At 45.2% G+C, this 1,007,979-nt stretch overlaps 5 protein-coding genes and 1 long non-coding RNA gene across 9 annotated transcripts; 4 read left to right on the top strand and 2 right to left on the bottom strand.

Annotated features, from left to right (window-relative positions):
• Positions 1–4,827: 4,827 nt before the first annotated feature.
• Positions 4,828–49,516, top strand: CLIP4 (CAP-Gly domain containing linker protein family member 4). The gene is made up of 16 exons (XM_087823440.1): positions 4,828–4,890; positions 9,667–9,814; positions 13,902–14,041; positions 14,797–14,890; positions 15,826–15,987; positions 17,739–17,857; positions 21,521–21,757; positions 24,868–25,003; positions 30,709–30,849; positions 32,408–32,497; positions 33,267–33,410; positions 36,814–36,948; positions 39,934–40,057; positions 44,488–44,552; positions 45,581–45,653; positions 47,296–49,516. The coding sequence occupies exons 2-16, from the start codon at positions 9,682–9,684 to the stop codon at positions 47,624–47,626; spliced, it is 2,124 nt and encodes a 707-aa protein (XP_087679566.1). The 5' UTR covers positions 4,828–4,890; positions 9,667–9,681; the 3' UTR covers positions 47,627–49,516.
• Positions 49,517–57,135: 7,619 nt separating this feature from the next.
• Positions 57,136–568,223, bottom strand: ALK (ALK receptor tyrosine kinase). The gene is made up of 29 exons (XM_087823828.1): positions 566,683–568,223; positions 418,641–418,760; positions 404,834–404,998; positions 300,803–301,004; positions 187,161–187,288; positions 148,574–148,705; positions 141,662–141,793; positions 140,466–140,566; positions 128,793–128,962; positions 114,841–114,935; positions 114,545–114,673; positions 97,461–97,623; positions 88,330–88,480; positions 83,586–83,717; positions 82,700–82,844; positions 79,925–80,107; positions 78,583–78,681; positions 77,921–78,073; positions 77,534–77,638; positions 76,531–76,717; positions 75,726–75,816; positions 75,554–75,618; positions 74,087–74,216; positions 70,440–70,537; positions 67,003–67,095; positions 64,916–65,017; positions 61,481–61,615; positions 60,641–60,731; positions 57,136–57,822 (listed from the first exon to the last, which is right to left on the bottom strand). The coding sequence occupies exons 1-29, from the start codon at positions 567,347–567,349 to the stop codon at positions 57,136–57,138; spliced, it is 4,851 nt and encodes a 1,616-aa protein (XP_087679954.1). The 5' UTR covers positions 567,350–568,223.
• Positions 568,224–662,160: 93,937 nt separating this feature from the next.
• LOC107534983 (uncharacterized) lies at positions 662,161–662,920 on the bottom strand. Its single transcript, XR_015715547.1, has 2 exons — positions 662,786–662,920; positions 662,161–662,689 (listed from the first exon to the last, which is right to left on the bottom strand). It is a non-coding gene; the product is annotated as an uncharacterized LOC107534983 (long non-coding RNA).
• Positions 662,921–675,579: 12,659 nt separating this feature from the next.
• Positions 675,580–689,100, top strand: YPEL5 (yippee like 5). Of its 3 annotated transcripts, none has more exons than XM_016209919.2 (3): positions 675,580–675,683; positions 685,900–686,065; positions 687,571–689,100. In XM_016209919.2, exons 2-3 carry the CDS (start codon positions 685,925–685,927, stop codon positions 687,793–687,795), a joined length of 366 nt encoding a protein of 121 aa, XP_016065405.1. In that variant the 5' UTR covers positions 675,580–675,683; positions 685,900–685,924; the 3' UTR covers positions 687,796–689,100. The 3 variants fall into 3 exon arrangements, with proteins under 3 accessions (XP_016065405.1, XP_016065422.1, XP_016065415.1); XM_016209936.2 differs by lacking the exon at positions 675,580–675,683 and adding an exon at positions 676,770–676,791; XM_016209929.2 differs by lacking the exon at positions 675,580–675,683 and adding an exon at positions 676,812–677,072.
• Positions 689,101–734,704: 45,604 nt separating this feature from the next.
• On the top strand, positions 734,705–758,600 carry LBH (LBH regulator of Wnt signaling pathway). The gene is made up of 3 exons (XM_087823441.1): positions 734,705–734,851; positions 737,337–737,439; positions 756,023–758,600. The coding sequence occupies exons 1-3, from the start codon at positions 734,826–734,828 to the stop codon at positions 756,209–756,211; spliced, it is 318 nt and encodes a 105-aa protein (XP_087679567.1). The 5' UTR covers positions 734,705–734,825; the 3' UTR covers positions 756,212–758,600.
• A 119,592-nt stretch (positions 758,601–878,192) lies between these two features.
• On the top strand, positions 878,193–972,422 carry LCLAT1 (lysocardiolipin acyltransferase 1). 2 transcript variants are annotated; one of them, XM_087823442.1, is made up of 6 exons: positions 878,193–878,281; positions 902,853–903,021; positions 907,378–907,576; positions 922,585–922,731; positions 925,806–925,922; positions 971,535–972,422. In XM_087823442.1, exons 2-6 carry the CDS (start codon positions 902,857–902,859, stop codon positions 972,035–972,037), a joined length of 1,131 nt encoding a protein of 376 aa, XP_087679568.1. In that variant the 5' UTR covers positions 878,193–878,281; positions 902,853–902,856; the 3' UTR covers positions 972,038–972,422. The 2 variants fall into 2 exon arrangements, with proteins under 2 accessions (XP_087679568.1, XP_087679569.1); XM_087823443.1 differs by lacking the exon at positions 878,193–878,281 and adding an exon at positions 878,289–878,302.
• Positions 972,423–1,007,979: the final 35,557 nt, after the last annotated feature.

The raw sequence follows: 1,007,979 nt of genomic DNA on the forward strand, positions 1-1,007,979 counted from the left end.
CTGCCCAGTCTGTCAGCTTCCTGTGGACTTTTTCTATTGTATTCTTCACTGAAGAGGAACTTTAATTGTGATATAGTCAAATCTCCTGGGCTTTTGTTCTAAGGTTTGTGCTTTTGCAGTCTTGTCTCATGAAGTCAATCCCTACCCCATACTCATAAAGATATTCTCCTACATTTTTTTTTCTACCTTTCAAATGTGGGTCTTCAATCCATCCAGAGTTCATCTTTGTGTACGGTGGGTGTGGGAAATCCAACTTCATTTGTTTTTCATGCACTAAGCCAGTTTTGCCAACACCATCTTCAAATCATTTACGTTTTTCTCACTAATTTATGGCTCCACTTTTACAAATACTGAGGCCCCCTGGGTCTGCTTCTGAGTTCTCTCTTCCATTTCACTCTTCTATTATTGTACTCATACCATGCATTTTTATCACTACGTAGTAATGACATAATATCTGGCAGGGCAGGTTTCCTCTCTTGGCTCTGGCTTTTCAAAATCGACTTAACTATTTCAAAATTTATTTTTCCTTATATATTTTGTAACTCGATTGAAATTCCTTAAACTTTGAGTTCTTGCTGAAATTTTGGTGGTTATTAACAGAAAATTTGGAGATCAAATGGACATTTCTACAATGTAAAGTCATCCTATCCATGGTGTAGCTTCATTTATTCCAAACTTCTTGCATGTCCTTAAATAGAGTTTTAAAATTTCCTCCATAAAATTCATATAGGTAGTTAGGGTAACTCTTGGATATTATGCTTTAGAGTTTAATTGCTATTCTGAATGGTCTCTTATCTCCTATTACATTTCCTGGTTGCTTACTGCTGATGTAGAAGAAACTATTGATTTTTAGAAATTGATCTTGTACTTGGCAACCCCCTTGAACTCATTTATTACTTCTAATAGTTGATTTGGGTTTACTATGCTAATGATAATATCATCTGCAAGTAGAAATATTTTAGGGGCTCTACCTAGTGCTCTGATATTTTGCATTTTACTACCTCTGCTGGCTGGGCTCCAATCTGGTTCCCCAATTCTGACGGCTGGATGTCTCCTGTGGTCCTAATGCCCCGCACGCCCCGATTCTGGAGTCCTTTTGTCCCTCGTCTGTGGGTGACATCCTGCTCACTGCCTCTGTCCGTGTAAGAGCAGCACCACTGTCTTCCCTTGCCTATTCCCTCGAACCCTTTTCTCATGGTTTGGGGTCCTGTTAGCTGCCGACACACCTTCCTGATGCTGACTTTTTGATTGTCAGCTTGAATTTATGAATGATCCCTGCTGCTCAAGGCAGCATTTGTGTGTCCTGGATGCCCCCAAAGACACCCTCTGTAGGTAATGAAAACTAGTGGATCAAAATAGGCCTTTGTATCAGAAAGACTTAGGTTTGAGTCTTATTTCTGCCCCAGGGTGCATGGAGCAAGTTACCCAGCCCCCTGGAGTCTGTTTCTTCCTTTGTAAAGCGAAGGCACGTAAGGTCCCACAGATAAAGGGCCACACAGTGGTTCGTCAGTTTGCTCTTCTCCACACTGCTGCTGACCACCGGTGCCGATCACCTCCTGGGACTGTGGTTTGTTGCTGCACCCAGGAACCTTGGGATTATATCACCTTCAGATACAATTCAGTCTTAGCAGGTGCAGCCGGACCGTATCCCCATGTGCCTTCTCACCCTGGTGGAAGGTTCAAGGTCAAGTTCTAGCTTCATATCGTTGCCTAGTCCAACTCTTGTAAACTTGGCAATACCTGGTTCTAAGAATGATATGACCCAAGGAGCGCTCCAGGAAGCACAGCTCCGATGGGCATTTGCATTCCTGATGACGGTCTAGGGAGTTACTTCAGTTGTTTGAGTAAAAGCAACAAGGTGAGTGGGAGACTCTCCCTAAAGGTTTGGTATCCTGGGAATTTTGCCTGTGTGTACTATGTGGTGTTTGGGTGTAGTAGAAAAAGCCAGTGGCCTGGCTGGTTCTAACAGAGACTTTTCTCATCATTAAGAACAACTCAGCTAGCCACACCCTGCCATTTACTAAATGTGGTATCTGAGAGGACTCATTTAAATCAGCAATAAAAGTGAACTGTGTACCTGTGGAAACGGCACCAATAGCATCTCCTGTTACACACAGATGTTTATGAGTTTCTGTGGCTCACTAGCAATAGGGAGCATTCATAGTGGGCAGATTGCCATCCTTCTTTTAATCAGTTAAAGAGGTGGGCAGGGTCCGACAAGAACCTGGTAAGCAGAAAGCGGGGGGGGGGGGGGGGGGGGGTAGACCTCCGCCCCCAGGGAAGGAAGCATCTGCGTCAACACCATCATCTCCGAGTGCAGGAAGATGCTAAACCTGCAGGCACAGAGAAACTGGCAGCTGGCCAGGGACTGTGGGATGGTCATGGTATTTAAATATTGTGCAAGTGCTACGGGTTGTAGTCCACAGTATGCTCCACCCATTCAACAATGTGCCGTGCCCGCTGCAAACAACTATTTTGATAGTTGGAGCTATGCTAATGGAGGCATAGGACGTGGAAAGAGGTGGCTGTTTCTCTCCTCTCTGCACTCAGCAGGACGCCCAGTTTCCTTCCTGAGCTCTAGGCAAGCTGAGATGTGTCACCCAGAGTCCCTCAACATGCTGGTGAGTGGGGTCATAACCATGTCATAGAAGGAACAGCCTCAGGGACAGAGAATGCTTGTCCTGGGGACCCTGAACTGGAGTCAGACCTGATCTGTACGTTCCCCAGGGTAGAGACAGAAAGCAGTGAGGAGGAGGTGCAGGGAGCTGGACTTTAGTTCCCGGGTAGGAAGAACTTCTCAACAAGGCCGATCAAAGATAAAACGGCCGCTTCCAAGGGAAGTGAGTTCCTGGTTCCTGGAGGTGCCCAACTATGGCCATTTGGTGGAAGGATGTTGTAAGGGAGACTCAAGCAACTGGAGGGCGTGGGGGTGGGTATCTTTTTCTGGTCCCTAGAATCAATGATTCTAACAGGAAAAGTGCTGTAGTGTCCCCTGAACATTACCTCTGCTCTTGCGGAGACATGGCCAGACATTCATGCAGTGTCAGCTCTTGCCAGGCACCGTGCTCGGTGGACCTGGAAGCACAGCGTAGTAATGTGTGTTCAGAACAGAGAGGCCTGGGGAGAGCTGCTAAGGGGTAGCCCCACTGACTCAGTGTTAAAAACCTCAGGCTGGGAAACAATGGCCTCATTTTCTTCCTTGAGGGGACTCACTGTTGAAGAACACCTTCCCTCCCACGGGCTGACGGAGACCATGTTCCGGGTTCACCACCTTCTGTTTCTTAGAGGACAGAAAAGGGGACCAGGAGAGAAGGGGGCCAGCAGAGAAGGGGGCCAGGAGAGGGGGGGCCAGGAGAGAAGGGGGCCAGGAGAGAAAGGGGCCAGGAAAGAAAGGGGCCCGGGAGAGAAAGGGGCCCGGGAGAGAAAGGGGCCCGGCAGAGAAGGGGGCCAGCAGAGAAGGGGGCCAGCAGAGAAGGGGGCCGGGAGAGAAAGGGGCTGGGAGAGAAGGGGGCCGGGAGAGAGGGGGGCCGGGAGAGAGGGGGGCCGGGAGATAAGGGTGCCAGCAGAGAAGGGGTGCCAGCAGAGAAGGGGGCCAGCAGAGAAGGGGGCCAGGAGGGAAGGGGGCCAGCAGAGAAGGGGGCCAGCAGAGAAGGGGGCCAGGAGAGAAGGGGGCCAGCAGAGAAGGGGGCCAGGAGAGAAGGGGGCCAGCAGAGAAGGGGGCCAGCAGAGAAGGGGGCCAGGAGAGAAGGGGGCCAGGAGAGAAGGGGGCCAGGAGAGAAGGGGGCCAGGAGAGAAGGGGGCCAGGAGAGAAGGGGGCCAGGAGAGAGGGGGGCAGGAGAGAAGGGGGGCCAGCAGAGAAGGGGGGCCAGGAGAGAAGGGGGCCAGGAGAGAAGGGGGCCAGGAGAGAAGGGGGCCAGCAGAGAAGGGGGCCAGGAGAGAAGGGGGCCAGGAGAGAAGGGGGCCAGGAGAGAAGGGGGCCAGGAGAGAGGGGGGCAGGAGAGAAGGGGGGCCAGCAGAGAAGGGGGCCCGCAGAGAAGGGGGCCCGCAGAGAGGGGGGCCGGGAGAGAGGGGGGCCGGGAGAGAGGGGGGGCCGGGAGAGAGGGGGGCCGGGAGAGAAGGGGGCCAGGAGAGAAGGGGGCCAGAAAGGCGCAAAGCAGCAGGGGAAAGAAACTTCTGGGATGACTACTCATTTCTGCCTCCGCACTGACACCCTTGGGTGTAATTATTCAGCTTTGGGTTTAGCATTGACTAGGCTTTTTACCGGGCCAGACGCTGGGGAGCCCAAACGGATAAGGTCCCTGCCCCCAGAAGGCGGCAGCAGCGCTTGCAGCCCAGGAGGCAGGTCCGGCCCGCCGGCTAAGGCTCGGCTGGAGAGCGTCAGGCCCGCGGGCCCCCGCTGCTGCCCGGGCGCCCCGAGCCCGGGGGGCCCCTCGGAGAGCCGGCTCGGCTGCGGCGGGAAGTCTCAGCGGCGCCGCCTCCACGCAGGCCGCCCGTGAAGCACCCCGCAGGCTTCCAACCCCGAGGCCCATCCTCCAGTCTGTTAAAAAGCTCCGGGCTCAGGCTGGCAGCAAGTGAGCGCAGACGCGCCCCCGCCCCGGTCTCCCCACCCCGTGGCCCCCCCCGTGCGCGCCCGCAACTGGCGCGTGCGCCGGGCGCGGGGCCAGGCCTGCGCGCGGCCGGGCTCCTGCACTGCGCGCGCGCGGACCCCGCGTGGGGCCGACCCGGGTGCGCGCGGAGGCAGCGGGCGGGCGGAGCCCGGGGAGGTCCAGGGCGGCCGGAGGCTCCGCGGCTGCCCCCGGGACCGGCGCCGGGCGCAGGGGCGCGCCCCTCGGCCTCTCTCCCGCGGCCCCGCGTTCCCAGCCCGCCGCCCCAGAGGCCCCGAGGAGACAGGTGGGGCGGGAGCGCGCGGGGCTCCAGGCCGGGTGGGCGGGGCCGCGGGGGCCCCCGGGGCGGTTGGCGGTGTCGCGCTGGGGCACCGGGAGCCCGGCGGCCGCCTCCAGTGGGCGCTGGTGTCGCCGGCTCCCGGAGGCCTCTCTGGGGCGGCGGCGCCCACCGGGATGTGGGTTCTCGTTTCCGTTCCTTACGGTGGTTTAACTTCAGGGTGAGAGGCCGCGCGGTGCGTGGGCCGGGCCGGAGCCGGCGGCGGGGCTCGGGCTCCAGCCTGGACCGCCCGGCGCCCTGTGCGCGCCTCCCGCGCGCAGGGCTGAGCCGCGTGCTGTGCGCGGCCCCTTTCTTGAAACGGGCCTCTTCAGACCTCCCCGTGCTTAGGAAATTGTCTAAGAAACCTTTCGCCGGTGGGAATCAAAACTAAACCAAACGACTTTGCTTCCAGTCTTTTCCTGCTCCGAGATTCCTTAATTTTAAATCGTGGGAGTTGGGAAGTTTGGGGAAACACCTGCGCTGAGACCCGTCCTAGACCGAGACGCGCGTTCAGACCCCATCCCTGTGGGTTAGATGGATGGCTTTATAATATCAGCTTTCTTTTAAATTAGATGTCAGGTTGTTCGTTCATCCAGAGACTTGTTCAGGCAGTTTGGATTGAAACTGTTCGAGACAGTGTTTTGATATGTATCAGAGGGTGATATTCTCATGGGATAATAACTTGCTCTATGCTCCCAGCTACACTGTGGTTCATAGTGTGGCAATATCATAGTGTAAGTCGTGCCTCTGAAATGTTTCAACCCCCTTTGTAGAAGTATCCCCCGAGTCCTTTAATTGTACTCCACTTTCACAGGGACCTTATGCACAATTTAGGAACCTTGTGCACAACTGAAGTCATCTGAATGGCAGATCATGTGGCGCAGGACATGCAGCAGCTATGGAGGGAAAACAGAATGGAAAATGGCAGAAGTCTAGCTTTGTGCATTTTTATGCTGCAAAACCTTCCTGGTTCTATCTTACTTTGCTAACACAAATACACATTTTTAAATGCTTTCATTCAATGTGGACTACCTGGGCTGTATGATTGGGTCTTGAAATATAATGAATATGTTTATTTCTATTTTATAGATGATTTGGCACATAGTATTTTATTTGTGGGATTTATTTCAGATGCCTCGGATTACCAGGTACAGTTCCCACCAGCAAGGCCTTTTAAAAAAGTGATGTTTTATGGTGTCTTTTATTGTTTATAACAACTCCAATTTTTAAACATATGCTAATGATCTTTATGTTACAGAATCAACTCTTTCTCCCCATTTAAACCTACAAATATGTGATTACTTTTAGGCTTACTGTTACCATGTTAATTACATATAATTAACCATGCTTTTATGGGCTTGCTTAGTTTGTTAGCCTTTATTTGTTTCTTGTTGTTTTAGGCTCCTATATATTGTTTCTTATCTGGACTTTGAGCAGCATAGTTTTCCTTCAGTGATGTTCAACAGAACTTCCCACCACGAGGGACGTGTTGTTTATACATAGCCTTTGGCCACATGTGGCTTTTGAGCACTTGTATGGGACTAGAGAAACGGAGGAATGGAACTTTAATTTGATTGGAATAACCACATGTAGCTAGAAGCTGCCTGCGTGGGCACTGCGGTTTTGGATGACTTGGCCCTCTAGAACCCAGCACTTACTACAGTTATACAGTAATAACAGCTGTCTTGTAGGAACCCCACACTAGGTTGTAATCTACATGAGGGCAAGGGCTTATCTCTTTTCTTTACCTTTGCTGTGCCCAGCCTAGGGTTTAGTAAGAAACACTTGATAGGTATTTGTTAAAGGACTAAATAAGCGTCTGGAGGGCAGGTAACTTTGATGTTCTCTCTAGGGCCTCGAGTAATCTGAGTATCAAATACAGCAAACCTCTGCTTAGTGATTGAACAGATTTCATATAAATGGATTGTTGGAGATATATTTTAAATGCTTATTTTGGTTGGCGTACTTTTCTTGGACTCTTCTGAAGACTCATGAGAAAATACTGTATGAGGTTGAATGGAAAGGCCTCCTGATTCCCGCGTGTGTGGACACAGCTCGGGTGTCCTGTTAGCTGAGTAGCTTAAGGATGCTGCCCTTGAGCCATGTTATAAGAAAACCTGAGGGCCTCTCTTGGCCGCAGTGGGGTTCCTTCGTGAGGCCTTTGCCAGCCTTCAACTCCTCTGGGCTTCGAAGTTAGTGGGCCTCTCCCCTCACCACCACTTTGTGTCAGGGCGTGGACCAGGAATCCCTGAGAAGTCATGAGCTGTTATAACCATGGTACAAGATGACTTTGCTCAGAGCTGATTTGAGGCGACGGAGTAGGATGGGATTCATACATAAGTCAAAATTTGGGAAAGTTGAGTCTACTTATTGCATCTGCTATGTGCACAGTTAATTAGGGCCAACTTCCTCCCCCCCCCCCCCCCTAAAATCTTAACTCATTCTCACCAGTTAACCATAGTAGGATTTGAAATGAAAGTATGTACTCTGTTCAGGTCCATATATCTCTAAGTTTGAACGATATTCTCAGGTATCACGGATCTTGCATCTAGAAATTGCTTTTGGGGAAGGATTCTAAGACTATACAAAAGTTTGCAGAGGTGTATAGTTTTCTTTGGAGGGACAGAAGGTAGAATGTTGGGGTTTTCGTGAAGGAAAGGGCATGGGACTGGGGGAAAATGCAACAAAGACAAAATACGAAGAATGTTCACACCATTGGTCAGGTGAGATTATAGCTTCTCTGAGCTTGAAGTAGCTAACATGTAAAATGATGACGCTGACTGCACTGCGCTGAATGAGTCATGTTTCCACCTTGAGTCTAGGACCTGAATGTTTATGAAGTATGTGTGAGCCATCAATCCAGCTCCTGTGGCAAGTGATGGTTGTGTAAGATCCAGCTCTTTAAGAATCTCAACAGTCTACGAGAAAATGAATGGTGCTTTGGGGATCACTTTTAGAAAACATTTTTGAATGGAAAACCCACTCTTTGAAAAGAAGATTTGAAAGGTGGTTCCTCTTAACCAACTCAGAAAGATAACCACTTAATCACTTTGCTGAAGGATTAGGAGTAAAATAAAAAACAACACATGACTGAGTCTCAACGTGTGATCGCAGTCAGGTTAATCTTCCTAGAACACAGTTTGAACTGTGGGCTACTCTCCTTTGAAAGTATCAGTGGCTCCCCAGTGCTCATGGAATTAAATGGTTTGGTCTTTGATCAGGTATTTAGAGAACTCCCGAGTGTAGCCCTAAAAAACCATCATAGCCTTACCTCTTTCAGTTTTCCTGGACATAGTGCACATTCCCAGCCTACTGTTCCTCTAAAGTGCCCCCTTTTAAAATTTCTGCCCCGGTTTCTGCCCGCTCATCTTTCAAGACCCATGCTGGGCGAGGCCTCCTTCAGCGCAACGTTTCTGATTCTCAGGAGCTGCTGTAGGACGTGTTCCTGGTACTTATGTTGGAACAGACCCCTTTCTGTTTCATCGCCTGTAGTGATTCAGCTCTTTTATTCACCCTCGTAGACTGTAAGCATGGACTCTCTGTTACTCATTTCTGTAGCTTCCGAAACATCTAGAAGAGTGTAGTGCCTTGTACATAGTGGCTACATATTTATCAAATTTTATTTCTGTTCCTTGACTTTAAAGGTAGCTTCATACTCTGCATGGAATATTTTGCCCAAACTTAACTGCCAGATTCCTAGAGGCCAACAGGTAGAAATGCTCAGTCCCTTCCGCACTGAGAAGCCCCAGGGTTGAGGGAGGCCGTCTCTGTGGTGTGTGTTCCTTTTTGGAATTGATAGTATTTAAGGAAGATCACCGTGCTGTGGACACCAATTCCTTGTTATTTTCCTCTCTGCGTGGCAAGGTTAATGTCAGAACGATTCAGAGCATTGGGTGGCAATACTAGCATCCATGCAAACTCGAATACCTTGAACGTAGTAACACTGAATTAGGTTCTTTAATATGTAATAATATCTCTGTCCATCTAAACATGCCCCTTAGGAGAAAAAAAGAAGGCACCTTACTCCTGACCAGTTCCTGCTGGTGGTCAGGGAAGTGAATCGAGTTGGAAAGGAACCGGTCATCCCGGTGACGCGAGCTGTCCTTGGCGGAGAGAGGTGGTGGTAAAGATGGTTAAGTTAGTGCTGGTTAACCAAGTCCCTGGAGCCCGCCCTGAGCCATGCCCGGCGTGGCGTGACCCGCGAGAGAGCTGTCCGCTCGCTGCTTTTACTTACTGAATTCTTTCTGCTGAAATCAACTAAAAATCATTTTCATTTGGTTCCCTAATACGGTCTTCTGCTTACATTTAAAATCAGATGTAGAGACTCATAATACTTCGTACTTTAAAGATTCGGCGCAAAAGAAATGGGAAGGTTTTTGCTTCACAGGTCAGTTTTACCCTCATTTTCTCTGCTTTCCCGACGTGTGGCCGGGTGCAACCCCGGTCCGAGTTAGAGCGCGTTTATAGAAAGCTCAGCGTTTTAAGAATGTTTCCACCTCTTGCTGGGAAGTAGCATTACCCCGGAGCTTTGCGGGGAAAGCTTGTGCGTGCTGCGGACCCTGGGCGACACGGTGAAGCGGGGAGTGTGTTCGCAGCAGCGCCCAGAGGCAGCCCCCCGCTCCCGGAGGGTCCGAGGCTGAGGCTCAGCGTCAGCAAGTGAAGTTGGAGGAGGCCGGCTGGGCGGCTGGGCGTCCCTCCAAGTTGCACGCAGAGGTGACAGACACGCTCTCTCCCCTCTCTTTGAAGGTGGCTGTCTAGAAGATGACCATAGAGGACCTCCCAGATTTCCCGTTAGCAGGAACGTCCTTGGTTGGGAGGTTCCCGTTCCTGTTTCCAGGCTCCGATACGCCGGTGACCTTCTCCGTTTCTGCAGCCCCAATGCCTTCCGACTGCGGTACGTCACGTAGCTGCCTCTATGTCCTGTCAGCCGGTAACTTGCCTTCTGTCTTACGCCTCTTTCACACTCATAATTTTTCCTAAAACAATTTACTGTGGTTTTCATAAAATTGCTAAAGTTTCCCTTTTACAAAAATACAATTGCCTTTTCTGCCTCTTAAACGAAATGTTTTATTTCTGCTGTCAGCATTTTTATTATGTAAAATGTTCATTTTATGCACCATGATGGATTTAGAGGAACTTATTTTTAGGATGCGTTGGTGCTTAGGCATCTAACATCCTTCCGCTATTGATGTATTTTGGTTAAATGTACTGACTTGTTTAAAAATCCATGTACTAAAAAAAAAAAAAATGACATGAAAACACTTTCAACTAGCCATCTCTAGGGGCCCTGCCGTCTCTGAAATGCTGGAATTCTAAACTCACTCCCGAAATGATCCAGACTTGAGTGGCAGTGTAACAAGGTTTAGTGCGCCTCAGGCAAGCCTAATTTGGACCCTGTCTCAGTCATCATTGATCATTGTAACGACCAATGTATATACAAATAAAATATAGCAGAACTTAAAAAAAAAAAAGCAGAGAGGGTGAGACCTTTCCCTGGAATAATATTGGTTCCTATTTAAATTGGTTCATTTACATCTTATTGATGAAATATAAATTTAGAAGTATACCAGTTTTTATCTATTTAGGCCTATTTCCCCAGGACCATACTTTATCAGATAGTTGATAAAGGAGAAAACCAGGAGATAAGTTTGATAGATTTGTTACATTTCTGATTTAGAGTTTTTCAAGAAAAATATTGGGTCACCATTTCAAATCATCTTTGGCGGTAGAGATAATGCAGTTTTTAAATATTAGTAGGTATAAAATTATTGGATTGGGAATTAGTCTTTTTAGCCATATTCACTCTAATAACTATTTATTTTCAAGTGTGCTATTTTTATGTGTTCCAATTCTGTTGTGGCTTAGCTTGTAATCATCAAAAATATTACATAAAACCTGTGCCTAGATCCTGGGAGTTATTTGCAGCTTTTATACAAATTGACTGGGTTTATCGTCAGATATAACAAAATAGTTACATGGGGAAAAACCTTGAAATAAAGCGCTTTGTACATTGCTTATGACACTTATCTATCTTGAGTCATAATTGTCTTATTTTCTTTCCTAGACTATCGGTCTTTGGGATGGGGTAGGAATCATGTTTTGTTTTGTTTATCTCATTAGGGCTAATGTAGTCATTTCCTGATTAGTTGCTCAGTCTGTGTTTGTTGAATAAGTACATTGGGTGAAAGGTGATAATGGATATTGACCTCTTTGTATAACTGAGATTAAAGATTGCCCATATGCTTACAGTTTTAGATTCTTAGAATCCTAATGGAACTATAGCTCAACTTTCCCTGCTCACGTTCCAGCATAGAATAGAAGTTCTGTTTTCAGGATCTCTGGCAGATCACCATTCAGCACTTAGCTATCCTCAACAGCGGGAAGCTAATGAACGACCGTTTCATTGTTTAAAGTTTTAGTTGTGATAAAGTGTTTTTTGTGTATGGGCTCAACATATGTCTCCTTGAAGCTTTGGCCACCTGGTACTAGTTTGGCATATGGAACACACGCTTCTTTATATGATAGCTTTCAAATATTTGAAGATAATTTGAATGTTTTTACTCCGTCTGTACCTCCTTCAGCCACACATTTCTGGTTCCTTCAGCAGTTCCTCATTGTCAGGATTTCCAGACCCTTTTCATTTTAGCTGTTTTCTTCTCAGTGTGCTGTATAGTCAGCATTCCCTTAAAAAGTGGCATCCCGAATTGTATTTATGGAGGATCTGTTATGTGCTGGGCGAACTTTCCTAGATGGTGGAGATAGCAAAGTGACCAAGACAGATGTTCCAGTAGGGACAACGGGCAATAGGCAAACAAGTGAATAAACAAAATGTAAATATAAATATAAATTGTAGTGAATTCTGTGGATAATGGGGCAGGGTGGCTGTTTTGGATGGGGTGGCTATCAGAAGAATCAGAAGCTGGTTTTGAGAAGAGCCTGGAGAGAAGCGTTCCAGGCAGAACAATAGAAAATTAAAAAGGGCCAGAGTTGGGGGGAAAACTGGTGTATCCTAGGAATTAATGAGAGGGGCAGAGTGGCAGGAGACGAAGTTGGATAGGAAAGCAGAGGCCAGAAAATGCAGGATCATTTAGTCCTTGATGAGGAATTTGTATTTTATCCTAAGCGTAAGGGGAGCTATTGAATGGGAGACTGAGAATGAGAGTAAAACCAAGAAACAAAGAAAAAAAAAAACCAACCCACACAAACCAGAGCTTAGACAGCTGGTTGTTGATTCTCAAGGAGGTTACCCTGCAAGACTACATTCTGTCCTTAGGCAAAGATTTCCAGAACCTTTTGCTTTGAATGCCTTCAGAGCCAGTTTACGTGGAACATACTTACGTTATAAATCCCACAATACGTTGTTAGTTTTGCTTAAACAGCGAATCATCTCTTAAAGAGATTTAAGTAATAATAATGAAAAATCTCATTTGGCTATGTACTTACATGTCCTGTGCTTTGATTCCTCTGTGCAGGTCCAGATTTCTATCTCATACCATTTTCCTTCTGCCTGGAGGGCTTCCTTCAACATTTCTTGTAGTGCAGGTCTGTTGGTGAGGAAGCCTTTTAGCTGTCACATGTCTGAAACCACCATTATGTCACCTTCTCCTTTGAAAAATATATTTGCTGGGTATAGAATTCTAGGTTGGTGGATGTATCTCTCAGTACTTAAAGAAGTTGCTCCCGACTTGCATTGTTTTTGGACAGGACATCTGCTATCATTTTTGTTTCTCTATGTGTAATGTGTCTTTTTATTTTCTTGGCTGCTTTTAAGATTGTCTGTTATTAGTTTTGAGCAATTTTACTATGATTGCCTTGGCATAATTTTCTTTATATTCTTATGCTTGGGGTCTGTTGAGCTTCTTGGATCTGTGGGTTTCAGGTTTCATCAGTGTTTGAGACGCTCTGGCACAGATGAACAGAAGAATAATTTTGTCTGTCTCTTCCTACAAATAAATCCTGTTCAGATTTTGATTAGAATTGAAATTATTTTAAATAATGTTCTCAGGAAAATCGATAGGTTTTAATATTTTATCTTCCAATGCAGGAGCATAATGTGTCTCTTTCCATTTAAGTCTCCCCTACCCACTTCCAGTTTTCTTTGAATAAGCCTCACAAATTTATTGGCATGCTTGTTCTTTTTATTGTTATTATGTATCGGTTTTCCCCATTGAATTTCATTTTTAAAAAATAGGGAATCATTTGCAAATGCAAAAAATAGTGAGAGCAAAAATGCATATCATACAGATCCATCATCAGAATGAACAAATATTAGCATTTGTCATATTTTCTTTAGCTCTCATTTTTTTAATGAAAAGAAATAATACTTTAAAGATAATGTTGAAATTCCCTTCCATTTTCCTTTCTGATCCTGTCCCCCTTGCTCCCCAGAGGTAACTGCCTTTTCTATTCGGTGTAAATACTCCAAACCATGTTATTAAACTTTTACTACACATATGAGTGTCTGTAAATAATGTGCATTATTGTTTTGTGTATTTATAATTTTATGCAAATGATAGATATTGTGCATTGTTCTGCAGCTTAGTTTATTGATCGATGTGTTTTGAGACCTGTCTTTATAAACTCATGACTTAGGTGTCTAATTCACTTATTTAGTTGTGATTTATTTTTGTTTTAGAGGTGAAACTATCAATAAAACCTGACAGATTTTCTCTGCCTTAGAAATGATTTTTGGAAAGTTGGGGTTTGACCTCAGGGCTTGCGCACTGACATTTGTATTTCATCTGTCACAAAGCGTGGTATGGTAAATCGAAATCTCATTCTCACAACAATTCGGGAAGGCCTCAGAGTTTTTTGGTAATTTTGACTTTGCTTTTGAGAATTGCTTAAGGTAATCACCTACTTTTTCTGACATCTAAAAATATTTGTGTTATTTAGGCCCTGGTCTTATGTATTATTTTTAATATATTTATTTGCAACTTTTAATACATTTAATTTATACCTTTTTTTTTTTTAAATTTCAGAGTTTTCTTTCTTTGATCCTAATGATACATCATGTCAGGAAATTCTCTTTGATCCCAAAACGTCTGTATCAGAATTATTTGCCATTTTAAGACAGTGGGTTCCTCAGGTCCAGCAAAACATCGACATTATTGGGAATGAGGTAAGGAATGGTCACATTGTAAGTTTTGCGTTGTTAGGGTTGGTAATCACATAGATTCCCCCCCCCCCCCCCAATGGAAAGGTGGTGATACAGGGGAGACCTTTGAAAGAGTGATGGTGGTTCCTTGTATTTCCAGGTTTTCCATGGAGCAGAGAGTGAGTCAGTGCTACATATTCTCCCCTCACCCCCTCATGCTCCTAGCTTTCTTACATCTGGATTTCTGATATTATATAGGGTATCCCCCCAAATGTATAAACACACCTTGAATAGTTATAAAGGCAGTGTTTATTAAAATACATTTCAGATTCAAAATTGAGCTGTCAGCTGTTAAGTGTGTATACATTTTTTTGCGACACCCTGTAGACTCGACGTGGGAACGGGCATTTTTCGTATTTTCTTTCTTATACAAATTAATTTTGTAAACTTTAAAAAATCCTTTTGTGAGGGTATTTGATTACCGTCATATTTTATCTGTACTTCTGGGTGGTTTGTTAAACATCTAGGCTCAAAAAGAATTTTAACAAATACTTGGTTTCTTGAAGGTGGGATGAAGGAGTAACTGGTTTCCTCGACCAGCCTATTGTCAGTTTTCCTTATTGCTGGGCGCAGATTTCAAATCTGTCCTCAGGGAAGCCGGTTCTCTCTACGTTTTGCTGAGAACTGGTCCCCACGAGACAGGCTCCCGGTCGCCCGCACCGTTTGAGATGCCGGCCTCGGCCGTCACGCTGTAATCGCCTCTCCCTTGGCGTCCCCAGATCCTTAAGAGAGGCTGCAACGTGAATGACAGGGACGGCCTGACCGATATGACCCTTCTCCACTACACCTGCAAGTCCGGGGCGCACGGCGTCGGTAAGTGTGGGGGTGTTGGCGCGGAGTCTGTGCGGGCCTCGGCCCGGCCCGGGGGCCCTGGCTCTGATGGGGGTGCAGCCACCCCCTTCCCTTCCCTTCCTCAAGGGGGTCTCAGTGGCCTGCTGGGTCCCAGCTCAGGTTCCCAGGCAACCCAGTCCCTCCAGCCCCAGCCTTTGGCCTAAGGTCTGTTCCGCATACATCACATGTGTTCATATTGTCCCAAATGGGTCTCCTTTGCTTTGCCATTGTATAAACCTGCCTCTGTTTTTTAACTGTTGTGATCGTTGTCTCTGTGTTTCAACAGTGATACAGTGCCTCTTAAACTATGGATGGCGAAGGATTCTGGTTGTTTTGTTTGTCCAAATCTATCATGGACTGATAATTTTGTAAAATAAAATAAAAATAAAATTATAATAGAAAAATGAAAGAAAGACATAAAATACAAGCCCAAATATTTTTCAAAAGGCATAAAATGACATTTCAATTAATATATCCATAAGAAATGATTACATAGGAAAAAAAAGAAAAAGGGTTATAAAAGTACAAACAAATTATAGTTTGGGGCTCCAGTGGTCCAGGGAGCATACTCTGAGTAGCACTGTCCCAGTGCTTCATTTTTACTGGCTGCATAGTATTCCATTCTCTGGATGTGTCATAATTTATGTAACCGATTTCTCATTATTGTACTTTTAGGTTGTTTCAGAATTTTATTCACAATAAAAAGTGCTGTGATGAGCATCTTTACAGCTAATGCTTAACCGTATCCCCGAGTATGATTATTTTCTTAGACTAAATTCCTTGTAAGTGAAATTTTTGAGGTATAAGTACATGCAGTACATACTGTTTGCTTTGGCATTTTAAATGAGGTAGTGGATAGCCATCCTTTGGACCTTAAATTTGTACTGAAGAAAAATAATTTAGAAAACCTTCCTTAGGTGATGTTGATACAGCTGTAAAATTTGCAACTCAACTTATTGATCTGGGAGCAGACGTTAGTTTGCGGAGTCGCTGGACAAATATGAATGCTTTGCATTATGCTGCTTATTTTGATGTCCCTGAGCTTGTAAGAGTGATTTTGAAGACATCCAAACCAAAAGGCAAGTACATAAGATCGCCGTTAGATGTTACTAATTGAACATTTTATTAGTGGCATAAAAATGATAATTCAGAGATTTCCTTCTCATCTATCTTGTTCCATATGACCTCCTATCTAATTTTTTCAAAAATAGTTTTAAACTTTCTATAGTGAAGATTAATTACTATTCTTTCACAAAAAGGCTTAGTACAAAGAGATACAAAATAAAAAAGTGTTCTCTGGGTTTTCATATCTCTGCAGATTTTCCAGTATCACATAGATTTGATAAAGTGTAATTGGATCTTTGTGCTATATAATTCTTTTGTCCTGTCTGAGTAGCTAGAAATAGAGCAATAAAGCCTTCAGAGCTAAGCATTGAAATCACAGAGTATTTATTTTAGGTGGTGCTCAGTTCTGAAATTCTGTGAGTCTGTGAAAGGATAAATTTTTGTTTTTTTGTGTTTTTATTTTGTCTTTCTATCTTGATGTTGATATCCTAAACTTGAACATCAGAATGTCAGGATTACAGCCCTAGTGTTTTGACTTTTCCTCTGGTCCTCTCAGGGGGTCAGTTTTCTTTTGAGAAAATTAAGAGAGTAAGTGCAGTAATATCAACCTTAAGTTAAAGGCAGTATACAGTGTTTCCCCCATTTTTAGAAGACTTGTTTTAGAGATTCAATAGATAAATTCCCCAGAATGTTTGTTTTTAACCTCTGCTTTGTATAAATGTCCATTTTCTCTTTAACTTTTACCTTTTTGCTTTTTGAATAGTGTTTGGAGGAATGCCTCTCTTGATAGCACAGCGTCTTTAATAACTCAGGAGAGTTTGTCTTGAGCACGTCTTGGGGTTTTAGTTGTAGGTAAGGCATGTGGAGCAGTGTGATTAGATGAACACAAGATTAGCAGAATCAGAGATATATTAAATCCTTGTTATAGAAAACGTTCAAAATGGGATCCCCAAATCTGGAGGATTTCCTGTGCCTAAGTATAGGATCCTGATAATTTTATTGCAAATTATTTAAATGTCCTTAGAATTGCAAGATTTCTTTTCTTATTATGAAATCCAAATTCATTTGTTGAATAAAGTATTATGAATGAGTAGAATATGTAGATATTTATATTTTTAATTAGTCTTTAACTTCTTCCTGGTGTGAAAATTCTGCATTGTTTTGCGTACCATTTTTTTGTTTTTTGGTGAAGGGTCAGATACTAAATATTTTAGGCTGTTTACCAGTCTCTGTTGCAACTACCTGATTCTGCAGTTGTGGCATGAGCTTAGCCATAGAGAATATATGAATGAATGTGTATGGCGGGGTTCCAATAAAACTTTGTTTACAAAAACAGATGGTGAGTTCAGTTGGGCCCATGGGCCATTGTTTTCTGGGCCTGACCTAAACCCTGCTACACCTTTGTAGTCGTCATGGCAAATAGATGAGAAGTTTAATGAGAGATTGTGTTAAGATAGTTGTCTCTGCTACAAACGTGAATCATTGCCATTAATTTTTTAAAATATAGTTTAGTTTGTGATAGTTGGAAAACCAATGATAACATTAATCCATTTTATAATGAAATTTTATGATACTAAGAAAATAATTGGTTAGCCAGATTGTAATATGAACATTTTGTTTCATTGTGAAATGTTGCTTCCAGTGAGTTCTCAAAAATTGGCTAATAAAGCTCCTTCCTCCAGCCGTCCCCTCAAAACCCCTAGCCTATCCCCTTTTAATAGCTAAATTTAAATTTTAGTTAATATGCTGTGATGTTTGATTCCAGATGTGGACGCCACTTGCAGTGACTTTAATTTTGGAACAGCCCTGCACATTGCCGCTTATAACCTGTGTGCAGGCACCGTGAAGTGCTTATTGGAGCTTGGAGCAAATCCTGCATTTAGGGTAAGAGGTTAAATGAGAAGAATGAAAACATCTAACATTGTCGCCCAGTAAAGAGTTGAATCTAGATGTTGTTATTGAACTCTATGTTAGCAAGTAATTTATATTTATGTGCCCCATATAAAGTGTGATGATGAAAACTGTATCTCAGATACATGTAAGGCATAGTGGTGAATTTCAGTCCCTTTATGTTGATAAGCTCTACAAAACTGACTTTCATGCAGCAAATGAAAATACTCCCAAGTGTCATCGGCTTTGAGTTTAAGGATCTTTCATTTAGGCTTTTGATATATTTATAAAAGTTAAATGTCAAATACAAAGGCATATATTAAAGTTGTATTTCTGTATTCAATTATATTTTAAATTCTTTTGGAAAGAAATTTTTATTCCAGACAGTTTTTTTAAATGCACATCTAAGAGTGCAGTGAACATTAAAAATCCAGTTCAAGGAAAAAATGTGTTTTTTTCATGGTAATGTTATTGATTTACAAAGTTACCCCAGGGGATTGAATTTCATAATCTGCAGATCCTTTGGTATTCTGTTGTGTTCACCGAAGTGGCTCTCAGTGTCTTTTCCCTTGTGCTAGTGACAGTGACTTGCTCTGGCCGGGGTTCTTAACTGGGCCTGGGCCTGGGCCTGCGCCTGCCCTTGAAGGCGCAGGGGTGGGACATGTTTGAAGACGCCCCTTCTCTCCTTTCCTCTCCTCCCTGGTTTCCTTTCTGCCCCTCTCCCTGCTTCTTTGTCACCTTTCTTTCCGTTTAACCACATCAGTTAGTTAATCAGCCCCTGCCTTCTCTATGGCTATTGGGCCCTGGGAGAAAACAGCAGCAACTACGGTCAAAGCCTTTGTCTTCGAAGGGAATGCAGTGGGAGGGGAGCGCGGCGGGCAGTCAGTTTCGCTGTACGTGTTGAGTTGAGTGGTAGAGGGGCGGTGGGGTGCGCACAGAGGGCCCCCTAGGAGGGGCGTCTGTCCACGGCTTCCCGGCAGAGGTGGCGTTGGGTACTCAAACGTAGTTAAGAATTAATTCGGTACATATAGGAGGGAGGTAGGAGACGCAATTTAGGCAGACACAGTAGCTCGAGCCTAGGAGATACATTTGACGTGGGTCAGAACCTCATTGTCCTGGGGGCTTAGTGCTTAAGGGCTATTCTCCGGCCCCCTTGTTCGTTCCCCCTCTAAGGGGGTCTCACCCTAACCCGCATGACCAGCAACATGCCAGGGGGAGAAAGGTCAGGGGTGGGTCCGAACCCCAGACCAGCAATAGGCAAGGTCAGGGGGCCTAAACCATGTGACCAGAGATATGCTGGGGGAGGAAAGGTCACCCTGGGGGCCAGGATCTTGTTTTTCCAGTTTTGCCTCTTGCTAGGTACCCGGGGCTCTCTGCCCTGGTGACATTCTTCTATACATGGCCCATGGTCCTTGCTCTGCTCAGGTTTATCCAACTGCTTACCACACAGCGAGATATATCACTGAGGTAAATTACCAATCCAGGCCAGAAATAATAATAGATTACCGTATTTTGAAGTTTAGTACGTAAGAAAAAAAAATCAGGCAACTTGTGGGTCAGCAGCAGCCCTTGCGTCCTGCTCTGATAACCACGGTTTTAGGAAAAAATGGGATTCTGTAATCAATCCTGAACAAGCCTCCTTATGTTAGCCTGACATAATCATTGTTATTTGTTTTAATATTTTTCTTAACAGAAGTTTTAGTTGATAAATTTTATAGGAATTAAAATAAGCATGTGACTTACTCTAGAAAGGACTTAACAGAAATATGAAATAAAAATATTCATTGTAAGTATAGCTTATAACTTATCAGTACAGATATTTAGTTTTAAAATTTTCCATCTTTTTTCTTTTTATTAAATTTACTGGGGTCGCCTTGGTTAGTAAGAGTATATAGGTTTCAAGTGTACATTTCTATGATCCATGATCTTCACATTGCGTCATGTGCCCACCCCCCAAAGTCAAACCTCCTTTCCTCACCATGTCACTGGCCCCCGTTGCCCTTTGCTAAGCCTCCCAACACCCTTCCCTTAGAGGAAGCAAGCATACAGGGCGGGGGCCCTGGTCCTTGGCCTTCAGGCTTTTTCTCCCTGGCTGGTGGGAATCCTAGGGGAGGTCTCAGGGGAGGGACTTAACAGAATATTCATTAGCTTTCCATTTGTGTCCTTCAATTTGTTGATTCATCAAAATGTGCGTATTGAGGGGTCAGGGTTATTTTCTGGTTAGTTTCATTTTTAAAGAATGTTATGGAAGAGGGACCGGACCGAGGCCAGTCTGCCCGGGAGGGCCTGGGATGTGTAAACTTGACTCCTAAGTGGCCTTGGTCAGGGAAGATAAAATCTCGTGATCCATTAGCTGGCTGTAAATTGCTCAGATTGTTTGGCCTTGGTTAATTATTTTATCTCAGCCTCCCTTATCCCACTTGTCAAGGAATTTCCCTGGCTGCTTACTACCCTGCCTCATTTTCACTTAGGACCAAACTGACGCAAATTTTAAACAAAAAATTGCATTTGTAAACTTATCTTCACCATATGGATCATTTGAAGGGAATTAATCAGTGGAGAATAGAGAAAAAAGTTTCTCCGCCATCTCAGTTCCTCTTGTTTAAGGGAGATTACAACCTGGAATGTTTCTCATAAGTTGTAAGTCCTGGTTAGGGAGCTTAGAGGAAAGAACTCGTTCAGGGGAAACCTAGCGTGGAGTCTGGTGGGCTCGGCCTGGATTATAAGGTCCTCTCTCCAGTGACTTTGAGCAAGTCCTCAGTGTCTCCTGGCCTAACTTCCCTCATGCGCAAACTAGAAATGTCAGTAATGTTTTACTTGGTTAGTTGGTGATCGTCTCTCCTACGACAAGTTCTCCTACAATAAATTCTTAACAGGCAAAGATTTTTAGCTGTTTTAGTCACAAATGTTTTCTTGGTGTGGGAACCACGTGAGGTAATTTACACGACAGGATTTTTCATGAATAAACACCGTCCAGGTGCCAGTGGGCTAGTACCTGGCCCGTTTCCTCTCGTTGCAGGATGAGCCCTGGGACACAGTCTCTCCTTCGTAGTGAGAACAGGGCCGTGTTCTTGATTCAGAGCCCACATTTGAAAAGTGTGGGAACCATATGTAGCTCCTATTCCTGAAATCTGAGTCACCCCGGGAGTGGGCAGGAGGGGCTGAGGCCGCAGAACCCGGGTGGCAGCTGTGGGGTAGTGGAGGGGGTTGGGCATCCGGTCAGTGCTGCGACTGTCCCCAGCCTGCCTCGCTGACCGGTGCAGCAGGCGGGCTGTGACCCATGCCTGAGACCGCTCCTCCCCGAGCCCGGAGTGCTCCTGCTCTGCAGCCAGCCCGCGGCTGCCCGCGGTCCCCCTGGGCTCCTGCGTCACCGTTTCTCAGCAGCCACCTCTGTCCCGTGTCCCGTCCCCTTCCCTGCGCTGCCACTTTTGCCGTTCACGCGCCGTGTGTTTTCCCTGTTGGGCTGTTTTCAGTCTCCCCCACCGGAACGTGCTCTTGGAGGGCAGGGCTTGTTGTTTTCCCTACGTGGTGTCTTTAGCACTTAGAATGGTGCTCGGCATGGAGTGGATGTTAACGTTTTTTAAAAAAAACATATATTTTATACGACTGTGTAGAGCTCACGTAGGCGTGAAGGGAACATTTTCTCTCTGTTTGCAGAATGACAGAGGGGAGGTGCCTGCCGACGTGGTCCCCGACCCCGTGGAAATGCCGCTGGAGATGGCCGACGCCGCGGCCACGGCCAAGGAGATCAAGCAGATGCTGCTGGACGCACTGCCCCTGCCGTGCGACGTGCCCAGGCCCGGGCTCCCGAGCGACGACCGGGCCGCTAGCAAGGCCGTGCTGACGTCGGTCGGCCTGAAGCTGGGGGACCGCGTAGTCATTGCAGGACAGAAGGTACAGCAGCTGCGGCGTCTCGGGCGGCATCCGTGGTCACTGTGTCCGTGGTCAGTGTGTCCGTGGTCACTGTGTCCGTGGTCAGTGTGTCCGTGGTCACTGTGTCCGTGGTCAGTGTGTCCGTGGTCACTGTGTCCGTGGTCACTGTGTGCCAAGGGTGCATCCAGCGTGGTCGGCTTCGAGTCATTAAAAAGTTCACTATGTAGGTGGAAAGGCCCTTGATGGGAAACGTGAACCGGAGATGCACACTTACCATGAGGCGTGACACAGGAGTACGAGCTGTTGGCACTTAATAAAGCCGACGCCCTCACGTGCATGGAAATGAGTGACTGTGGGGGAGCTGCTGAGGGCCTGAGGGCCTGAGCGGGCCTGGGGCTTTCCTTGCGGCCCCTGCCCTCCCGCAGCTGCTTCACAGGCGTGGGGCACAGGGGACCTCGCCGTTCATGGGCGTCCGGCTTTCAGATCCCACAAGGAGCGGAATCTTAGATGCAGTTTTAACCTGATAATAAAAATGCATGTGGTAAGGAGGACACCACCCCTACCCACCCCGTTGATGACACTCCGGGGCCTCAGTTTCCTTGCGGCATTCACTTGTGGCCATTCTTTTTCTAATACCTCGTATGGGAGGGTTTTTATTTAGCATCTGGGGGTCATGGAGCATGTAACGGAATCCCTGCTCGGATGCTGAATTTTCTGATGTAGTTACATCTAAACATTTGGGTAGGCTTGTGGGGGCGGGAGATGCACGTCTCTCAGGAAACACTGAAATTTGGAAGCTTGGTTTACTGAGAAATTGCTTCAAAAAGGATGGTAAGCTGCAAGCAAACTGTTAGGCTGAGAGCGACGTTCACCGGCTTCCGATAGGAAACATTCCCGGACGTTGGTGGGGTTTTCATTGTCCTGTCTGTGAGCTAACGCCTCGGGCTTTCGGATGCAGAGCATTGGTTTCGCTTAGGATTGACTTTCAGCTTCTCTAGGGCTCCTGTCCTGTGCCTGAGAATGTACTTTGAGAAGAGCTGTCCTCTTGTTTTATTTTATTTTCTCTTTTGGATAATTGAAAGCGACACAAAAGTAGAAGCACATAATGAACACGCATATAACTTCTTTCCAATCTGTACGCCTTTTGTATTCCTCACCTGTTTCATTGTCTGGGGTGCATAGAAATGGTGGGAGCCAACATCCTTGCCCTATTCCCAGTCTTACGGGGAAAACACTCAGTCTTTCATTATTAAGTATGAAATTGTCAGCTGTAGATTTTGTATAGATGCCTTTTATTGAGGAAGTTGCCATCTGTTCCTAGTTTGCTGGGAGTTTAAAAAAAAAATTATTATTATCACCAAAGGATGTTGACATTTGCTACAGGCTTTTATGTTTCCACATGTCAAGAGGACAAGGTTCCTGTCACCCTTTAGTCTGTGGACATGATGAATTATATTAATTCTCACATGTGGAACCAGCCTTTCATTCTCACAATAAGCCTCATTTAGTCATGATGTGTTATCCTTTCTGTATGTTGCTGGCTTTAATTTGCTATTATTTTGTTGAGGAATCTTGTGTCTGTTCATGAGAGGTATCAGTCTGTAGTGTTCTTGTAATGTCCTTGGCTGGCTTTGGTGTCAAGGTAGTGCTGGCTTCATAAGATGAGTTGGGAATTGGTCCCTCTATTTTTGTATTCTGGAAGAATTTATATTGAACTGGTAGTGTTCCTTAAGTTCTTTGGTAGAATGCACCTGTGAGTGAGTCCTCTTGGGACTGAAATTTTTGCGTGTGAAGACTTTAGACTGCAAATTCGATACAGGTGTGAGTTTTGACAGTTTGTATCTTTGAAAGGGACTAGAACATTTCATTTCATTTGTTAAATTTATAGGCATAGAACTATTCATAGTATTTTCTTACTATTGTTTAAATGACCAAAGGAATGTAATAATGTCCCTCTTTCACTTGAGATGCTTGTAGTTTGTGTTGTCTTTTTATCCCCCCCCTTGTTCTCCAACTGAGAGTTTAATCTTAAATATTCTTCCAAAGAACCAGCTTTTGGTTTCATTGATTTTTCTCTATTGTTTTTCTGTTCTTAATTACTTAACTGTATTATTTCCCTCCTTTTGCTTGCTGTAGGTCTTCACTTTCTCGTTTCTTAAGGTGGAAGTTCATATCATTGATTTGAGACCTTTCCTAATGGAAGCATTTTAATACTATAAATTTCCCTCTTAGCACTGCTTTTGCTGCATCCCATATGTTTTTTGTTTTTAAAAAATATATCTTTATTGATTTCAGAGAGAGGAAGGGAGAGGGAAAGAGAGAAACATCAATGATGAGAGAGTCATCACTGATCGGCCGCCTTGTGCACACCCACAACTGGGGATCGAGCCCGCAACCGGGGCATGTGCCCCAACTGGGAATCAAACCATGATCTGGATCCTAGGTTGATGATCAACCACTGACCCACACCCAACCGGGCTGCATCCCATATGTCTTAATCTGTTGTGTTATCATTTTCATTCAATTTGAAATATTTTCTGATTTCCTTGTCACCAACAGTAATTTAGAAGGATATTGTTTAATTTTCAGATATTTGAAGATTTTTCATACATCTTTCTGTTAATGGTTTTTGGTTTAATTCCATATAGTCTAAGAACATATTTTATATGATTTCTATTCTTTTACATTTGTATCCTGCTTTTTTGGGTGTAGTGTTTTATACATGTCAGTTACATCAAGTTTGCTTAGGTTTTTTTTTTTTTTTATATTCTTACTGATTTCCTGCCTACTTGCCCTGTTGATTACCAGGAGGTATTTTGTAGTCTCCGACTATAATTGTGGGTTTGTCTGTTTCTCTTTTCAATTCTATCAGTTTTTACTTAGTATGTTTTGAAGCTCAGTTGTTAGGTGCATACAGATTTAGGACTTTATGTCTTCTTGGTGAATCGACTCATTTATCATTATTTAATATCTTTTTTAATCCCTGGTAATTTCCTTGTTCTGAATTCTACTTTGAGACAATGGTTTTTCCTTTTTTTTTTTTTTTTAACTTCTGTGATAAAGTTGCAAGAGTAAGACACTCAGAATTACTAGTAATACTCAAAAGTTATTCTAATTTATATTTTCTTTAGGTTGGAACATTAAGATTTTGTGGAACAACTGAATTTGCAAGTGGGCAGTGGGCTGGCATTGAGCTGGATGAACCAGAAGGAAAAAACAATGGAAGTGTTGGGAAAGTCCAGTACTTTAAATGTGCCCCCAAATATGGTAAGGAAGAGCCTGTCTAATTTAATGATAATTAAGTTAAAATTATCAAATTTTTACCCTTTTACTGTTTGAAAATAAAACTACCCCTCCCCCCCGCCCATCCTAGTTGCTTACCTAGTAAATGAAGGGGCTGCTTTTTCTTGCTGTGAGCAGTGCAGGAACTGGGAGACGGTGCCTCACCAGGAGTACACCCAGCTCTTTAGACTCCCTAAAATCCTGCTTGTGCTTGTGTCATGACTGAGTGGAGGACTTTATTATCAGGGAGATACGGAACTCCGGAGGTTGAAAACTTGAAAGTTGGGAAAGCAAGTGAGGCCAACTTTATTTCTGTACTCCTGAGCTGGGGTGGTTCTCCTTCTGACAAATGATTGTTTAATTAAATTCATATTCTCTTTCTCTCCGTCTGTCTCTCACACACGGACAAACACGCAATTCTTGACACACTAATTTCAGTTTGTCACTTACTATGTTGTGAATATTTTTCCTTGCCATAAAATACTCTTCTAGAGCATTCATTTCCCTGGTTGTAGAATATTTCATCTTACGGCCTCGTGGGGAGGCAATATGGTGTATTGCTGAAGAGTGTGGGCTTTGGAGCCCGAGTGCTTGGGTGTGAATCAGCTGCCCTACCTACCAGCTATGTGACCTTTTTTCTCTTCTTGTGCCTCAATTTATCTTCTATAAAATGGGGATAACAGTACCCCAAGAATTCACATGAGGATTAAATATGTTGATGAATATATAAATCACCTAGAATAGTGCTTGATTCCCTGTAAGCACTAAAAAAATGTTAGCTATTTGCTAGCTGTTACAAATTTATCAAAAGGACCAGTTTCCTTTTGTCATACACTTAAGATGGAGCCTCATTTGTTTGGGCTATTATTAATTTTTTTAATTTATAAAAATGTTTATTGTATAAGATTTAAAAAACATAAAAAAGGAGAAAGAAGAAGAAAATTATGTGTATATTTTTTCCGTTTAACTTTTTCACAAAATTTGGATTATATATAGTTATATATTCTGTACTTTTTCTTGACAGCCAATATGATTTCCCTAAATCTTTAAATATTGTGATTTTTACATCTCTATTTCCTTTGATTATTTTCTAATTTGATGGGTGAAAATTTCTGTGTTTGAATTCATATTTCTCTGATTGTTTTGAAATAAAACATTTAAATATTTTAGTATTTTTTGTGTTACCTTGGCAGTTGCCAAGAAATATTCATATTATTTGTCCATTAAAAATTTGAGATATTAGTGGTTTTTAAAACCATAAGTTTTTTAAAATACAAATACATATTTAGGATATTAGGCCCTTATATTTATTACGGATATTTTGTTCAGTTTGTCATTTGCCTTTGAACTTCACGCACAGTGTTTTTGAACATATAATTTTATGTAGTTAAGATTTTTTCCTTTATAATTTCTTACATTGCTTTCAAGCTTAGATAGGTCTTCCTAATCCAATCATTAGTTATGATTTATATATATTATTCTTTTGAATATTTTAATTTTTAAAAACTCTGTTACTTAACCCATTTGGAATTTATTTGGTTAGTTGTGAGAGATTAAGAATTTAATTTTAATTTTCCTCTATTAGCTAATTTTGGCAACTGTCAGGCAGACCAAAGGCAAGATCCAAACCATTAACAACACACATGGCAAATGTAAATCAGATGGCTGGGAAGTGCTTATATTGTAACAGGATGCATGTGGGCTCCCCAAATTTCATCACCCGTAGGAGAGGCAGCTTGATTAGGACAAAGCTGGATACCCCCACGACCCTTGCCCCTGTCTTCCTTTACAAACTTAAAGGCAAGTTGGGGGCAAGAATCATGTGTCGGGTTATGTGAAAGAACGGGGGTAGTCCTCCTGCTGAGCCAGCTTGGTATTCTGAGCCAGGCCAGTGCTAGACTATTTGAGGTGGGGGGCAGGAGAGGCAGGGGGCCGGAACGGTGGGAATCCCCTGGTCAGACAGAAGTCAAAGAATTGGTCTCTTTCCAGCAACATTTTTTTTCTCTCTTTCTAAATCTATCATTTTCTCTTTGACTTCAGTCTCCTTTATTATAAGTTCTTATAAAGGCTGTAGTCTGTTTCTGGATTGTTTCGTTCCACTGATCTGTTCATTCTAGCACATACTAGATTTTTTAAATTGTAGAAATTTTATAATTTTTAGACTTTTTTGTTTTGTTTTTTTGTTTGTAGAATAGTTTTAGGTTCAGAGCAAACTGAGAAGAAGGTACAGAGACTTCCTGTATACCCCTTGCTCTCCCGCACATGCGTAGCTTCCCCGTCACCGACACCCCTTCACCAGAGGGTACATTTTTTACAACTGGTGAACCTACATCGACACATCACACTCATTAAGTCTAGGTCTACCTGTATGTGCCACAGTTTATCCATTCACCTCCTGAAGGATATCTCAGTTGTTTCTAAGTTTTAGCAATCATGGAAATTTTATAATTTACATAATTTAAATTATAAAACTTTATAATTTTATAATTTTACATTCTAATATTGGTAACATTTTTTTAAATGTCTTTTAATAATCACCAAGGTGAATACATGTACCTAGTTTAATAAGTCAAATTGTTCTTGTAATGTTTATTAATAACAACAGCTAAACCCTCTCTTGGCTTGCCCTTCCCTGACCCTGAGGCCTGCTCTTTAGAGATGAGAACTTTTCAACTCCTTTAACTGTATCTTCTGATATTAATATTCACATTTGAAAATGATCTATGTGAAGCGTTCTTGATTTTTCCAATTTTAGATATCTTTTGACTTTATACTACGAAGAGAAAGATTTGGTGCTGGTACTATTCTAAGTCAGTCTCTTTTGTTTCCTTTTTTGTTTTGGTGGAGCACATTCTTCAGTATCTTTTTGACAAAGGGCTCATCAGAACTAAATATTTGAGAACTTTTATTCTAAAACTATGTTTGTTTCTACCCTCACACTTCACATGATAGTTTGGGAGGGTAAGGAATGTTCGGTTGGCATTCATACTCTCTCAGTATTTTGTAGGCAATACTCGATTATCTGATGTAGTTTGGCAAACTTTTTCCGTGAAGGGGCCAGATAGGAAATATTTTAGGCTTTATGGCCCATAGCCTCTTGTTGCAGCTACTCAGCTCTCCCGCTGTAGTGAATGCGTAGCCTAGACAATATGTGAACAAGTGGGAGTGGCCGTGCTCCAACTCAGCTTTACAAAAATAGGCCTCGGGCAGGGCAGGACGTGGCTCTCCTGCCTCTTTCGCCAGCTGCTAATCTTGAGCTTCCCGTGTTGCTGTTTAGAACTTTCAGAGCCTTTCTGTCTTCTGTGTTTGACCTTCCCCCCTCTCTTTGGGAACTTCTTTGGAAGCTTTTAGTATTTTTTCTTTTTGTCATTTTCTTTTTTCTTTAGAGTGTATACCACTTTTATTCCTTATTAATATTTTAGTGGAGTTTTGGGGGAAATTGGAGTTAAATATACACGTTAAGCACATCTATTTTAGTGGAGTTTGGGGAGGAACTGTAGTTAAACAAATGGGCCACGTTTCTCTGGAAATGTATTACCCTTCTATTTAAAAATAATTCTTCCTTATGTGTTTATTTTTACTTAACCTTACAATTCTATATCAAGATCTGAGAAAAATCCCCATAGTCTGATTAGTATGAGTACGGAATGGGAAGGTTAGCCCACATACCATGTACACGTTGGGTTTTGGTGGTATCCAGTCATTGCTTTAAATATAGTTTTGATTCTCCCACATGATTTGATTAATTAAAAAAACCACTACCAAGAAGATGAGATTTTATATGTTACAGAAACCTTGTAAAGCTATATAATCATATATTTAATTATTTTATTAAAACAAATAAACTTTATCACATGGAATTTTTCTTGTAAGACTTTGAAAGAAAAACCACATTTTTTTTTTTAAATTCATTGAACATTGTTATTGATACAAATTTGAAAAATAATAGTCTGCTCTCATAAGTATGTTTTAGTTTCCAGTTTTCTACAATCCTCTTTATATCCACATTATAATTTTTCACAGATGTAATCATAAGGTAATCAAACATGTAATTTATTTTCTTTTCATATTTCTACATAGTCTTTATTGTTTTACTTATGAATGGTGATACTGTACTTCATAGATATACTTCATTCATTCATCCCATTGCCCAAAATTGTTTTTCCTACTTATAAATAATATTGCAATGATGACATATGCAGGTATATAGTCTGTTCTTCCTATTTGGATTATTTTCTCATGATTAATTTTCATAATGGGTCATAGTAGGAAACTAGAAATTGTTTTGGCTCTTGAAATCTGTCTTCTCCTCATACTATACAAATGTAACCTTGTAACTTTTGGACATACCTCTAAGTATTTCCTTATAATAAATGCAATGAAGTGGATTGGGTCAGAATTGTTATCTTTCAGTAACATTGTACTAATTTATATTCCCAGAGTATAAAACAGTTATTTTTCCCAACTCTTGGCAACACCGAATGGAATCACCATCAGGGGCTTGTGTGTGTGTGTGTGTGTGTGTGTGTGTGTATTTGGCAAAGAAAACAATAGAAAGTCAGGGAAAATCGGATAGGTGGGAGACAGAAGAGAGAGCATTGTGGGTAAATCAAAGAGGTAGGACCATCGGGTAAGGTATTGTAGAATCCAGGGGAGGAAAGAGTTTGAAGATCAGCAGAAAAGTATCATAGTTGGCACTTGCTATACTTGTGAGCTATTAACAAAGCTCTTTTTGTAGAGCCTTTAACATTTCTACAATCCTATTTTAAAACTAAGTTGTTTGTAATATATTAGATTTTACTCATGTCTTCGTTAGGTTATAAACACTCAATGGAAGAGTATACTATACATATTAGGACTTTATTTTCTTTGTGAATATTAGGACTTTACTTTCTTTATAAAAATATCTTAGCCAGATAATCTTGGTATTTATAGTCTGTATCCACTATCTGTAATGTCCATACGTACTTACCGATACTGGGTATTTTTTTTTGCCTGGATAAACTCCTTTTCAAAGGGAATTCTGTGCTTCCAGCCGCTCACATCGCACCCCTTCCCGTGGCCCTGGGTGCCTCTTTCCCCAGCACACACTGTCTTGTTTCTGATCGGCAGGAGCCGAGGGCTAGGCATTTAGGGAAGATTATATTTTACACTGAAAGGATTTTTTTTATCTCCCTGTATGTGTAAGGCACTGTGGTTTGGTACAGTGGGCGAATGCAGAGATGAGTAATATTGAATGTTGTCTTCTAAAGCTGTACTGGCTTGAAGAGAGAGAAAACGTGGACCTAAAAACCTTTAATATGCGAAAAATTTAAGTCTGAAAGGAGGTAGGGATGAAGTGACACGAGTAGTTTTTATATAGTGCACTATGTGTCGGTAGCTTAATCAGAAATAATTATAATGGAAACGTGCTACCTTGACTCATTTCTCTTTCCCTTGTATGTATTTCACTGAACATCTGATCATGTGTCTTGTATGGGATTCTTAAATGATCGTGTCTGTTGTCAGTCTTGACAACTGGGTTGTAAACTCTTTGAGGGCACATGCTGTGTCTGTCTGTCTGTCACTGCAGGACACCTAGTAGGAGCTAAATAAGAACTCAAAATTTTATATTACCAAGTAGTTGTACCGGCCTCTTTATCTGAAATGCTTTTAACCGTTTAACACCAAAATCCGACCTTCTCCCGCAGGCATTTTTGCACCGCTTTCAAAGATAAGCAAAGCCAAAGATCGCAAGAAGGGCACGGCCCGCTCGCCTTCTGCCAAGGCCGCGCCGCTCACCAGGCCCCAGAAAGTCGAGGTGGCTCACGTAACGTCGAAAGTGAATACGGGTAGGCCAAACCGGAGCGTTACAGCTCTTCTTCAGCGTCCTAGCTTTATTTGTGGAATGCCTTATATTTAGGTAGCTTCGCACGTTTTTTGCCACTTAACTGTGGAACCCGAATCTAATAAAACCTGCCTCTTAACATGTTTTTTCCATCTCCGTCATAGTTTATGATTTCAGTTCCTGGCGAGGATTTCTGATCTGTTCCTTCCTTTCCTTCCTACTATCTCCATGCCTTTATCAACCCCTAATCTAACCTCAAAGCTAGATTTTATACCTCTAATAAATCTCTACACAACTAGCTTTATGTTGATCACCTATTCAAGAATTTTAGTGACTTGTTTTTTAACCAGAAAACTGCCCACTCTTGGAGCTGGCAGTCAGAGCCTGTGCTGCGTTTGATGGAGCCCGACTGCTGCTGCAGTTGAGTGTGGTTTGTCACATCGCACTCTCTTCCCTGGATACTCTGCCTCATGCTGGTTCCTGAGGGCAGTCATTTGACTTCTGCCTTTTGAGGTCCCAGCCATTCTTTACTTGCTCTCTCAGATCCTGTTTCTCCATGAAAACTCCCCCGATGACCCCAGATCACTTTTATCTCTTCATTCCCTAACCTCTCCACACCTTTATTCCCACCACCTGACTGTTCTTTGTTATCTTGGGTTTTTGTCCTCTGACTCCTTTACTTGGGCAGATCTTTTATTCTCTCAGCAAAATAGGGAATTTTAAATGGACTGTGAGAGTATTTGGTATTTTTGTGTGCACCGTAGCACATAGCACAAAACAGGAGCTCGCTGCACACTTGCCAACTCGTTACTACTTGACGCAGAAAAGGCTTTTCTGCTGGGGTTAAAGGATTCTGTCCAGGAATTTGGTTGGTTCTATAGAATTGAAACAGGAGCCTTAATAAGGTAGAATGTTACTTTTGAGCTTTTTTTTAAAGTGAGGTTTTTTTTGTGGGAGTTGGATGTATTGAGAGTGGGGTAGTCAGTTTTAAAATACTGGTGGCAAAGAGTAGAGTATTTTTTAAAAACTATCTCGTTTAAATGAGTAATTGTTACAATTATTTGTAAAAGTTTGTTACCCCAAATTCACGATCTAACTAGAGAATCATTCTGCTATAATGAGTTTGCACGCACACACCAGGGAAATGCTGTAAATCGTTTGCAGGTCCTGGCGTGTGCAGCAGTCCTGTCTCGGCCGCGTTAGGTCTGCTTTACCTGCCCGCACTGTGCGGACACACTGATGCTGATGCGTGCATTAAGTGTCACACAGTTCAGTAGCCGTGTTGCAAATGCTTTATAGGGTTTAGAATTCCTTAATGGAGTGCTAAACAGGATTAAAAGATTCTTTAGTGATTTTGGGGGAAAGTGGGCTAGGAATGCAGTCTTTTCTTTTCCCTTTAAATAATAAATTGTTGGCCTCTGCTGTCTGTGAATTTATTATCCAACATGTTTTCAGAAGTGGGTAGGATTTAGGTAACGAGAGGTGTCTGTCCTTGAAAGTACATTGTTGTGTTTAACAATAAAGTTCTTTCTTGCTGAACATATTTTGCTTCTGTGTTCTAGGGTTAATGCCGCCAAAAAGAGACAGTGCTTCGGAGTCAACGCTTTCGTTACCTGTTGGTGAGGAACTGAAAACTGTAACAGACAAAGATGGTAATATATCTTATAACTTCTGCTCTCAAAATTACATTTCATGATGGAACTTTAAGATAATATAATGCTGTAGCTTCTATGGGGACTGCATTTTAAAGTGTTTCAGGGAAAAGTCATTACAGTAAAAATTTATCCTTGAAAATCCCCTGAGCAGCTCATAATAAAGTATGTATATGTTTTTATATAAAATCCGGTACTGTGATTCTTATGTACACTTAAATAAGAGAACTACCGGGCTATATTAAGAGAGTAAAAGGAAATTACATAGTGTAGATGGCTTGATAAAATATTTAAAGTTGCCTTTAGCTATCAAAACATCGGGTGAATAGAGCATGAACAGAAAATTCGGAAATATTTCTGTTTGCCTCCAGGTTAACTCAAAACATTTTGATACTAAACTTCGTTACCTTAAGACATATTAACGGCGTTGTTTGTATAAATATAAGATGGGATTCTGCTGTCCCATCTAAAGTGAGAGGTGAGAAAGTGGTGGTTAGAATAGGTAGTTGGTTTAAGTCCATGGATGTGATGACATCGTCCTGTATAAGATTGTCATCATATAGTGTGAACCCTTAAAACACAGTTGCTTGGGTTATAAGATCTTTCGTGTATGAGCTGTATGCGCATGGGACCAGGCACTCAACACCAGGCAGTCCACAACGGGAGAAGCTAAGCGGGGAGTTTCCGAAGGATTTCCCTGGGGCAGTATCTCATTGGCTCCCGTCCTGTGTTCGGCCCTGTGATAGATTTCTTTCCTTTACTGTGTCAGTTAACCTGCCCGGATCCATCAGCAGCCTGTCCTCGGCGTCTTCTCTGGAGCACAAACAGAGCCACCCCAGGAAACTGAACGCACGTAGCAACGGCAAGAAAACCCTGAGCAAAAGCCCGTCTGCGCCATCGCGAGCCAGTGCTGGTATCTATGGCTTTTTCAACCTGGCTTTCTTGGTGTTTTTTATCTTGGTCTGTTTGTAAGTAGACTTGCTCTTTTTAAATGCGTAGAAGGAACCCTTTCCTTCCGTCAGATTGAACTACTCGCACCCTTCCCCGTGTCGCCCCCGGCCCCCACCTCCCTCCCCTCCTTGAGCAAACTCGAGCTCTCAGCCTTTCCCCTGGCGCTCTGCCCACGCCGGGTACCCGGCTTCCCCATGTGCCCGAGGCCTCCAGCCCTTTAGGGCTCATTAGAGAACTTTATGACACACCCTCAGATAATTGGAAATACGTGGTTTGTCATCTCTTTCTGAAACCAAATAATAATGAACGTGTATTGTGTGTATTATTTCAAGTACTATTCTAGGCGCTTTATGTACCTTATTGCACGTAATTCTCAAAATAAACCCGTGGAGCAGGTGCCATTGTTGGCGCCCTCATTTTATGCACGAAGAAGCTGAGGCCCAGGGGTAAGGCGTGGTGTGCTCCGGCAGGCAGTGCGTGAGGGGCCCACCCGGCCTTCACCTCAGCTCCGTCTGCGGTGCTCTCTGCTGCTGCTCAGTCCATCGCTGCCCAGGGGCCATCAGCCTCCCCGCCCCGGGGTCCCAGAGCCCTCCTGGCAGCCGGCGGCGAGCTGAGCTCTTGCCTCTCAGCGCAAGCACAGCCTAGGGCCGCCTGCGCAGCACCGGCGACCGCACTGTGCCCCTGGCTCAGGTGGGGCCGTGGGCTGTGATTCTGCCTTTTGCTGCTTCGTCTAGGACTTTACATTTATTTTCAGTTAATTTAATGTTAGAGGCTTCATGCCTCTGAATTTGTTTCTCACGTCGCACGTGTCAGCTTTTTCACATGCTCTTGTGTCACCTGCATGTTTATACAGCCTGCTTTCCTCTGTTTCCACCCAAGTTGTTATTTAAAACTCCGTGGGCGAGGGTCCGAGGCTCTCCCAGCAGGTCGACCACGGGAACCTGTTCTGACGCGGTCGGGCCTGGCGCTGAACCCGGCGCGGTCGTCTGCAGTCCGCTCACCTTCAGTTAGTGCGGGGATGTGCAGGACGCTTCCTCACACTTCGGGTTGAAGTCGTTGTACATGAAATTTATTGCAGTTCGCTTGTTTACCTACATGGAAAACTCATCCAGAAAGGAAAGGAAGCCATTTTGGCAGAAATTATTTTTAATGAATTTTATAATAATTACAAGATCCTTTTTCTAGTATTTTTAAAACTGATCCTGAATCAATATTTTATTATAGAAAATGCTCACGACAGGATTTTTCTTCTTTTTAAAACCCTTTATTGTATGGGGAAAAACAACAACCCCAACAAACAAGCCCTCAGCAGTAACATTGCTGATAAACCTAAGGGTCGGGACTCTGAAAACAGGGAACCGAGAGCATTGGCTGAACTTGTCCCCGCAGACTGTGTAGTTTCGGGGTGCGCCTCTCCCCCGCGGCCGGGCTGCCCAAGGCCAGGAGCAGACCCGCGGCCAGGCGGCGATTCCAGTCCAGCCGGCCCTCTTTCTGTGTCTGTTTTTAAGGCTCCTTCATTTGGAACTTGGGCTTTTGACAGTTACTTGATTTTAACATTTATTCGTGGGTGTGGAACTACCTTTTCCACCCTAGTGTGCCTAATATTTAACCTCTTTGTTGTTCTCATCAACTTGAGGAGCGTGCACACCTAAGCAGCAGTGAAGCTGAAGGAAGGTATCGTGCGGGTGGGACAGGGGGCCTTTCAGGGGAGCGGGGCAGAGACGGGGCGGGCATGAGAGACTCCGCGTTTGGAACCCCAGACGGCTCCTGGAGAAAGTTTTCTAGATGAGTCATATTCCATTTTCCCTGGAGATACGCGTTTGGGGGAGATGTGGACGGCAGGGGGTGCACCTTATTGGGAAGTTAGGCAGAGAATTGAAGAGGAGCAGCAGAGAGAACGGGTCGGGGCGGGGAGGGGGGTCTGTCCTCAGCCTAGAACTCGTCTTTGGTCCACTGTCTACGGACAGCCTGGGGCAGACCTGAGGGTTTCTGGTCGCGGGGTCTGGGTTTTCACCCAGGCGTGCCACCTGCTGCCTGTGAACACCGTGTCTTACTTAGTTAATTTCTGAGTTTGCATCTTACCTATAGTTATAATTCTTATGAAAAACACTTTGTAAACTGTGAAGTGCTATGGAAAGAGTAGTTATTATGAGGGCCCGGGACTTTTTAGTATTGCGCTTTATCCAGACCTCCCCCCTCCTCCTCCCGGGGCTTATTTGTTGCCATGGTTGTAGCTTCTCGCCCTTTCGCAGTGTGACTTGCCCTCTACCCCATGCCCTCCCCTGGGCTTCTCGAGGCCGCCCAGGTAACAGCTATTCAGCCTGGTTATGGGCTGATGGGCGAAGCCTCAGGGCCACCTCTTCCCTGTTACAGTTGAAAAACTTCCTAGACTATTTCTCCAGGACGTCTGATGTTTAATAAAGGGCTTTTCAGGGTTGAGGTTTGAATCAAGGCGAGGGGGAGAGTGGTTTCGTCCCTAATAAGGAAATTAGTTTGGGGTCATTGGAACCTTATAGCAGTTTCACCGTCAAATCACCTGCCTGTCCAGTGAACTGCTATAATTGTAGCATTTTACAATCGGCCAACGACAGCCCATGGGCCAAATCCAACCAACCCCGTTTTTTGTAAATAAAGTTTAATTGGAACACGCCGCGCCCATTCTGTCTGTGTCGGCTGTTGAGCTTCACCAGCTGAGCTGAGTGGTTGTGACGGAGACGGTGTGGCTTGCAAGGCCCAGAACACTGACCGTCCAGCCGACAGAAAAGGCGCGCTGACCTCGGCTCTCGGAGACGGGGCCGCCAGGCAGTCTAGGTAGAGGGGATCAGGAATCGTGTGTGACATTCCCGTGGCAGTAACCTTCCCAGGCAGCCCTTCCTTCACGTTTCCTCTGAACAGCTTGACCTCACGTGCGAGAAACAGAACTAGAGGTCAGCGATTTTCAACCAGGGTGCTGCAAGAATTTGTGAAACATGCAACACCTGGCTCTGTAGTCAGGGGCACTGACCTCTTTTCCCTCAGATTGTCGAATAAAAAAATGACGACAGCCAAAACAATAATAGCCGTCCAGTGTGAATGAATCATAGTTCTATCTGTTTTTTTTTTTTTTTGGTCAGATTGGCAAAAAATACATTTCTCGGTGTGCCGCAGAGTTTTCGTTAGTTTGTGTGCCGTGAGATGAAAAAGGTTGAAAATCGCTGCTGTAGACGATCTATGATGAAAGGCTTCATATATTGAAATCTCCAACCCACTAGACTGGTTAGAATACCTAGTGGTTTTTTGGCTAATGTGCTTTTTGAATTTTCCCCCCTTTGTTTTCTCTCCTCTTGGCCTGCCCTGTCCCCTCCCCCCACCAACCCATTAAACAGGTTTGAACTCCTCAGCAGCATCTGCAGCAAATGGTACCCGCTGTGAAGGGGAGCTGCAGCTCGGGGACAGAGTGCTGGTGGTGGGCCAGAGAATTGGCACCGTCAGGTTCTTTGGGACGACAAACTTTGCTCCAGGTAACTCATGTTCAGTTTGAATTCTTTGGAACACCAAAGGTGTAAAATGTTACATGTAAATGCCGTTTAATTATAGAGAATTTTTGATTCACAGTTGGTAACTGTGGCGCAGAAAATGCAAAACCATGATTAAACCGCAGACTGTTTGTGCCCATGTTGACTGTTACCCGTAAATTTTTCCTGCCAATTGTGTCTTCAGTTGCCTGGTGTTAAAAGTAGTTGTCACTCTCCAGTTTCACTCGCTGATTGCTGAGTGTGCTTAATGACAGAGAAAACACTTTAAGATTCGGCGTTTCTGAGGATAATCTTGAAAATGAGTAGGTGATGCGTTAACTGCACGTAGCTTCTGTGTACCCTGGGACCTTAAAAATACGTGTGTTTACATATTAATTACGTTGCATTTCCAGAAGTAAAGGCTGTTTTTCTCTTGCATCTTTAGTGACTGTGATTTCAGGTGGGAGCCAGTTGAATGAAGCCATGTTGGTATGTTTTGAACAGCAATGTGCTGTTTTGACACATGGTGGCATCGCAGCATGGAAAGACCAGGCTGCCGAGAGCATTGATTTTTAAAAAAAGTTTGTAGCAGTCTGTCAGGAACTGTGAAGGGTCTGAGATGTTACCCTATTTGCAAGCTAACAAGTTCGATTGCCACGCTTTCATCGATGCTGGCAGATGGTGGCTCCTGGGCCAGAAGCAGAGGACTTTAGTGCTCACAACAATAGCAATAGCCAGGGTGTCACCGTTTTTTTTTTTGGGGGGGGGGCAGTTGTTCCCTGAGCCCCAGTTCCCTGAAGGTGAGATAGAGAGGGCCAGGTGTATGCTATAGAAGAGGAGCTGTGAGCTTAAGCATCTGCACCTTTACGCCAGACAGGGAGCATGCCCGTGTTTTGCTCTGGGGAGACTCTGTCTCTCTCCTCCAAGCCTGTCCTCTGTACAGACATCCACCAGCAGCCCGTCAGCGCCTCCGTCCATAGAACGTGCAGAAACAGGAGTGCGCCCTGCAGAACTGTCGCCCCACACATTCCCGTTTCATTAAAGCCACTTATAATTGCAGTGCAATTAATTGATTTGAGAGGGGCCATATGTTTTATAATTCATGTTTCTCTTAGGCCTCCAGGTAGTAATTGAGGATGGCTGGGATGTTCCTAATGTAGCTCTCAAATAAAAACTTAGGAACCCCAAGGGCAGGTTGATTTTTCATGGTCACCGTGTGTCTTTTGAGTTTCTGTCCCATGATTCTATTAGACAAGGCTGGAGTGGTTTGATCCGCTGGATACAGGTCATCGTTTAGTTTGACTTTAAATGTTTTTAAATTTTTTATTTTTTGTTTAAATGACTTTTAATTTTTAAATTCCTAATGTGGAGCATTTAGAAATCTGGGAAGCAATAAGCCAATATAATAAAAGTTAGAAACTTTTCCGTTAAAGTCATTCTGCCTTTTAGAAAGCAGTCGCATGTATTTCTCATGGCATCAATGGCTCTATCATTCAGTTCTGTAGAACAGGGGTCATATGTAGGCTTTTTATAGATGATAAACTCTAGACTTGAGAGGGTCTTGTTTAGTCTCTCTAGCATTTTTATCGGTGCCACTTCTGAATGTTGTTTTTTAAATGGGAAGATGTCTGTACCTCACTACGACCTGACGATGTGTGGTCATTGTTGTTCACACTTGTCACAGTGTCTTTCATTGTGTGTTGCACATTTTCAAGAGTTATATGGTAAGCATGGAGCAGTCATGTGGTACATTAAAATGAGAAAATGCAAAAAAATTATATAGAAAAAGCATCAACGGCAGAAGGAAGTAAAACGTGGAAAATTATAACCCTGTCCTTCAGAGAAACAGCAGTGGCAGCCAGGCTGACCTGGTTAATGACATTCAGAAATGTGCTGAGCTGCATTCAGAACATGCATTGCTCTCTACTTGTGCGTAGTAGGACTGTTTAAATGTGAAAGACATGGTCATGCAATTAATCTTTCCAGCCCAAACCCCAGTATTTGGAAATGGGCTCAGGTGTCATCTTTTTGAACATAAGGGGGAAACTCTTAAGAACGTCTGATTGCCTTTTTAGACTTTACAGAACTGACCCTTTGAACCAGTAATCTGAAAGAAACAATATTTTTGTATTTTGGAATTTATAATTTGCAATGAGTTTCTCAATACCTGTATCCCTATTTTTTATTTGCTACTGATTGTAGGAGACCAAATACAATCACTGCTGTATTTTCCTTTTAAGTGAACAGGAAATTGTATGGATTTTTAGGTACTTTTAACTGGTCTTGAGGCGCCCTCGATTCAAGAACCTTTCCTCTAGGAGTATTTGTCCACTTACCTAATATTTACCACGCTAAAAGCAACCCCACTACGGTAATGTTAGGCTCTGGAAAAGGAAATCCCATGACTTTTCTCAGAGTGGACCCTTTTAAATACTTAAAAGCCTTTTCGAAAATCCCTCCCCTTAGCTAAGCTAAATCTTTTCATTTCATCCTGAGTGGGGATAAAAAAATAAGAAGAAGAAGAGTTGCCACGATGCCTGGGCATATCTCCCGTATTATTTGCGTGCTGCTTTGGTTATTTCGGAACTGACTGTGGTGCTCTGACACCGGGAGAGTGAGACGCAAAGGTCACGCGTGCGTCTGTCCGCCCAGCGCTGGGCCGCGCGTCCCGGCCCCGAGCACAGCTCCTGCGACGCGGCGCCAGGCCATCGCGGTCCCGGGCCACCGGCATCACAGCCGGCCCGCGGAGCTCGCGCCTGCCCGGTCCAGCTCTGTCTCTCTCCACAGCTCCGCAGTCAGGCTCGGAAGAGGTGGCTCCTGCTGGTTTTTCAGCCCTTCCAACTTCATCATTTGAAAGCTGAGTGGTCGTGACGATGGTGCCTCCTGTGGGTCATTTGTGAGACTGTGAAGCCATCGAGACTTGGGGCTCGCGGAAGACGTGACAGTTTGGCTGTGGCGCAGGCGCCCCTAAACCGGCCCTTCTCGTTGCAGGCTGCTGGTACGGCATAGAGCTCGAGAAGCCCCACGGCAAGAACGACGGCTCCGTGGGCGGCGTGCAGTATTTCAGCTGCTCCCCGCGGCACGGGATCTTCGCCCCGCCCTCCCGGGTGCAGAGGTGAGGGCCGGAATTCACATTTGTTCGCAAGAGCTGGCTGAGATTTGCCCGGGTTTGCGGTCGGAGCCCCGAGTTTCACATGGAAGACGTGCGCTGACTGTGTTCATCTTCTTTCGTGGGGTTCGCCAGCCACCTCCTTCGGAGAGGAGGTTTGCGGAAAGCTAAATTTGCTTTGCTGGAGATTTGCAATTTTAAAAGCCTCCTTTATTCCTCATTTGCAAACCCTATGAGTACGTGGAGGCTATTAGAAGTGGCTTTGCCGCTGACACAGAGCAGCGCGCCTCATCTGGCATGCAAACAGAAGGGAAAATGCTCTCTGATTGCTTCAGGGCCCCGGCCTTCTCCCGCAAACCTAACGGGACCAAAGTGGCTTTTCCTCTGATTTCTTTAGTTTTCAAAAATAGACAGGCAGTAGATCTTGGGGGGAAGCGAAGCCTCAAGGATTTATGTGTGATACCCTCCTCGGTGTCTCTTCTTAGCATAGTGCACTTTTGTATCAGCTCACACCGGTTATAAAAAATCATTTGAGCAGAAATTAAGTTGTCACGAATTCCAGAATGACTTATGTGCTGAATGACTTACGTGCTGAGAGAGGCTGGCTTGGTGTGCTTTCCAGTGGGTGGGCAGTGGGATGCTGATCTTTCAATAGGAAATAGCATCTGTGGCCTAACCACCTTCGTGAGAATAGTCTGCAGTCACACCCTAGGAGTCTTCCCCGGTTCACGTCCAGCCGGACTGTGTGACCACCTCCTGACATGTTTATATCCATTTGCTTTTTCATATTGAATAATTACTTATAGTTTTTGTATTAATTTTATTCTATGATGTACTTGATATAGTTTTATTTATTTATGATAATATAGCATTGAATGTATCATGCTTTGCAGTTTATAAGGTGTCTTTAATTAAATGTTTCTTTATTTGACCCTAATAAGCATTTGGTCAGGAGAGCTGGGAAACTGCATTTAGTAAGTGGCGGGCTCTGGGCAGTGCATTTCGGATGCATATCCCATGAATCCCCAAACCCAGTGGGGTGTTACGAGCACTCCCATTTTGCAGGTGAAGCAACTTTCATGAGATAAAGTAATTTAGCTAAAGTCTTATAGCTAGTGTAGGGGAGGAAAAACTTTTCCTCTCCCCTCAGGATCTGGGGTGGGTTCGGGGGTGTGTGTCTGTGAATTAAACTGACAACAGATAGATTAACAGGAGAAAATATATTACAAATTTATTAAATTTTATTTTTACATGCACGGGGTATCACAGAAAGAAGTGAACAACCAAAGTGGCTGGGTTAGAGTGTTTATAGACATCTTAATAGGGGAGGAGGGCGGTAGTCTATTTACAGGAGAGCGAATGATTGTTGGGAGAGATGTGGGCCCTCAGGAAAACCGACGGGAGGTATGATGGTTGGTGACAGTGTCTGTCTGGGTGTCATGTGTCGGCTCTGGTCTCCTCTCCTGGGATAAGAGTCAGCCTTCTCTGCTTGATGAAACTCCTGGGCAGGGGATTTGCAACTGAGTTCTGTTTTTGGAGGATCCGTTTTTCGCAGCTGGAGTTCAGAGAAAGCCTCTCCCTGCATTTGTTGATTCTCATAGTTCTTCGGCTCAGAACAATCTTCATGCCACAGTGGCATGTGTTGGGGGGCATGTTTTGATCTCCTGTGTTAGTGAGTGATGCAGCCAGACTCAGCCCAGGGTGGTTATTTTTGCTATTTTTTTTGTAAGCCCTTGTTTTTAGTCAGGTTGCTGTTTTTGTTGTTTTTTTCTTGGAGTCATTTTATAAATGAAAAGGAGGTCATAGCTAATGATTAGCATTTATGTTACTGGTTCAACGTCCGTGTGCCCAATGTTTCGAAAGGCCCAAACTCGGAACGTCAGAGTTTGGAGCATGAAAAGGTTTCGTGATGGAGAAGGCACCAACTGAGAAAATGGGAGCCCTAGTGAGTCCTCAAATCCATCTTAAGAAAGTGCAGAGTTCAGGCTTCTTTTATGTCCAGGGAAGGGGAAATGGGAGGGGCAAGAGGTGATTGACAAGGGTGGACACCTGGGCACCAGCATGGCCCGAGGAAGACCAGACATCTCTTCATTCCCAGCCCAATGACCCCAGTTGATTGGTGCCCTGTCGCGAGGCTCCTGCAAATCTTTGATAAACAACCATTATTGTGGTACATATTTCCCCCATCTCCTCGCGAGAGACACCTTCTGGCAAGGGGCTGTTTTCGTAAACACTCAGGCCACCCGCAGAACTCCTCTAATGATTAGCGTGTCTGTATGCAGGAACCCGGCAGGCTTGAACAGGATGGAGTTGCTCTGTGACACGTTCATGTGCCAGCACTGTCTTAGGCCCTTGTACATGTTGCAGCAGCAACCCTGCAGGTTACGCACGATCATTATCCCTGTTTCACAGATAAGGAAAGTAAGCACAGAGAGGTTAAGTGAGTTGTGCTATTGTGCACAGCTCCCAAGTGGGGATTGGAGCTCACATGGCCTAGGAATGGTTAAAAGAGGCTCAGTGGCTTTCTTCAAGGCCTGTGTCTTATAAATGATTGACTTGGGAGTAAAATCCATGCTGAGTGACAGTCTTCTACGTTCTCTATTACTTTGGAAGAAGCTTCATTAACACATTGCTCCAGTCTCGTACAAGTTTTATTTGTCTCCCAGTCATGGGGACAGGGGTTGTTCATTTCATGTTTGATTACCCAGAGAACATAGGGCGGCTTATTGCAGGCACAGTAAGTATTGATCAAATCGAGCGCAGTGTTTTTTATGCCGTAACAGCTTTCCTTCTCTTTTATGTTACGAAGCCACTTTCTTTTACGTAGTTTCATCTTTTCCTCGCTTTGTTAATGGAACACATGTTTTCTAATTTGTTTTTTTTTCTGGCCTTCTATTTGATCTTCTTTAAGGTGATTCATTTGAAAGCAGCTCCCTCTTAAAAGAAACAGGGCTCCCTCTCTAAATGAACCGCTCTCTCGATCCAGCTGTCTTCCCGTCATCTTCTGATTGTGTCATTCATCACCATCAAACACTATTAAGTGTCTTTTAGCACTTTGTGCTGTGCTAGGCGTTCTGTAAGCAAATAAAACAGACATGGTCCCTGATTTTAAGGAGTTTCTCGTTTAAACCAGCTTTGGAGCTCTTTAAAGATTCCACTGATCTTCCAGAAGGAAGATTTAAAAAAAAAAATCTTTTTAATTGAATTTATTGGGGTGAAGAAGGAAGAACTGTAAACTAGGGACTGTGTGGGGACAGTCTTAGTGGCCAGTCACAGTCTCACCTGGCATAGTGCTTCTCTCAGATTGTGGCTGGCCTTTTCCCTCCTTTCTATTTAAAAAATGTGCCTCCTGTCCCAGAACCTTTGCACATATTACTGCCTCTGCCTGGATGGTTTTCTACTAACAAACACCCAGCTTTCATATGTTAATGGAAGAAAAGGTATAAACTTTTCTTCCATTAACATATAAATCAACCAATATTTCTTTAGAGAGATTCTAAGAAAACTATCATCTGACTACCTACCTACCTACCTACCTATCTTTTTGCCCAAGTGGTCATCAGCATAGTATTGATTTTCTTATTCTTAGGTCTCACTAATACATCCTTATTACTAATGAACTGATCACTTTTAGAATTAAGTTCTCAACTATCCATCACCACTTAATTCAGGTATCTGCCTTTCTTTTCATCAAGTCATATTTTGTGTCCATCAGTCCGTCATTGACTGCTGTATATTGAATGTCATGTAAAAAAAGATGCATATGAATTGCAAGACAAAAATTGCAAATGTTGCAAGAGTTGCAGGATTTCTTGATGGTGCCAATATATGCCGGAGGAAGTGATTGACAGAGCAATCATTTGCAGGTTTAGGTCAGCAAACAATTGAAAGAAAATGAGACTGTTAGGATATTGGCCTTTAAAAAATGATGATTTGAATGTTAAAAAATCAAGACAGACCCAGGAAAGCGACCTTTATGATTGTGCTTAGACTCAAATATAAAATAAAAAAATGTTGAATTCTTTTAGCCATGTAATTTTATCAGAATAATCACGGACTCACCTGATACCTTTTTAAAATTTAAGAATGTGATATTTTTACAACTATAATCTAAATTTAATCTGAAATAAATTTATTTTCATATTTTTTGGTTTCCTCTTTGAAGATAGGCTTCCCTATTTTAAGTGAATTCACTTTAAGTTGACTTTTTCTGTACTAATATCTTAGATAACAAGGGCCTCTTTTGTTTGATTATTGCCTGTCTCTGATGCCAGATTGAAGTTTATTCCTGGCTCCTCATAGATGCTCAATGAATGTTTGTTGAATGAGTGAAATAAGAAATAACTCACTGGCGTGAAAGCCTCAGTTAAGAGCCAGTCTTAAATCCAAAGGCCAGTAACTTCTAACGAGGTTTGCATTACTCGTTTCATTCACAGAGTAACCGATTCCCTGGACACGCTTTCAGAAATTTCTTCGAATAAACAGAACCGTTCTTATCCTGGTAAGATTACACAGTTTTATATTCCTAATAATTATTCCTTTGCTTTTATTTATTGAAGCATTCTACTGTGAAGTGTATATGTATGCAAAAGATGTATAAGATGTATTTGTACAGTTTATGTAATCATAAAGCAGACTTCTAGGACCCGCCCCCAAGAGGAAGAAGATGATTACTGCACAATAGAATCTCCTGTGTATCGCTCTAGCTCGTTGTTGTTGTTTAAAATTATCACCGGAAGATATGATTAAAAAAAAAAAAGTTTTTATTGATTTTAGAGAGAGAGGAAGGGAGAGGGAGAGAGAAACACTGATCCGTTGCCTGCCATATGCACCCCCTGCTGGGGCTGAACCGGCAGCCCGGGCCCGGACCCCGACTGGGAATCGAACCCCGACCGCCTGGTTCCTGCGTCGATGCTCGATCACTGAGCCATGCCCCCGGGCTCAAAACATCTTTTTAGAAATTTACCTTTTGTGTAATCTTTGTTTATTTTTAGATAATACTCCGTCGTTTGGGGATGACGGAAATTTACCTTTTGTGTAATCTTTTTTTATTTTTAGATACTACTCTGTCATTTGGGGATGACAGCAACCCTAAGCTCTGATGTTTATTATTTACTGTTTTATAAACTGGATACGGGTAGCGATAGTGTTTTAAAACAGTTTTCTCCTTTTTTTATATGATTTATCAAGATGAATATTTGAGAGAAAAGATTCAGCTTTATCAATGTGTATATAATTCAGTTTTATTTGGCTTTCAAGAGCTTTTCTAACAGAACTTCCAAAAGCAGCGTCACGATGGTAACTTACTCGTGCCTGTGCGTCGTGTGTGAGGAAGGGAAGATAAGACTCTGTCATGAAACCTGAACGACTTCTGTATTCTGTATGCACGTGTTTTCTCTGCTTCCCGTTTCCAAAGAAATGCCCGAACTAGCAGAACATCTGCAGGAGAAACGGTGGAAGCTCCCTTCTAATAAGGACTGCAGATTTGTGACTTGTTTCTCCTCTTGTGACCTTAACTTTCACACTTAGGTTTCAGGAGAAGCTTCAGTACCACCTCGGCTTCTTCCCAAAGGGAGATCAGCAGGAGAAATGCGTTTGCCAAGTGAGTATTAAGAGGATCTAGAAAAAACACCCCTCAGCGGGGGAGCAGGGCAGGATTTTGTGGAGGAAGAAAAGGGGGATTTTGTGTCTTTTGCTTTGCTCGGTAGAATTTTGACACTTTAGGAAAAAAAGTGTGATGAGTGTATCAGGAGGAGCTCATTTAAAAATGTCACCAGTGACTAAAAGTGCTGGACTGCATGTATTTTCAAATTTGTTTAGTACTATTAATGAAAGTTGGAGGAATTTACATTTTGTGTTATCACTGAATGGGGTGGATTGATTTTTTTTACACTCCGTTTACTTCATTAGTCAGAGATTTGATTGAGTTTTTTCAGCAGTACCAGAAAGAAAGGTCAGGCCTGTCTGCATAAGGTCGTCTGACTGGTCTTTAAAAAAAGACTCCCACTCCGTCTTCGGGAGTCTACTGCTCAAAATGCGTTTTTGTTTGTTCGTTTCTTTCTTGTAGAGAGAACCTCTTTCTCTTTTTTGTTTATGTTTATTTATCCCACACCCTCTTTGACCTCTAGAGGAGCTTGAGGCTCTTCTAGACAGTTATTCTTTCCAGCGAATCTATGAACAGTGCCGGGGGAAGGGGTCCCCGGCCGGCAAGTGCCTCAAGCCGTGGGCTCCGCGGAGAAGCCGCTAGAAGATAGAGCCCAGGCAGGAGGCCTTGGCCGTCAGCTAAGCAGGGGCAGGCGTTCATGTAATAACCTCGCATGAAGTCGTTGGGGGGCTTTGCAGAGATCTGACGTTTCATGTGGGACCCCCACTCGCCCTAAGGGTCTGTTAGGTGCTGCTGGGTGCTGCTCAGTAGGGTTGGGTGCTGGGTGCTGCTCAGCAGGGTTGGGTGCTGGGTGCTGCTCAGCAGGGTTGGGTGGGTGGGTGTTTTTTCCCCTTAAAACCTTTGCTGGTTTTGAGAATTTTGAAATCTGTCTCCTCGCTCTAGTAGCTGAACGAGTTCAAGGGCAGTAACTAAGTGTGCGCTGCAGTTTATTGAAGATAGTCAGGAGTTCCCAGGCAGGATGGAAGGAGTCGCTAAGGAGACAGCGGGGTATTGCGATTCTGAAGGGGGTCAGGGTCGCGATGGCGCCGAGGGTGTGAGGGCAAGAGCGTGGCGCGGAGACGCAAGAGGAGGAAGCAGCCGGGGAGTGGGAATCGCTCGCAGGCATGCCGACCCGCGGACGTGCGGGACAGTGTCAGGCCCTCTGTTTTCTCTGAGAAGAAAGCGACTCCTACGATTGAGACTTAGTAGCTGTTGGAAAAAAGAAATATACTTTTGAGGCTATATACTCAATTTTAACTTATTTATTTTTATTTGTAGAACGTGTGACCTTTCAGAATGTGTGGGTGGGTGTTGTAAGGAGCAAAAGGAAGGGTTAGTGCCAGCTGGGTCAGGTCCCCTGTACACGCATGTAAATAAACCTCGGGTCCAGGTGAGTGTATTACTAAAGTAGTCAAACGGGAAAAACTTAAAAAATGGCAAACAGGAGTATATTCTACTATTGCTATTTAGAATAAAAAAAATCAAACTGGGAACCTAGAGTATTCCCTCTCGTGCTGAACTGCGAGCTGCGGTGGAAACGAAGGCGACGCGCGCCCCATGTGGCCGTCGCTCTGAAGCTTTCCTCCCCTCCCCGTGACAGAGCGAAGCCCGCCCTGCGCCGCAGCTGGAGCAGCGCGGCCCCCGCGGGCGCGGGCCTGGGCGCCGAGGGGGGCGCCAGGCTGCACGAGGGCTCCCAGGTCCTCCTCACCAGCTCCAACGAGATGGGCACCGTGCGCTACGTGGGCGCCACCGACTTCGCGGCCGGCATCTGGCTCGGGCTGGAGCTGCGCAGCCCGAAGGGGAAGAACGACGGCGCCGTGGGTGACACGCGCTACTTCACCTGCAAGCCGAACCACGGGGTCTTGGTGAGGCCCAGCCGAGTGACCTACCGGGGAATCAATGGGTCGAAGCTCGTGGATGAGAACTGTTGAGTTCAACTCCCGGCGTGTTCAAGTGAGCGAGCGTGTGCGTGTGAGAGCGTGTGTACATATATGTATACGTGTATATATAGGCTGTGAAATAAAGAGCCTGTGGCAGATGTCGACTTTATTCAGCCACCGTTTAGAGTTTGAAAGTGTGGCTGTTCTTCCTAAAAACTGTTACAGCAATTCAGAGCGACTCCTTTAACAAGCTAGCACGATGGAATGGTTCTCTTAAAACAGTTTTGAAATGAGCATTTTTCAAAGCTCTCGAGGCTCTAGACCCAAGAACAGTCTGGATGTAGGGCAGAGTGTGGCCTGGCTGCTGCTGCCTCCGTTTCATCTTTGCACACGGTGCTGGGTTTTGCTCAGGCCGTAGGTGTGCAGGTTTCACCAGCTTTGGTTAACATGTGACATCCACAGGACCTTTTTTCTGTCAACTGTTTTTTTGGGTTTTATTTCTTTTTGTACTAATAAGTACAGTAAGAGAATAGTAGCTCTGTGCCTAGTGTCTTTTTCATATTTGGGGGCAAAACTGTGCCCTTTCAGGAGCGCCTCATCTAAAGATATGTTAGAATTTTGGAGTCGGTTGGGGCCTTAGAGGCTCCTGAGCTCAATGTCTCGCCCATCGCCAAGCTCAGAAGTGGGGTCGGAAGCAGCCGCCTTGCCCGGGGTCACTCACTAGCCGGTTAACGCGGCTGAGAGTAGAGCGTGGGCCTCCTGACCTGTGGCGCATGCTCTTTCCTCTCTACAAAGTATATAATTTCAGGTTTTTCCTCTGTGTTGGTGACCTCCTCATCCGGGTGAATTATAAAAACTCTGATTAGGTTTATGAGTTCAAGTCATAATAGGAGTTTTTTGTACATACTTGTTTATCTTCCTCATTGGACATATCTCCAAAACACACACACAGCACTTTTAAAACGATGCACTTTCATCATTGCCATCACTTCCCTCTGGGATATGAAAAACAGTAAAAATGATATTTGAGAAGAGTGCAAGTTAAGATGTGTTGGGGAGAGTGTAGTAGTCACTCACTTAAATGTCAATGATTTCTTGGGGTTTTTTGTTTTATATATAAAGCTGGTGTTTGCTGTTTTTATACCTTCAGTTGTTGCACATCCATCCTGTTATAAAGCTACAGAACTGGATCATGTTTTTATTTTCCTTGCTGAGCATGTGTTAACAAGCTAAGCTTCCAGACAGTGATGTGATGATGCAAAAGGTGTGTAGTGGACACGTACTGAAGTTTATGGTCCTGTAGGTATAACGATTGATCTCAAACTGTAGCTATTTAGACCTTAACCTGCAACAGAAATATCAGAACAGTTTGCTTTATAAGCTTAAAACCATCCCTCAGAGGGGAGCTTACTTTGTGCTCAGAAATACTACGTTGAACTATTTTGCGATACGCTCTTTAAAACCTGAATTCTGTTGCTTTGCCGCCTTTTTAAAAAGACGGGTGGCATTTCGAATACTACTAGAGCTATTTTCCTGAAATACATTTGCAAAATAAGGCTGCTTTGTAACCAAGGAATATTTTTTTGATTGAAGATGATGACTCTACTGCTATTCAGAAGTGAACTTATTTTATTATATAGCTTATTTCTTAAAGACTCTATTTATACCTTGACATGAATCCCTGGTTATACTGAACTTGGGTGTCTGTAACTCTTCCTGTTGACTGTAAAACACTTCACGTTAGAAGCAGTGAAGCGAACACTGGATTTATTTTGCGATCAGAGAACCAGCTGTTCTCATTTTAGATTAGGGTTATTAAATCCATGTAATGTGTATGTTTACAGCTATACATGCAGATTCGGTGTTTTCATTTATGTTTTGCATATTCAATGTCAAAGTCACTTCTTGAGCATTAATAAAAGGGAAGCTGTTTGGGTTTTGGACGGCGTCTTGTCATTTACCCCAACCCCGACTCTGCTCTTCTCAGAAACCCAGGTGCAGACGCTTTGTGCTTAACTTTTTTTTCTTCTCTTTACAGTAGTGACTCGGATTTGCCCTGTCCCCATAACGAGTCTTAAAAAGTGTCATGTTTTCCACTCAACAAGTAAAGTTATGTTTCTAGCCTCCCTATTACATTGTTTTGATGGACAGAGAGCCATTGAAGAAAAGAATGTGTTTCTACAGTTTTCTAAAATTGCTTAATTGTCTTTTATACCGGTGGGGTTTCATTTTTGTGTGTGAGGTAGGATAGAACACGTTGAATTTAGATCTTAAAAATATATGAATAATTACCTACATTCTACTAAAAACTTTGTTTCTATATTTTAGGGTAACTTGGTGGGAATGTTTTAAAATGCTTAAAAGTGTTCAGATACAGGTGTTCGCCGAATCTGAGCCGAGACGCTGTGGTCTTGCTCTGAGTCCCCTCAGCAGCCTCCCCTGAACCCCTTGGCCCCGCTTCATGTTTAATTTTTCTCCTGAGCACTTAGTGCCGTTGCTCACGGTAAACGTTTGGTTTGTTTATTTCTCTCTTCCCTCACTGGATCGAGGGATGGATATCTGGCTGTTTCGCCCATCGCTTGGTTCCTAACACCTGGGATAATACCTGGCTCCCAGCAGGTGCCTGGTAATGTTCATGGACTCCAGAGGCAGCCGGGCCACCGAGTGCTTGCAGCAGATGCCATCTAGGTAGCGTCAGACGGGGCCTCGGGAGCTGGCCCCGGACCCGGGGAATCTTACTAGTAAGGAAGGAAGGAGGGCAAGGAAGCTTGACTCGTGCGGCCCAGCTTTACCCCGGGTCAGTGGCATGAAGGACATAGAAAATGTTGGGTGTCGGGTAGAAAAGGGGACAAGAAAGACACAACAGGGCCACCTAAGGCAGCTGCCCTTATGCTCTCCCTGGGGCCCGCCTGAATTTGTTTGCCGTGATGGTCATTTACGGGACACAGTGATGTGCCTGGTCTAGTACAGAGAGGAGGAACTGGGTCTTGGCTGAGCGTGCAGCATTGGTCCCCGGTGCCAAGCGTTTTATGTCAGCTCATGTGGACTATGTGATAACGTTATTTAAGCCACAGTGACCGGTGGCTGGAGACCTAATGTGTTAAGGATCATCCTTAATTAAGAAACGGATCGAGTCATTTTAACTCGGAGACACGTAGAAAGCACCACCACACTGCAAGCCAGTAGGAGAATTTACTTTTATTTTTTTTCATGCCCTTTGGTTCACTACACTTACTTACAATACAAATACATTAGTTAATACAAAACTCACATTATCACACATATTTTTAGTAGTAGTTTTGTAACACCCCTCGGTACATACTCAGGCCCCTATTTACAAACATCACATCGGCCGCTTGAATATACAACGGGCGTTGCTAGCGAAGCTCATAGGCGGCTGCGCGGGTTGGCCACGCCATCCGTTGCACGCAGGGTACGTCGGAGGCCTTTGCGTGGGCAAAATGAATGTTTTCTACCCAAATTTTTGCTAATGCTCCTTGTTACAGGAGGAAGAAGTATGTGCCGGCTTCTTTGTCCGGAGGGATGTGGCCTCAGGAGTGGGTACTTAGCGTTGTTTGACTTCGATAAATAAAACTAAATAGACAGTCTCAGAAATCTACTGGTGCTGAATTTGAACTTGAAGCATCTCTAAAGTGTAGGAAGTTTAAATAGTCAGATGCTGTGTTCCCGACATGCGTCAAACCTCACGGCGGTTACCTTTCAACTCCGGCTTTACTCAAAGTAGATGTACCTTCCTTAAGACTGAGCCGATTGTTTTCCACATAAATCAAAATAGACTGACGTGGGAACAAATCATGTTAAAATTATACGCTCGGCTTCAGGCTGTTCTTTTAATTCTTTCTTCACATGGCTTCTCGATTCAGCTTAGATCCCGGCTGCAGGGCTAGTGACATTGGCTGCCCTGCCAGGGCTCCTTATGAACGATAGGCACTACTCTCCAGTGTTTTTGGAAAAGGCATCCTAAAGTGGATTTTAAAATCAATAGTCATAACGAGTCCCATACTGTTAGCAGGGGACTGTGGAGGAGAGTAAGCTGAAAAACTTCAGTCCCCTTTATTGAACCTGCCAATAAAAATGGTCTCTAATAAGAATTCCAGTAAATTATACATACTGGTTAAAATGTAATTTTCCCGGATGATGTTTTTCTCGAAGGGAAGAGAGCTTAGGGAATTGAGGAGGAGCATGGAGTTTCTCGAGGCCTCACTGCGCATCCCCTGGCGTGTTACGAAGGAAAGCCCAGTGTCCATATTCTGTGTGTTCTGTGTTAGTTTCTTATCTCCTGTAAAACCTCACCAACTGCCTCCTGGAACATACATGAGGAAAATGAACTTCTGTCTTTAATATTACTTCATTTCTTCTGAGAACTGTGGAGTACTATATAAATATTACTTTGAAATAATGCAAAAATACTTAAATTGGTTTGTTCCCCCCATTGACTTTCAGATGCACTAAAGTATAGATAACTTGCCTGCAACCTTCACAGTCTTGCCTTTTGGTGGTTATTTGAACTGGTTGTCTTCTGGGGATTCTAGATCCACTATAAAGCTGTATAATTCAGGTTTCTAGAAATTGCCATCCAATGGCAGAGGGTGCCTGCAGATCTGAAAAGAGGGATTCTAGGCAATTCAGTGGTAACTGGGAGAGAGGACTCATGTTATTAATGAATTCCTCATCGCAGTGGCCCTGGGACGCTTACTTAGGCGCTGGGCCCCACAGACGCCTTCTGGTCTCAGTCATGTGCCTTATCCTGGCTTTGTTACTCTGCTCTGGGATGGGCCTGGGAGGTGCAGATTGACACCCAACAGAAAGTGCATCAGATCTTCATCAATTATTAGGTGCGGCCAAGGATAACCTTCAGAAGGTAAGTTTTATAATTTTACTTTGCTAATAAGGTTAAATGAGTGGTGTGACACTGTAGGTGTGAAGGGCATTAACGGGTGCGATTCTCACAGTCCTGTCAGCTCTGCTTCTCCCAGGAACCCACCCCGATTAGCCTCATTTTGCTATGGTAACGATTTCATGATTTGTTGAAGAAATCTTTGAGTAGAAAGAATAAGCCCCAATCTAATACTAAACTTCTTTCTGGCCCGCTTCTGTATAAAGATTAAATACAATTTGGCTCCATGGGATTGTGCACCGAATTAATTGGCTCTAAATGAATTAAGAGTCAAGGTCAAGAAAAGGAACACACGCCAGTCGTGTCCTGCAGATGGTTGGAATTTACCTTCCCGGGAGGAGTAGGCTTGCAGATCTCAGCCTTCAGCGCTGGAGCAGGAGGGGGCCCAAACCACTCATATTTTTAAATGAGAGAGTAGGAGTTTAAGTAACTGGCTGGAGCCACATACAGGGTGGAGCAAAAGTAGGTTTACAGTTGTGAGCATTCGAAACAGTTAATTCTTGTATAATTATTTATTAGTTGTATTATTTTCCATACTGTGAACAACTGTAAACTTACTTTTGCCCCACTGTGTAGATAGATCATTGCAGTCTGATACCTGGGTCTCTTAACTCCTGCCCTCGGCTTGCTGTTTCTCAAGTAATTAAACCATCCAAAGTATTATACTCATTGAAGTTTTATCAGTCTGCTAGTCATCTGTATTGGAAAATGACCTCTCTTAAAATGTAAATATTCTAGGGAGCCCTAATACATCAGTTGCTAGGGCTTAGTGACAGTTCATTTAATAAGATGGCCTTTTAACGACCCCCAGCTGGTAGGCACCTGCTGATTTTAGCGATGGCGGGTAATTGCTTTCCAGAGGCAGGAGGCCTGAGATCAATGGAGAGGGTGGATCGCTCAAGGGAGTGTCAGGCAGAGGGATGGAAGAAGTGGACACGGAAGGCGCTGCCCACAGACGTTGGTCCTTGCAGTTTCTTTGCGGTGAGCCTGGTAGCGCAGTCTTGACATGGGAGGGTAACACACTTGCTTTACACTTGCTCGACCCCAAAGAGAGGAAAGTCATGGCTTTGGTCTGTGGCTATGGTTCAGGGTCTTGTTCCTCCCTCCCCTCAGTTGTAGGTGACAGTCTGTTTTTACTCGGAGCTTCCCCAGTGTTCTAAAGTTGTTAAGCTGGAGCTAAACATAGCTCTGTACGAGAGTAGTGCATTGAAAATTAAATACACCTACTCAGGAAACCACATGGAAATAGAATTTTAACAGAGAAGCCTTACTATTTGTTCTCAGTAATTGTCTTATTTTAGGGCATTTTGGGGAGGGTGACAGGAATGCTGGTGTTTGTTTTGTCTGTTCACACAATGTGGGGAGCCATCTGCTGCAGTGAAATTGGCAACGTCAAATTGTATGTTCTTAGGGGACCCATTTAAAAAACCGCTCGCTAGAGACAGATTGACAACACAGCCCAGACAATGCTGCGAATCTTGTCCTGGGAGTCTGTTACTGAGTAGTCTGTGTTCAGAACCAGCTGTTTTTAGTTTACAAAGCTCGTATGAATTTTAATCCTGCTATTACTGGAGAAAAATCTATTAAAATAGCCCGGTCACTTAGAATTTCTTAGTGGAATAAAGTTAATCTGCAGTTACATAATATCTTAGAGCTATCGAGTTTACCAAGTATTGCCCGGAGATGCCAGACATTTTAAAAAAGAATTACTCAAATTGATGGAACACCTTCCTTTCTGAGATGTTTGCTTTTAACACTTAGTTCTAAGTGTGGTAGACAGTTTTACATTCACCCTTTGAGCTGAAAAGGACTTGGTTCTGGTAGGGTTCTTGCTACTGTCATTAAACAAGTGACAGATGAAGGGCCAGGGATGCCGGAGGGCAGAGGGCGTGGGAACAGGAAGCCCCGCTGAGCGGTGGGGTCAAGGGGCGCGGTGCATGGACACTGGGACTTGTGCAGTTCTCCCCACCCTCAGCCCCCAAACCACGTGGGAATTCAAGGGGTTTGGGGAGCGCTTGTGCTCTCCCACCATTTGTAATCTCCCTGGGGCCAGCGGGAAAGGGAGTTGCTGTCCTGGTTCTGTACATGGAGACACCGAGGTGCAGGCAGAGCCAGGCCTCACACCCAACCGGGGGAAGAGAACCCAGACTTTCGACTACTGAGTAGATCGTACTCTTTAAAAACATAAAGTCTATTCCTGCTATTTTGATTTGCTCTAACTTTGAGGTGCCGCATTTGACTAACTGGTCGTTCCTCACAAACCGCCAGTCCCCCAGTGGGACGGCTGTGAACTTTGATGAGCTGGGTTATAGACAGACATGGAGTAGAAGGAATTGTCCTGGCTTATGGTTTCATCCACATGGTCTCAGAGAACTCAAGTTGCGCCTGCCCGCGTCCTAGGCGGACCTTCCATAGTTAACGTGAGAGTCCACAGCCCCTGTGTGACTCCTTGTTGCCATACGGCTGGGCGCAGGCTGACGCCACGCGGATGCCCAGGGCTTACGGCAAGTTAAGCGCGACGGCCTGAGTCATCACGTCTCAGTGTGAGGAGTTTACTTAGCTGTGTGAACCGGCTTTTAAGACTTGACTGTCATTGGAGCTTGACATGAAAACTGTGGTAAGGCACAACCTGAAAATGTAACGATTTGTGGTTTTTAAGAAGAGAAAGGGATAAGGTCCCCCCCACCCATTAATAACAATAAAGAGTCGGCTATGGAAGCGTGTAGCATGCTCCCCGTTTAATTGGTTACTGGTGTTACAAATATGAAGTGAAATTGTTCTCAGTTTTTGACAGTCCCTCTGCCATCATCCGTTGGGACAATGTTTCCCAAAGCGTGAATCTTGGGCCCCTTCAGGTGATTTATGAGTTACATTAATGTCCATATAATTAGACCATTTGCTTTTGCGCCTGGCATGAGCCAGGACTTTCCTGATACGGTTATTTAGAGATGAGTTCATTGTGTCAGATGAAAACATGGTGTAGTTAAGAAGGTAAGGAAAAGTGGTCCAGAGCTTCTGCAGATGCGCGGAACTGCCAACTCGGGCAAGGCCTCTGCCGCGGGAGGAACGAACACCCTCTAGTATTGTCTAGAACAGATGGCTTTCCCACATCCTCAGTGATGCTGTTGCTGTGGGTGAAACTGAGGAGGTCGGGGAAAGGCAGGTGTATGTACAGTCCTTGCGCTTGGGAATGCTTAGAGTCCAGCAAGTCACAAATGCCTTCCTCCCAAAGCAGCGCTTTGGCACAGCTACTACCAGGAAAGACACCGGGCAAGAGAATGGAGGCAAAGCAGAAAGAGGAACACTTCTGATAACTAAAGCATTGCTGCGTAAGTGCATGTGCAGAGTCTAATCGATTCCCAACGCGTTCTTGTGGAAATAAATTTCATCTGTGAAAACCAAGTTCGGAACTCCTACTTTATAACGTGTCCCTGCCAACCTCAGCACTCCAAGTGTCCCTGAATTCCTTTATTCACCGCCCCCCCCCCCCCGAGGAAAAATTCTTGGTTTTCATCTGCATTCGGTAGCTGTACAAATGCTGCTGCATGTATTTCAGCAACTCTGCGTCCCCATGTGTGCGAGGGTCACATGCCTGGGCAGAGAAGACGCAGGTGAACACTGGGAGGGAGGGTGCACAGCTGCACCTCTCAGGGCCACTTGAGGCCTGTTACTTAATGACCTATCACTACAGATAGAAACTTCAATTTGGTAGCTTTCATGATGAAACTGTTAGGAAGTTTTGGCCTGAGATGGATCGACATTAGCCCGTGAAGAAGCGGCATGTTTCTATGCTTTGATGTGTCACTTGTTCCTTTGAGTTTTTATTTTTAAATGACCAGAGTTTATTTTAATTGGTGGAAAATTTTAAAGTAAGTAAGTGATTTAAATCTTCAGTCTTCAGCCCAGCGGGGAACCTCACACTCCGTTGCTCACTTTTAGAAGGAGGGTTTTCTTAAGGCATGAGGTATATTGACAGAATGCTTCTGATCTTCTGGATCTGCACTGGGGTCTTATCGCACGTTTGCATTTCACGTAGACGATACATGCACGTGTTCTCTGCACCGCTGTCACTCACTGTTCACCACGTGTTCACGGTCGCCAAAGAACCAGCACAACCGAAAGCGTCTAAATGCCACCTAACGCGCGATGTTTGTTCGTCGCCTGTGAATTTTCGTTTCCAAGTGGAGAATGTCCTTCCCCATGCCGACTGCATTGCTCACGGCTCCTTTCCCTCTGTGCTCTCTCCCCTCGAGTGGTCCAGGTGCCCACCAACCAGTAAGGGCGCACCCATGACTCCGGGTGTGCAACACGCGAGCGGGTGGCTCCGACACACCCACTGGGGCTGGGCGCGCGCAGCGTGAGGAAGCACGTGGACCTCGGCCACGCATCCCGTGCAGCCAAATCCGGGCCTTGTATTTCCCGCTCGCCTTTATGACGTTTTGCCCCTTTGAAATGTTAGGATGAACCCATGCTCGATACCTTTCGAAAGCATTTGGAAAATACAGCTTTGTAGGTGGTGCGTCGAAACAAGTTGGCACAAAATGAAAAGTGACGTTTGGTCTCTGGTTCGTGGAGGAGCTATTACCTGTCCCCGCGCCGTGGGCTCAGGGTTCCCAGGGGAAAGAAACGGGCGCCACCGGGCTCAGGGCCCCGGCTGGCTCTTCAGACCGGCGTCCTCGTGATGACCGGCCCCGGGGGCGGCGGGGGCCTCGGAGGGCAGACCCTGCTGCTGGTAGCCGTAGTTGACGTTGCCACACGGGAAGTGGCGCAGCCTGAACAGGGGCACGTCCTTCACGCTGGCGGTCAGCGAGGACGGCTCGAGGAGCAGCGAGGCCCCGGGCGCTCGGCCGGCTGCCAGGCTGGGCAGGATGGCGCAGCCGCCCTCCTGTCCCGGGGCGCCCCTCGGGCGCGGCTCCTTCTTCGCCGGAGGGTGGTCCTTTCGGGCGGGTTTCTCCGTAAACCACGAGCCGTACGTTGGGTTCCACAGGCTGGTGGGCTTGTTTCGGGACCGCCGGACTTTGTGCAGCTCCGCCGGCGGGTTGGACTGAGCGAATGCCATGTTAACATGTCCCCCGTCCACGGCCGGCCCCCTAGTGTCCCGGGCGGAGAACTCTGCCGCGGGCGGTGGTCTCAGGGCTTTGCCCGAGGAGGTGGAAGGAAGAGGGGCTGGGGGTGCTGCGTCCTGCCGGTCCCCCCCTTTGGCTGCAGGAGGGGAGACTCGCAGAGGAGGGATTCCCTCGGGGTCTTTGGGCCTCGTGGGCACTCTCTCCTCCTCGTCTACGAGTGGGCCGTATTCCACGGGCAGAGCGGTGTGGATCACGTCTGGATCCTACGGGGAGGAGAAACGGATGATTAAACGATCACAGACACACATGTCGGGCCTGGAGGCACCTGAGCCATGATCTCATCCAAACGTATTTTCCAGATGAGGAGACCGTTCCCTGTTTATCGGGCACGTGTGAACATACAGGTACCGGGGATGGGAAACCCGGGAAGTCACCTCGTCCCTGGAGAGCACAGAGTATGTGCTCTGTGATCGCGCGTGTGCAGGGTGCCGGGAAGCACCCACCTGCCCGGGTGGGACGGGGATGGGGGTGGGGAGAGGGTCAGAAAAGGCTTTGCAGAGACCACTGTTGGGCAAATCATGCAGATGAGTGGATTTTTTAATCCCCACCTGAGGATATTTTTTTTCATTGCTTTTCAGAGAGAGAGGGAGGGAGGGTGAGAGAGAGAGAAACGTCGATGTGAAGAGACACATCAATGGGTTGCTGCTCACACTCGCCCCAACCGGGGCCAGGGATCGAGCCTGTGACCGAGGTGTGTGCCCTTGACTGGAATAGAATCCAGGACCCTTCAGTCCGTGGGCTGACACTCTGACCACTGAGCCAAACTGGCTGGGCAGATTAGTGGATTTAAAAAAATACGTATGTTTGTTGATTTCAGAGAGAGAATGAGAGAGTGAAACATCAGCAATGAGCGAGCTGCTGATGGGCTGCGTCCTGCACGCCCCCCACTGGGCATCGAGCCCGCAACTGGGGCATGTGCCCTGACCGGGAATCAAACCTCGATCAACCTCTGAGCCACGCCTGGCCAGGCAGATTAGGGGATTTTTAAAAAAATTATAAACTAGTTTAAAAAATTTTCCAGTCTATTCCCAATAAAATATTTCCAACAAAAAAGAAAACTGTCTGTGTTTGACTCCAGGTTCAAGTGTGTGCGATGGGGCCGGGAGTGGGCCGGGAGGCGAGGGACACAATCCCGTGTTGGCTTTCAAGGCTGAGCCCTTGCTCTCTTCACGGCTGCCCCCCACTTCCCTCACATTTGGGTGTGTGATGCGTGTTGATAATTTTTCCTGTGTTATGTCATCGTGTTGTTAGTTAGATGTACAAGCAGTGGATCTTTAACTCGTCTGGATATGGTGAGCGCTCCTCGAAACCCAGGAGACACTGACGTGCCATGAGGAAAGCCACTTACACACCAGCTCTGTGCTGGATAGTTTTTATGGCCATAGACTGTAACAGAGAAAAGCCAAAGCAGTTGCCAGAGGCTTGCGGAAAATTTGTGGAAGGAAGTTTAAACTTGGAGAAATTTAATTCTTTAATATTTTATGGAAATTGGGAAGCGCATCAGTCCAGTGTTTATGAGTAAAGAGTTTAAGAATAAAAAATAACTGCCTTCTGATTCTCTTTTATATTTTAGCTCCTTCCCTGTTAATTATTTATGTGTATAGTGAGTCATTCCAAATGTGCTCGGATAGAACCACCTGTTTCTAAGAGGGATGGTATATACTTTGCAGAAAAAATACTCCAAAGTTTATCTACAAGGTGGGGCAAAAGTAGGTTTACAGTTGTTTGTATGGAAAATCATACTGTAACTAATAAATAATAATACAACAAATAAACTGTGTTTCACTTACAACTACAAGCCTACTTTTGCCCCACTCTGTATTTAAGTGGTATATTCCACTAACACTACAACATAACCTAAACTGCCATTGAACATCAAGTTTTCTGAAAACCCCCCAATAATGTGATAAATGAAGTCCATCCAGATAAATGCCATCCCACCTACTCAGAGGGCCTGAAACGGCGGAGTCCTGAGGCTAGGAAATGACGGTCGTTCGAGAATGTAGACGTCTTTCGTCACAACTCAGATGAGGGACTTTAGGGAGGGAGTGGTTATTGTCTGACTTCTAAAATATTCTCCACAGTTAGATATGCGGGCAGAATGAGAGCGGAGGGAGGGAAAGAAAGCAGGTACCCTGGAGAGGACAGAAATGAATGAAAGCCCGAGGGGCAGCGGGCGGTGCAGGTGGGGGGTCGCCGTCGGGGGCAGGAGGGACGCCACCTGCCCTGACACGGGGAAGGCGGTGAGAACAGGTGTAGGCGCAGACGGGGCGCAGTCTCACTTGATAGCCTCTCCAGCCTTGAGGACGTAGGAGGCGCAGTCGTCTGCTGGAAATGGGGGAGGAGAGGGAAACCTTAGGGTCATTTTGGAAGGACATGGGAGAGGGATCTGCACTGGGGCCAGCGGGAGTGCCAGGAGCCTCGACTCCTCATCTGGAAAATGGGGATATTTTATGTACGTCAAAGAAGGTGAAATGAAACACATGGAAATGACTTGTATATCACAGATGCTATACTGGTGCTATTTGATGATGTTAAAATCTCTCCAGGCCACTCTCCAGACCGAGTTTCCTCCCCTGAACCCCTCTAACACATGTCGTCGGACGTACAACTTAACAGTTACATACTGTTAATTACTTCACGGCAGTATTTCTCCAGCCAGGCCATAAACTACAAACTAATTATGGGAAACCGGGTGTTCCTCACGATTCTTTGAAGCTCCAGTTTTATTTAATAACACATCAGGTGCCCAGTAGGGATTTAGCTATACTTGTGAATTGAACTGATGCCCTAGTATTACTGAGTGTCCGCCGCTGTGTCACGTGTTGGCGAAGAAAGTGGCTGTTACTCATATTTATTATAAAACATGCCAGCTGAGGAACCAGTCCTTTTGCTTCGTAGATAATGAACATTCACTCTCGTGATCCTAACTCACGATTTCTGGCTGGTTTAACTTTTGCTTCAGTGTTTGCCACCTCTAGGACTTGCCCACGTAAATGCTGACGGGGGCGGTGCTCGTACCTGAGTGCAGTACTCAATCCTCTCCAAGATGATCGCGAAGTTGGGCCTGTCTTCAGGCTGATGTTGCCAGCACTGCGTCATTATCCTGTATCTAGGAGAAGAATAGACACATAATTGAAGCCAGGAGAAACAGCGAGGAAAAGTGCATTTTTCTCTCTCCGAGAGCTTTTCTGAATGGGGCCGGGGCTGGCCCGCCACGGAGGGCAACCCACTGAGGCCCCGCGTGGCTGGCGTGTGCTGCCCCCTGCTGCCGGGCCGCGGAGTGGTGCGGGTGTGAAAGAATAAATTACCAAAGCCCCTGAGCGCAGCCATCCTGGCGCGTCCATTTAATACGGCTCCGCTCTTTCTATTCCCGAGTTAAAGCCACCTCTGGGGAGGAGTATCCTAATTACATTGCCCGCCTGCCGTGCTTGTGGGTGGCAGGTGAGGGATGCGAGACAGGACAGCAGAAAGCGTGGCGAATGGAAATGGGGGTGGGGCAAAGGTAGGTTTACAGTTACCCGGGGGTTATTCCTGCAGAATGAACACCTGAAAACCTTCTCCCCCACCCTGTATTTAGGGGACTCAGGTACAATGGTGCTGGGCAGAAGGGGTGAGGCCAGGACACATATTCCTTGAGTGACAGCTTGGGGAGCCGGTGGCCTCCAGCCAGACATTACTGCTTTGGGGGCCGAAGACCAACCCATCTCACTGGACTCACAGACACATTCCTGTCTTGGGCATATTAAGTGAGGTCAGCCACCTGCCCTTTTGCCTTAACAAAGTACATGGGGCTGCAGATATTTTTGAAAAGGAAACAGTGCTTAGTAACGTGTAGAAATGTTCCTAAAAGAGTCGTACACAGGCCCCGGGCAGTTCTTAGGCGGGTCCATCCGGCCTCCATTGGTGACGAACTCCAGAACCTCCTGGTTGCTTTTGCTGGGGTACGGCATGTATCCAAGAGAAAATATCTCCCACAGCAGCACGCCAAAGGACCTGCGCACAGGACAGGAGACATGGGTGTGGATGCCCCACACACGTGTGCCCACACGAACACATGCGTAGACACATACACGGACTTACACATGCATGGACATGGATACACTCGTGGACACACTCAGACACAGACATAAATTTTAAAATTGTTTATTACACATTTTCCACAAGAGAGAATCCTTAATATGGAGAAAAAGAAATGAGAGCCACGTGCGATGCTCCGTGAAACGATAACCACTATTAGCATGTTTTTTTTTGTTTTTCTGTGCTGAGATATTTTTTATGTAATTGCAGTTATATTCAATATGCAATTCTGAACCTTGACTTTTTGCATATTCCATTATAGCATAAACATTTTGCGGGCTAATAGATTTTATAAATAGAATTTCAAATGGCGACACTATATTCCACCGAGTAGTTTTGCCATAATTTGCCTTGTCATCTCCATATTGTTTTCAATTTTTAAAGTATTGAAAATACTGTGATGAACATCTTTGTGCATTTTTTTAAAAGGACAATTTGCTTAGGATGCATTCCCTGAATTTAGGATGAGACTAAGCTAGTAAATTCTAGGGTAATTCTAATGAAATGACTAGACCAGAAGAGTACTGACACTGAAAAGTTCTGGACACGTGCTACCTGCTTGACTTCCAAACGCACCGCTCGACCGATGGGCAGCCAGCCTCGCCCGGGAAGGCGGCGGGCTCACCGGAGCTGCTGAGCTGCTGAGCTGCTGCCCCCCCCCCCCGCACCCCCCACTCTCTCCCCCTCACTCGCAGGCCTCGCTCTGTCCCGCCCCCTCCTCTCCCAGCTTCCTGCAGTCCTGTTAGCTACTCTCAGGACGGAGCCTGAACCTGACCCCTGCGACCCCTAGGCCTAGCCCCGCCCGTCTCATCTGGAAATCCGCAGCATTTTCCCAGTGGTTTCCTCTCCTCACCTGTCCTCCTCCGGTCTGTTTTTAATGGCAGCAAGTGATTTTTCTTTTTTTAAAAATGGTCCTGTCGCACTCTTGCTTTCAACCCTTCAGAGGCATCGCGTTGGGCTCATCATAAAACCCACACTCCGAACCTGGGCGCGAAGGCCCCCTGTTCTGCCCTTGCCTGGCCCTGCCATCCAACTGCCATGGGCCCTGTGCTCCAGAGCTCCAGCCGCGAAGACGGGCTTTCATCCCTCAAACTCGGCCTGAAAAGCCTTTCTCCCGGGTCTTCCCGTGGTGGCCTTGCTGTCATTCAGGCGCCGGTGGCCCCTCCTCCACAGAGCAGAGCCCTCCCCACCGTCCACAAGGAAACAGCTCCCCTCCTCTGGCCCCTTCAGGCCCCCACACTCCACCTGCTGCTCTGCCTCCACAGCTCTTATCTGAAGTTATGTGATTGATCTGTTTATAAAGCATTTTCTGAAACAGTCTAAATTTTAAAAAGAAAAAAATGATACCTATGTCCTAGATGTTAATAGTTGGCCTTATTCGTGACGGTTCTCCCTCTCTTTTTGAAGAAATAAAACAAATACAGACAGGCCCCACACACCATCCTTTCTTCCTCCCTCCCTTCCCCCCCACTTCCCATGTATGTTTTTCCCCCCAATGTGTGAAAACATAAACAGTAAAGTTTCTATATTATAAGCTTAATTTTTGCATTGTAAAATTATGCATAAATAATATCCTGTCCCCACTAAACATTATTTTTGAGATTTACTCTTGCTGATACATGTAGGTGGGGTGTGTTCTTTCATGCCACCGAATAGTTCCCCATGATACAAGGAAACCACAGTTTATTTTATATTTTATATTCCCTACCTGAGGGATAGTTAGGCTGTTCAGCTCATTCTCTATTGGGACAATGTTGCAAATGAACATCCTTGCCCAAGGCCACTGGTGTCTCCCTCTCTCTAAACACACTTAGAACCAGAATGGCTGGGAAATAGGACATGCTTGTGTTCAGAACAATGACTTAATTACCTGAATTGCTCTCTGTACCGGGATAGGGGAGGTTTCGGGCTGTAACTTTGGAATCACCTGGAGGGCTTGTTAAAACACGAGTGCTGGGCTCACCCGTGGAGTTTCTGTTTCCTTAGCCTGAGGTGGGGACTGAGAATTTGTCTCTAACAAGTTCCCAGGTGATGCTGCTGCTGCTGATCCAGGGACCTCACTTTGAGATCCACTGGGTTAGGATAAGCCAAAGTTAAAAATAGAACCACCTTATGACCCAGCAGTCCCCCTTCTAGGTATCTACCCAAAGAAAACAAAACAGCATTTCAAAGAGATGCTGCATTCCCAGGTTCACTGCAGCATCATTCACAACAGCCAAGATGTGGAAGCAACCTAAGTGTCCATCATTGGGTGAATGGGTAAACAAAAGGTGGTGTGCGTGAGTGTGTGTTTTGATTAAACAGTATAATTATTAATATTAATAACTAGCTGTCTAGATTAATATCTTAATACATATACACTAATACATAAATTAATACATATATCATTATTAATACATGTGTGTGTATATAACCACACATACAATCTTTTCTTTATTCATCCATATATATAAAATGGATATTTTCAGCCTTAAAGAGAAGGAAGTCCTGCCCTTTTCGACAACATGGATGAACCTGGAGGGCATTATGCTAAGTGAAATCAGCCAGATACCGAAAGAGAAATACTGCCTGGTCTCACTTATCTGTGGCATCACAGAAGCAGAGAGCAGAATGGTGGGGCCAGGGGCTGGGGAGGCATGTGGGGAAAGGTCGGTTGGGGAATACACAGCTTCAGGCACCAGGGTGACTGAGTCTGGAGAGCTGGTGTGCAGACAGTGACTCCCACGCTTATTTTTAGCTGTAGGAGGGGTCTCACCACCACTATCACCAGCAGCCCGCTAGTGCTTCCCCTCCCCCCCTTTTCGCCTTTGTTCTGTTAAATGTGGACAATTTCATTGCTCAGTTTTCTAATCCTGACTCCTCCTGGAACGATCCAACTTCATTGTTAGGTAAAACAAAAATTTTGTGTGGCCCTCAATGCGTGCGCCCCAGCCAGCAGTATCAGTGTCCCCTGGGAATCTGTAAGACGTGCAGATTCTCAGCCTGACCCCAGGTCTTCCGAGTCTTAAATTCTCAGGGTGGGGCCCAGGAATCTGTGTTAACAAGGCTTTCTGATGATTCTCATGTCTGCCAGCGTTCGAGAGCCACTGGTATACAGGTATTTTGATGCTTCTGGAAACTTCCTCCGACACAGGGCCTCCCTGCTGAGAGGGTGGGATCAGCACCTGAAGGCCCACAACGGGACAGGACATGGAGGAGAGCAGCAGAAAGACTCACCAAGTGTCTGTTTTGGACGTAAATATTCCTTCCATGAAGGCCTCTGGTGGCATCCACTTCACGGGCAGCATTGCACAGCCTCCCTTTCGGTAGTAACTCGCTCTGTGGGGGGAGGAGAGGAAAGCTGAACTTGGCTCTGAGTGGAAGCTCCAGGCAGCTTGAGAAAGTGGCAATGAGGTCTACCCATTAAAGGGCTGAAATTAATGAGGTTCCGTGGTTCAGGAGGAGAGCCGGGGAACACAGATCATTTGCTTAAGAACTGTGGTGTCATTTAATCAGAGAGAAAACTGCGCACCGGAGGTATAAAAGAAAAGATCTATACAATGACTAAACTACCCGCTGGAGGATGGCTGGATTTCCCTGTTGGGTTGTGTTTATTATAACTCACAATGAATAACATTACTCCAGCTTTATAAGTGCCGCCTGTTCTTGCTGATCCACAGTAATGCAAGACCCCAAATGGGAGCATGGAGAGCGGGGTGTGTCTCATTCACTTCGGCAGCTTCATAGCACTCAGACAGCGTTTAGTTCAACACAAGCACTTGACAAATACTCCAGGCATGGTTGGGAAGCCACCTCCTGCAGCACACACACGGCTAGGGGCGGAGCGGGCTTCAAAGGCATGAGTTAATTTATTAGTCTTTGTCAGTGATGTCATTAGAGCAACTCACTGATAAAACCTAATAAATTAACTCCTATGCCTTTGACACCAGTTCCAACCCTAGGCCTGGGAGGCAGTTTCCCGACCAGCTGCTTCGATTAATTAATTACTTCTCTCGATTAATTAATTACTTCCATAAACACACACTGAGTATTTACAACGTGTCAGGTACTCTGCCATGTGGTGAGGACATAAGTCTTCCAAGGATAGAGTTTAGTGGAAGAAACAGATGTAAGAACAACTACAGTACAGAACAACACATGTAATGATGTGAGGGTGCAGGGAGCCCCTGACACAGATGAAGAGCTGATTTGCTCTGCTTGAGGCGGGGTTTCGTGGAGGGGTGATGGAGCTGCGTGATGACCACGCTCTCCTGGGAGACCACTCCTGACAGCTGCAATTGCACAGTGCATGTGGGACAGTGAGGCTGCAGATGACTTGGGGTGCTGAAGCCTGGGCCTGGGGAGCTGTCAGAGCTGAGGATGGAGAGGAAGGACTTCTAAGTCCATTTGTATTGTCAACCACAGGCCCTCCCGGGGAATTCTGAGAAAGGAGGGACGGAATGCTGAGACTTTGGGTAGGAAAGGGAGGTAGAGTGCAGCAAGCCAGGGTAGTGTGGTGGAGCCCGGGGATCGATGACTGTGGTCAAGGACATCGTTAATTCATAACCTTCCACATGCTGCTACCCCGTGGTAATAGGATGGCATCTGCCTTGGGTCCCCCTTTTTCCCATCGCAGTGAGAGCTCTGCGTGACCACCCCTCCTCTATCTCTGGGTTAGGGAAGGTGTGATTAGTGACCATGACTGAGTGACTTGCTCAGCTCATGGAGCAGGTGACTGTTGTACATGATTAGACAAAGAAGTAACATGAGATAAAGTGTAATAGGAGTATTTTTTTTAAATTAAAAATTACTTTAATTTTTAAATGTAGCCTTGAGAATATTACAAGGATAAAGAAATGAAGCCGAACCAAGTACCTATGGGCTCTGAGCAATGCTCCCGTGTGTCCTGTGTGGGTGAAGACGACTGATGAGCTGGGCCCAGCAGCCGGCCAGGTCTGGCCTGCTCTTGCCTGGCAGGATGGGACCTAAGGCCATTCAGAATTCCTGAGTTAAAGTTCACTTAGAAACTCTTTCCACAGCGTGTACCCCAGTTATTCTGGGCCCCAGAATGTGTTAGGATTAGAGCACTGAGACCCGAGAGACGATCTAATTAAGAACTTGGTGTCAGTCATGGCAGGTGGTGTGATCCTGGGTTTAGGCCGTCGGGTGTGGCACTAATTGAGGTTTCCCGCATCCTGCAAAGGAACTTAATGAAATTTTAGGTGGCAAGTTGACAAGGTGCTAGGGATGATTTAGGGCACAAGCAGCCACGTGCCATTCTCCCTAGGGGCCGGGCTGAGAGGGTTCCGGCAGTCTTTGCTCACCTGTAGATGTCTCGGGCCATTCCGAAGTCTCCAATCTTGGCTACTCTTCCAGGGCCTGGACAGGTCAAGAGGCAGTTCCTGGCGGCAATGTCCCTGGGGAGAAAAAGTGAGACAATGCATTTCCTTATTTGATCCCTGGGAAAACGTATCTATCACTAGAATTTTCACCTCTCATCGGAAGTTCAAGTAGTTCCCTCTTCTGCTCTATATTTCCTTTACTGCATTATACTTCAGTATAAAAGAACAGCGAAGCCAATTCCAAGCCTCAGAACCAACAGGGAAGTGGGAAATGCTTAGGGAGATGATTGAAAATGCTTAATAGGACAATAATATGAAAATAACTATAATAGAAACTAAAATTTATTGGCCGTTTACCGTGTACTTAGTATTGTCCTAAATGCTTCATATCTAATTCTCACAACAGCCCTATGAGATACAGGGTGATACTGTTATCTTCATTTTATTAAACAAATTAAGCTGAAAGCAGATAATAGAGGGATGTAAGGAATGCCATTTGTCCCAGGGCTACTGTTTGCACAGATTGCTGGTTGGCTTCTGCCTGCTGTTTGAAGCCGTCTCCTGGAACAGCATGATTTCCATATAAAATTCAAGTGGGTTAAGGTATTTGCAAATATTTATAGCTTCCTTTTTAATAAGCTATTATGGTACTTGCATCCACGATTTTATCAAAAGCCTTTGCTGAGCTGTCTGCATCATAGCTATTGGCCGAGGAACCACTTCTTTCAGGTTATGAAGGCATCTTGTCTTCTCTGTGGTGCTCCACGTGGCCTACCTGCCTGCAGTACCCTATAGGGCAAGACCAGAGCTTCCCAAGACTCGTCAGCTTCTGCTCACTCACTGCCGGCTTACCCACTCCTGCCATGCACGTGGGAGAGGGCACAGCCAGAGGAAGCCTGGAATGGTTTAATATCAAAGTTCAGGGCAGAAAAAAAGTAGCAGTACTTGGAGCCACAGGCAGTGTTTTCATATTTTTGACTGGTTTCATGAAGGTCCTGATCTTTGGTTGAGAAGGACATAGAAAACAAACAACTGGATAGTATTACAAACAAACAAACAAACAAACAAACAAACAAACAAACAGGGTTTGGATTGGGGGTCATGGCTTAGGACACCAGGACGATGGAGCGGAGGGGGAGACGGATGTCATTAATGCCGCTGACCTGATCCAGAGGTTTTAGTTGAATTTTGAGGAGCAATGGTGCATAACTTGCCCTAATAGAGCTATAGAAGCATAACATAAGAAGAAAGATAGTGGGATATAGAGCCGTTACTTCTCAAGAGAAACACAGTGAAGTAGACCAGGGACAAAATTGATGGCTCCAGAAAGGTTTTCACGCTGATGTGCTTGGAATGATTGCTTAAAAAAGTGATCTTGAATTTAACGGCAAGAAAGTAAATATAGTATCACAGAACACACCAAGAATTGGTAGAATGACACATAGTTCTTGAAGTGGTAAACTAAGGAACCAGATCTAGTAAGAAAACGGGAGTGTGTGGGGGTGCTGCTCTCTGAACTCAGGTGCATTTGCAAGGGAGCCTGGGAATCGCGGGGCAGGTAAAGGGTGGAGGAGAGAGAACTGGAGGTGACACTTTTGTGGGAGCATGCCACAGACCTCCTAGCCAGGTAGAAGATGCAAAGGATGCTTTCTTAATACCAGTTACCCCCGAAAGAAAACTTGGATCGAGACGGTCAATTTCTGCCAGAAGCTGTGTTTGCTTATAAGGCAGATCATCTGATACATTCTTGATTCATCGCTGACAATTTCATTTCTCAGAAAAGATAAAAGGAGCAACAAACTGTTCCTCTGGAATCCAATTCTGACCTTCAGTAACTCTTCACAGATACGGAAGCGATGGAAATCTTGAGAGAGTGGGAGCCTGTTAACTCGTTCTCTGTAATAACAGAGCCCCGGACGTGGTCCAGTGATCACGGCTCTAGGAAGCGGGTTGCAAAACGTTCGGGGGAAAGATGGGCACGATCCCTCAGCCAGAGGATCTGTGTGCTCGGTGGCCGACGCGGCGAGGCGATGAAAAAGCAGAGGTGGTCTCGGGGAGGAGCAAAGGGAGACATCTGAAGTCACCAAGGTGACTGCACAGGCCACCCTCGGATGAGTCCAGATTCAGGGACACAGCCTCAGATGCAAAGACGGCTGTAACTGAGGATGGGCCCCACAGAGAGCACAACCGTGCCATGCCCGAGCAACAGTGAGGCCCGGGGCTGAGGTGCCTGGAAAGCTCTGGGCACAAAGGAAGGGCAAGAACAACCGTGGCGGGACTGACCCAAGTCTGAAGCAGAGGGTGTAGCGTTGGGTGACCATATAAAGGACTGGCCCGGCTCCTCCTTGGCCGGCTTCTGGTATTTCTATCAGGAAAAGTCACCCACAAGTCGGAAAGGTCTAGAATCAAGAGGGAGAACTGAAGACCAAGCGATGACGGGACAGTAAAAGATGAGCCGGTGTGAGAGTTTCCTGCTTTGCTCCGGGGATGACTTTGGGCACCCAGCTGAGTGTGCTCCTTGATCTTTAATTTCTCCACTTTTGTTAGGGGGAAACCATAGCTTCCTGCCGCCTACCAGCTCTCCCATTTCTAACCTCACGCGGCATCTCTCGTTCCCTACTTTGTACTTAATACTCTAATTATTAGGAATATGCGTTATCCTCTTTGAAGACATGCGTTAACACATAATTAATTTGCTAGGTTGTTATTTACTAAATTAGAAGGAGATCATTACCAAGAGCTTTGCAAAGAGCCTACTTTTCAGGTGTCAGAATTAAGCTGTCAGCGGAGAAAGTCCTCAGCAGCCACATGGAAAGAGATCTGTGAAACCTGTGACGTCTACAGCATGACATGCGGGCTTGAGTCACAGTCCAAACACCATTTAAACAGGACAATCAGATGGAGTAGAAGAAATGAAGTGTGCAAGTAAATCAAATAATCATTATGCTCATTTCAGGGCATTTTAGAAAAAATAAGTTATCCAACAAACGTGTCTTGCACCTCACTATATGCTGGGGATACGAAGATGAATGAAACAGGGTCCCTGCCTTCGGGTGCCCACAGTCAGACACGTGAAACTGTGAATTCCGTTGACTTCCCTTAAGGAGCTCAGTTTCTGAAGAGGGAGCGTTGAAGTGATGTAGGACCTGAAGGTTTCAGTGCAAGACGCAGGCAGGGGGCCCCCCAGGAAGCCAAGAACAGCTCATGGAGGTCTCCATTGCTGGGTGGATATTTTCCGATACCCATTTTACATACGGGGCAAGTGAAGCCCTGATAGATAAGTACTCACCTGAAGGACAAAGAAAGCTGAATCTCCCCTGGAGGGAGACCTGTCGTTGCACTGGGAAGGGGACAGCTGGGCCGGGAGACGTGTAAGGGAGATGCAGAAGGCAGGGCGCGGGGCAGGCCCGGGGACTCACCGGTGGATGAAGTGGTTTTCCTCCAGGTACTGGCAGCCGCAGGCGATGTCCCGGGCCACGTGCAGGAGGTCCAGCATGGCCAGGGAGGAGGGCTGGTTCTGTGGGAGACAGAAACGGGCCGCTGGTGAGAAGCCCCCCCAAGGGACCTGCCGTTACGGGTGGGGCTGGGCTGTGGAGGCCTCGGGGGTCTCGGGAAATGGCCGTGTGTTTGGCTTCTCCAGGGGCCTTGTTAGGCTGGAAGTCCCGGGTACCGTGAGAGAGAGAGCCCCCGTTTCCTGTGAAAAAGAAAAGTAACTAACTATATTCCTGAGGGAAATATCCATCCATCTTGCTATAGTATTAGAAATACATTGTGTCTCCTCAGGAAAATGCTTTCTGTTCCGCCCAAAGGAGGACCCACTCCTGGCTTCCCCCGAGTCCCTCTGTTCCCCCATCGCTTGGGACGGGAGGACCTCTGACGTCGCAGATGCTCCGGGAGCCTGGCGTGTGGCAGGGACTAAATCTTCCAGGCATTAGCCCACCAGGCGGGTTTATCTGGGCTCCCTGTCTGCGGCAGCTCCGAGCAAGTTAACTGCTCCGCTAAGCGCTCTGCACAGAAGCGGGCAGCCAGCGGCCTGTGGCGTGTGTGTGTGTGTGTGTGTGTGTGTGGTCAGGGGAGGCGTGCAGTGTGTGTGTGTGTGTGTGTGGTCAGGGGAGGCATGCAGTGTGTGTGTGTGTGTGTGGTCAGGGGAGGCGTGCAGTGTGTGTGTGTGTGTGTGTGTGGTCAGGGGAGGCGTGCAGTGTGTGCAGTGTGTGCAGTGTGTGTGTGTGTGTGTGTGTGTGTGTGGTCAGGGGAGGCGTGCAGTGTGTGCAGTGTGTGCAGTGTGTGTGTGTGTGTGTGTGTGTGTGGTCAGGGGAGGCGTGCAGTGTGTGTGTGTGTGTGTGTGTGTGTGTGGGGTCAGGGGAGGCGTGCAGTGTGTGCAGTGTGTGCAGTGTGTGTGTGTGTGTGTGTGTGTGTGGTCAGGGGTGGTGTGCACAGTGTGGCAAAACTGATGCTTACGGTAGCAATGCAGAGCATAGCCAACGTCCTCAATGCTGTTTGTATCCGTCCTGGGCAAAGAAGGATTTGGAATGAAGGTCCCCCCCAGTCTGCCAGTGAGTGTGGCACTTCCTTTGGCAGCCTTGGGCCGTAGTGGTCATGGGTGTGCTCTGCCCACTACTCGCAGAGAGGATCTGGTCCAGTGTTTCTCAAAGTGGGCTTGTGGATGGTAGTCGATCAAAGAGGCTGGGACTCCTGGGTTAAGCAGGTTCTCTACACAGGAGCTGCCAGGGCCTCTGCTCCACACCGCTTTACTGAGAGCCAGTGAGGGGAGGCACAGGGCTCTGCAATTTGGCCACAGAACCCTTTTGAGCACGGCTGTGAGTGTGGGCACCTCAGGCACTGGTGTTCCTTTCGGGGACAGTGTTCAGACCAACATCCTACTTTACAGGTGAGAAAACGGGTCCAGGGAAGCGGAATGATTTTTGGGGTCACAGCGGACAATATCCACTAATAGAAAACAGAGTGATACTGAATCTAGTCTTTCTTTAAGGGGCGTCTCCTGAGGTGTGTAGAAGGAAGAATCCCAGGATATGGGGAGGAACTGTTTCAGCAAGTGACAAGCAGAACAGTGATACATTTTCAAATCCATGCACAGGAGTGCAAGAGGGAAAGGTGAGAGGAAGAAGCAGGTGCAGATAGAACACAAAGTATAAAAAGGGGCACAGAGCCATTTGAAAGTGATGTTTCCTGGCTCCTTGTATGGCTGACTTTTCACTGGCACCAGAGGCCCCTTTGTGCATTTGGAGTCAGCGTTGTTATGGCAAAATCGGAGTCAAAGATCTAAACCTGAGAATTAGTGCAAATCAGTTTCCCTCCTGGACACTGTGACCTCTGGGATCCAAAGAGCCACCTGTGTGCGGAGCACACAGACAGGACCACATTCTGCACACCTACAGACACTGTCATGGGGAATGACTGCCACCTTGAACAACGAGATCACCCACTCGCTAACGGCTTTTATTATTGATCAAATCAACGGCTACTAAAAGACTGTAATTAGTCTAAATCTGGCATTTATTAAACCCTCAGTAAATATTTGTTGAGTAAAGAAAAAATATTTTGACATTTAGAGGAACTTTCTCTTCTGCGGAGTCCTGGGGCCAAGTGATGTTTTAATCAGTTACCCATGAATTTCATTTCCATGACTAACAAGGTTAGCCTGGGCATCCATTCTGTCCACTGCCTCTGTCCATCTGTCTGTCACTTCATGTCCACCCACATGCTGAGGTCCTTTGATCCTGAAAGCCTGCGGAACTGCTGAGTTCCAGGAAGGGTGGGAAGTGAGGACAGAGACTGAGTCCCCTTCTGAATGCCCAGACGAGGGCCTTCACACAGTAGGTCCTCATGTAGGCCCTGAGAGTCCCAGGGAAGTTCAAATAAATGAACCAGGTGGAGTTCAGGCCTTTGAATCCAGTGAATTCCACAGCCTGGAGGCACAAGTCTACCCCTGTCCCATATTTCTCGAGCCCTGCTATCCATTAGCTATCCCCCTCATTACCTGTAGGATTTGCTGATATTAGCCCCCTGTCGACTCTAAATCACATCCCTCTCTCATAGTAAACCAGGTCACCATCTTACTAAGCTGGATTCTGTGGCTCTCAGAATCCAGGCAGGATGCCCAGCTCATCTAAACCCTCCAGGGAAGCTGCTGCCACAAGCATCTCTGCATGGGGTCCCTCTGCAGGGCTTTAATGGGATATTTTAAGTCACCCCCATGGTAGGTATCTCAGGAAGGATGGGCTCATCTGGACAGGTGGGTGTATATAGGGGGTGAGAAGCAGGAGGACTGAGGTGCTGTGGGACTTGGGGGCATGGCTGGCAAAGGGAGCCACATGAAACAAGAGCAGGATCAAAGGTTCAGAGCAGATTTGGTGGGTGGAATCCTGACCCTTAGAAGGGGCTCTCCCAAGAGAACTGACTGCCCCATGGTTGTGGGCATCTCAGGGACAGTGCCTGCTGTTAGAGGTCAGAACTTGGCAGCAGGCTCCTGCTGGGAGCCTCTTATGGTGGCACTGGGGGGTGGGAGGCGGTGGGAGATACAAGGATTTACCTTTCCTTGCTGGTGCTCTGTATTTTGGGACAAGATGCAAGTCATCTTTCATCATCAAAAGAAAGAGAAGCCCCACCCCTCACTCGTACTCCACCCCTGCCACCAAGGTCCTTGGACTTGTCAAGTGATGGTTCCCAGATCCCCTGTGCAGATCCCAGAATTTTCCTTTGCATGTGCAATACTTTTCCTCCTCAAGCCTCAGGAACATCCAGTGGGAGAATCAGAGACATGCCTCTTCCCAGAGTGTACGCCATGTGTACCCCATGTGACCTCCGCTGGAAGCGCTGCTGAGAATCTCAGGGCACAGGGCTGAAGGCTCCGCCTTGATGGGTGGTGATGGAAAAGCCACTGAGGTTGGTGCTCAGAGCCTGGCGGAGATGCTTGTGTGGCACGTAGTGTTGGCTCTGAATGACCCAACCTCACCCTGGCAGCCCATGGCTTTCCAAAGAGCGGCACTCTCTTTCCCCCTGCTCTGTTCTTTGGCACAAGAACTAGGGAAAGATTGTTCTCACTCACAGGGCGAGGGCGAGTCTCCCGGAGGAAGGACTTGAGGTCTCCCCCAGCCATGAGCTCCAGCAGGATAAACCGGGGCAGGGCTTGCAGACTTACTCCAATACAGCGCACGATGTTCTGGTGATTGAATTTGCTGCAGAGCAGAGGGGAGCAAACAAATTAAACTGAGCTGAGTCTGGAAAATCCTAAGTGGGCAAAGCAAAGTTATATTTTCAGCAGCCACATTATGTAAATGCATTCTGTAAATGTTAGCAGGGGTCTCATGCTGAGCCTAAGCTGAGAACTGGCTCCTCACTGAGCAGGTGAAGAACCAGAGGGCGGGCCTAGCCGGAGCTCAGACTGCAGGAGAGCATTTGGTGGGAGGTGGGAGGTGGGAGGTGGGAGGTGGGAGGACCCTGCACAGACACTTGGGTGAGAAAGTGGGTGGGGAGACAGGAGAGCGCCCAGTGTCTTTGTCGGAGCCTGGTGCAGGCCTCAGGCAGAGGCTGCAGGAACTGCTTCCACAAGGGACTGGGTGGGAGCTGCTAGGTGATGTCGTGTGAAAGAGGCTGAGAAAGCGGGGCATACGGATCCCACTGTGGATTCCTCCCGGAGGCCCTGGGATTTGGGTTTTCTTGCTAATGTGATCCTGTTAGGACGCACATGGCAGTGGGGCCAGGGAACTCCACAGGGCCACACACACGCAGAGGTGAAAGACAGCGGTGGCTAGTTATCGCCAAGTAGTGAGACTGAGTGCCTTCTTCATGTAATCTTACACTTTCCAAATTTTATTCAATAATCATGTATTACATGTGTGATCAGAAAAGAGGTTATTTTTAAAGCAAGGTCCAGAGCCTGCTGTTTGTCCCCCTGGGGCTCCAGGAGCCACCGGCACATCAAACACACTGCTCTGGCCTCCTGGCCTCTGCCACTTCCACCAAGGAGCGACCCCCAGGCTGCCCCAACCTGTCAGGATGTTTGGGGCCAGATCTCAGGGTCAAACCCCTGTGTTCTCCTTAAGTGACCTGCTGTCAGAGCCCTGAACGCTGGGATTCCCAGTTAGGGTTCCCCGAGCCACGAGTTGCAGGGGGCAGGCCTGCTGCATGGGCCAAGGTGGGCAGCCCTCCATCACGCTAGGGGCCCAGGTGTGAGAGCCGGGATTGGTGAGAGCCTGGCAGGGGAGCTACCTGGAGGAGATGAGAGCTTCCGCTGTCAAAACCTAGCACCCTCTATTTCTTCAGAAACAGGGGAAAGAACAAATGGATGGCACAGGGATGCTAGTTGAAGGCAGAGTGGTATCAATTTTATTCTTAGGTCATAGAGATTATTTTCTGAGACCACCACATGGGGCTGTTCCACTCTGGTAAGACATGCTGAGAATTGGGGGAGTCTGTGTTGGAGAGGGAGGGACGCGCTGGAGGGCATTTCCCTTGGAGATGTTTGCTAGAAGCACGTCCCTGTGGGGCGGTGGGGGTGTCTCCGTGACGCTACCTGATGATCAGGGCTTCCATGAGGAAATCCAGCTCGTCCTGTTCGGAACACACCTCGGGCAGCGTCTGGGCACAGAGGGGAGAAGGCCTTTAGCAGCAGGCGTGAGTCTGGAGCAGAGAGCTCGGCTGCAGAGACCGCTGGCCAAGGTCAGGCCCGAGGGAACCCCTCTTACCTTTACAGCCACTTGCAGGGGGCTCGGGTCGTTGGGCATTCCAGATACCTGCCCTTCATACACCTCCCCAAATGCACCGTGGCCCAGGCCCCTGTGCGAAGGAGAAGGCAAGGTGAGGTGGAGGCGGGCGGCCGTGAGAGAGGTCGGTGCATTTGGTGGTTGCACACCAGGGGCAGGGAGGACACGCACACACTCAAGAGTCACACCCTCACCCTGGCTTTGCTACTCAATCCCAGGCCTCCATTGCTTTACCTGAAAACTGGCAGGAGATGTACCAACCTGGGACTCATGACAATGGTGGACATTCCTTCAATGAAGACTTAACTCTCTGGTATTTGCCAGGGACATAGAGGTGACTAAGACCTGGCCCTCACCCTGGAGGCCTGCACTTCCTGGGGAGGGAGGGACAGATCCCTGGCAGACACGTCTGTGGCGTGTACTCAGTGAGTGACAGACAGGCCCAGGGTGCTCTGGGAGCTGGGAGGAGGGGCACTTTGCTCCATCAGGAGTGGGGAGGGGCCAAGAAGGCTCAGGGAGGGGACACTTGTGTGGATTTTGAGGAGAGTCCTGGTTCCTCCCATCTAGTCTTCCTCTCATTGTACAAACTCCATGAATATACAGGGTGTTAACTGATTAAATATCCCCCAAATGGCCCTGAACGTTAAACCTTCCCCCCTGGAGGGCTGGGAGTGCCCTAGGGGTGGCCTTCCTGGCCTCTCATGGCTAGAGGAATCCTTGGTGCGCAGATGACCCCCAGCCCCCTAGCACACACCCCCTTTCCCTGAAGGATGGCAGGGGCCCTCACCGGATGAGGGTGATGTTTTTCCGTGGCACCTCCTTCAGGTCGCTGATGGAGGAGGTCTTGCCTGCAAAGCAGTAGTTGGGGTTGTAGTCGGTCATGATGGTCGAGGTGCGGAGCTTGCTCAGCTTGTATTCAGGGCTCTGCAGCTCCATCTGCATGGCTTGCAGCTCCTGGTGCTTCCGGCGGTACACTGCAGACAGATGGAGGTCAGCTCCAATGTGGCCTGGACCAGACAGCCTGGCCCTTGAAGCCCAGCGCAGGCCACCTCCTCCAGGAAGCCTCCCTGGACTTCTATCTCCTCCTCTGAGATAAACTTTTCCATCACACTTAGTAATACTAACAAAATGATTATAGATGTGAAAGTGTACTTTTAATGGAAAGGTTATTTAAAGTTAATGTAAAGCTTAATACCATATAAATGGGAAAGATTTTACTGTATCATACAGGGGCAGAGACACATTAGTCTGGGTCCCCTGAGAAGCAGACCTGAGACAGGATTAAACATGCAAGAATGTCATTAGGGCAAATGGCTCTGAGAGGAAATTGGGAGGGAGCATGGGTAGGCTGGGAGAACGGTCAGACTGCGCTGAAAGTCTGGCACTGCAGCAGGAGAGTTGAGTTGAGTAAAACCCCTTGATGGCCATGCAGCCTAAAGATGGTCCAGCAAGAAGCTTTGGGGACATTCTAGAGCCAAAGTTGGCCCTCAGAGGAGTCCCGCGTCTCCCAGGAAGAGGCCTGCAGTAGTGTCTCTGCTATGCCCAGGCTTTGGGTGGGCCAAACACGGCGATGGATTTGAGAGCAGCCCGGGCTCTCAGCACTTGTGCTTCCTGTAGCTGGAGAACTGCAAGTTACACTGGTGTCTAAACTAGTGCCTGAGGACCTGAGTTCTAATTTTACCCACACAGAGGGACACTCGGGGTCCATGGCAGAGCCTGAGACGCTGCTCTGTTCTGCCAGATCTCCCTCCCTGGCCCCTTTGGCAGCCCCAGGGCTGCAGCACACTCACCAATCATGATGCCAGAGAATGCCAGGACGAGGGCAGCCACGAGGGCAGAGGTCACGACGGAGAGGATCAGCGAGAGTGGCAGGTGGGGCTCTGGGGTGGGTGACACTGGAAGACAGGGCCCCACGAGACACCAGTGAGCACACTGACTCTCCTCGAGCTGGCCGGGACCCGATCAGAACCCCCCGCTCCTCTCTTCCCTGGAGGCTGGCCCACCTCCCTTTTCAGAGGGCCAGGGGCACAAAGCAGGTGTGCCCTGGTTGTACAGCACTCAGCGGTAGCGTTGGGTGGAGGAAACACGCAACAGGCCTAAATATGAAACTGTTGAAGTATATAGAACCATGGAGACCAGCTGTGGCACATCTCTGGGCCCCACCCCCGTGCCCTTACCGATGCAAGAGACACCATCCTCAGCCAGCACTGTCCCATGGTCACAGAAGCAGATGACCTCCTGGCTCTCGGGGTCCATGTGGCACTCATCTGCTGCACAGTGGCTGCAGTTTAGGTAATGCTTAATATTCACCTCCCCGTGGCCTTCTGTCACTGTTGGCAAGGAGGGCAGGTTAGCCTGGGGCTGAGCCCGGGACGGCCCTGCACCCCCTCCCAGCTGGTGCTTTGTCTCCAGTGGTCAGTGTGGGTCCTCTGGTCCCTGGTCCTAGGTCCCACTGCCACTGAAGTGCTGTCCCGTGTAGGAAAGCCCCGGTGCATCTGGTGAGTAGAGCTCAGACAGAGGCTGTTTGGGTGCATTACGTAGGTCGGTGGGAAAGTCCATGCGCCTGACCCGTAAGTTGGCTGGGACAGGGACAGGCCCTATGACTGTTGCATTTTCTTGGACTGGCCTGCCTGGTAGTCAGTCCCCTGCCTCTATGTCCCTATGAGACTACACTCCTGGCTTCCAGAAAACTTGGTGGGGTGAGGACCAGGCAGCCTTGCCTGCAAGCGATCCATCGTCCTGCCTTTGTATCCTGAACCCATGTCAGCAGCCCTGAGGTTTCAGCTGGGCTGGAGAAATGGCCTAAGGAAGTTGGTTCCGCACCTGGCAGAGGGCGTACCTTTTAAAGCCGGGGTGTACAGGATGCCCAAGGGACTGATGAAGGACACCCCATCCTCTCCGTCCATCTCGGGGTCATTGTCTGAGGCTGCGTTGCCGCCTGTGGCAAACCAGAGAAGAGTTTAACGCAGAGAGGTGGGTGCCCAAGTCTCGACACACGTGCACATAAGCAGGTCATGCAGTGGGGTCAGGGAGGGGCCTGAGAGGGGCCTGGGAGGGTGGGCCATGGGGAGGGAAGGGAGGCTCAGGGCACAGGGGCTGCGCTTGGGGCTCGGCTCAGTAGATGCTGGGTGTGTGGGCCCACTTTCCCCTCCAGGTCCAGGCCAGCTCCCACTGGGGAGTCCCCACCCTACCGGGGTCCTGCAGGAAGCAGTACATGTGAACAAGTGCGGGAAACATTCTAGTCTCCCCAGGCTGGGTAGCCCCATGGTGCCTCTTCTGGGACTGGCCAGGGCAGTAGCACTGAGGAGCTGCTCCAGTCCCTTTGGGTCAGGGTAGGGACATGGGGGGAAGGGCCCCTGTGCCTTTAGGCTCCTGTCCCTCCATTCAGCTGGGGCTGGGTTGTCTCTGGGCTCCCCCCTCGGGCTCTCCCACCCACCCAGGGCTTGGAAAAGAAGAGCATCTGGTTAACGCAAGCATCTTACGCAGCGTAAAGCAAAACACAGACAGAACATCACAGTGTGGGCATGCATTGCGTCCTAATCTGTGGGGACGGTGGAGACACCATTTCCCAGCCTCTCAGCTTCAGAAGGCTCTTCTGCTCTGCTCTAGCCCAGAGGAGAGCCGGGGCCAGTGGCCAGCTGCTTATTGAAGGGCCGGGCTGGGGCTGCCCGCAGTTGCCCTCAGGAGTAGCACCCGTCAGCGTGGAGAGTGGTGCCATTCTGGAGCTGGTGGGCTGGGGCAGGGAAGGGAGAGTGAGGAGTCCTTGAGGCCAGAAGCCACCAACCAGGCCCTTAGGGAGCTGGCTTGCAAGGATGTGGGCCAGGCCATCCAAAGGGAGGCAGGGGGTCAAGAAGTCTGGCCTCTGAGGTTCTCAAGCCAGGGCATCCTTAGGGGTGGCTCAGAGAGTAGTCTGGGAAGCCAAAGCCTCTTATAATTGGCTTTGGGGGTGATCAAGAATCGCACAGGATCTTGATGCTGTCGCCGTGGAAGCCTCTGGGCAGGACGCTGGCTCGAAAGCCAACACCCTGCCTCCGGCTGGTCCCCGGGCTGAGAGGGAGGCGTGCACAGTTACATCACAGTCCACACTTGGGATGGCCAGGGGAGGGCAGGCGAGGGCTGGGGAGAGGAGTGCCTAGGACTAAGGGGAGGGGAGTGACACCTTGAACACAAATCATCTTTACCTATATATCCTCCGCCTCCTCCACCTGAGGAGCACCCCCCTCCACCCCCTCCGAAACCCCCTCTTGTCTCCCACCCCCACTTCTTCATGGCCTGGGGGCAGGAATGTCCTCCGGTGGCACCCTCCAGCAAAGACTTTCCAGACCAGAGCAAGGAAGTGTTATCACTCCAGCCACCTCCACCACCTGCAGGAAGACAGAGAAAACCCCAGTGAGGCTGCTGGCTAGGTTGGGCCAGCCACTGGATCTGGCAAAGGAGGCAGGACTCAGTACATTTTGAAGGGGCCCAGGAGCCCCATCTTCAGTGAGGTCTGGGGCCTAGAGTCCAGGAGCGTGGCCTCTCTTAGAGAGACCTGCTTTGGCCACAGCTGGATGTCCTGATGGGTGCATGCTTGGTACCACCGCTTCCCGTCTGGCCTGTGGCTCAAAAGTCCTGAGAGTGCTTGGCTGGGAATGGGGCAAGTGGGGGACAGGCAGTGTGACAAGCCAGCTTGCTCCTCTGCCTCCTCTCCATGTGCAACAGCCCCCGAAGTGCTGGGCCTTCTCTTCATTGTCCGCTTCCCATCTCAGCAAGAACCAGGATCCACCATCCCTGGGCAGCCAGCTGTCAAAAGCCTGCCGAGGCCAGCGCAGAGAGGCTCCTTGCAGGAGCTCTGGACCAGGCCCCAGATAACCCGATGGGTTATTGTTGGCTGGGCAAGACCTTCCCTGTCCTGAGCCTGTAACTTGGGGATAGTAAGACTCGTTTCAGCAGGTTGATATTTGGATCAAAGGAGACAGCAAGTGTCAAATGCTTCATAAACCACCGTGTGCAGGGCTCACTGGGCATTCGAGAGGCGGAGCACACGTGGGCAGAGGGCCTCACACACCGAGCTCAGCCAGTGTCTTGCCTAATGGCTTCTGAGGAGCTACTCCAAGGTCAGGGACAGAGCAGATGGGAGAGGGGGGAGTGCTGCCCTGGTGGCAGTGGCAGCCACCGGAGCTGTGCTTCCCCAGTCTGGGCTCCTCTGAACTCTTGCAAAGGAAGTGCTCTTTGCAGAGCGGAGGTGGAGGGCACTTTATCTTAAGGCCACAGGCTGAGCTGACCACAGTAAATCTTCCTGCTGGCTCCTGAGATTCCAGGACCTCCTTGCCCAACATTGTTTCATGTGACAGTTCAACAGGCAGCCTACTTCAAAAGGCCCCCAAGCCCTTTCTGCTCCAGCAGATGATGGGTGGTGGGGACCTGAAGAAACAGTGGTGCTGGGTCTGCTGGAACCATAAGGGTTAAGTGGCCTGGGAGGTTCTTTTGAACACAGCAGGCAGCAGAGGGAGGCTTGGGGTGTGTGTGTGTGTGTGTGTGTGTGCGCGTGCGTGCGTGCGTGCGTGCGTGTGTGTGTGTGTGTGTGTGTGTGCGTGAGGGGGTGAGCTGTAGGTAGAGATGACTATTATGCTACAAAGACAAAGCAGAGCCAGGTCAGAAACAAGCTTGGGGCTAGAATGAGGACCTACAGAGACAATCAAGGCCCCCAGGCAAGTTGTGTGGATCCTTTGTCACCTTTGGACATTACAGGGGGACTTAGGTTTCAAGTGGCTGGCCTCCCTTCTCCAGCCAGAGGTGGGTGTGGGCCTTATGTGGCTGTCGATGTCAGGTGGCAGAGGGAATGCCCTGCTCCATGAGAGACCTGAGGTGAGTTCTGGCAGCCGGCCATGCAGAGCCAGGAACAAAGTAAATACATTAGGATGCACTGGGCCTGGCACCAGTCTGCCCGCCTTCCCCCGCCCCCTCCCGCCTACCCTGCGCCCTACGCAGTCCCCAGCTGAGGTGGTCTCTGACACCCACTCCATCTCGCAGCCTTCAAGCAAATATGTGGTAAAGAAAATAATGGACATAAAAATAAATCAACAACGTGTTTAAAAAATGGATTGAGTATGAAGCAGTTTGGCCACGCTGAGAAAAAAGTCCACTAACTTTCTAGGAGCTCACAGACTCTTGTAAAATGGGAATAGTAATATCTTTCTGGAAAACCCCACAGGATGGTTTTGAAAAGCACACGTATAATAGACGCGGAAGTGCTTTGTAATTTATTAAATCTGCACAGGAGTGGGGGGCGCTGTGAGTGCATCTGGGAGCAATTCTTCACTGTGGACCAATAACAGTTTCCACTTTCTTCTGTCCCTGGTCATCTCTTGATTAAAGGGAAAGTTTGAGTATTTTCTTTAATTAATCTCAAAATTTAAATGCCTTTAAAAATCCTCCCTCACTCTGATTGCGGAGAAAATACAAAAATGAACTGCATTTTCTCTTTAGAGATGGCCGATTTTGGAAGAATCACAGAGTCCACATCCCCTCAATGTCTGTCCCCTTATTTGTGTGGCTGGCTCTCACTAACTGACACAGAAAGCCGGGCCACGAAGCTTCCAGAAAGAGCTTTCCCAGTAAGGAGCTGTGTGAGCGGGAGCCCTGGGGCTGGAGGTACAACCCTGGGGGTCTGGACGGTTCCTTCCATCTGCTCACCTCCAACTGCATTTGGTGAAACCCAGGGAGGGCCGGGCTGGCAGTCTGAATGCTCGTGCCCGTCTCATTCTCTCAGTGACCTTCCCCATGTCAGCAAGGTGGTCTCTGGTGCCGAAAGATGCTCCCTGTCCTTCCTCCCTCGATGCTGGTGCCTATATCAGGGCTCCCAGCCTTTCGGGTACCAGTGACTAAGGTGCCCCCAGGTGTGTGATGCCCGGGCCGAGCCAGGGCTCTCAGTCCCGGGAGATGTTCTGGGAGGGGACGGGCTTGCACTGCTTTACCTGCGGCTCCGGAATAGCCGTTTAGCCCCAGGACCGAGGAGTTATTCTCCAGCCTCTCGGGGTGGAACGTGTCCGCCTTGGCCCCGTAGGCCCTGCCACCTCCGCCAGCCGCAATGATCAGGGGCACTGGCACGCCATCCTTCATCTGGCAGGAGAGACATTCAGGGATTGACAGACCGCACTGGGCTTCCGTGCTGGAGACCCAGAGCCCCCTTTAAATATTGAATGTGTCTGAGGGTTTGCTCAGCAGGGGGTGACATCTTGGTGGTCTGAGGGCCCTGAACTCATATTACAACAACCCATCAGCTTGTACCCCAATCCCCCCGCCCCCCATAACAGTCAGGGCTCAATCAGAGAAGCAGCGACACCAAGCATGGGGCAAAACCAGTCTCAGAGGTGGCTTAACAGCCCGTTTCCTGACGCTGCAGAGCAGCCTCAGAGGTTCAGTGATGGTGGCAGAGCAGGTCTCTGCTCTCTCCTTCCTCTTCACTCTCAGGGTCTCTGGCTTTGGCCCCATAAGCTCATGATTAAGCCATCAGCATCACTGATGTCCCTGTGGGAGGACCTAGCAGGAAGCCTTTGTCCTTTGTTTCTGGCCTGGCTGTGATAATGCCAGAAAAGTCCACCTGAGGAGAGAGGAGGGCACGGTGGACCCCTGGGGCTCTGAGGCAGGGATGGCAAAGGCCTGCGTGGTGAATTGGGCTGGTACATCAGCAAGAGAAGGGCCTGCCCTTCCTTGGACAGATAGGAAGCCCCACATCCCTCTGGGCCTCGGTTTCCTCATCTTTAAATGGCACTAAGTAGCATTTGGTTCCCAGGCCTCCGTGAGGCAACCCCATGACACACAGAAGTCACTGCCCTTGGGAGCTGGCCCAGCACACCTCACCTTAAATACGTAGGTGGCTCCGCCCCCTCCTCCGCCCCCTCCTGCCCACTCGCGCACGCTTCTGTTCACGCGGATTTCTTCTTCTATCACGTTGTTTTCTCCAACGCAGACTTTCTGGATCAGTCGGCTTGTCTGCAGAGACAGAAAGCACCTCAGGCTTGTGTCCAAGATGCTCTACTTCCCAGCAGGCAGATCCTTTATGCTTAAAGACAGGGTCTAGCTCTCAAATAGCTTACAGTTGAGTTGGAGAGACCAAAAACTATACCCAGACAACTGTCACTCTGGGCAGTATTAGAGAAGGACCACAGGTATAGCTTAGTTAGAAAATGCATGGGAAGTTGGGGGAGGGAGAGGGAGCTTTTGTTGCTGACTGGTAGTCACGGAGGACTGCCTGCAGGAAGTGGCATTTACTTGGGCCTTGAAGGACAGGGAGATTTTTTAAAAAATTAAAGAGCGTTATATTAGTTTCAGGTATGCAACATAGTGATTTTACATTTGTATATCTTAGGAAATGATCACCGCCATTTTAACTCTAGTAATCATCTTTCACCAAACAGTTATTATGATATTATTGACTGTATTCTCTATGTTGCATACCACATCTGATAGAGGGATTTTGAAACACAGAGAATGAGAGAAAGTTAGGGCATCCCTGTGGGAGAGCAGCATGAACCCAGAAGGTGAGTGGGGGTATTTGGGGAAAAGACAAGGAGTTTTTTGGCTCAGAAAAGTCCATCTTAGGACAGAGAGATGATTGAGGAGGACCTGTAAGAGTCCCCTGGACTCTGAAGAGGTGATGACATAGGTCCTAAGTGGTGAGACGCAGCTGGACAGAGCGTAAGTGGAGTAGTTAGAGGGAATTAAACTGGACAGTCAGATCACGCAAGGGCCTCGGACACAATCCGAGAAGGAGCAGAGTTCATTCTCTAGGCAGCGGAGAGGAACTTGCAGGCCTCACGCCTCATGGACCAGTGGGAGGCCAGACTCAGATTTATTCCCGGCTCATCTTTGGGAAAGTCCTTGCTCCATTCGAAGCACCTCATTCTTGCCAGCTAATGTCCCATTTCTTGCCTCCAGAAATCCCCTGGCATGGCCCTAACCAGAACTCTCTCTGTCTACCATTGAGAATGGCGTGAACCCCGGAATCAGTCAGACACCCATGAACAGCTGTGGAGGAGGCACAGTCCCTGACCCACACGTGCGGAATGGGGATAAAGATGCCACATGGATTCACTTCTGGGCACACATATGGTCCTGGTGTGAGCCCAGGCATTGGGGGTCCCTGGGGTGTGCGAGGACTCCCTGTGACACAGGTCCTGGGGGCCCTGAATGCAGAGGGCTGTACATCAAGAACAGCCTTCCTGCCTGTCGGCCACAGCAGCGAAGATGGCTCTCTAAACACCGACCTGACCTCGGCAGAAAACGACTTTTCTTTTACTTAATAGAAAAAAAGGCCAATAAAACATCAGATTTCCACCGAATGCTGCTGTGTAACCAGCCGGTGGATGCGGCGATTCATCTTTAGCCACTCCTTATGCTAAGCTCTCAGGGAGCCGGCAGTGAGTGCTAGAGAATTTTCCAGATAAAGAGCCGAGATGCAATTTGTTTTATGGCATTTTGGATTTAATGATGGAAATAATTTGATGTTTTTTAGAGTGGATTTAGTGTGGGCGGAAGGCTGTGAATTGTTATTGTAAGAAAGCTGAGATGCTCCTGTATAAATCAGTGCCATCCAGGGCTGGGGGGTTAGGAAGGGAACTACTGGAAGGAACCTCTGCTAACTGCTCCCTGGGGAGGGCAAGAGACGCAAGGGGCATGCCGGCCCGAGCCCCAGGTCAAGGGACAGAAGTGTAGGCTGTCAGCTGGGCAGAGAAGAGCACAGAATACAGGGCCCAGTCTGGCTACGTGACAGGCTCTGCCCGAGATTTGCTGAGATACACTAGCTCACAGGTCCTCCCTGGACCTGCCTCCTCCTCTCTAAATCAGGGGGCTGCCCGGTCTGGACCAGTGGTGCCAAGATGGTCCATCCCCTCAGACCCTGCTCCCTTTTTCCTCTCGTCTGCCTGGCAGTGGTGGGGCTTCCCTCTTCCCGTGGACAGATGGCCCGAGGTTGCAGGAGTGGGGGGGGGAGCAGTTGGGCTGGATGAAGGCCTTTGTGTAACTAGAGCTCGCCACCTGCTGCCCCCGCTAGGGTGTCTCCTTTGAGTTGGATGGGGGGGGGGGTTGCATCTTGCTATCCCAGTCCGCATCTTGAGGGACACTGCCCACAGCAGTGTTTGGTGGAGCCGATCGCGTCCTCATAACATGGTTTCTTCACCTGACCTGCAGGGCTCCACACCCCCTGGAATTTCTCCCTACCTTCCTGGCTCTCCCTCACCCTTCTTGCTGGCGCACCTGCTTTTTCCTGTCGGGGGTCCCCAGAGCTCAGCCCTTGGTCTTCTCAACCTGCACCGCTCCCTCGGCAGTCTCATCCTGTCTCAACTTTATGCTGCTTTCTCCCAAATTTGTACCTCCACGCCCAACCTCTCTCCTGAACACCAGTGGCCCGTCTCCTGTTGTCTGCAGGAAGCCCCCTTTTGGCTGTCTGCCAGACAGAGCTCTACAACTCAGCACGTCCCACACTGAGCTCCTGATCTTGCCCCCACCCTCAAAGAATGATCTGCTCCAAAATGTCCATAGTGTTGATGTCAAGACACCCTGAATCAGGCCCCCAGCTCGGTCCAGGAAGGAACCAGAGGAGCAGGGGCTGGGGATGTACATGTGGGTTTTCCAGCAGCGGGAGCCCACTCCAGGCTCGGTGTGGCCAAGCACACGGGAAGGGCACCTCTAGACCTATGCGCAGCAGAACCAGCAAAGCTGCCAACTCCTGCAGTTTAATCCTAAGAGTCCACTTCGTCGTCTAGAGGATCCTCTCTAGGAACCATTTTGGAGAATTTGAGATTGAGGTAGTGCCTGCAAACAGTCTTTCTCTCTCCTTCTCCCAGTGACTCCTGTGGAGCAACAGGGAAGACCAATTCCTTTCCCCAAGCCCATGCTATGCCCCGCCCGACCAGCAGAGGGGGCTGCCCTCTGTCCCTGGCTGAGAATTGACTTCGGAACAGTCCCTGTGCATCCAGGAAGTTTGAGAGCGAGTAGGTTGATTAATGAGATGATAAAGTGCAGCAACCCAGAGGAACAAGTAGATTGCAATTGAATTAAAAAAGGACATGGTCCTGTGAGAAGACATAACTGATTACAATCCAATCAAGCAAAAGTCCCTTGCAAAAGTCAATGCAATCTTTCTGCTTAGATGAAAGAATTACATTAGTACTCAATAAATTTCTGTGAAAATTACAGCAGCCTGCAATTTAATGACTTAATATATTATATCAGGTTGGGAAGTCCTGATTATAGTTGCTAAATAAAAGTTGGAGTCCAGGCATTCCCCATTCACAAGGTTGTGCCTGCCCAGCTTACTCCTGTTGCTTTGTTTTAACCCAGGATGGGGGGGGGGGGGGGGAGGAGGGGAGGCTATTCTTTGCTCCCAGCCCAGAGCATCACTCTTAGAAGCCCGAGTTTATGTTGTGGAACTGAATTGCTGAATTGCTTTCTCAGTAGCCCTTGTTCCGACATAGGTCCTCCAAGGCTATTCCTTGTCCCAGGTGGAAGCCGTGCTTCAGGTGAGGGTGGGGCCTGGCCCAAAGGGGACATGCCCTGCAGGGTGCTGAGTTGCTGCCAGGATGGCCGGCACTGCCAGGGGCCTGCCTCTCCTGGACACAGGCACGAGGCAAACAACTGGGTGCTGGGAGTTTGCATGGCTGCTGCTTTTCTGGACTTCACTCCCTCATTCCTGGTCATGTCAGACCTCTACCAGCTTTCTTAGCTCCTGCTGCTGGAGCTCTCCAGGTGTGACAGGGGGACACCCAGAGGGGTCTGAAATCAGAATGACAGGCTACATCTGGGGCTGCAGAGAATGGCAGCCCGGCTTCTCAAGTGATGGGCTCTAAGTGCAAAAGAAAAAAAGGTCATAAAAACCGAGGCCCAAGCAAGGGCGGGGCACAGCCAGAACAGGAGCCCGAGTCCCTATTCTGTGCCGTGTCGTGAGTGACTTTGAACAAGTCCCTTCACCTCTGTGGTCTCCATTTTCTCACTTATAAAATGGGATGAGCGTATTACATGTTCTTCCAGCTCTGATCTATGCTTTACATTTTTTAGAGTTTTCATTACACAAACAATAAATAATATATGAATGCATTCTTTTCGTAACCATACCGGACATTACCGATAAAGCCCCTCACCTCTGGGCCCCGCCCAAGAAGCAACCACTGTTGTGTGTATCTTTCAGAACTTATTCTGTGCAATTGCGGATATATGTGCCCGAGAGCCGGACAAGAAATGTTTAACCGGGTATTTTTCTGTTGGTAAGAGTATCGCTAAAGGTAGCGGTGCCCTAGCAGGGAAGTGCAGGGAGTGGTTCAACTCGCACTTCTGCTAAGAGAAACAGGAACATTTACCCATTCAAATGGGATTCAGTCCTTTAGCTTTAAGGGTCCTCGGGAGCCCCGTGCCTCAGCCCCACTGCCGGCTTTCCCTCGCACCCAGGTGGCCTGGAAGGGGGGGGCATTTGCAGGCAGGACAAGGGGAGAGTCCTGCCGCCTTTGAACAGGAGCTCCCAGAAGGGGAGCGTGGGCCGCCGGTGCCGTCGGAGGGGCCTGCCTGGGCCCTGGGTAAATGTGGAGGAGAAACCCCCGCTCGGGGCACTTACTCTGGGACAGGCGTCTTCCCCCTGCTGCCCGACCAGGATGTACAGCGTGTCGCCCTTCTCCAGGTTGAAGATGCCCAGCACAGACACGCCGTGGGACCGCATCATGGTGTTCCTCCCGCCTTTCCCGCCAGCGGCTCCGTAGCCCGAGATGCTGCAATGGGACAGAGCACAGGGGCCCCTGCCGTGGGACGCAGCCCGACTCCCTTTGCCCACCCGGGAGCCTCCGGTGGGCCAGGCGCACCCCCGCGTTGTCCTGATGGTCCTTCCCCTGCATCAGCCCAGCAAGGAGGCCAGCAAGGAGGAGAGGACAGTCAAGTCTAGAGAGGGATAGCGAATGGCCTCAGTGGGGGGCTGGGAAGGTAAAGAACTAGCGAGGGGGTGCAAGGAAGAATGAGGGGGGGAGGGGGCGGGAGGAGAGAGAGAGGGAGAGTCTGTATTAACGTGGGGTGTTGGGTGAGGGCATTCGGAATGCCTGGGACTTCCTCGTTATGGATTTATCTCCTGGTCCAAAGTCAAAGGACTCGTGTGACCTCAGACAAGTAACTTAACATCCTGGTCCACATCTGTAAGATGGGGACAATGGGAGAACCTATCTTCTAGCCCATGAGCGTTGTCGGGATTAAAGGAATTAAGACATCAGGCTTAGACTTGTGGCTGGCACATAACAAGCGCTGAAAAGTATTTATTATTATTATTATTGTTGTTGTTATTAATGGTGGAATTAGCAGGGGCTGACTGGGTAGAAAGTTTTAGTCTCCCCATGGGGGTCTAGACACGAGAAGGCCCCGCACCGAGTGACTGAGGAGAGGTTGTTGCGAGCACAGACTGTTTGCTCCGGTCCCTGCGGTAACTCCTGGAGCAATCTGTGTGCAGACAACAGACAACCAATCACGACGAAAATAAAAACAGTGGGGAAGTGGGATTATTTCCGTTGCCTCTTAGGTTGTTGAGATAAAGTCAAGCAAGGTTGGGGAGAAAGAACTTGATTGGTGAGCCAGGAGGGGCATGCCTTGAGGACAGCTAGCGTTCCAGTGACAAATACAGCCCCAGAGACAGGCTGTCAGGGAGAGGGACTCGGGAGGCTTTCAGGTCCCCATGAATTCAGACGGGGGCCTTAATGCAAAGCCTCCAGGAAGGGATGCAAGGCAGCTTTGCTCCCGCGCACACACAGTGGCTTCTCCTCCTGACTCCAGGAAATTCCCGTGTCCCAAGTGTGTGAGGCACCTCCTGGGGGCTCCCTAAGGTGGAGCTCAGGCCTGTTCTGCAGAGACGAGCCTAGAGGGCTGGCTGATTGCTGATGTGGCAGGTGAGGAACCAAGGTTTTCAAGGAATGCAAAGGAGAGTCTGGAGCCCATTGTGGGGAGGGAGCACAGTTATGAAAACGGAAACCTCACCGCCAGGGTGGCTGTACTGGGGAGGGGAGGTGCAGGGACCAATGGGCTGTGGGCCACTTCCTAGCCGTGTGCACTCCCAGAATCACAACCTCTTCCCTAGTCAGATAAGAACCATATCTCACTTCCGAAACTCGCGGAGTAGTGGGGTTCAACATCAAAAGGAGATAATGGGGTGAAAACTCAGAGGAAGTGGGAAATCTCTGCACAAAATCAAGGCCTAGGAGGGAGACGGAGGACTGTGACGGACATGGACACCCTGGCTGGTTGCAGGGCGTGTGCGGTGGAGGTTGGAAGTTGGCTTCACATTGGAGGTAATGGGTAGGTAGGGCTCTCAGACAAGCAGAAAGAGGTGGAGGGTCAGGGCCCCCCTGTGCGAATGGAAGTGAAGAGGCAGGAAAGCCTGGGGTATGTGTGCCTGCAGCAGGTGGCTGCTGTGGGAGGCAGGGCTGTAGGGCTGCACAGGGCAGAGGGGCCAATGCCTGAGCATCCTACAATGTACCAGGCTTGGATGCATATGGCACCCCCAGTAGCCATAAATAGTAGCTGTTAGTAGTCTCATTTGACAGGTGAGGAAACCGAGGCTTAGAGGGGTTAAGTAACTTATCTGAGGCCACACAGCTGGCAGACCCTGGTCCATATCCCTGCATTTCCCCTCATAGAGGCCATTTCCTTCCCAACGTGCAGCTGTGAGGCTCATCTGGACACACAACGAGGGTGGGCTGAGAAGCTACAGGCCCATCCTAACTCATTCAGACCCTCAGCCGAACCCTTGCTCCTGACCCACTAGAAATGGAGAAGGTGATATGGACAATTAAAAGCTAAGGGAAATGAAAGCTCATCAGTGAAAGGAAAGCAAGGAGAATTGTTGAGCACGGGGTGGTGCTGCTGGTGGTGGGGGTTTCAGAGACTATCCGTGTACAGTCCAGAGACAACAGTATGTCCTGGGGCTTCCTCAGGCTGCACAGGAGTCATTTCAACTGAAGGTGTGGTTTGCGTGGAAAACTGCAACCTGAGATGGAGTCCTTGTCCTGCCCACTCCTGCTTATGGCTGAGGGGTGAGCTGTACCCTTCTCATCATTTTATGCATCATTTGCATAGTCATTTGCATCAATCTGCATGCATTATGAATCGTTCTGAACTCTTTCACATGTTTAAATTTAGCCAAATTATTATATTTTATAAGTTGTTTGTTCCTGACACTTTCCCCTCTCCCTAAGCCATCTTTCTTATTTCTCCCACCTCCAACCAAGTCCAAGTGCCAGCTTCATCTAGGCCTTGACCTACTTCTTGGCAATGAGGTGGGAATGAAAGAGCCCTGAGCTCTGCTCTGCTGGCTGTGTGACTTTGGGCAACTTGGTTAACCTCTCTGAGCCTCAGCTTTCATCCCAAGGAGAAAAAGAGGACAAGGACCCCTGCCCTCATGGGGATAAGTAGTGCATTTGAAAAGACTGCCTGAGCCAATGCTTCCTTAAATTTTGTGTCCAAGGCACGTTGCTTACCCCTCCTGGACCCGGCCGTGCCAGTGTTACTCACTAGCTGTGTGGCCTTGGGAAGGTTATTTACCCTCTCTGAGCTCCAGTTTCCACATCTATATAATAATATCTACCTTAAAAGATTGCTGTGAGAATTAAATGAGATAATGCCTGTGAGAGACCTAATTCAGTGGCTGGTGGTAGCCAGGGAGGGACAAGTAGTAGCTTCTGTTCTGATGTAACCCTATGGCTGAGCCTGTCCACTCCTCTCCAGGGGTGACTCCTGGGAGGCAGAAGAGTGAATGAGCCCCTGATTTCTAGAGAGCAATAGGAAGAGCAGGGCATGGCCAAGGGCATTTGGGGTCAAGGCTGTTCAGTTTTGTAGACAGCAGGGGGACATAGGCCAGCCTTGGCACTTATGAAGGCCCCAAACCCTACAAATGGTGTCACACAAACTTGTGCCAGGGTAATAATCTCAGCCGGAATCTCTGAAGCTTTCTCCCTGCCCTTCGTAAACAATTTATTTTTGATGGTTGACAAATGACAAATTAATTTACCTGCCACTCAAATGGGGAATATGACTCGCAGTCACTCCAATTTACTGGAAATTACCAGACACTGTTCTCAACAAGCTGAGGCTGTGTTTTTTTGTCTCCTCATCTGAGTCCATGGCCCCTGGTCAAAATGGATGTTTATTAGGTTTGCGTTTTGTATTATTGACTGTGAGCTATTGTTACCTGCTGTAATTGAGTTGTGAATCTTTTTTAAATAAAGAATTAGCAGCAAATCAAAGTGGCTGCCTGCTGGATGCTGAAATGAGAGCACAGCTGGCGGGCAGCACAGTGGCTACGTGGACTCCACACCCCAAGGGGAGCTGGGGGAGGGGCAGGGGAAGGAGGGAGTGGGCCCCACTCTGGGCTCCCCTCTAATTCCCAGCCGGACCTTGGACAGCCCCTTTCCCTCCTCTGAGTCTCGGTTTTCTCCTCAGTGAAGTCAGGATCAGAAGACCTGCCCAGCCTTCCTAGCCTGCAGGGTGAGAGCACAGGAGACGTGTGAGTGTGTGTGGACCTGGGTCAGCAGGAAATTCCTGTTCAGGTGTGTAGTCGGATTATACAGACAGGTCACCTGAGCCATCAGGGGACACCCCTGGGGTCAGTGGTGAAGGGCAGTTGTCAAGGCGGCTGCTCCTTGCCGCCCCAGTTCCGTTCCAGACTGCGCCCCTGAGCAAGGTGCACCCCTTCCCTGCAACCCGCCTGGCCAGTGCAGTCCTTAGCCTGGGAATATCAGAGCTGGAGGAGATCACAACGACCTGTCTATACAGCCCTCCTCCTACAGATGGGGCCACTCTAGGGGAAAGCACATTTTCAAGGTCACACAGTGTACATGGCAGAAATTGGACCCAAACTGCAGCCCATCAATCTTTGCACAATCCCCCTCTCCCGACTTTCCCTGCTCTGGCTCTTCATGGCGATGGCTAGCTGCACAATTACTCTGACAATTAATCATGACCTGTCACTCTCTCCTATAATTGTCTAAAACTTTACTGGTATTGGGGCCTATTATTTAACTTCTCTGCCCTGTGATCTTTCCAAAGACTGCAACACTCCAGAGTCTCAGTCTTCTCTCTAAGTCCCGCAGCACCTACTCAGTGCCCTGCACGTAGTAGGAGCCCCATGGCTCAGTGCCCTGCACACAGGAGGAGCCCTATGGTTGTCTGTGGATTGGGTGGAACTCTGGTGTCACCTAGCTGCACACTGGTCCCTGGAGCCAGGTGAGGAAATGAGTGTCAGTGATGGACACCGTCGGGAACAGCTGTGGCCCAGGTCAGCTGGCAGGATGGCTGGCTCCAGCTGGGACCCGGGGCCTCTTGTACATTATGTCTGAGTAACAAGTGGACCATGAGAGAACTGCCATCAGGAGCTGTGGGCCGTGCTTGACAAATGTTTTTATAGGCGATGTGTCTGTGTGTGCGTGTGTGTGCGTGTGTGTGCGTGAAGTAGGGGGAGGACTGGGAGCTGGGAAGGATGCTGAGCCCTGCAGAGGAAGGAGGAAAGGAAGGAAGGAAGGAAGGAAGGAAGGAAGGAAGGAAGGAAGGAAGGAAGGAAGGAAGGAAGGAAGGAAGGAAGGAGGGAAGGAAGGAGGGAGGAAGGAGGGAGGAAGGAGGGAGGAAGGAGGGAATGGAGCTGGAGGAAGAGTGGGAGATGAAGAGGGAGGGATCTCAGGAAGGGTGAGAGGCAGCTGGCCGACATCCGCAGACGGGGACTCCTCTGCCTCGGGACAGACTCACACTGAATCCCTGGCCCTCCTCCAGCCGGGCTCTTTCGGCACCGTCTCCATGATACAGAGAGGCTGAGGATCTCGCCCATCCCCGTACACACCCCATCATCGATGCTTCTGCTGTGAGCCACTTCGGCCCCCACACCCCCATGGACACATTCTAGATGTCGTCACTCAGAACCATGACCCAGAAATGTTCCTTACCAGGTGATCTTCTCGCCGCTAACCTTATCCTTGCCTGTCTTCCTGGTCAAGCTCCTTGAGACACTATCGGTCTCTCATTGTCTTGGCTCCCCCCCCCCCCCCCCCCCGCAAGCAAGGCTGTCATCCTGGGCACTGCCTCCTCCCCAGTCCTCCAGCTGTGCAGATTCTACCTCCCAAACACTTCCTGGCCCTGCACCCTGTCTCCATACACCTTTCCCCGGCTCTGGTGCAGCCCTTTCTATCTCCTGCCTGGGTGACTCTCAGCCTTCCATCTCCCCGCCTCTGGGCTAGTTTCTCTCACTGCCACCCCATGCTGTCACCAGAGGGAGCTAAAGGCATTTGCCAGGTGAGGCTCCAGCCCAGGGCCCAGTGGCCTCTGCTGGTAGGTTGGCCTTGCCCCAGGCCCTCCTTCTAACAGGAGAAACTCCCCTCTTTGCAGACAATTCTTATCACTTTCAAGACAGCTCAGGCCTCTCTCCTGTGGAAGCCACTCCTGCTCTCAGCCTTCCCCTAGTCTCTGACGGCAGTGCTTTGTGCCAACCTCTGCTGTGGAACCTCCCACATCACACTGGAATGGTACAGCCCCCCTCCCCCCCCCATGGCTGGGGTCGTCTGGGGCGGGGGTGTATCTTCTCCGTTACACACTTAGTGTCAGGAACAATGTTCTAACATGTGCTTCATAGGGCCCGCTGAGGTTTGCAAAGCAGTGGAGGGAGCTGGCTGCATTACCTCTACTGTTCTGATGGAGGAAATGGCAAATCCAGGGGAAGGGGACGCCCGGGGCAGGAGAGGGGAGGCTGGGGAGGGATGGGGATTTGGGTGCTGCCCCCGATTCCCCACCAGGCCTCCCCCCCTCTCCTCCCCAGCCCCTTCTTCCTCTCCCTCTCTCTGGGCCTCTTCCTTTGTGGTGTGTGGTGGCCGGCCAAGCAGCAGAGGGTGGGAGCTGGGCCCAGGATAAATGGTTAGTTACGAGTGGGGGTACTTTCACCTGTATGCGTCCCCAGGACAGCCCCAGGCAGTGATGGCCTCACCTCTGCATGTAGCAGGAGCTTGATAAGTATTAGCTCCCCTTCCTTCACCTCTTTGACCAGTAGGTAGAGAAGTCAGCTGAAGCGGTAACCGTGCCAGGCCTTAGGCCGCAGCCAGACAGCACTAGCTGGGTGCCTACACTTCCAGGGGTACACGGATTCCACAAGGAATGCTGCCAACCTTTTTGTGTCCGAAAACTGTTTCCCCCACCCCTCTGATGTGTCCTATGTTTATTTTGCCAGATGAACTGCACTGACTAATTAAAATTAGTTGATATGAAGAGACTGTCTTCCAGAAGAAGGGCGCCTGACTTCTCCATGTGGATATTCTGACCTGCAGACACTCTGATGTGGTCTAAAACACAAATTGTTCGACTCCTGCTTCTTTGAATCCTAAGTAATGTGGCCAATAGCCATTAACATCCAAGCCCGAGCCTTCTCCAGGGCCAAGGATGAGGTGAAGGTCAGAAATAGCTGACCCCCTGTATCAGCGGGGTCCTGCAAACTCAACCAACCACGGGTCAAAAATATTTAAAAAAGCATTGCCTTGTTGCTGACATGCATTGCGCAGCTAGGCCTACGAATGGCAGTGTTTCTACTGAGCATGTACAGGCATTTTTTCTTGCCATTTTCCCCTAAAGAATACACTATAACAACGGTTTGCAAGCATTTTCATTATATTAGGTATTGTAAGTAATCTAGAGATGACTTAAATCAGACAGGAGAATGTGTGTAGTTTACATGAAAATACTATGACGTTTCATATACTATGACGTTTGATGAGGTGCTATCTCAGGCCAGCTCAGCAGAGTCTCGCAGATCAAAACGTCCCCTCTACCAACTGGGACACCTCAAACAGCAAAACAGCTCCTTGTGTGTGTTTCCAGTGAGTGCTCAGCAGGCAATGCTGGGGGCTGCGAGCTGGTCTCAGTATTCCGGAGAGAGAAATGGCAACTGTTCCCTGGTTTTGGCTGGGCTTATGTCAACGTGGTGGCAGCACTGTGGCAGTCCGTGCAGACCAGACGCCTGGCAAGACTTAGATATGGCTACAGTTAACAACCAGTGGGAGAATGAATTAATTTTTACTTAATAGTGCAAATATTACATAAAAATTAATTCTCTTTGTCTGGCAGGCAAAATCTTTCAAAACACAGGGTCCGTCTGAGGAAGTCAGGAAAAGTTCTTGGAAGCAGGAAGGTCAGAAACTACTGTCTGTGGCACTGCTGTCTCTGGTCATGTGGCCTTGGGCCTGTGGCAAAGCTTGTCCGACTCCGGGTTCCTCATATGGAAACAAGGGCATGTCAATAATAACACCGCCTCATTGCTAATAGGAGGAGAAATACCCAGCGGATCCTCAGCAAATATTCATCCCCTTTCCTTCTGCTCTGGGACGGTGGGTGCCCCGTAGAAATTCAGCAGGGCAGGAAGGGAAGGCCTGGCCAGCTCGGGGCGATGGGGTCAGCGGTCGCGCATGTCTTTGGCCATTTACTGGGAATATGCAGGACAAACAGCTAATCTGATTGCAGCCAAACCTCGTTATTGCATTCCTGCCCAGATGTCATTTAAAAAGCACTTAGGGCTCTCCCTGAAACGCTTTACACTAAGGTCCCAGGAGTGGGGCTGCCACGGAAAACAGGGCAATTGGAGAAGCCTCTTTTCTTCCCAGGGGGCTGAGGATATGCTGGGGATCGGGGGCTGCAGGAGGGAAGGAGCGCTCAGTTCCCACTGCTCAGCCTCTGGGGGACATTCTCACCAACAAGGACATAATTATGATGCTTCCTGTTTAAACAGCCTGGCTGTGCGGTGGAAGGAGCTACAGTGAGGCTGCGCCTCTGAAATCCTGGGGCTGGAGGCGAGGTCTGGGCTGTGGGAGGCTCCTGACTCTCATGCATGCATATCATCTCCACAAATAGTCTTCCTCATTTGTAAACTGAGGAAGGCAGCACTGTCCTTACCCACGTCACAGAGCTGTGTGATGACCACTGTTGAGTCTGACCTAACTCAGTGGTTCTTGGGCCTGTGTCAGCATCACCTGGGAACTTGTTAGAAATTCTTATTCTTGGACCCAACTCCAAGCCTACATAGTCAGATGCTCCAAGAGTGGGGTGCGGCCATGTGCGTTTTAACCAGCCCTCCGTCATTCCGATGCCCACTCCGTGATGAGAACCACGGGTCTCAGCTCTATCGTTAGCTTTGCTTAATGACTCCCAAGCAGCCCAGGGGAGTCAGGCCTCCCTCCAGCCTGGCCTTGCTCTAGGCCCGGGATACTGAGGGCTTGGGGCTGGACATGGGACAAGAGCTGGAGAACAGGTACTTCACTTGAGAGCAGTGGGGTCCCAGGAAAGGAGGCTGGGGGATAACATCATCTTTCATGTGTGTCACTTCTGTTTCCCAAGCGTGTTTACATGCACTGCCTCATTGGAACAGCGTCAAGTAACATTCAGAGAATAGCCCGTTATGAAATAATTATGAATAATAAGATAAAGGCTGTTCTAAAGCCAGCTCGTGCATGTATGTCATCCCCACAGGTAGTCCGCGGGCCCTTGGAGGCCAGAGGACACATCAGCCTTTGCTGCCCTGTTCCACCATCTCAAACCTCCCCATCTCCGGTCCTTACACCTGCGATGGGCCAGAGCCTGTGGCCTCTGAACTTTGCTGTGGCACCCGGGTACCCAGGGGACATGCACCCATAGGCAGGACCCCAGTCCCTTTTAGGAGGGCAAATCTGCCCCTCGGCTTCCCTCTCCCGTACGCACCTGTAGGTGTCGGTGGCTGGCACCTTCCAGGTCTGGATGCCCTTCAGTGGGCCCTCGCTCCCCACCACCACGCTCAGGTTGGTGTTCCGGTAGGCGTTGTTGCACTGGGCCTGCGTGGGGCCGTGGGGCCCGCTGGCCCCGCATGTGGTAAACAGCCAGTGAACTGTGGCACAAGAGGAAAGACAGTCACTCATGTGGCCCGACCCTCCCTCCTCCGTGGACCTCCCTGGGCTGCCTCCGAGCTGTCTGCCCCATGGGCCTCACATTCGGATGTGGCACCAAGATTGGGGCAAGAGGCGCCGCTCAGTCACTCAACCTGGAAACTGCTCTTGAGGATCAGCTACTTGCCAGGCCCTGGAGCAGATGAGAGCTGGTCAGGGGGAGATGCAGATGGAGCAGACTTGGACCCTGGCATTAAGAAACTCACAGCCTGCTGAGAGAGACGCAGTAAAAAATACCGTGAGAGTTCGAGGAAGGAGAGAAGATCCGTTTCGGTGAGACAGGCACAGGCACTGGCTGGGTCCTCCTGGTTTCTCATCAAGCCCAGCGCAGTGCTGGGCAAACAATAGGCATCTAACCTGTGCTATTGTGACGGCGTCCAACCTGTTCCCAAAGACCTGTCATCTTCATATAGGACCCTCTTAGCATGGAGAAGATCGAAACAGTAAACTAGACACAGGGTCAGCTCCAAGACCCTGCACTGGCCCAGGGACCCAGGACAATGTGGGATTAGAAAGATGTACTCCCGGCTGGCTGATGTCTTTGTCTGTCTGTCAGGCCTCAATAAGGCTCAGCTTCTTTATTCATAACCACAGGGTTAGGAAACACTGTACATCGAAAGCAGCTCTGGGGCTCTCGACAAAACTGTAAAAAATGGGGAAGCGGGTCACATTGTCTTTGGTGCCTACCCTCCTTTCCCAAGCCCCTCACCACTGCCTGGGGCTCTGTCCTCACCCGGAGCACCCCATGTCCTTAGATGACCTTTGAGGGGTGCCTCTGGAACACTTAGCACACTCCGCCCCTCCACTGCCACTGGGCCGTTTCCTTTCACACTTTCTACCTTTGAGCCAGGCTGTGTCTTGGGGAGTTGTCAGATTTCATGTTGGCCAGAATGCTAACATTTTAATAACCTATGAAAACTTTTAAAAATTGTGTTCTTGATAAATGGCTTTTACTTCAAATCTCATGATAAGATTAAAGAAATGACTTGCCTTTAAAGAGATGAAGGGAAATTCTACCTATTGGAGATTTATGGAAAGATTAATTTGAGCATATATAGCTTTGCTCACTAAAACGTTAAAGTGAAATTTTTGGGAAAACTTTCAAATAATTTTATGATGCAAAAATGGAAGGTTAATTTGGGCTACTAGCTATAAGCAATCAGATTGGGATTACACTGGGCAGTCTTGAGCATCTGAAAACTGGGCCAGTTGTGGTGGCTTTTGTGACACTGCCTTGGCTGAGGTCAGGGGACCGAAGTTCTAACTGGGGCTCCCTGCATATGGATACTTGAGTGCTCAACACTTTCTCCGCTTCATTTTTTTCAAATGAAGATGTTGGTTTCTATCTGGTTTGTGAAGGTTGTTTCACGGGCGAGGTGATGAATCCATTCATCTTTGATGTGAATGGCTGAATGTTAACTTTCTGATTTATTTGTATTATAAAGGGATAACCTGTTAATTCGAAGTTATAACTCTTTACTGAAGGCATTTTAGCAGAAGAGCTCTCTTGTCCAAATCCGGTGCTTGGGCTGTGCCTGGGGGTGGGGTGGGGGGAGGGCGGGGGAGGGGAATGAAATGTAAAGGACACAGGCTTTGAAATCAGCAAGGACACCTGGGTTTGGGGGTAGCCTCATCGCTCGGATTGGGTTCCTTCATCTGTGAAAGAGGCTGGGCTGGCATTAGGTTTAAAGGAAGCAAGGTGTACGAAAGGTCATTGGAAAGTCCAAAGCTCTAAGGGCGTGAGTTGTGTCTCTGACTCCTGCCTGCACCCGAGGCTGGTGCTGCTGCTGACAATGAGAAATGTGGCCGCGGGGGTGTCTGTGAATATGGACCGATCCCTTGCCAGCGGCTCCTAGGAATTTAAATTAGTGAGTTGGGGGTAAGGACAGGGGCAGGGAGAAAAGAAGAGCTCAGGAAAGGAGCTGAGGAATCCGGTCTTCCCCCGAAGTCTATTCTGCAGGCCTAGTCTGTGCCTCAGCAAGTAGCCTGGCTTTGGGGACAGTTTCAGCCTCATCAACCTGGGTAGAGGCATGGGAGTTCATTTAGTCAATTCAGTCCTGGAAATTAAAGAATTTATATACATATAAAATATATATTTAAAAATTATATATGAGAATATATATTTCATTTGATCAGACAAGTGTAATAGTATATATAATATAAATTTATAATATAATAATATAATATAATATAATATAATATAATATAATATAATATAATATAATATAACATAAAATTTTCCCTTAAGAGTGTGCTGAAGAAGAGCTAAAGGTATGAGCATTGCACCCTTCTTGAACCTCTCACTTTCAGCAGGACCCACTTCTGACTTCAGCCTAAGTTAATATGATTCTGAAGGTTCTAGATATTTCCAGAGACACCGGGCTTCTACTTCTGAGCCAGGTGCAGCATCTGGTGAAATAGGAAGAGTGCCATGGGCTTTGGACCCATGTGGGCCAAGTTTTCTCATCCTAGATTTTGCTCTGGATGAACTGCAAGCTGGGGGTAAATTATGTAGGTTCTATGAGACTCAGTTTCTTAATATGAACAAATGGAGATAATAACACTTACTACTTAGACTTCTTGTTGGTATTATACCATGACTTAAGCAAAGTGTTTGGAACAACATTTGGTATTAGAGAGGATTAAATGGCCCCTAAGGAGGAGCCTGGATTGTGGGCAGGGAAGGGAGGAAGGTTGGCTTTTCCCTCCTTTCTTACTTTAAAAACAAAGACAAAAAACTATTTTATGAAGTTTTATCTTGTTCTTACTTATACCACACACTGGAAGCCTAGTTTAATATTTGCTCACATCTAAATTGTATAAAGAACCCACAAACATCAAAATACTGATTGGTTATGGACATTCGAGTAAAGAAAAATCCATTAAGAACTGGGTTTCATTTTAAGTATACTGCAGAACCCTTCAAGAAGAAACAAATCAATTAGTAATACAGCACAGTGCTAAAAAACACACTGGCTAGACAGTAATTGTACTGGTTTTATTACTATTGCTAAGCCATCTCATCTACTCAACTGAATGCAAAGAAATAAAGCACAATGCAAAGGGAAATAAGGTCTCCACTATGAGCATTAATCACAATGATAAGGATCTGCCGCATGCTGCAGGCCTAGGTGGTTGGACCACAGAAGCGCACTCAATGGCTCATGAGGATCTTTTATACCATTCTGATTCTGATTCTTGGAACTGAAATTTACCCTTATCTGTTGACTGAGCTGAACTTCACGGGATCTGTGGCCTATCGAACCATTCTGATGGCCATCATGGATCCCATTAAATAAAATCAGGGCCAAAATCAAAGTAAATATAATCATTTATCATCCATAATGTATGTAACACCATTACTTATTGTAAATTGGAAAAGGTAACTCTTCTTTGAATATATAATGATGAAAATTAATAAGTTGTTCTCCTTATTAGGGTGAAATAAAAAAAATGAACTTATTGTAGCCATTGTGAGGTTAAAACATCTCTACTATCTGTCTCAACTCTTTAAACAATGGAGCAGTCCCCCTTCTAGATATGGACCAATGCCTGATTATTGCTTTCTTTTTTGATGTTAGCAGTTGTAGAAGCTTAATGCCTAGGCCCATTTATTGGGTGTTGCAAAATAACGATACTCAAATGATACCTTTCCTCCTTATCTATCATTTGGAATACACTTATAAAGAGATGCTTCCTCTTGTCTACTGCTTGGTTTTCCATGTAGGAAAGGCAGGATAAATGCTCAATTCTTCTTCCTTATTTATAATTTTTAAGATAATGAATTAGTTCTCTATCATCATCTAAAGTTGACCAATTAGTTGTCTATATATGATATAAATCCTTGAATTTAAACATATTTTTGAGTTCTCATGGACCCCTATTATCCTGTAGAAGCTCAGATTGTCACATTTTTGGTCTGTGGTAAGCCTCCTGAGCTCTTTTGCTTCTTTGCTATCTGGTATGACAAAATGTGCCTTCCCTAGGCCTGGTCTCAGCCATTTTCTCCAAAGCCTTTGTTTCTTTGGCAAAAGGTATTTTAATTACACATTCTGAGGGCTATCAAAACTTATTGCTACTGGATTGGTGATTGTGTCTAGGCTTCTTTAGTGACAGAGCTAAGAAATATACTATATATGTGTGTATATATGTGTATCAGTATAAACACACACATATCAGAAATACACAGATATGTATATGACAAAATACCTCATGAGCTCACATTGATACTTCCAGCTCAAATTCAGCACTAGTTTTAAATTTAGCCTCTTCTATATTAATCTTTATTTCTTTTTCCACACTGAGAATCATAGCTCACAAGAACATTCTAATAGAATTAGAATCTTTTATAATTATTCATTTACTTCATCCTTCATTATACACACAATAGTATCAGAGTAACAATACTACTACAGTACCATCACCAATACAAAAACTGAGATCTGTTAAAATAATTTTTAAATATATGTGCTCTCCATTCCCCTATATTTCCTTGAAGTTGTATTCTACCTACACTGTTTGGGCATATTGAAGTTACACATGGTACTCTTTCCTCTTGAGTCCTTAATCTTACTTCTCTAAGTACTATGTGTTTAATACTCGTATCAGTCATGCTGAGGTATCTCAGTCATTTTGGTTTTCTGTAGCTTGTTTTAAACAGATTCTTTAAGAAGGACTCATGGGAGCAATATTCTTTTTTTTTTTTTAATATATTTTTATTGATTTCAGAGAGAGGAAGGGAGAGGGAGAGAGAGAGATAGAAACATCAATGATGAGAAAGTCGTCATTGATCGGTTGTCTCCTGCACGCCCCCGACTGGGGATCAAGCCCACACCCCGGGCACATGCCCTGACTGGGAATTGAACCACTATCTCCTGGATCCTAGGTCGATGCTCAACAGTTGAGCCAAGCCCGGCCAAGCGGGAGCAATATTCTTTGAGTCCTTGGATGCTGATAGTATTTTTTACCCTTGAGTATATTACATGTGCTACTTTATTTTCTTCTGGCATAAACTATTATTGTAAAACATTCTGATGATGATCTAAATTTTAGTCTCTAATAAATCACTTGTTTTTTCTTAGGTGCCCAAAGTATTTTTTTCTTTGACGGTTTGGTGATTTTACGAGAATATTCTTTGGTATTGCTCATTCTGGGTCAATAATCTCAGATACAAAAAGTATTCTTTCAATAAGTAGCTTAAATAAGAACATTTTTCTTGAATTATAGCTTTCAGCATTTGTTTTTGTCTTCAGGCACTCCTGTTATCTCTGTGTTGGATCTTCTTTGCCAGTCTTTGACATGTCATGTTTTTGATTTTTAAAAAATTTTCTCTTTTCACCTTCTATTTTTGGTAAAGCATTAACTATTGTGTTTAATTGCTTTCACATTCCTTTTAATTTAGTTTTCACCTCTGAATTATTTTTTCCATTTATTTTACATTCTTTTCTGAGTTCTACCACCTAGTTTCTAGTTTTTTGTAATATTGACATGTTATTGTTCACGTCTTGTATCATTATTTTATGGTCATTTAGCTCATTTTGAGATAGAAGTTTATAATTTTGATCTCTACTGTGGGCATTTTTTTGGTATGCTTTCATTTTTCTGTCCAGATGTTAATCTGTCCTCTATGCTCTTTAAAAATTCTTATTGTAATTTTGTATGTGATCTGATCTTGATACTTCTCTGTTATACATTTTTATATGAAATTAGTTTTCCAGAACTTTTAAGGTTCAGGAGATTTTCTAACTTCACAGAGTTCCCTTTACTCTTCTTGTTCTTTTAAAAAATACATAGTGTTTAAAAATATAGCAGTTTGCGCCCTGATGCTTCTGGCTCTGTTTCTTTCCCTCACTTTTATCTGGAAACCCTCTTGTTTTTTCTCTCTATTATATCTATCTTACTCAATATTGATTTTACTCCTAGAAATTTCTTCTCAGTGTGGGCCCTTCCTGGAAAGGAGCCTGGACCAAATGACCAGAAAGCTTTTGCTCCTTCAGATCTTGCCATGAGCTCCTTGCACTCACGACACACTAAACTGGCCAAAGCCTCTCTGGTTTCAGAAGCTGTTCTCAGATTGGCTTTCTGTCATTTCTAGCAAACAGCTGTTAGCTATTTTGGATCTCTCCTGTTCTCAGATTTGTAAGACAGCCTGTTGCTTTCCTCACCTTTCTCTTGTTCAGGTGTTGACATTATGCAGGTCCTGTGGTTGTTCGTGCTTTGTTCTTGCCCACTTGCATTTTGGGGTTGGAGGGGAATACCTTATAAAAAATTTTGTTGCATATATCCTTGGGTTGATGAATTTTCCATGTTGTTCTAGTTAGTTTCTCAAACTGAATTTGTTTGCATGTACATGCACATGTACTTGTACACCTTCCTGCCCTCAACACACACACACCTCATTCACTCGTGCAAAGCTTTCTGGTCATTTGGTCTCTTCTTTTCTTTATGAGAAGTTAGGAAGTGGTAACATCAATACTTATAACACCAGCCCTGTCTTTTGTACTAGCTGTGTTCACACACTTGATCTCTTTTTCATTTTTGTCTCCTTTTCTTTCACACAGTTTCTCTAGACAAGATGCCTGAAAATGCTGAGGCCTCCCAGGAACAAAGCCCAGAGACCCATGCTCCTCTCTGCCAGGAGGCAGATGTCATCATCGTTTCACTGAGAGGAACCTCCCAGTGAGTCAGCTCCCCAACAGCAGGGCAGCAAGTCAGGGCTATTGAGATAAAAAGCTGCCATCAGAACTGAATTAGCCTAAACAGCTCTGACGCCCAACAATCTGAGGGAGTTTTTAATGGTGCCTGTGATGGCTGCTGTGCTGTGTTCTCAGCCACCCCCTGATCCCTGAGGGAAAGTCAGTAACACATGAGAGAAGAGAAAGGTCACAGGGAAAAACACTATCCCGAAAGCAGAACTGTAAAAATTAAGTTAAGGGACGCCTCAGGCTAATGTGGTTATCCCCAAGTTGGCTTCATGTCAGAGTTGTGTTACTAAAGTACTCGATATTGAGATGGGTGCTGTGGACTCACCCATCTGGCGGTTACACATAATGGATTTGGTTTTGAGAATTAAGTGGGAAGTGGTGGTGGTGCAAATCCAAGCTTTGCCCCACCAAGGCCCAAAGAGTCATTGATTTCTGCCCTTATCTACTCTTGGCCCCAGACTGGGAGAGAAAGCCTTGGTCCAAGCTTGGCCATATGGGTTGTATTAGGATTTGCTGCCTCTTGTTGTAAGGTCCACTGGCTCCTGAGAGAGAGGCAACGGTGTTCATTCTCAGTAGTTCCTGCTTATCGTTTGGTTCTAAATCACAAAGGGTGAAATCCTTACAAGGCCTTTGTGACTGTAACACCTCCAGCAGATGGGCGGATGGAGGTGCAGGCCGCCTAAGTGGCCCAGTGATTTGGAGGTAGGAAGAACACAAGTCCTGGCTCTGTCATCTCTGTCTCCTCAACTTGCTTTTTCCCCCTTCGCATCACTATTTGAGACTATGTCATCTGAACACTTGTTTGTGGTCTGTCTCCCCAATTAGTGTGTAAACTCTACAGAAGTGGGGCTTAGTTGATTTTGTTCACTGCTTTTTCTCCAGGACCTAAAACAGTGCTGGTCACATAGAAGGTGGCTAATAAACGTTGGTAGATGAAAACCTGAAACAAAACTGAACAAAATAGAAAGAAGGGAGTAGGCCAAATACCAGCCCCCAAACCCACTTGAGAGATCAGAAGTGGAAGCTCATGAATGCTGGGGTCCTGAGTGTGGTTCAGTGGAAATACCTTTGGCCCTTTGGAGTTCCTGTTTTAGAATGAGAGCAATACAGGGTGGAGCGAACCAGAGGAGTCTAGTAGTATAAATGGATGGTTGTTGAAAGGTATTTTATCTCTAATCCATGACTACCCAGCAAAGAGGAGGTAGGTGCTCAAGGAGCCAGCACATACTTTCACATTCTCATTCACACACACACTAGCACACACTCATATTTGCATGCTCGCACCCACATTACTGAAATCCAGGGAGCCTGCAGTCTGTAAGATAATACTGGAATCCTGCTCTAGTAGGGCCAAAGTCATAAAGCTGGTCGAGGGAGAAGAAATAGTCCTCTTTTCCAGGGAGCTATTTTGAGGCCTGGAAGTTTTTCTGATTCTTAGTTAGGTTGCTGGACAAGCTGGAGCTGCCTTACTTTCCTTATTGTTTACATTGATCCTGGAAGAGGGTCATTCAATCTGTCAGTTACCTTAATAAACAATAATTAAATGAATAAAATTTGCTCTCACATTATTATGAAGTAACTGTAAATATTCACTATAAAAAACAAATCAGCCCTCTCAAATCCAATTGCCTAGGACTTGTTTGAAAAATTTATCTTTCTCCCCATGACCCTCCTTCCCCCCTCCCCTGGCTTCTCCAGGTACTGCCACAACTATGTGAGCTTGGAGAGATGACTCCTTCCCCATTCAAGCTTTCAGATGAGACCTTAGTCCTGGCTAGCACCTTAATTGTAACCTTATGAGAAATTATGAAGTAGAGGACAAGCTGAGCTGTTCCTGGTTTCCGGACCCACAGAAATTAATAAAATAAATGTGTGTCATTTTAAGCCACTACATTATAGTCATTTGTTACCAAGCAATAGATAACTATCCAGTCACCCCAATGCCCCTTCCCAGCAACCAGCCCTTTCTTTGGTCTCCTCATCTTTTGTGTAAGCACCCAGAGTGGAGGGCACTGGCTGGGCTGAGCTCCTCCCAGTGTCCTCTCTCTCCTCCCCGACTCAGTGACAGCTAAGGTAATTCTATTTCTTGTTGCTCTTCCTTTTTACAGTGAAGGAGCAAGTGGGAGGAATCTCTTTTGTGACCTAGGGTTATTATTGCAGCCTTTCCTCTCTTAGTTCCGCTGTCCAGCTCCAGGACCAGATGAATTTAAACAAAATAGCATCTATCTGCCCAGGGCCACTGAGGTTCACTGTGACAAGCAGAGAGCTGAACAGGCTCCAAGGGGATGCAGGGTTGTTTTGCAGGCAGAACCAGCAGGTCTGGGAGAAGGATAATAATTACAAGTGGACTTCCCAAATAACAAGTGCTTAATGCACTTGCACGGATGGAGGGGCCTTTTGTGTTGCTGGTCCTGAAGCTAAATGATCTAATCAAGGAGTGCAGGGACCAGAGGTCCTGGATCATTTATTGTCTCCCACTTATGTAACCTTTCCTGAAGCAAATGGGGAAAAACACCACGTTTTCTCAGGCCAGCCAGGGGATAGAAAGATGATGGGTCCTCTCCATGGTTAAGTGGAGCCGTGGCAATAGTGCTAAGACATTTTGTCTTCATTTGCGTAACTCCAACCACCAGTCTATAGTGTTAGATTAGAGGCTCATGAGGCGTTTTGGAGTCTGTTGGAGGTGGATAATGCTGCACTATTTGTCCAGTGGGGCCCAGGGTTGGGCAGATCTAACATAACACTACTGATTCTTGGCTTTCTCAAAGGACACTGGATTTCTTTTAAAAACGGTCATCAGTTCAGTATAATTTGCAAAGCACCCATCTTGGATGAGGACCTAGTCACCCTCCAGGGCAGAGTAAAGTCCAAATCATGGAGTGGGGTTCCTGACCTAATTCCAGGTGTGTGTGAATGGAAATTGGAACGGGAACCGGAGTCTTTCTTGTGCTGGAATAACAGTGGCTTCATCTTGGGCTTATGCGACCCCAGCTCTGGGTGGTAGTTTCCAAGAGTGGCACTTTGGCTCATTCTCAGTTGCAGGCCCCACGGCACCAGCACAGGGCTTAGCAATGGAGCAGGCCCACAGCACATGCTGGTGAAAGCAAATTCAAATCTATATGAATTTTTTAATTTTAGAATTGGGATTCAGGGAATTGCAAAAACATGGACTAGAAAGCAATGATGTCTTCTGCATTGAACGCTGAGTCAACTCTCCTGAATGGACAGAGGAAACAGGTCCCTCTGGATGTAGCAAGAGCGTCTCCCATGCTGTGGTCAGCAACCAGGAGGCACTTGGGATTATTTTTAGGGGGGTGGGGTTATGCAGGAAGACTTTGGATTGAGCCTGGACCCTGACTTTGCAGTTTACTGGTGGAGCCAGTTGCATAACCTTTCTGATTCTGTTTCCGAAATTCTACAATGGGGAAAATAGCTGTGACTCATGTAAACTTGGACACTTATTCACTCACGTGATCCTTCCATCACACCTGTGAGATGTAAACACCATGTTCAAGGTGGGGAAACAAAGGCACAGAAAGGGCAAGGGAGTGGCTTAAAGTAAGTGGCATAGCTGGGCCTTGAACAAAGGTAGTCTGTGCTCTAAAAACTATGCCATGTTGCTTCCTGACTGTCCTGTCCATCCTCGGGGGGCCCAGGGGAACCTGGAAGGATCAATGAGGTACGGTGAACGTGCTTAGTAACCATGGACCATGTACGGCTGAAAGGAAGCAGCCTGCAAGCATGAGCATTCACCTGGGAAGCTCTGTTGCAGGTGCGTGCTCTGCCAGGGAGCCTCCAGTTCCAGCCTGTCACCACTACCAGGTCCCCGTGGAAGTGCTTTCTCTCCCTTTCAATCAAGCAGCCCCTGGGCCTCGGTGTTGGCTGCCCCATAGGGAGGTTGGCTGGATCTCCAGCAGGGAAAGCCACTTGCACTGGAAGAGACTCCTTAGCGTCAGTAATGGGGATCATGAATCCGAATTAGTTCCATGCCACCTCTCCTCCTGGAGCACAGATGAGTTTGGGGGAGGGGGGATGCACCCAAATGAAGAGCGACATCCTCTTCGGGAGGGCTCGGAACCTGCTGCAGTGACAGGGGGCCCACGAGCCTTGTTAAGGCCGGTGCTTCGTGCGTCATCACTAGTTTGCTTGCTATAAATAGACGAGAATCTAAAATTAGTAAAGCAAGAGAGAACACCAAGAACTTGGTTAAATCGCAGGCCAGCCGAGCAGGGGAACGACCAGTGCCCTCACAGCTCCCAAGGACTGTATCTGTGGCCCCACTGTCAACCCTGCCCTTCCAGTTGCTATCCCGAGTTGAATGGGTGCTGGCAAAGTGCGGTCCACGGGCACCAGTGAAGGCTGGGGCCACAGAGGGACACAATTAGCTGCAATTATCAGCTCTCTTACGCGTGTGCACGCGTGGTGCATCGTGTGCCTAGAGCGCTGTTGTGAATATTAGTGAGATGCAGACGTGCTCTGTTTGAGCAAACACTGGCATTAGAAACAGGGTCTCAGAGATTGGAGATTCCTCCGGGAGACCTTTCCAACAGTGGGATTCCGTTAATCTTTCTGTATCACAACCGTGCCCTTCCAAATGCTATCTGGCTTAGAAAACTTTATGTTTTTATGTCATTTAAAAAAGCCAATTCTTTATCCTTTTACATCAGTTGTATGACTTAGGGCAAAGTTACTTAACCTCTGTGGGCCTCAGTTACCTCATCTGTAAAAGGGGGATCATATCATGTACCAGTAAATGAGATACTGCCTAGGGGAGAGCCCCCCACAGTTGCCGGCGTGCAGGCTGCTCAGTGACTAGGGCCTGTTGTCGCCGTGTGAAGAGGAAGCCGCATTGTGCAAGGCCTTGGCTGCCTGAGAGCTGAACCTTACATGGATGCCGTGTGGCTCTGAGCCACCTCCTCACCTTCCCAAGGCCCAGGCTCCTCATGTATATGAGGAAGGTGGGCTGCCGTCTGGGGTTCCTAAAACTTTGTTCCAAATCAGGCTTTCCTTAAGAGCTCATGAAAAATGCAGAGTTTGACCTCTGGTTCTTAGACATTCAGATTGTACAAGCCTGCAGGTCCCGGGAATCTGTATTCTTAATGCGCTGCACTTGAGGGTCCCCTTTTCCCAGCCAGGTGACCAGAGCAATGATGTGAGGACACACCTGGAGAAACCATGGGCTGGATCTCTGTTGCTGCTGGCCAACTTGCTCACTGTTGCACCCACGAAGTCCCAGATCCTGTCACTGGCATTTCTGGGGAAAGCTGCTAACGATGCAATGAACCCAAGAGCCTAGTCTGAGTTCCCCCAGAGTGAGTGGGGCTTCAGGCCTTTCTACCGTTACTTGTTTCCTTTCCTCCCAATGCCTGGGCCTCCTGCCTCCAAAACTGGCTCACAGCGAGGAGCTATGACTACGGTAGCAATCCCAGCTTCCTGTCTGCCCTGGCCTGGCAGGGGGTTGCCTGCAGTGCCAACAAGTGTAAGGTGATAGGACTTTTGAAATTGGATCAGAATACATTTGTTTATTTAGGAACTGGGTAAATCTTTACTCTTGGGTGTGCTGCTGAAGTGAGCTTGGCTGGGCTGCAGGGCCTGAGTGGGAGAGGCTCTGCTGGAAAGGAAGACCCCTGTTGAGTGAGAGGACAGGCTCTGAGTGAGGGGGGCTGGCTGGCAAGGTCTGCCTTCCAGCAATGCCGTCATCCCCAGAAGGGCGTGCTTGGAACGTAATGGCTCCAGCTACAAATTCGATTAACTGTAATAGTTGTTCTGCGGTGAATGGATAATGCATTTAGCAGAAATAGACCCAATCAATTTATATGAAACACATAAAACTTTCTCATTGGAATTGGCATCTGCTCTTGAATCATAGGAGCGTATGTGGGAATGGACAGTCTGTCACCCTTCCTTCTGGGCACATCAGCAGTGCCCTGGGTTAATGAGAGAGCTGGGCCAAATAAAGCTCTGGCTCCCTTCCGCATATCCCTTTACCCTCAGAACCATGGGGCTGGGGCTGGGTCTGGGTCTGGGTTTGGGCCTGGGGCTGGGACTGGGGAGGGACTGGAGACTGTCTACCTCAAACCTTGACTCTAAAAAATACCAATTTTCCTGCCCTTGTCTGTTCACATCAGCCCCTCTTACATGAGCTCTGTTACCTGCGTGTGTGCCGACATGTCCAGGCACCCAGATGAGGGATGGGAGGTGTGCAGAGGTGAGCCCACCCAGGATCACACCTGGCTAGTGCAGGTCAGCCTGGGCCAGGCACAGGGATTCTGACTCCTGGCCCAGTCTTTTCATGATCCTATGTATTTTTAATTGCCCTCCACCTCCCGTTTGGAAAGAGATGTGTATTCAGAAAATGGTAAACCAGCTGTCACCCACCAACTCAGAGCCAAGACTGTGGTTTGATGCCAGGACTCCATGAGTTATGGTTACTTGTGGGTTGGACCCAAGGTTTAGGCTGGTTCTCAATTAAACTGAGCTGATTCCTTTCCACTCTCCTTACACAACCTGTGAGCTTGTAGGAGAGGGGGGTAAGGAAGCTGAGGCCGGGTTGCCCGGCCTTGGGGGTCCTGCCTGTCCTTACCTGGGCTTTTAGAGAGAGACAGGCTGGCGGAGCCTGCTCGCACCTCCTCACCCCTAATGTTTATTAGAGAAAGAGAGAGAGAGCGCCAGCGAGCTCTGCAGCTCTGTGATTGCATTATCCCAACCATTTGGTTAGTGTAATTGTATGTGCAAAGCTGACAAATGTAATTTTCTCAGACTTAATACTTGCCCCATTTTCTCTCTGTTTTTTTCTGATTAGCTAAAGTGACTCAGGCTTCCAAGAATGGTTTGTGAAGCACCTGGTTGGGCTTTTCCCTGCCTGGATGCTCAGCTCTGCCCATGGGCTGGGGGCTGAGGGAACCCCCAGACCCCGAGGACTAGGCCCTCCTCAGAGGAGAGGGCTGGCTTCGGCGGAGTGAGGAGCGTTTGGGGAAATCTGGAAGCTTTGTGAGAGACAGTCTTCTGAAACTGCCTTTGGGTTCCCAGGAGTTGCTCTGGCACCTGCCAGGAAGGGAGCTGAAATGCCACCAGCCGCCCGTGTTCCAGCCCAGCAGAGATGGACAGCACTGAACTTTGGGGAGAAAATCTTATTATCTTGTCTCCTCCAACAATTGATTTGTTTACTGGTCATGCAGGGGCTCTCATCTGGGATGCGCTAGCCCCTCTTTTTCATTTTTGTGTGTGAATCTATGATTGGAGGCTTGGATACTCAGAAGTAGCTTAGCAGGCTGAGAAAATGTAGACTTCAAGGCCATATCCTGGTCCCCTTCCTTACCAGCTGTAGGTCACTTACATTCTTCTAGATCATCTTTCTCCTCCCTACAGTGGTCACAGCAGCAGCTGTCCCTGGGCCATAGGAAGGATGGGAGGAGCTGACATGTGGAACTCCCTAGCCCAAGGTCAGGTGTGCTCACGGACCTCCCTTCCTCTCCACGGGGGGAGCCTCCCAGGTAGGAGCTCTGAGTTTGGGTTAAGCTTCAAGTTGCAGGCTGTGATCTGCCAGTTCCCAGGCCACTTGACTCCCTTGGGCCAGAAGCTCCAGAGCAGTGAGCATGGGCTCAGCTCGCCCCTTTTGTGCTGGGCCCGCGGGAGGTGGGTGCCAGGCCAATGTTTGCCCTGGTGGTTGTTCTTGACCACGGCCTCTCCATGAGCCTGCTAGACCTCCCCTCCTCCAGGACCCCCTCCTCCTCCAGGACGCCCCCCTCTGCCCCACACTTCTCTCACTGTAGGCATGTAACTCAGCCATAATCGTTGTCTACCTGTACTCCCCTTTTCTAATCTATGAGTTCCCTGAGCTCCTGACCTGGATCTTGCTCTGCGCAGCATCTCTGAGCACTGACCTGCTCTCAGAAGGCTGTGCAAGAACTGTGGGTGGGTCCAGATTACGGCCGGTGAGAGTGGGCCTCAACACGGCCCCAGGGGTGGCAGCCTGCTCTCCCTGACCGTGGGGCTGAGTCCTGGCCAGTGTTGATTCAGAGGGCCTGGTGCACCTTGTCCTGTGGGTGGTGGGGAAAGGAGACCCTGCTCCCTTCCCCCTTATAAACCCTCCTGATGAAGATAGAGGCACCCCCACCACACACTGCTGGGGTCTACAGTGAGGGGGGACTGGGAGAACTGTCAGGCTGGGGGAGAGATGCCTCCTGCTACTGAAACACGGCAGGGGAAGGAGTGTTGGGAGCCGCCTCAGCTTCTCCCTCACCTGAGCTGCTCCCCAACGTGGCAGTGGATCCTGGGAAAGCACTGGCTGTCTATTCGGTTCTCTAGAGCCTTCCCAAGGAGCCTCAGGCTCAGTGTTCTCTTCCCTTTGAGTTGGGGTGGTCTGGAGACAGAGTGCTGACCCAAAGCCATCTGCCGTCACTCCTGCTCTGAGGCTGGGGCCTCTCGCTAGAGGAGGCTGTGTTCCAGCCATTGTCACCTCCAGCCTCTCAAGCAGCCAGTCTCTTGTAATTTTATCTTAGGTGGTAGGGGAGTATCGCTGCGTGATTTCATTAATCTGAGTGGCCATTGGCCCGAACCTTATCGATCAGCCCTTTAGGGACAGTGCGAGTTATATGGCAATAAACCCAGGAGTCAGGCAGGGTGGATGGCTGGTTCCTGAATGCTGGCTGCAGGGGAGCCGGCAGCTGGCATCTGAGGACTGAGCTCAAGCATTAAGGGCCCACCAGTCAATCAATAAGTGTTTCTGGAACCCCTGCCACACAGTCGGTGCTGTGGTTAGGCGGGGTGACTGCTCGCCGCGATGTTTGCTGAGCATGTCCTGAATTTATCGCAGGAGCTGTGGATGACCAAGGCCGGGAAGTGAGGGAGGCAGCTCAGTGGGGTGGGGTGGCGGGCCGGCCGATGAATGATTAAAGCAGGCTCCTCCCTCATGAACCATGAGGCAGGGCTGGGAAACAGACTGCAGTTAAGAGGCCAAGTTCCCTTTGTGTGGGAAATGAAAGGGTATTTTGAGGTTCTAGTTCAAGGTGAAGAGAGGAAAGGGGAGAGGTGATGGGAAGAGCAGTGCACTCTTTCCCCTGGTGTGGAGCTGGGAGATCAGGCGAGAGTTAGGGCGGCATAGTTAGTCCTGGGCAGCTTTCCAGAGGAGAGAAAGGAAAGTATGTCTTCAAGAATGAAGTGAAGCTGATATTTACATAATATGTTGAAAGTCAATGAATTCAGTTTGAAGGTATAAGCCTCTCCTTTTTTTGGTATTTTGCAGTAAACAAGCATTTCACATTTATAAGTAGAAATGAGAGATTTATCTATTGATCGATCTATCTATTATTAGTAAGGAATTATCTTTTACAGGAAAGTGTGTGGTGAGCTGTGTGCTGTGCACCTGCTTCTTCAGGTGACTCATGTTGGAAGAAGCTTCACGTGTCCAGGCCCCACCGCTCAGCTGGGGGACCCCTGACCTGCGGGTGTGGGCCAGGATGCCTTCATGAGCTTCCCTGGGGCTGGGCTTCCAAAGCTAATGAGTGCTGAGCAACATCATATGGGGTTTGAGACTGACCCCAAGAGATTTCCTCCTGTATAAAGAGTAGCTGAGAAGTCACAGCCATGGTACAGGGACAGAGGCTCAAGAGGCCTGTGTTTGAAGCAGCAGAGGCTCCCACGAGAAGTCCTTTAGCTTGGGGGCTGCTGAATCAGGCAGCGTTGGAGGGGAGCTGAGCTTTGGGGAAATGTGTTGAACCTGATGCTTTTAGGGCTTTACCAATGATGGGCTAGCCTGCCTTTGTGTAACAGATAACCTTGGCCTTGAGCCCAACCCTTTCATGAGGAGGAAAAATCCGATGGAAGGTTTGTTTTGTTCAGTGAATGGGGAATGGTTTCAAGGCACTGCATTGAGGAGAGGACACCAGCTGGGTTCTCCTGCTTGTGCCAGGGCCTGGGTGTTCCTGGGCATGGAGGAGAGTGCTCCTTCCCACAACTCTCAGAAGCTCCGTTTGCCCAGGTAGTGAGAGAACCAAACAGCTTCCTCTTGGAGCCCATAGCCAGAGGCAGGTCAGGCTCCTTCTAAGGGTTGGCATTTTACTCTTTAAACTTAGCTCCCTACCCCAGCATAGCACATGTCTCTCTTCTGCCTTTTGCAACAAATAATTACTTTGCTCAAGTTTGTAAATTGAACCCTTACCTGTAGGGTCAAAGATGGGGGTCTCTCTTGGTGTATTTTCCCAGAGTTTCATCTCCTTGTTTGGGTTTCTCTCAAACAGGTTCCTTGATTTGGGTGCCGTATCCTGCAGCATCTTGTCCTCCCCACTGACTAGAATAGAGAAGGCCCATTGGCTAGGTTAAGTGAGGCTCAGCCTCAGGGAGAGAGTGAGTATGCCCCCGGGAAGCTGGGGGAAGGTGGGCTTAGGTGAGAGAGGGACAGGGGGGCCCGGGGTAGCCTGGGTTGGAGAACATGGGCCAAGGGCAGGGTGAACTCACTGGTGAGGTAGCAGTCCAGGCTGACGGAGATATTGTCAAAAGCCACGGTGGCTCTGGATCCTTGTTCCCACCATGCGACAATCAGCAGCCAGAACCTGTACGTTTGTTAAGAGGGGTGTGTGTGAGGAACAGCCTGGGTTGGCCATGTTTTAGGATTCGGCATCCAGCAAAAGGGTGCTGCGGTAGTGTTCATGATCAGAGTTTATCAGCCCTACCTAGTCTCAGAGCAGCTGCACGAGGAAGCAGTCAACATCTCCCCCTACTCCTCCCGCACAAAGCGCTGCCTGTTCTGAGGGACTGTTGCATGTAAATCCAATTTGGAGTTTGGGGCTTGGGTATAGGACTCCTGGAAACTCTGGGAGAGCTTTCATTTTCTGGTGTGTAGGGTGGGTGGACATGGGTAGGCTTGATGATCAGCTGGTACTCCCCGGTGGAGTTGAAATCATTATTAAAATATTAAAATGCTTCTGTACCAACTGATAAAGAGCCACTGTCCCTTGAGAGTCCCTTACCTGTTGCTTTAGGCTGCCTGGCTCCTTCCCTGGTGCCCCCAGAATTTCCCCATTATCCACAAACTGAAAGGTCAATCAGCAGGGTCAGTCAAAGGTCACACAGCAGAGGCCTCAAGGGTTTGGTGTCCAGCATCAGTTCCCACTGGGGTTGGTCTATGTAGTTCCCAACTGGTAGTTAAATATGAAATGATTTGACTATGAGCCCTGGGGGTGTTTGTAAACAACACAGAGTGGGCCATAAGTATTCACAGTAAACTCACTGAGGTACTGCTTTCCACCTCTCTCACGGCTTTGCAGGGTCAGGTCCCAGGACCGTGGCCAGGGAAGGCACAGAGTGGGATAAACAGAAAACACCTTTGGTTCATTTGTCTCCTGGGCACTCATCTTCCTGGAGGGCTGTTAGTCAACCAGCTCTTTCCTGCTGTGAAGAGAGAACTTTAAAAACCTTTCCCTCTTTCGGAAGGTCAACCTGGAATGACCTGCAGGAGGGTGTGCAGTCTCTGGTGTGGACGTTAGAACATCGAGAGAGGGAACCGGTGCCCCAGGGGGATGGCCATTCGATGGAGTACAGCTCCCCAATATAAAAGAATGGACCAGGATACAGGCCGCAAAGTAGATGGACCTCAAAAACATCACACTAGGTTAAAGAAGCCGGACAATAAGTTAAAGACCTCATGATTCCATTCATAGAAATGACTCCATTTACATGAAAAGTCTAGAACAGGCAAATCCACAGACAGGACGCAGATGAACGGTTGCCTGTGGCTGGGAGTGGGAACAGCGTTGACTATGAAGCAGCACAGCGTTTTTTGGGGGATGAAACTATTCTAACAATGGATGGTGGTGCTCTTTGTGCAACTCGGTACATTTGCTGAAAGTCATCGACATGTACACCTGTAGCTCAATAAAGCTATCGGAACAAAAGGAGAGAGAAAGGGAGCCCAGACAATAGAGTTGGCAGGCAGGGTTGGCGGGAATGGGAGGCTGACAGGGTAGAGGCGGCAGGGCAGAGAGGGCACAGGACACACAGGACACAGGCCCATGGGGCTGTAAGAGAACTCCCACAGGAACACTGCATGCAAGTTGCTTCCTGTCTAGCGGAGGACATGTACACACGAGTGTAGAATACAGCAGAAGGAGGGAGATGCCCCATGAGATGCAGATAAAATGCTCTGAGACCTCAGAGGAAGGAGAATTCCACCAACCTGGGGAGACAGGGAGCACGTCACAGGGGAGGTGGATGTGGGTGTGGATGCGGGCAGCGAGGAGAGGGCATCTCCAGCAGAGCAGCTGGAGCAAGGGATGGGTCAGAGCAGGACAGGGCCCCCTGGCTTGAGAGTGAGGGGCGTGGGAGAAGGTGCAGATTGTGAGAGGCACGTGTGTGGCACACACCTTCAGGGGGCTTCTCCAAGCCTTGGCCAGGTTACAGCTCCAGTTCCCAGATCTCCATGAGGCACATGGTCCATAGATAAGTTCCTGGCTTGAGCCTATGTGACCCTGGACACAGCCAGGCTTGGGGTTCCCAAGTGGCAAATGAGGGCCCTAATACTGCTGTCTTTTCTCTTTACAGCAATTGCCTTGGTTAGGGAGATGCTGCTCCCAGGCATCTTGGATGGTGCATGGAAAGAATTAGGTGGGTGGAAGCATCAGGAAGGCAAAGCTGTCCGATGCTCCTGCACAGCAGTGGGTAGGGGGCCCACAGCCCACCTTCCTGATTCTCCACTTTCTAATTAGGTCATCTCCTAATCTGACATCTGTAGGCCAAGGGGCCACACTGGGCACTGATTTCAACGCTGAGCTGCATCACGGGTGTGCCGTCCCTGTGGGCCTGGGGTAACTGAGCCAGTGAATTATATATATGTGCCTATCAAGCATGGGGGAAGGGGATCAAAAATCCGTTTTCCCCTAAAAGGACCCTTCCAGAGAACCAAACGTCTCCCCTCCTACCTGCTTTATTATCAAGAGACTAGAGCTGCAAAGTTCTCAACCAGCCACTGGGACTCTTAGCATGGATGACATGGTGCAGGCCGGGGCTGGGAGCGTTTCTAAACAGCAGAGTTTCTAAGTGCTCTGTAAGGCAATGGCAGTGGCAGCTGCTGCTTGAAAGAGTTTGATTGACACTGGGAATTGCACGTATTCTGAGTCAGGAACACTCCTGACAATCAGAGAAGACTCCATCAGATGTCGAATCAGATGAAAACATGCGACACTGCCTCCGTCTACCCAGGAAGCCAGCCCCTCCCCAGATGCCAGAGTCCAGAGGCTACAGGGAAGGGACAGGTGGGACAAAGGGTGTGGGAAGGGCAGGGGTGGAGCAGAGCGGTTTGGGAATAGGGTCTGGGGATGGTAGGCAGTGGGGCAGGAAGGGGACAGCAAAACCATCTAGGAGTTTCTTTCCTGTAGGGCCACTGGCCAGGAGGTGGCTATTGGGCCCACCTAGATTCAGGCTTCTCTGGTTTGGATGGTGCCTGGTTGTGCACCTTTACCTGAACCTTGGGGGAAGAAGAGGTTGCTCCTGGCTCTACTCACCATCTCCCTGATGGAGATGGGTGAGACTTCCTCAAGGCTCTCAGAGTCTTTCTGGCCCAACCACTCTTTTCTGTTGACCCCCTCCCCCTACTCCCCCAACATACACACAAAGTACAGATACCAAGTTACTCTCCAGAGTGAGCCATGCCTCAGGTCTCGAGTTCTAGCATGTGCCAGGGGGACCACTCTGGGACTAAGGGGACATTCTAGCACGTATTGGGTGGTGTGCTCTTGATCTGAAGGAAAGTTCTAGCATGTACCAGGTGAACTTCTCTGGTTCTGAGGGAAAGCCAGGTCCAATACTGCCAGGATCGCAGGGGCCAGGTGGTTCTGATGAACGTACAGGTTACTCCCCTGCCCCTGCCCCAAAGCCTTACCTCTGTGTGGGGAAAGGAAGCTGAGCCCCAGGGCTAGAAAAGCCGTGCCCTCCCTCTCTGTGGGTGGCGGGGCAGGGAGGAGAGGAGAGCCAGCTCCTCCGGCCTCCTCCAGCTCCCTCACTGATCTGTGCTTAAGGACATGGCAGCTGAGCTCCCCTCTTTCTAGCCCTTAGCATTGGAAACTTCACTCCCTGTCCCTCAATGGTTGACACCTGCTCAGCTCCTTGGTTTTCTCTAAAGAAGACACTTTTAATTAAGAGGGTTGTTGTTTTTCCTCTTTTCTTCCAGCTGGTGGAGTTTGCAGCTTGTTGCTAAAACAGATCTGGATAGAGATCTTGGTGGAGCCTGGCTTTTCATACAGAATGTACCCCTGACTCCCTGCTGCTCAGCTTTACAAAGAGGCCTGTTGAAAGTTGGCCCCAGGGGATTCTGGGAGGTGGCCATTTGGGCAGTGGGCCAGGCTAAGAGGGGTGGCCTTGGAATTGGGCGTCTCCCAGATACCCAGGGCAGATCTCTGCATAGAAAGTGCTGGTGCTGCTCACTCAGAGCTCGAAAAATGCTCAGCCTAGTTCAGGCAACAGGCCATTAATGGACAGTGAAAATAATGCCTTATTTCCACCCACTAGCCTTAGGGACTGACAAACCCAATTAAGTTCACTTAATGATTGTCAGTAGCTGACAAAAAGGTGTGTATCTGAACGTGGACTGAGGGAATGGGAATGATTTGGAGAGAGGGCAGGACGAAATGGCCAGACTGGGTAGAAGGCATTTGACAGATGGGCCCCATGTCTAAGATTCCTCTGTCAACCATCCAGTAGACTCAGAAGGAGGGAGTGCCCGCACCCCTTCCTGCAGCTGGGGCTCGTCTGGGCTCTGGCTGCCTAGGAGAGAGCTGGCAGATTCTGCTGAGGAAGCCACCTTCTCCGATTTCTCACTGCACAGTTGATTTGCTCGACAGGCTTCTGAAATGGACTGTCACGAAGCTTGGGTCGCGGTATGCATTTCTATTAGAATAATGTATGTGATGAAAAGCCTGGCTGATCCATCCTATTGTCTGTGTAATTGACTTCGGTTACCAGTCCAAGAGGAGGAGCCCACGGCCAGCTTTGGGTCCCGAGGCCAGCGCTGGCTGGATCGGCATGGCCAGGGATGGACGTGTGTGCCTGCCACTAGGAGTCTTTGGCTCCTGTGCAGTACAGTGGGGTGGCTGGACATTCAAGGCCAGACTCAGCAGTGGGAGCACGATCTCCCCCACTCTCAGAAGTAATTTACCATCACTTGACTTGATTTCCCCTTTGGTCTTAATAACACCAAGGGCAGTGAGAGAAAGTCAATAGAGAGGGACTCTAATACAAGGGCCCTAGAGATTTTTCACAATGAATCAGGAAGCCCTTGGGAGTGTAATGGGGAAAAAATGAACTTTTGGTCAGTGTGAGTAAACATGAAGAATCACGCGGACCCTTCAGCGTCCTGAACCCCAGGCTTCCAGGCCTTGGCTGGCTGTGCTCACTTTTGCAGGCTCAGACTGAGGGTTTACGGTTCCCATATTGGCCCTGGCCCAGCAGGAGAGGTGCCCGTGCACAAAAAAATACCTGTCCCAGAGGCTAGACTGTGTCAAGTGCCCTGAGGAAAGAGAAGTAATGTACTTGGTGGGGGAGGGATGCTCTGTGGGAGTCACTGAGCTAGATGGTGTCTGGAAGGCCAGCGAAGAAAAAAGAACAGGAACCTCTTGGGAGCACCGTCTGACTTGCCTGGTTCCACAGGGAGACAGTTGCAGAAGCAAGATGGGAGTCAGGCTTCTCACATCCCAGGCAACTTCTTTCACTATCCTTGCAGAGCCATGCCAATTCTTTAATCTCATTTAGTCTCTTACGAACTCCATATTGGAGAAATACAGTCAGTCCCTTAGAGCGACAGGGGACATGGAGGGCTATCTGGAGCTAAAAAGTGCCTGCATCCACTTTTCTCAGAGAGGCTGGGATGTCTGCTCCACCTGTCTCGGACACAGACATTTCCAACCCTGGCCTTGCCCACTGCCCTTGCTGCGGTGCTGGCCGGTGGCCTGGAGGGCCGAGATGGTGGCACTTCCCATGGTGAAAAGACACAGCAAAAGGGGTCTTTTCTCCCTTGACAGAAGTATCTTCATGTGGGTGAATGAGCAGCCTTCTCTGTTTGGTGGAGGCTGAGTTTCAAAGGAAGAGTGGGGTGAACACTGGGCTACATACTTGGTGGGACTCTGGGCAAGTCACTGAAACTTGTTCAGTGCTACCTTGGTTTTAAAAATCTGTCATATGGGTATTTCCCCGGTGGGTGCCCTTCTTTAACATGGGGGATCCAGTTCCTTGTTCCTGTTTTATATTACATTTTATTAGAAATCTGTATTTCTCCAGGGAGTGGTATAAGTTGCATGTCTCCCCCTCTGCAAAGATTGTTTGGGCACTTTCTGTGAACCAGCCACTGTGTCTAGAGCTGGGAGTAGACATACAGAACTCATAGATCTCGACCTTAAGGAATCTGCACAGATTTATAATTCACATTATACACTGACTAGGGGATTACTAAAGTTCCTTTTGGTTCTTCCCTCATAGAGCTACAATCTACAAAACCCAGGGAAAACACTGAATGTGGGCAGTGAGAGAGCAGAAGTCAAGAAAGACTTTGGAAGAACTGGATGCCCAGGAGAATGCAGAGCAATGGACAGAAGAATCGCTCAGGACCAGGTGTGGCTGTGGGGCTGTGTTCAAGGTGCGGGTAGGATGCCAATCAGGCTGCTGGACACCCAGGTTGGGACTCGGGTGGAAACAGAGACTATGAGCTATCTGCATGGAGGTGAGGGTGAAAGCCAGGAGCATCAGTGAGGTTCTTGGAGAATAGCAGACAGAGAATTGGATTCTGCTTCTCTTCAAATATCAGCAACCTGGTTATCCCTTAAATTCTAAACTTCCTGCCTGGGGAGAGAAGGGGCTGGGAACATAGGGCTACGTTTTCAGAGGCACTAGGAGTTACAGAAAACATATGCATCTGTTGACTTGTAAACTGAGCTGTGGATATTACCAGGCAAATCTTGAGCAGATCTGAATGTCCCATTATTCTAAAGGGGTTCATCCCCTTACTGCTGTTTTGAGTGACTACTTAAACCAGGCTCCTCGGGCAGATCTGTCTCACTGCTTTGCACTCTTGATCATGGAAATGCAGCAATCAAAAGCAACAACGTGTCCCAAACGTCATAGTAAATCAGTGTTAGAAATAGTATTTAAAGCTCAGAATTGCTAATCTACTCCTTGCTCCAGTGATCTGGGATATTTTCTGAGACAGAAACAAGGCCAGATCCTTCCAAAGTTATGAATGTTTGATTTGTCTATATCAAAGCCTTGTTGCATATCACTTTGCTGAGCCACCAGCCACAGCTCTCCCCCTCTTCTCAGGGCTGACCCAGGGCTTCCAGCTGATCTCTGTGCTCAGTGTCTCTCCACCCCCACAGCCCAGAGACCAATCTCCACATTCGCCCTCTCCCAAGGCGATTGCTCAGGATTCTCTGACACAATCTGGTTGAACCCACATAAAACATTCTTGCCTCCAAGCCTCTGCTCATCCCGATGGCCTTTGGAATGCCCCATCCCTTTCCCATTTCCCTAAGACCTAAATTTTCCTTGAGTTCCATCTTATCATAGTCCCATTTTCTTCATGGCGGCTCCCCTGACACACGGAGGTCACTGAGCCACTTGAACACTGGTCATGCTCTGTGGGACCCTGCACAATGGCTCCTGTGTTACTGTTTGCCTCTCAATGCATATGCTTTGTGTCCCCCTAATCATGCAGGCCCTGTGACCCCACAAGGGGCCGGGTCACACACCCCTTTCCATCTTCTGCACTTGTCAGAGACTTAATATATGTTTGCTGACAATGTGACAGCTAACAACACTTCTCCAGTCACTTAAATTCATCATACAAACACATAATGCCCGGATGATTTTTGAGTTTAAAACCATTTCATACCTGAGCATCTTCACTGGGTACTTTCTGGTGAAGTGAAAGGAGGTGGAAGCAGGACCCCTAAGGAGGAGCGTCTGTGTTTAATTACCTGTAGGTCCTTGACTTAACCCTCGGCATTCTCTCCTGAAAATGGGGATGACATCTGCCCTAACTACGCCGAGGTGGGGGCAGAATGGGCACCTCACGTTGTGAGGGAGAGAGACGTGGCTGCTGTGGGTGGGACAACATGGGCGCAGAGTGTGGCGAGGCTCAGGGGCTGTGCAACAGTCCGAGCAGCCTGCCCAGCAGGTGCGGCGGGGCCTGCTGTCGCAGAGGGTGACACCTGCTCCTCTACGGCATCTCCCCTCCCTGGGGAAGGACGGGGGGTGAAGGCAGAGCAGTACAAATGGAAACCTGGGGAAGGGGAGGCAGGCAGGTGGAGACCACATGCAGGGCCCACCACTCCGCTGGCTTCTCCTGGGGACAGTGTAGCCGCCACGGAATAACCTGAATTTTCTGTATAAAGAACTTTGTTCTCTACAAAGGGTGGCTCATTGAATGTATAACTAAATGTGTTTTATTTCTGTGCTTCTGTTTGACATGGCGCACTCATATATTTGCAAATAAAAAAGGTCTATCAGAACCCATGCTCTTGTTGTGGAGTGGAGACGGTCGGAGGCATGCTAGATGCTGACTTGAAAGGCATGTGGGGAGCGGGCCACGGTGCCCTGGAGGGAACAGGGGGAGACTAGCCTGAGACTCAAGGGAAAATCTCTTCACCTCTTTAGACCTCGGATTCCTCGTATGAAGAAGGGAATTAATTATAGTATCCATCCCAAGGGGGCAATTGTACAGATAAAATGAGATAATGCGCGCTGAGTACTTGTTACAGCGACTGGCAGGCATTAAGCACTCAACAAGCGCCAGCTCTAACCACCACTGTGTAGGACTCTTCCCAGGGCCCCATGGGAAAGCTGTGACTCAATTTACAAGAATGTGAATGAAATGCACCTTTTTCAGAGGCGTGTCTAGACCTGCAAACTGAGGTTCATTGGAAATACCTGGATTTCCATTCACTGGAATTTCCTATTATTTCTCTTTTCAGGTAAGAATATGTAGTCAAGGAAATGCCCCTCAATTGCCTTTCTCCTCTTGGAAAGATGCTGCACAAGGCAAGTACTGTTATTGAGAGCACTCAGGTAAAGCGGGGATCGGCGGGTGAGACACAAGATGGGAACAGGAGAAAAATCTTGGCTTGTGGAGTCTCTGGCCTAAGTGCAGGGAGACACAGCTCTGGGTTTCAGTGATCCTACCTGGCCTAAGTGCAGGAAGACACAGCTCTGGGTTTCAGTGATCCTACCTGGCCTAAGTGCAGGAAGACACAGCTCTGGGTTTCAGTGATCCTACCTGGCCTAAGTGCAGGAAGACACAGCTCTGGGTTTCAGTGATCCTACCTGGCCTAAGTGCAGGAAGACACAGCTCTGGGTTTCAGTGATCCTACCTGGCCTAAGTGCAGGAAGACACAGCTCTGGGTTTCAGTGATCCTACCTGGCCTAAGTGCAGGAAGACACAGCTCTGGGTTTCAGTGATCCCATTTGGAAGACGCATCTGTGAAACACACTACTTGTCGCTTAGGGCAAAAGATGCAAACGGAACAGGAAATCTAAACATCTCTGGAGGGGACATTTTTCTAGTTAGACTCTGTATGTGGTGCACGGCTAAAAGCCTTCGTAATGATAACGCAGGGAGCGCAGCCCGCACAGGCGATGAGTGATGCACTTTCTACCTGGCTGCACGGCCGCAGCGGTTTGCGGGACATGACTTGATCCACGGCGCTTCCAGCTCCACCTCGTAATGAGCTGAACTGAGCATCTGCTTCTGCTCTGCAGACATGTTAAAGTTCAGAACGGTGTGGGGACCCTGTGTTTCATTTAGTAAGATATATGATTATAAAGAGGAAAACTGGAGTATGTCCCTGCAAGAGACTGATATTTAGAGTAAGGGGACAGAACTTGCCGTCTTTTTCTTCCATTTCCAGAAAAGGAAGGAATTGCAGCAGAGAGAGTGGCAATCGAGAGGGAGGGAAGATGATGGGGGGAGGGAGGGGGACGAAGAAAACTAGTTACAGGAGGTAGTTGTAAAGCAATGTGTTAGCTTTTAACCACTCATTGAGCCAACTTTTAAATTGGCGCTGTCCTTCAAAATGACCTTGAGAGCACATTTCTGTATTCTAGGGATGTTGCCACTGCTCAAACATCTCGGGCACTGCTCTTGAAGATTTTTCTTGTCACTCTTTATGGTATGGTTGTACAGTTAATATCATTTTATAATACTGACAGACTATGACATTATTTCTATCACTCTGCCTGCTTGTAAATGGACAGAAGAAACATCATTCCATGGATCAATGTCTCCCTGTCATCAGCCTTCATCTGTCTATGGCATGTTCTCTGAGTCTTTGCAGAAGGACTACTGTGTTGTGGCAGCAATCTGAATGTGGCTCTTTGCTCTCCAGGGCTCAGCTCTGGATCGGCCTGCTCACAAGGACCAGGACACACAGTTAAGACCAACGTCTTTCATGTAAAGAGATTCTGACAGGACGGTGACCAGAGACAAAGAAATCAGAGATACCAGGCAAGTCTCTAAGGAGGATTCCTTGTCACAAGAGTAACAAATGTTGTTTGGCAGAGGGGGTTCATCTGATGGGACATAGGTGCTGCATCGATATACAGAATACTTTGTTTGCAGTGGTACTTATTATAATGTGATTTTGCGTTTTGTTAGACACAGGTTGAACAGGGGAGAAATGCTAGATGGATTCCAACAAGCAAAATTCTGTTAATTCAGCTAGAATTTTGAAATACGTGCAATTTCCCCCAATTCACCCTGTCAACACATACTTATTAGGCATACTATATGTTAGGAATGGTATTCATGTTGAGGAAACAGTGGTATATACAGCAGGTCTGATCCCCCCTTGTTAGTGTATGTTCACATATTGAAAAAAACCCCAACCAGATAGCAAAAGTGACAAGCTATTATAGGGCCATGAGAATATATTGTAAGTTTATTATAGAATCTAGAGGCCCAGGAAGACTTCTTTAAAAAGTGGAGAGAGCGTGGCAGTTAGGGAGATGAAAGGTACAAGAAGACTGTTTCAGGTGGAGAATGGCAGGTACAAAGGCCTGAGAATGAGAATTTCGCATGGTGGGCTGAGTTGAAAGAAGGTCAGTGAGGTTACCAGGGAGAGTAATAGAGAAGGTGCCATAAAAAGGGGCTGGTGAAGTTAGGGTTGGACAGATAACACATGAGCCTAAATAAAAAGATTTTATTACAGGAGTTTGAAAGCTACCCTAAAAACCACAGGGAGCCATTGAAGGATTTTTAAAACAGGAAACAATTAGATTTACATGTCATAAAGCGCATTCCAGCTGCCTTGTGTAGACTGGAATGGGTGGGGAACAAAGTGGAGGCAAGGAGGCAGTTGGGAGGTCACTGCCACATCGAAGCAAAAGGATAAAGGGTCAGGCTGGTTTCGTGACATGCCCAGGGGCTATGAGTGGTCTCTAGAGCCTGGGAGCTCTTCAGGGCTAACCTGTAAGCCCTGATCAAGTTGCTTTAACAAACTCTCTAGTGTGTGGCAGTTGGGCACCTGGAGCAGAGGCGATTTGGGACAGCACAGGGAATAAATTTCTCGCCTCTTCTAGGTCCAAGGCTGGGGAGCTGTCCAGGAATTGGGTGCTGATGAGCTGAAGCCAGGACCTGCCTAGGAAGCTTCATGGGATAGGAACAGGCGGAGCGAGGTGCCAACACCTGCCTCGGGGTCAGAAGAAAGGAGTTGTTGGTGTTCCTTTGTCTTTTACCTATTTTCTTTTTCTCATTCCCTTATTTATTTCCTTCCTCTACCTTCTCCCTCCTCCCATTTTCAGTTTCTGGCAATCCGGGAGGCTATAGCTCACTCTTCCTAGAAGAGGGAAGACTGTGCCTCCTGGTTCTCCTCCAGCAGAGACCTACCCTTATAGGGAGTCTACAGAGCACTGACGGCAACGCATTCATGAGAACCCTCATTGCATCTTAGGATTGGATCACTGGTTAGGAGTGCTAAATTGGCCATCCCAGCCTCTTCTGAGATATTAGGTGGGGAGATAATAATAATACTTATTGTTATTATTATTAGTAGTAGTAGTAGTAGCATTTGTTGCTGACTAAGCATTTGCTGTGGGCCAGGCAGTTCCCCAAGTACTTTCTTTCTCCAAGCCCCTAGGAGGTAGATGCTGTTGTTGCTCTTTTATAGAACATGGCTTGACTTGGAGTGGTTGTGATTTGAGGTTCTTATTCAATAAATTATCTGAGGCTACATAACTTAGGGATGAGAATGGAGGACATGGGAAATAAAATTCATTGGTATCTACTATATATAGGAGCTTTGGATAGTCATTTTATTTAGTCCCATAATAATCCTATGCTCTTATACTCATTTTATGGATGTAAGCACTGAGGCTCAGAGAGATCCAGTATTTGGCTGAGGTCACACAATTAGTAAGTGGCTGAGCCAGCTTTTAAACTTGGGATTTTCTGATTCTGAAGCCCATGCTCTCTCACCCACAGTGTGTCTTTTGTGCTATGGGCCAGTTACATCTACAGCCTAGCTGGATTTTAGCAAGGGAACCCCTGTGCTTCATCCTCCAGCAGTTCCACTTGCCTCGGGGTCTTGGTGCTTCTTGTACCACCTCCAGTTCTGGGCTGGGGGTGTGGGGGCAGCTTCCTACATCAGAGCATGTCAGTGGTGTGCAGGCTCCCTGAGAATGGGGGCACTCGTGAGTTCTTGCACACTTATTAGGTCATGAGGCATCCTCAAACCAATCTGGCCTTTGTCTGAATCCCCACTGGAGAGTTTGGGCTCATCAATATTGGAAATGTCAGCCTGGTAAACAGCCCTAAACAGAGAGGAGGGAGGCTGAGAACAAAGTTTCCTTCCAACAAAACTCCAGTGCATGGACGCGAGCAGAGTCAACATCTTACTTGCTCTAAATCCCTGGAGTGGCTGTGCAAGAGCAGAGGCTTGCTGGGTAGAGGAGAGAAAAAAGTCCCTTTGATTCATCTGAATTAATTTAGCATCTCCCAGTAGGGAAGGCTCCGCATCACCCTCCTGATCTCCATCCCCTGCACACAGCCCCCCGAATCCTGAAGGAGCGCCCACACTGCCCCTTCCTCCACTTTAATTAAATCCATTTGTCCTGGGGACGCTGAGCCTCGGGATGCCCACAGGCTTTGATCTGTAACCCACAGGCATGGAAGGAGTGGGAAGCTGGTGCGGGGTGAGGACAATGGCTTCCTCCTCTGACAGCTCAGCTCCAGTACCAGCTCTTAGAAACAGCAGACTCTGAAGTCTGGGTGGAGAATTTGAGACCCAAATTTATATTTACAAAGCTGTGTACCAACTGAAGCCACCCTCCGCCTTGCCTTGAGCCCTTTGTCTTCGTTTTTTGAAGGTTCTGCCAGGATGGAAATCCAAATGTATTGGAGGATTCTAACGCAGAGGCTGCTTGGGACTGCAGGATTGGATATTTAGCTTCCTAAAGACGGCTTTTATCTTTCCAGACCCATTCATCTGTCCTCTTTATAGAGATGACCCCAGGCCCTTTTTTGGTCTGGAACAGATCAGCACCAACCACCTAGGGTTCAATATGACACACCCGAGTGTCACATGAGCGGCTGTGCTAGACCATCTTACTCAAGCACGGCTTGCTCCGGGCCGACTGCAGGTGGCAGTCTGGTGCCATCCTGGGGAGATGAGTGGCAGCTGGACTCCGCAGTTACCTCTCCACTTCAGACCACATGGAATTAACGATCTCCTAGTCTAACGCTCCCAGTCTAAAGATGAGGAAACTGAGACCCAGAAAAGTTCAACGTCACAGAGGTCACCAGTGATAGAATCTGTTCACTGAAGAACGTGTCATATACCTCACCCTCCTGCCCAGGGACCTGACCCCACCGAGCACGCGACTCAGATCAACCCGAGTGCCAGCCCTCACTCTGACGCCAACTTGCTGGCGCTTCAACTCTTTGGTTCTGTTTCTTCCTTGTGAAAAGGGGAGGAGCGGGGAACATGGTAAGGCCTGTCCTGCCTGCGTGGCAGGGGTTGTTGTTGTTAATTAGGGAATAAATAGTCAGATGGGAAAGTAAGGAAAAATCCATTAAGAGAAAATGCCGTTTACGTATAGAACCTGATTATTGTTTGGGAGCGACACCCAAACTGTTCCATTTTACTTCTTCCCACAGAATTGGAGGCAGCCAATCGGGCCAGGCCAGAGATGTGGGGGGTGAGTGCTCATTAGCACTGACATCCCTCCGAGAAACTTGGAGCTCTCTGTAAGCCTGCAGAAAATGTGAGTGTGTGTGCGTGTGTGTGTGTACACATCTGTGCACATGTGAGCGTATGTGAAAATGTGAGTGTATGTGCACATCTGGATGCGAGAGGGTGGGGGAGGGAAGACATGACCCCCTTCTGCATTTTGGCTGATAGAGGGACAGGGCGCGACGGGGACGGGAAGAGGCCCACCTGTCAGTGACATCGAGGAGAGGAAGCACCGTCCACTGCCACAGGCCCAAGCCTTCGTCAGTGGCAACACGCCAGACCGTCCTGCTCTGTTCCTTCCCGGTTCTGTTCTCCACCAGCACCAAGGAGACGTTTCCCCGCAGGACTCCCCGGATGAGCCAGGACATTCGGAGCTGCAAGGGAGAGAAGAGCCGGAGGACGTGATGTTGAAAGGAGACTTTAGGTCCCCTTCCTGAAACTCCCAACCCTGAAAAACGTGGTGGAGACTCAGCGAGGTCTGCCCAGTGCCCGATCGTGCTCACCATCTCCCAAAGGGCTTTAATTAAGGTTCATGGAGCTGGGCAGGGGCAACCGACGGGCAATTTTGGAACTTCGTTCAGGTTGATACATCATCCTGAATTTCACAAGATTCTGTCTCCGAGGTGATATCAAGTTCAGTGGGGCATTAAATGAGCTTCCTAAAGAGGACCCACACATTCTTGCCTGTGGCCCCAATTCACTTTGTGACCTTGGGCAAGTAATCTTGTGACTCGGTTTCTTTTAGTGATGTGGCTATCATAGACTTTTATTTCTTCCCCAAACACGCTAATAATCTTATTTAAAGGGCATCATGTCATGTGTTAGCTGACTGAAGACCCTCTGGCTTGATACCTGTTGCCATTGGTAGGCAAAAGTGAGACAAAAATCTACATATTAAGATCTTTTACTATGGTTGTCTTTCAGAATGAGAACTTCCACTTTGCCAAAAGGAAGCCACAATCATATGTATTCAGTATGTATTTGCTAAAGGTTACTAAGGCTTTGTTCCCTAGACATATGAAAGGGAAACTTAGCTAATATTTCTAAGAAAGTTTAAGTACAGTCATGCCCAGAGGCAGTGTATACGATAAACAAGGTCTCTGCTCTTTGTGTTTAAAGCAATAGAGGTTGTATGCTTGATAGAAACAATCTACAAACAACACTTAAAAGTTCGGACAACTACAGCATAGCATTGCCCCAAATGTTTCTGTTCACATCCTGTAATAAAAATGGCTGTTGTAGAAAGCAAGGTAAAATATGTCCTATGAGAGCTGGGGTTCTCACTGGCTATGGTGCCCCTTTTCCTCCGACTACCCGTGTCTGGGCTCCGCCCCAGAGATTCTGATTTAATTGGCCTTGGGCAGGTACTGGGCAGCACTAGTTTTTCAAATCTCTCTAGGAAATTCTAAAGTGCAGCCTCAGTTGAGACCACTGGGGAGACGGGGTCACTTAGTGTCAGAAGGAGCCTGGCCTTCTCAGGGGGGGTCCATTTTTATCTTGGACTTTGAGTAAGAGGCAATTCTTAATAATTAAAAAAAAAAAAAATGGCTTAAAATGTGCCCACCATTGCCAAGGTTTAGGAGTATTTTTCCTGCAGGGGGAGGACACGGCCCTCATCAGAAGGCCTGCATGTGGCCGCCGTATCACCCCTGGGCAGAGAATGAGAACGAGATCCCGGCTTGGGGTGAGCAGGGATGACCTGAGAATGCAAACAAGACCAGGACTTTCCTCTTGGACCTGCAGGGTACAGGGCTCAGCAATTTTTTTCATTTAAAAAGAATTTTTAATATATCTTTATTGACTTCAAAAAGAGGAAGGGAGGGAGAGAGAGATAGAAACATCAATGATGAGTCATTGATCAGCTGCCTCCTGCATGCCCCCGACTGGGGATCGAGCCCACAACCCGGGCATGTGTCCCGACCAGGAATCGAACTGCGATCCCCTGGATCCTAGGTCGATGCTCAGCCGCTGAGCCACGCCCTGCCGGGCTCTCACCAATTTCTTAACTAGAGGAACTGAAGGACTAATGTCAGTTCTTACGGAATATCTTATTAATTACTTGTATCTAAAGGAAAAGAGCAACCGTCTTGGTCCCCAGAGCAGGTCACAGGCTCAAGGCCCTCTCAGAGGCTTCCATTTTCCTAGGTTAAAGACTCCCTTGGATATCATTTTGGGTAGATACCCCTGCCAGGTAGATCTGGCTCGATCTTCAGGGTCACCGTTCAGGTGCCCTGAGTGGGCAAAAACTCCCTTGGAATCGTATCTGAATAAGACCAACTTCTCTCTGGGTGGCCTCCAGGATAAAGTAACTGACTGTTTCTTGGATGCTAGAAAGCTGAGCGAGGCACTTGGACATATGCGGCCTCACTTGATACTCACAGTGAGTAGAGGTATTATCAGACCCACTTTTCAGACGGGAATCCGAAGCTCCCATAGGCTAAGGGAGCCACCCGTGGTCACTAAGTCCGTGTGCCGCAGACCTGACTCCACGCTCTGTTCTGTTCTTTTCACCGTATCTATTGTGCTGTTTATATGTAACACATTGTAGTCACATGCACCTACATCTTTTGGGTGTATTGTGAAGGTTTTCTAGATCTTTGTTGCGGAAAGTGTGGTCTGGGACCAGCAGTGCTGCCTGACCTGGGAGCGTATTAGAAACGCAGGCTCTCAGCCTCTACCGCTGAATCGGAATTTATACTTTAACAAGAATCTTCTCCCAGAAATACTTTCATATTAGGGGAGCCAGGAAGAGAGTGGATCTTAAACCATTAATAACCACTGTCTCTACCACACAGTGAATAGCCATATATGTGTATGTGTGTGTGTGTGTATGTGTGTATAAAACAAAAACATTCACACAAATATGGGGAATCTTATACAAATCCTAAATAATATTTGTGAGAAACAACACTCGTTAGGGCCTGTGACAATACAATTTTTGATGCTCTATGAGCCCTAATAGATATAGGTTATAAATGGCAGCTCTTGACTAATAAACTCTTTTATATGCAGACAGCAAATGAGACAAGTGGAAAGAGACAAGGCCGGGAGCACGACACCAGCAATTATATCTCGGGCTCCAGCCAGCCCTTTCGCAGGGCCTCCCTCCCTCCTGCTCGGGGCCTGATAGACTTCCCAATTATGTGTAGCAGTGTTTGTCGTTTTATTAATTACAGTCCTGTGTGTAAAGCAGAGGCTGCATTGTGGCTAGGCCTAATGCTGCTGTTCTCTCATGGCCCTTTCCTCCCCCAGAGGTAATTACGGCAATTTTATGTCTAGAGCATGCCCTGTGTTTGCTATGCATACCTCGTTGCAACTTCACAATAATCTCTTGAGCCCATAAAAAATATATCAGCATGGGATTTAGGCTGAAGTTGGACAAAAGAAAGCCAAAGTTATCAAATAACGTCCATTCTGTGCCCCCAAATTTAGGGAATGCTATGAGGGGGGACGGGCTGTCTTTCTTTGAATTTCTGAAGGGCTGCAGGAATTCCCACAGCAGACAAAACCAAGGGTGGCCACTCTAGTGTGTATTTCACTTCAACAAAAGGGAAGGTTTCTTAAAGACAGAGATGCTCAAAGATATGCTTGCTTGAGGGGGATGGTGAGTATTTCTTGGGTTCCCCACATCCAATCACTGCCAAGTGGCCAGGATTGGGGTTGTCGCCAGGGACATCCAAACTTTGAATGGAGATTAGAAATCCTTTCCAACCCAAGATGCCACAGGTCCGTCGTTCTGGGTGTGAACTTGTAATTTTAAAAGTTCCTTGATGTCAACATAGCCCCTTTCTAACTTAACTGAGAGTACTGACTCGCCTCAAAACCTCATGTTTCTGTGCGCCACCTCCTAATTCACCTGGAAAAAACAAACGCTAACTCTCTAGGTATAAATAGCCTAATGAAAATTCAACCCCATGCAGCAAGAAGCAGGCCAGATGCAGACTTTTTACAACAAGCAAAGCAAATATGCTGGCAAATACTTGCAATTATGGAAGGTTAAGAAATGCTGGATTCCTGGCCAGGTAGGAGACTTAAAAGACTCAGGTCTCTTCTGAAAACAGCATCCCATGCCTCCTTCTCTCTGAGGCATCACATCCAAGCCGGATAACACCCAGCCAAGGGCACCCACATGCCCCTTTTGTAAAAACACAGCCAGAAAACGTGAAGGCTTTGTATAAAATTAATAACCGTGGTATCCCTGGCTCAAGAGGTTATGGAGCTACAGGTATTTTCTTCCTTGTTGGTCTTTTTGAATTATTTTTAACAATGAACATCTATTGCTTTTGACAACTGGAACAAAAAACAATACAATAAATTTAGGGCACATAGCTATTTAAAGCATGTTGATGAAGACTAATGCTGATATGGAAAATGTAATATTAAGGAGTAAGACACAAAGTGCTTATGTGGTGTGATACTAAATGCATAAACCCTTTATCTGTCACTTGGCTCAGATCTGCCTCTGTCTGCCCGGAAGGAAATGTACCAGTGAGGTAACAGAGGTTATCTTCGGGGAGTAAGACTGTGGGCAATTTCAATTTTCTCCTTCATTCTTTCCTGTATTTGCCTAATGTTCTATAATAAACACAGAGCACTTCGTAATCAGAAAAAACAATAAACACTATATTAAAAAAAGCAGCGAGGGAGGACTGCACTATTGTTGGAGGGTCGGGAGGGAGAAGGCCAGGTTTTCTCCCCTGAACAGAGGGCTTTCGAGGAAGACCTAGGGGAGGTGGGAGCCTCTGGGGAATGAGGCGAGGACAGGGCAGGGCTGTCTTTATATATGAAGCAATATCCCCGGGCCTCAGCTTTCATCTGTAAAATGGGCCAATGGAACTCACCTTACAGAGTTACTGTGAGACTTTAACAAGATCACATGAGCCCAGTGCCCAGCTTAGCAAACGCTTTGGCTCAATGCGTGTTCCCTTCTCCTGTACTGGGAAGAATGGGCAGGGAAGCCCATGTTAGAGATAACCAGCTCACAAAAAAATAGGGAGGGTGAAGGACACTGTATTACATGTTTTAGGCCAGGGTTTTAGCTTCCAGGTTCGTCAGAAAATGACCTTTCCAGTCTTATGGGAAGAAAGAGATGATATTTTCCTTTGAGTTCCATTGTAATGGCATGATCGTAGACTAACAGCCCCCTCTGTGCCTCAGTTTGCCTGTGGGGAGGGGACGATGCTGTGAAGTAGCTCTGTAACCCTCTGGCTGGGGAACAGGATCCACTCCGTGCAGCGAAACTCCTACATATTCACAGCCAGCCACGGGAAAAGGAAGGGGCTCCGGGCACATGAGCGTCTGCAGGGACACACACCCAGGGAGAATTTATTCTTTGACAGCTGAGAGAGTCGTGCTTTCGACAGGGTCCCCCCCGTATCTGAGCCACCTGAATATGTCATCACAATCACCACTGGGAGCCACGAGGTCCACATTAACATGCGGATTTTGAAGGGATCCAAATCTCTGCCAAGTGCCCAGGAGGGTTTTACTCACACCCAGAGCCCTGGCAGTAATTCTTCATTTGTCTCCTCATGTAATGGCAGAGGTATTAATTTTGAATGGCTCAGAGGTTTTAAATTAATTATGTCCAACTGCAATTACAATAGCTGTTGATTACTTTAGCCCATTAGCATGTGTCCTGGCAGCGTCAACCGCATCACAATAACAGGGGACAGTAGGCTGGGTCCAGCAGCTTCCCCGTTCCAGGTACTGAGCTGAGGATTCTCTGGGCTCAGAAATCTCAGTGGGGCCACACTTGTTGGATCCTTGAGATTCAATGAGGAGTCTCCTTGGTTAGCTCTTATCCTGGACCAGGGTCATGCTCACAACTGGAGGACTGCCCAATTAATTGATTAATTATTGATTAAGTGGATCCATCGGGCACCTCCTTCTGGTGCTAATGCTGGGCTCTGTGCAAGTGATGCTCCCGACCTGCCTGCAGGGTACTGAAGGACCCGAGGAAAACTGAGAACACACACAATGTCTGAATATGTTCACAGCCACTCCTCTATGCCTGGGCAAAGTACGAAGAGGGATGGTAATAATCATCATCACCGCCATTCAAAAAGTATTGCAGCGATTACACTTTTCTCATTTTATTTGATCCTTGCAAGTAAAACAGGCATTTTCATCCCCAGTTAGAGGCAGTGACTTGCTTGAGGTCTTACGGCTTGTAAGTGGCAGAGCCGGGATTCACACTCAGGTGACTTAAGTCCAGTTCAGTGACCTTAGAGTGTGTGTAGACTTGACTTTGGAGTTGGAGAAACCCGATTTCAATCCTGGCTCTGCCTTTCACTAGCAAGGTGACCTTAGACAAGTCATTTAAGCTCTGGAAGCCACAGGTTCCACATCAGTAAGTGAGGGTAACAATCTCTCACAGTTCTGTTTGGTTAATGAAATAAAGCAAGTGAAATGCATGGCACAGTGCCAGCCACCTAATAAAGGATCAATAGTTTAAAAATGTTCCTTATGTTGGCTTTGTGGTTATGAAGGGCCCCTTCCTTCAACCCCCTGACTGAGAGAAGGTTTCTTACTCCTAGTGGTACAAGAGTTAGGGTGGTTGAAGGCTCTAGTTAAGAACTTGGGATTGCTTTTTAATGCAATGCAGCCAGTGATCCACAAGTAACCTGGAGACCAGGACCTATCCTATTGAAAAGAAGTATTCTTAACTTTTCTGTTGAATAAATACTCTAAAGAGACCCCAGATTCCTGTGGTCTGTCTCCGGTGTGGCTGGCCACATGGTGGGTTTGAAATGAGTACCTGCTGCTCACTGCCTGACTGAGGACCTCTCTGTGCCCTTCCCTCCCTCACCCTCCTGCCAGGCATCTGTGTGCCCATCCAAGCCAGTCACCTTCTGTGCTGCCTCTGTGGCCCAGTCCCTGCCTCCTGACTCCCCAGAGAAAGCCTCTGAGCAGCTACCTTTGAAGTGAGGGGCTAGGGTTTGAGTCCTGCTTTCTGCATGCTCGAGCTGGTGACCCTGGGGCGTCTCCTGGCCCCCCGGGGAAGATTTCAATCGCCCCACAGGGTGACTATGGGAGGTGGACAGTCTCTACAGTCTTTGCTGTGTGCACAGGGCATTTTTATAGCAGTGATGTTATTACAGGTGTATGAGGGGGTTGTCCTTAGCTTCTGAAAGTGGGGCCTCAAGTCTCCTACTCATCCAATAGGCCTTTGGAAAAGCCATTTAGAAAATGTCTCAAGAAACATTTCAAGCCTCTGCTCCCTTCCGCTATGATGCAAAGAGACACATTCTAGGCTTCAGCTCAAGGCTCTCTGGGATGACGGTCCCATCACTGGGTATGAGTGGCTGCCAGAGCTAAGGCCCTCTTGGAGCTTCTTACCTAGCACCAGGTCAGGGTGACTCGAGGGGTGGGGTTGGGGGGCAAACACACTATTGATGGGCTTAATGGTGACGGGGTGGGTGGGGTGATTGAGGTCACACAAGGTGGGGAGCCTTTGGGCTTCAGGGAAAGGCAGCTGGTGCCAGAGCTGCTCCTCTGGGCATCTGAAATGGGGGCGCATGATGTCAGCACTGGGTCATTTCCTAGACTCCCTCCCTGCCTTGGTGACTACAGTCTAGTCTTCCTCTCCTTTCTCTGTTGTCCCCTCATTTACTGTTTCTGTCCTGTTCACAGGAGGTGTCCTAGGAAAGGGGAGATGCTATTGTGTCTTGGGTACACTCAGCTGCACCTCTGGCCAGCTGTGCACAGTTGTAGGCACAGGAGGAGCCCAAAGGGGTCCACAGGGGCTCCTCTTCAGTGGGGCTTCGAGCAGGGCATAACAGATGGCAGAGGGCAAGGCCAGATGCCAGCCTCCTCTCACACATCTGCCTGGGCCACATCTGCTGGTTTTAATGACACTGAGTGGAAGCCTCCTTCCCTGCAGGCCAGACAGGCCAGGTCACCATGGAGGAGCCCGCTGGTCACCTTCTGCCCTGAGTGGCTAATCAAAGCTGACCCTTTTATCACCATAGGGCTGATGTCGGGCAGAAAGGAGGCCTGGCCATGTTTCAGATTCCTGTGTGTGTGTGAGTGTGTGTGTGTGTGTTTGCATGATATCTATATGTATCTACATGTGTGTAGGAAGATGACAGAGGTGGCTGCCGCTCTGGTAAGGTCAGATAACCAGCAGCTGGGGACTGCCTTGCCCTAGGGTCTCACCACAAATCCAGGGGTCTCCTCCCACAGTTCCTGGGTCCCTTTCATCCCTGCAGCTCAGAGAAGGAACCCGGCTTCCATGTTTGGGAGGGGGAAGGAGAATGAGGGAAGCCCAGTTTTCCCCCTCAGGCCTTGTTCTGTCCTGAGAACACGGCTTAAAACATTCCAGTCACAGGCAGGCTATTCAAATAAACTAGAATCTCAAACCACACGGGGCTTGTTGAGACATCCAGGCTTCTAGGAGTGTGAAAGGCAGGGGGCGGGCGCAGACGGCCTGTCACTCACCCGCCCCTGTATTACCGGCAGCTGCAATGCTAGACGCATCCCAGCCAGTCTCCCAGCCGAGGTGACACGAGCAGGCCTGACAGCAAGCGACACATAAGAGCCGCTGCAAGGCTCCCCTCCCCGGTGGCAACTTTAATTATTTGAACTAGAGTTCAGCAAAATAAAAATAAAAATAAAATAAAATTGGAATATATTGTAAGTGACTCCCCAGTTTCCCACAGAGAGTAGCTGTTGGGGAATAGGGCGGTGGGGGGGAACCCACAAAACTCTCTTGTTTGTGGCCGGCTAGGCAGAGGCTTTAAATATTCATGCCCCATATGCAACTGCAGAGCAATGGAGGAGGCAGGGCCCGCACCACAGCCAGCCCAGAGAGAGGCAGCTGGCTGCGGTGGCAGCAGGCGTCTGCAGGAGGAGGAGGCCAGAGGTGGATGCTTCTGGAAAGCCCAGGAAGCTGGCCGGCACAGAGGCACTCCCTAGCCATGTCTCCCTCATCTGTGGGCACCTGACCTGGCTCCCTGTAGGCTCTGATGAGTGCTCTCCCAGCCCCTTCTGTCTCCACCGCCTCTGTCCCCTACTTGGACACTTCTGATCCCTTCTCTGAGTCATTCTTCTAAAAGGCAAATTACATGGCACAATTTGGGGCCACAGGTACTGGAGGAACACTTTCAGCATGGGCTCAGAATAAATTTCAATCACAATCGGCAAGAACACCTTGGCCAATTACTCTCAAGTTTCAGTGCGCATCCAAATCACAGAGGCAGGGTTTGAAAATGCAAATTCTGGGCTCTGCTCAGTGATGGGGTGGGGTCCAGGTATCTGCATTTATTATATTTTACAAGTGACTGCAACTGGACAAACACGCATCTAGATTTTCACGGAAATGCATTGAGGTGACGCTGGTTCCCTTATGGAACCCATTGATGACTGCGGGGTTTCTTGAGAAAGCATTTTGTGCTTTCTGCAAGTGCTTCAACTCCCTGGAGGTTCCACAGACCAGGACTGGTCTGGGCTTGGAGAAGATGCTTGGTGGTGGGTGTCAGCCTGGAGCTCAGCTTGGCTAGCTGCCAGCCCCTTTGGACCTGACTCTCACTGGAGACCCTCCATGGCTCTCTCTAGTACCCACCTTCCTGCACTTGGGCCCCACAACCAACAGAGGCTCCTGTAGGGCTGCGGAGGGGAGGTTGTTGATGGCCCCAAGTTAACCTCACGCATCTCACACAGCAATGCAACATCTGTTTCCCTGCCACTGATGCTCCACCAACCCAGGGGAAGAAAATCAACTTCCTGCCTCTGCATTTAGGATTTGGATAAAATAAATGGCAAGGCTTACAACCCTGGACATGCATATTTCTATTTTGGTTATTTATTTTTCTGATGAAAACACTTCCCCCAACATTGGGAATTAAAGCCCCATCAGCGCAGGATGAATGGTCGGGAAGCCCAAATGTGAAACAACCAGGAGCTGCTTGTGGAGCAGGCTCGCCGCCTTCCCTTCATTACTCCTGCTGAGCCAAGTTCCGGCAAAGGGCAGGAAATAGCAGAAACAGCCCAGAGCAAATGTGGCAGCAGGGAAAATAAAACAGGCCAGTAAAACAAAACACCCATTTAAGCTATTGATCAACCCAAAGGTTATTAGAGAAATGATGAAGTGTTGGAAAAATATCATTTTTACCTTGACATTTCTTTTTCTAAAATCAGGCTCTATTAAATCCAGTGATGAGCAAATTTAAAGATCAAACGCTTTTAAGGATCCCCCTCACCTCTCAGGTGGGCCACCCATCTCTCCTCATTTGGATTTCCTCTTAAGGAACCTTCCTCTCCAGGCGCCTGCTCCAAGGCACCTGAGAAATATCAGGATGACTGTGTAATCCCACCATCTGCATCAGAGAGTGTGGCTTCTCAAATACAATTTAGTGTAATGAATCTATTTATTTGTGCCCTGACTTCTTCCAAAGGGAATTTAAGGTAGCTCACAGAGATACATAAAAAACCCTTGTCAGATAACATAAACTACAAGAGGGTGAGAAAGACGGGCAGGTGTTGAGTTATGAACTCGAACCAAGAGTGCGGCTGCTAGAAACAGCACGTCATGGACCCGTTTGCTTACTAAAAGGAGAGCCTCAGATTTAATTTGACCATTCTTCTGATTTAAAAAAATTCATTCATACATCTTTTCCATTCTCACTTGTTTTATGTCTGTGAGTTTTTATTTCACAAAGAGCCTGGAAGGCTTCAATGTGCCTGGCCCCTTGGCAGGGAAGCCGCTGGCCAGAGAGCAGCTCCCTGGGATTTCTGCAGCCAGCAGATGGAAGGGAATCCCGTCAGCTTCACAGTGTCCACAACCTGAAGGGAAACAAACTGCTCAAAGGGCAAACAGCTCTTCCTGAAACGAGCGGGCAAGGAATTGCTCCTGTAAGTTTCCAGAAAGTGAGGACCGGCCAAATCTACATTAGGCATCGGCCTTCCCTGGGAGCACGGCGTGGATGCAGTGCCAGGGGGGGAATGCAAGGAAGTGTAGGCATGGCCCGAGCTCCCAGAGCAGAGAGTCTGAGCCTTGGCTAAAGTCTTCTTTCTCCCTCCCCACTCTCCTGTCCTGAGTTTATGCAGGGTGCAGGGCACTGCTGGCTAACCCTGGGCCTGCTTGATTTGTGTCTTATGCTGTGATAAGCCCTTTACACACATTAACCTCTTCAGTTTTCACCACCTTGGGGTAGGCGCTTTTATTGTCTCCACCTTCCAGATGTGTAAATTGAGGCCCTGAGAGCTTATTAACTATCCAAACAAGTTGTACAGCCAATGGGGGAGGGGGGCACCTGGTTTGGACTCAGTTAGTTGATTCTAGAGTCCACGAGCTTAATTACTGGGCCATGTTGGGTCTCAGCACATTCCTTGGTCCCTAGAAAATACGACCTTATGCTTAGAAGCATGGCACCTCTCCTTCCTTCCTCACCCTAAGGAGGTAACAGCTACAGGAACGGCTTGGCAAGTGACTCTGGAGGTACCGCACTGAATGCCATCGATGTCTTAGTGAAATTTATGTAAATCAAATTTTTGATGCTCTATAAAATTTGAAATGCATACCAAGAGATTGCTATTTTTAAAAAGGATTCTGTAGAAAGTCTTTTGCACATCACGGTTACCCTCCCTATGACGCCTTAGAGTATTTTCTGGTTTGCTTAAATCAAGTCCTACTGCAAACAGCTCAGTGCTGCTGAGGATGGTGTTTAAGGTAAGGTTCTCTGCAGGTGGGACCTGACCACGCTAGTGGGTTCTCTCTGCCTGGAAGATGGCAGAAGTGGCCCTACCGTCCTCCCCACCGGAGAACAAGCAGCCTGACCATCCAGACGACTTTGCTCCTCTGTTTGGGTTCATCTGGAAGTGCGGAGGTGAGGGTGGGAGGAGAAGCCAGAGGACTAGAGGAAAATTGAGACTTGCCTCGCATGGAGAGTTCTTCATCGGTGCAGGGAATGTGGTGCTGGTCACTGTAGCACTTTCAGAAGTGGGGACCTCAGTGGTGTTGAGCATCAGGGCGTGGCCTGAGGCAGAGAGGAAGAGAGTCAAAGCTGCACCGTTGCCATGTACCGAGGGCCCAGGGGTGCAGTTAATAAGTGCACTTTAATGGGAGAATCTTCCCCAGCCTCACTGGGGTGCAGCTAGCTCTGAGGACCAAGGGCAGGGTTGTGCGGGCTCTGGGATAGTCACTGGTTGATCTGCATGTTGCCACTTTCACAGTTTTATTATAATAATAATAATAATAAATTCTTGAATGAATCCATAGGATGTGTGATCTCTTGGAAAGAGAGGGATTCTTGTATGAGGGTCTCTAGCTCCACAAAGAGCAAACCAAATGTAGGGGAGGGAAAAGGGAGAGAGGCCTGCCCTCCAGCCCCATCCTGCAGACAGGTGGGGCCCAGGGCCTGCCCAAGCCTCATCCCTGGGCGCAACACAAGGCTGCATGGTCTGGCCTCTCCAGCCCTACTCTCAGAGTTGTGCTGGTCTCACAGAGCCTCTCTGATCCCACCAGGGCCAGTGCCTCTGAGTGTGCAGTCAGCTCAGCAGGTGTGGGTGGCATCTCTTGGGTGTGTGGATGCCCTTGGCCCCTCTGGCAGTCAAGTATGGTTGCGAGAGGATGAGCTATGGTGTAGGGAGGGAGTTGCCAATTTAAGCTGGATGTGAAGGTGGGGGTATGGCTGAGGGGGCTGGGCTGCAGGGAATGGGCCAGATGTGGGGCAAGGTTCACGGGTATCACCCTTAGGACAATGACACAGGTCTTCCTGTGCCTCAGCCTCCCCCATCATAAAGAGGGCTACAGTATTCCTTAACTTTCAATAAGTAATGGGCCTGACACATAGTAGGTCTCAAGAAAATACTTATTAAATGAATGGGTTATTATTATTGTTGCTGTTAGTCTTACCTTTCAGCTAACCCTTCACCAAGGTTCTCATTGTAATGAATAAAAGGTGACATCTGCCTGGGCCTGATTTAGTCATTCTAAAGCCCAGGAAGGTCTGAAGAGGGAGCTGGGTGGGAGCACCCCAGACAAGCTCCTGCAGGGCAGGCCAAGGTCCAGCTGCCCTGAGCGGTGCCCTAAGTCTCTCATCTGGCAGGTGAGCACCAGGGAGTGGCAGTACCTTGGTGGTCCTGGAACCGGGCCTCCTTTAGGGTCTTGACCTGCCACCGGGGCGTGTAGGGTGAGAGTGTGCCTTGGGACCAGCCACAGGAGCCATCCTCAAAACTGCAGTAGAAACCAGTGGGAAGTTTACCTGCAGGGAGAGCACAGGGACAGCACAGGGACAGTCATTTCCAGGAAGTAAAATTAGCCAGGGGTGACCAAACTGTCCTCACTAATAAACAGCTCCCCAGCCAGACCCTTGAAGGCTAATGATACTGATCATGATGAAGAGAGGCCCCAGTCCCTGACTTGCGCATGCGCTCATTTAAGATTGTCTATACTTTGGGGGGAAAAATAATAACTCTATAGCACCGAGTATTGTTATCCCAGTTTTAGATATGAGAAAGCAGAGGCTCAGAGATGTTAAGGAACCTGACCAAGGCCACACAGCCACCAGGTAACCCAGCTGGGACTTGAACCTGGCTCTTCTATTTCTAAATTTTGTGCTCTTTACACGGCTCCACAATGAACGTGACCCCAGGAGAAGTCAACATGTAACTCATTGGACTACATTTCTAAAGGTCAACACAATGGCGAGAATGTAACAGCAGCAGGGGCAGTGTTGGCCAGGAGTTGGTTGGAGTCCCTCAAATCACCCCTGTCTGCAGAGACAAATGGCTCAGAACTTCCTTTTTGCTCCCCTTTATTTCCCAACCCCCTTGCAGCTGAGTGAAGCCACATGAGCAGTTCTGGCCGATGAAATGTGAGTGGAAGTGATGTGCGTCTCCTCTGGATTGAAGTTGTGGAAAGCCCTTGTGTAATTCTTCAGTTTCTCTCCTCCGCTGCTGAAGGGGCCAAGGAGAGTTCTCTTTCCGGGGATGCTGCTGTGTGATGGTAGAGCCCCTACCAGCCTGGGTCCCTGAGAGATCCTGTGGAGCAGAGGCCCCTCTGCCTCCAACCCTCAGTGAACAGGGCCTGTAAGTGTTATGTTAAGCCTCTGAACTTCGGGATGGTTTATTACTGCAGCATGACCTCGCCTATCCTGACCAAGCAATCCTAGTCGCTGGGGCCTCTTTATATCATCTGTTGGCTCAGCATAAAGGGCCCCATTATCCGTTTCTCTGCATCAGACTGACCTCAGGTCTCACTGAAGAGGCCACAGTCAGCTTTATGGACCATATATTTCCCTGCTGCCCACAGGGGGAGGAGAACAGGGAAGAGGGTTAGCAAGAGCTTCTGTTCTTCAGCTTCCTCGGAGACTGGTTTCAGGGGAAGTGCTCAGCTCTGAGTGACCGTTGCAGGCTATGGGGACAGCGCTCAGCAGCCCCGCCCGGCTATGGGAGGCGGCAGGGTTATGCTCCGCACAGGAGGGAAGGCGCTCTCTCCTGGGACCCACTGCTCTGTGTCCCTCCTCTCTCAGCCTTCCTGGCAGTGGCAGGTTAACAAAGAGGCCCTGACGCTTCCTGGTGGTGACAGTACCTTGGTGAATTATTACTCATTTCCCCCTGATTCTCTGTGCATTTCACAGGGAGGCAGAATTATAAATTAAAACGGGCTGTCACTGACTTGGAGCATCTCTTCCCATTTATACCCCCCTGAAGAAATCATTTCCCCCAAGCCCTGCATGTTCCTCTGATTAAAAATCCAAAAGCTAAGGAGATCTTTCTGTTTTATTTTTTATGCCCCCCTCAAGGGATCCCACATCCACTTCTTTTGCAAAAACTAACTGGTGACCTTCCTTGAAGTGTCCTCTACAAGCGTGTTTTAACTAGGAACTACAATGGAAGATTCTAGCAGGTGATGGGCTCCTGTTAGGAGGAGGCAGGGCTGAGCTGGGGCCTGCTTGGCATATCACTCTCTTACCCTTTCAGGAGGTGAGGCAGAGATCTTGACTCACGGGTGCTGATACCTCAACAGCCTTGGAATAGGACACCTGGGCTCTAGTCCCTGCCCTCCCCCCTTCCTACTGTGTGGCCTTAGGCAAGCACTTCCTTCCTCAGAGCCTCAGCTCCTTCATCTGTAAAATGGGGTAATATTAGTGTCCATTTCATAGGACTGTTTTGAGGACGAAATAAAAGAGAGAGTGTGGAAGCATCTGACAGACAGACAGGGTTGAGCACACAACGTTGGGTTTAATGTCAGCTCCTCTTCTGATGACCCCTTCTTTTCTCCTCTCATTCACCCCAGGCACCCGGGCAGTGCTTGGCACATTGTAGGATCTCAATACTTAGCTGCTGAATGAAACGGGAGTGAGTTCAGTTCTCTAACTCCTTGTCACTCGAAATGTGGTCCAGGGACCAGCCACATCCGCATTACCTGTGAAACTCTTAGAAGTGTGGAATCGCGGCCTCCCCACCTCCGCCCGCATCCCCAGGATTGGGAGCTGCATTTTTAACATTCTCTAGGTGTTTCTAACATCTCAGAAGCACTGCTCTCCCCCACCTTCTTCTTGGGCTGCAGCCAGAAATATTTCATTGGCTGGATGGCAAATCGGGCTGTGTCTGGGTCAATCAATCCCACCACATTTGGCAATTATGACACCTGATTCCGCTCTAAGAGAGACAAATTTGTGGAGTCACAGAGATGTGACCTCAGCAACAGCTGTAGGAACTGCCAAGTATAAACTCCAGGCCAAACGACACCACTTCTTTCCCTTCCTGTGTGACAACTCTGTTAACATTTTTGATAAATATGTGTTATACATTTCCTTGAAAATATAGAGTCATGGGGGAAAACGTTAGAAGAAATACATCAAAATATTATGGTTATCTCTGAATGTCTGAGAGGGAGGATTATGGGCGATAGTTATTTTCTCCCATGTACTTTTCTAGATTTTTCAAATATTTTACAACCAACATGTTTTATTTTATAATAAAGAAACATAAAAAAACCTGTTTTTGCCTGACAGGAAAAGTATCCCTGCCAAACAGATGAGATTATTGAGTACATGGCAAGGAAATGAGTTGCTTGCAAATACCTGGTGAGTCAATGACCCATTCAGGGGGTGAAGTGAGAACATCTCACCCTTTTCTGGGGAGCTACATGCCATGGAGGCCGCTGCTTGACACCCAGGGAACCTTGAAGATACCCTTTGATGGGTAATAGCATCCTGGATATCTCACTTGGATCAGCAACATTTAATTGGAAAGAGGGAAGGAAGATGACTTATGGGTTTGGAGGATGGTGTGAATGGACATGTTCATGGTTGGATGGACAAGGGCAAGGGCAATACCATCACCTCCATTTCAGGTCCCCCACTTATCTCAGACAGAAATATTGCTCAGGGTTGAGTCTGATAACCTGAGTGAAGCTCCAGTATGTGTGGGGAATTCCTTCCAGGGAAAGAGTGGAGTTGAGGCTGAGAGTTGATGGGATATGGCCTACCTTTCCCTTCAAATTCCAACCAGGCAAGGCTTGGTTGACTACCCTGGACCAAGATTGGCCACCCTCATGGGGGTTCCTTAGAAGACTGGATATCCCCAGTAGGTGAACACCTGCTCAGAGAAAACATTCTAATAGGTTCCAGACTGCCTGGGAAGGTCCAGGTGAGACCAAGAGCATTGTCCTAATTGCATTATGGACATCGACACATAACACATCAGTGGGCATCATGTTCCAATTCATATTACAGATGAGGAAATTGAAACCCAGGGGTGGGGATGAATGATCTTACCACCCCATTCCCCACCCCCAGGAAGGAAGTGGCAGAACTCTGCATCTTTCCTGACTCCTTTCTGGTCCCTTCTTCCTGGGTGGATAGGTAGCTAGTGTTGTGCTTGGCACAACCAACTTCTGGAAAGTCACAGAACAAAAGAGCATGGCTTGTAGTGATTCACAGTATGGGCTTTGGAGCCAGACTGAGCCTGAATTGTTGTTCAGCCACTGGCTAACAGTTTGATCATGGACTTCAGGTTCCTTGTCTCTAAGATGGGCTTAATAGCATCACATAGGATTGTTGTGAGAGTGAAATAACTTAGTACATGAAAAGTGTTTGGAGCAGCTCTTAGTACACAGTAAGTGCTCAATAAATGTTAGCCAGTATTATTAATGTCATTATTGTTCTCTTCATGGGGGTGGTTTCCAGAATCAATGTCAGTCAATGTGACAGGGAAGGCAGCAAATATCCCAGAGAGTATGGGGCACACATACAAGAAGAAGGATATTTCCTAAGATTAATGCCAAGATCAGAGTGGCAAAGAGATCGAAATAATCCTCCTTCTGAATTGAACTTATCTTCCTAGCAACCGATTTCTGTAGCAAAGAACTTGACGGGGGTATTCTCCAGTGTGGAGCTGTCATTCTGACAGCTGGTCAGAGCAGCTGCTCAAGTGTGGCTGAAAAGGCCACAGGGCCCCAGGCACCTGCCCTCCGGACTAGAGCCAGGCTGCCCTCAAGCTTGGAGTTGGTCCTGGAAACACGTTAATGGCAAGTCCCAGAACGGTGGGAAAATGCCCCTAGCTCACAGTAATGGGCTGGATCCCGCAGGCTCAATGCTCTAATCATGGCTCTGCTCCCGATGCGCTGTGTGACCTGAACAAATCAATTACCTTCTCTGTGGTTTCATTTTCCCAATTGTAAATCAGGGCCTGCCCTGCCTGACCTGTGTCCCTGCTGGGAAGTGGCTATCAAAAAACTTTAAAAAAGGCAAAAGCACAATCACACAGCTCAGAAGCACTGCTGGAAATACTGGAGAGACAAATAACCAGAGAGACGCACACAGGCCTCTGCCTGGGCCACATGGGCAGCTGGGTTCACATGGTCCACATGCGCAGTGAGAGCTGTGTGAGAAAGGCCAGGAATCAGTGCGGGACAAAGTGCTTACTTGCAACTCTTTATTGAGTTTATCTGAACAACCACAATTTCATAATTATTGGAAAACTTCACTGGAAAGTTTTGCATAAAAGGTAATTTTTCAAGTTGAAAAATGGATTTTTATATTGCTTCATTTAAAAGAGAATAAATAAAACCATTTTCCCCTCAATGGAAAAGCTCTCCTCCAGATGACCTGGGAAACACTGTTAACTTTTTAAAGCTGTTTTGCAGGCCAGTGTCTCGGGGCTGGTATCTAAGGCGTGTGGTGTTTGCTGCTGTGTCTGGGCCCCACAGCACTCAGGTGCACACTGGCTGCATCCTTCCCAAATGCTGTTCTGTTGTTTCCCTTCCTGCCCCATGCTGGAGTTTCAGCACTTTGAGGGCAGGTGCTGTGTTATTCCTCTCTGCTCCAGGATCTAGAATATTTCCTGGCTCACATTATATGTTTTCTGTGTTTGGGTTTCCCTGGAAAAAAAAGTAAAAACCTCTAGAGTGTTTACTTCTTGCCAAATAGCTACTGAGGACACTGTATTGAAGTGGAGTGAGCACTAGGTTGGGAGTCTAACTCTGCTGCTACTTATCAGTGAGACCTCAGCAATTCGTTTTCCTCTATGGAGCCCAAGTTTCCCAACTCACTTATTCATTTTAATCAACAGAGTCAGTTGTGCCAGGAATCACTTGAGATATTGGTACAGGGGACAGTACCACACCCAATCTACCCATAGAGAAGGAGAGAAACATGGAAACTACCCTCATGAAATGAAATGGATATACAATCACTAAGATGGCTAAAATAGAAAGGCAGATAGTAATAAATGTTGGCAAGGATGTGGAGGAATTAGAACCGTTATACATTACTGGTGGGAACGTAAGATAGTGCAGCCACTTTGGAAAAGAGCTTGGCAGTTCCTCAAACTGTTAAATATTGAGTTACTATATGACCCAGCAATTCTACTCCTAGGCATATACCCAAGAGCCATGAAAACATCTGTCCACACAAAAACTTGTACACAAATGTTCATAGCAACATTATTCATAATAGTCCCAAAACGGAAACAACTCAGATGCTCATCAACTGATGAAAGGATAAACAAAATGTGGTATATCTACACAATGAAATATTATGTGGCAATAAAAATACATAAAGGACTGATACAAGCTGAAACATGAGCAGCCCTTGAAAACATGCTAAGTGAAAGAAGCTAATCACAAAAGACCACATAGTGTACAATTCTACTCATATGAAATGTCCAGAATAGGCAATCTATAGAAACAGAAGGTAGATTAGTGGTTGCTTAGGGGTAATGGAGGGGGTGTAGTTGGAGTAAAGTAGGGAAAGACTTCTAAGGGTTTCTTTGTAGAGTGATAAAAATTTTCTAAAACTAGATTGTGGTGATGGCTGCACAACCCTGTGACTATGCTTAAAAAAACACTGAATTGTACACTTTAGTTGGGTGAATTGTATGGTATATGAACTATATCTCAAAAAAAGCAGTTAAAAATAATGGATGTTATGGTGGGTAGAAGAATACACCAAGTTGGGGAGGCCCAACTGTCCTTGGGTCAGGGGGGAGCATGGTCAGAGGAGGTTTCCCAGAAGAATCAAATATTAAGGTGAGTCTTGAACAAGCAGATGTGACTTGGGAAGGAACAGGGCATTCTGGGCAAGGAATACCACACAAGCAAAGCCACAGAAGTGTGAGGGAGCTGAGAAGTTGTTTGATGTGGCTGGAGCTCGGGTGCACGGGAGATTGAGAGGATGAGAGAGGGACAGGTGGTGATGAAAGATAAGGATTGAAAGGTGAGAGAAGTTGGATTTCTAATGTCATGTTGCAGAGCTGGGCTTTAGCCTGAATATTTTCTCTGTGCATGAGGATGTTGAGAGCATAACTTATAAGATCTTGTTGGGTTCTTAGCTTGTATGCTGTTCCTGGGACCACAGATCTTAGCTTTGTCTCTTAAAGACTGTGTAGCTATTGAAAGTTGCCACTGAGAAGAGACACAGATGGCACTGGATATAAGGAAGGTTGTCCAAGTTTGAGTGCATGGGGTGATGGGGGCAGAAGAGGGATATGAGCATGATTAGGGCAAGGTGGGTGGGGTAGCCCCATCTACTCACTGCACAGCTGGCCCTCGTCTTCTCCCTGGGCACAGTCCCGGTGGAAGTCGCAGGCCTGCCCGAGCTGGAGGACTGTCCCATTCCAGCAAGTGAAGGAACTTTGCAAGGCCATCTTGGAGCCCGGGGATGTTCCTGGGGAGCACACAGAGACACATACCCCTGGTCAGTTCCGGTGGCCCTGCTGTTCACATCTCAACGGCCTGACTGAGACACCAGCTTTCCAACCTGGTCACACCCAGGACCAACACCAGGAAGCTGAGAGGAAGTCAAAACCCTAACAACCTCTCGACCCCCTGGGGATCTCATTTTCTAGTGATGGGGAGGGGTAGAGTGGCCGAGGCTTGGTCCATGTCCCCTCAACAGTCTGGGGTCCTTAAACCCTTGGCTTTTGAGCACCAGGTAGACAGCTTTCAGGTGGAGCCTCATCTGCACACAGCTCTAACTTCAAGGTCACATTTGGAGTATCAAGGGGAATATCTGGTCCAGTGTATGTCCCTCATGTTCTTGACCCTAGATTCCACCACTGGAGTGATTCTAGAAACAGGCAGTACACTTGGTTGTAGAACATGAAGACCAGATGCTGACCTTGTCCCTTCTGTCTGGTTCCCAGTCTCTCCATTTACAGAAGGAGGGGTTTTGACTGTATTCCTAAGGTCTGTTCCAGGTCTGAAATTCTGGATAAATCATATTATCCAGTGGAGGAAGGGAGGGAGCAGTGTACAATGAACATGTTAGCAGTTATTTGTTTCTGCATCAAGAACAATGTGTTACGATAATTAATCAACCTGTGACCCAGGGAGCCAGGCTTCAGGGAAGAGAGGCAAACTTCATAACCACCAGGAGAGGGTGACTCTGTTATTTCCACTTCATTCGGGGAAGTTGCCAACTGAGGGTGAAGGGCAGTGGCAGGCAGGGGGCTACTGTGAGGGTGTGTCCCCCCCAGCTGGTGGGCCCTGCCTGCCCAGTGACACTGTCTGTCCTCTATGCCCCTCTTTCACGGTAAAGGTATTTAGGGTAATGAGAATAATTTTTTGCATTTGCTTGGTGATTTTAGTCTTCAAACTATTTTTTTTTATGTCTTATATTGGATCATTATATATACTTGGGACTTTCTTACCCTTGTTCCCAGCCCTAGTAAAGAAAATATAAGCAAAATAAAAATAACAACCCTGTAAAGTCTTCCTCCACTTATGGGACACATGCGAGCTGTGTTGTGTCTCATTCACACCTTATGATTAGGCCTGTCTCTCATTGTGTGTTTTCACAAACACATGCATGTTTCACACACCAATGGCTTGTCGTTCCCTCATCCTAAAAGCATACGCCTATTGTCTACAGTGTGAAACCAGGGTGGAAATAAACAAAAGCAGTGCCCAGAATCTCACCACCCAGAGGTCATCATTCCTAACATCTCCGAAGTGTTTTTGCCTGTTCTTTAAAAGAGTGTATCATTGTGCCCTGCGCCTGTATGCCTTCAAATAATTAAATAACACCACAAGCGTTTCCGAAGATTTCCGAATTCTCCAGAAGAATACCTTTCAATAGCTACGGCTCTGTGTGATACGTGCCGTCGTTTATTTAAACGGTATTCTACGTTTGGATTGTTAGACTGTTTATAAGAACCCTTTGAAGACTGTCTTTGACCATGAACCTTTGCTTGCATTTCAGATTATTTTCGTAGGATAGATTCCCAGAAGTAGAATTACTGAATCGAGGGGTGTGAACATTTCCAAGGCCCTTGGTACATGCCGCCAAATTGTTTTCTAGCAGTTAATCCAATTTACACTCTCACCAGCTGTGTTCACGCATGCGTGCCCCTCTTACACATCCTGGCCAGCCCTGAATAGTATCATGATTTTTATTTTTAACTAAAGGAATTTCCCTGCTGTCTTATTTTGTATTTCCCTGGTAGTCAGTGAGGCTGAGTATTTTTTTACGTGTTGCTAGCTTTATTTCACTTCTATGTTGCCCACTCCCATCTGCCAATTTCTCCATTAGGTTCTTCATGTTTCCATATAGGATTGTGTGAGATTATAATGAGGATCCGGAACTAGTTATGATACGCTCGGCAATTTCTCCCAGTATTTTAGATGTATCATCATTCTGTTTATAGTGTATTTTGATACACAGGAGTTTTAAGTTTGTGCCTAATCTAAACCTATCCATACTTTCCTGGTGATGTCTTTCTTTTTTTCTGCTTAGAGAGCTTGTTCCCGTGGGATTGGTTACGTGTGGGTCGCCCCTCACAGTCTTTGGGCTGCCCTCTCATTTGGGAACATCTCCACCAGCACCTCAAGGTTCAGTAATGGGGACTCAGGCCTCACCACCTCATCTGTGACATTTCTGTGGACTCTCATTGTCCCCTCCATGATCTGTCCTTTCGCTCGGGCTTCCGTCACTCCTTCTTCTCGCATTTAACCTGGTGGACGCTCTGCCTCGTGTAAGAACCAGCTGTTTGTACGCTGCCTTCCCCCCAAGCTCTGAGAGACTGGAAGGGAGGTGTTGGTCTTGCGCTGGAGAGTCTACAACTGTATGTTGCACAGAGAGCTCCCCACCCCAATATTGGGGAATTGGGGATCCTACGTGCTACATGTGCAAAGTTTTATTATACCTGCTTTAGAGTCGAGAAGACAAGGGCTCAGCATGGTTACGTGGTTCGCTGAGGGTGAAAACCCGCATTTCTGACATCTTGTCCTCTAGCTTTGGGCTGTGTCTGTCACAGGTGATGGGTGTCCTCAGGAGGGGATTGTGAGTACAAAGGGCACGAGGTTGGCATCCCTGCCCTTCACCCCAACCTTGACAGAGGAGGGGCCTAGTCCTGGGAGGGGAGTGCTGTTTTCACTCTCTGGATGTCCCAGAGCTTATCCCCCAAACCTCGCCTTTCTCAGCGGAGGCACAGCCCCAGCCCAGAGAAGCTTCTCCCTCAGCCCTACTTCTCCCAGCTCCTCCCCATCTCCTTCCCCTGGCTGGAGACGTCTAGGCTCCCTGGCATCGCTTCCTCCATACCACAGAGGATTTTATGCTTGCAAGAGATTCAATTAGATGTATGGCCGGTACTCTGATCTCCACTGCCAGCCCAGACTCAAAACTAATGAGGCGCAACAAAAAACAACCGCTCTGTCTTCTCGAGTTCTTTTTTTATGGGGCCCATAAATTCCAAGGAAGAAAGTACCCTTGGTGAACGGTTTTAATCAGGGACCTGAGTTTCTTAAAGAGCATCCTCTCTGTGGTTGTGAAATGACTGTTCTGGCTTATGGAGTATGGCAACCCGAGGCTCTGGCTGGTCATAGCCAGCCTCGGGAGCAGCAGATCTTCCTGCTGGCACTTTCTGATACTTTCTACCCACAGGTGCCAGGGATTCCTGGGAACCATTGTAACGTCAAATGCCCCAGTCACAGAAAGCTTAGGGAGATCTGAGATCGAGCCATGCTGGGGAGAGCTGGTGCTTGGGGATCTTTTGTCAGTAAGGGTCTTCTCTGTGGGACTTTATCTATTATCTGTGAAACAGCAGTTCTTTCCAGAATAATGATGTAAGTCACTGGGGGTTGTAAGTTGTCACCATTCCTTACCTTTGTGTAGCATTTTAATAGCTTACGATGTGCCTTTGTAATCCTTCCTTGTTTGAGCCTCATGAAAAACTGGCAGAACAGTAATATTATCCCCTTTCGATTAATCGAAAGATTAATCGAATGGGGATTCGAGAGACTAAATAGTGTACAGAGAAATGCTTTTTTAACAGCCCTTACTACGAGATGCAGCCAGCTACCTGCCAGGTGCTTTGCTTGTGGTCGTACAGCACGTAAACCTCAGGGGAAGGCCCAGAATCTGGCCAGATGACCCAGGTGGAGCTCCTCTCCCAGGCTCAGGTTAGATCCCCTTGGGGAGCAGCACCCTGACTGCCTAAGGGAGTCACTGGGAAGTTAGAAATCCCGATGACCTTCAGGTCCCACCTGGACTAATGAAATCAGTAGAAGGAGAGGTCCTTGGCATTGGTGGTTTGAAAAGCTACCTGAGTGAGTCCCATGGGCATCGGGTTGAGAGCCTCTTCCTTGGAAGGCTGCAAGATCTGCCCCTGAGCACCTATGAGTTTTGAGTGCCTCCTTTACCTCCATGGGTCTCCACTGCCCTCGGTCCAATGAGGGTGGGGCCTCAACTCCAACCTTTAAGACCACCATCCATCTGCAGCCTCTTGATTCTGGAGTCCTGGTCAATGGCCACTGGTGGCTATATGTTTACAAGGTTGATCGATATATTAGTGCCATCTTTATTAATGCTGGCCACTTAACGATCCTCCCATGAAGCCTGCTTCCCTTCCATGCATCTTTACTAAGCCACTCACCCTGCAAGCTTCCCTTGGTTGCCTCGTGTTAGCTTTTCCTGTCTTAGTTATCTGTCATTCGCACCCTGGAACATGTCACTTGAAACAGCATGCCACATTTGTTTCCCCATTTATCTACTCTCCAGTGTAGGAGAAATTAGTTCATATTTGCATCTGAGACACGCGTGGCCCAGGTCAGGTTGCAGGAATCACGGTTCCACACCATGAGTGACTCATTGGGTTCACTCTCAGATAATGATTCCTGTTCCCTGATTGTGTATTTAGAGCAGAAACCCAACATTCTCCCGCCCTTCCTTCCATCGTATCTTGGAGATTCGGGGCTACAAAATCTATACAACTCTCCTTACTCAAATTTCTTTTTAAAGTAAATGTCAAATTTTAGGTCACTTAATTAATTTTTAATTAAGGTGATTTATGTGGCATTAAAAAAAGGCACATTTGTATCAGCTTTTGGGTTGTCTCCGACCTGCTTGCTGTTGCCAATGCCACTCGCTGGAGGGGAAAATTGAGTGCGGCTTCAGTGAGAAGGGGTCTTAGTCTTAAATTAAACACAAGGGGATGTGACTGTGGGAGGAGTCTGCCTGCTAGAGAATGGGGCGGTCGGGCATGGGGCGGGGCCAGGTTCCCACCTAGAAACTTATTGTTTCCCAGAATGAGGGGAATCAGGTACTTGAGGGTAAACAAGGCCAGAGACATGAAAATGGATGGTGACGCGATGAGTAGTCTAATAGCGCGCACAGGCTAACAGCTGTTACTGCTGCTGACGTTAATGGAAGGCCTGCGAACTGTGTAAATTAAGCCTGGCAGAGACCAGTCCTGCTGAGGGCTCCGAGCCTCATAAATTGTGGTGAGGACAGTCTCATTAAGGAACTGGCATCTTGGGTTCCTACTCAAAATGTAAATCGGCGAGGAGAGGGCCTAGCTATGGATGGCTGATGGCAGACCGGGTAAGAGAGCACTGTGCTGAGAATTCAGAGAGCTGGGCCCCTGGGGCCATGAGCCAGTCACTTCTCCTGGGGCTCAGTTTCCGTGTTTGTGGAACTTCACACTCACCGTGGGCTTAGGCTACTGTGTTGGTGGTGTGTCCACAGACTCTCTGCAATGAAGTCACACAGGAACTTGTTAATCGTGCTGCTTCCTGGGCCCCCTGTAGACCTACAGAGTCAGATTATCTGGGGGTGGAACCCTGGAACCAGCATGTTCCATAAGCTCCCTGGGTGACAGTTGGGTACACCAAGGTCTGAGAACCCCTAGTATTAGAGAAATAAGTGGAAGAATTCCAAGCCTCCAGGCCCCGCACACCCTCTCACCAGGACAATTCCCCCGGGCCTGGGGTTATCAGAGTTCCCTTTACTCCTAGGTTCTGTTTCTGTTAGTCTTCCCATGGCCCATGCTACAGGAAGCTTTGTTCATTTTGTACTGATGAGCCCTCTCAGGTGTAGAGACATTAACACTCGGTTCTGGTCCCCTCTTCCACTAGCTAGTGTGTGAACTCGGACAGTTCACGGGATTTTTCTCTTCTGTAAATCAGGGGTGCTATCTCGTTCATAGGATTTTGCTGAGGATCTAATGAAATTGTATACAAAAAACAATATGTGGGGTGCTTATGAGATAATTTCATACAGTATCCCAACAGGTTTGGGAGACTTGACCACGGAGGGTTGGTGAAAGGGATCAGTTAGAGGGTTGGACAGGCCAGATTTTGGGGACAGACGGCGCCTTTGGGAATCCCTCACACCCCATAGTAGAGGTGAGCATCTACAGGGCTAGATCCTATCAACAAAACAATGATAGAAACAAACCCAATAATAATTTGCAACACAATAATAGCTATGAAATATAATAGTTGCAATGATGAGTTTTTAAGATTATTTGTCTCTGAAGTCACCGGGCCACCAGAGTTAGCTCTCTGAGCCCAGCTCCTTTTAGGTTCTAATCCTACCATAAACCTTTGCTGGTTTCCATGGCCTTCCATCCAAATTGGGGCTTTGTGCTCTGGCACAGCCTGTTTCTCCAGCTTAGCTGTGTTCTTTTGCATCTTTAGCTCAACACTATGACTTGCATTTCTTGAACATGGGGCCACTGCCACAGCCTTTGGGTAACCTGACTCCTCTGTCTAGAATCATCTCCATCTGAATAATTCCTCCTGACTCAAGTGTCACTTTCCCCAATGGCTTGTTCTCCCTCCTTTAAGACATGTGACTGGCTCCCTCCGGGTGCTCTGGTAATCACAGCCCACCTTTCACTGTGCGCGCATCTTACCCTGTTGTGTGATGTGTCTGCCTTGCTAGCTTCTGCCATGAGATCCTAAACTCCTTGAGGCAGGTGGTCCATCTTACTTAGTTCATCTCCCAGAGAGTGTCTGGCACAGTGAGCACTAATAAATGCATGGTGAAGGAGTGCAAAATAGATCACCAAGTCTGCGTAGGAGACTGGGGTGAGCTGGGATTTCCTTGCATTCTGGAAATTCCTAATTCCTCTAGCTTACACCGCAGACATTCCACCTGCCTTCCTCTCCCCTCCACCCCAATTAATCTCTGGATTATTGAACAGCCATGTTTAGAGCTTCTTGAAGAGCCTGGCACTGGGGTTAAGGTAGCGAACAGAGGGTAACATGGGTGACCTAGTTCGATTAAGTGGGCCACATGAGTCCTCTCTGGGGAGGTGATATTTGAGGGGATACTGCAGGATATGAGAGTCAGCTATGCGAAGAGGCTGTGGAGAAGCAGGAACTACAGCACTGGGGGAGGGAAACACGCCTATGGTCTAGAAACAGCAAAGGCCAGTGTGGCTCAAGAGGGGCACAGAGGGTCCTAAGGGCTGGGGTAGGTGACTGGGGGTGGGGTAGGGGGCAGAGGTCCAGTTGGGAAGGACCTTGCAGGTTGCAGTAAGGGGTGAGGATTTTGCTTAAGGAGTTTAGATAAGAGACTGAAAACAATTTGATTAGGTTTTTAAAAGGTCATTCTGAGCAATTCAGGGAGAAGGTCCTGGAGAGGGCAGTAGACATGGAAAACCCAGTTTGCAGGCCGCAGCCAAGCAAGCAAGGGAGGGAGGCAGCGGGGCCGGTGACAGTGGAGCTGGAGAGGAGTGAGTGAGGCGAGTTACCAGTTACGTGTGGGAGGTGACACGGGAGGTGACCGGCAGGGCAGATGGCCTGGAGGTGAGGAGGGGGGCGACGCCCAGGCCGGTGCTGGATGAAACCGTGGCTGCCAGGTGACGTGACAGAGCCAGCGAGCGTCGGTTTCAGATCCCGATTCCTGGACAGAGGCAGTTTCCGTATAAATTTACGAGGAAGCACTAAGGTTCCCTCAGGCCATTAGAAGGAAACAGAATGTGTTTCATTTTCGTGGCCGAGCTCTCTGAAGAGAGTGAAAATTTTCTTATTCCCTGGCACCCCCAACAGCCCCTTTATTTTGGCGCACGGCCCTTTTCCCAAGGTTTCCCTATTTGACATTTATCTTCATTGCTTTGCTGGAAAGACGTAGCAATCATTTTATTTTTAATATTATAAATAACCTCAGTGTACAATTTACCATCGGTCTCCCTGAAAAGCAGTGACATAACCATTCTGCACCACAGCTCCCCATAAAATACGCTCTTTCTCCTCTTGTTTTTCCAGTGAACAATGAACAATTCCAATCATACCTCAGAGATTTAATACTGATCACAAACAAATCATAGCTGCGATGGAGGCCGCAGGAGGGGCTATGCGGATCATGCAGGTGGAAGGCTGCTTGGAACGCACAGAGGGGATCAGGGGACATTCAGACCAGAGGAGCAGACAGGAGCACTAATCACACGAGTGGCCTCTCAGGCTCCTCCATTGAAAGGAGCTGGGTGGCTCAGCCCCTCGAAGACAGCTGGGCGGTCGTTTTACCTCCACTGGCTCCATGGTAGCCATGCTGGGAGGTTTGGCTGCTTGCTGAAGAGACAAGGTAGCATTGGGTGCTGATGCAGGAGTCAACCTGTGATGATAATGGCCACCCTCACCATTTATTGAGGGCTTATAATCTTTTAGATGCCATTTTAAAGGCTTTATATGCATTAGTTTATTTAGACCTTATAGCAACTCTATGAAATAGTTGTTACTATTTCTATTTCACTGAGAAGGAAACTAGGATCCAAGGGTTTGTAAAGACATTCCCAAGGTCCTAGAGGCAGAATTCTATGTCTACCTGACTCTGGGGCCCATGCTCTTAGTATGCTGGAGGAAAGTCCATTTTAGCAGCCCCAGGAATAAATGAGAGGGGGGATTGTGGACTGCAAGCCAGTGGAGCACCAGAGAGAAAATGTGTGCAACAGGCTGGAGACAGGGCCTGGGAAAGGAACCATGGAGGGGTGGAGACTGAGGCTGGCTGGGATTCCAGACTGGGCTCTTCTCTCTCAAAGCGCTGATAGAAATGTTTCAGGGGACTGCTATACCAGGTGGGTGCTAAGACAGGGTCCATGTTCAGGGGAACAAGACGGGAACTGAATATCAGGATTCATAGTTTGTTTCCTAGGCCAGGCAAAAATCCCATCTCTCTTGCAGGTTGTTGGGTCAAAGGAGAGAGTTATGGAAAAGTACTTTGCAAACCATTGAGTACCAGCAGATGACTAAGATTTTATTTTTATTATGAAGCACCTGACATTCATATAGACTTTCACGAAAGCCACAAAAAGCTCACTCCCTCACCTCCTTGTCTTTATTGAAATGTCGCCTTCTCAGGGCAGCTTTCCCTGGTGACCTTATCAAAAATCTCTCGCCTCCACCCCAAAATAGACACTTCCTATCTCTGTTCCCTGCTGTATTGTTTCTTCTTGCTACTTATTCTGGGCAAAATTCACTTTCCTTATTAGTTTTGTTGCTAGCCTTTCTGCCCCACTAGTGTGTTTGCATTGCCGAATCTCCAGTTCCTAGTACGGTGCCTGGCATATAATGGGATCTCAATAAAAGTTAGTTGAAAGGCTGGGTGAATGTATCTCTTTCGTAAGTTATTTGGGGCAATGGTTTCAGAAGCAGGATTTATGTTTTATCCACAATTTAGAATTGGTATTTCAGAGAAAAGGCATCTCACTGAAGAGGACTTCCAGGTAGTCCCAATCCCCATGGCTACATACATATGAAGCTGGGGTCTGTTCATATAAAAAGCAAGTCATGCAAGAGGCTCATCACGGCCAACCCCACTTGGGAGGACGACTGTACACTCATACGTACAACTGAACACTAACTGGGACCGGGGATAATGAAGCTGCAGCAGGCACGGGCTGTTGGGGGCCTACCCCCCACAGAGGAGAGAGGTGATGGTGGACTCACAGTAGATAATGAGAGGCTGGGAGACTGTCAGAACATATTGCACATTTTAGGCTCAAAACCAAAAGGGAGGCTGAGACCAGGCTCCAAGCTACTGATGCTCCTTGGACAGGCCACTTGCAGCCAGAGTCAGGAGGAAGCAGGTTTCCCTGGTGGAAATGTGAAGAGCTTCCAAGTTACTCAGTTTGATAGACAAAGAGATGTGGAAAGGGGATAAAGGCTCCTATGGAAAGATCAAGGCCAATTGCTTTGACTAGGAGCCAAGAATGTCTTTATATTTTTTTAATTTCCAGTTCTTTTCTAAGGCTCTCATGCCAGGGTCTGACCTTGTCAGAACCACAGAAATGGAAGAAACCTAGTGACAAGGAAAGCCGCATGACAGGCAGGGAGGAGGGGTGAAAAACAGCAGGAAGAAATAATATCCAATGCGTACCCACTGCGTACCAGACGTTTTCTCTTTGTGTGTGTGTATTATCTTTTACTTGATTCTTTGAATGGACGTAACTTAAATATGCAAGAAGATAAGTGAGTTAGAAAGGTTACTGTAAAAAATGGCTACAGCAAGTGTTGGCGGGATGTGGCGAACAAACTGGAATCCTCGTGCACTGTGGGCAGGGATGTAAAGTGATGCAGCCGCTATGAAAAGCATTGCTGGGGTTGCTCAGAAAATTCACAAGGGAATTACCATATGATCCAGCAATTCACTTCTGGGTGTCTATATATTCAAAAAATTGAAAGCAGGGTTTTGAAGAGATATTTGTACAGCCGTGTTCATGGCAGCATTGTTCACAAAAGCCAAAAGATGGAGGGAAGCCCTATGTCCATCAACAGACAAATGATAAACAGAATGTGGTATATTCACACAACAGAATACTATTCATCCTTAAAAAGGAAGGAAATTCTGACACAAGCTACAATATGGATGAGCCACGAGGATATTATGCTAGTGGAATAAACCAGTCAAAAAAGGACAAATACTGCCTGGTTGTCCTTGTATGAGGTACCTGGAGTAGTGACATTCACAGAGACAGATCGAGGAAGGCTGGCTGCAGTCAGGGACGGGGGGGGGGGGGGGGGAAGAACGGGAATTGTTTAATGGATATAGTTTCAATTTTGCAAGATGAAAAAGTTTTGGAAAGTGGTTTCACACCGTAAATATTTTTAACACAACTGAACTGTATTCTTAAAAATGGCTTAAGATGGTGAATTTTGTGTTATACGTATTTGACCACAATTAAACGCAAAGAGGATGGGCCTTGAAAACAAGCCCTAATTAAGAAGACAACAGTGGCCCTGCGAGGAGTTCAGGCTCTTCCCTTAGGTTTTCTTTTAACCCCCTCCTGCCGGGCTCCCAGTGGAACAGGCTGGCCTGTGAGGCAGCGGACACAGCCTGAACGCACTGGGTGGAGTGGGGAGGCCTCGGGCCTGCTCCGACACTGCCACGTACTAGCCGAGTGGCACTGGATTGGGCACGTGCCCTTTCTCGCCTGCAGCTTGTTTACCTGTGGAATGACAGGGCTGGACCAGGTGAGCTCTAAGGGGCCTTTATCCCCGCTCCGCTGTGAGTCAAGGTCTCGGTCGACAGCAGGGAACAGCGGGGAGGAGTTCCACGTGTCGGAGGAAGGCGCCAGGGCGGGAGGAGGGTCTGCTAATAGTGATATATGTGGATGACAAATTGGAAAGCCTGCGGGAGACTCCCAGCCCAGCTAGAGTCCTCTCAGTCCCCGCATTGCTGTTAAATGTGGGACACGTCATGCAGAGGACTGCTTCAGGCCCAGCGGGTCCCTCGGCACACTGGGCTCCATTTCCATTTTTATGAGCATTTCCCGAACTCTCTGGGGATTTCTGCCAGGTACTGTATGCTTGAGAACAGAGTTTACAATTTCTTTTAGAGAAAATAGGTGAGAAGATCTACAAGACTCGATGGGGACAGCACTATTCATGCTCACAGGTCTCAGGCAGACCGGCCAGCTCACAGGGGCAGCGACCCAGGCATCCTCTCAGCTCACGTGAACGGTCCAGAGCGGGGTGTGCTTCTGCCATAGGGCTTCTGGGACTTCGAGGATGGCAGGTTTTAAGTGGACCTGATGGGAAGTGTCTAGTTGTATGGCTGAACTGAATCTCCACTGGCCTTTGTAATTGCTGAGATACGCAGAGGCTAAGGAAAGAGGATTGGTTTTGGAGACAGATGGGCCAAAATTGAATTCTGACTCCAACAATTGGTCTTGTACAAAGTACTTGATTGCCTTGAACTTCAGAATCTATCTTGCAGGGTTGTTTTGAGGTTTAGAAAAACTACAGGTAAACCTCAGTGCCCGGTACACAGTGGTTGGAAGAGAGCATAATCTATATTCTTGAGGCCATTCTGTATGTTGGGGCAGACATGTGAGCTAATAATAATAATAATAATAATAATAATAATAATAAGTGCTAAATAGGTGTGTTGTGAGTTTTAAAACATTTGAAAAATGTTAATAATTCTCTTAAGAGAATTATTGGGGTGGGGGGGCGTGGAATCTGTCTCCTCCCCTTGAATTTAGGCAGGCCTGTGACTGTATGGACTAACAGCATGTGTTGGACGCTACCATGTGACTTTTGAGGCTAGGTCATAAAAAGTTGTTAGCAGCCCGGCCGGGCGTGGCTCCGCGGTTGAACATCGACCTAGGATCCAGGCGATCGGGGTTCGATTCCTGGTCAGGGCACATGCCCGGGTTGTGGGCTCAATCCCCAGTCGGGGGCGTGAAGGAGGCAGCCGATCAATGACGACTCCCCCATCATTGATGTTTCTATCTCTCTCTCTCTCTCTCTCTCCCTCTTCCTTCCTCTCTCTGAAATCAATAGAGATATATTAAAAAAAAAAAAAAATTAAAAAAAAAAAGCTGTTAGCTCCCACCTTTCTCATAGAGACATTTGGCCTTGGAGCCTGAAGCTTCCATGCAAGAAGCTTGGCTACCCCAAGGCTCCCATGCTGGGAGGCCAAGGGTTGGCACTCAGGGGACATCCCGGCCGAGCCAGCCTCCCTGGCATCTTCGTTAACGTAGCAGACGTGTAAACGAAGCGAACCTGGACCCTATACTCCATCGATCTGTCCGCTGAGTTACCACGGCAGGATCTCTGCCAATCCACATGATACAGAACAATTACCTAGCTGAGCTCTGACTGAACTCATCCCACAGAAATTAACAGTGTTTTAAGCAGCTATACTCTGGAGTATTTGTTATTTAGAAACCGATAACTGAAATGTATGAATGACAGGCACAGAGAGGAAGAGTGTCTAACTCTGGGACCAAGGAAGGGTCTAGAAAAGAGGTGACACTTGAGTTGTGCTTAAAGAATTGACAGGAGCTCATTGGACAAGGAGATAGGACGGCATCTGAGGAGCAGGACCGAATGGTCAGGGAACACAGGCTGCCTGGTGATCTGGGGAGGGGGGTAAGCTGGCAAAACAAGCGGGGAGCAGTTCATGACAGCCTCGAATGACACGCAGCGGAGTTCAGACTCCAGGCTCCATAGCATCATCTTAACTAGACCATGCAGCAATGCGTGCGGCAGTTATTGTCACCTCCATTGTGAGGGGGAGGTAACGGGAAGGCCTGCTGACCTGGTTAATCACCAAGACTCACGCTGGAGGCCGCTGTGTGTATCACTCTGAGTTTGTTTCAGAAAGGAAATGAAAGTGAGGACCACTAGTTAGAACTTCTTATAAAGCCTGTTTTACTGATGGCAAAGCTACCGTCTTCCATGAAAATAAACAAGCTCAAGTTTTCCAAGATAACAGATGAAAAAGTTAACTACTTCTGCATCATTCAAAACAGGACTTGAGGTGGCCTGCAATTACATATAATACAAGTATATGAGTAAATAAATCAGAGGGATGGAAGGGTAATATTTTAATACAAACGTGCCATGAGATTTCTACGTGATGACTGAACTTCGGCTAAAGTATGCTTCTGTGCTTCCTAGCAGCCAAAGCAAAAGGGAAATAAGATCAATGATAAGATTCAAAGTGTTCGTGGGAAAATGATGCTCTTTCTGACACTGAGCTCCAAGAGAAATGGTTTTGTGGGTCCTCCTAAGTGTTATAGCTGACAACAGCTTCACCTGCATCTGTGTCAACACAGTAGCACAGTCATTTTGCCATTTGTTATAAAAGTGCTGTCCCTGGAGCATGTAAGTCAACAGAGGGTTAGATCTTAAAACTGGGCTGCATCAACTTAGCAAAGGTCTTAAAATAACATTCAGTACCAGACAAGACGTAGTGAGTTAGGGGCTTCTACATAGTGCTGAGGAGAATGTGAACTGATGGAATTTTTCTGGAAAAGCTTGGCGATATGTTTGGAGAACCTTAAACATTTTGTTCAGCCTCTTAAACCTCCAAGTTTCACTTCTAGGAAATGTCCTTGAGGAGACAGAGTTATACAAGTACTTAGACCCCCAAGATATTCGTAGTCGATGAAAACAGCATAAACGTGAAAACAGAGAAGCCGGAAACCCAGTGATAGGGGATGATTATAAAAGCTGGCATGTCTGTCCCACACAAAGGGGTTTTTGAAGAACTTTTACTAACATGAGAAAATGTTCGTGATAAATTAACTAAAAAAATACCCCCCACCTATATCTAAGGCTGTTGGAACAGCATGAGGAAACCCATTTATATACACAAAGGAAAGCTGGAAGGAATATATCAGATTGCTAACAAAGCTGCCTCTGAGTGGGAGGATTATGAATGCTTTGAGTTTTTTTTTTTTCCTGCCATTCTGAATTTATGTGATCTGTAATGGGCATATATAACTTTTATAATCAGGAAAAAGGAAGCTGTTACTTTAAAAGAAGAATCCTCCCTCTCTGCCTAGACCCGGGCCTGCATTCTAAGGATACCTATTCACCCCACGTTTCTATTCATGACACTCTTTAAAGCACTTTCGCCTCCATTATCTCATTACCGCCTCACAATCACTCCAGGAGGCAGGCAGGGCAGGGATTCCATCCATTTTTAGTGGGAAAAATGATCCATAGGACGGAACCGCTTGAATGGAGTCTCGGCTTTATTTTTAGAAATCCACGCCGCACTTACACCCTGACCCTCGCCTGCCTGAGGACCTCCCGCTGATTCAAGTGAGGACAGAGGCGGGGATGGGGAGATGGACCTTGTAAGGCTGCACTACCAAGCTGTTGACACTTTTCCGGGCTGCCGCATCCCTGAGATGCCCACGGTGCCCTGGCAAGGCCTCTAAATCACGGTTTAGGTCGCACTTTTAACAGAGGCACAAATTGCCACTTTCCACTGCAGTGAATCTCAACATCTGATTTCCACTGACAGCTAAATTAACAAATCAACTAAACTCCGCTGTATTTTATGTCGCGTCTTATGCCAGATTTAATGTGTTCCAGATACAACACAGTGCTGAGGAGTTTGGATTTACTGGCTCAGGGGTAGCCGTAAACCATTCAGTGCGTCCATTTCACTCAGTGAACTAGGAAGTAATTCCTGCGTCCATCTGTCAGAGCCGCTGCCCTGGGAGGAGATGAATGAGCCAGAGGCAGCTGACCTGGCCAGGCAGTCCCCGCGAGCCGGCCATCCACTCTGCAGCACGCTTCCCGGGGCTCTGCGACAATCACTGGGATAGTTTCTCTCACAGTTTCTTGCCCCGATTGTCAGACTTGCTCTACACCCGCTCCCCTGGCCTCACTTGGCTCCCTTGAAGAGTGACTCAGGATAAAAGGCCTTCATTTGCTCAGCACTCTCCGTTTTTTGAAGCTCAGAAACAAATGATTTCATTTGATGCTGTGAACAACCCTGTGACATGTTACTGTCACCCGATTTTATAGCTGAGGAAGCTGGTTCAAGGTCAGATAGATAGATGGTAAGGGGTAGAGAGGAACTAGAATCGTAATCATCTTTCTGGGTGCCAGTCCAGCACACCTTCTAGAATATTCTAAGAGTGGGATCCTCTGACCCTGCTTGAGGAGAAGGACCCTGAGCCCTCCTCCGAAGCCCTGGTACCTCACCTCTGCTAAGTTCTGGCTCCCCGGGGGGGCTTCTGTGCTGATGGAGGACATGCTAGCCAGGCAGCACGATCGTGACATACATCGGTGACATCATCACCATAATAAAAATACAGAACGGCTCCATCGTCCCCAAAGAACTCCCTGCATATCTGGGTCCAGGCAGCTCCTGGCCTGCACTTCTCACTGGAGATCCGTCTGTATTACAGACAAACGAGATAACATGATTCCAACTCTTTCGTGTTGTGTCTCCTTCCCCATCCTTGAGCGTGAACTCAGAGTCCGGACCCTGGAGGGCAGGCCAGGAGTTGCAATGGAGAGGCATCTGTTTGAGGTTAGTGTCTTCACAGGGAGGGACCCATGACAAATTTCTGAGAGGCCACCCCTAGTAGCCATGGCCACCATCAGCTTCTGGGCACAACCTTAACTCCACAGATTGGTGTAGCAAGACTGTTGCATTTTTCACTCATTCTGCAAGCCCCTATGCAACTAACTTGGAACCTGTTTTCCTCAAATTTTAGGACTCTAACATTCCTATATCCTTACCTTAGAGTGCTGAATCCTAAGAGGAGCTGGGAGAAGGTGCTTCATATATGATAGCTCACCAACCATCACAGCAACCCTGGAAGGTAGGTTTTACTCTGTCCATATTCCAGATGAGAAACACTTCTGAGGACTTAGTAACTTACCAAAGACCACTCAATGGTTTATTTCTAGAGTTGTCTTTCAGGATCCCAATCCTGGGCTTCCCCTTGCCCCCTGCCTCCCGATGTGCAGAGACCCCTGATGATGGAGACAGTGAGATGGCCGTTGGTTATCACCCAGCCAGTGCTGACACTCCCTCGGTCCAGGCCAGTGCTAAGCTCCCCTGACCTGCATCATGAGTCAGATCCACATCCTTGCAGGCACTGCCAGCCACAAGGTCGCAGCCCAGCTCTGAACTCTGTGTTCTGTCAACTCAGAGTGCTGTAACACTCTGGTGAACCCAATCAAAATAACTACAGAGCATCCTCCACATGCCATATGGGACTGAGGAGATAAATGAGACATGGCACAGTCTTTCCCCCTGAGGCTCCCAAGTCAGATATGCCAGTATGCTGGGGGATGCCAGACTAACAGAAAGCGTGCCTGCTTGCTTCTGATCCCATCCCAGTTATTAATTAACCTGGAGCTACCTGTCCAGAGCAGACCTCTGCTTAGCAGTGAGAGGTGAGAGCAGTTCCATTAGCACTTGGGAGAACTACTGAACAGAACCACGAAAGATAATCAGCCAATCTGGATGGGATGGTCTGTGTGTGTGTGTGTGTGTGTGGGCAGGAGAGGAAGAGATGGGGCTGATGCTCTGAGCTGCTGGGTGTGCCTGCAGCTAAGACCTTGGTACCTTTCTTAGAGGGCAGAGAGGGGATTTAGGTCCAGATTCCGGGCCCCAAAGCAGAGAATTTGGGAAGCCTGTCTCCTCTTGCCTGTTATTAATTATAAAAGAACTGATCGATGATCCTCTTCACACCTACAATGCAGGGACTACTTGGAAAGTAAGGGAAACATAGGGGAGGAAACAGGGGGGACATCCATGTCCACTGCACACAAGCCATTCAGGCTCTAGTCCTGGGCATAACAACTGCTCAGGAAATGAGCTGCCATGAAGCTAACCTGCATTTGCAGAGTGCCTTCTTGAGCCACAGGTGCAACTGGGATTTACTCCAACGAAGTGGTTCTCAAACTTTAGCATGCATCCAAATTATGCTCCTTAAAACCCCCAGAATTTCCCATTCAGCAGCACTAGGATAGAGCCTGGTAACTTGCATTTCTAATTATGTAAATACTGATGGTACTGATCCGGGGACTGCGCCCTGGGTTTGGCAGCAAGGCTGTTGGGGTTTTCTGTTTCTCCTTGAAGACTTTCCCATGAACTTGATGTGATCTGACGAGCTGGTTGCTGCGAACAAGGGGGAGTTTGGGGGAGAAGGAGCCTATTTCTCTTCTCTCAGAGGCAATATGGTCTGTGCCAGGTTGGGTGGGCGTTGAAAGCATGAATTACAGGATTCTGCCCTCCCCCCAGTGAGCCAGAGTCTCCCCATCTCTCTGAGGCTGACTTGGCACCTCTCCCCAGCCAGATGGTCCCCCAGGGTGGTCCATCTGGGCCTGCTTATGAGAATGAATAGGCTGTGTCTGTAAAGTGCTGGCAGCTCGGGGAGGGCATCTGAGCACAGTCCCCGTCACAATAACTGCTGTCCATTCATATGGTGTGTGTGTGTCCTCGGAGCACCCGTGGGCCTCAGCTCATCGGGCCTTTGAGACAACCTGGACGATCAGGTCAGCAGAAAGTGAGGAGAGAAGGTGGCCAAGCATCAGCAGTGTCCTTCTATGGTTGAAAAGCTGAAGCTCGGAGGTACCAAGTCACAAAGCCAGTGGGGCCATTTCAGTTAGCTAGGCGGTAGCAGGACCAGGCTCTTCACACACTGTGTATTCATACGGCCCGACAGCAAGTACTAAGGGCTCCTACGGTCAACCTCGTGGTTTCTGAAACTTTGACACTGTTATGAGATTAGTCTTTGTCATAATTCTGTGAGGTAGGTATGAAGCCACTAAGAGGTTTGGCTCTTGTCCAGATCACATAGGAAGGACGAGGCAGATCTGAAGGCAGCCTGCTTTCCTCTGTGTGCAGCTCCCTCTGTCCGGAGAGACTCCAAACTCAACACTCTTCATGCTAACAGTGCTCACCCAGATGCTCCGTGAGAGGGGCCCAGATTCAATCAGGACTCCTCGGTGGGTCTGAACTGCGCCCTGTATCAGGCTGCCTGAGTCTGACCTGCCTCACATGCTCACTGTGTAAGCACGGGCCAGTAGCTTCTCCTCACTGAGACTCAGTTTCCCATGTGGAGAATGGGGGTAATAAGAGTCCTTGATCAGGTCTTTGTGACGAGCACAGGAGCCAGTGTTCATGAGGCTCTCAGTGAGGCCAACCGGGGCACCCTGATGGGTGTCGGCTGCATCACTCTCGCGGCCCCTGACGCAGTGGGCAGCAGGGCTGCCGTCTCCACTGGCTGGAGAAGACATAGGGTTGGTTTTCCTCTGTGGGGACTGCTGGGTCCTAATTACCAGGAAGCAGTGGTTCCCTTGGCCTGAGGCGTAGCCTGTCTTTCCGTTATTGACCCCATTCTGACTGATGTCTTGACAGCAGGCCTCAGCCTGGGTTTTGGCCTCTGTTTGCGGCCTCACCCGGGGAAAGTCATTTCACACTGCTTGCTGGTGATTGCTGCCTCGGAGGCTGAGAGTCACAGGCGACCGCGGCTTAACAGTCCATTAGGAATCACAGTGGGGAGATCATCGCGCATTATGCGGAGGCAATTGGCATGGCACCGACCAGGGTAGGGGGCAGCAGCTGAAGAGAGAGGTTCATTTAGACACAAAAACAGCTCCACAGCCAGGAGGCAGGGGTCCGCTGCACTGGGGCTGCCTTCAACCCTCTAACACAGAAACCAGTGGCAGCCTGTGCCTGGGCTGGTGGCCTCTCCTTTCGTTATGTACAGCTCTTAAGGAGCACTTTGCAGGTGGCATGAAGGATGTGCCTAGGTTGAGCAGGTGATGGAGAGGGACCATTCGGGGAGGGCGGGGGATGAGGGCATGGATTATACAGTCAACATCTGGGAATATATCATGCCCAGTGGACAGCAGCCTGGAGTATGTGGTGAGGCCTGGGGGGAGGCTTTAAGTGGGCTGCCCTCTCTCATTCCAGGTTATCTGACTATGTCCATGCCTGTCTCAAAGGTCATTGATGTGAACGGCAGCGAGAGTACCCCTGGCTGATCATTCATTTTGCAGATGAGGAATTTGAGCTCTAAGGGGAGAAAGGGACTAGTTCTGAGTTTCCTGGTGTTGGTGGCTGACTTGGCTCCTAGGCCGGTGACCTCTGGGTTCTGCTTCAGCCACCCCCATCCTCTGCGCCCCACACCCACCACCATGCCCTGGCCGTGAAGAGCTTCAGGAAGCAGTGGCCAAGAAGATGGTAAGGAGCTGGATGCACTGCTCAGCCCTGTCAATCAACCCCCAACTTTTCACTTTTTGAATATTTACCATTGTAATCGCCCCAATTTCAAGGGAAGAGAAAAGAGAAAAATGACAGAATTGAATATAAGACTCATCTCTGGAATTTTCCAACCTGAGAACACAGATTTTGTTGCATTGCTAAGTCTTGGTGTGCGAGCTCCCGTCCTTGAAAGCAGAGGGCGGGGGGTGGGGGGTTGCAAAGTGCTGAGTTAAAGCCCGTTCTGGTCTGCACACTGGGAAGCCGTGTCTGTCCATTACTCCCTTGTGCTGAGCTGTAGGTGACCTGAAGGCAGCGTGTCAAGGTTTTAATATTTTCTGGGGGGTAGGGGTAGAGATCATGGTAGAGTGAGGGGCTGAAGGGAATGTGTTTAGTGAAAACTTCTTATCAGGTTGAAATTGCTGACATTGGACCACTTTGGACCATGGACATGGCAATTTTATACGATTCAACCTAATACATATAAACACTGCTGAATTTTTCATAAACATTCCACAGAGAACACATTTTTACTTCTTTTTGCTTCTTTTTACTTCTAGTTAGTATAAGGAGACTCAAAGGGAGAGAACTGGGGAATGCTGAAACTTTCAACAGAGGACAGCCACTTGGGCCATTTATAGGAGACAACTCACTCCGAGACTGAGGCATCTCTCTCATTTCCAGCTCTAATACCCCAAACATCCTCCCACTAACATCTACGCCATTTTTATGACTTCTAGGGTGGTCCCGTGTGCCCGCCAGGGTTTTCAGGGTTTATTTCTGAGTGTGTGGGGCTATCAGAAGACTGGAAAGAGGTCCAAGGGAGGCAGGAAGCTCAGAGAGGCCAAGTGCGGGCCACCCCCTGCACTGGCTTTTAAAGAAGTCTGCCCCATCTCAAGTGACCCCTTTGTGGGCACAGCTGAAGAGCAGCCCTTCCACAGGCTGCCCAAGCACCCAGGAGTTGTGTGGCCTTGCTCAAAAGGCCCATCTGGGCTAGTTGGGCGTCTTTCTTCAGAATTTGAAGCTGAGGCAGTGCTGTGTCTAGAAGGGCTCGGTGGAAGGGTCCTGGCCTGGATTGGGGGCTGAGGCAGCTGTTTTTCTGAGCAGGGAGAGCGGGGTGGTGCTCCATCAGGGGCAGGGGCTGTGTGGGGCCACCAACATAACTCTTCATCTCATTCTTCGCCCTTTTTCTTCATTGTCCCAACTTGAGACTTAGAAAAAGCTGGCGCTCAGAGGCTGCAATGACCCTGAACACACAGGAACAGAGGTGGCACCTGCAGCTTTCTGGTTCCAGCCCCAGGCCGTGGAGACCCCTACGATGCTCCCACTTTTCTTGGTGGTGACACGAGAGGGTGTCTGATACCTGCCCTAGCCGCTGCGTTGTCTCAGAGGCCTTGGCTAAGCCCTGGGCGTTCTGCCACTTCTCTGAAGAGTGGGGCTTAATCCTTTCTTCCTGAACAGAGCTCTCACCCGTATTACTTCGCTTGATCCTACACTGTTCCTGTGAAAAAGGCGTGGTGGGCATCATGATTCTCATATTTTCAGAAGAAACAGTCACATGGTGCTTGGCCTAAAGCCCAGGCCCCTGCAACCCCAGTCCAGTGCTTTCCTAATGATCTTCCTGGTTCTCGGGTTCCCTTCTCTGAGGATAACTGCCGAGTTTGTAAGTCCAAGACCTCAGCCCATCCTGGCCTGTGCTCCCCCCGCTTGTGCTCCCCCCATCTCCACTGTCCTTGAAGGGCTCTGCCTCACGTGCCATTGCATCACGTCCCCTTTCCTCAGCGGAGGCGCGACGCCCAAGGGCCCGGCAGAAATGGAATGGCCGCACTCAAAGGGAAAGCCTTTAGCCACCAGAAACAGTTATGCTGCTTCAGTATCATCGAATTAAGAGTCGCTGAGCTGTCAGACACAGTTCCTTCTGGGTGAGACACAGAACCAAGACCATGAATTCTCCAAACTCTGCTCTTGCTCTGAACCTGTCTGTTCCCTGATGCTTGCCTGCCATTGGTAGCACAGGGCTCACCTCTAAAGTGCGGGTCACCCTGAGGTAGAATATACAAAGCCAGAGTTGGGGAGATCTCCCGGATTCTGGGCTCCAGGGCCAGTGGTGTGCCGCAGCCAGCCATGTGCCGGTGTCACTTCCTAAGTCTGTGCACAGTGACCACAGGGAGGCAGCTTAAAATTGGTCATTATTGGGAGTGTTTACAAAGCAGAGATGAGCAAACGCTGAAATCAGGGCTCCCCCTCCCCCTCTGGAGAGCCTGTTGTTAGACAGCTGCTGGCTCCCCACTGCCCAGGGCCCCCGGAGGCACCGCGAGAGCCTGCACGGCGAGTGTGGGTAGAGGCCAAAGGGGTAGACCTGCAGGCCCCTCGGTCATGATGCAGCCTGGGCAGCCACGCTCTTGCCTGTTCCACAGAATAACAGTATCTGACCTTTAGTGAGCATAAAGCATGTGCCAGTTTCCTTGCTGAGGCTTTACAAATATTGACTCACTTTATCTCCTTATGACCCTAAGAGGAGGTAGTATTATTAACTGCCTTTTTGCAGAGGAGGAAAATGAGGCTCAGAGAGGTCAAGTAACGCACCTCATATCACACAGCTAACAAGTTGGCACCAGGATTTGAATTCAGGCAGTCTGACCCTGAACCCACACTCTTACCCTCTGTGCTCTATTGCTTTTCCACATCAGCTTTGTTTTGGGGGAAAAAAATCCCAGGTAAAAAAATGTTAGAAAATCAATTAACATTTTCACTCAAATATTAATTGAGAGACCTGAGTATTCCCTTCTACCTTCCCATACTTGGCCACCTCTGTCCTGAAATTTAGCAGAAGCCACTTGCTCAGGGTTGGCTGAGTCACTAATAATACGTATCCTTCAGAAACCCCAAACTTGCTCCACCCCTCCTGTCTGATTTTGGGACAGGAGACTGAGCAGGCCCACTGTGGTGGTAGAATCACTCAACTATGCTGAAAATGACATCTAAATAAAGAAAGAAAATCAAGGGCGCTATCTGGGCCCCACACACAGCTTGGGCTCCCCAGTAGCTGCTGGGTGCTGTTCATTCCAGGCTGCCTTGGATGGAGAAAAGAGGAAAAGAGGCTTGAGGTCAGCCAGGGGTAAGGAGCACCTGGGTCTGAGCTGAAACCTTCGTGCTGAAGCCTTCCCCACCTTTTGCGACCCACCCTGGACAGCTCCAAGCCTATCTTCCCTCAAAAAGTCCCAATCCCACCCTCTGGACCTCCAGCCCCACCCACATCACTCGCAGTTTGCTAAGCAAGCTCCAGGCTTTTTCTCCATCAAATTGAATGAAAAGATTCAGCCAGGCCTGGGCCCTCAACTTTGTTTTTATGCATTAGTTCTAATTAAAGCCTCTGCTTCTTAAGTTCTCTCTGTCTAAAATTGGGGAAATGAGCTGCCGTGTGGGTTATGCTGAGGAGTGCGAGACGACCCATCTAGAGTGCTTAGCGCAGTCTGGTTCCTGGCCAGGACTGGATGTGGGTCAGTGCTGACTGACGGCACTGCTGCCATTAGTTACTGCTTTGCCCTTACCCCCTCACCACCGTCTTCACTGTCTCTGCATCGGGATCACCTTTTACCTCTCCCTGCCCAAGTTTCACCTGCAAGGCCCCACCCATACTGTGCTTCCTCCGAGGCTTCTGTGACTCTCCCAGGGAGAGTGGTCTCTCCCTCCACACAGTGCATCCGGACACTGCTTCTAGCTTCTAGGAAGGCCAGTTATATTATCCCTGGTGTCTCGGCATTCTTGGCAAGCTTTCATGGACGATGCCTGTGCTATTTAGGGTCACACCATGGCCAGATTCACTCCCATTCTGTCTCCCTGGTCATAGGTGAGTGCTGTGACAACCCCCTGACCTCCTCGACCTTTAGAATATTCAAGGTCTCTCATGTCAAGTGCTGAGCTCCCGCTGGGATGCGACCTGGTGTGTTCTTTCATGTTATCGACCCCCTCAGAACCTGCGGGCTAAGTTAGCAAGGTCTTCCTGTTGGGTGGGTGGAAAGAGTTTTCCTCTCGCATATGGTGGTCAAGGGTGTATCTCAGAAACTGCCCCCTCAGTTTCTGAAATGCTTAATGATATCTCAATGGCTTGGCCCTTCCTGGGCCCTTAAAAAGAGGAGTTACTAGTAATCAAATCTCCCTATGTACTAATCACTGTAATAAACACAAAATATACACTATCTTATTTACTCCACTCAGCATCTCTATGAGTTAGATGTTATTATTATCACTGTTTTACAGATGGATACACTGAGGCTGAGAGAAGCAAAGTTCACACTGCTGGTAAACCACAGAATGGAGACCTGAGCCCAGAACGTCAGACTCCGGAGCCAGGGTTCTTACCGATCTGATAGATACTGAGTTTGCTAGAGAACCTCTGAAGTTTTTGTTACCTCGTGAACTACTTACGCAAGGAAACCTACAAATGTTGCAAAAGGAAAGAAGATTGGTCCTCACATAGGCGCTGTTCTTTGAAATGAGCAATAATGTCTCATAAGATGTTTTATCTTATTTATTTGGAAATTTAAATCTCTGAATGATGACCAATAGGACTGATCAAATTCTGTAATTTTTAATAAATGCTCTGATCCTAGGTGAAAAATAGAGATAAAGAAAACACCTAACTCAGATAAGTATTTGAGCCTCGTGCAGAGCAGAATGTCAAGGACCCAGCCTGCTTCTGGTTGGGGTTCTGGGTCTTGTTTGTCTCCACATAGGAATAAAAGCCTCCTGGCATGTGGTCCTCAGGAAGCAATGGGGCTGAGGGCACATTCTTTAGGGGCTCGGGAGGAACAGTTTCAATCTTGAGTTTGCTCAAGCGCCGGGAAAGCTGATTGCTCACCAGTCCTACTCGAATGTGGATTTACTCCACCCGGGGGTACCCACCTTTCTGGGCAGCCTCTTATCTCCGTCTCCATAAAATGAGCCCCGTATGGTCTCAGTGAGAGGTGGCTCCGATGCCATCGCTCCCATTTGGAGTCACCTGCTCATTTACTTCCCTGTTCCTCCCCCATGGCGGTGCTTCACTCCATTGTAATTAGTTGTCACATATCTTCTTTTCTACCATACAAGCTCTGCGAGGACCAGCATTCCCCACTGCGCACGTTCATAGATGATTAACAAATGTTTGGGGGATTAATAAATAAGTGGTTCTGGCATAGGTCTTTTTCAACTAAGGGATCCACAATGAAGAATATTCTAGGTATATGGAAAAGGAAGACCCACTCGGAATTTAAAAGGAGCCCTTGCACTTGCACTGTGGTATCCGCACATGCATCAGCTGGGACTGGCGTCTTCCCTGGATCACAGGTCAGGGTTTATTCTGCAGCCAGCTCCCCCATCCCATGAAGAAGGGATTGTCTGGCTGGCCCAGTGCTCCTCTGTACCCCAGGCCCAGACTTCATCCCGTTCGAGTGTCACCAGAGCTGTGCCATTCAGTTTCCAGATTGTTTCCCACAAACAGCAGGGTTCCTGGCAGGTAAGTTCCTTCTCAGTAAGGAACGTAGTCAATTAGCCCAGAAATCCGGTTCCTTTTTCACTGGATGCTTTCTTGTGGTTAGTTAGGTCAAGTCATGGTATTTCATTAGGATAATAAAAGGGAGAAAGTCAAACTCTTAGAATGTGAAAGTCTCTCATGTAATAAAAGCTGACTGGTAATTTATGGCTGTTCCACCCGAGGGTGACTTCGGGATCAATACACGCTCTACTTGGACTTCCAGAGACTCAATTCTTTAGGCTCTCAGTGCATCATTAGTGAGCTGCACCAGCCAGCTTGCTTCCCAGAAGGCAGCCAGTGTACCCAGCTCATCCCAGGCTGAAAATCTCCAGAGTGGGAGGTCTGGCTGGGTGGTCTCACCGCCTTCTCACTTCCTTTTCCATCTTGGAGAAAACTTGACCCAACACAGAGTTTATGCCGTTTGGTGGAGCCTATGTCTTCGCAGACTTTGTCCAAATGCTTGCTCATCAGTGTGAGGGAGGAGGCGTGCATTTCGACTCCCTTCTTCTATCCAAGGCAGGAGGTGTTAACAGTCCGAAAGCCTGGCCAGATTTAAAGCTGTGAGCTGTGGCTTTTCCGGATCAGCTCACATGTCCTTGACCTTCTACAGTCCACTGACCCTCCCTTTTGAGAAAGAGTCTGCACAGCCATGAGTGAGTCTTCTGGGCCCCAGGCTCCATTGCAGCCCGAGTTGGCTGTGTTTCCTTTCTTTCTGAACAAGGAGCCACTGCAGAGTTTGCACACTGTCTTAAACTTGACCAGCCAGTCCTCTCCCAACAGAGGTCTAGCCTCTGTGTAGTCAACTGACCTTTGCAGAGCAGGAAGTACAAAGGGCAGGCATTTCCCAGAGCTTCTTACACAGGCTCACCTGCACAGAATGGATACCTTTTCTAAAGCCATGTATTAAACATGTCTTGTCAGTTACTTCATGCTAAGGTTTTGTTCATTGGGCATCTTCCCTGTATATGGTTCTGTGGTCAGTGTCAGGTGCTGCAGAAATACAGACATGATTCATTGATTCTGATCCTCAAAGACTAGCAATCTGAGGGCAGGTGTGACAGGAACACAAATAACCAGGAATCGTGGTAAAACTTAAGTACCATAATGGTGGTGAAAATAAAAGTCTGCAGACATTTAGAGGAGGAGAAGTTGTTTCTAGGTTGATGAGATGAATTAATTACACTTAATTTATGTGTTTTATAATTGAGATGCTTATACATAAGGTTTGGTTAAAGACGGGTGGCAGGGAGCCCACTTGTTCTGGGTTCTTCTAAGAAGACAGTGTTTCTCTAAATCCCTGCTCCCTGTGCACCCCTGTCATTGGGGACTGGAACCAAACAGGCTGCCAGGGGGACCATATTGGAGGCAGGGCTCTGGAGGCCATGCTGTCAGGAGCTGAGCAGGAAGGTCCCCCCGGATCCTCCTTGTTGGAGGGACTCTCTCTGGAGCCCCCAGGAAACTGATGAAGCTGCAGGCTGATCTTGGAGGCAGTCTCAAATCGAACCCCTGATTGGCAAAACAGGTCCTTGTACTGTTAGGAGTGGTGACAGCTTTCAGACGGGGCATAAATGGATTGTTAAAGACCCCTCAGCATTATTCACCAGGGGGGGAGAATCAGTTTTAGTATCCGGGAAAAACAGCCATTTGGATAATTACATTCTGTTTCCCTGTGTCTCCTCTAACGCGTTAGTGGGAGATAATATTCCACATCCTAGGTCCAGAACCATCCCACAGAGCTGCTATTAAACAGCTGTCACCTTCCTCCCCATAACTGGATGCATTTTTCAGCAGGAAGAATGGCTCCCTGTGTGTGTGTGTGTGTGTCTGCTGCATCAATCCTGGCACGCAGGAAATGTATCACCAGAGTGAGCGGGCCATGCATTGCAGTGAGAAAAACTGGACTAGTTTTCAGGAGCCCAAGGCTCTGGATTTGGCTCAGTTGTGACTTGCTGCGTGACCTTGGGTAAGTCACTTAATTTCTCTGGTGCCTGGGTTTCCTAAGCTGTAATGTGAGGAGGCTGGGAAAGGTGATTTCTCTGGGGTCTGCAGTTTGACGTCACTGTGTGGTATCTTGATGAGTAGAGCATGGGGTCTCTGTGACTCTTGCTTTGGACTAGATTGGCTCATGATCCTTGGACACTGTGGCCTGTCCTCAGCCAGCAGGCCCAAAGAGTAAGGCCGTGGAGGCATTGGGCCCTCTTCTTCTTTGTTCCTCATTGATCTAAAGCTACAAAGACAGGTTGCCTTTGAAAAAAATTATACTTGGCTCATCCTTTCCTCACTGCATTGTTTTTCATGATCTATATCAGACCTCTGACCCACGAAAGTAATGGGAAATTAGAGAAAAAAGTGATGGAGGAAAGGATGAGAAGGAAGAGGGAGGGATGGGGGGGAGAATTAGAAAAGAGTGGGGGGAGGGCTCCTGCAGAAGGAGTTATTGGAAGGAGGCCAAATACAGCAGAATGGCAGGAGGTTATGGAACTAAGTCCTAGAAGTTTAAGCCATTTAGTTCTCCTCTTCTGCCTTTCCCCTTCCTTCCTTCCTTCCTTCCTTCCTTCCTTCCTTCCTTCCTTCCTTCCTTCCTTCCTTCCTTCCTTCCTTCCTTCCTTCCTTCCTTCCTTCCTTCCTTCCTCCCTCCCTCCCTCCCCCTCTCCTTTCTCCAGGGCTCCCTGGTAGACGCGGGGTGGCCTCACTTTCTTCTTCATGCCAGCTTACTCCATTGAACTTCCTGACTCCCAGAGGAAAATGCTGGGCCATCTTGTCTACCTAGATCCTTGCCTTTGCCATGTGATGGACACCAGGAGGGCCTCGGCCTCAGGGAAGACCTGGCTCTCCAACTGAAGGGCTGGGCGTGCTCTTGCCCTGGACGCCCTTTTCAGGATCACTCGGTCCAAATGCCTCACAAAACCCCTCATTGTTCAAGTGTCCATGTGTGCTTGTGAGTGTGTGTGCTTGTGAGTGTGCGTGTGTGTGGGGGGGGGGTGGGAGAAGTCACCTACTGAGGGAACGACAGGTACATGGAGTCGGGAATGAAGAACACAGGGGAAGGGGAAAAGGAGGAGAGAGAATATCTATGCTCAGAGTAAGGAGAGGAGTCTATGAGTGCACACCCCAGACCTGGCCCCTGTGTAGCCAGCTGACATATCGGCCCTTGTCCCTGGTACAGAGCCTCAGGTCTGTGTCTGGACTGAGAGCAGAGCAGGCTTCACTGGCAACTGAGGTGTGGCCACAGCAATCGGATGACCACGACCCAGTTTTCTTTCTCTTATATAAAGAGAAGAAGAGAGTTGAGATGTGAGAATGAGTTAAGAGACAAGCAAAAAGATAAAGCTACCTAGAGTGTGGGAGAAGCAGAGGGAAGAGAGGCTGAAAGTGCGGCAATACAAGGAGAGGCTGTTCATGAGATGCCAAAAACAAACATTTGAGAAGGGAAATGATCAGTACGCCCTTTCTTATTTACTATCACAGAGTAAACAATGATATAACTCTGAGAATTGAGTAAATACTCTGGCATTACATATAGCCACAAGTTAGGGGTGGAGAGAGAAGTGGGCAAGGGGGCCATGCCAGGGGAGAAATGGCAGTGAATGGACAGGACAGACCTCTAACGTTAGAATACGTATATGCCAGGGATGCCAGGGAGAGGGTGTGTGAAAGCCAGCAAGTGAGTTTTTGCCTGTGCACTAACAAGAAAGAAAGATGGCAAGATAAGAAGGAAGACAGAGGTCATCTCTCAGAATTTTCTGCTTTCTCTTCTAATCCACATAATGTAATCCTAGGAACTTCTCCCCCCAGCTTTATATACTCATGAACCCAAATCCACAGGACAGAGGCTCTAGGCTCCTCATAGGCTCTCCTTGACCTCTGGGGAGTGGAGTGCAGGGAGCTTTCTCCAATCCCTGCCCTCCCAGACCAAAGTGACCCTCTCTAGAGGTCTCCTTTCTGCTGTTCCAGCTGTGACAGTTCGTTCATCTGCCTGCTGTGTGTTTTGAACCATAAACCCACAGAGGGCCTGCCTCCTGACCCAGACTACTCGTCCCTGTAGCATTGGGGAGCTGATCAGAGCTCCCTGATATATAATGTTTTCATTATATTTACATTTCACAGATGATTGAAAGGATCAGCTTAGAAAAGCAGAAGAGAGTTGAGGCATTCAACCTCTCTGGGCCCTTTAAGACAACAGAATTATTATGTCTATGTGAATTTCCAGGAAGAAGCCTCCAATTAAAGCTTATTGCCTCTCAGCTGCTATTGGCCAGAGACGTGGCTCGTCCTTCCTGTTCATTAGAGCAAAAAGGCATCCTAGTGAGGTTGTAGCCTCCCAGAGCCCATGCCCACCTTCCGGCCCACGCTCCCAGTGAGCTTGGGAGGATCCCAGTGCTGCCAAGAGGCCCCATCACCCCCTGCATGTGACTTGGGATCCAGACAGGATATTACACCCCTGTTCTTGAAGGAAATGATAAGACCCTGGTCTGCCAGTTGCATGAATGATTAATGAGGGATAATTAGTCAATGTTCGTTAAGCGTTTTATAGACACAAAATGCTGGCTAAGAGCTACATGAAAGAGCAGAAGCAGCAAAATCCAAAAGGCTGTACATCCACCCAAATGCTGCTCAGAGAATCCCAGAATGAGTGGAGGGAAGGAGGGATCACGGAGACCATGGCTCCGTGGGCTTCAAGCTGTGCATTGCGGAACCTTCTGGGCAGCTGCCCAGCAACTGCCTCCCAGCGTTTCCTCCCAAACAAATCACAGTTGGAAAGGCAAACTAAAGTTCTACAAAAACCATGTTTGCAGCAAAACTTGAAGACAGATAATGCCAAAAACTTCAAAATAACCGTTAGTAAAAAGAGGAAAAGCTTCGTATCCCAGCAGTACAAGCTCTTGTACTCCCAGTCTATGCCCACCAGCCAGCAAACTGCTCCCGCAGTCTTGCTCATGGCCCTCCGGTCTGGAGGGCTTCAGTGTCTGGTTCCCACAGCTCCAGGTGTGAGGAGTTCTGTCTAGGGGTCTGGGCAGAGAGGAACTAAAATGTCTCCCAGCTCTTCAGGTAAATGTTTGGTACCTCTCCCTGTGTCTCCCTTCAAGAAAAACAAAACATAGGAAAACCAAACCAAACCAACTCTGAGATCAAGTCCGTCTTCCAGAAAATTTAAGGAGCTTTAGGCCAATGCACAGGGGACTTTAAATTCTAATATTTGGTTAGTCTGGCCCTGACCTTGCACCTCAATTTTAGGCACTGAGCCCTTCTCTGCCCGATATGGTGGGTTAGGGCCCCACTGCTGGTCTCTGGTGTCACCTTGGGACTCTGCCTACCATCTGCCTCCTATGGCCAGCAATGAGATGATACCTGACTTTTGGCTCCAGCTTTTTAGCAGGCTATCCCAGGCCTGGTGGTGCCTCCTTCTTTTACCCATGTCCTTCTGTCTCCTTGGAGTGGTGCTTCACCAACATCCTCCTTGATGTGCCCCAAATGGCAGAGAAGGGTGAAATCACTCCCAGAATCTGGTGATCGCTATGAGCAGGACATGTCTTTAAACCCCATGATTTATCTTTTTTTTTCTTTTTCTTTTTAAAATATATCTTTATTGATTTCAGAGAGAGGAAAGGAGAGGGAGAGAGAGACAGAAACATCAATGATGAGAGAGTCATTGATCGGCTGCCTCCTGCATGCCCCTGACTGGGAATCGAACCCCGATCGCCTGGATCCTAGGTTGACGCTCAACCGTTGAGCCATGCCCGACAGGGCCATGATTTATCTTAAAATTTGTGTGCAGTTTGCACTGAAGCACGATATATAGCCATGCTAGTTTCCGTATAAAAATGGCCCTTCACGCCAATCTTCAATCAAAGCTCTGCTGATTCTGTGGGTTTGCATGTTCCCAGAACACCACTACATATGCCCAAGGTATGTGTCCAAGTGTGAGAATCACTGGCCCCACTTGATCCTAACCAACTGGTTGGATCCTGGCCCCTTCCAACTTGCCCAAGGCAAATGCCCTTAGCCGGCTCCTGTGTGGATGAGGCGCTGGAGGCAGCCTGGTCTCACACCTGTGGGGCAAAGCACTGGGAGCAAGCATCCGTGCTTCCTCCAGACAACATCCTTAAACTTCACCAAGCCCCTGAGTTGAGCAATTTACTGTTAATCCAGTATTTCTTGATGACTTGTATCAATTGTTTGTACCATGGCCAATTAAGGGTTGTTAAGGCCACTCACCCGGGGGATCCAACCGTATGCTCTTTGACTCAGGCAGGGGCAGATCTGACCCTGTCTGATTTCCCACTAGGCTGCAGGCACCGAGTCACACTATCATATTTAACCATCACGGACCCCAGGGTGGGTGCCACTGTCTTCATTTCATCCATGAATTATCTAGTACTGCGGGGTGCAATGGATGCATAGCACCCAAACAACTCAGGATCCAAACCGTGTTTTTCTAACCCAAATCCTGTTTTCTTTCCACCGTCCATGACGCAGTGTCCCTTGCTTTTCTTTCCGTTGCATCTTTTCACCCATTTCACTTCTTAAGGCTGCCATCAGAGAATGAGAGAGAGACCGGAGGTCAGGTTGGAATGTACCAATTCCACTGTGAGCTGTTTCAGGAAGGTGGGGAGGGCGTGGGGGAGGCAGTGGGCTGGAACCAGCGTCTGCGCTGACATTCCTCTTCTCATCTCTGGAATGAACTTATCTCGGTCCACCTTGTCCTTCCTACAGCACAGAGGCCCTTAGAGACCTGCGGAGGGAGCGCAGCCCTACCAAGCCCCTCATTCAACACCAGCTGGAGCCCCGGACTCATTAATAACCGGGGTTTAATCTCCACATTCAAAGAGACTCCCATTACCCAAAACAATAATTTTTAAAATTACCCTGCAGAGTGTCAATCGCATATTGAATACTAAGAGTTACTTAAAACTAATACATGCCTTTGGAAATTCTTTGAACATTTAATGAATTAAAAGTTATGAAATATTTATAAGCAGTAACAACACCATTTAGTACCATTAATAAAATAAATACATTAGAGAATGAAATTCATTACTATTTTACCACTAGACATTGATGTCAATGACTGAATATTGCTCCAAATTACTTGTAAAATAGACCAATTATTTTAGTGTGATTAATCTTTTCAATTATTTCTTTTATGTAGCTGTAATTGGAAAGTAATTTTCTCCTGGGAGTACAGTGACCTCAGCGCACTAGATCCTTATTTATTTATGTTTAAAAACCTTTGTGTCTACCCCCATTTCCGGGCGATTTCCAACAGTCGCTTATTTGGAATAGTTGCCCAAGCAATCGTTACTGCTCCTAAGCACTTTGAGGGGCATTTTAATTGGCTTTATTAGTAATTATGAATAAGCCATTCCAAAGTGAGAGACTCTCTGCCAACAGCAGTAACCTCAGTGGGGGAGGAGGAACTGGCAGAGTCCTTTCCTTGTTCTACCAGCTAAGGGCCCGGCTGCCTTAGATCCTGTGCTCAGTCTGCCTGAGGAAGGCTGTGTGACTAGCAGGTCAAAGGACTTCTAGGCTCTTCCCTGGCCTCCAACCATCTGCACAGGATTAAACAGTCCTACTTCTTTTCGTGGCACCATGAGTTTTGGGCACCCTGTCACAAAGGAAACATGACTTTAAGAGAGATAAAAGCATAGATTGTAGGGAGTGGGGAAGAGAAACAGTTGCCTTCAAAATCAGGACGTAGGTCTGGGCTGTCAGAGTTTCTGCTGGGAATGGGGTGACCTTTCCCTGTCCCACGGGTTCACACAAGGCCTATCCAGAAAGTGAAAATAGGCATGAACCTGCAAGCACACCTGGGGCGGCTGTGCAGAATCATCCAGCCCTGGTTCCAGAATGAGGGCATTCAGCTCAGCCAGACGACACAGGACGGAGAGGATGGTGGTGGTTATTGTGCTTGCCAGGGGCTCTACACACAACATCAGTTTTGATTTCCCAACAAACCTATAATTACGTATTATTAGCCCCATCTACTGATGAGACAATCGACTCATAGACTTTAAAAAACTCTTCTAAGCTCAAAAGGGTGGTAAGTGATGGAGCTGGGATTCCACACTCATTCTGCCTATTCCAAAGCCTGTAATCTCTCTTCTCCACTGTAACGAGAATATCTCCACTTGGTGCTTACCATGAGAAAAGCACTGTTAGTTTTTATTAGTTTGAATACAGAGATTAAAAAAGAAGGCACAGCCTTTGATTCCAGAAACTTAGCATCTATTGAGCAAGACACATAAATAACTCTGGAAAGAAGTAAATTGTCTTAAAATAGAAATATATGGAAATAACTCTGAGCTGAGATTGCTTGGAGAAGAGAGCATTTGAGCTGAGATACGAAAGGAGAGCAGGACTTCAGAAGACAGAATGAAAGTCAGAGAGGGAGAGCACTCCACGTGCTCCATCCCCGGAACAAAGGTTGGACATGGGAGGTGTTTGGGGAGGTGTGAGTAGATCTCATTAGCTAGATGAAATCATCATTTTAATTCTTATCTTCTAAACAGCACAGTCCACAGATAAATTATGGGCAGGAAGTTTTAGAAAGAGGGAGTTGAGAAGGAGAGTTTTTGAAAACGGGGTTCACCTTCTACCTGGGGGACACACTGAGAACTAAATGAGGACATGAGGCTGTGGCTTTTATTTCTCCTGGGCTTTCACTTCCACTCAATAGAACCCATACTGCAGAGCTAATTCAGTCCCTTGCAGTGACCAGCCCAGGTGGACCCACTGAGGTGTCAGTCTCAGGTTGGCAGTGCTGTGGCACTCATCGCCCCCTTGGCATTAACATCACAAAGCTTTTCAGGAGGAGTCAGAAGAGTCCATTAATTTTTGTGAATAGTGTTTTCTCTGGGAGAGACTAAGCAGCACGGAGGGGGCAGCTCTGTATTTTAAGGCTTCAGGCCAGGTGAGGCCTGGAAAGGTCAGTTAGCTCTAGGCATAATCCACAATGCACCTACGTAGCCATCTTCTCACTGACCCTCATGATTGAGGTCAATTCTGGGAAACCATTGACATATTGTTATTCCTATTTTAAATTAAAAAACAATCAATGTGCCATTCTGGGGGAGACCTTTAATGTCTCTTTGATTTGAAGAGTTGGCTGGTCTATGGCAAATAAGAGGTGGAAGGGGGACTGAAATCCCCTGATGGCTCATTCAGTGCTCACTCTGTGGTCTTTTGGAGAAAGGCACATTGACACTAGTTTGGAGGAAGAAATCTGTACAAATGCAGCAACTATTCAATCTCTCTGGTGCAAATTAAATGTAAGTGGGAATGCCCTTTGGGAAACAGTTTCTGCACAAAGTAGAATGGAGATCTTAAAGCCACCACACCACACTTAAAGCAACACATTTATATCAGTGTCAGCATGGGTTCAGCTTAGTGTTTGCTCAGTAAATGCCTGGTGAGTGAATGAGTGGATGGATGGATGGATGGATGGACGGATGGACGGATGGATGGATGGATGGATGGATGGATGGATAAGTCTGCTACATATAGACGCCTGCTGGCAGCCTCTAGACAGACAACCACAGTAACAGACTTTAACAAGTACAGACTGAGGATTCTGCTGGTGCCTTGCTTGCTGTTGGAACAGAAAATGCCCAGCTTGGGCCAGGCTGCCAAGAGCCTATGGGGTGCTCCCTGATTTTACCCAGCTGCATTTTGGAGCCCACTCCAGAGGCTGATTGGTTCCACATGGTTGGCCAAAGATTAGAAGCTGTTCAGTCAGCTTCATTTATTTCCTCTTGTCCCTTCTTGGCCTATGGAAGACATCCTCCACTGCCCATCATTGTCTTGGATGGAGCAGGAGAGAGAGGGGACAAGACTGAGAGATGCTACACATTTTTTACTGGAAACATTCATATTAGTTCCATACCTGGTGTCTCAAGGCCAAGACCCACAGGGACAAGAACCTGCATTGTAAAAATGGCCTATATTCAAAGTATGATAACTTTGTGCTTAGACCTTTAAAGGAGGTATGGTTAATACTATAATTGGCTTTCACATTTTATGTAAGCACAGAATTATAAGATCAAAAAGCTGGAGTTGATAGGAGCGTTGAAAATCAGACTGTCCAGGGGTTCTCAAAGTATACTTCATAAAACACCATGTGTGTAAGGGGCTGTCAGGGCTGTGCAGTAGGTGAGTTCTGAGCTCCCTGCCCTTACTTCAAGCCCCAGGGCAGCTCTGCTTGTGCAGTTTTATATAATGGACTTCTATATAAGACTTTGGATCATGGGTTCAGCCTCTAAAAAATATTTGAAGATCTAGTTCAAATGCCCTCATTTTAGGCTGAGAGAGGTTAAGATATCTGTGCATCTCCAACTCTTTTGAGGCGTGTGTTTTAAGGCGTTCATGGTGGTCGGACTGTATTTCACATCTTAGATTCCTCTTCCTTTCTAATCTAGAAAAGTTAGTGACATAACCCCTCATAGGAAATGTGAGGATTATGGCAGCCTCCCTGATGAATACATAGTATTATCACAAAGTTCATATGAGATAACACACATATCTTTGCCTTTGCACATGGTAAGTGCTCTGTTGATACCAGCTTTTGTTGCTTATTAACTGAGCACCTGTTAACTGTTATACACTGTGACAGGTGTCAGGATTCAGAGAGGAAAGAGGCATGGCCTCTGCTCTGATGACACCCACAGGAAGATATTGTCTCCTACATGGGGAGGGTAGTTTCAGCATCCCCTGTAAGAGCTTCTCTGGATTAACTAAAATGGTACCTCTCTTCACATGAGCCAAGGAAGAGCTGTAGAGTTCTGTATAGATGTGTTTCCCTCCATGCTCTGTCTGTACTTCATATGAGCAGACCAAGATACTATCAGAAAATAGACCAGACATCCTGTGGATCTATCTGCAATCCTGGTTAGCATTTCACCAGCCCTGTTCACCTTTCTCAAAGATAAAACTTCTCTCCTGCCCTTCGTGATCTAACCAAAGCAATGATCTCAGAAAACATGGACATTTGTCTACATCTAATAGGCCTTGAGTATGCCTCCAAAATAACTCCCTCTTTTTAAGCACATGAGTATAGTTTCAGGATACTTTTTAAGCTTTTTTTGTCCACATCAACTGATGAGTACTTGAATTTGTTCGGCTCTGGGAGGAAGAGTTAGAAATTCTCAGGAAACACTGGGATCATTTTGTTTGTTTCTGCTCTCTACCTTACACATCCACACTCATCTCTTCACACCCCTTGGTGGTCACAAGAGTCCAAGCCAGAGGAGTGCAGAGAACATCTGCTTCCCCATGAACCCCATCTGTTCTTGGACCAAGAGCCTCAGAAGAAAAGTAGCTAGACCATTAGAATCTTCCTAGGTCTCTTGGCCAATCCACCTCCCCTAGAGAATCAGGGGCAGACTTCTTTTCTTCCTCTACTAGGAAAATTTCCTGCGAGAGGAAACACTTTCTGGATCATTAGAGAAAGTCAGAGGGGTCAACTCTCTTGGTTTCATAAGAGTAGAGAAGCAGACAAGAAACAGGTCTTTTAAACTCTACAATAGACTCATTGAAAATGCAACGTAAGCTACAGAGGAAGAATTTTGTAGGTGAAAGGGAGTTGTAGGGGTAAGGAAGAAAAACATTTGGACAACTGGGTGAGATCCTTGATCAAAGGTACAAATACTTTTTGCAGGAGTAATTGTGCTGAGTCTGATATTTGGAGATTTGTAGGCTCTCATTCCCTTCTCCTGATGTTGCTCAAACGAGGTTAGGCCAATTCTGGGAACTGATACCCTCTCCCTGTCACATTCCTGTAAGCTGGCTCCATTTCAACACATGGCCTCTCTTGGACGGTACGTACATAGGCCTTGACATCTGCGAGGATTGATGATGTCCAGAGGCACTCACAAACCCCCCAAGTTCATGAGTGCGGAAACATTTGTACAAGCTCCTGGCTTACTCCCAAACCGCATGTTTCTTGTACATTGTCTCACATCACAGGTTAACCACCTTTTCAACTTGAACTGAGGTTCAATCTATCACATTATGCTGATTTTTCTTTCCCCCACACATAAACCAGTTTTGATTAAGAAAAAATAAACCCCACACACTTTGTAAAAGTTCTTGCAAAACAAGCAATGAGTGGAGAGACACAGCAGCACAAGGAGCTGGGTGGTGGGTGGAACTCCCTACCTAAGGGAGTCTCTTTCATACACAAGCTCCAAGAGGCATGAGATTTAAAACTGGGCCTCTACATGCAACAGATGGCTGTGTGTTATGGGCCTTCATGGTTCATGGACAGTCTAAATTGAGAGCTTAGGTCTGCAGGCGCCACGGGCTTCCTTCCTGTCCACACTTCATTCTTGGGCCTCAAAGGCCACACATTCCTTGGCACAGGTGAGAGCACCCTCCCAGTGAACCTCTGGGCAGAGCAGGCACAGCAGGATAGCAGTAATGAAATCAGCATCTTCCTGAATATTCTCCTATATCCATCTCCTATACCCTTTGCATGTGGGAAACAATAAAGCACGTTTATAACCATGACCCTAGGTCTTCTGAAGAGTTCAGGGAAGATCAGCCTCATATGTCTACTGATGATCCATTTCACCCTGTTTACCAATCAGAATTGATGCAATACCTAATAAAAAGATGCATATCCAATATGATTTTGAAAATCAGAATACAAAATCATTCTGTAGAGGGAGGGGAAATACACTTATCAAAAAACTACACAGGTATGATTTATTTCAGAGTTTCCTGGTAGCAAAGGCAAAAAGACACAAAACTCCCAATAAATTATGCTTCAGGAGAGAGATGCCTTCTAGAAGGAAATTCACTATGTAGGACTTAGGCAAAAGGAATGCAATGACACAGCAGACCATGCTCTAATGGCTTTTACAAAATAAGTGAAAACTTTGTCATAGATCCATTTCCCGTGCTGTTCCTTAATAACAGCTCAAACCAAATCATTAAAAAATACTTAGTTGTAAGTTTTGCCTCAGGAAAAACAAAATATAATAATCATGATCAAGTTGGGGCAGTGAGGAGTGGGAAGAGCTGGCAGGGCGTTGGTAATTCCTGAAACCGGGTTGAGGGTATGTGAGGGTTCATTGCATTATTCTATTTATCTGTATACATTTGAGATTAAAATAAAATAAATAAAAATTTAAGAAAAACAGTGAAATCATTCAGCAGCCAGAGACTTTAAGCTAATATGTTATCTAATGAAGACTATAATCTATGTGATGAAGTTTTACGTTAGGCAGGTATGATATTATACTCGATCCTTGAAAACAGATCATCTGGGCTACAAAGTGCTGACGATACTCAGTTCTAAGCACTGGAACTTTTCTGTACCAGGGCGCACATGCCCAGCGAATCGCGGCTGAGGGTACTGACGCGCTTGGACAACAGGCCATCGGGGGAGTGAGGGGAAACCAGATTAGGTACCTTCGCTGCAGTTCTTCAGGGCGAAGAAGTCCACTGCAGACAAGCTCCGGTTCCCACTTGAGATGTACTCCAGGGCCACGCGGAATGGCTTCTCTGGGCGCCCGATTCTTCCCTGCAGCACTGTCCAGCTGGTTGCATCGAAACAGAGGGGAGAGCACAGAGAAACAGTGATGAGAAGCAGGCCTAACCCGCAAGGAGGTCCTGCTCCCGCAGCCCTCAGGGCCCACTCTCTCCCAGGGCGCTTGCCAGCAGGGTGGAGCCCTAAGTGGCTCAGAGGAGAGAGGCCTGAGAGCAGCACGCAGACGCTGGTTTCCCTCTTTTTTTTTTTTTTTTTTAAATATATCTTTATTGATTTCAGAGAGAGGGAAGGAGAGGGAGAGAGAGAGATAGAACATCAATGATGAGAGAGTCATTGATCGAGCCCACAACCAGGGCATGCACCCCAACCGGGAACTGAACCGCTATCGCCTGGATCCTAGGTCAACACTCAACCTCTGAGCCACGCCCGGCCGGGCCTGGTTCCCCTCTTGCCCCGCGAACTCTGAGACCCCATTTCCAAAGCCACTGTGGCCATCGGTGGGTTTTGGGTTTCTTGCCATGTTCTCTTCAGGCAGTTACGGACCTGTGGGCTATTTCAGGGGCTAGTCTTGCAGGAAAAGGGTACGTATACTTAAGGAAACCTGGCAGCAGAGTGAAGGAATAGTCTTCAAAGCATTTCTCTGTCTATTCATAATTATCTCTGGAAAGAATGCTTGGTTTTCAGAATTTTATCTGATCCCAGCGCCTCTGAATCCTCGGGTTTGCTATGTAGTTATTTAAGGGAAACTTGCAAGGGCTAGTGATTTACCGCAGGAAAATTAAAGTGCACCGAAGCATGTATTTGGGGGTAAAAGGTACCTAAGATTGACATGTACTCTGCAAAAAGGTGTGGAGAGAAAAAGACAAAAGCAGGTCCAATGGCGAGCTTTGCACCCAGCTGTAATCAAGGACACTGACATGGGGGGCAGGGTAACAGAAAATAAGCTAAATGAACATTTTTACAGCCCACTCAGGCTATTAACCTCTTGGAATAGCCTCCAGTCACTGATTGAAACATCAAATTTGCTTTCCGACATTGATTCAGGTGTTTTAAGGAATATATATTTTGACAATTTTGTGTGGAGAATGGAAATTATTTGGACTATTCTATATTTTCTTTCCATTTAAGGAAAAAGACTTTTATTGCTGTAATTGACACAATAGATTGCATGTGCTAAAAGTGCACCATTTGATGACTTAAAGTGTATAAGTTGGTGAGTTTTGATATATGTATGCAGTAGTCCCCCCTTACCCATGGTTTTGCTTTCTGCAGTTTCAGTGACCAATATTAAATGGAAAATTCCAGAAACAAACAGTTCATAAGTTTTAAATTGTGCGTTGTTCTGAGTAGCTTGGTGAAATCTCTCACTCTTCTGCTCTGTCTGCCTAGGACACGATCATCCCTTTGCGAACTGTATCCTTTCTGTACACACTGCCCTCCCATTAGCCACTTGGCAGGCATCTAGGTTAGCAGACCGACTGTCATGGTATCACAGTGCTTGTGTTCAAGGAACTCTTCCTTTACTTAACGGCCCCAAAGCATTCACATAACTTTTATTACAGTATATTGTTATAATTGTTCTATTTTATTATGTTATTTTAGTTAATCTCTTACTGTGCCTAATTTAGATATTAAACTGTATGATAGGTAGGTATGTATAGAAAAAACAGAGTATATATAAGGTTCGATACTATCCACGATTTCAGACATCCACTTGGAACACACATGCTACAGATAACAGGGACTAATACACATGCACAAACTCATCACAATGTTTCATATTGTGTTACCAGTAGGTTGGGCTTAGGTCTGGTAGTGCAAGAGCTAAGGAATTTAGGGAAAAACTAGCTTTCTGTTTTAAATAAATTTTAAAGCACCCTCCCCCACAAGTATAAAGTGATGCTTATTATGAGAAATATTAGAAATCCAACAATTCACAAAAGTTGATAAAGAAAAGTCACCTAGAAGTCATCATTCAGAGATAACCACTGTCAACACCTCAGTGGACAGCCTTTCAGCTAGAATTTTACATAAATGAGACCACACTGCACAGTCTCTCCGTGCCCCACTCTGCCGCTCAATGGCGTGCCGCGGCATGTTTTATTGTTGTGAGACAGTAAATATAGATTACAGGATCCGTTCAATGATTGCATTTTTAATGATCTGTGCATCGCTCCTCACTTCTCCTCTTCGTGGTCGTGCTGAAGCTAGCCCTGTGTCCTTATGTAGACGCTGCCCTTGGACAGGTTCATAGAGCCCGAGTCAAAGTGCATGAACGTTGAAAACTTGGAGGCATGTTGTCAATCCTCCAACAGCAAGTCAGAGGGCCCCTTTCGCCATTTTCTGGTGACACCGGGGCCCATCAAGTCTTTCTGTCCTTCCTAACGTTCAGTGACAAAGGTGTTCCCTGAGGCAATCATGGCCTTTCCTCGGGCGTTCCAGGTGGCGGTTCTGAGTCTCTGGTCCCTGCCACGTGGCTGCGAGTGCCCTGGGAGTCTGTTGAGTGAAGAGGGCAGTTTGTTCCCGTTCTATACTATTCTGTAGTTAATTCAGATCACTGGAGCCAATGCCTCAGCCATTTAATAAAAGTGTATTAAGTTTCCCCACAATAGAGGCTGTAGAAGGGATTATTGCTGTTGTAAAGACTGTTCTCTGCTACTGTACCCAGCAGGTTTTCTATCCAAAATAAAACGAGTGTAATTGAATAAGGGCAAGGAGGCCTTCTGGTGTAAAGGTGGGGCTGCCAAAGAAAGAAATATCTGAAAAGGAAATATAAACGAATGGTTCTTAAGGAAACAAAAATAAACAAAGAAATTGGACTTTTTTCTTTGTCCTTCTGAAAAAATAAAGGACCTTATTTTTGAGGAGAGATGATGGTGAAAGCATGACTATTCATATTCTGCCGAAATCGTAGCTCCCTGCTCTGAGGAATGATGGATTTTAATTCCAGGTACACAGTGGCCCTTGACAATGATTTCCACTTCTATATTGGCACTAGCCCTCTGGACAAATGTGTCAAGAGTTTTAGGAATTAGTTTCTGAGTTACTGATGCAATAACTTTTGTCTGAAATTCTCTGGCCTCCCATAGTTTACTGCTGCAACTTTAATAACTTTCAGAGCAGTTGCCAAACATGTATTTTATAACCAGGGAAGTTGGGACCAGCAAAGGGCAAGCTTATACCTAGGGTCAGATTTGTTTAAGAGAGAGCAAAAAGCCCTATGAAAAACAAATCCAAGCTCTCTCTTCCGTCTGTTTCCGTTTTCTTAACGTATATCCCAGTGGTCCAGTGGTCATGAAACTCGCTCATTAGGGTCTTGTTTTTGTCTTTAGCTGGTGGCAGCTCTACTAGTGTTCATAGGAGGAAGGTTATGTTCTGACCTAGAAACAAATGTGCAGCCATATCCATGTGCTGGGGACTTGAGAACATCTTAGCAATGATGCTTCAATCAATCAATTTGACAGTGTGCGGAGTCCACCTGGACTTTGGGAAGCCAGAAAAACTGTATGGACAGCCTGTAACCATCCATTATCTTCCCGTGTGTTTGTGAAGCTTTCCACTTCCAGCTCTGGCTCTTTCTCTCATTTGTCTGATGCCTTTGAGCAAGGCACTTTACTCTGAATGCCTGACATTTTGGACTTTTTCTCATCAATTGTATTCTTAGCCAGAGAAAGTGTCTTCAACTTTGTGTGAATTTCCTGAGGAAAAAAACTGACCACACATTTTTGCTGAGTGGCTTCATCATAATGAATAAATTAGAGCCCATCAAAAAGGCAGGAGAGCTGGTTTGTGAATATCAAGGTCCATTTCTGACCTGGGGGCTGGGAGCAGTACGTACAGAGGTCTCTCCACTGGGACTGAGTCGCAGATTCCGGTCCTGGGTTTGCATGGGCTAAAGTAAGTCCCTGCACCTCCTGGGGATTGAGTTTCTTCATTAGCAAAACGTGGGCATTGAATTTAAAGTTCCCCAAGGCCCCGTGTTGATCTGATGCCTATAACTTCTCTCACAGACTGTAGGAGTCCTGGTGACAAAACACTCTATGAAAGCCCTGAAAGCTGCAATAGACAAATGATATTCTACAGAAGGTGGAAGAAGAGCTATTAGTCAAAGAATCACAGATTTATTTCTGCAAAGAGACTCACTTCCACCCCCTTGCAGAAATGGAGAGACTTGCCCGAGGTCACACATTTGGTTACCTGCCGAACTAAGATTAAAATCAAGTATATTATTGCTCCCAGAGGGCCAGAACAGGGGGAAATGCAAACTATGGGTCAGTCTATGTATCCAGTTGCTTTTCATATCCCTAGAATCAGAGAGATCGAACAGGGTATGCCTACTCAGCATTGCTAGAGGGATCACCAGTCTGAGTTTTGAGGATAGATAGGTCAGGTCAGCCAGACAGTGACATTCAGTATCAGAAAATGGCATACACAAAACAAAAAATCCTAAGAAGCTCTGGTATGGGAACAAAAAGCACCTCTAAGGCACCCACTGTTCCACAGCAGGGTGGTCTCTGCATGCTTTAAGGAAATTGCCTGGCATGTCTGATATGAAGCAAGCTGTCGATGAGATTGAAGGTTTGGCAGCCGTCTCAAGAGGACAAAGGCACCAAGTTATTTTAAGCCCAGAATGAAGGGGCACCTTTGACTGCATGTGAGGGCCAGAGATGGCAGTTGACAAGATAGAGGAAAGTATATTATTTTGTGCCTGTGTGACATTCCAATAGGCATAATGTTGCTGCAGGGCTGGCTCACAAAAGTGAGCCCTCAGACCCTGCATGCTATTTAACTGAATGCCTTTCTGAGATGGTTTAGCTGTTGTAATACCATGAGGCCTAGATCCAGTTTTTGGCTCCACCATTTACTAGCTTAGTGACCTTAGGCACATGATTTAACTTCTCTGATCTTCACTTTCCTTATTTTAAAGTGGAAGCCATAAGGCCCAGCTTGCTCTACTGTTGTGAGGATCTGTGAGAAGAATGCATGCAAAGGAACTTCTTTACTGGGGGTTCAATAAGGGGGAGCTATTTGTACAGAAGACCACAGCCTTCTTCACGGGATGGTATAGGTCCATGAAACTATCTACATCTCAGCTCATTTATGAAGTTCAAGGGGGAAAGGAATGTAGGTCAAAGAAAGTGGGAAGGACATTAGCAATTTTTGAATAGCAGCCACCTTATATTTTTAAACAACAACAAAAAAATTCTTAGTTAAATGAATCTTCATATGTTAAGCATGACCCCAAGAAATTATGTTGAAACACCCTTACAACAAGACATATAGGGATTGGGCTATAATAGCAGGTCAACCTTCTGACCAGAACCTCTAAAATGCCCCATCTCACTTATAGTAAGAGCCTCTTATTTACCTTTGCGTTTCCCTGTAGCATGTGCAAAGAGGCCTTGTGCCTAGATCTTGGTTAGATTTTGTTGAATTCCATTTCTCAGGTATTTATGGGTGCATTGTTATACACTAGGTAAAGTATTAAATGCTCTGAGGACCCTAAACGGTTAGGATTTAGCTTTGCATTCCAGGAACTTACAGACTAGTGAGAAAGAATAAAAGTATTTACCAAAATGTGTAGTTAATGGCAGTAGAGAAGAGCTAAGTAAGTGGCTTAGGTACCATATACTAGGTGGCGAAATGGTGTCTCAGACTGGGTGACGAGGAGAGGAGCCCCTGGGAGATGGGTTATGAAGAGTGGGCAGGAATGGGGGAAGGGCAATGCAGAAAGACGATGGCAGGAGCGCATGAGCAGAGGCCGTACGGGCTGTGTGCTCAGAGGGCAGGCAGTCCAGCCTGGCACGAGTCAGCGTTCTCCACTGGCCTCTGTACGAAGGAGGTTCCTGTGTCTTACCCACCCACCTCCAGTTTCCTTAAAGCCAGGACTGGCGGGTCATTCATCGTCGTATCTCCACCTAATACGTCATAGATGCTCAGCAAATATATGTTGGATAAGGGAACAAATGCATAAATAGATTCCCATTAAATCAGATGAGATTCTGACATTTCTGGCCAAAATGTATATTGATTGTAGTGAAGCTGAGTTAAACTGAAAGTCCATATGGATTCATTGTCATTGGCTGTCATTCATTCAAGTGACAATGATGACTTCCCTGTTAGGAGGAAGCTAAGGACTGGGCAAAGTTGGTGTTTGAGGGAAGCTTGGGAGTTGGTTTATCACATAGCTCTCGGCTCCGCATTCATCCACAAGCCCCCCTTTTTTTAAAGAAGCAGGGCCATGGCAAGAAGCCATCAAATTAGCACTTGTTTATCTACTTAGAACCCAACAAAGGAACTAGGGGGTCATGGTAATTGAGACATGGAGGCAACCTGAGTGCTCAACTAGGGGAGGTCCCATCTGACGCATGGTGGTTCTCTACAAGGCAAGTCAGCTTGAACCAAGTCAATGTGAATATTAGCAATAGCAACAATACCAACAATAACAGTACTAATGATAAGACCAAAAACAGCCAACATTTATTGAAGGCCTACTGTATGCTCTACTTATAGCTGAGTCTTAAACCCAGGCTAGGGTGGCTCCCTATCTTTATGAACATGATCCTAAACTGCTTCTCAAGCTTCTTGAGGTTAGAACTTCATCTCCTTGAGGCTTTGTTTCAACCCTGGGGAACATGGTTGGGGACCTGAAACTAAAGGATGATCTGTAGCAGTCACCACAGCTAAGTCATTTGGGTGGTGACTAACTCCCTTGCCAGGACAGCCCAACTCATGGGTTAGGCCGAGAATGATTGGAACCACATAAATTAGACAACTGGCCATCTCCCTTGCATGTAGAGCTCAGTCCCATGATTATCATTACTGCCGAGTGTAGTAACACTATTAAGGCTGAGGCCACACAACTGACATTCTCTCACATGTCTCTTTGCTAAGACTCTCTCTTGACAAGTGTCTGGACATGAATGTGAAGGTGTGAATATTTGTTAGAAACAAGGAACTGAGCCTGTGGGAGCTTGTCTAGATCAATATAGAAGAAGAAAAAAAGGCAATTGTACTTCCCTCCCTAATCTTATCTTAAAGAAAAAAACACATAACTTTCAAGTTTTTCTTAAAATATACCTTGTAGTAATTCTGCAGCAAATATAAACCATTCAGCACTATTTTTTATTGTTTCCATTAAATCAGCCTGCATTTAAAGCATTTTTATGGGAGAGAGCAGGGAAAAAAGAATCCAGATCAATGTAAATTTTAGTGGGGAGCTCTTTGTTGCTAGTTAATTTTCTGTAGTAATAATAACACTTGATATGTGGCATGGGGTCTTCTATCCGTGTGGCCTTGACTTTGTTATTCCCTTGCCCTTCACAGTTTCCCAGGAGCTGGATAAATATACCCCGGAGAGAATTGGATCAGGATGGAAACGAGATTATAGGTTGATTCTGGCTGTGGCTCCCAGTGGCTCATGATAAAAAAGAGCTGCCCTGAGGCTGAAGGTGGCTTATGGCTCTGCTGGAGGGGATCTGTGGCAGCAAAGGGGGTTTTGAGACAGGGATGGGTTGGCTGGGGCCACAGGTGGACTCGGGTGAGACCTTAGCACTGGCATCTGGAAAGCAGTTTTGTTTTTCATCAGAGATGTTGTATGGTTGACAGGGATCTGGAAAGTGGCCTGGACTTCTCAGGGTGGGGGCTCAGAAGGTGCTCCCAAAGTATGTTTTCCTTAATTCTTCTGATGTTTTTGAGCTAAGAAAAAAAAAAGGTCTTCTGTTTATTTCCTCCTTCCTTCCTTCCTTCCTTCCTTCCTTCCTTCCTTCCTTCCTTCCTTCCTTCCTTCCTTCCTTCCTTCCTTCCTTCCTTCCAGAGAAATATATTGATTAAGAGCTTAAACTTTGGAGCCAGACTTCCTGCTTTACAACCTTAATTCTGCCTCCCATTGGCTGTGCCCTCTGGCCAGCTACCTAACGCAACCTCTTTGTGCCTGAGCTCTGTCATTAAGAGGCAGGGATGATATAAAGCTTGGAGGGGTGTTGTGAAGATTACGTGGGTTAAGACATGTAGAGCACTTTGCTAACAATCAATAAACATCAGCTAATGTGGTTATTATGATGGTAGTGTTGCTTTTTCCTCCTACACCTAGTGTGACAGATGACCTTACAAAAACGACCTTACAAGGAGGTGAAATAAGAACATATGATGGTATTTCAGGGATTGGAAAGAACTCCCCACCCCAAGAGCACCAAGATTTGGGGGACTTCTTTCATTCCCCCATGTGGAGATAGAGACAAGTACAAATGCAGATATCCCAGGGAACACTGTGCCAGGCTTGTGAAGCACATTTCATTTGTTTGTGTCTGTGTTTATTTATGTTCCGCCTCATTCCAGAAAGGATTTAAGGCAGCTATTTTACTTGATCTCATTTAATTTTTACAATAAATGCATGAGACATATATTATCATCTCCATTTTATAAATGAGAAAATTGAGGTTTAGAGAGTTTATATAACTTGCCCATGTAGTAAATGGTAAGAGGTAGTATGAACCCGACTACTTATCTTCAAAACTCTTGCACTTTCTACTGTATTGCACATAGGTTTAAATTTGTTAAAAGTAAATGCTTTGCTTTTTAGAAGAGATTTTAGTGGGTCGGGGGCACTTGCAGAAGAGCTGTACTCTGAAAAGCATGCATCTAAGAAATGGTCTGGCTTCTTCCCAGAGGTGCCCCTGGGTATCCCTTCCTTCTCTACTCAGGTTCCACATCACCTCAGTTGGTTGGAACATGGGGACTTGTGGGAGGCAGGCATCAGCCCTGGTCCCTGGCTGAGATTTTTTCCCTTCATTTTATATATCAGGCCAGGAAGAGGAGACAGAGAGCCCACCTCTGCAGACCTGGCCCCTCAATCATTGGGGGTGGGAAGGAGGAGACTCAGCATAGCCACATTTGTAAGGAAAAATCATAGCAGAATTGTTCTTAAGAGGCCTCCATGTGACCAATTTGTTTGCTGGATTAGCACAGTCGCCACCTTTTACATTCCAGGAAACACTTGTGCCCTCTGAAGGCTCAAGGTTAACGGAATGTTCAAGGTTACTCCCTAGTTCTCCTACCCCTCCATTCCTCCCACTGAGTCATACACCTACCGAGCCAGTTAGGTTGCTCCTGAGCCTCTCCACACCAGCTGTGCTCATTCAATTGCAGCAACATGAGCAAGAAACATTTGAATTATTTTGTAAAGACATGAAGCGGTAAGTCACTAAAAATAATTATTGTTTAATTAGGCATGAATAGGGCAACAGGAAAGCTAGGAAAAAACCTTAAAACTCCAGAGAGCCTTCAGAGAAGTTCATAAGTGTTCTAAAATTATTTCCACTTTAAAGAAACTAAAACCGACAGTCGTGGATGTGGTGTGGTGGTGTCATGAGTGTGACTTATGCAGACAGAGAGTGCAGAGCTCCAATCAACAGACCCACGCTGCAAGCATAGGTCCTGCCCCCACATCAAGAGACTGATGGATTGGCATCCATTTCCAAGTTGCAAGTTAAAATAAAATGTTTAGGGATGTAAGTTGATTCCCAAGCAACTACTGCTTCTAAGCTTGTCTCAGAGGGCTTCCTGTTTGTTCTAGTTTGTATAAAGAAATACACGGAGGGCCCGGCCGAGCGTGGCTCAGCGGTTGAGCGTCGATCTAGGATCCAGGCGATCGGGGTTCGATTCCCGGTCAGGGCACATGCCCGGGTTGGGGGCTCGATCAATGACTCTCTCATCATTGATGTTTCTCTCTCTCTCTCCCTCTCCTTTCCTCTCTCTGAAATCAATAAAGATATATTTTTAAAAAAAAAAGAAGAAGAAAAAAGAAATACACGGAGGATTCACTAGTGTTTTCTTTTAAGGGGAAGAACACTGATTATCCTGGCCAAAGATCAACAAACAGAAGACTTCTCCAATGCAAGAGTAGAGATCCTGCCAATCCTAAAGTTTCTCTTTCGGTTTCTCTGAGTCCTGGGTTAGGTCCTGTGCAAGGCACCACCTCCTCCAGCAGCTGCTGAACATCCCTCATCAGGGGGCAGTGGGGGGACGCAGCAGGATTCGGGGCAGGGGAAGCGGGAGGAGAGAGAGCTTGGTTGGTGCTGGCATTCCAGAAATCATTTAAAATTACGGAAGTGGACACCAGAGTTCCCAGGAGTCCCCACTGCACAGATTTGTCAATGTCTCTGACAAGGTGGGGCGAGTTTTCTCAAGAGTCCCAGGTGACCTGTTTGCCCTTCTAACTCTTTCCGTGGGAGGTTTGGGCGCATCACCAGCAGCAGCCAGGGGGAGCCTGGAATTTGGTTTCCTAACTCTCTTCCTTCCAATAACTTTTTAGCACCATCTGTTCTCTTCAAACACAATCTTTTCTTTCAAGCCAACTCAATGCAGTCAGTTCTTTTGTTTGTTTAAAAAATACATACTCCCCAGGGAGAAGGGAAAAGACCACACTGAAACCGCTATGTGGTTGTTTCTGTTGGTTCCCTCTGCCTCAGCTAGAGCCCTGAATCCTGAGTGGGGCTGAATTCGAGGCTTCAATCCTGCACCCCCGCCTCAGAGCTCAAGAGTCCCCCCAGGCCTCAGAGTCCTCCCTGCTCATGCTCAAATGATATCCAGTCGCCCATCCTGCTCTCTAAGGGGCCAACCTAAATGCCATTTAATGCATTAACGTATTGATCGGTTCAATACGCAAGCCTCTGAACCAAGCAAAATGCTGACGTCCAGCTCAGAGGTTCCGCTTCAGTCATAACTCCCTGGCCAAGTCAAGCCACTGCGCTGACACTTTATACGGTAAGGTAGACCTGGCCATAAACTGCGAATGCAAATTCTGGGGCTGGGAGAGTGGGCAGCTGAGCTGGAAAAGGCTGAAGGGGGTCTGGTGAGGAGATAAGGGCAGTCCACAGACTTGCACCCATCGGAGATGACCCCTGCCCTTGCCCATGCCACACGCTGCTCCTGCCCTGCCTCTTTGCTGGGGTCGCCATCCAGGGATGGAGAGGAAACTGCCAGTGACATCAGTGGATCATGTCCTGAGCCCCTTGGTGCAGGGGGGCTCACTGAGCCTGCTGCAGCTCCTATCCTGTCCTGTGGCGAATACTGTATATGATGACATTACTGTGAGGCTGAAAATTGTATGCCCGGCATGAATCTTGAAAAACGGCATGTCTAGTCTTCCTACGCGACAGAGAAGAACTGAGGCCTGGAGATATACCCACCTCATATACCCACACAATATTGAATTGTGTGCTCCCCAAAAAACTATGTTGAGGTCCTAACCTCCAGTGCATCAGAGTGTGACCTTATTTGGATATCAGGTCTTGATAAAGGTGATCAAGTTAAAATTGAGGTCATTAGAGTGAGCCCTAATCCAATATGACTATGGCCGTATAAGGGGAGATTTGGACATAGAGACAGATTTACAAACAGGGAGAGTGCCATGTGAAGAGGCAGGCAGAGATTTGGGGTGATGAATCTACAAACCAAGGAATTCCAAAGACTGCCAACAAACCACCTGAAGCTAGGAGAGAGGCCTGGAACACATCCTTCCTCCCAGCCTCTGAAGGAACCAACCCTGCCCACACCTTGAGCTTGGGCTTCCAGCCTCCAGAACTGTGAGATAATGAAGTTCTGTTGTGTGAGCCACGCAATTTGTGGGACTTTGTTATCATAGCCTTAGCAAACTAATATAGGGGCTAGTTCCAAACCATCCCCACTAAGGGGAGAAACAAACTTGAAAGTATTTTTACTCACTAGTGTGTTACCCACAGGCTGCTGAGAGTGTAACTCATTTCTCACAAAGGAACCACATTTTCCCTGGGGCCAGACAGAGCACAAGGCATTTTCCTCCCCATTCATCTCTGCCTCCCAATGAATAATCTCACCATCTCCTTCAGGGAGGCCCAACTGCAGAACGATACTAGCAAGCACTTGCTGTAGCCCAGGAATTGTGGGACCCATTAGATTGGCCCAGGCAGTGCTTTAACCCATGCTTGAGGAAACGAATTAGTAATACATATAAGAAGCTATGGTAAACATTTTGCATTCTCCTGGGGTGATGGTGTTCTGTTTGGAGGTGCTCTGGCTTGTTCTGTGGCCATATTAGAGGAACAGAGAACACCTGAGTGATGAAGGCCCTTCTTGCTCTGGCGAGGTCCATTAATTGCCTTCTAACAGGCCCTGCCAGCCAGTGTATGCAGTCCCTCCTGGAGCCTTTGAGGGGCTGCTGACAGAGCCCAGGGCACCTCCTTGCCACAGTCAGGGAGCCTCGCTCCCTCTTGGCTGCCTTTAGCCAAGGACAGGACTTGGAGCATTAATGTTTGAGGCTGCTGGTCCTACTTTCTCTTCTTTTCTTTTTCTCCTAGCCTCTTCAGTGAATTCTCCCCTTTCCTACCCTGAACTTGGTCCCCCACCCAGCAGAAGCAGATTTGGGTCCACAGTTCAAGCTCCCTTCAGCAATTGGTGATTCTGGATACAGAGTCATGTATCTCTACCATACAAATTGCTGTCACCAGATACACAGCACTAAGTGACTTTTCCGAGGAGGCTCCTTTAGCCACTCCCTAGCCCCAGCATTGTGCCGGAGTCCCCTCACTACTCCCTGCTCCAGCTGGGTCTTTGGGAGCTTGCAGTCACTCTAGCTCTTCTCGCCTCTCATCACATAGCTGCCCTTTGCAAGCTGATGTCACCCTGGTGTCCTCACTCTGTCCTTGGTGGTGGTAGGGGGTCCCTTCCCAATGCTGCACAACACCTCAGACAGCTTTTACTTTCCCCAAAGCATCACTGGGTCTTCAAGGGCTCAGCTGAAGGAACTCTTCTTCTCTGTGCCTCCAGCCTGACTCTCAGCATATTCCTTGAAGCAATTTCCCATGGAAGGTCTCCCAATATGCATCCCAACATTTTCAGAACTGCGCAGCTTCCACGACAAGCATGGGCAAGTGAGTCCCTCGCAAAGCATCAATCTCCTGCCCCCTAGGGGGGAGTGGAAGGGTGAGGGTGGATGGGAGCACAAGCCCCAAGCGCACACTCCTTGCGAGGGAAGACTCCTTTCCTGTGAACCCCCAGGCTTCTTGGTGCGACTGCTTGTCCGACCTGGTGTCTTCAAACCAGATCTGTGGCTAAAGCCCCCCAAGCAGGACTCCAAAGGAGGTGACACAAGTTGGTCATTCAGATCGGCCAAATCCCAGGGGGCCACTGTGTGGAAATAATTGAAGTCTTTTAACAGAGGTGTCTAAGAGTGCGATTAAAAGGGAATTGCAATTATGGAGCCCAGAGGTAAAATTTCAAAACTGGCCCATAAATCCTGGTCTGACATCAAATTTAAAACTCCCAGTGGTCTGCAATGACATATTAAAAGGGTTTTAATACTAAGAAGTAGAAATAATGAATGACAATCAGGGTATTGTTTCTGGCCTTAGGGGCAGCTCTGAAGGACGGGCAGGTGGGAGCCGCAGGTTCTTGCTGGGTCATGCTTTACATCCCTCACTTCAAGAGAGGTGAGTAAGGAAGGGAAGGTGGGCTTGGCAGAGGGGTGTTGAGTGAAAGCCTGGCAGAGGCATTCTCCAGCAAACTCCAGCCCAAGCTCTGCTGAAAGTCCGAGGTGCAAACAGCCTTTGCCTGGTATGCAGCTGCTCTGGGCCAGACCATGCAGTGAGCAGTGGCCAGTGTGGGGTGCGGTGGGAGCTGCCATGGAGAAGCAGCAGGGTGCCAAGGAAGACACTGGACTCTCCATCCTGAGAGTCCAGTGTCTTCCTTGACCTGGCCTCTTCACTGGCTGGGGAGCTTTAGGCAAGTCATTCCACCTCTCTGTGCATGGTTCCTCTACTTTATTATCCCCCTCCCACAATTGTTGGAAGAACTAAATGGTAGAATGAATAGGAGAGTGCTTTGAAAATATATGTCATAATAGGTTTCTATTGTTTTGGTTCTTGGTGCTCACCTTGATGTGGTCATTCTTGTCTGGATTTATTTTAAGTTGGTTCCCTGAAAATTTGTTGACAAAAAAACAGCGAGGTGATTCCTGAAGCTCCTTTCAGCTCCTGTATACTAGGCTGATGGCGGTGCCTGTATACTAGGCTGATGGTTTGGCCAATGCAGAAAATGCTAGGTCAACCCTCCCTGGGATTGGGCTCTGCCTATTATCTTCTCAGACAGTTGCAACACACCATGACTTTATGTTAACTTGTGATCAACTGGAATCCTTCCCCCTCCCTACCCTTCTCTAGGTTACTCATAAGCCTTTTCCCACAAACTGTTTCCAACCCAAAATTCCCAGACCTTATAGGTTGTGGCTCAAAGCAGCTAATTATTTTGAGCCTGAATGTTGGACTGTGACATTTCCTGCAGCAAATTTTAACTCTCTTGGATTCTGTAATTTAGAATCTATCACCTGTAGTATTGACTCTCCTACCAAGTTTGGAGCCATCAGCAGACCAGGCCTCCTATGAAACGAGATCATGAATGTATAGCTTTTAGCACGGTGGCTGGAACATAGTAGATCTGAACAATGTTAGGTTCTCTCTGCCACCATCTCAGACAGGCATTAAACACATGGAAGAACCAAAGGTCAAGGCAGAGTCCTTCACTGTTTTTATTAGAGACCCCTTACGAAGGACAAAGCTCACTCACTGGGCCTCTTTGTTCACCAGTGTTCCATTTGCTGCAGACCCACCTCCCAGAACATCAAGGGAAACACTGGCAAATGTGTTTTTTAAATTGAGATGCTGTGTTTCTGTCCCATTCCTTTATCCTACTAACCTCACAACCTTACTGAGGAAGGTGTTCCAGTATTTGTTTTAGGTGGGAAGCCTGCGTTGACTCTTGAAATCACCACATTCTTTTCTGAAAGTTCCAAAATCACTTCTTCAACAACTTGTTTAGAATTTGACCCGGGTTAATATTTTTAAATTCAAACATTTTTGATTGACTCTTGAAGTAAAGAGGGTTCTAAAAATATAGCATTGAGATACTTGCATTTAAATAAAAAAATTAAATTGGCTATAAAAGAAAATTTACTCCGACTAGCTTGGTTTCATCTTATATAGAGAGCATATAACTATTTACTCCAACGGGACACTTCATAATTCATGCTGGGTTGGTATAAGGAAAAACAAACCTGACTTTAATCCACAATCAACATGGCCATCCAATATGTGGAGAACCTGTTATATAATCTATAGCAAGTGTTCTAGTGGGAGAACAAAGGAAGAGAAAGACGAGAATGGGACCCTTAAGGGATTTTGAGCTGTGAAGACTAAAGAGTCAGTGTGGGATACGAGACAAATAAGCCCCAGGCGCATGCCAGCAATTTCACTGAATTCAACAAACACTTATTGAGTATATGTACCAGGCATATGGCAGGTACTGGCTATGGATGATGAAACATAGTTCCTGCCCTGAAGGAATTTATGTTCAAAAATTCACGTGTGCTAAGAAAATTAAACTAAGGGATTTTGTCTGGCATGGGACAGGATTAATGAACTCCAGTCATAGTCACGAAAAGACAGGGATACCTTCCAAGAAATGCATCGTTAGGTGATTTTGTCTTTGTGGAAGCAGTGAGTGCACTTACACAAACCTAGATGGTACACAGCCTGCTCCGCACCTAGTTCATAGGGTGTAGCCTGCTGCTCCCGGGCCGCAAACCTGTAGACTTTATAAATACTGTCCCACAAGCCCTCCCCCTTCTTCCTCCAACAAGGCCGGAAACAGAACATCAAAGCTATCAATTCTGCCCCATGAACAGAAATGTGGGCTGGGCTGATTGGAAATATTGAGGAGAAACCGGCTGGGTAAGGCAGAGATCACATGACAGGGCCTGTCAGGAGGGTGTGAAAGGTGGCCTGAGGATCAGGAGGAAGGAGAAATCAGGATGGAGAGCTGAAGGGACAGAGGGGTTTGGCTGCTGTCCACTGAAGCAGTGGTCAGACTAAGGGATTCTGTGGTATTCACACAGACGCGCAAAGAGGGTGTTTCACATGGAGAGGGTGTAGAACTGAGGACTCAATATTTTGACTTTGGAAATTTGTTTTTGGTTCCATTGACTCTATCTGGCACAAAGGGCTCTCTCTGGCATTGAATTGATGGAAGAAATAAAATTTATCTATGCTTTACATCATCACAAACTGAAAGTATTTATAAAGTACAGGGACGGGCAGGTTCCACACTACCACAGAAATCTTTTACTAAAGTGGCAGTGGCACTAAATACTTGCTAAAATAACTCCTGTGGATCTGTGTCCTCGTACAGGATCTTAGGTCCTCAATAAATAATTTACAGCAATGTACTCTAAAGACCATCAAGCTAGATCTGGGAGGGCTGTGGCCCCCTCGGAATATATAGCGCGGTGGGGACAGGCTCCTCTGTGCTAACACAGGTCAGTGGCTGACTGGGGTTTAATCTGTGCACTCAAAATCGAGGCCCTGGGAGATGAAATCTACTGCTAAACCCCACAGATATTGCTCCCATCAGAGGGAAAAAAAAATCCTTCTGAACAGTGTATCCTTCCCTTTTTAACAGAAAATTCAGTTCATTATAATCTTATGGGACCACTGTTGTATTTGCGATCCATCACTGACTCTGATGTTATGTGATGTGTGACTGTAATTGATAAAAGGGAAATCTAAAGGGAGTAGAAGCAGGGGAAAGACATTCCAGGTAGACATCAGGACCTGAAGAAAAGCAACATGTAAGTCCTTTCATCCAGCTCCAGTGAGCAGAGATGAAGATTTTTTGGTGGGGGCACAAATTTGAGATTTCATCACCCCATTGCTCCAGACTTTTAAAGTTCAAATCCCCCAGACAGAGACAGTGGTGATTCACGTTGAACAAGAAATAGATAATATTACAGGTCAGAGAGTCCCTTTCAAAACAAGACTTTCTTTTTTGACAGTGTCCCTTTAAATGATGTGACTCTGGGGAGTTTCTCTCCCTCAGCATCTGCCACCCTACACAATAATTAGGCAGCGACACATTTTCTTTGTTGTTCATTAAAGATTAATGAGAGGCAGAGCTTAAGGCCTAGTGAGATGGAGGAACCCTGAAGGGTTCATTTAAACCTTTCATATCTGTTCTTTTCGGAAACTCTGATGAACAGGTTTTCAATACAACAGCAGCCGTCTGCCTTCTAACCTACAATATGTCTTCAGCGAAAACTCAGACGTTTCTGGCAGCCTGTCTCCCACCATCAGCTCAAAAGCACATGCACCAAGAGAGGCAGAGCAGATGTTGGGAGCTCTGCAGCGGGTTGTGCGCGCCTCATGCAGGGGTGATGGGCATTTTCAGCAACGTGTATCTCCCCACTTTGTTCCGAGTTCCTAGGACACCACTGAGTAGAAACTCCAGGTAGCGAGGCCCCGCTGTGCAAACGGCTGAGAGGTCCGCCAGCTTGGAGGCAAGTCCTCCTTTACTTGTTTATTTTGTTGTTAGATTTCTGCCAGTTCTCCCCCTTCTGACAGCCACACCGGGGAGAGGCTGATAGGTGATAAAGAGAAGTTTATTTAACAAAAGGAGTGAAAGGAAAATTAATAGAAGTTTAAGTACTTCTGCTTCAAAGGAGGCAGCTAGAATAATGAAGACAGGAATGACAAAGAAGACCCTGGAATAATTAATGCCTTTCGGGAATTTAGGAGGCCCTGGCCCTTTAAGATGAGCTCACAGGAGTGGATTCAGGCTGATTTAGATCTCGCTACTCAGAATGATGCCCTGCTTGGTCCGCTTGCTGCTCTTTTCTGCCTTTCATTTTCTGAATCTGTATTTGGCCCCATTTAGCATCTTGTACAATGCCTTGTATCTAGAGGAGCTCAACATCCATTAATAGATGATGTTGATGATACCAATAATCAGAGCTAGGAGCTGTGATTGTATTATAAGCGAAGCATTTGAATAATTACAAAGCCAATAAGGCCCAGAGTGACACTCCTCCATCCCTAGCACTGATGAGCATGACCTTGGGACAAGTCAACACCTACTGCTCCCTGGGATGCAATTCAGGGAAAGCCAGGGCACCTCCCTTAGAAAAGGCCAAAGGAACAAACACATCACTCCACCGTATTCACCCCCTGTGTCTTCCCCAGTCCTGCCTAGGAAACTCTGACCCCTGAAGCCCCACTCTCACACCTCTCCATCTCCATTTCTCCCGCCCAGACTCCTTTGCACAGAGGACTCCTTAGGATCTATGAGGCTATGAGCTGAATTACTCCCAGCGTCTTCTCATTTGCCCTCCCTAAGCATGAGTTCCTCTTAGGCCCAGAAGCCTCCGTCTGCGGGATGACCAACATCTTTGAAGTCAAGCCCACTGATCACTGATTGTAGTTGTACTCATTTGCAGAGACTTTGTAGAGCTGCCCAGTTCATGGACCTTCTGTATTAGGGAGTTAAAACAGAAGTCTCAGGGAGTGCCAGGGAGAACTGGCCTGAAAAATAATCGAGAGGCAGGACTTCCTGCTCTTCCACCCCCAGGCACACTCCGATTTTGTCCATGTGTCAACTGTCCCCATTAGCAGCACATCTTTTTGTGTGTGTGGAGTCTACATGCATCACCTATGCTCCATGCTCAATCCTGGGCAGGACTGTTCCACAACTTGCCAGCCAATACTTCTAATTGCCTAGAATTCATAATTTTCTCATCTGAGGCAGTTCTTTATCTTCTTAGAACATATTTCCCACCAGGCTCCACCATAAATAAACCTGTGAGTTTCCTTGAGTGAGATGTGCAACATCTCAGATGAGGGATTCAGGAGACCTGGGTTTCTAATCTCACCTTTGCTCCTAATCACAGCTAACATTTACTGAGTTCTCATTAGGCACCAGACATTGCGATAAGCACTTCACATCCATTATTTCATTCAACCTTCACCACAACTGTCTGAGGGAGGTCTATCATGATGAGGAAACAGAAATTGAGGGAAGTTGTGATCTTGCTCAAGATCACACAGGTAGTAACAGATGTGGAGTGTTAACTGAGGACCCAGGTCTGCCTGACTTCAAAACCACTGCTCTTAACCACTACTGGTCCTGCCTCCCTTTCTACTGGGCCCCTTCTCCCCCCATGTGCCATGTCATGATGGCCCAACCATCATGTCATCTGGTAAACTCCTCCATCTTTGTCTTCCTTACCTTCTGGATGAATGTGGATCTGAGAGAGGAAGTGAGCCAAATAAAGGCCAACTCCTAATGGGGTGGCCTTGGCAACCAAAAAGTCAGAGGCCCTTATGACTGGACACAGATTGAGATATATCAGCATGGTCAAAGGAGAAAGAGTGAGCAGGCTGGGAGACTCCTGGAGGCAAAGGTATTCAGGAAAGAACCTTTTTAGAGAACTTAGATGGAACTTAGGATGGAAGTGGGCCATGAAGGGCAACAGCTAACTGGAGCTCAGGATGTGTGCCAGTGGGACAGGAGTGTGTAGCACATCTCAGCCAGGTTCTTCAGGAGAAAAGCCCCTATCACCAGTCACCTCGAACTAGTCTTTGGACTCTCAACCTGGAGTCTGAGGTTCCCTGGAGGGAGAAGTATATATTATAGGGACTCATAAATATCCTTTTTTATTTTAAAAGGGGCTCATATAATGCTCTGATTTGAAAAATATGATATGTAATCCATTATATGTACTAATGACCTTGAGCAAGCCGTTTCACCTCTCCTGGTATGGTTCTTCCTTAAAAAAAAGAAGAAAAAATTGGGATGGGTGGGTAGATGAGATAATTTTTAGCTTCCATGAATTTTAGGCTGGGAAGAGAGGCAGGCACACCTTTCTGAGATTGCAGCCCTAGCCGACTGCCTCAAGGTCACCAGTTTTGAGCATGAGAATGCTCAGCTGGAAAACTGAATCAAGAAAAAAGCAGGACTTGCTGCTGTTTTCTTTGGAATGGAATTGCCCAGGAAGAAGAAAACAAGCATCCATATCGAGAGGCTGATTTATTTCTGTGGCTTCCACATCTCAACGCACACCCTCCGAGGGAAAGAAAACGTGAGACTTGGTTTGTTGTTTGCATTCTGAGGACAGAGGCAATGCCATCTCATCAGTGACCGAGGTGTAAGTGAAGGAGAGGCACAGACAGGTGAATCTGCTAACATGCAACCCCAGGAGGAAAGCCCGTATGTATTCCTGTGTCCTCTAAAACTCTGCCCATCCTTTAGGCCACCTGTCTTCAATATACACTTCACTATTAGTCTCTAGCAAGGTAGAATGATGGGTTGCTTTTTACTTTACTTGCCCAGCTAGCATGGGAGTGCTTGCTAAGATCATCTTTGACCTTCCTCTGCCTCTCTCTGCGGAGAGCTTGTCCACTCTCACAGGTTCAGGGCTGCTTTCTGTAGGGATGACTTTCAGACATTCAGCTTCAGCTCTGCTCTGATGACTCATCCGGACCATCAACACTATTTCCTGCTTCTCTGAGCCATTTCTACCTGGATGCCCTCCATCACATGGAGCTCCCTTCAGTGAGTCAGCCAGTCCTTCCACCCTTCATTCTACATTTCTCTACGGAGTAGGAAATAATTCACAAGTCTAGGGCTTCTTTGGTTTCCTTTCATTACAAGGACTTCCAGCCTTGTACTTACTACCATTAGCAGGGCCAATCAAGCCTCATTCTCTCTGATGCCCTGGGGCGTGGCCCAATATTTTCTCTGAGTTTTGCTTTTCTTTGCCAAGACTCTGATCTGGGTCCTCGGTTCCTAGGGCCTTCCAGCCTGCCTGTTTGCACCATTGATGAACCCAGACCCGTTTTGCTCCTTGAGCTCTGATCCTCCTGCCCGTTGCCCACTTCTCTACCCTGTTTCTGCCTGTTCTCCATGTGCCCTGTTAGCTGCTCACCTGTTCTCTGCTTGGACCTTGATCTGGGTCAGGTTCTTCCATTCCCACTCTCTTGCCTGAGCCTTTATCTCAGTCAGACATCCTTCAACATAGGTTCAGTCTTCATAATTTGTAGTTCAGGAACCCTCAGAGGACCATAGTATGGGAAGAACTCCTTAGTATCTTCACATGTAAATCAAGGAGTTGAATCAGATGATCTCTAGAATCTCTTATAGCTTTCAAGTGCTAGGATTTAAAAGCACTCAGAGACCATTTAGCTAAATAATTTCATTTGAGAGATGAGAAACTGAGACCCAGAAAGATAAAGTGATTTGACAGTCTGGGTACGAAGCTGGGATTAGAATTTAGGTCTTTTAAGTCGTGACTCTTGCCAAAACTCTCCGCTTTGCTGTTGTCTCCCTCTCTCCCTGCCCTAGTTCAATCCCCTGGCCATCTGTTAGACTGTTGTTTACTTGGATATAAGCAGGAAAATAAAGGGCCCTTGCTCCCAGGTCACTGCTTGCATTAGCAGCTTCCAGATGACAACGAGAATGTGCAACCCACTTACGAGAACAAACTGTTTTTAAGGACTTGAGCACATTGATTGTTTGTGTGCGAGTGGCACCACTAATTACAAATAAGCCCTGTCTATTTATTAAAGCAGGCCCCTTTCAGACATTCCCCACATACAAACGATCCTTCCCCACAATTAGGGTAAATTAGCAAGGTTTCACTGAATGAATGAGACAGTGTTTGTGAAGCTTGTCTTTATGTCTCCCAGGCGTTTTTGAGATGAGTCTGTAATTGGGACTCTCAAAGTGCCACATTCAAGGCAGGCATGGGAAGGGGGGTTAGCAAACCCCTGGTCGCTTCAGGTGATGCCACGTGGAGGTGCGGCTCCAGGCCCAGGGGCATGACCACGCAGGCATGTACACACAGGATGTGTACACACGGGATATGTGCACACGGGATATGTGCACACACATATGCAGACATACCTCACCACACATATACACAGAACATGAAACAAAATCATGTGCTTCTCTTCACAGCTAAGCTTCCCCTTCCCTTGCTGATCAGTGACTACCCAGAGTGCCCCGGTGCTGACGTGCTAGGTCTGAAATCTTGCCTGATTCATGAGGCACAAGGCAAACAATGTAAAAATAACATGTACCTTTTATTGTAAACTAGAGTTTTGCTCTGTTAGGAAATTACCCATCACAGCCTTCCAAAGGAAATGTTATTATCACTATTCAATTGAGGAAGACACTAATGCCTAGCAACCCAAGGCACAGGGTTCGTGTGCTGAGCTGACATTCAAACCCATTATCGTTCCACTGCGCCCCCAAGCATGCACTTTATCCCTAATTTAGTTTCTCTGCTGAAGCTCTATTTGGTCACCTAACCTGACGTGCTCTCCTTAAGGACGCTTTGTACCCTTTTAGCATAAGATGGGGTCTAAACTCAGGTCACTAGCTTCCCCAGCGCCCACCCGATGCCTTTGATCCTTCAGAGCTCCACCCTGCAGCCCTTCAGGAGACAGTGGGCAAGGGGTTCCCTTAGGATGGCGCAGCACTGCTTCAACCAACAGGTTTGGAATGCCAGTCTCCCCAGCTGGGACCACTGTGCCAAGGACACAGGCTCGAGGACTGCAGGTCAGAAGTGGGAGGATGGGACGGGTACAGAACCGGGTCTGCTGCCCACCTCACAATCTCTGCCAGGTGCCTGAATGTCTGTATGCCAATCCAACACAAACAGGGACTATGGGGACTGGAATTAGGGAATGAAACTAATTTTCCTGAGAGCCATCTTTTAGCTATTTCCTCAAGTACCTGATTTGTGACTTGAAATAGGACAATAGAATTACTCTTGTCTTTAGATGTTTGGTGCATGAGGATTGAATTTAAACATCCTGGCAGGTCGATCAATGTTCGCATTGTTTCTCTGCTTTGTTAATCAACTTTTGAAACATTTTCTCCTTCCTTGCCTCAAAATTCCTACACCTGTTCTTGGGATATATCAAGAGGCAAACTTGAACTGCAAAGGGATAGTCCTGTAGATGCTACATAGAACAAAGATTCATAGACAAGTAGAATTTCATCCACAGGAGAGAGCCCTGGGGTTGAAAGACGACCTCGAGACCCTCTATACTAATCCGTTAGTTCACCAGATAAGGAGATTGATGGAAAGGGAAGTGACTTGCCCAAGATCACAGAGCTAGTGATAGAGTATGTTCATTCCAAGGCAAGGCTATTTCTTCTGATTCGCCTCTAGCCTACATCCCGTGATCACCATCTAGACAATTTCCAACCCAGATAAAAACCCCAGATATGATACCAGGAAGAGAGACTTTTCCCCAAGGTTGTCCCATCCTTTGTACTTTAAGTACATAAGGATTAGAACTGTGTTCTGTTCTTGCAGCTGCTAAGCATGATGCCCTATGCATTGGAACACAGCCTAACACCTCTCCCTTCCTCCCTCTGAAATCAATAAAGATATATTAAAAAAAAAAAAAAAAAGAGCGTACTTACCCTAGTGCTGAGCTTGTAAATTGTATGCTTCAGGGCACCTTTTATGGTTTTTACAAGTATAGTTGTAATTCTGTCCATGGAAATCAACAGAAGAGACCTCTAAGCTTTACACCCTGGAACACAGCGCCCCTCTAAGTTCATGCTTCGCGCTCTCCTTCTCTTACCCTATACCCACAACCCCTAACAGTGGGTTGCTTTTCCTGGCTGGATTCAATTAGTCCTTAATTTGAGTAATCTGTTCTTACGCTAGATTTCCAAGTTTATGACCTTTGGGGATTGAATAAACTGTGCAATTAAAAAGTATTCACCCAGACCAGCAAGCAGTCCACCTCTGTGTGCTCTGGCTGGTCTAATTCCTGGTGTTTTTCAATCTCTACACCACAGCACTCCTTGGGGATTCCTAGGACCAGAAAACCCAGCTCTTACTTCCAAATTTTTATGTTCTACTCTCAAAGTATTTTTGTAACCAAGGATTTCAGAGAAAAGCATGATTAGTGACAGGTATTTTTATAACCTTGCTTTTCAAATCACATTACTAAAAGGTGAATTTCTTCTCTGGGTGGCATAGGAAAATAGAGACTATAGGGTAAGAGTATTAAGTAATTAAGTAATTAATTTGTTAATTACACATTCATTTATATATTCATCCATCATTTAAAAATAATTTATGAAGTGTATGTGACATGCAAAGCAGTGGGTACTATAGTTGAGGGGGCAGGATAGAAATACAAAAAAATACATGGTCCCTGCTCTCAATAACCCTACATTCTAGTGGGCAAGACAAGATATCTACTCACACATTATAATACAAGAAAATCAGTAACAGGAGGTATCAATAAAGATTTCGTGACCCTAGGGCATGAGTTGCAACGTGATGGATGGAGATGGGAGGTGAAGGCCTGCAGGTGGAGGAACATTCATAATGAAAGTTACAGAGTGGGAAGGTGTGGAGGTTGGCTAGAAGCGAGTGAGCTGGCTCGGCTGGCACAGAGAGTGTAGATTAATATGATACGAAGCAAAAGACCTGCTTTGTGACGGGGCTCGGTTTTTGTTTGAGAGTCAGTAGGGAGCTCATGAAGGTTTATGATCATCAGGGATGTTACATAAGTAAAGCGGCCCATGGGGAAAATGTCTTGGCGTTACCAATGATAAGGATATTTTGGGATAAGGGGCCTAGCAACAGTGGAGACAGATCCATGATGGGAAACTAAGGGTCAGGCTTTGGGGGGGCTAAGGCTTGGGCTAAGGAGGTGACGGTTTGACTAGGAAGGTGGGGCCTGCACTGGAAAGGCCTCCAGACGTTATACTGATACACCTGACACTGCATCTCTGAAAACAACGTTCAAGTTCAGATCTTCCCCAGCCTCTGTAATGTAGGGGCCGAAGCAGTCAGTAGACGTAAGTGATGGTATGTTAATAAAACAGGCTTTAACTGGTATTAGAAGCTGCTTAGAATTGGTTAGAGAAACACCTGAGGATGGCAAGGCATCCATTTCACCCAGATGCAGCTGCTCTTGGGTTCATTGCCACATTTATTCAATGATTTTTCTCATAGAGGGACATTCCCACCAAGAGCTAATTTTTCCTTCCGGCCTGTGAAGCCAGAGCTTCCTACATAGCTGGTTCAAAGAAGGGAAAAATCCTTCCTGGTTAACATTCCGCGAAAGGCAGAGGCAAATTCCCGAAGTCAATCATCATGAATGGAGCCTTTTAGCAGGGCGGCCCGTGACTCCTCCGTGTGGATGAATAACCCTGCGGAGTGACTCGCCCGCAGAGGAGACCGCGGGGACTCTTTCTGCTTTGTCGCCCTTTATGACCTGCCTTACAGTCTCGGCGCCCTTCACGGACATGTCTTGCTTTGCAGAAAGAAACAGATAACCACAGAGGGGAGAAATGCTGGTCCCGCAGCTTGTTATTAAAAAGGTCCGGGGAAATGGGATGCTGGCCAGGCCTTGCTTTCACACCCCAAACCTGCCCCCTCTGCCTGGCAGTTACATGCCCAGAACTGCTGCAGAAGTGATCTGGAGGCTGCAAGCCCTCCTCCATCACAGAACTTGTCAGGAGAGCCATGACCAAGGGGGCTGCTGGTGGCTCAGGACGCCTCTTGTCTCACTGTCAGGCCATGTCCAACCCAGGGTGGCTCTGGCAGAACAGCACTGTTGGTATCCTTCTTCTGGGGCCCAAAGGGGAAAGAGGCCCCAGTCCATTCCTGAAGTCCATGGCCATCCTCTGCGGGTGCCGCAAGGGGCAGCCCCTCAGTCCAGAGGTCAACAGAGCACCGAGAGGCAAAGCTGCCCAGACGGACTGCGGGCAGGAGGCCACCTTTGTGAGTCTCTGGCTTCAAGTGACTGTGCTTGAATGTGTTGATTAAGTAGTGCTGAGTGTGACTTGATGAGCCATGGGGTAGGAAAGAGCCTGTGTGCCAATTTCAGCTCTGCCACTGAGTCACCAGCACAATGTGTGCTCTCTCATTCACGAAACAGTTGTTGAGCACCTATCCTGCGTCAGGAAGCGTGCTGGTAGCTGAGAACATGAAGATGGATGGCACCCCTGAGGGCTGTACTGGGTGAGGAGGCATCTGGAAAGCCATTTGGTCTCTTGGCCTGTTTCCTTTAAAAGCAAGGGTGGTGCTCCTTATTTCTACGGTGCCTCCCCACTCTCTGAGTGGGTGATTGGGCTCTCTGACCCCATCAGAGATGGGCTGCGGATTAGAGATATGGGTCCTGACTCCTGGTTCACTGTCTGATGTTCAGCCTGGCTGCCCCCTCTGTCTCAGAAAGCCAGAGCGTATCAGTCAGGCAGGAGAATCCGAAGGGCTAGGCATCCTGAGTTACCTCTGCCCAGATCATGGCCACGGTCGGCGTAAAGAAGAACCCTTGTATTTGAACCTCTCTCCAAGCCCCATTCTGCAAATCCTAATCTCTATAAAATACCCCACTGTAAAGTCTTGAGGAAGGGCCTTTGTTTTCTAGAAATTCTAGAAAAGCAATTCATTTTATAGCCAACTTCTCTTTTTCTTAGCTGCTAAGATTGTTTAAGATTAGCTTTTAGGTGAACTAAATACTAGAATTCTCCCAGACAACTCCATTTTGATAAGACTCGACACTGAGGCTCTTCTGGCTCTGTCCATGAGGACAGGCCAAGGAATGGAGTTTGGGGATGACAACCAGGTTAGTCTATTGGGAACCTGGAGATGGGTGTGACTGTCTCTCTAGGCTAGGAGAAGAGAAGTAAGTAAAAGGCTGACTTTAATGATAGTCAAGTCCTTTTCAAAAGACCCTAAAAATACCCAGCAAAGTCAAGGGAGATCTAGGAAGGTTATTAGGGACCCTTGACTCTAGCACTGATAGAAAACACTGTCCCCCTTGGCACAGGGACAGCCTTAATGATGACTGACTGCAGGCCGCTAATTGGTGGGGCTCTACTCGGAGAAAACCTGGTTCATAATCCTATGGGAGGCCTCTCTAGTGCCAGGCTTCCTACTATACATGATGAACATCATTTAGGCATTAGTAGGCTTCGTTGTTTCCTGAGATGGTAGTTGGATGTGACACTTTCCCTTTTCTAGCTTCCTTAACACTCACTTTCTCAAGAAATGCTTGATGAAAGCAACAGGTCTCAAAAAGAGACTTGTTAGATATCCTTTACATTACATGGAAATAAGAAATGCCAATAAAAAAAAAATGCCAGTGATATCTCCTGCCAGCTACCGTTTCTTCACGAGTCCCCAGTCTAAAGGATGGAAGCATTTGGCATGGCCTGGCATTATTGTTCCTCAAGGAGACCAAGCCTTCTCCTCCTACAGATATTGGAAATCTTTCCTCTGAAAAGCTTTCTCAGGAACTGCTTCAGAAGTGGTGCTGGGTCTATAACAACTACAAGCCTCAATCAGAACAGCATTTGCAACTTTATTTTTTTCCTGCACCAGATCTCTGTTGGGTCTAAGGGATCTTACCTGTTACGTGTCACTAACAATGCCATAGGAGATGGGCACGGGTGAAGACTGTTCCCATATTTTAGAAGGAGAAATAGAGGGCACATTAATGCCAGAAGGTGAAAGAACTTCTTTTTCTGTCCTAGCACAGGGAAAGAAAACTGGCTGTCAATCACAGAGTATCTCTATGTGCCCCGGCATTAATGGAACTAGGTTCTTTCAGATGTTATTTCATTTAATTCTAGAAAGAAGAAGAGGAAGACAAGCAGAAAGAGGGCAGGGGGAGTGTGGGGAGGAAGGAGAAACAAACTAACTTGAGAGACTGAGACTTGCCGATGAGCATTCAGCTAGAGATGGAGCTAGGATTTGTATCAGGAGGGAAACCCCCAAGCTCCTGCTCTCTCCACCGCATTGCATGGACCTACCCTGCATCCTTTTGTGATTAACTACACGGGAGCAATGGGTGTCAATGGAGGAGATGGCCGAAACGCAAGCCCGGATTGTACATTGCCTCAGCCTGTCTTCCCCAGGCTGCCTCAGCCCATGTCTCCTAGCAAGAAGGCAGCTTGCTCCTGGTAACAGAATGTGCTTTTAGAAGTACCTCTTCAATTCTTTCTGCTTCTTCAAGATCAAGCTGGTGTTTACTGGCAAATAATCTAAGCAATAAAACTGCCATAAGCTGCAACAGACCAACCAAGCTAATAGAAAATGTACATTGAAGATGAAAAAGACAGGCAAGAAACATGACACCCCATTTCTCCTGCTCAACAGAGAGCGGTTAGGAAGGGGTGAGTGAGTCCTCAGGACAGTGGGAGCTCGCTGGGGGGTTTTGGCTGAATTTGCCTCATACGCATGCGGGGATATATACATATATTCACGTATTTGCACTAGAATCAGAGCGAGGAAAGGGAACAAAAGAGGGGGAGGATAATTTCCCCTTGTAAATTATTAAAACATTACAGAAAAGCCTGGTGCTCTCTTTGACCAGCAGGCTCCCTTGCTCTCCTTCCCATTTCCATCCCTAGAGGGGATGTTCAGTTTGGAATATCTTTTCAGTCCTTTCTTCATATCTCTCTCTCTCCCTCTGTCTCTCTCTCTCTCTCTCTCTCACACACACACACACACAGATTTTCACAAGGAGAATAAATTCATGTGGTTACTTGGGTAATGAAAATTTAATTCTAAAAACAAAAAAGGAGGAAAGAAAGAAAAGTAGAACTTAAAAATAAAGCTCATTTTTGGAATGAAGCTACAGATTCAACTTTTAGGGTGTCCAATAGATCAATGTAATTGTCAGAAAGAGACTCTAGTATAGTAATTCTGTGAACGGTATATCTGGCCTGAATTTCTTAACAATACAGCTTTAAAGATGACCGACCTACAAATAGTCAAACTGATGAATTATGCAAAAAGTCAAATAGTATAAAAAAATACTGCTGTGATCTGTCGCTGAAATAAACTTGAAGTGAAGACCTTTTGAAAATTCCAGAGAGCTTAATATTACACTTTCTGAACGCTGTGGCTATGTAATACCCATTGATCTACTTTAATGAATTTAGGATTAAAGTTGTTCTTATACATTACGATTGCCATTAAGGCAAAGGAACTAATTAGCAAAGCCAGAGAGGTTGCTGTGAAGGTACATCAGTCATCCTGAAAGCAAAATGTGAAAGGAGTTGAGAGTAGCTTTGTGACAATAGATATTCTTGGGCTTCTTGTATTTAAGAGTCCAATTATTCATTCATTCATTTAAAATTTTTTCATTCATTAACCCAGCACTTGTACTGCTCCCAAGCACTATGCCAGATGCCAGAGATATGATTGCAGCCTGGTGAAGACTTTAGAGAGAGACTTAGTTTAGGATCTTGGCTCCAATACTTATTAATGGTGAGATTTCTGGCAAGTTACTTAACCTCTTAAGCCTCAGTTTCCTCTCCTGTGGAGTGGTGATAATAACCAGCTTCTGTTGAGGGGATTAGAGATAGTATTCAGAGTAGCACAGTTTTGGACACAGAGCAAATGCAGATAGCAATGATTATTTGGACACCTCCCCCATTCTAAAGGAGCTCACTCTCTGGTAGGAGAGAGAAATAGAGGAACAATTACAGGGGGTTCCATTTTGGAATGGTGACTTGAGGAGCTCGAAAGACCTGCTTCACAGTGAAATAAGCATAAGTGGTAAAACTGATTTTTAAAAACCTAGTCATTTAAAGTCTCTGAAAATTATCCCAAGGGCATATAGCAAATGAAAAACGCACACCATATATTAAAAAAAAAAATCTGCTAAAACCAAGTAAGAACAGTGAGAATTTTTCTCTTTCCCCCCTGCTCAACATGATGGAAACTCCACCCCAGACAGGTTAAGACAGGGCTCCCTTTCCCCACAGCTCCCAAACTATGGTTTTGGTACCTTCCCAAGAAGCGCAGGCCACTAGCTTTTCTCATTTTTCCCAGCTACATATGGCAGAGACTAAATTCCAGATGAAAGTGGCCAAGAGGTCAGGGTTCCCTTACTCCATCCGGCCCCCGCTCACAGAGTGGAGGCACTATATCAGGTATGGCACACTGATAATACTGGGGTCCCGAATGGCCTCACCACAGCTCATTGTAGGTTAGAGGTTCCAATCTGGGAGAAGCAAGGTGAGAAGAAGAGAAGCTACTAATCCTGCCCAACACCCTGACCATAAAGTAGGGTGTCACTCCAAGAGAAATAGGCATTATTTTAGGCCCCCAGCTCCAGGGAAAGACAAGCATAAAAACAAAGATCTAAAAAGTTATCTGCAAAGGAACTGACCTTATTTGAAACAATGTGAAGAAATTCAAGCTTTAGGATGCTTTCAAAATTAATGCTGATTTTGGTGGTAAACAATTGAGAGGAGACTGGTAGATTCATGAGAACAAGAAACTAAACAGTAGGCCAGCTATTTTACCAGAGAGAATCAAAAAAAGAGACATCTAAGAAGCTCCCTTCTGAGTTCAAAAGAAACTTCAAAGACTGAAAAGGGACCAAATTAAATTGGTTCAGATTTGGAGCAATATATGCCTCAGAGCTTTGCCAGAAATAATAGAGCAATCAGCTAACAATTAGTGGAAGCCAATAGCTGGATGTAATGCCAACAAAGGCAAATAGCTTAACAGAGATCAGGGAATGCGACAAAGAGAGTCTTGTTAAAACCACTGTCATTGTAGGTTGTCATTCTAGCATGACCAAGACTATACCCTCTGAAAAGTGACACTGGATATTCACACAGCAAGGAAGACTTCACTAACGTCAAGTAAGTTCACATCACAAGTACTGAGGGTTAGGACCTCAACATACCTTTGTTGGAGGGACACAATTTAACCTATAACATCCACATATAGACTCATTACAGTAAAAATGCTGAAAGTAAAAGACAAAAGAAATTCTTAAAAGCAGCAAGAGAAAAATGACTCATTACTTACAAAAGTACTCCAGTAAGATTAATAGCTGTATTCTCACCAGAAACAATGAAGTCCAGAAGCAGTGGGAAGACATATTCAAAGTACCCAAAAAACCCCCATACCAGTTAACCAAGAACATTATATCCCACGAAACTATCTTTCAAAAATGAAGTTTAAGTAAAAACATTCCCAGATAAACAAAAATGAAGAGAATTTGTTGCTAGCAGACTTTCCTTACAAGAAATACTAAACAAAATTTTTCAGGCAACACCAGACAGTAATTCCACACAGGAAAAAACAAAGGATGCTAGTGAAGGTAAGTATGCAATTATAAAAGACAGTATAAATGCATATTTTTTCCTTCCTTCTCTTAAATGATTTAAAAAGCAGTTGTATAAAACAATATTATATAATTGTATTATTGGGCCTATAATATAGAGAGACGTATATTTTTTATAATAACAGTACAAAAGATGTGGGAGACGGTGCAGTACAGTTGTAATGGAGTAACAAAATGACACTAGATAGTAATTTTAGTCCACAGGAACAAATTAACAGAAATAGTAAATAAGAATGTTAATATAACTCACACTATGAATATATACTTGCTCTTTTTTCCTTCCCAGTTTTTTAAAATTATACAAAATTATATAAAGTAATAATCATAACAATGTATTTGTTAAGTTTGTAATATATATAGACATAATATGAATAACAATAACAGTATATAAAGGGAAAGGGGAATAGACCTATATAAGTAAATTTTCTGTATCTCACTGAAATTAGGTTACTATAAATCTGAAGAAGATTCTGATAAATTAAGATATATATGGTAAACCTTATAGCAATTACTAAGAAAGTAACTCAAGATAATATAAGAAAAAAATTATCAGATAAAATTAATGTTACTCTAGAAAATATTCACCTAATAATAATAAAAAAAGAAAATGGTATTAGATAAAAAGAGGAAAAAAGAAGTGAGACATATAGGGAAAACAAGGTAAACAGCAGATGTAAATCCATATATATCAATTATAACATTAAAGGTGAATGGATTAAACAGTCTAATGAAAAGGCAGAGATTATCAGACTGGGGGTAAAAAAAGTGTGTCTACAGGAGAAACACTTTAATTAAAAAAAATACAACATGTAAATAGCAACCACACAAAAGCTGGAGAGGCTATATTAATATCAGAAAAAATAGATATTAAAACAAAAAATGTTACTATATCTGAAGAAGACATTTTATAATGACAAAAGGCATAAGGATAAACACATGGATTAATGGAATAGAACTGAAATCAACCCTAACATTAATGGTTAATTGATTTTCAGAGGAAGAGGGTACTAAAACTATTGAATGGGGGAAAAGAATAGTCTTTTCAAAATTAATTATTTCAAAAAATGTTGTGGGGACAATGGATAGCCAGTGCAAAAGAATGATATTAGACCCTTACCTCACAAAGGTTAACTCAAAATGTTCAAAGATTTAAATGTAAGGACTAAAACTATTAAATTCCTGGAAATGGAAGGAATTCTTTATAACCTCAGATTTAGCAATGGATTAGTAGATATTACGCAAAAAGCACAAGCAACAAAATAAAAAAATAGAGAAATTGGAATTTATAAAAATGAAAAACTTTTGTGCTTTAGAGGATACTATCAGGAAAGTAAAAAGACAATCCACAGAATGGGAGAAAATATTTGCAAATCATGTATCTGATAAGAGACTTGTATCTAGAATATAGAAAGAACTCTTACAACTCGGTAATAAAAAGACATATAAACCAATTAAAAATGTGCAGAAGATGCTTTGAAACAATGATAAGGAGACTTTTCCTGTCCACGTTAGTAAATATTTTAAGTTTAAGGGTCACACAGTCTCTAATAACTACTCATCCTTGCCATTTGTAGCATGAAAACAGCCATAGAAAATATGGAACAGAAAAGCATGGCTGTGTTTCAATACAATTTTATTTATAAAAACAGGTGGCTGCCCTGTGGGTCATAGTTTACCAACCCTAGCACTAGAGCAACTTCTGAAAAGTTAAAGAGATAAAGCTAATATGTCAATTCTGAAGATAAAATGTATTCCATGGGCATACCCAGACTGTGATGGGTGCTCATTGCCTGACATAAATTAATTAGTGCTATTTAAGGAATGAACAAAAAAATGAATGGGCAGGGCATAGGCCACATATTGTGCATGGTTTTCCATGTACTCTGATGCAAGTTTCCACACAAATGTCCCGACGCCCTGTGTTTGGGGCCATTCGATTGAGAGCTTTGGGAGGAAAGGGCCCACCAGGGCAGTGCCAGTGCACTGCCCGCATCCCAGGGAGTGCTGCTGGGCTGACAGGCAGGGTGAACGCAAGGAGGCTGTACTGCAAAGGGAAGGCTTTTTGTTTTCTCTGACTGGGAGATAAAGTGAGTTCTTGGAAACATAATCACTTCTACAAAGGACAGATTTGGAGATGCTAAACACAAGAGAATCATTATAAGTTACGAACCAGAAAGGACAACAGTAAGCTAGGGAGAAGTGAAGGAAGATTGACTTAGGTGATTCAATCAAATGATTTTTGATATGGAACACAGAGGGACTTAGGAGGTTGGAAACTCAAACTAAATGATAAATTTGGGAAGATTACATGCTCTCAGGCTGTATCCCTGAAGAGTCTTTAATGGGTATTTAAGGCTATGTCTACAAGACAGAACACAACAGTGAAAAAGCAGAACCTCCAGGCTAATGGATTAAGTAGGACATGGGAGTCAGTCCTCTTGACACCTGTAACCAACTGACTTGGAATTTTAGAGAAAACTAAACCCCAAATAAAAACCACTGAAGTGATTTATTTGTTTTTATTCATTATGATTTATTTGAGGCACACGAGGACTGACAAATCAAACTTCTGGTCAAACCTTTCTTTTTGCTTAGGATTCTGTGCAAACTGTCTTCTTGTCCCTTGACTCGGCTGACTGACAAGTGTGTGTACTACTCCAACTACAAGCAAGAACGGCATCAGAGACTTTGGAGGTGTCCAGGCAGGTTTGTACCCATGGTGATGGTTGTCAGAAGAGTTGAGGCTCTCCAAAGTTCTTACAGCCATCCTTGTAATGGAAGCTGAGACAACACATGAATCATGAAATAGTCCCCCTAAATGTTCCACCAAGCAAATAGGGACTAAGGGCTTCTAGGTTCCAGATGCTTTGGGGAGTATAAATCGGATGTGCATTCCTTCCATAAGAGCTCCAGGCCAGTAGAGGGAGAATGTTCTGGTCCATTCATTAAGTGTAAGAGGCAGCATTTTAGCTGACCCTTGAAGGATGGGGCTTCGGGGAGGACCTTCTAGCACAAAAGGGACTTTAAGGAGATCCTCTCAATCCCTGGGGCCTAGACTACAGGTAGGCCTCCCTGTGACACATTTCCTGGAGCACAAATAACTGAAGCTTGTTTGATAAGTAGGTCATTTATTTCATGATTAAACTTGGTCGGTGTCCACCCTGTCCCTGACTCATGCCATGGCACTAGTTATGGTACAAATGGCCATGTTCCTATGAATCTGTTTTCTTTATTTGAGAATTTGTCTCTAAGCAATGGGTCACCCAGTGCTAAGGTAGATGGAGTTATTTTTTACAGACTGCTCTGATATATTGTGCAGCAAATAATTTGTAAGTGACTCATCCTGACCTGCCCTTCAGCCTCTGTCTTCATTCTCAGTGAGGGAGAGGTGAAGAAGCACTAGGAAATAACCAGAAAACTCAGCTCCAGCCTCTGCTCCCCTACTTACTAACTCTGAGGTTTCCTTATCTTTAGCAGAAAGAAATAGGCAGTTAGTAAGATCCTTCCCAACTGCACCACTGTCCGTGGTTTTACATAATCTACAACAAATGTCCTCTTTCAGGCCCTTAGAGAGAATCCCTAATTATTTCCCAAGTGACCAGGCAATATTTCATCACTGTCAGAGGCTGTTGTGACAATACTCGATGCATGGTAGGAACCTCAGGACGCCCCCTTGGGTACTCTTTAATTGACTGATGGTTTCTCAGACTCCTGTAGTCTACACAGTGCTTAAACTTTAATGTGCATGTGAGTGACAGAAGGGTTTTGTTAAAATACAGATTCTGATTCAGTAGGTCCAGAGTGGGCTGGAGATTTTGTGTTTCTAACAAGCTCCTGGTTAATACTCATGTTGACCACACTTTGAGTAGTAAGGTTCTAGAGGGTTTTTATTAAGAGACATGAGACTGGTATTAGGAGACTTAATACTGTGTCTGAGAGAATACCAAATTCTAACTAACTTGTGTTTTCCCTAAGTGCTTACCCAAAAGCCTGTTCAAAACAGGTGACAAGCGCTTGCTCACTGATTCATGAGTCTTACTCTTTTGTTAAAGGTTAGAGGAAAATGCATCTCTTTCCTTCTTCATTATCTAGGGTGGTGTAGCCCAAATGGCTTCCCCTACCTGCAATATCACACCCTATCCCGTTGGCAATTCCTATTAAGAATTTCTAGATTTCTTAGGCAAAGTTTAATGGAATATTTACAAGATATTTTAAAACTCAGAGCTTCTTTGACCCCAGCCTCTTAATAGCTGGAACCAGTCAATGTGCTTTTGTAAAGTGTGGAGAAGCAGTGGCCATGGGGATGCATGCTTTGGCCTGTAGTTTTACAAGGGACGTTTTCCATATCATTTCATCGAATGCACCTGTACAAAGATCCCTAATGTGTTAGCCTTGGTTAGAAAGGGAATGCATAATATTTTTAACTGAATATTTTAAAAACCTCTTAATCTCAATCTTATATATCTATATGACATACTTCCTTTAAAAAAAGATGGGGGAGGTATAATAGACTAAGAAAAATGGGATTGGGCTATGATGGAATATTAGGATAGTTATTCCTCTTCTGAAAGTTGAGAAAGCAGAATCCATCCCAAGACCCACTCCCACACCTGCTTTGTCTCCTAGGAATATCAAATTCATATTGATTGCTCTCTGATGAATGATTTGCATAGCTAAAATGGAAACATGGTCATCAATTTAAGCCTTGGCTAGCCATAATGTGTTTCTTCCTGAATATAATGTGCATTACTTGGAAGCAACACTAGTTGCATCATAAATATTTCAGCGGTCAACGTTTGGGACTTGTTTCTTTGACCTGGCTCTAAACCAGTCAATAAGTAATAACAATAGTTTGGTCTTTAGAGTCTGAGGAGTGCCGACAAACCACATGATTAAAATTTATAAGAGAGGCATTTATCAAAATAACACTTCACCCACAAAGGAAAGGCATTGATCAGTCCCCAACATGTATAATATCCACTTACAGTGGCGACTTGCCTTCCAATTCTATTGAATGTGCCTGGGCTTATGGTTGAGTGATGAGGCAATTGTATCTTTTCCTATTAGGTCATTGGGGAATCCATTTACAAGGGAATAGTCAATTTTGGGTCACAGATCATTAGAACTGGAAGGAATAACAGAAATCTTTCAGCCCAAAACTGTCATTTCATAGATAAGGAATCTAAGACCTAGAGAACTGAACTGATATGCCCAAGGTCACACAACTATTTAAAGCACCCAGATCTCTTAGTTGCTAGGCCAGTACAGTTCAAGAAAGCACTTGCCTTGTATCAAGCAATACCCTTGGAAGCTCCCAATTGAGTGGGCCATTACCATTTATACCAGTAGATTTTTGTGGCTTTGACCCAACACACAGTGGAAATGAACTAATCAATTAAAGGAAGCAGATAGTCTCTACCACTTGACATTCACTTATTATACAAAATATGTGTTGAGCCTACTATGTGCCAGATACTCGAATGATTAAATCCTGAGGAGTCATTAAACTCTCTTGCCCAGAACTTCAAAGTTCATTTCTCAACAGAAAGACTCATAGGAGTGCTCAGCACCACCAAAACCACTCTGCTGAATCTATCCAAGAGTAATGACTTTATGCATCTGTCAAAGTTGGCCCTGCCAAGTGCTCTAAACAAAAGGATCACCAAGAATAACATAACATCAGAAAGTTTTTGAACCTCCAGTGCAGTGCCAGGTGCTTTCATATCCATGATCTCACCTAGTTTTGGCAGTAACAGAGTGAATGTCCCCTCCCCATATTTAAAAACAAACAAACATAAGAATATGGAGGTTTGGAAAGGTTTTATGAAGTCAATCCAAGGTCACAGAGGTAATAAAAGCTGGAGCTAAGATGTGAATACAGGTAAAGTTGACTCCAGAGGCAATATAAGCTTTACCCTCTCTTTGCCTGTTTTCTTGAGGAACTTTGTCAAGAGCAGTCAGCTGGACAGGCCTTGGCAACTTTAACCCTTAAAGTAGTGCTTTTGTGTCCCCCTTCCCCCAATTCATACGTTGAAGCCTTAATTCCCATTGTAAAGATATTTGGAGGTGGGGCCACTGGGGGTAATTAGGACATGAGGGTGGAGCTCTCATGATAGGATTAGGGGCCTTGGGAGGGAATGAAGAGACCAGAGCTTCCTCTCTTCCACATTTGAGGATAGGGCAAGAAAGTGGACATCTGCAAACCAGGAAGTAGGTCATCTTCAGAGATTGAAATGCCAGTGCCTTGACCTTGGACTTGCCAGTCTCCAGAGCTGTGAGAAAGTGTTTGTTGTTTAAGCCATGTGGTCTGTGGTATTTCGTTATAGCAGCCTGAGCGTAGTAAAACAAGTACAAAGATGGGATCCATTTGACTTTTAAGATTCCTTCCTCCTACCCATTAACCATTTAATTTTCCACTGGTCTTAGATTATTTTTATTTTTATTTTTATTTTTCTGTATAAGACATGGCCTTAATAATGCAAATATTTGGCTTTGAGTATAATTTTGGTCCAAAAAAATTGATAGAAAGAGGCCAAAAAAGGCATAGCAAGTACAGTCAGAGACCTTTTCTAGTAACGCAAGAAAAATGCAGAATCCATACATTACAAAATCATCAGTAAGACCTGAACGCCTGATACATGTGATAGTCATTTAGAATTTTTTACTGGTAAATGTCAACCAATTTTGCCATATCTTCTTGTCTCAGTGAGACATGGTGAACTGATAGAAAGGAGGCAGGGAAGCTCTGCTTCCTTCTCACTTTCCAGCACTGACTTCCTATTCCTCAGGGGACCAGTTTCATAATGTCGTCATCATCTTTCAGACGATGTCTCCAAATCAAATGATCACCTCCAAACTCTTCTACATCATTTTCATTAGCTCCTTTAAATTATTCTGATTCAACTGAAGCTATTAACTGAGATATGGCAGGTATCAAGAGTTCATCTTCTACTGGGTATCATGAGGTCTTTGAGAAGAGCTTTCAACAGAGGCCAATTTTGTTGCTATCATATTGATGCTCACTCATCAGCTGCTAACTCTCTGTGAGCCCATCAAGATCAGCTTTTAATGGCCAAACCATATTTGTGACTGCAATTCAATTTCCACTCTGCACTTGTGGCTCCTTGATACCTTGGAATTCTTTAAACCTGCTTGATTAGCCACCTGAGGTAAATGGCTTAGTCATTTTAAGTCTTATGAAACATCTGTGCATTTTGATCATAGACCAGCCAGAGGAGAAAATGGCTCTGGGATCCTCCTCAAACCATTTAAGAAGCACAGACCCCAAGGTCTATGTGACATGGAATTCAGGGAGAACAGGAGAGGTAGTTAGGGCCAAATCTAGAGCCAATCCCAGGATTTGATGAAACTGGTGACCCTTTAAGGGGATTGAACGGCTTTGGTGTTTTCCAGGGTGACTTTTGGGGCCGATTATGAAGTGGAATCAGCTCAGTCTATTTGGGTTCTTCCTCTGATCCTGGAGCCTTGGTGTGTGTGCAAACACACCACAGCCTTACAACAACTTCTGCTCCTCTTTAAGTTTCTCACTCCTTCCTCCTTGTCTCCCCCCCCCCCCTTTCTTCCTTCTCTTCTACTCTGAATACATCTACTTTTGAAACCCCATGTGGGCCCATCGTTCCATAGAGAATATGATGGTTTGAACATGTATAATGTTAAAAAGAATTAAAAAGCAGCCCCTGAGATTCAGAAGCTGGCCTGGCACTCACAGCTCAGCCATGCTGTTCTCCTGTCAGGTATGAATACAGAATACTGAGCTTGGACAAGGTTACTCTGAGATTCCAATAAAATGAGATAAAGCAAGGCCATTTCTAAGCACAGACACACACACACAAATCACGGTGCTGCATACAACACAATTAATATTATAGCTTGACCCTCATTCTAGTTTTCCCTTCCAATAGAGATTTATTGAGATACCCAATCATATTGCCCCACTTTCTGACAGCACCCAATGTAGAGCAATCTCTGTTTTCCTAGACCCTCCCTCACATCATCCAACCAAAGCCCAAATCCTACAATAGTTTCTTTCTAACTCCCTCTTACTGAGACACCCCATGGTTCCCATGATGTTTGTTCTCCTGCACTACAACCAGTAATAAACCCAACTTGTTTAAGTACAGGTATGTCCCTGGTGGTCTTTGCTTGAAGGATATTGATAAGTGGCAAAAGTAACTCACAATTAAGCAGCAACTTACATTTTAAAAATCTTTCATACCCATTATCTTTTTCAATCGTCCTAACAATGTGGAAGACAGGCAGGTATTATTTATTATACCCATTTCCCAGATTAGAAAATTAAGGTTCCATATGGTTAGAAGGGTTATGTTAGTTCAAAGATCTATTAAGTATTGGAATTGGGGCTTTAGTTGAGTCTTCTTGCTCCATATGTTACAGGTCTAACTAAAGTCCACGTACCAGATGTTTCGGGAGTCCCAAACTCAAAACATCAGAGTTTGGAGTAAGAAAAGGTTTACTGATTGAGAAGGTGTCAACCAATAAGATGGGAGACCTAATCCTCAAATCTGTCTTAAGAAGGCACAGAGTTCAGGCTTCTTTTATGTCAAGAGTAGGGGAAATGAGAAGGGCTGTTTTTGTAAAAACTCAAGCCTCGGTCAGAATTCTACTAATGATCATCAGGTCTATATGCAAGACAAAGCAGGAGCTATTAGCCTGAAGGTCATTCGAACAACACGGACTTGAACAAGACAGAGTCAGAGAGATCTACCATCTTACTCTGTTGCAATTATTCAGTGTTTGTTCCTGTTGGCTGGTCATAGAAGAAAGAAGTCCCTTAACTATTTATTTAATGCTTCTCCAACTGGACATTGCAGGTGAGGAAAGAGTGAAGAAACAAAATGGAGTCACCATAGCCAAGCTAACAAAATTCCTTAAATCAGAATGTGTTGAAACATGAGGAATAGATTTTAATTTACTTTAGCCCAAAGACTTAACTTATGAACTTTTCAGTTGTGCTTCAATGCCTGGAGACTATATATATATCTTATAGATAACCCCTTGTAGAAGTTAGGAAAGAATGTTCACCTGAGGACTTAGGAAAAAGTGTTCATGTGTCCAGACCACCTGACATCCATTATCCAGATCACTAGACATCTGGACGACTGGAATTTCAGACCAACCCAGAGGCAAAGAATGCAGGACCAATTCTTCTTGAGAATGTTCTTTTTACTCTCAGCTCTTTTCTTTTCTTTGGGACACCCTGGGTGTTACATGGTAGTGTTTCTGCTTTGCAAATCTTAAGACCCTTGCATAAAACTGTCATTTCATGCTAGTGAAGCCTCCTGGTTCACTCACACTCTCTTGACACAGGTGCGAAGGGAATGAGGTCCAAACATCTTCCAGAGGCATCAATTTTAACCAAAGAGGTTTTGAGGAAACAAGTTAGTATAATATTTTTTAAAAGAATGAGGTTTAAACATTTTGGAGTTAAAACTAACTAACTAACTAAATAAATGAAAAGAGAGCACAAAAATTCATGATTTGCTATAAGTGGCTGAAGGCTATTCTCTCAGATCCAACCACTGCCCCCCCATCCCCAGGGGTTCTGTATTGAAGCATGCTTGGTTGGAACTGAGAAGTCCATCTAATACCCATCCATCTGTTTTCAGATCAAAGAGCATGAAGCAAACACCTTGAACTGACATTCAAGTTCTCTTGTTGGAGCACTGAAGGCCAACTTGTCCTCAGGGCCATGAGGGTCAACAGAGTAGGGTCCAGTGTTTCCTGGGGCTCCTATTGATTCTGGGGGAGGGGAACTGTGGACTTGTCCTGGACACAAGATCTTCTCTAGAGTTCCAGGGATCACCCAATTTTCAGGAGCTTGGCTTTCTCCAGAGCAGCCTCCTTCTGGGACTCAAGTCAGAATCTGCCCCCTCTCTGGTCCAGCTATTACCACTGAGAGGCACGGGGGAGGGGAGGAGACCCTAAAAGAACTGACCTTGGCTCCAGGCCATGTCAAAGCCCAATATTTATCTAGAGGGCATATGCTGCTCATATGTGGTACACAGGACTTCAGGGAATTTAAAATCTGATCATATAGCCAGGCAAGCTCCTTTTAATACACCTACTAGCATATACACATTTTGAAAAAAACCCCACTATGTCTCTTTTCACATCTAGAATTCATCTAGACCCCAGGGGCTCTAGTACTGAAAAACATACAGCTACCTTAAAAAGAACAAAGGAAAACTGTCAAGGACTACCTTAGCCGACAAACTATTGGTATGATAATGTTATTTTAAAATGTACAACGTAAAAGTGGGTATAAACTCCTGCTTATAGCTCTTGCATGGCTATTCAAACCAAACCAAACAACCCAATAATTATTTACAAGCTAAATACAAACAAATGTACAAAACCATGCAATTCAAATGAACAGGTCACTTCAATGTGATGGAAGGTGCTATTTGCTGAAACAGCATCACTGCTCACAGGACAACTAGGGTGCAGGCTGTTCCTACTTAGGTTCTGTGATGAGTTGAATGGTGTCCTCCAAAGAGATATGTTGAATCCTAACTCCTGTGACCTCTGACTGTGACCTTATACAGGGTTTCTGCACATGGAATTGAGTTATGATGAGTCATTAGGTGGACCCTAATCCAATATGACTGGTGTCCTTATAAGAAAAAGAAGGGAAAGACACACAGAGAGGAGGCCACGGGATGGCAGAGACAGATATTTGGAGTGATGTGGCTGCAGGCCAAGGATACCAAGGATCCTTGGTGGGATCTGGAGGGAACGTGACCCATCTGACCCCTTGATTTTGGGCTTCTCGCCTCCACTGTTGTGAGAGAATAAGCCATCCACTTTGTGGTGCTTTTTTACAGCAGCCCCAGAAAACAAATGCAGGTTGACACACCCATACTACATGGGTTGTGTGATGCATCAATTCTCCCAAGAGTTTTTGCTCTGCCAACTGCTGCAAACCCTCCTCTTATCAGGGTCCCCCGTGGTCCTTTGGCTGTTAAGGGCACGAATCTTCACTAAGTCTGCTTCACCTCTTCTTTCATGCATCATGACCATTAAAGTACCACCCATTGATACCAAAGTGATGGAAAACATAAACCCAAAGGTAGAGGAGAAAATACCTTTCTTTTAGATTATCAAAATGAAAACAAATCATTTAAGTTGCTATAGAGAACTCATAGACCCTTGTGTGTTCATGGACTCTGACTGAGGGGCAGAAACAACTAGATTTGTCCATTTCTCATTCTCTCTGGCCTCCCCTGGCTCTCTGATTCCTGCTTGGCTCTGGGTCCTGGTTACCACTCTTGGATCAAGAGCTATTGGCTTCAATGGTCACTTTGGACGTCTACTCCCCATTGCACTTGACCTCAGCTTGGCCTTGCCATCAGGGCCTGGGCAGGCAGCTTCTAGCATCATCCACCCAAACATGGTAAGAGGCAGAGCTTGGCATGCTCTGCTCCAGGGCTTGCCCATGTCAACCGCACAACTAACAAGAGTGCCCACACCTACATAGGCGGCTATGAAAAGCATTGACGTCCCTGTGTACCTCACTAAGGAGTTTGAATACACAGTGTGACATTAAAATCATTTAGCAACCAGTCACTTAGAGTCTCTCTGGGGAACCCACAAAATGGACATTTGCCTGTTGGGGCCATCAAGCTGTCAGGGATGCTCTCTCCCTCAGTAGGGGAGAGCTTGGGGGAGACGTGGGAATGGGGCAGGTACACAGAAGCCATGGGGGCTGGACTGGCAAACTGGAGAGTGCCCGGACAGGTCCTCATTGGTGCTCATCTGGGCTTCTTGAGTTTGGGGAACCTGGGAAAGTGATGGGGCACTTGCAGGGCCTAGAGAATTGGCTATTTCCCAAATGATCTGGAAGTGCATCGATGTTTTAATAACCAGCACAGTTGTGGTGATGTGCACCACCTGAGCATTGGCCCTGGCTTAACAACCACAGAAGAGCCGATTATGTGCTCCCATGAAGAGCTTTGGAAGGGGCTGAAAGTTTCTCAAGACCTTGATTTGGGAATTCTGATTGCACTGAGATTCAGGAGCAGCAATGTCTTGTTGAACACTGTCAGGAACGGGAATATCCATCGTCCCTCTGCAGCCCAGCAAGTCCCCTCGGATGCATCCATCTGGCCCATTGTGAGAAGAGTAAAAGGTTACGGTCATAGGAAAGAAAACAACTTTCAGCTACGCTGTCTTGCAGAGGCACAAATCATTCCCAAACAAGCTCAATTAGCACTAATTGAGAAGCAGATGTCCTACTCCTTATCTGGAACTCACTGGCTTCATTATTCAAAGTTTTGCAGGAAGCAGGCTCATGGGTACAACGAAGCATACCTAAGATCACTAATGACAAACACCAATCACGCCTCCCCTCCACTCTCCCTGGCAGGAGCCTTTCCCCCTCCGCTATAATCCTCCTGATAAGGCCACTTGACCGGCAAAGAGAGCATCTGTTGGGAGAGTGCACTGAATCAAAAGCCTTGTAGTACTAGGGGCTCTGGGGCGTTCATTACACAGATTGCCCATCAATTCCATTGTTACTCTCTTTCCTCTGATAAATAAAAAAACGTGGAGACTTCTAAGCATGAGCGCAGCTAAGCCAGAAGTTTTCCAATAAATGCGGATGGGAATCCTGGCTCCTCCACAGCAGCCACGTGAGGCTGGGCAGGGGCTTAAAGGCCTGTGGGGAGGGGGAAGTGCGCTGCCTGGTGTCAGGAGACGGGATTTTAAGCCAGCTTTGCTACGACAGCGTGGGTGATCTTGAATATCCTCCTTAGCCCTTTGAGTTTCAGCTTCTTCCTTGGTAAAAATGGGGGTATACTACTCGTTTTCCAGGCCTGGCTGCTGTAAGGCTGATTAAATAATGAAAGCGCTCCTAGACTCCTAAGCATGTGGAAATGTGTACGCGTGTGTGCGAGCATGAGGTTTCAGTCCTGACTTCCTTGCTGTGTGAACTTGGACAGGTTTCTTAAGCTTCTGGGCTTCAGTTTCTTCTGTAAAAAGACAGTGTTTGACAAATGACTTTCAGTGTCCTTTCCAAGTCCAAGACCTCTGATTCTAACTCAGAACATGAAAGCGACAAATCTACAGCTCTGCCATTGGCCAAGGTCGGGTGATGAAAGTGGGTTTGCAGTTGTTTAGACATGCAGGTTATGATTATGACAACAGCTTTATTAACTCAAAAGAATGGCATGGTGCAACTATAAACCTCCTTTTGCCCATCCCTGTGTGTATGTGTGTGTATATGTATGTATTTTTCCATATTTGATAGGATATATCTAGATATCTCTATATCAATAGAGCAAATATGGAAATCAGTAATTAGGCGAGGGGGATCAGTGATAGATCATAGGGAGAAAAATCTAAAATTAAATTCTACATAATGCAATGGAAAAGGTCCCACAGAGCAATGGAAAAGATGCTCAGAGGGAAAAGGAAATCATCTCCAGAGAATTAATGTTCTAGTAAACTGTAAGCTGCTTATATTTTCACCCCATTACCATAAGTTTCAAATAACTGTCTCAAACGATGAAAAGGCAATTACTTAGGGCCAGCTGCATCACAGGCTGGCCCTGAGCCATCGGGGGTCCCCTCATATAACTTCCCAATGGCAGTGTAGTGGCTGAAGAGGAGACACTGGATTAGCAGAAAATGGGGACATTTCACCCCTTCTCAAGAGAACTCTGGATGTCTCCTCAGAGCATCAAGACTCCAAGGACCAAGACCACTTTCTTGTGTGTCAGGAGCAAGTCACTCCACTTTGGCTAATCCCCTTACTAATTAAAAGTTTGTAACATTCTCAGCCCCACCAAGCACACATTGTAAGTCTTCAATGAAATAAGAATGTAAATGGGGTTTTGAATTACTGAGAGCTGTCCAGATGCTTGAGACTCACCCTGCCCAAGAGTGCCCTGTGTTCAAACTCATGTCTCTTTACCCCTGGATACACTAAGCTGGGGGTGGTCACAGCTTCCTAAAAGCTGGCTCTTGGCTCTTCCAGCCACTATCCCATCACCAAGATCCCCAAGCTGTGCAGCCATACAATGGCAGTAGATTGCACTAATTTATTTTATTTGACTTACTTGGAATTAAGGCTTTTTGAAAGCACTATGCAAATGTATGTAAATAACTATGTTTCATGCAAAATAACACGCAAATAGTGTTCCTGTGTTGGCTTAGAAAAATCTGGTGGCCAAAGGCTGTTTATACAGGTATAAGAACATTTTAAACTTTAGTGACCCTTCCAGATGTTTTACAAACTGGAGGACCTAGAGTTAGTGTGGTTATCACCCTTTGTCACCCTTCATCAGGAGACCTGACATCAGTTCAGCAAAGTCTTTGGCTCATTAAGCATGCAGCAACGGCGGTGTCGGGCACTCAATGACCAGGAGAAGTAAGGTGGAAGCCTTCCCTTAGGCACCTCCCTGGTAAGGTGGGTGCCAGAGTCAGCTGTTAAAACACAGCTGGGGCATCAGTTTCTTGGCAAACATTCATGGGTGGTGCCCGATTCCATTCTGAATAAAGTCTAAATACCTGATAGAGGTACTCAAGACTCTCCACAACCCAGCTCCAATTGACCTTTTTACTGGAATCCTCCCCCTTCCCCTCTTCGCACAATCTCTGCTATGTAATATTTAGTACCCTTCCAAACATGTTGACCTCATCCCCTGCTTTGTGCCTCGGATGCTGCTTATTTCCCAGATACCAAAGAGCATTATATCACTGCTCCGGGCCTGAGTCTCCTGTTAGTAGACAAGCAGGAATGTTTTGTTAACTGCTGCTTTTAAAGCTAAAGATAGAGCAGGTGGGTCTTTAGCAAAACATCACGTAACCCAACACCCTTGTTCTATAAATGGGAAAACTGAGGCCAAGAGATGGGAGGGAACTTGATTAAGGTAGTAGAGGTAGAACAAGACCCCAAGTGTTCTGACCCGGTTCCAGGATACTTTATAACCGAAGGGCCAAGGTTATGGCTCAGAGCCATAAGCACAGGAAAAAAGAGTTGACCCACCTCCTGGGGCCATCTTTACTAATCATGCCATGTTGATTGAATGTCTACCTCAGGTAGAGACCAGTAAGAGGACACTAAAGTTCTGGGACAAGGCTGTCCCCTTCAGGGGATTACAATCTAGATGCTCCCAGGATGTGCAGCCAGGCTTTGGGTTAATAATAATTATGGTAATGAGAGCAGTTTATGTGCACTGTCTATTGACTCTGGGCTTCTTCCACTCCTCCGGAGTCTAGATAAGAGGTTCTCAACCTTGGCTGCACACTAACATCACCCCGGGAAATCTGAAACGTATCAGGGCTCAGGCTCCACCCCTACAAATTGAACAGAATCTTGGGGGGTGAGGCCCAGGCATCAATACTTTTAATATCCCTGGAGGAGCCAGGCTGCAGAGAAGCGAGGTGAGGTGGCTCCCTCGCTGTGCACAGAGACCCACACTGTGTCCTTTGACTCTGCCATCAAGATGCCCCCTATTTGGTTCACTCCCCATGGTGACAGCACAGCTGAAACACTGATTCGCCATCCAGCCACCTCCTGCCTCCCACGCTGGGCTGCAGGAGCAAGTGGGACACAGGCCTTGCTTAACCCCCACCCTCGGGGGGAACCCCTATTGCTTGTCCAGAGCTCACTGGCTGTTGTTTATTAGTGCGGCCCACTATGATTTCCTCCGGAAACCTCTCTGGGAGGGGCACCCACACCTGGGCAGGGAGCATTTAGATGAAGCCACCAGAGCACCTGGGTAGGATGGGGACAGAGAGCGCACACAGAACAGGTCTGCTGACATGTGGTGCTTTTGTCAGCTTGGGGAATTATTCTTAGCAGCACAGCAAGCAGTGGCTTCAGGAGGGGGGGAAATCCAATGTGTTTATTATAATGCGGTCCAAGATGATTGCCCCGAATGAACAGAATATAATAGAACCGGTCCTGGTTTGCTGAGCACACATAAAAGAAAAAATGAAATCAGACCTGTCTTTTTCTCCACAGTCTGCTTCTGTTAGGAGATGACACAATGCAATGGCACCTTTGGTAAAAAGAGAGTGGCTGGGGGAGAAGTGGAGGGATTTCACCTTGAACACAGATGGCCCTTTGGAATCTCAGGCTCCATGGCAGAGTCCTCCAGGTAAGGCCCTGCTTTTGCCTGCTCACCGGAGACCCACCCATACACCTTGTCTTCGGGGTGGGGGGCCTCACTCACCACCCTCAACCTGTCCGAGCCTCTGCGGCTTAAATTTGTGTGACTTTTCAGGACAGCTGTGTTGCCTAACAGGGGCTGCGGAGAAATTGATGTTGCTTTTGATGTAATTTCACAACTGGTGAAGTAAAAGGTGAACAGAAAAATGAGAAAGAGTCGAAACTATTTTTTTTTATGACAAAGAAGAGTAACATTTTTGTTTCCTTGCAGTATTGTTTTCTTTATAAATTTAAGGCGAGAGGCAGCAAGTTACGCTTTATTATTCTTTCCCGTGGTGCTTGTTAAAATTTTCAAAGTTATGCCATACTGACTTTCTTCCCTTTGTATTTCGCTGCTAGCAGACACAGTTTGAATCAAATCTGTAACAAAGAGAGGAGGCTCCGAGCCCGCTTGTTTGCTGAAATGGCTGGAAACCGTTTTGATTTTCTAGGAAGCCATAGAGGGTGCAGGGGCTTCTGTAGTCCACAGATTTAATATACAAAGTAATTTAGGAGGGAGGCTGGTTCGGCTTTGCTGGTAATGTGAGTTCATTTGCAATTCTCTTCTCTTCTTACCAGGCTTGGATGTGGAATTCAGAAGAGGGTGTGTGCGCCTCGTGGGTGTGTTAGGCCAGAGGGTGTGTGCTCTCTGTCTACACTCTGGGGAACGGATGCTGGCCATGCATCATTTTTTACAGCTGTATTTGCACAGGTGGGAAATAACGGTGTCATCTTGGAAGAGCAGACACAATGATATACATGTTTGGGGGCATCTACAGAGTGCAGTGAATCATGCGACATGCAAGTCAGCCCCACTATAAGTCAACCCACACTGCCCACCTAAAGCTCCTTAGGTAAGAGGAGAGGCTGCCTTCAAATTACTTTGGAAGATGAAAAATATCCCCATATATAGTCAGGCCAATAAAGCAGCCATGCAGGTGAATGAAAACATATCCTGAAATCCGTCTCAAGGTTGGAAGAAACCTTAAAGGTGCCCAGACTAGCCACCCATCCAAACACCCTTGCTCGAATCCTCTTAAGGGCATCTCTCTTCTAGTTTCTGGTTTGAACCCCCTTCATACTGGTGATCTCACTGCCTCCCCCAAGAGAGTTAACCCATGTCAACTTGTCAATGTCCAGGCAGTTAAAAAACAAAACAGAACAAAACAAAACAAACTCAACCCTCTATTTAATGTTGTTAAAATCATAGCATCCACTGCTTGATCCTAGTACTACCCATTACCACACAAAGGGTAAAAACAATCCCTCTCTGCGTGATAATCTTCCAATAGTTGTAGACAGCTGTCAAGTCATTAATTTATTTGTACGTTCATTTGTGCATTCATCAACAGGTATTGAGCACCTACTATGTGCCAGAAGCCAAGCTCTAGAGATAAGATATGGGAAAGTGTGGGACCTGCTCTCACAATATAATAAGGAACTGGACACCTAGTCAACCAACTTGAATTTACAGTGGTAAGTGAAGGTCTAAAACAAGGTCGTCTGGAGGCCTCTGGGAACAATGCCCGCTGGAAGCATATTGACCTGCCTAGTGGGTGGGTGGATAACTGGAAGCAGAGAAGGCCTCCTAAGGTGGTGGCTTTGGTGTTGGACCCTAAGGGCTGCATATTTCCTCCCTTCTCTTCAAGCTGTTTTGCAAATGCCTCATTAAGAGATTTGCATGTCGGTGTTTGCCCAGCCACTGTGTTGGGGTCTCCATTAACATAGGCTCTGACAGTCATGATTTAGGTACTTTCTGTTCTTAATCCAGACCTAAATTGCTTCACCTGGGTATGCGACCTGAGGGCACTTCATCCTTAGCAGGAAAGCTCCTGGGAGAAGACAATGACCCCAAGTGTCTGGGTTCAGGACCTGAGGGCTCATGGATGTTAGTTCCCTCCCCAGTCACTTCCTTACGGGAACTGTGTGCAGATGAGGCTCTTGTGTCGAAACCCCCACATGGATTACTAAGGAAACCTTGAGGCTCCTTTTGCAAGCATTTTGTCTACAACATGACGTATTTGGGAGAAAGGGGCCGTGCGAAATTGTGAGAGGTCCCTACTTGTGTAGAATTGGGGGAAAAGTCAGTAATTATCTCCCTCTGGACTCTCCATGTACCTGTGAACTGGGAGCGCCTCTCCTGAGGACGGGCTAACGGGACAGCTGTGTGACAGTGCAGACTGCCCTGGGGCGCATGGCTCTGGAGATGAGGGAGAGAAAGCACCGAGTTGGAAGTGGATGACAGTAAGCAAAACCCAGAGAGCAAGGGGAAGATGCTGTCACCCTCCTGCTGTCTCCTCGGCCGGAGGGCTCCTCCGCCCCCAGGGAAAGAACATCAGAGTCACCAAACACCCACTTTCTCTGGGACCATGTAGTGAATGAAGAGCAAAACCTGTGGGATCCTGGGTTCAGGGTCCTAGGCTCAAAACCACTCACATATTTACTGAGTGCCCTTGAGAATGCCACTTAAGCCCTGAGATGAGGTCACCTCGTCTGTGAAATGGCCTTGGTAACAACTCCAGTTTGGCAGGGTCATTAGAACACTTGTGGTATCCGTTGGGCCAGACGTCCAAGGGCCACACAAGTGCTAACTGTGGTGATTGATCAGAGGGCACTTGCCAACCCTGCAGGGTTCATGGAAGTGACTCCAACAAGGTCCTTGTCCTCACAGGGTTTTTGGTTGGGTAGGACAGACAGGACAAACAAAACAAACGTTATCATAAGAGAAATGTGGGGGAAGGGTAGGCAGATCAAGCTCTGGAAAAAGGAAAATGCAGGGATTCTCCTTGAAGCCTATGTTAAGTGGGTAAAATAAAAAGAAATGATAAGTGGCAAATATGTTACATTTCTCTCAAATCTATTATTTCAGGAGGGTGGGAGAAAGAGGCATAATGGGAGAGAAACATATATTTTTTAAAATCTGCAAGACTACAGCCTATAATTAATGAGAGGGGCAATCAGTTAACTTCAGGACAGAAGGCTTAGGGAAATGGGACTGGGCAGTTTCTCAGGTGATTTTTAGGTTATTGATCCTTTTGTTAAAATCCAGGTCCCTAAGCCCCACCCCATCCTATTAAATCGGCACCACTGGGTGAAGCCCAGAGCTCTGCACTGCAACAAACTGTCCAGGCGATTTCATGAACACTAAGGCTTAAAAAACTCTGATTTGGGTGAATAAACATTCAGAAAGAGCACCTATTTATGAAATCTTGGAATCAAATCCTATGGGTCTCGTATGTTGATGTTAATTCAATAGTTTCAGTATTTATACTATGGTTAGATAAGATGTTTACTTGTTATCAAGAGAAAATAATATATTTTCAGATCTCAAAGTTTATTTCTGAACGTTGTATTTCAAGCAGCCTATCTTTCGTGCTTGAGAGTGCGTTTGGGTTTTAGAAAAATACATGCTGGAACAGGAGTGACCTCATGCCTGCTCTACTACAGATGAATTCCCAGCCCCCTCCCTGCTGTCTCTCTCCCACCCACAGTCCGCCTCGCACACCACAGCCCGACCAGTCTTTCCGAAGCACAGCTCTGATAAGGTTACTCCTCTGGTAAAAAAAACCATAAACAGTTTCTCATGTGACAAAGCTAAAACTCCATAGCCTGGCTCCGAGGCCTTTCTTCCTACATGGCCCACCTGCCTGCTAATCTTCCCCTCACATTCTCCAACCTGCCCCACCCCCCAAATTCCGGCCACCCTAGACTACACCTCCAACACCTCAGCTCACACCAAACCTTTCATCTGCAATGACTTCCACATCTCAAGCCATCAGAATCCTACCATCCTTCTAGATATGCAAGCTCAGCTTCTCCACGAAACCTTTGCTGACCTTCCAAGTAAGAGCTTCATCCAAATCCTACAGCAGTTTTTCTGTACCATGCCTCTGGTCTTAATACATGCTACCTGTGTTGTGTTTATTTGCATATTTGTCTACTATCCTTGAAGTTCCTGGAAAACAGGGGCCATAAGTCACTCGACTCTGTCTCCCCCAAAGAAACTGGTAATGAATGACCCCCAGACGGCATACAGAACAGCACTGTCCAATGGAACCTTCTGCACCATGGAAATGTTCTATATCTGTGATGCAGCAGAGCAGCCACTGGCTACGATGGTGACTGCTGAGCACTTAGAGATGTGGCTAATATGACCAAGGAGCTAAGTTTTTTATTTGATTTGATTTCAATTTAAATTTAAATAGAATTTAAATTTAAGTAGATATAGCTAGTGAATTCTCTATAGGACAGCACAGCTAGAGAACACAGTTAATGAAAGAAGTTGCATTGCACTTAGAAAACGTCCAAACTCTCTATCTGCCCTCAGGGTTCACCTGCTCCGGTCCTTCCTACCCTTCCCCTTAGTTCCTGTCACCTTGTGTCTTGTTCCCTTCTCTCCTGCCATGCCTGGTTTATTTCCTTTGTCAAACAGGCCTTTCTCCTTCCAGCTTTCAGCTCTTGTACTTGCTGTGTGCTCTGAGTGCTTTTCTCTCAGGTCTCATTCTGCTGAGCTTTTGTCATTCGGGTCTCAGCCCAAATGTCACCTCCTTAGAGAGGACTTTCCTGATGTGTCATCTAATGCGTACCTCTCTCTCTGTCATTCCATTTTATTATATTTTCTTTACAACTTGCACTGTATAAAAGCATCTTACTTATTTGATTACCTTTTATTGTCCAACCCCTCCTAGTAAGAGGAAAGCTTCTTGAGGAAACACTAAAAAAAGTATAATAAATCAGTGGGTGAAAGCATGATAAGAAAAAGGACATTTGCATAGTCTCAAGATATCGCTCCACAAAATATTAATTAATTATAAAACACACTATTACAGAGAAGAAAACTATCAGACACCACTCTCGCCTGGTGTTAACCTCTCCACGTAGAGCCCAGGGTTACCATCACCAGAGACAAGACATTCTGACGTCACGTACCTCCTTGATGGGATCACTGAGAAGGATACAGCACTTCATGGTATCTTCCCAGTAATGTAGAGCCTCAGTCTAATCATGAGAAAACATTCGATAAACCCAGATTGAGTGACGTTCTACAAAATACTTGACCAGGTCTATTCAAAAGTGTCAAGGTTGTGACAGACAAAGACTGAAAGATGGTCAGACTGGAGAAAAATAAGGAGACCTGATAACTAAACACGATACAGAAACCTAGATGGGGTCCTGGACCAGAGAAAGGAGTAGGAAAACTGGGAAAATCCCAGAAACATCTCTAGGAGAGCTAATAGAAATGTATCAATGGTAATTTCTTGGCTTCAGTATTTATACTATGGTTATATAAGATGCTGGCAGAAGGGGAAGTTAGATGAAGCGTATTTAGAAACTCTACTATTTTTGCAACTTTAATGTGTCTAAAATTATCTCAAAATAAAAGGGTTTTCTTAAGAAATATAAGCTTCTGGAGAGAGGGGCTTACCTCTCTTGTTCTAGAACAGTACCTACTGCTTTTGGCGTAACTGCTCGTGAATGGGAGAAAGGGTGAGAATGAAAAAGGAACAGAGGAGAGGGAAGGAGGAACTGGTGAAGGGAAGGAGTGGGATGGCGGAGGAAGAGGTGGGGAGTGTGTGGGAAGAGGGGTGTGCAGCTTTGGGAGGACTTGAGGCGTCCCTTGAAGAGGGAGGTGTGGGACGCAGCAGGCCTGTTAAAGTTCTCAGGGAAAAGGCTCACTCACAGCACCTGTCACATGCCATGGAAACAAAGGGCAGGGGCTGTCCCTCAGGCAGGGGCTGTGCTATTTACCTTTGTGTCCCCAGAACCCAGTGCCCATGCCACATTCTAGGTGTTCAATACACACTTATTGAATTCGATTTAATTAAAGTAGTTAATGACTTGGATTAAATGCAATGGTTGGATTAACACACGTGATGCCCTCCCAAGAGAATTCTTTAGCTTTCGCTGGGCAGGTTAATAACTTTGGCTGAATAGAAGTCTTAAGGCCTGAGTCCTGAGGGTTCGGGTAAGTGAGTCTCTATAGACTGCTGGAAATTGGAGCAAAATTAATTCAGTGCAACACAGCCCATCCTAGAATGACCTACAGCACTGAATTTATTTTCAACTGCAGGACATATAAAATTACATGCTGTGCTGCCCTCCAAATCTCAGGACATAAAGAGGGCTCAAAATTTGGAGCCTTTCCAGCAATAGAAACGAAATCTCATCATTGAATTTTATTTTAATTCTACATCAACCACTAATTGTGTGCCTAGCATCTACTTATATACTTCCATTGTTATTGAGTTAATATTTATGCTTCAGAGATAAGGAAATGGAGGCTCAGAGAGGTGAAATGACTGGTCTTAACTGGCACAGCACTAAAGTCATGAAGCCAGAAACTCAAGCCCAGCTCTTCTTTATCCAAAGCTCTTGAAAAGGGTCCTAGACGAGACCTAATCTAAACTCTATACTGCATTGACCCATCTTTCATGCTGCCAGTAATAAGCATTAGCAGGTGAGATAGTCTAGACTTCAAGAGAAAGGAACCCTTCGCCAGGGTCTCTTCCACAAAGTGCAAAGCATGAGGCCAGTCATCTCAGTGTGCAGGAAGCCCCGGGGGCTGTCATTAGATGGCGACCTGTCCTCCTCTCCTATAATTTTAGCTGTGGGGTCTCCATCATCACATTTGCTCTGTCTGAGACTTAGCCTCTGCCATCTGTCAGATGATGACGCTAGGGAAGCCCTCTTCTCCCCCAGGGGAGCGGCAGGGTGGGGCCCTAAGTCTGGTCCCCTGTGGAGTCTCTTGTCCTCCAGGCCAGGGATAGACAGGGAAATTGTTATACTGGCTGAAATGCGGCGCCATGCAAATGACATCAATCACACAATCCTCTCAGTCTCCCTCCCTGCTTCTGTTCAGCCGCTTTTCTCTCTGTGTCTCTCTTTCTTTCACTCTGAGTTTTCAAAGAAGAACTGTTTGTTAGCTCCACAATCAAGAAGATCTAATTGGCTACAGAAAGGAACATGCACAGCGTCGGAACCTTCATCTGGACACAGGAAAGAAAAGGTCAAAAACCACTTGACTGATCAAGAGAAGAAACAGAAACGGGAATTCAAAAGCCTCTATTTATAACAGTGGAAACTGAAGTTCGGAGCTGTGCTCTTAACCAGGCAATTACATCACAGAAACAGCCTGTGCACCCTTGGGTGGCTCTTGGAAATGAAAACAGACTCAACCAGGCTCTTCTCTTAAACGGGCCCTCTCCCCCATGGCTCTCCCGAGGGCCCTGTGTCCTGGCATCATGCTGACGCAAGAAATGCAGCAAAAAGTTTGAGGCCTAAGAGCTCTGGATTAGAATTGAGCCTCTTTTGCTTCCTAAAAGCCTGCTGTTGACTAAGTTACTCCTCATTTTTGAACCTCAGCTTTCACACCTATAAAATGGAAATGTCACTCCACATTCATTAGGGTGGCTGTTATCAAACAACCACCAGAAAATAACAAGAGTTGGCAAGACTGTGGAGAAACTGGAACCCCCATGCATTGTTGGTAGGAATGTCAAATGGTGCAGTTGCTGTAGAAAACAGTCTGGCAGTTCCTCAAAAAGTTAAACATGGAATTACCATATGATCCACTCCTAGGTACATACCCAAGAGAACTGAAAGCAGGGACTCAAGCAGGTACTTGTGCCCCAATGTTCATCATAACGTTATTCATAAAACCCAGAAGTTGGAAACAACCCAAATGCCCTGAAATAGATGAATGGATACACAAAATGTGGAATATACATATAATGAAATATTATTTAACTTTAAAAAGCTTACACATTACAACATGGATGAACCTTGAAGAAATTAAGCTAAGTAAAGTAAGCCAATCATGAAAGAAAAAATGCTGTATGATTCCACTTATATGGGGAACTAGCGAAGTCAAATTTGTAGAGACAGGAAATGGAATAGTGGTTGCCAGGGGCTGGGAGGAGGGGGAATGGGCAGTTAGTGTTTAATGGGTACAGAATTTCAGCCTGGGAAGAAGAAAGGAGTTCTGGAGATCAATGGTGGTGATGGCTTCACAAAAATGTGAATGACTCTGAACTTTAACTTAAAATGGTTAAAATGGTAAATTTTATGTTATGTATATTTTACCACAATAGGAAATGGGAATATTACCACCCAACTTGCCAGGTTGTTTTGAAGATCAAAGTAGATGTCATATGCAAAAGATCTAGAACAATGCCTGTCACATAGTAGTTGTTCAACACATGTTTTCCTTCTCCTTGCATTTTACGTGGAGCTTCTTTCTGGCTTCTTAGTCAGGAGAGTGTAACTGCAACGTGGCCACACAGATGGAGACGGTAGAGAGCAACGCCGCTACACAACTATGATCACACTCAGACAGGGAGGGCATTGACCATAGCTGTCTTGCGACCCTGCTTCCTTCTACCTTATGCTTTAAGAATAAGCTACTTCTTGAAGCAAACTGAATGCAGAAAGGCACACCAGAGGGACCACTGTAAATTTTCTTGCATTTAAAACAGAAAGGGAGAAATACTTTTCTAGGCCTCAAAAGTGAAGGAAAGTATCCTTACCTACCTAGATCACTGGGCCCAACAGACGTTTCAGCTCCAGCTTGATTTCAGGTATGGGAACCAGAATCTCACCCACCTGCTGAAAGGTATTTCTGGGTGGAGAGTCCCTGCATCTACCCACCTGCACTCAGGCGACCTTCAGAAACAGGGTGAGGAGGCAAACTGAAGGGCAGGCCCCTGGACTTACAAGAATTTATGCCAAAGAGTGCTTCTTTAAGGTTTCTTCCAAATCCAACTTTTGGTGCATCTGTGGCCTCTGTGTTGATGGCAGGTTGCAACCTGTGGGTCTCAGGGAGAGCTCTTCTAGCAAGAGCCCAGGCCAGGCCCGAGCCCTATAACACATCTTGCCAGCTTGGACTGGAATTCTGTCACTGATGTGGTGCCATCTTAACTATGTCCCTCTTTCTCAGACAGTGCCTTTGAACACTATGAATAAGGGAACTTGGGCTTAAGTCACTTCATATCTAATTATAGAGAGTAATACAAGTAAAAATAATAGTGGTTTATAAAGGGCCTACTATATGTTAGAGACCGTACTAGGTGCTTTCCATATGTTATTACATTCTACGCCCATAACTACCCTCTGATGCTGGTATTGTCATTTTCATCCCATGAATGAGGAACTAAAGTTGAGCGAGGTTAGGTACCTTGCCTAAGGTTAAAAGAAAAATTCTCCTTATTTCCATATAGCTCCCTCCCTGCCCAATCCTAACTTTTCAGCATCTGGAAGGTACTATCAACACTTTGGGAAGTTTAGGAAGGTCTCAGACGCTACATTTACCAATGCCTTTGCGCAAGCCTTACAGGTGTGCTTAGCTTATAGGAAAAAGGTACAAAGAACAACAAATAGAGACAGGAAATACACTCTTTAAACCAATAACCATGTTGTGCATGTGTCTCCCATAATATTTTTGTAATGTATGTGTGTGTGTATAGATACATTTAAATATATGTGTGTATATGTGTGCATACATATGTATATGTGTATATATATGCACACACGTACACATATAAATTGAAATATATATGTACGTATGTGCATGTAATACATATTTGCATTTGACAAATAATTTCAGCATCATTTATGTAACTTGGGACACACAGGCTGGAATGATCATCTCTAAGTGATTAATTTCTTCCAAAAGTCAACCAGGAAGCATCTGCTCCATCGTGCACAGATACTTCAGACATGCTATGTTAGGCTATGCAGAACCTTTCAGCATTCTGCCAAGGGTTTTATAGTCACTTATCATCTGCGCTTCCCAACACTCTGGGATAAGGAGATGACTCTGATCATTACAGCTTTAATTTGTTTTAGGATGTGTATAACAAAAGGACTATGCCCTTTATAGATACTACATCAGTCTTACTTTCAAAACAATCTTGAGACCTGAAATTTCTTATTGACCTATAGAGTGCATTGGAAACTTCCTATTGTTCCCTGTGGGTTGAATTAGGCGACTTCAATGGTGTCTACTGCTAGCAGATTTGAGTGATAGTGACTTCATTTCACAGATGGTGACTGTACAACTGAACCATAGCTGAGACATCCATTAAGATCTAGGTCCCCTGATGCTGGAAAATATTGTCAATAATATTAAAAGTTGCGAGCATTATCGAGCACTTACATTGTGTAAGGGCTGTGCTAAAAAGGAGGTACAGTTGCTGCTCAGCAGTCTGCTCCTTTGTTTGGTGTTTCCCTTTCCCATGTCTCCAGATACCCACTGTAGGTGCAGAGCTACACAAGAATACCTGGTTCTACCTCACTGGGTTGTTCCCAGTTATTCAGGGCCCTGTTTCTCCATTTTAGTGGGCATAAGAATCACTTAGGAAATGTTTTAAAATATAGCTTCCTGGGACCTACCTAAAAGTACACTTTCAGTATGTGTGAATTTACATTTTTAATTATCAATCTTTCTAATGCCTTATAATATAGGCACCGTAGGAACACACTTTGATAAGCACTGACTTAGGACTTTCAATATCAGTCTTATTCTATATTGAAATTTCTCCCATCATTCATTTCTCAAGCATTCATTAAGAGATTAAAATTATGAAAAATCTCATTTCTATGGTGCTTGTACAGAAAAAAAAAATCACTTTTACATACCTCCCTCCTTTGAAGCTCATACCAGCCAACTAAAGTCCATTAGGCAGGTTTGGGGGCAGATATGACAGACACCAGTGAACACTCCTCTTCTGTTCCTGTCCCCTGCCAACAGCACCCTGATGGGTTAAGGTGTTGGGCTAGAGATCCCACAAAACCTGAGAAAAATGGCTCCCTTATAATTCCGGGGGAAAATTTTTGATTGGTCTAAAATCCTTACATTTGGCAAATAATTGGTTAAAGATGGGCATTTCCTAGCTAATAAGATATAAAAAGAAGAATACTGGGGAGAATTTATTTTCCTAAATGAAAACAAACAAACAAATAACTTCCTTAAGTGGATGCTTTCTCCCACCCTTTCTTTCTGGAACCCACAAACAAGTAGCCATCTGGTGACCTTGAAGTAACAAGCATAAGGATAAAAGCCTAAATGCTAAATATGGTGTAACAGAAAGATAAAACCTCAGCAACTACATCTGAACTTGTTTTTAATTAAGAAAAATAAGTCTGTTTAGGTCACTATAAATTGGACTTTCTCTGTTACTTTCAGCTAAAAGCATTCTTAACTAATACAGAAGTATTATAATTATTGAGATCTCAGTTTTATAGAAAACAATGTCAGGTAAAATAACTTACTCAAAATCTCTCATCAAGTAAATAGTGGATCCTAGACTTGAACTAGGATTGACTTCTCTTGAACCATCAACTCTGAAGCCTCACTTTACAATGAAGTGACACTTGACAGTGACAACCTTGCAATAGAAGTAAAAGAAATCCAGCAGTGTGTGTGTGTGTGTGTGTGTGTGTGTGTGTGTGTGTGTGTCTGGGCTCCTTATCCCTCTTTAACCAGAAGAATTCTTGTTAATTGATTTTATAAATTGGACTTTCTTATAAGACATAATTAAAAGGAACAGCTTCTGACAATTTAAAAACTTGTTTAAAATAAAATAGCATTATACCATGCTTCTTTGCTCTTAGATGTAAGGCATTGTAGATGCAAAGAACTACAATACCTGATCACTGTTCTCAGCTCATTTGTTACCTACTTGAGGAGATAAGACATAAGCACACCATGTTGAGAAGCAATGCAAAAGCTGTATAAAGCAATGGCTACTTTTTGCTATAATACGTCCCTGTAAACAGTGTTACAGCGCAAATTATTGCAAAATGATTCCTATTTTCCTCATAGGAATTATGTCATAAAAAGAACCAATTAATTATAAATATAGCCAATAACAAGGCACAAAAGCAAGATGTAACATTATTTGAAATAATAAAATGATGACCCATGTTCTATAAAATTGGAATAAATATATTGAACATATTATAGTACATTTGGGCTTATTGTGTAATCAAAGTAGTCATCTAACATATAAACATAAAAACCTACACCATAAATCTGACCTAAAACTAACATGCTAACAATAATAAACAAAGAACATGTAGTGAGTGATAATTTTATTTGCTTCTTTGAGATTTCAGATGGAGTTTTACAGGAAATTTAGATGTTCTCTCCTCTTGTAAATGTGAAATATCTGAGAAAATTAGTATTTATGCACTCCCTGGTTTTAGAATGAACCCTGTAGCAAGCAGAAGTATTCCAAATATTCCCTTTACTTGAAATTCCATGGAAAATAATGACTGTTGTTCAGAGATTCACAATGGCAGGAGTATTTTGCATATGGGAAAAAACCCATTTTAAATGTAAGCATCTACTCTTGTTTTCATTTGTTTAAAACTTCTCATGGAGACTTCTACTCTGCCCACTAGGATTAAGTACTACAGGGATTGGCCTCCTGCCGTAACAGATTGGAAAATTGAAAATATATATAGAACAGTGGGTATCAGACATTTCACAACATATAGCACAAGACTGATCCATGAAAGAATGGAAATAAATGAGTTGAGCCTTATAATTTCCCCAGCAGCTTCCAGGTTGCAGTTCAGAGAGAGTAAACCCATACAGATCATGGTGACTTTGCTGAGTTGAGGGGGCAAAGATGGGAGTTTGGGGAGCCCAAAGTAGCTACAGTTTTCAAGGAAGAGATCAGAGAGGAAGCTGAGGGATGGGGTGGGGACAGGGGGAGAGAGAGCTTAGCACTGGAAAAGTGCAGAATATTCCCCTGGAATGTTTGTCTGAGTACTAAGTCATGTGTGCATGAGAGAAAAATCACAGAGGACAAAGAAAGAAGCACCAGAAAACAATAGGCTGAACAATTTCCAGAGCCAAGGCTATAAATAGTCTGTGTCCCAACCAGTCAGGGTGGAGAGATCTAGAAATACCATTCAGTAGAGTCCTCAGAAGAATTATTTTTCAGAAGTAGTAGAGTTAGAGAAGTTCCAGAATAAAGACTACTCTGAACCTGACACAGCAGAACTTAAAAGCAGTCCTTGAAAGGATCAAACTGATCTGCAAATTACTTAACTACACCTCAAAACAAAATCCAACACTGTAGGGGATACAGCAAATATCTGGCTTCCAATAACATAAAGTCACAATGTCTAGCATCCAACCGAAAATTACCAGGCATTCAAGTAGGAAGAAAGTATGACCCATCATCATGAGAAATATCAGTCAATGGAAGCAAACCCAGGGGTGATAGAGAGAATTAATAGACAATGATCTTACAACAGCTATTATAAATATGTTCAAAGATGTAAAACAGCATGAAACTATCCAGAATGAAGCTCAGAGAGAACAAGACAAAACAATTCACAGAGCGTCAGTGAGCTATGGGACAGTTATCAAACAGTCTAACCTAACGTGTAACTGAAGTCCCAGAAAGGGGACAGTTATTTAAGGAAACATGAGCAGAAAGATTTCCAAATCTGTTGAAAACTATAGACCCACAGATCCAAGATGTTCAAGGAAACCCAAACTGAAGAAACATAAAGAAAATCTCATCAAGATCCATCATAGCCAAATTGCTTAAAAACAGTAATAAAAAGAAATCATTAAAGCATTCAGATTAAAAGAGGCATTTGTACAGGGGAGCAAACAGAAGAACGGCAATCGGCTCATTGTCTGAAGTCATTCAGGCCAGAAGACAATAGAACAACATCTTTAAAATGCTGAAAGAAAAACAGTCTACTGAAAATTCTACATTTAGCAAAAATATATTTTCAAAATAAAGAGTTTTGCAGACAAACAAAAGCTGATAGAGACTTTTGATACAAGACATGTAAAAGGAAGTTCTTCAGGCAGAAGGAAAATAGATACCAGATGAAAATTTGGAACTACACAAAGGAATGAAGAATGCCAGAAATGGGTAAATATAGGAAATGTTTTATCTCATTTTAAAATCCATTTAAAAAAAATTGTTTAAAGCAAAAAACAAGAATAATATATTGTGAGGTTTCTAATATATGTAGGATTAAAACAACCATAGCCCAAAAGCTAGAGGGTGGGGATTGCACATATACTAACATAACAATCTTATACTACATGTGAATTAATGTTATTTAAAGGTAGGTTGTGATAACTTTAAGATGAATACTAAAAACCCTAGAATACCCACGAGTTATAAAAACAAAAAGGTATAGCTAATAAACGGTAAGAGGAGCTAAAGCGGAATAAAACAATTTTGAGTAACCTGAAGCTAGGCACCATGCTTCCCTCACTCTCCAGAAAGCCATGAAACATGGTACAGAGATCAGAAAAGAATCTCCAAACCCCATAACAGAGTTGATATCTTAGTTCTCGATATCTGTTGTCATTCTATGTCTAGAGAGTTATGAAAACCACACACACACACACACACACACACACACACGCCAAACTTCATATGGAGAATGAACGCTAACTAGGTCTCACAAATATATGTAGAACAATTTTCAAATACATGTAGATGCTCCCATCATGCCAGTTTCTTTTAAAGTGTTATTATATTTATAGGACTTGCTGTCATCGTGTGTTTTTTAAATCAATTAATGTTATGACTAACAATTAACTTCTACTAGATGGAAGTCATTAAAAGGGCTCCTCAATTTTGGAAAGGCTGGGAACCATGGAACACTGTGATGGACTAAAGTCGGTGGGAGTTTGACTCTTTCTTCTAGGTAACAAGTGATCACTGGTGGTTTCTAAATGGCATGACATATGACAGCAACGCTCTCACATATTTTACATTTGGTGAAAGTGAGGCAGAAAAAAGTCTATGGTTTGTTCTGAGGCTCAGTGACTAAAACTAAATTAAATAATCACAAATCAATCACTCAGTTGTTAACTGGCTGACAGACAGTTCTCTGTTTGGATTATTGAAATGACCAGACCACATATTATACATAATTTGAGTTTATACTTGATTACATAAGCCATTTGTTGATGGGTTATTATGATAGCTTTCGTGAACATCTGTAATTTTGTGTGATATATTCCTTACTTTGGAGAATTGCCACATTTTCACTTAATTTGATTCTGGTGGGATTGTTAATAATTTCACCCCTCCTCCCCTTCTAAGCTGGCAATACCCATTCCACTAACACACAGTAATTGATTCAGCCTGAGCATGTGGCTCAAGAAGAGACAATAACTTTCCTTTCAGGGTATGATATGGATGCTGTGTGATGAAAGGCATGGCTTTTTCTCTAGGATTATGAGCACTAAGATCCTTGCTGGACCAGAGCTGCCAGGGGCTATCTTGCCAAGGAATCTTATTGATAAGAGAAAGTGTAAAAGGCAAGCAGAGTTGAAGAATAGAAAGAGTCCTCATAACAGTAATTAATCTATTGTTTAATAAATTGGCAAATATATATTGAGTACTTACTATGTATTTAGCACTGTTCTTGGCCTTGGGGATTTGGCAGTGAACAAGCCCTCTAAATGCTTACATTCTAGGGAATTCTTGAGCCTCTTGATAGGGTGGAATCTGAAGCCCAGTCCTACAATTTTAGACTTTTCAGTTACGTGAGCCAATTAATCTTCCTTTTTTACTTGGCTTATTTGAGGTTGCTGTCACTTGAAAGAGTTCACATACACTATTAATCCTGATTTTTAAAAGCTAAGAGGATCTTTTACAAAGAAGAGCCTGGTTTAAGACCAAAACTGGAACCCTTTCACTCTTCCTGGTGTGAAACAAGAGCTTCTCAAAGTGAGACTCAGGGATCAGGGATTACTGATTATCAGGGGGTTAACAAAAACAAAAATTGTTTTTTTTTCATAATTATGAAATACATTTTTATAATAGTATTTAGATGTTATTTGCCTTCTCTATTCTCATTCTCTTATGAGTACATAATAGAGATTTCTAGGGGCAACATGACTTCTATTGAGCCAGACATTAAAGAGATTTGCAAAAATGTGCAACCCCACTCTTGCAACTAAATTTGTTTTAGCTTTTGGTAAATCAATTGCTTTTCATGAAAATGTGTTATTTATATTAACATATAATGCGTTTCTCATTATTTGCAAATGAATGAATATATAAATATTTTCCAAATTTCTCAATTGAATATCTAATATGATAAAATCAATAGCTTTAACCCAGATGAACAAACCTCTTTGGAGTCCTCAATAATTGCTAAAAGTGTCAAGTGATCCAGAGACAAAAATGTTTGAGAACTGCTGATCTAGATCAGTGCTGAGCAGTGGATGGGTAAAAAGATATACCTGCGGTGAAACTCGGGAATCACGGAGATGCAGACTAAAAGAATGCTAGCTTACTGGAGGTGTGAGTGCAGTATAAGTTCCTGAACATAATTTTTCTCCCTTCTGTCTGTCTAGATGTAAAGCTTCTGGTTCAAAATGAATTGGCATGAAACAAACTGCAGTAATTGCCTCAACACTAATGGCACAGACTGAAGTGTCCTCGAAGTAGCCAGTACTAATGAGGACTGAGAGGGTAAGGGCGGTGCTAAGAAGCTTTCCCAAGGAAGCTACTCTTAATGTCAATTTGAGTGAAGGCGCAGGCATCTCGTCAACAAGATAATGAAAAGATGAATGTTCGGTCAATTTGCATCTGTGGAGACTCTGGACTAATGTCAGGAATTATCCAAATCAGTGATCATCAGTCATTACCTTATGTCAGTTTGACGTCTCACTTCCCAGAGTTTTTGATTTGACAGGACTGAGAAGAGTCGGTGATGTTAACAGGAATATCGAATAAAAAAGTAGCAGGTGGTCTTAGGATATTGCAGCTTTTATTAGCCCAAGTATTTGATAAGGTCCTTCTCACTTTAATTTTTGACTTGTATTCTCCCAAAGCTAAAATCACTGGGTCTGTTCAGCCCCAATGCCCTCGTACAGGCATGCTCCATTTCATGGCAATCAAATGCCCTCTAACTCCTTTCCAATTCTGGCCCTCCTTGCAGCTCGCTTAATGGCACCAACCCACCAATCTCCTTATCGCTGAAGTTCCCAACTTAGCGTGCTTGACTTCTCTCTTACCAATCTTAACCACCCCCTTTCCTCCAGCCCATGGTTTTCAATAAATTGTTGATTTCTGCCACTTCTACCCCGTATTTCATTGAGACTCCACAACCCTGAATCATCTACTCCTTGATTGGATCAACGTGACATGCCTGCAAAAAGAAAATGAAACTTCTCTGAAGATCAACATCATCATCCGGAACTTCTGGAATTCAATAAAATATTACCAGTGCTGAAAGAAAACAGAGCCAAGTGATCGAAAGCCAAGATAAAAAACAAAACAAAACAAAACAACCACAGAAAAACATGCCTTGAAGTCTGGTGCTGAAGTTATCAAATACACACTTTAAAATAATGATCTGAAGAATATGTTCAAGAAAATCAATGAACTATAAAGGATTACATCAGAGAATATGAATCTCTGATATAAGAATCAAATGGAAATTCTAGAAGTGAAAACCATAATAAGTGAAGTAAATAATCCAATAGATGGGTTTAATAGTAGGCTGGGCACAACAGAAGAGAGAATCTGTAAACTAGAAGAGAGGTCAGTAGAAAATATCCAGACTGAATCACAGGGAGAAAAAAAGGGATGGAAAATATGGAAGAGCTGAAGAGACACATGAGACACAATGAAAAGGCCTAAAGTAGACGTAATTTGAAGTTCCCGAAAGAGAGGTGAGAGAGGAAATGGCAGAGGCAATAATCTCTGAAGAAATATTGGCTGAGATTTTTAAAAAATGAACAAAAACATCAAGCTTCTTCATAAACCCAAAACAGAATAAATATAAAGAAAAACACATTCAGTCACATCATAATAAAGCTGTTGAAAATAAAGACAAAAAGAAAATCCTTAAAATCGCCAGAGAGAAAAACACAGTACTGCCAAGGAAACATCAGTGAAGCTGAAAGCTGACTTTTCCACGGAGGCAAGGAGGCCAGAAAAGGACAGTCTGAGTATGTTAAATGCCAAAGAAAGTGACTGTCAGCTAAGAATTATTCACCCAGTGAAACAGTCTTCAAAAATGATGGTAAAATAGAGATCTTAGACCAAGCAGCTGAGAAGTGTTTTTCCTGCAGACCTCCCCTGAAAGAAATATTAAGGGGAGCTCTTGAGGTGAAAGGAAATGGTCCCAGATAGAAGCACAGTAACACAAAGGACTAAAGAGCATTGAAAAGGGGAAATAGGAGGAAATGTTTAAATGAATTTTGACTGTTTAACACAGCAATCTGCCTTGAGAGATTTAAAATATGTATAGCAATAAAATACATGACAATGAAAGGACAAAAGATAAAGATAACGGTATCATCCATGTGACCTAATTGAACCTTACAGGACACTCCCCCCAAAGCAGCAGGATGCATTAAAATTTTACACAGCCTAGCCCATACTGAGCTATGAAACAAGTCTCAAACATCAAAGCCATTTAAAATCATCCAGAGCATGGAATTTAGGTAATCGAAGGTCCTTGCCTTAGTTAGGAATGATAAGCTTACTGATTTAGGATTTATCCTAACGATCCCTAGGTAACAACAAAGAGTGTAGTGTGAGAATATGTAACGAACCAGTTAGGATACTTACTCACAAAGATTATTCAAGGCCAAGATGGCTTCACCGGGGAATTCTTCCAAATACTTAAAGACGGAATGACACCAATTTCACACACACTTCCAGCAGAAACAAGCCTTCTCTACTGTTCCTTGTCTAAATTCCTGCCCTCAGATTCTGTGAACATAATAAATGGCTATTTTTTGCCACTACGTTTTGGGGTGCAACCACAGGAACTGAAGCAGAAGGAAAGCTTCTCACTCTGATAAGTGACCTCTTCAGCTGACATCATACCCAATGACGAGACATTGAACGCTTTCCTCTGCATTAAGGAAAGAAACAATGACACTCATTTCACCGCTTCCAAAATGCATTTTACTAGTTTTCTTAGCCAACACAACAGGCAATAAATGAATAAAAAAAAGACATACTCTTTAGAAAACAAAGAAACCACCACCAACTTTGGCAGATAATAGGGTAGAAAATGCAAAATAATCTATAAACTTTTAGAATGAAGAAGTAAATCTAGCATGGCCTTTGGATACAGAGTCAACGTACAACAAAAATTGTATATTTAAATTCTAGTCACAAAAGAAAATTTTGAAGACGTCTTTTCTAAAGCACTTAAAATCACCAAGGAATAAATCTAAAGAAAATTGGCAAGAACACAAAGAAAACTATAAAATGTTCCTGAGAAAACGGAAGGGAGACCTAAGCAAATGGAAGTCTCTTATGCTAAGGGACTGGGAGGCTGAGTGTTGTGAAGAATTTCAGTCTTCCTCAAGCTGATCCAAAGGTTCGGTGCAATTCCAATAAAAACCTCGGCAGGGTTTTAACAATGTGAGGTGATTCTAAAATGTACGTGGAAGCCAAAGGGCTAAGCTCGGCAAAGACAAGAACAGGATGGGAGCACTTAGTGTACCGGATGGCAAGCCAGGTTTTAAAGCTACGTTAATTGAAACAGTGGGTTAATGCAAAGACAGGACCCTAGACCCCAACTGAACAGAGGCCAGACTTATAATCACCTGATTGCAAACCCACCCTTCTGAGCGCCTGATGAATAACAAAATTGCCGTTGTAATGCGGCGGGGAAGTACAACACTTTCATCAAACGGTGCTGGATGAATGGAATATTTACACAGAAAGCAAAGCAACACGGCTTCTCGACCGTGATGTGGGAGAATGCGCTATGATGCTGACAAAGGTAGAGGTTTCTTAACCAGGACACAAGATGCACTAATCATAAAACATGGTAAGTGGGACTTCCTAAAAATTAAAAACTTTTCATTAGAGATGCTATTAAGTAAATGCAAAGGCAAGCCACAGGCTGGGGGAAATATTTGCAATATTTGCAGTGCATAACCTAATGAACGACTTCTGTTCAGAATATATAAAACACACCTAAAATCAGTAGGAAAAATATAGATAATACAATAACAACAACAAAAGAGCAAAAGATTTGCACGGGTCCAATAAGCATATGAAAAAATGGCAACCATCGTTATTCATCAGAGAAATGCAAATTAAAGCCACAATGAAATACTGCTTCACATCCACAAAATAGCTGAAGATAAACACAACAGAAAAATGCCCCCCCCCAAACCGACCGCTGACTCTACCAAGTTGTTGAGACTACACAGCAGCTGGACGTCTCATCTGTTGCCAGAAGGAGTGTAAATGGGTACAACCACTTTGGCAAACTGTTTAGCAATATCAACTAAAGCTAAATGCACACACATTTTTGACCCTCCTAAGTAAATATGTGAAAGAAATGCGTACACATAGGAATGTGCAGCAAAAGCCATGGGCAAAAACAACCAAATTCACTGGATCAAGGCGGTATGTTTATACAGTGGAAAATCATACAGCAGTGAAAACTGAACTACCACTACACACAACTAAACAGAAATATCTCAAAAATACAAAATAATTAATACTATTCGTATAAAGTTATATACATTTTTAAAGCAGAAAAGTATAAGCTATAGGAAAGGAAGTCCAAATAATAATAATCTTTATGGAATCTGTAATGACTGTAACGGGCATAGGGAGGCTTCTCACATGCTAGTAATGTTATAGATCTTGGTCTGCGTGGTAGTTATATGAATGAATTTTTAAAAAATTCATCCACAAGTGTGTGGTTTTTGTGCATATATATATTACATTTCATAAAAAGAGTTTAAAAATTAAAAAAAGAAGAAAAACATGAGTGATGGGTTGGGGATCAATTGTGATGACTTTCTGTTCCTAGGCAGATGCGTGTATTTGCCCAAATGCCCAAGGAGTGGGCTCCATGCAAGTATCACATAGAGAGTTCCAGTTACTACTGTGGACCTAACTCTACAGCAACCCTATCTGACTATTTTGCCTCTGGGAAAAAAATTGTGAATTCAGGAATATGCTCTTTCCCAAGATAGCACTGCAGCATAGAAAATTACTCCTGAACTCATTTCTTACTCCATTGGGTTTGGGGCAGTTCAGTTCAGGTGGTTTTTCTAGAGGAACAAAAGTGAGGGTGGTGGAGAAAGATGGGTGTGGGGAATGGTGATTCATCAGATCAAGTGGAAAAGAAAAGACAGAAGAGCACAAAAGCCCGAACTAATTATCTTCAAAGCGCGTTGACGCTCTTGCCACTTGTCAGGGCTCAGGCTTCGGTGTCACTTTGAAAGGAGACCTTATGGAACCCTTGACGTCTCTGCAGAAGCAGCCTCGTGGCTCCTCTGTCTGATCTGAAGCCCCCTCCCATCTGCCCCACTCACCGTCAGCTCTAGCTTTGATTCCTTCAGCTCCCTCCCTGTAGCAGCAGTGCCCAACCTCGGCCGAGAGGGGAGGGGTGGAGAAGAAACATTTATAAAAACAGTCAGGGGATGTAAAGCGCAGCATAGGAAATATAGTCAATAATATCACAATAACTATTATGGTGCCAGGTGGGTAAAAGACTTATTGGGGTGATCACTTTGTAAGGTATATAAATGTCTAATCGTTATGTTGTGCACCTGAAACTAATATAATATTGTGTATCAACTAAAATAAATTTAAAACTGATAATATTGTATGTCAACAAAAATAAATTTTAAAAGCGGGGGGGGAGAAACAGTGAGGAAAGCAGTGGGGAGATCAGAGGCCCAGCAGCCAGCCCTGGAGAAAGCCCCTCCTTGGTTGAACCAGAGGCACAGCTCTGGGACCACCTGGAAGAAGAGGATTTCCCTGGGTGGGGTGCCTGTTACGAACTCCACATTATCTCAGAGAACACCGTTCCCATTTGATTGAGGAGAAATAGGCTCAGAGAGGCGAAGCCTCTGCCCAGGGTCACAGAGGTGGCAGAACCTGCTCTCCAGTCTTATCCCACAGCCTACCCCCATCCCCTACTCTGCAGAGAGTTCTCCATTCTCCAGGTCCCCACCCAGTGAACAAATTGGGCTGCTGCAGGTTAGCCGCAGGAGACCCCACCTCCAGGCCCTGCCAGCCTGCACCAGGGGGAGGCTGCAGTCGCCACGCTCCCTTTTCCACCCAGTTGAGTGGCTGAGTCCCTGCTGGCACTCTGGAGATAAGGGCGAACCCCCCGGGCCGGTCTCCATTTGGCCCTGGCCTCTCAGTCAAAGGTTTGGGAAATGTGGCTGGAAATTTAAGACAGCCGAGAGCACAGCTGGCTCCCACTGAGTAAAGAGTACTGAGCCCCCGATAAAAGCTCATTCATCTCCGGGAGCTTCATGCTTGAAAGGCTCTGAGTGCCTGAAGAGAAACTGTGCAGACGACTTCACAATAAACAGAGAAAGCATGTCTATAAAGTTCCAGACAGGCAGCAAGTGTGACCCGTGACATCAAGTCCCACAACTGCAATGACAAGAGTCTCAGTTGTGCCATGTAGAGCTGCCTAAGACAGATAGGGTGGGGACAGTGGGGCAGACGCCCCAGGCAGGGAGCTGCATGCCCGCCAGCGCTTGCTGTGTGAGAGAATGGTCACAAGACTCCCGAGGAACAATTTATAAATTTATGATGAGGAGGCCAATAGAATTTGTTACTTGCTTTCCAGATGATGCTGAGGTTCTGATCCATGGCTTTAGTTGTCAACTCAGTTGCAGCCTGTTTCTTCTCATTCATTCATTCATTCATTCATTCATTCATTCATTCATCCATTCACCTGACACACAACGAGCACATAGTACATTCTAAGCCTTGAAGATAAAACAGAAAAATACCTGGTTTCTGGCCTTGATGATCCCACAGTATAGTGGGAATGACAGACATAAAATAACCAGTCTTTTTTAAACATCAGCAGTATTTTTCCATTTATAAAGGTAATTGTAGGAAAGATACATTGTAGAAAAAATAGAAAGTATCTGAAAGTAGTATCAAGAGAGTAATGGCCTGGCCAGGCGTGGCTCAGCTATTGAGCATCGACCTAGGATCCAGAAGATCACAGTTCGATTCCTGGTCAGGGCACATGCCCGGGTTGCGGGCTTGATCCCCAGTCGGGGCCGTGCAGGAGGCAGCCGATCAATGACTCTCATCATTGATGTTTCTATCTCTCTCTCCCCCTCCCTTCCTCTCTCTGAAATCAATAAAGATAATATTAAAAAAAAAAAAAAGAGAGTAATGAAAACCACACGTAATCCCGCTATCCAGAGACAGCCATGTATGTAGTTAGGTATATGGACATAGCTCATGGACCCTTGGGACCAATGCCACGCAAGAGGCAGACATGAGTAGGAGTACGCAAGAGAGAGGGAGTGAGCGGCCCGGAAGGTCCTTCCAGGTGGAAGTCAGGCAGGGCTTCCCTGGGAGGGAGCGCAGGAGGGGCAGGGGAGTGTGGCTGTGTGGGCTGGGCCTCCTTGAGCGTAAGGGCGCCCAGGAGGAAGAGATGGGAGGAGGAACTGAAAAGACAGGTCAGGCAGATTGCAAGGGAGCCCCTGGGCCCCGCAGATCCCACCAGTAGCCTTCCTCTCTCTGTTGTCACACTGCAGAAATTAGTTGTCAGATGGGTTTCTAATAATTTGTTACTAAAGACTCTCCAGGTATTGATTAACTTGCCCTTTCATAGTTCATTTACATTAGAGTAGGTTCAAGTAGGCCACTAAGCACCTTAGTCTCACCCATCCACACACTGATCTAGTTCAAGAGTGGGTGGGGGAGGGGAAGAGCAGAGCAGGGACGGGCCTCCCCCAGAGGCTGGCATCAGCATCCCCACTCCCACCCCATGCTAATTATCCGCTCTGTCCCCTCCTCCTGTCCTGATGAACTGTAAGTTCTGGGAGGCCACAGTCCACACCTGTCTTAAGGTTTGCCGGATATACAGCCCCTGGCACATCTCTATTTATTTATTTATTTAAAATGTATTATTGAATGCCTACTACGCGTCTGACAGTTGACACATTTCACTGTGGTGAACAAAGTCCCCTGCCTCATGGAGTTTATAGTCTAGTCGGGGTGGGAGGGGCAGACTTCAAACAGATAAACGTTTCATTAGAATGGTGACCAGTATTGTGAAAGAACAGAACAGGGGCTCATTAGTCTAGGATTAATCAAGTTGCTGAGGAAATTACATTTCGGTTGGTTTTTAAAGGGGCTGAAGCATACTAGGTACTAAAAAGTATGTACTGAATGGAAGAAGAGCGGAAGTCTGCACACGCCGGGGGATGTGTCAGGCACGAGGCTGACAACTTGTCTCCGCTGAAGCCCGGCTGCTGTGGCCAATAGCGCTGAGGGGTTGGAAACGGCACCGTCAGATCTGAGACTCAAAACAATTACAGCTGCCTCTTCGGGCCTTAGTCTCTTTTTCTGTAATTCCTAGGAACAGGCCTAGATGACCCCTAAGAACTCTTCTACTTCTTGCATTCTGTTATCCTTGACCAACCAGGCAACAGCTAACCTGGCCTCTATGCAAACTTGGCAAGAGGGGGAGGCCGACCTTGACCTTCCTCACACCTCTCCCACTCCGCCTCCTTCTCCCAGCTGCTATTCCTTTAGTTGTCCCTGAGCAGCTCCCATGGGATTCTTCCTCTCCTTATCAACCTGCTTTCATAAAGTGAGATCAAGGGAGGGTGTAAGGCCTGGTAAGACTTAGTGCGTCATGACTTCCCCTATTAGCGATGATAAACTCCTGAGCCAAGTAAATGAATGCTAACAATGGAACTCCAGCCGAGCGGATGGACGCCATCAGGCCCATACTTAAGAGTTCCTCTAGGGGCTGGACTGGGCGATAGATTGGCGGGGCTCCCACTTACCATGCGGTGGACGCGAGATGCAGGAGGGACACCCAGTCTAGGAAGGTTATGGGTGTCCACAGAAAGAGGTGATCTGTGAGGGAGAGCTGAGTTGAGCAGTGCAGGCTGGGTAAGGGTTGGGCATGTGAACAGCAGCAGGGAGATGATTCCAGGCACAGAAAGTTTGAGTGGGGGGGTCACAGAGACTGGAATGAGCAAGGGGCCTGGAAATTACGTGACCATCACCAATATGCGTGGTATCACCTTATCACCTTAGCCGGAGGCAGCAGCGTGCAACAGAGACAGCGGCTCTTCTCATTTCTTCTCAGCCCCACGGTGGAGCACGCTCTTAACATTTCTGAGATGCCGCGTCATAAATAAACGGCAGCATCTACCTCTCTAGCTGCGAGGATTTAGGAAGAAAGCATGGAACTGCCCACTAGAGGGCCTGGCACCCAATGTATATTCAATTGATGTAGATTTTCTTTCCTACCCAGCTAAGCAAGTCAGGAAGGCCCCACTCTGAGCACCAGGCTGCGTCTTCAGGGGCATTACATGATTCTTAATAACCCAGAGTAGTTCCCAGAACTTGAAGGTCACAAACTAAAAGGGTGACCTCAAAGGTTCCAGCTCTCTTTGCTCTGGGCACAGCAGTTCTGAGGGTGATAGATCCTAACCGGCTGCTAGTTTTAGAGGTGCGTGATGGCAGGCACAGGGGTTGTGAAGAGATGTGAGGGAGCGAGGGGCTCTGTGTGGGGAGGGGGAATAAGAATCGTGGGGACTTCAGATGTGGCTGGATGACTTGGGGCAAACCGATGACCTGGCCAGTACAAGGTTGGCGGTCAGAAAAGACGAGCTGAACCCGAATGTGATTTAGAGCCCAGGAGCCTGGGTTCTAGCTGGAGGAATGTGCAGGAGCGTACAGGCCAGGCAAGCGAAGATCTCTGCTGGTAGGTAAAACACTGATTTCAAACAAAAGAGAAAAAATGCTCTTTTCCCGAATATAAGTTCAATATTGATAAGCTGTGCAAAGTGCTGCCCCATTTCGCATGTTTCTCCATCCATAAGAAATGAGGAGACCTCATTTCATCTTCTCAAAACTCCCCAGGTGCCCTGATCTGGCTCAGGGATAGAAATATGAATATTAATAGAATCACAGATATGAATACAAACACACATAAGAACAAAAATATGTTCATAAATACAAAATTGAAAAATCCAAATGAATATAGGGGAAGACAGCTCACTCTATGTTCCTTTCAGAGTCAGTGGACACCACCTTTACTCTACACGCGACTACAACGAACCTTATTTTGTATAAAGTACATTAGGGCCTCAGAACAGCTCTCACATCCATTGTCTGCCGGAGTCACACAAGTCCCTCCCAGGAAACGTAGGGCAGTGCCGTCCCCTGCGTGTGCCTGTGGAAGCAGCGTGGACATGTGGAGGACCTGCCTCCCCGGTGGCTGCTGCATTCGTCCCACTGCCCCTTACTCTGAGCCAACCCGTAAGAGAGCTTTGAAACAGAGGAGGTATTCTGCGCTTCCACGGCTCCTGCAGACCTACTAAGAATGAGTCGTTTGCTTGTGCAAATCAATTTACGCCACCAGGTTATTTAAGGAAGAGATTCCTCCCTGAGCTCTCCAGACTCCAGGCCCTGCCTGAGAAAGTTGTAGGATTTAAAGCTCCAATCCTACAGCTTTCTCCTGGCATGGCTTTGTCACCGAGACCTGGGAGGGAGCTAATAAGCAGGTCCAGGGATGCTTGAACACGCAGGTCTAAAGCTCACTCTTTACCCGCTTGGTGATTTTGGAATTAATTAAATATCCATTTTACCAAAGCTTTAGGGTGTTTTTGCTCTAGAAAGCTCCTTTTCTCTTAACTAAATTGAGGCCCATAAATGAGAAATACAGTGCATGAAATTTCTGGGTGTCACACCATAAATCTCAGGCATGTGGCTTTGCAAATCTCCTTTAGGATAAATTGTAGCAATAAAGCGTTTGCATTTTCTCCACGTATTGCTGGATTCCGGGAGTTGAGCCTTCTCCAATCACGCACTTTACTGCAGACCATGGGGTAAGAAGGGAGGAGGCAGCTTGGCTGTGAGCCCTGGGGATGCCTGTCCTCTGCCCTTCTGTCACCACCCACGGGTGCTTCTGCCCTGGCAATGACCTTGGGGGAGGTTAAGGAGATGTGGAGAAGCACATTCGTCTCAGGGGTGGAGGCATAGGGTTAGACCAGGAATTCTTGAAACCTGGTATAGGAAATCTTTGACCTAAAGTACACTAGACACATAACTAAAATTTATGTTTTCTAAACAGCCTTTCTCATTCCTGACGTTGAGCATCTTTTCATCGATTTATTGACCATTCTACCTTTTCTTTCGTGAATTGCCTATTCATACACTTATTCTTTTTTTATTTATTTGTTCACTCTTGAACTAGAAAACCCTGTATAACAAATATTTACTAGACATAGCTTACGCCTTCTCTTGTACTGTAGGTATTTTCAGTTTGCCGAGCTGTATCTAAACTAAATGGGCCAAGTTGTCTGTTTATATTTCTAGTCTCTGCTTTTCACTGTCCCATTGCCCCAGGGACACCTTGATGTTTCTGGATGTTGTCAATCTATCCATTGACTTGACTCGTCAGCCCACAGGAAAGCCCAGTTGGATGCAGGAAGGCAGGCAGAACCGGGGCTGGCTGGGTCAGGCAAGAGCCCACCAGGCACTCTCTATCTACACGCAGCTGGATGCAAAAGTGGGCACCAGGGAAGCTCAGTGAAAAGCTGTGTATCTATCATCTGGGAAACTGGATGGGGAATCCTATGCCAATACTTCTCAAACGTGAACGCGAGGATGACTCTCTTAGAGGCCTTGCTAAAATGAAAATCCTGCTCTAGCAGGTCTGGGTGAGGCCTGAGATCCTGACTTTTCAATGAGATCGCAGGTGATAATGCTGCTGCTGGTGCAAGGACCATGCTTGGGGTAGTGAGGTCCTAAAGAAGAGGGCCAGCATGGTCCTTTGAGTTACCCCATAGAGCACTTGGGTGTTTTCCTCTCACAGGAGCCTGTGCTCCTATGTCTGAAAATAAGCTCCAGATTCAATGAAGGGGAGGCCTTATAGATTATTCTAAAATAGCTGGTGAGGAAGTAGCTGCCCATGGAGGCTCCGTGACTCACCCACGGCCATGCAGCTGGTTAGCAGTGTTTCTGGACTAGAACTTGAATTCCTGCCTGTAGTCCAGCGCTTTAAGTATTTTACCATTTCATCATTTTCATCTTAGTAAGAAAACAAACTCAACAGTAAGAACTCATTGAATTGCCAATGTTGTTGGCTTTAAGCAACTCCTCTGCAGACAGAAACAGATTTAAAATAAAAGAGCAATGGGAAAGAAAAAAATTGTTTTTCAGTCTTTATCGTAGGATTCCTGTAAACTGTAAGCTCACACAATAGACTTCACAAATCATTTGATTTTACCAAAAATCAATTTATACATGCTGTTTTATCAGCACACATTGCGTAAATAAAAGCCAACCTTAGGTGATTACTCTGTCCCTGCCAGACCTAGGTCCCAGTCTTTCTTTAGCTTTCTGGAATCTCTGACTTTGGTAAAGCTACTTCTTTGGCTTCAATTTCTTCACCTAAAAATGGTTTTGAACTTATTGTCCCTGAGGTCTTTTCAGTTTTAATAGTTTTTGAGTCTAAAGTTTCCTTCTTTGTATACCTTAAATATGGTTTTCTGGGATTCCTCTCTCCAGCTGTCATTTTTCTCTTTACATGGTTCACGGCTTTCCTGCCCAGAAAAGTGATAAGTAAAAGGAAGGACTACTGATACGGTAGTTATTTTATATTCCAGAAAGAGGGTCAAGGTATTATTTAAAACCCAGCAATGAAGTGACTTGTGGATTGATTTTCAAAGGCTCTAAGGCCTCAGATCTTCCCCTAAAAAAAGAAAGTAATTAATTGCCCCATGTCCTACCTGCCTTGGAAGAAAGAATATACTCCATGCAGTGGGCCTGTTGGGAAACCTAATCAAGCCAACTGTGACTTTCCCTTCCTGCCTGCAGCCACAGATTTCAAATGGACAAAGTATACGCCTTTAGTGTAACCCCTGACCATTCCTGGTTTGAGATCAGTATTGGAAATGAAAACCCCAGTGGTGATGGAACCATAAAGGCCCTCTCTTCGTTTGTAAAGATATTGCTGGTGGTAGGATCCGTATGGTCAGTATGAAATATACCACTGGATGGCACACCATGGGGCGGGGGAGGGAGTTACCCCACTGCTCAGGGCCTTGGTTTTAGAAAGGGGAGGTGCTGGTCTGTAGGATTTTCTAGGATTCTGTATCCGAAAGTAGACTTGGAGTACAGGCGTAAATCCTAACTGTTTCAAGGTCAAGGAGAAATAAGGGAGGAAGATGTCTCTGCCTGCTCCTGAGGGAGGAAGCATCCAATCAGGTGGGTTAGAGGTCAAGGCTAGAAGAGGGGTGTGGGGCCAGAATGCCTGGGAAAGTTCCCCTAATGTTGCAAACCTATGCTGAAGCTAAGGGCACGCGCAGCATGAGGTCAGGCCTAGGGCTTTCTTCAGCAGGAGATCCGTGGCGTGCAGCTCCTGGGTCCTTTGCATATAAGTAAGTGTTGGTGCAATGGAATCACTACAGCGTCTTGTGCTTCAGCTGATGAGAGAGCAGGGAGAGCTGGAGAAGAAAAAGCCAGCAAAACACTGAAAAACTCAGGGGCCTGGACTTTGGAGAAGAAAGCTCTTTATTCCTCCATGATGTTATTTATTGAAATCCATGGCAAGAAGCTCCCCAGGAGTATTTCCATTTGCACACAGAGGGGAAATGAACTGGGAGGGAGGCGGCTGAAGAGTGCCACGTGGCAGCCTGACTAGATTTACAGCCGTTCTTTGGATCTGTCCAGTTCTACTTCACTTGGCTACGACTACACAGTTGTTGGGCTACAACAGGAAACCCGAAGGGTGGGAACCAGGGAGAGACAAATAAAAATCTGTACCTGGAACGAGAACTGGAATGGGAATTGCCAGAGTAGCCACTGTCAGCAGGTTAATGGGGATCTTGCTTTCTTGGAGGGTTGAAGTCACTGTATATTATTTTATCTCTCACTCCTTCGAATACCAGCCCCAGAAGGACAAGGCCTGTGGTTCTCTATCGTCCCATGCATTTCCAGGACCCAGGAGACTGTTTGGTATGAAAAGAGGGTTTCACAAATGCCATAGAAAAACGAAATAAGCTTCTCTGGACATTGTTCTGAACCTTTGTGATAATGTTCTTACACTTAAATTCAAACATCTACCCCCTGGACCATAACTTCGGTGCTGCACATAAAGTCAGCACATTTGTAAGATCAATGACATCTTGAAGTCAGCCATTAACTGCAAAAGTCAGAGCTGCTTAAGAGAGATATGGGCATGCCCTGTTTTATCACAGAGGAGCAACACAGAAAACTATTCCCTGACATACATCCTACCAGTAAATTAAAAACAATAAGTGAATACCTTCAAATGGCTTTCCCACTGTGTTTTGTATGTCTTTCTCTTTGAATATTATTTATGAGAAATAATTTACTGATATTGTTGTTACCCCAAATTATATACTGAAGAAAATTAAAAGCACTGCACAGGAGGAAATAATGAATAGTAGCATTTAATTAAAACCAAAGTGAGTATAATCAATGCCTGTCTAATACAATAATGAGCTTAATTTAATTTTCACTTAATGGAAAGAAAAAGAAGCTTAAATCAACTGCCTATGGAATTAAATGACAGCAATTTTAAAAATGCAAGTTTTTCTGAAGCAGAGTCCTAAGAGACTGACAATGACCAAAAACAATGCTAACTAACAGGCCCTAATCCATTTTCTGGTAGAGTTAGAGTGGGCAGTTATTAGCAGGACTGTGTACTTTGAGCGTCAGGGAAGTAGAATTAATTAAAAAGCAATACTTTAACTTTCTGATCTTTGGAGTCATCGAAAAAGGTGACAAAAATTGGATTTCCAAGGGTTGCTAGTTTGGAATCAAGGCCCAGAAAGGGGCTGAACTAAACCAGTTAGCATGTGGGGGAGCTTCCCCTCAGCTCTCTGCTGCATAGGACAGCAGCTGAGCAGGGGTGGAGAGCAGGGTGCGAGGGAGCCGCCAACCCCGGACAGCTGTCTGTGGCTGTGACCGAATCTGCAACGCAGGGAGTAGGGTTCAGGTTAGATAAGAAGGTGGCACCATTTTTCCAAGTCCCGCTTTGGACTTGGAGGAAAGATGGTTGCGCCCAGTTAGGGCTGTGCTGCTCATGACTCCAACTGCCGCTGAAGAATGGACTCTACTTGAGACGGTTAACCCATGACAATGTGAGATGGCAGGCAAAGTGGTTTAACGTTCAGAGCTCCAGACTCAAGGCTGGGAGTCCTGTCTCAGTAGTTTAACTGCTCTGTGACCTTGGGAAGACCACTTAATCTCTTAGAGATTCAGTTTCCTATTCTGAAAAATGGGGTTCACAGTAGATGATTCAGGAGCTGGGGAGACATTTGTTCAGTGCCTACTATGTAGCAGTCACCTTACTCGATAACATTATTTCATTTCATTTCCTGTCCTTTTACTGACCTAACTGTCATTTTACTGAGGCAGAACCAGGGCCACAGATAGGGTCAGACCCACCGGCACTCCCAGGGTGCGCCTGTCCCCCTCCCCTCAGGCTGCATGCCACCCTGTGCCTGCTCCTGGAGCTCAGCCCATATTCAAAAGCAAGAGGGACCCAGTGTGGCTCGAGACATTTTGGTGTTCTCGGTTTTCTTTGTCATTTTGGTATCCGTTGTGCTCTTCCATAATAGTTATACGCACATGCACGCACACGTGGACACACACCACCCCGACAGCCTTCTACGTCCTGCCTGCCCTACTTAGACTCGACTTCACAGCATCAGGGATCATCTTATATGCAGTTCTAAGTAATCCCAGGACAGTTCTCCAGGCAAAACAGATGCTACTTATATATGCCTATGTAAAAGATGCAACTCTGTGCATTCTCTCGGTTTCGCAGGCGGCGTCTCGGGTAATTGACAAGCTCCTGCTGCTCAGTCCTTGATAACCTGTCACCATGCTCTGCCGCGTGCCTACTTTTGTTACATAAGTTGTGTCTCATCGTGCTGTTGTGTTCATCAGGATTCTGGGGTCACTCCCTAACCTAACCCCCCAACCTGAGGCTCCAAACACTGGTGACTCACCAGCTCTCCTAAGCATCTAATTAATCACAGAAGCGCTGGAGCAGAGCAGCCCTAGTTCGGGGCTGAATGATCCCGTCGGAGCTGCGGGGTTGGTCAGGGCCAGATAATATTGGCAGGAATCCAGATAGCTTTCATAGTCATATTTTATCAATTATACTCAGGTTGGTTGACAAAGCACAGAAGAGAAGAAAAGACATCTAACAGTTTTTTTCTTCGTAATTTACTCATGATCTCTACCTCTTATTTAGTAATAATGATATATGGGGACAGCGTCATAGCGGAGCCCCGTAACCATGGTGTCTCTTCAAAGGGAGATGAGGGTGTTGGAAGTGGGGACACCAGTAGACTCAGCGGGAAAGTGAAGTTAGGTCAGCACCTTTGGTCGCAGCCTGGTCTTCCTCCGTCTGGGAAGGCTGCTGTCCTCGCCCAAACTCATGACTTTGGTGTCAGGAAGCAAAGGAGCCAATCACTTTATTACCAACCCAACGCCAGTGAGCACTGGGGTCACTGGAGTAGTGAATGGGGCTACAAGCTCTGAGAAGAAAAATCTGCCAGAGAAAAACTCACGACTGGTCATCTTCAGGATGTTTTTTTAAAAGTCCACTTGAAGAATTAGAGATGAACTACTAACTAGAGGAGAACTATGCAAATGAATATGCAAAGGAGATGAAAAGAGACCATAATTATTTATGTACATGTTTATATCTCATATTAGTCTGTGCATTTCTTTTTTCAATTGTGTTTTTCTACTGTTTTTTTTTTTTTTTTTTTAAATTGAAGGTCCTGCTTCCATGAGCGGCCACAACTAGGTGGAAAAGGGGAAGGGAACCAGGCGACATGGGGAGGGGTCATAACCTTCGGGGGTGGAGGGAGGAGGAAGGTCCAGGGGGAAGGGGGGGCTGTTGGCAACTGGGCAAAGGAATTGCCCTCCCTCTGCTGGAATCCCCCAAGTCCCTCCAGTCTGGCAGGAAGAGGGCAGCCTGCCAGCCACAAGCAGGTCTGGGGCTGCCAGAAGCTCCAGGCAGGGAGTTGGAGGGGGCTCACAAAGGCTTGCCCTCCAGGTAGATGACAGACAGCACTGCCCCCCAGCTTCTCTGAGGGGTCTTTGACTTCCCCAGTCAGTCTGTGCATTTCTTTAAATAAGATCTTTATCTGACGGAAAGCCAAGCCTGCCTACCTCAAAAGTCCACACCCTTTCTACCGCCACCTGCCCTGTGCTGCTACTAAAACGGGACATTTCTTACTTATTTCAGGAGACAGGAAAGGGAAGTTCAGTCCTCTGACCTGCCAGGCCCTATAGCTGAGCTTTGATTCAAAAATTCATTTTGAATACACACATCATGGGCAACATTATTCCATCAAAATTGGAAAGCAATTCCACAAATTGAGGAGAGGAACATCTCAGCAAGGAACATGACTTCCTCTGGTTTCTCTCGGAAATAGGGAGCTTGTTTCTGAAACAGGTTGTTGCTTCCACACACCGTGTGTCCTCTAACTGACAAATTAGGTAGTGCCAGCAGCAGAGGAGAGAGGGGATGTGGAGGACCAGGCTCCGGGAGAAACACAAAATGAGGGGAAAGAAACATAGGAGGCTGCCTTCTTAGCTGAGCAAACCAAAGTTTTCTCAGGGGCTTTTCATAGATGTCTAATATTCTTAACCAACCATACTTAATTCAATTACCTTAGAGGTGAATTGAATGCAGGACATTCATTACATAACAGGCAATTCTAATGCTTATCAAGTGCACAAGCAATTAAAGCCTTAAGAACAAACGTATAGGCTATAAATGAAATACTATCTGGTAGAATTAACCCAAAGCTACTCATGAAAAATGTCACCCTTGTCTTGACCGGAAGGATATGCTATGGTTATCATTCCAAATCACAGTATTGTAGGGCCAACTGTTTTCACTGGCAACGCCACATTTAATGTGTTTCCACGGCCCTTTCCTTCTGAATCAGAAGTTCAGATATCCTTAGACTTCGCCTTCTTGCCCCAGCCACCATCGGCAGTGTCATCATTGTCACAGGTGTGCTGAGTGTATTGGATGACTCCAGGCTCACCACTGGGCATGCACCAGGAAAGAAAATGCAGTCTCTGCCCTTGAGGAAAGAAGAGACAAGGGTGCAAGTCCTTGGTGGTTCAGGTCGGAGTTGCTTAAAAAGAGTGGGGAGACGGTATTAGGAACGGAATGAAAGGGGGGCCTTAGGGTGAGACTCTGCATTGGCCTACACTAGGTCCTGTCCAGTTCTGAGTTTCTGCAGCTTGGCTCTGTGTGTGGCACACAGTGGGCGCTTAGCAAAAGCTTGATGACTTCACTCTGGTCCACTGATTCTGCCAAATAAGAACGAAGCCAAGAGTACAGAGGGGGAGCTAACTTCTGTTTGTAAAAGTTTCTAAAGGCGTTTTTGAGGTTGTCCAAGCTTATGGAGGTTGCAAGGCTCTCTGGTTATGCAGGTGCGTGTTGCAGATTAGATCTAGGTAAGTGTTCTGATTGGAAAAATCAACTTCAGAGTGGCAATACTGGCATCAGTCCTTGGCCAAATTTAAAAACAGCTTTCTAACCAGATGGTTTGGGAGCCTTTAGAAAAGAATGCAGGAATCATGAAAAGCCAGCAGGGATAAACTCAGAGTCAGGCTTACAAACCAATTTTGTTTCCTCCCCTGACAGTCTTGGCACGGGGCAGGTTGGGCAGTAATGCAGTAGAGAGTGCGCATCTCATTTCAGCTTTTGATGAAATCTTTCCTGCTAGCCTTTCGAGTAATGAGATAGATGTGGATTAGTTGATAACAGTATTAAGTGGATTTACAGTTACTTAGCGTCAACAGGGAAGGAGTGTGGATTAATGCCTCCGTCCTCTGAGCTGTCCTGCTGGAGGTTTTCTCCAGCACTGGGATGAGGGCCGGAAGGCTTGCCCATCAGATTCTCAAAGGGCTCTCTCTACCTGCGTAGCTTACTCCTGAAACTGGTGCCCCCAGCTTCTTTAAGGACTCCTCTGGTCCAGGCACTGGTCTCCCCTCATTCCAAAACTCTGTCCCCCAGCCCAGCCAAAGCCAAAGGCATATTATTTCAGAGAGTGAGTGTTTCCCCAGTTGTCCCACAACAGAATGAGCTGCCTTGGAAGAGCAGTGTGGGTTCCAGTCAGAACATTTTCTAGGTCCTTGCCTCAGAGAACCATTAACTAAGATGAGATCCCCAAACTTTCCTGTTTGCTCTTCGTTTCTCTTATTACCTGAGGGAGCAGCCTACAATGAAAAGAATACTAGCTTTCAAAACAGAACTGACTTTCTTCTTTACTCCTCTGGTAAGTCTCAGTTCCCTCATCTGTACAATGGGAACAATAACTCTCATTTCACCAGGCTATGTGGATTACACAACATGGCCTACCTAAAGCACAGAGCACAGAGCAAGCTCTGGATAAAGGTTAGTTGCCTCCCACCTTCCAGCAGCCAGGTCTAGAGTGTGCCCTCTGTAAGGAGGCTGGACAAGGAAGGGTCCCTGAGACTTGCCTTGCAGAGGTTAGTGATGCAGCGCATAGAGTCAGTCCCTCTTTGCAAGGCCACCACTGCCAGGATAAAGTGGCCCCACCCATGGTGAAGCAGCATGTGAAGTGGCAGGTACCTTTGAAGGCCTTTGATTCTGGCAAAGCAGAGGGGAGGGAGCAGGGCAGTGCAGAGAGACGCGCTGGTCTCCCACTAACCTGTCATGGGATCTTCAGCAGGCTGCTCAGTGTCTGGGAGAATTGTCCCTGGGTCTTCGTATGAGCAGTAAGAAGCAGAATCCCAAACCTGCCGGATCTGGGGAGGGTTCACTGAGATAAGGTATGTGAGAATGCCTGGGTCAGGGCCTGGCACTCAGGACTAATGGCAGTTTTAAAAATTATTTGTAGTAATAATAGCATCAAGAACAGCCTCAGGCTTTTAAGTCTTCAGATCTGGTATTCATCCATTTAGGGTCTCTGCTAATGGGCAGGGGAAATACAGCTAAAAGAAACCTTGGACAGAAGCTGTGGGAGAAATCCGCGACGAGAGGAGAATGCTAATGCTGCAGAGAGTTTGCTTGCTAAATAGGGTGCTGAGAAGACCCACGAAGTTTGGGGGCTCTGAGATCTTAAAAACCAGCACCCTTTCCCACACCTCCAAGAGTTGGAACATGGGAGCAAAGCATTGAGTCCTAACAGAGGCAGTCGGGAAGTAGGGGCTGGGCATGGCTCCAACGCAGGCTCTGTTCCATCTGGGTGGGTATCTGACCGGTCAGGCCCTCTGCCGCCTGACCCAACCCAACCTGGAACAGAAAAAATGGGTTGGACAAGCTGCTCCCTCAAGTCCTTCCCAGATTGAACCCTAGGACTCAGGGCTGCCTGGGTTTGTGACTTGCCATTACCTTGGACCCTCAATAATTTTGTCTCAAAGCTGGAATCTCAGGATTGACTTAGTGCCTAGTAAATTCCATCCTATTGTGAGAAGCTTAGAGCTTGTGTGTGTGTGTGTGTGTGTGTGTGTGTGTGTGTGTGTAGAGTCTCATAGTTCCTTTGCTGTTAGGCCAGTTGGAGGTATTTTCCTTCTTTCATTTATTTATTCATTCTGTTAATGTATTTTGCTTACCTACTAAGGCCAACTCGATGCTTTCTGCCGTATTTTCTGTAAGTTACTAGCACATTCTCTACTCGTTTTCTCTGGCGTGCTTAAGAGAACAGGGTGGTTAAGTAAGTTCACACTGCTGAGAAGGACGTATGGGGTGTGCTGGGGGTCTCCTGCCTACCCCAGACGTGCTCTCTGCCTTCTCCTCCCTGCTTCGTGCTGCGGGAGACTGAGCTGCATGAGTGCATCCCAGCTCCCTGCTTTCTGGCTTCTGGTTGAGTTTGGTCATCAGGTAGCACCACAGAGGGAGGGAGGGAGGGAGGGAGGGAGGGAGGGAGGGAGGGAGGGAGGGAGGGAGGGAGGAGAGTGGCATTAGGGAGTATATTTCTCTACTTCCCTGGCTGCAGCATTGCCAGTCTGTCTGTCACTCAGCACAGGTCACTGTCCCTCTCACGACAGCCTTCACCCCATGGCACTCTCCCTCTGCATTCGAGGAACCTTGTCACCCTTGTCCCTTCAGGACTCGGGCAGGCATGCTCTGTGGTTACCGGCTCTGGGCTTTAGCTCTGTCCTGCTCACAGCTTTGGATAGAATCTCCTTTCTCAAACTCACCTTAAATTATCCAGTTTGGACCTGCCGCCTATTTCCTCCTGCGACCTTGAATGATAAAAACCATGTGTTTCAACCTCCTCATTTCGACAGGGGAGGAAACTCAGGAAGTGACTTGTCCGAAATCATGCAACTATAAGAAAACCAGGACTCAAGCTGAAGAAGCCCATGATGAACATTTGGAAAACTGACCCAGATTTTTCCTCTTTGCTTGTGTTTAGTCTTTTTTTTCAGTCCTTAGAAACTGCTATCAGGAGGTTTCACAGTGTAATTAATTATGCTGGTACATACAATGAATAGAGCTATGGTTTAGCGCATCTACTGGAGATGCTGATAAATTCAATAATGAAATGCACATTTAAGTTTCAGTTAAGAGCCAACCTAGATGAGGAAAAGAGCACAATCTACATGCTCTTTTTTTTAAGAGGGAAGCTTTACATAACTCCTGCTCTGATTTGCCCTCTCCAGCCACCCCTGCTTCCCAGCAGATGACGGTTCTTTGCTTTGGAGTCTCATGTGGCTCCACATGTAGGGATCAAATGAAATAACTTATTTGAAGTATTTAAAAAAATGTAGCATGCTTCACACAACGTGAAACGTTATTGGTATTCAGCATATAAATATTCGGCTTAAGGAGAACACGTGCGTAGAAACAGCCTTGTGGATCACTATCTATTACATCAGATCCAAGCGCTCTCGGCAACACGTTAGGGCCCTTCCTGCCTTCCCTCTAAAACTCCTCACTTTCTCATGATGGCAGTGGGGTAGCGCAACTAATACAGGCCATCTTGATTCACATCCTGGTTCATGGTCTCTGTGTACAACTCTGCAGTCTGTCCCCTGCCCAAGGAGGCCACATCGAAGGCATCACATCATAGATGCTGTAGATCTTTATGTTTTTTTATGACAATTTTCCAGAAGGTGGTAGTGGAGTGGCATGCTCTGCTAAAATTGGTATATTATAACAGATGGAAATAAAATATCTTGAGGAAAGGATACCTTTTCCTAATATGACCAACCCTCTTCTAGCTTCACAAAAAACAACTCTATGAGTTTATGAGAGTTCTTTAATTTAATCCTGCTTTCATAATCTAATCAGTGGGCATCCCTTAGAACAGAGATGCAAATATCTGCCATGGATACAACACTCTGCCCGCAGCAGACCCCAGTAACCCATCATGAGTCTTTTTCTCACCAAGTCTGCATGCAGCCCACATATATCCTAGGCAACTACTACCAACCAACTGGGGTTGGTGCGTCTGCTCACACCATTTACTGTGACTCCCTGCCAGGGTTGTAAGGATTTCAAGATGATGAATCTATAGTACCTGGAACAAGGTGATGATTGTTGTTACATGAAAACACGAAACCTCCACCAGAGCTCTGGGAACGTTCTTCACATTTTGGGTTATAATTCTCTGTATTGCCAATACTGGGCTCCTGCCTCTCCACAAACCTATGCTCTGCCTCAAACATTGATCAAATACAAATGAAGCCTTGGTCTGTGTCTGACACTGTGCTTGCGACCCGGGAGATCTGGACTCCCAGCTCTGTGCATGTCCTCATGACCTTAACTCAGCTGGGTCCCTTCCCTCTTCCCTGAGCTCTGCACAGATCCATGCTCTGCTGCTGGCTGCTAATCAGCCCTTGGTGGTGATTTGTAAGTCTCTGTAAAACTGATTATAACTTTTATGTGTCTAGACCCTGTATTCCCATCAAGAAGGCAAATCCCTTGAAGACAGTATCTTTTTCTACTACTGAGTTTCAGTGTTCAGCGCACATGGGAACTCCACAAACCATATTGTTTTGGCCATGTAGGGGTCTTGACAAATAAAGCATGATCATCTGTTGTAACTAGTCCCTGGTCACCTTTTTCATATGAGGCTAAGAAAATGAATATAGTCATAAAATGATTATTGCTCTCCTGGTCCAGAAAGTAAATTTACATTTTTTTCCCCTCTTAAGTCTAAAAAACCCACAAACCTAATTAAGAGCTCCTGATATCTTTATAATACTATCACTTATAATAAGTAATAATAGTGTAAGTCAAAATGCAATTTCTTATGCCATTGCTATTAACTTCTATAGGATTCATTTTTCTCCCCCCACCTTCCCCCCCTTCTCATTTGGCCAAATGCATTTTAGTAAGTGCATCTAGGAGCTGAGAGGAGATAAAGAATTATGGGTTTCGGTATTTATTCTATGCTCCTAATATTACAGCTATATTCCTTCCAGGGTAGATGGCATTTTGACAGTGGGTGATGTGATTAACGTCCAAATATGGTTTGAAAAGTGGGAAGGGAGGCACGGCCACCACCTTGGGGCGAGGGGAGATATCTTCCATTCAGTGTTAAGCTATTCTGGCAAGGAAACACACACTGATGTAAAATACACAAAACCCAGAATAGAATAGCTTTGAAGTGCAACCCTTTTCAGAAATCTAAAGCGTGGAGGGCTGGGTTGTGTGTGTGGAGGGCCAGTTAATGCAGGGGAGATCACAGAAGCTTTCTGAGTGCCGATTCCTTCATCTGTAAAATGGGAACGCTGACCCAGTGTGAAGCCACAGCTGATGTCATGAGGATTGAAACCAGGGTCCAGGTGTGCAGACTGGGAACTTCAGTGGAACACCGTGCTGAGGGGAGGAGGGGGCCCCCAATCCAGCCCCACTCCACCTGCCACGCCACAGTCTCTTGCCCATCTGTCTGATTTGCAAGAAGGAGCCATATGTGCTGGGAGTCACCCTGTGAGATAAGTGCAATGACATTATTATTCAGCCAGGGCCTTCCACTTTTTCTTAATGAGTGTCTGTCCCTCCCACCTGGCTGGCTGACTGGGCCTTCGGGTGTCCTCTCCTCCCCATGGCTGCCCTTCTATTAGCAAGCTCTCCCTTTTTGTCCTTGTGACCAAGTAAACCTCCCCTTTCACACTCTCTTCACTCTCTAGTGGCTGGTTTTCTTACTCATCTGACACCTGTCTCCACCTTGTCACCATCACTGGGAACATTTCAACATCCCACAAATAGTTGTTCCTCACAGTTCTTGGACTTAAATTTGGATGGGGTCCACTCGCCAGCACCACTCTCCTAGACCTCGCTGCTCCTCAACCATGATTTCTGGATCCAAGGCTCCTGTCTGACTGCCTTTTCGTTTCCTTCACCTTGGCCTAAGCTCCCTTTCTTTCAGAGCCAGATCCCTGCACTTATAGTGAACCCCATCCCTGACTTCACTTCCTCCTAGCTCCCTTGGATTCTGATTTCCTTACCATCAGTTGGGGTGTCATGGACCCTGGTTTCATCCATGCTCTTGCCTGTCCTGGGAGGCATGTCCCTCTGGCCTGCTGCCGACCCTGTCTGGCCCAGCCCCAGGAGCTCAGCACTGTTAGCTCTGGGCCCACTGGTCTCCCTGTTCCCAAGGGGCTCTGATCTCAGGCAGATCCAATGCTTTCTTCTCCAATGTGTGCCTGCTCGCAGCCCCTCTAACACCAGCTCCAAACTTGGTAACTTCTCCAGTGTATTCTGGTCGTCCCCCGTCAGCACCTGGTCTTGCTCCCGCCTCCCTGCGGAGACCGGGGTGTCCACCAGGGGCCCTTCATCTCCTCTTTGTCCACCCTCCTTCTTCCTGACGCCTCCTGCATCTTCTTTTCCTGCCTCTTGCTTTAAAGGAAAACAACTGAGTTGTCCAACTCATCCTTTCCGGCCATTCTAGACACTTCCCAAACATTTCTCCTTTTCTTTTAATTCTTCTGTCTCTTGCTAAGTCTTTCTCTCCCCTTTAGTGATTCCTTCAAGTTTCCAACATCACTCTCTGTTATCAAATTTCAATGTCTATTTTTGACTCACTTGGTATTTAACCCTGTGCAGCCTCATTGCCATGCTCACAGCTCTCTGAAGATGTTCTACCAGGGCTCACCTATTACATCGTACTTGTCAAATCCAAAGGCTTTGGTCTACTGCCGTCATCCTCTAAAGGGCCCTTGTTGGAACTCTTTGACCTTTCATTTCCATGTCCCTAATTGGCCGGCTGCTCCAGCAAGTTCTGACCACTCTTCCCTTGGCCTCCTTTCCCTGACACCTCTGGAGTATGTCCTCAGCGCAGTTCTGTGCCCTCTTTTCCCTCCCTCTCAATGATCCCTTCTCTGTGGAATGCTCCATTGCCTCTCCTGCCTAGCTCTGTCTGGACTTCTTGCTAGCCCTTAAAATTTTTCTTTGTTATTGTCGTGGTAAAAGAAACATAACATAAAATTTACCCTCTTAAGCATTTTTTAGTGTATACTTCAGTGTTATTAAGTACATTCACTTTGATCTGAAATCATCACCACCATCCATCTCCAAACCTGTTGTCATCTTGCAAAACTAAGACCATACCAATTAAATACTAACTCCTCCCCTCCTGCCCTCAGCCCTGGAAACCATTCCACTTTCCTGCTCTGTGAATTTGACCTCTCCAGGTATGTCATATAAGTGGACTCGTACAGCATTTGTCCTTTTGTGAGTGGCTTATTTCACTTAGCGTAATGGTGTCAAGTTCATCCAGGTTACAGCGTGTATCAAGACTTCCTTAGTTTTTGCATCTATGTGCCACATTTTTGTTTATCCATCCAACCCTTGATTGAGTTTATCCATTCAACACCTGTCATTGATTTCCTCTGTGCCAGGCACTGGTATACACTGGAGAGTAAACAGACCAATCATCCCTGTCTTTGTGGAGCTTACAGTCTATGCCGTGCCCTCATTATTGGGTATGAGTCACATCAATCCCAATGGGAGTCCCTTGAAGATACAGACCATATCTGGCTCCTTTGGCAGCCCAAACCCCTAACAGAACTTCTTGCTCAGGGTTGGTGCCCAGTAAAAATTTGTTGAATGAGTGAATGGATGAACCCAATAAGTATCTGTGAATAGATCAGTTTTATAAATGCACACTTTGAAATCTTTGTCTTGAAGTTTCATCCCCAGAGAATGTTTGCAGTAGAACTTGCCTCCAAACACATGGATCACTCAAGTTTTTATTACTGAGAGGTTCCTGTTACTCCATAAATCTTGAGCTCCCCAATGTAAATTGCCATTGAATGAGCAGAACAACGGCATGGGCATTCTTTTTATCAAGGGCCCAGTATTAAGACAGATTAACTCGGAGGGAACAGTGCCGGCCTGGGTATCTGCCCCATCCCTCATTCTTATTGTGATTAATGAGGTGGGGGACATACTTTTTTCTATTCTGCCTGAAAACATATTGAGTTTATGCCTTGTCCCACATTGTTAAATATTGTCTTAGAATTACATTATCTCTTACACAGATGGATGAGCCTCGTTCTGTGTGTACTGCTGACAGTTTTCCTGAAATGGAACCAGGATCGGTAAGGAAATCATTCAGCTGTGATTACAGCTGGAAAGCATGCAGAGGCCTCCAATAAAACTAGCTGATACAGGTATGCAGTGAGTCCAAAAGCAAAAGATTAACGCAGAGATGCAGAGATGCTGCAGACCAAAGAACCAAGACCCTAAGAGGAAGACAGGTCTTTATAGTGGGTGGGAAACTAGTAATGACATCCGGAAGAATCAGAACCCTTCAAGGGACGACCTCTTCATACTTGCTATTCTAGCACCTTAGCACATAAAGGCTCAATAAATATTTTTGAAGTCAAGGAACTTAAAAGTTTCCAACTATTTTCATATTTACTATTTTATTTTACTCTTAAACTAATCTAATGAGATAGATAATGAATCATCATTCCCAGCTTACAGGTGAAGAAACTGAGACACAAAATGGCATTATGAGACACTTGAATTACCAGGGCACTGTGATTTAGTCATCTGGACTATTGAATTTACATGCAGGGATTGTTCTTCTACTTAATTCGTTCATCTTTTCAACAGATGTTTATTGAGCAAATAATTTGTTCTGTACAGGTTCTGTGTCTGATTTGGGTGAAGGTTGGAGAGATGGAGAACACATGATCTCTTTACTCAGGGATATCAGAGCTTAGAGAGGACATGGATATGAAGATGAACCCTTATAACCAAGTTGCCAAGAGCAAGGACAGAGGCATGGGCACCACGCTGGGGCACCCGGAGGTGTGGGGGACTAACTTTGCCTGGTGAGGCTCGAAGGGCTTTGTGGAAGAGGTGACCGGAGGAGTTTTCTAGATGGACACAGTAGCTTAAGAATCCCAGCCCAGGGGCATGTGCAAAGGCATGGAGACATGAAGCAGCCCACATTTTCAGGGAGTTCCTGTTAGCATGGCTCCAATGTGGGCGTCAGGATGAGAGTGGCAGAGAAAAAAGACTGGAAAAGTAGCAGGAGCTAGATTCACTAGAGAGAAAGCTCCATGAGGGCAAGGACTTTCTCTCTCTGGTTATAGCCATTGCATAAAAAGCATCAATCGCAGTTCATAGAGCTTGGTAGGTGCTCTATAAATTTGTCTGGCTCTCTATATTATGAAGAAAATGTGGTTTCCATCTGGGACAGGTTAGTAACTAATGCAGGGTAAGGGAAGCCAGCTTGGCCTAGAGTAACTCAAGAACCTTTGGGGCCTTTTATGGGGCCTAATTGGGAAACAACTGGAAGGCTCTTTGGTTCTCTGGGTGGGGAAGTTGATGAATTCCCTACTGGGTGGGTCACCCTGATGGCAGTGTTTTTAAACCATCTGGGATACCCAGGCCTCACTCTGTCTTCAGAATGGTTTCCCATGGCTTTCAGGAAGGGGAAGGGTGTCCAAGGACCTGCTGTTACACAGGAGCTTGGCAGGTGGCTTCTTCTCTCTGGACGTGCCTGATCCTTCTCAGTAGACTCCTGGTGCATCAATGGCCCCAGAATGAATGTACTGTCTAGAGATGATTAAACTGTCTTGGGGGCACTGAGCTCCCTGCCACAAAAGTTCAAATAGACTGATAACCACTTGGCAGGGGCTTCAAATACCAGCTGGAAGTTGTACTAAATGTCCTATAAATCTCCTTTTGGCTGTTCTGATGAGCTTGGGAGGAGCTCTGTGTTAGGCCCGCACTCCAGACACGATTGAAATTCCATTCAGAATAGAAGAGCTTGAAAGGACATTGAAATTGGCCCTTTGCTGCCTAGCTCCTGTTTGTGGTGGTTGGGGCCTTCAGGGAGTTGCTTCGCACTGATAAATGGGTGCAGGGCAAGCCAAGGACACCAACGGCCATGACACACATCAGAGCAGAGAAATCATCTTGTCAAGAGGCCCACCCAGCATAGTTCAGCTCCTTCTATAAAGCAGAAGGTAGCCAAGGGTACTTTAGCCTCTCTAAAGAGAACAAGTGAGAGGTCAGCATGATTTCGAGCTCAAAAGGGGGCAGATTAATTGGGAAATAAAGTAACATTTGCTTGGTTAGGCAGCCAGCAGCAACCCCATCAAGGCTGTTTATTGACATCCACCATGGAGTAAATAGATATGGAAGAAAACAGCCCTTGTGGAAGTAGTAGCTGCAGACATTGTAATGAAACCCACATGGGCCCCTACAGCAATCTCCTGAACTAATGAATTCTGGTTTGCTGCAATTTCTGGTTAGCTCTCCCAGAGTCAGTCCCCCTCAGGAGCCTCTCTCCTCACCTGATGATGGTAGGGTCAGAGCTCTCCAAGGGGACTGGGACTGTGGAAAGGATGTTTGGCTAGGCGGGTTCAGAGGATCATAATAAATCTCCACCAGAGACTATGATCTGGGACAGCAGGACTCAGTTTCTTTTCTCCATGTACAGAATTCTCAGATTAGGGATCAAGCTTTGAGCATTTGACCCCTCTTTCAGAGTCTGCATGCTTCTTTCCTTTACATTATTCTGTCAAATAAGTTACAACACATATACATAGCAATAGCTTTTACTGCTAGGTTAAACCAAGGAGCATAGAACATGACTTCTATTTGGAGCAACAGGAGGTGGTCAGAGAAGGATATGTTCATCATCAAGGGAAAATAGGGGTGGTCTCAGGCATAGACAAGGTGAGTGCATCAGAGGCTGATGTCATCAGGTATTTTAGAAAACATGGGACTTGGCTTGGCTTTAGATGTTGGGAAGGATTTGGCAGGGGCAGAGAAGACTGAGAGAGTATTTCAGGTGGGACATTGTGGCAATGGCCCAGTTTATAGCTGAGGAAGTCACTTAAAGTAGTGGCAAAGATATGGAGATATTAGAACCCTTGTGCTCTGTTGATGGGAATGTAAAATGGTAGAATCGCTTGGAAGTAGTATTTGGATTGTAATTCCTCAAAAAATTAAAAATAGAATTAGCATATGATCCAGTAATTCACTTGAGGGTATATATACCCCCAAAATTCAAAGTAGGTCTCAGAGATATAGATCTGTGTTCATAGCAACACTATTTTTTTTTTTAAACATATCTTTATTGATTTCAGAGAGAGGAAGGGAGAAGGAGAGAGAGAGAGAGAAACATCAATGATGAGAGAGTCATTGATCGGCTGCCTCCTGCATGCCCCCAACTGGGGATAGAGCCCGCAACCCGGGCATGTGCCCTGACCGGGAATCGAACCGCGATCTCTTGGATCTTAGGTCGATGTTCAACCGCTGAGCCACACCTGGCTGGGCCACAGCAGCACTATTCACAATGGCCAAAATATAGAAGCAACTTAAATGCCCACCCACAGATGAGTGAGTAAACAGAATGTGCTATGGATTATTATTCAGTCTTTAATAGGAAGGAAATTCTAACACATACTACAACATGGATGAACTTTGAGGACATCATGCTAAATGAAATAAGCCAGTCACAAAAGAACAAATACTGTGCGATTCTTCCTATATGAGGGACCTGAAATAGTCAAATTCAAACACAGAAAGTAGAATGGTGATTACCAGGGGCTGGGGGAAGGGAGTGGGGAGCTAGTGTTTGATGGGTAGAGTTTCGGTTTGAAACAATGAAAAAGTTCAGAGATGGGCGGTAGTCATGGTTGTACAACAGTGTAAATATACTCAACACAACTGAACTGTACATCTAATAATGTTCAAGATGGCAAATTTTATGTGTATTTTCCCATTATTAACATTTTAAGAAATTAAAATTAAGTTTTGAAAAGTAAGAGACAGAATGGCTTCCAGAGGCAAATTAGGGGAGCAGGACTCAATTTTCACTAACATTTCTGTGACCTCAGTGTCCACACGGCACCTGGTGCTTAGGAGGGTTTCATGTTTGAGGGATGAAGGAATGAGTTGAACTCCAAAACTTAAAAGCAAAAACTTCTCAGAATAGGAGCAGGAAAAGCAGGCCAAGCTGACCGAGTCATGAGTTAAGGTGTGTCCCTACGGCAGAAGCGAGAGGCCACTAAAGTCACTCAGCTGACCTTTCTGAAGGCCTGCTGGCCAAGCCACCTGCTGATTATAATCTGATATTTTAGCTGCCCATATGGAGCTGCTTGTAGGCAGAGAACACATTGGCTGGTCAAAGGGAAAAGTCTCACCAATCATTATATGTTTCATTGGACATTTAAAAATTAGCATATATGACTTACAGATGTCTTTGGGAGTGTAATTAGCCTGAGTCCTGAGCACATCTGGCCCTGAAAAACAGAGGTCTGATCTAGAGCTTGGTGAGTGCACTTAAAAGACATTCCAGGCTTCTTCCTTGGTGATTCTGATGCAGTAGGTATTTCTATTTTAATGGAAAGACAAAAAGGTTCCTAATGGGACATGAGTAGTATCTGCGGATATCCCCATGTCTGAACCACTAGGGAAGAGAAATAGTCAAGCTATGTGTTTCTGGGGCACACACACGTTCCACAGTGCCAATGGTCATGTGCAGAGGCTTCCTTGAAATGAAAGCTTTAGAAAAATAGGGCATTGATTTAGAAATGTTTATAAGCAACTTATAGCAAATTTTAGGTGTTCACCACTTAAATAATTCTGACTTTGACCTTTACTAGCATTACCGATCTCAGCTTCATCTCTCTCTGAAGCATCTTCAAAACATCCTTGGTTTTCCTGTATACATTTTAAAAAGCTTTTTTTAAAAAAAGTGTAGCCAAGATAGAAAGGCTTAAGGAGCACAGAGATTCCTTCAACCATGGAGAAGGCTGTTTTAAGAGTAAAATTAGATCAGCAAAAGCTTTCTGTACTCACTGGTACAATCCCTTTCAGTCCCTCCTACTCATGCTTTTCATTGAAAATAAACTCTCAAATCTGAAAGGAAAGAGCCTTTCTACCTTCCAGGCATGAGGCACGAATCTCACTCATGGGCCCTCGTGAATCCTTGGGAATGAATTCTTATTCAACCCCCACTCCCACCAACTGAGTCATCAAAGAACAGTGACTCACCCTAAATTAAGCAAAAAACAAGGACATGTAATTGGAATCTAGTTCCAATGTATTTCTAAACAATGCCTTTTACAACTAAAAGAACCTTTTAAGTAAACAATTATATTGCAGAGTTTTGGGGACATTAGAGAGCCAAAAAGAAGGTAGGGCTGGAGAGAGACATTTAAAAAGGGAGGGAGGGAGAGAACTGGGGAGGGGACTTTATTTGCAAGGCAACTGAAAGGTAGTTTTTAGGTTTAGCAGTTATGATACATTTGCAATTCAAGTTTGGGACTTACCACTTTGCAATCAGGAGAAGAAAGGCCACGTAGTGTGCCAGTCTCCACTCCCTGCTCCAGGATTCCCTATGGGATCATGAATGTAAATGGAAGCTCCTACATTGTTCTGGGCCAAAGTGACCAGTAGAAGTGGCCACAATCCCCTGATAGCCCTGTGGCTTTGCTTGAATGGAAGGGGAAGAAGCCCCAGGAGAGGTGAAAAGACAGCTGGGATAAGCAGAGAGAAGAAAACTGACCTGACCATTTCTTCTCCCACCCACTCAGTGACAAAAAGCCTGGGACCCCTTTAATTAATTCCTTAATCTGCTCCAGCAAGGATGAAATGTACCTAGTAATTTACATTCTTAAAGCCCCTTAAGAGTCCTTGGCAGGTGGTTGCTATTTTAAAGCATAAAAATATTTGCTGGGGAAATCAATCAGTGAATAAACCAGTATTTGTTTAGCACCTGCAATGTGCTTAGCACAGTACCAATTGCAAAGGTGAGCAAAGTAAGTATAAAACATGCCCCAGTTGGAAGGAGCCTCCACTGCAGTGCCTATGAGCAGGCTTTAGAACTCAGAAAGAAAGGAAAACTCGGAACTCACAAAGACCTAAGCTCAAATCCCAGTTCTACTGCTTTGGGAAGTTGCTTGATTTCCCTGAGCCTTGGTTGTTTTCTGCCCTGTAAACTGAAGTTAATAATACTTATTTCATAGGATGTTACAAGCACTCAGTATGTACAATATTTTTATAGCAACAATTCAATAGCTAGTAGTGAGAGAACAGTCTTGGGGGAAACCAGAAACACCTACAGAAAACAACTTGTAAACAAAGATCACACTGGATATTGATAGACTAAGGAAACAAAGAATTGAGTATAGCAACCTACAGGCATTATCTGATCGGATGAGACACTGGAGTGTTATTTTGTAGTCTAGACAGTTTTATGGAGTTGAGAAAAGAACAGAGTGGGCTGGAGTCTCCTGGGAACTCTTCATGAGCAAGGCAATTCATGAATCAGAACTGCACCCTGACTAGCTGTATCTGAGCCATGCGCGTCAGACTGAGGGACAATGGGACGTGAACAGTGGCCTTGATCTCTCTGCCCCTCTGGCTGCCACTCTGACCACCCTTCACCCATCAGCTCCTCAGTCTGTCTACACATGAGGAGCTTCACTACTTTTACTCTCACCTCTTTTGTCTTACCATTCCATTCTCTCTCTGGGTATTTAAAAAAAAAAATCAACTTTATAATTTATGTGTGACAAATGGCATCCACCTAAAGGTACAACACGGTGTTTTAATAGCTGTTATACCGTGAAACCATAGCCACATTAAAAATACAGAACATTTTCACTATCTCCCTCCCCGCCCCGCCAAAAGCCCTCTCGCCCCTTTGCAGCCAGTCCTGCCCTGCTCCCCAGGCCACTGCTGCCCTGTGGTCTGTCACTGTAGGGGGGTAGATTAGTTTGCATTTTCTGGAATTGTATGTGAATGGAAGCCCACACGATATGGTCTTCATTCCTGGCTTCTCAACATTTTCTCCTATTCTGTGACTTGGTTTTTCATGTTTTAAATGGAATCCTTTGAGATCAAGCTTTTAATTTCAATTATCTCTAATTGATCCATATTTTGTTTTAATGTTTATGCTTTTTGTTTATGCTATCTAAGAAATCTCTGCTTATCTAAGTTTGCAGAGATTTTCACTCTGCAGTCAGGACTCCCCTCCTGTCCCCTGGGCTGCTGCAAAGGCCTGGGGCCTCCATACCCACCGCTGCCCACCTCTAATTCACTCTCAGAACTGTCCTTAGAACTCTACCTCACCTGTTCCTTGGCTCTTAAGATAAAAGTTGTGACCCTAAGCGTCCCTGGTCTCTCCTCTGCCTGTCTTTCACCCTCTCTTTACTTCCAGGCCCAGATGCACCCGTTTTCCTTGATTTCCTCAAAAATGTCTCACCTCTTTCCCTTCAGAGCCTTCAGATGCTGCTCCCACTCCCAGAAAGTCTTGCCACTTTCTTACCACCACTCTCTCTTCAGACTTCTGTTCCAGTGCCACTCCTTTGAGACGGCTTCTCTGGTCCTGGGCCTGGGTCAGGCCCCCTCTTGTAAGCTCAGAGAAGCCTGTACGCCTCCCTCATGTATCACTATGCTAATTTTATGAGTATACATGTAACCAGTAATGCATGTTCATTCCCCGCTAGAGTGTAAGCTTCATGAGGACACCAATTGTTTCTGCTCTTTCCTCGCTCTATTCCCACCGTCCAGCACACTTTTCTGCATGTAATAGAGGAATACTCACTGAGGTAAGTATTTACCGAATGAATGAATGAATGAATGAGTGAATGAAAACAAAGAGAAGGGCAACCCTGGATGGAAAGAGGAAAGTGGGTGGGCCAAGGGGCAGATCTCACCAAGACAGCAAGGGCAGAATGGAATCATGTGGTTGTGGGAAGCAAGTTTGTTGATTTTCTTTCCCAATTGGGAATCAATAAATAATTTTCTTTCCCCGATCATGTAAGCAGACAACTAATTATAGCAAGGCTGGTGGGAATTACATCGCTCTCATCAAAATCAACCTGTAACCAGCCTTAGAAGCATATGGTAAAATCGTTTCGGCACAGAAGATGCAGATGTAACTGAATTCTCTGATCACAATAGCTTCCTGTTTAAAAGCAATTAAGCCCAGGCATCAAAAGCCAAAAGCAAGAGGGGAGAGTTCAATTAGAGGCGGATGTTTTTTTCATAAGCCAATTGGAAAAGAGATAGATTTTTTCACTTTTCCTCTAGAGTTTTTGGAAATTCTATTCAGAGGGATGTGAAAGATCGATTCAGGCCCGACTGAGCAGGGCCGAGGCAGGAGCAGAATCCAGTGACTTGAGCGGGGGCCCTGGCAGTGAGAGGGCTGGAGTCTGGGTCCCGGCTCAGCCAGAGTCCCCGCACAGCAGCAGAATGCAAGACCTCATTATTTCTACCTTGCCTCAGTTTATCCAATACTACATTGTGTATCCCTCCCTCCTCTTAGTGGTTTGTTATTTAATTTCACCGATGAGTAGAAGGGAATGACTAAGGGCACTGCTGGGTGTTTGGTTGGGGTGCAGATCTGATCCGCGCCCCCCCCCCCCCTTTCTCACTCACGTCCTCAGGACACAGGGCTATGCAGGAAGCTTCTCTCTGGCTTGCAGTGAAAGCTTATGATGGTTCTGCTCTCAGTTTTCCCAAACCAGCACTTTGCAGAGCATCCTAGTGGTAGCTGAATTAAGGGACTCACTTCTCTACCCTGCAGGGAGTTGTGTGTGGCTGGGTAGGCAGTGAAGATGCTGTTTCATGTGGAATGTGTACAGGAGACAATCTCTTCTCACTGGTGTTTGCCTCTGTCTGCCTCACATGTCCCCTGACAGGGCCACTGGTGAACTCCCCTTGGGGGGGAGGGAGTGGGGAGCCACTTCTTTACATCTCTCTCTCTCTTTGTTTTAAAACGGGTGGCTGTGTTTTTGTGTTTTTAAAAATATGTCTTTATTGATTTCAGAGAGAGGAAGGGGGAGAGAGAGATAGAAACATCAGTGATGAGAGAGAGTCAGTGATCGGCTGCCTCCTGCACGCCCCTGACTGGGATCGAGCCCACAACCCGGGCATGTGCCCTGACCAGGAATCAAACTCGATCTCCTGGATCCTAGGTCGAAGCTCAACTGCTGAGCCATGCTGGCCTTTTTTAAAGGTCGTGTCATCTAGTGTGGTCATGGGCTCTGGAGCCAGACCCCGTGGGTTCAAATCCCAGCTCTGATCATTCGTAGCTGTATGACTGTCGGCCTGTTCAGTGTCTCCATCCATAAAATGGGGATAGGAATGATATGCTGCCTCATAGGACTCTTGTGAGCATTCAGGGGGTAAACATGGGTAAGGGCGCTTAGAACAATGCCCACCATATAGTAAGTCATAGTTATTACTACTTTCGGGCAATGAGCTGGTTAGCAGTGATCTTTATGCATTGTTTTCCATCTCTAGCCGAGGATCCTACTGCTTTATTCCCACCCAGCACAAACGTGTAAGATACCCTTATGCATCATCTACTTCAACTTGGATAGCAGCATGACAATATTTTTCAAGTTTAACTGTTCAGGCAACAAACATTTATTAAATACCTATTCTGTGTCCCGCACTTGTTTAAGACTTTGGGGACACCAAAGTGACAGCACAGTGTATGCCTGCAGGAAGTTCAGACTCTGTTGGGGGGAATTGGCGGAAATGTATACAGTTACTGAGTTTCCAGGGGACTGGAGCTGTCACTTACTAAGGGCCTTGGAGGCTAAGGCAGAGGGATGCCCATGGATAGAGGTGTCCGGGAAGACCTCCCTGAGAAGGTGCCATCCTTACTGTCCTCACAGTTGTGCATCTCAGGGCTTTGGGATCTTAATTATGGCATTATACAATTATGTTTTATTTCTCTTATGTATCTAATGCACCATTATATCTCTGAATGTAAAATTAAAATGGACTGAACAGATTCAACCACCTTTCACGGAGGCACTGTGCTAAGGGCTTTCACACGCACTGTATCATTTAGCCAATTCTCTATGAAGATGTCCGGATTTCTTCAGAAACCAGGGTGCCATATGGGATAATATTTTGATGAATGGAGTCCATTACCAGTTTGGGCCATGAGCCCGGGTGATTGAAAAAGCATAAATCAGGCAATTGCCCTGGTGTTGCTGCTCTCTCCAATTTTTAAGCCTTCTGCTACTAATGGAGATAATACCTGACTGTTGATGATAAAAGAATTAGCTCATTGAATCACCACATGATCATCTGGATTGCAGCTCTCCCTTTTCACTGGTGTCCAGGACATTGTTTATTTTTTATACTAGAGAATGTTGGCTGGTGTCTTTTGTTTCTTTGTGTGAGCTTTATTTGGCTGCCAAAGACTTCGGGCTGTCTGGTTTGTACTTAAACCTAGATGTCATGCGTGTGCCTGATGCATGCTGAGACGGAGGGGGACTCTCCTCCGCATTGTCTCCTACTCCCGGCTGTGTTTCACTGTGAGATCACCGAGTCAACCTCCGTCTGTCAATCAAGTTCCCAAATCTGAGCGCTTAAAGGATCTCACCTAGTTCAAGCCCTCCCCAGAGGACTGGAGAGTAAAACAGGGCTGGGGATGGGTTGCAGGGTTCCCCAGTTCCCTTCCGCAGAGCCTGGCTGCTGAGAATGAATTAGAATAGCCATGAGGCTGCCTCCCCGGCACCAACCCTAGGCCCACTTTAAATAACGTATCTAAATGTTAATGCACATTTAAGACAACAGTGCAGCTCAGGCTCTTCCCAAATTGATTCATTTTGCAGTGGGCCTGATGCAATTTACTCAGTATAAAAATGTCTCTGGCAATTAGGGGAACAAAGGGGCAAAGCTGGCGGACCTCAAGGATGACAAACAAAGCAAAACGATGGGAGAGCAGGGCACAGAGTTGAATTTCTTTTTGAATCAGACCTTTTGGGGAATGTCAATAGCAAACGAGAAAGGCCTTCTTTACTTGCAAAAGAAACTCGAGAATTTTCCATTGGGAAGAAAAGATGCAAATAGTCTAAGAAATGATTTTGATGAGATGCTCCTATAGCCTCCCTGGTTCCTAATGGTGGTGCTTGGGGTTCAAACAGCAGGACACGGCTAGTGGAAGAGTGACCCAAGCTTAAGCTGCGCAGTGGGTGAAGGTTTCCAATCACCGAAGAACAGGCCTCTGACCCCTTCACTGGTAAGGTCAATGGGAAGAATGTGGTTCTGGAAAATATGCTATAGAAGGAACTAAAATTGTTTAGCCTGCGGGGAAAGTTAAAAAGAGACACGAGGCCCTGGCTGGTTCGTTCAATTGGTTAGTGTCGGCCGGATACTCTGTGGTTCAGGGTTCCATCTTCGTTCAGGGCACATACCAGACTCAACCAATGAATGCATGCATAACTAAGTGGAACAGCAAGTCAATGTTTCTCTCTCTGTCTCTCTCTCTCTCCCCCTTCCTCTATCTAAAAATCAATAAAATAAAAAAATTAAAAAAAAAAAAGAGACATGAAAACTATTCTCAAGGGAAAGAAAACTGCCTTGTTAGCATAAAGTAGGCTTGTTCTATGTGACTCCAGAGGATCAACTGGATAATAGTGAAACAGGAGAAGGAACTAAGACATATTGTCTGCTAATAACTCAAATTATTCTAGGTGCCTTGTACACATTGTCATGGTTTGTTTTCCTAAGGAAATTGTGGTATTAAATGCTATCCTATGCCTTAGAGCTAAGAACATAGTAAACGCTCAATACATTAGCTACTTGATATTAAAAGCAATACTCACAAAGCTCTTACAGGGTAGGTGTTACTATTCCTATTTTATGGCTGAGACACAAGAGGCTTGAAGAATTTAAATAGCTTTTTAGGGCATTCAGTAACTTTTTCACAGTTACAAAGCCAATGGGCACTGGAGAGTTCTTCCTAGAACTAAAGCCGCCCCACGGTGGGATGGTCTGCTGTGCAAGACAGGGAGCACCCTACTGGCTGAGCCAGGTGAGCTGAAGCCAGATGAGCTTTGGAAGAGGCTCTTGCATTGGTTTGGGGTCGGGGTAAAGGAGTTGAATTCAATTACTTTTAAGGTTCTTTTCTGCTCAGTGACTCTGTGACTGAAATATTTTTTCAAGTTCTGTTAATAACGCTATGACTTTAACCCACCTTAGCATAAACAGTCATGTGGGAATGTGAAGTTGAGAGGGAGCCACAGAAGAAGGCCAAGGACTTAAGGACCATGAACACAGAGTGAAATACAGGAGTTTCTATTTTCATCTGAACTCTGGCTTTGCCAACTACCAACTTCCCTGGCTCAGTTCCATACACAAAGAACCTGCTGCCACCAGCTCCCCAAACCCCAGAGGCCAGCCTTGTTAGACAAGGGGACAGACAAAAGGTTAATCAGGAAAGTCGATAGACAAGTGAGGAATTTTAGAAATGGAGATCATCTGGGTCTGTTGAGAGGCTGACAACTCAGTGGCACCAAGAGGCTCCCTACGGAGAGTGACCAGGCAGGGAGACTCAGACAGAGCAGTCTCTGAGGCCTGCAGGCAAACATCCAATGGAATAAAGATTAGAATTTCACGCAGTTAGGAATTTTAGTCCTGGAAGAGAAAAAAAACTAATGGAGGGAATATTTAAGGAACAGTTGGAGAGAATGCAATTGGAATTCATTCTAGCTTGTCTGAAGAGATAAAACACACAACAGGAGTCAGTGTGCTTAAATGGGAATGTAAAGAGTAGTAAACTAAGGAGAGGGAGAAATTGAGGAAAAAACACCGAGTAGAAAAGTCTCTTGTGGAAGATTAAGAAACATAGAGGGAACATATATAGGAAGTTACCTATAAAATCGGAGGGGCTAGAAGGATCACAGAGAGGGCGATCAGAAAGCATGGGGACTACCTTATTTCAAGGCTCACGTGTGCCAGCATTTGCTTAACAGTGCGAACAATTAGGACTATAAGTGGAGGTGACACAGGCTGACAGTCACTATATCTGGGGTTGGGTAGAAGGAAGTGAGTTGCTACAGAAGATGGAGATGAAATTTCGGTCAAGAGCTTTCTAGATGCATTTTGTTTCTTAAAAACATATCTCAAGTTCTCAAAGAGTCCCTAGTCTAATTGATTCAGGGGTTTGTTCATTTAACTTACTTCTTAAACACATGCTGTGAGATAGGCACTGTGCTGGGCACGGGGGACGCAGTGATAAAAAATGCCCATCCCTGTTCTTAGGGAGCCTAGTTGGTGAGAAAGACACATAAAAGAACAAATGTGGTGCAGTGCTGAGAACTAATAGAGATGTGGAACAGGCAATAAAAGCTGGTGCAAGTATGGTATAATTGGTGCAATCAACCCTGCTTGGAGAGGGGCTGGGCTCTCAGGGAAGGTTTGGGAGCTAAGAGATTGTTTCTGGAAGAAGAATTGTACTTAGCGGTCAGAGAGGCGGGGGAGGCAAGAGAGCTTGAAACAACTTGCCAGTTGTTTGATATAAATGAAGTGTGGGTCCAAGGGAATGGGTAAGCCAGGTCCAAGAAGATGGGGTCAGATCGGGGCCATGTGCCTGCTAATCAGGAGCTCAGACTGGCTCCTCGGTTTCATGGGTTGGGGTGTGTGTGGGAGGGTGTTCATTGAAGGGTTCAGAGCGAATTAATAGCCTACAATGTTCACTTGCCAGTTTTTTCATCGAGGTCTTGATTTGTTCCATTTGGGGACTTCCTAATGCACAGGGAGAGTCACTGAAATTGTTCTCAAAGACTTCAAGGAGCATTTCACAGAATTAACAACACAGAAGATGCTCCCCCTCCTTCAGGTGAACTGCAAATCTGAGTCAAGAAATGGGGCCACAGAGGCAAGCACAGCTCGCAGCTCCCCTCAGATTCCCACCGCTCACCCGTCATTGGAGCGAGGCTGCCCTGCAGGGGGAGGAAGGCCCCAGGCCCTCAATGAGCCCAGTGCTCTTGAGTGAACAATTTCAAGAAATACCCAGGCTCCTAGCGCCGTTGGTTCCGGTGCCTGGGCTCAGTTTACTCTCAGTTAACAAGCGGGACTTCCCTGCATGCCCTCCCCTTTCTGGCCACTGTAAGACTTACCCACTGGCGGGGGGAATGCTGTCAGTAACTTGAAAGTAGTAGTGGGAACACTCCTAGGAGCTTAGTGATGTAAGATCCTCTCAGGAATAAGCACTGCGCCAAATCCAGGTGTAGATTTTGTAAAGCCCTTTAAATGTGAAATCCCGTGGTTGATATAGCTCTTAACTAAAGCTCTGAACCGTAAGAAAATGCATTGCTGTTATAAAAAGCAAGAAATTTAGCTACATATGTGAGCGTGGTGCTATAAACAAAGCAAAGGGGGAAATAGAAAATACAGGAGCAGGCCAGGTAATGAAAAACAGGCCCGGAGCGAATGCAGGGCTGAGCTGAGCGATTAAGCAGGTCATGGTGTCTCTTTCCTCTTGTGCCGTCAGCACTGGCTGCCTAGACTTTTCATTATAAATAAAAGAGCTAATGATTCCATCGCCTGATTGGGCTTCCTCACCATAGATAGAGACTTGAATCTGCAGGCCAGGGGGACTGGACTGGCACCAAGCTTCAGGAGACAGGGAAGCCAAGACCCGCTCTCTTTTTATAATTTTCTGGAGGGCTGGGCATAACGCATTCTAATCCCTGTTCTCAGAGCTGCCTGCTCACCAAAATGTGCTTCTTCTGTGGCCAAGGCCTTAGAATATGGCCCTTTACTTAGGTGGAAAAGATTACATATACACCATAGAAAAGACACAGCTGGGTGTTTATCAAGAATAGACAGTGGTCAATAATTATACCTAAATAATAATATAGTCTTAATTTTGGGTTGGTGATAGGGAGGCCCACAGCATTGTGAGGAGGACTGAGCTGTGCAGCTAGACTGCCTGGGTTCAAATCCAGTCTGCTCCTTACGAGCTGTGTGACTCTGGGCAAGTTATTTAACCTCACTGAGCCTCGGCTTCCTCTCTGGAAGATGCAGGTGACAGGAGTGCTCCCTCGCTGAGTGGTGGTAAGCGCAGTGTTAAGTGAAAGGACACATAGAAGGCACTAGAACAATTCCTGGCACCACAGGGAAAGCACTAAATAACTATGCCTCTTTTTCCTTGCAATGGTCTGAATGTGTCCCTCAGATTCATATGTTGAAACCTAACTGCCAAGGTGAGGATTTAGGAGGTGGGACCTTTGGGAGTTGACTAGATCCTGAGGGTGCAGCCCTCATGAATGGGGCTAGCGTTCTTATAAAAGGTTCCAAAGACCTTCCTGCCCCTTCCTCCATGTGAGGACACAGTGGGGAGGTACCAACAGGGAGCCAGGAAGAGGGTCCTCAACATAATCCTTCTGGCACGTGGTCTTGGACTAGCAACCTCCCAAGCTGTGAGAAATAAATATCTTCTGTTTATAAGTCACCCAGTCGGTAGTATTTTGTTGTAGCAGCCCAGACAAAGACATTTCTCCTCTTCCTCATTGCCATAATAAATAATAATAATAATAATAAACAAATGAAGGGGGATTCAGGAAAGGACTTGAGTTCCTACTCAGGCTGCCAGGATCCAAGCTAGTCCACAAGCAGCCTCACTCCCCTCACCCTTTAGTGTTGGCCCTTATGAGCCAGCAGTGAAAGGGCACTGGGTCCCTGTTGACTAGTGGGAGACAAGGCTGGTAGCTGGGTCATCACCAGGCCCACAGGGGAAATGTCACTTGAGAAAACCTAAAGGGGCGTGTCAGAGAAGGAGATACTGAACTGGGTACTGAAGCATGAGGAAGGGTCTTTGGGGGAAAAGGTGATTAAGGGCAACCCACCAGGAATAACAAACTTCATTCTTTCTGCAAAAGGGTGGGACAGGGGGGATGGCAGGAAAGTCCTGGAGTCTAGGCCAACTGCAACCTCAAAGTGGGAATAGCTTGTACTCTGAAATCTACCTGTGCTGGGGTGGAAAACAGTTGCATACGTGGATGGTCTATAGGAACTGGAGTCCTTATCTGGGATGAAGATACTACCAGGGAGAAGGAGAGAGTGAGGAAAGTGTCTGGACTCAGGGTAAAATCTTTTGAGCACTTATAGCAGGACGTCTGCTACAAGAAGAGGTATGGAAGGAAGGGATGGGGTGGGGGCAGGGATGAGACTCTTCTGTTTGGAGACTGCCTTGGTGGGGAGAGCACAGGTTTGGTTGCCACACAGGCTGGTAGCACATGAACACAAAAATGTGAGCACTCTGAGAAATTGGATAGGGGCAGGGAAGCTGAGTGACAAACCCAAAGGACGGTGCAGACACAGCACAGCAGCCACTTTCTCTGTGTGGGATGCCTTCCTTTTATCCTGCACCTGACCACTCGCCTTTCCCATTAGAGCCAGCTCCAGTTGTCTTCCTTGGGCCAGCTTGCCTGCCAGCTAGAGGCACATTCAGACGTGCCCTCCTCTGAACCCCTGTGGCACCCGTACACATACCCATTACAGCCCTTTCCCCATAGCATTGTAACTGTCCCCTCTCATCCAATGGAAACCTCACTGTGAACCCCTAAAGCATGATGAGTCATCAGAGTCCAACCAGTGCCTAAGACTCATGAACATTTGTTGACAAAACACATGCTGCAATGAATGAGTGAATTCCTTGACTCCAGTGGTCTCCTGTCTAAATCCCTCCACCTGTTTTCAATATCTCCCTCCACAGTGGGGAATGGTGAGGCTCAATAAACACTTCTGAGATGAGGAGTGATTGTCTCCATGCGTTTTGACCTCTCTTTGTACACAACCTATATTTATCATTATGGGATTTGCCAAGATGTCATTCTGACAAGCCAAGGGGTTACAGGTATTCACAATTCTCTCACCCTCCTAGTGTTCAATCCATCAAATATCCAAGGCAGAATGGGAAAACGAAAGCAACTGGCTCAAAAGAGCCCCACTACAATCCCTGGGCTGTCAAATCTCGAAGGTCAAAGCTGGCAGGAGCCAATGGTCTTTTCATTTATTTTTCTTGACGCCCATCAATGAAAGCAATCGTGAGTAAAAGTTGTACCTGCCAGGAAAGGAATTGTCCTTTGTACTTAGTGGCAACCTTCACAGTTCAGGTACACTCTGACAGCTGCTTCCTGAGCCCTGGGGATGGCTATACATCTATCCCTGGGCCTGGGCAGAGGGTGAATGAAAATACTTTTCATCTTGTCACCAATTGAAGGCTCTTCTGTAAACTTGCACTGGGATTTAATTTTTAGATCCAGAGCTTAGGTTTGAGAAGAAAATCATTGTAGAACTACCATAAATTGACCTGGTGTTTGATCACCTAACACAGAACATGAACTATGTGCTAGGTGCTATGCCAAGCTATGGGGAATAAGATGTACAAGCCGAGGTCTTGACTTTCAAGGCTTGTGATCCAGAGTAAGATCACCAAAAATCAGATGAGTCTTCTTGAAAAGAGCTGTCCTGACTGAGAGAATAGGTCTCAGTTTTCTCAGAGCCAGGTGTGATACCAGGGTTCAACTACAAGGCCTGCTTGGGGAAATGACATGAGAAAAGAAAAAAAAAGAGACCCTAAAGATGTGTGTTCCCCTGTGTGTTACCCGTGACTATAACAACTTACTGAACCTCCTTGAGATTCAGTTTACTCATCTGTAAAATGAGGAGATAATGTATAGGACAGATAGCAGTGAAGATGAAATGAGCTGCTAGATGTTGATACACCTGGTCACCTGGACATGCACTATGCAGATACTCACCATGGATATTAACATAGCATCTGCTCCTTGGAACAGAGAGGAGCTCAAGGCTCTCCTCTTAACTGGGGACCTAGATGAGACGCAACATGTGCCATTTTGAAGAGCAAAGGTGGATGGCGGATGGATGGATGTTGATGGATGGTTAGATGGTTGGGTGGATGGATGGAGGATCCCTCTACTCTAAAAGATCTGGATCTCTCTAGTCTACCCTGTGCTCCTCTCCCACCCCTCTGGCCTTGAAAGCCACAGTCTTTTTGGAGAGAGAATAACAGGTGTGTCGTGAGTAGGCCTATGGGTAGAGACCAGTCCTATACACAGCCTGAGACACATCCTAGCCACCCCAGCTTGGGGGCTACACAGGCAGGACCAGGCAAGTGTTGCAAAGCCTTGTCATAGCCTGTCCACCTATGCGAGGAAGAAAGTGACTCTGCACCCTGCAGTCACGTCCATCTTACCTCTTCAAGCTTTCTTTTTCACTTTTCTCTTTACTACTTAGTAAACGCATAGAAGAAAGCTCCCAGCTTATGTTATCTGCCAATTCTAGTTGAGATGTTAGCCATGATTCTTAATTTGCAATGCACACCAGATGCCCTGTGGCACTTTCTAAAATACGTATGCTCATGCCCCTTCCCAAGACTAATAAAATCAGAATTGCTTGGGATGAGACTCAGCCATATGAATTTTGTAAAATGCATGGTTCTGATCTGTACCCCAGAGCCTGAGACCTATGTGATTATGGCTTAAAGTCCAGGTGCTCTAGAGAAGACTAGCATTTTAGTAGTTGTTTCAACATTACTACTCACCGGGGTGAGAAATATGGTGAATTCAGGCATAGCCAGTGGAACCGGTACTTTGGGTCCAAATCAGAATACAGGTGGTTACTCCAAGAATGAGGGGTATGTAATTGCTACACTTGACTCTCCTCACTCCCCTTGCCCCCAATCCAGAGCAGCCTGCAGGAGGCCAGCCCTGATTTAATCCTCACAACAATCCTGTGAGGTAGGCCAAGTATTACCATTTTACAGATAGGAAAATTGAGACTCATGGAGATTAAAAGATTTGCCCAAGCTCACACTGTGTGGAAGCTACCTCCCAGCACACTTAGGACCCAAGTCTCATGACTGCACTATTTTCAGAGAACTCCTAGTTTCACAACTGTTTCCATCCATGCCTGGGAAGTCTGCCCTAGACAAGCCTGGGTCTTCATGACCATCACCATGCCTGGGAAGTCTGCCCTTGACAAGCCTGGTTCTTCAGGACTGTTCCTATCCTTGGGAAGTCTGCCCTTGACAAGCCTGGGTGTGAGTGTTCAGGCTTTTAAAAATTATCTTTAAAGCCTTTGAATGGCTTTCTCTTTTTAGTGTAAATCACCCGGACATTAAAGCCCTTATTGTATATTTATCAGTGTGTTATTCAGACCAAGGGGAAAAGGGGAGAATCTGACACTATGAATGACTTTGAGAGTGAGAAAACGCTGGGCCTGAAATTAAATCATTGCGACACTGCCACTCAAGGGCATCAATTTCAATAAATGATCACCTTCTTTATTTCCGACCAGTTTATCACGCAGGCAGGATGCAAGGAGGTCTCTGGCTGGGCAATGTTGAAGGCCAAAGGCTTCTGATTCCCCACACTGGCCACAGTGCTCTGGGCTGATCTGAGTTAAATCCAACATAGCTTGGCAAAGGCAGTCAGGTGTCTTTTCAGAAGCAAAGTTCTTGTGGCATCTTTCCATGTTGCCCTATCCAGAGCCTCTTTCTCGCTCAGCCTGCTGAAAGCTGCCGGTCTATTTACAGGAAAATTCAAGGTCTATACACTAGTGGCAGAAATTCTGTGGGTCAGTGATGGGTAACTGTCCTGTCTGACAGAATTAGAGGGGTGGCGGGGCGGGGGGGAAGAACAGGAGCCTGGGTTGGGGAAAATCATGTCCTGCTACCCCAGTCCTGACTGCAGCCTGCGGTGGGGTTGCCGATGTTGCGGGATAAAGGAAGGGAGCAGAGTGCAGCTGGAAGCTTCACTTAGAAGGTAAGAAGCTGAGGCTGGGAAGGGCTATGGTGGTTCCATAACCAAGCTGCAAATCAGCGGTGGAACCAACACTGAAACTGCACCTCCTGACACCCTTTGGGTTAAATTACTTTGGTGTGACTACCTTGGCAGGTCTCCCATTGGGATTGCTACTGGTTTTACAGCTGGGATCTTTAGTCAGAAGCGACTGGTTTACATAAACGTGGAAGCCATGTGAGTACCTAACACTGACATCGGTTTTTCTTCACCTGGGGAGTTTGCCTGCAGATTGTAATCTAAGGGCAGTAGGTTTCAGGATTTCTGGATACAGCTGTTTAGCTGGGAAACAGAGCCCAGGAGGGCTGAGCTCTGGAGTATGTACTTCGACCTTCATCAACTCCCCTTATGCCTCTAGGCTTGGTTTCCCCCATCAGGAAATCAACAGGGAAAAGGGAACTCACGTCTCCTCCAAGTGTGGGGGCTAAGATCCTGCAGAAAGGTGAAGAAGCTTTGTGCCAAGGACACTTATTTCTCTGCCGCCCTCTGGAACGAGCCTTGTTTGCGCTATGGAATGGCCCCAACAGTTTATTTTAGCTCAAGTCTGAGTATCACCAAATCCTTTAGGTTTAAGACGTCTTTTTAAGTATTAGTAATCCAAATGATTGGCAAGTTCTATCCCCTCAGGGCCCAATTCTTCCCTCCACACACTGTGTAGTTCTGGTCACACATAATAAAGTCCCCGGATACCCAAGGCTGCAGGAGAAAGCTGTATGCTCGGAGAGGAAGGAAAGCTGGTGAAGGAGCCCTGGAGAGTCTCTCCCACAGCCAGAAACACCACCAGCCCTCGGGCTTGTGTTTCTGAGTCCGGGAAGGCACCAACTTCACACTGCCGACTGCTGCTGCAGGGAGGTGCCGGAGGCAGAGGCGGGAGCTGGGCTTCCTGAGCTGGCTCTGCTGGCCGCTGATCCTAGCTTAGCCTTTTAATACCTCTGGACCCAACTTAAAAACATCTGCACAAGCATGTGCCGTTGCTGTTTCACCTAGGTGCTCCTTGCTGGACTGGATGCTCCTTGAAAGCCCCGCTTATGTCATCTTTGACTGTGGAATCCCAGCACCTATTATCTGGGAGGCGCCCGGTCCATGGCTGTTAGATAAATGCATGCGCTGGAAAGGATCTAGTGGGTATTAAGTATCTACTATAACAGGGCAAATTGTGAGATGTTTTCCTTATGCCATTTCACAGCTCACCATATGAAAAAGGTATTACCATATTCATTGAATTCATGTGAACTTTGTGGCTTCTAATTTCTAGTTAATGTCCTATCCTATGCCTGCTGGCTTGTGTGGCCAGTGGGCTGGGCTATTGGATGTCCCATTTCTCTGCCTCTTGCTCCCACGGCCATTCCGGCCAGCCAGATGAGCAGGTGAACAGGCTGGGCACTCGGTACCGTCATCTGTGCCCTGGGAGATCCTGGCTGATGCCAGGCCATTTTGGCAGACGCGTGCTCACTCTCTGTGATTCATTAGACCTCATGCATGCTGCTGCTTTTCAGGAGAAGGAAGGGAGCAGCTGCTGGGATTCCCCGGCTGCTTTCCCTGCTGCCAGCGCCTCCAAGCAGGCTGCGCTCCCCCTGACATTGCCTGTTCACGACTCAGGGCTTCCAGGGGCTTGGTGGCCTCTCCGATTTGTCGTTCCTCAGCCCATGCCTCTGCTTCAGGCTCTCCCCAGCCGACTGCTATGATAACTTCCTCCCTTATTACTATAAACGCTGAATGTCATTTTCCAAATAGTGGTCCCCAAACCACCATGTTCTGCTCTGAGAAGAAGCCAGCCTCATTCATAATCATCACTGTCATCACCACCAGGATTTCACCAGTCCCTCTTGCCACACTGAGGGCTGTGCTGTTGGGCTCATCTCTGACAGTAAAAGAGGGGAGCTTCCAGAGGGGTAAACTGCCAGGATCTCAGCTCAGAACCAAAGGATTCTTGAGACTGGCAAAGAATTCTTGAGACTGGCACTGACCCATAATCAGAGCAGACAAGTCTCAATCTTTTGTGCCAAAATTCTGAACAGAACAGAGCAGAGCCGGTTAAGGTATTGATGGCCTCTTACATTTGCACTCAATTCAGAGTATGCAGAAGCCTTCACACCCTTTATTGCACTGACCCCACGCACCACGTGACTAGGACCAGCATCATCATCCCCGCTTTACGATGGGGAAAATGAGGTTTGGGCAGGGATAGGATTGCCTGAAGTCATAGAGCTCTTTCATGGAACATCCTTTGGTGGACCATCAAAGGCAGGCCTTTTGTATCCCTTGTGTCTCTATAATTCTCATAAATAGAAAATAGCTAATAAACGATTGTTCATTGAGCTGATGATTGAATAGTGAAATATGACTTACATTCAGGGCTTTGAGTCACAGCATAATAATTTTTTTGTGCTGTACCACGGTGGACTAAATGAACTTTTCCAGCAATGGGTAAGAAGGTTCAGACCCCCTCCACCCTGTCTAGCCAGTGATCTTGGGCAAGTTATTTGACCTCACTAAATTATCTCATCTATAAAATGGAAGATATTAATAGTAGCTGCTTCATTGTGTTGTTGAGTGTTAAATAAGAAAATGCATGGAAAGTGCACAGCAGTGGCTGGCTAGCACCCTAGGAAGTGCTTACGAAGTGTCAATAATAGTTATTATTCAGGGATAGGGACTGGGCATTACATATCTTTGTAACCCAAGACTTAGCACAGTGGTTGGCACATGCACACTTGCTGTCAACACTGACTCATTGTGTGTCATGGAGCAAGTCCCTTCCTTCTCGTGGGTCTCAATTCCAGTTCCCACACCTGTGAACTGATGAGGTTGAACCAGGTAAATCCCATGGTTCCTTCCAGCTCTGAAATGCTCTGGTTACTTCAGTGGCTCTTATGGGGATGATTTTGTCCCCCAAGGGACAGCTGGCAATGACTGGAGACATTTTTTTGGTCACATCCAGGGAAGGTGCTACTGGCATCTAGTGGGTAGAGGCTGGGAAGCTGGGACCATGCACAGGACAATGTCCACGGAAAGAATGGCCTGGCCCTAGATGTCAATAATGCCAAGACTGAGCATCCCCGATCCAGCTCTATACAAATACCCAGAGTTCTCTGAATTGCTGGATAAGTGCCTGTGTCCTGCAGTTTGCCAAGATGCCAAGGGGAGCAGGATTCTTCCTTACAGCAGAGAAGTCTATGGATTTCCCCCTTCGAGGAATTACTAAGGAGGCCACACAGCTTTACTGAGAAAGGAGCAGGCAGAATCCACCCTCCCACAACCCAGCACACTGCGGAGGTGGAGGATGGGTAACACCATTGTTAAGACGGGACCTCTCTACAAGATATTTTCTTAGAGAGAAGCTAAGTCCTAAGTCAAAGCTTAGCTAGAAATTAGAGGCCTTTCTCCCGAAAACATGCCATAAAGAAGGATCTCTCACCCTTATTGATTATAAAATAATCACACCTCCCACGTGTCAGAATGACTGTAATCAATAAATCAACAAATAACGAGTGTTGTCGAGGATGTGGGGAAAGGAGAAGCCTTGTACACTGTTGGTGGAAATGCAGATTGGTGCAGCCACTCTGGAAAGCAGTATGGATTATAAAATAATCAGATCTGGGGCCATTCAAAACTGGGGTCTTCCAATGGTATTTACACTTATGGAATGAGAAAAAACAGCAGGCACAGGGATACCCTGGTTCAAGTTTGCTTTCCAATGTCGCCACTTCTAGGGGCACAAAGGATCAGTAAGTAAGCAGGTGAGTATCTTCTGGAAGCTTAGAGGAGTTCACTGACATAAGTATTAGGTGTGGCTTCAGTGTTGTGTGAGCCTTAGAGGTTCTAGAACAAAGGCTTTTCCAGACTCTACTGACGTGATACCGTGTGGTCCCCTGACCAGTTCTGCTCTGGAGTCCTGCATTCCTGCAGGACCTGCATGGGTGGCTATAATAGTCTGCTCTTTCCCTTCTTGCCAAAGTTCTGCTGGTGAAACCCACTTTCCAGCACATTAAATTACTTTCATTCTGGCCTTTTAACACTCCCCTTGGCTGTTTTCTTCTTGGCTCTGTCTGGATTTGGGGAAATAAATATCTTTAACACCCACTCATTAAATGCCCACTCTGCCAGCTGGTCCTCTGGCCCCTGGAAGAGCCACCAGTCTTGGTAGCCAGAGGGCCCCACAGACCAGTGCCCGAGACACTACCAAGGGAATATCAGCAGTTATGGCTCAACCTGGTCCCTACCCATTAAAGGGCAATTGTGAGTTTTAAGTAGATGTCGCAGACTCTCAACTTTTTCAGCCAAAAGCCAAAATGTCTTTGATATAATGGATTCTGAAATGGGAAAGGACTTACCCATGCTTGCCCGGAGTGGGTACCAGGAGGATCTCTCTTCCAGCCTCATTGTGGGGCAGCAGCTGGGCCACGTACCTCCCGGAGGGCTGCAGGTGTCTGCGCACGGAGACGGCCAGCCTGCAGTGCTCGCTGCCGCTCCTCATCCAGGGGCTCAGGATGGTGTGCTTGGAGTGTGCCGAGGCGTTGAGAAGGAGGAAGGAGCCTGTGAGAGACAGGGAAAGTGACCCTGCAGGTGTGTCCAGACAGGTGGGCCAGCAGCAGCTCTGCAGCAGGATTTAGAGACCCACGGTGTCAAAGTCCATGATGCTGCAGGTCTTTACCACTTTCTTGGCACGCACCAGCCCTCTTCCCCCTCTCTCAGGTTGTCTTTGTAAAAACTAAACCCTGAAGCGAGAGAACTGTGACTGAGGGAGGACTTGGGTTTTATAATTAGGCAGACCAAGGTTCTCACTTTAGTGCCCCTACTTATTAGCTCTACATCCTTGAGTCCCAGGTTCTTTACCTGTAAAATGGGAATGAAACCACCTATTTCAAAGGGTGGTTGCAAGGATTATGTGAGATAAGCATGGTGACTACTTCTCCCAGTTTTAGGAAGGGAGGAAGCACACTATCAAATAATCAATTATTTGATTTCAAATGTCTCCTGAGTTAAAGTAGAGATGACAGCTCACAGATTCTTTGCCAGCCAATTAACAAAGTCCCGCAGGAAACAGGGGAAGATCAGTGTGCATTACCCAATCCCCACAGGGTGACCTGAGTCAGAAACCCACCCAGGCGCTAAGGCATTCTTACAGATTTGTATCTTGGTCTAGGGGTACAGCCTAACAGAGTCACTCCCTCCATAAACCTGCCGAGAGTGGAGCCAGGACATTGGTGCCATCTTGCAAACATCAATGTAGGGTACCTCCACACCCCACGAACCAGGACACTCGAGCATCTTAGGCCACTCTCTAGGTCACAGTTTAAATCAGAGCTCACCTGAGTTCTCCATATCACATTCAAACCAACTTGAGACTCAATTTATAACCGCTGGACAATTCAGAGCTTCCCAGTAATGTATGGGTTGGCTCTAGGCTCTCCAATAGCTATGACTGATTCAAGGTTTTCCTTGAGAGGTCCTTACTTGGAAAGGAAGTATTTGGGTCACTTATAATGTAGTAGTTAAGATCATGGCTCCTGCTCCTTTGCTTACTAGCTGAGTGATCTTGGGCAAAGCATTGACCTTCTCAGGTTTTAGTTTTCTGCTTATAAAATAGGGTGAGAAGGGTTGGCTGAACTTAGTAATCTCTTAAGATTCATTTCTGCTCTTGAGTCTATGAGTCACATGAATTTACAACTGGTCTCCACAAAGAAAGCCCTACACATTCCTCCCTGGTGCAGGACCTGTGGCAGAATTTCCCTCTGGGGCAAGCCAACCCTAATTCCAGTAGCACTGGCCAAATGACCTTCAAGAAATTTATATTCATGGGGATTACCGTCCACATAAAAGCTCAGCACCATTTTATTGTTCCGGGCATTCCTGCTGATGCATTGAGTTTACTTGACACACTTCTGCACTGACCTTTTGGACCAGTAGATGCTGCTCCTCTTGCAGTGGGAGCCGATTGCAACTAGATCCCCAGCATTTCCGGTGGAAACCAGCTGATGACTGCTCAGCTCAGCCCTTCTACCACCCCTCTCCCCGGGTGCCTCAAATTAGTCTCCTTCTCCAGATAACCCAACTTACCAAGTAGGCAAATGAACTAGCAGCCCTCAATAGAGAATGATGCAGATTTTTTAAAAAAAGGGGTGGGGGAGGGATTCCTACGAGAAACAAAGCAGTTTCCAAGGAGAAGGTATGGTGTCAGGATTGGAGATTTGCAAAATTCTGGAAGTAGGTAAATGTGACTTTCAGTTAAAATCAGGATGAGGTCAGCACAAGACTGTTTCTGGGCTGGATGGAGGACATCGGTCGGTACTGGAAACTGAACCCTCTAATTGCTAGGAAGTTTTAGTGCGGCACATGGGCCTTGGAAAAGTGCTCTACAGCCCTCAGTAAATACCCTATATTATTACTCTGTTTTACAATGGGGGAGACATTCTTGTCATGGGCACAGAGGTAAAAGAAAAGCATTAGAATCAAAGACAGAAATAAAAAAGACTTAACAATCATTTAATACAATGTCCTTGCTTTTCTATAGAAACAGGCTGGAGACAGAATGGAAAAGTGACTTGTTCAAAGTCTCTGGACTCCTAAGCAGTGCTCGTTACCTTCTGTCTTTTTCATTATCCCACTGTGTTCTTTATCCTGAAATATGATTTGGGTGCCTTGTGGCCAAGGTGTGTAGCTCAGGAGCTCAGAGGGATGGGAAGGGAGAAAGACAGGCCAGCGGGTACTGAATCAAACCCATTTGTTCAATGGCTCCCTCTGCCCTCACATTTCATTTATTAGATGCCTACTCCAAGCAAACAATCAAGCAGTGGCTCTGCCCTGGGGACCCAGACATGACCCAGACACAGTTCTGGCTTCCAAGGAACTTCAGGTCCAGGAGGGGTGACGAGGTGTTTGCAGTAACTACAATCAAAAGTCGAGGTTCCATCCGATGAACAAAATAAACAGGTGAACAAAGAGATCCAGAGGCATGGATGCATGCAATGGACTGATCGATCGCAGAGGGAAGGTGTGTGTGTGGCGGGAAGAGATTAACCAAATAACTTATATGCATATATGTATAACCCATGGACACAGACAATAGTGTGGTGAAGGCCTGGGGAGGGGGTGGGAGCAGGGTGGAAGGGGGCCAATGGGGGAAAAAGGGGACATCTGTAATACTTCCAACAATAAAGATAATTTTTTTTTTTTTTTTTTAAAGTAGAGGTTATAAAGTCACAAGATACATACAGGTAAAGCACTCTGGGAGGCTCCATGGAGACATTAAGTTCAATTGGGAAGATTCATAAAGAAGATGACCTTTGAGCTAGGTCTTAAAGGGCAAGAAAAACAAAGGTATGGGCAGAATTCATTGTGCAGGAATTGAGAGGCATAAATGTGGAAAGTGTGTCGTGGCATTGGGCTACAGAGTGGGGTACAGGAAGAGAGGGCTGGGAAATAAGAAAGGCTAGGGTGGTGGGTGTGGGACCAGACCACAGAGAATGTTTATTCCTGGCTGGAAGTATTCATCTTTATTTTGTGGACAACGGGCAGCCAGGAAAGGTTCCTGAGCAGGACAGTGGCGTCATCAGAGTGGTGCTGCAGGAAGATTAACCTAGTATGGCGGGAGAAAGAGGGGATCGGTCCTGACTCGGCCTCATCCTACTCCACCAGGCCACACTACAAGGCTGTGACTAAATGTAAACACAGTGTGCCTGGTATGTTACTGTTGTAAGCAAAGCGCTGTGCTGGGGACAGACTCTGGGACTGACTGGGGCTTCCATACTGTACTAGACTAGAGTGCATCTGTCCAGAGCAGGTGAGAGTTCTGGAAACACCCCTGGGGCAGAGAATTGTCCAGACACTTTGGGAACATGGTCTGTGGTTAGGAGAAAGCCACACATGTCACACGTAAGGTGCCCTGGTCTGAGATTGTACTCTAATGTATTCAAATAGGTGGAAAGTTGAATTGAAACCAATTTTGGAGCTTCTGAAGGAAAGAATGTGGGTAAATAAAGAAGGTGTTCCCCTTTCCAGAAAGATTACATGCATGTGTGCGTGTGCACACAGATACATGCAAACACACACACACACACTCTCCTGGGAAACTCAAGTTCCCAGCAGGAGAAAATGAAGCTAAAGATGCTGGGACTTGGGTCCTCCTGCACCACTGTTTCTCCTTGGTGGGTGTGGAAACATGTAAATTCTGTCCTTGTAATTCAGTGCCTCAATAATGGGGCTCTTTCAAAGCTGACTGGAAGATGGATGATTCTCCCACTTCTAATATGTGAGATGATGTTTATATGAATTTTATTTTGTGCAACTGGACTATTAATAAGAGACTGAACTGAAAGGATTTTCACTTTCAATGAAACTCGGTAGTTGAGAGGTATCTCTTCATCAGCAGCTTTCCTCTAGCCCCCCCAAAAAATACATTTCATAAGCTCCTTGGGATATTGTCAACATAAATCTTTTAAAGTCACTGAGAATTTATCTCTCCTCTCCCTCTTTTCTGTTTCCTGTTTATTTTGCTCAGAATAGCTTGGGGCTACGTGAAGGCTCCTGGGGTCCCCTCTAATTAAGAAGGATGGCTAGGCACCTCACAGGCCTTCCTCTGTTGTGGGCCATGGGGAAACAGAGAAGCAGATCAAAAGCTTTGTTTATACGGGGCTAGGATTGCATCGTGGTTTTCTTATCACTGGATTGGGTTGATGAGTTCAGTGATTAAATAAGAACTGGTTGTCATTTTTACCTTCGGTCACCAATACAGGGATGTGTTGTTCTCATCTCAGCCAGCTGGGCTCAAACTATGAGCCAGAAATCAAAGGCTGGGAAACTTGAGGTCAGACAGACTCTGTCTATCCAGTTTTAGGCTTTAGATAAATTATTTAGACCCTTTAAACCTTAGTTTGCTACCTCATATGGCTGTTGTGGAGATTAAGTTAGATAATATATATGAAGTGGCCAGTATAGTTCCTGGCCCTTAGTAGGTCTGTGATAAATGGTGATTACTGCTTTGAGGGTGTCTTAACCTGGATCTCTTTTTGTCCATCGCTAAACTTGGAATCAGAAGGACTGAATTCGAGCCCTAGCTCTGCCACTACCAAGCTTCCTTTGTTTGTAAAATGAAAGGGTTGGATAGAGTCTTTCTAAGGACCCTACAGCTCCAAACTGTCAGTAATTCTATCTGCCTGCTTAGAATATTATTAATCTGAAGGAACTTTGTCAAGTCTCCAAGCCCCCAAGTCCTAAACACTTCTCCTAAATCACCTCTCTGGGGATTTTAAACCAAGAGTTTCAATCAATTGGTCAAATACTCTGTGAACTGATTCCCTGCCCCACTTCCTCGCTTCCAACTTACATAAATACATCCTTGGAAAGGGATCCTGTCCCAGAACCATTTGTTTCTGTAGATGCTTCTGTTACAAGGCTGGTACCCCTTCTAAATGTCTGGTGTGACACAATGCTTGCCGCATAGCAGGAATTCAATGACTTAAAAATCACAGTGATATATACACATGGCAAGAAATAACATTGTTCAGAATAGCTCATAATAATACTTTTTAAAAACTATCCCCAAATCCTGCTCCTCTTGCCAAGTCTCAAAAACATTTTTAAAGATTTCTAATTTATTTTGCCTTCATGACTCTAAATAATACGATCATAGTGATCTACGTGTTACACTGTTGATGTAACAACCTTAGGCTCCTTCCATTGATGGTACAGTAAGAAAAACGATGCTATCCTCCTTCTAAGGCTTGATTTTTAAAATCCCTTTTTACTTTTTTATTACTTACCTGTTTAATTTTACATGGCAAACTTATTACTTGTTCCGTCAGCTTTAGACAGAATCACCTGACTCTCCTCACTAGACGACGAAGCTATTCGCCCTCCTGCCCTTCTCCGCACTTTCCTCTCCCGCCTCCACCTCCCAAGTCAGCTATGCTTTCCTTTCCATTGTCAAGGTTGCACAAGGATGATTAAGCCTTGTGTTTTCTTTGCAGATTGATTCTAAACGTTGAAAATCAATAAGCAGATCTTTTATACTGATGACTATATATTTTTGCACTACAGCAAACAAGGATGTATTTATAATCTCTATAGGTCCAATATCACATCCTGCTCCATGGAGAATGTTTCCATCATCAAGATCAAGATCAAATGAATATTCTCTCTCTCTGTCTGTCTTTAGTCACTTGTCAAAATTGTGGCACATCTTAATTTGCCTTACATTTGCATCAGGATTTTCTTGTGCACTTTGTTTCTCCAGAAATTTCTAATTGCTTTTCTCTTTTATTTATTTTCTACCTATCTCCCTCCCTCCTTCCCTCCTTCCCTCCTTCCCTCCTTCCCTCCCTCCCTCCCTTCCTCCCTTTCTTTCTCTTTCTCTTTTATTTATTTTCTATTTGCCTTTTCACCATATCACTAACACTTCTATATACTCCTTGGAAATCTTTCCCTTCTTCTTGAAGACATTGACTTCCTGTTTTAATTTGTACTTGTCGCATTCTGAGCCTCTAGTGTGGCTATTATTCTAGAATTTCTTTTCACTAAAACATTTTCATTAGTCCCACCATCCTCAGGAAACTTCCTCAGCGGGAAATGGCTTTGTGAATTTTTGAATATCTGAAATATTTCTATTTTGTCTTCATACTTGGTTGATAGCTTTGCCGGCCATAGTTCCTAGATTAGAAATTTGAAAGCCTAGCTTCCGTGTTGTCCAGCATCAGTGACTGAGAAGTCTGAGGCTGCTTTTGCAGTTAATTTCTTTTAGTTAATCTATTATTTTTTCTTTTTGGAAGCTTTCAGGTTCTTTCTTTAACGCTGAGGTGCTGAAATTCCAGTGTAATGTATCTAGGTAGGGATCTCTATAAAAATTTCTCTGTGGCATTTGGTGGGCTCTTTTAATCAGAAAACACATATCTCTTTCACCTCTGATAAGTTTGTTTTACTGTTTCTCTGATATTTTCATTCCCACCTCTTCTCAGTCTTGAACCTTTTTGAAGAACTTTATCATTCAAGTTAAGCTCTGTTATCTAATTTATCTTTGTTTTCTCTGGGGTCAATTTTTTAAAATGTTGATATGTCTTTTTCATGCTGCTGGGCTATTCATATTGTCAAAAAAGAGACAACAGGCCCCAAATGGAGTCACTTGTGCTAAGCCCCACATCACCGAATTGAGACTGGGTACCTAACTTAATTTCAGTTTTTGCCTCTCCCAGCAGTGGAATCTTACACTAGTCAACCCGAAATGTTCTGTGCAGCACTAATGAGGTCATCTGCCTGGTGGACCCTGCTGTCCCCTAAAGGAAGGTGGCCTCGCCACGACCAACCCACTGTTTGCTAGTGCAACCCCCTCGTCCCGCTCCTTTCGGAATATGAGTCTTTCATTTCGTGTGGCTCCTTGGAGGTCCTTTCTATTTGCTAGATGGAATACTGCCAGATTCATAAATCACCAAACAAAGCCAGTAAAATTACAATTTCCCCGGTTGAATTTTGTTTTTTTAACCATATGTTGGATGATCCCGGGTCAGCCCCTTATATTTTCACAGGAGAGACCAGGAGCGTTGATAGAACCTCCCTGTACACAGGTTATGCTGGTTCTCCGTGTGAGAACTGGCCCGATGGCAAGTGCCAGGGACAGGCCATTTCACAGGCGTCTGCTCTCCAACACCAGCGCTGAGGACACGTCACTCTGGGCACGAACGCTCTGCTCCCACGAGCAGCCCTAGTGCTTTCAGCCACTTGGAGTTTTACAAAAGAGCCCCTTTTTCTTTCCCCTGTGGTCGAGCGCCCTGCTGTATTTAGTCTGAATGGGGTTGAAAGGGGCTGGGGACCAGATGGGGGAAGCACCCTGGAGAGCAATTTCCTTCCTCCTCAGCCCCGTGCTCCCCCCCAGGGGAGCCTACGGGTGCTCCTTGTGGTGCCCCCAGCAGATGGGCTCCCTCCTCTGCTCCAAACCCCTTCGGTCCTCTCCGCTGTGGCCACTGTTTGCTCCACCAAGAGCTTCCACCTCCTCTTTGTGCCCTAGAAATCACTCACAGCACCCCCCTGTTCTGTTTGCTACTCAGAATTTATTCTCCCGCTAGATGCTTTACTACCCTTTCGTCGGATCGCAGGAAAGGACACAAATGTGTGCTCAGCCCACCACTCAGAACCAGCAGCCCCTCCACCATCCTCTGAGTGACGATACAGATACCCAGATGCGCGAATGGACCGATTTCCATCGCAATCGATCACACATGGCTCTGGCGCTATTGCTAATCGCCCCATTGCAATTAAACTGTTAGATCGTTACTGTAAGCTATCACTCATTCAAGCAGTCATGATGCCATTCGCATTAGGTGGGACACAAGGCGCAGCAGAAGTTTAATGGGCTGGGATGTGGACAGAAGAGCGCAAGGTGATGCCCGGGAGTCCACCACGGGACGCAGTGTCAGGGTAATGCCCTGCCACCTCGCAGAGGGTGCTCCCAGAGCACCAGCCCCAAAAGGTGTTAACTGGTACTATGAGAAAGCTCTGGGGTCGAGCAAGTTCGGGGATTACTGGGTTAGACAGAAGTAAACAGGCTCCTTTACTGCAGGACTTCTTAGAACCTTAATATGCCAGGAAGAGTTGTGACTCTTGAAGAGTGGAATGTAAATTGAAGATTTCCCAAACTCCTGTGGGCACAGAACTCTCCTGCCATTATGTATAATGTACCATGTAATATGCTTTGGAAACCATCTTCTCATCTATTTCTGCTCTAGAGAAAGTAGATTTGCAGAAAGTAGGAAAGGAAAAATTATCAGGAAAAAAGGGTGTTCTAGAGGGGCAATAATATATCTATATGTGTATCTACATTTATATCAGCTCTGAAATCTTACATCTTCCCCATTCGTCAGTTTACTTTCAAACTGTCCTCTCATTGAGATCTAGGCTCCTTATGGCAGAATCGTGCTTTTGGAAAGATTCCTCTGAATTACCGCATTGGTCTCCCTACCTGAGGCAACCTAAAGATGCTACATCCCCCATATGACTCTTGAAATGTCAGAGCTAGAAAGAAACATGGTGGTTATACAACTTAATAATTTTCTGTACTGGGAAGAAAACCAAGAAGCACAGAAGTTAAGGACTAGCCTAAGGTCATACTGCATATTAGTGGTGGATCAGGGATTGGAATCAAGATTTCTACTCCCTGTCCAGTGGAAAGCCCGGTCTCTGCCTGCCTGTGATAAAAATCTATGATGTTTCCAGTCAAATGTCCTATGGTTTTGGTCCCCAGTTGCCCCAACATCACTTTCTTTTCTCTGCACTCTCACAGCTCTGAGGAACAGGCCCAATAGGTCTCATGCCCACCCATCTCACTGTCCCCAGAGGTCACACTAAGGCCTGGGCAGGTAGGACAGAGGCAGACCAGTCCTCCTTTGAAAGCCACTCATGGGGTCTTAGCATGGTCCCTGACGGCTAGGCAATATTTGAGGGTCTCCTCTGCGTATGTGGTCTTATGAAGTGGCCAGAGCAAATTGGGGCCACTGAAAGAGTTCCCTTATTGTTTATTTTACAAATTCTAATTCCACTACCCATGTAGCCTCAACCCAGGACTTAGATTTGAGAGCAGAATTTTGAAATTTAGAGGAAGAAGTGGAATCACTCTCTTTGGCATGCTTTGTCTAATAGTGGGATAACTCAGGACTCCAGAACTTCAAAGGCCTAGAGCTCTTGCGAATCATTTAATGCAACCTTTTCGCCTGCAGGGGAGGACATTCAGTCCAGTGAGGTAAAAGGGTGCACCTGGGCGCCGAGCCATTCAGGATCCCGGCCCTCTGGTCCCAGCCCCGCGCAGTTCACTGTCTCACTCTGCCACCATGTCAAATATTTGTAGTTAGCTCTGCTACCCTCTTGAGCCAGGACTTCAAGTTATTGCTTTTCTGCATCCTCACTGGAAAACACTTTGAAGAGAAATGGTATCAGTGTTTGAGAGCAAATGATTAGAAAAGCCAAGTGTGTTCATTAAGGGAAGGAAGGGAGGTAGAGACCGTTGACTTTTCTTGACAGTTTTATTAATCTTAACATATCGGGTTCAGTTGTAGCTTCAAGTACATTTGCATGTCCGGTAACAGTCTCTAAATTACCTCTCAGGTGCAAGTTAACTGAGGCAAAAGTTCCCTTGAGAAGGTAAAATATATTTATGCTTGTGAGTGTACATAGTAAATACATGTATATTTGTATGTTTGCATGCATATACAGCTGTATCTATTACATATGTACACATACATATATTTATAGTTGACCCTTGAGCAACATGTGTTTGAACTGTGGGGGCCAATTACATGGGGAGCTTTTTCAATTGACTGCAGTTCCAATCCTCCTTGCTCAAGGGTCAACTCTGTGGTTGGGAATCCACATATGCACAGGGCCCACTGTAGTTACACATGGGTTTTTGACTGCATGGGAGGTCGGAGTCCTCAGTGCCCAAGTTGTTTATAGATCAACTATATATGTATGTGTCTGTGTGTATGTGTGTGTATGTTTAAATAGACCCCTTTTAGATGTCTCACCCTGTTAAAAAGAATAAACCTTTTTGGGGAAGACACATAGATGTGTGTGTGTGTGTGTTTGTTTGTTTTTTAACCAACAGATTTCATTTAGGGAAAAAGGGAAAAAGCTGATAATCTCTACATATTGCATGTGTGTCCTGGGGTGTCAGCAAAAAAAGATAATAAAAGGCAAAACAAATAAATAGAAGGAAACAGAAGCTAAAGTGCTGAGAAACCAATTTTTCCCTAAGAGCTCATTTTGGTAATCCTCAAGGAAAATAGAAAAGCACTTGATCTGACAAGAGGGAGAAAGGGGAAGCCAAATGAAAACTAAACAATTGATTTAATTCAATGAAAAATGGGAGGGGGGAGATAACAGTATCTGCTGCAGGCAGGAGAGGGAGGGGAGTTAGGGGACCAGAGTGCCTTCTGTGTAGCAAAATCAGAGTAGGCGAGAAAGCAGCAGGAAATCCACGTTTCCCTTCCCCACACAGGTGCTTAGCTCTGGAATCAGATTGCTCAATTTTTGCTTTAAGTCTCAGATGTCAGGGTATAAAAACCTTCCATGGTACTTTTTAAATTTTGCTAAGAGGTAGCAGATTTTATTATCTTTTTGGTAAACTTTACTGACTTGTTAAAATTAAACATTTTAAAAAGCAGTTTTTAGATAAAAGGCAAAGCAAATAAATAGAAGGAAACAGAAGCTAAAAACGTATTCCTTGTGGGAGGCTCACAGGACCCCAGGCTTGTAATAATAAGTCCTGACATCCCACGCACCCTGGCTCTCAGACACCCCACTGCTGAAGAAAGAACAGAACATGGGCAAGCACCGGCAAGTAAGCCATGCAGCGGAAGAGCAGGGGAAGGCCACTGTTTCACCCGCGTGCCATGGGGGAGCTGCGTGGGGCACCCACACACCATTCCTCCCAGCTCTTTGTTTTTCAGAACAAGAAACTCATGTGCAGGAAGGCGAGGTCCCTGTCTGAGGCAGGCCGGCCATGGCAAGAGGGCTGGGCTGAGGCCTCGAAGGTTCTAGGATGACCTGGGCTTCCTCTAGCTGCTCTTCCCACTCCTTACTTGCCCTCCCTCCACATATTCTACACAGAGCAGCTAGAGCCATCTTCTTAAATATGATTTAGTCAGAGACTCCCTTGTTTTAAACTCTTTAATGGCTTCCCACTGATCATCGATTAAAGTCTAAATTCCTTACTATGAGCTACAAAGAAGATCAGAGGAAAACTGACCTATGGCAGATGCCACAGGTTGTCTCACTCAACTTCCTTCTCTCGTGCCTTTCTCTTTTATTGAGACTGGAAATTCAGAACGGATTTGATTCAACAGGCCTTTCTTATAGATAGGGCTGGCCATGTAACACAGTTCTGGCCAATGAAATGTAAGCAGAATTGTGCTTATAGGGTTGCCAGAGTTAGCAAATAAAAATACCGGAAACCCAGTTTAATGTGAATTTCAGGTAAACGATGAATATTTTTTTCAGTATAAATAATACTAAAAACATTTGTTATCTTTCTGAAGCTCACATTTAACTGGGCATCCTGTGTTTTATCGGTAGCCTCACATGCTGAAGAACTTGGGGAAAACTTCCCCTCCTGGCTTCTTTCTTCTTCTTGCCTAGAACATGAGCATGTCTGGAGTTGTGGCGGTTGCCTTGTGACCATGAAGTGACACACATGAGTACATGGATTAGAAAGGTAGTGAGAGCTGAGTCACTAACAGTGCTGTTGGACATCTGCACCGTGGCCTGTCTCTGGTCTTCTTATGTGAAAGATCAAATAAAACACTCAAGATCTTTACTCCACTAAAGCCACCATATGGAGGACTTCTGTTGCTCTGCAGCTGACCCTCTTGTGAGCAGGGATCTTGCCTGCCTTGGGTCAGCTGTCTAGTGCCTAACACGACAGGGATAGTGCTTCCTTAATGAACATTTGCTGAAAGAATAAAGAAATGCTACTTTTTTAAAAAAGCCAGTGCTTTGCTTGTTTCCTTGTAGCTTATCTAAAATAGCATCATTCTTCTTGTTTATACTGGGGAGGATATTTTTCCCCTTTTGAGCTGACCGGTAGCTAAGGAAGGGGCATTATTTGCCACACAAAACGAATCAATTTTTTAAATGCTCGTAAGTTTAGACTCTTAAGATCAGTGTTTTTCAAATTGCGGTTTGCAACCCATTAGTGGGCTCTGAAATCAGTTTAGTGGGTCATGACCAGCATTAAATAAAATGGAAGAGAAAGGGAAGGAGGAGGGGATCTGGAAGGAAAAAAATAAAGAAAATTCAAAGTATCCATATTGCAATTTCCTTTTAGGAAAGAATGGCTGCTAATCTTTATGCACACGTGTGTGCACGCACACACACATTTATGTACACCATGTTGTTACGTAGGATATATTTGTCACTATTGATCACAGCTAAAAAAAAATGGAAAGGCTCATGGAGTACTGTTCAAATTTCAAATGTCCATATATGGAAGTTACACTGGCCTAATTCTGGTCCCTGAGCCACCTCTCATTAGCTGGGTGGCTCTGGGAGGAGAAATAATCTATTTGGATAGCATTTTATGATTTATAAAGCTCTCTCATATAAATGATTGTATAACAACTCCGTGAAATAGATGTTATCCCCATTGTAACTGTGTCTGATATAGTAGCCACTAGCCACATGTGGCTGCTGAGGACTTAAAATGTGGCTGATGCAACTGAGGAACTGAATTTTTTATTATAATTAATATAAATTTTAAAACTGAAACCTGATTTAGTTATTAGAGAAATAAGTTTGGAACCACTTGGGCATGTGAATCTAATTTTTCAACTATAAATTCTATGATAGACCGATCATATATTTCAGATAAAATTTAGCCTCCAAATTGAAATGTACTGTAAGTATAAAATGCATGCTGGATTTCAAAGACTTAGTATAGAAAAAATAGTATTTTATGAACAATTTTTATGTTGATTACATGTTAAAATGATAATATTAGATATATTGGGTTAAATAAAATATATTATTAAAATTAAGTTCACCTGTTTCTTTTTACTTTTTGTAATGTGGTTTCTAGAAAATCCAAAATTACATTTCTGGGTCATATTATATTTCTCTTGGACAGTGCTTCTCTAATGATTAAGTGTCTTGCCCCAGGCCACTGAATGAGTAAATCCTTCAACCACTATGACAATCCAGGTCAGTTATCTCCAAATCCATGACTTCTCCCCCTGAATTACAAGTTACCTCTTCTTAGGCCTGGCTGTCCTTTAAAAATAGTGAGTAACCTGGAGGATGGTAACGACAACAATGACGGCTAACACTTAATGAGTGACTAACAAGTCCTGGGCACCAGGTTTACATTTTACAAGGTTTCCTGCACTTGATTTTACAACAACCCAATAAGGTAGGTATAGGATTATTATACCCACTTTTTAGATGAGGAAACTGAGGCTCAGAGATATCAATTAACCTGCCTATTATGTCAAGGTGGTGTAGACTGAGGAGCCCGGAGTCTAGGAAGCACCTGCAAATGACTGAACACCTAGGGCCTTTCTCCCTGGACCATGGCCCTCACAAAAGCAGCTGGACTCTGTTAAGGTAGCAGGTAGCCATATCTCCCAGGGTCCTGTTAGATTAATTTCCTTTGGGAAATAACGTCTACTGATCTTGCTGCTGATTCTACACCATACAGAAGAAATTGCCAAGCTCCAATCTTATATAGATAAGGCTCAAGAAGGTGACTTTGTATCTAAACACATTTTCAACCAGAAAATTGAAATATGGGCTTCATTACTATGGGTGCTTATTTAAAGATCTATTTGCAATGTGACACTAAATTTCAATAACGGCCTTAAAGTACAGAAACAAACCGTGCTTTCCCAGTGAAATTATTTTTCTTTTGTTATAAACATTGTATACACATTAAATGCAATTTAGAAAAGAAATGGTAAGAGAAAACAACTTATAGGCCTATTACTCAAACTTTCTTTTTTTGTTTTCCTGCATATTCATAGGGTTTTAAACATTTACTATTACACTAACTATACTTTTTTTACTTGCTCTTTCACTTAAAATAATGTCGTAAGCATTTTCTATTCTCTTATATAGGCCTTGCAAAAATATTTATAAATACTTGTATAATATTCCAGTAAGTGAATATCACATTTAAACTATTTAGTTCAGACAATTAAGTTGTTTCCAGTTTTTTGCTATTATAGATAAAGTTGTTCCCCTGCTCTTTTCAATATGACAGTCTAGCTGGAATGGTAGTCCACCAACATGTATCAGAAACCTTAAACTGTGCTAATTCTTTGACCCAACAATTCTCTTTCTAGGAATTTGTTTTTTGTTTTTTTTTTAAAGAGTTACCTATAAAGACTTCTTTGCAAAGTTTTTCAGCATTATTTATGCAGACAAATATTTAGAAATGGTAAATGTTGAACACAGGAGATTAATTAATTTATGGTGTATCTGTGCAATATACCATAAGATATGCTGTTTTAAAGAATAGGTAAGAATTGTAAATATTAATAATAAATAATAATGATAGCTTTCTGTTACTGAGTACCAGGCTCTGTGCTTACGTATTTAGGATCGCGTTTAATCCTTAACAACCCATGTATTTGGTACTATTATTATCAGTTCCTTTGTACAGATGAGAGAATAAGCTTGGAGGGTTAGGTGACCTCTCAGGGCCACACAGCTGGTAACCCACTAAGCAATGGAACCAAGACACAGTCCTGGCAGTCTGTCTATGGGGCTTACACCCTTCACCAATATGTTGTATAAATACCTAGGATGCTCAAAAGCTATCATTAGATGGGAAAGGCAGTTATAAAACAGCATGGATAGTGTGACCCCAATTTAGTAAAATATAACACATATATGAATATGTATATGAAAAAAGAAAACATTTGAGAGTAGTCATCAAAAAATAAAATGGGTGACTCTGGACGGTGGAATGTTTCTCCATATATTTTTTTGAATTTTCCAAGACATCTGTTACTTTTTTGCATCTTTTTTTTTGCAGTAAAATATACATAATATAAAATCTCCCATTTTATTGTCTCTGGATCTATTTAGTTCATCAGATGCTTGTTCATTAGCTTCTTGTTAAAGAAGACCCTTCAACATTTCCTGTAGTGCTGGTCTGGTGGTGATGAACTCCTTTAGCTTTTCCTTGTCTGACCAGAGACATTGACGCAGGTAACAGACGATCATATTTCAGAGGGAAGAGGGAAGGGGGTGGAGGGTGGGAAGAGATTAACCAAAGAAGTTATATGCAATATGCATAACCCATGGACACAGACAATGACCGGTGAAGGCCTGGGGGGTGGGGGCGAGGTGGAGGGGGTCAATTGGGGGGAAAAAATGGGACACCTATAATACTTTCAACAATAAAGATAAATTTTAAAAAAATCTCCCATTTTAACCATTTTTAAGTGTATAATTCAGTGATATAATGTTGTGCAATTATCATCACTATCCAGTGCCAGAAATGTTTATCATCCCAAACAGAAACTGCCCGTCACCCCCTCCCCCTGCCCCAGAAACCTTTATTCGACTCCCTGTCTGTGACCTTGACGGCTCTAGGTCCCTCATGTGCGTGCAGTCACACGGCATTTGCCCTTGCGTGACCGGCCTTTCGTCCCACAGTTTCTTCGGGCCTGTCCCATGGCAGCGTGCCCCGGAGCGCCCCTTCTTCTGGAGGGGCCGGTGCCCACCGCGCGTGGAAGCCGCGTCTAGTTCATCCTGCGGCGGCTGATGAACAGTAGGGCTCTTTCCTACCTTTGCCCATCGTCGATATTGTTGCTGTGAACGTGGGTGAACATGTAGCTGTTTGAGTGCCAGCTTCCCATTCTTTTGGGCATCTCTAGACGTGGAATTGCTGGGTCATGTGGTAATTCCAAGCGTAACCTTTTGAGGAGCTGACAGGTTATTTTCCACAGCGGTTACAGTATTTACGTTCCTGCCAACAATGGGCACCAATTCAAAGTTCTCGAAATACTCACCAACTTTTGTTATTTTTAGGTTTTTTTTAACCCTCACCTGAGAATATGTTTTTGATCTGAGCGAGAGAGGAAGGAGAGAGGGAGGGAGGGAAAGAGAAGACAGAGAGAGAGAAACAGCCTCCTGTAAGTTTCCACACTTTTGGTGTACAGGATGGTGCCCCAACCAACTGAGCCACCTGGCCAGGGCTGTTATTTTACTTTTATAATAATAGTAATAATAATAAGAGCTATCCTAATGGATGTGAAATATTATCTCATTGTGGTTTCGATTTGTAGTTCCCCAATGACCAGTGATATTGAGCATTTTTTCACGTGCTGATTGGCCATTTGTAAACCTTTGGAGAAATGTCTATTCCAGTCCTTTGCCCCCTTTTTAATTGGGTTGTTTGTTTTCATCTGTTACATTTTAAATTAGAAAAGTAAACCGCAGTGACTTTTATGCCGAATTTAAAAACACCCACGTATCTGATTGTCCTCTCCCTGTTTCTATGCCTTGGGCTGCCGCTGGGGTGAAGGTCACCCTACCAGCCTCCCGTCGGGCCTCTCCGCCTCCCGCTCCGTGCTCAGCACTCCCAGCCTCCCTGCTGACGCCCTTCTGCGGCACTGCCTACCTTTTTCCTTCCTTCTCATTGCCCTTCTCCATCCAGCTAAGTTCTAGTCACCCTTTAAGACAAGGCTCGGATCATTTCTTCAACTAATCCTTCCCAGCCCTCCAGGCCGAGCTGCAGTCTTACTCCTGCCTTGGCCGCATGCTGGGGCTGCCTCGGGCATTTACTACGGAATGATGGAATCACGTGTGTCGCGCCAGCGCAGGACACAGTCACCCACGGTCATCTGCATACACAGATTCCTAGCTCAATATTTGCTTAACAGAACTGAACTCTGATTTACATTAACTAATTGCTTACCAATCAGCAATGCACAGAGGACCTGTTTCATTGCACTCCTGCCTGGGAATTAATAACATTTGTTGTTTCAATTTGCATTTCTTTAATTACTAGTGAGGTTGAAGCATTTCTCCATATGTTCCTTAATTAGTTATTTTCCTCTTTTGTGAAATGTCTCTTCATTCCTTTTGTTCAGTTACTTCTAGGAGGCTTCGTGTTTTCCTCATTGATTTGTAAGAACTTTTTAAAGCGAGGCCCTTAACCCTTTGTCTTATTATATTTGCTAAAAGAAAGTACAGTACTTCCGTTTTATCTTTGTCATTTAATTTTGTTTTTAATGTAAAACATTTGTGCAATTTTATGCTGTCGAATCTTATATATGAAGTTTACCAATTTGCCTTTTTATATTGATGAACTTGAATGTTCTCTAATGGCTTTTAATAGTAATACTTTCAATAATATTTGTTAAGAATAATAGCTTTATGTAAAGGTGCACCAGTTGCTCTATGGATATCTTTGGGTGGAACTTTTAAACAGAATTATAGTCCTAGAAATCATAAAGTAAAAAAAGTAAAATAGCAGGAAAAACGAGTGAAGTCACTGAATTTTATATTGTAAATTGAGCTTTCTTGAGGACTTCTTCAGCTACTAGAGCTAGGGAGAGAAAAAGCCCTGAAATTTCAAGTGAGATCTAAATGGTAGAACAATAGGCCTGAAGAAGGTTTAGGAGAGAGATTGCAGATAGTCAGCCCTCAGGGCCCATGTCCATGGGTGGGCTTTCCTTTGGTCCAAGTCTTGATGAGAACTGGCTTTGAAATTTGGATTGGCAGTCAGTGTTTGAAAGTCAGGAAACATGGATCACAGGAATATCTGCATATCCAGCTGCTCTGGGGGGGGAATAAAGAAGAGCTGGCAACAACAGGCCTGTTCCCCCCCCTCCCTTAGTGGCGACAATTAGCTGGATTTGAGTACCTGCTGTCCCCTCAGATGGCCCTGTGTCCCACCACGGAGGTGAGGGTCAGAGGCCATTTATCATCCTGTTCTTGGCCACTTCACTCAGTTACTTTGTCAGCCAGGCTGCCGTAGGCGTTTGAGTTTTGGTTTAGGACATCACATCAGGCTCCTGGACTCTGCTTGGTAGTCTCACCAACCATGGAGCTATGGGGATTAAATTTAAATCCAGTGCTTCTGAAAACTGGAAATAGCCCATCTATGAGTATTTGACTTCTCCATTTCTGTAAGTGGAAACTGCTCTCCTCTCCCTACCCCACAGGATCTAATGGAGATGATTTATATTGGCTTCCATTCAGAAGCTCTGTACCTAAAGTCCAGTAAAATAAGCAGATGGTGAAATGGTCCCATTGCAAAAGCCCAAAGATGTGGCTGGAATCTTGTATCTTACATCCCAGTGGCCGTAGGTAATGAGGTCAATAACTAGGAGCGGACTCTCAGTTTCTTTGGCAAACAGGATGCTTTTAGTTTCAAAAAGCAGAACATGGCAAAAAGGAGCAAAGATCAGCCAGTTGTTTGGGATTAAAGAAAAAGAAAAGACTGTGAAATATTTCTAAATAAGATCTAGAAAAAAACCTTTTGGTTGTGAAAGAAAAAGTGGTTTTTCCACGTGATAGAGGTAGAAGTTTATGCAAAAAGAAAGTGTCCGAAGAGCCAAGCTAAAGAACCCTGACATAGGAGAGGGGGACTGGAATCCTGAGCAGCTGTGTCCCCTCTGAGAGAGGACAAGGTCAGCATGGGCCCAAGGGGAACTTGGCCTCAGAGCTCTGTACCTGCGGTGACCAGCTGGTACCTGGGAACGTACCTGGGAGATGCTGCAGCCTTGGGAGGTTATGGCCCAGCCCTTAGAGCTCTGACCCCCAGGGCCCAAAGCTGGCTCTGCATTACTTGCTGTGTGATCTTACTGCAGGACGAGGCACACAGCCTCTCATAGGGACAGGAATAGGACGCTTTCGGAGAGTTGTGGTGAAGATTCGCAGAGGGAAGACATGTAAAAGCGCTTAGCATCCTCTCTGGTATTTAGCAAGGACTCAACAACTGTTCACTCGCATTATCACTGTCAACACAGTCACTACTATCGCAGACAAGACTGTCCTGAGCATGTGTGGGGCTGTCAAGACAGCTTTCAATGACGAGGGATACAAGAAATGCAGCAGGGACAAATTCTCAAGGTCATGGTCACTCTATAGGGACCTGGATGGGGGTGGGAAGTAGAAAGGCAGCCACTGTGATTTCATAGGTTTGTTCTTTAAATACAAAAGTTATTATCAAGAAGTCTTAGGTTTTGCTAGTGATCTGGGGCCTATAAGAACTATCCAGGTTTCATTTAATCCTGGAAAGGACATTCAGCTTCAGGTTTTCTGATCAATATTCTACCTGCACAGGTTTAGATTGATGACATTTCCTAGGATTCTCAGGGCTTGTTACTAGGCCTCAAGGGACCCGTGCTAGCCTCCATTTGGAGTTTATGTTATACAGTTTAGCTTATGTTGTAAGCTGTAAATATCTCTCTTCCAGGCAACTTGTAGTAAATTACGTTTCCATATTTTGATTGCTTCCTTCTTTTAATACTAATGGGTTAAAACAGAAATATCTTTACAAGTGTTTCAGTTTTACTCTCTGACTCCCTTCTACAATATTTCATACAACATGTGGTCTATTCCATTGATAAGAACATTTATCGTACAAGTGCATAATAAAATCACTTAACTTTGTTCTCTAAGTATTGCGTAGGTCCTAGACAGGTAGATTTTCACTGACTGACTGATGGCTGAAAATGAGCCAATTCAACCATTTTTAATAGAAAAATGAAAAGAATAAAGGAACTGAGAATAACCCTGAAATTGAGACATAACCTCTAAATTCTGCTTGTAAGTGGCCTAGAGCAGATCATCAAATAGCCCATCTGGAAACACTAGAACATATTGAAATGCTTGGTTTTCAGGAACCAAATGGTCATGAGCAATGTAGGTATTTCTGACACTCTCTTTGGGAACTACTTTTAAAACAATTCCAATCAGATCGTCAGAGTGCGGTGCAGGGCTCAGAGCTCACCAATCTCAGATCCTGGGGGTATGTGGTGAGAGGAATGTTTCGGCAGGTTGGTAGACTGGCAATAAGTAGCAAAGGCAGATTAGCCTTTTTTTTGATCCCTTAACTAATGGCTGGGCATGAGACAAAATGGACCAAGGGCCCTGAAATAAAAGCATTCTCCTTTATTTCATAGGAAATAGTTTTAAGCATCTACTATATACAACATTGTATTGAGTGGGGTGAGAAGTGTCTCTAAATGGTATATACGCCCTCCTTGTCATCAGGGAACAGAGAGTATAGTAGATAGAAAAGCAAGAACAAAATCGAAGGCACAGATAGGTCACAGGTGCCATTGTTGTGAAATAATGGATGCTGAGATTTTTGGTTGTTAGTTAAGGTCAGACCTTTGCTTATGTCCAGTCTCCAGTGGCCGCTCCTCCAAGTTGACTCAGGGAGTCTGAGCTCCCCTGCAATGCTTTGTGAACCCCTGGCAAAGGTGTTCACACCAGAGCTGGTAGCTCTTATGCAAGGTGCCATTCCTCCAATTCTACAGACCATTCCCTCTGCCTTTTATTCCTTTCTCCATCTAGAAATCTCCTATTCACTCTTCAAGTCCCATTCAGAGGCTGCCTCCTCTGGTATGCCTTTTCCAACTTCCTCAAGCAAGGTTAGTCTTGTTTTCCTTTCCTACATCCATAACTTTGTATATAATATTTTCCAAAACTTAGTGCATTATTATGACTGTGTGCCCATGTTTCCAGCTAATCTGTGTTCTGCCCAAGGGTATGAATAGTGACTCATTCATTCATCATTCATTCATTCATCCAAGCATTTATCCTAGTCCTGGCACATAGTAGACACCCATAAGTGACTTCTGAATTAAACTGATGGAATTTAGGTTTAGAAATGTGAAATAATCTACTAATTGCTTTAATAGATCAAAGTTGAATAATTTAAGAGGGTAGCTTATAAATTTTTGTCCATAAAACTACCATATCCATGCACAGGTGAGAAGACCATTTTTCCAGTCAATATGCATCTAGTACCTGAATCACTTTGAAGGATTCAGACGGGTCTACCCAGATCTGAAAGCAAAGAGAGTTCCTCAAAAGTTGTATGGACTTTAGCTCAGCTGCCTGAAGAGGTATAGAAAACCCCAAACTGAATTTCAACAGCCTTTCCAGGAATCTGTGTATTGAAGAGGAACCCATCTGATAGCCTTGGGACCTGCAGTCTGTAGGTGGTTCTGGAGACTCAGAATTATATCCAAGGGTTCAATTATATCTGCTAGGGTTCAGAGGGCTGAGAGACCAAACATCTTGGGATCTTGGGAAACTGGGTAGGGGTGATGAAACAGGCAAAAGAAGTAGCCCCAAACTCCTGCCAATGGAGCAAAAGAGGATCCCTGGCTGAACACTTGTTATCAGTGACAAGCAACAGAGATCTCCAGAATCGTGGCACATTTTTAACATGGTCAGCTTTCTAATCTTCATTGTCTCTCCACATTCTTAATATTTGCCATCAACCCTTAATGAGGTTCTATATCTTCTTTTGGGGGGATATACTTCTATTAATTTATCACATTTGGCCCATGAGAAATTTCAGCTAGTCAGGGATAAATTATTGTAAAGCATATTTATTTAGCACAATCTAATTATTGCAACATTCAGTAAAGGCAAATGAATAAATCATGAACAAAGAATAATGAGGGTGGAGCTGCTGTGCATGTGTTATATGCGTTTGGAGATGCTTGTGTTATATGCTTATGGAGATGCTTGTGTTATATGCTTATGGAGATGCTTGTAGGTGTGTGTGTTGATCTGCAAAACACATTCTTCTGACCTCGCTTGGGATTTGAATAGAATGTCTGTACAAAGACACTTTAGATCTGTACTTTCCAATTCAATAGCCCAAGCCCCATGTGGCTCTTGAGCTGAAATGTGGCTAGTCCAAACTGAAATGTGTTATAACTGTAAAATACACACCAGATTTGGAAGACTTTGTTTTTTAAAAATGTAAAATATCTCATTATTTAAACAGCCATTTTGAAGTTTCTTAAAACATTAAACATAGAGTTAACATATACAAAGCAATTCATTTTTTAGGAACCTGCCCAAGGGAAATGAAAACATGTATCTACACGGAGATTTGTATGTGAATGTTCTTAGCAGTTTTATTCGTATGTAATAGCCAAAGACTAAAAACAACCCAAATGTCCAATAACTGGTGAATGGGTAAAACGAAATGTGCCATATCCACAAAATGGATTACTCAGCAATAGAAAGGAACAAAGTACTGGTACATGCTACAACATGAATGAATGTCAAATACACTATGTTAAATAAAAGAAGGCAAACATGAAAGACCACATATTTTATGATTACCTTTAAAGCTGCAGAGACAGGAAATACATTAGTGGTTGCCTGGGGCTAGGAACTGAGAATGATTGCAAACGGGCTGAACCAAATTCCCAATGTAATATTTAATGTAATAATTTTTACATTACTTACATGTTAAAATTATAATGTTCAGGATATGTTAGGTTAAATAAAATATATTATTAAAATTGATTTCACCTGTTTATTTTTCCTTTTGGAAATGTGGCTACTAGAATGTTTCAAACTACTTATGTTGCTTGCATTGTATTTCTATCGACAAAACAACTTTAGGAGGGTCCATGATACCAACCAACTAAGCAATCCCCATTCCTCTGTTCAGTGCTTTCCCTCTGCCTGGCTCACCGCCAGTCTCGTATGGGAACAGAGTGCTTGCATCCTTCGAAAGACTCTCAACTACGGGGGAGCTGCCTGGATTGCAGCTGGTTAGGCCACTGACTAAACAATAGTACTCCGGTGATTGTAAAGACGCGTTGGGCTGGGCATGGAAGAAGGTGTGGCCCTTTGCCAGTTAACACACAAGGGCAAAAGGAGAAACCAAGGTCAGTGTCAGTAGAGCATCCATCGTGTCTGAAAATGGACCATGTTCACTGTACACCCACATGTCCACACACCCTTTATATCTCTCATGGCCAGTGTTACCTGTTAATATAAGAATATAAACTACCAAAACCATGTAGGAGGATCTAAGCTTAAATACTACTAATTTATTGAGACAAAATTAAACTCTATTTTTAAAAATAGTATCACACAGCATGTTAAACTAGCAGATGTTAGCAGAATGGGGCGTGAGGGGAGTAGGGTTCTCACATTCTCTCCTTGTCTGGGGCCAGTGGTTCCCAGGTCAGGCCTTCCATTAAAATTACCTGGGGAACTTTAAAAGTATATGGATTCCTGGGCCCCATCCCCAGATGTTTTTACTTAAGTAGTCTGGGTAGGGTTCTAGTAATGGTATCTTGAAAGGTTTTCAAGGTGGCTCTAATGTAGGTGAGCATGGATTAAGGGCCTTGCTCAGCAAGCACTTAATGATGAACTTTGGATTAAAGGGAGGGAAGGAGGAACAGACGAACAAGCAGGAACCACCGTCTCCCACAGGCCATGTGAACTTGACCATCCTACTCCCAGCCAAGGCAGGAAGCCCCCTCTGCTCCCCTGGTGGTCCAGCTTCTACCCGAGAATCCCTGCCGCCTATGAGGCAGCTCTTTCTGTGTGGGACAAGCTTTCACTGTGAACTATGTCTTCCCTAGTCCAAGCTCAGACTTGCTGCTCTCTAATGTCCACTTGTCAGCCCTATCCTGCCATCTGGACAAGCCTGATGAGTCTATCCTTTCCCCACACAATGACCTTTCCACTATTTGAAAACAATTACCAGGATCTCTAAGCTCTCTCTTTTCTACACTATATGGCCCCCGTTTCTTGATCTGTTCCTGGCATGGCCCCCTCTCCAGGCCTGTAACCATCTCTCAGCAAGAGTTTGTCAATATCCCCTTTAAAATGTGGAGACTCCAAATGCTCATCCTCCAGATGGTGTCTGCCTGGGGCTGAGTACAGCCGGACAATTACATTCCTTGATAAGGCCATTACATTCCTAGTAAGGCAATCATCACACTGTGTTGGCTCAACAGCAGAACAATTGGGAAGAAGGAAAAATAATGGTAGAGCTAGATTTCCTGAAATTCTTCATCTGTAAAATTTTAACGGTTGAGTATGGCACTTCACAAAATACTCATCTGAGTGAATGTGGATCCAATTTATGAGAAGAGAGCGATTGCGGGCAGAGAAAGGAATTCTCATTATTCTAACTTATTTCTTCACTATTAGCCTTTCGTCAAGTGTTCCTGGGATCAAAGTTTGGGGACATTGGCAAGATGACAGACACTCAGCAAAGGGCTTAGCAGATCTGAAAGGGCTTGCTCTATTTTGGGTAGTATATATTCTATTTGGGGAAATTGACTTGGTTTCCAAAGATAAGCCCAGCTCAAATGCAAATCACATCTGCCTGGAGAGGCCGTTTACATTCCATGCTGTGGATTAAAGCTGGGCCTTACCTTGCTTTGCTCACAGAAACATGGCTTCCCGAAGAGCGGTGGCCATGCTCCACTCCTTTGCGCTGGCACAGGGCCCGGAACACAGGTAGAAAGTATTTGCTTCTTAGCCAGCTTAATTACACACATCTCTCTCCAAAGACAATTCATTTCAGATTCACTTTATGTATATCAAATACTCACTCTGCGCTAGATACGGAGGTCGGGTGCCTTTATATATGGTTTATTATATAAACATTTTCCATTTTTTGCAATGAGGTAACTTGGATTACAGAATGAAAGGGGAGACATTGATTGCTCTTCAGAAAAGAAAACTGGAGCATGAGCAGCGTGGCTCAGCAGTTGAGCATGAACCTAGGATCTAGGAGATTGAGGTTCAATTCCCGGTCAGGGCACATGACTGAGTTCTGGGCTTGATCTCCAGCAGGGGGTGTGCAGGAGGCAGCCGATCAATGACCCTCTCTCATCGTTGATATCTCTATCTCTCTCTCTCCCTCTCCCTTCCTCTCTCTGAAATCAATATATATATATATACATTTTAAAAAGTATTAACTAAAAAAGAAAAGACAACTGGACTCCAGGGAAGTGGAACATTGATATTGGAATTGGGAGAAGACCCAGGGAAGTACCAGGAAAAGTTAGGAATATTAGATTTTCCTGCCTTACCTTGAGATTATTCATAGACTGGGACCATTTTCAAAACCTATCACATTGCCTTCAAAACCAGTGACATTGCTCACATGGATCATGTCTCCTTCTCCTCTGAAATTAACAAAATTCTACAGGTAGACGGCAGAGACTGAAAGGGATAGCAGGAAGGGCAATTGATTTCCCAACATACAAACAAATACCCTCTTTCTGATGTAAGGAGCTGCCTCCTCTCTCCCCCCGCCCCGGGCAACACACTCTCCCGAGGAGTAATTCTTCTGAACACTGAAAACAGACTTGGTCTCTCAGAGGCCAATCTCAAGGAGTAAGAGGCACTTTCTCTTACCTATCTTATCTATTTAAACATCAAAATCAAAACAAAAGTAAGTCACCAGAGAAGCAGACACCGTCAAATGGGTGTTCCAATAAAAAAGAGGGAGCATAGCACACCCAGCCCTGTGGCTGGCTGCGGGATCTCCACCACCACTTCCTATCCCCAGCGAAGGGGGCAGGCCGCTGCTTCCCAGCTCTATTAAATCCATGACATTTGGAGGCAGGAGATCCCCAAAACATTCTCATACTGTTAAGAAGTTACCCCTTGCAAGAAACCAAGAGCAGAACGTGGAGAAACAAGTTGTTGCCTACCTTGCTGGTAGGAATGTAAATTGGCCAAAGATTTCTGGTGGAAAATTTGGGAAGAGTTTCAAAGTTTGGCAAAAACTTTATCCCCAGGAATTCAAATCTCAAGATTGATTTAATGGAAATGATACGAAGGTGAGTAAAATTTTAATTTCCAGAATATCCTAAGAAATACTGGTTATAATTGCAAAGAAAAAAAAGAGAAACAGCCTGAAAAGGAGAGTGATTAAGTGAAGTAATTCATGCACATAACGGGAATAGGAGGTACGGTTGAAGGGAAACAATTAATGACCTGGAAGATGATCATAATATACCCCCATGTAATAAAAAAGTGCACAAAAGAGACCTGTAGCATGATATATGAATTATATATGTAAATACACGCATAAAAATGAGACCAAGAGGACATGCTCCTAAATGTTAAATGTGGTAATCTTTAAGTTGTAAAGTTATGAGTCATTTTTCTGAATTCTTATGCTTATCTTTTTTCTCAGTGAATATGTCATTTTAGTCAAAATAAATTATAAAAGTGATGTTTTAAAAAGACGCAAGGAACTCTGGGTGTGGCATTATGTAAATGAAGAAGCCATGGTATAAGAAGTGCCTTTAGGAAAAGCCAGGCTCTCAGTGACCAAGGCAACAGAAACTAGATACCACTACTTGGCTGTCTTACTGTCTGCTGTATTCTCACAACATAAGGACACAACAGATACTCAGTACCTCCTTGCTGACAGATTGATTACCTATGGCTTATTGACATAGTAGGGTTGTGTGACCAGAGCCCAGAACTACTGGCCTTCTCAAGAGCCAACAAGCAGGACGTACTGACATTTTCCATCTCAGTGCAGTCGCTCGTCAATGGGCAGGGGTCAAGCCCACTGTCTTCACCACATGCCCAGCACCTAGCTTATGTGTACACATAGTAGGCCCTCAGGTATCTCCTTTAAATCAACAAAGCTTTTATCTACTCTCTTTTTCCAGGAGGAGTGACATTTCAAAGACTCTTACCCAAAAAGATGATTCCAGACAGAAGTGTCCCAGTCAGGTGACATCAACTCACTGCTGCACTTGAGAGAGTTCTGGAAATGTGCACGCTCCTTCTTTATGGAGGACCACGGCACAGACTCCCCAGAGCAAATAACTCGCTGTTCCCGAGGCAAGTCTAGCCAGGTTTCTACTTTCCAAGTGAAATACAAAAGATGAAGCAACTATCTGGAGAGTTCAGGTAAAATGTCAGCTTTTTCTGAATCTCCTTTCTAGTCTCAGTCTCATTCCATTTCCAAGAAAGCATTTTCCTGATTCATTCTGCTACATTTTCTCTATTCCTAGTTCAGTTTCAGAGAGAAGGCACAGCCTATTAGTGTTAAATACTAGGCTGTGGGATGTGTGCACCTGTTTGCCGTCTCTTGGAGGAATATTTGACCATGAAAAATGGGCTTTAATAACAGAATGCTGAGAAAGATGACACAGAGATGATTTACCCACATGTACATATATTGTGACATATTAAATTGCAGACAGTTTGGGTGAGACTCTGAGTCTTCAATAAAACATCCAATATCTGTACCAGCACACAGCCAAAAAAACTGCAGAAAAACACAAACAAGAAAACATCCATATGCCACTGGGAGCGGCGGGGACAAAGCCAAGTTCCCCCATCAGCCCCCCTCCCAAATGGCTCTGCTGTGGGTTGCTGCCTAGCTGTGGAGCACTGAACTGAAAAAGTGGCTAATTAATGAAAAATTTAAAATTCAGCAATGAAATTACCTTTCCCAGTGACTGACAAAGGAGTATTAATAATTCAGTCTCTCTCACAGCTGACTGAACAGAGTGCCTTTCCTCTTTTGTTAACAGCATAGAGACATTCCCCCCCCCCCCCCCCCCCCCCCGTTGCATTTTGTAGTGGCAACAAGTGTCATTGCCCAAGTCTAGAAATGAGAGGGGGCAGAGAAGATAGAATTGGGAACTGGTTGCAGTCATCAGCTCTGAATGTGTAGTGTGTTTTCTGGTGGCAAAGCAAAGTGTAGGGCAGGCCTTTCGAGCTGAGGTTCCTAGTGGTCCCCAGGCAAAGCACAGCCACTAGAATTTGGGTCCAAGTAGCTCCTCACTGCCCTGCACCACCTGCTCACTGATCCCAAAGCCTCTGATGTAAAGGAATAGAACATGTGGGCTGGGCTCCTGGGTGGCGGAGATAGTACAGAGAAGGAGAGCTAATTTGAATTCGGGGAAAGCCCTTCTCCCCTTTTGGGTCCTAAAATTGATGTGTGTTGCCAACATTTTCTCAGTGGGGCTGGGTGGGAAAGGCACTGGCTTGGCACTGGGGTGGCCACGAGGGATGCCATCTCCTCACCCTGGCTCTGTGTGCAGCCTGTAGGTGGGACCCACAGAGCACGCTCCAAAATTATGCTGGCTCTTTTCACTTCCTGCCGTGGAGGGGGCGGGAGGGGGCTGAATCTTTCTCTGGAGACTATAGCCTGGGCCCTCTGCAGTACCCCTCTTTCCACCCAAGGGAGGAGGCCAGAGGCTCAGAGCCAGGGGACTTCCAACCACAGGGCCCCACTGGCAAGCCCTTTGGACATTGGCTGTTAGTCGGTACCTGACGGGGTTTGAACGACTTGAATGTCATCCAATGTGTGAAGTTGCTCAATGAATTTTGTATGTTTCCTCTCATTCACCTTTAGGGCCTGAGCTTGGAAACCAAATAGCTTGTCTTTGTAACCACGACAGGGGCAGGAGTAATGATTACCACCCACTGTGTCCTTACCACTGGCATTCTAGGTCCTTACCCAGAGGAAGTCACTTAATCCCTTCTCTGTCACTTTAATCACTTAGCTTTACTTACTGAACCTTGGTTCCCTTGCCTATAAAATGGGATGGGTACTAATGTGGGGATGTGCCTCCCAGAGATTGGGGGTAATATCAGATGAAAAAGCACCCAGCACAGGGTGCCACTCATGCTCAATAAATGTGACTTCCTTTCCCTCTTCTTCCCCCAAATGAGGCCCAGAGACTGTTTTCTGTTACAGATGAGGACATGGAGGTGGCAAGGAAACTGACAGAATTCCTTAGCCACTGCTCAATCAATCAAGGGGAACAAAGGGCTTCTGGGGGCAATACAGAGTCCTTCCTCGTCCCAGGCCTGTGCTAAGGACTTAAGGGGATGCCCTAGTGGGATAAGAAATGATCCAAGCCCCGAAGGAACCGTCTCCTTAATTGGGGAGTAGTCTACCACTGTTGAAACGATTAGCGAATCTCCTTAACAAGAGCCTCTGGGTAAAGAGTTTCGCCTTCGTTCCTAAGGGAGGTTATTGAGGGTTATTTATTTCTCATTAGACTCTCTAGGGCATGCTAAGAGCTGCACAATTAAACTCCTTATATCAAGGAAACAACTATTAAAGCCTAGGATTCTAACAGATTTCTAAAAAGAAAGAGATGCACAACTAAGATGGAGTCTCAAGATATTACAGAGACATTAGACCAGAAAGATGTTGAAGGAAGATTCTGCGTGTGCAGCCATCGTAGCGTATGAAATGGCTTCTCTTTAAGGCCGTCTTCTTCAGCGAGCTTGTGAGTTGGCTCAGACGGGACAGCCGGTGCTGGAGAACGTGAAAATCCCAGGAGTGCTGTGTGTGAGAGCGAAACATCTGACCAGAAAGTGTGTTTGGGAGATGCTCTGGATGAAGGGGCTCCAGGGTCACAAGGTCCCAGGCCACAGGAGGTGGAGCCTCAGGGGTGGTGGCTTCTCAGGCTGAGCCCTTGCAGAGAGCTCTTCCTCAGAGCCTGGTAACCCCAGCTCCAGGGTAGGGATCCTCGGAGCCTCTGATAAACATAGCTTATCTCTGTCAGACTTTTCACTCTCTTGGCAGGACAGCTGGCTGCTCGAGAGCGATTTCGATGAGAAGAGAGTTCCCTGGCACAGGGCACGCTTGTACAGAGAGCAGATGGCGGACGTTCTATCCAACGAGGGCTCATCAACAAAGAAAACCTTACTTACCTGCTTTTGAGAGAGGAATGTAATTCTCTTCTCTCATCAGCCTTTTAAGCTAGAAGCAGGAACTAGAAAATCTTTTCAAATTATGACAAAATAATAAAATCTTCTGCATGTATTCTGTGTAACTATGAAGCAGAGACTCAAGGAGAAGGGGAGGTAAAAAGGGGGAAAAAAGAGGGCAAAGAGCTGGAGGAAAATGACAACTGAGGAACCCAGGATCTAAAGGCCCAGAGCGGCAAGAGCAGCATAGCATCATCCTGTGCTCCCTTACCCCTGGGGACGAACGATTAAAGGATGAATGATAGTCTGCAGAGGATGGACCAAAGGAGACCTATGCAGAGCCACCCAGAGGCCCACAGGGGCTCAGCCACTCACAGAACACCAGCAAATAAAGAAGACCCAGCTGAACATGCTGGACCCTACAGAATGAGTGATACCCGGTTAGAGGCAATGTGAGGGAACTCATCTCACCTTCACTGTCCCTGGAGACAGCTCTACACTTTTTATCTCATAGAGTGGGTAGAGTCACGTCCCATTGTAAGGCCTGGGATCAGAGTATCATTTCCAAATTGTGCTACTTTGTTTAGAATATCTGGGCTGATGTCACTTAAAGGCATTTTTGAGTTTGCTCAGCCCTAAGTATAGATAAGGATTTCTTTTCTTAGAATTACCTTGGGAGGCAGATTTGATGAGAGTTCTTGAGCCCTTGAGAGAACTCACAATTTTAGCCCATCCAGAGAGGTGGCTGGCCACCTTTCAGAAGAAAAATTTTAGACTCAGGATTGAACCCAAACTCTTTAGCACAGCACACAAGGTCCTGGGTGAGCTGAGCAAGCCCTCCTGGGAGGATCCTCAGCCGGTTTCCCAGCACACAACTCCCAGTGTAGCCATGATGATGGCTCCTTCATACCACTGGGTATTTGCACATGCCCTGCATGCCTGGCATGCCCCTCCTCACCTTGTCTGTCAGACAAACCCAAACCCTCCTTGACACCTAACCTGGGTGCCTATTATATTCTCATAGCACTTTTTATTTCTTCTCCATGGCACCTACTGCCAATTTAATGAAGATTAACGTCTATGATCCTCTGGAAACTATGAGTTCTTCAAAGGCAAATCTCATGCCTGTCTTTATTGTTAGCTCCTATCCAGTGCCTCTCAACACATGGTAGTTGAATATATAAATGAAGGCTTCTTTCATGTATTTCCCACTGAGAAGGTACCTCAAATCCACCCTGCTTCCCAGGCTGTGGGAGGATCCTCTCCCCCTGCCTCCCACAGTGCCTACTGCCTTCCTCGACCCAGCCTAGACACACAGCACTGTAGTTGTCTGTGCATTTCTGGGGGGACCTGTTCTGCAGTGTCTCTCCAGAGAACCAGCCCCCAAGATCAAGATGACATTGCTCTGTTCAGGTCCTGGCTTCTGAGTTCATCATTCTGTCTCCCCATAGGTCCAAAGAGGTTTCTATCAAGGGGACCCAATCTCTGGATTAGCTTCAGAGAAGGTGGGATAGCTCTCTGGCTTCCTCTTGAACCAATATAGCTCCCCCCTTGCCCTCCCTCTCCTTAATGTAAAAGAAGACCATGGGTTCCCTGAGCATAGGGCCGAGTCTGACTTCCATAGCGCCCCTGAGGGCACCTAAGTGCTTCAGACTACCTGTGACGTGAAGCAATTGCATGATACGGTGAGTTATGTATTTAATCTCATTCAACAATTACTTACTACATGTCTCCTTTATGCCAGCCACTGATCTAGACCAGAGTCCCTCAAACTATAGCCTGAAGACCAATCCCAGTCCAACACCTATTTTGAATGGTGCAGAGGTAAGAATGTTTTTTACATTTTGAAATGGGGGGTTGGGGGAAAAGAATATTTCATGAAACATAAAATTATATGAAATTCAAATTTCAGTGTCCACAGATTAAATATTATTGAAAGACAGTGATGCCCATGTGTATACGTATTGCCTATGGCTGCTATCACAATACAATGGCAGAGTGCAATAGCTGTAACAGATAACCGATGGCCCCAAAAGCTGAAACTCTTTACTATCCAGCCTTTTATAGAAACAGCCAACTCCTCATCTAGACACTGGGGTAGAACAAGTATGACAAAAATCTCACCTCCCATGGCTGGGCTTAGAGGAAGGAGACCCGCCATTGACAAATAATAAGTGGGAAATGCTAGGGGGGAGTCTTTAAGGGAGTGAGGAGGGTAATCTGATGGGCATGGGAGGCTGGTAAGAAAAGACCTCACTGGTGAGCTGGCCTTTGAGCAGAGACTTGAGGGAGGTACAGGAGGGGGTCTGGACATATGGGGGAGAGAGTTTTAGGCACTGGAGCTACCAAGTGCAAAGGGCTTGAGGGAAGAGAGTCCTTGGACAGAACCTTTCATTTGAAAACTTTATTTACAGCACTCCTTGATGCTGGAGCAGAGCTAACAAGCTCCACTCTTTCTGTTCTTGGGTGGAGAGGGAGTGTGGAGCAGTGGTTAGAACATGGCTGTAGCATCAGGAGAGCTGTGTGTGGACCCCAGCTGTGCTCAGACACTTGCTTTTGCCACTCATTCTGTCTGAGCCTCAGCCTCCTTACCTGTAAAGCAAGGCCATGACACCCCCACCTAGTCCATCGCCAGGATGTTGAAAGAGATTAAGTATATGAAGGCCCCTTCTGAACTCAAACATGCATGGGCGGGGCGGGGCAGGGTGGGGGTGGGGGTTTCCTGGCATCATGATGGGTTCCAATCGGCCTGCCTTTGTCGGTGTTCTCTGCTTTTGATTGTAAGGCCCCATGGGTTAGCCACCATTTATCTCGAATTCTCTAGGAAAGCTACCATTTTGTATGTTTGGTCCTATGGTCTGGTAAACCAATGAAATGTTCCAGAAAGTCTTATGTTTTGGCCTCTAAACTGTACTTCCTGATTTTTTCCCACAGGAAGTGCCCCTTTGCAGACCCTTGTTAATGAAGATTTGGTGAGAAAAGCCTGACCTCTGGGCACATGGGCAGGAACAGGGGAAGTTCCCTCGAATTGCCGTGAGGTCAGTGCTTCTGCCATTTGCTGGTTTGGGGGTGGAGGGGGTGCTGGCCCTGGATTTCTCTCTCAGCCACTGCCCATGTCCTCAGGAGCTTCCTAGGGGCCTGTGCTGTCTGCTCTTGAAAATGAGATGCCTAAAGGACGCCTTCAGGACGAAAGTGCGCCCGCTGCAATGCCCTTTAATGCCTGGAAGATGCCTGGGAGGAAAGGAGCAAGCGAAAACCAGGTGATACATTATTAAAACCTTTCTGCGACTTCAGAGAAGCCAGGTGGGCACAACCGGCGGCGTTCCAGCTGCAAACATGAGTTTGTTTCCTGCTGCAATTCCCCTCTGAGAGCCCCTTGAAATCAAACTCTGTTCTGATCCCGGGAACTTTGTTTGCTGATGAACTTTGATTCACAAAGTGGCCTCTCTAGGTGAAAATTTTCATAGAACCCAATTAAACAAATTGATTGTGGTTGGTTATAAGAATGGACAGAGGAAAATCCATGAGAGGATACCAGTGAGGTAAAAAGAACTCTTAAGAAACCTGCCAAAATAATAGCTCTTTGCTTCTTGCAAGATTCCAGCCACACCGCTTTCTACAGACTTATTTTATGGCAAGCTGGGAGTGTTTTAATGAGGTCTTATCCATTTTCATTCTCTGGTTATCAAAGTGGTGGCTGAGCTGTAGGATCAAATGCTCGCCTCCCGCCCGCTGCCCCACCCCCATTGACCGGGCCTCCTGAAGGATCGCTGTAGCTCCGTGACATTTTAATTTGCTGGAATGAGACAGAATGCAAGCAGGAAGGCTCAGGTCTGTGCATTTATCTTGCTTGGGGGAAATTAGTGCTGGCTTTAGAGCACACCCCCTGTACACACCAATGAAAAAATACAATTCAATTTGTGTTGGCAGCTTTAGGAGAGCAGGGCAACCATTTGTTAAGTGTGGGGTAATTCAGCTCCTGTTTTTGCAGAGAAGCAGCGCTGAATCCCCAAGTTGGCAATTTTACCGGCAGATAAGTGAGTTCCCAGCCCTCTGGAAAGTTTCTGGGCCAGAGACTGCTCGTCTGCCGTGCTGTGGCCCGGAAAGGTGTTTTCTGGAGGCCAAGTCTACCGAGTGCCAGGATCGCCAAAATGCAAACAGAAGGGAGTCCAGGGGGCTTTGCACCAGGGGCCTGGCCGATGTTCTCCTGCAAGGCATTTCCTAAAGCTACAGTGCTGCCAGGAAATGTTTTTATTTAGAACACTCAGTGCTCCTCTCCAGCCTCCCCATTCAAGACCTGCCTCCAGGCTCCCACCTGCCTCACTGCTGAAGATGGAATGAGGGGGAGCTCCAGGCAAGAGCCTATAGCGACCCCTTTTCTATGAGATGGTGCGTGACGCACAGGGTGCGGGGTCAGGCACGGATGCTGACGGACTCGCTGCTCAAGACTGAAGTGAAACAGGTACATTTTAGAGACTGTGAAATGAATGAAACAGGGAAATTGATGGGCTGAAAAAATAGGGGTTGCCTATATATCTCCAAAGAATTACTGAATATTCAGAAATGATGTGATTTACAACTGTGGTTTACCCCAAACTCACTTGCCCTTTAAGCTCTCTGTGACCAGGAGGAAAACCCCAAGTCCCTGGATTTTCCTCCCTCAGCTTCCTTCCTAACACCCTGCACTCTCACTCCCTCTGACTGCAGGCCAGCTCGGCAGCAACCCCTCTCAACTGTCAATGCCACATGGTGAGGGAGGGGTGAGTACCCTCAGCAGGTGCTCTGTCAACCCTCAAACTTCCTAGCCACCTGTCAGCCCCGCACACTCCTCAGAACACCAAGGCTTTACCTATGTCCCGGCATAAAGTGGCAGTGGAAGTTCCTAAAATAAATCTAGTGTATTTGAGTGCAAATCTGGGCCTGCCCTTTATTCTCTCTGGGCCTCAGTTTCCTCACTTAGAAATAAATAATCCACTTCAGATGAGCTTAAAGCAGATGCCATCTGTAGCGGTCCCCCTATGCCCTGTCACTGAATTAAGTCACACTCCTTTCCTCTCTTACGGTGTGAAAAAGGCAAGAAGGGATTTGGTGAGCAGTCCAGTGCTAGGAATATGTCTAATTGACTTAAATAACATAGTTAATAATGTCTGGGTGCAAAGGGTGGGTTGGAAAGTCCACCCGAAGAAGACTTGGGTCTGAGATGGTAAAAGAACAGTAAAGGTAGAGAAAGGAGGCAAGAGTCAGGCCTGAGGAGATGCTGCAGCTCTGTACATATTGCCTGTCATGTGACCATTGTTCCAGCTTATGCAAACTCCCTGGCGAATACGGCACAATGTCCTTGTTCCCCAGATGGCCTAACACACCAATTCAGGAGCCAATCATGTGCTTGGTGAATTTTTGGCCCTGTTTTCACATGAATTGGCAGGTGATGAGTTTTTCCAGCAACCTAAATGAACAGTCTAACCTAATTCTCAAGACACTCAAGGCCTCTCTTCTTGCAAGATGGGCTTTCAATCCTTGAAGCCACGCTGCTTCTTGATTCGGGGTAAAGCTAGAGAGAGGCAGCAGGTACCATGGAGATGGGCAGGCACAGGGTGGCACCCCTTAGCTGCACTGGATTCTTTGCCCTGGGCAATGAGGGCCAAGAATCTTGATCTGCAATAGTTCAGGGAGTGGTCGCAAGGTGCCCTGTATTAATATGGTCTCTGTTCAGGCACCTGAGTCCAGGCTATTAAGAGAGTCATAAAATGCTAAAGATGAAAGGGCTTTGAGACAGCTCAGTTCATTGTTTTTCTAACCATGCTCTGCAGGTCCTGAGCATGAGAAGAGCCCTCAGGGCCTGCTTGGGGTGCAGAGGAGATAGAGAACGCATGAGTTCCTGCTAGCCTTCAACCAGGACCACTCCACTCCATCTCTTTCTTAATATGAGGGGGTGGGTGGCCAATGAAGAGTTTGCCTGGAATAAGGGCTCTACTAGAGCAAAACAAAAACTGACACTGAGGCCCCAGAGAGGGTTTAGTCCATGTCCACATTTTAACCAAAGGAAGACTTGCCCAAGGTCACCCAGGTGGTTAGTGCAGATCCCAGCTGGTTAGTTGAGCTCTCCTCCCTCCACCTGTCCTTCAAGAACTCTGAGTGTCACCTCCGTGCTTTTCTGGCTGGTGATGCCAGGAGGTGTAGTGATGGAAGTGGGAGCTGCATGTGGGAAGTGGAAGGGAGCCTGAGTGACGTCGATGGGGGAATGCACCCTAAGAAGCAGCAGTGATCTGCAGTGTGATGTTTGCTGGGTTCTTGACTTGCCAGGCCCTTTCTCCAGCATCTGTAGGTAGCCCTGCTGAGTGGGTCTGGGACTCCACAGGACATGAGGCAGCACCAAAGCGTTCAGAGCCCAAGGTTCTAGCCCTGACCCTGCAGCCAATTTATCACATGACCCTGGGCGAGTAAGTTTGTCTTTGAGTCTCCTCATGAACGGACAGATTATTTCTAAAATCCCTCTAGCTTTAGAATGCTAGGCTGTCTCTCTGATCTTTAACAATGACCTCATCCTCGCACCGACGTCTGTATTTTAGATCAATGTGCCGTAAAAAACAGGTCTCCGCTGCTCCTCTCTATCTTCACAAGCTTCAGGTGACTGAAAGATCCCATGGTTTATTTAATCCGACCTTCAAAAAGGTGACATTCTGATCCACATAGGCCTTACCTGATAAAAAATGTTCAGCCCAGCTTTGATGACCACGTGTATTGATTGTTATGTGCAAAAAAAGCTCTGATAGCCTCCCTGCGCCTCCTCAGTAGTGTCCTCTGTACGCCTTGCTGGTATTTGCTCTTTTCCTCTAGGCCCTGCAAACTAATTCAGCTTACCTGGGCCATTCTGAGGCTTATCCAAGAGCACCTGCTATGTGGACTTGAACAACTATGCACACAGCCACCCAGTCAGACTAGGACACAGCTGCTCCGAGGGATGGGGGCACATGGGACTCCTAGGCAGGTGGACACAGTACCTGTGGCAGACTGAAGGCCTTGGATACTGGATATATAGAGGGAAGGTTAGCAGACCCCTCAGCAAAACTTCGTTCTTGACCAGGCTAGGAGCATGGATGTATCACCCCCAAAGCGGGCATAATTCTAGGAGTCAACAGATTCAAGTTTTTCACTCACCAGTGCGCAGCCTCATTGTAGGAAAAAGCAATGATTCACTCTGAGGCTTCAGAATGGTATTAAATTACTTGCCTATTATTATATGATTTATGCTGGGACTGGGCTGAGAGGTCCCCGCATTGCTTTCTCCCCTTCACCCCCACCCACCCCCTTTTCAACCACTGGCCAAACACGCACAGAATTTATAACACAGAAATTGGCTCTGAGACCCCGCGCTGTGGCATTTCCTCTCTGCCAGAGGTTTTGCTACTGTGTGGGTTTTATGCATATGTCCAGATGATTCTTATATTAGGCCACAGGAAAAAAATTCAATTTGTTTTTTATTAAAGTCCAACCGCTGCCCTGCCAGTCAAACCCACTTATCTCCCTGAGCATGGATTGCTCATGTCAACCCGTGATTACCATGCGCTACCTCGATAACAGCCCGCTGATTACCCCAGCATCTGAAAGGCTGCCTTTTGTAAATCACATCGCAGCTAATGAAGCCCAGATGCACTCGCTTCGGTGTCCGCTCTCGCCAGTGCTCTGTGTCCTGCGCAGGAGCCAGACTGCGAGGCCAGCGCTGGCTTTGAACGGTGCTTGAACCCAAGCCTGGGATTTCAGGCTCAGACACAGGGAAGCTCTCTTTTGCTGCGAGCGCTGGGAAATCAGGTTTACACGATCGGAGGGGTCCAATTCAATAAGCTTTCTCCCAAAGTTTGGGAGTCAGGTTAGAGCTCCGCTATTACAGTCAATGCAGAAAATCCAGACGCCAGGCCCTGCTTTAATTTGGGATTATAAGGAAGATGGACAACATGTGGTGCTGATCATGGAGGTGCTGGGGCTGTGATTTTTAAATTACGCTAAACAGATGTGGAGCGGAGAGTTGCCATGCATATGTCAGTTTGGTTCAGCTTTAACAAAGACAGGCCCTGACGTGGTTTGGGGCTATTTATGCCATCACGCTGTCCAGTGGCAGTGAGTCAAAGATGCTGAGCCGCCAGGCTCATGCCCAGGGCTCAGCGGCGGTCAGCTGTCCTGTGCTCCCGAGTGATGCCTTAAATGCCCTTCCTGTCTCAGTTTCCTCATGTCCCAGGCAGAGGGAAAGGAGTGTCAAGGCCAGGATAAGGGATGAATCAGTATTGGTGGACATATGGTGCCTCTTTTCCCAATGTCAAAGTCTCCCACACAGCTCTCAGGCCTCACCGTACATGGCTGCCAAGAACTGCGTGGAGCAGAGCCTGTGCACAGCAACTACCCGGAGGAAGGGGCTTACCTGGCGGAATCCACCCAGAGCCCCAGAGCCAAGGAAGCAGCAGCTAGGACCACATTGCTGTGCCCATTTCTCAGCACGCCCTGCTCACCACGCCCTGCTGTCAGGGCACTTGAAGAAGACAGGCTGGGAAGGTGAAATATGGCTGGGGGGCACCTCGAGGCCTAGAGGCTGCCAGTCAAGGCTACAAGTGGGAGTCACTTGGACCAAGACCTAGAGCTCCAGGAGGTGATGACCATCTAGGCGACCAGGGCAGTGAGGGTGATGCAGGGAGCCCAGCCCCTGGACTCGCAGATCAGGAGCCTCTTTCTCCTCTCTTTCCCCATCACTGAAGCAGGGAGAAAGGTGTTAAAGGCCAGGATAAGGGAGGCTTGGCCGCGGCTGGCTATGTGGTGCCCTGGCCGAGTGCGCTGCAGGGCGATGATTCTACCCCTCCCCTCCTCTCAGACTCAGTCCAACATTCACTCAAAAAGGACTGGTTAGTCCCTGCCTGTTTGCCGGCGTGGGGCCAGTGTGGTGAAGACGTGGAAATATCTCCCATACAGTCCCTGACTACGGGCTGTCTGCACTTTTTAGAGAGAAGATCTGCACAGACAAACCTTAGCTGGAGGAGAGAATAGAAAAGTGCCTAAGAGTGTTAGACACAAAACACCAAGCAGGTGCGGCAGAGGGAACGCACCTGCTGAGGGGATCCCGAAGGGCTCGTGGAGGGGCCCTAGAAACTCCAGCCCAAACTCCAGAAGAATGTAAATCTCACCTTCCTCCTGTGCGGGTGTGTTTCCCTAGATGCAGAATGGATTTTGTCCTGCATTTTAATAACAGGGTCTGTGAGTTTGAGGCAGGAGCTCACAGGACCAGTCTGGGCCTTGGGTTTTGGTGGGGGACATGAAAGTGGTTCGATATTCCATCCTGGACATCCTTACCTGTCCCATATCTGCCAGGCTTCTGCAGGGCCACAGAGGCTAACAAATGACAGGGACACGTGATGCCACCTCACTGTGTTAGTTTCTGTGGTGGTGCTCTAGAGAATGTTCCCCTGCACAGCGGTTCTGGGGAATGTGATTCTCCAAAGTCTGTCTCAAGATTTCCTCCGAAGGAGTGGTTACATTTGTTTCATAGATAGAAATAGAGAGAGAGACAGGGTGAGAGAGAGAGACAGAGTACAAGGCATGGATACAAAGGCAGACAGACAGACTGAATCAGACAGGCAGAATTTTTTCCAATGTCATGTTCACACAGGGGAAAAAACACACGAAAAGTCTGAATTCAAGCCCGGGACTCTTCTTAATCCAGAGAAACTGTTCTTCACACTGCGATCTGCTCCCTGCTGTTATTTACAATATTAACACTAAACATCTGCATCATTCATCACTATTTGCACAGCATTCCAAGCCTCACAATTTAGTGGTCCTTTCGTCATTATTAGTTTCTATTTAAAGGAGAATAAATGAAGTCACACAGATGTGGGGTGATTTGCTTAAGGTCACCTCACCGGTTGGTGGGAAATCTCACAGCCTGTATATCTGTTAATTCAAGAAAGCTTCTGCCGTGCCACCAAAAGCCCTGCCTCTCTGCTACACCCCTAGTCACGGCAGAGCCCTGCTCAGAGAACACGGAGTCAGTCGCGTCTGGACTCTAATTTCAACCTCTCTTGACTTCAGTTTCCTGATTTTGACACTGAGATAAAAATGCTCCACCCACTCCCATCCTTTTCTTGCTCCAACCACCATGAGAAACCTGCATCCTTTCTTGGGTGCTCTCCTCTAATTTCTTCTGTGGCCACAAGTGGAAGGACAGACCCCCGTATGTACCAGGGATGCGTCTTCCTTGCTGTTTGTCACTTGTCCCATCTCTCGCAGACACAGCCACCTGATGAGCCAGATAAACACTTGTACAAAATGTGAACAGGGTGACTGCTGGCATATGCCTCTGGGGCTTTGTTTGGCCTCCAGTGGAAATCTCATTATCTGCCTAAATTTGTTTACTAAATAAATGAGACAACCTATTTATCATGCAAATTTAATTAGAGGTCTGATGTATTTACTCTGTGTCTATCAGGGCCTCACCGCCTTCCCAAGCTCTGCATCCCAGCAACTCCGGCCATGGTAGTAACAATAAAAAGTAGTTCTGTCCCTTTTGGATTTTGGCCCTGGAGCAGCAGGAAGCAGAGTGATAAAGGCAAAGACAAGATGGGGTGGGGTAAGAGAGGTAGAAGTTCAAAAGACAGACCTCCCCCTGCAAAAAAAGAAAAAAATCCTCTAAAGAATCACCAAATCTGAGTGGGGTCTCTATGAGGATGAGCCCTTAGGAACCACCCTGGAGTCACACCTAGTGGATTTAATGTAAGGACAAAGGACATGTGAATCCACAAGAAACCACATGTACAGTCACCCCATGATACAGGCAGCTCCCTCTTTTATTATTGGTTAAATTATGTTCCTCTCCTTTTAAAAGCAATAAATGTTCCTGGCAATCTTTCCCAAGTAAATTCTGAGAAAGACTAATGCTTGGTTCATCTGGATCTTAACAGGAATTTTGCAAAGAAATTAGTCAAATAAATTTGGGCAAACCTGAGTTAAGCAAAGTTTGACTTCATAACATGCACAGGACTCTCAGGGAGGCACACAGGATACACAGGTGTCCCCAAACCCCTATGACCGTGTAAACACTTCCTCTTCTCATGGAGAAACTTGGCCGTCAAGGATCTGCAGAACTTATTCTAGAATGGCTGGTTTAGGTGTCCTAGGGTCTTGCCCCCGATTTAGCCAAATGATCAGAACTGCTTTTCTGATTTACACCTCGGTATGGTGACATCAGCCCATATTTAAAGGTCATTGTGAGCAATGCTGCATAAAATGCATTGCTGTGGTTATGATTCAGGTGATATTGGGTGTTGATCTCTTTTCAAGGACCCATGTAAAACACTGCTACCTGGTCAGTTTCAGAACACACATATTTTTATTAAGCAGTTGGTCTGATTTTACTTTAGACACACTGTGAATCCTGTAACTGAGAGTACTTCATGCTCTGTGAGGGCTGCTGAGAAGCCTGCAGGCAGATCTGTGCCTTCCTCTACCGGTATATTGTAATTCATGGCATGGCTTTTGGTACTAAGGACATTCCAAAACCCACAGTAATTTCCTTTCTTTTTTATTTTTATTGTTGACACTGTTACACATGACCCCCATTTCCCTGCCTTTTGCCTGCCTCCACCCAGCCCCACCACCCTCCCCCGGCCTTAGCCACACTATGGTCTGTGTTCATGGGCTATGCATGTATGTTCTTGGGCTACTCTCTTCACCTTCTTTTATCCAGTTCCCCCACCATATTTACCTCATCTTAGTTTCTTAATTATTTTTAATGTATTTTATCTGGTTCAATTATTCATATTTTTAAACCCTCAGTTCTTTTTGGAATAAAACAAGGAATAAATGCATAATTAAAGAAATTTTAAATGCTCGTTGTAAGTGACGATGCAAAGAAAGTGAAAGTCAACTGTGATCCCAACACCAAGAGAAAGTTACCCACTGCTAATATTTCGATGTATTTTCTGCCAATCATTTTTTAGATATTGGGATCATAACAACATGCAAGTTTGTCTCTTGTTCTTTCCACTGACAGTATTTAATATTCTCTATAGTTAACACTTTCTTATTTGAGGGATTTTAGCTTGTTTTCAGGGTTTTGTTTTGTTTTGTTTGCTGTTATAAGAATATGTACTAAAGATCTTTCCAGAATATATATTTTTCAAGTTTCTAATTATTATTTTAGGTTAGATTCCTAAGAGAAGTTATAGTTCAAAGGATATAAATATTTTTAATGCTTTTAATATATATTGTACAAACTGCTTTCCAAAAATATTGCATCAGTCTTCATTCCTGGTAGCCTATTTCATCACAACTTCACTGGCATTATTGTGTTATCACTTAAAAACATTGCTAACTTTGTAGTTGAAAACAATTTATTTTTTAACTTGCATTTTTAGTACAAGAGTCTAAGTCATTTTTCAACTCTTTATTAATCTTTTTTCATTTATTTTTCTTTGAATTTTACTTCCTATCAGTTGCCCATTTTTTGGGGGGGGGGATATTAATGCTTTTTTTTAAACTTATGTAAGGCTTTTTATATATTAAATATATCAACTATATTCCTATGTATTTTGGAAAATACGTTTGTTTCCATTTTTTTATCATTTCAGATTACAGAACTTTAATTCCTATATAATCATTGCAATGGATTTATTCAGTTTATTTTAATTCTTATCTACATTTGAGGACAAAATAAGTATAAAATATTTTTTTTCTCTCTTTTTTTTCCAATCATTTGAAATATAATACCCATTCTTTACTCATGGGCTAGATTTGGCTGACCCTGTGCTAGACTATCACCTATGTGAACACACCTAGGTCCCGGGGGACGAGCCCCTCGGTCTACTCAAGGAGGGGCCTCTGTCAGGTCCATTATCTTTGTACACTTTGGTATCATCATCGTCAACATTTACATTTATATAACCTGAACACAGGCATGAGGTTTGAGATCTTTAGAGTCAGAAGAAATCTTATCTTCTCTGCAGTTTTCAACCCCAGAGCCCGATAGATGAGGTGTAGCCTAAGGAATTTGCTTCTGATGATAAACTACAAGCCTGTGAGTGATTTCTGCCTATTTGTAAATTACAGCAGCTCTGATGCTCTCCCGTGAATGCTGTCCTGCCTCACCTGCATTCTGATCTGCTTTCTTAGGGTACAGAGAAGGGGCCTACAGGGACACGAATGACAGGTGAAGTCTGCATGTAGGACAAGTTGTCACCGATGTCTCAGAGCTGTCTGAGGGGAGGAGATGGAGAACCTCTAACCTAATCCACCCCCATCCTTCTTCAGATGAAAAGCGGTCTTCACGACAGCCCTAAGGAAGGGTTCAGGGAAAATGTGGTTGTCCTGGACTTGCACACTGAGCAAACCGGGGAGCAGAGGCAGGGCAACCTGCTCAAGCCGTAAAGCTGGGACTCTAGCGGAGATCTCTGGACTCCTGAAATTTGTTGGTTTTGCTACACCACACAACTGTTAGCATCAGAGGTGTCAGAGAAACCTCAAAAACTCACAATCTGCTATCTTCAGGCTGTGACTATGACAACACCCCAAAGCACTGGGTGACTCTACCATTATTGTACAGAGTAGGGGCCATGGTACAAGCACTGAAAGTTGCACTATCCCCGTTTCATGGATGAGTAAGTTATTTTCAAAACATGACCTCGATCCAAAGGATCCAATCAATATTCAGAGAACCGGCATACAACATTTCTATGAAGACAGACTCAGTGGCCAGGGAGTGGCTATCTCTGTGCCAGGTAAATGCTCCCTGGCAGAACGTAAACAGCAAAGTGTCCTGTAGCTTCCTTGTCAAATTACCAGTGTGGAAGGACTTTGGGGGTCATCGAGTCTAACTCTCTAGGTGCCGGGGAAGAAGACATTATTGAGCACATGAGGAAACAGTCGCCCCTGGAACACCACCCAGCCACAGTCATAGCTTGTCTGGTTTGTCATTGAAAAGACAACTTCATCAGCTGACACATGCCTACATCTATAGGGCAATGGTGACTGATGTGCATAATTATGACTAGAGGCACTCTAAAAAGAACATGGGCATGCTTAATCATGAAACAATTTAATTACTATAAACATAATGTTGTTGGTAGTCTTATTATATTTTCATCCCTTGAAAACTGATCATTAATTTGTATTGCATTAATTAGTCTTCATTGGTATACCCCCAATCATGCCTGGCTCCAGAGTTTGTTTTCAGTTGGTCATTTTTAAAGGTTGAATTTTTTACATCCAAACTCATGTCCATGTTCAGTAACACCCATTTTCAAACAAAACACCAATGCCATCTAAATCAGCTTCACTCATTAGGTTTTTAGAATTCCTCATTCTGACAAATTAAATTCTTCTCTCATTCCTCTTAGTCACTAGAAAGAAGATTAAATTTGGGATCTCAAAGAATATTTGGTTTACCAAAGCATCTAGCCAGCCCCAGCCAGCATGGTAAACGAGGGAAGGACAGACAGCAAGACAGAGAGGCAGGCAGGGCTGGGAGATGGGGGCGGGGAGGGGGCCTGCAGAGGAAATCAGGGCCCGATTCTGAGGGCATTTAGCCATGTTAAGGGTTTAGGATTTGATCATGGAACCCAGTGGGGAACTCTAAGAGTAAGGGACTGGCTACAGACAAAAGAGTGTTGACATGGTGGCAAAGACTGGCCGCTTGCGGATTCCCCAGGCACACAGGGGCAGGCCCTCACTCCTAATAGGGAGCATTGAAAGCATGTGGGAATCCTCCCAGGAATATTTTTGGAGTGCATACTGACTACTGCTTCTTGAATGAGGTCAGATCTCATAAAGTGGTCCATGAGGTCTTTCATCATTACCCTGTGGTGCGGTCAAAAGGCCTCTTGCCAGTACTGAGTTCCTCTGAAGTGGGAGCCTTTCAGTCTAGGCCACTGGATCTTTGATTTGTGTAACTATGCGCCAGTCTGTACCTATATCTCTTAGCATCCCCTGACTTCAAAATGGATAGGAAAATACCACTCACTCCAAGACTGGGAATAGGACAGGGCAATGAAATTCCTTAAGGCCACAGAAAAGTGCTCGAAAGGGACAGTCCTCTGGAAATCCAACCCCAGACTCATGGTGACAGAAGTAGCAGACAGCAAGCCTGGCCAGCCTCACAAATCAGAGTCTATTTAAGGAGCTACTGTGGACAAGGTGGTGAGGGAGAGGAGATTTAGTGCTCATTCCCAGAGCCATCATCTCTGTTGCGCTTCAGAGCACGCGAAAGATAATAAATCCAATAAGAATGTGAATCAGCGCCGCTAATTTGGTGCCCAGTCATTCCATTTGCCGTGGGGTGGTCAGAATCCTCAACAAAGCCAGGTGCCCTTTTCTTAAAATTACATAACCAATCAAATAATAATAAAGTTATTAAACCCTAACATGAGAGTGACTCATACAGATTTTGCATTAGGGGGAAAAAAAATCTGACAGCTGAGAGGTCTCAACTGATTCTAACAATCTAATGAGTAATTCTGTCCATTAAGGGAAGCTGTGGCTTCCTGATGAACGTGGAGCCTTAGCAGTGTTTTTAATAAAAGTTTTAATATATACCACTGTTCGACTGGAGTCAGGTTTAATTAGAACCTTGAAAGCTCCTGGGGAGCTCTCCCCCCTCTTTAGCAGGTGAAGAGATGCAGGACGGCCTCCGGAGGGAGTGAGAGGACAGCAGGGCAGGCGGGGGCGCAGGGCTGGGAGGCTGAGCACCGTTTGCATGAGGAGAGTGGTGGTGCCAAAGCCAGTGCCCTCCGTGGGCGCTGGCTTACCTATTCTCTCTCCTCACTTTAGAGAGGAGAAAACTGTGTTTCAGAGGGTACTTTTAAAAAGGGGACAGCAGTTGATATTACTACAATAGCTATGCCTGGTGTCAGATGGGTACTAGGCTTATCGAGGTGATCACTTCGGAAGGTATCCGTCTGATCACTGTGTTATACTAATATGATGTTGTCACTGAAAAATACATTTTAAAAAGTAAAAAGGGAACACATTTTTGTTTTTGGTTTTTACACATGAGTATCAGGACCCAGTGTGGAATACCAGAGGTGACACGATGGCACTGCAGGATCCTAAAGCAAATTGCTCTCACCCTGATACCTTTTATTAGGAAGACCACAGGAGCTCATGGCTTCACATCCTTATAAGAAGGAAGGGAGCCCCAAAGGATTTAGAGAGCAAAGGGCATCTGGCTCTTGATTTAACATACGTATATACAGACTTACATGCCTTGAAAAAGGACAGGAAGGAAATGCTCCATAATATTTATAATGATTAATAGCCTCTGGTTAGTGAGATTATGAATGATTTTTATTCCCTTATTTTACACATTTTGTGCATTTTATGAATATTCTACAATGGGCGTGAGTTGCTTTTATAACTGAAGAGAAACATATAATTTATATTATACAAATAAAGACTATGTTTTAAATTATAAGGCACCTTATGCATGTCTTCTGTTCCTTATTACAAAATATATAGGCACCTGAAACTACATATAAAATGACATAGAAAATCACAGACAAAAAATCTGTATTTTAAAATAACGATGTCCAGGCACTTAAGCTGTATGGTGTGGAACACTATAAAAAGATATCGCTGTGTCATCAGGAGATAAGTTACCCTCCGAGGTAGCTTAGGAAACAGTGGCTGGCTTTAAAATGACTACAAAGAGAACCTGACAATAAAATTCACTTAAATATCTGACTCTGCAAAAAAAATATTACACTCTGTCCTAGAGGAGTGCTATGTAATTGAAAAGCCTATGGTGTAACAAGAACATCCTTAGTACGGGGACAATCCCAGATGAGATAAAATAAAATGTGAGCTCTTAAGTACTTTTTAATGTTTCAAAGTCAGTGAGGGACTGACAGCCAGGAATAGGATGGTGGCTCCCTCACTTGATACGATTTTAAGTTTAAAAATCCCTGAGCAGGAGATGAGTTGTCATTACCGAAGCTGGAGGCTGGAATCATGACGTATCAAGGGGGCGCTTAGAGTAAGCTGTTGAATTAGTCTGCTCTTAGGGTATGTGAAGGTGACCAGGGCTCTGCATGGTCTGAAGGAAAATGTAGGTTCTTGGGGATCTGCCTGGACCAGAAGGGTAGAATTTGAACTCGAATTTTCTGTTTAAAATGGCAAATTTGAACATAAGCTGACAGCTCATTTTCCACACCAAACACAGGAAAAGATAGAAAAATAGTTGAGTATAAGAGTTAACATACATAAATCCATACTCAAAAGCAAGAAAGAGACTTCTCATTAGACTAAACTAGGAAATCCGTAAACCCCAAAAAGGAAGAGAAAAATGAAAACCCACCGTGGGCAGTAGGGTCAGCGCTTTTTGCCTGCATTGAGGCCAAGACCACCCGCATCAGGCTGGGAGCTGGGCCGTGCCCGATACTCATCACACTGCAGAACTAACATTGTGTCGTCCCCCACCCCTGCCATCTCCAAGGCTGGGTGGGCGGGTGTCAAACTGCTCACCTGTATCTAGGTTAGGAAAGCTCCAGTCACCTGAGACCAGGACCCAGAAGGACACTGCACCAGTGAGGACAGGGCTTGGAGCCACACCACCCATCCAAGAGGGGTCAAATCAAAGAGGCAGAGGAGGCGGCATCCAGGAGAACAGGAGAACGGGAGATACGGAATAAGAGGAGGTGGCTCCAGGAAAGAAAACACGCAGAAATTTTGGAAATGAAGGCTGTAACAGAAGAAGAAATCAAGTCATCATTTCTTTGGGAAACAAAATGCTGAGACTGAAGATATAACCCCTGGCACTAGAGGAGAAGCGGCAGGAAAGACTGGGATGAAAACAGCAGATGAACCGGGAGGCAGAGAGGCGAGCTGTCCGGGCTGAGGCCATGGGGCCACCCCTGCGAAGGCCCTGGTGTGAGCAGGCTGGTCGCACAGTGTGGTGGCCCTGAGAGCTCCGCGGGTTCAGGCAGGGCTGGACTTGGTGGGAGCTGAAGGACAGCATGAGATGATTCAAAGGGAGGGGCTGGGGGCACTTTAAGAGCTGGGGTAGTAAATATACAGAATAGAAATCAGTAGAGCAGGGAGGTACGGTGGTGGGTGGGAGGTAGGAAGAAGCCAGGTCTTATGTTTGAAATAGGCAGCTTAGCTCGGACAACTAAGAAATGGCTGAGTGTTTCTACCGAAGCGCAGTGGCGGATTCCTTAACAGGCACGCCCAGAGGGATATCCATCTAGGCGGAAAGAAAGAGGGCTGCTTGGGTCACTGATTGGATCTGGTTAAAGTTTTCAGAATTGAGTTTGTAACCTATTTCATAATACCTCAGATATCACTTATTTCTGAAGCTCAAATTCACTGTGAAATAGCTCAAAATAACCAGAACTTCATCTGCACACAGTTGGGCCTATATGTAGAGGAATCAGCCCTGTCTGATGCCCCTTCTAAAAGCAGTTTCAAATTAGCCAATGCAGAGCTTGGCAGATGGCCTCTGTGAGCAACACAGAAAATCTCCGGTGGGGAGGACCAGAGGGGAGCCTGGTGTTGCAGCAAACCCCAGACTGGTTCTAAGCACCTTACAAATATTAATTTCATACTTAACAAGACCTTGGTCACCAGTTATAGCTCTATTCCTACTTAATAACTGGTGCCTCAATTTCTCCATGTGTCATTGGGGATAATCATGCCTCTTTTGCTTACCTACCAGAGTTACCTTGAGTGTCCATTGCAAGGATATGAATAACTGTGATGTAGAACGAGAGTAGGGGCTGAGGTTGGGGATCTCCAGGGGAAGGAGCTGTACCCCGAGACCTGGATTCTAGACTTCATTCATCTCCGTGGAAGTGTCAAAAGTATTGGTGAGTTTTTCTCAGTGTGATGGCTGTGTGGAGAGGACAAGACAGAATTACGGTGCTCACTTAGCTTCGCTGAGTGTTCTATAGAGTGAAAAGAGCTGTGGGAAGAGATTCTCTAAAGAAACAAAGGCCAGAGGATTGATGCTGGGCTCAGGTGACTCGGAACATGGTTTGGGCAGATTTCAGAAAGCAGGGTCCAGAACCTGTTCTGGCATTGCTGTCTGGGTGGCCCCCACCAGACGCAGAGATGGAGCTTACCGACCCATCAGGACTGATGGGGAGATAAAAGCTCTGATGGAAGCATGTTCAAGGTGGCACAAAAGGAAGCTGGACAGAGCTGGGTGGAGGTCCCAAGGCTGCCTCCGATGGCACCTGAAGGTGCGAGGGTGACAGGAACTCAATGTGGCTCAGCATTCTCTAGAGCACAAGCTTCTCACTGCAGGGTGCTGATTTAATGAGAAGGGAAGGGCCTGCCACCTAAGTTTCTGTCACTAATTGCCTGCGGCGCCACTGATGTCATACAAAGCCAAACAGCCCCAATGGAATTGTATTTCTTTTCCCTCATATTCTGCCAGCTGGATGGGGTTTATCATTTTCCAGATTTTCTCAGAATCTCGCTGCAGACAGCTTGGATGGGCGTGCCCACAATACACTTGCCTGGGGAGTCCCCAGACTTGAGTTCTCTGCTAGCTTGAGACCCAACGTGGACAACCTTGGAGAAGAGACTCATCACAGAACCAAGGTGGGCAGGCCTGGGAGGACCCAGCAGTCATCAAGTCCAGTGACTTTTTATGGAACTCTATTTTTGAAAGAATTCCTTAATATATAAATAATATCCTTCTCTCCCCTTAACAGATACAAATGCGGCTGCCCTGAAGACACCTGGGATAATTCCAAGGTCACCTGCCTGGAGACTCCTGATGTATAAAAGCCCTTTATTTTTCAGGTTAGGAAAGGTTTAGTGATGTGCTTAGAACCACGTGACAGAGTGTGGCAGAAAGGAATCTAGACCTCATGGCGCCTGACTCCCAGCTGCACAGAGTCCCTGTTCTGCTTCATAATGTCACTGCCACTGACGTGCCTCAATCCGTGATTGAGATCAGGATAAAGAGGCCTGGATCTCTGTGAAATACACGATGACAGTAAGGAAGGCACGCGGAAGATCTTTTCCTGCGTCACATTTGGAGACAAGGCCATTCCTTCACAATGGGGCGCCACACTCTCTGAAAACGTCCTGGAGCTGAGTGGGGTAACTTTATCAGTCTGAGCTATGAGTCCCTCTGCCTGGGATGCTCTTATATTATCCACTCTTTCCTGGCTTCCTTAGGTCTCTGTTCTCATTTCACTCACTGACTCCCCAATTTAAATGTTTCCCTGTTATAATTCCTAATTGCACCCTCTATTTTCCTTCCTATGCAATTAGTAATTACATAAAAATGATTTGAAGTTTTTTGTTTAATATCCATCTCTCCCACCAACAGTAAGTGCCATGAGGCTGGGACTGGGTCCATCGTCGTCAACTCTGTGTACCCAAGGTCAAGCACAGAGACTGGCAACGTATAGCCCGTGGGATAAATCTGGTCCTCTGTCTATTTTTGTGGGACCCAGGAGCTGAGAACAGTTTTACATTTTTAAATGGTTGGAAAAATCAAAAGAAGAATAAAAATTCATGACATTGAAAATTATATGAAATTCAAACTTCATAAAATAAATAAATTGGAGCACAGTCTGCTCTTTCATTTGCATATTGACTATGGTTGGCGTCACATTACAATGGCAGAATTACTAGTCACGACAGAGAGGAAGAAGAGAGAAGGGCAATGTGAAAGCTCAGACATGAGTCAGGGACTAAACTCAGACCTTTCAAACTCCTGCAGGTTTTCCATTTATTAAATTTCTCCAAAGTGGCAATAGAACTGCAAAAACCATGGCCCAGAATCTAAGCTGACCCCTCTCGGCTGGTTTTCTAGATATCCACGATAGGTAAATAGCCCAAGGACTGGGGTAAAAGATGCTTTGTTAAAAGCCCTTTGAACCCCTCCTCAGAAGAGACACTTAAAGGAATAAAAGCATTTCTGGTGAAAAGGGGCCTGATGTGTTCTGAAGTTGAGGCTGGTGTCCATTCCATTAAAAATGCTATTACCCATGAGTTTCGTGTTCTGACGCTACATTGCTGCGCTTTCAGATCTTGCTTTTGTTCCTGCCCACATGGCTGACATGGGGACAAAGCCACAGTTCTGTGCAGACAAAGGTCCCTGGATGAGACCTCGCTTCAGCTCATCCTGCTCAAACCAGAACTATATTAAGGTGGTGACACTGATGTCAATTCAAGTCTCCGGGAAGTTGGTGAATCCTCCCGTCAATCATTGCTGCTGTGATATTCTGGCACATTTCACATATTTCACTCCAACTAATAAATACAGGTGATGTCCAGTGACAATAGGAGCCAGGGTAGTTGTTGGAGGAAGCTATGGGAAAGATAATATCTAAAGGGGAAACGATTTTTGAGTTGATACCTTTGATCTCATAAACTCTCAGGATTGGAAGGGGCCTTAAAAGGTTATCTAGCCATTATGGGCTGAATATTTGTGTCCTTCTAAAATTCATATGTTGAAGTCCTAACCCTCAGTGTGATGGTGTTAGGAGGTACAGCCTTTGGGAGGTAATTAGGTTCAGATGAGGCCATGAAGGTTGGGCCTCTCTGAAGGGTTTAGTGTCCTTATAAGAAGAGGAAGAGAGACCAGAGCTCTCTTTCTCTACCTTTGAGGATGTAGCTGGAAAAAAGGTGACTAGTTGCAAGTCAGAAAAAAAGCGCTCACCCAGAGCCCAAACTGCCAGCACCTTGATAATAGACTTCTCAGCCTCCAGACTATGAGAAATAAATGTATATTTTATGGTATTTTATTATAGCACCCTACGCTATGACACCAGCCAGTCTGCCCACCTGAATTTGAGTGTCCTCTCCACAGCCTCTGTTTGAATGACCATGTGATGAGGCCTCCTCACCTCTAACAAAATCAAGAAGACTCCTGATAATCAGCTGAAATTTGCTTCCTGTAAATCCAGCCTGATGGTCTTAGTTCCATCCCTTGGATTCCAAAGGAAAAGTTCAATTTTCCTTCATGAAACAGCCCCACGACCACTCTACCTGTCCCCATCTCCCACTCCCATTGCTACTTCCCCATCACCTTACCAGTCTTCTTTTTCCAGATTAGCAATAGCTAATATTTTCTAAACATCCTTCATATGATATGGCTCCAAATCTCATTTTTTCACTAAAGCTTTCTGCAGAGACAATAAGCAGCCAATGTGGTAGATGTCTCCATGTCTCCCTTCCCAGGAATGAGAAAAGAAGGAGATGCCTACTGGATAAACCACTATCTGGATCATTAAGAATTGCTTTCAATTTAAACCCAACAGTTTCTTGTGGACATGGCATAAAAAGTGGATATTCCTGGTCAATCACAGAGAAAGGGGTCAGGACCCCAGAAAGAAAAGGCCATTTCAGGTCTTGGATCTCCATGCTAAAGTTCAAAGAATTTGTGTATTTGAGAACGCTCTTAAGTAGAAGGGAAAGAATGAATAGCCTCTGCCACATAGAAGTACCTAGGAACTGGGCATCTCTGTGGGCAGTTAGGCTGAAGAGAATGAGTTCATTTCGTGAGGCAGATTATATGAGCCAGTGGTTGGCAAACTAACTTGGCTTTCAGGCCAAATCCAGCTGTTGACTGTAAGTGAAGTGTTTTTTAAAGAAAGCCACACCCATCTGTTTACTTATTGTCTATAGTTACTTCTGTTCTACAACAGCAGAGTTGAATAATTGTGACATAGTATGGCCCAAAAAGCCTAAAATATTTGATAACCCTTTACAGAAAAAGTTTGCCAACCCATGATCTAATTCACTATTTCCTATATTGTATGCCTGGCAACACTAGTTCTGTGTGATACTCCCCCAAACATATTTGGGGAAATTCTTCACACCAGATGCTCACTAGCTTTTTTAAAGGTTCTGAGAAGCCTTGCAGCACACGTCTGTTTAGCTTTGTTTAACTCAGCATTCCTCAGACTCACTTGACCCTATCAACATTCCATGGAGCATAAGGAGCACACTCGGTGAAACACCAATCTTGTTGCTTATTACTGTTCTTTGAATTGATTTTCTTTCTATTTTTTTCCCCTAAGCCTGTGGATGAGCCTTGCTTAGATTTTCCAGTCTAGTGACAGTTATGCTGATGAATCGGGGGGGGGGGGGGTGTTCCCCTTTGGCCAGAGCAGTACAAGGTTGTAGTGCCTGTTTCCCTAAGAAGGTGGCAAAGGCAAAAATTGGGGAGAACCCTCAGTGGGCCAGACGATTCCCCCTCCAATGTCATATTTTCTGTCTTAATCAGATAATTCCTATGAGCAAAGAGCATAGTACCTTTCATACCCAAAACAAAATAAAACTCTTTCTTGAACCCCATCCCCATGCAGCTACCACCCATTTCCTTGCTGACATTTACAACAGAATTCCTCTAAAGCGTTGTCTATAGTCATTTTCCCCAATCCCTTCCTCCTATTCTCTCTAGAATGCACTCTAGCCAGGCTCTATCCCCCACCACTCCCCTGAAATGGTTCTTGTCAAGGTCACCAAGACCTCCACATGTCAAAAGCCAATGGTCAAGGCTCAGTCATCATTCTCAAAATACCTGCAGCATTCTATACAGATAATGATCCTCCCTCCCCAAAATAATTCCTTCTCTTGGTTTCTGGGATTCCACTCTTCTTTATCTCTCCTCCTACCTCCACAGCCCCTCCTCAGCTATTTAGTGTCAACCTCATCTCCCTGGCCTCTAAGTGTTGAAGCGTTTCAAGAACCCCTCCTTGGAATGCTTTTCTCTAGCTATACTTTCTAGAGATGATCTCATCCTCTCTCATGACTTAACTACCAATGACTCCCACATTTCTATCTCTATCCTCAGTTTGGAATGGTCTTTCCCCAGAAATTTGCTTGGTTTACTTTTTTCCTGCTTCTGCTAAAATGTCACATTATCATTATCATGGTCTTCCCTGACCACTCTATAAATACATGTATAAATAAGAACCCTCACCCCACCACCCAAGCCTACCACTGTTCCCTTACCGTATTTTTCTGTTGTTGTTTGTTTTTTAACCTTCTTAGCACTTGATTGCCATCTGAGAGCCTGTATCTGTTTAGTTATTTGTTAGTTGTTTGTCTCCTCTCATTAGAACATAAGTTTCATGAAGGCAGGGACTTTTTTGTTCTAATCCCAGGGCATGGAACCCTAAAAGACACATAGTTGGCACTAAGTAAAAATTTTTTTTTTCCAAGTAAATATTTTAAGATAATGAATAGAGAGGTGTGAGTTGTTCACCTTGGGGCTGTAGAGTTCAACATGATTTCGTAGCTGGGCCAGATAATTTAGGTCTTTTTATCCCAAATCACATGGCTTATTAGTGACTGGTATTAGAAGCCTGGTCATTTATTGAGTCTCTACTAAGTGCTAGGCACTGTGATGGACAGTGGGACATAGGTTCCATTTCTGTTCTTAGGAAGACCTCCTTTGAACAGACAATGGCACCTCACCCCTTGACCTCTAGGCTAAGTTATTTTAATGGCCCATTATTACCACCATCATAATGACCCTTTGAGGCGAAGGAGATGTTTGTCTTTAAATAGCTATACTCTTTCATGTTGCATAAATCTTACAGGATTCTGGAGCAGAAAATGAATTTATACCTCACATTCCAGGCAACTCCTTCGGCTCTCTAAACTACAACTGTTAGCCAGTAGTGAGTATCTCGTGTGATTTGGGAGGTGTCCCAGTACCTAGTGGCTGATCTCTCATATGTGCATTTCCAGGTTTAATGCCTATAACTTATCTAAGTGAACAGATTTACTTTTGTTCATCCTCACTGATGTCTAGTCCAAAGCACTGCTAGTCTGTCCTCCCATTTCTAGAAAATTCTATTACACAGTTCCAAGCAGGGTGGGGAAGGTGCTCTGCGAGATCTTTACCCAATCCTGGTGGTCCACAGAAGAAAAACGTTAAGAACCATTGTTTCAGAGGTCTTTCCACGTTCAAAGTGAGTAACATCTAAGAACCCAGTTTTGGATGGGATCTTGAATGTCATAATTGTCCCACTATTTTGCGCCAATGCAGTGACTCTTGAAACATTCGTCACATGTGAGTCTCCTTCACTTGAGCCCTTTAGGAACAAAATATATTCGCTGTCATACAACTTTCCTTAGGTTGAGTCCAAACCAGATCCCTAGAGCCTCCACATGTTGGTCTTGGTTTTGCCTTCGAGACCTAGTTTCATAAGTCTCACCTTTCACATGTTTGCCAGGTCTTCCAATAGGCCTGCGAGTGTGGAAAAAAGCATTCACTTCAGTAATTTTGGACCTAGATACCAGTATAACTTTGTTGGCTATTGAACCACATATAGGCTGGTAAATATTTCTATTTACCCGCAGGCTGCAACAGGAGTCTGAAGTATTGCCATTACCAGAATATGGATGGTGACACCAAGGCATATGGATGGCAGATGACTCAGTGTTGGTTCAGCAGACAAATGATTCAGGGCTGCTCGACCTTTTCTCCAACTTGTATCCCTTAATGTACTGCATACTCTGGAGAAAGCTATTATAACAATGACTCCAACAACATTAGAATTCCCATTATTGAGAAAGATGCACTTTCATTTAAAGGGTTTCATTCTTCTTAGATGAGTTCTACTTTCTGCTTTCCCTTCATTCAAATCCCATGTTTATTATTTCCACTCCACTGCCGGCCTGATAAAGCTAAAATTCCACTCACCAGCCAGCAGACTCGACTCCAGGCAGCAGCAGACAAGAGCACTTGGTCTGCTGCAGACAAAGGTGTTTCTCCAGTTTGGTCAGCAAGCTGGATTTAAACTGACAAGATCATAGCTCTACAAAAATAAGATCTATTAATTGTCCTGTGGAAAGAAAAGGTCATTGGGCAAATGTTACCCTGTATCTCATTTTACAGCTAGAGCCTGGGCCTCGGCATCAAATCATCTCTCTGTAACTAGATTCTGCCTCTCAACAATAATTTAAAAAATGACTAGATACAATCACACTCTAGGTCTGCTTGCGAATTTTGTTACTTGAATACATTTCACTTATTCCAAAATCAGTCTGGAGTTGCTGACACTGTGCTTTCTCCAGGACCCCACTGAAAAATTTATTGAGGTGTCTGGAACCATTAAGTGATTCTCCCAGGTCCCTGTTGGAGCCCATTTCTCAGGCTTCAGATCCTAAGAAGAACAGAAGTTTCCTTCCTGTGACCTGAGTCACTAGTGGTAGAGGGTGGGAGAGGGGCAGGTGGGAAAATGTTCCCCTTTGGAGCAAACACAATCGCAGACAGCCTCCAGGGATGAATGGGCTGCAAGGAAGGCGGCAAAGAGCGCGGCAGTCACGGGCCTGCGGGGCGGAAGGGGTGGGGTGACATGTCCTGGGGACAGAAAGAAGCTGCTGCGCACGAGATGTTCTCCAGCTCTCTTGGGGCGTTTGCTGTGGGCAGAAGCCACAAGGTTTCTCGCCTCCTTGGACTGGCCGGAGCACATTTGCGGGTTGAATACACATTTACTGAGTATCTACTATGTGCCTGTCCAGAAAGTAAACATTCTCATGAACAGCACTTTATTTCATTCTCACTACGATGTCCTGCTTTTGACTGTTTGCTGTCAGCAGCTGGGTTAGGTGGTGATGCCAGCCGCCTTCACTCCACCTGGAGGAAGGTGGAGACGGGCGGGATGAGTAAATAAACAATCAGCAGACAGACAGACAGGCCTTCCTCTACAGTATCAAGGCCGGGACTCCTTGCTGGAGCAGATCCGGGCGGGACCACTTGCCCAAGGTCACACGGCGGGAGTGGCAGAGCTGGGGCTCGCCGGGAGCAGCACTGAAACCCAGGCTCCCCGCTCCTTTGCAGCCACCGCCCTCCCAGGTACGGGACCTGTTTAAGGCCTCTGCGCTCCTAAGACACCTTCGCCGTCACCAGCTCTGCAGTGTGCTGCCCCTTCATTTTAGCCCCGAGGTTTTGTTTGTTTGTTTGTTTGTTTTTTCTTTTCTTTACCTGGATGACCCTTAAAGTCCCCGATTAGCTTCGCTTCACTCTGCTTTTTCGGTCTCACTCATTCATGGCAGGGTGTCCACGCTTCAGGGTCGCACACCGAAGACAAGAGGAGGACTTCTGTTTCCAACGTGGATGGTCTCTCTCTGGTTCCCGAAGTGATCAGGGGACCAACCAGCACGGAGCCAGCTGTGGAGGAATCACCCAGTGCGGAGGCGAGTTCTCCCTGGGGGGGCTTCTCTCTCCAGCCGCTGCTCCTCCGTCCCGCTCTGACCTGCTCCTGGTCCCCAAGCCCTGAGGCCGGCCCTGCGGCGGAGTCCACCACGGCGACTCCTCCAGGTGGCTTAGCTCACGGAGGGGGTAGGAGTGGGAGTGGGAGAGCCGCGGTATTCTTACTGAGGGTTGAGCTATTTGTTCTGAGGAGGTGAATCTGGAAACAGGTTCTCTTCCCTCCTGTCTTCAGACAAAGACTCTCCTTGACCTAAGTCTAGTCAGGCTCCTCTAAGCCCTTTAGGCCTTGGCCTTCAGTGCCCATCCTCATCGGGCCTGCATAGCCCAATTTTAGTAAGAATTCTGTCAAGTCGGTTTAGCCACAACCCACCCCCCCCCCATTACCTGACCAAATTATTCATCCCCCAAAGCCCCAAGGTAATACATGATCACCCTCACCTGCTTTCAGCCAAATTCTGTCAGGCCAGTGTAACCAGAATTACCCTGCTCTCCCAGTAAGTCTCCACCCGCCAGCCGCTTTGGGCTCCAAATCCCCGCTTTTCCTTGTTGCATTTGGAATTGAGCCCAGCCCTGTACGGAGCTCTCTTTGTGGGGGTTGCAGTGGGGGCCCCGAGTAAAATGTGCTTTCCCCGTTGTAACTGCTGTCCGGCCCCGGTTCTCCCTGACACTGCCCCAAAGGCCTTGGCACTGTGGAGCGCTGTTCTACGCGGCTCCCTCAGAACAACTGTAGACAGTTTGGGATGAAAAGAATCTAAACTAAACACAAACATAGGGAGAGAGGCCTCCTCTCGCTCTGGGCGCGCTCCCACGAGTGGGAGCCGGAGTATTGAACACGCCACAGAGCCAACTCCTGGGTTTTAGTCCTATTTACATTCCACTCCCCCGAGCTCGCTGTTCAGTCACGAGTGTTCTGCCACAATCGTGCTCACCGGTCACTTTCTGTAAATCAGCCTGAGTAACTTTATTAACCCAAATTATTTTTTGAATGCCTGTGCCAGAAGGAAGCAGAGAGCTAAATTTAGTGCGCGACTGCAATAATACATTTATCCCAGGTGCCTGGCATTTCTCTGTCTCTTCTCCTTTTAATTAGTTTTGGCTCCCAGTTCGTTTTTAATTGTCCAGGCTTATTTGAGATTTAGCATCATAGAACACTTCAGTCCCTTTTGCATTTCTCCTCAGGAAGTCAAATTAGCTAGTCTTTTCAGATGTTGACACTTCCTTTCAAGGAATGAGCCCTTCCTCTAAAATGTGAGCTGGGAACACGCGTGTGAGTGGAAACGCAATCCCCCGGCTTGGACGCTGTCCTTTCCTGCTGTGGTCATCAGCTGGCCTCTGATCCTCGGCTGGGGCCCGCATCACACAGGCACACCAGCACCTTACACACCAGACCTCCTCCACTAAGTCCATGAGCTGGGACTTTGAACACCAGGTAGGAGACCAAGGTTCAGCGTTTTTCCACAACAAATAAACAGCATTTTATACCATAAAATGAATTTGCACCGTCCAAGCAAAATCGCTTCAAATACAGCCAAATGAAATGATCAAGACGGACTTACTCCTGCCTGGGGTGACCTGGTTACTGAGCTTTGTGTGGAGTCAGCTGGATTTGCTTTTCCCTCTGGCTGAGTGAAGACAGATCCGCTTCTAGCCAGCCGGGGAGAAGGGGAGTTCTATGGCACAGGGACTAATGGGCAGTAAGGCAGAAGCCAGAGTCTGCTGCCTACCACCCAACCCGTGTTGATCCTCTGAGCCCAGTGGGCCCCGTCCTCCAAGAGCCCAATTTACCAAGAGTCCTGTCGAGATGGTTTAGCCAGAATCCCTCATCCTCAATATCTGGCCACCCTGGCCTGCCTTCAGCAAGACTGCTGCTACGCCTGTTTGGCCAGATTTCTCCCTTATCCCTGATGCTTCCTCTTAGCAAATTTCCATTTCCCCCCCAGCACCACTCCTTGGTTACAAATTCATAATTTTCCTTGTATTCTGGGTTTGGCCCAATTTCTCTCCCTTCCTGAAAAACTCCTATTGCAATAGTCTTTTAAAAAGTCTGCCATATCATTCTTTACAGTAGCACAAATAATTTTTTCTTTAACGAGACCCCAAGCATCTATGCTCTTGCTTGTGACTTTTAGAAATGCTGTTCTCTGTTCTCCTCTTTCCTACTTGGTTCATGATATTCCCTTTTTAAGACAGAATGTCACCTCCTTGGTGAATTTTTCGTTGGACAACCCAACGCTCATTGCCAACTGCTGTCTTATGCAGTGCTCTGATACCAGACAGCCTGGGATCAAATTCCAGTTCCATCTTTCTCTAATTTTTGGCCTTGGGCAAGTTATTTAATCTGTCTGTGCCTCAGTTCCCTCATAAAAAAATGAGGATAATGCCTGGCCAGCGTGGCTCAGTGGTTGAGCATCGACCTAGAATCGAGGAGATCGCTGTTCGATTCCAGGTCAGGGCACATACCCAGGGTTGTGGGCTTGATCCCTGGTGGGGGGCATGCAGGAGGCAGCCGATCAATGACTCTCATCATTGATGTTTCTATCTCTCTCTCTCCCTCTCTCTGAAATCAATAAAGATATATATATTTTTTAAATGATGATAATACTACTACCTACCACATTAGGTTGTTTTACTAATGCTTTAATTCTATTAAGTGCTTAGATATAGTTTCTGGCTCATAGTAAGTGATAATAAATTTTAGTATTACTATCAGAGCTCTTTTTATATTTTGTAATTGTCATTGCTTTCAATACTATCTGCCCTGCTCCTATCTGCCCCAATCCTAGACCAGGAAGCTCCTTACTAGCAGGGTTTTGGGTCTCATTAATCTTTGCACTTTTCCTCCAGTTTCACATCACATGGCTCACAGGATGCACTAGTACCTGTGCTGATAATAGGTCTGATAAAAGGTTCACAGCAGGTGTTGATGAGTGCTAACAGTTTAATAAGACCTCTCTTTCAGTTTGTGTTTTTTCAACAGCTTCACTGAGCTATCTTCAAGATATAAAAATTGTATATATTTAAGGTAAGCAACTTGATGTTTTGAGATATGTATATATACACACACATTGTGGAAAGATCACCACAATCAAGCTAATTAGCACATCCATCACCTCTACATAGTTACCAGTGTGTGTGTGTGTGTGTGTGTGTGCGTGTGTGTGGAGAAGACTGAAGACCTATCCTCTTCACAAATTTTCAGTACACGATACAGTATTATTAACTATTGCCACCATGCTGTACATTAGATCGCTAGAACTTATTCATTCATCCTACATAACTAAAACTCTGTATGCTTTGGCCACCTTCACCCATTTCTCTCGCCCCCCAGCCCCTGGCAAACCACCCTTCTGCTCTCTGCTTTATGAGTTTGACTATGTTAGAGTCCACTTATAAGTGAGATTGTGCAGTGTTTGTCTTTCTGTGTCTGGCTTATTTCACTTAGCATAATGTCTTCTAGCTCTATCCCTGTTATTACAAATGGCAGGATTTCCCTTTTTTAAGGGTTGAATTAATATTCTATTGTATGTACATACCACATTTTCTTTATCAGTTCATCCATCACAGGACAGTTAGGTTGTTTCCATACCTCAGCTGTTGTGAACAGTGCTGTGATGAACATAGGGGTACAGATAGTTCTGTGTGATCCAGATTTCAGGCCCTTTGGCTATATACTCAGAAGTGGGACTGCTGGATCGCATTGATAGTAGCAATAATTTTTTAGATATAACACTGTAGCCCAGTGCCTGGTACCTAGTGAGCACCCAGTACTGACAAAGACTCTCCTTAACCTAACTTAACTTTAGTCAGGCTCCTCTGAGCCTACTTCTCGACAAGGCCTCCCTTGGCCCCCATCCTGTCTTTGACTGGCCTAACCCAGTTTTAACAAGAATCCTGCTACATCAGTTTAGCAAGAATCCCTCTGCCCTTGATGTCTCTTCTTAGTAATTTTCCATCCACTGATCCATTCACCCTGATCCTTGGCTTATAAATCCCCATGTGTCCTTCTTGTATTCAGAGTTGAGCCTGATTGCTCTCCCCTAATGCAATAGTCTTAAATAAAGTCTTCCTTACCATTTTAACAAGTGTGAGAATCATTCTTCTTTAACAGTACATGTCAATTATTATTGCCTTTATCTTTCCTCTCTTCCAGGGATCAAGAGGTTGTGGAGTTTGTCTACCTAGCTCCTTGTTGAAAAGGCAGCACTTCCACAGTCATGTGATACCTCTTCCCTCCTGGCATCATAGCTGGGCCAGGGAGACCTGCCCTTATCTGGTAACTACAGGTAGGTGGTTTGGGGTCCAATGGAAGAGGGGGTATAGGATCTGCCTCAACTCATCCATCATTCCCCTCCCTCAGGGTCAACATGGTGAACTACCCAGTAGGGGCCTGGCCAGTACTTTAGAAGCTGCTCCTGGTCTCTGACCCACATTCAACCCAGTTCAGAGCAATCAAACAAATCTTTGCTCAGGGAGTGGCCTCACCTTAGGAAACCAATGTTTCTGGTCAAACGTCAACCTCAAAATCCAATCCAGAAGCAATTATGGTAGAGTTTTAAGAGCCATAGTTGAGGTTCCAAGTCCAACCGTTTTTTCTGAAACAACTTGCTTCTGCCCTTAGACAAACAAGGTTGAGTCTCAGGAGACTAAACTACAATTTCAATTTAAAATCCAAAGCTCAGTGCTCCTTTCAAGTTGTCATCAGTTTGTTATACTGCTTTGTTGAAAAGCCAAGGTCAGTGGGCATGAGCTCTGCCATCCTCTGTCACCTCCATTTCAATGGTACCCAAACCCACTTGCCCTCATTTTGTGGGAAGAGGGTCACTCCTCCTCTCCAGAGTGACCCCTTCCCCGTGTTCCTACCCTGTCCACTCTTTATCTTCTAGGATTTGAAGATGCCACCCCTAGCCCTAGTCCTCTCCTGGTGCAGAATTGTCCAAACTAAGGAACAGGTAAGTGGTTATTACCAGTGATATGCAAGATAATTGAAAAATAAAGCACTTTAAAAATTATTATGCTTTTGTTTGAATATGTATTAAGAAAAAATTTTACAACTAGCACATCAAACCCATAATTATATAGATATTATTGCTTTAGATGAGGTCAAATATATTTAAGTTTTTCTCAAAAAGCTAATTGTTATGATAATACCAAGTATGTGATAGCAGGAGTGATATGAGCCTTGGGAAAGAATGAACTGAAGTTGGCACAGTCTTTGCACTGTAGAGAGCCCTGGGTTGGCCGCCAGGAGTCCTCACTCTGCCATGCACTTGCTGTGTGGCCCTGGGCAAATAAATCAATGCTTTAACCTCTCTGGGCCTCCTCTGGGATCATTTGTGATTTCATGGGGCTGGCTACTTCCCCAATTTTCAAATGTGCTTGGATTTTTCCAGTATGGTAAAAAAACAAAACTCCCCAAACTGTTCCTCGAGTGGGCTGAACTCTCCAGTTCCAGTTGTCCACATTTCTCCCTCCCTTTTGCGTATATGGATTCTGAGGGTAATGCATTCTTCACCCCTTCTCTGCCTTAAAATTCTCACCACGTGCCTGCCAGGCGGCCCCATGAAAGGCCTGCTTCATTAACGCTGACTCCCTCCGCAGAAGGCTGCGCTGCCAGCACGCAGCCGCTAGAACGACACGATTTACGTGGGCTCTGCGGCCAGGCCCGGGGACCGCCCCGACGCACGGTGTGCTTTACCCAGGACAGTGGGTGCTGAGCTCTTAGTGTGTCATTAGCAAGGAGACTTTAGGACCTGTCTCCATTCACTCACAGTTGAAGGCCCCTCTGGGCTGTCACACGGCGTGCAGCTGGGGTCCCTAAGCTGCTGCCTTCAGCGACGGGAAGAACCTCAGAGGCCTGCCAGGCAGTGGCCCCGGGCTCCGGCACGCCGCTATGGGCTGTATCAGGTGCCTACGCGCACAGTGAAGGCCTCCAAGGAGCATCAAGCTAGGGCAGCCCAGCGGCAGCAGCCCCAAGAGAAGCCCTGGGGACAGTGAGCAGTGGAGGGGCTTCCAGGTTCATGACTTGGCTTCCCAGCCCTGAACCAAATGGCTCCCTTTCATCCTGTCTCAATCTCATAATGTGCTAAGTGGCAATAATTAGTATTAAAAGTAGGGAAGACTGTGTTTCTTTGCTAGCGCTGCTTCATAGCAGGAGTGCTGCAAACTGGGTGACTTAAAAGGCAGAAACATATTGCCTCACAATTCTGGAATCTGGAAGTTCAAAATCAAGGTATTGACAGGGTTGGTTCCTTTGAAGGCTATAAGGTAAGAATCGTTTCCAGGCGTCTCTCCTTGGTCTATAGACGCCATCTCTTGTTCACATGGTGCTTTCCCTCTATGTTTGCCAGTGTCCAAATTTCCCCCTTTCGTAAGGAAACAAGTCCTATTGGTTTAGGGGCCCACACTCCTCCAGAATGACTGCATCTTAATTAGTTACCTCTGCAACAACCCCGTTTCCATATCAGATCACATTCTGTGGTGCTGGGGGGTTAAAACTTCAACATGTAAAATTTGGGGGGGCACAACTCAGTCCATAAAAGATATGAAGAACTGAGCGAGGTATCGGGGTGCCTGGATTCAGGGCGCCAGTTCTACCACCAAGCCGCTGTGTGGTGCTGGGTATATGGAGCCAGCACTCCAGGTCTTGGGCTTCTCCTTATCTCCTCTGTCTCTTCAGGATGAAGGTAGGACTAGTTCCTGTCAAAGATCCCCTCAGCTCCAACAGTCAATAGCTTCATTATCTAATTGAAACGAATCCAAATGTTTGCTAAGCATTTAAAACTTCTCACATGGAAGACACAGTATAAACACTAGGCAATAATAACCCTAGAGCCCCTGTAGAAAGAGTGCCTGCAAATTCAAAGTGGTTTGCAAACATCACTCATTAATCCTTACAAATCCCCTGCGAAGCAGTATTATTAAAGAGCAAACTAACAATTGTGCTGTAATCTGGTCAAGTAAAAGAACAACATCTCAGACAAGATAATAGCAGACTTATCTGCCACGAGGGAGGGCTGAGTATGCAAAGGCCAGGCGAGTCGGAAACACAGAAAATTTCACCTCAGGTGGCTTGGAAACAGGGTTTGGAAATGAGGCTTTGGCTGCCACCTGGGGACTTTCTGAAGGAGGGAGGGGAGATTTAAGGGCAGACCTCCTGGAATACATCCATCATTCATGGCCTCTAATTTTTCATGCATAAATGTTTGAGCTGATATTTAAGATCCAGGAAATCTTTGGGGAGGGAATTACAATGTTTTCCTGAGGTGAGAAAAAAAGTACTGTCCTAGATGAATTTTTTTCCTACCTGGAAGGTGGAAGAAAGATATCAATTTTTTTCTACCAGGGCTAAAGATGTAGGTGAGGTTGAAGCTACAGAAATGTAGCCATTTCACAGAGGCCCTCTCTCCCCCAGCCACCCACCGGCCACTGTCTCCATCCTGACCAGCTTTCAGAGACAGCTGACCACGAGGCACACGCTCTCCCAGCAACTGACCCCACACTCCTTCTAGAAGGCACAATGGTGGGAGGCAATCTGAGGCTGAGGTCTCCCCTGAGCAGTGGGACAAGACGTCTGGACTTGCACGAAGTCTCTCCACTATTGGGTGATGGAAGGGGCAGAGAGGGCCCTGCTTGCCCACCTAATCTTAAATAGCTCCTTCACTGGCCGCCTTCTGGCCTAAAATTCCCCTACTAGAGATGTTTGGGTTGCAAGAATTTCTATCTCTAAGTGACCTCTTTTAAAATTTAAATGTTTCTGGAAGGGGAGGACTGGACCTCTTAACTAATCACTGGCATCTCAGTGTGAAAGAACTCCGCCCAACGAGTCTTCTCCATGGTGCTGAGAGGCTACTAGAGAGGAACTGGGCAGGTCGTGTGCCCAAACCTTAGGTGGGAACTAGGCAGGAGGAGAATTCGAGTGGGGTGGGGGACATCGAATATCATTTCTGCCTACCTCCCTGCTCTGCCACACAGGCTACATACAATACGGGTAACCTCATCTGCTGGAGCAGCAATACTAGTATTTACAGGCTCACTCATTTAATGAGCATCAATATGCCTGAACTACTTTACCATTTAATACTGGGATCTAGTTGGTAAACCTGATCCTGTGCAGTCAGACACTCTCTTGAGGGTTCCACTGAGGCTGCTTTTATTATCAAAACAAAGAAACAAGCTTTGAAGACTGTGACTTTAATTAGAACCTGGCATCTCTGCATGACCTGGCCCCAGGCTCAACTTTCAACACTCCTGCCAACATACCTATACGCAATTTCTTGTAATTTCCTGAATGTACCAACCCCCTCACACCTCCCCACACATGCTGTTTCCTTGGTATGAAATGACCCTTTGAGGGCCTTTCCACCTGGCTAACCACTATTCTTCATTCAAGACTAAACTCAAGCCTGCCCCTCCCTGACTTCTCAGGTTAGGTGAGGGTCCCTCCCCTGCACCCTGCAGCACTTGTCACTCTGGTTATAACTGCTAGTTTAGTGTCCAGTTTCTTCCTCAAGAACACAGGCAGAATCAACAGTCTCCAACCAGGCATCCCCAGTGTGAGACCTGGTCCCCGGCACCTAGGAAACACTGAAAACCATTTATTGTGAATGAACCATTTTTTTTACCTGTTGAATTTGCTGATTAAAAAATGATAGAACCCACTCCTGGTGAGGGTGAGCCGAAGCACTCACCTTCTACTTCAGTGGAAATATAAATTGACTCAAGGCCCGTGGAAAGCCACTTGGCTCAATGTGTCATGAGCAATAGCAACTTTATAGCCTTCGACCCTGGCACTGCTCTTCTGGGAATCCAGTCTCAGGAAATAACATAAACTGTGAAAAAGTGATCAGCATTACTACATTCAGGGCAGTATTATTTAAAATAGAAAATACCTGGATGGAACCTAAATGTCCAATTATAGACGAATGGTTAAATTGCAGTCTGATACAACGTTGTGGAACCATTAAAAATCATGGTTATGAAAATCTATGTCAAATGTGGAAAAGAATTATGATTAAACATTAAATAAAGAGATAAAATGCATATATAGAATGATTATGACCATGTAAAATAAAAACAATAGCTAACATATTGGTGGCCCACTTTAATACTTCATGTGCATTAACTGTTTAAATTTTTAAAAACCTATATGTAGGTACTAGAAAGAGTCTCTCCTTTGTAGATGCTAGGCAGGCCTTTCTGAGCTCTCTTTTCAACTAGGCCCAACCTTGGGCTCTTGTGTCCTTCTTCGTAGAGTCCAATTCTAGCAAGAATCCTGCTAAGTCAGCTTAGCCAGAACCCCTCAAAATCTTACTACCCTCAATATTTGGTCCAGTTCCCCACTCCCCACCAACTCCCAGGGGTGTGAGATTGTCCTGACCTGCCTTCAGCAAGAATCCTGTTAGGTCAGTTTAGCCAGAATCCACCCTTACCCCTGATGTTTCCTCTTAGTAACTTTCCCCCCACTGACCCCCACCCTGATACTGGGCTACAAATTCTCACTTTTCTCTGTACCAGAGGTGAGCCCAATCCCTCTCCACTGCTACCATTGTGGTAGGCTCCCTTGTATAGTCTGCCTTACTGTCCTTAACAATTGTCATGAATACCTCTTATAACAGTGCTACTAATATCTCCATTTTATATATGATGGGGCCAGAAGTACAGAGAGGTTAAGTAACTTGTTCTGAATCACATAGCTAGTAAGTGACAGAGCCTGAATTTGAACCCAGTCTGTGTACAGAGACTGTGCTTTTTGCCACTGTGGTGCAAAATTCATCCAGAATTTGGAAGAAAATAAACAGACTGCTATTGCTTTTTTTAAGGCTGTGGAAACACAGATGACTTTCCTTTTTTTCTCGATTTAAAGTTTTCTGTAAGTGTTGTTTATACCACCTTTACAACAGAACAAAATTTTAAATAAAATGTTATACATTTAATCATAATATATAAATCTTCTTCAAATGTCTACTTGCAAAGCTTGTTTACAACAGTTGTTCAGTTGTTGGGTTAAATATTCTGGAGCTCTCTTAAATAAAAATGTTTAAATACTAAGTTATCTGATGCACATGCAGATAGATACGCAGAAAGCTAAAATTGTATTTCTGCTCATGTATTTCTTTCCTTTTCAATAAAGTGCATTCACTGTAATGTGAAACATATGGGATTGGATGTTTATACCCCGGCAAGATTCTTCACAGAAGGAAATCAATTCACTAGTCAAGAAAAAAAATCCTTTGTCAAACCACATCTCCTGCTTTCTGTTTGCAAAATATGCTCACTGCAGTGTGGGCGGGTGGGGTGAGGGGAAGGGGAAGGGGCTCTCCCTGGGCTCCAGAGCCAGCCTTGCTTTATCTAGCTGGTCACAGGGACCCTAAAGCACATCCTGGGGGCGCTGCTCAGGTGGAGCTGTGTGAGGAGAGACCAGTGCTGCGCCTGCTTCAGGGACACAGGAAGGGTCCCCTTAAGTTTCTTCTAAGTTCATCTGATTTGCAGTGTTTTGTGAAAGCAGAACCAACCATGCAGACTTCTCGAGCTCCAGCACACAAATGTTTCTGCTATGAGGGGAGGTTTGATGTCCGCCGAGGAGTGAGAGGAATCCTAAGGGGAGTGAGGCTGCGGAGGAGAGGAAATGTGGGGAGGGGAGGGCTCTGTTCCCCTCGGGGGTTCAGACCTCACTCTGGAGGAGTGATCCCCAGGAGCAGAGTGAGGAGGAGCACCCATGGTGCCATCATCATTATGTGGCACCCAGGACTTGTCGTTCCTGTGTTCCTGCCCAGCCTCCACGCCGAGGCGCCATAAATAGGGACATCAGTTCAACTGATAGCACGGGGAAAGGGTTCACCGTGGGCAGAGCCTGGTGCTGGGTGAGGCAGGGGCACCTCATACTTGTTGGGGTGATAAGATCAATACCCAGAAGAAAGGTATCTGAGAGGCCCACACTGTGTGGGATTTATAGTTGCCAGTGTGAGTGGCATGGACATGAGCAGGATGAGGTCGGTGTGGCCTGCTTGGGGGACATGTGGGACACAGGATGAGCACTGATCGTCTATAGGCACCGTGCTAAGCTTTTTCACTATGTCATAATCATCAACGTCCTATATATATTTTTTATTTTACAAATGAGAAAATTAATCATTAAAGATTACAGAGCTAGAAAGGGTGGGAGTTCTAAAGTAATTCTGACTTCAAAATCCATAGTTAGAACGAAAGAAGGATCCCCACACATGTGGATGCATATGTATGTATGTATGTATTCCTAAAAAACTTCCCAAAGGGTTTGAAGCAAATCATAGTTTATCATTTACAAAGCTCTTCCCCTTAGGCGTTTAATGTGATTCTCTCAATAGTCCAGAAAAGCAGCAATTATAATTACCTTAATGTAACAGATTAGAAAATTGACAATCAGAGTATGAGATAAATAAACCAGTAAATGGCAAAGTAAATGCGTGAACCCACATTTTCTATCAGTCCCATGCTTGCTGCACCCACTCATTCATCCAGCAAACCTCTCTGACTGCTGCTGGGCCAGGACTGGGCCCGCCCTGGAGACACAGAGAGGAATCCTGCTCGGCCCCTGCCTGGTGAGGAGGAGGCCATGTGCTTTGTGTGCCATAGGGGGAGGGGGCAGGGTGCTGGCATGGGGCACATACTAGGGGCTTTATGTTCCACCTGGGATCTAGGATAAGGCTGGGGAGAGCTTCGAGGAGCCCTCGCACTGCATCTTAAAACATGGGTTTTGCCAAGTGGGCAAGACAGATGAAGGTATTTTCAGCAGAGGAAACAACCCATGCAAAGGCAAAGCACAGGGGTCTGGAGAAGTGCTGATGGTGAGTGTTATGGACTGAATGTCTGTGCCCCCCTCCCCCCACATTCATATGTTGAAGCCCTAACCCCGTTGTGACGGTATTAGGAGGTGAGACCTCTGGGAGACAATTAGGCTTAGATGAGACCATGAGAGTGGGGCCCACATCAAGAGATTAGTGTCCTTATAAGAAGAAGGAGAGATGCGTATATCTTTGTGAATAAATGCTTTCTATATGACCTTATTAGCAGATGTTACCCCAATAAATTTTATTTTAAAAAAAGCAAAGAAGCCCAGAGTTCTCTCTTTCTCTTCCATTTGAAGACACAGCAAGAAGGCGACTGTCTGCAAGCCAGGATGAGAGTCCTCACCAAAAACCCAACCATGCGGGTACCCTGATCTTAGACTTCCCAGCCTCCAGAACCACGAGAAAGAAATGGCTTGTTCAGCCCCTGTCCGTGGTGTTTGGCTATAGCATTCCAAGAAGACTACGATAGTATGCTTTTTCCACTCTCCTTTACTGCCTCGAACATGGTTGCTTTCTAGCAAGATAGGCCTCCATCTCTGCCAGAGATGATGGGGGAGGTCCAAGGGAATAGGAGAGGCCTCCAATAAAAAGAAAGCTCCTTTCATTCCTTCCCCAGCTCTCAAGCATCCCTGCACCCAGGGATCCTCCAAACCACCTGCGAGCCACCCACTGCAGTTATTAGGCCTGCTTCTAGGAGCCTGGCTGCAGTTTCCGAAAGACACCAGCATCAGGTAATCACGCCCATCATCTCCTAATGATGCTTAATGCTGGCACCACCGTGGCTCTGCAGCCCGGCTGACACGAGGAGGCTCAGCTGGACGAGATGCTCTCTGGAAGGGAGACGGCAGCCTTCCCAGACCACCTCGGCTCTGTTTTATAAAAGATTTATCTCTAGTCCAATTATAACAGAAAATTCTCCCCTGTTGTCTAGCCCCAGACGCCCTCTTCGCAGGACCCAGAGAAAACAACACATCATTTCGTGCATCCTAAAGGCAGGGCTGTATGAAAGGAAGAATATTTGCCTGCTCTCCACTCCTCTCCCCCCAAACACCACTCACTGTCGATGCTGCGCATTTCTGCATTAGATGGCAGGTAGCCCACTTCCACTTCCTAAAGTAGCAAATGAAGGTGATTAGTGTATTTATGTCGCGTGAACGGTAGTGGGCCGTGGAATGGTGACACTTTAGATCCATCCAACTTAAGTCTCGTGTCTCACACACGTGCCTCTGGCTGGTTTACCGCTGAGAACCCAGCGGGAGAGAGAATGAGGGGACACGAGTCACATCTGGCTTGTCACAACAGGAAGATGTCCCAGGACCTTTTGAAGGAGGGGACAGGGAGGAATGATGCATACTTCAAGTTCTAGGAACCAAATATGAATTGAACTGTAATCAGGGCTTAAAGTAGTTGGCTGCATAATAAGTGCTAAACAATTCATCTTTCTGTCAGGCAGCAGAAAGTAATTTATTCATTACCATTTAAGCAAGAAGCGATCCTGTGTGTATAAAGACAGAAAAGTTTAGCGCGTTCCATTTTAGATGGCACTGCAAAGGGCCCGAGTTGAAAGAAAGTGCTGAGGAAGGGAAAACGAGTGAAACAATCTTGAGAGCGTCAAACCTTGATTCGGGCTGGGAAACATCATTAATTCCTTTTCAGCATTCAGTTGAGAAATCAACAGGGCTTAGTTTAAGAATTCTTTGGATGAAAAATGGGTAAATTCAGTAAAGTTTGATCTTACTTTATGTATCTCAGGCAGTCCCCAAACAGCTATGTGTGAAGTTAAAAAGTATGCATTAAGCTGCATTCTTTTCCCATTAACTTCCATTATGATTTCAGAGATATGATTCCTTGAGACCCCAAAATGCAATAAAAGCACCATTTAGGCCTCTTATGATTCACGGCAGGCATTCTACCTTTGTCAACGTGCAATCTCGGAGCATTAAGTCGTCCCACAAAGCCATAAGAAAAATGTACACTTTCCCATATAATCTTAGCACATTCAGGATGAATTACATATATTCTCCATTAAAACATGTTACGTAACTAATTTTCACTTTACTTCAATCTGTCGTGACTCCACGGGATTTAAGTGCACAGGCGGCCACGGCTACCAGGAGATCGCTTCAGGGTTTCAGCCCAGCCCCTGAGCTGGGGGGCCATCTGGCAGAGTGTCCCCGGGCCCAGTTCAGTTGCACTGTACTCACTTGTGACTGCATAGCAACTACTGTGCTGTGCTACTAAAAAACTGGTTTACAGTTCTGTTTTGAAACTTAGTGAAACTCTGTTTAAAATGCTTGAGTCAGAAAATAGGTCTGGCCACCCGAATAAGACCAAATGTTTGGCAAAGACCTGGCTTCAAAGCCTGTTTGCTAAAGTAGATTGTGTGTAATCCCAAGCAAGTCAATGCAAATGGCTTTTAAATTAATGAGGCTTTAAAGGAGAAAAATCTGTTTTAAAAAAGACCATAATAGAAGAGTTACCTGACACAGATTTAGTATGTTCATGACTCTGTGAGATGTCTCTTCATAGCAACTGGAGCAGCCCCCGAATGGAGAATGATCTCTCACGTACAGGGGGGAGTCATTCTGTCTAATGCAGAGAAGATGCCAGGAACCAAAATAGAAATGGAGCCTAAGACTGCCGTGGAAGTGTCTGGAAGGCAGTTACATGCTTTCTACGCAAAGCTGCCCATTGTTATTTAAAGAGGACATGTGTTTGGTGATGTGTCCATTAAAGCAGTGGAGCCAGATCTAGACCTGGGCACCCTGTGAGAATTGCCCCCCACACATGTTTCTGGGGTGCTTAAGAAGCCCCACACTCAAAGCCAACCTATTGGGGCTACTGCCTACTATGATTAAACTGATTTGTCATATCAGATTTTTAAAACTTTATTGTATTTTACAAAGTAACTATGAATACAGACAAGTGCTAGGAAGTCCAAGAGTCTCAGGAGCCCTGGCCGGTTAGCTCAGATGTTTAGAGCATCATACCAATACACCAAGATTGTGGTCTCTCTAAAATCAATAAATAAAAATTTAAAAAGAGTCTAAGGAAGGAATGGGCCAAATAGAAAAGATTTTTCTAACCGCAGGTGTTTTTTCAAGCAGGCATCTATGATAATGTGAACAAATATCCAATGACCTACAACAGGAGGTTTCTTTTTTAATCTTTCTCGAAATGGAATATTGAATTTGCCCACATAGAGTCAGATTTTTCTTTTAGGATTTTCAAAGCTATGGTTTATAGGAGAGTCTTAAATTGAATAATCTTAAATTGCTCTCATAATTCTTTCCGTTACACCAAGAACAGATTTCAAGAAACCAGATCCAGGGCATTGCTGTCCACTCAGTAGCCACTATCTGTCTTCCAACAACATCTAAAATTACTGCGCCACCTGGCTCTATGCTAAATCCTCTACATACATGATTTTGGAGAATCCTGATAACCCTCGGACGTGTGTTATTATTCCTGTTTTAACGATGGAGGCTTAGAGCAGTGTGTCACACTGTGGCCGGTGATGTGTCAGGACTAGAATGGGAGTCAGCCTGACTCCAAACCCACGTGGGGTCACCTCACATTCCTAGACCGATAAAATGATGGGCGCACCCTAGAGGCAGAAATATACCCCAAATGCAGTTCTCACGCGACTCCCCACCACTGCCCATAAACGCACTTTCATACTAAATAATAAAACATTACTTTTTTTAGGTAGTTCATGCCACAACTATAATTCAGAATCTAGGCAGCACTGATTGACCGTTCGTGGCCGCCAGCACCTTAGAGGGCTGGCAACTGGCACGGAGGAGGGTGAGGTGGAAGGACACCTGGCAGCAGAACATTGCTTGTGGATGCTCGGGGAGTCACCAGGCAGGGCTGCGGGTATTTCTCCTTCTCTCTGGCCTCTTCCAAAGCCACCAGGGAGAAAACAAATTCCTTCCTCTTCCCAAAGAAAGAGGGAAGTAAAACAATAGGTAAAAGGTGACCTTAGGGATCTTCTAGTATTAATAGAGCCATCGCAGAGAAGAAATTTTATTTCATTTTTTGCAAGTAATATTAAGCCTAACTACAGTGTCTCTAATTCCAAGAACCAGGGAGTTATACGGTAGCTTAGGGACTTTGACACCGAAATCTATAAATGAGAGGAAAATGTTAAGGTTTTATTGAAAGCAGAGAAGGAAAAGAGAGGTGGAATCAGGGTTGGCAATTATTAAGTGCCTGGATGTCCTAGGTATTTACAATTTTAATATAATTTTGAGAATGTTGTTCTTAAGAGTATCACAAAAAATGTTACACAAACCACTAAGTATTAGCAGTCCTCCCAGATTAATGCCCTCTTATCTTAATAAAGACCTACTTTCACAGGAAAGATATACTACAGCTGTTACAGGTTATATTTTGAAGTTTGGTTATCTATGTCTTTGAGGAACTTTGGCATTTACACTGCAGGATTCCTTAGCTAGTTACCTATTGGTAAACATTTTTTCTAACTTTACTAGCCCTGCATCACAATGGTGTCATTAATCAAGGATCCATTACTAATCCCTCTACAGATAGATGTATTTAGGTGTCATTTGTGTCATACATGGTACTTTACGTTCTTTATGAAAGATGAAGATCTAGAAATGTACATCTTCAAGATATTCAAATACAAAAAAGCCAATTACCTAAGTGAAACTGCAGTAAATATATGCAAACTAAATAAAAATGTAAAAGAAAACAACTCTTAGTTATATAGAGAACTTTAGGATTCAAAAAAGTTATGCATTTTCTGCATCATAAATGTTGTTCATTAATGAATTGTGTGTCAACCTTCAAATTCATAGGTTCACAAATTCATAGAATGAGGCCCTAACTTGCACTGTGACTGTACTTGGAGATATAGTTTAAAGGAGGTAATTAAGGTTAAATTTAGGTAATTTAGGATGTAAGTAAGGCTAAATTTAGGTAACTAAGTAGGTAATTACTGCTAAATAATTAAGGTTTAATAAGGTTAAATTAAGGTTAAAGAAATAAGGTTTAAAAAGGTAATTAAGGGTAGGGCTTTAAGGCCCTAATGCAATAGGATTGGTGGCCTTATAATAGAAAGATCTCCCTCCCCCTCTCTCTCCCTCTCCCCCCTCCCCTCTCTCTCGGCCACTGGTAAGCCAGGAAGAGGGCTCTAATGAGAAACCTACCATTCAGGCACCTGATCTTGGACTTCTAGCTTAGAAAACTATAAGAAATAAATTTCTGTTACCTAGGTCCCCCAGTCTATGGTATTTTGTTATGGCAGCCCTAGCACATTAAGACAGCAGAGGCACATACAGCACCTTGGGCTGGGGTGAACTAAGTCCATGATGACTCAACTCATGGGTTTAATGGGCTTCATTTCTCAATTCTTCCTCTGGTGGAATCTGTTTAAGCACAGTCAAAACAATTATCATGCTAAAAATAATCTTTAGAACATGAAAAGGCTCCACTAGTGTAAGTGTTCAGGGGGTGCAGAATAGCTTTACCCATGTCAAATTCTACCCATGGGTCAAAGAGAAAGTCTCAAAGGAAATTAAAAAATATATTGAACTGAATAAAAATGAGAAAACGACATATCGGAATTTGTGGGACACGGCTAAAGCAGTGCGGAAAGGGAACTTTATAGCACCAAAGGCTTACATTAGAAAAAAATGAAATCCTCAAATCAATAATCTATGCTCTAACTAAAAAGACAAAACAGAAAAGAAGAAAACCCCAATAAACCTAAAGCAAACAGAAGGAAGGGCATAATAGATACAAGAGCAAAAATCAATAAAATTGAAACCAGAAAGAAACCAATAGAATAACCCATAAAACACAGAGCTGGTTCCTTGAAAATATCAATGAAATTGACAATCTTCTAAGCAAGAATAATGAAGGGAAGAAGAGAGAAAATGCAAATTACCAATATGGGAACTAAAACAAGGGATACTACAGACCCCACATCCATCAAAAGGGTAAGAAACGCTATAAACTATTCTACACACATCAATTTAACGAAGTAGATAAAATTGGCCAGTTGTTGAAAACACAACTATCACAACTCACCCAATATGAAATAAATAATTTAAACAGCTTTATAATTATTAAGGAAATGGAATTCATCATTTAAAAAGCTCCCCCCAAAGAAAACTCCAGGCCCTAATGGTTTCACTGGAGAATTCTATCAAACATTAAAAGAAGAGTGAACACCAACACCGCACAGTCTCTTCCAGGAAACAGAAGAGGTATATTTCCAGTTCATTTTATAAAGCTAGAATTACCTTGATACTTAAACCAGACAGAGACAATACAAAAAAAAAAAAAAAAGAAAGAAATCTACAGACCAATATCCCTTCTGCATATAGATGCAAAACTCCTTAGCAAAATGTTGGTAAATAAAATTCAGCAATATATAAAAATAATTATGTACCATGACCAACTGGGATTGATTCCAGGGATGGAAGGCCATTAACAACTGCTCATAAAACTAAATATTTACGTATAATAACCCTATCAAAACCTGTACAGAACTTGTATGGTGAAAACTACAAAATGCTGGTGAAAGAAATCAAAGAAGATATAAATAAATGGAGAGACAAAGCAAGTTCATGGGTTAGAAGACTCAACATAGTAAAGATGTCAATTTCCCAAAATTGATATATAGGTTTATAGTAGGAATAAATAATGACCATCCAAAAATATCAGGTTCTAATCACTGGAACTTATAAATTAAATATTACCCTACAAAGTAAAAGGGTCTTTGCAGACATAATTGAGTTAGGATCTTGACAGGGGGAGATTATTCTGGATTACACAAATGATAAACCTAATCACAGGTGTCCTTATAAGAGAGCGGTAGAGGGCAAGTGTACAGAAGAAAAGGTGACTGAGAACAGAGGCAGAGACTGGAAAAATGCAGCTAAGGCCTCAAAGTAAACTTAGCTTCAAAAGGACAGCCACATCCTTTGGGGGCTTATCAGAGAGAGAGAGGAAAGACATTGAGCAAGCAATTCCTGGTGTACTCACTGCTGCCAACGGAGGAGCACCCGGCCCTAAGGAAGGGATCAACTGGGGTGTTAATTTAGTCTGGTCATGGAAGGCTCCCTGAGAAGCAGACATTTTAAGCTGAGAACGGAAGATTAAAATGGACATAGCTGGGGAAGGAATCTTAGAAACAGGGAGAAGAGCATGTAAAAATTTCCTAGGCGAGAGACGTTAGAACATTCCAGAAGCCCAAAACAGTACGGAGAGAGGAAGAGGAAGAGTGGTTGCTCGTGAGGCTGTTAAAAGGAAGTGGCACCATTTATTAAGGGCTTGGGAAGCCTTGTCAAGGATTTTTATTTTATCCTGAAACAAGTAGCCAGTGGCAGATTTTAAGCAAGGGAAGTGTAATGCAAGTTCATAATTCTGATGATCACTAGCTACTGTGTGGGAAAGGGATGGGAGCACAACAAGATTGGAGGCAGAAAGGCCACAGTCCTCCTAAGATGAGGCTATTTGGTAGAGGGTGGGGGAGGGAAGAGCCTTGAAAGACAGCAGAGTCTCGAATGAACAATAGGTCAGCACCAGCAAGGAGAAGATGACGACATTGGATTCTGAAAATCAATCCAGGAGGGTGCAAGTTTTAGCATTTCACGTACGGTACATGGTGAATCATGCCTGCTGAACACTGAGCCCCTGGGAAGGCAGGGGCCCTGAGACAGACACTAATAACAATGCAAAGTCATTCATGCTCCTATTGTTCAATTATAATGAGTCCACTCATCACGGTAATAATAATAATGATGTGTTTGAATAACATAATTGCTTAATAGCTATTCCTTATCACCACCACTACCACCCCCTCCCATTACAATGAAACTAAAATATTTTAGAGTGTTTATCATTCTAAAAGAGTCAGAAAAATAATTTTGTGCGTGTTAGTAGATTTTAAGAAATAAAATATATACAGGATCCAGTTACTTCTGTGGCTTTAAAGGGGAACTTTTCCTTAGGGTAGCAAAATGCATTGGGGTTATTTTTTCAAGAAAACTCCTTCTGTATTAACAGAATCTTTCTTCGTGGGATTTAAGTAGGTATCTCTAGGCCTTAGTTTTGCCATCCCTGGTATGCTGGGGGGAGGGGATCAGATGATATTTGTGGTTCTCAAACCCAGTTGTACATCAGAATGAAGTGGGGAGCTTATTAAAAACACATCTGTTTGGGCCCCACCCAAGACTCTGAGTATGGAGCCTGGGTATCTGCATTCTAAGATGTTCCCGGAGATTCTAATAATCAGTCTTGGCTGAGTTCTAAGATTTTTTCTGTTTTTAAAAGTCTAGGACCCTGCTACTCATTGTGAGAGCTTGTTAGACATGCAGAATCTCCACCCCACCACAGCTCTGCTGAAACAGAATCTACTTTTCAAACAAAGGTCCCAGGAATCTCAGAGGGAATGGGTGTCAGCAGGAAGAGATTACCCAAAGAATTTATATGCATCTATGCATTGCCCATGGACACAGGCAATAGGTTGTGAAGGCCTGGGGTGGGGTGGGAACCAGGTGGAGGGGGGCAATGGAGGGAAAAAGGGGGGGACATCTGTAATATTCTCAACAATAAAGATAAAAAACCTGTAGATGCTCTAGTCTAGGACTCTACCTTTCACATGGGGTCCTCATTTCCTACAGCTCACGAAGACTCCACTGTGGGGAAGAAATAAACTTTCTAAGAGCCGGCGCCTAGGCCTAGAATACTGGTTGTCCTTTACCAGCAAGGACACAATGCCTCTCTCACAGCCATAAATAAACCCAGAGAAAAGGAGCCGAATCAGCGCAGGTAAATCAAGTCCTGGATTGTGCTGGCTCATGCATATATTGGGAGGCAAACAAAAAAAGGAGGCACTAAAATCTGTGCATATTTCTTTAAAATATATAAATAGCAGATAGAGGCTGGCTTCAAATCTGGGTCTGCAGAAATTGCTCCTCGGGGGCATTGTATGTCCTTTCTTTTCAACTTCCCTTTTCACTGGCCCTTTCTCACCCTGGGCTCTGTTCTGCAGTTTCCCTCGCCTCAGCCTGGATCTCCCCTTTTCATCTATTTTTTTAAAAAAAGGAAAACAAAATAAGCAACAACAACCACAGCAACCTGCTGCAGTTCTTTCCCTCAGTAGTATATGAATAAATTCCAAATGTCTTTCCATCTTTGCCTCTCTACGCACATTCAGTTTGCCTACTGTCTTCGGGAATTTACTCATGAACATACGTGAACTCATTAATTCAATGACAATTTACTGAGCACCTACTTAGCACGATACCCCATGTGACATACTAGGTGAGATTAAATTAAACCTATCTCTACCTTCTGGGCACTCACAGTTTATTAGGGATTTAAACTTTGGAAATAATACTGAAAAAAAGATGAAAACGGAAGATTTCAAAAGAGAAGGAGATAAAATGGTTTGGGAGAAAGCCAAAGAAGGGACCCCTTTTGGTTGGGGAAAAAATAATAAAGATTTCTTTTTTTAAAAACAAGAACAAGATTATATATATATATATATATATATATATATATATATATACATAAAATTTGGGAAAGACAATACACACGCACACACACCCCTGCCACACATACAACACTAGAGGACCCTAAGGTGTGGTCCTCTGGCTTGATGTGTGACCATCAGCAGGTTAACCAACAGCAGGTTAAGTTTCATTAAAAGGGGCTAAACCCCTTTCCAGTGGAGCAAAGTCTGTTCATGATTACACACAGTTTGCAGAGGAAGATCTGCTCCTAATTTGTTAAGATTTGTAATGGAATTGGTTGGTGGTTCTTATGAATCCCTGGGCAGGTGCCCCAAGTACATTGCTACCATTTGTCATGCCCCGAGCACAAGCACATTTGCTCTGAGCAGGAGCCTCCAAACAGAGTCCTGACTAATTTTTTAGGTAAATGGGGGGGTTCATCAGCTGAGGGAATGCCGCCACTGGGTGGTGTGTTCTCAGAATTAGGGAGTACATGTAAAATGGGGAGTGGTTCTCCCTGGAGACAGAGTGAGACTGGAAAATCACAGCCTGGGAAAGAGGCGTGGAGTCCACAGCACTGGTGTCAACGGCAGGGTTGACGTTTGCAGAGGTGCCGTCTACTGGAGCGCAGGGGACTGCAGGATCCACGGGGGTAGCCCAGTGCTAACAGGAGGTTCTCTGCTGACCACAAAGGGTCCCTAATGTCAGCCGAGGGATGGTTTGGGGGCCAAAGGGGAGGTCTGGGGTAGGACAGGGGTCCTTCAATGTAGGGGATCCGGTGGAGGAGACTGTGGCCTTAGCAGGGTGCCTCTGCTCCTCACTACAATGGACTTGGGAAGATGGGAGGGATCTCCCCCGGAGTCTGGGGGAAATCTGAATCTGACAGCATGGTAAGGCGAACCAGTGTCCATATCAATGACATCAGGATCTAAAGTAGCCTGGGATGTCAAATCTGCAAATTTCTTGGTTGTGATGATAGAAGGGACGGTCATAGAAGTGACAGGCTGGGCAGTGGAAACAGGGGCTCTGGGAGAAGGGACTGGACGAGTAGTAGGTAAGAGGAAGGAGGGGCTGACTCACACCCATGGCGCTGGGGCTTCGTTTTCTCGGGAGGGTGGCTGGAAGGACAAGGCTGAAGTCCTAGGAGGCAGTAATTTCAGTAAAGGCAGATGCCAGTGCGAGTCCAGGAGGAAATGTCCAGCAGGCCATTATAAATGTATAATTAGAGACTGGGAAGGATTGAAGGCAGTGATTTGGGGCCACCGTGCTAAAGCTGAGAGTGAAGGCCCTGGGGCTGAGAGAGGCAGGAGAGAGAAAGGACAGCACCGTGGGCGTTTAGTGGGGTGTTCTAAGGTCAGTGTGGCAGAGCTGAATATTTTCTCGCACCTCCCTACCCTCTCCCATCTGTCCATCCTTCACAACAGCCCTCCCTGCCTGTCTCATTCAGAGCTTCTCATTCAGATATTCCCCTTAAGTTCACATTCCCCAGAGGGCTTCAAGATGCCATTGAAGCGTTAGGAAGGACACTAGCCTGGGGAACCCAGGCTCTAAGTCTTAGTTCTGCACTAATTTCCCCGAGACTTGGGGTAGATAACCCTACTTCTCTGGCCTTGGGTTTGCATCTGGAGTGGAGAGGAGTAGACCAGGAGGTCCACAGTCTAACTCTCTGTCTTTCCACCGCGACACGAAGGAGATTGTAAAGACCAGCAGTTTCGCTCTCTACGACATCACTCAAAAATGTCACATTTTCTCCTTTCCAATGACAAATCACTGATCATTTGACACTTCCACTAAATTTACTCGGCCTGCCCGCTGCTTCAGTTCTTCCCATATCGAATTATAAAATTGGATTGTAGTATGCCTGGGTCTCCATCACCAGTTTGAGCCTGCCCGTTTCCTCTCATTTTCTGTTACGAGAAGAGAAACTGCCACTCAAATATTACCTAGTACACTTTAAAACTTTTATATATTTATATGGAACTATTTCAGGAAATAAACATCCAGGTAAAGTCACCCTTTAAAGTGACCTGAAATTCATGTATTTAATCACTTCCTTTATTAAGAGAAACTCCAATATCTTTATCTCACTCGTTCAATCTGGTGTTCAATCCTAGGTTGTTCAGGACAACACCACAGACCCTTCAGGGAAAGTCTCCCTTCTCCTCGGTGTCATTCATAACTTGGGTTCTCTCTGTCTTAGAGCTCAGACAGAGCTGGCTCGGGAAGCTCAGGGGAGGAGGGGAGAAGCGTGCTGTAGTGATAGAAATCTGGCAGTTTCCTATTATCTTTTATTATTCCTTGCTGAGAGCTGCTTCCAGCTTTCCCTGTGATTTCAGAAACAGAGAAGTTATAGTCATGTTGGTGTGTCTTTGCATCAGCAGAATAAATCCCAGTAACTATTTTGTTCAAATTAAAGGGTTTTTATTGGTTATGCACTGGGTAGGGTTTTTTTCTCTCTCCAGGAATAGAAAAATTTTCTTCATTCATGTAGGAATCCAGTTGTTAGCTATTATGTTTGCTAATCATCTAAAGAAGGTTTATATCCCTTAGCAGCCAGATATGCTCACAATTTGTCTCTGACACAAACGGAAGACCTTAAAAATACAAAAACGCAACCTCTACAGAAAGTTTTCTGAAAGTGCTTCCTCAAAAAGGTAATTGTAAAAACCCCGCTTGCATAGATAATTTCTTAAACAGAGCGTTAAAGTGGCTTCAGGAAGCCAGGATTAATTTTAATGGTCCTCACTTACTTGGTTCATTCCTCCAAAAATAATTGGTGAATGTTCAGCGTGCCTGGATTTCACTGGCTTTGGGTGTGAGAACTCCATGCCAAGCCCCAGGTGTCAGATCTCCATGGGAGCATGCAGATCTCACAGCCTCGGAGGCCTGGAGCCCTCCTCAAGTCAGTGTTGCCCGAAAAGGCTTAGGCCCAATCCTTGAGAACAGTGAACTAAGAAAGGCTCTTCGCTTTTCCTCTTTTGCTGTATTTTTCTATATTTCTGCTACCACCAGGTGGTAGTAGGTAGGTGCATCCATGGGAATGGTGGAGTTATCAAGGTGTAAAGTCTCACTTCAAGGAAATTACCAAAACAAGCTCTGTTTAATGAGAGTCTGGGTATCTTAATTAAAAGGATCAATATTGTATACAAAACAAAAATACAAATATAAATGAGATACCTTTCCTTGTGGGAAAAGTCAGAAAGTGTGTGTGTGTGTGTGTGTGTGTGTGTGTGTGTGTGAAATTGAAACAAACTATGCGCTAACCTGGCTTTCTTTCACATAAGTGCCAATGGTCAGCTTGCTCAAGGTCCTGGATTTCCACCCACATTTTCCTCACTCTGAGGAAAGAGAAGCCCTTTCCCCCACAAGTTTCAGATTCCAAGCACTTGTGTGGTGTCAGTTTCACAAAAAGAATAAAACCGGGTCCATTGGAATCATCATAAAATCTTACAATTTTAGAGCTAGAAGGAGCTTTTGAGAGCTTCTAATTTAAACCCTCTCACTTGATACATGAGGAAACTGACCCCCATAGAAGTTGTGTGATTTATCCAAAGTCACCCAGCACCTATGGACCAGAGCCCAGCAATTATGACTTCAGTCAGGCTTTCGCCCCCACCCTCCACCAAGTCGCTCCTGTCAAGGTCACTAGTCACCTCCATGCTGTCAGCCCTCAGATCTTCTTCCCAGACCATCAGCTGCATTTATCCACAACTGTTGTGCCATTCCCATGCTTTCTTCACTTGACTTCCAGGACACAGGAAAACCTGGTTTTCCTTCTACCGCTTCACCCTCTCTCTTCAATGTCTTTTGCTGTTCCTGTTCTTCTCCCAAACTGTCATGCTGGAGTTCCCTGGGGCTCAATCTTTGGACCTCTGCTCTTCTTTAGCTCCCCTCATTCTCTTGGGGAATTTCATCTCCCTAGTGAAGACCTCAGAGCTGTATCTTCAGCCCAGACCACTCACCTGAATTCCAGACCCATTCATCTCTCTGTCTTCCTAAGATCTGGACTTGGGTGTCTAACAGATGTTTAAATTTTCTGCCAAAAACTGAATTCATAAATCCACCCATACAAACCTGATCCACTCATAACCTTTCATAACCCTAATTAGTTGCAACTCCATTCATCAAGGCCTGAAGCATTGGAGTTAGCTGTTTCCTTTCTTTCTCTCACATTCCATATCCAAATCATTCACTCCACCTCCAAAACATCCCTCAAATCTGATAACTTCTTACCCTCTGTCCTGCTAGCATCTGATTCAAGTTACCCCTTTTTTCTTGCCTGCATTCTTGCAAATGCCTTCCACACATCTATCTGGGTCTGCCCTGGCTACACTGTAGTGTAATCCCAACACACCAGCTAAAGGGATCCTTTTAAAACTTAAGTTAGAATATATCACTCCTTTGCTCCAAACCTTCCAAAGGACTTCCATTTCTCTCAGTAAAAGACAAAGTACTTATAATGGTCTATAAGAACCTGTACACCATGCCACCCCCAAACCTCCCTGAGTTCATCTCCTGCTACTCGCCTACTGGCTTACCCTGCTTCTAGCCACATTGGCCTCCTGGTTATTCCGGATTCCCGGCATCCTCCTGCCTCAAGGCCTCATGCTTGCTATTCCCTCTGCCAAATGTTCTTCCCCCAAATGTTTGCATGACTCACTACCTTACCTCCTTCAAGTCTCTGCTCAAATGTCAGCCCTCACACAAGGCTTTGACTGACCATCCCTGTATTCCCAGCTTGGTTATTATTTTCCCCTCAGCTTTCTTCATCGTCTTCATTTTAAAAATTATTCTTTATGGCACTTATTTTCTTCCAACACATCATCTATTTTACTTATTTTGTTTTTTGTCTCTTTCTCTGAGAATCTGAGCATCAATGCCTTTTTCCCCTCCCTTGCTAGCCTTCAGTTAAGACATAATATCTCTGATATTTTGTAATGAATTCATAATTTTTATCTTTCACATAAGAAATAGAACCTATGTGTAAATCCCTAATTTTAGGCAAAGCACCGAGGCTTTTTGGGAATCAAAGTCCACATCCCTAGAACCACAAAGAAGGCATCAAAAAAAAAAAGGAAAATGCCCAAGTGACATCTTTCAGAGTTTCATATCTCTGACATTAAGATACCAAATAACAATAGATTAAAAATGAACATTAGAAAACATTTTAGACTGATACGAGTCTTCACATAAGTATGTACATAGTAGATGCTCTATGGAAATATGTTAAGGTGAATTTAACACATGGGTTGGGTGGCAGGTATATGGTTGGTTCTTATCAGAACTAAGATATGGGGTCTTTGGATGTCTTGGTGCCTCATCAACAATTGGCTTCCTAATACTTTTTTGACGATGCACTGTCTTCCCTTAACTAGGGCATTTAGTTTCTAAACTAATCTTATTTGTCACAATTCTCTGAGACATACCAAATAAAGCGTTTAGGTCTCTGTGTATTTTGGTATCTAGATATGTCTGATTCACTTAAGGGCTTTCATCCAGTGACATTAACCATTCCCGATGAGGTCTCCATGTTAACAGGGCTTAAATGTTTTCTACCCCTCAGGCTCTTTGGGTGATGATTCAACCAAAGAGAAAATGGGAAGTGAAAGTTTGCACCCCTCCCCTTCTGACTCCAGTGCATTGCAATAGGGATACTTCTAATGTGCTTAGCAACAATTAGCTCTTGAAGCTGCAACAGCTGCACAATGCTGATGCTCTCCAGATGCAGCCAATGAATTAAATCATGCGATAATTCAATTGGAAAATTGGGTGTAATTATGGAGAATGCAGAGTCTGCTGGTCGCCTCACAGTGACTTAGAGCTCTTGGAACAACAGTGGGGTGGGCCATTCAGGGAGTGTGTGGCATACACAGAAACTGATATGGGTGTTTGCAGGAATCTCAGTTCCCTCTCTGACAATGACGGCATCACCAAGCCTTGTACTCAGTTAAGAGCTAGCTGAGTGTCACCAAAACAAATTTTCTTTGTAACTTCAAAACTTGTCACAGACCACCCTTCATAACATGATAGTGTTTGTACTTTGAGTATATGCTGGTTGGGAACATGCAACACAAGCAAAAGCTAGGTTTCCCAGGGACTAACAGTTCTTGTGTTAATAAAAAAAACAGTTAAGTCAGAGAATCATAAAATAGGATACCTTAAACATTCTAGTTTAACTAGAACACATACATGTATTCACACACCAATGTTTTGATGTAGGACCAAAGCCAAGGCCTTGGGCCCTCTGTTGATGAGTCATCTTTCTTACATTCTCACCATACCCTTAAGAGAATGTATTGTCTATATTTCTCACTTGGGTTTATGTAAAGGGGAATAAAAACCTAAAAAAAAAAGATTTGCAGAGCATTTTAAATGGCAAGGGCTCTGAGCATTGCATCGCAGTTGAGCCTATTTAACTCAAGGGGCATCATCCAGAGCACTCCTTAGAGCTGTGCTGTGACAACCTGCAGAGCCTTTCTCAGTGGTCTTGCCGCATTCAGCAGCAACTTCTTTTTTTAGTGGCTTGCCTCTATCGACTCTTTCCAAAGCACTGAACTGAATTTTCATAGAAACAATAGCTTTCTTCTTGCATTGTAATTGAATTTTGTAATTACCATAAATATCTTTGAGAACAAATCCAATGGACTCTTGGGAAACTAACATCTTAACTGATGGCAGCAGAAGTGTGCAGGTACAGTAGAAAAAAGCCCGCTGACCTCGAGCGTTCAGGCTGCTATGGTCATCAATCAGGATGCTTTGCAGAGCGAGCGGTTTAATACAGTGAGCTGATAAAGTGGAGGTTATTGAAGAAAACTTCTACTGTCCTGTGAATTTAGTGATGCTCTTAAATGAATTTGTATTTTGTTCTTAATTATTGCTTCTATATAATTTTGAAAAAAAGCACATAGAGGTGTGAGGCATCTTATCTTTTTAGTCCACAGACAGGTTTTGGGATTCCTTATCATAGCTCCCCAGGCATAATAGTCCTCAGGTTGGAAATTCCTGGCTTAGGGTTTCCTTCTCATAGTAGAGTGAAAATGATTGAGGGTAGTTAATAAGTGATGAAATTCTCTTTGTATAACAGTAATTTAAAATCAAAGGGGAAAATGGTGAAGGTGTTCTACTGAGAGCCACCCTGCTCCATAATGAAAGTTCCCTGGACAGCTTGAAGGGTAAAAGAAACATCATTGCTAAAGGGGAAAAAAAAGCCACAGATTCACACATATGGAGCTTTCTCCTATTTCTCTTCCTTTGTCTCTCTTTTCCTTTGAGTGAATCACACTTTGTATTTTAATTAGACCAGGCCAGGAAATAGCAATCTCTTTAGACTTGACAAGATCCCACTGAGGAACAGTGCCCCCAAATCAGACAGTGTTCAGTTCAAATCATGACTCTGCCACTTGCTTACCTAAGTTAACTTAATTTGAAGACCAGTCTCCTGTCTATAAAAGGCCATGGAAATAAGTACTCCATGGAGTTATTGTGAGGGTTAAGTGCTTCAGTGCATCCCAAAGGACCAAATATGTGTAGATGTTCAATAAATATTAGACGGGAGCAAAAGGTAACCAAAGTTTTATTGGAAGGTAAAGGAATTGGCCAAGATGTACCGTGTGAGGAACAGAAGGTGCAAATAGGGAGAGAAAGAATATGAGAAGAAGTAGTAAAAATAATATACAGAATATCATAGTTATAATGTGAATTTATGTATATTGTATCCTTGGCATATCCCAACAACCCCATGAGACAGGACAGGTATTAGTTTTCATTTTACAGATGAAGAAACTGAAGTTCCAAAGATTAAAAAAGTTTGCCTAAATGATGAAACAGAGTCGGGACTAGACCCAATGTCTCCTTAATCCCAGCCCAGTGCTTTGCTCATGAAACCATATGGTCTTCAAATTTCTGTCTTTACCCACTACCTCAGGGACAATGTGATGAATTCCATTCTCCAGATGACCTACTTGTGGTCTAGAGAAAAAATTTACAAGAAGAGTCAGGACTCTATAAAGCTGCTTTGGGTCTTCCATGTCTAGCATGGCTTCTATCAATTATTCCGACAAAAGTAAGAATAAAGAGAATAAAAAGGAAGGCATGGGCCATGAGTTTGTGTACAGGGAACACTGAATATAAAAATTGCAACTGGAGATCACCTATTGACATTAAGAGCCAGAAAAAATTGATGTTATGAGCCTTGAGTTGTTTTATTAGTGGATAGAAAACTACAGGAAGTGATATGTTTTGAGGATAAAAAATTTAAAGGTCTAATGTAACTATCCAGGCATATTAAAAGACACTATTTCCATATTCTTCTTGGATAATCAATCACGCCATAGCAAATTATGAGTTCTTATTTTTAGCCCTATTAGCTACACAATGATAATGAAAATTGATTATAGTCACATTCTACTTCTCAAGACACTGTCAGCAAGTGAACTGAAATGCCCCAGAATCAATCCACTTAAAAAATATACTAGAGGTTGGGGGGAAAAGCCCTCATCAATTACCCTGACATCTGTTAATAAAGAAAAGATGATACACTGGCTGCTTCTGTCATTGTTAGCTCACTATAGGCCAATAAAACAAGGTCTTTTGTTCAACCAGCTAGAGACATCTTCAAGGAGCTTAATGGATGGTAGCTGCTGAAGACCAGAGATTGGTTTCCAAAAATAGAATTCAAAGAAACATTAAGAAATACTAACAGAAATGTGCAAAACCCAAAGAGAACGAGCCATGTTTGGCTCTGATTTATCACCCTTCAAAGTCTAAGAAGGTTGTCTGTGTCTAGATTAGAGAAGAATGATTTCAGAATGCTTCCGAAGGTGGAAAAGTGACAAGTTTGGGATATTGTAGAAATATTGGCAGGAGCTGAATATGGTGGCATTAATAAACCGGGTATTTGGAGAAACTGGGAACTGTGCATTTTGTGGATCTAGTTGAATTGTTTTGAGCTTCATGATTTTGGAAAGATATCAAGATGTTCAAAGGAAGAGTAAATGAATAATATACCAGCCCCCTATGCTGTTTCTCCAAGCCAGTCTCCTGGGTGCTTGAAAAGATACTGAACATAATATCTTAGGAGATCCACCCTAATCTAACAACAGATTCCATGAGAAACTCAAAAAATCCTCCTCCTGGCTATTTATTCTGAGCTGTGTCCAGGGAGGCTCAGCAATGATCACATGGGACAAGAAGACAGTCCTTTGGGTTCTAGGCCCACGATCCTTGGACTCTACCACCCTCTTCTTATAGTATAAAGACTCGACTAGTTTCAGAGATCAGGTTCATTAAAAATGGATAGTTTTTGTAGAAAAAAAAAGAAAATATATAGATTAATTTCTCTTTCCTGAGGGAGTGAGTTTAAACAATTTAGGAAATGCTGGATTAAATCTCAAGTTTCTCAATACTTGCATTTATCTACTGATTGACATATAATCATATAATAGCTGGAGAGTGGGTCAAAGGAGTTGAGTCTCCATCCACTAAATGCCTGCATCTCTCTCTCTCTCTCTCTCTCTCTGTCTCTGTCTCTGTCTCTATCTCTAGCAACAGACCTCTTCCTCTAAGAATATGTAATTCTGTCTGAGGGTCAAAAGCATTTGTGTATATATAGATTCAAATACACAGAGGAGGCATGATGGAAATTTTTAAGGTGAAAATTTTTTGTTTCTTGTGGTAGTGGTTTCATGGCTGTGTATATTATCAAAACTTGTGGGAATGTATATTACAAAAAGTGAATTTTACAAACATGAATTTTTACATTAAGTACTTAAATACACCCAATCCAATATATATAAAGCTCACATATATATGTATATGTATAACGTTTATATATAAAGTTCTTAAAGACAAAAGTCTCATGTCCTTAATTGGAATAATAGAGGGATTGAATGAATGATATATAACAGTCTCACATATATGGGGAGGGAGGGAGGGAGGGATATTAGAGCCTCTTCCAACTCTAAAATTATATAAATATATTTAAACCCTCCTAAATCAAGCACATTAAATTTCTATGCTGCAGAGCACTAACAGGAGAACTAATGATCATTAAGTATGTTTCAGAACTTGGCTAACATATGTACACACATTTCTTCCCATTCCCAGGGGAACACGGTAAAAGAAAAAAGTTAATATCTCAATTCTTAGCAAATGTAATAGTACTATCTAACATTTATTAAATATTTACTATATGCCAAGCATTTCTATGCAACATACATATATTAACTTATTTACCACAACCCTGTAAGGTTGAGATGATTATTGTCTCAGCCTGACACAGGAGGAACCTGGAACACAGAGGTTAGTAACCTGCTCAAACAGCCCGTGCCTAGTGACGCCAGGATTTAGGGCTGAGAGGTCTGAACCTGAGTCAGCAGCCTTTGTGGGGAGACTCAGCCCCCAGGAAAGGAGGAGGAATCTATACGGAGGCGGATCTGGAGTTTTGGAGCCCACGAGTCCCCCTCACAGACATGCATCATTGCCCTTGGTGCCCTTCTCCACCCCTTTTTTGTGTGGGGATGAAACCTTAGAAATCTCTTCCTAGTTACACAAAGAGCACAGTGTCTCCCTCGCTGGCTTCCTCATTTCCTCCCCCTCACTAGCCCCCCCACAGAGCTTCCACCCAGGACGAGGGTGCCAGTTTGGGCAAGCTGCCAGCTTGAAGCAAGATTTCTGAAGTCCCAAGGAGAAGGAGCCAGCTGGGCGGGTCCTTTGCAATCCAGTGCCCCTGCCCGGCCATCTATTTACCGAGGCTGTAAGGCAGTTGGGCCCAAAAGTCTTAAAGGATCTAAGGAAAAAGAGAGTGGGGATGGGTAATGGAAAATCTGGACTGCGAAGATAGCAGGGGAACACAAGAGGCCAAGGGGCAACTGTGTGGGTTAGAAAGAGCACTGATTTGATGTCAGAAGCCCTGTCTTCATACCAGGTGCACCTTTCAATAGAAGCATGACTCTGCAAGCCTCAATGACCTCATCTGTGAAATGGGATAACACAGTAAGGTTGTTGTGAAGACGAAAGAAACCTTTCAAACTGATGTGCGCATTGAGAAGCACCCTGCAAATGTGAATGAAAACGGCAGAGCACGAACCAAAGGTGGCTGGGCAAAGACGCCAGGGAGGCCATGGATATGAACATGGAGCCAGCGCCGAGGCCAACGAGTGCAAGAAGCTCCACTGTCAGTAGATACGCTTGAAAGTCACTTCTGGAAGGGACCTTGAAGAAGGGATGGGGAATGTTGGGGGTGGAGAGAAACTCCTCCCAGCGAGACAATGAAAGATGACAAGTTAGGTCACAGTGGCTGGAGAGGAGACAATGATTTGTTGTTTAACTCTCCAGCCATGATGGAGCTGTAACTAATGAGGTTATTCTGGTTACAAAGGAAGCATTCAGCCCCCTAATGAAAAACTCTTTGGCGACTGGTGTTAGGAAAAGAAAAAACAAACTGGCAGCTTATTATTAGTTCCCCAGCAAGTTAATTAATTTTTGCCAGTCACTTCAGGTCACTTGCAGGCCGGATCATCTGTCTCACTCAGCCGAACAGCTGGAGGGGTGGTGGGTGTGTCTCCAGCCCGTGCACATGTCCTGGTTCTGGGATTTGTGGGGCCAGCTACAAGGCCAAAAGAACGTGAGCTTCCAGCACTCCTCCTGATCCTTTCTTCCCGTGATCCCTCTGGCCAGGCCAAAGGATGGCAATTCCATGAGATACAAAGAAAACAAAAATACCAAAAATGAGGCTATTCCATCATTGAAATGAGAAGCCGGTTGCTAAGGTGCTACAAATGCTGTGGAGCTTGCAGAAGTCCTAGTCCAGACCACAGGCCCGTCTTTCCCAGTGAGATCTAGAGCTACAATACGGTTGCTTAACTTCTCCAGGCTTCTCCTACCTCATCTGAGCTGCCCACCCACCTGCAAAGATGCTCACTGGGCATCTCTTCTAGTCTTAGGAAATTTGAGTTAATAAATATGTCATTTTTCAGAGAAACGTCAGGCATTTGCCAGATACCACCGAATACCTTTTCAGGTAGAAATCAGTGGCCTGGTATAGACCCTCTTAAAAAAATGGAAGAGCCAGGGCTAAGAAAGTGCTCGAATGAAACACCCACGTATCTGACCTGGCCTCAAAAACTATTAGCGTTTTTTGAAAAGACGCGTAATAGGCAAGTGCAACGAATGCCATTTTTTTTGCATTTATATGCATGTTGTATATTTACTTCCTAGGGTGGATTAAGTGATACAGATTTTCTTAATCATGTGTGCTGCATAATATATGATACACATATATAATATGTATTACCTGTTCACCCCCAGAACGGACCGAGATAAAGTGGCTCATAAATGACACTAAAGCAGGGACCATAAGTTTAATCCCCTCTTTGAGCCAGTTTAAGCTACTGTTCAGCTGCTGTGGTTTTTAAACCTCTTATGTTTTATTCAAAATTATAAAGTTTTCAGCAAAAAGAAAAAAATAAAATTGGGGAGGGACTCATTCTCTCCCATCACCACATACATTTACTGGGCTTTCAGAATTGCCTTCCCACCACCTCCTCTTGACCAGAGACTATGAGGTTGAAGCCCAAGCTTTAATGCCTCTCCGGAGGCTCGTGAGCCCTGGTCTCCTCTCCTCCTGCCTCCCCAGCACACACAGTCCCTGCCAAGCCTGCTGCAGGTAGTTAATGGGAATGATTGGGATCCTCTAAACCCATTCAAACAAAAGAATTAGTGGCTGAGAGGGAGATTTGCCGTCTCACCAGAACAATGCTGCTTAATGAAATAAGCGTTGCATTTATAGACAGCACTTCATGTCCCGTGATAAATCAGCTGGTGACGGTCCCTAGGCTAGGCGAGTATGCATGACTGAACATCACAGCATCGGGAGTGGGCTCCTCTGCTTTGGGAAAGTGAGCTGAGGATATGCCTGCCTTTTAGTCTGGTCTGTCCTGGGGGTCTCTCCCGCCTCTGCTCCCTGCTGTGACTCAGCACTGCTTAGGCCTGGACTTCTCACGGAAGGTGGCCACATGCTTGATATGAGCAGCCCCTTCAGAAAGGTGAGACATTGGAACTGCCGTGTTCTACGTCAGGAAGCTGAAAGTTCAGAGAGAGAAAGCCAATTACCTAGTCTCTCAGGGCTGAGACTAGGCCCCAGATACTAAAAAGGCAAGTAAACAAATTCCAGGTAAACAGACACCAAAATAAAAACCAACCCACCTTTACATTTATAATATCTGTCCTCAGGGACAGTTCACTCTAATTCAATATCCACTTGTAAAGTGAGTGTGGCTGTTAGTTTCTAAAATTTTAATTTATGCATCTATGTATGTATATATAAATGCATGCATCTATTTTTATTTAGGGGTCTTGATCTTCATAAAAAAATTAATGTAAGGAATCTGATAAAGCCGCTTCCCTTCCTCCCTCCTTTGTCTCCCTTCTGTCTCACTTTGTCTCGTCTCTTCTCCCCTATTCTGTGCCTTCTCCCTTTTCCTTATTGTCGTATGGCCCTTTCTTACATATCCTCATTTTCTGTATCGGTAGCTAGAATATACCTTTTGAAAAGATTAACACTCCTATCTCAGGACATCACACAGCTTTGGTAGGCAGCCTTGACTTAGCAAGCATGTCTCTGATGTACCATGGAATGTCTTCCCAGAACGGTCCCCTGGGGCCCAGGGCCCAGCCAGGGCTCTGCACCCACAGACCCCCACACACGCTTGCTGACTGGTTGTGTGATTTAGCTCTGGTTCAGGAAATGCTGTACCAGCTGAATAAAGAAAGTACGAGACTGACTGTGAACACAGGCCAAAGGACATTGGAAAGTCTGAGTCATCTGTGCCCAATTTGTTCAGAGGAGTCGGGAACAAATGGTCCAAGAAGAGTGGCCAACACAGGTCTCAGCTTCTCCCTCCAGAGACCCCTCTTATCTGGAAGTTGCCCGAGGGGGCAGGGCCACCCCCTGGATGCAGTCCACCAGCTCTGTCACCCCTCAGGGCCATGCTTAATATTCTCCACTCTTTCCTTCCCAAGAGATGGGGTGCGATGTGGAAGGAAAGAAAGAAAGCCACATGGGAGGTAGTGAGGGCAAAAGGGGGATGAAGGAAACAAGGTAAAGACCGGGGGAAAGAAAAAGAGCAGAAACAGAGAGAGAGCCAAGGGGAAGGGGAGAGGGAGGGCAAGGCGGAGGCAGCGAGCAGCAGCCAGGGAAGGCCGGGGCTTTTCTAGACAAGGGCATGTACATCTGCACCACAAGGCACTGATTTCTTCCCTTTGGAACTTTCTCTCCATTTCCCTTATTTTCTGTCTCTTCCTGAAAAAACAAAATAGAAACAGACCCATAGACACAGGAACAGACTGATGGTTGCCAGAGGGGACGGGGGTCGAGGGCATGGGCAAAAAAGTGGAAGAGATTACAAAGTACCAATTGGCAGTTACAAAATAGTTACGGGGATGCTCAGTAGGGCACAGGGGATATAGTCAGTGCCAGTGTTGTAGCTACAGTGCCAGGTGGGTGCTGCAACTATCTGGGGGACCACTTTGCCAAGCCTATGACTGTCTAACCACTATGCCGTACACCTGAAACTAATACAAAATAAAAGTGAATAAAAATGTAAGCAGAGATCGACAAATAAAATTTAAAAATGAATAAGTATATTGTATAGTGCTGAACAATGGAAAGAAAATGGCTTCACTGGTCCTCTCTTCCCTCCCTCTTTCCTCAGGAAATGTCTTCTCATTATTTTCATCAGAACATGTGGAGTGGACATGCATAACTTCATATCTGTTATCTATCCTTCAAGCAATTCATTTGAAGATATTTTTTCCAAATAAAGACAGTTTCTTCTCTAGAAGAATCTGTGAGCCAGCTTTCGGAATACAGCTGCTGACCCTTACCCCAAGTTTGTGACATATATCACTCTGATGGAAACATAAGCTCCTTGGAACAAGAATCACATCTTATACTACGATGTATTTCTCAGGAGCCCCAGAAGAGTGCTCAGTAGATACTAGGTGCTTACGAGCTGCTTGATGACTGACAAGAAACCACAGATTTGTCCATTCAGACATCGACTCACAGGAAGTCTGACTATTAGGCTAACACTCCCTGCGCCGAACACATTCTCGGAGCAACGCTGACTTTCCATAAATCCATGTGCAGCCACCACCGTATTTTCTTAAAGGGCAAATCATAAATCAGAGCAGACTAAACTGTGGGCCTAATTTCCCCATTGAAACTCATAATATTCATCTTCCCGAGCAACCATAAAACATGATTCCAAAATGACCTAGTGATTATATCTTGGGGACACTGAAAAAAGTTTAAGTAAAAATGTCTTGATTACTCTGACACAATATTCTTTCATGAGGCTACGCTCTTATTAATCACTTCAGGTGAGTCAAAGTAAACATAATCAGCCAAAGCTTTACAGGAAGAGAGTGAAAGAAAATTCCTGGTCCAAAAATGATTGTTCTCCCTCCCTTTCTCCTTCCCACTGTCTGCCCCCGCCCCTCCCCAGCCCCTCAGCTGAGCATGTCCTCCCCAGAGCACATGCAGCGATGACAGCGGTGAGATCCGCGCACAGTTTCCCTCTATTGAGTTTAACCTCCTGAGGACCATTTCAAGAGGCCTGGATAGTATTTTGGGTGACTCACAGTTCGTGTCATGTATCTATGACAGTGATTTTCAGCCGCTGTGCCTCGGCAGGCACAGTGATGTGCTGCAAGAATTTATAAAACATGCAACACCTGACTACTTAGTCAGGGCCACTGACCTCTTTTCCCTTAGACTGTCATATAAAAAAAATGACCACAGCCAACACAATTGCCGTCCAGTGTGAATGAATCCTATTATACCTATTTTTGTGTGAGATCGGCAAAAAATACAATATATTTTTGGCGTGCCGTAGAATTTTAGTAATTAGTTTATGTGGACCATGAGACGAGAAAGGTTGAAAATCGCTGATCTATGACATAATTAGTATCTTCTCACAACAGGTTTACATGAATCTGGCAATATCTTCCACTAGTGTCATTCTCTTCTGTTTAACGTTTAAAGGAAAGCATAGGACAGAATCTAACTTTAGACATCAGGGGTTGTGGAGTGTAGACTTGGTTCCATGAACAATGCAGGAGAATCATAGCAAGTAGGTCTAGTCTGTAACCGGGTGTGTTTCAGGTCAGGATATTTCTAAGGCGTCTCTCTAGTATTTGCCTACATGTCAAGCAGAGAAATAATGAAATGTTTGGCTCTGTGCCGAAAGCACCCTGAAACTGAATTTTGGAAACGTTTCTTTGTTATGGAACAAAATAAGATGAAAAGAAACTCCCTTGCTTTCTTGATGCCTCACTTGCTTCCTCCTACTTAGTACAGCTTTTCCAGCTCTTCCCAGGTAAAAAAAAAACATCCAGAGGTGTTTGTCCTAGAAATACTGCTGCCAGGGTTTCTGAGACCCAGGAGAGAGAGCTCAGTGGCAGCCCATGAACACTTCACTTCTACAGGCAAAGGTAGTTCAGAGCCTTGATTTGCCTAAGTCCCGAGAAACTTTCCACGGGATAAAATCCAACCTCATGGTCTGCTGTTCCTGAGCTCCATTTCTACTAAGTATCTAGTTGCCTGAACTACACAATTAAATTAATATCGATCCCCTTTTCTTCAGCTACCAAGACAGCTCCCAGATTCAAAGCCTTCTTTGTCCTTTCAGTGTGACTGCCTGGTGTGGTCTTTGTCTGTCAGTTGCCGACTCCAGCAGCCTCTTACCTGGCTGTGTTTTGGCCTCTCTTCACTTGCTTCCCTTCCTCCGTCACTGTCAGGGTGATCTTGGTAAAATAAGATCCGGCCAAGTTACCCCTCTATTTATAAGCTCATTAAAATTCTCCAATTTGTTGCCTGCCTTGTAAAGTCTGGGTTTCTTGATGTGACTTTGAAGGTCCCTCTTTACAAGTTGCTTCCAACCCTGCCTTTCCAGCCTCCAGCCTCACCCCAGTTCCCCAGGTTCGCTGCCCTGTGCCCCCACCCGTAATGGCTCCCAGCCGTTGACCGTCTGCTCGGCTGTGCACGGTGCTGGCTCTCCTGACGCCCATTGCTTCATCCTTAGGAAACACCCCGGGCTGCTGTGATTGCTGTCAGAGCTTCACCCATCACTGACAGAGCTTCAGTGATGTTCCCAAGCTCACTCACTGGTCTCCAGCCTCTGGCTGAATGGCCCTTTCCTGTTCTATCATATGTAAAAACCTACCCTTCCTTTAAGCCCTGGTAAAATATCATCTCCTCTTCAAAGCTGTCCTCAGCAACCTCTGGCTCTCCCAAACTCCCCTTCTCCCCCATCTAATGCTACTTTCAGCCTCCTCTGTTTTCCCACAGAATTTTGTTTAAATTTGATTACAGCAATACCATTACCAGTTTGATGTGTCTGGTAATGAACTACCCTTTATGTCTTATGCATTTATGACATCTTTTATTCTTTATGTCTGCCCCGGGCCTGACAAATAGTAGGTAGTAAGTATTTGAGTATAGGGTTGAGTGCTGGGCTCCAAGGTGTTGGAGGGCTCCCAGGTGTTGTGGGTTGAGAGGGTCCCTTTGCAGGATAAGGGTGTGGGTGACAAAGATAGGTGGGGCTCTTGTCTAAGGCCATTACACTACTCATCATTCAGAAGCAGAGCTGAAGTTCATTAGGGTATTGTTTGCATCCACAGGGCCTCTCATGAGACCCAGAATTGAGGCTACACCTGTGGTTGGAAACCAGGTAGACTTGCCGGCTTTCAAAAAATTTTTTCATTAAAACGCACAGATAAGACATACTATAAATTTCACTCACGTAAGAGCTGCCTCCTCTTCTTCCTGAGAAGTAATGAAATAATTAAATAGAACCGACCCCTGACCTGAACCTCCCCGCCCCACATCTGCGCCCTGTGATGCATCCCCTCCGCTCTCCTGCCACCACGCTGAAGTTCACACGACAGTGCTCATCTCTAGGCCATTTTCAATTAATTTCCTGAGTAAAATTTCACGAGACACTATCAAACCTTTCGCTAAAATCAAGATATATTACATCTACTCTATTCCCTTAGTCTACTAATCAAAAAAGCAATCAACTTTGTCTGGCATGATTTGTTCTTTTAAAACCCATAATGCTTATTGCTCATAATTCCATTATCCTAGATAGTATTTTTTCCTCTTAATATTTGTTCCACTATTTTAACAGGGATTGAATTACTAGACGGCAGTTTCTAGGGCCCCCTTTTCCCTTGCTGCTTTGAAAGTCAGCTACCTAATTCGATACTATCAACAAAATGGCAATTCCTTATTCTGTTGGAGCTCAGCAGAGCACAATACAAAAGGGGCTTCCAGGAGTCGCTCGGTCAATGCCCTCATTTCTTCACCGGGCTCTCATCACCTCCCCGAGCATTCCAGGCTGCTGTCCAGTATTCTCTGCTCCCAAACAGGGGAAGCTGAGGCCTCTTTTGATAACTGAATTAATTTCACTTCCTAATTTCTCATCCGGATCCCTTCAGAAGGAGGGTGGTATGGTAGAGAGGGCACAGGTTTGAGTTCAGATCCTGAGTGTGCCACTTACTAGCTGTGTGACTTTAAGGAAGTCGCTTTATTTATTTTTTAAATGGTAAATAAGAATTTAGAAATTAAAATATTTTTAAATGTGTTCTTGTTTTTGTTTTTAATTACAAAAGAAATGCATGAAAAATTCTAAGTGTATTCTCCCCTTGGTTCGCCAACCAGACTTCCACTCTCCAGAAGCAACTGGTGATAGTGGTTTGATATATATGCTGCCAGGATATTATCTCTAGCTAAATAAATATATACAAACCCAAATGAGGTTATGATATGGATGCTGTTTTACAACCTACATTCTTAATTTAACTATCAATATCTTCTATGTCAGTACCTGTATCTATCTACAATTTTTTCACAATAAATATGTATTAGTTTTGTAATTAAGTTTGTATGGATAAATCCTAGTTAATTTGGCTGGTCCCTGTTAATGGACATTTAAACTAGTTTTCAATTTTTCTCTATTCTAAATAATACTGACAATGAACTATAATAATGTTTCAACAATCAATGAAAAACAAGTGAGGGAAAGGGTGAGAAATGTGAGACAATGAGAGTCTCCCACTAAAAGCAGCCTGCTTCTCCCTCTTCCACCCACCCCCACCCCAATCTCCCCTAATAGCAGGGCTTGGGGCATAGACACTGAAGGAGGCCTCATCCTTGGTCACCTTGAATGGCCCAGAGGAGCACCCTTCACTCACCCAGTGTGACGTCCACTATGGAACTTCCTAAACCCTCCTTGGACACCACAGGCTGGCCTGGCTTATGCTGCTGCTCATACCCTGAGTGGCCTTGGGCAAGTTCTTTACCTTCTCTGGAGCTCAGCTTATTTATAAAACAGATGTAACCTGCAGTGTGTGATTGTAGATAAGGCCCAGGAGAGAGCCGCGGGATCTGTGGCATTCTGACCTGGTGCTTCTCTTGTCTACCTCACTCAGTCTGCACAAAGGTCCTGCCAAAGTAGGACCTACCCTGAAGGCTGAAAGCTTCTACGCCACAGAGGAAGGGGGATCGCTTGGTTTGGAGGAAGAGACAAAGTACATGGCCAGCAGTAAGTGGAAGTGGTGATCAACTCAGTTAGCCTGAGGCTCTTTCATGGTTGGGACAGGCATATTCAACAAGACTGTGTATGACTATATATCTTCCCAATGGAGATGGGAAAGGGTCCAAGCTAGCCACAACCTTCTCACTAACCCTAAGACTGTGTGTATGCACAGGAGACGTGAAAGAGATCAGCAGCCTGAGAATTGAAAGCACTCCCTTACCCACACACAGATCTATTGACAAAAGACAGAAGTCTTGCTCTTGCTGGTGGCTCTGCCTATTGGAGTGTCGTCCCATACACCAAACTGTTGAAGGTTCAATTCCCAGTCACAGCACATACCCAAGATGCAGGTTTGATCCCCGGTCAGGGCATGTATGGGAGGCAACTGACCGATGTTTCCCTCCCACATCCATGTTTCTCCCTCTCCCTCTCTCTCTCAAATCAATAAAGAACATCAAAAAACAAACAAACACATTCTCAGGTGAGGATTAAAAAAATAAAAGACAGAAGTCTTGGTGCTTGAACACATCCTCTGTCTAAGCATTAGGAGACCACTAAGCTACACACAGATTCCCATAGGAAGCCGGCTAAAAAATCAAAACAAGAACATTTAAAAAAAAAAGTTGATCAGAGATATTAATAGTTACACACCGCAGGGAAAATAGATTTCACAGATATAGCTTGGCCAAGTTATTAAGCAAACTAACTTAAGAAAGTAACAAAACAAAACAGTAATAACAAAAGGATCAACAACAATCTTCAGAGGAGAAAATTGGAATCCAAAGTTGCTGCAGATCTGTAATAGTAATACAATAAATATTAAAGTCCTTCAGGCTGAAATGAAATCACACTAATTGCACCACTCTGTAGCCTGGACAGCATATGTCATCCTGTGGTGCCTCAGGCAGCACCCCTCACCCTGTCCATCTACAAAGAAGATATAGGTGAGAGTGGGCTTCTCAAGACTCTTCTGAAGACCCTGCCCTGAACAGATACCACAGAACAGAGCGAGTCTCCCCAGCATCCAGTGACTGTGGGTGCAAAGGGGGCTGTGTCCTGAGAGAAACTTCCCAGCCAAGCTGCACTGCAGCTCAAAATGTGGCCCAGATTCCAGCTATCCCTGGGATGGCGTCTACTTGAGAGGCGATCAAGGATTCTTTTAAGAACTTTGCAAACCCTTGGTGTGGGAGAAGGAATTGAAGGAAGGATGTGAAATCCTGGTATTAATCTGGATTCCTCTGGACCCACCTAACCTAACTTCCTGAAGGGTCTGAGAATGCACAGCCCCCAGGTACCGGGAGAGACACACAGTATCCACATACCAACCTATATACAGGGTCAGAAATATCAACATGTAGTCAGTCAAATAGTGGTCTCCAAAAGATATGTCCAGGTCCTAATCCCTGGTACCTGTGAAGGTGGCCTTATTTGGAAACAGAGCCTTTGCAGATGTAATTAAGGATCTTGCAATGGGATCATGCTGGATTTAAGGTGGGCCCTAAATCTAGTGACATGTATCCCTTAAGAGACAGATTTGAAACACAGAGACACTGAGGAGTAGGCCATGTAAAGATGGGGGCAGAGATTGGAGTGATGCATCTACAAGCCGAGGAACACCATAGATTACCAGCAATCACCAGAAGCCAGAAGGGGGGCATGGAATGGATCCTCCTGCAGAGCCTCCAGAAGACACCGCCCTTCCAACACCTTGATTTTGACTGTTGGCTTCCAGAACCGGGAGAGAAGAAATTTCTGTTGTTTTAAGCCACCCCAGTTTATATTAATTTGTTATAGGAGCTACAAGAAACTAACACACAAGGGTATAACAGGAGTGGACCAAAGGCTGGATGACCCCATTCTGTCATCGCAATGCCCTAGTCATCTTTGGCAGCGCTGTTAGCTACTCCAGAGCTCCAGGACAATGCTTCTCAACCTTTTGGAAATAAAGTCATCTTGGTAAACAGAAGAATCTCAGTAGCAGAGTTCCACCCAGGTCCTCTGCCAAAAATGAAACAAGGACTTGAGAATCAGTACTCTGGAAGAAACTGAGTCGATACAGGAAGAGCCAGCCCCTCCCAGCTGAGCCTACTCCCATCCTTCTAGTGTAAGCTTAGGAGTGAGGGCTTGCGGAGGGGCTTTGAGGAGGGGCTACTCATCCATTTTCCATTTTAACACTAGTGTTCATGCTAGAGAGCAAAAGCTTGTCTTTCTGGAGAAGGAAAATATTCTTATGTTCCTTAAGAGTATGTTCCTGAAGTAGCAGAAATCAAATACACCCCTGGGACTTCCTGAAAAGTCATAGAATGCCCCAACCTGATGATTCCTCAAGACTTTACTAATTTATAATATTGTGTTCCACCAAGATCATCACTTTTTATTATCTTGCTGCTCTGAATTGAATCTCCCTTATTATTCTCATCTTCAGGGGCCATAAATTAAAATCATGCAGAGTTTATAATCTTACAGTTCATTATCTATGATTGGTATTATCACATTGCTTTTTTCTGGCCCTTCTATATCCTCTGACAAGAAATATGGCCACAGAGTCTAAATACCATCTAACCAATAAATGTTGAGCTAAAAAAACTCTAGTGACTACACTAACCTAAAGGGCACTAGTCACTCCTCCCTATCTCCACCACCAGCATACTTTCTGCCAAAAAGACAGGAAAAGTGAGATTCTAAAGAGTTGGGAGTTAGAACTGGATGTAGGTCGTTGCTTTGCCATTGCACAGATTGGGCATGTCACTTTCTCTCCTTTCACCTTTACCCTTTTCTCTGAAGGTCAAGGGACATTATGATACATCAGCCTGCTTTGTGAGGAACAACCCTACTTCAAGGGATAGGTAGTGATGTAATTAGTTGACTCGAAAAGGAATGAGCGGCCCATTCCTGAAAGTTCTGAACACCTCTCAGTGACATTCCAGAAGTGTCCCTATGAAACCTGGGAGGCTGGTCCCTTGCTTCTAAGACTGTTCTAGGTGTGTGGGTATAGGCCTCCTGTTAGATCCCAGGAAAAATAAACACAAGTTTCTGACAGTGGTGAGATTTCTCTAAGCTATGTTTAGATGTGTTTGTTCACTGAAGAATTTGATAAAGTAGATGGATGTATCCACAGTGGTGTCTGCCGTGGTCACTCACATCATTGTCCTTAGTGGCATGACATACTACCATGTTCGAAAATGCAGTAGTTTTTCAGAGAGATGGAAGTTGGCAACAATTACTAAAAAAATGGGCATTCCAGCCTTGACTGATTTATCTAATGGGAAAGGTTCACATCCAGTACATGCCTGGTTCTTGGGACCCAGCTTTATAAAAACATAAAGGCATTGATAGATTTCCACACTGAGAAGTGATTGGCCTTCCCCCCACTCCTTCCTTTCTTTTTCTCACAGCACTCAGTGTAGCACGCAGATGCCAGAGATCACACATAGAGGACAGAGGAGGGGAAATAGGCAAAGAGTGCCAATGACAAGCTGTTGGCATTGTTTTAAACATCGTTTAAACATTTTAAAAGCATCGGCTTTCAAAGTTATGAAGTCTGACTCCACAAAGTTTCTGAACAACTGATACTTGTCTCTCTCTCTTGATCTCACTGAACCATGGTCAAAATTCAATAGTTATCAAATAAAAAGCCTACAATAAGGAAAAATGCATGTACTGCCAGGACAACTTCTGGAGGTTGGGAATTGGGACCCAGAGGCAGCCCTAGGGGAGGTGGAATGGGAGTTAAGTGTAAAAGGGGGGTTCACATCAATAGTACAACAAATCTAGCTGTGCCTCAGAATCGTCTGAGACACTTATTAAAAACAAAATAGAACAAAGTCCCATGGAAACTGAAGCCGCCATGAGATACTGTATTTCATCTGCCACATGAACAAAAACGACAGTCTGACAATGTCAGGCGCTGGCGAGCATGGAAAGTCCGAGGGAAGAGTGCTCCACATCCCTCCTGGGGCATAAGCTGGTAGCACCACTTTGCAAAATGGATCGGCATTGCTCACTACAGTGAAGGCTGCACCCACGGCCCCGCAATCCCATCCTGAACCTTTGCTCCGGGAACGCTCTTAGAAATGCACGTGCACCAAGGCATATATGAGAGTGAGCGCGTCAGTGCTGCTGGCAATGGAGAAACCTGGAAACAACCCAAACGTCTAATGAGAGCAGAAGAGAGACACCGTGAGATTTTCATGCAATGGATTCAAAACTAAATGAGCCTCAGCGACAAGCATCAAAATGGACAAATCACAAAACAACAGTGTTACGCCATTTATATGACAGTTTGCAAACCTAGTTCATATGTTGTGTGGGGCTACATCATGAGTGGTAAGGCCATGAACAAAAGCAAATGAATGGTGAACATAAAATACAGGGTGGTGGTTACCTCTGAGAAAGGACGAGATAATTTTTTTTTTTTTTTTTTTTATCAATGAGAGAGAGAGAGAGGAAGAGAGGGAGGGAGACTTATTGTTCCACTTATAGGAAGAGATTTTTTATCTAGTGGGGGACAGAAGAGATCGTAAACGGATGGACAACATTCAAATTCTTACATTTGGTGGTGAGAACACAAGTGTTGATTTTATTGTCATCTTTAACTCATGCATATATGTTATATCTACTTTTGTGTACATGCTAAGTTTTGTAATAAAATTTTGAAAACACACAGATTTTTAGACTCCATCTCAGAGCCACTGAATCAGAGTCTGAGGCTGTGGGGCCTATGCAGTATTTTTTGTAACTTCTCCAGATGATTTGGATGCACTGTCAGGGTAAGAGCCACTCACCTACATACAAGCACACACGCCCTACAGTACACATCAATATCCAGGTGAAAGCATCTTAAAATATAAATCAAGGTCAGGCAATTTCAAGAGTCATAAAAAAAGAAAAGGTCAGCCTGTGAGAGTGTGTAGGAAGAAAAGGTCTCTCACTGCAGGGTTCAAGGCTGACGGAGAAGCCCGAGAGCATTAGTTATTTTTGTGCCACTTCCAATGGCCCCCATGAGCTTACCTGAGCCCTGTCCATATTAGATTCCCAGTAAGATAATCACCCCCAAGAAATGGGCCCAGGGCAGGCTCTTGCCATAACTTTTGCTACGAAGAGGAAACACAATGTGGTAGAGTGTCCAGGTCTAGGACACATCACGACAGACATCAAGACCTGGACCGACACGCACAAGCCGTGTGACCTTTAGCCAGCCACTTCCTCTCTCTGAGCCCTAGCTTTTTCATCTTCCCTGTCTCCCTCATAAAGCTGGAATCCAGAGAGACAGTGCAGGTGAAAGGGCTTTGTAAACTAAAAGTACCATGTCAGTTATTATTTCTTCCTAAAAGCCAAAAACACAGGCTGTCAATTCCAATCATCAGTTATCTGGGTCCAAGGAATTAAAAGCTCTAAGATTTGCCTTAAAGGGACCTGAAGGCAGGAGTAGAGCTTGGTGCCTCCACATCTCTCTCTAAAATCTCAGCAAATATTTAACAAGCACCCACTACTTCTTCAGAGCCGAACTTTTCCAGTCCAAACTAACTCAGAAGGGGAACATTCATAAACAGATCAAGACTACTTGAAGCACCTTGCAAAGCTAAGCAGCCTGAATATTCATTAGTGGCTTTGAAACTAACATTTTCCCAGTTACCCAGTACCTTCAAAATTAGGAATGCCAGATTAAGCAAATAAAAGTGCAGGGCACTCAATTACATTTAAGATTTTTAGTATCATTGGAATAATTTTTAAAGTATAAATATGCCCCAACTATTGCATGTGATATGTGAAAAAAATCATTTGTTGCTCAAGTTTAACTGGTGTCTTGTGCTTTGTCTGGCAACCCTGTTCCAAATGGACAAACAGATTAGCGCTTCCTCCCACATCTTACATTGGGAAATCTGCATGAAAGAGAGTTATGAAATCCTGTTTCCTTTACTTGGTAAGAGAGTAAAGGGTTGGATTGATCTTGAAATTGGACTTGCATCTCTCCTTCCTTGCATTGCCCAAGAAGACATGCAGACGCACAGATACTAAAAGCAGGTTTGAAAGGAAATGGAACAGAGCAGGGGTCAGGAAGCTGTAACCTTTCAAACAGAAAGTGACATTCCAGCCCTGTCCTGGCCCATCCAGAACACTTGGCAGTGGCCTCTGCCCTTACCTCTGGGCATCTCCTTCGAATGCTCTGCCTCGGGCCCGTCCAACAGGTCCATCTGGGAGGCCTCCTCGGAGGGGACGCGGCGCCAGGACCAGCTCTGGTTCCCGAGGTCATGCAGCGGAGGGGAATACTCCAGCTCGCAGGGGAAGTCAAAGCTGCACTCCAGACCTGCAAGGACAGCCAAGGGTCAGCGGAGCAAACCGTTTCCCAAACGTGACCTCCTAGCCCCACAGCCTTGCGCCTCCACTCCAGGAAGCTGGCCTTCCTCTCACACAAATCTCCACCCTATGCCGAGGTGGCAGGTTGTCAACTTCACAGGTGGCTGGGTCCCTCCTGGTGAAAAAGGGGCTAAGAGAGAAAAAAGGGTCCTTGTATGACTCAGACTATGGGAGTTGTCCTCAGAGAAAGGAAGGTAAAAAAAGAGCTAAGAGGCTGGATCATGAGAAGCTCTGCATCCTAGGAGGCTACCTGCTGACTTGGAGAGGGCCTGAGGTCTAGTGGGCAGAGCCTGACTTTGCAACCAGATAGGTCTGAATCTAAGTCTGGCTCTGCCATTTACCAGCTGGGTGACCTCTTTGGCTTCAAAATTTCACACATGTACCTTGGGGGTGGTAACACCTACTTCTGGAGTTTGCTGTAAGAATTAGAGGGTGATGCATTATCCATATACATGAGCCTATTCCATCTTCGATGCTCAGGAAAAATCCTAGTCAGATCTGCCCTATTTAAGAAAAAGCCAAAGGGAACGCAAGTCTTGTTCATGTCCCCGTTTACCAGCCCTATTGTCTACCCTTCAACCTCCCCTCCAGAGAACAGGCCAAGGCTATGGCAGCTAATCCAGGTTATTGTCTCTTGGGGAGAGAATAGGGAAGGTCACTAGGTAAGGAGGAAGAGTGAAGAGAGGCGACAGGCCACGCCCTGGGTTTTTCATGATCTTTTTCTGGGCTTCTTTGGTGAAGAATCTTCCTTGTGTTCAAATCATTCCACGTTTGCCCTACTCTTAGGATGCACTCACCTTCCCTTTCGCTTCCTCACTCATTGTGCATTGCCCAAAGTGGATGAAGCGCTTTCTACCTGGCAGGCTCTCAATGCCAGCTGAAGCACCAATAGAATAAGTACCGAAATGCAATTCTTCATCCACTTGTACTTCACCATCTCCCCTTAGCACGGGGCTGTGAGAAAGAATGTGATATAAAGGACAAGCCACTGACTTGGAGATTCCAGGGAATCTGGTGGTATCCAGGCTTGGCCAGCCTCTTCTTACGTATGGAACTTGGTGCCCTCAACTGCAGAACAAGGGGTTTGGACAAGATGATTCTAGAAACAAGAACCCCGTAAAACTTGGGTTCCAGCTCCAGCTCGGCCACTGATTTGAGGGTTACCTTGAATAAGCCACTTAACCTCACTGGGCCTCAAGTTCTTCAAAACGATACCTAGACTAGCTGTTTTCTAAAGCTCCATTTTGATGTGACTTTTTAAAGGTTCCACATCCTTGCTCTCAGAGGGGTTATAACTAATTTGATAAATCAATCTGTGTGATGGTGCTAATGGGTGCTAAGTCCTAATTATTATTGTGTTTTAATCACTGATTCTGGGCTACTGCCATCTTGTTATCCAAGATGAGTCTGCTGTTGAGAATTTCCGAATGCAGAGAAGTTAGGCCAATTCTAGTGCAGGCAGCTGGGCACTCGGTTTTCATGCCCTTAGGAAGCTGGCCCTGTCCTGGAGCTGGAGTAAAATAATTCCCACTGACACCAGACAAACTAAGTTTGGGGGGGGGAGGGGGTCCTTCAATTACACTTCTATTAAGTGTCTTTCTGCTCTCTGCCAGTAGAGATTTATGTACCAGCTGCTCTCCAGGAACTGCCATTCTTCTGGTCCTAAGGTTAATACCACTCGCCCCTTCGTGATTCAGACAATTCACCTTTATAATGGCAACAGGCAGAGCCGGCCTTGTCTGCGTTGACATGACACTTGCTGCCTACATATTTTATCAGCCTAGAAGGCTTTCTCCTGCCTCTGGGGGCTGAGCTGTTGCTATGAATTGGTACCATAAACCGTAGGCTGCCTTAATCTTCAAGACTTTCTTGCCAGGCATCTGGTTCTGATAGCAGAACGCAAGGAGAAAACTGATCCAACATTTTGTACTCTGCAACACAAAATTATCCTCATGAGGAAAGGTGTAGCCACTAAATGTGGCTCTTCTGGGCAGGGTCAAAAAGACCCATCCACATTAGGGAGTGATCAAGTCAGGAGCTGGGAAAGAAAATGACTGGCTGCCCCCAAGTCACATCGACAATTATTGGTACCTTTCTCAAAGCCTCAACTTCCATGGCCCAGCTTCTGCCTTAGTTTTTCCTCCAATTAAAGTCATCCTATTTCTATTTGGGACAGATGTGTGACGTGCATTCTCAGACACCGCCTGGCAAATGTGCCTCGTGTGCATATTAGATAAACAGACAACAGAATATGCAGTCCCATCATCAAGTTTCATCAACCCTGGGATCTCTGGGCCCTGAAGAGTCTAATAACTGGCTGTGCTTGGACCAGACCCTGCCTGTGAAACAGGCCAGGCAGACTCTCCAATTATCAAATGGGTTCATTTTGAAATCCTTGCTCCAAGGCAGCCTCACTTTAGTTGTCAAAGCTGTACTCTTTGGCTTTAAATAGAAATGGAGTTAACATTACCGCTCACTTTTGGCGAAATTAAATTGGGCTTTCCTACATTCTGATTTAATTTCTCATAAAACATCAAGATGGGTTTCCTTATATTGGGCTAGCCTAAGTGCCTTTTGTACAATAATACTTGGGATGTATCTTTCCTTAAAACACCAGGTTAAGTCTCATTTTCCTCGCATCTTTTTGAGGTTCTAGACCTAGTTTGCCTCTAGAACCTCTTTCCTTAACCCTCCCCTGACTCAGTCCCTGTGACATAGGGGCTGTCAGAGCGATCAAGGGCTCCAGTGAAGTGTTTAGCCGTTAGCAACCCAATGGCAGAGGCAGGTCCTCACCCAAGGAAAGGGCTGGGGAATAACTCTCACTGAGTCCCAGCTATCTGCCAGAGACTATGCTAGGTATTTTCTTATGTCACTTTATTTAATCTGCAGAAAAACAATGAGAAGTGAATGATGTCCTCTCCCTACAGATGAGAAAACTGAGGCTCAGGAAGTTTATTCTACTTGCCCAAAGATCAAAGGACTACCCTGAGGCAGAGCCAGACTGTGACCCAGGGCTGGACAATGATGAAGATCCGGGCATTCTTCATCACACCTCTGTGGCTTCAGGACCTCAACCTACTTAAAGCAGCAGCAGTAGAGATGGTGAAGAGCTTGACGATGGATCACACATGTGGGATAAAGGAGACGCTGAAATAAGTATGACTCAAAAAAACCCTCAATCCACTATTGTATTTTGCTTATTGGACCCAAAGTCTGCAACCTCTTCAGATCTGCAAAGGCTTCTCCACTGCCCTAAGGGGACAGACAGATATTTCCTCTGTGTCGGGCCCATTTGCAAAGTGACTGTGATCTTCAGAAGAATCCAGAGTTCTCAACCCTACTTTTGCACCCATTAGGACCCAGGAGGATCTAACTGCTGAAAAACGCAATGAGAAAAAGACACAATTTTCAGAACATGCTGATTGCATAGTTGAAATCACAACTACCCACCTTCTAGTCATACCCATCATGAAAGAAAGAAGGTCACTCCCATCATGAAAGAAAGGTAAGGTAATGGAACCTCCTGGAAACAATTCGTCTGCTGAGGGTCAAGTGCTTGAAGGGAAAAATCTTGGCGGGGCAGTGAGCATAGTTCCCAGCTCAGTCCTGCCAACAGCAGCTGAGGGACCTCAGCAAGTCTATTCCCCTCTCTATGTCTAGTTTTGTGCATTTGAAAAATGGAAGAAATCGAGCATACACTCTCTACAGTGCCCTCCATCTATGAAGATCATTTATTCCATTGGGCTCATTCTGGGCCAACACAACCAAACTTACAGACTGTCAGTCAGTCACTTTCACTCTGTATTCCTCTAAATGAGGGCTTGTTGCCATCCCTAGAAGCAGATTCCCCATGGAAGGAGACTGGATGTGCATCACACTCAACAGGGACTCAGTTTATCTCAAAGTTCTCAAAGAATTAAGAAGGAAAATACAGGTAAGTTTTACAGATGACTGTTCCAGGGTGAGTGTGAGTGAGTGAGTGGTGAGTGTGTTTTCACACATTTTTATCAGTTTGTACCTATATTCTGAACCCTTCCAGGGTATGAAACACATTTCAAAAACTGAACCCATTAGCAGTTGGCTTCAAGACATTGTCCTGGTATAAAATGCAGGCATTCAGAAGACTGTTACAGTAATGGACCAGAAAACCCATGGTGACCCTGCCCAGAAAGATGCCCAGTTCCCTTTTCAAATTCCCTTGGCTGTAGAAAAGTTGGCAATGACCACCCACCCTGACACTGAGTCTGAGGGTGGAAATCTAGCCTCTAGGTATGTGTGAGACTACCAAGGTAGTCATGCCCAAGCTACTCAGGCAGAGATGGGGCCTTCCAGCCTGAGCCACATGAAGGAGACTGCATGGGTGTTCCAGGCACTGTCCATAACACCACAGAAGGATAGCAGGGATATATGGTGTACTTCGGACACTCAGATCTTCCCTTGGGTGGTCTTTGAAAACCTAACAGTTCTCCTTTGTTTCCAGACTAAACTCAAGCTCAAAAAAAAATTTTTAAAAATCCCTTGAGTCAAAGCCTTTTGTGCCTTTTTGATCTTGACCTTGGAACCCCAGAGGCCTCCCATTAGCTTCTTCAGTCACCTTAGCCAATTTCAAGTTAGGGGACAAGCAACCTCCTTTAGTTTTTAAGACACTCATTTAAAGGCTGACCAGTTTCCAGATGACCACAGGCTGGCAGGGGCCTTAAGAGCAGCTGCCTTGGGGCAGGTCACAGGAATCCATGGGTTAAGGTCACTCAGTCTCAGCCCATAACAAATATTTTCTGGAAGCAAGTATTACAGAGTGAAAACCAGTAATTATCATCATCATCATAATAAAAGAACACACATTTATCAATCCCACTGATACTTCACCCTTTTTCATTTTGTCTCTCATTATAAGTGTTTCAGAAGTCAAGCTTGGGGTCAGACTTAAGTTCTTGACTCTGGCAATAAGCTAGCAAAAACATACATGGCTAGGTTTCAAATGTCTCGCAATAATTCAATGGCCCAAATAGTCTCCAGTAAGGCTGTCTGTATTCTCTCATCCTACATGTACTCTTTTGCCAGTAAATTGCTTTTGCTGGTTGCTGGAAGCTCCGTGCTGGAGAGCAGGTCTGTGCACAGGAGAAGATACAGTGAGAACAGAGGAGGGGAAGCAGTGGCTTAGGAGTGAGGGAGAAAGGCCACTAGCGAATTCTTGGAAACTCTTCAAACTCTGGGCCAATCAGCCTGTGCTTTTGGGCAATCCATTTAGCCACTTGGGTCTTGGTTTTCTTGTGTATAAACCTGAGATATTTATGCAGTAATGATGCTGATATAGAAAACACCTGCTGTGACGACCATATAAGGACATGAATGTGGAAGTGCCTTCTTAACTATGAGATGCTGTGCATGGATGTTATTACCACCTTGTCTCCCTGAGCCTCAGATTTCCCAGTAGGAACAGGGATAAGCTGAACTGACCTAACCTTGGAGGACCCAGGGAGATGCTGACTAGAGCAGGTGCCCCTCTTCCTTGCTCCCTTTCATATCCACACTTCAGGGGACACCAGGGTATCTGGAGAGTAGTTAGGAGCATAGATGCTGCATGGAGTCAGGCGGCTCAAGATGAACACTCAGCTCTGTCCCTTTACTAGATGCGTATCTCAGGGCAAATTATTTAAATTCTCTGTGCCTCACTTTTTCATCTGTAAAATGGGACTTAAAGCAGGGATCACCACAGGGAATTGGGAGGAAGATTAGCTGCAGCTCGTACATCACGCAATTAGTGCAGTGACTCGCATGTGGCTTATTATGAAATGGCGGCGTCATCACTGTGGCCCTTCAGGTGGCTCTGGGGTCAGCCAGAGCAGAGGACAGCTAAGGGGCTGCGTGCCCAGCACTGAAGGCAGAAACGCTGACTACGTCAAACCTCATGGCAACTCCTTATTCAATCTTTGCTTTCTGGCGCCAATCAAGCTTCCCTTTGGAAGTGAAATCACGCCAGACCTTGAGTAAGAAGAGCTGGAGTCTAGCCCTGGCTCGGGGATGTGACTTCTAGCAAATCTTCAACCTCTCTAGGCTCAGTTCCTCATCTGAAAACATGAATCAGAGAAACAAGATGATTCCTAGGTCTCTTCATCTCTACCATTCTAAGACCAATTTCGCCTTTTGGGCAGTTGGCCAAAACAAGCTCTCTAACTTGGCTCTAGCCAGTGAGTCAGCAGAACCCCAAGAGTCCTGACTTGCAACCCAGGATCGAATAATTAGGGGCTTCTATTCTCCCCTGTCTAGGTTATCTCCCAAAGGGACACTTACCCTACCAGTCACCTTTGATATTAATCCACCAGCTGCCATCAACATCTGGCCACTCACTTCATAAAACTAAGTACCAATCCTGGCCCCTGCCTGCCCCCTCTCACAACCACTATTCATTTGTCATGGGGCCCTAGAACTGAAATCATTCACTTCCCACCAGCTTGCTCCCTGGAATGCATCTGGGAACCAATCACCCAATTCAAGACATCTGTTTAGTTCACTTATAATCAAGCTGCAGTGAAGAGGGGCCAAGTCTCCTTCAATGAATCAATTATATAAACACAGCCTCGGAAGACAGTCTTGGAAGAGGCTGTATAGCATGCAGGCCCACATGGTGGGACATAGGCACCGAAACCTTAACTCTCATTCCTCTTATCTGTGGCCCGAACAATGATACAGAAAAAAACAAATGGGACTTTGCTCTGCATCCCAGAACAGAAAATAGGAAATTAAAATAGTAGGCATTCTGAAGTTACTAGCCCAGCCTCCTCATTTTACAGATGGGAAAATTGAAGCTTAGGAGGATAAAGTAATGTGGCAAAAGTGGATTAGCCCAGGGCCTGGAGAAGTAAGAGCCTGGAGACCAGAACTCAGGTTGGACTTCCAGCCCAGTTCTCTGCCTCTGATTTCCAGGATGCGTCATGGAAGATGACCATCCACGCGGGGTCTCTAACAGAATGGAGCAGGCTCCAGAGGGCATGGTAGCAACCCTAGTGGTATGATTACTGCTCAGCATGACACCCATCCAAATGAGATCATTCCTGAAACCAGAAGGTTGGCAGACAGCTCTGAGTAATGCGGCATCCGCAACAACCAGAGGAGGCTGTTGGTCATAGAAGATCTCTCCCTCAGAACGTGCAAAATGGCCCTCCCGCTTGCACATCCGTGTCTGCTGCTGAGGATGTGCTGGAGGTTGGAGGTGAATATGGAGTTCATCTCCGATGCCCAAAAAACAAGTCTCAAAACAAGCAGACATTGAGTTACATGTGGGCTCTACCAAACAGATGGCCTGGGTGTGAATCTCAGCTTTGCCACCAGCCCCAGGCAGAGCACTGACCTCTCTCTGCCTACTTTCCTCATTTGTAAGATGAGGCTCTTTGACCAGGCTGCTTTGGGTCCTGACAGCTCACAATTTCCACAAATTTCTCATGAACCAAATTATTCTAGTCGTCTACTCCAATGCTAAAATTCTATTAATCTGAGGTCTCTTCTGACATAAGGCAACCCAAAGTTGCTCTTGACAAAACATTTCATTTTAAGAGGATTTCCTCTCATTTTTATCACTCTTGATCAGTCGTTTTCCTGCATATGTTTTGGACACATGTCTTTCTCGGCTGGTTAGAAATGCTCAGTATAATATGCAGATGTCTCAAAGCTGTCAAAACAAAAATTCCTCAGCTCACTTATGTCTAGTGAATATGCTTTTTAAGATTAAGAGATAAAATAAGCCTTCCCAAAGTACTTAAAGTCACAGCTTTGAATTAGAAACCAAAGCATGTCCAGCCCAGGTACTGTTCTTCTTTGAAACATATGTCTTCCCTGAAACCAGTTAGTATGACTTTAGGAATAGAGGGCTGTTGGGAATAGCCCTGTCCTTTCACAAAACAGAGACCCTCAGGGGTTGAAAAGCTCCAGGTTGGGGATTGAGAGACCTGCATATTGTCCCAGTTTGCCCCTGGATTGCTCAGCAAATGTTGCAGTTTCATCTTAATATTTTTATTAAGAGCCCAACTGAGGACAACCACTGGATTAAGTCCTAGGGATGCAAAAATGGAACAAGATGTGGATCCCTTGACCTCTAAGGGGGAAATACCACATGTAGGGAGGGATGCAAAAATGACCCTCGGGAGGGAGGTCAAAATCGGATAAAGCATTAGGGAGTCACCTGCCCAGGTGTGAAAGCTGAGACCTGCTAGCAGGGCAAAGAACACATGGACAGAAGCCTAGACAGCCCCGAGCGGTCCTTTCCATGCTTGTCTGTCTTGTCTGTCTACCTGTCTCTCTCGCTCTCAGCTTCTCTCTCTTTCTCTGTCCCTCTTTCTTTCCCTTTTGCCAATGCTTTTCCCTCTCTTGCTGTGACAACTGTTTTAAATGGATATCTTTGGACTTGCTTTTCTTGTCCTTGTGTCAGCTGGTTAATCATTTATTACATTTTAACCTGACTTGTTTCCTTTCTGCCTCTTTTTACTCAATCTGCCACCAACATAGAGATAGGTTGTTGGTATTTATCGAGTGTGTCCATGTATCTTCATTTTAAAGGTAAGAGATGTGATCGAGTGGAGCCTTTTAAACAAGTCTCTCCTTGAAACACCTAAGCCAACCGCTTTTTATTTAATATCCATGGACTGAGTTCACTGGTTCTGAGCAGGCCAGTGGTCTTCAGTGCGACAGATGTTCCCTGCTCTTGGTCTTGGATGGCTGCTGGCGCTGCTGTCCCCATTGGGACTCAGCCTTTAGGGTGAATTCATCCAGAGGCCTTTTGCTTGCCATGCTGTAGATAAAAATAGAGAGGCATGGACTAGGAAAGAACTTGACTTTCCTGCTCAATGGAGCTGGGATGGGAAGAAGACACCAGAAGGCCTGGCTTACCAGGGCAGAAGAATTGGTGAGAAAGCTTTCAGCCCTGACAACGGTCCACAGGGGAGCTGGGAGCTGCTTTACACTGACGCCAGGCTCTTGAGGGTGGAAGGGTTGACCGCGGTTAAATATGTAATTTCAGAAATGTGAAAACAAGGACTCCTGCCAGAGCTCTGAAGTAAACCCTACAGGGGACTGGAGACCCTTCTTGTTTTCCAGTTTTGATTCTGTGGTAGGTTTGTTTGTTTTTTCTTTTCTTTTGGAGAGAGAAGTATATTTAATTACCCAATCTTTTCAATCAAAGAAATAGATATATTAACAGGACTGGTGATGGGGGTAGTGGTAGCAGGGAAAGTAAGTAAAAAGGCTAATTTTTCTTTCTTTCCAAAAGCAACGGTCCCTAAATTGGATGGTCCAGTGGGCTTGAAAGTAGGCGAAGTTTTAATAGAACTTTTATTTAAAGTCCAACAATGAGTTTGTTGTGCCCAGATGTTGGGGTATTGAGAGGAATCTTTCTTTTCCAGGAGTTAAAGTTGTAGGCATCGGAGGACTGGAAGGCTGAAGAATTGTTATTTGTTTATTAGAGTTGTCAGAACAAAATTACTACAAACTGAGGGGGCTTAAAGCAACAGAATTTATTTTCTCACAGTTCAGGAGGCCAGAAGTCCAAAATCAAGGCTTCATCTGGGCCATGCTCTCTCTGACAGCTCTAGGGGAGAATCTGTCCCATGCCTTTCTCGTAGCTTCTGGTGACTGCCAGCCATCCTTGGCGTTCCTTGGTTTATAGATGCATCACTCTAATCTCTGACTCCATCTTTACATGGTGCTCATCCTGTGTGTGTCTTTGTCTGTTTACTCTTATTATAAGGACGCCAGTTATACTGAATTAGGGCTCCCTCTAATCCACGATGGACTCAACTTGATTGCATCTGCAAAGACCCTGTTTCCAAATAAGATCCCATGCACAGGTACTAGGGATTGGGAGTTCAACACGTCTTGGCCGGGGGCACAATTCAACTGATAACAGGGACTCTAGCCTATGGTGGGGAAGACAAGATGAACCATGGTGCCTGGGGGTCCTATGCTCACATTGAGGAAGGGGTAAATTACCTGGCCTGCTTGGGACAGTCTCAATTTAGGGACATTAAACTGGTCCTACAGTTTCCAAGATCTTGAATATCAGACTTGTCGTTCGGTCCAAACACCAGGTTGTCTAGGGAACAAGAGCCCTCTCATGAAGACGAGGCTTTATCTTTGAATTAACTCTGTGATGTGGTAGAGAGAGCACTCAACTTGGAGTCAGGAAATCTGGGTTCGGTCTTCTCTCACTGTCCACCTGCTCCATAACTTGGGAGCATGAATAAACTTCTTTGGCCCTCAGTTTACATTTCTATAAAAATGTTATAAAATAATATCCACCCACCACAATTTTATAATAAGCTTAAGTGAGAAAAGGGGGTATAAAAGAGTTTTGTAAAGTATCAAACTTTTTTTTTTTTTTTCCATATAAGAAAATTCTCTTCCTCTTCACCTGGGCCAGAGCCCTTGGTTCTTCTGTTTTAAATGTTGCCCTGACTCGTCCCACACCCAGAGTGGGCACACAGGAATTACAGCTGGGCAGGACACCACCTGTTCTGTGGCTCTAGAACTCAGTGGCCCCCAGTGAGTCATCAAACCCCGCAGTGGCCTTAATCTCCTTAGCACCTGGAGCTCCTGGATGGGACAGATTTTTATCTGGCTAGGTAGTTAGAGCCCAATCCTTGTAGTCAAGGCTATAAATAAGTCTTAAGGAATTAGAGAGGGTGATAAAAGGAGAAAAGTCTTTCCTTAGATGCCCTCCCTCCTTCAAAGCCGGGGGGATGGATGTGCAGCTCTCTGCTTGTCAGTGATGAAATTAGCAGGCTCCTGCCATTCAAGACAAGAGGCGAGGAGGAACTGAAAGCTGATACCAAATGCCACTGGAGAGAATATATTTCACAGAATATAAAAGGCCCCGATGCAAATTAGAAGAAATATAGGGAGACTTCCAAAAAGGTAGGTCAAACTTTTTCCTCAAGCAGATAATGATAGGCTGGGGTGAGTAAATCTTACTGGCCTCTCTCTACTTCGTCTCTGCTCATAAAACACTGGTGAAGAGAAGCCAGACTCAGCTCAGGACTGACAGCCGGCCTGGGAGGGCCAGCCTGCCACTGTCCGTCACCATGCCTGTGGCCAGGCTCTCGATGCCTACTCTCTCACCCCCCATGACTCCTCCCCAAAATGTAGGTGAGGACAGCCAGCCAGGCACAAAAACTCCGCCGCTCAAGTGCCCACATTGACTGGCTGAGACTTGGTTACTTCTCGCTGTCTGAAGAATGACCCCTTCAGGTGGCAATTTTCCAGTCAAATTTCTCTGCCCAAGTTTGAGGCCTTAAAATTCATGAAGTTGTTAACATTTCTCAAAATGTCTTTCATGGCAGGCAGCCGAAGGGTATGGATTTATCACCCCTGAGCCTGGCGGCCTCTTTGGTTCACAGAGGGATATGAGTGGAGTCCCCACAAACATCCTTAAGGAGATGGGAGCCTTGGCCTTAACTCGGCCTTTCGTTTGCTCTGCAGCAGGTCTCAGGTTGAGTCCTCAACCTCTGTGCCCTGGGGTGAGCCCCAGAAGCACTCTCTGTGGCAATGAGCCTTGCTGCCTGCAGAATGATGTCTCTGTTTTCTGAGCTCCGAGAGAGCAGGAGCAAGGCTTACTCAGTTTTGCATTTATATCACCTCCACATCTGGCACTGAACTAGGCACACAGGTGGTGGTGGGGGCAGGTGGGTCTTTAATACAGTCTCAGCTGAATTAAATATAATAAGATGTTGAAGAGGCTCTGAAATTAGTGCTACACTTGGTCAAGAACCAGCTCCTCCCACCCTGTGAATCAACAGCAGCCGACTTTGGCGTCCCAGTCAAGCATCTGGGCCATGTCTGGCCGATGGTCTGGGTCCTCTCCTCTCTCAAGAAGGGAAATCATGAGGATTCGAGGTGACAAGGAGAGTTTGAAAGGGACCTTGGGAATCCTCCAGATCTCTCCTTTGCCCCAAGGCAGCATGTCACTCCACCCTAAATTACAGATGAGAAAGATGAGGCCCAGGGAGAGGAAGGAGGTGTATCAGGGGCAAGCAGTGGTAGGGAGCAGCGTGAAAAGCTCCAGGAACTTTCTCCTCTCAGTCGGCAGCTTCTTTCTGGATACTCCACGGAGACCAAGTGGAGTTAGTGCCCTCTGTGTCACGCAGGAGGTAAACCTGCCTTTTTTGGACATTCTGCATTTTATAAAAGTTGTCATCCTATGGAGATACTGAATGACTTTAAAAGCAAATTCAGAATTTTACCCAAAGACCAGTTTTATCACAAATCTGGTTAAAAGGTAATAACAATACAAAGGACCAGATTTCAATTATTTATAGACACTTACCCTTATTATAAGATGACATTCAGTGTCTGGCTTAACTAAAATCAAGTAGTTCTTATCTGGAATCTCCTGACAACTACTGATCTTCCTCTCCCACTGGGGAGGCGTGGGATGAGCAGGAAACATCCCAGCAGAGTATAATCCAAAGCCGCCCTAGAGTTTTTGATGCATTTATTTTTTTAAGTTTGAAATGAAAGGTACAGCTAATATTAACCAAGGCTAACTGCATTATGGATGAGAGACAGCAGTGAGTAGGAAGAGCTCTGTTAGGTGCATTTTAAACAGCTCAGGCCCAAGGGCAGAGAGTGAGCGTCAGGGATAAGTAAATATGCCCAGAAGGGATCTAGAACTCAGTGCTGTACCAGGTTCATAAATACTTAATTGAATCAGATCTGATCATGCAAGACTTTTATGAGTGTCTTCTATGTGATGGGATAAAGCGAGGAGCAAACACAGCTTAGAGCCTGCCCTCATGGGGTTCACTTTAGAGGAGTTCAAGAGAAGAAAAAATGTCCACCTGGAATACATCAGCTCTCCTCCAAAGCCGCTCTTTTCTCTGCAGAGGCCCAGCTCCCAGGAGCTGTTTGGCCGAGCACAGAGAATGAGGAATTCTGCGTCATGTAAATATGGCCTCGTGAGGGCTCCTGGGATAGGACCTAGCCGGCTGGGCGGGCAGGCCCCTGGGAGCCAAAGTGAGTATATGGGAAGAGTTCTGGTTTCGTAGTTAGAGAAGCTACTCTGGGGGATCTTATTAAGCTCAGTTTCTGTATTTAAAATTGAATGGGGTGTTGCCTCCTTATTTCTGAGGTTGTTGCAGACCAAATGAATTAAAATAATATCTAGGAACATGTTTAGGGGCCTTCAAGGAGATACTCAAATATAAGGCTGTCACTTGAGGGGCCCAGAAGACCTGCAACCCTCATAATAACAATCTTCTCTCAAGAGATGACCTTTATTAGAAACAGTCATGGGCTAGAACCAGCTATCTGGAGAATCACAGTCAAAATGCAAATAAGCATCACATCCAATGATTGGTAAGGGGGTGTTGGGAATACCATAAAGTCTGGGGGCAATGAGATATGCCAGTAACAAAGCCCTTCGTTTCCTTCAGGATACTGTGAGTCTGGAGAGCACCGTCCTGGGTGCTAAAGGCACAGAGAGGCTTCCGTTGTGTACAGGGGTCCAGGGGTCCACGGAGAGCCATGGATAACAAACTGAAATCACGGCTTCCTTAATTATGAGACGGTGATTGTGCGTCACAAATAACTCTCAAAAATATACTTACCATATCGGCTGCGATGAGACAGGAAAGGGAAGGAATCTTTCATGATCCAGGTGAGATTCCACGCAAAAGATTCAGGAGGAAGAGAAGGCAGATTTGTCGGTGACTCTAGGGAGCTGTGACCTGGACATGAAAACAAAAGAGAGCAATAATCCACGTGGTTGGGATGTGCCTTCTAGCTGTCACTCATATCACTTATAAAAGCAAGTTCAGAGAGGCTTTCATGACATCCATTGGCAAATGAGGGGAAAAGACTGAGCTGCTAGAACATTGAACTGACCTTAGGACCTCAATGAGCATTTGCTACCAAGGGCAGCCAAATCAAAGAAGTCTGAATCCTATGGCCAAGGCCATGCCCAAGACCTCTGGGACATGAGCTAGAAGCCAGGCTACTCAATGGCTTGGTCTAATAGTTCTATCCCAAGTCTACCCTGCCTATAAGAATTCGTGCAACTTTATAGAGAACTTCATCTCATCCAGATAATGCCTCTATTCTACTTTACGTTCAGACCTGGAACTTCATTAAATGTTGTTTGCTTGGATTATTGCCTTATTAATGTGAAGGTTGAAATTGCACTCAGAAGTTACGGATTTTTGACAATTACGCTATTTCAAAATAAATAAATAAATAAATAAAATAAAGCTAGGTCATGGGTTTTTTTTCCCCAGAGCCAAGAGTCCAGAAAGCCACAAAGGATTAATGTTTCTCATTTGCATGAGATAAAAAAGAATTGAGAGTAAAGAAACCAAAGCAACAATGTTCCTCTGTGTATCGGTACCTCAGGAGGGTTTTGTGTGGTGAAAAGTAATCTCATCCAAGGCCATTATCAGTCTACTTGGGGGCAGGCTTAAGTTCATTAGACTTTTAAAGAATTAAATTAATTTACAAATCAAATGAACACGCATTACATGCTCTTATGCAGCCTTCCCTGAAATCCTTGCTATTTGCTAATATTTTATGGCAGGCAACGCCTTTTCTGTTCAAGGAGGAAGGGCTTGAGAATAAGTTCTGTTTGGCAAACAAATGTGTAGCCTAGAGACATGTTTCTGGTAGCATTTCCACAAAATGGCTCCAAGGAAATGCACTGAAAGGGGTCAGGATCTAGGCTAGTTTCAGAGAGAAGCCACCTCATCGGACTCTCATGGCATCTGTTTTAGAGGTGGATGGGCAACGGGGCTGAGAGAGGCGGGGCCCAAGGCCAGATAGGTTACTGGGGGGCAGGCCTGGGTTTATTAGACTTTCAAATAATTAATCACATGAACTAAGCACATATGGACCAGGCACTATGTATGCTAAGGGCTTTAAATGTGTGATTACAGCCACTTCTTACAACAACCTTGTGAATGGGTACTATTGTTGGTCCTCACTTTGTAGCCAGGGAAACTGAGGTGGAGAGAAGTTGGATATTTTGCCTGTGGCCACCCAGCCAGCAGGCCAGAGACTGGAGTCAACAGACCAGGTTGGTCTGACGCTATCATCCACAGTCTTTCCACCACCCTTCATGGACCCCACAAACTAGTGCAGGGTGTTCTACAGCTCTCAGGGCCCCCGTGGGGCAATGGTTAGGGTCAGAGGTCACCACTGAGCATGCTCCAGAATAGGACCACCGTGTGAGGGGTCTGAGAAGTTGCTGGCAACTAACCCCTCAAGGAACTCCCTGTGAACAAAAATTAGCATGTCTATGCCTGAGCATCAGCATGGCTCAAATTTTAAGTAATTTTGAAGCAACAGGAAGCTCAAATCTCGCTGTATTTCCTGATTTCCAAGTGAGGTCATTTTTCTCAGATGCGCACTTGGTTCCAGTATCAACTTCTTCCTGGATGTGAAGCACCAAGCAGATGGGGCTAGACTTCAGGAAGCACTTACGGGTCTGTGAGCGGGCAAAGAATGACAGATGGCTTTTAATATGGACAAGGGCCAGGTTATATATGCAGGGATTAAAAAATATCTGAAACCGTTCAAAAGGAAGGGCTCTGAGGACTGAATCATGGTCCAGCAAGGAGCCATGGGTGTCACTGTGGGTCATCCCTAAAGATAAGCTTAAAGCATTTTGTATCAAAAAATGCCAATAAATTATTGGGCATCTTCAAAGCTGAGTACTGGAGAGAGAGCAGGAATTTTTATCTCGCCCTTACAGGAACTCTTAGAATTTCTGCCAGCGGGCTGAGCTCACAGGATCCTCGGAGGCAGGCAGGTGGGGAGTGATTTACTGCATGAAGCTAGGGGTGCAAATAGAGAGATCAGCCAGAAGGATGGGCCCCCTCACCTGAGAAGGAAAAGACCAAGAAAACACAGCCGGCATGAATTTAAGTTGTTTGCCAGTATCGAAAGCACTGAGACAGATGCTGGTTCTAGTCAAAGATCATAGAATATTTGTAGATTCAGACTATAAAGAAGGAAGCACTTCGCACTTAACAGGTGCGGGAAGAGGCCCTCTGTTCCCTCAGGCTCCCTCCGCTCCCCACCCTCTCCCCAGCAGAGAGAAAAGTGAGCCATGAGAAGCCACCCGTTCAAGAAGAGAAAGGCTTGATTTTTTGGTGCATTCCTCTGAACATGTGAAGATCTAGAGTGAGATTGACCTGCCCGGGGCCGGTGTGGGATGAAGGTGTGAATTAAGACCTGCTGGCTCTAGAAGAGTGTATCTTGAACCCCGAGAAGAGGGGCACAGGAGAGGAAAGGGGAAAGTGGGAGCAAGGGCTTGGAGGTTCCAGGCTGAGGCCACCACAGACGCCACCTGAGGAGAGAATAATAAAGAAATGCATTCTGGACTGAGGGCATTAATGACAGGCTACAGATAATATTGTCTTAGGGGTTTTGTGGGGGTTTTTTGTTTTTTCCCTGAGCCCTTTCCAGGCACCGCAAGGTGTGCAGGCTGAGTGAAACCCCCAACTTCTTGACACAGCAGATGCCAGGGTTCATCACGACAAGAACCATCCCGAGCAGCCGACTGTGGCGGTGGGAGGGGAGGGACCCCGCAGGGCAGGAGGGAAACACCACAATGCTGACAAGTCTCATTTTAAATTTGTTGTGTGGTGTGTGTGTGTGTTTTTCGGGGGGCGGGGGTTGTGGAGGAGTCCTCTGTTTTATTATTTGACAATTGTTAAAATTTGAGAAGCTTGGGCCTTTTCTCTTCTCCATCTAAACTCACTCCCCAAATGATCTCATCTAGTTTCGCAGATTTAAATGGCATCTACATACTAGTGCTACCAAATTTGTATCTCCAGTCCCAACCTCCCCGCCGAACAACAGAATATATATCCCCTGCCAGTTTAAATCTTCCTCTTCGTGCCTGATAAGTACCTTGAGCGAAACACATACAAAATAAACACTAAATATCGCTCCAGCTGAACCCCAGGTGTTCCCCATTTCAGGACATGATTGCCTGGGCCCCAAACCAAAGAGGAATCCTTGGCTTCTTTTTCCCATGCCCGACTCTGATTCATCAATAAGTCTTTGCCGGAATCTGACCCCGTCTCATCTCTCCCACGTCACCTCTCATCTGAACCACTGCCATGAGCTCCAGCTGGTCTCCCTGCTTCTACTATTGCTCACCCTGAGCGTGTTCTCCGCACCGCAGTTAGGTTCACGCTTCAGCCATTGCCTAGCCCTTGAAGGCCCCACCTGGCCTGGCCCCTGGCTCTGGCTCTGACCTCATTTCCAACCATGTTTCCCTGGCTCGTGGAGCTCCAGCCCCACAGGCCTCCTTGTTGGGCCTCATACTCTCCAAACACACTCCCCTGGTGGTGCCCTCAGCCTGGAGAGCTCCTCTCCCCAGACCCCAGACACATGTGGTCGTCCCCTCTTCATCCAGGTCTCTGCCCAAGTGTCACCTCCTCAGAAACCCTGCAGAAAAATAAGCCACTCTCTACCCCTTGCCCTGCATTTATTATTTCATATATTCACATTAATGTATTTATTGTGTATCTCCTGCACTAGTCACTGCTCCATCCCCATGCTTGGCACATAGTAGGCAACCAATAAGTATTTGCCAAATGAATGAAACCAGAGAGCCTTTGAGAAAATTGTTAGCTCTAGGACTTATTAGCTGTTGAGCTGTAGGCTAATCACACACTCGGTGGAGCTTCGATGCTCTGACAAAGATGGTAAGGGCAAGCTACCCGCTCTCAGGGCTTGGGATGGGCCGGAGGGAACGTGTGCCTGATGTGCTCTTTAAGGACCAGTCATGCCATTCTTGAAGTTGTGTGCTCCTACATCTGCTTCCGAATCCATAATGCATGGGAGTCTTGGTTCCTTTCCTTTATGTGGGATCTTGAAGACAATGTCCAGAAATCTAAAGTTCTCCCAAAGAGCTGCTGCTCTACTGCTAGCTACTTAATTATTAGCTCTGCCAAATGTCCACAAGCTCTGCTACCCCAGCTTCAGCCAGTTGGCAATATCTCTATTTCTCCCTCTGTGGCTGCGTAGTCCTAAGCCAATGTACATAATCTAGCGACTCTATCACACATGTGTTGGCATAAATGATGAAGAGCTACGTGTGTGCGGCAGTTATTTACACCAACGCCCTGGGTTCACCAGTAAGCATGTTTTACAAACCTACATCAATAAAATGTAAAAGAGCCTCTCTTCTAAACACTCCTTGGAACCGCTCCTGCCTTGCCTTGTACACATTTTAATTATTTATTTTCCTTCCGACAATGAAACAATCAGTGACAACCTGCTGGTTTTCTCGAGTATCTGAAAACACGCTTAATAATGCATTCTTGTACAACGATTTTGTGTCACACAAAGCAAAGCTTAATGTGGCCAAATAAGTAGCAGTCCAGATGTCAACTGGTAGTGGGGGGCGGGCACAGCAAGGCCAGGCGCACGGAATGGGCCTCCCGTCCGAGGTTGCGGGCCCTAGAGAACCGGTTTCAGTATCCCCTGTGTTTAGCCCATAGAAACCTTCTCCGTGCATTTATATGACTACTAGAGTGGGCGGTGATGCTGACGTTGAACAGGCAGTTCGTTTAGTCTGAAACAGAGATGTGATTCTCAGAGTAAAGAGGGGAGTTAGCAGATGTGGCCTTTGTCCCAAACACACGCTCCTCCCACACCTCCTCGAGGCCCGGAGCACGAGGGGGCGGCGCCGGCTGTTGGCTCAGGTCCTCTCTGGGTCACACGTTGTCAGTTCTCCACGGTTCGCTTTCACGTCTCCCCAGCTGGCTCATTCAGAGAGGAGCTCTGAGTGTCAGGGGCGGCATCTGAATGGGACTGAGCAGCCCCCGCTGCGCCTCACCTTTCTCTAAGTCCCACGCCCACCCTGCCGGGGGAGGTACGCACTCTTTCAGGAGCTCAAGTCTTGAAGCAAAAATTATCTCCTATAATAGTCTCTCATACACTTGAAAGTCATCATTTCAACACGATTCTTGCCTCTCCTCAGCCCCAGAAGGAACCGTGTGTAACTGCTGAGTTCATTCTGTGGTGAATCACACCTGCCAGTTAATAGAAGCAGGGCTCCTTCCCCGGGCACAGCATTAAGGACTATTGAGGGTGATTCAAAGGAAATGATCATGGCCCCTGCCCTTGGGAAGCGGGCTACCCGCAGGGCATGCTAGACCCACACCAGAAAGCGACTAACTAACAAGGTAGTTACTGCGGAAAGGGCTGAAATGCAAAGCCTTCACATTTTGGCCACTGCTTACTTTTTCAATCTTTTTTCCCACTCAGGATCCTTTCACATTCTATGGTTTCAATTACTCAGAAGTCTCCAAATATTTGTCCAGGCTGATCTCTGCCGAAAATGTCCTTCCTTGCCCCCTGCTTTCCTAAATCCTACCTTTTCTTAAAGGCCCAATCTAAATTCCACCTTCGCCAAGGTTTCTCATCTTCCCTGAGCTGAAGGCCCATCAAAGCAGTTGAATTGGGACTCAGTGTGGGTCCAAACAAAACTTGAATTGGGCCTAGCCCCTGCTTATTGCCACTTAGGACAGCGACATTTAGGCCATTTATCAAACATGTTGTTCAAGCTACTTTGGTTGATCCTCACAATGGAGTATAACAGTATATGAATTTCACTTGCAAATCTCAAGCTCACATATTTAGTAGAAATTAGGAAAAAACCTTTCATGGGGGCTGTTGTTCTTTCTCATAGAGAGTATGCTTCCCAAGGTCAAGGTCAGGGTCAAATCAGACGCATCTCCTGACCATGTCTATGTAGGCTACCAGATAATAAAGGCAATGTGTCATTTGATGCCACCCCTTTAGATTTTGTGTCCCAAGCTACTACATTTGGCTTTATCTAGAGATGACCCCACTTTCCCTAGCAAGGGATCCTGATTGGCCTGTGAGCCCTGTAATGTCTCCTCTTGCCCTGGAATCTCCACTCCAAGTGATCTTGGTCACTGCTCCTACCTGCCTGGCCAGAGTAGACTCTCAGGGTGATAGCAAAGGATGGCTAACTGACATTTGTACTGATCCAAGAGAGCAGTTAAGAGGATAGCACTTTCCAGGTATCCTGATTCTACACACACACACACACACACACACACACACCCCAGGCCAGAGTGCCTCCATTAGCAGGACAGCAGGACTATCTGTTCTGGGTCCATTTTTGTGGCTTGCTTGTACTCTACTCTTTAAGAAATTTACTCCACTGTGATCTCTAGCCTATTTCCTCTCCCCAAATTATGTTGACTAGAATATAATCAAAAGGAAGACTTTGAACTGCCACCAGGCCTTTCATCTTGTGATCTCAGAGAGTTTTACCAGGCACTAAATAATTAATATACTGCAAGTGACACAAAGACCTGGCAGCCTGGATAACCAAGTCCATCCATGAAAGATTTTCCTCTTGCAGAGCAAGGGAGTGCCTGCGGGGACAACCACCCACCAGTGAGGTCCGCGAGTCTCTGGGTAAATTAGACAAGAAGCTACAAACTATCCAGAAACAACCGGCTCTTTTTTTTACTTGATGTTTCAAGTTTGGAAGAGACAGTTACCAGGGTGACTCAAGGAAAGGTCATGGCCCAGGTCTCACAATAATTGGTGAGCACAGAAGAATAGATACTAACTGTTACACAGTCGTCATGATTCGTGACTCACTCATGCCTTTCAGAGCCATTCCCTCTCATAATCCTCATAATAGTCCTGTTAGTGAAGCCCTTTTATAAAGAGAAGACTGAGGTTCAGAAAGCACAGCTGCCCCACCCTGGGTCAAAGAGCTAGTGAGAACGAGGGTAGGACGTACGACTGAGGATCCCTGATTTGTGGACCGTCCAGGAGTGCCTCTCTCTAACACAGACCTCTTGGAGATGATGCTGACTGCCCCGGAGAACAGCTACACTGAGTGAAATACGGCAGAAAGGTAGATCGGATTGCAAATGCCTGCAACATTCTCCTAACTGAGGATGACAGAATCCCTCAGGTCAGCCAGGAAGGTGCCCTAGAATCACACACCTTCAGTCAATGCAGCTGGCTCTCCAGAGCCTCAAGTTCAGCTAGCACTGTTTCCATGGCAACCAGGTCTGATGCTTAGCCCTTGAGATGGGGTCTTAGTTGGTCCAGGGAAAGGATGTTTGGGATGGGAGGAGAGAGAGGGGGGGGAAATTTCTATTAACTTCTAGCCTTTTCAATCCCTCTTATCTACTTGTCACCCACCCCTCTCATTTCAGGAAAAAGAGACTGTCCTCCAGGAAACCAGACTTTAAATATCACATTGCTCAGAACAAAGACCTCACCCATGGGTGGGCACATTTCCAGAATGCTCGAACAGGCAGGTGTGCTAGATGGAGACCTGGGTTCCTGGGAACAGCGATGTTACTGTGCAACCTTGGGTAGGCGACTTTAGCCTTTTGGACGCTTTGTTTCTCTGCATATAAAACAGAACTCATCTTGCTTTCCCATCCAACTTTAGAGGTGCTCTGAGAATTAATGAGACAGCATGTACAAAGCCCTCAGGCTCTTTTGAAGAAAGATGCACTAGAAATCCTTGTGCTGTTACCAAAGGGCACTGTCATAATGATACATTTTAAAACATTCTTCACCTGTATTACTAAAATAAACTCAGCTTGTATTAAAAATAGATAAGCCAACAGCCTAGTTTGCTTCTCCCTGCTCTGATGCCGCATTTCCTCTCCGCTGCCATTCATCTTGCACTGTGACTATCAGTGGTCAGTGTTACCCTTGACCCCTACGCAGAGGCCCAGGGTGAGAGAGTTGGGAAAGACTGTGAAGACCATTTATCTTTGTCTTCCCATCACATATATGAGGAAGCTGAAACACAGGAAGGACCAATGCTCTTCCCAAGGTCATCTCATTGGCAAAAAATCAAGAATCGGGTCTTCTGACCCTTCGTTCTGTGCCTCCCCAAACCAAGGAAGAAGGTAATAAAGAAGGGAGGAGGGAAAAGAAATAGGAGCACATGTATTTTTGTTCTATAAACCTTTAAACTGCTACTCTGCAATACTCAGGGATGAAAAATACGGGGGGAAAAAACATTATTTCATGTGTGTGCCTATTATGTATTCAGGCCCCACACTGGCTGCTTTACAACCATTGTCCTTGTAAATCTCACAGTTTTCTGAATGGAGGATTATTTTCCCCATTTCCATTGAGGGGCCTGCGGCTCAGAGAGGTTAAGTAACTTGCCTAAGGTCCTACAGCTGAAAGGTATGGAGCTAAGAGTAATTAATTCATTTGATGAATATTTACTGAGTATCTCCTCTGTGCCAAGCTCTGCCCTTGGCAGTTAGGATGCATTAGCGAGCAGAATTAAACATCACCCTCTTAGAACTCATAGGCTGAGGAGCTTAGAGTGTGGGGGAGCGGCAGACAGCAATCCGGCAGCCTCACAAATCCTTGCAACGTCTCAATGTTGGTATGTGTTGTAAAGGAGAGATACACAGCTCTATGAGAATGTCTGACAGAGGGACTTGATTTTATCTTTAAGGCCAGGGGAGGATTGCCTGAGAAACTGATGCTTGAGCTGGGGTCCTAAAATGGATGAGTTGGGTTCACTGGTTAAAGGGTTTGGGATGGGGTGGGAAACCAGAGAGGGCAGGGGTCTATCCAAGCCCAAGCCTTTCTCAGTCCAGGGCACCTGCTCCTCAAGCACCACCAAGAAAGGTGAGGTGTTCCTGAGGACCTCTGCTCTGTGGACCCACCAGTGATGTCACTGTTCAATTCAGAGCCTCTTAGAGCTGATGCTGGTTCCCTGGAGAGCAGGGACATTGAGTTACACACGGCAGGAAGGCAGATCAGATCACAGGTATCTGCGGCATTCCGCTCACTGAGGACAAAGGCCCTCTCTGGCCTCCCGCCCCATCCCACTCTCTTTAACTAGTGAACTCTGCTCATCCACTTTAGGACCCCAGCTTAAGCATCCATTTCTCAGGCAATCCTCCCCTAACCTTAAGGATGAAGTTAAATGAAGATACGTCCTTTGTAACAAATCTGAAAACTGAATTACCTTCTGGAAAAGTAAAGAGATAAAACTGTCCCCGGAACCGCTCTTCGTGGTCAACCTGCCTCTGCATTCCCCTCGCCTCCCCTGCTAACGTAACCAAATCCTCTCCTTCTCACCACCAGGGTTTGTATTGCTTTACACACTGGGCGAAGAGAGTTGAGGGGGCAGCCGGGAAAGAGAGAAAGGAAGACGGAAGATGCTGAAAGAAGAGATAGTGAAAAAACTAGCAGTGAGATACGGAATGGGCAGAAGCAGAGAGGAAAGGGAAAGTGCAGAGAGGGAAAGAAATCACCTGGTAATTTTCACTATTTGGAAGTCACGAGAGAAAGTTACTGAATGTACCACTGTAAAAAGGCCATAAAACACCCTGGGGGAAACATGAAAGCCAAGCTGCCCCATACAGATGAGCACCCTGGAAGGAGGTGCCAGCGCCCCGTCTGAAAGGGGAAATTCACTGGCCCGCGGCCGCCTCTCCCTCCCTCCTGACCCAGCCCCTCCAGCCACCTGGCTCTGACGTCGGAGCTGCTATTTGCCTTCATGAAGCACGTCTTGAGTGCATCTTTTAGAAATACCGTTTAATGCACTCTCAGCTTCGCGATAGAAAATCTGGGGGAAAAAAAATTCAGGGAGGTCTAAAGAGGAAATCAAGTAAGACCCATACCTCCAGCATCCACAAAACAAGTGTTAACATTTTATGGTAGATTGTTTTGTGACCTGGTTTTCACACACTTACCAAGGTAACACTTGGCTTAAGGCCTGATGATAGTGACAAAGGGACTTTTTCTCAACCCTGCAGGGCTGAGAGGAGAGAGAGAGGTGAAGTCATTCTTTGGAACCACCTAGGGGGGGTCAACACCAGCCAGCTCATGCTCTAGAGATGCTGAAACCATGGAGACTTGAGATGCTCTTGGCCCAGGGCACCGGCCTACATTCCAAGGCAACACGGGCTAAGGGGGAGCAAAGGCTGGTCTCTAGTGGGAAGGGAGGCCTGAGCCTGGGTGGACTTGAGCCATTTGGGATGGAAATGCTGATAGACCAGGGGAGGCAGATACACTGCGGTGTGTGCTCTGCACCACCGGGCAGAGAGGCAAGGAAGTTCTGCTTTGGTAGACACTTTAAAGGAAGTCACAAGAACCAAAAACTATAGGAAATGCATTGAGTGCTTGAGCTGCAGTGAGAGATGCAGAGCACTGATCTCATGGCTTGAGAAAGATTTTTCAGAAGTGGCATTCCATCCCACTCTCAGGGCAGCCAATGTGGGCAAACTGGAGACAGAGTCCCATCTCTCTGTAGCCAGTGATGCACCTGATAAATGGATGGCAGCTCTTAAAGCCCCTTCGTATGCACTCAAAGCCTTTGATCCTCACAATGGTCTTGTGAGGTCATTTTTTAAAAGCCCAACTTACAGGCGGTGCCCTCGGTGTCCCCCGGATCTGTCTCTTGCCTCAACAGTATTTGGATGGAACAGACCCAGGGACGCTCCCTTCTTCCAGCTTCTGACTGCCCCCCAACCTCTTTCCAGTCACCACCTTCGGACCACCTTAGCCATCCTCAGCCTCCAAGACCAGCCAACGCTGTTTTTTGTTTGTTTGTTTGTTTGTTTTGTTTTTCATTTATCTTTATTGCTGAAAGTATTACAGAGGTCCCCCTTTGCCCCCCATTGATCCCCTCCACCCTGCATCCACCCCACCCCCAGGCCTTCCCCAGACTATTATCTGTGTCCATAGGTTATGCATTTATGCATCTAAGTTCTTTCTGATCAATCTCTCCCCACCCACTCCCCCCTCCCCACCTTCCCTCTGAGGTCTCTCAGTCTGTTCCATGCTTCTATGTCTCTGGATCTATTTCATTCATCAGTTTATTCTGTTCATTATATTCCATATATGAGTTGATCGTGTGACACTTGCCTTTCTCTGACTGGCTTATTTCACTTAGCATAATACTCTCCAGTTCCCTCCACCCTGCCCCAAAGTGTACGAGACCCTTCTTTTTTACAGCTGCGTAGTATTCCCTGATGTAAATGTCCCACAGCTTTTTTATCCACTCATCTACTGATGGGCACTTGGGCTGTTTCCAGATCTTAGCTATAGTAAATTGTGCTGCTATGAACATAGGGGTGCATACGTTCTTTCTGATTAGTGTTTCAAGTTTCTTAGGATATGTTCCTAGAAGTGGGATCACTGGGTCAAATGGCAGCTCCATACTTAATTTTTTGAGGAAACTCCATACTCCAACATCATTTTTTTTACCTTAACTCCTATTGCCCAACCACCATGAGCTCCCAAATTCATCGGAATTATTCCACCCAGGTGGAGGCTGCCATCAACTGTGAGCCTCCTGCACCTACCTCTCTTAGGGCTTCAGTTCTGACCAGGATGCTGTGGCTCTAGAGGGCATGAGCCAGTTGAGGGCAGAACCAACACAGTGGCTACATACCCTTCCAGGACATGCTGAAGCCGTCCCAACATGAATAGGTGAAAGTCAGGACACCATGGAAGCCGCCATGGCCTTGGAGAGGAGCCCGACCCAGCCCTGTGGACCTGCAGGCCGGGTTCTGCGTGCAGACCCTCAGTTCTGCGGCCCCAGGAGAACCGAATCCTGGGCGAGCAGGTGAAACCCCTCAGGAGATGGGCGACACCTGACTCACCCGCAGCTGGCCCAGGGCTGGGCTGGGCGAGTCTCTGAAAGGCTCCCCTTCAAGCGGACTAGGAGCCTTTGGAGAGCAGAGACCATTGAGGGGCCCCTCTGCATCCCCCTGGTGTCTGGCTTTTGCCTGAGCCTCTCCCCAAAACCACTAGCCATCCTTTTAACCACCCTGGAGCCCTCGCCCGTGCATCGGACCAAATGGAAACAATAAAGCTTTCTGCAGCAAAAAATAGCAACAATAATAATAATTAAAAGCCCAACTTACAGAGGAAGAAATTGAAAACCAAAGAGGTTAAGTGAGTGCTTCCTAACTTTTTTTCATATCATGACACACAGAGAAAATGATAATATTTGTAAGGCCCACTGGGGTAAACAGAAGAAGCTGCCCACAGTTAGAGAATACTGGACTGAGCGCTTCAGCCACTCCTGGCCAACCCAGCCTCCCAGAGTGCTGAGGGCTCAACAGTTTGGAATCTCGTCTACACACCTGCTGGCCATCTGTAGCACACACATGATCAATGCACATTGCTGGGGAAGGAAGCTCTGGGCCAGGAGATGTGGCCACAGTCACAATGCGAGAAGCGACAGAGCGTGCCATCCACCTCGCATCTTGCCCGGGGGACATTTGAAAGAGCAGCATGGAGGTTAGCCAGAAAAGAATTCTGGGCAAAGTCGGGAAAAGAGCAGGTGTGTTCAACACTTGGTCATCACCCACACAATGCAGGTGATTTAGGCGAGTAAAGGTCTTGAAGTTGGATCTAATGGGGCCCTAGGACATTCCCTTCAAGCATTTATAACTGCTGGGTTGCCTCACCAAAGAAAATGGGTAAAATTCAGCTCCTTTATCTACTCTGAGAAATGCAGGAAATAATTTCACAGGATGGTTACTGGATGGCCAAAAAGTAATGATTACAAATGAGTGAGTTAACTGCTGTACACTGCCTCATCTGTCATCACACCGGAGTTTTATCAGAAGTCTCATCAGGATTAGTGGCTCATCATGACTGATGACATCTGCCCACCAGGATGGCTTGGCTCCCTCCCTTGTCCCTTCAATCACAGTGGCAGGAGGAGCCTTCTAAGGTTTGAGCATTAACTCTGAGAAATTGCTTTCGACAATGATTCCAGGAGTGGCTTCCAAGATAATGGACTCTTTGTCTGCAAGTGACACTCTGTCTCCCAAGGCTTCCCAGGTCTTGCTGTTATTGGAGATTCTGGGCAGCACTGGGACGTGATGGCCGCTACACCAGGTGTATAAGAAACTGCGCTTTCTAGCCTGCTGAATAAAAGGTCATATTCTATACGAGCAAGTTACACTCGGGCAACATCTATACAACATGAAACCTCTGGATGGAAAAATGAAAATATTTCCTGAGGTCCCTGAATATTTCCAAATGCAAACCAAAGGTTTCCATTCTCATCAGGATAACGTGCCCTATACCAATTCAGCTCAAGAGAAGCAGTCAGAAGCAAGCATTTAAAATATTTGGAGCAAGTGAATGGAACATGGGCTAATTAGATACTGCTTTTATCGCTAACAACTGTGCACCTGGAAAAGTGCTGTAGGAAGGTAAAATCTTTCCCTGCTAATTGCTCAAATTCAACAACAGATTAGCACTGGGTAGGGAGGAGAGGCATTGCTCTGCCCTGGGCCATGAACACAGGGTAACCCTTGTTTTCTGTGCAGATACATCCAGAGACTTCTGGAACCCCCACATCTTTGAATAGTGCTGTAACTTATTACCCACATAAAAGGCATCGGCACAGCGGGTAAAACAACAATTACTCACTAAGTGTCTTGAACCACACCCAGCCTAATAGTATGAGACTTTCAAATTCTTATCTCAGCAAAATGACAGTTTACTGCATATCATGCAATTTTGAGTCATTTGCAAATAGTAGAAACTGTGACTATTAAATCTGCCTCTATTGAGAATTTGCTGTAATCAGAAGATGAAAGTTAGAGGAATATAACCAGATATAAAAGTTACTTTTCTAGGTATACTGAAATTCGCTGAGAGCATACTGGGGGCCCAGACTCTGAAATGGGCCGGGGGGGGGGGGCAATACCTGTTGGCACCCCCCCCAGAAGTTCTGCCTATGGTTTTCTCACCGCCCACATTTGTAGACCTGCGCAGTTTTCCTATCTGAGATCAGCAGCAATTACGTCCACAATAGGTCTAACTCTCCCTTGAAGTGCAAAGACTTGAGGAAGGCGTGTTTCTGGGTTGCTAATTGTTAGAGAGGCCTCAAAGGTGAAAACACTGAGTCCTGATCCACAAGGATAGATGTAAGATGAATGGACTAAGAGAAATAGAGAGAAGCTCTAGGATGTGAAGCGGACCAGGGAGAGCAGGAAGGAAGCCAGGGAGTGAGCAGAGGGAAACCGGCTCACAGCAGAGTGTGACACCCAAGAGAAGGACACACAATGGGCAGACACACAACGGGCCCCGTGCAAAGGGGACACTGATGAAGAGTAACCCTGCCAGGTTCCCTGGAAGTCACGCAGGAATTACAAGCAGAATCAGTGAGGAGAAAACCTGCTATCGCCCCAGCAGAATGAAATGGCAGCCAGGGCTTCTCCCAGCTTTGAACTGTCATTGTTTGTAGAGATATGTGGTAGGAGATGTGGGCTTATAAAGGGCTAGAAGCTAGATTAGGGAGAAGAGCCAGGCGGGGAATCCCAGGTGGAGCCATATCGTCTTGGAGTGTAGATCCTGGGCTGAAACACCAGCTTGACCTGAAATCAACACATAGGTCCAACCCTCGCTGCCACCAGTGTGACCTCGGGCAAGCGATAACTTCTCTAAGCTTTGCTTTCTCCATTTGTGGTGTGGGAACAATAATAGAATCAACCTTATATGCTTGCCTTGAACATGCGATGAGAAAGTGCTTATGAACCTCTTAGCATAATGCCTAGCATAGAGTAAGTGTTCAGTAAGTGTTCTTTATATTACCATAAATAATAATTTATTATTACAGTAAATAAAGTAAATGCTGGACAAAATTTGGGCCTAGTCATTAAAAGGTCTGAGTTCTAAAATTTCAGGGAAGAGTCCACATGATCCCTACAAGGGAGACCATGAGTTTTGTGGGCATCCAGACACAGCTAGAGGGATGGGGCAGGTTTTGAGGGCTGTGTAGACAGTGACAGGAGGGGTTAGAGGTACTGTCTCAGGAAAAGGTAGAAATGGGAGCTTGGCCTTGAAGACACTGATAGACCATTGGCCAACATCAGAGAGGTCAACACTAGATGGCCTGAACGTGCCAAATAGATCCTGATTCTATTTCTCTCTCCCTCTCTCTCTCTCTCAACCTCCCTCTTTCTGACACATACATACAAAAATACAAAAGCTAATTAATTTTTGAGAAAAGTTCAATTCCATCAGTAACCAAAGGAAATCAAACACTGAAATAATATTTATCTTTACTGGATTAGAAAATATTTCAAAGTAATGTTTAATAATTTTAACAGTTTAAATTAACTTAAATTTTAAAATGATTATGCCCAACACGGATGAAGGGTAATAAAATAAGTAATTTTACACATTCCTAGGAGTATAAATGATAAATTTAATTATTTATAATAATGATGTAGTAAGGGCTAACAACGAGTGCTTACTATGTGTAAAGCTCTATACACATGCATCAGTTTATTTATTTATTTATCACAGCACTTGGAAATACATAGGGATGTCCTCAACTTGCATTTGAAGGCATTAACAGGATAAGAGTTTCAAAGGCTCTGGAGATTTTGATTCTCCCTTGTCACCTGGGGCGGGAGCATGGGGATGGGTGGGGAGAGAATGAGAGCTGCAGAAGTCCCACAGAACTATCTCCCTGCAGAGGGTAACACACTGTACTGTGCTGTAGATAGTGCACATAAGCGATTTTGGCAATTTTTAGACTCTTAAGAGTGTTCAAACCATTGGCTTTGATTCTGTCCTAAAAAAATATTCTGAAGGTATAAAAATGTTTGTGAACAATTGCATTCTTCAGTAATTTTATAACAGAAAATGCTATCTCAACTGGAAACAACTTAAATATCTAGCGATAGTTAGAATAATAAAGAAAGTAAGAGTAATAATAACTTTTATTACATGCTCATTATGTGCCAGGCACTAGTTTAAGCTTTACTTGAATTGTCTCATGTATTCCTTATAGAAACCTTAAAAGATAGAGATTAGAAATATTCCATTTTGCATATAAAAAACCTGAGCCACGGGGAAGTTAAGTAATTCACCTGAGATCACAAGCTGACTAACCCATAGCAGCACCAGGACCAGAGCCCACGTGACCTCACTCCAGAGTTTTCACTATTAACCACCAAACTCTACATATTTAATTTACTTCCCTGAGGGAATATTGTAAAGCCAGTAGAGATAATGTTTTCAAAGAGTTTTCATAACACGAGGAAATATTTATATTATATGCTTGGGAAACTGCATAAATATATGGTATCAGCTATGTAAAAAAAACATACAAAGAGAATGCCTGGAAGGAATATACCAATTAACAGTAATTGTCTTTGAGTGGTCTAGTCATTTATTGTCTTTTTTATACTTTTCTGAATTTTTCTAATTTACTAAAATAAGCATGTGCCTTTTAAAGAGAAAATCCAGGAGGGGGAAAAGAAAGTCATGCTCGTGCAAAATCACCCTTATTTCTATTTTGACAATGTATTTTAAAATTTGACAAAGGAATATATTTTGTGCAGTAAGAAAGGGAGTGAGTTTAATATAAAATGTCTCAAACTGTTTATTAACGGAACAATGCTTCTTGTATTAAATAAATAGGAGAGGACCAAGGTTAAGGCCTGTGTACTCTCGGATTTCTAATCCCTTCACCCCAGAGCCTAGCAGTGCCTTCCTTATTCGGCGTACACTTTCGGCAAATATTTGCAGAATGAATGACCTTCTATTGTTTAATATTTTTAAAAAATCAATGAGAAGACATGGAAGAATTGCTTATCAAATTTGTAGTGAAAACTGATGCAACAGAAAACGGAGTCAAAATGTGAAATTATCTGAGCCAAATTCAGATAAAATGTAATGCTCATTCAAGTTTCCAAAGTATCTGTTTTTATGTATCGAAAGCCTTTAAATGACTTTTCCACTGATTTACTGATTCGAGAAACACCCCAAGGAAATAACTGTGAATGTGCACAAATTTAGCCCCAATGATGCTCCTTGATAACATCTAAAAATTAGAAACAGGTCCCTAAGAAGAGAGGAAAGGCTGAATATACTGAGGCATACTTAAAATAGAATATTATCCAGTCAAAGGGTGTTGTAGGAACTTACTTATTGATGAAGCAGTATTTTCACAATATGTTAAATAAAAAAGGCAGGTTATAAATCTATACAAGCAGCGTGACCCTAACTTGGTTAAAAACATAAAAGTGGTTAACAGCTAGAGATAAATACATAGAATACAGATTGGAAGGCTAAACATTAAAATGTTAGTGGCAGATATCTTTGCATGATGTAATTATGGGTAGCTTTATGTGTTTGTATTTTTTTCATAACACTCAGTTAAATGCGAAGTACTTTTTTTAATGTAAAAATATCTTCTACACAACTCTGGGATGGCTTTTGGGGTGTTGCAGTTGGTGCTGATTTTACAACATTTCATGGACCAAAAATAAAAACAAAACAAAACAAGTCTGGATGTTCGATTGCCCTAAGCTCTTATATAGCAGCAATGCAGTGTGGCCACTAAAAAGACGTTAAATCTAATCTTAAGTGACACCAGTAACAGCAAAACCTCCAGACTATGGGCAGCAGGGACTCCCCTGGGCTTTGCAATGGGCAAGGGACATAGATAATGTTGCATTCAGTGCTTGGCATTGTTTTAGGAAAAGAACCGACAAACCAGGGAGTTCAGAGCAAAGTAGCAGGTGGCAGGGACAACTGTCAGGAGCAAAGTTTGCCCAGGAAGGAAGAATCTACCGAGAAGCATTACCTCTACCAGCCCTCCCAACTCGGTATCTGTTTCCTTCCACGTAATCCTCCCTGGGAAACATCCTGGGCTGGTTCCCCAGAATCACACAGCATCATCTGCGTGGAGGGTGGGGAAGGGTTGGAGTTGGAGTGAGACCCAGGAGGAACAGAAACCAAGCTGAAGTGAGAAGGAGAGTGACAAGCACAAGAGGGGGCAAAGCAAAAGTGCAGGCTTGGAGGGCCAAAGGAGAGCCCCGAACCCCAGATCTTGGCGTGGGAGCAACCGAGAAGCTGAGAGGTCACCAGCAACAGCAAAGGGGAAAGACGGCTTTGGCATATGCGGCTTGTAAAGAGCCTCAGGTCGGGGAGGAGCTCGTGATATATCCCACTCACTCGTTTACTCATCAACTACTATCTGAGGACTTGGGTGTCGCAGACGTAAAACTGAGTTTCACATCCAAGGGGCCCTGGCCCGCATGGAGCCAGGAGCCTGTGTCAGTAGAAAAAGAAAGACCAAATGGATTCTGTTGAAAAGTAAATGACATATTACACATTTACATGTTCTTGTTGCAGGAGAATCATGCTCAAATTCTACGTATCATTACTTTTTATGATAAAATAGGCTTCCATGTTTATGTCCTGACAGCATAATTTAGCTTACGAGCCCATTGAGCGAATTCTTTAATTCACAGAGCCATCTACTATGTTGTCACTCCGGAATGATAGGGTGTCACAGGCAGCTCGTGGATCAGGCCCCAATCATGTAGAGCAGGCTGCCCCGGTTTTTAAGACCAAGAAAATGTTGAGGCATGATTTGATGCAGAGCTTAGACTTATTGGCGTGACGAAAAGGTGTCAAAGGAAAAGCTGAAATGATCAAACAGGGACTAATGAACTCATTTATTCTCTATGGAAAACGAATTCATTAAAGAGGGACCTGGACTTAACGCTAAAAAATGATAAGAGCATCACGAGCCATTTCCTTATTTAGGATTTATGCTTAAAATTTCACGAGACTCAAAATGAAATGTTTCTCGGTGAGAACACAGAAGGGTATTTTCTATTGATAACCCAAGTCCAAAAATAGCAAAAAATAATTTCTGTGACGTGATTTCAAGGGAGCACAGAAAAAGTGTAGAAAAAACATGATTACATATTTTGCAAAGTTTGATAAACCTGAATTTACATTTCTATTCAGCTAGTTACTAGGTATGTGATTGAGGCAGATTAATGGACGAATTTAAGTCTCAATTTTCTCATATGTTGAAAAATTTAATGGGAATGAAAAGTCTGCCTTATGTGAATATTAAAAGATTTTATGAGATGTGTATTGTAAATGCCAAGCATATATCAAGGCCTGCTTTAATGGGAGTCTCCCCTTCCCTCATTAGAATCAAATTATTGGAGGCCAGCATGGGTTTTGACTCTGAGGCCAGTTGATTCACAGCATAGCTGTGCAAAGAATTCTATCATCATGCGAGCTTGGTGCTAGAGATTTAACTAGAAATGCAGATAAAATGACAAAAACATCTTTCAGTACATGTAATGAAGTTTTAAAAAATGCCTTTGTAGTGTCTTTTTGATCATTTCTATTGCGTCCAATTCAGCAAACATTTATCGAGTGCCCACCCCATCCATCCTCTCTCTAGTTCAGCAGAACTCAGAGAGCTGTTGCATTCCGATGCGAGGTCAGAGGCGGGCGTCTCCTGTCCCTCGTTCTGCCTGACATGGACAGTTTTCTGTCCTCGACTCAGCAGTGCCAATTTCCTTGGCCATAAGGCTCCATGCTGGAGTTCTATCAGCTTCATGACTTAACAAAAAATAATGTTTTCCACATAGTAGGAGAGCAAATTCTTATTCAATGAAAAAGGAGGTAAGAAAGGGTTGGAAGAAGACAGAAAGAGGGAGGGAAAGAGAAGGACAGTTACTACAGAAAGATAGAAGCCAGAAAGACAGACAGAGGGACAATCAGACAGGCGGACACTTAGTTAGACAGACAGAGGGACAGTCACATTGACAAAAAGACAGTTCTCTTATCTTTAGACCATGACAGTATCTTAAGTACATCACAGGCTGTTGAAACAAACATTTTAAAAAATGGAGAAAGTATTAGGTTCTAAATGGCAATGAAAAATATCAATATTAAATGTCAAATAAAATAGACAAATCATACTAACATAAGTGTATGTGATTTTTAAACATTTTTATAATCGGCATAATGAAGCCAATCAGTCTTCACGAAAAAATCTGAAAAAGAGGTCAGATCCATTCGGAGCCTTTAAGTTAAGCTGCTTGGTTATCTAAGCTCATCAGCCCATGTCTCAGTGACATCCACCTGGTTATTAGGAAGCACGCAGGGAACCAGCTGGGCCTTCTCTTAGAATGAGAGACCATTCATGGCGATTCTTCCAAGACAAGAGTCTCTTTGGTCTCTATCTTACAAAAATCTCCAGGGCAAGTTGAAGGCACCACATGTATGGACTGAATCAGGTTTAGCTGCAGGGATCCTACATAGCCACAGAGGGACTCAAGGTGGCAGAGCCTGACAGTTACCTGAATGGGTCCAAAGGGGATTTGGAGGAGCAGCTGGGGTGGGTAGGAGAACCCCGTACTCACTGCTGGGGCTCAGAAAGTTTCATCATCTGTGAAAAAAAAATCTAAATACTTCTGCAACAAAACCTAAAGTCTGCCACCAGGGCACTGGCCTCTTCCACACCAACAGCTTCACTGCCACAGGGCTTCCTGGGGCTTGGGGACACCTCCACCACCCGGCAGGGCCTGGGTTCCATCCAGCCTCACCTCAGGCAGGCCTGATGACTATGGATGAACCAGGCAGGGAGGCTATTTTGCCCAGGGCCCTCTTGCTGGGAGACTGCAGGGCCAGGTTCATTATGTGAAGTGCCATTGTTAACCCTAAGGTGTCACTGGTGACAAATGCCCATTGGGCAAACACGCTAAATTGCTTTTCCCATAGCAGCCATGGGCTAATGGTGATAACCACTCCTCTGGTCACCCGTGTGATCAAGGACCTTCGATTGCAGGCTGCGACCTGAACTGAGACCTGGGATGGAGCTGAGAGAAGAGGCCAGCAGCCTTGCTCTGTTACAGGCTGTGGGCAAATCACTTCCTGGCTGTAAATCTCAGACTCAGCATTTGTAATATAAAAGGAGTAGAATAATTGGTAGCCAAGGCCCCTCCTGGCTCTGATTTACCTACAGCCTTTATATCTATGTCTTAGATCCTTCACTCAGCTAGGGATTCAACACTGGATGTTGATCCCTTAAACTAGAGCTCCAAACAACGGAAGCCATCAACCACAGCTCTGGGCCAAGGAGCCCCAGGCAAGAGACCACGGCAGGTCAAAGCTGACCTGCTATCTCATTCTAGCCAGGTGAGCAGAATTGCATATTCCCTGCCTTTCCTTTGCTCCAGTATAGATGGAGTATCCCAGAACAAGGGCCAGCCCTACACACAGCTGTGGCCCCCGCAGGGGGACAGCTGCAAGGCCAAGCTGATGAACAGAGCCCTCTGTACGCTGGCCACCCTTCAGTTAACGACTCATAGCGTCAGCATCTCTTGCACTTTGGCAACATCTCTGCCTATCTCACAATAATGGCCACGCTCTAGGCAGTAGAAGGAGAGAAAACCCAGTATCACAGGGATATAATCCAATCTCAGCAACCTTCATCAGACCAAGGGAAACAAGTTATGTTCTTGCTGGGTCCTCAGTATTAATTTTTTCTGACGTTGAGTTTCATGATCTGCCTGCCTATCCATGGGTGGGAGTTGGGGGGAGGTGACAAACAAATCCATCTTTTCCATATTGATATGTCACAATCGAGGTGAGATCTCTAAAGCCTCTATTTTTTTTTTCTTCCCTCTCCAAAGCTTGCCCAGAAGTTCCCTTTAATTAGAAGAGTTTCTTCTGTTTCATTTAGAGGTGTGATGTTCGGCATTGTGGCCTGGTTTTCAACGCACACCTTTCAGGCTAGCTTTTCTTCATCACAGAAGCCTAGCTCACGTACACAGACAGAGCAGACTCACCTCCGTGGTATGAGATTAAAGAATAAATGAAGGAGGCAACAGACTTCAAAAGAAAAGCCAGCCCCTTGGAAAAGGAGGGGAGAGAACACGGATGCTTAGAGCAGCCCCGAGCACTTCCCCTTTGTTGTTAGAAGCCCCGAGGACCGATTCTCGCTGGACTTGGAGCCTGCAGTTTTGACAAAGTCCCCGAACATGACCCCTAAATTGATTTTAAATCCTTCTTCAGAGGAAACTGAAATGATAAAACACACAGCACCCTTTAGAGACCATCTGCCAGAAGCCACTCAACAGACGGGGGCTGAAAACTGTTAGCCAGTCTTTGCTTAAACTTTAAGAGAATCTGCAGGTGTTAAATGGGCTGCCAGGATGGCAGGCCTCTTCAGGGCACAGGTTCTGATGAGGACTCCTGAGAATTGCTAGACAATTGCATCAGGACAGGCCTGTGAGGCTCCAGCCAACCCCATTTGCTATATGGCAACAGATAACTAGGAAAGCAATGATCACCTCCTCGTGGTTCACGCGGAGGTCTCAAGGCACAAAATCTCCCTTTCAGACCAAAAGTGCTTAGACTATGTTTTCTCTACTTGAAAATTCACAAAGTAGCTATCAGAGAACAGGGGATTTCTATACTACAGCATGTAAAACTTGGACTTGCAATCCAAAATACCAAAAGCTAGCAATTTTTCCGATTTCCATTTTGGTTTCCTACATGACCTTGGGACTAGCAAACCTGAGTATCTAAGCCAAAGTCACTACACTGGAGACGACTGAGTCTCACAGAGGAGAATCTACTTGCTCCAAACTTTGTAGGGTGTTGGTGGAAGAAACAAGATCCCCCTGCAGTACAGTGTCCTTCCTAACACCTCTGCTATTTGGGGCCCAGGGTAATAGGAGAGGCTCTTGACAGGGGGCAGGATGGACCAATACAGGGAAGTGTGCTTTTCCAGTTACCTGTTGCTATGTAGCAAACCACTCCAATATTTAGGGCTTAAAACAATGACAACATCTATTCTGCTCACAGATCTGCACTGTGGGTGGGGCTCAGCAGGCGCAGCTTATCCCTGGTTCTGCTCAGAGTTGGCTGGGTGATTCCAGGGCTGGAGGCTGGAATCATCCGAAAGCTCATTCGTTCACAATTCAGGTGGCTGATGCTGACTCTTGGCTGGGACATCACCCAGGGCAGTGGCTGGAACACCTAGAAGTGGCCTTTCCATGCAGCTGTTTGGCTTCTTCACAGCATAGTGACTGGGTTCCAAGGGTTTGGGTGAGGGCATCCCACAAGAGAGAGAAAAAGCCAGATGGAAGCTATTACCTTTCCCAATGTAGCCTCAGAAGTCACTCAGTGTCACTTCTGTGCAGTCCACTAGTGCAGTGTGAGTAACCTAGGCAAGCCCATGTTCAAGGAGGAGGGAGGGAGGAGTGTCAACGAATTTGCAGACATGTTTTAAACCCAGCACGTAGCCACAGACTTCTTTCTCTACCACATAGGGTAGAAAATGGGGGGGGGGGGTCCACTATTTTAAATCCCGCAGGACAACTTGCTTACTCTGTGCCTACTCTGTAAAAGGCACTACAGTAAACATTTTATATGCATTGTCTCATTTCAGTTTCATTCCCGGCAACAACAGAAACCACATTCTCATTTCACAGATGAGGAAACTGAGACTGAGAATTAGCCCGCCCGAGCTCACCCAACTAGGAAATGGCAGGGAAAGGGTGCATCCCAGGTCTGGATCTAAAGTTCGTTCTCTTCTCACAAGTTGCGCTTCAGCAGTGGGCAGGAACTGCATCCTGATGATGTGTGATAGTTCATTTTATGTGTCAACAGACTCAGCCAAGGTTATGCCCAGATATCTTGGTTAAACATTATTTCTGGGCGTGTCTGTACAGGTATTTCTAGAGGAGATTAGCATTTGAACTGGTGGGCTGAGTAAAGCAAATGGCCCTCCCCAATGTGGGTGGGCACCACCCAATCCATTGAATAGAACAAAAAGGGGAGGAAGGTAATATTTTCTCTCTCTTCCTGACTGTTGGAACTGAGACTTCAGTCTTCTCCTATCCTTGGGCTGGAAGTTACACCACTGGTGGTGCTCCTGGTTCCCAGGCCTTATGACTCAGACTGAAACTTGCACCATTGGCTTTCCTGGGCCTCCAGTTTGCAGATGGCAGACCATGGAACTTCTCAGCTCCCATAATTGCATGAGCTGATCCCTTATCAAAAATCTCATACACATCCTGTTGGTTTTATTTCTCTGGAGAACCCTGACCAATACATGGTGCAACATCCTAAAAAAATAAAAATAAAAATAAAAAAATGCTGAGCCCTAGAGAACTGTGATGTGATATGCAATAAAATTAGCAAAACTCTCACAGTTGCTGGCAAAGTCTACTTCTTATACAGATAGGAAGAAAACTGGAGCCCTCAACTTGGAGTATTCCTGGTGAAAAATGTCTATCTTGTGTGCTAATGGAGTGATCAGTAGTTTTGTGTGTTGTTGTTTTTTCCTGGCTGAATCTTTTTCATCCTTCAAGCTCAGCTTAAATGTCACCTTCTTAAAAAGTCCTTCCCTGATCACTCTGTCAGAGGCGGTTCCTGCGCACTGGCATGTTCTATCACTCCCATTGTTTTTCCCCTCACATTGTTCACCCCAATCGATAATTATGTATCAGTTTAGCCACTTGCCCATTGTCTGACTCCCCTCCTAGACTGTAAGCTCCATGAGGGCAGGGACAACTGATATCTTACTCATCTATACCAGGTGCCTAAAATAGTGCCTAGTAGAGAATAGGTGTTAAATAAATATTTTTTTGATGGATGAATGAAACAATGATCCTAGGCTGTGAATATCTTGAGATCAATTCTTAACCTCCAGGACACTAGGGCCATAGGTCTACACCCTCAAGCCCCACTATTCAAGAATCAGTTATAATAATAGTGATCTTAATTAACTACTTATTATAAGTCAGATACTCTGCTAGCACTCTGTGAGTATTATCACATTTAATCCTTACAATAACCACGTAGCATAGGTGTCAGAACTCATCATTTTATAGATGAGGAAACTGAGGTTCAGAGAAGATATGTAGCCTGCTTTAAGAAAACACTGCTAGAAAGAATCAAGGTGAAGATTCCCAGGGAGGTCTGCTTGACTTCATAGCCTGGTCTCTTTGCTATTAGGCAATACTGCCAACAGTGGATTTCTTTAAAGGTCTAATAAAAAAGCAACTGGAGATCAATTTTAAACCAATAGTTTCTATGAAAAATGAGAACTGTATACCAGAATCTCTGGCCATGAATTCTTGACGTATAGCTAGTATTTGGACCGAGTCCCTGCTTACCGGTGACAGGTACACAAATTGTAGGAGCAGCATTCATGAGCCACATGCAGCCTGGATCTTCAGAAGACAAACAAGGACTGATGTGAAAGGGTTCAGCTTTGCTTGAACCCTTTAAATAAGATGACATAATGAAACTTACACTAAACTCTCAGTTTTCTACCTAGGAATAGGTTTTGACATAGGACTTGGCCCCATGGCACCTCCAGCATCTCTTCTAGCTGTGTCTTGTGATGCACTCATGTAACTAGGAGATCTGTCAGTGAGACAAGCCTGATGTTTTCTGGACTCCTCTACAGCTCTGGGACGGTAGGCCAGCAGCTAGCTTTAGGATAGCTACTGCACTTTAAGCCTTTTATGTTCTCTGCTCCATCCATTGCATTCAAGCCATATTCCCAGGGTCTTCTCATCTGGGAGGGAAAATAAGAATCTATCATGCATTCGCCAGCCTTTCTGTTCATCCTGCAGAAACATAATGGAATACGCTGTGCAGACATTGTTATGCCAAGAGAACCACAGGCCCTGCGAAGAATCTTGTGCATTCCTCTATTTCTCACAGAATCTCAGGGTTGGAAGGGACTCCAGGAAGCCGCCAAGTCCATGCACCATGTCAAAGCCCTTGGCAATAACAGCTGATCCTTCTGCCTTTCTTCCACAAAGGTCTCAAGTGTGTTTCTCTGGGTGGGGGTGGAGTGGGGAGAGTCACTATAATCCATGAGTGACCAGTGCTGACTGGTGGAAAGGTCCTCTTTATTTAGAACTTCAACTTGACCTTCCTCAGACTGCCCTTTAAGAAACTGGAGGAAAAATAGCCCATTTCTTGTCCACTAATCAGTGCCCTATTCATAATAATATGTTCCAACTAGTCTGAAATTTTAAAAACTTATCTTTGAGAGCAAGTGCTCTTAAGAAAGATTGTTTCCACAATACAACTTAAAAACAAATTTCAGGAGCAATTATCTACAAACAGTATACATTAAAACTGTTGAACAAGTGACATTAAATTGTTGACCAAATGAATGAATGAATGAATGAAAAGTACCTTCACACCAATTAAAAGTGGAAGTTTCCATTGTATTCTACATAGATACCACTGAGTCACCCTGTGGGCCCATCGATTTTGAAGGGAGAGGAGAATATCTCAGATCTCAGGGGGAGGGCCGATGTCTTTGTCCCCCCCTTCCTCACCTCAGCCCGGGAGACCAGAAAAAGCATCATGTTAGATTCCCCATCCCCTCAATGTCCAGCACAGGGCCTAATGCAGAGTGAATACTTGAAGAATACTCCATAGAATTTCCAAGGTTGAAAAGACTCCCCAGACACCCTTCAGCCCAACCATTTTACTCCCAGAAATACACAGAGAAACAAACGAGCAATATTCAGAGGTTAGGCCCAAGTATCCTGGACATGGCCTCGGGAGGCCCTGGAAGGCTCGGTATTTGAAGGACCCCATCCCCAAACACCTGCTCCCCTTCCGCTGATGCCTGGAGGTCCTCTAATGGACAGCAAGAGCCTGCCACAGCACATTCTCTACCTTCTAAAGTGTCAAGGCCCAAGGAAAAGATAAATTTACCTCAACTCACACTAAGGTGTCAAGGATTGTTGGCAAGCCCTTTTTGGAAAGCTCCAAGAAACCAATTACAAACAAAAGAAGCAGTGAAGTGAGTCCTAAATGTCTGCTTCTCTGGGCTAAATGTTAAGAATAAACTGAGATTGCCTATCTCCTCTGGAAAAAACAAAAGGTAATTTGGAAGGATGTTTGAGCGGACTTCCCTTCTTAAAGATGCAAAACCCACGACAAGGGATCTGCGTGGTGCCTCTCGGCTCTATGTTGGCCAGCTCTCCAGGGCTTTGCAAGGGTACCTATTACCCCAATAATTACACACCGGGGCAAGCTCCAGTACGTCTGAATCAGGAACCATGGACTGATACTCGGTCCTTGGTCTATTCTGGAATGACACTTCCCATTCAAGGCTCTACAAAGCAGCTGCCCTTTTCCTCTCCCCCTTCCCCTCCCCTCCCTCTCCCTCTCCCTCTCCCTCTCCTTCTCCCTCTCCGTCTCCCTCTCCTTCTTTGGGTTTTATGTGAAAGATAATCTTACTTAAATCACCAGAGCATCTTTTTAAGCCACTCCTACATTCCCACCCTCATTATGACATGCTTTGGCGGTGGAGGCTGGTGGTGTGTCTTTTAAAACAGTTCCTCAGGTACTAAGTACCGTTCCATACAAACATGTACTCCAAAGAAAAGGCCCCTTAATCATGAATATATAATAGAGTTAACTACATATCCTAAGGGCCCCAGAAGGGCCCATGTGACTGCTTGCTGACAGGGTTAGGGGTCCCAGACAGGGCTCTGTCTTCTATCCTCGAAGGACATCCTCAGGCCCAAATCCAAGGGAAAATCTGACCGTGCTGGGAAGGAGGGAAGCTACTACACAGGGTGGTGGGCCCCTCTCCCTGTCAGTCCCCAAGGAAAAAGAGACCATGGCTTCCTCCATGCCCAAAACACCTCCAACCTCATGAGCTCAATCATTTATTAGCCCACTTAAGGGGAGCCTTGGTTTAGCCCATGTCAATGGAAACTAGAGTGACCTTTTTCAGTTCATTGAGTCCTTCCCCAGATTCCAACAAGGCAGAGAGAGGAGAAATGAGTCCCCTCGTTTCACAGGATGGGAACACACTCGCCCTGGGACCTGTGGTATTGAGAGCTGTGAGCCCCTCCCCTAAAACAGCCCAGGCCTTTGGAAGCAGGTTCATGTCTCAAGGGCAGCCTTAGCCAGAAGGAGTGAGGGCTCCCCACCAAGGAAAAAACAGCCTCGAGAAGTATTTCAGGGAAGAGGCAGCTTCCAGGGAACAGCCCTCGCAGACAGACAGCACCTCAGGGAGCCTGTGGACATGGACCCGGGACGGGAGCCCTGTGGTCTCGGTGGTGGTGAAGGCGTGGACCTCAAGCTTACTGGGCATGAGCATCTCAGCTTTTTGTGTTTTTACTTTAGGTAACGATTGTGCTTTCTGCTCCTCCTGCCTTCTGCCTCCTGCTGCTCTGAGTTAATGAAGTGCCCAGACAGCTGGTTCCAAGGTAGCACAGCCTCCCAACTGTCAGGCTCTACCTGCAGGAAGCCCAATCCGCCAGAGCTTAGGGACACTTCTGAAGCAGGAACTACCTTCCACGAGATGACATGTAGCTCATGTTCTAGATTTTGGGCACAGTTTCTGGTTTCAGAGCTGGTTTCTTGTTCTACCACAAACTCTAATCTTTGATAATGAAACTATACACAGCCCTAGAGAAATGATCAGAAATAAGCATAAAATAACAGTGATGATAAATATAAGGAACATTTTCGAGATTCGTGTGGTGTAAGTAATGTCTCCTCATTTTAGAGAGAAGGAAACGGAGACTTGGGAAGCTAAATGCCCAAAGCTCCCACCGTTCAACCTGGGTCTGTCCGTCCCCAAAGACTTTACCTCTGCTCTACACCCTGCTGCTTCTCCCCTCGCTACCCCAACACTCTAGAACGGCCCTGCAAGGCAGAAGGAAGGAAACAGCCCTGTCATCCAGCCAGCTACACCAGTGTCACCCCCCAAGAAGTCGAGGGACACACCCGAGGCTGAGCAAGGGGATGTGAGCTGGAACAGCGACAGAGGCTTGGCTGGCTGGATGCCTACGCTCCAGCAGCAGCTAGCTGGCTGGCCGCCAGGGCCTGCAAGTGGAGTCCAAGGGGACAGCCTCTGTGCCACACGTGTCCAGCTGCCACTTGGTCCCGCAGCTCAAGGGAGCGGGGCTGTGTGTGGTCCATGCCCAGAATAAAGTGCCTGTCTCCTCTGCTAGGCCCATCCAGTCTCATTTCTCCTCTTATCAACACACTGCCGAGGGTCTGCCAACCAAGAAAAGGCCTTTGAAACTAACATAGTTCTGCCCATGGCAGAAACACGCAGAAGGAGGAGACACGGGTTGAGAATTTCAGAATGTGCAATAAAATGGAAACCCCTGCAGTGTTCCTAGCACCGAAACATTAAAATGAAATCATTTGACAATTATTTGCCTGGATCAAGAAGGTGAAGTCATTTTTGGAGCAGCCACTAATCTTAGAAAATAATGAGTATGATTTAATCTGTGTAAGGAACCAGAGCATTTGAAGATTTCACTGCCAGAGGCTCCGAACTTTCATGAGGTTTCCACAAAGACTGGAGGGTGTGTTCTGCGGGGGGGGGGGGGGGGGGGGGGGGGGGGGTTACAACCACTGTGAGCATTTGCAAAAGTGGTAGGAGTCTTAAGATCAATGATTTCCTTGATTACCTTGTTTCCCCCTCTAGCGAGCCCAGTCTCCATCTCAATTTCTATTCCTATCAGCCAGAAAAATAAAGATTGTTTACAGAGCTGAAATAACACCTGCTTGGTTTATCTTATTTTAGAAACAATAAAAGCTAGAGAGTTGGAAGGATTAAGGAGGAAAAAAATCAATTGTGTTCTTTCATGTTGGAAACATTAAAAAATAAGTCACCCTGCTACCTGCTCTAAGGCCCAATTTGGCTTTACATTACCCAGGGCGATTTCCAATTTCATCCTGCAACGTCCCAAGGCTTAAACTCAACTGAACCATAACTGGGTGCCCTTGAAAGACTCCAAGAAACTTTTCTGGTCAATTTTTGATCATTTCAGGCCATGGAGCTGATGCCTAAAGACACAAAAACATTTGTTTTTGGCATTAACACCTAAATACAGTTGCAGCCTGAATCTGGCTGAATTGCTTTAAATGTTTTCAAAGTGTTTTACATCTTCTTACTTTTCAGCACTTTTGTAAAAAAGACAAGGGAGATTTTTTCCCCCTCCATTATACAAATGTGAGCATTGAAACAAAACCAACCAACCAACCAACCAACAAACAAAAAGACCAATCTACTGGCTCCAAGCCACAGGGATAACAAGCAGTTAAGCTGGATTAAAACCTAGGTTTTCTGACTCCTCCTGTAGTGCTCTCCCTGCTTTTCCACGCGGCTTTGCAGGAGGCTGCCAGCCCAGGCAAAGGAGTGCGCTTATCAGAGAAGGCACCAGGCCGTGAGTCTAGGCCTTCGAGGGACTCGTGAGCAAGCATGGCAGGGTGCAAAGCACAGCGCCCTTTCTTCCCCAGACGCCTCCCCCTGCAAAGGGAGATTTGGAGGACAGTGAGTGACCTCACCACACTGGCCATGAACTAACACACATGTCCCCTGCCCACCCTCGCTGACTGCAGGCGGAAACCAGCCACGCCCTGACTTTCCCCATCTCTGATGAGGGAATGCCAACCATTCTAAAGCAGCGTTCTGAACCTGTTTCGGAATGAAGATCTATTCTAAGCTAAACATTTTTGTCAACTCATGCATGCTGATGAGTGTACGTTAGTAGTCAAAGATATTATTTACCAATAAGAAAGAAATTCTGAATGAGCTGATATTTTCCTAACCAGCAGCTCCTTCATTCATTTGAGGTAAAATTAGTATCGCACAGTGCAGGACAAATATTCCCGCAGTCTAAGGAGCTGCTGGGAACCAATACGAACATGCCGATGGCAAGGCCTCTCCTCCCAGGTCCCAGCCCCGGCGCTGGTGTGAAGGGTGTGTGAAGAGGCGATTTTGAGCTTGGTTGGCTATGAAGGAATGTTTATGAAGTTTCTCCACCAGCAGCTTCTCTCTCAGCTTTAACTTTGGGAGGAGGGTGCTGGGGGGCCAGTGGGGAGGACTGCGAGGGGTCCCCTCTCGCAATTTTCCGCAATGATGTGATTTCATTCCAAAGCCCTAGCCAACTGGCTGTCCATGGGATGTTTGTTTCTTAGCCCCACCTCCCCTTATGGACCGAACCTGCTTGTCTCCCAAACGCCTCAACGCTGCTCATAGGCCTGACTCTCCCCAGTTGAGTGGCCCTATGTGAAGACCTGTGCTGCACCACAAAATGACTTTGCAAGGCGGCTCTAGTGCGTCAAACACCCAAACATGCTTGGTTCTGTGCTGAGACAAATCCACTGGTTGGTGCTTTGAGAGGGAATCTTGAGGTTCTGGGGGAGGACTTCTCTGGAGGCCTATTTTACCACAGCACCTATTTCTGCCTCAGGGGGCTGGGATTCAAAGGGCACGCAATGGAAGGTGCTAAGCTGACGTCTTCCTCCTCAGAATGGATCCTGCCAAGTATAAGAAGGCTGGGTTTGAGAGGAGGAAAGTGGGAGACAGGGGCTCACCATTCTGGGTGCCCTGCCTGGGGCAGCAACAAACCAAACCCATTATATCACTTGTCATGTGATTCTCCCAACTCTGTACAAGGAAAAACTGAGGGTAACTAACTTGCCCACTACTAGAGCTTGTCAGTGGGAGAGCGCCCAAGGCTGGCTCTAGCCCCTGTGGGTAGAAGACCCTCCCAAAGACATCTTGACTGTCTTATAACTGCTTCAACTCTAAGCCCCTTATGGAAGTACATTCCATTATTTATTAATTCATTTATTCTTCAGATAAATGCCAGACACTGTGCTGGGGATCAGGAGCTAGTGAACAAGACCAGAAAGATGCCATCCCCAGGAAACTGACACGCCAGTGGGAGTGTAGACCAGGAGCAAATAGCATAGACGTATAATGTCAGGGAATGATAAAAGCTATAATGACAAAGTAAAGCAGAATAAAGGGCTGGAGAGTGCCAGGGTGGCCAGGGAAGGCCTCTTGAGGAGACAGCAGTTGAGCAGAATTCTGCATGCTTGGAGCCAGCAAACACCAGGGGATACTGGAAAGAAAAGGGCTCCAGGCAGAGGCTGGCAGGTGCGAAGGCATTAAGGCAGGGTCCCGTGTGGCAGGGCCTGGGAAAGGCCAGGGTGGCTGGAGTAAAGCCTGGGAGTGGGGCGTAGCAGGGGTGTAGTCAGAGGGGAAGCCTGGAGCGAGATGATGGAATAACAACAGCTGATACTCTCACTGGTGCCAGGCACTGTTCCCGGTGCCCCATGAGAGCCATCATGCCGGGTTTACAGATGGCAAACCCGAGGCATAGAGTGGTCAACTGGCCCCTCGGTTATGTAAGTGGTGGAGCTGAACCCAGACAGTCTGACTCCAGAGCCCATGCTCTTGCTATACCACCTTTATGCCCTATACGTTAGGTTGCCAGGTAAAACAGGATGCCTAGTTGCATTTGAATTTCAGATAAATACCAAGTAGGGTTTTTTCAAACTTTATTTTTATTGTTTGAAATGTTAACCTTTTGCAAGTAGTTTTTTAGTATGAGCATATCCCAAATATTGTGTGGGCATCCTGTCTTTATTATTGTTCTCACTGTTGGTTTTTTGTCAGATCTGTCAACACCACCTATAAGCCATCATAAACTTCGGGTTTTTCCTAAATGTGCCAAAATCCTCTCGAGCAGAGGTTAGCAAACGTTTTCTTCAAAGGATCAGAGAGTAAATATTTTGAGCTTTGAAAGCCACATACAGTCTCTTGTCAAATATTCTTTCTTTGTTTTGGTTGCCGTTGTATGTTTTTAAAAATCCTATGAAAATGTAAAAACCACCTTAGCTCGCAGGGCAGGCCGGCTGCAATTTCTGATGCCTGATCTAGAAGGTTCTGGACAGACATGATCTGACTTAGGTCTGGATTCTTTGCACTCAAGACAACTCTTGTACGTTCCTTAGAGACAGTATTCACACCTTACCCACAATATGTTTATTTGGGGAGCTTGGAGGGGCTGGCTGCGATGTTAAGTTCAACACTGACTAGAGGAACAGGCCTGCTGGCCTAAGGGAGCACTCACTTTGCATTACAGTTCCACTCTGGCTCCCGATTAACGAGGCACTGGGTAAGCCTTTCCTGAGGATCAGGCTCATCCTAGTTGCATCTGGGATGGTGACTTGACCCCAACCTTTCCATGCCCATGTGATGTATCAGAGATAAGCAGGATCTGCACCTTGTGGAGCAGTGTCCTTGGGCCCCTTTCTCCTCCCATCCCTCTGTGTGTTGGCATCTGGGCCCCTATCGCTCTCCTGGGCTCCCCCTCTCTCCCCAGGCTCTGCTCTTGCCTTATGCATTACCTGCCCCCATGGGTGACCCCTCCTAGGCTCTACTGCTTCTTTCATTCTTTCTAATTACAAAGGTTTCAGCCAAAACGCACCCCCTCCTCCATCAGACCTTCAAGTTTCCGATTTTCTAAGCACTTCAGATTTGCCTGGAAGAGTCCCAGGGGAAAAGCCTTGTGTCCCTTTTGTTTTCACTATGCCCCACCAGGCCCTTTCACATGGGTGCAAACCACCACCTCTTACACACTTGGTGTACATTGTCCTACGATTTGACTCCTCCAAGGATTCAGAGCAGGTTTCCTTCTCCTTCCCCTCTGCTTCCTTCTTTTTTTGGCACTCCACACTTTTTGTACATAATGAAGGCACTAAAATATTTGCCCGGTGGAATTCTTTCAGGTGCCATCCCCTTTCTCTGTGTGTCTGAGCTGTCTCCTTGCTGCTTGCCAGCCTCACCTCTTTTGTAAAGGTAACCGATTTGAAAGCAAGTCTACAGGATCTTCACATCAGACCTGCTTCTTCATTATTGTCCCTTCCAGTTCCTTGAGAATATTCATCTTTCACCTGACTTAGGTTTTCTGTCTGCCTCTCCATTTAGGCAATTTAGTGAGCAATTTAGCTAACTGCATGGTGCCTGGTGTGCAAGAAATGTAAGTAACAATAAAACAGCCAAGCAATACTATTGACTGAGCCCTCCACCAGGTACTTAGGAAGTTCTAGAGAAATGAAAGATCTCTGAGCGTGTGTGTGTGTGTGTGTGTGTGTGTGTGTGTGTGTGTGCGTGCACATGCATCTGTGTGGGATTACAGAGCAGGAATGTCATTTCGATTTAGTCTTGTAGGGACAGGAGACAGTGCAGGAGTCTTCCCCTGACATCCTATCTGGGGAGTTTCCAATGTCTGGCTTTGACCAATCTGACTGTTTTAAATCAGTAACACTCTATGGCTTTTGGACAGAATTCAACAGCATAATAAGAGAGATGTCCATAATTTCTCTCTCTCTCTCTTTTCTCTAATCTAGTCCTTTGGGTTTCATGATCTTGTGGAATCTGTAGCTGGAGAAACCCATTAGTGATAGGTACCGTGATGAACAGACCTGAGTATTTATTTAACAACATTGCAGATGAAAGTATTAATAAGTCACTGCTTTCAAAGTCAAAAGCCATTGTCACATTAAGTCATTTGTGCACACAAGACGTCTGCTGCTCCTAAGAGTGCAAATAATAGCTTTGCCAATATGAAAGCAAAACATAATTACTCAACAATAAACACACTGTTCCCCGGTAACAGCTGTTACCAACAGCCTGTTTGAAGCCAATACAAAGGAAGTACTGCAGGGTCTTTTTAAACCCTTGCCTGTCATTCTCAAAAAGGTAAAGTCTTTTTTTTTTTTATCACAGGAAATGTGACTAAGCTACAAGTATCTAACTCAGCCACCATTCTACTCCTGCTTTCAGGCCGGGCAGGATGCTTGGCCTCATTTTGTCCAGCCAGAAAGTGGGAAGGTGAATTCTAAAGGGGAGTTACTTAGGAGGTTTTCAGGACAGGCCTGTTCATTGAACCTGAATATTATGTTTTTTCTTCCTTGAGGTTGGAAAAATTGTTTTGATAATTACTTTACTATGTGAATTTTATATCAGCTGTCCAGATAAACATATACCAATGACTCATCACAGTGTATACTGTGAATTTTGTTTGATAGCCCTGACTATGAGGAAGAAAGTAATGGTAAATTTTTGGAATTTTCATATGTATTTGTTTCTTTCCATAGAGTCACAAGAATGCCGGCACAATTCAAGACAACTGTGAAAGAGGCAAAGTCCCCCCCTTTCATTGTCTGCCCCAACCCCTACACACCTTTCTGTTTGCTCAATGTATCCCGAAGTCTGAGTGATTCACTTATGTGAGACTCATGGTGCCAGGACTTCTTACATGGGTGACCTCAGGCAAACTGTTTACCCCTCCAAGTCTCAGTTTCTGCATTTAGATATCGAGGATAGTAATAGTCCTTGCATCCTACTGGGTGAGGGGGGAAATGAGAAAATGTATGTCAGTCCTGGCCGCTGCACCTGGCACATAGGAAGGGATTGCTAAATGTCAGCAAGTACTTTATTATGGTTGTTGTCATTATTAGCCAAGCTTCCCCAGTGCAGAACCTCACTGAGGCCCATCCTTCCCAGGGATGTCGCAAGTGCTGGACTTCAGCAGCAAGACGGACCCATCAAATTCCATTCAACTCTCCCATCTGGTCTTTGCTAATGAGTCTGACCTATGACCTGGTCCAGGTGAGTGCTGGTGGATTCATGAATTACCCAGTCACCCTGGCTTTTGCCTCTTCTGCAACAGTCATTATAGACACTGTTAGGGTCACAGCTCATTTTTGTTTAGGGTGGAAGGAGTGTTTGAGACCCTAGAATCAATCATATAGTGAAGCTTGCATATAATTTTTTAATCTACTGTAAAATCAGATGGGCCTTCCTCAACATGCCCCAGCACCCCCTGCCTCCTTCCTGGAACTTTGAGGAAGTCTCTGTTTTCATACCTACACCCTCCAGAGCCTCATGGCGCCCACCTCTTCCCTTCTGCTGTAAGGAAAATTGCAACTGCCTGTGGCTGCAGGTTTTCCAGAAAGCTCTGATGAATCATCTCTGTAGCTCTGATCATGCCTGCCAGGGGACACAGGGCCCATCTGCCCAGAGAGAGCACATCCCCTCTCTTAGAAACTTCGTTATCACATTACAGAATCCTGCAGCTGCAGGGTCAACTTGGCTATAGTCGTGCCCTACCCTACTCACTAACAGAAAATAAACTCAGGGAGAAGACACCCACTAGGCATCTATTTATAAATGTGAGAGGTATCATAGTAGAGAGGAAGAGTAAGCAGATATATATAGCAGACAGACCTGAGTCAAGTTCCTAATTTTTCTAGCCCTTTCGTGATGTGGGCTTGTTTCTTACCCCTAGGAGCCTCAGACCTCCTGTGCCAAGTGGGGACCATACAGAGATTAAGACAGTCCTCACAGAGAAGCAGGCTCTCCCCTTCTCAGCTGAGCCTGGAGGGCAGTGATACTCAAGGGTGTGGGCTGTTACAACCTTCCTAGAGAAGGAAACCCTTTAAAAGCACAAGGAAGAGCCAGGACTTTTCTTTGCTTCTAGGCAAGCAAAACAAAATAGACTGGAAACGATTTCCAGTGGAATTTAAGCGAAGACTATGGAGCTGCTTTTCCCCCCCACTGTCTGCTGCGCACTCACTGGGAAGTCCCTCAGTGGCCTCATTAAAGAGACTGCAGGGCTTGGCCTCTGGCTCCACACGACCACAGGTAGAGGGTCACGTTTGTAAAACAGCTCGCCCTCTGCAGATGAGAGTCTCCCCCCCAGACGAAGACAGACTTCTGGATGGGGTGAGCAATCTCTCCCCCTGGGTTCCAGGAATGAGTCCAGAAGTTTAGAAGGACTTTAAGCAAGAGGCAAGGAGAGTACAATGTATATTTAGTATCTAATTTAGATGGTTCATTTAAAAATCAGAAAGCATTCACCTCTACTCAAAAATGGCCCATTCTAGGTTAAATTCTTAATTATTCTGGAAAATGCAAATGAGAAGCTATAAATATAGAGTTGGGGAATAATCACGGCCTGCACAGTGTAAATTCAAGTCAATTGGTAAAGGGGGAAAGAAAATCGTTTGCTTTTAATATTAAATCCAGCTGTTCTTTAAAGCTGGTTTTCCCTAGCTGGGGATTTTGCATTTGCTATGACCACACCGTCTCCAAAACCTTCCGAGTTTAGACAATACTTAATCTGAACACCTAATAGGTCATTCTTCTCTAACATCATTGAACACTTCCATTAAACCAAAGTTATTATTATCAACATTATGAGGCCTGTCAGAGGCAAGACCATTGTTCAAATGAATTGACCTCCACTACAATTGACCTTAACATTGCTCAACTGTTTGACAGTCAATTATCTCATGATCTCCCTTCAAATGGGCCTCATTGCTGAAATAACTAATCCATTACAGAGGGAAGGTTATTTTAATAGCTGAGCAGAGGGTTGCTTTTTGCAGTCTCCCCATGAGTATATATTGCAAAACAACTTGTAGCCCTCGATCCATCTGACAAGAGAAAAGCATCATGCCAGATTCCTGTTTCAGGAGAGAGAGGGGGAAAATAAAGGCTTGGTTGGGACTCAGTTATGGTTGAGATGATGCTAGTCCTAAAAATATAGCAGCTCTTGGAGACCTTTCCCACTGTGCCTCTGAACTGTGAAACAGAAGAGGAAATGAGGACACAAGGAGGCTTAAGTAACTAGCTAAATGTGCCCAGCCACACAAGAGGGCTGCAGGGGAGGGCTGTAAGCCCTTTCCTAGCTCCAAGAATATAAGGCAGTGGCTCAATAATGGGCTCTGGAGTCAGATGACCTGTGTAAAGGTCTTGCACCAGCATTTTCTAGCTGTGTGACATTGGACAAGTTGTAATGCCTTTGCTAAACCTCTATTTATTCATATGTATAATGGAGGTAATGATACCCAACATATAGTGTTGCTTTGAGGATTAGATGGCATATAAGGCACCAATCCAGAATCAGGTGATAGTAGGCATCAAAATAGTGTTAGTACAATTATTATAAATGCCATTATCTCTTCTAGTCACTTTGACAGTCAGCTTTTCTCCCAGACTTGTGACCTCTGAACATCTCTCTGCTTGGATGGTGATCTTGGCATTGAGAACCATAAGGTAGGGATTTTCCAAAGTCATGAATGAGGCCTAATAAAATAGAACAGTTAATAAAAGTGTGTGCTTCATAAATCAGGAAATTAAATGTTTCTCCATCAAACCAGGCTCAGCCCCAACGTTTATCGGCCGTTGGAGACCCAGCTGCCTCCAGAGGAGCTCATGGCACCTCTGCTGTAAGGAAAGCAGTTGGCCCTGCCTGACAGGTCACTGGCTGTGGCAGAAGGGTGGAGAGCACTGTCTTGCTGTCCCAGTAACGTTAGTTTTGAGGGCTGGACTCCACACTTTATTTATGATTCGTCTTAGCCCCCTGAGATCCCTGAAATCGTAATTCATGTCCCTTAATCCCAGGACACTAAAAAAGAAGTCTTAGCTTCTGTTCCCATACAATAAGGCCTGGGTCAGTTTGGGGAGGGGCACAAGAGGGGGGAGAAAAAAGAAGGAGGGAAAGAAATGACTTTCAGCGTTCCAGGTCCACTCTCAGGGATCCTTAACAATTCCCTCCAGTAAGAACTTTTTTATTTTGACCTCACAGCCACCTTGCAGGTGGAAATCACTAATCACCAAGGACCAGGTTGAAAGGGGAAAATTAGATACCTCCTGTGGCCTCCTTGTGGCCATGACTGGAACCCAGATTTCCCTCAACACTGATCCAGTGTTCCCTATTTGGTGTCAATCCCTTGATTTCTTCTAGACTCTGTTCAGGGACCACAGCATTTATTGCAAGTTTTCTCAAGGTCAGGAAGAGGCCTTCGGATGGCTACAGGGCTGGCGCAAAGCAGAGCTCTCCAAGACAGTAGGGGAAGGTGAGTCCAGCCAGAGAGAGGCCTGCTCTTAGTGACTAGAGCCCTGAATACCAACTGGGACAGTTGTGTTCTGGAGCCTGCTCCCAGAGGCTGCCAAGAGCCCACTGTGTTCATTGCTTTCCAACCCCAAGTTTGGTGACTTCACACCTAAAGCTTGAAAGTGTCCACGATGGGAGTATTCACACCACAAATGACAGATTAGAATTTTTTTTCCTTCAGAGAGCTGGTTGTTCAACATTTACCAGCACACCACAGGGGTAGGCCCATCTTCTACTCATGCATTCATCAAACACCGTGAAAGGCACTACAGATATAAAAATGGATAATGGATCTTGTCTGCTTAAGTCCTTTGTTCTGTCACTGGCTTGATCTATCCCTGTAGGGCCCACGGGAACTCCCAAGAGCAGAGACATTGAAGTCTTGCCAATTTGCTTTTTGTCATCAGCTTCAATAATAATGTGCTTGGGAGAGAATTTGAACTTGTGGGCTAGAGTGAAGGTCAGCAATCACATTCAAAGCCATGGGTGTTTTATTGTTATGACATTTGTTTCTGGTCTTCCTTGGCTTGGTTCTATAAAAAGTACTGGCCAAGTATCCATTCTCCATGCATTTCTCACCTAAAAATGACTGAGGATCTTTGCAGTTATAGGGTGATCTCTTCCAGAAATATTAATGCAACCTCCCTCCCCCTCTAGCCATGCCTTATCCCAGGCTCTCATGAGTTCCCCAGGATGGTTGGAATAATCTTCTAATTAGTCTCCTTGCTCCAATCCCTCATCATGACAATACCGCCAGTGAGCCCATTTTTTTCCTTCTTTTTTTAATTAAAAAAAATTACCTAAGTAATGCATGTTAACTTGAAAATCTTGGAAAATACAAATAAGCCATCACCTCTAATCTCACCATTCAGTGGTGCCTGGGCATTTCTCTGAATATATGTACACAGTGATGTGCTGATAAATTTACGAGTTGCTCTCTGTAAACAACAAAAAGCCCTCCTGATTTGTAGTATTTGCCAATTTCCTTGATAAATACTTCCACTCAGCTGATTTCAAGCTACTAAAATGATGTCACTGAACATGAGCTTGAGAAGAGATGCTAACAGTTGGTTGATATGAGCTGGCTCCAGCACACCACTGTAAAATATACATATAATTTAAATAAAATGTGGAAATACTACATCCTTCTTTGTAACTCATCCTTTAAAGTTTGTCCATGCCAATGAACACACATCACCACTATCATTTATATAGCCGTATGATATTTTATTGTATCAATGCATACTTCACTAAACATGAAAACTCTAATTTTTTCTAGCGTAAACAAAATCCTGGGGAACATAACTGAAGATAAACCTGTGTAGACAAAGCAAGTTCAAATCCAGAAACCTGACCTTTCTCATCTCCTCTTTACACACCTGGGATGGATCCCCTTGGACCACCGACAACACCCAACTCCTTCACAGGGTGTTGAGTGCCCCTCAGGCTGTTCTGGATCTCTTGGAGCTGCAAGCTGGGTATTTAAATTTACACAGTATGGGCTTCATTCTCTTCCTCAGCATCGTGAATCTCTCCATATTCACCAAACAGACTATGCCTCACAGGTTTGGCAATTGTCTCTGCAATCTCTGAAACTCCCTACTCTTCCCCACCTTCCCTGGCTCAGTCTTCAAAACATCTCCCCAGCAGTCAGTGCTTTCCCTGGGCTTCCCCGCACTGCACTCCCACCTCTGTTTTGGCACCTACATAAATGTCTATGACCCAAAGCTATGTAAATCTGTCTGTTCAGCAGGACTATGACTCCTCGAAGATATGATAGGAACTGAGTCTTCCTCAACTTGGTGTGCACAACAACTTGTATCAGGCCTGGAGCAGAGCTAGAGCTTAATAAGTGATTGTTAAATAGAACCCTTTCTATACTTCCCATCTCCCCTGCAGCATTTACTTACTAATAAGGAGCATGGAACTGTCCATGACAGAATTGGAACCCATGTCCAGGGCGGAGGAGAGATCTCCACTGCTGGGTTCTGAGTGTGACTAATAACTTGCCCAGAGCCCAGCCTCCAGAGGTTCTTCTAGAAGCCACAGTACACCCTGGCTCTCTGAGACTCCTGACTCCTCTGGATGAGGGCAATTCAACCCAGAGGGTGGAGCTGACTTTCCTAAATCCAAGGGCTCTTCCAGTAATAATGATATAAGTGTAGCCTACTTCTTAAAAAATTTTATTGAATTTATTGGGGTGACATTGGTTAATAAAATCATATAGGTTTCAGGTGTACAACTCTACAATACAGCATCTGTATATTGCAGTGTGTGTTCCCCACCCCCAGTCAAGTCCCTTCCATCGCCATTGATCCCCCTTCCACCCTCTTCTCCCTCCCCAACCCCGTTTCCTCCGGTCATCACCACACTGTTGTCTGTGTCTATGAGGGTTTTTTCTTTTCTTAATCCCTTCACCCTTTTCACCCAGCGTCCCCGCCCGCATCCCCTCTGACAGCTGTCAGTCTGTTTTCTGTATCTGCGTCTGTTTCTATTTTATAAGTGTAGCCTACTTTTGACAGTGTTTTACATGCATTGAAAATGAGAGCCACAGCTAACATTTAATAAGGCCTACTATGGGCCTGGCACTGGGGTCAGGAATTTGCATTTTTTTCATTCTGTTCTCCCAGTAATCTGATGAGGTATTCACCAGTATTACCCTCACTGCAGAGACCAAGAAGCAAGGTCAGGCTTAAAGAGGTTAAGTAAACTGATCAAAGAAATACAACCTACAAATTGCTCCCCCTCCCAATCCCTTGGTGATCCTTTCTTCAACTCCTTAAAGGCAGAGCAGGGGTAGATGTCAAGAGACAGGCTCAGCGGGATAAATGACAAGGCCAAGGCCACATAGCTGGATAAGGAGACCAACCGTCCCGTTTGCCCAGAACTGTGGCAATTGTTAAATGAAATGTCCTGTATCGTGGGCAACCCATCAAACCAGGATGGTCATCACCCTGTGAGGTAGTAGAACCCAGGGCCTCTGACTCCTAGCACAGGGCTGTTTCCACCCCAACCTGCGCTTTCTCTCCTCATGATGGAAGATGAAGCCATTGGGATGTGCAGATTCATTTTTCCTAGGCCCTTAGTGAAACAGGCATTTCAGAACCCGTTTAGAGCATCAATCACTCAGGCTCTCAAAAAGAGACAGACCCCAGCTGGAAACGTTCTTTCTAGTACACTCCAGTGATGAAATGCCCTGTTTCTCCCCGGCCTCCTCCCCCGCTCAGCACACCTGGACCCCTGCCACTCATCTGTAGAACGTGCCCAGCGCCATCTGGCCTGGCATCTCGTGTCCTGTCAACAGGGATGTCAAACAGGCAGGATGAAAGGACATGACTCCCAGGAACACTGCTCGTCTCCTGGCTCCAGTCGCGGGAAGTCATGACGATTACTCATTAGGTAGCTACAAGGAGAGTAAAATGTCCTGCTACTGTCAGGCTGTCAGCTGGTGCCCGCAGCAGTCTTTGCCACTTCTTGTTTCAGCAAGGCTTTTGGGGACGATCCTAGGACTTTGACGTTAAGGCGGATATAGGCTGGGGCATCCCAAGGACTACTTGGGAATTTTCACGGTTTAGAGAGGTGATGACAGCTGTGGCAAGGTCTGTGGTTCTGCCAGCAGCTAGCAGGTCCTCTCTCTGAAAGTGGCAGAGGGGAGAATGGACAGGCTTAACAAAGGGAGCCAGACTCTAAAGAACCTAATCTTCATACCCAGTATCCAAGCCAGCCTTCAAATTCCGCTAAGTGTGAGCCTAATAAATGGCCACTGAGCAACTGCAGGAAAATCAGATGGCGTTTGGAAAAATAAAGCTACTCATGTCCTGTTCAGAAAATCTCCTTGGTATACTTCCCTAGTATAAAGCAAGAAAAATTTGCCAAAGTGCGTAGGTTTGACTACATAAAAATCTACTCATTTCTGTCAGAAGATGTCAAAAGCAAAAAAGAAAACAACTGAAGGGAAAGACAAACAAAAGGTTGATAACATTGATATGTAGAGTTCTTAATAATCAATTAAAAATGGTAAACCTTGAAATATTAAATTGGGCAAAATTAAATAAAAGTAGTATTTGATACACATGCAGCATGATTCCGATGTCATTAAATTATATGTGAGTATTTATGTGTATACAGGGTGGGGCAAAAGTCAGTTTACAATTGTGAGCACACAAAACAGTTTATTCTTGTATTATTATTTATTAATTATTGTATTCGTATTTTTCATACAAACAATTATAAACCTACTTTTGCCTCACACTGTATATATTTATGTATATATATATATTTATGTGTATTATACACCCACATAATTACTACAGAATGTTTAAAAGTGGTGGGATTATCAGCAACTTTAAGTATTTTCTCCGTACTTCTCTTTATTTCTCAAATTCTCCACATTGAACCCGCATTCCTTTCTAATCAGAAAACAACCTTTCATATAAACAGGGCAAAGAAGAACATGGAAAGGGGATGGAGCCTCTCGACTTCGGGCCTCACCTCAGTCCTTGCTTCCCTACCAGTACGTGGATGTTGTGTCTTTGTGTCTAGGCCGTCTTTCACCTCCCCCTAGGTCTCTTTTCTGACCAGGAGACAGTAAGAAAAGCTTGTGATTAGAGCCATCTAGGTGCTCATGGTCAGAACCAGACCATGAGGTTGAGGGGGGGAAACATCACCCAATCTCAAGCTCCTTGAGGGCAGAGCCTGGGCCCACTGGCCTCTGAGCCTCAGCGCCTGGCCCTGGGCCCAGCTGGGCCACTGGCCTGACCCCAGGGTAGCAACGCTTCAGCACAAGCCCTCTCACTGCTTAGTCTGAGGGTTATTAAACATGTGGGCTGCGTCTCTTCCTTCAGGGGAAGTCTGTCTTCAGAGGAGAGATTAGACAGATTTACAGGGAACTATAACACACAGAAAGAGGGGCAGTGAAATAAATGGGCACTGAAACGCTGGGAAGAAGGCGGGTATAAATGAGCAAGGACAACGAGATTGAGAAAGCAAACAGCAACATTTCGGAAACTGGGCAGCAAGCAAATGGATGGCTGGACTAACATCCGACTGATTTAAGAGATGTGAGAAGCTGTATCCTCAATGGACAGGTGAGGGCCTAGAAGCAGCCCTACTTTCTCAGCGGCACCTCTCGAAGAGTGAGGCATTGACTCCTGCCTCTGCGAGTGTGGGAAGGGAGGGGGCTCTGAAGCTTGACCAAAGTCCACCTGAGAAGCAGTGGGATCCACAAATCACCTCCCCGCTCCCAGCAGGAACTAGAGGTGTGTTTGGTCCCTGGGCTGGGAGAAACGGAGCCTCCCTGTGGACACCAGGCACAACACAAGGGAGGGGGCAGAGTGCTGGACGCAGGGGAAGGTGTGAGAGTTTGCATCCTAAATGAAGAGACCTCCAACCTTCTTCCATATTGAGTCCCAGAAAATGTGTCCACCAGCTCAGGCTGCAAACAGCACACTGGGAGAATTTTCCAGGGGATTTAAACAACTCAAGAGGAAAGATGGAAAGACACTGAAATCGAGGTTCTCCAACAAAATAGCCCAGCCTCACCCTATAGTGAAGCCCACAGATGACAAGCCTCAGTGGGAAGCTCAGAACTTCCAGGCAGCACCTGAGCACTCTTAATAAGAGCAGAAACTAGAGTCAGACACCTGAGGAAAGTCTCTAACATGAAATATGGACACTGAATGAAACAAACAGGATAAACGCAACCTAGCAGGGATTATGCAAAAAAACCAAGAAACAGCACATTTTATATTCAGAATATATTTAATATCCTGAGAGATATAAAAGAAGATATGTTGCACTTATGAAAAAACTGGACAATATATAAACAAGAATACTAACAGTAAAACAGGACTGGTGAAATTAAAAATATTACAGTAGAAATAGGAAAAGTCAACTGAGGGTTATAAGATAAAGAGACAAAAAATAGAACAGGAAAGATAAGAAAAATAAATGATGAGTCTAGAATATCCAACATGCAAATAATAAGAGTTAGAGAAAGAAAAAGTCTCTCTCTCTCTCTCTTTCTCTCTCTCTCTCTCTCTCTCACACACACACACACATACACACACAATGGAAGGGGGGAAATTAACCACAAAATAATTCAAGGAATTGTCCCTAAACTGAAAGACCTGACTTTCTAGATTAAAGGGATCCACATAGCAATATAGATAAAATAAACTCAAAAGTCACAGTGTCATGAAATTTTAGAACATAGCACAAAGATACAACCAGATAAACTTCCAGAGAGAGGAGAAGAAAACATCCCATTCCAAAGACTGTGACTCTGAATGGCTTTAAACTTCTCAATAGCAATGCCGGAGGCTAGAAAATAATGGAGTGATGCCTTAAAAAATCTGGATAGAAGTGACTTCCAACCTAGAATTCTATACTCAGAGACACTACTAATCAGATGTGAAGGTGAAATAATGGCTCTGTCCGATATACAAGGCCTCAAATGCTTTACCTCCCTGTAGTCATTCCCAGGAAGCTGCCTGTGGATGTGCTCCACCAGTATTGGTGGGATACTGGAGGGCTGGGGTCTAACACAGGAGAGATCAAGGGAATTCCCAGAATGAGGCAGAAGGGAGGGCCCGGGATGCCAGGGGTAGGCCATCCGTCCAGTCAGAGCAGGATCGCGGGCTCCAGGAGAGACTAATTAAGAAAACGAGATCAGCCGCAGAGCACAAGCATCTGACATGTGGAGAAAACGTTTATACAACTAGCAGAGAGTTTGAGGTTGAAACAGTGGTAAATTCAGAGGCAACTAAGCTAATATAAGAGGATATAATGTAATCTAAATGTAAATATAAAACAAAACCAAACCTCTAGGGAGAATAAAGGAGTGTATAAAAGAGAAAGGAAAGGCTTAGATATCAATATCATTTGCATTGCCATATAATATAAACACTGAATATTGATTCGAGCAAAATTAACATGTAGCAGTGCCGGGAGAGTGGAGGGAAAAGAAAGACACATCTTGGCACATACAGCAGAGGGGCGAGGGTGGTAGGGATTATTGGAGCATGAAAGAATCCATTCCTCGCCTGCCATACTGGGAAGCCAGGTTGTTTTCAAAACCCCAAATCAAGAAATAAAATATAATCATGTTATTTAGAGGTACAGACCTATATGCGCCCCCAGATCAGCTAAATGAGTTGAAGGTAGTCTCTCTGGTGAGAGGAAATAAAAGGTGAGGGACAGTGGACTGCTGTGTTTCATGGCAAGTCTTGTATACTGTTTTATTAACATTTATTTTTGTTATTATTTTTTTTATCCTCAGCTGAGGATATGCTTTCATTGATTCTAGAGAGAGGAGGGGGGGGAGAGAGAGAGAAACATCAATGTGAAACAGAAACATCAATTGGTTGCCTCCTGTACTCGCCCTGACCGGGGTTCAAACCCACAACCTAGGTGTGTGCCCTGGCAGTCAAACCCGCAGTCCTTTGGTGTATGGGACAACCAACTGAGCCACCCAGCTGGGGCTACACTGTTCTTTAAACTATGGGCATGTGTAAAATTGGTTAGATATTAGAATGTGTAAAAAAAAATAAGTGAATCTCAATTTTTCAAACACCCTTCACTCTTACAGGTGATTAAATAGAGTTTTCCTACTGTTCTCATGTTCAAAGCAGGGCTGGCTTAACATGTCACATGGGGACTTTGGCTTGGACTTGGGAAAACTTCTTTCTCTTCACTCGGGGCTCTAGGAAGATGAGACTCACATAACAGTGAGCTGAAATTCCAGCCGATGTCTTATTGTCTCATGTTTGTCTTACTTGTTTAATGCAAATAAAAATATCAAACAGCATTGATGTCAGAACTACACTCATTTGTTAAATTACAACCATCTGTTGGTTACAAATAAAATTTTTGGCAAAGAGCAACAAAAGCATTCTGTGCCCAGCCAGGCGTGGCTCAGCGATGGAGCATCGACCTAGGATGCAGGAGATCGCGGTTCGATTCCCGGTCAGGGCACATGCTCGGGTTGCGGGCTCCATCCCTGGTGGGGGGCGTGCAGGAGGCAGCCGATCAGTGACTCTCTCATCATTCATGTCTCTCTCTCTCTCCCTCTCCCTTCCTCTCTCTGAAATCAATTAAAAATATATATATAAGCATTCTGTGAGAATCAATATGAATTTACAAAGAAAAAGGGTATTTTTTATTATTTGTAAATTGTGCACTTTTTTAGATCAGTAAAATTGGTAGTGAATATGTGTGTATGTAGGGCATGCACACGCACATGCACACGCGCACACACACGCACTCTCTTCTCTTTTCAGTCAGTTGCGAAGCGTTTACCTACCACGGACCCTCTAGCTACTGCTCAGGAGGAATGAGAGCTCCTGACTAGAAACAGAGAACTGGCCAGTGACTCCTCAGGCCTGTGTCCTTGGAAGGGACCCCTCCTCATCTCTTCATTCTCCACAGGGGGAGAGGAGTCCCCTGCCCTTAGGGAGGGGCTCAGCTCTAACTTCACCAGTTAGCAGTTCGGTGGGTTTTCCCACAGGGCACTGGCCTGGACACCCACGGAGGGCAAACTCACTACATAAAATGGGCACCTTGGGCATAAAATTAGGAACTGTTGATAACTGAAAGAGTCACTCTTTCTCAAAGGAACACAAGTGTAACATTTAGCCAGTGGGATGGACGATGGGAATGACAACTGAACTATTTATTGCATTAAGCACTATGCATTTTTGGCTAAATTTAGTTTCATGAATTTCCTCATGAAATTCTTTTCTTTTCAAAAAGCATGATAAAAAACAGGACTTCAAAGGAAGGAGAGATTAATTTAAAACCTTGAAGGGAACAGGGAGGAAAAAGAGGAACTAGGATGGTACCTGATATAAAAATCTTTGGGAAAATGTGATTTGGTAGGGTAATAGCCAATTGAGACGTAGTCCTGTTGAGGAAAATGTCTAAAAGATATAAATGAAAAAAAATTTAAAAATACAAATGAATAAATAAAGATATAAATGAGGCACCAATGCACGGTGGAGGCTGGGGTGACACCTCCTAAAATGCCACCTCCTAAAAAGGCCCAGGTAAAGCTGATGCTACACAAACAGGATGCTTAATTAGTGTTCATTAAATTGGTACAAATGGCTGTCAGCTGATTTTCTCCTTCATTGCTTTGAAATTCCCTGGCTGACACATTTCTGAGTGACAGGAATGCTCAGCTCTGAGGCAACTTAATCTCAAGCCCTCCAGACGTCTGCAGATATACACTCTAAATAGACAAGAATAAACTGTCAGGTGGGGAGGTTGAGGGTCCCTTACTCCCCGGCTCCCCATCTCCATACTTACTTCAAAACCATTCTGGGCGCCCAGGGCTCTGGTCTCATATTTGCCGTCGTGTATTCCAGTTTACTAAGTGCTCTAACATTCTGAGCCTCTCAGCAGCCCTGCGACAAGAGCAGACCTGGCACAATGCCCATTTTCCTGAGGGTGAAACCAGGATTCCTAAAGGCTAATGCCTTAACCAAGGCCCCCGGGCCGAATTCAACCTAGGACTCGCTCGGTTACTTTGGCTTCTAGCCCAGTGCTCTTTCCATAAAATGCTGACACTTGAACTCTGAAATGGGCCTACGAGGTAAAAATAGAATGCTACATTTCTGAGAAATTTCTTCCAATAGAATGCAAAAAGCACCACTCCGTGAACCAGAAAAGTATAAAAACTGGAAACAGCAATTAAGCCGTTTGGGTTGTGTATACACGGCCTCTCTTTGAAAATGGATGAGATAATTGTACCCTCAAGAAAAATCAGTAGATGAAATGAACTTCACCAAAGAGTTGCCGAAAAAGATGATTTCGAAATTTTGACGTGGGTATGGGTTAATTTAAATTTAACATAGTTAATCATTCTATAATTGAAAAGAAGGGATTTCTTTCTGGATATAATTAAGCCGGATGTTGATGTCAACAGACAAATAGCTGAAGACAAGAAAAGAAAGTCAGATTGAAGATTCAGAGCAAGGCAAAAATACATATATATTTTAATTATTGGAAGTGTCAACAAGCACAAGGTCACTTTTGTGTGACTAAAAGATACAGCAAAACACAACATGATGCTTGGTGGAAGGTTATAAAGGGGAGTCATACATTAGATGGGGATTTGGACAGAAGGTCTACTAAAATCCCTTTAATGCTCAGGTCTTGATTAATTGAGCAAAACTGTCTTCTAACTTGGAAGTCAGAGCACTGTTTCACTCACTGAAGCTGACTGTTTCTGTTACCAAAACACTTGACCTAAAGGAAAGTGACAGAGTCTTATTAGTGTGCTAACCAAAGGAACTAGAGATAGTCATGCCATTAGGAGATAAAGAAATCCCTCTTAAGTAACTGAAAACCACATAGAAGGAGGGATGAGATGAAGGACTGAACTGTTCTACTTCCTCCTCATAGTTGGAAACCTGGCCCACCCTGTAGGATGTGAGAAGTCTCCCTCCCTTGCAAAAAAAGCTAAAGTTGAGGGGGGGAGAGAGAGAGTTTCCATACACCTTTAGAAGATAATAGCACAGTGGCTAATAGCTTGACTCTTCTAGACAGGTTTTTTTGGGTTCAAATCCCTGCTTCCCCACTTACTAGCTGGATGACTCTGAGACAGTTACTTAATCTGTGAAAGGGGTATAATCACATTACCGACCCACTGGCTATTGCAGAATTAAATTAAGCAGAGTTACGTAGCCTCCTTGCTGGAAGGTAGTAACCACCTGATGAATACTAGAAGGAGCAAATGCTGTAGTTCAAAGTGTTCATTGAGAAAGTGCTGCACCGGAAGAACCAGGAAGGATATAGCAAGAGAAGTCTTGGCATCATAGGGTGTTTCACAAATCCTTGATCATTTTGAAAAAGTCACATGACTGTTCGCAGACCGGAGAACTCTCGGGTCTAATAGAGTCCACACGTCAGGCATGGAGAGGGACATTTTCTAATTTCCACTTTTGAAGCAGCACACCATGGGATTGATGGTATCACAGACCCTTCACTGAATTAGGCACATGCTGATCATCTCCTCCTGGCCAGGCCTGGTGCTAGGCATGAGCAAAGCTAAATTACACTTAGCACCTCCTTAAAGAAGCATGATATCTATCTATCTATATCTATATCTATATCTATATCTATATCTATATCTATATCTATATCTATATCTATATCTATATCTATATCTATATCATCTATATCATCTATATCATCTATATTTATACCTATATCATCTATATTTAGATAGATAGGTGATAGATAGATAGATAGATAGATAGATAGATAGATAGATAGATAGATAGATGATAGATAAAACCCTAATATATATCCTTTAGCTGAAATTTTTAAAAAGCAATGGAATTTTGGGAAAAAAAGAGCTTATTGCCAACAAAAATTTTGATAAGTAAGCTGGCCCTTTAAGCATGGGCAAGAAGCATGTTCATCAAAAATTGATGACAAGTCTAAAGCAGCCACGATCCTTAACTCCCTCTTCAGTCCTTCCAATCCCAACCTTGACTCAGGGCTGAGTGAGCAGTAGCAGTGGCCAAGGGTTGAGGACAGCAGGTAGGAGGGCCGCTTCTCCGCTTCCCTCCTGGCCGCTCTGACCTGCGTGAATCTGTCGGGGGCCCATTCCCTGGGCGTGCCTCCTGTGGGTCTGCCAGGGAGCCGGTTTGTCCTCTGAGCCTCGTCAAGCATGCAGTGAAGTGCTGGTGGTTAAATGACTACTTGGTTTATTTCAAGTCTGAGTCAGGTCTGCTTTCCATCAGCATCCAGACACTAGGACCCAGATAAATTCAAAGCAGATCCTAGTTTGTGTCCAGCCCTGGAAGCCAGCATTGTTTTCACTATTCCTTCAGGGCTCCGGCTGTGCTGAGGTGGACCTAGGATTACCTGTGACCTGAGTGGGAGCCCCTCTCCAGGCACAACCTCCCAAACCAGGTTCTGGCCCTCTATCTACTGGTAACTGGCTTTGCCACTGGGAGGGAGCCACGGAGCTGGGGCCTTAGTCTCTCGTCTTGTATCGGGAATGAGTCTCCTCAGCAGTGAGAGTACAACAAGGATGCAGCGACAGGGTCTGGTGCCCGGCGATAAGCTTGGGGCACCAGCAACCCTGGGCTCACACACAAGACTTGCATTTGTTATTTTAAAGCAAGGATCAACATGTTCATCAAGGGAAGAATTAGAGTTTTATTAGACTTTTTTATACCTGTTTTTACAGTTTACTACTATTTTATTTTTAATTTTATGGCAGGAGTAGGAAATGGATACACCATAAACTTCACAGGGACCAGGGTCTTTAAAAATCATCACCCAGCTGGGGATGGGTAGAGGTGGAAAAGGGCATAGAAGGGATAAATGCTGATGGAAAAAATAAAATAATCACCCAGCCTAGAAGTGGGCACCTATAAGCTCAGTGGCAGCTGGTTTGTGGGGAAGGAGAGGAAGATGGGATGTCAAGGAAGTCTGCGTCCACTCGGGCCTCTCACTGCACCCTTGTCGCCATCTATTTCTTTGCCTACTGCTGGGCTCCCTGGTCCTTCTGCCACCGAGAGCCCAGGGTCAGAAACCCATGCTGCAAATTCCGACAGGCTTGCTTCCTTTCTGCTCCCCACAGGTACATTTTTCCAGCGCACTATGTCTCAGAGGGACAGTCATGAAGAGAATAGCCCATAAGATGAGGGAGCTGACTGGCTGTTTTCTCTAACACGCCTGCAGACCACCTGGGGCTCTTGCTCAAGTGTAGATTCTGACTCAGCAGGTCCGGGTTGGGGTCTGAGATTCTGCATGCTACCAAGCTCCTGGGTGATGGCGATGTCTCTGGTCCTCGGACCACACGGTGTAGGAGGGGACTAGAGTCCCTTCCAGCTCTAAACTGCCCCGAGCCTGTGAGCCAGGCCATTTTAGCCAGAAGTTCCCAGAATAATATAGTCTCAGCTGTCCTTCCTACAGGCTGCTTGCTTTCCTGCTGTCCCCACACACCAGCCCAGTCCTCCAGCTGGTGAAAACAATGAAGCTCAGATGCAGAAGGACTCCAGGGGCAGGAGGACACCTCGGCTCCAGGCAGGCGGTGCTGCTGATGAAGCTTATAAACCCATCAGAATGACTACAGTGGGTCTTCAATAGCTCCAGTTATCCCCACCGGGGGGGGTCCTCAGAAAAAGATAAAACGTCTAGAAGAATCCGCCTCAATCATTTGCATTCACAGTACAGGAAACACAAACACATTAGGATGCTCTCTGCAGTCCTTGGTGTCAGGTGGCAGAGCTAATCGCTCCCAGTGAATCAGATCGGCTTGGTGGCGGTAATTTAGCCTCCCTTAAGCATCACTCTGGACTCATACGTGAGGATAAAAGACTGAAAACACTCTCAAACAAACAAAGAGCGTCTTATGTGGTTGGACCAGGCTGCCAGGAACAGCCACTGTCGCTGAGTAAATTTCAGCTCAAATGCCAGACTTGGAGAAGATGTCTCCCCACCAGAGTAAAAATAGACCAGAATGACAGTACCCTGTGTGTTCCTAGACAGCTGAGACTTGCTGGCTTTGCAGAGGCAAGGCTGGATGTGTGTGTGTGTGTGTGTGTGTGTGTGTGTGTGTGTGTGTGTGTGTGTGTGTGTGCGTGTGTGTTGGGAGGGCAGCGGGGAGCAAAGCAGAAAAGGAGAGGTAAAACAGTGATCCTCTCTCCGTAAAAACGGCTGCCATCTCCATAGCACTCACCTTTCTTTTTTCTTTTTTTTTAAAATATATCTTTATTGATTTCAGAGAGAGGAAAGGAGAGGGAGAGAGAGAGATAGAAACATCAATGATGAGAGAGTCATTGATGGGCTGCAGCCCACAACCCGGGCATGTGCCCTGCCCGGGAATCGAACCCCGATCGCCTGGATCCTAGGTCGACGCTCAACCACTGAGCCACGCCCTGCCGGGCGGCACTCACCTTTCTATGGCACTGGGAAGGTAACTCAACCACCTTTTCTCTATTTCCCTGGAAAAGACAACATTAAAACTCCTTCCTTCAAAAATCTAACGAATTTGAATAGGAAACAGAGTCCACGCTTATGAGGTAAGGGGGAGCTATGGTCCTGACCTTGGTACCCCTCCACTGCCTGAATGTCCTGCCACAGGTTTTCCTGCCTGAGAGGGCATGGAGTAAAACACAGCTCTGTGGCAGTGTGGCTGGGCCACCAGGAAGGACCAAGTGGAGACGATTTACAGGAGGAGTCTTCGCAAGTCCAATTTGGAAGCCTCTAGCCTCCCACCATCAAGCACTCCATGCCCAGGGAGGGTAAGCACAGGCCCAGGCTGACTGGGCTAAGTGCCTGCTGTGACGGTGGGCAGGCCAGTTTCTCTAACACCTGCCACGCTTCTTTGGCTATGACTGGTAGGCATGAATCTAGTGCACCTCTGAAGACCCTGAGGAGCTCTAGAAGAACACCTTCACTGGACATTAAATCAGGTCTCCTGAACCCTAATCCAAGCCAAGGCTCTCCCCTCACCAGCTCCATGGATTCCTGATATGAATCCACACAATTTTATCTGCAGATTTTTTGGTGGGTGTTGAGTGGTGGCCCAGACATTAAATTCTGCAAGAGAAGTCTCCCAGGAAGCCAGTCCTTGGCTCTACAAATAAGACATCATGTGCTAAGTCACTCAGAGAAGTGCCACCCAGTTGTTGGAATAAAGAAGGTTTAACTGCCAAATACTGGACTTTAAAAACCAATCAAGTATAGAAGGTAACTTTAATTAGAAGGATCAAAGAAACAGTGTGTCAAAAGCTTCATGTTGGAACAGCGAGTATCTCCCCGTGCCTTTATTCTCCAAGAACATGGAGTCCCAGCAGAAATGAGGCCTCTGCCACCCACTTTGGGACAATTATAAGCAAAAAACAAACATATTACTTCACTTACACTCAGAAACAGTCTTCCATTTACAGGGCTTTGGGATATGACTCTTTGATCTCGGGAATGCTGAGAACCAAACAACCAGGATCAACTGTGGGTCAAGCATCCCAGCCCTGGAGACAATGGGTATCGACTCCTGATCTCCACATGCACACTCAAAAACACAGACTGAAGATTATCAGTCAATTTGCAGTCAATACTGTCTACACACTGCATCCATCTTGAAAAGAAAAAAAATTAGAGACGTGTCACAGCAATTTTTTACTCCAGCATCTCAACACCTTTCAGGATCTTGGTGCCCTCCCATTGTCTATGGAGCTGAGATCACCAGGTGACAGAATGTTCACTTTCCTACTGTCTCTCACGAAGACATTTCCTGAAGGCATGAAGGTGATGATTTCATCACCATGAGTTCATTGTCAAGCCCTAATGACCCTCAACTACTGAAATGGCTTTGAACTGCAGGGCTTGGGCCTCCCACTTGCTTGGGTATTTTTAGACCTAAGCAGAGAACAAAATTGAACTTTTCAAATAGGAAAGGAATGCAAAGTACTTAAGGCTGGTTTTCAAAGGGCAAAGCTTATTTGAAAAGACTATTGATTGGAACTAACTGCATCATGACAGGGTCACCTGGGTTCAGGAGTATGCAGGAGGAAACCAGGCTGGGAAAACGAATCCCTGGATACTTGAGGGAGGTCTAAGCAGCACCTTCCACTGAAGCTGATGAGCCATGTAGCACAGCTCATGGATTATTGGTGGCAACAAATGCCACAGGAAGAGCCCAAGTTTCTTGAGGAAGGTGGTGCTGGCAACAGGCTCTCCAAAGAGCTCTGACACCCTTTCTGTTGACTAAGCTTTGGCCTTATCATCATATGAAAGCCTAAGTTCTAATTTTTAAGATGTTTCTTGCCTGCTCTGTAAAATGTTCTTTGATGACTTTCTGGATGCTTAAGTGTAGTTTGAAGAGAAGGCCAGGGAGGAACTGACTAAAAAATATGTTGAGGCGCCAAGCACCATCTTCAGAAAAGCTAGAACTGCCCCAAGCTCTGTTGCCCCCCTTCACTCATGCTTATAACAGGTGTTTTCTGCATGCCTACTATGTGTCTAGTGGCTGCTAGGAATGAAGGAACCACAAATGATTCAGACACTGCCTCCATGGAGTTCAAGATGTAATGAAGGGGGAAATTACACACAAATATTTAAAACACATTCACCTCCTTCCGAGACTGCGTGCAAATGCAGCAGCTTGTTCCGGAAACACCATCTTTGTTTTTCATTCCACCCTCTGCCTTGGCAGGGCCATTCCATCAAAAAAGCTGTACCCCAGCATTTAAGCTTTTGCACAAATCCTGTACTCCAGAGACAAGTGGAAACCACTCTCTGGGCTTCTCACAGGCTTACCAATAGCTCTTGCACACCAGTTTCCCCACCCTCCACATCAGAAACCAGGCTCCCCACCTCCAGGGAGGAGAGAGAACATGCCCACGATCACACAGTTGACATCCTGGGCACACTTCTTAGGAACAGATCATCTGCACAGAGGCAGGAAATCATTACAATATGAAAAGAAACAAATAAATTATCTCACCTATACAGGAATGACATTGCCTACTTATTATGACATGTGAGGAGCTGTATTGAGTTTTTTCCCCTCTCATCTGCCATGCTTGTGACCAAAAGGTTATAAAGCCATAAAATATTAGACCCAGCCAGGTTTCTCATGGGCTCTTTCCTCTGTCTCCTGCCTTTTATCACCTATCTCACTCTACAAAATGGACCTTTGCAAGGCTTTTGGATTTTGTGAATTGCCCACAGAAAGAATTCCTTCTTGACAAGCTGATGGACTCACAGATGGGTCCACCTACTGATCTGGGTACAGGCTTCAAAAGCTCAGAAATAAGGTGAGTGTTGAAAGAAACGCATGTAATGAAGGGGAGCAGGGTGACAGCTGCAGACAATAGCTGATGGGCTTTTTATTCCACATATTTCCTCTCACCTATAGACGCTTCCCCTTCCCATTCACTGCATCAGGGGAGGGGTGACAGGAATAGAAAACCCAAGGAAAGTGGTTGAAATCTAAGAGCCAAAGCTTTGCTTTACAAGAGCTCGGGCTTTGCAACAGCCTAAGACCTGAAGGGCTGGAGGCTCAGAAGGGGAGCTCACAAATCACACTCCCATGCTCCCAAATCAGATTGGGGCTCTGAAGTCTGGAGAGGTGGGGGGAGGGGGAGAGAAAGGTGAGTCAGAGAGGAAAAGCTGTGGGCCAGGCATGCGTTTCTTCACGGGACTCAGTCCAGCTCTGCCCTATGTTCCCAGGCTGGCTGCCTCTGAAGCCCTGCAGCCCTCACGCTTTCAGGAGCCAGAGGAATAAAGCATTCTCCCTCCACTGCACTGCCTCTCCTCTCTGCCCCGCCAGCACTTACCCCCTCCCCATCCCAGCAGAATTCCCTCCTGGCCTCAGAACAGTTCTGTACCTGTTGCCCTTCACAGCCTTCAGCAGTCTTCCAGGAAGGGAGACCAATTACAGCGAATACGTTTAGGAAGCCGACTGAAAGCCAGGGCCTAATTTCCCATCAGCCATCAAGCTGTAGCATTTTCCAGCAGTTAGGGTTTGAACTGAGTCAGTGACCTGCACTGAAGCCAAAGGCTCCGACAACCGTTCTCACTCTCCAGGGCCAGCCTCCGCTCTGCCTCTCACCTCCCTTTTCCAGAGCACAGACAAATGAGCCTCGACATGCGTATGCCAGTTCCTCTCCCCACTCCTTGTCCTCAGATCCTTTTGCAGAGCGCGCTCCAACCATGTTCTAGAGATTGGCTCCTATTGTGTGAGCCATTCTGTTAGTCATTAACATTAACTTTTTAAAAAAATAATTAGCAATATGAGTTTAATGAGCAAACTATATATAATATTTTATAAATTTACATTATCCAAAAAAACCCAGAAAGATTTGTTTGCATATGTTATGTAAACACATTTTAATTCTTAGCTCATATTTGCATACTTTTTGCAAAAGAAACAATTTGGACAGATTCTAAACTAAAATTTATTTAAAATCCAACCATTCACATTTCTTGCTTTAATGAAGTGCAAACTCCTTCCAAATTTTTTTTAAAAAAGGTAACCAGGCCTTAAGATTCTACACATTTCCAACAGCTAAATATAAATTTAATCATGAAATTTCTTAATGGCAAATCAAAAGGGAAAACATGTGAGAAACTAGAGAAAGCAAACAAAGGTCTTCAGAGAAAGCAAACAAAGCTACTTTATAGAACTTCGATAGAAAAGGAACGCTTAATCTTGAGCCTCACCTGGAGGGATGATTTTCTAGCAACTTCCTTCCTGTCAGGCATTTTTGAGATTTGCTTATCTCTTGAGTATAGTAATAATAATTATAATTGCAAATACTTAATAGGGCCTTCAATCAGGCACTGTGTTAAGAATGTTACTATCATTAACTCAGTTAACCCTCATGATAGAGCGACGAGCTAGACAATATTATTTCCATTTTAATGATGATTACAGTGAGGCACAGAGGTAAAGTAAGTTGACTAGTCATTTACCTTAATGAGTAGTGTTGACAGGTTCCAACCAACCGATAATGAATTTCAAAAATGATGTAAGAGTAAAAGATAATATTTTAAAAATATATTTACAGGTAATCCCTAAGTGCAAAAACATTTTTTTCTAAATCATAGAATAAGCATATAATAAGAAACTTTTAGTTATCTAGTACTGAGGAATAAACCATCTCTAAGTGCATGGCTTGAAACAACTAGAGTTTAAAATTTTTTAGGATTTGTGGGTTGGTTGAGCTTCACCGAGCAGTTCTTTGGCTCCACGTGCCACGGGCTGGAGGAGCTCACTGCCAGCAGCTAGCGGATGGCTGGGGCGGCCGGGAAACCCAAAGCTTCCTGGCTGGATCATCATGTGACTCTCCACCTTGCTGGCTTGGCGTTTCACAGCATGGTGCCCCAGTAATTCCTTTTCTTACAGCATATCTGGCTTTAACTAGAAGGAAACAAAAGATGCCCTGCCAGGCCTCTTCAGGTCTGGACTCAGGAGTCCGAGCTCCCCGCTTCCACCAGATTCTATCAGCCAAAGAAAGTCACAAAACCAGCCCATATTTAAGGAGAACAGACTCGACTTCTTGATGGGTTGGAGTAGCAAGTACACACAGGGGGGAAAAAGACCTTGTTGGTAACCATTTTCTGAGACCCTCTATCACAAACACTAGTCTATATATATTTTTTCTCTCTTCATTTGACTACTATGTTTAAAATAATGTTTAAAACAATTAACTATGAAAGACAACCGTAAAAGAAAAGAATGGAGAAGTAAAGGAATTAGGGAGTCTAAATAACAGAGACAGTCATATTTTAGAGAAGAATTTAAATGGAATTTGTAAAATCCCAATTTTTTTTTTTTAAGTTTATAGTAGGGCAAGGGAATATCCTATGTAGAGGAGCTTGGGCAAAGGCCTACGGGCAAGAAATGGCAATTGAGGTTTGGAGGACTGCTCACAAGTCAATAAGGAGGAAAAACATGATCAAGGGAGTTTCTGTTCAAAGCAAGGATAAGAAGATACGGAAAGGACAAAGCAGGGAAGGCTCCGAAGGACAGGCCGAGGATTTCTTCAGCGTCACCCCTGATGCCTTTGATGGTAGGGGTGTTGGGCTCCATTCCCAGGCTGGTTCGAAGAAATCTGGCCCAGTGCAGGGAGTCTGTCGTCACCCCAGGGCGGTGACTTAAAGACAGCAGGCTGCACATTGTAGGTTCCCTTTCCCCCGTCTTTTTCTCTGGGATGTGTTTTTCTCTTTTCAGCCTCATAATCAATAGTTCTCCTTTGTGATGGATCATATCAGGCACCGCCATGCTAAATTGTCACCTGACATTTAGTTTGGATGCTATTTCTCTCAGACAGAACACAATTTTCTCTCTCTTCAATGCCCGGAATATTGAACAGGCCTAAGCAACAATGTCCAATTATGTGTCAAGTCACAGGTTTGCTTCAGGACTAAGGAAAGAGAACATCCTCAGCCGCTCCCAGCTCACCACGGGCCCATGAAAGCAAGCTCAGCGCCAACCAGTCTCATGACAAAAGCCCATTTATTACTGAGAAAGCAGACACGCACGCAAATTAGATCAAAGGCCCGCTATTGTTCATTCATGATGTACCATCCATGCTGAGCAACTGTCCACTTTTTTATAACTGAAAAAAAAATAAATGTAAATATCCCTAATCCAACAAGAGAAATTCATAAGAAATCTCAGCTGAGTTTCGCTGCCCTCGGGAGATGAGCTGGTTTGGCTGTTTTTATCAAAGAGCTTTGAAATATAAAATGTTCCTGAGGGGTTAGAAAAGAAAGATGAGACAACATTAGCCCTCAGGGAGCCTGAGAACTGTAACATCCGTGTCCTCCCGGCTCCTCGGGGGTGGGCACCTCGCACACGCTCGCCCCCAGGGACAGAATCATAAAGGAGCCCGTGCGCTGGGCACACACAGGAGCTCTCCAGGGCTCCACCACCTGGGGACCGTGCACGTAGGTAAGTTTTCTCGGGCTTCAGTTGTCTCCTCTGACACACAGGCGCTGGATCCAGAAATCTCCAAGGGCTATTTGAGCTTCGAAATGTTACGATTCGTAGATGGCAGAGAGAATGGGAACACAATGACATTAGACGTGAGCGAGAGCAAGACTGAAAGCGAGAGAGAGCGAGAAATTAGGAAGTGAGCAGACATAAAACAGAAAATGTCTTCAGGCAGCCACATGAGAAGTCTAACAGCAGAACATGGGAAGGCGGCAAAGTGGGGAGGTAAACATACACCAAGATGAAGTCAAAATAACTTTTGTGCTATTTATTCAGCACCTACCATGCTATACGTACATTTTCTCTAACATCCACAGCTTTCTGAGGCTAATATTAACATATCCATCTTACAGGTGAGATTAATAGAGGTTAAGAAACTGGTCCAAGTTCACGCTGCTAACAATTAATTAGACCATGTTTGAACCCAAGGACCCAAGCCAGTCTTTCTGTGATATTCTCCTGCCTCCTAAACCATTCCCCCAATTGTTTATCAAGAGATCAGTGCCCTCTTTTGCTTGAGTTTATAAAGTATGGTTCAAGTAGAGGACTTATCAAAAATCCATGAAGGCAGCACCTACATCCATCAGCAGTTTTGAATGTGCCCCTGATGTAGAAGGAGAGTTTAAAGGTGAACAGGCCCTAAACCATAGACAAGACGGGTCACATTTTAGGATGAATCCCAGTATGGCAAAAAGAGGGACAGGCACTCGCTTACAAATCTGGGGGGCCCAGTCTAGATTCTTGCCACAAATTTCTTGCATGGTTCTCCATGGGCCCTACCTGCCCTACTTGCCTCCAAGCACTGCAGAAAATCTGGGTGCACGTGTGCTAGTAGGTATAAGGTGTTAGACATAAGCAAGGGACAGTTCTGTCCCAGGCCCTTCCTGGCAGTAGGTGTGGGAGGGGGAGGTCAGAGCTGTTTCAGCCAAGTACACTCCTGTCCTGCAAACTGCAAACACCTATTCATTGCTTCAGGAAAGTCAGGCTCAGCTTTCAGAAAATTGGTGATTTAAAAAGGAAAAACCTTTCAGAGCGGACAAACTGGCACGCGAGAGGGATTGTTAAAGTCGTTCTCATTTTGTGCAGGACTCAAGCTTGGCTTCTGTTAGGTAGAAAGCTCCCAAGTACATTTAAAAGACGATTAAATTTACGGAAGTTCCATTTGTCCACAACTTTTCACACAGCCTTGCATTAACAACGGGGAGCTACCTGGGTATAGGCCCATGTGATCTGGAAAATGTGTAAAGCAAGGAGCAAAGCGTGCACATTTGTGCAGGTCACGAGGCTAAGACCCAGAAAGAAAGCAGGTGAAACTGAAAACGAATCTCACAGCAGGAAAAAGAATTTAGTCTGAACTGTAGCCCTGGACCACCACGGCCGCCCACCCTGGTCCCCCAAGGGCTCTTCCCTATGGGTCCCAACCACTCCTTATCTTTCATCCCCCGATATTAGGAGGCACCGGAGGGTTCAGAGGAATTTCATCCACCCAGGGGTACAATGCTTTAGAGCTGATAGATTTATTTTTTACCCTATTTGCAAGGTTGGAACTAAATATCTTTTTTATTCACTGTCCCTGGATAAAGTACCTTTTAAAAGTTATTCTCCATTGTCATGTCTACTTGCACATTCAATAAAAATAAAATGAGACTGGGAATGATCGATGCTCCTCTTGTTAATGATGAATGCCACCGAGCTGTGTGTCATTTGGAGAGTTTTTCATATTCGTTTTCTTTGCCTTGCCTCTCCTTCCATCCAATCTTTTATCCGCTCCCCCCCCCCCCCCCCCCCCGCACATTATCTAAAACCTCTGTGGAGTCCTAAATGGACGGGGCTGCTCTCCCAGCTCTCACATCACCCACGGACCAGCACTGCAGCAGCTTCCAACAATGCAAAAATGGGAACCACCTCATTCACTTAACTAAAGCATCAGCACAACTGTCAGGGATCCTTTTTCGGGGACAATCCAAAGGCAAGTGAGTTGCATTTGAACAAATAACTCCGCCTGGAGAGGAAATGGCATCCGTCATGATGGATGTTAAACCGAGATGCGTGTTAGGAGAGATGGTGCTAGAGGGCTTCCCTGAGTAATGTGGAGATCATACCGCAGGCATTCCTTGAATAAACATTTATAAAGCACCGAGTGTGTAGCAGGCACTGAGCTAGGAAATTAGACTTCAAGGGGAATGACACGCAGTCACCCAACTGCAGGACTCAGAGTCTCAGTGGCGGGAGCCTAAAGTCCAGGTGAAAACTAAATGTAAATAAAGTTTCCTTTTCTTCCCCTCGCTTTTTGAGTTTGCACAGACAAATGTTCCAAGGATTGCTCTGGGAGTTTCAAAAGGGATGGAAAAACCCACTAACCAAAAAAAAAACAAGAAAGTCTCCCGAAGTCCAGTTTCCTGCATGTTTCACCACAGTTTCAATTTAACCGAAGCAGGTATGGTTTTCAGGCGGGCCACGCTGGCAGCACATAATCCTCCTGGTGGTGCCTCATTCATCTAGAAAACATGCATTATGCACCGAAAACATGCGTTATGCACCGACTACGTACTAGACACAGTGCTAGGTGTCAGGTGAAAGATCCAAAGTTCAATAAATCAGTGTTTCACTCTTCGAGCCGCTTAACCTTTTCCATGATTGAATCAGAAGTAACAGATGGCAACGCAAGGCCCGGTGTTTGTTGCTTTACACTTCCATTTACTCACATGTATCAGAACGCTTTTGTGCTCATACTGGATATATCATGTATGTGAAACCAAGTGATACCCAGGCTCCCCTTAAACAGTTCAAAGAAATATAAGCAGGCCATGGGATGTAGGCCCACGAAAGGCGTCGGAGGGGGAGGAAAGCGTGGGGAAGGCTTTACAGCGGAGTTGACATGTGGGTTGAGGTTTGAAAGGTAAGAATCAGCCAGGAAGAGAGTGGAAAAAGGATATTCCAGAGAGAGGAAGCAGCAAGTGTAAAACTATGGTGCTGTGAGAGGGTAGGGTGGGCTCCCTACAGGGTAGCATTTAAGTGGTTCCCTGGAGGAGAGGCAGAAAATGACGATGAAATGGCAGGTGGGCGTATATAACTATGCCCTACACAAAAGAAAAATAGTGTTAAAGTCACCATGCTCATTTTTGGGACTCAGGCTGTAGGTAGGGCACACTGGCACCACAGCCTTCCACCCAGTGACGGTTCATTCCCATGAAAGCATTAACTCCAATAAAGTGAGATGAGAATCTATGACTTTAATGAAAGTGTTGGTATATGGAAATATTGGTTAGATGTGGCATGTGAGCATATTTGTGGAAATGGAAACATCCTCATTTGCTGCAGACATTAAGGACTTCTGTGAAGGCAAGAGAGTTTCTTAAAAGCAAGCAGTGATTACAGTTGGTAAGAGATCTGCTTCGTAGCCTCTGCCTGGTCTTGAGGCTGTGGCCTGCCTTTAGGGACAACGAACAGAGTTGTCTTAGCTCATCCAGCTATTTGATGGTGAGGCAGCTGCTTGGATTAAGGGGCCTAGAGATCATTTGTCAAGTCCCTCAGTGATGTGGTTCATGGCTTGGCCACGTAGCCACAGCAAGTGTCATGACAGGCTCCACAACAAGAAGGGCTAGAGTGTCACGGGACGCAGGCAGCGAGGGGATGTTCCCGTGGACACGTTGACAAAACACTCTCCATCAGGGAAGGAAGAGATCTACCTGATGAGACCAGAGAGGCCTCTCCAACCGCCTGCCCTGGGGAGCCTGTGTGATGCCGAGGCAGGATTCCTGGGCCCAGGAGGACTGATAGTTTGTATGGAGACTCAGGAACTCATAGGAAAGGGAAAGGGAGGGGACTAGACAAGGGCCCAGTTCCTAAATAACAGATGGGAGAAAGTTCACAGGAACCCAGAGAGACTCAAGTTACTGGGAACAGAGCACACATGCAGGCATGACCTCAATGACACTGCCTTACTGTCAAAAACAATAAATCTGAAAGGGACATACAGAGCTAGTGAGCTGGGGGGTAGAAGTGATTCCGGATTCCATGGTCAAGAGACTTTATATTCAGGAGCCAGAGAGCTAAGGAGCAGGAGCCAAGAAATCCACTGCAGTGTAGGTCATATAAAGCTAAAAAGAGTTACCGCGTTCTCTTGTTCAGACAGCTTTATATTGTTTGTGTTTCCAGTTCCCCAGCCAGTTTCACTTTCTGTACTACCTTTTATCTGGTTGTTTCTTCCTCCCACCCTCAACTTTAGCCAAGTTTTGCAAATAGCCAAGTCTAAGAACACGCTCCATACTGGTACACACAGAAGTGCTTGTCTGGACCTGGGTCTGGGTCATGCAATATCCCAAGGCAATGAGAGTATAATAATTGTTACCATTTATCGAACACCAACCATGGGCACTATGATGAACTCTTGAATCTCTAATCCTTACAGTGCCAGAGGATTGGATATCATTCCTTCTTCCACAGGGCTAATGCTGAGAATCTCCAGTGCTCCCTAGCACTGAGCTCATGATAGAAAATAAGTATCATCACTCGCCCTACAAAAGGCAAGGTCTAGAAAAGTCATGTCCACACTGAGACTGTGAGACAGACCATTCCATCCGAAACAGCTGAATCGGCCAACAAACTCATCTGACTGATTCTGTCCGTACCCTGACTAGTTGATCGACTAGCTTGGCAGAACACAGCTGCTTCACCAACATTTGGCCCAGCTTTGCAATGTGCCCCTGTTGGTGAAAAGCTAAGAAATTACTCCAACTATTTCCTGTATCAAAGATACTAACCTGGATTGTTATAACGTCAAAAACTTTTGACATAAGACAAAATGTGTGACATAAAATGACAAAGGGAAGCCACGGACAAATCCCTAGACAGGAGTGTATAGATAGGGCTTCACCCCCTTAGTTTGCCTCTGTCCAGCTAAATCTCAGCTCTGGCTACCCATTAGCATCATCTATGAAGCTTGTAAAATCATTGATGGAGTGCAGGCCGAGAGGCACTGATTAAATTGGTCTGGGGTGGGGCCTGGACAATGGTATGTATTTTTAAAGCTTCCCAGGTGATACTAACATATAGCCATGACTGAGAAGTGTAGCGACATAGCCCCTCTGCCCCACAGCTTCCCTTTCATTTAACAAGGATGTTGGACCAAGCGATATCGGGGGCCCTGAACAGTTCTAAGATGTCCTGTTAGTCCTGATCCCATCCCCAGCTGGCGGACAGCTCTGAAAAGACCACTTTCTCCTTGCATAATTCAATTCCCGAATGCCACCAAGACGGCTGACCTACCGCAGAAGGTTGGCATGTGGGTTAATGAGATCATATTTGCAAAGTGTTCGGGGCTCTGCGGAAGGAATCTCTAATCTATGCAGCTGAGGAATGATGACAGCAACATTAATGTCATCTGTTTAGGAAGGCCGCATCTCAACCCTGCATCTACCATAATTAGACCATCGAGCTGGCCGGACAGTGGCTGAGTGGAAAGTTGATTAGAGGAGGTCTGCTCTTGTTAGGACTAGATGCCAGGTCAAGTCTTCATGAGACATGTCTATGCAATTACAACTGACACGGACTGGACTTAAAAATGTTAATCTATGCAGAGTCCTCTGGTCTCCGAGCACACACCTAGTAGACTCCTTTGTGGCCCAAGTCTTTGTGGACCTACTTCCATAAAACAGAGACAAAAGATGAATCTTGTGGGTCTTTTCCAAGAGTAGATGGTCATCAGTGGGGCTCTATTTCTACAGTATTACTATCTGTGCTACTTCTGATACACTGACATTAGAACAGGTGACATAATTTCTGCTTATGAACCTATACATTAGTTCTGCTCACGCCCAGGAGACAGGAACTGGAATGGATCGCAAAGACTCTGGAGACCAAGAGCTGTGAATTTGTATCTGGCTTTAGCTCTTCAACCTCCATGGCCTCTAGGCAAGTTTCTCCTTTCTTGTGCCTTATTTTCCTGTATTAGATAACACATGAAAAGCACCTAGCAAAATACCCAGCATAACACACTAAATAGTTTCCAATCTCTGCACCATAAATGGAGAAACATTGGTTGATATTATCAGACTTAATATCCGGGATTTCCAAGTAACAGCACTCTGCTCAGTTGGCAATGAAGACCTCTGGTAAGACAGATTTTTCTTTTCTTCCCCACAGCTTATCTGTAATCTCTTTCACCACTAACTTACATTCAACGAGTTTTCATGTTTTGTCCAACACAGACTCAGAGACAGACTTTGTCATTAATGATCAACTAATAATTGAAGTTCTAGGGAATTTAAAACATTCCATTTCAGAGCTTTCTCCAAACAATGGGTAATTCAGGTTCACCATGTGATCTGAAAAATCAGTATTTAGTATTCCATGTTTAGGAATCAGCAGCTCTGATCATAACATGAGTGATTAAATAAAAGTTAGCTTGGAACTGTGAAGAAAGTTGGGCTCATATACAGATTTAACAATTCTAACCAAAACACCAATTGGTTTACTTTGGAACTTGGAAAAACGATTCTAAAATTCCCGTTGCAACAAATAGTTTTAAATGGTTTTTGCCTTTTTAGGAAAAAAAAAAGAATGGATGAGGGATTCTCTTACCATACGTTAGGATATTTTATAAAGTTTTAATTCTTAAAAAATTAGTGCTGACACAAAAATAGGCCAGTGGAACAGAATGGAGACTCCAGAAACAGACCCAGAACTACGTAAGAATTTAATACATAATAAATGGGGCATCTCAGCTTAGAAGTAGAATGAAATTGGCAGTAAATACTGCTGGAACCACTGCTCAGCTACTTGGGGAGCCTCAGTTCAAATGATCCCCACAATAAAGGGCAGATAGAATAAAGTATAAAAAAAAAAGCTAATCCATAACAAAACTCAATGGAAAAAATCAAAGCAGCATCGCAAGATAATAGAGGACTTTCTAAGATTAAAAACAGTAAAATAAATTTTATTAAGAGGAAAAAATTTCACTACGTAAAATTTTGAAACTGCATAAAAATTCCCTAAAAGGCTTTTGAACTGGGAAACATTTATAAAACACGGTAGACAGAGGGTAACTCCTGATAATCCCCAAATAATTTAGAAAAAAAACTAAGACTAGCTGTTAAAAATGCCCTGAGTATGCAGAAAATTCATACACACATACATACGAGTTGCTAAAAAACATAAAAATTTGTTCAAACTCACTAGTAAGCAAAGAATTGCCATTTAAAATATGATGGTATTTTTCTTTGCTTATTAAATTAACATATATATTTTAAAGTAATACTCAGCTCTGGCAAGTGTTTGTAGCGATAAGCATTCTTACACTGCTGGTGGGACTAAAATTGTCCTAAAACCTCTCTGAAGGCAAATAGAAATAGTCCTTACAATGTGCCTATCTTTCGACCCAGTAATTTAGCGTATTGAAATCTAGCTGAAGAAAGTGATCTGAGATACACATAAAAGCTCTTTGCATAAGGGTGTTCATTGCTCCAGGCTTCACAGGAAAAAACCAAAACAAAATGCAGCACAACTAGAAAGCAAACTAGCTGCCTGAAATAAGGAACGATACAGTAAATTAGGAACATCCACAAGATACGTTATTATGCAGCCTCTAAAAAAAGATGTCTATTAAGAGTTTATGTGATGTTAAGTGCGAATATCTTAGAAATGTCATATGGAATAAATTTTCAACTCTATGTTTAAAATTCACAAAGACTAACAGGAAATGCTCAATTGCTAAAAGCAGTTATTTTTGGTTGGTCGAACTGTTGACAATTATTTTATTCTCTATTTTTTTTCCAATTATTTAAAATCGATATATATTGCGCAGCCGGGCATGGCTCGGCGGTTGAGCGTCGACCTAGGATCCAGGCGATCGGGGTTCGATTCCCGGTCAGGGCACATGCCCAGGTTATGGGCTCGATCGGTGACTCTCTCATCATTGATGTTTCTGTCTCTCTCCCTCTCCTTTCTTCTCTCTGAAGTCAATAAAGATATATTTAAAAAAATAAAATAAAAAACCTTTACAAAGATAAAAAATAAATAAATAAAATAAAATCGATATATATTATTTTATAATTAAAATAGTAGTTTTATAAACGGAGCACAGATGCGCACTCCAGTTATTACTTTGCAACACAAGAGCGTGGGATTTCAGACTCAGTCATCCTTCCTCTCTCTCCTGGTTCTTCTTTTCCTTCCTAATCTCTCTCTGTGAAGCCCACGCACGTGGCCTTGGGGGAGTAAAGGATCACTTGCCACAGGCCTCACTTTTCCCATTCATCCTAGCAGCCAAATGGGAAGATTTCCTCTAAACAGGAGACCTAAGGTATTGTGCAGGAAGAAATACAGACAAATGCTTGACAAAGGCCCTCTGCTGGGGGAGCGCTCCTGCAATGACCAGAGGGTTCGTGACAAAGCCTCCTGGCTCTGTCGCCATCTCCCTAATAGGCCAGAAGCGCATTCACTGTACCTGGTGGGTAACGATCAGCAGAACTTAGGAAAAAATACAGCGCAGGTTTCCTCCAAATGTCAGCAGCCAATTTCACTCTGGGAGGTAAAATTACTGGAACTGATAAGCCAATATTAAGGGACCAAAAAAAGCTCCTTAAATATTCCAAAGACCAATTTGAGCCGTCAGAACCACGCCTGAGTAAAGGGAAAGACCGCAGCCTGAAAATTGTAATGAGAATGAATTGATTTTGTACCTCTTCCCCGGTTTCAGTGTGATCTCTGACAGCAGAAATGGATTCATTTTATGTCATTTTCTTCAAGCCTCCTGGAGTATTTTCTTCCAGGTCCTGAGGCATGAGCGGGGAGCACAGCGGCCCTGTCTGCTCCGGCCCAGCAGAGGCGGAGAACAACTTTGCAGTTGTTTAAAGTTGTCCCTTTGTCCCTTTTCTCCAAGCAGCCGGCTACTCAGCGGCTGCCCGTTTCAAGGCTCAGAAAGACGAAGGTGGAGATGAAACTACCCTGAAGGGAACCTGGGGCTGCCGGGGTGGGGCGGGGGAGGCATGGAAATAGTTTATGACGAATGTCAGGGCAGGGAAGGGCATGGAGCTTCTTTTAATATAAACGAAGCTCTTTTTAAATATAAAAGAGTAACTGCAAATAAAATCCTATTTGTTTGGTTTTAGGAGATGCACACAGGGTCATGATGTCTACATCTTATCATCAAATGGTTCAATGACAACAGCAACAATAATCGCTTATAGATGCACATATATACATATAATATATAGGAATATATACACATACATATATAGGTACATGTATATAGTGAGGGGGAAATGTAGCAAAATGTTAAGAACTGGAAAATCTAATGGAAGTGAACATGGAGATTTATTCTAGCAATTTTTCTTTAAATTTGAATCATGTTTGGAAGATTTTAAAATAAATTAAAAACAATTTGTTCTGTAAGTTCCTTTAAGTCCTGTCTCCGTGACTGGGTGTGCGCTCTATATCAAAACAGCATAGAAGTTCTGCATTTCTTGAGCACATTCTCTGCTTTCCCACCTTCTTGCCTTTTTTCCTGTGAGTCCCTCCACCAAAAATGCTGTCCTCCTGATTCTATTCACAGATCTATCAAAGACTTTTTTTTTCAAATGCTCCCTCTTGAAGCATCCTCTGATCGCTGCCTCTCCATCCCTAATTATATGTGATTTCTTGCCTTTGAATCTCTCTGAAGAACCAGTTGATTAGAATAGTCACCTGCCTATGAGATCCCAGAGCACCGTCTCGTCCTCCCATCCAGTCACTCCTAATTCCCTACTATTGCTGCATGTTTAATTGTCTCTCTCCCTTTCTGGATGATGGGCTCCCTGAAGGCAGGGACCATGCCTGTCTCATTCATCAGTATAGCCCAAATACCTGGAACAGTGCTCGGCGGAGAAGTGCTTGCAAAATAGTTGTTGAGTGATTGAATTACTTATGCACTGACTAGTTATGTATCTACTCTTAGATTTTAAATCTTTTTAAGATCAGTGAGTCCTATTTATGTCTATATCCATGCATAAAGTAGGTGTTCCATAAATACCTGTTGAATCGAATATAAAAAAGAGCAGAGAAATGTGAAGAATTCTGCACTTTCACCAAAGGACTACGCTTTTCATTCATGCCGTCACTGGTCCAAGACTTTGAGTCAAGTAACGCTTTGGCCGTAGCCAACCAAGGCGCACAGAGGAGGGCAAATTGAGTGGGTGGCACCATCTGCAGAAAACACGGGGGGAGCGAGCTTTTGGGTCTCCCTGGTCGGTGCTGCCTGAGGGTTACTGGCCAGGTATCTTGAGGCTGGCATTAGACTATATTGCCATCAAACACTGGTCTGGGAAGGTGAGCGTGAGTAGACAGGTTTCCAACATCTCCCAGCACCCTTTATAGCTAATCAGGAAACAAGCTCAACCAGGGAAGAATTGTCACCATTTTGGTACTTACAATAGAGCCACATCCCCCCTTTCTGTGCTAATGTGTGAAAGTATCGGGGGGGCTTTATTATCAAAGCAGTACCTTCGCCAGGTTCCCTCCATTTGGGGAAAACCAAGTGCTCTGAGCCATGGGCTCAGACACAGGGACAAAGTTATCTACACACATCCCATTGAAAGGAAACCTAAGGAATTAGATTTCTACCTTATTGCAGTTGAAAAATTGTAGTTTCAAATGTTGCTGCAATGAGAGTAGTCAGGATTTAGAAATCACGCATGATGTAGAGAGGTTTTGTGTTAAACAGAAAATAGGTAAAATGTGGTCTTCCCATCACAAACTACAAAATTCCCTGCTCCTACTGTCCAGCTCTTTCCAGAAAAAGTGCTTTCAGCGGTGAAGCTCTCGAGAAGCAGGAGATGATCCTGGATCGAGCTTATAAACGGCCACCGTATCTGGAACCCTCCATGCCTCCAGGGACATCTGAAGGTGGAAGGATAACAACTGAAAGAACTCCATTCACCCCTCAAACCCACTCGGGTAAAGGAGCCTTTATCCCGCCCTGAAGGAGAATGTGTTCCCAAAGCTTGGTCCCAGAGAGGAAAGGGTGCTGACTTTTCTGCACAATTTTTCTGGCAAAAATAAATAAATAAAGAGGGAGAGTGTGGTGAGACGGCCTGGTGTAGTGGCTGGAGCAGCGTGTTCAGCCAGGGGCTCTGGCCCTAGTCCCGGCCTCTGAGCTCACTACCCACGAGAACTTGAGGAAGCCGTGGAGCCTTTCTGCGTTTCAGGTTTACTGCCTTTAAAATGAGAATATTAAAAAGATTTACTTCACCTAACTCGCAGAGCTATTTGAAGGAATCAGTGAGATGAGGGGGTGTAAAAATGTCTGAAATGTGAGCCCATGGCTGCACCAGCTATTTTTTTATTTTTAAATTACAGTTTACATTCAATATTATTTTGTATTAGCTTCAAGCGTACGGCACAGTGGCTAGACAATCATATACTCTACGAAGTGGTCCCACTGGCATTTCAAGTACCCACCTGGCACCGTACATAGTTATTACAATATTATTGACTATATTCCTTATGCTGTGCTTTACATCCCTGCGACTGTTTCTTGACGACCCATTCGTGCTTCTTAATCTCTTCACCTTTTTCACTCAGCCCCCAAACCTCACACTCCCTTTTGGGGATCAAGCCTGAAACCTGGGCATGTGCCCTGACCAGAAACTGAACAGGTGGCCTCGTGGTTCCTGGGTCAATGCTCAACCACTGAGCTACGCCAGCGGGGCCCAGCTAGCTATTTTTGATGTGGAATCTCTCACCAGCCAGATTACAGCGGAACCAACAATGTTTCCATAGATCTTCTCTATACATTTTTTTGTTGTTGCTTCACTTATCTTTCAACTGAAGAAGAAACATTTCAGGCACTTCTAGTCTAATTTTTTTAAAAAAAAAAGAAAAGAAAGAAAGAAAGAAAGGAAACCTCCTGAATGCTCCATCCAGGGTGGCAAGGACGGTACTGAAGTGGTTCTGACTGGGGATGTAGGGAAGAGATGGGCTGGGAAGAACGGCCATGTATCACTTTACGAACCTTAGTATTTGGGTTTTATTTTGTTTTGTTTTAAGTCAGAGAGCAGTAAGCCAAAAAGCTAAAGAAATAGAGAAATGGGTAAGAAATCATTATAAAAGGATACTTCAAAATGAGAAAGAAACTCTTGTGCTGCTATTACCAAATCACGCTGGACTGCACAGAACGCAACAGCAGCCCCGAAACAGTGATGCCAACGGTCCCGGCGGGGGCCAGTGGGTCATCTGTCACTCACTGCTCGTGTTCAGAATTTTCTCTCTGCCGGGTGCTGTGCAGCATTAGGCTTCAGAAGAAGACAAAGGCCCTCCTTCTGAGTGAGGGAGGCAAATATGCAAAGTCACAGCTGCATCCACTGTGGCCCCATCAGTGCTCTAAGCACGACGGCCACCCAGGGTGAAGACACCCACACTGGTTAAAGGTAGAAGCGAGGGGTGGGGAGGGTTCTCTCTGAGGAGGTGATGACTGAGTTGAGTCTGGGAGGGCGAGAGGTGGGCAGGGCATTCACGGCTAAGTGTTGGCAGGTTCAGCCTCTCAGAGGAGAAAGACCTCAGGGAGGTCCAGCCGCCACTGTGCTGGCCAAAGGGAAGGCCCAGAGTTGGCCAGCACCAAGCCTCACCCGGGCAGCACAGTAAATCTTCACACATATCGTCACCATTCCTAGCATTTCCTGAAGCTCAGGCAAGGAGCTTGAACCATTCATTGGTTTAATTTATTTATTATTCATACTCTACCTTGTTTTGAAAGCAATCTAAGGTGGTTTCAAAAAAGTGAGTTGGAAGGAGGAGTGTAGGGCTTCACAGAGCATAAGTTGCTATGGAGCAGGATTCCTGTTAAGAGCAGCTGGTCAATGGAAACAGACTGCCCACAACCCCCTATGATCACTCCTCACCCCAAAAAAATGAGATTAAGCCCCCAGAAGCTTCCAGTGGGAAGTGCTGGCAACCGGAGATCTTTCAGGAGGGCCAGGGAGGACACCGAGGGCATTCAGATTTCCCCCACGTAGGACTTAACAGCAGATTCCTCTCTCTGAGACTCAAGAAGAGTCTTTTGGGGTCAAGTCTAACCCCATCAGCTCCGACCACCAGGCAGAAGGGAACTTCCTAAGGGTGAGGGCCTCTAGGCTCTGAGTGAGACAATTTGGGGGGCTAATTCACAGCTTACTCATTTTGAAAACTCTGTTATGTGGTGACATAATAGAGCTTCGTAGCCGGGAATGTCCATGCTGTTGGCTCCCATATATTCTCTCTCTCTCTCTCTATTCAGGTGGGTCTTACTCACAGCCAGGGGCTGAGCAGCCTAAGGGCATGGGCTGCCTTCCCCTTCCCCAGGGAGGGGCAGGTACCCAAGCAGCTCTCCCAAGCTCCCCCATGAACCCACAGATGGCAAGACAGGTACAACCTTTAACCCAGGGAGACTCTTTCCACTTAGGTGCTGGAGGAGAAGAGAGTTATATATAATAACTAGTGGATGGTGCGAGAAATGTCTGCCCTGGAGAGTGAGAGCAGAGGACGAGAAACATAGGAAGCAATAACCATTTGCTTTCTCAGTTTGCAGTTCCCCTTCATTGCACCTAATTTGAAAAACACAGAACTTTTTAAGCTTAATGACTAGTCATCGATCGCTTGGTCCCAGAGAGTGTTTTGTTTACAAAAAAAAAAAAAAAGAAACAAAAAGAAGAGTATTCCAGTGGCTACCTCTACTGAGCAACATTTCAATTTTCTCATTTACTTTTTTTTTTAACATTTAAAAAAATTGATTTGAGAGAGAGAAAAACATTCAGCGGTTGCCTCCGGCACACCTGCAGCCTGGTATGCACCCTGGCCGGGAATCAAACCCGCCGCCTTTTGGTGCAAGGACAAAGCTCCAGCCAACGGAGCCACACGGGCCGGCCGGCGACATGGGCTTTGCCTGGCCCCCTGTTGTGCACGTTGCCCTACCTTCAGCCTTCAGGGACCAGCGGGAACACAGCCACGTCGATAAAAACGGGCTCCTTCTCTTTCTTTTCTTCTCTTAACTTCTTCATTTTCTGTTTTCTTTCCTTCCACCTGAATTTTTTTTCCCAGTAGGAAAGAAACATCTCTCTATTTTCTGGATGCCTACGGACCATTAACGTTAAACGAGCTTCTAGAAATGGCCCGGGCCCCGTCGTATCACACTGAGGAGGCCGGGTGGGGAAAGCACAGCCCGGACTGCCGGGCGCTCAGTCCGCTCTGGGGCTCGGGGCGCTTGGCTCCCGCGCCCGCCCGTGGCCTTCCCACTCCAGCACCGCGACTCGGCTGCGGGCAAATCAGTGAGGGACAAGCAGGAGGGGCTTCTTAACCCGAGGCCTTGAGGGCGTAAATAAGAGTGATGATGATGGTAGTCGATTCCAAGTCAAGGCCTACACTAGTGCTGCAAGGTAAAGTTACTGTCAAAGAAAAGAGTTCTGCTTTGAATCTTTACTCAGTTTACACGTCAAAACAAAACAAAATAGAATATCCCAAACCTAATTAAGATCAAATAGGTTTTGCTCAGTCACATAAGAATCCCATGCACGGCTCCCAGAATAGTCACCCGCTTAAGCTCAGTCATGTATGGAGACTGGATGAGAGAAGAAAGCTTAGGAGTTTATTGTGCGGTTGTTGTAGCTGGAACTGTAGCTTAGAGAGAGAGGAGCCGGGAGGGGAGGGCAGGGCAGGGGAGGGTGAAGGGAAAGGGGATGGGAGAGAAAAGAGGAGAGAAGAGCGAAGAGAGAGGAGAGGAAAACCTTCCACAGCCAATTCTGTATTCGGGGGCCGATTATCAAGTTGGTGATTACTCAGGATCCTTGCTCTTCCCATCTCCCTTTGCCAATATGATTTTTAGATCACTGCTCTATTCCCTTGTACCTACACTGGGAAGAGCAAAAGAAACAAAACACTGAAGCTAATTCATTCGGTTGGCAGTTGTGGTTTATAACAACAACGACAAGGAAAAGGGGGGCCTGAAAACCAAAACAGGAATCCAAGGCACATTTCAGACGGCTGTGGCCATCCCCTCTGCACCGACTCCCAAACCACGCATTCTGGCTTCAGTTCGGTTTCTCTGTTTCTCCTTGAATGCGCAAAGAACCTAAATGGGGTGTTTTTTTTGGTGTGTGTTTTTTTAAAAGAGAGAACTTTTAAAAATAGTTAAGAGGCATTCAAAGGAATTCTTTCTTAATTATCTAAAAGGCTCGAACTACAATGCAAGTGAGGAATTGCTTTTATTAAATGCCAAATCTTCCTCTAAAGCAACCTCAGGGAGATACAGCACTCTCTCTCAATGAGCTGTGTCCACACCAGCAAAACAGAGTGGTAGTTTGGGCAACTGTCCACATAATTCAGACCAAAGAAACCTGCCATGGCCACGGCTCCATTAGCAGGGGTTCTGAACAGCTCAGCTCATTAGGCAGCTGACTGGGGCAGGGAATGAGCCCGAGGAGATGGGGCTCCCACAAGCTATTACGGAAAAGCTGAATATAGTCAAGGAAACCCTTGTTTGCTTGAATTTAACTGGTTGTTTAAGAATAATTAAACGACCAGCAACTGGTTATTAACTTCTTTAAAACAGTAATTGGTTGTTTGCACAAGTCTTCTACCCGCTATCATGTTGGGGGATTTTTCAGTCAAGGTGCGGAAAATTAAATAGAGAGTTTTAACTGTCTCTGGCTCCGTTTAGAGAGAAAACTAACATCGCTGTCAGGGTGCTGGTCTTCACCTGATTAATCATTAATTCCGACTGCTGGATGTTGGATCAGATCCGTCATGTGGAAACTGTCTTTTTATCCTACTAAGAGAAATAAATTAACTGCACCAGGGTGGATTCATTCATGTAGAATAAACATTGTCTCGGGTTGTCTACATAGTGAAATGTAGATTTAAGACAGTTGCGCACGTAGATAATGGGATCCCAAGCGTGGAAGTCGAGGATGGGGCGGGGAGGAGACCCAAACGTAAATCACACAGCTCTCCGCGTCCCCATGCATCCGCATGGGCTCAGCCTCGATGTCCCTTAAAGGCAGCATTTCCAGGAAACAAACAACTTAGACTGAGGAGAAATTAACTTTCCCCAAGCAACAGCAACGGTAGATAAGTAAGCTGGGAGACATAATATATGTAATGCTTAGTATTAGGAGCCGGCTAAGACACACCACATCAATTGTTTTTCAAGACAATTAGGCAATACTCAGAGGCAAACCAGGGAAACAAAATCTCCTTTTTCCCTCATTACTGCATTGCAAATTTAAAAGACTGCCTATCTGTGAAGCCAGCAGTTAGAACATTTGCAGAACAGTAATCGCATCTTCCAAGAGCTAACTGTTGTATTTACAGACAAATTTCCAAGCGAACATTAAAGGCGCCTGCTGCTCCCGGCCCCACAGACAGGTTGTGTGTGGGTCACAGGTTGGGTACAAGGCAGAGCAGCCAGGTCTCTGTTCCCCTTGATGCCACTTCACTCCACTTGGATGAGACCTCTGAGAGCTGGAGCGGGCCTGGACGCGCGGTGAATCGTCCCCCAGTCTTACATATGCGTAGCATTCTTTAGGTTACAAAGACCTTTTATACCCTCACCTCGTATGCAGCTTATGGCCGTGACCATATGAGGCAGGTGAGGCCCGGAGGGCTGTCTGCATTCAGCCATTAAGGCAACAGGAGTGCAGAGTGGTCCTTGAGCTAATAAGAGCTTCCTTGCGTGAAGGGGGGCCTGTGGCTCCCACCACACCTCTGCTGCTTTCCCTTTTCTAGAGCAGGGGTGGGGGACCTTTTTTCTGCCAAGTGCCATTTGGATATTTATAATGTCATTCAAGGGCCATACAAAACTTAAAAATTAGCCTGCTATCTTTGGTTAAACATTTCATTAACTCACCCCTAATGCGATGGCTGGAAGTGCTTCTCAGCGAGGGCTGAACATTCCCCACCCATGATGTAGAAGAATGCGAGCACTGGGTTGAAGGTGCTTGCCCGGGGTAGGGGTGCTGGCCCATTAGTCCTACCTCTGTCCTTCTAGAATATGCCTACGCTCTCTGATTCTTAGACCCATCACCTATAAAATGAGGCAGGAATAGTGCCCACCCCCCCACCTCACAGAGTGACTGTGGGGAGCAGCTGAGAGAACAGATGAGACCTCACACACATCAAGGACTACAAGACAGGAGCCGTCCATACAGGCATTAGCCCAGGGAGCAATTTTCTCCCATTACCGCCCCTCGCAGCCAGTGTTTGTGTATCTCAGCTGCCAGTTTCTCCCACCCCCTGTCCTTGTCTCTTCACTCTCTTCACGGTGCTGGGCGAGGCAGGCAAGATGCCTGCTGAGAAGCGCAGAGCCCGACCTGCAAGGGGCCTGCCTATGGGCAAGGCATGCACGTGCCAATGAGGAGGTAAACGGCGGGGTCCTGTGTAGGTCTGCACACGTGGGCACACACACATGCATGCCCGCTACTACAACATGGGCCAACTAAAGAAGAATCTGTACAGCCTCAGCCCTCAATAGGTGAATAACTTCCAGGAGCTTTCAAATATGCAGGTGTTTAATTAAAAATCCCAAAGTCCTGATATACTTTTCCATTGTCTTCTAGCTGTGTCACCATATGGAAAGGCCTGAATGCTTCAGTGAGGTTTCAGAGCGAAGACATTGGTCACAGAAAGGTGAGTGAAAGCCTAACGCACACTGTGCGCGTGTGTGTGCATTGTGTCCCTTGTGGATTTTGTTGGGGGGAGTGGTGTGGAATGGCAAAGGCCTGAGACTGTCTTCTTGATAGCGTTCAAGAAAGGCTAACAGTGCTATTTATTGGAAGGAAAAGGGTCCATGGGGTAGGTGAAGGGGAAAATAATAGTTTAGAAAAGGGAAGGTGGGATAGAAAGCTAGGGACACCCCAGAAAAATGGCAGGAGAGGTGTGGACTCTACCGTTAAAGAATTAGAATTTAGGGAGAAGGAGCTGCAAGTCCATGTGGACAAATACAAATCTACCTAAAGGCTGCAGAGTGGCTGGATGGCAAGTTCAGGTGGGACCTAGGGCTAATTGAGGCCGTCCATCCCAGGTGCTCTCCTGGCAAGATTTTCTACCTAAGCAATATGGATATTTCCAGATGAACTCAGACTGGAAGAAAGGGAGGTAAGGACTTAAAGCTTCCCAGGGAATTGGTGACCCCATGAGCAAGTCAGTTGGGGAAATGACTGATTCATGACAGTTCTCCCCGCCTCACAGGGAGCATCTAGGCCTGGGCAGGGGCCATTCCTGGGAGGCTAAGAGACAGAAAGCGAAAAGAGGGAGTCACAGAGGAATGTCTCGAGTTAGATGGTGATGAAAGGACCAAGCAGAGGTCTTAGAGGAAAAGATCATTGGCCTGTGTTAGAGAATTGTCAGAGAAAACACACACACACACACACACACACACACACACACACACACACCTTCATTAAAGCAATCTCAGACAACCCAACCACCTAAAGTACTTTCAGACTTCACTCGGGAATGATCCTCAGCAAGGGTTACAATCTGTGCAGATTGAAAATGACAGTTAAAACGTTAATTTTTTTTTAAACCCACAAATAGCACTTTGAGTCTTTATAGTGCATTGGCAGGTGCTACAAAGATCTTATCTCTCCTATCTCTCCCTTGACAGCCCAGAAATATCAGTCACTCTCCTCCCTGTGGCTACCACGGTGATATAATAAGAAACAGGGGAGGAGATGAATCTCTCCCCAGACTCTCATCTAGGGAAGCCAAGGGAGGCTGAATGAAAAACAATGGAAGATAACCAGAGAGGTGTGAGTCTAGTGCTATCGATTTTGCATCCGTCTCAAAACATTACTCATTGGATGGTGGCAGTCCTCAGGAAGGGCGTGAGGTTTCCTTTCGGTAGGAAGGGCTCTGTGCTCGAGAGCCCAGTACATGCTGGGAGAGGTGGGCAGAGGGATTCTCAGGCTCATTCCGTGGCCTGCTGCCAGGCTCCCGTAATTTGCTGAGTTTAAGTGTCAATGGTTATTAATTAGCACTTGAAAGTTTTTTGAAGGTGCAAAGTGCTAGGTGGGCCATTCAAATAACTACCAGCTTAATGCAGACTAGTGAGCAAGTAGCAGAGCTGAAAGGGGAAACAGAAAGGGCTAATTAGGTGATCATTCGGGATAATAGATGAAAGTAATAAAAATTTGGAGTTGAAGGGAACTAAAAAGTCCTAATACAGTTTTCCCCAAAGTACAGGATTCGTACCATTGTTAATATGACATGATTTTAGATTGTCCAGAAAATGCTGTAATGACACAAGTGTGGGTTATTAAATAACATTAAGTTACATTGTGAGAAAGTTACTCCTTTTTGTTTCAATTCTTTTTTTATTTCCTCAAAGAGGAAGTCTGTTGGGTGCTACAATGTCTTTAATGTTTCTCTAACACTTGCCAACTCCCTTCCTAACAAGAAGAGAGCCAAGTTCAAATGTTGAGAATTTGTTTGACCAAAGAATCTAGCAAGAATTTAATCTCATTGTTTGGTTTTCATTTTATTTATTTCTTCATATATTTTCTATGTCCATTTACTATAGCAATGTAAGGTTTCTTCTTTAAAAATAAAGTTATTGAAATAAAATATTACGGTCCATTAGAAAAATATTAAGCACATGTTACACAAATAGGACACAGATGCTTGGAGAATAGAAATGTTGGGCCCAGAGCAGCAAAGGACTTGCCCACAGAGGCACATTTGGTTGGTCTTCCACTCCAGCTGCTGGAATCCTACGAAGGAGTAGTAGAAAAGGAAGTCAGCCTTGTCCAAAAAGCATGTGGAGCCCAGAGAAGCCACATGATTTCTCTAAAGCTCTGGGTCCCAAGATCCTCAGCAGGGGGGCCTTCTCAGGCCAAGAAACCTACAACCAAGAGTCAAGTAAGGTACACTGCGTGGCGATGACAGACTAAGTCACTTTGCCTGATTTTTTATCTCCTCGATCCCTGGGAGATAACAATTGAACTCAAGCCAGGGTATCCATCAGGTGGAAAAACAGACATGCCATTACCCTATACTCGCTGGCCTGTTCTCCAAACCCCTGATGTCATGAATGATCCACCATAGGAGGCAGTGGTGCACAGAATGATGTCAGTGCAGGAGTCTGGGCCTCCGGAGGGCTAATGGCTGCCTTTCCACATGCTAGCCCAGTGTGACCAGAATACAAAGCAGAAACCAGAAGTCCACCTTCACGCTCCCTGCAGTGCATCACATCCATACACAATTGCATCTTGATGGATGCAGCAAACACAACTCTATATGTCTGCCACAGCCCCAGTGACCTTTCGGATCCCTGAGTTAGAGGGACCATTATTCATCTTTATGAACAGCTTCCGATGACAGGCCTGCATGATAAAGCCCAGAGACACTTTGATGAAGTAAATAATTTAGCCCCATCCATAATGACCTGCCATTCCCAAATCCTAATGCCTTTCCAGGGATTGCTTCACCAAACCAAAGATATAATAAGCCCCTTATTGATGATGCTGGGGCTGCATAAACTTTATGCAGAGGCTCAACTGCATCCAAGAGCGTATGAATTTTAAAGAAAAATATGGATGAGGGACATTTTCTTACACGAGGTTCTGCAAACACAAGACTATCACACATCTCCATTTCTTAAATAATAGATACTACTTATTGGGCATCTACAATCTGCCACAGGTTTTACTTGGAAATTTCATGCATTATTTTGTTTAATCCTCCAAACAGCCTTACAAGGTGACTGTTAGTATCTCCATTATACTGAGAACCAGAATCAGGTAAGTGTCTTATGAATGTCACCCCAATAGCAAGTAGCAAAGCAGCAAGCCACTTAAAAAGTTTGCTGGAACAAGAGAGGGTATGAAAAAAATGGATGACTACGTGACGAGTTGGGATGTGAAGCACTGACTCCGTCCATACTCATTTTACCAGGTCTCGCCATTTCTCTCCCAGTGAGAAAGCCTGGTTTAAGGGCAGGAGGGGGCTGCTGCTTCTTGATGTAGCCTCCTGGTGCCTTGCATCCTACCAGTCCCTTATCCTGATGTTGAGGGTAAGGACATTCGGGAGAGCACGTGAAATCCCGATGACACCCACCTCCCATCTTGAGATACGGTCAGAACATAGGCTCCATGGGGCTCTTGATGTGTCTCCGGCTGCCCTGAATTCAAATTATTATTTCCAGAGACATACATAAGGGCTAGAAAATTCCAGAGAGCAGCTGGTATTAGCCAGCTGATTTATGAAGACAGCAACAAAGTGGCTGCTGGATGTTCTGGCCTCATAGGAAAGAACCAGGCTATCAGCAACCAGCTTCTACTGCCTGGGCCTGGATCTGCCTGTGGCTTTCGAATCCTCCCAAGTCATCGACTGAAAGGGCCTGACAAGCCTGTGGATTTCCTGCACCAACTTACTCATTACAACTGAGCTAATGAACACATATGGATACAACTTGAATGGTGACACAGACAAAGAACAGCAATAGTGTCCAGATGGTTGTGTTTTGGGTAAAATTTCCTTCTTTATAATTTAAATTAATTGAGACACCATCATTAAAAAATAACAGGTATGTGGTCATTTTGTTAAATGTTGTCAAGGAGACAAGGACTGAGAAAAGACTGACGTCCTTCTTAGCTGGGAATGACTTGTGACGGGGGACCTGGGAGAACAATGGGAAGGGGCCAAAGGCAGGGTCAGGAAATGCAGGTTCACTTCCCAGCTTCTGTACTGATCAGCCTGGCAAACTTGTGCAAGTCGATTGACTCCACTGTCAACTTCCTGAGCCTCAAACCCTATGTTAATAAAATGGCAATCACAATGCCGTCCTGACCATCTCCTGAACCTTATATTAAGGGTCTGCTATGGACTGAATTGTTTCCCTAGGATTCATAGGCTGAAGCCCTAATTCCCACCCCAATGTAACTATATTTGGAGATAGGGCCTCTAAGGAGGTAATTAAGGTTAAATAAGGTCATAAGGGTGGGGCCCTAATCCAATACGATTGGTGTCCTTATAAGAAAAGGCAGAGACAGTAGAGATCTCGCCCTTGCTCCATGAACCCACAGAGGAAAGACCATGTGCGGGTACAGCAAGAAGGTGGCCACCCAGAAACCATCCCTGATGGTACCTTGAGTTTGGACTTCCAGTCTCTGGAACTGTGAGACAATACATTTCAGTTATTTAAACCACTCAATCTGTGGTATTTATTACGGCAGCTCTTCAGAATAATACAGAGTTCAAAAAGAAGAGGCATAGAGAAAGCTGGAAAGTGGTGCACAAGTGAGGGACATTCACAAATTCTGAGGCCAGGTTATGGGGGGGGGGGGTGAAGAGGCAGAGAGGGGACGTTTTGACTCCTCCATTGCAATTCAAGAACATGAGGCAGAGGAGTAGCTTGAGGAGGTAGCACAATGGGCAGAAGTTTGGTCGGATGGGATCAAGGTTCTTCCATAGCACCTGAACTTTGAATCCAGATCAGATCAGGAATAGAGAAGCAGAGAGATTACAGACCTTACATGGAGATGTGGAGATTGCCAACCTATGAGATATTTTAAAATAGCAGTTACATCGGGTCGTTGTGAGATTGGACCATTTCTCAAGGGAAGGGGATTGGACCAAATGCAACAGTCCTTCCAAACTGGGTGCTCCCCGATCCCAAGGCGATGCACGAGCAGAGCTCTCGAAACTTCAGGCATGTGACTCAGCGACAGGGTGCGAGATGGTACTGACGGTTTGCTTTACCAAGGAGTCCATCTGACACAAGGAATAAAATCTACTTCCTTCCTGGGTACTAGATGGTGTCTCAGTCCCGTCTAGTTCAAATGTTCCTAGATTCTGTGAGGCTGACATGGCAAAGCTGTGTGGCACAAATAGGAAAAGACTGGAAAAAATTCAGTAGAGGATGCAAGCGAAAAGAAGACAGAAATGGGGGAAAAACAGACAAATACAAAAGATTAACAAGGTAAATCCCTGTTCATTCACATCATTGAGTGAGCCACTATTCCTGGTCCACCATCTGTTTGAACAGTTCTCTTTGTTGGGGCCCAGTGGTGAGGGAGGCATCTGAAAGCGGGTGCCCTTCCGGCAGAGGAGAGGTTTGCTCCTGAAGCCTTCTGCTGTGAGACTGCGGAGAGGCCTCTCCGGTGGGATTCACAGAAAAGGCCTCGCAGAGTTGCATGAAATCAACTGCTTTAATGAATAGCACTAAGGCGACGGTACCATCATTCATTCATGAAATACGGAATTAAAGCTCGAAGAAACAGGGCACGCCTCCCTCCCACCTCTTGCCCGGGTCTCCCCAACTTTTGCTTCCTGATGTAATCCCGTCCCAAGGCTGAGCCTCTGAAGCTCCCAGACATATTCCTTCCCCTGCCCTTGTGTTGCAACAGCCTGAGGAGCCCATAAACAAATGGTTAGCTGCCAGCCTTCTCTCAAAGTATTATCAAAAATTAGAAAGAAGGCAAATAGCTTCAACCACATTGTACAGAGGGAGAGAGAGAAACAAGGACTGGTAAGTAAGTGGATTAAGGTCACAAAGCCAACAATATTTGTGTCTAGACAGACCCTATCTCTTCAGGGTTGAAGGCAGCAGTGAAAAACTGTTCCTAATTTCTTCAACAAACACATATTGTGAGTCGGCTGTCATTACTGTAGATTCTTTACAAAGAATTCTTAACACATGACCCAGGCCTTCTAGTGAAGAAAACAAGACAAGTCCACATGAAACATTAAGTAACATTCATTCATTCAGGCGAGCAGGAAGAACTGGGCCATTTGCAGACAGCTGGCTGAGTGGCCCTGAGCAATTCTTTCTTTCTTTAAACCTGTTTTCTCCTCGCCAGAGGAGATAAAAATAATCCCTGCCTCTTGGCATTGTTGCATCAGTAAGATAGCAATACATCTTATTATAGTACTTGGTAAATAATGAACTCCTAATCCAATGTAGCTCATTGTCATTATTAGCGAATACCTACTATGGACAAAATAACTTGCTCAGCATGTGGGGATGTAAGATTAATCAAGAAAGGCCGCACTGCAATTGATTACTAATCACAGCCCAGTAAAAAGGCTTCACAACTGAGAAAGCCCCAGAAAGAAAGAACAGCTCTGAGTTCCACCGACGGAAGCTGCCCAGGGTCAGAAGGAAAACCCCGGCTGCAGAGTTGGTCCCCATGGGTTTGTGGCTGGTGCTGCACCATCTGCTCTTCGACCTTGAGCAACTGGCTGCACCTCTCTGTGCCTCTGACTTCTCATCTGTAAAATGAGGGGGTTGAATTCAATTATCTGCATGGCTCCTCCCAGCTTGACAGGCTGTGATCTATGGTCTGTGAGGGGCTGGGCCTTGAAAGATGAATCAGGTTTCAGGAGAGGAGTGGGAGCTCATGAATAAAGGTGCAGAGGCAGGGACAGGAATATACTCGAGAAAGGGAGTAATACAGAAAGCTGACATTTATTGAGTGCCTACTTTGGGCCCTGCTTTAAAGTGCTTTATGTGTATTAATTCATTAACTCCTCACAGCAACCCTATAAGGTAGAAAAATGATCACCCCTCTTTTATAAGGGGCAAAATAGAGGCATGAATGTGGCGGGAGGACAAAGTATTCGATGAGTAAGCAACGTGACTGCACGATGGCATCTTTCCAAGTGGCCTCCTCCTCTCCTCTGAGGACAAGGCTGGGGCCATTCTTCCACCACGGGTCTGTCCAGCCAAGCCCTGTCCCCATGGAGTGGAGAGCTAAGCCAGAAAAAGTACAGCCTTCATCAGGGAGGGTCAGAGGGGAAAGAGCGCACCGAGGTCATCTGCCCAAACCTTCTCCACCAACACTTCACTGACTTGACACAGAGGCTCAGGGGACTTGAGTGACTTTCCCAGGAATCCACCCATCCACCCATCCACCCATCCACCCATCCACCCATCCACCCATCCATCCATCCACCCACCCATCCACCCATCCATCCATCCATCCATCCATCCATCCATCCATCCATCCATCCATCCATCCATCCATCCATCCATTCATCCACCCACCCACCCACCTACCCATCCATCCATCCATCCATCCATCCATCCATCCATCCATCCATCCATCCATCCATCCATCCATCCATCCATCCATCCTAAGCATCTCCTATGTGTCTTGTATTATGCAAGGCCATGGAGATGTAGGGCTGAGCTAAACATAGGTTAGACAAAGGTAACAATGAAAAAAGAGTTCCCTAATGGGGAAGTAGAGGGGGTGCTGAGAGCTTGGATCTGGAAAACTTAACTTAGGCCAGAGGACAAGCAGGTGCCTTCTATGGGGAGTTAAGTTTTAGCAGAACTCTTCAGTGTGGGTCATCTAATTATAGAGAAAGCAAGGAATGAAAGCAAAGCCAGAGTGCCCATGGCCAGTCCTCCTCGGCTATGTGTTAGAACGTTAACACATTTCCTCTCGCCATCCAGCGAGAACGAGGCGCTCAGATACCCCCTTGGCTCACCCAATTCTGCTGCGTGAGACGCAGGGTGCAAGCCTTATTATTCCCCTTATTATCTCCTATTCCTGTTTGCTTCCATTTTGCCCAGGGCTTTCAATTTGTAAAACAGACAGGAGTTTTGATGTGACCTGGATTATACAAATGCCTGCGCCGACGTCACTGCTGTTTTCTCTCTCCAAGAGAAATTACTGCAAGTGTGTGTGTTTGAAACAACTTGTTCATTATACCAGTTAAGGTTTTCCCTTCTCCGTGGCTTATTTTTAGATTCCTTCTCCCATTTTCTGAGCTCTATTAGAATTAGGTTTTCATTTTAATCACGCTCTCTGGGCAGGCCAAATTTAGGCATAATGAAAAGAAAAACCGTTATGCAAAATGAGACGTTAGAGGAAGCCTGGCTGGGCACACGTGCGCAGCATCCCCAACATGCGACGGCCGGGAGCACGCAGGCCTTCCAGGCAGGGGCCTGCTGTTCCCCCCATTAGTGCTCCAAGACTATTCCGTCGTCTAAGTAATGCAGCCCTGAACTGCTTTGTCTCCAATCCTTTCTGCAGCTCGGCAGCTGATAAAGGGTTGGTAGGGCCTGGCTCAGAGGGGATCAGTCCACACTGAGCCGGGAACTATCAAACCTCATCGTGGGACCTCCCTCCCACAGCTTCTGCAAAGGGAAATGAGATGGGTCAGGACTGTAGATTTACCCCTAGGGCCTTGGTGCTACACTCTGGCTGCAAATGAGAATTCCCTTGAGTGCTTTAAAATATACTGCTTCCCAGGAAGATGCCCCAGGCCAAGTGAATCGGAACATCTGAGGGTAGAACGTGGGCAGAAAGGTTTTTTTGTTTGTTTGTTTGTTTCTTTAACATCTCCATACTCCACTCCACCCCTGCTCCCGTGGTTCCAATGTCCAGCCTGGGTGGAGAACCCCTGTCCCAGAAGAACGGGGAGAGGGGGGAGGGACAGCTCATCACTCCAAGTGTAGTTCCCACCCCACCCTCATCAACATCATTTGGGAGCCTTTTAAAAATGCAGACTGTGCCTGGCCAGCGTGGCTCAGTGGTTCAATTCCCAGTCAGGGTACATGCTCGGGTTGCCGGCTCGATCCCCAGTGGGGGGCGTGCAGGAGGCAGACGATCAATGACTCTCTCATCATTGATATTTCTCTCTCTCTCCCTCTCCTTTCCTCTCTCTGAGATCAATAACAACATATTTTAAAAAAATGCAGAATATCAAGCCCCAACAGGAACCCACTGAATCAGAATTCATTTTAACAGGTTCCCCTGGACTCCAGAGAATTCATACTCACATTACAGATTGAGAAACTGTCATTTTCTCATCTTTTCATCCAAGGCTATGTGTAAAGCTACTAGGACTTATGTCCAAGAGCCCGGATTCGGCAGTCAGACACTACCTGGGCCAAAACGACTCTGCTGCTTACTTGACTTTGTATGTTATACAGCCTCCTTGTGTTTCAGTTTTCTCATCTATCAAATAAATCACAGCATTTATTTACCAGAATTGTTATGGAAAGGAAATTAGTTAATATGGCCTGAAACAGTGCCGGCGCACTGTAAGTGTTATTGGTTATTACACCAGAGGGATGACTGGGTGAAACCCTAGACTGACACTCACCCCGGTGTGTTCACATCCCCTTGTGTGTACAGAAAAATATGTTGCCACGCCAAATTGATGATCGAAGGATAGCAGTAGGGCATTCAAATAGCGTTAAAACGAGTAGACTCAGCGTTAGGATACAAGACCCCTTGGTCTCCTTCACTTAAAGGACCTCATTCCGAGAGCAAGACTCTCCACTGTCAGCGGGGCACTAAAGGTGTTACCAGAAGCGGCCGATTGGTTTACATCATCCACAACACCCGTGATGCACGATATCTTTCTAGGGACTGAGCCCCACTGCGGGTGAGAAACAGGCCATTCCAGTGCCCACACTTATTTGGTAGGAGGCTGAAAACACCTGTCCCTGTGCTTGGGGTGACTTGGGGAACAGGCTGTGTGGTTTCTAATGCATTCGCACGTTCTCTGACACTCCTCTCTTCAAGAGGTGGGCCTTAATTCCTCCCTCCTTGGAAGGGACCGGGACTTAGTGACTCGCTTCTGGTGAAAGGATACAGTGGAAGTGACAGTATGTAACTTGCAGGATTAGGCTATAGCTGGCAGGGCAGCCTCCCCTTGCTCCTCTTCCCTCTCCTGCTCTAGGGGAGGCCGGTTACCTTGTCCTGAGCTCAGGCAAGCAGCGGCACAGAGGGGCCCACGTAGGGAGGAGCTGAGTCATGAGACTGGGCCGTCACGAAGCACATCCCCCAGCCCTAGTCAAGCCCTCAAACGACTGTAGCCTTGACCACCAACTTGACTGCAACCTCAGGAAAGACCCTAAGCCCCAACCAGCCAGCTGAGGCCCTTCTGGATGTCTGAACCACCCGGATTGTGTGAGGCAGTAAGAGCTTGTCGCTGTTTGGAGCCACTAAGTTTTGGGGAAACCTGTTCCGCAGCAGCATATAACTAACACGCTGTCCTGGCAGAAGTCAGACGGGTGTCTTCTGAAGGCCTGAGCGGCACAGAGAAGTGGAAGATGGAATGAAGCAGGTCTCGGGCCACGGGAGAGGAGGAGCACTTGCGAAACCCTTGAATTCTCTGTGACCTTAAAGGACGCAGGCTTTAGAGCCTGAAGACCTGAGTGCGACCCTGGCTTTGCCACTGACTGGCTTTGTGGCACTGGATGGCTCCCTTAACTGACCTTCCTCGCAGGAGAATAGAGAGGCTGTCACGTCAGAGACCTGACACCGGGTCTCTGAGGGCTGGCGCCGCGACCCCCACACAATACTCCTCCCCTTTCCCTTGCCGTTTCCCTTTCCCTCTTTCCGTTTCTAGCTCTCAGGCCCCACACATCTGCCTCGAGGACCGCTGTTGCTGTCATAGGACAGGAGCGGGGAGGACGGAGGCTATGTGGGGCGGGAGGGAGGGGATGGCACATACACTCCACCTGGGTGGGCGCTGTCACTCCGAGCATCCCTGGGCACGCTCGGGGCGGTGGCACCATGTGGAGCCCATCTTCTGTTCTCCCAGCCACTGGTGCCAGAGAGAGAAGACTGTGAGAAGACAGACAGTGGGTAATGGCCACTGTCCCCCACTCTGCCTTCCACCCGCTGCGACCCTGCTTGCTTTTCCTCTCCTCTGCTCCCTCTGTTCCTTCACCATCAACCCCCCCCCCCCAAATCCACCCTTAGGAAGACTGGAGGAGGACTGGCACTAATCTCGACAAATTTCTCTCGCATGGGAGATAAAAGTGAAGAGGGCCTGAACTTCAAGACCAAGAGCCCCTCCACTGAGAAGTTCCGATCCCGCGGCTTTGCTCTCCTTGACGCCGAGAGGGTCAAGGCCAACCTTCACCAACAAGAATAGAGGCCAAGCCAGCCCCCCCTCCCCCGGCCACCCAGCCCTGAATCTGGAGGGGTTCTGGGTGCTCAGTCACTCCAGGCCCCGCTGCTTCTCACACATTCATTCCCAGCACTAACTGGAAGGCCTCGGGAATGCGTTTCACAAACTGAATTGTCCTGGCCCTTCTGTTGTTCCCATCCTCAGACCTGGGGGAAGAGAGGGAAACCCAACCTCCTGCCTGCCAGCCACCAGTAAGCCCGAACAAAGGAAAATCTTGTGTGATCTGCCCATCCCCACGGATGCCCTTCTAAAGAGAACACAGATGGGGGACTTGATGGCTGATGGGCCACTCCAAGGTGGCTATCCCATACGTGGCCCTGACATTCCTCATGGCCTATTAGGAACTAAAAGGATCTCAGGAAGTGTTCTCAGTCCCTGTTGGCTTAGCTTCTAAGCCTGAAATCAGTCTTTCTTCTGCAGGAAGAAATAAAAACGATACCTGGGATTTACACTGGCCTTTTCCCCAAGGAGCCCAAGGGATTCCACCACATTCTTCGGGCAATCCAGTAAAGTCAGCTCTCAGGTTCTGGATGCCTCTTGAAGCAGCTAAGGGGGGGACCAAAGCATGTCTCCCCACTGCCTGAGGGGGAGAGCTGGAATTCTGCCTGGTCGGTCTTGGACCACTACCTAGCATCTGTTGGTGGTTTATAGAACCAGCCTGGGGAGCTAAAGTGCCAGAGCAATTAGGCGGAGGGAAGACAAAGGCAGAAACAGCTCTCAGCTGGGGGTGGGGGTGGGGATGTGAAACTGGTGTGGCTGAATCTGAATTCTGACCATTTCTCCTGGCCTTACGAGTAGTCAAAAGTCATGTGCTATCGGCTCATGAGTTGCCTCACTTCAGCTTGGAAGTGGCTACCATTGAGTGGCTGATGCAATTTGCAAAAACTGAGCTGGGGTAAGTCCCTCTGCCTTTCAGAGCCTCGGCCACATTCCTCACTCATAAAATGACAGATTCCTCCCACCTCTAAAGTTCTAGGAATTAATACATATTAAATATTTGGAGATACAGCAAGGGATATAGGTTTATTGGAATAGGCATTGGAAGACCTGGGTTCTAGTCTTAGCACACTAGCTGGCTGTGTGATGTTCGGTGACTCACTTGACTTTTCAGAGCCTTGATTCTCTGACCTATAAAAGGAGGCAGTTGGCCATACTTTCCCTAAGATCCCTCCAGTTCTGGCCTCTGTCTCTAAATTCAATGGCCATACATAGAAGGAACTATAACAGAAAGAGCGTGTTCCAGACATTGACTCTTCCCTTCACTCCATCTCCTCATCTTTCCAGCTATTCATTTGCCACACACATATCGAGTGTCTATTACGTGGCCAGGGTGTCTGCTAGGCACTGGGCAGAACACTGAGAAATACGGGCGTCGTTTGGCGGGTGTGCTAACTACAATCAAGGAGGAGAGGAAGATAATTAAACAAATATCACAAAGTGTGTGAAGAGCTAAAGGAATAAGAGACCTTGGCACTTTAAGAAATGTAAAAAAAAAAGTCAGTAGGGTTGGGCCATGAAGTGCAAGGTGGGGAAAGATGGCAATTGAAGCTGGAGCGTAGGCAGGATGCAGGTCTAAAGGGCCTGACACCCCAGTTTAAGGATGTTTTCCATCTAAAGGAATCCTAGACAAGATCATTGAGTGATTTTAAGCATGGTTGTGATGCAACTAGGTTTTTGTCTTGAAAAGATCATTTTGTGCTAAAACAAACAAACAAACAAACAAACTAGGAAACGCTATTGTGTGTCAGGGACTAGTTGGATCTTCGAAGATAAAGGAAACCAGCCAGGAGACCAGTGCAGTGTTCCAGGTAGGAGATGATTTGAACTTGGACTAGGAGGGAGATGGAGAAACATGGAAGCATCTGAGAAATTAAATTGAGAAACCAGAATTGAAACAATAAAATGAGCAATTAGATGTGGTGGCCATGGGCCTGGAAGAGAGTGATTATAAGAAACATCTGGAGGCTGGGGAACTATGACTAAAAATGCCCGGTGACCCATTTTGTGACTCACTGAATGCTAAACCAAACAGAGTAGTTTCCCTACACGGCTGCTCTCCCTGGGGTCCTTTCAGGTGCCAGGTACCCCCCTGGGACGGGTCTGCCCTGGGCTGCCCCACCATCCCTTCTGCAGCAGCACTCTCAGGGCCCTATCGTTCTGTAGGAAGGACAAACAGACGGTAGCAGAGTTCTGAAATCTACAGGAAGCCTGCCTCTTCATCTGAGGTGGAAGAAATGCAACTGTAAGACCCCTAACTCTTGGAGAAAAAGTAAGAGTGACTGTGATTTAATAGGACTCTTGGTGTGTGTGAGAAAATCAAGCAAAAAGAGGAATTACCCCTATAGTTTTGGGCATTTGGGCTTTGATATATCACCATGACAAAATCCTACAGTGAGAACCATCAAAACATTCTGAGTTACTACAGACAGCCTCTTGGCTCTGTTGGTTGAGCACGTTTCCATGCACTGAAAGGTTGGTCGCCGGTTCAATCCCCAGTCAGGGCACATGCCCAGGTTGCAGGCTTGATCTCCCGTAGGGGTGTGAGCTGGAGGCAGCCGATTGATGTTTCTTTCTCTCTCCCTCTAAAATCAATAAAAACATATTTTTAAAAAAGACAACCTTAGGTCTTTACCAGGCTCTCTATCTTTCTGCATCTCTCTGTGTCGGGATTTAGCATCCACACAGTCAGTCAGTCTTACACAAGCCTCATGCAATATTACAATGTTTGTGCGGCCCTTCCTGCACTCAGAACAGCAACAAATGTTCCTGATTGCAAGGACAGGGGAGAATGGTGCTCCTGCTCTTGGAAGGGAGGCCACCACCAGAGCCGTTCCTGTCCTGCCCTCCGTGATTAATCAGAGCAGCAGGTCAGATGGTCAGAGCTCATTCTCCCCGACGCCTGCCACCTCCCCGGGGCCTCCAAGCATTGACTGGGCACTGAGAGAGTGCACCGCCTGGTTTCTTTGCCATAAGGGACAGAGAATTGGACTGGTGCTTAGAAGGCTTTTATCTAAGCTCCTGGCTGCAATTCTACAGGCACCTGCTATGCTGATTGAGTCAGGTGTCAAACTTTAAACCCACTTAAGGGGACATGTTAATAGTGGGGCATTTCAGAAAGGTTTGCCTTCAGCTGCTGCACTCTTACAGGAGGTTGATTCCCAAATATATGAGCTTAAATCCAAGTGTTGGAGACTAGCAGGGAAATCAGCCTCAATCCAGTATCTTTCAACCAATGGTCATAAGATATCTGACAGAGTAGCTATTGCTAAAAGAAATAGAGAGGCTTAGAGATACCAAGTAATGGTCTCAGGACAGCACGCAGTTCCAAAGCAGTTCAGGATGCATAGCTTCTGCCAATCCCAGGAAAATTAGAACATCAGAGCTGGAAGGGAAGGTGTCCAACATCAATTTCTGTGTGAGGAGTCAAGGTCCAGAGAGGCTAAGGAATGTACTCAAAATCCCTAATTTGTGGTTCACTATCTAACACAAAACCCCGCCAGCCTCCCAAGAAGAAGGGACAAGCCAAACATTTCCAGCAAGAAACACACTTGCTCCCCGCGGTTCACTCTGATGATGTGATGTTCTCTAATGCACACGTCTTCTCTGCTTTCGAGCTGCGATCAAATGATTAGTTCTCTGCAGAGTTTACATTTAGAGATGCTTTCTGGCTGGTATTTCTAGTACTTAGTCCAATCTGCTTAGTGAGCTCTGTTGCCTGAGGGCAGGGGCAGAGACTTAGTTGGAAGGCTCAAACCCATCGGAGGTGATTTAGTGTCCCTACTGGGAAACTAGTTCCATAGCCCGAGACAATGTCCCACCACTGGCTTTGCAAGGGCCCTGGGATGAAGGGTGGCTATGACTGAACTAACTCAGTAGTTCTCTTGGGGCTGGCTGAAGCTAAACTTGTAAGTTCTGGCATCCCTCGAATGACCAGGGAACTGGGTTGGAAGCAGCCCCAAGGCAGAGAGCAAGAACATGCCTCACTCTCAGTCCTACTGCTTAAAACATTACCAAGCAATTTTATACAGCCTTTAGGCTGTCACAGTTTGGGGGGAACAGTTTATTTAGAATCAGATTATACATCTGCACTTGTATGAATGAGGTGGGTCCACTGCTAAGATCATTTACACCGACCAAGGGAAGTACATATTTATTAGATTAATTCTCAGTGAGCCCATCCCATTACTGCTGAGTTCTGGTGTTAGAAAAGTCCCAGTGTCCAGGGCAAGGCTGTCCCAGATTCTCTGAAGCCTGTTGCTCAAAACTATGGGGGTACACATTTCTCTACCCTTCAGACTGATACGGCCCTGATCTGTGAGGCTCTCTCTCCTCCTGTTGGACTTGGATCTCTCTTCTCAGTAGCTGTAAGTCTCAGCAAACACTCTGAGCTGTGGGAGCATAGGAGCTGTCAGCCTCTGGTAAAGATTTGAGATTTCCATTAAGTTGATGCCATAATTTGCTGTCTCTTCCAAGGTTTTTCTTTCCAACCGAGACATCCTTCATCACTCCCTTGGCAAACCAAAGTGGCACAGAGCCACTGGCTGCTGACAACTTTAGTGTGGACTTGGCTCTGACTTTGAAGACAGAGTGTTCGTGGAGCCTCTCGCCTCCTCTCTCCAGCACGGAGTGGATGTTTTAGTGAGGCTCTTCGCTGTAAACACCTTCAGGAAAACTTATTTTCAATCATTTCTTTCATCTCTATATACATGCTTTGTCCTTCGTGAAGACACCAACAGCAAAGAATGCTCTATCCTTTCAACTGAATTAATTATTGCAGGGTAAATGATGCCCAGTCTTCAAAAAGTAGGGTTGCTGCTAATGGGGTTTAGGAGGGAAATCACTGGCCAGTTTCCAGGATGTGTGCAGACCAACCTGCTCCACTGACAGTCATTACCTCCCTACCCCTAGGATGTAGGAAGACCCCACTGGGGAAATAGATCTGAGGCTTTCAACAAGCACTTCAGCTAAGAGCAGTTCTATTGGTGCAAAGTCTTTTTCAGTCCCAGCCCAGCGCTCCTGAGACCCTGGCTACTCAAGACGACCCAGGAGCATCAACATGACCTGAGAGCTTGTTAGAAATGCAGAGTCCCAGGCTTCATCTCTGACCTCCCGAATCAGAATCTGCATTTTAACAAGATCCCTAGAAGAACTGTACCTGTATTAAACTTCTTTCCCCTGTACCTTTAGGTTTAAGAACTCCACTACAGGCTGAGCTCCTAATTTCTAATCAGCAACTCTCCTGTTTTAACTCTGCACGGTGTCCCACGATGACTCAGTCCCAAAACTGTTGACCCAAGTCAGTCCAACAAATGCACATCTTCCCAAGGTTCAATACCTAATAGTCTCTGTTGTTGATAAAAATCACTTAACCTGTCTAGGCTACAGGTTCCCCAGATGCTAAATGGCGATATACATATGTGTCCCTCTCTATGGGACACACATGTCAGGAGGACAGATGAGGTCATCCATATTTAACAGTGCTCAGTACAGGGAATATAAAGCATTATTTGTGAGCATCTGTCAGCGTTGACGGCCACTATCTCCTGCATAGGCTAACCATTTTCATTACATGCTTAATTCTGACACGTTAAAAAAGTTGGGGTTTCACAAAGCTCTCTGACCAGGTAAGATCTTATCAAAGACCTTGGTGTACCCAACAGACCTTATGAAGAACCTCTATCAATAGGAAAGGAATCTTGAGTAAGGGTGAATCTTTACCATATGGAATGGTAGGGTCTCCTGTCTGCTTTGTCGTCTCTATGGAAATGGGCGAGCAAGGGAAGGTAATGTGGAACATCTTATTCAATATAATGGAGAGACTCGGTTGGAATTCTGGACACTCAGAGGCCAATTCCATGGGATTCTGGACTCGTGACAGGAAGGGAGAGGGTGGAGGACCCCAAAATCAGGATTATGGGGCAAACAGGTGGCAATTTCAGAAAGCTGGGAGTGGGGGGTCCTATCACATCAGCCTCTGGCAGGAGGTCGCACAAGCAGGAGTATGTCCAAGAGGTAGAGAAAGAGTCCAATGTGTCAGAACCAAGGAAGAGTGGTGAAGAGAAAGGGGCGAGTCTCTCAAAGGGACAAACTAAGGAACGACAGTCAAGAAGCTCTAAACGAGTGTCTTTGGAGAGGCAAAATATGAAGGCTGCACATGAGAGTCAGGGTATGTGCACACCGGGGATACGCAGGTGCCCTGGCTTTCCCTGTCATGCCTCATCGCACTACGATGGGGCTGCTTTGCCCAGGGATCTTACAGCTTCTGAACCCAGCCTCTGAGAGCTAGTAGGAAAGCTAGAGCCCTTGCTTCTCCAGCACAGTGGGCCAGCCACAGACCATGGTGCCTCTTCCTGATATTCATGCATCCACTCATTGATCCACCCATCCTACAAATATTTAGGGAATGCCTATTATATGCCAGGCTTTGAGAGAGGCTTACCCCCATGGATCTCAAAGGCCAGTGGACATAGAAATGAATGTAAAATTGTCACGCCACTATTGAGAGCATGACACAGAATTTGATGTAGTTAAGAGGTTAGGAGAAGCTTACTTCCCCAAGAAAATGGCATTTGAGTTTAACTCTGAAGGATGTGTATAAACTAATTTGACTTTTAAAGAGGGATAGAAAGAGTATGTTTAATGGAGGCAGGAAGCATGGGAAGGGAAGAGGGCCAGGGAAGGCCAATGTGGGTGGGGTGGACAGCCCAGGGACCACTTGAGGCAAATGAGCACCAGGCCCCTACTCTCCTCTCCTCTGTCAGAATCTCTGTAGGTATCTGATGAAATGAGCAATGAAAGGACAGCTCTGCACTCCTAGGTCTGTATCTTCCTCCACCACACCTCATATCATCTGTGTGAAAACCAACTTTCAATCAACAAATAATGTAGCAGCCCTAAGGCTTGGCCCTGAATCTGGAAGAGACTAGACAAAAAATACCTAGCTCTCTTCATGTTATCAGGTCTGTCTTTGGACATAATGGTCTCCCATGTTCTATAGTCTGAATTTTCACCAGTTGGGTTGAAAAATTCAGAGTCATTTTTCCATATTCTGAGCTTCCTAAAGGAGACTGAAGTTAAACATAATTAAGGAGCCCCCATAGCAAGGATCATTTAGTAAATGGAATAATAGTTGCCTTTTACTGAGCACTTACTATGTGCCATGAATACTACATGTGCTTCACATGAATTGTTTCATTTAATTTTCACAACAAGGCTACATGTTGTAGACATTTTAACTCTAATTTTACAAATGAGAAAACATACTCAAAGGTGTAGAATTTACCCAAGGTGACACAGTTAGTAAGAGAGGGATTCAGGATTGGAGCCTAAGTCTACCTGATTCTGAAGGCCCTCCTTACATCTCTTTTCCTGTAAAATTACAAATGTAATTCACAACCTCCTGTTCTAGGCGGTCTTGGTGCCATTGTTCTTGGAAGCTTAGTTACATGTTTTCTAGAGACCCCTTATAGACTTTGTCATTAGCAGTATCAATTGTACTTCCCAGCCCAACCCAGCCCTCATTTTCTTAAGCCAGGGAGCACAGTTTAATAATGTAAAGTCAACAGGGCACAGAGTTGGGCAGATAAAATAAAGGCAGGTACATAAAAGCATTTTGCAAACTACAAAGGTTCATACAAACATTTGATATACAATTTAAAATATCCTAAGATATACCTCAGGAATGTGAGACTCCAAAATGCTAGTGAGATTAGATAATGTATCCAGCAAGGTCACACATCTGGTAAGGTCTAACCCACTGACTTCTCAGCCAATGCTGTTTGGGGTAATGTGAGAAAAATGCTCCTTTCTGACGGAGAGCTCTAATTTACATGGTATGTTTATTGTCTACATGGTACCCACCCAATTAGTAAAAAAAAGAAAAATCCAGCTGAGTTAGCCAGGTTTTGTGGGCTTGACACAGTGCCAAATAGCCAGTCTCATCAATTTTCTCAAATGATTTGACAGGTTATTTTGGCAAATGGGCTGACAGAGCTAGAGGCAGAAAATTCGATAGGAGGGATCTACTCTAAACAATTAGGGCAATGCTACCATGTAGAAACTACATAGACTGGGAGGGGACAATAAAGATTTTCCCAAGTTAATAATGAAGTTAGTTTAGACATTCAGATAATGCCTATATAATAGGCATTCTATCAGGTTAAAAATTAAGATGAAGAATTGAGATTACAACAGAAAATATTCTGTCCAGAAATGTGAATGAGTGGAAGCGGTATGAGTGGTGAGAGGGGAGATCACCAAAACACGAGGGAAAGAAAAAGAGGGTTACGATTCTTTATTCCCCAACTGGCAATGGGTGCCAAGCCACTTTACTGCACCTGACTTAGGAGCCGTTCCACATTACTCACACCAAAACACAAAGACCAGAGTTCTCTGATCTGCCTTCAGCACCAACTACACCATCAACTACAGCAAAAAAAAAAAGCACACACCTTCACTTCAAATTGTGGCAGCAAAATTCCATTTGCTTCACCTTTCAAAAGAGCACAAAGGCATTGTAACTCATTCAGCTCTATTAGTATTAAAAAAAAATAAAAATCTCTCCATTAGACAAGCTCCCCAAAGCCTTGAGAGCTAAGCAGCATCACTCAGGTTGGACTGATGGGGGAGTAAATCAAGGGGTGACACAGAAACATGTCTTTTGTATAGCAAAGGGGTCTGAGTACCCTGCTGGCAGCAAGCAAATAATAAATAACAAGAGTTGAGGGCAAATTTTGAAGCTTTCCTTTGCTCTAAGTTGATTCAGAGGCTAAGAAAGTAGGAGAAAATGCTAAGGTTTGGGGGAGAAAGAGTGTCGATACTGTGGAGTGCTTAGTGGCAATCAAGACATGAGAGAGAAAGGCCTTTCCCTCTGAGACTCCTGCAACCACCAGCTTCTCCACCTTCATATAATGTTGCAGGTAGGTTATTCCATGCCATTTTCACAATAGATAAGAAAGTATGGGTCTTCCCGTTGTAAGGAACTGAAAATAAATGTACAGAGCTTTTTCTTCCTCCCTGTGATCACCGTGGTGATGCGTGCTGGTGCTTCACCTAGATCCCTATAGCATCCTCTACTGATATTCTGTGCACCACCTTCCCTCCACAACCCTGGCTGTGTGTGGCATAAGAAAGCCCAACTCTCTTGCCTTGAGTTGAGACAACACCAAAGCAAAACTTAAGTTCACTTGTCCCCTGAAAAATTAGGCCGCAGCATACCTGAGGGACTTCGCTCTGGGACGCACCTTTCCCCCTCCCTATCCTGCTTCCCCTACCCCTTTAGTAGTCTCCCCGGTAGTGTGTCTTTAATAGTCACTTTCATACTGATTTCATCTCAGGGTCTGCTTCTGGTGAACCAAATTAAGACAATCAATGTTTATCAAAATGTTCTCAAGTTTAGGATAGGCTAAATTGTACTATGAAAACATACAATCCCTAAAATTTCAGTGGCTTAAAGCAAAGGCTTATTTCTTGTTCATGCTGCCTGTCCATTGAGAATTAATATTAAGAAGCAGTCTCGGTTCACCTTGGTCACTCAGAGATCCAGGATGACAGAACCATCAACTCAAGCATTGCCAGTTACCATGACGTAATGAAAAGAAAGACTAGAAGACTCAGCTAACAATAAATGTTCCCTCAGAATTAACACAGATCACTTCTGCGAACAACTCATTGTCCTCTACTAGTTTCGTGGCCCCATGCAACTGAAAGTAGGTCAGGGGCAAACTTCCCTAATGACTACATCAGTAAATCAGAGCTTAGAATCCTGAAATTTGTTGCTTCTCTATGAAATATAGTTTGGTTTCCATAAATATTAGTTTATCCCCATAATCTGCTTACCTACACTTTCTTCAAGAGATTGTGTGGTTGGTTAGAGAAACTAAGAGCTGAAAACTATTGCTATCATCCCATCTTTGCCATGGATTGGTAATGGGGTGATCCTAGATAATCCTTGGTGAATGCCTTGGTTTATTCAAAGGTAAAACAAACTAATGGAACTACTTTATGTGGTCTTTCACTTGATCAAGATAGAACAACTAGTACCGAGCTATACATCCCGATGGCAAAAAACTGTGATCCCTGGGACAACCTATTCAACTGACTTAGTTTTACATCTGGAGACACTGTTGAATTGTGGCACAACAAGAAGGAATCCAAACATGATCTTGCTGAACCCAGTAGATGAGTATTAGGGTTCAGGGCTACTGAAGTGGCTGAAATTTATGGGATATGGTACAAGAAAGAAGGGAACTATATAAAAAAGGAGATCCACAAATCTGCATAGGAGTCTCCTTTAGTCTTTGGCTGAACACTATGTTCCACATGTTCAAGGCAAGACTTCATAGGCCAGGAAAATTATACCTACCAGAGAAAGAAAAATTACCAGAGGATAACTGTTCCCATATCTATTAGAGGTTGTATCCTAATCTATTAGAGATTGCACAGGACTGGGAGACATTAGAGCTCTCACCAACCATAGTGGAAAATCCTCAATTAATTCAATAGACACCCCAGAAAGTCCATGACTTAAGAGTACGCCTAAGCTAGCCATAGGTTCAAGGTTACTCTTAACTATTCCCTAAGAAAGTTTAAAAGCAAACCTCAAAAGTATTAAACTAATGCACAAGTAAATTAATTGCCTGCCAGAACAAAATTTAATTATGAAGGAAGACAACAAAACCAAGGTAGTCAAGAAAGTAGCATCAATAATATATAGCATGCAATCAAAATAATCAGATAGGCAAGGAAGCAAGAAAACATAGTCCATTACCAGGAGAAAAGTAAGTTAGAGCATATTGAAAATAATAAAGAAGAATGAATTAGCAATCAATGACTTTAAAATGGGTAGTATAATGGACAATGGTGGGAAGAGGGACTGGGGAGGGGGAAGGGACAGGGTAGAGCGGGTTATTGGGGAGAAAAAGGGACACCTGTAATATTTTAAACAAAAATAAAATTAATAAAATAAAATAAAATGGGTAGTATAACCATATTCAAAGATTTAAAGAAAAATGTTAACTTAATGAGGAAACAAAGACGAAATCACAAGAGAGAAATGGTAAGTAAAAAAATAACCAAATGGCAATTTGAGCATAAAAAAATGCAATATCTGAAATAAAAATCTCACTGGATGGGTTTAACAACAGACGACACTGTGGAAGAAAAGATCAGTGAATTTGAAAACCAGTCAATAGGAACTATCCAAACTAAAAAGTAGAAAGAAATTAAGAGAAGAGAATTACCAAAAAAAAAAAAAAAAATAGCAAAGCCTCAGTGATTTACGAAAAAAATGTTAAGCAGTATAACATACACATAGTAGGCTTAACAGAAAGAGAGGGAAGGTTGGGCCAGAAAAAATTTTTGAATAAATAATGATAAAAAATTTTCCAAGTTTGGTGAAAAATACCAATCTACAGACCTAAGGATTTCAATAATCCTAAGCAAGATAAACACAAATAAGGTTACACCAGGACATATCATAATCAAATTGTTAAAAAACTAGTGATAGAGAGACAAAAGATGTATATAAGAATGTGCATAGCAACTTTACTTATAATAGCTCCTAACTGGAAATAACCCAAAAATCTATCAACAAGAGAATGTATAAACAATTTGTAATAAATATACAATTGAATACTACTCATCAATTGAAAAGAACAAACTGATGCACACAACAACATGTATGAATCTCTCAGATATTATGCTAAGCGAAAGCAGCCAGACACAGGAAAACCCATACTGTATCATTCCATTTATATAAAGTTCTAGAACAGGAAAAACAAACCTGTATTGAAAGAAATAACAGTAGTTGCTTCTGTAGGGGTTATTATTGGCCAGGGGTGCAAGGGATCTTTCTGTGGTGACGGGACTGGACATCTTGACAGGAATGAGGTTTATACAGGTACATGCAACTGTCAAAATGCATCCAAATGTACACTAAAAATATGTGTATCTCATGGTATATATATTATTTTCAATAAAATATTTTAAAGTGAAAAGAAAATCAACATCTGTGCATAAGTTGTCAATAATATACCTTCATTGTTTCATGCATTCTGGTATCACCTTTAACACCCCAAATGGCTTTCCTGTGAGCCTATGAATGCCTGAAATTCTGATTCATTTATCTGAAGCCCTATGTCTGTCCAAAATGCAAAGGACTCTTAAGTGAAGTCACATTGAAAACCATTTCACTTTATTATAAATTAGTTTATCAGGTCCTTTTTGAGAATGTGTTTTTTGGGGATGGCTGGGTCATTTACCATCAGGGTCAAAGGAGAAAGTTTTTTCTTATGTGTTCTAATTTTTCCTCAACAAACATATATTACTTAGGTCTTAAGAAATATGAATGAATTTTTGGTGTGTTTTTAAGTACATGGAAATCCTGGATGACTAGGCTGGGTGGGAGGCTCCAGCCAGATGGAGAACTGGCAAAGGGAAAAGTTGCTGAGAATTCCAGAAGACAAACTTTATCATCTTCAAGATTTCGCATAACTGCCTTCCAATTCAGAGCAGCAAAACATTAGGATAATTGAGGCAATTTCCTACACAGAGAGACATGGCAAGATATCTTTATGGAAATTTCAAAGTCAGAATGAATACATAAACTAGATCACAACATGAGCTTTTTGTTCATGGCAGAACAAACGTCTTACCATTCCCAGCACTTGCCGCATTCTCTCCTGCCTCCCTCTTTTGCTCACCTCTCTCACTTTCTCTTTCTCCTTCTGGAATGATGTTTTCCTTAAATCTGCCAGCAGATAAGTCCTCTAGTCCTTGTAGCCAAGGCTCATTCCCCACAAAGCCTTTGCTGAGTGTTCCCTCCTCTGAACTTCCATGGCTCCCAGTGTGTGTCTTAGAAATCTAGCCTGGCTCTTTATTGTGGCTCCTTATAATAATATTGATGATTCCAATGATAACTGTCATGTATTATGGGTTTCCCAACACTGTGCTTTACACAATCAGCTCATTTAATCCATACACCCACTCTTAAGATAGGCAGCATTAAGGAGAAAACCAAGGTTTAGACAAGCCAAATAACTTGCTCAAGGACAAAGCAGATGTAGGATTAGACCCAAAGCTGTCTGACTCCATAGCCTTTTGTACTTAACCACTATTCTATCTCCTGACAACCATGTCTCATTTATCCTAAAACAATAAAAACAAAAATCTATGCGTCTGTATCTCTGTATCATTTACTATGTGACAGGCAGTGTTCAATGTCCCTTCAAGGGAGAGATCATGGTTTGCATATCTCTGTATTGCTTCCTGCATCTCACACGGTGTCTGAAAAACAGGTACATCTCAACATGTGCTTGAAGGGATGACTAGATAAACAAGCCCATTGCTAGGTTCTTATTCTTTCCCCAATTCCAAATTTGTATTCCTAGAAACTCAAGCAACTGAAGTGAATGAATACATGAATAAATAAATAAATATAAACAAATCTTAGTTCCTCCTTCAAACACAGGCTCAATATTGGCTACAGATCACCTGGTTTTGCTCAGTCTCTTGAATTCCCTTCCAATTCTAAGATCTGCTAGACTAGTTTCTGTTCCTCTGTACCTCAGAAATATTTCTATATCTCTTTTCTAATTTGTTTTCTGTTGGAAAAAGATTACAAAGAAAAACCATGGCTGTAATGCAATTTAATGGGATTTTAGGTTTGGGAAAGAAAGGATTAAGGGATTTACACCTACCCTGTCACTAAATTTGGACCACATAAGTTAGTGCATCTATTAATAGCTAAATACTTGTGTGACATTGCAGTAGGTAAAGTACTCCCATTGTGTTATCTTATCTGACCTTCACACTTTGAAGTAGGCAAGGCGATTTGGATCATCCCAACTCTGCAGATGAATAAACTGAGACTGGTAGAGGGAAAGTGATTAGCTAGTAAATAACGTCAAGATCTCAATCTAAGTCTCTTGGCTATAATTAATGTTATATTTCACCCACACCATAGTGTATCTAGCTTATTGGTCATCAAAGATTACATTCCCTATTCTAACAATTACTCTACGTGTACAATAGATAAGTAACCAGTTTGTTAGGCTCATTTGGGGAACAGGTTTAACACTCTCCCTTTTGAGTAAGCCATTTTTGTGAAATCATTCCTGAATGTGGTTCCTACAAGTTGTAGTAATAGAAAGTTATACCGTAAAAGACCTTGGAAAGCCAGACTCTCACTATCTCAGTATCATTCCATCATTTTTTTAGTAGGTAAGCTACGACTTAGAGAAATTAAGTGAGCTTTTCCCAACGTAGCATAGTGCACAGAATCAAGGTTTTAACATATCCAGCATACTGTATACAAGATAGTCTAATCTGAGCTCCTCCAACATAGCAAATTCTTCTGTGGCACTCATGGCAGATACTCCTTTATCTTTACCTTTACTATCTGAATCCAATCCGATCCCTTTGTGTGTTAAGTAACCTTAACAACCTGGGCCCTTACAGTTGAACCTCTCCTGCCACGGCCACCCAATTGTGCTCAGTGTTCTTGGGAGCCCTCTGTTGGCCTCCTGGAGAATAGCAGGCAGTCCCTGCTGGGGGCTGTGCTCCTGGGTCCCGGGAGCTTCCTGAGCTACCACCAGCCATCGGAGGCAACGCGGCCCAGACAGCGCTGCTCATTTCAGTGCCATCAAGAACACAAAGCAGGGTGAAGAAACGTGTGTTTGCCAAATTGAAATAAGGCAGACTTGGCAGTGAAATAAACTTCCATTTTCTCAGCTTCTAAAAATATCCATCAAAACTAATCTCTCCAAAAAACCACAAGACTCGGCTCTGAATCACGAGCTTGCCTGGCCTTTCTTAATGAAACATTGCCTTCCCCCCCACCCGCCTCCTCCCCGTTCTTACCCAGCCGTGGGGTACAGTGCGATGGCATGCAGGCTGCGCAGGGCACCACGTACCAACTAAAAGCCGACTTTACCTCCTCCCTCCATTCTTAACCCCAGCCCACTCCTTCCTTTTTACTCTCCCCCCTTTCCCTCCTTCCCTCCTTCCCTTTCTCTCTTTATTCTAACACATCATATAAGAAGCTAGAAAGATGACTCTGAATTGGAACCTGCCCCAAGGGGTTGATAATCTGATAGGGAAAACATAACAGGTATATTTAAAAAGAAAAGATATTAAGAACCCTAGGAGAGGCTCCAGCTAGACAGACTCTTGCTGTTGCAATCAGTTACCTCCAGTAACAAGGGATTTATTGGAAGGATGCATGAATATAAAACTCAAGAAGAGCCCAGCCATAATCCTTCAGAAAAAGCAGAAATTGCAGGGTGAATGTGAACCTAGAGTGTTTTAGGGACTCACCCATCATTCTAGTGCTCCACCAGGGCACACAACTACAGCCCATGTGTCTGGATTTATTTTATTTTATTTTATTTTATTTTATTTTATTTTATTTTATTTTATTTTATTTTATTATTTTATTTTATTTTATATTTTATTTTATTTTATTTTATTTTATTATTTTTATTTTATTTTTTATCACTTAACAATGGACTTATTCACCAATGCACTTTTCTCTAACAGTGGACATTTTACACCACATGGTTAACACTCGGCTCTTCAAGGAAGACACTCATGCTCCTGGGCTGGAGGCAGCTGTAGCGAAGGGGCAGTAAAGGCCCGGACATTTCCAGCAGCAACAGGGCAGCAGCGTGGCCTGCAGCCTCCAGGCCCAAACACTGGGACGGGCCACATGGGGAAGGGAGAAGTGAGGAGGTACGGAGTGGGCAGGACTCATTTCCATCGGGGCAGCTTTGCCAAGTGCTGCGTTTGACTGCGTGGTCTCAACACAGGGGTGTGCCATGAGCACCCGGGCCTGTGTAGCACACCTTTCCGCATCTAGTTCCAGCCAAGTTCCTCCCTTGCAAGTGGGGAGCTAAGTTTCAGCTGGGGAACTGTGGGCTCAAAGGCCGTTGGTATTTGAGTGGCGGGCGGCTGCGGGAAGATGGACATTTTAGAACATTTTAGTAAATGTTCTGACATTACAGGCAGAGGACATAAGAAAGGGGAAAGCCTTTGGCTTCTCAACTCCTGCGAGACTCGGTTCATGGCCTCCCTCCCCACTCTGGGAAGTCCCCAGGACACAGCCTGACCAAGTGGCAGGGGAAGGGTGAGCATGTAATGATGATGGGATGACAAAAATATTAGGACTTGGGACTTGAGTAATACTGACATTATGAGGTCATATTGGTGGAGAGGAGGGGCACGGGACAGGTGTGTGGGGGGGAGCAAGAGGATCATCAGCTAGACAGGGTCTTAGTGCCCCACCACCATGCAGTCAGTGTCAACTGTGAATTGAAATTACTGGTAGTGAAATTTTGCCCCTACTTTGCACCCACTCCCACCCACCAAGTATACACATACATAAAATTTCCTCCAAGAATTTTCCCTGTGTGTGGGTGTGCACAACTCCTTAGCTTCTGAAGGAGCCTATGCAACTGCTAGGAGAAAGAAGAAAAGAGAAAAGGGAGGGAGGGAGGGAGGGAGGGAGGGAGGGAGGGAGGGAGGGAGGGAGGGAGGGAGGGAGGGAGGGAGGAGGGAGATGGCTGCTGATGGATGTGGTTCTTATTTACTCCTACAGCCTGAGGGTGGGCAGAGTGAAGTCCAAGTTCTGCCTGTGGATTTATTCATTGAGGAAAAGTTATATTGGAGAGACCTGGCAAATTGCTTTGTGAAGACTGAAGTGCACATTGATTTACCTACAAAAGTACAAAACCTCTCATAGTTTGCCAGCATAATGAACACAATCAATAAATTGTCACTTATCAAAACCAGAAGCCCTGGAAACATGGAATGGGTTACCTCAAATATAGTGCACATTGGTGACCAAAGAACCATCTCCTCATCCCACACACAGCGACTAACCAGCACCTAAGACCCAGCCCCTGTCCTCATGAAGCTGGCCATCTAGGGGGAGATCCAGTGGGAAATTACAGCTCAAAGAGAGGCAGGTAAAACTCAACTGTGACGGGCCCGTTAGAAAGAAACAGCCACAGTGCTATGAGAGCATAAAATGAGTATTCTGGAATATAGGACCTGGTAAAAGAAGGCAAGGACACCTTCCTGAGGAAGCAACCCTGAACTGCTATCTGAAGTATAAAAGGAAAGAGAAAACACGTAAGGCGGAGGGAACAGCATCTGCAAAGGCACCGTGGATAGTAAGGCTTGGTGAGCACAGGAACCCTCCAGGGGTCACAGCATGGCTCCGTGGGCAGCAAGCGGAGTGAGCAGTGCCAGACAAGGCCAAAGGGGAGCAGGCACTTCATGCAGGGCTGTGTGAACCATTTTAAAGAAGGCGTTTACTTTATCCAAAGAGCAAAGGGAGTCAATTAAGGGGATTTAAATAGGTGCTCAAGAAAAAGCTACTGAATATATTATAGACAAGAAATATTGAAAGGCTTGTAAACCTCTGTTGTTGTAGGTGAGATGTTATCTGTCTGTGCTTTTTCTCCAGGGTTAAGGTCATAGCTGCCATTAGATTCCCAAAGGGGTCCATAGTCCTCCAGGGGGTTAGAAACATTGTCCTGGTTCTTAATGGGAGAGCGAACTGAATGGTTTCTCACTAGGGTCCCTTCCATCTCTAAGATTCATAAGCCTAAGCCAACCCTGAGCCATCTAAGTAGTTGACAAACTGAAGTTCACTGTCAACAGTGGGAAATTAGAGCTCAAAGTTCGAAAACATGGGTTCGATGTTGCTGGCATCAGAGCAAAGAATGCACTCATCCTCCCACTGATTCCTCTCTTTTTCTCTCTCTTCTCCCTCCCTCCCTCCCTCCCTCCCTCCCTCCCTCCCTCCCTCCCTCTGTCTCTCACACGCTGATCATTCTAAGGAAAGGCCAGTCACAGGCTGTGGATATTGACCTTTTCAGAGGATTGGCCCTGGGGGTTCACAGGGCTGCTGTTTAAGGCCCAAGAGCATCTTCATAACCAGCTCAGTCACAGCTGAGTCCAGGGGGATTATGAATGCATATCTACTCACTTCCTCTCTCCAGCCCTCCCTTGCCCTGCTAGCAAAGTGAAAATAAAGCAAGTGGATCCGAGCCAACAATGGCACAGTTGACACTCAATGATTTGAGTCACTGGAGGGGATCATCAGCATGAACAATCGTAGGCACGAGTGGTGAATCACTCATCCTGGGATTCTGAGGCTGAAGCTACTGATCCCTAAGGCCCACAAAAAACAACAACAACACAACACACAGCTTTTTCTTCAGCAATGATTCCCAAAGGGTGTTCTTAGGGAACCTTAATTCTAGGGGATGCTGATAGGAGTTCTGAAAATAAGTTAGATTCCATGGTCAAACAAACTTGGGATACATTGGATTACCAAAGGTAAAACAGGTATCTGCTGTGAGATTCCCCCAACCTTTTATAGCATTTTTTAACCCTGGAGAAGGAAATCTAGTTTATAATTTCCCCCGTATTTTTAAAGAGTTTCCCAGAAGCCTTTGGTTGAGGATCATCTCATAGCATCTGTGCCCCAAGGCAGATTTTGGGCAATGTGGCTCTCCTAAGTGCTCCTGAAAGGGCTCCATGCCCAGGTTCATGCCATGACTCTCTTTAGCATAGCTCATAACCCTTATTTTCCACTCAAGGCTCATACTAAGTCCTACCTCATGGAGGAAGCCTTCTGCAATGGTCCAGTCTACATTTAGTGCTTATAGGTTGCGCTGTACATTTTGGCCCATGATTATAAGAAATTTAGTTTCGGGCTTGGGAATGTGGTGTCTTATAAGTCCCATGATCTGATCCTGCCAGTCTCTCTGACCTCACCTGGACCTGTGCTCCCCTAGGCCAGTCACCCTGGATTCCTGTCTGTTTCTTGACCACGTCAGGTTCATTCCTGCCTCCGGCCCTTTGCACCTGCCTGCTCTTTGGCCCACAGCCATTCACACCGCCTGACTTTCCCATCAGCCACGGGAGCTCAACAGCAACCTCTCCACGCTGCCTGCTGTACCACTGCCCTATTTTCTTTTCTTTATAGTGCTTATCACTACATAAAAGTGCCTTGCATCTATTATATGCTTATTTAGAGTCAGTCTTCCCCTCTAAAATATAAGCTCCATGACAACAAGAATTTGTCTCTTGCACTCGTCCTAGAACCTGGCTCATAGTAGATATATTAAATATTTGTTGAGTGAATGAGTGCTCTCAACAATTTGTTGCTGATAAGTTTCGTCCCTTAGGAAGTACTGCAATCTCCTGAAGGCACAGACCACTGTCATCAGTGGAGTGCAGCTGAAAGGAAGCTAGGTAAGTGAGAAGAAGCCTGGGGTCAATCTTAGTTCCACCGCTGTGTCCCCTTAGAGAAGGATCTTGACCTCTCTGTGCCTCCTTTCCTCCTTTCCTGTAGCAGCTCAGCTGTTCACCATTGCATGCCTATCCCAGCTCAAAGCAGGCACAGGAAAGGGCACTGGGTGACTGAATAAATATTTATCACATCTACTAGATAACCTATGAGTGCCCAATAAACAGCTATTGAGATAAAACAGTGATAGGTCATTTTTGTTTATATGGGTGAGGGGGGATCTAATCCTTTGGCAAAAAGAAATACGCATTTACTTTAAGTGTAAGTGCATTTTACAAAGACCGATGCTGTCCCGTATTTAGACTCGCAGTCTCTACAGCCTGTTCAGCCTATCCGGGCAAAGGTTTCCTTTCTCCATCCATAGCCTTCTGGCCCAAGACCCATCTCCTCTCCCTGGCACTGAAGGACATGCAGCGCTGCAAGAAGGGATGCCATCCTCCGCCACCAAAAGCCGGGCAGCCTCCTTACTGGCTATGTGTTAGGAGAGCTGCTGCTGCTGCTGGTAGTTGTAGTAGAAGTAGTAGTGTTAGTAGTAGAAGTAGTGGTGGTAATAGTTGTAGACACTACTTATTGAGAGCTTATGTGGCGGGAACATGTGAACATGGAAAGCTCTTTACATATATCACTGATCCTCGCAAGAATTCCAAGAGATCGGTTCTATTATTTTTCCACTTTACGAATGAGGAAATGAAACTCGGGAAAAAATCCCCCGCCCCAGGATTTATGAGCAGCCTGCCTGCCTCCGGAACCAGACTCTTGCTGAGCTGTAGGGTTGTAAATACACATGAAGGGCACAGGAGTGGAAAGAGCTCTGCCACACAGCCAGCCCCCTGCATGGAAACGGGAGAAGGACTGGGGCGCCACCCAACAAGGCACAGGGAGGAGCCTCACTGCAGGTGGCTTAGGAATCGCCAAGAGCTCTGGTTCCAGGCCTTGGCTCCTTTTTGTGAGGGGCCTCAGCATCCCCCTGCCTAGGGACAGATAGCTCCCTTGTAGAGGTGGACATGGCTCATGCCTTTGATGAGTCACCACACTGCCGGCAGAGTCCCCCCGGGAGAGCAAGGACAGGGACTGGTCGGGGGCGTTGACCAGGGCCCTGCATGCCTGCTTCTGTCCCCCCCGGGGCTGAAGCTTTGCCAGCAGCCCGGGGAGCTGAACCAATGCTCCAGGAGCCCTGAGGGGCTAGACAACCGACAGGGGGTTTTAATTAAAGCGACTTGCTGATCAGGTACATGCTTAATGTTATAATTACTGGGCGGTGACAGCACCATGAAGTACAGGGAGCAGGAAGCACTGACCAAGCAATTTTCAAAGGTTGGGCTAATGTTCTTCATTTTTCACCGAAACCTAAATCGAGTTTGTGCTTTCAGAGTATAATGAAAAAGACAGGAAGGTGAACATGACAATCCGGCTCCAAGCACCCTAGACTGGAAAAAAACGGGATTTTCCTCTGAAGCCAAATAATGACATTCATTCACTCATTTATCAAATTTTATAGACTAGTCGTTCGGTGCCAGGCACTGTGCTCAACGGTGGAATGGGGGGGAGCGTGGGGAGGAAGGAGAGGCAGAGGGAGGGGGGAGAGAGGAGGAAAGGTGGGAGGGAGGGGAGGAGGAAACGGTCTTGCCTTTGATGAGCTCATTGTCTCTCGAGGCCGACAGACTCCTGCCTCCAAAGATGTAGACTCGGCTCAGGAGCCAACTGGACTCAAACCCCTCGGCAAGTGGCAGGGATTTCCCAGGCTCCAGGGAGCGTCCTTCTCGCTGCTGGCGAGGCTGGGTGTGCAGCCGCCAGCGTCCCTGGGGGCTCGCGGGCAGCGAGGCATGAGAGCCTTCGTGCCCCTGGGAGATGGTAGGACTTTCCTTCCCAGCCACTCAGCAGCACAGTGGGACTTCAATTGGAAAGTCGGCGAGAAAGGTTAAACATCACAGAGTCAAAACTATGCTTGAAAATCCTATAATCTGCCTGTAAAGTGCAGCATGCATGCTCCGTGTTCATCATGTGGTTCGGGAAAGCTCTTGCACAAGCCAGTTTGAGAACCACCAAGCTAGACTTAAAGGGCGGCAGGAATGGAGCATCTCTGTGCAGGTGATGGGCTTTCAAACCATATCATCTTCAAGATAAGTATCCACTCGCTGGTGGCGAAAGGGGGGCGGGTAGAGAATTCTAAAGTGCTTCTTACCAGCCAGCAGGTTTCTGCATAGTGTTTTACTACCTACCTCTAAAGCCTTAATAAATGTTAATGGATTTTGTTGTTGTTAAGAGGGTTCCCCACGATGGGGAGTGCAGGTTAAGCTCTAGGTCTGTGGGAAGGGAGAGGCTCAGGCAGGTCTGGACCCTGAGCTCCCTGAGGCTGGGATCCTGCTAGGTGCCAGGGTGAGATGGGAGCATCCTTGCTCCAAGGGTCCAGGTGAAGGCCCCAAGGAAGGCTCAGTCCTGGGGGCAGTGAGAGTAGCTAACTTAGACTCGGGGTGGGGGTGGGGGTGGGGAGAAAAGCTGAGTTCACAGGTCATGCAAAAGTCAGGGCCACAGAGATCTGACAGCCACACGGCCAAAGAGCTGCCCAGCCTCAGACACCCTGGGGTGAGAAATAATGACTCCGGCAGCACTTGGTGGATTCACCTGCCACAACATCCTCCTAAACTGGAGTGTGGATTCCGAGTACAACCAGGATGTGCCTCCCCCACCCCCTCTGGTAACCTCGGGCCTCTAGCTTTCTCACCCCAGTGCCTACCCCAGCAGGGTGCTCAGGCTGGTCCCCCATCTCCCAGGACCTGCCTGCTCTTCTCCGCCAGACCAAGCATCACCCCTTCTTCAAGGTCCCACCCAAATCCCACCTCCCCTGAAAAGCTGGGGCTCCCACGGCCACACCTGGGAATGGCTCCCTGTCTGCCCTTCATCCCCTCACCGTTACTGCTGCTTGTGCTCACTTGACACCGGTGTGGCAGTTTAGAGAACGACTGGCTTTGAATGTCACCTATGACACTGTGAGTATGGGCCTGGCACGCAGCTGTGCCTCAGCGTCCCCGCCTGCACATGGGGGTGAGAAGAGCAACCACCCCACAGAGCTGCGTGAGAATTAAAGGAGGCCAAGGGCGTATAGCACCTGAGGTGCCTGGCACAGGGAGAAGCACTTGGCAAACATTCTGGAAAAGATCCTTAGGAGAAGGATTTCCTACCTTGCTGTATTCTCAGGGCCCAGCGGGCACATCCAGATCCACAGCCACCTGTGTGCTTTGTTTTATTAGGAACTCGTTCATTCAAGAAACATTGACAAAGTGCCTACACCAAGCCGTTTATGAAAACGAACAAGATCCATCTCCCACCCTCCGCAGGCTCTTGACAGCAACCCACCAGCCCAGCGGTGCGGGTGCGGGTGCGGGTGCGGGTGCGGGTGCAGGTGCGGGTGCGGGTGCGGGTGCGGGGCTGGCAGCACCCCTGGGCAGGGAGCAGCAATTTCCCTTGCCCGGGGTCCCTGAGGAAGGGGGGGAGGGGAGAGGAGGTAGAGGATGGGGACAGTTCTCCTTTCCTCAAACCACCTCTCTCTTCCTCATTTTTTATTAAGAATTTTGTTTCTATTTATTGCCGTTGCCAACCGCATACACAAAAGAACATTCAGAGTTCTAGAGGAGTTGAATCTGGTGACAATAAGGGGAATCTGAGCAAACTGAGGAGAAAGACCCAGATCAAAAGTTAAACTGCCACGAAATAATAGCCCCAAACTGGAAACTACCTAAATGCTCGTCGACAGTGGAATAAATAAGGGCATTGTCCTGCATTCGCTCCCTGGAATATCCGACAGCAATGAGAAGGAAAAATCTGGGATACGGGCGATGACACAGGCTGATTGCACAAACGCAAGGTGGGGGAGCCAGAAACAGAGACCCCGTAACGGACGAAAAGAAGCCGTTAGCAGTCAGAACAGTTTCTCTAGAAACCTCCCATCTCCCTCTCCCTCCAGCCCCTGACGTAGTCTATTTACATTCATTTTCTTTTCCGTGCCCTTTATCATATTTGTAATTATATATTTTATCTGTGACTTTTTGTCTCTTTTCCACTAGACTGTGAGCTCCTTGAGGGTAGGAACAACCCGCCTTATTTTCTAACCTGAACGGTGTGACCCACGGTCGTCCTGGTGCGTGGCGTGAGCCTGGCACACAGAGGGCTCAAGAAGTATTTGCTGAATGAGCCAGCGAAGGAGCAGGCACTGTGCCCTTCCCATGCATAATCCCCCTAATCCCCACGGCTGCCCTGTGGCAACATCAGCGTGTCCTTTCCGCCAAAGCTCGTAGGTTCAGAGGCTTACACCGAGTCAGTTTGAGTCTTGGGCGCACGCGGCCTAGTGCTGCCACCTGGGCGCACAGCGACCCACCTCCTCGCACCCCGGGCTCACTTCCCGGGAACGACACTAGGGGAGGTAGCCCCTTCCTTCCACCAAGAGACGGCTGCCTCACATTCCTGGGGAGATGAAATGCAAGGACGAAAACCTTGATTAATAGATCCGTACCAGCCTTTAATTGGCCAACATTCAAAGATTACACCTTGAACTTTTAGGAAAAATTAACTGAACAGCTTCTAAAAATTAAGTAATAGAAATCAATGCACTTTTAAAAGTCTCATGCCTCCCTTAGACAAGTGGTTACAGAAATTTGTAAGTCTTGGTTCTTGCTTTAGAAGCATCAGTTCAGGGAGAATTGGACAGATGGAGGCCCTGTCCTCCTTGTCTTAGCATGGACATGGCTATGTGGTTCCTAAAATAACCCTGATCAAAACTAGCCTCTGTTTTGTCTTTTCAATTCTTCAATTATTTAGTTGTTTATTTCCCTGTAATTTGCTATGTGTAAAGAATCATCAAATTTTAAAGCCAAAAAGTGCCCTGAAGATCATGTTTTGTTTCTTTAATGTGTGACCCTATTAATTCAGATGACATTAATTTGAAATTCATAATAATTACATAAACATCGAATGAGAGGTATTGTGGCTCTTCCCAGTTAAAATATGCATATTCTCTTTACTGATACGCTGTCTCATCCCACAAAAGATGTGAGGTGACTGCCTGATTAATGTACTGAGGTTCTCTGAAGGAGGGAGGGGAAATGGGCACAGAGCTGTGGGTTGGGACTCCTTCTTCAAGTGTCAGGAAAATCTGAGGTTGAAATTTGGCTCTACCGTTTTCTAGCTATGTGGCCTTGGGCAAGTGATTTAACCCAGCCTCCGATCTTTCATCTGGAAAGTGGAAAATAAATATAGCAACTTTATTATAGGGTTCTTGTGAGGAGTAAAAATAAATATTGCATATGAAGTGCTCAGCACAGTATCTAGCATGTGGTAAGTGTACAATAGATTACTACAGCTACTAGTAGTAATGTCAGTCATATGAAAGCACCTACTATGTACCAGGAATTTTACATGCATGACCTCACTTCTCACCTCAACCTTTTGAGATAGGTTTTACATGTAAAGAAGCACCCTGCAGGTGAGTTAATCATTTGTTCAAGGTCACCCAGTTAGTAGGTACAGGAATAAATATTTGACTCCAGATCTATGTAACTTCACCCCTCAGGCTGCTTTTCCCAAATCATGCCTCCATGGAGACACTCAGGCTAAGTGAGTAAAAGAAGGACTGGTGATGTCATCTGTGTACCCCTGCCGTGCACAAAATGACTGAGCAAACGAGCACGTGTGACACTGAGGAGACAGGGGGATCATGAGAAGAGAATTACCATCGGTGGAGGGAACTGTGTCTCTCCTGAGGGCCAAGAGCTTGGGCTCACATAAGAAAGACTGTCTAACGAGGGGAGCCCTTGAATTAGGTAGAGCACTGAATTACAAATTAGAAGACTTCAGTCTTTTCTGCCTCTAGGATTTTGTTACAAGTCAGACCACAGTTCGTAGTTTTACTTTTTAGACAAGTCACCTTCCTTTCCCTTGTGAAACTGTGTGGCCTGGGCAGCGAACTGTGGGGATGAGATTTGGCAGCTGCAGACCCCTGGCCTGGAGGTAGGCACACCTGGAAGGGTGAATGTGCACCTCTGCGGAGTTAGAACGGAGCTCAAATGTGTTTGCCTGATTTATAAATTCCCCCGAGTATGGGATGTGCAGAAAGCTTTCAGATTCTGTGGGATGACACTAAATTTTTCCAAATATTAAATCGGCAAACCAATGGGAAGAAGCCAAAAGCTCCCGTGAGACTCTGGGCATAGGCGTGGAAGGGGAACAAGGAGTCTTCTCCCTCTTGAAGGAGCCACAGCCCTGAGTTCTCAGTGAAGGCCCGCGGATTTCTCCTGGTAGTCTTTCCCAGAATGGGCCCCAAAGGCTTCCATTTAATGTGTGTCCATAGTAGCCAAACATGTTGGAAAGGGAAAAAAAAAACAAAAAACGAAGAAGAGGGAAAATAAAAACCAAATGGAAGATGCCACACCGACTGTGCCAGATCGCGGTGCAGTCACAACTGGGCTGGGCTGAGCGCGGTTCTGATCCGTGACTTGGAAAGCAAGAAACGCACAGGGAAGAGCAGGGTAAACAGCCAAGGGCACGCGGAGGCTGTGCGAAAATTAGTGCGATTCTTCAGTTCACAGGCAAGAGCGCCCAGGAGCAGTGAATGACATCCCTCCAAATCAGGGCTACAAGGACAGAGGAGCACTGGAGAAGCTGAAGCCAGAGGAACATCTGGAAAGTAAGCGGAATCATCCTCTCATTAGGTGAACAGAAACCCCACGCCACCGATCACTCTCGAGAGGCAGAGCTGCTGAAAGGGTAAACGGCTCAGTTCGACAAATACCACCGAGTAGGAGAACCAGGAGCGCGAACAAGTTTTAATTAAACTGTTTATCTTTAGGTAAGTATAGATCCATATGCAGTAGTGAAATATAATACAGAGAGAGCCTGCGGTGTGCCTTTACCCAGTTTCCCCCAGTGCTAACATCTTGTATAATTATGGTACAGGAGCACAACCAGGATGCTGACGATGACAGTCCAACCATCTCAGTCAGGCTTCCCCAGTTTACTTGTGCTTGTGCTTGTGCTTGTGTGTGTGTGTGTTTAGTTCTGCGCAATCGTATCATGTGATAATTCCTGTATCCACCAGCACAGTCAAGATACAGAACGTTTCCACCACAAGCATTTCTCTTGCTGCCCTTTTATAACCACCCCCACTTCCCTCCCACCCCCATCCCCACGCATCTGCTCTCCAGCTCTATAATTTTGCCGGTTCAATAATGTTATATAAGTGGAATCATAGGAATGCTAACATTTTATGGACAACGGCAAATAATTAAGAATGAGGAATATTTCTTGAGATAATAATTGAGACCCAAAGTTGAATTACCCCTTTCACAAAGTATCTCTTATGTGCAAACAGTGGGCTACACGGACCATGGATCTGATGCAGGTGAACATTTGGGCGTTATCAGGAAATGGCCACTTTGTTTTATTTAACAACCTGAGTGGGTGGGGCAGGATGTAAAGGAGCTAGGAATTGGATGTCCACTAGAGGGGACATGCGCTGGGAATAGGACACCCCCCCCCCCCGTGTATATGATAACAGGAGTGACGAGAAAGACTCAGTGTTTGAAAAGTCAGATGAGGGCTGCAGTTGGTCCAGTTTTGGGTGGGAGCCAGGCTGGGCCTGAAAGAAAGGATGCAGAGCTGATGTTGGCCTCTGGTCTTACTTGAGACCTGTGCACAAGTGATGTGTGTAAAAAAGGCTTCCAGTGGCTAAAGTTGTTGAGAACAGACCATTTTTAAGAACTTCCAAAACACTTTGACTTCATCCCTATGGTTTAAATAATTAACAAATGGTTCCAAATAAATGGAGGAACTGGGAGCAGGCAGGAAGATTGGTGAGAAAGCAAAACCACAGGTGGAAGGAGAAAACCTGAACTAAAATAATGGCAGGGAAGCTGGAGAAAGGGGAGGGATCACTTGTGAAAAATAAATAGAAGACCCAGGAATGCTTGGAAGTGGAGGGGAAGGAGAGGAAAAGCCACACACATACCCCAGGTTTGAGGCCTGGGTGACCAAGAAGATGGAAGCGACCAGATTTCTAGCCTGAGTGGACAAGAAACTGAGAGGTGGGCAAAGGCTACAGGTAGGAGAAGACGGTTCGTTCATGTTGAGACTGAGTTACTGGGAGGGCTTCTTCTAGGAGAAATGATCATGGAAAGTTGAGAGAGGTGGTCTCGCCTTTTCTGGCTCCCTCCCCTTTACCCTTCAACATGTTGCACACCTAATCCTGTCTTGGCATCTGCTTCTCAGAAGACTTGACTGAATACAGTGCTTTACCCCATTTCATAATTATGACAACCAAGATATAAGTACTATTGTCCCCATTTTCCAGATGAGGCAAAGAATGGTTAAGCACTCACCCAAGATCGCTGCAGTCGCACTGGGCATGCCCCGAATCTTGACCACGCCCCGTTCTCTGTGCCTCGGGGCCCTGCTCATGCTGTTTCTTCCATCTGGAAGGGCTGGGTCCTTCTTTTCTAGGTCTTGGATGAGGAGTGCTCCTCGGCCTCCCAACTCACAGGTCTTTTCTGTTTTTCTCTATCTTTGCCCCTGGTTTATTTTCTTCTCAGCACTAATTTCAATATAAGGTTATTCCCTTTACTTTACTGCTTAGTGTTTTTATCTGTTTCTTCCCCTAGAATGCAAGTCCTCTGACACCAAGCGCCATATCTTTCTCTTTCTATTGTACTAAAAAATCCTAGTATGGTGCCTGGCATGTAGTCAATATACATTTGTTGAATAAATGAATGAGCAGGTAAATAAAGAATGTATTTGCATGGCATTTCCCCACAAATATTATCTTGTTTAGTGGCAGAGGGAAGAGACCACAAAAGAAAGAAAAGACAAAGGTTAAAGCCATTAGACAAGAAAAATATTACTCCTCATACCCCCAAAATGTCCTCAGGTGCCTGGGCTTCTCCAATGACGGGAGAGTGAGTCTGCAGCCTATGAGGACATGCCCCATCTTTCTTGGAGAAATGGCAGTGTTTTTCCTAGAAGAGATGTGTATAAAGCTAGCAGTTCAAATGTGAGTCACATCATGATGACAAACACTTCCCATCCCCAACCCTGAAGGACTGGAGATCAAGCAGGGCTGATATCCATCAAAGGCGTCAGAGATGTCAGCCAAGTGCTTTCAGATACATTCTGGCCTAAGTTCAATGGGTTTGCCCCTGTCAGCCCGAGGCACAACTCTGCTGCTGACAATTAAAATAATAGAGCTGGTGTCTGGAGTGATTTCGTTCAATGACATCCTCCCAACATAAGCCATGACCTCCTCATCACTCTGAGGTGACCTGCTCAGGGCACATGAACTCCGTGGGACTGCAATTTAGCCTCCTACTCCTGCTCAACAGCTGGCCAGAACTAGTTCAAGGTAGTGGGGTTAGTGTTAGGGTTGGGGCTGCCAGGAGCAGGAGGCGAAGCTAGTATGAGTTGGCTCCTTCCTTCTGAGAGGGACGACAGAGACCCATTCTGGTAGCTCTAGGGCAATAGTTCATGAGGCTGAGTTAAGAAGGAAACTAGCTGCTTCCCTGATCCAAGTTCCATCCCCACTGAGCTCAAACTTCTAGATCAGCAACTCAGTCATCCTGGAAGCCACTGGGTTCAGCACCCAATCCAAATCTACTCCACCCAACACCAGATAACACCAGCATCATTTGACTTCTACTAGGAAATTCCCATCATTTCTCATCTTATAAACAACTTAACTTGTCTATCATTGTGTGATATTAACCATCAGCATCATTGTCATCATCATCTAACAATCATTTGCATTTTAAATAAATCCCTTCAGCTTAGAAAGCATCCTCAGACACATGGTCCCATTTAATTTTGACAACAATTCCCCTTTGTACAAAAGGAATGTAGTATTTGGGACTTTTTGTTACAATGGCTAGGGAGCCAATTCATACTACCTCCAGCCAAGAAGGGAAGATTTTGCTAGTACTTGGGCTGTCTCATAGGCTCCAAGAACAAGTTAACAGCTTGACATCCACCGCACACTGGTACCTAGGCCTGGAGAGTCTCTGGGACCCCTCTTGCCTCCTTTTGTCTCTGCCCTTCTGCCAGTCTGCTTTGTTTCTCATGCAGGGATTGACTCCCTCTGCTCCTCAGCTGCTCCTGAGTTTGCTCTGCAACAAGCACACACCCAGAGACCCACAGATTCATATTCTCTCTCTCCCAACACAACTCACTCCCTGCATTCCAGGATAAGGAGCTGTTGGCTCATCTTTGCACAGACATCCATCCCTAGATCACATGGCCATTGCCACAGGGGTGTGGACATGGGAACTATGATGGACGAAAAGCTGGGCTGACAAAATTCTAATGCAAAAAAAAAAGTTGAAAAGGCAAATTTACTTAAATAGGTAATGTGTGTGAAATCACCTAACATTATGCCTGGCACGTAGTTAGTGCCCCCAAACAGAAGTCATTGTGGTATTGATATTGTTTTTCTGGCCCAAAGTCATATTGCAGTAAGAGAGGACTCAAAACTTAAACCAGGTCTCTGGATGCTCAAGATCTCTCTCCTGGAGCCCAAGCGTCTCTGGGAGCAGGGACCAGTCATTCAGCATCTAGCCTGGTGCTTGGCAGGGAGTGGGTTCTTTAATTTTTTAAAACTAAATGAACAGCTATTTCCACTGTTTCTAGAACCACAGCAACATCAAAGTCTTTCTCTACAAGTCAGAGAAAGACAAGGGCATGGGGGAAAGCAAGGGGAAGCTGCAGGAAGCGGAAAGAGGCCACCTGGCTCCTCAGGAGATGGGGTCTTCCTTCTCCACATCGTCTCTCACCTACAGCTGAGCTCCAGGAACTGAACTCACTCCCACTGGCTGTCTGGCAACTGGAGAGGAAGGGAGGGCAGGGAAACCCGTTTGTGTTTACAGAGCCACATTTGACAGCATAATACGCTGGGGACCTTGAGCAGTGAGAGCTGGCGGCATCTGAAGCCTTTTAGGGAAGGTACTAGCTCGGTGTGTAGCAAGCACAAGGCTTTCAAAGCCCGCTAGGAGTTGGCAGGTTCAGTGGACCTTGTCTAAGGACCAAACCTACATGGGAGTGGAAGAATTTTTAATTTCTATGGTAATAAGGAGATTAAACTCCAGTTCTGTTTACAGGCTAAACTTATGAGCTACATCCCTGTGCCCCAGGCTAATCACTGTGATATGCAGATTTACCAGGGACTAGTGATGACTGAAGTGAACCTATATAAGGAGGAATTAGAGCTAGCAGACGAAAACAACTCCACGATTAAAGGGGTTGAGAGAGACTGAAACAGAGAAGGACTGAAGGAAAAGGTCCCCAAAGGCCTCCTAAAATATGCCACACGGAGTACAAATCACCTATTTGAAACTCCAAAACTCTTGCAACAACAATGTGGGCAAGAAACATGCACCAGACACCCAGTGGGGCTCCTGGGGCTCTCTGCTCCTGCTCCTTGATCTATGGCTCACAGACAGCGGTGTGCACTGGAAACTCAGGGCACCTGTCAAAACTACATTCCTAGGCCTCCCTGTCACTTACAAACCAGCCAGTTTCTACCTTTTGGGTGAAATATATACACTGGCTCAGTGTTTGAAGGGCAAAATTCATTATCTGACTGGCACTGGGTGACAGTTTTCAGGGCAGTAGAAGGATTAATGTATTTACATAGAGAAAACCTCCAGCCCACTCCACATTCTACAGGACAGCCGATTGACAGGTTGACGAGGAACTTTCTAGAAAATAGTTCCCAATTTGCAGTGGCCCAGAGCTCAAGTAAGCATGTCAAAGAAGGCAAAATTAAGTGACTTTCTGTGTCCTCATATTCATTCAAGAAAATTTAGTCAAAAAGAAAGAGAGAGATTGTCAAAATATTCTCCAGAGTAAAGGGAGCAGAAGCAGAAGTACCATAACCAAAATAGTCATTTGCTCAGTATGCAACTTCTGTATTGAAAGTAGTCAAAATGGTATTTCTGGAAGGTAATTTGATCAAATTACAAGGTTCACTTGTCCTGAAGAGATATTCAACCATTTTGTAGCTACATTCATGCTATTCAACTGATTTCATGAATTGCAACAATGCCGTTTTGTCTCTGACAACTTGAGGGCTTATAACTTGGGAAGCTTTGTAATTCCCTTTTGAGGAAACTGAAACAAAGAGACTGAGAAGTGGCCCAGAGTCACAAAGACAGTCACAGGTCAGAAGGAAATCGAGGCCTATAAATGGAAATTCACAGACGACAAGTGAAGGCCTCTGAGCTCCAGCTGCTGTTCTTTATAACCCCGGGCAAGCTCTGTTACTGCCGGCCCTTCAGTTTCCTCATCTGCAAATGGGGGCCTCCAGACTTGGCCTTCCTGCCTCCCAGAGCATCCTGAGGGCCAAGTGTCCTTGTCCTGCTTGAGCGAGGAGAGGATGGCACAGCCACAGTTGGCGAGGATGGGGGGATGCTCAGCTGCCCAAACAGCAGTGCTCCCACTTCCCATTGGAGGGCGAGGACAGATGTGGGCCCCCATAGCGTCAGGTAAAGAGCAAGGGTGGTTAGCGGGTGCCTCATGGTAGCTTCCTCCTGGGCAAAGCGGCGGACCATGGAGCTGAAGTCACCCCCTCTTGGGCTCTTGTACTATGGAAATGCCACCAGAACCATCCAAACCCCTGCTGTTTCCTTACGGCCCAGACCACAGTTGCCTCATAAGCACTTCCAGTCTGAGACTGGGCCTCAAAAGCCTGATCCTTCAAAGGTCCCCAACAAAGCTCTGGCCTCTGGCCATTAAGGCAGATATGTGTCATAGGAACCTGGTTTGTTCTGGAAGCTCTCCCTTTTGGCATGGCCCAAATTTAGCAGTGGAGAGATACAGATTCCACTCTATAAGAGGAACATTCTTACTTTGACCTCCCCAGCCATGAACAGAAATCACTCCATGATCAAAGCACCCACCAGCTACTGATCAAGCCGGTAGATGCAAAGAAATGTACATACAAATCCTCTTCTCGCTAGGATTTGTGCATCCCAAAGCACTTGTCCGTATGACCGACTTGGTGGTTTTAAAAGGTTGTGAGATTATTTCCTTATCTATAGCTTCTTTCACTGGTCCCCACACCCACACCCACCCCCCAGGACCAACCAACACTTGACATCTGTCAGCTAAAGCCCAGTACAAAAAAAAGTGTTCTTTTGGTGTGACAAAGGCTGACATACTTGAAAGAAACCCTGGCAGTGACAGGCTGGATCCAAAGGGACCAAGTGAAATAACAGATACATCAGATCAGACATTTTCCTCCCTCGTGAGAGGAACCCAGAACTCAATGAGAAAATTCAGACCTTGAAAGTGAGCGACACCGCTGGGGCCCTTAGCTGAAGCAGCTATCATCTCACGGACAGGACCTCTTGGCCATTCCTCAACGTGTTAGGATGAGAGGAGGGGAACAGGCAAGACAGGGGTTTTCATACGAGGAAACTGAGATTTGATGGGGAAATCATTTCGGAAAATCCTACAGAAAGCCAACAGGGAGACCAAGAATGGATTCTGGACTTGCACACAGTTAATTCTCACATCAGAGATGTGAGATACAATAAATGGTATTGGAGGTGAGTTTGCACAGATACAAGCACCTTGCACTTAACTACCAAGATCTGCCCTGACTCCCGGCCCTGTCCTTCTCTGCCCATCAACGAGCCTCCTCAGCAGCCCTCACCCATAGTCAGTCCTTACCACTGGGGCTGCACACCAACCACCTAGGGGAGCTTTTAAAAACATACCTGTGCTTGGCATTCCCTCAAAAGTCAAACATAGAATTACTATACGGTCCAGCAATTCCACTTCTGAGTTTAGATCCCAAAAATTGAAGGCAGGGACTCAAACAGATACTTGTATACCACTGTGCATAGCAGCATTGCTCACAATAGATAAAGGTGGAAACAACCCCAATGTCCAGCAACAGGTGAATGCTGAGTAAAATGTAGGATATACATACACGGAACATTAGCCTTAAAGGAGTGACATTCTGACGCATGCTACAACATGGACAAACCTTGAAAACATTATGCTAAGTGAAACAAGCCAGACACAAAGGGACAAATATTATATGATTCTGTTGATATGAAGGTCCTAGATAAGGTAAAATCATAGAGGTCCAAGGAGGTAACTGCTGAGAATCAGTGTCTCCTTGGGCTCCTGAGGGGTCACACTTACATACCAGAAATAAACAGGTAACTTTTTCTTGCCTGTTTCTAAGCTAAAGTTGGAGGCTGATGTGGGCCAAAAAGCACTCCCACCTCAGACCCTTTGTACTTGCTGTTCCCTCTGCCTGGAGAAACTTCCTCCAGGTGTCTCCTGGTTCCATCTCTCACATCATTCCCACTCCCGCTCTAACGTCACTTGTCACAGAGCCTGCCCTGCCCATCCTAAGAAAATGAGCACCTCCCCTCATCGCTGTCCACCCTTTTCCCGGGCCCCGTTTCTCCCCAGCCCTTGTCAGGCCCTGATAGGCTATGTATGTCTTGGCTTATTTGTCTGCTCTCCCCTCTAGAACATCAAGGCCGTGAGAGCAGGAACTTTTCTTACATGTTGTTTACTGCTGCATTCCTCGTGCCTGAAATGATGCCTGGGACACGATAGGCATCAGATAAATGACTGTTCATCTGCTCATTCGTTCATTCAGTAAGTCGGCCAGTTGTTTACTGAGTGAACGCCTGAGGCCCCCGTCCGCCACTGATTTATAATTGGTTCAGAGTTTCACAGAACGTAAAGGCAAATTATGGGCAAGACCCCCACTTGCCCACTCCTCCCACACGAAGGCTCTGCACATCTACGGTTTGGGAGCCAGGCCCTCGGAGCAGGAGGGGTAGGGCTGGCCCCTGTGGCCGCCCTGGGGGGGTGGAGGAATGCAGGGGCTGCCCAGGAGGCTGTGTCCCCGAGAGCTGACCTGCTGCCACATGGTTCCCAGGGAAGCACATACAAGGAAGTCCCGCTCCCTTCTGCCCAGCACCAGGACACTGGCCTCCTTCCGAGACCCAGAGGAAAGGCATGGCCACCAGATCAGAGTGGGCTGGAGGGAGAGGGGGACATGTGCTTATTGAAGTCTGTGAGGGCCATTATCCCACCCACCAAATGCGGCAGACAAGCTGAGGACAGCATTGTTTGGTAAGAATGGCTTTTCTGCTATTGTACAGAATGAAAAACAGTCTTTCATTCTGTTGGATTGCAGGATAAATCAAGTACGCAGATTTCTGTTTACCAAAAGACCACATATTTACTATTTGTAAAGGGATGTGATTGCCTCTGAGAAATATTAGTGTGGAGCTGAGGTATTCCACCCACTGAGCAGTGCACGAGTGCAGGAATCGGGGAGAAAAGACAAAGAAGAGAGTTATGGCTCCTTAAGTCTCCAGGCGGTTGAGTAATTTAATGGAAATTATTATAAGCCAAGCATCATTTTTAAGTGCACATCCACTGCATCTATTGTCCTCACACATTCCTGTGATTATCCACATTTTACAGATGGGTAAACTGAGGCTCGGTGGTCACATGACTTGCCTGACCTCCAACAGCTGGTAACCATCAAGCCCAGATTTAGTCCCAACCCTAAATTTCGACCTCTGACCATTCCTAAGCAAATAGGCTGAGCCGTCCTCCTGGGGCACTTTATAACACAACTTCACCCAGCTCACATCTGGACACTACCAGCAGGCCCAGGTCACTGCTGGGGCCTTGGAATTTCCAGTCCACCCTAGAAAACGAACCAGCTGCCAATCACTATGATGAGCTTCCTTGCCATTGGATTAGGGAGCAAAGAGAACTCCAAAAGAGCAAAGCTGGGCCAACACAGTGGCACTAGGCCCAGTAGAGAGCTGCGTTGAGGGGTTGGAGAACATTACAGCTGACAAGTGTATGGAGTAAAGGGTCCCTGGGTCTATGAGGAAAGTAGCATCAGGAGCCGAAATCAACCAGGAATTCACAGTCAAGAAGGCGAGGCCGGTGGATAGAGCAGGGGGAGAGGCCAGGGCCACAAGCTGCACAGGAACACAACAGGCTGGCTGGGCAGAGTCCAGGCAGAGGGGTCAAGCAGTGAGCAGGCAAAAACCAGGACTGATTCCGAGCACCCTGGTGGGCCCGAGAGCACCTGGGGAAGGCAATCCCACCCAGCATCTGTTGCCAACAGTGGCTCCAGAACCATAAAATCCCTTGAACTCCGTGAACCAGGGCACGCAGCTTTCCCCTGCATGGTCCTAAAGGGCTACTGTCCACACGCAGCCTGGTCTTCATGGCAGCACCAGCACACACAGGTTTTGACCCAGTGGACAAGAATCCCTCCTCCAATTACTTTTCCAAGATTCAGAGAACATCTGGCCTGGAAAACTTCCAACCTCCAAACAAAGCTGCTTATGGAAATATTTTCATTTTCAGCCAGCGCTTCTCAAAGTGCTGGTCTATGACAAAGTTAGGATTTTACACCAAGTATGCAGCAACACACTGGATCTTCCTTCAAGGAGGCCTTGCAATAAAATAAAATAAATCAACTGAACTAACCCACAAATTCAAGGCAGATGATTCACATTTTGGTGCAGACCCTTCTCTCATCAAGGACTGGTAATGGTGTGTGAACGGGCCGCCTGTTTTAAGCTATTCTTCTCCAGCTCCTTGGTCTAATGCCCTTCCTCTCCAAACCAATGCTGCAATTCCACTTGTGTCCTGGGAATCTGATGGCCTCAAGGACTCACCTTCTAGACAACAGTCTATTCATCTTGACGCAAAAGATGGGGTGGCTGTAATGTACCAGTTTATTCTATCCTTTTGCTCCCCAAAGCCACAGAGGTGTTGTTCCTTGGAAACCAAAGAGGACATGCCCACTTATGAGTCAGAAGAGGAAGGAAGATGGCCAGGCCAAAACCTATCAGAGAGAAATTTCTCTTCTCATTGGTAAGCAGCAGCCACGAAGTTTCCTTTAAATATGATAACAATTAGGGCCAAAACTTCACAGACTGACTGTCAGAGCAAAGAACGGCTGCCTGAATTATTTCAAAGGGACGGATTATTACTTCATAGCCATCTGATGCGAATCCAACTCTTTATCATCTGAGATGATTTTCTCTGACTGCCAGTGTCCCATGGCAGACTTAAAGCAGATCCAAGAGGACTCGTCCTACAGATTTCTTCCGCACCTGTTAAAGGCTGTGTCATGTCAGAAAGGGATGGGGGAAATGCCGTCTCTTCGGCAGATCCATCCTTGGAGACATGTCTGCCTCATTAATGACAAGGCCACTTTGTCACCTCGCAGAGCAAATCTCTCCCTGGCTGCCTTGGGGAAGGACCGGCTTCTCTCCATTCTCTTTCACGCCTTTGCTACCTGTCAAGTTCTATCTTGATTGTGCCTGTGGCCATTTGGAATTAGCTGTGAAGTAGAAATAACCATCTGGGAAGGCTGATGTGCCCCAGTGCAGGAGGCTGGGATGATCTGAGCTGGAAAGAAAGCAGGAGCTTGGGGTTTGTCAACACCCTTCGCTGGCTTGCTAAGTAACTTTGGGCAGTTGTTCTTAAATATTGGGGGTCATGAATCCTGCTGAAATCTGATGAAAACTATGAACCCTCTTCTCAACAAAGAAAAAAGTGCCCATAAGTGCTACACACACACACACACACACACACACGCACGCGCGCGATTCCCCAACACACTTGTGGGCCCAGTTTAAAAGGCACTGACTTAGGGCCTCTTCCCACCCCAAGACCTCCCTAGGCTCCTCCTTGATAGGCCCCTGGGAATCTATGAATAGATGGATTGGTATTTTCAGCGCTGGAAGAATCACCTAAGTGGGTTTATCATAAGGGCATATGCATGGGATGGAGGAGACCTGGGTTTTAATGTTTCCCATATCTCATTGTTTGGGTGTAGAAAAAATGCATTTCCTCTAGTCTCCCATCTTAAAAATGAAGATGATGAACAATTTCTCCAAGGAGCCTTACGGGTTCTATGGAGCAAAGAGGCAGCTCTAGCCAGAGGCAAGATGGAAGCCGGGAGCAGTGTTGCCTGGACATTCCCTCACCCCTCCCTTTCGATCAGAAGGCCGCTCTTCTGGCCTTAAAAAGTATTTGTCTTAGAGATTCTCTAAGGTCCCTTCCAAAGCTAACTTTCCAGGATTCCAGGTCTGGCCAGGACAGAGAGATGAGCCAAGGATGAAGAACTCAGAAGGGGCCTCCCTGGGATCTGCACACCCCGGCTCTTGCCTCTACCCCAGTGGAATGTGGGTCCACCTTCACCCTTGTAGCCTCCTACTCAAGCCAGACGCACCTGACATAGATGCCAGTTGTGTGGAAGAGAGCAAGAAAGGAAGACCTTGCCGGGGAAGGGGGAGATGCAGACCACTCAGCTCTCGCTTGCAGTCCCTCCAGCCACCGGGAGCTGAGCCTTGCAAAGTTGCGGGGACACCATGCGAATGCTGAGAGGCAGGCTGCTACCACCCTGCTCAGGGTCGAGCTGTGTTGCGGGTATTGTTCTGCTAACTTGCTAAATGGCTATAATTAAAACAGGGCTATTATCGTCAATTGTGACCTTCCCTCTTCTGATTGGCAGGTTAATGCTTTTACCAAGTTTCAAAGACGAGCCCTCTGTATCCTCTTGGAAGTAAGGGAGAAAGACGGAGCTGGATTGTTCTGAGTCTGGAGCAAAGGGCATGGTGGCATTGTGGGCACAGCAAACGTTTGTGCCCATGGAGACAGCTCATCCAGACACAACAGGCTGCTGCTGTCTCCCTGACTCCTCCATGAGCTGTTACAAGGTGGGCCGTGTACTATTCCCAAAGTAGCAAGATGGGACTGGAATAGACACGAAGAGCCAAAGGGGTTGTTTATATTTTCCCAGTACTAGAGCTGCCTGATAAAATACGGGACACCCAACTAAATTTGAATTGCAGATAAAGAATGAACAAGAAAATATTTAGCACCTGTGTACCCCAGATAGTGCAGGGAACATGTTTACCTAAAATTCAAATCTAACTGGGCATCCTGTATTTTTATTTGCTAAATCTAGAAACTCTAATACCCGAACATTTTTTTCCCTTTGGCATAAATGAAAAACAATCAATTATTTTTTTCTGTAAAAAGGAGCCTACGTATTTGCTGATGATCAATGCTAATACAACTTCATTTACTAATATTTACTTGTTTATTTAAGGAACGATACAATTCAGAGCAGAAATCAAAAAAATATAAACCTCTAGATACAATATGGTCACTTCTGGATTAATTCTCAATTGCTACAAATGACCGTCTCCGTAGCATCTGTTTTCTTTAAAGGGCCTTTATCCCCTTGTTCAACCAAAACAAGTGTAAGTTTGGTCCTGTATAGACCTTCCAGGAGCTGCTGTGCTGCTCCAGCTGCTGAACCGAATTCAGCACTCAGGGGCACGTGGGTGCCAGCAGCCTGGAGGCACGTGACATAATTTACCCAGATGAAATCACTAATGCCCCTCTTCAGTACGTGACATTAGCTCTGGGGCGCTCTAACTCACACCAGTCAAGTTCCAGACACGTACGTCACTTCCTTTTAATTTCCCAGAAAGGAATTCCTCTTACTATACCCACAATCTTTGCATCTTTTACACTTTCATTCAAACACCATTTGGAAAAAAATACCAAGTTACATGCCAATTTCCAAGAGGGTTCCTTTACCATAGAAAACTCTTACCTACCCTAACATCCAGCACACCTTTCCCTTCTGACTCCTGGGGACTTACTGTTGGTATAAAAGAGGGATTTGCATGCCAAGTCCTGAGAAAATCCTGATGTATGAAACTAACGAAAGTGAGTGGCTATGGTGGAATCTAAAGTGGGGCATCTCCGTCTCTGGACACAGTTTGAAAACCACTGCCTAGAAGTTCATTTAAACTGAAAAGTGACTTTCAATAGAAAACTAGTTTGGTGGCTTTCTCTTTAAAAATTCTTTCTATTTGTTAACGTTTGGAAGCGCATTTAAATAAAACAAAATGTTTCCAGAGCTCTATGGTTTCTCTGCAGAATATTTTGTCCCCATTTTACACATGATAAAATTGAGGCTGAGGAAACCTGAGGACTGAGAACAGAAGGGATTGGCCACATAACTGGTGAGTGGCCGATCTGGTACTTGAAACCAAGACCATCCATGCCAGAGCCCAGGTTCCCACCACCACCCCTCCAGACTGTGTCCGTGGGCACCGATGGAGTGGGAGCACGCAGGGGCCCGAGCACCCAGAACCTCTCCCCTGCTCCAACACGCATACGATCTCCCAACAGAACAGAATCTTCTTTATTTTAAATACGCTCTTGGAAGGGGGGGTGGGGAATGACTCTGGATTTTTAGAATGATCTAAGCACCCCACAAGCCCATTTTTAAAGCAAGTTGAATTCTGAAGCCTTCCCAAGGTTGACACGGTCAATTCCATCATGCGCAGGCCAGGCAAGCCCAGCTTTATAAAGCCCTTCGGCCCATCCCCCATTAGGGCACAGGGGTGTCTTGGGATGGCCATAGTGCTTCTGCCCTTGATTTGCAGCCCCACCTCTCTGGGCCACTCCTGATGGGCTAGTCTCATCCCCCACTGCCTGACAGCTTTAGGGATTCTTCTCAGGCCATCATTTCTGAATATTTCCACCACTCCTCTTCCCTGGCCCTGGAATTTCAGCTAGTTTCCATTCAGAAAAAGATTGCTCCATTTATTCTCGGCTTCATGGGCCTTTTTACATTTATCTACTGCTCGGCCGCCTTCCTGATTAGGTATTTAAAGATAAGCCCATCTCCTCTGACGAGTGACCCTGCTCCTTTTTCTCATCGCTCTGTGTCTCTCCCCAGCAGATTCAATATCATTTTATATATTTTCAGGCTTCCAACTCATCCCATTCTTCTTTCCCTCTTACCAAATGAGATAATGGATGTGGAAGGGCCTGGGAAAGTATAAAGAGGTGTGTAAAGACGAGGTCTTTGTTGTGGTTGTTGTTTGTAAAACTAACAACTTCCCAAGTTCAATTCACTGTGGTAAAATATTAACTCTCACTGCTGGGAAGGTTCCTGGGTACATTCTGAGCTTCAAACAAACCAAACGCCCGGGTTGAGGCTGTCCGGGTCTGCATTCTCCGGCACACAATGCCGTCTACAATAAGCAGATTGCTGCCCTGGCTTCAAGATAGCTCCGTTACCTAGATTTCTATTTCCACGACATCTGCAGTAATAGGATTTAGTTCATTAATGAATGGAGCTTATTAAATTTCAAGCACAGTAGCTCAAGAAGTTGCTTACATGGTGAAAACATGGGGCTGATAGTGCTGGATTCGAATCCCAGCTCTGCCATTTATAAGCCGAATGACCTTGGCCAGGGTCACCTTTCTGAACCTCCAATCCCTCGTTTGCAGTCCTACCTGGACTGATCTGGGGACTAAATTCAGTTGTCCTATAAAAACCCTTAGCAGAGTGCCTGTCATCCAATGAAAGTGTGTGACTAATAATATTCATAAAGCAATGGAAGACTGGAAGTCATTGCAAATAGTTTAAATGCCCATAAGCTTTCAAATGGGAGGGATGCCAAGAATCTGAACTCTTTTCTTAAGTAGAAGATCAAGAGACCCAGAGAAGACTTGGTTGCCCTGGTCTGCAAGCTCTGAGAGCCGGGGCTGTGCCTCCACCCTCTCCCCAGGCCTGGCTCGTGGTAGGCACTCAGTGAGCACACGCTGCTGCTGTGGGTCATGTTGCTGGACTGAAGACGGCAGCCGGTGGTGGCTAGTGGCATGTACTGAGAGTCTGCAAGCCCTGAGCAAGCACCCATCTGGGCAAGTGGCGTAACCTCTCTAAGCCTCTGTGAAATGGGACAAGTCATCCTGCTTCTCTAGCAGGCTGCTAAGAAGGTTATATGAGAAATGGAAGCAAAGCCTGACTGAAAGAAAAACACACACACACACAATAAAGTATTAGCTCTTAAAAGTTTCAATAACCTACCTAAGACCACCTAGTGAATTAATGGAAAAGCAATGTGAACCCAAGAAGCATGACTTCTAGCCAGGATATTTTCTTCTACTGCAGAAAAATAAAAGTTTAAAACATCATAGTGTTCTAATGTTGTAGGCTGTTTCATTCTTACTCCTAAGCACTTTTTTAATGCACTATAGTCTTTGATTCCGGACTCCCTTTAAATTCTCAAGTATTTGGCTTTTCCATTAGGAGGAAAATAAGGGAAAATGTCAGTATCGGAGAATGGTGAGGCTTCAAACACATGCCCATGCCCATGCGCACCCCCCCCACCACCACCACTTACATATTTTCCTCTGCAAATACCCTTTGGGGGTCAATATTTCCTATGGAAAGATGTAGTATTTGCTTAGCAATCAATGGAAACCATAAAACCCCTAACACTTCTATCAGTGGTAAAATCTCAATACATCAAGTCCTACGCCCAGGTTCCTCTCTGCAGACTTAATATCAAGGTGTCATCATTACTCATAATGCATTTTTGAATCAGGTCTTAAAACTTAATGTGGCTTTTATGTCTGGCGATAAGGCGGGATTTGGGGTTGGCAAGTTACAGTGGCGCACAGGAGGGCTGCTGGTTCATCCTAATTCTCTAGAATGAGTTAGAGCCTTAATTAGCCTGGAAAGTTATTACTTGGGATGGCCTCCTCCACGCCATTTCGCACTGTGAATGGGTGACAACCTGGGAAGCAGACCACACTGGAGCGAATCAGGATTCCATTAAAAAATCTGCTCATTTTGAAGGGCACTGAAAGTGAACAGGGGTTAAAAGACAAAGCTGTTCTCTAAAAGGGAATGGGCTGTGAGCTGAGTTATAGGGCTAAAAGTCTTGGCAGAGAGACAAAAGCTGAGCGCAGAGCAGGAAGCTTCAGCACCGAGAATCCCTGCACTGTGGTTGTCGTCAGCCTGGCTCTGCCATGGTCTGGCTCCTGTACCTTCTTCAGAAGCCTGCTGGGTGGCTGGTTAAATAATGAGAAAAGAATTCATGGTCTTAGTAAACGAGTGTTGCATGATTGGCCATGGTTTCTCATTTTATTCCTTCTAGAAAATATTTGCATTTTAATAGTCCTTCTAGGGGCTTAATTCAAGAGGTCCTTCATCACCTCAATTCAATAGTTAACTGTGAGCCTCAGTCTAGTCAACTGCCAGCCAGGTTATCACTTGCCCAAGAGTATTTTTTTAGCAGATAGGCATTTGAAAGGAAGACCACAGAAGTGAGCCCCTGGTTCTCCAGTATTCTCAATGGCTCAAGGTGAAGAAAGGGGTCTGTCTCTCTCCCTGGCCGTCCATGCATTGACCAGGTACTGTGTTTGGAGCCAGAAAATTTTGGCACATGCCTCTCCATCCTGAAGTATGGGACACATACTGAACATCTCCATGGAGCCCACAAACTGCCACCTGCAGTGGGAGGGTAGGAGTGGGAGTGGGGGTGCAAGAAAGCCAGACACTGCCACAGAAACAGCAAGACAAGGCATGGGTCACGCGCTCCTCGAGCTCTTGGGGATCATGAAGGGGGGAGTGGGTCTCTCTTGTGGAGGCAGGGAGGGGGCTATGAGGGCTCTGTGTCTTGGAGGAGTTGACATTTGAGCAGATTTAAAGTATGAAGAGCGTTTCCCAGGATGAGAGAAGTGGAAAGGGCACCCCAAAAGAGAGAACCCCTTGACAAAGCACAGAGCTGTGAAGGTCAATTGGGTATTGCTATGAATTGTGTTGACCCCAAATTCATATGTTGTTTCCCCCTCCCCATAAAAAGAAGGAAAAAAGGAAGGAAGGAAGGAGAGTGAAGGGAAGAGATAAGAGAAGGCCCGGTTTCTGTGTCACTGATTCCCAAGAATAGAGCCAAAGAGAATCTTCCTCCCACTCCCTGCCCCAGCCCCAGGAACCCCCGGGGTTGTCCATCTCTTGCCACCAGTAGCAGAACAGGTGCATCCTTTCAGGGAGCCCATTTTGGTTCTTTCTTACAGATTTTAGGTTGAAAAGCACAGGGAAAGGCCACATTCCTTAGTAAAAATGGGAGAGAAAAGAGGTGTGTTTTTTGGGTTTTTTTTTTTTAAACTGGTCAAATGCAATTAAGGCAGAATATCCAACTTATATATCTTTGATTAACCTTTATCCAGAGAGAAATTATCAGTGATTAAGAATTAGATGAGGTGACTAATTATATCAGGAATCTGCCTTCGAAGAAATCTCTTTCAGCACCAGAGAAAAAGCTGATAAAAAATAACCAGGGCTGTAATGGTACCTTTTAAGGAGAATAATTAACCTGTAATAACAATTTTGGCTTTGACTTCAGCCCTGTAAAGTAATCCTTTTTCATTAACTACAAGCTCAATTAGCATCAATAACGAAGGCTGAATCTGCGGCGGCTCAGCATCCGGATGAAAGGCCCTCAGCCCTGGCTGCGCAGGTGCTGCACGTCCCCAAGGCGGGGCTTTGAGTGTGCCCACTGCAGGGCAAAAAGGTTTCATGTCTGGGAAGCATAACTTTCACATGACACTGAGGTCTTTGGGGTTTGGGGAAGAAGGCAAAAGAGAAGAAGGGAGAGGGAGAGGGGGAGGGGAGGGGGAGGGGAGGGGGAGAGGGAGAGGGGGAGGGGGAGGGGGAGGGGAGGAGAGGGACAGAGGGGGAGAGGGAGAGGGAGGAGGAGGGGGAGGGGAGGGGGAGGGGTGGGGGAGGGGGAAAGAGAGAGAGAGGGAGAGAGGGAGGTGGGGGAGGGGGAGGGGAGGGGCGGGGGAGGGGGAAAGAAACACTGATCTGTTGTCCCATGTACTTATGCACTGATTCCTGTATGTGCCCCGACTAGGAATCAAACCCGCAATCTCCGTGTACTGGGATGGTGCTCTACCCAACTGAGATGCCCGGCCAGGGCTATGCATTCTTTTTCTTATTTTGAGGACATTTCAATTTAGTCACTTTAAAGTAGTTGTTTTTTCTAGCACTCACTATGCCTTGTACATCGTAGGTACTTCTCTCAGCGTCTGTCCACAGTCAAAGTGAAAATCAGAAGCGCACCCTGACTGGGCTCTAAAGAAGGTTAAGTGCACAGGACCCCCTGAGACAGAAAGGACTGGGCGCCGTCCTGCTTCACTCTCTGCCTCTTCCTCTAACCCACCCACGGGGGGGAGGGGAGACTCAGAGGCAGCTTGGCACTAAGATAGGTGGGGGTCAAATAGGAGGGAACAGGGGACATGGGTGACATGGCTGAGCAGTGGGTGGGGATGAGCACTACCAGGTTCTCGTCCTGCTCCATAAGCCTCTAAAGTACAACCAAGGTCTTTTTAAAAACTAGTTTTTTCCTTATAATAGGGATGGGAAGGAAGCACAAGCTTAGGACACGAAGGGGATCTCAGGTTTTGAAACCTAATCCCAGGTGGGGGGAAAATCCCATTCAGCCACTTACGAGTAGCAAGATCTGGGCAAGTCACATAACCCCTCAGGGCCTCATTTGTGAAATAGATTAAAATACTCGTCTTTTGCAGTTGGAAAGATTAAATGAGAGAATGCCTGTAAAGTGTCTGGCATATATTCAATAAATGTTAGCACCATGTGTCTTATTTCTCCAACTTCCCCTCCCCGTCATTAACTTATCTAATGTCAAGCCTGATACTTTCCTTGCCAGGTAATGCTTGAGAACAGCTAAGTAAATCGCTGGGTAAATTTTCCCTCTGAAGGGGAGAAAGAAGAAGATGAAACTAAAGAAAATTGGACTTCAAAATGCTCCACCCGCTGTTTGAACTCGGTTCAAACCACAAATGAAAGCTTGGTGCCAGGAGAGGAGGCCCAGCGTCAAGACCATCCACCGGGTCTGAAGGTTCACCTTCATCTGATCACATTACCCGCAGAGCAGCTCGTCTCTTGCGGAGAATCCGTGCTTTACTTAAGAAAAGCTGCAAATCAAACAACCGGGCTGTCGGGGGAACTGAGAATTTAGCTCTTTAAATGCTTCTTCCTAGAAATATACATGGTTGCTTTCCCCTAGAGAAAGCTAGCATCCCTCTCATCTCCGAAGGATTGGAGAGGGTCGTCAGGGGTTCTGGTGAGCATTCCCGATCATCTTAACCTCTCCACTGATAATCTTCTGATGCGACAGAAATAAAGGTTATTGTGTCCCTCAGTTCATAAGGTGTTAGGGGAAAGGGGAGTGGGTCAGATGGAAGAAAAAATACAAAAATCACCAGAGAGGCAGAGGGGGGTGGAAAGAGAGAATTACTTTTAATACAGTTGTATAATCCATAATTTAGCAAGATTTTCACGTCTCTTATCTTCTAAAAAACCTGACAAGTCCTAAGCAAAGCGCATAATTTATGAGGGGTGTCTGTGCTGATGATTCTCAGATCCCTACGCCTGCCCTGACTTCTCACGCGGGCTCCAGTCCCACAGTTCTAATCGCCTACAGGACGCTGCCCCCCAGGGTCAGCTATCATCTCAGCTCCCCATGTACAAGCAGAACTGAACTCTTTCCCCCTTTTCATTTCTTCCCCAATTTTTCTTCCCTATCAAATGAACCATTATGAATCTAATCTTGCTGGCAGAAAGTTCTAGAAAAACTTGGAGTCCTCCCTCTTCTGCCTCTGATGCTAAGATCTATGAAGATTCTTGGAGTCATCTTTTTCTCTGCCATTTCAACTTTCCAAATCTTCCCTATCCCACCGCCCCAGATGACTGAATCCAGTCTCTACATACTAATCCGGGCTGTGCACCATTACCGGCTCCTTTCCTAAAAATCTATTCACCTCACACCTATGGGTGGCTGCCGGCATCCTGCTATGAGAGGGCCAAACACTTGCCTTCTCTCCAAGGCCCTCCTGTCATGTCCTGATCCCAACCCCTTCATCCAGCTGTACTTGGCAACAGGAAATCTCTTCTCCAAACACAGCACGAGGTTCGTATTAGGAACTCCAGGCTAGTTTTAATCAGACTGCGTGCAGCGCCCCTGGCTCCAGGCTCCGGGCTCCCCGCTCCCTGCCTGGAACGCTCTCCTCGCATCCTGACCGTCCAAACCCCACTCACCCCGCAGGGCCCACAGAGCGTCAGCTCCGTGGAAGCCGCTGCTCACGCCCCCTGCTCACTGCTCTTTGCCCCAACACACCCAGCCTCTAAATCCGTAATCTCTTGCACTATTTCTAATTAAATAGCTGGCGTAATGCTTATAGTACTTCCTATTTTACGGAGCACCCTTCTACATAAATAACCTCATTTAATCTTCTCAGCAACCCCTGTGAGGGTGGAATCACGCTCCGCACTTCACTATGACTCGAGAGAGTTCAGACGAAGATGGTGAAGCTAACTGATGCTGGTGTCAAGTCTTGAATCCCCTGACTTTTGATGTCAGATTCTGTATTTTTGGTCTTCTTTATTTGACTGTACGTTCTTTAAAGTCAAGGACCACATTTTGTGATTATTGTCTTTTACCCTATAGAACTGTACAAAGCTCTGAACACACAAGGGGCCTCTGTGGTTATCTGTTAAAAGGAGAATTGAAAATAAAACCTAATGCCACGACTCCTAGGTCCAGAACTCCCTTCCCTCCTTCTACTGCCCCAACTCACATCGTTTTTCAAACTTTAGCGTTAATTAATGAAATAAGGATTTCTCTGCCATGAAAGTAAAAGATCTTATCATGAGTACCTCAAGAGTTTAGAAATAATCTTCATGACTTAATTAAAATTATTTGACATTTCAAAATAAATAAAACCTATTGGTTCCATATGGAATTCTTTTTTATTTTATTTTTGTTTATAATATTACAGATGTCCCTTTTTCTCCCCAATGACCCGTTCCACCCCGTTCCTTCTCCCTCCCCAGTCCCTCTCCCCACCATTGCCTGTGTCCTTGGGTGGTGCATATATGCATATAAATTCTTTGGTTACTCTCTCCCCCTCCACCCCCCCGGCCCCCTCCATCCCTCTGACATTCGTCAGTCTCATCTATGCTTCCATGTCATTGAATCTATTCTGTTCATCTGTTTATTAAGTTCTTTAGATTCCACATATAAGCGAGATCATGTGATGTTTGTCTTTCTCCGCCTGACTTATTTTGCTTAGCATAATTTTCTCCAGGTCCATCCATGCTGTCCCAAAGGATACGAGATTCTTAGGAAATACACAATGGAGTGGCTCTGGTTTTCTGATGACTTTAGCTTATTGAGCAACTAGGCTGCTCTAGTCCACAATATTTAAATATTTCCTTTGCACCCTCCACTCGTTTAATTTAACTTCTATAAGGTAAACTAATTTTGAGGATAGTTAGATTTCAGCAAAGATGACATGAAAAGAAAGTCACAAGAAATCACTAGGAGAAACTCGTTTATTAATAAAACAATGATAATAAAATAGAAGATAGTGGGTAATATTTTCAGTGTTTTAACCATGTGGCAGGTGCTATACTCTACCTTTTTTAAAAATTATCTAATTTACTCCTCATAAGAACCCTATAAAACAAATGGCTATAATAATCTCTATTTTATAGATGAGGTTGCCAAGAGCAGAAAAATAAGCTCTTGTCATAACTACCTTAAGAACTTCTAGCCAGTAAGCTCCGAAGCTGAGTACCAGACCCACAACAAACTCCACATTCTATTTTCTTAACACAGCGCAATGCCGCGTCCTTTCAGAAGTGAGTGGGTTAACCAACATTCACAGTTTTTAAAAACAAACCCACCTTCCAGAGCCTCCACTCTGAAAGGAATGCTGCTGCTTCTGATGATAATTGAGTGCGAGGCTGAGCAGAGAATTATACTCCAGGCTGCAGGATTATACTTCTATCAGGATTTACACAGCTGGAGCAAGATAACTCTCCCTCCTTCTGCTAACAGTAAGATGTCTTCAGTAAAACGGGGATAAGAGATACAAGTGAAAATGCACGTACTATAAAATAGTTTGTATTTTATCAAAGGAAAGGACGTGTGGATTGTGGGTCTTTCTCTGGGATGCCACCATATACCACACCACACAGGTATGAAAAACTCAAACACAATTTTGTGTTGCAAAATCCTGTCTTAATATTATCAGAGGTTCTCATTACCTATCAGGAATCACTTACCTCTTGGATCTATTGGGATTTTCCACATTTTCTGTTTTCTGCCTATACTGGTTCCTTAAAAGTGCTTATGATTCTCATAGGTCAGACTCTTCACGTAAATTATACTTAAGTCTAAACTACGTTTCTTCCCTAAATATTTAAGCACATGAATAATCTCTAGCCATCCTGGCTGTCATTTAAAGCTATTTGATATTTATTGTTCTGAAGAGAAGAAAGGTCACATATATCAAATCTTCGATTGTACTTCTTAGCATTTTTCACCAACCAGATTTTCCCAAATTATAGTATTGAGACTAATACTATGGAAGGGAGGGGAGGGGAGGGGAGGGGAGGGGAGGGGAGGGGAGGGGAGGGGAGGGGAGGGGAGGGGAGGGGAGGGGAGGGGAGGGGAGGGGAGGGGAGGGGAGGGGAGGGGAGGGAAGGGAAGGGAAGGGAAGGGAAGGGAAGGGAAGGGAAGGGAAGGGAAGGGAAGGGAAGGGAAGGGAAGGGAAGGGAAGGGAAGGGAAGGGAAGGGAAGGGAAGGGAAGGGAAGGGAAGGTGCTGGGCCAAGCACAGTGATCTTTCTATTCCATCTCTGGAACATCTGCCTCCCTTAACTTCCACACCACACAATCCAGTGACCCCTCTTCCGTCTTGTGAGAAAGTTCCTTCTATTGACATCATTGACTCCATGCCACTAAGTATGAACTTTCCTAAATCCAAGTGGTGGCCTCCCTCCCCCTTTCTTCTTCTCAGGAAAGCACATCTGTTTTCAACAATTAACCACAGATTCATATAAATAACTTCCGCGTTCATATCTTCGGCCTGGACCTCTCACCTGTTCCTGCTTCCATTCCGTATCTTCATGTGCATGCAAGGTAACCTGACCTTCAGATGGATGCAGGGTCCCCAGGCCGAAACCTCAGACCTATGACTCCTTCCTTTTTGTTCCTCTTACGTCTGGCACCTCTTGACCCAGCTCTGCGTCCCTCACCCCTGAGCCAGTGTGACAGCCTCTCAGAGCTCCCATCCAACAACCATCTCTCTCTGCAGTGCAGGCCTGAGGCCCATGACCAAACTACATTTCCCAAAGAATCTGCAGTCCACGTGCATCTCCCCTACTCGAGAACTAAACACTTTCTGGTTTTTTCAGCATCAAATGTAAATTCCTGACTCAATAAACCAGCCCTACGCATGACTCAGTTTCTGACTCAACATTAACCTCCCTGCTCTGGCTAGTCCTACTTTCTTACATACACACACACACACACACACACACACACACACACACACACACGCCGTGCGCGCATGCACACACACCACGCTACTAACCAATTATTCCTCCTCTGAGCATTATTTTGTGCTATTGCTCCAATGTGGAGGTTCCTTCTGTTTTCCAAGTCTGATTCTGTACTCCCTCCATGACCCTTTTCTCAATTTGCCTCCTTCTGGAAGTTTCTTCCTAACTCGTGTCTATTTCAATCCCCAAAGAAAACCATCATTCTCAGTAGATATCCATTGACCTGACTCTCTGCCAAAAGGCAATAAGCTTATTTTTTCTAAAATTCTAGAGTTATAATTTCCTGTCTCAGAGGAACTTCGCCCTTCCCATCACACACTGTAAAAGTAGAACTCATCAGCCTTTGAGGGAACGGCTTTAAAGATCTGGATACATAAAATGAAACTGTCCTTAACCACCCTGGCAAGAAGTGACCTCTCCAAGCCTCCACTGAACCACTGTAGTCACTTGTATCATTTATTCAGTATTCAAGCATTGCCTTTCCCTGGGGTTATTTATTAGCATGCCTTGTCTGCCTTTTCTCCCAACTAGTATTGTGAATTCCTCCTGGAAAGAAAAGGTTGTGCTTCATTCATCTTGGTAAATGCTCAGTAAAAAAACAATTAAACCAATAAATAAGCATTTTCTCAGGCAAAAGTCCAAACTTACAGATACCTATAAAGAGCATTCCCTTGTCTAACTGCTGTTTAGTGAGCACTTCTCATACAGATCTATATGGTATATCTGGATATAGGCCAATATGACCTTGATTTCAAAGTTCATTATATAGGCTCCCAGCCGTGATGAAGTAACAAGCACTGGATTGGCCCTTATGTAATAAATGGACATAAAATTGAACGAAATGAATGAGAAAAAACACACACCCTGTTTTCATTGTGTAATCAGGAGCACAAGACTATAATCCATTAGAGAGAGAAAATAAATGTGGTAGACCCTAGCACTGCCATGATTTTCTGCCTGGAGGCATTTACTACACCCTGACACAAAAACAAACTCAAATAATAAAATGGTAGACCAAAATCCAACATATTGATTATAACAGATCAAGTTAAAGACAAATATTATAAAATTGAACTTTTAAAAATCACACAAGATCCAACTATATGTTTTCTACAATAAATTCACTTTAAATATGAAGACATAAATTAAAAGGATAGAACAGATATAACACGCAAGCACTAATAAAAAAAAAACCTGAGTGGCTGTATTAAAATTAATCAAACTTCAAAGTATGAATATTACCAGGGATTAAAAGAAATATTACACAATAATAAGAGAGTCAAACCATCAAGAGAAGGCTCAATCCTAAATGTGCGGGCACCTAATGATTCAAAATACACGAAGCAAAAATGGACAGAATTGTGAGGAGAAATAGGCAAGACAAAAACTTGGAGACTTTAGCACCTCTGTTGGTAATACATGTAACAGACAGAAAATCAGTAAGGATACAAAAGACCTGAACAAAACTATTAACAAAACTGACCTAATTAACATTGATTGAGCACTCCACCCAACAACAGCAGAAAATGGTTTTATTCAAGTGTACATGAAACATTCAGCAAGACGGACCATAAAGTAAACCTTAAAAATTTTTAAGTAACTGAAATCAAACCAAGTATGTACTCAGACAATATCAGAATTAAACTAGAAATCAGTAAGAGAAAGATAATTGGGAAAATGCTCAAACATTCTGACCTAAAACACACATGAGTAATCATGGGTCAAAGAGAAAGCCAAATGGATAATTAGAAAATATTTTAATTGAATACTAATGAAATTCCATTACAACATAATGAAATTTTTACAATGCAGCTAAAACAGTTATTAGAGGAAATTTTGGCATTACATACTTACACTTAAAAAAGAAGAAAGGTGTCAAATCAATGATCTAAGCTTTCAACTTAAGAATCTAGAAACAAGAAGAGCAAATTAAACCCAAGGTGAAGGAAAGACAATAACATAAAAGCAGAAATCAATGAAATTGAAATTAAGAAAGAAGAAAAAAAAACAGGAAAAATTGGTCACAGAAAGCTGGTTTAAAATATATATATATATATCAATAAAATTGGTAAACCTCTAGCCAGAATTACCATGAAGAGAGAGATGATGTAAATTAACCGTATCAAGTATGAAAGAAGGGACATCACTACGGACCCTACAAACATTAAAAAAGTAATAAGAGGATATTACAAGCAACTTACCCTGTGTTAACTCAACAACTTAGATAAATAGCCCGATTTCTTGATACAAACTGCAAATTTCACTTAAAAAGAAATAGATAATCGGAATAACCCTAGAATTATTATAAAATAAATCTAATTAGCAATTAGTAAATCTAATCCCCAGTAGGACAAGAGGTAAATAAATTGTCTTACATTCACATAAAGAACTATAACACAGCAATAGAAAAAGAAAGCATACTGGTGCACATGACAATGCTGATGAATACTGCAGAAGCCACACTGAGTAAAAGAAGCCTGACACAATAGAGTACATATACTATGATTCTATCTACATGAAGTCCAAAAACAGGCAACGCTAATTGATGACGTGGAAATCAGAAGGATGGTTACTTTCGGTAGGGGGTAGGCAAGGACTAGAAAATGGCTGGAGGGAACTTTCTGGGGTGTAACAAATGTTCTGTATCATTTTCTGAGCAGTGATTATAGGGATGCTGCACATGTGAATTACCAAGCTGTACACAGGTTAATGCAGCCAATGCAACTATTATATTTGTCATCCTTTAATTAAAAAAAAATAAATCATTTTCTGATGTTAAAATGCAGGTTCTCATGTCCCACTACCAGAGATTCATTTCCAGAAAAGTCTGAAATTGGGAAAATTGACTCCAGTGGAAAAAAACACATTTGGAGAAACCTTGGGGAGAAGGCACGTAACCCCTTTTGAGGACCACTGAGCTGTTAACTCAAACCCAAGACTTGCCTCAAAGTCTGGGACCTTTGTACCGCTGCTCCTAAAACCAAGGGTTAGTTGGAACCATAGTGGTGAAGCAGGATCTCCACACTTTTTGTGATCTTGTATATTCACTTTTCTACTGTGTTATTATTTATTTCGGAATAATCCACACTGAAGCCTTTCATATAAGTTATCTCATGCAATGCTCATAGAGACTCCAAGAGGAAGTTAAGACAAGTTTTGTATTATCTCCTTTGGGAACAAAGACCCAGAGGCTCCACAGGATTAAGGGAGTTTCACAAGACTTCAAAGCGAATAAAATGCAAATGTCGTAATAGAATCTAAGTCTTCCATCTCCTAATCTAGTGTCCTCTCCCCCACAGAACATTCGCTTTAATTCTCAGCTGGGCTGAGAATGTGGAAAGGATCTATAAAGGATCTGCCCATGCCCACCCTCATGAACCATATCCCAGTGAAAACTGAGTAAAAGATAAATGAGAGGAAGAGAAAATCATAGTCAATGGCTTAAATTTTCCTTTGGCTAGTTGCCTCCCTTTACTCCAGAGAATCCTGACTGCCTACCTCTGCATGTACCTGCTGCTACTTAGCCACAAAGGTAAGGGCCAAGGTAAGGTTAAACAAGTGGTTGGGTATATCTGACCTGAGGGAGCTCTCCTTCTGTCCAGTCTGGGACCTTCCACTTGCTGGAATGCCTACATTATATCACCAAGTGATTCTGATAGAATTTCTCTGGGAAAAGACCCAAGTTCAGAACAGCCCAGCTGAAAAATCCATCTCAAGAATCACTAAAGAAAAAACAAAAGCTGTTCTGAGAAATCTGGCTCACCAAAAAAGGCACTGGGATACCTCCAACCCCCTCACTACCTCACTGCTAGGCCAAAATCCCCTTTTAACTTCTCCCTCACACCTTGACCTGCGTGAGAGAGCCAGGTCATCACTAGACTAAGAAACACTGGCCAATCCTAGACCGGGGGACAGCAATGGCTCTGTGGAAGAAGGCACCCTTAGGGCTCCTTGATAGCTTAGTTCACAGCTCCCTCCATGTGACTCTTGAACATCTACCATCATTCTCACCAATACCCCCTATTCTTCATCCCCTCCCAAGCAAAGATGATGTCCATGTGCTTCTTTTGGAGGTAATCGCTCATCTGTGGCTCATAAAACACACACACACCACCTATAAAATGCTGTGTGGATACTTAACAGCTTCTTTTAGGTTGAGGCACTTTCCTGGGGCAGCCTCCCACCCAAATCCCTGGGCCGTGTGTTTCCACGCAATCTCAAAGATTTAACTGCTCTTAATGGGCTCATGTGCACTAACCAATTGGTACTTTCCATCTCTCTCCTGCCTTCCACGTGACAGTGAATGATGTGGCTAGAAATGTAAGGAAAGGGCACAGCTCCAGCTAATTACAACAAAGGAGTTACCGGAGGCCAGTGGCCCAGCACCTCTCTGGGCATGGAGGGGCTTGAACTGCACAGACCGCTCTCAGTTAGGGAAGATCCACCACCTGAAAACTACTCTCCTGTAATGCCTCTATCTGGTTCTTTCTCAGTATTAGATTTCATGCTTTTAAAAGTTAAGGCTTGGAGTCTTTCTATAGAAGAAAAAGAAATGGACTGTGAATATGGTGCTTGAATCTTCTGAATCCAGGTCAAAAGACCTTCCAAGAGGATACAAGTGGATAGAAATTAATTAAATACCACACCTCAATCCTTTTCATCCTCAGTTGTGGGGAAGACAGGCCTCCCACAGTGTGAAGATAGAAACTACCACGCTGGTCACTCTCCCCATTTCCACCAGATCCCACCTCTTATCACTTAGGAATTAGAAGTTAGTTGCACAGGGAACCCACAGTATTACTGCTGCTGCCAGGGTTGCCACATCTGGCCACAAATAAGGCCTGGGCAACTCCAGATGTCCCCATTCAAATAGACTAAAATGTATATGCAACACTAGGGTGTTGCTCCTGCTAGGGAAAACCATATGGTTCGTGTTGATGGAGTACTTTATTATGTGTATTTTATTGGATTAAGGACTTACGTGTACCATCTAATTTAATCTCCATGACAACACCTTGAGATAAGAACTATTACTATTCCCATTTTTCTAATAGTGAAACTGGGCCACAAAAAATTTTAAGAAACTTTTCTAAGTCATGGCTATTGCACACCAAATACTTGTTGCATGGTCTTATAACAGGATAAATTAAAGTTTTTCATCTCTTTACATGTCTTGGTTGTTTACAATCTGCACCTTGAGATGATTCCCTTAGTGGAAAGTGCCCTCATTTGAAGAAAAGGACATCTGTGGTCCTACTCAGCACCTAGCACAGTATCTAGCATCTCATAACCTCTCAACACACAAATGAAAGTTTCCAGATCTACTACTTTCTACCTGTATAGCCTTGAAAAAGTGTTTTCAAACATCTAGATTTGGTTACTCCATTTATAGAATAAAACAAATACTTGCCTACCTACTGTAGGATTGGTAAAAATAATAAATGTGACAGTGTTTTATAAAGTGTAAAGTCCATACAACTATAACAGCACAGTACTAATGGCTATAAAGGCAAAATGTCCCCTAGGCGTCAGGCTGGGAAAATTCCCACGAAGTGAGCTTATCAAGCAGTAACCCAAAGAGTGGCAAGGGACTGCAACTTCTGCTATCCCAGTTCCCGCTCACTTCTCCCAGTGGGCTAGTAGCTCCCGACCTTCAGGAGACATGTTTCCTTATAAAGACATTCATTCTCACTAATGATGACACTCCTCTCCCAACACAAACCCCTCAAGAGCTTTCCTTCTTTTTCTTTGTAAATTTGTGAAAGGATCAATTGGATTTAGATGAACTTCACCTTTCAAATAGCCATATTTACTCTCAGAATTGCAAAGGGTTTTCAGGTAGCCAACAGGAGTCCACCAAATCTGGAACTCATCTCATCTGCTTAAGACCCAGGTACCTTCTGCTCTGCCCAATGACTTGATGATGTACACACCTATAGATGCATCTTAATGCTCTGGTGAGTGTGCCTCCCCCCCACTGGATATACAGATGACACCCCAGAGAAATACTCTGTGTTTAATCTGGGGACAGAGAAGAGTAAACCCAGTAATTGCAAAATATTTTTTTCATTAACAGTCTTCTTGTAAACACTTCCCATCAACTTCAAAGATACATATACAATTATTTTCTTTTCCCCTAGAAACACCAATACTCAAAGGCTCTCAAGAACCATATCCCATCATGACAATCACTTCGTAAGTTACATAGACATCTAATCACTATGCTGTACACCTGAAATTAATACAATATTGTATGTCAACTGTAGTTGGAAAATTAAAAAGAAATTAATAAAACCAAAAAAAAAGTTGTATCCCAAAAGATCTCAATTCCTGTCACTGACCCCAACCCCAGCTCTCCTGCCCATTGTGGCTTCTCAACATTTGAAAATATAGAACTGATTAATTATGAACTCTGTGGCTTGTCTGACCCGCTTCTCACCTTACTCTGCTCCCTTGGAATTCCATTCCATAGGAGGGGAGTATCAATTGCAGAAAATAAGGTTTCCCTGATACCCAACCTGAAGTTTCCTTCTGCAAGTATCATCCTGTTACTTCTACGGGCCACACTGAATAACTGCTCCTCTTCATTGCCACTGTCCCTCTTCAGAGATCTGGAGATTATTACCACAGCTTTCTCTTCATCACCACTTAGCCCAGCCATATATATTTAATTATTTTCATCTGTCATCATAAATCAGTCCCTTCAACTCTAAATCAGCTCTCTGCTCTTCTCTGGGCCAGTTCCAACTCTTTCCAATCCACCTCCAATAACTGATATCCCTTCTGGGAGCTCCAATTTCCTATCTTCCTTCACTCTCTTTGCCCTCTCCAGAAATGAAATGGGAAGGGACGGACAGATATGTGAGGTCAAGAGTCAGGTGCATTAGATTACATACAGCTACTTTAAATTAGATTACATACATCTGCTTTTCCATTTTCACCCCATCCCTAGCCATGGTCCTACTCAGGTTTAGGAAGCTATCTTCAGTCAGTCAAATGGGCTAATTTGAGTCAAATGCTCACCACGAGGAGTAGCAAAACACCCATCTCCTTTTCCCCCTCCCCCCAACAGATAACCCCATCAGCATGGATGTGCCCCTCAAGACCAAACCAGCAGTCACTTGGGCAGAATCAGGGAGAAATCAACTGGGTTGTGCCTATTTTCCCCTTTGCCTACTTGAAGATCCTATGTCACAGAAGAGTTAAATGTCTTTTCTATAAATCACAGCCTATATAAAAAGAATATAACCATTTCCTCAAACATGAGAAATAGGAAAATCAAAGCAAGTGTGAGACTAAGCTTAAATTTTCAACCAAGAAAATGAATGAAACCACAGTGATGTATGTTGCCCCAAACATGAAATATGATATAGCAGGGTGTGTCTACACCCTGTGCTTTAATGTCTCGTGGCTTCTGTGGTTTATACATGCAACATTCTCTCTTAGTGCCTAATGTTTTTGTAATGGATATAAAAATGACTTCTCTAGAAATGTGTATTTTTTCCACTTTCATGTCTATGAGCATCTCTAGAGCTTTCCCATCACCACTTGTTAAATGACCTTAGGCCCTAGCAGTCTAGATCTGCTACAGTTGTGCTCCATGGGGAGGTCTTGCAGTGGAGACTATATCTGAATTAGGCTGGAGAGGCAGTGGTTAGTAAAACAAGAGGCTAGTCCTGCCACTAGGACAAGAGGTTGGTCAGATGCTTAACTGAAGACAGCAGATGTCTCAGAGCAGGAGAGTCCAGCCTGTTCCAAGTGTGATCACCACAAGTCCCAAAGTGCTTTCCAATAAGCCGTCTGTCTCTTTGGAGGTCACGGGGAGCTCATCCAGTTACACTTAGTGTCTTATTTGATCCCATCAATTATCATTTGATCCCAATCCTGCTGAAAAATGCTTGGCCAAAATTTCTAGCTTTTTAATGGCAGAATCCTGGCTCTTTCTCAAGCCAGGATTGCTAGATGTGTCAAATGATGCATAAGGGCTGGGTCCACCTGCCAAATGGACTGTGCTGCTGAGGGAGGACTTGGGATGCTCAGTGCTTCCCTACTGTGAGCATCAGAGCAGCTCTCAAAGCTCATTCCTCTCTACATGAAACTCCCCCACTCAGCAGCTTCATCTCTTATCTAGGGCTCGACTAGAGTATATTCTTCAAATGCATTATGCATGTGACTCTTCAGAGACACCACTAACAACTTCATCCAACCTGCCTGTTTGTAGTAGGCAAGTTCAGGACTGCAGAAAGGACCCCTTTTGCCTGTCACCAACATCTAACCACAGCAGATCTAGACTGCTAGGGCCTATGGTCACTTAACAAGAGGTGGTGGGAAAGCTCTAGAGATGCTCATAGACATGAAAGTGGGAAAAACTCCACATTCCCAGAGAAGTCATTTTTATATCCATTACAAAAACATTAGCCACTAAGAGAGAGTGTTGCGTGTGTAAACCACAGGAGCCACGACGGCATTAAAGCACAGCTGTTCTTCATAAGAGTATCGGGAGACAACAGCATTGGTCTCTAACTCAGTCCTCAGAAGGCACTATCAAACTCGTCAGACCCTGCCTCATGCTGTGGATGAATATATATCCCAGCATTGAGTAGAAAGGGGTCACGTTAGACACCAATGCCACTAACGCCAATGCTGAAATATGCATCCAAACTCTATTTTGCTTGGGGACCACATACCAGTATGTTTCCTGTGCAATGACTGAGGAACCTCAGCTTCAGAATATCCCTGCTGATGAGAGCACTGGGTGTAGGTGGGAGCATGTGTGTGTATTGGGACAAGCATGGGAGGTACTTGTAGCTCTACAGTGGGCTTTTTCCAACGCTTTCTATCCAATTAATACTAGACATTAGTAACCAGTGAAGCATAAGAATTTCATTTATTTCTGACGATGAGAATGACATAAAAGATGCTGGGTTTACTCAAAGGAATTAGTGTAGGCTTTTAAAAGGCATGGTTTCTTTTCTGGGCCTTCTCATTCATTTCCATTGTATATTTTATTTACGAGTCTTTCCCCAGTGGTCTTACAAGAGAAATATCCATTCAAAACCACCTGATTTTCCAGTCAAAGGATAGGATGGGAAGAGGTAGAAGTAAGTGCTCCCCCTCCCCCCGCCCCGACACACAACTCAGTGAATATGTGCAGAAAATGAGAGAGTAAATGAAACAGAAACCTCATTTCAGGAGTCCCCAGCAGAGAGATCTGCAGTGAACCAGGCCTGCCAGAGACAGTCATCCAGAGCTGCTGCTGCAAACATTCAAGCTAAGGATTGGGGGAAGGAAGGGGGCGGGGGGGGGGGGGGAGAGAAGTCAACCGTTGTCTCTCTCTGACTTCACAGTGACTCCCCAAAGGAAGACAACCTTGACAACTTTTCTCTCTCTCTTCACATCTCTCTCCTGTCCCCTGTCCCTCAGCTCCTCTAAGACCCTCCCAATGACATCTGAGGGGAAGAACAGGAATCTAAGAGTAGATAGCAGACTGGGGTTGGGGGGAGTAGACGGAATTAATGAAGAGGCAGTCCCTAGGTAACTCGGCATCTGAAGGAGCCAGCTGGGTGGAATTCAATAATACAACGAGGGATTCTCCATTCCCTGAGAAAATGGGCCACATTACTCAAACCTGTGGTGGCCAAGGAAGGGAACCAGAGGGAGGGAAGATGGGCGATAGTTTTGAGATCTGGAATTAAACTTGAAACATACAAGTAATAGGGGCATTTCAACTGTCCCAGGAGCCCCCAAAGAAGAGCATCCAGTTTTGGCTGGGACTCTGTGTAAGTCAGAAGGAGGCATTCTGCCAAGAGCAGAAAACTTTTATCCCAATTTGGTTGCTGAAGAGGAACAAAGACCCTTAGGGAACGATTGCTTTCATGGAAAAAAAAAAAAAAATATATATATATATATATATATATATATATATATATATATATATATATATATATATATATATATATATATGGTCTAGCTGGGAGAAGAGGTTTGTGGAAGAAGGAAAGGGGGCTAAGAACAAGAGGCTGAGGTTTTGGAAACAGGAGTTAGTTGGCAGTGGTTGCAAACTGATGCGTCTAAAAAGACAAATCCCGACAAGCCGAGGGGAGAGCTGCTCACCGGTCCCGAAGATCTGAAAGAGAAGGCGGGGCTGGGAGGCGCGGATCGCCGCCGACAGCTTTCCCTCTCTGCCCACTTCCGACGCCTTCTTCTCGGGCATCAGGCGGATCCTCAGCCGCCCTTCGCCGTGGCGAATCCACCAGCCGAACAGCTCGCTGAGGTTGAACCGGAGCAGCCCGGCAGCGGCCTCCTCGGGGGGCCCGGCGCAGCCCTCGAGGATCGCCTCCTCCCCCAGCTCCAGCACCAGCTGCTTGGCCCGCCGCAGCTTGCGCACCGAGCCGCCCTTCAGCACCCTGGACAGCGTCCGCGCCGGGGCCGGCGAGCTGGCTCCCGCCGTCCTGACTGCGGGGGGGGCCCCCACGAGCCTGAGCAACGGCGCGCAGTCTAGAGCCAGCGAGCCCCGCGCCTCCGGCCGGCTGGCCCGTGGCTGCGAGGGGGGCGGCGGCGGCAGCAGCAGCTCCCGGGCATAGGCGCGGAAGAGCGACGGCACCACGAAGTCCACCGCCAGGCTCTTCCTCTGCAGGCGGGAGTAGCTGAGCGGTTCCCGGGGCTGCAGCGCTGACCCCGTGGCCGGTGAGCCGGCGCGCTGGCCGGTCGCGGTCTCGGGGCCCGGGGGTGCTGCTGAAAGCAGGGGCAGCAGCAGGCATAAGAGTCCGAGGGCTCCCATCCTGCCAGAAAGGTTATTTGTACCAGTCTCCCGACCCTCCGGAATCCAGCCAGCCTCCCCCAAATGGGAAGGGGCTCCAGACGGTCGCTGAAGGCTCCTTCCACCTGATCTCTATGGAATTATACGTGCACTCGGTTCTCCCGCTTTCCTCCAGCTGCGAGGAGGCCAGCAGGAGTCCCAATAAAGCCGGGCTGGAAGCTCAGGGACGTGTCGAGAGACCTTGAAGCGCACAGGGCTCAGCAGCCGGGACCCCGCGCCTCCTGTGCGCCGCGTCGCGCGCCGCGCCCCCGTCTGTGGCTCCCAGCGCTCTAGACGGAGAGCGACTACTGTGGCTGAAGGGAGGTGGCAACTGGGTACCGTCCTCGCCTGCCTCCCGCGGTCTGAGCTGTGGTCTGTGCGTTCTCGATTGGCCTCCAAACCTCCGCAACTTTCCAGCTGGGAACAGTGGCTCAGAGCTGCTGTCTGCTGTCCTGGACGGCTGCTGCACGCACTCTTTGGGCGCCTCCGAGCTTCCTGCCCCTCCTCGGGAGGGCAAAGGGGGTGTCGAGGGCGGGGACTGCTTTCTCCCTCCGCGGCGGGACGTCTTCGGATTGCACCGTCTTAAACTTCTGGGCTGGAACCGAGCCCCCGCTCTGTGAAGCCGAGGCTCAGGCCGCCGCGGCGCAAGTTTGCAGCGGCGCCCTCGCTGTCCTCCCGCGCCTCTTCTTGGAGTTCTCAGGCACGACCGGGGCGGCCCCAGCGGCAGCAGCCGAGTGAAAGCATTCAGGGCAGGGGAGCCCGAAATCCTGCTGCCCCGTGCTCGCCCATCGGCAGCCTCCGCGGCTTCGGGTAGGCTGGCCGGAGGGCGGCCGGAAGGCGCCGCGTTGCTCCGCCACCCTCCGGACAGCGGCGGGAGGTGCCGGCTGCTACCGCCGCTGCCGCCCCCGGAGCCGCTGGATCGCATCTGCCCGGGCGCCCGCCACTTGCAGCTTCGCGGGCGGAGCCGAGAGCGCGCGCCGGGAGGGGCGGGGCCGCGGCGGGGCGGGGGCGGGACTCGGGAGCCGGCTCCCGCCGCCGCCGGACCCACGCAGGCCCGCCCCGCCCAGCTCGCGGCCGCCAACCAATGGCGCGGCGCCGTGGGCTCCTATGCAAATCTGCGGAGGCCTGGGCGTTCATTGAGAAAAGCGCGGACCCCGCTCCGCTCCCCCCCTCCCCCCTCCTCCAGATTCCCTGCCCTATTTCTCTGCTGTGCGAACCGGAGCTTGTTTTAGATAAATGAGGGGATGGAAGGGGCCTTTGCAATCAGGCACTCTTCCTAATTATGCATTTATGAGATTAAACGGGTCCGACTTCGGAAAATCAGGTTCTGGAATAAAACTGGAATTGAGGGTTAGGAAGGAGGGGAAGGGGGCAGGGCGTCATTGCCAAACCCGAGGGCAGCTCTGATCAGGACCCTGAGAGATTCTTCTCTCAACCCTTCTATTACGTGAACGTATTCCTGGGGACCTTGCGGTCGGGCACCTACACGGGGAAAGTTGGCAGGGTTGTGAGTGGGGAAAGGCTGTGATCTCGCAGAGTTCTTCAGTTGCAATAAATACTTTCCAGACCCTCCAGTCCCCACCACACTTTCTCAGAACAGTGCTTACATGTGTCACCTCCTTCAGTCTCTGCAGGGTAAATATTGTAAATTCCAGTTTTAGAAATGAGTAATTGAGTTATAGAAATCTTAATTGGTTTTCCTTGGATCACATAGTCATACATGTCCCCCAAGCCCTTACTCATGTGCCCTTAGGCACTGCTCTGCGACACCACCACCCCTGCCCCTTTAAGCAACAGGCCAAGAAAATTTGGGGTGACTTAGCTGCAAGGCAATAATGCTCACAGCCTTGAGAGTTCAGAACGGCGGGCCTTTTGTATTCACCTGTGAGGTGAGGCCTGCACCTCTGATCTCCTTCCCTTCATCTCTCTCCCAGCTGCGAGCACAGAACTCGGGTAACGGCTGCGTTGATAACAAGTGGTTCACTAGGACCAGAGACAAAACTACCATCTTTGGTTCACACAAATCTCTCTGTTCCTTCTTCTCAAAGGTTGATTGTTAGGCCTCATGCTAACTGTGGAGTTAAAAATAAGGCAAGACCCTCCCTGGAGGAGCTCACAGCCTGGCAAGTAGCAGAGGAGTTTCCTCGTTGAGCCAGAGCACAGAGTCGAGTCGAATCTCCCTCACTGAGCGGCAAAAGGCTGCAGTGACTTGCCCACTGCCCCACGGGCCTCTCCCTGGAACTCAAGCTGGGTATGCTGATTCTGCATGTTTAAGGGCAAAGATAGATTTGACCTAAGGAGAAGAAATTATGCGCCTACCTAGGTGGAGGAAGGCATGGAGGGAGGAAAAGAAGAGGAAGGACAGGTTGTGGAGGTTCATACTTTCCTGGTATGTGAGCATATAGGTTTAAATTTTCATCAGATTCTGTTGGCATGCACACTGATGAAAGAATAAATTTCCATTTAAAATGTTTTAGAGACTAAAATGTAGGCCCTGGCCCTTTCACCTCTCGCTCCATTTCTTAGTCTCTGTATAATTCTTGCCCAAAGTCAAATTGACTCCAGTAATTTGTCAGTAACCACGGATGGTCCGCTACAGCCAATGGCCACTAGGGGGCTGCAGAGACTTGAAGCTTCAGATGAGCAGCCCCGGTTTTTACATTCTCTGGGATAATGTCCTGGGCCATTCATTGCCTTTGCACCTAGTAAACACAGGGGTCTTGATTACTTCACATGCTTTACTAAATTCTGTCAAATTTCCCCCAAGGAAAGACAAGTGGTTCTTCTGTAGATTAAATCACATCAAATCTCAAAAATGTTCCCTTTTTGTTAATTTTTAAAAAGAGACAGGAATGAACATTAATGGAGTCTATCAGTCACTATACATATGCACCTGTGACCTTACAATGAGTACTTCACTTTGGGGGCAATTGGGGGCTGAACTTCGCTCCTGGTAAATCTAACTAAGACAAGCTGAGAACTTGCCCTTTCCCTCTCGTCGGTCCTTCCTGGCAATGACTCCCTGCACAAGTCTTACCTAGATACTGTTCCCTAAACCCAGGGGTATCTGACCCCAGCACTGCTCGCCCTGCTATCCAGGACTGGCTTGGTTTGTCCCATTAAGACCAAGCCCAGGAGTCCTCTGTTTTCACCTCCGTGCTGACTGTGAACTGAGTACCCAGGTAGATTTGGGCAGCACTAGATAAACCTACGTCCATAAGGACCATATTTTCAAAGCCATAAATCTAGAAATGTGGTCTGATACAATCTCTGTGTATTGCAGGTTTCCACATAAGAGACGATTTGGATGCTGTGATGTTCATATTTTTCAGATATTTCAAGGATTTGTGAGAAATAAAGTTATATCATGCTGATTCAAAGCATCCAGGATGCAAGGTTATAATACCAGTGACCAATACTTGGGCCTCCAGCATATGGCAGCAGTCCTACAAACAGGGAGAGCCATCTAGTTTCAAAAGGGAAGAACCTCGTCTGGCCAGTGTTGCTCAGTGGTTGAGCATCAACCCATGAACCAGGTCAGAGTTCAATTTCCAGTCAGGGCACATGCCCGGGGTGCATGCTCAATCCCTAGTGGGGGGCGTGCAGTAGGCAGCCCATCAGTGATTCTCTCTCATCACTGATGTTTCCATCTCTTTCTTCCTCTCCCTTCCTTTCTCTGAAATCAATAAAAAAAAAGGGGGGGGGAGCCTCATCTATACATCCTTTCCCCTTTCCAGCTCCCAAACCCTGCCTGATGGCTCCTGGTGGCTTAGCAGCCTCAGTAGGGCCCAGAAAGTGGTCCCACTCTACAAAATAGAGTCTCAAGCCCACCTCAATCCAGGATGTCTGGCCATAGGACCACGCTCTGGAGCCTTGCTCATTACTGCGAATAGCAAGCTCCACCAGTAATAACCAGCCTCAAAAATGGCCCCATCTCCTTATATGTACACCCTTGTGCTTTGCCCTCCCACACTGAATAGAGCTGAGCAGTGTCACCAATAGGGTATGTGGAAATGACAGTGTATGACTTCTAAGTGTGGTCATACAAACAAAACATGTGGCTTTCTTGGATCATTTGCTCTAGGGGAAGCCAGCTGCCGTGTTTTAAAGATGCTCAATAAGCCCTCTGGAGGGGTCCATGTGGCAAGGAACAAAGGATTCCTGCCGATAGCCAGTCCCAACTTGCCAGGTAGGTAAGTAACTCACCTTGGAAGTGGACCCTCCAGCCCTAGTCAAGCCTTCAGATGCCTGTAACCTCAGCTGATATCTTCAGTAACCTCATAAGAGACACTGAGCCAGAACCAGGTAACTAAGTCAAATTTTTGACTCATATAACCTGTGAGATGATAATGTTTATTGTTATTTTAGGTTGCTAAGTTTGGGGTTAATTTGTTGTATAGTAATAGGTAATGAATATGCTTCCCCTTTAAGTTAATGAGGTTCCTCTATCTCATCACCTGCATCCTCAGCAAAGCCATGCCACTGCAGGCCATGCCAATTCGCCAGCTGGTGCCACCTGTGCCCAAACAACCCCAAGGTAGCGCTCGTCACTACAGGCCAAACCCAGCCCCTCAGCCTCAGCAGCCCGGGGGGCAGGACACCTCTCAGAAACCCTTCACTGGTCCATCAGCACCTGCGACAGAAGCTACACATCCTGCACAGCCCTGGGAGTGGATCCCTTCCATTTTGTTTCTTTTATGGCGTTTTCTTTCTTATTATAAAAGTGATACATATTAATTTTAGGAACCTTGGAATATTCAAAAATATATTTAAACGGAAGTTTAAATAACCCATAATCTCACTACCCGAAAATAATGGCTCGAATTTCTGGTATATTTCCTTCCAGCATCGTTTTAAATTAGTACAATTTGGTTCATGCAAAGTTATATCCTGCTATATTTTTTAACTTAACATTAGATCGTGAGCATTTTCCCATCTCACATTCTAGAGATTTATGATTCCTAATAACTGCATAGAATTACAGTGTATAGATGTACCGTGATTTGTTTAACCAGTCCCTATTTTTGGATATGTGGGTTGCTTCTAAGTCTTTGCTGTTATAAATAATTCTGCGACAAACATTCATGTACATCAATCTTAGTCCATGACTCTGATTAATTCTATAGCTCATAAATCTGTTTGCATTTCATTTCTTTAGATCCTTAAGTTTCTTTGTAAAAAATGTAACCACTAACACATGCATAGAGTTACAAACGGTTACGCAGGGAAAATGTATCTTTCTCCCACTGGGGTTCCCTGGTCCTCCAGAGGCAACCATTGTTAGCCACTCTGGGGTCTGCATACAGAGCTCTCCTACGCACACACAATCACATTTGTGTAGATCAGCAGAACCCTGGGGATCCTCAAGACCCTTTCAGGGAGTCCATAGGTCAAAACTACTCTTATAATAATACCAAGGGCATTACTCATTCGCTTCATTTTATTCTCTCACAAGTGTACAATGGCATTTTCCAGAGGCTGTATGACATGTGTTGATAGCATCACTTTGACACTAATGGAATGTGTGGCTGTATATTCCTGAGGCTTCTAGAATTTTCTAAGGCACTCCTTGATTGGGGTCCTTGATAATTTTTAAGAGTGTAAAGGCCTCCTGAGACCAAAATGTTTGAGATCTGTTGGTTCAGGCCTTAAAGCGTGTACACACACACACACACACACACACACACACGGTAGATGGGTCAAATGCCATACTGTAGCATTTTTACATATGACAGTATATCTTTGAGATTATTTCACCTCAACACCTACAAAATAGCTTCGGTGTTTTTAAGTAACTGTATTTCATCCTATTTTATGATTGTTCCATATGTATTCAACCAGCTCCTATTGATGAAATTTAGGATGTTTTTTTTCCTTCAAATCTTTGCTTTCATTATTACTATTATATAACAATGTTGCGTAGAATAGCCTTGAATCTCTTCATTTTGTTCAAATGCAAGTAGTCCCCCCTTATCCTCAGGAAATATGTTACAAGACCCCCAGTGGATGCCTGAAACTGTGATAGTACCAAACTCTCTATATATTGTTTTTTCCTATACATACATACCTATGACAATGTTTAATTATAAGTTAGGCACAGTAAGAGATTAACAATAGCTAATGATAAAATAGAACAATTATATCAATTGACTGAAATAAAAGGTATGTGTGAATGTGGTCTTTCTCTCAATCTCTCTCTCCCTCTCTCTCTCCCTCCCTTCCTTTCTCCCCACGCCCCCCCCCCCCCCATTGAGTGGGGGAATATACAGAGTGATGATTCATGTCCCAGGTGTGAAGGAGCGAGACAGCGTGAGATTCCATCATTCCACTCATGACGGTGTGCAATTTAAAACTTAGGAACTGTTTATTTCTGGAATTTTCCATGCAATATTTCCAGACTGCAGTTGGCCATGGGAACTGAAACTGTGGAAACTGCAACTGCAGATGAGGGAGGACTACTGTGCATGTCTCCAGGAAATTCATAGCGGTGGAACTGCTGGCTCAGAGGGCACAGGCCCTGCAAATAGGTACGGCCAGACTGCCTCCCATAGAGAATGTATCCATTTTTATACCCAAAATAGTTGAGAGTGACTGCCTCCTCGCAACTTCACCATCACAGGGTGCTATCACACTTTCGGTCATTAATATCTGATAGTTAAAAACATGGTATCCCATTGTACACTTAAGTTCCATTTCTCCCATTAACAGTAGATCAAGTATATATTCCTATTTTGAAAAGTCTTTTGTATCTTTTCTGGCAAGCCTCTGCTTGTGTGCTTTGCCCATGTCTTTTGATTTGTTGTTTCTCTCTTATTAGTAGAATTTCTTTAGATATTAAGGAAATTAGTACATTTCTGATTTTTGCCTTTTGATTATTTTATCTTACCATGCAAAATAAATTTTACAGCTATCAAATTAATAACCTCTTTTATTAATGTCTGGGTTATAAGCCTCCCCCCACCCCCGGCACACACAATGTTTTAAAATGTATCCTATATTTTCTTCTAGTATTTTTATGAGTGTTTAGGTTTTAATCTTTTTAGTGTATTTGGATTTTTTTTTTTTTTTTTTGGTAAAGAATTAAATTAGAATCCAACTTTATATTTTTATTTCCTTCCTATATGAGACTCACTGAATGAACTCAATATTTATTTCATTAAAATATCTTTTCCTGCCCGGCCAGCGTGGCTCAGTGGTTGGGCATCGACCTAGGATCCAGGCGATTGGGGTTCGGTTCTTGGTCAGGGCACATGCCCGGTTGCGGGCTTGATCAATGACTCTCTCATCATTAATGTTTCTATCTCTCCCTCTCCTTTCCTCTCTCTGAAATCAATCTCTCTCTCTCTCTCTATATATATATCTTTTCCTCACTGATAAGAAATGCTGCCTTTGTTATAAAATAATTTTTTTGCCTTTGTCTGGATCTCTTCCTGGTTCCCCCATTCTGTTCATGGGTCCATCTCTCTACCCCCTCCAGGAGTATAATAGGTGTCCCCTCTTCCTAATTACCCTTCCTTAAACAAATTTACCTATCCTCACTCCTTTATTTTACTGCATGAATTTTAGAATTGACTCAACCAGTTTTTAAAGGCCTGTTGTTTTATGTATTGAGATCACATAAAATTAACAGGTTAACTTAGGGAGATCTGCATCTTTCTAATGTTGGCTCTTCCTGTTGGAGAACTGAGGTCTTTTTTTTTTTTTTACCATGTTCTTAGTAACATTTAACAATTTCTTCATCTAGTTCTTGCCTATTCCTTGTAATGTTTAATCTTATTGTTCATTTTCCTACTGTAAATAGGACATTTTCTTTTGAATATAGTTTCTAATTGCTTTTTGGCAATATATACGGGAATGTTATTGATTTTTCTCCACTCATTTTGTGTCCAGCCTTCTCAACCAGATGCACATATTGCTTACAACAGTTTTTCAGTTGATTCTCTGGGATTTTCCAAGTACACAACTGTATCACCTGCAAACAATCATAATTTTGCTTCATTCTCTGTGATTTTTATACCACCTTTCCTCCTCTCATGAAATTTTATTGGCAAGCTCCTCCAAAAACAAAAGTAAATCATAATGAGTGGAGTGTAGAGCTTTGTGCTGTTCCTGACCTTATGGGAATGATTCTAATATCTCACCATTAAACCTGATGCTGGGATTTGCCTTGAGAAATACATCTTTTTTATTGAATTACAACTCTTACATTTCCAAACTCCATGTTCCCATCAAAATTTCAGATCCTCCAGTCAATCACTGTGGCCCCTACCCTGTCCCTGCCAGACAACGCGTGTGTACATCTCGAACGGGAGGAACGAGTTTGCTGTCTAGAATCAGGTGGGAAACTCTGACCTGAAGACCAGGATAAGATATTTCTAAAATTTTCCTCTAAAAGGGATTACTGAAAAGGAGGGACTACACATATTTCAGTTTAGGGTGCTGAGTAAGAAGCTATCATTGGGGTCTGACTAGTTTTCAAGGAGATTTAAGGAAAGGAAACTGTGCCTATGAAATCTTCAAACCCAAGCCTGTTCATACACCATTGTTCTGTCTGAGCTCTCTCTCTCCCCTGAGGCCCCTGAGTCCTTGCCCATCGCGGACATCACAAAGCATAGCTTAGCCGTGGACTCACAGTCATTTTGGACACATTTTCCATCCTGACCTCAAACCAGCTAATGCCACCCCTGTGTAGGCTGTAAAACACAACTTCACGGCAGTGTTTCCCAATGAACATAAGAGTAGACTGGGGTGCTTGCTTAAAACTTTAGAATCAATCCTGAGCTGTGGAGACCTGCAAGGTGACATCTGAGGAGAGGCACTGCCTTATAGTCCCATCACTGTTACAAGAGCTGATGAAATTTCCCCCAGGGCCTAGAAGGTCCTACCCTTCCTCAGCTTTCCAGATCCAAGTTAAATCCACAAGCTGGCACTAGAACTAGTTAGGTGTGCTCTGACCACCCTAGAAGGCACAAACACTTTCTAAACTATTACAACCCAGAGTCTCCAGGGGTTCCCATGAACTTATGGGAAGAGGAGACACCTATAAATCACCCCTGGGTAGATTCCAATGGGCATTCCGAAGGAAGTGGACGTGTCCATTAATTAGATGATGTAGCTTGGAACCTTCTTTAGAGAAATCAGCCTTCCCTGGGATGGGCCACGGGAGCCTATGACAAGGAAATCTTTCCAGAGTATGTGCCCAAGGCTGGCTCTGTAACCCCATATCCACAAAGCAAGCTCGTCTCTAATCCCAGTGTCTCAGAACCCCACGCCTGCTCCTAAGTGCCTCAGACAGCAAGGCTAACAGGAGTCAAGAGGGCGCCTGATGCATCCCGGCTGCCCCACCACCGATCTGCCGGCTCTCGTTTTCGTGAGAGAAAGCTGTTTGCCCTGTGCCCATCTCTGCCCTCTCCCTGCTTCCTCCTTTCCCCACAGCCTACTGATGCTGAGTGGGCCTCACCTGCAGCCTGCCTGAGTCACAGCCACACTGAAGGACAAGTGTCCCTGGAGACAAACAGCCATATTTACAAACTGTCTACCGCTCACATGCACAGCGCCGGGGCCACTTTGGAACGTGGCTTTCGAACACTATAGGACCCACGGGCGGCTCCTGTGGTCAGGGTTAGGGGTGGCGAGAAGCAACAGAACTGCTGAACTGCTTTTAAATTGGTCTCTACGCTAATGAGTAAAGGAGCTCAGCCCATTAAGGAACACTCGCTCAGCGCTGTCCCACTGACATGCCTCCTGGGGCCTTGGAGGACTCTGCTAATGAACCCCCAGCTCCACAGCCAGCCACTCACTTCCCTGCAAGTCACACCACATCAAGGCAAGTTTGCAGGGAGAGGAATGTGTGCCTGGCCCATCTGGTGAATTCAGCTTCTGTCTCCAGCAGCAGGACATATTGGAGGCTGCCTCTCTGAGGAAAGCAAATCCTTTTTCCAGCCAATCTGCCTTCTTTACAACAGCGACTTTCAAAACCTGGCGAATGCAAGAGGTCTCCCTTTCTTGCAGGGAATGATGGGCTGTTCTGTAGACTTTAATCATGACATGGGACTATGGGCCACTTAGTAACAACTTAAATTGAGTTATTGAGGTTATTCGATGTTGGCATTCATAAACTGAAAATAGCTCATCATTAGAGTTTGCAGAGGAGTTTAATTCAGTATCACTAAAAAGTGAGGATGCCTCACAAAGCCTGGCCATGATTCCCAGCTCCTGATCACTGTGGGTGCAACTCCTTCTAGGTAGTTGTACTCTAACAATTTTTAAAAATTTTTAAAAAATATGTTTTTATTGATTTCAGAGAGAGAGGAAAGGAGAGGGAGAGAGAAACAGAAACATCAATGATGAGAGAGTCATTGATTGGCTGCCTCCTGCACACCCCCTGCTGGAAATCGAGCCTGAAACCTGGGCATGTGCCTTGACCAGGAATCCAACCCTGACCTCCTGGTTCAGAGGTCAGTGCTCAACCACTGAGCCAGGCCGCTGGGCTGTACTCCAACAATTTTAAGGAAGTTGGCTTTCTTATCAGCAGGTCTTCAGTATTACTGAGTTTTACTCATAATGCCAATACTACCCATATGATTTCTTACTAGTAACAAGATTACTGCAACTATTTTGAGCTGGTGAGGTTTTCAAGAGCTGCTCCTTTTGATTACTTAAAATATAAATTGCTGTTAATTTAGCTTCATTATTATCAATTTAGAATATTAGCAATTGTTTGGTTAACCCTATGGCATGTAGTGATATGTAGTTGCATTAACAGTGTTTCAGGGCTATAATTTTCCCAATAATTAAAGTTTAATATTAATCATCTATATCCCTGTGCTAATTTGCTTTTGTAAGGACACTTAATTTGCAATGTGCTGCCTGTGAATTCATGCCATTGGGATAACTTGAACCCTCTGTCAAAGACAGTGTAATGAAGTCACAGGGTTGTCTGAGGGTCACAGCGCACACAGACTTGTATATGCTCAATTTATTCTTTCGCAATGTGAGTAACATGCAGTATGTGCTTCTTACTAGCACCGACTTTATGCCAGGTTGTTGAGTTTGGTTTTCTCCGATTCTTTTTTATCCTTACCAGCTCGCACCCATCACTGAAAGAGGGGATGACTGAGTCCTGGAGTCCTTTGCCTCATGCAAGTGGACTCTGGTCTCCAACACTTAAGGACTCTCGGCCTGGAAGGGGCACTGCAGAGAGAGCCCTTGGCTGGGGGTGCTGGTCTCACACCCTTCATCAAAGCACAGCAGTTTGCCTCAATCCGAGCACACAATGGGTTTCTATATTTGCAGAGAGAATCCTGCTGCCAAAGAATGTCTGAAATCTCCGCACTACATTTTTTTTTTTTATTCAAAAACCACAGCCATTTAAAACAATGCAAGGAAAATCCAGAAAGAAAACACTACCTTGTTAATTGCCATAGTTGCTTTGTTTTTTAAAAAGAAACACAGAAGTGAATAGTCAAAGAAATGAAAAACACAGAGGTAGAACCAGGTAGAAAAGAAGTTTTAATTCTGCTCAGTTTAACTTAGCACAGCTCCCAGCTGGACCCTGGGAGTGGCTGAAGCGGTGGCGTTGCTGAAGGTGAGTGAGAGAAGATCCTATGCTCTTCTGTCCATGGGAGCAATGAGAGGTGTTCAAAATGGACTATGATACAGAGAAGAGATGCAAAGGACATTCAGGGGAGCAGGGGTTGTCCAACAGGGAGAGATCACTTTGACTGTGAGGGGCTAGGGAGGAAGCCCCTCCCCCAGCCTGGGCTGGCAGGACTTACTCAATCATGCAGAGAAATCACCCCTGACAAGGCACCGGGTGAGGCCAAGGAAAGGATACCAAGAACCAGGGGTTCCCTTGTTCATCCTGACATGAAGAAAAGTGATTTAAGACAAGGGTTCTTAAACCTGATTGTTCATATAAATTACCTGGTTGGGGGTGGGGGAGGATCTCTTAAAAAGTAGATTCTTTTTTTTTCTTTTTTTCTTTTTTTAAAGTTATCTTTATTGTTGAGAGTATTATAGGTATCCCATTTTTTCCCCCAGTTGACCCCTCCACTTCACTCCCACCCCCTCCCCAGGCCTTCACCCGTTATTGGCAGTGTCCATGGGTTATGCATATGTGCATATAACTTCTTTGGTCAATCTCTTCCCACCCTCCATCCCCCTTCCCTCTTTCCTCTGAAATATGATTGTCTGTTGCCTGCATCAATGTCTCTGGATCTATTTAGTTCGTCAGATTCTTTTGTTCATTAGTTTCTTCTTAAAGAAAACCCTTCAACATTTCCTGTAGTGTTGGTCTGGTGGTGATGAACTCCTTTAGTTTTTTCTGACCTTCAGTTCTAAATAATAGCTTTGCTGGGTAGAGCAATCTTGGTTGTAGTTTCATGTTTTTCATCACTATGAATATTTCTTGCCACTCCCTTCTGACCTGCAAGGTTTCCTTTGAGAAATCAGCTGACAGTCGTATGGGTGCTCCTTTGTAGGTAACTAACTGCTTTTCTCTTGCTGCTTTTAAGATTCTCTCTTTGTCTTTAACCTTTGGCATTTTAATTATGATGTGTCTTGCTATGGGCCTCTTTGGGTTCCTCTTGTTTGGGACCCTCTGTGCTTCCTAGACTTGTAAGTCTATTTCTTTCCCCAGGCAGGGGAAGTTTTCAAAAAGTAGATTCTGATTTAGCAGGTTGGCCTGAGATCCTGCATTTCTCACAAGTCCCCAGGGAATGGCAATGCTGCTGGTCAGAACTCCAGGTAACGTGGGTCTTATAAACTGTGCTACACTCAGGTGTCAGTAATGCATCATTAGGCATTAGCTTCTGTGACAAACCCTGCCACTTGCCTATCCAATACCCACTCTCCTTTTACTGTACAAGAGGCCCAGTTTTGCCTGGCAGGGAAATATGCTCACTGTCCACTGTAGTGGGAGGGGGTGACCTAATTCTGACAAAAGAAGTGTAGGCAGAACTTTGTGAAGAAGGCATCCCTTCCTGTTTAAAATGGTAAAACCTCTGGTGGAGGAAGGTTTGGGTCTCTGCCTTGGCTTTCAGTGTTTTCTATTTTTTCCTGCCTAAAATATGGATCTAGCACCTGGGGGGGCAGCAGGTCTTTTGCTACCGTGACGCTGAAAATCACAGACTCGCGTGGTAGAGCAGGGGGACCAGCCTGGGTCCTTCATGCCTCGTGGATTGTGCCTACTTGCTGTTAACTCGTGGCTGGGTTTGGGTTTCCCCAGAAGCAGCCCTGAGAAAAGAATTCAACTGTAGTTTACCTGAGAAGTAGCCCCAGGAAACACAAGTAGGGGTAGAGGAAGTGACACAGAGAAGGGAAGGAAGCCAAGAGTGATGTGTCATCAAGCCAATTACCACAATGGGAAAGTGGAGCTTAGTCCCACTGGGGAAGGCTGGGAGCCCATGTAAAACACAGACCAGAATGATCTCACCAAGGGGAGAGGGGGCTGGGGCATGCATCCATCCGTGGGAGACGGCTGCCTCCGTAGGGCCTCAGCTACCCAGCGCACGGGCTTGCCTTGCACACAGGTAGGCCAAACATGCTCCTGCAGCCCAAAAGAGCCCTAGGGCTGATTTGGGGATATTCACAGTAGCAGTAAGAATCTTGTATCCAGGCACAGGTGGGGTACTAACAACATCTGCAGTTACCCCAGACAAACACAATTCTAGCTGAAAACCCACCTTAGGAGTATTCTTATTTTAAAAGAGGTTCTCACCCCTATTGCACAAACAGTTAACACTAAGCTCTATATCTATAACGGTACAATCCAAGACAATATATTTAGAGGCAGGAAGCTTTTTCTAGCAAACTTAAAAATACTATACAGCCATCTACCCTGCCAATGGGAGCAACCAGCAGGACTCTCCACAATGTGGGGATTTTGATATTACACCCAGAGCTTATAAATATGTTAGTCACATAGAATATTTTCCCACTTAGACTAGAGTTTATTTTCTTAGTTCTTGGGCAAATCAAAGAGACTTTCAATGAGTTCAGGAAAAAGGATTCTACAGGTAGGAAAAGCTCCCATCCTTCTAAATGATTAACATCCTCATGAATGACCTAGAAGATGAAATAAGAAGAAAGTTGCTCAGAAGGACACAAAGTTCGACTTTGAGACAAGGCAGAGATGTAAAGAAAGGTGAAAAGAGTGAACTAAAAAAGTTCTTGAATATAGAAACAGGAGGTGAGTACACTGAGATCATCTTTTATTCTTGTCTGGCTGACATTAGGGGAAATGAAGGCGGACTGGAGGGGAGAAGGGCCCCAGTCTCAGACTCCACTCCACTGCCCATAGCCCCATTGCACACAGCACCTAGGTTAAGGGTTGGTCACAGCTCAGGTAACACAAGCTGGAGATGAAACAAGTATGCCTATAATTTCAAAGGTCAGTGATTTCTAAGACAAACCCAGCAGAGGAAGCAGCGTCACTGAGGGGCAAAGATTAGCAGTAGTTGTAATGATACAGCAACTCGCCTCCCCACAGCTAACCCAAGGAATGAGCTTTGGGCAGGCAGGGCTATAGTCCTGCAAACATAGAAAAACAGTAAGCCCAGGGCCATGGAGAGGAAGGGGAACCAATTTCTTTTTAAAGAATTTTGAGAACTTTCAGTCTCAAATATTTCCAAATCAGGCTTCAACATAGCCAAATGGCATGCAACTAAGCAAATGCTTTTGCAGAATAAGTACTTGGTTTCCTTTGTGTTGCACAAATTGCAGCGATGAGACTGTCCTCAAACCCCCAATGCAATTCCCCTGAAGTGTTCTTCATCAGTTCTTTCTTCCCTGTGTGTTAGTCTATTACCGTACCTTTTTGAGTCTCAGTTTCCTTATCTGTAACATGAGATACATCCACCTTTTCCATGTCTTGCCAAAGTCAAAACAGAAAAGATATCATAGATGAGAAATGGCTTATAAATTGGAAATAAATGTGAGATACTATTATTATTAATATTAATAATATTATTAATATTGTCTCCTAAGCAGGCCTGAGTTTGTGTTTTATAAAGTATAATTGTTTATTCATTAGTGTGACTTTGGATAATACAATGTGGCTCTGAGGATTAAATGAGATGGTATATATATATATATATATATATATACACACACACACACACACACACACTTAGCACAGGTCCTAGCATATAACATACCTTCTCTGTATGTGCTGGCTATTGTTATCATGATCATGATCACCACCACCATCCTCTTCATCACTACCCTTATCACCATCACCACCATTCTCTTCATCACCACCACCATCTTCATCATTATCACCAAGTGTTGTTCATTTTAAATTATAAATGCCCCAAATTCATGAACATTCTCTTCACTTGATTCATGGGCATTTGGCTATTTGTGTTTCCTTTTTGAGCCAATCTCTGAACCACCAAGCATTAGAAAAGTGAGCACTGAGGTTCTCTCTGATACCTGCAGAGGTTTTTCTCCTTCAAAAGATGAATAATAAATGAATGTGAGATTACTTTGAAAACCAAATAATGTACCCTCCACATTGGTTTTTTGGGGGGTGGGAGTGGTAATTTCCTTTTTTTTTGACAGCACTCATACAGGTGGTGTCACCACCAAGCCTGGAGAAATGTATATCCATAGGCTGGACTTTTTCAACCAGAGTGACAGAGCTGTTTATTCATTAGCCCTGGAGCTAATCAAAGGTATTTTATCCACCTGTGGACAAATCAGGTGCATCCCACCCATCTCCCTTCCAAGGACTCATATCATCATAGAATGGAAAGCCCTTAGCGACCTAGTCAATGCTTTCACCTAACAGATGGGGAAAGTGGAGCACAGGAAAATGAAGGCTTTGCACAACACCCAGCTAATGAGAGATGGGAATAGGACCAGACCCCACGTCTCCTTAACTCTCAACCCAGTGCTATTTCGCTACCCAGGGCCCCCTTTTCTAGGAGTCAGATGGCACTGTCAAATCCTCGGCAGGAGGGGTGGTGGAAAGGCAGCTCATACAGGCGGGAGAAGCCAGGAGCAGCTGGAAATTAGCTGGCTGGAATGAAGATGAAACAAGCCCCAGGACCACATAAAGGTAGAATTAGAGCAGGCATGTCCGAGGGGTAGGCAGAACAGATGGGAGCCCAAATCCAACTGGCAGCGACATCTAGCCAAATCCAGCCAAGCTGCTCGGGGGCAGTTACCTGGAACCCGGACTCGTGGCGCTCGCTGCATTACTGGTTCTGCATCTCTAAGAATCCAGCCCTGACCTGGAGTGACCAGGGCTGAGGGCTGAACTATCATTCTGAGGCAGAGAGGACTGTCCTTGATTTCTGATTTTATTTTGGAGATGCTTGTTCCAACCTCACCATTCTGAAGGGCCTCATGTGATGAAAACTTAGGTCCAGGCTGGAAACCACAGGCTGGGTGTGAGGGTTCCCCCAAATCTCAAATATAAAAGCCTGAAAAGGGGGCAGGAATTTCTCCCCAACCCCTAACACTGACAGCATTCACCAGTGACTGATGATGAAGAGAAACAGAAGAAACGTGTCCTTAACAAAAAGAAATTTTCATGTTTGTCCCATGACTTGTGTGTGCCTTAAAAAATAAATCTGCAAACTCAACCCCTTTTATTCTGAGACAAATATCCAGCTTGCGTGGAAGATCAGGCATCCTGTATCCTGGTAGCCCTTGAGAAGAGCAATAGCTTATCTTTGTAAGGATACAAAGGGCATTTTAGTCTGGAAGCAAAGTGTGTGCAACAGCACAGAGGCAAGAAGCAGCATTCCCTGGCCCAGCTGGGGAATGCGCCAGGGCAGCTGCCGACGGGCTGAGGAGCGGGCGAGGGGCCGGGTGGTGGGTTACAGGGCTCTGCACGCCACGCGGGGCCCTTTGGACTTCACCACAGTCCATCCTCGCGAGGACTCTGAAGTGCAGCCGATCCTCACTATTCACAGGTTTGATATTTGCAAACTGTCCTACTTGCTGAAAGTCCCCTGTAACCCCAAAATCAATTCTGGCGGCACTTTCGCTGTCACTCACTGACATGCGCAGAGCAGCAAACATGTTTGCCCAGGTTCCCAGCCGAGGTCAAATGAGGTGACTCCCCGCCTGCTTGTTTCGCTCTCGTACTATGAACCGCTGCCCTTTTTGCCATTTTTCTCATTTTTGTGCTTTGTGTTGGTGATTTCGCTGTTTAAAACAGACCCCGAGCGCAGTGCTGGAGTCCTACACAGCAGCAGGGCTGTGATGTGCCTCAGAGAGAAAAGGCACGTGTTAGATTAGCTTCACTAAGGAATGGGTTACAGTGCTGTTGGCCATGAGATTAATCTTAATAAATCAACGATATATGTTAAATACGGTGTCTTTAAACAGAAACACACATGAGACAAGGTTACGACGTGTGAATAGACTGATTAATCTGTTGTGGCCAGAGGCTCACAGGAACCTATTTCCCCTCAGAGAGCTGGCTCAGGGTTCGCTAAGTCAAGGGTCATGGTAACTTTATAGAACATAACTATATGAGTAAAAAAAAATCACCGTGCTGGAATGGCTTTGTTTTCTTTTACTTTTCTTTAATCCTTACCCAAGGATATTTTTTCCATTGCTTTTCAGAGAGAGTAGAAGGCGGAGAGAGAGAGAGAGAGAAAGAGAGAGAAAGGTCGATGTGGAAGAGACACATCAATTGGTTGCCTCCCGCAGGTGCCCCAACTGGGGCCAAGCCGGCAACTGAGGTACCTGCCCTTGGCCGGAATCAAACCCGGGACCCTTCAGTCAGCAGGCCGACGCTCTAACTACTTGAGCCCAACCAACCAGGGCTCTTTTACTTTTTAATTTCCATTTCACAAACGGGGAACCTAAGTCTTACAAGGCTGACACTTGCCGGAAGCCCTGTATCTACCAAGTCACAGAGTCAGGACTTGAACCCAAATGGTCCGACTTCTACTCCCATCATATTTCTACTCTGAAACAATGCAGATGCTAAAATAGCAACAATGCCAGTGTCCCGCAGGCCGGGTCTCAGGAATCTGCAGTCAGTGCCTGTCCACAAGGATGCCTGCTGGCAATTAATTGGAGGAAATGGCCAGCTAAAGACCTAGACTCTTATATGGCTCCACCTGAGCTGGGCTTCACACGGACCAGATTTATCAGTGGCCTTTTACAGGAGCCACAGGGAGCTGCTGGCAGGCCCTGGAGGAGCCCAGTGCCTAACGTTCCACACGCAGCAGCGCTTGGCGGCCGGGCGTCAGTCAGTGTACACGTATCACTCCCTGCAGCAGCCCCAAGTCCCTCCTTCTGCATCGAGTCCTGCCTCATTTTTGAGGAAGACTGAATAGATCATGAAGGAAACCCAAAAAGGGTCTGATGTCCAGGGGGAGCAAACCATGGAAAGAAGGGGATGGGGCAGAGCTGCATCTTTCTACTCAGACTGCTTCTTTTGGGTTCTTAGGTGCCTGCTTTGCATTCACCTGTTCTGCATGAACATGCAAACACAACTAGTGAGTGGTGAAGCGTGTGTGTGTGTGCATGTGTTGGGCAAGTGGGATGAGGGGGAACCAAAATAACAAAAAAAAGTAAGAAGAAAGAAATTTTTCCCCATCTGATGTATTAGTAATTGGCCATCTCCATGAGATCCTCCTCAAATCTGCCGAAATTGTAAAGAAAGAAAATTCCGCTCAGACATTGTTCCTCCACAGAGAGGCATCAAAAGTGAAAAAGTAGCCTGCTGCAGCCTCCGGCTAATTGTGGACTTTGTCTTACGAGTCCCACCTTCTCCTTCCAAGGTCCTCTGCCCCCTCACAGCACTTAGGACCCCACGGTTTCTCCCTCCGTCCATCTGCTAAGTATGTGGGGTTTAGTATTAAAAGAGACCCACAGGCCAGCTAATCAGAACCCCCACCCAAGGCAGGAATATACACCCTGGCACTACTAGAGGATCTTTCAGCCTCTGCTGGAACACTGTCCACCCCATGGTGTTTGGGGAGGGGGAAACTTACCGCTTCCTTCCAAAAGCCACCCAATCCCACGGTGCTCCTCTAATGCAAGGATCAGCAAACCATGGCCCACGGGTCAATGTGGCCTGCCACCTGCTTCTGTAAATCCTATTTTATTGGCACACAGCCACACCTAGTGTGTATTGTTTAGGTCTGATTTCACACAATAGTAGCAGAGTGGAGCAATTGTAACAAAGACTGTATGGCCCATAAAGCCTAGAATTTCTACTATCTGTCCCTTCACAGGAAAGCTTCCCAGCCCCTGTTCTAAAGGGAAGGATGGATTTCCTTACACCTGACATACACTGAAATCTGCAGTCTTCCCTCTTGGTCATCACTCTTCCCTGGAGTGCCATGGAGGCTGTCCCCTCGCCCACAGACAGCTCTCCACCTCTTCCACCCGGCAGCCCTTGGTGATGTGTAATAAATCACTGTGGTTGGCTCTTGGTTGGCTCTTCTCTGAGATGCACACCCCTGCCTCACTCAGTGACTGCTTGTACTTAGAGGAGGACCCGTGCACGCACATGGCCGATCGTGCGCTGCATTCTGAGGAAGCTCTGTGCTTACTCTCCAGGCCCATGCCTATTCCTCGCCTACCCCCGCCCCAGAAATCTTTGGGTTCTTAAACTTAAGAACTTAAATATATAGTGCTAGATATAGCTGGTATTTATTCAGTCATCAATTCCCTTTATGAAGAGCTTGTCTGGTTAGGTTTAGATTTTCTTTGTCTATTAATCAGTTTATAGCCCCGAGCCAACTGGGTAGGGTAGCAAGTAAATGGAGAAAAGCAAAGAAAAAATGTTTCAACTCAGTTTGGCTGGATATTAGAATCAATATTTCTTGTAGCCAAAAAAAAAAAAAAAAAAGCTTACACCAATTTCATTACTTGACAGATGAGTGAGCAGAGACCCAGGCAGCTTATAGAACTTGCCCCAAGTCACAAAACTGGGCAGTGGTGGGATTTAGACCAGAACTCAGGATCTGAGTCCAGGATCATTCTTTCCACTATAGTTTTTATTTCTCTCTCTCTCCATGTAGCTAATTCCCTTGGACCCATAGTAAAAATGTTTTGAGCACCTTAATGAATATAAACTGGGAAAGGAGGAGATCTTTCCTAGGCCATATTACCCTATATCCAAGGATTCCCCTTCACTGCACTTTCCCCCCAACTTTCTGAGACTCCAGAGTCATGCCCAGGACATTCAGAAAAAAAAATTATTGATATTTATATAATTAATATAATTTATTGAACACTTGCTATGTATCAAGCACTGTGACAACAGCTTCTATACCGATCATCTCATTTAATCCTTGCAACAAGACAGACATTGTTAACCACATTGTATAACTCAGCAAATACAGTTTTAAGAGCCAACTGAGTGGCCATTGGTGGAAATGGGATCCCAACCAGACAATCTGACTCCAGAGCTGGAGCCCTTGGCCCCACCGCCTCCCCCTCCCATCACTGAAACTTCACTGGAGCTTGTCGACTGCATGGCACAGAGGTGGGTATAAGTTCATGAGACCTTCCTTGGTTGCCCTCTCCCCAATGCTCTTCTCTTTCTCTTCTCCCCCTTTCGTGCTCAATCAAGAACAATTATTTTGCTCAATCAGCAAATGTCTATAATGAACCAATTACAAATCTGCTTTTCCTCCCCCTGTTTCTCCTCTTAGTTTTCTTTCCTCTCATTCTCTTCTCTTCCCCTTAATGGCTTAGGTCTGCCAAAAGCCCCCCACGGGTATTGCTGGCTCAGAGAAGGGATGCAGGAGTAAGACTTTGCTCCCCTTTGGGTCCTGTTCTGTTAAAGGTTCAGCTGATGCTATCAGCAGGCACCTGGAACTGACCTGCAGAAAGGGATGAACTTGGACCCTGAATTCAGTTCTGTTCATATTGGACTTTTCTCTGCCATAAACTATGAGTGATGCCGGAATACAAAGAGAAAAATACAGTCCCTGCCTTCCAGAAGCTTACCACCTAGTGGGAGAGATACAAACCGATCATTCCAAAACAATGTGGTATATACGGCAAACTATGAAGCCCAAAGGAGGGGCACTTGGCTCAGCCTAGTAGGAGTCAAGGAAAGTTCCAGGGGGAGAAACTCTTCAGTTGGGCATTTTAGGATCATTAAGAGCCATCCAAATCCAGGAAGGGGAGGAAGGCGTGAGCTCATGAAGAGGGTTTCAGACATGGACCCTCAGTCTGGGGCCCATTGAAGTTGGAAAAATCTCTTGAGCCTATTCATGGGTAAGACCAAGAGTCCTTACTCACTTAATAGCCACCACTTAGGGAGCACTTACGTCTCTCCTGTGCCCTTAAATGTTATCTAATTTAATCTTCACCACAAACTTCTAGGTAGGTAGCATAAGCCCCATTGTATAGATCATTGGGGCTTAGAGAAACTAAGTTCCATGCCCAAGTTTGTGCACATAGGAATTGACAGGGGTGGAGTTGGAAAAGTTCTTGTTCTGATTTTCAAGCCCATGTCCCTAGCCTCTACCCACATTTCTGCCCTCCCTGGAGCAATATGAGCTTCTCTCTTCCAACCTGGTACATGCCCATCATTCACTCAGAGCATTCACAAGAGATAAGGTTGGGAATAAAATGTGATGCATTCAAGTGGGTTATGTGAACCTGAAGGAAAACTGTCAGGAAGGACACGGCAGCTGTGCCCTCCCAGAGGAGCTGTCTCTGCTCCAGAGCATAGCAAGAAAGGCACATGGTGCTCAGGGCAATGTAATGTTTACACTCTCTCTCTCTGCCACACTTTGCAAAGGCTGGTATCTTTGCAGGGCCTCTCAGACTGGCACTTGGGGCTTGTGTCTCCTGCTCCACCATTGCTAAGCCCTTGCCTTCTGTCCGGGTGTTTGGATGCTTACTGATCAGTAGCAATAGGTGTCTCTGCAGTCACTCAGAACTCCCAGGGCCCCCCTCCTTTTACATTTGTCTCTATTTTCCTCTGTCCTGGAGCCAGGCTGAGTTCCATATTGGCTCCAGCACAACCCTGGCCTGAAGACTGCCAACTGCTCTTTGTGATGACATTGCCAATAATGAACAGATGTTTCACTCCTTCCTCCAGGCCCCTTGCTGAACTTAAATATCCAGTACATACTCAAAATACACACACACATGCACACAAAAACAAACAAGTCAGCACGTTTGCAATAATTAAACAAAGCCCTGTAAACAGAGCTGATGCAAAGCCCAGGTCAGTGCAGCCGGGTGAGCTGCAGGTTGGGGCCTGTGTATACACCTCCCTTTGGGCCCAGCGGTTGGGGCCCTGCCGTGTGGCTCTGAGGGCCAGGTGCCAGATGAGAAAACCAGGCCTTCTTAGAACAGAAGCCAGCTGCTGAGGCTATAAGAGTCTTGTGAGGCCAATAACCAGTGGGTTGTTTCCCCCTAAAGGCCCCAAGGGTGTGAGTTACAGTCAGAACAATCTTATTAAATCAAACCCTGTGCTTTCTGGCCTTCAATCTTATATCTTAGCAGAGTGCTCTGGGAGACAGTTACCTGAGGCAGGTACCCAACACTTGAGAGAGCAGGAGTGTTTAAAGTCAGATGTTCTGGATAGAGTGATGCCTTGGTCATTTGCTGGCTGTGGGACCCAGAGCACAGCCTGAATCCCCCTGAGCCCATTTGCTCACCTATAAGATGCACAGAGGATGTGCTGTATTATACAGATCATGAAAACTGCGCTCTGAGAATCAGCTGAGTTCATCTATGCAGAGGGCAGACACACAGTAGGAACTTCATCTCTCCTCCCCTTCGGTGAAAATGTCCTTGTTTATACATTGGATTCTCTTTTACTTTCAGAGAACTGGCTGAACACAACATTTATTGTATTATAATTATTACTTTATAACTCCCTTTTTCCCATTTGACTTAGAACCCCGCAGGAAGAAAGGTTATATCATTCCTATTTTTCTAGGTATATCTAACACTTAATACACATCAAATGCACCCCCAGAAGTTTGTTAAATGAGTTCATGCATCCATGTGCTTACTGGAATAAATAATAGCCACAAATGTGAATTTAATTGAAGCCTTTTTCTCCACTGCTCTCTCCTTTTCTTCCCCTTCTCTTTATGGAGCAAACATTCAGTGAATAGTTCTTATGGGCCATCTCCACTCCAGGACGATGGAGAACGTCACAGTGCGTAAGGCATGGTCCTCATACGCATCCAGCCCCGTAGGAGTAAGAGCGCATGCCTGATAGCCCAAACCTGGATCATCTAGAGTGTTCAAAGCACTCTGGGTGTTTAGAGAAAGGAGAGACCCCTGAGGTTGCAGTGGCAGCTTCATGGAGCACAAACCTTTGAACACCGCCTTGTGGTTTGTCCCACCCTGGCCCGGGCTCTGGAACTTTCCTACAGTCCTCTGGTGGTTAGTATACAGGCATGTGGAGCGCAAGAGAAAGAAGGGAGCACCAGTGGAAAACCAAAGGTAAGGTCTCAGAGACAGCGATGCTCAGGGCAAAGCTAGCACCCTAGTTATGTGATTCTGGCTTGGCCTTCAGAAAGTCAAGGATTTGGGAAGTTCCTGAAAGCCAAGATTATTTATCAAATGGTAAATACAGAGCCTTGATGAAAGGAGGATCACTAATTCAGGAATGAGTGGGTCTACGCCTAGGAAAGTTAGAAAACAGAATGCATTAGTAAAGCATTAGAGAAAATTGTGGAATGGCCATGTCTAAATTTAAAATACAGATTAGTCCAAACTGCCTAGGACAACACAGTGTTGGCACTGCCCAGAGGCATAGAGCTTGGGCAATGACCCCTGTTAACAAAAACGTTGATAATTAAAACTTATTCCCAAAGACAGTGGACAGAACAAAGGTCTTATTCCTCCAAAGACCTCATTAAACATCCCACAGAACAGGAAGAGGCCATCAGGAGACCAGAGTACTCAGCAGAAGGCGAAGGAAATCGCCTGGTAAGTGCCAGCTGGTGACAGATGAAACTGCAGCCTAGAAGGCACTCAGAGCTGGCTACAGGTGAGGACACAGTTACATTTTCAAGCAAGTGCAGTGGGACCTGACATCAGAAGGGAGCAAAGGTGAGAGGTGTGTCTGTGGAACAATAAACCTCCACTCTCAGATGCAGAAAACTAGGTGCTAGGCATCTGTCCCATGCAAAGAAGAAAAAAGAAAGTCTCTTTTTCTAATGTATTAGAACAAACTACACGGGGAGAACTAGGGCCTTTCTTGTAAAGGTTTATGTCCCAAGCAAAGTCCTCTTCTCTTGGGCATTTGGGGAGCCCCCAGGATAAGGGCTCCTAAGACTCTACACCCTAAGGAAAGCTGCCAGTCAAGAAGCTCAAACAAGCACAGAAAGTCCCAACCTGCCTTTCCCCACCCTCCACCAAAAAAATAACTGGGCAAGCAAAGCTTTCAGCATAATGTAGAAACATCAAGATTTAAAAACAAACAAACAAACAAAAAGTGCCCCCAGTGGAATTCAAGGAAATACTGCACGAATGAAACAAGATCAGAATGTGTCAGAGAACAATAAAGATCTCTTGGAAATCAAAAATATAATTTTCCCAAAGTAAAAATAAATAAATAGACTCATTAGAAGATTAAAGTCAGGGACTGCTTTCAGAATGAAGAACAAAAAAAGCAAAAACGTGTGTAATGGGAGAGAAAAAAGAGACTTAGTGGTCAATTTGGAAAGTCTAGATTCATTGAGAGTTCCTAAAAGAGAAACATGGTGTCCAGGGGGAGGAGATAAACTGACCCACATCCAGACACATGACCACCGAGCCCAAACAGAAGCTAACAAAACTGCCCAGAGCGGGAAGGGTGCAAGTTTACCTACAAAAAACAAAACAAAAAAATTCCAGTTGAAGCAATTATTTCTCATCAGGAACACTGTATTCTAGAATATAATAGATGAATATCTTAAAGGCTGAGAAAAAAAAGTTTTTAATCTAGAATTTTATAACTAGGAAATTAATTAATGCAGTGTAAAAGAAGAGTAAACGTGTTTTGATGCATGCCAAAAGTTATTAACTTCAGAAAGTTAATATTCCATGTTTCCTCTCTTAAAAGTTACTTTAGGAGGCACTTCCACAAATTAGGGATGGAAATAAAGAAAGAGAAAGCTATGGGATCCAGAAAATAATGGCTACAACCAGGGATAACTATAGAAAAAGTCCCAGTGTGATAGCTGTGAACAGGCCTCACAACCAGCGAAGAATGGATCGGAGAGACGGAGACCTCCAAGACAGAAGATTCTAAAGAGAAAAAACAAAAACAAAACCACCAGTGGGAGGAAAGCTGGGAATGGGAACAGAATAGACCAGGGTTTGAATACACTTTAGGAATGATAAAAGCATAAAAAGCATGGGGGTAAGCAAAGGTAGGCACCTAGACACTCCAAGAAAAATGAAAAGCTCTCAAGAAAGTTACAGCCCAAACACAAAGCAGCTGGCTCAACAGAGAAGAGGAGACCATTGTCCTCGAAGAAGAAATGAGATCGGCTCTGAACAATAGAGGCTGAGCGGGGAGGGGAGTAAAGTGAAAAGTCGTGCATTTCTCCCCTTGATGGGAAAAATGTTAAAGCCACCCGCAACTCCAGGATGGGGCTCGAGGAGGGGCGGGTGCAAGAAAGGCAAAGTCCAAATAGGAAAGCAGCTTAAATATGACATTATTTTGAGCATTTGGTGGAATGTGAGAAACAAGAATCCATTTGGGGGTTTTTCCTTTGGGTCGCACAAGAGTAAAGGCATCGCAACCATAGAGAAAGAAGTATAATCGGAGCCTAGTACTTGGCTCTGCAGTAAAGTCAGCCCATCCTCGTAATAGCCAAAGCTTCGCCTTGTCTCCGCTCCTAGAATCGGCTTGGACATTCATGGCCAATAAGCCCCTAAATATAATTCCAAAGCATAACGCAGACACTCTCGAGTGCTGCGATGTAAATTACGGTTCCGCTCACAGCAACCGAGAGGCGAAGGGAGAGGAGGGAAAGCGAGGGCCGGGCCTTCAGGTTTCCATTTTACAAAAGTAGAAGTCAAGAGGTACGGTCTTTATTTGCTACCAGGAGGTTTGGGGGTTTAAGAGAGAGATTAAAAATTTCAAAGCCAAAGGAACCGAAAGTAGGATAGTGGCTGCCAGGGGCTGGGGCGGGGGGAGAAATAGGTAGATGTTGGTCCAAGGGCACAAACAATTAGACGAATAACAGTTTTGCTATTTTTATTTTAGAGGAAATATTACTTCCAAAAGTTCAATTGTAGTCAACTAAACCTGCAGTCAAGTGCTGACTCTCCCTCTTCTTTACCATGGGATCTTAAATAAGCTATCACCTCTCCGGGTCTCCTATTCTTTGGGTGTAAAAGGGAGATGACAGGGCCCACGTCTAGAGGATGCTGTGAGGGTGCAGTGGCACAGCGCACACGCAGCGCACACGCAGTGCACACGCAGCGCACACGAAGTACACACAAAGTGCACACGAAGCGTACACGCAGCGCACACGAACGCCCCCCCGTTGGGATGCGCTCATCCATCCTGAGACTCTCGGCTGCATTTTTACGCACGTGCCTGCCTTGCTTTACTGCGCTTCACTCGGTTGCGCTTTGCAGATACTGTGTTTTTTACAAATGGAAGGTTTGTCCAATCCTGCGTCAAGCAAGTCTGTTGGCACCATTTTCCAGCAGCATTTGTTCACTTCGTGTCTCCGTGTCACCTTTTGGTAATTCTCTCAATATTTCCAACTTTGTCATTATTATTATATATGGGGTGGTCATTTGTGATCAGTGATCTTTGGTGTCACTATTGTAGCTGTTTGGAGGCACCATAAACTACACTCATACACCACAGTGAGCTTAACCGATAAGCGCCGTGTGTGTGGCTCCGCCGCGGAGACCAGTCCCCACCTCTCTCCTCTGCTTGGGCTGCCCTGTTCCCTGAGACACACGATATTGAAATTGTGCCAGTTAATAACTCTGCGATGGCCTCTACGTGTTCGAGTGAAAGGAAGAGTTGGTCGATGCAGGGAATTTCATCGTTGTCTTATTTTAAGAAACCGCCACAGCCACCCCACCTTTAGCAGCCGCCACCCTGAACAGCCAGCGGCCATCAACCCTGAGACAGGGCCCTGGGCCAGCAAAACGACTGACTCCCTGAAGGCTCAGAGGATGGCTAGCACATTTTAGCAATAAAGTCTTTTTAAATTAAGGTATGTACATTGTTTTTTTAGACATAATGCTTTTGCACACTTAACAGGATATGGTACAGTGTAAACATAACTTTTATAGGCACTGGGGAAACAAAAGCCTTGTGACTCGCTTTATTGCTACACTCTCTTTATTGTGGTTTCTGGAACAGACCCATAATATCTCTGAGGTATGCCTGTATTTCAGATTTAGCTGATTATCCGCACAGCGACAGCTGCTGAATCTCTTGCAGATACTTTATCAATAAATTCCTTACGGTTAGAATCGGTGTGTAAACAACGAAGCCCGGTGCATTTTCATTCTTTTATATCAGGACCTATTCAAAGGGTGCAATGTGTTTGCTTTTCAAGTTTCGTAATAATCACTTAACCCCCACTTTAGGATTATTACACTGGCAATATTTTGAAGAAAAAGAAATGAAATTCAGATCCCAAAGTACATAATCTCCCATCTCTTAGTCCTAAGCTCCACAAGACGGGGAGGGGGAGGAAAGAAATCCTATCAAATTTCCAATAGCACTTCAAGGTCTTCTGCAGCCCCAGGAATTATTCACGACTCATCCTCCCCTCAGTATCGCACCCCGCAGGCTCTGTTCTTTCTCTTGTCTCTATTTCCTCTCTGTACAGCTGAAGTAATCACTCTTAATGCCAGGTAAGGTGCTTTGAGATCCTAAGATGAAAGGACCTGGGCCCATAAACGTGGAGTTTGGAATTGCTTGATGGTATATGTCTCTGAACCCTTCATTCAGCCCTGAACATTTCTGTAATCTTGCTCCCTGTCAAAGTAAACACACCACGTAGGGAGCTGGGGACACGCTGCCTTTAAAGATACCAAATGTCCTATTTTCTGAAAACAGCACTGAGGTTGTTTCTGAGGCAGCACTTGGCTGCTGCTCTGGATTGCGGAGCCAACAGGACCTCCCAGAGCAGCTGGGAGAGGCAGGTGCATCCTGACTCCTCCAGATTCACACCTGAAGGGAGAACATTCTAGTCCTATTCTTTACAGGGCTCCCTGCCTGCCCTCTACTGGACACAATAGCTGCCTCTGCCCTTGGCTTCCACACTTGACCCCCACAACCCCAGAGGCAATCTAATGCAGCATGGCTTCCTCTCAGTGGTGGTTTTCATATTTTTATTGGCAATGAAATTCTCTTTTCAAATTCAAAATTTTTTTCTGAAATCAGGGCTAGATAACAAATAGTAGTGGAGCAGTTCTGGACAGAGGGGAGTTGAGGATGGAGGACCTTATTGATTGACCACCATCCCCCACCCCCCAGCTCTCTCTACACCACAAACTCACATGCTGGGGTGAAGTTCTTCCAGAACCATGGGCCTCCTTGAAATATAATCTGAAACTAATGGAGGGGGTTGGCAAAAATACATATATTTAGCTCTATAAATGAGGTTTAAAAAGAAAAAAAAATGAAATTGTAGCAGCAGATGATACTCCTAACAAAAACTAATAGTGAAAAACAGTGTTTAAACTTTAGAAACCAATGCACCAGCTGGGAAGACAGGGTACTTGGGTTACACAACCCCCTAGGTTACTGATTGACAGCATGACCTCAAGCGGACTATTTAAGTTCTCCAGGCTTGAGTTCCTTCTTCAGGTAAGGGGTGATGATATTGACCCATCCCCTTAAGTCTTTCCAAGCAGTCACTGGCAAAGGTCTTTCTTCCTCCAACAATATTCTATGCGGAATAATGGGAAACGATGACAGAATGTTTTTGCTGCAGAGAACTCATGTGCTATGATATTTCGTGTGAGCCAAAAGCCAATCTCAATTAAACCTATATTTAAAATAATTATTTACTCACATATAATCATTCTCCTTTATTGGAGACTAAACTTGCACTTGGAATTGATTAAGGTTTTTATATTTTACAACTTTCTATATGATTTATCCCCTCTGCTTTGCAATATATCCCCACTAAAACTTGTTCAAGGTAAGTCTGACATTTTTAGGACACGATTTTTAAGTGGTATCTGTGTGCAAATTACATTAGCACTTCCATATTAAATTGTTTTTATTTTAATGCATAGTGACAAAGAAATACCTAATTTGTATTCTTGAGAGTAAGGAGAGTGGTATTAAAAATATCCATATAATAACATGCTTAAAATCTGAAGTTCAAGGAAAGTTAGCAATATATAATGTGGTTTTGCCTCAGGAAATTATTTTCATCTTAAAGCTGTTTTTGGAGTTTCTGGATCAAATAAAATATGCCAGCACCTTCCAGAAAGAAAGAGCAGATCACCTTAGCTATAAGATGGAAGGAGATAAGAAAAGAAAACCAGCCCTGTTTTCACACCCTCCTTTCTTCTTAGTTTCCTGTTTTCCTCTGTAAGTTTTCCCAACCTGGTTCCTTAATTCTGTGTTAATTAAACTTTTTCATTTTTAGGACTGTTTACAATTTACAAAACACTCCTACACTCATCTCATTTCATTGTATTCTCACAATAATTGCGGGATATCTGGGTAACAGCTCTTTTGTACCCATTCTCCAGAGGACCAAACAGGCTCCGTGAAGAAACTGATGACCCAGGCTGCCTGGCTGAGTGGGGACCAGGGTTCTTTTCGCTCCCCTATCAGCCTGCCCAGCACACATGTCACGGACGTCGACATCCTGGCCCAGCCAACTTTTAGGGACTCTGAGGACATTCCCCAGGAGCAGAGGAGAACCCTGATGGAGCTGCCGGGGGGTCCCTTAGGAAGAACACTGACCAAGTCAGAGACCTAAATTCTGGTTCTAGTCTTGGCCCTGCCTGAGTCTCTTAGCAACATCAGGCACTTATTTCACTCATCTGGTCTAGGCCTCAGTTGCCCATCCATAACCTGGGGAAGTAAATGGGCCCCACCTACCTCACAGGCATACTGTAGAGCTCAACATGATACATATATAACATGTATGAAAATGGTATCCGAGGAGGTGGTTCCATTTTGTTGTGTTTCATGGGCTCCTGGGGATGCCTTCTTTTGAAGTTTATGTCTTGGGACCTCATCATTCTTCAGAGTCACCCCAGACTCTCCAGGGACCAGCCAGGCGTAAGACCTCAAGGAGAGAAAGTGCAGAGCATGCAGATGCAAGCAGCAGCTGCTTCTCCAGCTCCCCTGATCCCTGAGGCCTGTTCCTCCAGCTCCTGATCCCCTCAGGACAGAGTCTACTGTGCTTTGTGCTCATTAAATGTTTAGCTGGATAAAGCTTCAAACCCCGGATTAGGCAGGTCCTGCCTGTGATCATCTGCAATGCTAATCAGGGCCCACAAACTTGTGTAGGGGGGCGACACAGAGTTGCAGCATCCCTGTGTTAGGGGGGCGAGTACAGGGTTAGGGAAGAGTACAGGAAAAGGACTCCTGCACTTGGTTTAACCACATCTTACTGTTACCTACACAGTCTTCAGACTTGCTTCTGAGTGTGTTACAGATCTGGGGCTCACTGTGTCCAGGGAGGGAGAGGCGCTCTCAGGAGGCCCTCTTTATTTTCGTAATGGCTAAAGGACCAAGCCCAGAGGAAGGTGGTGTCTGCAGGCCTCAGCAGGCCTGGCTAGAGAGCTGGGTCCAAGGGGCAGGTGTTGATCTGCTGCAGGGAGCCCCAGCCTGTGAAAGATTCTCACAGTCACCTGTCTACAATGTTTGAATGGGGTAATAACACTGCCAGGAATGGCTGGCATTGAGTGGCACTGAGTGCTGCACTGCTGAATCATTTGCATGCAGTATTTTGTTTACTTTTACAGTGGTTTTATGAAAGGGGGACAATGAGGAAACTGAGGCTCATTGATGCAAGTTGACACAGCCTGTAAGTGGCAGCAAAGCTTTTAATTAGAGCTGGAGTCTGACTTCAGAGCCTGTGCTCCTAGGCAGCCTGCTATTCTGAACTCCCACCCAGGCGTGAACAGGCCCCACCAACTGCTATCTGAGGGCTCCTTGAAGGAGAAAGGCAAAAATGTGCCTATTGAGCACCTCCTTTGTGCTAGGCTTTTTGCATTCATCATCTCTGGTATTACTCATGAGTCCTGAGAGGTAAATACTCTTTTCTCCAGTTTACAGATTAGAAAACTGAGACTCAGGGATGGTAAATGATTCACTCAAGTTATGAACCTGAGATCCAGACCTGGGTCTAATTGACTCCGGTGACCATCCTCTTTCCACCAGGCTGATCTGGATGCGTTTATCTGTGATTCTTACTCAACTCCAGGAACTCCTGTGGTCCCCTAGCAAAACCATTAAAAGGAGAAGTAGCCCCTGGGATGCCATAGGATTAAGGGGAAAGCGGGCATGAGTTTAGGTTGGGCAGGGATATCCCAGAGAAGTTTCTACAGATCCCCAAATCCTGGGAGTTACTGACCCACATTTTGAGAGTCTTGGATTTCAAAGCCATTAACCTAGAGCGCTTGGAGATATAAAGTCACATGATTTTAAGAAGTCCTTCAGGGGAAATCATCAGATCAAGAGTCAGAATAAGTTTGCCAAGGTTCTCCCCCAAATTCTCTGGGTGACTTCTAGTAAGCCAATTATCCTCTCAGGGCCTCAGCTTTCTAATAAGACCTTTTAATAACCCTTCTAACTCTATTCCCTAATCCTACAGTCAAATCTATCTTAGTCTATGAAAGCGGCTCCCAGTAGAGATGTCCTGACATGTTAATTGTGAGGCATATTACAAATAGTTTGCTACTAATATTAGGCATGAAAATTAGAGACCATTCAAGTAAGATCACTCTCACTCGTGATGAATGAATAGGAGAGACAGGACCGAATGTCAACAGACACGAGGAATGACACAGGTACAAATTATTGGTGCTCCAAGGCAGAGGCAGGTGAAAGGTCAGATTGCAGAGCTAAGGCATTATGAACGCAGCACAAAGGAGGTGCCATTTGGATTGGGTCTTGAAGGGCAAGGAGAATGTTCTAGGAGAGAAGGTCTTCCAGGCAGAGGTCATATTAGAATGGGATGGACACAGTGGACACAGGGCAGGCAGCCTTCTGATACTCACAGAAGATGAGTTTGGGGGCTGCAGTTTCTAGGGACCACTGGGAACAGAGGGCTTTCTCCTTCATCATTTCCTTTCAGAACCCAAGGCCCTGTCCTGCTCTGCTCTCTCCCCTGCCTACACTTGCCCAGTCTTGTCCAGTCCTGCCCAGCCCTGTTTTACTCTACCCTGTTCCACCCAATGCTAACAGCCCTGCCCTGTGCTACCCAGTCCTGCTGAGCCCTGCTCAGTTCTGATGACTTCTGCCCAGCCCCGGCAACCATGCCCAGACCTGCCCAGCCCAACACAGATATGCTTCGTGCTGCCCAGTTCTGTCTGGTCCTGCCCAACTCTTCCCTGTTCAGCTAAGCCCTGCTCAATCCAGCTCATGTTCTGTTCAGTCCAGCCCAGCCCGCCCTGCCTGACCTGGCCCTACCCTGCCCCACCATGCCCTGACTAGCCCTGTCCAGCCTGGTTCAGGACTACCCCCATCCCACCAGGCTCAAAGGAAGGAAGCCTCTTTTCTCCAAGACATCCTGCCCCCTCTTCTTATATAATGAGAACATTATCAGAATGAATGAATGACCAAAGAGGAGAAGGCTGAGATGAGAATAAGCCTCAGGGTATGGTCCGGGGTGATTAAAGGGGTCACTGAGAGAGACAGAGAAGCCCAGAGTTGGAGCTAGTTTTAAAGAAATGGCAGGTTTCACTTTCTGTGGTCTTCATGTCATGACATATGCCATTCTCTCAACAGAAAGAACCTCTCCTTCTTTCCCCATGGAACTGCTTCTACCCTCCTTCAAGGCTTGGCCAAAGCATCACATCCTTAGGTAAGACTCTTCTGAACCCACTGTGGAGATTTAGTCACTGTGCTCCCTTAGCACAGAGTGTGTACCACTTTTATCATAGGACCTATTGATAAGTGCTTTAGATTATTTATTGCCACCTCTACTGATCTGGGAACACATCAGGAGCCCCAACTTATTAATTGTGTATTATTGATTCCCCCAAATAGTGCCTGGAACATAACACATATTAAGTGGGTGAGTTTAGTTAGACAAGCAGAAATTGGTAAGACACCCATGCCACTAGGTTGAATTATTGGTCCTAATTATTGGTCCCATGCAATAGCATCCTCATACTACGGCCTGAGGGAGGTCAACGTGTCTGTCACTGCCACTTAATTCTGATTGTGTCCAGCAGTTTTCAAAGTGTGGAATGCAAACATCTGAAAGGGAGCAGGGTGGTCCTCGAGATCCTTTCAGGGAGACTGTGAGGCCAAAACTATTTTCAAAATAATACTAAAACATTACTTGCTCTTTTCACTGATCTGACATTTTTACTGATGGTGCAGAGCCATCAAGGGGCAAAACTGCTGGTGTCTCACCATCAGTCAAGGTCGGGCCATCGAACTCTACCAGGAGTATGTTCTTCACAGCCATGCGCTCACAGCAAAAGAAAATGCCAGTTTCCCCACAAATTTCCTTTCTGAACCAGGAAGCAGGATTACTTGCATTAACTCTTGATGCCTGAGTAAACATGTCTTTTAATAGGCTGTGTGAAGGGAGGGGAAGCACGCATAAGCCCTTGTGCTGCATCCCTGAGGACGAGGCGTCTTTAGGACAAGCACTTGTGTGATCGAGCTGCAAGCTGCACTAGATGCTTGTTCCCTGGAGCACTTTTTCCCTGGAGCATTTTTTCCTTGAAAGAATGACAAACAAACTGTGATTATTCAGATGTGGGTATTTAGTAGACACTTTGTCAAAAGCAAACAAAGTGAGATGGTCACTTATAGGAAAACACTTGACAATACTGTTAATAATACAATTTGAACTTTCAACCAAAATTAGAATTTTATAAAACATTTTGTATCAGTGTAATAAAAAGTGTGACTCCATGTTTTTATAATGGACAGGCCCCACCCCTCTCTCTTTCCCTGTGGTCTCACGTCTGGACAAGCTGATAAGAAAGCCCCAGTGCTCTCTCCCTGGGTGTCAGCAGCCAAGTTCAAACCACACAAGCCCTGGCCGTGCTCAAGAGCACTCACTCTGCTCCAGGGTCCTAACTACAGTGGAAACCAAATCTACTATCACCTTGCTTCACTTGAGTCATTTCAGACCAGTGTGGGTGCATGTGTAGACCCTGTGTGTGTGTGTGTGTGTGTGTGTGTGTGTGTGTGTGTGTGTGTGTGTTTAGACTCTTGACACCCAACAGCCTTGGTGCATGTGTAGACTCTTGACATCCAATCCAATTTTGGGTGAGGAATTGATCCCACCCTCTGCAGGCAACTCCAAGACAACAGGCATTGTGAGCAGGATGTTCTCAGCAATGACCACAACCACCTGGGTGTCTTCTCTTGTCTTTGGCTTGCCAGCCAGCTCTGTTGCCTGCTGGGAAAGATGCACTTGGAGCTGCCGCCTCCTGGCCAGCGTGCTCTTTGGCCTGTGCTGCTCCCTGCTGGCAAGCTTGTGCTCTGTGCGGTGCCCGCTGCACCTGCCGGGTTTAACTGACCTAAATCAGAAGCTTTGATAATTGGCATTTAGAAACAGGAGTCCCTAAATGGGACCGGTGCCCTCTTTAAAGCTGCCCTGGGTAGTGTGTCATGGCCCAGTTCTATCTATTTGTCTCAGATTGAATCGCATGTCTTGATTTCACTGAAGCCAAGACTGACTGCCTCTAGGCTCAGGGAACGACTTGTGTCCTGTGACTGTTGTTTGTGTGAACCACCCAGGTGTTGATCCCTGTTCCATAGAACACTCAAGGACAAACTGATATACCTGTTCCATCAGGTGGCCACTCATGTGAGGAAGAGCAGCTAGTATGTGGTGCACTGAGGCACAAACTCCATAGGGCACCTGGCTCACCAGGACCCTGAGGTTGAAAGTGCCTCTGCTGCTATTGCTTCTCTGATTCTGTCACCAAATAAAGATGCTGATCCTCAGCATTGTTATAGAGGGGAAATCCCTGATGCCCCAGGGCACAGACCCTAAAGAAAATGGACTGACATGTTTCACCCCGGTTTCCCCAGAGGAGACTATAAATTTATTGGAAATTGGGGGAAAAACTTAAAAAGTGATTACCAGAGGCTCTGGGTGACACCACCTAACAGGGTGCCAAGAGGCCATTCCAACTCCACCATAGCTACAAAACAGGTTGTGGGGTGAGGTTATTTGGGGAATGGAATTCCTGACCCCGATGGTATTGACTGGGATTCTCTGGATGATGAAGGTTGAAGACAGGAAAGAGCAGGACCTGCCCTGAAATATTCCTCATAACTACTCAAAAAACTTTTCAGGTGAAGGAAACAGAAACTGAAACAAAGGTCATGATTTGACCTAATTGGAAATCCAAAACTGACAGAGAATTTTTTCAATGGGGCTCTGGCTCAGTTGGTCAGAACGTCATCCGTATACCAAAAAGGTTGCAGTTTCGATTCCCAGTCCTCACATTACTGAGTTACCAAGGAACTCATCTCACTTTTCAAAATATATAATACCGAGTTCATAACCATGTTTTACATACACTACCAATTCATTTCTTCTTCAGTTACTCATTGAGCACCTTCTATGAGCCAGACACTAGGTTAGGTTCCGGGAGTGCCATGAGTAAGGCAGACATGGTCTTTGCCTGCCACGAGCACATAATTCCGAAGGGAAATGGTCAGGTCAACAGCAAATGAAGGCTCTGATGACAATGAGCATGGAGTGCCAAGGGAAGCCAGAGTGAAGCCACTACCCTGAGACCTGAAGAATGAATAGAAATTACTCACATTTAGGCAGGAAGAGACAAAAGTGAGTCAGGCATCCAAGGGAGAGCTTGGCTTATTCCAAGAACTAAAAAATGTCCACTGTAGTTGAGCATGGAATGCTAGAAGGATGTAAGCCATGAAAACAGAGCTCTCTCAAGGTATTACAAATAGAGGAAATTTCATAGAGGAAAATGTTTTATAATTGTAATGGAAGAGCTGAGAAATTAAAGAGTAAAGAAGGAATCCAGAGATCAGGGACAGCAGGGTGCCAGGGGGAGGAGTGGCATTACCAGAGCCCAGAGCTAGGGCCACAAAAGATACAGCAGCCGAGTGAGAGCCGGAGCCACGAGGAGACAGAGGAAATTTTTTTAGCTTTAGTACCCGAGCATAAAAAAATAGAAGTTTCGTTGTAGTAGCTATGGTCATAAAACATCCAAAATTATCATTTCCCCATTTAAAAGCTACACTGGTAAGTAAAAGTGTATCTAGAGACTACAAACCAAAAGGGTGAGGCATGTGGGAGCTGTGGCATCAAAGAACCAGTCTGAGGGTATCAGTCACATTTCTCCTGGAGGACAGAGATCTGAGGGAAGCCATGGCAGCTGTCACATTAGGTGAAGGGCATTCATGTGGAAGGAGGTGTAGGTTTCTCCCTCGATGTTTCAGAGAAAAGAGTGAGGAGTCAGGGGGAATGATGGGAAAGCTCATTTTATTTCATTTTTGAAGGGAGAACTTCCCAACAATTAAAACTTTCTAGCAAGGAGATGGACTTCCACTGAGATGTTCAATTCCCTCACAAGATAGCTTCCAGTGAGGAAGGATGACCAGATGGAATCTTGCATTATTTGGGCCCAGGTTATGGGGTAGTTACAGCACCACAAACTTCAGTAGCTTAATATGGCAAATGTTTAGTTTCTCATTCACACTATAGATCCAGTGTGGAGCAGGAGGGGTCTTTGCTCACTGTGGTTCTTCAGTGAGGGGCACACAAACATCCATGATGACCACAAAAGTGGGAAGGGAAAGGTCCTCCTAGAGCCTCTGTTCATAGGTGACAAGATCCTTCCTCCTCATATTTCATTGCCCAGAGCATGTAGCACCAGCGCAAATGGCCAAAAGGGATACGCTCAGAAAGCAGAAAGCCAGAAATACTTAGAGGAAAGCAATGGTGACAATTATAAGCTTCCATGTCTTGGCTGTACTTGTCCTGCCTACTCCTCAGGATGGGTGAGAGGCTACAACCCTGTGCGTGGAAGGCCTTCATAACGATAACGTGCCATGGAAACGAATGGCCTGCAGCTGATGTTCTGCACCCAGCTCACCACGTCCTCCCCGAGCCTCGCACCAGGCCTGGTGCATAGTACAGGATCCATAAGCATTTGACTACGTGGGTAACAGACATTTGGAGTTGATTTTACTTCTCCCTGGGGAAATGAAATGTGAGTCTAGACATATTTAGGAAAAGGTAACTAGTTCACTATCATTTATTGGGTTGTTGAAAAACAGACTCCTGTGTTTAGATGCAAGAGGAATTCAATGAGCTCAAAAATCCTTTTTTAACAAAAACAAAAGTGTGAACTCTACAGCTTCCTCTTAGAGACATAAAAGTGGAATGGTTATCCTAAAATAAGATCGTGGGTTTCATGACTTGTGAAAGAAATTTTATTCCTTCTAATAAACCCCCCTTCCACATACTCTGTACTTTGTGGCTTTGCTTTATTACCATGATAACATAAAACATTTCCTGAATTTTATTTACTGTGTCCTCATTAGCATAGTAACAACATGAAGCAGGCACACTGTTTTGTTCTTGCTGGTAACCCCAGTGTCAAGAGCGCTGGCCACATAGTAGACATCCAGGGTTAGCTGAATGGGTTCTCTTGGGCCCAAGAGGAAATGAGAAAATTGATAATTATAAAACCAAACAAAAGCCAGAGCTTTTGACTTACATAAACGTATAGCATAAGTGCTTCTCTGAGCCTCTTTGTGAAACAGAGCATCCAACCTCCAAATACCAAAAAGTGTCCTGGGCAAGGAAGCTCCACTCTCACACCCAGTCACGTCATTTGCCAAAGTGAAAGAGGAACCTCACTGTAAACACCGTCTCTTTGAGGAAAGGACCTTGCTCCTCACAATAGCAGTTTTCTGCGGAGGTGGCATTTTCCCTAACACATTATGCAAAAGCTAGTTGAAGAAGATGCTGAGGACTGTTGTTTCCTAATTTGATTCTGCCATTTCCAGTAATGGAAAGCTGCACTCCAGCCATCCATCTTAATAAGTGACAAATGCATTTCATTAAAACTTCCTTAAATAATTTCTTGTGGTTTTAAAAGGAGGGAAAAATAAGAAAGAGTGCTGTTTTGTGCTCCCATGCATGTCAACATTTTGCGAGCCATTAAATGAGGCAAAATCTTGTCTTAGGTTGAAAATTAAGTGGTCAAAGGATGCCAGCCCAAGTGCGTTTCTCAAACACAGCTGCCCATTGGACAAAGGCATGAAAGGCTGTTAGACTGCGATGTCAAATGAGTAATAACAGTAATTAGACATGATTTGACCATGCCTATTGCACTGTCCACCCCTAAACACATTGCAGAATGGAAATAGGTAATTCTGTAAATTGACTCTTCTCAACGTTGCAGCTCTCTGCAGGTAAATAGGTGTATACAAAAATCCAGTATAGTGAAAATCACATTACACTCGCTTCAAGGGATTTCAATTTTAGTCTTATTTCTACTGCTTAGGAGTTCTGTGACCTTGACCAAGTCAACAAATTAATCTCTTGGTATCTCTGTCTCCTCCTTTGTATGGTGAAAATATAATACTTATCTAAACAACTTCATAGAATTATTATGAGGATTAAATGAGACAATGTAGAAAAATAAACTTGCTAAACTATGAAGAACCTTTCATAAAAAACACTTTCAAGAGAGTAGGGGGTCTCTCTCTCTCTCTCTCTCTCTCTCTCTTTCTACTCCCATATCTCCAGTGCTTAGAACAATACCTGGCACACAGGAGGTACTCAATAAATATTGATTAATGAGTGTGATCGTTAATTGTATGTGTCATCTTGACTGTGCCACTGGGTACCCAGATATTTGGTGGAACATAACCCTGGGAGTATCTGTGAGGGTGTTTCTGGATAAGAAGAACATTTGAAATGATTGAGTAAAACAGATTGTCCTCCCTAATGTGAATGGGCCTCATCCAATCAGTAGAAGACTGGAATAAAACAAAAAGACTGAATATGAGGGAACTTCACCTGGCTTGAGTTGGGACAGTTTTCTCTTGCCCTCAAACTGGAACTTATATCATCAGCTCTCCTGGTTCTCAGGTCTTCGGACTTGGAATGGAACTTACACTACTGGCCTTTCTGGGTCTCTAGCTTGCTAACTATGGATCTTGGGACTCCTCAGCCCTCATAATTGTATTAGCCAATTCCTTATAATAAATCGCTCGATATATAAATATAGGTGATAAAGATAGAAATAGCTACGCTCTTCTGAGCTCTCATTATATGCTTAGCAGTGTACATGCATTATCTCATTTACTCCTCGCAAGGCAATCATGCCTACTCTGGATATGAGAAATACTGAGTCTCAGAACATGCAAGTAACTTGCCCAGTGTCAGAGCTGGCGGCAGAAGAGCGGAGCCAGACCTGAGTTCCTAACCACCACGCCACCGCCTCTCAGTTTCCAACCCTGATGGCAGCGTTACTGCTGTATCACTTAGATTGCATCGTGTCAGGAATATTAACAAAATCCAAATCAAACTGACTTAAACACAGAGAGAACGCATTGACTCACACGGAAAAGCGCAGTGTGGAGCTGTGCCCAGTGCCGTTCCATTCAGGCTCGAGTGCCAGCTCCCTGGTTCTGCCCTTATCCATGCACTTGCTTCGCCTCCGACGGAAGCCGAGCAGTTACAGCGATTCCAACACAATATCCATGCTCTACGGCACCCAGAGGAAAGAAAGAGACACGGACCTTCTCTTCTCCAAAACTGGGAGCAGACTAATAAATAAGCTTTACTCTGGCTGGACCAAACTGAAAAACTCAGAGAGGCCAAGGTAAGGCTGCGTGCTGATTGGCTTAGGCCTGGGTTACCACCTGGCCCTGGCCCAGCACCGAGGCAAAGAAGAAGAGGTCACACCGACTGGCCATGGGCGAGGTAGTCCTCACCTCCGCTGCAGGAAGGGAACAGTGTGCCCTCAGAAAGGGGGGAGGGCGGGAGTGGATGCGAGATGAGCACCCAGCAGACGTCCACTAGGATATCCAAACCACTACCCCCGCGCCCCCCGTCGATGTGCCGGGACACCCTTTCAAGTAGTGAACACAGCCGTACTTCTTCATTCCTCTGAACCAGCTGTGGCCTGGCCCCTTAACACCCGCCCTCCCCGCCAGTCACTCCATGATCCAAACAGACACGTGGGAAGCACCTTACTCTGTACAGACACCACTGGATCCAAAGTCAAATGGGATATGACTCCAGCCCTCAGAGTACCTGAAATCCAGTAAACCTGGAAACTGTCCATGAAGAGCCCAGCTGGAAGAGGAGAGTGAAATGGACAGTTGGGAGTCTTATAAATCTGAACCCTTTCTTCTGCAGGGAAATCAACCCAAAGCATTTGACTTTCCTTCGGAGCTCATTTTATCATTTTCACTGCTTTCTCTTGGGTCAGTTCCCCATCTCTTTTCAAGGACTTTGAGTCCCAGGGCATGTGTAGTGCTCCGGGGGTCTCCTGACTCACTCTGAATCTAATCTCAGCCCCTTCTCCCCTTAGTACATCTCATTTATTCACATTTGGCTTTTCAATCTCCTTTAACTGTAGACATCGGGGAGGAGCTGTGTTTAAGTACTCTTATTTGTAGCTTAGTCATTGTTCAATATGTGTCTATTAACAATAGTAATTATGCTGACAAAGGGTTTCAATCCCTGAAGCTATTCATCAGATGCTTTTGGACCAATTCTAAATTCATTTCATCCTGAAATATTTACAGTTCTCAACTGTTGGCAAGTTGCTCTATTTGCTTATGTTCTACTCGCTGGTATGGTGATATCAGAGACTGAGCCTCTTCTTTCTCAGTGTTCTATAGATTTTTCAGTCCTAGGAGCTTAGCACATTCACCAAGCCTCATGAGGTCAGGAGGGGTAGGCTTGACTACCTACATTTTTATGGACAAAAAAAACCCACAATGTACAGAAATAGGCCACATCTTATCCAGGGTAACAACAGCAGAATCAAAACTACAATTCCAATTACCAGGTATGCCTTACCTGCCCTCAGGGTCTTCTTCATGGACAGGGCCAAGGAACATACTGCAGGCAGGAAGAGGGAAGGTATTCACTGAGCACTTACTATGTGTCACATGTGAACTGTATCATTTATTCCTCATAATAGTCTTAGAAATATAGTTAATATATTCTCATTACATAAAGAAGAGAGTAAGGTTCAGAATTATTTAACTGACTTGCACAGAGCTAACAACCAGTAGAGTTGGGATTGAAGCCCCAATCCCTCCCAAGTTCTGCTCTTTCCTCTGTACCCTGATATCTCCCAGTGCCAACCAACCCCTGAATGTGAGAATGCTTAGAGAAGCGTATCTGAGCACTGATGGAAATGAGCAGCCTTCATAGCCTGACCACATCACCGTGATGTTCTCTGTTAACGGTTTGTTGAGTGTCCCTGGGGAAGCAGACTGGGTTCTAATCCCATCTCTGCTGCTAACTGGCTAAGTAATCTTGAACAATTCCACTTCTCCAGATATATCCATAAATATTTTTAAATTAGTGAATTCTCAATGGAAGGGGCTGTTGGTTTGGCTCTCTCTGCCCCTGACAACCCTAAAAGGCACTCAGAAGTTTGATCAGGACTTAAGAGTGAGTTCAGCCTTCATCTGCTGCTGCCAGGCCACACACACTGGTATAAGAGCACAGGATTTAGAGTGTCTGCATGCAGTAGAAGAGAGCGAGACAAAAAGTTCACACAGCTGCTCTGCTCTGGCTTTCCTTGACTGGCCCCCCGACAATGCCTGAAAATATCAAGCTTCATAAGAACAGTCTGGAAATGAAATCATAGGACAGAGTGGGAAAAATAAAAATCCCCTAGGCCAAGAAAGGAAGAAAAGGGGAAAACAAACACAATTATAAAATTCTGACACATGCAGGAAATTCACCTGCCCAGGAAGAAGCCAAGGGGTTGCTGGAGCATTTGGAATGGATGAGAGAAAAGCACTGGATTTGGAAACCTGAGACAGAGCTCAGGCTGCCTTTATAGTGACTCCTGGGTGACTTTAGAGAGTTCGTTCATTCTCCCTGCAACTTCCTTTCACATCTGCAAAATATAACAGACCCATCCCAGCTATTTTACAAAGTTGTGCTAAGAGTTCAGTGAGATAGACAGAACAAGAAGGGCAGGTCACTGCATCCCAGGTGGGTTCCAAGTTGCTCTGCGCATCATCTTAATTATTCTTTCTCCACGGAACAACGTAATTGGTTTGAGAACACGCTTACTTTCCCTGCCTGCACCTTTTTTGAAGGGGAGGTAGTCAACAAACGTTTATTGAGAATCTGCTACGTGCAAAGTTCGCAGAGGGACACAAGAGGTGTGAAAAGTACTTCTCAATCACCTTCAGGAATGAAAATAACCTACTGAAATTTCCATCCAATAACTGGCAACAAAGCTAGTTTGGAACTTTGGTAGACAGAATAATGGCCCTCAAAGATGTCTATGAGGTTCTGTCCTGAACCCCAGAACCTGTGACTATGTAAGGTTATGAAGCAAAGGAGAATTAAGGTTGCTAAGCAACAGACTTGAGATTGGAAGATTATCCTGGATTACATGGGTGGGCCCAATGTAGGCACAAAGGTCCCTTATAAGGGAAAGAGAGAGGCAAAATAAGGCGAGCTAGCTAGATGGCTGTGTGAGAAAGACTTGGCCTGATGTTGCTGGCTTTGAAGATGGAAGAATTGGGCCGTGAGCCAAGAAACATGGCAGTCCTGAGAGGCTAGAAGAACACAATAGATTCCCCTAGAGCCTCCAGAAGGAATGAGGTCTGCTGACACCTTGATTTTAGCCTAATGAGACCCATTTGGGACTTCTGATCTTCAGAACTCAAGATAATAAATCAGTGTTGTTTTAAACCACTAAGTTTTTGATAATATGTTACAGCAGCCATAGGAAACTAATACAAGAATTCAGTTCATTTGTAACTGGAGAGCCAGTCTCACTATCTTATACTTCTTTGCAAGTAAGCCTCTTTTCTAAATGTTTTCGTTTCTGAGTCTTCCCTGATTGCTACCATGTAAGAATTAATTTTCTACCAATGAAATTGTAGCCAGAATATATGATATATGTTCCAGTTATCTATTGCTATTAAAATATATGATCCAATTATTCATTACAAATTATCCCGCCATTTAGTAGTACAAAATAAGCATTTATTTTGCTCATGGATTCTGAAGGTCAGAAGTTCAGACAGGGCACAGCGGGGGTGATTTGCCTCTGCTTATATCTGGGTCCTCAGCTGGAAGACTAGAAGGCTGAGGGTATCTTGAGAGCTAAGAAGAAGAATTATCTGAAGGTTCATATGTATGATTTGAACATATGATAGATGTATGATTTATTCATACATCTAGAAATTGATGCTATTTGTCATCCAGGGCATTAGCTAGCACTATTGACTGGAACATCATTATATAGCATCTTCATGTAGCTGGGACTTCCTTACAACATGGTAACTTTTCCAGAATGTCATACAGTTGGAATCTTATAATGTGTAGCCTTTTCAGACTGGCTTCTTTCACTAAGCAATATGCATTTAAGTTTCTTGCATGTCTTTTTGTGACTTCATAGCTCATTTCTTTTTATCACCAAATAATATTCCATTGTATGGATATACCAAAATTTGTTTATCCTTTCACCTTTTGAAGGACATCTTGGCTGCTTCCAGTTTTTGGAAGTTATGAATAACACTGCTGTAAATATTCACATGAAGGTTTTCATGTGAACATAAGATTTCAATTTATTTGCATAAATACCTAGAAGCACAATTACTGGCTCATATGGCAAGACTATGTTTAGCTCTGTAAGAAACCAACAAAATATCTACCAAACTGAATGTGCCACTTTCTATTCCCATGAGCAATAAATGAGAGTTCCTGTTGCTCCACATCCTCACCAGCATTTGGTGTTATCAAATTTTTAGATTTTAGCCATTCTAATAGGTTTGTAGTGATATTTCATTGTTGTTTTAATTTGTTATCTCCCAATGACATATAACATTGAGCATCTTTTCATATACTTACTTACCATATGTATATATTCTTTAGTGAGGTGTTTGTTCAAATATTTTGCCCATTTTTTAATTTGCTGTTTGTTTTCTATTGTTGAGTTTAAAGAGTTCTTTGTATGTTTTGGATACAAGTCCTTTATAAGATAGGTGTTTTGCTAGTCTTTAGCCTGTCTTTTTATTCTTTTAACAATGTCTTTCACAGAGCAGAAGTTTTCAATTTTAGTGAAGCTCAGTTTACTCATATTTTCTTTCATGGATTATACATTCGGTGTTATACCTAAAAACGCATCACCAAACCCAAGTTCATCATGATTTTCTCCTATGTTAACTTCTAGACATTTACAGTTTTGCATTTTACATTTAGAACTATGATCCATTTTAAATGAATTTTTGTAAGGTGGAAAATCAGTTCTAAATTCTTTTTTTTTCCTCACATGGATGTCCTGTTGAAAAGACAATTCTTTGTTCATTGAATTGCCCTTGCTCTTTTGTCAAAGATCAGTTGACTATATTTGTATGAGTCTATTTCTGGGCTCTCTCTTCTGTTCAACTGGACTATTTGTCTATTTTTTCACCAGTACTACACTGTCTTGATTACTGTACCTAAAATCAGTAGCACTAGTCCTCTGACTTTGTTATTCTTCAGTATTGTGTTGGCTATCCCGATTCTTTTGCCTCTCCATATAACCTTTAGAATCATCTTGTCAATATCCATAAAATATTGGGATTTTTATCTGGATTGCATAAATATACAGATCAAGTTGAGGAGAACTGAAATCTTAACAATATCGAGTCATTTTTGGAAAATACAATCTACCATACTTCTTGAGGGCAGGCTGTGTGTACTGTTGTACCCCCAGAACCTACAAGAGTATTTAGTACACAATAGGTTCTCAATAAGTATTTTTATTGCATGAATATGTGAGTCTTTGTAATCAAATGTCCAACTATGCCCTCTACATCTTCTGAGTCATCACCCTGCCCAAGGCTCTGGACCAAACTTGTGGATGTGTTGGGAAGGGGGGAGGGAATCCTGTGTTAATTTGGACTTCTCTGGGCCCCTTTGGTGGAACCTGGAGCCTGAGGCAATAACCCCTTGCATTAAGGAGCACAGCATAAGGTAGCTGTCATATGCATCCTCAGTCCACATCTCTTTAGTGACCTCATCAAATGGGGTGCAGGCCTCTTCCTCTCCCTGGCATTATATCTTCTATTTTAAGACTCCATGTGCCTCAGCTGGAAAGACTGCTACTGCAATCACCCATGGATGTCTCCTCTCTACCCATTATGACCCTTGGGGAATAGAGAGGCCTCTTACTGGGGACTCTGGTGATATCAGTCTCTTAATGTCTCTCTATTCTGAAAAGAAGTTAAATTTTGTTTGTTTTTAGAAATAATATCAAAGATAGGGCCTTAAATTTCTCCTTCTGTGAGTCTGAAATGTCTTTGTATTCTCCTGGGAATTTCAGAGGAATTAACATTGTCAGTGAAATCCAGCAAAGCTACACTTGTGTCTTCTTCCCTCCAAACATTGTATAAGCCAACCTGTATCATCAACCCAGAGCATTCTACAGTACTCTTTCAACTCAGTTTCATCACTAGTACATGGTGTTCCCCAAACCAGCTGTGACTTCTGCAAGTTCACACTCATCTCTACCCACCAGTTTCCCAACAAGGAAACAGCCATTTTTTCAAAACCAATTGGTCCCCCTGCTAGGGCAGTAATCAATCTGTGGGCAGATTATGTTCTGTGCTGGGATTCTTAGCCATCCTAGATGAGGTCCCCACATGTAGCAGGTATAATTTTTATTCTACAACATGGCACATTAGAAATTTCACATTATTTTTATCTCCTGAAATAAAATTTAATCTTTTCTGAGTCCCTATTCCACTGGGTTAGTAGCAAATGTAACTTTAGTCACTATTGGAGCAAATTTTCCTCACTCAGGGTTGGCAAAGCTCCCAGGGACCTGCCATAGTGTGTGTCATTCAGTAATGGCTCTCTGGTCCATGGCAAGCACTAATATGATCATTGTATAAGCCCATGAAGTCCCACAAAAATGAGCATCTCCTCTGTCCTGGGCTCATGGCCAAGTCTGAGTGTCCAAGGTACAAAGTCTAGCCTCCTTGGGGCACCCAAGGAGTCATCCTCTCCTGAGATCCTGCTACTCCCTGCAGTACCTTCAAGGGCCAGGTACTAGAGCCTACTACCCTATGAACCTAAAAACTTTTTTCCCTTCTGGCCTTATGGGATATTTTAAAAGCCTCTTTTTTCTACGGCAGCCTCAATGTCTTGAGCCTCTCAGATGTCATCACTTGCCTTCACCTTCTTCCCTTCTCCTGCACATTGCCCTCTGGAGCTAAGACTCTGGCAAAAACAAAAGCCAGGAGAGCTACTGTCTCATGGGGGAGCTGAGAACTTCTGTGGCACCATGCTGTGCCCTCCCTGACAACACTTACCACATTGTTTCCAAATGCCCACATCCTGGGCTAGTCAGTAAGCATGGCGGTCGGCTCCATGCCTATCTTGTTTCCTGCTGTATCTTTAGCACCTTGTACATCTCATGGCAGGTGCTTAATAAATATTGACTAATTCATAAATGTAATATAATCTATGGGCCGGAGGTCCCCATGGCACAGTCAGCCACTCATCCCTTGTGGTAGAAGAAAAGCATCCCAGTGGTGGATCTAGCTGCATCTCTCACACCACATACCCCCAAGGAATCTAGAAATAGATCAAATGCCAGAGAGCAGGACTGAATTTTGTATCTATTTCTGAAAAGAAAAATATCTTCTTATATCGTTTTACAGATAAATTTGCTAATGCTGGGGAAACAGCAAGCTATCTTTAGGGGAGAGGCAACCACCTCTCCTATTGATTCATCCACATTTATGGGCATCTGGGTTGGGGCTGTTGCTGTGTATGTGCTCAGACTGTCAGTGAGGCTTTTAGCCATTTGGAAAGTACAATCGACTCCTCTCCGTCCCCATCTGCACGAGCCCATGCCGCAGTCATTCTCCTCTGTAAGCCCTACCTGCTGTCGTGAGACTTCTCCCTGCAATTGGAGGAAATGAGCAAATCAACCCTGAGCACCCTTCAGGTGGCTCTGTGGTCTTGCATTCCTCCCAGTGACCTTTCTCATGTTGCTCTTTGCATGGGCAATTCCAGCCATTACATTAGCAACACGCAATTACCCCTTCAAGGTAGATTCAAGTTCAGGCTCTGCCAGGATATAAATATCTTAATGAGGTGACAGCCATGCAAAACTTCTGAGTGGTATAAATCAGGGCTCTGAGAGACTGCAAAGACATGTTGGCAGGTTCATGCCCCAGCACAAAGAAAGAAAACAGAAAGAGAGGAGGGGAGGGAGGAAGAGAGGGAAAAAGGAAAGAAGGGGACCTTTCTATGATATTGCTGGTGGTAGCATGCAGCAGTGTTTTAAAAAGTGATAGCTAATGTTTTCAACCAACATCTGTACCCAAGTTCCTACTGCTTTGGTTCCTCTGCTGGTTAAAATTCCTGCTGGCACACCCAGGGCTGAGCACTCGTGTTCAGTAAGTGTTCCCAGGTGACACAGCACACTTCGGCTCTAGGTTTGCCTTGTCTCGGTGGGTGTCCTCCAGGCACCCCCTGGACCACAGTGTAGAGAGCTGGGTAGGTTTCCTACTGCACAGACTCCTAACTTGTGTCATTGGTCTAATGAAATATAAATCTCTAATCCAAAGGCAGAGTAGTTTTGGGCCACTAGTCAGCCTCCAACACCAGCGAGAAAAAGGAACTCCAGTGCTGGTGCTCTAGCCATGAAGTGACAGATGTGCTCTGGCCATGAGGTGATAGATAGATGGACCCTTGCATCCCTGAACCTGCTCACACACAGCATTTGGCTCAGTTCTATGATGACTGTAGAACAGAAGGGCTGTTACCTAAAATGGCCCTGGTCACTACCTCAAGTCCAAATATTTGCCAGTCCTGAGAAAGTAGTGAGAGGTAGAATCCAAGGTCAGAGGTCAAAATAAAAGGAGAGGAAATAACAACTAATGGGTCTGTGAGGGTGCAGTGAGTCTATAGTAATCGCCTTGGACTGCCATTTCCTTGAGGGTTCACTGGCCACTCTATGGTCATATAGAGTATTCGCCTATCTTAAGGCACAGCTTGAAGTGATGCCCAACATTGACAGGCCTGGTAATTCCCCTCACAATAGCCCCATCATCTCCCACGAGCTTCGGGGTGGTGGTCCCCACGATGACGGGAATAGAATGAACAACTGTCTTTTCCCAATGTACCCTGGGAATGGGAAGGACCCAGTGCAGTGCTGCCCAGTGAAAATATAACATGACCTACATAGGTAACTTTAAAATTTCTAGTAGCTACATTAAAAAAATGTAAAAACAGGCAAATTCATTTTGACAATACATTTGACTTAAGCAATATATCATTTTAACATATAAGTTATAAAAATGACTGAGATATTTTATATTCTTTTTTTCATAGCAAGAGCTCTGAAATCCTGTATATATTTTACATTTACAGCACTTCTCAGTTCGAACTAGCCACCTTTCAGCTATTCAATCATCACAAGTGCTAGTGGCCACTATATTGAATAGCACAGTCCCAGTGGGATTCCCAGAGAATCACATTCTTTCATGTTCCCCCATCATTCTAGAGATACCTGCTTCAGGGTTACAAGCAAATAATGAAGAAGGGGCTCTGGGGAAACCAGAAGCATAAAGCATGGTGCACCACAGAAGCCAGGCACAGCAAGTCAGGGCATGCCAATCTGGCCCCAGACAGAATGCCCACCCCAGCACAGATGCTCTTCTGCTACCTAAGGGATAAATGTATCCTAGGTTCCTCGATGCTTTGAAATAGGTTCCCAAGGCCAAAATCACTAGGTCCTGATCGCAAAATGATGTGATGAGAGCTGCAACTAGTTGCTTGCAGATTTATTATGTTTTGCTTAAAACAGATCAAGATATCACTGACTTTTCCAAGAAAACCCAAGGACGAGGGATCTTATCTGTAATTTTGTTACAGGAGGCTTTTTTTTAACCTTCAGACAAATTTTCTATCAGATACTTCAAGAAGGTCTTAGTTTCTTTATCTAGAGATAGGAAAGGTTGCATTATGATCAGCCCTTTCCAACCTCAGCATTCTATGATATAGAAAGTTAATATGACATGATATGAAGTAAGGAGAATGGCTTCCTTGTTGTGCGTTGACTCAGGAATGGTCATAGCAGAGTCACGCAGCTACACAGCTCACCTTCCTTATAGCTGTCATGCATCCAAGGTCAACAAGTTAGGCTGTCTGCAGCCGCAGTGAAGGTAGGTGCTTGATTTCATGACTATGGAAGATGATTGGCCACTTTTAAGAGCAAAGAACTCATATCAAATTCTCTGTGAGATTAAACAACATTCAAATGAGACAATTGACATGGAAAAGGCATCTTAAATGGGTCAAGAAAAAGAGCTCTCTGCTGACACTGAAGGATTCATGAAGGTCAGATACACTTGTGAAGAGGGGGCCCATCATCTGCAGGACAGATGCAAATTTTAAACAGTCAGAAATTTGGTTTGCACAAATAGACAATTATCTGTGAGAATGATGGCTGAGTACTTAAATTGAGATGAAAGAACAGACTCATTTCGAGAGAACGCTTGAGGAGGGAAGTTTCTGTGTGGTCGTGCTGTGCATTTGATTAACCAGCGGGAACTGCCAGGACTTGGCATTCGTCTGGATCTCTCAAGGGAAGCTGGACACAGTTAAGGAATTTTTAGGAAAACAGTAACTGCTCAAGCAACACATTCTATCTCTGGGCCACCTCTGTAGTCTACTTCATAGTCACAATTATTGATCTGCAAACACTCATCAAAAATAATATGAATACTATTTATCTCACAGTTGTTAAAAAATGAATTAATGTGTTTGAAAGGGCATAGCAACGAGAAAAACCTTCAACTTAGGTTACTGCTGTGTTTTAGGGGGAGTAACATGGAAAGTGGTGAGGAGTCAGGGTGGAATCTTGGTGAAAGCTATGGCTTTGTCATCAGGTGGTGTGGGTTCTGAGCCCTGCTCTGTCACCCATAGATAGATAAATCACTTAATACCTGGAGTCTCACATTCCTCACCTGTAGAATGCGGACAGCAGATCCCCACTGGCAGAGGTGTGTGACTTCAAGCCAAAATGAAAAACATATGGGGAGACTTTGCAAATGCTAAAGCACTATGTAAGAGTGAGAAATTACAAGTATGATTGTTACTGCTCGAGACCCCCTTTTATGGGATTGAAACTAAGCTGCTCCAGTGACAGATGAGCGGGAATACATGGATGATTACCCACAAAGCCTACTTTTTCTCCTTGCTATCTATCACCAATAAATATTTGATTTACATTTGAAATACGGCAGCCCTGAAAGCCATTAATCCAAATACTCAGCACGCTGCAAAGCAAAACGTTTCCCAGCCGGAGCCTCCGCCTGCCCCGCGATGCCTCCCTGTGCACGGGCTGACGGGCACATTCGCTGCTGGTGCCGGTGCCACCCCTGAGCCCGTCAACAGCCTGGCACAGGTGGCCAGCTCGCAGGATCTGTAGCAGCTACAGAGGAAGGACACGCTTTGTCCTAAAGAGCTGGTAAGCTAAGAGTTTCTGTCGTGGGTGACGGCTGTTTCTGTCTGTCCAGCCTGCACGCACCCTCTTCTGGTAAGCAAACCTCAATTTTTCTTCTGTTAACCTGTTCCCCCACTCTTGCCAGTGTGGCACTTGGGAGTGCCTGACCTCAGGCCCCTGCTCGAGGAGTGGGCACATTACCCAGGCCTTCTCCCTCTTCAGGGAGAGCCTTGAGAATCGGTTCTGGGAGAGGCAAGCCGGTTTGGCCTGCTGAATGTCAGGTCCGGAGCTCTTGCTCAGATATAGAGAAAAAAGGCTTCTCTGAGCCTCAAGAGAACCATGAATAGCTTCGTGGTGATAGTACTGAGCACCTAGATCTAGCTGGGCCTGAAGCTTACGTTAGACTTTGCAGTTGACCCGGAATTTTGAAGCTGACCTCAACCAATGAATTCCTTTTATGTCCTCAGTCACTTGTTTGCTGTAGTCAGGACTGAGCGTGGCCATTTTACCAGCGATGGTTGTGTTCACGCCTTCAGTCTACACCCTACCTGCTGGGTGCCTCCTTGTGCCAGGCCCTGGGCAAACTGAAGCCACGATGAGTAACTTTTAATTATCCAAACACTGTAACAAAAGTGAGAAGACAAGCCTCAAATTTATAACACATATAACTGACAAAGATTAGGGTCCCCTATATATTTTTTAAAACATATAAACAGCAGTGAGAAACAAAAATAGAAAGAAAAATGCTGAAACTACCAAATAGGCACTGCACACAAGAAAGCAGATTGGCACGGCCAACAAACAAAAAGATCATCAGCTACACTATTAATCAGGGAAAGAAAAAGTAGGCCATAGAAAGATGCCAGTTTCATAGACACCATTTAAAGATCTCTTCATTCCAAGTGTAATGAAGATATGAGGCAAACAGAATGCCCACATAGTGCTGGCTGAGATGTAAATTATTACAACCACCGTACAAAACAAGTTGGCATTATACAGTTAAAGATATTTATACCCTATGATTTATGCATGTGGTCCAATGTACATGTGCATGGATATTCATAGAACCACTGGTAGAGACAGTAAAATATATTCACAAGCCGTTAAGTGGATAAATAAATTATGGTATATTTTTACAACAATAATAGCTAATATTTACACAGTGTTTATAACATATACCAGGTACTATTCTAAATACTACCACATGTTTAGCTCATTCATAACAGCCCTGTGAGCTAGGTATTATTATGTTCGCCTTACAGATGGGAAACCGAGGCACAAAAAGTTTAAATAATTTGCCCACCATCACATAGTTAATAAATGGTAGACCCAGGATTTGAACAAAGATAGTAGGACTCTAGGGGCTATATGTTTCATCCCTGATGCTGGATCTTGGGTAACACACGCTTGTTGTGTTTTTATTTGGTACCCTATACATATTTTATAAATGTGATTTTATATATACTCAATATTTAATGAAACAATTTTAAATAATGTTTATGAAGAAATAGGAAGGAAAGGAATTAGAAAAGCTTATTGTTAAATCTAAGTAAGTATTGATTGTAAAAGAAAAAAGTTTTTAATAAAATCTGAACCCAAAATTATAGTCAAGAGCAACATGGGGTTTGCATAATAGGGAGGCAAATAAAGGAATGCCTTTTTGTCATATTAAGAGAAAGAATATAAATACTAATTAACTCTAAACTTCATTGGAAAAATATGCACTTAGATAGTAGGTTAGAATAGGACAAAGCCCTGGAAAATTCAAGATAAAGTGTATAACTTTCTAATCAGTGGGGGAAATGTTTCAAAAATAAAAAGTAGCAGCATAAGTACATAATTAGAAATTATGGAGGAAAACACTAAGAATAAACAGCTAAAACAATTGGAAAATGGTTGACTCAGGGAAGTGGAAAGTAGGAAGGATGAGGTTAAGAAAAGTTATTTTTTATTAGAAACCTTATAGATCATTTTCCTTTTTAACATGTGCATGTGTATAAATTCAATAAAACTTACAATAAAAAATATAATTACTACCAAAACTGCTGAAAAGGCATTTGATACAATTCAACATCTATTTCTTATTCTTAAAACTCTTAGCAAGTTTAAGTTAAAACTTGCTAAGAGTTTTAAGAATAGATTTTGGTGAAGACGTGTTTCAGTATCATGCAAGGCAGAATATGCATTGCCACTCTTATTACCCAACATAGTGCAAAAAAAGAAAAAATGCAAGAGAAAGAAAAGTCATTTTAAAAATCGAAAGGAAATAAAACTGTCATTACCCACAAGTACATTATATATCTAAAAAATTGAAATCAACCGAACAATGATTGAAACTCATTAGAGAGTTCATCAAGTATCCACACATAAAATAATTATACAAAAATCAATGGCTTTTCTATAAACTAGCATTTAATGATTCAAAATATTTTAGAAAAGAGATCTTATTCGTGATAGAAACAAAAGCTAGAGGCTACCTATAAATAAATCTAATAAAAGTATGCAAACCTTTTTTTACTGGGAAAGGAAGAGAAAATAATTGAGGCTAATTATACAATCTACTGTACTAATAATGAGACAGTAATAATACTTATCACCTGTTGAGTGTTGACTGTATGTTGGCTTCATGTTCAATGCACTAATATGAGTTTTCCATTGCATCCTCACAAGAGTAGTTATCATCATTGCCCCCATTGTAACGATGAAAACCCACAGTGGGGGGAAGTCTGGGCAGCCTGCTCATGGTCACAGTGAGTGGGGAAAGCTGGATATAAAACCAATTCCAGTTCTGTCTGATCAGAATCCATGCTTTAAATCACTGTTCTATGATCCTCCCACAGCTCCCTACCCACCCCCAAGCTTAGCACTTACTACACAACTGCCATGTCCTGGGTAGCCCCCGAAAGAATAATATAAATGATTAACACAGTACCTGGCATAGAGTAGGGCTCAATCAATGTTTGCAGGGGGAATAAATAAATTTCTGTATCTCCTTCCCTTATGATTCACTTAGCTAACTTCTGCTCAAAGTTTCAGTTTCAGTTTAGGTGTTAATTCCTTCTAGAAGCTTCCTCTGACCCTTCAGACTGGGTTAGGACCCCTCCTACCATAATGAAATGTAAGAGTCTTTGTGACTCTTGAGAGCAGAGATTGTATTCCATCCATCTTCATCTCCTAGATGAAGTGCCTACCTGGAAAAGCATCAACTGCAAGTATTCAATAAATGTTTGCTGAATGAATGAATACATGAGTGAATAAATGATTTGAAGATACCTGGCGTTATACCTAGGACTAGGCCTAGTTAAGAAGCTGACGTGTCATCCTCAAAGACAGAACTCCGTATCCATTACCCCCTCTAACCCCTCACACTCAGAACCTACTACTTACCACTGGTCCTCAGGTACATAACACTGCCTTCCACATCTCCTACCTTCTCTAGTTGCTAGAACATGGGGCTCTTTCTTGGATGAGTATTCCAGGAATAAGAGAGGTAAGCTGGTGGAGAAACAATGGGAACTTCTCAGTGGCATATCTCTGCCACAAGTAAAGTCTTCCTTCCTCCAAACCCATTCTGAAAGGCACAGATCTGTGCATGAACTGAATGACTGCCACCCTCATACAGGACCCCAAGAGAGGCCACTGAGATGCTCAGGGGAGAGTAATACCCACAGGAAGAAGGCCTGTGAAATGTTCCAGGCAGGATCACGACTGGACCTTGTGGGGAAAGGTTCAGGCAAGTTGGGAAATCTACAGCCAAATCAGTCTAAAGCAGAACTGTGAGCCACGCTGTTTGCTGCCAATATGCATGGTTCCTATGTCTGAAATCCTCTTTCCCTTCCTCTGTTCCTCTTTCCTTCTTGCCCATGGCTGGTAGCCCTGAGCAGGATTATTATACTCTCCAGAAGGCACCTGACACATTCATACTCACTCCCTCAAAGGCCTACTCTGTGCACCAAGGAGTGAAGTCAGCTTCTTCCCCACCATCAACACCCTAGTCGAGCCCACAGTCTAATGGGGAAGCAAGATAAGACACAAGTCATCAAACTGGAAGCATAAAATGAGTACAGATTGTAAGGTCAAAGACAAAAGTAAACAGGATGCTGAAACAGAAAATGATAAATCATGAAACACCTGCTTATGATGTGATGGTCAGAGAAGAATGTTTTAAGATTGTGATGTTTAAGCTGAAACCTGAAGGATGAGACGGAGCCAGCCATGCCAAGACAACGAAAGAATGTACATTCCAAGCACAGGGAATAACATGTACAAGGGTGTAACAAAGTTTATTGTGCTCTAAGAACCAAAAGAAAGTGTGTGGTCTACAGGAAATGTGATGTAGGGTGAGGCTAGAAGGACAGGCAGAGCTAGATCCTGCAGGGCCTTGTGGGCCCTGGTGAGGAGCGTGGACAGGGAGCCTGTAAAAGGTTTTCAGTATGGGAGAGACTGACTGCTTTTCATTTTAAGAACATCCTCTTGCCACTGTGGAATAAAACAGGAGACCATTGTATTGTCCAGCAGATAGATGACGGTGGTGGCCTAGACTAGGGAGGGAGCCATGGAGATAGAGAAATGAATAGACTTCATATATAAAATGGCTTTAGACATGGTTCACCTGTGGTATCTGAAGACGTCCAAGTGAAGCCATCAGGTAGGCTGGAGCTGAGGGGAGAGGTCCAAGCTGAGAGTATAATTTGAGAGTCGTTAGCATATTGATGAAGTTTTAAACTAAGGGGATAGATGATATCTTCCAGGCAGAGAGAGCCCAAGACCAAGCCATGGACACATCGATATTAAGAAATCAGGAGGAACGGGGGTGGGGGCTGGGGGGCAGGAGGATGTCAATGGGGAGAAAAAGGGGATATCTGTAATACTTTCAACAATAAAGATAAATTCAAAATACAAATAAATCAGGAGGAGCAGGAGCTAATGAAGGGGGTAAGAAGGATGGCCAGGGAGGTAAAAAGGAAATCAGGACAGTTTTAGACGACAGACACCAAGCGTAAGAAATTTTTAAGTACAAATAGCTGGTAAGTCTTAATATTTCTGCTTTTAAGATAACTCTAACAAAAGAGGTTCTAAATAAATGTTAGTTTTCTTTCCTGCTGTACGCTTAGATATTTATATGTTAATGAAGCTAAAACCTTTCCATCAAAACAATTGTTCCCTATTTGTGGGATTTCAAGTATTAGCCTACACTCAGGATGCTTAGGGGAAAGGGGAACTGTGATAATGAAAGTACATCATATGTAAAGCCATATCGACTTTGTGTATAAGTAAAATTTCTACTGCTAGGAGAGCCCCTAAAATCATCTAGTACCTTGCCTTATAAAGTTAGGCCAGCGTGGTGACAATAATGATTATCATATGACAAAGTCACTTGGGAACTCATAGTGTACCAGCCTGTGCTCACTCTAGGGGTAGGGCCAGCCATCTGAGCTTTTACAAACCCTCCAGATGAGTCTGCTGCATGTGTCAGTTCGAAAACCACTGCATTACAAGAGCCTTCTGGCCCCTTCCTTCCTTCCTAGCTAATTGGTAATGCAATGCACACCCCGGAATAAATGAATCAAATCTGATGTAGATAATCAGGCATTGCCTGGCAAGTCTTGGCATCAATGGTGAGAGAACAAAGGGATCCATGCTAGAATTTATGCCAGGGCCTCTGGGGGAACCCTGGAGACAGCAGAGCAGCCTAGGATCTGACTTGGTTGGACCACAGTCCCTAGGTTGTAATCCCTTCTTAAGGATTCTCCATCTCAGTAATGCTACTATCCTGAGGATTATGGCCAAATGGAAATGCATTAAATTGTAAATCACCTTCCCCACCTGGGCTAAGAGAAGCCCTGGAAGAATTAATTAAACTCTGATGGCACCTACACCTGTCACTGTTGCACACCTCACTCAATAAAGCCACAGAATACATATTATTCACCCCGAATATGGCCACTCCATAATGAGCTCCTCCAGGGTTAGCTCCTTATGGAGAGTAGGAAAGAATGAGGATCTACTTACAGCAAAATGTTTCCAGAAGTAGCCAGGAAGCTGGGCTGGAAGCCTTGTCCTCTCTCTGCCATTGACTGCATGCCAATGGGCAAACTGCTTCAATTCTAGCCCCCATTTCCTCAGCTGGGAAAGGAACTGTTTCCGGTGCCTCTCAAATGTTAGCAGGAATAAAAGTCACCTCAAAAAGGAATCAGCCATCCCAGTGTTCCCAGGACTGAGGGAGGCCCTGGGACATCAGAGTTTCAGTGCTAAAACCAGGAAAGTCCTGGGCAAACCAAAATGAGTTGGCCATGCCTACATCTGGAGGGCTTGTTAAAATACAGTGCTGGACCCCATCCCAGAGATACGCATTTCTAATAAGCTTCCAGAATGCACTGTTATTGACTAGACTGGCTCCTCGATGCCTTTCTGAAAACCAGCTCCAGTAGACATACCTAAGGAGCTTTTGAAAATACAGATTTCTAGTTTCCAGCACTAGAGATTCTTATTCAATGGCCAAATGGAAATGCTTCCTGGGAATGGGGCTGGGGCTGGGCCCAGGAATATGTATTTTCCCAAGCTTCCTAGGTGATGTCTTGCAAAGTTTGAGAACCACTGAACCAGATCATCTTGCAGGTTCCTTGCAATTCAAACATTTTATTGTATTCTAAGTGTCTATTTCCATCCCCGTTTAGTAAAATCTCCCCACAAGCTGATGGAAGCCCCTAAGTCAATTTCTTGTGCTTGGTTCAGTCATGCCTGGCATCCGGCATTTCCATTTTTGCCGTGAGCAAAACGCAGCTGTTAGACACAGCACAGGGATCCCTGGGAGACAGCAGTGCACATTCAGAGCGGGTGCACACAGGCGCTTACTCACGGATGCAGCTCTCACTGGCCCTGGGGGAGGCTCAAGCCTGCGTCAAGGAGCTCCAGTGAGTTGCACGGATATGAGCTCCTCACTGGGGCCTCGTTGGGATGAGTGTGCCCTGGTACGCGTGTGTCATGCCAGGTGAAGTCACACTTGGGCAGAGAGGGAGCATAAAGTGCTTCCTGTACACAGGGCTTGGCAGGCATGACCCAGCAGGCTCCAAGCAGCCCTCGGTGGGCCATGGAGTGTAACTGAAGAGCCCCTGCTGGGGAGCAGCATGGCCCCCACCCCTCCTACGGCCTAGACTGGGCCCTGAACGAGGCAGATGCTGCCCCCTGGCCCCGGCTTAGGCTGAGCCACAAATGGATCTGGAATCTCAAATCAGGAATATTAGAGTATTTAATCTTGAAAAGACCCCAGAGTTCACCCAACCCCTCCCCCTACTGTGCAGGAGAGAAAACTGAGCTGGCAGGTTGCCCCCATACCAGTGTGTGGCAGAGCCAGCGTCAGGTCCATCCTGGGGCTCTTTCCCTAGAGTCTCACTGATTTCCTGCTTCTTTAAGCCCAACCGCTCTGTCTACTAATCTTGGCCACACAGGAAGGTGGGGTTTGTAGAGTGATCTTAGCAAAAAGAGAGGAGTGGGTGCTATTCGGCGCCGTGCCCACCTGCCTCCTCCATGCGTAACCCCCCATTGGAGAGAATCAGGGTCACTGGCCAGGAAAGAGCAATTGTTGCTTCCCGGGGGGGAGGAAACGGGCCACCAGTGTGTACTTTCAACTAGTCACCTCCAACGCAAATAAGCACAGCATGGAGAAGAGCCCCTGCTTCCGATACCCAGCCAAGCTGCGGTTACAGTTTCTTTGTTCCTCTTCTTTAAAAGCTGTTTGGGACCATGGGACACTCCCCCTGTGGCAGGAACCAGCTCTGGGAGAGATGGCGTGTGCCCAGCAGAGCTGTTTAAAGACCAAGGCTTAGGGACAGGTGAAGTGAGAGAAACAGTAGAGGGTAAGGAGTGAAGAAGGAACAGCAAAGGGGGAAATACAGAAGCAAGGAAAGGGCTGGCGGCTGCACCCTGGGTGCCAGCCTGGGTCGGAGACTGCTCACGCTCGCCTCAAGCAACCTCTCACCCACTCACCCACTCACTCACCCACTCACTCACTCACTCACTCATTCAACATTTTGGATGCCTACTCTGCCCAAGGTCTCCTGCCTGACCCCCGAGTAGACACATTTACTGCTTTCAAAGAACACAGGAGGCAAAGCGTGCGGAAAAGAAGCCTACCAAGCAACTATAATACAAATCGGAAGGCGATGGGTGTTACGGTGAAAAAGACACAGCCCCGTGGGAGCCCAGAGGAGGAAGACGGGGTGTCCAGTCAGGGGAGAGGAACCAAAAGAGGAGGTGTCATTTCTCCGGGGCTCTAAAACCCTGGGAGGAACGGCAGCCTGCGGAGACGAAAGTGAGGGCCTTGCAGGGGGAAAGGAAGGGAAGGCATGAGCTCCCAAAGGAGGGAGGCACAGGGGGTCCATCTGGCTGGAATGCAAGGTGCCGGAGGGAAGCGCGGGCCGTCGGTGGAAAAGCACGAGTGGGCCGAGCAAGGAGAGAGCGGGAAAGCAAACTTGCACGCCCAGTTAACTCTGCTCTGTGGGCAAGGGAGAGCCCCTGCAGGTTCCTCAGCAAGAGAGGCACACAGTCAGAACTGAGCCCGAGGAAAATTAATCCGGCAAAATGAACTAACACGCAAAACACAGACAGGCTCGTAGACAGAGAGCAGGCTGACAGCCGGCGGGGGTGGGGGTGTTGGGGGTCAAAGGGGGGCATGCAGACAGCAGTGTGGGGATTGCGGGGGTGGGGAGGTGCAGGAGGGTGTGGGGGATAAATGGTGATGGAAGGAGACTTGACTTGGGGCGGTGAACACACGGCACAGTGTACAGATGATGTGCTGTGGAATTGCGCATCTGAAACCTGTATAATTTTGTTAACCGGTGTCACCCCAGTAAATTTAATAACAAGAGGAGAAAAAGAAACTGAATTCCGAAGCAGGGGGAAAGAGCGATCCGTTGTGAGCTCTGGGGTGCGGGGAAGAAGAGGGCATGAGTTCGTAGAAACAGGGGTCCCCTGTCCGCTGGAATTTTATTTTGCAATTCAGCTGAAAGCACTGAACAGTGTGTCCCAGTGTTCACATTGCTGGGCTACAATCACCAGTTACTGCTTCCTGTGTGCTCGCGGCCGGGCTTTCTCCTCTGGGCTGCGGCGCAGCGCAATAACCACATCCTCCGCTTCCTCCCCTCCTCCGGTCCGCCCGAGTGTGGGAACCATGTGTTCCGCTTTGCTCCTGGCTGGGCGAGGGTTATGCTTCTGATTACTACTCACCATCAAAGCCAAAGCCAGAGCAGCTGTGCTGAAGTATTTGGAGTATTTGCGAGCAACTGGGCTGGAGTACCTGCAAGGAGGGTGGTCTAATGGCCAGTCGCAAGGATAGAAACCCAGGGATTCCTTGCTCGGATGACAAGCCTCCTACGAACCCTTATGAGGAGTGCGTGTTGGACTTCTCTGGCTCCATCCCTTCCCCGGCCCTGTGAAACACTGATATTGAACATTTAGAGCAAATAACAAGTACCTCAGAATAAACAGAGACTATAAACGAAGCCTCACCGTTGCTGTTGGTGGGGACTCCTCTCGGGATAACTGATTCATCAAAGAGACTCACCAAATATCTAAACTTTAATTTTCAATGACTACATCCCCTTGTTCACAGCAAGTTAATCAAATCCAGTATATTGGAAATATCTTTCAGTCTTTTCTGGGCTGTTGTGTTTTTTCCAATTTTAAATAAATGAGTTCTTTCCAAGGCAGTTTTTTTGGCTTTGCTTTGCAGGCTGATTAATGATAAGCTCAGCTCCACAAAAAGCCAAGGGAAGGAGAGAGAATAAATGTGAAGGCTCAGCCATTTCAGGCCTATTCTAGCCTGCCCAGGAAGATTCAACGCCCTCCACTGCTCGTGGAGATGACACAGCCTCACACCCGAGATGGGCAGAGAAGGGTGAGCGTAAGAGGGGTGGCAGGGGCGGGATAAACCCAAATCCGTGGCTGAGCTAATTATCCTTTCTGGTCTAGGCTAAAACCCAACTTGAAAAACCAAGTGGAAATCATGAGGATTCTACAAACCTCAGAGCCTCCCTTGTAGGTAAACTTCCCTAAGAAGCTCCCCGAGTTATATACTACCTGTAGGGCGTGGATATCACTGGTACCAGAGGCTCAGGGAAGGGAGTGAAACTTCTCTACATGAGACAAAAAGAAGGATTTCTAAAACAAAAGGCAGAGACGAGCATGAGAGAGAGAGGAGCATGGAGGGACAGGGAGATGGCCAAAGGCTATGATAGAATTCAACTTTCAGCACTACCCCCATCCCACAGCTTCCCGCCATGCCTCAGATCTGCAGCAAAATTACTAACTAATAAAACACCTTTGTATAAGTAGAGTGCCCACGTGTGTAATAGGGCTGCATTGTGCACCTGGCCGTTCCAGTGCAGCCTAAGCCCATGAGAGCGGGCCCAAGGGAGTCTACAGAAATTGTGAGGAGAGGCGTGGCCTTCCCTAGGCTCCAAAGGCCCCAGCTGAAATCCATGCTGTATTATTGTTGTTGCAATAAGAAATTAGTGTGGCAAATTAGCAACATTTCATTCCAATAGTTAAACTTTCCAAAGAACGAGCTTAAACCAGGCAGAATTTTGGTCCATCGGCATTGCATCCTGCACCACTTTCCGGTGAACAGAGAATGACTGGGACACCTGACCTGGACATGGGAGAATCAGGAGGCTCTTTTCCATCTTGAGCCTCCCATTAAAATCCTGGTGGGGAGAGGATGGGGAGCATCTGTTTCTGGGTGTAAAGTGGTAAAGGAGACAGAGCTTCTACAGTGGGGGGGGGGGGGATTAAATCCACTTCAAGAGGAGAGAGAACTCCATTTCCCTGGCAGGTTAGTTTATGCTGCACCTGTTCCACAGGCTTCCTGACTTCTGCCTCGGTGGCATTTTCCATATTTTGCTCACGGTGCCTTGCAGTAGTTTAGCTTTCAATAGGTTGCTCTTTGGCATGTTTCCTAACCTAATTAGGTATCTGCCTAAGCCAAGGGAGTGACACTGTTTCTGGCTGACGTTGCCTTTCCAGGGTTGTGAGCACGCCCAGCGCGTGGCAAGTCCAGCGACGGTGGACGTCACTTACACACTCCACAACGAAGGCCCCCGGCCTTTCATCTTTGCCTGATGTCTACAGCCTATCCAACTTCATTTGGAGAAATTAGCCATGGTACTGCTTGGCAAATTGTTTATCTGTTGGGTTATTGTAGTAAACTTGTAAGCAGATGGGGTTTTAGATTTTCCATCCTGTCTCAAAGAAAAATGAACAAGGAGCGTAAGGCACCTAGAATCTTCATACATCACCGCCGGGGAGCCGGCGACCTGCCTCAGCTGTTGGCGCTTTGCACCTTGACACATCTCCTGCATTTCTCTCTTCTGTTCTGCTACAAGGCAGAGATGTGAATCAACAGCTCCTCTGATGTCGGCAAGGCCCAGGTGCTGGGCCCACTTCCCTTGCTCTGTAGGCCATGTGTCTGGCCTCTCCTGGTTTCCTTTGCAGAGCTTCAGTACCGACATATTTATAAAGCCAGGCTCTGGTTTCCCCTGGCTTTTCGCCTCATGTCCTCAATCCTGGACTCACCTTCAAAGCTTCTCAGTGCTCTGCTCTGACAAACCAAAATTCCCTTATTTCCATCAGGGTCTGTCTATACTGAATTGCTAATTAACTTGTGGCTCTCCAAGTTACAGAGCTCATTTGCTGACTCACAAGAGACAACCAAAGGAAGCCCTTCATTAGCATTCCTGAGCTGCTCATTAGCCACGGGGAGGATCGTAGGAAGGAAAAAATAACTCTACTTGCATTAATGTCACTTTATCTCCACAAGAATTCATTGGACATCTCCTGAGTGCTCAGCACTATAGGGGGAGGGCTGTCAAATTGGTGCAAGCAGACCCCTGCCCCCAAGGGGGTGGGGGCAAGATCCACAGCATTAAACAACTAATATACAATACACAGGAAGAATATACAACATTAAGATCAAATTAGTTTTACTCCACAAAGGAAGGTGGGTTTAATATTTTGGAAACCTATCAATGTAATTTTCTAATTTAATAGAAAAATAATTAAAAATATAATCAGTTTGATAAATGAGAAAAAATCATCTGATGAACATCAATTCATGATTAAAAGAAAAAAACCTACTTATTAGTCACCAGCAGAAGGAAACTTTCTTTATCTGATAAAAGATGGCTACCAACAACCCTATAGCAAATATTACACTTAATTGTGAATTGTTCAAAGTCCTTCCTCTGAGACACAGAGCAAAACCAGGATGGTTATTATCATCACCTTACAATTACTGGGCAAATTAGATATTCACATGGAAAAAAATTTACCCCTATCTCACACCATACATAGAAATCAATTCCAGGTGGATTATAGATCTAAATATAAAAAGCAAGCCAATAAAGCTTCCAGACCATAAGAGAATTAACCTTAATGGTAGGAAAAGATTTCTTAATCAAGACAAATAGCACTAACTATAATAGGAAAAAATGATATGTTGATCTACATTAAAATTAGAAACTGCTATACTCCAAAACATAACATTGATATAGGAAAAGTTTTACATATAACTGAAAAAAAAAAAAAGCTCTTCCAGATTATATAAATAACTTTTGCAAATCAAATATACAGACAATTCAACTAAAAAATGGAGCAAAAGACTTGAATAGGCACTTCACAAAAGAGATATCCAAATGGCCAAAAAACATATAAAAGTTTCTTAAACTCATTAGAGATCAAGGAAATGCACTTTAAAAACACAATATGATACCACTACACTTCTTCTGGAATGGTTACAACTTTAGGAGTTGACTACGCAGTATTGGTGAGCACGTTGAGTGACGGAACCTCTCACACTGCTAGTGGGGGTGTATACTGGCTTAACCATTTCGAGAAGGTGACAATATCCGCTAAAGTTGAACATACACATACTCTGACTGAGCACTTCCTCCTCTCGGTATGCGCTCCATAGAAATGCCTACACATATGCACCGTAAGACACGTAAAGAACATGCCCCGTAGAATTGTCCCTAATGGCCTCAAACAGAATCAACCCTAATGTTAATCAATCGAGGAATGGATAAGTACACTTTGGTATATTCATAAAATGAAATATTACACAACAGAAATGAACAAACTACTGCTATACACAACAACATGGGTGAATTTCACAAACATAATGGTAAATGAAAGAAGCCAGACATGAAAGAGTACATACTATCTGATGCCATTTACATAGATTGAAATACAGGCACAATGAATCTATAGTATGACAGGTGAGTCTCCCACGGTGCTGGGCAATTCCATTCCTAGAGATGGGCGCTGGGGCGTAGATGTGTTCACTGCAGAGAAACACCAAAGTCGGGGGCCATGGGAGGAGTCAGCCGCAGCAGGGGTGACTATTTTATCACTGACGTTGTTTGGAACAGCCAGTGCATGACAATTCAAAGCAGAACGGCTGCCTTTCTCTTGTTTTTAAATTTTTAAATTCTGTACAGACAGTAAACCCCCCTTATTGCCTGAAGCTGTGGTGCACTGCTCCCCCCACCCCCCCACACTGCTATTTGTCAGACGTAGGATTTGTACTATATCTGTATGTATGCTACACTTCATAAAAATGTTTATTTTAAATTGTTAATGGCAACAAACAAACACAAACGTGATCTATCACTTCTTAATCAGAAAACATTACAGTAATATGAAAATAACCTATACGAAAGTCATTTCTTTGGGAGGTAGAAGTGAATGCAAATACTGAAACATCATATCATACAGGCACAGAGAAAAAGTTTCATCCAAAAATCTACAAGAAAAGAGGGTCAATAAAAAATGCCTATGGTGGCCCATTCTCCCACCCTCCCTCAGAGGCTCGAGGGCCGAGGCCCATGCACAGGAGCAGCTCAGGCCCAGGAGAGTGGTGTTGAGGAGAAACTGGTGCCTGATACTTCTGTCCAGCAGGGTCTGAGCTCACGCAGAAGGCAGCCAAAAGACCTTGGAGCCTGGAGCTAAGGACACGGGTGGGATATTTGGTGCTGAAATCAGGACAGAGCAAGGGCAAGGGTCAGCTTGAGGGGTGAGAAGTAGTGGAGCAGAAGTGAACTAGATAGAACATCGGGGTCTCTGCCAACCTCCAGTACAGTCTCCTTGAGCTTTGGGGACCTGAGAGTAAAGGGCCTGGCAGAAGGATCCACCTTTGGACAAGAAAAGGGAAACCCACTGAACCTCAGTGTTTCAAACCCACAGGGTAAATTAATAATGATAATTCTAATCCTTGTGGCACTTTATAGTTTTCCAAGTGCATTCAAACCTAACATTGTGTCTTACCCTTGAGCCACTTCACAGAGTTCACAGGGACTATGTTACTCCTTTTTTCTCATAATAAAAATAATAAATATTTATTAATGAAATTAGGAAGAGAAAGAAAGGGGGGAAACTATCTACAGATTTTCATGCTTAAGAGTTTTCATCAGACGTCACGTTCTAAGAATTAGTTTTGTTGGGATTTTCCCTCTTTATTAAGTTGTAATCATACCAAATACAAGAATATGTATTGCAGGGACTATTATGCTCATTTTAGAGATAAATAATCTGATGTTCAAAGAAGTTAAATAATTTGTCCAAAAATACAGGGCTGAGTGAAAAGGCTGAGCCTAGAACCCAGAAATTCTGACAGTTCTGTTTTGGTTTTTTTGATGCATTTGAGAAACAAAGAGAATCTTTCACTTCTTTGTCAACCTACAGCAAGTCATTTCCTCTCTCATCTGTCCTTATGGCCCCTTCTAAAGTGAGTAAGAAAAGCAAGTTTAATGAAGGCGCTGTTTACAAAAGTATGAAAAGAGCTAAGACAGCTTGCCAAAAAATGACAAAGCATCCTGGGTCTAGAAACATTGGAATTGGAAGCTGCAAATAGCTGGGGCTTTGGGAAAGAAACTCAGTCTTACCCAAACCACTGCCAGCAGAGAAAGAGATGGGAATGAGCAGCCCAACTCTCTTCCCAGGCTCTGAATTCCTGCCATTGTCTCTAAGGCACTGAAATCAACCAGAAGTCAGAGGGCAAAGGGACTGGATAAAGTCATTAGGGACAGTGGTGAAGGGAGGACATTACACCTGGAAGGCAAAGAAAGGATATCCAGGATGAACTTTATTTCCTTACCATTGGAGGCCAAATAGGGGCTGTTCCTGAAATAGTAATTTACAGGAACGACATCAGGATGGAGAGCCACTAAATGAACCTATAGCAGGAACATACAAACTAGAGTTGTGGACCAAACCCAGCTCAAGGCCTGTTTTATTTGTAAATGAAATTTTATAGGAGCACACCCACACCCATTTGTTTGTGTATTGTCTGCGGGACTGCTTTCACATTGCACAACCAAGCTGAGTTGTTACAACAGACACTGTCTGGCTTACACAGCTTAAAATATTTACTATCTGGCCCTTTACACACAAAGTCTGTTGGCTTTTCTTTATCTCTTCCATAAGAATAACATTCACTTAGCATTCACTCTACAACCATTTATGCTTATTATATGCCAGATACTGTTTCAGGCATGTTTACATACAGTAGTAAACAAACAAAAAACTGTCCTTGTAGTACTTGCAGAGGGAGATAGATACTAAATAAAATAAATAAGTAAATTATATCAAATCTAAAAATTGATAAATGCTATGAAAATAAAAGAGAGTAAGTGGGGCAGGAGGTGATAGTGAGTGGGGGAGAGGTTGCAATATAATGCAAATACGCTTTATCTAAATCACGTCTTTGAACCTCAACATAATGCAATAAGGCAATACTACCTCTCAGATGAAAAGGAAAATGAACTTACAAACCGGACCAAGACCACATGGCTAATCGATGCTTTTGTTGGGATTTGAATCCACGTCTGTCTGCTCCAAGGCCCTTGTTTGTATAACAACTATGCCAGCTCCTGAAAATGAGGGCATTGAATCATAAAAGTAAAGTGACTTCTGATACATTTTCTCTTTTGAAGCCAAGAGATAGCCAAGGCTAGTTGTCCCCATTCTTCTCAGGGTGACTTCCCCAAGTTCACAATGAGTTACCAGCCAAGCAAGGCTTAGAACCCAGATCTTCTGAAGCCAAACCCAGACATTTAATCTGCAGTAATCAAACTGAACTCAGCAGGAAATGTTCTGAGGAGTTGACTGGAATTGAAAAAAGTTAAACAAGACTATGAAACAGAGAAAGCAAAGGCACACTTTTGACACAATAAACTAGGTTGCTTAGTGGTACAATTAAGCAAGTGAACATAGAATGATTATGCTACTCAATACATATGTCTCCAAAGGCAGGGTAAGGACTCTACCAGCATCATAGCTATTAGCTTACCAAAGTCAGTCAGTTAACAGTATCTGTCATCAGTTTTTCTCCCATCTTCCAAAGGCCAGATTACAATTCCTTTGGCATAAAGGATTTAAGTCTGGGTTGTAGAGGAGATAGATAAATATCTGAGATATATAACAACAAAAAGTAATTTTTAATGTCCATTTCAAGTTCGCAGCATCCCTTGATCTTAGGGAGCACTAAGCAGGAAGCCCTGGGTCATAATGAGCCTGTCACTGGCTCTCCCTTCAATTAATGAAGTCCCTAGGCTAGGAAAGCTACTTAATTTCAGTGCCAAGTATTGGTACCTTATCCTGTTGTAGTGATTCAACAGCCCTGAGTGAGGGTGAATCACAGGAAGAGTTAGAGGGCTGAATGTGACCCTGGAGCCCAGGCAGTCATCATGTTCATGGACATCACCTGGCATTTACATCAGCCAAGTAGTTGAGTTCATGGAACAAATATCACCAGTATCATCCCATCTGGTCACCATCATTCCAGCCGTGGCTGTTTGGTCCTTGCCCTCAATGCCAGGACATACCAAGTTTGGGGCTGCTCTTTGGTCACATGAAGAAAGAAATAGTTCCAGGGACCAACTAGAATCATGAAATATATGTATGTCTCTGAAGGCCCTCCAGATATTCTAATTCCAAGAAGGAGAGGCAAAAGCTTCAATAAGAAAAAGCTGAATTAAATATTAAGTGACAAAAAATGACATAAATGGTCTCTGGGTAAACAGGGTTTATAAAGGTGGGAATAGGATGGGATCTTTATAATATGGTGTATCTTCCAGGGCAGAGGCGGTTTCTTAAAAGAGCTGCACCAAGCCAGGCAACGGCCACACTCATCTGGCACTTGTAATAGTTATCTCCACAATAGACTTCCTAAAGAGGCTGCCCCACCCACAGCCCAGGAGTGGACATCTGATCCCAGGTGCCTCAACCCCCTAAACCCAATGACCAGCAATGCCAAATAAGGACAATCCTAGACGACCAATCAGCTCTGAGGAACCAAGCTGGGGGTGTTCAGGGTAAGAACCTCCTCCTTTGGAGACCAGGATGGATTCTGGGCAAATACATGTAGGAACAGATGCTCAGAAAGGCAGAGACAGTGGCCCATGGAGCTCCGGAGGCAGAGAACAGAATAGACTGACAGCAGTAGGTTCCTCTGAGCCCAATGGGAAACCTTCGAGTTCCCCGAGGACTTAAGCTTGTTTGAATGATTTTTTCTTCCTTGAAATGGAACAATTCTGGACTAAATATTTTTGTCATTATAGTAGGTAGGTTAGGCCCAAGATGGAGTTGCTCATGCTAAGCCCCAGGTCAGCAAACGAAAACTTAACTAAGTTTCTATGCTCAGGTTTCTCACAAAAGGCAAGCCTAGGTCAAGGTCAACCGATCAGCACTTAGCTGCTCGGCACAGCTTACCTGGCCCGCTTCAAGCCTCCCTCCTTGCTCCATATAAAGTAACCTTGCTTTAACCACTCAGCAAATGCCCAGTGTAACTTTCTTGTCCCTGCTCACTTTGGTCTATAAAATCTCTCACCGTGTAGAGCTCTTCAGAACTCTTTCTTTCTGCTAGATTGGATGCTGCCCCTTCATGAATTGCTGAATAAAAGCCTACTAGATCAGTAAATTGTCTGTGGAAATTTTCTTAAAATGGTCCTCTGCTATCCATTATAGAGTTGTACAGATGAGGGGAAGAGACTGGCTTCTTTTTAAGAGGAAAAGGAAAAAAACGAAGTATACCACAAGAACTTCCACCCTGGAGTCCGTGGGTCTGAGTCCATACACAGGCTCTGAACTGGTCCACAGTGTGACTTTGGGCAAGCCATAGCCCCTCTCTTTGGGTCGGATTCCTCATTAATAAAAAGAGCAATTGTTTCCAGCCTGAAGTCCATGAACTCATCCTAGAAGTCCTTGCAGGTAATAATAGCGTTTCAAAGTATCACATATCACCAAAATCCTAATAGAAAGCATACATTTTTGCAATAAAAGGCTGTGGAGGCCACCCCCTCCCTTCTGCGCACAGCTCGGTGCAGCTGGCTGCTGCCCTGGTCAGACCCGAGAGCTCCGTGAAGGAGTGGCTGTGTCTAATGCACACCACATGAGTAATGAAAACACTGCTAGATCAGTTCCCGGGAGCAGGGTGAATGTTAAAACTATTGCATCTTCAAGTTGGAAATGGCCTCAGGAAGTGGCCTCAGACACCTTCTTAAGACACTCATTAGGTGAACCATGGGCTTCACTTCATTTGTCAAGTGAGGTCACTTTCTAGCTCTGAGTTTGGGTTTTCTATTGCTGTGTAACAGACTGCCACAAACCTAGCATCTTAAAACCAGATCCACAGTTGTGCAGGTCAGAAATCCAGGCCAGCACCTGTGGGTTCTCTACTTAGACTGTCACAGGCCAAAATCAAGGTATCGGCCAGAGAAAACTCTGCTTTTAAAGGACCCCACGTAGTTAGGTAAGGCCCACCAGATAATCTCCTTATCTTAAGGTCGACTGACCAGTCGAGTTAATTAAATTCCTTTTGCCAAATAAGATACATAATCACAAGAGCAACAGGAGGGGTGAAGGTCATGGGGGCCGCCCTAGAATCCGGCTGCCACACTCTATCATAGTTACTATTTCACTGTGCTTTTCCTCTGCTCTCAGCATTTTCTCCTCTGTTACATGTGGGTGAAGACACCAGCCTCTTGCATTTCATTTGGCCTTACCATCACCATCATGACGGGCCGTGTCATCGTTTTAAGCATCGGTGAAAGTTGTTAAATGAGTACAGAGTATCGTTATTTGAAAGTAAAAGAGAGAATATCTCTAAATTTTATGAAAAATAGATTTCTATCCTACTGAGTTCCTAAATAATAATAACAATGAGAAACTCTCTTACTCTGAAGATTTTGGAATTACATTTTTTAAAGTATTTTCTGCAGAACACGAATCCTGCCAGGATCCCCTTAATTAAGAGGCTCCACTGTCAAATTGATTTGTAAAATGCTGCATCACGTATCCTAAACCTCTGTCACCCTACCCTCTCCGCCCTGTGGTAACTTATAACGCCCTGTAATGTACCAAAGTGTGAAAAACTCTAGTTAATAAATTATTTGGTCACAATCCCTCTTATCTCTTATTTTTTTAATTTGTTCATACTTTTTACAACTAGATCATATGTCCCATGAGAGCACAGATTTTGGTTGGTTCCCTGCTGAAACCTTAGTCCTTTACTAGAGCAAGGTACACAGTCCTGGTTTAATGAAAGGTTATTGAGAAAATGAATGCACCAGTATTCCGATGCACACATTTTAGGAACCGCTAATCTAGAATCATTACATATGAGCAAGTATGGCTCAGCGGTTGAGCATCGATCGACTTATGATCCAGGAGATCAAGGCTTGATTTCCAGTCAGGGCACATGCCCAGGCTGTGGGCTCGATCCCCAGTAGGGGGGCGTGCAGGAGGCAGCGGATCCATGTTTCTCTCTCTCTCCCTCTCCCTTCCTCTCGCTGAAGTCAATAAAGGCATATTAAATAAATAAACAAACAAACAAACAAACAAACAAATAAATAAATAAATAAATAAATAAATAAATAAATAATAAAAAAGAAGACACAGGCTCACGAAGACATTGAAAACATTATCAACAGTTTTTTTCTCCTGCTTGGAAAATCCAATTCACTCTCTAGGGCCTCAAATAAATGACTGGCCAAGAATCACCAGACATTTGAGGAAATGAAGTTAATAGATAATATATAAAATTTAAAACCCACTAAAAGCAGTATATTGTATGTTACTAGAAACATACAATAGAAAAATAGAAATTTAATAGAAAAAGCAAAAGTAAAGAGTTTAAGGTCTTTGCCTATGGTGAGTGGAGCTCTAAAGTAAGTATGAGTTACCTTTGTAAATGATACATATATATTAATTTGACAAAAATTAAAATTATGTTTTTAAGAAGCCACTAGGTTGTTTGGTAAACAGAATGTTTTCTTTCTATTTCACTCATGATGATGTTTTCACTCTGACTCCGGGAAGACAGCTTCGGGCGGGTGAGCAGTAGTTTTACATGTTTGTAACATTCTCTGTGCATCTATACATCATTTGGAGAGTTCCCAACTTCATGATGTCATAAAAACACATTTAAACCAGGAGACGAATACCCTGCTGCAGTCATACATGAATATTTATGCATTAGAAGTCCCATCTGGCTGCAGGCAGGGCAGTACTTAGTTTAGCAGTTGGCAAAGCAAGTGCTCTTTCCTCACCATCTTCAGAGCTTCAGTGGAACCTGATTTGCATTTGTCAAGTGATTACAATGCACCACGCCCTGTGCCAAAGCCCTTTCCATGCATTATTACACCTAATCCTATAACCCCTCTGGGGTAGGGACTGTCACTACCCCCATCTTACAGCTAAGGAAATTAGGCATAGAGGGGTTAAACACCTCACCCCAAACCATCCGACTAGTCAGTGACAGAGCCAGTTTCATGAGGCTTCAAAATCTATGCCACTATCCAGTAGCTACTCGGCTTCTTGTGTCTTTTACAGCAAAACTGGTCTGCAGTGTGTCTGGTCCTTGTTTCAGTGCTGTTGTACAACGCTGGTTGAGGCGTTGTCACCAGGGCAATGATCCATTTCCCCCACACGTTGTCCATCTATCTGTAAGTGCTGTGAGATAAAAGCATCATTGCTTCTCCTTTGCTCCAATGCCATTTCCCACTCAGTTAGACTGTGAAAAGATTCACTGGAAAAGAGCCTGCAGGGAAAGTGAGATGGTCCTCATAATTCAAACATGCCCTCTAACGATGCTTTTAAGGCTCTTCCATAGGGCATCCAAAAACAGGCGGCTCTTGGGAAAGCATGACCAAGTGTCATCCTACCCACAGATGATGGGAGACAGAGGGGTAGAAATCTGGTTTCTGGGAATATTTGATTTCTTGAGGATTTCAAGTGACAATGCTAGGGTCATAAGAGTATCACAGAAAAGACTCAGGTGGAGAGCATGGGGAGAGTACCTGACGCACGTATCTCCATGGGCCTCCCACTCACAGCCATGCACGGCCACAAGACAACCCCCACACCCTGATTCCTGCTCGGTTCTGCTCGTAGCCTTTAGAAAGCAACATTTCCTTGACAGCATTTGCAAATTATATTTTGTTTTTCTGCTCCAGAATAATTTGCACCACAGAAACTCTTCCATATGTCAAAGTTGGCCTCCTCATTCTGCTTGGAGGAGGGAGACATGGAAAAAGACTACAGCTAAGGAGCTGGTTTAAACCAGAACATGCGTAAATATTGTAAGGGCATCCTCTTGGCATAATGCTCAAGAACTTTCTGTTCCTGTAGGCTTCCTCTAGTTTCTAAAGTGTAGGTGATTTTGCATTAGACACCAGGTTCTGACGTGAAAAATGTGGCAATACAGCAGACATATAGCTTAATATCCTGAATTTTGATAACACTGATATCTTAACTGTTACTGTACATTATACTTATGGTAGCTGACTGATTCCCATAACAACATGGTGAGGATACATTACTGTGAGGAAGTATTACCTCGCTTTACAAGCTTACATTGTCCTATAGACCGTTGTGTACATTTTCTATCCATTTCACTTGATTGTGGGCTCTTTGAGGGGGAGGACTGAAGCCTATTAAGGGACTCCCGTTGAGTTATGGTGATGTGGTGATGGGAGATGGGACCATGTCATGAAATGACAATGGGGCCTGCCTTAGTGTCTCAGGCCTAGAATTTTCCAAGCACAGCAGGTGCTTGAATGGCCAGTCTCCATTCATATGCAGAAGGAACCCAGCCACATCTCCGCTCAGCTCCTTTGTGACTGCTTGAACAAGTCAGGATTCCATAAGACACAAGGCCTAGGTTCAAGAACAGAAGCTTTCTTTAACTCCTGTTTTCCCTCTAGGAGTCTTCCAAAGGTCTGTCTCCTCCTAGGCTGTAATTCTGGGGTAATTACAATGTACTGTTATTCTATTTGGGGGTTGGGGGATGACAGTACCGAGGTTGCACACAAATAAATTATAAAGAGCATGCAAACAAACACTTTGAACACCACATCCTCTGCAACGTCCTCAACTTGCGATCATTGTATAAACTTGCACATGCAGTTTTAAATGTTCCTAAGAGATGCTTTTCTAAAGCAGTTAAAAGCTAAGATAGCATCAATAGAGATTCCAGTAGGACAGAAGTCTTTACGCCTGTCTGACCTGCCTGGAAACTCATGAGGCCTATGCTTTCCAATCCTTCTTAGCTCCATATCCACCGCTCTTGGCCTGGGGTGGTTGTAGCTGCCACTGTCCTATGTCCCCAAGACCTGCAATCTTGCTCAATGAGGCTGCCATAATTCTAACAGCTGCTACACCCTAATGTACCTGCACCCCTACATCCCCAAACCTTCACGCGACACCACCACCATGCTACCACCTTGCTGGGACTATAGCCCCCTGACACCATCCCCTGCTCAGTCTCAGCCAGCTAGTCCACCAGAGTTCAAAGCCACTGCGCGCTGTCTTCCAGACAAAAGTTTTGTCCCTCCTTCTCAGCTTTCTCCTTGTGTTCCTTCCACAAAGCTATCGTTATGGGTAACCCGGCTGCTGCCACCACAACCTCTTCCCAGCTGGTCAACGGAACTGCACACCAATGCTCACGCTCCCCCATGTATCATAGTTTACTTAGGGCGCGGTTATCAGCGAAGTTTCACAGTTGGCTTAGCTTTTGTCCAGAGGTTCTCAGCCCTGGATACATTAGAATCACCTGGAGAACTTTGACAACTTACTGGTGCTTGGACCCCACACCCAGAGATGTTGATTTAATTGGTCTGAAATAGGGCCCAGGCATTGTTACACTTTACAAGTGATTCCAATATGCATTCAGGGTTGAGAACTATTGTTTTACTATCTTTACGTCTCTACCTATATGTGAGGCACAGGTGGTGCTTGTCAATCTAACAGGCCACATCAAACACATACAAGTTAACAGAATTAACTGATACTGAGTAGTACATCTGCAACATCTTAACATTTTTATAGCATTGAAGAGAGAAATGCCCTTGGGGTGCTCATGGTCTGAGCACCCAGGGGATGGAAAACAGGCTACTTCTTTCAACCCTCGTTCCAGGGTCTCTACCACTTCAGAACTCTGAGGCCTAAGCAGCTACAATTAAAAGAGGCAAGAGGTAACCCACAAGTCCAACGTATTAATCATTTATCTTTCTTCCATCATGATGATGAAAGGCTCCTTGCAGGCCAATATGCATCTTTCTCTTAGATTTAAGAGCTGCCTTCTACCACTTGTTCTCAGTGAACAGGCCTGTCACATGTGGTAGTATAGTCAGAAGTGAACCTCTGTGGGGCTGCCTAGCTCTAATGGCCTATTCTGATCACCGTGGTGGCCCCACAGTACAGCTTTGGCTGGGGGCTGGGGTCCTACCATATCATGAAGCCAGGCCCCTATAGCAGGCTTATTGATTAGTGTGTCTCCACTCCCAGGGAGCTGGGAGCTAGTGCAGCTTCATGGTGAAGGGTGTGAACCCTGCAGTGCTAGGCGATATGCCTCTGTTTGAATTCCAGCTTCAATACTTCCCAGTTGTGTAAACTGTATGTAGTTATGATAGCCTAATTCATAGAGTTCTATTTATTGAGGATTAAATGAAGTAATGCATATAAAGCTACTTAGCACAGTGCATGCTACGTAATTAATGTTTGCTAATAGTGCACATAAAGTTTCCACTTGGCATAATTTTAGAACTCATTCAGGGGAACAAAAACCAGAGAGGGCCATGTGAAGGCATGCTGAATGTGATTTTCGTTGTTAATTTTTAAAACAACTTAGCAGTGGAAATGGGTAGAATCCAGAGGAAGAAAAAATGAGAGGAAAGGAAATGTTTTTCTGTTCCTCACCCAAAGCTCCCTCTTGTGAGTACTGAGGAAAGCTTTCTTCTGGATTGCCCATCAATCAACTCTTCTTTCTCCCTCCTGGTGAAAGACTGGGGGCCAGGGAGGACAGTACAATTTTGAATCAGACAATTCCAAAGAACCCGAGCCCAGAGCAGCCTCTGCAGCCTCACACATGATTTCAAGGGAGCTGGTGAGGCTCTGGGACCTCTGTTGGGCGCCCATTATACAGGCAGTTGAGACCTCCCAGGGATCACTGAAACCGGGGCCATAAAGAACAGTTGGCTTTGCCCTTTAGACAGTAAAGTCGCTCTTTTGTTCCACAAGGCAGTTTCCCAAGTGTTCATGTGCCAGGGCAGCCAAGTCAGGCTGTGACGATCCAAATCGACTCTCCCCAAACCACCTCGTGTCCTTCGCTTCACTCGTATCTAAATAACTCTCAGGGAAGAGAAATTCACTCTCACCTTTGGTAAATAAAAAAGAAAAAAATCAATAAAATAATTTCCAATCTGTTCCTTGCAACTCAATGCCCCACTGATCAGAATGAGTCAGGAATGAGCGTATTAACTCTGAAAGAAAACAGCTTTTAGAAATGAGATTTGATCTACTTGGCTGAGCAATCATTATGCTTGAAATTCTCGGTGCCATATTTGCCAGTCAGTAAAGCGCACGGGGATATAGACCACAGGGACAGCTCCTTTCAGCTGGCACCAGCTTCCAGATAGCATCTGTAATTGCTATGAAGATCGTCAAACCACCCAGTGCCTTCAGAAAAAAAGCTTAATTCTCAACAAAATGAAGCAACAACTAGTTTGTAGCAAAATAACACAGGTCCCCTTGGGACCCAGCTCTTCACTTGAGCTTCTTAAATTGAAAATACTATCTTTTACAAAAGATTGGTTTCCAAGTTTAGTTCCCGTTAGCCCCTGTCTCCACCTGGCCCTGCTCAACAACGTCTTTGAGGCCCAACCCCACACAGGGTTGGCCCTGGAGCCAACCCTGACCAAGACAGAGCTTATCAAGTCCCCTAGATTTCAGTGAATAGTGTTTAGATAAGTTGTGTTAACACAGGGCCTGCGTTTGGGATGATGCCTGGGCCCTTTGTGTCCTATTCCAGAATTATTTTATTATCCACCTGACTATAAGAATGTCATTTTCTGGAGCCCCCACTGTTGGGTCCAACTCACTGGATTAGGTAGTCTTTTGAACATTAACAGGTTACCCTCCCCAAGAGTCTATGTTATAAATACTCAGTTCCAGCAGGGCCAGTCCAGTCCTCGAGTGTCTTACCACCGGCCTGCATAAAGTATGAGAAATGTTGGGGGTGGGGGGTGGGGGAGGAGAGTTTCTTGCTATACCCAAAAAACTTAATCTCATTAACTATGAACTACATAGCTTTGGTCAAATCACCAAATATCACCTAAACTAGGCAAAACTTTAAAGGATGTAGGCAGGCTATATCTGGAAAGCACTAGATGCGTGCTCCTAGGCAAGTGAATTTATGAGCTGTCAGCATCAAATCTGTATTTTAGGTTTACCTAGTATAATGTTCACAGCTGATCCCAGCCCAGATGGTCTTTCATGGCACAGCACCCATCCTCTAGTGTTGAGAGGGCTGGCCCCTAATGCTCACAGCTACCCCCCACTTTGAAGAATTGCCCTTAACCCACTTTCCACTAACCTGGGGAGCCCACAGCCAATGGCTGGATGACACAGGATTCAAAGGGCTACCTCATTACCTCAAGGTTGGACCACCTATGTGGTGTGATTTCCACTCCAGAGCATCCATGAGATCAAGCTGAAGCTGGGCTCTGGCTGAGACCATGTCCTTGCATTTCCCCCCCTGCCATGGCCTGCTTCCCAATTCCCCCTCTCTCAAGAACACTCTCTCAATACATCACTTGCACCAGCATCCCCAAATCCCAGCTCAGGCTCTTCTTCTAGGGAACCCAACTCCGGTCCATGTGGAAAATGGATTGGGGCAGGTGAAGAGTGGTGGCAAGGAAACAAGCTAGGAAGCTTGTGCAAAAATTCAGTTGAGAAATAGTGGCTCTTGCCCTGCCAGTGTGGCTGAGTGGTTGAGCATCTACATATGATCCAGGACATCCCAGTTTGATTCCCAGTCAGGGCACATGCCTGGGCTGTGGGCTCGATCCCCAGTAGGGAGCATGCAGGAGGCAGCCGATCAATGACTCTTCCATCATCGATGTTTTTATCTCTCTCTCTCCCTCTCTCTTCCTCCCTCTGAAATCAACAAAGATATTTTTTTTAAAAAAGAAATAGTGGTTCTTTTCTGTTCTACTCTGAAATTCTATCCCTCTCTGGATAGGAACCTTCTAGTGATCATAACAAGCTCATCAACTCTGTTCCATATGTGAGAACAGACATAGGTAAAACTGGCACATGAGGTTGTTTAGTGGTCAGAGGAATAACCAACAGAGCAAAAACCAAAGTATTTGGTTTACCAGGCATCTAGACTGGAAAAATTGATTACCTACCAGTTCTTCAACGGGAATCTAAAATAAAATTTCACTGGGGATCCAAAGACAGGTCTCTATTAATTACTCATAGATTATCCACGGACAATTTGCAACCCTAAGTCATCCACCGTCCACCCCCAGCACAGTTTCCTCAGTAGTCAACAGGCGTTACAAGAATGTAACTTGAACATAACGGGAAGATAGACCTACTCTGAAGATGCATCCAGAAGCAGACTGGCCATGCATGGGTTTATCTGTAACTCCAATCAACATGGGAGTTCATGTCTTTCCTTTCACAGAGTCCATCAGTGTTTCTCAAGCAGAGGTCTATAGAGATACCCTCAGGAATCTGAAGCTTCTGTAAGAATTTTCTATTTTCGTTTTTATGAAAACCTTTAAAAAATTAACCTAAGTTTATTCTGTATCTCACGGATGGCTGAATACTGCCATGAGAATTCAACGTTAGTGTTATAAATGGGTATTGATCATATTGACATCAAGTTATTACCTAAAACTATGCATGCTTAACTTTTAATGAAGGATCTCTCAAACTGGAAATGTACAGATATATTCTCAGAAGCCTATGAATTTTCAAATTAGAGAAACATTGAACAATAAATTTATTTCTGAAGATGAACAATACCTCCAAATTTCAATTGCCAACATGATACTAAGTGGTTAAAGTGAGGAGTAGTGTTCTGGTTGCCCTACTGTCCCTCACAAAACAGGGAAGGACAACCAGGCAGGGTGAAGGCAACCCTGTGTAAAGTCAAATGACACTGGGTGACTGCATCCCAGAGCTGCTGTGGGTCACTGTTGCTGCTAGTGTTCTTTATTTCTAATTAAAAGTCATGCAAACTATTAAAGCAGTGACCACAGGTTGTTTCAACTTGAAGACAGGCCTATTTTTATATCTAGCTCTTCAGAACCCAGATGCCAGGCTCTTGAGACGTGCTTACTAAACATTTAAAAAAAGAATAATTATGCAACAAGCCACAGAGATGGCCCCTCAAAAAAATTACAGACTAATAGAAAAATGCCCAGATTATAAATGACTATTTGATTGATCAAAAAACAAGTCTGCATTAATAGGCACTACAACTAGAAAGGAAAACAACTAATTGATCACTGTACAAGTGAAGCTAGTGATTACTTCTGGGGGAAGGAAGGGGACTGACACCAGAATGGGGTACCTGGAGACCTTGTGGGATTTCCAGTAAAGTTTCTACTGCTTAACTTAAGTGATAGCTACAGGGGTGTTTATTTTAAGACTATTCAGCTCATTATGAATTTATGTTTCTGCAAAAACAAAAATCAATGAAGCGCTATGCTCTCCAGAGTCCTAGTTTGAATCCCAGGTTTGCAACTTATTAACTGAATAACCTTGCCAAATCCCATAACCTCTCTGAGCCTCAGTTTTCCTATCTGTGAAATGGGGTATTGCCAAATTCACAAGGTATTATGATTGTTAAATAATACAAGCAAAAGTGTTTCATTGCTTTGTAGGGCGCAAAGCATTATAAAAATTTAATTTGACTGATATTATTTGAGATTGTTAATGCAACTGATACCTTGTGTCTACGAAATTGAGGATTTGGGGCCCGCATGCTACTGAAATGAGTTCCTTGGTTTTGTGTCCTGTGAATGCATCTTCAGAATTTTCATTGGTCCTGGGCCTGCCTCCCCTCTAATCTCTACTCTCTGACACAGACCCTCAGCTCCTGCCATATCGTGCTCTTACTTCCCTCAATGTGTCATGTACTCTCTGAACCCTGTGCTTTCTCACACACTGTTTCTTCTGTCTGGAATTCTTTACTCCCCTGGGCCACCCTTCAAACTTCTCACTCATTTACTCACTCAACAAATATTTACTGAAAGCCTATTACGTGGCAGGTGCTGTTCTAGGTACTGGGGATAGGTTCCTGCCCTCACAGTGCTTACATTCTGGTAATGGCTAACTCACACTCTTTCCCTGTGGCTCAACTCAAGGATCACTACCTGCCCTAGGACAATTTCCCAAATATACCCTCCACATTCCCCTCCCACAGCCACCAGTCACCAATCCCCCTGACTTAGTGAGTGTCCCTCTTCGCCCTTAGAGCATCCTATGCACTCACATACTAGTCTATTTTGTCTAGTCATGTAGATGGTGAGCTCTTGAGTATAATGACTTTTCAATTTCATTTGTGGAGAAGAGCACATATAACAACAGCTAATTGCATAGAGTGTTCAATATGTGGCTGGCATGGTTCGAAGTAATTTTATATACAAATATGTTTAATTCTTACAAAAACCATATGGGGTGGGCATTATTATTGACACAGTTTAAAGATGAGGAAACTGAGGCACAGCAAGGTAAAGTACCTTGCCCAAACTAGAGCTGGTAAGGGGTGAAAGCATAATTTGAATGCAGATATCCCCACACCTGGTCACTGCACTCCACAGCCTCACTATAGAAGACACTATAGTTGTCTGAGGGTAGAAGAAAGGCAAGGAGAGGGTAGGGAGGAGAGCCATTCGCTCGGCAGCAACAAGGTGAGGGGACCTTTTTGTCAGGTGCTGGGAGCTGGGATGAGCCTGAGAGAAGGGAGTTTTCTATCTAGATTTCTGCCTCTATTCCCATTTGCTTTATCCCTTCACTCCCTAAACTTAAGCAGCCTAGGGATTATCCAATCAATTAGAATATGCTTTAATTAATGGCATTGTTCAAGTTGCTCTGTGTTCTTTCAAGTCCCAAAAGACAACCTCGTGAATAAAGTGGAGGATCTGGGACTCGGAGATTGCAGTCTCCTTCCTGTCAGTCAGCGTCGGATCCTCGTGGCTTGGAACACCATCTGGGACTCAATGTCAACACAGCTTTCAAGGCTGGATTCAGCCCCTGAGACCCCCTGGTCCCGCAGCCACAAACTCAAATGCCTGGGAAGGAGCGGGAAGAACTGGAGGGGCTAAGATCGCCACCGCACCCACTTTTTCACTCCCCAGCAATAATTCCCAATCCCACCATCTCTGGAAAACACCTGAGCTGGCATCCAGGAGACCGTCCTTTATTGGTGCTACGACCTTTCACAAAGCACCTAACCTTTCTGGGCTGCAGTCTCCTCCTCTGTCAAAAGAGCAACAATAATTCCCGCACCGCCTATTTCATAGGGTTGTTACGAGAATGAAATGGAAGGGCTTTTAAAAAGTTAAAACCAGCTGCATGCAAATATAAGCCATTATTACCACCTTATCATTACTAATAATATGCTAAGTGCTTTCTGTTGGTATCAGTTAACACTTAAATAAGCCCATGAGGTAGGAACAGACCTAAGACACAGAGTGATTAAGCCAATTGCCCAAGGTCCTAGCTATTAAGTGGTGCAGCCAAGGTTTGAATCCAGTGTGAGACCAGAGCCTGTGCTCTTAACCTCTAGGCCTTATGGACTGAGAAAAAGCCGTATCTTCCAATCAAAACAAAAACTTGCCTGGGTCATGTTGTGACAGATTCACAATATAACATAAAGATTCAACATGATTTAACATAAGAACATCTATTAAAGAGGGGAAAGAAAAAGGCTTCCTTTCATAACTATCCCTTTCCCCTTTGAGAATCATTTCTTTTCTCTTTCATTAAAAAGAAAAAAAAGCACTGTCACAGGAAATGTTTCATCTCATAAAGCTCCAGCTAATCAAAAGTTTCCTTGGCCAATTGCCCCAGATGTGCGACTGGAAGACATTAAGACTTTAGAGAACCCACAGCTCTCCTGTTAGCCCGGTATTAAATTGTTCTAACATTTCATTGACTCGGAGATTGCTCTCCAACCTACAGTAGCTTCCGTCTCTCGACATTCGTCGTCAGGTCTCTCTTGCCTCATTGTAGAGTCTGCAAATAGCCACAGGTCTTCTCGGGCACATCAGCTCTAGACACACCTGATATTGGCAACTCATCCCAAGGTCTCAGCTTAGAGACAGAAGCTGTAATAAGGAAATTCCAGTTCTGTGGCATGAGTAAGCCTCCCATCCCTCGTTGGTTTGATGGGATTCGTCACATCACTTCCACATCCTTCTTGGGGTTAGTGTGCAGATACAATGAGGCAATGCTGGGAAAAGTGCTGTGAAAACGGAAAAGCACCATGCACAGCAAGAAAATACATTTGTGACCTATCCAGTTGGGTGAGGTTGTCCAAAGAAGACTGTCTGGGACTCCGTCGCGTTACTGTCTCGCACAGAAATTTTAAAATGTATACTTCCCTCATTTTTGCTTTTGCCATAGCTTAGGCTCTCTTTCCCTCTTAACGTTTCCTCATTTAATCTTTTTTAACTTTTTGATTAAAACATGAAAAAGCTGTCCCCTCTCCCCAGACACTTTCACTGCCAGAACCTGACACCCAGACATTTGCACGTGCCCCCCCCCCAACTCATTCCCCTTGGAATGGTCCCCACTCTCACTCTTCCTCTCCTTTCACAACAGGCAGATTTGCCCATGACTGAGGCCCAATAAAAAGGGGTATTTGTTCTCCACACCAGGTCTTTCTGATCCTCACGCCCATCTCCTCATGAAGTTCTAGATCTCTCCCTCTATTCTTACGTGTCTGGCCCTGTTCTAGGAACACAGGGTACAAAGTCAAACAGGACAAAAACTCCTCAAGGAGCACAGGGCCTAGTGGGAGAGACAGATTACTAGCTCAACAAATAGGCTGACACAATCTGGTGTGACTGATGACAAATTGATGACAAATGCGACGATGGAGAGAACACTTTAGAGGAATACCCAACCCACTGTGGTGCTGAGGCTGTGAAAGGCACTGCAGAGAAGGGACCAGAAGTGTTGGCTCTGAAAGAACGTGTCCAAGTGAGCTGGATGGGGAAGAACAGAGCATCCCACGCCAAGGGAACAGCATGTGCGAGGGCCTGAAGGCATGAGCGAGCATGGCCGTTGCAGGAAAATCGCGAGTCATAGCTGAGCATAGGCTTCGCTTGAGAAAGTACTGGAAAATAAGTTATAGAGACTTAGGCAGAAATAGATCAAATCATGGGAGGTGGCATTTGCTAAGCTGAGAAGTCATGGGAAGCCACTGAAATAAGGGAGTGGTAAAATAAGATTCAGAAGTTCACACTGGTGGTGGTGAGATGGGCAGATTGAAGAGGTCCTGGCTGGAGGCATGAAGGCCAGGTAGGAGAAGAAAGAAGTGAATGAAACCTCAATTAAGTCAGCAACCTCGAGAATGAAGAGAAGGGTGGACTCAGAGATACAGAAGAGAACGCAGCTCTAGGACTTCCTGACGGGGTTGCGGGGAGAGGTGAATGAGAGGAGGGGGCCTCAGTAGGATGACGCCCAGGTTTCTGGCCCTGACATCAGGGTGAACAGAGGGGCTATCACAAGAGAAGCTTGGACCAAAAGATGAGCTTGGTCTCCGCACATGTCAAATGTGATGATTAGGTTAAGTGAAAGATGTCAGACACAAAAGACTATCGACCATTCGATTCTAATTTCTTAACTTCTTGAGAAGGCAAAGGAACACAGTGACAGACAAGAGATCAGTGGTTGTCAGGAGCTAAGGGTCAGGGACCAACCGCAAAGGGCCAATAGGAAAATGTTTAGGGTGAGGGGATACTGAGAACCAAGATTAACATGTAAAAACTAAATTTTACAGAGTGGGAGATAGTGTACACTTTTCTAAGACCATCTTCATTGAGGTGGCAATCATCAAAATTCATGAAACTATACACCTAAAATGAATGAATTTTATTGTATGAAAATACTCTAGTAAAGTTACTTTTTAGAGAAATGCCCTTCGAGATACCCAGGGGGAGATGGCAATGGTCAGAAATCTGGATTGGGAACCAATGGGTTGGGAGATTGTAGAGAGTGTAAAACAGAAGCCAAAGACAGCGCCCCCGAAAATAGTGAGAGGGCAGAGAAGCCCAGAATGACAGCTGAGAAGAAACGACTGAAAACCAGACAGTGTGCCAGGAGAAAATTGTGAACAAAAGTTGAGGGAGCGTTTTTAAAGGGGAAGGGTTATCAACAGAGTAAATGTCCCCAGAGAGCTCCGGAAAGATAAAAGCTAAACCGGAGAGCTCATTGGCTTTGTCCATCTGGAAGACCTTGGTGGAGGTAAGATCAGAGATTTCCCTCCCTTGTCCTGTTTTTAGAACACCCAGGCAGCACTGAGGCAGCATCCTTTTAACATTTTTAACAGCAAAACCTGAGGAAGAAGGTGGTATAGGAGACGTGCCATGACCAATCCCAAATGTGCTGACTTATAAAAATTTATTAACTTTGGTCTTGAAATCCAATGTATGAACATTTTGTCATAGATATACCTTTCTGACCATGCGTTGTAGGTAAAAATTAAAAAGGAATTGGAATTGCATGAGCACCCTTTACCTGAGAGCAAAGAACTAAATGTGGTGTGAGGGCCGGAAGCACTGATGCCAGGAATTTTTACACTGTAAGGAACACATACTGGAAATATACAATTGAGTCCTGTCAGGCTCAATGCCCAGAACCAAAGGGGACAGGAAGAGGGAAATTTACTGGATGGGAGATGATAATACATTATTTTAGGGGCGAGAGTGACACCCAGTGGTCGTGGAAATCACTCCAGCCTCTCAACAGCTTCCCTTTTTGTTCAGGGCCCAGACGACAGGCCCACTCCCAGGCAGCACCCGCCAGGGCGCCCTCCGGCTTCCCAGGTCAGGAGGCAAGTCAGGCCAAGGGCCGATTAGTTAAGTGACGGTGGTGAATTAGTGGAAAACACAGAGTGACCGGCTCTTCCTTTCCCATGATGAGACCTGTAAAGAGAGAGCTTGACAGTCTCTAAAGCACTTTTGCATTTATTGCCTCATTTGATCTTCTCAATTTTATGAGGCAGACAGAGCCAGTTGTCACAACCCCATTTTATGAGAAGACAAAACCACAGAGAAGCTAACACTTATCTACAAACAGAGGCCTTCTGGTCCTAAGGCAAGTGCTCATTCCTTGATAGCACATCATCAGGACTTAGCCAGGAGGTACCTTAGGAAAGAGGGCAGGTTCCTATAGTCCCGTATGTGGAGCCCTAAAAGCTAAGACGCAGCCTCCGACAATCATTCAGTAAACAAATGCTTCTGGAGAGCACACTCTGCCAGACACTATACGTACAAGATGGAAAATGGAGTAAATTTACCTTCAGTGAAACTAGGAAAGAGTAAAACCCCAAAGCCCAGTGAATGGGGAGTAATTTCCCATTGGACCAAGTCAAGGGCAGAGGCAGAGAATGGCCTTGGGCAGTGCACAGGTCTAGAAAAGCCTGCACACATCACAAAAGGCAAACCAGCAAACATTAGCTTGAGAAAGGAAGGGGCACCCTCAGAACCCACTAGGTACCATCAAGGAACAGGGGAGGCAGGAAGGAATTTTTACACAAACCTAGCTGTCTAGGTAAGGCCAGGTAGTCAACAGCTCTGCCACACCTGATCCAAGATAGCTGAAAAGAAATAAATGCTAAAAACTTTTCCAGAAAACCTGTGACAATGCAGGATTTTATGACGAGTAAGCAAACAGGAATATGGCAGATGGAAAACATGAAGCAATGCCATATACTCTCTGCTGAAGGCAGAACACAGTCTGTGAAAAAGTATTTAGAGGACTTGTGATTCTGCTAAAAAGATGACCAGATACTGCAGGGTAGCAATTGGGAGATAGGGGAGTGGGGCTCATGCTATAAATATCTAAAAGTGTGAAAGCCTCGGACTGCCCCAGCTTCTCTGTCCAGAACCGAGAAGCTGCGTTTTAACAGTCCCATGGAAGGCCCAAGGGCAGGCGCTGAGACCCACAAAGGAGGCTGAAAGTGAGCCTGCTGCTGAGTCCAGGGTCTCTGAAGGGCTACACCCTTGGAGAGGGGTGAACTAGAGGAACATGTCAATAGGAGAGCTGGCAGGGAAATTTGTCTCAGGCCACAGCTTGAGGTTATAAAGAAAATGTATAAGCACAAGACTTCCTTCCCATAGGAGGGATCTGAAAACACAGTAACTACATGGAGGGAACCCCAAAGGGAAAATTAATTTCAAGTGCTACTCAGTCAAAATTATCCTGGGTACTGGCAGATACAAATGCAAAATTGCTCAAACCCCTCAGGATCCCCAGAGTCAGCAAAATACGATCAAATCAAAATTTACCAAAAACACAGAAAACAAACCACCAGGAAAGGGTGAGCAAAACAAAAAAAGCAAAGATTTAGATTCCAAATGGCTCAGATATTAAAAGTATCAGATAGAGAATTCAAAATAAGTAAAAAATAGAAGACATATGTCAACAAAACCACTTGTCCAAGGATGCTCATGGCAGCTCCATTTATTATTTATTTATTTACTTACTTATTTATTTATTTTTAATATTTTTTTTAATTGATTTCAGAGAGAAGAAGGGAGAGGGAGAGAGATAGAAACATCAATGATGAGAGTCATTGATCAGTTGCCTCCTGCACACCCCCTACTGGGGATTGAACCTGCAACCTGGGCATGTGCCCTGACCGGGAATCGAACCGTGACCTCCTGGTCCATAGGTCGACGCTCAACCACTGAGCCACACTGGCTGGGCCATGGCAGCTCTATTTATAATGGCCATTTTAGAGGAAGATTAGGATTAAAGTCCAACAATCGTAATTAAACACATCTTATTAAAAACATAGAAATTTCTAAATGAACCAAATATTCTAGATCAAAATTGCATAGGTTTGGGAATTTACTGCCAAAACACAGTATTAAAAAAAATCTGAGCAGACACAAGCCAAGAGTTCTGTGCCCTTGTACATAGCAAGCAACGGCATCCTAGAAAGGAATGGATACTTTTGGTGAGAACTTGCCTAGAAAATGTTAGCAAAATCTAATCTTACTATCTACAACTATCTTACTATCTGTCAACTTAATGGAAGGCTTTGTGCTTGTGCCATGTCTCTACTTTTGTGATTTGTATACAGTTCTAAATTTGCTGAATTGCCCTTAATTTTCTCATGCGTGGTTTCTCCCTTGAGTCTTTTCTATTTTGGGTAGTTATATAAAACTTGCTTTTATTTACAATTGATGTCAGGAGTTCAATTGCTGCAAAATCATGATTTTTATACTATAAATACTCTAGTACCTGATTTCCTCTGCTCTCTGACTGTTGCATTTATTAAGCTAAAACTTCTACACTTTGCTCTGTGTTGCTATGGCTGAGACTCCATAAAACCGCATTTCTGCCTTACCAGGTGGTTCCCTCTTCAGTTCTGCAAATAGAAGGTTCCAGAAGCAGAGTACAAGAAGAGACTTCCCCCTGTTGGCATCCTGTTTCCTATTCCCACGAGCACCATCTTCACCCAAGCAGGGGTGCTTTCCCATGGCAGCGGCCTGATTCAGTCTCCAGTTGTTCAGCTCTAGCAGAACAAGACTCATTTCATACCCTCAGAGATACCAGCACCAGGCAACTGGGCCCCCTCCTCAGAGAGCTGGATCCCAGACCCACAGGGCCCTTCCTGGGTTCAGTAACGCCAGACAAGAGGAGCAGGACCCCTCCCCAAAGGTCTACATTCGGTTTCATTAGGCCCCTCGCCCAAGCTTATAAATTTTAATAATCTAGCCTCTTACCTTTGCTCCCCCAGCTTTAGGAATGAAATCTGCACTGCCTGCCTCTCTAACACTTGAGAGTCCTTTGTTTTAGTTTGTTTTCAGAAAGCTGGTCAACAAATTTATACCTGGTTAGCAATTTTTCATATTAAATTATCTCTGTTAAAATAACTGGTATACCTCTCCAATCAATTATGCTTGCTTTGATTTCTCTCCTCGCTGTTTCAGTAGTTTACAGCATACAACTCTTGCACATACTTTGATAAATTTAGATGTAATTATTTCACTTATACTAGTTTAAGAGGTACTTTTAAATGAGTTAAAGGACTGAAGGACTCATTATGTCAAGATGATGTCAGTTCTCCCCAAACTCACCTATAGATTCAATACAATCCAAACAAAACCTACTAGGGTGTGTGCGTTGTTTTTTTTCAGATATTGATAAGTTGATCCTAAAATTTATATCGAAAGGCAAAGGGAATCAAGTTAACTGAAACAATTTTGAAAAGGAAGAACAAACTTGGAGGACCCACACTACCTGATTTCAAAATTTGATAAAAAGCTATATTAATCCAAATAGTTTGGTATGTCTTAGTGAAAGGGTAGAATGCAGATGAGTGGAACAGAACAGACACATAACAGACCCTCACATATATGATCAATTGATATTCAACACAGCTGGCAAGGCAATCCAACGGGGAAAAGAGCCTGTTCAACAAATGGTGCTAAAGCCATTAGACATCCATATACAAGAACAAACATACAAAATAAATCCAATCCATATTTCATAACATACACACTTTCAAATAAATAAGTAGTAAGAGTTTTTATCATCAACTATCTTCACTGGAGAAACCTCTAAAAATACTTTAAGAAAACATCTGTGTTGCAAAAAAGTAAGAAAAGAAATTGGTAAATGTTGGTAATCTATACAACTATTAGTTGTGTGAAATAAATGTACTGTAATAATATCTTATTTGAGGAGTTTTAAAATAATAAAAAATGCTACATAAAACATCTAATAGAGGAAAGGGTGGTTGGAGTTAAGGTGGAATAATATCTTTATATTTTTTCAGAGAATTTCTAAAAATGTTTAATAATTTTAGATTTTAAGTTAAACATGTATATTAAAATGTGAAGAGCAACTATTAAAATTAAATCTTTAAAAATAAAAAAACAAAGCATACGAATTCCAAAACGGTATAGATAAAATAGAATTAAACAAAAAGTAAATGAATCCTAAGATCACTAAGGAAGGAATAGGGAGAAGCATTGAAAATATGGGCAAACAGAAAGCCCCAAAATGATACATGAGTGTAGTATATAATAGTGATTATTTAAAAAAAAAAAAAAAATGGTTACACTCAGCAGAAAAAATAAAAAGATTGTCATTTTAAATGACAAACAATATCCGACTAGGTGCTATTTATAAGAGATCCACCTAAAATGTGACATAGACTACTGGAAAGTAAAAGATTGAGAAAAGATATACCATGCCTACATTAACTGACAGAATTGATAGCTCTACTGTAATATCATACAAAATACAATTTAACAGAAAACATTATTATAGATAAAGGAGGTCACTGTCTAGTGTTATATCTCAGGAAGACAAAACAATTCTACACTTGTATGCAACTAATAACCTATCTTCAAAGTATGTCAAGCAAAAATTGACTGAATTAATAAATTCAACATCCTAGTGAAATCTTTTAATTCACCGTTTCAGTTACTGAAAAAATCAAACACTCAAATAATAGTAAAATAACAGAAGCTTTGAACACTACATTAACAAGCTTGATCTAACAGTTATAGAACATTTCCCCCAACAATTAGAGAATATGCACTCTTCTCAATCCCATATTAAGCTATTACAAAAACTGACCACATATTAGGAAGGCCACAAAGCAAATCTCTATACAGTTCAAAGAATATATATGAAATAGTTCACATTTTCTGATCACAATTCCATTAACTCAAAAACACCCAAAGCAAACAAATAAAAACACTTTTAAAATGCCATTTACCAAACAGAGTAGCTGATATCCCCAGTGGAACTTAAGCTCAGAGGCAAAAATAACTAGACACCTGAGAGTTATAACAACCTCAACAAACTGAAGAAACATATACCCACCTGAAAGAGAAATATTAAAACAGATGAACCAAAGATTTTTTAAAAATAAGCATTAAAAGTATAACTAATAAGTAAAGATGTTACTAATACAAAACAGATTTTGGAAATATTTTTTTAAGTAGAAGTATTCCATTTGATTATTTTAATAGTTGAAATAAAAATCACAATAGATGAACTATATGAAAGGATGAACTCAACTGAAAAAAAAAAATGAGTTTGAAAATTAGATTGATAAATTAGCCCAAAATCGAGCAGGAAAATATTAAAGAGATAAAAGATTTTTAAAAAATATCTACAAAATAAATAGTAGTAGAAGACCAACATCTAGAAAATAGAGGCCCCATAAGAAGAGGAAAAGGGTGAAATATTTTAAGAAATAAGGAAGATAAATTTCCTATAATGAAAGAAAATGAAAGAGTTTGAAAGAGTTCAAGAATTGCCAAACACTATAGTGAAACATAAGAATATCAAAATATGGAGAAATAAATTAACATTGGTCATTAGAGATTTTAATATACACCTCTCAAAAGCTGATGAATCAAGCAGACAGGAGAAAATATATTGACGATTAAAACAATACAATTAATAAACTTGAGTTATCAGTAGAATGACACTATGCCCTAATTTGCCTCTAATAGTACTGATTAATGCCTATTGCCCTGGCTAATTATTAAAGTGCCCCCTTTTGCTCTCAAGTGTGTCATAGTGGCAATAAATTATATGGTCATGATGGCTATTTGATGTATTTAGAACTTTATACTCAACAATAGAGAGTATAATTTTTAGCATAAATGTAAAATTTACTAAAACACAGACCTTGCATCAGACCTCAATAAATTAATTCATTTAATCATTCTTTCATTCAACAAATATTTGTTGAGCACGGCCCTTATGACTTGGCATTTTTCTAGCCGTGGTAATACAGCCAAGGTGCTATTTGGCACAAGTTCTAGTACAATTCACGCTGCGGTCTAGCAGGAATAGAGCAAGGACGGCCACACAGCACCACACCAAGGCTCGGTGGCCTATCAGAACAGCCAGCCGGGACTTTTGCAGGGCCCGACCTACACGGCGTAAGTGGCAGTCTTGGGCACAATAGTTAACGAAATAAACAAAAATCCTGCCCTCCTGGAGTTTACATTCTAATACGGACAGAAGATGAACAAAATAAATAAGAAATGTGTTTAGTACTTTAGAAGGTGGTAAGTGATACGAATGAAAATAAAGTAGACAACGGAGATAGAAGTACCAGAAATCGGGTTTGACGAAGGAGTGGTGGTTTTAAATAGAGTGGTCAGAGTAGGCCTCCTGAGAAGGTGACATTTGAGCAAAGATTGAAATGAGGAGAGGAAATGAGCCACATAGATTATCTGGGGAAAAGCACAGCAGGCAGAGGGAACAGCCATTGCAAAGGCTCAGAAGCAGGAGTTTACGTGGCATATTTAAATAAACGAAAAGAAGCCAGCGTGGCTGAGTTCAGAGAAGAACAGGGAAAGCCGGAGGTGATGAAGCCAGGAAGGGAAAACTGGGCAGATGGTGTTGACCCCTATCCGCCACTGTGTGGACATTGGCTATTACACTGAAAAAGACTGGGGGCCTCTAGAAAATTTTGAATAGAGTAATGTCATCATCTGACTCCTGTTTTAAAGGATCACTTAGGCTGCTGTGTTGAGAATAATTTGTAAAGACACAAGGTTACCCAAAGAGAAACCTGTTAAGAGGCTATTACAATAACCTAGATGAGAGAGGAAGGAGGTTTAGATCAGAGTGGTTGCAGTGTAGGTGATAAAAATGGACAGATTCTGGATCTATGTTGAAGGCAGAGCCAATATAATGTCCTGACACTGAATAAGGAATGAGTGAGGCAGAAAGAAATCCAAAGCGACCCCTCAAAGATTTTTATCTGGAAACTAAAAGATTGAAGTTGTCATTAATTACGATGCAGAAGACTGAAAGCAAAGCAGGTTTTAGGGCAGGAGGAATGTTTGGGGCATATCAAATTTAAAATGTCTATTAGACATCCAAGTAGAGATATTTTGCCCTCATTTGGATACACAAGTATACAGTTCAGGGGAGAGGTCTAGGCTGGGCATAAAAATGTGTAAGTCGCAGCATATAGATAGCAGTCTAATCCTACATGGAACTGGAAAATCGAGGGGGGGAAGTGAGTATGGAAAGACAAGAGGTCCAAGGACTGAACCCTGGGGTGACTGGAGGCAACTCAGAGGTCTGGAAGCCGAGAGGGAGGAAAAAGCATTTCCAGGGGGGTGCTGATAAGAAATCCAGTAAGATAAGGGTGAAAACTGACCACAGGATTCAGAAGATAGCACTTCCTTATATTGGCTTTTTGGTAATTGGTTTAGGAGAGAAATGAAGAAAGTGAGGTGTGGGCCTGGCCAGCGTGGCTCAGTGGTTGAGCATCCGCCTAGGATCCAGGAGATGGAGGTTCGATTCCCGGTCAGGACACATGCCCGGGTTGTGGGCTCCATCCCCAGCTGGGGGCGTGCAGGAGGCAGCCGATCAATGACTCTCTCATCATTGATGTTTCTCTCTCTCTCTGTCCCTCTCCCTTCCTCTCTCTGAGATCAATAAAGATATATTTAAAAAGAAAAAGGAAAGAAAAAAAGTGAGGTGTGGGTTTTTTGGTGTTTTTTTAAAAAAAATAGAAAAGTTCTTTTAACAAGTTTTACTGTTACAGGAATCAGAGCAATGGAACAGCATCTGAAAGGAGAATTTGAGGTCAAAACAGGGTTTTAAAAAACAGTAAGAGGTGAAAACCCAGCGTGTTTATATGCTAATGAGAACGAGCCAGCGGAGAGAAAACTGATGAAGGAACTGAATTAGAAATGAAGGCGAATTGCAGAAGCAACGCCCCCAACCAGGCGGGAGGGGATAGGATCGAATGCTAAAGGCGGTCAAATTGGGGAGCCTGCAATGAAACTGAGACTAAAGCGAAGGATGAGGGAGCAGAAGGGGACAGACGAGGTGGTGGGTGCTGGTGGAAGCTCTTCGGGTGGCCTCAGCTGTCTCGGAACAGGCAGCAGGGCCTTCAGGCGAGTGTAAGGATGGCCCGTGGTAGGCGGCGGGAACGGCGCTGGGTGTGAGTCCGGCCGGGTCAGACCTGACCTGGGCTCAGCAACCTTGGTGCTCGGGTTCTGACTAGGAAAGAATTCAGACCCAAGACTCGAACTATAAGAGAACATTTATGTGGCAAATCGCAGAGGCAGAAGAAGCAATTCCTAGGAGAAAGGGGCTTAGGAAATAAGTTATAAAGGCAAAGAAAGGGCCCTTGGAGCTTGGGAGTGAGGCAGCTAACGCTAACATGCCTGGGTGGGGAAGGGGGGGAAGGAAGGGAAAGGCACAGGGTGCTCCCAAGAGGGAGAGCGCTGGGCCCACCCTCCTAAAGGTTTTAAGGGAGGAGATTTCAGGGGAAGTCCCCAGCGGGGAGATCTTAATAGAAAATTCTGCAGCTTTCCAGGTGTGTCCTTTCAGGGCTATGGTCTCCACTTATTGCTTGTTCGGAGCCAGGGCAGGGGGTTATTATCCAATGCAGCTGGTCCTGAGGGCAGCTGTGGCTGGTTTTATTGCTTTCCTGGGCCTGGAGCTGAAATGCAACTGGGACCTAGATGTTATCTCTATGGAGGAAAGGTCCGGGTCCAAACCTCAGGACCAGTGATATGCTAGGGAGGAAAGGTCACCCTGGGGACAATGTCCCACCCTACAATTGTCCTTTGCTAGGCACCTGGGGCTTTCTACCCTGATGACTTTCTGTACCTGGCCCTTCGTCCTTGCTCTGCTCAGGTCTGTCTGACTGCCCACCACGGTGTCACAGGTTATAGCAGAGAACTAGGAAAGGTGGCCGGCTGAGCAGAGCAACACAGCTGCCACCAGGCCCCGCCCCAACCCAGGCCCCAGCCCTGGAGGAGCTGGAGCTGCATTAAGGTGACGTCACTCAACGAGGACATGAAAAGGAAAAGACAAAGCTGTTCATGAGCTACATGCCACTTCTTCCAGGCCTAGATCCAACCCACAAGCCGAGAGCAGGGTCCCGGGCCTCCCAAACCACGGCCTTGGCGCCGCAACTGCAAAACGACCATGGCTTTGAGTCAGATGTCGACCCTGAGCCACACATGCAGCTTTGGCCAAATACAAACAGAAGAAGACACCGGTGCCTTAGAAAAGTTCTCATACACTCATCTGAGGAGACCTGAGCCCCTCTCAACGCACGTCTGCCAAAGGGACGAGGGCTCTTTCTGCCACTCGAGGGACTCACCTCCCTCTGCTTGGCTCCGGCGCCTCCAGTATTGTCGAAGAGTCACTCAGGCTCAGCAAGCGGATCACCTGGGGCTGGTACACCTCGTCCCCGCGTCCCCTACCTCAGGTCACTGGAGGAAGGCGCCCTGCGCCCAGGCCCTGGAGGTGCGCACCCCCCTTCCCGCCTGGCCTGCAGGGGGCATGCGGGGCACTGGCACCTGCACGGCCACAGCTCCTGCGTGAGGGGTTCGGGCGCCAGCCCAGCACCCGGCCGAGGGGTAGCGGGCAGGCTCTCTGTGTCTTCAAACGCAAGTTCTCTCCTCGGGTACCCGGCTTCGCTTAGGCGCATTAACACACCTGAGCCAGTCACCAGTTACAATCCTTCGCTGCGTATGAACTGAGACCAGGGCGCGCTGTGTGTCATTACAGACACGTCCTGGGGAGAAACGGCCAGAACTATCCACGGCGCTGGTCACACGGGGACCAAGGAGAGCACCGAGGAGAAAAGCTCCCGGTTTACATGAATGCAAAAGGAGTTTGGATCTACAGTGCGGGTAAAGAATGAGACCAGGAGAAACCAGGGGACGGCTCTTCAGCTGGACTCAGCGCGGCCGAGGAGCCGGCGCCTGTGACAGCAGCCCCAGCGCTTTCCATCCTCGCAGACCGGGGAATGGCACAGGAGCAGTCATGGTCGCCCAAGTGCAGGCCCAGGAATGTCAGCCTGCTTTGCACAGCGTCTTCATTTACACCATTTCCTTTTCGAACAGTTGTTAGTGTCTTTTATCAAAATCACGTGAAGTTTTCTTTCCAATGTACTAGATTCAAATTGTAGAAAAATTCCGAGCATCTCCAAGCCGAAACCGGAGCGTATATTTGATATTCCTAAGCAGTAGGTCACATTGGCCCAGGCCCTTCAGCTGTTAGTCCCGATTCAAAAGGAAGCTACTGAGTCAACATGAAGTGGGGTTTATACTGGCGACAGATTTTTTTTAAATGTGTTTGATTATTCCCTATTTCTGGAAAAAATGTAAGAGCTTCGTTGAGGTATAACTGACATGTAATCAGTCAAATATTTAAAGTGTATAATTTTATATATTGTTAGAGATGTGCACACCCATGAAACCATCCCTACTATCACGACAGTGAACATACCCAGCACTCCCCGAAATCTCCTGTGCCCCTTTGTCATATCCTCCTTCTGCCCTTTTTGGTTCCACCTTACCCCTCAGGCAACCACTGACACCATAGATCACTTTGTATTTTCTAAATTTTATATAAATAGAATCAGATAGTGTTTACTCTTTACTGTCTGGCTTCTGCCGCTCCCCGTAAGTGTTCTGAGACTCACGCACGTTCATGCATACAGCAAGTGTTCATTTCTTTTATTGATGAGCAGTATTTCATTATATGGATGCGCCAGTTTGTTTATCTATTTGCCTACTGATGGATATTTTGGTTATTTCCAGTTTGGGGCTATTACAAATAGAGCTGCTATGAATATTCTTTTAAAATAACAATAATAGAAAATATGAACAAAATATCACCTATGAAAGTGGGAGACAGCAAAGGTCCTATGAAAATATGATAGGACTGCTGAGCAGAAGCAGCGTCGCTTGAAGTAATGAATTTAGAGTAAAACCAATCAGCATAGTTTTGTGTATTTTTTCAGCCATCTTTCAGCCACAGAGAAGGCAGAAAATTACATTTAACCAAAATTAGTTTCGTTGTGAAAATACTACGAAGCAAAAGAGGGGCAAGATATTTTAGAATCCATGCAAGAGAGTCTCTCTTCCCCACAGGCTTCCACAGAGGCAGGAGAACCTGAGCTTCCATCCCCACTCGGCAGCGACAAGGCAGGGTCCTCCTTTCCTCCACCGAAGTAGTGTCAGAGAAAACCTGCAAAACACGAGATTTAAATACGATCCAGAGTCTCAACACACAATGCTCAAAATGTTATAGTTTCAATTTTTTTTATAAAAGGACTCAACATACCAAGAACCAGGAAGACCTCAACTTGATTGAGAAAAGATGGTCAACAGATACCAACACCAAGAGGACACAGGTGTCTAACAAGGATTGTTTTTTCTTTTGTTTCGTTTTGAATTCTCACCTGAGGATGTTTTTTCCATTGCTGTTCAGAGAGGCTGGAAGGGAGAGAGAGAGTGAGAAACACTGGTCTGAGGGAGACACACCAATCGGTTGCACACCCTGCCTGGGGCCAAGGATCGAGCCTGCAACCAAGGTACGTGCCCTTGGCTGGAATCGAACCCGGGACGCGTGCAGTCCACAGGCTGATGCTCTAAACACTGAGCAGAACTGGCTACGGCCTAACAAGGATTTTTAAGCGGCCGTCGTAAAAGCTCGGTGTTGAGCTGAATGAATTAGGACCCACTGCTGCTGCCTTCGCCTAAGTGGGGGACCAGAACCAAGCGAGAGCTTCACACTGGGGAAAGAGCGACTGTCCACACAGGGTTTGGCTCTGTTTCTTTACTTTGCTTTTGTGATAATAGATTGAGAAAGAACTAGTGTTTTTCACTCACAAGCTCTTTTTACAGATACCTGTGCAGGCTAAGTTGGCACCCAGAGCAATAAGCTGCCTTAGTCTGAAGGGCTCTGATGGACTTGGAGTGAAAAAACAAAACAGGCATCCTACGTAGGAATGTTCTGGAAAAAAAGGTAAAGTATCTTTGGCCTAATCCAATCTAAACTTTCTCCTGAATCATTAGCCTGTGAAACAGCTATGATTAAATATTGAGTTTCTTTAATCTGCTCCCCCACCTGAAGAATGGTCCCTTTTCCCTCGGAGTAAAATAGCAGCACCTGGCTGTGCTCTCCCTGGGTCCTGCGGTCTGCCTGGCTCTGGGCTATTGGCTTCTTTCTCAGAGCCTCCTGGCGAACCCCTTTCCCGGCTCTTGCTACCCAAACCTGACCTTTCCTGCAGTCCTGTCTGGCACTGCCTTCTGCTTGGGGCATGCCTGCGATCAACTGTGGGTTTCCTTTCTGCCTGCCTTTTCCGTTGGAATGGGCAGAGCATACACATCACTTCGAAATTCTGTATGCTGCCTTATTTTCTATCCATGTCTACTGTGATAAACCTCAGCGTTGTTTACCAATATTTCCAGTTCTCTCGCCTGACACACAATAGAATTATACCTCTCTGTCCATGACTCATTTCAGTCAGTAAAATGTGAATGAAAATTATGTGCGTCACCTCTAGGTGGCAGCATTTAATAGCAGGTACCCAATTCTCAGGTTTCCTGCTTCCCTGGCTGCCGGGAACCAGGGCTGCGGAAAAGTCAAGCCACCATCACCTTGGCCCTGAGTGAGGGCCCATGGAACAGAGGGCCCACCAACCTCAATGCATAAGCAGCAAAAGCAAGAAATAAGCCTTTGTCTGACATGCACAATGCGGCTAGAAGTGCCCCGTGTCGGCATGAGGAAACTTCCAGGGATAACATACATGATCGTGGTGGTGGTTCATACAGACAGGGGTGAACAAAAGTAGGCTCACAGTTGTGAGTATGCGAAACACAGAGTTTATTCTTGTATTGCTATTTATTAATTATTGTATTCTTTTCCATTCGAACAGCTGTAAACCTACGTTTGCCCACGTCTATATATAAAACCTTCTGGCAAAGACTGCAGTTAACATAAAACGTGGAACTATTTTTGTACGGGATTAAAGGTCCTATAAAGCACCCCCCCCCCCCCCGCCCCATGGGATGGACATGGCACTGGGCACAGCAAAGCTTTAAGAGAAAGTCCTTCACAGTCTCTCCTAACTCCTACTGGGTGCCACTGTCAGAATAAAATCTTTCTCAGGGCTCATTTTCATCGAGAGCACTGCTCTCCCGTTTCCTGTGGTCCCGCACGACGTTCATGGGCAAATACAATACCCATCTGCTCTTCTCTCCAACTTCTCTCTACTGTCCGGTCCCACAGGCCACTGGCTGCTCTCCCAGCACTTCCCCAGCTGATCTCAGGTCACATGGTTCCTTTCCACCCCCGGCTGCCCTTAGCCCTCTCCCCCAGAACCCGAGCCCTGCCTGCCCTGTTAGTCCCAGCTTAATTTTCCACCCTCTGCAAATCCTTTCTTGGCTTCACCACCAGATGATAATTTATCTTTCCTTTCATTAAAAATCTATCTATAGAGACTATATTTCTGAACCCAAAATTGGGACATGTGGATATAGAATTTGGTACTTTTGACAGATGTGAAAGACAGTCTTAGGAATGTTCTTTAGTGCTCGAAAAATGGACTTTGGAGGACATCTTGATAGTGTATGGAGCCAGGGAACAAAATATTTGAAATGGTGGTTATATAGGGCACCCAGGATGCGCGGCCCTATCTGTCACTTGGCCTTTTGCATAAGCTACGTACAGTGCATTATTAAGTTCTTTTATTCATATCATTTTCCCAAAACTAAGCTTTAACTACTTGGGGACAGGAATGGTGTCAATACCTAGATATACTCCCAACACTTAGGTAGGGCCCAGCAAATACTATAAAGAAATGGTTATGAATGAACCATTTCAAATCCATAATCTCTGTGGGGAGATGATGCCCACACAGTGTCCCCAGCATCCACATGTCCTTATTCCCCTGTGAACAGCACCCCACACCGGTGATGCAGCTCACATGAGTGATATAGGGGACGAGGCAGAGTCAGAAGGTGACCTTTAGAATTCGTGTCATTGCCTTGTCCTCTAGCCAATATATCAGGGAGGGTAAAAAAAAATGAGGCACTGCTATAATGTAGAGTGAGTTTTGGGAACTTTAACATGCATAAGGATATCCTGGAAACCTCATTAAAATATGATTCCAGGGCCCCGCCCCCACAGGTTCAGTAAATGCAGGATGGTGCCTGGAAATTTGCATTCTCACAGTCTCCCACTTGAGGCTGAGGCTACTGATCTTTGCACTACACCTTGAGTAATAATAAAGTAGGACACGTGTTGAGGGTAGCAGGCATTATTAAGACCTCTTTGTGAAAGTGGTGGTAGAGACCCACATCATCTTAAGTAAGAAATCAAATCATCTTAAGAAAATGGATTTGTTGGAAGGAAGCTAGAGTAGGCAGCTCACAGTGTGAGTGGGAAAGCTACAGAAGCAGGGGAAGAGCGCAGGACCTCAGGGACTCAGAGATAAATGCTTGTTGTAAACCATCCAGTCTATAGCCCTTTGTTATAGCCGCCCGAACGGGCAATTGCAACCAAAAAGACCAATGAAGGAGGAACTATGATTAGGTGTCGGGTCAGTGAGAAGAATACTGATGGACCTGGTCTTCAAACCTGTATTTTTAATAAGGGAATTTTTTTCAAACTATTTTTTTCCCCAGAGCCCATAATAAAGATAAAAGTGGTAACAGTTTCTTTAGACATTTTAAAATTATTCTACGTGCGGCACCAAATGCATCACTGTTTAAGGAAACCCTAGGGTAACTCTGGATAGCTAGGACTCTCCAACAGTTTGAAAAGCCCCTGGACCACTGGGCCACTGTGGGCCCATCCAGCTCCACCTTTCTCTGGGTTAATGAGTATGGCCGTGCAGGGCAGAATGCTAATCTTTAATTCAAATAAGTTTTTGAAAGAGGAGGGCAGTCAGTAGTACAATTTGTGGGCTTTGTACATTCAATGTTAGTATTTACTGAGATTTAAGGGGGGCAGACACTTAAAGAGAAACCCAGAGTTAATCACATACTACTTTCTCCAGGAAAAATCCCTTGGGCTTAGGCACAAAGCCCTTATAATGTAAATTCATTTAAAACGCACTGGGGCCCACCGCAAGGTGGTGCCACTCTCCTTTCCCATCTCCTCCCTGCTCCCTCCTGACAGCTCCAGAACCACAGTGTTCTTTGTTCGGAATATAAATTTAGCTCCTCCAGGCGGCCGAGCCAGGCTCGTGGCAACTGCGCGCTCTGCGGGCGGCGTGAGTCACCCAGCCTCCAGAGGGGCCTCTCCTCCGAGCTTGTCAGCCTGTGTCCAGCCAGTCAGCAGGCCCTGGTTAAACACACCTCAGTGGAGGCACCGCTCGCTCACCCAGAGAACCTGAACCGTGATTAAATCACCCCAGGAGACGTGCTGTTCCCGGCATTTGGCTTCTCTGACTGCAGTTAGCTTTCCCTCCTTTGTACCATTTATTCACAATGCACATGTCATTCGGGTCAAATGGGGAAAGTAGACTCACTCTGCAGGGAAACAGCACGCCTTTCTTCCCACCCTAAATTCTAAATACTTGAAGGATTTTAAGCGGAATCTGATTTCTGCTTCTTACCCCTTGCCGTCTCACACTATGTGATTATTCCAGGCTTTCCCATAAACATATATATTCCACTTCTCTCCCTCTCCCATCCTCTGGCTCAGGGTTTTCGCAGACGGCTAGCCCTGCCAGAAGGCCTGTTAAGTGACAGTCCCAGTCTTTCCTCAGCAAGGGGCAGAGTCTGCCATCTAGTGTCCAAAGGGGGACAGGCAGGAATGGAAGAAAACTGGCAAAAGCACAGGCCTCCTAACCTGTCCATTTCTGGGAAGGGTGATGAAAGCCTGTCACGCCACAGACGGCTGTACACATGAAGAACCACAGAAACACTGTGTGGGGGAGAGCAGAAGCACTCCCCCACCCTCTCCTGCTGCAGTGACCGCCTGTCCCAGTTTACTTGGGACTGACTGCGGACCTAGGACGGGGAGCTTTCAGTGCTCGAACCAGGCCGGCCCTGGACAAACAGCCTATGAGGCAACAGAGCACATCCCTTCCCAGCAACTCAGCCGAGTGAGGGAGAGGGCTGGAGAGCCGGGCTCTGCCCCCAGGCCCAGATGGTGAGGGCTGGCCGGGAGCTAGCAGCAAGCCAGCTGCGGTGCCTACACATGCCTCCTTTTTTATAGCTAAATTTATTGTCGGTTTTTACTATTGGTCGACAGATCCACTTTATTCTAACCCCTGTGTTTTTCTTAAATCCATAGCTCCTGTATCAGTTGATCTGTCATGATATATGTCAGTGGCCTCGATGCTTTTGGGTGTATGTGGGTAGATGGAAGGGTTGGGGCCGTGAAGTTAGATATAAAACAGAGACCTCATGCCCCTCTCTCCAGCATGTATAATCTTGGGGGGGGGGGGGTGATATCAGTAGGAGAGGGCAAGACAACCTCTGTGCTTCATGAGTGGAAAAGCTGAGGCTGGGACTACCCGGAGCTATGTGCCCAAGGCTGGGATGGAATTCGTGCTGGGCCAAGGCTGGAATCCACTAGACCACGCTGGCTGTTGCTCACACAAAAACCTCTGGGACGAGCCTGTTCTGTAGAGGCCAAAGCTAAGTGACGGGCCGAATTTTTGGCTGTCACTGCCCCTACAAGAGCCCCAATTCCAGTCATGCAGACCTTCCTTTGGTTCCTCAGACAAGCCAAGTCCACTCCCACTACCTCGGGGTGTTTGCTCTACGGTTCCCTCTTACTAGAATGCTCTCACTTCGCCCCCGCACCCCCCCCCCCAGTCTTCACTGGCCTCCTCCCCCAGGTACAGTGCGAATCCCGCCCCCTCAGAAAGGGCCCGGGAAGACCGCTGCTGAAGTAAGTTCACACCCACACCCCAGCGAGCCTCCCGGCCCTGGCACAGTGCTTGTCGTCTGGATCGTTCTCAGCCACCATCTGGCACCATCCTGTCTGGTTCTCTCTCCTGCGGCCCCAGCCTCTGGCCCGCGGTCTCTAGACTCCAAGAGCCTAGGAGCGTGTCTGTTTCGTTCACCGCTGTGTCCCCCCAATCAAGGGAGGAGGCTGGCACATAGCAGACGCTTAATGGCTTTGGAATTAATTAATAAAGTATTTTATAAACAAATGTACTTCAAATAGACATGGAAATTATGTGTAAGTAACTAAATTGAAAGCTGATACAATGGAAAGGAAAACAGGTCAAGCCATCGTAAGACATGAATTTAAGTCCTAGATGGATTCCCCGCCCCAGCTTTTGATGGTCAATGTACTAAAAATTCTGAATCTCAGGCTGGTTCAGTGCTTGTAAAAAGGAAGCAAGCAATACCCTGAACGTTGATCTTGGGAGGCTCTAACTAGAGAGTGCACATTAAAATTCTTTGTAAACTGTAAAGTGTTAATACAGGCACCACTGTCCACCATGTGCTGTGGGTGGATTGCTTAACCTCTCTATGCCTCTTTCTATAAGACGGGGGTAATAATATTCATCCCCATAAAGCTGTGTATGAATTAAATAAATTAAAATATTGATAAAATACTTAGAACACTGAGTAGCACATAATAAATACTATGTAAGTAAGTACTATCATTACTGTTATTATCATTGTTGCAATTTATTTGGGAGCCTATAAAGCATTAATATATAAAGAACAGAGCTAACTAAATACTTTGTGATACATTTTTTTGATTTACAAAATAGTCCTCACGTCTTCATAAATTATAGAAATCTCTCACCATCTTTCCTTTATGTGACGTTTCTCACCCCTTATTAAATTTATAATCCTTTTCAATTTGTTCATGTCACTCTACATTCTACATATGCCACTCAAAACATGGATTAAAAAAAAGAAAACCTAGTATTTCTCAATGATTTCTAGGAAATAAACACAGCAACACAGTACCGCTCTAAGAAAAAGAATTTTTTTTAAGAAAAGGCTGCTAGTGTACTGTACTGCCATCTCAAAAGTCACTGGTTATTATTCATGATGTGTTCCCCTTGAAATTCAGATGGCACATTCATGAAAGACAAAGCTCAGCCCTGCCTGCAGTCTTTCTGCAGGATTCTCAGTGAGCTACGCCACATTCTCACAGAGCTGTTACAATGAGTCCAGTTAACCTCTGCCTGGTGCATGTTAAAGCGATGGGAGGTTTCCCAGGAATACAATGGGACAGAATGGCCGTGGCACTGGGGGAAGAGAAGGCTGCTTATGATTTGATAAACAAGCATTTCTCTATCCTTCTATCTACTATGTAGTCATTCTCTTTATATCTTTCAATCTTTCCCTCTCTCTCTCCAGTTTTCGCATTCTCGAAAGTCCATTTTGGAGACAGGGAACACATCTGCAGAGGTAAAAAATGTGCGAGCCATACGCCACCTCCCAGATTAGTGATATAATTACTTTTGTCAAAAAAGGGGGGGGCTTTCTATGAAATCTGTAGAATGAAATCATTTCAGATCAACACTTACTCAGCTGGTACCAGTTAAAATTCAGAATTACAGTAAGAATGTAAAAGTATTGTAATAGTTAATGTTATGTGTCAACTTAACTGAATCACAGGATGCCCAGATATCTGGTTAAACATTATTTCTGGGTGTGCCTGTGAGGGTGTTTCTGGAAGAAATTAGACTTTGGATTGGTAGACTGAGTAGAGCAAGCCACCCTCCCCAGTGTGGGCCGGCATCATCCAATTCACTGAGGGCCTGGATGGAACAAACAGGCAGTGGAAGGTTGGAGTCAACCCCTCTCTGCCTTACTGTTTGAGCCGGGACACCTACCTTCTGTCCTCGGCAGTCCTGGTTTTAGGCCTTCAGACTTGGACTGGAATCTACGTTGTCATTTCTCTGGCTCTCAGCCCTTTGGACTACACCACCTGAATCTCAGCTTGCAGATGGCAAATGTGGGGCTTCTCAGCCTCCTTAATCACACAAGCCAATACCTTATAATAAACTATTTTTACAGATTCATATATATATTACATATTATATAATTTATTGCTTCTGCTTCTTTGGAGAACTAATACAGGTATCTTGATAGAACTCCTAAATCCATCAGTCCTGTCACCAACGTATGCTTAACCGACTCACTTAACATTCAATAAAAAATTGCATATAGCATACTCTTTCCAATGGTGAGGCTTCTGAACACCTGTTTCAAAAAACTTGGAACTGAGAATCTTAAGACTTTAAGGTCTTTGGGATTAAAAACAAACTTATCTGTAATTAAACTTTCAAAGAAATGTATTAATCCAGCCAAATTAGACTGGCACTTACGATCTAGCCGCCATTCTCTGCCTGGGCTTCCAACCTTGTCTCTGGCTACTGCTCCTACAGACACTGTTAACCACAGAGTCCCTCAGTCTTCCTGTCATCTCCAACCGCCCTGACACGTCCTGTCTGTCGCTAAGCATTTGCTTAAGGGCAAATTAATCACCAAGGAACTTTTATAACAGATGATAGACTGCATTCTGACAATGCCTTCAGCAATAAACGCATGACTCTGCCTGCCTCCAACAGGACCATCCTTCTTTCGGGGAATGCCATTGTTGTGACTGCTTATGATAAATCACGCCCCTCAGCCCCCTCCCCCAACCCCCCCCCCCCAAGTTTATACAATGAAGCCCCAATCCTCAATGTGACAGTATTTGGATGTGGGCCTTTGGAAGGAAATTGAGTCATGAGGGTGAAGCTCTTATGAATGGGACTAGTACCCTTAAAAGAAGAGGCCAGAGAGCTAGCTCACTCTCTTTCCACCGCGTGAGAACACAACAAGGTGTTGGCAGTCTGCAACTCAGAAGAGGGCTGTCACCAGCACCTGACCATGTTGGCACCCAAATCTTGGACTTCCAGCCTCCAGAACTGTGAGAAACAAGTTTCTGTTGTTTATAAGCCACCTAGCCTATGGGACTTTATTAGAGTAGCCCATTCTGACTAAGAGTCATTTCTGGTACTGCAAAGGTCTGGGGGCTGCCAATCATAAGACTCCACACATCTGGCCATGGTGACTGGTCCCTGACCCATGCAGGCCAATCAGAATCCTCCTCTGGGACTTTTGTAACTAGAGATTGCAGAGAAAACTTTCCTTTCTGGTCAGGAAGCCACAATAATGTAGTAAGCATGGAGCCGCTTGAGGCCATGGCAAGGAAGGGCAAAGGAGTCACCTTGCAACGAAAAACAGCCGTGGAAACAGAACCAGCCCATCTGGGCTGCAGCTAAGTTCCCTAAGGCGAGGTCAAAACTCTCTTCTTGTTCTTTGGTGACGTGGGCCAATAATTTCCTTCTTACGCTTTAGCTACGTCAAGCTGGATTTCTTGCTACTCGCAATCTACCCATCTTGACTGATACTAGTAGTTTTGCAGATGAAAATTCTTCATGGTTTTTCATCAGTCCTCAATAAAAGGTGAGAACAGACTAAACTTTAAAATGTTCGTGGCACTAAAATTTATCTTTATCGGTTTCCTTACTGCTAAAGTTAAAGGTATGCATTGTAAAATATGTTTATGAAAACTAGGACAGTGTAAAAAATGAGTATTTCAGATTTTTGTCAATACATAGAATGATCTTATTCTACAAAAATTAGATCAGACTATGCATAGAATTCTACAGCCTGCACTTTCCACTTAATAATGTATTTTGGATATAATGATCTATCAGTTCATACAGATCTGCGTGGTGGTGTTTTAAATGCTTATTTGATGTGCCGAGTGTGCCCTCCTAAATGATCATCATTAGTAACGGTGGGAGTGTGTTATCTCATTGATAGGAATCTAATGCTTAGAGCCCAGGGACCATTGCTGTTGACTTTTTGTGGGCAGACAGGCTTTGAAAGAAGCTGAATGGCTCATCCTTCACCTCCAGGATACAAATCCTGCCAGAGTATTGACAGTGTCCCAAGTGCCCTCCCTGTTCAGGGTTGAATCACACAGGAGAGTATCAGGCATGTGTCTGACAGCCTGCGAGGCGACCTTAGCCTTCCGTGGCGTGGATGGCACAGGAGAAACTGCAAGGCTGCTCGCTTTGGACTCGGCTTCATGATCAAGAGTCAGGGAGATAATCACAAGAACTAACACAACAGTAACTTTTATTGAGCACCTACTAGGTAGGCACCAGGGACACTGGCTAAGCACTCGGAATCGGTTGTATTATTTAATGCTCACACTAACCCTAAAGTTACCAGTTTTTAGTCATTCCATTGAAGCTCTCAGTCACGGTCAGTCAGAAGCTAGGTAGCAGCGGTGCTGGAATTGGGCCTCAGGCTAAACAACTCCGAAGCCCGTGCTCCTTGCCACGGTTTATTCTGCTCTCCAACCCGCCCCACCTGACTTGGGTCTGTATCGATCCTCACCTCAGACTCGGATTGTGAGAGGCAAACGTTTGTATTGTTGGGGAAGTCTGTGGAAATTTTACTACAGCTTTTGCTGTTGGTTTTTAAATAAGTTTAGGGGAGGGTATTACGAGATCCTTTTGGCTGGTGTCCTTGATGCCGGTAAGGGTTAGGGGTTTGTGGGCGGAGGTCCTGTTCCCTGACCACTTTAGCACTTGGTGAATCAGGCTCGTAGAAATAATCTGTGTCAGAAGGAATGTAGTTATGGATGGCAACAAAATTAAAGCTAATTATACACAGCATCAAGTAATTAATAAGAAAACACAATATAAAATATGACTGTAGGAAAATCAGGTGATGTATAATTTTCTGTTGCTACTGTTACTGTTAATTACCACAAACTTGGGGGCTTCAAACAACACAAATTTGTCATCTTACAGTTCTGGAGGTCACAAGTCCAAAATGGGTGTGACGAAGCAAAAATCAAGGCGTTGGCAGGGCTGATTCCTTTTGGAGGCTCTAGGGGAGGTTCTGTTTCATCTTTTCTAGCTTCCAGAGGCTGCCTGCATTACTCTAGTCTCTGCTTCCATTATCACATCTGTTCTCTGACTTTGAGTCTCCTACCTCCTTTTTTGTTTTGTTTTGTTCGAAAATCTAGTTTAATTGAGGTAAAATGCACAAAACATTTACCATCTTACCCATCTTTGAGGGTACAGTTCAATATTAAATATATTTACTTTTGTGCAAACCAATTTCCAGAACTTTTTCACCTTGCAGAACTGTGGGTTGGTTTACTATGCGTCTGACTTTATGCACTCAAAGAACGTCAGAGTTAGTACATGTCAGGTGATGAAGGAGCCTTAACCCCCAAAATGCAGGGCTGGTTTAACGCGGGAGATGGGTTGCTGTAATACACCATCTGAAGAAATAGAATACTCGACATAGACATTAACAAGGTATTTGATAAACTGAAATACCCATTCTTTATAAAGAAAAAGAAACCCTACCAACTATCGATAAAGTCTGGGAACTTTTTGACAGAAATAGTCACACGTGTACTCAGCTACATATACATACAAGGATACTTAAACAAAAATAAAAGGCAAGTGACTGGAAAGAAGCAGGCAAACTTATGATCATTTTCAGACGGAAGGATTTTATACCCAGTAAATAAGCTACAAAATTATTGTCTTTCCTACAAAATCACCACCACCTAGCTTTATGACCTATAACAGAAGTTCCCATTGGCAGTGATCCCCTGCATTAGCTTGCAAGGGCTGACACAACAAACGGATACCGCAGATTGAGTGGCTTAAGCAACAAATTCACTTTTCACCGTTGCAGGGGCGGGAGGTCCAAGACCAAGACGTTCGCAGGTTCGGTTCCTACCGAGGCCTCGCTCCTGGGCCTGCAGGCGTCTTCCCTCCGTGTCCTCACGGGGCCTTTTCTCGGGGCGCACACTCCGGGTGTCCCTCTGTGCGTCCTAATCTCCTTTTTATAAGGACACAGTCAGGGTGCTTTGGGGCCCACCCTAATGACCTCCCTTTAATTTGTAACTAAAGCTAAATAAAAAAATAACTACGGGGGGGGGGGGTTTAAATTTCCTATTCTCTTGGAAAATTCACTTATCAAAAACTAATCCTTCTGCCTCTGAGGAGCAGGTGAGGGTCCTAGTGAATGCGGGGCTGATGAGGGGTCCAACGCTAGGACTCGCTGCACAGCCACTGCCCCCCACTGACGGCGTCAGGCACCTTGCAGGCTAATCTCAAGGGTTAGTGTTTTTAACCTGAGAAATAGGCATCGTCAAATACTTACGCTTTCTCCTGAAAGCCGGCCAAAGACCATTAATGCAATTACCTGGGAAACTCAGGAGGAACGGAGACAGAAACACCTCCCACCTTCAGCAGCGATCAGGGCTACGGGACCCGCCACCCTGCCCAGTGAACAAACTTCAGGCTCTCTAAGGACGAAAACCCACACAGAAGGTTGGATGTTCTCATCTTTTTGATAATCACTTCAAGCACTACCAAGCGAAAACTCCGGGGGTTGTAAATGAAGCTGAGCACGCCTGAAAAATCTTTTTTTTCTGTAGATACTCTCCTCCTTTACGCTCAGATTTTAAAAGTTTGGGTTTGTGAGTGGAAGACGGCCTCTATAAGGAGCGGCAAGGGTCAGCAACCTCGGAGAAGTTGCACGGTGCGTGTTATCGACCTGGGCACCCACTTTGCCTAGAAAACAGCCGGTTGTTTTCATTCGTCATCCCCGGGCCTCGGGAAACTAGGCCTCAGCCACCCCCTGGCGACGCCGGCGACGCGCGAGGTCCCGCAGCTGCCGCAATCGGAAAGGGCGCGGCGTCCCCTTTAAGAAGCTGACTCACGTGGACGCTGTGTTGTGCGCTCTCAGCTGGGACCGGGAGGTGGATCCGCAGTCTCTTCCCATTGGACACCTCTGGAAAGGGGCAGGGCTGTCCTCTCTGATTGGCTGTACGAGCCCGAGGTGTTGGGTCAGGGGCGGGGCGAGCTGCCGAGGGCTTAACTCGAGTCTGCAGTTCCTGGGAGGGGTGGGCAGCGACGCGACGCGGAGCCGGAGTAGGGGGTTGGGTGAACCCGAGAAGGGGCGGGCCCAGCGGAAGGGGCTGGGTGCTGGGAAGTGGGCGGGGCCTAGAAATGAAGGACTTTCTGAGCCAACCGGGAGGACCGACGGTTCAAGGGGCGGAGCTACGCCGGGTGATTGACGCCAAGGCCCAACCAGGGAGAGGCGGGGCCAAGGCCCGGGCCTGACTAAACCTAGAGACTAGGGTGGCCGAGGGGCTCCATCCCAGCTGAGGAGGGAAGAGCTGCGGGCGGCCGCGGATCTCACAGCCGCTCGGGGTGAGTAAGACAGGCGGGGGCTGGGCTGGGAGCCCGCCGGAGGACCCCCTAGGTCGGCGGCTTCGAAGCACTCGGGAGTCGGTCCGGGGCGGGGGCCCAGGCAGGAAGTGCCTCTTCCTAGTCGAGCTACCACCGGGGTCCCGGGGAATCCGCCCCCGGCCACCTTTGGGCGGGCCCGGGCCGCGGGGGCTGCGGCCGGACGAACTGAGCTGTTTCCTCTTTGTGAGGCCCGGACGCGGCGGCTGCCGTCGGCCCGCCCCCGCCGCGCAGCCCGGACAGCCGGTGCGACCGCCGCGGCCGCGACCCCTCAGCTCGGATCCGCGCCCTCCCGCCGCTGCCTCCCTTCCCGGCCATTCCCCGGCGCTGCCTCGGAGTCCCTACAGGTCGCGGCCAGGCCTCGGGTGCCCCCTCCGCCGGCAGTTCGGCCAGCGATTCCCCCCACCCCCCGGCTGCCCCGCCCCCACGGGCCGCGTCCCCGCCGCAGTATCGGGGGCGCGCCCCAAGCTCCGCGCCGCGGTGGTCGGCGGGAGGCCTCCCGCCCCGGCCGCCTCGCCGCGCTCCTGTCCCCCGAGCGAAGCGTGAACTCGACTGGGAGTTGTGGGGCCGTGATTGCGCCGCGGCGAGGCCTGTCCTTAAAAAGGGCTACGTCCGCGCGGCCCACTGGCGTTTGCCGCGGGCGCAGGGCGGTGCTGGCTTTTGTTTTCTGCCCCGCTGGGCGAACGTTTGCCACCCAGCTAACCCCTGGACCGAGGGAGGGAGCCGGCGGGCCGGGCGGAGGGCGTGGTGTGACTGTTGGGTTTGGGGGGACGTCCCGGGCCGGGGGGCGCGGCAGGGGTTCCGCGCAGCCGCCCGCTCAGCTGTTTCGGTCGGTGTTTGTTGTGCCTTCCGAGGCCCGACCGCGCCGCGCCCCGGCCCCTCCCCATTGGCCCGCGGGGTCACGTGCCCGCAATCAGCTGGGACCAGCCGGGGCTGCGGGCTGGCAGGGCCCGGACGGCTGCGGGCTGAACGCGCTGGGCGCCTGGGTCCCGCGGCCGCCCCGCGGCCTTCCTCTCGCTGGTAGGAGGGTAGGCGCGCCCTTGCAACCCCTCTGTGCCCCACGCCTGTGTAGGTAGGTGCGTAGGACAGCGAGTATTGTGAGCCGCGGGAGTTGGAAAACTGAGCTACTACAGAGGTCTGCTTAATCCTGACTCCACCTAGTAATCCTCCCTACAAGGGAGAGCCTGGAAAGTGTTCAGCTCATTTATTTTTAAATTTTTTCTGTTTACAGAGCCCTGTTGGTAATCTGAGGATTTTTATTCCGGGTCTCCTTGACAGATGGAAAACCTGAAGTAACCTCAGGCTAAACTTGGTGTTTTTGGAAAATTAGACGTGCTGGAGAAGTAACTGGGGGTAATAGGATATTGGCTAATTTCGCACAGCCACATATGAAGTGTTGCGGCTGCTTTCCAACACAGACGAATCAAAATGCATGAAGTGTTTCCAGGGTACACGTTTGTGCCAGATGTGAAGTGTCTTGGTGTATTCTTTTCCTAAAAGTTTATTGCATACTTGTACTGTGTTAGGTAAAAAGGAAATTGCAAAGATTTTAGAATCGTTTCTCTTAAAGCTTACAGTTTAGTGGAGTCATAGACTACTGAAATTGAGTACAATGCAAAGTTAAATATTAGTAAGTTATGAAATGAGTGTTACAAGAGTTCAAAAATGGGGCGGTGAGAGATGAAGTAAAGTGAAGTTGGAAGCATTCTGAAGTGGATTAGTATTGATTAGACCTAGGAGGTGAAGAAGCTTTGGGTTGCTGTTAGGCAGACAGAGGCCTACAAGCAAAAACAGAGACCTGGAGCAGGTACAACTAGTGAGAAGGTGGAGGTTGTGCAGTTTGGCACAGAAGATATTTTCCACATATCCCATTATCTTCATGGGCATGTACTGGAACACCAGGTAGAATGTAGCTTCTTGGAAAGGACTGATGTCTACCTTTTTAGAGGGTGTCCTCACCCTTGTCAATGCCCCGTACAGGCCTACTGGGTGTCTTTTGTTTCCTTTTTTTAAATAAGTATCTCTAGGAACCATCTTATCTATAGGAGGGGGAGATGGCGAAATGTGTTCTAGTAAATTATTTAATTCTATACAGAGAAACTAAAGTAAATTATATTTTAACAACTTTTCTAAAAAGATTAGCAAAATCCATGTGGGTTTTACTAAAATAATACCTGGTTGGATCATTAAGGACTCATTCCTAGACTTACTTGCCTTTTCTTTTGTTCTACTTAAGTGGTAGAAGAGAAAAATGTTTAGAAACAATAAAAAGGGAAAGGAAATAAGGCCAAAATTAAGTCTAAAAGAAGAGCTTTAATGAGCTACCAGCCTCCAGAAAACCAATCCATGAGACATGAAGCTAGTCCTAAATATAATCAGGAGTTGTGAAGATAGTCCTAAGTATATTTGTGCCCAGAATATAAATTTCAGTTACAAAGTATCTAAATGACTATATAAATCAATACCAATTTCTCTGGTAATCCTGTATAGTAATGTCTGGGTAATGTAAGAACTGACTTTAGCTTTGACATGAACTTGTTACTTGATACCAGTATCACGAAACCAGATAGTTAACTTATACTCCAGTCTATTCAGTTTGAGGCTGTTTTGACTCATGGTATTGCAACTCAGCAAATGAGAGATCTTGAATTTGTCTTTCCAAAGGACTGGGAGGATTACCAACTTGAATTGTTTAGGTGACTCACTGAGTTACATGACTAGTCTTATTTTCTAGTGATGACTAAACAAAAAGTGTTATAGAAATACAGTAAACTTGGAAAACATTTAACAACAACATTATTCGAGGATCAAGAACAGAAATATAAAAGTTACTGTCAAAATGAAGACCTAATTCCACAACCAGAAAGTCAATCATTTGACATAGCAAAGGAAACTGGTCAGGTATTGCAAAAGAATTAACAAAAGAAAGCACAGCTTTCTTGTGTAACTGAAACCTTGGCTGGGTGAGTGTTTTGTACATAAATGGGAAAATTGGTTTTGTAGATAAAACTCAGTTTGTTATTTTCCTTTATAGGTTTTCAATAGAATTTGGTCACAAGTCAGTATGAAAATAATTAATGAGATTACAATAACAGTAAGTGTTAATTATAGTAATCAACCCCGAACTGTTAAAAGTTCTTTGGGTTTTGTTCCTTTCTTTGTTTTGGAGAGAAAAGGGACTGAAAACCAGAAATACAAGCATGCTTCCTTTCCCCACGTTTCCATTTTAACAGAACCATTTGCAAAACATCCTCCCGAATGGCAGATTCCTTTAACCCTTTCTGTACTAGGGTTACAGCCAGTTCCATGCAGGTGAGGCTTGTTTCCTGCATTTGTCTACCACCACCTTCTGGTGCAGTGGAAAAGCCCCTCTCAGTTCTGGTGGTTGTGTTTTCTGTGGCCTATGGAAAGTCTCTGTGAAGTAGGTATTTTCTGGTCATAGGGTCCTTAGATGCAAATCAATACCTACTTTTCTCTTCCCTGGTATTTTTAGGGCTGGTAAATGTGCTGCCTCCTTCAGGGTATTCTACTTGCCAGGGTTGAATCCTAACTGGATTATTAATTACGGGGAGGGCAAGTACCTATTTTAAGATCTAGAATTGTGACACTAAGAATTTGAGATGCTTCAGAGGTTTCTAACTTTCCTCCTGCTTGTAATTTCTGTCACCTGGTCACTTAGCTTTGCAGTAATTAACTGGAGGTGAAGCCAGTTAATTGTTACTTGTTTCAGATCCTTTCTGAGCCTTGGCTTGCTTCATCTGTAATAGGAGAGGGAAGTTGGGTGGGAAGTGGTGAGGAAGGTAATGTATGTACTTTACTGTATTAACCTTTATTTAGCATTTACTGTGTGCCAGGCACTGTTCTAAGAATGTGTTATCTCCCATTCTCACAACTCGGGAGGATACATTGCCCAAAGTTAACACAGCTTTTAAGGGACAAGGCTGAGATTTAAACTTGGGCAGTCTGACTCCAGAGTTCAAGGGTTTGAGCTATATTGTTTAAATCCTGGGGATGAGGAGAGAAGAAGGCAGAAGCTGGGTATCTATTACCTATTGTTATAATCTTTTTAGAGTTGATCTTCAGCATGCTGAACTGATTATGGAAAGTTAAAGATTTTAGCTAGCAAAAACCATGAAGACAAGGGAGCAGAATTAAATTGACCTCTTCAGATACTTCTGTTGATCCTTGAACCTGAATGCCAACCAAGTGTACTTTTTTCTGAGAAAGACTGTCTACTTTCTAAATGAAAGATTTTAAAGCAGGTTGTTGGTATACTTTCTGTCAATGGCTGGATAGTGAATAGTGTAATCTTTTTAAGCCATAAGGTTTCAGTTACAACTACTCAAACTGCATTATAGTGAGACAGCAGCCAATTATAAATAAATGGGTGTGTCCCAATAAAATGTTATTTAGGACACTGGAAATTGAATTTCATGTGATTTGCATGTGTCACAAAATAGTCCCCCCCCCCATTTAAAAGTGTAAAATTCTTAGCTTGTCGGCAGTACAAAAACAGATGGTGAGCTGAATTTTCCCACAGGCCTTAGTTTGCTGACCCCTGCTTTTAAGGAAAATATTTAGCAATGAGCCAGATCAAAGAACAAGATACTATAATATTTAATTTGCTTGTATGTGTGTATTAATACCAGCGATGAACAAGTGGCATTTGCCATTAAAAACAATAAAATTTATATTAGCATCCAAAAGCTGAAATACATAAGTTAAATCCAACAAAATGTGTACAAGATTTATATCAGGAAAAATATAAAACTAATGAATGAAATCAAGAAGAACTAAATAAATGGAGTGAGATTTCATGTTCATGGATAGGAAGACTCAGTGTTGTCAAGATGTCAGTTCTTCCTAACTTCATCTGTAGATTCAGTGTTGTCCCAGTCAAAATCCCAACAAGTTACCTTGTGAATAGCAACAAACTATAGAGAGGCGAAAGACTCAGAGTGGCCAACACAGTATTGAAGGAGAATAAAGTCAGAAGACTGACACTACCTGACTTCTAGACTTGCTATAAAGTGATAGGGATTACGGTAGTATGGTATTGGCAAAAGAATAGGCAAATAGATCAGTGGAACAGAATAGAGAGCCCAGAAATAGACCCACGTAAATAATGGACATCTGATCTTTGACAGAGAACCAAGGCAATACAGTAGAGCAGAGTTTTTTTCCTAAATGGTATGGGACAACTGTAAATCCACATGCAAAAAATTGAATCTAGACACAGACCTTACACCCCATTCACAAAATTAACTCAAAATGGATCATGAAACTAAATGTAAAATGCAAAACTATAAAACTCCCAGAAGATAAGAGAAAACCTACATGATTGTGGGTATGGCATTGACTTTAAAACACACCACCAATGGCATGGCCCATGAAAGAAATAATTGATAAGCTGGACTTTATTAAAATTTAAAACTTCTGTTCTGTGAAAGGCAATGTCTTCTCATTAGAAGACAAGCCACAGACTGGGAGAAAATACTTGCAAAAGACATACCTTATAAAGGACTATTATTCAAAACATTAAAAAAACTCCTAAAACTCAACAAGAAAACCACCTGCTTAAAAAAATGGGCCAAAGACTTTAGCAGACATCTCACCAAAGAAGATGTGTCAAGCAGCATGTGAAAAGATGCCTACATCATATGTCATCAGGGAAATGTGAATTAAAACAACGAGATAACCACCACACACCTATTAGATTATAATTACCAAAACTTTGAAGCAACCATAGTGTCCTTCAGGAGGTGAATGGATAAATAAACTGGTACATCAAAAGGCATGGGGGAACCTTAACTTTGGTTATAAACTTGAACTTCAACACTGACAGATGCCAAAGAGCACATTTTATTACTTAGGGACACACTAAGGTGACCCCCAGATTCAACACAGAACATTAGTCATCTGTGAAAAGGCACTTTTAAGATGTTTTAGAAATATGTCGCTGAAGAGATTTGGAACTCTTCTAAGTCCAAGCAAGGTGACTTGCATATTTGGGAAGTATTTTGGATGTAAAACAATCAGAAGGTAGATCAGTGGTTGTCTGTGGCTAGGGGTGGGAGGAGGGATTGACTGCAGAAGGGTTTGTGGGAATTTGCGGTGAGGTGATGGAAATAATTCTAAAGCTGTTATTGGTGGGAGTGGAGTTCTTGGGGGTGCTAGTGGTACAACTTTATAAATTTGCCAAAAACCAGTTTAAATTTGTGATCTGTATGAGCTCTAAAAATTTCTAGTTGAGAGTGTGTAATTGGAATTTTCACCGACCAAAAATACGGCATACAGGATCAGCATGGAGGCAGGAGGGGTCTGTGATAAAGCTGAGGGAGAAAGACTGTGAATCTGGCAGCCCTCGAGGGTCACTAAGAAAGAGTGGAATGAAGAGAACTGGAGCAAGATGTAGTTCAGATACCAGTGTCAGAAAGTCATACAATTGTAATTCTGCTACAAAAGTGGGGTAATAAATACCTACTTTAGAAATTGTCAAGATTAAATATGTAAAGTACCAAAGGCAGTGTCCCATTCAGTGTAGACACTAAATAATCATTAGGCCTAAGGAAGGGTTCAGCATATCATCCAGGTTCAGAGATTCCTGATCCAGGTATTATGTCTTAGCTTTTTAAAGACCTGCCCCCTTAAATAGTGAAGTGACATTCTGATTGATGGCAACCTCTTGAGAGTTTGGGTAATGTAAGTCAGTAGTAGGTTGTGTTTCTAGCCCTGCAAAGCTAAGGCTTAGCACCTGGAACCTAATACCCTACAGAGGTTTTCCTACTTCTCAAGAACGTCTGACAGCAAGTGTAGTTTTGCTTGCTTTTGCTAGATTCTAAGGCATTCTAGCTTATCTCTTGGCAAATAAGAATAGTTTTCTTTTAAAAGCTACATTTTACAGTTATATTTAGTAAATAAAATAAAAACTACATTTTGTATATATATATAGGTAGTAGGCACATAGGTAGCTGCCATATAGGTGGCTGCTATAAGTAGCAGCCACAATTAGGAATGGTGATTCTGCACTGATATTTTTGGTCTTGGTAATGAGTCATATAATTGAATCCAGTAAAAACACTTGAGTAAAAAATAGACTGAATTTGAAGCAGGGAGGAGAAAGCGTGTTAAATCTATTTACCCCACTTAGGAATAAAGAGCTTGCCTGTATCCAGTGGCAAATGGTCACAGCTATATGGTAATTTTGAACCAAAGATAGAATGTTGTAGGCAGAAGGCATAGGGAAAGTTCATTTTGAAGTCCAGTAAATTTTCCACAATAGCATTGTATCAGGCATGGTCAGTTCAAAAACATCTAATTACTCCTGCATTATGGTTGAAATAAATTACAATGTGAATATTTTATTTAAAAGTTTGAAGGAAAATTGGCTTTAAAGTAGCAAGTTCCAGAAACCCAAGTTGGAAACTAAAGCATTGTACAAATACTAGTTTTCAGAGAAATACAGAATCTGAGTGTTATCAGTGGAAGTGCAGTTCTTGGGGTGCCGCGAGGAAAAGAATTTCCTGAGGCCCCAATGGGAAGATGGGGGTTTCTTGGAAATCTTTATTGATGCTATAAAATTAAGGGAGTTCCCCTCCAGGGTCCCATCTCTATCCATCTCGTCATGGAAAAAGTCCAGCCTTGTCTTCAGCAGGGCCAAGATAAAGGCCACTGCCCAGAATTTCTTCTCCGTATTAAATACAGTCCAGTCCAGCATCTGGCTAGCTTAGCTTGTATTCCCAGCTGCACACATTGCGTGTGGAGTCCACATGGCTGTGGGCCATGTGGCTGCTTAAGACCCCATGGCTGTGGAGAGAGAACAGGCAAGTCCACAGGTGAGTGTGGGTCACGGAGCCAGAGAGCACAAGAACAAGAGCCAGGGAACTCGGGTGATTTTTAACCAGGAGCTTCAAACTAAGCAGTTAACTCCAAGATCTTGCACGCTTCTGATGGCGTCCACTCCCTGGCCAATGCGTCGTTCCCCAGGCTAGACTGACAGACACCTTCCCTCCCTCACCCTGGCCCCTGCTGCGCGTGTAGGTGCCTCTCCCCCTGCTCCCTCCAACAGTCCCCTAGCGGGTGGGGGGAGGGAGGGAGGGTGGGGTGTTAATCAGTCCCCTTGGAGGAATAATACTGTGTGAAGTGACAGCTTCCTGGTGAATTATAGTCTGGTCTCCCCTTGCTTTCTTCCCTTTATTAATGCAGTATTAACTAGCTAATGATGATGGTGACATGAGGACTGTGTCTCACAGGGTGAGATTGTAAAAACTTGCTGTTGATTCTTTTCTGTAACCAGTATTAAGAAACATGACCAAGATCAACCGCTTACAGGATTGCTGGATGATTTCTTTCTATCAGGAGTCTTAAACTCACATGTCTTAAAGGTGAAGTAATTATGTGATGCAGGGTGGAGACTGGACAAATGAAATGACCTTGCGGGTAAAGTTGCAGCTACCTCTCAACTCTAGTTGCTTGCTGCCCTACATGAAAACATGCCCATGTTGCCAGGCCTCCCCAGTGTTTAAAAAAGGCCCAAATACGGGTTCTTTAGTGAAATCTCTCAAATTTTAGTGGCAACTCAACTGTTTTTTATTAAGAATAAAAAACTGTGGGCCAAACAAAATAGGCCACATACGTTTTGTGAGAAAAGGGTTATTTGTCTGTTTTGTTCACTGCTGTGTCCCTACACCACCAAGTGAATTCAGCCTGCAAGCCTCAGATTTGCAGCCCGTGACTTTTCATCTAACAGAATTGGGTCCCTAAGCATCTGGGAAAAAGTAATGCTGTCATCTTAAGGGTTGAAACAATCGGCAGTGAATCTTGCCTGTTGGCCTTTTGCGGAAAGGCAGTCAGAAAGCTATGTATCAGTTCTTAAGTCTTGGTGTTTTTACTCAGGTTTTATTCATTGACATTCTTGTTTGTAAACTGGTTTTCCTCTTACCAGCTACAAATTGTAATTATATCTATCCTTTGTTTTTCATTCCTTATTAAACTTCCATATTATAATGTTTAATGGGAGTCATGATCTTTGTGATAATGACATTTCTGATGACATTAGGACTGCCTAATGGCTGAGGAAGTTCACAGATGTGAGGAGGAATGGAACTTTTTATAAAATTAGTAATGGAATTTCCCCAAATTTAAGATGACAGTGGACTCTTGTATTTTTTTCATAGTGGCAGCTATATCAGCTCTGCATGCCATTTTAAAGACAGGTAATATTTAAAACACAGGGGGCCAATAACTACACCTAGGATTAAATTCTTTTTTTAAATGAAAGCTATAGTATATTCTTGATTACATCTAGATCTTAGTTGGATTCAGAGCTTTCTCCCCCCGTGTTTCATCACTTCTGTGACTTACGATTTATTAGCTATCAGTAAGTTATGCAACAATGGTTCATCTTTCCCTTCTTTGTAAGTTGTTTTCCTAACCTTATGCCAATCCTAGACCATCTTGTGTGCCCTTTTGGAGGAGGCGGTGTAGGGTAATAGAAGAAGTTCAGCTTTGAGTTGGGTCCATGCATTCCAGTTATGATATTTCTGGACTTGAAAGCTGTGTAAACTAGCTTTAATCCTTGGATTAAACTAGTTAATATCCTTGGATAATCTATGAAATGGGGGTGATAACCTCACAGAGTTGCGATAATTTTGAAATAAGTAAAGCACCTGGTAGTACAGTGCTCCATGGACTCAAACTTACTGTAATGTTAGTGGCATCACCCCTGTATGGTTGTAGAGATACTTGATGACCAGAAACCCACTTGTTTTCTGATTGCCCGCTTTTCTAGTCTTTCCTGAAATTACACATACTCAGAATGGATACTTAACACTTAATCCTTTCTCTGCTCTCTCCCTGTGCTTGTCATTCAGTTTCTGATACTCCACATTTTTCCTATTTTTTCATATCAACCAAAAGAGAAGTGATACCATGTCTTTTCCTGCCTGAGCATGTTTATTTCTTTGGCTTACTGCTTCTAAAATATTCTTAGCCTGCATGTGCCTGTTTTTTTGTTCAGTGCATGAACTTGGGATCCTTTTGTTCAGTCAGCTGTTTCACATATCAAATAATACAAAACAGAGATCACAATATAAATGGTCCTCTATGACCCCAACCAAGTAGATACTAACAGATTTTTAAAATCATAATGCATTTATTCTCCTTTTCCATTTGCTCCTAGGTTTTTTAGAACTTCAACTATAAAAATGGGCAGAATTTTCCTTGATCATATCGGTGGTACCCGTCTGTTTTCTTGTGCAAACTGCGATACGATTCTGACCAACCGCTCAGAACTCATCTCCACTCGGTTCACTGGCGCCACTGGCAGAGCATTTCTTTTTAACAAGGTTTGTGGGAAAATCAGTTTCATTTCCTAAGTGGGTTGAGTGGTGAATATATCTGACAATAGTACCAGAATACTCCTCAGAGCTTGAGATACCAGGAAGGCTTAGAATGAGAGCTGCAGTCTATAGAAATTATTGCCCACTGGCTTGTCTTTGAGTGGACCTTAGGAAGGTATATTACTAGAATGTGATTTTTAATCTTGAAAGTTGAAAGACTGTTAGAAGAAGGGTGGTCTCCATTCAGGAAACATTCAGTGTAGGAATTTAGTAGTGACTTCACAGACTGTGGAAGGAAGGGGCTGAGCCATCCCCATACCCCTGTCACTGATTTATCTTTATGGGGAGGTAGCTGCATTAAACTCATAGCTTGACAGTGTAAGTGAGTAGGGGTCATCTGACCAACTTCTCTTGCTCTAACTGATGCTCACCAGTCATCCCTCTGATTCTGATTTAGTTTATTACATAGATTTGCCAACAGGAAGTTTCCTGATTTACAAATAAATACTTAGTCTAGTTGCTTCTCTAATTTCTGGCTTACTTTGGAATTGGTTAATGTGATTTCTGCCTTCTAGAGCCTAATGTGTACTAGTGAAGTTGAATTTCCAAGTCTTTTAGGCTAAGGAACAGAACTAGTGCTAGGGTGTTGCTCTTAGAAGGTCAGCTAATCTTCCCCAGTGGACACTCCTCTGTTCAATTTAGAAACAAGTTTTTCTCTCAAAGAATTAGTCATGTATACTCCTTGATCTTTATTGGAGTGCAGGGCAGGAGCTGGCATGCTATGGCTGGCCAGCTTCCTGTTTTTAAAAAAATATATAAAGTTTAATGAAGCACAGCGATGCTCACTCATTTATGTGTTATCTATGGCTGCTCTTGTGCTACAATAGCAGGCTAAATAGTTACAACAAACACCATATTGACCTCAAAGCCAAAAATATTTACTATCTGGCCGTTTACAGAAAAGTCAAGTATAGAGGATTGTTGAGTGTTCAGGATCCCGGGAAATTCTTCACAGATTCTTTGAACCCACTTGAAAACGATGTATGGCAATGTAGGCTTTTCCTAGTCTGTTTGTCTGTAAAATGTATTTTCAGAAACAAATTTGGCAGACTTTTTAATGAAATACCTGTTGTGTACCAGATCTTTTACATTGGTAACCTTGTTTGCATTCATCATTAAACGGTGAATAACAATTGGGCCCAATCCTACAGTTTATGTCTCCATGTCAGGGACTCTTCATACAACTCAGAAATGTAGCTAGTATTTATAGTGTGGCTTGGACTAGCGCAGTAATGCGTGGTCGCATTAGGGTCCAGTGCAGTGCAATTCCAGATGTTTACCTGTCCCCGCAGCTTCTAAGAATAGCTCTTGGGAAGGGGTATTGGAGCTCTGACTAAAGTAACTGCTGTTTACTTTTTCTGAATTTGCTGTTACTGCACCAACCAAATATTGTGTACTTTTTGGCAAATAATTGACTTGCTTTTGCAATTTTGTTTTCACATGTTTCTTAGGTAGTTAACCTGCAGTACAGTGAAGTTCAAGACCGGGTCATGCTCACTGGCCGCCACATGGTTCGAGATGTGAGCTGTAAAAACTGCAATAGCAAACTGGGATGGATCTATGAGTTTGCTACTGAAGACAGCCAGCGTTATAAGGAAGGCCGTGTGATCCTGGAACGTGCTCTAGTTCGCGAGAGTGAGGGTTTTGAGGAGCATGTACCATCTGATAACTCTTGAAGAAAAAGAGATAACTTCATCTTTTCCCAGGTCTCCTTCACTGAAAACAAATCTACTTACATACACTGTCACCTTAGCATCAGAGTCGGATTCATGAACTGCGGAACAAGGGTTATAAGAATCTAAGATGGAACCTTTCTTTCTTTCTTTCTTTTTTTAATTTTCTATTTTCCATCCAACAACAGTGTGTAGAGAGAATATTATGCAGATGCTGTTAAACTTTTTTCCCTACTTTTACATCTTGAGGCAGAATAGTCTATCTGCAGCTACATGGTGGGCTATATGAGAGAAAAAATCTGGGCTATTAGAGTGGAAACGTGTGTTTTATGTAAATTTTGAAAGAAAAATGTGTCAAGAGCATGGTTTTTAAACTTGTTTGGGCTTTATTTTAAAACGTTTTTTGAAAAACCCAGTTATTTCACTTGATTTGCTAGCTTCAGAGAGGAGATCCGGATTTGTGGCCAGCGCCGAGGGTCAGTGTCAGTGCAGCTTGTGCTGGCCATCGGGCCATATTCTTGTTGGAGATGAACTGTAGACCAGAGCCCATTCTTCCTTGTCAGTCTGGACCCAAAGATGTCACCATTCCTAGTTATTTGTCACCACGTAATTGGTGTTGATTGGAAACTTTTCCTGAAATGGGGCAGAACTGCTTGGTTGTCCTTTCCATGTAACTTAAGCATAGTAATATAAATAAAGGAATAGTTGAATGTTTTTGGTCCTGTGTTGCTTTTAAAAAACACTTTTTAAAAAGAGCAGAGTATTTGATAGCAATTTTCATAGTACTGTTTCTTTTCATCTCGTAAGCTAAATTTATTGTGTATGAGATACTACTTTGTTTAAATTAAAGCATACTGTTTAAATCCACAGTATTGTATTTGGAAAACAGTTGAACAGAATGTCAATGTGCATTCATGCAGAAAGCATATCATCTGCATCTGTTCTAAAAGAAGGGAGGAAATGAAGCAGCCTGTCTGAAAATACTGCTCTGCAAAGCATTTCAGCCTGTCCTCAGTTTTGCTTTGATTTTGACGGGTCTGTAGAGCCTAATAGTATCATCAAAGAACTAGCTCTCATTAGCATCATTTTCTCAGCTCTTCCCTAAGAAAGTCAAGCTATTGAAATTAAAACTGTACTTGGTCCCTTCATGTGAAGGAGAGCAGATTTGACTCAGGGTGTTATTTTAGCCCCAAATTTACATTATGAAGTATTAAAATGTAAATGTTTCTTTATCCAAACTATTTCTACATAGTCTAGTATTTGTTTGTGGTGGAGTAAATGACATTAAAATTGGCTAATTTGAATGGACGTTTGAGTGCTCAATTTCTTGGTCTTTGTCAAGAGAGAAAATTTGCTTCAATTAGAAAAATCTGCCATTGATATTAGACGTAACTTGTGAGTACAGTTAAGATTAAGTTTCTCTTGCTTACCTTTGGGCTCTTGGTTAGAGGCATAGGGATCTGATTAAGTAGCTGTATAATACTGCATTTAAGATAAGTGGACACAAATTCTGTCTTTCCTTCACCATGGACTTAAGTATTAAGAAACAACATTCCCATTTATTTCCATACTGCCCTTTGATTATATGCAGATTCCTAGTAGCATGCCTTACCTAAAGCACTGTGTGCATTTGCTGTTATAATAAAGTATATTTTGTCTTGCATTGGTGCAATACTGATACTTATTTTCCACTGATCCTTGTCTAGTAATTACCTTGTCTTAGCTTTATCTATGAACACATAAATCATACCTTTGAGTGGCCATAGCTGGCTTTAGTTGGTGCCAGGTGACATTCTGGCTTAGTTAACTCTACCTAATGTACACCTGGAGATACTGAATTTGGCAATATTAACTTCTCTAAGCTGATTTTGCTTCAGATGCTGACAGCTACAAATAAGATGTCATATCGCTAGATTAACTTTTAGGTGACTGAGGCAGGTATGCAGCAAGCAATATGGAAGATATGGTCAGATTGGATTCTTAAGAGAAAAGCAATCCATTCACTTGAGGTGGGAAACCACCAGTAAGAATGGTTTTGCTCTGGGATGGGAGGATTAACCAAATACAGGTGAATATACCGCATACTAAGTAGGTTACTACAGGGTGTACAGATTACGCTTTTTCCTTTGGAGACTTGAGAATCCTTCCTCTTAATTTTAGGTGACAGTGACAGTAAGTTTTGATCTTAATGTGAGTGCTTTTATTTAAAGGGACCTTAAAGTGAATATTCTGAGTTAAAAATTTGTTAGTAATTACAGCTGTGAGTAGCTATTTTGAGATTGGAGGTGAAAAGTAGCAGCAGCAGCCATGTCTGTTTTCTAAGTGACCTGTTGGTAAAAGTTTCGTGGGGTGTTTAAACGCAGAGTCAGGGCCACAGCGCAGGCCTCAATCAGTCCACAGGTCAGTTTTGATTGGGCAGGACTGGGAAACTACTAATCAGGAAAATTATGCAGATGGTTCAATTTCCACAACAATTATTGAAAAATCACAGTTTAAACAGATAACCACTACTTGCATGTCTGAGCAGCTTCCTACCAGGAGCCATGTAAAACCCAAACTCATTTCTGTTCTAGGGAAAGTGTGAATTGAGAATAGGGCAAGATTAAACTGAAAAACAACCGTTGGCCAGCACTTTGCACTGATCTGAAGATATGTTACAGAAATAAAGCACAACTGAGAGGAGAAATTAGGGTGGATACCCATCCTAAATGATGTGTGAAATGTAAGGCTTCTTTGTTTTAAAATATGAAACTTATATATTTAGGTTTAAAATATATTCCAAAAGCACCACAAAGGGTTTTGTGGTCCTGGGCAGCACTACATATTTAGGTTTTAAAATCATCGGCAATTTGACCACTTGGGAGGTTTGTTAAACAGTGATTTTTGCCCCTGTTCCCTCCCCCAGTACTGAATTGGTCTCTGAGGTAGAGCCAAGAAATGCAGATTTAAATTTTTTTTTTTTTTTTTTAGCAAACTGCAAAGGTAAACCTATCTGTTAATACATGAAAATCATTCATAGAGTTATTCAAATTCAGTGTGTGGTTGTGGTGTGTTACCACCTGGTAAAAGTAGATGTTTGTCGCAAGAGACCCACAGGCTTAGAAGTGTGAATAAGAAAATATAGGTTAATATGGTTTCCACCTATTAAAAACTGACTTAAAAATGGGTAAGTATAACAGTTAGATAAACTGACTTTTAAGGAGAGAAAAAGTCTCTAGGAAAGAGTTTCTAGAAAGATCAATGGGCTTTAAGGACCTGTCTGCAATGCTGATTGTGACTCATTGGCTGTGTGACTTCCGGAAGTGTGAAGCTTACCTCTGAAACCTATTTTTCTCAAGTATGAGTTATAAAAACAAACCCTTAAGTGGTTCTTGTTAGAATATAGTGGAATCTTTGGCCTAAAAACCTGTTAATTATGCAAATATATGGGATAACTACTTTTTTTTTTTTTTTTTTTAGTAACCCTGAACAACCCTTCACAATAATCTAATTTTGCTGTAAAGTAGAGAATGACCAGAATGCTTTCAAAGTTCTTTAAATTCCTCCTGGTCCTGAAATGTGCTGCTAAACCTTTAAGCAAATTAGGGCATGAAATCTGTTTATCAAATGTTACTCTCCACCGTTCGCCACAAGGAATCTTTCATAATCTACTACAATAGACATTTTACTTTACTTTCAAAAATTCTTGAAGCTCCTGTTTTTCTCCTACCATGGAGCAGAGGGAAGAAATGTAAAAGTTTCATTGAAGACGATCTTAATGTAAAAAAATAAAAAGCCTCAATTTTTCCCCCCGGTAGAATCCTGCAAGAAATTTCCACTAAGATATTGACCAGTTACTTTTCAAATCCAATTTTCTTTCTCCTGTGTTTGTCACCACCTATCTCACACCACTGCCACAGTAGTCCAGTTTTTAAAGAATCCTAAGGTTGGGAAAGAAATGGTTTATATACCAAGTCATCTCATTTTAATCCTCCAACAGTTTGCTCTAACGAGTAAGTCATTTCTTGTCCCTGGATTTAAAGCAAAGCACAAGGACACCAAAATTCAAAGAATATATCCAGAGTAAAGCCAGGGTTTGAAAAAGGTATTTGTGTTGCTGAGGATCAACCAGAATTTTTCAGGGATGGATAAGTTTAAGAAACCCCACTCGTGCCCCAGAGCCAGGCGGTTGGCTTCATTTCTCCAGAATTGGCTCTCCCGCCAGCTGAGGCGCTCGAGCGCCTCCCTGCTTCCCAGCCGCCGCTCTGCCTGCGGCCCCGGGAACCAGCGCTGGGCGAAGGGAGGCCCTGAGCACATGGTGATCCCATGGGTGCCTTCTGTCCCTCGCAAGCCATCTCCTGTCCCGAAACTCTTAAGCCCGTTGGAAGGTGCTCAGAGGCATTTCTAAGGCTTATCAATACGCCAGAAGGGTTAAATATTTCAGTCCCTTTCCCACCTAAGTCTTGAGTTTCAAAGATTGAGATGGGGGTATTTTAAGGACTTGAGTAATGAGTAGAACACTTGAGTGCTCCTGAAGTTTACACTGAAGAAAAAATGTTTTTAATATGACATTATAATCAGCTGGAATCCATGCTACCAAAAAGAGTACCAATAGATGGCATGAGTATGCAAGAAATTTAGCTCTTAGTCGGGCCTGTTTTGGAGGAACTTCTGGGGCAGCCTGTTACTGTTGCTATTAGCCGCTCACCTGAAGTGAGGTGATTTTACTGCAGCCTGGTAGAGTTGTGGGGGTCGAATGAAATCATGTGAGAAGATGCTTTGGCAACTACAAAGTACTATGCAAATATTAGTTTCCAGTTTTTGTGATATCACTTTAAAAAAAAAAGTTTTTATTGTTTTTCAGAGAGAGGAAGGGAGAGAGAGAAACATCAGTGATGAGATTGATCGGCTGCCTCCATGCCCCCTGCTGGGGATTGAGCCCGAACCCCGGGCATGTGCCCTGACTGGGATCTAACCATGGTGATGACCTGGTTTATAGGTCAATGCTGAACCACTGAGCCACGCTGGCTGGGCTAAGTCATTTTTTTCTGCCATGTTGTAGTATCTAAAGCTTTAGCTTGCATAACTTCAAAATTTTTTCAACAGTTTAATATTGGCTTTTATTTTGATGATGACAACCTGAAGTTACAGAAAATTGAACGTCACAGTGTGACTTTGAAGTTAATTAACCTCTTGAAGTCTCATTTTCTCAACTTTAAAATACAGAAAATAATTTTTAGAGAACTATATGAAAACTTAAAAACCGTCCAGTATTCTAAAAATATATTCCTATAAATTGAGTGAGGTTAATGAGTTTTTAATTAGCATCGGCACCAGTTGCTAGAAAGTATTTGCTCGACCATTGATCTAGTCAGCAATGTTTGAGTGCCTATTACGCGCGTCAGGCAATATGCTAAAAGCAACACCTGGCACCTGCTTCCCAGCGTCCATATGAGGATGTTTGCAAAGCCCAGAAAAATCTTCAGAGCCACCATATTAATAATGAATGTACTCCTGCCTCTGGAAATGAAAGACATTCCACGTTAGGGTGCATAAGTTCATGAAGCATAATAAAAGGCCTCTTCTTCCAGCAATTGATGGATGTCTAAGTTTGAAAAGAGGAAACCTTCCAGATTAAGTGAGCATAACAAAAATAATCTTTCCATGGGCAATGGGTTCTGAAATTTAATCAACCTTATATTCTAAAACAAGCTTCATCTGCCAGAAGCAAATAGAAATCAGTGTTTTCAGGGCACTTGGCAATACAGCAGCTCACATCTGACAGCCATGCCAAGTGGAGGACTTCATAGCAGAGAGGGGAAGCCAAGGCTCAGAGCCTTTGCACAAGAAACATCCCAGGTCGTGTTGAGTTAGATGGTGAGGAGGGAGGGAGCAGAAAAGTGAGGGTGAAAGAAATGAATATTCACAGCACCTGAGATGTAGGCATTGTCTGAGTAGTGGTCTCAAACTCAAAGGCCTTTAGATGCCAGATAGTTTATTAAAACAAGGAACAATGCTATTTGGCCTCTCTGAGCTTCAGTTTCCTCCTCTGTGCCCACCTCCTTCCTTGGTTGTTAGCTCTAAATGCCTAGGGAGACATTCAAGCACAGTGAACACAAAACAGAATCTTAAATGCTCAATCAACCGTTTACTAGCCATATGACCTCAGTACCTAACCTCTAATTTCCTAACCTCTTCAATGTGTAATAACAGGACCAAGCTTATAGGGTTGTCGTGAAGGTAAATGAGATAACCCAGGGAAAGTAGCATCTGGACACATCATAAGCGTGAAGTAACTTCCAGTTATATGTTATGTTGTTGTTCTATATTATTTGTATACTACCTAGTACATGGTAGGTGCTTACTGTAACCAGCCTCTACGAGGCCTCCACCTGGGATCCTCACTCTCTGGAGTCCATACTCTCCTGTAGTTTCCTCCTACACTGAATCACAGTTAGTTTGTGTGACTACAAATGCAAGTGACAATGTGTGACTACCAAGTCCAAGTCATAAAAGCCATTGCAGCTTTCACTTTAGCTTCTTAAATCCCTGGGAGAAGTCAGCCTCCATGCCAGAAGGCTGCGGACACACACACACACACACAGTGGATCCTCAGGCCCAGCCGAGCCTTGAGATGACTGCAGGCCTGGCTGATATTGATGGCAACCTCATGGGAGACTTAGCCACACCAAATTCTGGGCCCACAGAAAGAGAACAAGTAATAAATTAATGTTGTTGTTTTAAGCCACTCATTTGTTATGCATCAATAATTCACTAATACAGTGCTTTAAAAAAGTCTCCTCTCCCAAGTGAGAAACAGGTTGGCATTTCCATCTGCAAATCCATGCAATGCAGCTTGTGAACAGCAGGGGGCACCATTGGACCATTTTCTAGCCTAGCTCTGTGGGCATTTTCCTCCCTCGAGCCGCTGGCCAGAGGAAATGCCAGACCTGCCAGGACAAGGCCAGGCGCCTCAGGCCCCTGACCTCATAGGCAGACCTGATGGTGGTCCCAGGGGAAGAGCCGGTGGAAGGATGAGCTCAGAGCAGGCCCTTGCGCCTGTAGCCAGAGAGCCCAGAGAACAACTCAGAGTCCTGCTTCGCAGCATTCAGTTTGGGGGCAGGCTCGGATACAACTCCCCAGTGGCCAGAGAAGCTCCTATTCTAGGGCTTGAGCAAAGACCCCAATCAGGGGTGCTGTGGCCACGAGGTACTGTTTGGAAAGGGTTTCTGTGTCTCTTCCAAATGACTCATTTGCCCCTGAGAAGAGCCAAAGAGAGCCTGGCAAGAATGACAAGTCTTGCCCCCTCTGTGTCCTGGTGTTCCTCAGTCTCCTACCCTTTCAGTACACACCCTTGTGGTTGCCTCCTGATCAGCATGTGAGAGTCCTGCAGCAGGAAGGCAGTTGACACTCCACCGCATTCCTGAGGCTTTGGGGCCCCTCATCACATGCTTGCAGACCAAGGTCCAGCCTCAAGGAGCAAGTGCCTGACAACTGGGCCTGCCCCAATTAGAAGAGCTGTGAAACCCAAGACCACACCTAAGGACCAGACAGCCAGCCCTAAAAAAGTCCAGACAACAAGCTCAAGACAGCTAGAGCCAGAGCCCTAGTTCCTGCTGGGAGATAAGAGAGGTGAGTGAGGTGCTGAGCACACTGCCCCGCTTGCCCTGTGTCCTCCAGAAAGAACAGAGAGCCCTGATGGCCCTCATCTCCTCTGAGCCAGAGACAGGGCATCGAAGGCCTTTCACATCCTTCTGTGGCGTCTCCCTGGCCCAGAAGAGGCAGAGCTTTGCAGGGGAGGCAGGAGCGGGGTGGAACGTTATCCCGGATGCGTCACCCCATTTCTTATTGTGGATGAAGTGAGCGTAGGCAGTGCAAGAAGGAGGTCATCGGAAGGTGTCAGGATAAGGACCAATGCTCCAGGGGTTGCTGATCCCCAACTCCAGCAATGATTCGTGGTACCTGCCCCCCTTGCCAGTAGAACTGGGTAGGAGGCAGGACCACCCTCCAGCTGGCCTGTGAAAATGTAGGAAAGGCATGTTTTTAATTCTGATGTGAGGCGCTTAAGCAGCAGATCTACTGATGTCTTGGTCTTGGACGTCTCAGCCTCCAGAACTATGAGAAATGAATCTTGTTGTTTCAGCCACCCCCTCTCTGGTATTTTTGTCATAGCAGCCTGAACGGACTAAGATGCCAGGTTATGCCTTGTTTGGGGGAGCCCCCAGTTGACAAGAAGTCTGATTTTGTAGTTATTGTCTCAAAGTATCCCAAAGCTGATCTTCTCTGTCCTGTGTTGTGCACTGGGACCTCCACTCTTCCCAGTCTCTGTCCCAGGCTAGCTCCAGTCCCTGGGAAGATCTTGTTAGGTGACTGGGCCCGCTCTCCCCTGCCCAGCAAGAGGCTTGCCCTCTCCAGGGGCAGGTGTGCCATGTTGTCATTGTGGAGGAGCATATGTTTGAGTGACAGGGTTGACCATGCTCATTGCTTTTGTTTTCAGAATTTCCCTGTCACACAGCAGGCACTCAATAAATATTTTTATAAATGAATGCTTCAGTGGGCATATGGGCTAGATGGCGTGTTACAACCAAATAGATACAAGAAACAGTGTCATAGGAATATATTCACTCAATAAATGATAGAGCACCTACTGCAAGTAAGGCACTGTGCTAAGTGCTGTTACTCGTCTGAAGCGGACGAGTGACAGACATCCTCCATGGGAAACCACGTGTAAAAGTATTTTATAAAACACCCCTTTGTCATCACCCACTTTCAACATACAGAACGAAGACCTGGGTCTAGTCTACCGGCTGCATGAGGTGTGTCAAAACCGTGAAGCTCAGCACATCTCTAAAGCTGTCATTCAGGTGGAAGTGCACAGCAGTGTGCAAAATGTGCGGGACTCTGAAACCACGGAGGAGCTGCCTGGTCCAGGGGAGGAGGCGGGGAGCCGTGTGGATCAACGTGGTGGGCTTTGAGGAGAAGCTGGACTCCTATGTTTAAAAAAAAAAAAAAAAGACCCCAAAAGGGACTCTCTGGAATATCTGGTGAGATGGTGACTGCCTCCGCCGCAGGGACACTCACTTCCCAGTCCCTGGTCCCTTAGCTGGAGTAGGTGAGAACAAGCAGAACCTGGGCAGAGGGGAGGCTCCACCAGCCCGCAGTGAGGAGGGTCCCCAAAAAAAAGGTTTAGAACGCCATGGCCCCTCTCTAGGGAAGTCTCGGTCAGAAAGGCCTCTGCTTGCAAAGAAACGAGCTGCTTCCAACAGCTCGAAACAGCTCCCCCCACTTCTCGCAGGGAAATTGGTTTTCTGTTCTCCCTTTTCTCCCCCTGGACAGTGGAACTCAGTTACCAAGCTCCCCTTCCTGTTCTCGCAGTAACCCTATTTGGCGAAATTAGAATTAGGAGTTTAATTCAATGGAGTGCAAAGCTCAATGAGATTAGCTTTATGGTCCCAAGGCCTCTTGCTAAGAAACAGAATCCCGAGTCCTCTGTTCCTCTTGCAGAAGTGGGCAGGCAGGGGAAGGGCGGTTGGGGGTTGGTCCGGCTCGCCTGGGCTCTGTGCCCCACCTCGCCCTGGGCTGTTGTGTCCTTGAACCCTGTCCGAGCTAGAGATTTAGGAACCTATTCTGTGAAACTTGGCCTCCCTTCAAAAAAAAGGTGACCATTAGATTCCTTTTCTATGATGTATGAAAATATGGCAGCAAACTGAACCAAAACACAAATAGTGGGCCTTCTTCAGGCATCCCTCAGGTGGAGCGCAGTTTACATGTGGCATTTAATGCAATCCTTACCCTGGCCGGCTTCATGGGCATGTGTTACTCATGCAGTTCACAGGGCCGGTGCTCAGGAGGCCCGCACGTGGTTTACTCTTCTCCTGTTGTCTTGAAATTCTTAATAACTTTTGAGCAAGGGAACTTGCGTTTTCATTTGCGCTGTAGTCTACAAATTATAGAGCCAGTCCTATCCTCACTATAACTCTATTGCTTGGTAGGTGTGTTGGTCCCATTTTTTAAATGGGAAACTAATATTTAAAGTGGGTTCAGTAACTCACCCAGCACCATAGAGATGGAAAAAAGCAGATGTAGGATTTGAAGCCAGGTCCCTGCTCCCAACCCTAAATCTCTGCTCTGTTGACTCGGTGGTACTGCTTTCCTGACTCAGTCATCTAATTTAAGTCCGCCCATCTCTTAGAATTAGAATAGTGATTCTGGACACTATAGGTTAAAGGGCATTAGCAGGTAGAGGTTTTTCCTTAATCATCAAGATAATTACTTTAAATCTCTAAATAGTTCTACACGTATAGTATTTATTTTCTGACAAATGTTTTCCAGCAAAATGTAACAAATGTTCTCTTTGAAATCTAGGCAATCTTTTTATCCTCATGGCATTACAGCCGTAGACGTGAAGAACATTTGCTCTGTAACAAAATGACATTTCTTTCTAAGATGTAGTGATTTAATATTTAAAACAATATCTGTGAAATATAAATACGAGGTATTCATAAATAAATTAAATTAGATTGTGGCAGCTAAGAGCCAATTATCATGTAAGCTATCTCTAGTGGTTGAAATAATAAGAGAGCAGAATATTAATTCTGACACTCTCTATAGGCCATGATTATAAATTGCCAGAATGGTCTAATAGGTTATGGAGTCTTATTGAGATTTGAGAGGGCCTTTAAAATATTTATTGTGTGTTGGAAATTAGTTGTCTTGATTGATTTTATTTATAATTCTATTATATGTTTACAAGATAGAGAAGGAAGGGTGCCAGTGAACTGAGAAGCAAAGTCCATTCTACTTATGAAATAACAATAGTAACTCAGATGGTGGCACCATGATTAAGAAGTTCAGACAAACCTACATTTGAATCCCAACTTTACCACATTCTACTTGTGTGACCTTGAGCGATTGACTTAACTCCTTGAAGGCCCTCATCTACAGAAAAGAGTTGCAATGAGGAATAGATTTTAAAATGCCTAGAGCACATGGCACAGAGCCTGGCATTAGCAAGCACAAAATACACGTTAGTTCTCACGACTTCTGCTGCCATAGTGGGGGAGCTTGAAGGGTTTGGGAATATAGAGCTCTCTTTCCTTGGTTATTTTGCATCGACTGCAATCTCAAGCGTCTTAGCATCGTAAGAACCAATGAGAAAGTATGGGGATAGTCTCAGTAGTGTGCTGATAGATGTTTAACAAGTGGCACAGGGAGTAAGGGAGCCCTGATGTGTAGTGTTTGCTGATTCCCGTGGTGTAAATACTCTCACCATGACTGATTTCAAGCTACCAGATTGATGTCACTAAATGTGGATGTGGGAAGATGTGCCGCACTCGCCTCTGGAGAGCTGACAAGACCCAGCTCCCACACGCCACAGGGAAACCAAGGACTCTGAATCTGACTGACTCCAGTTGCATGACCCCAGGCATCCACCCACCTTCCCTGGGCAGCTTATTTGTCTGTGAAAGGGAGACTGCCGTACCTATCTGGTATGCCTCACAGGGCTGATGTGACAGTTAAGTAAATAGAGGACATAAAACACTGTTGAACCTGCAAAACACAAGGGGAATTTCACTGACAGTAGAGACGCACAGACTCATTCTGTACTTACAGAGGCACCTTTGTGTTACTTTAAGGTCCCAAGACATGCAATTTCTTTGTCTTCTGGTTTAGTTACCCTAATCTTTTTTTTTTTTATTCCTGTCCATTTAGCTCATAATGATTATCTGCACAATTAACATAATAAAACAAGTTAGTTAAGCTCTTTCAGGCCCTAAGAAACAGACTGGCTCCTGTTACCTGAGCCTGAGAGGTAGCTTGGGAAACCATCAAAGCTATGCCCCACCCATCCCAGGTAGCACAGAACAAGGGCTCCTTGTCCTTGGGGGACTGTTGGCTGTCCTGGTGACCTGGTCACCTTGTTTTCCCCTAGAAGTGGGCGTCCTTAGTTCCTGACTCGGATCCCCTTGACAGTCACAAACCTCTGTGTCTGTATCTAGCCTTAACTGCCCCCCACTGCTTTTGCATGGGTTACGTTGGAAAAACAGCCAGTGTCAGACTACCAGGTTTGGATCTAAGTGCCACCAGGTACTTCCTTCAGGCTGACTGTGTGACAGGAACACTTTTGTGCCTCGGTCTCCTCATCCGTGAAATGGGGATAATAGCACCTACTTATGTCATAGGGCTGTTAGGAGACTAAGGGAGTCAGAACATGTATAGTGTTTAGAAGAGTGTCTGGCACGTAGCAGTCATTCCAGCAGCTGTCCTGCTTCTGTGCCGTCTATCTGCCGTCTCCCCATGGGGCCTGGGCTCGGGTTAGGTCCTACGTTCAGTATTTCCTCCTGGGGTGGAGAGCTCTCATAGGCCTCCGGCTTCCCTCTCACCTGCCTAAAGGCGGCTGCCCTTGGCTAAGGAGCAGTCACAAGACACAAAGCCTGGCACGTTCCGGGGGAGGAGCCCACCTCCACTGAGGAGGGCTGTGGTCATGCAGAAACCCCCAGTCTCTGGGCTCCTCCTGTTTATAGCACGTAGTCCTTTCTGAGCATCGAGGAGGAAGCAACATCGGCCACACGCATATCCAGGAAGACATCCCCTGGCTGGGTAAAGGAGGACTCTGAGGATTATAACCAGAGGCAAATATTTTTTCAACAGTGATGTCTTAGAGATTTGCCCTTCACTCTTCTTAATTTGAAAATTTATTCCTCAAAAGCCATGCTGGTTGTCAACCTTTTCCCACCCCAGCACCCAAGTGGCCCACTCCATCGGTACCAGCCTCTGAGGATGCCAGTGGACCTCAGGCTGGGTATAATAATCTCAAGGGCAGGGTTAGCTTGATAAAAAAGTCAGCTTCTTCATTTTCCTCAGAGGGAAAGCATTTAAGAGTGTGTTTCCAAGGTTCAGCTGCTCATCTAATAACAATAATAATTACCTTAATGTTCTTCAATAGGGGATTATTAAACAAATTATGGTCCAGCCATGGTACATGATGCAACCATTAAATTAAATGAAGTAGAACAATACACTGTGTCTCATTAATCGTCACACTGCTCTAAGGCTGTGACTTGTGGGTGGCTTTTTGAGTGTTACAACTTGGGGGGGCGGTGCTGTTAAGGATTTTGGAACTAAGGGGCAATGCCCATGCCCAGCAACATCTTGAATTAATATCGTACCCCTGGATGTGAGCCAAAATTGCATTTTCATCCTGGCCACCTAACAGGGGAGGGAGAGGACCCCGCAGGAACAAATTTCCTGCAACGCCATTGGAAAGCCAAGGGGACGTTGTAGAGATGAGGCCGCAGCTAGAATTACAGTTTCTGGGAGCCAGCGCCTTTCGGAACTGGGTGTCCCAAACGGAGGCGACTACGTGAGTCACTAAACTGAGGAAGCCTCGGAGTCTCCCCTGCGGAACCAGGGTCGGCCACTCAGGCGGTTCATGGCTGGCACCGCCTCGGGGACCGAACATCTGGGAAGCACCAGGCAGACTCCTTTCCTCTGGGCAGATTTGCAGGGAGCCCTGTGCTGGGAGCAGAGGCGAGGTCCGGGAAGGGGCTCGAACACGCTACAGAAACAGCACAGGAGGGAGGCACCAGAACAGGGAGCGGCTGCCGCCCCTGAGCGCTTCCCAGGCCCCACCCACGGGGGAGCTGGCAGGAGGACGTTTCTGGGTGGGTCACCCTCGATGCTCTGACATGAGCATATGGCAGGATAGATAGCAACCGGGACGCGTGTGTCAAATCCATGACCTTACAGCGGGGACGTGAGAGTGTTGATGTGTCCCCAAAATGACTGCAGTGAACCCTCTGCCTGGGACCCAAAGAGCTGGGCTGGCAGGTCCACGCACGCCCGCGGTGAGTTCCTGCTACAGTGACACACAGCCAGCAATTAGCAGGCCACGGGGTAGTGGCCGTCCCTTTCATTCTGAGGCACCATCTACCGTGAGTGCCAGCTGACTGAGGAAGAGGGAGAAGCTGCTCGAGCAGCCAGCGAGAAGCAGGGCTGAGAAACAGAGCTCAGACCTGCGAGGTCCAGACAGGCTCAGTCAGGGCCGAGGTGTTAGGGCTTCACCTTTGCAGGACAAATCCCTGGCATTCTGTGTCTCGGGGCCATGGACAAGCAGCCTCCAGGCCCAGGACTCTCAGGTGTTGTGTAGGAGTCTCTAATGTGCTGTCCTTATGCCAGAAGTATCACTAAATGAGAACATTGTACTCCAGTCATTTACCCTCCGGCATTGCACAGTGCGAGTGGGATAACCCTAAAAACTGAGAAGGGTGGAAATGGCTTCGTATAAGTTGTCTGTTGCTGCGTGACAAATTAGCCCAATACTTAGCAGCTTAAGACAATCATGATTTATTATTTCCCATGGTTTCCACAGCTCAGAAATTCAGACCGAGCATAGTGAGGATGGCTTGTCTCTGCTCACCGTGTCTGGGACTTTAGCTGGAAGGAGCAAAGGCTGGGCTGGAATGATCTGAAGACTCATCCACTCGCATGGCCCACGTGGATGCTGACTATAGGCTGAAGGACTAGCTGGGCTGTGGTCCAGAAATCCTACATGTGGCTTCTCGAGGTGCCCTGGGCTTCCTCAGAATATGATGGCTGAGTTCCAAGGACAAGGGTCCCAAGAGGGAGAGCCAGGCAGATGCTACATCTTTTCTATGCCCCAACATTGGAAGTCACGTAGTGTTGCTTCTGCCACATTCTATTTGCTAGAAGTGAGTCACTAAGTCCAACCCTTATAAGGGAGGGTTAGATTCTATCTTTTGGAGAAAGGAATGTCAAAGAATTTGTGAACCTATTTTAAAACTACCACAGGCCTCGTTGTTACATGGATTGTGACAAATAGGGGCATCTAAAGGCTGATCGCTCCCCACTTTCCCTTTTACACACCATAGCTAAGGTGTTGAAAGGTGTCACTGAGACCTGGACTCTCACGATGCCATTCCATCCCCAGCCTAGTATGGGGAAGGGGGTAGGATGGATTCATTCAGGCTCCAGCCAGAAGCACCCAAACAATTCCCAGAGGGGAATTAAGTATGATCCTAAGAAGATTACAATGTAAGGAAGGGACGTTTTAGGCTATAAATAGGGAGAGTTACTAGGAGGAAGCAACATTTCACATTAGATGTCTCTTTGGGAAGGTTCCACACAAAAATCAACGTAGGGGAAGGTGAACTGGAAAAAATCTATTAGCATGTGAGCAGGAATCTTTCTAATGTCCAGGTTTGGGACCCTGGCCTCTGGAGTAAACTAGCTATTTAAATTATAGGTTACTGAGCACAGTTATTTAACTCGTTTGAGCCTTAGTTTCCTCACCCATAAAATGTGAATGATGACAACCCATCTCATAGGGTCCATGTGAGAACAGAGTTAGGGGATACAGGTAATGACAGTGCCTGACAGGTGGCACATCACCTTCCTGTGGGTGGTGGTTACCGTCACCAGCCTTTCCCCTCCCCCACCTCTTAAAGAGACTGGGGTCCTTCCTCTTGCTGAAGCTCCGAGGTCCTGCCTGGCCAGGGAAGTTTCGACGAGCTTTTTCTATGCGAGAGGAGAGAAGGGACAGAGAAAAGGAAGAGGCACCAGGACTCATGCTGAGAGAGCCTTCAGGGAATTTTGAAGACTGAAGTGCGGGGAAGCTCAGGTGTAGTAGATGGGAGAGAAAAGCCGGATTTTCTAAGACAAACCTTGCATGGGGTTCGAAGAACACAATCATGAACTTGAGATCATTGTGAATTACCTTTCGGTTGTTGGGGATATTTCTTTGGTTAGAGCACTGCTCGGAATCTGGACCACGTGGAGACAGTTTTTCATGTGTAGCTTGCTTTCATTTTTTTTTGCATAGAAATTTCTAGAAGAAATACAAGCAACCAGTAACAGTTTTTTCGGGGCTGAGAGAAAGAGACCATTTTTCATTTTATACCTTTGGTTCTACTAAGTTTTTTGTCAACCTGGGCACATATCACTTTCTCAACCTGCGTAACATAAATTAGGTGGTTGTGTGTGTGTGTTTGTAAGTAACCATTTATTAAATACCCATTAAATATCTCTTAGGAATTTCATATGCATGCATTTGATTCTCACAACGACTTTGCAAATTTGATTTTATCATCCCTTACGTTATGGTTGAGCACATTAAGGCTAGAAAAGTGAAGCAGACATACCAGGGTTCTCTAGAAAACAAACAGGATATATACATATATAACACTTATGTATATATTCTATCATATATATTAGAATACATATATAATAGCAGAGATACATAAATACATACATATGTGACAGAATATATTCAGGAAAGTAACTGACTTTCAGAAACTGGCTTACATGATTGTGGGGACTGCAAGTCCAAAAGCCATAGGGCCGGGCAGCAGGCTGGCGGATGGGCGAGGCAGCGATGCGGCCGTCTCGAGTGTGAGCTCAGCAGCGCAGCAGCCTGGAAGCTCAGGCAGGTTTCCAGGTCGAAGTCTCAAAGCGAATTTCTTCTGGAAACCTCTGTCTCTGCTCTTACTGCCTTCTACTGATTGGGTGATACGCTTATGTTGAATTGGGTAGTGATTACAGAGGTTCATTCATATGCAAAAATTCATTAAGGTTTGTGGATTTTGCTATCTGTATGTTATAACTCAATAAGAAAAGGCGAGCCCAGCCGGGCGTGGCTCAGCGGTTGAGCATCAACCTAGGATCCAGTTGATCAGGGTTCGATTCCCGGTCAGGGCACATGCCCGGGTTTCGGGCTGCAGCCGATCAATGACTCTCTCATCATTGATGTTTCTATCTCTCTCTCCCTCTCCTTTCCTCTCTCTGAAATCAATAAAGATATATTAAAAAAAGAAAAGGCAAAAGTTAAAAAAAGAATACACATAATATTGAGCAAGGAGAACAAGCCATTACATTACTGTATTTTTTTTTTTCCAAATGCAAGAAGGTAATTGTCATGAGCGGCAGGACCCTGCTGCCTTTAGGGAGGAGGAAGGGGCTGCAATTCGGAAAGGGCAGGAAAGGGTAATATTCTCAAATGAGGTAATATTCTATTCCTTGACCTAGAGGTGTTCACAAGGTGGTCACTTATAATAATTCATTAAACTCTTCATGACGTTTATGTTTTACACATTTTTATGTAGATGGCTATGTTTCACAATTTAAAGAAAAAGTTTTAAACAAACAGGCAAACATAGTGATTGCTTTCTTGATGCAGTTGAAGATCTGAGGCTCTGGGAGACTGCCAGGCAGAGTGGCTTCAGCTTCTGCTGCCCCTCCCTGCAAGACCACCTCCTACGCCTGCCCCTCAGCCCGTGAGGACCCCGAGGGAATTGCCCCTCCCTTATTCCAGAGCTCCTGATTAATTATGAGGAGGCACATTTTATTGTAGAATGCTCATTCCATTTCACAGAAGAAACAGCATTTTCTTCCCCTGTCTGATGTGTTGATTAGATTTCAGACAGGATTAGCAGGGTTGATGCCATTAAGTAAAAAGTCATCTCCTCTGAAAACAGCTCAGAAAGTCTGGATTCCATTTTAAAAGCCTCAGATCCCATTAAGATGACATATTGAGAACCATGTGGATTCAGATTTGAGGGGAGAAGTCAGAGCTCCAAGTACCAGCAGACTCACGGACACCTGGGGGTGGGGGGAGGAAGGGGGTAACGAGGAGAGCATAATTTGGCTGTAAGATCAGAGCATTCTGAGCCACTCGCTTCCTCAAAAACAAGTAATCAATAAATCATATACTGCCCGACTGAATAAATTACAGTACCCCCAACACCATGAAATAGTGTGCATCCATTTAACAAGTATAAATTAGAATGACACCAGTGGACTTGAACAGATTTCCGTTAGGTATTATTAAGTGAGAAAAGCAAGATACTTTAGCTCTTAGAGTACCTAAATATAGTCCTATCATAAAACAGTGATAAGCAACCTTCCCACTTAAGCACATAGATACTTACATCCATGTGCATGTACCTGTGTGTGAGTCTACATGTGCTGTATGGAGAAAACTATAAAAAAAAAAACATGCCAGGTTGGTAATATCAGTTACCTCCAGCAGGATTTGGGGGGGGGGGGTGCTGAAGAGGGTGGAAGAGAGAGGAAAGGTGGAACCAAACAAAAGGGAACAACCATGAAAACAGCCAAGGATGATGTCATCAAATTTATGTGTTTATGTAAAATGCATAAGGAGGCAGGGAGTTAACTATGCATCACATCTCTATTGTCTCCAGCCCTGCCCCGGGCATTGTGAAGAACAGAGGAAGGCTCTGTCCACCACACCCTTCAGGGAAACAAGGCATAAATGTTGGCAGCACTTGGTGAGCAAGTCAACATGATTTGACATTTTAATTCCCTGTCTTCCGCATTCCCACTATTCTATCATACTGTTAATTTAACAAGCATTTCCTGAACCTGCAGTAGGAGCTGGGCATAGTCACTGCCCTGAAAAACTTATCCACTAGTGGGAAATGCCAATATTTTTAGAGGTGGACACATAGGGGTGCTAAGTAAGTATTAGCTGAAGTGGGATAAAATAGCTGCAATTTGGACAGAGAGAGGTTCTCTATGAGATCTTGTCTTTTTAGTCTTTGTAACCCATCACAACAGACTCCAAAGGGACCTTATTAACTATCTAGTCTAATGCCCATATTTTATGTGTGTAGACACTGAGGTCTAGGGAGAGTAGATGAGAGTAGCCGTGTCTAGTGTATAGCACAGTTGAGATCACAACCCACAGCTCAAGGACTGGTCTTGTTTCTTTCCATAATGCTGTGAAGTCTTCAAGCGAAACTGAGAACAAATAATGCCTGAGAGTGAAGGATTTGACATTTTTGTTGTCTTTCATATGAAGCAGCTGATATAATAAGAAAACCGTGGTGCTATGGGTTGAGTTGTCTCCCCCAAAGAGATATGTTCAAGTCTTAACTTCTGGAACACATGAATGTGACATTATTTGGAGATAGGGTCCTTATAGATATAATCAAGTTAAGATGAAGTCATGCAAGATTAGAGTAGTTTCTAAATCCACTATGGGCTGATATCTTTATAAAAAGAGGGGAATTTGGACACAGAGACAGACATGCAGGGGAGAAGGTCATATAAAGACTGAGGCAGAGACAGGAGTGATAGATCTACAAGCAAAGAGCACCAAGGGTTGCTGGCAACCCCCAGAAGCCAGACGAGGCAAGGATTTTCCCTAGAGGAACAGGGTCCTACAGACACCTTGATTTCAGACTTCTAGCCTCCAGAACTGTGAGAGAATATATTTCTATTGTTTTAAGCCACCCAGTTTCTCCTGGCAATCGCAGGTAGCTAATATACATGTCTTGTAATTTGTTAGATATGAGGTAAAATCTTGTTTTGGTTCTTTACAAGATGGATGACCTTGGGCATAACAACCAACTTCTTTGAACCTTGGGTTCATTGCCTGTAAAATAGGGTAATAGCAGCACCTCACCTCTTGTGAGGATTAAAGTAAGTAATTCAGGCTCAGCTCCTAGAACGTGACCTCTTGACTCAACTCTGAGAGAGGGACTGAGCCGGCTGGGTGGGGGAGGACAGCAGGCTCTGAGTTCCTCGCCCCCCTCTCCCCCCCACAATGCCCTGTGAAGCAAGGCCGGCCAGTTCTTCATCTTTACAGCTGCAACCAACCTACAGTAGTAGCTGGCGTGTTGCAAAAAAATGATGCTGTTGACTGAAGTTTGCCCCTCCCTGACGTCAATCACAACTTCATTCTTTGTCTAGAGTGATCCTCCAGAAAGATTGGGGTCAAGCTGATGAGAGAGAGGACTAGTTTGAGAACCAAGACCCAGGCTCTATTCCTGGCTTAGGGACTTGCTCTGTGACCTTGTACTTTTGCCCTCTTTGGGCCTTAGTTTCCTCTCCGTAACAGGGGAGGGAGGGTTGGCGAGCTCTTGGAGGCCCCTTCCAGCTCTGCCTTCCAATCTGTGATTCCACACACGCAGGTCTTGTGCCCCAGCAAGGGTGTGAGCAACTGGAAGGATGAGACCCAGGCTTTCTCTAGTAGGCGCCTCAGGTCCTCGTGCTCGGCATGTGGCAAACACTTGATAAATGTGGATGGAATTGGATTGTGGGTGTCTGTAAAATGCTCGATTTCTTAGAATGAAGGTGAGTTTGTGCAGTTCTGAATCCCACTTTCTCTCTAAACATGATTCTTGTATCTTCCCAGTCATTAAACTTCTTAGAAAGCATCACTTCTAGTGGGTATCATTGCCCATTATAATTTATTTAACCATCTCCCTATTGTTGAACATTTATGCTATTTTCAATTTTTCACTATTTTAAGTGGCAATATCATGAACATCTATCTATATATATCTTTGTTCATATCCCTGAATCTGTCCTGAGAACGATGGAACTACTGGTTAAAGAGCACCAATAACTGAAAGTTTTTGTCCCCAAAGAAACCATAACCCAAATATCTAGAAAAAATATCCAAAGGGGGAAAGTATTTTTTTCTACTCTTAACCCTCAAGCCAGGAATGCATCCCATTTTGATTGTTTGGCTGCTACTGGGTAGGAAGTGAATAGTTGCTCTTTAATACGCAGCTCTTCCTAACTAACTAGGGCATGAGCCCAGGCAGCGATGAACACCTGGTTCGGGGTGCCAGGGGACTCTGGCCCGGGGCCTCTGGATCCTGAATTGCTTCCAGCTGTCCCCTTCAGTGCTCAACATGTGCTCTCTCGCCATGGAGAGAACAGCTCACCGCAGAGCACAGGGACTGTTGGAGACGCGACTCCCCAGCACCCTCCTCGTCGGAGCCCTCCGGTCTGGGAACACTGCCAGGGGGCCGAGGATCGATGTTCCCGAGGCCAGTGCATCTGAGGTTTTCTCTTGGCTGGAATTCAGAGCAGCGAGAAGGAAACTGCATCTGGGCCAAGGTGAGCTGTCTGGTTGGAGGTCCCTGGGCCACCAGGAGGAGCAGGCCACGCGGAGCTGCCAGCAGGTGCGGCTTTGCAGGAGAGCGAGGTGCACGCCGCTGACTCCCTCAGGAGCTCTGCCCTCTGCAGAGGTGCCCTTCAACCCCAGATCCAGCCCTGGCCTGAGGGCGGTCAGTCACATGGTCTTCAACCTCCGCGGCTCACACATCAGTGCCAAAGCCATCGCTTCATTTAGAAGGAAGAAGAAAGCAAGCCAGTGTCCCCTGAGGATTTGCTGTGTGCCGTGCACTTTACAATACATGGGAGGCTTATTAATATTCCCCTTGTTACAAATGAGCACACCAAGGCCAAGAGAAACAAAAGGCCTTGCTTAAGGTTACGGGGCCAATAAATTAAAGAGCTTGGACTAGAGTTGGCTGCTTTTCAATCCTGGGTACAGAGGCAGGTGCAGTCGGGGAAGATCGCAGGCCGTGGGCTCCTGTTCAGTCGGCCGTGGGTTTGTTCTCTGACCCCGGGGCTGGTGCTCATGTCCCCAGAGCGTTAGCTTCCCTCCGCTGTGAACGCGGCTCCTGCCTAGTGGGCTTCCTCCCGGAGTCGCAGGGAGGATGCTTGCGAAGGACCGGGCGTAGTGTTGGGCCCACAAGGAGGGCTCACTAAAGCCGGTTGTAACATTCACCTCTTCCTGCTTCCATCACCTTCCATCACCTCTGCCGAGAGCCCTGCTGGGAAGCCGTCCAGGCACGGAGCCCAGGAACTGGTCTCTGCGACTAACCCCTCATTCCCCAGCACTGCCCCGCTCTCCCGCCTTTGCCCCAGCCCAGCACGCTGGCTCTCCCCCCAGAGCAACAACCTGACGGGAAGCCCGGAGAGAAGGCTGGGGACTCTGTGCCACACCCCTGCTTCCCAGACGGACCTGAGCCCCAGGTGGAGGAAGGACAAGGTGCTGGCTCAGAGCCGGGCTAAAGAGGAGGTAAGTGGACGTGTCCTTCGCGCAGGTGACATTTCATCCTGCTCCTTAAGGATCTCCAGTGAGCAGAAGGACCACCGGTGCTGGGCTCTGCTGGTGCCCAGGCCTTCGCAGACCCAGGCATTTGGCTGAGCACTCCCACCGCCCCACGATGGTCAGCCCTCGGGGTCCCTTTAAAAGCTCTGGGTTGAGCACAGCCACCTCTAATGGGATCACATCGCGGAGGACCAGCCATGCCCTGAGAGTGGCTTCCCGGCCTGCCTGAGAAACATTTCTCTTTCTATTTGCAGAATCACAGATGTTGACTTTTGATCTCTCCCTCTCTCCCTCCAGGCCTTCATTCAGTGATGACAGCTATTTCATTTCATTTTTATTTATTTTTTCTTTTCCCTATAAAGAGGAAAAGTCCGGAGGCCTCAGAAAGGTTGTTAAAATATTGGAAGGGTTATTACACACTGGCTACTGGGGTGGCAAGGGAAAGATCTAGCCCTCTCCGTGGGAAGCCGGCGGCGGCCATCAGAAGGAGGCGAGTGGGGCACCCTTTAGCGTAGTGTTTCCTGATCTTTGGTGCGTTTGTAAACCGTTCAGGATCCTGTTACCGTGCAGAATCAGATCCAGCAGTTCTAATGAGCTCCCAGGTGAGGTCCCTGCACTGGTTCAGGACCACACTGAGAGCAGCAGATGTGGAGTTCCTTCCTGTCTCTCCCTGCTCCAGTCCTGAAACGCTGCGATCGATAAGTCCTTCATGCATTGGGTCGGTGCAGACAAGATGCTGGCCAAGCAAGCTTCTCTTAGCAGACACTTTAATAGAATTAAAGCCTACATTTAGATTTTTATCACTCCTGCTCTGTTGAAACAGAACATTCAGATATGAACAGGTTTCCAAAGAAGGAGTTTTAAACCAGAATCTGTCCCAACAGGTCACCTGAAGACCCTTATCAGGGGTTGGGGGCAGGGGGTTCTTCCTTGTCTCACTCCATTCCAAACCTTTGGCTTATTTTTTCTTTTTAATGGAATTCAGCTCAACCATTATGCTATGCATTTTTTTCCCCACTCCAGGAATGGGCAAATCTCTGAATACCCAGTGAAAATTATGTTTTTCCTTATATATTTCCTAGTTATTTTAAAAATTAAGTTCTATTTGTTTTGTATACGTAGGTTTAACTTTAAGAAAATGTATGCTATGATAACTCAAACATAATACAATGGATACTTATTGTGTGTTAGAAAGTAACCTCAGGTTATGAAAGGATTCACTGTAACATGCCTTCAGGTGGTGAGTTCTAGCTGGGCATTTGATATGAAAATCTTCCTATCAAATATTCTGATTTAATTGGCCTGAGGAGGGACTAGGGCACTAATTCTTTTAAAGCTCCCAAGATGATTCTAGTGCACATTCAGGTTTGAGGACTTCTAGACTAAATGATGTCCAGTTTCCAACTTTAAACTGTTCAGACGACTTGCTCATTTAAATTCAACACGCGTTTTTGCACACTGTTGTATGTATGCCAGGTAGTGAGGCTCAAGAGCTAGGAGGAAATCAGTCTCAGTTCCTATTGTGAAGGCTCCTTCAGTCCAGCAAGGGAGATAAAACACGCAGAATTCACTTTATCTGGAGGTCCCACAAATAGTGAAAGAGGGAAATGTTGCCTGTATCATACAAATAAAAGGAGAGGCAGAAGCAGGCATGGAGGAACCTGCGTCTGTCTCCTCCATCATCATTCAGTCCCCTCTCCCTTCCTCCCAGAGGGAGTAGAACACAGATCAAATAGAAACACAGTGGAGTTGCAGGTAGATGCCTGGCTCTCAGACTGGAATTTGGGGGGGCTGGAGAGGAAGAATGGGGAGGGCTCTGGGGGCTGTGGTATGGCCTCCAGACTAGGTGAATCTTAGTGCAGGAATGCACGCCCTTTTCACAAGTTGCAAAGGCCGAGCTGGGATGATTTCCAGCAGCTCCTCTGCCCAAACTGTCCATGAACTAACATCACCCTCTCTGCCCTCCTCCCACCTCTTTTTCTGAATACTTTTCCATCCTCCACCTTTGGGTGCCCTTCTTCCCAGATGTTCCCCTCACTACTCTATGTCCCTCACCCCATCTGTCCCCAGGCTTACCTGTCCCCAAATTACCTCTCACCAATGATAGTTCTATCTCCTGTGCTACAGGTGGCAATGAGTTGGGCTGGACTCCATACAGAGCTATAAGTGGCCCAAAGTACTGCTCAAGAGCACTTCAGAAGTCTGTTCCTCCAAAAGCCAGGGAAGGTCCAAGAATGAGATATTTTAATAAATGCAAAACGAGGCAGCCCGCAACTTAACTGAATCCACTAAAGAGATTCTGGCAAACAGATTGTGGTCAAAATAGCATAAGCCCTAAGACTACCCCTTGACCTTACTTTTGGGCCTCAGCAAGTGTGGTCAAGGGAGTGCTCTTCTGCCAGGGAGAGAGCACTTGCCCCCTGGCAGAGCTGGCCAAAGAGGAGCTGGACTGACTGCTTCTTGAGATGGTGTTTCCGCACTGGAACCCTTTTGTGAGGATGGAAAGTGAGGTCTGGGGGCAGGACTGTTTAAACAACGGACAGGGTGTTGGATACTTTTAATGTGCCTTACAGGGAACCTCTAAAAACCACTTTGTGACCTGCTTTTAACTGCCTTCCAGTTCCACAATTCTTTTAAATATTTGGGTTGAATTCAGGAGGTCTCCTGCAAGTGGAAGAGCCATGATAATCCTGCCAAGCAATAAGTATGAACAAACATTAACTGGAACTGTCCTCGAATCCTCTCTGTGACACAGTCACTCCAAGAGGTAGATATTATATCTATTTTACAAGTAAGGAAACCAAGGCACAAAGAAGCTGGAAGATTTGCCCAATATCCCACAAAAGATGAGTGGTTCGAGCCCAGGTTTCCGGGCTTCTAGTCTGATGCTTATAAGATGACATCGTGATTTGCATCTCTTCAGACGCAGTTTTGCTCTTACTGAGTATTTATCTTCAAGAAAGAAAATGATCTCAGAGAAGAAATGGATTGGGGGGAACAGGATGGGTGGGTTAGCTGTCAGGTGAGTCTCATGAGTCACCAGGAGGGGGCAGAAGTCTGCCATTCTAGTTGCTCACACCCTTTCAAGCCCATCTGGGACTAAGTGTAGTGAGACCTTTCACTGAGAAGGAATCCAGAGAAAGCAGGACAGTGCCGGTGTGGACTGTGGCGGAGGCCGGCTCTGGGCAGCGTGCATCTGAGAGCCAGGCACCTGGAGAGAAAAGCCCTTCCCCCTATGGCCTGCACTCGCAGGCCGACAGCAGCTCACTGCGTGAACGTGCACAGGATCTAACTACAAACCATCCAAGATTTGGGTCCTCAACCTGCCATTGTCTAGCCCACGTCACTTTCTCTCTCTGCGTCCGCTTCTGCATCCATGAAAAGAAGATAGTAACAACTGCCTCGCAGGAATAGTGAACTAACCAGGTAAAAGCACTTTGCAAACTATAAAATATGCCACAGGTTCTTTGAGGTGGGTTCGAATGCTAGTCCCCCTAGTGTCTCTCACTAGCACGTGAGTTGGCGACTAGCTGGCCAAGCGTGGCCTATGCTGGGTGCCTGGGGGAGGAGACTTGGGCTGGCACTGAGGTGGTACGCAGAGGGAGAGGGAGGTGCCACTGCCCCCGTTCTCTGGTCAGAGTCACCCTGACCTCAGGACACTTCATCCCATGTGTGCTTCACATGGGCTGCCTCTCCCCTGGGGTCCTATGTCCTCAGAGGAGAGACCTGAACCTCCCTGGGCAGGAGCTGAGAGGCCTGAGTTCCCGTGATGTGACCCAGCTCCCTCAGCCCCAGGGATCATGGTCAGAGTCCCTTCCCAGCCTGATGGCTCAGAACTGAAATGCTGCTGGTGAGGGTCATGGGCAAGAGGGACCCATACCCTGCACACACCACTTGTCAAGGTAACAGCAGTGTACAGTTCTGCCCAGGAGCACAACTTTCTGTCCCATTTGTGATTGGGTCCATCAGACCAACAATTCTGAGAGGCAGGTAAAACAAATACAGCTTGAATCTTTTTTTTTTTTTTTTTAAGATGAAGAAACTCTCAGCAAGTTTAAGTGATTTTCCCAAAGTCACACAGTGGTTAAAAACAAAACAAAACTCAGAACCCAATCTTATGGCTTTAGAGCATCACCTTGCAGTAATGTTTGCACCAACAGATACCTTCCATCTCTCTGTCCAAACTTCCGGTATGGAAAGATAAGGTCATCGTTTTCGACTTAGGCTGCATGATCACTATCAAGCTACACAGAGACCCTCTCTCGTTTTCTTTGATTTCATTTTACTTCACTTTCCCATTATCCCCAGTTTCTATTTCTACTAGTTTTTGTCTCATAAATGGGCACTCCCTCCAATTTGATTGGTTGGCTGGTTCAGTTGTTTGTTCATTTGTTCCTTTCTTTTCTTTGTTCCTTCAATCATTTACTCACTCATTCACTCACTCATTGATTCATTCACTCATTGATTCATTCATTCACTTAATCAGAGGCTTGAGCCAGGCACATTTCTGACACATCCTATGTTTATGATTTTTTAAATAAGTACTTTTTGTTATTGTTGTGCACAACTCGTGGATTCTCACCTCTGGTCCTTTATCTATCATCCTAGTAATTTCCCATCTTACATTTATGTGCTTCATCCATCCCCCACTCTTGCCATCCCTAAATACATTACTTGCCACTTGTGCTTACTTGGTTTTATTCTTATTGGCTTCTGGTTTGCTTTATATTATTCGGGCTTTAATTATCACCTTGGAATTGTTTCCCTGCTCATTTTGGACTATTTGCGTATTTACTGTACATGCTTTTGGGTTCTTCATCCCAGTAGGTGACAGTGATGTCCGGAATCAATTACTTTAGATCAGTTCTCAACCATCGCATAAAAGTCTGAGGGAACTCCTTATAAGGCCAACAGTAAGTCATTGATACTCTTGCTTTCATTTGGATCCTTTTACAACTTTTACGTACAGTACTGGAATAGCTGAATGATGAAGCAGTGGTATCTATTAGAACTTCCACAGTAATGGAAATGTTTTATACTTTTGTACTGAGCAGTTGCAATTTGGCTTGTTGTAACTGAGGAGCTAAATTTTTAAAGAAATTAAATTTATTGGGGTGACATTGGTTAATAAGATTGTATAGGTTTCAAGTGTAGATTACTAATGAAACATGATCTGTATATTGCATTGTGTGCCCACCACCCAAAGTCAAATCATCTTCCATCACCATGTATTTGGCTTCCTTTACCTTTTACTACCCCCCATCCCTCTTCTCTCTGGCAACCCCCATACTTCTGTCTGTGTCTATGGTTTCAGTTTCCCACATATCCCACATATGAGTGAAATCATATGGTTTTTAGGTTTTTCTAAATTTTAATTAATTGAAACTTAATGCTTTTTAAAAAATATTGAGATAATCATGACAATTATTTTTCAGTTCATTAATGGTAAAAGTTACATTAACTTTTTTCTCACATTAAACTTTCCCATATTCTATTATTTCAGAATATGGTCCCTAGAGGACACCTACTACACAAAGCCACTCTACCAATTCCAGGAGACATAGCAGCTCTACCTACTACATAGAAACAAACACCTAGAAGCAGCCAAAATGTGGAGGCAAAGAAACATGTCACAAAAGGAAGAACAGAAGAAATCTCTAGAAGAGGAACTAAATGAAATAGATCCAAGCAAGCTAACAGATACAGAGCTCAGAATTTTGTTTATAAGGATGTTTAAGTAGACTATTAGGGAAATAACTGAGAAAGTTGATAATATAATAAAGTACCAATTTGAAATGAAGGCTACAGGAACTGAAATGAAGAATAATTTACATGGAATCAACAGTAGAGTAGAGGACGCTGAGAATCAAATCAGCAGCTTGGAACATGAGGAAACAAAAAACACCCAACCAGAAGAGCAAAAAGAAAAAAGAATCCAGAAATATGAAAATAGTATAAGAAGCCTCTGGGACAACTTCAAGAGGCCCAACATTCGTATTATTGGGAAACAGAAGAGGAAGAAAGAGACCCAGAAATTGAAAACCTATTTGAAAAAATAATTACAGAAAACTTCCCCTACCTGGGGAAAGAAATCGATTTACAAGTCCAGGAAGCACAGAGGGTTCCAAACAAGAGGAACCCAAAGAGGCCCACAGCAAGACATATCATAATTAAAATGCCAAAGGTTAAAGACAAAGTGAGAATCTTAAAAGCAGCAAGAGAAAAGCAGCTAGTTACCTACAAGGGAGCACCCATACGACTGTCAGCTGATTTCTCAACAGAAACCTTGTAGGCCAGAAGGGAGTAGCAAGAAATATTCAAAGTGATAAAAAACATGGAACTATAACCAAGATTGCTCTACCCAGCAAAGCTATCATTTAGAATTAAAGGTCAAATAAAGAGCTTCACAGATAAGAAAAAGCTAAAGGAGTTCATCACCACCAGACCAGCACTACAGGAAAAGTTGAAGGGTCTTCTTTAAGAAGCTAATGAACAAAAGAATCTGACGAACTAAATAGATCCAGAGACACTGACGCATGAAACAGATGATCATATTTCAGAGAAAAGAGGGAAAGGGGGTGGAGGGTGGGAAGAGATTAACCAAAGAAGTTACATGCATATATGCATAACCCATGTACACAGTTAATAATGGGGTGAAGGCCTGGGGAGGGGGTGGGAGCGAAGTGGAGGGAGTCAATTGGGGGGGAGGGGAATGGGACAACTGTAATACTCTCAACAATAAAGATAAATTTTAAAAAAATTACCTTCAAAAATGTTTCAAAAAAGGGGTTGGAGACAAGCCATCTAAAGCCTTATATACTTGATACCATTTTTATTTTGCTTGCTTTTATTTTTTATTATTATTTTTAAATTTTATTTATTGATTTCAGAGAGAGAGGGGGGAGGGAGAGAAAGAGAGAGGGGGAGAGGGTGGGACATCAATTTGTTGTTCCACTCATTTATACATTCATTGGTTGCTTCTTGTAGCGCTTGACCGGGGATCAAACCCTCAACCTCAGTGTATCAGGGCACAGCTCTAATCAACTGAGCTAACCAGCCAGGACTAGTTTGGCTAGATATAAAATTATGGGTTTGAAGTCCTTTTTCATCAATGCTTTAAAAGATTAATTCATTGTCTTTTTGTATCCAGTTTTGCTATTGAGGTTTCATGTCTAACACTGAGTTTTTTCAATCTGAAGTTTTATATTTTCTTATTTCTAAGAAGTTCTCAGTCATTATACCTTCAAGCATATCCTCTCTCCATAATTCATTTTCCCATTCTGGCTCCAAAGCTTGTGGTCCTAACCACTACACTATTCTCCCTCTCTGAAAAGAGTCAACATTTTGTTGCCATTGTCTGTTTACGTAGTGCCTCCCTCCTCCACACTCTGATAGTGCCCTATTTTGTCTCCGTACTCCTAGTGCATCGGTGCCCACTGCGTGTTGAATGAATGAATGAATGAATGAATGAATGAATGAACTAAGAGCATGGAGCAGTGGGGGTGGCCACAGGCTGGAGATGGAAGTGCTGTAAGGTTAGGGCAGCAGCCAAACTGCATGACAGTACTGTGTGTCCACACCCAGGTGCATGACCTCTATCAGGGTGGCAGCCCTTTTAACAGACCCCTCCCTGTGGAAGTAAGCACCTGGGGTAGCGAGTCTAGCCCGGCCATGTTCCAAGCTAATGGCATGGGGTAAGTGCCCGCCATATCCTCAACCAGCTCTCCATCTGGCCTGGCAGCTGTGAGATCCTGACAGCTGTGAGGTCCTGATGTGTGGCCCACCTGACTCCTTCCTGCCCAGCTGTGGGATCTTTAGCAAGTTGTCCTTCTCTTTGACCCTCAGCTTCCTCTTGTGTAACTTGGAGATAATGCCTCACCACGTCCATCTTCCAGAGGTGTAAGGAGCAGCAAAAGAGATGTGTCAGTGCTTTGTAGGTGTGAAGGGCTGCACACAACAAGGTGCTGCTGTCATCAGGGACACATCACAGTGCATGTGAGAACCTTTAGCCTGGAGTCCCAGTTCTGAAGGGAGATCCCACATGGTGATATGGAGCCCTTGATTTAATTCTACTTCCTCCCCACAGGGGGTACAGACTCCCCACAGGTTTGTAGCTCTTTCTATCATTGGAAGGAAACTTCTGGGAACCAAAGTCAGCTTCCACCCAGATGGAGAAGCAACTTCAGGTTGGTGATTCTATCCACTCTTCACCTCCCCTCCCACACCTTCACCTGTCCCCTTGTACTGTATGTCCCCAGACCATCCCCCAATCATCCCCTCCTCTAGTTTCACTGAGTCCCCATTCTGGCCTTACCTGTTTGTAACAGAGCCCCACCCTTTGAGCATTTCTCTTCCCCTCTGCCCAGCAGAACTTCCTTTTCTGTCCCTTATGACACTGCTCTCAGCCAGGCCTAAGCTGAGGAATTCAATCTAAGGGTCCCTGTATGATAGATGATGTGGGCTTACTCTTAACAAGTTTTACATACTCTCTTTCAGTAGGGCACCCAAGGTCTTACTCCAAAGGGACACTGGTGGTGGAGATATCAGGTCCCTTGCCAGCCTGGTGTCAGAGTGGGGAGAAGGAGATGTTCTAAGCCCCTCAGCCCACTTAGGCAGTGATGTAGAATCTTGAGAAATATTCCCTTGGTTTCCAAGGTGCAGGAGTTTTTCTGAATGAGATTCTTCTGGACCGAGGCTATCAGCTCTCTAGAACCACCCCCTCACTTTCAGCTTTTCTTAATGGCCATTCCCAGCAACCTTTGAACCTTTATTGAGTCATGCTCTTCCTACCATCTCCTCAGTTTTATTTTTTTTAAGTACATCTAATGCCCTATCAATATTCCTGACTTTCTGATCTTCTCATAGAAGTCTCCCTTCCCTGTAGCATTTCTTGGTCTTTTTTGTTTGTTTGTTTTTAGAGCTTTTTTAAAAAGAGGTTTCAAGCATGAGGTAAGAGATTGGATTGGAGTATCTTGGGCACCCTCCTACCCTGAACTCATTGATTCTGTGAAATTTGCAACACAGTTAACACTAAACCAGCACCACTGAGGATCACTAATGATTAAACTTTTAACTATGTGGGTGATGCCCTTTTGCCTAATGAGAAGATAAAATACTAACCAGCAAGTTCTTGTGTGGTGTTAAGGTTGGTGATTTACTCTGGCATCACCTAGTTTGAACATTCAAACTAGCCGCATTCCCAGTGTGCCATGAAAATCTTATCTTAGTAATGACAACAATAGATAACACACAGTCTACCAGCTACCGTCCCAAGTACTTTATAAACATTAACTTACTAATTTCTCACAGTAATGCTGTGGGATAATTAATACTTTCATCCCTACATTACAGAAGGTGAAAATGAGGCACAAAGAGTATAAGTACTTTGCCCAAGATTGGAATTGGTAAATGACAGAGCTGGTATTCAAACTCAGCAGTCTGGCCTCTTAACCACTATCCATATTTACCTCCTGAAACTCAGCAAAGATTACTGGGCACTGCCCCCTACCCCTGCCTGCCCCATATGTAATCATGCTCTCATCGCTTCTCACCAGGAGACTATCAAGACCTTCTCCCTTCTCCGCTTATCATTGTAATGTGTATCTGGGTTTTACCTTTTGCGCAGTGACAGGAGTTGGAAGAATTAGGAGACCTTTGAAAGAGAGAACTACTATCAGTAAAGAAATTGAAGGCGTGCTCTCCCTCCTGGGAGCACCCCTGCACCTTTCCCTTCCCCCTATTCTTGCCCCACAGGCATACCCTAAACTCTAAGGGACACTGGGATACTTGCAACCAGGGGAGCAATGGTCAGCGGCAGCTTGTCCTGGGCTGACCCTCTGAACCTGTCCCCCAGGCACCCTTCTCTCTGACTCTCCAGTGAGCTGAGAGCAGCCCCGCCTAGTTTCTCTCCTGTTACTTCTTCTGTCCTAGACCCTTCCTTGTTTCATTGTCCCCAGCTTCCATAAACGTGCTCTCAAAATAAAGATAAAATTAAAAACAAACAAACCTGAAGCCACACACACACAGAAGAGGAAGTAAGCAATGTCTGAGTTAAAGTAAGTACTGTGGGAGAGGGGAGCAGAGGAGGAAGTGAGAGGTCTGAGGGAGGGCTTGGGAATTACAGGTACCTGCCGTACAAAAGAAAATGAATTGAAGGAAACATTCGAAATCACAAAGAGTCAATTTCATCTACAGAATTTTAATTGAAGTCCAACAGGGTGTTGTGTTTATTTTATTTTGCTTGGAACTAGACAATCTGATCCCAAAACTGATTTGGAAAAACCAAGGGCCAAGAATAACTGAGAAGCAATTTTGAAAAAGCACAAGATGGAAGAATTTGCCCCCTGAAGACTGAAGACAGTAGGATTGGCGCAAAAGGATAGACTAATAGAGCAGAACAGAGCGCCCAGCCACTGGCTCACCGGTGACTGGAAACAATACGCGGCAGAGACGATGTTACAGAGCAACGTGAAACGGTGGCTGTTTAACAGCTGGGTCCTAGGAACAACTTTTATCCATATGGGAAATACAAAATTAGATTTCTACCTTAGAGCAGGTGGACTAAAGAGCTAAAAACAAAAAGCAAAACTTTGAGACACGTGATGAAAATATAGAAAAATTCCTCATGACCTTAAGATGAAGAAAGAGTTCTTTAAAACACACACACACACAAAATAGAAACCATAAAAATTTGATAATTTTGATCATATTAAAATTAACATATGCAGAACAAAAGGCCACTATAAAAAGTGCAAAACAACCAATAGCTTGGGATGAGTATAACATATAAAGACATCTCTCAAATTAATTAGAAAAAGATAACGGGGGAAATGGACAAAGAACATAAACTATCAATTCGTAGAAGAGGAACCCCAGAAGGTCAATAAAAATACAGAAAAATGGTTGCTCTCACTATTAATCACAGAAATACAAATCAAAATAACAATAAAATGCCACTCATACCCACCAGATCTGCAGAAATTTACGTCCCCAATGCCAATGTTACAGAGATCTGTTAAATCACAGAGCCTCATTCACCGCTGGTGGGACTGTAAGCTGATACCAGTACTTTGGAGAGCAATTTAGCAATAACTAGTAAACTTGTAGGTGGTCATGTCCAGAAATTGCACTCCTAAGCATATAGTATTGTATGTGTGCACAAGGTAACATGTATTAAGCTGTTTGCTGCAGCATGGAAACAACCTAAATGTCCATCAACAAGAGAATGAATGACTAAATTGTATTAAGTAATGAAATGCAAGAAGCACATGTCAGCATGGATAAAATATCACAATTGCAATGCTAAAAGAGAGCAGAAGATTGCAATACTATATATACATATATGGTTTAAAAGCCAGCATAATACTACTTTAAAATGTTCATGGGTACATAAAAATTTAATAAAAATATATAAAAACATGCATGAGAATGATGAACACTGAGTTCAAAACAGTGCTTAGCTTTGGGAAATGAAGGAGGAGAATGGGATGGGGGGAATACAGGGAGAAGCTCAGTCTTATCTTTAATATTTGCTCTCTTTAAAGTAAAAAACCTGAAGCAAATAAGGCACTATGCCAATATTTGCTAAAGTTGATGTGTTCATCATTAATGCTGCCCACCAAATATTTCTGGCTCTCTGTTCTCCAGGCCTGTGGTGGGATTGCATTTCCCCTCCGTTTTGAAATTAAGGGTGGCCTAGAGACTTACTTTGGCTGATGAACTGGAGAGGAAGGGATTTATGTTTCTGGCCTCATGAGCCAGTGCACAAGAGCTTTGGTCAATGTGGCAATGCAGAGACAGAGCTCCTGTACTCCCAGTCTCTGAGCAAGCATGCTATCCCCAGGCAACCCACGGAGGACAGGTAGATGAGTGAGAAATGAGCCTTTGTTGCTTTCAGCCACTGAGATTTGGGGATGTTTGTTACCACAGCACAACCAAGTTTATCCTGACTGATACAACTGGGAAGTGGGTTCATAGGGGTCCACTGTATTACTCTGTGGTTTTATTTACATGTTAAATTATTATAAATAAAATTTTAAAACAGTTTTAAAATTGGACTGGCTTAATCATATTTCTCAGTTCATGGCACAATATCTTTACTGGTCTGTGCAAGTCCCCTCTCTTATTTTATGAACTCTTATTTTCTTAATAAGCACTTTAGACTTGAAGTGGAAGCAAAGTTGAACTACAGGAGCATCTTCATCAGAGTAATAAATGATGAGTTCACACTCCCAGCTTGAGTCCAGGTTTCCTCCATTGCTCCTTGCTAGCCATCAGCTTACGGGAGTCAGAAACACAACTAGAAAGTCTTAGCTCTTTTCCAGAGAAATGCAAACAAGAATAGTGATAAATGCAATGGCCCCAACTATTGCTGACTCTTTGTATGGCTTCTAGAAAAATTGTTTCACCCTTTGTTCCCAATTCTCTGATGTGTCTGAAAGCAGTAGGCTTGTCCCCAGGAAGTCCCTTCCCTACCCCCTTGGAGCCAGCACCTGCCCTCCATCCCCATGGACCAGTAACTATTTCCCCACATTCAAGTCACCTTTGTAAGAAATGCTAATAAAACTTTCCCACACCTCTTGGATTCCAGGTTCTTTTTTTGGGCTGCTTGCAAAACCCTCAGGGAGTAAAACCTCAGAAAGAGGCGGGAGGAGGGGGCAGAGCACTGGGAGAAGGAAGGGAAACTCCTTGCTCTTGGCCAGTTCTGTCCCATACTGTGCAGCGAAACACAAGCGGTGCCTGAAGTCACCGTGAAATGCGATGCCTTTGAGAAGTTCCGTGGAAAGAATGACATCATAACCAACCACTCCCCCACCCCACCTTTTTTCCAGTGGGAGTGAGAAATAAATAGACTGACACATTTTCCAGTCAGGGAGCAATTCTGGAGAGCAAGTTTACCTTGGCACGGGCGCTCAGGTGGGGCTGTGAGAAACCTTATCTGTACTTGCCCAGTAAACAAGGAGCCCTCAATCTCCCTGGAGCCTTGGCCACTGAGCAGGTGACCGCAGGAGGCAGGTGAGCAGGGTGAGCTGAGGGCTGGCCAGAGCCGCCCCAGAGCCAGCCTGGGCCTGGAGCAAGCTGTGTTGGGTCAATATCGCCTAGAGTTGATTGACAGACTCATTTACTGACTCTTGGTTGCCGAGAGAAATGCCATCAGATCCACCAGATTCACAGGTAAAATTGCCGTCCTTTAATTTGGGGATTGTCAAATTGTAATATGCATATGGTCACCTGGGGACCTCATTGAAATGCAGCTCCTGATTCGGGAGATTGTGGAAGGGTGGAGAAATTGCATTTCTAACAAGCTGCCTGGTGATGCTGATGATTCCTGGTCTAAGGACCACACTGTGAGCGAGCAAAATCTTCATGTTCAGAGGATCGTGTGCATTTTATGCAGTCGAAATAGTCGCCATATAAGGGACTCCCTCTGCCTCTGCGACAGGTGCTGTACCAGGTGTTTTCTGTCATCTAGCTCTTTTCACACCAACTCTGCAAGGTGGGCGTTATTGTCCCTGCCCACTCCTTGGCAGGCAAGGAAATTGAAGCTAAGGGAGGTTAACTTGTGCTATATATGTGTCATTTCCAAGAGATTTTATTACTACCTTCCCTTCTCAGTGGTCTGAAATAACCCAAAGACAAAGGATAGTGAACAGCCCATGGTAGGGCTGGGCATTGTCTGCTTGTGGCGATTGGCCCTATTGATACCTGAGGATGAGTAATCCCTTTTGTGTGGAATTATCAGGCCCAAGCACATGAATTCAGGAATCCTAGAATCAGCATTTGACCTAGTAAGCCTCAGCCTCAACAGAGATAGTTGCTCGGAAAGGCAGACAAAACTGGTTTTCAAACCCCTCTAGTGAGGATGTTTTCACCCACAGGACATGCCGTGTGAGGTGCTTCACACCAGGAGGAGATGCCTTATGAGTCAGCTTGGAAAGAATGCCCCTTGAGGGCCATTCAGGACTACAGGAGGCAAAAAAAAAAAAAAATCAAAAAAAAAAAAACCCCAGCTTGTGAAAACACCAAAGTGAAGGCAATTATAACCAACTGACCCACCCAGAGACAAAGAATTAAATACCTCGAAGAACTGTGATGTGTCCTTGCAAAACCCAGACAGCTTCCAGGTATAAACTTGCATCATGTCTGGATCTCAAGGAGCAAGGTGGCCCGACTGGCTGGTCCTGGCTGTACACTACACACAGGCCCGAGTGGGGAAACATGAGTCTCCCGAGATCCTTGGAAGACCCCAATTGTGGTGGCCACTCAGCAAGTCAGGCTGCTCCAGGACTCCACTAGCACTTGAATCTCATCCTCAGAGGTTCCAAGATAAGACCATGATTTGCACAGCAGGATGGGGAAGGTTCAGGCCCTCCTGGAGCCCCACCAAACTCCATCCCTGGAAGCTGTTAACACAGAAGAACATACTCAGAGTGGCAAGTCCCAAGACAAATTGAAGGCCTGCAAAGAAGTCGTGTTTAATTTTGTTATTTACATAGTACATCATTCTAGAAAGTATTTGAGGGAGTTTACAGAAATCACATAAAATAGAGCAAAGTTAAAAAAAAATAAGAAGAGAGAATATGGGGAGGAGGGAAAATAAAAGGTAAAAGGGAAGAAAGTCTGGTGTGGTTAGTATCTTCTCAAATACTGGAAAGTCCATGCACTTGTACCAAGGAATCTTCAGCTCAAGCCCCGATTTCCTAACCTAAAACCTGGAAGTGCAAGAAACACACAAACGGTGCTCACTGTACCTACAATGTAAAACAATTCCTGATGCTGAGGCTCCCATGGGCCCATAGGGACAATCAGAAGACACAGTGGGATGTCATGAGAGAGTCCTCAGTACCAGCTCTGTGGGAAACCTCACAGGTGGTCTCATGGGGATGTTTCCTATAACGCCCAATGCACACTGATGGCCACACCAATACCTAGCCCAACCAGAGAAATTATGGAAGACTCCAGAATGACCCCTGCTGAGCTGACTTAATCCCAGGATTAAAATCAGAAGCAAGAAACTGCTTTGGGAATCTGCCAATTTCTAAGCACCCCCTTCCCGCGCTGATTCTCTAGGAATCTGCATTTAGTCTTCTCCCTAGGTCTGGGGCACCCTCACTCAGTGCTTTGGGGAGTGAATCCCTAGCACTCCCAGAAAAACTGAAGACATTGGAGGGCAAGGCAGACACAACAGGTAGCCCATTCACAGGCTGGGAGCAGTGACCTTCCCGCCATGACCCATGGAGCACAGAGCAGTCTCCTTTAGGGGCAAGCACAGGCCGAGGAGCCGGAGGGCCGACTGTTGGTCCTGAGTTCACCACTCACTGACTGTGAGAACTGAGAGACGGCAACCCCTCTCTCTGGGTCCCAGTTTTGTCACCGGCAAAATGGAGAAGGTGGACTAGCTTCTCATCTGTCCCTTCCCTGAGGATTCTCCCAGCTGCCCATCTCTCCAATGCATGTCAAACCAAAGAGGGGCAACGAAGGAGCGTTTTGAACTTTGGAGTTTGTGATAGAAATAAAAATGTGTCACCTGGATCCCCTCTCGGGGGAGGACCTGCTGCCCAGCTGTGGTGAGTGGGGTCGGCAAACTGCCTCCAGCTGTCAGCTCCGTCAAGGTCGGCCTCTCCCAAGGAAGGGCCACCTCTCCCAAGGTCACGGCCTTCCCCAGGACGGGCCCCAGCTAGGACGGAGAGAGGCCGGGGAACAAAGGCCCAGGCATTTTGTCGCAATGCAGGACCCCCTGGCAGGTAATATTTGCTCCAGAGCTCCGCATAGGCTTGGCTGGGACTTGTTGAGCCTGCATCGCGTGAGGCTTTCTCTCGGCCCGAGCCTGTTTCTTCCCCCTTCCTCCCACTGATGTTGGTCCCGAACCCTGTCTGCCCCTGGCCCTGGCCCTGGCCCTGCCCCTGCCCCTGTCCCTGCCCTGCCCCTGCCCCTGCCCCTGCCCCTGGCCCTGCCCTGCCCCTGCCCCTGCCCCTGCCCCTGCCCTGCCCCTGCCCCTGGCCCTGGCCCTGCCCCTGCCCCTGCCCCTGCCCCTGCCCCTGCCCTGCCCCTGCCCCTGCCCCTGCCCCTGCCCCTGCCCCTGCCCTGCCTCTGCCTCTGCCCCTGCCCTGCCCCTGCCCCTGCCCCTGCCCCTGCCCCTGCCCTGCCTCTGCCTCTGCCCCTGCCCCTGCCCCTGCCCCTGCCCCTGCCCCTGCCCTGCCTCTGCCCCTGCCCTGCCCCTGCCCCTGCCCCTGCCCCTGCCCCTGCCCCTGCCCCTGCCCTGCCTCTGCCCCTGCCCTGCCCCTGCCCCTGCCCCTGCCCCTGCCCCTGCCCTGCCCTGCCTCTGCCTCTGCCCCTGCCCTGCCCCTGCCCCTGCCCCTGCCCCTGCCCCTGCCCTGCCCCTGCCCCTGCCCTGCCCCTGCCCCTGCCTCTGCCCTGCCTCTGCCTCTGCCCCTGCCCCTGCCTCTGCCTCTGCCGAACCCAGCCTGCAACAGGGCCCAGTATCCCCTGCACAGAGACCTACCACGTGCCCTTTAGGACAGAAGCCTTAGCCACCGTGGACCCAAGAGCCAGAGAAACAGCCAGCGTGGACGGCGACGGCCCGGGAGCCACAGCTGCAGCTCAGCAGGCAGTCACCACACGGAGCCCCAGCCGCCTAACGCAGACGTGGCCCTGCCCTTCCCAAGCCAGCCTCTGGAGTTTGCTTTCCAGTCACCCAAGCTCAAGAACTCCAGGCCTTTCCCAGTTCCCTCTCCCTGCAGCTCCCACATCCAATGGTTGCTAAATTCTGAAGCCTCCATTTTCCCATGGCCTCTCACCATCACCCACACCTCCCAAGAACACCACTCCTTCCTGGGCCGTCGCAGCAGCCCCCTTGCTGACCCCCTCTCTCCATTCACACCTCCCCCGGGAAGGCTGCTCTCCCGGAGGTGCCCCCCATGGCTCCCTGCCTCACCCTCCAGAAGGAAGAGAGTGCTGGGCGTATTGGAACCGCACCAGTCCCTCACACCTGTTTCCCCTGAAGTCACTGGGAGGTGTTCATTGCTGCTTGTGACAAACACAAACAAAGGTGGTAAAACAATGTGAATTGGACGAGAGGTTTCTGTTTCTATTTGGATTGAGGTCAGTGTTATTTCCTTAACTTAGATCCAGAAAACAGAGCACTTGTTCAACTGCCGCGATGCCCCTGGCAGGCCAGGGTAGGTGCTTGTGTGGACATGTGGAGGTCCCAAGAACAAAAGAGCCGGGTGACTCGCTGGCAGCTGCTACCAGGGTATTTCTTAATGTTCCTTGTTGAACAAATAGCTTTGAGATGCCTGTGTCCCCATGTGTGGAGCGGCGGGCTGTGAGGTGGGTAGCTGCCTGCCTGCGGGGGGGGGACTAGTGTAACCACCCTGAGCTGCTCAAACATACAACATCTAGAAAGACTCGATCACACAAATGCTCCAGCTTTTTTAAATAGTGACAATTTAAGCATGAAGTTAGAAACCAGCCTTGGGAGAATTGCTTTCCATCTTTCTGGTTTCCTTTCCTAAGATGAGGCCTGGACAAGAAGAAACAAGACGGCCTTCAGTCCTCAGTAGCTGACAAGCAGTCATGTCCCTGGCTGTCCCCAAGCCCCACACGTGACACACTATCTGCTCACTGGGCTTAGAGACCCTTCACCAAAGCCTTGCTGCCCGGAGAGCCTCGTTAAGCACATGAAAGGGCATTTGGCCTTTCTCACCATCACGACCTGTCATCAGCTTTGCTCAGGCTGGCGCAGGACTTCGCAGTGTGGCCAGGGCCACCTCTCCGGTGCGCACCTGGACTTCTTGGCCTGGCCTGGCCTGGGCCTGGGCCTGGGCAACGGCACTGGGTGTCCAGGGCCCACTTGCAGGAATCCCCTGCAGTCTGAAGCTCTGTCCCTTCTTAGTAGGGAGGAAGGAAGAAAAGGGTCTGCTGAGACCTTTGTTACTCCCCTCCTATTGGTCACTGGAGTTAATTCACTAACATGCTGTCGTCATATCAGAGCTGAAGGCTCAGATTCTAATCGGATCCCTCTATAGGACTGTGACCATTTTATGTGGGTGTCCATTGGCTGCACCCACCCCAGCCCTTCAGAGGGGTTCACTTCGTTCCCCATCTTACCATGGCTTGGTTTCCCCTCAGACTTCGTACATTAACCATTAACCATAGTCAGCCTCCTGGACCACGGAGATCTTCCCTGTCACCCACTTACCCCACCTGAAGTGCCAGCATTGGACAGCGGCCTGGGAGGTATTGTGAGCATGTCATTCTCACAACAGTGTGAATTGATTTGTCAGATCAAGTTCTCTTGCCTGGCAGCTGCCTGAGATTAGGGAGTTGAAGGATGAGCGTTTCAATGGAAAATGATGGTTTTAGAGTTTGGGAAGCTGCTATGAAGGGAGCATGGGTTTTTTTTTAAGGTCAGTGGGTGGGTGCCTGCGAAGAGAGGTGTGAAACAAGAGGGAATGGAAAGGGGAAGTCTCATTTCACATAAACCCAATTTGACCTACTTAACACTTCTGCTTAGGCCCCACCTAACTGCAGGAGACAGGCTGATATTAACTTAAATTATGTAGAAGTGACGGAAATTGGACTGGTTTCGCTAAAAGAAGTGACAGAAGTGTTTTCCTGCTAGAAATTCTGTGCACAGTCCATTCTGCAGAGCACAAGGCCTTTTACTCACGAATGAGATTTCCAGTTAGCATGCAGACTTGAAGTCATGAAGACTCCAGTGCCTCCTCCCAAGGTCTAGATCCTTCTGTCCACTTCTAGTTCCCAGCACACCCCAAGCACTTTCTCAATGCTGTGCTTTTGTTTAGGGTGTTCCTGTTGCTAGGATGGCCTGTCTCTGGCTTCGACTCATCCTCTGAGGCCAGCTCAGTGGCATCCTTTCCCTTTAGCTTCTCCTGACACCATTCATTTGTTCATTCAACAAATATTTCCTGAGTGCGCCCTATGGGCCAGGCATTTTTCTGCATGGTGGGAGTTCAGTAGTAAAGAAAACAGATTCAATCCTTACCCTTCCAGAGCTTATAATCTGGTGGTCAGCACCCCTCTCCCCAAGACAGGAGTAATCACAGCACCCCCATGATCACATGCATCTACTCCAGCAGTTATCACGCAGTTGGTCTTACAGGGGATTGGCCTCTAGTCCTCCCAGTCTCCCCAGTGACAGACACCATGCCCCACTTCAGAGGCAGCCCCTGATTTCTTTAGAAAAGGAACTTGGGGAGTAGGAAGGGCAGAGGCTTGGGGTCTTCCATGCAAACTGCTCTTGCATAGCAAGTGGACTGTTTTCACTCAGCCTTATGGTTACGAAGGGGATCACTAAGGCAATTCAGAGAATTTGTCTTAAAGCTGTGTTAGCCTATCACTTAGAGAGTGTGTTTATTTGGGGTGGTTTGGGGGGTGATGGAGATGGGAGAGAACTGAAGTTCTCCCAAAGCAATTCCTTGGAAGCACCACCGTCTGGTACGTACTAGATGCCTAATACCTGTTGGTAGAACTGTTGCAAGGGCATGAAGGTGTAACGTGGACCCAGCTATCTGATCTCAAGGCTGGGCGCCATGTGGGTGTGAAGCACACCTGGGACTCCAGCGAGCTGCTGGGAGCTCAGGTTACGGGTTAGGGAGCTGGCGGAGGCATTTGGAAGGAGCTGCTCCTCTGCATAATTCACCGCTGGCTCCTCTGCGGAGGAGCAGTGGGTGTGAAACCCGCAGGGACAGCTGCCCCTGGAGGAAGCTAGCTGACATCCTGTCCATTGAAAAGAAAACTGAAAGTGCTTTTCTTCACAAGAAACTATTGTAAGTGTTTTCCTCTTTTTTCATTCCTCCCTTCCCCCCGCCCAGGGACAGTGGAGTTTCTCGGGCCCTGAGCTGTGGGGGAAATGGCAGGGGTGGGGGGTAGGGGGGTGGACGCAGAGGTATGAAGGAAATGTGGATTGTTCCCTGGCCTGTGCTCTTTGTCTAATCTGGGGAAGGTATCAGCCTGCGGAGCCCGCCCCAGGAGCCCTCTGCTATATGATATGTGTCCTGGTGATAGCAACCTCTCTTCTGGCTGTTAAAGTGCATTCCTGTGGAGCTGTGGAAAGAGAGAAAGCATGCTCGAGTCGGAGCTAGGACAGGAATGTGAGTATTTCCTTAATTGGACACGAGAGCCTTGAACCGGTTCCAGTTTTAGTGTTTTCTTTTAAGAGCCTGGACCCTAAAGATTCCATAGAGTTTTCGTTTTCTGAAAAATCCCTTTGGTTCAAAGGCCCCTTGAGAGAAATAAAGAAAAAGCCAGGGCTCAATCTCTTTGATATTTGGGAAGGCAAGAGTTCATGAGCTGCCAGATCCCAGGCTTCTTATGGGGGCGAGAGGGTTCTGGGTAGAAAGAAGGAGGCCCCTGCTGAGATGGCACATGGCTGGAGTACCCACAGGCTTTATATTGGGGCGCGGAGCCCCGCCCATAGGCAAAGCACTTTCCTCTGGAGCATTTATAGAAGCAATTTCTTTCGGCCTTATTAGCACCCCGAGAGCCAAAAAGAGACGTCTATTGCCTGCTTTATTGCTTTGAGAGTCTCAGACACAGAGGTCACGCAACTCGCCTGAGGACTTCAGCAAAGCCAGTGAGAGGCTGGAGGGTTTTGTGCGGTGGGTTTGGGTCGCTTTGTGGTGTGGACTGCTAGTTCCCTCACAGCCAGGATGGGACAGCATGCCCACACTCTCAGGCCGCGCCCCTTCCACGTGTCCCGGACCCAGCTGGGAGCTTGCTGGGAGGCACCAAACACAGGAGGAACTTGGGAGGGGGGTGGTGAGGGGAGATGCTGGGATGCTGGGACCACAGCAGTGCCCACCAGGCAGAGCTTCACTATTTGCCCCTGTCTCCCCACAAAGCTGGAAACTTCAGTCAAGGGGCTCTGAGGGAAAATGGGGTGCTCTGTGGTTGAAGTGAGTGAAAAACTAAAGCAGATGTAATTAACTCTGCTGAACACCCTTTTCCCCCCCAAACATCCTTAAAAACAAGCCATGGGTCTGCTCAGTGCTTTCCAACTCATCAAGTGTTTTCATAATATTATCTCATTTCAGCCTCACATCAACCCACACACATTTTTGCCTTGCAGATTTCTATGTACTCAAACAAGTTTCGCTGAAAAATTGGCTAGAAACTCCCCTCTTCTATTCACTTTTTTTTTTTTTTTTTTTTTAATTCTTAAACCCCAAGCCTTTGACCGATATCTTTAAGAAGCTTTCAGATTCCCAGGTGGGAAATTTGTTTATTTGGCTAGCTGGTGCCCACTGATGGACACCAATACTCCTGGACTTTGCTGTTGGAACTGACACTTCTGTATTTAGTTTATAGTTCAGCTGTTAAAACAAACAAATAAAACCACAGAGGCCAGGATAAGTGTAATATTGTGGGGAAAACATAGGCTTTGGAACCAATAAACCCCAGTCAAATGCTGCTTCAGCCATTTGAGAGCCATGTGGCCATGCCCAAGTTACTTGACCTCTGAGAGCCTCTCTTTCTTCATCTGTAAAATGGGGCAACAGTGCTTATGTCTTAAAGTTGCTGTGAGGCATAAATGTGCTAACAGATATAGGTGTACCACGGCAAACAGTTACTCAGTGAAGTCCCTTATAGCTAACCAAAGGACCAACTTCCCCATGATTAGGCAAATTAAATGCAATACTGTCTTTTTGCAAGCTGGAAAGGAGAAGAAGTGTAGGGATGTGTTGCTAAATGAATTTAAATGAGGACATTTCTACTCAATGAATAATTAGTGACATGTCCTGCATACATGGCACAGTGGCACTGTAGGTAACTCTAACAAGATATAAAGCTCAGTATCTTTATTCTTTTTTAATCCTTATTTTAGGTGAGGGAAAGAAGGAGATGGAAAACTGGCCTCATGTAAATGTTGGAAAACAAAGCAGTTCTGATTACACTTGGGTTTTTATTGAAGCAGAATTGAAATTCAACCCTTTATTTCCTGGGACAAAAGCGAGAGGTGGGAGGGAGTGCAGAGAGCTCTGAATGGGTATTTAGTTCACTGATATGCACATAGTAGGTGCTCATTAAGTGGTGGTGGTGTACTGAGGTGGTTTAGAGAGTCCAGATCGTGTATTTGACTTCTGCTGCTAACTTCTTGGCAAGTGCAGTGCAAGACGCAGGGTTGTAGTGGAAAGAACATTTGGCCATCTGCCTGAAGGCCTGCATTCAGGTTCCATCTACACCACCTAATAGCCTGGTGACCTTGGACCTGCCATTTAATCTCTTAGGTGTCTTCTCACCTGTAAAATGAGGAAACTGGATTAGGTGATTGGGAAGGTCTCCTTCAGCTCTAAGTTTCTGGGGCTCTGACTTCATTGGCTTGTATTTCTTCATTTATTCAAAGGCAGTGGGGGTAGAAATCGATCTCGTAGGATATTAACAAGAAACGGTCAGTGTGCATGACAAATACCCCATGTCTTCAGAGATCTGAAGAAAATGCAGTGACCCAGAACAATGTAACAGAGGAGCTCTGTGATCTTTAGCAAATCCCCCACTTTCTTTCAGCCTCAGTTTGCATATTTGTAAACTGGGGGCTGTAACTGGTGCTATGTTACTCTTATTATGTTCTTTGAGAGCAGAGTTTATGAAAATGCTTTGAAAAACTGCAGGGCACTATATAAAGTATTATGATAGAGAGATGGCATATTTGCTATAGTTGTATCAAAGTTCAGCCCATGCCTCCCATGTTTTCAAACAAATGAATGTGTCACTGTGGTCCCAGAAGGGAAACAGAAAGTGTAGATTTGGGGTCATCACCCAAGGCTTACTTTCTACTCCAACTTACTGATGGAGGTGAAATTTAGTTAAAATGGGCATTAATACAACATTTTCCTAGAGTGGGCACTAGACAATTACCTCAATGTTCTCCAATGTATGGAATTTTTCTGGAGGCCAGATATCTGCAGATGGAGGTCTTGCTTCCCACCTTCTGCTTCAATACGAGACCATTTTGACACTCTAGGGGTATGTGTCCGTGGGGGGGGGGGGGGGTGCTTTCTGAATTTTGAAAGTTTCACAAAGCAATAATCACAAATATATAATGCGAGGCTGTTGGTACGTAAAAGTGGTGAAACAAGTCCTTTTATCCAAGTCTTGCCAGGGATTGCTACTGGGGAGAAATGGCAAAAGGCACCAGTCCTGCTGGCGCAGGACCTAGAAAAGCCCCAGCCTAGAAACCAGCTCTCCAAGCATTGGCTTTCCTTTGGCTTCGTAAATGACAATGTCATACCCAGCCTTTGAGAAGCTTCCCCACCCTGTGCAAAAGACACAAACAGCCCGCTCCCCAGCAGTAACCACGCACCTGGAGCACCCCCCATCAGCTCCTGTCCACAGAAACATTGCCCTCCAGCAGGACACCTCCAGAGGAGCAGAATGGAGGTGGTACTTGGCAGGACAAGTCAACTTCTGATTTATCTTGTGGGGTGGGAGGGGAGAAGCTCCTAAGTTTCACTGCTCGGAGAAAGCAACTAGAGGGCTCGTCTTGAAGCTGCATTTTCCTAGAAAGTACACTGTTTTTACTCAGGTTGTACATATGAATGATTAAAAATAGAAAAATTGCTTTTAATTATTATCAATTCTTTTTTACATACACTATTAATAACCATTATCAATTCTTATTGATTGCTTTTATTTGGGTGGGCTTGGGAGGGCTGATGAAAATTGAGAGGGCTGCTGTTTCACCCTCCCCATTAATCCCATCATACTTTACTTGAGATAGGATTATATATGTCCACCCATAAGCACGTATAAATGGATTCAATACATTCACTACCTTTCAAAGAGCTGGCTGACTTCAAAGCACATTTAATTTGCCAAGTTTTTTATACGCTCCCCCCTCACACACACACACCCGGCCTCCATCCCCAATGCACACATAGGTCAGGATTCTAAGCCGTTTTACAGAGTTTGTGGAGCGGAGGTGTGAAGCAATGCGCTCCAGCCACAGAGGGGCGGACTCCCATCCCGGCTCTGGGGCCCTGCGGACTGACCGCCCGGACAGGCCCCGGGGTAGCAATTCCTGAGCAGCGTGGAGAGGTTCCGCTGAGGCCCTTTGTTTCTTCTCCTTGGATGAGACCTGGGAGCCAAGGCGGGTGAGGTGTGCTTGAGCGGTGCGCACCCGCACCCCTGCCCGGCGCCGCGGGCGTGTGCGTGTGTGTCCAATGGAAAAATCCTAGCAAGACACCACTTCCTTTCTCACACCAACAAAACCCTCCTCGGATCTCTGGGCTGCAGAGTAGCCCCTGGAAAGCTAACGCGACCCCTGCTAGTGTCCGTGCCCCAGCTCCGCGTCTCCTCCCACTCCCCCAAGGTCTCTTTTCCACCAGCTTGCGGGGGATGGAGGGGACGCGCCTCGGGCGCAGCGATCGAGGTGCGACAGGCGAGGCCTAGTCTGGGGGATGAACGCTGACGGAGGGTCCCGAGGTGTGGGCTGGGGACCGCGAGTGGGTGCGAAGGAGAGCGCTGGCGCCAGGCGGCCAGTGTCGAGGGATGGAGCCCTCCCTCGGCGAAGCGCGGCCGCCAAGGGGTCACCTCCGGAGTGGGCCCAGCGCTCTCCTCAGGCCCATGGTCCCCCGCCCCGAGCCCCGAGTGGTGAGTGCGGGGAGAGGGGCGCCGACGCGGCGGGTTTGTGAGCTCGGAGCGGCGTTGACATTGAACTCCAGCTCCGGTGCGTGCGTGTGCGCGCGCGCGTGTCTGCGTGTGTGAGTCGCGGGCGGGGGGCCGGGCTGGAAGCCGCAGCAAACCACGGCCCTGGAGCAGCGGAGCCGAGCGCGCCCCCGAGCTGCCGCCCGCGGGATCTGCGAGCGCCGAAGCCATTCATGATTTTGGTGACGTTATTCCAGGAGTGGGCGAAGGGGGGCGGGGCCTCGGGGCGCCGAGCCCCGCCTCCGCCGCTATAAGTACGGCTTCCCGGGCTCTTTGTGGGGCCGCGAGCTCGGTGGAGAACCCAGGCTCCGCGCGCTCCGCCGACGCCGCTGGCAGTGGGGCTGTCTCCGGAAGGCGGACCGGCGGACGCCCGGCGCCCGCGCCCGCCCGCCCGCTCCCTGCCCGCCGCGCCCGTCCGCGCCCGTGACATCCTTACTCGGGACGCAGGGACCGTTTTTAAATCACAAGGGCGTGGGTCATCCTCCCCTAGGACTTCATGTCTGTATATTTCCCCATTCACTGGTGAGTATCCTGCGCCCTCGGCGGGCATCCGTCTCGCGGCGGTGGCTGCGGGGCCCGGGCGCCTGCCCGTGACGGGCTCGGGTGCGAGGGACGCGGGCGCCGGGCACTCACCCGCCGCCCAAGCCCGTGCAGGAGCCAACGTCAAGGTTGCAAGGATGGGGGTGGGGGGAGGTGGTGCTGAGAGCATCCAGACAAAGGAAGTGAACTCCAACCCTCACTCCAGGGACGTCTGGGCAGGGGTATATATAGTGGTGACGGGGTGGGGGGAGAACCGGGGATCACGCCCGAACCCCGCTAATAAAACTCCCCGTGCTGAGGGCTGGCTGCAGGAGGCAGGAGCCTTGCCTGGCTCTGGGGGCTCCTGCTCTTCTCGGGCCCCTCCCCGTTTTCTTTTTGTTTGCTTTCAAGTCTCGGCGTCGAGGCCAGCGGCCGAGGGGCTGAGCTGGTGCAGCCGCGGCGATTGCAGCGCTCGGAGGGGGGGGGGGGGGGGAGGCTCTCCCCAAGCCTAACGCGTCTGAAGCCACAAGCAGGAGCACACACGCTCGCTGCACCTTCCGGACCCCTTCCCTCTCCATAGCCCTTGAAGACCGCCGCGCTTTCGTGGGGGCTTGGGCTGGGGAGGAGCCGCCCTCGCCGGCCCCGGCTGGAAGGAGCCTGGGCCGGGCAGGGGGCGCCGGAGGTTTGCGCGCCACCCGGGATCGGGCCGGGAGGGCTGCGCCACGGCGCCCGCGGGCTGCGGAGCGAGGCCCCAGGCCGCCGGGACTGCGCGCCGGCTGCGGCTTCCTTCCTGCTCCGCGCCAGAGGAGGAGCGGCGGGGGTGCGAGCGCAGGCGGCCCGGAGCGCGCTCTCAGGTGCGGGTGCCCGGAGCCCGGCCCCGCACGCTCCAGCTGGGTGCGTTCCTGCTCAGCCCAGGCGCCCGCCGGGAAGTTCATGCTTCTCGGTTCAACTTTTCGGGCCCGCGCGAGGATCGAGCGCCCCTCTACCAGGCGAGAGCCCTGTGCGCTCTTGTGCTTCTGGCCCAACTCTTTGCGGGGGCCCGGGGCGGCCGTCTTTCCATGGCCCAGGAGGAAAATGCCTTTGAAATCCCAGCTTCTGACCCGAAATTTGCCCCCAAACCCAGCATCTTCTCTTAGAAGATGGTCTCTTCTCTCCTTTGGGGCTCCCCTTCCCTATCACCTCCGTGGTGTGTGAGCAGCCAGGTGCCATATGGGCGAGACTGAAAAGGCTATTGGAGGCTTCGCGCCTGTGGCCGCTCAAAATTTGCCAAGGCTCTAACCCCTTAGAGCCCATTGGAGTTATTATCCCCCTGAGAAATTAAGATGGGGTTATTTTATAGTTGATTAGCACTCCCCGCTCCCCCCAAGAGATTAGCTCTTTAGCCTAACTGGGAGATACGCGTTATTAGCATCATGGTAACAGACAAACAGGGCACCTGTGGCTCAGAGAAGTTATATGACTGGTTCAAGATCACACAGCTTTTAAGTGGCAGAGATTGGACCAGAACCTATTGCTTCTGTTTCAAAATCCAGTGTCATTTCTATTCTATAGTAACCATAAAATGAAGAAGAGTTTGGTACCCCTGCTTCCTTAGACATAGTCTCTCTAAAGCCTGTTCCATTTTTAGCTTTTTTAAACCTTGTGTAAAAGCATGAAAATATCGGGTGTTGTGTAGCGAGTACATTACTTTGGAATGTGCCATTCTGCATTATGCTTTCGGGACCCTGTATGTTCCCATGGCTTGTGTGAGGATAATGGGACGTTTGTGTCCGGCGTACAGAGTACAAAGCACTTTCACATGTCGGACATCGGTGGGCCAGCTTGGCCCCTCTGGAAATTTCCTTTGCCATCAGAGTCCGGGCATCCTTAAGGCTTTTAATCCAGGGATGTTTTTCAAGCTGTGAGCCTGCAGCTGCTGTGGCTGGGGCTAGAGAAGGGGGTTGGATGGCAGATGTGAAACTTGCAGAAAGCTGACCCCTTGGGGCTTTAAGTGAGACATTTTGCGAAAAACACACACCAGAGAGACAGAAATTTAGAAAGGCATTATTATTAGACTTGGTTTCCCTGAGGTTGACCTGTTATTATGTCATAATATGAGGTTCCCCTGGAGAAAGGTTGAATTAGTTTTAGTATAGACAGATGGACTCAGCTTCCTACTGGGTTTTATGTATGTGTGTGCTTTTCTAGTTTTGTCACTTAAAAGAAAACCCAGAGTCACTGTGCCAGTGGGGACTAGTACAGGGGAGGAGGGAAGAGATTTGCCAGAGAGGTTTTCAGACAATGGGCTTTGTTGATCAAGGTTGAGAGCCCTGACGCTCTGGACTCGTAAGGCACTTCCTCGGGGTATGAGCTTGTTTTTCTATGAGTTTTGTTTTGAACACCTCTCATCCTGCCTCCAGACACTCCCCTGATCTAACAGCAGAGTGCACCACAAGTGGGAATGTGAAAGTGTGTGTTTTGTTGACTTTTGGTCTGGGTTTCTTGGCAGCCCTGACTATCTGAGATCTGCCGAGATGACTGAGGTGATGATGAACACCCCCTCCATGGAGGAGATTGGCCTCAGCCCCCGAAAGGATGGCCTTTCCTATCAGGTGAGTTCAGTGCTGGCTTCCTTCTAGCTCCTCAGAGCCTAGTGGCTTTTGCTGGGCCCGGTGGCAGACTTGGTTCTGCATCCCAGTGCCACTTGTAAGAGCTGTGTGACCTTGGGAAAGTCCCCTAATGCCAGTAAGCCTCAGTTTCTTCCTCCATAAAATGGGGCAACAATATCTTTTACCTCATAGAATTGCGGTGAAGACCAACAGATGAGAGGATGTGTATAAGGCATTGACAGTCCCTGGGACACAGTAAGGGTTCATCAAACAGGAGCCAATGCTATTAATTAGTCATCCTGGTGGCTGTGGACTCTCCCATCAGGCAGCTAAGAAGGAAGTAATTCACACAGCTCGTTCAGGCAGAACTTCCCCTCCCAGCCTTGCCTTGGGCAGTGGAAACACTGCTCTGAGGGGCAGTAATGGGGAAGGGTGGTCTGGTGGAGGAATAGCTGTGTCAGACTCTGCTTTCTTCCTCAGGTTGATGGTTAACCAACTGATTCCTACAGAGTTAATGTTCAGAATTGAGGAGTTAATGTTAGAATTGAGGAGAGCTTCCCCCAAAGAGAGGCTATCTCAGGGGCGCCATAGCTGGAATCTAGCTTAGAAATTGTCCTGTGTGGTGGATTTAAAATATATAAAGGACCAAAAAAGTGGCCTAAGTAAGAGCTTTGGATTCTCAGCACAGTACTCTCTCTGGCCTGCCATGTTGCTTTTCCACCTCCCCCAGACAGTGTCAGAACACCTGAGGTTACCTGTGGGGTAGGTTTCTGAGGAGAGTACCTAGGCTATTACACTTTGGGGAGGCAGGAATCTGTTTCTAAGGGAAGACCTTGGGGCTAGGGATATTGTGTAGGGTGGCTGGCATGGGGAAGAAAAATGGAGCTGTCATGGGCCCATTTAGCAGATATTAACTGAATAGTAACTGAAGTCTGCTGTAGGCCACGCTCTTTACAGATGATACGCATTCACTCTTTAAATTTTTACTTACTGATTTTAGAGAGAGACAGGAAAGGAAGGGGAGAAAGAGAGAGCAACATCTATTTGTTGTTCCACTTATTTATGCATTCATTGGTTGTTTTTTGTATGTGCCCTGACCAGGGATGGAACCCATGACCTTGGCGTATGGGAACGGCGCTCTAACCGAGTTACCCAGCCAGGGCCTCATTCACTCTTGACCACAGCTCTGAGGGAGGGGGGACTCTGTCTTTGTTCCGTGGAGGAAGAAACAGTCTCAGACTGAGAAGGTGACTTGAGTCCCCAACTACAAGGCCTTGCTCTTCTGATGGATCGTGGGTTTGTACCTTGGGTTGGTTCTTTGCTAGATTCCAGGCTTACTCTGGCTAGCCATTCCTTAGAACCACTCCAGGGGCATTTATTGTGGAAAGAAAGAAACAAATAGAAAGCCAGGCGGCTGCAATGGACAGAGGCGATCAAAGACTGCCTAGATGAAAGCTAAGGCTGGGAAAGGTAGATTGGCGGGTGACTGTAGTCACCACAGACATGCTTGAGAGGTTTAAGAAGGCCCCTTTGTTTTTGCACCAGTGTGGTCAACCCCCTTTTGCTGGCTGGAAATAAATATTCAGGTGGCCCGAGGGAGTGTGGGAGAGAGGGGAATACCCTTTCCTGGTAGTCTTGTTCCCTCCACTCCCAGAGGGGTCTGAGCGAGACGATGGGAGGCCCAGCAGCCTGTGGGAGGGCAGAAGTTTCCTGGCTCACCAGCTGGGGTGTTTTCAAATACCAGTTTCCAAGCCACTGAATCAGACTGAATCTCTTTGTGGTTACAGGTGAGGTTTTCTTGCCGTTCTGAGTTTTAGATTTCCATCACAGCACCTTTCCAAACATAGCTGTCGGTACGTGTTGTGTGTGCTTTTTAATTCCCTTTTTCAATATGTCCCAGGATAAAGGGCCGGGTCTCACTGGATACTTTTCTCAGGCCGTTCTGCTGGGTCTGAGGGAGAAGGCAGGTGACTGTGGAGGACGGGGCTGCAACACTGGGTGAGGAAGGCTGAGCTGGGGCCGCAACGGCAGGAGGAAAATCAGATCAGCTCCGGGCTCCTGGAATGTCCTGGTGCTGCCTGAGGAAAGGACCCTCGAATCTTCCCTGTGGTGCTGGACTGAGGGCCACCGCTCAGCTCTCACAGCCCAGCGGGAAACTTGTCCCTGCTGCCTGGCTGGGGGCTACTGTCCAGTTCCAAAATATCTTCCCTAGAACTTCAAAGCAGTCTGTCACAGATTTCAGAAAGGCCTTCTGGTTGTCTGATGAAGAGGAAGAGGACAGGTTGTAATCTTTAGCCAAGCAACATTTATTGGCCACTTGCCCTGTGTAATGTGCTGTGCTGGGCGCCTGCACAGGGAGGCTTTGGGACTCATGCTGGGAAGCCAGTAGGTACATAACCACGGGAACACGGGCAGTCTGGTGGAGCAACACAGAAGCCATGGTCAATCCAGGTGTGGGTGGCAATGAGAAGGCTTGGGTTGAGGTCAGACTGGGGCTGGCCTTGAAAGAAAATTAGGACTTTGAGAAGACACCTCTGTCTCTAATCTAATTTTGTTGCATCTCCAGATGCCCCTTGGCACACCGGGTTGATGTCAGGTGCAGGGCTCTGCAGAGAGCCTGCTTGACAATTGCCATATGATGGATACTCTCTGGGCCCGCTCGGAGCTAGTGCCTTCCAATTAAACACATTCCCACCAGCGCTCTGGGGATTGGCTGGGGCTGCACTTGGCCAGAGCCCGTCCACTGTGCATGCTCAGGCTGGGCTCAGATCTGGGGGCGGAAGATCTCAGAGCTCTGTTCTTGGCATTCTGCCTGAGGGTAATAATAGTACGCTGATTTTTACTGAGACCTGCTTTTCCAAGGAACTGAAAGTGGGAAGGAGACATCAATCCTGACTTGGCAGATGAAATAGAATCTCAGGCTTGTGATCTGACCTTGAAACAAGGTCGTAAAATAAATAGGCACACTGGGCTTTGTCAATCATTCTCCCACCTTCCAGACCTACCGAGAACGAAGCTTCCCTGATTTCCCTGACCCAGATATGACCTCCTGCAACACCTGTGGCATGTTGTGCTTTGAGATGCTGCTGCACTGGGTTTTGGGGACATGGGTCTCCCCTTACCTTCCTTGCCCAGGTCTCTGAGGGCAGGGGATGACTTCTTACCCTCTTTGTGCCCATCAGCCATCACCTTTCTTGCACCCCTTCCCAAACCAAGGTGCCTACTGGTTCAGGGCCTCCACAGAGCAGGCGCTGAGATGAAGATGGTTGTTTCAATGATGTCCAGTCTCCTGATTCTAAAGCTGGCCACCCTCACTCTGCTTTAGCATCTGTAAAGGGCCTCCCCAGCCTCATGCCTGTCACGGCTTCACGCAGATGCCTTTTTATCCCCTGAAAGATTCAGGTAAGCCCCATCTCTTGAGCTTAGGAAGTTAGTGCTATTTTGTGAGCATGTATAAAAATCGACAGAGCCAGTGACTTATTTTGTCTTGACATTTATTTAAAGACTCAATTCAATATGAGAAATTCATGTCTGCATACTCACTTGGCATGAATTATAACACCACCAGGTGGGTGAGTAAATGGTTACTAGAAAGTCTGAGTACATTTTGGGCTGGCTGTGGGTGGCAGCCAGCTCACGGAGTCTGAGTGGGAGGGTCTCATTGAGGACATTTATGTCCCTGATGGCTGCAGCTCCCTCCCCACACTGCATCCGTGGGCCTCCTGTTGTCCTGCCCTGGGACAGAATTTATGCTGCCTAAGGTCTTCTTCCTTTCCCTAAGCCAGTGGCTGCTTTGCAGGGCCCTCCCTTGGCTCTAGGGGCTCTAAGAACGTGGCACTTTGGAGTGCCTCTCTGATTGGCTCTCCCTCCACACCACCCGACTGGCCAGGCCCTGAATGGAGAAGGGTCCTGAGCATTTGCCTGGGGACACTGATGCTGCCACAACCCAAGGGCCCCAGCACAGCTTGCTGAGGCTTCAGGTTTACTGCCCTTGCTAATTTCTAGATAGAGAACTGTCCCTTCTAAAGCATCTGGACCAAGATCTGATAACTCTCCTTCTCTGGGTTTTTAGATTCCTCTCTGATCAGTACACGTGTCCCTTACCCGCGGCCCTCTGTATTCCTTCTTGGTCACGTACTCGGATCACCTGATGTCCAACTACCAGTCACACTGGCAGCCACTCTCTTTCTCAGGGAAGCTGCGAGGACTGCTGTCAACCAGAGGGAGCTAGTTCTTCACATGCCACCTTGCCCCATGCCCCGGGCCTTCCTTGATTCACAGAGCTCAGAGCTTCCCCGCCTCTTCCCCTGCATTTCCCAAGGCAGAAGGGAGGGATATCCTGGCGTTTTATATGGTAGGGAGGAGGGACAGTGGGGGGGCGACCTGTTCTTGCCACAGCCCTGTCATTGGCTCTGGCGGTCTGAGAGCCTCGGTTCTAGCTCTGCATTAGGACGGGTCTGACGCACCATGCTGGCCGAGAGCTAGCCTTTCCCTGGACCGAATTTCCCAGCCTCTTCCATCTCCCTGGCCCAACAACAGGTGACTCCTCTCCCGCCCCCTCCTCACTCTTTACCAAAGAACAGGCTCAGTGAAGTCACTAAAGTCAGGCAGCGGTTCAGAAACAGGTTGTCTTCATTCACGTCTATGCCGGGCCTCCCTCATCAGCACCCCCCCCCCCGCCTGGCTCCCTGCCCTCCCGCCTGGGTAAATGCCCGTGATGAAATACGCCGTGGGTCGGGCTGCTTGTCTGAGTTAAGTCCTCAGCGAGGTTCCTGCCTCGTGTCCCTGCCTCCGTCCCCGTAAGCCCCTGCTCGGGACGCCGTGCTGGGCCCACCTCACCAGCCACTCTGTCTTCCTCTTCACCCGTCTCCTCGGTTACCCCCGGCCGTGGTACCCCGCACGTTCTGCTGAGCAGCCGCATGGAAGTCCCATGGTCTCCAGGAAATCATCTTTCCCAACATCAGACTTAAAAGGCCTCAGTTGTCCCTGGAGAGACATAAAGCTAACATTCCACAGCACTTGGCAGGAGACGTCCAGCCGTGGACACGGCATGTTATTGGAGTCGCAGCGCGTTTTCTTTCCCCTGCCCCTGCCCCCGCCGCCCCCTGCTCCCTCCTTGGTACAAATCATAATCATGTGATGCAGCACAGGCAGTGAGGGCCACGTGGCTCAGGAGCACAAGGAGCCCGTTTCTTTGGGTGGCCTGGGCCTGTGTCTGCAGCCTGCTTCTTTTTGAGTCAGTAGACACTCTGTTCAGACCCAGTCCACCTTCTATGAGGGGTCCAGCACCGTCCTTCTTAGGCCCGAAGCCTTGACACAGACATTGCGTTCTCTGTTTTGGAATGCCCCTGGGTTAGGGCCTGCAGGGGGCTGGAATTATTCCCACGGGGGATCCCCCCCAGCACGCACACCGTGGTCACAACAGCCAGTCTGTAGGCCGTCCAGGAGAGAGCAAGCCGTCTTGGCTTTCCCAGCCAGAGAGTTGCGCATTGGAACCATACACCCGGCCTTCTCTCAAAGGGCCTGTGTTGGGCCTGCCGCCTCGCCAGCGCTGCTGTGTTCATCGCTCCCTGGAGCTGGGCGTGTGTCTTAGGCTGTGCTTTGTTCCCGCAGGGCTCCACACAGGTCCTGTGATAGCTGCTTACCGAGTGCTGAGTGGTTGGTCGGACCCTTCCTCCCTCCCTCCCTCCCCTGCACTGGGAATGATTCCTCTACCTTGGCCAGCCCATGGCATAGACTTTTGTAGGATCAGCATTTTCTCTACGTCACCCCAGTCCCCCAAGTTGGACAGAAAGGAGGATTGTACCGTTAGGGAAAGGGATGCGTTTGGGTGGTGAATCTTGTGACTGGAGCCAAGAGCTATTCCTGGGTGTCTAGTGAATGTCCTGAAATGATCTCTCAGGCCTGAGTCCTAAAATAATTCTCGGAGGTTATGAAGACAGGCCCTCATTCACACGAGCTCAGAGCTGACCGGGCTGTACCCCTTTCCAGCCTCCCGGCCGCTGTGCCACCTCTGCGGCCTGTCACTTCACCATCTGTCCTTCCCTTGTCCCCGAGCCCACCCCAGGAGGATTCTTTATTAGTAAATCAAAGCCTGTGCCTGCTGCTTCACTCCTCAGCCGGGGGTGGGCCCCTTATCGAACAGACCTGTCTTAGAAAAAAAGGAAAATTAGCCAAAAGTTTCTCCAGCTATTGTCCAGTTAGCACTTTGGCCTCAGAGGATGTTGGGAGCTCCCGCTGCCCCCACCCTGCTAGAATTAATTGCCTCGTGCTGCCAGAAGCTCCTGCTCAGTAAACTCCACCGAAGGGGCACCGAGCACTTAGCCGAAGCAGCATCCACGACATGCTTCTCCACCGGGAATTTTATTGGAGCCAATAGGAAGGAAGGTTCTGGATTTCTCAGTCAAAGTAGAATGGCCCGAGCAAGGAGGGCACTCACAAACTCCAGTCCAGAGGTGGCTGGCCTCTAGGTCTGACTTTCCCCAAATACGAACCCGAAAGCGATTCCCAGGCAGAATTAATAGAATACCTTGAATTTAACAGTGGTTCCCGGGCAGGATTCATAGAATACCTTCTGCCTTTACTTTGGAGAGTGGAGACACTTGCGTTACCCATCCTGGGTTTGAGAAGCATCCTTGGCTTTCCCACGGGCGTGTATGTGTGTGTGTGTGTGTGTGTGTGTGTTATAATTTTAAAGGTAGTATTTATTACTTTTAGAAATTTAGGAAAATATAGAGAAGTATGAAGAAAAAACACACTCATATTCTTAATACTTAACCATTTTTATATGTTTACTTCTAGTATATTACTATGCATTTATATATCTTTTAAAATTGAGATAATACTGTCTATGCTATAGTGAATCTTCCCGCCCCCCCCTTACTATAATATTGTGACTGTGCTCCTGTCATTTGGTCTTCTTTGTAAAATGGCATTTCATTTTGTTACGTACCACTTGGTATCGCTGAATATTGAGGTCGTGGCACCATCTGTTCTTAGAAAGAGCACTGCCCTGAGCCTCATTTTACATAAATCTCTGCACAGGTCTGGTTTCCTTGGAATAAATTCCTGCAAGTGGAGATACCAATTCAAAGAGATTCAATATTATTAACCCTTTTGATTATATATTACCTTAAAAACAGAAAAGAAATCAAATAGTTTATCAAAATATAAGCTCCCGGAATTGAAAGCTCTAGCAAATAGAATCTCAGGGGTGTCAAAATCTATAGGGATGGGGTAATGGAGGAGCTTTGTGGATCGAGTCAGAAAGGTGTTTGGTTCTTTTCAAGCGGTTAGGAGATGTTGTACATCTTCCTCTAGTTTGTTAATTGCTGATTTTGAGCAGAGATGCTAGCACTTGATAATGTTAGGCAGTTAGCCAGTGTTGCAAAATAGCCGGTGGTCATATTCTTATCGAACAGTGGGAGCACTGACAAAATTACACATGCACATTGGTATATGCTCTCTTTAGCTTCTTTATTTCATTAATGACACTGGAGCACCATGCGACCTTAAGGAAGACCAGTGGAGTCGCCTCCTCCTGGAGACCCACGAAGGTTGGATAGATGGACGTTTAGGCCCCTGAGCCATCTTGGTATTTCTGGGGTTCCACGTGTGGCTCACGGAATGGTTGTGGTTTAGAAATATTGCTTCCCCCAAATCAAGGATGGACTGAGCTTTTAGAAGTAGATCTGAACATAAGGGAAGCCTTGGGCCCAGTGCTCAAGGGCCTTCTACCCAACAACTCTGCAGGGCTCCAGGTGCTTTGCAGCAAGTAAACAACAGCCTTGGCCAGTGTTCCAGTAGGGTCCACATACTCCTGATAGTTTGAAAACTTAATTTACACATTACATAGACAAACTTTAAAATGTTAGTATATTTTTATAGTTACTACTTTTATAAGTAATACTAGTTTTCCATTTATGTAGTGATAATTTAAATTTTTATTTTTATGTCTATTTATTTTTAAATTTATGTTTATTGTTGAAAGTATTACAGATATCCCCTTACAAGTGAGTAAAGCAAAAATGTAATTGAGCCACACTGTGTGCATGGCCATGAAGGACCAATGACTTCCTGAGGCTGGCATCACTGTTGTTACCACTAAGGAAGTTTTTCTTCAAGAGTTGAATGTATCCTCTTAGATGGACACATCCTTAAAGACTGATGATTTCTATATTCCCTGGATCATTTGTCCCCTCGGATATAACATTTGAAGGTCAGGGTCCTTCCTGGCTGTTTTCCTTGGCATCCCAATATTGGAGGTTTTCACGCCAAATTACTTTTTAATACATAAAATGTTCTACGTCGATATTATTTCATGTTTTAACAAAGTGTTAAAACAGGAGGACAGCTGTCCCTGGGGTTCACAGAAACTTTCCAAGGGATGTGACAGCAGAGAGCCTTTTCGGAAAATCAATTTCCACATCTTCAACTTCCTTCTGTTGCTTTTCTAAAATTGCATTTCCTGAAGACCGGCTCCACCAGTTTTCTCTTCCTACCTCTCCTGTCACAATTGCCCTCCTCCCCCTTATAAGAGAAGGACCTGCCTCTCCCCATCCTGAATATTTTAAGGTGCTTTTCCCCCCAGGATATAGAAACAGTGCCAGCATCAAACAAATAAATCATTCAAAATGTTACTGTCTAGGAAGCCCCATAAACCCCATTATCTGTCACATTAAGAAACCAGTCTCCAAAACTGTACCTTTGTGTTTAATAATTATTTGTGGTATATTTACTGATCAGTTGTATACTAATAGCTGCAGTAAGCCTCAGGGTCATGTGACATAAAACCGTAAGTCAGTTTATACACATAAATACATCTTTTTATTGCAGGGAAGGATGAAAAACTAATGACTTGAAACTTTCAAACATAAAAACATATTAAGCAAAATCCTCTAGGCAAGTAGAGAAAGGAAAACGATTTGACTTAAGAGCTTGTTTATGAGTTTTTTTCATAAGAGATTGTTGATATCAAATTGCCGTGGTATTGATCAGCCGCTGAGTGCCTTGCAAAGAGTGGCATAAGAGTTTTATTTTAAAATGTTAAGATTTATAACATCAGAAGTTTTAAGTGTCAGTTTAAAAACTTGCGAAAGGAGACACAGTTTTTCAAAATTCTTTTGGGGGTACACACACAAAATTTTGGACATACTGGCCTTAGAATCAAAACTGTGGCCCTGTAGGACCGCAGGGCACCTTGCGACTGGGCCAGCCTCCTATCAGCTGCGGGAACACACTCGACCGCAGCGTGGTGTTGGGTCAGGAAGGTGTTCTTTGGACTCTGCCAGGGACACGGAGCTCAGACCCTCTCAGCACAGCAGGATTATGGACTGTGAATCTGGGTAACTGGTTTCTTGGCTTTGCCACTATCCGCGTCAGCTCAGGCAACTCACGTCTCCTCTTTGGGCCTTGATTTCTCAGTCTTTAGGGGAGAGTTGATTGTATCATTTTTGTTATTAGAACATCGTATAGTAAGGTGAAATCCACCATCCCCATCCTAGATCAACCCTGGAGTTTAAAAAATCTGCTTGCTTTCTTAGGTCAGCCTTTCAGATATTGAAGGCAGCTTTTATGTTCCCCTGAAATCTTTTCCAGTTTTAAAATATATTGACCTTCAACTTTGACTTATATGAGCATCATCCTGAGTGTGTTTGTTTTCTCTAGGTCAGTGGTTCTCACACTTTTTGGTCTCAGTCCCTTTTATATTCTTAAAAGTGATTTAGGACCCCCATAAAGATTTGTTTATGTGGATTATATCTTCTGATTATATCTTTTGTGGATTATATCTTTTTAAATGTTAAGTTTAGTGAAAAGAAAGGCACTGTTTTACATTTTTGCAAATTTGTTTGGTACCTGTCTTAACAGAAGACAGCTAGAGTCTCATATCTGCTTCTGCCTTCAACCTGTTGTGATATGTGTTAGTTAGAGTAAAAACAGAAAATCTGGCCTATGCAGGTATGTAGTTAGAAAAGGAAGAAATATTTTAATAGCTTTTTAATATGTTTTTCTTTGATATTTCACCTCAACTCGACAAGCAGTGGTTTCTTAAAGGTTAGTGGCCAAGTGGAATCTGAAACCTTAGCAATGAACTTCCTGTACTCTTATATTAAAACCCATTAGTCTATCTTGCAGTTTGAATGAATCTTTTACTCATGTTTGGCGTAGATCATTTGGAAAATATAGGTTCCCTGAGTTATGCAGATCTTCCAAATGTTGACACATTTCATTATATAATGTAAAAAAAAAAAAATCATACTTGTTAATGTCTTCACTGGCTTCATCAGAAATTCTTCCAGTATTAGGAAACTGTCCAGCTTACAGTAGCCGATACAAGTTTTCCAAAATTCCAATTCTTGTTTGAAAGCTCAATTGTTATCACTGGTAACAAACACCGTCAGTCATTTTCCTTGAAGTGAGAGGCTCATTTTATTCATTTTTGAGAGCGTGTCTGCTAAATAACCAGGCCTGAATAACCGTAGTCTGTTGGTCATTTTTTCAAGTAAAAAAAAAAGTGTTCCGTGGAAAAAGTGGCTAATTCAGCTTACAACTCAATCACATAAGTGCTTTTTTCCCTCGAGACAACCTTTGTGCTTTGATATGCAGCAAAAGTGTTTTATGCTGACTTTCCATCTTATCACATAGAATATTAAAACAACATGCACTTAAGAGTCAATATTTAATAAAATTTCTGCTTTGTTGCAAACATTAATTTTTTTTAAATTGTGAGCATGAGGTGGTGAAGAATATAATGACTACAAGTATAGTTTATATCACTGCATTCATTAATTCATGTTAAGGTGCCAACAATTTCACCTACCATTGTTTTTTCTACCGTTAGTGCAAGGGTCAACACAGGGGAAAAGGCAAGTAACATCTGAGTATTATTAAGAAAATATTTAACTCTCTCTGAAAGAACCTTGGGCATTAAGCTCTAGACTGAACAGAATATGTCTGATCAGAGGACACAGGCCCTTTGCCTTCCTTTTAGTGTAGACGGCCTCCATGAGATGAGTGGACCACTAGGAATATAGTCCTGTTTGCTTGAGTGTTTTTAGCATCAGTACTGCAGTTATGACCAACTATAATCTCTGGGCCTCTTTTACAGGACCTACTATCAAGCAAGGCTTCCTGTTTGGGGGGAGGGGGGAGTTTTTAACTTAAAGACGCAGAAGTCAGCTGATGACCTCACTTTGGGACAAGGCGAATTGGAGGTGAGGGATGTCATCCAAGTAGAGATGTTTCCCAGATCATGGGAAGGTGGAAGTGTAGCTATAGACTGGGGAATCATCAGCCTAAGATGCCCGAGTCTGGAGAAAGTCCTAGAATGACTCCAAGTACAGGAAGCACAGGGAAGATGATGTTACACAGGCCAGGTGAGCCTGAGCAGGGTGGTGAGAATCAGGAGAGCGTGCATGGCTTGGAGCAGGCTGACTGGCCTGGCTGTGTGCTGCAGAGGTGGTGGTGGTGACTGAGGCTGAGCAAAGGCCACGGGGCAGGGCTGTAAGGAAGTCCTCGAGGCTTGAAAGAGTTGTTCCCATACAGGGGTGGGTTTGGAAGCCACATGGTAGAGGTTGGGAAGGGAAGGGCTGTGAGACTAGGGCAAATCTTCAAGATTTTGTCTCCAAAAGGAAAAATGACGGAATGGTTGGATATGGCAGCCACGTCAGTCTGGGCTTTCGGAGAGAAGGTGTGGCTGTGGGGCATTGGTTAGCGCCAAAGGAGAGAGACAGAGAAAGGGTTCTGTCATCCCCCGAGGCCCAGAGGTGACTGGGAGGCATGTCTTCTTTCCTCCGGGCAATAGTGATATAGCTGATAGGATGCAGGTATTTTCAATCCTCTATGCCAGATGACTGCAGTCTTCTCTCACTGCCCTGGGGAGACATTCTTTAACATTCCAAAAGCCCCTGGCTCACTGGGCCGTAGAGTCATCATCATCAGCAATTAGTGCTAATTAATTGGAATTTGGAACTCTTGACTTGCAGGATGGGTGTGTGTTTGAAAGATGTTTATGAAGGGTGGTGTTTATCCAGAGGATTTCCTTTTCTTTTAAGTCAAGGCTAGAGGCTTAAGCATCTTTAATCCAAAGGAAGGAGATCCAACAGTTGTTCTAAAGCCCCAAATCTCTGCTCAAGTATCCTATAGGATTGGAAATAGCAGGGAAGGATAGGCGAGGGTGAGGTGGATATTCCATGGCCCCGGCCCAGAAGATCTCTGAGCAAGGTGAGCGTCTCGAGGATGGAGAATGAGACAACTCACATCCCAGTGGAAACTGGAGAATGTTCTTCCCTCCCTGAACCCAGTCAGCAGCCACTCTGTCCTTGGCTATAATTCTTTCTGCTCTTACCAGCCACATTGTACTTTGCAAAGTCACTAAATGTAAATAATAAGGGTGATGATGATAAAAGAGCACGAGATAAGTATTTCAAAGAGCATATTTCTTGTCTTCACCTGTTGTTAGGGGGCAAATGCAGGGTGTGCTTTTCATTTGAATTAGCTGCTGCTCATTCACTCAGCCCTTGGAGAGCAGGATGCTAGTAGAGATGTGCCCATTATTATAAACCAGCCCATCCTAGGAAGGGATAAACACACAAGGCCAATACTTCGTTGTTCTCCAGAAAAATAAGAAACCTTGACTTTGCAAAGCTGAAAGGCAGAAGGGGTCTGACTTGCCTGTGCGGTAGGCTGAGGGGGAGGCGTGTAATGGAAAGACCTGTAGCTCTAGGCCTTCCACTGAAGGACCAGGATCTGGACAAGGCAGTGGCTTCCATTCCAGCCGGCTAACCCATGCCCTAGGAAAACATAGGCACTGGGAGGGAAGCGATAGGTCAAACCATTGCTGGCCTAGAACCTGGCCTAGAATTTGTGAGCACAAGCCCAGGCGTGCTGCTAACTTGCTCCTGTCCCAAGCCATAGCTACTACTTTCCAGTCCCTCACATTAAAGATTCCTTGGAGACCCCAGCTTTACCTAATGAGAACCATCATTAGGAATTCACAGTTTACAGAACATGTTCACACATACCTGTACTTCATTCTCTCCAAAGCCCTACAAGATGGGAATTAGCATTAATCCCAATTTATAGATGAAGGGCTGGGAGACAGGCCTCCACTTCTTTGAACCTGTTCGGTACTGTGATGGCGCTCAACATACAGCACCATGGAAATCTTCCAACAATACTGTAAAGCAGAAATTCCCTCCTTATTTTACTGAGGCTCAGAGAAGTCAAAATGACTTGACCATGGTCATGGAGACAGTGCGACATGGGGCCAGGTCAAAGCCAGATCCTTCAGGCTCACATGGGATTGGCCACTTTCCGTAGTGGGTTGGAGGTTGACTTTTTTCCCCCTCTGGAACCAGAGAGGGGAGAGGCTTACTGTGTGGTTTCATACACAGAAGCAGATCGCTCTCAGTTCCTTGGGGAGCTACGTGGCTATTCAGCTCAGGCCCTCTGCCCTACCTCCCCTGGCCACCCACCCCGGCACACCTCTGTTCCACCCCAGCAAAGAGGAGCAGGGTGTCTGAGCTACCGAGGTCTCAGCTTGCAGAGCTGGTAATTAGCCCTTTGTGCCCAGTTAACCACCTTTCATCTCCTCTGCCTGCCGGTGTCCGCTTTCCCTATTAGCATCTCTCAGCTCTTTGCCGAGCCCTCCGCCCTCTTTGTGGCCAGCTCAGGTTGTGTGTCAGGGATGGTGGCTGAGAGACCCACACATGCACACGGGGGAGGGCTGGTCCAACCAGAATCACTCACATTTTCCATCCTAGGTGCCAGCCATTTCTCTCCTCTCCCTGCCCCAGAGACAGCCAGGTTTAGGTCACCTGGCTTAGAGGCGGACAACTGATAGCTAGGCCCCCAAATTTCAGGCCTTTGGAGCCCTGGTATTGCCTTTCAGCTCCCCTCCATGGCTGAAACGGGAGCTGACTGGCTGGCAACTTTTATACTGAAGTCTTTTTGCTCACCTCCAGGAGCTCCCCCTCAACCCCAGACTCTCTGCTCGGAGGCTGCCTGTGTCAGTCCATCAGCCAGACATCCTGAGTTTTCCTGGACAGGCCTGCTTCCGTTGTCCTCATATTTACACATTTATGTTTGTGCTGTCCAACGCGGTAGCTACTTAAATTTATACTATATTTAAATGTATCATAATTTTATGTTAATAAAAATTAAAGAAAAATTTTAGCCTAATTTTATGTGCTTAGTAGCCACATGTGGCCAGCGGCTGCTGGTGGCCAGCGCAGATAGGAAGCATTTCCATGATCACAAGAAGTTCTAGCAGACAGCTCTGATCTATAACAGCCAGAAATTCTGGTATATTGGCATCCAGACCACATCTCACAGCCCATTTCTTCCTCCTAGAAGGTCCTCAAGTTCCCTTGACCTTTCCAGTGAACCCAAAACGTCAGGGCCTGTTGGCATTAAGGTCACCTGGCGAAGGAAGCCTCAGAAGATGTGTCTCCCATAAAATTCACCATGACCAAGTTTGCATGTCTGCCATTTCTGCCCAGTGGGGCACCTGGGACCCGGGATATTCCTGATGCTTGTGAACTTCAAAACATCACTTCGTTTGCAAAAGAGGGAACTTGGTGTCTATTAGTTTTATCCAAGCCGTCGGCCCCAGTGGCTGAATGTGACAGCTGGACGAGACCTCCGGTGCCGGCAGAGGGAGGAAGGGGCAGAGCTGAGCGAATCCAGCCAGGGGTGGGCGCCTCTCGATCTGCCCTGTCCTGGGGGTGAGGGTGTGAAATGCCTGGCAGAACCACCCCGCCGACCACTCTGGACCTCTTGCACATGAGCTTTTGCTGCAGGAGGAAGAAAAATAATTTTTTTTTTTTTTTTGGCTTTCCCTTATCCAGAGAGAAGGGGCGCTTTGGGGCGAGCGGTTTAACCAGAAGCAGTTTCTTTCTGGAATGGGGGCAGTCGCTTGCTGCCTGCCAGCTCCTGCAGGCAAACGGCACGCCGCTGGCCGGCCGCCTCGGCCCTACCTGTCATGTGCTTGGCAAGGCTGCCTTGAGTCCTTTTTTCCACTGCCTTCCCCACCCCATCAAATAGCAGTTGCAACCTCTCATTTTTCTGCTGCCTGGATGATTAAAAAGCATGACTTAGTGGAAAAATCTTGACCTCCTTAGGGTCAGCCTCTTAAGCAGCTGTCGTAGATAAGATTGTGCTGGCGAGATCCTCAGCAGTTCTCTGCAGGACTTTCTGTCTGCGTGTAAGGAAATGAGAAGCTGTTTGTGTCTGGGTGCCTTTTGTTTGTCTTTGGAGAGAGCTTTCAGAGGCATAAATTGCTATTATCTGATAATAAAATAAAATCTCTGATGGAAGGGTTAGATTATTACGGTGATTTTTAAAAATGTAATTAACAGGCTTTGTAAAAATATATATATATATTTTTTATGGCGCCTGCTTTGAACAATTCAGGGAGCAAAGTTCTCTGGCAACTGAGCAGTATCAGAAGTTCAGGGCTCAGACTTCCCCCAAGGGACTTATGAGACTTAATTGTGCAGCTCCCGGTATGAAAGGCATGGTTTGGAGTTATTTTAATTACTGCGTTGGTATTGCTGCCTCTTGTTTGCAGATTGAACACTTCCCGTAGTCCTGTTGAAACTGCTCCAGAAAGGACATTCAGATTTGAATTTAGCATTCAAAGCATTTTATTATATTTGTATTTGCCAAGAACTTGTATTCACCTAGCGAGATAAGAAGGTCACTTTGCTTCACGAAAGGAGAAACTGAGGAATGGGTGATTGAGAGGACTTGGTTGGGGTTATACATGTGATGTCAAGGACATAGGAGAATCTGGGGTCTGTGGCTTGACACGGTGTGTTACCAAATGAACGCCTTCTTTGAAGACCTTTAGGTCTGAGTTTGGGTCCCGGGTCGACCACTTCCAAGCTCTGTGACTGTGAGGAAGCCACTTGCCCTCTCTGTACTTCGGTTTCCTTGTCTATAAAATAGGGATCACGCCACTACATACTCCATAGGACTATTGTGAAGATAGCAATTCTGATCAACAAATATGCCTGCCATATCTTCATCATCATCATTATTTTAACATTCCCCTCACACACACCCTGCCCGTTTTAGTTAAAGACTTATTCCCAGCTTAAAACAAAACGCCGTGCTCTCCACCCTCACTGGCACCCTCCTCCTACACTTGGCCGAGCTGCTGCTTGTCCCTTTCACTCTTGCTAGGCTGGGGTGCTCATAGTTAGAATCTGATTGCCTTATCTTTCATCTGGGGATTCACAGGGTAGGCACGGCCCTGGGCTTGAGGTCAGAGGGTGGAGGGTAGAGTCTGTCCTGGGCCAGCTGTGTATCTCCTCTTGATGTTTCACAGCTCTGTCTCAGGTCCTGAAGATTTAGGACAACTGTCTGGACGGGGAAGTTCAGCTTCTGGACCTGGCTGCCCAGAAGGTCCTCTTGGGGCCTCCAGCAGCTGAATAAGCAGTTAAAACCCAGAGTCTTGCCTACCCTCCCTGGTCAGTTTTTCTATCTGTAGAATGTGCGTGTTCACCCAGTGGAATCCACTCATTTTTCAAAAACTACAGGCATTGAGACAGATCTGGGTTTGAATCCTGGCTCTCCCATGTGACCCTCGGGGTCGCTAGTATCATCACTCACAGGGAGGGGCTCCAGCTTCAAGTGAGGAGAAGTGAGGAGGGGCCTGAAGAAGCCACTAACCCTCTCCCAGCTCAACACAGGCTGGGCAGAACTGCAGGGTCGACTATATCAGGAGGAGAAAGCCCTCTGTGGGGGTCAACCTGCCCCATGCTTCCTTTCAGCCCCACTCCCCTCCCCCCTCCCCTGCCTTGTTTTCCTTCTGGCTGCCATTAGGGTACTTTTTATAAGGCTTGTTAAGTCTTTAATGATGCCTGGTTGTGCAGCTGGCTTAAGGCTTAATCCCCAGCAATAGGGCTTTATTGGATAAATAGTTAATAATCACTTGTCTGCAGGGATTGGGGAGGTTTCCTTGAGGCCCATGACTCCCAGCAGCCCCGAGTGACCTGTGACATGGTCAGTGATTTGGCTGGGACTGCACTGCTTGGGGTTGGGGTGCAGTAAGATGGGCCCCCCTCATAGCATCACAGAAGGCCTGAGATTATAGAGAGCACTTGTACCTCCAGGGAACAGAGAACACCTGTCTGTTGCTGTGGGCTTGTCTGGATGTGAGCCAGGAACGGGCAATCCCCAAGATCTCTTCAAATGTGTCTCTCCACCCACTCGTGGTTTTGCCTTCCTTTCTTTTGCCATTAACAAGCTGTGTGACCTCGAGCAAGTCTCCTGACCCCTCGGGGCCTCAGTTTTCTCATCTATCAAAAAGAGAGTTTGAAGAGATGGCCTTGAAGGTGCCCTGTGATTCTGTGAGCCCCAGCATCCCAGACAGGCTCCTCTCTCCAGCTCTGGGATGGGTCACCGAGGGCTGTGAATGGCAAGGGACCAGCAGCCCATCGGATTAAGTACTTAAACTGCTGGGCAAAGAATTGGGTCAGCTGTAGTCACAGGGTATGTGTGTGGAAGGAACACGTAGAGGTCCTTGATCTTACAGCCTGGTTTGGGGTTTCTCCGAGCTCTGGGCAGGACCTACAGTAGGCTTTTTTTTTTTTTTTTTTTTAAAGCCTCGTTGATGGGACTGTGGAGAGAGAAGTAAATTCTTTCAGGTGTAGAGCTGTCAAGGAGCCAGGAGTTGTTCACAGATGAAAAAGGAGCCTGGGATTTTGTTCCCAGCTTGCTTGTGACCGGGGCCACACCCTCAACCCTTATTTGGCCTTCACTTTACACTGGCACCGAGATCAGAACCCATCTATGGGAGGAGCAAGGGTGGCTTTGGGGCACTGGCATATAGTCAAACAGACCTGGGTCTGAATCTCCTTCCACCACTCATTTCCAAGCTGCATAGTTTGGGCAGCCTTTCTCCAAGCCTGAGATTCTTTAAGATAGTATCAGCAACACCCGTTTCTCAGTATGACTTTGTTTGTTCAAAATTATATATGTAAAGTACCTGGAGGCTGGCTCTTACTAGGTGATAATGATCCTGAGAGGATTTTTTTTTAAATTTTTTTTTAATTGATTTAAAAGAGAGAGAGAGGAAGAGAGACAGAGAAACATCCATCTGTTGCTCCACTTATTTATGCATTCATTGGTCGATTCTTGTATGTGACCTGACTGGGAATCAAACCAGCAACCTTGGTGTATCGGGATTACACTCTAACTACCTGAGCTACCAAAGCGATCTGTCACCTGCTTGGGGCTGCTGGAGTAAAATGCTTGTTATAAACAGAGATGTGACTTACTGGGGATGACATGATTTTGAATTCCTTTATTAGAAATAAAATAAAACAAAAAGTGCAAACAGAGCCACCCCACCTTTTAGACTCGGTGGGGTTGCCCTGAAAACGTGCAGCTTCAAGCTGAGGGATGGTTTCCCATGTGGCCCCAGAATTCGCTCCTGGCTCCTGCCTTAGGGAGCCTCCCAGACCCCCCAGTATCCCAGGCATAGCCCAGTCCGTCCTGCACCCGTAGGTGAAATAAGGGGCTGGAGCTGCTCTCTGCAGATCTGTGTGACCGGCTGCTCCCTCTGCCTTTATTCCAGATCTTCCCCGACCCCTCCGACTTCGACCGCTGCTGCAAACTGAAGGACCGCCTGCCCTCCATCGTGGTGGAGCCCACAGAGGGGGAGGTGGAGAGCGGGGAGCTGCGGTGGCCCCCCGAGGAGTTCTTGGTCCAGGAGGACGAGCAGGACAACTGTGACGAGACAGCGAAAGAGAACAAGGAGCAGTAGAGTCCCCACCGACTCCCCGGGTCGCCCCAGACGGCACCTGTACCTGAACTGTGTTCTTTCCCATTGTGATGGAGGAAGAGAGCGAGCCAGGCTCGCCCTGAAAGGCCAGGGACGGCTTCCGATTGCACCTGCGAACCACTGAGTCGGTCCCCTTTTCTTTCCTTTTCTGTTCTGAACTGTGTCGCGCCGCGGAGCCCGGCGGCGCTGCAGGCCCCGGGAGGAAGGAAGCTGCCGGAGCCGCTGGGCGCGAAGCTCTGGTCTCAGATCGCTATCTGGACTCAGCAGCTCAGCTCAGGCGGTGCTGGGATCCCAGGGGCTCTGCGGGGTGGGGGTGGGGGTGTGCACAGCGAGCAGGGAACGTTTGGGCTGAGCAAACACACGTTTTAAAGAAAACATTGAGCAGAGACGTGCAGCCAGGATGTGCTCCTCGGAGTGTTCACCGGCTGCTGCGGCCTCCGACGGCAGAGGCTTCATCTCTCCCAGCTTCGCCCACCGCCCCCTCCGGCCTTTGCTTCACTTCAGCTGTGTCGTCTGTTCCAGGGGAGGCGGACCAAGGGGAGCAGTGTGGCCTGGCTGCCTGCAAAGCCAGCTGGAGGTGATGCTCGGGGAAGGAAAAGGCCTCCCCTTCCCCCTCCCTGGCCCCTCTGACCCTCCGCTCCTGGCTGTGGCAGGTTCACACTCCTACAGTAATCTGGGGTTGTTACTTTTTTAAGAGGCAGCGCTTTTGAGCTTCTCCCCCAATTTACCCCTTTTTGCCCCTTGCCCAACCCTTCGGGAGTAGTGAGAGTACTTCATGCCCTTGTTGGAGGACCCGCGTGGACACTTGGCCATGAAGGTCCTCCCAGCTGCTCCCCCCACATTTGCTCTCAGTCTGAGCAGAGGCACAGGGTGAGTGGGCTCTCCCAGGCTGGCCCTTTCTCCTTACAACGGCCCTCCCCAGCCCCCGGCCGCAGCCATCAGGCCAAGGTGGCTCCCAGCCTGCAGCAGGTTCCAGCCAGCCTGCTCAGCTGTAGCACCCACTCCCAGGTGGACTCTTGGCCTGTTTTTCTGGTGGGAGCTGAGTGGAGAGCAGAGGAGGTTTTTGTGTTTCCTGTTGGGGAGGTGAGCTTTAGTGCAGGTCCCGAGAGCTGGGAATTATTGGGTGCTGGTGAGGAGGCTCTTGTGCAGCTGGCTGGGGATTGGGTTTGACACTAAGGGGTGTCATGACATCCCTGGCTCCCCCCGTGTGTTCCTGGGTGCAGGTGGGAGGACGGTGCGGTGCGGGAACACTGAACGGTGGTCCTCATCGCTCCCTACCCACCTGTCCCCTGCAAGGGCACTGTTACATGAAAAAGTTAGCCCTGGACTTAGAGCTTCTTCATATCATAGTTCAGGACCACCAGGAGCAGCAGGATACAGGACACACTCTCAAACCATCTCTGTCTCAGAGCAGCCTGTGCCACCACGAGGTGGGCTTGAGAGCCTCCCCGGGCTGAACTCTGCCAATCGAGGTGCCCATGTGAGCCCGCAGGTGTCCAGTCAGTCCAGGTTGACCCGGTTTGGGACTTGCATAAAGGTTGTATTTAATACCTCAAGGTTAGTGCGGCTCTGGGGAATGTCAGGCAGGAGGACCAGGGTTGACACATCAGCAGGGTTTGGTTCTGGGCAGCAGACACTCTCCCACCCCACTGGCCCTGCTCCCGTCCTCTGTGTTGTCTGCTTGTGTTACACACACCGATGGCAATAACTTCTTCCAGCTCCTCGAGGAAGCGGGAGAGCCTGCAGCCTGCACTGCGGGTGTTTCTCTCTCTTGCTCTCCCTTTCCTTCGGTTTTGGCTGCAGAGAGCCTTTCCTCCAACTCATCCCCTCACAGCAGCATTTCTCATCCTGTGCCTCCCTTGTGGATGGGGTCTTGCCTTTTAAAACCCTGTGTTTCTGTGTCCCCCTCTCATGTGCTCCCCTGTATCATCTGTCCGTGTGATGGGAACGTGCTTGTAAACTGCATAACAGATCTACTTTGTGTATATGTGTGTTTATGGGGTGGTTTATTATTTTGGCTGGTCGCTAGACCCCTTTGTTCAACCTTGTGGAGTCTGAGCAGGCCAGAGGCTGACAGCTAAAGTCAGGACCCTCAGCGGTGAGCCTGTTGGGGGGATCCAGTCGCTCTTGGACAAGTGGCTGAGCTCCTGTCTGGCCTCTTTTTTTTTAAGTATCTTGTGTGTATTTCTAACTGATCGTATTGGAAAAAAACCTAGTATTTCAGTAAAAATGCCTGTTGTAAGATGAACCTCCTGTAACTTCTATCTGTTCTTTTTTGAGGCTCAGGGAGAAACTAGCTTTTTTTTTTTTTTTTTCCAAACTACTTTTTGTCACTGTGACAGTTGTAAATAAAGTTTGAAAATGCTTTCCACTCTGGTCTGGTTTCCTTCTTCCTGCTCCACTGGAAAGGAGAGAGCCCAAAAGAAACCAAGGTGCACCTCTCGGAGGAGGCTGGGTTGGGGGGAGCACCCTGTGAGGTTCCTTACCTATCTCATCTGCTGGCCTTCCTGGGGTGAACCCTTGCATGCTTTATTTTTATCACTTGGCTGAATGCAGGGAGCCTGTTTTTCTGTGCCAGTGGTTCTCAACTCTGGATGCACATCAGAATCACCAAGAAATCTTTTAAAAAACATACAAATGTCTGGTCCTACACCCCAAGACTTGACTTTCAATAGGCTGGGGTGAGGTTGAAGCATTAGTATTTTTTAGAATCACCTGGGGAGATTTTAACACGTAGCCATGGTTTAAAACAAACATTCTAAGGGAAGTGAAATAGCCAAGATATATTATAAGTTTGTTCACGAAAACTAGGGGTGAGTGGAAGGGTGTGCATGTAGCTAAAGAAAGTGCCAGTACCCATTAAGACCATTTATTCAGTGCCTGCCACTTACCAGGCATGTTAAGAGGTTGGGGTAAACAAAACAGCATTGGTCCCAGCCCTCAGGGCCCTGCTTTAGTGTAAATTTCAATGATAAGTATGGTGAGTGCAAGGCAGGAGAAATAGGGTGCCCTGAGAGCATCAGCTGGAAGGGTCAGGAAGGGCACCTGAAGAAGGGACAAGGACCAGGAGAGGGGGTGAAGTGCATGGAGAGCGCTTCCGGCAGACAGAAGGCTGGGATGAGCTTGGCTAGTGGGGGTGGGGAGGAGGAAATGGTGCAGTGCAAGGAGGGCTGCTTAGGCTGGGTGAAGGGTTTGGATTTTATTCCAAATGCAGGGCCTAGAAAGGTATAATTTACATTTTTATACACTCTGGAAATGGGACTGGAGGGGACACAATGGAAGGTACAGAGACCAGGAAGGAGGCTTCATGGAGGCCAGAGTGAGAGAAGGTGGTGCTTTGTGGAAGGGTTTTTTTGGACATCTTTCTAACCTGAAGCTGGATATTTTTGCCTTCACTCAGCCGTATCTGGGTTCTTCACCATCATGAGTCTAGATAATCAAGTGATCTGTGCTGGGAGTGTCCCCAGTACTAGTAGAATATCAATCCCTTTTAACATTAGTCAAATCAAACCATTAGATCTATGGATCTGCTGTCCTGAGGGTAACTTGCACGCCTCTTTCATCTTCATTTTGGATCATCCCTCTATTTCCCTCCAACAACCTGAGGATGGAGTTTATTAGAACATAGCCTCCTTGAATATAGCTCCTCATAAAACTGCCTTTATTTCCAGATGGCATTGTCTATGCAGAAAATCCTATGAAATCTACAAAAATATTTTTTAAAAGCTATGAGAACTGACATCTGAGTTAGGCATGGTTGCAGGATCTAAGATCAATGTACAAAAATCGACTATATTTCTATGCAGTAGAATAAACAGATGGAAGTTGAAATTTAAAATACTACTTACATTAGCATAAAAAAATATAAGCTATTTAGTGGCAAATCTGGCAAAAGGTGTGCAAAACCTCTTCAATGGAAATTACAAAAGACTGCTGGGAGAAATTAAATAAGACCTACATAAACAGAGAGATACCATGTTCATGGATCTGAAAACGCAATGTTAAGATGTCATTTTCTCCAAATTGATCTATAAATTCAACACACTCAAAATCCCAGCAAGCTTTTTGTGTAGAAATTGACAATCTGATTCTGAAATCCATGTGGAAATGCAAAGAACCTAGAATAGTCAAAACAACTTTGAAAAAGAACACATTTTGTAAAAGAACAAAGAACTCAGTTTCAAACCTTACAAACCTGCAGTAATCAAAACAATGCCATATTGACATCTAGATAGACAAATAGATCCATGGAACAGAACAGAGAGTCCAAAAATAAATGCACACATATATGGTCAATTGACTTTGACAAAGGTACCAAGCAACTCAGTGGATAAAGGATAGTCTTTTCAACAAATGGTGCTGGAACAGCTGGATATTCACCTGCAAATAGTCCCTGGGGGTGGAAACAAGAGTCTTCTGTCTCATTGTTTTCATGTAACTTTCTAAATAGAATAATTATGCATTTAGAAATAAATTCCTTTTTCATGATTGGCCAATTGCTTCAATACTGTCCCTATTCCACCCCAGGAATTCTTCTCTCCCTAAAGGAGGAGCATTGGGTGGCAACTGGGGACCTTCGTTCTGGTATTCAGGCTGACTTGCATTCAAGTCCTGCTCTGCCCCTCCACATGTCATTTGGAACCAGTTTCTTAACGTTCAGGTTCCTCAGTGTTCTTTATGAAACAGAACTAAGACTAGCACCTCCTGTACAGGGCTATGAAGATTGAGCACTCAGTATGTGGTCCACAAGTCAGGGTTTTTTCCTCTCTTTCTCTTGAAAGATCTGGTGACTACAGAACTAGCTCCTGCCTTCTCTTCCTGCTTCTTGCTCCAGACGCTTGTGCACAGCAGAGTCAAGGGGAGCTTCAAGATGAAGCCACCTCCCTACCTGCAAAAAAAACTCCCTTAGTCTGTCCCTTTTGTTCATTGCTGTGGGTGTTTGGGAGGCAGAAAGCAGAGAGAAAGAAATTTTAACACCTGCCCACCAAAATACTGGGGAGGAAAGTGGGAGACATCTCCTATCAAGATGGGTCTGATGCCTGGCTCCTTTCAAAGAGGTGGAGCTTGAACAGAGACCTATTTGAAGTAATGGTTGAGCTTTGTATATATTGGGGAGAGATTTTAGGCAGAGATTTTAGGTAGAAATTGACTTGACCTTTCTGAGGAATATCTGTGATGCTGGCATGGCTGAAGTACAGAGAAAGAGGAATAGCTGTGGTCAGATAACACAGAAAATCACTACTGCCCATTGGGAGGAGCCCACTGGGGAAGGAATCAGGCTCACCAGGCATCCCAGCCCCTGGAAGTCTACTGGTCAATCCATCCAAAGTTATCTGACTCCTGACAAATGGCAGTCAGTATTGACCTACCTGAGGCACTATCACACCCTGAAGGGACGGCTGGATCATCAAGGAAGGGTTAAATCAGGTAGAATTCAATTTGTACATCTGTCCTTCAATTACTGAAAGGGGGCTGTGGCTAAGAGAATGGGCTCTGAGATCATACTCCTAAATCTGTAGCTCAGTCCAAGCTCTTACTAGCTATGTGCAAGTTACTTAGGAAAGTTACTTTTGTTTTCTGTGCCTCACTTTCCTCATCTGTAAAATGGGTACCTACCTCATAGAGTTGTGGTGAAGTTTAAATGCATTATTACAAGTAACATGCTTAGAACTGAACCAGGCACATAGAAAGAGCTCAAGAAACATTAGCCAGAATAATGGTAAGTAGAATAATATTCCCCACTCCCAAAGATATACATGTCCTAATCTCAGGAACCTGTGAGCATGTTATGTTACATGGCAGGTGGGAATTAAGGTTGCAGGTGGAATTAAGGTTGCTAATCAGCTGGCCTTGATTTGGGGAGAGCCTGGATTATCCAGGTGAGCCCAACCTATTCACAATTGTCTTTACAATAAAAGTGGGAAGCCAAAGAGTGTCAGAGTCGGAGAGAAATCTGAAGACGAAATGCTGCTGGCTTTGAAGATGGAGGAAGGGACTCCCAGCCAAGGAATTCAGGTACCTCTAGAAGTGGGAAAAAGCAAGGAAACGATCCTCCCGAAAGTTCCCAGAACACCTTGATTTTAGCCAGGTGACACCCATTTTAGACTTCTGACTTTGAGAACGGTAAGATCATGAATTCGTGTTAAGTCACTAATTGTGTGGTAATTTGTTACAGACACAATAGAAAATGATTACAGCCATTGTTATCATAACCATAATAATGATGATGACATAGACGTTTCCTGTGTGGCTTCAGAGAGCTGGGTGACAATGAACGAGAGGGCCGAGGCAGGCCAAGGCCACTTTCCAGCAGTTGAGGCCCACACCTTGCTAAGGCTCAGCACCTTCTCTGGGTGTCACCAGGCAGAGGTATCTGTCAGATGGAGGGAGCACCACTGTACTGGGACCTGATAAATCTGAGGCTGTAAAGCCCTTATTCTAGAATTTTGAAAATTAGTAATTAGTAATTAATGTTCATCAGTATAGTCTATGAATCAGAATATTCCTCAGAATACTCCCTTCTCTCCATTTACCTTGATAGAAGGTCCTACTTTGAAATGTGATCCATTTGCAGTACTTCCTTTCCCCACCCCCCACCAAAACAAAACAAAACAAAACAAAACATGAATTCACTCTTTTCAAATATTAGTTACTGTTTATGGAGCATTGGGCTATAGGTTTAACTTCATTTCTTCTCATTCCCACAAGTTTTGCAAAATGTGGGTTCTCATGTATAGAATTTTTGGGGTGTTTTTTTTCTTCACAAACTTTATTTAGCAATGATGGAAATTATACAAGATGGTGAAATTTGGGGACTTCGTCTTTCAAGTCCCATCGCAGTAGCAATCAATTATTTGCATTTTTGTTTCTTTCCTTTCATTGTCCCTCTTACTAACCAGAATGTACTCAATGAATTTTTTTTTCTCTGAAGTAGGCATTTCAAATATTATTTTATAGATGAGGAAGCTGAGGTCAGAAGGCTTCAAAATATACCAACTTTGGAACCAGAAAGAGCCATGTTAGAACCAGGGGTATGCTGGTAAATGTGTAAGAGCTGGCTTTCCAACGGGGCAAAAAAAAAAAGGCCCTGATTTGTAGCATTTGCCAGTTTCCATAGTGTAAATGCTCTCATCGCCACTGGTTTCATGGGCAAGCTACTCAGCCTGTCTGCACTTTAACTTCCTTTTCTGTAAAATGGATGTAAGTCCAAAACCAGGGCAGTGCCTAGCTCAGAGAACTTTATAAACTCTAGTGCCCTGTCTTCATTCAGAAAAATCTTCCAGAAGAAAATGTCTGGTACAGTATTTTTCAAACTAAATCGTGAATCCTTTTTGGGTTGTGAAATCGATTTATTTGTGGGTTGCAGCTAGAATTTAAGAAAACCAATAGAAAAAAGTAGACTAGAACAGAAAGCAGTCCAAGTGCAGCAGACATGGGAAGATTACGTGTTATTCCCTGAAATCTTTGTTTCATTCCTACGTATGTATGGATGTGTGTGGTAGGTCACGAAAAAAGGCATTTTTCTTGTTATAGGTCGAAGTCAAAACAATTTGAGAGCCACTGACTTAGTGAACCTAACTTTCTAGAAAGCAGTGCTTTTACCTATAGAGCTGTGGGGTGAGAGGAAAAACTAGTCCTTCCCTCTCTGCAGAAGAAATGGGGTTGGGCCATCCAAGGGCAGGGTCTGGGGGGCCAGTGTATGTGTTTTGGGGGGAGGACAAGCCAGGGAAGGCCACAGTGCCTTTGGTCTCCCCCATGGCCAGGGTTAGGCTCCAGGCAGCCCTCAGGTTGCCTCATGAGCACTGGAGGAGGGAGGTAACCTTGCATGAGGGTGGAGGAAGCTGCACAGGAAATCCTGGCTGCAAGCTCGCTGCTGCTGGAACCTACCACAGCAGCGACCAGACAACCAACAATAGCGCTGTTAGATAAAAATAACCCATGGGGTCTGCAGCTCTGCAGCTCTGCCATACAGGGACGTGGCAAGCTGTCCGGAGAGCCGAGATGTCACCAGGCTCCGGCTGGTTCATGCTGCTTGGCCCAGTGCTAGGCCTTGATTTCCTGATTGCTAGTTAAAGGGCAGTTTTCCAGGTGGAAGTCATTTGGGCTGGTGCCAGGAATGGGGCCCCTTGTCCCCAGGGTCTCTGCTCCCCTGCTCTCTTGCACAGGGTGATGTGAAAATGCATTCATGCTAAGACCTTAAGTTCTGAATGCACCCCTCTCCCAGGGGGACCTACCCAGAGCTTCTCTCACCCAGGGGGATGTTCAGGGCATCGTGTGGATGGAGGCCTCCCTGGTAGTCCTCTGAGCCTCTCCCTTGGATATGGTGGGGTCTAGCCCTGGGCTGAACCCAAAGCACCTCCAGCTCTTCCCCAAAGCCCTTCTCTAGGCTGAAGAGATAGGCTCCCTGGGTCCCCTCAGTGACCAAGTTCTTCCAGCTGCGCCCCCTCCAGCACATTGGGGAATGGAGGAGGCGAGGGTCACACCAAATGTTATTTTACCACAACAAAGCCTATTGAGGATCTGCAGCCAGCTCAGGCACACAGAGACTGGGCTCCCGTTTGCTGCTGGCCTCCCAGTGTGCCGGCTAGTAATCCGGTGTTAGCCTGCTTCTCAGCTTCCCCTGCCCATCCCAGAAGCACCCACATTCCTCAAAGGCTCGGAATCCACAAGAACACTGTGCCCTCAGTTTGCAGTACAAATACACACGTCTGATCTTCCATTCACGTAACCCAGACCTTTTTCAGCTGGGTACACGGGTAAAATTCAGGAGTGTGTGTGAATTTGGATGGGACAAAAATTATATTTATCATTTCATTAACCGCTAAGTAAAAGTTAGCTTCCCCTGCTGTCAGGAACATAGACGACCAATCACCATAGTGCCAGCGGCACCTTTGATTGTCACCAGGAGCAGTCCCAGGGAGTTTCCTTCTCCTCGTGCACTGCGGCAGGTGTCATGAATCACCACTCATAGCCGGGCCACCTCAGCAGCACACGTGCTGCTGGACCGAGTTAATAAAGGAGGACACGTAGGATTTTATCACAAACATGTTTCAGAAAAACACATTTTGATAGCTGTATCACAGCAAAACTGATTTTTCTTTGCAACTCTGCATTTTATTGTCTTCGTTTAAAGCATTATTCTAAGAAGATTCAAACTCCTTCAAGTTGCCAGAAGGATTCATGACACAAAAAGATTAAGAACCCCCTGAGGCACTGGTGCTGGGGCCTGAGCTGGGCTCGAGAGGAGTGTGCAAAAGCGAGGAAGCCTCGCCCACACCCCAGGGGCTCAAAACCAAGAGAAAAACCCATCAGCAAACCAGCGACTGCAGACTGCACACGCGGAGGCTGCATCGACAGAAGGCGCACTTGGGGACTGCCTGGGAAGGCCACGGAGCGGGCAGCCACTGCTCATTTCAGACTCGGGGGATTTGCAGCCAGCCTGGGCCAAAGAGGAGAGAGCCCGTGTGCCTAACCCATCCTGGGCTCCTCCTGAGCATCTCGGGGGCCCTGGGCAGGATGGCTCCTTTCTGGGCCTGCTCCTCCAGGCTCAGCCCTTGGCCTGAGAGCAGTGCTCACTGCCTCTGCCTGAGATGTTTCCCAGAACTTTCCTTGCTAAAACCAGGAGTCCTGGGCAACCAGTGTGGTGGTGGTCACCCTATTTGGACTTCCCCACCCCCTTTTTACAGGACTAATTCAACTGCCTGGAATTTGAATCAACTTATTTCCATGAGCACATTCTTTATCCATTTGTCCACCTCTGTCTGTACCGGTCTCTCTCTCTGGTTCTGTCTCTCTCTCTGGTTCTGTCTCTCTCTCTGGTTCTGTCTCTCTCTCTGGTTCTTGCTCACTCCCCTTCTACCCCATTTCCCAAGCTGGCCAAAGCCCCAGCTCCTGGCTGTCAAGTGATTTAAACTTCTCTTTTCCCTGGGGTCAGTAAAGCACTACTTGCTCTTTGTTTTTAATTGAGGCATAATTTACATAAAGTGCTTAAATCTCATGAGAATAGCTCAGTGCAGGTTTACGCACCCATAAAACCACCAGCCAGGTCTAGATATAGAAAGTTATCACGCCCCAGAAGGCTTCCAAGTGCCTCTTCACTGTCAATGACTCCTCCAAAAAGTGACCAGTGTTGTGACCCACCACCTTCGTGTAAATGGAATCACGCCCTCTGTATGGCTTATGTACCGCTACAGGTCCCCGAGTTAGCCTGGCTGGGAGGAGCCACTTCAGCAGTTATCACAAAGAGAATTGGACAAGGAATGTAGGGGAAACATTAGAACTTGTGGCTGGAGGGGAAAATATAACCTCATTTTCAAGTGAGGACTTCAGGGCTCCAGGCTTCCTCAGAGAGGGACAGCTCACTAACTTGCTCCTTTATTTTACCAGCAGTGACTGGGCTCAGGAAAACAGCCAGTTCGGGGAAGCAGAATTAGGATTAGAATCCAGAATCCCAGGGCAACGTCCTTCCTTTAACCCTTGCTGCCTCCTTTGGGCAAAAGCCAGGGCTGACTCCTGCTGGCCCTGAGGTTTTTGCCTGGGGAAGGCGGAGCAGGCATCCTCAGTTTCCTCTGCTTCCCCTCCCCAGCCCTCCCCCAACCTCTCCCCCACCCCCCAGATGCCCCTCCCTCCTGTCACTGGGGCTGCAGAGCTGTGGTTCTCAAAGCTTGCTGCACAGCAGAATCATGGGGGAGCTTTAAAAAATTCTCAACGCCTGGGCCTCACCCTGACCAGTGAAATCAGTGTCTCTGAGAGTAAGACCCAGGCGCCAATATTTCTTAAAACTCCACAGGCGGTTCCAATATTCTCGGCCAAGTTTGTAAAGCAGAAGCACTTCGCAAACGTTACAAGTGAATCTTTGGGGGATCTTGTTACAAATGCAGATTCTGTTCCAGCAGGTGGGGGGGGGGCTGTGTTTCTAACAAGCTGATGGTGAGGCCAGTGCTATGGGCTATGGTGAGGTCTAGGAAGCAGGTCTATAGGAGCAGAAGACATAGAAGACCATTCTGCTCCACTCGTTCTGCCTCCCAATTCTTCATCTATATTTTGCAATGATTCATTTTTCAGTTTGTCTCTTAAACATAAGGCTCACCCCTGAGTCCTTGCCTGGCTCAGTCTAACCTTCACCAAAGCTTCCCAAATGCCCCTTCTATCCTCACCACTGTCACTGCCCACCCCAGCCCAGCCCCGCCCCACGGCCCAGCCCAGGACTATGCCAGGGCTTCTCACCAAGAGGTTAGAGAGAGCCATCCTGCTAGAATGCCCTTAAACAGCTCCCTCAAACACCCCAGTCCCAGGTTGCCTCTCCATTCTTTACCCAACACCACCAGGTAGGTTGGGGTGATGGGATCTTGGCCTAAGGCTCCTGCCACCAAAGAATTTCCCTACAGAGATGAGGGGTGAGAGCTATGTCCCCAGCATTGCAATTTAAGGAGCTGCCACCCTACTGTCCCTTCGCCTAGGGCAGGACAGATGACAGCAGACTGCAATGACGCCCCAGTTGGATCCTGACCCCCCCCCCCCCCCCGTCGTTTTGCCCATTGTCATTTCCTAGCAAGCCTGTTAACCAGCGGCCAGTGATGAGTAAAGCAGGTTCTCTTCAGAAGCCTGTGTCTCTGTGGTTGGTGGGAGGGAACCATGAGCAGCTACTTCATGAACTCTCCGGGAGGTATGACCAAATTGCCACAGCTGGGCATACAGGGCCATCGTGGGCCAGCAAGGCCAGCTGTCAGGTGGGAGGCATTCTTGTGTGATGACAAGAGAGTTAAACAGACCTGGGTTCAAATCCTAATTCCCGCAGCACTCACTAACTGGCCCTGTGACTTAATTCTGTGTTTTAGTTTCCTTATCTATAATTTGGAGAAAGACAATGACTGAGTAATTATTGTAAAGATCAGGTATATATAACGCCTAATATCTAATAGGCATCAGGTTTAAACAATTCTCTCCTGCTGTGAAGCTTACAGGAAATGGTGTACGTGGAAGGGGTCGGTTAGCTGGGCCCCTGGCTCACAGAAGGTGCTCAACAAATGCTACCTGTCGTCTCTCCCTTTCTTGATGACCATCTCTCTGATGCAGATCAAGCCATTTCTCTGCTCTTCCTCTATCCCGGGCAACAAAGGGGTGTGTAGTAGAACTGGAGGTCAGGCCTGAGAGCACAAGCTTCCAACCCCCCTCGAAGGCCACCCTTCCTGGAGGGCCTCTATGACCATTTGCGGCCTGCACCTTTGCTAAAATCCCTGGGACCAAGAAACTTCTAATGCAGGGGTGCAGTTGTTCTCATAGGTGCTGGGGAGGGAGGGGGCAGAAGAATGTTGGCCAGTGGACTGGTTCGTGGTGGCCCAGCTCACAAGCTGCCATGGATAATCACTGTTTATCAACTCAACTCGCTGGAAAAAATGACTACAATTACATTTTACACATCAACAAAAAGGAAAAATAAAAGCCTCATTGGAATGTCTGAGTCACTCTCCTGAGCCTCTAAATTACCCATTCGTCGGTTATGACCCTCTCCTTCCCGCCTCCCCTCCTGTGCGGGAGGAAGGCACAGGAGCACATAGGCCGGCTTTGGCCCTGTGCTTGCAGCCTGGCCCGAAGTCCCTGCGGATCACCTAAGATCTGATCGGGGGCTTTAAATAGCTGACAAAGAGTTATTAAAGGGAGCGGTGGGGCGTGGAGGGTCCTTTTTTTACTGGCTCGGTGTTCTGGGCTGACTGGTGACTTGGGCGTATCATTTACACACAGGTACAAAAGCGGGGAGGAATCCCGTCAACAAGGAGACTTGCTGTGACTTGGGGCCAACGTTTGTACCAAGAGGTAAACCTTCCTTGTTTAAAAACCAATCGCTTCACTTAGGAAAAGAGAGTGGGGGGATTGAGAAGTGCCTCTTTCCCCATCCCAAGCCTTGTACCTCTTCCACCTCCAGCTGTGTGCAGCCTAGCACATCATTTGAAACAATCCGTGTGCCCCCTAAAAACTGGGTATAAGTTAAACTCTGATCTCTAAGGTCACATTTTAGATGTACAGAAACAGTGGTACTAAGAGCATTTGGGGGGTCACACACCCCTCTGAGAATCTAATGGAAGCTATGTTATAGGCTTTGTCCCCATAAATACTACATGTTGCTTACAAAGGGAATTCACGTGTTCCCCTGTGAAGCAGGGTGCTCTGGATCCCAAATTGTCCTGGACAGACGTATTATCTGAAAAAATCTCTGCGGTGAATTTGCTGTGAAGTGTCCTTCTATCCTGGGAACACCTCTCCCATTCACCCCTTTTGTGTGTTTTCTAAGACTTCTTCTTGACAAATAGGGCTTGTAGAAAGAGAAGCAGCTCTGATACTGAGGTCTATGGGTCTCAGCCCCAGGTCATAATGCCCCTGGATCTTTCCTTTCAGCTCCTTCAGATACCAGGACATTCTTTCTAAGCCAGGAAATCAGATCAGGCCAACCTCGGCACAGAGTGCCCGCTCTCAGGGCCTGGTGGGCAGCCTGGCCTCTCACGGGTCATTCCTTACGCCATGAACAACAGGACTATCTCTCCGCAAAGCCCATAATCCCTGTCCCCTAAAGGGAATGCTTTTGAAGGGCAAGGCAAGACAAGTCTCCAGGATGAAAGTGCACTGTGATACCCAGCGCTCCCAGTCTTGGCTATTGTCCATTCATTCTTGGATTTGGTCATTAAATCTGTGGGCTGCAGTGGGCGGTGAGCAACAGGTCTGGGCTGGAGAAGCTGTTTACGAAGCAGTTTTGTGCCCGCCTGTCTGTCTGTGAACTTTGGGCCGCTTCTCTACCACAGCAATACAGTAATTATCAATGACGATAATAATGATTTCTTACATATGTATGACATTTCACCCTGTGTAGAGTGCTCATGCATATGTCTTTTATTGTAGACAAATATACATAAAATGTACCATTTTGACCATTAAGTGTCCAGTTCAGTGGCATTAAGAACATTTGTAATATCGCGCAACGGTCATCACTCTCCATTTCAGGAACTGTCGTTTCATTGCCCCCCCAGGAACTCTGAACTTCCTTGTCTTTGTGCATTTGCCTGTTCTAGGTGCTTCATATAAGTGGAATCGTATAACATTTGCCATTTTGTGTATGGTTTATTTCATTTAGCAAAAATGCTTTCAGGTTCATCCATGTTGCAGAATTTCATTCTTCTTTATAGCTGACTAATATTCCATTGTATGTATAGAGTATTGCATTTTATTTGTTCATTGGCTAATGGACATTTGGGTTGTTTCCAGATTTTGGCTATTGTAAATAAGGATGCTGTAGACACGAGTGTGCGGATATCTGTTGGAGTCCCTGCTTTCAGTTGTTTGCAGTATTACCTAGGAGTGGAATTTCTGGATCACGTGGTGATTTTATTACAGTCTCCTATTTATGTTGCAATAAACAACTCTTACTTGATTATAACCAGCTAAACATGAGGATACCGAAGCTCAGAGAAGTGAAGGAAATGAAATCACTCAATGGAAGTTGCTAAATTAGGGACTGTAAATATTCCTGAGCCCAAGGCTGGGACTAGGGTGAGGCAAGTGAGACATCTCTGGTGCAAAATTTAGGACTTGTTCTCAGGTTTGTGTGACTCCCTTGCCGGGGCCAACTTAGCTATTAGGCGCAGTAGACACAGTGCCTGGGGCCAGGACAATTTTAGGGACCATGAAAATGTTTTATTTTAAAATCAGAAGAACAAAGTGAACATAATCTGGCCTAGATTTTATCTTTACATCAATGCGATTTAAAAATATAAATTTTAATATATATTTTTAAGGAGGAAGGGGCTCACAAAGGCAAAAGAGCATAGAGCCCAGAAAGTCATCAGGGCTCTTGCCCTGAGAGTGAGCATCTTATTAAGAAATCAGGATTTAAGGAGGCTTCCAGTCTTGTTCCAGGTTTCTGGAAGGACTGACCCTGTACTGTCACTAATCCTAAATTGCTTGCTTCTTTAAATTTTGTACCCTTGGCACCTGGCTTGCCTCACCCCAGGGCATGCCCTGCCTGAGTCTTGACCTGGTTCCTCCTGGCATGCTGGGCAATGACATCTCTGGCCAAGAGTTCCTCGTTTGGTAGCATGCTTTGTGTTACCAAGGGAAAGAGTCGGCTGAGGGAAGCCAGCTTTAGTCATAAAAAGGCTAGGGGTTTGCCATGGGTGTCACTGAGGGCGCCTCAGCCCTCACCAATAACATTCACACCGCTTATTCCATTTCATGGAGTTTGTTACATCTCTAATTATACTCATTTAACTTTGAAAGTCTCTATTTGTATTCATTCCCAAACCATTAGCTAATTCTAAGGACCGGGAAAAGGAAGATTTTCTCTAAAGGTCTACCTTTGTGTTCACAGTCTTCCTTAATTTTTCACTCCAGGAACCCCATTCACCCCCACTTCACAATGTCATTTTACATTTACTTCCCCAGCAAGAGGGCCTTTGGGAAGATGAGAGATTTTGCTTATTAATTAGTTCATTTAGCAAATCTTCATTGAGCACCTACTGTATGCTTAAGCACTGAGGACACACAAGTGAACAAAATAGTAGAAAATCCCTGCCTTTGTGGAGCTAACATTCTAGGAGGAGATAGACAATAAAATAAATAACAAAATGTACAGTGGGACTGATAGTGCTGTGTCATGGAGAAAGATGGAGCGGGTGATAAGGAATGCTGTATGGACTGGGAGCACCATTTTAGACCCGGTGGTCACAAGGAAGGGAACATTTTAGCAAAGGCCTGGACAGTGAGAGAAGAAGCCATGGGATATCTGGGAAGTGCATCCCAGGGAGAGAAAACTGCAAGTGCAAAGGCCCTGAGGCCAGGAGTGTGCCTGGCTAGGTGAGACACTCTTGTGTCCCTGGGGGACTGATTTTTCTGTATAGCATCAAACAGTCTCTTGCACTTTCTGATGCAAATTTTCAGGTCCCAGCTCACAGTGACCCACCCCCTTTTCTAGGAGTCACAGGGGTGGCAGTTGTGTTTGCTCTTCCTTAGTCTATCAGGTACTGTTGTCCAGGAGATTTTGTTAATGGTCGGGTCTGTTCTCGGGTAGAGCTGTGATGTGGCCTCTAGAGCTTTGGGGCAGCCCCGTTTGTACTCCTCCCCCGCATATCCACACAGAAGCAGAGAAAACGCTGGGGAAGAGATGGCAAAGCCGATGGCCGAAAGAAGAGGGGAAGCCCTGAAACAGAGAGAGAGACCAGAGAGAGTGACGCGAAGATAGACTGGGGGTTGGATGTCAGGGGAGAGACTGCCTCTGGGGTTCCAACAGCTGCTGGTTCCTGCTCCTCCCTGGGGGGGCCCCACTGGGTTCCTACCTTTGGGTTTCACCAGCTACCCCGTGTCTCCATAATTCCTCCCAGCCGGCCCTTTGTTGGCCCTGAGTGAGCCCCGGGGCCCACCTTCTGCGATTCTCCTCCTTGCTGGCCCTTCTCCGGCCTAGAAAGCGCTCTCTTGTGGCCACCTGCGTCCCTGGAGGAGCGGGGCTCCCGGCCTGCGCCCTGCGCCCTGCTGACTTCAGGCACCACAGTGAAACGGAAGCCTGGCCCGGACTCGGGCACCCCAGGTTCGCCCTGCAGCTGGGCCAGTGCTAGCCATGTAACCTTGAACAAGTCATCTGACTTCCTTGAGCTTCTCTCTTTACTTCTAACGTGGAGGTGGAGGCTGTCGCCACCCCCCCCCCCCGCCCTGCCTGCCTCTCCACGCTGCTGTGAAATTACTTCAGAACCTACTTGGACATGTTCTCCAGTTGTCAAATGCTGTATAAATGCACATGGTTATGACCCTGCCCAGACCAGCCGGCCACAAGCTCATGACAGCTGGCATCGCAGGCCCAGTGCTGTCACTCAGCTCTGCGGCTGAGCCTCCACCTCGGTCCCACCCAGCCTGGCTTCCACCCAGCAGCGCTCTCCTTCCTGTTTCCTCCTCCTCTTACCTTTTAAGTTTTCCTATTGAGCTGGTTACTCTGAATCAGCCCACCCTTCACTGGCTTCTCAAAAATCTGCATTTTTTTTCCCTAAAGCTCCTTTGCTCTGTGAAAGTCTCCACCCTCCCTGAATGACTGGGCTCATCTACAACCCACCCACCCTCTCAGAGGCTCCCCCACCCTGGGCACAGTCATGTCACAGAGACAAAAACAGCTACCCCCTCACACTGGGGGGATTTCTCCCAATGCTTAAAATACCCAAGGCCCTGGCCAGTGTGGCTCAGTTAGTTGGGTGTTGTCTCATGCACTGAAAGGTTGCCGGTTCGATTCATGATCAGGGAACGTGCCCAGGTTGTGGGCTAGATCTCCGGTCAGAGTGTGTACAAGAGGCAACCGATAATGTTTCTCTCTCTCTCCCTTCCTCTCTCTCTGAAAATCAATTAAAAATTTTTTTTAATTTTTCTAAATAAATAAAATTAAATAATGTAAAATACCCAGAGCCCCAGCTCAATTCGTCATCAGGGGCGGCCCCTTGGGTCACAATCAAAAGGGCTGTCTGCAAAACCTGTAACATTGTTCAGCTGTTTCCTAAATCCATTTTTTCCTGCCAATAGCTGTTCTCAATCTCCAGTTTGAGATCGCCATCCTCTCTCGAGATTATAGCCATGGCCTCTGACTCTCCTACTCAAATCTCATCTCTCTCCCTCACCAAGCCATCATCCGCCCTGCCCCAGAGGAAGCCTTTTAAAAACGAATTGCCATCCTCCTGCCTAAAATCACCCATGACTCCAAGTAGTCTGAGGGGTGAAACTCTAGTCCCTTCATTTGGATCCGTGGCCCTTTACAACCTGACCAAAGCCCTTCCTCAGCCTTAGCTTGGATAATGCATCCTCCAAATAAACATTCTTCAGACCTCATCTTTTTGGACCTTCGGGAACATTGAAATGTTGACTGCTCTATGGTTCGAGACTTCTCAGCCTCTCATTTACAGGTTCTGTTGCCAACTCCCCTCTCCTTTACTCAACCTCCAGGGAGTGCCGCATGTGTGGTCCTAGGCCCCCTTCTCCCCTCTTACCCACACACTTTCCTTTTGCTAGGCAACCCCAGCCACATCTCAAATACAACCTCTACATCCATGACTCAAAGTTCACCCCAGCCCAGACTTCTCTGAGCTTCAGGCCGGTGTGTCCAACTGCCTGCCATCTACTTAGATGGCTCGTAGGTGCCTTACACGCTCAACATGTCCAAACTTGAAATCTTGTCATGAACCCCACAATTGGTATTTCTCCAATGTTTTATCTCTCAGTGAATTGCCCAAACTAAAAATCTGGCCATTCTTCTTGGTGACTGCTATGATTCTGCTTCCTGAAAGTACCCATCAATTTCTCTCTGCCTCTATCACCATTGGGCCAGGCTACCATCTTCTGTCACCTGGAGTAGAGTGATAAGCTGTTGTATTTTCTTTTTCCTTCACTCTCTTTTTTTTTTTAAAGCAATATCCTTCTAACTCAAGAGTCTTCAACCCTAGATATAGATTAAAGTCATCTTGAGAACTTATATAAAAGTCACTAAAGCACCAGCCTCATTCCAGACCAAGTAAAATCTCGGCGCGGGCTCCAGTCGCCCTTATTAAACACCCCAGTTAATTCTAGTGTAGCTAGGAGGCTCGCTGGTCTAACTGGCCTCCCAACTGGCCTCCCAGCGTCTATTGCTGCTCTTTTCCACATGGCAGCCAGAGAGGTCTTTTCCATAATGCATCTCTCATTACCTCACTCTCCTTGCATTTAGGATAAAGACAGAAGCCTTCGGGTTCTACACTATCTCACTCCTCCTGCCCCCTGCAAGCCTGGGTGCCCTGTTTATTCTGGATACATTCAGATACTCCAGACCCTGTGCTCTTTCCACTTTGGGACCATCGCTCATGCCATCCCCTCCTCCTGGAATGCTTTGCCTGACTAGTGCCACTTCTCCTTCAAGCATCAGCTCAACTGTCCCTTCCTCAGGGAGGCCTTTCTTGATTCCCAGATCAAGAGGCCCCTCCCTCACCCCACTCACGCTCCTGTAGTTTCCTCTTTCCCTTCACAGACTTGGCACAATTGTAAATATAGTTATCTGTGTGATTTTTGTTTGTGTCATTTCTTTTTTCCACTAGAGTGAGAGAATGATCATGTCTGCCTTGTTATTTTTGTGCCCTGGTACCTAACCCAATTACCTGGAACCTAATAGGTTTTTAATAAAATTTTACAGAATGATAATAAATAGCTGTTCCTTCATACCCCCTAGTTTGGTACATTTTTTCATCTGCCTGGAATGTACCAACCCTGTCCACAGCCTCCTCACTTTCCCTCCTGGAAAACTCCTACTTATCCTCATGACCCAGTTAAAAAAATCCATCTCCGTAATCCCTTCCTGGTTCCCTCAGGCAAAAATTAGTTTCCTCCTTCTCTGTAAACTGACAGCCTTTTCCCCCTTGTGGTATTTTATTTGCTGATGGGCCTTCTTCCAGCTGCAGCTGGACCCCACGATCAGGTCCCTCTCTTCTAGTGTTGATCATTCATTTGCTGGATGATGGAATAAATAAATGAGCTAACATGAGCACGTTACTTAACTGTAACTTTAAAATAATGTACATATGAATTGCCTGACATATGTGCTAAAGTTGGATCACAGCAAAGTTCTTGGGCTGCACCCCCTCTGGCCAGAGCTTTTGGGATTTTCTTCTTGTGTTTCTCTAGACGAGCTGCAGGCTACTGGGCAGGCTTCTAGACAGGGGAAAGCCATGGTGTTCTGTGCTCCTGGGGTGGGGAGGGGAGGTGCAGTCCCAGCCCCATCCCCTCCCCCATTACTGGTGAGCTGTTTTCCTGGGGGAGCGTGATTCTGCTTTAGGGCCCAACTTGCAACCACTGAGTTGTCCAAAGCCAGCAGGCCTTAGTTCCAGACTGAGGATGGTGGGTAGAGGCCAGGGAGGAGTGAGGCGAGGGTCGGTGTCAAAGATGAGGAAATGAAGACATGCTTCAGAGCCAGGCTCCTAGAAGGAAGTTCCTTCCTGGAATTTTCCAGCAGCTGCTCCCTCCTGCCCGAGGCACTCATCTTGAGGAAGAGCCTCTGCACCCTCAGGCACCCACTGTGTAGATGTGGGTGCTGCCCCGGGCAGCTGGATGGGAGGCCCATGGTGTTGGTTCACGTCTGCTGACCAAGTGGAGAGAAGCAGAAGCAGGGCCTGGCGGGGCAGGGGGAAGTCAGCTGGGGAAACGCAGCTGAGGGCCCCTCACGCAGCACAGCCCCGCCCTGCCTGTCCTCAGGCCCACTTTCTCTTCCCTGACCAGCTCCCCATTCTGAATTACAGGGGGATGTGAGGGGCAGGAATGGCCTTAGGGAAAGAACCATATACCATGTGCTAGGAACAGCGCCCAAGAGTGAGCAAGAGACAGCTTTCCCAGGTCAGCGTGAGGCTGATGATAGTAACAGTGAAAGCTAATGTTCATGAGCATTTCCAAAGTGCCAGGCCAAGCACTTTACACAGATTGTCCTATTTCACCCCTCCTCACATGTTTTCTGAGGACCCTCTGCATGCAGTGGATGGGGCTAAAGTGTACCAGGCACCTCGTATGGGCCACCTCAACCCTCTGAGCCTTGCCATCTCTGGGGCCCTGGGCTACTGGTTGTGCTCCAGCTGCTTCTGAGGTGACCAGCTCAGCAGCAGTTCTGGCAACTTCCAACAGGCACAGCCTTGCAATCCCCTCGCCTCATGCCTGCACAGCATACCTCTGCCTCCTACCTCTGGGCTTCCATGTTTCCTCTGAGCTGTGAAATGCCATTTATGGGCCTCCTACGCACAACCCCAGAGGGTAGGGTTGGGCAGACCTTTGACCGATAAATTCAGGAGACAGTGGACACATTCTTCCTTCTCCTTCCCCCCAAAATGGGCTGTCCTGAGACTGAGAGCCACACACACTTTTTGGAAGATGGCCCCATAATATCAAGTAATTGGTTTATTCAATGTAAGTGGGGGCCAGCTCAGTAGCTCAGTAGCAAATAGCATGTTGGTTCTCCTGGCCTCCTGCTCCTTCCCCCCCCTTCATTTGTTCTTCCCCCAAACTCACTTCCGAATAAGGCAGTGGCTTATCAGTGCATGGATCCAGCTCCACTTTCTGGGATACCCAGGTGAAGGCAGGCTAGTGGGGAAACAGATACGAATGCACATCACTTACGCTAAGAGAAGAATGAAGATTGGCAGAGAATTTCAGGTTGAAAGTGTGGGGTTTGTTCTGTGATAAGATGGAGCTGTGATTTGGAGGAAGATAACTCTCATGGGTGGGTGGAGGGGAGAAGTGAGCAAATGGAGGCTGAGACAGAGCCTGGCTGGTAGCTGTGGCACTAGTCTGGGAAGAGCTGGGCTGCTTGGGCAACTTTGGGGTGATACTTGTTGGGTGGACTGTTGGGTGGACTCTTCTGGAAGATACAGTAGGAGAGGGAAAGAAATGAGGCCCCAGCTGTGGGGCCTCACCGATCCTTGATCTACATACCCTGCCATCTGGTTACATCTGGGAGAGCGTCCCTGGTCCTCTTGGGCCCCACTATCATTTACCTAGAAGGAGATCTCCATGCTTTGTCCAGTGCAGGGAGCTATGGGCAGGCATCTCTGATGTGAGACCCTGAAATCCAATTCTGGGAAAACGTTGCCTAAAATGACTGAACTTCAGAAGTGCTGCTCCGAGTGTGAGCTCTTTGCCACCCCAAGACAGGACAATCTTAGTCCTTTGTTCCTCCCCAAAGGAAGGACTTTCCCAGGGGACCACCAGTTAGTCTGGGCCTGGTAGAGCTCCCTTGATCCAGCCCTATGCTATCAGCTTTGACTTCCTCCCTCAGGTGTCTGCCTGTCCTACTTCCCTATCAGTCTGACTCTATCATGTGCTCACCAACAAGCACCACAGATGTTCCCGTAACAATCATGATGGTTCCCGTTGACACACAGGCACTCCCAGCAGCTCTCATGGGAAGTCCCAGGGAGCTGGATTCTTGCTTTGTGTGCATGGCCACGTTTTGGTGGTGGAAGGGCTAATTCAGTGTGAATAAAGTAGGCCAAATTGTCCTCTACAAGGCCTGAGCTCACACCCTGGACCAGAATAAAATCTCTACCCTTGGGAATGCCCACCACTCCCAGCACTCTTCACTCAACAGTATAAAAAATGTTCATCCATAGGAAGTACCACCAGCACTGTAGTCTCTCAAGGAGCCCCATGCTGTAGTAACTCCCACATCTTCCCCTGGTATGAGAGCCATGCCAACTTGGCACCTCTTCCACTCACTCCTCCCACAGCTCTCCCTGTGGGCACTTTCCTAGCAGCCAGTCCTGCCCAAACATGTAGACCAAACCAGTCTTTCACCCAGATGCCTTCTGTCCTCCACTTTGCCCTATGTCTGCCCTCACTAGGCTAGGTCATCGCAACTACTGGGGACAGCTGATGCCCCGCTCTACAGCAGTTCACAGAGGGAGGATACCCGGCCTCCTCAGGAAGGGAAGGTGTAGGGGGACATTGCTGACACCTTGCACTGTTCATCCCACCTGAGTCCTGCAGTTTGGGCCTGTGGTTATCTTCATGCGTAGGGCTGCTCCAAGCTGTTCTGAAGCTCACCAAGCTTTGCCTGGGCTTATTCTTCAGTCAGTGTCCGTGGTTAGGCCCATCCACGTGTTTCCTCATTTTTTAATCCCTAGAAGTTTCATCTGGGCCTTTCTTTCAAAAAGAGTATCTTTCCCATTTCTCCTAACTTTCTCATGCTTTCTTCTATCTTTGTGAACATCTATGTATAGTAACTTTTTTTAAAAGTTCTTGTCTAGTATTTCTATCACCTGTGTCATTTCTGTGTCTATTTCTATAGATTGTTTTTTCTCATTATGGATTTTACTTTCCTGGTTCTTTGATGCCTGATTTCCCCCCCTTTTATTGAATTTATTGGGGTGACACTGGTAACAAAATTATACAGGCATCAGGTGCACAATTCTACAACACATCATCTGTACACTGTACTGTGTGTTCATCACCCCAAGTCAAGTCTCCTTCCATCACCATTTATCCCCCACACCCTCTTCCACCTCCCCACCCTTCTCCCCAGCAATAATGCCTGAGAACTTTTTATCAAATGCCAGATAATGTGAATTTTATATCATTGGATGCTGATTTTTTTTCTTTAAACATTTTTGAGCTTTATTCTGAGCCTCAATTAAGTTACCTGCAAGCAGCCTGATCTTTTGAGACTTGCTTTGAAGCTTTTGAGGTGAGACCAAAATAACCTTTAGTCTAGGGCTAATTTTTCCCATTCCTGGGACAGGTAGTGCTTTGTAAGCAAGAGAGGGATGTGACAAGATTTGCATTTAAGAAAAACTCTGGCAGCTGGAGCAGATAGAAGGGAAAGGGTGGGGAGGGCAGAGAGAGACCCAAGCAGAGCCCACAGCTAGATAAGGAAATGAAGGTGAGCAGAAGCAGCAGCCAACACAGGGGCTGGAGACATCAGGGCTGAAATCCATGGTGCTTCGTGTGGGCAGAGGAAGAGGGAAAAGGGTGAGTTTGAAATGAGCCAAGATTTCCCATTTGGGCTTCTGGTGGGTCAGAGAAAATGAGATCTGCATGAAGCCATTAGTTGGATTACCAGAGGCCAGGAGTTTGCAATCCCCCTTCTTGAGTCTGTCGGAACCAGAGGGCCAATTCTAGGAAGAAGGCAGTGACGGGACCCATACAACTTAGCACTTCCCCTCTGGGTATCTAACTGCAGGGTTTTTTCCACTGCTGGCTCAGAAGAACATCAGTCTTCACATCAAAATCCTGAGCATCTGCCTCTTCTCCTGCCTATGACATCACAGACTTTCTCCCGTTCAAGGAAAAGATTGCTCTGTGTAAATGTGCCATCTGGTGCCCTGTAGAGCTTGGCAAATTAGAGTCTTTCATAGCACTGCATTTTTATAATGTGATATGATGCCTCAAATTTACATTAATATCTCTGGTGCTGCAATTATGTTACTCTAGGAGTAGGTTTGTCTCTCTCCAATGAAAAAATGTTAGTGAAGAATCTAATTCATAAAATGTTGACATGGCCTCCTGGTTCTCACTGAGCTATCCAGAGATATTTCCTCAAGGCCCACAGACTCTATGTTTAGTCCCAATCTGTGATCTATCCTCTATCTATTTTCAGAAGAAAATGTTCCTCCTAAAGCTATATGCCACACATATCATTTCCCTCTTTCTTTGATGTAGCAACATGTTTTCTGGCAGGAGATCTAAGAACATTAGCCAAGTGTACTGTTGGAACCATGACTTTTGGGGTGAAAATGTACTTTGTCCACACCAGGGCAAAGAAAGAGTTAAATTTTTTAAAAAATTGAGCAAGTGAGTCTCATTTACTTCCTCTCTCTCCTACCTCCCCAGGCTGTGAGTTTGACCAAGAGTAAACAGTGCCTCTAATTAGCTTGTCCAAGTAACCAAGTGCCTTCAACCCTGCCAGGGGTCCAGGAAAGCCATGAACTTGGGCTGCCTGAAAGGGCTCTTGTTCCCCGCCCCCCAGGATGATAAATATTTGGGGCCCAAGCCTGACAGCTGAAGAAAACGGAAATTATAAATGTAAATATCACAGTTTATACATTTTGCAAATTGTTGGGGCATTCTCTCATTTCCTCTATCTCCTGTGTTTCACACATACGTGTACACCCAAATAAGCCAGCTAAATATATTGGTAAAGTCACATTCAGGGTTTATTGTAGTTCTTAGTTAAAGCCACTAAAAAACAAACAAATCTCCCCAAGAAAACATTAACTGAAAGTAACAGAGATCCATCTCAATATTAAACCCCCTCGATTATGAAGTGAAAAAATCTGAAATGAAGGGTTAAGTTATTTGCACAATGAATGTCATAGAGATTATCTGAAAAGATGCAGGCCCTAATTGCCTTTCAAAGCTAGGGAAATGCTAACTATGGTCTCTGTCTCCTGGCACAAAACCGGCAGCTCTTAAATGATCCCAAATACCAAAACATGCCCAGGCTGTATTTCTTAAGCACTGATGCTGAAATTTCCAAAATAACAAACCCCAAAACATTTGGTTTCCAGCAGTGGCTGGATATGTTCAAGCCTGATTCTGTGCAAGTCTAGGGAAAAAGAACAGAAGAATCGAGAAGGAGCAATAAGTGGGTAGGGAGGGGAGTGAGAGGGTCACTGGTGGGGATAGGAGAGCACTGAAGTGGAACAAAATTCAAATGATGGGGTGAAAATAGAAACAGTGTCCTAAAGGTTAGGAAGAGACAATATGTTATTAAAATATAATTCTCAGAAAAATGTAAAATCATGACTCACATACAGATATAAAAATGTACACATTCAAGAATTTATTTCTCTCATGATAGGAACCAGGCAGATGTTCAAACGAAAAGTAAAAATACAAATTTCTATTGAGTGAAGGAACGTTGGGATGAATTCGAGATAAATGGAGATAAAACTGGTTTTAGGAAGTCAATTAAATCTCTATCAGGACAGAATTTATATACCTGTCACTTACTTGCAATTTACAGAACATAACAAAATAGCTCAGAGACAGTGAACAATAGAATTTGAGAACTGAAAGGGTGTGCTATAGACAGTGCATAGTTTTCTACAAGACTCATAAAAGCTGGTTAAGCAGAAGTTGCTTCAGGGCTGGGGGGTCATCCCTTCCCAGAGAGGACGATGTCATGGAGTGGTGACACCCATGGAGGGGCAGGGTAGGGGTGTTGGTGGGGGCTTCTAAGGCAAGGTCTCATTCAGAAAACAACAGATGCAGCCTAGTACTTTTCTGATGTATTAAATTTGGTCACTTCACACACACACACACACACACACACACACACACACACACACAGACACACACACACACACAGACACACACACACACACAGACACACACACACACACACACACACACAAGCACTAATGTGGAATCAGAGTATGAAAACCTGTAGAGACCTCCTTGATCTGGTCTAGGCTCCACATTTCACAAATGAGAAACCTGAGATCCTAGGCTGGGATTTGCTCAAGGTCACCCAGCTTCTTAGTGGCTATGAGCTTGCTTGTTAAAGTTTGTGAGCCTAGTGGCCATGCTGGGTGGCTATAGAGGACCCTCTCCCCCCCCCACACTACCCCCCACATATGCAAAGTTTACATGCATGATCAAAGTGCAGTCTTCTAGGCATGAATCTAGAATGTTCATCACAAAGGTGAGCCTGGCTTTACATTATACTCAGCAGTCCACAAGACACACATCTAAATCTAGTTATAACAAACGTGATTGACGTGTGGCTACCTTCACAGAATTTTCAAAAGGCTTTTTTTAGAGGAATCATTTTAATAGCCCACATCTCTTAAAAAAAAAAAAAAAAAAAAGGCTTAGAAATCTGAACAATGCATTCCTTTTCCCTGTAACAAGTGAAATATTCCAAATAATTCCCTTGTTCCTTCCAAAGTTAACTGTTTCAGCATTGAGTTGAAGGGCTGACAGTCTTCAGCTGTGGGAATGTGGAGGCCGGGAATAAGGTTTAGTTCTTGTTTCCACCCCCTCCCCATCTCTGGCCCTGTCCCCTCCCACAGCAGAAACGGCACTGGGGCCTTTATAGGAGGAGGAAGGGAGTAAGAAGAAAGCATTTTTCACCCCAGCTGGGTGGCTCAGTTGGTTGGAATGCCGTCCTGTACACCAAAAAGATTGCGGGTTCAATTCCCGGTCAGGGCATGTACCTAGGTTGTGGGTTTGATCCTCGGTTGGGCACATATGAGAAGAAACCAATTGATGTTTCTCTCTCACATCAGTGCTTCTCTCTCTCTCTCTTTCTTTCTCCCTCCCTCTCTCTTTAAAATCAATGAACATATCTTTGGAGTGAGGATTGAAAAAAGAAAGAAAGAAAGCACCTTCCCTGTAGCACACTAGTGAGGAAGGTCATGATCAAATGGACATCAGACTAAAGGCTTTCTTCCAGGATTCTAGCTGTCCCCAGTCCCCTCTGCCTCCCTAGTTTTTGTTCGCTCCCTGAATCCAGGGCGGGTGACGCAGACCCTGCTATAGAGACTAAGTCAACGAGTAGAAAAAATTGACAAGAGGCAAGCTGAGAATGAGGTGCAGGCATTGTGTCAGGAACAATGACTTGTCGTTACCTAATGTATGCATTCTATATCGAATATACCAGGTCATCCCAAAGCTCCAGTGCAGTGATCCCTCTAGCTTGGCATTAAAAGAAATGTTAATCTGCAAATCACAGGTAACTCCCCTCAGAAGGAAGCAGGTCAGGGCCAGGGCAACTGGGAACCAAGCAGGGGTGAGTGGACATTCCTGGGAGGGAGCGGGGCAAAGTGGCAAGGACATGGTGGCTGCCAAGGATGTCCCAAGGGCTCTCCTTCTAGGGGACACTCTGCACCCCACTTCAGGGCCACTACCTGCTTTAGGAGTGAGCTTTGCATTCAAATGTGCATCTTGGGTCCTTTTGGAGCCTCCAGTGTGAGTGCTTAGTGGATATTATCACCCGAGACCATGGGGACAGGAGAAAGTACAAACTTTGAGGGAGGAAGATACTTAGGGGAAGTTTGGACATGGTGACCAGGGAGTCTGGGGGACTCGAGGTGGATACATCTCTAGACAACGGGCAGAAGAGCCTGGAATTCAGGCGAGCAGGCAGGCTGCAAATATGCAATGGGAGTCATTCGTGCCAGGCAGGCGTGGGTCAGAGTTGCCTCTCCAGCAGCTGTGAGGAGCTGGGCTGACCCTGCACCCTGCCTCCACTGTTGTTCATAAGCATTGAGTGAAGGGCAACCGACAGCCCCGTGCCCACCACAGAGGGCTTGCTGCTGTCGATCCTTCCTCCTGTGGAACACTGTGGTCCATGTGGGTGAGTGGGATGCTCTGATTCATCCAGCAGAGGATGGCAGTGTTTGTGAGGCTGTCATCCAGTAGCTGGATTTTCTGTCCATATTAGGCTGGGAGGAAGGGTGTCCTTCTGGGCTGTATAAACCACCGGTGGGTGACCCAATCCATTCACACCTGCCACATCATTCACTGATGACTTCAATCTGCTGTGGCAGCCAAGAGAAAAGAGGGAATGTGTGGGCAAGACATTGAGTCATCCCAAATATCTGCCCTCTGAAGACTCAAAAATGCCTACTCCATGCATCCTGAGTAATTTTGTGCCAGGTTCCCAGGCAAACATCCCCCTGCCCCCTCCCCAGCCTTCTCCTCCCCTTTGCTTTCTCTGCACTCAGCCCTGCCCACTCTCAGTGGACCCAGACATCCACTTCCAGGGCTGGGGGTTTGAAGAAAGGGCACCGGGCTCCGGGAAGCAGTGAGACCTCATTTGAAACAAGCCCTAACTATGGAGCTAGAAGGCCTGGGTTCAGATCCTAGGATGGGTTCTGATGAGTTGCATGGTGTCTCTCAACTTTCTGACCCTGCGTGTCTGTGTCCCTGTCTGTAAAATGGAAATGATGGAAATGATACTATTAACCTCTAATGTTCTTTTGACAACTAAGTGAGATAATGGATTTTAAAGTCTAGCGGGTACTGAGAGCTGGCACTTCTGAGTGTTTACTTTTACCAGGCGCTCTTCTAAGCGCTTATACACCTTTACTCGCTGTTTATTTGTCGCCCTACAACAGTCCTAAGGTACAATTATCTTTACAGGCGAAGAAACTGAGGTACAGTGAAGCTACCTAAATTGTCCAAGGTCCCAGAGCTAGAAAATAACAGAACCAGAATTTTCCCCACTCAAAAGCAAGTGGCTTGACAGCCCACAGGCTTAGTGTTTATAGTGTGGGTGGTTCTCAAAGCGTGGTCTTCAGGCCGTAGCTCAGGGAGCAGCAGCAGCATCTAGGAACTTGATAGAAAAGCAAATTCTCAGAACCAACCCCAGAGCTATAGGCTCAGAAATTCCAGGGGTGGGAAACAGCAAACTGGTTGGACAAGTTCCACCAAGTCTTTCTGGTTGTCAAGTTTGAGAACCACTGGGCTACACTATTCATTCTACCTCCTTAGCAGACAACTGAACAGATTAGATGCTTTTCCCTCCCCTTCTCTCCTCGCCGCCTGTGTATTAGGCACTTTGTGTGTTATCGTCACTGAAGTCTCACAAGAATCTCTCAAGGCTGGTTTCCCATCCCAATCTACAGACAGGACACCCAGACCTGGGGAGGGCCAGTGTCTTGCCCAGGCCATACTGCCAGTAATTTCTGATTCCGAAGTCATGTTCCCCACTGTTCCCAACTCATGACATTGTTCACAGCTGGCCATGCCATGTCACCCTCAGCCCCTCTCCCTCACTTCAGTTTCCCAGCAGGGCCTCAGGACCCTAACTTGCAGGCCCAGCACCATCACTCCAGGGTGTGGGGCCAGTTCTGGCTCTAGAGCCTGAGGCACCAGCCCCAAGCCAGCTTTATTGGAATTTCCCTGTGACCTTCTGCTTGAGGGCAAGAAGCAGAAATGTCCCCAGGTTCCCATGACCAAGCCCCCACTTCACACCCAGCTCCTGATGCAGGGATCCTGTAGGGTTTCCCCTTGCTTTGGACCAGCTGATGAGTTCTCCAGCCCTTTCATGCCCTGAGCTTACCTTTTGGGGTCAACCCCTCCAGGTGTGAAGAGCTATCCCTTAGCCCCAACCCCCCGCAGTCTCTATTTCCCTTTCTTGGCCTCACTGCTCCTGCCAGTCTCAGGCTTCTGGTCACCAGGCTCCATCGTCCTTCACAGGCAACACTTATTGCCAGTTTCCCTAACCCCTGACATGAACTCTTACCTATTCTCTGTCTCACTGAGGAAATTAGGTGCCGGAGACCCTGCCCTTGAGATCACCTTCATCCCAAACTCCTCTCTCTATTCTAGCAAGGAGATCTTTGCCCAGAGCTTGCTGCTCTCCAATGGGCCCAGCCAGAGGCTTCATACGCTGGGGAACAGGAGCACCTCCCCTGCCTCTGTGAGCCCCCAGCCCACCCTGCAGGGCCTGGAGAAGCGTTTGCACCCAGGCCCGTCCCTTTTGCCCACGTGCCCCTGACCCTTGTCCTCTCTCCCAGTGGGACTTCCCAGCAGTGGCTTCCATAGAGGACCCCTGACCTGATGCCTCACATGTTCTCCATGGGCCCAGAGTCAAGATTAGGCCCATGTGCAAGGAGGTCAGCGTCTCCAAATGTATGCTGAGGACTCTGCCAGGTGAAATTAAAAAGGAGACTCATCCAGCATGTCTGTCTGTCCGTCCTTTCACTAACACCACAGTCCCGATTACGTGTAGTGTGAGTCTCCAAATTTGTTCTTTTTCCAAATTGCTTTGGCTTCACCTTCTGACATAAACTTTACAGTCTACTTCCCTATACCTCCAAAGACTCCTGCTGTGATTTTAATAGATATTGTGTTAAATCTATAGATCAGTTTATGGAGAATTTATATCTTAACTATGGTGAGTATTCCAATCCATAACATGCTTCCTTGAGGAGGCTGGAGGATACTAAGGCCCAGCCTGGGTATAAGGAGTCTCCTGGCCCAGCTCTGGCTATGACATCTGAGTGATCTTGGAAAAGTCACTTCCCCTCCCTGGCCCTCCATTTCCTAAGCTGTAAAATGGAAAGGTTGGATTCCATAAACTGCAAGTTCCCCTTTTAGTTCAGACATTCTGTGATTCCCAGTGTAACCTTGAACTGACCTGCCAGGAGCATAAGCGATGTTATTGGGTCTCTTCTCAGGACCTTTCTGATGAGATGGTCCAATAGCCACTGTACCAAAAAGGTCCGCTCCAAAGTAAAGAACTCATGTGGGAGCCCTGCTGAGTCAAGAACCCCGAAACTTGGGCCAGCCCAGTGCCCTTTCTTATTCATGGAGCACCACTGGCCAGATGAGGAGCCTTCCAATGACAGCCCTTGCAGTCTGGTGACTCTGGAGGACCCTATTGTCCCTGGAGTACCTGGGGTTCCTGGAGGACCCCAGTGCTGCTCGTGGATGTTGGTGTCACTGATGGATCCAAGTGTCCTTGGAGGACTCAGTGTCCCTAAAGGACCCCGGTGCCATTGGTGGATCCTGGTGTTAATAGGGGGTCCTGGTAGATCCTGATGAACCTAGTGGATCCTGTGTCCCTCAAAACCTGATGTCCCTGGAGGTCCCCAGTGTTTTTGGAACACCCCAGAGTCCTTGGAGGACCCCAGTGTCCTTTGTGGATTTGGTATCTGTGATGGACCCCAGCCTGTCTGTGACAGAGCAGCAGACATGGGTCTCTGTTTCCCCCAGCCCAAGGAAGCAGCATGGAGAACAGACCTTCTCAGGAATGCAGGAGAGAAGAGGCTCCCACCCCCATCCCTGCCTCCTCCTCGTGGCCAGGCGATCGGGAGAAAAGCCAGGTGGCCCAGCAGCGCTATTTATAGTGTTCAAACGCTGGAGGCACCCCAAATGCCCAGCAATCAGGGAGAATGCTTAAACAAGCATGAGACGCTGGGACCCTGGAATCCAGTGTAGCCACTAACAATGACAAGTATGTGGATTATGCACCCAAGTGTGCAATAGATAAAATAATGTCAAGTAAAAATTTTGAGAATCAAATAGCACTTGCATACCATTATAGGGATGCTAACATGTTTAGAAATTACATTGACAGATTTGGAAAGAAATTAGTAGTAATGCAAACAGTCTGTGATTGATAGAATAATTGAGCAGCTGCTCAGCAGAGGCACTGTGCTAAGTGCTTTGGGAGATTCAGAGGGGACTGTGGCTTGAGGCTTGTCCCAGAAGGACCTCACAGCATAGTTGGGGATCCATCGCCAAACAAGACTCACGAGACTGTAAGGCAAATTCTGACCAGAGAATCCGCAGTTAAGACTCTAGGTTGGAGTATCAGGAGTCTGGTAGGAGGTGGGTACAAAACAGCCCTCCCAGGGATCCTGATTACAGAAAGCTGTGGGCCAGCTGGGACCCCCACTGTGGTGGCTGAGGCCCCAGCCCAGGTCCAATGGCCTTGGGCCTCCCTAGGGCCATATCAAAGGCCTCGGGACCAAGGACTCTGGGCTGAGCCCCCTTCAGCTGTGCCTTCTGGAGTTCCTCAGACTCCTGCTGGGGCAGATGGGCCTCCAGCTCTTCGCCCCCTGGAGCGCCTGGCCTGCCACCTTTGGAACTCGGGGCAGAAGGACTGGAAAGTCACTGCCCCTCTGTGGGTCTGCTGTCCTGAGAGCAAGGGCAAGCTGGAGGCTCCCTCTCTAGTGAGCAGCAGTGGGCCAGGCTGGCTAGGCAGGGCCGTGGATTCTGACTCAGCAAGCTGGTTGTCTCAGGCAAATCACTTAATGCCCCAGACCTGGGTTTGCCCAGCCCTACCCAGAGGGCTTGTGTAGAGCTTTACAAAGCCCTTTAACTTTCACTAAACTAACAGCTTTGTAATGTCTGTTTACTGATGAGGAGCCTCAGTGACTAACCCTGGCCCACAGCCCTGGGCGTTTCCTAAGGGCTGGTGGCTGAGGGTTTCTAGAGAGTCCAGTATTCACCCTCAGGGCAGCCCCAGCCTGACCTCTGGGACCAAGGAAGGGAGTGGCCTTGAACCCCATGGAGTGGCCAACGCTGGAACCTGCAGACATCATGCTTAACTCGCCCTCTCTGGGTTCTCGAGGGCTCAGTGGGTTCTCTGGGTAAGAGGCTGAGGAGCCAGGCTCTCTGTGTCATAATTGCATCACCCCTCGTTGATAGTTAATTAGTTAATTACTGTGGGAGAGGCAGAACCAGAGCAGAAATGCCAACTCCAGGCTGCAAGCAGCACTTAAACCATGAGTAACTCTCATTAATTCTGATCCCAGATCTACTCTGCTGGGAGCACTGGGGCGAGTGGGGCTCCCAGGAGGTCCCCTGATTCCCAGGGCAGCTGAGCACTGGCCAGCTTCCAGGGTGAGGGGGCAGAGAGCAGGCCTGCATGGCCCCTCCGTGCCAGCCCTCACCCCACAGAGCTGGGGTTGGGTTTGGGTGGTGCCTAACTAGGTTAGGTGGTTTAGACACCCATCCTTCCCCAACCTGGGCTGAAGGGAGACCCTGCCTGCCTCCTGCTTCTCTCCTGAAGGAAGTGCTACCCAGGCTTCTGGGATAATTCTTAAGTGGCCCTTCAGAGGCCAAACATTCCATCTTTAAGCTTCTTTGGGTGACTAGGAGAGCAGCTGGTGGTCACAAAAAAGCTGTGAGACTGAGTAAGAACATAAGCACTTCTGGTATTTACCAAATAGCTACCTGAAAGGTAGAAATGACCCTGTTTATGTTCTGAGACATGTCAGGCTGTGCCCACACGCCTCACATCATAGAGGAGCCAAATATCTCCCACCCTGAATCCCAGCCACTGCCTCCTCCACGACCTCCCCTCCACCCTAAGCAGAGGTGACCATATCATTTATCATCCAACCCTGGTAGTGTTGGAGAGTGAAGTAAATGGTGCTGTTCATCATTCCCTCAGGCAACAGGCATAAACTGTGACTGTCCCTGGTGGACTGGTCACCTTTCCTCAGGAGGACCTCCAAACTGCTCTCCATGGCACAGAGAATCCCTCAGGCCAGGCCCCTGCTGACCCCAGATTTCCTTTAGTTCCCACCCACTCTCTCCCCTCTGCAACTTTGCATATGCTGTTCCCTCTGCCAGGAACCTTTTTTTCCCCTTAATCCTTACCCGAGGATATGTTTTTATTGGTCTGAGAGAGGAAGAAAGAGAGACAGAAACATCTATGTGAGAGAGACACATCAGTTGACTCCTATATACACCCCAACTGGGGATCACTTTCGGGTCTGGGTGAGATGCTCCTGCTTGGTGCATCCATGTCCCTCTGACCACCCCTTATCACTGCTCTTCCTCCCTCTACTGCTGGTTCAATGTCTCAGGTCTCCACTGTTGCTCCATGAGCACAGGGGACATGCCTGTCTTCACCACCATTGTCTTCCCAGAGGATCTTCCCCTGTGCAGAGTGGATGCTTATGGAATGAACCACCTTATCAGAACTTGTGCCCAATAATATAAACCCATTCTCACCAAGGTAGGGTATTTTCATTCAACAGGTGACAAAGCCCCAGCTAGTTTAAGCTAACGTGATAACATTTTCATTACAGGTTTCAAATGTCAGCAGCCAGTTTGGAAATCACTCTCATGTCAGTGGTGGCAAATTCCACTTAAAGCCGACCCTGGTCTGGCTGAAGGTCATAGCTGGAAAGTCGCCTCACTATTTTTGACATGGATGTACTTGAGTGTGCTTGTTGCTGAACTCTCTAGTGCTTGGGAAATTTTGGAACAATAACTTTTTAAAATACTGACCTTTAGTCTCAAGAATAACATTTTGGTACTGTTTCTGGTGTGCAAACTATTTGCATGTATGTTCACTATCTGTCTCACCCAACCTGGCAAGGAAGCAAGGCCAGTCCTCTTCCAAATGAAGACTCGAGACCCAGGAAGGGTACAGCTTTGGCTGAGGCCTCACAGCCACCATACAGCCAAGCCTGGAAGCCCAGCTGGGGGTGGGGGCTGAGTCCAACCCCAGAGCTCTCTCCAGCACATGTCCTTGTCAGCTCAGTCGATGGAACCACGGGCCATTTTTCCTCCCGGCAGCAAAGGGCTCACTGGCTGGATGCTGACGATGACTTTTAGATAAAATATTGCCGATCGATCACCATGTTTTATTTTCCCCATTTGATTATAACTCCATAAGGACAGGAGGCTTGGTCCTTTCCTATTTACATATTTTCACCCCCTGCCATAGTTTTACATGCCTCTGGAGCGTAAGTTCAGAGGGGGCACCGATTTACCCCGTTCACAGCCATGCCCTCCGCACATGCCAAGCGCATGGTGAATATTTATTGAAGGGAGTTCGTTTTATGTTGCAGGGGAGAGGCCCACTGCAGAGCTCTGGGCATAGCGGATGCGCAGTAAATGCTTAAGGCTCATGCGGGGGTGAACCTCGGCTCCTTCTCTAGGGGGGTGATGCTTCAGGGTAGATGTTCTGGGAAGAGGGCTGGGTACTAAGACCCATTAAAGGGCCTAGATGTGCCTTCATCTGTACATTCCTCCTATTGAGAGAAAAAGTACTAGTAACAGCAAATGGCAGGAACAGAAAGGAGGCAAAGCACAGAGCTTAGGCTTCGGAGCACTTAAAATGCCCTCTTCCAGAACAGAGCAGAACATTTGATTTCATAGCAAGATCCCACTCAAAGTCCTCCTCTGAACAAAAGTGAGCTGTGAAAGGAGGGTGGTCTTTCTGTATCTGGACTACTAGAGTGGGCATGAGAGGGCAAATCAAGACCGTGGATCATGTGTGCTGACTTGAGAATATAAAGACATGAGCGTCTGATTTGGGTCAGGCCCACTGTTCACCAAATTACCTGGGATATGTCACTTCCCCTCTGTAAGTCTTAGTATCTTGGCTCCATCAGGAGAAGGTGCTGAGCTGGTGGTATTAGCATGGACACTAGTTTTCTACCCATTGCTGATTTGGGGAAGGAAGGGAGAAATAAGAAAAACCCGATCCACAAACACACCTGAAAAGTTTTTCTATAGACAAAGTGCCCACAGTGTCCATTCCTGGGGTGCTACTCTTAAAATAATAAACACTGGGCCAAGGACAAAGGGCAAGCAAGTGTCTGGTGGCAGCCAGCAAGCTTCCCTCCTGTGGCCTGTGATCATCTGTTGGCAAGGAAGGAAGTCTTGGCCCTCACGTCAGGGAAGCAGCCAGCTCACTCAAGTGGGGCTGAGCCTGGGCCAGGCGCTGGGAATCCTAGAGTTCCTTCGCTTCCACAGGTGACGCACGGCCTGAGCTGTCATTTGGACCCCAGATGTGGGTAAAGTAGACCTTGGAAACCATTCAGGGTCAGGAGTTGGTGGACTGTGACCCAGGACGGAACTGGGAACCTGAGCACACCCAGCGAGGTGGGTACCTGACAGAAAGGAATGTCCTGTTCGAGGAATAAGGCAGGCGTCCCAGGAGTGAGGCCCAGGGTAGGGGAGGAAAAAGGAGGTGGGCTTCCTGGAAAGGTCAGGGCAATGGCCCCAGTCACCACTTCCTCTCTACCCTGACATCACGTTGGAAAGTCGGGCTCAGTTCAAATACCTAAAGTTAAAAAGACTTCAAAGAGCACCTGATTCTATCCTTTCTTCTCCAAAATGTGGGAAATGAAACCCCATAATATTAAGGGACATGTTCAAGGACTTGCTACAGTCGGAGGCAGAGTTGTGGGGAGAATTAGCTCCCAGATGGGTCTCAGGGCCCCTCCTTTACCACATTCCGACCTGACAGGATGTTGTGTAGCCAGTGCTGAATGGAGCTGGAGGGCAGCCAAGTCTAGAAGGACAAGAAAAAGCATGTCAGAGGGTATCAGGTGAAGACAAAAACACAAACAGCAGCATCTTGGAGGATGACAAAAGATGGTGGGAAGAGACTGGAATTAGACAGGGAAGGGCAGACTCTGAGAGTTGGCTATACATCAAGGGCAACATGAATAACTTGTCCAGGACCTCACTGTGATTTAATATGAATATTTGTTAGAGCAGCTGTTTCTCTCACTAGCCTCTGAGTTCCTTGGGGGTAGAATCTTTTTTTTTTTTTTAAATTCATCATACAATCCATGACTCAGTTAATGTCTGCTGGAGGAATGAATTAAGGCATGCATGAATGAATGAATGAATGAATGTCAGTAGGGCTTATGAAACAGGATTTTCAGAGTTCCATCCTCAACTCTGCCACTTACGAGCTATAAACCTAGGGCAAGTCACTGAAAAATAGAAGTAATGACAGTGTTCACTATATAGAACCGTGGGAGGACTGCATGAGATCAGGAATATGAAGTGCTCAATAAATATTAGCTATTTTTATGATGACTCTTTTCAGAAAGCAGAACCAAGGGAGAAGTTGAATTAGATGAGCCTGGAGAATGGCATACAGCTCAGGAGGTTAGGCTTAAGAGCATTGTGTGTCTGGGTTTCCCTCATCACCCCCACTTGCCTCTCCCCCCACAATCATAGTTTTGGGAACCACCTGATCTTTATTTGAGAAGATCTTTATTTGAATCTGCCTGATCTCCATTTAGGAAGGTCTTTGAGGCTCAGGGCAACCTTGCCTGTCTCCAGCCTATGCTGTCATATAAACCCTTGCTTTAGAGGATAACATAAACAATAAGCACCCCTGCTTTTATGATTCTGCAAATGATGACATTTCAGACTCCGTGGCACCTGGGAGCAGCAGGTGATTTGGGGCCTTGGCCTTCTTGAATCAGATCATGCAATGATGATGGGGGGCCACACCGTGTACCTGCCTCTAAGGTGTCTGGAGCAGGATAAGAGGATAGGCCACTGAAGGTCTGTCTCCTGTTTCTGATCCCCTCTCCTCCTAAGCTCTGGAGAACCCTACCTAATAAACAGGGAAAGCGTATATCCCCATTTGACCAGGCATAGCAATATGAGTGCTAATAACCAGGCAGAAAATAAGAACTGTGCATTAGAATAACACCGAGTGCTGGAGAGGATGTTGAAAAGCTGGATCTTTCATGTTGTAAAGGTAAATTGTGAAATGATACAGCCACTTTAGAGAAGTTTGGCCGGTTTCTGTTGTTTTGGGGGTTTTGTATGAAGTTAAACACACTTTTACCATGTGACTCAAGAATTCTCCTAAGAGAAATGAAAACATATGTCCACACCAAGACATTTACACACATACTCATCACAGCTGTATCCATAATAGCCCCAACATAGGAAAAAACTCAAAGGTACATCAACAGGTGAACAGATAAAAATTATGTGGCATATCCATACAACGAGATCCTACTCAGCCACAAAAAGGAACAAACTACCTACACATGCAACACCATGGATAAATCTCAAAAACATGCTGAGGGATTTGGGGTTGTGGGCACACAGTGCAATATACAGGTCTTATAACATAGAAACCCATACCTGAAACGTGTATGATCATATTAACCAATGTCATCCCAATAAATTTAATTAAAAAAAACAAGACAAAAAATGCTGAGAGAAAGAAGCCTACTACTAAAGAGAATATACTATATGCCTCCTTTTAGATGAACCTCTAAAACCAGCCAAACTAATATATAGTGAGAGAAAGCACACCAGGGGTTTCCTAGGGTGGTGGGGGAAGGAACGATTTGGGGTGACAGACAAGCTCTATTTCTTGATGGGGTGGTATTTGCATGGGTGTATGTACATTTGTCAAAACTCACTGAACTCGACACTTAAAATGGGTTCATTTTTTTGTATGTAACTCCATCACCATATAATTGGTTTAAGAAGAGAAAGGAATGTAATTTGCTTGTAGTCGCCCAACTAGTGAGTACAAGTTAGGACTACAGACTCACTGGGGCTGCTCGGGGCCTTAAAGAGGAGCCTGTGTGCATTAGCTTAGGTGATCTGGCTGTGGGGAGGAAGGGAAAAGATGGGTGGGCCCTACACAAAGGCATCAAAGGCCAAATCAGCCACCGGAGAGCAGAAACAGAGACCAGCCAGGGAGTCACAGCTTCCAGCAACAAGTGACTGTGGAAGGGAGGAGGGCTGAGAGAGGGAGGTGGGAGGCTGCAGGGCAGTAGTGGGTGGTGAGTGGAGGCCTCTACCAATGAGATCCATGGAGGCAGTAGATTCTCCTTCTGGAGGCTGGGTCCAAAATGCTGCCCGGTAAGGTCCCTGTAAACTGGACTTTCACAGCAAGCTCAAGGGGCTGGGGGAGAAGCATGATTTTCACCCAGGGTAGTGAGGCGCGGCCTCTGTGGCCTCACCCCTGCCAGCTTGCTTGATTTCATTGGCTTCCCGGAGGGTAACTGGTGTTGGGTTGTCTTCATTTTCTTCCCATAAAAGGGACCTACATTGAAGGATGTCAACCTAAAAGCTAAGCTAGTTAGTGCAATTCTCTTAAAGAAGAAACCTATGACAGCTTTGCACCCCTTTGTGTTTCTAAGTGCCATGATTGTTACAGAGGAATCAACATGCCCTTCCTTAGTTCATGTCCAGACAGATCTTCTTTTCCATTGAAATGGGCCCTAATAACTTTATTAACTTGGCTGACAGGGCCCTGCCCTTCCAGGGGAATGTGGAACAGGGTGGCAGCAGTCTGGTGACACGTTTATTTGGATTGTTCCTTTTGGACATATATTCACTAGCAAGTTGCTTGATGTCCCTGGGTCTCTGTTTCTGTGAACTGAGGGCATTGGGTATATCGAATCCCAGATTATCTTAATGTCCTCTGACTCTGACTATCATCTTGACTTGTCATTTGACTTTTGGGGCTGAGATATAATATCCAAGTGCCAAAGATCTAACGAGTTCATTGGCTGGCTACCAGGCACCTATTAGGCACCAATAATGTGCAATTCAGTATATTAGGAATGTCCTGGGGAGAAACATCAATAGCATGGTTCCTTTCCTTGAGGGCCTTATGATCTACTTAAGACACAACTATCTTGGCAAATATTTGAGAATAATTACAAGGGAGAAAAATATGGATTAATGATAATATATCCAAGGTCTTTGACAATAAATGCTTTTGCCACCTCACAGGAATATGAGGAGTGCTGCTATTATTAAGGAGAGAAGGACAAGGACATTAGGTCACTGCATGCTTAGGATTTCAGCACATAAGTGGCTGGGCTGCTTTGCATATAAGAACACTAGCCCCAGATATGGCCTTGATATAGCAAGGTACTATTTTTTTACTTTGTTATCTTTAAAAGAAATGTTAGGTAGATTTATTATTGATACAGCTGACCATGATAACATTGAAAGGCAAGGTTTAGAGAAATGAATACCTGGATATGACTATCACCTTAGTCACCAGCACAGAGCTGTCATGAATCTAGCCAAAGGTTGACCTCTCCCCTGTAAATCACCCACCCACTGCTCTGAGAGGCACAGGCCCAGCTCCAGGTTCAGGGCTTTGCCAACTCTGCCAGGGGTCAGAGCCTCATGTCCAGGGACTCAAGTTCATAACCGGGAAGGCCATGCATGTCTGCTCTTAGGCAGTGTGAGGAAGGCCCTGGGTTAACTTCTCCAGGGTCCACGGGAGCATGATGCCATGGAGACATGTTGCCAGCCACGTTTCCTTACCCGCTACTCTTCTACGTTCTTCTTTGAATGACCTCAATCCAAGCAACCTCTACTTTTTCAACCACATCTGGTATAAAACACATAGTTACAAAAATCTCAGCTTCCACCAGGAACAACTAACATATGAGTCAGTACAGAAATAAAAAAATCTATTTAAAGCCAGCACATGGCAAGGATATATGTTGGCCCCTATCAAAAACAGTGCATTCAAGGAATTTGTTACTCATTTTGAGTTTTTTCCCATATTTTTCTCCTTATAAAGTACCATAAGACATAGTTACCTTACTTAAAGAAATGAAATATAAATGATATTTATTTAAAATTATGATTTTACCAGCTTGATTTTAATTTCTTACTTGATTTCTCATTACATACAACACTGAAAATGTAAACTTTTTCATATACACTGTTTTCCTTTATGGTAAATTTTTAGAAAGATTTTTATTTTTAAATTGATAAAAGGGCTAAGAGTTTTTCCAAGAATTGAGCAGACTGATTATTTTCAAAGTGAAAATTGCTTTATTTCCTTTTAAGATTTAAAAAACAAAATATGCAATCACTGTAAGGAAAATATACATTTACACACACATCATCACATGAATTGAAGTTCTCAACACTGGTGGCGAATCCCCAAGAGATTCTGATTTAATTGGTCTGGGCTGGGGCCTAGGTAGTAATAGTGACTTAAAAGCTCCCCAGGTGATTTAAATGTGCAGCCCCGGGGCTGAGAACCACTGATCTATAGAGAGGCATAAAGAAGAAAGTATCATCTCTACTCCCATTCTCTGGAGCTGACTCCTTTTGATTTTCAGTGAGGTCGACCAGATGAGTCATTCGTGGGGGCTTCAGGGATCAGATCAAGGGGTGAGAACATTGGTTTCCATGTCTGTCAAGGTATAGAAATCAGCTGGGGTGCTCCAGGTGTCCCACACGGGGAGAGATCATCACCCCATTGTCCTGCCTCAGGAATCAGGTTTTTAAGAGCTGTATGGCCCTGTTTGTCCCTACCTCCTAGGATCCCAAAGAGGCCAAAAAAGCAAACATCTAGGCAGCATTTAAAGTCTGTAAGACAAGACACCAGGGGAACTGAATGAGTGATGTGAAAGAGGTGGTGGGTAGGAAGATGTGGGAAATTCCACAGTGACCCCGGGGCACTCAGGCATCTTCCTCACCTCACCCAGGCACCAGCAAAGGATGCTTAGCTAACCCCAGAACTTCTCCATTTGGCTGGCTTGACTAAAAGCAGGGATACGGGATTGCAAACACAATGGCCTGGTAACGTGGAGAGGCCTCGCATCAGAGGAAACGGTGTGCGGGGGATTAGAGACGAACTCTAGGAATGGAAGAATCTGCCCCGTGCCTCCGTGTTTCTCACGCTTCCTGGAGTTGGCCAACTGTTCCAAAAAATTGGTCCCCTCAGTTTTTTACTGAGCACGGTGGTCCGGGTTCATTGGAGCACAGGATTAATGATCTAGAGCCCCAGACTTCCTCCTGTTGGAGCCACACACAGAGAGAGAAAACATGTATATACTTTGAATCCTTTGACACGGTCATTCAGCACACAGCCAAACTTCATAAAAATCTCCTTTAAATGTGTCTGTTCTTTACCCCACAGTCCCTTGCCTATTCCTATTTTTATCCCCAGAAATTCAGCTCTGGCCCTCAGTGTACAAACCCAGCTCCACCAGCCCTGTGTTAGCCATCCCGTTAGCTGCCCGTCGTTGAAAGCAGGCCGGTGATTATATATTGTAATCAGCATGCCCTTGGAGCTTCTCACCTACACACATACCCACCAAGGAGCCACCCCGCAAAGCACGTTTCTTTCTAGGCAGGATGTGCAAACATTGATGGTGCCTATTTGGTGATTATTTCCCAGGCTTCCTGGACAAAAGCAATGGCCCTATGCCCTGGCAATGAACTGTGATTGGTCCATGCCAGTGGTTCTTGTCATTTTTTTAAAGACTTTATTTTTTTAGAATAGCCTTAGGTTCAAAGCAAAATTGAGGGGAAGGTATAGGGATTTCCCACATAGCCCTGTCCTACACATGCACTCCCTCCCCCATTATCAAAGGGTGGGCCTACGTTCATCACTCCCACCAGAATGTCACCAAGGATGGACCTACACTGACACATCATTGTTGCCCAGAATCAATAGTTTACATTAGGGTTCATTCTTGATGGTGTCCATTCTATGGGTTTGAACAAATGTATAATGACATGAAACCATCATTATGGTATCAACAGAGTATTTTCACAGACCTAAAAATCCTCTCTGCTCCATCTATTCACACACACACCCCAACCCCTGGCTATCACTGATCTTTTTACTGTGTCCATAGTTTTGCCTTTTCCAGAATATCATATAGCTGGAATCGTACAGCATGTAGCCTTTTCCGATGGGTTCTTTCACTTAGTGGGATGAATTCGAGTTTCCTTCATGTCTATTCATGGCTCAATAACTCATTTATTTTTAGTGCTGAATAATATTCTATTGTCTGGATGTGCCATAGTTTATCCATCCACCTACTGAAGCACCTCGTGGTTGCTTCCAAGTTTTGGTGATTAGAAATAAAGCTGCCTATAAACATGCATGTGCAGCTCTTTGTGTGGATCAACCTTTAAAATTTTTTTATTCCCCTAATGAGCTCTTTTAGACATTTTTTTTCTAATTGCCCCTCATGAAATTTAAAACCACAGATATATATATGCTGATATACTTTATGTAAATCTGTGCTTTATACATTAAAAGAACGTGATTTTTTTACCCCCAAGAACTAATTTTCACCCCTTAAGGGTAATATCACCTACATTGAGAATACAGGGTCTTAGTCAACAAAGAATTGCTTTTGCCAATGGTCGGTCTGGGGTGGGCATCTGATCTTGTTCTGGCCAATGAAACATGAAGGAATCCTGTTGGGAAAGACTTTCCTCCGTCTGCCATCCTGCAACCATGAGAATGGGAGACAGAAAGGACAGGAAGAGCCCAGGCACCACTGGAATCATCCGGTCACTGACCAGTCATGGCCACTGCTTGCTTCCAGGCTTCTTGTTAAACACGATAGTAAATGTCTATATACTTTAAGCCACTATCAGCAGGATATGCTGGGACTTGCAGCCTAAAATCTCCTAACTGATACATGGGATTTCTGCTGTTAAAAAAACTTTTTCTCCCAAAGCCACCTTTTATGGAGGCAGGCTTAAGCGAGAAGGGCAGAGGGAGGCTAGTTTGGTGGGGTCACAAACATTTGGACATTGATATGGGACATAGTCCAGGCAACTCAGAAGACAGGCGCCAGGGGAAGCCGTGCTGGCACATTGGCCACTGCAGCCACATGTGAGGTCTCTTTCAGGCAAATGGCCCAAGCAAAGCGCTAAAATTTGTCTGAACACTTATTTCACATAAAATAACTGAAGGAGCACGATAGGTGTTTTTAAGGGCAGAGTGTTCTTCCGAGAGTGCTATCCCCAAAATAAAATGCTTTTGCTCTCGGTCTGCACATCCTACTCGGTGAACCAGCCTTGAGGCTGCGTGCTTCTGCAGCGAAAACTCCTGGACGAACTCTCCTGCCCCTGCTTCTCTCTGGCCAGTCCATTGTCCGGTGAGGGTATGGCTGCACCCCAGGAGCAGAGGGTAGGGTGACAGGCCATGCTGCGTGTCTGCCACCAGCCTTGCAGCTGGGTCTAGCCTTGAACATGGGTAGCAGGTGTGCCGAGACCCACGGAACAGAGGAGCTGAAGCAGGCCTCGCGAGTGAGCACCGAGCCCCACTGTATTTATAGGATGAGGGGAGTAGGGGCCCAGATCGGTGAACACAGGGAGTTAGGGGTCCAATCGCCCCCTTCCCAAGAGGTCAGGGATTCCTCAGGCAGAAAGCAAAGTGTTGGCAGTCTTGGGAGCAGAGCCAGCATCTCCTGCCCCCCAGCCTGGTGGCCTTTCCTAGCTCCTTGGGGTTGTCCTTACCCTGTGTTGTGCTGGGATGTCTTGAACTATCATTTACATCTGCTGTCATTTAACTATGCAATTGGGTAGGAGACCTCAAGTTTTGTTTTCTGGTTCTGCTCTAAGACTGTAAATTTGGGGAAAGAATGGAGGACCATGAGACAGTAGTGATACTACTAATGATGATAATGACAGTGAACAAATGTATTGAATGTCTCCTATGAACTCGGGCTGTTTTCTATGTGCTTTACATGTTCAGTTCATTTAATCTCAGAGTGACACTAAGATGTAGGTAATGATGTCAATCCCCATTTTACAGATGAGGAAGCTGAGACTCAGAAAAATAAAGCACTCCAAGTTATACATCTAGTAAGCGATGCCCCCAGGGTTTGAGCCCAGACATTCTGAATGTGCCATCGGGAAGGCTGGCGCTTGTGTCCCAGGCTCTATGAAGGAGCTGGGGTGCTGTTCCATCTAGCAGTCTCCTTGGGGAGTGGAGGCCTGGTGCCTGGGTTCCCAAGGCTGGGGATCAGCTCAAGGCCCAGCAGCGAGCAGAAAGAGGAGGGAAGGAGGAGGCTGGCTGGCTACTCTTCTGTTTAGGGCACACACATACCTTGCTGATTAGCAACGATGGGAAAGGAAACACACACTGAGGGCCCTTGACAGCTTAATGGGGTTTTAGAAAAATACACATCTATATTTTTAAACTTTTTTTTCCATTCAGACATTTTTAGCTTCAAGTTCTGGACTGAAATAGCAACTATCTTAGATAACTCTTCATCCTTAGGCTCCCACGTTTGGAAAAAGTCTTGGCTCAGCCTGGGTAAAAATGAGAAAAAACACAAGCTTAGCACAGCATCTGGCACATAGGTAGTAGACGCCTAATTGATACTGCATGGATGGGTGGGTGGATGGATGGGTGGATGAGGGGGGCATGGTTATCCATGAGATTCTCGGAGAATGCAGAGTAGACCCTTCTGGGGAGACGTGCTTACCCTGCTTGCCAACAACCAAACCCAGGGGCACAACTAAAAAGCTGACTGTTCACCAAGGCCTAACCTCTTAGAAACAATTTAAGCTAAGCCTGGAGAAAGAAGGGCACAGAGTAGGTACTGGATGAATATTTGTTTCCTTACCATTTTGATGACCTTCCTTCCTTCCTTCCTTCCTTCCTTCCTTCCTTCCTTCCTTCCTTCCTTCCTCCCTCCCTCCCTTCCTCCTCCCTCCCTCCCTCCCTTCCTCCTCCCTCCCTCCCTCCCTCCCTCCCTCCCTCCCTCCCTCCCTCCCTCCCTCCCCCCTTCCTTCCTTCCTTCCTTCCTTCCTTCCTTCCTTCCTTCCTTCCTTCCTTCCTTCCTTCCTTCCTTCCTTCCTTCCTTCCTTCCTTCCTCCCTCCCTTTCTTCTTTCCTTCTTTCCTTCTTCCTTCCTAGGTACCCGACTAGTTTAAGCCACAACAAGTTGACTTAAGCATGAGTTTCCTCCTTCTGTCACTCCTCAGCTTGATCTACACCAGGCCTTAATCCTTAGCATATTTTCAGTTCCAATCGTTTGTTCCTCAAAGATCTCATCCACTTTCACAACTTCACACTTCAGCTCATAGTGAATCAATCACTTCCAACTTTGCAAATCTAGGGCTGACTCTTCTAAAGGTCACGCCCCATCCCCAGCTCCCTGGAGGCACCTCCCCCTGGAGGTCTACAGTCAGCTGCATCCCTCTTTCTTCCCAAGCAGGAAACGCTTGTTACACAATTACCTGTCCATGTCCTGAAGGTAGAAAAAACAGGCCTGATGAATGGAATCACCATATCAAATCCTGACGGCCATTAGACACAAGATGCTCTCTCTTTCTTAACAAAAATTGTGTAAATTGGTAAGGTGCTCAGTTCATGTTGTGTATGAACCGGTATAGTGTAGCTGGAGTCTCTTGTTAATATTGCTCACCGTGGCTGCCAGCAAGAAGAAAGATGGAAACAAGGTAGAGTTGAGCATCTGCAGCCTTGTGGCTGTTCGGGGGATTCTGGACTGCCTGCCATCTTGGGAGAGCTCCATCCCTATGCACAGAGGGAACACACCCCTTCCCTTAGGGGTGAGCCTTAGGCCTTGGCAGTCCTCAGAAGCACCTCCCCCACATCTCCACTTAGATTTTTTAATGCCTTGTTTGTTCCAAACAGTCCCAGTTCTCTGCAGCAATAACCCCAGAGCCCCCATAAAACACTTGGTGGAGACTTTCTATGGAAGGCCACACCCCCACCCCCACCCCCACCCCCAGGGCCTTTCTCTGTTCTTAGAGGAAAAGACCTCTTGCCACTGGCCAGGCCCTTGCTCAGCTCCCCAAGCTGACCCACTAAAGAAGGGCAGAGGGCAGAAAATAACTCATGAGAACCAAAAACAAAACCCCATTGGAACCACAAATGGAAATGGCTTAGGGAAAAGGGTCCTGGGATGCTCGGCTATTAATAAAGCCATGTATGCCTCAGCCCTCTTCTCCCAGGGAGCAGGCCAGGCCAGCTCAGGGACAGGCATGTTCATTCTGGGAATGACCCCCATTTATCAGATGAAATGTGCCCCAGACCCTGCTCACTCTGCCAGCCCCTCCCAACACGCGCATGCAAATTTCTGCCAGTCTTCTAGCACTAAGTTACCTTTAACCCCTTGTCGGCCTCAGTAAGGGAAGAAGCCTGAGAATAAAGGGGATTGTACAAGGGCTCAGAGACTTCTGGGGGTTGGCTGGAGGTAACTGTCTTTGTATTTACCTCCTGTTACCTTGGAAAGATTAAATCACCAGGACTTGTACTATAGGCCCATCAAGGACAGACAGGCAACACATACACTTGCTCACAAATTAGTAGGAAAAAATCCCTAGAACTTCCTTTCCCCAACGTTGTCTGCTGTGTTTAGCTTGAGTAGCCAATAGATTTATAATTTCCACTCCTGGCTTGAATTTTCCACCACTTCTCTCTTCCTCACTACCCCTCCCCAGTGTCCTGCCCTAAGATCATGGAGAACCCTAGGGAATGCTCTGGAATGGACTGCTGCCAGCAGAATTAGCCCTTCCCAGCTCACATGTTAGAAAACAGCAAGTGAACTAATTAGCACCTCTCAGCCTTGAAGAAGCTCTGAGTCAGACTCATAATTGAGGTTCTGAGAGGAGATGGGACCACACATGGCCGTCCAGCCAGCCCCCTGCCTCAGGCAGAGAAGGTGTCAAGGCTGTTTTATAGATGAGGCCATGGATATAGCAAAAGCCCTCCTCTGAAGCAATGCTAGGTTGGTCTGCACGTCTGCTGGATCTACTTGCTTCCTGAAAATGTCACGGCCTTGGGCTTTGTCCTGGCTCCTCACCTCTTGGTACTCACTAAACCAACCTCAGTGGGGTGGGGTCAGAGGGTGGAGAGGCGTGACATCCCAACCATCCCACAATCCCAACAACATTTAGTTTGGTCAGAGAACTCAGAGTTAGCTGCTCTCAATCTGATTCGAGAATAGTGTGTGTTTTTATTAACATAGTCAAGAGATTAAGTTCTGTTCAAACCACCCCACACAGTGAGGAAGACAGTGTGGCATCATAGAACAGTGCTGGGCTGACCTGGGTATAAGTTTCTCTTCTGTCCCTTGCAAGTGGGATGGTTCACCTTGGGCCACACATATAATAAGTTCTTGGAGCCTTAGTTTGCTGATCTATATAATGTAGATACTATTGCTAAGCTCTAGATGCCTCTAGCAGCCAAAGAGATGGTAGCAAGCTCTCTGCTTTGCACGTGGTAGATGCCTGGTTTTCTCACCACTGGATACCTGAGCACAGTGCTAAGCTCATCATAGGCATAGAAAATTATTTGCTAAAGAAATGTACAATGAACTCACATCAACCTATTATTTCAACAGCAAATGCCTTCAGCATAGCCCCCTTTCATGTTAAAGCTGGTGATTTATCTCAGGGTTGGTGGCACTTTGGTGGCCTGGAGTGTAAGAAGGTTTTAGCTTTGGTTTGGGGCTGGATGTGTAGATCAGAAATATCAGACTAGCCACTTGGTGTGGGGTGAGCGCAGGCTATCTGTGTTGTGAGCACTACTGTGTGTTGGTGTGGGCATGTCTCATGCTTCATCACGGCAGACATCATAACAAGTCCCTTGGCCAGGTAAGTCGCAAGTTCCTGGCGGTGGGCAGGGCCACGGTAACATGCACATTCAGTAGGTGCCAGGAGCACTGCATCCCCTGTCTTACTGAAAGCACACAAGTGCCCTATGGGGTGGCTCCTTTTTTGATCCTCATATTACAGGCGAGGACACTGAGCCTCAGAGAGGTGAAGTCATTTGCTAAAGGTCACCCAGCTGTTCAACGGAGGAGCCAGGATTTGAGTCCAGACTCTGACTTTAAAGCACTTGCTGTTTAATGTCTGTGCCTGTTCTAAACCACACTGCAGAACCAAGGAACCAGCCAAAGAGCTGCAGATTGCCAGCACTAGGTGGACCCAGCCCAGATCCTGATTTTGTGCATGAGGCCCAGAGCCATTCACGGATTAGTGGCCACGGAGCCTACAACCCATCTTCAAAGTCTGCTCTTTGTGAAGCCTGCCCCATTCCTTCTCCGCTCTGCTGCCTGGAGCTAGATTCCCTTCACCCACCCTTCCTACTGCCCAAGGTTCTTCCCAAGGCAAGAAAAGTAATTTCAAAGGGACCGAGATTCACCACGGTCCTGAGCACACCATCATTTCTGCTGGAGACTGAGCGATGATTCACTCAAGCACAGGGACTTGCAACAGTAATAATTGAATAAATGGGTTGCCATGGGGGATAGTAAAGACTCTTCATCTTGAAAGCTTTAATATTTCGATAGGTTGCATCCATCAAGGACAGCTGAGACAAAGTGAAGGGACAAACCAGCTCCAGGATTCTTAACCTCATCAGACTCAACACCCTTCCCTTTGTAGCAAATATTTTATAATACTCCCTATATTGCCCTGAAATAAAATTCATGAAAATATAAACTAACTACATATATAATTTCAAAAATTCGATTTAATGCCTTAATTATAACACAAAAGGAGAAATAAAGCTATACACACACACACACACACACACAATTCAATATGTGATTGCCCAACCACCATTACACTGAAAGACATAATGAGAGACGTCTGTATCTCTCTGTGGAATCACCATGAGACAACAGCTACACATGAGGACAAATAGCTGTGTGTTGTCTTCTTGGTGACTCTAACACTGGGAGCAGAGTTGCCACTGGTGATGTGATTTTCCAAAGCAATGAATAACTCAGAGTACTGATTGAAATCAGTTCAATTTCCCCTCCATGTTCACAGTAGTTGTATTTCTGGAATATTTGACATATGTTAAAACCACATAAAAATACTTTGAGTTTATATGTAATATGGAGTTAGAGTTTCCAAGCTTAGACACATAGGGTTTTCAGTACATAAATGTCTGGAGAAACATTGGAAAGACAGGTAGAAAAAGGACCAGTTCTTTGTATAGGACTGTCCCATGCATGGCAGGACACCTAGCATCTGTGGCCCTACCCAGCAAACAGAAGTGGCCCACAATTTTTCAGAACCCTCCTGGAGGCTGAATTGCCCCTTTCAGAAGCACTGGGTTAGATAAGTTTTGGGGTCCCCCCTCCCAGCCCCTTCCTCAGCAAACACCTATGGAAAGTCCATGAAATGCAAGGCTTTGGGATAGACTATGGGGTCACTGTGAGGTTGAATGAGGGGAGATTCTGAGATAAAACACTGTCCCTGCCCTACAGTGTGGTGGGGGACAGGGGTTAAGGGAGAAATAGAGTAAGAAAATAAAGCACGTACATCCTGCCTGACTCTGAGCACCAGGGGACGGGAGCTGTGAGTTTGACTCCCCTTTTAACCTAGCACAGACCCTGGAATGGGGACTTGTAAGTCCATGTTGCCTGTTGGATGAAGGAAAGTCAGTGGATTGGAAGCTGAAGAGGCTGCACCTCTATTTGTATTATGTTGCAGAGATGACTAAAATGAAAGCGGGTCTTTGGGGGAAACATTCTCTTGGTGATAACTATTGACCAAGAACACACCTCAGCCTAGTCCCAAGAGTGAAAGGGAGGCCAGGAATCACCTCAGTGACTGGAGAGCCAGTGGGTCAAGGAAACCAAGACGGGGCTCGAAGGCAACCCTCTCCCCCAACACATATGCACACACACACGCATGCACACACAGGGTTGCCTCTTTCACCTCCCAAGGGGTACGCTCTTCATTTCACACCAGTTTGTCCTCTGAGGCAGCTGTCCTCCTGCCATTTACAGATTGGGGCCAAAGCCACTCCCCTTCCATCCAAGAAGTACCTTGCATGCCTCCCTGGGCAGCAACCTACCCTAGGCTTCACCAACCTTGAATTTTTCAGGTAGATAGAGGCTGTTCTGGCCACAGAAAGGAGAAAGCAATGCTTGGATTGTCTGCTAAGCTATCAACCCATGCTTAGGGCACCAGCCAAGCAGGGGAGAACATGTATTTTTGGAAAGATTTTTTTTTTTAAGCATTAAAGTAGTCATCAGGGGAAACAATCAGAACTCTGCTGCACCTCTCACATTCTTTTATGATTTAGTCCTAGTTTTATTTTTGAACTACATATGTGTGGGGGTGGGGTGGGGGATGTGCTATAAACTTTTCTGTGCTTAGAGTGAAGCACCGTGCAGTGGTTAATGGGTCAGCCTTTGGAGTCAGGCTGGCTGCCTCTTATTAACCACATGACCTTGGGCAAGTTACCACTTCTTTGTGAGTCAGTTTCTCTCTCTGTAAAATGAGATGATTATAGTATTTTCTAAGATTGTTAAGAGGATGAAAAAGAGTTAGTATACGAAATGCATATAGAACAGTATAAAGCGTGTTTTAAATACTATGTAAGTATTTGCTATTAGTAGCAGAATTATTATTATTGCCACTAAATGTCTTATTCTGGCCCTTGGAGAGAAGATGGGAGCAAGGGCATGCCGTATGCTCCCAGACCTGCCAAGGATTCAACAGCTCTTGAGTTACAAGGGTTGAGAAGAAAAAAAACAGGGTTTATGGGTGGGAGGAGTTTAAGATCAAGTGCCTGCTCGCCCTCTTCTAGGGAGGACCTTGATCTTGGGCACTGGGGGTACAGAAATGGTTTGTAGACTAAGAAAAATTACTAAAAGAATCCCATTCCCAGAAAGGTAGGTCAAAGGTGACTCCTGAGGTTGGCCTCCTGTGTGTCTGCATGTATGGGCATGCATGTGCATGTGTGTGCACATGCACCCTTGGGCCTGTCAAAGCCTTTCTGAGGTTGTGGGCTTCAGCAACAGGGGCCAATGAGCTGTCTATCCCTTTGGTTCTAAGGAGCAAACAATAACCTTGGGCACGCCCAGACTGTGATGACTTTGCTCCTCCTAACTTCCTGGTCCCATTCAGAAACTCCCTGGAAAATTGGATCATTTATTCAACAGGTCAGGAGACCCAACTTCGTGCCAGGCACCACACAGAGGAACTAAGATGTGAACATTATTGATGCCAGGCCCCAATCTGAGCACATTACATTTACTCATTTGATCTTCATAGTAGTCTTAGGAGGTAGCTCTCACAATTTTCCTCATTCTAAGGGAGGAAATGAGGCATGGTCCTTTAATAACTTGCCCAAATATATGCAATTTATGACCAGAGCTGAAATTTGAACCCAAGGAAACTGGTTCCAGGGTTCAGAGTTTATGGTCTTAACCCCCAATCTCTGCTGCATGGCTTTGACACTCAGGCACTTGTGAGGTGACCGGGGAGGAGGGGTAAACAATTAACAGGTAACTCAAAGAAGAGCTACAGCCAATGCCCAACAGTGAAGCAGAGGACCTCACAGGAAAACAACCAGATTTAACCTCCAGGTCTCTTCTCTTTGCAGCTCCAATGGAGAATGCTTATTGTTCTTACTACAGCTTCTAGAAGTCTGCCCCTCTAGAGTTTTACTTTTTGCCACTTCCTGCTGGAGGAAATGTGAGAGCTATAGTAATCACTGCCACCGCAAAGAGAACTCTCCCCACCCATAGATCCACACGCAGCAGCCCTAGCGCTTCTTTTGCTGTGTCTTAGCTGACTGGGGAAGAGGGAAAGCCCAGGCATTGATGTGGTTGCTTCTTTAGGTTCAGTCACTTGTTTTCTAGAACTGGCAATGGGAAGTGTGGACTCACCTGTCCATCTAGCCTTATGTGGCAAAGAAAGGGCATCGTGGGTGGTGAGTACAATCTAGACTCATCCATCTGCCACTGTGTTTGCTCTTGGGACTTGAACTTAGCAAAGAGGTAGATCATGAGATGAGGTGCCAGGAACTAGCTTGAAAAGCCCAGCTTTAAATACAAGTGAGTCCGTCCCTGTGGGAATGAATTTCCAGTCTTCAACAAGATCACTGGTACACTAACCACCCAGGAAAATTGCCTTGGTGGCCTTTGGATCCTGTTGGCTTTTGATTCCAATTTGCCTCTCCTAAGCGCCTTGATAATTCAGAGCATCCCACTTGACTTCTGGCTTTCCATTCTGCATAGACACCCACTCCAACTGCATTAGTGAGAGTTTTGGTTGCAAGCAACAGAAACCAACTCTGGTTAACTTAGTAGGGGAAAATCATTCATTGGAAGGGAACTGAGTCACTCCCAGAATTACCAGGAAGGCTGAAGAACAGGGCAGAGGGAGGAGCTAAGGGAGGCAAAGGCTCAGCCGAGTCCATTACAAGGATAGTCAGCCGGGCTGCCTCTGGAGCCCGTCAGCCCTGAACATTTAGCGATCCTCCAACCCTCAGCTGCAGCATGGCTGCCAAGGATAATCCCCGATGAACCCTTGAGACTCTGCCTGGCGTCTCTAGATTTCAAGTCCCAGGCAGGTGCCTGAAGTTGGCTGCACTTAAATCCCGGCTAATATTCTAGATACCAGGGCTGAGGAAAGGGCTTTCTGTCCCTACTCATTTTCCATAGTTGGAAGGGCCTTGCTGTCCATCTGTTTTGTTAGTTCCCCCCAAATAGAAAGGTTTGGGAGGAGGCAAACATATGGAAAAACCTGCCCTACTGCAGATTCCCCTGAAGGGGTGACATTATCTTTGTTGGATGGAGAAAGGTAGCCAAGCCTCTCCTGTGGTTTCTCTGGCACATAAATGAGTAGATTTCCATTTTAGCTAAGTAATTTAAATACAATCTTTGTCATTTGCAGCCAAAACAATCCCAAATCATACTTTCATCTCCCTACCTGTGGTTCTCAGCCAGGGATGGCATAGCCCCCCAGGGGACATGTGGAAATGTGTGGAGTGTTTGTTTGCCATTTAGTGAATGTTGACTAAGGATGTGAGCATCCTGAAAGCCATGGCGCAGTTAAACACAGTAAGAACTGCTCTCACCCAAATGCCAATAGTGCCGCTGTTAGGAAACACGGCACCTGCACGGAACATGACAGATGTCACCGATCAACCTCTTCAACTCTGTCTTCCCACTGAGGTTGGCCGTGGCTTCATTAATCTTGACACGGTGCAGAGCTGTGACTGATTCCTCACAGTTGGCAAAACCACACACGTGTCATCCCTGGTTGCAGACCAACTTCTTTTGTTACAGCTAAAGAGCCTGAGACAGAGAGAGAAAGCCTGATTTACCCGAGGTCACACGGCTCAGTCTGTAATCAGCGCTCTGGCCCCAGCTGAGTGCTCTGCAGCTCTTGCTCTTTTCATCGAGGTAGGCTTGGGTAGTTCAGACTTGCTTCAGGGTTTCCAGGAAGTTTCAGGGAGGTTCACTGGCTCAAGGCAGGGCCCCGGGTGCCAGAGTGCCACCTGCAGACACAGACAGTGAGCAGGAGAGAGGCCGTCTGCGGAAGAGGCTGAACTTTGTGGGCAGAGCTGGCACCCAGCAGAGGAATAAACAGAGAGCCAGCATCTCATCCCAGGGAGAGTAGGAGCTGAGGATGATTTGCAGAGACTTGGAGCAGTTGCTTCAACCAGATAATCACACAGGAACTAATTAGCACCTTCCTTCTAAGCACAGCCCTCTCTGGGCAGGAGGATGCTCAGTGGAGAAGAGAAACCCATTAATTACTTTATCAGGAAGCACTGATAAGTACCCGAAAAAGGTATCACTCTGAGGCTCCCAGCTAATTAAAGAAGGCTGCAGGGTGAAGGGATGTGTTTCTCACGGAGAGAGCAGGGCCTTCAGTTTGATCCTGAGCCTCAGCTGTGGCCTGCACTGAAAGCAGCTGGGGGCTTCTGCCCCGCCCCTTCCCCCAGAGACCCCGCCCCCGCAGTTCAGCCATCTGGAGCCTGGGTCTTTGGGGATCAGGGCGTCTGCTGGCTGCAGTGCCCGCCAGCCTAACTGGGGGCTAAAGGGTGCTGAGCCAGACAGTCTGGTCTGTTTCCCAAGATTCCACACAACAGCCCCACTAGAATTCGATGTGCTGTGTACATATTCTCCTGGGATTATTAGCATGCCCATCCTTGGGGGGGGGGGTATTTATTCAGAGGCCCATGAGATCTCAGGGTATCTTGGTTCCCTTACATCTGGGTTCCCTTAGACCTGAGGGGCAAGGCTCCAAAACATAGTGTCTAGCCAAGAACCTCTCAGGTACAGAGTTAGAAGACCGACTTGGACCCGGTTCTCCAGCTCCGAATGTTATTTGCACCATGTTATATTATTCTGCAGGGTCTGAGCCACAGCCTCCAGCCAGCAGACCTGGGCTCTATTCGGGTTTGTTCCTTATTTCTTGGGGCCAATTCCTTCATTCCTCAGAGCCGTGGTCGTCAGTGAAATGGGGCTCATAGTACCTACTCAGGTGCCGATAAGGCGGAGCATTATGTCACAAGATTACACACTTAGGTCACCTAGAACAGAGCCTGTGGGCCATTATTTTAAGTCTCTAATGCACCAGTTTTCACACTGATTTCTAGCTGCTGAAATTTTAGTTCAAATGTCATCTTACAGAGGTGTCCAATATGCAAATAGCTAAGAGTGGGACTTTCCTGGAGGGAGGATGGTGAGCAGGTTTGCCCTTCTCGCCCCTGCAGAGACTCTGCTGAGCACCCAGAAGTTTTCAGAGCACAGTTAGACAACCCAGATCTAAGGGAACCAAGATACCCTGAGATCTCACGGGCCTCTGAATAAATGCCCCACATTAAAACAAGTGGTGTCCTTTTATCTCACAGAGGACAGTAATGATCCACTATCAGTGGCCTGTGCATTGGAGCTTTGCAATGGGAAGGCTAATGGATTCACACAAGTCCCTCTTGCCTTGTTCCCAGATGGTCACCTGGCTAGGGAAGAGGGAGGGAGTATAATATGCATAAATGGGACCAAGCCCATGACCTTGGCATCCACTGCTATACTCTAACCCACACCTCTCCAGCCCCGGCTAGGCAGCCAGTGGTCCATTAAGGCAATAGTGTGGTAACATTTTGTGTAGACACATTTGTTTTAGGCCTCCCAGGAAAGTAAAAAAAATCACATTATTAATAATAGCATTGATCCACTGGATGATTATAAAATGGCTTAAAGAGGTTGGAATGCCTTCCCTAAGGACACATCCAAAGATAAGAGAAGGGTCCGGAAATACTGAAGCCTGGATCCCAGGCTGTAAAATGTTATGAGAACACACCCTGATTTCTCAGAAGGCCTGGAAAGGAGATGCTATCACACTCCCAGCACCTGAGTGCAGCTTTGCCCTCTCAGGGGTTAAATGCTTGTTTGTTTCTTTTGTTTACCAAAGGTGGTCCAGAATCACTAAGTGCATTTGCCTTCTGGGAGGTCAGGATTGAGGGGACGGGACAGGAGCATTTATTGTGGATTCTTCCTTCTGTGAATGTTATCTGTAATTATTATAGAGGACTTTATAACATGTGGATATTTTATCTCCTGCCTCTGCCCTCTCCTCTGCCAACTTGGCTGTTCAAAATTCAACTACTATCGATTGAAGGCCCACATGTCTGCTTTGGGTCTGTTACTTGCTAGGCACACCTCAGGTGTTGCATCATTTAGTCCTCAAAACTCCCCAGCAATTCAGGGACTCTTGTTCTAATTTATGGACATGAAACTGAGGCTCACAGAGGTTTGGGCCCTTAGCCTTGGCCTTACGGCTATTGAGTGGCCAGGACTTGAGCCCAAGTCTGTCTGAGGTTAAGTCCAATGCTCTTTCAAGCCTTCTCCATGAAAGCTTCCTAGAGAAATCCTACCTGTGTCCAGTCATTCTAGATGCTGCCCAGAAAAACAGCCTAGAATCACTGAACAGCCTAGAAGAGTCAGCCTAGAAGGAGATAATGAGAGTGGGGGACCAGAGTTCTAGATGGTTCTATTTTTAACTAGCTAGCTAGCTCCCTTCTCTAGATCTCAGTGTTCTCATCTGTAAAGCAGAGGGAGTGGCCCTCTGAGCCACTTCCTCTTCTAACCCCTCCATCCGATGACTGCCTATGGGTATCTGAAGCACGCTACGCTTTGCTCTGTGTCTCAGTCTGATGTGTTGACGTACCCACAGGCTTTTGTGCCCATGCTCAGTCTGTCCCCCAGAAGGGGCACCAGGCCTGCTTCCTCCATCCCCCTGAGCTGTTGCTGCTCACCTGCTTTCCCAGCTCGCAGAGCCTGTCCAACCTGTACTCTGGGGAAGTTAGGAAGGAATCAGGACCCTGGAAGGTGGCATAGCCCTCTGGTGGCTGTGCAGGAGGCAACTGCAAGTGCGTTAGCTGAGGACTTCCTCAGCCCTCTGGAGTGGGTGCTCCCAACCAAGTAACTCTTGGGTTGTTTTCTTTGGTTGTTGTTAGTCTTCTTTTAAAAAAGATGTTTGTTTTTTAATTTATTTCAGAGAGTGGGAGGGAGATGAAGAGAGAGATAGAAGCATCAGCCGCCTCCTGCATGCCCCCCACTGGGGACCAAGCCCACAACCCAGGAATGTGCCCTGACAGGGAATCCAACAGGCGACCTCCTGGTGCACGGGACAGCACGCAACCAGCTGAGCCACACTGGCAGGCTCTTGGGCTGTTTTCATAAAAAGGTAAATGCATGCTTCCCTGGGCTGATTTTTTATTTCCTGGTGTAGAGTTGTTTTAAAAAAGTCAAACACACAGTGAGGTGAGGTCACAACTCCCCGGGTGGGTGAGAATTATAAGCAACTACACGCCGTCGTTCAGACTCGTCGCTCAGACTCAACACTCCTCAACTGTTCTCTGGAAGCATTGTCCATCCCCGAGCAGTTCAAAGCAGCAGCAGAATTGATGGACTGGTGTACAAGCTACAGTGGTGGTGAGGAGGGTGAGAACCACTCCAAAGGGGTCAAGTTCATTCCTGTAGCTTATTAGCAAAAGTAGGCACATGGAGGTACCGGGGTGCAATACGAACAAAACAGTCATGGCCCTCGCCCTGTGGAGCTTAGCATCATAAGGGAGGAAACAGACAATAACCAGGTACAGTAATAAATGTGTAATATCAAATTGAGAAAGTGCTAGAAAGGTAAGAAGCAGAGTGGCGTGATGCAGAGTAGACGGGTGTGTGGTGCGAGGTGTGGGGGGAAAGCTTCTAGTAAAGCATGGCTGTCAAGGAAGCTCAACTTGCAGTGCCAGTCACAGAACCGCTGGGTCTAAAGAGGGGGAAAGAGCCTGAGGCAAGGTCAGAGGCCCTAAAATAGGGGCCACGACCTTTATCTGTAAAGCGCCAGATAGTAAATATGTGAGGCTCATGGCCCGTAAACCTCTGTAGTGCCTGTGTTCCAATAAAACTTTATTTAAAAAATAGAAGCAGGCAGCATTCTGTCAGTTTGTGCCCTAAAACAAGAAAGCACTAGGTATGTGTTGGGAAAGAACAGGGCTGGCCAACAGGGATGGGTGTCTTGAGGTGAGCTGGAGACAACAGGCAGGAGTAAGGTTGTGGAGGGCCCTATAGATCAAGGTAAGGAGCTTGGGTTTGATTCTAAATGCACTGGAAAGCCATGGCAAGGTTTTAAAGCAGCAAAGATTACTCTGGCTACTGTATGGAGAAATAATTGGAGAGAGGAAAGAAAGGAAACAGGAGGACCATCTTAGTAGAGGGAGAGAGCTGGAGGCCTGGCCATCAGGTGGACATGATGAAATGTGGATGACCTTGAGATACTATTTGGAGATAGAATCGATGGGACTTGCTGATGGAGGCATGTGGTGCTGGGAAGGAGGGAGGCCTCAAGTATGGAGCCCAGGTTTCTGGCTGGAGCAAGTAGGTGAATTTCCTGAACTATAGAGGATAAGAAATGGAGGGTCTGGGGTCAGGGGATAGACTTGGGAATGGAAATCAAGAGTTTAGTCTCAGACAGGCTAAACTTGAGATGCCTGTGAGACATCTAAGGGGAGAAGACTAGTAGCAATGATTTTCAGAGGATGAGTGTACCAGGGTTCAGTGATGGACCTCCCTCCCTGCTTCCACTTGCCTCCGTCTGCCCCTGGGCTTGGCCTTTGCCCTGATTCCTGGGTGGACCCGTTCCTGCTGTCTGACCCTCCAGGGATAAAAGTCAGGCCTCATCAAGATTTTCATGACACCTACCATGTCAGGGGGCTCAGTGGCTCTGGAGCCCAAGTCCAGCCCACCTGGACCCCCGTAGTCTCCAACTTCCCCACTGCTGCCCAGAGGGGCCCCTTGACATAACGAGAAAGTGCAAAGGAGCAAAGTTTAATCAATGTGAGACAAGCGATAGGAAAAACTGGCAGATAAATAGTTCATCTTCCACCCTCCGCAACTCTTTCAAGATGTGGTGGTTCCATATGGCCTCACTGGATGGCTTACATGATCAGCCAACCAGCTGCTCATTTTCTTGTGAAGCTGGGGCCAGTTCCACAACACCACACCTTGTGGTTCCTCCCTCCCTCCCCCCTCCCTCCCTCTCTCCCTTTGTCCCTCCCTCCCTCCCCCCTGCTTCATTGCCCCTTTTCCCCTCAGTCCTGCTTCCCTGGTAGTATACCCTCCGATAAAACATGAGCCTGCGGGCTTTCCCTCCAATTCTGTTTTGCAGGAGACAGTTAATACAAGGAGTTTAGGTGTGAGATATGGTAAACATCATTTACTTATTTCACAGACATTTAAAAAGCACTTGTCATGTGCCAGGTATTGTTCTGTCCTTCAGATATTAACTCATATTATCCTCATAGCATCCTATGAGGGAGGTATCATTGCCATCCTCATTTTACAGATGAGGAAACAGTGACTGTTTAAGTAGCCATCTAGGTTAGTGCTGTCCAACAGAAACAAAATGCTAGTCACATATAGAGTTCGAAATTGGTTTTTAAAAAGGCAATGAAGAAATACACAACCGTTTCTTCTGAACTCTAGAAAGTAGGTAGGAAACCAATATATAGTGATCGAATGCCTACCATGGGCCTGGCCCTGTTCGGGGCTTTGCATCCATTAGTCTTTATTGTTCGTGGTGGGCACTATTATCCCCATGTTACTCATAGGGAAACGAGGGCTCTTGGTGGTAAATGAGTTGCTAATGCAACTTACAGCTGCCTTATGGCTTACAGCTGGTAAGCACTGGAGCCAGGATTCAGCCCAGCTCTGCCTTAATTCAAAACCAGTGTTCTCCATTGTACTATGCTGCCTCCAGAAATTAGAGAAGTATCTGAATCCACATGGGTTATTTTTCATTCTTTCTCTGATCAAAACAACATAGGCCCCAAGACCCTGCCTAATTCTTTTCTTTAGTCATAACATCCCCTAAGGCCAGGGACATAGCGCCCTCTAGCATTGGGGCAGTCATTGGAGGTCAGTTGGTTGGCTTCCAAGAGAGCTTAACAGGCCCCTCCTTACCTCCTCCCACTTCCCTCCACAGTGAGCCTGTCCCAGGCTCCCACCCCTCCCCAACCACAGTGATGAAAGGAAGGGAGGGAAACAGTGGCAAGGGCTTGCTGCTGAATGGGGATTTGGGTGGGATGTTGAGTTTACCTGGAATGCCCTGTGCTATTTTGGGAAGGCAGACATCCTAGGGAAACAATGAAGTGGGAAAGAAAACAACTAAATCGAAACCCAGAGCCAGTTCTTGCCAAACCAGCCCCATGCAGCCGGCAGAGGCCCTGGGAGTCCAAGTCAGGCGTGGGAAGGGCTGAGGCCTAGGTGTCCAGGTTACTAGCAGGAATACAAGATGTAGGACAAGGGTCTCTTGAAATCCCCAACAAGTTGGTGAGAAAAGGGAAGATCCTGGGTGCGGTGAGAGGGGAGCATGACCTGGCCCGAATTGGAGGTTCTGCTCCATCATTTATTAGCGGGGTGGCCCTAGGCAAGTAGCCTCACTTAGAAGATAGAAAGACTCATAGTAGTTGTCCTGGGGTTTCTGAGAGAAGGCAAATTAAATGCCCGAACCAGATATATTTTGTCAGTAGAATGCTGGCAAATACTGCCTTTTTCTGCTTGAGCTCCAAGGAGATGAGTTAGTACTATGGAAACTGATTGCCCTTAAATCTCATATTTCTCAAAGGAGCAAGGAACACATACATCCTTGCAGGCAGCTTCTCAAGGAACCAAGAGAAGAAGCATTTTCCATGTTATTCTCTTTTCCGCCTGGGTCGGGGGATACTCATTTCTGAAGCGGGTCTGAGTTTGTGCGTGGTTGGAGCAAGCACGAATAACTGTGATGTACATGAACGGTTTCGATGTGTTGAGGTTTATGTCAGGTGAAAAAATGTTAACTACTTGCTTTTGTGACACTCATTTCGTCAAAGGACCAGAGAGAAGAAATAAAAAGAGAAAAGCAACTTTTAAGTGAGATTGGGAGCTAAATGGAAAAGACAAGCAAATAGCAAGTGTTGGCAAGGTTATGGAGAAGTCAGACTGTCATACACGGCTGGCGGAAATGTGACATGCTGCAGCCACTTTGGAAAACAATTGGGCAGTTTCTCAAAATAGTAAACATGAAGTTACCATGTGACTCAGCAGCTCCACTCCTAGGTATCTACCCAAGAGAAATGAGAATGTATGAACACACAAAAACTTTTTCATGAATGTCCATAGCAGCAGAATTCCATAGTAAAAAGTGGGAACAATCTAAATGTCCACCAACTGATGAATGGGTAAACAAATGTACAATACCCATACAATGGAATATTATTCAACAACAAAAAAGGAATGATGCGTACAAGCTACAACATTATGCTAGGTGAAAACATTATGCTAGGTGAAAGAAGTCAGACACGAAAAGCCATATATTTCATAACTTCATTCATATCAAATGTCCACAATAAGCAAACCCATAGACAGGAAGCAGATTAGTGGTTTCCATGGGCTTGGGGAAGGGGAAATGGGGAACCACTGTAAGGAGTATAGGTTTCCTTTTGGGGTGATGAAAGTGTTTTGGAATTAGGTAGTGACGGTGGTTGTACAACTCTGAATAGTCTAAAAACTAATACCCTGTACACTTTAAAATGGTGCATTTTATAGTAGGAAAGTTATATCTTAAGGGAGAGAGATCTCAAGTCCAGGATGTGAAAGTAATAGAATTTGCTTTAAAAGACCAGAAGAAATAAAAGTTCAAATTGATAAGAATTACAGATTCTAGGGAGCAATCATATGAAAAAGAAATTTACAAATTCAGATTATTCCCTGGGGAGAATTTGTTTAGGAGAAAGAATGGGGAAGAGAGAAAGAAATCCCACAGAGCCAGGAGGGACTGAAGCGGGAGACCACATCCCTTATAAGCTTCCTACGTGTAGTTTGATCTTGGTTTGTAGCCTGAGATCTTCCCATGCATGTTACATAGCATTTTGGTTCCAGGTGGACCCTATAAGACCTAATTTATTTATTAGAGATTTATTGAGAATTTGTTGTATGCTGCATCCATGCTAGCACTCTGGGGAATGAGGCACTGTGTCAAGCATGGGTCCCCAAGAGTCGCCTCCTGAGCTGGAATCCCAGCACTATCTCCCTGCCACTTGCTACTTCGAGCAGGAGAAATGGGCTTAACCTCCACCTCCACTCCTATCCCACAGGTCAGAACAGAAGCTGCCATGTGTGCAAAACGCGGCACTGTCTCTATGGACATTTCATTGGTCCCAGTGTAGATCTTGACCCGAGGCAGGGATCAAGTTAAGGGAAGACTTATCTTCTCTTCAGGTGTTCCAATAACAGTTAAGATGTGGAAGCTGTGGACAGTCATCTTCTGCCACGCATATTGGGAACAGTGAAAGCCTATAGTGAGAGCAAAGTCAAATCATACTGAACTCGAATCCCAGCGCCACGAGCTGTGTGTCTTTGGGCAAATTACTTAGCCTCTCTGAGACTATCAGATAGGGTGGCTGTGAGGTTTAAATGAGATGATATTTATCAGGATCCAAGCACCAAGAGGTGATCAATAAATGGTCACCTCCTTTCCTCTTCCTTCCTTAACTTCCAATATGAAGCCAGATCTGGAGCCGGGGCAATGTGGTCCTAACCCACTGTCTACGTACGAGCAGCAATCTGTATTCGAGCCTCAGTGTAGGCCTGGCTGACTCACCGAGGATTTATTTTACCATGTGAGCAGACTCATGTGAAGGTTTTAACATGATTCAGTTGCAGAAACACTTATTGAGGACCACAAAGGTGACTATGATGAGACTAACACGCTCTCAGTAGCTGCACATGCCACGCACATGGCAGCTGGCAGAGCCCACATCCTGGATAATGTGATGGGGCAATCCCAGCACTGGGGCTCCACTGACCAATGAGGATCCCTTCGTCCAGGGTCAGGAAGGACTTGTGCCACCCGACTTCTGCCAGAGCGAGTTGTGCCGTTCCTGGCGGGCCGCAGTCAGTAATGCAAGGAGAGGTGGGAGCAGATGAAGAGGTGGTACCTTCATCAGACGGGAGTAGACCAGAACCGTAGACCTTTATTATTAATGATGACTGGTACGTATTTTGCTCCTGTCGTGGGCTAGGTCTTAGCACTATGTGCTTTCTTTGCGTAGTCTTATTTAATCCTCAGAAAATCCTGTGGAGCAGGTGCTATTATTATCTAACCTTTACAGGTGAGAAACTAATGCTCAGGGAGGTTAAGAGACTAGTCCAAGGTCACACTGCTTCTGAGTGGTGGGGCCAGGACCCTGACCCAGGTCTCTATGAGCCTAGAGCCCCTGAGTCACCATTTCTACACAACTGTCAATATTGAAACTGAAAAAAAGCCTTAGAAATCAGCCCTCTGCACTCAACGTGTGGTTGTTGGACCAGTAGCGTAGGCATCACCTGGGAGCTTGTTAGAAATGCAGAGTCTCAGGCCCACCCCAGCTCTGCTGAATTAGAATCTGAATTTTAACAAGAGACTGTGCTATTTTGTGTGCACCTTCACATCTGAGAAGCCCAGCTCTGGGTTAGATGTAGGTCAATCACTAGGGCTCCAACATGTTCATAGGAGTTAGAAGTTTTCATGGCCAAATGAGTTTAGGAAAAAGTGAGCTGAACAAAGCCAAACTGGCTTCTTTGTTACTGGATGTCTCAGTGCCTTTAACAAGCCAGTGTATATATTATGATGTGCTAATTGGGGGTGGAGTGTGCAATATTCCTAACTTATCTGACCTTAGAGACCTTTTTTTCTTTTTTTTAAAGCAGCTTGCAAAACTAGCGTATCACATAATGAGCTTTGGGGAATGACTGACTTAGGCCAGCTGCCTTACAGCACAGCTGTGTAAATGAGGTTGCGAGAAGTCGTAGTTTTGCCCAAGGTGGCAGTCGCTGGTGGCTATGTGGGACTGATGTCAGGCTTGCAGACTTTGTATACTGTGCCCTTTTCAAGATCTGGGTCTGGGAGGCCCAGAAATTTCACTTTGATCCTGACCCGTCGCCTCCTCAGCTCTTGTTTCAGTTATGAGGAAATAACCAGGCCCCGTGACCAAGCTCTGCAAAGAGGAGGTAGGAGTCAAACAGGTTAACGAGCTCCAACCCAGAGTCCAAACCACAGGCCCGAGATCACAGAGCTAACGAGTGGTCAAGCAAAGGAGGGAACACAGGGGTGTCAGGTCCCAGTGCTCGGGCTCCCTCCCTCCCCAGAAGCAGAGATCCTTCTAGCCTGGCAGCCACACCAGGCAGAGCTGGGCCCAGGGGTTGTGTGAAGGGTGAGTCCTGAAGAAGGGGCCAGGCCTGCTCCTGGCAGAGCCGTCAACAACAGGATTACAAAGAACAATGTGACATAAAAAGGATGGGGGTGGGCACCAGGTGATCAGATGAAGGGGGCAGCGACTGGGGAGGTGCCTACCACCTGGCTGAGGCGCTCAGATGTGAAGGGCCTTCTCTGGATCTCAAAGAGGCAACTCGCAGTCTATGTCAGAGGTTGGGTGCTTGGGTAGGGCAAGGCCATTTCCTTGTGGCAAAACAAGCCCCACATCTGGTCATTTCAGGGACGGGGCCAGTGAGAACCAGTGACGTCATGGAGGCAACCCCCTAATCAGCCAAAAAAAGGGTTCACCTCTGGGTGCTTCTGCCTGTCTTCCCTCTGGACCTTCTGGTTTCCTTTTATCTGGACATCCAAGACTCTTCAGCGTGATCCTTGAACCCAGATCTTGTAGGTCCAGAGTGAATGAAGTCATTCCACTGAGCCTCAATCACTGGAGGGAGTTTCTTCAGAGGGAGCAGGAGAGGAGACAGGGACAGTGCCCTCCTGAATGCCAGGCACCGAGTCTGGCGCTTTGCACATGTGACCTCATCCTCCCAACAGAAAAGCAGGCAAGGCCTATTTTCCCCCCATTTATAGGTTAGGAGATGGAGTCACAGAGATGGAGTTAAGTCACGTGCCTGAGGTCACCAAGTGAGGAAGCTGAAGTGTGAACCCACAGGTTTTGCACCCTGACACGCTCCCAGGCAGGAGAATTTTTAGTTTGAGGAAGCTGACCAAGGAAGAGGAAATATCGTGGGGGTGAGCAACCTCCAGACTTCCACGAGGGGCAGTCAGCTCTGGCCTTTCCCCACGCGGGCCCCTCGAACCCACAGCAGAACCATTGGAAGTGAGACACTCAGGCCACATCCTGACCTGTTAAATCTGAATCCCCAGGTGGAACCCAAGCATTATAAATTTGCTGAAGCTTGTCGAGTGATTCCAGTGCAGTCAAGGCTGAGAACCAACCTCCCTGCTGTATAGATGGGGACACTGAGCCCAAGGAGGTGGGGCAGCTTTCCCAAGGGCATGCAAACCATAGCATAAGTAAGGACCCCAGCCAAGGGATCTAATTCTCCATCAACCAGGACTGGCTTTTAGGACCACCTTTCCCACCGCATAACTGCAGCCTTGAGTGAGTCACTTAACCTCACAACCAAAAACTTAAATTCTTTTTTAAAAAAATATGTTTTTATTGATTTTCAGAGAGAAAGAAAGGGAGAGGGAGAGATAGAAACATCAATACTGAGAGAGAGTCCTTGATCGGCTGCCTCCTGCACACCCCCTACTGGGGATCAAGCCCACAACCCAGGCATGGGCCCTGACTGGCGATCAAACCGTGATCTCCTGGTTCATGGGTCGATGCTCAACTACCAAGCCATGGTGTAAATGTTCAAGAAACACCAGTCTTCACCCTACCCATCCCCCACCCCAAATTCAGCCCACTTTCTACTATACGATGGGCAGAGTAGATTGTGAGCACGAGTGGGATTGAGAATCTGACCGTCTTGAGCTGTAAGGACAAGGCAGGACTTGGGGTGCCCTGGTGTGGCCTGCCCAGAGAGGTCCTGGAGAAGGGCCCAGATGCCACACAATGACTAGTGAGAGGTGCCTGGGGGAGGGAGTGGGGAAGGTGGCATACAGGTGAGATTGCTGCCACTGACTGGAAAGCAGCCCAGAGTTGGACCAGTCCATCCTACCGGGGAATGCAGGTAGTGCCACCAGGTGGACAGTGATACTTTGCTTAAAAGGCCCTGGCAAGGTGCCCTCCAGATAGGGACACTGGAAGGCAAGGTAAAGCACGTGTTTCCCCTCCTGCACGCGCCTTTGCTGTATAAATAAACAATGATTAGAACCCTGGTATAAATATCCTGAACTCTTAGCAGTGTCTGTTTCCAGCACAGTGGAACTAGGGGGCCTTTCACTTTCTGGGTCATCTGTTTCTTTGATATTTAGCTTTTTCCTAACAACCATTATACTACTTTTGTCATAAAAAAGAATGAATTTTAAAATGCTAGTGTAAATATTTGCAGAACACCATTTACCTTTGCTTTCAAATGGACTTTCAGGGAAAATCCGTCGTTTGGAGGAAGATTTTCAAGTTATCGCAGCCCAGGCACAATTCGGCGCCCTCTCTCTTATCTCAGCTGTTTTCAACGGCAGCTCCCATCTTCCTGGAGTTACCCTTCACTCTCCCAACAGGAAGCATTTTAGGCCTAATCAGCTTTTCTCTCCCAACTATTGCTTTGCCATCAAAAGCGCCCCTGCCTGTCTCCCCACCCAATGCCCAGGTGCTCTGTCAGCCACTATCACACCAAGGACTCAATTTTCACCCGTGTTCCTCAATAGCAAGAGGACCTCTGCCTCCAGCTGTAGGCTTACTTACCCCCTTAGCAGATGGTAGCAGGAGGGGGTAGGGGAAAGAGGCTCTGGAATATGACTGTGCCAGAGAAACATCGTTGTCTGCTACCGGATAGCGGCCCAAGCCCGGCTGTGCCCAGGTGTAATGTAGCGAGGAGACAGCAACAGGGGGCATTTCAAAATGAGAAACTGAGAAACAAAGCAGGGGTGGCCTCGGTGCACTGCACTCGCCCCTCTGGGTGGTGTTCACCCCGATCCTGCTGCTTTGCCCAGCCTGATAAACCGGACATGGAGATGCTGAGTGCAACACTGTGGTGTCACATCATGTTAGCTTAGACACAATCGTGGGAGCCCTGGGCCTGCCATCCACTGAGTGAGCCTAGAGGTGCCAGAAGATGTGGGTCTACCTCAGTCATGGGTGAGCTTGAATCCAGTGCTCACCGTACACACTTTTCACACAACATGGTCCCTAAATGTAAGACAGCCACCTCATTACATGCTCACCCAAAGTCACAGCATCTGCTCCCGTGCTGACCGGAACACCAGCGGGTGGGACTTAATGAGAGAGTTGTCAGTCTCCAGCATGGTACCTTATGAAGGAGGGGTCCAGGTGATTTTGACTGCGCATGCTCTTTCCTTGCGTGCTGGTGTTAGAGAGTAACCTCGTATCAGACGTGACTCCCACAAGCATGGGATCCCCAGCTCCTGCTTCATTGGCTGCCAACATCCCTTTGGTCTTTTCCCACCCAGCTCCAGACCCCTGTCCCCAGCTTTTGACACCACCCCAGGTCTTAGCCTGAGATGGAAAGCCAACTGCTCCATGACAGGGGTATACCTGGAGTATCAGGGTTGGATCAGAGGCCACCAGAATCTGGGGGGATTCTTCTAATCCTGTAATGGCCAAAAGGACTCGAGGGCCCAGTATTTAATGGAAAAGGCATCAGCTTTCTCATGGAACTCAGCTGGAAGGATTCGTGCTTGAGGGTGCCAACCCCTTCATAGTCACAGGAATCTGAACTATGAAGACACTGGATGGGGAACAAGGCCCTGGGCTCCGAGACAGATAAGTATTGCTCTGGAAAGGAATCTTGGCCTCTTGCAGACCTGGGAAGTGCCAGGGCTTAGCTCCTGAGTGAAGATTGCTGGTGCTGACAGCTGGGAGTCAGGGCTCTGGGGCAGCTCATTGCGCGGGAGCTGGTGGTCCTGGTGCGAGAGGAGTTCTTCCAATGACAGGGCTCTGAATTCTGTAGACACCCACAGGCTGGCCCCTCTGGGGTGTCAGAGCCATTTCACTAGCACCTGTCTCACTTATCAGCTCAGGCTGAGTGTTTCTGGAGTGTGGAGAGAAGGCGGAGGGAGAGAGACAGCTGGGGGCTTCCTCCCTGGCAGCTCAGCAGCCCAGAGGAGCTTGCAGAGTCCTGGGACCTGTGCACTCGCCACAGTGTTGTCCACAGCCTGCTTGTTCAGAGCACACACATGGGGTCTGGAAGGCTGAGACTCTAAGCCCATTCCTGCTAGATAGAGGCTGAGTGCTGTGGACAACTACACTTGACTTCTCTGAGCCTCAGTCTTCTCACCTGTCAAGTGGGGATAATAGGACCATCCTTATGAGGTTGTTGCAGGGCTACATGAGAAAAGGGACAAAGGGACAAAGGTGTGTCATAGAGCTGGGCCATGAGTTGGTTGGGGCAGAGAAGGATGGGTGAGGACCCTAGACAGTGAAAAGGATCTTTGCCTTCTCAATGATATCTCCTGTTTGTTTTGTTTCTAATAGAGGCTTTGAGGATAGGAGAGGAGCTCCCTGTGAGGAGAGGAAGGGATCTACAGCACAGGGCGGTGGTGCAGGAAAGGAGCCTGTGATGAGCAGGGACCCTTCCCCCTGGGTGGCCATGGGGTCTGCCTACATGTTTTTGATTTCTTGCATATCAGGCAAAGACTCTTATTAATACAATAAACTGTTTCCCTACTTATAAAATGAAGGGATTGGATGGGCTGCACTTTCAGCTCTGTCCAACTGCAATTTGGTGTCTCTGGATACATGGAGAAACCACCCTACACATGCACACATATGTGTACACATGCATGTACACACTCACTTGGAGGCACAGTTGCTCACACTGACATACATTCTGTTCCCTGGGTTCAAGTCAGAATAAGCTGGTCTTTGTGGGAAGCTGTGGACTTGAGCTCCAGGGTTGGAGCTCTGTTAGGCCGTCCCCCAGGCGAGAGAGGGACCCAGACCTGGGATCACTCTCCAGTCTGTCTGCATTATCCCAGTGGCAAGGGGAATAGTTGGGCCAAGGGGAACACAACAGAGAAAAGGATGGGACGCACCCTGAGGCAAGGCAGGAGGCAGGGCTGTAGGGACTTGGCTTTACCACACTCCCAGATGCACCCCAGAATTCCAGGCTAAGCCCTGGAAGGCCCAAGAAGACTAGCCAGTGCTCAGGTCACACCTTTATGCTCGGGATAAAACCAGGGGGACACGGGAGTCACAGTTACAGCCATCTTCCATGGCTCTCCTGATACAGGACCATGCAGGGTGGCTCCTGAGGGTAGCAACATTGAATCATTAAGTGATTCATCCATCCGCCTAACACCTTTCAAACGCAGACCTGTACCCTGCTTTGGGGAAGCACAGAGCTATATCCCCCAATGTTTTCTGCACTACCGACTTCTTAGCAGGATGAAGGAGGCCTTCTCCTGGCGCTGAGCATGATGCTTGTAGGCCTCCATGTAGCAAAGGCCAGCGGAGGGCTGAGAGTACAGCCTCTGGGTTTTGAGTCTCCTTCCAAGCCTCAGAGTGAAGAAAGCCTCCTTTGTCCCATGTGCCCCACCTTGTCTCCACCTGTGCCCTCCCCAGCTGATGCCAGGCTGGATCACAACACTCCAGCCTTAAGTGGCCACCCACACTTCCCAGTATCCATACCACAGGGCAGAACCAGAAGGATGCTTCAACACAGGGCTTAATTAGCACCCCCACTGTAGGAGCATGGAAGGAAGTGGTGATTCTGAGTTGGGGAATTGAGGAAAGCGTCATGAAAAGGAAAGAGATGATCTAGCCCTGAAAGATGGCTAGAATATTGATAGAAGCCTGAGGGAATATTGTCAGCAAAGACTTGGAGGCAAGAACAAATGAGGGCTGAATACATTTTTTGGTAGATACCTCAAATGGCTCCCTGGCTCAGAGCTGATCACTTCCCTGTACATGGTTGAAGAGATACGGGTTTTGGAATCTAAATCTAGATCTGATCACATATTAAACATGTGACCTTAGGTAAATCATTTAACCCCTCTGAGCTTCAATTTTCTCATCTGAAAAATGGGGATCTTAGTACCTGCATTAGCCATCTCACAGGGTTGTCTGAGCTGCAGATGTGTTATAATGTAATGTAACTCACCAGTGTCTGCTTAGCACGTAGTAGGTAGTAAGTAATGTCTCCTCCCATTTCACCTTCCCTGAATGCCAAGAAGCGCTCTACCCCTACCTCAACACCATCCTTCTCAGGGGACTGGTGGCTTACTGAGATATCCTAACTCCTCAGAGCAAGCAGCACAGAGGGGGAAACCAGCTGTGGTCTAGGTTGGCATCAAATGTACACATGATTTCCCCAATAAAAGACACCTTCGGACTGCATCAGGAGATGAAGCTTCCAAGGAGAGCTAAGGGCACAGCTGGGAACCTAAGGGGAGAGGGAAGAAAGGGAGAAAAGAAGGAGAGTCGCGTGGTTTTCATTTGCAGAACTTCCAGCTCTTTAATTGCTATTGACATGACAAAGCCAAACTTCTTGGCTTGGGCTTGATTTCTTTCCTGTTCTTTTTTTAAACCCCAAATTGAAGAATGTATCTCCTTTAGAATTGTTTCTGTCAGCCAGTTCTTTCTCTCCGTGAGGGTCTAGCTCTCGGAGCGAGTGCAATTTGCCAAGGTCAAGGACTGAGTGCATTGGGTTTGGCCATGCACACTTAGGAAATGGAATGCAGCAGCAGCCAGGCATGGAGTTTCTCCTGGTGGAAAGCAAGCCTTCTGGATGCCTTTCCTGTCCTTCTCTTACACTCCTGTCCTCCTTTGCACTCCTGCGTGTGTGCATGCATGCATGTCTGTGTGCTGTGTGTCCAGTCTAGGGCCACCTTTTTAATGGGGGAAGCATTTCTATGTCTGTCTGCAGCTGGAACTGCAAGAATCAGGTGAAATGGAGATATTAGGCAATTATTCCAGTTCTTCAGGTTCTAAAGTACTCCCACCTAAAATAATCAGATAAGCAAGCTTGTGGTTTATTCTGCTCGAATTACCCCTATAATTACCTTGGTTTTCCCATTCACTATGTGTGTCTGAGACAACATATATCATTAATATCACTCAGGTCAAAGAACACAGGTATTAAATAAGCCTCGTAAATAAAGATAAAAGTTCCCAGCCTGGTCTCCTCACAGGTAGTATGTTTAGTCATGTAGTCAACAAACATTTTTCAAGCAACAAATATTTATTTTGGCAGACACTATGCTAGGTGTTGGGGATGCAAAGATCAGTAAGCAAACATGCATCCTTGCCCAGAAAAAGCCTATATTTTGGTTGAAAATTATAGTAAAGGTCTGAAAGAGTCAAAATTTTTCTATGTTTATTGTAAGCAAGTTTTGATAACTGTCCACAAACATAATTAATACTTGTGTGTGAAGTCAGAGTACCTGTGATGATACCTGGTTATTGATCTAGCCACCACCACTGGCCTCTTCCAAGGTCAAGGGCTCACCTCAAGACTATAGTAAACTAACAGGTTTACAGGGAAAACCATTGGCCCTGGCATGAGAAGCCCAGAGCCCACGGCCTTCATAGCTAAATGACTGAGCAAGAGACTTCAGTCTCTTTTTTCTACTCTCTAAAATGGACATCATATCAACCCTACCTAACCACAGCGTTCTCGGACCAAGGAGATCATGGCTGAACGTGCTCTGCAAACCATAAAACTCTAGATAAAGGAAGCAGTGTTGATAAAATTTCTCCACAAAGAAATTTAGTGAATCCTAGAGGGAAAAGAAAAGGAGATGGAGAGAGGGAGGAAAGGAGAGGAGGTGGGAGGAAAGGAGGGAAAGGGGAGGAGAGGAATGATAAGGATTGTACTGCCATTGTCCAGTTTAACCCCCACCACAACCCTCATCTACAGATGAAGAAACTGAGGCACAGGGAGGTTAAAGAAGCCACATTGCTAATCTGTTGGGAGCTGGGCTTTGATCTGCCATCCTCCAGAGCTCTACCCTTTACCACAAGGCCATAGCTAGATGAGTGGAGGGTAGACGCCAGCCTCTTTTTTGTTTTTTAACTTGACACATTGAGTCCCAAATTGGGCTTGCTGGGGAAATGCCACAGGGGATTCTCTTTAAAAGAAGAATGTGACAAAAACAAACAATTTCAGAAAATCAAGGAAATTATTGACCAACTCTCTTTTTAGGGATAAAAAAAGGCTCTGTCAAGTTTAGGTGGCTTGTCCAAAGTCACATAATTGATTGGTGGCAGCATCAGAGAACAGAAAAAAGGGAGTATGGATTGCCTGTTTTTCAAATGTGGCTACTTCTCACTAGTGAGTCATTAAATTCATTAGCGAGTTATAAGCAGGAGTTTTTAAAAATGAGCTAGAATAGGATAGAAAACAGAGCACCCAGTAACGGGAAGTACTGCTTCGTGATCCTTTTCAGTTCCGTGGGTACAGAGCCTGAATAAAATCCCTGTAGGTCATTGTCAAAGCTCTGAATGTCCCAGACCAGAGAGTGAGCAGGGAGGAGGAAGAGACCCATGGGGCTGACAGGACGTTTGAGCAGAATCCAAGATTTACTCCTCTGATTCAAGCAAAACAGCTCTAAAATAACCACAAGGCCTATTTTTAGCACGTGCCAGAATTACTTTTCCTTCATCTCTGGCGTTGACCAGGAGGACTCCTCCACAGCACGCTGCTCATGGGGAGATGACAAGGGCCCAGAAAAGCCTCATGCAGGAAGGAGGCCGGGGCCAGACTTTTATATAAACCCCCAAGCTGTTTCCCCTGCCGTACTTCCTCTGCCTGCCTGGGGACGAGAGCAGGGCCTCGGAAACAGGCAACAGCATCCTTCACAACAGGATGTAGCGGGGGGACCACACACTGCTCTCTGAGTCAGGCCGCCAGCGAGCCAGGCTCTGGCCCCACTTAGTCACTGCAGGACACCTTAACCCTTCAGAGAACAGGAGCAGACACAGCTGAGGGCCTGAAGAGAGGATGCAGGGGAACTTTCCAACCCCAGGCCCTGTGGAATGGCCTTCCACAGCCTCAGGGTCATGCTCCTGCACCCGAACCTGGGGCCCACCCAGCACCCAAAGCTTGGGGGTGGAGAATAGACGGCATTTCAAGAATTCCTCCCATGTCAAAAGGCATGCTTGGGCTCATGCACATGTGTGCGTGTGTGTAATGGGGGAGGGTATGGGTACAGAAGAAACTAGAATAATCAGGAACCTTGTCCCTGGACCATGGGAGGGGTTGATGAGGTCCCCACTGTTGGTTACAGAAGGGCCAACCTCTATCTTTTTGTATGTGTGGGGTTCAGTGTGTATATGGGTATGAGGAGTGGGAGGAAAGTGGGAATAAAACTATTCATGATGCCAAGGAAAACTTTCCACCCTGATAATGGCTCCTAACTAAAGGGCCAACCATGTGAGAATAGGAAACGTACAAATTGAACACTATGGTCAATTTCATGAGCTATTCGACACTTAGGTCTGATTTCCATATAGATCGGTGGTGACTGTGCTTGTCATTACGTCTCGTGTGAGACTGACTTCGCTGTAGGTTTATTTGATTGCATCAAGCTCTGCTCATAGGTGGTCAACCTTCATTGAGTGTTGCTCCTGACACAGAGCTGCTGGGCTCACAACTTCAAACATTCCTAAGGGAATCCTGAGAACTGGTTCCAGTCTCTGCCCAGAAACAGCCTCCTTGGGAGAGAAGTGCCTGCTCAGGGCACATGGCCAGTGAGCGGTAAAGCCAAGTGCCTGAGTGTGCTGACGCCCAACCCCTAATCTGCAAGGCTGGGCTGTTCGCAGTCCCCCTGTCTACACCCCAGATTCTGGTGGGAAGGACTCCTAGGAAACAGATTCCTGGGAGAGACACTCAGGGCGGCTCTGAAGCATGGCCAAGGCTGCCTTGCAGCTGGAGACTCAGAATCTATCTTAAAAGACCACAGTATCCAATGAGTGAGACACACCTGGTTTCTAATCCCAGATTCTCTCTTTAAAAGCTGTGTAACCTTGGCCAAGTCACTTAATCTTTCTGAGCTCCATTTTCTCATCTCTAAAAAGGAGGTAATAGCACCTGCCTACAGGACTTTGAGGATTAATTGAGAACAGTGAGCAAAAGCTCCTAGCCCAGGGCTAGCAGAGTAATCTCAACACTGGAGCTTTTCCTCTTTTATGTTAGGTTGGCATTGATTTAGAGCTGACCCACGGGGAGGGAGGCCCAGAGTTGTCAATGTTCAGGGTGGTCTCCAGGCAGCTAGTGCTTCTAACTCATTGATGTCTAAGACTTCTCTTCTTCCTAGCATGGCCTGGGGGGAGGGAGGAGCTCACAGGCCCCCGCAGGCAGAGTTGCTGCCATGGCTCAAAGCAATTGTGGCTTGGAAAGAATCTCTGGCATGTGTCATGTGTCCTCCACAAGCCATGATCCATGGTGTGTTGGAGAAGTGCTTTGTTCTGGGACTGAGAGGTCAGTTCGTGGGAGGGTCGCCCATAAGTCTGCATGTTGGGCAGCTAACCTGTCCCCAGAGCCATCTGCTCTGTATCACAGATCCAGCCAGAGAGACTGGGTAGCTTGCGCTTGAGCTTAGAGAGGGCTGCTAATGAGCTGTGGCTGGGGGACAAGGCCAAGGACTGGAAAGGAGGGACCGTGGAGTGATTTGCCTACCTGGGTGACCAGTAGAGACAAGAGCTGGTTTGGGACAGGGTGGTGGGCAAAGCTCAAGAACCAAGTTTTCTCAGCTCAGTCACCCAACTACATTGGGACCGAATGCAAGTCATGTTCTTTCCTTGGGCTCCAGTTTCCTTACCACTGAAACAAAGGGGTTGGAAAATCTCATTTCTCTTCTAGCTTTGCTATTTTTAGGCCATAAATTCCTGGTGTTCTTACAAGGCCCACCATTCTCTTGTGAAGAGGAGCCACAGTTCATTGAGTTGAAGTGGGTGGGTCTCCCTCCTTACGGCCCACCCCAACTTTCTTCTTCCCACCACTATCTTAACTATAACTTCACAGGCCTTTGGGCAAATTTCCTTCATCTCTCTGAGCCTCAGTTTCTTCACCTCTAAAATAGGTTGTCATTCACTTTTCACTGTGTTATGGTGAGAATTCTAAGAAGTACTATAAGCAAATAAATTTTAATAAAAACTTAACTAGAAGTGAATTCTATAGCAGGACCTGGAATATAGTAGGTTTAACGGGCCTGGTCTCCCAACCTGATCTGTAGCCAATTGGAGCACCTGTATTTATTTAGCTCTACTAAAATGCCTCCTCCCTCACCAAGTTATACTTTATTCAACCTCCACCACTAAGGCACCCCTAAAACGCTATCACCTGCTGGAATACCCCTGAACCAGGATGGTGCTCCCCTGGCCCTTCTTGTATGATAACTACTTATGCTTACAGCTCTTATACCTGTGATGTTTTAAGCTAACTGAGGGTGTGAACTTGTCCAATTTTATACACCTTGCCTGTAGTCACTGAAACCAGCCTGATCCACCCATGGACTACACACGTGCTGGCTCACCAACCACCACTCAGTGTTCCAGGCAGCTGCCCAGAGCCACTCCTTCATTCCCAATCTGCTTTTGCCCTAAACCCATTTCACCTGACTCTCACTCTTGAATCTGTGATTCTGACCTCAGCCCTAACTCTGAGTGGTGGTTATTTGTGCTCTCTAGCTTGGCTCAAACCTTTGGCTCCTAGTTGTCCCCATTCCTAATCCTTACCCCAAAAACCCCAATCCTTACCCTGGTGTCATATTGCCCTACTGCCTAAGCCTTTGTAATCAACACCATAATGAACATTCATGTGTGTGTGTGTGCATGTACGTGTGAATATAAATTCCCAAATGGTTGAAATGTCCCCAAGTAACTATAGCAGAGAAATGAAAAACAACCAGGGCTAATATTTGCTGGGTTACAGTCACCATTTCTTGCCAGCCAAATGGTAATTGCCCACCTACTGGGAGAAAAGAAGACAAAGGTTAGACATATGGCCCTAATGAGATACTGGCCTAAAATGAGATACTGGTTGAGCAATGGTGAGGGGCTTGCCTGTATTTTGGGAAGGCAGAGGCCAGATGCAGTCCCCACACTCATTAGGCCTTGACCAGCTCACAGATCTAAAGATTCATGGATAACTGTGTGACAACTCTCATAGAGTGTTGGTCAGTAGGTGTTTGAGCCAATGATTGGGGTCTGAGATTCCTACAGCCTTGACCCAGCCAGGCTTGAGGAAGACCTGTGTGGGACTCCCAAAGCCATGGGGTGTGAAGGGAGAAATGTGTTGTCACCATCCTGAAATCAAAGTGGGTAAGACAGACATGGAGGGTCCCTCCAAAGTAGGACAGGCCATGATGAACTACTACAGAGCCTCTCTCTATCTACCTTAGGATGAAGACATTTCTTCCCTCCTTCAACACATCCTTATTGGATCCCTTCTATGGGATCCAGGCACTGTGCTGGGCACTAGGGGTATGGTGATGAATGAGACAGACACTGGTCCTGCCCTCACAGAGCCTGCAAAAGTCACAGACAATGAAACAAGGACCAATGAAGAATGATGGAACTGTGACCCACCCAGGAAGCATATGGGTGTCTAGGAGCACTTGTAGGGGAGGGGTGGTTAGGGTTAGTCAGGGATGACTCCCGGGAAAGGTGACAGTTAAGGGGAGACTGGTGTTTTAAGCCAAGGAAACAGCAGATATGAATGATAGGACATCTATGAAGTAGAGAGAGGACATCACCTGCTAGGAACTGAGTGGCATTGTTGGTTGGAGCACAGAGGGCAACAGAGCAGAGGAAGATGAGGCTTGAGAGGTGAGAGGGCACCAGTAGAGATGAATGAGCACGCTTGGTTTGATGGCATCGACTAAGCCCTCACTTCCTCACTCAGGTCTTAAATCCTGAGTGCAGACTCTGGCCTTTTGCATGCCATCTATAATATTTAGCATGGGGCTGTGCATTCAGTAAGTGCTCAACTAATATTTGTGAAGTCGTTGACCAAGGATAGGGGTCAATGAAAAGTTAAGGACCTAGTTCTACAAACAGACCCTTAGAGCATGCACTTCCAATCACATGATCTGCAAGTTTATGGCCCTGTAGTTGCGATTTTAAAACTAAAGCAAAATACTTGTTAAAAACTAATAGGAATGTGTAAAATCAGCACTGGCAGGTCTCCATTGGCAGGCAGGGAAACCTTGCCTCTTGAAGGCTGCCTGGCTCCATGGTTGAAACATGTCTTGGGTAGAGATCCAGAGGTGAAAAGTCATTTGCTCCTGGGAGCAAGAACACACTCAAACCCAAAGTAGCAGGTTTCAGCTCTCTAGGGCAAAATGACATTGTGAGCCTCAAAGCGTTATGGGTTGCCAGCTTACAAACACATTCACTGCAATGGGAATTCAAAGGAGGCAGCCAGTCCCAGCTCGAGTTGTTAGGGGGAGGGTATAGGATGCCAGCCTTCTCCTATGGCTGGGCCTAAGCCAAGTCAGAGGAACCCAAGGCCTCCCAAAACCCATCTTCTCTGTCCAGAAGCCTCCTGGCCCCCCAAGTCTCGTCCCTTCCAGCCACCCTCTTCTGCCTGGGCCTCACCACTCAGCTGTCCATGCCTTCTCAGTATACATTTGCTTTCACCTCTATGCACACATAGGCCATCTCCAAGCCAAACACTTGCTCCTGTACCAAACACCTCAGTCAGTTGATTTCTCAGCAACTTAGATATGCTAAATGCAGAAAGTCTTGTTTTCTGGTTAAACAACATCCTCAGATATTTTCTCTTCTCACCCCAGATCATCCTCTCCAGGCCTTTCCTTCCCAGACCTCAATGCCCTCCATTGTTTGATTTAGTAGTTGAATGAGTTTTCTAGAAACACACCACAGAAATAAATTCCTCAGAGGCAATGCAGTAAATTATCTGAGATATGCATGAGTGATGGAGCCTTTTGGTAGGAGACGCCGAAGAATGCTAATCATGGAAAAACAAAATTCAAGAGGCCAAATTTTACAGGGAGCAATTAGTATTAAATGAGAACATGTCAGAGGCACTAGGGCATTGGAAACTGGCTGCCTCTCCTCCTTTTGTGAGTTGGGTTTACTAAATGGAACATAATGATATGTAACCAAAACACTGCAAGACCATTTCTTTGCTAAGGAGACCCAGCCAACAAACACAGTGGAAAAATAGGAGATACCTCTCACTTTGGGAGTTTATTTTTCAAACTTCCCTGGGTGTTAAAGGACAGAGTCTAGAGCCTTGAAAAGTTCTACTAGTCAAAAGAATCAGTGGGGAAAGTTCTTTGACTCCCCTGACCTGGGTGCAGATAAAAATGTCACTTTTCAAGAAAGAGAAAAATTGGAATTGTTAGTTTAAATGTTTGTACTTGCAAACCTTCTATCCCGTGTTAAGAAAAGGATTTTAAAAAATAATAAAAATCTATGTTGTCATCTAAATGATCGGCTGGTGTGTGCCTTCATGGGGAGTCTAAAGAGAAAACTATTTGGGGTTACAAAATGGGAAAAATTAGTCACCAGTGATTCACAGAGACTATAAATATGTGGCTATATTGTTTTCTCGTTTATGATCCAGCTGGGATGAGCTGTTTGGGAGGAAGCAGGAAGATATACAAACAGTGCCGAAAGGGAGCCAAGGCCCTGCCCCAGGTTTGGTGGCGTGAGCTCGCCCCACAGACCTCCCCTCAGACCTCTCTGTGTCAGTCCTCAGTCCCGGCTGCAGAGCCCTGCCCCCGGAGGGCCATCCTGGAACTTCTGCTGGAAAAGAGAACAGGCTAGCACCTCCCTCCTGTCCTTCATGAGACTGCTCCACAGGGTGACACAAGGTTAATGATGGTGTTCTCGGGGCACCACTGGCTTTGCCATTTCCCGAGCTGGTGAGGAAAGTAAAGCAGGAATGAAGGGAAGTGCAGGCTGGCGGAGTCCTACTGCCTGTCTCTCAGGGTGCCAGAAACCCTCCTTACACACACACACACACACACACACACACGCTCATTCATTCATTCACTCACCCATTAATCCATCCATCTTCCAAAGTCTGTTGAGCCTCTGCTTGTGGAGTGCTGAGAAATGCTGGTGAGAAAGACAACCCCAGGCCCTGGTGGAGCTTCCAGCCCCCTTGGAGTAAGGATGTGTGCCTCAGCTTTGGGGGCTTTTAGTCCTGGTGTGGCTCTGATCTGGACCCGCTACCTGTCAGATTCAGGTTGATCTCAGCCCTCTCTAGGCAAAGGCTTGGGCTCCGAGAAGCAATTTCAGGGTCAGCAAGTGGTAATGGTGAGCAGGACAATTCTGTTGATTTGCTCTCCTAGTCTCAGTCCTACTTTCTGGACTCATCCCACCTGCCGGCCACCATCTGGACCTGCTTGAACTCCCTGAGGCCTTCAAGATGGCCAGAGAGTTAAAAGGTTTAGAAAAAAATGGATCTAGAAGATAGATTATGAGCCCATATAGGTTAAGTGCTTTAGATGCATTATCTCCTTTAACCCTCCTCACAGCCCAGTGGGTTCACTGTGATTGTTTCTGTTCTAGAGAAGAAGCACTGAGGCTACATCCCATAGCCAGGAAATGGGGGGGATGAGCTTGAATCCAGGCGATCTAACTCTGGAGCTTGGGCTCTTACTGTTTTAAATGTAGATTTTATTATTTTGTTCAGGTGTGAGGAGGCCAACAAATTAGGAGAGGATTTCTATTGAAAAGAAAGTGTGTACAGTTCTCAAAAGGAGGGGGCACTCCATGCCACATAGGGCCACTCGGGGAAGTGCCGGGGTCTGTCAGGAGGCAGAAAGAGTGAGGGAAAAGCTTCTGCAAGAGCTTTTATTGCAGTTTTCCTGGAAAGGAATGGATGTAGCAGGGTAGGCAGGTTACACAGATTTGGGGTTGACTAGTTTGAATATTTTAGCAGCTCCCCTCCCTGGGGGATAGGAACTGCCCCTAGTTGCCTGGTACCTGGCCTTGGAGTGATATGGCTGGGGATAGTGGCTCAACCTGTGAGAGCTCTGTAAAGGAGGTAGTTGGTAGGTTTGGGCCTGGGCTGGTTGGTTTGCACATGAAAGGCACACTCACAGAGGAGTCATTTGCTATCTCTAGGAATTAGGCAGCCCTGGGAGGCCCATCTCTCCAGAATCAGCTAGCACCCACAAGCCAGAGCATCAAGAATAGAGAAAGTAAAAAAATGTAGTTAATATGCTCTTGCACTAAACTGGGCTGCCCTGTGCCTCTTGTCATGGCTGGAATGATTATCTTCATCATCAGGAAGCACCATAACCATAACAACAATGTCCCATTCTTGTCCAAGTGTAAAGTCCGTGAGAGCAGGGACCATGAAGCACACAGCACACAGTTGCACTCAGGAAGGATTTGTGAAATGAGTGACTGAGTGAATGGTCCCATGCCTGCTGAGCCTAGAGCTTCATGCACTGTGGACACATAGGTGTAGGTGCTCAATAAATGTATTATTTCCTTCAGGTCAGTAAGAGGGAAAAGAGACCCTTAACAACCTTAATAGCCAGGATTTAGACCTATGCTTGTGAGGAGTTCTTCTCAGAGAAATCTGTGGACTTTTCAGGTTTCATCTAGTGAAGATCTCGTGACTGTCACTAGGACTTCTGACTTTGTCTTCAGAAAATACAAGCTGACTCCTTACCTGACTAGTAATCTGATTTTAACCCTCTCTCTCCTGGGCCCAAATGTCCTCCTTACCAAGGCTGTCAGTCACCTGAAGAACACAATCAGAACATTCTGGCTATGTTTCATCCCCACATTTCTGCCCTCATTACCAAAGTCACCCCAAGCATCTTTAGTCAGTTACCTTCATTCATACACTAAGAGTGTTTATTGTGCACAATGATTTGGACTGGCCTAGTCCATAGTTTACAACTATTCCAGGAGGACCTGAACATGGGGATTCTGGGAGTTGACAGGTGAAGGGCTGTATACAGAATGGAGGAATACCCTAGTGTTGTATGGAGACCTAAAAAGAGGTTTCTCTGCCCTCAAGAAGTTTACAAAGAATAAAAGGCAATAGAAAGAAAAAGATCCACAGAATTGAATATTGTCAACATGCAGTGACAAATATACTTTAGGGGGATCACTGGCAAAGGAAATATACAAATGGCAAAAGACTACAGCATACGTTAGATTCTGAGCTACTCTGTTCTCCAGAGGTTCCCAAGGTTCACCCAAGCAGCTTGGCCCCCCATCCCATCCGCTCAAGCCAGTGGCATGTCCGACCCTACTCTCTATCTCCTCTCCCAGTCCAGCCCATTGGGAAGGTACTAACTCTAGAAGCAATTTTTTTCCGAGAATACAAGAATCCATGACTGCAAAATTAGAAGGTCCAGAAAGTAGGAAAGATGATGCTTCAACTTAGGGGAGAAGCAGAAAGGCTCACCCCTTATCCAGAGGCTGTCATGTCCACTTCCTTTACCAGCTCCCTTCCACAAACATCTCTCTGCAGTTATTCAGGGATGCCTGTTGCCATGGCTACCCGGTGACAGATGCTTTTTGAATCTGGTATGTGAAGAGCTCTTCCAGTTTGGAATTCGACCTGGAACAGGTGCTATTTTTAGCTACATGCTGCTAATACATACTTTAGAAAAGTCGATCTTTGCCTTTTACTTAAACGTCACCTTTCTTCACACTCCCCATTTCACTGCCCAAGTAGCTTGAGTCATGGGTAGGAATTTTTATTTACCATTACTACAATGCGAAAGACATAACAAGACTCCAAGATTCAGGCTATAAATGTCTGACTCAGGACACTCATCAGGAAGCCAACACAGCCCTGGACAGCATCTGTTGGCTTTCTCTCTGAGAGGCAGGGCTACATTCTCCAGGGCAACTCTGAGTGCCGATTTCCCACCTGATGCTCAGAGTGGCTGCCACCACCTTGCTCAGGGACTCTTATGTAGGCCTCATCCTCAACTTGGGCAAGTTCTCCATTTCATGTGCCCAGATCTGTTCTACTATTTGCAAAATGATACTTAAGATTTTGTGTGTATCCCATGCATGTGTGAAGGCAGCCTGGTCTAAGGAGACAAATTATAGACTCCCTCCACCTCCAAGTTAGTTTGACATTGAAGTGTTCACATGATGTGGCCTCAACTTATCCCCCTAAACTCTCAAATCTTGCAGACCCCAAGCCTGAAATCCCCAGGGTGTTCTCCAAACATGTAGTGCACTCCCACTGGAAATTCTACATGGTTTTCAATGCCTATATCAAACTCCACATGCCCAAGAATTCCTCCCTCTGCCATCCCTCCTTGCTCCTAGTTAAATGCGCTCAAGCATTCTTTCCTTCCTCTAGGCCCTCATATCTCATGAGTAAATGTTTTAGAGCTTGAATCATTGCACATAGCATCTGGTGCTGTTACTCGAGGGCATTTCTTAACTTCCTGTGAGCCACTGCAAACTTCATAAACCTAGAGAGGGCAGTTTTTCTCCATCTTGTATCTCTAATGGCTGATTCAGTGCTTTGCCAATAGTAGACGCTGAAGAAATATTTGTGGGATTGAGTTGCTCTATAAAAGTTTTCAGACCATGTTTCTAGTATCACCTCTGTCACTGACCTTGAATGTAACTTTTCCAGATCTCAGTTTCTGTATCTGTAAAAGAGAAATGATAATATATATTTCACTCCTCTCACAACTTTATCACTAGAACCAAACTAGCACTGCTTTGTAAACCCAGAAGGAGAAGGGCCCCAGGCCAAGGCAGAGGGTGGACCCCAGAAATCTAAATGTTAGTGACAGCCACAGACGATTTTGATTCAGATAGACTCTGGATCATTCTGGGAGAAACGCTAAGCCAGATAAGACAAATTAACCCCAAGAAGCCTATTGGTTAACTATTGCTGGAACCAAAACCCCAGAAGTAGGAAGCGGCAATAGAAGTAAAGCCCCATAGCCCTGGCTGGTGTGGTCAGTGGTTAGAGTGTTGGCCCACACACTGAAGGGTCATGGGTTCTATTCCTGGCCAAGGGCACATACCTGGGTTGCAAGATCAATCCCCGGCCCCAGTCACTGTGTCTTTCTCACATTGATCTATCTCTCTCTCTCTCCACCCCTTCCTTCCACTCTCTAAAAAATATCCTCGAGTGAAGTTTAACAAAAGAAGCAGCAGAAGCACAAGGAAAGTAGAGCATTGTAGAAAGCCTGAGAAGCAATTCAAGAGAAAAGAAAGGACTTGAAGGAGAAAAGAACTTAACACAACATTGGCAAAGTAAGATGGAAAGGGTGGCTACACGTGGAACAGATGGCATAATTACGCAGAAGGCTAAAGGGGAAAAATGGGTGCAGGTTGATTTTCGGTTTTCAAGGCTGAAGGTGAATAGACACTGCTGATCCTAAAACCTGATGAAATGATAACCAGGAAGAGAAATGGAGACAGCACACGGCAGAAGAGTCAGTGAGAGTCGAAAGAATAAGTGTTGCAGTAATGGCCAAGTGATGGACAATGATGGGTGAGAGCCCGAGGGGTCAGCGTGGGCTCAGGACAAGTGATCTCAGTACCATGGATAGCTCTGTGCCTGCTCTGTGTCTGGGATACTGTGGCCAATTAACACAAGGATGCCTTGGTGTAGCCCTGTCTGGGTCCCGTTTTGGATGTCACCCAGTTAAGGTATAAGTCTTTAGATTTGGGGAATAGTTATCTATCTGATAGCCTTTAAAAAATCTATTCAGAGGTGGTATATAGATAACAATAAATAAATTTGGGCAATATAATTTTAATTGTTATATATAATATTTTTATAGATATGTTATATTTATATAACCATTCTTTTATTGTAGGATAGTTAAGTTGTTTCCAACATTTCTTTATTGCATACTGTGCTATAGGAAGTTTGTGTAGTGGTTAAACTTATGTGACCCAGTGACAAACTCACTTCAACCCCCAGATTCCCTGCATATCTTTGGGAAGGCTAATCTTTTTAAGGCTCAGTTTTTTTATCTATGGAATGAGTTTTGTAATATTCCAACACCAAAATCTATTATTAAAATTAAGTAAAATAATATATTTTAAACACATAATAAGTACTTAGTAATAATGTTCATAATTTTAAAAATCCTTATAGTTAACATCTGTATTCATCCTTAACTATTTCTATAAGATAAATTTCCAGAATGAATTTTTGCATCAAAGGAAGGACATATATAATTTACGACAATGCTATATTTTAAATGTAGAGAGAAGAATTCAGTTGTCATGAAGAAGAAAGATAGAGCCAAATATTAAAAATAAAAAGTAGTGTATAGGTGCAAGGATGTAGGGTTTATTATTATTAAACTAAGCGTAAGCATATCCTAGAAGCAATAATTCTATCTCTAGGAAAATATATAAAATTAAAATTGCATAAATATATATATGCAAAAATTAATTGCAGTATTATCTGTGATAGCAAAAAATTGAAAATAACTTGATTATCTTATTGATAGGAGAATGATTGCATATATTATGATACACCCATATAGTTGAATATTATGCAGCCATTAAAAAGAATAACTAAAGCTACATATGTTAATTTTGCAATGAGTTACTGATACAGTGTTATGGGGAAAGTGGAGTGACAGAAAGAAAGCACACCATGATCATAAATCGATGTAACAATTTTTAAGGATGCAGGATTCAAGGCTTATTAGTTACATGTGCTAGCAATAGAACAAAGCTAGATACTGCATATGAAAGGTATCTGAAAGGTAAAGTGCTATATAAACTTTACTATCTCAATAATCTGACATAAACTTGCTAAAAAAAAGTGAGAGAGAAATAGGCTAATAAAAAGAACAGGATATGCATGAAATAAAGGCTATTACAAAATGAAGGCCATCTCTTCTAATCATAGAAGTCCAGGTGTGAAAACAGTAAAGATGCTGAGGAACTGTCTTATCCATCACTTTGCCTTTCAGTAAAGTATGTTTATCCTTGTACGTAAGTGAAAAACAGAGGTGCATAGAGCTAAGAGATTGACCTAAAGTCACATGGCTCATAAAAGTGGAGTGATGACCAAGATTCTCTCACCTGATCAAAATGGAATTCTCAAAATCTTAGAAAGCTGACAAGATCAAATAGAAAAAATGCAGATTTCTATTGGAACAGGAACAAATTAGAATCATAAAAGGGATCATTAAGGGGAGAGAAGATCCTTTTTTTCAAGATGCCATGAAGAAGTAGGACATGTTAAAAATACACAAAAAATGCTCAAAGGGAGGCATCAAGCCAAGGTCTTTAAATAAAAGAATAGCTCTCCCCTTGCTCAGGAGTGATCAATGCAGAGTATCTTTTCCTCCTGTAAAGGTGAAGAAAGTGGGGCAGAAATAGCAAAAATCAAAGAACGAAAGAGGAAAGTCTCCATAAACAGGGTCTTAGAGATGAGTGAAGATCGAGAAAGTTAATTAAGAAAAAGGAGAGTACCTCTAGGTACCTTAGGGGACAAAGAGAGGGATGGAATGTCGCACATAGGAGGGAGAGGTCCAGAAGTAGCCTGCCTCCTGAGAGCCACTCACAGGACAGCTCTGCAAATGATCACAGGGACATCACTGCTCAGGGAAGCGACACCATCAAGCTGATGATACGGACATGCTCCTGAGTATGTAACCTCACTGCTGAAGACCAATTTCCTACAAATGCGGCAAAGTGTGGAAAATGGTAAAATGACAAATGAGTGCAGTGGAGTGGTGTTATTAAAATGATGTAGGGAAGGAAATGATGTTGGGAAGGAAATCAGTGGTAAAGGGAGGGAGAGTTTGTGAAAACTGGAGGTGGACATGGAATCTCTGCAGCCTTTCTATCCTTTGCGTTCCCACTTCTCTGCTCCCGTTCAACTCCTTTACCTGGAAGGGTCAGTAGCAGCACTGTGAGTATCTTCAGAATATGGATTTTTCTCTTTGTGCAGAGAGAAACAATTGACATTTTTCAAATGAAACCTATAAAGAAGACCAAGAGTATTTGGGGAAAACAAACCCAATCTCCATTCCCCAAATACTCAAAATACAAAAATTATCAAAACAGATTCCCAAAGCTTAGGTTGGTGTGGCTCTCAGCTTAATGAGTATCCAATACCCTAGTATTATCTACGGTTCAACTCAACTCTATCTTGTCAAATTTCTCTGAAATCCATTCAGGAGTTGGTCAGTCCCACCATTGCTCTGCTGATCCATTGTTCTATACCTGTTTCTTGGGCCTATTCTCATGAATAGTAACATTGGCCATCTTCCAAGGAGCATCTTGTCCTCAAGTTAACTCTTGCTTGAGAGACAAATTTCTCATCCTCTCTAAAACTAACAGCTTCTGGTCGAACAGAATTTTCTGTTTCAAGCCCCAAATCGCTGAAGATCTTCTCTGCTCAAATAGTCAACTCCTTGCCCATCCCCAAGTGCTTCAAGGGAATCCGTTCTCAGGGGATAGTTATTAACCTAAAAAATTTTAATATCCCTGCTCTTATACAAGGATTGCAATCAACTGCAAAATAAAAGTTCAGGAGACGATTGCACAAAAATGTGAACATGCTTAACACTACTGAATTGTACCCTTAAAAATAGTTAAGGAGTAAATTTTCTATTTGTATTTTACTGCTATTTTTTTTAAAGCTCCTTAGGAAGCTACAGGACATTTTAAAAATTGGACAAAACAGTACTATCCTTGGGATGTCTTACTAATAATTGTGTTGGTGGAGCGCCTTTTCGCTTAGAAGGCACTTTTACACACCTTCTATTTGACCCTTACAGCCATGTTGATTGCTGAATACAGAAGATTTCTATTATCCCCACTTTAGGCACATGCAAAATGAGACTGGGATGAATGTCCAAGAAGGCAAAAGCTGGAATTAAACATAGGTCTTGTGATTCCATAGACCTGCGTGTGTTCTGCTCGCGATACTGCTCTCCTAGTTGGGGAGAAAGGAGTGGAAGTGGGATGGAGAGCTTAGGAATTGACATTGGTGGGCCCCGTACCACGCGTGGTACAAGGCTCTGTAGTAGCCAGGCATCAGCATCTCTTTAAGTCTTAACCATAAATCTATGAGGTTGGTTCTACAAGTATCCTGATTTTATTATTTAATTGATTTTTAAAATTGATTTTGAGAGAGAGAGGAAGGGAGAGGGAGAGAAACACTGATGTGAGAGTGAAACATCCATCGGCTGCCTCCTGCACACCCCTTACCAGGGACAGAGCCTGGGGCCCTGACCAGAAATAAAACTGGCAACTTTTGGTGCCTAGGAAGAGGCCCAACCAACTGAGCCACACCGGCCTGGGCTATAAGTATTCTGATTTTAAAGTTGAGGGAACTGAAGCTCAGAGAGTTTAAGTAACTTTCCCAAGGTAACCCAGATAGTAAGGAAAGAGCTGGATTCAAGACAATATAATATTTAGGAGCAGAACTGCCGGGAGAGGAGATAGGGAGGCGGTGATTCGGCAACACCGATCTTTGTGCCTCTAATTGTTCTCTGGCCTTGAAAGAATTTGAGGACCGTTGGCTAAGCTAACAGAGGAGGAGGTAAAGGGGCAGGTGCAGGTACAAAGAACGAACCTTTTTCTGAAGGTAGGCGGAAAAGGGAACAAAGGATTACAATCTCGGAGATGTAGACAGGAAAGCAAAATTGCTAAAAGCCTACAATTACGGTGTCAAAAGAACGGGCCAGAGGAGGAAAGGCTACTTTAGAAACAACGGGAAAAAAAGCCAAAGGGTTTAATTTTTTTTGCATGTGCTGCATTTATAAGAAAGAGATAGACAATGTTTGTGGGAAAATATGAGTTGGGTAGGAAAAATTATAAACACATTTAACATTTTGCTAATTTTTAAACAAGTTTAAATGCTAGAAGATCCAATGAGATAATGCATGGGAAATGCTTAAATTATAAAGTGTTATACAAAAGTAGAGTGGTACTTATTTTTATATGAGTGTATTTATAATAAAAGCGGAAAGAAAACCAGGCCAAGGGGCTGAGCTGATGCTGCGCTGGGCCTGCTGGAGGCTCGTGGCGGGCTTGCTGAGTTACAGCCCCACTCCACCTCTGGCGCCCAGCGCGGCTGGTGCAGCTGCTCAACAGCTGGCCCGCCTTTACCCCAGGTGGTGGTATGTGAGGAATCAGCTGAGCAATTGCTCTGCTATGTGTTGTTTGGGGTTTGTAAAATCCCATCAGGATCCTGAAAGACTAAGGCTTCTCGGAGGAGTCCCCGAAGCTACCGTCCTGTGCTGGAGAAGTGGGCTGCGGGAGGGAACGGGGGCACCAGGCCTTAGGGTGGAGGGGGAGTCTCGCATTTGCAGGGAAGGCACCCTTTCCTTTCCTGAGGGTTTCTAAGAGCTGTGTGGCCCCGTCTCTCTCACAGACCTTATTGTTTTTCAGGTTTCACTGGTCACACTCTTTCTTTTCTCTCGTCTAACTCACTCTTGTCCTCTCTTTAGTTTTCTCTCCTTCACTTTTCTCCTTCACTTTCCATTATATTCTGTCTTACTCTGCTCCTCTGCTTCTTTCCTTTCTCTTTCCCTTTGTCCAATGACCATTTTTGGAGTAGATCATGGGGGGGGGGGTGCTGAGAGATGGGCTAAGATGGGGGATTTTTTGAAAGATGAACTGCTCTTGGAGCAGATGCCACACAAAGGCAGCAGCTGGTCAGGATGTGTGATCAGAGTCCAGGGTTGCAGAAGGGATATTTGCAACAGCCATTCAGTGATCACCTCCTTCAAATAATAGCCACCAGTCTCCCTCTTAGCGAGCCTTCTGGAGCCCACACTGGGAGTTTCGACATTGGACATGTTTTCTGCTCAATCTAACCTGATGTCTTCACACTGCTCCCTCCTGGCTCTAGGATGTGCTCTGCTCTTGGAAAAGCAAATCCATCTGGAGACTCAAGGTTTAAAGGAATGATTCCCATTATTTTTGCCTCCAAGCTCCTCTCCCTAAACATTTGCTTTTGAAATATTTGGTCTCTGAGCAATCTAACGATTTTCTTAATGACCATTAAGATGACTTTGTTTCTCCATGTTCTAATTAATCATAGATGAATGTGTTTGCCGCCAGGCTTCTGGTGAGCACAAGGCATTCAGTGTTCCCACATGGGCAGGTACCATTGAGCCTGGTGCAATGCCAGTTGACATTTCAGTTGACCTTTGAGGTCTGATGACAGATAAATGCGCTTCTTCCCTTGGCTTCCCGAAACGTTTGAACACCCTTGGAGGTGCCAGACACCCAATCTCCCTTCCTGGGGAACACTGCTTTGAGGTGTAGAAGACGACAATTAAAGTGACTGATGAAGGGGACACTCAGAACCAAGGAACCTGGCATTTAAAGGGGTACTTAGGAAAGAATGGATAGACTCAGGAAAAGGGGAGGGAGAAGTCATGTCTGCCAGAGAGAAGGAGGGAGAAGTTCTGGGTGGGATGGATCCAGGTTAGGTAGAGTTTCAAGCTTATGCTGTTTGGGTGGGGCCCTCTCTAAGGTAAATGTTACAAAATTACAAATGCCAAATCAGCAGTTAGGCCTTGAGGGGTCCAGCACCTTTAGGGTTACTAGCAAATCTGCTCTGGCCATGTCATCTGTTCCTTTTGAGGGAGGCCCATGGCCAAAGTCTTCATCAAGCCTCCAGAGTGTCAACCTGTGGCCACAGCAGAGGAACCGATGAATTGAAAACCACATTTCGTGAACACCAGCCTATGGAATAGCTTTCCTCTAAGGGGCTTCCCCAAAGGTAGAGAAATTCAGAATCTAAGTCCAGAAGCTTTTCTAGAACTGCTCCCAGGTTATCTTTGGTTCTCAGAGGCAACCTAAGGCAGGAAACAAGCTATGAACAGAATGGCTTTGGGTTCACGTGGACCTGCATTAAAATCTTCAGCTCTGCCACTTACTAGTGGATGACTTTGAGTTCAGTTATTTCATCTGATCCCCCGCCCCCCTGATAGGAAGAACCTTCTAGTGAAGATTACACCATAAAATCTATGTCAAGGGCTGGGCTAGTTAATGAATAAAAGTTCTCTTTTCCCCTAATCGAGAGTGGAACAGATGTGGGGCTGGTTGCCGCAAACACGCGTGGACTGGATTTTATGTGGGGCAATTTAGTACGTTTGAGTTGGACTTTTGTAGAATTTTAAAAATCTCCATTGCCCCAGCATCTGCTTTCCCAAAGTATAGCTTGTATGGAAAGATCGCTTGTGACAACTCTATGAATATGATTTTTTAAAAAATCATCAAATCATGCACTTTAAATGAGTGAATTGTATGGTGTGTGGAAAATATCTCAACAAAATGATTATTTAAAAAGGAAAGATTATTTGTGGAGGTAACTTTTCTGCTACCAAATATGCGGCTACGAAGAACCAATGAGAATGAAATGTAATTGCATATTGAAATATTAACCTCTGTGATTTTCTTTTCTACACTTTCTCAGTCTTAATTCTCCTTGGGATACCTATGTCATTTTGGGGAACAGTTAGGATTGTTCAAACAGAAATGCAAAGGAAAAAATAAAACAATGTTTTTTTTTTTTTTACTTCAAAATTTTAATGTTGAAAACTAATTTTTAAAAATTTATACCAAGGAGGGTTATATTGAAAAAAGAAAAGACTCATGACATCAGAGGGGGCCGCCCTGAAAAAACAAGACTGAGATTATGCTCAACATTGACTTGGAAGAGCATGGGGTGACCAGACCACCCCACTTTAGACCCTGCCCCCAGGAAAACAAGAGAAGATCCCCTGGATTGGGAGCTGGGTGGGAGCAGGAGGGAGCAGGATCCTGGAAAGATCAGTGGACCAGAGAGGTGTGATATGGAAGTGAAGAGGTGACCCTGGCTGAAAGTGAAGTCCGCAGTGACCCAGTGAGTCTTCTCACAGGGGCTGCATGCTCGCAAAGACCATGCCTGTAGGCTGCCATAACCACTCGAGTGCACACAGCCTGTTGAATGTGCTAAAGGACAGCATGGATGCAAGTCACTGTCCCATGAGGGCCTTTCCTCCCTAGTGGCATGCTTGTCACTGGTGGATGTGATAAGTGACATTTGTCCATACCCTAAGATTTTGCTAAGCCAAATACCAGCTGCCCCAATTACCTATGTCATCACTCCCTTTCTCAGTGGCCTAGGCACAGAGAGGGGAGTTCTGTAAACACTGAGCCCATCTTGCGGGCAGAGAGCCCTGCCCTGCAGTCACGCATGGGTGTCCACTGAGCGCTCTTCCTAAGTCCTTTGTGCCGGGTACTTAGCTACGGTTGGGCTCTGTTTGTCCTCTTGTTCAACTCCTACTGTGTCCAGTCCTTGCATCAGCCTCTGCTCTGCTCCCTGGCACCAAATGTGAAGCATGAAGAACGCAGTCAGGACACTTTCTGAATCATTTGACGTTTTCCAGATTCTCTAGCCTAAGGGTAGCCAAGAGGAGGAGAAGACACAGAAATGTGACCCATATATGATTTGTCACCTATGACTTGACTTTGTCAGGAAAGTTTCCAGTTCGAAGAGTGGGAGAGTTGAAAGGGAGAACAGGGAAGGATAAGATTCTTGTCCAAAAAGAAGAAAGCAGGATGCCTGGGGGCAGGAAAGATGAAGTCACTCTGCCTCTCCAAAAAGTCCCTGTTCTGAGGAGTGCCCCTCTCCCAAAAAGCCTTCACAAGAGAGTGTTAAGATTAAGATCAGGGAAGATAAACAACTCAGCAAGGACCCAGGCTGAGCTGAGTTTGGTGCTGTCATTGATCTCCAAGTCCAAGTTAGACCCTGGCTTACCAAGCCCAGCCAAGCCTTGAATTTTAAAATTATGGTGAGACTTTATTGTGATTATTTCCAGAGGAACAGAAAGATGAAGAGAGGCAAGATCGCTTTAAGTGTTCTTTCGTCATCCCAGAAAATGTCCCCTGATGTTGGAAAGGGACAGAACTAAAAGCAAAATCTTAACTATACAACACTTCAACTGAAAAAAGGTGGGGACCAAGTGCCTTAATGACAGTTCATGCACAGAGGTCCAGAGGTGTTACCTGAGTGCTGAGCAGTTGTGTTGAAGCTTCAGAAGAGCATGTGCATTCCAGGCTGGGGCTTTCATTCAAGGGCAGGGCCAAGAATATGGAGATTGTCCCTTTATGCCCCTCACTGGTTGGACCGTGTCTGAGATGCTGGGCTGACTTTTGACAAAGAGGGGGTCATCCAGCTGGCAGACACCCTTAACTCATTGCTACTGCTAGCTCTTTCCATTGCTTCACCCCAGGCCTGGTGTCCCCAAACCCAGAGCTAATCTTAAGTGAGTGAGAGTGGTGAAAAGCTATCTATGCTTCCTGGGGATCTGCCCTCATTACCCTCTGGAAACCACCTCCATCATTTTCTGCCTTACATGGTTAGATGTCCACCTCTGAGCTCTAGAAATAAGGAGACGACCCAATTCTGGGAGTTTTCTGTTAGAATTCTTAGGAAACATGAGCTCATTTTTAGCTGAATATGAAGCAGGGAGAACGTGAACCAAAGCTGATAGAAGCTACCCCTTGGAAACATTTGCCTGAGAAGAACATCAGCTTAGTCACTTGGGTCCAGCAGTTCCTGAGGCAGGAGCTGCCCTCGGCCCCAGTTTCATGGAGTTATATGAACCAATATGTTTCCTTTGTGCTTGAGACAGGATAGGTTGGATGTCTGTCCTTCCAGGCAGAATCCTGATAACACAGACAAGGGTTAAGTCAACATCCTCTTGGAGCTTAGAATTAAATAACACTTTTTTCAAATTTGGGGTCTATTTTTAATTTTACTCTTAGAGTAGTATTTTTATATTGACCTCAACTGTCAAAAACATTCAAAATAAGAAAGCATGGCTAGGGGAGGTGGCACAAGTCCTCTGAACAGCTAAAATTGGGTTATAGTGTTCAGGTTTTCTTAAGTGAGACCCTTGGACCTAGAGTCATTGTGTTTATCCCAGTTCACTTTTCCTTCACTAAGCATTTTATTATTTTTTATTGATGTATAATTGACATACAGTAACCTATTAGTTTCAAGTGTACATCATAGTGATTTGACATTTATATACATTATGAAATAATTCCCAAAATAATTCTTGACTCAGACTGCTCCTCCAGCCTCTTCCCCAAGCCTTCCACACGTCAATCTTATCCAGGATCCAGAATCCCCAGGGCACGAGGCTGAGGAATTGGAGTTGCCTTCAGTTACAGTAGCCTTTCCCTCCATACCCCAGTCAGCATCTCTGTACTTTGTCCTTGATTCTGACTCTGTGGCCTAGTCCCCCAGATTGCAGTGTATTCTCTGGTCTAAAGCCCTGTCTGCCTGTTTGGATTTCCCAGAGGTCTGAACTTACTGTGAACTTGGAGTACTCTCTGGCTACCCCTGAAGCACTTCCCTACAGTCAGGTCCCTTCATCCCAGAAACAAGAGTCTTGAGCCAGGCAGTCTGAGATCTACCCCTAAAGAAGATTCTTGACTCTAGTGTGATCCAGCCCAAAGGGGAAACAATAAGAGTACCAACCAGGATGGCAAGGAATCTGGAATCCAGGTCCTTAAAGTCATATTCAATAGAGTGGGGTGGCATTTGGCCTGGAAAAAAGGTTAAAGGAGAGACATGATGCTTTTCTGCAAATATTTATAGGATTGTCATATGGGACTAGAGCCAATGTGTGAATGTTCCAGGAAGATGAATCTCGGGTCAATAGAAGAAGGAACTAGTTTGGATTGTTTTTATGCACTTGATTGCTGCCCTTGACTTTAGCAGAAACATCTTTAACATTCTTGTTAGCTCTCAAATGCCTCTCCCTGTTCAGGTTAGCAAACACTTGTGGATGAATGGATTCCTGGGACTGGCACGTGGAGAGACTGGAATGAGCTTGGGATGACCTTCATGGAGAACACCCACCTGACCAGAGCTGGAGCAAACTGCTGAACCTCAGAAGCCTGGGAGTCAAAATCTTGCCCATAAGCCAAACTCAATTCCAAGGAACTGAACTATTTCCTCACTGGGGGACAGAAGAGAGAGCTAAATCGGGAGGCAACCATCTTCACTAGGCTGGTGGGAAATGGGGGCCTAAGTTTAATAATGGTAAATCTATCAAAACCAAACGGACATAGCTCACATCCTGTGGGCAATAAACATCCACAGGTGAAATTTTATGAGGTTTTAAAGGGAACTTTATGAGTTTTGAGGGAGCCTTAGTATAAACTGAAACCAGCCATGGAAAAACAATATAATGTGAACTGTGGAAGGCAATATCTGAAAATTCTGTCCCTGCTACCAAACCAAAGAAACTGTACAGGGTGAAGAAGGAAGAGATGCTAGATTTTATGTCTCTCCCCTGATTTCTGGTGAGGTAGACTGTTCTACCAGCAACATTTTTAGCTCCTTGAGAGCAAAGGCTATTAAAGGTCTTCTGTTTCCCACACAGCACCTTGTACAGTGTAGGCGCACATGCGCATGTACAAACACAGGAGGTATGTCCAGGAGATGGGAGACATTTGTGAGTGTGTCCACAGGAAGTCTCCACTGTTCTGGGGACTTTTGGTATCACAGGTAGGAAACTTGAACTCTTGAGTGTTAAGAAGCTTTCCCAAGGTCACATAGTTAATAATAGCTGAATCCTAATTTGAGCCCACATCTGTCTGTCCCTAGAGTCCATGCCCTTTCAGCCACATCCATGGCTGCCAGACTTTTGGATTTCAACAACAAATACAGTTCAAAAACACTTGTGAGAACCCTGATTGAATTGCCAACATTTTATTGAAAGGATATTGTTAAAAATTGAGAAAGTTGTACTAACAGCAGCCCAAAAAGACAGGACATGATCTCAGAATAAAGAAAACAAACTTATGAAATACTCCAGTCCTTACTGCACATGTGAGTATGTGTGTACCTGTAAAAACAGTATCATTGACAGGCGCCAGACTAGCTCCTGGAACCACTACTCTCTGCTGCACTTGACCCTCCTGATCCCTCGTAGCACCAAACACAATGTCCTACACAGAGTATGGACTTAAGGGTACTGACTGACTAATACTAGTTGCTCTTTTCTGTTTGATCCTCTAAAAATACCTCAATGACACAAGTTCTTAGCAATGTCACAGGCCTACACGACTTGCTTCATCTTGTTTAATTTTGTATTTATGGCTTAGTAAAGGCTGGACTTTGCCACCACCCCTTCTTCCCCTTGGCAGACTCCTCCTCTTGGCAGACATAGCTTCACCGCTGCCCTTCTGGCCTGGATTCTCACCCTCAGAGGTTCCTCAAGGAATGGGGTGAAGGAGGGCTGTGCAACCCTAGGAGGTGGGTGGGCACCTTGGTCTGGAGATTCTGTGGTTCAAGAGATCCATTCTCTTGTTCCAGCTCTTCTACTGGGTGACCTTAGGAAATTCTCTCTTCGTTTTGGATCTCACTCGTTTGTTTGTTTTTTATGTACAAAATGAGGAAGATTTGGGCCAAAGCATCTCAAAGGGTGCTCCCAATCTTGGCGATCTCCACGTCTCTCCCATCTGGCCGATTGCAGATCCTTCCACATCAGGGCTCCTTTTGTTTGAGAAAATCTGGAATTTGGGGATGGATTCAATGACAAGTTGGCTCTTGAGAAAGATTCTGTAATACGATCGTGCAGCTGTTTAGTGATTCTACATGAGTGTAAGATCACTTCGGGGTGGAATGTCAAAGTTTACCAGACATTATCTTGGACGAATTCTCCTTTTTCCATGAGACCAAATCATTATCCTCAAAAGCATTACTAATTGTGCACATCCACGCAATGCCGGAAGGCCCTAGCTGGGAAGCAGAGGACCCATGCGGGGTGTCATCCACCTTGCTCAGGTTTCTCCTTGGTGGGGCTTACACTGGATGGCCTGGCAAGTAGCCAGGCTGTGCCCTGGAATAAATGACTTGTCAGGTAACCAGTCCCAGCCCCAGGAGGTGCTCTCACATGCACTTGGCCTTTCATTTATCTTTACAGCAGTGAAATTGGGATAACAGATAGGCTACCTCACTGAGCCTACCTCACTAAGAGGGAAAGGTTAAGTTACAGGGCTCACGTTTAAAAACTTTTTTTTTTAAAAGCTTTCTTGCCCTTTAATTTTAGAATAGTTAGTCTCTGGCACCCATCAGAAGAGGGCTATTTGGATGTCAGCTAGAAACAGAGAAGAAAAGGAGAGAGCTAGCTGGCTGGGCTGCCTGCTGGACTGATTGTGGTTGCTTTTTTACATACAGATCAAAAGCCTCCTGAGCAGTTAACCCTCAGGTCAGGGAGTGACTCCTGTAAATAGAGGGGATTTAGCAGAAGTGATAGAGCACCACGTGCAAATGTGCTGGAGCTTTCTGGTCACCTCTGTAAAAATATCCTGAAGATGAGTTTTGGCTCCACTCTGCCAACAGCCCTGAGATCCATTAGCCATCTCAACCTGCAGGAGGCAAGTTTCCCCAGACCTGTGGAGATTGCATAGTGACCCTTTCTCAAGAGAGGTAACTGGGGTGGGGGTGGAGGTTCCAGATGTAAGTCATTGGTCACACCTTTCTATATTATCTCTGAAGATTAGTTTAAGAGCTAGAGTAAAAATAGAAAAAGTTAAAGTCTTGGAGAAAGGGCAAGACCAAGAAGGCCGAGATAAAAAGCCTTGTGCTCAAACAACACATGTTGGGAACGAGTAGATTCAGGAAAGGCCTTCAGAAAGTGGCCACGAAAGAAGTTTGAAGAGCACGCAGGCCCTCAGAGAAGCTGATTTGGGGAAGGGATGCCCCAAACTAGCAACACCCCTCTGAAGGAGTGCCTGAGAGTGGGAGATCAGGGAAGAACCCTGCTCAGGTGACTGGGAGAAGTTCTGAAGTCAGGTCACGCCTGGCCTCTACTGAGGGGCCAGAGAACCTGGAGGAAGGCTCCCCAATCACTCAGCAACCAGAAGTCAGAGAGAGAAAGCCGATCTAGGGAAGCTGGGAGGAGAGGAAACAGAGGGAAAGGGACCTGAGAAGGAGGTGTTAGGTGGGATTTAGTGGGGCTCCAACCACCAAAGTGGAGCCCCGGCACCCTAAGAAAGAGGAATTTCACCCATTACAAAGGGTCATGGAGAAAGTGTCAAAAAGTTGAAAAGGCAAGAAGGAAGCCTTCTATTTAGGAACCGCCTGGATCATCCCACCACCAACCTGAGGAGGCACAGCAGCTGTTCTTCTCTTTCTGTTGACAGATTCCTTCCACATCTGCGAGTACAGAAGTGGGTCGTGTCAGCCTAACAGAGTTAGAGACCAAACCTCCCTCCTCACTTTACCAGTGAAGATACTTAAGATCACCCCAAGAGCTGGTGGTAGAGCCCCAGCTTGAGCTCTCCTCCTTCCCAAGCCCCAGTTCCCTCCACTCCTCTCTCTCTCTGACACCAGAGGGTGTGTGTCTCTATGCCCTCATTTTTGAAATCTGAGTCTCCCAGTGTGTGCCGGTCTCTCTGTCCTAAAGATCCTCCCATCTCAGCTTCTTGCTCACCTGAACCTGTCTCCTCCTGCTGTCTGTAGCGTATCTGTGTCTCCTGGGCTCACAGTGTGCATCCATCTTTCACTACCTCTCCTGGCCTCCCCAGGGGTACATAGTTTTTATCTCAGGTCTGCATGTACTACTTCTTTCAGGACAGGCACGTGCGTGATTCTGGGGGAAAGTGGGGAGGGTGGGGGCACAGGGAGCAGGCAAGCATGCAGGCAGCTGCTCAGACCCATCTCCAGCCTCCTCGGACGTCTCCAGACACGCAGATGGGGGAGGATCACACGCAGGTCTATGGGTAACACAGGTGTGAGTGCCGCTCACATTGTGTTCTTGCCCAACAGCGAGCAATGAATCTCGGGACTGAGGAATGTGAATTTCCTAAGCTTCTGATTCTGGGTTCATTGCTTAAGCCCAAAGCTTCTGTCATTTTGTTTGAGAGCTGGTTAAAGGTTAAGAAGACCTGTTCAATGGAAGGTCAAAAAGGTCATTTAAAATAGGTTCCATTAAACCAAGACCCCATAGAGATCCAAGCAGAAAAATAGAAATGAGAATTAGGGATAAGAAAAGAGGCCTCACAGGAGGAGCTGGTTTCTGTCTGAGGGGGATGAGCTGTGAAATCTTTTGCTCCAGAGAATCACAAGCTCCCAAGTAGCCTTGAGTTGGGATGGACTCAAGGCTGAAGGACAAGCTATGAAAAATGATCTTTCTCAAGGCCTGGGGTGTGGGCTTTGCCCAAATCTCTACATACCAGAAGTCCACACTTTGTTCTTTCAAAGGTAAATGACCCCAGTTTCCCCCACTGAGACCTTCTAGGTGCTATCTAGTTCTTTTAAACAAAAAACAAACAAACAAATAAACATAACTTGCCAAACACCTGCTCTGAGCCAGGCACCATGGTTGGAGCCCATGGGGATACAAAGATAAGCTGATTGAGATCCTTGGACTCCCAGAACTTAGAATAATGTCGAAAGATGTCAAACTTTCTTTACTTTGGGAAGTTTTAAAATGTTTCCCAAGATGCTTCTCCTGCATTGTTGAGACGTCTGCTCTCCAGCATGTCTGATTGCAGGTGGCACTAGAGCCACTCTCTGATGGAAGCAGGTGGCTATGCAGTCATGTCTGGGTCCCTTTCACTTTCCTTTCTATAGTCACTCCCTGAGTGGCTACCTAAGCCAGGTGCTGAGCTGAGGCTGGCCCCTGACTCCAGAGGCATTGCTGGCCTGGGCGCCTGGTGCTCTGGACCTCTCTTGGTGAGCCTGGGTGGGGACCTGTCTATGTCTCAGCACATCCTTAACATACCCCTGGGAGGCCCAAAATGCATCTCTCCATTTCTGTCTGCAGCTTTCTTTAACGTCCATGGATGGGTGTATTGAATGGACTCCCAGGGAGGCTTTAAAAATTGAAAGCCAGTCCCAACCAGGGCCCCCACCGGATGGTGAGAGAGCATGGGAGGAAACAAAAGTGCTTATGTTAACAGAATGTCATTTCCCAACATGATTCAGGCCCCGACGCTCAGGCAGGAAAAGGAGAGCAAATGCCTTGCCATTCATCACATCGGACACAGTTATTTTTAGAGCACACACCAGCTCGGCACTGGGCTCCAGGGCCCTGCCGTGGAAGGAAATGAGGCTGGGCAGATAGTCAGTCAAGAGTGGAGATCTTGCAGGCATGCGAGTGAGGGGAGGGTGTGTGTGTGTGTGTGTGTGTGTGTGTGTGTGTGTGTGTGTGTGTGTGAAAAAGGAGGAGTAGGCAGGCGGCCTTCCTTGCAAACTGCAGACCCTGAGACTGGCACCTTATGTGAGGAAGAGGAAGGAAACTGAACACACAGGTGATCACCTGGGGAATCCTTAGGGGAGGAGAGAGAGCCTGGAACTCAAGTGGGCCCTGGCTCAGGAAGGACCTCCTCTCATCCCCATGGCGGCCTGCCCTGCCCTTTCATATGCACAAAGGAAGTCCTCCCAGGTTGAGGGCAAGGCAACCTCTGTCCTAGACTCCATAGGATGTTCTTGGCTTTGCTATCACAGCCTGGAAAACATCTGGCCAACATGAAGGCCTCCGTGCCCATGTGAAAAAGAGCAGACCATCGGACCCTTTGAGCTGTCATCAGGAAATAACTTCTGCCCCAATCAGCACCCAGCACCCATTTTTCTAAAAGGTAAAGTCCTACCTGGGCATGGGAAAAGACCCCCTTTTGCAAGAAACTGAGAAAAGCTTTCCCTTTATTTTTACCCATTTCTGGCTCTCTCCTCTCTCTAATGACTGAAGGGAGAAGGAGACCTATGGTTGAATTCAGCCCAGAAGCAAGACTGGACCCTGGGTGTGGCTCCAGGTAGTTTTTCTCTCCTTTTATCTTAAACACCCTGCCCTCCGGACTTCTATCTCCAGGGATCTCCGGGCCCTAAAAAAAGATGCATAAACTACCATCCATATCCCAGCTCTAGCAGACAGCCCAGGATGAGGCTAATCTCCCCTCCTCCTTTCCACAGGCTTTCTGGATGTGCTTCAAGGTCTACGGAACTGCACTCTATATCACATGGGGCGTTCAGGGCCTCGAGATGATTTACTTTCCATTAAGAACTCTGCTGGCCCTGATGTTCTCACCGGTTTTGGACCTTCTTACTAGCAGAGAGGGTTAGATGACTTCCTACCCAGCCAATGGACAGCCTCCTACAGGCCAAGGCTGCTGGACAAAGCCTGTCACAGTGACCAGTCCCTGGTACCACCTCTTCTCAGGAAGCAGAAGAAGGTCACACAAAGGCTTGAGGGAGCCATGAGCACACTGTGAGCAGGAGGCTCTCTGTTCCCCCGTTAGCACCCCACAGATGGTTTATCTGCTTTGTACAATGACCTGGGGTGGTAAGGGGATAAGAGAGGACTAAGGAGGGGAGACCCTCACCTCATTTATGTTGCTGTCTCTTTTCTTCTGAACAGTTACCACAAAGAAATGCCATCCAGCTGTCAATTTAGCAGCAACAATGCACTTAACCCTGTTCAAGGACTATCAGGATCAACAGAACACAGGCAGGCAGATAAGAAGGACTGCGTAGGAAGCCAGGTGCCCCAGTCTCATCTCTACCACCAGTTTACATCCAGCATGACCTTGAATCAGCCATTCGCCTATCTGGACCGAAAAAGGAATGGCTTCAACCACATGTGCTTGGTATCTTTGCAACGCACCTCAGAACAAATATAACTGGGGAGGTGGGACTTCTAGAAAAATATGCTCCCTGGAGACGTCAGTCCTCATGCTGCTGGTGGGAGCTAACAGTGAGTAGGAAACTAACGGCTGAAAGTTACTGATCTTCTACCAAATGCCAGGTACCATACACGTCACCACCAACTCTTACAAAAACCCCACATGGAAGGTATTATTTTCCCATTGTATAGACAATGGGAAGCTATTAAAGCAATTGCTTAAGGTCACAAAGTGGCAGAAGCAGGGCATCTTTCCGATGCCAAAGCCCATGTGCTTTCTGTCACACCACATGCCCCTCGGTGGCTCAAGGACAATACCTGTTCACTCGTTCATTTTTCTTACGTTGAACATCTTTTTAAAGCCTGTCCCTTCTCTGTGCTTCATTTTACCTGTCCATAAAATTACTTATAAAAGAACTACAATCCTATCCACCTCAAGCTGCGCTGAGAAAAGTAAAAGATAATGTTGATAAAGCGTCTGGCCCAATCAGCCACCAAATTTAGAGTCTTTTTCAAGTGACGGTCAGATGATGTCATCTGCAAGCTTCTGTGGGCACTTGGAGCTGAGCAGGATGAGTCAGATGCCAGTCACTTCTTTTCCAAGGACCTGAAACCAACCAACGTCCTGCATTTCTTTCCTTAGAAACCCTGTGCTGGGCAGTGCTTGACTGTCCCTGGGAGGGTTGGGCTGCTTGTCCCGGTCCGTCATGAGGTCTGTGGTGCAGTAAGCAGAGGTGCCAGTGTCTGCTGCGCTCTCTCTGCTAGACCTCATCTCCTCTTCTCCTTGGGGTGTCCTGTTACTTTCAAAACGCATTACCTGCCTCTGTTGCAGCCTCCTCGGTCTTTCCTTTTCTCCTCTCCAGTCACCCTCCTTCCTAGCCCTCTGTCCTTCCTCCGACCTCTGTGCCATTCTTTCTGCCCCTTGCTGGTCGGGTGGCTGGCACCTGGAGAGGCGCGCAGCATTATGCGCACAGCAGGTAGAGATCACCCTCCCCCAGACTGCAGCGATCTCCATGACACTGCAGTACCCGCGTGGGGGCCCTGGAGGGCTGACGAAGGAGACATTCCACTTGACACTCAGCATGGACTGAAGCTGAAAGAAACTGAAGCACAAATCAGTTCCTAGGCGCAGCCTTCAACAGGCGAGGTCTCTGAGAAGAGCTCTCAGCCTGCAGCAGCGACCGTGGGAGTTCACATTTCTGCTCCTTCGCTTCCCTCCTCACTGATCCCTGAGTTAACCATGGAGGGTTTTTGGCCATAAGGGCCACAAAGGAGTCCCGGAGACACAAGACACTGGCAGCACCCTGGAATAATCTGGCACTGTTCTCTTTCTTCCATTCACAACGAAGTTCACTTTTAGAAGAAATTTACAAATGAACTCCAGCCTCAAAGACAGGTCCCAGTTTCCTCTGAGCCTGGAAACTCTTCAGGTTGAAAAACCAATGAAATTGGCCTGCTTTACTGCCCGCTCAGCACAAATAAGTTCTTGTGCTTGATAAGTGCATGAAAGGCGAGCAGAAAGAACTGTGGAAACAAGTAGAGGCCATGTCTAGATGCATTGATCTGTGGGTTAAAAGGCTCTTGACACAGTCCCAGTTCTACTTCTGACTCTCTCTGTGACCCTAAACATTGTTTTCTTCTTCTGTGTCTTGGTTTCCATATTTATAGACAGGCTTGTACCAAGAAGAAACCAATACATAATTAGAGGAAAGAAAATGCTATGTAAATAATAATAGAGATTCCCCTGCTGTTTGCTCAACAGCAGTTCACTTAGAAGATTCAAGATCCTTTTGATCTGAGATGAGAGGGACCAGCTGCTGAGAGATGGAGTCTGATTTAATCCAGAGTTAACCTTCCAGAAGATCTTTGTAGATAATTTGTGATGCTTCTTTGTAGTCTAAATCAGGACAAAGGTGGAGAATATGATTTGTGGAACTGGTAACAACCATAAACTATAATTTCTGATCAAACCATTTTTTAATTTCTGTCTCGTTTACATTTCTCACATAGGTCATTCTGTGCAGACTCAAGGACCAGTCCCTCTGGACAGGTACCTCTGACCTCACATAGGCCTGTATTTTTTAAGTAAAATTAAGAAATGATAGCCCCACATATCAGGAGCTATATAAAACTCAGAATGAAAAGTATCCTGCATTTTTGACTCCCCACTTCGAGGGGTGTTAAGACAATGTAGCTGCATATGGCCAATATGGAGAAGGGCTAGTTGGGGGGGTGGGGGTCACACAACGTACTTACTGGACTGCATACAACTGTCTCCCAGCAATCCTCCCTCACGTCTCCACGGCCAGATTGGAGCAGCCTGTGGAAAAAATTCCTGTCTATTTTCAGAAACAGATAAAAGCATCCAGATTATGCAGTGCAAATCTCAGCCTGAAAGCGGCTGGAAAAATCTGTTCCTTGCCACTGTCATTGACCCCCCGACCCCACCAAGTAATGACATTCAGGCCCACTTCCCCTCCTCTCCTCACCCCTACCAGTACAGACTGACCCTCAGCCGCGCACATCTGGTCCTTGTCTGAGCTGTCAGAGCATTCATTCCTGGGAGAACTGGAGACAATGGAATAAGAGTTGATAAAAATAATTATCAACTGGTTCAAGGAGAAGTCAGTGTTAAATCCACATGTGTGTTGTTGTTTTTTATCTGGATTTTGGGGAGCATATTTACAATGCTGCCTGGTGGTCCACTCCCTACCCCGAGGTCACAGGGCAGGAGGCCCAGTCTCCAGCAGGCACCCAGGCCTCATTTGCTAACGAGACCCACCCCAGGGAGGACAAGTCTATCCTGAGCAGAGCTGCCTGAGACCAGATGTCTGTCTCGCTGTCCTGATCTCCCCTAAGCATATGAGGCTTGGGAACACTGAACAGTTCATCAGACTGGATCTCCGGTGCAGGGGATTATTCCCGGCTTTAGGGAAAAGCCTGTTCAGAGACGCCTCCACTGTCCAGTGCACTCATGTTTGCAATAAATCAGTCATGCTCCGAAGACACAAAAATGTAAACACAATAAACCAGGCTTATGCTGAGTGCATCGGGGAGCAAATATCAGTCAAACACACTCTGGAGGACCACTCTGTTAGCTTTATCATCTGGGAGGCATTGGGGGTCCCAGTGCTCCATATTGAAAAGATCTTTCCTTCCAGAATGCTTTGTGCTTAGCACTCCTCACTGAATAATTCATTAAGCATCAAACTCCTCCTATAAGAGCACTTGTTTTAACCACTTGTTTTTCTTCCTCCACTGGAAGCAATGGGTTCACAATCCAAGTAGAAGCCAAACGAAAGCAGCTGCCCAAGGAGCCAGACCAGATGACTCTTTCCGAGAGAATGGGCCGAGCCTCTCCTTCCCTCCTCCCTGGCTTCCTCCTCTGAATATGCAGCCGGAGGGCAGGGCTAGAACCAAGAGGCCACCGTCTAGCAAGAGGCTTTTGAAGAGGGAAGCAGGGCCTGTCCCTCCGGCAGGGGGATGGAGCCTGTCGTTGCAGCAAAGACATTCCCAGGTTGGAGAAACACTGGGCAGGGGCAGAGCTGCACGCCAGAGAGTCCAGGTGCTGCCACGGCCGCAGGGAGGATGCGCACAGAGCAAGGGAACCCGGGGACCCTGCCAAAGCCCACCAAGGCCCACGTTTCTGCTTCTCTACTTTTAAATCCAAGGCTCATACATAGCCTATGGGGTAAGAACCAAGGAACAAAGTGGAAATAGTTGTGATGATTAATAAAAAACAGTGGCAGGATACCAGAAGGAGAGAGAAACCATAGCTCAAATCATACCCTGAGGTGTGTATCTGAATGCCTTGTATGTCTCCAGGCCCTTGCTCAAGCTGGTCCCTCTGCCGGGATTACGCCACCTTCTCCACTGGTCAAACTCCTTAAACACTCTGCTAAATGCTCCCTTTTCTACAGGGCTTTCCAACAGTCCTTCAGCCAGAATAAACCACTCCTTCCCTTGTGCTCCAGCAGAACCATCTTTCTCTGTTGTGATGCTGTTTATCTTCTGGTTGTGTTCCAGGTAGTGACATAGGTGTCTGTATCCACAGCCTTGATATTTTTTTCATTGCTTTTCAGGGAGAGTGGAAGGGAGATAGAGAGAGACAGAGAGAAACATCCACGTGAGAAAGACACATCGATTGCTTGCCTCCCACATGAGGGGATCGAGCCTGAGCCAAACTGGTTTGGGCTACTAGCCTCTTATTTTCTCTCATTTTGTGGGTCGTCTTTTCATTTTCTTAGAAGTGATCTTGAATACACACAAGGTATTAATTTTTGATGAAATCTAATTTATCAAATTTTTCTTGAGCTTTTGCTTGAGCTTTTGTCATATCTAAGAACCCATTGCCCAGTCCAAGGTCTTATGTTTCCTTCTAAGAGTTTTATAGATTTAGCTCTTATATTTAGTTAACTATGTATGAGGTATGAGGTAGGAGTCCAAATTCATTCTATTCATGTGCATATCTAGTCTTCCCAACACCATTTATTGAAAATACTATTCTTTCCCCATTGAATGATCTTCACACCCTTGTAGGAAATCAATTCCTCATCCATATTTTATACTGTTACTGTCTTGAATTTATGACTTGAAATAAGTGATGTGATATCCAATGCTGATCATTGTATTACTTACCATCTTTCATCACTTTAAAGCTCTTAAATATTTCTTTGTGCCTGTGAGTCTAAATGATTTCTTTTATTGCTTCAAAATTGAGAAAATTCACCCTGTTTTAATTATTTCTGTTTGTTTTTCTTGGTATCTCTGGTGTTCACTAGATTGACTTGCACATGGTATGTGTTCAATTAATCTTTCCTGACTTATACTCAGTTGACAGTATATACTAATGTCATTCTAAGTTTCAATCCGGAATATATTTTTTTAATTTTAAAAAAATCAACTTTTGCTTTTATTTGCTGCCTAATTGAGTTACACCTAGGAGTCTCTTTCTCTATTATCTCCAGAGGATCTCAATTCCTTCCCACATTTTCTTCTTGCCACATTCTTTTGGGAAGTATGAGAAGTTGAAATAATGGAATATGAAAGTAGGGAAGTTTCCACAGTACTTTCACACACACATGATCTCATTTTAGTCCTTGAAGCATCCCCATGAGTCAAGTATTCTCTTTGCATGGAGGGAGGGGGAACTCAGAGAGTTTCACCCACTTGCCCAGGGTCACACAACCTGGAACTGTGGCTCAAACCTGGATCACCTGGTTCTAAGTCCAGTATTCTTACACGCCCCTGGTTTTAGAGATCTAAGGTTTTGTGCCCTAGTTATCTAGGCCAAAGTGCCCAAGTTATCTAGCTTGCTAGCCAGTCCATATTTCCAGGCCAAAGGCAGACATGATGAAATGTTTAGAAGGAGCATTCTGGCAGTTCACCCACAGTAAGATCTGTGAGACACAGCACAACTCCCCACCCAGGACTAATTCTGACTACAACACAAGCTGCGCGCATAGATGCATAGCAGGGTTGAGGGAACCAGGACCCCCAATCTGATACATGACATACCAGGGGGTGGGAAAGGCACCTGGGTGCCCTCATCACTGAGTTTTAGATGGCAGATTGCTAAAGGGAAGCCACAGTGGGGGACTTGCACTTGAGCATAGAACACCTCCTTTTAAATGCAGGCCTTGAGCTGACCACAGGGCTCACAGGCAGAATGGCACACAGAGACGGGACTATAAATAGCAGCTGCAGCTGGAAAACAAAAGACAGGCCCGACCTGTGCACAGTATAGAAGGGACCTCAGGCAAAGCTTCAGTCTCGCCCTGTGCTCCCTCCCACTGCATCTAGTGCCCCTCCCCCAACAGTCATCTTCCTCCCTGGGACACTGCACCACATCCCTGGGAGAGCTGTGAGCCTGAGCAGATTTCTTCATTCCAGCTTCAAGAGTTAAAACTTAAAACGGCAAGTCAGCCTTGGATTTGGGGACAAAGCTCCTCTGGCTCTGGCTCATGGGGCCAGGAGCTGATCCTTTATTTATGCTGGGTTGTCTGTCTTTGTTCAGTTCTGTCTGCTTCACCAGATTGGAAATGGTTTGCTGGAAAAAATTACGGTGCTGTCTAACATGATGTAACAAGATGTCATCTTCTAACTCCAATGCATAAAACGGGTTTACAGGAAGGAGGAGGGGGGAACACAAAGCCCCAGGGAGCACTTGACTCAGATGAAAACCACTGGGTTTTGTTTGTGGATGTCAAAAAGCTACATGTTATTTTACTTAAAAGAACATGAGAACAGACTGGCATTTCGGGGGAAAGCACAAGGTATATGCTCTACAACTCAGAGGAGAAGTTTGCTGAGAAAGCCCAAGCTACTGTTCATTTCACATTGCACACATACACAAACATGTTACATACAGATCACACAGGATGTGCCACAAATACTGCGCACCCGCACAAACACATACCAACCGCCCCATCTAAGCCTCACCCAGACACAACACACACTCACCACCCACACACATCAGCACGCACCTTCCAGCATCATCCCAACAATGTCGCTAGGAAGGCAAACGCACATGGTATCTCATCAAGAATCCTGCGATCCCTACGCCACTGAGCCACGGGTGGGAGCATATACTCTGCGTCTAAACCTTCTGATGAACATCTGCAAGCCTGTCACAGCCTTCACAGGGCTCTCTTTTATGAGAAAACATAATGGAAAAGACAAAGTGGAAACGGGGTCAAAGGTTTTGTGGTCCTTTTTAAGTGTACAATGCTTCTAGAAGGTCACATTCCAGCCCAGTCCCAATATAGTGCAGGGAAGTGACATGAGCAGGAAAGGATATGATACGGTTCCTTGGTCATTTGTGTTTCTTAAAAAGCCACTGGCTTATTTCTGCATTCAAAGAGAGTTCTGGTGTGGCCTCTGGGGATGATTAGTGTCACCCACATACACGCTGACCTGGAAGGAAAGGGACCTATAGTGCAACTTATGATGGTTTTTCCCCTTTTAGTCCTTCCTTACTCAACAGTAATCTGAAGGTAGAGTGTTGGTAAAATGTCATGTATCAAGAAATGAAATAAAAATAATTGAATTGGTTGTATGCAGCATTTCCACTGTCCTGGAAAAGCTAAATAAATATGCAAGTATGAACTATGAAATACTATGTAATTTCACAATTACACACGAGTGAAACACTCTTGTATTTAAAACTGGCATTGCACAAAATAAAGATAAATGGTAAAACTCATGCTGATAATTTTTAAATTGTCATTTTCTTAGGATGACATTAAATAGTAAATTGAAAATGTCATGACAAGTCCAGAGGGAGACTGCAGGAGAAAAGGAAAAACTTAATATTTTAGCACCTCTAATAACACTTTTCCCCTACTGTTTGAATGAGAGGCCCCACATTTCTATTTTGCACTAAGCCCCTCAAGTTATATAAACAGACCTGATTGTCTGTCTCTTTGCTAAAATGTAAGCTCTCCCTGTTTTAATCACTGTCATATTCTAAGCTCATATATAGTGCCTGGAACATAGCAAGTAGGCTTTCAACAAGTATTTATTGAATAAATAAACCAGTGAATAAATTAATGTAAGCTCAAGATGCTACACCTAGTCATCTGAAGGCAGAATTAGTTAGAATGCCTGGCACCTACAATGTGTTTTGTTCTAGAAAGCCTACTTATGCAATCTCACCTCCAGTGATGTCCTCAGTCATTTATTTATTCAACACAGATTTATTGAGCATGTTTTATGTGCCAAGCAAAGGCAGATAAGCCATAGTCCTTTAAGGAGATTAGTACCTACAAATGGGAAACACAGGTATAAAGGGGGTAAAAGCAATGAAATGTCAGAAGTAACTTGAGACAAGCTTGTGCAGAGTACATTGGCAGTGCCACTCAGTAATTCCTCAGGGCTGTGGAAGATGCTGGAAGGAAGTAACACTGGCTTCCCCGACATCAATCCTGGGCTCTGCTACAGCCAGTCTTCTTACTTCCCAGACTATATCATAGAGGTTTAACCTCCCTCACTCTCCTGACTCTCACTGCCACCTCCAACCCTTTGTATGTGTTGTCACTCTAGAAATGACTTCTCTAAATTTCTTTCATCCTGCAAGAACTTTTCAGTCCAAATTGAACTCTTCTATTTCAGAATGACTGTGGAGCAATTTAGCCCTTCACTGTAGGTTGGTTGGAATTGTTCCATCACTGCTTCATGTTGATAAGTCATTCTTCTGTCCCCTCAACACCACATACACACACACCAGACTAGGGCATAAGCTCCTGAAGAGCAGTGAGCACCTGTATTGTATCTGTATATCAGGCAGGGTATGCCTGGTCCATCTTGGGTGAAATTATCTGAGTAACAGTGAGAGACACATGTGGGCCTCACTCCCCAAAAGCATTGGCTACTAAACCTGCAGGTCTGAAGTCTAATCCTTTAGGGGAAGAATAAATCAGTCCTTGAGTCGCCCAGACAGATGTGAGGTCTTTCTTCTAAAGGCCCCAGACAGACAGGATGGGACCTGAGCTAAGAGGTCCAATAGCCTAATAGCACTACCTACAAAATGTGAAGGAATGAGTCTGGGCTCCCAGGCCTTTCTGTCCAAGCCAGTGTGCTAAAATGGAACCATCTGATGCAGATGAAAAAGCTTTTAATTAGCTAACAAAAGCTGTTTCCTTTCTGACTAGCCTGGGCAGATGTTCTTTCTGGATTCAGCTTTTCCACAACAATCCCTAAGAGTGCCAAGACACCAAGTCAAGCTGGCAGCCTCCTAGCATCTGAGCCTTAGCATTCGCCCTCCCACTTTGGGTAAAATACTGAATTGCCAATAATGAGAATTTACCCTGTGCTTCCTCCCTCACTGGGTCACAGTGGGCCAGGGCTTGAAGCTTGAAAAGTGCTGCCTCGCACAACACAAGGTTGGCTGGCTGATTGAAGGACATGAGCTGGTGAAAGATGTGGTCACAGTAACACCCTCAAAAGCAGGATCTGTGGGGTCAGTGGGCTCCTAAAACAACTATGAGCACCAGTGAGCTCAGAGCTCATTGGTTTCAGTTAGATTGAACATTTGTTGAGAATCTACTATATGCCTAGACCAAACCTGTAGGGGAATTCATAACATTTTTTCACGGGAAAAATAAGATTATAAGGAAAAGAAGATTCTGAGCGAAAGTGTACCTAATGGGTAAGGTGCTGGCTCTTGTCATGGTTGCCAGAACTGCTGCTCTCCAGATGCTTGGCCTTGGGCACACTAAACCTCAGTTCCCTCATCTGTGCAATGGGAATGATGATAGTGCTTTCTTAGTTATATTAAGACGAAGATTACATGATGTATGAAATGTAAATCTCTTAGACCAGTGGAGCCACAGGTGCTCAATATCTGTTTGGATGATGATGATGATAAAAAGTTTTTGTGGAACATGGGAGAAATATGTTTGCAAGTATATCCTTTACCCAACCTTGTCATTTTTTTTCTACCTCAGAGTGCAAACAGTAAGGTCTTGTACTTCATGGTCAATATTCATTGGTGATGGAGATGCTGAACTGATGATCCTGGGGTGAGACTACAATGGTTCAGCTGAGAGCAGAATCCAGAAGGCAGGATTAGAGGCCCGGGATCCGAGGTCTGTGCGGGAAAGCCGTGCCCAGCATCTAGCCCGAGGCCCAGCACAGACCTACACGAAGAGATGAGGCTCAGAACCTGGCAAACACCAAGTCAGGTGTATACAGAGTTCAAGTTCAATGAAAATGGACAACTTTTTAATGCCATGCTCCTGGGATTGATCAAGCAATTCCTTGGTGTCCTCACACGGAATTGCAGAGCTTTGGGACCTCAGAAGCTGTGGTCCTCTGTGGCATTTGCAGGGTGGTCATTGTGTCCTCTGGGTCATTTCTGGCTTCTGGGGACCTATATGTATTCACAGATGTAGTGATAACGGACTAGAGGGTTCTTTTCTGGAAAAGAACCAAGACCTGTGAATGCTTTCCATTTCCCAGTGTCTCGCAGGTTGTCTTGTTCTTGGACCCAGCCACCCGTTCTGGCCCCTGCTTGTCTTCACTGCGCTTTGTGTAACTGGATGTCCAGCGGGGCTCACACACCCTCCCCTTTACTCCTGCCACGTTGGTCTCCACCATTTATTTGCCTTGCACCACCTCTGCCTTTGCCAACTTTAGTAACTACATAGAATCAACCTCTTCCCCGGCTTGATTGTTTCGCCCCTGGTTATTGCTTTGCCTTTGCTGTTACTGTGTGGTCAGGAAGCTTGGGTATGATGCATTGGCCGTCAGGATCCCAAAGCGATAAATGCCCTCCCAAATCTCTTTCCCGCAGTTCACCACCCACACTCTCTTCCTACCTTGAAATGTTTGGTTTTATGACTCCCCTTTGTTTCCTGCCCTTGGACCAGCCCACGTTCTGCTGGTACCAGTTTTCCTCTTGTACCTCTGACCCGACCTTAGAGGCCATTGTCATCTCAGGTCCTGCTATGTGAATCACATGGCTATTGCTTTACTGAGTCCTGTATGCTTTCTGGCAGAGACCCTCAATGAACTGCAATATCTTGCTAGCAATTTCCCCCATGTCCCTGCCAGCCTTTATCTTGATGGCCAAGCCCAGGTAATAACTACTCTGTCTTCTTTATCTAGATCCAGGGCTATCTATCTTATGATGTGAACACTCCTACACACGCCCAGTAGTCCATCTCTTCAATGCATATAGATTGCTTTTGTTTCTGTTCAGTGCCCTGTCTTGTGTTTAAATTCTCTCTGGTAGAATTTTTTGGTTTTGGTTTCGCATGCTTCAAAGTCTGATGAGTCAGGAAAGAACTGTTTGGTTTTTCTACTTATCAATGGAGATGACAAGAAGTGATGGAGAATTTCCATAGCTTCCTGTCACACACCGCTCTTCTTTGGTTTAATTTTCAGAAGCAGCACTTCATGCTTTTGTTTTTACACCTGAAATCTGCAAGAGTCCCAGCCTACCTTCTGCTCTGTATTCCTTTTAATCTGAAGCCATCTCTTGGGTCTCAAGAGCTAACCACCAACTATAGCTGGGAAGTAATTGTATCACATTAGAACACAAAGTTCCAGGTCTCTCTCCCTGTTCCCATGAAGGTGTTCTGACACAGAATGGAACTTTCCACTTCTCTAAATCCAGTTGAAGTAATGGTAAATGTTGGCAGCCCTTGAATACTCTGCTTCCTGAATCTCTGTGTGCCGGGGTGTGGGGTGTATGTCCTGTGCACCAGGAACTTTGAGGAACAATATTACGCGCACATGTTTAAACCTATTTTCCACGGAGAACTCGTTCTCAATATAAAGAGTTTGTTTCCAGGACTCCCCGAAGGTCATTTTACTCTGTTTCAGTCTCCTTGTTTGAGTGACCCTGGAGTGCAGGAGGTGATGCCTGGAGTTAGAATGAAACCAAGAAGTGATCTTCAGGGTTAGGTGTTTTGGAAATCTCAAGCAGAATGGCAACCTCCAAAGTTCCACTTAGACGTCATCAGCAAACAAATAGGTTTCCTCTGCTGGTTCTCCCCCATCCCCAATCAAAAATAGTGTTATTAATTTTGGTGTCTCCAAAGCAAGCAAGAAAGAAAAGAACACCTTGCCGCGTTGCAGGCTCCCAGCGAAGGGCCCTCTCTGCAGACAGTGTGGGCCTAGGGGCTGCTCTACAGGTTCTTTTATTTCCTCAATCCCTTGTATTTATTCCACTGGTTATCTCATCTAAGAAAAGCTGGACTAGCTGGAGGGGTGGGTGTATTTGGTAAGATTCTACCCTAATACAGCTTAACTTTGAGTGATTAAGATGAGACTAGACTAATACACATGGAGTCTGGTCTTTTTTTTTTACTGATTTTTTTCTTTTTTTTTTTTTTGAGAGAGAGGAAGGGAGAGGGAGAGAGAAAGAGAAACATCTATGTGAGAGTGGATCATTGATTAGCTGCCTCCTGCATGCCCTCCACCCCCTCCCACCCTGGGGATAGAGTCTGCAACCAGGACATGTGCTCTGACCGGGAATTGAACCAGCAACTTTTTGATGCCCAGGATGACACCCTACCAACTGAGCCACACCAGTCGGGGCAATGGAATCTGGTCTTAAATCATAAAGCCATATGAAGTAACTCTAGGTCCATCATTTACTAGCTATATGATTTGGAGTCACTTAACCTCTCTGGTTCTCAGTTTGTTTATCCCTCAAATGGGAATTATAATAGTACCAACTTGGTAGCGTTTTGTAAGATTTAAATTAAATAACTACAGTTCTTGGCACATGGTATAAGTTCTTTCAAAATGCTATCTTTTGCTATAACTACATGACAAAAATATTAGAAAATAAAAAATAACAATAATCCCAACAGAATACAATTGCGTTTTGCAATATTTCCCGCCATGCATCTTTCTTATGGCCCTGTCTTTTTTTATGTAACTGCAATCATACAATCTGGTACCCTTTTTCCATTTAACATTGTATGATACAATTTTTTCAAGTTGCTACATAGACTTCGTAACATACAGTTGGACTGTGGGACACAAACTGACTAAACACAAACCATTTGAACCTAACAATGCTTTCCCACCAGGCCAGGAGGCAAGCGCATCTGTCAGACCCCGCAGCTCGGGGGTGGATAGAGCAGCCTGGGCAGCTGGGCACCTCAGCCCCATCTCCTCCCAGAAGAGCAGCCCTGCCCTTCCCATTTGTCCATCCACTCTAACATTTACAGAGTAGGCCCTGCATTAGATACTAAACATAAAAAACCCATAGACTCCAGCCCTGCCCTCAGGGAGCATGTGGTCTCCTTGACATGAAAACAAGGGACGAAATGCAGGAGGTCTGTCACTCTACAGGAGACGTGACAGGGAATTGGGGGCTCGTAGAAGCATGTGGCATGTTTTCCATTATGGGCCTTTTGGTTCTGTTTGATTTTTAAACAAGGCGCAGGTAGCATTTGGTTTTCATAACTATTAGAAGAGAACATTTTAAAGAAGAAAGTATAAAGTAAGATTGTGAAATTTCCTCTGGTGGCATTTTGATGACTGGATCATGAAGAATGACATCAGGAAACATGGGAGCTCAGCTCAGAGGCTTCTGAGATAACCTTGCTGACAAGGACGAACCAGAGGGCCTCTGAATGGAGCCTCTCCGTGTTTTTGATGCGTGATGTAAGTGATGCCTCTGGAGTCCTGTCACTCTCCAGGCTAGCCTCGCTCCCTCCCACGCCCTCCCCTCCGCCAGCCATCATCGTGGTCCCCATTCTGAGGCATAACATTTGTAGCGATCACTGGGTGACCCAAGGTGGGCACATCTGGGCACTTGACAGAGGAGCACTGTAAGACTCGGAACCAGTCCCCACGGCAGGGGTGGGGAGGGGCTTCCTGGGGTGCTGTTAGCTAGTTACATTGCTGCCAGACCTGGCCTTGGTTTATTCTTTACCCAGACGTGTGTTACATGCTGGCTACCTTACCCACTTCAAGGAAGGCCAGTGCCTTCAGTCAGATTTCAGGATGCCAGTGCTGGAAGCCGACGCCTGCTGGTCATTTTCATAGAATTTTTGCCAGTTACCCATAGTCTCTCTTAATCAAATTCTTCCCTTCCTTTGAATTCCTACATTCCTTTCTTGCTTGTGCTGTTGACATTGGCTATGGCAATGGAATTTTCCAGTTTCATAGAAACTGTAAGCAGTTTTAAGGTTATGGTTGCTCAGTAAACTTTGTTCCTATTCTAGCCTTAGCCCTAGAGCTCTTGATGAAATGAGCATTTTATAGGACGTAGAGTTTCTCTCTGAGCAGAAACTGCTGGTCAAAGCACAGATTAGCATCACATCAGTTAGCTAGAAAAACCCTCCATTACGATTGATGTGGGTTGTTCTGACTAATGCTGCTCATTTTGTGAAGAACTCTAAGCAACTAACAACAACAGAAGTGGACACTTGGGGGTGGGGATAAATAATAGTGCAAGATGACCGTTTAAGGCAGCAAGACATTGTCAAGCAGGCTATGAATCACTGAGTACAGGATGGCTCCATTTTTCTACAGATGTATGTGTGTGTGTGCACATGTGTGTGTGCATACAGGCACAAAACTAGAATCATTCAACAGTGATTCTCTAAGACTGAGGGATTTATGAAAGAGTTATAATTTCCTCATTTTTGCTTGCCTGGTTTTTCCAAATTTTTTCAAATGAACATGTGTTATTTTGTAATAATAAGAAAAACAAGCTATTTAAAAACATAAATAAAAACAGCAAGATCCTAGGCCAACACCATATGTTTTTGAATTCCAAATACCCCTACATGAAGGGCCAAGGACTGGCCTGGCTTGTGGGGAGCCCAAAGAGCTGTGGGTGGTAGAGAGAGTACTTTTCCCAGGTGGCAGCAGAGGACATCCAAACTGAGGAGCCAGCAGTTTCATGCCCTTTTCAAAAAACCAAGTCCACCACCATCAGATGGGTGGCCAAAGAGTTGACAAAACAAAAAAAGACAGAGGCATGTATTAGATTTGCCCCAAGAGCCAGAAACCCAGGCACATTCATCCATTCATCCATGGAGCACCCACTCTGGGCCAACACGGTGCTGAGAACCAGAGTGTTAGGAGCAAAGCAACCAGGGTAGCCCCCGGCAGGGCCTACTGTTCAAGTTTTGCAGGCAGAGCTAGGATGTAGGTCAGCCTGCATGTCTTCAAGGTCCCCAAGAATAGGAGTCATACTGGGCTCTACCTGAAGGGAAGAGCGACAGTGCTGCTGCAGTGAGGATCTATCCTACCAGGACCTTCCATCCAGCCTCCACACAGTGATTTCTGCATTAATCCACATGTTACCAGGTTTGTTAGAAAAACCAGTTGACTAGGATGATTGCTATGTTTCATTTCAAAAAATGTCTTAAAACTATAATGTACAAATATACAAAGCACTTTTACATACGTTACCTTCACAATAATGTCGTGAGTAGGATAAGGCAGGTACTGTTATCAAAAGAGAGTAAATTGAGGCCTAGAGAAAACAATTGCCCATATTTGGATAGTGGTTGGGTCAGGGCTGGTCTGATATGTTGTTTTCAACACCACAATTCTGATGCTATATACCTGGCGAGAGCATCAGATCCCACAGGTTAAGGGCTCAGTCTCACAAGACTGCCCCTCCTTTCAGACGCCTGTGGTCAATGGCAAGTCCAGCTCGTTACCTGTACTTCTGACTGACTGGCTATAAATCGGGGGTTCCCACGACCCCCTCCTTGGATTCAATTAATTTGCTGGAGTGGTTCACAGAACTCAGAGAAATATTTTACTTACTAGATTATTAATAAGGGTTTAATTTGGAAATTGCCCGATGGAAAAAAGCAAAGAGTGAGGTGCTTGGGAAGGGGCTTGAAGCTTCCATGACCTCTGGGTGTGCTGCTCTCCCCACATCTCCGCGTGTTCATCAGTTGGGAAGCTCTCCGGACCCTGTCCTTTTGGGTCTCCGTGGAGGTTTCGTTACATGGGCATACTCGCTTCAATTATTGGCCATTGGTAATTGAGTTCAAATCTAGCTTCTCTTCCTTCCCCAGAGAGTTGGGACTGCAGATTCCAATACTCCAACCACAGGGTGGTTCCTCTGGCCTCCAGCCCCCATCCTTATGTTACCTAGGGGCTTTCCAAGAAACCACGTCATTAATACAAAAAAAGACTCCAAGCGTTTTAGGAGCTCTGTATCAGGTACAGGGGAAAAGACCAAATATATATTTCTTATCATAAACCACAGCTGGGAACAGGGTTCCTGGCCTTTAGTCCAATACTCTTCCCACTACATTATCTCATACATACTTGTTTTTTCATTCATCCATTTATTTCCCCCATCAAACATTTATTTCCCCAACGAACATTTCATTTATTGCCTCTATAAATGGGAGGCACCATGCTAAGTATCGGGGATTCAGATACAAAGTCATTTACACTTTCAACTCTCCTGTGTTCAGATAATCAAGTATGAGCCCCAATAATTACACACCATTCTCTGACCTAGATCGATGATTCTCAATCTTGAATGCACTTAGATTGCCTGGGGAGCTTTAAAAAAATATCAGCGCCCAGGCCCCATCCCAAAGCGATACAGCTTTGCTGTTTTCAAAGCTCCCCAGGCAATTCTCATGTGTAGCCAAAGTTTAGAACCGAGGTTCTTGAGAGTAAGCACAAAGTGTGACCATTTCAGCTACCCTTCTGGGAAGCAGCAGAAGCTGAAATATCTGTGAACCACTTAATTCTAACAGGACAGTTCTGAACACTGGTCTTGAACTGCCTGAGGTCGGAGGTTTCTCCTCTGCCATCAGATGCTCCCTGAGGGGTGGGAATTGAGTTGAGCGTGGTGGCTGATGGCTTTGCAATAGGACGGTAGAGGAAAGCGAGTGTTCTGGACAGCAGCCAGAGGCCCCATCTGTGCCTCAACCTCGCGCTGGAGAGAGCTTGCTCTAAGTATAAGAGCCCTACTTGGCTCTCCATCACCATTACTATTTTCTGAGTTTTTATACTATCCAAGTAGAGGATGTATGGGTAGAAAAAGGAACCGAGAAGAGCTAGAAGAGGCTTAAAGAGGATCTTATCCAAGCTCATGCTTTTACTAGCTAGGAAATTGAATCCCAGAGAGAGGAAATGACATGAAACAATTAGAGAACAGTGCAAAACAGGACATGATTCAGTGCCAAAATATGGCCGCAGGCCAGGACTGCCTACTCTCAGTGCTTCTGAGGACTAATGGTTCGCCACGGGTCACAGTGTACTAGCACTTTCTTTCTAGGTTGATTGACATTCACATTTCCGTCTCCCCAGGGGCATTTAGCTGGAGCAAATTCATAAGCCAAATTAGATAAAGGTGGGCAGGAGAGGAAGCAGGGAAGGGAAAGCAATTTCCATCTGCTAAGCATTTTCTGCACGTAGCGCCTTACAACAGCTCCACAGGCAGAAACTGTTTATTACTCTCATTTTACAGACGAGAAAACTGAGGCTCAGAGAAGTTAATTTGCTTTAAATCACCGAGCTGATGAGTAGCAGTGGAACTCGATTGCGTCTGTCTCTCTCTACTATATTTATCATTTATGAAACCATGGCTATAGATCTTAAATTCATTTCATATCGGTAGCTCGCCTGCTGGTCTGTGAACTGGACAGAATTTCATGGTGACAAACTGAGGACTGCAGCATCTGCTATTCTTTTCCATCACACTTTTATTTATTTCTATTTCCTTAATTTGAATGATGTGACCAACATAAGCTGACTATGATCATCTCACATGCATGGCCCAGGACCGAAAAGGTAGATAGAGGAATTAAGAAAGAGGAAAATAATCCAAGGTGAACTCTACAACCTGAATCAGAAGCTTAAGACCATCAGTGATGGGGCAGCCACAGCAGGCAGTGTACCACAGAGAACGGCAGGGAAATGGAAATGTGGACTTCTTGTCAGGACATTTTCCACTCTATCTAGGAATAGAAGATACTGTCTTTTAGATAGAGACACATAAGAAATGGCAGCGTGGATACATCTTCTTTTGTTAATTCTCATGCAAGGATATTTTTCCATTGCTTTTAGATAGGGAGGGAGAGAGGGTGGAAGGGGGGGGGAGAAACATCAATGTGAGAGAGGCACATCGATTGGTTGCCTCCTCATGTGTCCCTTACCAGGGCAGGGGCTCAAACCTGCAACCCAGGTAGGTGCGTGCCCTTGACCGTGAATTCAACCTGCAACCCTCTGATGCACAGGCTGACGCTCTAACCACTGAGCAACACCGGCAGCGCTCTTCTTTTAAAGAAACCCTGGAAACAGGTTTGGGCTCCTGGACCAGCCAGGAGTTACCATTCTGTTTCATATCACCTGTATGAACCAAGCATGGCACATCAGTCAAAAGGGCTTTGTGACTCCTGCAGGAGTGCTGACGCCAGGATCTCAGCTCAGTGAAACCCTGAGTGATAGGCTGAACAATGGTCCTCAAAATACCCAGGTCCTCATTCCTACAACCTAGGAGTAGTCCCTTATATGGAAAAAGGGACTTTTCACTGATAATTAAATGAAGCATTTCGAGATGGGAAGATTATCCTGGATTATTTGGATGGGCTTTAAATGTAATCACAAGTGTCCTTATAAGAGGGAGGCAGAGGGAGATTTTACTATGTAAGGGAGGTGATGAGATTTTGGAAGCAGAGATTGGAGTGGTGTGTTTAAAAAAAGTGTGAGGGTGTGTGTGTAGGAGGGGGAAGGAGGTAGAAGAGTCAAAGAGAATGTCAGAATTAGATTCCACCACTGGTTTGTGTTACATAAATTTGCCACATCTTCTAAGCCACTCATTCTAGCACTAAGACTCCTGAACTACTGAAGACAAGACTGCCCCTCAGGAAATCCAAACCTTTTACTTCAGATGCCTTTTGATTTCCAGAATATCTCTGGGTAACTGAGAGCATGCTAAGTCTCCGTCACAGGGAGTTTTGAAACAGGGAAGTTGGGGGCTGTGAGAATTGGGAGCCTGGGGCCGCCGGTTAGGTGTCAGCATTGGGCTCATGCTCTTCCCGCTCACGGCCACTGAACAGAGCTGTGCCAGTCGTTTTAGCAGCACTTCCTTGTCTCTCTTCTGAGATCTGTTCTTGATGACATGTTTTCCCTTATTACTATCCCATTGTGAAGAGGGGGAGTAATGACATGGGCATAGTATCCCGATAATCATAAAAGTACAGTAAGAACAAGGACTTGGAGTTTCCTGCTTGCCAGTGTCTCCCTGAGCATTGCAGAGAGTGCCCTGTTAAATGTGACTATTAAATCAATGGTTTATGAAGTGGAACCATTTATCAGCTGTGACACTCTGGTGTAGGAGTTGGGAGATTGAGGAACTTGTGGGAAATGACCCTTCCAGGCAGCAGAGCAGGTGAACACCGTCTCTTAAGCTCATCGGCGCGTCAAAGCAGCTTTTAATTCTTCTCTCCCCCAAATTAAAACAGTAATACCTACATCCGGTTAAAATTCGGACAGTACAGAAGGAAATACATTAATGTGGCAATTTACTGGCGGCCAATTTCTCTTCCCAGAGGCAACGACTGCAATGGTTTCTACGCTGATTACCTTCCCAGATGTTCTGGGCATGTACAGTGATATATGTATTCCTTAAAACAATGAAGATTTACTAGCATTTAGGTTGTGTCTGTAGTGGATGCTGTTGGTGCCCCCCCCCCCCCCCATGCTGCTGTGAGTATTTGAGTATTTGTGGCTGATGGTTCACAGATGCCCCTTTTCTCCAAGGATTCCCCTCAGCCCAATCGGGCCTGCTTTGCCCTGCTGTTTATGCATCCCTACTCTCAGGCAGCCTGCAGCCAGTAAGTGACTGATTAGGAGTACAAGAGGCTGCCCCCTTGCCCAAGGTGGAATAACCCAGTGGTAAATTCATGCTCCAGAGCTTTACAGAGATCAGGCTGAAGTTAATCTCCAGCTAACACCCTCTCCTCACCGAATTTATCTCTCCTGCCACATATCCTGCTTCTATCACCCCCCTTCTTTTGAGAACATTTCCTCAAAAAAATTCACCTGCACCAGGGTCCCTGCTTCAGTCACTGCTTCTAGGAAGCAAACTGCAAAGATGGGATTCTGAGGGAAAATCATCTGATGGCAGGAGGGCCCTGAGGATCCACCCCATTGCCAGTAAGAAGTAAAATTCTGATTGCTCCTGATATGCTGCGGCAGATTACTCCTGGTGTACCAGGAAAGGTTGCAGACCAAAGACGATGCACTAGCTGGTGCAAAGTCTCTGGTGTTTGAGGGGTACGGGGGAAATTAGTATTTATAAAAATTGTGGAACTGGGTGACTGTTGCTAAGCAAGCAACGTGTGAGAGTCAGAAGGCTTCTTTAGCAGCATGTAGAGAGATTCTCATCTGCTGGCAGAGGCAGCCAGAGCTGAAGGTCAGACCTAGGGCTTAGCTCTGAGTGGCAGAGCTTCCGAGAAGGCTGAACTGTCAGCCTAGGCAAATCTCCAGTGCCAAAGGCATGGCCTCGATAGGGATGTAAAACTTGAGAAGACAGGAGATGGCAAGTGTTGGTGGGGCTGTGAAGAAAAAGAACCCTCGTGCTCTGTTGGTTGGAATGTTTTTTTGCTTGTTTTTTTTTGGTGGGAACGTTAATCGGGGAGGTCACTATGGGAAATAGCACTGCATTATTGGAGAGGTCAGCGGCGGAACTGAATTACACTGTAGGGGCACCCAGTTGGTGTCCATCGAGAACTGGAGAATTCCCTGGGTGAAAAGCCCGCACATGTGGTGGGTGTCAGAAGTATTTGGGGTAAAAAAGAGCTAATAGCCATGGGCTCCACAGTTTGTATCCTTTCCTTCTGATTCCACCACTTCACCCCCCAAAAAAGCCGAAGGCTAAAAGGTGAAATAAAGAAACCAGGATGATTCATTCAAGCCAGTTAACCTTTATTCAACATCCACTATATTCAAACGTGTAGAGTTCTCTTTTTCAGTTGGCGGGCCTGTTTGGTCACAGAGATGCGGCGATACACTATTACGTAATTCCTGATTTCGTCGCCATCTCCAGCGTCTTCAGGGTTTTCCCCCTGGTCTCTCATGTCAAGAAGCTTAAAAACGTGTAAGAGTGGGGCAAAGAAAATTTAGAGATCTTTTATTCTTGAAATCTCTTTTCAAAGATAAAAACGTGGCTTAAAAAATAAGAGAAAAAAAAAAAAACAAAAAAAAATTGAAAATAATGTTTAAATGCGTCCTAAGTTTTTACAGAGGTAATTGGTGTTTCCGTCTGTCAGAGTTTATCTTCCTCTTCTAACGCAACTTGAGCACATCTTAAATACTTCAGTAATTCTTAACAAAACTGGAGAGGCTCTGAAGCTGACGTAGGAGAGGAGCCGAGGAACTTGATTCAGAGAGAACTGGGGGATATAATTTGGGTGTTTAATTGAAGCTATGCTTCCCTAACCTAGATATTCACTATCGTTACACCATGCACTTTGTGAGGACAGCAACCCTGTACTTGAAAAAAAAAAAATTACCCCCTCCCCGTGTTGAATAAACAAATAAAATTCATAAATATACATGAATGACTGAGAGGCCATGCGTGGCTGTGTTTCATTCTTTTTAAGACTGTGATCAGCGACTATTTGTTGAAGATCAGCAGGAGGAAGGCACCGCGTAGGAAACGAAAAGCGTTTTAACCGGTGCCCGCCATCACGGAGCTTTAGATTCTAGCAGGTTAGAGCCAGGCACGCCCCGGTCGAAAGTGAGGAATGCATTTCACCAGGGGTGTGAGGAAGGCCGTGGGCGCTCAGCGCGGGGGGCCCTGCGGTGCTGCGGGAGCTTGGCCTGCGGGCCAGCAGCCTGCGTCCTGGAGCCGCTCTCCCGGTGGTCCCCCCCGTGGCTGCGCGCTAGGAATCGGGCTTGCAGAGTATTAAGCTCCCCAGATGTGCTTTCCACCCTGAGACTGTGCACGTCGGACCGGCCGTCAGTTCCCCGGGGCAACGCCCTCTGTGAGATCTCCTATTTCTTTTGTTTCTCACCCCTACATCCCTCGCCCACTCGGCCCCTCCCCGCCCGGAGGCCCGGCGAGGAGAGGAGCGCGGGCCCTTTAAGGGAGCCCTCGGGGACCTGCGCCCTGGGAGCCCCGGGCCCGGGAGCAGGGGCGCGGCGCCGGGGACCCGGGCTTCCCACGCAGCCGGGGACGCCGCCGCGTCACGGCGCTCGCAGCCAATCGGTATAGAGCCTGTTGGGACGCATTACTAGGGCGACGGGCTGGACACCTCCCTGTCCGGGATGAATTAGCGGCGGGTTCGGCGAGGAGGTTGTGACCCCCCCAAGGATTCCCCGGCTCGCGCACGCGCCCCCGCCCCCTCCGGTGCCGCGCGTCGTCCCCTGCTGGTCACAGGTGGGAGACTGGAACTGTCAGGTGGGGGTTACGGCGCGGGGAAAATGGCGGCAGCGGCCGGGGAATCCCCGAGCTGGTGGCGGGGGAGCGGCTCTTGCCCCTGAGCCGCGGGCCTGTCGGGCTGCGGCCCGGATAACGGGCACTTGACCGGGAATTGGGGTCCGACGCAGCTGGCGGCGTCGCCGGCTGAGGTAAGGGGCGGCGCTGGGAGGCGACTCCCTGAGGTAGGCGGAGGCGTCGGGGGCCGCGGGGCCGCGGCGGTCGGGTACCGGGGCGAGGCGGCCGCCGGAACGTGCGGGGCCTGGGGTCCAATCACCGTTTACAAAGGAGCCTCGACGCCTTCCCGCGCCAGCCTGGGCGGGCCTGGCAGAGGCCCCGCCCCGAGCACGGGGGGGGGGGGCGCGCCGCCGCCGTTAGGCCGGCTGTGCCGAGGTCGGGGCCGGGAGCTGCCCAGGGAGGCAGGGCGGGCGCTGCCTCGTCTGTGTGTTCTCCAGGTGCCAGACGCCCGCCTGGAGGTGCCCCGAGTGGCGGTGCCAGGAAGGGAGAGGGAGGCCTTAGGGGCCGATGTCAAGTCTGATCAGTAAGGTGTCTCCTGACTTGTGTGGCCCGTTTGACGCGAGGAAAGGTAAAGATAGGGCGCCTCGGGGTCCTTGTCGTGATGTTTTGCTGCCTGGTTCCTGGCTCAGGTGGGTCCATCGGGAGCATCGCATCTGCCTTCGAATCTCATTTACTATATTCCATGTGCACGCGGCCGAGATTAAGACCGGTGATTGAAATTCAGGTTAAGCCCGGAAAAGTATTGAAAATAAGTATTGGTGAAGGTCTTAGGGAGATGAAATAGTATCTATTCATGTCATGAAATATCACTAGTTGGGTTAGTTCTCAAAAAACTTGAAAACTTGATGAAAGTCCTTTTTGCAAAACTGTTACATGTTTGAGAGTAAAAGAAGATTATTCGCTTTAAGACAGTTCCAGTTTCCAGTTCCAACTGTGCCTCTTAACATAGCTTAGGGAAATCATATAACCTCTCTGATGGTACCTTATCTCTGAAATGGGTATAGTGACTTTGTCCAAAAAATCTCATTGTACTGTTGTGAGAAAACAACAACTATACGTTCACAGTTGACATACATCATTGCACATTTACTCTGCCAGGCACTGTTCCAAGGGACTTTTAAGTGCTCAGTCACCCAGAAACATTGTGAAGTGGGCGGTTTCATCATCTTTGTTTTATAGATGAGGAAACTGAGGCACATTGAAATTTAGGTTATTTGCCCCAAGTCACACAACTAGCGTTGTGATTCCAGCTTATGTTCTTAACTACCATGCAGAAATGTTACGTGATAAGGGGATATAGATGGACAGGTTTTTCAGTGAAGTAATTTTGTTTGTGATCTTTTAGTTGTATAAATAATAACTGTGACTCATTCCATTGGCATCTAATAGTGATTTATATGGTGATGACTACAGTTACTTTAGTTAAGTGGTATATTCATTCTGTCTTTGATATCCATTATTTTAAAAGGTACTTTAAAACAAAGAGCTGTGACTAATTTCTAACAGGAAGCACAAATCAATAATTAAGGGAGATTTTAGTTTTTATTAAACTCTTTAAAATAATTTGCTGGGTGACTTTTAAAAGAAAACTTAGGTTCATTGCTTTGACATATCTACTAATTTTTTTAGTTTCTATTTACAGAAAAAAGAGGACATGAATAAAAGTGGCAGGGACATTCTTTTTTTCTTTTTTCTTTTTTAAAATTTTTTTTATTGAGCCTTTCTGGAATTGCTCTACCAAGTCCCTGGGATGTAAAGATTTAATCCTGACCTTACCCTTAAGGAGGTCAGGGAGAACCCCCAGTCTAGAAGTTTGTAGACTAGTGAAAGACAAATAAATAAATGATTAACTAATGCAGTATGATGTAGTTGTGGTGGGTACAGAGGGCTGTGGGAACACATTCAATGGAACAGGTGCCTTTGCTCGGGTGGCCCTGGCCAAGAAAGGAAGGGAGCTGCCTGCTGGATAAAGGGAGAAAAGGCTTCCGGCCAAAGGAGGAAGCACTGCAGCCCCCAGGCAAGCGGGTGCGCATGGGTGTCTAGGGGTCAGACCAGAATTTTGCAGGAGTTGCTGGGAGAGAAGCCAGGAAAGGTTAGGGCCAGGTTGTGAATTCTCAGCTCAGAGAGAGACTTTATCCTGTGGGTTGCGGGACCTATAGAAGGATCTTAATCAGATGAGTAAATAACTTGATCAACTTCATATTCTGGAGAGGTGACTTTGGTGACAGAGTGAAAGACAACCTAAGGAGGAGACCAGTTGAGGAGGATAGTATTTATACTCCAGACCAGAGATGGTGAGGGAGTAAGCCAGGGCGCTGGCTGTGTTCAGAGTCCACCACACGAATTTTGAATGGAACATTGACCTGGTGTGAAGAATAATAAGGTGGGGGAGGGAACACCTGCTTGACAGTAAACAGAAAAGTGAGGTTTGTTTTGGTCACTATAGTTATTGGGTGATACTGTCAACTCTTTTAAGAAAAGGGTAGAGCAGGCAGTTGTTACTGGGCTTTGGGAGAATCATAAACCCTTAAGGTTGTTGCGTCAGATAATATGTAACAAAACTAGATATCTAACTTCCTCTAGGCCTCTGATTTCTGAGACTACAGAAAACTTTAATTATATCATCAAAAATCAGCAGTATCTAGTGTAAAGTTGGCTCCATTGGAGATTGGAGAAAAGCCACACAAAAGGAGTAGAAAGAATTATCTGTCCTGTTTGGGGTAAAATGCAAGAATAATGGGTATTCGAGTCTTTTCCTTTTTTTACATTGTTTTTAATACATTCATTCAGAAGTCATTATAATATGAAACTAATCACAATGAGTTCTCCAGTTATAAAGCTGATCTCCACTGAAACACTCAGGACACTGGAGTTGTCTGGAACCCAACAACATAACACATTCCAAATCAACTGCTAGGCGAAATTGCAAACCTTGCAACCATGCAGGATTTCATGAATTCAGAGCAAGGTCAAAAACTGCTCAGAACATAAGCACTGTATGAGTCCATTTAATTGAAGTTCCAAAAAACAGGTACAACTATTTCCTGGTGGTAGAAGTAGTCAGAATAGTGGTTCCTTTGGGTGGCGGTGGCAGTAGTGGTAATGACCAGGAAGGAGCATGAAGGAACCTTCTGAGATGTTGGAAATTTTCTATGTCTTGAGATGAGTGGCCATTACAGGGGTGTATGTACATGTGAGAGTTCAAGTTGCACACCTAAGATCTGTGCACTCTACTGTTTACAGTTTTCTTTAAAGAGAGACACTGGTGAGAATTTGGCAGTGTTAGACCAGTTAAGTTTTGATGAGGAAAACCAGCAGGGTGATGGTGAGAGAGGTGCTTTAAACATTTCTTAAGGGTGTATGAGAGGCTCCGGGGGAATAAATGATGGAGTGTATGTATCTATTTTTTTTTCCAAAAATTGACTTTTATTTTATTTTAATTTTTTAGTTTCTGAAAGTTTTATTTTTGTTCACAAAAGCAGAGTCTACTAAATTGTTGTGGGTAAAAATGACTTTTATATAATTGTGTTGCAAAAGGCAAATATGAAGTTAGAGTTGTTATATTACGCTGTTTTATAGCTTGTTTACAAAATTACATCCCAAACTCTACCAGTTGATTGTCCTAAGAATTAGTGCATAGTTGCAAGTGTAACCTAAACTTTGGTAAATATAAGATACATTATGAAAGTAAATTTATATTTTGCTTTTTTTTTTTGGAAAACTCTAATCAAGTCTCTTTCTCATCATTATGAAATGTCCTTGTTCAGGAGAGATCACTGTGTGGCCTTTCCCTACTGTGCTGATTACCCTTTGATTACTACCTGTGATCCCTTTGGCTGAAAGGTTTTGAATGTTACAATAGGACTAAGAAAAGCCTTTGGCTAGTTCTCGTATCAGTGAGGTAAAGCTCAAAGAAGGCCCTTGTGGGCTTCAGTCTGATTTGTCAGAAAGTTTTCATTGCATCTCTGTACCTGGTCCTCTCCATCTGGCAGTAGGGCCATGGCGATCCTCCTGTGATAACTGGGAGGCAGATGGAAGGGATTTCTGGGGAGCAGCCATCAGTGAAAGCTGTCTGGAGATGATTAACCAGCAGTGTTTCACAGTTAAGGTTTCTGAAAAGTAAATTGTTCACTTCCTCGGAAGTAGGTTACTTGTTCTAGGGATGATAAAGGGAAGACTTATGCTACCCTTAGTTTTCCATCTCAAATAAAAGATCACCTCCACTTTATGTTGATAAGTATATCCTTTTTAAAAAATATATATATCTTTATTGATTTCAGAGAGAGGGAGGGAGAGGGAGAGAGAGAAAGAGAAACATCAATGATGAGAGAGTCGTATAAGTGTAAGTATAATCCCCTTGGGAGAACTCATGGAGCAGGGAGATAGCATGTTGGTGAACTGGTGTCCAGTGGTGTCGGAAAGCAAATGCAGGATAAAATCAGTAACAAGGGAGTGATGAGGAAACAGCACTGAGTGGTGGCACCCATTCTTAGGCCCTGTGTGGCTGGAGTGTGGAATGAAAGGATTGTGTTTAACCCTGACAGCGACTTCCCCCACAGGAATGTTTGTATGTTGGGGAAGGTAGTTTTGACCGTGGTGCTTCAATTTCTGCTGTCCTGTTGTTGTAATACAAATACTTTCTTAGAATTATTTTTTCTTTATATTGTTCCCGATAATAGGGGCAGTGCATTATGCATTTGTCTTGTATCATTAAGTATAATAATGTTTGCTCTAGGAATTTTTGTAGATATTCCTTATCTAACTGAAAAAGTTTTCCTTTATTTCCTTTTTCCCCCCTGAGAGTTTTTCTCAGGAACAGGTATTGAATTTTACCAGACAGTTTTTCTATACAGAGTCATATGATCATATAAATATTTTTTTCAGTTTGTTAATATTGTGGATTACATTAATTGATTCATGAGTATTGAACTAAACTTGCATCCCTGGATTAAATTGAGCTTTTTTATATATTGCTGAATTCTGTTTGCTAATATGTTAAGGAGCTTGGTGTCTATATTCATGTATTAGTCTGTAGCATTTGTTTGTTTGTTTTGGTCTATTTTGTACTGCCCTTTTCTTGGTTTTGCATCAGGGTGATAATAGCTTCATAAAGTGAATTGAGAAGTACTCATTTTTGTGTTTTCTAGAAGAGATTGTGTTAATTCTTCTTTGAACATTAGGTAGAATTCTTTAATGAAACAATGTGGCCAGGCAATTTCTTTTCTAGGAAGTTTTTAATTACGATTTCAATTTCCTTAATAATTACAGGGCTATTCAAATGGCCTATTTCCATTTTAGATAAGTTGTGAGCTTTCAAGGAATTGGTCCATTGACACACAAAGTAGGACTCCTTTTGGCTGATAGGCAGGGGTGGAGATTTCAGCTTTTTTCTACTCCTCCGCTGATACTACCTTGCTTCCTTACTGTTCGCCACATGGCTTATACTGACACTCCTGGGAGGGGATGGCCTTCTTAACCAGATGGTGAACGTCCTGACTCTCTATTAGGCCTTGTCTCATACCATCCCCATGGGGATAAGAAGGGGCACCTCATTACTGTCCTGGGAGTGAAATCCAGGCTCTCCAGGTGGTCCCCATAGACACTGTATGGCAGGGGACTTGGGTCTCACTACCTACCACCTGGTAGGGAAGAAAGTCCAGCCTTTGGTATTACCCCTGCTGGGGTAGGGGTTGGGGTGGGTCATGCCGAGGCACAAAATTATAGCCTGGTGAGAGTGAAAATTTAGGCTTCCTACTTGACCTTTGCTGTCATGGGTGGGGGCAGGCCATGTTTTTTTCTGTGGGTGTGTTTTTGTGTGTTTGTTTTTGCTGAAGGGCAGTGGTTATTGCATAAAAGTTTTCTGTTTTGCTATGCTGCTCTTTTCTTGGTCCTTCGAAATAGCAGGGACTTTTTTATTGGCCCCCTTTGGCATTTCTGGGTTACCGGCGGCTTCAGTTCTGCCCATGTGGTATATGATACAAAAGGAAAACCTAGGGAACTCACTGTTGTGTGGGTTTGTGAGTCCCTAGCTGGTTTGCTTTCTCTCCACTTAAGTCGTCTTTTGTTTCTTATGTATGTATAATGTTCAGTGTTTTGAGTTGCACTTAGCTGGAGCAATAGGGAAAATTACAAATACTTGATTTTACTGGAGATGTAAATTAGATTGGGATTACTTTTGTTGACCTTAAAAACCAGCCACATATATCTTAAGCAAAATAGGTTTATTCAGGAACAACAAAGAATTGCAGTCTGGAACATGCAGCCATGGTAGGCCATGTGCCAGTCTGCTAAAATGAAGTGGAGGAAGCTGTTTTACGGAGGGGAAGAGGAAGCTGGGGGGGCTGTTACAAAGAGTTCTTCTTGCTGCACTTTACTAAGGCTACAATGACCCTAGGGCGTGAGAGCTCCCACCTTTGCCTCCCTACTTCATTTTAAATGCCATTTCTGCTCACTAATTTTTTACACTTTCTTATGGAAGAAAACAGAGTGGAAATTAAGATGCATGGATTGGCCAGTGAGACACTTACGAAGTTAATTTTTGGGTTACTTGGAAGTGACAGTTTAACTATGTCTTCATCTCTCCAGAGAGTAGTTCTGTGGGTCACACACTGTTCAGTAAAACCAAATGCTTATTAGTTTTAGATCTTATAGGAAGCTTGACCATCCAGTGAATTAATTTATCTCTGAATTTATTTATAAATTCATAGTAAGTCTAAATTTCTGGCTTAGTATGTGATAGAGAAAAAGTTATCTTAGTGAAATATTAGTTTTATGGAAAGGATTAACTCAGTTTTTCTAGTGGCTGTCAGAGATCTGGAAGCTGTGGATTCTTTTCTAAAGGAAGAAATAAGCATTGTGCGTAGTGATTAGGAGCTATGCAAGGAGAATTTGTGAGTCTTTGAAATGTACCGAAAGGATTACTGTGTGTCTTCTCTGGAAATGAGGTGATGTCTAGAGCACTTTTCCTGGAGATCTAATCCATAGGGTCTGCAGCGTTTACTGTTTTTTAATTTATTTTACAACTTAATATGTTGTGAATAACTGACAGCAGTGCAAATAATTCTCATCCTTAAACATGCAAATAAATTTTGTTGGTTGGAGGTAAAATTAACATTTTTCCTTTTTTATGGAAGAAGCTCATTTTGGCTCTATTAAGCAAACCCATCTCATCATTCCCCATTGCTTCTATGTTTGTGCTCTTTGGATTCACTTTTGAATGAGATGGAACATCTTATTTGTTTCGTAATTTGTTAATGAGTTAAGTAAAATCATAGTAGATATTCATTTATATTTGTATGGGAGACACAATGTTATCTTTTTGTTTTGTTTAAATTATCCTTTAAGGACTTGAACTCTGAACTTAGACTGATGGGCTTGAATCCCAATGTAGCACTCACTGTCCTTGTGATTTGGAGCAGGGAACTTTATTGTTTAACCTAAGTCTGTTTACCCACTGTAAAAAGGGGCCACAGTGCTGTTTTTCTGCTGTGGTAGTGAGGATTAAAAGAGACGTTACAAGTGACACACTTCTTCTCACAGTACCTCATACATCTTAAGAACTCTGTTTTTTATTATTAGAAAGCTGTGAGCAACTAATTTTATCTTCCTGAGGCTTAATTTCTTAATCTGTAAAAAAATAAGAATAAAAAAGGGGATTTTTTACTTGGTTGTTAGGTTATAAAATTTCCCTAGCAATAACTGGAAAGAATGGAACGGGGTAACTGATGATAGTTGCTTTTGGAAGGAAGAACATTTTTAACGTGCAAGTGACCTTGCTGTTCTGAGAAAGGGAAATGGAGAGTTTGATCTGGTTTGTAATGAGTTAGAACAACAGCCTGCTAATTCAGTTCAGTAAACATTGATTGGGAAGACCCTGCCCTGCCTGCCTTTGTACTAGGAAGAAGCATTAGGGCTGGAAATGTGGTTCAACAGGATAACGGAATTATCTTTTTGTCTTAAAAAATTTGGAGGTTGGATCCTGTCAGATGGAAGGTGTTAGAGCTGAGCACCTTGATAGTTGTGGGCATGCTCACCAGGGAGTAGGAACAGGAGAGGGCTGAATTTTGCTTAACCTAGGTCTAATCATTTGGAGTTTCAAGGACAATTTTTGGGTAAGTAGGGGTGTGGGGTGATTGAATAAGAGAGAGGAACAGGAAAAGTGTCTCAAGGATATCTGTTGTTTAAATTGACCGTTCCCTTTGACCCTTAACATTTACAAATGTTTTTACTTAAGGGTCTTTTGGAGGGTTTGAGGATGGGAGTGGACAGGAGCAGGGTGCAATTGGTGAATTGGTTGAGTTAGAAGAGGGACTCCTCAGAGGCTGAGAGAATTTAAGCTCCTCAGAAATTAGCAGTGATCTGTGGTGGACTTTGGCCTCCTGTGGGTTATGTAATGGAGCAAGTTGGGGACTGGTTCAATCCAAGGGCTTCCTCAGCTACTATTAGCTTAGGGTAATGAAAATGAGCCTCAGTGGAAAAGCTACCTTGAGAACAACAAGAAGTTTATATGTAGGTAGATGCCTATAGTTATAACTGGTTTATACATTCATTTTGATATAACTAAGTACTACTATAAACAAAAGCAACAGTTTGCCTAATGCAAACATATTTTAAAGTTTTATGCAACATAAAATTGTTCTTGTAATTTGGCTTTAGAATCCAGTAAATTAGTGGAATCATGCCTGCTTTCTTTAGTTAAACAGGTCTTTGAGCTCCCATAGCCATCTTTGGAACTCGAATGCCCCAGGAGTATGGAGTGTGGGAAGGGGAGCCGCCCCTTACTCTGTTTCTCCTGGAGACTGTCGTCCTGGCTCAGGTTTCCTTCTTCACTGTGTATTCTGGCAAGGGGTATTGCCCTTAGGGAGAAGTGGAAGCTCCAAAGTTAACATTGCTACTTCCTGCTCTCCCTGGAGTGAGGGGGAAGGGGTGGGAGATGGGAATGGGCAAGATGGATGGATGGAAGGAAGGAAGGAAGGAAGGAAGGAAGGAAGGAAGGAAGGAAGGAAGGGAAGGGAGGGACACATCCTGGGCTCGCTGCACTCTTCCGGCATTCCCAGCCTAAGTATTGTGGCCATTCCCATCCTCCTGGCTTCCTGAGTTAATAAGCCTATTTGTTAATTAACCCAGTCAGTACTTGAACGTCTTAGCTCCATGGACATGATAGCCTTTTTACACTGTGAGCCATCTGACTAGCCCAGTACATTGTCCCAAACTCTGCTTTCCCTTTCTGCTCCCATTTGTCACCTCTGCTGGCTGAAAGAGAGCTGGGACTCTCTTTCTGAGAAGCTAGCAACAAAAAGATGAGATGATGTGTGCATCATGGGGAAAAATACATTGTGATACTTCTGAACCATGGGCAATTAACAAGCGGTTTCTAGTTATTGAATGTACTTTCTGAGAGCTTTGAGTGAGCCTTTGTAATGGTCTCTATGCCTGAAGTGCCCATCCTGCTTCATGAATCTGAACAGGAAGCTCCTGTGAATTGATCATACACAATTCTGTTTACATTGTTATGTTGCTGAAATGTTCTGTAGTTGTTTCATAAACTTTTCCTTGAAAAATAAACATTTCTATTAGAGAGATTCATTGTAAGTTTCCTGTTGATAGAAAATAAAGTGGTCCATTTTTGTTAAAGAACAGAATTTGGCATTTGTTTGGCATTTGGTCCTGTGATTCTTTTTGAATCTTCATGTTAAAAATGAGGTGCCATTTTGTTTGAGCCCAGTGACCTAGAGTTCACCCCTTACCTTTGGTGCTGTGTACAATAACTTGTTTTTATTTCATTCAGATAGATGCTCATGGGACACCAGTGGCTGGTATCCGTTGAGCAGTGAGGGCTTCTGTGGGGAGTGGCGCATCTTAACTCTGGATAACTGACAGCTGATTCCGGCCAAGTCCTCTCCCATCTCTAGATTCATTCTCCATATCTGTCCAGTGTCTGTTGAAAACCCCTGGCCATTGCCTTTCATCTTGACTGGACTAACACCACATTCACTCTTGATCCCATCTTCATTTTCTGCCTGGGTGTCTGTTTCCGTCTGTTTTGTACTCTAGACATGACCCTTCATGCTCAACTTGATCCCTCCCTCCCCCCATTGCTGCTTTTGTGATGCTTTTGATGTTTTCCCTCCCCCTCATCCTTGTGCTTGTATTATTTTAATAGCCTACCACTTGTTCTCTAAAGTAACAGCTTCCATTTATTATGTATATGATAAAATAAAAAACATATCTGGTCATTGACCCTTAGCTCCAATCACAGAGCTTCAAAAACCCTTGGAATTTCCCAAGTGGTAGGGGTATCTTTTGTTCTTCATGATGAGCCCCTTTAAACCATACCTGAGTTTATGCTTTCATGACGAAGGGTGGCTCTACAATAGTTCTAGAGTTGGGGCTAGTCACACCAGAAAGACTTAGCTCTCCATTAGCAGGTTGGAACTTGACCATTCCCTTTATCTCTGGGCTGGGAGAGAGACAGGAGATTGAATCTGATCACATGGCCGGTGATTTAATTAATAATGCGTATGTAATGCAACTCCTTATATAAACTCTGGGACAGTGGAATTTCAGGATTGATCAACCCATCGATCTGCTGGGAGGGTGACATCTGAATTTCTTGGAGAGGATGTGGAAGCTCTGAATCCCTTCATCCTCTACTGGCTCTGCAGGTTCTGGAACCTGATTTCCTTGCTTCATCCAGTGCTCGTGACTTCATTCATGGCAAGGAAATTCAGAAGGGACTGATATTTACAAAAGCCAGAGGTCTGTTTGTTAATTTACACAGGGAGATAGACCTTTCTGGTTCTGTGTTAACAACATCTAAGTACTGAACAATGTCTTACCAATAATAAGAAAGTTGACTAGTATGTTAAGTGATAACAAAATGGCATACAGATATAAAGATACACATGCTTTAAGGATTTTATTTAATCATAATCAATGAAGTATCAGGCAAATGGTATAAGTGGTTCAAAGGAAAAGTGAAACCCCCACACACAAATTTATATGAAATAAAGGAATACTGAAATGGATTGTAAATGGAGATAAAAGTGGTTTGTGGAAGGAGGGAAGCCAGGTAGCAGCGAGGGAAGTCAGTTGAAACCTCTACCCGACAGGATAGAATCTGCATATCTCTCTTGCCTACAACTTAGAAAGTTGTACAGTCTCACAAAGAATCAGAATGTGATATGGTGGAAGGATGTGCTATAAACAGTGTCAGGTTTTCCATGTTTTTTCCTGTACATGTTACTATGAATTGCAAGTAGGAGTAGAGGATATTTGAGAACAGTTCTTCTGGACCCTCTTGGAGCTTGATGAGCCTTTATAGTTGTGCCATCACTTTGTAAATGAATGCAGACATTTTAAAGTAATTTGGGTTTTATTAGATGATTTAAATAATTGCTTATATACAGATTTAGGTTTGAATTTTCTTATAGAAGTTGGTAATTTTCTTTTTGCCACTGGATCTTTTTGTGAAAAGCTGTTGGTAACTTGGACTATGCCACAAGGTTTTGTATGCTTTGCTTTTATAAAGATATAATTATTAAAGTTGCTTAAAATTATTGGAGACCTTATTGTGGGGTTGGAAAGAGCCCAGGCTTTATGATAATCTGAATCACTTATCTTATACACAAGAATATGTAAGTATTATGATTTTATAAAATAACCTACATGTAATTCCTTCTGAATATTTTAATGTATGTTTGTACAGAATAATTTTTAAATTAACATGCATGTTTTATATAACTGGATGCAGTATTTCTCTGTTAACTGGAATAGATGTTAAACGATGGTCCTTTTCATGATTCTTTCTAATAAATGACTTCTCCTAATATTGTGATGCCCTCTAGTGAATTCAGCCTTGCAGATAAGAAGTTTATGAGAGACAGTAATCAGACAATGAAGCCTTCAAAAGGAGCATTTTAGTAATTAGAGCTGTTCCTATATGCATTGTTGAGATGGCAAGTTTCTGTCCCTAGAAATGTTTAAGCAAAGATTTAATAATCCCTCATGAGTCTCATTGTTGAATTAAGTGTAATTGTTCCAGAGGACTTCTAACATCTCTCTCAACTTCATCTGAGGTTCTAGATACATATCAGCCATTCATTACTCATTAGGCTGAGGGTTGTGAAGCTTTCAAAGGCAGTGTTAAGTCAGGGATGTGACTTCCAGTAACTTGTATGCTTCAGCTTGGAGAAAACAACAGTAGCTAACTAGCCTTTATCGAACATTTATTCTGTTCCTGCAGCTGCTCAAAACAGTTTACAGTACCTTTATGTCACTTAATCCTCAGAGTAATCATGAGGTAGGTACCATCTTTATAGTTCTATTTTACGCTTCCAGCAGTTGAGATCCAGAGAGGTTAAATAATTTGCCCAAAGTCATACAGTAAGTGGTGGAGCCACGACCAGCTCATATCAAATAATAGTGGGTAGGGTAAGGTCATTTTTAATTGTTTACAGGTTGGCAGCTTTCTGATAGGACATTTACTTATCTGGATCAAGCTATTTACTTTCGGCTACATTATCTTTACATTGCTGCACTTAAGCATGTGGTTTCTCATGAGCTTCAATTACAGATGCAGTAGTTTAATAATTTCTACCTAAATATTTAGTCTATGTAAGATTTTTGGCCCATACGTACTTACTTTAAAGAGTTATTTGACAGACAGAATGATACAGCCTTACCTTCCTAGTTTACTTTCTGTAAAACGCCATTCTTTAAAGTTTAAAGAATCTACTGCTCATTTCTGTGTTAAAGAATTCTTTTGAGGGCATTTATAACTTAGGTTTCTTTTGGCTTTCAGAATTCTTTATCATCTTCATTGGATTTTAAGGCTAGTATAGCTCTTTTCCTTTGCCTCCAAATAAGTTTTCTTTAGCATTTGATTGTTAATTTAAAATATCCTGAATTTCATAGGTGGCTTCTGTTTTAGAATAAAATAGAATGTTCAGTCTTTGTTAACTTCTAGAGTTAGTATTATATTAAGTTGAAACAGAGTATTTACCTTTTCAGGAAAGTAATTATTAGCCTTGAAAATCATGCAAGGACTATTTCATTTTGAAACACTTAAAAATTCATTTTGGTTTTTATAATTACAGTGTTTCAGTAAGAGAGACATCTAAACAGGGATTGCGTTTGGCAATTATGTACATGTTCTTGTTCTAAACTAAGTACTGTTTCTGTGGTTTAGATTTTTCCTTTATAAATAGAATTTTAATCAGTGTAGGTTAAACTTTTTCCCAAGCATGTTATAATTAGAACTGGCTACAACCTAATCCTAAAATGTGTATAATAAATTTAATATTTTATGAGCACCCTGCTGTTAAGTGAAAGCAAATAGGAATTATTTGGATATTCATAAAATTCTCTAGTTTGTTTTTCTGTAATATGTCTATTTAAAGAGAAGTTAATATGTTACCTGTTTGGTCCGGTCACTGGGAATGATGTTACTTATATTTTGGAGTCACATGGTCTTAATATACTATGACAGCTCATTCATATATTGAGTATACTGTGTATTAACATAGTTACTGGGAAAGTATTACTGTAGGATCTGCGTTCCAAATGTGATTGGTCTGCCAATTCAGGCCCACTGCACTGACCAACACATAGACATCTTTTAAACATTCTAAGGGCAAACAATCTGGATTATAGGAAATTGTTTAGGAAAGTTGTTAAGAAGCACCATGTCTGGAGTAAGACACATCTGGGGTCTCAGTTTTTTAACTTCCTAAGTTATCAAATACAAGAAAAAGTCTGAAAAACTTACAGCCAAGAGGAGCCTAGGGAGGCATGATGTCTAATGTAACACGGTATCCAGGAATAGAAGAACACTGAAAACACTAAGGACATTTAAAGCAGAGACAGACTTTAGTTAATAAAATGCGTCAATGTTGATTCACTGAGTTTACAAATGTACCATACGAATATAAGAGGTTAACACCAGAGGATGCGGGGTATATGGGAGTTTGGTACTACCAGCACAATTTTTCTGTCAACTTAAAAACAAAAAGCTTATTAAGAAAAAAAAAAAAGAGCATGTGGATTGGGTGGGTGGGGGGGGGAGGATACACCATATCTATTTAACTGTATCTTAATATTTCAGGATTGATTTCACATTACACCCATTTCATTAAATAGGATTTTAAAAATTGATAATTGGGACATATGGGCTGAATCTTTGCCAACCTCAGGGCTTCCTTTTGAACTTGTATTCCTAAGCTTCTCCTATAATAGTGATTTATTTATTTTTTTTACCTTTTTATCTTTTTCTTAAAAGTAAAGTACACAGTGTTCCAATAAATAACATCCTAGGCAATGGGATGGAATTGTTGTTCTGCAAATTTAATTATATAATCAAGTGCAGAAGCAGATTTAGTATTTCTTGTTCTTGCCCACAAATCATCATGTACACTGTCTTTATCATTCATTATTAGTGTTCAAAATATTAATAGAATCAGTAAATTATAGGACTGGAAGGAATCTTTGAGATCTTCTAGTCAACTAGCTCTTATTCTGTCTAACCCAAAGCCCCCTTTTATAATAAATATTTGATTTTCTTTTCAGTGTCCTGGAATGAAATTCATAGTTAATGACATTTTTTACCCACATAATTAAAATAAATCAATGTAATTCCCTAACTGTAATATAAAGGAAAAACAAAAGGAAAATATAATACAATATGAGGTATGAGTATGCTAGAAGACAAAAAAAGAAACAAAAAGCCAACCAACAGATTTCTAAAATGCTTGTAGAGGGCACTGTTCCATGGATAACCATGATTTGGACCCAGTTTTCTCATTTCATAGGTAAAGAAGGAAGGGGTGAGGGTGAAAGGGCAGAGGAGGGGGTGTTGGGTGAGGGGCTTGGTGTTACTTTCTCAGAATTACGCAAGTGTGGTTAGTAGTAGAGCTTGAACCTTGAACAGGGAACCCAGGTTTTGTGATCTGTGCTGCTCTTGTTAGTGCTTCTGGAGCCACATTTTTTTTTTTTTTAAATATATCTTTATTGATTTCAGAGAGAGGAAAGGAGAGGGAGAGAGAGAGATAGAAACATCAATGATGAGAGAGTCATTGACCGGCTGCAGCCCACAACCCGGGCATGTGCCCTGACCGGGAATCGAACCCTGATCGCCTGGATCCTAGGTCGACACTTAACCTCTGAGCCATGCCTGGCCGGGCCTGGAGCCACTTTTTATAAGAGGAGATTGAACCCAATGAGCGATGAACCCAGGGGCGTTATATAAGCAGTCAGTAGGCACAAAACTTACTTGTTTCATGCCTGTGGCTAAGGGAAGCTCTGTGATGTAGTGACAGCACAACTGTATCTTTAACATCTGGCACACGGCAGCCTCCCAGTTAGTAAATGTGGTTACTTGGGGTCTTTCTGCTAGATAGCTTGTGGGTGGTAGATATGTAGACACATGTAATGAATCTGGAGGACATCCTGTAGGTTTATAGCCACCTCCAGAGCTCCCACATTCTGGCTTTATGGCCTTGGGAATAAACTCATTTCATCTGTAAAAATCCTACCTTTTCTTTCTCATAGGTTGCCACAGTGTCAAATGAGAGAGTATAGAGGACAATGGTGTACTGTACTGTGTAATATGCAAATGCAGTGGGTTGGTGTTACTTAAAAGCCTAGTATTCTCTCTTTCCAAGATTATAGAGAGACTATTGTCCTATATTAATGCTCTTCAGTTTGTATGTGATTATTATTGTTTGTTTTTTTTAAATTGACTTTCAATTACAGTTGATATACAATTTTATATTCTTTTCAGGTGTACAACATAGTGATTAGATGTTTATATAACTTAAGAAGTGATCACCCCAGTAAGTCTAGTACCCTACTGACATCGTAGTTACATTATTATATACATAGGTATATTATTATACCAAAAACTCTAGTCTGAATCTTATTTCTTGAACCAGCAAACACCTTCCTGCCTTGGAGACATGGGATGGCACACATATTGTCCCCTCCCCAGCCCCCATCTTCACCTGCTCAGCCCCGTCCCTGCGTGCTCTGTTCTCCAGTAAACACACAGCCAAAACACCAAAACCGATAGAAAGTTTTTCTATTTTAGCTTCACTAGTTCACTTAGTTAAAGAAGACTTGTCTGGTATTTCTAGAAGAGCATACAGCCTTCATTATATTCTTTCATAGCCTTTATTATAGCTGTTTATGTATTTGAGTATGTTAGGTTCCTTGAACATTTTGTAATCTACCTTATGTGCTTGTGTTTTATATATGAAACTTCTTGGTGAGGTTTTTGAAAGAAGGGTTTGATGGTCAAAAAGGTTTGCAAACCAGTGCAATAAGTTATCTCTGAAGCCCCTTTCAACCAACTTTCCGTGATAGGTGATTTTATAGGCAGTGTGATTTTAAAATAAAGTTTTGGAGATCACTTTTATAATTTATGCATTACACTGTTTTGAAAACTACCTCCTTTTCCTCAAATTGAATAATTACATTTGTAACTTCTATAAATAATTTAGAAAACTCTATAAATATCAATTGCTATTCTTTTTTTAAATTGATTTTAGAGAGGGATGAAGGGAGAGTGAGCCAGAGAGACATCGATGTGAGAAAGATACATTGATCGTTTGCCTCCTGTAAGCACCCCGACATTCTTTCACTGACATTCAGAACATTTTTTAACCTCCAAAACATTCATACTCATTAGTAGTCACCCCCATTCCACCTGCCTCCTCCAGTCCTGTGAAACCACTAATCTACTTTGTCCCAGTAGATTTTCCTATTCTGGACATTTTATGTAAATGAAATCATACAGTACGTGGACTTTTGCGACTGGCTTCTTTCACTTAATGTAATGTTTTCAGAGCTCATCTATGTTGTAGCATGTTTCAAGTACTTCATTTTTTTGTTGAATGATATCCACAGATGGTTATACCACTTTTTAAATTCATTTTTCAAATGAAGGACATTTGGGTTGTTTACACTTTTTGACTATTATGAATTTTGCTGCTGTGGACATTCGTGTATGTGTTTCTGTGTGGATATATGTTTTCATTTAACTTAGGCATATATATCTTGGATGGAATTGCTGGATTATATGGTGACTCCATATTTAACACTTGGAGGACTGTAATAAGTAATTTGAACAAGGAAGGTAGGTTGTCTTGAATAACAGGTAGGAGGTATAACAGAGTTACACTCACCAGTCTTTCTGAAATGGTTCCATGTAGTAGTGTTCCACTTAGTGTAGGTGTATGTGGTTTTAACTTTTGTGTCTTATAAGGAAACCTAGTGCAATAACAGGAAATTGTTGAAATGTAGTGGGAGTGCTTGCCATTTACACAGAAAATAAATGGTGACTTTTCACTTTAAAAAAATGCTTGCTGTTAATAATTCATATTGTTGGAAACATTTTGGAAGAAATGAAACCCAACAGAAATCCTGAGACTTTGGAAAAACTTCCTTTTGACTAACCAGTGGCTCTACGGTGTGCACCACAGAAAATAAATAATGTCAAGAAATGGCCTCTTTCTTTCTCCTTTGTCCTAGCTTGACTGTTATTCTTCCTCCAGGCCCAGGCCTTGCCTGCGTCTTAATTCCTCTGAATGTTTTAGTTGATAGTCTTAGCCATCTCTGATCCCTTTCTAATGGAAAGAACACTGAGCTGGTAACCAGAGATGAGAGGGCTTAGCCTCGCTGAGTCACCACTGGCTGTGCCACTGTGAGCACAACTCATGTCCCTCAACTTTCTTCATTGGTGTAGAGAGAATCATCTGTGAAACCAAAAGATGTTTAGAGCTCAGATGTATAATTTTATATTAGTTTCAGGTGTACAGCTCAGTGATTAGACATTCATATAACTTACAAAGTGAACACCCTGATAAATCCAGTACCCATTTGGCACTGTGCATAATTATTACAATATTACTGACTATATTCCCTAAGCTGTACCTTACATCCCCATGACTATTCTGTAACTACCAATTTGTGTTTCTTAGTCCCTTCACCTTTTTCACCCATCCTCCCTTCCCCCATCCCATCTGGCAACCATCAACATGTTCTCTGTACCTATGAGTCTGTTTTCTGTGATCTTAATTCTAACTCTAGACTTCTGAGATTTTATAAACTGTTTGTCACCCATACTGATGTTTCATGAATTTGGCATTTAATATATGCTCTTTTGTATTGCTTCCCTCTTTCCTTCCTTCCTTTTAAAATTTGTTCTTCTCTCTCCACCTAGATGACATGCCCTGGGAGGGTAAAGACTTATTGTTCTTTGTAGTAAACTTGTCTGAAGATGATTACTGTTTAATAGTACAAGTATTATATGAGTTTTTAATGACTGTGGAATGACTCTAATTGGTAGTTAGTCTCTGTTTAGATGAAATGATTGAAATAACTTGGTAAAGTTAGACAGATATTTTAATTTTTTCCCTTTTCTCCTTTTTTAAGAGTATGCTTTTGACTAAAGAAGACATGGGTATACTCAGAAATATATATTCCTAGGCTCTTATTTTGCATATAAAAAGAGTTTCAGTAAACTCTTCCTTTGCTTTCTGATAGTCTGTACCTTCACTGTGTTCTTTACTTACACATTTTATTGGCTGTCTCTGTGTCTCATGAAGGGAAAGCAAAATATGAGCACAAAACTTCAAGTTAACAAAGATAAATGCTCTAAAGTAAATTGAATGACATTAAGTGACTGTTTTTACAAGGATCCTTGGGGGTGCTGGCGTGTTTTAGTTCACCTGTGGTACTTTAGTATTTCTATCTCAATTTACGCTTTCAGTGGTTTTTAATTTGTAAAAATTTACTTTGAGTGTTAGAGATGGCAGACATTAATTTGGCCACAAGATATAAGTTATTTCTACCTCAACAATTATTTTAACTTTGATTATGGGGTCATGGAAAAATAGGCATCACTGGCATTACTGGCAAGCTGGTAAATTTTGGCTGTGCTTAAGTTTTTCCGCCCTCCTCCTTTTCTCCCTCTCTTTGTCCCTTCCTTCTTTCCTTTTTACTATGTATCAAATGAAAACGTTCTCTTTTTGAAACGTACAGAAAGGCATGTTCCTCTCTGGCCATCATCCTTTGTCATAGCTTTTCCATCTTCATAGAGTTGACCATACTAACATTGGTGTGACTCCTTCTACACAGATTTGTGTGTGTTTACATTTATTTATACAGTAAACCATATAGCATAGGGCGTTTTGTGGTGGGGGGATGTGGCTCCCCACTTCCAAAAATGGTATCGTATTCTTTTTCACTTAGCAGTGTATCTTGGAGCTGGTCATAGTAGAAAACATAGTTTCGCCTTATTCTTTCCAGCTGCTGCATAGTGTTTCATAAGAATGTACCACAGTTTACATAGCTTTTCCCTATTAATGGATGTTTATGTTTCTGATTTTTTTGTTATAGACAATGCTGCAATGAAACTACTTTACACTTGCAGTTGAGTGTTTCTCTAGGGTAGATGCTGAGAAGGAATTCTTGATGGTAGGCATGTTCAGAATTATAGCAGCTACTCATCAGGTTTGCCCTCTAAAATTTTACTGTCTCCAGCTGCATAGGCAAAGACACCAACAAATGATTTTTAGAATACCAAAGACGAAATTGAGACATATTTTGCCAGTCTGTGAGAAAAAATGGTATTTTGTTGTTTTCATTTGCATTTTCTGAAAATAGTGAGGTTGAAGATTTCTTTGTTTCTCGACCATTTGTGTTTTCTTCCGTAAAGTGCTCATATTGAATTGTATTACTTATAAAGTATCCAATTTAGATTATTATATACATAACTTTTTTTCTAAATATTTTTGATATATACATATAGAAAAGTCCATAAATTACAAGCTCAGTGAATTTTCATAAAGTGACTACACCATGTGTAACCCTCACCCAAATCAAACAGCATTAGCAAACCCTTGAAGTCCCCTGGTACCCCTTCCATTCACCACCCCCGTTCCACCCCTCCAGGGATAACTTATCCTTATTAGTTTCTCTGGTTTTTTTCTTTAGATAAATAGAATCACAAAGGATATACTCTCTTCTTTTATGTATTAGTTTTTGAATACATTCTAAGAATTACATTACCATTTAGAGAACTATGACTATTTTATACAGATAATTGCTTCTCTCACTAAACTTCAAGAAATTAGGGTCATTTTTATATAAACCTTGAGGTCCTTATATAGTTCTAAGAACTCTTTGAGTGGACTACCCCCCCCCCCCCCGGGATTAGCCAACTTGTTTACTGAAATCCAGCTGATTGATGAAAGTTCTTGTTCATTTTGGGTAAGACTGAGAGGTTTGACCCCATTCTGCTCTTTAACTATCCTGTTGTGTTTTATCAAAATAGGTAAACTGTGGTTTTATTTTGCCTAAGTGCTGTCTAACTGGAATGCCTGCTTACCTTGCACCTTCTCTTTGTATTTGGGAAGGTATTCTCGTGCTGCTTCAGGAAGCATGAAACTGTCTAGTTTGTCCCTTCCCTGTTATTGTTCATGTCATTTTCCCAAATAGGCAAAGGTGCCAGAGCAAACTTTATACATTACCTTTTCATCTTCCCCTGCCTGCCTTATGAATTCTTAATTGATACTGAAAGGTGTTTTAAGGGTTTTTTTGGCTTATTTTTGTTTTTCTTATTTCTTTTGGTGATTTGCTTATTAAAAGAGTATACCTTTTTGTCTTCAGAAAAGCTTGAACATTCAGGATTCTGAAATAATAATTCTCAGTGATTTCCTGACACTATGCTTTAAGAGAGACTTTAAAAAACAGTAAAGTAGGTAAAGATGAATAAAGTCACTAATGGTGACATCCTTTTCAATTTATTTTTAATTAATGCTCTGTTTCCTAAAAGAATTTCAAGTGATTTACAATAAAAGACATATGTAATAATGCCAATAAGAATACAAATAAATGATTGTAAGAGGAGAAGGAGATAATGATGACCATAATTTTTGCTACTGGGATTGAATGTTAAATTTAGCTATGAGCCACTGTCTTTTGAGACTTGAAAGGAAAACAAATCAGTTCTCATTGGGGAATAAAGCATACCATTTCATCAGGCGAGACAGATGTGTTTATATTACTAAATTCTGAAAACTGCAGAAATGTTCATCAGAATCAGGTCATGCAAATTAAAATGCATTCAGGGATTTTAAAATGCATTGGATTTGAAAGAAATTAATTAGCGCATAAATATTTCACTTATGTTTTTGAAAAAACTAAATTAGTGTTATTGTGTCTGTGAAGTATTCATCTAGCTTACACGAGCAGTACATAAAGAGCATTTGGCTTAAATTACTTAAATAATGAACACAGTTCAATTCTTTTACATTGTGGAATAATCTCAGTAATCAAGCTATGATTGTTTTAGCTATATGTTAAAACATTTTTATTTTCATTGCTAAGTGATCATTTTACAATAATTATTATTACATATGCATATATGCAACAGTTGATATTAGTGCAGTAATTGACTTCACTGCAATCAGAAAACAGAACAGTTTCCTCAACCCCCAAAACTTCCCTTGTGCTGCCTCTTCATAGTCACACCCCTTCACCCCTAACCTTTGACAACCACTGATCTAATTCCCCCTCTTACAGTTTTGCTTTTTCCAGAATGTCTTATGAATGAAATCATACTGTAAAAAAAGAAACCATACCATTTGAGTCTGACCTCCCTCACTCAGCATAATGCATTTGAGATTACCCCAAGGTATTGCATGTATCAGTAGTTTATCTTCATTGCTAAGTAGTATTCCAGTCTGTGGATTTACTATAGTTTGTTAATTCATTCATCCCAACCAACATTTGGGTCATTTCCATTGTTTGGCAATTGCGAATAGTGTGGCTGTAAACAATTGTGTACAGATTTTTGGTTCAACATAAGTTTTCATTGGTCCTGGATATTCAGTAGTGGGATTGCTGGGTCGGTGTGCAGTTAACATCTTAAGAAGCTGCCTAAACTGTTTTCCAGAGTGGCCTTACCATTTCGCATTCCCCCCGGAAATGTATACGTGAGTTCTGATGGCTCTGCATTCTAGCCAGCACCTGATATTGCCAGTTTTAAAGAAAATTTTAGCTGTTCTAAATAAGTGTGTAGCAGAATTCTTAGCCATGTTTGTCTGTTAAACCTTTGAGATTTGGGAGAAAATATGCATGAGGCTAGATCAGATGCAGAGATAAGGAGGAGAGAGACCATTAGATTCGTAAGAGGTTGTTAAGTCTGTAATAGTCACTGTTGTATCCCCAAATGACGGCCACAATACCTGGCACACAGTAGGTATGTTAATTGAATCCTTGAACAAGCGATTGAGAGGTTACGGGAGAAACAAGAATAGGATAGAAAATAATTTTAGCTTAGACTTGGTCTGAGTAATCCCAGTATATTCGTGTGACATATCCCTTTAAGTCTATGTTTAAATGTATGTTTAAAAGTTGAGTCCACCTCTGACTCCAGCCCCTTTGCAGGAAAAAGTACAGGCAGAAAAGACTTGATGCTACTAACTGGTTATGTGGATTTAGGAAAATCATCTTTAACTCTTCTGGTCCTTAGCTTCATCACTGTAAATGAAAATATTTGATTAGATTATATCTCAGCTCCTTTAACTATATATATTTTTTGCGATCACATCAAATGCGAAATAGTTTGGTAGGTGAGGAAGAAGCATGCCAGAGCCTTTGATGAGGGCTGGGGGCAGTTATCTATGAATACATTGTAAAGTGCATCTGTCATCTCACAGGGAATTTGGGGGTGAGTGTCTAAACATAGAGCTAGCTAATGGGTAATGGGCAGAAATAAACAGCAGATAGAAAAAGGTAGTTACTGGTTTGCAAATATAGTAGCAGCAGTGCAGGAACTTGGGGGTGTATAAAAGGAATTAGGGGTTGAGAATGCAGAATTTAGAAGCTTTTTTTTTCCTATTAAGAAAAGCTTTAAGTTACACTAAAGACTGGAGGGAAGCTGCCTATAGTGTTTTTTCATGCAAAGCAGAATGCCTGAGCCTCAGAGAAAGCCAAGCTGAGAGTAGTAGGAACACAGACAATTCAGGGCCCTGTGTGAACAAATTGTTAAGCAGTGGTCTTTTTACCTCCCTCACTTTCTCACTTCATTTCCTAGTTCAGAGGTAGAATTTAGCAACAAACAAAGAGAAAAACAGTTCTTAGTAGATATTTATTCTGTTTATATGTGGAACAATTTTGTACGCTATTTTCCACACGTGTATTGGTAGAGATTTGATAATATATTTATTACCCAGATAAACTTGATTTTTTTGTTAATGGATTTGACCTGTTTTGTTGTTTGACATTTTTAAAAGCATCGTTACATTTGAAATTGTATTTGTTTCCTGATGTGATTCTTTTTAAATATTCAGAGGTCTTGATTGCTGGAACACCTTTTTAAAGATATACATTTTCAGGCCATCATTGACTTCATAGTTTAATATTTCCAATAGTTTTATTATCCTGAGGTAAACTGTATGTTTTTGTTCTAATATAGTTCAGGTTATAAAGTCAAATGTTTGATTATTTATTTTAGACTGTGTTTCCAACAATTTATTTTAAAACATCAGTATTATGTTCTTCTGGTTATAAGGACCCATGAAAGTACAGTTTTCCCTGGTACCCATGAGGTATTAGTTCCCGGACCCCCTTGGATATCAAAATCTGAGGATCTCAGGTCCCTTACATAAAAGAGCTTAGTGTTTGCATATAATCTAAGCACATCGTCCCATATACTTTAAATGATCTCTAGATTACCTATACTACCTAATACAATGTAAATGCTGTGTGAGTTGTTGTTACACTGAATTGTTTAGGGAATAATGATAAGAAAAAAATCTCTGCATGTTTGGTACAGATATGACCATCAGAGTAACATTTTTTTTCTGAATAGTTTCTGCATGTATGGAGGGCTGACTAATCCTTTGGCAAATAGTTTAGGAAAGAGAGTGAGGAGTCAACTTCTGTTCAGCTTTTCAGCTCATAACAAGCCAGCTTAAGTCTAATTGACCAAAGATACTACTTTCAGATTCTAATGTAAATAACTAGTATATCTAGGTTAGAAAACTTTTTTAGTGCGCTGTAAAATTGTCATTACTTTTAGGCATGATCACCCTTGGGAAGCTGTTCTGCAGTTCTTTGTCCATTAAGTCTGTTTGTTATAGTAGGATATAAAAAACTTTGGAATATTTTAAGATTTTGTGTTGGATAAATCCTGGAAAAGGAAAATACATAGGTTTATGTTGATACTAATAAACATAAAAAACAAAGGCTTTATAAACTAGATGGCTTTAATTTTGGAGGTCAGGCATTTATACGCTTTTGAAAGTCTCAATTTTGTATGTACTGACAACTTGTTAGACCAGTAGGGCAGGTAAGAGGGTCACCTCTAGGGCATTCAAGCCCTTATATCCTTTATCAGAGCCTATTCTGTAGCCCTATAATTAAAGATCATTATAGCATCATTCTGAAATTGAATTTGGGCAATTATATGTATAGTAACAAATATGCCTTTTTATTTTATATCTTTCAGAATCATGGTGTCATGGAAAGGGGTTTACTTTATACTCACTCTGTTTTGGGGAAGCTTTTTTGGAAGCATTTTCATGTTGGGTCCCTTTTTACCTTTGATGTTTATAAGCCCTTCTTGGTATCGCTGGATCAACAACCGCCTCGTGGCAACCTGGCTCACACTTCCTGTGGTAAGTTACACACCAGAGACTGTACCAAAGTGGCCCAACCTATTGATTTTTACTTTGTTAGAGTCAGATTTAGTCAGATGTTTAAGTCTTTCCTGTTATATAAGAGATTCATTAGAATGTAAAGGCAATATAAAACCTGCAGGGTGGAAGGGATCAATGGCGGGGGATGGGGGGGCAGGAGGACATCTGTAATACTTTCAACAATAAAGGTAAATTTTTAAAAAATTTGTCCTTTGAAGTAAAACATCTAAGAGACATGTAAAAATTGAGTTTCTTTTATATTTTCATGAATTTTCTTTTAAAAATTTTTCTTCATTGAGATATGCTTTACATGTAGCAAAATATACAAATCTAAAGATACAGATTGAAGAATTTTTGCATCATTAATCTTATTTTGCATTTCCATTTATTTTACCAAACAATGACAAAATTAAGATTTAGATAACTGCCCAGCCTGTGTGGCTTAGTGGTTGAGTGTCAACCCATGCACCAAGAGGTCGCTGTTTCACTCATTGTCTTGCTTACTAGTAACAGCATATCAGGCCGACAGTCTTCCAGTTAAGAAATTTATTGATGTCAAATCCCCTATAGCTAGGTTACAGAAAATTGATGTTCTAGTTTTGAGATAGTAAGCATCTCTGTTCAAAGAAATGGAGAAAAACTGTCAGGGTGTCTTTTATGACTGTTTATTTCATACTTTTATAAGATACTAAAGGAGTTTTTATTTTGAAGCAAATAGGTCATTTTCTTATTTAGAAGGAATTTAGTCATTTCCCCCCTATTGTAGGTGTACTTTATTTTAAACAATAGCTAACAGTTAAAAGTAATTTTTCATTAAAAGTAAATTAGGTTAAGTGCACTTAGACTAATTATTGTTCACAGAAATAATCACAAAATGATCATTTTTGTGAGCTCTTGTGTATTAAAATTATTTCATTGGAAAGATTTTTCTTGCTGTATTGTTTTTAAGGAGCACATTTTCTGTGTTAAATGAGGTACTAGAGTAAAATCTTTTAGAATCTTAGATGAAACATAGAGTCACCTAGCCTAACCTACCTGTGTGTGCATGAATCCTTAGAACAGTCTGTGGAGTGAACCTTTCAGTCTCCCTTGGAACATTTCTATAGCAGGTAGTGTATATCTTTGTTCATTTCATTTTTGGATGGTTTCATTCAATATAATATTGTCGGGGTCAAACTTTGTATGTGCCCAGAGCAGTTTTTGCTTTTCAAAATTAAGTGTTTTCAACAGTCCGATTGTTAGCTAATTACCTGGGGTTATGAAAGTTACTTAGAGTTCTGTCCTTTCACCATAAACCACGACTTAGGAATTTAGAGGACTCCCCACCTAGAATACAAGTCTCTTTCTTCGATAGCCTTGCTGATTTCATTCCAGTCCTAGAACAAAACAGGTGTTCAACAAACAGACTAATGGATATAATTTCTGTCTAGACTGCTTCTTTTAATAAAGGGGGGTGCTCAGTGTTTGATGATGCTCAGGACTTGGAATTGCAAGGCCTTAAATAGCTAAGATTTGAGGAGCCGGGCTGAAGCCAAGTCTGAAGACAAAGCAGATGAGGAACAGCACATAGCTGTTGTTACCTCAGATTTAATAAAGACCCATTGGAATGATAAATGAAAGCCTAGGGCATGTGGCAAAACCTATTCTCTGTGATTATTAGGGGAACCTCTCATTTTAATGTTTTCATACATGGTTGAACTCTTGGCAGTAGGAAATAGTATATAAAAGATCCTCAGAAATTGCTTCTCTATTTCTAATTCTAGAAGTATTTGTCCAATTAGGTAAAAGTCATGAGCATTGTAGCTCTTAGTTCAACGGAGAAATAAAGCATTATAAAATTTTACAAGATTAGTTTCTTATTGCTGAACGTATCTTATTAGAAATAGTACAAATTCAAGAAATACAAGAATAGTGTCTGTTTGTTTTAGCTTTTAATCTGGATTATTTGAATTCTAGAGTTCTTTTTAGACATTACAACTTTGTTGTAATTTGTTATTCTGCCTTGCAGGAGCTGTAAATAATGTTGACTAGATATGTCTTGTCTTGTATTAAAAATGATTAATGTGAGCTTGAGATCTAGGCTGCCCTAAAGGTTATATATAAATTTCAGGCACATTCTGATAGAGAGCTAGATGGTAAGGTAGAAAATGTCATATGATATGCTCCTGGACAAACAGTCTGGGATTTTTTTATTTTGACATTTTTCATAAAAGCAAAGGATTGTTTGGAGGATCCATAGAAAATATTTATTAGAAATTGCATATAAAAGGTAGAGTTGAGGTTTTGGGTTTATAGGCTTAAGATTTGAAACTCTTTTCCATAGTACAACACAATGAATAGTCAGGTTCCTCTTTCTACCAGTTAAGGGAAGGGTATCCTGCATTTCAGTTCTTTGCAAATCTGAAAAGTATATCATCTTTGTAAAGCAGGGGGATGCTGATCCAAATTAACCTTGGATGGTGAAGTCACACATATCCTCTTGGCCAAGACATAAAATTTATCGATTCATTTTGGTAGTTGATGGTCCTTTATACTTACAAGTAGAAAAGAGATATTTCTTACTGTGGGTCAAGCCTAGAGGTCGCTGCCGTGATTCTCTCCATCATGATGTCTCCTACATAGGGACTGAATTTCCCAGGGACTTTGGAGTAGGGGTTATAATTATTTGAGTGTTTATGGTCTCTTTTGAAAACCTGATGAAAACTGTAGGCATTTTCCCTTGCAACGCACCTGTATACAATTTCTAGAAGGGTACTTGTATATTGACTCCTTGAAGGCCATTCTTCTAGGGCTTAATAAAAGCCAGGTTAAATGCCCAGGCCCTAAAGAACCTCAGCCAAGGGACAGTAACAATGGGCACCTATGGGATATCTATAGCTGTGTTAGCCCAAATGATCTTTTTTAACTCTGTTAAGAACCTAACACTCTGGCTCTGTACTTCTTTGGACATACAACATTTCTAACTTCGTTTTCCTTTAGCCACTATTTCTTTAACCTTTTTTTCTCAATCCTGTTTATTCCTGTGGTTGAAGTCCTCATGTTCTTTTGTATCATAGTCCTTAAAAAAATAACTTTTTGTGTGAAATATAGCAAACGTACTGAAAAGTTAATAAAACATAAACACACACTCTAATAAATAATTTTAAAGTATAACTATCAACCAGGTCAAGAAATAAAACATTGCTAGCCTTCCAGCAAGCTACCGAGCTTCCCAAGCACACACCCTCCTGTTTAATAGAAGTAGCCACAAAGCTGACTTGTGAGGTGGCTAGTTCCCTGCTGTTCACAATTTTATTCCCCATCTATTTACCCCTAAGACATCTTAGCTTCTGTTTGATTTAGAAAGTTTTATGTATGGACACTTACTGTATGTATCCCTTTTTGTTTGCTTTGCTTCTGTTTCTCAACATTATGCTTGTGTATTAACCATATTATTGTAGATACCTGTAATTCATTTATTTTCATATATCATATTCTATTGTATGACTGTACTACAATTTATTTGTTATAGTTTGATCAAGGTTTTCATGATATTGCCAAGGAACTTTTTATTTTTTTATCTTTTTCTGCCTTGGACTAGTTTTCTCTCCATTAATACAGAAGTAATAGTACAGTCAAATATAAACTAGTAAATTTAGTATATGTAAGCTATTTGAAAATTTAAATAGGGATTGAAATCAGTAATCAGGTTTTCTTATTATCTGTTATGTCTCTTTCAATAACTCCAGTCTATAATATACTTTTCTCCTACAGATTTGCACATAGTATATGCTGGCCATTAGAAAAGTTAATTACAAAACTCAGCAATTATTTGAGCATTTTCTGTGTGCCAGGCATTGTTGTGGGTGCTAAGGCTGCAGCACTTCAGTAAAAATAGTTATATTTTATTCTTTATACATTGTTAAAATGAACAGATATGTGTATTTGTTTTAAAAAATATCATAGTATAGAAGGTATGAAATTAAAAGTTTGACTTTCTGTTCCTTCAACCCTTTACCCAGTGATGACTCTCTTGACTATCCTTTCCATAAAAGAGTAATAATCTTATATATTTATAGCCTTAAAGAATTACACAGTGGAATCTTGTACACCATTTTCTTTTTAACATAGTATCTTCAAGATTTTAATGAAAGTTAGCATTTTTTAATTAGGAAACTGCCAGAAACTTAAATTAGTAGAACTAAAAATAGAAACAGTGTCTTTATATTCACATTCTTCCAGAATAACTTCTTTCCCTGATTTATTATAGAAGATTTATGGGAAACACTATGCTTTTGACTTATTTACTTATGGGAAACCATAATTTGTTATATATCTATTTTGTTTTTGCCATAGGCTTTGCTGGAGACCATCTTTGGTGTAAAAGTGATTATAACAGGTGATGCATTTGTTCCTGGAGAAAGAAGTGTTATTATCATGAATCATCGGACAAGAATGGACTGGATGTTCCTGTGGAATTGTCTGATGAGATATAGCTACCTCAGACTGGAGAAGGTTTGCCTCAAGGCCAGTCTCAAAAGTGTTCCTGGATTTGGTAGGTTATTCACAAATTAATTTGTTCATTTTATATGTGACGTATCCACCTAAAAGAAAATAACTTACTAAACTCCACTGACATAGTAAAGCCATTCCTATTTTTTCTTCACTGGTCTAAAAGCAATCACCAGTTTCATTTTTTTTTTTAGTGGATCATAACAGACTACTTTATTTGAATCTCTTTTTGAAACATCTTACGCTGAAAGAGAGAAGAAACTATTTTCAAGAAAGTAGATATGGTTCCAGAGGGACCAACAGTAACTTTTTTTTTTTAATTCTCACCCATGAACATGTTTATTGATTTTTAGAGAGAGGGGAAGAGAGAAAGAGAAACATTGATTGGTTGCTTCCCATATGCACCACGACGAGGGATAGAATCCACAACCTAGATATATGCCCTCACTGGGAATCGAACCAACGACCTTTCAGTGTATGGGACGACGCTCCAACCAACTGAGCCACACTGGCTAGGGTGATAGCTTAGTAACTTTTTATTGCATGTCATGCTTCTAGTAATTTAGGTCAGAAACTGGCTTGTGCTGATGAGGTACTTGAAATGATATGTTCACATTCATCTAATAAATACAAATTAAATACCCATTGGTTCTAAGCATTATACTAGGTGCTGGTATTTTCTTTTTATATATTTTTTTATTAAAGTTGACATGCAACGTTATATTAATTTCAGGCGTACAACACAGTAATTACACATTTATATAACTTACAAAGTGATCACCATGATAAGTCCAGTACCCACCTAACACCATACATAGTTATTACAATATTATTGACTGTATTCCCTGTGCTGTACTTTATATCCCTGTGACTGTTTTTATAACTGCCAATGTGTACTTTAATCCCTTCACTTTTTACACCTGTCCTCCTACCCCCTCCCATCTGGTAACCATCAATTTGGTCTCTGTGCCTGCGCTTGTTCATTTATTTTTTAGATTCCACGTATACGTAAAATCATATGGTATTTGTTTTTCTCTGTCTGACTTATTTCACTTAGCATAATAGCCTCTGGGTCCGTTTATGTTGTCACAAATGGCAAGATTTCATTCTTTTTTTTTGGCTGAGTAATATTCTATGGTATATATGTACCACCTCTTCTTTATCCATTTGCCTGTTTTTTGTTTTGTTTTTTTTAAATATATCTTTATTGATTTCAGAGAGAGGAAAGGAGAGGGAGAGAGAGATAGAAACATCAATGATGAGAGAGTCATTGATGGGCTGCAGCCCACAACCCGGGCATGTGCCCTGACCGGGAATCGAACCCTGATCGCCTGGATCCTAGGTCGACGCTTAACCGCTGAGCCACACCCGGCCGGGCTCCATTTGCCTGTTGATGGACACTTAGGTTGCTTCAGTATCTTGGCTATTATAAATAATGCTGCAGTGAACATAGCGTGCATATACCTTTTCAATTAGGTTTTTGGATAAATACCCAGCAGTGGAATTGCTGCATCATATGGTAGTCTATTTCTAATTTTCTGAGGAACCTACATGCTCTTTTCCATAGTGGCTACACCAGTTAACAGTCCCACCAGCAGCACAAGGGTTTCATTTTCTAAACCTCCTTACCACACATGTTGTTTATTGATTTATTGATAATAGCCATTCTGACAGTTGTGAAGCCATATCTCGTTTTAATTTGCATTTTCCTGATGACTAGTGACATTGAGCATCTTTCCATATATCTATTGGCCCTTTGTATGTCCTCTTGGGAGAAATGTCTGTTCAGGTTCTCTGCCCATTTTTAAATTCGTTTGGTGTGTTTTGTTTTTGGTGTTAACTTGTATGAGTTCCTTCTATTTTTGTATATTAACTGCCTATCAGATGTATCATTGGCAAATATTTCCTCCCATTCAGTAGGTTGTCTTTTCATTTTGTTGATGGTTTCCTCTGCTGTGCAAAAACTTTTTAGTTTGATATAGTCCCATTTGTTTATTTTTTCTTTTGTTTACCTTGCTCGGAGGAGACATATCTAAAAAAATTATTGCTAAGAGCAATGTCAAAGAATATATGTTTTCTTCTAGGAGTTTTATGGTTTCGGGTTATACACAGTCTTCCAAAGACAACAGATGGCCAACTGGTACATGAAAATGTCCTCAACATCACTAATCATCAAGGAAATGCAGATCAAAACTACAATATGAGATATCACCTCACACCTTTTAGAATGGCAGTGATGTGGAGAAATGGGAGTCCTATGCACTGTTGATGGGAATGTAAATTCCTCCAGCTACTGTGGAAAACAGTATGGAGGAAAACTATATATTTTTTCTCAAATATTAAAAACAGAACTAGCATTTGATCCAGCAGTTCCACTTCTGGGTGTTTGTCTGGAGTAAAAACAACACTACCTCAGAGATTTCTGCACCTTCTTGTTCTTTGTGGCGTTGTTCACAACAGCCAAGACATGGAAACAACCTAGCTGTGAATTGATAGATGAATTGATAAATAGAAGTGGTATGCATGCACACACACATGCAGAATATCATTTAACCATAAAAAAAGGAAGTCCTATCATTTGTGATAACATGGATGGACACTGAGGGCATTTTGTTAGGTGAAGTCGGACAGAGAAAAAAAACAAATACATGTGATCTCACTTATATGTGGAATTAAATGAAAAAAAAACACTGGACTCATAGATGCAGAGAACAGATTGGCAGTTGCCAGAGGCGGGGGGGTTAGGGGATGGGCAAAATGGATGAAAGTGGTAAAAAAGGATAAGCGTCTAGTCATGAGAAAGTCATAGGAATAATGTGCAGCATGGCGACTGGTTAATGGCGCCGTGCTATGTATTTAAAAGTCGCTGAGAGAGTAGATCTTAAATATCTCATCATGAGAAAAAAGTTGTAACTGTTTGGTGAGATGATAGATATTAACTAGACATTTTGCTGTGATCATTTCACTACATACCAGTGATTTTCAACTGGTGAGCCACAAGAATTTTTAGAACATGCAATACCTGACTATTTAGTCGGGGGCACTGACCTCTTTTCCCTTAGACTGTCAAATAAATTGACAACAGCCAGTACAATAGCCATCCTGTGTGAATGAATCAAAATTACACCTATTTTTTTGGTCAGATGGGCAAAAAGTACAATATGTTGTTTGGTGTGCTACAGAATTTTAGAAATTAGTTTATGTGTGCCATGAGATGAGAAATGTTGAGAATCCCTGCTATATACACATACGGGGTGGGCAAAAGTAGGCTTATGGTGTGAGTATGCGAAACACAAGAGTTTATTCTTATATTTTCCACACGAACAATTGTAAACCTACTTTTGCCTACCTGTATATGGAATCATTTTGTCATATACCTGAAACTAATAATGTTATACATCAAATTACATCTCAGTTTTTAAGAAGTAGTACTGCTTTATTGTATGGTTGTGAGGATTAAATTAAATGCCAATAGAGTGTTATTTGCTGTTGCCTTTTATTTCTGTAGTTCTATCTTGAACAGCTATTCTTGCCTTACAGAAATGCGTATTAGACCTCTGACTTTTTCAGTGCCTCCAGGACTCATATTGTCTTTCCCTGATCACCTCACCTTTATTTCCACCTACTCTACACCGCTGCAGCCATTTTTATCAGTCTTGCTTGTGTTCTTGTGTAATTCTTAGCTTTCCCATTTGCCTATTTTCTTTTCTCACATGAGTTATAAGCGTCTCACAGATTGTCTTACATATTTAGCCTCTTAAATATTTGTAGACTTGATAGGATTTCATGAAAATACAAACCATTAATGAGAACAGACTTTGGATTGGAGGAAAAAAAGATTTTAGTATCTCTATAGTGAATAAGTGCAGAGTAAATTAAACGAGGCAAAAGTGTAGGCAGCAGAGACCAAACCCAAAACAGAACTTGTTTGCAAATGAGAGTATTACGGTTGAAATTTGTAGGAGGAAATGAAAAGGGAAAAGAATGGATGCATCTTAGTGGCCACGCTCTCTCTAGCTGCAGCCTATGCTTAGACCTAGCTTGGTGACAATTTGGCATGGCTTTAGGGAGTATTTAGTATTGCTATTTATAATTATTTTTAAACAAATGCTTGCTAACCAGATGTTTGGAATATAATGACTAAAGAAAATAATATTTTATATGTATAGTGCCAGGTTGGAGAATGTGTGAGAGTTTGGAATTTGAAAGTTCTTTTCTTAGAGTATAATAGTAACAGACTTATGCAGCAGGCCAGGAAAGAACTCATTAAGAGTGTTTAGATTCTAGGTCAAGTTACGAAGAGTTTGGGTAAGTTAACTAAACTGTTTAGAGTTTGCTAAGATATATGCAATTAGATTTTAAGAAAAAATGTCCTATGGTTAGATGTCAACTGTTTCTAATGATGGTATACACATTGATTCTTATTTTTAACCAATTTTGTAACCACTTAGCAAAATCTAATGAAATGAAAAGTTGAACCAAAAGATGTCATAGAAAAGTCCATTTGCTTGGTGAGTTGTCTGGTGAGTTTGTACCAGGAAATACATATGTCATTTGTGCCCAACTAGCTCATGCTTCTTGGTTTTTCTGGATCATTAATTAATCACATTAGAGTAGCAGAAGAGTTTGAGGCTTTTAGAAAGCATCAAGTGGTAAATGTTAAAGAGATTGTGATTTTTAAAATGACCACATCATGAATTAAACTAAAAATCTCCCTGACAAAGTAAATTGTTGTATAACTCAATTCTAAAACTGCAACGTAATGTAATGGTGAAAGCTAGGGAAATCATCAACTGTGAAATATATCTAGGTTGTTTGGAATGAGATCAGGGAGAAGTCAGAAGTAACGGGTTTGCCTCTGTGAATCTGTTTGTTAAAGGTACCCAGAGCCTGTGAGTGTGTGTCTGTTCAGAAGGCCCTGTGGGGCTTGCTTTAGCAGGATATTTGAAACTGGGCAGGAGGCTATTCATAAGTTCAGTCTGCCAAAATATTAAAATTTTTTGGTCAAATTTGATTTACAGAAATAACTGAGATTTTATTTTAAATGCCTGTGGTGTTTTAAAAGCATTTCTCTTTTTGAAGAGCATGAATAGAAAACCAGTTGGTTCAGATCTGTTGTCTGCCTTGCTAGTGCAGTGGAGAAACGATGACAGTGCTTCTTGCCATTAAACATGAAAGGGCTGTAGCACCCGGACCATGTTGACTGGGAAGATAATCCATTTTGTGTGGCCAAATTTGCAGTTTTAGCTGCATTTCATGAATGTATTTATAAGTGTTAGTAAGGTATAAATTTATTTAAAGATGTTGTTGCTCAGTTTTAAGAAGTACTAAATTTACTGAAATCGCCTTAATTTTATTATCTATCATATATCAAGCACAAAGAATGAATGTTTCTCTGTTTGAGATATTTACAGCCTACCATACCAGACTTTATCTCCTGTGAAAAGGAAAATTCTCTCTCTTCTATCCAGCTTCCTTCTACTTAAAATGGACATTCACTAAAACTAGAACCATCTTTAAACCATGAAGGTCTTTGACTTCATTCAATTTGGTGGACCCATTTTTTATTTAACAAAATTTTATGCTGCTCTCCTGCTTCACAGCTCAGAAAAGTAAGACCAATACATTTCTAAACTGGAGAAAACTGTCCACAAGACTTGGTATCAGTAACACTTCAGCCGTGTCAGTTTCTTTGGTGCAACCAAGGTATCAGTTTTGTCATTTACATTAGGGAAGTGAGCCTCATCACCAAACTAACAGCTGCTTGGGCCTTTCTGGAAGGACTCTCTACAACAAACATATTTGAGTGTTTTACTAAGTTTAGCAGTGAATCTCTGATACATACATCCCACACTGAGGATGAAAATATCCAATACTGCCTTTCTCAGCCTCCTGTTGGCCAGTCTCACCAAAGGGACTTAATGCGGAGAGTCTGGCAGGAGGCTCTGGGAAAGATTTTCCTCCTTACTAAAAGGAGAGCTTGGTTGAAAGGCTGATGTGCTCCTTCCTGCTTTGGGACATTACTGTGAGAGCATATCATACTTGGAGCTGCTGCAGCCACCTTGAGTCCAAGAGGATGGCAGAATAGAATGGGAGAGCCTAGCGTCTGAACCAACCTTGGGGCCAGACTTCATTTTATGTGAGAAACATAAGCCCAGATTGTTTGTATAACTTTCAGATGGTACTATGTTATTTATAGCCAAAAGCATCTGCTATAACTTGCTTTCCCCCATTTTACTAATCTATAAAGAAAAGTATCTAATGATTGATTTACTCATTCAGTAAATTTTATTAAATGCTTATGAATCAAGATTTTAATGAAAACTGTCAAATGAAACATGGTAGGCAGAGGTTTTAGTTCTATGACTGAATATCCCATACACATCTCTGTGTATTTTCAGATACTAATGCAGATCAGTTTCATCTTAGCAAGTCTGCTGCTAGGTGAAAAATAAGTTTTTGTAATTATTGCCTTTGCAGTTTCAGTTGCCAGAGTTGCTTGGCTGAGATGGGTTTGGTGACTTTTTTTTCAGGGAGGGAAACCCATTGGGAACAAAGGTTTAGTTCAGCTAAATCATGTGCCAGGCAGAATACCAGGATTATACTTCTTTCTAAGATTACATTGAGAACTAAGTAATTTTTAGGATTGCATTGAGATCTAGGTAATTTAAATGAAGCTTTTGTTTTGAATGTGTTAGCTGACTCTTTAACAAATCTCAAGTCCTGAGCTGTGTGGAAGTAGACAGTTTCTTTGGCTGAGAGAAATGGCTCTGGGTTTTAAGGTTTTCCATTCAGTCACTCACTGAAGTTAATACAATTAGTTACCTAAGTTGGATATCACATTGATGTATACTTTTTCTAATACTTAAGTCAGATTTGCATTGCTTTAGGCTTCTAGGCATCCCAAATGTGAACTCTGAAGCAGATTTTGACTCTAGGCTTTTCAGTACCCTCAGGTCTACTGTAAATTAAGGAGTCCCTTTGCCTAAATTAATAAAGTAGATTCTAAAAAATATCTAAAAGGAATGCTTTTATAATAGGGTGATTTTAGGGGAAAGAGTTTGGAGGGAGCTTTAAGGTTTTGTGTGCTTTGTGTTTAGTGGAGCAGTACAAATAAAATAAATCTTACAATGACCAGTTTGAACCAACTTAGAAAAGGGTACTTTACAATAATAGTAAAAAGATAGGAGAGATGGACTCAATGTACCTTATAGTTTGTTTTTCATCTTAATTTCAGTCAATAATTTGACTGCAGTGCCTTCAGTTGTCCTTTCACCTGTGGCTAAGTAAGCTACCTCTAAATTGTAATGGCATTTTAAAAGAGAAAGCAACATTGCAGTACTGGGGGAAAACTAAATTAGCTGTTGTATTTATTATATATGTCTTTTTCTCTTGGTACAAGAATCTTGTATTTTCCCTGCCCCAATCCTAGGCTCAGCATTTCTCTAAGGAACCCTAGTTCCTTTGATTAAAGAATAGTATTAGGGGGACTTCCTGTCAAGATGCTGAAGTAGGTAAACTCTGTGCTCACCTCTTCCCACAACAACATCAAAATTGCAACTAAATTATAAACATGCATCATTGAGAACCACCTGAAGACTAGAAGTCCTATAACTAAGGATATAAAAAAGAATTCACATTGAGATGGGTAGGTGGGGCAGAGAAGTGGAACAGACAGGTCCCACACCCATGGTGTGGCGATTTAAGAGTCAGGAGCAATGTCTTGACTTGGGAGGTCCCACCAAGGAGTGAGGAGTCCCAGCCACATGAGGCTGTTGTTATATATACTCAGTAAATATAGTTTTTGATCATGATTGTTGTGATACGAGTTTATATAAAGTTTGTATCTGATAATATTATCACTCATTTAATAGAGGCCTGTGTATAGCATTTCGTTGGTTGCGTCCACGCCCAGTATTCAGGATTGAAAATACAATGAAGAGAACAGTTTGTGTCTTCTACATTGCTTTTTGTTTCTGGTGTTGCATTCCTAGGCCCATAGTAGATACTACAGTGAATTAATCTATATGTGGACAACAGTGATAAATCGGACTGACCTATCTTTGAAGTTCAGGTTTTACAGCACTAGGTAAGTGGTGCAGATGTTTTTATGATTCCCTTAACTATATCCATCTACACTACAGCAAAAAAGGAGAAAAATGGTGAAAATGGCTTGCTTTTTATTGAGAAAGAATGAATGTTAAAATATACTCAAGCAAACAGATTTGTTTTTTTCCTCCCTAGCTACCTCTAAAACTTGATAAAAGGGAAGTTAAGCCAAGGAAAACCAGGTTCTACAATTGTGGAATAGGCTTGAACAATAGAGGATGCTCAGGGGTTACTCCTGTCTGCTTGAGAAGCAATGCTGATCACGTAAACAGGATTTTAGAAAGCAGATAGCGGTAGTAAGGCCAGTGTACACAGAATCTGTCTTTATCAACCCGCCAGACTCCCAGCCCGTGTCTGAGAAATTGAGGTGATAGACAGAATGTCCTTCGATGGAAAAGTATGAAAAAGGCAAGTGATATAGCCTAATTTCAGATGACATGATCAGTTGCACTGTCATTTATCAGCTCATAGACATATGAAATAAATGTCATAAAAATGTACATTTGAGGATTTTAAGAATGTTAAGAGAAATCTGGGTATTGCTTTAAACACAAATAAAATACATGCTTTGATGGCAATGAAACGGGGGGAAAACCTCACAAGATGTTCCTGTGATTTTTGTGAAAGGGAGAAAAATGTTTAAGCTAAAAGTAGTAAAAATTCAAAAGCATTAGTGATGTGTAGATGGAACACTGACAAGGCATGGCACAAAGGGGAAGAATCATCGCATCTTCAAAGGAGAGGTCCAGGCAGCTGACTGATTCAGCCATTTTACTTCCCTTTCTGAGATTTCTGAAACACAAACGTTAAAAGAGTTTTATGGCACAGCTCTGCAGATCTTGCTACGACTCCTTCCCCCAAGGGAGCAACAGATATTCTCACTTGGAATGGAGAAATACATTCTACCTGCTAGTATTGCTCAGTGTAGAACATCCTTTACAAATATGAAGACAATTCAGAACTGACATTTGAGGAAAATGCACAGCTTTAAAGATAGTCTGGCACTAAAAAATGCCAAGTCTAGCCTCTGAGGAGAATTTAAACTGTGTTTTACCCTTAGAGAGATTCAAGTATATATTGCAGAGAGGCTATTTAGCACATTGGTTCAGATCATCAGCTTGGGAGCCACACTGCCTGCATTTGAAACCTGGTTTTACCACTTGCTAGTTCTTTGAATCTCAATGTGCCTTGGTTTCCTTATCCATAAAATAGGGATAATAATTTTACCTAATTCATAAGGTTGTCTTGAGAATTAATTGAATTAACAAAAACTGCTTAGAACAGTACAAGGCACAAAGTAATCATTCAGTAAGTTTTTATTGGAATTATACTGTTGTATTTGTCATAACATTTTTTTGCTATTTGTTTGTAAACTTTGGCTGCTATGAAAAAGAACCAAACATAAATCTTGAAAATTTAAGGTGATGATTGCTGAAATAAGCTCAATTAGTAGACCAGACACAGCTAAAAATCTAATTAGTGAGCTGGATGAGCTAGCCAAGGGATTTCCCTTGGACACAGTGTAAGAGGAAAGGGGATGAAAAGTATGAGAGGACAGATCCAGAGGTTTCAACATCTAACTGACAGAAGCTCCAGACAGGTTGAGAGAATGAAGAGGAGAGAAAATAATTAAATAATGGAAGGAATGTACCAGATGTTAAAGAAAGATTCACATTGGAACAACATGCCAACTACTGAGCAGAATTAATGAACAAATTCTATACCTAGACCCAAACTGGTGAAATTCCATAAACTCGAGGTGAAAGGGGAAATCATTAAAGCGTCCAGATGAAGGAATTAGGTTATCTACACAAATCAGGCTCTGCTGGACTTCTTGTGAGTCATATCTGATGATAGAAGATGATGGCTTTGAAACTGAGGGGAAATGATTGGGAATTTCGAATTCTGCTTTTAGCTTTAGTAGCCTCCAAAACAGAGCAAATGCATTTCAGGAATGGAAAGACTCAGGCATTTTTGAAAGAAATTCCTTCAGGAGGACTAGTAGAAGGACATAGGATAGAGAAACACTGATTAGCAAGAAGCCAGCAAGCTTAGAGTCTAACTAGTTAAAAATGTTTCTGCGGAGCCTCAGGAATGTGTTAGTGCTAGTAACAGCAACTGGAGGACTGTGGATATTTCTGTAAGTCTTGGAAGAGGGCCAGCGGGGAAGCATACTTTTGTTTGCTTGGGGAGGATTGTTCATTACCTCCGTGTTGATAGAATTATATAAGTTTAAATGTTTGTCAGAGATGAAAAGGTGAAAGAATTTTAAGAAATGACCATTATAAGAACAGAAGAGGGCATGCAGTTTCCAAACCACTAGAGTAATGTCAGTAAATTTTCTGTAAAGGGCTAGATGGCAGCTAGCTCAGGCTTCGCAGGCAGTCCTGTGTCCCTTGCACCCATTCCACTTGGCCACTGCAGCACTGAAGCAGCCATAGGTGACACAGACAAGTGAGGGTGGCTGAGTTTTAATCAGACTTTGTCTATAAACAGTGAAATTTGAGTTTCACATAACTTCCACATATTAGAAAATATTCTCCTTAACTTGTGGGCCAGAGATAGACACTGTGCTGGATTTGGTCCATAGTTTACCGACCTTTGCACTACAAAACAAAGGAGGGGGGCAAAGAAAATGTAATTTTAATGAAAAACAAGGGGAGAAAAATTGAAGGTGGGCAAGAGACTGTAAAGAAGTAGAACAAATAAGAAACATCAGAGATGTCAGGAAAAGGAAAAGACAGTTCTAATAAATGTGAATGGAGTAAACCTTTCCAGTAAAGCCAGATTCTCAGATTGGATATACCCTAGATGATAGTAAGGTACTGGACCATGGTATATCTATATTACAGAACTACTTCTTGAAGTGTGATTTATGTAATAGCACCCCTTAGCACACTCTTGCTGGCCCACCGTAAGTACAGAGCTAAAGTAGTTGGAAACTTTTTTAGTATTGTGACATTGTCATAACTTTACATGTGATCATCTTTCTAGTAATTTATTGTAATTTACAAAACTATCAATAATGGTTTGGAAACTAAAAACAAAACTGGTTTGAGAAGCACTATTAGAGATTATAATTCAGGTATTTAAAATGAAGTAGATTCATATTTATAAACATGTTAAATGAAAAAAAAGCAAATGATAGAACAGTACAAAGGTATGATTCAATGTGTTTTTTAAAAAACATCAATCAGCCCAGCCAGCTGATTGGCTCAGCGTTTGAGCATCCACCTAGGATCCAGGAGATTGGGATTCGATGCTTTGTCGGGGCACATGCCCGGGTTGCAGGCTCGATCCCCAGTCAGGAGCGTGCAGGAGGCAGCCGGTCAATGACTCGTCACTGATGTTTCTATCTGTCTCTCTTCCCCTCCCTTCCTCTCTCTGAAATCAATAAAGATATATTTTTAAAAAAACAACCACCAAAAAATCAATCATATATACAAAGAATTTTTAAAATATGGAATAATTCGTATGAAAATGTTAACCATCATTACAACAAAGAGATTATGATAGGTGGGTTAGAGTTGAAGGACTTGGTAATAAAGGAGTATTTTCATGTTTTAGCCTATACTTTTGTATTGTTTGACATTTTTTACGGCAGTATGTTTTCATTTATTGTATAATGTAATATCTTATTATTTAAATTAATGATCTCTTGGTCTTTTCAATAAATGGTACTTGGCAACTGAATATCCATATGGAAAACAAGGACCTTTGTCTGCTTCACACAATATATAAAAATTAATTTGAGATGATCATAAACCAAAATGTGTAAGTTAAAACAGGAAAACTTCTAGAAAAATATGTAGGATAATGTCTTCATGAATTTGGAGTAGACAAAGATTTCTTAAACAGGACACAAAAAGCACCAAGCACAATGGAAAAGATTTATAAATTGGGTTTCATTAATACTGGATATTAGGTTCATAACAACATGCCATTAAGGGAAGGAAAATGCAAGCTACAGACTGAAGAATATATTTAATATATATGTGAAACCTAGAATTATATATATTTCCTGTGTGTGTATTTATCTGATGAAGAACTTTGTATCCTACAAATTAATAAAAGATAATTCTGTTAAAAATGGGGGAAAAATTTGAAGAGGCACTTCAAAAAGAAGATATCCAGATGGTCAATTTGCATATGAAAAGGTTCTCAAACATCGTTAATCATAAGGGAAATGCAAATTAAAACGACTCTACCTGGATCAGAATGGCTAAATAAACAGGACTCGTAAGACCTAGTGTTGGTGAGGCTATCTATAGAGCAATTAGAAGTCTCGTACGTTGTGGGTGGGGAATATCAGTTAGTATAGTCACTTTGGAAACCGTGTTGTCTACTAAAACTGGACTTGCAGAAATTCTTTGAGGCAGTAGCTCTACTCCTGAGTATTCTCTTTACAGAACCGAGTGCTTATGTTCAACAAAAGACTGCTGCAAAAACATCCGTATGAACTTTATTCCTAATATCCAAGGAATCTCTCCATGGAGAGTATAAATAAATAGTGATATATTTATAGAATTGACTACTACATGGCAATGCAAAGAAGAAAATACTGCTACACAGCAATTCTGGCTAATCAAGCTGACATTTTCCTTTCTCTTCAGGTAGCTGAGACAGACCGAAGTAATTTAGTGGCATTTATTGCATAGATACTGTCAGTAAGGTTTGTTTTTTTTAATATATTTTTATTGATTTCAGAGAGAGGAAGAGAGAGGGAAAAGAGATGGAAACATCAATGATGAGAGTCATTGATCGGCTGCCTCCTGCACGCCTCCTACTGGGGATCAAGCCTGCAACCCGGGCACATGCCCTGACCAGGAATCGAATCATGATCTCCTGGATCCTAGGTCTATGCTCAACCACTGAGCCACACCGGCCGGGCTGTCAGTAAGCTTTTAAAAAAGTCCTCATAAAGTCACACTCATTATAAAAACTCAAACAGTACAGCAGTGTAAAAAGTAGAAAGAAAATGCCAACCTTGAACTGCCATCAGATTGGGTGTATATTTTTCCAGTCTTTTATTGGAAATATATTCACATGTATTTTTTAACAAAGGGGATTATATTATGTTTTCTTGAAAAAATACTGCTACACATAACAACGTGGGTGAATCTCACTGACATAATATTGAGCCAAAGACAAAAGGATATCTGCTGTGTTACTTCATTTTTATGATTTATGGTGAAAGAAGTCAAAATAATGGTTTCCTTTGCTGGAGTGGGGGGTATTGATTGGCAGAGGGACACATAGAAGCATTCTGGGATGCTGGAAAGGTTCTAATCTGGATTGTGGCCACACAGATATATGTAATAGTTCATTAAGCTTTACACCTACACACTTAGTATCTGCATAGTTTACTGTTCTACCTCAATAAAAATGTAAAAAAACAACCACCAAGAATTCAACCAACTTATTCTTTACCCTCTGATTTGAAATTTGTCATTATACTAAATTTCCTTACATATTCAAGGGTCTTTTTTCTAGGTCTTGAATTCTTTTCTATGTGTCTGTTTTTGCAGATAAATTGTTCTGATTTAATTATTGTTGCTTCATTTAATGAATACGTTTAATGGTGTGAATCTTTCCTACTGTTCTTCTAAAATTATCTTGGATAGTCTCACCTCTTTATTATTACAGATAATCTTTAGGATCAACTAGCCAAATTCTAACATACCCTCATGCCACTGGAATTTAATTGTAATTATGTGAAACTAATAGATTATAAATTTGGAGATCATTGGCATGTGGGTTGAGTTCAGAAACATTGTATATCTCACCCTTTCCTCCCAGTTGTGTAGTTGTCTTCATGCAGGTGTTTTGTTTTGTTTTTGCATTTTTATTTTGCTATTATGAATGGGAACTCTGTTATATTTTTATGTTCCTTGATATAATATCCTTTATATTATTGGAACTTCTTAATCATAATAATGATCACTATTATTTGTTGAATACTCTTTGCTAAATAATCTTATTTACTTCTTATAATAGCCCCTCTCAGGTAAATACTGTTACAGCATTATGCTAATTTTTACATATGCGATCAAGGAGGGACAAAGACTTATGGCTGGTTTGTGGTAGAGTTACGATTCTAATCCAGGCAACCTCACCCCAGAGCTACACTGCCTACAGACACTGCACTGTTGGCCTAGGTGACCTTGAGTGAAGGAGGAGAGACATGTGGGAGGGTCAAGTGTAGGATCAAGTCCAGTACTAATGGATATGACTGACAGTACAGTGGGTGAGTAGTAATTGGATGCATAAAAGCAAGACATATACTAAAGTGGATTTTTTGGTATGTGCTTATTTATATTTGTAGAATACAGTATTCTAGTTTGCACTTACTCAAACCAACTAAAGTTCTACAGTTTTTTAAATAAGAAATTTAATAATTTTATATATTCTCAAATACTACTTACTATATTTACCAAATGATGATAGCTATTGTTTTAGTTGTGTTCTTTGTTTGCAAAGAACTGTCACTCACTCCCACTAGCTGAAATTGTGAAAGTATATTGTAAAGATACACAGGATATTAAAGGAGATGGACTCTTAGGGATATCTAAGAGGTGGTTCTGTAGACTAGCCAGTGCTTCTGGAGACTAAAACTGTCTTGTGTTCTGAATCAAAATCAGCTTAGGCACCTCAGCTGCAAGATATTTTTTAGATATTCACTACAGTATATACTGTATCTTTCCTCAGCTGCTACTCTCTCTGTTATCTGTTTTTTTGTCCATCCATTTACATTAACACCTTTAAGAATATTCTCTGGTATATGAGTTATTTAACCCAAGATCAGTGCTAAATTTAAGGTATGAGATTCTTATTATGACAGTAAGTCACTCATAGTAAAATAAAAAACCTGAAATATTATATTCAGTAAAAGTGGATATTGACAATAAAACTGTATGTAAATACTTATTAACTTGATCCTAGGTTGGGCCATGCAGGCTGCTGCCTATATATTCATTCATAGGAAATGGAAGGATGACAAGAGCCATTTTGAAGACATGATTGATTATTTTTGTGATATCCGTGAACCACTTCAACTCCTCATATTCCCAGAAGGGACTGATCTCACAGGTAAGGTAGCCTGGGTTTGGATCACAGAATTTTAAAAAATGAAGGAACTTAGAAATCATCCAATCCAAACTTCTTATTTCTTACATGAAGTAACTGAACACCAAGATTAATGTCCCACCCCTAAGGTCACTCAGTTAATCAGTAGCACATTAGAACCCAACACTCCTGGTCTCCAGACCCCAGAATTTATGATGGGCAACCCCAAGAGATCATGATTATTTATACTTACCATCCTAGAGCTTTATATTTTGAGTCTCAGTACATATTTTAAGCATCAGCCTTTTATATAATATGTATGGAATCACAAAAGCTCTGAATAGCCAAAGCAGTCTTGAGGAAGAAGGACCTCCTTCCTGTTCTTTATATTTTCTGTTCTCTTCCAAGATATATTTATCCAGTAGACCTTTTCGTTCAACTTCTTATTAGAAAAGCATCTGATAGTAACCAATTTCATTTATTGTTGATGTAAGTTAATATGTTGCATTTCTCCTGGTATTTTAAAGCCTTATCCCTAATATAAGCAAGAAAGGCTTTGTCCTTCCTCAAGAAAACTCAGCTGTAACTGAGGGGACGTAGAAGGACACAGTTAGGACTTCCTGCCTTCCCAGATATCGAACCACATAGGCCAACAGTGCCATTGGATTTCCATGGATTCTTTAGAAGATTAGAAACAAAATAGTCTCATCCTTGCCAAATCAGTAGTTTTCACCTGGCTTTAAAGCACGGTTGATTTTTATAGATGAAGTCTTCTATTGCAGTTTAGGATTTAAGACAGATTGAAGAACTGCTTTCGTTGAGCTTGGGTGGGGGTGGGGTGTGTAAGCTTGGGCAAGAAGCAGTTCTATAGAATCCTTCAACTCAGAAGAGCAAAATTTAAAGACTGGTTACTTCAAGAAAGATACAGCAGAATTTGAGAAGGATCCAGTGGATGAAAGTCTGCTGTATGAGGGAAGATAGACTGAAGTAGGACAGAACTGAAATCTAAAAATCACATGGTATGGAGAGGTGGCACATTAACTTGTGTTCCAATTCCTCAACACCAGATCAAGGCAACTAAGATCCACTAGGAGGGGCAACCCTTAGAGCTTAAGAGAGGAGAACATGTAAATGAACATACTAACTCACTCTCTCGACGTTGTAATGTATGGAACCAGTTACACAACTATTTAAGTAAGTGAATGAATGACTAAGCCATAATATGTCAATACAGGAAATGAAAGTATTTTGGGAAACATTGATAGCAAGGAAGAGATCTTTGACTCATCTATTGCAGATGGAACTGAGCTAGATGAACCATGGCAATGTTAATGTACTAGTATTATATATTAAATATATGCTTACTGTATAGTATGTATTTGGTTTTTATAGCTAAAATGCTAAAAGCAGTTGGATCACTAAGAATAATATTGGCTGCATATTGTTTAAGCTTGAAAAGACATTGTAAGTTGATTACCAGAGCTAAACTATCATTGGGAAATTATAATGGACAGAGCCATACTTAAATTTTATAATACTTAGAATGTATAATACTTAAATGTGGGTATTGAAATAGCAGCTATCTTAGTATGTCATTTACTGAAATGATAGATTAATTTATATTTTTGAATGCCAAAATGCATACTAAAGAATGGGAACTTTGGAAGTTATTTAGTAATTAAAAGCTAATGGAGTAAAAGCCCACAGGTTGCTGCTACTTAGGTATGTTAGATTAAAATGTTCATACATTAGACATTCAGAGCCTACATAATATATATTGAAAACTTTTTTTAGTCTCTATTTTTTCTCATGTCTTTTTTAGGTGGTGAACTTATTCAACATGTAGTTGCATATTTTCAGGGTCCAGCTAGAACAAACTGAAGACTAGTTAACTACTCACGCTTTTAGTGCCCCTGGGCTTCCTCATCCCATTTCAGGTACTGCCAGCTTTGATAAGCTCCCATGCCCAGGGTAGTCTCCTCAAGTGAATGAGAAAGGAGCTTATTACTTTTCATGTTTAGGGCCTTTACTTTTGACTTGCCGGGGATCTGTGGATATTTAGTTCTTTGACCCAATTCTTCATTTATTTTTTTAAAGCACATGCCTTTTATAGGAGTATTCTTTGAATATTTTAAATCCATCTGTGGTTTTTTTTTAGGTTTTGAGGACTCCATGGTCTTAAATTTACTCTTAGGAAAGTTGTGTTTATATATATATAGGCACTTTTCTTGTGACTTGGAATAGTCTATAAATTTCAAGATGCAGCTGAGGGTTGCAGGTTCTAACATCTGCTGTCATCAGAAGCTATTTCATGATCTCCCCCAGGGGTTGAGGCCAGATTTCTGAACACTTTACTTTTTCCAAATATATTTGCTGAATAATGGGTTTGGTTCTTCTTGGAACTTATAAAGTTACCTCATGGAATGGAAAAAGAGGTTTTTGCCAACAATTGGAACATATACTTGACTCTGTAACTATACTCAGCCAAACCATGTTCAGATGTTTGTACATGATGTGCTGATCATGTGCCCATTCTGTTGTGAGTGGTTTTAGTTAGTAATATTAGCATGCTCTGTGCCTGAGCAAGGGAGATATTTCACTTTGCATTAAAGCCCTAAATTATTGGGTTAAGAAAAAATGTTGATCTGATATGTTTGGCAAATTGCTAGTTATTTCTTCTGAATGTCTAAATCTCCTTGTGTTTTATTACTATTTTAGTTTTATTAGCATCTTATATTTTAGTATTTCAATTTTTATTACATAAAGACTATGAAAATTTTAGTTTATTAGAATTTTATTTGTATTTTAGATTTCACTGAATATAGACTTTTGTGAAATCTCTTAAAGAATTTTAAAGGTTTGAATATGAATTTATAAACCTTTACAAAAAGTTATTTAATACCTTACTATATAATTTTCAAAAGTCCAATAAATACATAACTCTAGGATCTTTGTAAGGGATTTGCTAAAGTGTATCTTCTCATTTGACACAGTAATCACAGGAAAATTAACTCATTTTTATTAAAGAAACTTTGTTTCCTTACCTCACATTATCTTCCTTTATTGCATGGCTTCTAATGGTCTGTTGTTTTGTTTAGAAAACAGCAAGGCTCGAAGTAACGATTTTGCTGAAAAGAATGGACTTCAGAAATATGAATATGTCTTACATCCAAGAACTACAGGCTTTACTTTCATAGTAGATCGTCTAAGAGAAGGTAAGCGCCCATCTCAAAGTGGCAAAAATTGATACACTTTATATATACATAGCCCTTTAGAATTTACAAAGCACTTTTTTATATTTTATCTCAAGAAATGAGACACTATATTTTTACACTAAGTTGACCCCATGCACTAAAATGTTTTATTATGTATTCCTTAGAAATATGAGAGATATCTTTATAAAAACAAAACTTTTTCACTCCCCCCTTTTTGGAATAGGCAGAAAATGATATACACGGTTAAACTGTCATTTTATTTTTAAATGTTTTTCAAAGCAGCAAAACTGTCTTGAAAGTATCTTACTTATACTATAATTATGCTACAGTTCTTTGTAGCTTAAAAATATTTTTACATTCATTATTACAGTCCAACAAATGATTCCGGTTGGTAGGAAGGCAGTAATGCTACCTCCATTTTATAGTTAAATAGAACTGGCATCTGGGGTGGGTAATACATTTTTATAGGTCAGGGATGGAACCCCACTCTTCAGCTTCCTAGTTTGCGGCCCATACTACTGCCTACCTCACATTTGCTTCTTCTAGAGCCTTGTCTATTGAAGGGCCTGTGGGGACAAGGTGATTCCATTGCTGATATTACACCTACCACCCATTTAAATGTTTATGTTTTGATATTTTTATGTGTAAAAAAATTGTACATTTCATTATAGCTGCAGATTTATATATTTATATATTCATACACACGTACATATAAATAGCACACATATTAATGTATTTGAAAAAGGAACTATCCAGAAACATGCTGAAGTGTTATTAACTTTACAAGAATAATTCTAAGCCAGAGTCACCTAGCAGAAGGAAAATCTTGTTTGCACGTTTCTGCTTTCCACTCTGATTTCTAGTAAATCATATGTATAATGGTGACATCTGTGACAAATTATCACCTTCATCTGGTAATTGCTTCCTTGTCACAAAACTGCTTGTTCCTAACATGAAAGGCCTTGAAACATTATGTAAGAATTAAGTTCTGTCTTCTTTCCCTAAATGGCAATGTTGTTTCGTTAGGGCTTAATGTGCTTTAAGATACTAAGTATAACCTCAGTTAACAAACCCTGCCAGGATGAGACATCTGTACAATGAAGTACCCATGATTTTAAAGAAATATAGCCAATCCAAAATTACAGTACAGACTGAAAATGTCGTCCCCATTAGTCTGGCTTGCTTTTGGAATTCTGTGTTTATAGTATGAAATGGCCTCATGTGCTTGACGGCTGTGTGGTGTGTGAGAGCGAGTGTCCATCTACCCGTAGAGGCGCACGGAGAAGGCAGCTCTATGCCTGTGGAAGGCACGGGGAGGCCCAGAGACATTTGAGCAGTGATGCTGTTTTTATTTTTTCTTCTTTTTTTTTAATGTGGTACCACTTATTGTGACTTACAGTTCAGACTCCTCATTCGACAAAATGTTTTTTATTTCTTTACATAATCTGATATTTCATAGTATTTAGTGGTTTCATTAAAGGTATTTCTGACATCATGGCACACATTCATCTGCTGGCTTTCTCTCTTAACACAAGTATGCTGTTGGAACACATCTTTGCTAATAAAGATCTTTCTAAATGTAGGCAGGGCAATTGAAGATTATTTTATAGTGGATAAGGATATATCTGTAGTTCTGAAATCTGGGGAATATTTTAGTAGCAAACTGATTTATAACTTTGGGGGATGTGTGTCACTTAGTCATCACTCAGGGTACTAGTCAACAACCACAGTGTGTAATTTCCTGCCAGAGCTGGCAACTGATTTCCCCCCTTCTCTGTATCAGTAAAAAAGACAAACACAGTCAGATGATTTCATTTGCTTCCATTAGAAAAGTGGAATGGGACCTATATACAGTAATAATGATAGAAATAATAAGGATGATGATGATGATGATTATAGTGATGGCAGTTAACATGTATTGAGTATTTGCTAAGTACCAGGCATTATGCTGAGTGTTCTGTCAATTAATCCTCACAACAACCCTCCATATGGTAGTTCCCACTATTAATATTTAATTTGTAGGCAAAATTAAAGCAGAGGCTGAGTGAAGAAGCTCGTCAGAGTTATTGGCATATGGTTTGTCTGAGTAGCCACGCTCTTTCTACTGTAATGTGGTGCCTTTCATATTTGTAGTATGGTTTAGTTAATAAAGGACCTTTTCGATAATAGTGATCTGGATGGTTTTCTTCAAGAAAGACTTCTAAAAAGAAAGAACAAGGAGGCTAAATGGCCAGATCATGGAGGGATGGTGATCACAAGGGAGGTGGTTATGATGCTGCCTGAGATGACAGGGTGAGCTGGCACCAGGTGGGGAGTGGAGGCAGCTCTACTTTAGGCGGGGGTTTGGGGAAGGACTGGTGTCAAGTGAACTGAAAGAAAAAGTTTCATCAAGAATGAGGGGTAAAGAGGCTCTTAGAGGTCACCCAGGCCAGAGCATCCTTTTAGAAGAGGAACCTGACTCAGAAAGGGCCCAGCACAACTTCCTGACCTTTAAGCCCCTGAGATCTGCTTCTGATCATTTGAAATAGAATTGTACACCTGAAACCTGTATAATTTTATTAACCAATGTCACCCCAATGAATCAATAAAAATTTATAGAAAAGAAATTTTTTTAAAAAAGAAGCTTGCTCTTAAAACAAGTGACCATATAAGTAAATACTATATACTAATGGAATCCTGGAGACCACGCACTGAAACCAGTTACCAATAAATAACATCTTTACTGCTCACACATGTAACTGAATTCAGTGTTGCTGACATCCCATAGTCAGCACAAATGGGAAAATGAGAGGTTTATGACACCAAGAAGTTAAGGATAAAAAGTCTTACTAGGAAGCACTGAATGAGAAAAAATATAAAACAAGGAAACTAGTTTCTGTGCCTCTGTTTAGAATATATTTTATCAAGATGAAGAGCATTTAGGAAATCCACACTTATCCTGAAATATAAAACCCATTATATAACTTTATATACAGATGTGTTGTTCCTGGAATAATAACTGCAAAAGTTTACTTCACCCCCTCCCCCTGCCCCCAAGGACCAGTACCTTGATTTCTGTCATTAGTGTACTTCCTTTATACTTTTACTAGATCATAGCCATCTTAAGGTTATGGAATGCCCTGCACGTAATAGAGACTCAATCGGTATTAGTTGAATATTATTTTCTTTTATCTGAAAAGTAAGATAAGCATAGTGTCCTAGATCAATTTTTGTCATGGATGATTTATTTCATATGTACCTCTAATCATAGGGCATTTCAATATGTAATTATATAATTTTTCTCCAGTAGATTAACCCAAACCCAAAAGAAGTTGTTAACTTAGAGAAAAGAGGCTATTATATGAGAACGTTTTTGTTTTTGTTTTTGTTTTTTTCACATTTAATAATAAACTTTTATCAGTTTATTTTGTTATATTCCACATATAAGTGAGATCATTTGGTACTTGTCCTTCTCTGACTGGCTTAACTTAGCATAATACTCTCTAGTTCCTTCCATTGCTGTGCCAACGGCCAAAAGGTCCTTCCTCTTCACAGCCGCATAGTACTCCATGGTGTAAATGTGCCACAGCTTTTTTATCCACTCACCTACTGATGGGTACTTGGGCTGTTTCCAAATCTTAGCTATTGCGAATTGTGCTACTATGAACATAGGGGCGCATAAGTTCTTTGCGATTGGTGTTTGGGGTTCCTTAAGATATATTCCCAGATATGGGATCACTGGGTCAAATGGCAGGTCAATTTTTAATCTTTTGAGGAAACTCCATACTGTTTTCATAGTGGCCGCACCAGTCTGCATTCCCACCAGCAGTGTACTAGGGCTCCCTTTTCTCCACACTCTCACCAGCACTTGTAGTTCGTTGACTTGTTGATGGCAGCCATTCTGACAGGTGTGAAGTGATATCTCATTGTGGTTTTAATTTGCATCTCTCTGATGATTAGTGACGTTGAGCATTTTTTCATATGTCTCTTAGCCATTTGTATGTCCTCTTTGGAGAAGTGTCTATTTAGGTCCATTGCCCATTTGTTAATTGGATTGTTTGTCTTCCTTTTGTTAAGTTGTATAACTTCCTCATATATTTTGGATATTAACCCTTTATCCAATGTGTCATAGGCAAATATGTTCTCCCATACAGTGGGCTTCCTTTTCGTTTTGTTGATGGTTTCCTTTGCTGTGCAGAAGCTTTTTATTTTGATGAAATTCCATTTATTTATTTTCTCCTTAGTTTCTCTTGCCCTGGGAGATGTATCAGCAAACATATTGCTGTGACAGATGTCTGAGATTTTACTGCCTATGTTTTCCTCTAGGTTTTTTATGGTTTCATGCCTTACATTTAAGTCTTTTATCCATTTTGAATTTACATTTGTGTATGGTGTAAGTTGGTGGTCCAGTTTCATTTTTTTGCATGTGCCTGTCCAATTTTCCCAGCACCATTTATTGAAGACTGTCTTTACTCCATTGTATGTTCTTGCCTCCTTTGTCACAAAAATTAGTTATATTTATTTCATCTCTGGTGCTTCATCATTTTTAGGAATAATAGCTTTATTCTTCCTTGATTTTAGACAAATAATGATTTGGTCCAACCATTATTTGGTTTTACTGTTTTGTAAGCCAATTACTGAGTTGTAAATGTTCAATAATTACTTTCACCATTAGGCGGCACAAGTGTGCTCATTTGAACAACTTGAATTAGGTTTAACTAGTTGGAGGTAAGGATGAAACTTATCATATTTGTTTGAAGGTATGTCTTGTTTAAGATTGACCTTGCCTTCAAGAACTTTACCATCTTCATGGATTGATAATAATACACATGGAAAAATTAAAAAATAAAAGAACATAATTATACGCTACGTTTTATGGTATATAACATATAAATATGCTGAATAATTACAGGAGTGTTCAGTAAAAGAGATCATGTAGTGTTGAAATACTCAGATAAGGCTTTTTCAAGAAGTTGAATTTTCCTTGGACCTTAGAGACTTTATGTGATTGGATATGCAGAAAAAACAAGCATGGCTAAGAGCAGAAAAGAGTATAAGAAAGAGCACAGAATTTGGGCCGTTGTGGAGCTGAGTAGTCAGCTAGGCAAAACCAATCTCGTTGAACTGAAGACTTGTGTTGTAGAGTAACAGACAATATGTAAGAAGGTTGTGTGGAGCATTATTGAAAAACTTAATTCCTGCCCCCAAATAGTCATGTTTTCAGTTTATCCATTTCCAGATCAAGTCACTCAAGCAAATCAGCTCATGTGTTAAGACTCTAAAACATCATATGGATCTGTTTAAGTTTTGGGTTTGAAATAAATAAAATGTTTTTTAATTCAAAGTAGAACAATCCATATTTAGTTCAGATGCCTCAATTCTAAATGTGAAGGAATGAGGATACTGTCTTTCCACTAATCTAGGGAATACAGGGTTAACCATTCAAGAAAAAATAAATTTCCACTAGATAATTTGGATCAGCACACCTGATCAAACCTCCCCATCCTATATCCAGGGGAGACAGAGTTGCTGACTTAACATCCACACTACGGCTGCAGTATCTGATCGTTCTGTCTTTGGCTCCCTTATTTTGTTCTATAGTAGTTCTTATCTGCTCTGAGAAAGTTGGCGATTGTGTAAGAAGGAAGCGCAGTATGCTGATCATAGACAGCTCAGTCTTCAGCAGCGTGGTTAGACCAATTAATTTCTTGATCTTTTTGCTTTGTACAAACTACCTACTGATAATCCAGTCTGTCACTTGCCTAAAGTGACTATATATAGTGGGAGTAGAGATGGCCAGCAGCCTCCACTCTCTATGGCTCACAGTGCACTTATCTTAGTTTGTGAGCCTCCCCCAAGATTGCATTTCGAAGATCGTTTCTAACAGCCAGCATGTTCTAGGATGCCAGGAAGGAAGGCAGACAAACTTGAAATATTGGGTGCACTAAATGCCATGTACTCTGACCTTTTCATGTGACTTTTTATTGCTGGAGACTATTTATGAAATAGGATAAGACCTTTCCCTTATGTTAAAAAATGTAATTGTACAGTAGATCTTTGACATTTGCTAGAATATTTTCTGAGACCTTTTACATTTCCCCACATTTGCAGATATCTTTGTAGCATAGCAGTTGACTCCCTTTTGAGGCCATTTTACAAAGAATGAAGCCTTTCTCTGTCTATGGTGATGAAGAGAATACAACAAAACCTAAATGTAATCTGGATACTGATCAGTGGGAAAGCGTACAGATCAACTAAGTGACTGGGTTCCACGCATCACGAAGCAGAAATGATTCACATTTGCTTTAGCAGAATTATGCAGAACCATATGTCAAAGACCTTTGGAGTCACTCACATTGAATTTTTTAATGCCATTGTACTGCTTTAGATCATAAAAGGCATTTATATTAGTTTTTCTTTGTGTTCATTTTAGTTAATTCTCCACCTTTTTTCTCTCATAGCAAAAAAATCTGATATACTCCCTTAAGACAGATCTTGTCTTTGTGTTTAATAAAAAAAATCATGGCAGCCTTAATGAAAATGATCGAAGCCCTATATTCTGTACATTAAAACATCTAGCATTTACCAAGTACCTACCATGTGGCAGGCCTTGAGCTGTCACATGTTTCTTTCCCCCGTTCCTGCAGTAGACTCGCCCAGGACCAGCCTCAGACCTGCTGAGTCACAGCCTGGGGGTGGGCTCACAGGTACCCCATAGCCACTTCCATAGAGTCTGCTTAGCTCTCGTCTCTGCGCCAGGTGGTGGTTTGTACCACGTTGCACTCGCTTTAGCAACTTTCCCAGGGTCACATGCTGCTAAGTAGAGGCACCATGGCTTAAACCCAGATCTGTTTGATGCCAAGGCCATGTTTTTCACACTATGTAATAAGGTAACAGTTTCCTATTCTAGATACTACAAGAATGTCACCTTTGTAGATTGTTTTTTCCCCTTTCTTTCCAAGATTTCTCCCTGGTGTTCTTGGCTGTACTGTACATTTTGTTTAAATGGAAAAGTACATCAAGGATATGGTAAGCTTCTCTTTTATTTCTCTGGATTCTATATTTACCAGCTTCTCCTCCATTTCTCTAATCCTTAAAGTAAGACAAAAATTTAAAAAATCACCAAACTATCTGTCCTTTCAGATTTTGGTTCTGTTTTTCCCCCCCACCAACTCTCAGAAAAAAAGTAGCCTGACAACTTGATTTTCTCATGCTAGCTCACTTCCTACAAAAAGGGATGTTTAATTTGTAGTATAAAAATCATATTTATTGTTTAAAAAATTGTAAAATTAATTAGAAAGAAGAAAAAGGCATTTATAGTCTTGTCAATCACTTCTCACAAATATCCAGTGCCTGCCTTGTGACATACAGTTTTCCTGTGTTTTTATATAGATCAAACAAAGCTGGGGTCAAATTGTATATTTGTCTTTATAAAGTTTTTTTAACTTACTATAATGTACACATTTTCTTGCTATCCTTACATAATTTTTATAAGTGTGATATATTGTACACATGGTAGTCTGTCAGGTAGGGGGACTGCTGTTTATTTAATCCTCTGTTGTTCAAAATTAAAATTGTTTCCAGTTTTCCACCCTTATAAATAATACCAAAGTATGCATGAATCTTTGTAATTATTTCCTCAGGATATATTTCTAAGCCTAATTACGGAGTCAAAGGATATACTTTTTTAAAGGTTTTTTTTTAAAATGTTAGCCTTATGCTCTGCCTTGTTTCGTTCGGTCACAGATTGTATTGATATTGCCTTGGAAGCATCTCTCAGAGACATTCCACCTTCCCCTGTTTCCACAGTGGCCACACAGATGGGATCTCATTGCTTCTTTTCACTCTTCCTGGCTTTTTGATTGGCCTGCCTCTGCTAATCCATACTACAGACAGTTAACAGTCAGTCTTCATAAAGTACCACTCTACTCATATTATTTGTTCAGAAAATGTTCCTTGGGCACATATGTTGTTTGGCTTGGTGAAATACCAAGACACAGCCCATTCCCTTGAGTAGCATAAGATTTAGGAAACATAATTAGAATGCAATGTCATAAGAGATCTGAATAGAAAGTAACTTGAGGACATAAAGAAAGGTTAGTTTATCTTTACCTAAATTGACACTGAAGAGGTAGCATATAAGTAGAAAATTAAAGAATAATTAGGTATTTTCCATGGAGGAAAGGCATTTAAATATGTTCATTACTTCCATACTCCTTGGTCAAGACTTTCTATAATATGGTTCCAATCTACTTTTTAAATTGTACCACTCAGAACCCCCTTCAAGCAGAGGGAACCAACCTATTTGAATTAATTCACTATTCCTTACTGCCTTATGCTTTCTGAATTTTGTCTGGTTATGCCTGTGAAGTCTAAAACCTGCAGTGCTTTGCTGTTTTCTTTAAACTCCAAATACTGTTCTTCTTTTCATGGTCTTTTAAGAGTTCACTCTTGTTTTCCCCAGCTGGCAGTCATCTGGACTGAATATCTTTTTCCTCTCTACTGGGACTTAGCACAGTAGACCTAATATTAATAACTGTCTTAATACATGTTACATTTTACCTTTTTAATAGGACAGCAAGGCCATGTTGCCCAGCCCATCAAAAGCAAGGATTTTATTTTATCTTATTTTCCTCTTAGCAACATTGGCACTGTTGATTCTTCTGAAATACACTCTCCCGTTAGCTTCTCATTTTTTCCCCTACATCTCTGGTTCACTTCTCGACTCTTTTGTAGCTTCTTTGTACCTCTGTCTCTTCACTGTCTGTGTTCCTCAAAAGGCTCTCCTAGGTTCCTTTGTTACCCTCACTCCACACCTTCTCTCTGGGCCATGTCTTTCAGTTTGGTGGCTTAAATGATCATCCATATGCTCATGACTCCAAAGTTTAAATCATTAGTCCAAAGCCCTTTCTTAGTGCAAAGCCGTACATGTGACCTTCACCACTTGGAGTTGCAGGTACTTCAACTTCAGTACGTTCAAAATTGAGCTTGTCATTAAGCCTTTTCCTCCTATAATGCCCATACCCACCGAATTGTGGTAAATGTTTCCCTGGTTTATTAGTGTTTCTACCCAGTGAGTTTCAGATTCCAAGGTAGTACTGATGCACAGTCATTGCAGCCTGTGCCTCTCTACCACTTGACTTCAGTGGGAGAGAAATCTTGTCCTGGGGCTATCAACTATTTCTCTAACATCAGCCACTGTAATAAGTGCCCACTAGTGTGAAAGGTAGGCCTGGGTGATAACGAATGAATGTCTTATGGCACCATTAATAAAAAATTCTCAAGATATATGTTCTTCTATTGGTTATAAGATTATCGTTTTCATAGGTGAGTAAGAATTATATACTTGTATTTTACTCATTCAAAAAGCTTTCTGTGCTTAAATATTGATGTTCTGTCATAATGTTTATATTATTTTCTTGAGCAACATGTTGAAAAATGTTGATAACTAACACAATATATGCTTATTTTAAAATCTCAGAATTGTGGTGGAAGAAGCTTTGTAAGTAAAATTTGTGGTATTGCCTTTGAGTGACAACTTTCTGTGGACTGTATACTGGCTATAAAGAATATTGTTACATAACATTAAAGTGTTCTGTAAAATGTTACCCTCTAAAGACAAAAGTGAGAGAGGTGACACAGCAGAGAATGCCAGTAGCTCTGCCGCCACAGTGTTAATTCACTGAGTGGCAGCTACGCACTAAATCTTTATGTCCTTGTAATGTTGCTTTGAAGCAAAATATAAGAGTTTCAGTGTGTATGCAAAATGTATGTAACAATATACTTTAGCTTCCTGTTCACATGAAAATCAAAACTTACTCTCACTGAGATGTTGGCCCGAATCTAAATCCTGCGGATCCTTGAATCCAGAAATTCATTTTAACAGGAGCTTATGCTTGCCTTTTGGTTTTCTCTAGTATACAGTTTCATTGTGCATATATTATATTTCTTTTTTGGGTTTGTCCAAGAAAGCTTTACCTTGTTTCTCCTCTATTCTGGGCATGTGTCCATTTCATTATTTATAAAGGTTGTGCCTTCTCTCTTTTGGCTTTATAGAGTTTTTTCTTCCTTATTCAAAATATCTGTTCTGTATTTTTTTTCCGTTGCTAGGACCTTTTCTCATTTTCTTTCTTTCTTTTTTTTTTTTTAATTAAATTGATGTTTGTTTTGTGTATTGTAAGGGTATAGTTTAAACAATACTGACCTTGCTGGTATGTGCGTGTGTGTGTTGTGTGTGTGTGTGTGTGTGTGCACGCCTATGTGTGTTCACATGCAAACCAAGTTCATGTGTCTTCACTTTTTAAAAATATATTCTGATAAAAAAAAATCAGTCCCACAAGAACATGAAACCAAATACAGAAATTGTTTACTTATTAATGTTGAAAATTGTTTGAACAGTTTTCTAAAATGAATCACTTTCTCCACATTATTTTGCATAATTATATTTTATATAAAATATTATAAAATAATAGAAAGTTATATGTATATATTATATAATGTTATCCTATGTATTTTATGACATAGGCAGCCTACACTTATCATGTGGTTGCTGAAAGCACCCAAACTCACTTTGTCATAGAGTCTGGGCTGAGCAAAAGATACCCTGGTACAGTTACCATAGCTGGCTGCTCTGTACCGCATGAAGCACAGGATGTTGAAAGGGCGTTAGTGACTTTCCAGTTCACCTGCTTTTCCCTAGCACAGCTATGCAGGAGAGGAAGGCATACCTGCCCTCATTGGCTTCTATTCCCTGCACAGAAAGTATTACAATGGACCACATGGAGCAAATTCCAAGTATTCTACTTGGTAAGAATATTGCCTTGGAGAAGCTGTAAGAGCATGCGTAAAGCATACATAAACACACACCATGCCTATTTTAGTGTATTTGTTTTGTGACAATTATAACTTAAAGCAAATTCTTTTCATTGTGGCTTAGTCATGTTTTTCATAGGGGGTGATAATTGAAAGAGAAGTTAAAGTAATATAACCACTAACTTATATTTATTTCTCAGTCTTTGTTTTGTAAAGCACCTTTTCCAGTTAGAGTCTCATTTGAATGGAATAAACTGACAGTAATCTACAATGTGTTGGATTCTTTTTATCCTAATATTTTACGTGAAAAAAATTGCTGTCTTAAATTTGACAGCAAGCATCATGTTTGTGCTCTTCTTTGTCTTTTTTATTCTCTGTTGTTCGTGCTACATGTCTGTCTGTGGTGACTAAATTACTTTCTTAATAAGTTTTTGGCTACTGTAAACATCTGTCTGTGATTCCTTTTTATTATATATTACACATTTTAAAAGACTACAAAACATGAGGATTTTTAGACTTTTAAACAACCAGCCTTTGATACTATGAGGGTGCTACACAATTTCTTAGAGGCTAAATGTGAGGAATTTGTGTTGAGAATTATTTGCTGTTTCTACAGGTTAATAGCTGCTTTCTTTGAAGTGATAGATTTTTATCTGCCAAAATTGTCTTTGGATTAATTTTGCATTGTATAAATGTAGTCTGAAAGTAGTTTGGGTTCCATGTAGAAACTTTGACAGAACTTTCGAGAATGTTTAAAGTTTAAAAACCCTGTATTTATAGTTTATGTATGATTTACATCTTCCTGTTTCCTTATGGATTTGAGATGGCCTTTGGCAGAAGATAAAATAGGGAGAACTTGACTCACAGTACCAGAGTCAGGAATTAAAGTACGTTTGCCTAGGGCTTTATTATCCAAGCTACGGGGAGCTGAGTAGTCAAACATTAGCCTTAGCAGTGACCTTCTTAGACTTCAAGGTCTGCCTATATTTTACTCATTGCATTAAGTTCTTGGTGATTTACAATAGTAATGGGCTAATTGATAACAGAAGAGGAAGTGTTAGTCAATGCCTTTCCTAGGCACAGTTAGCACTACTCTTGGGTAGCAGATCTGAACTCTTCCGATTTTTGCATCCTGCTCTTAGATGTCATTCTTATGAAAGATCTTCCACTTGGCCATGATATGCTTCCACTCAGGAGAGGAACTTGATACTGTTGCTGTGATTACATGGAAAGTACAGGAAGTCCTCACTTAACGTTGCCAGTAGATGCTTGGAACTGTGGCAAAAAGATATATAACAAACCAATTTTACCATAGGCTAAAAACAAGGCTATAAACAAAGGTTAAGTTCCAACAGCCTCTTATCAATGTCATAATGAAATAACAAACAAAATGACATTATTCGAGGACCTGCTGTACTTGGAACATTTTTTTCTGGGTCATAAGACTTACTTTCATCTAGAACAGAATTTTAACAGCCACAATAAGTTCCTAATAGTAAACCCAAACAAAGTTTTCAAATTTTTGTTAAAGAAATTATTAATAACCTTTTTGATCAGTAAAAACATCATATGTTGGTTCCAATTTTAGTTCTTTTAGTAATTCAAGTAGATTGTAGATACCTCTTATGTTACTAAATCAGTCATAATGAAGGCTATTTTAATTCAGAGGCTCCTTGACTTTTGATGAGGTTGTGTCCCAATAAACTCATTGTAAGTTGAAAATACTATAAGTTGAAAATGCATTTACCTACTGAACATCATAGCTTAGCCTAGCCTGCCTTAAACATGCTCAAAACACCAAGATTAGCCTATAGCTGGGAAAAATTATCTAACACAAAGCCTATTTTATAATAAAGTGTTGAATATCTTATGTGTTTATTATGCTTATCACTTTTACACCCATCATAAAGTAAAACTTGTAAATTGAACCACCTCAGGGATGGACATTGGTAAGAACTGAAATTAGGAAAGACTTGATAGGAAACACTGAATTCTGTTTAGATTTGACAGATGAAGAGAATTTAGGCAGAGAGAAACATAAAAAGTTTGTCCTGTACATATTATCATTAAAATTGTGCTTATTAAAGGTGTTTATATTTAAATATTCTAAAGAAAATGTCTTTTTTTATAAATGCATATAATCTGAATCTTAGGTAAGGCCTATATGTTTTATGGTTAAATCTGTGCAATCAAGGCATGCTGGTGGCAGCATCAGAATAAAAATGTACGATGAACCCATCCCTATGTCCACATTGGTCAAGTACCACAGAAACAGTACCCGAGTTCACGGTCGAGAAAGGTTGTAGTGAATGGCAGAGTAAGGAGGAGAGTATAAGGGGAGAGTGAATTAGATCTTGAGGAAGAGTAGGATTTGATTTGGTAAATTGGGAAAGTACCATCCATGTTGGAAATCCAACAATGGAGATGGGCCTGATTGGAGCCCAGAGTTCCTCTTTTCAAGTGGTAAGACCTACAGTTGGAGAGGTAGTCATAGCTGTCATCAAGTTTCATCTAACAAAGTAGGGAAAAGGGAATCAGAAATAGTGAGAGTGGTGAAGATGGTATTCATGACCCTATAGACACCGGGCCTGGTGAGTGAACTGTTCCCTGCTCAGTGTTCTAAGAGTAGATCATCTTCCTCAGCAGTTTACTACTTTGTTCTCAGATAAAATAAGATCTGTTGGCTTTATCATCACCATAGTCATCCCAAAATAATCTTCTTTTGAGATTTCTGCATTAATTATGTTCAGGTCAGAGGAAGACTCAGTAAAAGTAATTGCATCTCATGTTTTTTTAGATCTCTTAATCTGCAAGTGAGGTGTTTGCAGACTGTGTAATGGCGTATAGTAGGAAAGAGTATGACTCATCCTAATTACGAAGCTTTTTCCTAGGAGAGAGTCCTTGGAAAAATGTCTTATTCCTGTTTTTACAAATGGCTTTGAGACTAAAAATAATCTTGCCTTTTCTGTATATGGCTGTAAATATGGTCATAATTTTATATTTGCAAATTTTGATTTGACGTGAATTAATCTCTTTCAGCAGTATTGGCCTGTTTGCAAGGTCAGATACTCATGGACTTCATGAATTTGTTCTTTAAAACATCAGCAATGTATCTGAAATGGAAGAGTCACTGGGTGCAGCAACTGCATTGTATTTGTTGACCTTACAGAGAATTAGGTTCACAGGAATGGGCATGCCAGTAGCCAGATTGGAGTGGAGCGAAGACTGGTGTGAATAAATAGAGCTAGAAAGTGTAGATGATTCCTGCAGGGAATTTGCTGATCCAGTACTGGAGAGACTTCAAGTAGTCAGTAGAAGGAAGCCACCTCGGGAATGACTAGGGGAGGTGAGTATTTTTAAAGGCTGAGCAAATCCAATAGAGGGAAAAGCTGAAAGTGAAATGGATTAACGATGGAGCAGATTTTCTGAGAAATTCGGAGGGGATAGAAACAAACTTAAGGAATTCCTCATTTTCTAAGGTAAGGCTGGACATGAATACATGTTTTGGTTTGGGGCGTAGGTAATGAGAAATGAAGGATTCTTTGACTGGAAGACTGTTCTCTCTGTCATATCAGAGGTTATGTACCCTGATGATGGTGGGATGGGGAGAAGACTAGTAGATCAGTGAGAGTTTGGAATAGTTGCTGTGGAAATGAGAAAAGGAAGGTGATAAAAACAAGTAACAGCATTTCTGAGCTCTCTGGCCTCAGGCCCAGTCTGACTCCCACCTCAGCTTTAAGCTCCATGCAGAGTGGTGGCTTGTATCGCCTGCACACTCCCCTTCCTCCTGCCTTTGGTCAGATCCGCCTGTTCTTTCATGCCCAGCTCAGGTACATTATTTCTTGATCTGGCCAGCCAGAAATGCTTTCAGTTCCCTCCAGTCTTCTACAGCAGTTGAACTGCTCTCAAGTGTCACATAATTTGCAAATCTGTTTTATCTTCCTTCCTAGATTGTAGTTCCCTGTGGGGCAAGAATCATGGTTTGTCAGTGTCTGTGTTTCTGTTTCCTTTCTTTGCCTAGGGCAGTGCTGCTATATTCAATAAGTATTGATTGAATAAATTAGTGAATGAAGCAAGTCCACTACAACCAAACTGGGTAAGAGAGGACAGACCTCTATAGGAAGGTCAGGTTTGTCAGGATTCTTTATCAGGTCATTAACCCACAGTCATCAACTTCAGAGTATTATTTTGTGTATATATTTAACTTCCCTTTGACAATAGCAGGGAAATATAATGTATCTGTAGATGATAACTCTTACTTGGTGGCTCATGTTTTTTTGTTATTCGGCTTATTTGTATTCTCCTAGACGTGAAGAGCTCACACCAAGCACAATTTCTATTGTGTCCAACTTTTTTTAATTATGCAGCTTTTATGTTGGCTTTTCTAATGCTAAAGGAGCTAATGTACCACTCACCCAAAGATTAGACTTCCTTTCCAAATTCCTTTTTAGTTTCTCACTCAGTGACTCATTGTGCTGTGCTGAAGGAACTTTGGGTACCAACGTGAGCATCATGCTGCTGGCCCCACAAGGTTTGGCTTGGAGAGGAAAATTCATGATGAAAACAACAAAGGCAGCAATTACAGAAAATGGCAATGTTCAACTTAGCAAAGCATGATGGAGCATGCCTGAGATTCTTAGCTTTATGAAGCCTTGATTCCCATTGTCTAGGAGCACATAACGTTTCCATAAATTGAAGATTGCTGTTCTTTTATAAAGGTCATCCTCTTTTACATCACTTCGGGGTTTTTAATAATTCAGATATTTGTATTCTGCTCACCATTTTTCTGCCCTATGAACTAGTTCATTTTATTTATCCTCTAACTATTTACTTGGCATTTTTATCGAAAGTGTTGACTGACACAAATTTAAGATATGGCTAAATTAGCCAACAGATATAACTAGCTATTTATTGGATATTAATTAGAAGGATATTATTGTGGCTTATTGTTAAAATAAAACTCAGTATTTAGATCTTAATTTGCATTACAGAACTTTGTTTTGTGTTACTCATTTGAGGAGCTAAACCAAAAGTTTCTCAAATGCTTCTAAATGCCTCTTTTGCCATTTTGGACATAGCGATACAGATAGCCGTCATTAACTCAAATTCAGTTTCTGCAAACTCCAAGGTCATGGGCTTCGTTGTTTCACTGAAGCACAATAGAGTCATCTTCCGCGTCTCCACTACAATAGCAGCTTATCCTCTGACTGCCATTGCCGTACCCAGGGCCTAGAGAGCACTTACTGAATATTTTCCTTGTCAGTGATGCTGATCCATCCACTTCTACCCAGTTTATCCCACACCAACCCCAGTGGTTTCTGGAAAGATATTACTAAAACATAGTTTCACCTTGGGGAAGGGGGTTCAGGACAGATAAAACACTTAAATTCTAGGTTTGTCTACTGAAATTGTCCAAAGTAGGACAGTATATTATCAAGTGGAGTGAATAAAATGTAGAGGAAAAGAGGAAAAGGAGCCCTCCAAGCAAACCGCCATCATTTCTGTGGCATTTCTGCCTATGCTATTGAATCTCCACTCATTGCCTGCCTCAGGTTCCTGTGTACTGGTATATATATAAAATAATTTCTGTAGGGGAAAAAAATGGTAAAATCCTGAGTGACTTTTTCAAACAAAACACCATAGATGTAGGGATATTTGAAATGGGCAAGAAGATGAGAGAAAAAGGGTAACTACTAGTTGTAGCCATTTTCTCCATGAAGCTTTGTGATGCTGTCAGCCAGAAACAGTTTCTCCTTTCCCTAGATTCCTGTAGCAGTAATGTGCTTCTGTTGAGACCCCTCAGTTTGTGTTGTAGTTGCATTCATGGGCCTCACTCTTCTGCACCGTTAGCCTGTTGGCTACCCTGCTCTTGCTTTTCCAGCTCTCATTACATGTAGCTAAACATCGCTTTGCCGTTGCAGTTGTCAATTTTTCTGCTTAGCCAGTTCATATGTAGAATGGTTTCAGTAACGTTAGAGAGGACTTCTTGGTGATGTCAATGAATGCATTCAAGGTATGTTTTATAGGAATAGATGCCACAGTCTTAAAGAAGGCAGAGAGACTTTGTAATAGCTAAGTTACAATATTTATAGAAAAAATATAGGGTACGATAAGAACTAATCTCAATCATCGGATGGGTCATTCCTCAAACAGCCGCCGCTGTGTTGGCCATCCTACCGGCCTTACTACCTTTATTAAAACATAACCGTAGCCTAACCGCATGCTTCTGCCCTGTTGCCCTCAGTGAAAGTTGTTCATTGTTAAACCTTATTACTTTTTGATCTTCGTAATTCACCTTTGACTTATATACTGTGGAGTTGAAAAAAATTCCTGATTTTTTGGAGCTTTTTTATCTAATAACTGCAACTTTTACCCCTGTCAGGCAGCAACCAACCCTTCTCTCCATCTGCCTCAGCCCTCATTTCACAGGAGAGAGGAGCCGACCCTTGGCTCAGCCTTCCAGGCCATCCCTGGTTAGCCATGCTCTTGGGCAACTTCACCGTCCACATGGCAACACATTTAGCCCAGCTCCTTGCTCTCCCCATCACCCATGCCACTTCATGCTTTGAATTTTGTCTCCTGGCCTGTCTCCCTGTTATCAAACATCTCATTCTCTGACTGCCGTCGCTATATTGCAGCTGTCAGTACATCATTTCCCTTACAGCTGTTCTTTACTCTCCTTGAGACCTTTCTCCTTCATTGTCCCGTTCGTTTCCTCCCTTCACCGTCCTCCCGCCCCTCTCCCCCCCAGTTATTCTCTGTGGCCCACCCTGTACTCACTTATTTTAATCCTCATGCAAGGGTATTTGTTTCTGATTTTAGAGAGAGGGGCAGGGGCAGGGGCAAAGAAGGAGGGAGAGGGGGAGGGGGGCATTGATCGGTTGCCCTCCATAAGCGCCCCACGAGAGGTCGAACCCGCAACTGCGCCCTGACCGGAAACCAAACTGGTAGCCTTTTGGTGCACATAGTGAGGCTCCAGTCAGCTGAGCCACACCAGCCAGAGCAGCGGCCCATCCTTCACATCCATCTCCTGTCAGCATCCTCAACACCTTAGCCCTGTTCCTGCACCTGGCAGAGGTCTTGCGTCTTGCCAGCTGCTGCCTCGTCTATACTTGCACTGGCTTTGAGCTCTGCTGGAGAAAATCCCCCAAACCATGCAGATCACTGCCAAAACCAATCCTTGGTTGCTGTATTATTGATCTAGGGCTGCTCAGCAAATTACCACAAACTGAGTGGCTAAAAACAATAGGAATTTATTCTTTCACAGTCTGGCATTTAGAAGCCTGAAATCAAGGTGTCAGTAGCCACATTCCCTCTGAAATCTCTCGAAAAGAATCTTTCCCCAACTCTTCTAGCTTCTAGCGGTTGCCAGCAATCCTTGGCATTCTTTGGCTTGTGGTAACATAACTCCAGTCTCCGTGCCTGCATCTTCACGTGGCCTTCCTCCCTGTGTCTCCCCTCTTCTTGTAAGGATACTACTCATACTGTATTTAGGGCCCACCCTAATCTAGTACAACCTCATAACTTAACCTACACCTGCAAAGACCCTGTTTCCAAATGAGATCACATTCTGAAGTTCCAGTGGACATGAATTTAAGGCAGGGGGTGACACACTTTTCAATCCAGTGTAGTTGCTGATCTCCAAAGGACCCTCACCTGGCCAGTGTGGCTTAGTGGTTGAGTGTCGGCTCATGAACCAATAGGACATTGTTTCTATTCCCAGTCAGGGCACATGCCTGGTTGCAAGCTCTATCCCCAGTAAGAGCGCATGTAGGAGGCTGATCCATGTTTCTCTGTCATCGATGTTCCTGTATCTCTATCCCTCTCCCTTCCTCTCTCTCTAAAATAAAAACTTTTTTTTTCCAAAAGGACCCTCAATGCCCACTCTGCTTTAAGCCTCCCTGCCCATCCTCGGCACTTGAGCCCTCCAAACCTGTTTCTTTTACAAAGAAATCAGACACCATCAAACCAGAACCCCCTTCCCTTTCTTCAGAACTTCAGATTTCCTGAGTCTGCAGTCATTATTTCTTCCTGTAGTAATGAAAGGGATCCTCCTCCTGTCAAAAATTTCCTTTTTCTCCCACCCCCACACTGAATTCTCTACCCTCCTGCCCCCTCAGGAAACCTCACTCTAAACTTTGTGCCCCCCCCCCCTTTTACCATATCATGAAGCTCTAACTTACTGATGGTTACTTGTCTTCAGCACTTAATGTCACTCAGATATCTTCAGTCTTTAAGAAGAAAAGACAAAAAGCTGTACAACTACACGGAAATGGGTTTTGTTTTGTTTTTATCTCCACCCCTCCTCCAGCTGTCATATACTGCTTTCTTCCCCGAAGACACGGGCTCCTCAGAAGAGCTGTGGACTCTGTCATCACATCCTAATAACTTCTTAACCCTTTGTAGTCAGTCTTCTGCCTTTTGTGTTCCATGGAACCTGAGCAGCCTTTCAAGTGACCGCCTGCTTGTAAAACCCAGATCTATCTTGTCCCTTCTTGCCCTGTCACTATCACTTGACCCCATTGGACAGTCCCTTCCTCTAGAAACATCCCTGCCTTGAGGGGAATTTAGGGAGATTTGGGAAAAGAATAAACAAGGTAGAACTAGGAGGCTTCTGAGATCTCTTCTAGTTCTAAGATTTGATGATTTTCTGAGATTTCAGGAACTTCAGTTCTCTCTGTTTATAAAACGTTTAGGCAATTTGTGGTTATTTCAACATGGTAGTGCTTTGAAAAAATAATGTTGAGACTACAGAATGCAACATCTTTCTCATGCGGTTACTGTAATTTCGAAGAGAGATTATTTTTAGTAACTGTATTTGTTATTATAAAATTTCTCAGAAATAGAAAACACACTAGGGAAACTTTAAATAGAAACTAGCTGTACTGAGTTTAAAGTTCTAAGATCTGAAGATACAGGCTTTGATGTATAAAGTTACCTTTTGAAAGTATGAAGAATTCTCTTGTAATATAAGGTTTTTATATCTATAAAAATAGGCTTATTATCCAGTTTAATTTTTCAAAAAGAGTAGAATGACTAAGTAATAAAATAAGAGAAAATGGAAACTGAATGGTGTAAAAGAGTTAAGCAAACCTTGAATAATTTACAGTTTTCTCCCTTTCCTAACAATATCTGTTGTATACAAAGAACTCGGTTGTTTATGGTAAACATGTTTTTTTCCAAACAGCTCTTCTTTTAGATCAGTAGTTTACCTCTATCAGAAATGGAGCAATTTTATTTTATCCAGGAACAGTGTTTAAGAGATAACTGACTAGTCTTAAAGTTGTCATAGTCCTTCTAAATGTTCCCAAGTCTTCCTAGCCTAAAGATGCAGATGAGATTGTATTAATAACAAAAAAGTCCTGTCTTGGAGCCCTTTCCAGCCTGGCTGTGGAACTTCAGCATGTCTCTCTAAGTATCCACCAATAATTTCCACATATTTCTATCTCACTTGTTCTGACCTTCTGGTAGAAGTCTGCTCTAGAATCCATGCAGGGAAGCCACCTCGATTCACCAGGGCATCTCATGGCTGGCTCAGGCCAGGAGGCAGGGCCTCACTGTGTAGGGCATGGCTTCATGCACTCCCCAAGCTGCCATACCAAAAGGGGTAGGTGGCCTGTACTTCCTGTGTCCTGATGGCAGTCCCCCCTGGAAGGAGTTCCTTCAGCTTTTAATTAGAATCTTCTCTCCCTGAGACTGACCTAATCCTTGGGAACAAACGCCTTGCCCTCCTCTTCTGCCCTTTTTACCAATTTCTGCTCCTGTGTCTGGGCCCCAACATCACCTTCGAGGCCTCTTTGCACTGCCATATTAATCATGCACGTAAATGGGGTGGGAGGAAGTAGGAGAGTGGATGGAAAGCAGAGATAGCAGTACAGCTGTCTGAAGCCAGAGCTTCAGGATTCTGAGGCTTCAAACTCTCCCTTCCTTTGAGTCCCTCTGCCCACTTCAGTTTTGTCCAGCTGTAGCAAGTTAATAAAACATCTAGTGAAATCCAGTCCAATAAAACTGCAGAAGTCTTCAAAGGTTGTTACAAAAATCTTTCCTTTCCAATATGAATTGCTACAAACTTGACAGTTAAACAAGATTTTGGTAAACAGTACATTTTGTAAATTCTGCAAATTGGTTATTTGGCATTTGGATCTTTTAGCAAATTGGCCTGCTTTCCAGTTCATCAGATATTAAATCTCAGGTTCACTTGGGACTTCCTACTGCCATAGCTCTTTCATGACAGTGAGCTTCAGAACACTCCTCAAATATTATGTAATGTCTTCCCATTGAAATAATTGTTCCACATTTAGTTTTATTGAGAACAAAATGTTGTCATCACTCTGGGGTTTATAATCGGTGTATGCAACCCAATTACAATAGTTCCTTTAGGATATAGTGTTAGAGTACTCTGCGATATAGCTGGATGCTGACCTGGTTTTCATCTATTTTTAATTGGCTGAATTGAGGAAAGGGTGACAACTGGAATAGGTATTTATCCTGAGCCTGGAGAACTGAGGGGTGCCATGTTGAGGAGAAAAAAACATAACTACAACTATAAATAAAAGCTATTTCATCTTTGTTATTCGAAGGATATTAAAGTATCCAACTTTAAAAGTTCATGAAGGATGAACTTTTACCCAGTCCTTTTGTAGTGCCCTTTGGCTTTGGGTCTGCTGTTGCTCTTACAGGTTTTTCTGTCCCTTTTGTTGTGTATTTGACAAATATTTAGTAAAGGGCCAGGATTTTTTTTTGCTCCTCAGCCAGCATTTGAAAAGGGTCCCTTGTAATAAAACCCAGCATCCAAGAGGTGATTCAGACTAAGTGTTCTGCCTTCTGTATGACATTTTCACTTTTATTTTATTGAATTATTTGTTTTGAAACAGGTGATAATTATGTTCATTCCTGAGCAAGAAGAGTTCAAGGGCATCTGCCTTCATTGCTGCCCTTCTGGTGCATTTAATTTCACTTACATAATCATTCTAATCTGAGACTGTATCTAAAGAAGATGTTTGGGGCCTGCTGTGTTTATAAGACTTCTGGATTCTTCTGCATAGGAAGAGCCTTCATTCAAACAAACTCCTACTGATTCTAAAACATTTGTGGGTGAAGATGTGGCTTAAAACACCACTTAAAAATAGTTTTTGCCAGCTGTTTACTTTAAACTTTCATCATTGACTTTATAATATTCTAGGGCTTTTGAGAGATTGCTTTTCAGATAGGAAAAAAGATAGCTGCTTTGTGAAGAATGCATTAGAAAGAATAAGATTTGATTTGCCCTATCAAGAGGCAATAAACCTATTTATTACCCATTCCTATGTGAAGGTGGTCCTAACACATATTCTGGGAGTGATGAAGCATGGCTCATACACAGGGGAGGGAAGTTAACAGGCAAATTACAAATTTACTTTGGAATAGAAATTTGACATTAAAACAAATCATCTTATGTTTCACTGTTAGAAACTCAGTAAGAGTTTCAGAAACTAATTATCTAGCAGCAGGTAGTAACATGGAAATATATTAAATACACGTAGAAAACTCACATACTCAAGGGCTAGGTCAATTTATTTTTACACAAATAAAACAAGGTTCAAGTGTGCCAAATGTCATATTAAAATAAGAAAAAAAGATAGTAAGAACTAATAAACAATCAAGAATATGCCTGGCCATAGCTAATTAACATGCCATCCATTACTTGTCTAGATATCACAAGTGAAATAGACTATATACTTTGTAACATCAGTGCTGTGGTGTTACAAGTTTAATTTGTAAATTTTTCCCTTCTTAGTCCTTCAACTTAGAGGTAAAATTGGAAAGCTGACACATAGTTTGCTTTGCATGTATCAATCAGCATATAGATGAGTGCTACTTTCACAGTGTAGAGCATTGTTAAAACAGTTTGTATAACTAAATGTATATATTACAACTCTAGGAGAAAAAAATTTTCTTTTCCAAGCTGGAGTGTGGTAATCAACTTGCTAATCCATCTCCATCACTTCTGTAAATGAGGATACCTGGCTCATAGGATTATCATCAGGAACAAATGACATCATCTGTGTAAAGGGCTTAGCTCAGTACCTGGACTACACTTAGTATTCCAGAAATACATCACCATAATTATTACTGATTATCTGTTCAACTACAGATTTCAGCTGCTGAGCTTTGAGTTTAGCATTGAACTTAAGTAGAATATTTATGTTGCTTTCTTTAAGGTCAACAAATGAAAGTCCTTTTGGAACTATTTTTATTGCATTAAATAAATAATAGATTTTATTAATTTTAAAATTTAGGTTATCTTCTACAAACATGAAAAAACAGCTGTTGTATATCCGAGTATTATATTTGGCATATTAGGGTAACTGGTGGAGGAAATAATCAATTCTACGAACATTTTATTGAGCACCTGCTATAACTAGGCCCTGAGACTACAATAGTTAATAAAACATAGACCTGTCTTCCCTAATAACCTAAAGCCTACAGGCAATTAAGGGAGACAAACGTGAATAGTTAATAACATACCACTCCATTTCACCTTTCTCCCCACTCTTTGCGATAAGTACCCCTTTTAGTGTAGAGATGAATACCTGTACACCTAGAAAACGGGGCTTGGCTTTTGCTCTTAGAAATTTCTCTTCCTCACCCCTGCAACATAGCTCATTCTTTCCTTTGACTGTTTCTGTATCTTGTATATTCTTACATCAGTAGCATAGTAATTTGTTTACATGCCTATCTCTTCTACCAGACTGTTAATGTCATGAGAGTTATCACTCATCTTTGTGATCCTAGCTGCCAGCTCAGGGCTTAGCACCTACCAAGCACTTAATAAATGTGGGTGAACGGGTACCGTCTACTACTCTTCCTCTTCAATCCCTTGCCATATCCCAACATGCACCTTGAAAAGAAATGATAGAACATCAAAGAAGTGAACCAGAACTCTTTACTAGAAAGGAATAGCACATAATCAATTTGATTGATAAGAAAACATTTTTTCCTAGATTAATAGTTGTATTCATGTATAGTGAAGCCCTATTAAAGTGACTTTCTCAATTTAGAATGAATTATATTGTTTATAGACCAGAACTGAATATATTATTATTTCTTGTGTGAGGAAGGGGCTTGCCAAGCAGAGAACAGTGTGAATAAAACCACTGGATGATTGTTAAATCATTTCATACATTTTAATAGCATCCCTTTAAATATATTCAGTTACTTGATTGATTACAAATGATAATAAAAGAATCATCTATTTATTAAAGCACATCCAATAGCAACTATTATTTGCCAACCTGCTACTAGTAGTTTCCTTTAACAAAATGCACTTGAAGCAACAGAATGCCTTTCTTGAAGAAATGTAAAGAGGAAAATACCTCCTCTTCTTCCCAGTTAATCCAGATTGAAGGGCTCTTGAACTCCCTGCCCTCAGTGGTGAATGGCTATAAAGGAAAAGCGTAGCTGAAGGACTTTCTTAGTTTACAGTCAAATCCAATATATCATTATAGTGTGGTATACAGGTCACAGATTCCATCTATCCCTTCAGAACCAATATTCAGTATTTATGGTAAAGCATTCACTGGTGGTTAATTTTATAAGGATTACAGTAGATGTATCTCATAAAACTTATTATTCAAGAATTGTTCTCAACACTTGAAAACTTTTTTGTGAGATGAAACTAATTAATGATTTAGGTCTGTCTAAGCTCCTTTAGGAAAGAGAATTTTTACTACTAATGCTCATTGTTATTTTGATGTTGCCTGATTTGACCTTTCTATGATTCTATATAACAAAATTAAATATTTTAGGGTAATGTTCCATGTCTTTAAGAAGTTTTTCCAGGTCAACCATATTTGTTATTTGAAAACGAAGGTATATTTTACATTTATACTAAAATAAGGTTTGTTTTGTGTGACAAGTTGGAGTAGATAAAAAGCAGTAATAGAGCTGCCGTCTATTTTGTATCTCCTGGACTTCGTGTTACCTAACTTCGTATCAGTCTGCCTGCTTGCCCTTTCTCTCTTCATCCATCTTTCTGTCTTTAACTCTTTCAGTTCATGTAAATGTACAGTCAAGAAATCCATTGCTACTTCCAATTGTCAAAATTATCTAAGGCTAAATCAAATGAGTAAATCTTAAACTGTATTAGAGAATACGAACACTGTTAAGAGAATATTATACTGAAACATCAGTAAAATATCAGATTAATTATATTTTGTCTTTCCAAAGAAAGTCACATTCAAGAAAATATTTTTCCTGTGCTTGGTAAGTGTTCATTTTAATTACTGGCAGAACAAATTAATTAGAATTTAACATTGTTTTTTAAAGAGAGTGTCCCTGGCTAGCTAATCAAGAATTTGGCCATGCTACTTAAATCTTAGTGTGTCTGCAAACTCCATTATGAAATTTTTTTTTTTAAATTCTGGCAAAATGGCATATCACTCTTGTATTTTACCCGGGATTGATCCAAGCATCTATCTAGTTGGAGAATAGAAAATTTTGCCTGAAACAGATTTCAAGGAAATATAATCCAGTCCTCTTATATAGTATTTCACTCAGGTTGGGCTTTTAATCAGTGGGTTGGACAATGATATAAATTTTCAGGTCTCAATAATTAGTTTTGGCTTCTTAATCAGCTGAGCTCTCTCCTCTTTCCCTTGCCTAAGGTATCAGCAGCACCACTGAGAAACCCGTGCCACTGAGAAACACTAGGCTCCCTGGGTTTCACTGTGATTCCTTCACTCCTACTCCAGTTATATGCAGAAGACATTTCTGTGACATCATTTTAGAAGATAGTTTTGTGTTTCATCAGAACATGTAAAATTCTAATTCTAAAATTTTGTCATTCCATGACTTTCCAACTGGTTTTATTTCCCCCTACACTACTTAAAAAAAAAATTACACAAGAAATGTGATAGGTTTTATATTTTAATAAAGTTTTAATAATTTCAACCTTGTGTTTTTAGGACCTGAAAACTCGGGGATATGGTAGGGGCCTGCTGTTTTTCATTATGAGCCTTATTGTACCATATGACTTTTTAATCTATGGGTATGTGTTATTCTAATAAAAATTAAGGGAAAACCCCCAAACATTTCATAAGTATATTCATGACAAATACATGTTTTTCTCTGTATTCAGATAGTCCTGCCAGTACACCTAGTTTTTACCCAACATTTTATTACAAACAATTTCAAACATACAGCAAAGTTCAAAGAAGTTTACAGTGAACACCTGTCACTCACCCTCTAGGTTCTACTCTAAACATTTTATTCTCTTTTGATCACATATCTGTTAGATAATAATCCTTGACTAGATCTTTTATGAATTTCTTCTTTGGCTTTTCTTAATCTTTATCAAGTTGTATTGCTGTTTCATTTAGTCTTATTTACTAAGATTCCTTTAATCGTTGTGTGTGCACATGTATAGGTGTATACATACATTTCTAGAATCAGAGTTTCCAGGCAGTTTACACCAAAGTGGCCAGTTACTTCTGTGAATTAACCAGCATGTTGGTGTCTGTTACACAGGTCTCTTATTTCTCAGCACAATGTATAAAATTGTGATCTCCCTTCTTATTTCTACTCTTATTTCAGGAATTCCATTTTAATTGAAATGAAACAGTACATAATTAATACCTCTCCAGGAAAAACAGCAACAGTGAAGCTAATTTTATCGGGTATTTTTAAAGGTGGCTCTACAAAGTTTATGCTGTATTGGAATCTTGTTATATAATTCTCAAATATTTTAATCAAGCATAAAATAAGCATTATATACATATATAGTTCTCCCAAAAATCATGACCCTAAAGGCCGTCACCCTTGTTGTTCTAGTTTTCAGAAATAATCGCCTATAGATTTTATTGGTTTGTCTTTGACCTTTTTTCCTTCTCTTTTTGTTCTTTGAAGATCAGTTTTAATTATAATCATTTTGTGAAAAATAGGTTTATTATGTATCTTCTATTCCCTGAAACTTCCAAGAGAATCAGTGTTCATTTTGGTGTCTGTTATACACTCACTTCTTACCAGTGAATTTCTCCCATCTTTGATCTATCTGCTTTCTAGCTACTGCTCTGTAACACACTATTACTGGTGCACAGCAGCCCCCACCTTTGTCCACCCTCTTCCTGATTGTTAAAGTAACCCAGCTTTAGTCATTCGTTCAAGTCACTTATGTATTGAGTACAGTTTTGTGCCAGCACTAACTTGAGCTACACAAAGGTGCCTCCACCTTATCTGCATCCTGCTGAACTTGGATTCTCCGTGCCTCCTGAACACGTTGTGCCCACTCCCAGCTGGAACATTTGCTCTTCCTTGCAGTGCCTCTCTCATCTGTCCACCCTATTTCATTCTTAACTAGCCTCCATTAGCACCCAGCTACTTTGAGTTTTTACTACCCTTAATACTTACATTTAAAAATAATCTTAGAAGACTCTATTTATTTATATTTATATCAAGGTGATATTTATACCAAGGGTTTCAAATAATAGGTCTGCATAGTTTTCCAGAAGTGAGCCTGAATTTCGGGATTCTAAATTTGAATATGGTATGTTATCACTTTTCAGATATTTCTTACTGCGTGCCAAGAACTGCTGTAATATTTCTGGGCAATTTTTCAACACTGAGTTGTTCTGTGAGTGAAGATAATTACTGAAGTGGTAAAACAACCAAAGCAGAACACTAACTTTATTTCAGTATATTATTTCTTTTGGTTAAAGACCAATAAGACCAAGATTGTGGGTTTAATCCCATGTGGGCCAGTTAACTTCCCACCAGTGAATACTTTTCCATATTCACATGAATATAACTAGTTTAGCACAGACCCATTTATCATGGTCAGTGGTACAAGCTTCATATCCCAAGGTTAGCAAATGCAGAAAATAATATATTTCAATGAAAGTGTTTAAGTTATCTGGCAAGGTTTCTATTGTTTTTTTAATGCAGTGCCAGAGACATACCAACAAAGTGATATAAATGTTGCATGTAAGTTCTTTGTAAATAGTATAATTCAATTGGTACATCATATAAAATAATCGTCAAACTGTGAATTTCAAAAATGCAGAAGAAAGAAATAGCAGAAAGTTTAAAACAAGATAGATTTGGGGCCAATTTCAACAGTGAGCTGTTTGGATGAATATAAGTGATGAGGGAAAGGGGCAGCTGCCAAACCTCTCTTGTTAGGTTGCGGGACTGGTTGGTTGTTATCCACCCAGCTTCTTTCTCAAAAGGATTTCTGGTGCTACAGCAGTTAGGGTCAATCAAATAGACAAATAGAATAGACCTGTAGGGTTTTCACCAGGAAATAATGGGCAGATAAGTGTGTTTGAGAGAGAGCGTCCTTGCAGCTGTGTTAACAGTCCAGCAGAGTCAATTGCTGAGCTTTGAAAACCTTGAACACTTCTCTGCTACTATGGATCTTACTGGATCTTCCCAGCAACTTGGAAAATGCCCCTCAGAAGAGTGTATAGTTTGTTCCTTTGGCAGCAGACTACCAGGTCCAAAGTATTTCAGCTCCAAGAGGTAAGGAGAACTTTGCGAAGTTCTTTCATGATGCCAGCCTTTGGTAAAATGGTTGGATGTGAGGATTGTTGCAGAGGTCACCACCTGCCCTTTCTGTGCTCCCCATCCTTGACTGAGATCCTGCTGTTCTTTGGCCCTCTTAGGCTTCTACCCCACACACATGTACTGGGGAGTATTCTATCCTCTGGACTTAGCCACAATCATCAGACTGTGTGTCTCATTTCTTTAAGAGTTTTTTGCAACACCATTAATCCAATCCATTGTTTCTCCCAAATGCCCTTCTTTTTCTTCCTTTCTATGTATTATGCACATCAATAACAAGAGCTTCTATTTTAATGCTCGGAAATGAAGGAGTGAGTCTAGTGGTGGGAAGTTTAAGCATCGCGGTCATCTCTGCGGGAGGCTTTGATAGCACACTGACCCTGGAATGCTACTCTTCCAGTCACACTACCTCAGCATAAGGTCAGCCCTGGTTTCCCATCCCTTGTCTTTAAATTGATCACATATAAATTTAGAGAAAGATAAGATCTCTAGAACTGGAGACTGTAAAACTTTCTATCAGAGACAGTAAAACAGTGATTTAGAGAATTTCAGTTAGGAAAGAATTGAGCTAGAATCATAATTCCATGTCTCCCTAGCTGTGTGACCTTGGTGATTTATTTGTCGCTTCATTGGTAAATGAGGATAATAAAGATTTACCTAACACTTACTATGTTGCTCAGTGAAATTATATATATACACATATACATATATATATTTAAAAATTAGCACTAATATATAATGCAGACTATATAAGAAACAAAATATGTAAGAAACAGTACCTGGCAGAGTAAACAGACAAAAAATTATTTCCTGAAATAACTTTGCCAAAGGGAATAAATTATCAAAGAAATTAATCAAGAAATGATCCCAACATTTTTTTAAAACATAAATGCCTAGATAGAGGAATCCCAGTGAGTACACAATACAATGAAAGAAAAACTACCACAAATTACAATCATTAAATTTCAGAACGCCTGAAACAAAAAGATCCTAAAAGCATCCAAAGAGGAGAAGTAGCATCACATTGTCCAAAGCAATACTGGTAGAAAAGGCAGAGGAAGTCCTTGAATTTTTGGAAGGAAATGGTTTCCAACAAAGAATCCTGAATATCCTGAATTCTCAGTCTAGTTCAGGACAGAAGAGGCATTTTCAAACATGTGAGATCTCAAAATTCACCTCTCACGCACCTTTCTTTGGATGCTGCTGGAGAATGAGTTCTAACAAAAGAAGTAAACCAAAAAAGATGAAGATAGAGGATACGGGAAACAAGGAAAACAGCACAGGAAGGGGAATCTAGGGATGTGATGGGAGATTCAAGACAAGAGCTGTACAGGAGGCCTTGGTGACTCTAGTCCTGATCTGAGCAGGAGCATGGAGGTTCCCAGAAGAATGTCTCCAAGCTGATGAAGCTGATAGAATATGATACATGTGCATGCACTGGAAGGAGACTTATACTTCTTGCTGAGTTTGAGGATGAACTAGTAGCAGGTCTCTAGAAAATGAAGCAAAGAGCAAAATGAGGTCATTATTAACGCCAGGGGAAATTAGTAGCACAAGAAGTACTACACAGCTATATTGTGAATATCTGCCTCATTATATAATGTAAACAGTAAATATTAGCCTTACCAAGAATTATGGTATAAGTAATTGGGACTATGGAGAAAGGGCGCTATGGGGAGAAATGCTGTAAGAGCAAAATCTTATTTTTTGTAGTAGGAAATTGATAGATAACAGAAAAAGTGAAAAAATATTGACATGTCATTGTAGGCATTTTATTTAGCTATATGGAGGTAAATGTGAGAATAAACGGTTTAAGATGTTGGAAATGGTTATCTTTGGGAAGTGGCATTACAGCTTAGGGAAGAATTGGGCAGGCGATTGCTTTCTGCATTGATTAGAAGCCATGGCAAACGTTACCAGTGCTCATTAATCTGGATGGCTCTGCTCTCATTCCTGGGCAAATGAAGCCTATTGTTTCCAAGCACCCTTCCAGCTTGTCAGGGCCATACGGATAGCTCTGGTCCAGACACAGCGGAAGTGATGTGTGTCATTTCTGGGCTGCAACAGTGTGACCTTTAGCACCTCTTTCTAGAAGGGACAGGACAAGCTGCAGCGCATCCAGTAGTCTGAAAGCCATTCCTGTGTTCTTTAGAATGGAGACTTCTCTGCCTAGAGAAGAGTAAGAGCAGATTTGGCAATCTTTTCTCAATATTCTAGGCTGTGCAGGCCATCTGGTTAGTTTTGCAACTACTTAACTCTCCTGTTGTAGTGCAAGTGAGTGAGTGGGTCTGTGTTCCAATAAAACTTCATGTATGGACACTGAAATTAGAATTTTATGTAACTTTTACGTGTCATAAAATGTATTCTTTCTGTTTTTTATCAACCATTTCAAAATGAAAAAAACCCATTCTTAGTTCACAAGATGCACAAACACAGGTAGAATTGACCCCTGAGCCTTAGTTTGCTAACCCTGCTTTAAACATTTGAAAGACTGCTATGCACAAATGCTAGTATCGTATTGTTTGTTTATAGAGGAGAAACTAAGACGAAAGAGTAGGAGTTGGGGGATTGAAAAGGCTGCCTAAAGGCGCCCCTGTGCTTGAAATGAAATGCATAGAGGCGAGAGGTTGCACCGCATGACCTCCCTGCCCCCTTTTAATTCTTGCATTGCATGGCCATATAACAGTTAAAATGGATCATTCTCATAAAGCCACTTTAATGTTTCCCAAAGTACAGTCGCTTCCCAGGGTTTTAGGACAGTTCTTAGAAAAAGTTAGACGTGCATGTGTGTTGCCTTGAGTGTTTTAAATTAAGCATTTGTGGTGCCAAGGTTTGCAAAGACTGCTTGCTAGCCTAAACATGTTTGCACACAGCAGTATTTTCTAATTTAAATTCAGTCATAATCTGCAAACATCCCTAGCCTAGACTAGCTGAAGGTATAGATTTAATTTTCATCTCATTAGGCCACCTGGAAGCTGTAATCAGCAAGGAGTCTTGATGTTAATAGTCTTTCTGCTTCATTAAAATGTTAATTTCATGGGTTTAATTTTCTTTGTAAAGTGTACCACTTACAGGACACTATATGCAGATTTATTCTAAAGACAATTTGCATGTCGCATTTTAGTATATTTATTTCTCCAGATTTCTGGTTATTGCTATTCATAGGAATTGCTTTTGTTTAAAAAGTGTTCAAATATCTAAAATCTTTAGATATTTAAGGGAATTTGAACCTTTAAAAAAATAAAAATCATCCCTAGCTTGTTTGGCTCAGTGGCTAGAGCATCGATTGGCCTGCAGACTGAAGGGTCCCAGGTTCGATTCCGGCCAAGAGCACGTAGCTAAGTTGCAGGCTTGATCCCCAGCCCTGGTCAGGGCACTTGCAGGAGGCAACCAATCACTGTGTCTCCCTCACATCAATGTTTCTCTCTCTCTCTCTTCCTCCCTCCCTTTCACTCTCTCTGAAAAGCAATGGGAAAAATATCGGCGACTGAGGATTAAAAAAGAAAAATCAGAATGAATCTAGATAGTGCCAGGTCGGAAAATGGATGAGCACAATCTTTCATTGTGCTCCCACTCCCAGGCCTGTGGTGTCTTCTAAATTACCCTTTATGTTCTGGTAGTGCCAATTTAAATACCAAGTTCATATTATGACTATTTCCCAAAAAGGAAGGTTAATCAAAAGATCTAACCAAGAAGCTGTTGCTGCCCAGACAGAAACTTAGGATCTCCCATTCAGTGCCCTGAAACCAGTGATCAGGAAGAATGATTGCACCACAGAGAGTTCAGGTAAAAACATCTTCGTGTGCCAGACCCTGTGGGCATCTTGGACGTTTTCTTTCGTGTATTCGCCAGTACCTTTGCATCTTGCTGATTCTCCTCGTAACTGCTCTCTCCTTTCAGGTCTCCTTTGCTGGCTTCCTTCCTCCTCTGGTCTCCAGTGGAAACGCCTGTCCCCAAAGTCTGTCTTCTGCCCTTGGCTCTTCTCTCATTATATTATATTCAATTCTCCCTTAGACTATACCTCCAAGCTTGGGACTACCACTGTTCTCCGTCTCCTGAGGTCTGATGTGTGTCTCTAATAAGTGGATGGGATTATTTCATTTATGCCTGTCACCTCAAATAATGTCTAATACCAAACTCCTTACTTCCTTCCCAGCTTCTCCATTTCTATTCACCATTGCCACCATCCTTATGTACTCTCAAGCTAGAAATGTTCTAGGAGGTGGCCCACCGAAATTTAATGTGGAAAAGCAAAGAATAGTTTATCTGTTCCTTTTGATGAATGGCAAAACTTAGTCTTGTCCTAGGCCAACTGAGTAGAGTTAGATTAGTGTCAGCCCAAGCATACCCATAAGAGTCTATTCCCATTAACACTGACCTAGTGAAATTACTGTTAGTCCTCAGTTGTGTACCCTCAACTTCCACCATGGCACTGCGCAGACGTTTAGTTTGCTCGTCATCAGGCATGGGGGGCTGGGAGGGGGCATTAATTTGATCAAGAGTTTACAAATCATTTGAAGTTGTTATTAAAATTAACATAATTCTCTGAAATTACTCTGTTGTCAAGCTTTATAACAGTTGGCCCACGTCATCACCCCAGGGCTATTGGCTGCAAATAGACCTTCCCTAGTCACTTTTTAAAATAGAAGTTTAGCAAATGGCATTCCACTCTGTTTCTTGGATGAGTGGCTCTTGCAGCTTTTTTTTCCTCAAGTATTTGATGTTTAAATACAAGTGGGCTAATAATTCAGATGCTATAATAAATGAGCACCCAATTTTCTGGCCAATCTGATACCGTTATCACTATTTGACAATGAGTTTAAAGCCACATATGTTTAAATTCATTATTTTAAGATATAATTTCATATATCTCATTGATATGTCAATGAAAATGAATGTTAACAAGGCTGACACTTTATTCATCCAATTATGACAGTTATCCCTTTATTCAGCAGATATTTATTGGTTACCTATCATGAGATAGTATTGAACTAAGTGCTCTCAGACACAAAAGCATTATAATACCCATTATTCTTGAGAAACCTATACAATCTAGTAAAACCCCTTATTGAGTTGGTGAGTTTTAAAAAACAATGAAAAAATTATGAGATTAAAAGCTTCCTGCTTCCCTATGATTCAGCGATGACAATTTTTGGAACTCTAAGTGTTAATTTTCATTTATATTCTATTCCCATAGGGGTCTAGAGCTGATTCTGAGATTACTTTTAAGTCATTCTAAACACTAATAGGATCAAGAACGATGTCTTCTCAGGGGCCCCACTCCACCCCCAGAGCAGGGACAACTTAGTTTGACTTTGAACTGACTTTGATCTTGGAACTTAGGGCAGGATTCTCCCCACCCCCTACCCCACCACATACACACACATTTAAGTAAGAATAAGTTGCATCACAACAGTATATTAGACAAATTAGCCTTAAAATGAGCTGTTTTGTAGGCTGAAAGATAACAGAATGCAACGTTAGCCTTCATTTTGAATGTGCAAGCTAGTGTTTCTGGGAGACTCACTGAATTTCATTTTGCTATCAAGTTACCTTTCCTAACTTTCTCAGTATGGGCAATATTTTTGTATGTATAGCAATGCTTAAGAAAGGTGGAGGTTACATCTAGAGGGAGACTTAGAAGACAGACCAGTCAGAGAGACTGGAAGTCATACTGTGACTGTAGCTGAGCAGCTATAACAGAGTATTTCTATTTCTGGAGAGAAACAGGGAAATATTGCCCCAAGAGTCACTGATGGATTTTCATAAGAATGATGGATAGCAGCAGCACCATACAGAAAAAGCTATAGGCAGAGATAAGTGAACCACAAGAGAATAGTATTTTATAAGGTCATTCTACTCACATACAAACCTTTTGTTTTCTCTGTCAGGCTGGATATAAAAGATACTAAAAGAAAGCTTATTCATATTATTACGTAGCAAATTTACTGTAAGCAATGTAAATTCACTGGAATAAAAGATAACCTGGTTCAACCCAGGAATGTGATAGAGCATACCATTTCTCACTTTATTACAGGTCCGTGAAGGAACCATTTAAAAATTCACATGTGAGCCATAATTCTTTCAAATATAATTAGGTTTTCGTAGTCATACCTAGAAGAGTAATGGAAAACTTTTCCATTTCAGAACCATATGCAAAAAAAACACCATAACTCAGTCCTTTTCCATTGGACACATTCTCAATTAGAACAGTGTGTTTCTTCCACTGTGGGTAAATGTTGATTAATTGATGTTTTGTTTGTAATATGTTTCAGAAATGGAAAGAATTTCAGTTATGTTTGCAGTGCAATTAAATTAAGATATTTAAGTTCATCTAAAAGGCTTTTGCTGCCAAACTTAACATTTTGAGAGACTTTTAAAAGATAATGTAAAGACCAATTGTGTTCAGATTTTAACTTTTAAAAATGGTGCTTATTGAGAGTACCAAAGTACAAATTTGGGGCCTTTGCTCCAGTTCTTTCATGCAATGGAAAGAGCTAACTAAAGCTGGGAGGCAGGAAAACTGGCTTCTAAATTTAGTCCTTTTATTCAGCCAACTGTAAGCCTCTGAAAAATTACTTAATCTCTCTGATCTTCAGTTTACCAAACTGAAAATGAGAAAGTCTCAGCTGTCTCCCGATATTAAATTCTTGAACCTAACCACCAGGCCTGTAGAATCAGATTGACCTAGGTTAGAAACATCCCTTGTCCCTTACTGGCTTTGTAACCTCAGGCAGATTATTCAGCCTGGATCTTGAGATCCACTTCTTGAGGTTATTGTGAGTATTGAATAAAATAATATGAGCCCTGGCTGGTTTGGCTCAGTGGTTTGTCAGCTCATGGACTGAAGGGTCCTGGGTTCGATTCCCGCCGAGGGCACGTACCTCAGTTGCAGGCTCAATCTCCTACCCGGTTGGGGCAAGTGCAGGAGGCAACCAATCCATGTGTCTCTCTCACATTGATGTTTCTTCCTCCCCCGCTTCCACTCTCTCTGAAAAGCAATGGAAAAAATATCCTCCAGGTGAGGAATAAAATAATAATAATAATAATATGAAAAATTACCGACATACTGTTTGGCATTCAAAATAACTATCAACATTAGTTCCTGGATTGATCCTGAATCAAGAAAAGGACAAGAGTGGAACAATTGGCAAAATCTGAATAAAATTTGATATATAGATTTGCTAGTAGCAAAGTATCAGTGTTAATCTGGTTTTGGTTAAGTGTACTATGATTGTATAAGATGCTAACTTTTGGGGAAGGTCCCTGAAGTTTACTGGAAGTCTTTTTAGTACTTTGCAACAATTTTTTGTAAACCTGAAATTATTTCAAAGTAAAAGTAAAAAAGAAAAGAAAGATAATGGATTCTCATATAGTATAAATTCTTTGCAGATAAGATAGTTTTAGATTATATGAGAATTAAGGAAAGCTAAATGGTCACTGCAAAGCTGTTCCTAAATTTAAAAATATTTTGGCAGATTTCGCTTGACTCTCAACTGAAAACTAACTGATGCACATGAATACCCAAGAGATCTAAGTAGTCTAGTCCTCGGAATTTGTAGTGCTCCAGTTTAGCATAGGTTTTACCGGCCAAGACAAAACATCCCTCCTCCCCTCCTATCCCGTCCATGAGGGGTATGAAAATCATAGTGTTCCATGGCAGTGAACATTGACGTATGAATTTTGCTTCAAAAAGAAATTTTTAGCTCTTCCTTTCTAAATATACTATTGTTTGAGTGGCTAGAGTAGCTAATTTAGATTAAAGGGTTTGGGGGGGCTGTTATTTTAGAGGGCCTGATTTGAGCTTCCTACTGTCCGTTAATTAAAGAATATTTTATTACTTAGTGAAGACTAAGTTAATCATACCCCTCAGTTTACAGGACATTATCATTGTCCTGTAAGTTCCTATATATATGCATCAGAATGGCTTTGAACTCTATTCTGCTGCATTAGTTTGTAAAAGATATCAAATGTGTGTTTTTCTGTAACTACTTGATTTTTTTAGAATTTACTTTCAATGTTGAAGACCCTGTTTCTTCTAAATTTCAAGAAACTAGTTTCTGCATGTGTTAACCCAGAATAATAGCCTTATTGCCTTTAGAACTGTTAGGCATCTCAACCCACGGTGACCTTGTCCTCTGAACTCACACATAGTACTAATTTTCTGTTATACTCCTCTTAAAATTTTGTATTAAGTTTTATTCATTTCCTCTGTTGTTAATTATTTTTTCATGTTTATAGCTTGTATTTCAACTAGATTATAAACTTCCGAAGGGCAAGAATTGCTTCCACATTTCTGAATCTCCCATAGTGGCTGTAGCTAGCACAGGATCTGCAATCGTCATAACCATGACTTAGTTAACACTTCCTGGGCTTTTGTCAGTACCTTTGATTTCACGGACTGAGGAAGGATGTAGGACAAATATACGGTTTCTCCAGGCACTAAGTGCTATATCTTCTGCAGCAAGACTTTAACAATTAGACTTTTTGTTATCTCTGAATTTCTCCATATTAAAAAAAGTTTTAATTTACCAATTCTTTTTTCTTTCCCAGTTTATTTTTAGTAATTGCATTTTATTTAGTTTTCCATAATGAACCAAGTGAAAAGCAGTTGTGGTAAATAAATCATGTGTAGGGGAAAACAATACATTGTAATTAGGATTCCATTATCATTTAATTAGGCATTCCATTATTGAATTGGTGTCTCTGGCTTCTCCTGGTCTCTGACTAATCCTGAAACAAATCCTTCTTTATGGACAAATATTAGCCTGTAATAATTAGAGTATTCATCTAAGCTAAGGCTTTTCATTAAATCTCTTTCTGATTAAGATAGCTCCCCGAGTAGAGACTGATTTAATTTCATATGATTTATCCACTTGTGTATCAAAGTCTGGTGGAAATTGTTTTTAACATCAAAGGATTAGGAATATTAAAATCATCTTTATAGTCACAGATCTCTCCAGTACCTAGGACCTGCTGTTTGAATGGCTCTGTAAACCTAGGTCTGATGTCACTCTGTTAAATGTAAGAGTATCACAAGTGCTGTAACAGGCTGTCATTGCAAACAACACACTGATTCTGTTTTCTATTAAAATACTGAGCTTAGAATTAGTCCACTCTGTGTTCTTTAGGTTTGGGAATCAATTTTTATTCCAAATATTTCAGCATATTAAATCTGCCTTTTCTATGTCACCAGAAACAAGCAGGTCGTAGATAAACATTCTGAATTAAGGGCCCCCATGGACATGAATGTTGCTTGTCTTTTTTTTTTTTCTAACTCCTTGGATTTGACCATTTTTGCCTCCTAACCCTTGACCATCTTCTGCTTTTCCTGTTTTTCAGTGATGGACATTTAATTTTGTTCAGGATCTCTTTACTTCTTTCTTAATCAGTTTCCCCAAATATTTCTCCCTTACTTTATTTAGTCTAGCCTCACCCCTTTCTCTTATACTTTTAACCTTTTTGTCCAACCCTTTTGTCCAGTTTTTTTATTTTTTATCCTTTCAGTCCTTCCTTCCCCGCTGTGTGTGCATGAGAAAGTTTGCATCACCATCTGCATGTGAGTGACTAAAGCTATGTGAATTAATCCTATGAAGCCAGAGAATATATTCTAATTTGCTACAGCCAAACTATCTTGAAAATGTTTTTTGTGTGATATTAAGAAAGTCCATTATGAAGCGAACTGAACTAAGTTATTTGTTCTGATCGTAATTTAGGTCCCATTTTTGGAAATCCAGGGAGGGTGAGAGCGTGTGTGAGTATGAGTGAGAGCGTGTGTGTACATTCTCAGTTGAGGGAGAGAGGGGTGCCAGGAGAGGGGAAAGGCATTCCCGCGTCCTGAACTTTCCGGGGTCCCCATTTCCAGTTGTATCCCTTGAGTTACCAGGTTCCTGAGAGTGTTAGTTCTCCCCCGCACTCTCTTCTGCCCTGTTTGAAATGTTCTTTTTTGAACAGTGGTATGATAGGAGCCTGAGTCAGTAAGGCAAAGGCTGATAAGAAGGTGCTTTGAAGCTGGGATTGGAAACTGAGATCTCAGACCAAGTTGGCTAAGATTCCTAACAGGGCTGGGCATGGCCTGAGGGGCTCTGAGCAGCTCAGCAGCAGTGAAGGGGTTGCTTTGTCCAGTTTAGCAGAGGGAGGTTGTTGATGAACCAGTTAGCAGACCATGTGACCTAACAGGGTGATGATCTATAACTGATGAGATACTGTGGTTGCTTGCAGAGGAGACCCGCTGAGAAGAGGTCAGAGTAGAAAGGGGAGCGTCTGTCGGTAAGGCTGCAGTGACTGCTTTCAGAGTAATGTCTGCACCGCTGGAAACACGAGCTCTGAGCTAGTGGAAACCTCTGTGTCTCATGGACATTAAAAAACAGTAGCACCCTAGAGAATGACAAGGTTTTCTCTGAGGAATTTGTTAGTTCTCTCTAAAGACAGGGAATTGATTAGGAAACATGCTTCCACGGTGATACCTCGATTACTGAAGAGGCTGCATTCCAGCATGCACAGTGAAGTGTCTTGTTATCAGAGGGAAGTGACAGAGGAAGCATTTGGTAGTACACATCGGGATCTCAGTGTAGAATAGCATCATACACTTAAACTTAACATTGTCAACTCTGCCATAAGCTAGAAAATACTCACCTTGAAACTTGGGGGGGGGGGGATATCAAACCCACTTAGCTCTTTAGTAGGCGCCTGTCCACAGTGAATAGATCCCTAGCTTCCTATCCTGTGGCACCTGTAGATGTCCCAGTGTTGGGGTATCAGTTAGCTCCCTTATCCCCCTTGACCTGTTGCCACCACACATGTTACCTTAACTTTCCAGTACATCATCTGAATCCTTTTATTCTCAGGTTGCCGATAACTCATAAAGAGTAGCAGTAATAACAGTGAGTACAAATAGAGGTGTAGAGTGGCAGAACCGCAGGCCGAACAAAGTGTCTGGTGCTCACAGAAGAGGAGAAGCATAAATTCCTGTCTGCCTTCTCTCCTGCAGTCTGGAGGGTCAGAAATCACTGTTCCTCTCCAGCCGCAGTTTCTCAGGGCACCTTCTGCTGTAGGCGGTTTGCACGGGCTCTCCTCGGGCGCTCTTCCAGGCAGAAACATACCAGAGGGGAGCCCAGCTCCGTTTCCCTTTCTCTGCGCCCTCATTTTAGTCAGTGAGCAGGTACTCACTGAGCACACTGAAGCAGCACTGGGGATATGCCAGTAAGTAAAACAGCCAAAACTTACTGCCCTATGGCGCTTTCATTTTAGCAGGAGGGAAACAGACAACAAACAGGTAGTAAGGTATGTGCATGTCAGGTGGTGATAAGGGCTAGAGAGTAAAGTAAATCGGGAGGACGGCCTGCTCGGGGCCTCCCTGAGAAGGTGAAGATGGGGAAGAGCGTGTCGGAGAGGAACAGTGTGCCTGGTGTGTTCAAAGGAGAGCACAAAGCCCGGTGTGTCTGGAGCAGTGGGCCAGCTGAGTAGGAGCAGGGTTAGGGCAGAGGCCGCCGGTGCGCAGGTCGGGTAGGGCTCTGTAGGTCATTGCAAGGGTTCTGGCGTTCTGAGTGAAAGGGTGGCCCTTGGGGCGAGGGGCAAAAGGGGGCTCTAATGTAGTGACTAACATGAAAGGATTCTTTTGTTATGTTGAAAAGAAGCTGCAGGGGGGAGGGTGGGCAAACAGGGAGACCAATTAGAACAATATTTGTAATGATCCATGTGTGAGGAGGTAACTTAAGGTAAAATCGGTGAGGTGCTAAGAGTTGGCTGGATTCTGGATATCTTTCAAGGTAGAAACGGTAGAATTTTCTGATGGATTAGATGTGGAGTATAAGAGAGAGGGAGGGAGTTGGGGGACTGGGTGAAAGATGTGAAGGGATTACGAAGTACAAATGGGCGGTTGCAAAATAGTCACAGGGATGTAAAGTGCAGCACAGGGAACACAGTCAGTAATGTTGTAATAACTGTGTAAGGTGCCGGATGGGTACTGCAAGTATCGGGGGAACACTTGGTAAAGTATATGACTGTCTGAACATTATGCTGTACACCTGCAACCAATACAAAATAATATTGAATGTGAACTATAATTGAAAAATTAAAAAGAATAAGAAGGGGAATATATATTAATAAACTCTCAGTTTGACAATAAAAAGAGAAGAGACAAGGATGATTGCAAGGTTGTTGGCCTGAGCTGGAGGAGGACAGTTTTGCCTCTAATGGAGACAAAAACTGGGAAGCACAGGTTTTGGAGGCAAATCAGGAGGAAATTCAGTTTAGTCTATGGTAAATTTGAGGTACTAATTAGACATCCAAGAGGAGAGGTGAAGTTAGCAGTCAACTACATGCATCTGGAAGGAATTTATTTTTTTTAATTTATATATAATCAAATGTTATACATCCATAAAATTATATTTTAAAACTTTAATGGCATGGATGGGAAAGATGCTTGGAAAAACAAGTTATAAAACAGTATGTACATTACTGTCCCATTTTTGGAAGTCGGTAGATCTCTTTATCAAGGCATATTTTATATACATGTGTGTTTCTGGTCTCAGCAAGTACTTCCTATTATTCAGGTCTTGCCTTTGATGATCTGTTAATGCACCAATATTGTCAAATTGTGGAAAAGGTCAACATGTTTTCATTCTGTCTAGAAAATCAAACTTGTTTGGGAAATCCAGAGATCCAGGGCCCATCAGAAGAGAGATATTCAGGACTGAAAAGATTTCATGCATTTATACAAAACACAAGAAGTTCAACAGATTTAGGAGAGGAATGTAAAAATATGTGTCCCTGAAGTTATCTCTAAGAAACGAATTCAGGTTGCATACGCAAGATTGTTCACAAGGAAACCACTTTTAGTTTCACCTTCCCAGCTGAAGTCTGGTTTTTAAGCCCAGGATGGTTCTTTCTGAGTAAAGAGTAGGTACTAATTTTGACTTAACCAAAAACAAGATGTAGCAGGCCAGTGATCCTAGAGCTCTGAGTATCAGCTTCTAATTCTGAATGCCATCAGAGGCTTTACTATCTATGCTTAGCTTAAATGTCTAAGGGAGAAGTAGTAGAGAAGGAAAGGAATATAGTATCAGGAGATAAATTAGGGCCTCTTCCTAGAGCCCAGGTCAGTGCCCAAACTGGCTTTGCTTTTGCAGTGCGGGAAGGCCTGGGCTGCACATCAGAGGATAAACCCAGGTGCACACTAAAGCAGACCCGGTCTCTCTCCCAAAGGAAGAGAAAGGAAGAGAGAAGGAAGGTCAAGGGGAGCAGCCTAAGCTAAGCTTTCCTCGGGTGTTACAGGTGATCATCCCGCCTACAGGAATAACAGGGACAAGGACCTGAACATGTTTCATATTCCAGGCACGTCTCTAAGGGTTTTATGTCCTATCCCAGTTGATTTCACAGGCCCCTGTGGGAGTGGGTATTACTGTCATCCACATGTCCTCATGAGGCATAGAGGGAACATGCCAAGATCATGGGACTGATAAGAGGCAGGACGGGGAGCCCTCTGACTCTCCCTCTTGTTCTGCAAGTATCCAACTTATACAGAAGGAAAAATGAATAATGTTCCTAGTAGGAAACTAGTGTTTTCTCTAACAACGAAAATAGTACTGTTTGAGCCTTAATATCAGTTGATTTTAAGCGGTTGATGCATGCCCTTTTATTGTGAAGCTGAAGGGAGTCTTAATTCATTGGTATTTTTAGTCTAAATATATCCAAATCTGTACATTCAAAACTGTTCTTCCAAGTGTACTGACTAGTGCCAATTTGTCATGCTTATTATTAGCCATGTGCTATTATATGTCAGTGTCAAAGTGGCACAATGAATAATTATTTAGTTACTAATACAACTTTTATCCAATTGGGATAATTTTCTTTTTTAATCTGAAAAACAGCACACACCTGAAAAGCATGCCAACCTCTTACCCAAGGACTCAGCATTTTCCTTTAACATAAACACCTTAGATGACAAGCTACTTCATCTATGTAGTTAGATTTATGGATTTGGATGTGGCTAATAGAAAATAGAATTTTTCATTTTTTTTAAAGCAGGTATTAAAATGAGATCCAAAATAAATTATATTTTTGTATGTTCAGCATACATTTAATTATGGAATGAGAAAAAGAAAAATGTCAATTGTTATCAAAGCTTATAGATCCTTTTGGGATAAAAAAAAAAAAGGTTATATTTCTATTACTCTGCCACAGAATTATAAATAATTGGGTCTGATCTTTATCAGCCCTGGGCAAACCAGGATTTCTTCCCTCAGTTCTTTCATTTTAAGCATACAAAGGTATAAATCTTTGGCTCTCTCCCATTGCCAGTGAGCTTTTCATATTGGGTAGGACTCTTCTAATAATCATGGGCTCAACTGGATATGCTTGGAGACAACTCCCTTCTGTAATTGCATTTGGAAGTTCCAGTCATACCTTTTAAACTTCTGTTGGTTAATTAAACATGATTAAAGTATTCAAAGTGCCCTCAGTTTCAGCCTGAGACTAAAAATTAAGATTTGAAATGTTGAGCAAGTGTTTGTTCTGTTCTTCCAGGGAAAAAAGAAAATTATGTCGGCCCAGGTGCCCATGGTTCTTTTAATGGAATGATAGCTTTACAAAATGATAGTGAAATAGGAAGCTTTCCAGTGGACACCGTATCAGAAACGGAACAGTTCCATTTTCAAGTCCCATATAACAGATGACAGATCTAAACAGCATCTAGATTTAAAATTTAAACAATCTGCAAAGCAATTAAATCTTTTAAAAATGGCTTTCAGTAATGGTAGCCACTTAATTTGCATATTTAAACCTATTCTTTTCCTCCTGAAAGACAGTGTAAATCCTTTACAGTTGCAGGAACTTTATCTATGACTGCATTATTTTAATTCCATTATATATTGGTAAATGAAATAAAGGCACATCTCAGCTTTTGAATATTCATTTCATTATTGTCACTTAAAAATGAACCAAGCCCCTCCAGCCCTGCTAACTTTCTGTTAACCTCCTAACTCCCTGGGCCAGGAGGTCTTTCTAGGGTGATGTGAAAAGTAAGCTCTTCCAGCAGTAAAGAATTACCTGTGGCTTTGCGTTGTCTGGAGACCTTTATTTACTTAATGTAAAGTTTAAAAGTTATCAAGACAGTCGACTGACTCTCCATGTGTAAAAGCCTTTCTCCATTTCTTCCTCTTTGGCTTTGGTGTTAATGCATTTCTGAGTGTCTGTGATGCTTAAAGATCCAGTGCAGCTTAGAAATGACAACAGGGTGAAAAAATCAGGGCCCAGGCAAACCATGGGAAGTATTATAGAGAGGGTATTCAAATGAAGTTTTTCCCCCACAAATACCATACTGGCACCAGGGGGCCAATAGGAGCTAAGGTAGAGATGGCAGGTTAGAGCCTAACATACTAACATTATGATTCAATAATAACACCAGCAACCACTAACATTTATTGAGCACTAACTATGTATCAGATCCTGTTTTATGTGTTTTTACATGTATTATCTGATTTAATCCTCACAACCCTATGAGGTAGTTTATAGATACAGGAACTAAGTAAGCCACAGAGAGTTTAAGTAATTTATTCCGTCAGTAAGTAAATCAGTCAGACAGTAAACATTGAGGACTTACAGAATCACAAAAATAAAATGAGCACAACCTAGCAGTTTCAGTAGAAAGGGTGAACTTGGTGAGATAAGGCGGGGAAGTTGCTGCATCTCTTTGTTATTAATATCGAGGTAAAATTCAAATAAAGTGAAATGCACAGGTTTTAAATGCACAGTTTGATGTAATCTGTACCCTAATCTAGATATAGAATGTTTCTGCCACTCAGAAAATTACCTCATGCTCCTTTCCAATCAGTTTCCACAGCCACAGCCAACCACAGTACCAGATTAATTTTGCCTGCATCATATACTTCTTTAATGGATCAAAGTCCACATAAAAAGTCTGTCACTGAAGATAACATGGCACAGAAGAAAACAACAGACACTGTGCACCAACACGCTGTGGGCCCTTGGGCAAAAAACTTAACCTCTCTGGGCCTTCTGTACAGTGTTCAATTTGGTGGTCCTCATGATTCCTTAAAGATCTTACAGTCTGCTTACATTTGTAATCTCAAAGGCCCCATCATCCACTCAGCTCCCTGGGCCAGAAACAAACCTGGGCTCATTCTACCTTTTCACTCTGACAGCAGTTCTACCTTGTAACTTTGTTGAACCTTGTCACTTCCTTTGGCCCACACCTTCTCTTCATTTCTTGCCTTTCTTGTCTTGTAATGACTCTTCCTACCTCTCTTGCCCTTGGTTCTCTCCAAACTATTCTTGTCATTGCCCCCAAGGTAATCCTTGCTAAAATGAAACCATCTGATCCCTTCTCTGTTAAACATCCTGAGTGGGTTTCCACCACTCAGGGTGCTTCTCTATCACCTCCAGAACTGAGTTCAAATTCTCAAGTCTGACAATGAAGGCCTCTGTTGTCTGCCTCCAGCCAGCTTTTAGTGCCGGGAGGTTGACTCTGCCCCGTCTCCACCTGCCTCGCCTGCTCCCTCCCCTCCTTCCACCCCCCACCCCCTTACAGATGCCCTCTGGCCTATTGAGGGCACTGTGCATGCCTGTCTCCCTGGTTCTGTTGTGAACTCATGAGTGAGGTTAGGGCCCATGTTTTACTCATCTCTTTAGCTCCAGCATCTAGCATATGACTGCTGAAAACACTTAACCCCAGAGCAGTTAATCACGAGAGTGCTGAGGATGATGGCAATACCGGCTCAGGGTCTTACTCAGACTTCAAGTTGGTATGTTTTTAAAAATAAAACATCATATGGAGGTTTTCATGGGTGTCTCACCACTTTATCAAGTCTGATTCTAAGTTTCTCTTTCCAGTAGCTGTCATGGTAACACTGGGTTAAAGATGGACAGTTTGTTTTATTTGGACAGAAGGGTGTATTAATAGGAGGCATCCAGGCAGTGAATCCTGTTGTTGTAAAAGGGCTGGTCCTGTGCTCTTTTGTTCCTGTCTCAAATCTAACTTATGTGCTTATCTGTTTAGTTCTAGAATGTAGGTTACTGTTTCCACGGATGAAGATAATTTCTTCCTAAAGGTCTCTATGGTAATTAGCAAGCAGATGAAAAACCAAACGTGACTGGTCAGTGTTGACCCGGGTGCTGGGACACCAGCATTTATTTATAGCCCTGTTTTTTCATCGCAGCCCACTCTGTTCTGACAGTTTTCCCGGTTTGGGCTCTGCCTTGTGAATCAGCATTGCCGCCCAATTGATATTACTCAGCCTTTGTTTTCATCTTTTCCAAACCTAGGAAAGAACCTCGACGCTGTCCATGACATCACGGTGGCATACCCTCACAACGTCCCGCAAACAGAGGGGCACCTCCTGAGGGGGGACTTCCCCAAAGAGATCCACTTCCACGTCCACCGCTACCCAGTGGACACCCTGCCCGCATCCAGGGAGGACCTGCAGCTCTGGTGCCACAAGCGGTGGGAGGAGAAGGAAGAGAGGCTGCGCTCCTTCTACCGAGGTGAGAAGGATTTCTACTTCACCGGGCAGCCTGTGATCCCACCCTGCAAGTCTGAGCTCAGGGTCCTCGTGGTCAAGTTTCTCTCTTTGCTGTACTGGACCCTGTTCAGCCCTGCCATGTGCCTCCTCATCTATTTGTACAGTCTTGTTCGGTGGTATTTTATAATCACCATTGTCATCTTTGTACTGCAGGAGAGAATATTTGGTGGGCTGGAGGTCATGGAACTTGCATGCTACCGTTTTTTACACAAACAGCCCCATTTAAATGAAAAGAAAGATGAGTGAGATTATAAGGGTCTCTGTTTGGGAAAGGTTGTAAGCCTTTGTACGCTGAGATGCATTTTTGCATGACTACATCAAATATTTCTTACTACCATCATTACTTGTTAAAGACATTTGCACTTTGTTTTGTGGAAAAATATCACTATACACACAATTTTTTTTTTTTTAATCTCTGAATGTAATTTCAATACGCATAGCAGGGAGCAATTGCTGTGAAACAACTCAGGCTCGGACCAGAGTACTCTTAAACAATCGTCAGGCTGTTCAGACGGGACACTAGATTTCCTCAGAGCTCAATCCCATTTTCTAACAAGCCCCCAGACAAGAGCAGATCTGGGGCTCATGAGCACTGGCCCAGCTCAGATGCTGGCACTTCCTTCGCTCCCTCCCTCCCAACTCCTTTTTATGCCAAACTACTGCATCCTTCCATATAACCAGAAAACAGAAATCTCTTGTCCTTGAACTGTCCAAATACTTTGATAGGAGGCCCTTCATTATTCATCAGATCTTAGCATTTAGCCTTGCGCTGACCCAGACATCGGAAGGCCACCTGTGCCCTTTTCTCATGTGGACAATAAGCCCTGGACTGTCTCAGGGGGCCACTTAGAAACCTCAGTTTGAATTTTTAATGATAGGAATTAATACCGTTTAGTGCTTCATGTCTACTTAATCCCACAGGCTTAGTGCTGCTTTCTTTACAGTGTTGGCAGGTGTCGCCTCGCCTGTGTTAAAAACAGTAAAAAGCCACTTTTTTAGGGGAAAGGGTAGAACGTTCTGGTACTGCAATCAGGAACTCTCCTCTGAAGTTGTCTCTTTTGGAGCTATTCCTTTAAAACTTGCCCAAAAACGGAAGGTTAGTGTATTTTCTACATGTACAGGGTTTCTAATTTCTGCCATTGAAACAGCAAAACACTAGCAGACAGGCCAATAAGGGTTTATCCTAAGTTACTCAACCCTGTAGTCTCTACAGACTCTACTCTTAAAACCAAAATAACATAAACATGAATCCTTTTTTTTTAATAACAAGAAAGGGATCTCTCTCATTTTTAGTCCTAGGCTTCCTCTTTCAACAGTAAAATTTAAACCCAGTTTTGACCAATTGTTCCAGTCATTTGGAGTCAATGGAAAATCCAGCAAACCAACAGCAGCAACCTCCTGAGGCATGAAAAATGCGTGGTCGCCGTTTCCACTCCACTGAAACTGCCACTGCTTTTTTGTCACATGATGAGGATGCTGGTTAGAGCAGCAGAAAATCTGAGGCAATTAGAAGTCTTTAGCTGTTAGTAAACCTGTCAGCTTCACTCCCTCCTCGACCCAGCCTCAGAAGCCATTTATTGCTCCGTGTGCTCTTTTGGCATGAACACCTCCCCCTTAATTCCATCTCATGTTTGCTTGACAGTGACTTTCATCCCACAACTGAAATGTGCATTGCCACGAACGGTGAGCATGGTGGGAGCTGAACTTACTGGGAGGCTTCTTCCAGAAAGGACCGTGTGTGCAGAGCACTGTCCACACGCCTCTTTTTGGAAGAGAACTGGTGCCTCCGCCCAGACCCACCAACCTGCAGTAACTGCGCCCTCGAGGCTGTTTGACCTGCCGGGAGCTTCTAATTAGTATTGTGTGCACCTGCTGCAAGCCCGCTGTATATAGTTTTTAGGGTATTTTTATTATATTTTAATTTTTTCTTAATAAAGGAGGTTTCCAATTTAGTTTCTCTCAGGCTTCTTTTGGTTATATTCAGAAACACAGAAATAGTCTTAAGGGTCGGGACTGCATCTGTCCTGGGCATAGGAGGAGAGCTGGGTTTTCTACCCCACAGGTGTTCACACTGCAGGCCCCCCTGCCTCCAACCTCTCTCAGCCCATTGCTCAGGAAAAGGTCTTCCCTTGCACAAGTTCAGAGGGTTAAATGTCCTTTTTAACCCTTTGAGCCTGTGCAAGGGAAAACCTTTTCCTTTCTTTCTAAAAAATTGGTTTTGATCATTTAAAACAAAAAACATGTTTAAGATAAAATGCAAACTTTTTTGACCTACCTAAAATTCATAAGCACTAAAACTGAGGAACAGAGATGATGTACTTCCTGTAAGAATTAGAAATAACTTGAGAAAGAAAGAAGTTGCTTATTTGTGCTTTTCTACACGTTTGTATTTTTCTTATTTAAAAAATTTGAAGAGATACACGGTTCATGCTCCGGAACTTAGAGCTATCTAAAGGTGATAAGAAAGTGTCACTTGGAATTCGCTTAGCTTCAGCGTGTGGTTGGCCTGAGGAATGACCGCACACCTCCCCACCCTGTCGCTGTGGACTCAGCACCTGCCGACACAGGCTTCATGCCCCTTCGGGCCTTTGAAGGTAAACTCATGGGGCTCGGACACATTTACAGGGCTCTGTGTCCAGTCGTTAAATCTTTACCATTCGGAAACTTGTCAATGAAGCGAGTGGTGTGTGTAGGACAGGAACCCTTACGCTGAAAATGGGACCCCGGGGAGGGGCACTGATGAGGTCCCAGGTTCCCCCGCAGAAGTCACTGACGAAACAGCCACAGGAGGTGCGATTCAGTGGGAGGACGTGGTCAAAGACTACAAGAAAAATCAGTGTGAGAGCCTGTAGCTGCTGATAAAATCCCTCCCTGTTCGTTAGCCGATTAAAACACAGATCCGTACCTGAGTCACCCGCAGGCTAGATGGGCAGCACTCCGTCAGAAGCCTCTCGGGAGCCGAGCCTGGGCGCCGGGAGGGGGGGCATCCTCGGTCCCCCGGCCCCCCAGCCGGGCCCTGCCCGGCAGCTCGCATCCTCCAGGGGACCGGAGGGAGCCTGTGGCATTCAATTGTTTACATTTCCTTGTATAAATAATGTGCTTTCAGTGCCTTAGTCGCAAGGCCCTTTCTTTCCTTGTCCCGAGGACTCTGCCGAGCGTATCCTGGGGAAAGGCCTCGAGAGTGGCTCCTGCGCCGGCACCGCGGGGGACGCCTTGGCGCTGGGGCCGAGGTGGCCTGAGCTGGTTACGCCGCAGAGAACACAATGGTCTTGAACAGGGTGAGCTTCGGATCAGACGTGGCCCTAAAGGTGTCTTGTACCAACTTGACCTTCAGTTTTTATTTCAGAAGAGAGCCTTGGGTTTGGTAATTTATTTTTTAAAGGATCATAAAAATAACTCACAGAAGGCCTTAGTTTTCAGCGTCCAGTGGTATGTTTGTGAGTTGTGTCATCTGTGATGTAAACCCCAGAATAAAGTGGAGTGAATTAGAGTTGACCCCTGTGTCATGTTTCTGTTTTTGCAGGATGGGGCACTACTTTGTTTCTACACGTTGTTCTAGCCTTATAATATGTAGCAGTCAGAGCCCTTCAAAGGTGTTAAAAAAATGACTGAACAGGGAGGGAATATGCTGCCCCCCTAATCGGAAGAGTCAGAGGCCCCAGTTGAATTCAGGGTCAGTGGCTGTAGTCAGAGCTTCCCTCTCAGCCCAGCCCTGAGGGCAAGTTCGTTCTGCAGGTGTGCGGTTGTACCCAGCACCGCTAGGTGTAAGAGGTTAATGGGACTCGATACTCCCCCCACCCCCCACTCTCAGGGGGTTTCTCTACAAAGCAAATCTTAGACCCAAACTTGAAAAATGTAAAAAATGTACGTAGCAAACACATGAAAATCATGGAACTGAAGGGGAGCAGAATATGCCAACCCCAAAATAATGACTAGGAGTTCAGGACCCGCCACCCCAAAACATGCAGCTTCCATATTGATGATTTTGAGCTGTAGGCACTTGAGAAACAGCAGATGCAGGGAGAGGCTTTCTCTGAACTTTCCTTCTCTGTCTGAAGATGATCCCCCAAAAGCAATCTGATTCCCATAAATCCCCTCCTGGGAATACCATCAACCAGGGAAGACTGACTCCTGTCACAGGAGAAAAGACCAGAAGTTCACACCCCACCCAAACCAACTGTCGCAAACTATCACACCTCCCATCTCTCCCAAGGAAAAGTCATTGACTCCCCCTAACAGCCCTAACCCGTCCCCTTTCCCCATTAAAATGCTGTTTAATCCTGACTTTGAAGTCACCTTGAGGAGTTCCTCATTTTTTCCTGGTTCCTCCCATGTATACCTGAGGGATACTTGTTAATAAACTTCCGTTTGTTTTTCTCTTGTTAATCTCTTGTATTACAGGGGTCTCAGCCAAGAACTCAGAAGGGTAGAGGGACAATTCTTTTCCTCCCCTACAGAACCTACTCGCGTAAGCTCTGCGACGCTCCCCTGCCTCCTGGTTCTGCAGCAAGCACTTGGCTTGAAGGAGTCCCTCTGGGAGGGGCCCACAGCGTCACTCTCCGGGGAAGGGGCACGAGGGGCAGGGAGAGCGCAGACCTCTAGAGCCCGTGTCCAGGGCTGGCCCGTCGGGCCGGCTGGAGCGCATAGTCTCCCAGCGCCTCCCGTCTCCGCTGCACTCGTCTCACTGACGAGTTACACACAGGGCTTACGCAACTCCCTGTGGGTTTCCCATGAGAGTGCTGCAAATGCCAGGAAGCCCTGGACGCGCACAGATCCTAATCCACACACAGACCACGCGATCCTCATGCGGAAACACTTTAAAATTAATTTACTAAGAGACAATTCGTGTGCTCCTGCCACACCAGCCTGATTGGCAGGGCCCATGTGGAGGCTTGATGCCTGCAGTCGCTTCAGCCCTACATCCACTCGGGTCCAATCCAGTGGGAAGGAGCCAAAGAGGCTGCTTCCCAAGCAGAAATCCTAAACTGGGGTTCAGTGCTCATTCCTGAACCACTTACCTGCCCAGAATACAATGGGGGTTCCTTGCTGCCCCCCTCCCGAGCCAGGGGTGAAGTTTGTGCCCCTGGAACACAAGGATGCATTTTAAGAAGACTGAAGAGAACGTTAAGAGAACAGGATGAAACGATGCAGGTGGCCAGCTGTCCACCTCAACTGTGGAACTTCCCAAACCCCCGTGGAGTTGGGGAAAATCAGCGTGGCTTCCAGAGAGGGTCCCTGACCCCTGCACAGTGAGACACACAAAGTGGCCGGCAGCCTTCTCCGTCAACACGGGACAGTTGGGAACCCAAGGCACCCCACAGTTGTGCACAATCTCATCAACAGTCTGCCATCGCCTCCACACAGCTCACTCAGACTTCAGCAACGCAGCACTGGAAGCGTTTCTCTTTCCCTGGGAAACCTGTCGAAACACAAACGCAGCAGCTCTAACGTCTCTCCCTGGGGGCTGCCGCACTTCTCCTCCCAGCTCTGCAGGCACGGGGTCTTGGCGTACACCCATTCCCTCCCTCACCTGCCTGGACAGTCGGGGCGGCCTCCCGCCCGGCCTTCCTCTTCGGGGGCAGCCCTTTCTCCCTGCTGCTTTAGTCCCGGCAGGTCTGGGAGCTCCTACCAGCTCTCCCCGCTCCAAGCTCTCCATGCGCCAGTCTCCGTACACAGGGCCCAGTTGATCTCCCCACAGCCCCAGTTTAATCAAGGGGCCCCTCTCACACCCCCTGCTTTAACTGCTGACTGTCAGGCAGCCCAGGCCCTACCTATCCCAATTTCCCCCAACCCAGCCCCACCTTGGGCCCAGGATCTCCCCAGGCGTGAACCTTTCTAGATCAACACAACTGGTTGCCCAAACCTCACTGCTGCCCAAACCCCACACACCCCTCGCCCTCTCCCGCCCTTGCTCGTATCCCTCACCTGTGAAAGGGGCTTCATCAACCCAAGTCCAGCCAAATCCCATTTCTCTCCGCAGCTTTTCCTGCTCAGTCTTCTTGAAACGCCCTCCTGGCACGGTGATATTTCTCGGCAACTCCTACTGGACTGTATGTTACGTTACTGTTATTTTTCAGTCTTATCGCCTCAGCTGGATTATAAGCTCCTGGAGAGCGGAGATAAGGGTGTCTCATATTTCTCTTATCCCAGCAGTGTTCAGCCCAGCATCTGATCCATTCTTTCTCACAATAAATTCTTAGCAGTGATTCCCTGGAAGTCATTCAGAAAGGAGCCTGTTCTCAACTAACGCTGGGCGCAGAAATTTACAAATTCAAAATAACAGCAAAATAAATTGAGATGCAAACCCATCCGCTCCTGGAAAAGAATTAGACTTTTTTTTTTTTTTTTTTTTTACAAGAACCAAATCATGTTTGGCTAATGATATAATTTATCAAAATATATTAGTACATAAACTCCTAAAAGGAGAAATTTGGCTTGAAATGTGCTTTATTCTTTGCCCACATGCATGCTTCCCTTCTTTCCAAAAAACCCACTGGTTAGGAAGCGCCAGCTTCCAGGCGTGAAGCCAGCCGGACAGAAATGAAGAAGGTAAAGGAGAGGAAGTCCTGCCCACGGCATAGGCCTTTGTCTGGTGCCCAAGGGTGGGTGCCCGGCTGGAGGCGCCTGGGACGCAGCCGGCCAGCAGAGGGCGCCAGCCCCTGGCTACTTTGCGCGCTGAGTCAGTGTTGACGACAGCAGCCAGTGGTGCAACTTGCAGAAACAATTGTGAAAGGACAACGGACACAGCCCACAGCACACAATGGGAGTTTCCCACCGCATAGCTGGTGGGAGACAGGGCCTGGGACAGAATACGTGATTGCCGCTGACGTACGTCTCTAGGGCTTGGGAACTTTGCTGCATAGCAGTGGAAAACCCTGACTGTCTTGCTTTCCAGTGAGAACTCGGAAAGGTAATTCACAGGTGGCGCACACTGTGCTGCCATAAGGGAGCTATGATTTGTATCACGGCCATCTGATAATCCCAACAAGCAGCGGGATATTAACCCTGCTTGCTGCCCCCACACAGTGCGAATGAGCAACAGGCAGATAGTCTGCAGTTTGCAAAGCACTTTCTCAGACTATGTTCAGATTAGGACGAGTCCCAGAGAGGTCACGGGCATTGCCCGTGACGACTCAGCTCCCACATGGCTGAAGCAGGATTCAAGCTCACGATCCCATGTTCCACGTACAGTGCCCCTGAACTCCAAACACTGCCTCACGTGCGACAGGACGCGTCTTGGGGAGAAATGCGACAGTGTGGAGATGTGGTGGCTCCGTATTAAAAGCTGACTTGGGGTAGCTTCCTAACTGTGCGATCTTAAGCAAAATACTCAAAGTAAGCCTTAGGTTCCCCACCGGAGAACCGGAAATGCTCACAGCGCAGCTTCCTTCCATCACAGAATACGTCGAAATTTGAATCAAAAAATGGGTGGAAATGGGTAAAGGGTTTTCAGCAGGGCCTGGCCTCTTCCCATCCCCACAGTGGGCATGCATCCCACTCAGGACAGGGCACTCATAGGCCTATATGCCCTGCCCTCTGGTCACATAGTGTCTGGGGACATCTGACCCCTGGTGGTGACTAAGGAATGGGTGCCATTGGCCTCAGTTGTTGACCAGCCCTGATTCTGGCCCGGGTCCTGTGCAGAGGAGTGGTGGGCAGAAGCTGCCCATTGTTCTGCCTAACAACACCCCCATTTGGACATTTGCAGGCCCCACTCATGGCTCCTACCCTAGACCTTCCTTCCTTCCAGCCAAGAAAGATGACGCACTGGCCCAGCCTCTCCCATCATTGATATTTTCCTTTGTGGTCTCAATAGGAAGAGTGTTATAGGGATATTTCCGAAAAAGTGAGTGGGAGCGTGTGGTTGGCTGAACGGCGTTCTCCTACAGTGGGAAAACTGATGACAGCTCAGGCTTCCGCACATTTGAGTAAAGACAAGAAGGGAATGAATGAGCAACCCATGTGGCTCTCCGGGGAAAAGGCATCTCAGCAGAAGGAACCACAGGGCAAAGGTCGAGGCAGGAGTGTACGCTTCACCTGGCTCCCCCAAACCTCACCATCTCACACAACCAGAGTGCAGTCAGCAAACCCAAGAAGTGGAGAGTTGTCACAGGGAGCAACAGTCTGGTTTATGTTTTAAATAAAGAGGCCACCCCAGTGCTACAGGAAGGATGGGTTGCTGTGGTTAAAGTGGAACTGGGGAGATCAGCTTATCAATTCGGAGGAGGCCACTGGGCTGGGGCACCTATTCTCTATATACAAGGAGCACCAGCATCTCACGCTTCCCCATACTTTGCCAAACCTGTTCTAGAACCTCTCCCTCAGGTTCCTTATTCTGTGGCCTGGAGACTTCACCCATCCTCCCAGCCACCCGACCAACCCCCCGCTACATGTCCAAGATCTGCCATCTGCAGACTCAGGCAAAGGCTCTGGGGCCCCAGACCCTGCCCTCGCACCCACAGCTGGTCTCCACCCCACCCGCCAATGGGAGATGTTCTGGGGACAACACCCTGTGGCTAGTATCACTGAAATGCTGGGCAGTCTCAGGGAATTAAAAGGGAAAGACGTGTTCACATTTGCAAAACTTCCCATCCTAGAGCGAAATCTTCAGGGAGGCCGCGGGGAGCCACAGAGCAGGCTTCAGTGCCGGCTTCTTCCCCAGCTCCTTCCTCAAGCTGTCAAGATAGAAGGAGAAGAGCCCCACTGCTCGCAGATTAGCACCATGTGAAGAGCTAACCCTGGCTCTGCTCCTCTGCCCTCATTTGCACCCTTGACCTGAGCTTGCCCTCTGGTGATAACAACTGTCCTGCCAGTAAAGCTCAAGCTAGAGGCACCCGCCTTCAGCAGAAACTGTCACTGTGGTCTGTGGGCAGGACCTGGAATTTCCCCAAGGGCAGCCTGGTGCTGTGGGGAGGGCACATGCGCTGGGCACAGGCCAACCTGAGCTTAACCCCAGCGTCATCGTGGGCCAACTACTTGAGCTTGGGTGAAGCTCAAGGCGGCCCAAGCTTCCTGAGCCTCAGTTTCCCCCCCTGGAAAAATAGGGATGATAATTCCCAGCTCAGGGCCATTGTAAGGGTGATAAAATGATCACAAAATGTGATGCAAGAATGTCACTTCCTGGTCCTGCCTTTTGGTAGCTCACATGGGCTCTGGATCTACCATCTTGATTTCAGATTTATTTCTACAGTTAAAACTCAGAATGGATGCATTGCAGAGGTTCGTCTGAACTGAACATGTGCAATGATCTTTCCCCCCAGCCTCCGGCCCTCTCTCTTCTTTCTTACTCGTTTTGTTTTCTGGTCCTTTCTTCTTTGTCTTCTTTATTAGCAAAGGCCAGAGCTGATGGTAAAACTGGAACCCAGAGAGGGCAGGTGGCTTTTCCGAGGACACACAGCAGCAACTTTTATTGAGCCCCTCGGTGTGCCAGGCATCCTGTCCCTTGGACATTCTGTTCCACCTCTTGCTGGGACCTCGCCTGTTCCCACCCCAAACATCCTACAGACAGAACTCTGGAGGCAGGATGAAGGGAGACCTCCAAAGGCCACTAGGGATGCTGACGGCATACACTCACAGAGAATTGCCCATCGGTGCCTTCTGAACTAGAGGAGTCAGGGCCTTAGTGATGCGAAGGTGAAGGACGGTGGTTAGGTGGGGAAAAAATCATGAAAGGTATCGTTGGGGAGGGTGCGTGAATGTGTCCACCCAGAAAGCCTGAAAAGAGGGAAAGAAAAGGCTCATCTCCACGACAGAGAGTAATTTATGGAGCCCACAGTGCCTTACGGTCAATCAGGCTCCAGCTCTGAATGCTTCCAGACGGCGAATGTTGGCTCTCTGTGCAAAGAGTGAGGGATGGCTCTGGTTTTTTATATATATATATCTTTATTGATTTCAGAGAGAGGAAGGGAGAGGGGCGGAGAGAGACATCAATGATGGAGTCACTGATCGGCTGAGGGGTGGCTCCTTTTGAGATCTCCAAGTGGTTTGACAACCAGCTTTGGTATCATTTCAGCCCAGGGGTGCAATTCTTTTAATGCATGGCCCTGGTTCAACTGAATTGTAGTGCAACCCAGACACTGAAGAGGGGCACCTGCAGAGAACAGTCAACGCAGGAAGTGGGGCTGATGACACCCACGGCTTCTTCAGCTCATGCAGTGATCAGGGACAGCGTCCTGTCCCCCCTCCCGAGTCTCAGTCACACACGACTCTTCATGCGGAACACACCCCAGTGTCCCTTGCTTCTCCGAGGGTTCAGGGGATCACTCTGAAAAGCACTCGGTCTTCCTCTGATAAGCCTGGTGGGCAGCTCTGTGTCCTAGATGCTCTTGTCAAAATGGCCCGGGCCTGTGTGGATGTGCCAACACCGGGGCCCAGTGGCTGCCCCAGCACCAGGGACCATGAGAGGCCTGTGTGCAAAGAAACGTGCGGAGCTGCCACCTCTTGAGGGCCCTCTGGTTCCCACAGGGAGGCTGCTAAAAGCCCAGCTTCCATCGTTAGGGGACCTCGCAGACCCACATCTGGAGGCCATTTCACATCCAGCTCACACCTCCGAGAAAATCAGCCCACGTTTTATTGTGTTCCACGTCCTTGCTCGGCTGCTCTGGCTCACGTCCCCGCTCCTCGGGGTCAGGGCGAGCAGCAGGCGCGATGAACTCATTGCTCTCCGGCCCCTCTGCACCTGCTCCCTCCTGGGCCATGAAGCCAGCCGTTTCCACAGCAAACAGTCATAAAGGGCCGGAAGGGACCCGGACTTCAGGTGCAGGAGCAGGGGTGGGAGCGAGTGAGTACACACACTTTGGCAGGGCCCATTTTCATACAGATGTTTTTAGCCATAAACCGGAGGAACTGCAAAGCACCAAGCGGGCCAGGTTGCTGAGGACGAGGCCTGGGAAGAGCATTAGGCCGCAGCTCAGATGGTGACTCAGAACTTCCGCAGGTGCCGATGTCCACGCCCCACAGGCCGGGGTGGGGCTCAGGGCTGGAGGCCCCGGGAAGTTGGGGGTTCAGCCCAGGAGGCCATGCCGTGGAGGCGGGCCTGGGTGTGTAGGGGGTTTGGGACACTGACACCCCAGATTCCCAAACCCACACTGTGGCGCTCTGTTAGTTCACCCTCCTCAATTCTAATGAGCACGACGCCTGACCCATCCCTGTACCCAAGTCTCCCTTGTGTGAGAGCGACAGGCACAGGCGCAGCTGATGACATAGGTCAGGCTGTGTCTCGTCCTAGGACAGAGGGACACGTGCAGAGGGAGCGTGAGGCAGAGAGGTCACAGCAATGGACTTGGGGCTGAGGCAGGGCAGCTAGGGACCCTTCCTGGGAGGCCAGGACTTGGACCGGCGCTGAGGGAAAGCACCGGCAGTGAGCGGAGCAGCATCCGCAAGAGCGGGAAGTGTGACAATGACAGGCAGCCTCGTGTCCTGGAGCGTGGCACAGCGTGGGTCACGGCAGGGAGGGCGGCTGCTCTGGGAGACAGTGCCAGAGGCGCAGGTGGGATCCGGGCAGAGGAAGTTCCAAAATGCAGACTAAGGACAGTTTTCAGAGTTTCCAATGTGAATAGTTACCGAGTGTTATCAAGTAAGAGGCTTCATACACGAAAGCTGGGCTCTTGCGAAACTCTGGACGGTCTGGCCATTGGGGCCCGTGGCTTCCCTGTGGCTACACTTAGCTGGAGCCGGGTGGTGGTCGTCCCCAAATGGGACAAGCATTCTTTGATCTGCCCCAGTCCTCCCCACTCCCCACTGTGCCCCTGAATCTGCTCACCCTCCCCCCACTTCCCTCCTTTCTGTCACCTGTCTGCCCTCCATGGGCCTATGGGTCTGTGGTCTTTCCTGTAGTCGCTGAGGAGATGCCAGCAGTGGATAGAGAACTGTCACCAAGATGTACTTAGGAAAAGGTGTCGAGGCTAGTGAGTGGGTCCCTGAGAGTGGAAGAAAGGACATGAAAATGGCAGAAGCCAGAGAATGGAAGGAGGGGATGAGAGGAGTGAGCGAAGGGCAGGGGCTGAAGCCAACTCCAGGATTTCAAGGCCAGATTCAGGGCAGAAGGTGGAGTGATTGGAGCAGGAGACGCAGGGGCAGAGCCCGGCTCCTATATGAGGTGCTGAGGCAGGGACGGCCCCACACAGACATGCAAACGCCCGCCTGGGTCTGGGCCTGCCCAGCACCAGGACCCGGCCTTGGCACTCTCGGCAGGAGGGTGTGGTCAGGGAGGGCCCGCAAGGCAGGGGTGGAACTGAGCCACGATTCCTCACTTCTCCCCTGGCAAGCTCACCTCCGCCAGGGATATTAATCACTTAGTCACAGCTAGTGTTCCGAGGACACCTGCCAGAAGGGACCGTCACTCCATCAGCACATCCCTGAAAAGATGTGTCACCCAGAGGCCTGCGCAGTGCGCACCCCCGCCACTCAGGCAGGACGGGGGCCGGGGGCCGGGGGCCGGGGGCCGGGGGCCGGGGGCCGGGGGCCGGGGGCCGGGGGCCGGGGCCGTGGGCATGGACAGGGCGAGCTGCTCCGCCTGGGTCACAGGGCATGGTTTCGTCTCCAGCTGCTCCACCGCACTCCTGGGGACAGGCTGGGCGGGCGCTGTGCCCCGTGAGCCCCGTGCAGACATGAGGGCGAGTCACGGCTCTGCTCCTTAACCCGAAGCATATTAGAGACCCGAAGACAATGTGTCCGTGGCCAGGCCGTGGGCACCCAGCCTGCTGGTGACTGTCCGTTGAACAGTGAAAGACGTGACTGTCACCTGAAGGGCTTCTCAGTTCAGATGGTCCCACGCGTTTCCTCCCTGGATCCCAGTTTCAGGTTGTCCCTTCACTTGTGTGGTTCTCTGGTGATGGACCCGCCGCTGGCCGCCGACCGCAGCTGGTCCATTTGAAATGAACGACCGACCGACTGACTGACTGAATGAACAGATGGCTCCATTTGGGGTTAAGATTTAATAGAACGTGTGGCTGTGGCTGTGTAACCTATTTATATACATACACAGGGTGGGGCAGAAGTAGGTTTCCAATTGTTATGTGGAAATGATACAAGAACTGATAAATAATAATGCGAGATTAACCGTGTTTCGCGTACTCACACCGTAAACCTGCTTTCCCCGCCTGGGAACGCTGCTTCCTGCGCGGAATAATGAGAATTCACAAAACACTCGCAGTAGAGCTCGCCTGCTGGACAGGCTGGGCTAGGCGTCTGCGATAAGAAAATCTGCTTTTTTCAGTCTCTCTCTCAATCGCTCTGTCCCCGCGCTCTCCCTCCCCTTGGCTCTTACAAAGTGGCTCCTGCTAACCGCATCGTTGCCCACTCTCTCGTGGAGGACATCTTTCATGTCTGTCTGTCCGGCCTCATGTCTGTTCCATGTCCTGGCTCCCTTGGAGCCTGCTCTCTGTTGGGTGGACTGCTCAGGTGGGTTTGGGGGTGCTGGTGTGAGCCCTCGTCTCTTGGGTGTTGTGTCAGGTTCTTGAGGAGATAGAGGCCTGCAGGGCAGCCGGCTGGGATCTAGGCCCAGGAGAGGAAGGAGGGGGGAAGTGGCAGAGCGAGTGCTGTGCCCCAGCAAGGACCCCGGGCAGCTGGGGGGCAGAGTCAGGGCTGAGTCAGAGCCTAGTCTAGGGAGCCGTGGCATGCGGTCCCCCGGGAGCTGCGGTGTCCTCCTCTATTGCCAGTGTGCTGGCTGAGCCCGGTGGGCCCGGCTGGGGCTGCCACAGGGGGATCCCTGCCTCCCTGCACCTTCTGGTCTCCTGGGACCATGATGGATGGTTATTTCACTGGCTCTGCAAATCCAGAGTCTCCCTTTCCTGCCAGTCTTCCCTCCTGCGGTGTATTGTATGTCAATTATATCTCAACAAAGCTTTAAAAACAAAATTAAGTTCAATTAAAAAGCAATGTATATATAGATACATAAACCAATTTAACTCTGATAGAAATGAATCTGAACATATCAATCATCTCTCTAAGCTTGAAAGAATTAAACTTGCTGGTTTAAATAGAAATTGTTGAATTGGTTGGAAGAGAGAAATAACGTTCTATTATATTCTGTTCGCAAGAAACATATAAAAAACATAAGGGATCCAAAGAAACATATTTTTTAAAAATAAGGACTTCAAAGGATAAAAGTGAACAGATGGAAGAATACATACCAGTGAAACACTAACAAAAAGAAATCTTATGTAACTATAGTCCTACCAGAAAAACAGCCTAAGAGCATGTAAAAGAGGAACTGACAAATCCATAATCATAGTGAGTTACTTCAGCACATTCCTATCAAAATTGTTAGACCATAAAGATAAACAATCGATGAGGATCTGAACAGCACCAGTAACAAACAAGATTTAAAAGTAGAATTTGCCACTTACTAATTAGACAATAAATATTGTTCTCAAATATACTTAGAACAAATTCTTCCTTCCTGTTCTCAATTCTTCCTTTCCTCGCCTTCCTTCCTTTTTTCTTTCCTTCCTTCCTTCTTTTCTTTCACCCTTCTATCTATGTAGGATATTTACAAAAATTAACTATGTATGAATCAATCAAGTCTCAACTATTTCAAATGATCAGTATCACACAGACCATATTATCAGATCACAATATAATTAAATTAGAAACCAGAGATGAAAACATGACATAAAACCTCTTATGTATCTGGAAGTTAACATACATAACACACTTCTAAATAAGTCATGAGTAAAAGAATAAAAATGAAAGCTAGGAAGCTATTATGACTAAACTACAGTAAAAATATTACATCAAAAACCTGCAGAATGCAGCTAAGAGATAAATTATAGTGGAATCTAATATTTATATTAGAAAATTAGAAGACTGAAGATTAATACACTAATATCCAACTTAAGAGCAATAGAATAAATTTAAATAGAGAGGAGAGGGAAAGAAACAATAGCATTAAAGCAGAAATTAATACAATAGAACACAAATGTATGATAGAATCAACTAAGCCCATCTCTGGTTCTTTGAACAGATGCATAAAAAATCTCTAGCAAGATTCATCAAGGAAAAAAGAGAGGCAAGTACAAATAAACAGTATTAGAAAAAATAAAAGATTAAAAATGAGTATTAGAAATAATCTTATGTGAATAATTTAAACTTATAGACAAGATAGACAAAATCCTAGAAAAAATAAAGTATGGTTTAATGAGACATATAAAACCTGAGTTTGTATTTAAATAAATTAAATTGGTGACTAAATAATGATTTTTAAAAATTAGAAACCCTTGGATGGCTTGATAAGCTAGTCTCTCCCTACCCCACACACACAAAATTCCCGGACCAGATATACCTTTTTTTAAAATATAAATTATTCTAAAAATAAGATGAGTTCCTTAACTCTTTAATGAAGCTGGTCAAACTCACCATCAAGACGAGAAAGCAAGAGAATGGAGAATTATAGTTCAAAATCACTGTGAACACGGGTGCAAAAATCTTGAACAAAATATTAGATTAAAAAATTCATTAACGTATAAAAGAAAGTATAGTTCATGATCAAGTTTAGCCCAGGATTGTAAAGATAAGTTAGTATTAGATAAGTTATTAAAATAATTCATTACACAAAAATATGAGAGAAAGCATGTTATTATTTCAGTAGATGCAGAAAAAGCACTTGCTATGATTCAACGCCCATTCATAATAAAAATTATTGGCACCTCAGAGAAAGAAAATAAACCTAACCATAACTGTGCCGTATCTCATAGATGGGAAAAGTCAATGTACTAGCAATGTTATTTATCTCCTAATTAATCTATATTTTCAATACAATCCTAATAAAATCCACCCCCTTTTTACTCATGGAACCTGACAATAGATTTTAGAATCTAACTGGATAAGCGAAGGATCCAAAATTGCAAAGTTTCTTGGAAGAGGAATGGGCCAACTCTTTTGGCCAGATATCAAGACTTATAAAGTTATAGTAATTATACAGTATCGTATTGGCACGTGGAGAGATCAATAATCAAGTGGAAACTAGAGATATTTCCGAAGTGTCATTACAAATCAGTGGCAAACCGATGAAAACATTTGGTTATCTGGATGGAAAAAAATAATATTTACTTCCTGCTAATAATTTCCAGATGGATTAAAAGATCCAAATGTGAAAAGCAGAACTTAAAAAGTGTTATAAATTTTATATCACATTGAGACAGGAAAGAATTTTTAAACAAGTCGCAGAGAGTACAAACTTTCAAGACTGAGAATTCCGACTATATTAAAATTAACTATTTCTGTTGCTCAAAAAACGCAAAATTAAGGCGAACACAAGTTACATGTTGGGGGAAGATATTTACACCCCGTAAAACTAAGAAAGAATTAATATCCAGAATAAAGACCTTCCACAAATCGATAAGAAAAAATAACTTCCCAAGTGAGCAAAAGAGGAAACCTAAATTGCCGTAAACGTTTGAAACATACACAGCCTCTGTGTTCAGACAAATGCAAATTAAGATCACAAGATACTCCATTTGCATCCGATTAACAAAAATTTAAATCCTGCGAGTTCCTGGCGGCGAGGGCGGGAAGGGGAGGCGGCTGAGGAACCGCGGTGGGGCGCAGGGGACAGGGAGGACCCGCAGAGCAGCCGGGCATTATTCCACCCGACCGAAGCTGCACTTTCTCACGTCCTGACCCAGCCCTTCGGTTGCTAAGTACAGATCCCAGGGCAGCTTTGTACACGGGCACAAGGGGACAGGAAGGAGAACGTCCCCAGCAGCAGCCCGGCAAAAAACCAAACAAACTGGAACCAACCTAAATGGTCATCACCCGCAGAACGGGCACATTAGCCGCTACCTTGTTTACAGCAGGAAAAAGGAATCGCGCGCTACTGTTTCATGTGGCTGAGTCTCAAAAACACAAGGTCGTGTGACAGAAGCCACCCTGTCGCAACGCCCAGCCCACCGGCAGCTGGCCCCGTGCGGCCCGCTGAGCTGAGCCCTGGGGTGGCAGGGGGTCAGCTCACCCAGCGGGCAGGTCGCCCAGGTGCCAAGCCAGGCGCGCGGCCTGTTGACCGATAGACGATAACACCCCCCAGGGGGCGAAGAATCGCTGTTTGTAAAGAGGCCATGAGCCAGAGCGATGCTCCAGATGGAAGGCGGACGGGAGAGCGCAGAGTGAGGAGGAGCCGGAGGACGGGCCTCGAGCGGGGCCAGGGGGGCGTCGCGGGCAGACCCAGGGGACCACCTGGCCCGCCTGGCCCAGCGCACGGAGTGGCCGAGGCGGGGCCAGGACCTCAGCTTCGCACCCGGCGAGGGAAGGGAAGTCTCCCTTTGCTTTTATTACCATCACCTTAATAAGTCCCCTCCCCTCTCTCGAGCTGCAGCTTCTTGTCTGTAAAATGAGGTGTTAACACCCCTCAGTGGGGACTTGAGGATTAGTTGAGATAGCTTGTAAAACGCACACAGCAAGTGCCGCTGGGCAAACAGTAATTCCTTCCGTTCGCCTCTGCCACTGTCATCTCCGGAAGGCCACCCCTTTAGCCGCAGGGTTTGTCTTAGGTGAGGGGGGCCCTGTCCCTGGAAGGCGCTATGCGAGGCAGGCCCGACTGAGTAAAATAGCCTAGAACCATCTCTGCCCGCCGGGAACCGACAGGAGAGGGTGTGATTGCTCCTTAGTGGCTCCCCCCATGCGGGATGAATCCCGGGCAGGGAGGCCCAGGGCGTGGGTCCGGGCCCCAGCCCCGCCCGTGAACCGCTGTACAGGGCTGGGCAGGAGTCTGAGGCCTCTCCTGGCCACTCTGTGTCCTGAGGGAGGCGGACCGGGTGACTCCCGCTGGGTCCATCCAGGGCCCATCCTCTCTCTCCTCATTCTAGCCCCTTCTTGCTCTTCAACCTTTCATTTTGATTATAGCTTTTTCGCTCCTGGGCTCCAGAGCGTGTTACTCTCTGGCACGGCCCAGCATATTCATCTCTCCCAGATGCACTTCTCCGCTCTGCCTAGAGAATGGTGATGAAGTGACATCTCCATGGAAACAGATGTTGATCCCACAGTTGCTTAGCGATGTGCTGCAGGATGATGTAAGCCGAGCTCTGGTTTCCTGAGGGGCTTGGCATCCTTTGATGTGTCTGTACTACTGGGCTGGGATGAGTAGGAGGTTCCTTCACTTGCTTCAACCCTTTTTATGGAAAGTAAAAAGCAAAAAGAAGTGGAAATTCACCTTCTTGAGGAGGAATGCCATTGTAAGGAGAGCAAGGTGTCGGGAGTCAGAGTTTGAATCAGAGGTGAGACCATGAAGATGACGTGTTCCTCCGAAGGCCCATGGGGCGAGGGGAGCCTTGGAAACTGTCCAGAGGGGGAAGCTGCTGACCAAAGACAAGGTCTCAGCTTCCCTACCCCACCTTGGCCATCACTGCCCCCACCAGAGCAGCCCGAACATTTGCAGGGCCTGGGGCAAGAGCACAAATGGAGGCCACACAACATCTCTCAAAAACTTAAAATTATAAGCCAAGTCAACAGATTGTTTGATAAAATAAATTCTATCCCCTGACTTTGGCAACTGTGGTAGGCAGAATAGTGCCCCCACCCCCCAAGAAGATGTCCAAGTCTTGATCCCAGAAACTTGTGAATATTTTATATCACATCAAGGTTGGAGACAGAATTAAGGTTGCCGATCAACTGACTTTAGGAAGGGAGGTTATACCATAGATGATCTGTGTGGCCCAATGAATCACTAGGTCCTTAAACGTGGAAGAGGGAGCAGAAGACAAGGTCAGAGTGAGGCCCCGTGAGAAACATTTGACCAGCCATTATTAGCTTGAGGATGGAGGAGCCCACAAGCCAAGGAATGCCAACGCCCTCTAGAAGCTAGAAAAGGCAAGAAAATGGATTCTCCCGAAAGCCTCCAAAAAGGAATGCAGCCCTGTCGGCGCCCTGTGAGACTTCCGGCTTGTGAACTCTAAGATAATAAGTTGGTGTCAATTTAAGCCACTAAGGTCGTGGTAACTTGCTAAAGCAACAATAGCAAACTAACACAACAATCATCTCATGACAGCCTGTGGAGGCCTCAGCAGGTCCTCCTAACTGGCATGGCCCAGAGGGGGCCTTCTTGCCTGGATCTAAGGGCAGAACCAGTCCCACCACCGGAGCAGAAGAAGTCATTTCCTCCCCTTTCCCCCCTTCAACAGCCTTTTCAGAACAAAACAAAACAAAACAAAGAAAAAGCCCAAACAGACAAAACCTTCGCCTTAACGTCACAGTCAGCTCTCTAATTAACAGGAGAGAGGAGGGAAGCTCTTTCGTGTTAGAAAAGACTTTGGGGACTCAGGCCCTATTGGATTGGTGGCCCCTTGCTTATCTGACTCTCTCACTAACGGGCCCTGACCTTGCTGTGCCTCGGTTTTCACCTGGGAGGTGGAAGTCAGTGAGTACACCAGGCAAGAATGAGTTTTCTTTTCCTTCCCTGGGCTGTCTTGCAGTTTAGTAAGCTGTCTTGCTTAGCTCGAGGGGTGTGTTCTGAACGGTCAGGAATCCCAAAGGAATCCGTCGTAAATATTCTCTCTCTACTCCGTCATCCTATGTTGTGCAGGTTCAGGGCACATCCCACCTCCTCCAGGAAGCCCTCCTTGACTTCTGCTGCCCATGCTCATCTGCAGCATTGTCTGGCTGTGGCCCTTTTATACCTGTTTTCTTCTCTGTGTATAGTGCACATTACATGTCTAGTATAAACTTATCTGTTCAATGACTGTTTCATGCCTCCGATCTCCAACAGGAAGCACAATGCCAGCCACATTGCAGGTCTCATCAAATCACGGTTGGTAAATTGATTATTAGTTAAAACATTCAAGACCCCGGAAAGCTGGTCACATTCAAATCAAAGCCTGAAATAATTTTAAAGGCTCAGGCTCACCTTCTCTGCTGAGTGCAATGGCCTGTTTGGCTTCGTACATTTACAGCCTCCAAGCTTCCTCTGGGACCTCTGGGTCATCTTCATGTAGGCCCATCCCCACTGTGGTCCCTGGGTAGACTCTTTCCTAAGCTGGGGAGAATGTAAAGTTCAATGGCTCGGGGGATTTGTCCTTGAGCCAGCCTGGCTAGAGTCCTTCTCTGGCTTTGATCTCAGGTCTAACAGGCTTTTTTCTGGGGGTCAAGCCATGTCTCTTTTCCCAGTTGTCATCTGGATCCTCTGGGCCTTGACACCTGGCCCAAGGTCTATTTCCTCTACGACCCACCCTGGTTGGGGTCTGGAGTCCTTCACTTGGCCCCGTGTCCCCTGTATGACCTTCAGATGTCTCCTGCTCTTGGGACACCTATGGACCTACCTGCCAGGACACCCACACCCCATGTCTGTCAGGCCTCCAGTTGAGGCCTCCCTCATGTCCCATCACCTCTACATACCCAGGCTCCCAATAAGCTCAACGTGACCCTCCTGCTGCTCTAGGGCTGCCTCTCAAACCTCACCTTACCTGGTGCACGTGGCCTCCAGGTGCCGGCTCCTCTTAACTTGGCTCGGGTTTACATCTTAATACGTTCCTTCATTTATTCATTTATTTATCCACTTCGCCACTCATCCATTCAGCAACACGTGCAGAAGGCCCACGTGGTGGCAGGCGGCCTGCGGTGCGGGAGCCTGCGCCAGACTCTGATCCCTGAGGCTTCCCGCCGAGCCCCTCCCCCCCTCAGGCCCCACCCCGGGCAGTGATTGTGGGCACCCGGCGGGCAGCTGATAACTGTTAAATTGGAAACACCAGGCGGAATAACATCGATTAGATTAGATTAGATTAGATTAGATTAGATTAGATTAGATTAGATTAGGATTCTAATCTTGGTGGAGCTCTGTGGCATAAGAAGCACAGAATAAACAAGTTAACACATAGAAGCTCCATTTAATTTTTAGTTATTTGCTGTCACACGGGCCAGGAATGTCTCGGGAAGTCCTGCTGAGAGTTCTCTGCCTCCGGGAGTCAGAGAGGAACCATCAGTCGGTGACAGTTCAAGAGAAAGGAAGCTGGGCAGCCGGGATGCCGTCGCCGGCCCGAGCAGCCCCTATTGGCAGCCACCTCAGAAATGTGTCTGTGGGTATCATGAATGTATGTCACAGTGAGACGGGGCCATCTCCCGGAACACGATGCTAAGAAACTGTTCCTGCCCCAGAAAGTCAACCTAGAAATCTGAATATTAAACGATTTAGTAACAAGAGTGCAGCACTAATTTCGCATTTAAAAGAAAATTTACATTTATGATGGCACCCTCAAGGGTACTTGGCTCCGGCTCAGCGGCTAACTCGCGGCCACGCTGCGCACTCGGCGCATCTGGAAGGATCCGCTGAGCCTTTTGTGTCTCTTTCCTTGACAGATATTTTATCGCAGTTAAAAATAGAGCCCCACACCAGAGCTGAAGGCAGGTTTCGGTAATCACTTCCCCACGCGGGTTCTCAGCCGCCTCCTGAATCATCACTGGGGAGCCTGTTCGCTGAGATTTCAAGGAGAGGGGCCAAGAAATGCCACCCTCCCTCGGGGAGCTGTCAGTGGGCACCCAGCCCCCCGGCGTGGAACCGGCCCACACGGGCTGATGAGCTGCCTCTCCAGGGGCCACCGTCCAGTCTTCCTCCAGCAGGGAATGGCCACAGCTTTGTCCTGGTCGAAGGAAGCTCCTGGGTCACCATTTAGCTTCAGCCCCCTTAACACCTGGGCCCTGGGCGCCACTCTGTGTTCCCGGCAGGGCCTGAACTCTGACGAAGTGGTTCAGGCAGAGTATTAAGGAGGCAGAGGAGGCGGCAACCCCCAGGGACAGCCAGCGTCTGCAACTGGGGGATGCAAACAGCGTCCCAAAATCACGGCGAACGGGTGATCCATGTCTTCAAGTGAGCCTGGATTTCAAATGTCCGGTGCCACCCGCCTAGCGTGTTGGCGGCACTCTCATGATCCGGACCATTTCTCCAGCTGGGAATCAGAAAAATCCCTGACAGCTTGTAGAGCCACCCGGCTAAGTGAGGGTGATCCCTGAGCCGGCTGAATTGTAGCCGGCATCACCCACCCTGCAGGCAATAACGCATTAGGCAAGCTCTCTCCACTCTGGAAGCTCCTAAAGGAATGTGCCCATGTCTCCCTGGCCAGTCAGCACTGGGTCACCCACATAATTCCATGTCTCCATGTCCTCGGTGTAACTTCCATCTTGGCACCACACTGCCTTGGTCATAGGTTGATTATAAATAATTCCTTTCCAGGATTTTAAGGCTTTCTTTAAGATTGCATTTTGTATTTTCCATGCAGTTTGCCTTTTCTGGGAGAATGTTCTTGGGGATGAGTAACTTTGATTCGCCCAATGGTCTCCCTTCAACCACTTTTCATATTTTAAAGATCCTTTATTCTTACATATATATATTTAAAGTGATGTGTTTGATTTGAGGATTTAGGCTAAAACACAGCTCTTTACTACAAATTCCCACCCATATGCCCTTGTTTCATCTTATGAACCAACTGGGTGAAGTCTGCCAATTAGCTGAGGTCACCAGGCACTGTTCCTCAAAGGGCAGTCTGTGTCACACCCGTTTGCAGTCAGCCTGCTTCCTAAAGATGCAGACTGCTGGGTCTGCTTACACACACTCACTAAATATTTTGGTGGAGCAGGAGGAGGCCCTGGAATCTGCATTTTCCACAAGTGTAGCAGATGGTACTTTTACACTGGAGAGTTTGAGAACTACCTTCCCAGATGTCCTTCAAGGGGCGACCTTCCCAGATGTCCTCCGAGCTGCCCATCCCTTCAACCCACGCTGGGAGAAAGACCTGGGGCTGGTCCCTCTTGCCTGCCCTTGTAGCTTTCAGCAACTTCCATGTCGTACAGACTTGGTGGCCATTCTGAAGGCAAGCTGCACTATTGCAGTTGGACTCCGCGGAGATGAATCTGACCGCAGTGCCCAGGATGGACCTGAGTGGACAGAAGGAGACACTTGGGAGATCGGCACTCCCCCAAATTTCCCACATGGAAGCAGCATGAAAAGTGATGATGTCTGAACTGCACGCTGAGATGAACAAACGAGGCTTTCGGAGGCTGCACAATGCTAGTCTAGAGGCTCTGACTTTTTCATCCCTAGGTCAGTGTCTTGTGCATTTTGCAATCACCACCAATAGCATCATCTCAGCACCTTGACAGATAACCCATTTGTTCTTCATATCAACCTGAACTGTGGGCAGATCAGGCTTCTCAATTGTACTTTGTGTTTTTCTATTATTCAAGTGTAGTTAGTTGGCACACAATATTATATTATTTTCAGGTGTACAATGTAGTGCTTTGACATTTATATACCTTACAATGTGCTCATGACACTGAGTCAAGTAACCAAATGTCACTGTGCCAAGTGATTATAATATTATTGACTCCATTCCCCTTCTCCCTTTTCAACCATCCCTCTATCCCTCCACTCTGGCAACCACTAGTTTGTTCTTTGTGTCCATGAGTCTGTTTTTGTTTTGTTTGCATTTTTAAAAATTCCAAATATGAATGAAATCATGTGGTATTTGTCTTTCTGGGTCTCATTTGTCTGACTTAGCATAATCCCTCAAGGTTCATCCATGTTGCAAATGGCAAGGTTTCATTCTCTTTTGTGGCTGAGTAATATTCCATTGTATATATGCACCACTGCTTCTTTATCCATTCATTGATCACTGGGCACCTAGGTTGCTTCCATGTCTTGGCTATTGTAAATAACGCTGCAGTGAACATAAGGATGCATATGTCTCTTGAATTAGTGCTTTCATTTTCTGGTGAAGGACTCTTGGGCTGAGGTTATGTAGCTGCACCCAAGCCTCCTGGCCAGCAGGTGGCAGAGCAGGAAACTCTGACTCCCTGAGACCCCAAGTCCCGGGCTCCGTTCTGCTCCAACAAATTAACAAATTCTTTAGCACACAGTGCAACCCCCTCTGTGCCTTGTACCCCCCAATCTATTTGCCTGTTCTAAATGGCAATAATAGGCAGAGTCAGCTTCCAGGCAAAGGAGACCCAAGAGCCAACTTTGGTTTTAAATCCAGGGCTGAATTAGGTACTTTGGAGTTTATACAATTTTGGACAGCATCATTAAGACAAAATATGCAAACACATGCTACCTTCGTAAATTTCACAGAAGACGCGGGACTGTGCAATTGAGGGACCCTGGAGATTATGCCCCATTGGCCCCCTGGTAACCTGCCTTTGCCTGAACACGCTAAGGACTGTCGAAGCACACAAAACCTCGCGTCACTTTTCCCTTCTGCTGGCATCCTGCCCGGCACAGGTGCAAAATTACAGATTCCTTGCATTTGAAAACAGCACTGTCATCCCAAGGCCCTCGAAGCCCTTTAGAAATGTCAGGCTAATTATTAGATGATTAGATAATAGCCACAGTGTGTGCTGTCTGGGTTAGCTGCTGCTGCTGCCCAAACAGCCCGTGAAGGCCACGTGACATGTTTGGAAAATGGGAAGGACTACGTGTTTCATGCCTTGGTGGCGAGAACAAGCCACCTCTGCCACGGAGACTTCCGAAGTGCAGTGTGGGAGGGAGTGTGTGATGGAGGCAGTGGCAGGGCCCGCCTCTTCCCAGCAGGTTGCAGAAGGACTTTACCCAGCCAGCTAAGCTCTTCACGTGCATTAGTTCCCTCCGTCCCCCAAACAACCTTATAAGGTGGGGGTATTATGATTACGAATTAACAGATGAAAACTGAGGCCACACAGCTAGTAAGTGGTGCGACCAGTATTTGAACCGGGAGCTCATGGTGAACAGCACCCTGCGCTAGGGCGCCCTCTCTCTGCTGGTTGTTCCAAGCACACATGGGAAGCCCCACGGTGGTGCCCGGTCACCTCTCAGGTGGCCCACCATTTGGCGGGCTCTCAGCTCCAGCTGGAAGGTAAAAAGGGCAGGGCAGGGGCTAGATGAGCCCAGGCAGGGCCAAGAATATCAGAGCTGGGGGCGACCCGAGAGGGCACGCAGCCTCCTCTGCTTGACTCTTCCTCTGCTCATGGGCCTCACATGACCCTGCCATCCCCAAGCCCCATTCAACCCCCGCCTCTCTGTGGAACCCCATCCACAAAGGTGAGCCCACGTCTTGCTCTTTGAACCCCTAGAGCCTTCCACAAAGCTGCGCTCAAAGTACGTGTTCAGAAAATATTTACTGAATGACTTATTAGGCACCAGCTGTGTACTGTGCACTTTGCACCATCTAAAGCATAAAGGCTCCTAGTCTTCGGCAACTTTATAAACCAGGCAGAGAAACAAGACACTAAGCCTGGTTGGCAGGAGAGGTGCTCACTGAACTGAACACACAGACAGCCAAGATTCAAGGAAATGGAAGAGCAAGGAAGGTAAGTGTAGGGAGCTTGCCACACTTTTACTACCAGAGACGGCGAAGTGGGGCCTGCCCATCCATTCATTGGTTCTGACGCAGGATCAAACTTCTATTTATGTTTACTTATAGCCTTTTACTTTACTATGTTTATATTTTTAATGTGTGTAATATATCTCTACAGTAATTTATACCATATAATTTAAAAATAAATATATTTATTAGAAGGTATGCTGAAGGATGTTTTAACTAATAAAGAGGATTGGATTAAAATGGATTAAACTGTGCTGGTGAGAGCCTTCCAGTAGAGGGAGTTTCAGGAAGGGGGTCTGGTCCCCTCCCTGCCCTATGCCTCCCCCATTAAGGACCTGGCCCCTGCAGTGCTGTGACTTCCTCCCCAGAAATGGAGTCTTCCCATCCCTGCTCCTGGACTAGCCACCTGCTGCTCCAGCCCCTGTCACCTGGAGCCACCCCCCTCCCAGGCCTGGGCAATGGGCAGAAACAGCTTCTCTGGGGACACAGGGCTCAGGCTGCCCTGCTCCCCCACAGAGGGGCTCACCTCTCTGCCTCCAGGGACAGGTACTTGGCACCCGCTGGAATGAGTCTCAGACAAGCCGACCTGGGAGAGAGCAACTCCGCTGTGGAGATCGCAGATGGAATGATTTTCTGTTCAGCTTTCCCAACAAGATTCACTTGGAATTTATGTCCCTGGACATACCGTTCTATGTTTTTGCTCAAATTCCTCCCACGGCTGCCTAGAAGCAGTTAAGTTTGCAGACAGCCCTGCCCGGCGTTTGGGAGGTCAGAGCCATCCATCACCGCTGGCATTTCGCTTTAACACGGATTCTTTAAGTCCCCACTGAGAGCGGGTCTGGGGACAAGCAGCCGCGATTCCAGGGAAAGCAACGCAGAGGGCGAGGAAGGCAGGGACACCTTTTCATGACCCCGTTTTCAACTTTGTGCCAGGTACGGGCTGGGCACCGCATACCTCGCAGGCTGTGAGGTGCAGGTCCCCATGCCCGTGTTACAGGTGAGGAAGCTGAGGTGCGGCAGGCTGAACGATGCTCCCCACAGGGATGCCCATGTCTTAATCCCCGAAACCTGTGGACAGGTTCCCATCCATGGCAAAAGGGGCTCCGCCTGTGTGATTAAGGACCTGGGGCTGGGGGTCATCCTGGATTATCCAGAGGGACCAGTGTAACCACAGGGGTTCCTTACAGGAGGGGGCAGGAGGCCCGAGTCAGAGAAGGAGACGCAGAGATGGAAGCAGGTGCCTAAGCGATGTGGGCCCGTGAGCCACGGACGCGGCAAAGGCAGAGCAGCGGATTCCCTCCCGGGGCCAGCAGTGCAGCCCTGCAGACGCGGCCGTGCTAGCCGGGGAGGCTGATTTGGGCACCTTTCCTCCCGACTGTAAGAGATTCAGTGTGTGCTGTTTAAGGCACAGAGTTGGTGGTGATTTGCTTCAGGAGTGATAGGAAACCAGTATAGAGAGCATTGATTTTCCCAGGGCTACGGAAGTGGGGAGGGGCAGAGGTCGGATTTGAACCCAGGTCTCTGGCTCCACAGGTCCAAAGACGTCAAGAAACTTTTCATCGGAGCTGGAGCCCAGGAGCCGCAGGTGCTATTGCTGAGCCAGGTAAGTGAGGGGCCCCAGGCTTGCAGGAGAGCGGGAGGGACAGGTGCCGGAGGGACAGGTGCCCGAGGCACCGGAGGGCGTCCAGGCTGAGCTGGGGTGAGGGAGGTGGGAGGCTCGAAGGAGCTCACAGCTGCAGACAGGCCTCAATTGCTTCCTCCTAGAGGACCAGTGACGACTCTGTTCCCACAGGAGTCAGGACCAGGTACTGCCCCTCAGTGACCACAGCTGGCCGAGCCTTCTCCTGACCGGCAGGGTGGAACTGGGTGTGGGCAGAACTCCCGCCTTCACCTGGACCAGCTGCGGGGCACGGGGGCTTCCCTGACCCTCTCAGAAGAGAGCCCAGCTCTGCCATGACCACCGTGGGACCCTAGACTGATCACTGAAGCACTCCTGTCTCCTCAGTCTCCCCGTCTGATAAATGGGATTGTGATACCTACTCACAGGGCTGCTGGGGGGACTGACTGCATGTGGGGCTCAGGGGAGCCGAGTCTCAGCAGCATGAAATGCTGTGACCACTATACCTCCCCTTTGTCAAGCGCTGGAGTCCATTTTCTGGTGGTAGGTGCTGGTGGCCAAGTGGTTTTAATGGCACTCTTGGGTTCAAGTCACGTGTTTTTAGCTCCAGTGACTTGTTCTTGCCACCACACCTGGTCAATACGCCTCTGTGGGCTGCACCCCTGATCTGAGCTCTCACTCCCCTGTAACAGAGACGTGACTTCTGGAGCACTTCCCTGGAGGGGGACGTCGGGTGACCTGGGCCTTCTGGCCAGCGGCCCTGTAAGGAGCAACACTTCCCTGACAGGACGCCCCGTTCTGCTGAATGCTGGGGAGGCAGAGTGCAGGCCTCCCTCCTCCTGCTTCCTCCTCACCATTGTCTGGGAACACAGAGGACAGATGAGCAAGGGGAGAGCCAGCAGTAACCGCCTCTTCAAGTGACTCTTCCCGGATTTGTTTTGAAAGTATGTTCAATGACACATCCACTCGCGTCACTATTTTTATCTGTGAGGGAGGCAGGGTATTTTTTAACGGATGTCATTTCTGGTTCTTTCCCTCCAAGAAAAGAATTTCTAATTCCTACTCATTTCTTCCCACCTCTGCTTCTGCCATAAACACACGCACGCATGCGTACACACATGCACACAGGGGAGCACACACACACATGCACATGCATGCAGGAGGGCAGACCTTGGTTCAACAACAACCAAGCCTCCCTGGGGTTGACCCAGGACTACCTAGCATGTGGGACAGACAGACAGAAAGGTGGGCAGACAGATGAAATAGAGGGAAAAGCACTGAGGAAGCTTCGGGTTTGGTCATTTGCTGATTCTAACTTCCAGCTTCACTGGGCACCCCCTCAGCATGAGGGACATTGGGCAAGGGCCGGAGAGCAGGCCGAGGGGCGCCTGCGGGTCGGGGCTTCAGGCTGAAGGAGCACTTTGCTCTCTGCGTCCGTGAAGTCACCCAGCGGACGTCCTGTGCTTGTAGCTGACACTGGCTGAGCACGGCCATGAGGCGTCTGAAGGGAGGTGCAGGGTGGCGGGGCGAGCTGAGAACAGGGCGAGACGAGCCTTCAGTTCTGCGTGTAAGTGGAGATAACCGCCAACCGGCGAACATCTGCCAGGAGGCAGGGATCGGGAGCACGGCTCCGGCCTCGGTGAGATCAGGGACAGGCTCCCCGTCACCTCCGGACAGAGAAGTCACAGACTGTCACAGGTTTTCTATGTTCCTTCCGGAAGCTCTATGATGTTAGGCTTTACATGCAGATGGCTGACGCATTTTGAAGTAATTTCTGTCTGGCGTGGAGGTGTGGCGCGAGGTCGGCCCTTCTTTTTGCATATGGATGCTCATGGCTCCGGCATCGCTTCTTAAAAAGATCCCGTCTCCCTTGACCTGCCTTTGTACGTTTATGAAAAATCAGTTGCCTGTGTGTGTGGATCTACTTCTGGACTCTCTTATTACCATTGATTGTTATCGACGTTTTGCCCTGCAAACCACACTGACTTCATTACTGTAGCGCGTCTGGGAAGCCCTGAAACAGGCGCTGCGTCCTGGGACCTTGCTCCTTCGCAGTGGTTTAGCTCCCCCAGCTCCTGGGCCTCTCCGCAGAAACGCCGCCCTTAGCGCTCCTCAGTGTCCCGCGCACGGTCTGCAGGGAGTTTCACCGCAGCTGCGCCAAATGTACAAAGCAATTCAGGGTGACCTGACATCCCAATGAGCCCCCCTTTAGGGCTTCCCTTTGCGCCTGCACCTTAGAGGAAACGTCTCCTCATGCTCTGGATCTTCCCCTAGCAATAGATTCCTGCTGGTGAAACTCAGCGCCTGTCAGCCTGGGGTTGGGGAGGGGGAGGTGGGGGCTTCAGCGTCCCTCTTAGGCAGGTGCTGTGTCCCTGTGTCGGCAGGTGCTGTGTCCCTGTGTCGGCAGGGAACATGCCCACCCCTCCCCCTCCCCCTGTAGAAGACTCACTGTCTGGATGTATTTTCCCCTCCCCCAGGATAGAGGGTTTTGCAATGGGTCTCCTCCTGTGCCCGCCCCAAGGACATTATGCTTCGAGGCTCTTTCCCCAAAGGTTGATTTATTTTTTCCACAAGGGATACAGGAGGAAGGATCTATGTGGAGCTTTTGCATTTCCTGAAGCACTAGTGTCACCCAGTCCCCCAGACCCAAACCAACAGAGGGCTTTCTCCGGTCTCTCCCCTCCCCCAGTCTTTCTTGTGAGCATCCGGTGTGGTCCATGGAGAAGAGAGCAGTGGGTGGCGGGTAGACACCCTAGGTTAACTGTAGCTAACTAGCTCTGCTTGTTTGTTAGGCTCCAGGCTCTGCTTTAAGCTCATTCTCTGTCTCACCTTAGCACACCCTCATTGGCATCCTTAAGAGGCAGGGCTAGTTTTACCCAACTGAGAGGGGAGGAAACTGAGGCCCTACCTTCAAATGAGGGTGTCCGTCGGAGGGTCACTCAGGGTGGAGGGTGGGGGCCTGGGCTCCTTGGCTGCTGTCTAGTGAGACTCCTGGAGGAGGGAGGAGAGAAGGGAGATGCTGAGAGGGACAAGCTGGTGGTCTCAGGCTCTGGCTTGAAGCTGCTGGCTGAGGGGCCCCAGCAGGACACATGCCCGCACGTGTGCCTTCCCAGGAACATTGGGTCCGAAGGATTAGAAGCCACCCAGCCGAGAAGACAGTTGCTAAAGGAGCTCAGTCAAGGAGGATTCGCTGGGATTTGGAGGAAGTTTCCCACAAATCACTGTGGCTTCAGTGGTGAGGTTACTTGGGTTTGAAGAGGTCCTGTCAGGTGAGGTAGAGACAAGGAGATGTGGGTGTTTGCTTCCCTGGGATTCTCAGTGTCACTCAGAGAGCCCAGGCTGAGCCCACGGCAGGGGGCCTTGACTGATGGGACACTCCCTAGAGTCCAGGCTGTGTGGGAAGGGCACCTCCCTGGGGGGCAGGGCCCCTCCCTGGGGGGCAGGGCCCTGGCTTCTAATGCCTTCCCTCCTGGGGCCTCCTGTCCTCATCTGCTAAGTGAGGGTCCCTGAACCACCAGGAGGCTGCCTTGCTCAGGGCAAGTGCCAGGCAGGGCCCAGCAGCAGGGACTGGGTCTGATTCCTGGCTCTGCCCCATTAGCTCACCTCCTGCCTGACCCCCCTTTTCCTTCCTGTCCAAGATGGGCAGCTGCCCCTCCCTTACATCCTTACAAAGTGTTTGCTAAGTGCTCCCCATGCACCGCCTGTGGTAAGAGCTCAGTAAACAGCCGTGTGGTTATTGTCACCCAAAGCCCAGCCAGCAGGGCACTGGTGAGGGACAGCCTGGGGAGAGGGCTCCGGTTCTGTGGCCCCATGCTGCCCCCTGGTGGCCCGGGGAAGGAGATGAAACCATCGAAGAGCGAGATTAGACGCTAACAGCTGTTAGATTTGGGGTTTTCACCAAGGAGCTGTCCTAATGCTTTGCAGGGATCACTTCACTTAAGGATGAGATACCTAATATCTCATATTAAATTAAGTGGTACTGCTATGAGGTGTCCAGTAACATGGGTCATTTTATTTCATCTTTAGAACAACTATGTTAGGTAGAGATTTAGTCTTTCTGCTGAATAGAGGACAGGAAAGTTCAGAGATGTTAAGTAACTTCCCGAGGTCACACAGCAAGGAAGTGGCAGAGCTAGGATTGGAACCATTTCTGTTCGGAGCCAAGCTCACACTTGTTTGAGCATCACTGCCTCCCCCAGAGAAGCTCTGAATCCTCCCGTGGGGTCGGGGTCTGGCTGGGAGGACAGGGGGACAATGGGGGATGCTCAAGGGGAGTCAGGAAACACCCACTTTTGTTCCTGATCAGCTCTGGACAGATACTAAGGACAAGGTCACAGCCCTGAAGTCTTCTTCCAAGTTGTCTGAGCACTTTCCAAACCAACGTCCTCTCCCCACGAAGGTGGACACAGAAACGTGGATTCCAAGGGCAGAGCCTGGGAGGAACGCACCATCTCTGGGAACCGCGATTAAGGAAACCTTTTCATTTTCAGCCTGTGCTTTGAGTGTGTCTGTGTTTTATGTCTCTCCTAGAGCATTTAAACTGCCTTGTATGAAAAATAACATCACTGTAGGAAGGACCTCAGAGAGTGTTCAGCTCATCGTCGGCACTCAGCAGTATATTCAATGAAAAAAGGAAGGAATCTGGTCTGGGGAAACTGAGGCACAGAGCACGGGAGAGATATTCTTAGGGTCACATAGCTACCATGGAGCTGGGTCTAAAGCTTGGGTCTCCATACACACATTTGTTCTCTCTCTGCTCCACTGAATGGTATGAATGCAGAGTCGCTGTAGGGTTGAGCAAGTAGAGGGAAGACCTGTGTGCCAGGCAAAGGCACTAGGGAGCAAGTGAGGGTTTTAGAGCAGGAGAGTAGCCAGCCTGATTTGTGCTGTTGCCAGATAGCCAAGTTTTCCCCCATGCCTTCTGTTATCTATGAGAAAGTTTGTCTGGAGAGAGGGAGGGAGGGAGGGAGAAAGTGATCTTACAAATCCTAGACATGGGCCTGCTATTACTTATATTCAGCCCTGCGCCAAATTTGTTGTCCTTTCTCCAGATTTGTTAACAAGGCAGTTGGTCCCGTCTGTCTTATACCTGCCCCAGCCCAAGGGGCTCCCTGAGGGAGATAAGGCAGCGATGGAACCAAGCATCATACCCCTTTCATTGTCAGGGTCCTCCCGGGTTTGGTCCGCGCCATGCTTACGAGGTGATACCCCCCTTATTTGGCTACCATGGACCCCACTGTGTGCCCAAACTGGGCCAGGCCCTTTGGTGACATTATCTTATTTAATTCTCACAGCAACCTTAAGAGCCAGTGATTTTTTTCTCTTTTAAATAGACTGGTTTTTAGAGCAGTTTTAGAAAAATTGAGGGGAAAGCACAGAGTTCCTCCCCCGTTCCACATTCACAGCTTTCCCCCCCATCCACAGCCCACCCAGAGGGTCCATCTGTTATAGCTGATGAACATGCATTGACACAGCATCATCAGCCAGAGCCCCCAGCTGACAGGAGGGCTCGCTCCTGGTGTGTGTGTTCTATGGGTTCGGAGAGAGGTGGTATTTTTAAATGCTTGTTTACAGAGGAGGGCAGCTAGGCCCAGAGGGGTTAGGACCGAGGCCACACAGCCAAGAGGTGGCAGGGAGCTGAGCTTGGACCTGTCTGACTCTATACCAGGCCACTTCATTTCTTACTGATGGCCAATCACCTGCCATGTGACTGGCAAGAGCTAGCCACTGGAGAGAAACCTGAGCAGGGAGAGCTGGTGGGGGTCACAGATGCCCCTTGGCTAGTCTCTGCTTGGTGGCTGGTCACAGGCCTCGGTCAGCCATGCTGCTTCCTCACCTTTGGCATTGCTGGGCCATGTCTCACGGAATTGTTCAAGCTGTTCTCACCCTTAAGCATCAAACAGGCTGGCACTTGAGATGTTTCTGAATTCCCCCTTCCTGGATATAATTTTACAGGAGGCCATTTCCATTTCTACAGACTCAGGAGAACTGATCAGATATTGTAACTTCACAGGGCCCCAATTACTGGTGAGCTGGATTCCTGTTCTTTAAAAAAGCCACATCCCTGGCTTCTCCTCAACCCCTCTCACCTCATATCTGGGTGTCTGGGTAGGCTCAGCATGCCCTTCTCCCCACCGGGAGACTTCTAGGGCCTCCTGGCTCAAGTTCTGGCCCCTGGTGGGCTGTACTGAACCGGCCACCCAGGACAGCAAAAGATCAGCCCCTTAGGGACCAGCCGGGCCCTTCCCTGGCAGGAGTCCTGAGTTGGCAGCTGGTTCCTCTCCCAGGCCATGCGGGCCCATGGACAGAGATCCGCCTGCACTTGAATTCCCACTCTGCCCCTTGAATCTATGTGGCCTTTTGCAAGACCCTCAGATTCCTCATCTGATAGCTGTGGTTTAATCCTTGCAAGAGGCTTTAAGGGTTGGAGGCAACGGGGCACAGTTCCTGGCACATGGTAGGCGCTGGAAAGCTGGTGGCCCTTGTTCCTGAGCCAGAAGGGATTGCCTCTGGCGCGCTCTATCCAGAGAATATGCCTAAAGGGGCTGCCAGGCGAGGGGGCCGAGTCCCAGAGCCCATCCTCTAATTATCGGGCTGACACATGAGCATCAGTCCTGCCTGTTAGAGCCATTACAACTTCATCACCCATGAAGCAGATCCATTGTCCAGTTTGATTTTCATTTCGGAAACCAGGTATCAATACTGACCTTTCCACGGGGCTCTGGGCCCGGGTCGCTCGTTAGCATGAAGCTCCCTCTCCCCCATCTCAGGCGGGCAGCTTCACACTCTCCACTTCCAGCCCAGAGCAGGTTGATGCCCGTCTCTTGGGTGCATCGGGACTCTGGGGAGTTTGTTAAATGCAGATTCCAGCCCCCTCGCCCCAGTCTACTCAGTTGGAATCTGCAGATCAGACCAGGAGCCTCTGATTTCCCCAAGCTCTCCTAGTGGCCTGGTTTGGGAATCACCCCCTTAGAGCACCCACAGGGAGCCTGCCTCACTGTGAGTCTCTCCAAGGAGAAGACCAAGGCGTGATGCTGGGAAGGTTTATGTGCGCTCACGGAGGAGGGGTGTAGAAAAACAGACTCCCACTGTCTGTCGTCGTTTACGGACGCGGCAGTCACACACACATCGGGTTAAAGCAGCTCAGCCCTGTATATTAGCTGCATACCCTTCTCCCGGCTCTTAGTGTCTCCTCAACATTAAAACGGAAATCCTATTATCTACTGCAAGAAATATTGCCTGAGGTTCTATGAGATTCGTGAGGGAAAAGCATAACACAGGGCCAGGCACAGAGCAGTGCGCCTGTTACGGACGTGTTGCCTCTGATTGTAAAACTGGAGCTGGGTGCTGCCAGCAGGTCTCCTTTGCCAGCTGGTGTAATGTTGGACTCTGTCGGTAGAGGGTGCTAGAGGGACACTGCGCTGTGTAGAGAGGAAGAGCGCCCCCTCTTGGCTTCAGGGTGCCTTTTTTCTTCTACAGCGTGACTGTCAGCAGCCTCGGGATTCTCTCTCACCCAGGGGCGGTCTCTCCAGTGAGTCCCCCCTCCTTCCGCCGCCCAACCCCAGCGCCCAGCAAAGGGGCCTCCTGTGCTCCAGCTCCATCTGCTGGTGCCCCAGTGAACTCCACTATCCAGTGGGCCTCAGCCACACTCAAGATCCCTCCAAGGTATTCTGAATCTCACTGAAGTTCTTCGCCTTTCAGCTGCTTCCAGCATTTTCTATACCTGTATTCCTTAGAGGCCTATATTGCCCCTTTTAGAATTTAACTGCCTTCCACTAGTAATAATTCTCCATATTAAGTGTTCCCTATTCAAACAGCTGGTGTACTTTTTGTCTCCTAACTGGACCTTGACCAATATGTGTGTTATAAAATGACAGTTCACCTGCTCTCCATCTCCAAAAAAGTATTTTCATACACACCTCTAACAAAAAGGAAAACATGAACACACAGCACCAGAAGCTGTGGCAGCTCTAGAATTTACATCGTCCACGTGAACAAATGACTTTCTTCTCAAGGGTCCCCTGCGTGTCACCACTGTCTACTTCTGGGGGATGGTTCAGGGGAAGCCACGAGTAGCAAAACTTGCGTGAACAACCTCACCCAGCGTTTTTGCAGTTTGCATAAAGCACCAAGATCTCCTGTGGAATCACGCAGCACTCAAGGATTATACCTTGAGAAAGATTAATCAACACAGACCAGCAGCTAGTGAGAAGGGGCCTGGTTCAAGAGGCAGGGGGCCCAGTTCTTCCAGGGTGAGGACAATGTGGGACTCAGGAGAGACCCAGAAAAAACAGGCTCTGTGTCCGCACCATGCCCAAAGAGGTGAGTCCCTGGGCCCTGCAGGGAGGCCCTGGAGCCTCAGCACAGAGCCCCTTCCCACTCTCTGTGGGTGTGGGGTGTTGGTAGGCTGAGTAAAGTGTGTTAAAAAAGAACCCATCGGTCCTAGGGACCTCACCAATAGGGTAAGATTCTGGTACCCCAAGGGGGTGAAGCCAGATGAACAGAGAGTTACTCAGCAGGCTTCCTTCTGGCTGGTTCTGTTACTTTTCTCTGTGGCAGCATCTGGCAGCTGGCACGGAGGCAGGTGGAGGCAGACCTTGGTGCGGTCCTGTCCCTGTGGTCCTGTCTCACAGCTATGCAGAGGCAAATGTGTGGCAGGACTGTACACCTTAGGGAAGCCCACGTGACCTTGGTGCTGCACCTTCCCAGTAGGGATATCCTGCCTGCCACGGGGGCCTAGGGTCCCCGACTGTTCACCATAAGCCACGCAGTCACAGAGAGCAGGCCTACTGCAAGGGAAGGACCGAAGGGCCAAACTCCTGTTGGATGAAACTAAGTCAGACAGAGGGGCAGCTGCGAGACTGAGACTACAATCCAAGGCCCTGCGTGACTCACAGTGTGGGCTGACACTGCCATGTGGCCATGGGAGCATGGGAGACGTTTGCAAGCGCTGAGAAGCACTGTGCTTAGTGGGAATGGCCACGAGGTGTCCCTGTCCCACCACCGTCTGCAGCTGTGCTGTGGTCTGATTCCACCTCCCCAAGGCAATGGCAGTGCTAACGGCCAACCTGGGGTGATTGAAGGGGCTTTTGAATTTCCATTGTCACAAATATAATAAAAGGAGCAGCAACTTGCAGGATGAGTGAGGGAGGAGAGCAGTGTTTCATTTACTTCCCCAGACAGTGGTTCCCAGTAAGAGCTGCAGTAGCTGCATCGCTAGGGGCTATTTTCCTGGCTAATTGCTGCCCCTTAATGATGACTGTGGATTCGAATCCTTAGGACCTGGCTCTCCAAGTTGG

The sequence above is a fragment of the Miniopterus natalensis genome, chromosome 13 (genome assembly GCF_054644295.1).
Source record: "Miniopterus natalensis isolate mMinNat1 chromosome 13, mMinNat1.hap1, whole genome shotgun sequence".
NCBI classification, from domain to species: domain Eukaryota; kingdom Metazoa; phylum Chordata; class Mammalia; order Chiroptera; family Miniopteridae; genus Miniopterus; species Miniopterus natalensis.

What these genes read in the sequence shown, in the direction of transcription:
- CLIP4 (XM_087823440.1), top strand. Translation starts at nt 9,682, where the DNA reads ATGACCATAGAGGACCTCCCAGATTTCCCGTTAGCAGGAACGTCCTTG. An exon ending in GTCCGGGGCGCACGGCGTCG is followed by an intron (nt 14,891 to 15,825) that starts GTAAGTGTGGGG and finishes AACCTTCCTTAG; the next exon opens with GTGATGTTGATACAGCTGTA. An exon ending in TAAATGTGCCCCCAAATATG is followed by an intron (nt 25,004 to 30,708) that starts GTAAGGAAGAGC and finishes CTTCTCCCGCAG; the next exon opens with GCATTTTTGCACCGCTTTCA.
- ALK (XM_087823828.1), bottom strand. Translation starts at nt 567,349, where the DNA reads ATGGGAGCCCTCGGACTCTTATGCCTGCTGCTGCCCCTGCTTTCAGCA. An exon ending in TGAAGAACTCTCCATGCGAG is followed by an intron (nt 128,963 to 140,465) that starts GCAAGTCTCAAT and finishes TCTCCCTTGCAG; the next exon opens with CTCCGAATGTCCTGGCTCAT. An exon ending in AAGAACTGCCCGGGGCCTGT is followed by an intron (nt 60,732 to 61,480) that starts GTACGACTCTTT and finishes TTCTTCTCCTAG; the next exon opens with ATACAGGATAATGACGCAGT.
- YPEL5 (XM_016209919.2), top strand. Translation starts at nt 685,925, where the DNA reads ATGGGCAGAATTTTCCTTGATCATATCGGTGGTACCCGTCTGTTTTCT. An exon ending in GAGCATTTCTTTTTAACAAG is followed by an intron (nt 686,066 to 687,570) that starts GTTTGTGGGAAA and finishes CATGTTTCTTAG; the next exon opens with GTAGTTAACCTGCAGTACAG.
- LBH (XM_087823441.1), top strand. Translation starts at nt 734,826, where the DNA reads ATGTCTGTATATTTCCCCATTCACTG. An exon ending in GTATATTTCCCCATTCACTG is followed by an intron (nt 734,852 to 737,336) that starts GTGAGTATCCTG and finishes GTTTCTTGGCAG; the next exon opens with CCCTGACTATCTGAGATCTG. An exon ending in AGGATGGCCTTTCCTATCAG is followed by an intron (nt 737,440 to 756,022) that starts GTGAGTTCAGTG and finishes CCTTTATTCCAG; the next exon opens with ATCTTCCCCGACCCCTCCGA.
- LCLAT1 (XM_087823442.1), top strand. Translation starts at nt 902,857, where the DNA reads ATGGTGTCATGGAAAGGGGTTTACTTTATACTCACTCTGTTTTGGGGA. An exon ending in CCTGGCTCACACTTCCTGTG is followed by an intron (nt 903,022 to 907,377) that starts GTAAGTTACACA and finishes TTTTTGCCATAG; the next exon opens with GCTTTGCTGGAGACCATCTT. An exon ending in CAAAAGTGTTCCTGGATTTG is followed by an intron (nt 907,577 to 922,584) that starts GTAGGTTATTCA and finishes ACTTGATCCTAG; the next exon opens with GTTGGGCCATGCAGGCTGCT.